At 38.9% G+C, this 1,153,433-nt stretch overlaps 4 protein-coding genes across 14 annotated transcripts; 2 read left to right on the forward strand and 2 right to left on the reverse strand.

The window, feature by feature from the left end:
- Positions 1–40,449: 40,449 nt before the first annotated feature.
- STAG1 (STAG1 cohesin complex component) lies at positions 40,450–482,026 on the forward strand. Of its 4 annotated transcripts, XM_089910049.1 has the most exons (35): positions 40,450–40,728; positions 151,558–151,706; positions 167,686–167,803; positions 174,374–174,476; positions 191,786–191,950; positions 224,727–224,823; positions 283,784–283,860; positions 316,694–316,898; positions 332,382–332,533; positions 334,735–334,808; positions 357,090–357,213; positions 380,863–380,961; positions 381,478–381,557; positions 386,954–387,061; positions 390,011–390,125; positions 404,708–404,825; positions 413,931–414,034; positions 429,890–429,982; positions 430,084–430,173; positions 430,334–430,537; positions 431,525–431,595; positions 433,032–433,119; positions 441,757–441,837; positions 455,832–455,924; positions 457,935–458,109; positions 459,829–459,968; positions 463,056–463,157; positions 465,818–465,966; positions 466,729–466,857; positions 471,213–471,418; positions 475,181–475,355; positions 477,531–477,641; positions 478,195–478,309; positions 479,803–479,883; positions 479,971–482,026. In XM_089910049.1, the coding sequence occupies exons 3-35, from the start codon at positions 167,775–167,777 to the stop codon at positions 479,992–479,994; spliced, it is 3,777 nt and encodes a 1,258-aa protein (XP_089766175.1). In that variant the 5' UTR covers positions 40,450–40,728; positions 151,558–151,706; positions 167,686–167,774; the 3' UTR covers positions 479,995–482,026. The 4 variants fall into 4 exon arrangements, with proteins under 4 accessions (XP_089766175.1, XP_022438268.1, XP_089766176.1 ...); XM_022582560.3 differs by lacking the exon at positions 151,558–151,706; XM_089910050.1 differs by lacking the exons at positions 40,450–40,728; positions 151,558–151,706; positions 167,686–167,803; positions 174,374–174,476; positions 191,786–191,950 and adding an exon at positions 191,975–221,501.
- Positions 482,027–485,786: 3,760 nt separating this feature from the next.
- On the reverse strand, positions 485,787–576,194 carry PCCB (propionyl-CoA carboxylase subunit beta). 2 transcript variants are annotated; one of them, XM_022582562.2, is made up of 15 exons: positions 575,969–576,191; positions 573,204–573,323; positions 572,143–572,211; positions 569,370–569,426; positions 567,195–567,308; positions 552,728–552,838; positions 537,891–537,999; positions 536,505–536,625; positions 534,777–534,858; positions 514,903–515,026; positions 488,920–489,027; positions 488,579–488,679; positions 488,053–488,151; positions 487,124–487,223; positions 485,787–486,077 (listed from the first exon to the last, which is right to left on the reverse strand). In XM_022582562.2, exons 1-15 carry the CDS (start codon positions 576,155–576,157, stop codon positions 485,956–485,958), a joined length of 1,626 nt encoding a protein of 541 aa, XP_022438270.2. In that variant the 5' UTR covers positions 576,158–576,191; the 3' UTR covers positions 485,787–485,955. The 2 variants fall into 2 exon arrangements, with proteins under 2 accessions (XP_022438270.2, XP_089766183.1); XM_089910057.1 differs by lacking the exons at positions 485,787–486,077; positions 487,124–487,223; positions 488,053–488,151; positions 488,579–488,679; positions 488,920–489,027 and adding an exon at positions 511,243–511,551 and having other exon boundaries at positions 575,969–576,194.
- A 32,168-nt stretch (positions 576,195–608,362) lies between these two features.
- Positions 608,363–644,878, forward strand: MSL2 (MSL complex subunit 2). The gene is made up of 2 exons (XM_022582557.3): positions 608,363–609,436; positions 641,534–644,878. Exons 1-2 carry the CDS (start codon positions 609,295–609,297, stop codon positions 643,123–643,125), a joined length of 1,734 nt encoding a protein of 577 aa, XP_022438265.1. The 5' UTR covers positions 608,363–609,294; the 3' UTR covers positions 643,126–644,878.
- Positions 643,739–871,608, reverse strand: PPP2R3A (protein phosphatase 2 regulatory subunit B''alpha). 7 transcript variants are annotated; one of them, XM_089910056.1, is made up of 15 exons: positions 871,475–871,608; positions 849,113–849,197; positions 840,124–840,278; positions 782,108–782,374; positions 773,678–773,781; positions 767,343–767,445; positions 736,068–736,142; positions 728,205–728,291; positions 724,171–724,327; positions 712,626–712,674; positions 712,078–712,167; positions 673,937–674,112; positions 672,529–672,647; positions 670,744–670,850; positions 643,739–648,956 (listed from the first exon to the last, which is right to left on the reverse strand). In XM_089910056.1, the coding sequence occupies exons 2-15, from the start codon at positions 849,168–849,170 to the stop codon at positions 648,830–648,832; spliced, it is 1,674 nt and encodes a 557-aa protein (XP_089766182.1). In that variant the 5' UTR covers positions 849,171–849,197; positions 871,475–871,608; the 3' UTR covers positions 643,739–648,829. The 7 variants fall into 7 exon arrangements, with proteins under 7 accessions (XP_089766182.1, XP_022438263.1, XP_089766178.1 ...); XM_022582555.3 differs by lacking the exon at positions 849,113–849,197 and adding an exon at positions 809,916–812,378 and having other exon boundaries at positions 871,475–871,602; XM_089910052.1 differs by lacking the exons at positions 849,113–849,197; positions 871,475–871,608 and adding exons at positions 809,916–812,378; positions 833,742–833,893 and having other exon boundaries at positions 840,124–840,171.
- Positions 871,609–1,153,433: the final 281,825 nt, after the last annotated feature.

Genomic DNA, 1,153,433 nt, shown 5'->3' on the forward strand with positions numbered 1-1,153,433 from the left:
AAGAGATTTCTGTGCATTAATTTTGTATCCTGCTACTCTACTAAATTCATTGATTAGCTCTAGTAGTTTTCTGGTAGCATCTTTAAGATTCTCCATGTATAGTATCATGTCATCTGCAACAGTGACACTTTTACTTCTTCTTTTCCGATTTGTATTCCTTTTATTTCTTTTTCTTCTCTGATTGCCGTGGCTAAAACTTCCAAAACTCTGTCGAATAATACTGGTGAGAGTGGGCAACCTTGTCTTGTTCCTGATCTTAGAGGAAATGGTTTTAGTTTTTCACCATTGAGAATGATGTTGGCTGTGGGTTTGTCATATATGGCCTTTATTATGTTAAGGTAAGTTCCCTCTATGCCTACTTTCTGGAGAGTTTTTATCATAAATGGGTGTTGAATTTTGTTGAAAGCTTTTTCTGCATCTATTGAGATTATCATATGGTTTTTATCCCTCATTTTGTTAATATGGTGTATGACATTGATTGATTTGTGTATATTGAAGAATCCTTGCATTCCTGGGTAAACCCCACTTGATCATGGTGTATGATCCTTTTAATGTGCTGTTGGATTCTGTTTGCTGGTATTTTGTTGAGGGTTTTTGCATCTATGTTCATCAGTGATTTTGCCTGTAGTTTTCTTTTTTTGTGACATCTTTGTCTGGTTTTTGTATCAGGGTGATGGTGGCCTCGTAGAAAGAGTTTGGGAGTTTTCCTCCTTCTCTTATATTTTGGAAGAGTTTGAGAAGGATACATATTAGCTCTTCTCTAAATGTTTGATAGAATTTGCCTGTGAAGCCATCTTGTCCTGGGCTTTTGTTTGTTGGAAGATTTTTAATCACTGTTTCAATTTCAGTGCTTCTGATTTGTCTCTTTATATTTTCTATTTCTTCCTGGTTCAGTCCCAGAAGGTTGTGCTTTTCTAAGACTGTGTTCATTTCTTCCAGGTTGTCCATTTTATTGGCATATACTTGCTTGTAGTAATCTCTCATGATCCTTTGTATTTCTGCAGTGTCAGTTGTTACTTCACCTTTTTCATTTCTAATTCTGCTGTTTTGAGTCTTCTCCTTTTTTTTTTTTTTTTTTTTTTTGTTGTTGTACGTGGGCCTCTCACTGTTGTGGCCTCTCCCATTACGGAGCACAGGCTCCAGACGCACAGGCTCAGCGGCCATGGCTCACGGGCCCAGCCGCTCCGCAGCATGTGGGATCTTCCCGGACCGTGACACGAACCCATGTCCCCTGCATTGGCAGGTGGACTCTCAACCACTGCGCCATCAGGGAAGCCCTCTTCTCTCTTTTTTTATTGATGAGTCTGGCTAATGGTTTATCAATTTTGTTTATCGTCTCATAGAACCAGCTTTTAGTTTTATTGATATTTGCTATTGTTTCCTTCATTTCTTTTTCATTTATTTCTGATCTGATCTTTATGATTTGTTTCCTTCTGCTAACTTTGGGGTTTTTTTGTTCTTCTTTCTCTAATTGCTTTAGGTGTAAGGTTAGGTTGTTTATTTGAGATTTTTCTTGTTTTGTGAGGTAGGATTTTATTACTATAAGCTTCCCTCTTAGAACTGCTTTTGCTGCATCCCATAGTTTTTGGTTTGTTATGTTTTCATTGTCATTTGTTTCTAGGTATGTTTTGATTTCCTCTTTGATTTCTTCAGTGATCTCTTGATTATTTAGTAGTGCATTGTTTAGCCTCCATGTGTTTGTATTTTTTACAGTTTTCTTCATGTAATTGATATCTAGTCTCATAGTGTGTGGTCAGAAAGGATACTTGATATGATTTCAATTTTCATAAATTTACCAGGGCTTGATTTGTAACCCAAAATATGGTCTATCCTGGAGAATGTTCCATGAGCACTTGAGACGAAAGTGTTTTCTGTTGTTTTTGGATGGAATGTCCTATAAGTATCAATTAAGTCCATCTTGTTTAATGTGTCATTTACAGCTTGTGTTTCCTTATTTATTTTGATTTTGGTTGATCTGTCCATTGGTGAAAGTGGGGTGTTTAAGTCCCTTACTATTATTGTGTTACTGTCAATTTCCCCTTTTATGGCTGTTAGCATTTGCTTTATGCATTGAGGTGCTTCTATATTGGGTGAATAAATATTTACAATTGTTATATCTTCTTCTTGGATTGATCCCTTGACCATTATGTAATGTCCTTCTTTGTGTCTTGTAATAGTCTTTATTTTAAAGTCTGTTTTGTCTGATATGAGGATTGTTACTCCAGCTTTCTTTTGATTTCTATTTACATGAAATATCTTTTTCCATCCCCTCACTTTCAGTCTGTATGTGTCCCTATGTCTGAAGTGGGTCTCTTGTAGGCAGCATATATATGGGTCTTGTTTTTGTATCCATTCAGCCAGCCTATATCTTTTGGTGGGAGCATTTATTCCATTTACATTTAAGGTAATTATCGATATATATGTTCCTATTACCATTTTCTTAATTGTTTTGGGTTTGTTATTGTAGGTCTTTTCCTTCTCTTGTGTTTGCTGCCTAGAGAAGTTCCTTTAGCATTTGTTCTACAACTGGTTTTGTGGTGCTGAATTCTCTTAACTTTTGCTTATCTGAAAAGGTTTTAATTTCTCCATCAAATCTGAATGAGGTTCTTGCTGGGTAGAGTAATCTTTGTTGGAGGTGTTTCCCTTTCATCTCTTTAAATATGTCCTGCCACTCCCTTTTCGCTTGCAGAATTTCTGCTGAAAATCAGCTGTTCACCTTAGGGCGATTCCCTTGTATGTTATTTGTTGCTTTTCCCTTGCTGCTTTTAATATTTTTTATCTGTATTTCCGAGTATAGAGGTAGGGCCCTGGGTGGAGTGTAGGGGCAAGACTTGGGTTCTTTGCGGCAGGAGGGAGGCTCCGAGGGCAGGAGGATTAGACTCAGGATCCCAACAGACTCCCCAGTGCCTAAATGGACAGGGAAAGCACTGGCCGCATTCCCTTCTATTCCTTCATGCCCCTCCCCCACCATCTCCCCCAGCGTCTCCCCCATCATCACTGGACCCCTAACCGTGGGTGGGTCCCTCTGGGTGTAAGAACTCCTCCCCTCCCCCAGCCACCCCTCAGAGATGCCGGTCCTGGTGGTCCAGCCTTTACTTTTGCACCCCCTTCCCTCCCTCCCACTCCCTCTGGACCCACGTGGCTCGAGGGGGCCTCCGTGGGCAGAGGATCAGGCCTGGGATCTCAGCAGGTTCCTGGGGGCCCAAGTGGGCAGGGGAAACCTGGCCATGCTCCCTTTTGATCCTCTGCCCTCCTAATGGTTCCCCAATTTCCCCCTTCTGGCATGGGATCCCTTCCCCTTCCCCAGTCACCTCTCAGGGGTGCCAGTCCTGTCCCGCCTCCACATCTCCTCCCCCTTCACTCCCCCCACACCCCACATCCTACCCAGTTGCTGGGGGTTCCTCCCGTTCCCTTAGGTGTCCGTGGTCCCCCACCGGTGCCTGGTGGGTGCCCTAGTTGTGAGAAGATGCGAATTCCATGTCCTCCTAGTATGCCATCTTGACTCCACCCCCACTTTTGCTTTTGTTGCTTGTGCTTTTAGTGTCATATCTAAAAAAATCATTGCCAAGACTGATGGTAAGGTGTTTTTTCCCTGTTTTCTTCTAGAAATTTTATAGTTTGGGGTCTTATTTTTAAGTGTTTAATCCATTGTAGCTTAGTTTTTGTGAATGGTGTAAGTTAAGGGTCTAAATTCATTCTTTTTAATGTGAATATCCTGTTTTCCAACACTATTTTTTGAAGAGAGTATATTATCCCCATTACATATTAGTTGACCACATATGTGTGGGTTTATTTCTGTGATCTCAATTCTCTTCCATTGGTCTACGTGTATGTTTCTGTGGCAATACCATGTTGTTTTGATTACTATAGTTTTGTAATAAAAGTGTGAAATCAGGAAGCGTGATGCCTCAAGCTCTGTTCTTTCTCAGAATTGCTTTGGCTATTTGGGATCTTTTGGGGTGATTGCAAATGAATTTTAGGATTATGTTTTCTATTTCTGTGAAAAAATGATATTGGAATTTTAATAGGAACTGCTCTGAATCTATAGATGACTTTGAATAGTGTGGACACTTTAACAATATTAACTCTTCCAATCCATGAACCTGAGAGATCTTTCCATTTTTTTCTTCCTCAATTTCTTTCACCAATATCTAAGAGTTTTACTTCCTTGGTTAAATTGATTCCTAAGTAGTTTATTGTTTTTGGTGTTATTCTAAGTAGAATTATTTTCTTTATTTCTTTTCCAGATAGTTCATTTTTCATGTAGTTCATCTATATTCATCAGGGATATTGGCTTGTAGTTTTCTTTTCTTGTAGTATCCTTATCTGGCTGTGGTAAAAAGGTAATGTTGGCCTTGTAAAATGAGTTTGAGAGTGTTCCTTCCTCTTCAATCTTTTGGAAAAGTTTAAGAAGGGATGGCATTAGTTCTTTAAAAGTTTTGTTGTATTCACCCATGAAGCCACCTGGACTTTTCCCTGTTAGGAGGATTTGATTACTGATCAATCTCCTTACTTGTTGTTTGTTTGATTTTCTATTTCTTCATGATTCAGTCTTGGTAGGTCGAATGTTTCCAGGGACTTATCCATTTGTTCTAGGTTGTCCATTTTGTTGACATAATTGTTCACAGTAGTCTCTTATGATCCTTTGTATTTCTGTGATATCAGTTATAACATCTCCTCTTTCATTTATAATTTTATTCATTTGAGTTATGTCTTTTTTTCTTGGTAAATCTAGCTAAGTTTTGTCTATTGGTTATCTTTCAAAGCAAACTTTTAGCTTCATTGATCCTTTCTATTTTTTTTCTATTCTTTATTTCATTTACTTTTGCTCTGATTTTTCTTATCTCCTTCTTTCTGCTAACTTGGCAATTAGTTTGAGGTGTAAAATTAGGTTGTTTGTTTGAGATATTTCTTTTTTTCTTAATGTAGATATTTATCACTCTACACTTTCCTCTTATCACAGCTTTTGCTGCGTACCATAAGTTTTGGTGTGTTGCGTTTCCATTTTCATTTGTCTCAAGATATTTTTTGATTTCATCTTTGACCTATTAGTTGTTCAGGAGTGTGTTGTTTAATTTCCACATATTTCTGAATTTTCCAGTTTTCCTCCTGTTATTGATTTCTAGTTTCATAGCACTGTGGTCAGAAATGAGAGTTGGTATGATTTCAGTCATTTTAAACTCATTAAGATTTATTTTGTGACCTAACATATGACCTGTCCTGGAAAATGTCCCATGGGCTTTTGAGAAGAATATGTATTCTTCTGCTGTTGGATGGAATGTTCTCTTTATGTCTGTTAGCGCCATTTGGTCTAAAGTATAGTTCAAGTCCAATATTTTCTTTATTAATTTTCTGTCTGGAAGATCTTTCCATTGCTGAAAATGAGGTATTGAATTTTCTTACAACTGTTGTGTTGCTACCTATTTCTGTCTTCAGATCTGTTAGCATTTGCTTAATATATTTAGGTGCTCTGATGCTAGGTGCATATGTATCTATAATTGTTATATCCTCTTGGTTAATTGATCCCTTTCTTTGCCTCTTATAGTTTGTGACTTAAAGACTATTTTTTCTTTTGGTATTCAATTTGCATGGAGTATTTTTTTCTATTCCTCCACTTTGAGCCTACATATGACTTTGAAGCTAAAGTGGGTCTCTTGCAGCAGCATATAGTCTGTTTTTTAAAAAATTTGTTCATCCATTTGATGCCTTTTTATTGTAGAATTTAATCTATTTAAATTTAAAGTAATTGTTGATAGATAAGGACTTACTATTCCCACCTTGTTAATTGTTTTCTAGCTGTTTTGTACTTCCCTTGTTTTTAATTCCTCTCTTGCTGTCTTCCTTTGTGAACTGATGATTTTTCTTAGTGATGTACTTTGATTCCCTCATCTTTATTTTGTTTGTACCTACTATAGGTTTTTGTTTTCTGGTTACCCTCTGGCTTACTTGAAACATCTATAACAATATGTTTTAAGCTGATAACAACTTAATTTCAGTCACATACCTACCCTTTTACTCTACCCTTTTACTACTCCTCTCCTTCTTATGTTTTCAATGTCGCTATATTGTGTATCCATTAAGAAAGTATTGTAGCTATAGGTATTTTTAATACTTTTGTTCTTTTACCTTTATTCTAGGGTTAAGTGGTTAACACACCTCCGTATTACAGTATTAGAGGTTTTTTTTTTTTTTTTCTGGATGTGCCACATGGCTTGTGGGGTCTTAGTTCCCTGACCAGGGATTGAACCCAGGCCCACGGCAGTGAAAGCACCAGCTCCTAAACACTGGACCCCAGGGAATTCCTAGAGTATTCTTTTCTTTTTTTTTCTATTTTATTTTATTTATTTTTTTTTAAATAAATTTATTTTATTTATTTATTTTTGGCTGCGTTGGGTCTTCTTTGCTGAACGCAGGCTTTCTCTAGTTGCGGTGAGCAAGGGCTACTCTTCGTTGCAGTGCACAGGTTAATCATTGCGGTGGCTTCTCTTGTTGTGGAGCATGGCCTCTAGGCACACAGGCTCAGTAGTTGTGGTGCACGGGCTTAGCTGCTCCGGAGCATGTGGAGTCTTCCCAGACCAGGGCTCAAACCGGTGTCCACTGCATTGAGCAGGTGGATTCTTAACTGCTGTGCCACCAGGGAAGCCCGTTAGAGTATTATTTTCTGATGTGTTGTATTTTCATATGTTTTCATGTTACTAATTAGCGTCTTTTTGTTTCAGTTTGAAGAATTCCTTTCATCATTTCTTGTAAGGCAGAACTAATGGTGATGAACTCTGAGTTTTTATTTGTTTGGAATAGGCTTTACCTTGCTTTCATTTCTGCCAGGTCAAGTATTCTTTTTTTTTTTTTTTTTTTTTTTTTGCCTTTCACTGTTGTGGCCTCTCCCATTGCGGAGCACAGGCTCCAGACGCGCAGGCTCAGCAGCCATGGCTCACGGGCCCAGCCGCTCCGTGGCATGTGGGATCTTCCCAAACCGGGGCACGAAACTGTGTCCCCTGCATCGGCAGGCGGACTCTCAACCACTGCACCACCAGGGAAGCCCAGGTCAAGTATTCTTGATGGCAGTTTTTTACTTTCAGCACTTTGAATATGCCATGCTCCTTCTCCAGGCCTGCAAGATTTCTGTTGAAAAACTCACTGGTAGCAATGTGGGGGTTCTCTTGTATGAAAGAAAGTTTTTTCTCTTGCTGCTTTAAAAATTCTCTCTTTGTCTTTGATTTTAGACTGTTTTATTATAATTTGTCTAGGGGAAGATCATTTTGGATTGAAAGACGAAATTAGCTTCATGAACTTGGATTTCCAAATTTCTCCCCAGGTTTGGGAAGTTTTCAGCCGTTATTTCTTTAAATAAGCTCTCTACTTATTTCTCCCTCTCTTCTCCTTCTGGGACTCCAATGATGCATAGATTGTTTATCTTAATGGAGTCCCATATGTCCCACAGGCTTTCTTCTTTTCTTTTCATTCTTTCTGCTCCTCTAACTGAATATTTTCAAATGATCTGTCTTCATTCACATTCACTGATTCTTTCTTCTGCTTGGTCCAGTCTAGTGTGGAAGCTCTCTATTGTATTCTTCAGTTTAATTCTTTAATTTAATGCTTCAATTTAATTCTTCAACTCCAAAATTTCTGCTTGGCTCTTTTTTGTTATCTATCTCTTTGTTAAACTTCCCGTTTTGTTCTTATATTGTTTGCCTGATCTCATTAAATTGTTTATCTGTCTCCTCTTATAGCTGTTGGGCATCTTTAGACCAATTATTTTGAAAATTCATGTATTTCCACTTCTTTGTGGTCAGTTACTAGAAGTTTACTGTGTTCCTTTAGTGGTGTTATGTTTCCCTGATTCTTTGTCATCTTTGTAGTCTTTCATAGGAGTCTACACATTTGAGAAAGAAGTCACCTCTTCCAGACTTTATGAACCGACTTTGGTAAAGAAAGACATTCACCTGTGAGTGGGGTACACAGGAGAATGCTCTGACCTGGGGTCTAGTGGTGTAAGGTGTAATATGCAGGGACATGTGGCAGCTCCAGGTCTATGGTGTGTGTGTTGACAATGGCTCAGGCTGATGGGGCCCACGACATTGACAAGTGTGTGGTCTTTTGTTGTGGGGAGTCTACAATGGTTGCAGTGGCTTTTGGGTCTAGCAGCTGGAGATCAGGGCAGGCACTGGTGGTGGCTGGAGCCAGTTGTGTGCACACACTTGGCTGTGGGAGCCAGCTGCAGGTGTCTGTTTAGTGGCAGGGGATGTTGCAGACACAATCATAGTGGTGTGTGGGAAAAGCTGCTGGGGTCCCCTGAAAATCTGGTCACTGGAAAATGCAGGGGCTCCCACCATATGGTTGATATTGCGAGCGCCTGTTCCTAGCTGTCTCTATATGTCTTTATGTCTCTATATCTCTATATGTCTACATAGCTCTATATGTCTCAGCTTTGCCAGTCTCTGGGTGGGGTAAAACTGAACCAGGTCCTTTGTGTATTGCCCCCAAAGGCTGGTTGTTCATCCTGCTCTCCCTTTACTGATGAGGAGAATTCTTTCTAGCTGGGGAATTCCCTCTTGGAGCTGAGCAGTGCTGACCTGGGGGATAGGATGATACAGGCAAAATGAAGCTGTTCTTTCTTCCCTTTTTGTGAGTTAGTCTCAGGTTAAAAAAAAATTTTTTTTTCCTACTGTGTTGCTGAAGTTTCTTAAGTGGAACCCTGAGGTCTCCCAACCTGTTTTTATTTGTGGATACCCATCTAATTATTGATTTTTGTGGAAGGACAGAGACTGGGGTCTCCTACACTGCCATCTTGGTGACATCACCCCATATACAATTTAGAATCAGTTTGTAAATATCCACAAAATAACTTGCTGGAATTTTATTGGGATTGTGTTGAACCCATAGATGAAGTTGGGAAGAACTGACATCTTGACAATATTGAGTTTTTATCATGAATGGGTGTGGATTTTGTCAAATGCTTTTCCTCCATCTAAAGCCATCTGCAAACCAAGTTGAGAGGCTTCAGAAGAAAAAAAACTTTGCTGACACCTTGATCTCAGACTCTTAGCCACCAGAACTGTGAGAAAATAAATTTCTGTTGTTTAAGCCACCCACTCTGTGGTACTTTGTTACTGCAATCTTAGCAAACTAACACAAGGACTAATTTTAAACACGTTTTGAACTCATAATGCTCACTCATTGGTAGGTTGTTAATGTTCCAGTTGTAGTGGCACATTTTGAGTTTTATATTGTCTTTGTCCATATCAATATGTGGCATGAAATCAACCAGAAAGTTAAACACAGAAATCCTGACAAATTCTAGTTCATGGAAATCCCATCAAAAAAAGTTTAAGAATGTATTAAGTATTTATAGTTATAAATGTTTTGTCACTAAGTATATTCCCAAAGGCATGAATAAGAACAGAATTACCTGCTTATAATTGTTCATGTGTAATGATTGCTAAAATATTCCACAGATTAACATCTGGATCTGTATATTTCAAAGCATATTTCCACTCCTCATATACTTCCATTGCCAGGTTCTATGGACAACTTCGTAAGGCAATCCATCCTCTAACTTCGTACTTTCACGTCATGATCCCAGGTAAATCAGTGTATTGGACAATAGGAGTTCTCCTGGAAGGCATTTCTATCCCAGGACAGCAAGAAATAAATTCCTATATATAGAATTGACTGATGAGTACATAAATACCCTTCACTAAATCCAAACTAAATGTTTCTCCTACTTGAGTTCCCCTTAATCAGATTCCCAAAATGTTCATGGCCATTCCAATGCTACACAACTCACGAGGTGTGACACAGGAGAATTATAAGTGGAAATCAATTTCTTATTTTTGCAAAGTTTACAAAAATATATCAGTATTAGAAAATTCTTCTAGTGTCCTCCCTGAAGCTCTGGAAGAGGTGTGTGCATGTCAGATCCCTGAAGCTTAAGTTCTAATGATTTCACTCTAAATCTGCCTCTGCCACTGTGAGACCCTTCACCCTAACACCAACCGGGAACTCCTACATGGTCCTCAGACCTTCCCACTCCTAGTGCTTACCTAATTTGCTGGCCTCATCCCTCTCAGATCAATGTAAAATTCTGCCATAACAATATCAAAGTCAATGGCTCCTTCAAGAATTTCTGCCCTATGTTCCTGTCCATAGCCCCATCCAGTTTAGGTTTATCATGGTCTTCTTCCTGAGTCTCTCTATTTTGTACTCTAATTGTCCCTCAGTATTGTCACAATAGAAAGTGACACCATTGCTTATCACCTCAGACACTTGAATAGACCCTGAAAGAGGGAGGATCAAGGAGGAGGCAGAGTATGGGTGAGCAAGGATGGGGAACCATGACCAGAAACACAAGGGCTTAAGTCAGGAGGAAGAGCTGTTCATTTTATTTTTAGATTAAACGTGTTCCTTGTGAAAAGTAAAAATAGCATAGACAAGTTTAACATGAAAAGTAAGAATTGCCCCCACTGTGAAACCCTAGTCCCTTACCCCATAGTTAATCAGTAACTGTGGTTAATGATTTCCTCTGGGTATGTATCTGAAGGATTAATTTTATGAGAGAGATGATAACTCTGGCTTGAGACATGTTAAGTTGAGGATTATGATGTTACATCTTGGTGGCAATGTTCCAAGAAACAGCTGGATATTTTAAATAGGCAGCTGGAGAAGTGAGAACTAATGAGGTAGATCTGGAATTTTTTTTTCCTTATTGTTAATGGTATGAGAGTGAAGGAACTATGAGGGAGAGAAATGAGAGGTAGAGGAAAAAAGAGCACAATTCCCAACCCTAGACAACATCCACATTTCAGAGGTAGCCAAGGAAAGCTAGCCCTTGAAGGAGACAAATGCAATAGTCAGTGAGGTAAGAAAAGTTGAGAAATGCTTCTGTATTTTAATGATATATAAACCCTGCTTCCCCGTGAAAAATGCAATAAAAATATACCTGGCAGCCAATATTTCTACTGACAAGAAAACTTATAGCAAACATAAATACATTTTGTGCTATATTCCACTGCAGAATTTTCTGTTGCTTGCTCTTATTCACCAGTCTCCTACTCTGAGTTTCTGTATGCTGGAGTTTGGGCCTCAAGTCCAACATACACATGTGGGGACCACAAGCTCTCCCCGTGCCTCAGCTTTCTTTTCAGTTCTGCCCTCTAGCCATTGTGGAAAACTTCTCCTGTTTCACTGTGGTAAGCAGACTTCTAAGGTGGCCCCTAATGATCCCCCAACTCCTAGCATTCATGCCCTTGCATAATTCCCTCTCCTTGAGTGTGGGCTAGACCTAGTGAGTTGATTCTATGGAATAGGTGATGGGACATCATTTCCATGATTAAGTTATAAAATATTGTAACTTCTACGTTGCTAGCAGATATTCTCTGTTGCCTCTGGGTTTGAACATTTTGAGGAGGTAAGCAGTCATGTAGTAGAGGACCATGTGGCAAAGAACCAAGGGCAGCTTCTAGCTCATAGCCAGCAAGGAACTGAAGCCCTCTGTCCAACAGGCAATGAGTTGTTACCTTGGAAGCCGATTCTTCTCCAGTTGAACCTTCAGATGAGAACACAGACCCTGGGCTAAAATCATGATTCCAGCCTTGTGAGAGACTGTAGAGGACCCAGCTCAGCTGTGCCCCGATCCATGACCCACAGAAACTGTAACATGATATATGTGTATGGTTTAAAGCCGCTAACTTTTGGAGAAATTTTTACACAACAATAGATAACTAATACACATACCAAACCCCTAATGCTGGTTGTCTCAGAGTGTCTAAAGTCTCAAGTGTTGGGCTCCAGACATGCAGAAGGGCCAATCCAGAAGAGTGATGCAGAAGCCTGAACTAGGACAGTGACAAGGGGAATAGAGAGGAGTAGTGCATAGGAAGAGTAGGAAGCAGGACCAGCTAGATTTTATCAGCTGGATGGTGGGGGATTCAGAGGAGGAGGCGACCTGGGCTTCCAGGGGGACGATGGGGCTATTCACAAGGAGTGGTATACAAAGGATGAGGTGATGGGGGGACGGTTTTGCATATTATGATCTGTTCTCAAACTACAAAAAAAAAAGTTTACTTTCAGACTTCTTTGATCTGCTTAAAAGCAAATCTGTTGGGAAAATGTGTAGGGGTATATACACTGTATTTTTGAAGCTGGGTCATGGATATATGAAGGTATACTCTTCATTTTACAGTTTCCTCAAAATTTGTACATGTTTGAAATTTTCCAGAGTAAAAAAAATTTAATGGAAAAGGTTAATAGCTAGATGGATCACCTAAGTCTATCTAAAGGAAAAATGAAGAGAGGGAATGTATATTAAAGATAACAGGCAGAAGAAGAAAAATCAAATAAAAACAAGACAAGCAGCCTGGTGGGAATTCCCTGGCAGTTCAGTGGTTAGGACTCCCCACTTTCACTGCTGAGGGAACGGGTTCAATTCCTGATCAGGAAACTAAGATCCTGCAAGGTGCACGGCACAGCCAAATTTAAAAAGATAAAAAAATAAAGCAGCCTGAGAAGTTCACTCGGCTGAAGAAGACAGTAGCTAGAGCTCTTAAGGGGACCTTTTTTTTTTTTTTTTCTGTACGCAGGCCTCTCACTGCTGTGGCCTCTCCCATTGCGGAGCACAGGCTCCGGACGCACAGGCTCAGCAGCCATGGCTCACGGGCCCAGCTGCTCCACAGCATGTGGGATCTTCCGGACCGGGGCATGAACCCATGTCCCCTGCATTGGCAGACAGACTCTCAGCCACTGCTCCACCAGGGAAACCCTTAAGGGGACCTTATGACCTTGGCCACTGAAGGCCCTGAGTCAGCCTGACTCTGAGCTGCAAAAACAGTCCCACCCTTGGGCTTCCCTGGTGGTGCAGTGGTTATGAATCCGGTGCCAATGCAGGGGGCATGGATTTGAGCCCCGATCCGGGAAGATCCCACATGCCGTGGAGCAACTAAGCCCATGCCCCACAACTACTGAGCCTGTGCTCTAGAGCCTGCAAGCCACAACTACTGAAGCCTGCGTGCCTAGAGCCCGTGCTCCGCAACAAGAGAAGCCACTGCAATGAGAAGCCTGTGCACCACAACGAAGAGTAGCCCCCACTCACCGCAACTAGAGAAAGCCCGCGGGCAGCTACAAAGACCCAACACAGCCAAAAGTAAATAAAATTTAAAAAGTTTTTAAAACGTATATAAAAAAAGGAATGTTTTAACAGTAAAAAACTAAAAATAACCTAAATGTCCACATGGTACACTGAAATGCTATTCAGCCATTAGAAAGAAAGTAGATGTATATAGATAAATAATCCCCAAACTCAGTTGTTAGAGAAAAAGGATGATGTAGGACAATGTTAATATTGATAGTATGCTCTCATCTGTGTAAAAAATGTAAAAAGGGCAATATGGACACAAAGTATTTCTTATGTCTGGATGCAGACATAAGAGATCTGTGAAAATGTTTCCTCTGGGATCTGGGGGATCTGGAATGTGAGGAAAGTTTAGTTTCCCTTGCATATACCTTTTTGCAATGTAATTTTCTATTTTAATAATCATGTGCATGTATATTACTTTTTTTTTTTTTTGCAGTATGCGGGCCTCTCACTGTTGTGGCCTCTCCCATTGCAGAGCACAGGCTCCGGACGTGCAGGCTCAGCAGCCATGGCTCACGGGCCCAGCCGCTCCGCAGCATGTGGGATCTTCCCAGACCGGGGCACGAACTCGTGTCCCCTGCATCAGCAGGTGGACTCTCAACCACTGAGCCACCAGGGAAGCCCTATATTACTTTTTTTAATTAGAAAAGATGAAAGATTTTTAAAAGAACCAGAAATTCCAATATTCAGGAATATTTATTGTTAATATTTTGACATATTTTCTCCCAGTCTTTTCCTTTGTGAGAGCACATGTATGTGTATGTAGATACATATACATTCATGTGTATATATGCTGATAAGAAACAACCCCCAAGATAATGTCAAAACTATCAAACTGTACATATAACCTTATATATTAATTTCTACCATTTATTAGCATTATATTGCAATATTTTTCATGTCAATAAATATTCTTTGAAAATAAACACTATTTTGAATGGCTATAAAATTTATACACACAAACATATAACATGTACATGTGTGAATCATTTATGTTGTTTATTTTTTTTTAACATCTTTATTGGAGTATAATTGCCCTACAATGTTGTGTTAGTTTCTGCTGTATAACAAAGTGAATCAGCTGCATGTATACATATCTCCCCATATCCCCTCCCTCTTGCACCTCTCTCCCACCCTCCCTATGCCTCCCCTCTAGGTGGTTACAAAGCACCGAGCTGATCTCCCTGTCCAATGCAGCTGCTTCCCACTAGCTACCTATTTTACATTTGGTAGTGTATAGTTGTAAATGCTACTCTTTCACTTCATCCCAGTTTACCTTTCCCCTCCCCATGTCCTGAAGTCCGTTCTCTATGTCTGTGTCTTTATTCCTGTCCTGCTCCTAGGTTCTTCAGAACATTTTCTTTTTCTTTTATTGGATTCCATATATATGTGTTAGCATACGGTATTTTTCTCTTTCTGACTTACTTCACTCTGTGTGACAGTCTCTAGGTTCATGCACCGCACTACAAATAACTCAATTTCATTTCTTTTTATGGCTAATATTCCACTGTATATATGTGTCACATCTTCTTTATTCATTCATCTGTTGATGGACACTTCGGTTGCTTCCATGTCCTGGCTATTGTAAATAGAGCTGCAATGAACATTGTGGTACATGACTCTTTTTGAGTTATGGTTTTCACAGGGTATATGCCCAGTAGTGGGATTGCTGGGTCATATGGAAGTTCTATTTTTATTTTTTTAAGGAACCTCCATACTGTTCTCCATAGTGGCTGTAACAATTTACATTCCCACCAACAGTGTAAGAGGGTTCCCTTTTCTCCACACCCTCTCCAGCATTTATTATTTGTAGATTTTTTGATGATGGCCATTCTGACAGGCGTGAGGTGATACCTCATTGTGGTTTGAGTTGCATTTCTCTAATGATTAGTGATGCTGAGCATCCTTTCATGTGTTTCTTGGCCATCTGTATATCTTCTTTGGAGAATTGTCTATTTAGGTCTTCTGCCCATTTTTGGATGGGGTTGTTTGTTTTTTGGATATTGAGCTGCGTGAGCTGCTTATATATTTTGGAGATTAATCCTTTGTCATTTGCTTTGTTTGAAAATATTTTCTCCCATTTTGAGGGTTGTCTTTTCATCTTGTTTATGGTTTCCTTTGCTATTCAAAAGCTTTTAAGTTTCATTAGGTCCCATTTGTTTATTTTTGTTTTTACTTCCATTTCTCTAGGAAGTGGCTCAAAAAGGATTTTGCTGTGATTTATGTCCTAGAGTGTTCTACCTATGTTTTCCTCTAAGAGTTTTATAGTGTCTGGCCTTACATTTAGGTCTTTAATCCATTTTGAGTTTATTTTTCTGTATGGTGTGAGGGAGTGTTCTAATTTCATTCTTTTACATGTAGCTGTCCAGTTTTCTCAGCACCACTTATTGAAGAGGCTGTCTTTTCTCCATTGAACATTCTTGCCTCCTTTGCCAAAGATAAGGTGACCATATGTGCATAGGTTTATCTCTGGGCTTTCTATCCTGTTCCACTGATCTATATTTCTGTTTTTGTGCCAGTACCATACTGCCTTGACTACTGTAGCTTTGTAGTATAGTCTGAAGTCAGGGAGCCTGATTCCTCCAACTCCATTTTTTTCCTCAAGATTGTTTTGCCTATTCAGGGTCTTTTGTGTTTCCATACAAATTGTGAAATTTTTTGTTCTAGTTCTGTGAAGAATGCCATTGATAGGTTGATAGGGATTGCTTTGAATCTGTAGATTGCTCTGAGTAGTATAGACATTTTCACAATATTGATTCTTCCAATCCAGGGACATGGTATATCTTTCCACCTGTCTGTGTCATCTTTGATTTCTTTCATCAGTGTCTTATAGTTTTCTGAGTACAGGTTTTTTTTACCTCCTTAGGGAGGTTTATTCCTAGGTATTTGATTCTTTTTGTTGCAGTGGTAAATGGGAGTGTTTCCTTAATTTCTCTTTCAGATATTTCATCATTAGTGTATAGGAATGCAAGAGATTTCTGTGCATTAATTTTGTATCCTGCTACTTTACCAAATTCATTGATTAGCTCTAGTAGCTTTCTGGTAGCATCTTTAGGATTCTCCATGTATAGTATCATGCCATCTGCAAATAGTGAGAGTTTAATATCTTTTCTGATTTGGATTCCTTTTATTTCTTTTTCTTCTCTGATTGCCATGGCTAAAACTTCCAAAACTATGTTGAATAATAGTGGTGAGACTGGGCAACCTTGTCTTGTTCCTGATCTTAGAGGAAATGGTTTCAGTTTTTCACCATTGAGAATGATGTTGGCTGTGGGTTTGTCATATATGTCCTCTATTATGTCGAGGTAGGTTCCCTCTATGCCCACTTTCTGGAGAGTTTTTTTTTTTATCATAAATGGGTATTGAATTTTGTCAAAAGCTTTTTCTGCATCAATTGAGATTATCATGTTTTTTACCCCTCAATTTGTTAATATGGTATATCACATTGATTGATTTGTGTATATTGAAGAATCCTTGCATTCCTGGGATAAACCTCACTTGATCATGGTATGTGATCTTTTAATGTGTTGTTGCATTCTATCTGCTAGTATTTTGTTGAGGATTTTTCTATCTATGTTCATCAGTTATTTTGCCTGTAGTTTTCTTTTTTTGTGACATCTTTGTCTGTTTTTTGTATCAGGGTGATGGTGGCCTTGTAGAATGAGTTTGGGAGTGTTCTTCCCTCTGCTACATTTTTGCAAGAGTTTGAGAAGGATACATATTAGCTCTTCTCTAAATGTTTGATAGAATTCACCTGTGAAGCCATCTGGTCCTGGGCTTTTGTTTGTTGGAAGATTTTTAATCACAGTTTCAATTTCAGTGCTTGTGATTGGCCTGTTCATATTTTGTATAACCTCCTGGTTCAGTCTTGGAAGGTTGTGATTTTCTAAGAATTTGTCCATTTCTTCCAGGTTGTCCATTTTATTGGAATATAGTTGATTATAGTAGTCTCTCATGATCCTTTGAATTTCCTTTTTTTAAAAAATAAATTTATTTATTTATTTTTGGCTGTGGTGGGTCTTTGTTGTTGTGCATGAGCTTTCTCAAGTTGCAGCAGGAAGGGGCTACTCTTTGTTGCGATGCATGAGCTTCTTATTGTGTTGTCTTCTCTTGTTGTGGAGCATGGGCTCTAGGTGCACAGTCTTCAGTAGTTGTGGCATGTGGGCTTAGTAGTTGTGGCTTGTGGGCTCTAGAGCACAGGCTCAGTAGTTGTGGTGCACAGGCTTAGTTGCTCTGCAGCATGTGAGATCTTCCCAGACCAGGGATTGAACCCACATCCCCTGCATTGGCAGGCGGATTCTTAACCACTGCACCACCGGGGAAGTCCCCAATCCTTTGTATTTCTGCAATGTCAGTTGTTATTTCTCCTTTTCCATTTCTCATTCTGTTGATTTGAGTCTTCTCCCTTTTTTCCTTGATGAGTCTGGCTAAAGGTTTATCAATTTTGTTTATCTTCTCAACGAATCAGCTTTTAGTTTTATTGATGTTTGCTACTGTGTCCTTCATTTCTTTTTCATTTATTTCTGATCTGATCTTTATGATTTCTTACCTTCTGCTAACTTTAGGTTTATTTGTTCTTCTTTCTCTAATTGCTTTAGGAGTAAGGTTAGGTTGTTTATTAGAGATTTTTCTTGTTTCTTGAGGTAGGATTTTATTGCGATAAACTTCCATCTTAGAACTGGTTTTGCTGCATCCCATGGACTTTGGGTCATCATTTTTTCATTGTCATTTGTTTCTAGCTATTTTTTGTTTCTTCTTTGACTTCTTCAGTGATCTCTTGGTTATTTAGTAGCATATTGTTTAGCCTTCCTGTGTTTGTATTTTTTACATTTTTTCCCTGTAATTGATTTCTAGTCTCATAGTGTTGTGGTTGGAAAAGACACTTGATACAATTTCAATTTTCTTAAATTTACCAAGGCTTGATTTGTGACCCAAGATATGATCTATCCTGGAGAATGTTCCATGAGCACTTGAGAAGAAAGTGTATTCTGTTGTTTTTGCATGGAATGTCCTATAAATATCAATTAAGCCCATCTGCTCTAATGTGTCATTTAAAGCTTGTGTTTCCTTATTTATTTTCATTTTGGATGATCTGTCCATTGGTGAACCTGGGGGTGTTAAAACCCCTTACTATTATTGTGTTACTGACAATTTCCCCTTTTATAGCTGTTAACATTTGCCTTATGTATTGAGGTGCTCCTATGTTGGGTGCATAAATATTTATAATTGTTATATCTTCTTCTTGGATTGATCCCTTGATCATTATGTAGTGTCCTTCTTTGTCTCTTGTAATAGTCTTTATTTTAAAGTCTATTTTGTCTGATATGAGGATTGCTACTCCAGCTTTCTTTTGATTTCCATTTGCATGGAATATCTTTTTCCATCCCCTCACTTTCAGTCTGCATGTGTCCCTAGGACTGAAGGGAGTCTATTTTAGACAGCGTATATATGGGTCTTGTTTTTGTGTCCATTCAGCCAGTCTATGTCTTTTTATTGGAGCATTTAGTCCATTTACCCTTAAGGTAATTATCGATATGTATGCTCCTATTACCATTTTCTTAATTGTTTTGTGTTTGTTTTTGCAGGTCTTTTCCTTCTCTTATGTTTCCTGCCTAGAGAAGTTCCTTTAGCATTTGTTGTTAAGCTGGTTTGGTGATGCTGAATTCTCTTAACCTTTGCTTGTCTGTAGAGGTTTTAATTTCTGTCAAATCTGAATGAGATCCTTGCTGGGTAAAGTAATCTTGGTTGTAGGTTTTTCCCTTTCATCACTTTAAACATGTCCTGCCAATCCCCTCTGACTTGCAGAGTTTCTGCTGAAAGATCAGCTGTTAAACTTATGGGGCTTCCCTTGTATGTTACTTGTTGCATTTCCCTTGCTGCTTTTAATATTTTTTCTCTGTATTTACTTTTTGATACTTTCATTAATATGTGTCTTGGCATGTTTCTCCTTGAATTTATCCTGTATGGGACTCTCTGCACTTCCTGGACTTGATTGACTATTTCCTTTCCCCTGTTAGGGAAGTTTTCGATTATAATCTCTTCAAATATTTTCTCAGACATTTTCTTTTTCTCTTCTTCTTCTGGGACCCCGATAATGTGAATGTTGGTGCATTTAATGTTGTCCCAGCGGCCTCTGAGACTGTTCTCAATTCTTTTTCTTTATTCTATTCCCTGGCAGTTATTTCCACTATTTTATCTTCCAGGTCACTTAGCCATTCTTCTGCCTCAGTTATTCTGCTATTGATTCCTTCTAGTGTATTTTTAATTTCACTTATTGTGTTGCTCATCATTGTTTGTTTTCTCTTTAGTTCTTCTAGGTCCTTGTTAAATGTTTCTTGTATTTTCTCCATCCTATTTCTGAGATTTTGGATCATCTTTACTATCATTACTTTTAATTCTTTTTCAGGTAGACTGCCTATTTCATCTTCATTTGTTTGGGTGTGGTGTGTTTTTTCCTTGTTCTTTCATCTGCTGCATATTTCTCTATCTTCTCATTTTGTTTAATTTACTGTGTTTGGGGTCTCCTTTTCACAGGCTGAAGGTTCGTAGTTCCCATTATATTTGTGTCTGCTCCCAGTGGGTGAAGTTTGTTCAGTGGCTTGTGCAGGCTTCATCGTGGAGGGGACTTGTGCCTGCGTTCTGGTTGGTGGAGCTGGATCTTGTCCTTCTGGTTGGCAGGGCCACGTCTGGTGGTGTGTTTTGGGGTGTCTGTGAACTTAGTATGACTTTAGGCAGCCTCTCTGCTAATGCGTGGCATTGTGTTCCTGTCTTGCTAGTTGTTTGGTATGGGGCATCCAGCACTGGAGCTTGCTGGCCATTGGGTGGAGCTGGGTCTTAGTGTTGAGACAGAGATCTCTGGGAGAGCTCTTGCCTATTGGTGTCACATGGGGCTGGGAGGCCTCTGGTGGTCCAATGTCCTGGACTTGGCTCTCCCACCTTGGAGGCTCAGGCCTGACGCCCATCTGGAGCACCAAGACTCTGCCAGCCACACAGCTTGGAAGAAAAGCAAGGAAAAAAGAAAAGAACATGAACAGATAGAACCCCAAATCAAATGGTAAAAGCAAAACCAAACAGACAAAATCACACAAAGAAACATACACACACACATTCATAAAAAGAAAACAAAAAAAAATAAGAAAAAGAAAACAAACAACAAACAAAAGAAAACAAAACAGGCAGACCAGTAGGACAAATGGTAAAAGCAAACTTAAACAGACAAAATAACACAAAGAAACATACACATACATACTCACAAAAAGAGAAAAAAGGAAAAGTATTTAAAAATTAAAATAAATAATAAAAAAATTAAAAAATGGAAGAGAGCAACCAAACCAATAAACAAATCCACCAGTTATAACAAGCACTAAAAACTAAACTAAGATAAACATAAAACCAGAAACAAATCAGATGCAGAAAGCAAACCCCAAGTCTACAGTTGCTCCCGAAGTCCACCGCCTCAATTTTGGGAACATTCGTTGTTTATTCAGGTATTCCACAGTTGCAGGGTTTATCAAGTTGATTGTGGGGATTTAATCTGCTGCTCCTGAAGCTGCACAGAGAAATTTCCCTTTGTCTTCTTTGCTTGCACAGCTTCTGGGATTCAGATTGGGTTTTGGCCTCCCCTCTGTGTGTACACCACCCTCAGGAGTCAGTTCCCCACCCAGACAGGAGGGGTATAAGCAACAGCTGATTAGGGCTTTCTTGCTCACTCAGCCCAGGGAGGGAGGGGTATGGTAGTCATAATTGGAATGTGGGGTGAGCCTGTGGTGGTAGAGGCCGGCTTGACATTGCCACAGCCTGACGCACACAGTGTGTTCTCTCAGGGAAGTTGTCCCTGGATCACGGGACCCTGGCAATGGTGGGCTGCTCAGGTTCCTGGTGGCGGTGGGGGTGTGGGTAGTGACCTGCGCTTGCACACAGGATTCTTGGTGGCAGCGGCTGCAGCACTAGCGGTTCATGCCCATATCTGGAGTGCGAGTGTATAGCTGCGGTTTGCACCAGTCTCTGGAGCTCGCTTAGGTAGTGCTCTGCCTTCTGTGGGTACACAGAGCAGGAATCCCCTCTCCTCGCATACCCCAGAACAATGGTCTCTTGCCTCTTAGGTAGGTCCAGACTTTTTCCCAGACTCCCTCCTGGCCAGCTGTGGCACACTAGACCCTTTCAGGCTGTGTTCATACAGCTAACCCCAGTCCTCTCCCTGTGATCTGACCTCTGAAGCCCGAGCCTCAGCTCCCAGGCCCCACTCACCCTGGCAGGTGAGCAGACAAGCCTCTCAGGTTGGTGAGTGCTGGTTGGCACTGATCCTCTGTGTGGCAATCTCTCCGCTTTGCCCTCTGCACCCTATTGCTGCACTCTCCTCTGTGGCTCCGAAGTGTACCCCCTGCCCACCCCGTCCCCCCCAGTGAAGAGGCTTCCTAGTGTGTGGAAACATTTCCTCCTTCACAGCTCCCTGCCAGAGGTGCAGGTCTCGTCCCTATTCTTTTCTCTCTGTTTTTTATTTTTTCTTTTGCCCTACCCAGGTATGTGGGGATTTTCTTGCCTTTTGGGAAATCTGAGGTCTTCTGCCAGCATTCAGTAGGTGTTCTGTAGGAGCTGTTCCACATGTAGATGTATTTTTGGTATATTTGTGGGGAGGGAGGTGATCTCCATGTCTTACTCCTCTGCCATCTTGAAGGTCCCTCTCTATTTTTTTTTTGACTAATATAAGTAAAGCTGTAAGAAATATCTTTGTATATATTCAATTACATTAATTTATTTAATTCTATTTTAAATTAGTTTCTAAGAATAAATTCCTCAAAGTAGAATTACTGGGACTTAAGCACCTTTATACATATGGTTAAATTAATTTCCAGAATGTTTACACCAGTTTACTGCCCCAGCTGTGGAAGAGATTGTCTATTTACGACAAAGTTGATTTTCCAAAATGAAAATAGCTTTGTTGCACTTTCTGATTATAAAATCAACACATAATAAATAGAGAAATTCAGAAAATACAGGAAAGTAATAAAAAGGAAAATAAAAACCACTAACCAGAGATACTCACCATTAATACTAAGGCATACATCCAGATTTTTTCCTACTATATATTAACTTGATTTTGTTTAACTTAATGTTTCTTTCCAAGCTAATTCATCATATGGAGGTACAGTATCTTTTTAATAGGTACACAGTAATCTATTAGGAGGATACACTATAAATGGCTGTGTCAGAATGTGTCCCTTGGGAAGCAGACTCTGAGGTGAATTTTAATAGGCTGGATATTTATTACGGAGTGCCCTTGGTATCAAAATCTGTGGAAGGAAGGGGAAAGAAGCAGAATTGAACAGAGGGAAAAGTTAAACTGGGATGCAAACCAATGAGAGCCTCAGCTGACCTCACAAGGAATTCTGGTGCAGAGTTATCCCAGATTAGACTGAGATGACCAGGACCCTGGCACTAACTAGTCATTGGATATGGGCCATCCTGGGAAGGGACATGTCTTTCCACAGTGGAGGCAATCCCCAAAGGAGCTAATAGAATTCCTGGAAGTCGGGGTAACAAATCCTTCACTGAACATAGATCTGGGCAGCATGTCACATTGCCCACTACAGCTGAAACCAAGCAGGACCCTGCAGGGCCTTACTGGAGATGGGGCCCCATATCCCCCACCTCTTATTCATAGAAAAGCTTTAGCCTCCTAGGCCTTCCCCAAATTCCAAAGAGCAAGTTTAATCAGAAAAGGAAGAAAATGCAGAAAGGAAGGAAAAGGTCAAGCAAGACAAAATAATAATAGTTTAGCCATAAAGCAAAGTTAAGGACCTTTGGTTCCTCCTCAGGGGCTATAGATATTATCCTGACCCATATCCTTGAGTTGTTTTGTTGATTGTGGGTATAAATTGGTACTATCCTTTCGAAGGGCAATTAAAATTAATGATACAATTTAAAATCCATATACCCATTGACCGAGCAATTCTACTTATCTTCCAGATGGAAGAAGTTAACTGCATAGTGACTGCTAGCACATAGACCCTAGACCAGTCGGAACCAAACCAGAAGGTTGATGATTGAGATTCCCAAAATACCACCCGGTCACCTCACCAGCAACAATCAAAAGAATGTCCCCTGGCTGATCAGGTGTGTGGGACTCTCTCCCTCACCTTGCCTTTAAAAAACTTTCCTCCAAAACCATCAGAGAGTTCGAGTCTTTTGAGCATGAGCTGCCCATTCTCCTTGCGTGGCCCCATGTTGAGCATCTTGCAATAAATGCTATACTTTCCCTCACTACAACCCAGTGTCCGTAGATTGGCTTTGCTGTGCATTGGGCAACTGAACCCGAGTTTGGTTAGGTAACACAATCTACCCGTTTTTCTATTCAGATATACTTATTCGTTTATGTTCTTGGAGCAGAAACACCATAATTAGGATGGGCCTCTTTTTCTGTGGGAAATACTAAAAAGGAAGGTTAATGGCACAAACTAAAACCCCTAACTGAAGCCAGTTAGTCTCTGGCTTCAACTGATACTCATTGTCTCCTTCTTTCTCCATCCATTCTGGGTTCCCCTTACCCTAAACTATCATACCTGCTGGGCTGGTGGCATGACCCAGACCCTCAACCTTGAACGGTATGAACCCTGTCACTATGTCCTTCTTGCTCTGAGATTGCTACACTAGTCCACTTATGGTCAAAATTGGACAAGAGTTCACCAAGAGATGTGCATTTGGATCACCTGAATGCCAAACACGTTCCTCTCTACCTCCATGTGTAACCTTCTGATGCCAGAATGGTGACTCCTCTTTTTGCCCAAAGGTCCCTGGAGTCAAAGAACACAAAGAAGTTGGGTTAGCAGCCATAGCTTGTAGCTCACTGGGAGTCTTGCTGTGTTCCCTGGTGAAACTGTGTTGCCTTTGGAGACCTATACCTCCAATTCTGCAGAATTGGGAGACAATTTTCCATGGATCTCTTGTGTTTCTGCTCATCTTACATGCAGACACCAACAGCTTTTGTTCTGAACTATTTTTTGAAGGATGTTTGTATAGGAACAACCTTATAAGATAGAGATAGTATCTCTCTTCAGAACAAAAGACAACTCTTTTTTTAAAAAATTTGAAATATAGCAGGAACTTCTGTAGCAGTCCAGTTGTTAAGACTCCACACTTCCACTGCAGAGGGTGCGGTTTCGATCCCTAGTTGGGGAACTAAGATCCTGCATACTGCACAGCACAGTGGAAAAAATAATTAAAAATAAAATTAAGTAAAAAATTGAAATATAGTTGATTTACAATATTGTTTCTAGTGTACAGCAAAATAATTCAGTTACATATATTTTATTTCAGATTATTTTCCATTATAGGTTATTACAAGATATTGAATATAGTTCCCTGTGCTATAAAGTAGATCCTTGTTGTTTATCATTTTTATATCTAGTAGTGTGTATCTGTGAATCCCAAATTCCTAATTTATCCCTCCCCCACTTTCCCCTTTGGTAACCATAAGTTTATTTTCTATGTCTGTGAGTCTGATTTTATTTTGTAAATAAGTTCATTGGTGTCATTTTTCTGATTCCACTTATAAGTGATAGCTTATGATTTTGCAAAAGACAGCTTTGTTTGGTGTTTGATATAATAAAGATAATACCTCTGTCTGGGGAAAAGTTTGGGCAGGTTGTTTGATAAAAGCTTCTCTAAACTCAGAGTATCTCAGCCATGAAGCAAACCCACTGCATGTACAGCTCTATCTAGACCACCTCACATCTTCCTCATGGTTCCTGGGGAACAAGGGAAACTAGTGCAAATGTAAGCTTCACGCTGCTTGTTGTGCTGTGAACAATAAAGTCTACTGACTGACCCAGGAGTCTCATGTCTTCTGCCAGCATCTACAATAGTGGCAGGCTAACTTGTCAGCTTGCAAACTGGGTAAAATCTCAGACCCTTCACAGTTCTTGACAACTATGTTATTACTAAGGGTGGGAAAATTAACAGCCCTGGGGCAGAAATGTTATCCATTACATGTATATGAGAACTGTTTCTGATTCTCTTTTCTGAGATAGATGGAAAAGAACATACTTGTCAGTTTAATGGTCGCATACCATGTACCTGCATCTATGTTATTCTGCTTTAGCAAAGAATTGTATCTTGTATTTTTCTCCGGAATCGGTCTGGTTTTTGCAGGGACCAGACTGGTGAATAAAATGGAGGTATGGGGAATTCCCTGGCAGGACTAACATGTGAATCTATAGGCCATTTGGGCTCACTGTGAGTTGGACCTTGGATAGGACTTCATTTTACCTGGTCCCTATGTGCACCTACTCTGAAAAGGAGACCATGATGATTCTCTGGATCTCCAAGTATCAGTGTCAATTCAGACTCTATGATCAACAGGCCTTGAAATGTTTATGTATTCTCATTTTCCCAGTGCACAGTTATCTGAGTAAATGGCCTTAGGTCCAAGGGTTCTGGAACAACATTTGGTGAAAAACTGAGGAAATCATTACTGAGTACATTTGCATGGTATTACAGGTTTCCTTCCTCCTGGGGACCTGATCTCTTCTTAAGTTAGTGAGCTCCAGGTCTAAACACAGATTCATATTTGGAAACTTGGCAAGGAATCATGATTTTAACTGGGGCGATTACCTCAGTCTCCTGACTATGCAGTTTTGAATTCAACTGATGATACAAACTGAGTGGTACCTTTATTGACTGCCCATTTATTTTTCCCCTAGGGACATCATATTCTATTAATTGTCTGCATAATTCTGTGTAGGTCACTTCCCACTGGCTGCTCCTTTGAATTTATATTACAATAATTGTCCAACTTGGCTTCTGACCATTAAACAACATAAACTGACCTCTATCATTTGGGGGTCCCATTATCCCTGTTGCTATCAATAAACCTAGTTCCTTAATGGCTTCCTTTACCATCAGCTCTGGCTTATAGAAAGTCACCATGGAGCTTCTTAATGAGACTGGTGCCCCTCACAACAGTACATTTCTTATGTCCTTACATATGGCGTAGCCTCCTGGCCTTCAGTAATTTGATCATCTGGTGGGTTTTCATCTTTACATAGTACATGGTCTGTAGCATGACCAATTGTCAGATTCTTTGAATTCTTTCTTCCACTGTTTTCATGGCAATTATGGTATTTTAACCCAACTTCCTATGAGCCATCACTTTTTCCATGCCTTCTAGAAATCATCCTAGTAGCAAATTCACACTGTCTCCTGGGTTTTTGTAAATATGTTTTTTATTCTTCAATTTGTTAATATGGTGTATCACACTGATTGATTTGCATATATTTAAGAGTCCTTGCATCCCTGGGATAAATCCCACCTGATCATGGTGTATGATCCTTTTAATGTGTTGTTGGATTCTGTTTGCTAGTATTTTGTTGAGGATTTTTGCATCTATATTCATCAGTGATATCAGTCTGTAATTTTCTTTTTCTGGAGTATCTTTGTCTGGTTTTGGTATCAGGGAGGTGGTGGCCTTGTAGAATGAGTTTGGGAGTATTCCTTCCTCTGCAATTTTTTGGAAGAGTTTGAGAAGTATGGGTGTTAGCTCTTCTCTAAATGGTAGAATTCACCTGTGAAGCCATCTGGTCCTGGACTTTTGTTTGTTGGAAGAGTTTTAATCACAGTTTCAATTTCATTACTTGTTATTTGTTTGTTCATATTTTCTATTTCTTCCTGGTTCAGTCTTGGAAGGTTATACCTTTCTGAGAATTTGTCCATTTCCTCCAGGTTGTCCATTTTATTGGCATAGAGTTGCTTATAGTAGTCTCTTATGATGTTTTGAATTTCTGCAGTGTCCATTGTAACTTCTCCTTTTTCATTTCTAATTTTATTGATTTGAGCCCTCTCCCTCTTTTTCTTGATGAGTCTGGCTAAAGGTTTATCAACTTTGCTTACCTTCTCAAAAAACCAGATTTTAGTTTTATTGATCTTTATTATTGTTTTCTTTGTTTCTATTTCATTTACTTCTGCTCTGATCTTTATGATTTCTTTCCTTTTACTAACTTTGGGTTTTGTTTGTCCTCCTTTCTCTAGTTCCTTTAGGTGTAAGGTTAGATCGTTTATTTGAGAATTTTCTTGTTTCTTGAGGTAGGATTGTATTGCTATAAACTTCCCTCTTAGAACTGCTTTTGCTGCATCCCATAGGTTTTGGATCATCATGTTTTCATTGTCATTTGTTTCTAAGTATTTTTTGAGTTCCCCTTTGATTTCTTTAGTGATCTCTTGGTTACGTAGCCATGTATTGTTTAGCCTCCATGTGTTTGTGTTTTTTATGTGTTTTTCCCTGTAATTGATTTCTAATCTCATAGCTTTGTGGTTGGAAAAGATGCTTGATATGATTAATTTTCTTAAATTTACTGAGGCTTGATTTGTGACCCAAGTTGTGATCTGTCCTGGAGAATGTTCTGTGTGCCCTTGAGAACAAAGTGTAATCTGCTGTTTTCAGATGGAATGTCCTATAAATAGCAATTAAATCTATCTGGTCTATTGTGCCATTTAAAGCTTGTGTTTCCCTATTAATTTTCTGTCTGGAGGATCTATCTGTCCATTGGTGTCAGTGAGGTGTTAAAGTCCCCCACTATTATTGTGTTACTGTTGATTTCCTCTTTATAGCTGTTAGCAGTTTCCTTAGTATTGAGGTGCTCCTATGTTGGGTGCATATATACTCATAATTGCTATATCTTCTTCTTGGATTGATCCCTTGATCATTATGTAGTGTCCTTCCTTGTCTCTTGTAACATTCTTTATTTTAAAATCTATTTTAGGGCTTCCCTGGTGGCGCAGTGGTTGAGAGTCCACCTGCCGATGCAGGGGACACGGGTTCGTGCCCTGGTCCGGGGGGATCCCACATGCCGCGGAGCGGCTGGGCCCGTGAGCCACGGCCACTGAGGCTGTGTGTCCGGAGCCTGTGCTCTGCAACGGGAGAGGCCACAACAGTGAGAGACCCACGTACCGCAAAAAAAAAAAAAAAAATCTATTTTATGTGATATGAGTATTGCTGCTCCAGCTTACTTTTGATTTCCATTTGCATGGAATATCTTTTTCCATCCCCTCACTTTCAGTCTGTATGTGTCCCTAGGTCTGAAGTGGGTCTCTTGTAGACAGCATAGAGATGGGTCTTGTTTTTATATCCATTCAGCGAGCCTGTGTCTTTTGGTTGGAGCATTTAATCCATTCACACTTAAGGTAGTTATCGATATGTATGTTCCTATGACCATTTTCTTAATTGTTTTGGGTTTGTTTTTGTAGGTCCTTTTCTTCTCTTGTGTTTCCCACTTAGAGAAGTTCCTTTAGCATTTGTTGTAGAGCTGGTTTTGTGGTGCTGAGTTCTCTTAGCTTTGGCTTGTCTGTAAAACTTTTGATTCCTCTGCCAAATCTGAATGAGATCCTTGCCAGGTAGAGTAATCTTTGTTGTGGGTTCTTCCCTTTCATCACTTTAAATATATCATGCCACTCCCTTCTGGCTTGTAGAGTTTCTGCTGAGAAATCAGCTGTTAAACTTATGGGAGTTGCTTTTATGTTATTTGTCATTTTTCCCTTGTTGCTTTTAATAATTTGTCTTTAATTTTTGTCAGTTTAATTACTATGTGTCTCAGTGTGTTTCTCCTTGGGTTTATCCTGCCTGGGACTCTCTGCGCTTCCTGGTCTTTGGTGGCTGTTTCCTTCTCTATGTTAGGGAAATTTTCGACTATAATCTCTTCAAATATTTTCTCAGGTCATTCTCTCTCATCTCCTTCTGGGACCCCTATAATGCGAATGTTAGTGAGTTTAATGTTGCCCCAGAGGTCTCTGAGGCTGTCTTCATTTTTTTCCATTCTTTTTTCTTTATTCTGTTCCATGGCAGTGAATTCCACCATTCTGTCTTCCAGGTCACTTATCCGTTCTTCTGCCTCAGTCATTCTGCTACTGATTCCTTCTATTGTGTTTTTCATTTCAGTTATTGTATTGTTCATCTCTGTTTGTTTGTTCTTTAATTCTTCTAGGTCTTTGTTAAACATTTCTTGCATCTTCTCGATCTTTGCCTCCATTCTTTTTCCGAGGTCCTGGATTATCTTCACTCTCATTATTCTGAATTCTTTTTCTGGAAGGTTACCTATCTCCCTTCATTTAGTTGTTTTTCTGGGGTTTTATCTTGTTCCTCCAGCTGGTACATAGTCCTCTGCCTTTTCATTTTGTCCATCTTTCTGTGAATGTGGTTTTCGTTCCAGAAGCTGCAGGATTGTAGTTCTTCTTGCTCTGCTGTCTGCCCTTTGGTGGATGAGGCTTTCTAAGAGGCTTGTGCAAGCTTTCTGATGGGAGGGACTCTTGGGTTTTTTTTATGTTGTTAAATCCTTAGTACTAGGAGAGTGCTCCCAATTTCTCCCTTATCCAACTTTATATTCCCTTTCTGTTCATCAAGCACCCTCAAAATTCAATCCTACATATAGTCTCTCAATTTATGCTGACTGGATATTAAAGCTCCTTTCGGGTACAGTCCCTTTCTTACATTATTATATCCAGCACATTGAGGCTTATCATCAGTTAAGGCCTACAGGACAGGAGGCAACCTGAAAACAAATCTTGAGAGGGAGAGCAGTTGTTGTCTTGATGTGAAGAGGTCTTTTCACCATCTCTGAACAACGGAGGGAAGTGATAGGTCTTAGCAGAGGAGGGCAGGCCTCTTCTGGAAATATCCTCATCTACTGTGTCAAGCCCCATTCTTTTCCAACCAGGGCCCTGACCTTGGCTTAGTATATCTGTCTTGGCTAAAAGTTTAATCTTTGGAGCTTAGCCACCCTGAGTTTATTCTGGTCTCCCACTGCAGGAGATGAGAGCCACTTTATGCACTACAAAAGAGACCCTGTAGTCTTCATTTTAGCTTTCAATTGGTGGTTAATCACTCAGCTTTTCATTATCTTTTTACAGTGCATTAATCTGGCTAAGGAATAGTCACCTGTTTTAGTCAGCTTAGACTGCCATAACAATATACCATAGACTGGGTGACTTAAACACCAGAAATTTATTTTTCAGATTTCTGGGAAGAGATCAAGGTGCCAGCCAATTCAGTTCCTAATAAATACTCCCCTCCTGGTGTGCAGACAGTAGCCTTCTGGCTATATCTTCACATGACCTTTCCTTCCCTGTGTGTGGTGGGGAGAGAGGGGAAGAGGAGGGGGAGAGGAGAGGGAAAGGAAGGAGAGAGGGAAGGAGAGAGAGAGAGAAAGAGAGGTGTCTTCCTCTTCTTATAAGACCACCAATCCTATCAGATCAGGATCCTACTCATAAGACTTCATTTAACCTTAATTACCTCCTAAAAGCCCTATCTTTAAATGCAATCTCGTAGGGGGTTAGGACTTCAACATATGAATTTGAGGGGAAGGGGACACAATTCAGTCTACAGGACCAGTTAATTTCGTTGTCCTTATAGTTACTATTTTCCCCGTATGTCTCAAGTACCTGATACATCATATCCATTAATACATAGCCTTCCACTAATGTACCAACCTGATTTACCATCCATGAAAGTTTTAACAATTGGACTGTAATCGTCTGATGGTGTCCTTATTGTCAGGTGGGCAGCTAATGATCAAACTCCAAGACCCCATCTTAGGGCCTACTTTCTCGGATCTCACTCCTGACACTAACCATCACAGGTTGGTTCCTGGGAGGCAGAGTATGAGATAGAGTTTAACAGGTAGGATATTTATTAAGGAGTACCCTTGGAACTAACACTTGTGAACCAGAGAAGAAGGAAGCAGGATTGGGCAGAGGGAGAACTGAGCTGTATGCAGGTCCCATAGTGAGGTCAGGAGATTAGAATTGACCTTCAGAGTTGACCCAAGTTGGCTAAGATGGTCAGGCTCTTATACCCCAACTTTGTTCAGTAATTGAATGTGGGGCAACCTGGGAAGGGGCCTAACGTTGAACGATGTAGCTTTCTGCAAATGTAGCAATCCTGAAGGTTCCAAAGACTCTGCCAACAGCACCCAGTACCTGGGACAAGTCTTTATAGTAGGGGGATCTGGGCAGTGCATCAAAACGCCCACCACAGGGGTGAAGCATTTAAATTTCTCACTCCTTTTGTTCTCATAGAGGGAAGAAATTTTCTACTCCCCAGAAGGAAAAAGAATGAGAAGAATTCAGCATCTTTCTCTTCCCAGAGAAGTAGGAATGACTTCTCTGATAGATGAGATTAGAAGGAATCAAGCTTAAAAGACTAAACCTTTTCTGGGCTTCCTCTGTTTCTGATTCTGTCTAACTTCCTTTCTGTTTCTCTTTATCCCCTGGCTTGTCAGTAGGATTCAACAAATTCTTTGCTCCTCAATGTTATAAGCTTATGGGGAAGGCCTGAATCTCACGGGAAAGCCTGAGGTTGTCCAGTTTTGCTTATGACTGGGTGATGGGTGTATTCCGTTGCATGAGGGGACCATTAGCAAGCCCATTTGCCAACCCAAAGGTATTTCTCTAATTAGCTTTATCTAAGCTAATTTTTTTTTTTTTTTTTGCGTTACGCGGGCCTCTCACTGCCGCGGCCTCTCCCGTTGCAGAGCACAGGCTCCGGACGCGCAGGCTCAGCCGCCATGGCTCACGGACCCAGCCGCTCCGCCGCATGTGGGATCCTCCCAGACCGGGAAACGAACCCGTGTCCCCTGCATCGGCAAGCGGACTCTCAACCACTGTGCCAACAGGGAAGCCCCCAAGCTAATTTTTATAAATTGTATTTATTATGAAAATTTCAAACATGAACAAAAAAGAGAGAATAATACAATGAATATATTCAGTATCTAATTGAACAAATAGCAGGATTTTTATTCAAGTCAATATTTTGATTCCCTCCTGTCTTGATTCCTGAATTTTATTTTTCATTTGTTTCCATACTTAAAAAAAAAATTAAGAAACTTCACATATAATCTGGATTTGTGACTGCCCTTGGGGAAAAGAAAAAGAAAAAAGGAAACCCTGGCAACACTGGACAGCCTGGCAACAACCAGATGATTCTGAGAAGCTACCTGCTTTAAACTGGGTTCAAGCTCTCCCGTTTGTCATAATCTCCACCCATCCCAACATGGATACCAAGTGTCAGTTTGCCACTCACCATAAAGCTTAAACTGTTGTTTTTATTATGTCAAATTTTCCCCTCCTCCCTACTTATTTATATTTTCTGTCTGGCTCCTGTAGGCATTTGAATTTTTGGTCCTTGCTCTACAGACGGCCTTTTTAGTCTACCTACAAAAGATCAAATCCAGTAAAACATAATTACAGTGTTTGAGTGTTCATAACAGTTTTATTGTAAGAAGAAAAAATTATGTACAAAATGTGCATCAGCATGTAAATGGACATATTGTAGTCTAATCATATGGTGGAATACCACAGCAGCACTAAAAAGGAATGAATGTTTGCTATACACAACCATATGGATGAATCTCAAAATAATTGTACCAAGTAAAGAAATAAAACAAAAAAGAAAGTATTATTCCATTTATGTAAAATTCTAGAAAATGCAGTTAACCTTTAGTGACAAAGCAGATCAGTGGTTGCCTGAATGGATGAATAAAGGCAGGGAGGGATGGATTGCAAAGGTCTATGAGGCAACTTTTGGAGTTGATGGATATATTTATTATATTGATTACGGTGATGGCTCCATAGGTTTATATAGGTCACAGATCATTAAATCATACACTTTAAATATGTGTAGTTTATTTTATGTCAATCACACCTCAATACAACTGTAGCTAAATAAAACTAAGCCCTCAAAACAAAACAAACAAACAAAACACCAAGTATCTGCCATGTATACTAGTAAGTGCTCAATGCATGTCTCCCTAAATACCATTGACAGAAGATGCTTATATTCACTAATTGTTTACATGTATTCAGAAAAAAAATGCAGTTCTGGTCCTAGTAACTTGTTATTAAATTTTGATCCATAGAAATATCATAACACTAAGATTAAAGAGAAAGTCCAAAAGCTTCTGGAAATGGATAACAGTGGCTGCTTCTTGAGAGGAGAACTAAGAGGGTAAGGGAAAATGATAGGTAAGTAACTTTTTAAACTGGTCACATGCATGTAATATTTATATTAAAAAAGTTCTTTTTCTCGGGCTTCCCTGGTGGTGCAGTGGTTGGGAGTCCGCCTGCTGATGCAGGGGACACGGGCTCATGCCCCGGTCTGGGAGGATCCCACATGCCGCGGAGCAGCTGGGCCCGTGAGCCATGACCGTTGGGCCTGTGTGTCCGGAGCCTGTGCTCTGCAGAGGGAGGGGCCGCAGCGGTGGGAGGCCCCTGTACTGCCAAAAAAAAGTTCTTTTTCTCAGTGTAATAACAAGGGTTCTTATAAGGGCACATCGGAGAGGAGAGAGGATGTGACCACAGAAGCAGAAGCTGGAGTGATCTGAAGAAGCAGCCATGAGCCAAGGAACGCGAGCAGCCTCTAGAAGCTGAAAAAGGCAAGGAAGTGGATTCTCACGTAGAGCCTCCAAAAGAACTCAGTCCTGTGGACACTATTTACAGCTTCTGACCTCCAGAACTGTAAGATAATAAACTTGTGTTGCTGTAAAGCCACTAAGTTTGTGACAGTGTGTTACAACAGCAATAGGAAACTAATATTAGACCCCAGTTCATCTCACAGTCCAGATATCACTTACGTAAGTCTGATTAAATTAGTATGAAACATGCAAAAAAAAGTTCTTTTTAAGAAATAATGATTTTCTTTAGGGCTTCCCTTGTGGCACAGTAGTTAAGAATCTGCCTGCCAATGCAGGGGACATGGGTTCGAGCCCTGGTCCGGGAAGATTCCACATGCCACAGAGCAGCTAAGCCCGAGTGCCACAACTACTGAAGCCCGCGCGCCTAGAGACCGTGCTCTGCAACGGCAATTTGAAACTCTACGAGAAATAAAGCCAAACAAAGCAGCTTACCGCCCAAGTGTGAAGCACAAATATTTGGGCAGGGGATAATAAGGAAAGAAAATCCATTTGATCCTGATACTCTGCACATTTTCCTTTGAGTGGCTCTCTAGTGGATGTGACAGATGTCTTGAAGAGAAGAAAATGTAATCCTGGCACTCTCCATAGCCTGGAAGCTGGCTGTTAATCTTGAGTCAACTAATAGACAAAACACAAAAGATATTGACTGTGTTTAAGGGAGGTGAGTAGAAGGTGGGAAGGAAGAATGGTGGTATTAATATCAGAGAGTCGAAATACTATCTAAGGTTGAAATATTGTCTAGAGTTTCACAGTGTACTACTAAAAGTTACAAAGATAACCAACAAAAGAGCTAAAATTAATGTAACTCTTAAATATCGGAAGACTGGATGTTAACATAATCCTTATCTTTTGTACCAGGGAGTTGTTAGATATTGTCTAAAGCTGATATAAGCATATTTAGAAATACTGAAGTAATCACAAACAAAAACATGCAAAAGAGGTTGTCCCTGGGAACTGGTCCTAGAGGTAGAAAGGATTAGCATGAGATTTGTTGCTTTTCATCATAAATTCTTTTGTGCTATCTGACTTGTTACAATTTAATTTGTTTCATTTTACTTGTTGTCATATGTGCATTTCTTTGACTGAAAAAAGAAATTAGAGGCTGGTTGCTCTGTTTATATGGAAACAATATTTCAGACATCTACCTTTATCAAGGTTGACTCCCTAAAATATGTCAGGCATTATTCTAGATCTTTTAAAATGAAATTCCAAGGATACCAAGACACTTGGACTAAGCAAATGGTTGTTCCAGTGATACTTTATTCTCTACCCTAAATGATATTTAAGAGCTCTTAACTCTACCTTCACGAGTTCCAGCCCTCTGCTTATGAGATTTCTCTTTTAAAGTGTCTGAGTAGTTCTGTTCCTCCATTTTGGGGGGATAGCATTTTGCCTGAACCCAGGTTACTGATTCTGAAAGGGGAGGTCTTCTGGCTCTTTCTTATTACCAATCTTGGGACAGAATTAATTGCTCATGTTTAGAAGGAATTGGAAACAAATGGTATGGAAAAATCATGGTTTAATCGGATAGGTAGGACACTATGGCACATTACTGCCACCAGTTGGCAGCACACCTTAATTGCAAGAGTAGAAAAGAAGGGAAAACCATTTCTGATTTTTGCGAAAGTCTGGCTGATAAACAACAGTAAATATCCTGTAGCCAAGTGAAAAATGCAAAGGAAGAATACTTGATTTTGGGAGAGTAAAATGGGACAGTGGTCATGATCCCCAAAATACTATGTTTTAGATATTCATGTGGTATGTGGAAGTAGTCAAAGTGAAGTGTGAGAAAGCATAATCAGAAGACTTTTCTGTAGTCTAAATATCCAGTAGCTGTGTCTAGAACTCTGTAAAAGTCATGGAAAAGGGAACAATCATGAATCAAATGTTACATTGAAAAGTTTTTCTTACAAGATCTATATGAGGAAAACTACAAAACTCTGATGAATGCAAACAGAAAAGAGCTAAATAAATGAGGAGATGGATAGGAAGACTCAATACCATCGATGTCAGTTCTTCCTAACTTGATCAATAGATTCAATGCAACCCAAATCAAAATCCCAGCAAATTATTTTATGGATATCAACAAACTGATTCTTAAGTTTATATAGAGAGGCAAATGATCCAGAATAGCCCTATAATACTGAAGGAGAAGAACAAAGGCGGAGGACTAATGCTACCCGACTTCAAGACTTATTATTAAGCTACAGTAATCAAAACAGTTGTGATATTGGCAAAAGAATAGACAAATAGATCAATGGAAGAGAACAGAGAGCCAAGAAGTAGACCGTCATAAATATAATCAATAGATCTTGCAATACAGTGGAGTAAAGATAGTCTTTTCAATAAATGTTGCCGGAAGAACTGGACACACACATCCAAAAAAAAAAGGAGAATCTAGACATAGATCTTACATCCTTCACAAAAATTAACTCAAAATGGATCATAGACCTAAATGTAAAGTGCAAAACTATGAAACTCCTAGATGATAACTTAGGAGAAAACCTAGATGACCTTGGGTAGGGTGATACTTTTTAGGTATCACCCAACACCAAAGACATAATCCATGAAAGAAATAACTGATAAGCTGGACTTCAGTAAAATTAAAAACTTCTGCTCAGCAAAAGACAATGTTAAGAGAATCAGAAGACGAGCCACAGACTGGGAGAAAATATTTGTAAAAGACACATCTGATAAAGGACTGTTATCCAAGATAGACAAAGAGCACTTAAAACTCAACCGTAAGAAAAGAAACAACCCCATTTAAAAATGGGCCGAAGACATTAACAGACATCTCACCAAAGAAGATATACAATGGCAAATATGCATATAAAAAGATGCTCTACAGCACAAGCCATCAGAGAAGTGCAGATTAAAACAACAATGAGATACCACTATATACATATTAGAATGGCCAGAAACTGGAATACTTTCAACACCAAGGATGTGGAGCAACAGAAACTCTCTTAATTGTCAGTGGGAATGCAAAATGGTACAGCCACTTTGGAAGACAATTTGGCAGTGTCTTAGAAAACTAAAGATATTCTTACCATATGATCCAGCAATCACACTCCTTGATATTTACTCAAAGGGGTTGAAAACTTATGTCTGCACAAAAACATGTATAGGAATGTTTATAGCAGCTTTATTTATAATTGCCCAAACTTGGAAGCAACCAACATGTCCCTCAGTAGGTGAATGGGTAAATAAACTGTGGTACATCTGGACAATGCATTATTATTCACTATAAAGAAATGAGCCATCAAGCCATGAAAAGACATGGAAGAGGCTTAAATGCATATTACTAAGTGAGAGAAGCCAGTCTGAAAAGCCTACCTACCATATGACAAGTAAAAAAATCAGTGGTTGCCAGGGATGAGGGAGGAGGAGGGAAGAATACACAGAGCACAGAGGATTTTTAGGGCAATGAAAAAACTATTATGATATTATAATGATGGATGTATGTCATTATACATTTGTTCAAACCCATAGAATGTACAATACTAAGAGTGAGCCCTAAGGAATCACCTATGGACTTTGGGTGATTATGATGTGTTAATATAGGTTCTTCCTCAGTAACAACTGTATCATTTTGGTGAGTGATGCTGATTACAGCGGAGGAGGCTATAATGGGTGTAGGTAGAGGGTATATGGGAAATCTTGGTTCCTTCCTCTCAATTTTGTTGTGAACCTAAAACTGCTCTAAAAAAATAAAGTCATTAAAAAAAAAAAAGGTTCTGTGAAAGGAATGCCATCATTATTGTCATGAAACAAGTTGGCTGATCATCTTTTACTTTAAGCAGGGCTCTAAGGTCAATGGAATAACTTTGAAATCTTCTTCATGCTAAAATTATCCAGAAGGGAAAAAGACATAAATTCAGCCAAATTTTAAAAGGAGTTCTGCCATCTAAATAGTCACAAACTAGCTTTTTATGTTATAAGGCAAAGATCTTCACGTTATTGGTTAATAAATGTTAGCCATTTAGTCTGTAAAGCATTTATATTACATTTACATTAATGTGTAATTCTGTAAATGCAATTTTAAGTTTATAATATTAAATTTAATATTATATTTTTGGACCAGGTTGGCTAAAAGATTGAGTTGAAATAAAAGCTTAATGGGCATGTGCTTTTTTTTTTTTCTGGTACGCGGGCTTCCCACTGCTGTGGCCTCTCCCGTTGCGGAGCACAGGCTCCAGACGCGCAGGTCCAGCTGCCATGGCTTACGGGCTCAGCTGCTCCGCAGCCTGTAGGACCTTTCCGGATCAGCGGAACGAACCCATGTCCCCTGCATCGGCAGGCGGACTCTCAACCACTGCGCCACCAGGGAGGAAGCCCTCAGCATGTGCTTCTTTAGACATCTAACCTATCAACCTGAATCTTCAAAGTGGGCCCGGTCTCATTTCAGATAATTTGAAACGAACAATGAGGTAGAAATTCCAAAGGGCACTAAAAAACTTGGACTAAGCAAATGTTTGTTCTATTGATACTTTATTCTCTATCCCAAATAATACTTAAGAACCCTTAGCACCTACCTACACTAGTTCCAGGTATTCTTTCTGACATTTTGTTCATACCTCTGACTTGAAGCTGTTAATGAAAACTGTGGTGTTTGAAAATCTTTGCCAAGAACTTTGGAATCTTGATTAAGAATTTCATGAAAGCAGAGGCTCCTGGGAAATGTGTGATTCTGCAACAAAGTTAACTTGTTATAGGACCTATTACTTTATCTTACCAAATAGCTAAAGCTTGAATGTATCTGAAATTACAATGCTATTAAGAGAAATCAGGAAACTTGAATAAGAAAGATGCATTACCTTAAATGTTGAATTTTGGGCTGGAGCTGAATTTTGGGCAAGAAAGCTGAATATGAGGAATGTTAGTTAAGAGGCAATCAGGAACAGATAGTAATATAAAGAGACTTTTGAAGAGAAAGGATAGTAGAGGAGAACAGAGAGCTAGGAGTTGAACTATGGATTGGACAAAAGAGGAGGCGCTAGCCAAGGAATCAGAAGACCAGGAAACCAGGTAGGTTGTAGATCCCAGGAATTGTCTTAAAAAAGGGGGAAATAGGGTTTCAAGGAGGGTGTAGGATTGGGTGTGCCAAGAAAAAGAGGATGAGAAAATGGTTGTGACCTGAAAGTGTAAATTCAGTTTGTTGTTATCGGTTAGATTGATAAAAGCTAAGGAATAAGGTGGTAATGAAGGTGGGAGACTGCTTCTTTTGAGAAATGTTACAGTGAAAAGAAGGTTGATAGTATTGTAACTGGAGGGAGTAGTAGTACTGAAATTTTAAAAATGACCATGGAAACTGCTGAAAAACAGAAGCCAATGGCAAGATGTTGAAGATATAACCACCTAGGAAAGTGGTGGAAGGTGGAAATGGGAAGGGACGGCATACGTAGTCCAGGAAGAAAGACTAGCTTTGGAGAGAAGGGGAGAATGGGTTAATTTGGTGAGAATTTGAGAGGTCATGAACAGGGTGTGGTTACAAATATTTTAATACGGAGAGAATATCAAACCGGAATTGGAATTCCATAGCTTTTATCCCTGGAAACTAGATGATTTTATCTATTAGTATGGATTGGGACTGGCACCTTAACAAGGAAAGCTTCAATAGTCCTTGGGGAGAATACGATAGGAAGTCAACCAAAGATGAGCGAAAAAAATTGTAAGTGGGAGTGCAGTCACAAATTCATACCAAGCAGGTAGAATTGTGACTTCCTCCAGTGAAAACCCACACACCTGTGACCCTTAGGAGAGAAATCAGAAATACGGGTAATCTACTGGAGGCTGGCCGTTAAGACTATTAAAAAAGAGTTGAGCGATTCTAAGGCAAGACAGAAATAGAGCTGGGTATAGTAACAGAGATTTAGTCATAAATGGGGCTGATGACCTGGGAGACTAAGAATTCACTTTTGTATTGAAAGTTGTGAGTGGGTGAAATGTAGAAGCCACGGCCACAGAGAGGCGGGTGGAGAGTAGGGAAAGGCGACATTCAGCGGCATATTTTGGTCATGATCTCACGTTAATCAACTTTCCCTTTTGGCAGCTAAAAGGCTAGGATTTTCACGTCCATGTCACAGCTACTGACAGTAGTCCTAGGCTGTGGAGGGTGAAATCTGATTCCAAAGCAGAGGCTATATTTTCCCAGTCTACCTACATTCTTTACTCACTAACTAGCCAATGCTGCCGCCTTATGCAAAGCCGGCACCACGGAGAGGATCTGCTTTACAGAGGCAGGGACGACGCCAATCGGCCTGCGGCGAGCAGTGTTGGGTCTAGATCGGCGGCGAGGGAGGTCCCAAACAGTTCTCTAAACCTTTACACCGGCGCCGGGGGAAGCGGCTCGTCAACAGTCAACAATAAATCGCTAGTACAATGCTAAACTCTGAGGCCCTCATCAAACCCAAGAGAGGCGGGAGCAGAGTTTCGTGCCGCCACCCCCTCGCGTTTCCGCAGAGCTCGTTCCGGGCGGGGGATGGGGGTAGCAGGAGCCGGGCGGGGCTGCGGGGAAGCGCCAGTCCCGCGACCCGGGGAGGGGCCTCGGTGGAGGGGCCGGGGGCGGGTTTCCCTCCCAGGTCTCGGAAAAGCTCCAAAAATGGCGGGCAGCAGCTCAGCTAGCGGGGCGCGCAAGCGCCGCCGCGGCCATCCTTCCGCCCGCCTCGGGCGGCCACGAACAGTCCACAGGGCCCTCACGGAGAGGTATCCGCCGCTCGCGATTGGCTGAGCTGGGCCAGCGCTCCGTGCGGGGGCCGGGCCGCCACGCAGCGGCCACGTTTCCCGCCCCGCTGGCGCGCGTGCGCGTAATCCCCACAGGAAAGCGTTTGCGCGCGTCCCCGCCGCGGCCGCCAGCTCGCGCCTCAGCTCCCTCCCCTTTCCGGGCAGGTCCGTCCCGTCAGCGAGGCAGTAAGCACGGCGGCCAGCAGAGGGCGGTCCGGACCCAAGTCTGCAGCGGCGCCATTGGCGTGTGGAAAATGCCACCAGATGGCGGGTTAGGATTGCAGCTCCGTTGAAGGCGCGGCCCCCGCTCCCGAACCCCCGGCGACCACCCCGTAACAACCCCCCCACATCGGGAATAACACACCGGAGACTTTTGGGGGGAAACTAGGTCGACGGCCGGCTGCGCCCGGATGGGCAGCTGAGGTGAGTGCGGGCGGCGGCGACGGCAGCGGGGGGCGGGAAAGAGGGGGAATGCGGCGGCAGCGGCGCGGGGGCTGGAAGCGCCGATCCAAGATGGAGGCCGGGAGAGAGCGAGAGAGCGCGAGCGGGGAGCGGGCGGGCCGGGCGCGGGCCCCGCGCGGGGGAGGGAGGCCGCGCGGGCCTGTGCGGGGCGCGGCGGTCGCCGGCCGTCCGGGAGCCGGGGGGAACGACTGTGGGTGCGGCGGGCGCCCCGGAGCCCTGGTCGCTCCGCACCCCTCTCGCGGGCCCCGAAAATTGTGCCCCCGCCCGTTCAGGCACTACGGCGACGGGCGCGGAAGCCTTTGTGGCGCGCTCGGGCCCGCCGCCAAGCCCGCCCTCCGCCCCCACCCCCGGCCCCCCCCCCGCCTGGACTCTCGGGACTCGCCCGCGCCCGGCGGGGCCGGGCCGAGGCGGGCTGGTGCGAATGCCGCCCGCCGCCCTGCGTTTCTGCGGTGTTTTAGCGGCGGTGGCGGCGTCACATGACAACAAGCTCGCCTCGGCGGAGGGGCCGGGGGGTCGCTCGGCGTGGCGGCCGGCCCAGGCCTCTTCTCGGTGGGGTGGAGCGGGGGGCTGGCGCTTGGGGCAGAGGGGACGTCGAAGCCGGGCTTTCCCGCTATCTGCCCTCCCCGCCCCCGACGGAGGCCTCCTTGTGAAACGTGTCCAGGCTGGAGCACTGCCCCGCTAGTTTGCTAGCCCCCCAGGAGACGAGGCCAATAAAAGTTGTTTTCCCTCCTTTCTCGGGGTGGTGGTGGTGGTGAAGAGCTGGGAAACTGGAGTGCCTGGAGTTGGACCTGGGCCTCGATTGGAGAGTCCAAACGGGGTGCTTCTTGTGTGCTGTAGGGACTAAGAAATTTTCAGGTTTTAGGATTGTCACGTCACCCCTTCCACCAACATTTGAAATGTTATCGATTTTCTTCACATTGCAGAGAATCGTGTCCCGGGCGTATAAATCATGGGATGGTTTTGGACGCTTATAGACTCAAAACGATGCTGTTTGTATGTGACGACAGCGAATTATTTGCTGTTAAAGTCGATGTTAAGATGATGAATATATAGTTTATTCCTTCTCGTGGTTGTGACTAGAAAGGACTTTATTTTGCATCTCTTAGCAAACATAGTGTTTATGAAAGTATTTGACTAGGCATGAAGAAAGTTGTGTGATTTGTAACTTACGTGGAATTTGACTACACCTTTTAGATTTTCCTGTATCTTATTAAGAAAATTACAAATTCTGATGGTGAAGCACTTAGGAAAATACATATAACAGTGAAAATAAAAACAACCTGTGTATTGTATGATATATTGTACCACGTTCTCATATTTGTAACGTACGAAATGTTCAGGCTAAACAAATTTGCCCAAGGGGGGAAACAGTGAAAGATTTGGAAAGGTTGTTTACTTGCTTTGGATTTTTGAGAATAGTTATAACACAATTTGTTTGCTATCTAAATAAAGTACTAGAAAACCGACAAGCGTTTTGCTAAAGTTTTTTCATTACATTTCAAAATGTACATTGTTTTTTCAAATGGTCTACCCATGGCCATTTTTACAACCAAACTACTTTTGATTGGAAATTTTTCAGTATCCACTTTAGTTTTGACATTCTGACAAAGCCAAGGGGTATTTAAATAGATTTGAAATACGGGAAATTGTTATGTTACTAGGAATGCTTCCCCTGAAGACAGTATGCAGGTACTGTTGATTTGAATGACTCTTTTAAAGCCTTAAGGGGGCTGTGGTAGGGGAGAAGAGAGCCCTGGACTGAAGTTACTTTAAACATACCCTAGGTTTGTGATCTTTGGGGTGTCACTCTTCCAGCCTTTCTTTCCTCATCACTAAAATGAAGGTAATAAATTATATGGTAGTTGTATAACAAGCTGTGTGTGGAAAAGCCCTTCTTAATTATTAAAACTGTAAAAATTTATGTAATTTTATAGTTTTAATCTTTTTGCTTGATTCTGGATCTGTATATCTTCATAATCAGTGCTGTGAGGAGGTACAGTGCACTCTGGAGAAAAAGATGTCTCTTCCCCCTTTTTATCCTTTTCTGCTTTGTCCTATGTTGATGGAGTGTATTAGTTTTCTTTTTATGTATAGCGAAGTACCACAAATTTACTAGCTTAAACAACACCCATTTATTAGCTCACAGTTTCTGTAGGTGAGAAATCTGGGTACTTTGGGCTCTCTTTTCATCATCTCACCAGGCTAAAATCAAGGTGTTAGCTGTGGCTGCAGTTCTCATCTGAGGCTCATGACCTTCTTCCATGCTCACTACTTGTTGGCAGAATTTCCTTGTGGCTGTATGACTGATGTTGCCATCTTCTTTCTAGCTGTTGGCCAAGGACCTTTCTCAGTTCCTTACCACATGTTCACGTAGGCATTTCACATCATGGCTGTTTGCTTTCATCCAGGCAAGCAGAAGTCAGTTGCTCTGGCTTCCTCTGTCTCTGTCCTTTGGACTCCCTTTTAAGACCCCTTTTTAAAGCTGATCTGATTTGGTCAGACCCACTCAGGAAGATCTCCTTTTTGGTGAACTCAACTGATTAGGGAACTTAAATACATATGCAAAAATCTATTTGCCATGTAACAATCACAGGAGTGATGTTCCATTATATTTACAAGTCTCTCCCACACTCAAGGGGAGGGTTATATACTAGGGTGTGGGTCATTGTGGGTTGTTAGAATTTTGCTTGCCATGGGGAAAGAAGTATCTTTACAGTTGCTTCTTTAGAATCTGGATGTACAAGAAGAGCACATAGGCAGAGCAGTGTAACCCCACCTGGTGAGTTTACTCATACTGGTTTTGTCTTCATGCTTTTTCCGTTTTGTATTTCATGGTACCTCAGTTGAAGTGCGTCCCTCTATAAAAGCATTTTATTGCATTTAGAGGAAATTAAAAATAAAAGTTATAAAGTTAAGTAAAAAGAAAAAAGGCAATAGAGATTATGTAAATCTCGTTACTGCTTGATACTTATTGTTTCTCATTTTAGGGATGAGATTGAATCTCAGGGAAGTTAAGAAATTTAAATGCCTAAGATCACACTCTTATTAAGTGACAGGTAGATTCATAAACTCATTACACCAGACATTTGCTGTGGTGTGATTGGTCCAGCAACTTTTGAAGAAGGGATTATGAAAAAGAATAGTTATTTAAAATAGAGTAGGGATATTATTGGTGGACAAAGAGGGTAGCAGAAATTGGTCATGGTATGCGGGAGATTTAACAGTCCAAGAAGCAAAACACCTTCAAGAGGAGGCAATTAGGACAGTTTTAGTTAAGAATAACAAGATTTAGAGACTATAACCAGGAGTTAAAATTGTTCGGGAGGTACAGCTTAATTTCTTAATAGAGAGGTGATATAGTAAGCGCTTGGAAAATCTTTGTTAGCTGAATTAAAATATGAATCTCTAGAATTTAGATGATTCTTGGTACTGTGACGCTCTGTAGGGAAAGGTAGGAAGCAGAGACCTAAGAGGATGCTCTTGCATAAGCCCAAGAAAGAGATGATTCTTGAGGTGGGAATTAGGATGTGTCTACAGAGAAGGAAGGATCAGTTTTCTGTCATTTTGGTAGTCAAGAGGATGGGATCCCAACTTCCTATGTTTTAGTGCTGAGAGAAACCTTGTCTTATTGACAAATGTGATTCTTTTTAAGTGAGCTTTAAGTAGGTCATAGACCAGTTTGTTTTATAGAATCCTTTTTGTTTCACTCCTTATTTCTTCTTTCAGGTTTCTTCTCCCTCTTCTAATTCTTTAAGCCAGTTAGTGCTTAAAGGACATCTCAATCCTGCCTTCTTTATAAGATACATCCTTAGTACTGTGGGCCTAAATGATGTACCAGTTAGTTGCCCAAATTTCTCTAAGGAGTTTTGCTGTAATTAAACAGCTCTAGAGATGGCTTTTAACTTGCTAGAAGCTCAAAGTTACAAAAACATTTTATGTTGTGACCCAGTACAAACACACAAACCATGGAAATAATGTCTAACCTTTATGTGGTACATGCTGATTTTTAAATTTTTTCTTTTGTTTAAATTAAGAATGCTGGTTGCAACTCACCTATGTGGTATCATGACTTACAGCAACCCACAGCCGAATTATAATCTCATTGGTAATTGGGAGAGTGCAAAGTAGAACCATAAGAAGAAATCATTTCACTTCTATCAGATTGGCAAACATTAAAAATTCTGATAATATCAAGTGTTAATGAGAATGTGGGGAAATTAGACTCCCACTTTTGGAGGGACATAGTCATTTTGCAAAAGAAAATGACTTGTAGTAAGTTGAAGAATACATGTACCATAAACCTAGCAATTATACTTACATCTTTATATTTCTGATGAGAGATATTCTTGTATGTTGGGGTAGGTGAACAAAAATATTTGCAGTAGCCAAATTTAGCAACAAAGTGCTCATCATTCTACCACAGGTTTTCAAACACCAGTGGTGGTTTTCAAATGTTGATGCCTAGGATAACCTCACTTGATCACAGTGTATTATCCTTTTTATGTTTAATATTTTGTTAGGGCTTGAGGATATTTCTTCATCAGGGATATTATTTTGTAGTTTTCTTTGGTTGTAATTTTTTTTTCAGGTTTCAGTATTAGGATTATGATGGCCTCATAAGATAAGCCGGGGAAGTGTTCCCTCTACTGACTGAAAGACTGTGCAATATTCCTTGACTGTTTGATAGAATTCATCAGTGATACCATTTGAACTTAAATTTTTTTTGTGTGTGTGGGAAGACTTTTGGTAAATTCAAATTCAATTTTTTACTAGACATAGAGTTATTCAGATTTTGTTTCATCTTATGTTAGTTTTGTTGTATTTTTAAAGGAATTTGTTGACATTAGTTGTTTATATGATTCCCTTGTTATCCTTTGACTGCTTGTAGGATTTGTAGTGATATCTCCTTAATTTCTGGTGTTGTTAATGTGTTCTTTCTTTTTTTCTTGGCCAGTCTAATTCTTGGTTTATCTATTTGTATCTCTTTTCAAAAATAACATTGCTAATTTTCTCCATTTGTCTTTTCTCTCTCATTTGTTTCTGTTCTTTATAATTTTCTTTCCCCCATGTATTTTGCTTTTCTTTTTCTAGCTTCTTAAAGTGGTCATAGATTTCAGACATTTCTTGTTTTCTAATGTAAGCATTCAAAGCTATAGATTTTCCTCCAAGCACTGCAACATCCCACAGATTTTGATATTTTTATTATCTTTTAGTTTGAAATAGCTTCTGATTGCTTTGTGATTTCTTTGTTGACCCACGGATTATTTAAAAGCGTGTTGTTTAATTTTCATGTATTCGGGATTATTTTAGATATCTTGTTATTGATTTCCAACTTAATTTTATTTTGAGGTCTTGAGATATATTCTGTATGATTTTAATCTTTTTAAATGTACTGAACCTTGTTTTATGGTTCATCATATGGTTTATGTTGGTAAATGTACCTTTCACACTTGAAAGAATATTCTGCAGTTGTTGGGTGTACTATTCTGTAAATATCAATTAGATTAAAGTGCTTTGGTAGCATTTTTCAAATCATTTATGTCTCGGGTTTTGTTTTATTTGTTTTGTTTTTTTTAGTCTAGTTCTATTCAGTGGCTGAGAGGGATGTTAAAATATCCAACTATGACTGTGGAATTATCTGTTTCTCCCTTAATTCTGTTAATTTTTGCCTTATGTATTTTGAAGCTCTGTTATTAGGCACATACAATTTATGATTATTAGGTCTTTCTGATGAATTGGGCTTTATGAAATGTCCCTCTTTATCCCTGGTAATAGTCTTTGTCTTAAAATCTGCTTTTTCTGATATTAATATAGCCACTCCAACTTTCTTGAGCTTACTGTTTCTGTAATGTATTTTCTTCCATCCATTTACTTAAAACTCCTTTTTCCTTTATATTTACAATGTGCCTCTTGAAGGCAGCATATAGTTGGGTTTTGCATTTTTTATCCTTTCTGACAGTGTGGAAGTGGAATCTATCAGTTATAATAAACATTGATTATGTGCTAATGCCTGTCAAGAACTGTGAAAGTTCTGAGATTTTACCCTACTTGCAGGCTAAGTTAACCTGCTACAGTTTAATGGAGTCATGAGACTCCTTGGTCAGAGATGAAGAACAGTGCATTACAGCAAGAGCAGTAGCCACAGTTATTAGTGTCAGATCTTGGAGCCCCAGTTTGTACACGGTAGGGTGAAGATGTGACACTCGCACATGCATTGGGTTGTGTTAGAGGAGGGCAATCCCAAGCTTAGAGAAACTGGAATCTTTATAATGGGTTGTAAGCATACCTCTCCTTTTCTCTGAGGGAGATGCTATTTCTTTTTTCCAAGATTCTACAAATATACTTGAAAAGATTGGATCAAAGGCAGTTGGTGCCTCTGTTTTCCAGACAGGCAGAAAAACAAGAGACCCATGGAGAATTGTCTTTCAAAACTGCCCAGTGAATTTTCTCAATTTCCTCTATGTTATTAGCTTAGATTTTTCTTTTATTTCTTACATGGCCCCAACCTAGCTTTCCAGCTCTGTCTCTGTGCTGTACTTGTCTGTGTAGGTTTTATGCTCTCACCAATTTGATTACATAGTTATATTCCCCGCCCCCCCCACCCCATGTCTTTGTTCTGGGGTATAATGTGTGTGTAAGAAACACTCATTGAGTGTTTACTGTATACCAGTAAATATTTTACACTAACCCTGTGAGGAAATTGTTATTATTATGTTGCTGCTGTTTTACAGGTTAGATTAAACTTATTTAATCTTAAATTAACTAAATTAAGTTTATTAGATTTGCTTAAACCTCTCAAGTTTGTGATGAGGGAGGGACACATTGTAGAGAAGTTTTTGGAGTATTCTATTTCTTGATGTTAGTAGTAGTTACATGGAGTGTTCACTTGATAATTCTTTAAACTGTTATCTAGATTTTATGTATTATGCTGTATAATTGATATAGCTCACAAAGAAAGGAAAAACAGAAAAAACAAACACTGAGCTGTAGAATCTGTGTAAAATCTTTCCTGATAACTTCGGCCAACAGTTATCACTGTCTTTGTATTTTCATTTACTGCAAATGCATTATTGCATTTACTGTTGGCACCGTAAGATTTGGTAAGTGGTGGTGTTCATAAGGCACAGTATTTTGTAGACTGATTGTTGCAAGGCCAGACAACTAATAAATGAGAGAGCCAGGATTTAAATCCAGACTTACTTTCAGAACCCACACTCTAAATCTGTTAAAAGGGCATTTTTATCTCAGCCTTATTTATGCTTTTTGTAATCTTTTGAAGTTTATTTTACAGAGATTTGGTTTTCTTTTTCTATCATATAACAGTCATGAGGTCTTGAGTAGAACACTTAATTTCTAGAGGCCTCAGTTGTTTTATCTCTGTGATGGGAATCCAGTTAAAATTTTTTCAGCAAATATTAATATGAGTGCTTACTCCGTGACTAGTAGTGAGTATACAAAGTTGTTAAATACATAGACTTTGCTTTTAAACAGCTTCTGTTTTATGGGGAGAGATTAAAGACCGAAACCAAACCCCTAAGCAACAAAACAAATAAGGATACTACCCTGAAATGTTGTGAGGGCGTTAGGTTCAGGATACTTTGGAAGCATAAAGTGCAGAGGTAAGAGGACAAGCCCTTCTCCTTGTCAGGTCCCCCCAAATGATAGATTATTTTTAATGGGTCAGGAAGAGTTGGAAGAGTTTTTCAGGGCAGTCCTTTTATTTTCTAATTGAGATAACAATACTTAAGTATTACCTTTTTAGGCTCTTTGACAAGATTTCTCTTCATAATTGTTGAGTTGGTTTAAAGGTAGAGGTTTGAGACACCACTGCTTGTCTCCTCAATCTTAGGCAGAAAAAAAGTTTTATACATAGTCAAGCATGAACATGACCTGATTGTCTCTTTTGAGGTCCCTTATTCCCTCTGTTATTCTAAAGGTCTGTCGATTCTATTATATCATGTTATTATTTTTTCTTATCTCATTTAGAGTACTGAGAGGTAGGCTTTCTCTGTTCTCTAGTAGAGATAGTACAAGGTAGCATACGCGCAGAAATGCTTAGGACAGAATGCAAGATACAAAAGCTAAAGAATGTCTTAAGCTGTGTTCTGCTTTATTTTTAAAGCCTAAATTAACTTTCAGGAAGAAAATGCCTTACTTACCTTCTACTGTTAGGGATAGTTAAAATGTTTGTATGTTCACAGATGAACGAAGCATTATCACATGATTAAAGGCTAAGAAAGCCATTATATATTGTCCAAGAGAGTTCCTGACACCTGAGTTACACAGCCTATGTCAAATTCTAACTCATCTCCTTTCTAGGCATGTAAACTTGGGCAAATTCTTTAACCTCTCTAAATCTCAGTTTTCTCACCTGTATAATTGGAAGTAATAAAAGCATGTCTCGGGCTTCCCTGGTGGCACAGTGGTTGAGAGTCTGCCTGCCGATGCAGGGGACGCAGGTTCGTGCCCCGGTCCGGGAAGATCCCTCGTGCCGCGGAGAGGCTGGGCCCGTGAGCCATGGACGCTGAGCCTGCGCGTCCGGAGCCTGTGCTCCGCAACGGGAGAGGCCACAACGGTGAGAGGCCCGTGTACCGCAAAAAAAAAAAAAAAGAAAAAAAGAAAAAAAACCAAGCATGTCTCGTGGATTGCTGTGTCAGTTAAAAAGTTAACTCTTAACTCTTAGACTATGTTGCATTGTATATAAATCCAAAAGACATTCATCTTAAATTTAAAAGGTGAATAAAATTATAATCCAGATAAGTCATAAGATTACTTTCCAGAAACAAAGAATTTTAATTAATTGGTTCTTATTAGCACATAAAGCTAGTTTAATAAACCATTAATGAGAGAGGTCAGAGGATGAGGTACTCAGGTTAATAGAGAGGTGAGAGTTATAGCCAGAGTTTTCTGCTTATTGTTAAACGTATTTTAAAAATCAGGCTCTTTCTTTAGAAAGTACTGTATCTTGGAAATCCATTGTAATGCTTCCTTGGTAATTGAGAAAATTTGAAGACTGTATCAGGATTTTTATTTATGAATATTAGCTTTGCATGTATAATTTTGCAAACAAAGAGACTTAGGAATGAATATTTACCAAAAGCAAAACATAATCTTGAAAGTTACCTCTTTAAGTTCCTAGACAAAGTAAGATGGTTAGATGGTTGCTTTTCCTCTCATAAAAATGGGGTAGAGAGAACAAAACCTGGGTTAATCTGAGTTTAAAAAAAAGTTTTGGATTTTTAATATTTTATTTTATAAATGCAAAGGGAGTGTGATATAGGAGAGAGAAAACTAGTATAGGGCCAGTGACTTGAGTTTTAATTACAGCTTTACCACTAACTAGCTGTGTGCCTTTGAGTCACTACTTCTCTGAGCCTCAATTTCTTTGTTGTAAAATTAGTTTCCAAGATTCCTGTAAATTTTTTAGTCCATGTTGAAATAATCAGGAAATCAGTTCTGAATCAGGTAATGCAAAGTTTTTGATTTTAAAGACTTTAGTTTTGAAAAACCTAAGTGTGTTATCAGCAGGCCCTTTTGTCTCATCTTCCAACAGGTTATTAGAATAATTCATGCTTTCCCCTAGCTGATTAGTGTACAGGCCAAATACGTTAATATTTAGATAGTATTTATGGCTTTTGGTTCCAGCTATGGGTGTGTGTTTGCTTCTTTATTTGGTGAGAAAGAGATAGATTAGCAAGTGTCTTCATATAATTTTAGTCATTGTGAGTCATTCAAACATTTATAGAACATCTACAGTGAGCCATACACTGTGGGTATAAAAACATTAAAGCACAGTTCTTGTCTTCCTGATGTAGAGAGAAGGCGATTCAAGACTCAGAACTTAGGTGTGATACAACCTTCTCCAAAAATCCTTTCCAGACAGCCTTATTGCCCCTTCCTCCCATCGTCTCTCCCTTTCTCAAGTCCAGGATTGATCTAAGGGCTCTTCCTTTGTGTTTTAGTGGTAGGCTGTGCCAGGGCTGCCACGACTGGTTAGGAATTGGTGGTGCTCTGCATAAAGGTGCCACGGCCAAGGGGCTAGGTGGGGGCTGAAATCCAGGTTTCATTCTGCTTGACCAACTGTCCATTTGCTTTTTCAGCATTTTCTAATTCGCCTGCCCAAAGGAGGCCTTTTCCCCCAATTCTTGCAAAACAGCCTGTATATGGTAGTAGATATTTAACCTGTGCGTTAGTATACCATTAAGAATATTCTGTAGTGTGGTTTTTTTGGCAGATAAGTTTTATAGTAGGTAATAAATGCCTTGAGGTGGTTTGTTGAAGTGAGCAAATGCTTCCTGAAGGAAAATTCTTATATAAGTTTTGAAAGAAAAGTGAAAGTTAGCCAAGCAAGAATGGGATGATGGAGATGGGAATGGCATTCCAGGTGAATATACAGGGACAATGTAGTGATGTAGTCTAGAACCCAGTGGTTCTTAACTTGTGCTCCCTGCATCAGCAGTATTAACATTACCTGAGAACTTGTTAGAAATACAAGTTCTTGGTCCTCACCCCAGTCCAATTGAATCAGAAATTCTTGAGGTAGAGACCAGCAATTTGTGTTTTAACAGTGATTCTAATGCAGGCTGAAGTTTGAGAGCCACTACTCTAGCCCACTTCTTGAGGAAGCATTATTTGAGTGTGTGTGAAGAGCTTGGGGTTACCTATAGAGGAGTGATTAAAATTTAGAGCTGTAAGCAGTGACCAGAGTGCCTAGTGTGCCAAACTAGAGTTTGAACTTTGTCCTTAGGCTAGTGGCTGCACATTAGAATCACCTGGGAGCTTTAAAAATATACCAAAGAATGGGTGTGATCTACCCGAGACCAACTGACATCAAATCTCTGATTTTCTGATGCACAGAGGGTTCTGAAGTACATAACTGTCAGAACTTGGTTACTGATTTTAATAGTACACAGGTTTATTGAGAATGTGGCAAATACTATGTTGAGTAGCATGATAATAAACACAGCTATCTTATATAGGTATTACTCACATTTCACAGAGGAGGTAAAGTACCTTTTCCCAATATTACCTAGCTAGGAAGCGGTGGGTTTGAGTCCAGGTTTTTATAACTCTGAAGTCTAATCTCTTAAGCAACTTTTTTTTAAAACCTGGAGTTCATAAACTTAGATGGGAAAATAATATTTTCATTTTCCCTAACCTCTAAGTAAGATTTAGCATTTTCTTCAACTTTGAATGTAGGCAATAAATCACCGTTGTATGAGCAATGCTGTAGCTTTGTTACCAATAGAAATCAGAAATATTTTCATATTAAATTACAGATGTTGCAGATCTGTATCTGCAGATACAGATATCTCAAAATATTTTTTATCCTAATCAGTGCTTTAAAATTGGGCTGTTAGACCCACCTCTAGATCTTTTATTTACTGTGTTAAAGAAGCACATACAATACTGTATCACAAGTTTTTTTGATATGTTGATAATTATATTTGAATATAATTAATAACAAATTCCTTTTCTAAGTATGGTAGCCTTTGCAGAGAGTGTTTAGTAGGGTAAGGTAGACAGGAAATAAAAAATTCATTTGTTTTGTTATCTTGTCGAATAGAGATCCTTAAAAAAGTCTCTCTTTCCTTCACCACTTCTCTTTTATTTGACTTGTTAAATAGACCAAAACCCAAGTTCTTTGTTACCTGTCAAAGTTATTAGATTAAAAACTACTTTGGGTTTAGAGTGCTTTTTTCCTAAGCACTTCTTAAAAAATTAGAGAAGATAAGCATTATCTCATCAGGCATTCTAACTATCCTGTAGTCTGTTACAGTGCTGTTTAATAGAACTTTCTGCAGTGATGGAAATGTTTTGTATATGTGCTATCCAGTATGGCAGCTGTTAACCATAATGATGCAAAGAAATAAAATAACAATAACATTAATAGTTAACAGTATTGGTAACATTAATAGTTAACAGTATTTCCTATATACTAGGCACTGTTTAAGCATTTTACATACATTAACTTAGGTGATCCTTACAACAACCCCATGAGGTGGGTAGTATTGTTAAGTCTTAGTTTACAGATGAGGAAACTGAGGCATGGAGAAGTTAAGTGATTTTCCAGAGTTCACATAGCTAGTAATTAGCAGAACTGGGATTCAGACCCTGGCAGTCTGGCTGCCTTTATGTTTCCTTTATAATATATTGCTTTACCACTTTCCTCAGGACCCCCCCGCCCCAAATGCATATACAGAATGCTGTCAGAAACAGTATATTAAAAAGGAATTTAAGATAAATCATTTTCTTCTAATTATTAAGTAAAAGTTGTGCAGTTTTCTATAAGTAGACTTGTATTTGTATTAGACGTATAGGTATTTTTAGTAACCAACACTGATATTGTTAAACAGTAATTTATATTTTTCCTGAATTTAATTTAAAGCTGGGTTCAGAAATTGAATATTCATATGGTTATTTTGTTTACTGAAGCTAATTGAAGTATAATTCTGAAGTCTTTTTATGATAACTTGGCTTTGGTTAACAGATATTTTGCTTTCCTCAGTCAACATACATATATGAATGACTAACCTGTGTTACACCTAGTATGGTATGTTATGTTCCTGGAGGCCTGGAAGGGGAGAGGTATCTCCTAGGTACAAAATTACATTCTTACTGTATTCAGGGCAAGCTGGTGGTAGAGTGATATTAAAAGGGGCAAGAGAACTGTCATTTTTCAGTTACAGGTGTTGTGCTTGGTGCTTTTCATACAAAGCTATCGGTTACTGAATACAGGTTGTTTATCACACCCATCCAAGTGCTTTAGATTCATTACATATGTCATTTAATCTGCTCCCAGTGCTTCAGGGAACATGATGATGACAAAGATACTTTATGGATGAGGGCTTTGTTAGTCTCTTCCTCTCCCCTCCACTCTCCTCCCTCCACTTCAAGGGAATGATCATAAATATAGGTGGGAAATGAGAGGGGGGTGGAGTTGAAGTTATTGATACCAACTTATCTAGTACTTAAGGTTCTCGAGTTAATAAATTTGTTCGTTTCATTTTGCCTAGATGCTCGAAATAAGGTAGACAAGGTATTTGTCCTCATGTGAGAGACAGTCAATAATCAGGTAAACAAAATAACTGTACACTGTGTTAAAAGCTGTAAAGGGAATAAGTGAGGTACTGTGATGGGTAATGGTGAGATGCATAAACAGAGTCAGGAAAGGCATCTTCGAGGATGTTAAATTTAAGCTGAGCTTGCACATAACCTGGCAAGAATGGTTCAGGCACAAGGAAGAGCAAAGGCAAAATCTCTATAGCAGAAATGGCTGTGGTATTTTAGGGACTGAAAGGTCGTTATGGAGGGAGCATAATGCAGGAAGAATATAGTGGCTTCACCTGAGGTTAGAGGGGTAGGGCAGAATCTGGATTACATAGGATACGTTTGGGTGAGCAAGGCTCTAAGGAGCACGGATTTTATTATAAGTAAAATGAGAAACCATTGGAGAGTTTTAAGCAGAGAAATGTTTAAAAAACATCCCTCTAGCTCGGTGATTCTCATCTGTGGGTTATATTTTGCTTCCAAGGGGACATTTGGCAATCTGCAGACATTTTCATTTGCCACAGCTGGGGGTGATGGTGTATGCTACTGGCATTAATGGGTAGAGATCAGGAATATGGCTAAATATTCTGCAGTAGTACAGGACAGGCTCCCTCCAGCAAAGTATTTTTGGCCCAAAATGTCAAAGGTGCCAAGGTTGCGACACCTCTAGCTGAGGTGTGAATGTTGGATTCTGCTGGGGGTGGAATGGAAGAGGGGAGGGTTGGGTCGTTGCAGTGTTCAGGTGATGGTGCCTGGGCTATGGTTGCCATAGAGGTAATAATGAGAAGTGTGATCCTTTATGTGTTTTGGAAATGACAAGTCAAGAATGATCTCCAGGTTTCTAACTTTAATAACTGAGTGAATGGTGGTGCCATCCTAAGATGGCAAAGAGCAAGAATGAAGGGTTCTAATTTTTAAAATCTTAATTTCATGGAACCTGAGTTGCCGTTAAGATACGACACAGCACTATTTTATGTACAATAAGAAGGAACATGCTGTATGCCTGTGCAGTCTATAATTGGTCATACCAGCCACTCATTGTTTTGAAATCTTTTATCCCCAGAGACTTGACAGTTTCTTCTGTCTTCATTTGCATTGCTTGGCATGTGATAGGCTATCCTTTGGCATGTATCTCAGTAACAAAGCATAATACAGCTTCATCTACTTGTGGCTGTTCTCATATCCCATAAATCACTTTATCGTTGCTTTGCGAGAAAACATGGAATTGGGATTATTACTAGCAATAATGAAATTTGATTTGCTGATCTCAATTTTTGTACCTTTGTACACAGTAACTTTTCAGTGTCAAGACATTTTAAAGGTAAACTCAACATGCGTGAAACTAACAATGCAGATAACACAGTTTATGACAAGGTTATGTATGAACAATGACAGCTAACTTTAATTACTGTCCAGCACAATTATAAAATGCGATAGATTGTGAGATGCATCTTTACCTCAGAAATGGGGGAAAATGTGTATATTAGAGTGGGTAAAATACAGTAGATGGTGAGAAGCATCCCATACCAGCCCATTAAACGTATGATATGGGTTGAAATGGATTGATAGCACTACTGATGGTCCTAGTGTTAATAGTATAAATGGTTTCTGTGTATGGAAGCTCACCTTTTAAAGATCACTGGCAGGTGAGAATTTGCATTTGCAACGAGCTGTTTAGACAGTGGTAGAATTTGTTGAAAGAATGGATACAGAGGGTGACAAGTAAATAGTTCTTAGGCAATATTGTAGAAGCTAAGTGATGAAATTAAAGCAAGGAAACTCCATGTGTTTGTGTGTTTTGAGGCTGTATGCCAGTACTAGCAGCACAGTTTTACAGAGTTAGAGGTATAGGCAAATACGTCTTAATTTTGGCTAGAGAACCTAGCTGCCGTTCTTTTCACATTGCACTGTAATTTCTAGTTTAACTTACATGAGCTTTGGAAAACAGTTTGCTAAGTTTTGCTGCATCATATTAAGAGAACAGTAACCATCACCGAAAACAGATACTGAAAGTTTATTAACCAAAACAAAGTTCCTGTGTGTATAAATGATGTGTGCATATGTATGTTAGTAATGTTTCTTTGACATGCAAAAACCAAATCTCTTACTACCACCACGAAAACAGCTGTGGATCTTTAGTCCAAACCGTAGCCAGGCATCTCAGAAACATCAGGTATTCCTGTGAGGTGTGATAGTGATTCCCCCCCAACCCCCAGCTAATAACCATATTGGTTAAGTTGCAAATACCCTACTATGACTTTATCTTACTTGTTTGGCACTTAATTAAATACTGTTTGTATTGTGATAAACTGTGATAATTCACATGTGGGTTTCTTTTCTATACTATGAAGTGTCTTCAGGTTAGGAACATGTTCCATAGCAGCAGAGCAAGCACATTGCTGGGCAAAATAATAGACACTCAATAAATGATACTTAAATTCAACCAAGTTAAATAATTTAGATTCATATCATACACTAAGCTTGATTGTTATACTTTAAACCTTTTTATTAGAGATTATTTCATTACAGCTTCAGATGTGCTGAAAACATCATTCTTTGCTGAGATTAATGCCTTTACTATGCTGTTTGTTCCTAAATCTTTTCAGCCACCTTTTTCCTGTTGACTTTGTTACTCCATTCACTCATTACATATTGTTACTGACCAGTTTTACTTTAAGGTCAAGCTAGACAGAGCTTGGAAATAGAAAATAATTCTTTTGTCATATGACCTCACTTTAAACAGATAAACACACACTATTAAAGGGTGGTATACTGATGTATGGGGTGAGCGATTTGCTTACAGTAAGATTTTTGGTAAAGGTTCATTGATTCACTAAGAAATTTGGAAACTTCCTTAGTTAAATCAAAATATCATTGGAAAAAAAATCTTTGGATTTACATAGAAATGTTGAGGAACATATAAATTTGCAATTATAATACTTTAAGCATTTGACCTTTTCCATTTGGAACCTTTCTAGTTCCTCTAAAAAAGGAAATTTGAATTGTTAGGCAGGAGCATTCCATTTTCTAAACTAATAAGAAAAAATGGTACTTTGCTGTAAAAGACCTATTCATGAATTTCTGCATATGTTGTTCAATTTTTTGATTTCTTTTTGAACATAGACATTGACAGTTTCTTTTCAATCTTACAGAGCCTTCTAGTCCTTTGACACCTCTTTTGTCCCCTTCCTGCCTTAATTTTCTTAAGTAGCTTGGAACCTTATGTAACTTTTGGAATATGCTGAGCTGCTTTGCACTTTTGTCTCTTCATTGCATCTGTCTAACCCATACTCAGCCACAGATCAGTTAATCTTTTTCATTTCTGTGTACCTGGCTCTGACCTGCTGAGCACATCTGGAGAAAACCTTAACTTTGCAGACTGGAGCCACTAAATATCCATGCTCACCAATCTTAATTGGACCCTCAACATTACCCAGTAATTCTTCTTTTTTCCTAGTTAGTTCTTTTTCATTTCTCATAGCAGTTATTTAAAAATTTCTACTCTCCTGTAGCCCCCTTAACCACTTACCCTCTCTTTCTCAGTAGACGACCTTATCTATTCATTGATAAACTTGGATTTAATTACTATTTTATTTTTGGAAGATGTTGAAATGATTGAAACGAGGCTAGGATAGAGATTACTCTGACATTTGCTATGCCCAACCCTTGAAGGCATACAACAAACTAAGAAATTTTAGAACAAAATTTGAAATACATATCTGTAATAATTTTGGTTGAATCTACTGTGGGCTAATTTTAGTATAAAATCACTTTTCCAGTTATACTTACATTCTTGGAGTAGTCTTATGTTTTGAAATTTAAGATTAAAAGACATTCTTCTGTTTTGTGTTAAAGGTTCCAAATAAATATGCCAGCTTTTAAAATTGCCATATAACATGTTAATACATAAAGTACACTGCTTGTAAGTTTGATGAATTTTTACCATGTAACCACCTCCCAGATCAAGATCTAAAACATTTCTAGCACCCCCAAAAGGTTCTCTTCTCAGTTATTTCTCCCTCCCCTCCCCCAACCTATTCCAGCTTTTGTAGCCATCAGTTACTTGTACTTTGGCTTCTTTTGCTCAACGTGATGTTTGTGGGGTTCATCCGTATTGTGGCATGTACCCACAGTTCCTTTTTTATTGCTATGTAGTATTCTCTCTATGAATATACCAAAACGTATATCCTTTTTTTTTTGTGCATGGACAATTGGGTTCTTTTCAGTTTGGGGCTGTTATGATAAAGCTACTGTGAACAATCTTGTACAAGTCTCTTGGTGAACATATGCCCTTATTTCTTTGGATACATATACCTAGAGTGGAATTGCTGGGTCATAGTATACTTCTCAGTACCTCTTTTGTAATGGAACCAAATAATTAACTTCACCCCCGTCTATCTATAAGTGATTTCATTTCTTTTGGTAAAGAATACAAAAAGAGGGCTTCCCTGGTGACGCAGTGGTTGAGAGTCTGCCTGCTAGTGTGGGAGACACAGGTTCAAGCCCCGGTCTGGGAGGATCCCACATGCTGCGGAGCAACTAGGCCCGTGAGCCACAACTACTGAGCCTGCGCGTCTGGAGCCTGTGCTCTGCAACAAAAGAGGCCATGCGCACTGCGATGAAGAGTGGCCCCCGCTTGCCACAACTGGAGGAAGCCCTCGCACAGAAACGAAGACCCAACACAGAAAAAATAAATAAAATAAATTAATAAACTCCTACCCCCAACATCTTCTAAAAAAAAAAAAATACAAAAAGAGCATTAGGTTTTCTAACAAGATTTTAATAGAAGGCACTTCCTTGTTTTTATTAACATATAAAATTAAAATTCTTCATTTGGTTCCAAATGGAACTGTTTCTGTCAGTACTTGCTTCAATATTGTTTATAAGTCTTTAATTTATTTATTTTTGGCTGCATTGGGTCTTCATTGCTGCACGCGGGCTTTCTCTAGTTGTAGCGAGTGGGGGCTACTTCTCGTTGCGCTATGCGTACTTCTCATTGCAGTGGCTTCTCTTTCTGCAGAGCATGGGCTCTTGGTGCACAGGCTTCCGTGGTTGTGGCACATGGGCTCAGTAGTTGTGGCTCGTGGGCTCTAGAGTGCAGGCTTAGTAGTTGTGGCACATGGGCTTAGTTGCTCCACGGCATGTGAGATCTTCCTGGACCAGGGCTCGAACCCATGTCCCCTGCATTGGCAGGCAGATTCTTAACCACTGCATCATCAGGGAAGTCCTTGTTTATAAGCCTTTGTTTATAAATTTCATTCCTTTATTCAAATTTGAGCATTTCTCTCTACTATAGTTTATCTTGATCTCTGTAAGATTACGTATCTTATTTATTAAAGGATTTCTGACTTTTTAAGACTGCAGAAAATAATCATTGATTTTTCTGGTAGAAGCACAGGTTTTCTTGGTTTTATTGGGTTGGCGTTCTGGACACTTGCAGTGTCTAAAGAGGAAGGAACAACTGGATTTGGAGACTGGAGACCTGGATTCTAATCCAGGTTAGTCTGTTTATTAGCAGCATGTTTTTTTGTGAATAACTTTTTAACTCATGGACTCACTAGTATTGGGAATAAGCATGTATGTCCTGGTCATCTCAGAGGGTGCTGGATTAGTAAATGGGCTACTGTAATAGTGCTCTATAAACTATGAAATATGAATATAAGCAGTTGTCTTTTGGGGGGGACATTTTGTATGTTGGCAGATTTGAGCAGCATTCATCTAGTTTGTAAAACAAACAAAATACAAATTGCAGTTTTCAGAGGCATGCAGCAGGGCAGAAGAGTGTCTCTAGGGAAGGCTGACTGCCTGATGAGTCAGTTCTTAAGTGTGGCAGGAACTGATGAACTATGTAGCAGACTCTGGTTCTCAGAATTGATATGTTTAGAAGTTCAATTTATTATTTAAATGTAGGAGTGATTTAGGTTTCAGGTGAAGTCTGAGGTATGAATCAGGGTGTCAGGTTATTGATACACATTGAGAAATGTAATTTTCAAATGAAATGGACTGTCCATGCTCATCAGTCATTTCGTTTTCCTCCTGTCGGAAGACCTATATCAGACACAGATTATAATCTGAAGATTGACCAGTAAACCTGGAATTAACCCAAAGTGAGTTGGATCATCTTAGTTGTCAGTATTATTGAGCTGTGATAGCCTGATATATATGTCTGAACTACAGCAGATCCGGGTCAGAACACTATCCAGAGACAGTGTTGGAGACAAACTGCGAGATTTAATTTGTTTCAACACTCTTCACTCTTCAGTTAATTTGGTTTCAGCTTTCATATAGTTATGGACAAGAGCTAGGTCCTGATTCCCATGTCACCTTGTTTGTATTTTGTGTATTTACTTTTTCATTCTACAGATGATTTATCTCTTGATGTTTGATTCTCTAATTTAATTCTCACGGTGACTTTACCTCAGTTTTAAAGGAGCCTTTTTCTGTGTGTCCCATTTACTGCTTCACTAGTGGATTTAATCTTTCCTTGCAAAGTTGAGTAAGACATACGTTGCTTCTAGTGCCCCCTTACTTCTGGATGTAGGAAGAATAAGGATTTTGTAGTCAAGCCTGGATTTCAGTATTGGCTCTGACATCTATTTAGCTAAGATTTTGGTCAGGTTACTTCTTAAAGATCAATCTTTCCATTCATTCATCATCTCAGAGGCACTGTAGTCCCCCTGCTCCTCCTTCCCGTCTTTTCCCTTCTCCTTTACAGTTATATTGAGGTATAATTTACATAACATAAAATACTCTTGTTTTTAAGTATATAATTCAGTGATTTTTAGTTAATTTACAAAGCTGTGCAACCATCACCACAGTCTAATTTTGAATATTTCTTTTTTTTTAAAACATCTTTATTGGAGTATAATTGCTTTACAATGGTGTGTTAGTTTCTGCTTTATAACAAAGTGAATCAGCTATACATATACATATGTCCCCATATCCCCTCCCTCTTGCGTCTCCCTCCTACCCTCCCTATCCCACCCCTCTAAGTGGTCACAAAGCACTGAGCTGATCTCCCTGTGCTATGCGGCTGCTTCCCACTAGCTGTCTGTTTTACAGTTGGTAGTGTATATAAGTCCATGCCACTCTCTCACTTCGTCCCAGCTTACCCTTCCCCCTCCCCATGTCCTCACGTCCATTCTCTATGCCTGCGTCCTTATTCCTGTCCTGCCACTAGGTTCTTCGGAACCTCCTCCTTCTTTTTTTTTTTTGGTAGGTTCCATGTATATGTGTTAGCATACGGTATTTGTTTCTCTCTTTCTGACTTCTCTGTGTATGGCAGACTCTAGGTCCATCCACCTCACTACAAATAACTCAATTTCGTTTCTTTTTATGGCTGAGTAATATTCCATTTTATATGTGCCACATCTTCTTTATCCATTTATCTGTCAATGGACAGGTTAGATTAGAAGATTTCTGTCACCCCCAAAAGAAACTCCATAACCATTTGTAGTCACTTCCCATTTTCATCCCTAATGAAATTTCAGTCCCTAGTAGGAAACTACTAATTATTTTCTGTATCTATAAATTTGCCCTTTTTGGATAATTCATATAAGTGGAATCTTAAAATATGTGGTCTTCTGTGTTTGGCTTTTTACATTTAAGTGGTTTTGAAGGATGATCCATATTATAGCACATTTCAGTACTTGCCTTTTTATTGTTGAGTATTCTTTCCATTTTGTTTATCCATTCACCAGTTGACAGTCATTTTGGTTGTTTCCACTTTTTGGCTGTTGTGACCAATGCTGTTGTGAAATTTGTGTACAAGTCTTGGTGTAGACATTTTCATTTCTCTTCCACTGATACCTTGGAGTAGAATTGTTGGGTCATATAGTAGATTTATATTTAACATTTAAAGAGGTTGGCAAACTGTTTTCCAAAATGACTATACCATTTTCCATTTCTGCTTATCAGTGTATGAGGGTTTCTGAATATTTTGGATGTCTTTTTGATTAGATTTTTTTTTTTTTTTTTTTTTTTTTTTTTTTTGCGGTATGCGGGCCTCTTACTGTTGTGGCCTCTCACGTTGCAGAGCACAGGCTCCGGACGCGCAGGCCCAGCGGCCATGGCTCACGGGCCCAGCTGCTCCGTGGCATGTGGGATCCTCCCAGACCAGGGCACGAACCCGTATCGCCTGCATCAGCAGGCAGACTCTCAACCACTGCGCCACCAGGGAAGCCCCTTTGATTAGATTTTAATATCACATATGATATTAGCTGCCATCAGCAAACAAGAATCAGAGCATCACAGGATTTTACTACTCTAGCTAGAAAAAAATATTAAAATTACACTTACGTTAAATGCAAAAATATAGTGCTGAATGTTTAAAAACCTAAACTTTTACTAGGTGAATGTAATTATTTGAAAAATTTCAACACAGCAAGACAAAGCATTCTATAGAACTGTGGCTAAAATTTATTACTTTCTTAAAATAACTTTTAATTGTGGAAAAACCTAAAACATGCAGATGAAGACAGATTAGTTCAGTGAATCCTCATATACTCATCACCCAGCTTCAAAATTGTTTTCTTGTCCAGTCTTTTTTCATCTATACCCATATCTGTTCCCCTCTCCCCCATATTACTTTGAAGCAAACCCTAGGCATCTTAAAGATAAAGCCATTGTCATACTCAAAGCCATTAGTAATAACTCTTTACCAAGAATTTATTGCTTTAGAAGAGTGAGATGCAGAAAGAAAAATTTAAATATGTCTACATTTAAAAATGGAAATACTTAAAAATAGATTTCCAACTCAGGAATTGGAGTGAGAGAGACAGAGAGAGAGAGTGTGAGAGTGAGTGTGTGTGTGTGTTTTAAAGAAATATCTCCCTTTTCAGGGATTTTTCAGTCCTATGTTTTCTTCTTCTCCCCCCTAGAAAAAAGTCATAACAAAGTTTTGAGGGTATAGAGACTGGGGTTATGTTTTCATTTGGTCCATTTACATGAGAATAAGTATCTTTAGAACATAGGGTAAGGTTAGAAGGAATTTGCCACTTCTCATTGTATTCACTTTATTGCAGCTTTAGGGGAATTGTTTTTGTCATTTACATTCAAAATTGAATTCCTAAGTTTTAACTTTCTGTATTATGATTTCTGACCAGGATTATAGATCCACTGGGTACTCCCAGATTCATAGTCTGCTTTTTGTTTTGTTTTCTGAAAAGACTACAATTTTTCTTTTCCCGGTATATAGAATTTTTTTCTTATTAATACTGAAATACCTGTAACATCAAAGTCAGTGGTAACTTTATGATGAATGTGGGCTTTAAGATTGTCTAAGGGATAAAATGAGGTTAAGTAAGTGCATGTGGGTTTTTTCGGGGATGTGGGTGTTGGGTAGGGTTAATAAGACTGTGTGGCATTATACTCCATGCATTTACAAAGGAGAGCAACGAGAAAGGGAAAAACAGAGGGCAACTATTTTATTAAGTGCCTGTTATATACAATTCATTGTGATAATCCATTTATATAAATTCCTGCTTAATCCTTACGACAATGCTGGAAGGGTTGTATGTATTATTATCTTCATTCTGAACCAAGGCTCAGAAATGTGAAGTGTTTGGCAAAAGATACAGATTGTTATCCTTACTTTATAAGTGAGGCAACTAAGGCTTGAAAAAGTGTAGTAATTTGCAGAAAGTCTTATAATTAGTTAGTGTTATAATTTGAGTCTAGGGCAGTCTTGATTTGAAAGTTTATGCTTCTTTCTACTGTGGGCAGTTGTATACCAAGGAGAGAATGCACAGACGTTTTTACTCTTTTTTTGTCTTAAGCATTATAATGTTAAGAGCTGCTTTGGCCAATTAGTTAATTAGAATATTGTTGTAATATAGCCATGTTTGTGGGTTTGGTTAGTAATTTACTTAGGCTTTACAAAAAAGTAGACCCTGAGTTATTTTTTTTATCTGCACGGCTAAATTGGGTTTGTGGAATAAGCATCCCAGAAGCACATGGTCAAAGCAATGGGTCATGTAGTTTTCAGAACTTCACTTATTCAGGTACAAATGTCAGCAGTTTTGCCATTTGCCAGTTTTAGATTGAAAACTTTTGTTTAGTGTTGCACCTGGAACTATTCCTTAGCCACTGGTGGTTTGCATATCACTCATTGGAAAACTCAGATTTGGAAGATTTAACCTAAGGGTTTTATCTTTTTTCAAGATAAAATAAGGTGATAGAGAAAGATTGAGCTAAGGAAGGTGCAGGTATTCATACTAAGCAAGAGCAAGACCAGAGCAGAAACCATGAGACCAGGCCCAAAGTGACTTCTTTATCTAAGCGATATGATTCATATCAATTTATGTATACCTTTTTTTTTGTTTTTGCGGTACGTGGGCCTCTCACTGTTGTGGCCTCTCCCATTGCGGAGCACAGGCTCCGGACGCGCAGGCTCAGCGGCCATGGCTCACGGGTCCAGCCGCTCCGTGGCTTGTGGGATCTTCCCGGACCGGGGCACGAACCTGTGTCCCCTGCATTGGCAGGTGGACTCTCAACCACTGCGCCACCAGGGAAGCCCCTATGTATACCTTTCATACCTTTTTTAGCTACAGTAATTGTCTAAGATGTCTAGTACATTTTTGCCATGTATTTGCCTTTTGAAAAGAGCTTTCAATTGTGAAATAAAACACATAAAGTGCATCAAACATAAAGGTACTGCCTAGTTATTATAAAGTAAACATTGTGAAACTGATTTGGTCAAGACCCAGAACATTGTCCACACTGGAGAAGCTCCTCCACTGCATGCCCGTTTGCATTACAGCTCCATTCTTTTATTCTAAATGAACAATTGCCCTGAATTTTTTGGTTATAATTTTCTTGTTTTTAAAAATATTTCTACCTCCTAAGTCTTTATCCCTAAATGTTATAGCTTGGCTTTGTCTATTTTATAGAGGTTCACATGGACAGAATCACACTATTTTTTTGTCTTGCTTCTTTCAGTCGATAGTGCATTTGTGAAATTCCTCCAGGTTGTGCGGACCTATAGTTCATTTTTCTTAAAAATTCTTTTTTGGCTGCTTTGGGTTTTGTTGCTGAACGCGGTCGTTCTCTAGTTACGGTGAGCGGGGGCTACTCTTCATTGCGGTGCGCGGGCTTCTCATTGCAGTGGTTTTTCTTGTTGCGGAGCATGGGTTCTAGGCCCGCGGGCTTCAGTAGTTGTGGCACGCGGGCTTCAGTAGTTGTGGCACGCAGGCTCTAGAGTGCAAGCTCAGTAGTTGTGGCGCACAGGCTTAGTTGCTCTGTGGCATGTGGGACCTTCCGTGGACCAGGGATTGAACCCATGTCCCCTGCATTGGCAGGTGGATTCTTAACCACTGTGCCACCGGGGAAGCCCTGTAGTTCATTTTTATTCAGAATTCAATTGTGTGATTATGCCACAAGTTATCCATTCTACTATTGATGTACATTAGACTATTTTCAGTTTGGGGCCATTACAAATAACCAATAACGCTTCTAAGAACACTCCTGTATATATTTTTAATGCACGTGTGTTACCATTTCTGTTGTATCTATATCTAGGAGTGAAATCTCCTGGTCCTAATGTATGTAATCAGAAAATGCCAAGTTGTTTTCCAGAGTGGTTTTACCATAGTTTATTTCTGCCAGCAGTATATGGGAATTCCCTTTCCTTTATTTTTCTCCCCAGCGCTTACTGCAGTCTTCTAAAGTTTTAGCCATTTTTGAGGGTTTTAATTTGTATTTTCACTGGGTACTAATGCTGTTAATCACCTCAGTTTTGGCTCTTTTTACAAGCTATTTTGTGAAGTGATTGTTCTTGTCACTTGTCAGTTTTTCTATTGGATTGTCTCTGTTTTGATCCATAGGGGTTCTTTATATATTCTGAATATTGAGTCCTTTGTCAGTTTAAATAGATCCTTAGTATCTTCCATTCTGTAGTTGCCTAAGTTGCCATTTAAAATGGTATCTTTTGGTGCCAAGAAGTTCTTATATAGTTATATTTATCAGTCTTTTCCTTTATGCGTAGTGCTTTTTGTGTCCTGTTTAGAAAAACCTTTCCTTGCTTGGAGTTTACTAAGTTACTTTTCTAAATCATCTAGAAGCTTTATTTACTTATTTAGGCATACACTTTAACTGGAAATGATTTTTGTGTGTGTATTAGGTCAAGTTTTAATGTTTTCTTTTTTTTTTTTTGCGGTACGCGGGCCTCTCACTGTTGTGGCCTCTCCGGTTGCGGAGCACAGGCTCTGGACGCACAGGCTCAGCGGCCATGGCTCACGGGCCTAGCTGCTCCACGGCATGTGGAATCTTCCCGGACCAGGGCATGAACCCGTGTCCCCTGCATCGGCAGGCAGACTCTCAACCACTGCGCCACCAGGGAAGCCCCTGATGTTTTTTAATATGGATATTCAGTTGTCCTGCCACCACTTAGGAACAATCAAACAAAAAAATCAGAAACCTTTCCTATTGCTCAGCAGTCATCTTTTCATAATTCATGTTTGTATATGCATGCTTTATCTCTGGGTCTCCATCCTGAATCTGTCTATCTTTGCCCTAATATCATTGCCTTATTTATTGAATTTAATGTTGATTCAGAATATTCTACAAAGCAAGTCTTCCCACCTTTTTTTTTTCACGACTTCTTAGTCTGTTTCTTTACATTTTATGTGTATTTCAGAACTATCCTGTCAGTTTCTCCCTCCCCCCTGCCCCCCCAAAAACAACAACAAAAATAGAACCCCCAGCCAAACCATAAAACCTGTTGGAATTTTGATTGGGATTGCATTGTTGCTTTAGATAAGTTTTGGGGTGGGGAGAAATGACATTCTTTATAGCTTTCTGGACAGAAGTTATGCATATCTTTTGTTAGATTTATTATTAGGTATTTGAATTTTTTAATGCTATTATAAGTATTGTCTTTAATTTTCTTTTAGGTGGACTCACAGAAATTGGGATACTTTAATCAGGAGGTTTTTTTTTTTATACATCTTTATTGGAGCATAATTGCTTTACAATGGTGTATTAGTTTCTGATTTACAACAGAGTGAATCAGTCATACATATCTTCCCATATTTCTTTCTTTCCTCTTGCGTCTCCCTCCCTCCCACCCTCCCTATCCCACCCCTCTAGGTGGTCACAAAGCACGGAGCTGATCTCCCTGTGCTATGCGGCTGCTTCCCACTAGCTATTTTACATTTGGTAGTGTATATATGTCCATGCCACTCTCTCACTTCGTCCCAGCTTACCCTTCCCCATCCTGGTGTCCTCAAGTCCATTCTCTACGTCTGCATCTGTATTCCTGTCCTGCCCCTAGGTTCTTCAGAACCATTTTTTAAAAATATGTGTTAGCATATGGTATTTGTTTTTCTCTTTCTGACTTACTTCACTCTATAGGACAGACTCTGGGTCCATCCACCTCACTACAGATAACTCCATATCGTTTCTTTTTATGGCTGAGTAATATTCCATTGGATATATGTGCCACATCTTTATCCATTCATCTGTTGATGGACACTTAGGTTGTTTGCACATCCTAGCTCTTGTAAATAGAGCTGCAATGAACATTATGGTACATGACTCTGAATTGTGGTTTTCTCAGGGTATATGCCCAGGAGTGGGATTGCTGGGTCATATGGTAATTCTGTTTTTAGTTTTTTAAGGAACCTCCACACTGTTCTCCATAGTGACTATATCAATTTTCATTCCCACCAACAGTGCAAGAGTGTTCCCTTTTCTCCACACCCTCTCCAGCATTTGTTGTTTGTAGATTTTTTGATGATGGCCATTCTCATCGGTGTGAGATATCTCATTGTAGTTTTGATTTGCATTTCTCTAATGATTAATGATGTTGAGCATTCTTTCATGTGTTTGTTGGCAATCTGTGTATCTTCTTGGGAGAAATGTCTGTTTAGGTCTTCTGCCCATTTTTGGATTGGATTGTTTGTTTTTTTGATATTGAGCTGCATGAGCTGCTTGTAAATTTTGGAGATTAATCCTTTGTCAGTTGCTTCATTTGCAAATATTTTCTCCCATTCTGAGGCTTGTCTTTTCCTCTTGTTTATGGTTTCCTTTGCTGTTCAAAAGCTTTTAAGTTTCATTAGGTCCCATTTGTTTATTTTTGTTTTTACTTCCATTTCTTTAGGAAGTGGGTCAAAAAGGATCTTGCTGTGATTTATGTCATAGAGTGTTCTGCCTTTGTTTTCCTCTAAGAGTTTGGTAGTGTCTGGCCTTACGTTTAAGTTTTTAATCCATTTTGAGTTTATTTTTGTGTATGGTGTTAGGGAGTCTTCTAATTTCATACTTTTACATGTACCTGTCCAGTTTTCCCAGCACCACTTATTGAAGAGGCTGTCTTCTCTCCACTGTATATTCTTGCCTCCTTTATCAAAGATAAGGTGACCATATGTGTTTGGGTTCACCTCTGGGCTTTCTATCCTGTTCCACTGATCTATATTTCTGTTTTTGTGCCAGTACCATACTGTCTTGATTACTGTAGCTTTGTAGTATAGTCTGAAGTCAGGGAGCCTGATTCCTCCAGCTCCGTTTTTCTTTCTCAAGATTGCTTTGGCTGTTCGGGGTCTTTTGTGTTTCCATACAAATTGTGAAATTTTTTGTTCTAGTTAGTTTGATAGGGATTGCATTGAACCTGTAGATTGCTTTGGGTAGTGGAGTCATTTTCACAATGTTGATTCTTCCAGTCCAAGAATATGGTATATCTCTCCATCTATTTGTGTCATCTTTAATTTCTTTCATCAGTGTCTTATAATTTTCTGCATACAGGTCTTTTGTCTCCTTAGGTAAGTTTATTCCTAGATATCTTATCTTGTTTTCTTAATTCCCCTTTCAGATTTTTCATCATTAGTGTATAGGAATGCTAGAGATTTCTGTGCATTAATTTTGTATTCTGCTACTTTACCAGATTCATTGATTAGCTCTAGTAGTTTTTTTTGGTAGCATCCTTAGGAGTCTCTTTGTATAGTGTCATGTCATCTGCAAACAGTGACAGCTTTACTTCTTCTTTTCCGGTTTGGATTCTTTTTATTTCTTTTTCTTCTCTGATTGTTGTGGCTAAAACTTCCAAAACTATGTTGAATAGTAGTGGTGAGAGTGGGCAACCCTGTCTTGTTCCTGATTTTAGTGGAAATACTTTGTTTTTCACCATTGAGGATGATGTTGGTTGTGGGTTTGTCATGTATGGCCTTTATTATGTTGAGGAAGGTTGCCTCTATGCCTCCTTTCTGGAGGGTTTTAATTATAAATGGGTGTTGAATTTTGTCAAAAGCTCTCTCTGCATCTATTGAGATGATCATATGGTTTTTTTCTTCAATTTGTTAATATGGTGTATCACATAGATTGATTTGCATATACTGAAGAATCCTTGCATTCCTGGGATAAACCCCACTTGATCATGGTGTATGATCCTTTTGATGAGCTGTTGGATTCTGTTTGCTAGTATTTTGTTGAGGATTTTTGCATCTATGTTCATCAGTGATATTGGCCTGTAGTTTCCTTTCTTTGTGACATCTTTGTCTGGTTTTGGTATCAGGGTGATGGTGGCCTTGTAGAATGAGTTTGGGAGTGTTCCTCCCTCTGCTATATTTTGGGAGAGTTTGAGAAGGATAGGTGTTAGCTCTTCTCTAAATGTTTGATAGAATTTGCCTGTGAAGCCATCTGGTCCTGGGCTTTTGTTTGTTGGACGATTTTTAATCTTAGTCTCAATTTCAGTGCTTGTGATTGATTGGTCTGTTCATATTTTCTGTTTCTTCCTGGTTCAGTCTCGGAAGGTGTGCATTTCTAAGAATTTGTTTTTTTTTCCAGGTTGTCCATTTTATTGGCGTAGAGTTGCTTGTAGTAATTTCTCATGATCCTTTGTATTTCTGCAGTGTCAGTTGCTACTTCTCCTTTTTCATTTCTAATTATATTGAAAAGAGTCTTTTCCCTTTTTTTCTTGATAAGTCTGGCTAATGGTTTATCAATTTTGTTTATGTTCTCAAAGAACTAGCTTTTAGTTGTATTGATCTTTGCTATTGTTTCCTTCTTTTTTGTTTTTCATTTATTTCTGATCTGATCTTTATGGTTTTTTTCCTTCTGCTAACTTTGGGGTTTTTTTTTGTTTTTCTTTGTCTAATTGCTTTAGGTGTAAGGTTAGGTTGTTTATTTGAGATGTTTTTTGTTTCTTAAGGTAGGATTGTATTGCTATAAACTTCCCTCTTAGAACTGCTTTTGCTGCACCCCATAGGTTTTGGGTCATAGCAGGAGTTTTACAGTAAATTTTTTTTTTTACGTGCACTTTTTTTTTAAAAAAATATTTTTTTAGTTTTGGCTGCATTGGGTCTTCGTTGCTGTGTGTGGGCTTTCTCTAGTTGTGATGCGCAGGGTCTGCTACTCGTTGTGGTGCGTGAGCTTGTCATTGCAGTGGCTTCTCTTGTGGAGCACAGGCTCTAGGCACGAGGGCTTTAGTAGTTGTGGCTCATGGGCTTAGTTGCTCCATGGCATGTGGGATCTTCCCAGGCCAGGGATCGAACCTGTGTCGCTGCATTGGCTGGTGGATTCTGAATGACTGTGCCACCAGCAAAGTCCTTAGTACAGTTTTTTATGAACAGAATTTCATTCTAGTTTTAAGTCAAAATTTCCAAAGCATCTCCAGCAGTTTTAAAGGCTGAGAGAGTTCCAGATTCTACCCAGAATAATTGCTTCTGATAATGACATTTTTCCTTTTGTTTTCAAAGAAGCTGGACAAAGTGATTATTGTGTGTTGTGATAAAAATACACATCACATGACCATTTCACTTAACTCAGTTTGGTTGAGTAGATTGTATTTTTTTTTGTATTTGGCTTTTAGTTGCATTTACAGTTTCAAGCTACTTGTACAAATAGTTGCTTAAATAAAATGGTTTATTTACTTTAAAAAATTATTTTTTTTATGGCTGCGTTGGGTCTTTGTTGCTGTTCGTGGGATTTTTCTAGTTGAGGTGTGCAGGGGCTACTCTTCGTTGTCGTGTGCGGGCTTCTCATTGCGGTGGCTTCTCTTGTTGTGGAGCATGGGCTCTAGGCACGAGGGCTTCAGTAGTTGTGGTTCATGAGCTCTAGAGTGCAGGCTCAGTAGTTGTGGTGCGTTGGCTTAGGTGCTCCATGGCATGTGGGATCTTCCCAGACCAGGGCTCAAACCCATGTCCCTTGCATTGGCAGGCGGTTCTTAAGCACTGCACCACCAGGGAAGCCCTTTACCATCTTTTAGTTTTAGATTTTTCTTCTTGGCAAACTTTACTTTGCATTAAATAGTTTCTTCTAGTCTGTGGCTATAATGGGGTAGGGGCTGTAACCTAAATAAACATTAAAGTGAAGTCATTATGCAAATAACTACCTTGTTGCAATGAATACGAAATATAAAAAGACTTTTTGAAATTTTAGGACTGTGGAAAGGAAACAAAATACAGTGTAGGTTTAATTTTGCATTGTGGTGTGTGTGTGAGAGAGAGAGAAAAAATTAGACAGGAACCCTGGAATTGGAGCACTGGAATAGAGTGTAATAGAGAAAAGTATCAGAGAATAAAGGTGTAAAATAAAATATCTTGCAGAAGGGAATGGTAAAATAATATTTTAACAGCTTAAACGTTTTTGGAAAACCATTATGAATTCAGACTTCAATACTGTGGGAAAACTGATCTTCAGAAATAAACATTTTGATAAAAACTTATGTTTTGGAATTTTGTGTGGGTGAACTTTCCTAAACCCAGCATATTTCTAGGGGTAAATAGGCCAAAAAATGTTGTATTACATTTTATGAAAAAATTCTGTGATACTTATATGGAATTCTTAAACTCTTCCTTAATTAGGGCAAAGTTCACTTAAGCTGGCAGAAATAACCATAGACCGTTTATGTAAATCATACTGTAATCTGATTTTCCCAGATCATAAATTCTCCATCAGGGTTGGTTATAAAGTAGGTAATTGTAAACATACACATACCTAAAATATTTGTAAGAATTTACCACACATTTAAAAGATTCTGTGACTCTTTACTCCACATTATTTTTTGGGGGGTTGGAGGACTGAACTAGGCACCTAAGAATGGTATAAATACCCGTATAGTAAGCAGTGAAACTGTTTATTTCAAATTAATGTTTCATAGTTCATATTGGTTTCCCATTATCCTTTACTTTTCTTAAAAATTGAAGAGGAATTCATGTAACATACAATTAACTATTTTAAAGTGTGCAATCCAGTGACATTTAGTGCAGTCATACTGTTTTACAGCCACACCTCTCTAGTTTCAAAACAGTTTCATAACACCAGAGCACTCCCCATATCCATTAAGTAATCACTCACCACTACCCCCAACACCTGTTAAAAATCAATCCCCCCGGTAAGCCCTTATCTGCTTTCTTTCTCTATGGATTTGTTTATTCATGGTATTTTATATAAATGGAATCATTTAATATATGTCTGGTTTTCACTTCGCATAATGTTTCAAAGTTCATTCAAGTTGTAGCTTGTATCAGTACTTATTCCTTTTTATGGTTGAATGATAACTCCATTTTATGTGTGCCATTTTATATAAGGGACTTTATCTGTGGATTTTGGTATCCGTGGTGGGGTCCTGGAACCAATCCCCTGAGGATACCGAGGGACAGCTGTACCACAATTTGTTCATCTCATGCACATTTTGACTAATTTGTCAATAATGCTGCTATAAATATTTGTGCACAAATTTCTGCGTGAACCTATGTTTTCATTTCTCTTGGGTGTATATCTAGGAGTGAAATTGCTGGATCATATGGTTAATTCTGTGTTTAGCTTTCTGAGGAACTGCCAAACTGTTCTTGATTGTGGCTGCACCATTTTACATTTTCACCAGCAAGGTAGACGTCCTATTAGTCCACATCCTTGTCAATACCTGTTATTTTTATTCTTACTGTTTTGATTTAAAAAATCACTTTTGATTCCTGTAGCTTTGTAGAAGTTTTGAAATTGAGGTGTGGGAGCCTTCCTACTTGTTTTTCCTTTTCAATATTGTTTGACTATTTGGGGCCTCTGCAATTCCATATGAATCGGAGGACTGGCTTTTCCATTTCCATATCCTACTAGGTGCGAAGTAGTATCTCATTGTAGCTTTGGCTTGAATTTTCTTATTGACCAGTGAAGTTTTTTTTTTTTCCCAATATGCTTGTTGGCCAGTTGTGTATTATCTTTGGAAAAATGTATTTTCAAGTCCATTGTTGATTTTTAAAAATTAGGTTGTCTTTTTGTTGTTATAAGAATTTTTTATATATTCTGAATACTAGACCTTCATCAGATGTATGACTTGCACATATTTTCAGTGTGTGAACTGTCTTTTAACTCACTTGATAGTGTCCAGAGTTTTTAAGTTTGATGAGGTACAGTTTATTTTTTCCCTGAAGTACTTGTGCTTTTGGTGTTACCTCTAAGAAACCATTGCCAACTGCAAGGTCATAGGTTACCTCTGTTTTCTTTTGAGAGTTTTGTAGTTTTAGCCTTTATATTTAGGTCTTTGAACCATATTTAGTTACCTTTTGTATGGTGTTAGTTAAGAGTGTAACTTCATTCTCTTTCATGTGGCTATCAAATTATCCCAATATCTTTTGTTGAAGAGACTGTTTCTCCTTTACTGAATTGTTTTGCATCCTTGTCAAAAATCATTTGACCATAGAAGAAGTATGTTTATTTCTAGATTCTTTTTTTTTCTCTTGGTTTATTTATGTATCCTGGTAGCAGTACCACACTGTTTTGATTACAGTAGCTTTGTGGGAAGTTTTGAAATTAGGAGGTGTGAGCTGTCCAACTTTGTTTTTCTTTTTTAGTATTGTTTTGACTATTCAGGGCCCCTTGCAATTTCATATTAATTTGGGGGTTGACTTTTCCATTTCTGCAAAAAAGGCCATGGGAATTTTGAAAGGGATTGCACTGAGTCTGTAGATCACTTTGGGCAGTAGTGCCACTTCAGCAATTTTAAACAGTCTTTCAGTCTGTGAATATGGGATGCCTTTCCATTGAATTAGGTCTTATTAATTTCTTTCAGCAGTGTTTTGTAGTTTTTAGTTTACAGGTCTTTAACCCCTTTGGTTACATTTACTTTGGGATGTTTTATTTTTTGGATGTTATTGTAAATGGAATTGTTTCTTAATTTTCTTTTTGTTCTTTGTGAGTAGAAACACAGTTGATTTTTGTATGTTGATCTTGCACCCTGCCCTTGACTCAGTTTGTTTATTAGCTTAGTAATTTTTCTGTGGATTCTTTGGTATAATCTATCTATTTATATCTGTCTGATGATGTTATGTACAACTAGAGGTGGTTATACTTCTTCCTTTCCAATATGGATGCCTTTAATTCTTTTTCTTGCCTAATTGCTGTAGTTAAGATTTCCAGTACAGTGTTGAATAGCAGTGGGCTTCCTTGTCTTGTTTCTGATCTTAAGGGGAAAGCTTTGATGTTAACTGTGGGTTTTTCATAAATTTCTTTTATCATGTTAGGGAAGCTCCCTTCTATTCCTAGTTTTCTGAGTGTTGTTTTTAGCATGAAAGGGTGTTGAACTTTGACAAATGCTTTTTGTCTGTGTCTGTTGAAATGATTGTGTGTTTTTTCCCTCCTAAGTTCTATTAATATGATTTATTACATTGATGACATTATGTGAGCCACCCTTGCGCATTCCTGGGATAAGCCTCACGTGGTCATGGTGTACAGTCCTTTTAATGTGCTGTTGCATTTGGTTTGCTGATATTTTGTGATGGTTTTTGCATGTATATTCATAAAGAATATTGGCGTGTAGTGTTTTTTCCTTGTGGTATCTTTGTCTAGCTTTGGTGTTAGGATAATATTGTGCTCATAGAATGTGTTAGGAAGTATTACTTCTTGTAATTTTTGGAAGAGTTTGATAGTATTGGTGTTAATTCTTAAAAAATGTTTGGTAGAATTCACCAGTGAAGCTATCTGGATTAGGCTTTTCTTTGTCTGGAGGTTTTTGGTGATGGATTCTCTTGTTATAAATACATTGATTTTTTTCTTGAGTTAGTTTTGGATTGTTCCATTTACATTATCTGATTTGTTGGTATACAGTTGTTCATAGTGTTCTCTTACAGTCCTTTTATTTTCTGTGAGATTGGTAGTACTGTCATTGTAAATTCTGATTTTAGTTATTTGCATTTTGTTTTTAATCTGGGTAAAGGTTGGCCAGGTTTGTTGATTTTAATTGTTTTTCTATTCTCTGTTTCATTTATCTCTGTTCTAGTTTTTATTATTTCCTTTCTGCTGGCTTTGGGTTTTGTTTTGCTCTTCTTTTTCTAGTTCCTTAAGGTATAAAGTTAGGTTACTGATTTGAAATAGTGCTTTTTAATGTAGGTGTTTCTAGGTGCTATAAATTACCTTTTGAGCACTGCTTTTGCTGTGTACAAGGTTTTGGTAACTTGTATTTTCATTTTCATTAGTCTCAAGTTATTTTCTAACTTTCCTTGTGATCTATTCTTTGACTTGTTTCTTGTTTAAGGGTGGGTTTATATTGCTGATTTTCCAGTTTTCCTTCTGTTATGGATTTGTAGTTTCATTCCATTGTGGTCCAAGAAAATACGTTGTAGGTTTCAGTCTGTTTAAATTTACTGAGGATTGTTTGGGTACCTAACGTGTGGCCTATCCCAGAGAATATTCCATGTGTATTTGAGAAGAGTGTATGCTTTTGTTAGGTGGAGTGTTCTGTATATGTCTGTTACATCTAGTTGATTTACAGTGTTATTCAGATCCCCTATTTTCTTATTGATCTTCTGTCTAGATGTTCCAGCCATTGTTGAAAGTAGGATTTTTAGAGTCTCCAACTATTATTATTCAACTGCCTGTTTCTCCTTTCAGTTCTCAGTGTTTGCATGTGTATTTTGGGGCTTTTTTGCTTGCTTATAATCATTTTCAATTTTTTGACCTAAAGTCAGTAACTGAACTGGATAAATGAAGTGAATTATGAATGAATTGGTAGTTGAATTTATAAGTTATACCTGCTAATTTAATTTAATAATTTAATTTAATGTTGGTCATTATTGGTTGTAAATAATTTTAACAATTAGTGATTTTCATTTAAAAAAATGTAGGGCTTCCCTGGTGGCGCAGTGGTTGAGAGTCCGCCTGCAGATGCAGGGGACACGTGTTCGTGCCCCGGTCTGGGAGGATTCCACATGCTGCGGAGCGGCTGGGCCCGTGAGCCATGGCCGCTGGGCCTGCACGTCCGGAGCCTGTGCTCCGCGATGGGAGAGGCCACAACAGTGAGAGGCCCGTGTACTGCAAAAAAAAAAAAAAAAAAAAAAAAAAAAGATGTAAAAGAGTAGTTAAATTAGGTTTGAATCACTAATTAAAATCTAGTTAATTCGTATAGTGAAACTGGGGGCAAAGAAATAGCTCTTCATATATTACGATGTTAATTAGCAGACTTCATTTGAAGTTTCAATGGGTAGAAAGAATGGATTTGTTAAATGATTCTTACAAAATAGCTACCTGTTGCTGAGTGATTGCTATATTCCTAGGACACTGAAAGATGCATTATATGATCTATTTTAATCCTCAGAGCATCCCCACAAGATAGGTATTTTCTTTATCTTTTCAGTTGGGAAAATTGATGCTCAGAGAGGCTAGGTATATTTACACAGTGGGGTGGCTAGTACAAGTTATTAAGTGGCAGAGGTAGGAAGCAAGTTCAGGTGCTTCTGGGTCTGTTTCACTGAGCTGCTTTTGATTATGGGATACAGTGACTTCTAGGACTTCTCTGAAAAAGTAGAACGAACACTACTTATTTTGGAGAGGTAATTTTCCTATAATGAGGTATTGGGTACTGATGTTTTCATTGAAGAAGAGGTTCTTTTTTAATAAGATTTTTTATAATTGTATACACATGTAGATATTTGAGGATAGAATAGTGGTGGTGGTGTGTCAGCTAGGGGTTAAGTTTTAATCAGGAGGCAAAATATTCAAGGATAAAAGTCAGTTTTTTTAAAGTCCATTTTAATATATTGTAGGCAAATTGGATATTTTAAAAATAAAGTATATTTAAAGGTTTTTGAAGATTGAGTAATTCAAGATAGGGATTGTTAAATCTACTTAAAATAGTTGAGAAAGCACATAAAATGTTCTTTTAAATTGTTCTTGAGAGACCTTGTGTTAATTTCTTTCTAGCAATCCCATTGTAAGTAACAGAATCATTGAATCATACATCCCGTAACTGGAAGGGACTTTTGAAATAATCTACTTCTGTATGTGCATTTAGTAGATGAGAAAACTGAGTTGGAAAGTTTCTAAGGTTAGAAACCCAGTTTAGTGATCCTTTTTCTTTAAGTCCCCTTGGTGCTTAGTTGCTCAGAATTAGGAATGGAGACTAGCATGGGCATCCAGAGATCATTTTCTACAATTACCAGTTCTAGGCAAAACTTTCTAGACAGGGAGGAAGAAATAATTTGGGAGGTATGGCAAAAAGGAGAGAAGCTGGAAGGACATTGTCACATTTTAGGAGTGTAGAAGAACGTAGCATATCAAAGGGAAGAGTGAACTGTTCCTTTTCAACAATTGGGCAGTTTTGAATATTCTAAAGTAAATTTATAGGCATTAGCAGGCAAAAGGAAGAATTGGGGGCATGTAACATGGTAACAAGCTTAGAATTCTGAAGGTGGAGTATGTAGACATGATGTGGATACTTGGTAGGGCCCTCCTTATTTCTTAGGCTTAATCAAATCTATTGATTAATCTGTTAATTAACTATTAACTTTTTGTTCCTCTGAAAGTATTTTTCTTTTAGAGAAACATGGATGTGAAGACTTAAAGATTATGAATCACAACCTGTAGTATTTATTTTTTATATTTTAATTCATTGGTTATCAGTATAGTGATTGGGATTATATAACATCAGAAGTGTCTAGGGAAGTTTTTTGGAAAGCGTATATCTATTTATGACTTCCCCTGATAAATCAGAATGTGCAAATGTAGGGTCAGAGTAGAGAGGAAGATACTATTTATATTTTGGAAAAAACTACCAAGTGATTATTCTGCATCAGCCTCCTACCTGCTCTCCCAAAAGAGGGTTTGAAAAGTCAAACTAGGGCTTCCCTGGTGGCACAGTGGTTAAGAATCTGCCTGCCAATGCAGGGGACACAGGTTTTGTGCCCTGGTCTGGGAAGATCCCAAATGCCATGGGGCAGCTAAGCTGGTGCGCCTCAACTACTGAGCCTGTGCTCTAGAGCCCGCGAGCCACAACTACTGAGCCCGTGCGCTACAACTACTGAAGCCTGTGCATGTAGAGCCCGTGCTCGGCAACAAGAGAAGCCACTGCAGTGAGAAGCCAGCTCACCACAACGAAGAGTAGCCCCCACTTGCTGCAACTAGAGAAAACTCGCGTGCAGCAACAAAGACCCAATGCAACCAAAAATAAATTAAAAAAAAAAAGTCAAACTAAAATCTTGTGTCAAAGACAGGAATTTGGAGGAGTCTGAATTTGGAGTTGATCAAGAGAATTTTAAAATACGGATGAGTTTTAAAATACGTTTATTTAACTGAGGATGTTAAAACTGAAACTGAATTGATGTTTTGGATAGGAGATGTGACACAGAATGATGTGTCACAGAGGAGGACTTGTTCAGTTAGCTTTAGAAATAAAACTAGAAGAGGTCAGAGGTAGATCATAGGTAGACAGAAGTGAAATTTCGGTAGCAAATCAACTACAAATGAGAGCAGAATGAGGAACGGCTTCCTTATTTAAAATTTTTTTAAATTAAATCAGTTTAGCAAATATGTGAGTGTTCACCGTGTGACAGGCTGTATTCTAGATAAATCAGTGAACAAAGAAGGCAAAGATCCCTATCCTAATGGAAGTTACGTTTCAGTTTGAGGAGGAGGGCACAGTATAAACAATAGCTAAACATAAGTAAATAAAGTGGTAAGTACTCTTGTAAAAGAAAAAAGTAGAGCAAAGTAAGAGTATTGAGAGTGTTGAGAGGTAGAAAGTTGCAATTTTTATTAGAATGGTAAGAATACAGCTATTGAGAACCAAAGACCTGAAGAAGTAAATATCTGCTGCAGATATTTGATGGTAGGGAAAGTTAGCTTCGCAGATACCTGGTGGTGATGTCAGTGTAGGGAGTCGCATAATACAAACCAAGAGCTTGGGAAAGATTTTTAGACTAAAGATAAAAAATTGAGATTATTAGTTTAGATGATCTTTAAAGCTGTAAGATTACATGTTGTCATCTGTAGGGACTGGGCATAGATAGAGAAGAGCCCATTGGGTTGTTTTGCACTGGGGTATGTACTCAAATCTGAAATGGTTGGGGAGGAGAGGAGGTTCCAGTGAAGTTGTTACCAACAAAGGAGGACAGGTAGAAGAGTAAGGTATTCTGGAAGACAACAAATGTTTTTAATTTTGACTGTGCTGCTGATGAGTCGAGGACTGGGTATTGACCATTGGGTTTACCAAAAGGAGTTAATGGTGACCTTGACTACCTGTTTTGGTGGCATAGTGGGGAAAAAGTCTTATAGGAGTGAGTTTAAGAAAGAATGGGATGAGAGATGTTGGAAATAGCAAGTATAGACATATAAAATTGGTTCCAGAGAAGATTTTTAAAAGAAATTGAGGGGGACTTCCCTGGTGGTGCAGTGGTTAAGAATCTGCCTGCCAGTGCAGGCGACACGGGTTCAAGCCCTCGTCCGGGAAAGTTCCAGATGCCGTGGAGCAACTAAGCCCATGAGCCGCAGCTACTGAGCCCGTGTGCACAACTACTGAAGCCCGCGTGCCTAGAGCCCATGCTCTGCAACAAGAGAAGCCACTGCAGTGGGAAGCCTGTACACCGCAAGGAAGAGTAGCCCCCACTTGCCGCAACTACAGAAAGCCCATGCACCACAGCATCGACGATCCAATGCAGACAAAGATTAAATAAATACATTTATAATAAAATTTATAAAAAAAGAAATTGAAAATGTTTTTTTCTGCTGAGGTGAATGATCAATTTGTGTGTGAAAAATTGATGTAGGAAAACAATTGAGGAATTGTGGGAATATAACCTTGACAAGTTCACTGAAGGGAGGTAAAGTATGTGGGTACAGGTGCTGACGAGTGGGTAAATGTAGGGTTTTTAGTTTGTGGAAGTTTTGTGACAGTTTGTCTTTTCAGTGAAGGGGGAAGCTGAGCAAAGATGGGAAAAGATTTGTTGTAGGATTGAAGAGAGACTTAATGTGGGTGTGTGTGAAATGGTTGTCTAGGGCAGTGGGAAAGTAAAGTGCTCATTATTTAATTTTTTTTCAGAAGTATATGAAGTAGAATATGAGAATTCCCATTCACTTTATTATCTGCCTCCCCTTCCTGAGAGGTAATTACTGTTAATGGTTTTCTCTGTATCCTTTCGTTACTCCCTTTTTTCTAGCTACTTAAAAATGTATGCTCATACATGTATACAATTAACAAAATGTAACTGGGCTGGATAACGTTGAATAGACCCCCGTAAATGTCCACGTCTTAACCTCTGGAACCTGTGAATGTGACTTTTGGAGAAAGGGTCTTTGCAGATATAATTAAGGATCTTGAGGTATGTCATCTTGGATTAGGGTGGGATTTAAATCCAATAACAAATCTCCTTAGAAGAGAAGACAAGACACAGAGAAGCAGACCATGTGAAGTCAACAGATATGGGGAGAAGGTGATGTGAAGGTGGAAGCAGAGATTTGAATCCACAAGCCAAGGAACACTTGGAGCCAACAAAAACTGGAAGAGGCAAGGAAGGATTTTTCTCTAGAGCCTTTGTGCGGAGTAGGGCCCTGCCTACACCTTGAGGACTTTTGGCCTCTAGAACTGTGAAGAATAAATTTCTGTTGTTTTAAGCGATCAAATTTGTGATAATTTGTTATGGCAGCCCAAGGAAACAAATATAATTCATATTATACATCTTTTTTTTATAGCTTTTAACTTTTTATTGTGAACATCTTTCATATTACTGCATAAGGATAGATTTTGTTCTTTTATAGAAACTGCATTGTATTTCCATAGCATGAATCTACTATGCGTAGCATGCATGCATGGTATAGTATGGACATTTAGCTTATTTCTAATTTATAGCCCTTTAATAAACAAATTTGTTTTTAGATCTTTGTTGTTTAAGTATATTTCTGTCAAATTCCTACAAGATCTTCCAAATATGCCCTCCTAAAAGATTGTTTTAATTTATATTCTTATCTTCAGTTTGAGTGTTGCTAACGCTGAATATGATGATCTCTTATTTGATGGGTAAAAAATAGTATATTATTGTTTTGTTTTGCTTTCCTCTAATTGCTAGTGAAATTAAATATTTTGTCATGCTTGACCATTTGTAAAGCTGCCTAAAAATGATACTCGTTGTTTAAAAGAAAATATCAAAGTATAATTAACTTTATATTTTTAAGAGACAAATGTATACTTTTCTTTGCAGTTGACAGTTATCTTCCTTTATTAGTTTAATCAAATTTAAGAATAAGCCTACCCTAACATAAAATGTTAAAAAAGGAGGGGAGGGCGGGGGGGGGTGCTTTGTAACCTTTGAAGACAAAAGTAGAATCTTGTGAATGTAGTTTGATGTGTTGAACTTGTATAAAATACAGGTAAGCCTGCATAATATGAAATTGTTCAGCTCACAGAAAACTGGTATTTTGTAACCATTAGAAAACTACTTTTGTTATGAACTTTAACTCTTACCACTTAAAATCATGAGTTCTAGGTATAACTTCTCACACCATTCTAATTTTTTTTGAGTATGCGGGCCTCTCACTGTTGTGATCTCTCCCGTTGCGGGGCACAGGCTCCGGACGCGCAGGCTCAGCGGCCATGGCTCACGGGCCCAGCCGCTCCGCGGCACGTGGGATCTTCCCAGACCGGGGCACGAACCCATGTCCCCTGCATCGGCAGGCAGACTCTCAACCACTGCGCCACCAGGGAAGCCCCTCACACCATTCTTCTTTAAACCCTATGCCTAGATTTCTTTTCTCTTCTCTTCTCTCCTCCCCTCCCCTCTTCTTTTCTTTTTTTTCATGTAAACCATGACATAGACCTTTCATAGTAAAAAATTTTGGTATCTTGTGAAAATCAAAGAAATCATCATAATGATCTTAATTACTGAAATTAAATATATTCAGAGCATCTTAGGTTATTTTAAATGAAGATAAATAAAGAAGAAAGGTTTATTGCTCCTATTGTCATAAACAGAAAATAGAGCTAGTGAATTAAATTGCAACTTGATCCCCAGTCTGAAGTTAAAAAATTACTTAATTAAAAAATTACTTAAAAATTACTTAATCAAGAAACTCCTATATAAACTACCTCTTCCAACACTGAGGATTTGATTCATCCCTTGGCTCTTCCTTTAACTAAGTCTCCTACTGTTATGATAGACTGGTGTCTTTTGATTCATAGGTCTGGGAAAGATGGCCCAGATTCAGTATGCTCTGTCTTAAGTTACTGTTATAATATATTCATTTAATTCAGAATACTCTATAAATTTGTGAATTTTGTTCAAATTTTGAAAAAATTTTAATCTTTATTTTTCTTTACTTTTTGCATTTGGCCAGAGATTGTTACTTGTCCTTCTGACCAATTGGCTGTAAATGGAGGTTCCCACGACTTCCTCCTTGGATTCAGTTAATTTGCTAGAGTGGCTCATGGAACTCAGGAAAACAGTTTATTTGCTAGACTATAGGTTTATTATAAAAAGGATACAACTCGGGAACAGTCAGATGGAAGAGAGGCATAGAACCAGGTGTGGGGGAAGGGGCGTGGCACCCCCACCTCCACGAGTTCATCAACCCAGAAGCTCTGTGAACTTCCTTTTGGGGTTTTATGGAGACTTCATTGCACAGGCATGATTGATTAAATCATTGATCATTGGTGATTAATTCAATCTTCATCCCTTTTCCTCTCCCCTCCCTGGAGGTCAGGGGATGGGGTTGAAAGGTCTGATCCTCTAACTACGTGGTTGGTTCCCTGGCAACCAGCTCCCATCCTTAGAGGCTTTCTAAAAATCATCTCATTAACATAAACTCAGGTGTGTGAAAGGGGCTTGTTACGAATAACAAAAGACATTATCGCTCTGATCCCTTAGGAAATTACATAGGTTTTAGGAGCTCTGTGCCAGGAGGACCAAATATATATTTCTTATAAATTACAATACAACAATGGGTAAACAGTCAAACACAGAATCCTTAAGTGTATGAATAAAGCAGTTATCTCAGCAGAGGCATTGTCTCCCTATAAAATTAAGTAGGCTGGTGGGACCTTAAAGGGAGATATTTTTAGTAGGAGCAAAAAGATGGTTTGATCTCTTCAGTAAGACAGCTGGCTAGCAAATAACACTAGTATCAAAGTATTTTCTAATGTGAACAAAATAGGAAACTGTTTGGATTCTTGACTGTAAAGCAAGTGTGGTTGAATTGTTACATACAGAAACTCAGGAATGAAGATTTTTGCTTAAGAGTCTCTATGGGAACAGCATTCTGCCCTCATTTATTATTCTCATACCTTCTAAAATGATTTCTCATCACAGGAGATTTTTAGAAAGAGGAACCCCAGTTTTATAGGAAATTCTACGTTTCTGAAGCAGTGATTTCCCGTGCTTTTAAATATATAGATTAAAATAATAAGAAAACAAGAAAGTGTGTTCTCCACAAACTTGTTTACTATTTTATGATGTGAAATAGGATTCTAAGAAGAGAAAATGATACATTCAGGAAGTAAGGGATCATCTTAAGGAGAATTACTTTACACCTATTGTTTCAGGAATCAGTGGGTCTTAAGGTGTGGGTCAATCACTGGTCTTTAGCAATTAAAAATAGCATTGAGAAGCAGAAGAATATAGGTTTACGTCTTGGCTTATTTGATTTTTTGGGTTAAGTCATATACCTCCTTTAGTCACAGTTTCCTGTTCTGTAAATTGATAATGATGCCTGTTAATGGGGCTGAGAGAATGTATCTGAAAGTGATTTGTAAACTGTCAGGTGATATATATATATCTATATTTATGTATCTATATATATATGTTTTGTTATATATATTCTGCTTTTAAAGATTGTAAATGGAAAGCCAGGGGAAGATGGGAGAAAAAGAAAAGAAATGTCAAAAGTGGAGTCTTATAATGCTAAAACTCAAATAAAATTTTATCTTAGTTTTTAAGTTTTACAGAGTATTTAATACTAAAGTGAGTTTTTAATAGAAGTAGACAGTTGGCTCACCTATCATTTACTTTTCTTCAACAAACGTTTAAAAATAATCCAAAACAAACAGAACCTGTGTTAGTGCTAAAGTTTGATAATCATCGGATTTTCTATAGTTGTAATGTGTATTTCAATAAAAAAAATGATTGTGGCTATCTCACTTGCACCAAATATACCTCATGTTTATTTATTTAAATATTTGCTGTGTAGTCCAGTTTCTATTAATATATGCTCTAACTTCTCTATTAAACAAGATACAGATCTAGGGAATGCAGTCAGGCTGTGGAAATTTTGGTTTCTTCATTTTCTATTCCTCTTAGTTGCATAACTCCAGATTTTAAAATGTCTGGGTTGTGTCTAACTTCAAAATGTTCAAGTAGATGAGTTTTACCAGTAATAAAAAAGTACAGTACATTCTGGTAGTAGATTGTAGTCATTATTTGTGATTGCATGATTTTTTTTTTTTAAATCAGAGATCCTTGGGCTACTGACATTAGAAATGACTGGGATGCTTGTTAAAAATCTGACCTCTGATGCCAACCCAAGACTTATTGAATCAAAATAAACCTTGGTTACACATTAGAATTATCTGGGGAATTAAAAAAATACTGATGGCTGGACCCCACCCCAGAAAATCTGATTTAATTCATCTGGAGTTGTGGCTAGGCGTTCTTAAAACGGTGTTAGAATTACCTGTAAGGCTCTTCTGGGATTGTTGGGCCCCAAACTGAGAGTTCATGATTTATTTGGTCATGTTTGGGGCCTGATACTTTGCAGTACTAATAAGTTCCCAGGCAATACTGATGTCAGTCCAGGGACCACACTTTGAGAACTGTACTCTGATTGAAGTTATGAACCACCTGTTTTGGAGGATATGTAATATTAAATGAGGAAACTTAGTCCATAAGGAGCAGAGGAATTATAATAGATTTCAAAGTAAAAAGTGTTGCATGGTAAGCTCTAAATTTTAATTTGTAAAGCAGAAAGTTTATTACTATATTCATTATATTTATAAGTCTAAAACCTTTAAAGCTTATTTACAATGAAAAAAATCCCAAACATTATAAATAATAACTTATCAAAAAGAATATCCTTAGAGATGTTGAAGAAAGCAAAGTTTTCTTTCATGTCAGGTTTATTGAGGTGTAGTTTACATATAGTAGAAATTACTCTTTCATGAGTTTTGACAAATGCATCGGTTGTGAAACTATCAACAGAATCAAAATATAGAAGAGTTCTAACAGTTCTCTCATGCCCCTATGTGGTCACCTCTTCCTCCAACCCCATATAGTTCTGCCTCTTTCAGAATGTCATATAAATGAAATCATCTAGCATGCAGCCTTTCGATTCTGGTTTCTTTCACTAAGCAGAATGCATTTGAGATTCATCCATGTTGTTGCATTTATCAATACTTCATTTCTTTCTTTCCTTTTTTTTTTTCTTGGTAAGAGCATTTTAGGTTTACAGCAAAATTAAACTGAAAGTGTAGAGTTCTTGTATAGCCCTACCCTGCGCCCCGCTCCCCCCACCATTCCCAGCCTCCCTCACTAGCAACAGAGTGGTTCAGTAGTTATAATTAGTGAACCTGCGTTGACATGTCATTATTACCCAAAGTCCATAGTTTACATTAGGGTTCATTTTATTGTATATTTTTTGAGTTTGACAAAAGTATAATGACATTTATCGGCCATTATAGTATTATACAAAATAGTTTAACTGCCCTAAAAGGAATCGGTGCTTTGCCTGTTTATCCTTCCCATCCTCTTAGCCTCTGGCAACCACTTTTTACTCCATAGCTTAGCCTTTTCCAGAATGCCATTTAGTTGAAATCATACAGTATGTAGTGTTTTCAGATTGGCTACATCACTTAAAAATATGCATTTGCTGTCATTTCCTGACTTGATAGCTCATTTCTTTTTACTGCTGAATAATACCACAGTTTATTCATTTACATGCTGAAGGACATCTTGGTTGCTTCTAAGTTTTAGCAATTATGAATAATGCTGCTATAAACATCTGTGCGTATGTTTTTATGTGAACACAGGTTTTCAGTTCATTTGGATAACTTTCAAGGAGTGCAGTTGCTGGATTGTATGGTAAGGGTATGTTAGTTTTGTAAGAACCCCTCAGCTGTCTTCCAGGTGGCTATACCATTTTGTATTCCTGCCAGCAATATAAGAGAGTTCTTGATGCTCTACATCCTCATCAGAATTTGATATTGTCAGTGTTCCAGACTTTGGCCATTTCAATAGATGTGTCTTCTTGAGTATCTTTTCATATGCTAATATGCCATCTGAATATCTTCTTTGGTGAGGTGTTCAAATCTTTTGCCCATTTTTAGATTGGATTGTTTGTCTATTTTACTGTTGAGTTTTAAGAGTCCTTTGTATATTTTAGATAACAGTCCTTTATCAGATACATTATTTACATATATTTTTTCCCAGTCTGTGACTTTCCTTATTCTCTTGAGAGTGTCTTTTGCAGAGGAGAAGTTTTTAATTTATCAAAGTCCAGCTTATCAATTTTTTCCTTTTATGAATTGTGCCTTTGGTGTGGTATCTAAAAAGTTCTCTCCAAATGCAAGATCATCTAGATTTTCTCCTATGTTATCTTCCAGGAGTTTTATACTTTGGCATTTTAGATATAGGCCTGTGATCTGTTTTGAGTTAATTTTGGTGAAGAATGTAAGATCTGTGTCTAGATTTATTTTTTATTTATTTTTAATTTTTTATTTGGCATGTGGAAGTCCATTTGTTCCAGCACCATTTGTTGAAAAGATTTACTTTTTTCTCCATTGTGTCACCCTTGCTCCTTTGTCAGAGATCAGTTGTGACTATATTGTTGTGGGTCTGTTTTTGGGCTCTCTGTAATAATTTTCTTAATCTAGCTGTCTGTTCTTTTGCCAGTATCATACTATCTTGATTACTGTAGATTTAAAGCAGGTCTTAAAGTTGGGTGGTGTCAGTCACCCTGACTTTGTTCTTCTCCTTTAATACTGTGTTGGTTCTTCCGGGTCTTCTGCCTACCTGTTTAAGCTTTAGAATGAGTTTGTGATATACATAGAGTAACTTGTTGATTCTGATTGGGGTTGTGTTGAATCTATAGCTCAAGTTGGGAAGAACTGATATCTTGACAGTATTGAGTCTTCCTATCCATGAACATGGAATAGCTCTCCATTTATTTAGTTCTTGGATTTCTTTCATCAGTTTCATCATGATTAGTTTTCCTCATATAGATCTTGTGTATAGCTTTTTAGATTTGTGCCTAAGTATTTCAGTTTTTGGTGCTGATATAAATGGCATTATGTTTTTAATTTAAAATTCCACTTGTTCAGTGCTGGAATATAGGAAAGCAATTGACTTGTATATTAACCTTGTATCCTGCAACCTTGCTATAATTGCTTATTATACAGGAGTTTTTTTGTCTATTCTTTCAGATTTTCTGCATAGACAGTCATTTCATCTGTGAATAAAGGCAGTTCTGTTTCTTCTTTCCCAATCCATATACCTTTTATTTCCTTTCCATGTTTTATTGCATTAGCCAGGGTTTCTAGAACAGTGTTTAAAAAGAGTGATGACAGGACATCTTTGCCTTGTTCCTGATCTTAGTGGGAAAGCTTCTGCTTTCTCAACATTAAGTATGAGATTAGCTGTAGGTTTTTAAAAAAAAATTGTGTTAAAGTACACATAATGTAAAATTTACCATCATAATTTTTAAGTGCACATTTCAATAGTATTTGGTACTTCCATATTGTTGTATAAACAATCTCAGAATTCTTTCCATCTTGCAAAACTGAAACTCCATATTGATTAAACAACAACCTTGTATTTCTCACTCTCCACAGCCCTTGGCAGCCACTGTTTTACTGTCTCTATGAATTTGACTACTCTAGGTATCTTATATAAGTGGAATCATATGCTGTTTGTCTTTTTGTGACTAGTCTATTTCACTTGGCATAATGTTCTCAGGGTTCATCCATGTTATAACATGTGTCAGAATTTTCTTCCTTTTTAAGGCTGAATAATATTCCATTACATGTATATATTGTATCATTATCCATTCACCCATCAGTGGACACTTGGATTGCTTCCAAGTGCTGTTGTGAGTAATGCTGCTCTGAATGTGGGTATACATGTATCTCTTTGATAACCTGCTTTTGTTTTTGGTGTATACTCAGAAGTAGAATTGCTGGATTGTTCATTTCTTTTAATTTCTTTCAACAACTTTTTGTAGTCTTTAGTATATAAGCCTTTTGCTTTCCTTGTTACATTTGTTCTTAAGTATTTTATTTATTTTTCAGTTTGCCAGTTTTATTTTTTATTTAAAAATTTTTTTTATTGAGGGACTTCCCTGGTGGTGCAGTAGTTAAGAATCCTCCTACCAATGCAGGGGACACGGGTTCGAGCCCTGGTCCAGGAAGATCCCACATGCCATGGAGCACCTAAGCCCGTGTGCCACAACTACTGAGCCTGCACTCTAGAGCCCGCAAGCCACAACTACTAAAGCCCGCATGCCTAGAGCCCGTGCTCCGCAACAAGAAAAGCCACTGCAGTGAGAAGCCCACACACCGCAACAAAGAATAGCCCCCACTCACCACAACTAGAGAAAGCCTGCACGCAGCAACGAAGACCCAATGCAGCCAAAAATAAATAATTAAAAAAATTTTTTTTATTGTAATACGGTTGATTTACAATGTTGTGTTAATTTCTGGTATACAGCAAAGTGATTCAGTTATACATATATATATTCATTTTTTACATTCTCTTCCACTATAGGTTATTACAAGATATTGAGTATAGTTCCCTGTGCTATACAGTAGGTCCTTGTTGGTTATCTACTTTATTTATAGAAGTGTGTATATTTTAATCCCAAATTCCTAATTTATCCCTCCCCCCTTCCCCTTTGGTAACCATAAGTTTGTTTTCTGTGTCTGTGAGTCTATTTCTGTTTTGTAAATGAGTTCATTAGTATCATTATTTTTAGATTCATATGTAAGTGATATCATATAACATTTGCCTTTCTCTGTCTGGCTTACTTCACTTAGTATGATAATCTCTAGGTTCATCCATGTTGCTGCAAATGACATTATTACATTCTTTTTTTTTTTTTTCCCCATATGCGGGCCTCTCACTGTTGTGGCCTCTCCCGTTGCGGAGCACAGGCTCCAGAAGCGCAGGCTCAGTGGCCATGGCTCACGGGCCCAGCCGCTCTGCGGTATGTGGGATCTTTCTGGACCGGGGCACGAACCTGTGTCCGCTATATCGGCAGGCGGACTCTCAACCACTGCGCCACCAGGGAAGCCCCATTTCATTCTTTTTTTATGGCTGAGTAATATTCCATTTTTTGTGTGTGTGTGTGTGTGTGTGTGTACACACACACACACCACATCTTCTTTATGCATTCATATGTCAATGGACACTTAGGTTGCTTCCTGTCTTGGCTGTTATAAGTAGTGCTGCAGTGGACATTGGGGTACATGTATCGTTTCAAATTATGTTTTTCTCCGGATATATGCCCAGGAGTGGGATTGCAGGTAGCTCTGATATTAGTTTTTTAAGGATTATTTTATTTTTGATGATACTGTAAATGGAATTGTTCATTTTCAAATTGTTCATACTCAGTATATGGAAACACAGCTTATATTTGTGTGTTTATTTTGTATCATGTAAGTTTGCTAGATCTTTATTTTTTTTTTCACGGTACGCGGGCCTCTCACTGTTGTGGCCTCTCCCGTTGCGGAGCCCAGGCTCTGGACGTGCAGGCTCAGTGGCCGAGGCTCACGGGCCTAGCTGCTCTGCAGCATGTGGGATCTTCCCGGATTGGGGCACAAACCCGTGTCCCCTGCATTGGCAGGCGGACTGTCAACCACTGTGCCACCAGGGAAGCCCTAAGTCTTTAAAATTAGTATTGAAAGCTTTTTTTTGTGTGTGGAATCTTTAGGATTTTCTACATATGATATTATGTGATGTACAGTTTTACTTCTTTTCCTATTTGGATGCCATTTATTTGTTTTTCTTGCGTAATTGCTGTGGTTTCTAGTACTGTGTTGAATAGGAGTGGTGAAAGTAGGGATCCTTAACTCCTTCCAGATTTAAGAGAAAAGTTTTCAGCCTTTCACTATTAAGTATGATATTAGCTGTGGGTTTTTCTTATATGGCCTTTATCATATTAAGATATTTCCATCTATTCCTAGTTTGTTGAGTGTTTCTAATTTGAAATGGTGTTGAAGTTTGTCAAGTGCTTTTTCTATATCATTTGAGATCATCATGTAATTTTTCCCTATCATTTGTTAATGTGGTGTATTACATTGATTGATTTTTTAAAATAAATTTTTAAATTTATTTTTAGCTGCGTTGAGTCTTCGTTGCTGCACATGGGCTTTCTCTAGTTGCAGCAAGCGGGGGCTACTCTTCGTTGCAGTGTGTGGGCTTCTCATTGCAGTGGCTTCTCTTGTTGTGGAGCATGGACTCTAGGCATGCTGCTGCAGTAGCTGTGGCACGTGAGCTCAGCAGTTGTGGCTCACGGGCTCTAGGGCTCAGGCTCAGTAGTTGTGGTGCATGGGATTAGTTGCTCTGTGGCATCTTCCCAGACCAGGGCTTGAACCCATGTCCCCTTCATTGGCAGGCAGATTCTTAACCACTGTGCTACCAGGGAAGTTCCACATTGATTGATTTTAATATGTTGATCCATCCTTGCTTTCTAGGAATAAATCCCATTTGGTTAAGGTGTATAATTCTTTCAGTATGCCATTGTTTAGCTGAGTCTTAAAACATTTTAAAAGATGAAGTTATCTTTGTTTATATAGTGCCAGTGTTAGTAAATGACAGAGGCTATATTAATTTTATAGAAAGTTTGTATAACCTGGTATTTCAGTTCGTATTTATGACCTCATGCCTATATACTGCCTTGCTTGGATTATGCCTGATTTAAGGGAGTATACTGTTCCCCTAAGGCTACAGGCAGATCCATAGTGTAACTGAATGGCTTAATTTCACATATGAAAGCTGCTCATTTAAATCATACAATTAAATATTGGTGAGTTTGATACACTTTTCAGTTCTAGCATAAAAGAGGCATATTTTGCAAGTAGGGCATGGGTAAAGTTGTCATTTTGTAGCATTTTGAACTATAATTCCCAGATTAATATATTTTTAGTCAGAGAGATTACAACTTTAAATGATTTTATTTTCCTCTATATAATTCAATTGATAGCTCTTATTCATATATTTTTACCATGTATTAATTAAATTATTGTGTGTGTTACAACAAGCAGTGCTTAGTTTTCTTTATTATATGTAAGTGTAATTCTTTAATCCTTATATTGGATAAAATTTGTATCTTGACATATCTGCTTAAAATAAAAAATACTTTATAATTTTTACATAAAGACAAATGAGAATTTATCCTCCTGTGCCATTCTTTTTGGCTTAGCTCTAAACTTTCCCTTCTCACTGCATCAGAACTACTTCCATTCTAACTGTGTATATAGCACAGTATAATATATTGCTCCATATTTATGTCTCTCTTCATATAGCTTATACAGATATTTGTATTCCCAATTACATATATAGGCTTGCTGTGATGATGACTTTAAAAAGGTGGGATCATTATATATACTTTTCTGCATCTTTCCGTTTTCACTAATAGTACCTTAGAGAAATCCCCCATCTAAGGAATAACTCTGCTGTCTGTCCATAACTTATATTCATTATTTTCATGACGCCAGAAGACTGCTTCATGGTGTGTTATATAAAATTTATTTAGCCATTCCCACATTTATCCAATATTGTCTTTCTAGTTTTTTGCCACTTTGAACAGTGTTGCATCTTTGAATATATGTCCGTCCTTCCAGATGCTTTTATTTGTGTGGGATAGATTTCCAGAAGTAGAATTGCTGGGTTTAAGGGTTTTTATATTTTTTATTTAAGTAGATGTTGCCAAATTGCTTTCTACCAAAATTTTCCACTAGCAGTGTGTGAGAATACTTTTTCCTACTTCATTGCTAGGAATTGGGCTATAGCTTTTTAAACATTTGCCAGCCCAATAGGTGTAATGTTTACCTCATTGTTTTTTTGTTTTTTTCTTTTTGCGGTACCCGGGCCTCTCACTGTTGTGGCCTCTCCCGTTGCGGAGCACAGGCTCCGGACACGCAGGCTCAGTGGCCGTGGCTCACGGGCCTAGCCGCTCTGCAGCATGTGGGATCTTCCCGGACCGGGGCACAAACCCGTGTCCCCTGCATTGGCAGGCGGACTCTCAACCACTGCGCCACCAGGGAAGCCCTCATTGTTATTTTTAATTTGAATTTCCCTGAGTACTAATGAGATTGGGCATCTTTTCTTACATGTGTGGACATGTAATTTTCCTCTTTTGTGAATTGTTATTTTGATATCCTTTGCCCAAAATCTATTTGGGTTGTCTTTTACAGATTGTAAGAGCTCACTGTGTGTTAAAACATTAATACTTCATTACCTCTGTTGCAAATGTTTTTATTTTTCCCCAAAACTTTTTTATGTGAACCCCTTTATACTTTTTAGTTTTGAATTGTGAATGTTTCTCAGCTTTTTTTCCTGCAAGATTTTTATTTTTATCTTTTACACTTCACATTTGTCTTGAGTTTATTTTTGTATGTCTTATAACATTAAAGCACCCAGTTTTTCTTCAATATTACCAGCACTTTAAAAATATTTAATTAAGCCATCCATTCCCACTGACTTGAATGATTGCCCTTATTTTATTCAAAATTTTCATTTTTATGGCACTCTTTCTCAGTTTATTATTTTATTGATATTGTTCTGTTTCTATATTAATACTTTATTGAGTTGTTTTCTGTGACAATAATGTTTTCATATTTGAAGCATGTTCCAAGTAACCCTTGTTTTTCATCTCTGTCTGGTTTGCAGCATTAGTTCTTATATATAAATGTGGTCATTTCTTCCTTAAAAATATAATAATATAAAAATTATTTGGATTCTAATTTGAGTTACATGAAATTCATTACTTAATATAGGGGACAACTGACATGCCTATGATAGTGCTTTCTAAATATATGGTAGTGCTTATGATTTTGATAAGAATGTATAGTTTCCTTAAATTTATATTTAGTGCCAAATTATTTAATTCATTCAAAAGTATTGTGTAGGTCTTGCTGCTGTTGTAATGAGAACGTTTTAATCTCATTTCCATTTCTTTCTCCAGCACAAAAACTATTGACTTTTGTATATTGCTTTTGTCTCCAACCATCAGGTGGTAAATGGATAAAGAAAATGTGGTATACAACAAAACATTATTTAGCCATCAAAAGGAATGAAGTAATGATTCATGCTTTAGTTAATATAGATTAACCTTGAAAACATTATGCTAAGTAAAAAGAGCCAAACCCAGTTCACATAGTGTATGATTCCATTTATATGAAAATGTTCAGAATAGGCAAATCCAGAGAGGCAGAAAGTAGATTAATGATTGTCAGGGGCTATGGATAGGAGAAGTTACTGCTAATGGGTGTAGGGTATCTTTTGCAGATGATGAAAATGTTCTGGAATTAGATAGTGGTGATGATTATACAACCTGGTGAATAAACTAAAAACTACTGAATTGTGTATTTAAAGTATACAAGGGTGAATTTTATGATGTGTCAATTATATCTCAGTGTTTAAAAAGAAATGGTGACTGTATTTATTTGTATCAGTTAGCATTGAATTTGGTATTAGGTAACAGAAAACCAGACTACCCTGGCTTGATAAATTAAGGTTTCATTTTTCTTACATAATTGGCTTGTATTGCTTCACTGGTACAGTGATATCAGAACAGGTATCTCCATGATTAATTTTTGGCTTCTTTTTCATGTTTGCATATGGTTGATATGGCTCCAAGCACTGGAAGATAGAAGAAGGGGAAGCAACAGTGATTGTATCAGTAACTCCAAAGTAGGCTTCAGATCTCAAGGCTGGACCTTGTTAAATGGTCACTCTTGGCTGGAAGTTGGTTGGGGAAAAGGAAGTGGTGGGTAGTGAGATTTGGGTCTGAAACTTCCTGGCACATCAGCTTTCCCATCTAGATCCTTATTTAAACTAATATCATTTAGCATTTCACAGTTAAAAAAGACATTTGTTGTTGCTTTCGTAGTCTCAATTATATTCAAGTTGTTTTCCCAGTTCACTTAGTTTTTTTCTTTTAAAGTAGTCTACGTTTTCAGGGGTTGTTTGTAGCATTTGTTTATTATGGAAAGGGGAAGAGGGAACTAATTATTCAAGACTCCATTTAGCTTTGTTTTTAACAGCTTTATTGAATTAGAATTGACAACAATAACGTGTACATATTAAATTGTACAGTTTATTAAATTTTGACTTAAGTGTACACCTGTGAAAACATCAGTCACCGCAATTAAGAAAGTATTTTTTATTAGTGCTCCCTTTATTGAGATGTAATTGATGTGTAACATTATATTAGTTTCAGATATACAACATAATGATTTGATATTTGTATATATTGCACAAAATAAGTCTAGTAAACATCAACACAAATATTTACACAATTTTTTTTTCTTGTGATAAGAACTTTTAAAATTTTCAGTAACTTTCAAATATATAATACAACATTATTAACTGTAGTCACCATGCTGTATATTAAATCCCCTGGACTTACTTATTCTATAACTGGAAGTTTGTACCTTTTGGTGACCTTCATCCATTTGCCCACCCTGACCCCCTGCCTCTGACAACCACCAATCCCCTCTCTATATTTATGAGTTTGGTGTTCTGTTTTGTTTTGTTTTTAATTTTTTAGATTCCACATTTAAGAGATCGTGTAGTATTATTTGTCTTTCTCTGTCTGACTTACAGTGCCCCCACAGTCCATCCATTTTTCACAAATGACAAGATTTTCTTTTTTATAGGTGAATAATATTTCATTGCATATATATAGATATATATGTGTGTGCACATATATACATGTACAGTCATATCTATCTATATATAATATATCATGTTTTCTTTATGTAATGTGCAACCTAAGTTGCTTCCTCCCATATCTTGGCTATTCTAAATAATGCTGCAGTGAACATGGGAATGTAGGTCTCTTCGAGACAGTGTTTTCATTTCCTTTGGACAGATACCCAGGAGTGGACGTGCTGGATCATGTGGTAGTTCTATTTTTAATTTTTTGAGGAACGTTCATACTGTTTTCCATAGTGGTTGCACCAATTTATGTACCTACCAACAGTATACAAGAGTTCCCTTTTCTCTACATTCTCACCAAGACTTATTTTTTCTCTTTTTGATAATAGCCGTTCTAACAGATGTGAAGTGGTATCTCATTTTGGTTTGATTTGCATTTCCCTGATGGTTAGTTATGTTGAGTGTCTTTTCATGTACCTGTTGGCCATGTGTATGTCTTTGGAAAAATATCTATTCAGATCTTCTGCCCATTTTTAAATTGGATTTTTTTTTTTTTTGGTATTGAGTGGTATGAATTCTTTATATATTTTGGATATTAACCCCTTATCAAGTATATGGTTTACAGATATTTTCTCCCACACAGTAGGTTGCCTTTTTATTTTGTTGATGGTTTCCTTTGCTGTAGAGAAGATTTTTAGTTTGATATTGTCCCAGTTGTTTGTTTTTGCTGCCTTTGCCTGTGGTATCAAATCCAAAAAATCATTGCCAAGACTAATGTCAAGGATCTTACCACCTTTATTTTCTTCTAGGAGTTTTACGGTTGCAGGTCTTACATTCAATTCTTTAATCATTTTGAGCTAATTTTTGTGAATGATGTAAGATGGTGGTCCAGTTTCATTCTTTTGCATGTGGCCGTCCAGTTTTCTCAACACTATTTATTGAGATTGTTCTCTCCTCGTTGCATATTTTTGACTCCTTTGTCATAAGTTAATTGACCGTATATTCCTCAGTTTATTTCTGGGCTGTGTATTCTGTTTCGTTGATTTGTGTGTGTGTGTTGATGCCAGTGTCATACTGTTTTGAAATTAGGGAGTGTGATGCCTCCAGCTTTGTTATACTTTAAGATTGCTCTGGTTCTTCATGGTGTCCTATGGTTCCTTACAAATTTTAGGATTGTTCGTTCTATTTCTGTGAAAAATGCCATTGGAATTTTGATAGGGATTGCACTGAATCTGTAGATTGCATTGAGTAGTATGGACATTTTAACAGTATTAATTCTTTTAATTCATGAGCATGGTATATCTTTCCATTTATTTGTGTCATCTTCCATTTCTCTCATCAGTGTCTTGTAGTTTAAAATGTACAAGTCTTTTTCCTCTGTTAAATTTATTTCTCGGTATTTTATTCTTTTTGTTGCAATTGTGAATAGGAATTTTTTTGTTACTTATTTCTTAAAATCAACTTTATTGTGGATAGTGTTTATAAATGTTTGAATTTTAAGTGCATGGTTTTAGTTTTGACAAATGTGTAGGTTTTTGTAACTACCACCATCACAATCAAGATGAAAAACGTTTTTAGCCCTCCAGAAAGTTTTGTCATGTTTCCTCCCAATCATATACGCCACCACTCTTATCTCAGGCCTCTACAGTTCAGCTTTCTGTCAGTATATGCGACAGAATTTTTAAATAGAATATATAGAATCATAAGTATATACTTTTGCTTCTGGTTTCTTTTGGTGAGGCATTGTCTTTTAAAAGTCATGCACATTGTAGTTCTCTCTTTTTTATTTGGTGCGTAGCATTCCGTTGTATGGATATATTCAGTACATCTATTTACCTGTTGTTGGACACTTAGATTGTTACCGATTTTTGGCTATTAGAAATAAACTTCTTGAAAATTTGTCTAGAAGTCTTTGTGTGGACATAAGTTTTCATTGCCATAAATATGTCAGTCTACATTGCCTAAAAATGTCATTTCTGTATATGACTATACCATTATCATGTCTAACAAAAATAAGAGTGATATTTTACTATGATACTTAGTTCGTGTTCAGATTTACCCAGTTGATTCCAAAAGTCTTTCATAGTGTCTTTTCCTCCCCTTGTATGAGTAATGGACCACGTCAAGGCCCATGGTTGTTATGTCTTTGTTCTCTTGTAATCTAGAATACCTCATGCTCTTTTCCCTCTAAGATATTGACTTCTTTACTAGACAAGGCTGCTTATTTTTAAAACATTCCAACCTTTTTTTTCTTTGTTTCAGAGATGTTCTTTAACTTGATCCTCTCTTTTCTGTATTCCTTGTGAACTGAAAACATTGAATGACTGTGTTTGCTGAAAATCTTGTTATAATTAGTTTATACTGTAAAATCTCTTCATCCTCTGATAATGTCGAGTATATTCTGAGCCCAGGATGAAGAGACATTTCATTTATTTCATTTTTGGGAGGAAAAACGGTGCTAATTATAATACATTATAATTATATAATTATTAGATCATACATTTTATAATACATTAGAACACATGTGGTAAGATCTAAAAGGAGTAGAAGGTTAAACAAAGATGAATTTAGGTCATCAGAAATGACTGCTTGATGTAGGATTTAGAAAATTGTAATGTAATTGGGTCCCACAGCCCCTATTATAAGTTGTATGTATATGCTACAGTGTCACTACCTCAATATTTTAATCTCTTTTCATAACTAATATCTAAGGAGAAAGGGGGAAATTTTCCACTTCAAAGACTGCCCATTAGATGACACAGTTCTTGGTCTCCAATTTTTTCCCTGTGCATGAAAAAAACCCACTGGGTAAATTTGGAACAATTTTAACATCAAAAAGAATAACTGTAATTGATTATAGAAAATCTGTGGATCCACAGGGCTACTCGGAAAGACAGAAAGAGAGAGAAACTGGCTTGCTACTCTAAGAATGTACATAGGAGAAACTCCTTATTCTGAAAAAACGGTTAAGTAGAGGTAAAGAATTAAGCATTTCTGCTGCATTTTTAGGCAGAGCTATAGTTTATCCTTGCTTGTAAGTGGAAGTTTTTTTTTTTAATAGAAAAATGCCAGTGAATAAATGGGAAATAAAAAAGAATTAGAAAATTACCATTTTGCAATCACTAATGAAATAACTGATTCAGATAAGGATCATCAATGGATTCTAACACCATTACATGAAAGATACTTTGGGCAACAATATCATTCCACAAATTGTAAAGGGAAAGATCTGGTAAATCTTACCATCTTATTAACTAAATGATCAAATTCATCATCACTAACAGTGGAAAAAAATTGAATTTATGTTTCCACTTCAGTGGGAACATATAAAGTACACAACATTGCTTATAAACTATCTGTGCAAAAAATGTTTAACCATAAATTAATGAAGCATTTAAGACAATTTTCATTTCTCAAGACCTGAATACTCCATGTTGGTATGCTCTGCGTAGTCTGTTTTTCCTTTTATCGGAATTACTAGTTTAGGCAGCTTCTTCACTGTGGCCTTTGTCTAACAATGCTCTTGTATTCAAAATCTGAAGTTTATCTCCTTTGTCTAACAGTGCTCTTGTATTCCATATCTGAAGTTTATCTGCTATACTAATTCTCTTTGCTTCTTCTTTTGCCTAGGCAGGTGTGTATGTATGTTTTGGGGTGGAGTGGAGTGGTTGGTACACTTGCTCAGTGCTTACCTTGTTCCAAGTTCTCCAGTTGTTGATTTTTACGTCTTGGTGATAACACTTTGTTACAAATTTCTGTTTTGTGGTAAAGTTTTAATGGAAGTATGTGGATGTCAAAAATACAAAATAGCAAAATTTTGTCACAATTATTTTCTTTCTCTAAATTGCAGTGCTTAAAAAAAGTACTCCTAATATATACATATATGTCTGTTTAGGCATATAATGCATTTGAAAAGATACTGACACAGTTGGTTACAATTGTGGGTCTAATTGCCTCTGGGATAAGGGGTTGTAGGAGTCTTACTTTTCATTATGTATCCTTATTTACTTTTTAACCCCCACTTCCCAAATTTAAGATATTCTTTTGTATTGAAACACACATATCTGTGTGTGCACATACATCCATTAAAAATGCTGTTTCCGTCTTAACTGATACGTTTAGCAGGAGCAATGATTTTCAGTTTGTGGACTTCATTTTTGTGGGCTAATCTGAATTCTCATGACATTTCTATTATTCTGGTTAGGCTCATGTATGTTGGCTAGAATGCCAGCTCCAGGTCAGGGAAATCTTTGCTTTGGTAAGCAGTAACCAAAGGGGGGAGGAAAAAAAAAGTGTTTCTGCATATTTATTTGAGTGAAATTATAGAAATGTGTTTTATTTGAATGGGTTATGTGAGTCAGCTCTTGTTTCAGCAGCTCAACTTCCTACCACCTCATAAAGCACTGGAGATGAGAATATTAATTTATTCCTTTATCTCATTTGTTCTGCACTTGACATCATTTGTATTTGTTCACCATTTCAGTGTATTACTTTCTCACTAAAATTCTTCTTCAACAGCCCTTCTGTTTTTCAAGTATTTCTTAGTTTATCTTTACATTTTTCTTAGTTCTGTCAAAGGAGTTATCTAGAGATATGTTGGGTCCAGACATTAGCTTTGTCCTTTACTTCCTGTCCATCTGCATCAGTGAAGATAATAGTAGGCTGTATTGAGAACCAAATAGAGTATGAGATAGTACCTGTCATAGATATGTAAAGCATCTGGAAGAGAAAAAAACATGAGCTATAAGGTATATACACATTTTTGGTAATTTATTTTAAAGAGAAAAAAAATCCCATTAAAAACTTAAGCCTCTTTGTTTTTGTGCTCTTTCTGGCATAGTCTTTATAAATGCAAAACAAAAATAAACAGTTCACCAAGAGCTGGAAAATCCATCCATTATTGAAACTCTTTGTGGTGTCAGTTAACATTTATCCCAACATGTACTGGGATACATGATTTTTCTTCAAAGTACAACTTGATTAAAAAAAAAAAAAGAAAAGAAAATCTAGAGTTGTAGCTTTTTTCTTTAAAGTGAATGTATTTTTATTTGGGTAAATTAGAGTACGGGAGGAATACGTGAATTTTGCAAGAGCCTTACCAGTGTAGTCTAAAAATCAATTATGAATCAGTGTTTTCCCCTGGCATTGCCACTTAATTGCTTGGTGACCTTGGCCTCATACACCAAATTCTGCATTTATTAAATGGGAATACTAGAATCTTTTTTGGCTACAGGGGTGGAAAAACCAAGAGAGTAATGTGAAATTATGTGCTTTTTACTACATACATTGCTGCTAATGTTGAATGAATCTGTAAAATTGAAATGATTAGTGAATAATTTTACTGTAAATTGTTGCTGACACATATATTCAAATCATTGAAAATTTCCTGAAAATTATGTAATATGTTTTAGTTATTTGTGTGCTAGCAATAAGTGCTATGATTTCACTAGTTGAGCGTAAAGATGTTATTTGGAATAATTAAATGCATGTGTTGTTCCTTAATGGGTAGAGTGTTCTTTAAAGTGAATGTTATAATTTGTAAATATGATTTTTTTGGGAGGATAAGCATATTGCTTTCTTTTTTTTTAATTGAAGTATAGTTGATTTACAGCATTGTGTTAGTTTTAGGTGTACAGAAGAGTGATTCAGTTATACATAGATATATATCTATTTTTTTCAGATTCTTTTCCCGTATTGGTTAAATATTGGGAAATATTTAAAATATCGAGTATAGTTCCCTGTGCTATAGAGTAGGTCCTTGTTGGTTATCTATTTTATATATAGTATTGAGTTGGCCAAAAAGTTTGTTTGATTTTTTTCTTTAAGATGGCTCTAGTAGAGCTTAGTTGTTTTTAACTTCATTTGAAACAATTTTGTTAGATTGTATGTGACAGCTGTCATATCAGTGTGCATTTAAAAAAAGACATCAAAATTGGTGAATTTTTGTGTAGCCATTTTAATATTGAAGATGGAAGAAAAAACAACATTTGCAGCATATTATGCTGTATTATTTCAAGAAAGGTAAAAAAACACAACTGAAACAAAATAGGTTTGTGCAGTGTATGGAGAAGGTGCTGTGACTGATCGAACGTGTCAAAAGTGGTTTGTGAAGTTTCGTGCTGGAGATTTCTTGCTAGACAATGCTCCAAGGTCGGGTAGACCAGTTGAAGTTGATAGCGATCAAATCAAGACATTAATTGAGAGCAGTCAGTGTTATACCACGTGGGAGATAGCCGACATACTCAAACTATCCAAGTCAAGCGTTGAAAATCACTTGCACCAGCTTGGTTTTGTGAATCACTTTGATGTTTGGGTTCCACATAAGTTAAGTGAAAAAAATCTTCTTGACTATATTTCCCCATGCAATTCTCTACTGACATGTGAACGTTATGTTTTTAAAACAAATAGTGATGGGCGATGAAGAGTGGATACTGTGCAGTAATGTGGAATGGGAGAGATTGTGGGGCAAGCAAAATGAACCACCACCAGCCACACCAAAGGCTGGTCTTCATCCAAAGAAGGTGATGTTTTGTATATGGTGGGATTGGAAAGGAGTCCTCTATTATGAGCTCCTTCCAGAAAACCAAACAATTAATTCCAACAAGTACTGCTCCCAGTTAGCCCAGTTGAAAGTAGCACTTGATGAAAAGCATCCAGAATTAGTCAACAGAAAACACATAATCTTCAATGAGGATAATGCAAGACCCTGTGTTTCTTTGATGACCAGGCAAAAACTGTTACAGCTGGGCTGGGAAGTTCTGATTCATGTGCCATATTCACCAGATATTGCACCTTTGGATTTCCATTTATTTCGGTCTTTACAAAATTCTCTTAATGGAAAAAATTTCAGTTCCCTGGAAGACTGTAAAAGGCACCTGGAACAGTTCTTTGCTCAAAAAGTTAAAAAGTTCTGGGAAAATGGAATTACAAAGTTGCCTGAAAAATGGCAGAAGGTAGTGGAACAAAACCGTGAATATATTGTTCAATAAAATTCTTGGTGAAGATGAAAAATGTGTCTTTATTTTTACTTAAAAACCGAAGGAACTTTTTGGCCAACCCAATATTGTATATATGTTAATCCCAAACTCCTACTTTATCTACCGCACGCGCCCCCCCCCCCCACCCTTTCTCTTTGGTAACCATAAGTTTGTTTTTTAAGTCTGTGGGTCTATTTCTTTTTTAGTATAGAGGTTCATTTGTTTCTTGTTCGTTTTTTCCCAGATTCCACATATAAGCGGTTTTGTCTTTGTCTGGCCTTGTAAATGTGGGTTTTTTTGTTATTAGTAAGAGGCCAAATAATTTTTTTGTAGTAATATAGATCTGAGGTTGTGGGAAGAGACAAGTTTTCAGTTCAGGGCTTTTTTTTAAACAAATTTTTAAGAGAGCTTACTTTTCCTGATTACCAGGATCTTGTAATGGGAATCGTAAAAAGTATAGAAAATACAAGTAAGCAAAAAAGGAAAAAGTTATAATCTCACTGTCCAGTAGGTAACTTCTATTATAACATTTTGAAGTTTATCCTTCTAGTCTTTTTTGTTTGTGTTACAGGTTTACACACAAGCACGAGAGTTAATTCTAAACACACATTGGTTACTTTTTTCAATTAAAAGTTACTTTTTGTGACAGAGGCTTTTTTTCTTTTTTTTTTTGGCTGCTTTGGGTCTTTGTTGCTGCGTGCCGGCTTTCTCTAGTTGTGGCTACTCTTCATTGCGGCACACGGGCTTCTCATTGCGGTGGCTTCTTTTGTTGTGGAGCACGGGCTCCAGGCATGTGGGCTTCAGTAGTCGCAGCACGTGGGCTCAGTAGTTGCAGCACACGGGCTCTAGGGTACATGGGCTTCAGTAGTTGTGGCGCACAGGCTCAGTAGTTGGGGCTCGCAGGCTCAGTAGTTGTGGTGCACGGGCTTTGTTTCTCCGCAGCATGTGGGATTTTCCCGGACCAGGTATTGAACCCATGTCCCCTGCACTGGCAGGCGGATTCTTAACCACTGTGCCACCAGGGAAGTCTCAGAGATGTTTTTTGAATTTTTGGGTTTTTTTGAATTCTTTTTAGCATTGCAGTCATTTGTTCAAACTGATTTTAGGGAGAAATGTAGTAAATAAAGCAGATAAAAGTGGAGCTGCTTTGCTGAAAGTGGGATGGAAATACAAAACTTCAGTATTTGGCTTTCTTCACTAGCCTGAACAGTCTGCCTTTGAGATACCTCTGAAGAACTCTAGGGCTTCTTATAGGAAGTGTAATGGAAAATTAGCACTCGCTAACATTTTTAACGGCTGCAAAGTATTCCCTTATACGGCGTCTGTGACAGCCCTATAGGTGTTCTGCTTAGATCTCCCTTGGAAGAAACCTACCTTTAAGGAATGTTGTTAACTGTCAGCCTCCAGGCCTGCAGCATTGAGCCATGGCTACATTCTTCCTGGGCAGCTCCCTGCCAGTAACTGAGCACAGCAGGATACTAGGGTCTAGCTGTTTCTTCCCAATGTGGGACTTCTCTAAGGCAGTCTTTGCGCCTAAGCTCCCTGTTGGGCTGGCAGACTGGAGCTGCACTGGTCTGAGGCTCAGACACTATAGTCAGACCTGCATTGCAGCCTGAAGGCTTTCTCTGCCTATTCAGCTCCTGCTCGTTCTCCCCTTAATTCTTTTTTTTTTTTTTTTTTGACTGCACAGCATGTGGGATCTTACTTCCCGGACCAGGGATCCAACCCGCGCCCCCTGCATTGGAAGTGCAGAGTCTTAACCACTGGACTGCCAGGGAAGTCCCTCCCCTTCATACTTAATAGGCATTTTTCATGATGAATTTCTTCACCTTCTAACTCAGTCTTGGGTCTGATTCCCAGGGAACCTGACCTGACGCACATCCAGGCGTGTTTACTAAATATATTTAAGAGTTATAGATGTAATACATGTCCATGGTTTTAAAAAAAGCAGAGAAATGCACAAAATGAAAAGTAAAATATCTATCCCTTTCCAAAATCCTCAGAAAACCATCTTTACAAGTTAATTTTTATACCAATGTCATTTTCTCACTTATATCATTATTTCTTGATTTATCAACTTTAGGTAGTATCTGTATCTTACTCTTTTCAAAGATCAGGGAATTAGTGTATCTAACATTCCTTTTATCTTTCCTCCATCTTTTAATTTTTGTTAACTTGTGATGTTATTATTTTTACCTCATCAAAGCTTTGTTTATACTTAGTTATATATCTATAATTTAGACTGCTTTGACTGTAAATTGATTTTAAAAGTGATTTTAAACAACAGCATCTGCTATATTATAATTATATAATTTAGTTGTGAACCAAGTGATTTGTTGAAACTATAAAGGAGGAATGTTGTTCTGTGTGTTTTAGCTTCTGCCAAAGAAAGTCTTCAAGTTTCATTCTAGATGCTCAGCTATCTCCGTTCCTTCTTGATCGTGTTGTCTTCTTTATGGTTAAGAACACAAGCCACACTACTTGGGGTTGAATCTCAGCATCAGTAGTTACTGGTAATGTGATCTTGAGCAAGTTACTTAAGCTCTCTGTGCTTCAGATTTCTGATCTGCAAAATTGGTGTAGCAGTTCTTATGTTGGCTTTTGATTGCCAATTAAGAAATTACCACGGGTTTAGCATCTTACAGTTTCCATAGGTCAGAAATTCAGTGGGCTAGGCCGAGTCTGTGCAGTCTCACAAGGCCAAAATCTGTTGGCAGGGCTGTTCCTTGCTGGAAGCTTTAGGAGAGAAACCATTTCCTTGATTATGCATATTGTTGGCAGAATTGATTTTCAAGTGGTTGTAAGGACTGAGGTCCCTTTTTCTCCTGGCTGTTGACTTGGGAGAGGGGAGTCATTCTCAGCTTTTAGAGACCACTCACATTCTTTCGGTTATGGTCCACTTCATATCAGAAACAGCAATTTAAGGTTGAGCCCCTCTCAAGCTTTAAATCTCTCCTGCCTCTTCTGCTGATCCTTGATCTTCTGCCTTCCTCTTTTTTAAGGGCCCATGTGATTTGCATTTGTGCGTACCCGTATAATCTATGATAATCTCCCTGTTTTAAAGTTCCTAACTCGTTTCCCATGTAGTGAGATGTGTACAGGAGTAACTGCAGGGAGTAGAGAGGATGGGGGCCAAAATCTTGCCTACTATAGTCCTCGCTCTGGCCTCTGTGATCCATATCCATCTCACATGTAAAATACATTAACCCCACCTCAAGGTCCCCAAAGGTTTTATCCTTCTTACAGTATCAATTCAGAGTTCAGAGTCTCGTCTAAATCTCATCAGCTCAGAAGTCCCATATTTCATATCTATTGATAAATTATATACATCAAGTATGGATGAAGCTCTCTTACTGTGGACCTGTGAAACCAGAAAAATAGTTATCTATTCCAAAAATACAGTGGTGGGATAGCCTTAGGATGACAGTTATTAGTCATTTCAGTTCAAAAGGGAGAAAATAGAAAGAAAAGAAAGCAGTTACAAGTCCCAAGTAACTTTAAAAACCAGCTGGGGAAATACCACTAGATTTTAAGACCTGGGAATAATCCTCTGTGGTTGGGACCTTTACCCTCTGGGCTTGCATCTCTGCCCTCTCTTTGGTTATTTTTGTTGTTTGTTTTTTCATCTTTTGTTTTCCCTTAGATTTGTTGAGTTTTGGCTATCCATACTCATGAAAGAAAGATTAAGTTGGTCAGTGAGGTTCTCTCCTGTAGGTTTGTTTCATTCATAGGTTCTTTCCTTAGACTGTGGCATGTGGTAGGCTTCTTTATTTACCCTAAGACATGAATTCTCAAAGGGGTAAAAATTGATTATGGGGGTAAAAAAAAAAGTGGCCCCTTTTAAGTATATATCACAGATATACTTATAGTATACAAACAGATAGATACAAAGTATATCTGTGGTACTAAAATTTCATAGAGGGGGTGATCGGGGAAAATGTTTAAAAAGCTCCTTAGTGGGTTGATAATGGAAAGAAAGGTGGGAAAAGTGCTTTAAGGTATATGTGGTTGAGGAGGAGGCAGACTGTTAGGTAGCCACAATTGCCAAACTCATCATAGCTTATGTGGGGAGTGGAATGCTTTAGTGTTTCAACTGCTTCTCCGCTTTTTTTTTCAGCCTTCAACACCCACCCTAGGAGCCCTCCTCAGACCTGCACACTTAATTTCGAGTAACAGCCTTCTGATTTTAAAAACTGTGATTCATAGTACAATTTACATTGAAACTTAGTACACACACACATATTTATAAATATATTTATAAAATATAAATATATTTATAAATATATAACTGAGTAAAAGTTCCATGAAGTGGTATATACCCTCGCTTTGTATTTTCTGTTCTATTCATTATTGACTGTTAAAAATTGCTAGTTGTAACCCAGCAAAATTATTTCAAACCTATTTGAAGAGCACTTTAGTGCCTGGGCTTAATCCTGAGGCTAACAGCCATTGCTCTCAGCTTTTTCTTTAAGCAGGGAGAGTTGACTAAATCATTTGGAATGCAGTTCTTTAATTACTGATATACTGATTTATATTCTGGTTGATAGCCCACCTTCACCTCCTGCTCTTTGTGTTTTAAGCTTGGAGCCTCTCTTTGACTTGGTTGGAAAGATGCAAACTGCTATCTTGGTTGTGGTTCCCTTTGCTCACTTTTTATTAATCTGATTTTTTTATTTTCCAGGTACACCCCAAATTTCTGATATGATGATGGAATACTTTTTCTTCCATACGTTTGTGATTTGATTTATATCCTTAAGGCACATTTGTGTGCTCAGTCTGCCATCTTGAATTGGAAGTCCTTTAGTTGATTTAACAGGCCTCAAATGTTATATTTTGGTGTTTTCTAATTTTTCTAAAAGTTTATGATTGTTAAATCTGCGTGCATAGCCATGATTATTTTTAAGAATGTTTATAACATGTTGACTGCCTGTGTGACAGATCTACTTACCTGTAAAATCTTTAATTCCCCCTTTCACTGATGCTAACTGATTGAGTCATGGATAAGATAGGTTGTCACTGGTGAAGCTGCCAGAGGTTTTTGAATTCCAGTTCTGTCACTTATTAGCTCTCTACCTTTGGGCAGATTACCTCATTTCTCTTTACCTGTTTGCTTATTCGAAAGCAAGGTTAGTAATATGTACCTCTTAGGGTGTTGTGATAATTAAATGTTAGGGCATATTTTAAAAAAACCTTTTAAGACAGTGCTTAGCATGTAGTAAGCATTTAATAATTGTTACTTGTCTATATCATCACATAACCATACTCATCTATACATATGTGTCTTTTTGCATAAGAAGAAATAAATGGCATTTTATTTTATCCTCTTGAACAGTTTTTATCTAGGTTTCATAGATGAACAAGTTCCTCCTTTTTTGGGGGGGTTGTTTTCAACCTACTTGATTTTTATTAAAAAAAATCTAATTCTTTTTTGCTTTGCTTGAATTATTAAGCTGGGAAATTGACATAGCTAAGAATGAGTTAACTAAACTAAGGAGAGAAAGGGTGAGAGGTGATTGGAGAAACATCAGTTAGGATGAAGGGTTGGAGATTTTAAACCATATTCAGTTACTTGGGCATTGTGGATAATAGATAAAGGTAGGGGATATAGAGTTGGATTGTCTGGGTAAGAACGTTGATTCCACAACTTACTGGCCATTTGACTAGGCGTGAGTTGCTTAACTTTTCAGTGTCTCAGTTTCATCATCTGTGAAGTGGAGATAATAAGGGATATTGTGAAGATCCTATGAATTAACACATATAAATTGCTTAGAAGAGTTAAGCTGTTAGTAGTTTTAATATGTTGCTGGGATTTTGAATTGTGTTTGGTGTTCAGGGTTTGTGTAAGTTAAGAAATACAGGGTTGAAATAAGGGTGAGATTTTTATACTGAAAGGAGAAATGTACTATGTTTTCTACTCTTTAGAGATGGAATAGCATTTGGAACAAAGGAATTATCTAAGTTAATGAATATTTCATTAATACAATAATACTTCAATCATTGGGCCTTCTAGGGTTGTTCTTAGGTGTCTGGGGCCATGCCTGGTCACTGCTATGGTGACTTGTTGCTAGTTGTCTCATTTAATAGCTATTAAAACATTTCTTTTTCATTTTTGTTATGCCTTATTTTTTGAATTTCTGCTTTAGTAATTAACAGTAATTAGCCCATTTATTTATTTAGATTTTATTGATGTATAGTTGATTTACAATGTTGTGTTAATTTCTTCTGTACAGCAGAGGGGCTCAGTTATACATATATATATATATTTTATTGGAGTATAATTGCTTTACAACGTTGTGTTAGTTTCTGCTGTACAACGAAGTGAATCAGCTATATGTATACATATATCCCTTCCCTCTTGAGCCTCCCTCCCATCCCCGCTCCCAATCCCACTCATCTAGGTCATCACAGAGCATGGAGCTGAGCTCCCTGTGCTATACCCAGGTTCCCACTAGCTATCTGTTTTACACACGGTCATGTATTTATGTCAAACCTAATCTCCCAGTTCATCCTGCCCTTCCCTTCCCACCCTATGTCCATACCTTCGTTCTCTACACCTGCATTTCTATTCCTGCCCTGGAAGTAGGTTCATCTGTACTATTTTTCTAGGTTCCACATATATACGTTAATACACGATGTTTGTTTTTCTCTTTCTGACTTACTTCAGTCTGTACGACAGACTCTAGGTCCATCCACATCTCTACAAATGACCCAGTTTCGTTCCTTTTTATGGCCGAGTAATCCGTTGTATATGTGTACCACATCTTCTTTGTCCATTCATCTGTCAATGGGCATTTAGGTTGTTTCCATGACCTGGCTATTGTAAATAGTGCTGCAGCGAACATTGCGGTACATGAACATGGGGTACATAATCCGAAAGATTTTGGATTATGGTTTTCTCCGGGTATATGCCCAGTAGTGGCATTGCTGGGTCATATGGTGGTTCTATTTTCAATTTTTTAAGGAACTATTCTCCCTAGTGGCTGTATCAATTTACGTTCCCACCAACAGTGCAAGAGGGTTCCCTTTTCTCCACACCCTCTCCAGCATTTATTGTTTGCAGATTTTTTGATGATGGCCATTCTGACTGGTGTGAGGTGATACCTCATTGTAGTTTTGATTTGCATTTCTCAGTAATTAGTGATATTGAGTATCCTTTCATGTGCCTCTTGGCCATCTGTATGTCTTCTTTGGAGAAATGTCTGTTTAGGTCTTCCACCATTTTTTGATTGGGTTGTTGGGTTTTTTTAATATTGAGCTGCATGAGCTGTTTTTATATTTTGGAGATTAATCCTTCGTCTGTTGCTTTGTTTGCAAATATTTTCTCCCATTCTGAGGGTTGTCTTTCGTCTTGTTCATGGTTTCCTTTGCTGTGCAAAAGCTTTTAAGTTTCATTAGGTCCCATTTGTTTATTTTTGTTTTTATTTTCATCACTCTTGGAGGTGGGTCAAAAAAGATCTTGCTGTGATTTATGTCAAAGAGCATTCTTGCTGTGTTTTCCTCTAAGAGTTTTATAGTGTCCGGTCTTACATTTAGGTGTTTAATCCATTTTGAGTTTATTTTTGTGTATGATGTTAGTGTTCTAATTTCATTCTTTTACATGTAGCTGTCCAGTTTTCCTGGCACCAGTTATTGAAGAGGCTGTCTTTTCTCCGTTGCATATTCTTTTTCATATTCTCTTCCATTATGGTTTGTCACAGTATATTGAATATAGTTTCCTGTGGTATACAATAGGACCTTGTTGTTTATCCATCCTATACTTAATAGTTTGCCTCTGCTAATGCCAGACTCCCATTCCTTCCCTCCCCTAGTCCCTAGATTTTTAGTAATTTCAGTATGTTTTACCTAGTTATCCTATTTGTAGCAACTTTTTCCTGATTAAAAACGCTTTGGGTAATACTTTTTATGCATTCTGTTTATTTACGTGAATTAGATGTTTGAGTATAGTTTTAGAAATAGATTTTTCAAGACTGCTAAGTTTTGTGTCCTATTTTTTCCTTTAGTCATGTACATTCATTAAATATCAATTTTGAAGTTACTTTGAAGATACAAGTTTGTTTTTGAAAGTTTTTTATTGCAGAATTGCACACTATTCCATGACTTCACTGGTTAGCCCTGGCTAGCTGTGCATCTCTTCATGAGAATGAATTTCCCCAGTATAGTCTTTGAAGAAAAGATGTCTATCTCTGATGAATTGCCAAAAGAATGATTTTTCTTAAAAACAGTAGAATGTCTTTTGTATTTACTGTGCCTGCATATCTTTATGTAGTGTGTGTGACACATACACACATGCATGTACCATATGTGCATTGAAAAATGTTTTTAATCTACCACATTTAGGGTCAACTTTTTCGTTAGTAAAATTGTGTGAAAATTTGGCAGTTTTTATTATAGCATATTATGTTCATTCATTACCCTTGATGGCCCATTGCTAAATGTAGTTCTGATTATTCTTATTTCCTTTCCTGTATCAGTTTTGTGCATTAATAAACAAGCTGTGCATCTATTTTTTGTATTCTGTGTTATTATTTATAAGCTTGATTTTGACATTTATAGAACACAGTAACATTTTGATTAAAGAATATCAGATACTCCTTTAGTTACAGAGTAGTTACCCTGTTAAAGGTAGGTGAGTTTTTCATTTCATTTGGGTAATGCGCTCTGTTGAGCTTAGGTTGTTAATTGATAGATGTGGTATCCTCTCTGTGAGAGCTTTTAAAATGCATAACACGTATTTCGGAAAGCAGCTGTTGCTATGGCAACTCTCGGGTCACTTGCAGCTCAGCTTACATGATTGGCTGTTAATGGAGTCTAATATGCTTGAGAAGAGAATTGAGCAAATGAAAGAGGGTTTTGAAGGAATCCTCTTAAACCTCTTGAAGTTTAACAGACTAGCACACAAAAATTTAACACTTATATTACTGTTAAACAATTTACTGGAAGTAGTTTTACGAATAATGAAAATGAGACAGGAAAAATATTTGAAAAAATAATTTTCCAAACCCTTTTAAAAAGCATCTTGGAAGCTTTTGTTGTCACTTTTCCTAATTTTACTATTGCTTAAAGAAACACTCTCAAAGCTATCAGTTACATTCTGTATTCTACCCTCTGTAGTACCTATCTCAGAGGAGTTAATTAGATTGAGACATGGAAAGGTTGTTAATTGTGCAGGGTCAGAAAGAATGGTAAAACCAGGAATAAAGACTAAATTGACTCTGGTTAGATTAGAGGCTGCTCTCACTTGGATTCTTAAGGTAGTCCCATGAACCTGCCTCTCTTAGGGTTATAGGAATGGTGTGAAAAGGGAGGTGGTGGTGCGTACTTTGGATTTTGAGGTCTGTAAAGTAAGTAAAATCAAGTCTAATTAAGAACTCCATAATAATAATTAATAGAGCCATGCAAATTGGCACAATAATATCCGTCTTATTACATGATGGAACTTTCATCAGTATCTACTTACCACCTCTTTTGTAATTGTGGTGTTAGAATGAGGGCAGTTTCGCTAATTTATGTATCTGCTGTTTCTACTTTATGTTAGGGTTTTAAAAAATTTTGATTATGGTGGTAGTGCTGAAATTGATACACTAAATAAGTTATAGCTATGTTGGTTTGTATGGTTATATTAGGTTTTCTAATTTTGCTAGCAAAAAATAACTCGTGATAAAAATTAATTAGCACTTAATAAATCAAAGGTAATTTAGGGTATTACTGTTTCCTTTATTAAGGAAATACTTTGGGATATTAAAGAAAAACTTTTCATAATAGACTACATAGAAATGTAGGGTACCCCCATTAATTTTTTGACAAAACACTTTGGAAGTTCAATAAATGAGTTCTAAATACTAAAATCTGTATGTCCCTCATCAGTATGACCTTTGGAAATATTTTAAAAAATCATTTGTTTTTAAATGATAGTGACCATGTGACCTGATGACCATAGGTCCTGGTCTGCTTTGGGCTGTTCTAGTAGTACTGAATTATCCTGTTACCTAATGAAAATATTAATAGCATTCCTATTTTATGTTTAATACAAGGAAATATAAAGAAAAGTACTGGAAATCACATATAAATCCGTAGCTCATAGATAGCCATTATTAACATTTTAGTGCATTTCCTTTTCAGTCTTTTTCTGTGTACATGACTGTATATAAAACATGCATAGTAGAGGTCATCCTTCGTATATTGTCCTTCCATATAATATCATTAACATTTCATGTTTAATATTTTATAATCATTGTTTTAGTGGTATATAAAATATTTCATGAGTAACTGCTCTCCATTTATAGGGCATTGTTGTTTCCAGTTTTTTTTTTTTTTTTGTGGTACGTGGGTCTCTCACTGTTGTGGCCTCTCCCATTGCGGAGCACAGGCTCCAGACGCGCAGGCTCAACGGCCATGGCTCACGGGCCCAGCCGCTCCGCGGCATGTGGGATCCTCCCAGACCAGGACACGAACCCGTGTCCCCTGCATCGGCAGGCGGACTCTCAACCACTGCACCACCAGGGAAGCCCTGTTTCCAGTTTTATGATTATTTTTTTATATTATAAATGGTTCAGGACAAGTGAACAGCTTTACGTGTAAAAATAGTTACATTTATTTTTATTTTAGAATAGATTCAGAGAATAAGAAATACTAAATCAAAGATTATTGGTATTTTAAAGGTCTGAATATATGTTAGTTGCTTTCTGGAAGAGTTTTTAAGTTTTTTGTCTTTTGAAGTTATTTTAGATATACTTGTTGAACCCCAAGTGCAGAGTATTGAATTAATCCTGTCCTCAGTTCATGGCACATGATAATTATTGACTCATTTAAGGTCTTGCTGTCATTTTATTTATTTCCTTTTATCTGCATTATCCATTCTTTTCCCTCTCTTCTCATAGGCATTTATTTAACATGATTGATATATATACATCTATTTGTGTGCATTCTTTTTTTTTTAAATTTATTTTTGGCTGTGTTGGGTCTTCGTTGCTGCATGTGGGCTTTCTCTAGTTGCGTTGAGCGGGGGCTACTCTTCGTTGTGGTGCACGAGCTTCTCATTGCGGTGGCTTCTCTTGTTGTGGAGCACGGGCTCTAGGCCTGTGGGCTTCAGTAGTTGTGGCACGCAGGCTCAGTAGTTGTGGCGCTCGGGCTTAGTTGCCCCGCGGCATGTGGTATCTTCCTAGACCAGGGTTCGAACCCGTGTCCCCTGCATTGGCAGGTGGATTCTTAACCACTGCGCCACCAGGGAAGTCCCTTGTGTGCATTCTTGTGAAACATACATTGCTGTCTTGTGTGGATTTTTCCCAAGTCAGACATGAAGCAGAATTGGCATCATTTTATTCTTCGCTCTTTTTCCCACCACTCAGTTTTTTTGTTTTCCTGTTTTTTTGTGGTACGCGGGCCTCTCACTGTTGTGGCCTCTCCCGTTGCAGAGCACAGGCTCCGGATGCGCAGGCTCAGTGGCCATGGCTCACGGGCCCAGCTGCTCCGCGGCATGTGGGATCTTCCCAGACTGGGGCACGAACCTGCGTCCCCTGCATCGGCAGGCGGACTCTCAACCACTGTGCCACCAAGGAAGCTCCCCCACCACTCAGTTTTAAAGATCTATTCATGTTGCTCTATGCCTGTCTTGTCCATTGAATCTAATGGCTTCTTAGTATTCCATAGTGTTCATCTGCCATGTTTCACTTAACCATTACCTCAATGCAGTGATGGACACTGTAATTCCTCCGGCTTTCTGCTAGCACAGACAGTGCTGAAAAAGAGCATCCTTATACATGTCCACTTACGGATACATATTCAAGACCTGGATTCCTGGGTTATGTGTGCATATACTCAGTTTCACTAAACAGTGCCACATTACTCTTCTGAATAATTGCACCAGCCTGTACTCCCACCAGGAGTACATGAGGATTTCTGTTTTTCCACTGCAGATAAATTAAATTCCTGGTGTGGTCAGTTCTATCAAAATTAGTAGGAAAGAGCCAACTACTTCCAGATTCCAGGAGTGTAATTGTTTTCCAGGCACTTCACTTCAGTCTTTCCAAGGTTGTCTTTGCATTGTTTTGCCAGATAAGATAGTGAAGTGGTTAAGAGTGTACATTCTGGACCCAGTCAGCTGGGGATGAATCCTGGCTGTGTCACCTAGTAATTGTGTGACCCTGGGCTTGCTTAACCACTGGATGCTTCAGTTTTGTAATTTGTAAAATGAAGTTAAGAGAAATTTCCTGCCCTTGGGAGGATTAAATTTGTGAATATATGTGTAGTGTTAGAATAGTGGCTGGCACAGACTAGATGCTACATTAAGTGGGTTACTGTTAGTTACCAAAGTAAAAATAAATTCAGCTGGAATTTAGAAGGGAATTGCATAAAATTGATACATTTGAGGGAGAAATCACATGGTAAGTTGCCTCATCCAAGAGCATGGAGTGGCACTCGTTGATCAAAACTTTTAATGTATTTTTAATAACATTAGATTTTCTTTTGTTTCTCCATAGTATTCATTCTTCTTTTTTTTTTTGGCGGTACGCGGGCCTCTCACTGTTGTGGCCTCTCCCATTGCGGAGCACAGGCTCTGGACGCGCAGGCTCAGCGGCCACGGCTCGCGGACCCAGCCGCTCCGCGGCACGTGGGATCTTCCCGGACCGGGGCATGAACCCGTGTCCCCTGCATTGGCAGGCGGACTCTCAACCACTGCGCCACCAGGGAAGCCCAGTGTTCATTATTCTTGATGACTAATTTTTAATAAGGGTCATTTTGTGTCCCCCAGGGACCATTTGCATTGTCTGGAGACATTTTTGGTTGTCTTGGAGACAACTTGGGAGTTGCTACTGCATCTCGTGGGTAGAAGGCAGGGATGCTGCTGAACAATTGTACAATGCACAGACTAGCCCCCACAACAAAGTATCTAGCTCAGTATGTCAGTAAATGGTGAGGTTGAGAAACTCTGTTTAGATGTAATGTTTTTTTTTGTTGTTGCCATTGTAAATTGTGTATTTTATTTTCTAATTGGAAATGTTATGAATTTTCTGTTATCTTGTATCTGGCAATACTGCTGGACTCTTTAGTTCTATAGATTCTGGTTATTTGTCGGTGTACATGATCTGGTCTCTTCCCTTCTCTTTCTCTTTCCCCACTCCTCCCTCTCCCCCTTTTCTCCTTTTCTTTTTTCTTGTAGCATTGGCTAGGACCTTTACTATGGTTAAATGGTATCAGTGATAGTGGGCATCTTTGTAGTGTTTCCAACTTTGTAGGATGAGTTGAAAATTTCTTAATCTTAAGTAACACCAGAAATATAAGAGGGTGTCCATGTCATTTTACGATGCCATTATTGAGTAGTACCACTTAAAATATGTTTTTGAGGGGAGAATGCTTAACTTCACTATTGATCAAAGAAATATAATTTAAAGCAATAATGAAATGATGTTTGTATTTCACTAGTGATGTCAAGAATTTTTCTACAAGTGCATTAGCCAGTTTTCCTCTGTATCTTTGTCCTTTACCAGTTTGCTTGCTTATTACTGGTTTCACTGTTTCTGTAAGTTACCACTTTTTCAGATGTTAATATGAACACTTTGTCTTTTTGTGGTTAGTTTTGTAGCTTGCTTGTTTGTTTTGATGTGCAGAGTTTTCATTTTTCTGAAGTCAAATCTACTTATCTTTCCTTATTAAGATCTTTTACTGCTTTGATGCACAAGATGACCCTTAATTTCCTGAAACTTTCTTCTGAGACCTTCCTGTGATCTTTCCACTTACATCTGTGATATTTTCCTGGTTAAACAGGGGTATTCTTATCAATCCTTTCCCTTTTGTTCTGAGTCACTAAACTGACTTCAGGTGTTACTTCTCCTGAAGTGCCAGAATTGAAGGTGATCGTAAGTATTCACTGTCCCCCTCACATGCTCTTCCCCCTCCTCATTGGTTTCCATAGAGGTCAGCATTTTATGAAGGTATCTCAGGGACCATTGGAACTTTGCACTGAGATGTGAGCTTGATAAATGGGCAGGGTTCAAGGCTTCCTACCTTCCTACTTCAGATGTATACGTATATGTATATGTATATATCTGAAGCACTTTGCTGTACACTTGAAGCTAACACAGCGTTGTAAATTAACTATATTATAATTTAAAAAAATCTTAGAGTTATCTTTTATTGCATGTATAACAGTTGTTCATAGTAAGTACAGAGAAGCAAAAACAAGGAATAAACATTGTTCGTAACTTCACTATTCCGAGTTATTCATTAGTCACATCTTGTAAAATGAACTTCATAGGAGTCAACTATTTATTTTCATATTTATCCTGTGTATGTTTTGGTAAGTTTATACATAACTTTTAATTTTGGTGTTGTTATTATGAACTTTGGAATCTTTATTTTCTGTTGTTTTTATTCAGGTTTTTTTTTTTTTAATAAAAACACGTTCATTTTTCTCTGTTTTATTGGCTTCCTTACTGAAGTCTTTATTAACTCAAACTGGAGTCTTTCAATAATACACGAACAAAATGAATAGAATGTTTGAGGGAGAAAATAGCATGAGCAAAGTCATGAAAGTGTAAAACAGAAAGGTGTTTGCAGTGAATGACAAGTAGTTTGGTATTACCAGAGACATAAATTAAAATGTCAGGGAGAGATTGGAAGTGAATCTAAGGAGGAGCCAGATCATTAAGATTTTGTTTGCTATGCTTAGGAACTTGAGTTTCATCCTAGAAACGATAGGGAGTTATTTGAAACTGATCTGGTGTGATTAAATTAATATTTTAAAAAAAACAGTCTGGCTCTAGGATGGTGTATTGAATTGAGGGAAACAAGAAGAGTAGGAGACTATTGAGATATTCATGGGGACAGTGGGGGGCCTTTATTAGGGCAGTGTGAGAAGGATTAGAGAGGAAGAGGTGGATTTAGAATACATTTTGCTGGTAAAATGGGCAAGATTTTAAGGAGGAGTCAAGACTGATTTCAGGGTTTCTGATTTTCCAGCTTGGGTGACAAGATGATTCCATTAGATGAGATGAATAATTTGGAGGAGAAACAGAATTTTAAAATTTAATTTTATTAAGTTAATTTCTTTTTTTGAAAGACTGGGAGGTGGGGGTACTCTTGAGAAGAGAAGCTCAGTTTATGGACTGTGGTGACAAAAGTCACAATTTTGCAGCTAAGAAAATGTATACAGGAAGAAGTAGTAAAATCAAATCTGAAATAAGATTTTGGAATCATCAGGTACTTTAAAAATTGGCATAAACAACATTTAAACCTGTCCAACATGTCTAAAGGATGTATCACATCCCATAGGTTATTTGTTGTTGCATGAGGTCAAGGATTGGGGAATTTGGGGGAGGTTGTGGGAGGGGAATACTCCCCCAACCCAGGTGACTCAGTGACTTCTGTGGTAGTTAAAAATTATGCTCTAGTTGAAAAGGATACTATAATGTAGACCTGTGTTCTTTATTATTATGAACCTTTTATTAAGGAAGATTTCATACAAAAGTAAATGGAATTGTATAGTGAACCCATATGTAACTGTTACCCAGCCTCAGCAGTTATAAACTCATGGCTAATAGTGTTTCATCTGTGTATCTCCAATCCTATATTCATTTGAAGCAAATCCCTGACATATTTCATCTGTAAATATTTTAGGATGTATTTATAAAAGATAATAATAACCTGAAGAAACATTTAAAATATTGATAATTTTGTAATATCCTAGTGATTTTTTTGAAAGAGTAATTCAACAGAGAATTAGGGCTAAAATAAGATTAAAAAAAACAAAACAAAACGAGAGGGGAATGAGAAGCAAGGAGATGGGAGCAGTGAATATAAGCTGCTTTTCTAGGAAGGAAAACAGAGACTGTGGTACCTACCAAGATAGGGAGCTGCAATCTTTCTGTATTAAGTGATAAGGGGACACTTGAATGGTTTGTAGGCTTAGGGAAAGAGATAGTAGAGAATGAAATAATGATATGAAGGGATAGAGCAAGAACAAGAAGAAGGATACCTTATTTTCTGAGATAATATTAAAGAAGAGACAATGAGTAAGGGAGACGCAAAAAGCTGAGCAGATTGTTCATTACTAATGACTGAATCTTTTTTTTTTTTTTTAAATGAACTTCAGGGAGGGTGCAGGTTGGCCATGGGAAAGGGTCTAAAGATTAAAATTTGGAGTAGTTGTTGAAGAGAACAAGAGAGGGAGTCTATCATGGACAAATAAAAACATTGTTTCAGTGGAATTACAATTCCACCAGAAATTGTAGACCACAGTTTAGAGTGGTATTAATTTTCATGTCTCTGATCCTTTTCCAACACTGCTCAATAGTTTGGATGTTTAAGAGAAGATAGTTTGTGGGATTGTTTTAGGCTTAGATTTTTACATGATAGGTCCTACAGAAGGACCAGTGGTAAAAGGTGTTGGTAAGGAATTGGTCTAGGAGATCATTCACATGTAGGCTTATCAAGGAAAGAAGATGACAAAGGGACCAGGTAGACAATGGTTGGTACTAGGTTGTGTGTGTGAAGTTGAGGAGCAGATATAAGGAAAGTGTGGGCATGAGAGAGCTGTGAATGTTGGAAGATTGGGTCAGATTAATTAAGTGTTTGGCTGCGGAAATTGGTAGATAAAGTCCGAAGGCTGTGTGTGAAGGTCTTTGGAATTGAAAAGGTTCAGGAATCTTGAGACTTGGGTTTTAGATAGATGTTGCCCATGCTGGTAGGACATATAAGGGCAGAATTCTGACCAAGATGCAAACATCTTCAGTGAATGTGAAGAGCAGTGGTAGGTAATCAGGAAGTGAGTAGATGACACTGATGGAGGAAGATTAGAGCCTTTATACACTTGGAGGGCAGGAGTGATAATGGTTTAGGAGAGACAGTGGGTAACTAAGAGAATTCAGATTGTGGGAGAATATTTGTCCTAGTTTTCAGCTGAGTTCTAGATAGCTAAGGTATCTCTATACGAAGATATTCAAGATCTTGGCCTTACCATAAATTTCAAAATAGTCATGTATAAATACAAAACAAGGCAGTTTTATAAATAGGTGCCATGAATAGCATGGGCAATAATATTCTAGGAAACTTTTGAAAAAAAGACTTATCACTTCATTCTGTGAATGCAACATTTGAGATGTTAAGAGATATAGAAATATGGAAAAGGGGGTGGGGTGGTGGTGGTGGTGGTGGTGGTGTAGGTGAAGTGGAGGTGGAGAGTGGTATGAGCACAGGCAATGGGGGCTGAAGACAACAAAACTTAACATTTTACCTATAATAGATCATGGGGGTAGGGGTAGTTGGAGAGGAAAGGTAGGTTTAGCACCAAAAAAATCCCACCTTCATATGTTTAGCCTTTTCACCAGATTCTCGCAACTAAAACCTAATTCTTCTGTAAGAATATTCCTTATAGTCCTTTTGGGCATGGGGAGAATAAAAGATACAGTTCTGAGCAACGATATCAAGGGAGTGTTCAGTATAATTTATGTTTGCCGTTCAACATGCTCAGTAATTTTGGGATTTAATGCAAAACATTGTCCAGATATGTGTTCCAGACATGAAATCATTCATACTGTACAGGTTCTAGTTAGTAGAGATTTTACTGTAGTCTCTTTAGTACCCAGTGTAATAAGAGCATATGACAGAAATACTGCATGTTTGTGAGAACTGAGACATAAGAAATGAGTCTCGTAAACTGTTAATTAAATGTAACAGTCTGCATTAAACCTGATCATTGTATTAAACTGTATTAAGCTACCACAATGATAATACCTTAGAATTTTGTACTTAGTACAGTAGTTTCTGCCTCTTCACTAATTCCCTGAATCACTACCATTGAAGATAGTGAGCTTGGCAGTGGGGAACACTAGAGAAATAGGAGAAACCTGATCAGAGGCATTCCTGGAGTATATTTAATCCAGGTGATTGCCTGGGGTAGCTGGCAGGCTTGGTGCTCCAGTGAGCAGTGATGAAAGGGTATGGTTATGATTATTCTGGGACTTTTATACATATACTTCACCTTACTTTTTGCTCCACCCCTAGTTTCAGTGGAATACCGAGAAGCCTTCTATTGGGGGAGTACTCTAGTCTGTTCTTCAATCTCTGCTGAAGTTTTTTCCTTCTTAAGTTAATTTTCTCCTAATTGTGGAGCGTAGTATTTATTAACAGTAAATATACAACTGTGTAGGACTTCCCTGGTGGTGCAGTGGTTAAGAATCCGCCTGACAGTGCAGGGGACACGGGTTCGAGCCCTGATCCGGGAAGATCCCACATGCCGCCGAGCAACTAAGCCCGTGCGCCACAACTACTGAGCCTGCGTAGGCTCTAGAGCCTGTGAGCCCCAACTACTGAGCCTGTGAGCCACAACTACTGAAGCCCGTGCGACTAGAGCCCGGGCTCAAGAGAAGCCACCACAATGAGAAGCCCACACACCGCAACCAAGAGTAACCCCCTCTCACCGCAACTAGAGAAAGCCTGCACATGGCAACGAAGACCCAACGCAGCCAGAAATAATTAATTTAAAAAAATACATCTGTATAACCTATAATTTTGCATTAAAACAACACAGCATCTTGACTTAACCTACAATTATTAAGTTAAATGTCCTTTGAAACTCACTATTTGTGATCATCAAACTCTCATGGTATGGTTGTGGGCTACACAAATTTAAATTATCCAAAATTGAAATAGCGTAATCTAAAAAATTAAGTGTCTGACATTTTGATGTACAGAATTTGATAGAAGATTCTATTAAAGTAAGGATCATAATTTTAAAGTTGGTATGCCTAATAAATTGTAAACTGTCCGCAACATTGCCATATGGCCACAACACTTAAGTAAAGAAATACCTTCCCTCCGTTGTCAAGAATAGTCACTCTGCTCCAACCTTTTACATTGGCCATTACACTTGCACATCCTTCAACTCTTTGCTCAAATGTTATCTGTCCCCTCAGAAAGTCTAAAACCATCCTCTTAAAGTACTTTATCACCTCCTATCACTTTGCACAATCTGAAGTTATGTTTATCTCTTTTATTGTCTGATTCTATGAATTGGAAATACCAGCTTCTTAAAGAAAGGGATTTCGGGCTTCCCTGGTGGGTGCAGTGGTTGAGAGTCCGCCTGCCGATTCAGGGGACACGGGTTCGTGCCCCGGTCCGGGAAGATCCCACATGCCGCGGAGTGGCTGGGCCCGTGAGCCATGGCCGCTGAGCCTGTGCGTCCGTAGCCTGTGCTCTGCAACAGGATAGGCCACAGCAGTGAGAGGCCCACGTACTGCAAAAAAAACACAAAAAACAAGGGATTTCATCTAATTTACTTATCCCTCTATGTTCAGCACTTATTTGGAGCATAAGGAGTTTGCATAGAATATAGGAGTTGCTCAGTAAACATTTATTAAAACGGTGCTGCATGAGTAACTTCTAAATGATACTTTTATGGAATAGAGGGGTATTGTGGGCTGATTTGTGTCCCCCTCAAAAGACACGTTGAGGTCCTAACCCCTACCTGAGAATGTGACCTTAGTATTTAGAAATAGGGTCTTTGCAGATTTAATTCAGTTAACATGATACTCAATTAGGATGAGTCCTAATCCAGTTTGACTGATGTCCTTATTAGAAGAGAGAACAGAGACAGAGGAAGGAGAATGCCATATGAAGGCACAAAGACTCATGGACACAGTGAAGAGAACCATGTGAAGATGGAGGCAGAGATTGGAGTTATACTGTAATAAGCCAAGGAATGCCTGGGGCTACCAGAAGCTGGAAGAGGCAAGGAAGGATCCTCACCTAGAGGCTTTGGAAGGGAGTATGGCCCTGTCAACATCTTGATTGTGGACTTCTTGCCTCAAGAACACTGAGAGAATAAATTTCTGTTGCTTATAGCCACCCAGTTTATGGCACTTTGCTATAGCAGCCGTAGCTATATTAGGGCTGCTATATTAGGAAACTAATACAAGGGGAGAGCCTTGGAAGTGCAAAATATAAGCATAAAAGATAAAAGAACTTAACTACCATTGTTGTAACCTCTGGCTTTTAGCATTCTTTGGTTAGTAATTTTCTTAATGGGATTGAATATTTATGGCATTTTGAGGCATGTAAAAATATCATTGGTTTTATCAGAGTTTTTTTCCCCTTTAAGGATTTATTGAAATTCTATTTGTTGCACAGTACAGTCCCATGGAACTCTATGGGATATGCAAATAGTTTAAGTGCAATTTGATTATAATGAGTTAGAATAGTTACTGTTGTCTCAATCTTCAAGAGATATAGATTATGTTGAGTAGGGGGAGGGGAGGGAGAACCTACATAGCACTCATGCTCAGCTTTTGTAAGTGAGTTACTAAGAATGAAGGAATGTTTTGAACCCTTGGCAGAAAGTGGGAAAATTGAGAAAATACCTCACTGGTTTTTTCCTTCATGTTCTTAGATCTTTTAATGAGGTGTATTTTAGTGTACAGTTTGGGAGTTATTTTGGAGTTTTCTCCTTCCCTCCTGAAATAATTTCAGTTAAGTTCCAAAAGTAATACAGAGGTTTATTCTCTGTATCCTTCACCTAGCTTCTCCAAATGCCAATACCTTACATAATCACAGCACAATTATCAGAACTGGAAAATTAACTGATACCATATTATTAACTAATATGCAGACCTTATTCATATCTCATTAGTTGTCCTGCTAATGTCCATTTTCTGATCTAGGATGCAATCTAGGATCACACGTTGCATTTAGTTGTCATACCTCTTCTCGACTGTGGCAGTTTCTCAACCTTATAAAGTCTTTCGTGACTTTGACACTTTTGAAGAATACTGGCCAGTTATTTTGTAGAATGTTCTTCAGTTTGGGTTCATGTGATTATCCTTATGATTAAATTCAAGTTTTTCTTTTTTGGCAAGAATACGGCGGAACTGAAATTGTACCCTTCTTTGTTCCTCATGTCAGACCTCTGCTGAAATGTCTCATTATTAGCGGTGATAACTATGATCCCCTGGTTAAGGAGGGGCTTGCCTGTTTTCTCCACTATAATATTACTGTTTTCCTCTTTGTAATTAATTTGTATCAGTATCTTGTGGGGAGATACTTAGAGACTATACTTAAGTTTCTCACTATACTTCTGCCTACCAGTTTTGGTATCCATTAAATGATTCCTGCCTGAAAAAATAATTATGTTTATTAAGTGGTGATTTTTCTCCTTTTATCATTCCTTATACATTTATTTATTCTACTGTAAGGAAAAACTTTCCCTTTCCCCTTATTTACTTTTTCATTCAATTTTTATTTATATCATTATGGACTCTTAGATGATTGCCTTATTTTTTGGGTTGTAATCCGTTATAGTTCAGGTTTTTCTAATTATACCGGTGTTCAAGATGTAAAGAATTTTTCAGAATTTAAGATAAAATGTTACTTGTTACTGGTAGAGTAGTAGATTTGAGGAGAACTCACACATAGCTCTCTCCGGATTTAAAGTAACAACACAAAATTAGATACTTTAATTATTGTTCAATAAACAATGTTCAGATTTTCCAGTTATAAAAGAACTTTTCCTAAACCAACCCACAAAGCAGTGAACCACTGCAATTTTATATCTTTTATCTGGTTTGGACCTCATTCTTTTTTTTTTAAATGAAGTATAGTTGATTTAAAATACTGTGTTAGTTTCAGGTGTACAGCATAGTGATTCAGTATTTTTGCAGATTATATTCCATTATAGGTTATTACAAGATGATGGGTATAATTCACTGTGCTATACAGTATATCCTTGATGCTTATCTATTTTATATACATAGTAGTTTGTATCTGTTAACCCTAAACCCCTAATGACTCTCTCCCCTTCCGTCTCCCTTGTGGTAACCACAAGTTTTCTGTATTTGTGAGACTGTTTTGCATATACATTCATTTGTATTCATTTTTAGATTCCACATATAAGTGATGTATAGTATTTATCTTTTCTCTATCTTACTTAATTTACTGAGCATAATACTCTCTAGGTCCATCCATGTTGCTGCAGATGGCAGTAATTCATTCCTTTTTTTTTGTGGCTGAGTAATATGCCATTGTACATTTATACCACATCTTCTGAACCCAGTGTCTGTTGATAGGCACTTGGGTTGCTTCCATGTCTTGGCTATTATAAATAGTGCTGCTATGACCACTGGGGTGCCTGCATCTTTTCAAGTTCAAGTTTTCCTTTTTTTCTAGTTATATACCCAGGAGTGGAATTGTTGGATCATATGGTAGTTCCTGTTTTTAGTTTTTTAAGGAACCGCCATGCTGTTTTCATAATGGTTGCACTGATTTACATTCCCCCCAGCAGTGTACGAGGGTTCCCTTTTCTCTACATCTTCTCCAACTTTTGTTATTTATAGACTTTTTGATGACAGCCATTCTGACAGGTGGAAGGTGATACCACATTGTGGTTTTGATTTGCATTTCTCTAATAATTAGCAGTGTTGAACATCTTTTCATGTGCCTGTTTGCCATCTGCATGTCGTCTTTGGAAAAATTGGACCTCATTCTTTAAAGTTTATTTAGTTATAAGGATTTATTAAGAACCCATTTCTTCCTGATCATGGTCCCATAGAATCTTATTTTTCACTGCTTCATCAAACTTAGTAGGCACATATTCTTCCCTCAAAAAACTAAGAACCTGTCATGGATTCTGTGTATTTTTTGTTTGACTGAATTTTAAGTTCCTTAAGAGAAGGCACCATAATTTAAACATTTTTGGATACCAACATTGTCTCACATTGCCTTGCATTTAGTAGATTTTAAATACCAGTGGGGGTACGGAATGGGGGGCTCCAGAAGACGATGGTCTTGGCTTTTTAAGTTTGTGGGTTTTTTTCCCCTGTGAAACTAAGCATATAGAAAACTATTCTAGAATGCCTCCTGGAGACTACAGATTCATCCCTAACCCAGAGAACAGAAGTGTGCATGCTGCAGTGAGAAAAGTTTATTATGTTGTTCTTGTTTTGGAAATTAGAATTAGTATTAGAAAGCCAGTTTTGCAAATTAATATTGTATAAGCTGAGTTAGTGAAAGTTGAAGCAGTGATTAATGTGGAAAGAGAGTTGATTAAATAAGACTTTAAACTTGAGCTATAAATTATGCATAAATTAAAAATTTTTGTTTATGGAAAGCTTTATTAATGGAGTAATGCACATATTTTAAGGGGAATTGAAAAAAAGGTTGCCCTTTAGTGATGTTTTCTTAACCAGGTTAAAAAAAAATTACCCTATATGTTTTTGTTAAATTCCATAAATTTTTTCTTAGGATGGTGGTAAGGTGTGGTTGTTGTTTCCACACTTTTGAAATAATTTTTATGTGAAAATCATAGGACTATATTCCCATAAGTATTTTTATTTTTTCAGAAACTCTTTTAACAGTAGATGTTTATTTACTTTAGCCAAAGGACATATTTGGAATGTTTTTATTAATCCTCATGTGCAGTTACTAAACTGGTGATCTGTTTTTCTTATTGAAGCTGTTAGTTGCCAGGCGATTCTTATTTGTGTGAGTAAGTATATCCATTAGGAAAATATTTAAAAGAATGTAACGTTTAGCTGCGGAGAAGTTAAATGGTGGTGGTATTTGAATTTTGGGAAAATTTTAATTTTTAAAAACCACAATGTATTTTTCATATAAAGCACATGGGAACATAAATTCCTGTAATTTTGATAGGTCAGTTATCTGTTTGTAAGCATATTCTCTATTGTATATTTAGTACAGGATGATTCAGTGTAAGGAACTTAATTTCCTTGGGGTTCATTTTTACTTGTTGGTTATCTTAAAGGCTGATGGCATTTTTTTTAAAACTTGATCTATTTTTTAAATTTTATTTTAAAAAATTTATGTATTTTTGGCTGCGTTGGGTCTTCATTGCTGTACACAGGCTTTCTCTAGTTGCGGCGAGCGGGGGCTACTCTTTGTTGTGGTGTGCGGGCTTCTCATTACAGTGGCTTCTCTTGTGGAGCACGGGCTCTAGGCGCACGGGCTTCAGTAGTTGTGGCATGCGGGCTCAGTAGTTATGGCTCAGGGGCTCTAGAGTGCAGGCTCAGTAGTTGTGGCGCATGGGCTTAGTTGTTCCACGGCATTTGGGATCTTCCCAGACCAGGGATCGAACCCGTGTCCCCTGTGTTGGCAGGCAGATTCTTAACCACTGCCACCAGGGAAGTCCCTGCTGGCATTTTTAATGCTATTTAAATTTAGAGCAGGCCAATCAATAACATATTTATTTGTAGTCATTTAGTTGTATAATTTAATATGGTTTAAGATCATTTTGGAGGGCTTTGTATTTAACTAAATTTATTTGAATTTAATTTTTTCTTAATGATAATGGATACATATCTGTAATGCTTTCTTAAATTTTGATTAAGTTAGACTAATAATAAAGATGAGTGAATGTCTTGATTCTGCCACAAATCCATGTATTATATCCCTGTAGTCTTTGAAGTTTTATTGTTTGTTTCTAATCTGCTTTGGTCTTGATATAGTACTTTATATAAGATTCTTTTCTCTTGGTTCCACTTTGTGTGTATAATTTTACTCCTGTTTCTTAGATTTGTTATTTTGCGTCTGACTTCGGATTCTGATCTCTTATCAAAGCTCTAGTTTGAATTTGTTCAATTGATGCTTTTAGATTTTTCTACATTTTTCACATAGTACACCTGCCTGTTGAACTCTTGAAACCTAACTCAGGAGGCCTCATTCTTCTCTAGAGAGGAACCAGTGGTGGAGCTTGCTGTAATCTTCCTTTCATAGCTCCAGTGCTGTACAGATTTCCAGAAATGAGAAATTTTAGTTAAACTAAAAGGTAATTTATATTTACCTTAACCAGTTCTATGTAACTGGTTAGAAATTATAATGAGAAAAAGATCCCATGCACAATAGCACTAAAAACAAACTTACTAATGAATTAGCTATTTATTTACCAGTTTATTGTTACGTCAGTGTCATGGTATATATTTATTTTTTACACGTGCTATATTTATGTTTTACACCCTTTATGGGTGCCAGGTACAGACGTTTCCTTAGGAACAGAAAGAGAAGACAGTTCTTCCTAAAAGATGATAAAATCTCCTAAAGAACTAGAAATGCAAATGAATCACTCAAATTATTTGGCAAATTCCTGTGAACTTAAAACTGCCCTAAAAAATGAAGTTTATTAATTAAAATAAAACCAGTATAGAGTGGGGTGACAAAAATAAGGAGCTGAAAGAAATTTGTGACACTATTTACAAAATAATACATGAACACACACACACACACAATACAAGGCAAAAGGTACTCTCAGCAGTATGTACAAGGTGGTGTGAAGCTTATTACATCAGTAAGTGTGAGACCTAAGCCATCCTAGATTTCAAGAAGGTTAGAGCTTTCCAGTTTGCTCCAGGAAGAGTGGGGTATTGGTCATGAGGTAGTATTTGCACATACACAGAAGCAGAAGAGAATTGGTTTTATAAAAGAAATAACAAGCACTTTGGAATTAGGAGTAGAGTAATGGGAGAGGAGCGGCGGAAGTTGCGATTGTAGGAGAGCGTTAAGATTCTTGGTGTTATCTCTTGGTTTTGGAATATAAGAACATAAAGTAATGGGAATACTAAAAGTAAAGGGAAAGTGTGACTAGCTGTGAAGAAGATATGGAGGCAGTGTTTTGGGAAATAGTTTGAGGAGGTTTATTATGGAATTGCATTTTCAGAGGTTAACATGTAAAGCTTTGGCAGAGATTGATAAAAACAGAAAAAGTTCAAAGTTCTCTGGATGTGACAAGAGTCTTATTTAGGCTTGTCATTTTCCTTTAGTGTAAGGACATTCATCTGTGTTGTATGTGTGTATAAGATCATTTGTGGGGTTTTTTTCAAACAACTTTCTTCCATTCCTCATATACTCTATTCCTCCATCTTATCCCTTAACTCCTTGCTTGGCCTCCCACCTTCCCCCTCCAGCCATCTTAATGTTTAATGTCACTGCTGAATAAGTCACAGTTACTGAGAATGCAGCCCTCAACTATTTTTGTGTTTTCTTTTAAAGAAAAAGCTGCTGATTTTGGTGTGTTAGCTCGGAGAATTCTCCTCATGTTCAGTTTTGCATCATCTGCTTTCAATTATATTTACATAATGTATATGCATACACACATACATTGTTAATTCAACAAATGTTTACTAGATTTCAGGCTTTAAGAATATAGCAGTGAGCAAAAAGAACAAATATTTGCCCTCGCAGAGCTGACATTCCTTTATATTTTTATCTGCTCCTTCTTTCCGTAGCTAGGTGTTAATATTTATTAAAGAGTTATAGGCATTCTTCCAGTTACTCTTTTCAGCAACCATATGAAGTATGCTTTTTTTAAATGTTATTCCTGTTTGAGAGGTGGGAATACTGAGGCATAGTAAGCTGCAGAGTTAGAAAGCATATCATTCTAAAGGTCCTGACAGTCTGGCTCCAGAGCCCCAACTCTTAAAGCCCTCTGCTGTATTTCCTTTTGATTTCAAGGCTCTGTTACCTTGCAATAGTAAAAGAAGGGGATAGTTTTTTAGAATACTTTATTAGAAAAGAGGAATAATGAGCCAATTTGCTGTTACCAATGAACTTTTTATCTCTGTCCCATTGAGCACGTAATTCAGTTTTGGTATAAATTATCTTCTCTTTAATATTTGAGATTTTCAGGATTAATGTTTTCTGAAGTTTATTACTTCCCCATTTCTTGTGTCATAACGTTGCCTATTTCCTATTTGGGTCATCTTATAGTAGGAATTGCTATGTAACTTGGAGGCTTGAATTCTATTTGGCATTCTTTTTATTCACTGAAAGAACTAGAAAATCTTTCTCATTTGTAGGCTAAATTTTACTGGGAAGAGAGATTGGTACTTTGTTTTCTTGATTGAAATCTACTTAAATTCTCTGTATTATAAAGTATACATTTATGTATGTTATATTGGACAAAACTTCTTCTCTTAATATCTTTTATTTGCTATCATAAACATAGGTAACACAGTTCTGGTAAAAAGAGTAAATGAATGTAATACTTGTATGTAGTTACAGAGTAGTACTTATCAAAATTGTTAAAAAGCACTTTTAGAAATATTATCATTTTATTCATTGTTTTGCTTTGCAAATCATGCTGCACCCCACTACCACCTACCCATGTGTGTATGTGTGTACACATTCACTGCTAAGAGATTCTTTAAGACAACTCAGGTAAAATTTTAGGAATGATAAAAGAGGGGCCTGAACTAATTAGATTGTATTATATAAGTCTTTACCTAGAGAGTGAATTCCTCTGGTTAAAGAATAGGACTTTGTACTCCACAGGTGATACTGCATGTAATTGGAAATTATGCATTACGTTTTGCTCTTTAAGCCTTGTTCTTGTTTCACTTAACGAGAATTTATAAAACGGTGTTATTTGGGAAAGGTACAGGCTGGGAGTTATATTCTGCATTTTATTTTTCTTTCTCTCATTTGTGGCACAGTGCATGGCAAAAAGATAGGGGTACTGCATGTTTAAGTAGATGGGGCATTGTGCCTCTGTATCTGTTGTGTACACATGCACTCTTGCACAGATGTGCTTAAATCCATATGGGATCATAAAATTGATCAAGGATATGAATTAACATCTGTGGAAAACTTTAATCTGCTAATTATTTACTGTTTCTTTAAAAATGACTTTACTTTTAAGAGCAGTTTTAGGATCACAGCAAAATTGAGCAGAAGATACGGAGACTTCCCGTATATTCCTTGGCCCCATGTACATACATTCTTTCCCACTATCAACATCTTGCACCATAGAGGTACATTCATGTGTTTAATTGATGAACCTACATTGACATGTTCTTATCACCCAAAGTCCATAGTTGTATGTTACTGCTCAGTTTTGGTGTTGTATATTCTGTGGGTTTTGATAAATGTATAATGATATGTGTCCATCATTACAGTATCATACAGAAAAGTTTTACTGCCCTAAAGACCCTCTGTGCTCCACCTATTATCTTTCCTGCTCGCTAACCCCTGGCAACCACTGATAATTTTTCCTGTCTCATAGTCTTGCCTTTCCCAGAATGCTTTGTAGTTGAAATCATATAGTATGTAGCAGTTTCAGATTGGCTTCTTTCAGTTAGTAATATGCATTAGAGTTTCTTCTGTGTCTTTTCATGTTTTTTTTTTTTTTGGATTAGTGTTATCATACTATAATTTTTTCCATGCTTTTACTTTTTTATTTCTTTTTAAATTTTTATTTTATTTTTCACACACACACGCTGTATTTTATTTTTACAAGAGATAAATAAACTGACACCAAGTATTGTAAATGGATGACCACAACAAAAGCAACAATGATTGCAATTACCAAACACGAAACACACTCATACTATGTCATAATATTGACATTCAGTCGAGTAATCCTCCACTGTAACAGCTCCTTTACTTTACAATGAAAATTGATTTGTATATTTTTTGCCTCTGAGTCCTTGTGAGATTTTTTTTTTTTTCAAACAAAGTCACAAAAATTATAATCATCCTCATCAGTTCACTCAGTCCCATGTAATTAATTTTTTGTTTCATCTTGATCTTTTGTTAGCACTTTTATGAATTCATCAGTTTTCCATTAGAGTTCTGAAAATGCTTATTCATTCAGTTCAGCAGTATAGTCAGTTACCAGAAACCTGTACGTGTCAGAGTCTTTTCCATGAATTCCTTGAAGATGAAACCCTTTTATGGGAACATTTTTGCAAAAGCATCAGAGTACATCCAGAACTCTCTGTAAATGACAAAAGACTTAAAAATGACCATGGTTAAAGATTTGATGAAAGTTCATAATAATGCAGTTGACAAGGAAATTTAGTTATTTCTGAGATATACATTTTAAAGTAATAACTAGAATTATGACTTATAACATTATACCAGAACATATAAGATTTTTAGATATTTCATGTAATGTCTGAAACATTTATATTAACATATTTCCGTACAAATAACCCAAAGAAAGTTTAGTATTAGTTGTTTTGTTTGCTGTTTGTTTGTTTTATACTGCAGGTTCTTATTAGTCATCAATTTTATACACATCAGTGTATACATGTCAATCCCAATCGCCCAATGCAGCACACCACCATCCCCACCCCACCGCGGTTTCCCCCCCCTTGGTGTGCATACGTTTGTTCTCTACATCTGTGTCTCAACTTCTGCCGTGCAAACTGGTTCATCTGTACCATTTTTCTAGGTTCCACATACATGTGTTAATATACGATATTTGTTTTCTTCTTCTGACTTAATTCTGTATGACAGTCTCTAGATCCATCCACGTCTCACAAATGACTCAATTTCATTCCTTTTTATGGCTGAGTAATATTCCATTGTATATATGTACCACAACTTCTTTATTCATTCATCTGTCAGTGGGCATTTAGGTTGCTTCCATGACCTGGCTATTGTAAATACTGCTGCAGTGAACATTGGGGTGCATGTGTCTTATTGAATTATGGTTTTCTCTGGGTATATGCCCAGTAGTGGGATTGCTGGATCATATGGTAATTCTATTTTTAGTTTTTTAAGGAACCTCCATACTGTTCTCCATAGTGGCTGTATTAATTTACATTCCCACCAACAGTGTCCGAGGGTTCCCTTTTCTCCACACCCTCTCCAGCATTTGTTGTTTGTATATTTTCTGATGATGCCCATATCTAACTGGTGTGAGGTGATACTTCATTGTAGTTTTGATTTGCATTTCTCTAATAGTTAGTGATGTTGAGCAGCTTTTCATGTGCTTCTTGGCCATGTGTATGTCTTCTTTGGAGAAATGTCTATTTAGGTCTTTTGCCCATTTTTGGATTGGGTTGTTCGTTTCTTTAACATTGAGCTGTATGAGCTGTTTATATATTTTGGAGATTAATCCTTTGTCCATTGATTCGTGTGCAAATGTTTTCTCCCATTCTGAGGTTTGTCTTTTCGTCTTATTTATGGTTTCCTTTGCTGTTCAAAAGCTTTGAGGTTTCTTTAGGTCCCATTTATTTATTTTTGTTTTTATTTCCATTACTCTAGAAGGTGGATCAAAAAAGATCTTGCTGTGATGTATGTTAAAGAGTGTTCTTCCTATGTTTTCCTCTGAGAGTTTTATAGTGTCCAGTCTTACATTTAGGTCTTGAATCCATTTTGAGTTTATTTTTGTGTATGGTGTTAGGGAGTGTTCTAATTTCATTCTTCTACATGTAGCTGTCCAGTTTTTCCAGCACCATTTATTGAAGAGACTGTGTTTTCTCCATTGTATATGCTTGCCTCCTTTGTCATAGATTAGTTGACCATAGGTGCGTGGGTTTATCTCTGGGCTCTCTATGTTGTTCCATTGATCTATGTTTCTGTTTTTGTGCCAGTACCATATTATCTTGATTACTGTACTTTGTAGTATAGTCTGAAGTCAGGGAGTCTGATTCTTCCAGCTCCATTTTTTCCCCTCAAGACTGCTTTGGCTATTCTGGGTCTTTTGTGTCTCCATACAAATTTGAAGATGATTTGTTCTAGTTCCATAAAAAATGCCATTGGTAATTTGATAGGGATTGCTTTGAATCTGTAGATTGCTTTGGGTAGTATAGTCATTTTCACAATATTGATGCTTCCAATCCAAGAACATGGTATATCTCTCCATCTGTTGGTGTCATCTTTAATTTCTTTCATCAGTGTCTTATAGTTTTCTGCATACAGGTCTTTTGTCTCCTTAGGTAGGTTTATTCCTAGATATTTTATTTTTTTTGTTGCAGTGGTAAATGGGAGTGTTTCCATAATTTCTTTTTCAGATTTTTCATCATTAGTGTATAGGAATGCAAGAGATTTCTGTGCATTAATTTTGTATCCTGCTACTTTACCAAATTCAGTGATTAGCTCTAGTAGTTTGCTGGTGGCATTTTTATGATTCTCTATGTATAGTATCATGTCATCTGCAAACAGTGACAGTTTTACTTCTTTTCCAATTTATATTTCTCTTATTTCTTTTTCTTCTCTGATTGCCGTGGTTAGGACTTCCAAAACTATGCTGAATAATAGTGGTGAGAGTGGACATCCTTGTCTCATTCCTGATCTTAGAGGAATGCTTTCAGTTTTTCACCATTGAGAATGATGTTTGCTGTGGGTTTGTCATATATGGCCTTTATTATGTTGAGGTAGGTTCCCTCTATGCCCACGTTGTGGAGAGTTTTTATCATAAATGGGTGTTGAATTTTGTCAAAAGCTTTTTCTGCTTCTATTGAGATGTTCATATGGTTTTTATTCTTTAATTTGTTAATATGGTGTATCACATTGATTTGTGTATATTGAAGAATCCTTGCATCTCTGGGCTAAATCCCACTTGATCATGGTGTATGATCCTTTTAATGTGTTGTTGGATTCTGTTTGCTAGTATTTTTGTTGAGGATTTTTGCATCTATATTCATCAGTGATAATGGTCTGTAATTTTCTTTTTTTGGAGTATCTTTGTCTGGTTTTGGTATCAGGGCGATGGTGGCCTCATAGAATGAGTTTGGCAGTGTTCCTTCCTCTGCAGTTTTTTGGAAGAGTTTGAGAAGGATGCGTGTTAGCTCTTCTCTAAATGTTTGGTAGAATTCATCTGTGAAGCCATCTGATCCTGGACTTTTATTTGTTGGAAGATTTTTAATCACAGTTTCAATTTCATTACTTGTGATTGGTTTGTTCTTATTTTCTATTTCTTCCTGGTTCAGTCTTGGAAGGTTATACCTTTCTAAGAATTTGTCCATTTCTTCCAGGTTGTCCATCTTATTGGCATAGAGTTGCTTGTAGTAGTCTCTTAGGATGGTTTGTATTTCTGCGGTGTCTGTGGTAACTTCTCCTTTTTCATTTCTAATTTTATTGATTTGAGTTCTCTCCCTCTTTTTCTTGATGAGTCGGGCTAATGGTTTATCAGTTTTGTTTTATTGATCTTTGCTATTGTTTTCTTTGTTTCTGTTTCATTTATTTCTACTCTGATCTTTATTATTTCTTTCCTTTTCCTAACTTTGGGTTTTGTTTGTTCTTCTGTCTCTAGTTCCTTTAGGTGTAAGGTTAGATTGTTTACTTGAGATTTTTCTTGTTTTTTGTGGTAGGCTTGTATAGCTATAAACTTCCCTCTTAGAACTGCTTTTGCTGCATCCCATAGGTTTTGGATCATCGTGTTTTCATTGTCATTTGTCACTAGGTAGTTTTTGATTTCTTCAGTGATCTCTTGATTATTTAGTAACGTATTGTTTAGCCTCCATGTGTTTGTGTTTTTTACATTTTTTTCCCTGTAATTCATTTCTAATCTCGTAGTGTTGTGGTCAGGAAAGGTGCTTGATATGATTTCATTTTCTTAAATTTACTGAGGCTTGATTTGTGACCCAAGATGTGATCTGTCCTGGAGAATGTTCCGTGCTCACTTGAGAAGAAAATGTAATCTGCTGTTTTTGGATGGAATGCCCTATAAGTATTAACTAAAGCTATCTGGTCTATTGTGTCATTTAAAGCTTCTGTTTCCTTATTTATTTGCATTTTGGGTGATCTGTCCATTGGTGTAAGTGAGGTGTTAAAGTCCCTCACTATTATTGTGTTACTGTCGATTTCCTCTTTTATAGCTGTAAGCAGTTGCCTTATGTATTGAGGTGCTCCTTTGTTGGGTGCATATATATTTATAATTGTTATATGTTTTTCTTGGATTGATATCTTGATCATTATGTAGTATCCTTCCTTGTCTCTTGTAACATTTTTTATTTTAAAGTCTATTTTATCTGATATGAGTGTAGCCACTCCAGCTTTCTTTTGATTTCCATTTGCATGGAATATTTTTTTCCATTCCCTCACTTTTAGTCTGTATGTGTCCCTAGGTCTAAAGTGGGTCTCTTGTAGGCAGCATATATATGGGTCTTGTTTTTGTATCCATCCAGCAATCCTGTGTCTTTTGGTTGGAGCATTTAATCCATTCATGTTTAAGGTAATTATCGATATGTATGTTCCTATGACCATTTTCTTAATTGTTTTGGGTTTGTTTTTGTAGGTCTTTTTTTTCTCTTGGGTTTCCCACTTAGAGAAGTTCCTTTAGCATTTGATGTAGATTTGGTTGGGTGCTGCTGAATTCTCTTAGCTTTTGTTTGTCTGTAAAGCTTTTGATTTCTTCATTGAATCTGAATGAGATCCTTGCTGGGTAGAGTAATCTTGGTTGTAGGTTCTTCCCTTTCATCACTTTAAGTATATCATGCCACTCCCTTCTGGCTTGTAGAGTTTCTGCTGAGAAATCAGCTGTTAATCTTATGGCAGTTTCCTTGTATGTTATTTGTTGTTTTTCCCTTGCTGCTCTCAATAATTTTTCCTTGTCTTTAATTTTTGCCAATTTGATTACTATGTGTCTTGGTGTGTTTCTCCTTGGGTTTATCCTGTATGGACTCGCTGTGCTTACTCGACTTGGGTGGGTATTTCCTTTCCCATGTGAGGGAAATTTTCAACTATAATCTCTTCAAATATTTTCTCTTGTCCTTTCTCTCTCTGTTCTCCTTGTGGGACCCTATAATGCAAATATTGTTGCGTTTAATGTCGTCCCAGAGGCCTCTTAGGCTGTTTTCATTTCTTTTCATTCTTTTTTCTTTAGTCTGTTCCGCAGCAGTGAATTCCACCATTCTGTCTTCCAGGTCACTTATCCGTTCTTCTGCCTCAGTCATTCTGCTATTGATTCTTTCTATTGTATTTTTCATTTCAGTTATTGTATTCATCTCTGTTTGTTTGTTCTTTAATTCTTCTAGGTCTTTGTTAAACATTTCTTGCATCTTCTTGATCTTTGCCCCCATTCTTTTTCCGGGGTTCTGGATCATCTTTACTGTCATTATTCTGAATTCTTTTTCTGGAAGGTTGTCTATTTCCACTTCATTTTGTTGTTTTTCTGGGGTTTTATCTTGTTCCTTCATCTTGTATATAGCCCTCTGCCTTTTCATCTTGTCTTTCTGTGAATGGTTTTTGTTCCAAACACTGCAGGATTGTAGTTCTTCTTGCTTCTGCTCTCTGCCCTGTGGTGGATGAGGCTATCTAAGAGGCTTGATGGGAGGGACTGGTGGTGGGTAGAGTGGACTTTTGCTCTGTTGGGCAGAGCTCAGGAAAACTTTAATCCACTTGAGTGTTGATGGGTGGGGCTGGGTTCCCTCCCTGTTGGTTGTTTGGCCTGAGGCAGCCCAACACTGGAGCCTACCTGGGCTCTTTGGTGGGGCTAATGACAAACTCTGGGAGGGCTCCTGCCAAGGAGTACTTCCCAGAACTTCTGCTGCCAGTGTCCTTGTCCCCACGGTGCAACAGAGCCATCTCCTGCCTCTGCAGGAGGCCCTGCAACATTAGTAGGTAGGTCTGGTTCTGTCTTGCCCAGGATCACTGCCCCTTCCCTTGGGTCCCGATGCGCACACTACTTTGTGTTTTCCCTCCAAGAGTGGAGTCTCTGTTTCCCCCAGTCCTGTGGAAGTCCTGCAGTCAATTCCCACTATGCTTCAAAGTCGGATTATCTAGGAATTCCTCCTCCCCTTGCCATATCCCCAGATTGGGAAGCCTGACGTGGGGCTTAGAACCTTCACGCCAGTGGGTGGACTTCTGTGGTATAAATGTTCACCAGTCTGTGAGTCACCCACTCACCAGTTATGGGATTTGATTTTACTGTGATTGTGCCCCCCTTACCATCTCATTGTGGCTTCTCCTTTGTTTTTCGGTGTGGGGTATCTTTTTTGGTGACTTCCAGTGTCTTCCTGTCGATGATTGTCCAGCAGCTAGTTGTGATTTTGGTGTTCTCGCAAGAGGGAGTGAGAGCACGTCCTTCTGCTCCGCCATCTTGGTTCCTCCTCTGTCTTTTCATGTTTTGGTAACTCATTCTTTTTAGTTTTGAGTAATATTACATTGTCTGCATGTAACACAGTTTATTTATCCATTCATTTCCTGAAGAACATCTTGGTTCCTTCCAGGTTTTAGCAATTTTTCATAAAGGTACTATAAACATTTATATTCAGGTTTTTGTGTGGAGATGAGTTTTCACCTCCTTTGGTTATATACTTAGGAGCATGATTGCTGGATCATATGGTAAGAGTATGTTGAGTTTGTAGGCAACTGCCAAACTCATCCAAAGTTGCTGTACCATTTTACCTTCCCGCCAGCAGTGAATGAGAGTTCTTGTTGCTCCACATCCTCGTCAGCATTTGGTTTTGTCAGTCTTCTGGATTTTCACCATTCTAATGGGTGTGTAGAGGTATCTTCCTGTTTTTTTAATTTGCAATTCCCTAATGATATATGATGTTAGGTATCTTTTCATATTCTTATATGCCAGCTGTGTATCTTCTTTTGTGAGGTGTTGGTTCAAGTCTTACACCCACATTTTAAGCAGGCTGTTTGTTTTCTTATTGAGTTTTAAGAATTCTTTGTGTATTTTGGATACTTCAAATATTAGAAAGACAAAAATATCTTGAAAATATTAGAAAGACAAAAATGTCTGGAAAGATACTACTTCCCAGTCTGTTACTTGTCTTTTCAGCCTCTTGACAGTCTTTTGCTGAGCAGAAATTTTTAATTCTAGTAAGTCCAGTTTATCAATCATTTTTCTCGCATAGCTTGTGCCTTTGAGGTTGTATCTAAAAAGTTATCACCATATGCCAAGGTCATCTAGATTTTCTCCTGTGTTATCTTAAAAGTTTTGCTTCTGAGTGTACCTTTTGGTCTTTGATCCATATTGAGTTAATTTTGTGAAAAGTGTAAGATCTGTGTTTAGATTCTCCTCCTTTTTTTTTTTTCCCCCACATGGATATCCAGTTTCAGCACTGTATTTTGAAAATACTGTTTCCTCCACTGTATCACCTTTGCTCCTTTGTCAAAGATCAGTTGACTGTATTTGTGTGGGTCTGCTTCTGGGCTCTGTATTATTTTATTAATCTAGTTGTCTCTTCTTTTGCCACTATCACAGTCTTGTTTACTATAGACTTAAAGCAAGTCTTATATTCCGATAATGTCAGTCATCCAACTTTGTTCTTGTTTATCAATAGTGTTTTGGCTATTCTGGGTCTTTTCTCTTCCATATCAACTTTAGCATCAGTTTTTGATATGCAGAAAATAACTTGTTAGGAAATTGATAGGGATTGTGTTGAATCTATAGACCAAGTTGGGAAGGACTGGTATCTTGACAAGATTGAGTCTTCCTTTGTACATGAAATAGCTATCCACTTATTTAGTTCTTGGATTTCTTTCATTGGAGTTTTGGAGTTTTCCTTGTCTAGATCTTGTCCATAATTTGTTGGAATTATATCCAAATACTTCTCTTTTCTGTGGTGCTAATATAAATGCTGTTGTATTAATTTCAAGTTTCACTTGTTCATTGTTTGTATATATGAAAGTTCATGACTTTTCTATTCTTTCAGTTTTTTTTATAGAGAGTTGTGTAATTTGCATACAGAGAAATTTTGATTTCTTCCTTCCCAGTCTTTATACCTTTTATTTCCCTTTTAGCTTGGATTTCTAGTACAGTGTTGAAAAGCAGTGGCAAGAAGAGACATCCTTGCTTTGTTCTTGTTCTTAGAGGGCTAGGTTCTCACCATTATGTATGTTGTTAGGTGTAGGAATTTTGTAGATGTTCTTTATCAAGTTGAGGAAGTTCTCCTTTGTTTTAGTTTGCTGAGAGTTCTTTTAAAAATTATGAATGGGTGTTGGATTTTATAAAATGTTTTTCCTGAATTTATTGATACGACCATGTGGTTTTACTTTGCCTCTTGATGTGATGGGTTCCATTATTTGATTTTCAATTTTTAAGTAGCCTTGCATACCTGGGATAAATCCCACTTGCTTGTGGTGCATAATTCTTTTAATACATTTAAAAATTTTGATTTGCTAGTATTTTTTTGAGGATTTTTACATCTGGGTTGATGTGAGATATTGGTCTGCAATTTTCTTGCAATGTCTTTATCTAGTTTTAGTGTTAGGGTAATGCTCTTCTCCTAGAATGAGGTAGGAAGTATTCCCTCTACTTCTTTCCATCTTCTGGAAGACATTGTAGAGAACTGGTATAACTTCTTCCTTAAATGTTTGGTACAATTTACTAGTAAACCCATTTGGGTCTGGTGCTTTCTGTCTTGGAAGGTTTTAAAATATTGATTCAATTTATTTTATAGATAATAGGCCTGTTTAGATTGTCTGTTTCTTCTTGTGAGTTTTGGCACATTGTATCTTTCAAAGAATTGGTTCATTTCATCTAGGTTATCGAATTTGTGAGCATATTCATAGTGTTCTTTTATTATCCTTTTAATGTAATGCTATTCTGTACTGATATTCTCTTTTTCATTTCTGGTATCAGTAATTTGTGTCCTTTTCTCTTAGTTAGCCTGGCTAGAGGTTTACTGATTTTATTGATCTTTTCAAAAAACCATCTTTTGGTTTTAGTCATTCCAGTCATATTGTTGATTTACTGTTTTTCAGCTTCTCTAGTTTTTTTTTTTCTTTGCAGTACTCAGGCCTCTCACTGTGTGGCCTCTCCCGTTGCGGAGCACAGGTTCCAGTCGCACAAGCTCAGTGGCCATGGCTCACGGGCCCAGCCACTCCGCAGCATGTGGGATCTTCCCGGACCGGGGCACGAACCTGTGTCCCCTGCATCGCCGGCGGACTCTCAACCACTGCGCCACCAGGGAAGCCCAGCTTCTCTAGTTTTTATTATTTGTTTTCTAATACTTAGTTTTATTTAATTTGTTCTTTTTTTTTTCCAGTTTCATAAGATGGAAGCTTAGATGATTGATTTTAGATTTTTTTCTTTTCTAATGTATGCAGTCAATGCTATAAATTTCTCTTTGTTACTGTTGCTGCATCTTATAAAGTCTGATAAGTCGTATTTTCATATTCATTTAGTTGGAAACGTTTTTAAATTTCTATTGAGATTCCTTCTTTGACTTGTGTTATTTAGAAGTGTGTTGTTTAATCTCCAGGTATTTTTGGATTTTCCAGCTATCTTTCTATTAATGATTTCTAGTTTAATTCCGTTGTAGTCTGAGAGCTTACACTGTATGATTTCTGCTTTTTCAGATTTGTTAAGGAATGTATTATGGTCCAGAATGTGATCTGTCCTGATGAATGTTCCATGTGAGCTTGAGAGGAATGTGAATTCTGCTATTGTTGGAAGAAGTAGTTTATACATGTCAATTATGTGCAGTTGATTGATGGTGTTATTGAGTTCACCTGTGTCTTTATTGATTTTCGGCTTGCTTTTTATTAGTTTTGTTGCCATTTTTTACCCCTCAGAAGTTTGACAAAATGAGGGAAACAGCTCTTTTGCATTTTATTTTGAGTGTGAGAACTGATGGGAGAAGTGGAAGAGTCAGGAACCCTGAGAAGTAATCAGGTCAGCTTAGAAGACAACATTGGTGATGATGAGAGGTGTACCTTAGGTATTAGAAAAACTTTCAGAGTGAGTGAGAGACATATATGTTCTTTTAGGTAGAGTATCTTCAAAACCAACATAACTCAAAGAATGGGGAGTTTTCATTCTTGAAAGTGAAAATTAGCATGATGTCTAGCATGTAGGCAGTACTTGGTAGGTACTTATTTAATGAATATTGGATGTTTTCAATAAAGAAAAAAAAAGCAAAAGTGAGTTGGTTACAGAGTGATACCAATTTATGGAAGACTGCCTATAAAAATGGAATAGATGGATGTATGACCAATGATGAATTCCAAGATTGCTAGAACTATATGAACAATGTTTAGGATGGCTTATGAAAAATGTACTGAGTACAAACAAGACTTTTAAAGCTATGATTAAAAATAAAGGTTAAGGGTTGGTAAAATGTTAAGTGAAAGATTGGTCCTCATCATTTATTTATACCTTGTCCACCAAGGGAAATATTTTTAAAGCTGTAGAGAGTACCCAGAACAAAATGTACAGGTTTCTAAGACAAAGTTGGATGTGCTTAATAAAATGAGACTCAATTAAAAGGAGAAGAAGCAAATAAGAAGGCACCAGATTATTTTATTTAAGTAAAATATCCATGAACTGAGATACTCAAAATTTTGCAAGTGTTCTGAAACCATCACTAGACATCTTGGTATATGATCCAAAAACCTGGCAGTGGACTTTATTTTCAAAGCAAGAGGGTTAGGGGCAGGAGGGGTAAGCTGATATGTTCTGCCTTTTAAAGTTGTACTGGTATGAAACTAAAACTGTACTAGTTTAAATACATAATAAGTATATTTTTATATTTAATACAACATATATTAGTAAAAGGAGTATAATTAGTACAGTATTTTTAGATGGTAATTTGGCAGTAAAAGATTGCATGACTGTGTTAAAAGTGTTCATTACAAGGAAGCCGTCCTACAAATATGTTTGTGTGATTGAGGAAGAATACATGATGGCATTGTTTACAGCAGTCAAAAATTATAGACAGGCTAAATTTAACCCAAGGAATGGGTTAAATATACTTATGACACAAGTATTAAGAGATGATATAGAATGTCCATAGTGCTTTTCCAAGTGAAAAATGTAAATTGCTTATGAATATGTAAAACATTTCATATTTGTGTTTCTTATTAAGCTTGTGTAAGTTTGTACATAGGAATTAGGTATTATGAGTCTTCTGACTTTTTTCTTTTTCAAAATTGTTTTGGCTATTCCAGTTCCTTTTTGTTTCCATATTTATTTGAGAATTATCTCAATTTCTGAAAAAGATCCTGGTTGGATTTAAAAGAAGAGTTTTAATTTGCGTACATAGTTCACCCACCAGATTCTATTATGCTGTCTCTTTGTGGTCAATCCTTTTTTCCCCCAACCTCTAACAGCCACTGATCTGTTCTTTGTCTCTGTGGTTTTCGAGAATTACCTCATAAATGGAATTCTACAGTAAGTACATAGTTTGTGTACTTGAGACTCATCAATATTGTGGCATATATCAACAGTCCATTCCGTTTAATTGTTGAGTAGTATTCCATTTTGTGGATATGCCAATTGTATATCTATACAGTCATTCAATTAAGGACGGTTTGGGGCATGTTTCCAGTTTTTGGCAATTATGAATAAGGCTCCTATGAACATTTGAGTACATATTTTTTGTAAGAACATAAGCTTCTTTGTACCTGGTAAATATCTAGGAGTGGCATTACTCAGTCATATGGTTAGCGTGTGGTTAACTTTTAAAAGGATTGCCAAAATGTTTTTCAAAGGGATTGTGCTATTTTTGTATTCCCTCTAGCTATGTATGAGGTTTCCAGTTGTTCTGACTCCTCACCAACACTTGAAATGGTCTTTTTAATTTTAGTCATTCTAATAAGTATGTAGCCATATCTCATTGTGGTTCTAATTTCCATTTCCCTAATGGTAAAGAGCATTCATTGGAATATTTGTCACCCTTTTATCTTCTTTGGTGAAGTGTCTGTTCAAATATTTCACCCATTTAAAAAAAAAAAAGAAACTGTTTTCTTTCTTATATTTGAGTTTTGAGAGGTCTTTAAATATTCTTCCTACAAGTTCTTTGTCAGATTTGTGATTTGGAAGTATTTTCTCTCAGTGTATGACTTGTTTTTTCAGTCTCTTAACAGTGTTTTTTGCAGAGAAGAAAGATGAAGTCCAGTTAATGTTTTTTGTTTGCGTTTTTGTGGATAATGCTTTTGGTGTCATATTTAAGAACTCATTACCTAACCCAAGATGACAGAGATTTTCGTAGATTTATCTTCCATTTTGTGATTATAGCCATCCTAATGAGTGCAAAATGGTATCATATTGTGATTCGCATTTGCATTTCTCTAATGATGTTGAGCCTCAACCCTTTTTATGTGCTTCTTGGCCAATAATATATCTTCTTTGGGGAAGTGTCTGAGTCCTTTGACCATTTTTTAAATTGGAATATTTTGTCTTGTTGGATCATAAGAAAATACAGTTGACCCTTGAACAACATGGGTTTTGAACTGTGTGAGTCCACTTAAACACGGAATTTTTTCAGTAAATACATACTACAGTACTACACAATCTACAGTTGGTTGAATCTGTGGCTGCAGAGCTGTGGATATGGAAGGCCATCTGTAAAGTTATACGTGGATTTTCAACGGTGTGGGGGGGTTGGTGCTCCTAACCCCTATGTTGTTCAAGGGTCAACTGTGTATCCTGGATACTAGATTCTTGTCATATATATGATACGCAGATTTTATTTTCTCCCATTCCTTGGTTGCCTTTTGACTCCATTGATAATGTTGTTTGATGCAGAAAAGTTTTCAGTTTTGATGAAGTCCAACTTATTTTTTCTTTTGTTGCCTGTGCTTTTCGTCTTATATCCAAGAAATCATTGCCAAATCTAGTGTCATGAAGCTTTTGCCCTAGTTTTTCCTTAAAGAGTTTTATAGTTTTAGCTCTTACACTTAGGTGTTTGATCCATTTTCAGTTGATTTTTGTGTATGGTGTAAGGTCAGGGTTTAACTTCATTCTTTTATATGTGATATCCACTTTTCCCAGCACCATTTTTTTGAAAAGACAGTCTTTCCCCTATTGCATGATCTTGGCTTCTTTGCCAAAATTCATTTGACCAAATATGTGAGGATTTATTTCTGGGCTCTCTATTCTTTTGGTCTGTATATTTGTCTTTATGCTAGTATCACACTGTATCACACTGTTCTGATTACTTTTACTTTGTGATAAATTTTGAACTCAGGAAGTCTGAGACATCCAACTTTGGTTCCTTTTTTCAAGATTGTTCAGGTTTTTAAGGGTTCTTTTCTTGAGATTCCGTAAGAATTTTGGATGGAATTTTCTGTTTCTACAAAAAACTAATTGAGATTTTGATGATGATTGTATTGAGTCTGTAGATTGTTTTGGATAGTATTGACATCCTTATAATATTAAGTCTTCCCATCCATGAACAAATCTTTTACCTTGGTTAAGTTTCTTTTTAAGTATTTAGTTTATTTTGATGCAACTGTAAATGTAATTTTTTCCCTTCCTTTTTGGTTTCTTTATTGTCACTGTACCAGAATAGCGCCGTTTTTTGTGTGTTGATTTTGTATCCTGTAACATTGTAAACTTATTCTAAAAAGGAAACACAATTGATTTTTGTATGTTATGTTATCTTGCACCTGCAACTTTTTTCTACTAGTATTTGGTTGTTGTTGATTCTTTGATATTTTTGAAATATAAAGTATTATGTTGTCTGTGAATAGTTTTATTTCTTTATCTATTTGGATGCAGTTTATATCTCTTTATTGCCTAATTCTGCTTGAACATACAGTAATTTGTTGAAAGCTGTGGTGAAAATGGACATTGTTGACTTCTTGATTTTAGGGGGGAAGCTTTTATTTTAGTCATTTAACATTGAGTGTAAAGTTACATGTTTTTCATAAATGCCCTTTATTATACTAAGAAAGTTCCCTTCTGTTTGTAGTTTTTTGCATGTTTTTATCAGGAAAGAGTGTTTTGGCTCTTTGTTGTCCCTTGAGATTTTGTCAAATGCTATTTGTCATAATTTGAGATGATTATTAGAAAGAAGGAAAAAAGAACCATGTAATGTATTTTATTACATTCATTGATTTTCTAATGTTGAACCACTGCCAGGGTATACATATTATGTTTAATATGTAGTTGATTCTGTTTGCTTATATATATATATATATATATATATATATATATATATATATATATATATAAAAGAGGATTTTTGCACTTATGGGGAAAATTGGTTTCTGGTTTTTTTTCTTTTGATGTGGTGTCTTTGTATAAAAGAAATGCCTCATAGATTGAGTTACAAAGTTTTTCTTCCTCATTATTTTTAGGAAGACTTTGAGAAGGATCAGTGTTACTTCTTTTAATTGCTTATAGAATTCACCAGTGAAGCCATCTGGTTCTGGACTTTTTTGTTGGGAGATTTTTAATAACTGATTCAGTCTCTTTGCATGTTATAGGTTTGTTCTGATTTTTTTATTTTTGCTTGAGCCATTTAATACAGGGTATGCAATTTATTGGCATGCAATTTTCTGTCCTATTCTTCCACAATATTTTTATTTCTGTAAGGTTGATAGTAATATTCCTGCTTTCATATATGATTGTAGTTATGTGCATTTTCTATCTGTTTTACTTACTGAGTCTATTTAAAAGGGTGTCAATATTGTTGATACATTAAAAAAAATTTTTTTTGTCTTACTAATTCTGTTGTTTCTCTGGTCTCTCCTATTTATTTCTTTTATTTTTATTCTTAAATTTTGCTGCCTTTACATTTAGTTTGCTTTTCTTTTTCCTATTAAGGTATAGAGGTAGGTTATTGAATTCATTAAAAAATTTTTCTTTTAACATCTTTATTGGTGTATAATTGCTTCACAGTGGCGTGTCAGCCTGTGCTCTACAACAAAGTGAATCAGCTATACATATACATACATCCCCATATCTCCTCCCGCTTACGTCTCCCTCCCACCCTCCCAATTCCCCCCCTCTAGGTGGTCACAAAGCCCTGAGCTGATCTCCCTGTGCTATTCGGCTGCTTCCCACTAGTTATCTGTTTTACATTTGGTAGTGTATATAAGTCCACGCCACTCTCTCACTTCGTCCCAGTTTACCCTTCCCCGTCCCTGTGTCCTCAACTCCATTCTCTAGGTCTGCGTCTTTATTCCTGTCTTACCCCTAGGTTCTTTAGAACCATTTTTTTTTTTTTGAAGATTTCATCTATATGTGTTAGCATATGGTATTTTTCTCTTTCTGACTTGATTCACTCTGTATGACAAACCCTAGGTCCATCCGCCTTACTACAATAACTCAATTTCGTTTCTTCATATGGCTGAGTAATAATCCATTGTATACATGTGTCGCATCTTCTTTATCCATTCATCTGTCGATGGACACTTAGGTTGCTTCCATGTCCTGGCTATTGTAAATAGAGCTGCAGTGAACATTGTGGTACAAGATTCTTTTTGAATTATAGTTTTCTCCAGTAGTGGGATTGCTGGGTCATATGGTAGTTCTATTTTTAGTTTTTTAAGGAACCTCCATACTGTTCTCCATAGTGGCTGTATCAATTTAAATTCCCACCAACAGTGCAAGAGGGTTCCTTTTTCTCCACACCCTCTCCAGCATTTATTGTTTGTAGAATTTTTGATGATGGCCATTCTGACTGGTGTGAGGTGTACCTCATTGTAGTTTTGAGTTGCGTTTCTCTACTGATTAATGATGTTGAGCATTCTTTCATCTGTTTCTTGGCAATCTGTATATCTTCTTTGGAGAAAGGTCTGTTTAGGTCTTCTGCCCATTTTTGGACTGGGTTGTTTGTTTTTTGATATTGAGCTGCTTGTAAATTTTGGGAATTAATCCTTTGTCAGTTGCTTCATTTGCAAATACTTACTCCCATTCTGAGGGTTTTCTTTTCATCTTGTTTATGGTTTCCTTTGCTGTGCAAAAGCTTTTAAGTTTCATTAGGTCCCCATTGTTTATTTTTGTTTTTATTTCCATTTCTCTAGGAGGTGGGTCAAAAAGGATCTCGCTGCGATTTATGTCATAGAGTGTTTTGTCTGTGTTTTCTTCTAAGAGTTTAATAGTGTCTGCCCTTACATTTAGGTCTTTAATCCATTTTGAGTTTATTTTTGTGTATGGTGTTAGGGAGTGTTCTAATTTCATTCTTTTGCCTGTAGCTGTGCGGTTTTCCCAGCACCAGTTACTGAAGTCTGCCTTTTCTCCAGTGGATATTCTTGCCTCCTTTGTCAAAAATATGGTGACCACATGTGCATGGGTTTATCTCTGGGCTTTCTATCCTGTTCCATCGATCTATATTTCTGTTTTTGTGCCAGTACCATACTGTCTTGATTGTTGTAGCTTCGTAGTATAGTCTGAAGTCAGGGAGTCTGATTCCTTCAGCTCCATTTTTCTTTCTCAAGATTGCTTTGGCTGTTCAGGGTCCTTTGTGTTTCCATACAAATTGTGAAATTTTTTATTCTAGTTCTGTGAAAAATGCCAGTGGTAGTTTGATAGGGACGCATTGAATCTGTAGATTGCTTTGGGTAGTATAGTCACTTTCACAATGTTGATTCTTCCAATCCAAGAACATGGTATATCTCTCCATCTGTTGCTATCATCTTTAATTCCTTTCATCAGTGTCTTATAGTTTTCTGCATACAGGTCTTTTGTCTCCTTAGGCAGGTTTATTCCTAGGCATTTTATTCTACTTGTTTCAGTGGTAAATGGGAGTGTTTCCTTAATTTCTCTTTCAGATTTTTCATCATTATTGTATAGGAATGCAAGAGATTTCTGTACACTAATTTTGTATCCTGCTACTTTACCATATTCATTGATTAGCTCTAGTAGTTTTCTGGTAGCATCTTTAGGATTCTCTATGTATAGTATCATGTAATCTGCAAAGAGTGATAGCTTTACTTCTTGTTTTCCAGTTTGGATTCCTTTATTTCTTTTTCTTCTCTGATTGCTGTGGCTAAAATTTCCAAAACAATGTTGAATAATAGTGGTGAGAGTGGGCAACCTTGTCTTGTTCCTGATCTTAGAGGAAATGGTTTCAGTTTTTCACCATTGAGAATGATGTTTACGGTGGGTTTGTCGTATATGGCCTTTATAATGTTGAGATAAGTGCCTCTATGCCTAGTTTTTGGAGGGTTTTTATCATAAATAGGTGTTGAATTTTGTCAAGAACTTTTTCTGCATCTATTGAGAGAATCATATGGTTTTTATTCTTCAGTTTGTTAATATGGTGTATCACATTGATTTGCATACCGTGAAGAATCCTTGCATTCCTGTAGTAAACCCCACTTGATCATGGTGTATGATCCTTTAATGTGCTGTTGGATTCTGTTTGCTAGTATTTTGTTGAGGATTTTTGCATCTTTGTTTATCAGTGATATTGGCTTGTAGTTTTTTTTGTGTGTGTGATATCTTTATCTGGTTTTGATATCAGGGTGAAGGTAGCCTCGTAGAATGAGTTTAGGAGTGTTCCTGCCTCTCCTGTATCTTGGAGGAGTTTGAGAAGGATAGATGCTACGTTTTCTCTAAATGTTTCATAGAATTTCTTGTGAAGCCATCTGGTCTTGGGCTTTTGTTTGTTGGAAGATTTAAAATCACAGTATCAATTTCTGTGCTTGTGATTGGTCTGTTTATATTTTCTATTTCTTACTGGTTCAGTCTCGGAAGGCTGTGCTTTTCTTAGAATGTGTTCATTTCTTCCAGGTTGTCCATTGTATAGGCATGTAGTTGCTTATAGTAATCTGTCATGATCCTTTGTATTTCTGCAGTGTCAGTTGTTACTTCTCCTTTTTAATTTCTAATTCTGTTGATTTGAGTTTTGTCCCTTTTTTGTCTTGATGAGTCTGGCTAGTGGTTTATCAATTTTGTTTATCTTCTCAAAGAGCCAGCTTTTAGTTTTATTGATCTTTGCTATTGTTTCCTTCATTTCCTTTTCATTTATTTCTGATCTGATCTTTATGATTTCTTTTGCTAACTTTGGGATTTTTTTGTTCTTGTTTTTCTAGTTGCGTTAGGTGTAAGGTTAGGTTGTTTATTTGAGATGTTTCTTGTTTCTTAATGTATGGTTGTATTGCTATAAACTTCTCTCTTAGAATTGCTTTTGTTGCATCCCATAGGTTTTGGGTGGTCTTGTGTTCATTGTCATTTGTTTCTAGGTATGTTTTTATTTCCTGTTTGATTTCTTCAGTGATCTCTTGGTTATTAAGTAGTGTATTGTTTAGCCTCCATGTGTTAGTATTTTTTCTGATTTTTTTCTGTACCTGATAATCTAGTCTGATCACGTTGTGGTCGGAAAAGATACTGGATACGATTTCAATTTTCTTAAATTTACCAAGGCTTGATTTGTGACCCAAGATATGATCTGTCCTGGAGAATGTTCCATGCGCAATTGAGAAGAAAGTGTATTCTGTTGTTTTGGATGTGATGTCCTATAAATATCCATTAAGTCCACCTTGTTTAATGTATCACTTAAAGCTTGTGTTTCCTTATTTATTTTCGTTTCAGATTATCTGTCCATTGATGAAAGTGGAGTGTTAAAGTCCCCTACTATGATTGTGTTATTGTCAATTTCCCCTTCTATGGCTGTTAGCATTTGCCTTACCGACTGAGGTGCTCCTGTGTTCGGTGCATAAATATTTGCAATTGTTACCTCTTCTTGGATTGATCCCTTCATCATTATGTAGTGTCCTTTGTCTCTTGTATTAGTCTTTATTTTAAAGTCCATTTTGTCTGATACTAGAATTGCTACTCCAGCTTTCTTTTGATTTCCATTTGCATGGGATATCTTTTTCCATCCCCTCACTTTCAATCTGTATGTGTTCCTAGGTCTGAAGTGGGTCTCTTGTAGACAGCATATATACAGGTCTTGTTTTTGTATCCGTTCAGCCAGTCTTTGTCTTTTGGTGGGAGCATTTAATCCATTTACATTTAAGGTAATTATGGATATGTATCTTCCTATTACCATTTTCTTCATTGTTTTGGGTTTGTTACTGTAGGTCTTTTCCTACTCTTGTGTTTCCTGCCTAGAGAAGTGCCTTTAGTATTTGTTGTAAAGCTGGTTTGGTGGTGCTGAATTCTCTTAGCTTTTGCTTGTTTGTAAAGGTTTTAATTTCTCCGTCGAATCTGAATGAGATCCTTGTTGGGTACAGTAGCCTTAGTTGTAGTTTTTTCCTTTTCATCAGTTTAAATATGTCCTGTCACTCCCTTCTGGCTTTCAGAGTTTCTGCTGAAAGATCAACTGTTAACCTTATGCGGATTCACTTATATGTTATTTGTTGTTTGCTGCTTTTAATATTTTTTCTTTGCATTTAATTTTTGATAGTTTGATTAATATGTGTCTTGGCGTTCTCTTTGGATTTTTCCTGTTATGGGTCCTCTGCACTTCCTGGACTTGACTATTTCTTTTCCCATATTAGGGAAGTTTTCAACTATAATCTCTTCAAATATTTTCTCAGACCCTTTCTTTTTCTCTCCTTCTGGGACCCCTATAATTCGAATGTTGGTGCATTTAAAGTTGTTCTAGGGGTCTCTGAGACTGTCCTCTATTCTTTTCATTCTTTATTCTGCTCTGCAGTAGTTATTTCAACTATTTTATCTTCCAGGTCACTTAGCCATTCTTCTGCCTCAGTTATTCTGCTATTGATTGCTTCCAGAGAATTTTTAAATTTGTTTATTGTGTTGTTCATCACTGTTTGTTAGCTCTTTAGTTCTTCTAGGTCCTTTTTAAATGTTTTTTGTATTTTTCCATTCTCTTTCCAAGTTTTTGGTTATCTTTACTATCATTACTCTGAATTCTTTTTCAGGTAGACTGCCTATTTCCTCTTCATTTGGTTTGGTGGGTTTTTACCTTGCTCCTTCATCTGCGTGTTTTTCTCTGTCTTCTCATTTTGCTTAACTTACTGTGTTTGGGGTCTCCTTTTCACAGGCTGCAGGTTCGTAGTTCCTGTTGTTTTTTGGTGTGTGCCCCCAGTGGCTAAGGTTGGTTCAGTGGGTGTGTATGCTTCCTGGTGGAGGGGACTGGTGCCTGTGTTCTGGTGGATGAGGCTGCATCTTGTCTTTCTCGTGGGCAGGTCTGTGTCTGGTGGTGTGTTTTGGGGTGTCTGTGAACCTTATGTTTTTAGGCAGCCTCTCTGCTAATGCGTGTGGTTGTGTTCCTGTCTTGCTAGTTGTTTGGCCTAAGGTGTCCAGCACTGTAGATTTCTGTTCATTTAATGGAGCTGGGTCCTAGCTTTGAGAGTGAGATGTCTGTGAGAGCTTTCTCTATTTGATATTATGTGGAGGTGGGAGGTCTCTGGTGGACCAATGTCCTGAACTTGGCTCTCCCATCTCAGAGGCACAGGCCTGACACCCGGCCGGAGCACCAAGACCCTGTGAGCCACACAGCTCAGAAGGAAAGGGAAAAAGAAAGAAAGAAGAAAATAAAAGTTATTTTAAAAAATGAAGAGTAATTATTAAAAATAAAATTAGAAAGTGATAATGAGGAAAAGAGCAACCAAGCCAAAAAACAAATCCACCAATGATAGCAAGCTGTAAAAACTATACAAAAAAACAAAAAAATACGGACAGACAGAACCATAGGACAAATGGTAAAAGCAGAGCTATACAGACAAAATCACGCATAGAAGCATACACATACAAACACAGAAAAGGAGAAAAAGAAAAAAAAATATATTGTTGCTCCCGAAGTCCACTGCCTCAGTTTTGGGATGATTTGTTGTCTATTCAGGTATTCCACAGATGCAGGGTACATCAAGTTTGTTTTGGAGATTTAATCCGCTGCTACTGAAACTGCTAGGGGAGAATCCCCTTTCTCTTCTTTGTCCGCATAGGTCCTGGGATTCAGCTTTGGATTTGTCCCCACCTGTTCGTGTTGGTTGTCTTAGGGCGTCTGTTCTTTGCTCAGACAGGATGGGGTTAAAGTAGCAGCTTGTTAGTGGACTCTGGCTCACTCAGGCTGGGGGAGGGAGGGGTACGGAATGTGGGGCAAGCCTGCGGCGGCAGAGGCCAGCATGACGGTGCAACACCCTGAGGCGCACTGTGTGTTCCCCCCGGGAAGTTTTCCCTGGATCACGGGACCCTGGCAATGGAGTGCTGCAGAGGTTCCTGGGAGGGCGTATGGGTGGTGACCTGCGCTTGCACACAGGATTCTTGGTGGCAGTTGCTGCAACATTAGCGGTTTATGCCCGTCTCTGGAGTGCGAGCTGATAGCCTCAGTTCGCGCCCATCTCTGGAGCTCGCTTAGGTGGTGCTCTACCTTCTCTGGGTACATGGAATAGGAATCGCCTCTCCTCGCGTTCCCCCAAACAATGGTCTCTTGCCTCTTCGGCAGGTCTAGACTTTTTCCTGGACTCCCTCCTGGCCAGCTGTGGCGCACTAGCCCACTTCAGGCTGTGGTCTCGCAGCCAACTCCAGTCCTCTCCTTGGGATTTGATCTCCGAAGCCCGAGCCTCAGCTCCCAGCCTCCACCCACCCCGGCAGGTGAGCAGACAAGCGTCTCAGGCTGATGAGTGCTGGTTGGCACCGATCCTCTGTGCGGGAATCTCTCCACTTTTCCCTTTGTACCCCTATTGCTGCACTCTCCTCAGTGGCTCCGATGCTTCCCACTGCCCCCTGCCTCTGCCAGTGAAGAGGCTTCCTAGCGTGTGGAAACTTTTCCTCTTTCACAGCTCCCTCCACTGGTGCAGGTTCTGTCCCTATTCCTTTTTCTCTGTTTTTTCTGTTTTCTTTTGCCCTACCCAGGTACGTGAGGAATGTCTTGCCTTTTGGGAGATCTGAGGTCTTCTGCCACCGTTTAGTAGGTGTTCTGTAGGAGTTATTCCACATGTAGATGTATTTCTGATGTATTTGTGGGGCGGAAGTTGTCCACATCTTACTCTTCCGCCATCTTGAAGGGCTCCCTCATTTTTTTTTTTAATGTAAACATTTACAGCTGTATTTCCCTTTGAGCACTGCTTTTGTTGCATCTTATCAATTTTGGTATGTGGTGTTGTTTTCACTGGTCTCAAAGTATTCTAATTTGTCTTGTAATTTTTTCTGTAACTCAGTAATTTAAGAGTGTGTTTAATTTGCACGTATTTGTAAATTTTCTAGATTTCCCTCCTGTTATTCATTTCCACTTCCTTTCCATTGTGCTCAAAGAAGATAATCTATGACTCCAGTCTTGAAAAAGTTACTGAGACTTTTTTGTGGCCTAGTCAGCTAACCTGGAGAATTTCATATGTGCACTTGAGAATAATGTGTATACTGTTGTTGGGTTTGGTGTTCCATATATGTCTATTACGTCTGTTTAGTTTATGGTATTGTTCAAGTCCTCTGTTTCCGTATTGATCTTCTGTCTGGATCGTCTATGTTTTTTTGAAAGTGGTATATTGAAATCACCAGCTATTGCTATAGTGATTATCTATTTCTGTGTTTGATTCTGTTAGTGTTTGTGTCATATATTTTGGGACTCTGCTGTCTGGTGTATATATCTTTTTGATTGTTGTATTTTCCTGATGAATTGATCATTTTTACTCAGTGTTATTATGTCTTACATAATAAATGTGACAAAATTTATTTTGTCTGATATTAGCATAGCCACTCAAGCTTTCTTTTGGTTACCCTTTGTATAGAATACCTTGTTGTATCTTCTTGTTTTCAATCTCTTTGTGTATTTAAATTTAAAATGAATTTCTTGTAGACAGCGTGTCATTGGATCATTTTATTTTTTTCAAAATTTATTTATTTTTGGCTACCTTGAGTCTTCTTTGCTGCATGCGGGCTATCTCCAGTTGCAGCGAGAAGTGCAGGGTTGCGGTGCACAGGCCTCTCACTGCAGTGACTTTTCTATTGTTGCGGAGCACGGGCTCTAGGCTCACGGGCTTCAGTAGTTGTGGCACATGGGCTCAGTAGTTGTGACTCGCGGGCTCTAGAGTGCAAGCTCAGTACTTGTGGCGCAAGGCTTAGCTACTCCGTGGCATGTGGGATCTTCCTGGACCAGGGCTTGAACCCATGCCCCTGCATTGGCATGTGAATTCTTAACCACTGCACCACCAGGGAAATCCCTGGATCATTTTAAAACATTCCATTGTGCCAGTCTGTCTCTTAATGGATTAGTTTAATACATTTATATTTAAGGAGATTGTTGACAAGGAAGGACTTTTGCCATTTTGCTGTTTTTCTTCTACCTTTTTTTTTTTACATCTTTATTAGAGTATAATTGCTTTACAATGGTGTGTTAGTTTCTGCTTTATAACAAAGTGAATCGGTTATACATATACATATGTTCCCATATCTCTTCCCTCTTGCATCTCCCTCGCTCGCACCCTCCCTATCCCACCCCTCCAGGTGGTCACAAAGAACCGAGCTGATCTCCCTGTGCTATGCGGCTGCTTCCCATTAGCTATCTATTTTACATTTGGTAGTGTATGTATGTCCATGCCACTCTCTCACTTTGTCACAGCTTACCCTTCCCACTCCCCATATCCTCAAGTCCATTCTCTAGTAGGTCTTTTTCTTTATTCCTGTCTTACCCCTAGGTTCTTCATGACTTTTTTTTTCTTAAATTCCATATATATGTGTTAGCATACGGTATTTGTCTTTCTCTTTCTGACTGACTTCACTCTGTATGACAGACTCTAGGTCTATCCACCTCATTACAAATAGCTCAATTTCATTTTCTTATGGCTGAGTAATATTCCATTGTATATATGTGCCACATCTTCTTTATCCATTCATCCGATGATGGACACTTAAGTTGTGTCCATCTCAGGGCTTTTGTAAATAGAGCTGCAATGAACATTTTGGTACATGACTCTTTTTGAATTATGGTTTTCTCAGGGTTTATGCCCAGTAGTGGGATTGCTGGGTCATATGGTAGTTCTATTTATAGTTTTTTAAGGAATCTCCATACTGTTCTCCATAGTGGCTGTACCAATTCACATTCCCACCAGCAGTGCAAGAGTGTCCCCTTTTCTCCACACCCTCTCCAACATTTATTGTTTCTAGATTTTTTGATGATGGCCATTATGACAGGTGTGAGATGATATCTTATTTTAGTTTTGATTTGCATTTCTGTAATGATTAATGATGTTGAGCATTCTTTCATGTGTTTGTTGGCAGTCTGTATATCTTCATTGGAGAAATGTCTATTTAGGTCTTCTGGCCATTTTTGGATTGGGTTGTTTGTTTTTTTGTTATTGAGCTGAATGAGCTGCATATAAATCTTGATCCTTTGTCAGTTGTTTCATTTGCAAATATTTTCTCCCATTCTGAGGGTTGTCTTTTGGTCTTGTTTATGGTTTTCTTTTCTGTGCAAAAACTTTGAAGTTTCATTAGGTCCCATTTGTTTATTTTTGTTTTTATTCCCATTTCTCTAGGAGGTGGTCAAAAAGGATCTTGCTGTGATTTATGTCATATGTTTTCCTCTAAGAGTTTGACAGTTTCTGGCGTTACATTTAGGTCTTTAATCCATTTTGAGCTTATTTTTTTGTATGGTGTTAGGGAGTGATCTAATATCATACTTTTACATGTACCTGTCCAATTTTCCCAGCACCACTTATTGAAGAGGCTGTCCTTTCTCCACTGTACATTCCTGCCTCCTTTATCAAAGATAAGGTGACCATATGTGCGTGGGTTTATCTCTCAGCTTTCTATCCTGTTCCATTGATCATTATTTCTGTTTTTGTGCCAGTACCGTACTGTCTTGATTACTGTAGCTTTGTAGTATAGTCTGAAGTCAGGGAGCCTGATTCTTCCAGCTCCATTTTTCTTTCTCAAGATTGCTTTGGCTGTTCGGGGTCTTCTGTGTTTCCATACAAATTGTGAAATTTTTTGTTCTAGTTCTGTGGAAAATGCCAGGGGTAGTTTGATAGGGATGCATTGAATCTGTAGATTGCTTGGGGTAGTAGAGTCATTTTCACAATGTTAATTCTTCCAATCCAAGAACATGGTATATCTCTCCATCTATTTGTATCATCTTCAGTTTCTTTCATCAGTGTCTTATAATTTTCTGCATACAGGCCTTTTGTCTCCTTAGGTAGGTTTATTCCTAGATATTTTATTCTTTTTCTTGCAGTGGTAAATGGGAGTGTTTTCTTGATTTCACTTTCAGATTTTTCATCACTAGTGTATAAGAATGCCAGAGATTTCTGTGCATTAATTTTGTATCCTGATACTTTACCAATTTCATTGATTAGCTCAAGTAGTTTTCTGGTAGCATCTTTAGGATTCTCTATGTATAGTATCATGTCATCTGCAAACAATGACAGCTTTACTTCTTCTTTTCCGATTTGTATTCCTTTTATTTCCTTTTCTTCTCTGATTGCTGTGGCTAAGACTTATAAAACTATGTTGGTTAGGAGTGGTGAGAGTGGGCAACCTTGTCTTGTTCCTGGATCTTAGTGGAAATGCTTTCAGTTTTTCACCATTGAGTACGATGTTGGCTGTGGTTTTGTCATATATGGCCTTTATTATGTTGAGGAAAGTTCCCTCTATGCCTACTTTCTGCACGGTTTTTATCATAACTGGGTGTTGAATTTTGTCAAAAGCTTTCTCTGCATCTATTGAGATGATCATACGGTTTTTCTCCTTCAATTTGTTAATATGGTGTATCACATTGATTTCATATTTTGAAGAATCCTTGCATTCCTGTAGTAAACCCCACTTGATCATGGTGTATGACCCTTTTAATGTGCTGTTGGATTCTGTTTGCTAGTATTTTGTTGAGGATTTTTGCATCTATGTTCATCAGTGATATTGGCCTGTAGTTTCCTTTCTTTGTGACAGCTTTGTCTGGTTTTGGTATCAGGGTGATGGTGGCCTTGTAGAATGGGTTTGGGAGTGTTCCTCCCTCTGCTATATTTTGGAAGAGTTTGAGAAGGATAGGTGTTAGGTGTTCTCTAAATGTTTGATAGAATTCGCCTGTGAAGCCATCTGGTCCTGGGCTTTTGTTTGTTGGAATATTTTTAATCAGAGTTTCTATTTCAGTGCTTGTGATTGGTCTGTTCATATTTTCTGTTTCTTCCTGATTCAGTCTTGGCAGGTTGTGCATTTCTAAGAATTTGTCCATTTCTTCCAGGTGTCCATTTTTTTGGCATAGAGTTGCTTGTAGTAATCTCTCATGATCTTTTTTATTTCTGCAGTGTCAGTTGTTACTTCTCCTTTTCCAATTCTAATTCTATTGATTTGAGTCTTCTCCCTTTTTTTCCTGATGAGTCTGGCTAATGGTTTATCAATTTTATTTATCTTGTCAAAGAACCAGCTTTTAGTTTTATTGATCTTTGCTATTGTTTCCTTCATTTCTTTTTCATTTATTTCTGATCTGACTTTTATGATTTCTTTCCTTCTGCTAACTTTGAGGTTTTTTTGTTCTTCTTTCTCTAATTGCTTGAGGTGCAAGGTTAGGTTGTTTATTTGAGATGTTTCCTGTTTCTTAAGGTAGGATTGTATTGCTGTAAACTTCCCTGTTAGAACTGCTTTTGCTGCATCCCATAGGTTTTGGGTCGTCATGTCTCCATTGTCATTTGTTTCTAGGTATTTTTTTTATTTCCTCTTTGATTTCTTCAGTGATCGCTTCGTTATTAAGTACTGTATTGTTTAGCCTCCAGGTGTTTGTGTTTTTTATAGATCTTTTCCTGTAATTGATATCTAGTCTCATAGCGCTGTGTTCAGAAAAGATACTTGATACAATTTCAATTTTCTTAAATTTACCAAGGCTTGATTTGTGACCTAAGATATGATCTATCCTGGAGAATGTTCCATGAGCACTTGAGAAAAATGTGTATTCTGTTGCTTTTGGTTGGAATGTCCTGTAAATATCAATTAAGTCCATCTTGTTTAATATATCATTTATAGTGTGTGTTTCCTTATTTATTTTCATTTTCGATGTTCGGTCCATTGGTGAAAGTGGGGTGTTAAAGTCCCCTACTATGAATGTGTTACTGTCGATTTCCCCTTTTATAGCTGTTAACATTTGCCTTATGTATTGAGGTGCTCCTATGTTGGGTGCATAAAGATTTACAATTTTTATATCTTCTTCTTGGATCGATCCTTTGATCATTATGTAGTGTCCTTCTTTGTCTCTTGTAATAGTCTTTATTTTAAAGTCTATTTTCTGTGATATGAGAATTGCTACTCCAGATTTCTTTTGGTTTCCATTTGCATGCAATATCTTTTTCCATCCCCTTACTTTCTGTCTGTATGTGTCTCTAGGTCTGAAGTGGGTCTCTTGTAGACAGCATATATATGGGTCTTGTTTTTGTATCCATTCAGCCAATCTGTGTCTTTTGGTGGGAGCATTTAGTCCATTTACATTTAAGGTAGTTATTGATATGTATCTTCCTATTACCATTTTCTTCATTGTTTTGGGTTTGTTACTGTAGGTCTTTTCCTTCTCTTGTGCTTCTTGCCTAGAGAAGTTCCTTTAGCATTTGTTTTAAAGCTCGTTTGGTGGTGCTGAACTGTTAGCTTTGCTTGTCTGTAAAGGTTTTAATTTTTCCATCAAATCTGAATGAGGTCCTTGCTGGGTAAAGTAATCTTGGTTGTAGGTTTTTCTCCTTCATCACTTTAAATATTTCCTGCCACTCCCTTATGGCTTGCAGAGTTTCTGCTGAAAGATCAGCTGTTAACTTTATGGGGATTCCCTTGCGTGTTATTTGTTGTTTTTCCCTTACTGCTTTTAATATGTTTTCTTTGTATTTAATTTTTGACAGTTTGATTAATATGTGTCTTGGCTATTTCTCATTGGATTTATCCTGTATGGGACTCTCTGTGCTTCCTGGACTTGATTAACTATTTCATTTCCCATCTTAGGGAAGTTTTCAATTATAATCTCTTCAAATATTTTCTTAGTCCCTTTCTTTTTCTCTTCTTCTTCTGGAATCACTATAATTCGAATGTTGGTGCATTTAGTGTTGTCACAGAGGTCTCTGAGACTGTCCTCGGTTCTTTTCATTTTTTTTCTTTATTCTGCTCTGCAGTAGTTATTTCCACTATTGTATCTCCAGGTCACTTATTTGTTCTTCTGCCTCGGTTATTCTGCTATTGATCCCATCTAGAGTATTTTTCATATCATTTATTGTGTTGTTCATCATTGCTTGTTTCATCCTTAGCTCTTCTAGGTCCTTGTTAAATGTTTCTTGCATTTTGTGTATTCTATTTCCAAGATTTTGGATCATCTTTACTATCATTATTCTGAATTCTTTTTCAGGTAGACTGCCTATTTCCTCTTCATTTGTTAGGCCTGGTGGGTTTTTTCTTGGTCCTTCATGTGCTGTGTGTTTTTCTGTCTTCTCATTTTGCTTATCTTACTGTGTTTGGGGTCTCCTTTTTTCAGGCTGCAGGTTCGTAGTTCCCGTTGTTTTGGGGATGTTTTTGTATGTCCTCAGTGGGTAAGGTTGGTTCAGTGGGTTGTGTAGGCTTCCTGGTGGAGGGGACTAGTGCCTGTGTTCTGGTGGATGATGCTGGATCTTGTCTTTCTGGTGGGCAGGTCCACGTCTGGTAGTGTGTTTTGGGGTGTCTGTGGACTTACAATTTTAGGCAGCCTGTCTGCTAATGGGTGGGGTTGTGTTCCTGTCTTGCTAGTTATTTGGCTTAGGGTGTGCAGCATTGTAGCTTGCTGGTTGTTGAGTGAAGCTGGGTGGTGGTGTTGAGATGGAGATCTCTGGGAGATTTTTGCCGTTTGATATTATGTGGAGCTGGGAGGTCTCTTGTGGACCAGTGTCCTGAAGTTGGCTCTCCCACCTCAGAGGCACACTCCTGACTCCTGGCTGCAGCACCAAGAGCCTTTCATCCACACGTCTCAGAATAAAAGGGAGAAAAAGTAGAAAGAAATAGGCCAAAATAAAATAAAATAAAGTAAGGTAAAATACAATAATAATTATTAAGAAAAAAAGTTTTTTAAATAGTTAAAAAAAAAAAAGACGGATAGAACCTTAGCACAAATGGTGAAAGGAAAGCTATACAGACAAAATTTCACACAGAAGCATACACATACACACTCACAAAAAGAGGAAAAGGGGAAAAAATAATAAATTTTGCTCTCAAAGTCCACCTCCTCAATTTGGGATGATTCGTTGTCTATTCATGTATTCCACAGATGAAGGTTACATCAAGTTGATTGTGGTGCTTTAATCCGCTGCTTCTGAGGCTGCTGGTAGAGATTTCCCTTTCTGTTCTTTGTTCTCACAGCTCCTGGGGCTCAGCTTTGGATTTGGCCCCTCCTCTGGGTGTAGGTCGCCGGAGGGCGTCTGTTCTTCAGTCAGACAGGACGGGGTTAAAGCAGCAACTGCTTCGGGGACTCTGGCTCACTCAGGCTGGGGGTAGGGAGGGGTACGGAGTGCGGGTCGAGCCTGCGGCGGCAGAGGCCAGCGTGACGTTGCACCAGCCTGAGGTGCGCCGTGCGTTCTCCCGGGGAAGTTGTCCCTGGATCCCGGGACCCTGGCAGTGGCGGGCTGCACAGGTTCCCCGGAAATGGCGGTGTGGATAATGACCTGTGTTCGCACACAGGCTTCTTGGTGGCGGCAGCAACAGCTTTAGCCTCTTATGCCTGTCTCTGGGGTCCGTGCTTTTAGCCGCGGCTCGCGCCTGTCTGTGGAGCTCCTTTATGCAGCGCTCTTAATCCCCTCTCCTTGCGCACCAGGAAAGAGGGAAGAAAATGTCTCTTGCCTGTTCGGCAGGTCCAGACTTTCCCCTGGACCTCCCTCCCAGCTAGCCGTGGTGCACTAACTGCCTGCAGGCTGTGTTCATGTCGCCAACCCCAGTCCTCTCCCTGCGCTCCGACCGAAGCCCGAGCCTCAGCTCCCAGACCCGCCTGCCCTGGCGGGTGAGCAGACAAGCCTCTCGGGCTGGTGAGTGCTGGTCAGCACCGATCCTCTGTGCGGGAATCTCCCCGCTTTGCCCTCTGCACCCCTGTTGCTGTGCTGTCCTCCGCGGCTCCGAAGCTTTCCCCTTCTGCCACCCACAGTCTCCGCCCGCGAATGGGCTTCCTAGTGTGCGGAAACCTTTCCTCCTTCACAGCTCCCTCCCACTGGTGCAGGTCCCGTCCCTATCCTTTTGTCTCTGTTTATTCTTTTTTCTTTTGCCCTACTCAGGTACGTGGGTATTTTCTTTCCTTTTGGGAGGTCTGAGTTCTTCTGCCAGCGTTCAGTAGGTGTTGTGTAGGAGCAGTTCCACATGTAGATGTATTTCTGATGTATCTGTGGGGAGGAAGGTGATTTCCGCATCTTACTCTTCCGCCATCTTCCCGGAAGTCCCTAGTTGTCTTATATATTCTTTGTTGCCCAATTCCTCTATCACTGCTTTTGTTTGTGTTTGATTTTTTTCTAGTGTACCATTTTCATGTTTTAAATATTTTAAATTATTTTCTTAGTAATCATCCTGGTGATCAGAATTAATATCTTAAGGTTTATACCAATTTAGTTTCAAATGATAGTAACTTGGTTTTTATTCATATGTTCAGGCATACCTCAAATGCATTGCGGATTTGGTTCTAGACCACTGCAGTAAAGCAAACATCACAGCAAAGTGAGTCACTTGAGTTACTGTAGTCTGTTAAGTATTCATTAGCATTATGTCTTAAAAAACTATGTACATACCTTTATGTACGTACATAAAAAACACTTTATTGCTAAAAGGTGCTAACCATCATCTGACCCTTCGTTGACTTGTGGTCTTTTTGCTGGAGGAGGGTCATGCCTCAGTGTTTATGGCTGCTGAAGGCTGGAATGACTGTGACAATTTCTTAAAATAAGACAACAGTGAAGATTGCCATATTGGTGGACTCTTCCATTCATGAATGAATTTCCTGTAGCATACAGTGCTGTTTAAGATCATTTTACCCGTAATGGAACTTTTTTCAAAATTGGAGTCAGTCCTCTTAAACTCTGCCACTGCTTTATCAATTAGGTTTGCATAATATTCTAAACTGTTTGTTGTCATTTCAGCAGTCTTGTCAGTATCTTCACCAGGAGTAGATTTCATCTCAAGAAACTACTCTCTTTGCCCATACCTACGAAGCAATTCTCATTTGTAAAAGTTTTTATCATGAGAATAGTAATAATGCTGTCACATATTCAGACTGCACTTTTAATCCTAGTTCATTGCTATTTCACTACACCCACAGTTCTTTCCCCCACTGAAAACTTGAACCCCTCAAAGTCATCCATGAGGGTTGGAATCAACTTCTTGCAAACTCCTGTTTATGTTCATGTTTTGACCTCTTTCCATGAATCACAAACGTTACTAATGGCATCTAGAATGCTGAATCTTTTCCATGTTTTCAACTGACCTTGTCCAGGTTCATCAGAGGAATCACTAACTATGACAGCTACAGCCTTATGAAATGTATTTGTTAACTAATGAAAGTTGAACAGTGAAATGACTCCTGTGGGTTGCAGGATGGATGCTGTGTCAGGAGGTGTGAAAGCAACATAACTCTCACGGTGCATTGTTAGCAGAGCTCTTGGGTGATCAGGTGCATTGTCAATGAGCAGTAATATTTTGAAAGGAATCTTCTGAGCAGTAGATCTCAAGAGTAGGCTTAAAATATTCACTAAACCATGTTCTAAACAAATGTGTTGTCATCCAGGCTTTGTTTTTCCATTTCTAGAGCACAGGCAGAATAGATATAGTGTAATTCTTAAGGGCCCTAGGATTTTTGAAATAATAAATGAGCACTGGCTTCAGTTGAAAGTCAGTAGCTACCTTAGACCCTATAAAGAACGTATGCTTGTTTTTTGAAGCTTTGAAGTCAGGCACTGACTTCTCTCTACCTATGAAAGTCCTAGATGTCATCTTCTTCCAAAGTAATGCTGTTTTGTCTACATTGAAAATCTTTTGTTTAGTGTAGGCACCTTAATTACTTATTTTAGCTAGATCTTCTGCATAATTTGCTTCAGTTTCTACATCACCATTTGCTGCTTTACCTTGCACTTTTATGTTATGGAGACAGCTTCTTTCCTTAAGCCTCATGAACTAGCCTCTGCTAGTTTCATACTTTTTTTCTGCAGCTTCCTCACTTATCTTAGCCTTTGTAGCGTCTTGCTCTGGATTCGACTTGGACTTAAGGGAATGTTGTAACTGATTTGATCTTGTATCTAGATTCCTGAGACTTCCTCATATCAGCAATAAGCTGTTTTGCTTTCTTATCATTCATATGTTCACTGGAGTAGCATTCTCAATTTTCTTTAAGAACTTTTTCTTTGCAGTTACAACTTGGTGAACTGCTTGGTGCAAGAGGCCTTGCTTTTTATCTGTCTCAGGTTTTGACATGCCTTCTTCGCTAAGCTTAATCATGTCTAGTTTTTGATTGAAAGTGAGAGACATACAATTCTTCCTTTGACTTGAACACATAGCGGCCATTGTGGGTTTATTAATAGGCCTAATTTCAATATTGTTATGTATCCAGGAATAGGGAGGGCCATGGAGAGGGAGAGAGACAGAGGAATGGCCAATCAGTGGAGCAGTCATAACACACACAACATTTATCAATTATGTTTGCTGGCTTATGTGGATGTCATTCATGGCATCCTAAAACAATTATGATAGTAACATTGCTGATCACAGATTACCATAGGACACATAATAATAATATGAAAAGTTTGAGATACTGGGAAATTACCAAAATGTGACAAAGAGACATGAAATGAGCAAGTGCTATTGGAAGAATGACAGTGATAGACTAGCAGGTTGCCACAAAACCTTAAATTTGTAAAAAATGCAATATCTTTGAAGCTCATAAAGCAAAGTGCAATAAAATGAGGTGTACCTGTAATAACTTGTAAAATTTTGCTCCCATCCCCATCCCTCACTTATATTATTGTTAATAAATTACATCTTTTGATTCAAAGAAATGGAAAGATGGATTGGATTGGAAGAATTAATATTGTTAAAATGCCCATACATTTTGGACAAAGAAATCTACAGATTTAATTCAATTCATATCAAAATATCCATGACATTTTTCATAGAACTAGAACAAATAGTCCTAAAATTTATACGGAACTGCAAAAGACCCAGAATTGCCAAAGCAATCCTGAGGAAAAAGAACAAAGCATAACCCTTCCAGACTTCAGACTATACTACAAAGCTACAATATCTTATAATAACGTATAATGGAAAATAATCTGAAAAAATGGTATAACTGAATCACTTTGCTGTACGCCTGAAACAAACACAATATTGTAAATCAACTATATTTCAATTAAAAATTAAACTGTATCTTTATACATTGTGTATTCATTAACATAGGTATATAAATACTATTTTATTACTTTTAAATCATAAAGGAAACAAATACAGGAATTACAAACCAAAAATAAAATAATACTGGCTTCTATATTTACCTGTATAGTTAATTTTTCCAGTGTTCTCCTTTTTTTCTGTGGCTTCAAGTTTTGTTTATTCTTTATTTCTGCATGAAGGAGTTCCTTTAGCGTTTCTCGTAGGGCAGGGCAGGTCTAGCAACAAACTTCCTCAGTTTTTATTTTTCTAGGAATGTTTTAATTTCTCTGCCATTTTTGAGTGATAGTCTGCTGGGTATAGAATTCTTATTTGACAGTTTTTTTTCAGCATTTTAGATATGTCTTCCTACTGTCTCCTGGCTTTCATGATATTTAACGAAAAATTGGCTGTTAGTCTTACTGTGGATTCTGTGGATTACTTGTATATGATGAGGTGGATTGTTTTTGTTCTTCCTTCAAGATTCTTTCATCTCTGGCTTTTACAGTTTAACTATACAGTTGACTTTTGAATCACACAGGTTTGAACTGCACCTTTCCACTCTTACACAGGTGTTTTTCAACAAAAACTAAAATACTACACAGTCTGTGGTTAGTTGAGCACTGATGTGGAACCACAAATACGGAGGGCTGACTATAAAGTTATATGTGGATTTTTGACTGTGCAGGGAGTCAGTGCCCCTAACCCTGGTGTTGTTCAAGGGTAAACTATAGTTTTATCTGTGTGACTCTTTAAAATTTTTTTAAAAAATTTAAAGATTACCATTTACAGTATTACAAAATGTTAGCTATATTCCTCATGTTGTATGATGCATCCTTGAGCCTATCTTACACCCAATAGCTTGTACCTCCAACTCCCCCACCTCTATATTACCGACCCAAACCCCACCCCTATCCCCCCACCCCACCCCCGCCCACTGGTAACCCACTAGCTTGTTCTCTATATCTCTGTGTGTGACTCACTTCTGAGTTTTTCCTACTTGGAGTTCATTTACCTTCTTGATTGTGTAGATTTCTGTATTTAACTTTAAATTGGTAAGTTTTTTGCCATTGTGTCTTCAGATATTCTTTCTACCCCTTTCTGTTGATATACTTTTGGAAGTCTGTTTTCTCTGGAAGTCAGACTTCAATATCTGGGCTTACATGGAGATGATTTGTGTGAAATTCTTTTTTGTTGTTGTTAATGGGTCATATTTTCACATTTCTTTGTATGCCTTTTGATTTTTTTTTGTTTTTTAAAAACTGGACATTTTGAATATTACAGTTTTGTAATACTAGATTCTCCTCTCCTCCTCATGGTTTACTGTTGTTGTCTTTTCAAGGGCTGCAGTCATTTCTTCATTTACTTTTTTCTAAACTGGTTTTTCAAGGACTGTATTCCTTGTCATGTGTGGTTACTGAAAATTTGTTGTCTGGGTGTTTAGCAGTGATCTTCCAGATTTCCTTAGTTAATGGGAGTTGGAAAAATGTAATTTCTTGTTTTTTTGCAGATTATCTTATAGCTGAGGTACTTCTTCAGAGGTTAGGCAGGCTACCTACAGCTTTGCCTTAGTATTCACCTTGTGCTTGCACAGAGAGCAAAGATCAGCTAGAGTTGCAAGCCTGTGCCCCTCAGGTCTTCTCTAAGAATTCATCCAGCCCTGGGCATTCAAGTAGCAGTCTACATTTCCTAGTATGTGTGATATCCCTTTGAAGTACTTATTCTTCAAATATCTTAACTCCTCTGCCTTTTTATTTTGAGGCTTTTTAGATTGTCTGTTATTTATGTAATCCATTGTCCTGCCCCTGGCAACTACTTTTATTGTCTGTCTTTAAATCTTTTTGAAAGATGATACTCTTTCAAAAAAAAGGGAAGCCCTTCAAAACACTCTGCCACAGTTTTTGAGATCGGGTCCATGGTGTTCCCTTTGGCACCAGCAAGCCATACTAGTAACTCTGCCTGCTGTCCCTGTGGGCACCATAGAGTTGGGGGAGGGGAGATGGCATACAGGTAAGCAAAAATACTATTGTGCTCTCTTATCAAATAAAATAGACTGTTAGGCACTTCTCTCTTTGTTATACGTTTTTATTAGATTACAGATGTCCATAAAAGATGTCTTGTCATTTTTTTTTTTTTGGCAAGCTAAGAGTTGCTTCATTGGAGGACCTAATTCTTGAGGTTTCTTACTCCTCTATTTTCCATGACATCATTTCTTTTTTTCATTTTTGAAAGATTGATAATTCAGTGTTCATGGTTTTTTCCTCTCCACTCATCAGTTTTATTCCATTGTCTTTCACCTTACATAGTTTCTACCAAAAAGTCTGATAAAATTTTTTGTTTTTCTGTGTGTGAGGAATTATGTTTTTTTAGCTTCCTTTTGAATTTTCTTTCATTTTTAGCAATATTATATTTTAGATATTATTCTTGGGAATTCTCTGGTCTTCCATCTGTGTTTTAATGTCTTAAATTATTTTTGGAAAGTTCTCCTGTGCTATCTCTTCAAATATTTATTTTGCTTTGATCTTTCTCTCTCCTTCTGGAATTCTAGTTATAACTATGTTATTCTATTAGGTATTGTGCCATGGCCTGTCTTGGATGCTCTCTTTTGTCCCACTTCCTCTGCTACTTTTTTTTTTTTAATAAACTTTATTTTTTAGAGAAGTTTTATGTTCACAGTAGAATTGAACAGAAGGTAGAGAGATTCCCCCTATAACCCCTGTTCCCACATACATATAGCCTCTCCCACTATTAAATCCCACATTACAGTGGTATGTCTGTTACAATCAATGAACCTATGTTGACATTATCACCCAGTGTCTGTAATTTACATTAGGGTTCACTCTTTGTGTTATATATTCCATGGCTTTTGATAAATGTACAGTTAGATGTACCCACCATTCTTGTATCATACAGAGTATCTTCTCTGCCCTAAAAATCTTCTGTGCCCACTTAGTCATCTCTCCTACCCCATAACTTCTGGCAGTCACTGATATTTTTACTGTTTCCATAGTTTTGCCTTTTCCAGAATGCCATATTTTTCAAATCATATAGTATGTAGTGGTTTCAGATTGGCTTCTTTCAGTTAGTAATATGCATTTGAGCTTTCTCTGTGTCTTTTCCTGGCTTGATAGCTCATTGCTTTTAAGTGTTAAATAGTATTCCATTGTCTGCATGTACCACAGTTTATCCATTCACCTTTTAAAGGACACCTTTCTTTCCTGTTTTGGCAATTTTGAATAAAACCGCTGTAAACATCTTTGTGCAGGCTTTTATGTAGACATAAATTTTCAGTTCATTTGGGTAAATACTAAGGAGTGTGCTTGTTGATAGTACTGGTTGATTGTAGTCTGTGTATTCTGGCGTATTCATTTTATTCTAAAGTAATTTTCAAAAGACCTGAATAGACATTTTTCTGAAGAAGGTATATAAATGACCAAAAGCTACATGAAAAGGTATTCAACATCACTAGTCTTCAGGGAAATGAAAATCAGAGCCATGATGCATCACTTCACACCTCTGTTAGGATGGCTTTTATCAAAAAGTTAAGAGATATATTCTGGTTGAGGATGTGGGCAGAATGGAACCCCTTCACTGTTCGTGCAAATGTAAACTGGTAAAGCCTCTGGAAAACAGTATGGAGGTTCCTCAGATAATTAAAAACTACCATATTACACAGCAATCCCACTTCTGGGTATATATCCAAAAGAAATGAAATCATTATCCCAAAGAGATAGATGTACTCCCATGTTCATAGCACCATTATTCACCATAACCAAAATATGGAAACAACCTTATGTGTCCATGGATGTATGAGTAAAGAAAACTTGTTGTGTGTATGTGTGTGGAATCACTTATATGTGGAATCTTGAAGTGGGGGTGGGGAATTTGTAGAAAAGTGGTTGCCAGGGGCCAAGTGGTAGGGGAAATAGGGAGAGGCTGGTTAAAGGGTACAAACTTTGTTATAAATGAATATTGTCTGAGGATCTAATGTATAATATAGTGACTATAGTTGATAACACTGTTTTGTATAATTGAAAGTTGCTAAGAGAGTAGAACTTACTGAATGTTGGGACTAAAAAAAAGGAAAAGTAAATATGTGAGGTGGTGGATTTGTTAATTAACTCAATGGGGGAAGCCCTTCATAATGTAACCATATATCAAATCATCCTGCTGTAAGTAACAGTTTTATTTGTCAACTGTACCTCAGTAAAGCTGGAAAAAATAATTTCTTTCTTCCTTTCTTTCTTTCTTTTTATTTTAGTTAACAGGATTACCTTTGAGGTTATTTTGAAAGTTTTGAGTTGTACAGCACTTGATTCTTTGCTCCATTGTGGAAAGATCTTTACAGCAATGATTACTTCAGAGTTACCAGTGTTACAGTAAGTATTATAGCTTTCTTTTTATTTTTTTAAAATGCATGTAACAGTTTTCTGTATCAAAATGCTCTCATTAATAAGACATCAAATATGTTCTCTGATAGTTGGGTAATATGTTTGAAGTAAAAGAACTATCAGAGGGTGTAATTACTATATCCATCTATAGCCCTTGCATCATAATGTCAGCATGTTCTGTGTTACTGAACAAAAAACATGTTACACTGTCTTATATTAGGAGTCAGCAAACTATGAACACGGGCCAATCTGGCATGCTGACTGTTTTTGTAAATAAAGTGTTATTGGAATAGAGTCACACTGATTCCTTTGCAGACTGTTTATGACTATAAGTTGTAATAGAGAATGAATTAATCTGCAGAGCATAAATATTTTGTTTGACTATTTACAGAGAAAGTTTGTAGACCTCTATCCTGTATCACACTGTGTGTCTAACCCTCTCACCCCCATGCCAGAACTTCTTTTCCCTGAGATTGAGATTGTGATTGGTGAGTCCTTGGCATTTCTGGTGGCATCTCATTATTAGATTTTGTTAGGGTTGTAGGACAGATCTAGAATTTGATCTTATGAATTCTCTGGGAGATGTGATCAGGGTAATGGCAGATACTTTTCTTTTTATAGGTGTCATTAAGCTACAAATTAGGAATCTGCATACTGTGATCCTTTATGATAACAGTGCTTTAGATATAATGAAAGTGACCAACAGTATATGTAATTATTTATATGTTTTTATAGTCCCAGATCATTTATATGTGTCTTCTCCAAGAGACTGTAGTCACCTTCCAGTGGTCTCCTGGCCTACTGTTTTTCCTCTGGAGCTCTAAGACAAAAAGCTATCCAAATTACTTTACGTGCTAAAAACCCATCAATACCTACCCTCCTTTGTTTGTCCAAATATAGGAGATACAAGCCCTTTCTATTTACTTAACTTCAAGCCTCTTTATTAGCCTTAACTTGAACATAATACCAAGTTTGGAGGTCTCCATATAGTATTTGTTCTTTGTATTTTTGTCTTTCTTAATTCTGCCTGCAATACCTATGTGTATCTTTCCTTACCTGGCCATCTTGGTAGTCCTGTGGGTCTTGGCTAAAGTATGCCTCCAGCAAAGCTCCTCTGACTCCTCAAAGTTGGGTAGGTTCCCTCCTATGCTCCTGTCATACTCTACCCTTTTTTTAATAGCATCATACTTAACATAATGTTTTATAACGCTTTCTTATTGTTTTTGTCTGAACTTTGTGCCTTTGTGCTTTATTATTTTTTTTCTTTATTTTATTTTTTTTTTGCGGTACGTGGGCCTCTCACTGTTGTGGCCTCTCCCGTTGCGGAGCACAGGCTCCGGACGCGCAGGCTCAGCAGCCATGGCTCACGGGCCCAGCTGCTCCGCGGCATGTGGGATCTTCCCGGACCGGGGCACAAACCCCTGTCCCCTGCATCGGCAGGCGGACTGTCAACCACTGCGCCACCAGGGAAGCCCTGTGCTTTATTTTTGTATGGCCAGCTCCTAGCACACTGCTGGGTATTAGGCACACCCTTTGTAAAATATCTCTTTGATTAAATATAAAACATAGGTTGTATTTAAATAGATTATATTTAACAAGCGATTGCATGGGCATGATAGTATTTAACATGTTTTGTGGATAACTGTATTTTTCATAAAAATGTAAACTTTTAATACGATAATGGATAGTAGTGATCTGCGAGATGGGTAAATGAAATTTGCTTTTAATCTGTCAGCTGGAGATGTACTCTTGGTCAAGTTGAGATCTAAGAAGCATTTATTGAGTACATAAAACAATTTTCTGAGGATATTATCTTCATCAATCCATCTAACTATACCATGTCTACATTGTAGAGGAAAGGAAACATGATATGTCTCTTAGTATTGGTAAACTTCAGTTTCTGTCATTTGTTAAGTGAACATAACATATTGGAAATTAATTTCTAAAGTCTCTTCAGAAACAGACAAATCTTTCAATCCCGTGATTGTTATTGTTCTGTTCAGTAGTGATTTTTCTAATTGAGACACTAGAAAGGTCACTCTAGTGAATGACCTTATTATTTCTTGGCTTGCTTAGTCATTATAATGACAAATGAATTTGTTATCTTAGCGTGTTTACTGTTGGGTTGGCCAAAAAGTTCGTTCACGTTTTTCCATTACATTGTTGGAAAAACCCGAATGAACTTTTTGGCCAGCCCAGTATTAAGCATCATCAAATATTGTCAATTACCACATATTATATATTCCACCAAATGTTGTAGTACAAGGAACTGTGTTAAGCTCTGGGGAGAAAGAGCAAGTGGAAAAGACTCAGTCCTTGTTGCCATGAAGCTTATATAGATAGATATTAATCAAATAATCACAAATGTATGGATTTAAACTGCCCTTGGTGCTATGAAGGTAAGATAGAGGATTTTATTAGAACTTTAACACATGCATTGATTTAGTCTACTTTTCTAAGGAAGAGACATGATTCTTAAACCTGAAGTGGAGGGAATTTGGGGGAAGAAGAAAGGATCAGGGTGTTAATTCCAGACTTAAGGAATGGCGTGTGCAAAGACCCTGAGGTAGGAGGAATCGGTATGTTTGAGGGACTGAAATAAAGCTGTTATTTTTCTTTTTTCAGGATTGAGGATGGAGAGTGGTGTGAAATAAGGATTGCAAGTAGGGTAGGGCTGTATCATACAGGGACCTGGTAGGCCTTATATTAAGAATTTTGAGGTTTTTATCCCCTAGAAGCAGAAGGAAACCACTGTAGGGTTTTAAGCATGGGATATACATAATAAGATATATACTATGAAAATCACTGTTAGTACAGTATAGTGATTAGATTGGAAGTGGCAACAGAAGAAGCAAGGAGTCCTATTAGGTGAAAGGTGTTGCAGTGTCCAGGCCAGGGATGATAACAACTTGAACTAAAATGATTACAGAGGAAATGGAGAGAGGAAGAAAGACAGAATTTAGAGAGTTTTAGGGAGCAAAAAAAATCATTTATAAGGTTCGATCTGATTCTTCCATTCTCTTCTTTTATGTCCGATAGTCTTATAAATGTGCTTTTTGTAGAGCAGTTGGTTGACGTTTGAATTTGCATACTCCTTGATCCAGCATTCTCTGTCTAATCTAGAGAGATATTTGTTGATGTGTAATAAGAATTAATGTGCAAGGACGGTTGTTACATCTCTGTTTGTAATAGCTTAAAAGTAGAGACAATCTAAGTGCTCATAGATAGGGAACGTATTATGGAGTACCATTCAGGAATCCTATGTATTTGTATGGAAAATTCCTATTAATTTAAATTTTAAAAATTAAAATATATTGTTTTGTATTTATGTATATATGTACCAGAACATATTTATGACAGAGTATTGATGAAACTGTAAATAATCTTGTTCTGCAGATTGAGGTTCAGAGTTAGGGTATGGTGAAGTGAAACTCTTCCTTGCATTCTTATATCTTCTCTTGCTTGAAATTAAAAAACAAAAATTTATGTATCAGATTCTAATAAATAAATGTACATATATATACTAATTGGAGTATGTTAGTTATCTGTTGGTAATAGCTGTCACCTTCTAAGCTGGCTGAAGTTTGCGGAATTAGAAGACGATTGTACTTTTTTCTTTTGTCAGTAAACTATATTGCTCAAGGTTAAATTAATTTCACTGATGGGTCACATATTATATGATGGAACCAACCTGCTTTTGTAGTTGCCTGGAGATTTCAATAAGCATCAAAAGCACTAGTGTATTCTGTCCACGTAAGAGAAATACAAAACATATTATTTGCATTCTAGTATCCTGCTGTGGAGATAGAGGATTCACGTTTACCTTGAGATCTAAGTGGACCCTGCCACTTGCTAGTTGTGTAAATATGGACAAGATGATCAGGTTTCCAGATCTTTTGTTTCCTCATCTGTAAAATTGGGACAGCAGTATGTTTTCTTACAAGGTTTTGTGCATATTTATTCTAGATAATGTATATAAAGCAGCACACAGTATATGCTAAACAGTCTATTTGGACTGTAGTGAGGAGAAAAAGCAGAGTGATTTATTGTTCTTTAGTAGAAATGAATAAGATCAACTAGATCAGTGATTGAAAAACTTACTGATAGTGGCTCAGAAGCCTGTTTTTTTTTTTGGCGGTACGCAGGCCTCTCACTGTTGTGGCCTTTCCCGTTGAGGAGCACAGGCTCTGGACGCGGAGGCTCAGCGGCCATGGCTCACGGGCCCAGCTGTGGGCTCTTCCTGGACAGGGGCACGAACCCATGTCCCCTGCATCGGCAGGCGGACTCTCAACCACTGCGCCACCAGGGAAGCCCTCAGAAGCCTGTTTTTATAAATATTATTGGACCACAGCAACATCCATTCATTTACATATTATCTATGGCTGCATTCATGCTATGGTCCCAGAGTTGAGTAGTAGATACAGAGACATTAAGACCCCTAAGCCTAAAATATTTATTATATAGCCCTTTAAGAAAATGTTTGCTGACCCTTGGACTAGATCAATATTACTTATAGTTTTAAATACCAGATTACCTTTGAAGATTTGCAAGCAGAGAAGGAACATGATATGAGAATATTAGTGACAGTAGTGTGCAGAGTGGCTTGGACAAGGGGAATAGTAGAAGCAGGGAGATAAGTTGTGATTAATTCAGGAAGTTGTGATTATGGTAATAATCATGAAAAGAATGAGAGACAGAGTTAGTATACAGAGGACAACTCAGGAGGACTTTAACTGACGGCACAAGAGGAAGACTGATGTGATTATAGGAATTTGAGTAAGACAATAACAAATTTATATAACAAAGCACACTTGGGCATTAACTTACTAAATCAGTTAACCAGTGGTATTGCCATGAGCAGAGAGCTAGAAATAGTCAGAATTGAACTTAATTTTATATGTGTTATTTGGTGAATTTGAGGTGGCATGCAAAGAAGCATGTTACACATGCATTTGAAAATCTTGAATTACAGATAGTTAGGTCTGTGATAATATACTGAAGTCATTTGCATAAAAGTTACACATCGAGTGGATGAGCTCTCCAAGAGAGGGTAGTTTAAAGGGAGAAGAGCAAACAGTAATGAAATGAGCTTTGAGGAATCAACACAAGGAGGGAATGGAACTAAGAGCCTTCAGTGGCGCAGTTTCAGTAAGTTGTGAGTTGAGCTTACCCTTCCTTCTATTTGCTTTGTACCCTTCCTGCTATTTGCAGTTTTATGCAGATCCTTTATACAGTTAGTAATGTAGAACTCAGTGAGGATGTTTTTGTTAATACTATCTATACCTTTTTAGTGCCATGCTGGGGCCAGCCTGTACTGGCCTGGAGAGCTGAATATTAAATTTACAGGAATTTTGTGACCTCTTTCAGTATAACATAGCCATTATAAAAAGTTAAATTATGCAAACTTAAAATTAATTAAATCATGTTAAAAACAAAAGTAATAAATACTCAAAACTCATCATTTCCTAATTATTTTACATCCTACTATTTTCTGTGTTCTTGAGGTTTTTATTTACACCTATTATTGTATGTATGGTGGAAATACTTTTTAGTAGTGTACTGCTACTGTTAATTACTTCTCAACTCTATTTGGTGATGTCACTTTGGTAGTTTGAATTTGGCTGCGGGGGGAGCATTCACATTATGAAAATCAGCAAACGCTACACATCAGGGCTCAGTTTATTGTTTTGTTGTTTGTGGACTCAATAAAGTGATGGAGAAATTGTTAATAACAGATTAAACTTAAAGGTGTATCAAGTCTATAGTCATTACATTATGATACCACAAAAAATTGAGGACATATCCTTCTAGTGTTCGAGAACTATTATGTATTCCGTTCAGTAAAAAAGTTGCTCCCAACATTGACCAATTAGTGAAGTTCCCACAAATGTCTTTGTCATTTCATTTGCATTCTATTCATTAAAGTGAACAAAGATATCAACTGTCTTTCATGTCAAAACCCTATTTGTTCATCAGTTGCAACCATAGGTTAGCTAGGGATACAAGAGTTTGGCAAAATTATCAAAATCATTTTATATGAATCAGCTGGATAGAATTTACAATAAAGAATATTGTGCATTTTATTATTCTTTGTAAGTTGCATGCTATGCATCCTTTATATTGTTAACATTTCTAATAATTTATGCATATATTTTTTGAAGAGCCAGTTGTTAAACATTGACCAGCACACTTTTATTATTTTATAAAATGAATAAAATTTCTCCCAAGCTTTTGTCTTTTTTATATTGAAGAATTAGTCTTTTGCAATTGTTATTTTGCATTTATGTGTTGTATAGCAGCTGCCATTTCCACAGTCATTTCCTTGTCTGTATTTCTCTATTTGGGGAATCATTTTATTCAGTGTTATGTGGTATTAGCAGGGAGGGTAACATTTTCAATTTGCTAAAGATTTTTTCTGAAAGTGGAAGTATAAACCACTTCTAATCAGCCGTATGTGTACATATAGCAGGAGGTAAGGAAACCAGTGGAACAGAGCTGCATTGTATTATAAATAGGTATATATTATTAATTTGTTCACTAAAATATCATATTTTCTAGGGATTCAACTAATGAAACTACTGCCCATTCTGATGCTGGCAGCGAACTTGAAGAAACAGAGGTCAAAGGAAAAAGAAAAAGGGGTCGACCTGGCCGGCCTCCAGTATGTATATACTTGTCTTCTTTGTTCCTTTAACGGTTACCAAGTAAAGGGGCTTGATATGAGTTATTTGTTAATTCTAGTATTGTTAACACTTTTTCAAATCTCACTGACACATCAGAAATTCTTGGAAACTTTGCTTCATAAGTTGGCTTAGTAGTGGTTAGAAAAAGGAAATTAATTATAGTATCTTTTTTGCTTTCCATGCTTCTCTTGTAAATAAATGGTGGTCCATGTGAAGGCATTGAGATGATCAACATGGAATGAGGTGTAGTTAGTTATGATTTCTTTGCCTTTTATTTTTAGATGCAACTCAGATTTCCTGTGAGCTCCTAAGTATGCATTTTGGTAGTATTTGGGTCCAGTGTCAGAATATATTCTCATTTATACATGATTGAGAAATTTAGAAAAGCTCTAGGTATCCTTACTTTGAGGTATATCTTTATGTAATCTGAATACACAAGTCGTCATTTAATTGAAGGTGGTATAAACTGTCAGAGACAGTAGTATCAATGTGTCATTGGGTTAAGGCTTGTACTATTTTACACTCACCTTTATGATGGGATTTGCTATTCATAGTTTTAAAATTTTATTTTATAAAATTTATTATGAAAAATTTTAGCCTCCTTCTCTAGGAGGCATGATAGTATAATAAACCCTCCATATAACTCTTACCTAGCAGTTACCAAGTCATGGCCAGTCTTTCTTTCCCATGTTATTTTGAAGGTCATTCTAGACATAATTCCATCTTTAAATATTTCAGAATATATCTCTAAAAGATAAGGGCTTGCTTTCTCTCTTTTTTAAACATCACCCCAATATCATTATCATAATGCAAGATAACAGTATTTTAGTAACATCACTGATTAACACATTTAAGGTTTATAATCATTTCATAAATATTATCTTTTAAAAAATACAGTTTGTAGTTTGAATCATGATCTACTTATTGCAATTGATGGTTATGTTATTTAACCAGTTCTTATATATGTATGTCCTTTGTTGTGACTTAAAATTTTTTTTTATGTTATTGCTGTTCTATCAGTATTTATCTGTTTGCCACAGTCTTTAATTAGCTTCGGTGAAACTCCGTAACTTTTACTCTCCCAGGACAATCTAACAACAACAACAAAACAGATAGAAGGATGACTTCTACAGTTTTCTCTACACTTGCTTTTATCCTCCACCTTTATTTAAAGGGAGAAAAATAGTGGAGGAAAAGACATATATTATAGTCACTCTTTATAATCCTTCTTAATTTTTAGAAGTATTTGGTGGTACAGTGTTCCTTAAAAAACATTTTGGGAAAAGTGAAAAAGTCTTGTACTTAGAAGCTGGAGACTATTTTAGTTCCCCTTGCTAGTATATGATTTTTCTAAGACTATAGGTGAGTTGCATTGCTTTCTCTAGGATTCATAGTTTATAGGTACCAAATTGGAAATAAGACTAAAGTTGCTTGAAGGTTGTAGAATAAACTGCCTACATGATTGCTTACTTGAATTTGTTCCCCTCCAATTAAAATTCTTTACTTGAAGATTCAGATTAAGTGCTGTCTTCTTGAAGAAAACCTTTTTTTTTCCCTTAAAGAGAATTTATCACCCCTTCAGCAGGCTATTGTATTATTTTTTATAAGCTGTTTAATTTTGACTTGTCTACAGCTGTATCTTTGTAATATTTTGCTTTCCTGATGAAAAGGAGTCTGTGTATCCAAACGCTTAGCTCTTTTCTGGTTAGAAATTAGATTTTATTTTTAGTGAAATTGCTACTACATAATCTAGCAGGTAAATAGTACATGTTCATCCCATGTTTATACAATTGAAAAAATGTCAGCCTGCATAGGATAGTAGCATTCTAGAGACTTGTATTAGACTTTAGTCTGTATTTTCACACTCATTAGTTCACATGGCTAGCTATACTTCCACCTGACTCAGACCTATTTCTTGATCTTGGAAACAACAGAACTTCCTGAGTTTCTGCTCTGGGGTTTGTACTGAGCTGAAGCTTTTTATGTCATTTAATCTTCACACCAATACTAGGAAATAGGTCTTATATGCAGTTTACAAAGTAGAAAACAAAAATAGAAAGTGGTATTTTGCATAAGGTCACAACACTGCATAAGTAGCAAAGCTAGGATTTCAATTCATAACCTACCTCCCAAACTCTTTTCCTCAAGAATGCCAAAATGCCAAGCTGTTAATTAAAATTGAGAGGTATAGGGCTTCCCTGGTGGCGCAGTGGTTGAGAGTCTGCCTGCCGATGCAGGAGACACGGGTTCGTGCCCCGGTCTGGGAAGATCCCACATTCCGCGGAGCGGCTAGGCCCGTGAGCCATGGCCACTGAGCCTGCGCGTCCGGAGCCTGTGCTCCGCAGCGGGAGAGGCCACAACAGTGAGAGGCCTGCGTACCGCTAAAAAAAAAAAAAAAAAAAAAAAAAATTGAGAGGTATAATTGTCAGAATGATCATATTTGAGTTATTCCACAGTACCTGTTCTGAAGATTGCTTGGACATTTTCTGTTGACTGGCTCCATTTTGAACAATTCTAAGTTTTGACTGATACACTCTTTGTTTAGCTATTTTAATACTGTTCATACTTGTTAAGAGGACTTCATGGATCTCTGGTTTTATTAATTTACTCAGTCAAATGAAAACAAATAATATAAGGACCTCTGTTTTGGACAGTATTATTTTCTTTATTTCTAAATTCTTAGCAGACATCTCATGTTTGGTATTTCTTTTCAGTATACTGTTACTTCAGAGAGGTTTGTTTCTTATTAAACCACTCTTATTTTGCAGATGTCCTAATTCATATTTGTTATTATTGTGGCTCTCTATCCAAATGATTATTGATCTCTAAACAAACACTATATAGTATCATGTTTATTCTACCCCTGTGATTGTATTAGCAAATAATGGACATTATTTCTCTGTCTACACAGTACTCCCTTGGTGATGTCCAATCTCATGACTTTAAACACCATCTCTAAGCTTATGTCACCCAGATTTTGTCTCTAGCTTGGACTTTACCCCTGGACTCCAGACTCATATTCAGTGCCCATTGAGAATCTTCATTTAGATATTTAATGGGCCCAGGATGTTAAAAATACCCAAACTTTCAAGCTTCCTATCCCCTGCTCACCCCTTTTCCATAATGGCAGCTTCGTGCTTCTGGCTGCTCAGCTATAAATCTTGTAGTCATCTTTGAGTCTTTCTTTCTCAGCCTATATCTAGACTATCAACACATCCTGTCTAATTGATTTGTAAATTGCATCAGTCATTTTTTACTACAACACTGGATTCAGCCACCATCATGTGCCTTTGCTGAAACTTATGAGGTGTGCTCCTTGTCTCAGGCCCTGTGTCATCTTCTCACTGGGGCCTCCCTATGGATGGTATCTAGAATTGCGTATCTTCCCTCCTACCCAAAGGGACTTACTGTCCCCTTCCTCCGTGTGTGTGTGTGTGTGTGTGTGTGTGTGTGTGTGTGTGTTTTCCCCTTTCTCTATAGTACTTATTGCCATCTAACATAGTATACCCTTTACTTATTTGCTTTTTGTCTGTCTCCTCCTACTAGAAGGTAAGCTGCATGAAGGCAGGGATTTTTATCTGGTTTGTTTACTGCTGTATAGTAGTGTTTGACTTTCAGTAAGCGTTTATTGAATGAATGAATGGTGTTTAATTTTGTTAAATCATCACTCTTTTTACCCTCAAGTGTTTAAAATTCTTTTTATTTTGAAATAATTTCATACACAGAAGAATTCCAAGAATTCTGCAAAGAATTCCTATGCAGATTCTTCGTGCAGATTGTCCAAATGTTAGCATGTTACTACATTTGCTTTATCATATTTTTTTCTGTCTATGTATACACAGACACATAAATGTAAATATATATTTATATATAAAAATTTATATTTGATACCAATTATTAATTTTGAAAGTTGCAGACATGAAGCCACTTTACTCTTAATGCTTTAGTATGCATTTTCATAAAATCAAAGATATTCTACACAACAGCAGTACATGTTTGAAAATCAGAAAAATAATATTGATATAATACTGACCTTATGTACATATACTTCATTCAGATTTTGCCTGATGTCCTAATAATGCCCTAAGCAAAAGAAAAAATATTTTTTTTCCTTGGTTTAGAATCCAGTCCAGGATTTCATGTTGCATTTAGTTGCCATGCAAATCAGCACATCTGTAAGCTAACCCATCTTTAGTCTCTCGTTTAATGTTTTATTAAGGGTTTTGTTCTCTTTATTCTATTTGAGTGAGAACCAGCACTTATATTCTTAACATTATTTAACTTTCATATTTACGTAGGCTGAGTAGGAAGGGTAAATAAAAAGAGATACAATTTTTACTTTTATGTCTGTGTATTCATACACATAGAAGATGGAGCATAGCATACACAACAAAATATTAACAATGAGTATCAGAAGGAGAGGTTAACAGGTGAATTTATAAAAATTGGATATTCTAAATTACTTGGTACTTTTGTTTATAATCATGAATTTCATGATATCATTTATATATTTTACATAATTTTAATGGCTACATAGTATTCTGTGTGAAATTATTTATTTAAATAGTCCCCATTGTTGAACATTTATGTTAAAAATTCTTCACTGATTTAAACCATGCTGACATAAACTTATATCTCAAAAATAAATTTTGCTCTAGAGCCATAGATACTTTTTAAAATCCTAAATTCTTAAAAGCAGAATTGATTACTCAAAAGATATGCCATATGTTTTGAAAGTTTTTGATGTGTATTATTGGGTTGCCTTTTACGCAGCAAAATATATGGCATTACCTGTTTTATAGTAAGTTGAATTGAGTACACTGATTGTTAAATATTTTCTAATTTTTAAGTACTGTAACATTTCATAGTATGTTCTGAAATATTGGTCATTTGTGTTTCGGAATTGTCTGTTGGTCATTTTCCATACCACTTTTTCTATTTTTATTTTTCTAAGAAATAGAAATCTCTTCTTAAAACAATTTTTGTGGCTTAAACCTACATACTTTTATGATCCCTTTTGGAAATGTATTTATCAGTTGGACTTGTATCTCCTCTTCTCTGTCAAATTAGCTTGTTGTTTTATTTTGAAAATGTTTCATTTAACTAGAGTTTAGTTTTGACTTCCTTAATTTTGCTAAAAGATACCATAATTTTTCCAGGAATCTAGAATTAAAATGTGAGTCACTATTTAATTTCCTCATCCCAAGTCCCTTCCCCTCTCTCCTATATGTAATGAGATTCCGAATCTCATGAATTTTTATTTCACAGTGTCTTGTACATCAGTCCCTTTTACATTTCCCAAGTTCCTTTCTTTAGGCCTCACTTTATAGGAGTCTGTATTATTGTCTTCCTGCTTTTTAGTCTTTTCCTTTTTCCATCCTCTCCTTTTTAATACTGCCAGGTTGACCCTTTTTTTTTAACTTGTTCAAATAGCAAGAAGCACCTTTTAGTTTTGGGGCATGTTCTTCTGTTTTTTTATTGTGTTTTCCAGCTCATAACCTTTTATTCAGTCAGATATATCTATTTTGTCCTTCTGTATGTGGCTTGTGCTTTTCCACTTCTATTTAGCTCATGGTGTTTTTTTCTTTCTGGAATCCTTGTTTCCTAAATTCTATTTATGCTCATCTTACTAATTTTACTAATCTTACTTAATTCACTAAGTCCCAACTTGCAATTCATCTCTTTTGTGAAACTTTCCACGGTTACCAGTCATGGGAAGTTATTTTTCCTTTCATTGAACCATTCCAACACTTGTCTAAACCAAATTTCCATGAAAAGTCTTTTTTTTTTTTTTTGCGGTACGTGGGCCTCTCACTGTTGTGGCCTCTCCCGTTGCGGAGCACAGGCTCCGGACGCGCAGGCTCAGCGGCCATGGCTCACAGGCCCAGCCGCTCTGCGGCATGTGGGATCTTCCCGGACCGGGGCATGAACCCGTGTCCCCTGCATCGGCAGGCGGACTCTCAACCACTGCGCCACCAGGGAAGCCCGAAAAGTCTTTTTTTAATGTAATTTAGTTCAGTGTAGTTATCTGTGTTTCTGTTTTGATTGTATGTTTCTAAAGATTTTACATTAAACTAGCCCAAATATTTGATGTACATTATTTGTGAAAGGATAGAGGTTACTTTACATTCATAGCTTATGAATAAATTCAGGTAAGGCACAAAGGATTAAAAAAAAGTTGGTATATCTCTGTCTCTTAAAGTTTGTAGAAAAGTTATTGCACATTTAGACTGCAGCTTATCCTATATAGAGCTTTTGGGATAGAGTAATTTTGGATAATCTTCCTGTAGAGCTATGCCAATTTTTACTTTAAAAAGTTTACCAGGAGTATAGATACACATTTAAATTAAGTAGTATATAGTTGTAGTAAAGCATTTGTCCTAAAGATTGTTCTAAACTCTGACATTAAATTGCATCATTTTCACAAAGTGAAGGTTGTATAGCTTTTTGAAACTCTGAGCGTATTTTCCATAAAATTCATAACTTGATATGTTGAGGCAGGGTTTGTTTCAGGTAGTTTTTTTTTTTTTTTTTTTCCCCTGCAGATACTTGTCCGCGTTTTTTTTTCTTTTCCCCCACTATGTCCCTTGAATTAGCTGCAGCAATGAATACCTGAACTCTAGTTTCTTTATTACAACCCTATGGACCATAGATATCTCACTTACACTGTGGTTTACGGGATTTGAAGCATGAGTGTTCGTCCTCCACCACCAATTGACAAAATTGTATTAGGATGTTGAAAAATAACATCTATCTTAAACACTATGAGTTCTTTGAAAGGTATGTGTGGTACTATATAGAAGGATCAACTTTTTAATATTTTTGGTACATAGTAACTGTATGATGAATGTAGAAATAAAAGAAAGGTTGTGTTGAATCAGTGAAAAAATTGTTTCCTAATATCTTATATTCTGTAGACTGAATCAGTTTGATTTTTGCTAATGATTAGATTAAGGTTATGCATATTTGACAGTAATACCACATATTGTCACTTGGGCTGTTAAGCATGAATTCTTAAAGGTGGAATAAATGAGACTCCATGAGATAAGACATTAGAAGCTAGACATGCACCCTAGGTTGAGGCACATATTAGGGAAGAGATCCGCTTTCTGTTAGTGGAGGAAAGATTTCCTAGGCAGGTAGTAGTTGGGGTAGATGGAGTAAGCTGATCGTGTTCTACCAGGGAGACTATATCTGTAGGATGAGTGAGCATGCAAAGATCTGTGCTGAGCTACATCTGGGCTAGAGCTAGTTGTCCCTGAGACAAACTGATAATGGACAGAACTCTAGCTCCAGAGGAACTGGGTTACTGGCTAGGTTACTAAGGCATTAGTAACCTACCAATTAAGACAAAGGCTCAGTTTTTCTGTTTTTTTTTTTTTTTGCTATTAATTTATTTAAATTGGAGCATAGTTGATCTACAATATTGTGTTAGTTTCAGGTGTACAGCAAAGTGATTCAGATTATATATTTCAGATTATTTTCCATTATAGGTTATTATAAGATATTAAATATAGTTCCTTGTACTGTGCATTAAATCCTTGTTGTTTATCTGTTTTAGTAGTTTGTATCTGTTAATTCCATACTCCTAATTTATCCCTTCCCCCCTCCCTTTCCCCTTTGGTAACCATGTTTATTTTCTATGTCTGTGAGTCTGTTTCTGTTTTGTATATTGATGCATTTGTATTTTTTAGATTCTACCTAGAAGTGATATCATATAATACTTGTCTTTGTCTGACTTATTTCACTAAATTTAATATTCTCTGGGTCCATCCATGTTGCTGCAAATGACAATATTTCATTCTTTGTATGGCTGAGTAATGTTCCATTGTATATGTATACTACATCTTCTTAAGCCAGTCTGACTGTTGATGGATACTTGTGTTGTTTGCATGTCTTGGCTATTGTAAATAGTGCTGCTGTGAACATTGGGGTGCACGTATCTTTTCGAATTGGAGTTTTCATTTTTTCTGGATATATACCCAGGAGTGGGATTGCTGGATCATATGGTAGCTGTATTTTTAATTTTCTTAAGGAACCTCCATACTGTTTTCCATGGTGGCTGTACTGATTTACATTCCCATCAACAGTGTAGGAGCGTTCTGTTTTCTCTAGACCCTCTCCAGCATTTATTATTTCTAGACTTTTTGATGATAGCCATTTTGACCGGTGTGAGGTATTGTGTTGCATTTCTTTACACTAAGAATGAAATGTCAGAAAGAGAAAGTAAAAAAAAAATCCCATTTAAAATTGTGTCAAAAAATACCTAGGAGTAGACTTAACCAAGGAGTTGAAAGACCTATATGCTGAAAACAATAAGACATTGATGAAGGAAAGTGAAGATGATTCAAAGAAATTGAAAGGTATCCATGCTTTTAGATTGGAAGAATTAATACTGTTAAAATGTCCATACTACCCAAAGCAATCTACAGATTTAATGTAATCCATATCAAAATGCCCATAACATTTTCATAGAACTAGAACAAATAGTCCTGAAATTTATATGGAACCACAAAAGGCCCAGAATCCCCAAAGCAGTCCTGAGGTAAAAGAACAAAGCTGGAGGCATAACCCTTTCAGACTTCAGACTATACTACAAAGCTACAGTAACCAAAACAGTGTGGTATTGGCACAGATACTGGCATTATAGATCAGTGGAACAGAATAGAGGACCCAAAAATAAATCCACATGCTTATGGTCAAGGAATCTATGACAAAGGAGGCAAGAATATACAACGGAAAAAAGATAAACACCACCTCTTCAACAAGTGGTGTTGGGAAAGCTGGACAACTATGTAAATCAATGAAATTAGAACATTCTTACACTGTGTGCAAGAATAAACTAAAAACTGTTTTAAAGACCTAAATATAAGACATGACACCATAAATCTCCTAGAAGAGAACACAGGCAAGACATTCTCAGACATAAATTGTAAAAATGTTTTCTTAGATCAGTCCCCCAAGGCAAAAGAAATAAAAGGAAAGATAAACAGATGGGGCCTAATCAAACTTAAAAGCTTTTGCACGGGGAAGGAAACCATCAACAAAATGAAAAGACAACCTAGGAACAGGAGAAAATATTTGCAAATGATGTGACCAACAGGGGGTTAATACCCAAAATATACAAACAGCTCATACAACTCAATATTGTAAAAACAAACAGCTCAGTCAAAAAAATGGACAGAAGACTTGAATGGATATTTTTCCAAAGAAGACATACAGATGGCCAACAGGCACATGAAAAGATGTTCAACATGGCTAATTGTTACAGAAATGCAAATCAAAACCACAAATGAGTTAGTATTTCACACTGGTCACTATGACTCAGTTCTTAAGGTGGCACAAACTCAAAACTGGTCCAACAAGCAAGTTTGATACAGAACATCACCCATTTCTTTCATTTGAGAGCACCATGGTTCCTTTGTCCAGGAAGGAGACTACATCTACAGGTGTCCTGACCTTTGTAGCACAAAAAGTGTAGCGAAGGGAGCCTGAAAAGTCACAAGTAACTAAAGAGTAATGTATATATTTTTACCCTTTGAAATAACTGTCACAGTTCTTAGTTTTCAAATCCCCCTTACAGCACTGCCCCCAATCTCTATACAAATGTGTTATTTTATTTAATGGAATAAGTATACCTGTTTTCTGAGAGAATTATTATTATCAGGACTGAGAAATTGTGCCCCTTGGGTGTAAGCTAAAGATTGCATATATCCTGTTATGCTGTGACCTTTTCTCTTCCTTACTCTTTTTATTGGGCACAATTTTTCTGAACATCAGCTTTTTGGTTTATCTTTCGGCATCTTTACTGTATATTACTGTATAGGTCTGTAATAGGAAAAATCATTCTTGGATAATGGGATAAAATACAGTTAGACCCTAGATAAGATCAAGTGGATTTTTTTACCTTCTTATTCACCCTTTATAACCAGTGCTAATAGGCTCCCAGGATTGAGAATTATGGTTTATTTTCTCTTTATTCATGGAGTTTAGTTCCTGCTATATATGTACTAAATATGTGTAATGATGTATGTGTCTATGACACATGCAAACATTCCTACATGTACACAAGCTTACTTGTTGCATCATTATTTGTAATAGTAAATGATCCAAAACAAAATAAATGTTCATCAATAGGTTAATGGCTAAATAAGTTAATGTATATTTATGTAATGGAACACTGAAGCTTTTGGAAAAGTCAAGACATTCTGTAGATCTTTGCTATAGATTAAGTATAAAATATGTTGATAGTGAAAATAGAATGGTGCATAACTGTGCATACATAACATAAAATATAATAGATATATGGAAATATATATGCATTTTTTTTCAAAAATATTTTTTAATTCGGTGAAATACACGTGTGATTTACCAAGTTACGTTTTTAGGTGTACAGTTCAATGGCATTAAATATATTCATATGCAGTCCTCACCACCACCCATCTCCATAACTTTATTCATCTTTTAAAACTGAAACTGTACACGCATTAAACAGTAACTACTCATTCTCCACTCCCCACAGCCCCTGGCAATCACCATTCTAGTTTCTGTCCCTTATGATTTTGACTAAGTACTTTATGTAAGTGGAATCATACAGTATTTGTCTTTTTTGTGACTACCTTATTTCACTTAGCATAATGTTCTTGAGATCCATTCACATTGCCGCATTCGTCAGAATTTCCTTCCTTTTTAAGGCTAAATGATATTCCATTGTATCTATATTCCACATTTGCTTATCCATTCATCCACCGATGGACACTTGGGTTACTACCAAGGTTTAGCTATTGTGAACAGTGTTGCTGTGAATAAGGGTGTACAAATATCTTTGAGATCCTGCTTTCAGTTCTTTTGGGTACATACCTAGATGTGTTATTGGTGGTCATATGATTAATTCTATTTTTAATTTTTGAGGAACTGCCATACTGTTTTATACAACAGCTGTACCATTTACATTCCTATCAGCAGTGCATAAGAGTTCCAGTTTCTCCACAACCTTGCCTAGACTTTACTCTTTTTTTGATAGTAGTCATCCTAATAGGTGTGAGATGGCATCTCGTAGTTTTGATTTGCATTTCTCCTAATTATTAGATGTTTAGCATCTTTTCACATGCTTATTGGCCATTTGCATATCTTCTTGGTAGAAATGTCTATTCAAGTCCTTTGCCCATTTTTTAAAAAAAGTTTATTTTTGGCTGCGTTGGGTCTTCATTGCTGTGTGCGGGCTTTCTCTAGTTGCGGTGAGTGGGGGCTACTCTCTGTTGTGGTGTGTGGGCTTCTCATTGCGGTGGTTTCTCTTGTTGCAGAGTATGGGCTCTAGGCATGCGAGCTTCAGTAGTTGCAGCACGTGAGCTCTAGCATGCATGAGATTCAGTAGTTGTGGTGCATGGTCTCAGTAGATGTGGCACACAGGCTTAGTTGCCCCATGGCATGTAGGATCTTCCCGGGCCAGGGATCGAACCCATGTCCCCTGCGTTAGCAGGCGGATTCTTAACCACTGCACCACCAGGGAAGTCCTCTTTGACCATTTTTGAATCGGGTTGTTTTGTTGTTGTGTTTTAGTTCTCTCTGTATTCTGGATATTAATATCTTATCAGATATATGATTTACAGATATTTTCTCTCATTCTGTGGGTTTCATTTTTACTCTTTCCCCATTGAATGGTCTTGGTACCCTTGTCAAAAATTATTTAATCATACATGTGAGGGTTTATTTCTGGGCTCTCTATTCTGTTTCATTGGTCTGTGTATCTTTATGCCAGTACCACACTGTTTTGATTACTCTAGCTTTGTAGTAAGATTTGGAATCAGGAAGTGTGAGTCCTTCAATGTTGTTCTTTTTTCAAGATTATTTTGGCTACTTGGAGTCCTTTGAGATTCCCTATGAATTACAGAATGGATTTTTCTGTTTCTGCAGAAATGGTCATATGCATTTTGATAGAGACTGCAATGAATCTATAGAAAGATTACTTTAGGTAGTATTAACATCTTAACGATATTAAGTCTTCCAACCCATGAACATGGGATGGGTTTCTCTTTATCTACGTCTTCTTTAATTTCTGTCATGTGTATTTTTTAAATATGTTTAAATGTCTCTGGAATGACACATAGGAATGAATAATTTTGGTTGAAAGGACCAATCTTCTTTCCTAAGGCCTGAGGGTAAGAGTGGGCAAGTTTTCATTGTGTAACTTTAATTACTTTTTGAATTTTTAGCCATGGGAATGTGTTACTCAATAAAGAAAAATAACATTCCCCCCTCCCCCCTTCATATGCACACACAAGTGCTCATGCACATACCTGCCATAGGGAAGACACGTATTTTTCCAAAGAGTGAGCACAGAAACAAGACTTGTTAGGAGGAGCCAGGATCTATCAGCTAAACAGGATGAATGCATGAAATAATGATATTTTCAAGCAATTTTAAATTGGTCAGTATGGGAAGATAGTAGCCTATAAATAGGGATCTGGTGTGGTTGATGACCGAACAGGTAATAATTGATAGCATTACTTGCTGTGCTGAGGACTTTGAACTTTAACTTGATGGTTATGAGAGTCTTTGGAGATTAGAGATCAAAGAAAGAAGAAAACAAGTGTTGGAGTAAGTTTGTAATATAAGGATTACTGTGGTTATAGTATCAGAATAGAATGGCATTGTCTAACAAATGTGACTTGAGCTACATCTGTAATTTAATATTTTCTAGTAGATTATAAGAAGTGGGTGAAATTAACTTTAATAATATAATTTATTTAACCTAGTATACCTAAAATATTATAATTTCATCATGTAATCAATATATGAAAGAGATTTTTTTTTTTTTTGCGGTACGCGGGCCTCTCACTGTTGTGGCCTCTCCCGTTGCGGAGCACAGGCTCCGGACGCGCAGGCTTAGCGGCCATGGATCATGGGCCCAGCCACTCCGCGGCATGTAGGATCTTCCCGGACTGGGGCACGAACCCATGTCCCCTGCATCAGCAGGCGGACTGTCAACCGCTGTGCCACCAGGGAAGCCCAGAATGAGATATTTTATATGCTGTTTTTCATGCTAAATCTTCACAACCTTGTGGATAGTCAAAACATTGCTCATCTAAGTTTTGAGTAGCCATATTTCAAGTGCTCAGTTAGCTATGTGAGGCTAGAGGCCATGATACTGGATAATGCAAGTATGGAGATTTTAATCAGGAGACAAATTCTCACCAGTCATTTAAACAGAAAAATTTACTGTGAAGAATTATTATTTATTGAAAAATCTTTAATCACTTATCGCTCAGGAATTGCAGATTAATACAACAAGGAGATATCACCATATGCCTGTTAGAGTAGCTGAAATCTAAAAACCTGACAGTACCAATTTCCTGGCAAGAATGCAAAGCAGCAGCAGCTCTCATTCATTGCTGGTCAGAATGCAAAATGGTATTGCCACTTTGGAAGACAGTTTGGCAGGTTTGTACAAAGCTAAACATAGTTTTACCATATGATCCAGTTATCCTAGGTGTTTACACAACTGATTTAGAAGTTTTGTCCACACAAAACCCTGCATGTGAATGCCTATGTAGCTTTATTCCTAACTGCCAAAAATGGTGGCCAAGATGTCCATCGTTAGGTAAATGAATGACAAAACATGGTACATCCATACAATGAAATATTGTTTAGAGATGAAAAGAAATGAGCTAGTCAACCACTAAAAGACACGGATCCATCTTAAATGCATTTTGTTAAAATGAAAGATACCAGTATGAAAACGCTATATGCTGTGCGATTCCAATTATATGACTCTCTGTAAAAGACAAAACTGTAGTGGTGATTAAAAAAAATTTGGTGTTTGCCAAGGCGAAGTGGGAGGGTTGAATGGATGTGAAGCACAGGTAGTTTTTAAGGTAGTGAAACTTTTCTCTGTGATACCATAGTTGTGCGTACATGACAGTATGCGTTTGTCGAAGCCCACCAAACTTTTCAGAAAAAGAGTGAATTTTATTAATACAGATGTTTAAAAACATCATTTATAAGGTAGGGGGAATACCAGGATGGAATGTAGAGCGTAACAATGTAATCTCTTTTGCAGTGAAGGGAGTGGGGAGAGAGTTGCTGACTTAGGTAACTTTGGAAATGAGTCTGTAAGACTAAAGTCAGAGAAATTGTACACAGTGTATATAAGAACTGCAGTCTAGTTCATAAAGTTGTTTCCCATGGGGTAGGGCTTAAAATACTGCTCTACGTGAATACTGAGGAGAGCCAGATTTCTCATTGTTGGAGTGGGAGTTTGTCGATGAGCAAGGGGAAGAAGCATCCATGTGGTAATGGATTAGAGTTGGAGGTACCAGTTCCAACTTATGTTTAGCTTAATATAGGTAACAGATCATTGCATACAGAAACATTTATAGTTATGTGTATATATATGGAACATACATTTCTTTGTTTTGTCTGCTTAAGGGCCTAGAAGCAAGGGTACTTAGTATCAAGGAGCCAAACCTAGTGCCCAGATCTTCATCTCTAGTAAAATTCTCTAATAAAAGGAACCAGGGCTTCTTGGATTCTAAACTCCCTGATTCTAAAACTGGAAAAGAGAATATACAGTATGAGCCTGGAGAATGATGTGCTGCTAGAAAGTAACCAAGTGCTAAAAAAATAAAAAGCAAAACACACAGAATGATGGGAATATGTCAAATGGACACAGGAACCAACTGAAAGATCTCTTAATGGCCAAAGCTGAAGCAAGTTGAACAACAAAATAAAATAGTATTGAATGGGCTTCCCTGGTGGCGCAGTGGTTGAGAATCTGCCTGCTAATGCAGGGGACACGGGTTCGAGCCCTGGTCTGGGAGGATCCCACATGCCGCCGAGCAACTAGGCCCGTGAGCCACAACTACTGAGCCTGCGTGTCTGGAGCCTGTGCTCCACGACAAGAGAGGCCGCGATAGTGAGGCCCGCACAATGCGATGAAGAGTGGCCCCCGCTTGCCACAACTAGAGAAAGCCCTCGCACAGAAACGAAGACCCAACACAGCAGAAATAAATAAATAAATTACTAAACTCCTACCCTAACATCTTAAAAAAAAAATAGTATTGAATTATAATCCAAAAATATAAAATAAATGTCGATGAGTCTACGTTAGTACAAATGATTGAGTGAATGAGTGAGAATAGACAAATTTCTCATACTGAAGAATTTCAAATGGTATGCGTAAATGCTCCACCTTCAAGGAGGTGGATCAAGGAGGTGGAGCATAACTCCCCACCCCTTAAATGTGGGATGCACACAGTGACTTTCTTCCAAAGGGTACAGTATGGAAAGGAGAGGAAAAGTAACTTTACAGTGGAGAAACCTGACAAATACCACCTCAGCCAACTGATTAACAGGTCAACATTGAGTGATAAATCATATTGTTAGTATATACCCTTGATATGAGGTGACAAAAATGATACTTTGTCTCTCACATCTTCCTCTCCAAACCCATAATCCCAGTCTAGTCATTAGAAAAACATCAGACAAACCCCAGTTGAGGAACATTGTATAAAATATCTGTACAGTACAAAATCCCTGTATAAAATTCTTCAAAATTGTCAAGGTCACCAAAACCCAGGAAAGTATAAAAACTTGGAGCCAAGAGGAGCTTAAGGAGACATGATGTGAGTATGTCTAGGTGCCCTGGATGCGCTCCTAGAACAGAATAGGTCATTAGACAAAAACTAAGAAAATCTGAATTAAGTATGGACTTTTGTTAATGTATCAATTTTGGTTCATTAATTATAACAAATGTACAATACAAATAGTAAGGTGTTAATAATAGGTGTAATTAGATGTGATATATATGGGAATTCCTTGTACTATCTTCACATTTTTTTTGTAAATCTAACACTGTTCTAAAAATAATTTATTTAAAAATAAGCAGTAAATTCATTATATATTAATCCACACACACAAATGGTTGTCAGGCTGTTAACTATTAAGAGGAGTGAAAGAGTACTGTGAAGAATACAGGAATACAGAATGAAGGGAGCAGGTCCTGTGAGCAGGGAGAAAAGCCCCTCCATGTTATGCTTTGTAATGTTCCTCCAGGGCCCTCTAGTTATAAGCCTACCTGTGCAGCATATGACAAAAGAGAAATGTTTACAGAGTGGGGCAAACTAGAATACATTTGGAGATGAGGAACAGTAAATTGATAACTGAAACAGGCTATTATGAGAGTGAAGTAAATCATTCAAGAGAGACTATAAAGATTGAGAAGATGCTCAGGAGAGACCTAAGGTAACTGACAGGTAAGGAGTATAGGGAGGGAAAAGATATCTGAAAGACAAGGGGGATAACATGGCCTGTTGAGAGAGTTTCAAAAAATGTCTATTGCGTTTAGCAACATTACTTTTACTGGTGGGCTTGGTGAAGCAGCAACCCTGATGAGTTTATATATGAATGAAATTTATGGGAATAATAACAGTGACTGCAAGCAATTCTATCTTGACTCTAAAGGTGAGACACAGATAAGGTGATAACTAGTGTTGACTTTTTTAAAAAAATTGGGGGCGTGGGATGGGTTGTCAATTGAATAATGTAAACTGTCAAGGCGGAAATATTTGCTGTATTTCTAGTATCTAGAATGGTTCCAAATATGTTCAATATATATTTGTTGCATGACTGGATAAGAAATATTTGAGCACTTAAGTCAAGGGAGAAGTTGAATATGCAGCTTTTTCCAAGTAATGTTTTATTTTTATTTTTTTTTATTTTTGCGGTACGCGGGCCTCTCACTGTTGTGGCCTCTCCCATTGCGGAGCACAGGCTCCGGACACGCAGGCTCAGCAGCCATGGCTCACGGGCCCAGCTGCTCTGCGGCATGTGGGATCTTCCCGGACCGGGACACGAACCCATGTCCCCTGCATCGGCAGGTTGACTCACAACCACTGCGCCACCAGGGAAGCCCTAAGTAATGTTTTATTGAACAAGGTTTCTGAGGAAGTAGAATATTGAGGAAGATAGGAAGAATAAAATGTCAAGAAGGGGGCATGGTTGGGGCATGGTTAAAATGTTCAGCATTGGCATTATTGTACAAACTATTAAATCTTTTTCTTTTAACTTTATTTTCATGCCTTGTATAAATTAACTTGTACTTTGCTATTTGTACTTTGCGCTTTGTTTTTATCAATGAAAACATTGTAAAGCTTCCTTTGGGATTAGGTCTCTTATCTATAACAGTGCTAACTTCCCTTTCACAAGATCAAACATAATTTGAGATCATTCTTGCATAAAGCAAAGTATGCCTGCATTTAATTTAACTTTTCCTCATCTTTTTATTCAGTCTACAAATAAGAAACCTCGAAAATCTCCAGGAGAGAAGAGTAGAATTGAAGCTGGAGTTAGAGGAACAGGCCGTGGAAGAGCTAATGGGCATCCTCAACAGAATGGTGAAGGGGAGCCTGTCACATTATTTGAAGTGGTGAAACTGGGGAAAAGTGCAATGCAGGTAAATTTTAAGTGTTTTTAAGTGTTTTTATCTTATTAATAAAGCAATACAGTCAATAGCATGGAACCTATTCGTGTATATATTGACATTTTATATACTCTTGTTGATTGTGTAATCAAGAAGTTTATTAACTTAAAAGTTTTTCTCTGCTTGTTTTGTAAAAGGTGTCAGGAAAGGCATTTTTTTTAATAGTGAGTTTAAGATTACAAAGTTTAGATTACATTGTGCTGAGTAAAGTAACTTGCATGTAACAGGAGCTGCCTAAGAATTTTTATTGCCTTAATAATATGTTTTTTTAAAAATTTGAGTTAATATAAGTAACGTGTATTGAAGAATATTTGAAAGAAGAAAAGGTATAAAAAACATTCCTAAGAGTGAATTAGGAATAACCACAGTTAATATTTTATGGTTATTTGTGTGTGTGTGTATGTGTGTGTGTGTGTGAGAGAGAGAGAGAGAGAGAGAGAGAGAGAGATCTTTTATAACCTTCTTACTCTCTCCTCATTGACTCAACAAATACCGTTAAATAGTTTAGAAGAGCATATATTCATTGGCTTCTTACTAATTCATTACAAGGATAAACCATGATTATGTGTGTCTTTACATTTTTTTCCACTATTTTAAAACTTATCATTTGTATTTACTTCCCCACATCATTTTTTCATTTTAAAGTACTAGAGGTAAAATTATTTCATTAAAGAATATTTCTTAACTGTGTGGTAATAATACCATTTTTACTCTCCCAAAGTTGTACTAGTTTAGCTTTCACCAGAAGTGTAGCTAGCAGTTGGATACTTTATATTTAAGAATTATTTGACAACATAGGCAAAGATGGTAATTCATTATTTTAATTTGCATTTTTTGATTACTGATGACTATATGTTAAATCTTTTAATTTGATATCTGCTCATTTTTGATACTTCATTTTCAATTTAAGTTTGAAGTTTAGGTAATTGATGAAACAGATTTATTTTTAGACCTAAAAGCAGGCAAGTTTTCATTAGTATACCTTCTATTTTTTAACCTGTATTTCCCTTTGAATTCCTTAAGGGAGTTTAGTGTTTACTGCTTTTTATGTATGTTACCAGATTGATGTGTTCAAGAATCCTGGAATTTGTATGGGAAGGGAAGGAGGTGGAGTGGTGGGATGATGCTAAATAGTAAAAGAAATACTGAATTCCCAGTTACCCAAAGCAATGGACAACCTTAGATTACATAAGTATAATTTTAAAATATATTAAGTGACGTTTAGCCATTAAGCTTGACAGTTTCTTTATTATACTGTAATAGAAAAGTTGTTAACAAGCTACAGAAATACTATTTTTGATTTCTGTTTATTGCCTCCCACCCTTACATGGAAACACAAGCAGAAAGATGAAGGAAATTAAATTTAAAAATTGCATTTCAGTATTTTGCTTTTCATTTTTCATGCAGAACTTTATTTTTCCAACTTTTACTTAATATGAACAAAATGTTCAATATTTAATATGAACAAAATCTAGTCATCTGTATTTGATACACACTAGTGAGTAGTGTACGTTTTTTCTTTTTTGCCCAGTATCTTTTATATTCTTCATCCACATTACTCTTCCCTGTTGCTGTTTCCATACTTTACTCTCTGCTTAAATTCTTTTGGATTCATGTTTTATGAAAGGTAAAGATTAGTAGTCAGAGCCTACTGCTACTTGCATAATTTGGTTTTAAGTCACTTTTCAACTTTTTCTCACTATTCTTCTATTGAAGTTGACCCTAAGCATTTTCTACTTTGCTGTAATTTTTTATTATTCTTTTATGTTTTTCTTTCCTAGCTATATTCAAATTAATCTACAAACTTCTGTAATTTTTTTTTACTCAGCGTTCTATTGTAGGCATTTTTTCCCATGAATTAACCTTATAATTTTAAATAGTTATATACTATTCCCTAATGTGGCTGGTCCATGATTTATTTAACCAGTTTTCATTTGGGCTGCTTTATTGTTAAAGAAGAATATAAGTATATTTAAGATAACTATTTAAGAGTAGTTATTCTATTAAACATAGTACTTCTTTGAATATCCTTGTATATCCCTCTGAAATGTGCACGTGGGAATCCTTTGTAACATAAATTCCTGAAAGTGGTTGCTGAGCAAAAGGAATGCATGTTTAAAAAACTCTGTTGCAGGTCTTTTATTGAAGCTGGCACACTAATTTAAGTGTTTATTACCTCTTCACTTCAAACATAAAGTAATAAAGATAAAATATTAAAAAGAGGGTAGACATTAATGAATTTAGAAACTAAATGTTTCTGTGGTTTATATAGAAGAAAAACTACCTGGTGATCAGGATTGGGCTTAAGGTAGCAGAAGCAGGCACTTGTAGCCAAGAGTTTGGCTCTTGTGTGTTAAAAAGATGAAAGGTGCTTCATGAAGGGTAGAGGAATAGAGTTAGGCTTAAACTACATGAAGCCAGGGCCTAACACGTGACTCCGTACTTGTAAAGGAGACTGAAGAAAGCCGCTGAGAACTGCTGCATAGGCTAAGGCTTATGATTAGGGGGATTGTATATCTCACGTTACCCTTCAGACTCTAGTTTATGCTTATCATCCATGTAGTTATTAGTAGAGACTCCTTTAATACTCAAGAGGGTCCTAGTTTGGATAATAACTTATACTAAAACCCCACTTTTAGAAAATCATGGGCTGAAGGAAGGGAGAGGGCAGACATAGTCCTTATAACCAGGTCCTGAATTAAAATGACTACTTTCTTGGTTGGAGACTGGGTCTGTAAAAATCCCCTGTATCATCTTAGACCAGGAAGTTCTTTCTAAGCCCACTATATGATCTAGTTGTGCAGTGGAGTGAGTAGAATGAGCAGAGATAATCACAAAATCATTGACTAAGGAGGGATGAATAATAAAAGAAATAAGTATATTTAAGATTCTAGAGAGATGAAAGAAGAAATTCTATCTAATACCAAATAGGAAATAAACTTAGTAAATTGGTTTTACTGAGGATAAAAAGCTACATTAGATGCCATCAAAGGGAGAATTGAGGAATTGGCATTCATTAGGAATTCATTTAGAATGTAGCCCAGAGAAATAAAAAAGTAAATATGAAAGAGCAGTTGAGTGACTTTGGTGTGGATTGAAAGGGTTCCAAAATATGCAGGGGAAGAATCCTGAGGGAATAGTAGAGACATAGTTTTTGAAGAGGTAGTTTTGTAGAAATTTACAGTCACATTTCCTTGGATCTAGAGTTCGTTCTCAGGAGTCAACAAGATAAGTGAAAATCATTACACAGCTAGTAATAGTACAGGCATTCCTTGTGTTTTTTGTTTTTTCCTGCACTTCACAGATACTGCATTTTTTACAAATTGAAGGTTTGTGGCAACCCTTCGACAAACAAGTCTATCAGCACCATTTTTCCAACAGCATTATTTTTTAATTAAGGTATGTACAGTGTTTTTTTAGGCATAATGTTATTGCACACCTAAGAGACTATAGTATAGTGTAAACATAACTTTTATATGCACTGGGAAACCAAAAATTCATGTGACTCTCTGTATTGCAATGTTTGCTCTATTGCAGTGGTCTGAAACCAAACCTGCAATATGTCTTAAGGTACGTCTGTATAGTATAACTGTAAACTATTGAGGACTGAAAGAAAGTCTTGAAATATTTCATTAAAGAATGCTTGACCGTTTTCTCTGACTACAGTGCAATAAGGTTGAAATACACAAAATTCCCCTTCTACACTACATTATACTCACAAGTCTGGAAAGGCGCTTTTAAATAATTCATGTGGTAAAGAGGAAATAAACAGAGTTGAAATGTGAATGTTAGTGAAAGTAATGTTAGTGAAAAATTGAGGCCAGCTAAAGCACTACTTGAATAAATATACAGTCTTAAATGTATTACTATTAGCAAAAGTAGTACAAACTTAGAGAAAGAAAAATAGGAAAACTAAAGTAATTAGGAAGAAAGGCATAATAAAAGAAATGGAAATTAAATAGAAAAAGAAATGGTAGAAAAGGTCAACTAATGCAAAATATTAGCAATTTCAGTTCAGTACATTTTTAAGACTTAGAGGTTTTGTCTTAGGAATGCAAGGGTGGCTTAATGTTAGAAAATATTTTACTGTTATATAGCAGATAATCCTGGGGGGAAATTGATATAGAATGTTTAGAAAAATCATTTGATAAAATATAGCTGATATTCATAATGAACAATAACTCTTCATGAATAAACGAACAAGAGGGAAGTTCCTTAGATTGATAAAGTTATCACACAAAAACCTTATAGCTCACATCACGGCACTTTTTAATTTTTTATTTTTGGCTGCATTGGGTCTTCGTTGCTACGTGTGGGGTTTCTCTAGTTGTGGCAAGCGGAGGCTACTCTTCGTTGTGGTGCGCAGGCTTCTCATTGCAGTGGCTTCTCTTTGTTGTAGAGCATGGGCTCTAGGCACATGAGCTTCAGTAGTTGTGGCACTTGGGCTCCATAGTTGTGGCTTGCGGGCTTTAGAGCGCAGGCTCAGTAGTTGTGGCGCACAGGCTTAGTTGCTCCGTGGCATGTGGGATCCTCCCAGACCGTCCCCTGCATTGGCAGGTGGATTCTTAACCACTGCGCCACCAGGGAACTCCCTCACATCACGGCATTTTAAAAAGGGAAATTTAGATGAATTCCCAGGAAAAAGCACTAGAGTATAACAATTGAAAAGGAAAATACAACATTTTCCGTATTTGCAGAATATACAATTGTCTATGTAGGAATTTCAGCATAAACTAGGGTATTAGAACTAATGAGTGATCAGCAGAACTCCTAGAGAGAAAATTAACACTAAAAAAAAAAAAAATCAGCATTCTGAACGTGTTAGAGGAAACAATAGCCCATGTAAGAAAACAGGAAAAATGAATACAATTTTGAGTGGAATAGAATAAAATTCTGTTTCATACTCTTCATATTGAGTGACATAAAAATGTCTGGAAGATAGTGAGAGTCAGTAAGGATGTAGAATAACAACAAGTGGGAGTACAAATCTGTGTAACCCCTTTGGAGAAAAATTTGACAGTATTAAGAAAAGTTGAATGACCTGTTCATTTTTCATTCATTTAGCAAATATTTAATGAGTGCCTACATGGTGGGCAACACCTTTTTCTCTTTTTTATGTCTTTCTTTTTTTAACTGAGATACTTTGAAGAAAGGGAATTCAATTCCTAGTTGTAACCTTTAGAGAAATTTTTGTGTATTTTTATAAATGAGGCAAATACAGGAATTTTTATTGCTACTTTGTAATAGCAAAGAGAAAAAAAAAGGGAAGTAAAAAATGTCTATGAACAGGACAATTGATAAATAAAATGTGGTATATTCAAACATTTCAAATGAGTGAGCTAGAGCTCTAGGTACCATTATAGATAAATTTCAGAAATGGATTTTAAGGGACAAAGCAAGCTACATAATGATACATAGTATATTGTACTGCTTAAACACATATCTAAGCTTATTTAACATCAAGTTTATATTATTGGTTACTTACTGAGGAGATAGGAGAAGGAGAATGGGATCAGATGGGTGTATGTGGGGTACTACAGCAGTTACTGAAAAAGAAGCAGAAAGAAACAAATACGGCTGTAAAGTATTAAATGTTGTTGAAGCTGGATACCTTCTTGTCTATCTTGTTTATTTTATTTTTTGAAATAAAAATGGATAGCATTTCGGAAATGCCCCCCAAAAGGAGGGCTTATAATGTCCATATATTTGGAAAATGACTGTATCCCTTCCCCTTTGGAGAGGTATGAAATGTGAAGGCTTTGATAAGATTTGTGTTAAAGAACCTGGCTGCTTTTATTTCTCCAGCATTCCAGAAACCTTTGATTCCTACAACTATTTATGACCATTTTCTATTTTAAGTCTTTTCTCCTTATCAGAATTGTAAAGAATCAGTTTTACTAGCTTAATAGATACTTGTTACACACCTCCTGTAATCAGATGCTGTGCTAGATAGTTCCTCAATGTACAGAAAAACAACCACAGTTTTGCCCTTATGGGAAACAGGTGTTACAGAATACTTTAATAAAACAGATACACTGAGTGGGTTGAAAACTCTGAAAATTCACTTGGGCATGTCTAGAGGACAGGGTTGTGGAAGGTTTGCCTGTATAGCTAAAACTTGACCTGAGACTTGAAAGATGAGTAGGAGTTAGCTAGGCAGTAGCAGAGGGCACTTCTTACAGCAGAAACAGGGCATGCAAAAATGAAATCTCTACCCCTACAAAGAGGGCATAGATGTCCAGTAAAAATAGAGCTGAGAGAAGCTAGATTCTGAACACTGAATGTTTTGGCTTTTTTTAAAATTGGTGGCATTTTTGAAAGAAAATAACATATTTAGCGTTTTTAGAAATACTTTTCTGGAAGCAGTACAGGTAGTGATTTGGGGTGTGTAGGGCTGGAAGAAAGACCAATTAGGAGACTTTTTTTTTTTTTTTCTCCCCCTCCAGTGATCCAGTTGGGAAGTAATGAGTTTGCATTTATAGTGTCAGTGAGGGTGAAAAGGAAGAGGAAGTGACCGATTCTATAAATATTAAGGCTGTAGGATGCTTCTGAAGGATGAGAAAGAGGACAGAATCTAAGGTAATTCCTAGTTGTTTGACTTGGGGATATTCACTGAAAGGAAAATTTTAAGAGTATAGGTGTTAGTAGATGGGTATGGGAATAGTTTGGTTTGGACATTTTGACTTCTAGGTGCATGACACTGACTATATGTTGAATTTTGGAACATTCAAGCTATTAATCTGGTATTTGTTGCTTTAGTAGTTATGAGTTAGCATTTAAGTGAATTTCTATAATCCATTGGCATTTGCATTTTGTTCCTCCAGACTTCAACTAAAAATGTTGGACTACAGTTGCTTCATTCAACAAAAATTCATTGAGAGCTCTTGTTTCAGGCATTGGGTTAGGTACAAGAGATAGACTATGAACTAAACTTGCCTGACCCTTCCCTTCATAGACTTGCTAATCATCGAAGGGAAAGGAAATTCTCCATACTAATCAAATGATCTGTTAATATACTATTATAAACTGTTGATTAATGCTAAGAAAACTCCATTTGGTCTTAATGTACTGATAACTCCATTTGGTCTTAATGTACTGATAATAATAACTTATGTGAATGAGGAATTGGATTCAGCCTATAAATGAAGTATACTTAATAGCACAGTTTGGTCTCCTGTTTGCTTTTGACAGGTGACTATGTGGGTAAAACTGATTTTGTCCATTGAAGTTATGATTGGGAAAGACATAGGTATCTTAGCGGGATAGTCTGTGATTAGTCATTCTCTCTCTTTTAGGGAGGAAACTTTGTTCTGATGTTAAAGAAAAGTATGAACTTTTATAGGACATTGATTTCTTCTAGTTCCCAACTTACAAATGGGTTAGATGCCAAATCTCAAGGTATCAAATGCAGAGGAGTTCTCCCCTAAGATTTGTGTAGGTGAATTTTTTTTTTTTTTTTTTTTTTTTGCGTTACGCGGGCCTCTCACTGTTGTGGGCTCTCCCGCTGCGGAGCACAGGCTCCGGACGCGCAGGCTCAGCGGCCATGGCTCACGGGCCCAGCCGCTCCGCGGCATGTGGGATCTTCCCAGACCGGGGCACGAACCCGTGTCCCAAACCCGTGTCCCCTGCATTGGCAGGCGGACTCTCAACCACTGCGCCACCAGGGAAGCCCTGTGTAGGTGAATTTTAATTACTCCATGTCGACACCAAGGAAAGTGAAAAAGCACCAGTGAGTTTATTAAAATCTCACCTGTTAACTTGTGTTTGAACTGACAGTTTATTTAGTGACTGTATGAGAATTGAATGCCTTTCTGAGCTATTAATAGAATGGATAAATGTGTTTATAATAAGTTTTGAATTGTTCATTGAAAAGCTTAAAAGTTTCAAGAAGTATTAAAATGGCTGAAGAATGTCTTAAGAAGTTTAATTATAGAAGAAATGGTACTGAAACGTTAGAGGGGAGAACAAATGTACTATTGACTGAAGTGAACTTTGTAACAAAGATGGTCAAGAAATATTGAAGGAAGGAAATACTACAATGAAGATGAGTAAAACCTTATAGAACTAAGCAAATACAAGTACTTGGATAGAATCAGTATATGAGTGTAATACAAGAAATATGTGCTTATAGCTGCAACCACTACAGTGCAGGATATTGGGTACAGGACTTAAAATCATGAAAAAAATATTAAAACATTTATTCTGATTTTTAACATCATAATAAAAAATTTAAATTTAATATAAAAACATTTAGATTAAGTTTAGCTGAAGGTAAATGTGGAAAACTGAAAATAACAGTAGTTTAAACAAGATAGTTTATTTCTCTCATACGTAAAAGATCTTAGATAGATGATCTTTTCCATGGCAGCAGGTAGACTGTCAAAGGATTGAAATTGTTAATACTTTAATAATCATTAAGGTATACATAATCATAACTTTAGCAACTGTACATTTTGATGTTTATCAGAAACGAATTTTACATAACAAAAAGGAAGAAACTGCCAGGGCAGCACAATTGTGGTTTCTACCCCAGGCTCCAGACATTGGGTTCTGTTTTAAGCCCTATGAATATCTTTCTATCCTGTGTATTTCTCATTCCTCTGTCTTGACCCTTGTGGGAAGTCTGGGCCTAATGTTGCACTTCACATTGTCCCATGAATAAGTTGATGTTTTAAGGGTGGGAGTGCTGCTGGTGCCAGGCACTGTGCTCTTGAGGCGAACTGCTTCATTTTAGACTTCTTAGTTCCTGCAAGCCATGCACGAGTGGCCACAAAAGTGGTCAAAGCCTGGTGAAGCCTAGCAAGCATACCTTTGTGGACGTTGATTGCCTACAGAGCCCCAAATGTGATAGAAATGGTGTTTGAAGGCCCATCAGTGCAGCATTGATGTCATAGTGCTGGTGGGTGAACCTCATGGGCATCCATCACGGCATCCATGATTTGGAAAAAGAAGAACTGAGTCTTCAGCACAACACCCTTGTTGCAAAAGCATCACTGCCAGGATGCCTGTGCCTTTTAAACTCAGATTGGGAAGCTGAGCTGCAGTGCCTCTTTTGTGACGGCCGCTGGCTCCATTCCAGGTACATGCCAGCACTACAGGCAGCCCACCATCTATATTAAGCAGTAACAGAACACCTCTTAGAAGATCCTAGATGAGATGGACACTGGATGAGATGGACATTGCTAGCTCTACCTATATTGAGAGGAGGGTAGGGTTGAATTACTCTTCTGTGGCTGTAGCAGTCTCAGTATGCTCTTCTGTGGAAGTCTCCTGTTGGTAATCTCTACATGGATAAGAAATCCCCCCCAACCCCCATGAAGCTTTGACAGCTAGTTCCAGTATTGTCACTGTGGTGGTCCTGGTGGCCATTGTTGTTGGTGTTGCAATCCTGCTGATCACCATCAGGTGGAAGTTGGGGAAGTACAAGAAGACAGGAATGAAGGACTGGGGGAATTGAATTACAACCCAGCATAGGTCTATAGTGGGGAGGGTCAGAGGACAGTGTCCAGGACCACTTCAGCGTGAAACTTAATTCTTGATTCAAGACAGATACTTTCTCCACCACCATCCCCTTCTGCTCTCCCTCCTCCCTCCATCCTAACAATTCTTGTCCTAGGGCTACCTTTCTTTCTGACTTTATCTCCCAACCTCTCTTGAAGACCTGTTTCTATTATTATTCCTTCTTTCTCTTGGTCCATGGATAAGAAATCTCATTCTGTAAATGCAGACACAAGAATGTCATCTTTGATTATGTTTAAAATAAAAGGTTAAAATGACATCCTGGGATCATTTAAAAGTGGTGGAATACCTTTTAAAGGCTTAAATGACTTTAGGTGAGGAACAGTTCTATCTCATTATAAAGGAAAGAGTAGCATCTTCATCCTGAACTACCTACTAGTTTATCTACTGCTTATCGATGAGAAGAAAATTTGGCTTTATTTGGGCTTGCATAATGGCCATATCACTGTTTGTTACACTATGAACACATATGCTTCTCACTTAAAAGCTAATCTTATTTTGGTTGCCTAAACACAGTTTTATTTTATTGAGAAGATACTGTCCAGATACTTTTGGGGTTTGTTCTTCAGCTCACCTGTATTATAGCTGATATTAGTAATGTTTTATTATGTAAAAATGTTTGTATATACTTTGTCATTGGTAATTTTTGTGACTTTCTTAATATTACAAACAGTGAAATTTAATAAAATATGAGGGAGACATAAAGCAAGAGAGAGTTTGAATTTGTCAGAATTATGCCAATTAAAAAGAAACCTTAACTTTTTCTTTTTGGGGGATCCTGTGGGAGGTTATACGTAAGACAAAGGTGAAATAAATAGAACTTTACAAACACCAGGGCACTGTATCTTAGAATCACAGTATCTTTTTTTTTTTAAACATCTTTATTGGGGTATAATTGCTTTACAATGTTGTGTTAGTTTCTGCTGTATAACAAAGTGAATCAGCTATACATATACATATATCCCCATATCTCCTCCCTCTTGCATCACCCTCCCACCCTCCCTACCCCACCCTCTAGGTGGTCGCAAAGCACGGAGCTGATCTCCCTGTGCTATGAGGCTGCTTCCACTAGCTAGCTATTTTACATTTGGTAGTGTATGTCAATGCTACTCTCTCACTTCATCCCGGCTTACCCTTCCCCATCCCCGAGAATCACAGTATCTTTATTTGAACTTCAGAAATGTTCAGATTTTATAGCCCAAGGTTTTCCCCACAAATGATTATATTTTTATAAAATAATCATTGTTGATCCCTTTTAGAGATTCAGCTGGATTACCTTTGAACATATTCATTGTTTAAGCTTCATGGTCACATCTCAACATCTTTTGCATCTCTTAAACTGACATGTGGAACTGGTCCAGACTATTTCATAATCAGTTTAGTGCCTTAAAATTCTTAGGTTTTTGAGAACAGTTGTAAGAAAGTTCTAAACATGAACTGTATTTCTTGCAGTTTTTGTGTTATGTAGTATTTGAATTATTAAGTTGTTTACTGTTTCTCAAAGATATATGTACATTTACATTTATCTACTGTTTACCAACTCCAGTAGAAAAATGAGCAAGTGAAAAGAGTCTTGTTTTGCTATTTGTTGAGCAATGTCAGTATTTTTGTGATAAAAGACGTTAACATTAAAATGTTAAGTTTCTGATTCTTCCCTGAGTCTTTTTTTTTTTTTTTTTTTTTTGCGGTACGCGGGCCTGTCACTGTTGTGGCCTGTCCCGTTGCGGAGCACAGGCCCCGGACGCGCAGGCTCAGCGGCCATGGCTCACGGACCCAGCCGCTCCGCGGCATGTGGGATCTTCCCGGACCGGGGTGCGAACCCATGTCCCTTGCATCGGCAGGCGGACTCTCAACCACTGCGCCACCAGGGAAGCCCCCCCTGAGTCTATCTTTAACTCTTGCTTTAACCTAATAACAACCTAATAATATGTGTGATTAACTGTAAGCTAATTTTTTAAAGTGCTTTAGTTCTGATATCTCCCATTTTCCTAGAATGAAAAGTAATATGTAAAATATACAGAATGTTTTAGGGCAGAAGATATAAATTGCTTTTTTCATTTCATAGGTATTTGAAAATCCTCAAATGATAGCTTAATATTAAGAGTGAGTTTTTGATTTTTTGTTTAGTTAGAATGACTCTCTGAAATTTGTGGATGTTTTAACCTGTCCCCAACAATTCTAGCATCTACATAGTTAGGGTAATATACATACTGTAAAAAATAAACCTCAGATATTGGTGGCATATCATGATAGACATTAATTTCTGATATATGTAACCATTCTTATATATGTAATATAAGAATTAGTGGTAGGTGTCTTTCCTTCATATGGTGACTTAAGGATCCATGCTCCTTCCATTTTCTGGCTCCTCTTTCCCTTAGAGCCTCAATGTTGTTTGCATTCAGTGGCTGGAAGGGGAGAGAGAATGGAGCACTACCTACTTCTTAGATGCTTTTGGTCCCCCTGTTTACATTACATTGATGGAAACTTACCAGTACTACAGTGAGCCAGGTAATGGAGTCAGTGGCTGGGTAGTTGTTACCCAGTTTGGTATACACTGTGAAAGGGAGAACACATAATTGTCATACTCTGGTTACTTTTAGATAATTAGAGGGAAGGTATACAGTAAATATTTTGATTTGTTTAATTTCTTCAATACAGAGATTATAAAAGCTGCTGATTAGTGCTAAGGTAAGAGCATTAACTCCTTATAAGCTATTTAGAACTAAAGTCCTAAGTTGAAGTTAGGGACTCTAGGAATTTTCACAGCCTCTATTCAGTTACATCCAAAGATACTTACTATTTTTCATGTACTTAGCTTCAATAAACACATTGCTGTTGTTTTTTTTTTGTGTTGTTGCTGATTTCAAGCTTGTGGCTTTAACTTAGGTGTTTCAGATATTATTAGTCTTCTTCATGATACCCCTAACCTTCCAAAGGTATCATCCACAGGTATATCACATTTTATATAGATGGTCTAGGACATATCAAGTAAACAGAGATATGACTGTTGATGTATTTGTGATTATGATAGTGAAATATTTGTAAAAGATTATGTATATAATGGGTTTGCTTTATGAAGTCATTTTAAGGAAAAATAGCCTTTATTTTACATATTTATTTGTGTTTATGAATTGTTTATAGATATTTGAATATATAGAATATGGTGCTTTCTACTAGCTTTATTTTCACAGAGAGGACCTAACTTATTTTAATGCTTCTGGTCAAAATTCCTTACTTACAGCTTCAGTAAGAATTGAAATACAGAAAATATTATATGAATAAAGACATATTGAACTATGAGACTTTTTTAGAATTTCTTCTTTTGTCCACCTCAGTAAATTTGGATTGAGTGTGCTTGTGCAGTTTCTTACCCTGTACACTAACTTTAATCATGTATAAAGCAGAACCCTTCAGAAATTTTGTTTTCATGATTTGTGTCCAAACTGCTGAAGAAAACTATATATATGTTGATATAATTCCTTATCATTTCCTGGGCTTTGGTCCTAAGCCTTTGAGATGAGAAGACAAAAAGGATTTTCCTCCCGGTGAGGACTTTTGATCTAGTACAGGATTTCTTAACCTGGAGTCAGTGCTAGAATTTTTGATAAGCATGAACAGAAATGAGGAGAGTGGTAAAAAAATTTGGAATTGACTTAAAAAAAAAATAAGTGCAGAGAGAAAACTGATCTGGGACATTTAAAAGGATTGTTAATGGCATTGAAGACTAAATTTGTAGCAGTATAACTTCATATAATTGTTTGATTTTCCTCCTGCAGCCCTGTAACCAGATATTAGAAATGTGAATTTACTGTTTACTAGAAGGAACAAAAATGTAGGTTTTGATCTGTGCCAGGAACTCCTTTTCAGTAGTTATAGTCCTTTGAGGGTTTTGAATTGCTTGAAACAAGACAAAGACTAATCTGACATGCACAGTCTTAGAAAGTGTATATAGATGTTGTGTTGTTTGCAGCATCATTGGGCCAGGATATGAATGTTTCCTAACTGGCTGTGGAAATTCTGGACTATGTGAACACACATTTTCAAGAAAGTTAAAAACTACGTATCCTCTATTAAAACTCCAACTTTCACTCTTCACTCAGAGATACGTGCCTTGGTGTGTTTCTTGCTAGCTTCTCCTTGTGAACTCTGTTGTCTTATGACATTAAACTTGATTGTGCTTAGGTCTTTTCTTCCTGTCCGTTTTAAGTAGGTCTGACAAATATTAATCTGTATTTTTACTAAGATCCTGTATTTTAACTGAGAAGAGTGTGATTAACCGGACTAGACAGGGTTATTCTGGGTGATATGATAGGAAATCATTTACCTATAATATCCACAAGCCTAACTTTGTTTATGAAACACCATTATTTCATAATTTATGTATCTTGATTTTAGAAGACACATTAGAGACAAATATTCTGTACTTTGAAAGAGTTGTTGCCAACTTTATGACAACTCATGCATTAACAGCAAAACAGGTGTATTTTCACTACAGTTATGTCTTAATAATCCATGTCATCGTATCTACCCATGTATCTTAGATTTGTATGCTATGATATCACTTCCTGGTCATTCAGAACCAGCCATTTCATACCTTTTCCCCACACTGCATACAATAGCAGGTTATTCTTCAGTTATATTAAGCACTGGGAAGGTTTTTTTTAAAGATGTTATTTTAGAAATCCTTTTAGAACTATTTGGTTTATAAAATGTTTCTGATATTTAGTCATTTCATAAATTACAGAAGGAATTGATGAATCCCAGAGTAAAATGGAAGAGAGAAAAAATAACTAGGATGACTTTAACTCCACTTTTCTGCTGCTTGTGCAGAAATTCCAGAATAACCTTCTATTAGTAGTTGAAGCCATCGTCAACACAAAGCAGCTCTGAGAGTCCTGGCAAGAGATTGAAAGGATGTATAATAGGATTTAGGACAGACTTTTCTAGCATAATTATTAATAGCACCCTCTTTCACCCTGTAAGTGTTCTAGTTTGTATGATAAATTGTAATGACATTGTAAGAATTGGTAAAGAAATGAATGCAAGATAAAGACGTTAGAGGACTAAAGTTCTTGATGAGGCTCAAAAGGCAAAGTGTGAGTGTAAGGCGTTCTGTACTAAATGGACAGAGATCATTCCAGGTAGTATGGAAATGATTTCAAAGACGAAATAGTTCTTAGATGTCTAGGATGTGAATGGAGAGTTTGAAGTAAAAACATTGATGGTCTTTTAGACCAACAGAAGTAAAAATTGTGTATCTTAAGATATCAGATATATCTTTATTAACATTGTTGAAATGGCTCTGGATGGCTTGATTGGGGTAGAGGGGAAGACTTTGAACCAAGAAACAAAGTTCAGTGACTGGGGGTGGAGAGAGGGGTGACTGTAGAGGCTACTTAATGTAGCACAAAAAGGAAGGTGGTGGTAGGACCGTAAGCCACCTGGCATGGGTCTTAAAGGCTGATGAGTTTCGAATGCTGATAGGTATAGTGTGGCTTGGATATGACAGTAGCTAGGAGAGGCAGTTATCATTAAAGCACAAAAAAGGAAGTACTGTAGTATTCTGAGGCCATAGGGAGAAACATCCAAGTTTCAGATTGGGCCAAGGAGGTAGAGACAGATTTGTGAATTGGTTTTAATGGGTAGAGTAATTTTACAGTGAACTGCTAGTTCAGGATGTTTTCAGAGGAAATAGTTGGGAAGGAAAATCAGTGGAAGAGTGAATTAAGAGAAAGAAACCAAGAACTGTGTAGTATTTTAGAGCAGGACAAAAATGGGATAACTGTTTTTTTAATGGTTGTAGATGATACAGATTACATAGTCATTTTAAGAGATTTACTGACTTCGGGGTTCAGAAAAAACTTGGCTTAAAATGGTTTGAAAATTCAGTGTATGCTATCCAGGAGTTTTTAGCTTTGATTGACCTAAAATGGACCCCTATTATTTAATAGTGGGGAAAATACTGCACTGTTAGAAGACAAAGTTGTCATTATTTAGCTGGGATGGTCTTGGGAAAGTCACCAAACATCTTTCACCTGTAATTTCCTTATCAGTAATTGATGTTCTGCCCATGAGGCTTCGTATGAGAATCAAATGAGGCTGATTTATGTCAGTGTATTGTGATACAAAATATTTTAGTCGTGCTTGGTTTATGATAAAATTCGAAGCTCACCTTTCAGTGAGGCTTAATGTGGTTTTGAATCTGTATTTTGTGTTTGTATTTTGTATTTGTAGATATTGTATGGAATTCTAGAATACATCATGTTAAAATTTAGGTTAAGGCTGGAGAAAGTTATAAGGAGAAGGATTCTGAGAGGTCACGTTTTGAGCCAAGAAAGACCTTGCCAAGCATATGTAATGTCCCTTACCACAAATTAATCATGTTCTTTTAAAATGTGTGTTAGAGAATTTACCATAAGAAAATGCTGCTTAGAATAAAATGCTGAGGTAAATAAAAATAACTCATTTGGACATTTTTAGTTGATTTCTTTTGATACCAGTATCTCTTCTAGCTGGGGAGTGGTATGACCATACAAAGAAGCATAGCAGTTCAGAATATTTCCACATATTCTCTGACACTAATTCACACAAAAGAGAAAAATAAAGACATGTAATGAGGGTCTCTTTCTCATTTTTTGTTGTTTCTTTTTTTACTATTAAATTGTTGGCAACTCTTTGCTTATCTCTCAAATTATATATTTATATTTGCTGGCTCATGAAATACAAACCTCTTGAATCACTAATTTAACTTAAAGTCTGACATCATTAGGAAGCAGCAGACCACATTTGCTCTTCAGTTTTCCATTATCAGCTCCTGCTGATGGCTTACCGAAAAACAGGTGGTCGAAGTTAACTATTATTTGAAAAACATCTGTTCAATGTGAGGTAAACTCCCTTTGCTTTCCTTAAAGTATGTACAGCTTCTTCCAGTCACGTTTAATGCAGGAACTCCTCTCATACGAGATACTAGCTAGATACTTAGGATAGGCTTGTGTCCCTCCCTGTCCCGTCCCCCCTTATGATAGGCTTGTGTCCCTCCCTGTCCCGTCCCCCCCACCAAAAAACCCCCCAAGATTAAATGGTTTTGGATATCAGGAACTATGGCAAGCACTTTTTGTATCCACTATACCACCGTCCACAGTAAAATGCATATGTTCAACATTTAGTAAATAGCTGACAAATAATCACCTCACACCAGTCAGAATAGCTATCCTCGGAAAGTCTACAAATAACAAGTCTTGGAGATGTGGAGAAAAGGAAACCCTGTACACTGTTGGTGGGAATGTAAATTGGTGCAGCCACTGTGAGAAACAGTATGGAGTTCCTTAAAAAACTAAAAATAGGACTACCATATGATCCAGCAATTCCACTTCTGGGTATATATGTGGAAAAAATGGAAACACTAATTTGAAAAGATACACGCCCCCCAGTGTTCTTAGCAGCAGTGTTTACAATAGCCAAGATATGAAAGCAACCCAAATGCCCAATGGACGAATGGATAAAGAAGATGTGGTGTATATACACAGTGGAATATTACTTGGCCACAAAAAGTGAAATCCTGCCATTTGCAGTAACGTGGATGGACCTAGAGAATATTATGCTTAGTGAAATAAGTCAGACAAAGAAAGGCAGTACTGTATGATATCACTTGTAATGTGGAATCTAAACAGTAATACAGATGAATGTATATGCAAAACAAACACACTCACAGATACAGAAAACAAACTAGTGCTTACCAAGGGGGGAGGGGCAAGGTAGAGCTATGGGATTAAGAGATACAAACTACTATGTCTAAAATAGATAAGCAAGAAGGATATATTGTATAGCACAGGGAATTATAGCCATTATCTTGTAATAACTTTTAATGGAGACTTATCTGTAAAAATACTGAATCACTATGCTGTACACCTGAAACTAATGTAATACTGTAAATCAACTGTATTTCAATAAAAATGTTAGAATAATACAAATGAATCTATATACAAAACAGAAACAGATTCACAGACAGAAAACAAACTTATGGTTACCAAAGGAGAGAAGGAGTGGGGGAGGGACAGATTAGGAGTGTGCAACTAACAGATGCAAACCATTATACTGTATATAAAATAGATAAGCAACAAGGATTTACTGTATAGCACAAGGAATTATATCAAATATCTTGTAGTAACCTATAATGGAATATAATCTGAAAAAGAAAAACTGAATCACTATGCTGTACACCTGAAACTCATACAATATTGTAAGTCAACTATACTTCAATTAAAAAAAAATTTTTTTAATGGTGGAATTTTGAATCCCCAGGATTTTGTTTCTTTGATTAGAAGTAAATCAGTATTTATATGAAATATTTATTGTTCATTAATATTTCCTTTAAAACTCTTAAAATTCATTTATGTATATAATGCAACACCATTCAAAATCTTAGGGATTGATTTTGAAATTGCTGAAGTGATTGAGAAGAACAAATTACACTTAGAAAATTCTGAAAATGAAAAGTAACAAGGGACTCACTCTACCAATTAATAGACTGTACGTAAAGCTACAGAAAATTTTAATGCACGTGATTGGCTCAACAACTGGCAAATGGATCAGTTGAACACAGACAGACCTACGTATATATGAAAATTTAATTTGTTAAAAAACGTGTCGTGCCTGTTTCTTTCTCTTCATAATTGTCACTTGATTAACAACTTGAAAAAAATGTAGAACTTTAACTCCTATCATGCACGGAAGTCTAAACGTAGTAAAAAATTAAATATAAACAATGATGTCATAAAACTATTAGAAAAAAATTATATGAAAAATTACTGGATTTGAGAATTATAAAAGTTAAAAAGCAAACTTAAAGCAAATATTTCACTTATTTAAAAGCCTTTAGTATTTAGCCTTTTACCCATTATATAATATCTATTTTCTGTTTATTGCTTTTAATCTTAAATGCCAGTTTTATGTTAATATTGCCACTTCAGCATTTCTGGTTTTGTTTATTCACCTAGTATTTTCTTGATCCATATCTTTATTTTCTTCTTTTTAGAAGCCAAATTTTATTTAAGTAATATATGTACATGATTTTTTAGAAAAATCAAAGAGTACAGTGACCAAAATTGCAATCAGTCATGTCTTTCCCTACCCATTCCCAGTCCTGCTCCTCAGAGTAATGTTTTTATTTCTTTTAACTTTTTCTTCTGATATTTATTCTACATAATTATTTAGTGTTTTTTTTGACAGCATTGTGCTAATTGAATATGATGAACAGAAAGTATTAAGTACAAGCAAATCTTAGAAAGACATATACAAAATAGAGGGCAGTAACTCTCTAAAAACATTAGGGTCCCCATGGCCACCTCAATTAAGTATTTGGGCATTCAGTGGTTGGGGCATGTCATCAAAATAGTGAACTAGTGTGATGTTTTATGGATTGTAAAGATGATCAAGATATCTGTGCACTGTTTTTGTGGTCAGACTCAGGTGTTGCCCCTGGTGGCCCCCACCTTCTGCTATTCATGTCCTTGACCCATCCCTTTGAGTGTGTTGAGACCTGTGACTTTCTTCTAACTACCAATAATAGCACAGGTGATGGGAGGGCAACTCTGTGATTACACTGTGTTATGCAAGACACTATCTTGCTAGCAGGTTTGCTCTCAGGATTCTCCTTGTTGGCTTGACAGGTAATTGATCATGTTGGAGAAGCCCATGTAGCAAGGAACTTCTTGGCCCTGAGAGTTGTTTCCAGCCAGTAGCCAGCAGGAGGTCAGGGCCCTCAGTCGACAACCAACGGCAAGGAAAGAAATTGTCCCAACAACATATATGAGCTTAGAAGTAGATTCTTTCCCATTTGAGCCTCCAAATGAGAATGTAGCATAGTGAATACCTTGATTGCAGCCCTGTGAGACCCTAAGCAGAAGATTCAGATGAGCTGTATCTAGATTCTTGACTCTCACAGATTGTGAGATGTAGATAACCAAGACAACTATTTATGACAGAAAGCAGGAAAATTAACATAGTGCTGAAGCAACACTGTGAAAGTTATACTTTTGTCCATTCCAGGTAAAAACAACTTACTTTGAGTGGTCCTTGTTAATTGGAGAAAAAGGCATTAGCCAGGTTAGTAGCTGCTTATCAAGTGCCAGGGTCTGCAACTGCCATGAAGGTCACCACGTGATTAAGCTTATGATGATTCATAGTTGTTCTCCAGGATCCATCTGACTTCTCTGTTGGCCAAACTGGTGAGTTTAATAGGGGTATGATAGGTTTCACTGCCTTTGCTTCTTTGAGGTCTTTGATTAAATTCTGTAATTCCCCTGGGGATGTAGTATTGCTTCTAGTTTATTATCTTGGTAAGGAGAGGAAGTTCCATGAACTTTGCTTTAGACATTCCTACCATAATGCCTCTTATCCCATGGGTCAGAAAGTTAATGTGGGGTCCTTTCAGTTGCCAGGTATCTCTCTTCCAAGTATCTATTCAGCAACCAGGGAAATAACCACAGGGTGAGTCTCTGGACCATTTGGGCTCACTTTCAGTCAGACTGGAGTTAAAACCCCATGTATCACCTGACCCATGTATCATGTATCACCATAAGCCTCTAATTTAACTTGTGGACCTCAGTGCCAGGAAATAAGGGCGATTCAGAGACAGTGTCTATTAATGAGAGTGAGTGTTTCCTTTTTACAGTACGTAGTACCTCTGATTAATGGCTGCAAGTCTCTGGGGAAGGATTAGAGGAGGGTGTATGGTGTGACTTGCAATAGCTGTGCAGGCTCCTTTTTCAAGGGACCTGGTTTCCACTTTGTTCAACTGACTCTGGATCTGTGAGCTAACCCAGGTTTAGTAACTGGTGAGAAGGCTATAACTCTCCAATGTGTTGGAGACAAAGTTAGACTTCTGGCTACCAGACCTAGAGTTTTTCCTGTTATATAAATTAAACAGTATTCTACTAGGCTGCCCACCTGTTTTGTTCCCAGGGGCACTGTAATCAGTTAGCTGCTGCCAGAAATTTCTGTGGGCCAAATCATTCTGGTGACAAGTACATCCCTGCCTCCCCTTACAGGTAATGAACCCACCTTGTCTTCGACGATTAAGTATAGCCACTTGGGCTGTATTAGCTTGGCTGTCATCATCTCCATTGATGATCTTCTTAATGACCACATCCCCTACACTCATACCAGGCTCACAAAGGAGAGTAACCACAGACCTCTGTAAGAATGGGAGATGTAGCGCCTCCCTTCACTAATTGCTTTCTGGGCCCTCTTGTATAACATAGTTGAGGAATAGCAGTATGAAATTCTCACGTGATAAATCCAGTCCAACTCCCTAAATCATTAGATTCTTTCCTCCCTCCATCCATATCAGTGCCAGGAAAGCTCTGGCATCTCAACCTTTAAATCCAACTTTTAGTGCACCAACTAGATAATTAATAATTAGAGCCATTTTCAGGTACATGGACTAATGTATATCTCTACTGAGTGCACCCATCTCAATTAATTTGCCCTGATGTAGCATTATATTTCATCCTCTTTGGTCAAATACTTCAGGAATCTACTCCATACATGGTTCTCCAATTTCTGTTGGGTATGTAAGCTATTTCCTCTTGGGTCATAGTGTGTACCTGTCCCCCTGGAGCGTGCTGAGATTTGACCCTAGTTACGGATCTAATGGCAAAAGGAGTTGATTGTGGTGGGTCTTCAGGAGAATGAGCATCCCCCTTCAAGGCATCTGCCCATGTGAGATCATCAGAAGGTTTTCAAGCCATGGAAGGCTAGTGTTCTTAGATGCTGGAAAGCAAGCTACTTCCACTGGTATGGAAGGCTCCCAATTAGTGGTGAGGGGCTAAGGGAGTGGGAAAGAGGTCAAAATTGTTAGTTTCATCTAAGACGAACTAGATATCTCCATTCTAATTTCAGGATCTCAGTCTTTCTCGATCAAGGTTTTAATTTTCAAATGAGAAACTTGATGAGATTGAATTCAGCTGTTTTTGTAATTCAGCAACCTACACAATTAAATTTTTAGCTTGACCTTTGGCAATATCAGCCCCATACGTATAAGAAAGAAGAGATTCTTCCAGGGGAATCATGGAAGCTCTCTGGTTCTCACACTGTGACTTAAGCTGAGAGTTAATGGACTTGAGCTTGTCATTTTTTAAGTGCTCAACTGTACACAAAAGTATCTTATCCCGTACTCCTGTCCTCACAGTTCTCATTACTGCTGTAATAGCAAACATAGCAGCCACTTAAGTTCCCAAGGCATGTGCTTGAGTTGACACTTCATCACAGTGTACCACAGGTGTTAGCTTCACTGTTCTGAAACTACTGTATGCCATAGATTACTAGCATCCCATTTCCTTGGCGAGCAGCTCAGCCCTGTGCTTAATCCCAAGGGCATGACCAAACCAGTCCCCAAATCTTATCTTTACTGGTTTATCATTGGGAACCACTCCTGGGACTAATTCTGTACCAGTCTGGATTCAGTCAGGAGTCGAAACTACAGAGTAATTTGAATTGGTAAAATGCATTATACATAATTGCTAAACTATGATAGAAGAGTTAACTATAAAGATGTAAAAATAACACTAAATCTTCTAGGGCTGAAGGAGATTTCTCAAGGAAAGACAGCCTTGGAAGAGAGGGGTTCCCTTCCCCAGGCGGGGGTTCAGACCTTGTTGGAGAAAGTGGAGTTACAGCCTGCTGAATGACAGAGAAGTTCACTGGATTGCCTTAACCAGAGCTGGTTCACAGTTTCTGGGCAGCAGGAAACAATATTCTGAGGTACAGTCATGTTCAGCATGGTAGACAGTTGTACAGAGAAAGATGCGGCACTGCTGCCAGCGTGAGACCTGAAGCCTGCCAGTGTCTATGTCAGTAGGGCTGCATTAGGAGGGTAATCACTAATCCCAGGCTGGAGTACAAGGTTGCCAAAGGACTGCATATTCTTGGCATGAGCCTGGGACAAACACCACTGGATTTCCTTTTATGCACTTGCTGCTATTGGACTATGTAGCAAGAGCAAGAAAAGCTAGACTCTGACATACGAAAACCCCTTTCCTTCTGCAGTGTCCTTCCAGAGCTCTATGCTAATAAAGCTTAAATAGTGCTTACTGTGAAAGAGAAATGCTTATAAAGTCCCGTTCATTATTATGGAGCAGATACTGAAGAGTAGCTTTGGAGCCAAGGCCCAGTAAATTGATAACTGATGAAGAGGCTTTCCTTAAATGTCTGGTGTTGGCAGCTATTTGCTTTCTTAAGAGAGAGGCATTGAATGCAGATTGGATGCTCTGTATGTAGAGGTGGAGTTTGTATAGATTATCTGACTTTAACTGTTGGTCCTGACATTTATGAGATTTTCTCTTTTTCCTTGGAATTTATGAATTTTATCTTGACTTGCTTATATGTGTCATTTTCCCATTAATTCTGGCAACAACTAGATAAGCTATGTTAATGTACAGATGTAAATCTTTCACTGATCAGGTAGTTTTTCCTCTTAAAATGATCACTTTAATTGTATTCTCTTTTTTCCCCATCTCAAACACCTGTACTTTTTAGTCTTAGATATATCTACCAAATCTTTTATCCCTTACCTCATGAATTCCATTTCTGTATTTTTATTTTGTGTTGAGATTTTTTTTCCCCATTCAACTTCCAGGATGTTAATTCATTCTCTATAGTGATTATTCTTAGGTTGATCCAATGAATATTTAAATTTGATAGTCTTTTTTTTTTTTAGACTTCCAGAAAGTCTTTTTAATGCTTTAAATCTCCCATCTGTTTCATATATACCCAATTTACTTTTTCTTTTCTCCTTCTTGATTGCTGAGTCTTTTAGGCATATTATTTTGCTTTGACTTCTTAAGGCTCTTTTCAGTTTGGGTGGTCAAATCCAAATTATTAGGATCCCTCCACTGGCACAAATTCATATATAATAGGTGTTGACATGGTCTCCATTCCTGTGAGTATCACACTAACCAACAGTTCTGTTAATTGGATAATGTTTTCCCAGGCTTAGGAGTAGGAGGCAACTCAGCTTATTGTAATAGTCCCCTGCAATTCCTCTGAGGCCAAGAATATAAAAACTTTACATTAAGAGAATTGATATTTAAAATGTCATTTTAATTTATCTGTACCAATTTATTTAGACATCACTATTACAGTACTCAGCTTCAGACCTAGTTAGGTTATCAGATTAAACTGAAAAGTATACTTGTTGACAGAAGCTTTCTATTTCACAGTCTGAATAATACAAAACAAAAGAAAAACAAAACTAAGATTAGCATCAAGTAAAAGTATGAAATGGGAGTTATTTTTCTGAAAATGGCATTGAAATGATATTACAATCTGTGATTCCATTCGTAACTCTGGAATAAAATCTGGCCTGTCATGTGATGTCACACCATTTATCTGAGCTTAAAAACAAATTTCTCTAAGTTTAGGAGATAATACAGTTGTGTAAAAGGACAGTGATATGATCAGATTGGCCAGAAACTGCAGTTAGTTAAAACACAAAAATCAACAAGAAGAAAAAGCAGCCTTTAGAGAACTCTGAAAACCAAGAACATTTTAGCTCATATCTGAGGGTAAAATAACAGTCTAGTTTCATGGAGTAATAAAGAACTCTTAGTCTACCTATGTAGTATTTATTTTTTTATTTGCATTCACAGAAAACATGTATATGATATTACTAAGGGCTATGGTGAAAAAACTCATCGAAATATTAATTTATTATATAGTGATTCTTGGTTGGGAAGAGGGAGGGCCCTTTATTCATTTAAGATTCCTAGTTAGGGTCTTTAGTTTATGAAGTAACTATATTGCCATCTGCTTGTATTTCTCCAAAGCAAATGAATCTACTCTTAAGCAACAATATAGAATACTAATTGTCTATGACCTTGTCTGTTTAACCGAGGTCCTATCAAATGGTCTGCCGAAAGAAGTATATTTATCTAATAGAGTTTGAAGAATGTGCACTCAGTGTACTGTGTAGATATCCATATTGAATTGATTATCTTTTTTTTAGGTTTAGTTTATAAGAAGCTTAGAGGCAGATTTAAAACTAATTTTTAACCATGACATTGACTGTTCTTTTTCACATATTTCTATTTCCTCTTCTTATCCTTGACATTTTCTTTTTGTTTTCTCTTTAGTTTTTCTTTCTCAGTTTTAAAAATATTATACTTCTAACTACTACAAATTTCTTCTTATACTGTAATATGATAAAATCATATAGCAAATGTCATGATATTTATCATTTGACTGTTATCTGTGATTCAGATGCTGGCTTATGGTTTCCCTTTAAGGATCTGTGGCTAAGTTCTCAGAGATTTTCATTTTAGTAAAGTCTTAGATTTAAACTTCTTGGAATGAATCAAGGGCAAGCCTGTCAGTGTCACAGTTTGAATTTTTGTATATCTGTTTGTATGCTACTATAAATGCATGTGTGTGATACCATTTACTTTAAAAGAATCATACGTTTCTCTTTTTAATTAATATGTCACAAATAACTTACTGTATCATTAGTGCTAACGTATCAGTACAGCTCATTTGTTAGTTACATTTTATTCTAGTTTGGTGAAACCTTCTTTTATAGACATTTAAATTGATAGTATTTTTGCCCCAGTAAACAGTACTTACAGTATCCATGCAGGTGAGTATTATTTCTGTGTAGGAAGAAGGCTGCATATAAATATTTATAGCCACAGGGGCAGATTTTGGCAGAGATGACTGGCCACTTACCGAAAATTTATTTTTCTTTTTTCATCGTGGAGAAAGTTCCAGGAGGGCACTGGCCAAAACAGACTTCATGTTTCTGCGCCCCCCCCCCCCTTTTTTTTTTGCGGTATGCGGGCCTCTCACTGTTGTGGCCTCTCCCGTTGCGGAGCACAGGCTCCGGACGCGCAGGCTCAGCGGCCATGGCTCATGGGCCCAGCCGCTCCGCGGCATGTGAGATCTTCCCGGACCGGGGCACGAACCCGTGTCCCCTGCATTGGCAGGCGGACTCTCAACCACTGCGCCACCAGGGAAGCCCTCTGCTCCCCTTCTATCTAGGTGTGGCTAGTTTACAAGTTTTTGCCAATGAAGTATTAGAGAAAGTGATATGTACTACTTCCAAAGCTGAATTACAAAAATCTGCCATGCTTTTCTGTGTTTACTTCTTCATCAGCTGGATATTGACTTTTCAGGATCAACCTTAGAAACCTCTTAGAGAGGATAATAGAGCCTCTGTCAGCTTAGGTCCCAGAATGACTGTGTGACTATACCTCGTATTTTAGATGTTCTAAGGCTATGACCTCTTTGAGAGGCTGTGGATATGTTATTAGAAATGTTTCTTCTTGTAATCTTGGAGTAATATCTTTCCCTGCTCCCTAATTGAGGACAACCAACATTTAAATGTAATGTGTGTTTCTTAAGGTGGGAGCTTAAATCATTGATTTAGAACTTCTTTTATTATAAAGTATGTGAAGCTATAAATTTCCCTTTAAGCACTATTTTACCTGCATTCTACAAATGATATGTTGCATTTTCATTATCATTCACTTCAAAATATTCCCTAATTACCAAAACATTTGGGGATATTTTAGGTAACGTTTTTGTTACTGATGTCTAATTTAAATCTAAAATGGTCCGAGAACGTGCCCTGTGTTTTTTCCATCCTTAAAAACTCATAAAGACTTGCTTTTTGGTCTTTTGGTGAATGTTCAATGTGTACCTAAAATGAATGTGTATTCTCTAATTGTTGGTGTTGTAATTATACATGTTGATTAGGTCATGTTTATTAGCAGTGCTGTTCAAATCTTCTGTATGTTTGCTATTTTTTGTTTGTGTGTTTGCTTCTTTTATCAGTTACCAATAGACATACAGTAAAAATCTCAACTGTGGTTATCGATTTGCGTATTTTTACTTTCAGTTCAGTTTTGCTTTATGTATTTTGGGACTCTTGTTATTTGGTATGTAAAAAATTATAATTGTTTTATCTTTCTGATGAATGTAGCACTTTATTATTATAAAGTATGTTTTTTTAATAATGTAAACACTGACATTTATTTATTTATTATTTAAATTTATTTATTTATTTATGGCTGCATTGGGTCTTCGTTGGTGTGCGCGGACTTTCTCTAGTTGCAGTGAGCGGGGGCTACTCTTCCTTGTGATGTGTGGGCTTCTCATTGAGGTGGCTTCTCTTGTTGTGGAGCATGGGCTCTAGGTGCGGGCTTCAGTAGTCATGGCTCGTGAGCCCTGGAGCACAGGCTCAGTAGTTGTGGCACACGGGCTTAGTTGCTCCGTGGCATGTGGGATCTTCCCAGATCAGGGCTCAAACCCGTGTCCCCTGCATTGGCAGGCAGATTCTTAACCACTGCGCCACCAGGGAAGTCCCATAAAGTATGTTTTTTTTTTGTTTGTAATTCCTTGTTTTGATTTGTCTGCTGTAAACTTAGTCATAACAGCTTTTTTTATAGTTAATGTTTGCATGATATACATTTTTTCTCCCTTTTAGTGCAACCTATCTGTGCTATTATATTTAAAGTGTGTTTCTTGTAAATATCATGTGATTGATTTTTATTCAGTCTGGGTAGTTTTCTTTCAAGAGGAGTGTATATTAGTCTATCTGCTTGGTTTTGTTTTAGTTTTCTTTGAAAAGTTTTTATGTTGCTTTTACTTGAAAGATACCTTTTGGCCAGATACAAAATTCTAGATGGGCAGTTTTTTCTTTTTTATTTCCTCTACCTTTATTGAGATAAAATTGACTATAAGATTGTGTAAGTTTAAGGTGTACAGTGTGTTGATTTGATACATTAGCATGTGGCAAAATAATTACCACCATAGCTTTAACTGACATCTCCATCCCTTCACATTATTACCATTTGTTTTTTCTGGTGAGAACATTTAAGATGTACTCTTTTAGCAACATTCAAGTATATAATACAGTATTATTAGCTATAGTCACTGTTCTGTATGTTGTATTCCCAGAACTTGTTAATCTTTCAACTGGAAGTTTGTACCCTTTGACCAACTTCTCACCATTTCCCTTACCCTCAAGTCCTGGTAAATACCACTCTGTGTCTATTTCTCTGAGTTTGGCTTTTTTTTTTAGATTCCACATATAAGTGTTATCATATAGTATTTGTCTTTCTCTGACTTACTTCACCTAGTACAGTGCCTTCAAGGTTCATTCAAGTTGTTTCAAGTGGCAGGATTTCCTTCTTTCTCATGGACGAATTAGTATTCCATTGTGTGTGTGTGTGTGTATATACACCACATTTTCCTTATCCATTCATCTTTTAACAGACACTGAGCTTGTTTCCATATTTTGGCTATTGTGAATGCAGTGAACATGGAAGTGCAGATATTTTAATAAAATCCTGATTTTAATTCCTCTGCATATATATCCAGAAGTGGGATTTCTGGATCATATGGTAGTTCTATTTTTTAATTTTTTGAGGAACATCTGTACTGTGTTACGTAGTGGCTGTACCAGTTGGCATTCCCACTAGCAATGCACACCCTCACCAACACTTGTTATCTCTTATCTTTTTAATAGCTGTTGCAAACAGGTGTGACATTAATATCTCATTGTGGTTTTGATTTACATTTTCCTGATGATTAGTGGTGGTGAGCGTCTTTTCACATATTTCTTGGCCATTTGTATTCCTTCTTTGGAAAACTATTCAGTTTCTCTGCCAACTTTTAAATTGGATTTTTTGCTATTAAATTTAGTGATTTATTAAATTTGATTTAATATAGAAATGTGATTTTATGTAGTATAGAAATGCAACTATTTTCTGTATGTTGATTTTGTATCCTGCAACTTAATAAGTTTATTTTTTCTAACAGTTTTTTGATGGAGTCTAAGATTTTCTGTATGGAAGGTCATATCATCTGAAAAAAAAAGTTTTACTTCTTCCTTTTCTATTTGGATACCTTTTATTTTTCTTGACTGATTGCTCTGGCTAGGACTTCTAGTATTATGTTGACTAGGAGTGATGAGAGTGTTTGTTCACTCTGGTCTTTCCTGATCTTAGAGAAAATCTTTTCAGCCTTACACTATTGAGTAATGTTGGCTGTGGGTGTTATATATGGCCTTTATTGTGTTGAGGTTTGTTCCTTCTATACCCAGTTTGTTTTAGAGTTTTTGTCATAAATGAATACTGTATTGTGTCAGAAGCTTTTCCTGCACTTATTGATATGATCATGCAGTTTTTATCTTTTATTCTGTTAATGTGTATCACATTTATTTTTGCATCTTGAACCATCCTTGCATTACAGGACTAAATCCTGCTCAGTCATGGTATATGATCCTATTAATGCATCGCCGAATTTGATTTGCTAATATTTGTTGAGGATTTTTGCATCTATGTTTATCAGGAATATTGGGCTTTTCTTGTGGCATTTTTTATCTGGTTTTGGTATCAGGGTAGTACTGGCCTCATAAAATGTGTTTGGAAGATTTCCACTCTCTTCCTTTTTTTGAAAGAGTTTGAGAAGGACTGGCTTTAATTCTTAGAATGTTTGTTAGAAGTCATCAGTGAAGCCTTCTGGTCCTGGACTTTTGTTTGTTGGGAGGTTTTTAATTACTGATTCAAAATCCTTGCTAGTAATTGGGGTCAGTTTAGATTTTCCATTTCATCATGATATAGTATTACTAGGTTGTATGTTTCTAGGAATTTACTCATTTTTTTCCTAGGTTGTCCAATTTGTTGGCATATGATTGTTCATAGTAGTCTCTTATGACCATTTGCATTTTTGTGGAATCAGTTGTAACTTCTATTTCTGATTTTATTTATTTATTTATTTTTGCGGTGGGCTTCTCACTGCTGCGGCCTCTCTACCGTTGTGGAGCACCGGCTCCAGACGTGCAGGCTCAGCGGCCATGGCTCACGGGCCCAGCGGCTCTGCGGCATGTGGAATCCTCCCGGACCGGGGCACGAACCCGCATCCCCTGCATCGGCAGGCGGACTCTCAACCACTGTGCCACCAGGGAAGCCCCGATTTTATTTTTTTGAGTTCTCTTTTTTTCTTGGTGAGTCTAGGTAAAGGTTTGTCAATTTTGTTTATTTTTTCAAAGAACCAGCTTTTAGTTTCATTGATCTTTTCTGTTGGCTTTTTAGTCTCTGTTTCATTTATTTCTGCTCTAATCGTTATTATTTCCTTCCTGCCACTAACTTTGGGCTTCATTTGTTCTTTTTTTTTAAAAAATTCCTTGAGGTGTAAAGTTAGGTTGTTTATTTGAGATTTTTCTTGTTTCTTGAGGTAGGTATTTATCACAGTGAACTTCTCTCTTAGAACTGCTTTTGCTGCATCCCATAAATTTTGGTATGTTACATTGCCATTTTCATTTGTTGCAAGAGAAGAAGAAAGGAATAGAGAGGAACTACAAAAACAGCTTGAAAACAATTAACAAAATGGCAATAAGCACATACCTATCAGTAGTTACTTTAAATGTAAATTCACTAAGTTCTCTAATCAAAAGATACAGAATGGTTGAATGGGTAAATAAATAATAAATACATTCTGTATTGAATTCTTCACTACGGTATTGTATTAGTTGTTTAGATTCCTTTGCCCCTACACGTCTCTGCTAACTTTTAAAAGGTATAACTTTGTTTCCTTCCAGGTGAATAACCAATTATATCAGTATTATTTATTAAATAAACCACCCTTTTCCATCTAAAATTGAAATATCTCCTCTGTTATAGCTTGTTTTAAATATACCTGGATCTGTTTCTGTGCTCTACTGTCTTGTATTTTCTAGGCCTACATTACTTTCAATCTATATTGTTTTCAGTATTTTTGTATTATTTTAATATTTCTAATGCAAGTCCCTCCTCATTAGTCTTATTTATTCAGAATGTTTTGTGCTCTTCATATATAACTGGTGGGATTATAAATTAATATTTGTGCTTTGGGAGCTAAAGAAAAATTTGGTCACCATGTTCAGAGTGTGTTCACAATGCTGGGCCCCATATAGAAGTGGGGAAATGGCTTCCTTCTCTGCTTTGTGCCATACTTCATTACCTGGGTCACAAAGCATTTCTGCTTTGCTCCTGAGTCTCAAAGTCATTGTTAACCTGCTCTATCCATTCTTAGGCCTCACCACCATTTTTAGCCAAGAGGGCCTGAACACATTATGCAACAGAAGTGAACCCTGAACAGATACCATGCTGTTCTTTCTTTTTCTTTTTAGCCTCTCCTACCACCGTTGTATTTTCTTTGTACTTTTAAAACAAAATCTTCCAGACACTAATGTGATGAGACAGAGAAACAGTGTTATATACATCAGCAGTTAATGATAAAGTCCCCCTTTCATATTAGAGAAGGAAATACGATTGCTCCTCAGAAGAGATCATTAAAGAAGGGAAAGGGGTACGCTCCAGCAGAATGGGTTAAAATAAAAGGGCTGACAACACCTGGTATTGGTGAGGATGTGGAGCACCTAATATCATACATTGCTGGAGGATGTATAATTTAATACATCTGTTTTGGAAAATTGGATGACATTGTGTACTGGCCCTCAATATATGTGTATTCTGTTTGTTAATAAGTCTGCTACTAGGTATATATACTGCAGAAAAAATGTGTATGTCAAACAATGTGTACAGGTATGTTCATAACAGTTTTATTTGTGATAGCCCTAAAACGGAAATGACTCTCATGTACATCAGTAGTAAAATGGGTTATAAAATATGCTATATTAATACAATGAAATACTATCCAGCAGTACAAACAAGGAATTACTGATAACACATACTATAACATGACTGAATCTCACTGATAAAACATTGACTGGAAGAGATCAAACACAAAGCACAGTATTATATGAATTTCAAAAACATATCTACTGTAAAGGAATAATAGTTAAACTGTTGACATTTGTGATGGTTACTGCCTGGAATGGAACATGAGGTGGCCTGTTTCAGTTCTGGAAATTTTTTTATATTTTCATTTTGGTTATGGTTATACAGGTGTATGTATATGTAAACTTTCATCAAGGAGTAACTTAAGATTTACGCATTTACTGTATATAATTATACCTAAGTACAAAACTAAAAATTTATTTAAAATTGTTTAAAAAATTATTTTTATTGGTCTCCTGTGCTTTCCCACCTCCCACCCCCAGAAAGACCCTCAACAATTCTGCCTGGTAGTATGCTAAGTGGAATCACATTAAATTTATCTAGCAATTTGGAAAGACTATTGATACAGCACTAAATCTTTTTTTAAAAATTCAGTATATGAAACCAGTTTAAGTCATTTTCAATATCCTGTAAGTTTTTTATAATTTTCATCATTAAAATTTATACAGTCTTTGAGTTTGTTTTTAGATGATTTTCATTGTGAACAGCCTTCTCAATCTATTTATATTTCTTATATATTGCCACTATTAAAATTTTATTTTGTACATTTATCTTTTGTCAGTTGTCTTGTCAAATTTTTTTATTAATCTTTCAAGTCAGTTTGGTAGAGACTCAAATTTTCTTATCAACTATAGGAAAGGAGAATTGTGCTTACTGATATTTTACTAATTTTTGCACAAACTAAAAACTTTTAAAATCTGTGTTGAATGCTTAGGGATGCATCCTTGCCTCATTCTTTTTTACAGCTGAAAAGTGTTAAGGATTTCAACAACAAATATGTTGTAGTCTTTGTCTTTATGTTGTTTACCAACATATCACATAACACTAGTTTTTCTAGACATTTTTTATTAAGCTGCAGGATTTTTATCAGATACCTTTTTGAGATCTAGTATTAAAATCATTTATTTTTCTTCTTTACATTGTTGATAAATTGAATTGTTTGAGTTCCTAATATTGAGTCATCCTTGTATACCTGGGAAAAAATGCATTTTATTATATATGGTGTGTATTCTTTTTATTCTCTGCTGGGTTTTCTGATACTCAGAAAGCTTATATCTATGTATAAGTGAAGTTACTTTTTGTGTTATTTTCACAGTATGGTTTGAATATTAGTATCTATAGTTGTTTAATAATTATTGGACTTAATGTGACTGGTAAAGTCAGGCTTATATTGTGCTCTATTTTGCACAAATTTCTGAAACCTAGTAATTTACCTTTGAATTGCCTTTCAACATGAGGGAATCTCTACTTTTTTTTGGCTACAGAGAGATAATTTTAGGTAAGTAGTTTTCTTGTTTAAATAGATACACATGGAAAAACAGGAATTTTTTGAAAATTTATTTGCTATAAATTTTTTAATTTTTAATTTTATGGTTTTTTTCCCCCCACAGTCTGTGGTTGATGACTGGATTGAATCATATAAACAAGACAGGGACATCGCACTTCTGGATTTAATCAACTTTTTTATCCAGTGTTCAGGATGTCGAGGTACAAAATGTTGGAATAAATGATGTACATTAAGACTGTCAGTCCAGCAGTGTCAATTTTACTTTACCTTGTGTTAGTCATTTTATAATTCATCCTGGAATTATGTGCTCATCTTTTTCTGATAAAATTATTTTTATTTAAGTATATTTCTCTTTTTTTTCTGGTTCAGTTTTACTCAACAGACTTCTGAATTTTTTAATATTTTGAAGGAAATCTTAAATTAATGAATTGGCTTTTTAGATCATAAGATTTTATAATTAATATTTACTGATATTATTTGTATCTGTGCTCCATATTGTAAACTGTGCTAGTTGCTAAAATTCATTGAGTCCTCATGTTATAGATGAAATGCTTGAAGCTTAAATAATTCAAGGTAACATAAGTATGAAAATCAGTTTTCTTAAGTTTACAGTCATTTGGAATCCATAGACAATTTGTTAAAAGTAAAGTTTTATTTTTATCATATTAATAGATAACTGATAGATACTTTTCTTCTCTAGAATAAATATTAACAGGTTAAATGTGCTACATGGGGAAAATCAGTTGGTAAACACCGTTCTTTGCTTATTAATACAGAAAGAATGGTTGTCTTTTATTGAGATCACTGATCAAATTGATTTCTTGAAGGTTTTCTTATTTCTAAGTTATCGCTCACCATATTGACATAAGTTTATCAAATATTTATAGAGTACCTAAGTTATACTAAGCACTGTTCCAAAGTATACAGATATTATCAAGACAGTCTCTGCCCCAGTATTAAGAGTAAGTTTAATTTTTAAAGAAGGCTTTATCGCAGAGAAAAAGAGGGAAATATACCAATAGTTTACTAAAGTGCTCAGTGCCATGAAAGTAATAATAATAAAACTGGTTACAGTTTAATGACTAGTATGTGCCAAGCTGTGTGCTTTACATACATTAGCTCATTTAATATTGGTTTGACACTTCTATCAGTCAGATGTGATTTTTATTCTGTAGTTCAGGAAACTGAGAATACAGGGCTTAGGTTCGTTTTTGGACATCATACAGTTTGTAAGTGCCAAATTCACGATTTAGATTCAGGCTTGTCTCAATCTGAAGTCTATATGTCTAACCAGAAGGTAGTGTGGGAATAACAAGGAGGGGCTTCTGATCCAACCTAGGCTGTGTGTTTCTGTGTATGTGTGAATGTGGGGATATTTGTAAGTAAATGCATCTCAGAGGAAGAAACTCTACCCTGGGACTGAGGTTGAGTAAGAGAAAATTAAGGAGGAGGAGAAAGGCCAAAGTTAACAGACTGTGTAAAAATTCCGGAAGACAAGAAAATACAGCACACTGTAGGACATAAAGAGAGTTTATGGCTGAATCCTAGAGCATAGAGACAGGTGAGGATTGGCAAGAGATTAGTTTATTTGAAGGAAAGTGAGTTTGTTAATTTTACAGTCTTAAAATGGGAAAGGCAAGCACTGAGTGATGTGCTTTACATGTGTTATCTTGTCTAAACTGTGTAATTGTCCTGTTATATTGAGTTTTGATTTTAAAACAACTGGTAGTCTTAAAATTTTTTCCTTTTGTAATTCATTCCCATGGTTCAAAAAACCAAAAAAAAAAAAGAGAGATATGTAAAGCAAAAAGCCTTTACCACTTCTTGCCTTCCTATCTATGTCCACAGAGTTAATTGCTCTTAACTACTTTGTTGTATATTTGTCTATCTATATAAATAGGAAATATATGCTCTTTCCGCACCCCCTCCAAAAAAAAAGATACTGGTGTATAGAGAGCTTTCTTGGTTTCCTTCCTTCCTTCCCTTCTCCTCTCCCCTCCCCTCCCCTCCCCTCCCTTTTCCAGCATCATAGCATTCATTTCTTTGTGTGTATGTACAACAATTTATTTAATTAGTCTTCTGTTAACAGACCATTGCATTATCTGTAGTCTTTTTCTGTTACAGTGAGTAATTTTGTGTGTACCTTTACTTGCTCCTGGTGGAAGAATGTCTGTAGGTTAATATATTTGTAATTATATTAGATATTGCCAAATTTCCTGATATGGGAATTGTACCCATTTTTACTCCTATCATTAATATATGAAAATGTCTGTTTCTTCTTGGTCTTTTCAACAAAGCGTTTTTATCAAATTTTTGTATTGCTCTTAGGAATGATTTAAAAATATGTCAGTATGATTTTTTTAAATTGAGGTGAAATTCACTTAAATAATTAACAACCATTTTAAAGTGGGCAGTTCAGTAGTTTTTAGCACATTAACAGTGTTGTGCAACCACCTCTCTCTAGTATCAGAACTTCTTTTTATCACCCCAGAAGGATACCTAATATCCATTACGTAGTCATTCCTCATTCCCTTCTTCCCTGCAACCCTTGGCAACCACTGATCTGCTTTCTACTCCTATGGATTTGCCTGTTTTAGTCATTTTATATAAAAGGAATTGTCCAATATGTGACCTTTTGTTTTTGATATCTTTCATTTAGCATAATGTCTTCAAGGTTTATCCAAGTAGTAGCATGTACTGATAATTTATTTCATTTTATGTATGTGTTACAATTTGTTTATCCGTTCATCTGTCAATGGACATTGGGTTGTTTTCACTTTTTGGTTGCTGTGAATATTGCTGTGAGCATTCGTGGGCAGATATCTGCTTGAGTGCTTATTTTTTAATTCTTTCGTGTAAATACCTAGGAGTGAAATTGCTGGATCATATGGTAATTCTATTTTAACTTTTTGAGGAACTGCCAAACTGTTTTCACAGCGGCGGCACCATTTTAAATTCCAGAAATGTATGAAGATTCTTATTTCTCCACATCCTCTAAAACACTTTTATTTTCCGATTTTTAAATTTTATTGACCTAGGGGGTATGAAGTGATTTCTTATTATGGTTTTGATTTGCATTTTCTTAATCACCAGTGATCTTGAGCATCTTTTCATGTACTTTTGGCAATTTGTATATCTTTCTTGAACAAATGTGTATTTGATCCTGTGCTTATTTTAAAATTAGATGCTTTTTATTTTTGTTGTGAGTTATTAGAGTTCTTTATATATTCTGGATATTAAACCCTTATCAGATATACAACATGCAACTGTTAATAACTTGCAGCTATTGGCTTCCCGCTCTGTAGGTTGTCTCTTCACTTTCTTAAAGATATTCTTTGATGAACAAAAGTTTTAAACTTTTATGAAGTCCAACTTACCTGTTTTTTCATTTTTTTACTCATGCTTGTGGTGTCAAATCTAAGAATCTATTGCAAATTCTAAGAGCCTGAATATTTATCTCTATGTTTTCTTCTAATAGTTTTATCATTTTAGATCTTATATGTAGGTCATTGATCCATGGTTAATTTTTGTATTTGCATGATTTAATTTGTATTTCTCTTACGAGTGTGGCTTAAGAGCCATTTCTGTTTCTTTTTCTTGAATTTTCTGTTCTTATCCCTTGCCACTTCCTTTCAGCTATTTTCGTAGTTCCTGAAAAAACATTTGACAAAATGGATTTTAAAACATTCTAATAAAACAGACATAGATGCATATTTTCTTAATATGTTTAAGAGAGAAAACTTACTGTCTCTCACATCAGTGCAGTATAGTAAAAATCTAAAATAGACCCAAGTACCTGTGAAACTGTAGTAAGCAGATATTAAAACATATGAAAGAAAAGAACTACAAAATACAGCTACACCAAGATACCATTTTCGCCTATCAGATTGATAAAAATTAAGTTATAACAACACTCTTTTTTTTAGGTTGTGAGGAAACAGACACTATTACATTGTTTGTGGGAAATCAAATTGATACAATTCTCATGGAAAGAAATTTGACATTATCTACCAAAATTACATATGTTTTTATCTTTTGACCTAGCCATCCTGTTTCTGGAATTTGCCATGAAGATATACCTCCAGTTTTACGAAAACAAATTCACAGGGTTACTAAATACCATATTGTTTGTACTTGTAAAATACTGGGAACAACCTAAATGCTGAGATATAGGACAATGATTGAATAAACTGTGGTACAACTTACACAATGGATTTTTTTGTCATTGCAAAAAATTATGAGGAAGATCTCTGTGGACTAATGCAGGGAGATTTTCAGGATACATTTTTTTAAGTGAAAAGTGCAAAAGAGTGTCTAAAAGTATTCGAGGTTTTTTTTAGAAGAAAGAAAGGGAAATAATAGAATATACACATATATCTGGTCACTTGACCAAAAAGAAAAAAAAAGATAAGATAGAATGATTGGCTACCCGTTGGGTGTGTGTGTATGTAAATGAAGTGGAAAGCTTAGAGGGAATTGAGGTAAAGGGATGATACTTACTGGAATATACTTTTTGAATAGTCTTGACTTTGGAGTTGTCTTCATGTTTCACATACTCAGAAAGAAAAAAAAGAAAAATCAATAAAGATGGAGGGAAAATCCTAAAACTGGATGCTATCAGAACAGATGAACCATGCCATGCCATAGCATAAATAACATAACCACACTGACGAGTGTAAAAAGTATAAACTAAAGTAAATTTTTAACTCAGTGCTCGCACTGTAAAACTAGTGGGGGAATTGAAGAACACAGTATTTACCTCCTCAGATTGTCTCCTTACAAGATATCTATTATGGGTAAAATGGTATTGATACTTTACCTGTACAGACTTGGTAGACACCACCATGAACAAATGATGAAAGCGAACACTGCCAGTTATAGAACCAGTTAATAGCATGTACTTCGTGTTATACACCTAGAAGAAGAACTCAACCTCACTTTTGTAGTATTCTTGCCAAAAGTTCAGAGTCTAAACCTACTCATGAGGAAACGTTGGACGAGCTCAAATTGAGATATATTTTTCACAATATACTGTACTCTTTAGAAGTGTCAGTATCGTGAAATACAAAGAAATGACTCAGAGAACTGTTCCAGATTCGATACTAAAGGAACTGAATGCAGTGCACGATCTTAGATTTTTTTTTGGTAAAAAGAACATTATTGAGACAAATACTGAAATCCGAAATCAGTTCTGTGGGTTAGAACATAAATTGTTAATTTCATCATTCTGATCATTGTACTGTAGTTGTATAAGAGTTTTGTATTTTGGGGGAAGTATACAGAGGAGTATTGATGAATAAAGGGATATGTAAAGAGTGAAAAGTAGAAAATGGAAGGAAAAAAAAGCCTTTTAACCCCAAAGCCAACATAATGCTCAAGAGAAACTAGTAGAGTCATTTTCACTGAAGTCAAACAAGGCAGGGATGTCCACTCTCACAACTCCTCTTTAATATTGGCAATATAAGCTGACACATTTGGATAATAAAATGAAGTATGATTACTATTTGGGAGTGATATTGAAAGTTTAGAAATTTCAAGAGAAAGTTTGCAAAACTAATAAAGGCAATATAATAATTCTGAAAGAGGGAGATCAGAATGGCAGAATATGAGGATGCTGAGCTCCCTCCCCCCCATGAACACCTCAGAAATACAGTACATGTGTACCTACTGTCATTGAAACAAAGTGTAGGCTGGGAGAAAGGCTTTTCTATAACCAAGACTAAAGAAAGATCCACATGGAGTTGGATAGGAAGGGAGGAGAAATGATCAGGTCTGGACTTGCACCCTAGTGAGGAGAGGGTGTCAGAAGCTCGGGGATCCTCCTTGGGGAATGAGAGGTTTGAACCACATACTGGTCTAGAGCTGGCTCTGACCTGGCCTTACTTCTGAACAGGGCAAGTGTGGTCCAGGTCTGGATGGCTTCACTGGGGAATTCTACCAAACATATGAAGAATAGCTACTACGTACCTATCCTTCTCAGACTTTCCAAAAAATTGAAGAGGAGGGAACATTCCCAAATTCATTCTACGAGGCCACTATCACACAGATACCAAAACCAGACAAAGACTACAAAAGAAAAAAGAAAAAAAGAAATTACAGACCAATGTCTCTGGTGAATATAGCTGCAGAAAACCTCAAGAAAATATTAGTAAACCAAATTCAGCAATATATAAAAAGAACCATGCACCATGACCAAGTTGGGTTTAATATAGGGACACAAGGATGGTTCAACATTTGTAAATCAATCAGTGTGATACGCCACATTCACAAAAAGAATAAAAATCACACAGTCATTTCAGTTGACAAAATTCAACATTCAATCGTGATAAAAACTCTCATTGAAGTTGGTATAGAGGAAACATGGCAACATAATAAAGTCTGTTTATGACAAACTCACAGCTAACATCATACTCAGTAGTGGAAACCTGAAAGCTTTTCTTCTAAAATCAGGAATAAGACAAGTATGCCCACTCTCACCACTTCTGTTTAACATAGTATTGGAAGTCTTAGCCACAGCAATCAGAGAAGAAAAAGAAATAAAGGAATCCAGGTTTGAAGGGAAGAAATAAAACTGTCACTATTTGCAGATGATATGATACTATATATGGAAAACCCTGAAGTCTCCACCAAAATATTGTTAGAACTAATAAATGAATTTAGTAACATTACAGGATACAAGATTAATATTCAGAAATTTGATGCTTTTCTAAACATTAGTAATGAACTGTCAGAGAATACAAGAAAACAATTCCATTTAAAATCTCATTGAAAAGAATAAGATACCTAAGAATAAACTTAACCAAGGAGGTGGAAAATCTATACTCATAAAACATTGTTGAAGGAAACTAAAGATGATACAAAAAACCAGATATCCCATGTTCATAGATTGAAAGAATAAATATTGTTAAAATGTCTGTAATACTCAAAGCTACCTACAGATTTACTAGAATCCATATGAAAATACCCATGACGATTTTTACAGAACAAGAATAATTCTAAAAAGTATATGGAACCACAGAAGACCTTTAACGGCCAAAGCAATCTTGATTAAAAAGATTAAAGCTGGAGGAATCTTACTCCCTGATTTCAGACTATGCTACAAAGCTATGGTAATCAAAACAGTATGGTACTGGTACAAAGACAGATAGATCACTGGAACAGAATAGAGACCAGAAAGAAACCGACCCACATGTGGTCAATTAATCTACAGCAAAGGAAGCAAGAATATATAATAGGAAAAAGACAGTCTCTTCAAAAAATAGTGATGGGAAAACTGGACAGATACATGCAAAAGAATCAAACTGGACTGCTTTCTCACACCATGTACAGAAACAAACTCAAAATGGATTAACACTTAAATGTTAAGACCTGAAACCATAAAACTTCTGGAAGAAGTCACAGTCCTCTCTTTGACATCAGTCTTAGTAATATTTTTTTGGATGTTTCTCTTCAGGCGAGGGAAACAAAAGGAAAAATAAACAAATGGGACTACATCAAATTTAAAAGCTTTTGCACAGCAAGGAAAACTGTCAACAAAAAAGGACGCCTACTGAATAGGAGAAATATTTGCAAACAATATATTTGACAAGGGGTTAATATCCAAAATACATAAAGAACTCATAAAACTCAACACTGAAGAAACAAACAATCCAATTAAAATTGGGCAGAGGACCTGAGTAGGCATGTTTGCAAAGAAGACTTACAGATGGCCAACTGCCACATGAAAAGATGCTCAGCATCACTAATCATCATGGAAATGCCAATCAAAAGCACAGTGAGATATCACTGAACACCTGTCAGAATGGCTATCATTAAAAAGACCCACATCCGTGGGAATGTACTTTGGTGTAGCCATTGTGGAAAACTCTGTGCAGGTTCTTCAAAAAAGTGAAAATAGAACTACTATATGACTTAGCAATTCTACTCCTGGGTATATGTCCAAAGAAAATGAAAACACTATTTTGAAAAGATATATGTACCCCAGTGTTCACAGCAGCATTATTTACAATGGCCAAGGTATGGAAGCAACCTAAGTGTCCAATAATAGAGGAATGGATAAAGAAGATGTGGTATATATACACAGTGCAATATTACTGAGTCATAAAAAGGAATGAAATTTTGCCATTTGCAAGGACTTGGATGGAACCAGGATTTATTTTGTTTAGTGAAATCATTCAGATGGAGACAGAAAACTATTCTATGTTATCAATGATATATGGACTCTAAAAAATAAATGAATAAATATAATAAAACAAACTGACTCATAGAGAACAAACTCAAGTTTACTAGTTGGAAGAGGGGTGGGGGAGGGGCAAAATAGGGGTAGGAGGTTAGATACACAAACTACTATGTATAAAATAGATAAGATGCAACAATATATTATACAGCACAGGGAGTATAGCTAATATTTTATAACTTTAAATCCATAAAAATATTAAACATGATGTTGTACACTTGAAAGTAATATAATATTGTAAACTACTGTACTTTAATAAAAGTGTCACAAAACAGTAATTTGGTGAGTTATTGAGATGGAGATACTATAGATAAATTAGTATGTTTGTTTTTTATTAGAATAGGCAGTTAGAAGAGATAGAATAAAAGATCTTCTTTGTAAGGGGCTTCCCTGTGGCACAGTGGTTAAGAATCTGCCTGCCAGTGCGGGGGACACAGTTTCGAGCCCTGGTCCGGGAAGATCCCATGTGCCGTGGAGCAACTAAGCCCATGCACCACAACTGCTGAGCCTGCGCTCTAGAGCCCGTGAGCCACAACTACTGAGCCCACATGCCACAGTGACTCAAGCCCACGTGCCTGGAACCTGTGCTCCACAACAAAGAGCAGCCCCCCCTCTCGCTGCAACTAGAGAAAGCCTGTGCACAGCAATGAAAACCCAACACAGCCAAAAATAAATAAAATTAAATCTTTAAAAAAAATCTTCTTAAGATAAAAATGTGGAAAGTGTTTGAAATTATTTCAGATCTACACCTTACTTGATAATGTGCACCAAGATAAATTCCCAGTGCATCAGGAGTTTAAATACAAAAACAACAATAAATAGCAGAAACTAAATTTTTTTTTAGAAAGAACAAGTAAATACCAGAAAGAAAGAAATAAAAGCACTAGAAGAAAACATGGAATAAATTTTTTATTACCTTGGAGTGGTAATAAAATGTGACTCAAAATTAAGTGTAAGTCAAAATCTGTAAGTTATAAAAATGATTGATGGGTTAAACTACAGTTCAAACAATATTGGAAACATTTGCAAGGTGGCACATTACAGGGAAAGTTCAGAAGGCGAAGGACACATGGGGAAATTCTTTTATATTATTTATTGAGATAAGATTTGCATTTTATAAGGACTACTTGTGTTGCAAAGTAATTTCCAATATCCACATTGGTGTTCTTTCATATCAGCCCATTTTCCTCTAACACTACATAAGAATCAAGAACAAAAAGATGTTAAAAAATTTGGCTAAAGTGAGATGAGAACCAAGTAAGGGAGGAAAAAGTTACAAAACTTATTTTCCTACTTTTTGACTAGAAGGGACATCCCTCAAATGACACGACAGATTGGAACACCATGTTGTGAGTAGAGTTTCAGCAGCCCCTCTTCTATTTTGCTCTCTTATTACTATTTTCTCGTCTCGATCCTTGAGTCTGGGGTATGGTATTGGTTTCCTGCGTTAGCTATTTTAAGTTGCATCAGCAGCCCTAGCTGTTTCCTTAACCTTGCTCACACATCTGTGTTCTCCTCATTAAAATCTCTTTAAACCATCTGGAATGAATTCTTTTTACTTCTGGAACCCTTAGTTAAAATATACTACTGACTAAATCAGTGTGGGATAATAGGGTATATTCAGTGTCGAGTAGGAAAGATCACAAAGGAGAAGTTCATTCAAACACTGTTCACTTACAGTTATGCATTTTTAAAGCTATGTAACTTCATAAATTTTCATAGAAATAAGTTCTGAGGAAACTAAGAACACAATGATAATATTTATGATATTATGTATAACAAAATAAAGATATGTTATCTCTATATTCAAAGTATTATTATTGTTTAAAACACCACTGGTAAAGGCATACATATTTGGGTATATTCTAGCATCAGTATATAACAGATTTAAGAAATATATATCAGAGGTATTGATAAATAGTTTTCAGTGACAATGTGATTTTTTTAGTTATTAAGGATGTTTCTTAAGCTTGTTTATTATGGGTTAGAAATACCTTGTTAGTTGGTTATACCAAGTAATGGTTCTGTGTTGCAGTGCTTGTTCCTAACAGTGGATTTCCAAATGCATGAGGGCTTTCTAGGAGGTTAGGATTGCTAGAGAATTGATCTCACCCAGGAACAGTGACGTCAAGAGTTTCCTGAATTTTGCATCTCATGGGCTGATTACTGTCTCAGTAATTTTTTCATGGTATCAATAGGCCAAAAAAAGCCCCTAAAAGTTTCTTTTCGAAGTAGTTAATTCCAAACAATTTAATTACGTCCTAACAACTTAGAATTATTAGTCAAAATGATAAACATAATTTTGGAAGAAAAATTAAAATTTCTATTCTTAAATAATCACAATTACTTATTAATGGATATAGGTACCTGTTGCCACTGTCCAACCACCCCAACCTTCATTGTTCATATCTGGGTGGGGGCGGGGCAGAAGTTGAGAACCACTGCTGTACATCAGTGGGGGATGAATTTACATCTTTATAAAATCCACTCTTCCAGTTCATGATCACTGTATATATTGCTCCCTTTATTTAGGTCTTTATTTTCATTCAACATTTTAGAGGGTAGTTTTGTGTATGAGTGAAAAGGTGTTATATATGTGTTACCAAAATTTTTATTTCTGGACTTTAGGCATTTAAAAAATTCCTTATAAATAGTATCTTTTTTTTCTTAAGTAGACTTAATTTTTTTTGTAAACCACAAACTCCTATAAAAAATAGAGCGAAAATTAGAGTTCCCATATACCCTTCTTTCCTCCCCACAGTTTCCCCTATTAACATCTTGTACATTTGTTAAAATTGATGAACCAATATTGATACATTATTATTAACTAAAGTTCATAGTTTAAATTAGGGTTTGTCGACTGAAAAAAAATGCACAACCTAAAAGTTGAGAATTCTGTTTTATTTTGTGGACTTGCTGAGGACTTAAGCTCAGGAGATAGCCTCTCAGATAGCTCTGAGGGACTGATTCGAAGAGGTAAGGGAGGAACCAGGGTATATAGGAGTTTTTGCAACAAAAACCAAGTAGTCAGAACATCAAAATATTACTGTTAATTAAAGAAAAACTAGACATCTTAATGAATTTAGCACTTTTTATCTATGGGAAGATGCAAGAGTCTAGGCTCCTTGAAATCATTCCTTTGATATGCACCTTAACTGTCTTAGGCCAGTATCCTGTTTTTTGTATATCTTGATTCCCCTCAGGGTGCACAGTGGGGAGCCATGGCAGCACCTCGTGGCTTGATGGCCATAACATCTTTGTTTACTAATATTACAGGAGAATTTTTTAGTCTGCAGGTGCATTGTAAATTTCTGTGGGTTTGGACAAATGCATGAGGTATCTACTACTATGGTATTAATAGTTTCACTGTCCTAAAAATCCCTCCTATGCTCCTATTTATCCCTTGCCAACTCTACACCCCTCATCCCTGGCTACCACTGATCCTTTTTAAAAAAAAAATTTTTATTTATTTATTTATTTGCACCAGGACTTAGTTGTGCAGGCGGGCTCCTTATTTGCGACTCGCGGACTCCGTAGTTGTGGCAGGTGGGCTCCTTAGTTGCAGCTCCACGGCTCCTTTAGTTGCAGCTCACTGGCTCCTTAGATGCGGCATGTGGGATCCTTAGTTGCGGCAGATGGGCTTCTTAGTTGCAGCTCACCAGCTCCTTAGTTGTGGCACGTGGCCTCCTTAGTTGTTGAATGCAGACTCTTAGTTGTGGCATGCATGTGGGATCTAGTTCCCTGACCAGGGACCGAACCCAGACCCCCTGCATTGGAGCGTGGAGTCTTAGCCACTGCGCCAGTGAAGTCCCTGATCTTTTAATGTTATATCTAATATGCATACTTGAAAGGAATTTAACTTGATCATGGTGTATTATGTATATATTTTTTTACATCTTTATTGGAGTAAAATTGCTTTACAATGTTGTGTTAGTTTCTGTTGTACAACAAAGTGAATCAGCTATATGTATACATATATCCCTATATCCCCTCCCTCTGGAGCCTCCCTCCCACCCTCCCTATCCCACCCCGCTAGGTCATCACAAAGCATCGAACTGATCTTCCTGTGCTATGCACCAGCTTCCCACTAGCCATCTGTTTTATATTTGGTAGTGTATATATGTCAATGCTACTCTCTCACTTCATCCCAGCTTCCCCTTCCCCATTCGTGTCCTCAAGTCCATTCTCTATGTCTGTGTCTTTATTGCTGCCCTGCCACTAGGTTAATCAGTACTATTTTTTAAGATTCCATACATTTGCGTTAGCATATAGTATTTGTTTTTGTCTTTCTGACTTAACTTCACTCTGTGTGACAGCCTCTAGATCCATCCACCTCACTACAAAATAACTCAGTTTCGTTCATTTTTATGGCTGAGTAATATTCCACTGTATATATGTGCCACATCTTCTTTATCCATTCATCTATCGTTGGACTTTTAGGTTGCTTCCATGACCTGGCTCTTGTAAATAGTGCTGCAGTGAACATTGAGGTACATTTCTCTTTTTGAATTACAGTTTTCTTAGGGTATCTACCCAGTAGTGGGATTCCTGGGTCATATTGTAGTTCTATTTTTAGTTTTTTAAGGAACCTCCATACTGTTCTCCATAGTGGCTGTATCAGTTTACATTCCCACCAACAGTGCAAAAGGGTTCCCTTTTCTCCACACCCTCTCCAGCATTTACTGTTTGTAGATTTTTTGTTGATGCCCATTCTGACAGGTATGAGGTGATAACTCATTGTGGTTTTGATTTGCATTTCTCTAATGATTAGTGATGTTGAGCATCTTTTCATGTGTTTTTTGGCAATCTGTATGTCTTCTTTGGCAAAATGCCTGTTGAGGTCTTCCACCCATTTTTAGATTGGATTGTTTGCTTTTTTTTTATATTGAGTTCCATGAGCTGCTTATATGTTTTGGAGACTAATCCTTTGTCAGTTGCTTCGTTTGCAAATTTTTTCTCCCATTCTGAGGGTTGTCTTTTCGTCTTGCTAATGGTTTCCTTTGCTGTGCAAAAGCTTTTAAGTTTCATTAGGTCCCATTTGTTTATTTTTGTTTTTATTTCCATTACTCTAGGAGGTGGGGTGAACAGGATCTTTGCTGTGAGTTATGTCATAGAGTGTTCTATGTTTTCCTCTAAGTGTTTTATAGTGTCTGGCCTTACATTTAAGTCTTTAATACACTTTGAGTTTATTTTTGTGTATGGTGTTAGGTAGTGTTCTAATTTCATTGTTTTACATGTAGCTGTCCAGTTTTCTCAGCACTGCTTATTGAAGGGACTGTCTTTTCTCCATTGTATATTCTTGCATCCTAAGTCAAAGATAAGGTGACCATAGGTACATGGGTTTATCTCTGGGCTTTCTATCCTGTTCCATTGAGCTGTATTTCTGTTTTTGTGCCAGTACCATGCTGTCTTGATTACTGTAGCTTTGTAGTATAGTCTGAAGTCAAGGAGCATGATTCCTCCAGCTCCTTTTTTGTTTCTCAAGATTGCTTTGGCTCTTCGAGGTCTTTTGTGTTTCCATACAAATTGTAAAGTTTTTTGTTCTAGTTCTGTGAAAAATGCCATTGGCAATTTGATAGGGATTGCATTGAATCAGTAGATTGCTTTGGGTAGTATAGTCATTTTCACAATGTTGATTCTTCCAATCCAAGAACATGGTGTATCTCTCCATCTGTTTGTATTCTTTTGATTTATTTTATGAGTGTCTTACAGTTTTCTGTGTACAGGTCTTTTGTCTCCTTAGGTAGTTTTATTCCTAGGTATTTTATTCTTTTTGTTGCAGTGATAAATGGGAGTGTTTTCTTAATTTCTCCTTCTGATTTTTTGTTGTTAGTGTATAGGAATGCAAGAGATTTCTGTGCATTAATTTTGTATCCTGCTACTTTACAAATTCATTGATTAGCTCTAGTAGTTTTCTGGTGGCATCGGTAGGATTTTCTATGTATAGTATCGTGTCATCTGCCATCAGTGACAGTTTTACTTCTTCTTTTCCAATTTATATTCCTTTTATTTCTTTTTCTTCCCTGATCGCCGTGGCTAAAACTTCCGGAACTGTGTTGAATAATAGTGGTTGAGAGTGGGCACCCTTGTTTTGTTCCTGATCTTAGAGGAAATGCTTTCAGTTTATCACCATGGGGAATGATGTTGCCTGAGGGTTTGTCATATATGGCTTTTATTATGTTGAGGTAGGCTTCCTCTGTGCCCACTTTTCTGGAGAGTTTTTGTCACAAATGGGTGTTGAATTTTGTTAGAGCTTTTTCTGCCTCTGTTGGGATGATCATATGGTTTTTATCCTTCAGTTTGTTATTATAGTGTATCACATTGATTCATATGCGTTTATTGAAGAATCCTTGCATTCCTGGGATAAAACCCCACTTGATCATGGTGTATGATCCTTTTAATGTGTTGTTGGATTCTGTTTGCTAGTATTTTGTTGAGGTTTTTTACATCTATGTTCATCAGTGATATTGACCTGTAATTTTCTTTTTTTGTGAGATCTTTTTCTGGTTTTGGTATCAGGGTTATGGTGGCCTCGTAGAAGGAATTTGGGAGTGTTCCTCCCTCTGCTATATTTTGGAAGAGTTTCAGAAGGATGGGTGTTAATTCTTCTCTAAACGTTTGATAGAACTCACCTGTGAAGTCATCTGGCCCTGGGCTTTTGTTTGTTGGAAGATTTTTAATCACTGTTTCAATTTCATTATTTGTCATTGGTATGTTCATATTTTCTATTTCTTCCTGGGTCAGTCTTCGAAAGTTATACTTTTCTAAGAATTTGTCTGTTTCTTCCAGGTTGCCCATATTACTGGCATATAGTTGCTTGTAGTATTCTCTCATGATCCTTTGTATTTCTGTGGTGTCAGTTGTTACCTCTCCTGTTTCATTTCTAATTATGTTGATTTGAGTCTTCCTTTTCTTCCTGATGAGTCTGGATAATGGTTTATCAATTCTGTTTATCTTGTCAGAAAACCAGCTTTTAGTTTTATTGATCTTTGCTGTTGTTTCCCTTGTTTCTTTTTCATTTATTTCAGATCTGATCTTTATGACTTCTGCTAACTTTTGGTGTTTTTTGTTCCTCTTTTTCTAATTGCTTTATTTGTAAGGTTAGGTTGTTTATTTGAGATTTTTCTTGTTTCTTGAGGTAGGATCGTATTGCTATAAACTTCCGTCTTAGAACTGCTTTTGTGCATCCCATAGGTTTTGGGTGGTCCTGTTTTCATTGCCATTTGTTTTTAGGTAATATTTTGGTTTCCTCTTTGATTTCTTTAGTGATCTCTTGGTTATTTAGTAGCATATTGTTTAGTCTCCAGTCATGGTGTATTATATTTTTGAAGTTATTTCTAGCTTTGGTTTGCTAATATCTTGTTCAGAATCTTTTACATTTGTATTCATCAATTAGATTGGCCTGCTATTTTCCCTTTTTATTCATTCCTTTTCAGGTTATATTATCAAGGCTTTGCTAACTACAAAAAGTGAATTATATGGAATATCTTCTTTTTCTGTTTTCTGGAAAACTAAATGAATTGTTCACAGACATTTGATAGAATTCACTATTGAAACTATACGGGCCTGAAATTTTTTTGTTGGAAGACTTTATTGATTCAATTTCTTTAACTGATTTAGCACCCTTCAGGTGTTTTATTATTTTGACAAGTTATATTTTTCTAGAAAATTGCTCATTTCATCTAAATTTTCAAATTTTTAAAATAAAGTTGTTTGCAATATTCCCTTATATTTTTAATGTTTATATCTTTTTATGATGTTTACTTTCACTAGTTTAATTCCAAATGTATTTTAATTTTCTTTTTCTTTGACTCATAGATTACTTAAAAGCATATTTCTTAATTTTCAAACATGAGATCTTCTGGTTAACTTTTGTTATTGCTTGCTTCTTGGCTTAATTGACTTGAGACCAGAGAAAATGTTCTGTATGATTTCAGTCCTTCCTTATTTGTGTAGTATTGTTTTAAAGTTTTATGGTCAGTTTTTGCAAATATTCCATGTGTACTTGAAATTAATGTGTATTATGTATTTTCTAGGTACAGTTGTGTCCATTAGGTTAAGGTTGTTCAATAATAGTGTTAAAGTATTTTATACTTACTGTTCGCTTTTCTTGAAATCTCTGAGAGAGATATATATAAAATCCCACATCATGATTGTAGATTTATATATTTGTCCTTGAAGGCCTCCCCACTCCCTCTCTCTCCCCTCCAGATCCTCTCCTTCACACATCCTCATTATGTTTTTAGGCTCATACAAATATTGAAATAATTCTTATAACTCACATATTTTATATTTACTTTATGTTGTTGTTTATCTCTGGCAGTGCCTTTTTCTAAAAGTCTATTTATTTAAATTTTAATGAAGCCCATTACCTGTTACGGTTTTCTGGTCCAGCCTTTTCTGCCTTTCTGATTTTATTATTTCTGTGTATCTTTACCTCTTAGATACCTTTTCTAAACAACATGAACCTGAATTGTATGTTTTTATTCAGTCTAAAAACTGTTCTTTTTTGGGTTTTTTTTTGCAGTATGTGGGCCTCTCCCGTTGCGGAGCACAGGCTCCGGACGCGCAGGCTCAGCGGCCATGGCTCATGGGCCCAGCCACTCCGTGGCATGTGGGATCTTCCCGGATTGGGGCACGAACCCGCGTCCCCTGCATCAGCAGGCAGACTCTCAACCACTGCGCCACCTGGGAAGCCCTGTTTTTTTTTTTTTTAATGGTATCACTTAATCCTTTTTTTACATTTAATATAATCACTGGATATTTGGTTTATTTCTTTATTTTTCTCTTCTTTGTTGCCTTTAGGTCTTTCAATATAAAAGAATTCCTTTTTTATCCTCTACTACATTGGACAATTTTATGTTCTTCACATTCATTTAAATGGTTACCCTAGAAATTATAGAAGTAATACTTAACATATGCAAATCTAAAGGAAATTACCACCTTTATCCTTTTCCGAGACAGTAGAAGCACCTAGAATATCATAATTCTTTGATAAGAAAGAACTACTTTCTTTCTTGTGTTGTAACTTAAATGTTAGTTTTCCGATTATAATTATTTTTTTAAAGAATTATTGCTTATTTTGCTTTACGCATGTTCATGCCACTTCATGTTTTTAATTTTTTCTTCATTTCATATGTATCTGGGATCACTTCTGCCTGATGGGCACCATTTAGAAATTCCTTTGAAGTTCTGTTGGAGATTTTGTAGACTCTGTTGAACTTTGTCTGATATGTGTTTAAGTTGTCTTTATTTTTTAAAATATATTTTGATGGGTATATAATTTAATATTAACAATTATTTCCTTTCGGCACGTTGAAAACTTTCACTGTCTTCTGGCTTGTATTGTTGTTGAGAACTTGGAATAATCATTTTTCTCTTTTTCAGTATTTGTTTTTCCCAAAGTTTAAGATTTCTTTGTTTTTGGTATTCTGCAGTTTTAACTATATTATGTTCTAGGTATAGAATGCGTTTCTTTTGTTTGCTGATTTTCATCAGTTATCTCTTTAAATATTGCTTGTTCTCATTTTATTTCACTTCTTCCCTAGTAACTGTTTGAACTTTGCATACTGTCTTCTATTTACATTTCTGTATTTTAAAATTTCTGTGCTGATTTCTGCGTAATTTTTCCCATCTTCCACTTCAGTTTACTCTTTTTTCATCTTTGCCAATCTATTTTAGTTACTCTGTTGCCCGTTTGTAGAAATTATAGCTACTTTGTTCTTTTTAAAGAAAAAGAAGTTCATGGAATTGTTCTCCATGTATATTCAGTCTTGTATTTTCCTTATTTAACAAGTAAATTTATTTATTTTATAATTTGTATCTGATAATTCCAATATTTACGTATAATTCTAACTTATATCTGTATTTCATAATGTTACTGAACCCAGGTTTGGCTGCTCACTGCTCATAAGCAAATAATTCAAGAGACAGGTGTCAATAGAAAGGAAAGGTGCTTTAATCCAAAAAGCAGGCAATCTGAGGTGATGGTGGACTCGTCTCCAGAGACCAACTCCAAAGATTCTGCTCAGCTGTGACAGTCTTTAAAGGGATAAATGGAGGCAGAAGAATCTCAGCGAATCTTTGAGGCAGGAGGTTGGGTTCTGTATCATTCACCATTGAGTGCAGGCTGGCTGACTCTTTCTTCAGATGTTATCTTGCCTGCATCATCTGCCTGCAGTATTCCTTAGGGGGCTATTTGGGATAGAGAGCTAATCATTCTTTAACTATTTAATTCTTTATTCTTACTACTTTTTATCTAGGAAAAGAATCAACAGGTTAGAAAAGGCATGACGTGCATTCATGAGAGTGTAAGTCAGGAGTTTGTTTCAATTGCTTAGTGATCTCTTTCCTATAATTAGGTTTTTAAGGTTAGAGGGGGCAGAAATGGTTAAACAGGAAAGGGGCAAAACAGCTGCATTCAATAATTCTAATATTTAAGTCTTAATTCTAATATTTCAGTCTATTTCTGTGGTGTTTTTTTGCTTCTCATTTTGTGTATTGCTCTTCTTCTTGATATGTTTAGTTACTTTTAATTTCAAGCTCCATATTTTCTCTCAAATTTATTTAAGGCCTAGGGTAAAGGTACAATCCACTAGTGAGGATTTATCATTTACTTGACAGATGCCCAGGAATACTACCAGTCTAGGACCATTTGCAACTAAGTACACTTTGCAGTTTCCTGATTCAGATTATGTGAATTCAGGATATTTGTGAGAGCACCACTTTTTGATTACTAACTCCCAGGTACATTTACCTCCTTGTACTTAGTATGAAGAAAACAATCAAACACAAGAAAAACCTTTCTTTGTACTTAGTTTGAAGAAAACAATCAAACACAAGAAAAACCTTTCTTTGTACTCCCCAGAGTGTTAGATTTACTGCTAATTTAACCTTAATCTAGAGGTGACATTCTTTGAGCCCCCATTTCATGAAAGAGTTGTTTCTTCTGACCCTTCACCTCAGAATTCCCAGTTTGTGCTTTGTAGGCTCAGTGTTATCAGAGAAAGGTGCTTCTTCTGTATTTCGGGTTTCTACTTTTAGTTATTTATCCTAGTAATTTCGTACAACTTCGTAAGGTTTCAGATGCTTTTCAGATGTTTTACATATTTTAGTTAGCATTTCACAAGGAGGATTTATATTACTAATATTGTTTACAGTATCACATAATCAGAACCTTTATCAATTTAAAGTGATTTCTTTCCTTGGATAATGATAAGTTCATATGTGTATGTGTGTGTGTATAAATGTAACATGTAATTTTGATACTTTAACACTTGCATTTCACATTTTGCATATTTATCTTTTATATTGTTGTAAAGTAATTTCTACTTTTGTGGACTTTGAAATCTCTAAGGACTAATGAAAAATCTTAATTTTTTATTACTCATGATTTTGGAAGAGCTTTTGAATATAGATGTATACAGGTACTATTTTGGGTAGAGTGCATTGAAAACCACAGATAATTCTGACAGATTTATCGTTTATGAGAAACTGTTGTATGTCCAGAGCACAGGATAAAAATTATTAAAATATGGAGAGAATGGAAAATGAAATATTTTGGTATATATTTATCTTTCTTTTTCTGGTGGGTTCCTGGAGATAGGTATCAAATTTGTATACCAGAAATTATTCTTTTAAAATATTACAGAAATCACACAAATATAGTCAACTGATTTCTTTAAAACATATATAACGATGCAAAGGCAATTAAATGAAGAAATATCTTTTCAACAAATGGTGCTGGAACAATTGGATGTTTATATGGAAAAAAATGAACTTAAGCACAGAGTCCTTTACACTAAAAGTGACTCAAAATAAATCCTGTAAAATACAAAACTGTAAACTTCTAAAAGAAAACATAGAAGAAAGTCCACACGATCTTGGGTTTAGTGATGAGGTTTTTAGATATAACCACCAAGAACATGATCCATGAAAGAAAAATTTGGCAGGTTGGACTTTATTAAAAGTAAAATTTTTTTCTGATGCAAAAGATAATGGGAAGAAACTCAAAAGACAAGTCACAGAGTGGGAGGAAATATTTGCAAAACACATATATGATAAATGATTTGTATCCAAAATATACAGAGACCTCTTAAAAAATCAACAGTAACAAAATAAACAGTTCTTTAAAAAAGTGGGTAAAAGATCTGAACAGACATCTCACCAAAGAAAATATACAGATGGCAAATGAACATAAGAAAAGACCCTCAACATCCGTTGTCATTAGGGCAGTGCAAATTAAAGTATCACTATACAAGAAAGGCTAAATTCAAAAAAAACTGATAAAACCAATTACTGCCAAGAATGTGAAGCAACAGGAATTCATTATTGGTGGGAATACAAAATGGTATAGCCACTTTGGAAGACAGTCTAAGATTTTCTTACAAAACTAAACACAGCCTTCCAGCAATCATGCTCTTAGGTATTTTCCCAACTGATTTGAAACTTATGTCCATACAAACACCTGAATGTCAGTGTTTATAGTAATTATAATTGCTAAAAGACTGGAAACGACGAAGATGTCCTTCAGTAGATGAAATGGATGAACTGTAGTACATCCGTAAAAGGAATACTAGTTGATGTACTTGACGATAAGAAGGAAATGAGTTCTCAAGCCATGCAGAAACATAATGAAATCTTAGTGGGCATTGCCGAGTGAAAGAAGCCAGTCTGAAAAGGCTACATGCTGTATAATTCCAGTTTATGTGACATTTTGGAAAAGGCAAACTATGGAGATGGTAAACAGATCAGTGCCAGGGTTTTGGGGAAGGATGCGTGTTGAGTAGGGGAATTAGGTTGATGAAACTATTCTGTATTGTACTGTAATGGTGGATACGTGATATTAAACCCATAGAACTTTATAGCACAAAGAATAAAAATCAGTGCCTGCAAATTAAAAAAAAATTACTTATTAGGTCATCCCAGGATGAATGCAGACTATGACAGAAGGATCTAACTGTATTAAAAATACATGAAATAACCTCACTGAAGGGGTTTGGGGAAAAGGTGTTGTCCTAAGTAACTAAAGAAATGAGTGGAGATTCATGACTAATGACAAAAGGAACTGTATATGATAAACAAGAAGGACTTCCTGTATAGCACAGGGAACTATAGTCACTGTCTTGCAATAAACTATAATGGAAAAGAATTGAGAAAAAAGAATCTAGACATATACATACATATGTATAACTGAAATCACTTCAGTGTACCCCTGAAAGTATCACAGTATTGTAAATCAATGATACTTCAATAAAAAAAAAAAGTAAGCATATGTAAGCACTGTACTCTAAATGGCAAAGTTGTTTCCCATGTGGGTATGGGTTACCAATTCTGAGGTCACTATACATGTATACTCAGGTTGGAAAATTAAGTAAATAGATGGTTAATGGTGGGAACCGGATTTTTCACTGTTGGAGGAGGAGATTTTATGGATAAGCAAGGGGAGGACGCTAGAATAATCCATTTGGTAATGCTGTTGAAGGCATTAGTGTAACTCATATATAGCTTAGTGTATATATGTTCTTTCAGCTGAGAGGGCCTAAGGGAAATGACATCCCACTAGTAATGAGCCGGTACCAGCGAATCACCTAGAACCAAATCTCAGTTTTTAATTCCATTCTCCATTAAAATAAACTGGGGCTCCTTAAAGAAATGTTAGATTCTAGGACTGGGACAGGAAATATGTAAGGTAAGCCTGGTACATTTCATAGTGTCAGAAAGTAAACAAGTGCTCAAAGAAAACAAAACAATGGTGAGGGTATGTCAGAAGGACATATTAGCCAACTGTGAAAAAGCCCTCAACACCAAACCTGGAACAGTTTGAGCAATAAAATAAATATCATAGAATTGGATTATAACTCAAACTATAAAATGTTCATGAGTCCATGCTGATAATGATTGACTAATGAAACAAACAGGTGTGAATAAACAAATATTCTTCATAGAAGAATTTAAAATAATGTAGTTACTTACATAAATCTCAAGGAAATGGAGCATAATTCCCCACCCCTTAATGTGGGCTGTACATAGTGACTTTCTCCCAAAGAGTATGGTATGAAAAAAGGAAAAATGTGTAACTTTTACAGTAGAAAAACCTGACAGATACTACCTCAGCTAGATGATCATGATTTGTTAATCAGTATTGTTTGGTCATGTTGATAGCATGTACACTAGTTTTGATGTGATGAGTCTGACACATTATCTCTTGTTCTTCCTCTCAAAAACCCATAAACCAAATCTAACCATGAGGAAAACATCAGACAAACCCAAAGTAAAAGATACTTCATAAAATATCTGACCATTGCTCCTTAAAACCATCAAAATCTCAAAAGTCTGAGAAAGTGTCATGATGTAGAGGAGCCTAAGTAGATATGACAGCTACCATCTTTTGTGGTATTCTGGATAAGATCCTGGAACACAAAAGGGATATTAGGTAAAAACTAAAAAAATCTGAATAAAGTATGAGTTTAGTTAATAATAATGTTATCACGGTAGGTGGAGGGGGAATCTGAGGAAGCTGATGAAAAGGAACAAATTTTGAGTTATAAGATAAATAAGTGCTAGCAAGGTAGTGTACAACATGATCAATATACTTAACGCTGCTGTGTGATACATAGGAAAGTTGTTAAGAGAGTAGATCCTAAGAGTTCTCATCATAAGGAGAATTGTTTTTTCTTTTTTTTGTGTCTGTATCAGATGATGGATGTTAACTAAACCTATTGTGGTAATCATTTCACAATATATATATGTCAAACCATCATGCTCTATACCTTAAACTTATATACAGTGATGTATGTCTATTATTTCTTAATAAAATAATAATCTTATCATTAATGGGAAAATAATGTTATCAATATTGGCTCATTAGTTGTTTCAGATATACCATACTAATGTCGGATATTAACAATAGTAGAAACTGGTTGAGGTGTAAAAGGGAACCTCTGTACTATGTTTGTAACTTTACTGTCAGCCTAAGACTATTCTGGAATAAAAAGTATATTTTAAAAAAATACTGGGGAGGGCTTCCCTGGTGGCGCAGTGGTTGAGTCCGCCTGCCGATGCAGGGGACACAGGTTCGTGCCCCGGCCCGGGAAGATCCCGCATGCCGCAGAGTGGCTGGGTCCGTGAGCCATGGCCGCTGAGCCTGCGCGTCCGGAGCCTGTGCTCCGTAACGGGAGAGGCCACAAAAGTGAGAGGCCCGCGTACAGCAAAAAAAAAAAAATAATAATAATAATAATAAAAAATACTGGGGAATTTAAGAAAAATTCTTTGAGACTCTTTTATTAAGACCAGTTTTTTTTTTCTCTTTGATCACATACATAAAAGATAAAATAGAAAAAAAGACATTTTAGACAAAGATGGGTTGAGAAAGTCTTAGTGGCACAAAAAAAAATTATAAGAGGATTTCACAAAACTAAGCTTGAGATTATTTAGGATCTTCTGTTGACACAGCTTTGCAAAACAGGTTAAAGAAACAGGACTTGGTCATTTACATGCAGTTTGATAAGAAACTGCCAAATAATCCTAAATCTCAAATATTTAAATCCTAAATTATCTTACATATATTATGTAACTGGAGTGAAATGTATCATGTTGTCTGTAAACAGGATGCTTGATAAATAAAAATTTTCACCAAGTAATTTATAGGTTCCTGTAACGTAATGGGTAAGTTCCCTTGTGCTTTTTTCTTTGCCATTTAGGGATGAAACCTGGTTCTCCTTAAACGATACCATTTCACTCATGGCCTGATTTATTAGGATGGGAAAGAGTTCAGCCATTTCTTCTCCCCATTTCCAAGTCCAGTCTTTGCTTTTCCATATCATGCTCTGAAGGATGAATCTTCTCTAGAGCTATAATTTACTGTCGCAATTTTATTTCTCCCTTTATTTCCCTAAGATGAAAAATCTTTGGTTGCTATTTTTCCTATAATTTGTAATTTTTACCTTTTGGGGTTCTCAAATGCCTTTAATAATGTCCTGAAAATGTGGGGCCTTTCTCCACAAAAGTACATAAACCCAAATTTTCATACAGTTTGAGAAAGTTTGTAGATACTTAGGAATCCATGTGCCACAGATTAAGAAACCCTGAATTATATTAACAACAGTAAGAGAGCCTGAGGTAGCAGGCAGGCATTTTAAAAAACAAGTTCATTTTCCTTACTGTCCTTTCCTCTAATTCTTGTCTGTGTGAACAGCATTAGCACTGAAGATGAGGTTTTTATAATATTGATGAAGATTTGGTGAAAATAGTTTGAAAGGTTATAGCTCTAGGACATTGCTTGCTTTGGCCCTGGGCTATTCTAGCATGGCTCAACCAAGCTCCAAAATTTGAAATTCTAGTATTTAGTAAATAAACTATGCAGTTTTGAAAGACTTGGTACTCAAATATCAAATGTGTGGTTTTTCTTTTTGAGCATTTAGTTTGATGTTTCATTTACTTTTTATATTTACAGAGGAAGAAGTATATTAGCTTTTTTTTTTTTAAACAAGGAATGTTACAAAGTACAGTCTGCCATCTAGAGACAGACTTGTTACTGGAGATATAATCACAACAATTTTTATTTTTAAGGAATTCTAAAGGGTTTATAAGTTTCTGAAACTATATGTTTATAGTAATGAGTGAGGTAAATTTTTTTCCATTTTTGCATGTATTACCTAGACAGAACAAATACATCCCAAGATATTTATAATTAAGCTTGAAATGCTCATCAAAAGGTAAGCAAAGTGTCTGTCTCTCTTTACCTTTTTCCCACTCCCTCTCCTTAAATCTTGAGAAAGACTTTACATATGGTCACTGGAATCCTAGGTAACTGGCAAGTCCTACATTTCTGATATGCAGATGTTTCTTTAGTGAGTCTTTCTCCATTTTAGTAGCCTCAGCATTACTTCCCCTCTTTTGACTCAGATTTTCTCTACTAATTTATCCATATTTATGTTCAGTCTTTCTCCATTTCATTTTGATTTACAACCTGCTGTCTATTACATACAGCAGAAATGGAACAAAAAATAAAAGACAACCAACACATCCTGTTACGTGCCTGGATTCTTTCTGGTCCATCACCAGATTAGATTTTATTTATTTAGACTCTATATTCACTCTTCAAAAGAAAAGTCTTAAAATTAAAAGTTTTTCAATACATGGAACAGTTGCTTAAAAAACATCTACTGTTTGGAAGGCTGTCTGTTAAGTGCTCTCAGGCAGTGTTAATGTCCTACTCCCAGGAAATCCCAACAACCAGGTTTAATTTTGATTGAGCCAGAAAGTTACTATGTCATAAAAGCTATAAATCTTTAGTTATATTTAGGTAAATTGTTTTTTTCCTAAGTAAAATTCTTGTCTGCCTTCAGTCTTCTCTTCCACCTGCTTCTGTACCTTGTTGTAAGGATACAAAGAAGGCTAGGGTTCCTGCTGTGGCTGGCATTATAGAAAAGAGCAGGGGTTGAATTGAAAAGGAGTGAAGAATATAAGGTGAGACAGTTCTCTAAGCCGTGGGTTCATATATATGAAAATAAGACAGTTTGCTGGTTCCTGCTTGACTTCTCTAAGAATGACTTCCTTATTGCCTTAACTCATCCCTGTCGTGGGTTCTAGGCTTTTGGGGCCCAGATGTCTAGTGCTGTTGTATCTGATCAATTCCACTCTGGAGGTGGAGGCTATAAGTCTGGGTGATGGGAAAATTGCTACAATGACTTTCCTTGGTTCCGGAATGAAAGAGGTGACTGATCTCATTCTCCAAAGAGCACTAACCTGGCAACATGCACAAGTAGGAATCTGGCATCCATTAGTGCTCAAATAAGGAATTAGAGCTTTTGGCTTGCCTCCAAAATGGGCAGAATAATCTATCCAAAAATGAATGCTAAAAGTAGGAGAGCTTAATGTTGGGGTGGCTGAAAAGTTCATTCGGTTTTAAAGTAAAAAGATATATTTTTCATTTTCACCAACAACTCAATTGAACAACGGATTCACCATTTTGTTCCACTACTTTCTGCCATTTTTCAGGCAACTTCATAATTCCATCTTACCAAAACTTTTTATCTTCGTGACCAAAGAACTGTTCCAGGTGCCTTTTACAGTCTTCCAGAAGATTAAAATTTTTTCCATTAAGAGAATTTTGTAAAGACCAAAATAAATGCAAATCCGAAGGTGCAATGTCTGGTGAATACTGCGGGTGAATCAGAACTTCCCAGCTAAGCTCTAACAGTTTTTGCCTGGTCATCAAAGAAACGTGCAGTCTTGTGGAAGATTATGCGTTTTCTGTTGACTGATTCTGGACGCTTTTCATCGCGTGCTGCTTTCAGTTGGTCTCATTGGGAGTAGTACTTGTTGAAATTAATTGTTTGGTTTTCTGGAAGGAGCTCATAATAGAGGACTCCTTTCCAATCCCACCATATACAAAACATCACCTTCTTTGGATGAAGACCAGCCTTTGGTGTGGTTGGTGGTGGTTTATTTCGCTTGCTCCACCATCTCTTCCACTCCACATTGTTGTCCAGTATCCACTTTTCATCGCCTGTCAAAAATAGTTTTGGGCTTCCCTGGTGGCGCGGTGGTTGAGAGTCCGTCTGCCAATGCAGGGGACACGGGTTCGTGCCCCGGTCCGGGAAGACCCCACATGCTGCGGAGCGGCTAGGCCCGTGAGCCATGGCCGCTGAGCCTGCACGTCCGGAGCCTGTGCTCCACAAGGGGAGAGGCCACAACAGTGAGAGGCCCACTTACTGCAAAAAAAAAAAAAAAAAAAAAAAGTTTTAAAAACGAAACGTTTTCATTACGTTTTAGTAGAGAAGCGCGTGGGGAAATATGGTCAAGAAGGTTTTTTCCCCTTATGTGGAACCCAAACATCAAAGCAATTCACATAACCAATCTGGTGCAAATGATTTTCACTGCTTGATTTGGATATTTTGAGTATGTTGGCGATCTCCCGCATAGTATACCATTGATTGTTCTCATTTAATATCTCAATTTGATCGCTCTCAACTTCAGTGGTCTACCTGACCATGGAGCATGGTCCAGCGAGAAATCTCCAGCACGAAACTTCGCAAACTGTTTTTGACATTTTCAATCAGTCACAGTACCGTCTCCATACACTGCAGAAATCTTTTTTTGTTTCAGTTGCATTTTTATCTTTCTTGAAATAAGCATAATATGCCAGAAATGTTGCTTTTTCCCTTCCATCTTCAATATTAAAAGGTATACACAAAAATTCACTAGTTTTGATAAGTTTTTTTAAGATGCACACTGATATGACAGCTGTCATCTACAGTCTAACAAAATTGTTTCGAATGAAGTTAAAGACATCTAAGCGCTACTATAGCCACCATATGGAGAAAAAGCGAACGAACCTTTTGGCCAACCCAGTACTAACTGAATATCTTATAGGTACTATACTAAGTACTGTATATTTAATATCTCATATCATCCTTAGTTGTTCGTTCAACATTTTTTGAATTTCTAACAATTTTTTTGGGTGGGGGGAGTCTTTAAGGTTTTCTGTATATCAGATCATGTCATCTGCAAACAGTGACAGTTTTACTTCTCCCTTTTGAGTTTGGATACATTTTAATTTGTTTATATATTTATTTTTGATTAATTGATCCTGCTAGGACTTTCAGTGCTATGTTAAAGTGGCAATAGTAGGCCTTGTTGTCTTTTCCTGATCGTAGAGAAAAGCTTTCAGCTGTGCACTGTTGAGTATAATGGTAGCTGTAGTGTTGTTAAATATGGCCTTTATTATGTTGAGATAAGTTCCCTCTGTGCCTGCTAAGTTGAGAGTTTTTATCATAAATGAATGTTGAATTTCATCAAATGCTTTTTCTGCATCTATTGAGATCATCGTGTGATTTTTATCCTTCATTTCGTTAATGTGGTGTATCACATTGACTGATTTAACTATGTTGAACCATTCTTGCATCCCTAGAATAATTCCCACTTGATTATGGTGTATGATCCTTTTAATGTATTGTTGCATTTGTTTTGCTATTGTTTGACCATTTTTGCATATGTGTTCGTCAGGGATATTGGCCTGTAATTTTCTCTTTTTGTGGCATCCTTGTGTGCTTTTGGTATGAGAGTAATGTTGGCCTTGTAAAATGTGTTTGGAATAGTTCCCTGCTCCCCTCACCCCAGTTCTGTTTTTTGAAAGAGTTTGAGTAGGTTTGGCATTAATTCTTCTTTGAATGGTTGGTAGAATTCACCAGTGAAGCATTTGGTTCTGGATTTTGTTTGTTGAGAGGTCTTTGATTACTTGTATCTCTTTACTCTAGTAATCTGTCTATTCAGATTTTCTGTTTTGTCATGATTGACTCTAATTAGATACTATGTTTCTAAGAATTTATCCATTTCTTCTAGGTCAGCAGTCCCCTAACATTTTTGGCACAAGGGAACGGTTTCGTGGAAGACAACTTTTCCATTGATGGGGAGTGGGGAGGATGGTTCAGGCGGTAATGTGAGTGATGGGGAGCGATGGCGAGCAGCAGAAGCTTTGCTCTCTTGCCGCTGCTCACCTCCTGCTGTGTGGGCCATTCCTAACAGGCCAAGGATTGGTACCGGTCTGTGACCTGGGGGTTAGGGACCCCTGTTCTAGGTTGTCCAATTTGTTGGCATATCTTTGGCCATAATAGTTTCTTATGATCCTTTGTATTTTTGTAGAATCAGATATAACATCTCCTCTTTTGTTTCTTTTTTAAAAATCTGAGCTCTGTGTCTTTTTTTTTGGTGAGTCTAGCTGAAGGCTTGTCAATTTTGTTTATTTTTTCAAAGAATCAGCTCTTAGTTTCATTAATCTTTCCTACTGTCTTTTTAGTATCTGTTTCATTAATTTCTGCCCCAATCTTTATTATTTCCTTCCTACTACTAACTTTTGGCTTCATTTGTTTCTACTCTTTCTATTTCATTGATGTGTAAAGTTAGGTTGTTTGAGGTTTTTCTTGTTTCTTGAGGTAGGCATTTATCACAATGAACTTCCCTCTTAGAACTGCTTTTGCTGTATCCCATAAATTTTGGTATGTTACATTTCCATTTTCACTTGCTTCAGGTATTTTTAATTTCTTCTTTGACCCATTGGTTGTTCAGGAGCATATGTTATTTAATCTCTGCATATTTGTGAATTGTCCAGTTTTCTTCATGTAACTAATTAATACTTTTATACCATTGTGATTGCAAAATATGCTTAATATGATTTCTGTTCTCTTAAATTTTTTTAAATTTTTATTTTATATTGGAGTATAGTTGTTAACAATGTTGTATTAGTTTCAGTTGTACGGCGAAGTGATTCAGTTATGTGTGCATACACACACACGTATCTGTTCTTTTTCAAATTATTTTCCATTTAGATTATTACAGAATATTGAGCAGCATTCCCTGTGCTATACAGTAGATCCTTGTTAGTTATCTATTTTAAATGTAGCAGTGTGTGCATGTCAGTCTCAAACTCCCGATCTGTCCCTCCCCCAACCCTTCCCCCGGAGAAGCAGAAGTTCGTCCTCTAAGTCTGTGAGTCTGTTCTCTTTTGTAAGTAAGTTCATTTGTATCATTTTTTTAAGATTCGAGTTATAAGTGATATCGTATATTTCTGTTTCTCTGTCTGACTTCCTTCACTCATATGGTAATCTCCACGTCTGTCCATGTTGCTGCAAGCAGCATTATTTCATTTTTTTTTAATGGCTGAGTAATGTTCCATGGTATGTAGGTACCACATTTTCTGTATCCGTTTCTCTTTCGATGGACATTTAGGTTGCTTCCATGTCTTGGATATTGTAAACAGTGCTGCAGTGAACATTCGGGTACATGTACCCTTTTGAACCATGATTTTCTCCAGATATATGCCCAGGAGAGAGATTGCTGGATCATATGGTAGTTCTACTTTTAGTTTCTTAAAGAACCTCCATACTGTTCTCCATAGTGGCTTTATCAATTTACCTTCCCACCAACAGTGCAAGAGGGTTCCCTTTTCTCCACACCCTCTCCAGCATTTATTGTTTGTAGATTTTTTGATGATGGCCATTCTGACTGGTGTGAGGTGATACCTCATTGTAGTTTTGATGTGCATTTCTCTAATAATTAGCGATGTTGAGCATCTTTTCATGTGCTTGTTGGCCATCTGTATGTCTTCTTTGGAGAAAGAAATGTCTATTTAGGTCTGCCCAGTTTTTGATTGGGTGTTTTGTTTGTTCATTTGTTGTTGTTTTTGATGTTGAGCCTCATGAGCTATTTGTGAATTTTGGAGACTAATCCCTTGTCAGTCACATCATTTGTAAATATTTTCTCCCATTCTGTGGGTTGTCTTTTCATTTTGTTTATGGTTTCCTTTGCTGTGCAAAACCTTTTGAGTTTCATTAGGTCCCATTTGTTTATTTTTGTTTTATTTCCATTACTGTAGGAGACAGCTAGGAAAAGATGTTACTGTGATTTATGTCAGGCAGTGTTCTGCCTTTCTTTTTTCTCTAGGAGTTTTATACTATCTGGTCTTAAATTTAGGTCTCTAGTCCTTTTTTTTTTTTCCCCCATGGCTTGGTATTTTTATTATTTCTTTCTTTATTTTTGTAACTTTAAATACCTAAGCAATTTATTTTTCTTTCTGTGTAGGCAATGACTGTAGCTTTCTAATATAGTCTTAAGTCAGGGGACCTGATTTCTCCAGGTCCATTTTTCTTTCTCAAGATTGCTTTGGCTATTCAGGGTCTTTTGTGTCTCCATACAGATTTTAAGATTTTTTTGTTTTAGTTTATGTGAAAAATGCAATGGGTGATTTGATAGGAATTGCACTGAATCTGTAGATTGCCTTGGGTCGTTTAGACAATATTGATTCTTCCAATCCAAGAACATGGTATATCTTTCCATCTGTTTGTGTCATCTTCAATTCTATCATGAGCGTCTTATAAGTTTCAGAATACAGGTCTTTTGTGTCCTTACGTAGTTTGATTCCTAGGTATTTTATTCTTTTTGATGCTATGATAAATGAGATTGTTTCTTTTATTTCTTTTTGTCGTCTTTCATTGTTAATGTATAGAAATGCAACAGATTTCTGCATATTAATTGTGTATACTACGACTTTACTGAATTCATTGATGACCTCTAATAGATTTCTGGTAGCATATTTAGGATATTCTATGTATAGGATCATGTTATCTGCAGACAGTTACATTTTAAGTCTTCTTTCCCAGTATGGATTCGTTTTATTTATTTTTTCTTGTCTGATTGCCATGCCTAGGACTTCCAAAACTGTTGAATAAAAGTGACAAGAGTAGACATCCTTGTTTTGTTCCTGATCTTAGAGGAAATGCTTCTAGCTTTTCACGATTGAGTATGATGTTAGCTGTACATTTGTCATATATGGCCTTTATTATATTGAGGTATGTTCCCTCTATGCCCCCTTTCTAGAGAGTTGGTGTTGAATTTTGTCAAAAGCTTTTTCTGCATCTATGGAGATGATCATATAGTTTTTTTTTTTTTACATCTTTATTGGAGTATAATTGTTTTACAATGGTGTGTTAGTTTCTGCTTTATAACAAAGTTAATCAGTTATACATATACATATGTTCCAATATCTCTTCCCTCTTGCGCTTCCCTCCCTCCCACCCTCCCTATCCCACCCAGGTGGGCATAAAGCACCAAGCTGATCTCCCTGTGCTATGTGGCTGCTTCCCACTAGCTTTCTATTTTACGTTTGGTAGTGTATGTATGTCCATGCCACTCTCTCACTTTGTCACAGTTTACCCTTCCCCCTCCCCATATCCTCAAGTCCATTCTCTAGTAAGTCTGTGTCTTTATTCCTGTCTTACCCCTAGGTTCTTCATGACATTTTTGTCCTTAGATTCTATATATATGTGTTAGCATACGGTATTTGTCCTTCTCTTTCTGACTTACTTCACTCTGTGTGACAGACTCTAGGTCCATCCACCTCCCTACAAATAACTCAATTTCATTTCTTTTTATGGCTGAGTAATATTTCATTGTATATATGTGCCACATCTTCTTTATCCATTCATCTGATGATGGACACTTACACTGTTTCTATCTCCTGGCTATTGTAAATAGAGCTGCAATGAACATATTGGTACATGACTCTTTTTTAATTTTGGTTTTTTTCAGGGTATATGCCCAGTAGTGGGATTGCTGGGTCATATGGTAGTTCTATTTGTAGTTTTTTAAGGAACCTCCATACTGTTCTCCATAGTGGCTGAACCAATTCACATTACCACCAGCAGTACAAGAGTGTTCCCTTTTCTCCACACCCTCTCCAGCATTTATTGTTTCTAGATTTTTTGATGATGGCCATTCTGACTGGTGTGACATGATATCTCATTGTAGTTTTGATTTGCATTTCTCTAATGATTAATGATGTTGAGCATTCTTTCATGTATTTGTTGGCAGCCTGTATATCTTCTTTGAAGAAATGTCTATTTAGGTCTTCTGCCCATTTTTGGATTGAGTTGTTTGTTTTTTTGTTATTGAGCTGCTTGTAAACTTTGGAGATTAATCCTTTGTCAGTTGCTTCATTTGCAAATATTTTCTCCCATTCTGAGGGTTGTCTTATGGTCTTGTTTATGGTTTCCTTTGCTGTGCAAAAGCTTTGAAGTTTCATTAGGTCCCATTTGTTTATTTTTGTTTTTATTTCCATTACTCTAGGAGGTGGATCAGAAAGGATCTTGCTGTGATTTATGTCATAGAGTGTTCTGCCTATGTTTTCCTCTAAGAGTTTGATAGTTTCTGGCCTTACATTGAGGTCTTTAATCCATTTTGAGCTTATTTTTGTGTATGGTGTTAGGGAGTGATCTAATCTCATACTTTTACATGTACCTGTCCAGTTTTCCCAGCACCACTTATTGAAGAGGCTGTCCTTTCTCCACTGTACATTCCTGCCTCCTTTATCAAAGATAAGGTGTCCATATGTGCGTGGGTTTATCTCTGGGCTTTCTATCCTGTTCCATTGACCTATCTTTCTGTTTTTGTGCCAGTACCATACTGTCTTGATTACTGTAGTTTTGTAGTATAGTCTGAAGTCAGGGAGCCTGATTCCTCCAGCTCCGTTTTTCGTTCTCAAGATTGCTTTGGCTATTTGGGGTCTTTTGTGTTTCCATACAAATTGCGAAATTTTTTGTTCTAGTTCTGTGAAAAATGCCAGTGGTAGTTTGATAGGGATTGCACTGAATCTATAGATTGCTTTGGGTAGTAGAGTCATTTTCACAATGTTGATTCTTCCAATCCAAGAACATGGTATATCTCTCCATCTATTTGTATCTTCTTTAATTTCTTTCATCAGTGTCTTATAATTTTCTGCATACAGGTCTTTTGTCTCCTTAGATAGGTTTATTCCTAGATACTTTATTCTTTTTGTTGCAATGGTAAATGGGAGTGTTTTCTTGATTTCAATTTCAGATTTTTCATCATTAGTATATAGGAATGCCAGAGATTTCTGTGCATTAATTTTGTATCCTGATACTTTACCAAATTCATTGACTAGCTCTAGTAGTTTTCTGGTAGCATCTTTAGGATTCTCTATGTATAGTATCATGTCATCTGCAAACAGTGACAGCTTTACTTCTTCTTTTCCGATTTGGATTCCTTTTATTTCCTTTTCTTCTCTGATTGCTGTGGCTAAAACTTCCAAAACTATGTTGAATAACAGTGGTGAGAGTAGGCAAACCTTGTCTTGTTCCTGATCTTAGTGGAAATGCTTTCAGTTTTTCACCATTGAGGATGATGTTGGCTGTGGGCTTGTCATATATGGCCTTTATTATGTTGAGGAAAGTTCCCTCTATGCCTACTTTCTGCAGGGTTTTTATCATAAATGGGTGTTGAATTTTGTCAGAAGCTTTCTCTGCATCTATTGAGATGATCATATAGTTTTTCTCCTTCAATTTGTTAATACAGTTTATCACATTGATAGATTTGTGTATATTGAAGAATCCTTGCATTCCTGGAATAAACCCCACTTGATCATGGTGTATGATCCTTTTAATGTGCTGTTGGATTCTGTTTGCTAGTATTTTGTTGAGGATTTTTGCATCTATGTTCATCAGTGATATTGGCCTGTAGTTTTCTTTCTTTGTGACTTCCTTGTCTGGTTTTGGTATCAAGGTGATGGTGGCCTCGTAGAAGGAATTTGGGAGTGTTCCTCCCTCTGCTATATTTTGGAAGAGTTTGAGAAGGATAGGTGTTAGCTCTTCTCTAAATGTTTGATAGACTTCGCCTGTGAAGCCATCTGGTCCTGGGCTTTTGTTTGTTGGAAGATTTTTAATCACAGTTTCAGTTTCAGTGCTTGTGATTGGTCTGTTCATATTTTCTATTTCTTCCTGATTCAGTCTTGGCAGGTTGTGCATTTTTAAGAATTTGTCCATTTCTTCCAGGTTGTCCATTTTATTGGCATAGAGTTGCTTGTAGTAATCTCTCATGATCTTTTGTATTTCTGCAGTGTGTGTTGTTACTTCCCCTTTTTCATTTCTAATTCTATTGATTTGAGTCTTCTCCCTTTTGTTCTTGAGGAGTCTGGCTAATGGTTTATCAATTTTATTTATCTTCTCAAAGAAGCAGCTTTTAGTTTTATTGATCTTTGCTATCGTTTCCTTCATTTCTCATCTGATCTTTATGATTACTTTCCTTCTGCTAACTTTGGGGATTTTTTGTTTTTCTTTCTATGATTGCTTTAGGTTCAAGGTTAGGTTGTTTATTCGAGGTGTTTCCTGTGTCCTAACGTAGGATTGTATTGCTATAAACTTCCCTCTTAGAACTGCTTTTGCTGCATCCCATAGGTTTTAGGTCGTCGTGTCTCCATTGTCATTTGTTTCTAGGTATTTTTTTTATTTCCTCTTTGATTTCTTCAGTGATCACTTCGTTATTAAGTAGTGTATTGTTTAGCCTCCATGTGTTTGTATGTTTTACAGATCTTTTCCTGTAATTGATATCTAGTCTCATAGCATTGTGGTCGGAAAAGATACTTGATACAATTTCAATTTTCTTAAATTTACCAGGGCTTGATTTGTGACCCAAGATATGAACTCTCCTGGAGAATGTTCCATGAGCACTTGAGAAAAATGTGTATTCTGTTGTTCTTGGATGGAATGTCCTATAAATATCAATTAAGTCCATCTTGTTTAATGTATCATTTAAAGCTTGTGTTTCCTTATTTATTTTGATTTTGGATGATCTGTCCATTGGTAAAAGTGGCGTGTTAAAGTCCCCTACTATGAATGTGTTACTGTCGATTTCCCGTTTTATGGCTGTTAGTATTTGACTTATTTATTGAGGTGCTCCTATGTTGGGTGCATAAATATTTACAGTGTTATATCTTCTTCTTGGATCGATCCCTTGATCATTATGTAGTGTCCTTCTTTTTCTCTCCTAATAGTCTTTATTTTAAAGTCTATTTTGTGTGATATGAGAATTTCTACTCCAGATTTCTTTTGGTTTCCATTTGCATGGAATATCTTTTTCCATCCCCTCACTTTCAGTCTGTATGTGTCCCTAGGTCTGAAGTGGGTGTCTTGTAGACAGCATATATATGGGTCTTGTTTCTGTATCCATTCAGCCAGTTTGTGTGTTTTGGTGGGCACATTTAATCCATTTTCATTTAAGGTAATTATCGATATGTATGTTCCTGTGACCATTTTGTGAATTGGTTTGGGTTTGTTATTGTACGTCTTTTCCTTCTCTTGTGTTTTTTGCCTAGAGAAGATCCTTTAGCATTTGTTGTAAAGCTGGTTTGGTGCTGCTGAACTCTCTCAACTTTTCCTTGTCTGTAGAGGTTTTAATTTCTCCATCAAATCTGAATGAGATCCTTGCTGGGTAATCTTGGTTGTAGGTTTTTCTCCTTCATCACTTTAAATATGTCCTGCCAGTCCCTTCTGGCTTGCAGAGTTTCTGCTGAAAGATCAGCTGTTAACCTTATGGGGAGTCCCTTGTGTGTTATTTGTTGTTTTTCCCTTGCTGCTTTTAATATGTTTTCTTTGTATTTAATTTTTGACAGTTTGATTAATATGTGTCTTGGCGTGCTTCTCCTTGGATATTTTCTATATGGGACTCTCTGGCTTCCTGGACTTGATTAACTATTTCCTTTCCCATATTAGGGAAGTTTTCAACTATAATGTCTTAAACTATTTTCTAAGTCTCTTTCTTTTTCTCTTTTTCTTCTGGAACCTCTATAATTCGAATGTTGTTGCGTTTAATGTTGTCCCAGAGGTCTCTGAGACTGTCCTCAATTCTTTTTATTCTTTTTCCTTTATTCTGCTCTGCAGTAGTTGTTTCCACTATTTTATCTTCCAGGTCACTTATCCGTTTTTCTGCCTCAGTTATTCTGCTATTGATCCCTTCTACTGCCTCAGTTATTCTGCTATTGATCCCGTCTAGTGTAATTTTAATTTCATTTATTCTGTTGTTCATCATTGCTTGTTTCATCTTTAGTTCTTCTAGGTCCTTGTTAAATGTTTCTTGCATTTTGTCTCTTCTATTTCCAAGATTTTGGATCATCTTTACTATCATTATTCTGAATTCTTTTTCAGGTAGACTGCCTATTTCCTCTTCATTTTTTGGGTCTGGTGGGTGTTTATCTTGCTCCTTTATCTGTTGTGTGTTTTTGTGTCTTCTCATTTTGCTTATCTTACTGTGTTTGGGGTCTCCTTTTTGCAGGCTGCAGGTTCGTAGTTCCTGATGTTTTTGGTGCCTGTCCCCAGTAGCTAATGTTGGTTCAGTGGGTTGTGTAGGCTTCCTGGTGGAGGGGACTAGTGCCTGTGCTCTGGTGGATGAGGCTGGATCTTGTCTTTCTGGTGGGCAGGTCCACGTCTGGTGGTATGTTTTGGGCTGTCTGTGGACTTATTATGATTTTAGGCACCCTCTCTGCTAATGGGTGTGGTTGTGTTCCTGTCTTGGTAGTTGTTTGGCCTTGGGTGTCCAGCACTGTAGCTTGCTGGTCCTTGAGTGAAGCTGGGTGCTGGTGTTGAGATGGATATCTCTGGGAGATTTTCACCGTTTGATATTATGTGGAGCTGGGAGGTCTGTTGTGGACCAGTGTTCTGAAGTTGGCTCTCCCACCTCAGAGGCACAGCCCTGACTCCTGGCCGCAGCACCAAGAGACTTTCATCCACACAGCTCAGAATAGAAGGGAGAAAAAGTAGAAAGAAATAGGATAAAAGAAAATAAAATAAAGTAAAATAAAATAAAGTTATTAAAATAAATAATAATTAAGAAAAAAATTTTTTAAAAAGTAAAAAAGAAAAGAAAACCAAAAATATGGACAGATAGAACCCTGGGACAAATGGTGAAAGCAAAGCTATACAGACAAGATCTCACACAAACGTGTACACATGCACACTCCCCAAAAGAGGAAAAGGGAAAAAATAAATTTTGCTCTCAAAGTCCACCTCCTCAATTTGGGATGATTTGTTGTCTATTTAAGTATTCCACAGATGCAGGTACATCAAGTTGATTGCAGATTATTAATCCGCTGCTCCTGAGGCTGCTGGGAGAGATTTCCCTTTCTGTTTGTTCGCACAGCTCCCGGGGCTCAGCTTTGGATTTGGTCCCGCCTCTGCATGTAGGTCGTCGGAGGGCGTCTGTTCTTTGCTCAGACAGGACGGGTTTAAAGTTTCTGCTAATTCGGGGGCTCTCGCTCACTCAGACTCGGGGCGGGGGAGGGCTACGGAGTGTGGCTCAAGCCTGTGGCGGCAGAGGCTGGCGTGACGTTGCACCAGCCTGAGGCGCACTGTGCGTTCTCCCGGGGAAGTTGTCCCTGGATCCCGGGACCCTGGCAATGGCGGGCTCCACAGGCTCCTTGGAAGGGAGGTGTGGAGAGTGACCTGTGCTTGCACACAGGCTTCTTGGTGGTGGCAGCAGCAGCCTTCGCGTCTCATGCCCGTCTCTGGGGTCTGCGCTCTTAGCCGTGGCTCATGCCCATCTCTGTAGGTCCTTTAAGCAGCGCTCCTCGCACACCCAGAAACAAAGAGGGAAGAAAAAGTCTCTTGCCTCTTCGGCAGGTCCAGACTTTTCTCGGGACTTCTTCCTGGCTAGCTGTGGTGCACTGACCCCTTGCAGGCTGTGTTCACGACGCCAGCCTCAGTCCTCTCCCTGCGCTTCGACCGAAGCCCGAGCCTCAGCTCCCAGTCCCCCACCCGTCCCCGCGGGTGAGCCGACAAGCCTCTCGCGCTGGTGAGTGCCAGTCGGCATCAATCCTCTGTGCGGGAATCTCTCCACTTTGCCCTCTGCACCCCTGTTGCTGCACTCTCCTCTGCGGCGCCGAAGCTTCCCCTTTCCGCCACCCGCAGTCTCCGCCTGCCAAGGGGCTTCCTGGTGTGTGGAAACGTTTCCTCCTTCACAGCTCCCTCCCACTGGTGCAGTTTCCGTCCCTATTCTTTTGCCTCTGTTTATTCCTTTTTCTTTTGCCCTACCCAGGTACGTGGGGAGTTTCTTGCGTTTTGGGAGGTCTGAGGTCTTCTGCCATCGTTCAGTAGGTGTTCTGTAAGAGTTGTTCTACGTGTAGATGTATTTCTGATATATCTGTTCGGAGGAAGGTGATCTCTGCGTCTTACTCTTATGCCATCTTCCCCCTCTCTTATCATATGGTTTTTATTCTTCAGTTTGTTGATGTAGTGTATCACGTTGATTGATTTGCCGAGATAACGAGAAATCTTTGCATTCCAGTTTTAATTTCATTGATCTTGTCTTGTTGTCTTCGTTTTTATTTCATTTATTTCTCCTCTGATCTTTATGATTTCTTTCCTTCTACTAACTCTGGATTTTGTTTGTTCTTTCTCTAGTTCCTTTAGGTATAAGATTAGGTTGTTTATCTGTGATTTTTCTTATTTCCTATGGTAAGATTGTATTCCCTCTTAGAACTGCTTTTATGGCGTCCCATAGATTTTGGATCATCGTGCTTTCATTATCATTTGTCTTTATGTATCTTTTAATTTCCTGTTTGATTCTTCACTGATCCAATGGTTCTTTAGTAGCATATTGTTTAGCCTCCATGTGTTTGTGTTTTTTTACAGTTTTTTTCTTAAAACTGATTTCTAATCTCATAATCGTTGTAGTCAGAAAAGATGCTTGACATGATTTAAATTTTCTGAAATTTACCAAGGCTCTTTTTGTGACCTATCATGTGATCAGTCCTTGAGAATGTTCCACGTGCACTTGAGAAGAATGTGTATCTTGCTGCTTTTTGATGGAATACTCTATAAATATCAATTTTGTCTAATGTGAAATTTAAGGTCTTTGTTTCCTTTTTGATATTCTGTGTGGATGATCTGTCCATTCATGAAAGTGGGGTCTTATAGTCCCCCATTATTGTTGTGTTACTGTCAATTTTTCCTTTTATGGCTGTTAGTATTTGCTTTGTATATTGTGGTGCTGCTGTGCTGGATGCATATATATTTACAATTGTTATATCTTCTTGAACTGATCCTCTGATCATTATGTAGTATTCTTGTTTGTCTCTTGTAATAGTCTTTATTTTGAAGTCTATTTTGTCTGATACGAGTATTGCTACTCCACCTTTCTTTTGATTATCATTTGCATGGAACACCTTTTTCCATCCCCTCACTTTTAGTCTGTATGTGTCCCTAGATTTGAAGTGGGTCTCTTGTAGACAGCATGTGTACAGGTCTTGTTTTTGTATCCATTCAGCTTGTCTGTGTCTTTTGCTTAGAGCATTTAATCCATTTACATTTAAGGTAATTATTGGTATGTATGTTCCTATTGCCATTTTCTTAAATAGTCTGGATTTCTTTTTGTAGGTCTTTTTTTTGCCCTTCCTCTTTTGTTGTCTTCTGTTACGATTTGATGACTAAGTTCAGTGTTGTGTTTTGCTTCTTTTTTCTTTTTTGTATGTGTATCTATTGTAGAATTGCAGTTTGTGGTTACAATGAGGTTTTGATATAACAGCCTATATATAAACAAAATTGTTTTAATTTGCTGGTCTCTTAATTTCAAATGCATTTCCAGTATCCTGCATTTGTGTTCTCTTCTCACAGTTGCTGGTTTTGATACCATATTTGTGTGCAGATGATTTCCTACCTTTATTTTATGTTTGCCTTTACCAGTGAGCTTTTCTATTAGTAGTTTTGTTTGTAGTAGCGGCCTTTTCTTTTTCACTTTGAAAAGTTCCTTTAGCATTTGTTGTTAAGGTGGTCTTGTGGTGCTGAATTCTCTTAGCTTTTGCTTGTCTGTAAAGCTTTTGATTTCTCTGTGGAATCTGAATGAGAGACTTGCAAGGTAGCATATTCTTGGTTGTAGGTTTTCCCCGTTCATCACTTTATTTTTTTTTTTTTTTTTTTTTTTGGGGTATAATTGCTTTACAATTGTGTGTTAGTTTCTGCTTTATAACAAAGTGAATCAGTTATACATATACATATGTTCCCATATGTCTTCCCTCTTGCGTCTCCCTCCCTCCCACTCTCCCTATCCCACCCCTCCAGGCTGTCACAAAGCACCGAGCTAATATCCCTGTGCCTTGCGGCTGCTTCCCCCTAGCTATCTACCTTACTACGTTTGTTAGTGTGTATATGTCCATGACTCTCTCTCACCCTGTCAAAACTCACCCTTCCCCCTCCCCATATCCTCAAGTCCGTTCTCCAGTAGGTCTGCGTCTTTATTCCTGTCTTACCCCTAGGTTCTTCATGACATTTTTTTTTCCCCTTAAATTCCATATATATGCGTTAGCATACGGTATTTGTCTTTTTCTTTCTGACTTACTTCACTCTGTATGACAGACTCTAGGTCTATCCACCTCATTAAAAATAGCTCAATTTCGTTTCTTTTTATGGCTGAGTAATATTCCATTGTATATATGTGCCACATCTTCTTTATCCATTCATCCGATGATGGACGCTTAGGTTGTTTCCATCTCCGGGCTATTGTAAATAGAGCTGCAATGAACATTTTGGTACATGACTCTTTTTGAGTTTTGGTTTCCTCAGGGTATATGCCCAGTAGTGGGATTGCTGGGTCATATGGTAATTCTATTTGTAGTTTTTTAAGGAACCTCCATACTGTTCTCCATAGTGGCTGAACCAATTCACATTCCCACCAGCAGTGCAAGAGTGTTCCCTTTTCTCCACACCCTCTCCAGCATTTATTGTTTCTAGATTTTTTGATGATGGCCATTCTGACTGGTGTGAGATGATATCTCATTGTAGTTTTGATTTGCATTTCTCTAATGATTAATGATGTTGAGCATTCTTTCATGTGTTTGTTGGCATTCTGTATATCTTCTTTGGAGAAATGTCTATTTAGGTCTTCTGCCCATTTTTGGATTGGGTTGTTTGTTTTTTTGTTATTGAGCTGCATGAGCTGCTTGTAAATTTTGGAGATTAAACCTTTGTCAGTTGCTTCATTTGCAAATATTTTCTCCCATTCTGAGGGTTGTCTTTTGGTCTTGATTATGGTTTCCTTTGCTGTGCAAAAGCTTTGAAGTTTCATTAGGTCCCATTTGTTTATTTTTGTTTTTATTTCCATTACTCTAGGAGGTGGGTCAGAAAGGATCTTGCTGTGATTTATGTCATAGAGTGTTCTGCCTATGTTTTCCTCTAAGAGTTTGATAGTTTCTGGCCTTACATTGAGGTCTTTAATCCATTTTGAGCTTATTTTTGTGTATGGTGTTAGGGAGTGATCTAATCTCATACTTTTACATGTACCTGTCCAGTTTTCCCAGCACCATTTATTGAAGAGGCTGTCCTTTCTCCACTGTACATTCCTGCCACCTTTATCAAAGATAAGGTGTCCATATGTGCGTGGGTTTATCGCTGGGCTTTCTATCCTGTTCCATTGATCTATATTTCTGTTTTTGTGCCAGTACCATACTGTCTTGATTACTGTAGCTTTGTAGTATAGTCTGAAGTCAGGGAGCCTGATTCCTCCAGCTCCTTTTTTCGTTCTCAAGATTGCTTTGGCTATTCGGGGTCTTTTGTGTTTCCATACAAATTGTGAAATTTTTTGTTCTAGTTCTGTGAAAAATGCCAGTGGTAGTTTGATAGGGATTGCATTGAATCTGTAGATTGCTTTGGGTAGTAGAGTCATTTTCACAATGTTGATTCTTCCCATCCAAGAACATGGTATATCTCTCCATCTATTTGTATCATCTTTAATTTCTTTCATCAGTGTCTTATAATTTTCTGCATACAGGTCTTTCGTCTCCTTAGGTAGGTTTATTCCTAGATATTTTATTCTTTTTGTTGCAATGGTAAATGGGAGTGTTTTCTTGATTTCACTTTCAGATTTTTCATCATTAGTATATAGGAATGCCAGAGATTTCTGTGCATTAACTTTGTATCCTGCTACTTTACCAAATTCATTGATTAGCTCTAGTAGTTTTCTGGTAGCATCTTTAGGATTCTCTATGTATAGTATCATGTCATCTGCAAACAGTGACAGCTTTACTTCTTCTTTTCCGATTTGGATTCCTTTTATTTCCTTTTCTTCTCTGATTGCTGTGGCTAAAACTTCCAAAACTATGTTGAATAAGAGTGGTGAGAGTGGGCAACCTTGTCTTGTTCCTGATCTTAGTGGAAATGCTTTCAGTTTTTCACCATTGAGGATGATGTTTGCTGTGGGCTTGTCATATATGGCCTTTATTATGTTGAGGAAAGTTCCCTCTATGCCTACTTTCTGCAGGGTTTTTAGCATAAATGGGTGTTGAATTTTGTCAAAAGCTTTCTCTGCATCTATTGAGATGATCATATGGTTTTTCTCTTTCAATTTGTTAATATGGTTTATCACATTGATAGATTTGCGTATATTGAAGAATCCTTGCATTCCTGGAATAAACCTCACTTGATCATGGTGTATGATCCTTTTAATGTGCTGTTGGATTCTGTTTGCTAGTATTTTCTTGAGGATTTTTGCATCTATGTTCATCAGTGATATTGGCCTGTAGTTTTCTTTCTTTGTGACATCCTTGTCTGGTTTTGGTATCAAGGTGATGGTGGCCTCGTAGAAGGAATTTGGGAGTGTTCCTCCCTCTGCTATATTTTGGAAGAGTTTGAGAAGGATAGGTGTTAGCTCTTCTCTAAACGTTTGATAGAATTCACCTGTGAAGCCATCTGGTCCTGGGCTTTTGTTTGTTGGAAGATTTTTAATGACAGTTTCAATTTCAGTGCTTGTGATTGGTCTGTTCATATTTTCTATTTCTTCCTGATTCAGTCTTGGCAGGTTGTGCATTTCTAAGAATTTGTCCATTTCTTCCAGATTGTCCATTTTATTGGCATAGAGTTGCTTGTAGTAATCTCTTATGATTTTTTTTATTTCTGCAGTGTCAGTTGTTACTTCTCCTTTTTCATTTCTAATTCTATTGATTTGAGTCTTCTCCCTTTTTTTCTTGATGAGTCTGGCTAGTGGTTTATCTATTTTGTTTATCTTCTCAAAGAACCAGCTTTTAGTTTTATTGATCTTTGCTATCGTTTCCTTTATTTCTTTTTCATTTATTTCTGATCTGATTTTTATGATTTCTTTCCTTCTGCTAGCTTTGGTGTTTTTTTGTTCTTCTTTCTCTAATTGCTTGAGGTGCAAGGTTAGGTTGTTTATTCGAGATGTTTCCTGCTTCTTAAGGTGGGCTTGTATTGCTATAAACTTCCCCCTTAGAACTGCTTTTGCTGCATCCCATAGGTTTTGGGTCGTTGTGTCTCCATTGTCATTTGTTTCTAGGTATTTTTTTATTTCCTCTTTGATTTCTTCAGTGATCACTTCATTATTAAGTAGTGTATTGTTTAGCTTCCATGTGTTTGTATTTTTTACAGATCTTTTCCTGTAATTGATATCTGGTCTCATGGCGTTGTGGTCAGAAAAGATACTTGATACAATTTCAATTTTCTTAAATTTACCAAGGCTTGATTTGTGACCCAAGATATGGTCTATCCTGGAGAATGTTCCATGAGCACTTGAGAAAAATGTGTATTCTGTTGTTTTTGGATGGAGTGTCCTATAAATATCAATTAAGTCCATCTTGTTTAATGTATCATTTAAAGCTTGTGTTTCCTTATTTATTTTCATTTTGGATGATCTGTCCATGGGTGAAAGTGGGGTGTTAAAGTCCCCTACTATGAATGTGTTACTGTCAATCTCCCCTTTTATGGCTGTTAGTATTTGCCTTATGTATTGAGGTGCTCCTATGTTGGGTGCATAAATATTTACAATTGTTATATCTTCTTCTTGGATCGATCCCTTTATCATTATGTAGTGTCCTTCTTTGTCTCTTGTAGTAGTCCTTATTTTAAAGTCTATTTTGTCTGATATGAGAATTGCTACTCCAGCTTTCTTTTGGTTTCCATTTGCATGGAATATCTTTTTCCATCCCCTTATTTTCAGTCTGTATGTGTCTCTAGGTCTGAAGTGGGTCTCTTGTAGACAGCATATATAAGGGTCTTGTTTTTGTATCCATTCAGCCAATCTGTGTCTTTTGGTGGGAGCATTTAGTCCATTTACATTTGAGGTAATTATCGATATGTATGTTCCTATTCCCATTTTCTATATTGTTTTGGGTTCGTTATTATAGGTCTTTTCCTTCTCTTGTGTTCCTTGTCTAGAGAAGTTCCTTTAGCATTTGCTGTAAAGCTGGTTTGGTGGTGCTAAACTCTCTCAGCTTTTGCTTGTCTGTAAAGGTTTTAATTTCTCCATCAAATCTGAATGAGATCCTTGCTGGGTAGAGTAGCCTTGGTTGCAGGTTTTTCTCCTTCATCACTTTCAGTATGTCCTGCCACTCCCTTCTGGCTTGTAGGGTTTCTGCTGAGAGATCAGCTTTTAACCTTATGGGGATTCCCTTGTGTGTTATTTGCTGTTTTTCCCTTGCTGCTTTTAATATGCTTTCTTTGTATTTAATTTTTGACAGTTTGATTAATATGTGTCTTGGCGTATTTCTCCTTGTATTTATCCTGTATGGGACTCTCTGTGCTTCCTGGACTTGATTAACTATTTCCTTTCCCATATTAGGGAAGTTTTCAACTATAATCTCTTCAAATATTTTCTCAGTCCCTTTCTTTTTCTCTTCTTCTTCTGGAACCCCTATAATTCGAATGTTGGTGCGTTTAATGTTGTCCCAGAGGTCTCTGAGACTGTCCTCAGTTCTTTTCATTCTTTTTTCTTTATTCTGCTCTGCAGTAGTTATTTCCACTATTTTATCTTCCAGGTCACTTATCCGTTCTTCTGCCTCAGTTATTCTGTTATTGATCCCATCTAGGGTACTTTTAATTTCATTTATTGCGTTGTTCATCATTGCTTGTTTCATCTTTATTTCTTCTAGGTCCTTGTTAACTGCTTCTTGCATTTTGTCCATTCTACTTCCTAGATTTCGGATCATCCTTACTATCATTATTCTGAATTCTTTTTCAGGTAGACTGCCTATTTCCTCTTCATTTGTTAGGTCTGGTGCATTTTTATCTTGCTCCTTCATCTGCTGTGTGTTTTTCTGTCTTCTCATTTTGCTTATCTTACTGTGTTTGGGGTCTCCTTTTTGCAGGCTGCACGTTCGTAGTTCCCGTTGTTTTTGATGTCTGTCTCCAGTGGCTAAGGTTGTTTCAGTGAGTTGTGTAGGCTTCCTGGTGGAGGGGACTAGTGCCTGTGTTGTGGTGGATGAGGCTGGATCTTGTCTCTCTAGTGGGCAGGTTCACGTCTGGTGGTGTGTTTTGGGGTGTCTGTGGCCTTATTATGATTTTAGGCAGCCTCTCTGCTAATGGGTGGGGTTGTGTTCCTGTTTTGCTAGTTGTTTGGCATAGGTTGTCTAGCACTGTGGCTTGCTGGTCGTTGAGTGAAGCTGGGTGCTGGTGTTAAGATGGAGGTCACTGGGAGATTTCCACCGTTTAATATTATGTGGAGCTGGGAGGTCTCTTGTTGACCAGTGTCCTGAAGTTGGCTCTCCTACCTCAGAGGCAGAGCCCTGACTCCTGGCTGGAGCACCAAGAGCCTTTCATCCACACGGCTCAGAATAAAAGGGAGAAAAAGTAGAGAGAATTAGTAGAAGTATGAGGAAAGAAAGAAGGAAAGGAGGAAAGGAAGGAAGGAAGAAAGAAGCAAAGAAGGAAAGAAATGAGGGAGGGAGGGAGGAAGGAAGGAAGGAAGGAGGGAAAGAAGGAAAAAAGACAGAAAGAAAGAAGATACAGTAAAAATAAAATAAGGTATAATATAGTTATTGAATTAAAAAATATTTAGAAAAAAAAAAAAAAAAGAGGGACGGATAGAACCTTAGGACAAATGTTGGAAGCAAAGCTATACAGAGAAAATCTTATACAGAAGCATACACATACACCTTCACAAAAAGAGGTAAAGGGGGAAAAATCATAAATCTTGCTCTCAGAGACCACCTCCTCAATTTGGGGTGATTCGTTGTCTAAAGGAGGGAAGGACGGAAAGAAAGAAAGAAAGAAGGAACGACGGTAAAGTATAATAAAGTTATTACAATTAAAATTAATTATTGAGAAAAAAAATTTTTTTTTTTTTAAAAACCATGGACGGATAGAGCCCTAGGACAAATGGTGGAAGCAAGAGTATACAGACAAGATGTCACACATAAGCATACACGTACACATTCACAAAAAGAGGAGAAGGGAAAAAAATCATAGATCTCGCTCCTAAATTCCACCTCTTCAATTTGGGATCATTCCTTGTCTATTCAGGTATTCCACAGATGCAGGGTATATCAAGTTGATTGTGGAGCTTTAATCCTCTGCTTCTGAGGCTGCTGGGAAAGATTTCCCTTTCTCTTCTTCGTTCTCACAGCTCACAGGAGCTCAGCTTTGGATTTGGCCCTGCCTCTGCGTGTAGGTCGCTGGAGGGCGTCTGTTTTTTGCTCAGACAGGACGGGGTTAAAGGAGCCGCTGATTCGGGGGCTCAGGCTCACTCAGGCCGGGGGTGAGGGGGGGGAAGGAGGGGCACTGCGTGCGGGGCGGGCCTGCGGCGTCAGAGGCGGCGTGACGTTGCGGCAGAGGCCGGCGTGACGTTGCACCAGCCTGAGGCCCGCCGTGCGTTCTCCCGGGGAAGTTGTCCCTGGTTTCCGGGAACCTGGCAGTGGCGGGCTGCACAGGCTCCGCAGAAGAGGGGTGTGGAGAGTGACCTGTGCTCGCACACAGGCCCCTTGGTGGCGGCAGCAGCAGCCTTAACGTCTCCCGCCCGTCTCTGGGGTCCGCGGTTTTAGCCGCGGCTCGCGCCCGTCTCTGGGGTTCGCGCTTTTTGCCGCGGCTCGCGCCCGTCTCTGGGGTCCGCGCTTTTAGCCACGGCTCGCGCCCGTCTCTGGGGTTCGCGCTTTTTGCCGCGGCTCGCACCCGTCTCTGGGGTTCGCGCTTTTAGCCGCGGCTCGCGCCCGTCTCTGGAGTTCCTTTAAGCAGCGCTCTTAAACGCCTCTCCTCGCGCACCAGGAAACAAAGAGGGAAGAAAAAGTCTCTTGCCTCTTCGGCAGGTGCAGGCTTTTCCCCGAACTCCCTCCCGGCTAGTCGTGGTGCACTAACCCCTTCAGGCTATGTTCAAGCCGCCAACCCCAGTCCTCTCCCTGCGCTCCGTCCAAAACCGAAACCCGAGCTTCAGCTCGCAGCCCCGCCCGCCCGGGCGGGTGAGCAGACAAGCCTCTCGGGCTGGTGAGTGCCGGTCGGCACCGATCCTCTGTGCGGGAATCTCCCCGCTTTGCCCTCCGCACCCGTCGCTGTGCACTACTCCTCGGTCCCGAAGCCCCCCCCTCCGCCTCCCGCAGTCTCCGCCCGCGGAGGGGCTTCCTAGTGTGTGGAAACTTTTCCTCCTTCACAGCTCCCTCCCACTGGCGCAGGTGCCGTCCTTATTCTTTTGTCTCTGTTTTTTCTTTTTTTCTTTTGCCCTACCCAGGTACGTGGGGAGTTTCTTGCCTTTTGGGAGGTCTGAGGTCTTCTGCCAGCCTTCAGTAGGTGTTCTGTAGGAGTTGTTCCACGTGTAGATGTATTTCTGGTGTATCCGTGGGGAGGAAGGCGATCTCCGCGTCTTACTCTTCCGCCATCTTCAAGGTCCCCCCCTCATCACTTTAAATATTGGGTTGGCCAGAAGGTTCAGTTTTTTCTGTAGGATTGCTATAGTAGTACTTAGTTGGCTTTAACTTCATTCAAAACAGTTTCGTTAGATTGTATTTGACAGCTGTTATATCAGCGTGCATTTTAAAAAAGACATCAAATTTGGTGAATTTTTGTGTAGCATTTTAATGTTGAAGATGGAAGATAAAAAGCAACATTTTCTGCATATTATGGTTTATTATTTCAAGAAAGGTAAAAACGCAACTGAAACACTCAAAAAAATTGTGCAGTGTATGGAGAAGATGCTGTGTCTGATTGAACATGTCAAAGGTGGTTTGCGAAGTTTTGTGCTGGAAATTTCAACGGTATACCACATGGGAGGTCGCCGACATAGTCAAAATATCCAAATCAAGCGTTGATAATCATTTGCACCAGCTTGGTTATGTGAATCGCTTTGATGTTTGGGTTCCACATAAGTTAAGAGAAAAAAATCTTGACCCTATTTCCCTATGTGATTCTCTACTGCAATTTAATGAAAACGTTACACTTTTAAAACTTATTTTGACGGGCAATGAAAATTGGTTACTGGATAGTAATGTGGAGTGGAAGAGATTGTCAGTTCAAGTGAAATAAACCACCAACAACCACACCAGAGGCTGGTCTTCATGCAAAGAAGGTGATGTGGTGTATGTGGTGGGATTGGAATGGAGTCCTGTATTAAGAGCTCCTTCCAGAAAACCAAACAATTAATTCCAACGAGTACTACTCCCGATTAGACCAACTGAAAGCAGCACTCGATGAAAAGTGTTCAGAATTAGTCAACAGAAAACGCATAATCTTCCATCAGGATAACGCAAGACCGTGCGTGTCTTTGATGACCAGGCAAAAACTATTACAGCTTGGATGGGAAGTTCTGATTAACCCACTGTATTCACCAGACATTGCACCTTTGGATTACTGCAAAATTCTCTTGATGGAAAAAAATTCAATTCCCTGGAAGACTGTAAAAGGCACCTGGAACAGTTCTTTGCTCAAAAAGATAAAAAGTTTTGGGAAGATGGAGTTAAGTTGCCTGAAAAATGGCAGAAGGTAGTGGAACAAAGGGATGACTCCGTTGTTCAGTAGAGTTGGTGAAAATGAAAAGTGTGTCTTTCATTTTTACTTAAAAACCAAAGGCACTTTTTGGCCAACCCAATATATCGTGCCACTCTCTTCTTGCCTGCAGAGTTTCTGCTGAGAAATCAGCTGATAACCTTATGGGATTTCTTTTGTATGTTGTTTGTTGCTTTTCACATTTTGTTTTTGTCTTTAACTTTTGTCAGTTTGGTTACTGTGTTTCTCGGCGTATTCCTCCTTGGGTTTATCTTGCCTGGCACTCTCTGTGTTTCGTGGACTTGGGTGACTGTTTCCTTTCCCGTGTTGGGGAAGTTTTCAGCTATTATCTCTTCAAATAGTTTCTCATGTCCTTTCTCTCTCTCTCCTCCTTCTGGGACTCCTATAATATAATGCCAATGTTTGTGTGTTTAATGTTGTCCCAGAGGTCTCTGAGACTGTCCTCATTTCTTTTCATTTTATTTTTTATTCTGTTCCACAGCAGTGATTTCCACCATTGTGTCTTTCAGCTCACTTCTGCCTCACTCTCCTATTGAGTTTTTTCTATTGTATTTTTCATTTCACTTATTGTATAGTTCATCTGTTTGTTCTGTACTTCTTCTGGGTCTTTGTTAAATATTTCTTGTATCTTCTCAATCTGTGCCTCCATTATTTTTTTGAGATCTCGGAGCATTTTCAGTCTCATTACTCTGAATTCTTTTTCTGGTAGATTGAGTATCTTCACTTCACTTAATTGTTCTTCTGAGGTTTTATCTTGTTCCTTTATCTGGGACATATCCCTCTACCATCTCATTTTGTCTAGCTTTCTGTGATTGCTGTTTCTGTTTTGCATGCTGCAGGATTGTAGTTATTTTTGCTTCTCCTGTCTGCCCCTGTGGTGGATGAGGCTATGACGCTTGTGCACGCATCCTTGTGGGCCTCCTGCTCACTGGTAGGTGGAGCTGGGTATTGTTCCTCTGGTGGGAAGGGCTGAGCTCAGGGAAGACTTTATGCAGACTGTCTGTGGATGGGTGGGGCTGTGTTCCTGCTCTGTTGGTTGTTTGACCTGAGGCCTCCGAGTAGTGGAGCCTATGGGCTTTTGTGTGGGGCTAGATCTTCAGGAGGAAATGGTGTCCTCCAGGAGGGCTGACACCAATGAGTACTCGCCAGAACCACCACTCCCAGTGTTTTTGTCCCAGCAGTGAGCCACAGCCTCACTCTCGACCCCACAGGAGACCATCTAATACTAACAGGTCTGGCCCAGTCTCTTATGAGGTCACTGCTTTTTTCCCTGGGTCCTGTTGCACACGGGACCTTGTGTGCACCCTCCAAGAGGAGTTTCTGTTTTCCCAGTATTATGAAATTTCTGCGATCAAACCCTGCTGCCCTTCAAAGCCAGATTCTCTGGGGGCTCCTCCTCTTTTCACCAGGTACCAATGCTGGGAAGTCTGACATGGGCTCAGGACTTTTACTCCTGTGAGAGAACTTCTGTGGTATAATTATTTTCCAGTTTCTGGGTCGCCCACACGGCAGGTATGAGATTTGATTTTATCGCAATTGTGCCCTTCCTACTGTCCCGTCAGTTCTTTGTCTTTGGATGTAGGGTATCCTTTTTGGCAGCTTCCAGTGTTCTGGGTTTTTTTTTTTTTTTTTCTTTTCTGTTTTTTGGTCAATGGTTATTCAGCATTTAGTTGTTATGTTGGTGTTTTTGTCAGAAGGGGTGAGCTCACGTCCTTCTACTCTGCCATCTTTTCAGCCAAAACTGAGTCCTCTTAAATTTATTAAGACTGTTTTGTGGCCAAACATATGATCTATCTTAGAAAATGTTCCCTGTGCACTAGAGAAAAATATGTATTTTGTTGATTTTGGATGGAATGTTTTATAAATATCTGTTACGTCCATCTGGTCTAATGTCATTTAAGGCAGTTGTTTTCTCATTGATTTTCTGTCTGGATGATCTGTCTATTGGTTTAAGTAGGGTATGAAAGTCTTCTATAATTGTATTGCTTTCTCTTTCTCCCTTTGGTTCTTTTAATATTTGCTTCATATGTTTGTTTCATAAATATTTTCAAATGTTGATCCTTTGGTTGGACAACTCCTTTACTATTATTTTTTATTATATCTATACCATTAATTTTCTCTTAAGTCTGTTACGTGTGGTGTGTGTGTGTGTATATATATATATATATATATATATATCTACTGCAGCTTTCTTTTGCTTTCCGTTTGCATGGAATATCTTTTTTCCATCCCTTTACTTCAGTCTGTGTGTGTCCTTACATCTAAAGTGTGCCTCATGTTTGCAGCGTATAGATGGGACTTGTGTTTTTATTCACTTATCCACTCCATGTCTTTTGATTGGAGAATTTAGTCCTTTTACATTTAAAGTAGTTACTGATAGGTTTGTGTTTATTACCATTTTGTTAATTGTTTCCTAGTTGTTTTTATAGTTACTCTTTGTTCCTTTTTTCTTCTCTGCCTCTCCTACTTTGTATTGGGTTGGCTGAAAAGTTCGTTCAGGTTTTTCTGTAACATGTTAACATCTTCTGTAACATTTTTCCATAATGAACTTTTTGGCCAACCGAATAGTTTGATGACTTTCTTTAGCGATATGTATATATTCCTTTCTTTTTATCTTCTGTGTATTTATACTGTAGGTTTTTGCTTTGGGTTGTCATGACACCTACAACCGCATTTTAAGTTGGTAACAACTTAAGTTTCATCCATCCTGTTTTAAAGCTTAACGTTTTTACTCTCTTTGCACTGTCCACATTTTATATTTTTCATGTTACATTTTAAAAATCTTATGTATCTCTTAACTAATTACTGTCATGCTTATTTTTATTACTTTTGTCTTTTAACCTTCATATTAGCTTTGTAAGTCATTAATCCACTACTTCACTATATATTTACTTTTAAGTGGGATTTATTCTTTCATATGTGTTCTGATAACTAAGTAGTGCCCTTTCCTTTCAGCTTAAAGACATCCATTTAACATTTCTTGTAGGCTGGTTTAGTAGTGATGGACTCCTTTAGCTTTTGCATCTCTGAAAAACTCTCCCTCCTTGAATTCTGAATGAGAGCTCTTCCAGGTATAGTATTCTTGGTTGGAAGTTTTATTTCAGCACTTTGAATATATCATGCATTCCCTTCTGGCCTGCAGAGTTTTTGCTAAAAAGTGTGCTGTTAGTGTCATGGGAGTTCTTGTATATAGCTAGTTGTTTTTCTCGTTGTTTTAAATATTATCTTCTTGTCTTTAACTTTTGACATTTTATTTATAATGTGCCTTACTGTGAGCCATTTTCAGTTCATCTCTTTTGGAGCTCTCTAGGCTTCCTGGACTTGAATGTCTGTTTTCTGCCCCTTTCTCTCCCTCTTCTTCTTCTGGGAGACCTAAAATGTGAATATTAGTATGTTTGGTATCATCCCATGCGTCACTTAAGCTGTCTTTGACCTTCTTCTTTTTGCTGCTGTGATTGGGTAAGTTCTAGTGCCTTGTCTTCAAGTTGTTTGATTTTTTCTTTTGTTTCATTTTGTATTGAACCCATCTAGTGTACTTTTCAATTCAGTTATTGTGTTCTTCATCTCTGTGAATTGTATTGGTGCTTTTTTATGTTTTCCATCTCTTTGTTGAAGTTCTCACTGTATTTATCCATTACTCCCATTACCACCCATTTGGTGGATATCATATGACCATTACTTTATCAGGTAAAATATTTATCTCTATTTCATTAAAGTTTTTTTTTCCCTGAAGTTTTGTTGTTCTTTCATTTGGAAAATATTCCTCTGTTTATTCATTTTGCTTGACTCTCTCTATTGGTTTATATACAGTGGATGAAACAACCACCCCCTCCCAGTCTTGAAGGAGTGGCCTTGTGTAGGAGGTGAACCTTTTTGTTCAGCCTTGCCCCAGCTATTGGTCGTCTCTCAAACCTCTTTGCTTGTCTAAGCATCCTAATATATTTTTAATAGCTCCCAGTAGTTGAGGATGTGCCAAGGCCTGTCACTGTCCCAGAGTGGAAGATTTCAGCACCTAGATTCAGGCTGACTAGAAGCCAAGCCATCAGCTAGCCGTTTTTAAAAGTATGTAGATATAATATATGCAGTCCTGAAAGGCTGCAAACATAAGCCTCACTGGTTACCAGAGCCAGGCAATCTGGAAGTATACCTTGGGCAGCAGTCAGAAAAATCAGAGCTTCAGATGAGTGTATAACTTCTTTGTAGGAGATAACAGTGAGCTGGAGCAAGGCAAAAGGAGAGTGCTAAAATGACATCCACAGTCTATGTTCCTTTAGAGCTGCTCCATATGCCACCGCATGTGTGTCAAACCTGAATCCTGTTGACATATATACACTACCAAGTGTAAAATAGATAGCTAGTGGGAAGCAGCCGCATAGCACAGGGAGACCAGCTCGGTGCTTTGTGACCACCTAGGGGGGTGGGATAGGGAGGGTTGGAGGGAGATGCAAGAGGGAGGGGATATATATATATATATATATACGTATAGCTGACTCACTTTGTTATACAGCAGCAACTAACACAACAATGTAAAGCAATTATACTCCAATAAAGATGTTTTAAAAACCCTTGAAGCCTGCTTCTCAATCCAAAGCTGCAGGAGAAGCAAAGTGGCCTCTTTCATAGACCGGGAAATGTGCTTCAGCCAGCTGTCTGTGCAGTGGGCTACGTGTGGTAACCTGCCCAGAACCATCCCTCTAATTGCCACAGTCCCATGGAACCCAGGTACCCAAGCCCCTTTTGCAACCAGATCCCAGTGATCAGGGAGCCCTGGGCTCCAGTTGCAAAATGTCCCAGGTATTAGACACAAAAACCAGGGTACCAGATGCATGTAAAGCTTCTCAGCAGGAGACACTGGTGCTCTGGAACACTGCAGAGAGTGAGTGTGAAGATAGTGCCCATCCTCTGACATCTTTGAAAAGGATTACAGTCAACCCCTAGATGCGTGTTTAAAGAGAACCCTGCCCCTCAAGCCACAGTCATAATGTTTAGCTAATAGGTCTCTTTCACAGAAAGACTGAGTTCTTGGATCTGTTGCCTCTTGCTGTGCCCTGGAGGTGGTAGCTGGTTTAGAACTCTGTCTTCATTGGTTACAGTGTTGCAGTACCTACAAATGTCAGCCCCACTGACCACGAAAGCCAGGTGAAGTAAAGGTGATCCCTGGTAGCAGTCACAAAAATCAGGGCACCAGATGGGTATGAGCTCCATTCTGGGTGACAGTGATTATTACAGTTGCATGTGATCAGGACTGCAAGCTCCCCTAGCCTTTAGAGCCAGGCGATCAAGAATCATATCCTGGGTAGCAGCCGGAAAAATTGGGGCACCAGGCACATGTAGTCTTTTCTCTTTCGGGAAATATTGGTGCTCTGGAGCACAGCAAAGGGAAAGTGTGAGATGGTGCCTGCCATTCTCCATCCCCAGAGAGTGTTTCAGCAGGCTCCTAGATGTGTGTGTTAAATTGGATGCCTGCCCCTTAGGCCATGGTTTTAATGTAAGCAGGTGATCCGGATTCAGTTCAAGTTGAGTTGCTTTAGGCTGCCTCTGAGCTGGGCCCTGGGTAGATGAGTCCAAGTTGTGCAGGCCATTTAAGAGCTTTCTACCAGATTGGTGTTGTCCTGTGGGTCTCAGGATGTGAGGCTCTGTTGGTTTTCAGAATTAGATGTTTTGGCTGGTGGCGGGGGGGGGGGTGTTGGCTTATCTCTCAAGTGCATGTCTTTAAAATTTTTGGTGCCTGATGTGGGGTTTGAGCCCTTCAGTCCTCAGGGAGAAGCTCTGATTTTGAGTTCCCTGACGCTTGTGTTTCCCTGTGCTGTAGGTCGGGTTTATTTTGTGCCATATTTGGTGAAATTTTGTGCCAGCCTCTCTTACCTGCTTTGATGTGGTTTTCTTCTCGTTTGCCTGATGTATAATTGTCATTCAGCCAGCCTTTATGGGTATTTTTTGAATATGTTTTTTTAAGAGGAAAATTTTCTATATGTAACTAGACTAATTCTGTCCATGGGAGAAGATGAGTTCAGGGTCTTCCTACATCACCATGTTGAACTGGAACCTATCCCTTCTTTTTTCAGGTATAAATGTATCCTACAGGTCTTTTCGTATCAGTCATAGATAGCTTTATTGTTTTTTGTCTCCATGACTTCCATTGACTTTAAGAGCCAATTAAAAGTAGTGGTTTTCATGGACCTATATAGCCAGATTGCCTTCATGCAGGCCATGGATGTGCTGCTGGAAAACCCTTTTTAGTTGCTAAATCTCTAGGTGCCTCAATTTTCTCATCTGTAAAATGGGAGAAAAATTGTATTCTGAATAAGGTTGTTTGGAAGTTTAAGCACTTATTTAGCACAATACCTGGCAGATGGTGAGCATCCAGATGTAGGCTGCCACCACCATTGTTGTTATCATCACCATTTTTACTTATTTAATCAGATTCTTATTTATGGGCATATGGGTTTTTTTCCTATTTTACTGTTACAGACAGTGCTTCAGGGAATAACCTTGTATATTCATTATTTTGCACATGTGTGATTTTATGGATACTTTGCAACAAGTACAATATCAAGACAACAGAGGATGTAAATTAGTTTTGGTAGACATTTGCCGAATTGCATACCACAGGGATTGTATCAATTTCTGCTGTTACCAGCATTTGACATAGTTTAAATGATTAAGAACTTGATGGTAGTTTTCTGATGTTACTTCCATTTCTAAAATTATTCATAGTTTAAAATGACAATTTTGAAAGTTTTTGCTTTATTAAAAAAGTACAATCTTGTGAGGAGGGCCTGCTCAAGCAAACTTTTTAATATAAAATATGTATGTTGGTGGCTTATTCTTTTAGGATTCTCATAGATAACTTGTTAGTATTTAAGAGAGTGGAAGGTGATCTTTTCTCTCTTTTATTCTTTATTTTCAGATATTTATGTTTCCATGAATCTGAATCATTTCAGATTTTTTATTTACCTTTACTATCCATAATCTTAGGATAATCTTCTATTAGAAATATGCATCTTTAAGAACCAAGAATCCAAAGATGAACTGAGATTAGCTTTTTAATTTATTTTGAACATTAGTGTTGAATTAAGGCAAGATTTTTTTCTTTGTCAGAGAAAGCTTAAAAGGGCAGAGGAGCTTAACATGTCAGGCATTTTTCAAGGTTCATGGGGGAATACAAAGATCAGTATGTTGTGGTCTCTGCCATACTTTATTCTAGTGGGTGAGCTAGATAGGTAGGGACTACATCCGGGTTAGAAAATGTAAAAAAAGGGCAAAGAAGAATGCTTGGATTGAGCTTTAGAAATTACCTGTATGTACTTAGGTTAAATGACTAAAAGTAACTGAAAGAAATAAAAATAAGTCATCAGAGAATATAGTGTAAATATATACTGCTGTGGGAACCAATAAAATAAGCAAATTCTTTAAATACATTATTATTAAGGAAAAACTGTTTGATGTAGCAGTTCGGAGACGGCTGGTGTGAGGAAGCAGTTTCTGTAGAGTTGTGGTACCCAATTGGAGAAGAATGAACAGTTGGAAAATAAGTAAATAGGCTAATCTTTGGAATAGTCATTGTGGCAGGAGAAGGAATTTCTTCCTTAAAAGAAAAATCAGTAACAAGCTTCTGTTCATTTTCAAAATTATGGCTTTTAAACATCTGATTTTATTTTATTAGTAATTGATATTTGTATATTGTAGTCATCTTTAAAGATGCTAAGCATGAGGTTTTTTTCATATTGCTTTTAATGCTAGTTACTGTTTTGTTGTCCTTCACTTTACCACATGAAATTGATGCAGTAAAATAGTCCTCTTTTTATGAACTAACATAGCTATTTTATTGAAACTATAGTTAAGACTCCACTGAATATGAAAACTGCCATGTCAATCATGGATATAGAGTAGTTGAACATTATTTACACTGGGAGTATTTTAAGAGTGATATGTGCAACTTATTAATGAAGTAGTAGAATTAATGTCCCTTTTCTTGAATTTTTAAAAAATCAACTTTACCAAGATCTAATTTTCATACATTAAAATTCACACACAGTGTACAGATAGGTGGCTTTTGACAAATGCGTACAACCATGTAATGACATTCCATTCAAAATATAAAATATTTCCATCTCCCTAAGAAGAACAGTTAATTCTTCCCATGTTCAAAAATTTTAACATCTAATTTTACTTCTTTTGCTTTTTTATTAGTACTTATGAATGTAATTTTACTTATCAAGAGTACCATGAATTAACCCCCAAAATTATATGCTTTTTATCTATGGGAATGTTATTTCAGATTGACAGAATATTTCATGACCCCAAACAAGGTTAAATAGAAACAATTTTGTTTTGAGTGATTTTAAGAATGTCTAACAGAAAGTTACTTTTATTTGAGATTAGTTACAATTATCAGTTGAGCACATTTCTTGTTTATTTAATTTTTTAAAATCCTCTGAAAATAAAGGCTGTATTGTAGTACATAAACAACCTGTCTTCAACACCGTTGAATACTCTCTACGTTACTGTTTTTCACATAAAAAAATAAAATCAGGATAAAAAGTTTCTCATTTTGTTTCAGAAATTGCATGTTGGGGAAGAACTCTTTAAAAATATTTTTCCTTTTCATCCACATTCCAGCCTAGACTGTCATCTCTAAAGTTGAATATTGGGAATATCTGTTGGTAGTACTTAATTCATCATCCAGAAAATGAATGAGAACTATGTATCACTAAATAAACTGTGCTTTTAAATGATCCTGATTAAAAGAAAGGGCAGATAGGGCTTTTTTCTCATTTTATAGATTTTAATTCAGTTAAATTGAGTTTAATAAGTGCCACATGTTCCATTGTAGTTTTTGTTGGGACTCTGAATTAAGATCATACTTTGACTTTTAGTGGCTATCCTACTGCTTCCATGGTCTTTCCTGTAAGCGTACAGTACATTTCAGAGCGTCTTCCCACCTACATTCCTAGTTGTGATTTGAGTTGGAGCTGGTAATCACTGGCAAGGAGCCTGTCAGAGGTTATACAGTAATTATTTTCTTACTGATTCATTGAGTGTTATTTTTGTGATTTTTAACTTGAGTATTTTACACTTATACAGTTGAAACTGAACCTCATTTAATTATTAGGCTGGAATTCTTTGTACCTAAGTTGATTTTGAACCTTATTTCAGTTTCTTTAAATTGAACCTTATTTCAGTTTCTTTAAATGTTATTTTTAACACAGGTTTTCAATATAAACCACTCATTCACATAAGAGTGATAATATTTACATAACCATATTTGAGATAAAAATAAAGTAAGGTAAAAGTAGTACAAAAGAATGAGATGTTGAAAGAGGTTAACTTTTTCTTTGTTTGATCCTTATGTAGAAGTTATTGAGCAACTCTTCATGTTCAGAAAAGCAGATATAACTGAAATGTGTTGTTAGATTATGGGACATTTAGTTTTAATTTATCGAAGAATATTCTGATGATTAAAAAATATCAGAGGGAGCCTTTAAGGGAGATAACACTTTCTATACTTGGATGTTTTTCAGACTAAGGCAGCCAGCTGTATGTCTGGTTAGCACCAGTATATATTTAAGTCAATCTTTAGGGGCTTCCTTACCATATAAATTCATTGTTTTATGTCTTTGTCTTTTCCTTCTTCAACACTTCTCTCAATATTTTTCCTTATCTAATTCATAGGATATTCAGGGTTTTTTTTTAATGCCTAAAGAACTTTTAAATTCTTAAACAAGGGATTCCTTTAGAATAGATAGAAGTTTGGGGGAAGTAAGAAAAACCCAAACACTTTCATATAAAACTTTTCAAACAGTGCTCAGGTTAAATTTAATTTTTAGCATGGGATAGAAAAAGATTAACTATATAAAATCTGTTGTTCCACAGGTACTGTGAGAATAGAGATGTTTCGAAATATGCAGAATGCAGAAATCATCAGAAAAATGACTGAAGAATTTGATGAGGTATAGCATTTCAATATTTATACAAACTGCCTGCTTACACTTGTAAATGGTGAATATGTTATTTTAAGTTTTGTTTTGACTTGGTGTTTAGTATAAGAGAAGATATACTGTTTTCTCATTTATATGATAATCCATGCTGTTAATTCCAAAATTAATCTCATTCATTTGGGAATTTTATTACATTGCATGGAGGTAGTAGCACTGAATAGTGACTGATAGCTGATAAGGATAAGAAAATTCATGGTATGAAGTAGAAGTTGACTCTTGATATTCATTCTTGAAGACCATCTAAAATTCCTGAATTTATAAATACATTTCCAGCAATTTCATGTTCTGTGGAATACTAGTCTTGTTAAATGCTTTAAAGAAAAAAGGGTTTGGAGGTCAAGGAAGTGTGAGCAGGCTGCCTATTATACCTACCTTAGAGATTGTGAAAGCATATTAACTTATTTAAGGTTCTTAGAAATCCTAATGGAGAAAAATCTCCTTAACTTAATTCAATCCAGAATTCCCAAAATTATTTTACATGGATCCCCACCACTGACATACCCACACACACACACCTCCCCCACTCCCACCCCCTTCCCATTTTCTTTGTGTGTGTGTGTATGTGTGTGTGTGTGTGTGTGTGTAAAACTTGAACTTCTATTTGGGACATTCTACTTGAGATAATCTGATTTCCATTAAGAATACAAGTTTTCTTTATTGTCTTCACAAATTAATCATGCAGAAACCATTTTTTTTCTGCATGATTTTCCATTTTCACTAAAATATTCACTCAAGCAGTTTTACACTGTAAATGTTGAGATACTTTTACAGTTTTATTTCTTTATTTTATTTATGGTGAACTCAATTCATGTCATGCTTTAGGCCAGCATCAATTCCAGTTTTAACGTTCTGCCTTTTGATTTAATTAAGATTTCTATTTTCTGAATTAGGTGTTCCTTTTTCTTGACTTTCAACACTAACAACAAAGATTGGTTTTCTTCTAGGTCCACTCTTAGTAAGATGGGGTTAGGCTTTTTATTAGTAGTAGCAGTAAGTAGTGTTTATTTTTAATTAAAAAAGTGCTACAAACACATGTCAAAGCAGACATTCAAACACAGGCTGTTCAATATATGTCTTTCTCATCAGGTGTCACCTTTACTCTAGCAGCAGTATGAAAACATTTTAGAAACATTGTCAGTGGCTTTCAGACTATTTATTCACATTTTATGGGAGGTAGGGGAGACCTTAAATTGTCACCTATGCAGATATACTCCATAATCACTTGTCTTCATTTCTGTAATCCAAAAAGCTCTGAAATTCCAAAACCTGGCCTAAAATAACATGAGACTACTTAAAATTTTTATTCATCACAGTCATTGTGAATATCTGTATGCATTGCTGTTAAATGTTAATGTTCTTGATTACAGGGGGCTGCCCCACATTCTTTTGGGGTATGATGAAATATAAGGTATATGCACTGTATTAACTTCTAAACTGCAAAAAATCCTAGATTCTGAAACATTTCTGTGGGACTACTGTTCACTAAAAAATAATTTTGTTGTTACTACAAGTGTTTTTATATGTTGCAAATAGAAGTCAAAGCCAGATAAGATATAAGTTAAGGTGCAAGTAGTAGTTTTACTCACCAGCTACTATACTAACTACTATGCCAGGCTTGCAATACAGGTGATTCAGATTGTAGATTTAAAAGTAGTATATATCTTGGACCTTCACAGCACTAACACGTGATGGAATGATTATTAAGAGTTTAAGACAGTAGTTTCCAAACATTGCTGCACATTAACATCTCATGGGGTTACTGACTCCTGGCTCCCTTCCACATCCCACAGACATTTTGATTTACTTTGTAAGGCATGTGACCTGGATATAGAGATTTTTTTAAAGCTCACCAGGTGATATTCTAATGTATAAGAACTATTGAGAACTATTGTTCTAAGGCAAATAAAAAGAGGAAGCCAAGATTTGTTATAAAAACACTTCATATATGAAAACAGAATGAGGGGGAAACAACAATGAATAAAATGTAGCAAATGAAATTTTTCAGAAGGCATTCATTTCATATTCCTAAACATTTTGTCCCAATATTTGAGATTATTGACCTAATCAAAGAAGACTTTTAATATCATCATTATATTATTTTTTAAACAGTATATCTAATACAGTTTGGATTATTAGAGTATTAATGTAAAGCAGAATTTGATATCTTCTAAAGCTACTTAGAAATAAATAAATATAATTGTGATGATTAGAAGTTTTAATAAATATTGTCAGTTTCAGTTTTAAATATCTATATAATGCTTTTAATTAGGTGGTTTAAAACAGTGTCATAAATAGGATGCTTACTCACTTTGCTTGAGACTTTATTGCATAACCAATTTGAAAAGTAAAAATTTAAACTCAAATAACTAAACATACAAACAAATAAAAATTCCAGAGATGATGTTAGTGAGCAGGTTGTGCCAGACCTGTTTGACACTGATAATTAAATTGTCTGCAAGTATGACAAGATTCATCGAAGCAAGAACAAATGGAAATTCTGTTTGAAAGGTGGTATTACGTACTTTGGAGGGACAGACTCTGTATTTGCAAAAGCCATTGTTGATACAGAGTGGTAAAACTTATGAGCTGAATACATCATAAACATATACTGGGATTGTGTCACATATTGTTCACTGTATTGAATTTAATGAAATTATAATTCAGATGCAGATACAAAAAAATTTATCTTAAACTCTTTAGCAAGATATTGATCTTTTGCTACTCTGTATATACTCAAGAATGCATTTAAATGCTTTCATATTGTTAAACGTACAGTATTTTAAGTTTTTTTTTCTTCAAAATACTGTATAGGTTATTTAATTCCTTGGGAGTGGGAGGAGGTTAGTTTTGGTGAATTATATTTTGTGATAAAATTCTGAAATATCAAAGAACCATTAGATCCCAAGATCCTAGAAAAGTGCCTAGTTAACGAAGTAGCCATTAAAATTCTTTTGAATGAATGAATATATTGTATTATAGCAAACTAAAGTAAAGGTGAGATGAGTTAGAAGTCATTTCAGTTGAAAGTGTTTAAATTGAATAAGGTAGTCCAAGAGTATGTTATTGCCTGAAAAAGTAGTATACTGTAGCGTCTATTCCTTGTTACAAATTGGTTATAACTACAGATCTGCACCTGGCCACATATCCTTTGTAATTGTAATATCAGCCTAATTTAGAAATATGTTAATTCCCAGAGCACCTTTAGCTTTCCAAAGTCAATAGATATACTTGGTTCCTGTTGGAGCCAGTTGCCAGGAGGTAAAGCACACTGTAATTGTATTTCTTCCCCAGGTTATTACAATCAGATCTCCATGTATCAATTCTTAGATATGTTTCCCAAAGGTCAATTTGTATAGTTTTCATATATTTCAGTATGACATCTATGTAGGGAAACCTTTGCAACACAACACATTTAATATTCAGCTGACCCTTGAACAACACGGGTGTTAGGTACTCTCAGCTCTCTGTAGCTGAAAATCCTCATATAATTTTTGACTCCCCCAAAACTTAACTACTAATACCCTACTGTTGACTGGAAGCCTTACCAATAACATTAACAGTCAATTAACACACATTTTGTATTTTATATATATTATATGCTGTGTTCTTACAATAAAGTAAGCTAGAGAAAAAATGTTATTAAGAAAAGCATAAAAAGGGGAGAGTACATTTACCGTACTATACTGTATCATTACTGTAAGTTTGTCATCTGTTTATAAGCTAAATCATCTGTCTCTTAGTACCTATATCAATATTGTCTTATATGATGCAAAACACCATAGATCTTATATGTATTATTAATGCTAGACATCAAAAATGAAAAGATAATGTGAATAATTTATATTTTCTTACAGTTATGATGATTTATGCATTGATAACGAAGAAGCCAGCAATCTGATTGCTTTTTGCTAGCCTAGTGTAACTGATACAATTGTTTCATGGTAGCCTAGCCTTTATACTAGTGAATGAATTGTTATAAAATTTTTATGGCATACAGTATTACTGTCATATTCATAATACAATATTGGAAACACTGTTACTTTTTTTAAGAAAAATCACTTACCTGTGGTGATAAGCTGATATGCAGTTTCTCCAGCTATGAGAGTGAGAGTGTGTCATCCTGTACAGTAATGTAATTCTTTGAAAGCAAAGTTATAGAACAGTATATATTAAATATCACTCACCTTATGCCTATGTATGGGTAGGCTATCCACTTCAATACAAGTCTTGCACACGAAGCTCTACACAATGAATAGTTAGGCAATGACGATGATGACACGAGTGACACAGTTCTTGCCATACAGTTACTATATTTTCACATGGAGACACACACATATACAACAGATATGTTTATTAAGTGTATGGCATGGTGATTATTTACTGTTCATTAAATGGAAATGGATCATCACAAAGGTCTTCATCCTCATCGTCTTCACATTGAGTCGGCTGAGGAAGAGGAGGGGTTTGTCTTGCTGTCTCTGGGATGGCAGAGGTGGAGGAGGTGGAAGGGTAGGCAGGAGGGGCAGGCATATTTGGTGTAATTTTATGGAAATGCATCATAATTTCTGTTTGAATTTTGCTTTTTCATTTCTCTAACATAGTACCAGTCCTTCTTCCACCATTTGCTACAGTTTCAATGCCCATATCACAGAAGGGTTATGTTGTAAAAGAAGTTAAAAGCAGTGTTGAGTAAGCAGAACCCTTGTACCAGATTGTCTAATGTCATTTGTTTTCTGGCAATGCTTCTCCTATGACTTTTTCCTCATTGTACGGCAGTGGTTAGGAAGCACTCATCTCCATCAAGTCATCTTCTCTTAATTCCTTTGGTGTAGTGTCTATTAGCTCTTGAATTTCTTCAAGATTCATATCTTAAAACTCTTCACTGCCCCCTCCACTCCACCCCGACCGTTTTTGCCATATCCACAGTCTCTTTCATGATTTCTTTGATCGGCTCTGTCCTTAGTCCTGTGAAGTCATGCACAACATCTGGGCAAAATTTATCTCCAGCAGGAATTCATTATTTCGGGCCTGGTAGCTTTCATGGCTTTTTCTCTAACAACAATGGCATCTTCAGCTTCAGTGGTGTAGTCCTTGCAGACTTTCATGATGTTCTCTCTATGGGGGTCCTCTTCCATAGCCCTGACAATCCTTTCCATAGAGTACTGTGTGTAATGAGCCTTAAAGGCCCTTAAGACTCCTTGATTTAGAGACTGAATTAGAAATACTGTGTTTGGGAGCAAGTTGATCACTTTGACACTTTTGGTGTTGAACTCATAGGGTTCTGGGTGGCCAGGGGCATTGTTCATTATAAAAAGAATTTTAAAAGTCAGTTCCTTACTTGCAAGGTACTTCTCAACTTCAAGGACAAAGCATCGATGGAACCAATCCAGAAAAGGGTTCTCATTGTCCATGGATTCTTGTTCTACAACCAAAAGACTGGTAGCTGGTGTTATATTTTCCCTTCAAGGCCTGGGAGTTTGTAGCTTTACAGATAAGAGCAGTCCTGATCATAAACCTGACTTGCATGTGCACAAAAAGTAGAGTTAGCCTGTGCCTTCTTACCTAAGTCCTGGTGCTTGCTTATCTTCCTTACTAATAATGTTGTTTGTGATGATTTTTTTCCCAAGTAGGGCGCTTTCTTCTGCATTGAAAACCTGTTGAGGCAGACTTACCTATCACTGAGCAACTCCCACGTGCAAGTGTAAATGTCTCTTCTCCAGTAAGTTTGTCGATTGTCAGTTAATTTGTAGGCTGTCTCTGCAGGACCCAAGCTGGAAGAGAAAAAAGTTTTTCTTTTCAGCAGTTTTGTTGACTAGGATGGGATGTTTGGGACTCCCAGCTCACACCAGAGACTGAGGCTGCAGCTGAGATCACCAGTCCAGCGAAGCTGAGCTCCTCGCCTGCTACCAGGATTTGTATAAAAACACCTGGCTGCAGGCAGCGAGGGATCTGCCGTGCTCCTGGAGAGCAGCTGCTGGCATTGCTGATGCCAAGCTGGGTTCTGCAGCTCTGCCTAGTCCCAGCCAGCACCCCATTCTGATCAGGCCAGGAGAGAAAACAAGATGGCAGAGTAGAAGACCTTGAGCTCACATCCTCCCATGAGAACACCAAAATCATAACTAATTGCTGTACAACCATCAATAAAAAAGACTGGGACCTACGAAAAAGATATTCTACATTCAAAGACAGAGAAGACGAGATGGTAGGAAGGGTGCACTCATGATATAGTCAAATCCCATACGCCCTGGGTGGGTGACCCAGAAGCTGGAGAATAATTATATCACAGAAGTTCTCGCACAGGAGTGAGAGTTCTGAGCCCCACATTAGGCTTCCCAGTGGGGGGGGTCTGGCATCAGGAGGAGGAGCCGCCAGAGCATTTGGCTTTAAAGGCCAGCATCTCTTGACCACAGGAGCTCCACAGAACTCGGGAAACCAGACTCCACTCTTGGATGATGCACACGAGGTCTTTTGATCACCAAGACACAGGGAAAAAGCAGTGACTTCAAAGGCACCTGGGCCGGAACTGCCCACTGGTCTTGGAGAGCCTCTTGGGGAGACGGGGTGGCTGTGGCTCTCTCTTGGGGCATAAAAGTTGGTGGTGAACATATCCGGGAAAAATCATCTGAAGGCTGACATCTTGCTTGGGACATTAGTGCCAAGACCTGGCCTCACCCAACAGCCTGTAGGCTCCAGTGCTGGGACACGTCAGGCCAGATAACCAACAGGGCTGGAACATGGTCCCACCCATCAACAGACAGGCTTCCTAAAGACTTCCTGAGCCCATAGCCACCACTAGGCACGCCATTTGACATGGCCCTGCCCACCAGAGGGCCAAGACCCAACTCTACCCACCAGGGGGCAGGCACCGGCCCCTACCACCAGGAAGCCTCCACAAGCCTCTAGACTAGCCTCACCCACCAGGGGGCAGACAATAGAAGCAAGAAATGCACAGTCTCCAAACCTGTGGAACTGAGTCCACAAACACAGGTCAGAACCTACCGTGGGACCAGCTGATAACTGGCCATTGAGTTACGAGAGGAGCTGTACTACTGGGACACATAGGACATCCCCTACAGAGGGCTACTTCTTCAAGGTCAAGACACATAACTAACCTTCCACATACATAAAAATACAAACAGAAGTTTAGACAAAATGAGTCAGCAAAGCAATATGTTGCAGATGAAGGAATAAGGTAAAACCCCAAAACAACGAAATGATATGGAGATAGGCAATCTACCTGAGAAAGAGTTCAGAGTAATGATTGGAAAGATGATCCAGGAATTTGGGAAAAGAATCGAAGCACAGAGTGAGAAGTTACAAGAAGTTTTTAACAAAGGATTAGAAAAAATAAAGAACAACTAAACACAGTTAAAGAATACAATAACTGGGGCTTCCCTGGTGGTGCAGTGGTTAAGAATCCTCCTGCCAGTGCAGGAGACACAGGTTCAAGCCCTGGTCTGGGAAGATCCCACATGCTGCGGAGCAGCTGAGCCCGTGCGCCACAGCTGCTGAGCCTGTGCTCGAGAGCCCATGAGCCACAATTACTGAAGCCTGCTCATCTAGAGCCCGTGCTCCCAACAAGAGAAGTCACCACAATGAGAAGCTTGCACACCACGGCAAAGAGTGGCCCCCGCTTGCTGCAACTAGAGAAAACCCACGCACAGCAACGAAGACCTAACACAGCCAAAAATAAAAATAAAAAAAATACAATAACTGAAATGAAAAATACACTAGAAGTAATCAGTAGAATAAATGAGGCAAAAGAACAAATAAGTGAACTAGTAGAGTGGTGGAAATCACTGCTGTGAAACAGAATAAAGAAAAAAAAATGGAAAGAAAAAAGGATAGTTTAAGAGACCTCTGGGACAACACCAAATGTACCAACATTCGCCTTATAGGAGTCCCAGAAGGAGAAAAAAGAGAGAAAGGGCCTGAGAAGATATTTGAAGAGATAATAGCTGAAAACTTCCCTAACATGGGAAAGAAAGCAGTAACCCAAGCCTAGGAAGCAGAGAGTACCATACAGGATCAACCCAAAGAGGAACACAACCAAGATACATTGTATCAAATTGACAAAAATTAAAGAGAAAATATTAAAAAACAATGAGGGGAAAGCAACAAGTAACACACAAGGGAACCCCCATAATGTTATCAGCTGATTTTCCAGCAGAAACTCTGCAGACCAGAAGGGAGTGGCATAATATATTTAAAGTGATGAACAGGAAGAACCTACAGCCAAGAATATGCTACCCAGAAAGGCTCTTGTTCAGATTCAGTGAAGAAATCAAGAGCTTTACAGACAAGCAAAAGCTAAGAGAGTTCAGCACCACCAAACCAGATTTACAACAAATGCTAACCAACTTCTCTAGACAGAAAAGAACAGTCCACAAGTAGAAGAAAGAAAATTATGAAATGGGAAAGCTTACCAATAAAGGCATACAGTAAAGGTAGGAAATTATACACACACACATATGATATCTAAACCAATAATTGTGAAAGGAGAGTGTAAATGCAGGATATTTCAAATGCATTAGAAATTAGGAGATCAACAACCTAAAACAATCATTATATGTATAGATTACTATATCAAAGTCTCATGGTAAACCAAAAATCTATAGTAGATATACACAGAAATAAGAAAAAGTAATCAAAACACAACACTAAAGAAAGTCATCAAATCACAAGAAAAGAGAACAAAAGACAAAAGGAGAAAAAAGCCCTACAAAAATCCAAAACAATTAACAAAATGGCAATAAGAACATACATATGGGTATTTGCCTTAAAGGTAAATGGATTAAATGCTCCAACCGAAAGACGTAGGCTGGCTGAATGGATACAAAAACAAGACCCATATATATGCTCCTAACAAGACAACCACATCAGATCTATAGGCACATACAGATTGAAAGTGAGGGGATGGAAAAAGGTATTCCATGGAAACGGAAATCAAAAGAAAGCTGGAGTAGCAATACTCATATCAGACAAAATCGACCTTAAAATAAAGACAGTTACAAGAGACAAACAAGGATACCACATAATGATCAGAGGATCAATCCAAGATGATATAACAATTGTAAATATATGCATACAAAATAAGAGCACCTCAATGTATAAGGCAAATGTTAACAGACATAAAAGGAGAAATTGAGAGTAACACAATAATAGTGGGATCCTCTAATACCCCACTAACGTCAGTGGACAGATTATCCAGACAGAAAATCAGTAAAGAAACACAGGCCTTAAATGACACCTTAGACTACATGGATTTGATTGAAATTCATAAAGCATTCCATCCAAAATCAGCAGAATACACATTTTTTTCAAGTGTACAAGGAACATTCACCAGGGTAGGTCACATGCTGGGCCACAAAGCAAGACTCAGTAAATTTAAGAAAGTTGTACTTTTATCAGGCATCTTTTCTGACCATAATGCTATGAGGCTAGAAACCAACTACAAGAAAAAGAACTGCAAAAAGCACAAACACTTGGAGGTTAAACATATTGTAGTAAGCAACCAATGGATCACTGAAGAAGTCAAAGAGGAAATCAGAAAATATACTTCAAGACAAATGAAAACAAAAACAGGACAATGCAAAACTTACGGGACACAGCAAAAGCAGTTCTAAGAGGGAAGTTTATAGCTATACAAGCTTACCTCAGGAAATGAGAACAATCTCAAATAAACAACCTGACTTTACACCTAAAGCAACCGGAGGAAGAAGAACAAAGAAAACCCAAAGTTAGTAGAGGGAAAGTAAGTATAAAGGTCAGAGCAGAAATAAATGAAATAGAGACTATAAAAACAATAGAAAGGATCAACAAAACTAAAAGCTGATTCCTTGAAAATATGTTTTAAAATTGATAAAACTTGGGCTTCCCTGGTGGCGCAGTGGTTGAGAGTCCGCCTACCGATGCAGGGGACACGGGTTCGTGCCCCGGTCTGGGAAGATCCCACATGCCGTGGAGCAGCTGGGCCCGTGAGTCATGGCCGCTGAGCCTGCGCATCCGGAGCCTGTGCTCTGCAGCAGGAGAGGCCACAACAGTGAGAGGCCCGTGTACCGCAAAAAAAAAAAAAAAAAAAAAAAAAAATTGATAAAACTTTAGCCAAACTCATCAAGAAAAAAAGGGAGAGGACCCATATCAATAAAAATAGAAATTAAAAAGGAGGAGTTACAACTGACACCATAGAAATAAAGGACCATAAGAGACTACTACAAGCAACTATATGCCAAAGAACTGGACAACCTAGAAGAAATGGGCAAATCCTTAGAAAGGTACAATCTCCTAAGCCTGAACCAGGAAGAAACAGAAAATAGGAATAGACCAGTTACAAGTACTGAAATTGAATCTGTGATTTAAAAATTCCCAATAAACAAAAGTCTAGGACCAGATAACTTCACAGGCAAATTCTGTCAGATACTTAAAGGAGAGTTAACACTTATCCTTTTGAAACTATCTCAAAAAATTGCAGAGGAAGGAATACTTACAAGCTCATTCTGTGAAGCCACCATCAGCTTGATGCCAGACAAAGATGCCACATAAAAAGAAATTTGCAGGCCTATATCACTGATGAACACAGACACAAAATTCCTCAGGAAAATACAAGCAAACTGAATCCAACAATACATTAAAAAGATCATACACCATGATCAAGTGGGATTTATCCCAGAGATGCAAGGATTTTCCTATATCTGCAAGTCAATCAGTGTGGTACACCACATTAACATATTGAACAATAAAAACTATATGATCATCTCAATAGATGCAGAAAAAGCTCTTGATAAAATTCAACATCCATTTATGATAAAAACTCCAAAAAGTGAGCAGACAGGGAACATACCTCAACATAATAAACTCCATATATGACAAATGCATAACTACTGTCATACGCAGTGGTGAAAAGCTGAAAGCATTTCCTCTAAGATTAGGAACAGAAGGATGTCCACTCTCGCCACTTTTATTCAACATAGTTTTGAAGTCCTAGCCAAGGTAATCAGAGAAGAAAAAGAAGAGTGATCCAACTTGGAAAAGAAGATGTAAAACTGTAACTGTTTGCAGATGACATGATACTATACATAGAAAATCCTAAAGACATAACCAGAAATCTATTAGAGCTCATCAATGAACTTGGTAAAGTTGCAGTATACAAAATTAATACACAGAAATTTGTTGTATTTCTGTACATTAACAATGAAAATTTAGAAAGAGAAAGCACAATCCCATTTACCATTGCATCAAAAAACCCCCAAGAAACAAACAAAAAAAAAAACCTAGGAATAAACCTAGAAAAGGAGGCAAATGACCTGTACTCCAAAAAGTATAAAACGCTGATGGAAGAAATCGAAGATGACACAGACAGATGGAAAGCTATATCATGTTTTTGGATCGGAGGAATCAACATTGTCAGAATGACTATTTGCCCAAGGCAATCTGCAGATTCAGTGCAATTCCTATTAAGTTACCAATGACATTTTTCACAGAACTAGAATAAAAAAAAATTTAATTTGTATGGAAGCACAGAAGACCCAAAATAGCCAAAGCAATCTTGAGAAAGAACAGTAGAGCCAGAGGAATCAGGTTCCCTGTCTTCATACTATACTACAAAGCTACAGTTATCAAAACAGTATGGTACTCGCACAAAAAGAGACATACAGATCAATGGAACAAGATAGAAAGACCAAAAATAAAACCATGCACCTATGGTCAATTAATCTATGACAAAGGATGCAGGAATATACAGTGGAGAAAGGACAGTCTCTTCAGTAAGTGGTGCTGGGAAAACTGGACAGCTATATGTAAATAAATAAAATTAGATCATTCTTTAATACCATACACAAAAATAAACTCAAAGTGGATTAAAGACCAAAATGTAGGACTTCACTGGTGGTTAAGAATCCTCCTGACAATGCAGGGGACATGGGTTGGAGCCCTGGTCTGGGAAGATCCCACATGTTGTGGAGCAACTAAGCCTGAGAGCGCCACAACTACTGAGCCTGCACTTTAGAGCCTGCAAGCCACAACTACTGAAGCCCACGCGCCTACAGCCCATGCTCTGCAACAAGAGGCCACCACAATGAGAAGCCCATGCACTGCAGCGAAGAGTAGCCCCCACTCACCACAACTAGAGAAAGCCCATGCGCAGCAATGAAGACCCAATGGAGCCAAAAATAAAATAAATAAATTATTTTTAAAAAGACCAAAATGTAAGACTGGATAGTATAAAACTCCTAGATGAAAACATAGGCGGAACACTCTTTGACATAAATCATAGCAATATCTTTTTGGATCCATCTCCTAGAGTCATGGAAATAAAAACAGAAATTAAAAAATGGGACCTAATTAAACTTAAAAGCTTTTACACAGCAAGGGAAACCATAAACAAAACAAAAAGACAACCTACAGAATGGTAGAAAATTGCAAATGATGCAACTGACAAGGGATTAATCCTCAAAATATACAAAGATCTCATACAGCTCAAGTTCATAAAACAACCAAATCAAAAAATGGGCAGATGTAAAAAGCCATGTCTGCAAAGAAGACATACACATGGCACATGACAAGATGCTCAACATTGCTAATTATTAGAGAAATGCAAATCAGAACTCTAATAAGGTATCAGCTTATACCAGTCAGAATGGCCAATATCAGGGCTTCCCTGGTGGCACAGTGGTTGAGAGTCCCCCTGCCAATGCAGGGGACACGGGTTCGTGCTCTGGTCTGGGAAGATCCCACATGCCACGGAGCGGCTGGGCCCTTGAGCCATGGCCGCTGAGCCTGCGCGTCCGGAGCCCGTGCTCCGCAACGGGAGAGGCCACAACAGTGCGAGGCCCACATACCGCAAAACAAAAACAAAACAAAACAAAATAACAAAAAAAAGAATGGCCAATATCAAAAAGTCTATAAATAATAAATGCTGGAGAAGGTATGGAGAAAAGGGAATCCTCCTACACTGTTGGTGGTAATGTAAATTGGTACAGCCACTATGGAGAACAGTATATGGAGGTTCCTTAAAAAACTAAAAATAGAGCTAACTGTATGATCCTGCAATCCCACTCCTGGGATTATATCCAGAGGAAAACATAATTTGAAAAGATACATGCACCCCAATATTCACAGCAGCACTATTTATAATAGCCAAGACATGGAAGCTACATAAGTGTACATTGACAAGTGAATGGATCAAGAAGAGTGGTGTGTGTGTGTGTGTGTGTGTGTGTGTGTGTGAGAGATGGAATATTACTCAGCCATAAAAAAAGAATGAAATAATGCCATTTGCAGCAACATGGATGGACCTAGAGATTATCATACTAAGTGAAGTAAACCAAAGACAAATATCATATGATATCACTTATATGTGAAACCTAAAAAAGATACAAATGAACTTATGTACAAAACAGAAATAGACTCACAGACATAGAAAACAAACTTATGATTACCAAAGGGAAAGGGGGGATGAATAAATTAGGGGTTTGGTATTAAAATATACACACTACTATATATAAAATAGATAACCAAGAAGGACCTTGTGTATAGCAAAGGGAACCATACTTAATATCTTGTAATAACCTGTAATGGAAGAGAATGTAAAGAAAGAAACATATATATAAATAATGTAGGTATATTTACATATATCTAAATAAATAAATATATATAAAAAATATATACTGGAATCATTTTGCTGTATACCTGAAACTAACACAACATTGGAAATCAAGTATACTTCAATAAAAAATATAAAAAATGAAAACCTTTTCTGGCAGATATCCTTTCTACTCAATGATTTTCTTAATGGTGACTTGGAAGTTGTCTGCTGCCTCTTGGTCAGCAGAATTTTCTTTGCCTGTTATCTTGACATTTTTTAAAGCAAACCCTTTTTCTAAAATTATCAAACCATCCTTTGCAGGCATTAAATTCTCCAGCCTTAGACCCTTTATCTTGCTTTTGCTTTAAGTTTTCATATAATGACTGCGTTTCCTCCACTCATATAAGAGTCTATAGGTATGCCTTTCTTCAAGCAGTCCAGCACCAACATAAGAACTGGATTTAATATGAAATAAAAAGATACATCAGAAAAGTACAAGGTTTTCATGCCTGCTGGTGTAGCTACAGTGATGACTTCACGAATTTTCTCTTCTTTTTAAAATGGTCGTTATGCTGGATTCATTTATTTTGAAATGGTGGACAGCCACAGCTGCAGACCTCAATCTATGGCACATATCAAGCAACTCGACTTTGTCTTGTAATGTTATGACTTTTCTCTGCTTTGGGGGAGCACTTTCATCATCATTAGTAGCACTTCATGTGGGTCCCATGATATTATTTAAGGTTTACAGAATTGCACTAAATATGATGTTAAATATGCAAGAACCTCAAGAGATCACTTTTTACTGCAATTATGCAATTTACTGAAGAAATAAACTGCTTACATGGAGATGATTAGTCTCACATAGCATTGTAAGCCGGTACTCAATAAAAATAGGAACGGGAAGTGGCTACAAAATTATGACAGCAATACAGTATGTACTGTAGTTAATTTTACACAGTTATGTTTTAATATTGCATTTTTACATTTGTTTACATTTCTCCCAACTGCAAATGGCGCCATGTGACAGTCTGTAAGTGTTTGTGTGGGTAAGTTTTGATACATTTTACCTTTTTATAATATATGTATATTTTATGGTTGTGATAAAATAAATGGTATTCATGACATTCCTATTTTTATTAATTTTTTTTATTAGGCAGGCTGTGGTTTGCGAGATTTTTCAAATCTTTGCAAAGCTACAAAAAATTTCCCAATATATTTATTGAAAAAATTTGCGTGGATTTGCACAGTTCAAACCTGTATTGTTCACGAATCAACTCTATTCACTTAGTGCCTTTCATTCTTGTCTGTTATTTTGTTTTGCTCTGCTCACAATTATAAATAGAAATTTTCTTTATTGTGCTCTTTTATAATGATATGACTTAATCTTGTAGCTTTTTTCTCTTCTCATTTCTAATCATACGTGCTTCTGTGAATTTGTTTATTTAACCTTAAGTATAGAACTTTTCAGTTGCTTATCCATTTGAGCAGTTATTAATCAGAGGATTAAAAATATTATGAAATGTAAAAATGGTTAAATAGTACAAACTGAGAAAATGTAAAGAAATGCCAAAATGTGGTAGAGTAAAGCTGAATTTACTTCTAGTCCCAAATTAAAGTCTTTAAATATTTTTGATTGTACATTCCATCAGTAAAGCATTTTTATCCTAAATTCCTAATAGTGAAAACTTATGAAAAGGCTAAATTATTCTGTCCATGTCTCCCTCTTCCCCATACTTTTTCTCAAAAGGCTTGAGTTCTTATCTTGTAAGGAAAGTGCTTAAGAAGTTGCTGCCTGGAGATTGTTGCAGACTTTCTTAGTTCTGAACTAAGTTTATTTCCTAAATACCTAATAAATAAAAATAAAGTTTTATTTTCTTTTCATCCTTTTATGAGTAGACTGAGTGTGTAGTCCTTGTTCATTAACGTTTAGTGTTTGTTGAAGCGTGTATATATATATATATATTTATATATATAATTGCACGTATGAGTACACGTATGAGTAAGTCAGTTTCTGATGACGAATGTCATTAGCTCATCATCAGTGGTCTAAGAAGAGCTTGTGCAAGAAGTGTCAGTGTCTCCTCATTTCTGTTATTCACTTGTGATTACATATTCAGATATTTGTTTTGTGTCTGTTTTCTCTAGAAATCTGTGCATTTCCATTTTGTGAAGAGTTAAAAATAAATAGTATAAATCATAAATCTATTGCAGTGGTCATAAGTGACTTAGAAAATGAACAAATCAGTGAAGAGTTCCATTTCTAATGTCAATCCTTTAGAACAGTGATCTATTCTTATTCTCCTAGGATACACAAATACCATCTGTGACAAAAACAATCTGAAATATGAACCTAGCGAGGGCATACCAACCTTATTCTCTATATTTAAATATCTTGTTTCTGATTTTTAGATAAAAATAGAAGTTCTAATATTTTTTGCACTGCACCTCTCAGTTTGTGTTGTCTGTATCACTTTGGAGACTACTCCAAGTTGAGGAAGGTAAACAGAATATTAAAGAAAGGAAGCAAAGTTGGATATGAAAAATGCCAAGACAAAGGAGTAATCATGTAGAAAACTAATGAAAACTCAAGAAATTGTAACCAATTTGTAATGTGAAAAGGTGTAAGACAGGAAATAGTATTACAGCTGTGAAGCTTGCAGTGTAATGTATTGGAGCCAGCAGGAAATATGTTGAACAGTAATAGTACAAATACAGATATCATATTTACTATGTGCCAGGCACCATTGTAAGTACTTTACATACATGTAATTCTCAACATTTTTATGAGGTATGTCTTCTATATTATTGTTACCGCCTTTTCACAGATGAGAAAATTGAGGCAAAAAGGGTTAAGAAACTTGCCTGAGGTCACACAGCTAGTAAATGGAAAAGCCAGGAATTGTACCCAGATCATCTAGCTCCTAAGTTCATACTCATAGCCACTACTGTATTCTGTGTGGTATATAACTCTAAGTGTGTAATCTGAAGTAGCTGGGGAAGGGTACTCAAGTAACAGTTGTGCTCTTTCCACTCACACCTTCAGTCATATAATAAATTTCTGGTTGTTTTTATTACCAGTGTCTTAGGACTGACTGAATGAGTTATGGAATTAAACTAGTATTTTTTAAAGGACCAGTTATATCCTGTTGATTAATATTAAATCTTTTTAGATTGAGTTTTCTGAGGCATCACTCTTATTATGAGAAATCCTTAAATGAGATAGTCATAAACCCAAGTATAACTCAACAATAACATTTGTATCAGTGGGGAGTAGATTAACTCCCCATCTGGATTAGTCATGATCAACTGTATATTGAGGTTATAATTACCTCATGGGAATTTCAAGCATTGGTATCCTTCAGTTTTAAAACATACCTACAAAAACATTATTTTACTGTGACATAAATGATACACATTTATTGCACTTTCTATTTTAACAAGTGTTAAACAAATGAACTGTTTGATCTTTCAAACTTATATGGGATTCATTTTTTTTATTATTCAGTATACATTTATTGAATACTTAATGTATGTCCAGTTTTTAGTTAGGAACTATATATTTAGAGATCAACAAAGTTATAGCTCTGGACAGTGAGTTCATGTTCTAAATGAGGAAAGAACTTCGTAAACTAATAGCAGCAATACCTTGACAAGTTCAATAGTTAAGAAATATAAGACCCATTGAGAACCCAAAGGATGAGTTCATTATCTGAGGTGTGAGTGCTTCACAGATTATTTAGGTGTGAAATTAGATTTTCAAAAATAAATCGAAGTTCAGCAGTAAAACCAGGAAGGAGCTTATAGAGAAGATGGAGTTTTGGATGTATAGAAGGAACAGCAAGATACAAAGCTGGAGAGAGTGAATAATAGCCTTGTAGACTAGACTAAGGAGATTGGATTTAATACTAATAAATGAGCCATGTCCAAAAACATTGTTTTCCTCCTAAGTACATGAGACAGTGTCCTAGATAAATGCTAGAGATACAGAGATAAGATTATAGTGACATTTTTGTTGAATTGATTTGTAAAATTGTTCTTTCCAAATGTATTTTTATAGTGTTTCTTAATTGGTGTACATATGTCTCTGTGGGCCAAGTGAATTTCCTGATACTTTAAAAAAGTGTGAGGTTTTGCCAAAATTGGAAATTAGTTTGGGCTTAATTCGCAGAGGTCTGATAGTAAAGAGCAGTTTTTCTTTAAGTGCATCATGGCAGTCAGCCAAAATAATCTATCTAAATAATTAATCTTTATAGTTATTTTTTGGTTGTTTTTAAATGTACAATAGGACTTATTTTAAAAGTTCAAAGGATATATTTAATGATAAAATTTATATAAGCCACTCAGTTTTGTTTCATAAAAATGTTTTCTACTGGATCTTTCCAAAGATAAGAAGTATATCCTTTTCTTTGTTCCCCTGACACACAGTTATTATGCATTCTGACTTTCTGAGGAAAAATTAAAATGAAAAACTCTACTAATCACTGTGATATGTAAATTAACAGATGTTAAACAAGGACTGTAACATTGTGATAATTCAGATAATTGTACTCCAGAATTTGGGATTTCTTCTGGTGATTTCAGGAACTCGAAGATGTTAATGTGGATAATTTCAAATACTTTAATGCACCCACTTAAAAAACTTACATGTCATTTGCTACACATAAAAGAATGTATGTAACATATAATATATGTAAATCTCCCACCCCCCGCTTAACAACTGAAATATTACTAAGAATACTAAAATGCTTCACCTCAGAGGTAATCAATGTCTTGAATTTTGTAAACATTTTTTTCTTATAAACCCATTAATCATTTACCACTCTTCATGAAATGTTTGTGAAGATGCATGGTTGAGAGTAGTGGCCTGACATTTGGTAGCACTTCATGTAAATAATTGATGTCAATTAGGAGTAGCACATATTTAAAAGGAGTGATATTGGTAGTCCCGTTGCTGGTTTGACTTTACCTATTTTCCTCATTTCTGTCTGTGCCTAAAGAAACACAGATTGTCGAGATTTATGATTAAGGAAAAAAATATCTGTAGGGATCATTTGGATATGCTTTTACCATTATTTTAGGCCCATTTTGACAGTATTGTTTTCGTGGTGATTCATTCATTTGACCAAGAAATACTTGACTGTCTGTTAACCATTCCAAGCATGGAGGATATAGCACTGAATAAACCAAGCGAAAATCCCAGCCCTCCTGGACTTTACATTTTAGTTTGGGGGGAAAGCTAATGAATAACATACATAGGCAAACTATTATAGTATGACAAATAATAAATGCTATGCAGAATAATAAAACAGAGAAGAATGAAGAAATTGGGAAGAGAAGGATTATTTTAAATGGGATGGTCAGGAAAACCCTGTAAGAATGTGACCTTAAATAAAGACTTGAAGGAGGTGATGGAGCATCCATACATACATCCAGGGGAAGAGAAAACAACAAAGGCAAGTGGCCCCTTGGTAGAAGCATACCTAGGATATTAGACAACAGAGAAGTAAAGCACACCAATTTACATATTGCATTTTTTAAAATTAATTTATGTTTTGGCTCCTTTGGGTTTTCGTTGCTGCACCTGCGCTTTCTCTAGTTGCAGTGACCGGGGACTGCTCTTCATTGCAGTGCACAGACTTCTCATTGGTGGCTTCTCTTGTTGCAGAGCACAGGCTCTAGAGCGCAGGCTCAGTAGTTGTGGCACATGGGCTTAGTTGCTCTGCGGCATGTGGGATCTTCTCAGCCCAGGAATCGAACCTGTTTCCCCTGCATTGGCAGGAGGATCTTTAACCACTGTGCCCCAGGGAAGTCCCTACATATCACATTTGACTGTTGTGTTTTCAGGACATTTTTGAAATATGAAACAGTTCCCCCGCTTTTTTTTTGGTGTTTATTTGTATCACATTAACGTTTGGTGACAACCTAGTTGTCTTAAAAAATACCTCACATTTTTATTTATCTAATTTTTTTTTCCCCTCATGGTATCATTTAACTTATCCCTATATCTCCTGTATTTTGTACCTGAAAGTTAGGTCTAGTGACTTCATTAGGTTACATTTACATTTCTTGGCAAGATAATTTCGTAGGTGATGCTGTGTACTTTATATTTTGTCACAGTAGCTAGCTCATAATGTCAGGTTGTCCACTTATTAGTGATGCTAAGATTGATCAGTTGTTTAAGGTGATAACTATTGAATTTTTGTAAAACTACTTTTCCCTTTTCAAGTCTCAAGTAATTTGGCATTTTATTAACATTATGCTTATGTCAACTTGCCACTTAAAGGTTTTGGTATTTGTTGACGATGGGTTCCTGAAATTTTGTATTTATTTTCAATGTAGATACCACTGTGGCCTGAGGTCTGGAAATAGGATATTCTGTATCAATCATTTATGAATTAAAGGACGTCAGTCTCTTCTAATGGGACATACTAATTAGGCATTCTTTTTTTTTAAATTATTTATTTATTTATTTTTGGCTGCATTGGGTCTTCGTTGCTGCGTAGGCTTTCTCATTGTGGCGAGTGGGGGCTACTCTTCATTGCAGTGAGCGGGCTTCGCATTGTGGCTTCTCGTTGTGGAGCACGGGCTCTAGGCACATGGGCTTCAGTAGTTGCAGTGCATTGGCTCAGTAGTTGTGTCTCTCGGGCTCTAGAGCACAGGCTCAGTAGTTGTGGCACACGGGCTTAGTTGCTCTGCGGCATGTGGGATCTTCCCGGACCAGGCTCGAACCCATGTCCTCTGCATTGGCAGGCGGATTCCTATTCACTGCACCACCAGGGAAGTCCTAATTAGGCATTCTTAAACAAAAGAGTTATGCCTCCTACAGGAGTCAAGGGGAAAAGAATTCTTTGCTTCCTGTTGTGAATAAACCCACCCAGATGACCACACCAGAAACAGAAGTCATTTTTGTCCATCAGTCACTTACTTCAGTAGATTTTATTTCTTTAACGTTTGAATATTTATCATGACCCTGCCGTTTCGTCTATCATTATTGTTACTATCTTAAACTGTCTCTGCCCTCACCCTTCTGTTTTTGGATTGACTGCAGTGGTAAGTCACCTTTGCTCCATTTCTTTCACCTTTTCTTCTATTTTCCATATTGGAACCAGAAATATTTTTTTAAAACTCATAGCTGTTGCTGAAAATCCTTCAGTGACCATTTACTGTCTCTAGAATAAAGTTTGGCTTCCTAAGCCTTTTTTGATCCAGCCCCATCTTTCTTCTTGGTTACAAAATCTGTTTTAGATTCCAAACTTAAAGTAGCTCTGTGCTCCCTTTTTTGTATCTTTGTTTATAGGCCTTCGCTAATGCTACTGCCTAGAATGCTGTTGACCCTGTTTCCCCTTCCCAGTTGCTTCTGCAGAGAATTGACACTCCTTTCTAAGTACTACGTATGCTTGTCAAGTTCCTATCATTGTATTTAATTCACTTACTATTTTTTTACATGTTCATCTTCTCAATTAAAATAGAGTTTCTTTAGGGGATGGGAGAAATGGGGAGAAGTTGGTCAAAGAGTATAAATTTCCATTTATAAGATGAATAAGTTCTGGTGATCTAATGTACAGTAGTAGTATGTATTACATACTTGAAACTTGGTAAGAGAGTAGACCTTAAATGTTCTCACCAAAAAAAGAAAAAAAAAAGCAATGTGATGGGATGGAGATATTAGCTAATGCAATGATGGTAATCAGTTTGCAATACACGTGTATTAAATTGACATGTTGTATACCTTAAGCTTACACAATGTCATCTATCAATTATATCTCAATAAAGCTGGAAAAAAAATAGAGATTCTTAGAAGAAGACCCTTGTTCTGCTCATCTTTATGTGCCCAAGGACCTGGTGTAGTGCCAGAGCATATTTGTTGCTTAATAAATGTATGAATAGATAAATGGGTGGGTAGATGTATAGTTTCTTCAAAGAAGTGTTTGCAAATTACTGTTTTAAGCAATAGTGGTATATATCTTTGGGTAAGTCTATTGAAATTAGGGAACCAAAAGCCATGTTTCACCAAAAATAGGTAACTTTTTTTGTGACATTGCCCATCCGCTGGGTTAAAAATCAAGCCTCTTGGATTTATTCCTAGAGAATGTTTTATCTCTTTAGATATCTGTGGTTTGTGACCACATTGGGTTCCCAAATATCAAATGCTTAGGGATTAGGCAGTTAGCCTTCTACCTCTGTTAGCTGCATGGCTCTACCTTGCAGTGGACCTCTTATAAGGTGGTTATTCTAATCCCAGTCAGAGGCTCTCAGTCTTCTACTTTTTGTTGTTGGCTCTTGTCTCTGAAGCTTGACACCCTTTATCCCACCCCCCATCAGTGTTCCCAAAACTTCCAAAATAGACTTCTTCATTAGTTTCTTGTCTCTCATTTGGGAGCAGAAACAAAGTGTTCCTCCCATGGAAGAATATTAACTAGACAACCTTTCTGTCTTCCAGGGTTATTGGAGTAAACCAGGTGAAGCCCCATTGTAGAGTAGAGAATACATGGATTTTACAATCCCAGAACCAGAACCCTGTAGCTCTATGATGTAGGACAGGTTCTTTAGAACTTATTTTTCTCATCTTTATACATACTAAGAGTCACCACAGTGTATGGATAGTACAAGATCATATACATGAAAAGCACATACCATACGAATACTAGCTATATTATGTTATATTTTGCTGTAGATTTCTCCCCTTCTATTCTTCTGAACATACGTAGAGGAATTGCTTTCTTACTGGACCTTTTTGGTTTGCTCTATGTTATCCTTCTTGCATGTCTCTGCCTGATATTCTTCCTACTCTAAGTTTCTTTCTGCTTTTCTGTACCTGTTACTTATTTGATATGGTTTACCTTTTCATTAGTTTATCAATAAATTTCTTATGCAAAGCATTATAATGAGACTGTCCTCAAAGAACCTAAGTATTAGTGTGGATAAGCCATTTAGGCTACTTGATTATTGTCTTCATTTTATTATTGTTATTTCATTTCTTAGCTATATTGAGAAAAGAAATTACTGCTTTGTGAAGGATGCTAGTTTTCATTACCCTACTGTTCATCATTAACTAGACTGTTCTTTTCACATGGCATGTATAAGTGTATATAACAGGAAGAAATTTATAACTAGTATCAGAGTAAGGCAAGAAACTGCCTTTTGAAGTAGATATGGGAGATTTTCCTTTTCCCAAAATGTTTTTCCTTTTAATCACAATATTTGCACATGATATAAAAATTAAAAGCGGGCTTCCCTGGTGGCGCAGTGGTTGAGAGTCCGCCTGCCGATGCAGGGGACACGGGTTCGTGCCCTGGTCTGGGAAGATCGCACATGCCGCGGAGTGGCTGGGCCCGTGAGCCATGGCTGCTGAGCCTGCGCGTCCGGAGCCTGAGCTCCGCAACGGGAGAGGCCACAGCAGTGAGAGGCCCACGTACCGCAAAAAAAAAAAAAAATTTAAAAGGGACAAAACAGTATACATTTTCAGTGTGGTTAGGAATTGAGCTAGGTTTGTGTTCTATTATTGCTATTATCTTTAGTATACCACAGGCTTCAGATTTTTCTAGTTGTAGGCTGCTGTTGCTTTGTGCTTAGGATACCAGAGGTTTTTTTTCTCAGCGTTTATGCTGCACCCTCAGCTTTCAGCTCTCTCTGCACTCCTGTGCCACAGAGTACTCCTGCTCTACACTCTTGAGTGGTGTGGCTTGTTGCCTGGTGCTATGATGAGGGCATGGGGATTCTCTTTTGTCCTAGTCCTGCCTAAATCTTAAGCAAGTCTTCTGTACCTGGAGGTACTTAAGGACCTTCTCAGCTTTCCTGACCCTCCTTCCTATGGCAGTTAAACTTTGCCTGTGTCTGTGGTTGGCCTTGGGTGGGAATTTCCTATCCACCTCCCAATGCCAGCAGACCTCTGTTTGGTATTGGTATAGGATTCAGGGTCCAGGACAGTGTTTTGTCTCCCTCTCTCCCATAGTTAAAGGATTTTTTCTTCTACCCTTCTCCTAGCTGTGGTAGGTCTTTGCTGTGCCATAGTGGTGACTCAGTGTACTGATCCTCCCCCATCAGATTAAGGTTTCTGGCTTTTAGGAGAGAAAGGTCTGGAGAAGTGAGCTGAGTTTTTTACCTGTCCCCCAGCAATTGAGGATCATCCTCTGTAGGCCTGCATTAATAAAGGTTTTGTCTTTTCTTCTGTCTAAGGCTTTAATTACCTAGTTGAAACCTGTGGTCACCTCAAAAAATAGCTTTGGAGCGTGTGCAAATTCCTTGTTATTCTACACTGACACTTGATCTTTGACATTTTGTTAACATTTTGCCTGATTTCTCCTTACCTTTTTCTTCCTTGGTTCTGCCACAGATGACAAAGTTTGTATGTCTCCTCTTTTCTTGCAAGGCTTATCATTCTTTGGAATTCAGGTTACTTCAGTTCAAGATGGGCTTAAGAAAAGCTATGATTATTTTATGTTGTTCAGCTTATTTTCATTGTTTGTAACCTTCTATATTCTAACTGGAAGCCAAATCCTGTTGTTACTTCTTTGACTTTGCTTTTAGTGTTGTTGTGTTTTTTTATATAAAAAAATTACTTTTATGTTTATTGAATCTGTTCGAGCTTTATGACTTCTGAGTTTTTTATTATATTTGGAAAAAAGATTTCCCCACTCTGAGACTATTCTTCCTTTATTTTTTTTTACTTATTTCTGAGATATACATTATAAAGTAATAAGTAGAATTATGACTTATAACATTATACCACAACATATAAGATTTTTAGAAATTTCATGTAATGTCTGAAACATATTAACATATTTCCGTACAAATAACCCAAAGAAAGTTTAGTATTAGTTGTTTTTTTGTTTGTTTCTTTTTTTATACTACAGATTCTAATTAGTCATCAATTTTATACACATCAGTGTATACATGTCAATCCCAATCACCCAATTCAGCACATTACCATCCCCACCCCACCGCGGTTTCCCCCGCTTGGTGGACATGTTTGTTCTCTACATCTGTGTCTCAACTTCTGCCCTGCAAACCAGTTCATCTGTACCATTTTTCTAGGTTCCACATACATGCGTTAATATACGATATTTGTTTTTCTCTTTCTGACTTACTTCACTCTGTATCACAGTCTTTAGATCCATCCACGTCTCAACAAATGACTAAATTTCATTCCTTTTTATGGCTGAGTAATATTCCATTGTATATATGTACCACAACTTCTTTATCCATTCGTCTATCAGTGGGCATTTAGGTTGCTTTCATGACCTGGCTATTGTAAATAGTGCTGCAATGAAGATTGGGGTGCATATGTCTTTTTGAATTACGGTTTTCTCTGGGTATATGCCCAGTAGTGGGATTGCTGGATCATATGGTAATTCTATTTTTAGTTTATTAAGGTACCTCCATACTGATCTCTATAGTGGCTGTATCAATTTACATTCCCACCAAGAGTGCCCGAGGGTTCCCTTTTCACCACACCCTCTCCAGCATTTGTTGTTTGTAGATTTTCTGTTGATGCCCATTCTAACTGGTGTGAGGTGATACCTCATTGTAGTTTTGATGTGCATTTCTCTAATAATTGTTGATGTTGAGCAGCTTTTCATGTGCTTCTTGGACATCTCTATGTCTTCTTTGGAGAAATGTCTATTTAGGTCTTCTGCGCATTTTTGGATTAGGTTGTTTGTTTCTTCAATATTGAGCTGCATGAGCTGTTTATATATTTTGGAGATTAATCCTTTGTCCATTGATTCATTGGCAAATATTTTCTCCCATTCTGAGGGTTGTCTTTTCATCTTGTTTATGGTTTCCTTTGCTGTGCAAAAGCTTTGAAGTTTCTTTAGGTCCCATTTGTTTATTTTTGTTTTTATTTCCATTACTCTAGGAGGTGGATCAAAAAAGATCTTGCTGTGATTTATGTCAAAGAGTGTTCTTCCTATGTTTTCCTCTGAGAGTTTTATAGTGTCCGGTCTTACATATACGTCTTGAATCCATTTTGAGTTTTATTTTTGTGTACGGTGTGAGGGAGTGTTCTAATTTCATTCTTTTACATGTAGCTGTCAGGTTTTCCCAGCACCACTTATTGAAGAGACTGTGTTTTCTCCATTGTATATGCTTGCCTCCTTTGTCATAGATTAGTTGACCATAGCTGCGTGGGTTTATCTCTGGGCTTTCTGTGTTGTTCCATTGATCTATGTTTCTGTTTTTGTGCCAGTACCATATTGTCTTGATTACTGTAGTTTTGTAGTATAGTTTGAAGTCAGAGAGTCTGATTCCTCCAGCTCCGTTTTTTTCCTTCAAAACTGCTTTGGCTATTTGGGGTCTTTTGTGTCTCCATACAAATTTTAAAATGATTTGATCTAGTTCCATAAAAAATACCATTGGTAATTTGATAGGGATTGCATTGAATCTGTATATTGCTTTGAGTAGTATAGTCATTTTCACAATATTGATTTTTCCAATCCAAGAACATGGATTATGGAGAGAGTATATCTCTCCATCTGTTGGTATCATCTTTAATTTTTTCATCAGTGTCTTATAGTTTTCTGCATACAGGTCTTTTGTCTCCTTAGGTAGGTCTTTTTGTTGCAGTGGTAGATGGGAGTGTTTCCATAATTTCTTTTTCAGATTTTTCATCATTAGTGTATAGGAATGCAAGAGATTTCTGTGCATTAATTTTGTATCCTACAACTTTACCAAATTCATTGATTAGCTCTAATAGTTATCTGGTGGCATTTTTAGGATTCTCTATTTATAGTATCATGTCATCTGCAAACAGTGACAGTTTTATTTCTCCTTTGCAATTTGTATTCCTTTTATTTCTTTTTCTTCTCTGATTGCTGTGGCTAGGACTTCCAAAACTATGTTGAATAATAGTGGTGAGAGTGGACATCCTTGTCTCATTCCTGATCTTAGAGGAAATGCTTTCAGTTTTTCACCATTGAGAATGATGTTTGCTGTGGGTTTGTTGTATATGGCCTTTATTATGTTGAAGTAGGTTCCCTCTGTGTCCACTTTCTGGAGAGTTTTTATCGTAAATGGGTGTTGAATTTTGTCAAAAACTTTTTCTACATTTATTGAGATGATCACATGGTTTTTATTCTTCAGTTTGTTAATATGATGTATCACGTTGATTGATTTGCATATATTGAAGAACCCTTGCATCCCTGGGATAAATCGCACTTGATCATGGTGTATGATCCTTTTAATGTATTGTTGGATTCTGTTTGCTAGTATTTTGTTGAGGATTTTTGCATCTATATTCATCAGTGATATTGGTCTGTAATTTTCTTTTTTTGTCGTATCTTTGTCTGGTTTTTGTATCGGGGTGATGGTGGCCTCATAGAATGAGTTTGGGAGTGTTCCTTCCTCTGCAATTTTTTGGAAGAGTTTGAGAAGGATGGGTGTTAGCGCTTCTCTAAGTGTTTGATAGAAGTCACCTGTGAAGCCATCTGGTCCTGGACTTTTGTTTGTTGGAAGATTTTTAATCACAGTTTAAATTTCATTACTCTCATGGGTATGTTCATGTTTTCTCTTTCTTCCTGGTTCAGTCTTAGAAGATTATACTTTTCTAAGATTTGTTCATTTCTTCCAGGTGGTCCATTTTATTGGCATAGAGTTGCTTGTAGTGGTCTCTTAGGATGCTTCGTATTTCTGCGGTGTCTGTTGTAACTTCTCCTTTTTCATTTCTAATTTTATTGATTTGAGTCCTCTTCCTGTTTTTCTTGATGACTCTGGCAGTGGTTTATCAATTTTGTTTATCTTCTCAAAGAACCAGCTTTTAGTTTTATTGATCATTGCTATCGTTTTCTTTGTTTTTATTTCATTTATTTCTGCTCTGATCTTTATGATTTCTTCCCTTCTGATAACTTTGGGTTTTGTTTTTTCTTCTTTCTCTAGTGTCTTTAGATGTAAGGTTAGATTGTTTCTTTTGAGATTTTCCTTGTTTCTTTAGCTAGGCTTGTATAGCTATAAACTTACCTCTTAGAACTGCTTTTGCTGCATCCCATAGGTTTTGAATGGTCGTGTTTTCATTGTCATTTGTCTCTAGGTATTTTTTGATTTCCTCTTTGATTTCTTCAGTGATCTCTTGGTTATTTAGTAACATATTGTTTATCCTCCATGTTTTTGTCTTTTTTATGTTTTTTCCCTGTAATTCATTTCTAACCTCATAGTGTTGTGGTCAGAAAAGATGCATGATATGATTTCAATTTTCTTAAATTTACTGAGGCTTGATTTGTGACCCAAGTTGTGATCTGTCCTGGAGAATGTTCCATGCACACTTGAGAAGAAAGTGTAATCTGCTGTGTTTGGATGGAATGTCCTATAAATATCAATTAAATCTATCTGGTCTGTTGTGTCATTTAAAGCTTCTGTTTCCTTATTTAATTTCATTTTGGATGATCTGTCCATTGGTGTAAGTGAGATGTTAAGTCCCCCACTATTATTGTGTTACTGTCGATTTCCTCTTTTATACCTGTTAGCAGTTGCCTTATGTATTGAGGTGCTCCTATGTTGGGTGCATATATATTTATAATTGTTGTATCTTCTTGGATTGATCCCTTGATCATTATGTAGTGTCCTTCCTTGTCTCTTGTACCATTCTTTATTTTAAAGTATTTTATCTGATATGAGTATAGCTACTCCAGCTTTCTTTTCATTTCCATTTGCCTGGAATATCTTTTTCCATCCCCTTACTTTCAGTCTGTATGTGTTCCTAGGTCTGAAGTGGGTCTCTTGTAGACAGCATATATATGGGTCTTGTTTTTGTATCCATTCAGCAAGCCTGTGTCTTTTGGTTGGAGCATTTAATCCATTCACTTTTAAGGTAATTATCGATATGTATGTTCCTATGACCATTTTCTTAATTGTTTTGAGTTTGTTTTTGTAGGTCCTTTTCTTCTCTTGTGTTTCCCAGTTAGAGAAGTTCCTTTAGCATTTGTTGTAGAGCTGGTTTGGTGGTGCTGAATTCTCTTAGCTCTTGCCTGTCTGTAAAGCTTTTGATTTCTCCATTGAATCTGAATGAGATCCTTGCCGGGTAGAGTAATCTTGGTTGTAGGTTCTTCCCTTTCATCACTTTAAGTATATCATGCCACTCCCTTCTGGCTTGTACAGTTTCTGCTGAGAAATCAGCTGTTAACCTTATGGCAGTTTCCTTGTATGTTATTTGTCGTTTTTCCCTTGCTGCTTTCAATAATTTTTCCTTGTCTTTAATTTTTGCCAGTTTGATTACTATGTGTCTCGGCATGTTTCTTCTTGGGTTTATCCTATATGGGACTCACTGCACTTCTTGACTTGGGTGGTTATTTCCTTTTCCATGTTAGGGAAATTTTCGACTATAATCTCTTCAAATATTTTCTCGGGTCCTTTCTCTCTCTCTTCTCCTTCTGGGACCTCTATAATGCGAATGTTGTTGCGTTTAATATCGTCCCAGAGGTCTCTTAGGCTGTCTTCATTTCTTTTCATTCTGGTTTCTTTATTCTGTTCTGTGGCAGTGAATTCCACCATTCTGTCTTCCAGGTCACTTATCCGTTCTTCTGCCTCAGTTATTCTGCTATTGATTCCTTCTAGTGTAGTTTTCATTTCAGTTATTGTATTGTTCATCTCTGTTTGTTTGTTCTTTAATTCTTCTAGGTCTTTGTTAAACATTTCTTGGCATCCTCTCGATCTTTGCCTCCATTCGATCTTTGCCTCCATTCTTTTTCTGAGGCCCTGGATCATCTTCACTATCATTATTCTGAATTCTTTTTCTGGAAGGTTGTCTATCTCAATTTCATTTAGTTGTTTTTATGGGGTTTTATCTTGTTCCTTTATCTGATACATAGCCCTCTGCCTTTTCATCTTGTCTATCTCTCTATGAATGTTGTTTTTGTTCCACAGACTGCATGATTGTAGTTCTTCTTGCTTCTGCTGTCTGCCCTCTGGTGGATGAGGCTATCTAAGAGGCTTGATGGGAGGGACTCTCTTCCATGTTTTCTTTTTTCACACACACACACACACACACACACACACACACTGAGAGAGATAAACTGACACCAAGCATTGTAAATGGATGACCACAACGAAAGCAACAATGATTGCAATTACCAAACATGAAACACTCATACTATGTCATAATATTGACATTCAGTCGAGTAATCCTCCACTGTAACAACTCCTTTACTTTGCAGTGAAAATTCATTTGTATATTTTTTGCCTCTGAGTCCTTGTGGGATTTTTTATTTAAAGAGAAAGTCACAAAAATTATAATCATACTCATCAGTTCACTCAGTCCCATGTAATTAATATTGTTTTCATCTTGATCTTTTGTTAACACTTTAATGAATTCATCAGTTTTCCATTAGAGTTCTGAAAATACTTATTCATTCAGTTCAGCAGTATAGTCAGTTACCAGAAACCTGTACTTGTCAGAGTCTTTTCCATGAATTCCTTGAAGATGAAACCCTTGTATAGGAACATTTTTGCAAAGGCATCAGAGTATACCCAGAACTGTCTGTAAATGACAAAAGACTTAAAAATGACCATGGTTAAAGATTCTTCCATGTTTTCTGCTATTTCTTTTTTTGGTTGAGTATTTTTAAGTGTTTTGATTTCATTAGGAATTTATTTTAGTGTATGGTGTAATACATATCTGATTTTTTTCTAATGAAAAGCCAGTTGTACTGTACCAAAGTCATTTACTGAATAATTCGTCTTTTCCCACTGCTTGTTATTCTACTATAACAGGAATGGATTTGTTTGTGAGTAACAGAAAATCTGACCAACAGTGGCTTTAATTCACAGGAGTTTGTCTCACACAAAATAAATTTGGGAGTAGAGAGAACATGGTTGGTATTGATACTACACCTCAACAGAGCAAAGACCTACATTTTTTCCATCTTTCTCTGTACCATTCTTTATCTTCATACTGTCCCCTCATGGTTGCAAAATGGCTGTTGACCATCAGCACCACATATGAGTTCCAAATCAATGAAAAAGGAAAGGACAGAAGGTTTAAAAGTTAATACTAACCTACTTTGTCCATTTTAAAAGGTTTTTTCCACAGGCCTCATCTAGCATTTACATGTTTTTTTTCTCTGATATGTCTTGCACATTATTTTCTAGGCTACTAATGTATCTCCTATCAGTAACCATCCTTTCCTTCAGTTCATCAACTGAATTTTTTAAGAAATAAAGTATTTTAGGTATATGCAACCTCATATTAATGGCAGCATTATTTACAATAGCCAAACATGGAAATAACCTAAGTGTCCATCAATGGATGAATGGGTGAAGAAAATGTGGTATGTATGCACACGCACACACACACACACACACACACTCAGAGGAATAGTATTCAGTTGTTAAAAAGAGGAAATCTTGCCATTTTGACAACATGGACGGACCTTGAGGACATTACACTAAGTGAAGTAAGTCAGAGAAAGGCAAATACCATATGATCTCACTTATATGTGAAATGAAAATAACAACAACAACAAAACAACACAAAAGAACACTGAGCGAGCTCGTAGATACGGAGAACAGAGTAGTTGCCAGGGGTTGGGGGGAATGGGCAAAATGGGTGAAGTGGGACAAAAGGTACAAACGTCCAGTTGTAATATAAATAAGTCCTGGGGATGTAAAGTATGGTGACTATAGTTATTAATACTGTATTGCATATTGAAAAATTGCTAAGAGTGTAGATCTTAATAGTTCTCATCACAAGAAAAGCAAAATAATTTGTAACTGTTTATGGTGACAGATGTCAACTACACTTATTGTGATTATTTTGTAATATATACAAATATTGAATCATTATATTTTATACCTGCAACTAATGTTATATGTGAATTATACCTCAAAAAAAGTGTGTTTTTCAGTTCCCTAGAGTTTTGTTTTGTTTTATGCTGCATTTGAATCTTTGAAGTATACTTATGTTTTATTTAGGTTTTCCTAAATGGTGATTTTTCTGGCTTCCTTTCCTCTTGCTGTTGGGGCTGTTTAGATAGATTCTTTTCTTTGTACTTTCCTTGGGGCCCAGATCTGGTTGTGAGCACTAAATGGCTGAATCTCACAGTTGGTACAAAGCAAAAGAGGCTCTACCCTGGTGGGCTTTTGTGAAATGGACGCAGCAGGCAGCCTTCAGAGATACCTTTGAGAAGCATCTCCCCTCTCCATCCTGCTACCCTCTCCAGTCTGTGCTCCCACACCCCCAGTCTAAAGAGCAGGGAGGATTCAGCTAGCCCCTTCAGTTCCTTTTTGATGTTCTATAGAGCTTAGTAACCCACATAATACTCATGTAGTGCCAAAATTAACTTTCTTTGGGGGTATTTGACTCACTGCCAAGCTCTTCCCTATCTCTGCTTTCTGTTCCTTGCTCTTGGGATTTCTTGCTGTTCTAAGTGTCACACTAGTTCTCTTTCCTGGGACACCAACAGAGCTCAAGACCTCATTTATAACCAATTTTCCTAACAGCAGTTTGGCCTAGAAAAGACAAATAGCCACAAATTGAGAGTATACAGATAACTATGTTCACAGAATTTCGCACTCTCTGCCTTGTGAATTTCCATTCCTCCACCAAAATGTTTTAGGCTAGAGTGGGAAACCTCTGCTGGGTTCAACTGTCAGTTTCGTATTTTAAACAAGACAACACAATCTCGTGATACCAAGAGCCCATGCTAGATATTTTTCGTTGAAAAGTTAATAAATTCACTCCATAAAATAGAGTTAATTGAAAGTTCATAGTAAAATTGGAAAAAACAGGTTTGCAGTTTCAGATGTGAAAAGTTGGTTTTGGACTTCTTAATGAAGTGCTTATACTCTTGAAACTGTCAATTCTTTAAAGTGTCTATTTAAAATAATTGAAAGATGCTATATGTCACAGGTGTCATCATTAGTTTGATCTGAATTCAGTAGCAAATATCCTTTCTAGTCTAAACTTCAATTCTTTTTTAATTTCCTACTTTAAATTATCTCAACTAGGACCCAAGTACAGCAAAACTGGAACTATTATTTTGAATGAATGGCTTAGAATAATGGATTAAATACTGGTTGTAAATAATAATTTTGAGCACATTAACAATTTAGATGTCGAAGATCAAAACAAGCAAAAAAAAGAGAAAGCCATCTTATGCCCCTTGATTTCTGTCCATATCTACTTTGAGAAAAATGTTCCTTTTCCAGTAGGAGGAAAAAATACTGATCAAACTTGATGTCACATTTAATATGTTCTTTTTTTATCCCTTTTAGGACAGTGGTGATTACCCCCTTACCATGCCTGGACCTCAGTGGAAAAAATTTCGTTCAAACTTTTGTGAATTTATTGGAGTCCTGATTCGACAATGTCAGTATAGCATAATTTATGATGAGTATATGATGGACACAGTAATCTCCCTTTTGACTGGTTTGTCAGACTCCCAGGTCAGAGCTTTTAGACATACAAGTACCCTTGCTGGTAAGTAACCAACATTTTATTTCCTTTTCAATTTAGTTTTGTTAAATATGTTCTATTCTAGTTAAGTTTTATTTAGATTAAATATTAAATTCATTACTTTGCTCTTGAAAAATAGTTTTTCTCCAAAATTCACATGAATGTTTTGTATTCTCTAAGTAAAATGTGTGCCTATTTTGATAACTGGCATTTGATAGTCTTGAGAATGAAAATTGAAATTTTCTGGCGAGTGTTACCAAATCTCTTTCTGAACATGTATTTTCCTGCATTTTTATTTTATAACCAAATAAATTTTAAGAGTCCACCAGGCCATGTTCTTTAGTAAACCCAAATAATAGTTGAAATTCCAAATTCATAGTAGTTTTTCTACTTAATTACATTGCTTCATAGTTCATTGTTATTATACATAAATGTGTAAATTTTGTTTATATATATGTATTTTTAAACAATTCTATCCAATTGTAATAGGTAAGTGTGACCTAGCTGGCATTTTTTCTATTCCTAGTGCTGTAATAACCTAAATGTAATGTCTCTAAAATCAGTTCAGGTAGGTAGGCTGAGTCCTGAAGAACTGACATTATAGTTTTCACTTTTGCTTTTATTTTAGAATTATCTAGACAAATTCTGAGTCAAGTATGTTCTTTTTCCCCTTGTTTTTCCGTAACAAGGTAATTTTGTTAATTTAGCCATCATTCTCAATTCCTCAATGATTTTAACTGTGCTTACCTAGAATGACTAAATGATTGTTCTTTTTCTCCTGTAATACAGAGAGAGAGTATGTGTGTGTATGTACATACACATATATTTAAATACTCCCAAATTACATCCTTTTTAATAGCAATAACTCTGGCTATATTCATCTTGCACATTACCATGACAAAAAATGAGATTTAATTAATTGCATTTCATCTTGAATTTAAATTTCTCATTTATCTAATTTATTGAATGCATTGATTCTTAAACTTTAGCATGCATCAGAATCACCCCCAGGCCTTACTGAAACAGATTGTGTGGCCTTGCCCCCGAGTTTAACAGGTTTCTGGCTGTTGCTGACACTGATACTTTGGGGACTACACATTGCAAACCCTGGATTTAAAATTTTATCATTTTCTGGTTTTACCTGTTGCCTAAAGCCAATGTGATAATTTTATATAGAGTCATCCATATTTTTTTCCACTCCTTTTTCCTTCCTTAATGTGGTTAATACATATTATTAGTTTCCATTATTCCCTTAGTTGCAGTTCTATATGGAGCAAACATGACACACACTTATTCTTTTGAGGGTGTCCTTTTTCTCACTGGGAAAAGAGGAAGATCTTTTACTTAATTTTATCTTTTTTAAAAAGGTAAAATCACACAATTTATTGTTGAAAAAATTTTCTATATAGAACAAACATCAAACATATTTTATTCTGTGTTTTGAGAGTATCCTCTTCCTCATTATTAGGAATAAAAAGAGATCTTGTACCCAGTTGTAACTTTTTGAAAAGGTACTGTAAATATACTATTTATTACTTAAAAGTTATCTGATGCTATACAATTTTTCTTTCTAATTTCATCACTTTTAGAATCTTCTGCCCTTTATGTTTGCTTTTTTTCTTTTCTTTATATTTTCTGTTTACTTTTCATCTTTCTTTTATCTACGTACAGTAATTCCTGCTTAGCTGGTTTTCAGATGCATAGTAAATCCAGTGATTTGAAATAAAACTTAAACATAAGATAGAAGTTACTTCTGAATAGCCAAAATTACTGCCATAAACAGTTATTATCTAGTTTCCCAATGCCAAGAGAGAAAGAGAAGCAAGTGTTAGATTGGAGGGCAAGTGTTAGATTTTCTGTCCTGCTGACAGAATTGTGAAACGATAATTTATAACAAAAAAGACAAAAAAAAATTGCTTACAGATATGAAGATACAGAGCAATCTGGAGCTCCTCTGTAGCGGCCAGCTACCTCTGCTTAATCCAGAAACCTGTGTGCATTTTATATAAAAGACTAAATATATGCCACATACTCTATTTATGAACACAAGAGAAGGAATAGTATATTATAGAAATATACAGAATATTTTGAGTTTTAAAACATTTCAGTTTCCTGAAAAATGCAGTTTAATTCATTTGCATTTGTCCTTCACTGCCATGTAAATGAAATATTACTGTATTTTACTGACTTTATGATGGTCCATTTCAGCTCTTCTTTCCATTGGCCCATTTTCAGTGACTTTTATTATTGTTTTTCGTATATTTATCCCTTTGGTAATCTATACATTGCTAATTTTATGTGTGCTTAAGCATATTTTAATTATGGCTTTCCTCCTATTTCTTTTGAGTTGAGTTGCTCCCTCCTCCTTCCAGTGCCTTTCTGTCTTTCTTTTCTCACAATTTACCTGTGATCATGATAGCTTTTAAAACTGCCTGATAAATGCCATTTGGTTTTCTCCTCAGCTTTTTTTTATATCATCTAGCCTATTTGTATTTGTTAATTACTTTTCAAAATCAGAAATCAAGAAAAATAGGAGTTCAATGTTATGTTTATACTTATTTTTTAAAAGTTAACCTATTTTTCAACTTATTCTCAAATTTATTTCAAAATATTACTGTAATTTCTCTGTGTACATTAATGATCATGTCTTCCAAAGCTCAGTTTCATAAAAAGTGAGACATCAGTCACCTACCCAACAACAAAGCACAGAGATCTTGCTGAGAACTTAATTTCAGGCTGGATAATAATTATCCATCTTTTCAAGGATTATTTTCTTTTCATCTTTGCTCTCTTCTCTGGTACCCCCTCCCTTTTTTTCTTTTATGATATGTGTATAAGGGGTAGATTAAAAGATAATCATTTTTATTCACTTTGCAGGAGGAGTCTTGGGGACTAGATAAAATGGGCAGGAACATTTAATCCTCTGCTTCAAAGACTATGTGCATGGACAGTTACAAGGCAGTTATGGCCAGATATGATTATCGGCTTTGGAATAAAATGCTCCTTGACATTGCTTATATCTTAGCTGAGAAGAGAGACAATCAGGTTAGTTGTTTTGTAGGGTACAGACAAGATAAGTTTTAGAGCTTCATAAATCATCAGAGTGGTTTTATCAATAGTACTTTTAATCTATTTTCCAAATATCCCATTTTCTTGTTATTAGTTAATAATATGTCCCAATTGTCAGTGTTTATGCATTGCATTTACTTGTATACTTTTGTCACATTTTTACTAAAATTTTAATCATTTTGTAGTTCTTCAGGTTTGTTTATTCTCCAGGTAGAAGTAGTCTCATTTTCCCAGTAAACTGTGCTTTCTCCCTTCTTTTTGGAATTCTTTTTACCATTAAATTGAAACAGACTGTTAGCAATTACATTTTGTATTATATTTTCCTTATTTTTTTCTATTCTTTTAATTGGAATTGTAAAGCATACTCTCCTATATGTCTGACTCAGCTTAATAAAGAAGCTTTACACTGTAATAAAGTTTTCATTACCAATTTATCTTCAGAATTAAGTGCCTTTGTTGCTTTTCTAAATAGCTATCTCAGACATATTAGAATAGAACATAGTTTGTGGATTTAATTTATATAAGCAGTATTTTGTCATTATTATTTTGGTGGATTTACAATCTGAGGCTGGCCATATTTTCTTTCCCCAATTTCATGGAATCTTCATGAAAAATATTTTCCTCCTCCAGCTCAAAAACAAGTAGGTTTCCCTTTGTTTTACCACTGTGGTGTTTGGTATTATAAAGATAATTCTACTCTCAAAGCATCTATTTTTTAGATTTATAGTTATATTATACTTAGGCATTTGTTTTTAAAATGTATGCCAATATGTTAGAAGTTGGTGACTTCAAATTTTTGTTAGATGGCGAGATGAATAATGTTGGTTTACCTTTTTTATCTTTTGATGTTTTCTCACCTGCATAATTTTCTATGTTACAAATAGATTGATACTGGCTACCTCTCACTTCTAAAGTGAAAATGCTAATTTGAACAAAGGGGGATTAAGACTACAAAATTTTATTAATAATAGCATGGTGATTGATTCTGTTCTATATTTTTCTAAAATGAATTCTGAAAAAATTAGAAAATGTGGTTAAGATCATCATATGACAGTCAGGTGGCTCATTATGCTGGGAGGCCAGTCTTTACCACTAGTTAACAATAATAGGTCACTCTCAGATTCTTGCGGAAGTAAACATTTCTTTGTATCTCATTGTTGAACATTATTATATTGGTATATGGTTGATTTTATATTGACATATGATTTGTTGTTGATTAACATTTTTTTACCAAGTCAGCATCTCTGGACTTTTACTCTGAGAAAAGAAAAGCTGTAAGAAATTCTTTGTTCTCCCATCACAGACTGAAAATAATCTTGTCTCAGTAAATTGATGTCTTTTCTTTGGCTTTTGGTTGCTGAAACCATATAATATAGGGTTCATAGAATGGGTTCTGGACCAGGCTGTCTGAATACATATCCCTTTCTGCCTTTTGCTAATTGGGTAATTTGGACAAGTCCTTTTGGCCTCACTTTCTTCATATGCAAAGTGGGAAAGATAATGATAGCTACCTCATTAAAAGAAATTAAGAAAGCTTGAACTAGTGCCTGACATTTAGTAAACTGCAGCTGTTATTCTGTAATGACAGTAGGAGCCAGTAGTGTGTGCAGTGTTTCCCTTCACTCGTGTTTTTTTTTTCCTCAGAATTTATTGAACACCTACTATTTTCGTAATAGAAGACATTGCAAATGGGGAAATCAGAAACAAGTAAATAAACAGATCTTTCAAAAACTGCTATTAAGAAAACTAACAGCATGCACTTTCATTTTTACATATCTTTTTGGCTCTCACATGCCAAATTCTATTTATTAAATTCAGTAGGTATTTTATAACTCTTAACCAGACTGAATATTTCTGGTTGCTATGGTTAGAACCTCAAAATTTTAGGTCAATCTGGCATCATCAAAGAGCAGACTGTAGAGTATAAATAAGTTCTCTTCCTTAATTTCTTTATACTTTCCTTTTATTCATTAAAGAAATTTTTACTTTCTCATTGCTTTGTGTTTTCACCAATGCATTTTTTTTAACTTTAATACCTTTGTGTTTCTCGTTGCTCCTCTAGATATAACACTTTTTTTTCACCTTTCTAGAATTTGTATGTAGTAGACTTTTGGTGTTCTCATGAGATTAATGCCCAATAATAGACCAAATTTGTGAGTGCCACTATATCATATAACTGTACACATAAAATACAGTAAACTTTTTAAATGTAATTACTCTTTCAAATGTAAATATAGGTATCTAGAGTAATGTTTTATGTTTTCTAGTTACAGAAGTATCATTTTCTTAGATTTATCGCCTTTACTTTCTGTCATCAGGTATGAAAATTAGTTTTGGGGGCTAGTTTTTGTAAAGAAATTATGATTTTTAAAATCATTTTATAATCATATCTTTTATGTATCAACTTGGTAACCTTGGACAAGTTACTTAACTTTAGTGCCTCACTTTCCTCATCTGTATAGTATTGCTACTAATAGTCCCATTTTATAGGAGTGTTGTGAGGCTTAAATGAAATAATTCGTGTTAAATGTTTCACACATACAAGTCATTCAGTAAGTGTCTGATATTATAACTGTGATAGAATGGCAGAGCTTGCTTGGTTTGGCTCTAAAGAGGATAGAGAAATTGAGAAAATTTCTTGTAGATTTTTCATTAATACTTCCATGTTGTATGTTTAAACATTTTCTGTACATATAAAATTACATATACAACTTACAAAGAATTCAGAAAAGGAGAAAAGTACAAAAATAAAAATTAGCCATAATCATACCACTTCTTAATTTTGTTATGACATGTTGGTGTTTCCTTTTATGTGAGGATTTTTTATTTTATTTTTAAACAAATAATAGGATGTTATAATCAATTTTGTGGGGTACATTTTCTGTACTTTTAATTTTTTACAATTATGTTTGATAAGGCTGTGTTGTTTTCTAAAATCTTTATGTCCTTTAAGTTATTTAACTTTTCTGCCATTATTTGGATCCTTTGTCTTTTGTTGAAACCTCTATCTTTGGCCTGCCCTTTTTTCTTTTTTTTTTTTTTTAATTTATTCTCTCCTTTTTGGTTAGCATGTTTTTTGATAGGTTCTTGAGAAAAAGAGTATTGGAAAAGTATATATTTGAGATTTTACATGCCTGAAAAATTATTCTTACATTTAATTGAACCAATGTGGAACTTATTGAAAATTTTTTTCGGAATTTTTCCTCTTGTTTCCAGTATTGCTGTTGAGAAGACCAATCCTGTTTCAAAGTTCTGATTCTGATCCTGTTTCTTGTCTTTGGAAGCTTTATGTTCTTTTTGTTCCTGATTTTCTGAAATATCATGGTGATATACCCTAATGTGTGTATATAATTCCCATTCATTATGCTGGGCACTCTTTATAGAATACATATTACTTGGATGTTAATCTGTTGAATCAATCCTGAGTTTCTTGTTATTTCTCTTTTAGCTTCCATTCCTTAGTCTTTTTGTTCACTTTTCTTGTATTTCTTCAACTTTATTGAGCTTAATTTCCATTATCATTTTAAATATTCTGAGAGTTCTTTTGCATTATCCAAGTCTTTTTTTTTTTAACATTGTTTCATGGATGTAACATTTTCTTTTATCTCTCTTTGACAACGTTAATTATTACTCTGAAGGTTTTTTTTTTTTACACCCTACTCTGACCTCTTTTCCAATTCTCTGCTTTTATCAGTGTCTTTCATGTTGGAAACGTTCCTTAAGTATCTATTCATTGGCTTTCTAGTCATTGCTGACAATGAGACACTAAAGAGCAGATTGCCAGAGAGGGTGGGGGTTGGGGGTGGCATGGGTGTGTGTGTGTGTTGTGTTTGACAGGGAGGGGCAATGGCTCTGGCCTCTTTGGTGAGCATCACTGTAGGGTGGTCCTGTGGTCACATACCATTTTCACTGTGGACCCTAAGCTCTTGATATTGATAATTATTTTTCCCTGGGGAAGTTTAGCTTCTTTGCAGAAGGATCTTTCAATCTCCTTAAGTCTGTTTGCTGTCCGCCATTTGGGAGTTAGTTATACAGGGTGAAGGAGCACCCAGGGCACTCTGCACTTCACCTGTATCCCTCCTCTGTGTCTGATGAGTCCAAATCTCTGGTTTATATTCTTCAGGGAATAAACTTTCTGGACTTCCAAGATGAGTGTATGTTGGGGAAATTGCCTGACTGCCTAGGTTTGAGTGGAGATTTAATTACTTACTATACAAACTTTGAAATAATGCTCCTGTTTTCAGACCTTATTTCACTTCATCTTCTGTGGACACCAATACTTCTCCAATTCCTTAATGCTTTTGGGTTCTACAGAGCAAAATTGTTTTTCTTTTTGTATTTCTTTAGATATAGTTGTCAAGCTTTTTCAACCATTTGGTTTGATTTGCATGCTTCATCCATCTGCTTTTCATATACATATATTGATACATTGTGGTTTGGGGTTGCAGGTAATTTTCTGGATTTATTGAAGAAGAAAATTGTTTTCTCATTATTTTGGTTGGGTTTTTAAGAGACAGGGATTGATTAAATGTTTATTATTTGGAAAGAAGAAGTTTATTTTAAGCCTTTTTGTTTTTTTAAATAAGTTTTTTAAAACTAAAGAAGGAACATAATTGCAATGGAATACTACTCAGCCATAAAAAATAATGAAGTAATGCCATTTGCAGCAACATGGGTAGACCTAGAGATTATCATACTAAGTGAAGTAAGTCAGAAAGACAAAGGCCATATGATATCACTTATATGTGGAATCTAAAATATGATACAAATGAACTTATTTACAAAACAGAAATAGACTCAGACATAGAAAACAAACTTATGGTTACCAAAGGGGAAAGGGGGTGGGGGAGATAAATTAAGAGTTTGGGATCTGCAGATACCAACTACTATATATAAAACAGATAACAGTGTTGAACTGTATAGCACAGGGAACTATATTCAATGTCCTGTAATAAACCATTATGAAAAAAATATGTATATATGTATAACTGAATCACTTTGCTATACACCAGAAACTCACACAACATTGTAAGTCAACTGTACTTCAATTTAAAAAAAAAAAAGAGGGAATATAATCATACCTCTCTTTAAAATTTAGTTTTGTCCCATTATCATATATATTTCCAGGGTTTATAGTAATAGTTTTCAGAAGTATAGTAGGTATCACTAAATATAAAGACAGCTTTTTAGTTTTCATTTTTATGTTGAAGAACACATAAATGCAAATTATTGAATAGTAAATAAAAGGGCCAGTGTCCATAATCTTAATTTTAACCATCCCATTTGCCAATAATCTCTTTTGTTCCAGTTTTTGTTTTATATGGTCCCAGCTCCAACATTGTTTTTCTTCTATTGGGGCTTTAAATTCTTTGATACTCTGTTTTTTAGTGTTCTTGATGTCCTCACTGCCTCCACTTTCCTAGCGTAGATTCTGTTATTCAGATTTATTATAATCATGTCCTTCTCATGAAGGATCCTCAACATCCTTGCCCTCCATTATACCCCCTAGGAAAACCTCATATTACTACCTGTTCCATACCTACACAAGTGGAGCTGAAAGTGGCTATAGAACAACACATAGTTATAATGGCTGGGCATTTTACATTTTTCTCTCAAGTGGACCTTTAGTGCTGCCTAGCAATCCTATTACAGTATTCTATGCCATGGATATTCCTACTTTCTTATAAGATTATTTCACACCTTCTCTTCAAACCTGTAGCATCTGCTATCCTCTTTTCTTCACAATTAGCTGATTATCTTGCTAGCTTTATAGAGACAGAAGAGAATCCTTCAGTGATTAAACCTACTTATCTAGGTGTACCAGTACACATATACTCTGCTTTTTCTCTTATTACAGTACTATCTATCTAAGGTTAGTCCTTGCCCTTGTGCAGTAGATCCAATTCCTGTTCACCGCCTCAAGAACTTTACTCTTCAGGGTGTTTTTTCTCTCTGTCCTGCTTCAGTTCTCCCATCCCCTTTATCATTATATTAATATGCTATAACAGCGTTTATCTTTTAGAAACACTCTGTATCAGTTAGGGCTCTTCAGAAACACAGACCCATCGGGAGATATACTTAGTTACTTATTTTCTTATTTGCATACACACACAAAGATATATATATTGGGGGAGAGGAAGATTTATTTTAGTGAATGGCTCACACAATTTGGGAGCTGGCAATTTTAAAATCTGTAGGGCGGGCCAGCAGGCTAGAAACTTAGGCAGGAGTTGTACAGTCTTGAGGCAGAAATTGTTTTTCTAGGAAACCTCAGTTTTTGCTCTTAAGGCATTCAGCTGATTGGATGAGGCCACCACATTATTGAAGGTAGTCTCCTTTACTTACAGATGTTAATCTTATCTACAAAATACCTTCACGGTAACACCTGGATTAGTGCTTGATTAAATAACTGGACCGTAGCCTAGCCAAGTTGACACATAAGACTGACCATCACACCCTCCCTTGTTTCCACATGCTCCTTAATTACAGTCCTATTTTTCTCCTTTTCTTTATAGCAAATCTTAAAGAATTATTTCTGTTTACTGTCTCTACTCACTCTCTTCTTATTCTCTTTAAACCCACTCCAGTCAGGTTTCTATCTACCTGTTCACTGCCTTTGCTCTTGTTGAGGTCAGCAGTACCTTCTTAGTGTCATCTTTCTTGAAAGACATAGCTACTTCTTCCTTCTTGAAGCGCTGTTTTGGTGGACTGTAGAAAGCTAGACTGTAAATATTGAATTATCTCAGACTCAATCTAAAGACGTTTTTATCTTTATTCACTCCTCAGTGAATAAAGTAAAAACCAATTCCATGTTTTTATTATTTCTATTAAAAAATAATGGTAGTGAAATCACAGCAAGATCTTTTTTGACCCACCTCCTAGAGTAATGGAAATAAAAACAAAAATAAACAAATGAGACCTAATGAAACTTGAAAGCCTTTGCACAGCAAAGGAAACTATAAACAAAATGAAAAGACAGCCCTCAGAATGGGAGAAAATATTTGCAAACGAATCAACAGACAAAGGATTAATCTCCAAAATATATAAACAGCTCATGCAGCTCAGTATTTAAAAACAGACAACCTGGGACTTCCCTGGTGGCGCAGTGTTTAAGAATCCACCTGCCAATGCAGGGAACACAGGTTCAAGCCCTGGTCCGGGAAGATCCCACATGCCTTTGAGCAACTAAGCCCGTGTGCCACAACTACCAAGCCTGCGAGCCACAACTGCTGAGCCTGCGTGACACAACCACTGAAGCCTGCACGCCTAGAGCCCGTGCTCCACAACAAGAGAAGCCACTGCAATAAGAGGCCCATGCACCACAACTAGAGAAAGCCCCCGTGCAACAAGGAAGACCCAACACTGCCAAAAAAAACAACCCAATCAAAAAATGGACTGAAGACCTAAATAGACATCTCTCCAAAGAAGACATACACATGGCCAAGAGGCACATGAAAAGCTGCTCACCATCACTAATTATTAGAGAAATGCACATCAAAACTACAATGAGGTATCACTTCACACCAGTTAGAATGGGCATCATCAGAAAATCTACAAACAACAAATGCTGGAGAGGGTGTGGAGAAAAGGGAACCCTCTTGCACTGTTGGGGGGAATGTAAATTGATACAGCCACTATGGAGAACAGTATGGAAGTTCCTTAAAAAACTAAAAATAGAATTACCATATGACCTAGCAATCCCACTACTGGGCATATACCCAGAGAAAACCATAATTCAAAAAGACACATGCACCCCAATGTTCATTGCAGCACTATTTACAATAGCCAGGTCACGAAAGCAACCTAAATGCCCACTGATAGATGAATGGATAAAGAAGTTGTGGTACATATATACAATGGAATATTACTCAGCCATAATAATGAACGAAATTTAGTCATTTGTAGAGACGTGGATGGACCTAGAGACTGTGATACAGAGTGAAGTAAGTCAGAAAGAGCAAAACAAATATCGTATATTAACACATATATGTGGAATCTAGAAAAATGGTACAGATGAACCGGTTTGCAAGGCAGAAATAGAGACACAGATGTAGAGAACAAACAAATGGACACCATGGGGGGAAAGTGGGGGTCAGTGGGATGAATTGGGAGATTGGGATTGACATATATACACTAATATGTATAAAATAGATAACTAATAAGAACCTGCTGTATAAAAAATAATTAATTTAAAAAAATGATGGTGAGAGAGTAATGCTGTCATACGATTTAAAATTCCAGATTTAAAAATGTTATATGGTGAAATGTCAGTGTTCTACCCATGGCTCTCAGCCATCAAATTCCCTTCTCCGAATACAACCAAAGTTGCCTGTTTCTTTTATATCTTTCCAAAGATTTTATGAATATGATAGCACATACATACTCAGTGAGAGACAGTATGGTGTAGTGGTTAAGAACTTAGACTATGGTGCATGACGGCTGTAATCAAATTCTGTCTCTGCCAGTTACTGGCTGTGTAATTGCCAAGTCTCTTAGCCAATCTATACCTCAGTTTTCTCTTATGTATAAAAGAAATAATTATAGTACTTAACTTGATAGAGTTGTGAGGTATAAATGAATAAGTGTGTGTAAAGAGCTTAGAAGAGTGACTGGCACATAATAATAAATAATTCATTCCTTCTTCATGCGTAAATGATATTATAATATACACAGTGACAGGCATCTTGCCTTTTTTCCACCAAGAAGTTTATTGGCAGACTTTACAGCACATATAAATCATGCCTCATTTTTTTCTAGTGGCTGAATAGTCGTCCATTGAATCGATATGCTATCCAGTTTAATGGCTCTAAAAACCAATATTTTTATGATGTATATCTATTAACCATCTCCACTTAGATAACTAATAAGCACAAGACATTCTAATTACCCTTGCCTCTCCTATTTCTCTCATTTCCTATATTATCATATTCTTTTAGCTCTACCTTGAAAATATATTTCAGATCTAACTTTCTCTCCACCTACTGCTACCACTTCAATCCAAGCTAGCATTGCTTTACTGAGTTGCTCAAGGCCAAAAACTCGAGAATCATTATTGTAAGCTTTTGGCAAAATATGTTCAGTTCTCTTTCAGTGTTCTTCTATTTGGTCTCCCTTCTTCCACTTTTACTCTTCTCTAGTCTGTTCACATAGCATTTAAAAGTATAAATCAGACTATTTCTCACCCACACCAAAATTTCCAGTGGGTCTTATCTCATTTAGATTTTTTTTTTTTTTTGCAGTTCGCAGGCCTCTCACTGTTGTGGCCTCTCCCGTTGTGGAGCACAGGCTCCGGATGCGCAGTCTTAGCGGCCATGGCTCGCAGGCCCAGCTGCTCCATGGCATGTGGGACCCTCCTGGGTGGGGGCACAAACCCGTATCCCCCGCATCAGCAGGCGGACCCCCAACCACTGCGCCACCAGGGAAGCCCTAGATTTAATTCTTGAGTCCTAATTAGATCCTAGTAAAACTCTTACAACCTGGCCTTTTGATTTCCTCCTCAACCTTGTCTCCTGCTTCTGCCTATTTCTGTGTTTCAGCCACACTAAGTACCTTGCTCTTTTAAAGAGTCCCCTCTCATAACAATTTACCTCATAACCTTTGCACTTTTTATTCCCTCTCCTTGGGACATTTTCTGTCATATAATCATGCTCATTGCCTCATGCATGCTTAAATATGAGCTCTTCAGAGAGACCTAGCCACCCCACTTGCTCTCTGTCCTTTTTACCATACTTTACTTTTTTTAACCATATTTTTTTCTTTAACTGATAGATTTTTTCATTTGTATATTATCTATTGATATATTATTTTCTCCTCACTAGAAGATAAAAATCATGGAAGCAGATACTCTGTCTCATTCACTTTTGTGCTTCTAGTACACAAAACAATGCTCAGTACTTATGGATTGGTAAATGAATGGGGATGCACTAAATAAGTGTTTTTTGAACTCTCGGTGGTGAAAGACCAGTTTTTTAATTATGATCTTAGTGTCATTTTATTACTAGATTCAGTAGACATAAGATTATTCTGTCAGATTGTTATAAAAATTTCTAAAAAACTTACTTCCAAATTTATACTTTTAATGAACTGGTAACAAGCCATTTGTGGTCAACACATATTTGCAGAACACATTCTTAGTAGCACAGCAGTAGAACAAGTTTGCCATTCTGTAGCCAACAGTTAAAATATGAAGGCTAAATTAAGTATTCTCCTTGGTAGACAAAGAGAAGGCACTTCAAAGCCCACATCACAGAAACCAGGCTGAATTACTGGATTTATAAAATTCTGTTAGTAATACCAGTAAAACTTAATTAGTGCTCAGTCTATGCAGGAATGAGTCTTTTTTCAGTGGACTCAATGATCCCTATCACAATCCCCATGTTGTATCTATATCGTTAAGTTAGAAGTCTCTCCTCAGTAGCTGTTTATTTGCTTATATGTTAGTATGTAAAGTGAAAATTTCAGTGAAGTTTAAATTTTACAGGTCCATAAACATCTCAGTAAATACTGCTCTATCATATCTAATATGTTTCTGAAAATATATTGATCATTTTGCATTTTTTTTTAGTATGTTGATATATTTTGTTTATATATACCTAGGATGGGAGGAGGGTCATTACACAATGACAGCTGGAGTTTGGGTTCTGGGTTCCCAAGGAGATATATAGCTGAAGACAAAAAACAATTAAGTTCAAGAAAATTTGTGTTTCAGATTCTGCTGGTGAATTCCAGCCAGGGTTGGTGTTAATTTTAATGCTTTCCAACTCCTTGATCTTCAATTCATTTTATTTTAGAGATCTAGAAGTATAAACTGAATTAAGGCCCATTTGGGTATGACTTTGTATGCTTAGGGCAAGCTCTGTTAAACTGTTATCTGTTATCCCTGACTTGGGCAATTTGAATGCACCAGATCCCCTCTGCCTTTGAGCTATTCTTTTTTATACAGATTAATTTTAAGAGTGCTTTTAACCTTCAGAGGTATTCTACCGACAGTTTGTAAAATGCTGTAAAATCACTAGCCTATATTTTGAAACACAAGAAGATTTTTCAATTTATTATATTTAGATGCCGTATCTCAGGAAAAGGGAAACATTTTCATTTAAATGCATTTCTAACTACTCACTAACTTACATTTTGTTTTTAGGATTTTTGTCTTATATTTTGGTTTGAGGGCAGTAGCATTGCTAGTAACATGGATTTGGCCAAAATGTAGATAGAGTTTCCGAATAACGAATTGTGTGTCTGTGTGTGTGTGTGTATGTGTATGTGTAGATAGATAGATAGATATAGTTACACTATTATGTATACATGTTTATATATGTAATTAAAGGGAAATTTTAGAAGCTTTAAAAGAAATGCATGCTCATCTTTAGTTGTGTATATGTTTGCTGATGTTTAGATTGGTTCTTCCAAAACACTCATTAATAACTGAACATTCGTATTTGCAGATAAATAAACTAAATGAAAAAAAAGGGAGATCATTTTGCCATCACAAACTTTTATTCCTTTACCAGAATTCCCTACACTCTTATCATCTCAATGATGAAAGTAAATTTGAATAGACAAAAGGTTAAGGTTTGTGTCATACCTGTTCCTCAGAGGACTTGAAAGAGAAGTTTGATAATATTTAATTAGATTTACAAATACAAGTGAGTGTTTAAAAATACATTAACACTGTGACTGGGGAAACAGATCAGAAATTCACAGAATATATTTTTAATGAATTTAATGACTTTGGTAGATTCAGTCTATTTTTCAGGGATCAGAGGTTATGCCATTCATTGAGATGAGGAACACAGGGAAAGGACCATCTTTGGGAGTAAAAGTCATGAATTGATTGTAAGCAAATAAGACACTTTGACGCATCTAAGTAAAGGTATTAAGGAAGCAATTATATACACAGAATTGGTGGCCAGAAGAAAGGTCTAAAAGGTTTGGTTAGTATGCTCTTACTTAGGTTGTGTATGTTTGAAGGTGAGGGAAAGGGGTTGTTGAGGAGACTACATAAATCCTTCCTGCTGATAATTAGGATGGGTCCGTTTTGGGTTTTTTGGAGTTTTTTTTTTTTTTTTGGCCGCACCAAGCAGCTTTTGGGATCTTAGTTCCCCGACCTGGGATTGAACCCAGGGCCACAGAAGTGAAAGCACCAAGTCTTAATCACTGGACCACCAGGGAACTCCCAGGATGAGTCTGTTTTTAAGTGGGAATGTTAATGAGCCAAGCTTATAGGGACACTGAGGCAGAGAAAATTGTCACAGACTAAAATGGTGAGTTTATTTCTATAAAATAATTTTTCGTCTTTCTTATTTAAATTATGCCTAGATTGTAAAACATAGAAGTTGACTAGTTTCCTTCCATCATCCATTTCTGTTATAAATTTGTAATCTTATGGATGAAATTCTGATTCACAGGTGAATACTATAATCTTACTTTATTTCATAGCCATGAAGCTCATGACTGCTCTGGTGAATGTTGCCTTAAACCTCAGTATTCATCAGGATAATACACAGAGACAGTATGAAGCTGAGAGAAATAAAATGATTGGGAAGAGAGCCAACGAAAGGTTGGAGTTACTACTTCAAAAACGCAAAGAGGTAAGGTTCACAGTAACTGTGATTCTTATGTTCTGTAAATGTGTAGTAAATATATCATATGTGTTTTTATTCTCTCTAAAAAGGTTTGTGTGTATTTTTAAAAGTTGTTTTTTTTTAAGTTTGATTATTTGATCTCAGAGTTTTCAAATGAAACTGGAATTTGCTTCCAGCCAGTGATTGATTATCTGAGTGCTGTCTGAGGGCAGAAGAGAAACACAGAGCAACCATACTTTAGAAAGAAGGTGGTCTGGGAATTAGATAACTCAAAAAGATTATCAGGCTGTGGGCCCAGAAAGCACAGTAAATACTAACATCAGAACTAGGGGCCAGCAAAGATGCATTGCAGGAGAAAGCCAAAGACTATATATTAGTAGATGTATGAGACATTTCTGTTAATAATAAGGTTGGTTCCAACTTTACAGTGAAATTTTCTTATAAATGTGTTGAAAGAGATTTTAAACTGGATTTTTAGTAGGCAGCATTTTTATTCATCCAATCAGAAATGAAATTTTAGATGTACAGTGTTAGTCTGTATTTTAACTTGAGAAAAGATCTCAGTGCTATAAATATATTGCTGTCAATAAATAATAGGTTACAACAGGCAGCAGGAAGCAACAAACTTATGATTAAATTATGGTCTGTGCTGTATTGGAGTGCTAGGACTGCTGTAGCATATACCACAAACTGATTTTTCTTTTTTTTTAATTATTTTTTTAAATTTTTATTTATTTTTGGCTGCATTGGGTCTTCATTGCTGCACGCGGGCTTTATCTAGTTGCGGAGAGCGGGGGCTTCTCATTGCAGTGGCTTTTCTTGTTGCAGAGCATGTGCTCTAGGCGCACCGGCTTTAGTAGTTGTGGCACATGGGCTTAGTTGCTCTGTGGCATGTGGGATCTTCCCAGGCCAGGGTTCGAGTCCAACCACTGCACCACCAGGGAAGTCCCTGATTTTTCTTTAGAACAGAAATTTATTGTCTCACAGTTGTATAGGCTAGAACTGGCAGATAACTCTAATCTTCACATGGCCTTCTCACTGTGTGTGTGTCTCTAAATTTCTCCCTTATAAAAAGGAGACAGTCATATTTGATTTGGGACCCATCTTACTTCAGTATGAACCCATCTTAACTAATTACATCTGCTACAACCCTATTTCCAAATAAGGTTTGAGGTTCTGGGAGTTAAGACTTCAGCATATGAAGTTTTGAGGAACACAGTACAACTCATAGCACATTCTATACTAGAAATAATTATAAGTAAGTTTTGGAACTGTACTTTAATAAGAACTGCTAACCAAACTGTATCTCTTATAAATTATTTAATTTTTTATATAATAAATGCAGCAAAATTAGAACTTATAGTAAGTTCCAGTAATTTGAATGATTTACTATAAAGGTATTCCCAAAGTTATTTCAGTAAAACCCAAAACAAAGCATATAGCAAAAGAGAAAGTCTGAAGGAATTTTATTGTCACATTTGTATAAATGCAGTAAAAGCAAATATTTCACTGCAGAACAAATTAAAATAAAAACTATCATCTTGAATGTGATTTTGTATCAGTGCTTTTGTTCCTTTTGAGTAGTAAACTCAAACTTTAACTCTGATATGTAGTATTGCCTGAAATTTATTTATATCTTTTCTATAGTATTTTATTTTGTTGCTGCATTTCACCACTAATGGCTAGTGTCCTTGCTATCTTCTGCTGTTCCTCCTATATTGGGAATTTGACCAATGCTCAGTTTGTTGCTAATCAGACGCAGAGTAATATTTGGATACTTCAGGTGGAATAGGAACTTTATTACACAGTGGCAAATATGATAATCGAGGATGATCTGTTACCAAGAAATGTAAAACCAAGCAGGGGACCTGGTTTGGACAGGAGAGGTAAAGAAATTGAGGCCTATTCCGAAAGCAGGTGATATTTTGTGGTAGTAATCTGGTCACACTTATCCATACCACTTCTTTTTAGTCATTGTGTAATACATGTTGAGAGAGACAGAAAGTGGTTTTAAGCCAATGTAGAAAAGCTATAGAAATAATGAAAGAATACTATTAATTTCGGACATCTGTTGCATGATATATGAGAAAAAAGATTGAAAATTACCCAGAATGAGAATAATCAGGAATTAAAAACAATTGGAACTCTTTATTGCAAATAAAATGATCAATATTTTAATTTATATTTTTATTTATTTTTCATTTCAGCTACAAGAAAATCAGGATGAAATCGAAAATATGATGAACTCTATTTTTAAGGGTATATTTGTTCATAGATACCGGTAAGGGATTTTAAAAATCATTTAGAACATTTTTAACTTAAATAATTTATTGCTTCTTTGTAGTCCTAGGCAATAAAAATATAAACTTTCTAATTATTTGTTTTGTTAGCTGGAAAACAGCTTTGGGTATAAAAGCTAAATAAATGGTCAAAATTGTACCACCACCATCATTGCCATGCTCTTCCAGATTCAGAACATATACTGTTAGAGATCCTATGTACTTGCATTTGTACTGATGTAATATTAATAAGATATCATTAAGTTAATGCGACCTTCATAAGATTTGATTGTCTTCATATTTGAAAAAATTAAATTCCCTGCTTGCGGCCCTTTTGTACTCATCTTGTTATATGATCAAATTAACCAACAGTGTTTTAAAAATGTGTTGGTTAAGATGGGAGAAATGAGTACAGTAGAGGGCACCTCTGCAGATAATGCAGCATCTTTATAACATCACTCTTCTTTACCTTCAACTATACACAAGAAAATAGGATCAAAGTATTTCTGAAGTATTTTTGTCATGCTCCATTGCACGTTGTCTTTCTGTGAAACGTGTGATCTATTAAAATACTACATGAGCGTATTTCATGGAGAATTAATGAATCATACATACGCTTGTTGCCTTCTATTAATTAGGCGTGATTTGATATGTTTAGGCAGATAGACACAGATAATAGATGCACTGTTTTTAGACACATTTAAGACTTTAATTGGCCAGTTAGTTTTAAAAGTTAATTAAAAAGGGAAATTATTTTTTTAAAAAAGGAAAAATTTGTAACTTTGATAACTTACCTTAAAACATTTTATTTTAACTGAAAATGTAAAACTCTTTTGAAATAGAACCAAGGCTTTTACTTTGAATATGAATTCTCTGAATGGAGTATCACATCCTCTTTCTTACATAAACCATGCATGTAATGAATTATCGACAAATTTATTTTCAAAACAAAAATTTCCATGTACCTGCCATGCAGTCTTTTTTTTAAATTACAGTTTTATAGCCGTATAATTAACATAAAATAAACAGCACATTTAAGTGCATGATTTGATGACTTTTCACACACACACACAACACAACACACAAACCCCTACCTGTAAAACTACCACAGGCAAGATAATGAATATATCCATTATCCTCAAAAGTTTTCTCCTACCACTTTGTAATTCCTCCTTTGCTGCCACTCTCCCCCTTCCCCATCCTTAAGCAATCAGTGATCTCCTTCCTAACTGATTTGTTTACATTTTCTAGAATTTTATACAAATGGAATTTACACTTTGTACTCCTGATTTTTGTTCGTGTCTTGGTCTGGCTTCTTTCACTAATAAAATTAAGGTCTTTCATCCTTAAGACTTAACTGTAAGTTTTTTGTAGATTAACTTTATCTGGTTGAGGAAGTTTCCTATCCCTAGTTTTCTGACACTTTGTTAGGAATGGATATTGAATTTTGTCAAATACTTCTCTCCATCTTTTGAGATCATTATGTAGTTTTTCTTTTTTAAGAGTGTTAATGTGGTGAATTAAATTGGTTGATTTTTTTAAACGTTAACTCAACCTGAACTTCTTGGGATAAAACCCGCACACATAATCATGATATATTATTTTTCTTCATTTAAATCTTTTTATTGCTATAAAGTCATTTTTTTTGAAATGTAGATGATTTACAATGTCCTGTTTCGGATATACAGCAAAGTGATTCAGATATATAGATAGATAGATATAGATAGATAGATAGATAGATATAGATGTATGTGTAGATATATAGATATATACAGTAAGTCCCCTACGTACAAATGAGTTCCATTCCGAGAGTGTGTTCGTAAGTCCAATTTGTTAAGTCCAACAAAGTTAGCCTAGGTACCCAGCTAACACAATTGGTTATGCAGTACAGTAGTGTACTGCAATAGATTTATAATACTTTTCACGCAAATAATTCATAAAAATCAAACACGCAAACAATAAAACATTTTTCATCTTGCAATACAGTACCTTGAAAAGTCCAGTAGTACAGTACAATAGCTGGCTTACAGAGTCTGGCATCAAGTGAACAGGGAAGAAGAGTTACTGACTGGACGAGGGAGAGGAGGTGGGAGATGGTAGAGCTGAAGGATCGTCAGCAACAGGAGATGGAGGGCAAGCTGCAGTTTCACTCATGCCCGACATTGATGGCGCAGGTTCTGATTCCTTGCTGGATTCAGTTCTGTCTACCCTCTTGAAAAAATGATCCAGTGATGTCTGGGTAGTAGCTCTTTTTTTCTCGTCATAAATGACACAGTAGCACTGGATTGCATCCTGAATGGCTGCTATAACCTTTGTGTACTGTCCCACATTTGGCTCCTGTGCCTCAAAAATTAACAGTGCCTCCTCAACTAAAGAAAATCCTCTTGCCATTTCCTGCATCGTAAATCTCTTCAGTTCTTCAGTTACTTGTTCTTCCTCTTGTCTCTCTCTTTGTCTTTGCTGTGGACCTCCAATTCTTGGTGCCTCTTAGCAGTACCAGCTACATCACTGCTGCTTTTACACTTGCTTCCAGACATCCTGGGCTTGAAATAAAGATACTCTACTACTATATAAATTACTGTACACTAAAGTACACAAAAGCACAACCACTTGAAGAGGATGCACACACATCACAGTGTACGCCAGACATGTGAACTAACTTACATGATTAGACATGCGAACGCACGTTCGCGTCTTTGAAAGTTGTCAACTTGAAGGTTCGTATGTAGGGGACTTACTGTATGTGAATGTATATCAATTTTTTTCAGATTCTTTACCCTTGTAGGTTATTACAAAATATTGAGTATACTTCCCTGTGCTATACATTAGGTCCTTCTTGGTTATCTATTACATTTATACACAGTAATGTGTATATGTTAATCCCATCCTCCTAATTTATCTTCTCCCTGCCCATCCCTTTTGGTAACCAAAACTTTGTTTTCTGTGTCGGTCACTCTATTTCTGTTTTGTAAGTAAGTTCATTTATATCTTTCTTTTTTTATTGATTCTTCCAATATTGTTATAATGACTCTACTACACAAGGCAATCTACAGATTCAAAGCAATCCCTATCAAATTACCAATGGCATTTCTCACAGAACTAAACAAAAACATTTTAATTTGTATGGAAATACAAAAGACCCCAAATAGGCAAAACAATCCTGAGAAAGAAAAACGGACCTGGAGGAATAAGGCTCCCTGATTTCAAACTATACTACAAGGCTACAGTTGTCAAAGCAGTATGGTATTGCACAAAAACAGAAATAAAGATCAATGGAACAGGATAGAAAGCCCAGAAATAAACCCATGTACCTATAGTCAATTAATCTACAACAAACGATGCAAGAATATACAATGAAGAAAAGACAGTCTCTTCAAGAAGTGGTGCCAGGGGCTTCCCTGGTGGTGCAGTGGTTAAGACTCCATGCTCCCAGTGCAGGGGGCCCAGGTTTGATCCCTGGTCAGGGAACTAGATCCCACATGCATGCCACAACTAAGGAACCCGCGAACTGTGACTAAGACCTGGCATAACCAAATGAATAAACAAAATAAATTTATATAAAATGTGAATCATTTAAAAAAAAAAGGAAGTGGTGCTGGATAAACTGGACAGCTACATGTAAAAGAATGAAATTAGAACATTCTCTAACACCATATACAAAGCTAAACTCAAATGGATTAAAGACCTAAATGTGAGACCAGTTACTATAAGACTCCAGGAGGAAAACATAGGCAGAACACTCTTTGACATAATTCGCAGCAAGATTGTTTTAGATCTGTCTCCTAGAATCATGGAAATAAAAACAAATACTTTTTAAATGGGACCTAATTAAATTTAAAAGCTTTTGCACAGCAAAGGAAATAATAAAATGAAAAGACAACTTATGGAATGGGAGAATATATTTACAAACAGTGCACCACCAAGGGATTAATTTCCAAAATATACATACAGCTCAAAAAAAAAAAAAATCAAAAAACTGGGCAGAAGACCTACATAGACGTTTTTCCAAAGAAGACATACAGATGGCAACAGGCACAAGAAAAGATGCTCAACATCATAATTATTAGAGAAATGCAAATCAAAACTACAGTGAGGTATCACCACACTCCAGTCAGAATGGCCATCATCAAAATGTCTACAAATAATAAATGCTGGAGAGGGTGTGGAGAAAAAGGAATCGTCCTACACTGTTGGTGAGAATGTAAATTGGTGCAGCCACTATGGAGAACACCATGGAGGTTCCTTAAAAAACTAAACATAAAGTTACCATATGATCCTGGAATCCCACTTCTGGGCATATATTCAGAGGAAACTATAAAGAGATACATACACCCCAGTGTTCATAGCAGCACTATTTACAATAGCCAAAATATGGAAGCAGCCTAAATATCCATCGACAGATAAATGGAAGATACAAGTGAAGTTAATTATAAAACAAATAGACCCACAGACATAGAAAACAAACATGGTTACCAAAGGGGGATGGAGGGAGAGAGGAATTAGGAGGTTGGGATTAACATATAAACACTACTATACATAAAGTAGATAACGAATGAGGACCTACTGCATAGCATAGGGACCTATACTCAATAATTTGTAATAACTTACAAGGGTAAAGAATCTGAAAAATATATATGTGTATGTGTGTGTGTGTGCGTGTATAGCTGAATTATTGTGTACACCTGAAACTAACACAGCATTGTAAATAAACTATACTTCAATTTTTAAAAGATAAATTAAAAAAAATTTTAATTAAAAAAAATATTCTTCCAATCCAAGAACACGGTATATCTTTCCATCTGTGTTGTCTTCAATTTCTTTTTGCCAGTGTCTTATACTTTTCAGAGTACAGGTCTTTTGCCTCCTTTTGTAGGTTTATTCCTAGGTATTTTATTCTTTTTGAAGCGATAACAAACGGGATTGTTCCTTTAATTTCTCTTTCTGATGTTTTGTTGTTAGGGTATAGAAATGCAACAGATTTCTATATGTTTTGTATCCAGGAACTTTACCAAATTCATCGATGAGGACTAATAGTTTTCTGGTAGCATCTTTAGGATTTTCTATGTATAGCATCATGTCATGTGCAAACAGTTACAGTTTTACATCTTCTTTTCCAATTTGGATTACTTCTATTTCTTTTTCTTCTCTGATTACCTTGGCTAGGACTTCTAAAGCTATGTTGAATAAAAGTGGCGAGAGTGGCATTCTTGTCTTCTTTTTGAACTTTGAGGAAATGCTTTCAGTTTTTCACCATTGAGTATGATGTTAGCTGTCTGTCATATATGTCCTTTATTATGTAGAGGTGTGTTGCCTCTATGCCCACCTTCTAAAGAGTTTTTATCATAAATGGATGTTGAATTTTATCAAAAGCTTTTCTGCATCTATTGAGATTATCATACGGTTTTTATTCTTCAGTTTGTTAATGTGGTGTCTCACATTGATTGATTTGAGGTTATTGAAAAATCCTTGCATCTCTGAGATAAATCCCACTTGATCATGGTGTATGATCCTTTTAATGTATTGTTGGGTTCAGATCGCTAGTATTTTGTTGAGGATTTTTGCATCTATGTTCATCAGTGATATTGGCCTGTAATTTTTTGTGTGTGTGATATTTTTGTCTGTTTTTGGTATCAAGGTGATGTAGCCTCATAGAATGAGCTCGGAAGTGTTCCTTCTCTGCAATTTTTTGAAGTAGTTTCAGAAGGATAGGTGTTAACTCCTCTCTAAATATTTGATAGAATTCGCCTGTGAAGCTTTCTGTCCTGGACTTTTGTTTGATGGGAGTTTTTTAATCACAGATTCATTTCAGTGTTTGTAATTGGTCTGTTCCTATTTTCTATTCCTGGTTCAGGCTTGGGAGGTTGTACCTTTCTAAGAATTTGTCCCTTTCTTTTAGGTTATCAGTTTTTTTGGCATAGAGTTGCTTGTAGTAGTCTCTTATGGTTCTGTGTATTTTTTTGGTGTCAGTTGTCACTTCTCCTTTTTAATTTCTAATTTTGTTGATTTGGGCCCTCTCTTTTTTTTCTTGATGAGTCTGGCTAAAGGTTTATCAATTTTGTTTATATTTTAAGAGAACCAGCTTTTAGTTTCATTGATCTTGTCTATTGTTTTTTTGTTTCTATTTCATTTATTTCTACTCTAATCTTTATGATTTCTTTCCTTTTACTAACCTTGGGTTTTGTTTGTTCTTCTTCCTCTAGTTGCTTTAGGTGTAAATTTAGGTTGTCTCTTTGAGATTGTTCTTGTTTCCTGAGGTAAGTTTGTATCACTATAAACTTCCCTCTTAGAACTGCTTTTCCTGTGTCCCATAAGTTTTGGATTGTTGTGTTTTTGTTTTCATTTGTCTTTGGGTAATTTTTGATTTCCTGTTTGATGTCTTCAGTGAACCACTGGTTGTGCAGTAGGATATTGTTCAACCTCCACATGTTTGTGTTTTTTACAGTTTTCTTCTTGAAGTTCGTTTCTAGCCTCATAGAGTTGTGGTCAGAAATGATGCTTGATCTGATTTCAGTTTTCTTAAATTTACCAAAGCTTGCTTTGTGACCCAGCATGTGATCTGTCCTGGAGTATGTTCCATGTACACATGAAAAGAATGTGTATTCTGCTGCTTTCAGATGGAATGTGCTCTGAATATCAATTAAGTCCATCTGAGGTGTCATTTAAGGCCTGTGTTTCTTGATTGATTTTCTATCTGGATGATCTGTCCTTTGGTGTAAGTCGGGTGTTAAAGTCCCCAAATGTTATTTTGTTACAGTCAGTTTCTCCTTTTGCATCTGTTATCATTTGCCTTATATATTTAGGTGCTCCAATGTTGGATGCATATATATTTACAATTGTTATATCTTCTTCTTGGATTGATCCTTTGATCATCATGTAGTGTCCCTCTTCGTATCTTGTTACAGTCTTTATTTTAAAGTCTATTTTGTCTGATATGAGTATTGCTACTCCACCTTCCTTCTGATTTACATCTGTGTGGAATAACTTTTTCCATCCCCTTACTTTCAGTCTGTATGTGTCTCTAGATCTGAAGTGAGTCTCTTTGAAGGCAGCACACATATGGATCCTGTTTTTTGCATCTATTCAGCCAGTCTGTGTCTTTTGGTTAGAGCATTTAATCCATTTACATTTAAGGTAATTATCAATGTGTATGTTCTTATTGCCATTTTGTTAATTGTTTTGGACTTGTTTTTGTAGGTCTTTTTTTTCTCCTTTCTTTTTTTGTTCTCTTCCTTTGTGACTGTCTTTAGTGTTATGTTTGGATTCCTTTTTCTTTTTTGTGTGTATATCTATTACATGTTTTGGTTCGTGGTTACCATGAGGTTTTTGTATAGCAGTCTATATATATGTTTTTGTTTTAAGTTGTTGATATCTTAATTTCAAATGCATTTTAGATACCCTGCATTTGTACTCCCCTCCCCTCACAATAACTGTTTTTGATCTTATATTTTATATCTAATTTTTTTATGTATCGCTTAACTGTCATTGTTTTTTTTGGATACAAATGATTTTATTACCTTTGTCTTTTAACCTCCCTACCAGCTTTGTATATGGATGATTTCCTACCCCTATTATATTTTTCCCTTTACCAGTGAGCTTTTCAATTTTGTCCTTTTCTTGTTTCTAGTTGTGGCCTTTTTTTTCAGCCTAGTTCCTTTAGCATTTGTTGTAAAGCTAGTCTTTTAGCATTTGCATGTCTGTAAAGCTTTTGGTTTGTCCATCAGATCTGAACAAGAGCCTTGCTGGTAGAGTATTCTTGGTTATAGGTTTTTCTCTTTTATGACTTTAAGTAATATTGTGCCCCTCCCTTCTGGCCTGCAGAGTTTCTGCTGGAAACTCTGCCTTATCGTAGTTCCCTTGTATTTAATTTGTTGCTTTTCCCTTGTTGCTTTTAATACTCTCTCTTTATCTTTAACTTTTGTTAATTGAGTACAATGTGTCTAGGTGTGTTCCTCTGTGGGTTAATCCTGTATGGGACTCTCTACTTCCTGGACTTGGGTGACTGTTTTCTTTCCTAGGTTAGGGAACTTTCCAGCTATTATCTCTTCAAATATTTTCTCAGGCTCTTTCTCTCTCTTTTCCTTCTGGGACCCCTATAATGTGAATATTAGTGTGCTTTAGTTCTCTTAAACTTGCTCATTTCATTTCATTCTTTTTTCTTTTTTCTATTCCGTGGCAGTGATTTTCACTACTCTGTTTTCCAGCTCACTGATACATTCTGCCTCATTTAGTCTGCTATTCATTCCTTCTATTGTGTTTTTCATTTCAGTTATCGTATTCTTCAATTCTGTTTGGTTCTTCTTTATATTTTCTAATTCTTTGTTAAAAACTCCTAATTTCTCGCTCCATGCATCCATTCTCGTCCCAGTACCTTTTATCATCTTTACAATCGTTACTCTGAACTCTTTCTCAGGTAGATTGCCTGACTCCATGTCACTTAGTTGTTATTCTGTAGTTTTGTCTTGTTCCTTCATCTGAAACATATTCCTCTGTCACCTCATTTTGTCTAAATTGCTATTTGTATTTTTATGTGTGTGGTAAGTTGGTTACATTTCTCTTGAGATTGTTCTTGTTTCCTGAGGTAAGTTTGTATCGCTATAAACTTCCCTCTTAGAACTGCTTTTCCTGTGTCCCATAAGTTTTGGATTGTTGTGTTTTTGTTTTCATTTGTCTCAGGGTAATTTTTGATTTCCTGTTTGATATCTTCAGTGATGTCTCGACCTTGTAGAAGTGCGCCTCTGTAGGTTACATCCTATGGCTCCCAGCAGTGCACTCCCCTCCTGTAATCCAAGGACCAGGGCCTAGCTGGTCCCAGGGTAATGTCTGGCCTGCATTTCCAAATTCAGTCTGCAAGCTGAGTGACTGTAGTTTTCTTGTTTCTGGTGTCTGCCTCCTGGTGGGTGAGACTGGTCTAGAGGCTTGTGCAGGCTTCCTAGTGGGAGGGGTAGAGCTGGGTTTTGGCCCTCTGTTGGTCAGGGCCTTGTCTAGAGGCCTGTCTTTAGGTGGATGTTGGCTCAGGAAATCTTAGGAATCCTGTCTGGTGATGGGTGGGGATGTGTCCCCATCCAGTTAGTTTTTTGGCCTGAGGCATCCCAGCACTGGAGCCTATAGGCTATTGGATGGGGCCAGCTCTTGTGCTGATGCCCGAAGCCAGATGTTAGCCTCCCCAAGCATTCATTCAAATGAATACTCCCTGATATGTCTATCACCAGTGTCTATGTACCCAGAGTGAGCCACAGCTGCCCCCCGCCTCCACAGGAGACCCTCCAAGACCAGCAGGTAGGTCTGGCCCAGTCTCCTATCAAATTACTGCTTTTGCCCTTTGCCCCAGTGCACGTGAGATTTTGTATGCACCCTTTAAGAGTGAAGTCTTTATTTTCCCCAGTCCTGTGGACCTCCTGTAATCAAGCCCTCCTGGCCTTTAAAGCCAAATGCTCTGGGGGCTTCTCTGCCCAGTGCTGGACCCCCAACCTAGACAGCCTGATGTGGGGCTCATAACTCTCACTCTTGTGAGAGAACCTTTACAATACAATTATTCTCTAGTATGTGGGTTGCCCACCCAGGTATGGGATTTGATTATATTGCGAGTCTGCCCCTCCTGCTGGTCTTGTTGTGGTTCCTTCTTTATGTCTTTTGTTGTACAAAATCTTTTCTGGTAAGTTACAGTCTTCAGTGATGTAAGTTACATCTTACAACAATTGATGATTGTTCTGAAAATTATTGTGATTTTGGTGTGCTTGTGAGAGGAGGTGAGTTTAGCATCTTTCTACTCCTCCATCTTGGCCACTCCTTTCTCTATTATTCTTTTTTTATCTTGTTGGATGTCATTTGCTGAAATTTCCCTAGGAATTTTTGTATCTGTGTTTAAGGGGGATATATATCTATAACTCTTTTATTTTACTGAGTGTCTCTGACTGTTTTTGGTACCAATGTGATGTTGGCTTTGTAGAATGAGTTGTGGTGTATTCTCTCCTTTTTAATTTTCTGGAACAGTTGAATAAAATTGGTATTATTTCTTCCTCTGATAGGAATTAAACCATTGGGTTCTAGAGTTTTCTTTGTAAGGATGTTTTAAACTACAAATTAAATTTCTTTAGTAGATATAAGACTGTTCAGTTTGTCTTACAAAAAAATGATAGATTCATCTAAGTTGTTGAAGTATATTCAAGAAATATCAGCATAAAGTTGTTCATAGTATTGGTGGTTTCATCTCTCACATATCAGTCTGTCTAGAGCTAATCAATTATATTTATATTTTCTTAGAAAAGAAATTTTTATTTTTCTGCTTTCTGTTTCACTTGATTACTATTCTTTTACTGTTCTTTGGGTTTCCTTCCTCTGCTCTTTAGTTTCTCAGGGGGGAAATGGAGATCACTGATATAAGGCCTTACTTTTCTCTCTCCTATTAATTTTTACTCCTATAAATTTCTTTCTTAGCCGTGCTATATAGCTGTATCCCCTAAATTTGGATATGTTGTGTTTCCATTTTCATTTAGTTCAGAATACTTTCTAATTTCCATCTGGACTTGTTTCTTTGGGTCATGGATTATTTAGAAGTTTGGTATATATTTGCAAATATCTCAGAACTTTCTGTTATTGTCTCCTAACTTAAGTTCATTCTAGCCAGAGAACATACTTTATGTGACTTGAATGCTTTTAAGTTTATTGATATTTGTTTTATGGCCCATAGTATGTTCTATCTTGATAAATTTTTTATTTGCATAGGAAAAGAGTATGTATCATTGGTTTTGTTTTTATGTCAATTAGGTCAAACTTGGTTGATGGTTGTTGTTGAAGTCTTTTCTATCTGTATTGATTGTCTGTCTTTTTATTCTAACAATTATCAAGAGGGATTTTGTAGGAGTACTTTTTGTATTCTTGATACAGGTGCATTATCACATAAATGATTTTCATATTTTTCCCCAGCCTTTGGCTTTCCTTTCATTTTCTTAATGATACCTTTTGAAGAACAAAAGTTTTCAATTTGAATGCAGTAATTTATCAATTTTTCTTCTATGGTCATGCTTTTGATGTCATATCTGTGAACATTTTTCCTAACCCAAACTGTTCTTCTGTGTTTTATTCTAGAAGTTTAATCATTTAATCATTTAAGTTAATTTATATGAATGATTTTTTTAAGTTAATTTTTGTTTATAGTGCGATATAAGGACACTTTTTGCATATAGGTATTCATTTTTACAAGCACTATTGGTGAAAGGCTGTTCTTCAGCTGAGTTGCTTTAGCACTTTTCTTGGGAATCAAATGACCATGAATGCAAAGTTTTATTTCTGAATTTTCTAATTTGTCCTTAAACTCTTACCAGCTGTATTGATTACAATACTTTTAAGGTATTTCTTAAAAGCTTTGTTGAGATGTAATTGACATATAACATATGTAAGTTTAAGGTGTACAACAAGATCCTTTGAAACACATAATATATTGTGAAATGATTATCACAATAAGGTTAGTTAATACCTCTATCATCTCAAGTAATTACCTTTTATAATTTAGGTGGTGATAACATTTAAGAATTACTCCCTTAGCAACTTTCAACTGTGTACTACAGTATTGTTAACTGTAGTCGCCATGGTATGGTGTACATTAGGTCCCTAGAACCTATTTATCTTATAACTAGAAGTTTGTACTCTTTGGCCAACATCTCCCCAGTTTCCCCCCACCCCAGCATCTGGTGACCACCTTTCTACTCTCTATTTCTATTAGTTTAGCATTTTAAGAGCCTACATATAAGTGAGAGCATACAGTATTTTTCTTTTAGAGTAAGTTTTTAAAATTAGGTAGTTTTATGTCCTTTTACTTTGTTTTTCAAAATTGTTATGACTATTATAGATTCTTTACATTTCTATATAAATTCTATAATCAGATTGTCAATTTTTACACAAAATCTTGCTGGAATTTTGATAGAGAATATAATGAATCAGTACACCAATTTGGAGAGAATTTCCTTCCTCATTATATTGAATTTTCCATTCTGTGAATATAGGTTGTATCTCCATTTATTTACATATTCTGTAGTTTCTCTTAGCAGTTTTTATTATTTTCAGTGTACGTCTTATACTACTTTTGTTAAATTTATTTTTGTTTTCATTTTTATTTTGTTATAATGGGAATCGTGTCCTTAATTTTTGTTCTAGACTCTTCCTTATTAATATGTAAAATATTATTTTATTGCTGCAAAATTATAAAATACTTTCATTAGTTCTGTAGTTTGTTTTTGTAGCTTCTTTCATAAAGGATCATGCCATTTGTGAACAAAGGCGCTTTTAATTTTTTTATTGGCCTATTGTACTGAATAGAATCTACAGTACAATATTGAGTAAAAGTGGTGAGAGAGGACAGCTTTACTTTTATTCCTGATCTTAATGGGAAAATAATTAGTCTTTAAAATTAAGTATAATGTCATTAGCTGTAAGTTTTTTATGTTGATACCTGTTAGTAGAATGAGATTCCCTTCTAACCTGGTTTTGTTAGGTGTTTTTATTGTGATTGATTGTTTGATTTCATTTTTTCTGCTTCAATTGAGGTAAAAATACAGGCTTTTTTATTGATATAAGGTATTATATTCATTTTCAGATATTAGACCAATCTTGCAATCTGGGAAAATTCCACATGGTCATGGTATATAATGTTTTTTCTATGCTACTGAATTTAGTTTGCTAATATTTTGTTAGGGATTTTTGTGTCTACTTTCATATGGGGTATTAATATGCTTACTAGCCTCAGAGAACTGGAAAATGTTCCCTCCTGCTCTATTTTCTGAAAGAGTTTATGGAAGATTGTTTTTTTTGGTTTTGTCTTGTTTTATTAATTTGATAGAATTCACCATGGAAGTCCTTTAAGCCTAGGTTTTCCTTTGTGTGAAGATTTTCATTTACTAAATAAACTTCTTATTATAGATCTATCCAAATTTTCTATTCCTTGTTGATTCTTTATGGTAATTTGTCTCTTTCAGACAATACTTTATTTCATGCATATTGCACATTTGTTTGTATAATGTTATTTATGATATTTATAATCATTTTTATTTCTGTAGGATGTCTCCTTACTCATTCTTGATTTTGTAATTTGTATCTTCTCTCTTTTTTGTGTTGGTCAGTCAGCCTAGCTAAAGGTTTATCAGTTATATTGATCTTTTCAAAGAATAAACTTTTGCTTTCATTGACTCTATGTATTTTTTTATTTCATTGATTTTTGCTTCAACCTTAATATTTCCTTCCATGTGATTGCTTTAGTTTTAATTTACTTGTCTTCTTTTAGTTTCCTATGGTAGATTGTTGATTTGTATAGCCTTCTTCCTTTCTTATCTGGCATGCTAAGCTATAAATTTCCCTCAAAGTACCGCTTTAGTGACATACCATGACTTTTTATACAACAAATATGTTGTATTTTAAATTTTATTCAGAACTAAGTATTTCCTTATTTTATTTGTGATTTCTTCTTCGACTCATGGGTTGTTAAGTTTTCTTGTTTAATTTCAAAATATTTGGAGGTTTTCCAAATTAATTTCTCTTCTTAATTTCTAGTTTAATTGCATTGTTGTTAGTAAACACACTTTCAGGTATTGATATTTAAATCATTTTATACTTTATGGGCCTTGTTTTTTTCTTAATCAGTTGGATTATCCAAAAAAAAAACTACATGTGCATATAAAAAGGATATATTCTGCTGTTTTGTTACATCTTCCTGTAAACCTTTTTATCATTATGAAATGTTCTTTTTTAGTATGACTTTTTTTTTTTGTCTCAAAGACTTCTTTGCCTGATAATAATATATCTTTAAGTTCTTTTATGGTTACTTTTTGTATGATGTATCTTTTATCATCCTTTCACTGTTTGTGTCTTTGAATATGAAATATATCTCTTATAGACAGCCTAGAGTTGGATCTTGTGTTTTTATGCATTGAACAATCTCTGTTATTTTCTTTATGGTTGCTACAGAAACTACATCCCATTAGCATGACTAATTTCACATAAATGTAGCATCTTTGCTCCAGTATAGCCCCATTTTCTTGTTCTTCCTTTGTACTATTATTGTCAAATATCTTTTATCTCTATTTGGTATTATCCCAACATTACCATTTTAACTATTGTCAGTATATACAATATTAAGATTTTCAATGAAATTAAACAAAGAAATATTCATGCTATCTTCTCTTTTTACCCTGTTGTTAACATTTCCAGCATTGTTCATTTTATTCTATGAATTTGAGTTATTGTATAGAGTTACTTCCTTTCAGTTTGAAGGACTTTCTTTACAGTTTCTTATAAGGCAAGTGTCCTAGCAGTCTTTGTTTATCTGGAAATGTCATTATTTCATCTTCCATATTTGAAAGATAGTTTGGCTGGATATAGAATTCTTGGTGGACAGTTTTATTTTCTTTTAACACTTTTAATGCCTTTCTACCACCTACTGGACTTCATTGTCTCTGAGTAAAAAATTAATTGTTAATCTTGCTGTTCCCCTGTACATTTATGAGTCACTTTTTTTGTAGCTTTTATTTTCTTTTCTTCTTTTTTTCCCATTTTTCTTTGGCTTTCAACAGTTTGCTTATGTGTTTAGATATAGACCTCTTTGTGTTTATCCTACTAATATTTTGTTGACCTTCTTGGATCTGTAGATTCATGTTTTTCATCAAATTTCATAAACTTTTAGCAGTTGATTCTTCAAGTATTTTTTACCCATTTCTCTTTGTTTGTACTCCTTTCACACATATACTGGTATACATGATATTGTTTCCTAGGCTTTTGGAGCTTACATGCATGTGCGCGCTCTCACACACTCTCTCTCTCTCGTTTTTCCTTCCTCAATGTTTTTCATCTCTATTCTTTGGGTAATTTCTGTTTACCTATCTTCAGGTTCAGTGTTTTTTTTCTGTCAACTCAAGTATGCAGCTGAAACCATATGGTGAGTTTTTTATTTCTGTTATTGTACTTTTCAGTTGGTCCTATTTTTATAGTTGCTGTTTCTTTATCATAATCCACTGTTGGTTGAGGCCTTGTCATGTTCTCATCTAGTTCTTTGAATATAGCATCTTTAAATATAATCTGATTATATTTATTGGATCTGCTTTAAAATCGTTGCTAAATTTAACAGCTGGGCCCACTCGGAGACAGTTTCTTTAGACTGTTTCAATTTCCAAGTATAGGTATTACTTCCCTTTTTCTTTGTACATCATATAATCTTTTGTTAAAAACTGTGCATTTTACAAAATATATCTTAGCAAATTTGGATTCTGATTTTTTTTTCCCCTGAAGTTTGTCCTATTGTTGGGGGTTTTGTTTTTGAATAATTTACTTGGACTTAATCTGAGGAATTTATCTCTCCTGGACTGTAGCTTTAGGCTAGCAGAACTCTGCTATTTTCCCTATTTATTTCTTACAGAGTTTGCTCATTTTATTGAAATCTTCCCTGGGTGTTGGTATTTAGCATGTTGCTACCAATCAAGTCAGCTTCCTCATCTTAAAACCATGGTTTTCATGGGCATTCCCAATCCTGCTACCTCCACTACACCTGCTGCTCTGAGTTTTAGGGTGTTTGAAGGGGTTATGTCCATTCAAGAATGCCATAGATTTTTGCTGTTTGGGGCCCAAATTTCATCAGCTTTTTATGAGTAAATACTTCTCAACATTTTGAATCTATTTCCAGAAAACTAAAAAGATTGCTTTGGTATTTTGAGTTATTTGGGGGGATGGGAAGAAAGGTGTTTTCTCTTAGTATAGAATCGTAGGTTGACCTTTTTTTTTTCAGTCTTTTAAAGGAATTGATCCATTATCTCTGGTTTGGCTTGTTTCCAACTAGAACTGCTGTCATTCTTATCTTGTGTCCTTTGTAGTTAATTTATCTTTTGCTCTTGGTTACATTTAAATTTTTTTTTTGTTTTGTAACTAGTTTAACAATTTTGTCATGATGTTCTTCAGGGTCGTTTTCTTCATTTTTCTTTTATTACCTCCAGGCTCTCCTCAAGCCTCTTGAATATATATATTTTGTTGTAACTTTTAATGTTCTGTTTCACTAGTTTTATCATCTGTGTCATTTCTGATTCTGTTAGTTTTGATTAATTTTTCCCCTTATTATGGGTCATTTTCTTTGAATGCCTGGCAATTTTATTAGGTGCCAACCACTGTGGATTTTGTTTTGTTGGGTACCAGACAATGTATTCTAAAGATACTCATCCACTTTTCTCTGGGACATAATTAATGTTTGATCTTTTCAAGACTTTATTTAAGGTTTGTTAAGTGGACCAGGGCAGTGTTTAGTCTAAGGTTAACTTTACCCAGATACTAAGAAAAAACGATTCTTTGTACTTTTCTTGATGCCCTGTGAATTACAAGGGTTTTCTGCTCTGCCTCACTGGAACACAAAGTATTCCAAACCCTATGTTTGCTCCAGAGGTTGCCCTCTCTGCTCTTTCCATTCTTTCCCCAGCATTGAGTGGTTTGTTCACATGTACATGCTCTTTATACTCAGCTGAAGAGTTGATAGGGTCTTTCTGCAGATGCCCAGCGCTCACTCTCTCTGTGCATCTCTGGTACTGTGCCTTGTAAAATCTAACCACCTTGTCCTTTAGAGTCCCAGCTTCTTTTCCTCAACTTTGGGAAATACCCAGGCTCTGTATACGTTCCCCTGCCTATACCACTGCCCTGCTCTGCCTGATATCCAACACCTAAAAAATATTATTTTATGTATTTTATGCAGCTTTTTAATTTTTTCAAGTGGAAGAAGCATAAATCCTGTCCATCTTGGCTCAGCCACACAATTTTGAATGCAGAATCCATATCATTTTTTATGATTTTACTTCAGTCTTCAACACCAAAATAACATAGCCTTTATTTCATTTTAGTGACCCACCCTTTCTGAGTCTTGCCAAAATTTTCAACCTATTATTCTCATAAAAGCAACAATTCTTTAATTTCCTGTTACCTTATTGATTTTTTAATTTAATCAGACCTTGCATACTAGTATTGAATCTGTCATAGCTCACTTTTGGTACACTAAAATTTCAATTCCTCTGGGCTTCCTTGGTGGTGCAGTGGTTAAGAATCTGCCTGCCAGTGCAGGGGACATGGGTTCGAGCCCTGGGCCGGGAAGATCCCACATGCCGTGGAACAACTAAGCCCTTGTGCCACAACTGCTAAGCCTGTGCTCTAGAGCCCAGGAGGCACAATTACTGAAGCCCACGCACTTAGAGCCTGTGCTCCACAACAAGAAAAGCCACCACAATGAGAATGCTGCACACTGCAACGAAGAGTAGCCCCTGCTCGCTGCAACTAGAGAAAGCCCATGTGCAGCAACGAAGACCCAACGCAGCCAAAATAAACTAAATAAATAAATTTATTTTAAAAAATTTCAGTTCCTCAAAAGAGGGTTGAAAATATAGGTGAGAGTATGACCTGCCTGCCAAAGTGATCAGCATGTCATGGATACCAATCATTGGTTTTTCCAGAAGTATCACTTAGTCCACTTTATTGATTAAGGGAGAATGTTACTGCATGTACATACTAGAAATAGAAGTGCTGTGGAGAGATGACACTTTAAGTTAATGCTTTTTCTCTCCTGCCACCCCAACTTCAAAAATTAAATATTAATTAAAATTAAATTAAGATTAAATTAATTGTTAGATTTAAATTGTTAGATTATTGTTAGATATTAAAATAAAGGCATACTAACTGAGGATCAGTAAATTAGGTAAGTTTTCCATAGAAATAAACATAATTATTCTTTTATGCTTTAAAAAAGAGCTACAGCAGAGGATTAATTGCCCCAGAACTATTCTTTTCTAGTTTTTTTCTTTCTTTGAGTTTGCAAGTAAAGTGTATTCTAACTTCATTTTTAGTTGTTCATTTCAAGGCCCCAGTACTAGAACTATGAAAATTCGTTCATCTCGTGATTTTCTTTATACATTTCCTGTTGTCTTACTAACTTTTTTGCCCCCTACTTAATCTTTGCTTTGGAAACTTCCAGACACTTGCAGCTAAGTGTTATCTTTCTAAATAGAGTGAGACCTTTGGAAATAGAGATTAAGGTGTTAAAAATAAATGTAATATAAAAATCAAAGCCTGAAGATCTCTAAGATATGAGAAAAATATCTGTATATCAAAAAATATATTGTAGGGGCTTCCCTGGTGGCGCAGTGGTTGAGGGTCCGCCTGCCAATTCAGGGGACACGGGTTCGTGTCCCGGTCTGGGAAGATCCTACATGCCGCGGAGCGGCTGGGCCTGTGAGCCATGGCCGCTGGACCTGCGCATCCGGAGCCTGTTGCTCTGCAACGGGAGAGGCCACAGCAGTGAGAAGCCCGTGTACCGAAGGGGGGGGGGAATATATATATATATATATATATATATATATATAGTAAGTCAGGGAATATTTAGAAATATACTGCATTTCCATTTTGTACTTCATTTACTTAAATAGAATGTTAGTTCCTAGAAGGCAAGAAGAAAGCTATCTATGGTAATAAGAGGATGTGCCATGAATCATGGAAGACCTGAAAGTTTACTAGAGCTTGAAAGAATAATCATTGTAGGTAATCAGAGTGGAATGAGGGCACTGTGAGTGTAGGAGTCACCACAGACATGTAATGTGTGCAGTTGAGCTATTTGGACTAAAGAACTCATTCATAGACCAAACTAAAAGAAGATTGGTTATGGCTCAATTGGTAAAGGCCTTCAATAACAGTAAAACTAAGAATATTGGTTATCTTTTGCCATATAACAACTTACCCCAAAACTTGGTACAGCATACATTATCTCATTGTTACTATGGGTCAAGAATTTGGGAGTGGCCTAGCTAAGGGGTTATGGCTTAAGTTCTCTCATCAGATTGCAGTCAAGACTTTGGTTGAGGCTGCAGTCATTTGAAGGCTTGACTGTGGTTGGAGCATCTGCTTCTCATATGGCTTACTCACATGGCTGGTGGAAGAAGACCTAGTTACTCACCACATTGAGTTCTCTATAAGGCAACTAGAATGTCCTTAAGACGTGGCAGTTGGCTTTCCTGAGAGAGATTGATCCAAGAGAGAGAGCAAAGGAAAAGTCACTATGTCTTTTTTGACCTAGCTTCAGATGCCAAAATTCATCATTTCCACTGAATTATATTTATTAGAAACAAGTTACTAAGTACACCCATATTCAAGAAAAGAAGCATGTGTCTCCACCAAAGGGAATAGTAACAGAAAATTTGTGGACATTTTAAGACCACCACAAAGAAATTCTTATTTTACTGTATAATCTGTAATTACATAATATAGTTACATGTAGAGAATGATTAATAGGGTAGTATCAGCAAGCAAAGTAGATTAGAGCTCCAAAACCCAAATAGGAGAAAAATCACCTAGGGACTTTTAATAGTAGTAGAATGGGCTGTCTTACATACATAGTCAAATTGTAAATCTAAAAAGGATATGAAAAACATTTTAAGTTAAAGTGGGAGGCGTCAGACTACATCTGAAGTAGACAAGGACTGGGATTCCAAGAAAATAAGCTGTATCTAAATGTTGGCAGTGCTTACAGAGAAGAGCTGTGTTTCAAGAACATGAGCTTTTGGCAGTCTAATAAGCATGAGAAAAAGGTATTAGAGGTTAGGCTTAGACATAGAAATGGTTATAAAAAAAGATTTTGAGCAATATTTTCCTACTGAAATAAAGCTAAGCCTTTATATTCTCTAGCCTTGGGAATCAGCCACCTATAATCTCAATACCAGAGATAATGGTAATACCAATGGTAATGAATGGAAGAATGATTGAGCTATGTATTATGAGTTACTGTACTTAGTAGTCACTATAGTTTTAATCAAAATACCATACCTATTCATTGTGTCCTTACCCTACTTCTCTGAGCTTGTGTAATAAAAAACTCAGCCTGGTTTTGTTTGCTTTAATTTTTTTGATTGGTTTGTACAAGCGTATTTCAGCAGAGAATAAGTGTAATTGATCTTTGGGATTTGGGTATTTTGTGGTTATGTTTTGGTTTTGGAGGGGAGCTATTTTATTTTGTTTTATTTTTGCTGTTGTTATTTTTTTTTTATTTGTACAGCCCAGTAGAAGACAAAGTATATGAACTTGTAGTTCTTAGAAGTAGAAATTTATATAAAATAGTAGAACAATACCAAGTGACAGGCAGGGATGAAAGCACTATATGGAGAAATTTGTTAATATCTAATTCAGGTGAAGATGTGTATTCCTTCTCACCCAGTAAATTTCACTTCTAAGTATAACAGCAGTGTCTCACAGACTTGACTGACCATTTCCTACATCAAGTACACAGATGTTCCAAGAAAAAATACTTACTTGCCTTACCCCATGTGAAGCATTTTAGTATTTTCTATCCCAAATACTTTTTTTTCCCCACTCACTAAATTTATTTCATAATGTGCTGGTAGGTAGTAATGCACTGTTTTAAAAACACTGCCCTAGGGGAAACGCTTACACAAGCAGACATGTACGAGAATGCTTATGCCATTCATTGTTAATAAAAGCAAAAACTTGGAAACAACCTAAATATCTGCCACTGAGAGAATGTATAAGTAATTTGTAATTTATTTATAGAAAGGAACACTGAACATCAGTTAAAGTTAATATTATTGGACTTGGAGCTATATGAATCAGTGTGTATAAATTGCAAAACTGGTTTGTGAAAAAATCTAGTTGGAGAGGAAGCCTATAAGATACAATGTATGTAAAGTTTCAAAATATTTAAAACAATATATATGAAGTTAAAGCATAATAACTTTGTAATGTCTGAAATTTTTCATATTTAGAAGAAAAGAAATACCCTTGAACCATTCACATTCATTATTTTAAAGGTCAAGGAACATTCTTTCACAGTTTTTAAGCTACTTTTTATATTGTATCATCTATGAATGTCTAGATTGATGACAATTAAAAGATTATAATAATGAACATTGATGGAAAGTTTTAGTAGGTACCAGGCACAGTTCTAAGTATTTTATTGATACTTTTATTAAGTGAGTTTATCCTCACAGTCACTGTGAGGTCTAGGTTCAGTTATTATCCCTGTTTTACAGGTGAGGAAATCTAAGAAAGAGGGAAATAACTTGCAGCTAGTAAATAGCAGAGTCAGGATTTGAACTCAGGATGTCTTACTCCAAAGCCTGTATCATTAGCCTCTGTGCTATAGAATCTCTCCATGAGAAAAAGGTATAAACAACAGCAAAAGTGTAGGAAAACTAAAGACTGTAATTGGTAGTATGGTTTTGAAAGAGAAAGTTTCTCACATTTTTATTCTTTAAGCAATGACATGGACTTAGAAGGAACTAAGATTTATTAGAGCAGAGAATTAAATATTAGAATACTAGCACTCATTTTATCACAAAAGAGAAACTAAGGAAAGCTCCTTGACAGATGATTGCCTTGTGTAAATTGGAGAATTAAAAATTATTCATGTATGGTAACTCAGAAACCTTTAAGATTGATCTACAAAAGAAAGGATTTATCTTAATTGTATAATACGAGTTTTTTTTAGCCAGAGTTATTATCCTGTTGAAAGATAAGGTAAAAATATTAACACTGTATTTGTTCATGGTTCACAGATTTTAGAGTAGAAGTAATTCCAGGAGGGTTGTAGTAGATGCTTATGGTGAGGTGAAAAGCTGTCTGGGCACAGAGCCAGAGACCTGACTTTTGGGGTTCGTTCTGCTACCACTTCATAGTGTGGTCACCAGGATTGTTCTGTTGTGACTAAATGTGAATTATTCTTCTTCCCTGTGCAGTTACTTCAAGGTCTTGGTTTTGTAAACTACTGTACATTTTCAAATAATACAGGCTGCTACAATTTTACCTCATAGATACTAATTTTTTGTTCATGAAAATTATTTTTTAATTCTTTAGATGTGTACTAGCTTAGAAAGAGTCACAGTTATTTAGAGAAACACGTTTTGAGTTCTCCATTATCCTGTATTTGGATGTTGATACTCTGGTTCCTCAGAAGTTTTAACATGTGTATTGATCCTATAATAATTGTGAGGCTTTCAGAAAGCTCCAAATGTCATTTCCTAGTCCATTGAAAATAGAGCAGTTGAGTCAAAATAAGATGATTTCCAGAAGCATTTTTTTTTTTTGGTATTGGTGGTTTTTATTTTATAGAAGCCATATAAAAAATAGAAGATATTCAAGTTGGAGACCTTTGCGAGGACAGATATAAAAACGGTATTTGGATAATATTGACATCTATTGCTTGCTGAAAATGAGTATGAAGTACTTTCTAGCTTTGGGTATTAATCAGAGGTTTGACTCTTTTTTTCCTTCTCTAGTGATGCTATTGCTGAGATTCGAGCCATTTGTATTGAAGAAATTGGAGTATGGATGAAAATGTATAGTGATGCCTTCCTAAATGACAGTTACCTAAAATATGTTGGCTGGACTCTTCATGACAGGGTAAGTTACTCTGTTCTCAGCTTTCGTAGAAGATGTACTTGTCCTAATATTAATACTAGAAAGCTAGGAATTAAGATGGCATTGGGGGCTTCCCTGGTGGCGCAGTGGTTGAGAGTCCACCTGCCGATGCAGGGGACGCGGGTTCGTGCCCCGGTCCGGGAAGATCGCACATGCTGCGGAGCGGCTGGGCCCGTGAGCCGTGGCCGCTGAGCCTGCGTGTCCAGAGCCTGTGCTCCGCACCGGGAGAGGCAACAACAGTGAGAGGCCTGCATACCGCAAAAGAAAAAGAAAAAAAAAAAAAGATGGCATTGGTTGGTTTTTCTCAAGCTTTATAATAATACGGAAATTTAAGATGATACAGCTGAATACTATTTACTTGTGGCCATGATGAAACTTGAGACATCAGCATATGTGTGAAAACCGTGTCTTACTTAGTTGTAATGCCGTCTTAAACCAAGTTTGGCAACCTGGTACATCTAAATTTTAAGAGAATGTAGTATCTCAATAAGCTAATTATAATTTTTTTCTAGTTTGGAATCAAAAGAGATTCCTGTTTCTCTTAATATATAGGAACTAAATAAGCTTTCTTATTTTGAATTCTCTAAGGTCATATCATAGTAGAATGTTTTAGCAGAGTTGAATAGATTTGTTGGATTCTAGAATATCTGGTCTTAAAATCTGTCTCTACTTCCACTCTCTTAGAAAAGGCTCTGACTTAAAAGGAATCTCACATTATTAAGTCCTGAGTATGTAATCCTTAAATAACCAAGGATGGGAATGATAAATTGCTGGAATTTTTATATTGAATGACCTGACATTCTATAACTTGAATTGCCAGATTTTCACACACAAAAAAGAAATCTTAACAATGATTTCTTTTAAAAGATGTTATATTCCATTATTCGAATTGTTTAAAGTATCATAACTATTAGAAGATATTTTATCTTTTTTTTCATTTTATCTTTTTAAATGCAATTATATTCTTAGACTTTTACAGTAATTTTGGTAATAGTCTAAGACTTATTTTCTATATATTACCATTATTAGCCTGTGGAGCATTTTTTACTTATTGATTGATTGATTAATTTTTTTTAGACAGCTCAGAGCAATTTATTTTTTTTATAGGTTTGGCATTTAAAAAAATTTTTTTTGAAGTATAGTTGATTTACAGTGCTGTGCCAATCTCTGCTGTACAGTAAAGTGACTAAGTTATACACATATGTACATTCTTTTTTATATTTTATATTATGGTTTATCACAGGATATTCAATATAGTTCCCTGTGTTATACATTAGAACCTTGTTGTTTATCCATTCTAAATGTAATAGTTTGCATCTACCAATCCCAAATTCCCAGTCCATCCTTCTCCCTGCCCAACTTGAGTCTGTTTCTGTTTTGTAGATAGGTTCATTTGTGCCATATTTTAAATTCCACATATAAGTGATATCATATATTTGTCTTTCTCTTTCTGACTTCACTTAGTATGACAATCTCTAGTTGCATCCATGTTGCTGCAAATGGTATTATTTTGTTCTTTTTGTGGCTGAATAGTATTCCATTGTATATATTTACTACATCCTCTTTATCCATTCCTCTGTCGATGGACATTTAAGTTGTTTCTATGTTTTGGCTGTTGTGAACAGTGCTGCTATGAACATAGGGGTGCATGTATCTTTTGAATTATAGTTTTGTCCAGGTATATTCCCAGGAGGGGGATTGCTGGATTATGTGGTAATTCTGTTTTTAGTTTTCTGAGTAGCCTGCATACTGTTCTCCGTAGTGGTTGTACCAGCTTACAGTTCTCCCCAACAGTGTAGGAGTTCCCTTTTCTCCACATCCTCTCCAGCATTTGTTATTTGTAGACTTTTTAATGATGGCCATTCTGACTGGTGTGAGGTGGTACCTCAGTGTAGTTTTGATTTGCATTTGTCTAATAATTAGTGATGTTGAGCATATTTTCATGTGCCTATTGGCCATCTGTATGTCTTCTTTGGAGAAATGTCTATTAAGGTCTTCTGCCCATTTTTCAATTGGGTTATTTGTTTTTTTGTTGATGAGTTGCATGAGTTTTTTGTATATTTTGGAGATTAAGCCTTGTCTGTTGCATCATTTGCAAGTATTTTCTCCCATTTGGTAGGTTGCCTTTCTTTTTTTTTTATGGTTTTCTTTGCTGTGCAAAAGCTTGCAAGTTTGATTAGGCCCCATTTGTTTATTTTTGTTTTTATTTATATTGCCTTGGGAGTCTGACCTAAGAAAACATTGGTACAATTTATGTCAGAGGATGTTTTGCCTATGCTCTCTTTTAGGAGTTTTATGGTATGTTGTCTTAGGTTTAAGTCTTTAAGCCATTTTGAGTTTATTTTTGTGCATGGTGTAAGGGTGTGTTCTAACTTCATTGATTTACATGCAGCTGTCCAACTTTCCCAGCACCATTTGCTGAAGAAACTTTCTTTTTCCCCTTGTATATTCTTACCTCCTTTGTCAAAGATTAATTGACAATAGGTGTGTGGTTTATTTCTGGGTTCTCTATTCTGTTCCATTGATCCATATGTCCGTTTTTGTACCAGTACCACACTGTTTTGATTACTGTTGCTTTGTAGCATTGTCTGAAGTCTGGGGAGTTTTGCCTTTGTTTTTTTCCTCAGGATGGCTCTAGCACTTCTGGGTCTTTTATGGTTCCATATAAATTTTTGGATTATTCTAGTTTTGTGAAAAATGTCATGGGTAATTTTATAGGGATCGCATTAGATCTGTAGAATGCTTTGGGTAGTATTGCCATTTTAACAATGTTAATTCTTCCAGTTCAAGAGCGTGGGATATCTTTCTATTTCTTTGAATACTCTTTTATTTCCTTTATTAATGCTTTATAGTTCTCAGCATATAAGTCTTTCACCTCCTTGGTCAGGTTTATTCCTCAATTTTTTTTTGGGGGGGGGTGCAATTTTAAAAAGTGTTTACATTCCCTTTCTGATATTTCGTTGTTAGTGTAAAGGAATGCAACCGATTTCTGAATGTTAATCTTCTATCCTGCTACTTTGCTGAATTTATTTGTTAGATCTAGTAGTTTTTGTGTGGAGTCATTAGGGTTTTCTATATATAGTATCATGTAATCTGCGTATAGTGACAATTTTACCTCTTCCCTTTCAATTTGGATACCTTTTATTTCTTTTTCTTGTCTGATTGCTGTGGCTAAGAATTCCAATACTATGTTGAAAAGAAATGGTGAGAGTGGTCATCCTTGTCTTGTTCCAGATTTTAGTGGGAAGGCTTTCAGCTTTTCATCGTTGATTATTATATTGGCTGTGGGTTTCTCGTAAATGGCTTTAATTATGTTGAGATATGTTCCCTCTGTTCCCACTTTGGTAAGAGTTTTTATCATGAATGAATGTTGAATTCTGTCAAATGCTTTTTCTGCATCTTTTGAGATAATCATGTGGTTTTTGACTTTTCTTTTATTAATGTGCTGTATTGCACTGATTGATTTGCATATGTTGAACCGTCCTTGTGAACCTGGGATGAATCGCACTTGGTCATAGTGTATGATCTTTTTTATGTGTTGTTGGATTCTTTTTGCTAATATTTTGCTGAGGATTTTTGCATCTACATTTATCAAAGATATTGGCCTATAATTTTCTTTTTTGGTGGTATCTTTGTCTACTTTTGGTATCAGGGTGATGGTGGCTTCATAGAATGTCTTTGGGAGTGTTCCCTCCTCTTCGGTCTTTTGGAAGAGTTTGAGAAGAATCAGTGTAAGTTCTTTGTTTGTTTGGTAGAATTCACCTGTGAAGCCATCTGGTCCTAGACTTCTGTTTGTAGGAAGTATTTTTATTACAGATTCTATTTCACTTCTAGTGATTGATCTGTTCAAATTATCTATTTCTTATTGATTCAATTTTGGTGGTCTTTATGCTTCTAGAAAGTTATCCATTTCTTCTAAGTTGTGAAATTTGTTAGCATATAATGGTTCATAGTATTCTCTTATGTTTTTTGTATTTCTGCGGTATCAGTTGATTTTTCATTTCTCATTTTGTTTATTTGGGTTCTCTTTTCTTCTTGGTGAGCCTGGCTAGAGGTTTGTCAATTTTGTTTACCCTTTCAAAGAACCAGCTCTTGGTTTTGTTGATTTTTTCCTTTTTTTTTTTAATCTCTATTTTATTTATTTCCTCCCCGATCTTTATTATTTCCTTCCTTCTGCTGACTTTAGGTTTTGTTTGTTCTTCTTTTTCTAATTCTTTTAGGTGATAGTTTAGGTTGTTTACTTGAGATTTTTCTTGTTTTTTGATGGAGGCCTATATCACTATAAATTTCCCTCTAAGAACTGCTTTTGCTGTGTCCCGTAGATTTTGTATGGTTGTGTTTTCATTGTTGTTTGTCTCAAGGTATATTTTAATTTCCTTTTTGATTTCCTCATTGACCCATTGGTTTTTTAGTAGCATGTTATTCAGTCTCCAACTAATTGTTCTTTTCTCGTTTCTTTTCCTGTGGTTGATTTCTAATTTCATGCCATTGTGGTCAGAGAAAATGCTTAAAATAATTTCTGTACTCTTAAATTTGTTGAGGTTAGTTTTGTGACCTAGGATGTGGTCAGCCCTAGAGAATGTTCTGTGTGCACTCAAAAAGAATGTGTATTCTGTTTTTTGTGGAGTGTTGTTGTTTGCTTTTTTTTGGATGTAGTATCCTGAAACTATCAATTAAGTCTAACTGTTGTATCATTTAGGACCTCTGTTACCTTGTTGATTCTCTGTCTGGAAGATTTGTCCATTGATGTGAGTGGGGTGTTAAAGTCTCCTACTATTGTATTCTCATCAATTTCTCCCTTTATATCTGTTAGTATTTGTTTTATGTATCGGAGGTGCTCCTATATTAGGTGCATATATGTTGATAAGTACAAAATCATCTTCTTGTATTGATTCTTTTATCATTATGTAGTATCCTTCTTTATCTTTCTTTATAACCTTTGCTTTAAAGTCTATTTTGTCTGATATGAGTATTGCAACTCCTGCTTTCTTGTCATTTCCATTTGCATGAAATATCTTTTACCATTCCCTCTTTCTCAATCTATGTGTATCCTTTGCCCTAAGGTGGGTCTCTTGTAGGCAGCATATTGTAGACTCTTGTTTTTTCTATCCGATCTGCCACTCTATGTCTTTTGATTGGAGCATTCAGTCCATTGACAGTTAAGGTAATTATTGATATATATGTATTTATTGCCATTTAAAACCTTGTTTTCCAGTTGATTCTTTGTTTCTTCTTTGTTCCTTTCTTTTTCTGTTTTTCTTTTTGTGGTTTCATGATTTCCTTTTATTTTATGCTTGTGTTCTTTTTTCGGTTTTTGTGAATCTATTGTATGTTTTTCATTTGTGGTTGTCCTGTTTTCAAGTATGTTAACCCCTTCCCATATATGCTTGCTTTAGACTGGTAGTCATATAGGCTCAAACACATTTAAAAAAAAGAAGAAGAATCTGCATTTTCTTACTCTCCTTCCCCACATTTTATGATTTTGATGTCCCTTTCTACATCTTCATGTTTATCCCTTTGCTGTTCCTTGTGTTTATCATTGCTTTCACAAATAGGGTTGTTTTTTTTTTTCTTTTTGATCTCTATACTGGCTAATTTAAGTGATTTACTTTCCAATTGTGATTTCCTCCTTCCTATTTCTTCTTGCTGCTTCTTTTCTATTTAGAGATGACCTTTCCATATTTCTTTCAGGATAGGTTTAGTATTGCTGTTTTCTTTCAATTTTTGCTTGTCTGAGAAATTATTTATTTCTCCTCCTATTCTACATGATAATCTTACTGAGTAGAGTATTCTAGGTTGCAGATTTTTCTCTTTCAAGACTTTGAATATATTTTGTACGCCCTTCTGGCCTGCAGTGTTTCTGTAGAGAAATCAGCTGATAGTCTTATGGGGGTTCCCTTGTAAAGAACTCTTGGTTTTTCTCTTGCTGCCTTTAGAATCCTCTCTTTATCTTTAACTTCTGCCATTTTTATTATAATATGTCTTGATGTAGGTCTGTTTGGCTTCATCTTCTTTGACCCTCTGTGCTTCCTGTATCTGGATATCTGTTTCCTTCTTTTAGTTTGGGAAATTTTCAGCCATAATTTCTTCAAATGCATCTTCAATCCCCTTTTCTCTTTCTTCTCCTTCTGGAATCCCTGTTATGCATAGATTGACCTGCTTTATATTATCCCATAGGTCTCCTATGTTGCTTTAACTTTTTTTTTTTCATTTGGCTTTCTCTCTTCTGTTTTGATTGGGTAATTTCCATTAGTCTATCTTCCAGGTCACTTATTCTTTCTTCTGCATTATTCATTCTGCTGTTCATTGCCTTGAGCTCAGCTTTTGTCTCAGCAAATGAATTTTCTAATTTTTATTGTCTCCTCCTTGTAGTTTCAAGTTCCTTTTTACAGTAATCTGCCTTTCTGTTGATAGCCTTTCTTAATTCCTTCAGTATTTTCATTACCTCCTTTTTTAACTCGGTGTCTATTAGACTGAGGAGGTCTTTTTCATTGTCCCTGCAGGCAATTTTTTTGGTCTTTTAACTAAGAGTGGTTCCTCTGCTTTTTCATTTTGCTTATATTTCTCTTACTCTGTGAGTTCAGGAGAAACAATTATCTACTGTGGTCTTAGAGGGCTATTTATAAGCAGGAGAATCCCTGTGTAGCTTGTGTGGGTTCAGTATTTTTTTGACATGAGTGCTGTTTTTGGTTTGGATGCTTGCTGTCTCTTTCTTAGCATGTGCTGGCTGTTATCCCCTTGATCGGGGTGTGCAGGTGCACGCTCCCAGGGAGGCGGGGGCAAGAGTTGGCTCCCGGTCGCAAGTTTCTCTGCAATGGCGGCAGCAGGTCATGTGTCCCTGGGGAAGTTGGCCCTAGATCTTGGGACCATAGGTGGCAGCGGTGTGTTGCGCACCCCGTGGAGGTGGGGGCAGTGGTTGGCACTGGGTTGCAGGGCCCTTGTCAGCAGTGGTTGGCTGTGCGCACTCCCGGGGAAGTTGGTCCCACTTCATGGGACCCTCTGCAGTGGTGGGCCGTGCCAGCTCCTGGAAAGGTGAGGGCAGTGATCTGCACCCCCGCTCACAGGACCCTTGAAAGTGGCAGCAGCAACGGCAGCGTTCCGCACCTGCCTCTGGAGTCCGAGATGTCAGCCATGGCTCACGCCTGCCCCTGGAGCTCATATAGGCAGTGCCCTGCTGCCTGTGAGCATGCAGAGAAAGAAGCTCCTATGGCAGGCCCACCCTTCTCCTCTCATGCCCCCCAACAATGGTCCCTTGCCTCTGGTGGGCCCAGGCTTCTTCCCAGACTCCCTCAGTTGTGGCACCCTGCACCCTACCCCCCTCAGGCTTTGTTCACACAGCCAACCCCAGTCCTCTCCCCGGGGTCTGACCTCCAAAGCCCGAGCCTCAGTACCCAGCCCCCACCTGCCCCAGCAGGCAAGCGGGCAAGCGTCTCAGGCTGGGGAGTGCCGGTCAGCATTGACCTGTGCAGGTCTGTCTCTGCTTTGCCCTCCACACACCTGTTGCTGTGCTCTCCTCCAAGGCTCTGAAGCTACCCCTCTGTCCCCGCCAGTGGACAGAGGGACTGTGGGGACTTCCCAGTGTGCAGAAACCTTTCCTTTTTCACAGCTCCCTCCCAGAGGTTCAGGTCCATTCCCGATTCCTTTCTCTCTCTTTTTCTTTTGCCCTGCCCAGTTACATGGAGAGTTTCTTGCTCTCTTCGAAGCCTGAAGTCTTCTGCCGGCATTCAGTAGATGTTCTGTGAGAGTCATTCCACACATAGATGTATTTTTGATGTATCTGTGGGGAGAAGGTGAGCTCCATGTCCTACTCCTCCACCATGTTGATTCGGTTCCCCAAGCATTTATTTTTTAAATAGTAGTGTGCTAAGTATTATCAAAGAAAACCACAAAATTACATAAATTATAATGAAAGTTCCCAAGGGAATTTTATAGGCCATTTTTGCTATAAAAGAGCGTTCAGAGTGTAGGGAGATCATCATAAGTTGGTTGGTCAGTTTCAGTGACTAATTTTTAATTGAGGATTAAAAGGGATTCTTATTTCCCACCTCATTTGAAGGAAAATCCAGTTAGTGTGTACACAGTGAATTTTTTTCCTGAATATATTTATTTTCCCTATCAATTCAGATTCTTTTGTCTATAGTAATAAATCCCAAACTCGATTTTGTTTTCTTTTTCCAGTCCTCATGTGGTACTGGGGACCTTTACATCTAAGCCTCATCTCAGATGCATCCAATTAAATTTTACTGGTGTGAGAGATATTATAATTACACCTTGTGCCCTCATGCAGGCATATCCATACTACTAAATCCAAGCAGACAAGCTTTTTAGTAGAAATAAGTTTAAAGTCTTTCATTTTTATTCCCTACTACTACCATACCAGTTTTCCTCCTCTCCTCACCTCCCTAATAGAGTAGTCTACTGAATTTCAATAACAGTAACAATTACCAGTTTTAACAGAACTTATGTATGTCCACAAATTCTGGGGAAAACACCAATTTGATGTGGCTTATCAAAAAATAAACACAGTCTCCCCAAACTCCCCAAATTAAAACTTTTTAATTTGATTTAAAAATCAATTTAAAACAAATCACTAAACTGTGTCTGTCTGTAGAAATCCTCTGTCCAGATAAAGGAAGAGGTAGGTTTCTCTTGTACATTGTTGATAAAATGATTTAAGGAGTAAGTAGTGTTTTCGATAGGATGATTTTATAAACCTCTCCTGTGATCTCCAATTGCTTTACTTAGAAAAGAGTGTAAGTATTAAATATTTATTTCTAAACTTTCCTTTTTGTCATTCCCTTTCTGATCACCTTGTACTTTTTTTCTCTGAAGATTAATTTCCTTTCTCTCCTTTTAATCATCTGGTTGAAAGTGTTCATTGTATAGGCTGTAACCTCTGTCTTCAGACTCATCCTGTGCATTTTCAAATGAGCTGATAAAATTTCTTCTCATTTTTTAAAAAATTACATTTTAATTATCAGTTGCATTTTTCCATTTTTGTTGAGATATAATCGACATTTAACATTGTGTTAGTTTAAGGTATGCAACATAATGATTTGATATTCTTTGTCTTGATTTTAGAATTTTAGAGGTTATAACCTAGTCTACCCTCCTATAAATAAGACAAACTTTTTTCATGCTGCCAATTTGTATAAGTTCTGCAGTATTAAATTTTGGTCATTAGAAAGACGGACAATCTCTAACAGCTAAAGGAGTTATTAGAAATTCAGTTCATCTTTCTGTTGACCAAAACTTATTTCTAAATTCCTACCCATTGGTTTTAGTTCTGACATTGAGGGTGACACAGAATAGGTCTAATTTAGATACAGCTTTAGTAATCTCTGTGCTCTGCACTAAGTATCTTACTCTCTTTTTGTATTTACGCTCATGACACTAGATTACCTTTCTTTGTCCTTTCCAGTTTGTAAATATGACTGCACTGTTTTTTGCTTTTAGCTTATGTGTACAATTCTTCTACTTTCTTGCAAATGCTTGATTGCTTACATCAAAATCTCAGTGCTTGGGTGGGATTTATTTTCAGTTAGTCCATTTCATTTCCTCATCTTTGTGTTCACTCATCCCATATTCTGTTTCTCAAGTTTACCAAAAACCTTTTAGCTCTGTATATGTCAAGCAAATGACATCTGTTGCCGATCACTAGAAGTAGAAGTTCAGATTCTTTGCCCACTGCATACTGATCACCAAGGAAAACACAACACAGTCAAGCATTGGATGGAACAATGCTTTACTCATATGGAGAAGGGACAGACAGAGCAAGATTAGCTTCAGTAGTGTCAGTCCCCCATGGTCCAGCAGTCAACACAGAGCAGTTGCCCTGCATGCACCCCTCTTGTGCCACAGAACTAAGGACCCTATTCTGTCCTCTCAGGGGACAGATCTAATAGTGGGGTTGGCCAGGTGCCATATGATGCACACACTTAAGCAGAACAAAAGAAGACACACTGAGTCTAAAACGGGAGTGATATTCCCACACAAGGTGATAAACCCAGCACAGTCCATGAAGACTCTTATTACTTGATAAGGAAGTATTCCAGACCCAAGGCCTCTTCCTGTGAAGCCAAGTGTGGGTCAAAACACTGTACAGGAGACTGCCTTTCCCAACAGTCTACCCCTCACCCCTGCTCGACCACTGACATGGCAGATAAAGCATGTCAATCACCCACCCCAAACTTGAAGGCAGAATTGGGTTCACCAGGGTCCCAGAACAATCTGTTTGGATGTGGAGTGTTCATAGAGCCTTCCTGTCTTAGGAAACAGCACTTTACCAGGCCCGTTAGGAGAGCCAGACCCAGGAAGACAGTCAAGCCACCCTAGAGGGTGGTCTTCAATGTGGATTAAGCCAGCTAAAGAGGTCAAATTGTGAGTTTGGGGAGACTGTGTGTGTACAGCTGATAACCATCCCTCCTGAGCATGGATGTTCATCAGCTCAGTTTTCAGCTTCCCCAAACTGTTGACGTATACACAGTAAGAAATGCTGACAATAACACAAACACCACCTTGTTCTGCCAGCAGGTAATTGAGGGCTATTTAGTTATCCATCACCACCTTGACTAGTGAGTTCAGTGAGTCTCATTGGCTTGGATGGCTTGGGCATAGTGTTAGCTATTTCTGCCATGGTTGAGGACAGGTTGTACACCATTTTTTTCTAGGGCCTGCATACCTATTCCCAGTATTAGAATTTGGATAGCAGAATGAAACCAGTGGTTAGTTTGTCTTCCCAGGAGGATACTGTGAGCCACTTTGTAGTACATCAGCAGAAGGGGTCCTTTTCAGCCCTCTCTGCAGTTGCTGACATGGACAGTCAGCCTTAGAACTCTGAGGCAACAATCCTTCCCCTGGAGGCAGACATTCTATTGCCCATTGGGGTCCACAGAGAAATACATAACCCTGAGGGGTGCAGGGGACACATGTCAGGGATTTTGTTCTGATAATGCTGACTAGTCCAGTTATATACAACCTTGGCTTGCTTTTACCATGTGGTTGCAGGGAGAGAAAAGTTACATACTGGGCATCCAAGTCCAAAATGTCGGTATAGATCAGTAATAAGCATTCTTGTACAGGGGTTTTTTTCTGTCACATCATAGGAAATATTAAAGTAAGGGACTCCGGAGCATGCCTGCATCTGGGCCTGTATCAAAGGAGTGACCCAGCTATTTGACCCATTGACAACTTGAGGAAGTTCTGAGCAGTTTTGTGTCAGCCAGGCCATTACAGTGGGAATGCGGAGCGAGAAGGAATTCATTCTGTGATGACAAATCCCAGCATTGTTTAAGTTTGCCTCCTCTGACTATGGCTGTTGTTGTAACAGACACAGCAGATGATTCTGTAGGAGTGAGAAGAGGAAAGATTAATGTTTCTACTCCTCTCCCACTTCATGAATCTTCTCAGGCCAGAGCTACTCTGGTCTACTGCTTGTGATACTAGCTGCCCTGGTATTGCAACCCAAGCCAGATGTTACCTCCTCTGTGGGCACCCAGTGCCTTTGTGGCTTGACACAAACTTTTTGGCCTCAGTTGGCCAGTCTAGGGAAGGACTGCACAAACTTGACATGTCTGTTAACGTCACCCACCTGATTGAAAGGGTCAGTGTGCCCAGTACTACTAGAAGGACCCTCGCTAGCACCCTGATACTCCTTGATTTCATCTCCCACCTTTTTGGTATCCCATAGGTAAGGAGGTTCCCCAAGGTAAGTATCATATCCAGACTAGAGTCAAGGGGCCCTGTCTGGGGTACAATCGTAGGCAGAACTGCAGATCACCCCAAAGAAGTACACTCCAACAGGAAAAAAGAAGAATGAATGACATGTTGAGATTGTGATTTTGCAGGCACAGCCTAAGCACATGGCTGCCTAGTCCACTTCCACCACAACCAAACTCAGTATTTCCCAATGTGTGTTGCAGTGCCTGTTTTCCTTGCACTGGAGTGTTTAGTAGCCATAGTCCCTGAGAGTGTGCCCATTGTTGTCTTGCTTGGGCAGTGAAGGATGTTCCTTGGTCAGAGTGAAGTCCCATGGGGTATCCAAAAATATGACATAAATTTTATTCAAGGACAGCTATGTTTCAGCATCCACATGCCAGACTGGAGTAGCTATACAATAGCCTGACTAGGTGTTATGGCAGTGAGGCATCATCTTTGCCTGTGGCTGGTGGTCAGGGGTTTGATGTGAACAATCTGCCAGATCCAGGTGAGTCCCAGTCCTTGGTTAATGTGTCCCAGTTCTTCTCTCTGGATGATTTGAGTATATTGACAAGAATCACAAGATTGTACTACATCCTTAGACTTCTGGGTTATCTCTTGGGCTCTGGCCCATTTTTGCATCTGAAGTAGACTCCTTTTTCCATAGATGTACCCACCAGGCAATTGTTGCAGCCCACTGGGCACAAACTTGATTGACACGAGTTCCATTTATGTTTTTATTTTAAAAGTTCCTTTGCAAACACAAGCGTGTGGTCCTTCACACAAACATGGTACTAAAAAAAGAACAAAAAAAGTCAATGAAGAAATTAAAGAGGAAATCAGAAAACACCTCAAGACAAATGAAAATACAGCTTGCCAAAATCTATGGGATGCAGAAATGCAGCTCTCAGAGGGAAGTTTATAGTGATACAGGCCTACAAGAAACAAGAAAAATCTCAAATAAACAACCTAACCTACCATCTGAAAGTGTTAGAACAAAGCCCAAAGTCAGCAGGAGGAAGGAAATAATAAAGATCAGAGAGGAAATATAAAAATAGAGACCCCCCCAAAAAAGATAATAGAAAAGATAAATGAAATCAAGAGCTAGTCTTTTGCAAGCATAAACAAAATTGATAAGCCTTTAGCTAGGCTCATTAAGAAAAAAAGAGAACCCAAATAAACAAAATAAGAAAAGAAAGAGGAGAAATTACAACTTATACTCAGATATACAAAAAACTCATAAGAGTATATTATGAACAGTTATATGCCAACAAATTGGAAACCTAGAAAAAAATGGGTAAATTTCTAGAAACGTACACTTTTCCAAGACTGAATCTGGAAGAAATAATCTGAGCAGACAAGTCACTAGTAGTGAAATTGAATTAGTAATCAAAAAGCTCCCAGCAAATAAAAGTCCAAGACCCGATGGCTTCACAGGGGAATTCTACCAAACATGTAAAGAAGAGCTACTATCTATCCTCAAACTATTACAAAAAATTGAGGAACACTTCTGAATTCATTCCATGAGGCCACCATTACCCTGATACCAAAACCAGACGAAGATATTACCAAAAAAAAGAAAATTACAGACCAATATCTCTGATGAATATAGATGCAGAAATTCTCAACAAAATATTAGCAAACCTAATTCAACAATATATAAGCAGGATCATACACCATGATCAACTGGGATTTACTATAAGGATGCAAGGATGGTTTAATATCCACAGATCAGTCAATGTAATACACCACATTAACAAAATGGAGACTACAACCACATCATCATTTCAATAGACATAGAAAAGGCATTCGACAGATTTCAACACCTATTCATGATAAACACTCTAATCAAAGTTGATATCAAGGAAACATATGTAAACATAATAAAGGCTATTTATGACAAACCCACAGTTGACATCATACTCAACAGTGAAAAGCTGAAAGCTTTTCCTTTAAAATCAGAAACAAGAATGCTCACTCTTGCCACTTCCATTTAACATAGTATTGGAAGTCCTAGCCAATGCAATCAGAGAAGAAAAAGAAATAAAAGACATCTAAATTGGAAAGGAAGAAGTAAAACTGTCACTGTTTGCAGATAACATGATACTATATATAGAAAACCCTAAAATGACCACCAGTATACTATTAGAAGTAATAAATGAATTAAGTAAAGTTGCAGGACACAATATTAATATACAGGAATCTGTTGCTTTTCTATATACTAGTAATGAACTATCAGAAAGAGAAAGCAAGAAAACAACCCCATTTAAAATTGCATCAAATGGAACCGAATAGAAAGTCCAGAGATAAACCCATGCACGTGTGGTCACCTAATCTATGACAAAGGGGGCAAGAATATAAAATGGAGAAAAGACAATCTCTTTGATAAGTGGTGCTGGGAAAACTGGACAGCTACATGTAAACGAATGAAATTAGATACTATAAATCTCTTAGATGAAAACATAGGCAGAACACTCTTCGACATAAATCACAACAACATCTTTTTCAACCCACCTCCTAGAGTAATGAAAATAAAACCAAAAATAAACAAATGGGACCTAATTAAACTTAAAAGCTTTTGCACAGCAAAGGCTGTGCAAAACGATAAGACGAAAAGACAACCCTCAGAATGGGAGAAAATATTTGCAAACAAAACAACCGACAAGGGATTAATCTCCAAAATACACAAACAGCTTATGCAGTTCAATATCCAAAGAACAACCAACCCAGTCACAAAATGGGTAGAGGGTGTAAATAGACATTTCTCCAAAGAAAACATACAAATGGCTAAAAAGCACATGAAAAGATACTCAAAATCACTAATAGAGAAATGCAAATCAAAACTATAGTGAGGTATCACCTCACACTGGTCGGAATGGCCATCATCAAAAAATCTGCAAACAATAAATGCTGGAGAGGGAGAAAAGGGAACCCTCCTACACTGTCGGTGGGAATGTAAACTGGTACCTCCACTGTGGAGAACAGTATGGAGGTTCCTTAAAAAACTAAAAATAGAGCTACCATATGACCCAGCAATCCCACTCCTGGGCATATATCCAGAGAAAACCCAAATTTGAAAAGATACATTCACCACAGTGTTCATTGCAGCACTATTTACAGTAACCAGGACATGGAAGCAACCTAAATGTCCATCGACAGAGGAATGGATAAAGACGATGTGGTATATATATACAATGGAATATTACTCAGCCATAAAAAAGAACAAAATAATGCCATTTGCAGCAACATGGATGGACCTACAGATTGCCATACTGAATGAAGTAAGTCAGACAGAGAAAGACAAGTATCATAAGATATCATTTATATGTGGACTCTAAAAAAGGGTACAAATGAACTTATCTACAAAACAGAAATAAAGTTACAGATGTAGAAAATAAACATGGTTACCAGGGGGTAAGTGGGGGAGAGATAAATTGGAAGACTGGGATTGATATATACACACTACTATATATAAAATAGATAACTAATGATGACCTACTGTATAGCACAGGGAACTATACTCAATACTCTATAACAGACTATATGGGAAAAGAATCTAAAAAAAGAGTGGGCATATGTTTATGTATAACTGATTCACTTTGTTCTACACCTAAAACTAACACAACATTGTAAATCAACTGTACTCGAGTAAAAACTTTTTTAAATTGCATCAAAAAGAAACCTAGGCATAAACTTAAGCAAGATGGAAGACCTGTACTCTGAAAACTATAAAACATTGATGACAATAACTGAAGATGATACAAAAAAATGAAAAGATATCCCTTGTTCTTGGATTGGAAGAATTAATATTGTTTAAATGGCTATACTACCCAAAACAATCTTCAGATTGCAGTCCCTATCAAAATACCCATGACATTTATCACATAACTAGAACAAATAATCCTAAAACATATATGGAATCACAGAAGACCCTGAATAGCCAAAGCAATCTTTAGAAAAAAGAACAAAGCTGGAGGTATCATGCTTCGTGACTTCAGACTACACTACGAAGCTACATTAATCAATACAGTATAATACTAGTACAAAACCAGACACATAGTTCAATGGAACAGAATAGAGAACCCAAAAATAAGCCCATGCACATATAGTCAGTCTTCAACAAAGGAGGCAAGACTGTACAGTGGAGAAGATACACTCTCTTCAATAAGTGGTTTGGGAAAACTGGACAGCTACATGTAAAAGAATGAAATTAGAACATTTTTTCACACCATATACAAAAATAAACTCAAAATGGATTAAAGACCCAAGTGTAAGACCTGAAACCATAAAACTCCTAGATGAAAACACAGGCAGGACACTCTTTGACATAAATTGTGGCAGTATTTTTTTGGATCTGTCTCCTAAGGCAAAGGAAACAAAAGCAAAAATAAACAAATGGGACCTAATTAAACTTAAAATCTTTTGCAAATCTTTTAAGCAAAGGAAACCATCAACAAAATGAAAAGACAACCTACTGAATGGGAGAAAATATTTGCAAATGATATGGCAGATAAGGGGTTAATATCCAAAATATATAAACAGCTCATACAACTCAATATTAAAAAACCAAACAGCCTGATTTTAAAATGGGCAGAAGACCTGAATATACATTTTTCCAAAGAAAGCATACAGATGGCAAACAAGCACATGAAAGGATGCTCAACATTGCTAATCACCATAGAAATGCAAATCAAAACCACAGTGAGATACCACCTCACGCCTGTCAAAATGGATGTCATCAAAAATACCACAAGTAACAAATGTTGTCCAGGATGTGGAGAAAATGAAACCCTTATACACTGTTGGTGGGAATGTAAATTGGTACAGCCACTATGAAAAACGGTATGGAGGTTTCTCAAAAAACTAAAAATAGAACTACCATGTGATGTAGCAATTCTACTCCTAGTTTTATGTCCAAAGAAAACGAAAACACTAATTTGAAAAGACATGTGCATTCCAGTGTTCGTAACAGCATTATCTGCAGTAGCCAAGATATGGAAGAAACCTAAGTGTTCATCAACAGATGAATGGGTAAAGAAGATTTGGTATATATACATTGTATGTGTGTGTGTGTGTATATATATACACACACACACACACATACATACATACATACAATGGAAGATTACTCAACCATATAATAGAATGAAATTTTGCCATTTGCAACAACATGGATAGACTTGGAGGGTATTATGCTTAGTGAAATAAGTCAGACAGAGAAAGACAAATTCTGCATTTTCACCTTATATGTTATATCTAAAAAATGAAATGAATGAATATAACAAAACAAACAGACTTAACAGATATAGGGAACAAACTAGTGGTTACCTGTGGGGAGGACCAGGATAGGGGTAGGGATTAAGAGGTACAAACTACTATGTATAAAACAAGTAAGCTATAAGGATGTACTGTACAACATAGGAAATATAGCCAATATTTTATAACTTTAAATGGTGGGTAAATCTATAAAATACTGAATCAGTATGTTGTACACCTGAAAGTAATAATTATAAACCAACTTAACTTCAATAAAAATTTAAAAATAAAAAAAAGGTCCTTTGCCATGAGTATCTACATAAGTGACATATGTTTTTTTCTTCCCAGGGAGCAAGCTGCTGCCATAGTTCTTTTCCCTATATGGGGGATCCATTAATAGTCCAGTCTTTTAGTTGCCATTTGCCTGACCAGATGACTAAGTCATTGGCAACAGCCCATTTGTTGGTGAAAAATGTATCAAGGAGTGGTAGTAGAGGTGGCTACTATTGGAATGCCCACACCTGATAGTCAAAAGATGGCCATTTACTGGTTCAGATGGTAGCTGCAACCCAGCAGACCTCATCTGCCTTTAGTTTCACAGAGCTGTCAGTAAACCATGCCATAATGTCATCTTTGAATCTTGGGCCTTAGGAATTGCACCTGCTGTGCCTAGGGCCTGGACTTTATCTGGATTTATAGTCAAATTGGTACTTATCATTCTGTCAGTGACTAAGTGCAGCACTGTAGCCACCATGAAATTAGCATTGTAGCCGTGTCGTTAGTATAAGGGATGACTAAAATTTCTGTAGTACTTGAGCTTATTGAAGATCAAGCCCTGCCCTCTGGTAGCATATTACAGAAGAATTTAGGTATCCCTGCAGGAGTACAGTAAAAGTATATTGTAGGCTGTTCAGTGAGAACAAAAATTGGTCATGACCTCATTCTGCAGAGGGATCGAGTAGAAGGCATTAGCCAGATCAGTCAACAGCATACTTGTTTTCCATATGGGTTGCACTGTCTCAGTGATGGTGATAATATCAGAAACTGCTAGGGCAAAAGCTGAAACTTCTACATTTATCCTTTGGTAATCTGTCAACCTCCAAACTCTGGAGGCCTTCCTTACTGGCCTGATTGGGCTGCTTGTATTGTCTCGAATTAACAGAGCGATGTCCTTTTCCCCACCGTAGATACAGTATTTTTGTTGAACAACGCATCATGATTTGGCCAGCTCTGGAGCAGGCTAGGAATGCAGCTGGCCCATTAAGCTTGAATTTGTCCTTGTTGTGGTACATACCGCTTGAGGCAATGGTGGTTTTCAGTGCCGTACACAGCCAAAATGTTAATAATGCCTATTACGTATTCAGTAGTAGGAACCAGGATCATCAGTACCTGAAATGGTCCAAAGAATCTCATCCACAAATACATGTGGACTTGTCTTCCATGGGTAACTACATTCTTCCCAGACCTACTATTTTAATTCTGCCTCTATGGGGACCTGTCATTTGGGCACCAGTATCCAAAGGCCCCATAAAAGTTTAGCTCCCCTCTCCCCTTTTCCCTTCTATCTTGACAGGGGCATAGGGCCTCTGGTCCCCAACGGGGACCCAGAGATCTTGGCCCCATCCCTAACTGTGTTATTCAGCCCTAGATAGTTAAAGTCTGCAGTGCCCCTTCATCAAACAGATGCACCAACCAGGCTGTATGAGACTCCCCTGGCTCCTGTTCATATCCGTCCTTCAGTTTCCATATTTCACTTTCGAAGAAGGACTTCATTTCAACACTTTTGTTTTCAGCAATGCCATAGGTGGTTTTGCATTGAGTGAAACAGGTTTTATTTGAGGCCTGTAAGCCACCTGGATCAGGTAAAATTTCCTGCATGGGACCCCTTTACTTCTCTCAGACATCATTTGTGACCCTTAAGACACCTTGAGAGTTGGGGGGCGTGAAATGGGAGCGCAAAGGTGACCAAGAGCCCAGATTATTGTTTCCCTACACTTTTTAGGACCCATTTCACATTTCCACCCTCATGCATTGCACCAGCTTTTCCCTGTTAACAGAGAGATTATCAATATCCCTATTTATCCCCATATGGCCAGAGGGAGGCCAGCACATCAGTCAGTTCATCACCACCACCCCACCCCCAGAGCCAGCTGCCTAGCCCTTTCATTCTGCCATGCCATGGTGTTTTTTGTTGGCAACTGTATCTCTTGGTAAGGGAGTGTTCCAAGGCTAAGGCCTATTCTTATGGAGCCAAGTGGAGGTCTAAAGACTACATGAACAAGACTCTCTTTCCTAATAGTACATAACAATGTCCCTCTCAAGACTTCTCTTCTCACCAAATGAAAAAGGGGGGGAGGTGTTAAAAGGAAACTTTTGAAGGTGATGAGTATGTTTATTGCCTTGATTATAATCGTACCATGCATGTATGCATATGTCCAAATGCATCAAACAAACGTGAAGTTTTTTGCATGTCAAATATGTCTCAATAAAATTGTCAAAAAATAACAACAAAGACTATCTTCTCTGTACTCCCTTCACCCCACCACATTAAAAAAAAAATCTGCTCCTTGACAGGCCACCTGAATTTGGTTCATTTATTCCCATTGTGGTGTTAACATTATACATAGGCATTTTAATAACAATCAGCATTTTCTTCTAGAAGCATGAAAATTGTCCCTTTAAAATACAACTCATTATGAAATGATGCCATTATGCTATACAATACTTTTTATAGCTCTTAACATTTTTTTCAAAAATAATTTTGCAAAAATGCTGATAGATTAGTGTCTCTGACAAATATGCCCAGCTCCCTCCCTCAACAAATTATTTTATTTTTCTGTGTTTCTTTTTTGTTTGTTTTCTTATTTTTATATTATATAGTTATTCATTCAAAAAATATTTATTGAGCAGCAGCTATGGGTTAGGCACTGTTAAATAACATTCAGATCTGAATAAGATTTTGTGTAATAGCAAAACAACAAAACATTTATGTTTTGTAGTAGAAATACCCTCAGAGTATAGTAGAGCCCCCAAATAGAGAAATTAACAAAAATACAACTGATTTTTCATCTAAGTTATTGTTAGACATTATTATTAAGTTATTTAATTAAGTCCCTGTAATGTACCAAGATTTGGTACATTAAAGAACCAAGATTTGGGAGGAGAAGTAGTTGATTGGGAGGCATCGTTGGACAAGGTGTAGATAAAACTCGACTGATGTCTTTGTTCTACCTATAATTTGCTGTGTGAACTTGAATGGATAGAGTAATTTCATCTTTTCTGGCCTTGTTTTTAAATTTAGAGTTACAAGTAAGGAAACTTCTTACATGCTGTCTTACATCTGGGGTTATGATTTTACTTTGGGTCAGCTGTCTTTAGTCTTTTGCTTATCTGTTGTTGATCTCTTGTGATTATAGATACATATTACATAATACTTTTGTTGGCTTTCCACATCTTGCCTCCAGGAAGACCATATCTTGTGAGCCATCTCCATAGATCCCCATGGGCTGCTCTTCAACATTGCTGCCCATTATAATTATGCCCACCTTGCATCTACTAGTTAGTTGATGCTACCTTCTTTCTGCTGTTCTGTGATCTCATCATCTTCATTGTACTGGAAGCCAAATTCTGTTTGAGTATCTCCTATTGCCAGCTCTAGCCTACAGAATACAGCTGTTATGGAGTTTCTCAGCAATGCCTGTGCCCCCATCACCAGTCTTTTCTTTATTGCCTTGGTAAACAATATTCTCTGGGCCCTCCTGAGGAACATACTCAACTAGTAGGTCTTCTGAGTTTATACAACAGATCCTTTATGGCATGCTTTACTTTACTGTGTTTTAAATGCCTTTCTTCACAGTCTGCCACAACGATTCTCGGATCTCTTATTTCATTAATATGCAACGTTGCTTTTTCCAAGAGTCATCCAGCAATGCGTTAGGCCATTTCCATGGGCCTTAAATCCTGAGGCAAGGGAGAGTGCCCTATATCTAAAAACTCTCTCGTATCCTGTTTGATATTCCCATTTCCAGTCCAGTATCTTCAGCAGACACTCTCTTGGTTCTTACTGGTTCAAGTTGGCCCATTCCTGCAGCACCTATAGCGTATAATCCTTCTCCTCCTTTAGCAGACCCAGCACTTCCCCATTTGGGCTATGCTGAAATTTGACCTTAGCTTGGAGCTACAAGGGAAGGTTAGTATAGAGCATGAGGAGGGCTACTAGCATTGTCCTTAAGGTACTTGCTTCGCTTGAGGTTTCCATATATTCGAGGGGAGGGGTGGGTGGAGGAGGCATGCTACCCTCTAACATGAAACTTATTTGCAGACCCACAAGTTCATGGGAAACTTGGAGTTGAAGGTTATCAGCTGCATCCACCAGTTATTCTTTGAGCTTGCACTTCTTTCCTATATGGCCCTGATTTTGGCGTAGACTTGCCTGGGATGCAAAGTCCCTTAAAGTCTGCCACCCTTAAAATTGAGTCCTGGGTCTGGTCCTCAGTATGTTCAGCTCTTTATCTGCAGGAGATAAGGATCTCATTAAATGTTGCCAGTTGTTGATTTAAACTGGTGATTAATTAGCCTGTCATTTTCTCTGTTTAGCATCTCAGTGACAGCCATAGTCCTTAGTCCATAGTCCTTATAGTTATTAATTACCCTCATCCCTCAAATGCTTGGCATGTTGTACAAGCTAAGTGCACATCTCCATTCACCCGCAAGTGAATTAGCAAATGGCTGCTATTCTGTGTCAGAGACTATTGTTAACTTCATTTACAACCAGAAATTGAGTCCTTCCTCATAGTAGTCCTTCCTTCAAGTGATCCAACCTCAGAATCCCATCATTGAGGTCTGCTTCTTAGGACTACACTTGGTACCAACTGTTCAGGTCACATTCCTTAGAAGCCCAGCCTTAGTCAGAGATTTTTGTGCTAGTGATACATTGAAGTTTGTATTCTCCTGAGAAGCCTCTAAGAAAGTGAGGAATATAGGATTAAGCAGGAGACACACTAACAGAAATGTGGTTTCAGAAGAAATTTTGTCTGAGCATCATTTCAGAAGGAATTTTGAAAAATAAATTGCACCTCAGAGGTTGTACTGTCCTGAGGCAAGGAGAGTGGGCTCTTTTACCCTCCTATATCATTCCCCACTGGCTATGAGCCTCATCCTGAAGGAGGGAAAGGGTGTGGACAGGAGAGGCAAGGTAGAGCATAGGAATCTTTGTACCAGGTGGTTCTTCTCAGCCATGGTCAATTCTCCAGAGAAAGATGCAGGTAAGCGCCATTAGCTGTCAATACAGGAAGAAGCAGGAAGATTAGCCTTGTATATTAGGATTTGGACATCTGGGCGGGGCCTCAACAGCATCTACCAGAGGTACCTCCTATGTGCTAGAGACTTTACCAGCAAGCATTACCTCATTCAGTGGTGTCTCAATCAGCTTTCAAGAGAGTGATTATGCACATCCTTCACTTATATGAGTTCAGTATCATTGGTAGCTTGAAATTGGCCATGGAGGGAGTAATCACATCACAGAAATCTGCAAGTGCAACAATTCAGGGCCCCATCCCCCAGAGCTAGTTGTTAAAACTTTTACCAGCATTCAAATTTTATAACAACCTTATGAAGTCAGTATCATATTTTATAAATGAGAAAACTGAGTATCAGAGTGATTAATATACTTGTCATCTCTCATGTAGCTACTAAGCTATAGAATTGTAAATCTAGCTTTGTCTGGTTCCAAAACTTGGACTCCTACTGTTGCAGCATGTTGCTTTTTTTTTTTTTTTGGCTGCCCTGGGTCTTCATTGGGGCATGCAGGAATCTTTAGTTGGGGCATGTGGACTCTTAGTTGCGGCATGCGGACTCCTAGTTACAGCATGGAGCCTTCTTCGTTGCAGCACGTGGACTCAGTCCCAGCATGCGAACTCTTAGTTGTGGCATGTGGGATATAGTTCCCTGACCAAGGATCGAACCCGGGCCCCCTGCATTGGGAACGTGGAGTCTTACCCACTGGACCACAGGGAAGTCCCCAGCATGTTGCTTTTTGAACACAGAAACTTCGTTCTCTTTTTAATCATTTGAGAGTTGGCTAAATTTCTAGATGACCCGGAATGCACTTTGATCACCAACACCTTCTACTCCAGGTTAATGATTTTATTGTATTTCCCTAGTAAATAGCAGCCCCAGGACACATCACTCTATCATTTTGCCTCTGTTTTTAAACATTCTTCCCTTTATCATGTTTTCTTAACTGCTCTTTCTGGAAAGTAAAAAGTATCCAGTAAATATTTGTGAAATGAATAAATGATGATCCTTTAATATGAAATTAGATTTTTCTACAGGAAGGACAAATTAACATACCCTTCTTTAATTAAAATCATAGGTCAGAAATTCTCTCGAAGTGCCACAGTATAATGTGGGAAGTATTTCATGTTGAACCAGAGTTGATACACATTTGAAAAAGGTGTAGCTTACTCTCAAGTAACTAAGGGATTTTTAATGCATTTTTAATTAAATGTAAGTGCAAATAGAATTGCTTGGTTCCACCTTATGTTGAATTACAATATGAAGTAAATTGAATGATTAAGCTGAAAATGACTTTAGTCTTCATATAGACTTGAAAATCTTTTCAACTTTTGTGGCATAGAATTGACTGCTTCTGTTGTGTTTTTGTTTGTATTTCTGAAGCAAGGAGAAGTCAGGCTGAAGTGTTTGAAAGCTCTACAAAGTCTGTATACCAATAGAGAATTATTCCCCAAATTGGAGCTATTCACTAACCGATTCAAGGTAAGAATGCTTAGCGTATTTTCTTTTTCACTTTAAAAATGCTCATTTTAGCTAGTTTAGCAAATGACATTACCATAACAAGTGTTTAGGTCATATTCTTTACTGCATATTCTTTAAATGAACCTGTATTAAATAGATGAATCTCTGCTTTACAAAAGATATTACCAACATGAGTTCTTATTCATTACCTTCAATAGAAGGCTCACCTGCTTAAAATAAGCTTTTTTTCATAGACAGCTTTTTTATAGTTATATTAATTTTGCAAGGTAAGGTTTGTCTCTGTTAGAGAATGCCAGTTGATGAAAAAGATTTTATATTATAAACATTTATAACACCTCCTGGTGTGTGCATAGGACTATGATAATATGGTTTCAATAGTAAAGCTTTCCATTTAATCTAATCATCATTAGACTAATCAATCATTAGTCTTCCATGAACTCCCCCAAAGACATTACCTCAGATCTGTCTCCACTTACTTTCTGTTCATGGTTGGTTTGATGTATAACTTTTCTTCAGGATCGCATTGTATCAATGACACTTGATAAGGAATATGATGTTGCTGTGGAAGCTATTCGATTGGTTACTCTGATACTTCAGTAAGTATAATATTTTAATTTAATCTGCTAATATATTAATTTTTTTTCCAGCATTATTGATGTACTTCGCATATATAACCCTAATATATATTCTTATCACTTTAGGTTTTACTTTCACATTTTAAGGTTAGGTTTGAAACAAAATGTTTTGTTTTCTCTTTGTTTTTTATTTTGAATATTGTCTATTTTCTTTACATAAAAGTTCTTTTATGCAGTATCAGAGAAGTAACATACTTCTGTTTAAAGAGAGAGAAGGCTTCAAAGGGATAGGTTTTTCAAATAGGCTTCTTTGGAACGGTATAGAAGTAGGAGAAAGGAAATAAGGCATTTAAATTGTGTCATTAATATGATAGAGATTTTAAAATAAGAATAGTTAGTTTCATCTATAGAGCTTTGACTAAAAACTAGGAAGAATCTATGTGAGAGAATGCAAGTGCCGGCAAAGTCATTACAAATCCTCCCCTCCCCGCTTTGTGAGGCTATATCTGTCATACACCAAACATCATGTATGCCAGGGTCTGTTGTTGTTTTGATCTCTTTTTACCTCTTTCTGCTCTACTAACATATTCTTTGTTATTGTGGCTTTATACTCTAGTATATGTTGTATGTTATAAATATGGCCTCTTAGTGGTTTGTTCCTTCTTCTTTGCCTTTCTTTTTAAAATCCACTTAGCTACTTGTGGATTTGTTTTTTCTTCTTTATGAATTTTTAAAGTACTTTTGTCTAATTCCTCAGAAACTTTGGTTGGGAGTTTAAATATTAGAACTCCATTTAGGGACTTCCCTGGCGGTCCAGTGGTTAAGACTCCATGCTTCCATTGCAGGGGGCACGGGTTCGATCCCTGGTTGGGGCACCTAAGATCCCATAGGCTGCACAGCATGGCCAAAACAAAGAACTGCATTTAATTTTATGAAAAATTTAGGAGAGAATGGAATTTTTTACAATTATGTATTGTTTATACATAAAAATGATGTATTGCTTTATTTAGATCTCATTAGGTCTTTTATATAAGGTTTACATTTTTTCCTAGAGGTATTGTACATTATTTACTAGGGTAATTCTTAAATACTGTATGTTTTTATTGTTATTTGATTAGTATTTAGTGTTAAAAATATTTTCTACTTAGTTATTGCTAAGGCAAGGAAACATTTAATTTTTATGTTGGTCTTTTATGTGCAGCCTATTAGAACTTTTATCCATGTTGACGGTTTGATTGTATTGAATTTACTACGTAGATTATTATATGATCTGCAAACAATTTCAGTTCTGTCTTCTCCTTTTCTAACCTTAAAACTTTTGTTTCATTCTCTTGTCTACTTCCATTAGCCAGGACTTTGAACACTATGAAAGTATCACTGATAGTGGATTTTTTTTGTTCTTGTTCTAGGAAGGCATCTAAAGTTATTTCTGAGATAGGTTTTTGATATGATAGAAGTTCTTTTGTATTCTCAGTTTTCTGGGATTTTCCTTTCATACATTGTTGAGCCTGAATAAAATTGGTAGATTTGTCTAATGGTAATTTACACCCATGCATTTCTAGAATAAATCCTGTTTGAACATGACATATTTGTTTTCATTGTATTTTGCTTAAATGCAATGTTATATTTAATATCCTATTTAGGATTTTCACATCTGTGTTGTGTGTAAATTTGACATAATTTTTTCTGTTCCTTACCCAACTTTGAAATCAAGATATATATTGTTTGTAAAATATCTTAAGTAGTTGCTCACCCTTTTTCTGTTCTGAAATAAATTTGCTATGACAGATTAATTCCTCCTTGAAATTTTGAGAGAATTCTTTTGTTAAAGCCATGTCAGTTTTAAGTTTCTTTTGAGAGAAAGGTCTTTGATTACCATTTCTACTTCTTCAGTGGTTATCCATCTAAGTTAACCTTTATTTCCTCTTGTAATAATTTTGGCTTTTCATATGATTTTTATAGTATATCAGCTTTATCACAGTTTTCAACTTTATTATTTGATAGCTTATGATATTTTTATTCATAAAACTTTATTATTTCTTTTGTTATTTACATCATTCGTTTTATTTGTATCCTCTTCTTGATCAGTCACGGCAGAGGTTTGTCCATCCTACTGTTCGTTTCAAAGAACTAGCTTCTTTTAGCTATTTCTTTCTTGTTTTTGAACAATCGTATTTAAAGTAACAAATATACCTTTAAGTACTACTTTACTAGTCTCCTAAAAATTTGGACATAGAATATTTTCATAGACAATCAATGATAAGTATTTTGATTACCTTTATGATTTTCAGTTTAAATCAAAATTATTCAGTAGTAATTTTTGTTCTCCCTAGATCAGATTGTTTAAAGCTGTTCTTTCTATTTCATTGTATTATTTGAGAATGTGTTCTGAGTACTTTGGTCAATTTTCTGAATTTTCTAAGTATGTTTAGAAACAATACATATCTGTGTTGTGTATATAGTTATTTATATTTATTACTTTGAATTTATTTAGTGTCATTCAAATTATCTATACCTTTGCTTATTTTTGTCTACTTTTTCAGAAGGATGTGTTAAAGTCTTGAACTACTATTGTTCACTTGTCTTTCCTTTTCGGTGGTTGCTTGGTATACTTCAGAGTATATAGATCAGTACCTCTCTATTCATGATTTGTACATCTTCTGATAATATTCACTTTATCCTTACATCTCATTCTTCCTTGTCATTTATGAAGAATTTTTTCCTTTTCAATTCTATTTTAAATTATTATGCCCCCTAGTTATAGTTTACTTGTAAATTTCACAAGCTTATCAATGTCTTTCCCTTGAACAAAAAATACCCACATTCCAACCACTTGTATTTTTCATCGGAATTGTCTAGAGTTTAAAATCTATTGTTAAGGATTACTCTTTTACCCTTTTTTGGGTTTTTTTGCTTCCTTTTTTTATTTAGTTTCAGTAATTGCTCATTTAGACAAGAGTAAACTTTGCTTTGATATTACTTCTTCCCTTACTTCCAAGGAAGAGTAATTCTCTCATAGACTCCTCCAGTATTGTCTTTTCAGGCTAGTTTACTTCCTTAAAGAGTATTTTCAAACCGTCTAAGACCTTGTTTGGCTAAAAAAAATCATACTTTCATCATGAATTTAGAAAATGGTTTGGCTAGTTTCAAAAGTCTATTTTTAAGGTTTTTTTCTATGTTTTCATTGGAGGAAATAAGGGCACATCATGTCTTATATAAAAGTATAGTTATGGCCCTCCAGCTGTGTCAGATGACCTAATAATTCATTAGGTACATTGGTCCTTTTATGGATTCCTCAGAGAGCTCTCCCTTTTGCAGGAGAGGGAGATGTCATCCTGGAACCCACAGAAGTCCTTAGGATGGACCTCCAAGTGAGGGTCCTTGGCTTCCCACAGGAAGGAATTCCGGAGTGAACCATAGTAAAGGGAAAGCAAGTTTATTTAGAGAGATACACATTCCATAGGCAGAATGAGGTCTGTCTCAGAAGGCAAGAGTGGCTCCAGGCCACAGGGTCTTCTGGGAAGGTGAGATCTGCCCAGGGGCATGGGGTCATAGGTTTTTATGGGTTAAGTAATTTCATAGGTTGAGTGGGAGGAATATTCTTGCTATTTTGGTGAAGGGTGGGGATTTCCCAAGAATTGGACCACTGCCTACTTTTTGACCTTTTATGGTCCTCCTCGGAACTGTCATGGTGTAAGAGGGAGTGATTTTTAGTATTTCAATGAAGGTATAATTAGCTAAAGGTCAGTGACCCAACTATTCTCAAAGCCACCTTGGTTTGAGCTGGTTCTAGCCTATCTTAGCATCCCAACAGCTGCTCCCCTTCTTCATTATCTAGCATTTTGTGTCCTGTCCCTTTCCCTCCTGTCTCATCCCCACTCTAGGTATTTATGACAATGGGAAGTTCCCCAGAGTGGACAGTGCCTCCTCTGGCTATTTACTGTGTGACTCAGCGCCTGACTTTCAGGTTTCCTCTGTTTGAGTTGCTTGCCCTTTAGGTGGTCTTGTTGGGCAAAATGTCTTTTAAAACTATCCAGGCTGGCTCCCTTTAAGTATTCCATATCTGGCCTAAAGGAAACATGGAAGAAGTATGGATTTCTACTCATTATGTTGCTCAATCTCCTAATGTCTACTTATATATTATTTCGGTGATAAATGAGCTAAGGTTCCCAAAACTAACTCTCCAGTCTCTTATAGCATTGCATGAAATGATCTGGCCTTATTTTTCTTGGCTTGTGGACTCTCTACCAGAACTTCCCCAAAACAACAAGTTAAGTCACCTTTAACATCCTGTTATACCATCTTTAAATTCTTTTTCTCTGCATCTGTTAATTCTTCTTTTGGTATAGATTACTTTCCTTTCACTTATGAGCTTAGATTACTGAGATATCTTGTTAAATTTTTTTTCCTGTGAGTTTAACTTTATCCTGAGGGTATTAGCTAATTGAGTTGATGATATACATGTAATTAAGTGAAGAGGTTAAAACTTAGGCCTTGTTGAGAGGGGGAAAAAAGTGTACTTTAAAAAATGCTTCTGTCTGTCTCCCATCCTTGATATTCAGCTCTTTTTCATTCAGAACTAAAGTTTCTCCCTTATACTATGATGCAGCTACCTTATTCTGCTGCAAAGGTCATTCTAATTTATATTTGTCAGATCCCTCGTTCTCCTCCTAACCTCTAGGCATCTCCAGAGAATGAATTTATACCCCTACATCTTGTCAAGAACCTGTATAGCTCAAGAATTCTGTAGTCATCTAGTCATTAATCTATAACCCTGTCAGACATTTTTAATCATGTTAATAATCAGGAAATAGATGTTCCCTCTTTGGGAAAAAAAATACTTAAAGATACATTCCAGCAAACCAAGAAAAGGTTCAAACTTTAAGAATACATGAATAGAAAGGTGGGAAATTTGTGTTAATAGAGGAGTGGTTATGACTAGTGAATCCATTTTACATAGAAAGAAGACTAAATAGTATTGTAAATATTGTGATAAACTATAATTTAAAATAGACAATTCTGGAAAGAGTTACATAGTACAATAATAATTTAACTCTGTAAAACAGGGGCAAATATATGACCAGTGCCTATTAACAAAAATCTTATGCACATTTAAAGAAACTGAGCTAAACTGGGCTAATATATATCCCAAGGTACTAATACTCATTGTCCATAGGTGTGTATGGGAAGAAATGTGGACATTTTATTTTCTTGTGTTATCTGTATTTTCTGAATTTTATATAATAATTAAGTGTCTTTTATAGTTAAAGAGAAATATTATTTTCAAAGTCAGACTAAAAAGAGAGGAAAATAAAGTCAGCATGCTTGAGCTTTTATAAAGAACCTTACAAAATGTTAATCAAGGTAGAACTGACAGTAAATATTTTTGGCTCAGTGTTACTTTCTGAATTTTTCAGTGGAAGTGAAGAAGCTCTTTCCAATGAAGACTGTGAAAATGTTTACCACTTGGTATACTCAGCACATCGCCCTGTTGCTGTGGCAGCTGGAGAATTCCTTCACAAAAAGTGAGTTAATTCTCTTTGAAACCAGGTTCCACTTTCATATGTTGTTTTGTCGTTGTTTTACAGTTAATGAAAGAAAGTAATAGTGACTGAAAACAGTGCTAGAAGTGACCATTGCCCCAAGTTCTGGGGGTTATAATATTCTCACACCTACGTGCACATCATGAATCACATCCCTGAGAATGATGTCCCTTGTGATATATTCCTTTGGCCTGAAATCTAAAAGGATGGTTCTCAGCTAGTCAGCTTAGGCGTGTGAGTGGAGAAAGGAGAAGTGCTTGAAGTTTATAAAGACTCCCCTAAGTAACTGATATTTTATTTCACCAAATTTTTTTCCCCTTTAAAATTCTGAGTTCTCATCTTCTCAACATTGGTAATTTAAATATCCTCAAAACGCCTCCCAAATTTTCATTTTTCTCCATTCTGTCAGGATGAGGATTATTTTAATCAGTAATCCATAATGATGCTAAAAATTATATATGCAGTTACAGTTTAAAAGCAAAATCTCATCTATTTTTTTGACAAAGCATAGCGCTAGTGAGAGTTTATGAATATAATTAAACATTCTTATGAAATATATTTTTGATCATGGTCTACTGTATATGTTACATAATTTATTAGTAGATTAATTCATTCTTAAAATGTAAACATATTCTTGGGCAAGGGGACGTTTTGCTTTGTTTTTGTTTTTGTTCATAGATTTAACTTAGTGACTTTGACAGGTGAACCCAGAAGTCCATTACATGTTGTGATTTGTAATTATGCTAAGCACAGATGTAAATCATGCACTTGGCAACTGTTGTACATGGATGATTAACTTTGATAATGAGCAGGCCTGGCCCTCCATCCAGCATCAGCAGCTCAGTGCTGCAGCCACAAACTGCTCTTAACTTAATGGTACCTCTCAAAGTGAGAAAAAGTTGTTTCTATGTGAAAAATCTTTAAGAAGGAAGCTGGCTAATAGGGCATGCTGGTAATGAAAGTGAGGAAGAAAGTCAGAATTTTTAGGCATGACTTTTAAAATAAGATATTGACTTTGCCAGTGACTCTGACATCATTGGCTAATAAAGAATAATGCTATTTCCATATTTATCTTGAGGTGTTGTCTATCACAAATATCAAGGGTATACTGTAGTCTTCCCTTCCTTTTTTATTGTATTCTAGTAATAAATTCTACTCTATTCTCTACTTAACTTTTCAAAAAGCTTTGTGTTTTTTTAGAAAGAATTATTGCTTCTATAGTTTCAAAGAAAAGATAGACTAAAAAGGCTGGTCAGCTACAGAATAGAGGCCATAAACTGGCAGCACTGTAATCAGAAAGAGCCTTTGGATATATTTAATTTTATTTGTATTGTGTTTTTGTAAGGTTGAAACACTTGCTAAAGAATTTTAAATTATAATATTTTACGTAAAAATTGACAAATGTAAGCTGCCATTATTTTTTATTTCTTTGTGGAAAGGAAGTCAATTCCTATGCAAATGAAAGCTTCACTTCATAAGCTTGTTTTATGCCCCTGCCCTGAAAATATTCAGTTTGAGAACTTTTGATTCTTAATGATCTCTTTCAGCATTTTCCCACCATTTAATATTGTGATCTGTTAAAATCTTAACAAGTAAACTGTAGACTAGCCCCAGAATTCCACGATAAAGTTTAAAAAAAAAAAAAAATGTGTGCATGCACATAGACTTAGTCTGTTTTTTAGTCTAGTGTATTAAGCTATACCAAGCATCCAAAAAACGGTAAAATGTATCTGAAATGAATGTTTTAATGTCATTGAAAATTCTACATTTTAATATTAGAAAAATTAAGCTAATTACTCAGTGCCTTATATACAGTGAATGCAGTTATTTAAATTTGTACATTTTAGTGTAAAGGACCCTCATATTTTCCATTTGCCCCCCACCTCTGAAAGCCACCCAAATAAGCTTTCTCTTAAACCAGTCTGATAGCTGTGCAGATATAGCTTCAAGATAATACTCTAGTCTTCTATACCCCCGCCATATACTTTCCCCTTCCCTCCAAAAATACTGTTTCTCAATACTCATTTTCTGCTTGAAATTGGTTTATATTTTATGTCACATGAAGTTTTTCTTATTTTATTCAATTATTTAGCCTTTCATCTGAGAGGCCTACTATGACTTCCATGTCTAAACTAGCACTCTATATTCCTATTCCTAGACCGTTGTATTTCCTTGTAACACCTGAGGTGGTATATATTGATCTACTGTTTATCTCCAACCACTAGAGTGAGAGCTCAATGAGAATAGGGATTTTTTCTTTGTTCAGTATTCCTGGAGCAATACCTGGGAGTAAGGCACCTTGAGTAGTCCTTAAGTTTTGTTAGAATAAGTCTCCTTAGCAAATTAAAATTTTCAAGTCATTTCTTTGCCATATTCTAGAAGTTTTGCCACTAAGTAGTATTTTTATAAATTTAATGTTTCTTTCATTTTACTCAATACTGTTGGGTTGTTGAATACTGTTTCTAGGTAATAGGTTAGTAAACAGAAGATAGTGGAAGAAGTAAATCATGATTAAAAGTCTGAATTTTTACCATTATTGCTGGAGCCTTTGGTTAAATTCTATAATTACATGACTGTAAAATGGATATTTAAGAAAATAGAACTCTATTTAAAATTACATACTTTAGTATCTGTCATAGAGAATAAAAAGTTTATGTTTTTCATAAAGATTTGAACATTGATTAGCCATCAGTAAAAAAAGCTTTCTTTTACACTTTATGTATAGTTGAACTGTATGAAATTGTTTAGATCTAACCACTTTTTTGACCTATAAAAACATCAGTTACATACTTGTGTTGAAACAAATCAGTAACCTGATCTCTAATACTGTTTTCTTCTTTTAACACTGAAATAATTTATACATTGAAGGAAAAGACTAAAATTCATATCCATGTAAATTTGTAAAGTTCTTGTTTTGTTACTTATTTCCAGGCTATTTAGCAGACATGACCCACAAGCAGAAGAAGCATTAGCAAAGAGGAGGGGGAGGAACAGTCCAAATGGGAACCTTATTAGGATGCTGGTTCTTTTCTTTCTTGAAAGTGAGGTAAATTTTTAACATAATTCTTTATTTTGTTTTTGTTTTAACATTAGATTACATTTTAAATAAAATTGTTTAATTCATTGTAATTAACAATATTTTTTAATCAAATGAAGACAAGCCTGTTTCTTACAAATCTGACTCCATGGATATTTTCTTTGTCTTTTTTTTTTTTTTTTCTGGTTGTTTTTTGGCTGTGCCATGTGACTTGTGGGACCTTAGTTCCCCAACCGGGGATTGAACCAGGGTCCACGGCAGTGAAAGCCTGCATCCTAACCACTGGGACCACCAAGGAATTCCCTGCCTCCATGGATTTGATTTTATGATTATGGAATCAGTACTCTACCTTTTGTGGGAATATGTATGCAGGTGTGGATTAACACTGAATATAGGCTAGCAATTTTTAAAATTTTATAGTATTGCATTGTAATACTACATACTTTTTATTGTTGCTTTTTTTTGTCTTGAATTTTTGCCCATGCCTTTTAAATTATATTATTTAGGGAATTCCCTGGCAGTTCTGTGGTTAGGACTCTGTGGTTTCACTGCCGAAGGCCCAGGTTCAATCCCTGGTCAGGGAACTAAAATCCTGCAAGCTGTGTGGCATGGCCAAAAAAAAAAAAACCACATTATATTATTTAAACAGTTCATGAACATTGTCAGGCTATTAAAACCATTAGTTTTATCTTGTTTGAAAATTATGTTATTTAAGGAGAAAGAAAAATATGAATTTAGATGTAAATTAGTAGTTGTACAAATCCACAGTAGTAATTCCATGTGACATTTCCATGTCAGTTTATCAATTAAACAGTTAACATCCATAACATATTATCTATCTAAATCTGTTTGCGCAAGTGAACTTTGTTTTGCCCACTTAAATGTTCTTTGATATTAGAACTGTATTTCCTACTGCTGGTATGACATTGGGGGAATGGCAAACTAAGCCTAAAGACCCCCTGAATGAACAAACTTGTTGGCTTATAAGTGACTGGGAACAGAGCTGCAAAAAGGGTGGCGAAAATCTGGAAATCTAGGACCCTGAACTTTACTTGGGGAAAGAGTATTTTTGGTTTGTATTGGAATGTCCAGGAAGAAGAAAAACTTGAGACTGTATGCTCAAGTTTGAAAGTGCTGGAGAAACCCTGTAGGAATGAGGAATAGAGAGACAAACAGGCAGTCTATAAGAAAATTAAAATCAGAGAGAGATGTAAGAACTTAGTGGAAAGAGTGGCGTTCGGGCAAAGCAAAGCCAGAAAAGTGGTAAAGTGGTGAAGGAATTCCCGGTATCTTTTAAGTGAGTTGGGAACAGATAGAGAAAGAATAAAGTCAGAAACAAAACCAGTTGGAGAGTTGCTTTTGAGTAAAGGACGTGTTTAAGAATTTAAGAACAGTGTTTTAAATGTGTATACAGATTACGTGGGATCTTCTTAAAATGCCAGTTCTGATTCAGTAGCTCTGGGTTGGGGTCTGAGATGCTACCTTTCTAGCAAGCTCCTAGGTGATGTTTATGCTTCTGGACCAGAAGTCCAGGGACCACACTTTCCATAGTAAGGGTTTAAAGCATTATTTTCTTAACAAAGCAAGTGTGGATATATTATGGAGTAAAATACAGATGTTTGTGAATGTTTAAGGTAAAACACTAAGTACTTAATAAATATCACACTTGTGGTAGACGATTCAAATTAAATCTTTAGCCCTTTAGGCTTTAAAGAAATGGGATTAAAAGTATTTTGCAACAATCAAGTCATATTTAAAAATTTGACTTTAACAGCAACAGTAATTTCAAAATTTGATAGGGATGAGACACATATATACTATTTAAACTGCTGAAAAGTTTAGGGAATATGATGATCAGGCTACTTTAAGTTGATTATTAATTGAAAGAAAATGTTTTAGATCTCTGAAAGCCCAAGGACTTTACTTTTTGATATATTAAAATCCATAAGTAGTTAGTTTTACACAGTTTCATCTTCTATATAAAGCAATAATTTGTGATGTGTATTACTGCTCTGTATTTCAAATGGTACTGCTGTTTCATGTGTTTGCTGCTGTTTACTAAAGTGTTACAAGAACATTAAAATATATTTCCCAGTTCTCCTCTGTGGCATTCTTGTCAGCTGCAAAAACAACTGCAAGTCATACTTAAGGGTTTCTTGTGTACACCTGGAGCTGAATGCTTATTAAAGCCATATTCTTACAATACGGTGGGATTCTGATTGTCTTATTCTGAATTCCTCTTGTTTTACTGTAATGTGTGTTTCAGTAATATTTTAGACTCATAAAAAGTTGAATTGAAAGAGACCTTAGAAATCATAAAGTAGAATAAGTCCAGCTTATAGATGATTACTGATCAGTTAACTAGAATTAACTGAATTGAAAATCATTCCTATTCCTTTGTTTTACTAGGATGTTAAATAGTAACATTTTAGTAATAGGATTCTAAAATGTTGAATTGAGAGAGGTTTGTAGTCCATGGACTAGTAGTCCTCTTTTATATGGGAATTATAGGTGAAATGATGGAGATTAAGAGATCTGCCTAAACTAGTTTTTCTTTCCTTTTTAGTAGTCATTGGTTTCAAGTGAAAAAATACCTTGTGTATTTGGGATACATGCCATATAGTAGGATAAATGGTACTTGCATGTGATGAGTCCATATTTCCCTATATGTAGTGTGACCATAATACTTCCTGTACAAACTGTGATGCTTTTCCGAGTGACAAGGATGCTATTAATAATTATTCCAAGGCACTAATCATAACCCAGAACATTTCTGGACAATCTAGAAGTATGGTAACTGTCCTTCTAGGCATATGGAATGATGAGGTGCATTATGACAGTAATTTAAGACAGAAAGTTAGCAGACATATTATTGATATAACCAGGAAATTTCCCCAGAGTATTAACTTTTGGGGGTTCTTTTTTAATATGTTCTTCAAGCTTCACCAATAACTGGCTCTGCTTCTGCAGAGAATAAAAGCCAATATAACAGTATTTAGAAATTTTAGGCTTAATAATTTGGAATGGTTATTTGCACTGTAAATGATTTTCCATAAAAGGAATAAATATAAGATTCCATTATACAGTGAACTCCTTTAGTGTATTTAACTATTCGACAGAGAAGTGAGCAGGACAGAAAAAACATGAGGTAAAATATTTATGAGCAACCTTGAAGCCAATTAAAGATAAATGGTAACACACCCAGAAAATTGTAAATAAAGTCACCAGGAAAATGAGATTAGTTTGTTATATATGGGATTAGAGGACACCCTATAAAATAAATTATACTTAGATATAGCAAGGTAAAGTTCACCTAGACAATAAATATAATTTTAATTTATGTTATATAATTTATACATAAATTTTAATATAATTCTGATTATCTGTTTGCTGTACAATGACTCTTTCTCCATTAATGAGCTACCTTTTTTGTTCATCTAATTCCCAAGGAGTACAAAGAATGCTTGCAAATGCCTGATTTTCATGCTGCTTTTATGAAATTATGTTACGAAAAACTGCGTTTAGAAAGTAAGCTTTTGTGTTGTTGTTAGGGTTCCAGATCCTTTTTTTTAAAAAAATAAATTTATTTATTTGTTTCTTTATGGCTGCATTGTGCGTTCGTTGCTGCCGCAGGCTTTCTCTAGTTGCATTTAGCAGGGGCTTCTCTTGTCGCGGAGCACGGGCTCCAGGCACAAGGTCTTCAGTAGTTGTGGCGCACGGGCTTAGTTGCGCCGTGGCATGTGGGAGCTTCCCAAACCAGGTCTCGAACCCGTGTCGCCTGCATGGGAGGGCGGATCCTTTTTTTTTTTTAACATCTTTATTGGGGTATAATTGCTTTACAATGTTGTGTTCGTTTCTGCTGTATAACAAAGTGAATCAGCTATAAATATACATATATCCCCATATCCCCTCCCTCTTGCATCTCCCTCCCACCTTCCCTATCGCACACCTCTAGGTGGTGACAAAGCGTGGAGCTGATCTCCCTGTGCTATGCAGCTGCTTCCCACTAACTATCTGTTTTACATTTGGTAGTGTATATATGTCCATGCCACTCTCTCACTTCGTCCCAGCTTACCATTTCCCCACCCCGTGTCCTCAAGTCCATTCTCTGCGTCTGCGTCTTTATTCCTGTCCTGCCCCTAGGTTCTTCAGACCCTTTTTTTTTTTTAATTCCATATATATATATATATATGTGTGTGTTAGCATATGGTATTTGTTTTTCTCTTTCTGACTTATTTCACTCTGTATGACAGACTCTAAGTCCATCCACCTCACTACAAATAACGCAATTTCATTTCCTTTTTATGGCTGAGTAATATTTGATTGTATATATGGGCAACATCTTCTTTATCCATTCATCTGTCAATGGACACTTAGGTTGCTTCCATGTCCTGGCTATGGTAAATAGTGCTGCAGTGAACAATGTGGTACATGACTCTTTTCAAGTTATGGTTTTCTCAGGGTATATGCCCAGTAGTGGGATTGCTGGGTCATATGGTAGTTCTATTTTTAGTTTTTTAAGGAACCTCCATACTGTTCTCCATAGTGGCTGAACCAATTCACATTCCCACCAGCAGTGCAAGAGTGTTCCCTTTTCTCCACACCCTCTCCAGCATTTATTGTTTCTAGATTTTTTGATGATGGCCATTCTGACTGGTGTAAGATGATATCTCTTTGTAGTTTTGATTTTCATTTCTCTAATGATTAATGATGTTGAGCATTCTTTCACGTGTTTGTTGGCCATGTGTATATCTTCTTTGGAGAAATGTCTGTTTAGGTCTTCTGCCCATTTTTGGATTGGGTTGTTTGTTTTTTTGTTATTGAGCTGCATGAGCTGCTTGTAAAATTTGGAGATTAATCCTTTGTCAGTTGCTTCATTTGCAAATATTTTCTCCCATTCTGAGGGTTGTCTTTTGGTCTTGTTTATGGTTTCCTTTGCTGTGCAAAAGCTTTGAAGTTTCATTAGGTCCCATTTGTTTATTTTTGTTTTTATTTCCATTTTTCTAGGAGGTGGGTCAAAAAGGATCTTGCTGTGATTTATGTCATAGAGTGTTCTGCCTATGTTTTCCTCTAAGAGTTTGATAGTGTCTGGCCTTACATTTAGGTCTTTAATCCATTTTGAGTTTATTTTTGTGTATGGTGTTAGGGAGTGTTCTAATTTCATTCTTTTACATGTAGCTGTCCAGTTTCCTAGCGCCACTTATTGAAGAGGCTGTCTTTTCTCCATTGTATATTGTTGCCTCCTTTATCAAAGAGAAGATGACCATATGTGCATGGGTTTATTTCTGGGCTTTCTATCCTGTTCCATTGATCTATCTTTCTGTTTTTGTGCCAATACCATACTGTCTTGATTACTGTAGCTTTGTAGTATAGTCTGAAGTCAGGGAGCCTGATTCCTCTAGCTCCATTTTTCTTTCTGAAGATTGCTTTGGCTATTTGGGGTCTTTTGTGTTTCCATATAAATTGTGAAATTTTTTATCCAGTTCTGTTCAAAAATGCCATTGATAGTTTAATAAGAGTTGCATTGAATCTGTAGATTGCTTTCGGTAGTGTAGTCATTTGCACCATGTTGATTCTTCCAATCCAAGACCATGGTGTATCTCTCCATCTATTTGTATCATCTTTAATTTCTTCCATCAGTGTCTTACAGTTTTCTACAAACAGGTCTTTTGTCTCCTTAGCTAGGTTTATTCCTAAGTATTTTATTCTTTTTGAGCAGTTCCTTAATTTCTCTTTCAGATTTTTCATCATTGTTGTGTAGGAATGCAAGAGACTTCTGTGCATTAATTTTGTATCCCGCTACTTTACCAAATTCATTGATTAGCTCTAGTAGTTTTCTGGTAGCATCTTTAGGATTCTCTATGTGTAGTATCATGTTATCTGCAAACAGTGACAGTTTTACTTTTCTTTTCTGATTTGGGTTCCTTTTATATCTTTTTCTTCTCTGATTGCTGTGGTTAAAACTTCCAAAACTATGTTGGATAATAGTGGTGAGAGTGTGCAGCCTTGTCTTGTTCCCGATCTTAGTGGAAATGGTTTCAGTTTTTCACCATTGAGGACGATGTTGGCTGTGGGTTTGTCATATATGGCCTTTATTATGTGGAGATAAGTTCCCTCTCTGCCTACTTTCTAGAGAGTTTTTATCATAAATGGCTGTTGGATTTTATCGAAAGCTTTTTCTGCATCTATTGAGATTATCGTATGGTTTTTATCCTTCACTTTGTTAATACGGTGCATCACATTGATTTTCCTATATTGAAGAATCCTTGCATTCCTGGAATAAACCCCACTTGATCATGGTGTATGATCCTTTTAATATGCTGTTGGAGTATGTTTACTAGTATTTTGTTGAGGATTTTTGCATCTATGTTCATCAGTGATATTGGTCTGTAGTTTTCTTTTTTTGTGCCATCTTTGGCTGGTTTTGGTATCAGGGTGACGGTGGCTTCATAGAATAAGTTTGGGAGTGTTCCTCCCTCTGCTATATTTTGGAAGAGTTTGAGAAGGATAGGTGTTAGCTCTTCTCTAAATGTTTGATAGAATTTGCCTGTGAAGCCATCTGGTCCTGGGCTTTTGTTTGTTGGAAGATTTTTAATCAGAGCTTCAATTTCAGTGCTTGTGATTAGTCTGTTTATATTTTCTATTTCTTCCTGGTTCAGTCTCAGAAGGTTGTACTTTTCTAAGAATTTGTCCATTTCTTCCAGGTTGTCCATTGTATTGGCATATAGTTGCTTGTAGTAATCTCTCATGAACCTGTGTACTTCTTCAGTGTCGTTTGTTACTTCTCCTTTTACATTTCTAATTCTGTGGATTTAGGTCTTCTCCAATTTTTTCTTGATGAGTCTGGCTAATGGTTTATCAATTTTGTTTATCTTCTCAAAGAACCAGCTTTTAGTTTTATTTATCTTTGCTATTGTTTCCTTCATTTCTTTTTCATTTATTTCTGATGTGATCTTTATTTCTTTGCTTCTGCAAACTTTGGGGGTTTTTTTGTTTTTCTTTCTCTAATTGTTTTAGGTTTAAAGTTAGGTTGTTTACTTGAGATTCTTCTTGTTTCCTGAGGTGAGATTGTATTGCTATAAACCTCCCTCTTAGAACTGCTTTTGCTGCATTTGTTTATAGGTATATTTTGATTTCCTCTTTGATTTCTTCAGTGATCTCTTGGTTATTTAGTAGCATATTGTTTAGCCTTCTTGTGTTTGTACTTTTTACTGTTTTTTTCCTGTAATTGATATCTGGTCTCATAGCAAAGTGGTTGGCAAAGATACTTGACACGATTTCAATTTTCTTAAATTTACAAAGGCTTGATTTGTGACCCCAAATATGGTATATCCTGGAGAATGTTCCATGAGCACTTGAGAAGAAAGTGTATTAGGTTGTTTTTGGATGGAATGTCCTGTAAATAACAAATCCATCTTGTTTAATGTGTTATTTATAGCTTGTATTTCCTTATTTATTTTCATTTTGGGTGATCTGTCCATTGGTGAAATTGGCGTGTTAAACTCCCCTATTATTATTGTGTTACTGTCGATTTCCCCTTTTATGGCTGTTAGCATTTGCCTTGTGTATTGAGGTACTCCTATGTTGGGTGCATAAATATTTATAATTGTTATATCTTTTTCTTGGATTGATCCCTTGATCATTATGTACTGTCCTTTGTCTCTTGTAATAGTCTTTATTTTAAAGTCTTATTTTGTCTCATATGAGAATTGGTACTCCAGCTTTCTTTTGATTTCCATTTGCATGGAATATCTTTTTCCATGCCCTCACTTTTAGTTTGTATGTGTCCCTAGGTCTGAAGTGGGTCTCTTGTAGACAGCATATATACCGGTCTTGTTTTTATATCCATTCAGCCAGTCTGTGTCCTTTTTTTTTTTTTTCTTTTTTGCGGTACACCGGCTTCTCAGTGTTGTGGCCCCTCCCATTGCGGAGCACAGGCTCCGAATGCACAGACTCAGCAGCCATGGCTCTTGGGCCCAGTTGCTCTGCGGCATGTGGGATCCTCCCGGACCAGGGCACGAACCCGTGTCCCCTGCCTCGGCAGGCGGACTCTCCACCACTGCGCCACCAGGGAAGCCCCAGTCTGTGTCTTTTGATGGGAGCATTTAATCCATTTACATTTAAGGTCATTATTGATATGTGTGTTCCTATTACCATTTTTAAAATTATTTTGGGTTGTTATTGTAGGTCTTTTCCCTCTCTTGTGTTTCCTGCCTAGAGAAGTTCCTTTAGCATTTGTTGTAAAGCTGGTTTTGTGGTTCTGAATTCTCATAGCGTTTGCTTGTCAGTAAAGGTGTATTTCTCAGTCAAATGTGAATGAGATCCTTGCTGGGTAGAATAATCTCAGTTGTAGGTTTTTCCCTTTCATCATTTTAAACATGTCCTCCCACTCCCTTCTGGCTTGCAGAGTTTCTGCTGAAAGATCAGCTGTTAACCTTATGGGGATTCCCTTGTATGTTATGTGTTGCTTTTCCCTTGCTGCTTTTAATATTTTTTCTTTGTATTTAATTTTTGACAGTTTGATATATATGTGTCTTGGCATGTTCCTCCTTGGATTTATCCTGTATGGGACTCTGTGTGCTTCCTGGACTTGATTAACTATTTCCTTTCCCATCTTAGGGAAGTTTTCCAGTATAATCTCTTCAGATATTTTCTCAGTCCCTTTGTTTTTCTCTTCTTCTTCTGGGGCCCGTATAATTCGAATATTGGTGCGTTTAATGTTGTCCCAAAGGTCTCTGAGACTGTCCTCAATTCTTTTCATTCTTTTTTCTTTATTCTGCTCTGCAGTAGTTATTTCCACTATTTTATCTTCCAGGTCACTTATCCGTTCTTCTGCCTCAGTTATTCTGCTGTTGATTCCTTCTAGAGAATTTTTAATTTCATTTATTTTGTTGTTCATCATTGTTTGTTTGCTCTTTAGTTCTTCTAGGTCCTTGTTAAACGTTTCTTGTATTTTCTCCATTCTATTTCCAAGATTTTGCATAATCTTTACTATCATTACTCTGAATTCTTTTTCAGGAAAGCTGCCTATTTCCTCTTCATTTTTTTGGACTGGTTGGTTTTTACTTTGCTCCTTCATCTGCTGCGTATTTCTTTCTTCTCATTTTACTTAACTTACTGTGTTTGGGGTCTCCTCTTCACAGGCTGCATGTTCATAATTCCTGTTGTTTTTGGTGTCTTCTCCCAGTGGGTAAGATTGGTTCAGTGGGTTGTGTAGTTTTTCTGGTGGAGGGGAGTAGTGCCTGTGTTCTAGTGGATGAGGCTGGATCTTGTCTTTCTGGTGGGCAAGACCACATCCCTTGGTGTGTTTTTGGGTATCTGAACTTATTATGACTTTAGGCAGCTTCTCTGCTAATGGATGGTGTTGTGTTCCTTTCTTGCTAGTTGTTTGGCATGGGGTGTCCAGCACTGGAGCTTGCTGGTCCTTGAGTGGAGTTGGGTCTTCATGTTGAGACGGAAATCTCTTGGAGAGCTCTTGTCGATTGATATTACATGGGGCCGGGAGGTCTCTGGTGGTCCAGTGTCCTGAACTTGGCTCTCCCACCTCAGAGACTCAGGCCTGACACCCGGCCGGAGCACCAAGGCCCTGTCAGCCACATGTACCTGTGGCAGGATGGTTGTCCTGATTTCCACTACACACACCTAGACTGATGGTGAGCCCACCTCCTTCAGAGTGAAGTGCTGACCAATGGCACAGACCCCCAGGGGGATGTGCCAGGAGGTCAGGCTGAGTCAGTCCATTGACCTGCATATATCTGGAAACTGGGTGGCTAGTGTTGGAGCATCTCCTGCAGAGGCAGGGGGTAGCTGTGGCTCACCATGTGGACAAAGAACTGGCAGCAGAAATTCTGGGAAGTACTCTTTGGCGTGAGCCCTCCCAAGGTCCACCATTAGCCCCACCAAAGAGCTTGGCAGGTGGATTCTTAGCCACTGTGCCACCAAGGAAGCCCTCCAGATCCTTTTGAATCCCAGGTTTTTTTTATAGCCATCGAGAATGCTTCAAGGCCTTCCTTCTTATAGCTTCACCTTTTGCTACCAATAGAAGGTCCTTGGTATGAAATGTCTAAAAGGCGATTGTAACCTTTTACCCTACTGGCCACGTTAAAATATTTTTTTCTCAAACATCAATCTTTTCTTGTAGAGATTTGAGAGTAGCAAGTTATGTGGCCATCACACATGCCCCAAGACAGGAAGACTGTATCATAAATATTATATCAAGCCAGTTCCTGACAGACCATGTTATACTGATTGTTGTTGCTCATACTGGTGAATTTGAAACTCTTAATCAGAAAATGGGCCAACACATTATCATGTCCTGCTGGTATACACATTGAGTTTGAAACAAGTGGTTATTAGTGTTAACAGAAAGCATTCTATTAAGCCACCGCCTTACAGTCAGGAAGAGTTAATGCTCAAAGAAGTTAGCATCCATATTGAGAATATACACAAAAAAATTTCTAGAACAATGAAAACATTCTTGAGTTAAATTTTAATATGCCTTGATTTAAGGCATAGAAAAGTCATTCTTAAAAATGCCAATGCTAGTGAAATTATGCAATTTAAAGCCTTGAATTGTGCCAGCAACTCATACAACTGAAAACCTCATGATAAAAAAGTCAAAATGAATGAGATATCACCAGTTGACCAGGACAGTGAAGAATTTGTGGAAACTGTAAAGTAAATGACTGTGAATTCCAGTTAAGTAACCCATACCCCGACAGGAGACGAAAAGAGGGAAAATTTTTTCGAGATTTTCTGGTAGAAATCTGAAATACATTAAAGATCAGAGCAACAAAGGCTGGTGAAAGGAGTAAGCTGTCAGTAGTAATTAAGTGTCTGCCCTTTAGAGGAGCTTATTCCTCTCTTCAGAAATGCTGGTCCAGGCATTTGGGATGTGGACACTGGTCTGAGAAGCAAAGTAGTGAATAACTACCCCAGATATGTATGGCCATCAGTAGGGAGAGGGAACTTCTGCATTCAAAATGCAAAGTGCATACCTACAATTAGAGGAAAAGCCTACCTGATTATAGATCCCCTTTTTCCACTTTCCTACACAACGAAGGAAGCCAGGACATTGCAACCAGATTCAAGAAAAGGATTCTAGCTACCAGTATTCTTGAGTCTGGACTCATTAATATATATGTACTGGCAACCAAGAAACACTGAAACTTGAAAAAAATCAATATCATGAAAAAGAAGCGCAAGGCCCAACATACTGATGAATTTTTTTTTTTAATTTTACGTATCTGTTTTTTATTTATTTACTATTTTTGGCTGAGTTGGGTGTCCGTTGCTGCGTGCAGGCTTTCTCTAGTTGCAGCGAGCAGGGCCTACTCTTCATTGCGGTGCATGGGCTTCTCGTTGTGGAGCACAGGCTCTAGGCGCACAGGCTTGAGTAGTTGTGTCACGCAGACTAAGTAGTTGTGGCTCGCTGCTCTAGAGCGCAGGCTCAGTAGTTGTGGTGCGTGGGCTTAGTTGCTCTGCGGCATGTGGGATCTTCCTAGACCAGGGCTTGAACCCGTGTCCCCTGCATTGGCAGGCGGATTCTTAACTACTGCGCCACCAGGGAAGCCCCTGATGAAAATTTTTGATTAATGCCCCCAAATATAAGAAGAAGCAATTATGAAAGAGGAAGAGGCTTCTTAGAAATTAAAAACATGAATTCCAAAATGTAGGTGAGAGGTGGATTATTAAATGACATGAGTACACATAACCAAAGATTGGGATTTTTGCAGGAAGTAGTGCAAAAGAGGAAAGAAATGAAAAGTATGAGAGAGAGGGCTTCCCTGGTGGTGCAGTGGTTGGGAGTCCGCCTGCCGATGCAGGGAACAGAGGTTTGTGCCCCGGTCCAGGAGGATCCCGCATGCTCTGCATGCCGCGGAGTGGCTGGGCCCGTGGGCCATGGCCGCTGAGCCTGCGCGTCCGGAGCCTGTGCTCTGCGACGGGAGGGGCCCCAGCAGTGAGAGGCCCGCGTACCGCAAAAAAAAAAAAAAAAAAAAAAAGTATGAGAGAGAAATTAAGAGACAGGGAGTACAGATTAAGAAAGTTTATTATATTATCTAGTAGAAACTCTGTAAAGAAAACAGAGAGAATGGAGGAGAGGAACTAATCAAAGGATAGGCAATTAAAATGTTTACTACCTATGTACCCTATATGCAGGGTATTACTTGAGGGTGTTTTCTAGCAAAATGAAAACTGCATGCAATAAAAGGAAAATAAGGAATATAAGAAATATTGGTGGGCAAATAAATCTGAAAAAAATTAGAACTAAGCCTAAATAATATGGCTGTGAAGCTTAAGGCAGATGTCTGAAAATTATTTTTGGTGATCTTGGTGATGGAGAAAATATAAGTTAGAAAATAAAACTCTGCAGGAAGCACAGCTTAAAAAAAAAATGTCATCAGGAGAGCACAGGGAAGCAGATGCCAACATCTGTAATCTCAATAAATGTAAAGAGACTAACATGCTTTATTAAAAAAGCAGATTGTCATTTAGGGTTGAAATAAAGAAATTAAAATGTTTACAAACACACCTTAATCAAAAATTTAACACAGGAAGTAAACAAACTGGATAAATGCTGGATGTAGTTAACAAAGGCTTACAAAAAGCTGAAAGGACAATATCATATAAGATAAACCAGAATTGAGGACTAAAAGCATTAAGAGGGACAGAGAGGATATGTATAGAAGGTATAATCCACCAAAAATATAATTGTGAACTTTTTTATACCTATTCTACAGACATATTTAAGTATATCAGGCATAAAAGCAAGTTTATTCAGTATAGTGTTTTTTTTTAAATTTTGGTGAAATAACAGAATTTACCATTTTAACTATTATTAAGTGTACTCTTCATTGGCATTAAGTACATTCACATGGATGTGCAGCTGTCACTGCCATTGATCTCCAGAACTTTTTCAAATTTTTCCTACATTGAAACTCTGTACCCACTAAATAATAACTCCATTTCAGCATAGGCTTAATAGCCTATTTTTTTGAAACTATTGGTTTTTCTGTTTTCTGCTGTTAATTTTCATTTTTGACACCAGGTTGTGCACTACTTATGCCTGTCACTGTTGGAATGATGTTACTTATGGTCTAGGGATATTTTCCTAGGATGTGTGGTTTAGAAAGTTTGAATAGACCTGGCTGCCAACGTTTGTCCATCTTCTTCCTTAAGCAGAGATGCTAATCAATATTATCTACTCTGGCTTTGACAAAAAACATTGGGAAACTGTGGGGTGTTGTGTGTGTATGCGTGTGTACGTAGTTTTCCTGAGGCATTTCAGAAGCCAGAATGTGAGATTTGAAATGCAGTGGAAATGAAGTATAGAATTCAAGAGGTCAAATGAGGCAGAGCTTTAAATAGATCATCAAAATTTTCATAGAAGTTAAGAATAATGGTAGAATTAGGAATGAGGAAGAAAAGCAACTCACGTGCCAAATGTGCTAAGATATCAGTAGATAATCAGTAGGTCTACCAAGGTGACTTTCACACATTTTCAGGCCACTCCTCATGATGCAAAAACCATTTTCTCTCACAAATACAAGAACATATAACTGAAATATGAAATAGTACTTAACATTCTGTGTGCTATACACTCATTTTTAGAATAGGTATAAAAAAGTTCACAATTATATTTTTGGTGGATTATACCTTCTATACATATCCTCTCCGTTTCATTTCTTTGAAACTTTGGTCTCAATACATTAAATTATTTTAACAGCCAGTGAACGGGTTGCAATGTAAAGTTTGAAAGTGGTTTAGCTGGTTGTCATGAGACTCAGAGGTGGTAGAACTTTTATGCAAGGGTAGAGAAGTTAATTGTAAGTAGCAGAAACCAGAACATGGCCAACACTTCTACTTACCTTTTCTAAAGAACTTTACTAAAGTAATTAATATTCTTCACAGTTCAATGACTGACAGATGGTAAAGCGTTCCATCTGAAATGTTTGTTGAGGAACTTGAGAGTGTTGTTTACTGTGGGAACATGGGTTCCAAAGAAAATTGTCAAGAGTAATGAGCAGCAAAAAGTGGAGGTGAGGTGAGATGGGGAATTCATTGAGTTAAGTGGAAATGAGAGTGGAAAAACAGAGAGATGGAGTAACATCCATTTTGACCTTAACCAAATAACAGAGATAAAAAGTAAGTAAGCCTGGTACCAAAGTGTCAAATGGAATTCTGAGAGAAAGTAATTCATTTTCTTAAAGAAAAAAAATCGTTGTAGAGAAAGACAAATAAAGAGTAATGAAAAGTACCCTAAATCCAGCTTATAACTTCAGGAAAATTGTTAACTAGTTGTACTCTTTCTTCATCAATATATGATTTCATTGAACTAGGAGATTCTTAACCTTACTACTATTTTTAAATGATTAAGTCTATATATTGCATCCCCATTATCAACAGTGGAATGCACATGTGTTTGTATGTATGTATGTATGTATGTATATATACATAGTTCTCTGAGTGGCTCTTGGAAACATTGTGACCAAGCAGTTTTAATTATGAAGAAAATGGCTTAACAACTCAATATATTATTACTAGTTTCTTCATTAAATGTTCTTCAATCACATTTGATTTGTTATTTTTAGTTACACGAACATGCTGCTTACTTGGTGGACAGTTTGTGGGAGAGCTCTCAAGAACTATTGAAAGACTGGGAATGTATGACAGAATTGTTATTAGAAGAACCTGTTCAAGGAGAGGAAGGTATAGTATTTCGATAAGTTGATTTACATTTTGTTTTGGGTTTGCATTAATTATCATACCACCCTGTATAGATCACTTCTTACAAATGAGTATATGCAAGCGTGCTGTGTGTCTTTTTTTGCAAAGAGAACAGTTTGTTTCCTATAACAAGCAAGGATGTCTCAATAGTGTATAACATCTTTCTGTATTAGGACTACTACCATTCATGCCACACAAGTTTTTAAAATCCTGTAAATGTTATGTAGCATTCAAAAAAGTTTTCTTTATGCTGATTTGAGACACAAAGTACTGACACACTTAATGTAAAAAAGAAAAAAGGGCACATGCAGAATCTTTTTGCTATGTATGTGTACTTAACCTTTCACATACAATGATTTAATTAGACCACAATCATCCCCTCTTTTGTTATATCTTTTTAAAAATTAAAATAAAGAAATCAAAAATAAAGTCACTTACCTAGCTATTCAAGAAATAGGGAGAAATAATTACTATATTGATAATTTCTGAAGCATGCATCTTACATTACACTTTGTGTAATAACATGAACAGCAAAATGGATATGTATACTTAATAAAGCATTTATATTCTAAAAGATTATATGAATATTAGCTCCTTAAAACTAGCAATGCTTTTTCCTCTGTATAGCTTGTTTTTCAATCTAGCCCACAACAGTAGTTTAAAGAACTACTATTTAATCCATACAGAGTCCTAAAATGTAGATGATACCTTGATGTAAGTGAGGCTTGTAATGAACTAAACATGGACTTTAGAATCAAAAGAAACAGATTCAGATTTCTAACTCTGTCCTTTGTGACTTATGTCCTCATTTTTTCTGCTCCTTCGCTTCCTTTTCTTTATAATATAGGGATTCTTTTTCTTATTTACCTTATATAGTTGTTGTGAGGATTAAATAAAATAGTATACTATTGATTCCCTATTCTGTTTCCCCTGCTTTTCTATGTAGTTCAACCCTCTGGGATATAAGAGCAGAATGAGCCATCACCTGCAGTAGATTACGTAAATAGTTTAGTGACCATCCCCCAGTGTTCTTTCCAAGCAGTGATGCTAATTGGTATTTTCTGCTCTGGCTTTGACCAAATTCAGTGAGAGAAACAATAGCTATGCATCATACCCAAATACACTCCAGTAAACTGGCTGAAATTGCTGCTTTTAAATTCAAGATATTTGCCTCACAACCTCATTCTTTTTTTTTTTCTCCCCTCATTCTTAATGTGTAACACAAATCCTTCCCCAAAATTTCCCAGACCTTCTTTCAAGGTAGAATTTATTATAGTATAATTGACCCCACCTCTGATTATTATCTACTATATTTGCATGTGTTTTTTTTCCCTCCATATCTTTGGTAAGAAGACAGGTCTATTATTAAGTTGACAGGACCTTCTCTGCTCACTAGGTCAAACTCTCAACTGTACTCTGGATTCCTTTCACTTTTGAAGTAATCAGAGGAACATGAACATACATTCTACATTGTCTTTATTTTGCTCATACATGTTCCTGCTAAGTTCTCTGACCTCATAAATCTATTTCTAACTAATCTTAATATTTTATCTAGCAAAATCAATTTCCTTTCTAATCACTACAGCCCAGTCAACACTTGAGCAAAACGCTTGGCATAGTATTTAATAGTACATTTCATCCATTTTCCTTCCTTGCTTGTGGCCATAGAATCAGCAAATTATCAGAGTAGGCTAGAGCTTCTTATTTATGATTCCAGGCCATTTTTCTTTTTGTCAAGTATGCTCTATAAGGTTATATCCAAGGAGAAGGGAAGCAGGGGACATAATAAATTACGGGAAGAAGAGCCAAGGTGCTATGATTTGGTATTGTTAACTTTTTACTCTCATTTAAATAAGATGTGTCAGTCAGAAAATAGTAATTACTCTGTCAGTCATCAAGGTGTTCTAGATGGATCTACCTTCTTTTTTTTTTTTTTTTGCCATACGTGAGCCTCTCACTGTTGTGGCCTTGCCCATTGCGGAGCACAGTCTCCAGACGCGCAGGCCCAGCGGCCATGGCTCACGGGCCCAGCCGCTCCTCGGCATGTGGGATCTTCCCGGACCGGGGCACGAACCCGTGTCCCCTGCATTGGCAGGCGGACTCTCAACCACTGCGCCACCAGGGAAGCCCTGGATCTACCTTCTTAAAATAACTATGTATTATTAGGTTTTCTTTGTGGTTTAAGTTTAGTTGACATTGGGTTTAACTTTCAGTCAAGAGATTGGTTAGGTTTGGTTTCGTTTGGTTTGGCTTGGTTTGGTTGGTTTGATTTTAGCTAGAAAAGTGAGTTGTAAAATGGGGAAAAAATTTTAAGTCAACCACAGTTTTAGGGTATGATTGAATCTGGGAAGGCAAGGCTGGAGAATTTATGTGTAACAAGTCCAGGACCGTTTTGAAATCATGATTCAACTTTTTTTCATACATTTGTCCATATGTTTGCTGTGCCACATATAAGCTCTGGTATGGAATGGTATCCAAATCAATATTCTGAGCTACTATTTTGCTATATTTTATGATAACAAAATGCCATTAGTGATTTACTTATTTCCTTAAGACTAATTAGAAATTTAGTTATACTTTACATAAGTGAAGTGTGATAGATATTCCAGTGGATGAAAGTCTAGTTAGCAGTTGCAAATATAGGACTAAAATTTGGGAAAACAGACACATTGTCAAAGACTACCAATAGCAATTTAAATTACAACTGCTATATATCAGAACAAAACTATCACTCGAAAAGATACATGCACCCCTGTGTTCACAGCAGCACTATTTACAGTAGCCAAGACATGGAAACAACCTAAATGTCCATCAACAGATGAATGGATAAAAAAGATGTGGTACATATATACAGTGTACCACTCAGCCATAAAAAAGAATGACTTAATTCCATTCGCAGCTACATGGATGGACCTAAAGATTATTATACTAAGCGAAGTAAGTCAGAAAGAGAAAAACAAATACCATGTGATATTATATGTGGAATCTAAAATATGACACACATGAACTTATCTACAAAACAGAAGTGGACTCACAGACACAGAGAATAGACTTGTGGTTGCTGGTCGTGGGAGGGGGTTGGATTGGGAGTTTGGGACTAGCAGATGCAAACTATTATATATAGAATAGATAAACAACAAGGTCCCATTGTGTAGCACAGGGAACTATATTCAATATCCTGTAATAAACCATGATGGAAAAGAAAAATAATAATAAATCACAGCTGCTGTAAGACTGCCTTGCAGTGTTTTTAAGGGACAGGGTTTTTGGGGGGTGTATGTGTATTCTACAGCAAAATCAAATTGCTGGATAAATTTTTAGTGTAATGTGAAGGTCTGGGTAACAAGTAATCAGGCAAAAACAGGGCCGTAACTAAGTCATTTAACTTCTCTGGGTCTTAGCTTCTTCATTTATAAAGAAGGCTCTTTGATTAGATAAATTTATGTGATCATTTCTTTTTTTTTTTAAACAGTTTTTGAAACATTTGATAGCTTGCAATGAAAGCTAATGATTTCTTTTTTGTTAAATATATTTATTTTTATTTATTTATCTTTGGCTGTGTTGGGTTTTCGTTTCTGCGCATGGGCTTTCTCTAGTTGCAGCGAGCGGGGGCTACTCATCATTGCAGTGCACAGGCTTCTCATTGCGGTGGCTTCTCTTCGTTGCGAAGCACGGGCTCTAGGCACGTGGGCTTCGGTAGTTGTGGCATGCGGGCTCTAGAGTACAGGCTTAGTAGTTGTGGCACATGGGCTTAGTTGCTGTGCGGCATGTGGGATCTTCCCGGACCAGGGTTCGAACCCGTGTCCCCTGCATTGGCAGGCAGATTCTTAACCACTGCGCCACCAGGGAAGCCCTGTGATCATTTCTAATGCTAGAATTCTGAGATCCAGTTGATGGGTGAAGTAATGTGTATAAGTGGAATTCTTCAAGTAGGGAATCATTAATTCACTCATAATTTTAAAATATTTATTGACCACCTTCTATGTGCTGTTATACTAAGCACTGAGGGTGCAGTCTTAAACAAGGTCAGCTCACTGCCCATATGGAACTTACATTCAAGTGACGAAGGCAGACCAAAACTAAGTGGTCAGAATAATTTCAAAAGCTAATAAGTATCTGTGATGGATAATAACAGTAAGAAGGGGTCCATCTTTAGATTGAATCCCAAAAGGAAGATCTCTCTAAGGAGACCACCTGTGAGCCAAGAATCTAAAGGATATGGCGGCTAGCCATGGGACGTGTCAAAAAAGCTGCCTAGACAGAGGAAATAGCAATTGCAGAGTATCTGAAGCATGAATGATATTGTTATATTCCAGGAGCTGCAGTAGCTTGAGCACAGTGGGCCAGTGGCACTAGATGAGATAGAGGCAGAGGCCTGATGATGTAGAACATTTAAGTCCATAATCATAAGTGGATTTATTTAGTTCATTCTAAGTGTAATAGGGAGCCACTGAAGGATTTTAAACAGGGGAGGGATGTGATCAAATTCGTATTAAAAAAAATGCTTTTTGTCAACATGGTTTGGAGTGGTATCTATGGGATATGATAAAAATGTAAAAGATAAAAATAGATTATAGAAAGAAAAAGCCCATGGTGAGTTTTAAAGATTGTGGATAGGAAGGGGACAAAAGCAGGAAGAGCAAGAAAGAGTGAGAGCAAGCTATATAAAAAGGTTAGTAAGAGTTCATTGTACACTATAGAAGGCCCAGTAAAGAGGGTGTTCAAGAGAGCTATGGTTAATAATATCACGTATTGCAGAGGAGAAAAAGGACTATGCAAAGACCATCAGCTTTAAGTGAAGATTTAGGTTGTTGGTGACTTTTTAGTGTTTCTTTTCAGTGATATTAAGGAGAAAATCCAGAGTTCAGGGTGATAAGACTGAAATCAATAATGAGAAAATGGGGATGATGTGTAAAGAGGTTTCTGCAGACTTAGAAAGTTGTGTAGGTATTTGGTAATTCATAGTGCGAACAGCCACCCTTTCCTTTCTATCATTGTGGCTGTTTGGCTCTTGTCTGTGGCTTAAAGCTTGCTTTGTTTTCAATTTTATTATTTGGTTTTGCTCTTTTATCCCCAAAGAGATTTCAGTTAAATTTCAAATGTTTTGAGTTTACCATATCTGAATGGATGGTTTCAAATTATAAACTAATAAAATTGATGGCATTGGACACTGTATAAGGTTGAGTTTTTCTTCAACACTAATGTATGGATTTTAGTGTATAATAGTGGAATGTTTCTATACTAGGTAAGTTTTTCTCTCCTCACTTTCCATAGAACTAGATTTTTTTCATAAATAATAGAAAATGCATTTAGTTCATAGACAATCTTGTCATTCCTCTATCCCCAGCCAAATTGAAAAAAATATGAAATTCTAGAATCATAAAATAGAAACTTGATTGTTTTATTGGATCAGGGAGTATAAATGGAAAGCTGAAGCTGTTTCTTGTGGTTTTCCTAAGACAAGCTAAAGTTCATGTGCTTTTTCTATCACAATTAAAATGTGAAACAAAAAATTATTCCTGTTGAGGATGATTTTGGTACAGAATAAGGGATAAGATGTTATGCCTTTGTTTGCCTTTTCATTGCTGTTGTCCCAGTTTATTTTGAAATAATCAGTACAAACTTCTCAATTTCTAAATCTTAATATTTTTTTCTTTTAATTTATGCCTAGTTCTGTCTCTATAATCCCCACATCTATTGGTCTTTTTTTTTTAATTGGTCTTTAACATAAGTAAGTATACAGAGAAAACAGAGAGGAAGGAGAGAGGGAGACAGAAAGATAAAATTAAACTATTCAAATTAGTCTCAAAAATACATAGGAATGAATTCAACAAGAAAAGTACAGAATCAGTGTGAATAAAATCATAATGTTTCATTAAATAATATCAAATAAGATATCATAAATGAAGAGCTATATCATGTTCCTGGCTGAAAAGATTATTAAAATGTCAGTTCTTCCCAGTGTAATGTATAATTTTCTTAAAAATACCAGTTCAAATTCCAGTAGGTTTGAGAGAGTTCTGGGAGGTGAGAGAAGGAACTAAACAAAATGATTTTAAAGTTTATATAGACTGGGACTTCCCTGGTGGCACAGTGGTTAAGAATCCGCCTGCCAATGCAGGTGACACGGATTCGAGCCCTGGTCCAGGAAGATCCCACATGCCGCAGAGCAACTAAGTCCGTGCACCACAACTACTAAGCCTGCTCTCTAGAGCCCGTGAGCCACAACTACTGAGCCTGCGTGCCACAGCTACTGAAGCCTGTGTGCCCAGAGCCCATGCTCCGCAACGAGAAGCCCACACGCCTCAACGAAGAGTAGCCCCCGCTCGCTGCAACTAGAGAAAGCCTGTGCGCAGCAACGAAGACCTAACGCAGCCAAAAAGAAAATAAATTTATTTTTTAAAAAAAGTTTATTACATAGACTGAGTGAAGTAAGTCAGACAGAGAAAGACAAATATCATATGATATTGCTTATATGTGGAATCTAAAAAAAAGGGTACAAATGAACTTATCTACAAAACAGAAAAAGAGTCACAGACATAGAAAACAAACTTATGGTTACCAGTGGGGTGGGTGGGGGAGGGATAAATTGGAAGATTGGGATTGACATATACACTCTACTATATATAAAATAGATAACTAACAAGGACCTACTATATAGCCCAGGGAACTCTACTCAGTACTCTGTAATGGCCTATATGGGAAAAGAATCTGAAAAAGAGTGCATATATGTATATGTATAACAGATTCACTTTGCTGTACACCTGAAACTAACACAACATTGCAGATCAACTATACTCTAATAAAATTAAAAAATAAAAGTTAATGTAGAATTTCAAGCTTATTTTAGAAAGGTGGTATAGCATAGTGCTTAAGAGCATAGACCTTGGAGTCAGACTACCTGGGTTCATATCTTGGCTCTACTACTGAGTGCTTTGAAAAGTTACTTAACCTCTCCGTGGCTCATTTTCCCAATCTTCAAAGTGTGAAGATATTAATTCCTAGCTCTTGGAATTGTTTTGAGGATAAAACAAATAAATACATATAAATCACTTATAACCGTGCCTTACACATAGAAAATATTTAATTGTTTGCTACTAGCTTTATAGAAATTTTTTAGGAAAAGGACTAGATAAGGGAAATTTGTTCAACTAAATATTCAAATTAGTTGAATTAAGTTACACATTAAGGTATATTATAAAGCTGTTATAATCAAAACAGTGTGTCCTTGCAATAGAAAAATAGATTAGTGAAACTAAATAAAAAATCCAGAAATAGGTCTAAGTATATATAAGCACCTAAAACATGTTTAAAGGTGACATTTCAAATAAACCAGGGAAAGCTGGTTTTATTTAATAATGGTAGAGGCATAATTGACTGCTCATCTGGTGGGAATAAACAGACCCATACTTGATACTATCGGCAGAAATAAATTTCAGACAGATTAAAGATGTAAAAGCAAGCAACAGATGGAGACAGAGAGAGAAGAAAATATATTTCTGTAATCTCTAGGAGAAAGGAGATCTTTGAAAGCAATACAAGAAACCCAGAAGCCTTTTTTTTTAATCAGTATGAGATGATAGATGTTAACTAAGCTTACTGGGATAATCATGTCACGATATATATAAGTTAAATCATTATGCTGTACAACTTAAACCTATATTGTATTGTATGTCAGTTATCTCTCAAAAAAACTGGAAAGAAAAATCTGAAAGCCATAAAAAAATAAATACAGATATGACTTTGTAGAAGTTAATAATTTCTGACAAAAGATACCATGAAGAGTCTAAAAACAAAAGAACAAACTGGGAGAAAATATTTGCATCATTTAAGACAAAGTTAGGGACTTCCCTGGTGATGCAGTGGTTAAGAATCCACCTGCCAGTGCAGGAGACATTGGTTCAATCCCTGGTCCGTTAAGATCCCACATGCCACGGAGCAGCTAAGCCCATGCACCACAACTACTGAGCGTGTGCTCTAGAGCCCATGAGCCACAACTACTGAGCCTGCATGCCACAACTATTGAGGCCCGTGCGCCTAGAGCCCGTGCTCCGCAACAAGAGAAGCCACTGCAATGAGAAGCCTGTGCACTGCAATGAAGAGTAGCCCCCACTTGCCACAACTAGAGAAAGCCCACGCACAGCAACAAAGACCCAAAAATAAATAAATACAGTCAAAAATAAATAAATAAATGTAAAAAAAGAAGAATCCAAGAAAGGTGAATAACAATAGAAAAATTAGCAGAGAATAAACATTAAAAATCTCCAAAAAAATTTTAAACTAATAAACAAGAAAATACACTCCACTAATTAGTAGTTAGGCAGGAGCAAAATAACATACCATTTTCAATCATTGGATTGGCAAACATTAAAGGGACTTGTAACATCAAGTGCTGGCAGGGATATGTGGAACCACACATTCTCATCAGTGCAGTTGGAGGTGTGGATTGCAGTAAGTAACCTTTTTGATTTGTCAGTACCAAGATTTTAACTTTTGAGTCATTACTCCCTCTCTTGAAATTTATTCTATAGAAATAAAAGTATCAGTTACATAAATACATGTGTACTTGTGATATTTATTACTGCATTGTTTGTAAACGTGACAAAAATTTGGGGAAAATTTGCATGTTAATAGGAGAAGGCTGAATAAATTGTGGAACACAAATTATGTAATAACTTGTAATTATTTAACATAATTATTTGTACATGTCATGTGAGTTGAAAGATATTCAAAATCTAGTAATTTTTTGAAAAGATATAGCATGTTCTTTTTTTGCTAAAAGTAAAAGAAAGATATATGAGCTTTGAAGTGATATAGAAGGAAAATTTTGGCATTGCCTAATTCAGAAGTATATTACAAGAGACCAAGTATTAGAAGAAACCAGAGTTTATTGTCTTTTTTACTTTGTATATCTCTTTCTTGTTTGACTTACGACAAGCACATATTATTCTTAAAACAAGGAAAGGACAAAGAATAGAACTTTAGTCTTTAAGTAATAGACTACAGTTTTTTATAATTGTGCTCAGTTTTGATACATGGCTATTGTAAAACTACCTACTCATGCTAATGTGTTTTGTTTCACTTTAGCAATGTCTGACCGTCAGGAGAGTGCTCTTATAGAGCTAATGGTTTGTACGATTCGTCAAGCTGCTGAGGCACATCCTCCAGTGGGAAGGGGTACCGGCAAGAGAGTAAGTTATATTAGAAATCTACAAAAAAAAGAAAAAGAAAGCTTTTAACGTAATTAACTGTCTTAAATATTTGAATATTTTTTGTAAATGATATATGCTGTGGTAGTTCATCTTATATTCTGTCTACTCAGGTACCAAAATAGATTCTTTGCATCCATGCTTCTATAGCACCTGTGCCTGCTTCTAGTCTAGTATCTTACGAATTTTCACATTCATATTTGTTAAAGGTACAGAAAGGCTCTGAAGGCAAACTGCCTAGTTTTGGAGGCTCTTCCACTTAACATCTATGTAATCTTTGGACAGGTGATTATTTTCTTTGTTAATTTCCTTACCTGTAGTATGGGGCTAATAATACAGGTGTTATTGCTATTTAAGATGAATTGAGGTAATCGTGATGGAAAGACTGGCTCTGGTAGTGTGAAGAGGTAGGCAATTCCTCTCTGCCAAAAAAGAAAAAAGTGTAAAACTGGAAAAATTATCAAAACCCATATCAGGGCTCTGGAAATTAGCCAGAGATAAAACAACAAATTGAGAAGCATTTATGGGCATATCTTGGAAATACTGTAGGTTCCGTTCCAGACCATTATAATAAAGCAAATATTGCAGTAAGGCTAGTCACATGAATTTTTTGGCTTCTTGATGCATAGAAAGTTGTGTTTACACTGTACAGTAGTCTGTTAAGTGCGCAATGCCTTATGCCTAGAAAAACAATGTGCATACCTTAATTTAAAACTAGTTTATTGCTAAAAAAAAAAATGCTGTCATCTGAGCCTTCAGCGAGTTGCAATCTTTTTGCTGGTGGCAGTTTCTTAAAATAAGACAAAAATGAGGTTTGCCTCATTGATGGACTTTTCCTTTCACAAACAATTTCTATGTAGCATGCAATGCTGTTGGATAGCATTTGACCCACAGTAGAACTTCTTTCAAAATTGGAGTCAGACCTTTCAAACACTGCCACTTCTTTATCAACTAAGTTCATGTAATATTCTAAATCCTTTGTTGTCATTTCAACAATCATCACGGCATTTTCACCATGAGTAGATTACATCTCTAGAAACCACTTTCTTCACTCATCCATAAGAAGCAACTCCTCATCTGTTAAAGTTTTTGTCATGAGATTTATCACATATTCAGTCTCTGCATTGAATTCTAATTCTCTTTCTATTTTCACCACATCTGCAGTTCCTTCCTCTGCTGAAATCTTGAACCCCTCAGTCATTCATGAGGATTGGAATCAACTTCTACCAAATTTCTGTTAATGTTGATATTTTGACCTTTTCCCCTTGAATCATGAATATTCTTAGTGTCATCTAGGACGCTGAATCCTTTCCAGAAAGTTTTCAGTGGACTTTGCACAGATCCATCAGAGGAATCACTATCCATGGCAGCTATAGCCTTACAAAATCTCTTTCTTTACTAATGAAACTTGAAAGTCAGAATTACTCCTTGATCAATGGGCTGCAAAATGGATATTGTGTTAGGAGGCATGAAAACATTATTCTCATAGTGCACCTCCATGAGAGCTCTTGGATGACCAGATGCTTTGTCAGCAGTCATATTTTGAAGGGAATCTTTTCTTTGAGCAGTAGGTCTCAGCAGTGGGCTTAAAATATTCACTAAACCATGTTGTAAACAGATGTGCTGTCACCCAGACTTTGTTGTGCCACTGATAGAGAACAGGCAGAGTAGATTGAGCATATTTCTAAGGGCCCTAGGGCTTTCAGAATAGCGAATGAGCATTGGCTTCAACTTAAAGTCACCAACTGTATAGCTATGAAAATCCTACGTGGCATCTTCTTTTAATATAATGCTGTTTTGTCTATACTGCAAATCTTTTGTTTAGTGTAGGCACCTTCATTAATTAACTTAGCTAGATCTTCTGGTTAACTTGCTGCAACTTCTACATCAGCAGTTGCTGCCTCACCTTGAACTCATGTTATAGAGATGGCTTCTTTTCTTAAATCTCATGAACTAGATTCAGCCTTTTCTTCTGCAGCTTCCTCACTTCTCTCAGCTTTTATAGAATTTAAGAGAGTGAGGGCCTTGCTGTGGATTAGGCTTTGGCTTAATGGAATGTTGTGGCTGGTTCGATCTTCTATCCAGATCACTAAAGCTCCTTCCATATCAGCAATAAGGCTGTTTCACTTTCTTATCATTCATGTATTCACTGGAGTAGCACTTTTTGTTTCTTTCATGAACTTTTCCTTTGCATTCACAAGTTGGCTAACTGTTTGACTCAAGAGGCCTAGCTTTTGGCCTGTCTCAGCTTTCAACATGCCTTCCCCACTGAGCTTAATCATGTCTAGCTTTTGATTTAAAGCAAGAGATGTGTGGTTCTTCTTTTCACCTGAACACTTAGAGGCTTATTAGGGGTTAGTAAGGTTGTTAGTTGGCCTGATTTAAATACTGTTGAGTCTCAGGAAAGGGGAAAAGATGGGGGAACAGCTAGTTGGTGGAGCAGTGGGACACAACATTTATCAAGTAAGTTCCCCATTTTATATGGGTGCAGTTTCTGGCACCCCAAAGCAATTAAATGGTAACATCAAAGATCATTGATCACAGATAACCGTAACAGGTATAATAATAATGATGAAAAAGTTTGAAATATTGCAAGAATTACCAAATGTGGCACAGAAACAGACACACAAACACAAAATGAGCAAATGCTGTTGGGAAAATGGTACCAATAGACTCGCTCAACACAGGGTTGTCACAAAGTTCCAATTTGTTTTCAAAAAAGCAATATCTGCAAAACATAAGAATGAGGTGTGCTTGTATTCTTGGAAAACTGCTGAAGCTTCAGGTTAAAGCTGTAGGAGTGAGTCTACAGCCTTCCTGCCTAGGGTTACAGTATACACAGAACCCACAAGCTTGATTGGTGACATCTGTAATTTTACCAGAGTGGCACTGTATGTAAAAACCAGCAACTTTGCTGTCAAGGGAGCAGACTCATTATGGGACAAATGGGAGAAAGTCCACAGCTTTGTCAACTAGAAATGGCAGAAACAAGGAAATCCTGTACCTGTGATATTCAGAGATTGTGTCTGCAAGTTGGTAAGAATAGTGAACCAGCCAAGAATCTAACAAAAAATGCTAGAAATGAGAAAACCATAAAAGGATTAATAAGCTCTTCATACATCCCTGGCTGACTGGGAAACCTGAGAGAGAGAACCCAATGGAAAATAAAAGTCAAGCAAACTTACACAGTGGCTGAAGTTTGAATGTGCTCTCTATCCCACAACAGATCAGGTCTCAGAGGCGAGGAGCCTTATAAATTTGGATCATTTGAGCACCACCTCTACCCAAATCATTGGCTGACTAGTGATCTCTTGAAACACAGAGGAGACTCCCAGGAAGACAGGCTAAAAAACAAAAATAAGAATAAAAATTCCCAACAGAAGCCACACATCATGGGAGAGACAAATTACACAGTTTAAGTTTAATTTATTAAAATGACACTTAGAAAAATAATTTTTAAATAATAATTATTACAGAATATTATCAAAAATGTCCACTTTTCCAGAAAAATTGGAACCATGCCAAAAAAACCACAGTAAAGTGTGGCCATACTCAGGGGAAAAAAGTAGACAGTAGAAATGTTTTCTCAGTAGGTGCAATTGTTGGGTTTAGCACATACTTCAGAGCCCTTTTTTATAAATACGTTCAAAGAATTATAGGAAAATATGTTCAGAGAATTACAGGAAAAGATAACAAATAAGGAATCTCAGTAATTCCAATTTTTCAAATGAAAATTCATGAGTTGAAAAGTACAGTAACAGAAATTTGAAATTTATTAGATGAGCTCAACAGATTTGAGATGACAGAAGAAACAGTGGACATGAAAGATTAATAGAAATTATTCATTCTGAAAAAAAAAACAGGAAAAAAGGTGAAGAGAAATGAACAGAGCCTAAGAAATGTGTGAAACAACATCAAGTCACCAAATTTGTGTGATGGAGTCCTACAAAGAAAGGAGTGAAAGAAAGAAAAGGAAGGAAAAACATTTTAAGAATTGCCAAAAACTTCCCAAATTTGATGGCAAATGTTAATCCACAGGTCCAAGAAATTTAAGAAAATCCAAATAGTATAAACACAAAATATCTACCTCTAGACACAGGGTAGTCACACTGTTTAAAAGCTAAAGACAAAAAATATTGAAAGCTGTAAGAAAAAAAATAACTCATGTGGAGGACAACAGCAATAGGATTAGCAGTTGAATTATCAGGAGTAGTTAAGCCCAGAAGACAGTAGAATGACAATCACCGAAAGACAACAAAATTGCCAACCAGGAATTCTAAATCCAGTAAAATTATCTTTCACGTATGAAAGTGAAAATAAAAACATTCCCATATAGACAAAGATTGAGAGACATGTTAGAAGACCTGCCTTAGAAGAAATACTAAAAGAAGTCCTTCCAGCTATAAAGAATGGAAACTCTAATCCACAGGAGGAAATAGAGAGTACCAGAAATGGTAAATATGTGGGTGGATATAAAAGGCTGTGTAGGGCTTCCCTGGTGGCGCAGTGGTTGAGAGTCCACCTGCCGATGCAGGGGACACAGTTTCGTGCCCCAGTCCGGGAAGATCCCACATGCTGCGGAGCGGCTAGGCCCGTGAGCCATGGCCGCTGAGCCTGCACGCCCAGAGCCTGTGCTCCACAATGGGAGAGACCACAACAATGAGAGGCCCGCATACTGCAAAAAAAAAAAAAAAAAAAGGCTGTGTATAGTATATTTTTTTAATTTTTAAAGAGACATGAGATTATTTAAAGCAACAATTATAGCACTGTAGTATTAAGATTATAATATATATAGATACGTGAGAATAGCACAAATAAGGGTAAAGGAAATAGAACTCTCTTGGAGTAAAATTGCTGTATTTTGCTATAATTAATTCATTATTAATCTGAAGTTAGTTGTAATAAGTTGAAGAAGTATATTGTAATCCCTAGAGTAACTACTCATACCTAAAAAAGGGAAATGAAACCAACAGAGAAATTGTAATAGCACACTAAAAAATGTTTAACTGCAAAGAAGGCAGTAAAGGACGAAGAGAGGGGAAAAAAAAGACATAAGATATGTAGATAACAAATAGCCCAATGGCTGACATAAATTTAACCATATTAAACATTACATTAAATACGAATATAGGAAAGACTCCAAAAAGTAGAGACTGAGAAAATAAAGGACTGGGTATGAAATGATAATAAGGAATTATTGTTTAAGAAATTTAAGCTGTAAGAAAAATTGAAAGCTGTAAGAAAAAAAATAACTCATGTGGAGGACAACAGCAATTGTTGGAGATGCAAAGCTTAATTATTCTTGCATCTTCATCTGTTAGAGACATAATTAAATATTAGGGGTGAAATGATATACAAAGAACTTGCCTTAAAATGCTACAGAAGACCATTGTTTCGGGGTGCTCAAGGAGAGGGGATTCACAGCACCTCCTAAACTAGCTCCAGAGACGGGTGCAAGCCGCGGCTGTCAGCGCGGACACCAGACACACATGAAACGCTAAGGCTGCTGCTGCAGCCACCAAGAAGCCTGTGTGCAAGCACAGGTCACTATCCACACCTCCCCTCCCAGGAGCCTGTGCAGCCCTCCACTGCCAGGGTCCTGTGATCCAGGGACAACTTCCCCAGGAGAGCACAGGCGCACCTCAGGCTGTTGCAAGATCATGGCTGCCGCAGGCTTGCCCCACATTCCGTACCCCTCCCTCCAACTGGCCTAAGTGAGTCAGAGCCCCCTATCAGCTACTACTTTAACCCCACCCTGTCTGAGCGAAGAACAGACGCCCTCAGGAGACCTACACGCAGAGTCAGGGCCAAATCCAAAGCTAAACCCCAGGAGCTGTGCAAACAAAGAAGAGAAAGGGAAATCTCTCCCAGCAGCCTCAGGAGCAGCGGATTAAATCTCCACAGTCAACTTGATGTACCGTGCATCTGTGGAATACCTGAATAGACAACGGATCAGCCCAAAATTCAGGCGGTGGACTTTGGGAGCAATGATATATATTTTTTTTTCCTTTTTCTCTTTTTCCGTGTGGCTCACAGGGTCTTGAAGCTCCAGCCAGGTGTCAGGCCTGTGCCTCTAAGGTTGGAGAGCCGAGTACAGGACACTGGTCCACAAGAGACCTCCCAGCTCCACGTATCAAATGGTGAAAGCTCTCCCAGAGATGTACATCTCAACGCTAAGACCCAGCTCCACTCAATGACCAGCAAGCTACAATGCTGGACACCCTAGCCAAACAACTAGCAAGACAGGAACACAACCCCCACCCATTAGCAGAGAGGCTGCCTAAAATCATAATAAGGTCACAGACACCCCAAAACACACCACCGGACGCGATCCTGCCCACCACAAAGACAAGATCCAGCCTCATCCACCAGAACACAGGCACTAGTCTCCTCCACCAGGAAGCTGACACAACCCACTGAACCAACTTTAGACCCTGGGGACAGACACCAAAACAACAGGAGCTACGAACCTGCAGCCTGCGAAAAGGAGACCCCAAACACAGTAAGTTAAGCAAGATGAGAAGACAGAGAAACACACAGCAGATGAAGGAGCAAGGCAGTTTACCTGAAAAAGAATTCAGAGAAATGTTAGTAAAGATGATCCAAAATCTTGGAAATAGAATGGAAAAATACAACAAACGTTTAACAAGGACCTAGAAGAACTAAAGGGCAAACAAACAGTGATGAACAACACAATAAATGAAATTAAAAATTCTCTAGAAAGGATCAATAGCAGAATAACTGAAGCAGAAGAACGGATACGTGACCTGGAAGATAAAACAGTGGAAATAACTACTGCAGAGCAGAATAAAGAAAACAGAATGAAAAGAATTGAGGACAGTCTCAGAGACCTGTGGGGCAACATTAAATGTACCAACATTCAAACTATAGGGGTCCCAGAAGAAGAAGAGAAAAAGAAAGGGACTGAGAAAATATTTGAAGAGATTATAGTTGAACATTTCCCTAAGATGGGAAAGGAAATAGTTAATCAAGTCCAGGAAGCACAGAGTGTCCCATACAGGATAAATCCAAGGAGAAACATGCCAAGACACATATTAATCAAACTCTCAAAAATTAAACACAAAGACAAAATATTAAAAGCAGCAAGGGAAAAGCAACAAATAACACACAAGGGAATCCCCATAAGGTTAACAGCTGATCTTTCAGAAGAAACTGCAAGGCAGAAGGGAGTGGCAGGACATATTTAAAGTGATGAAAGGGAAGAACCTACAACCAAAATTACTCTACCCAGCAAGGATCTTACTCAGATTCGACGGAGAAATTAACACCTTTCCAGACAATCAAAAGCTAAGAGAATTCTGCACCACCAAACTAGCTTTACAACAAATGCTAAAGGAACTCCCCTAGGCAGGAAACACAAGAGAAGGAAAAGACCTACAATAACAAACCCAAAACAATTAAGAAAATGGTAATAGGAACATACATGTTGATAATTACCTTAAATGTAAATGGATTAAATGCTCCAAACAAAAAATATAACCTGGTTGGATGGATACAAACACAAGACCCACATATATGCTGTCTACTAGAGACCCACTTCAGACCTAGGGACACATACAGACTGAAAGTGAGGGCATGGAAAAAGATATTCCATGCAAATGGAAGACAGAAGAAAGCTGGAGTAGCAATTCTCATATCAGACAAAATAGACTTAAAGACTATTACAAGAGACAGAGAAGGACACTACATAGTGATCAAGGGATCAGTCCACGAAGAAGATACAACAATTTGTAAATATTTATGCACCCAACATAGGAGCACCTCAATACATAAGGCAAATGCTAACAGTCATAAAAGGGGAAATCAACAGTAACACAAGCATAGCAGGGGACTTTAACACCCCACTTTCACCAATGGACAGATCATCCAAGATGAAACTAAGAAAGGAAACACAAGCTTTAAATGATACATTAAACAAGATGGTCTTAATATTTATAGGACATTCCATCCAAAAACAACAGAATACACTTTCTGCTCAAGTGCTCATGGAACATTCTCCAGGATAGATTATATCTTGGGTCACAAATCAAGCCTTGGTAAATTTAAGAAAGTTGAAATCATATCAAGTATCTTTTCTGACCACAACACTGTGAGACTAGATATCAATTACAGGGGAAATTCTGTAAAAAATACAAATACATGGAGGCTACACAATACACTAAATAATGAAGAGATCACTGAAGAAATCAGAAAGGAAATCAAAAATACCTAGAAACAAATGACAGTGAAAACACGACAACCCAAAACCTATGGGTTGCAGCAAAAGCAGTTCTAAGAGGGAAGTGTATAGCAATACGATCCTACCTCAGGAAACAAGGAACATCTCAAATAAGCAACCTAACCTTACACCTAAAGCAATTAGAGGAAGAAGAACAAAAAAACCCCAAAGTTAGCAGAAGGAAGGAAATCATAAAAATCAGATCAAAAATAAATGAAAAAGAAATGAAGGAAGCAATAGCAAAGGTCAATAAAATGAAAAACTGGTTCTTTGAGAAGATAAACAAAATTGATGAACCATTAGCCAGACTCATCAGGAAAAAAAGGGAGAAGGCTCAAATCAATAGAATTAGAAATGAAAAAGGAGAAGTAACAACTGACACTGCAGAAATACAAAGGTTCATGAGAGATTACTACAAACAACTCTATGCCAATAAATGGACAATCTGGAAGAAATGGACAAAGTCTTAGAAAAGCACAACCTTCTGAAACTGAACCAGGAAGAAATAGAAAATATAAACAGAAAAATCACAAGCACTGAAATTGAAACTCTGATTAGAAATATTCCAACAAACGAAAGCCCAGGATCAGATGGCTTCACAGGCAAATTCTGTCAAACATTTAGAGAAGAGCTAACACCTATCCTTCTCAAACTTTTCCGAAATATAGCAGGAGAAACACTCCCAAACTCATTCTACGAAGCCACCATCACCCTGATACCAAAACCAGACGAAGATGTCACAAAGTAAGAAAACTACAGGCCAATATCACTGATGAACATAGATGCAAAAATCCTCAACAAAATACTAGCAAACAGAATCCAACAGCACATTAAAAGGATCATACACAATGATCAAGTGGGGTTTTTCCCAGGAATGCAAGGATTCTTCAATATAGGCAAATCAATCAGTGTGATGCACCATATTAACAAAGTGAAGGATAAAAACCATATGATCATCTTAGTAGAGGCAGAAAAAGCTTTCAACAAAATTCAACACCCATTTAGGATAAAAGAAACCCCAGAAAGTAAGCATAGAGGGAACTTTCCTCAACACAATAAAGGCCATATATGACAAACCCACAGCCGACATCGTTCTCAATGGTGAAACACTGAAACCATTTCTACTAAGATCAGGAAGAAGACAAGGTTGCCCACTCTCACCACTATTATTCAACATAGTTTTGTAAGTTTTAACCACAGCAATCAGAGAAGAAAAAGAAATATAATAAATCCAAACTGGAAAAGAAGAAATAAAGCTGTCACTGTTTGCAGATGACATGATACTATACATAGAGAATCCTAAAGACGCTACCAGAAAACTACCAGAGCTAAGCAGTGAATTTGGTAAAGTAGCAGGATACAAAATTAATGCACAGAAATCCCTTGCATTCCTATACAGCAATGATGAAAAATCTGAAAGAGAAATTAAGGAAACACTCCCATTTACCATTGCAACAAAAAGAATAAAATACCTAGGAATAAGCATACCTAAGGAGACAAAAGACCTGTATGCAGAAAATTATAGGACACTGATGATAGAAATTTAAGATGATACAAACAGATGGAGAGATATACCATGTTCTTGGATTGGAAGAATCAACATTGTGAAAATGGCTATACTACCCAAAGCAATCTACAGATTCAGTGCAATTCCTATCAAACTACCAATGGCATTTTTCACAGAACTAGAACCAAAAATTTCACAGTTTGTATGGAAACACAGAAGACCCCGAATAGCCAAAGCAATCTTCAGAAAGAAGAACGGAGCTGGACGAATCAGGCTCCCTGACTTCAGACTATACTACAAAGTTACAGTAATCAAGGCAGTATGGTGCTGGAGCAAAAACAGAAATATAGATCAATGGAACAGGATAGAAAGCCCAGAGATAAACCCACGCACATATGGTCACCTTATTTTTGGTAAAGGAGGCAAGAATATACAGTGGAGAAAAGACAGCCTCTTCAATAAGTGGTGCTGAGAAAACTGGATAGCTACATGTAAAAGAATGAAACTAGAACACTTCCTAACACCATACACAAAAATAAACTCAAAATGGATTAAAGACCTAAGTGTAACACCAGACACTATCAAACTCTTAGAGGAGAACATAGGCAGAACACTCTATGACATAAATCACAGCAAGATCTTTTTTGCCCTACCTCCTAGAGAAATGGAAATAAAAATAAAGCAATGGGACCTAAAGAAACTTAAAAGCTTTTGCACAGCAAAGGAAACCATAAACAGTACAAAAAGACAACCCTCAAAATGGGAGAAAATATTTGCAAACGAAGCAACTGACAGAGGATTAATCTTCAAAATATACAAGCAGCTCATGCAGCTCAATATCAAAAAAACAAACAACCCAATCCAGAAATGGGCAGAAGACCTAAATAGACATTTCTCCAAAGAAGATATACAGATTGCCAACAAACCCATGAAAGGATGCTCAACATCACTAATCATTAGAGAAATGCAACGCAGAACCATGATGCGGTATCACCTCACACCTATCAGAATGGCCATCATCAAAAAAGTCTACAAACAAATGCTGGAGAGGTTGTGTAGAAACGAGAACCCTCTTGCACTGTTGGTGAGAAGGTAAATTGATAGAGCCACTATGGAGAACAATATGGAGTTTCCTTAAAAAACTATAAATAGAAGTACCATACGACCCAGCAGTCCCACTACGTGGCATATACCCTGAGAAAACCATAATTCAAAAAGAGTCATGTACCAATATGTTCATTGCAGCTCTATTTACAATAGCCAAGACATGGAAGCAACCTAAGTGTCCATCGACAGATGAATGGATAAAGAAGATGTGGCACATATATACAATGGAACATTACTCAGCCATAAAAAGAAACGAAGTTGAGTTATTTGTAGTGAGGTGGATGGACCTAGAGTCTGTCATACAGAGTGAAGTAAGTCAGAAAGAGAAAAACAAATACCGTATGCTGACACATATATATGGAATCTAAAAAAAAAAAAAAATTATGAAGAACCTAGGGGCAGGATGGGAATAAAGATGCAGACATAGCCAGGGGACTTGAGGACTCGGGGAGGGGGAAGGGTAAGGTGGGAGGAAGTGAGAGGGTGGCATTGACACATATACACTACCAAGTATAAAATAGCTAGTGGGAAGCAGCCGCATAGCACAGGGGGATCAGCTCGGTGCTTTGTGACCACCTAGAGGGGTGAGATAGGGAGGGTGAGAGGGAGGAGATATGGGGATATAGGTATATGTATAGCTGACTCACTTTGTTATAAAGCAGAAACTAACACACCATTGTAAAGCAATTATACTCCAATAAAGACATTTAAAATTTTAAAATGCTACGGAAGAAAAAAAGCTTTAGGAAAATTGATGAAACGATAATGACAAAATGAGTGTTTTTGAAATTTTCCAAAATAAAAGTTTTAAGAATATGTTATGTCCCAATATGTTATGTCCCAGTTTTGAATGACAGCCCCTTCAGGCTAATTTCTTATTGTTTTGACATGTCATCATTTTTTGAGTGCTTTCTTTCAGGGCAAAATGTCCCAGTCTCACTTTCTACCTTTATTGCTTATGTTAGTTATCCATTCCTGCGTAAAAGAAGTTACAGTAGTTGTCCCTTACCCATGGTTTCTCTTCGCACAGTTTCAGTTACCAGTCAGCTATGATCCAAAAATATTAAATGGAAAATTCCAAAAGTAATCTGTTGATAAGTTTGAAGTTGCATGCTGTTATGAGAAGCATGATGAAATCTCATGCCATCCAGTTTTGTCCCTCTCCATCCTGCCCGAGACGTTGAATCATACCATTGTCCAGTGTATCCCACCAGTTAGTCACTTAGTGGTTGTTGTAGGTCATCAGATTGACTGTCCCAGTATTGCAGTGTTTGTGTTCAAGTAACCCTTATTTTACTTAATATCGCCTGAATGCCCAAGAGTAGTGATGCTGGCAATTCGGATATATCAAAGAGAAGCCGTAAGTGCCTCCTTTAAGTGAATAGGTGAAAGTTCTAGACTTAACAAGGAAAGAAAAAAATCATATGCTGAGTTTGCTAAGATCTTCGTTAAGAATAGATTTCTATCTGAAATTGTGAGGAAGGAAAAAGAAATTCCTATTAGTTTTGCTGTCACACCTCAAACTGCAAAAGTGATAGCCACAGTGCTTGATGAGTTCTTAGTTAAGATGGAAAAGGTGTTAAATTTATACAGGATATTTTGAGAGAGAGAGAGAGACCACATTCACATAACTTTTATTACGGTATATTGTTATAATTGTCCTATTTTATTAGTTATTTTTGTTAATCTCTTACTATGCCTAATTTATCAATTAACTTTATCATAGGCATGGGTTTTTTTTACATCTTTATTGGAGTATAATTGCTTTACAATGGTGTGTTAGTTTCCGCTTTATAACAAAGTGAATCAGTTATACGTATACATATGTTCCCATATCTCTTCCCTCTTGCGTCTCCCTCCCTCCCACCCTCCCTATCCCACCCCTCTAGGTGGTCACAAAGCACTGAGCTGATCTCCCTGTGCTATGCGGCTGCTTCCCACTAGCTCTCTACCTTACGTTTGGCAGTGTATATATGTCCATGCCACTCTCTCGCTTTGTCACAGCTTACCCTTCCCCCTCCCCGTATCCTCAAGTCCGTTCTCTAGTAGGTCTGTGTCTTTATTCCTGTCTTACCCCTAGATTCTTCATGATATTTTTTTCCTTAAATTCCATATATATGTGTTAGCATACGGTATTTGTCTTTCTCTTTCTGACTTACTTCACTCTGTATGACAGACTCTAGGTCCATCCACCTCATTTCAAATAGCTCAATTTCGTTTCTTCTTATGGCTGAGTAATATTCCATTGTATATATGTGCCACATCTTCTTTATCCATTCATCTGATGATGGGCACTTAGGTTGTTTCCATCTCCTGGCTATTGTAAATAGTGCTGCAATGAACATTGTGGTACATGACTCTTTTTGAATTATGGTTTTCTCAGGGTATATGCCACGTAGTGGGATTGCTGGGTCATATGGTAGTTCTATTTGTAGTTTTTTAAGGAACCTGCATACTGTTCTCCATAGTGGCTGTACCAATTCACAGTATATATAGGGTTCGGAATGATCTGCAGTTTCAGACATCTGCTGGGAGTCTTGGAATGTATCCCACATGGATAGAGGGGGACTACCATACTTCAAAACTTAGAGGCTTAAAGTATTCATGGTCTCATATAGTTTCTGTGGGTCAGAAATTTGTGAGTGGCTTAGCTGTTAATTTGGTTTAGATTCTCTCATAGGGTTGCAGTTAAGATGTTAGGCAGAGCTTTAACCTCTGAAGTCTTGATAGTAAATTTGCTTCTTCCATAACGGTTCTTTCACATGGTTGGCAAGTTAGTGTTGATTGTTGGTAGGAGGCCTTAGATCCTTACCATGTTGACCTCTCAGTAGGACTGTTTCAAGTCTGCCAGCCTGCCCCAGAATGAATGGTCCAAAAGAGAGTAAGGTGGACACTTGTGTGTGTTTTATGACCTCAAGAGTCATACAATATAATTCCCACAATATTCCTTAGATTACACGTCAGCCTTATTCATTTTCAGAAGAGATTATATTAAGGGCATGAATACCAGCAGACAGTGGTCAATTGGGGGTCACCTTGTAGGCTGATACTACATTACCCTAGCACAGGAATCTCCCACGAGCCCTTGTTCCTTTTGATATAGAGTAATATGTAAAGATCAAAGTCTTGTTACTAGGGTTACTCATTGTCAATTGGTTATCATTTCTGCTAGGCACCATTCATACACAGAGCTAAGAAATATATATATTTCTCTGTATATACACATATGTTTAAATCACGCATTCATATTGATATTTCTGACTTAAATTTAGCATAAGAGGGTTTTTACCTCTTTACTTTTATGTTTTCCATTTTTATTTTTTGGAAATATGTAAAAAATTTACATAGTTAAAAAGTCAAAACCATGTTAAAAATATATATATATATTTAGAGAAGTCTTTCTTATATGCCTCCCTCTACGCCCCTTTGCTACCAGTAACCATTTTTATTTGTTTTTGGTCTATCCTTCCAGTGTTTCATTCTGCAAATATAGATGAATGCATGCACACATACAAATATGTGTATTCTTATTCTCCATTCTCCTCCCTTTCAATCTCCTGTCTCCTACAAAGGATAGCATATTTTATATGGTGTTCTGTGCCTTACATTTTAATTTAACAGTATATCCTGGGTATTACTTATAACTTTATTTGGAAATCTTCATTTTCTTATGGCTATATATGATCTATTATGTGGATATAATATTGAGAGTCTTTTGGGTCAGTCTTTTGCTGGAAATAATGTGCAGCAAATAATAGTGTGTCATTTCGTACTTGTACCAGGTGTGTTGGTGGGGTAGATTGCTAAAGTGGGACTGCTTGGGGCAAAGGAAAAATATGTATACAATTTTGTTGGATATTGGCAAATTCCCCTTCATAGGTATTATGCCATTTTTGCTGTCCCATCGGAGATATTGTGAGGATTAAATGAGTTCATGTGTGTAGAGTGCCTGACACAATGACCGTTTAATCAAAATAGCTGTTACCCTAAAGTCCACATCCTTAGACCTTTCCTACATTGTCAAATGAATTTCAAGACTTCTCAATATCCTGCATACATTTCTAGACACATATTTCACTTTACATGTAGCCCCTTTAATTGCTTTGTGCAGAACTAAACATGACACTTGGTGGTAGATCATTCCAAAATGTTTATTTTATATGTTTAAGAGGTTGAAAAACAACCTGAAAGAAGAATCAGATAGGAGGCCCTATTCTTTCATACATTCTCAAACATTGGGGTTTACATTTATAAAGTGGCAATTTACATTGGAATGTTTCTGTCCCATAAAACCATTCAACATTATGATGGTAAATTCCTTCAAGATAATAAACTGCAGAATACTTTGGGAAAATAATTATCCTACTGCATCTTAATATTTTATTTTTGGAACCACCTATAGTTTAGCTAGTTGAATACAGGCTAAGGTGGAGGGCTCTAATCTGTTCAGTGATCACAGGCTGTACCCCTCTGTCTTGATTATTGCCTAACAGATTTATGGCTTAATTACAAGAACAATCAAATATAAATGAGTCCAGAGACATCATTAGTATATGCTTTAAAAGTAAGTGAAAATTTACTAGCTGCTGATGGTATTAAAAAAGGATTACTTGCTAAAGTACTTTTAGAATAGTTTATTTAACCTAGGGGAGATAACTGTTAACATATTGAGATTAAAACTCTAGAAAAATTATTTCTCCATTGGTTCCAGTATTTTTATATTCATAACTGGTTTTTTAGAAATGTTTTTGTTTTTACTTAAACAAGTAGTAACTTACCTAAAATAAGTAGCTATTTAATAAAGTAATAGTAATAAAGTAATTTGAATAAAACTAGATGCATTTATTTTAGTAGTTTGTTCATAAGCTTTTCTGAAAATTCTCTGTTATATTATCTGCCAGTGCTTCATCATCTTTGTAACATTGTAGATTTATAAATTAGTACATGACACTCTTATTCTTTGCCCATTTAAATTTATTTCTAGGTGCTAACTGCCAAAGAAAGGAAAACTCAGATTGATGATAGAAACAAATTGACTGAGCATTTTATCATCACACTGCCTATGTTGCTATCAAAGGTACAGTTTCATTTACAGTTTTGTGATAATATGCCACTGAGTTTGCTTATTACACTGTACTATTAAAGTAGTTACTTCGTTTTCTTTGCTTCTCCTTCTAGTATTCTGCAGATGCAGAGAAGGTAGCAAACTTGCTACAAATCCCACAGTATTTTGATCTAGAAATTTATAGCACAGGTAGAATGGAAAAGGTAAGACACTATAAAATTGAAATTCTGCTATTATAGTCAGTTTTATTAACTGAATTATTTTATTTTCATGTAATATATAGGCTTATTTGTTATATGACAGATGCTTTTTTTAAAGTTTTGTTAATCTAAATATTATAGTTTTTCTTTTTTTCCTCCTCAGCATCTAGATGCTTTACTAAAACAGATTAAATTTGTTGTGGAGAAACACATAGAATCAGATGTTCTAGAAGCCTGCAGTAAAACCTATAGCATCTTATGCAGTGAAGAGTATACCATCCAGAACAGAGTTGACATAGCTCGAAGCCAACTGATTGATGAGTTTGTAGATCGATTCAATCATTCTGTGGAAGATCTATTGCAAGAGGTCTGTTTTAAAGTTAATGTGTACATATAATGATTTTGGCTAATAATTTTTCAAGGTAGCTGAGTTTTAAATTGTTTCCATTTTAAAATAAAATCTAGTAGAATTCTCTACTTTCAAAACTTAGCAGCATTATTGCAGTTGTTCATTTTATGAAGATCAGCCTTAGTTACACTTCATTTTTATTTTAAAAATCTGTTTCATAAAAGACAGACTATTTTTTTCTCTTTTAAAAAAGGTCTGACTTTTCTTAAGTCATTTTTTCATTTTCTATTCCTGGGGCCTAATTTGCATTTTAATATTACTGAACTGTTACGTGCTATGAATAGAACATAAAAATTGTGTGCTTATAAAGGATAGCTGCTTACCAATGGTGTGCCTAAGATAGCAGCAAGCATCTCCAACTGGTTATTTTTATAATTATTTCTGTGATTCCTGTCTCTTGCCCTCTCCTTTCAATCTATGTAAGGCAATCTGGAATTCCCACAGCTTTGTATGTCCTGACGGCCAGGCTGATAGGATTTACTTTTAATCCATGTAATCAGTTTTCCCCTACTTTAATTTTTAATTTTAACTTTTAATTTTTTTCAACCATTTTTTGATTTTCATTGTGATTTTGAAGTTACAGATGTAACTGACAATCAGTAAAATCTTTGAAATAACCAATAAAATCTTTAAAGTACCTATCCTTTCACTCAACAGTTTCAAGGAATTTATCCAAAGGTATTAATCAGAAAATTGTACGAAGTCTCGTTTATGACATTGTTTAAAATGAAAAAGTGGTTATTTCTGGGTGTTGGGCTTATGGGTGTTTTTTACTTTTTGTTTTTTTGCTTATTTGTATTTTCTCATTTATCAACAGTGAATATATACTATTTATATAATAAAAAAGAATTTTTCTTTAGGCAGTAAGTATTAATAGACTTCCATGTGAATCTGAGGATGAGTAAATTTATGGTACTAAGGTACTGTCTGCTCTTTTTTTTATAGGGAGAAGAAGCTGATGATGATGATATTTACAATGTTCTTTCTACATTAAAGCGGTTAACCTCTTTCCACAAGTATGTCATTTTATTTAAAGTAGATTTAATGAATAACCTATATTAGTCAACATAAAACAAACTGATTGTAATGTTTAACATCCATGTAACACTGGGAAATTTTAGAGAAATATTGAGATGTTGTGATGTTTTTATTATTCAGATTTCCTACAGATAAATTATGAGTTTTTATTATAATTTGATTACTTAAGGAGTAAGATTTATTCTGTGTAATGAACGTACACTGTACACTGTAAAAGTTTAAGATAATCAGTATAATTAATAAATTAGATGGGCTTATTCTGCAAGCTAGAGTTTTTATAGGTATAATTTTCAGTTGATAGCTCTTAGAAATCTTACTAAATAAAAATCACAGCTTTGGAGAAAGCCACAAAATTATTTCTATAAGCTTTTTTTCCTGAATTGTCCTTGTTTGTCTAGTTTGTTTATTATTGTGTTCTTACTATGTAGACAGAACTGTTGGATTTGAATAAGGAAAAAAGGCTCAGATCAATGAAATAGGTGTCATTTTCAAATTGTAATTTGCATATCCCTTGTAATGAAACATGCTTATCTTCTCCATAAAGAAAGGAAAATAAAGAACTTTGTTGTGAAAAAGAATGTTTAGGCGTAGCCCTTACTTTGATGAATACTTCAGATTTCAAAAGCAGTGTCTAAAATCTAAGCCTTTTCTGTATACACAAGTACATTTTTGGAATTCCATGGAGAAACAAACTCTTATTTGAAAAAATATTTTGACATCTGAAAATAAAAGTTGACAACCAGTGTCAAAACTCCTATTTAAGAAAATATTTTGACGTTTGAAAATAAAAATTGACAGTGAGTAATTGTGCTATTTTTAGTAGCAGAGCTCATGAGAATTTACACTGTCAGTGTTATCTCATTCAGAAGTCCTCAGCACATGTAAATAGCTACACTAAAGTTTTTGAACTGTGCCATATTTCCTTTACCCTGACTTTGTCTTTATTTATCTCCATCTCGTGAATACAAATCTCTTTTTCAAAAATATGCATGTATTTATACTTTGAAATTCTGAATGAATTTGTTTAAATGTGCTTTAAAACATACTAGAAAGAAAGAAATGGTAATCTTCACCTTAACATATGAAGTTTTATTGTTTTTGATTTTTTTTAATGAATTCCTAATATCAGCTTCCACTCTGTCTTTCCCTATCCGTCTCCCTCTTCTCTTCTCCCCCTCTCATTCCCCCCTTCCTTCTTTTTTTCTTTCTCTCTTTCTTTGTTTTTTTCTCCCTCTCCTTCTCCCTCTTTCTCTTTTTCTTTCTAAGTTTGAGGACTTGAACATTTCCTTATGGAACTTTTACAGTTCTACTAGAAAATGAAGTTACTTTATTCTTCCCCCATTGAAACTGAGCTCAACAAATTTAAACCTTCCTCCACTCTAGAATAAAGTTAATGCATTTTTGTTTATTTTAGTGCTCATGATCTCACAAAATGGGATCTGTTTGGTAATTGCTACAGATTATTGAAGACTGGAATTGAACATGGAGCTATGCCAGAACAGGTAGGAGTTTATTGATATTCTTTCTGTGTCATTTTAGAAAGCTTTTCTGATACCATGTAGGATTATCAAAAGCCTTTCATGGAACATAGTTGATAATTCTTTTTGAGAATTATTGCCATAGTGATTCAGTGTTACAGATGGATATATTATATCTTCAGATTTGAACAGAAAAGAATAGAAAAAGTTTGCTATAATGTAGCAAAAGTTTAATATTAATATTTAATTTTGACATAAACATTAAGACTATTTTAGGGAAAATACCATTACTTACTATAGTAGCAATTTCAAAACTTCATCAGTTTAATATAATGAAAATTTCTGATCATGGCTGTATTTCGGGCACTGTTCTAGGTAATGATAATAGTAAGCCTTAGATATGGCTTAGTTTTTGTGGTGAATCATACTTACATAAGTTTGGAGGCCTTTAGCAGATTTTAGACTTTTTTGCATTCATATAAGTTGGAGTGAAAAGGGCAGGAATTCAACAAACTCTCTCCAGTCTGGAAGAGACTTGGAATAGTCAACTTAATTATCATACAGAGAATTAAGAATTTAATACTTCTGTATGAGAACTAACTTGTTACTTACTAGTTAACAATTATAATTATTGCTAATTAACAGTAACAATCTGTTATTAAGAATTAGGAGTTATTTTATACATTGCAGACACTCATTCATGTAAACCAAAACACCAACCCCATAAGTTAGGTATAAGGTGGTGTTTAGGTGTGAGCTCATCCATTCCTGTTTTGGTAATATGGGATGCTTAGATGACACTTCATTATACTAAAGTAATCAATAGATATAACAAAATTATAATTTCATGTTAAAAGTTCATCATAGAAACAATGCTTTATTATTGCTATGATTAACTCTTAAATTGCCTTAATTCATGTCTTTGATCTCTCCTTTGTAGCCACTCTTAATAACAAATGTCCCTGATTGTGTTAGGTGTTTTATTATAGTTTGTGGGAAAATGCTGAAAATTTGACCCCTTGTTTTTCTTCATTTATTGTTGACTCTTCAACTTTGATCCTCTTTTCGTCTCAAACTTTTCAGTAGCCTAAATGCAATTCACTGATATTCTAAGCTGTGCTTCAGAGTTGAAAGGGAATGATAGAGTTAAGATAATCTTTTTTTTGATTTTCACATTTTCCTCAAGAAGAGAATAAGAATAGCACTTCTCTGTTTTATCTGGAGATTATAACTATATCTAAATTTATTTTTAATTCTCCATACCATCATTTATTGTCTTAGACCTGACTTGTTATAGTCTCACAATGTTGTTCTGTGATTATGTTGGTTTTCTATTATTTATTTTTACTGCATATGCATTATCTACCCAATTTTATTTTAATTTCTTTGAGTAAGAGAGCATTTATGTGAGATTTGCTTTAACTTTGTTAACTTCTTAGACACACATTCTTTATTACTTTAAACATGTGTATGAAGTTTGAATACCTCACTACTAGATTGTACTCTTATTCATTTTAGCAATCAGAAATGATTTAGCATTTAGCACCTCTTAGAAACATCTCTTTAGATACCCAGTACTGAGAATCCAAAACCTGTATTCAGCCATTTCTTCATAGGACCATGCAAGCTTACTTCTTTAGATTCCAACTCTGTTCCTTTTAATTAGAATCCAAGAAAATACTTTTAGAGCAAGGATATCAAAGAACTGCCAAAATGTTTGCTGTTTGTTGACCCTCAGTTATGCTTAACATTTTGAAGATACCTTAAAACTTTCTAGCTATTTGGGGGGAACTGTATTGTCCTTATATGCTTGACTGTTTGTTTTCCATGGTAACCATTTCAACTAGAAGTTTCACAGTCCCACTCTTCAGGATTAACTGAATTCTTTTTTCCTTCCTCTTTCTGTGGTCTACCTTTTCTCATGTCAGTGCTATTTTAACGATTATACTAGAATAGGTAAAACCAAAGTTTAAAAAATTCAGCTATTCTTAAAATACTTTTTTTAAAGTTGAATTACAGAAAAGTTATAATCGAAAAATCAACTCTTATTTCCTTCAATTGTCAATAATTTTTCCCAGTTGTACTCTTACATGCTTGCACGCCTCTCGCTTTCTCTCCCTCTCACTCTTCCTCCCCATATAATATTAATATGCATGTGTACAATAAATATTAATAATATTTTTATAGCAATTTTTCTCCAGCCCAGGATCCAAGCCATAATAGCACATTGTATTTCTTTTTTTTTAGAAAATTTTTTAAAATAAATTTATTTATTTATTTTTGGCTGTGTTTGGTCTTCATTTCTGCACATGGGCTTTCTCAAGCTGGTGGCAAGCGGGGCCTGCTCTTCGTTGAGGTGCACGGGCTTCTCACTGCAGTAACTTCTCTTGTTGCGGAGCACAGGCTCTAGGCATGTGGACTTCAGTAGTTGTGGCGCATGGGCTCCAGTAGTTGTGGTGCGTGGGCTCAGTAGTTGTGGCTCATGGGCTCTAGAGCACAGGCTCAACAATTGTGGCACACGGGCTTAGTTGCTCCATGGCATGTGGAATCTTCCCAACCAGGGCTCGAACCCATGTCCCCTGCACTGGCAGGTGGGTTCTTAACCACTGCACCACCAGGGGAGTCCCACATTGCATTTTTGTAATGTCTTTTTTTTGTTCTCCTTTAATCTGAATGGTTTTTCAGGCTTTGCCTTTCATGACATTGACATTTGGAAGAGTACTGACCAGTTATTTCATAGAATGTTCTCCATTTACTTTTGCCTGATCTACACGTTTAGATTGAGATTATGCATTCGTGGCAGGAATGCTACATAAATGATATTCTGTTTTCAGTGAATCACATCAGGAAGCACATGATGGCAGTTTGTTCAGTATTGTTGATAATTAATTTTGGTCACTTTTGTAAGTAAGGTCTGCTGAGTATCTCCCATGTAGAGTTACCATTTTCTTTTTTAATGAATAAGTAATCTGTGGGAATATTCTTTAAGACTGTGTAAATAATCCTGTTTCCTATCAGACTTTGACATAATAATTTGAGCATTCTTTTGCGATTTTGCCTGACTCGTTTATTATTATGATAGTCACAAAATGGTAACTGAAGTGGCGATTTCCTAACTCTGTCATTTATTTTATATTTATTTGTTGGCCCTCTGCTCTAAGGAAGAACTTTCCCTTCTCCCTTTGGTTATTTATGTATTTATTAATTTGTTTACCTTTTTAAATTTCAAATTTATTTTTTAAAATTTAGTATCAGTGTGGACTCATGGGTTTCTGTTTTATTCCTGTTCTGTTCATCTGGTTAAAACAGTACTATTGTTATTCATTTTGGTGCTGAAATTGTTGCAGATTTAGCCAGGGGGAATTTCTTTCCAGCCTGTTCCTATGTGCTTTAAATATTTTTTTGAGCACTTCCATACTTTCTGGCACAAGAATATGTTCCAGGGTCTGTTTATGCCTACCCCTATGCCAATGAATTCTTAACCTATGGAAAATATAAAACTTACTGCAGTTCCCTAACACAATAGTCATTCATTTGTAAAGAACCCACATTTCAGAATTTATTGTAGTATTTCTTCATACATTTTTTTGTAAAATGAAGGCAAAAAATATTAAAATTCTCCTTATCCTGTTTTGTGGCCTTTGTGCCAATTTCCTGTTGGTATATCTGTATATCTGTAAGTTTAAACCTTCTCTTAGGCAACATCTAAGAAAAATTAAATATTAAAATTCTGCTTCAATACATAGTTCCAAGAATATCTTTCCAGATTCTAAAAATTGAAAGCCAATAAAGAACAATTCATAAATTATTTTGGTAAATATATGCTGTATAACAAAATAGTGTGATTAAACCCATAAAGAAGGAAATGTAATCATATCAGTAACTTTGGACCTATCAAGCCATCAATAATAGAAAATTTAAGTTTTGTACTTATTATGTACCAGGTACTATTTTAAGTCTTTATGTGCATACATTTCTTGAAGCCTCATGACAACCCTATAGAATATACATCGTTATTCTCATTTTATTGATTATGAAACTGAAACATAGAGATATTAAATAACTTGCCTAAAGTCTCATAGCTGTTGCATACCCACTTTAACCAAGCTTTTAAATTATTTTCATTGTCTCTTCAAATTTTCTACTGCTAATTTGCTACTGCTGTTTATAGTATCCCATGCCTTCTGATGTTTGCCCCATGTCAAACTCTTATTATTTTGTATTTTTATTTTTTCCAAACTTCTTTTGCACTGTATTGTTTCATTGAGAATTGTGGGGAGAGATTAGATGCTGGTACTTAACCTATCATTGTGAACTGGAAATCAACACATTTCTTTAGACAGAACATAATACAGGAGTTGTTTAATTTTAGTCCAGTTTTTGCTTATGAATATATTAAGGCTTATTTGTTACTAGCTTCAGTGTTTGTGCTTTTCTTTGCATTTACTCAAAACTACTACTGCAAACTCTGCTCTTTGCCACACTGATTCTTATTTTTTTAATTATTATACAGTAAAACTGACTTGTCTTCCTTCCTGTGTAAAGTTATGAATTTTAACATATGTATAGATTTACATAGTTACCACCACAATCAGGATACAAAACAGTTTCATCATCCCCGAAACTTCTTCATATTATCCCTTTATAGTCATATGATTGAGCTACTTACAACTCCTGAAAACCACGCATCTGTTTTCCATCACTATAGTTTTGTCTTTCTGAGATTTCCAAATAAATGGAATTGTACAGTATGTAAACCCTGAGCATAATGCCTTTGAGATTAATCCAAGTTGTTGTGTGAGTCAGTAGTTGGTTTGTTTTTACTGCTTAGTTGTATTCCATTGTGTAGATGCACCACAGTTTGTTTTATTCATTCAACTGTTGAAAGATATTTGGGTTGTTTCCAGCTTTTGGCTATCACAATAAAAAGTGCTATGAATATTAGTATGCAGTCTTTCGTTTGAACATAAATTTTCATTTCTCTAAAGTAAATGCCCAGGAGTATAATTGCTGGGTCTTATGATAAGTGTATGTTTAACTTTATTAGAAACTGCCAAACCATTTTCCAGAGTGGCTGTACCATTCTGCATTTCTTCCAGCAATATATGAGAGTTCCAGTTGTTCTGCATCCTCATCAGCACTTGATATTGTCAATATTTTTTACTCTAGCCATCCAAGTAGATATGTAGTGGTGTTTCACTGTGCTTTTGAATATATATTTTCTTAATGCTAATGATGTTGAACATCTTTTCATGCACTTATTTACCAGGCTTATGCCTTTTTTGGTGAAACCATGTTGATTATTAATTTGTACCTAAAGGCTCTTTTTAAAAGGGATTATTAATGTCACTCATGTTAACCAAGCCTAAATATGATAAAAAGATCAGTTTTGGATATTAGAAGCAGACTAGTATTAAGTTTAGTTCACTCTTTTTTTTTTTTTTTTTTCGGTACGCGGGCCTCTCACTGTTGGTGGCCTCTCCCGTTGCGGAGCGCAGGCTCAGCGGCCATGGCTCACGGGCCCAGCCGCTCCGCGGCATGTGGGATCCTCCCAGACCGGGGCACGAACCCGCGTCCCCTGCATCGGCAAGCGGACTCTCAACCACTGCGCCACCACGGAAGCCCTAGTTCACTCTTTTGTCATGTACTTGTGCACTAAAATATTTGAGCCTCCTTCCCCTTAAAGTCTCTTGCAAACAGAAAAGTAAAAGAGCCTAAATTTATCCCAGTCATTATGTGGATTTTCAGAATTTTAAACATGTCCTGTATGTGTAGATAACATATATCTGCACATGCGTTTATTAGTTTCCTGTCAGGTTTTATTTTCAGGCAAATTCAGTTTTTCTAAACTTTAAACATTCTAAGAGTTTATCCCTTGGTCTTAACTTAGATGTAATAATACAGTTCATCTTCATTTTCAAGATATATCATTAGCTGTAGGTTGAATGATTCTCATTGATTCAGTCTGCTAATCAAAGGTAGAGCTAGCTCCTTTAAATAGATAAAAGTAATTATTAAGAAAAAAGGCTAGTAAAAAATAATTTTTATGTTGGTTAAGGTAATGCTAACTGCTATAATAGATTAATCTCAATATCTCAGAGGCTTAACACAATAGAAATTTATTTCTCACTTACATAACATTAAGGCACAATTAAAGGAAGCGGCGTGTCACTGCACTGCCAAGTCATTCAGGGACCCATGGTCTCTTGGGTTATTGGTATCCTGCTGGCGGATAGAGAAGGAGAAGATGGAGAAGGCAGTCCTGCTTCTTAACTAATTTTTGCCCAGAAGTATGCAATATACATTACTGTGTCCTTCCAGGTACATCATTACCTTGTGGAAAAATGAGGTCAGAAGAGTAGGGTTGGAAGAAATTCTTAGTCATCAGACTAATAATTGGAATTATTTGAAGATCCTTTCCAGGGTCAGAGCAGTGTTAGTCAAGAAAAGGCAGAAGGACTGTGGTGCTAATAGGTTAGGATAATCTCTTTTGGCTTTTTTGTTGTTTTATTGCTTGTCCTTCTTGTTTTACATGTACTACAGAAAGATGAAGTTGCTAAATAAACGACTTTTGACGAGTTAGGATAACATTGCTAGTATAGGGGATAAAATCAATATGACTGATGTAAAGCCTGGAAGGAAGAGTTTTGAATTTTCTTTTGAAGTGTGATCAACTGTATTGTTATATAATTACACCTGTGAGAAAGCAAAATATTTCCCAGTCAATGAGAGTGAGCTTTTTATTTTAAAATAATACAGTGGAGCCCTTTTAAAGTAAATGTATGATGAATACCAATATATTGAAAATTAAAATGGAGATGCTGTATTGGAAATAGGTATTGAAGTGACCAATCTCTCTCTTCTCTTATAACCACATCTAAGAAACTTGTGTGCACAACTTTGGAACACACTTTGAATAATTCCTAGTATATAGGTCATAGAAATGTAGAAGGAAAGGAAATGATATTTGTAATGATTAGGATAGATATAACCAAAATCAGGCAGTTCTTCAACATTACTTTTTTCCATATCTTAATTTCCTGTTGGTTAATGTTCATTTGTATATCACTCTTCTAGTAATTTAACAATGCAGATTGTTTCAAATTCAAGAAAAAGTTTTAAATCACACAAACCACTTTAGTACTTCTTAGTATAAAGTAAAGGTTATCACAAGGTGTCTCAGAACCAGAGGTGTACCATATTGAGTATCCCCTAAGTATAGTAAGATGATTTCTTTAACATTAATGTTCATAAGTTGACAGTGTTTCGGTAGTCTTGTTTCTGGCATTCTGACATGAATCAATCATTTAATTATCATGTTTAATAAAACCCTGACATCTCATTAGTTTTGTATGAAAAGCAGCACCACTCATCCCTCTAATTCTGATGAGTTATTTTCAGTGCTGAGTAGGTGCATTGGAGATATCTTTTACTTACGTGATCTGAAACCTGAAATTTTTAAAGTAAAACCAGCCAAAATTGTACTTCCTGAAGCATTCCACTTACTGATTTCTCTTTTGATTTATTCTCTACATTCTCTTAGGGTTTTTAGTTTATCAAGAGGAGAAAATAATAGAGACATTATAATAATGGAATATCATATTATCAGACATGCTTTATTGCAATAAAGATGTACCATGTATTCAAACAAAAATGTAGTAAAAGACCTATCCAAAATGAAATTTTCTTTTTTATTATGATTCTTAACCAGTGTTTATTTTCCTAAATTCTTCTATTTGTCTCTCTGAAAAATATGGATAAACATTTCACAGAACAGGAATTCAGGCCCAATAAAAAATGAAAAGGTGCTCATCTCCATTGGTAATTAGAAAAATGTAAATTAATACCACATTAAGATACTACTCGTACATAATAAAATAACCAGATTTAAAACACCTGATGATATCAAATGTTGGTAAAAACATGGAGCCGCAGGAACTGTCAAAGACTATTAGATACAGCCACTGTGGACAAAAATTTGGTACTATCTACTGTAAAGTTAAATATACACATACTATATGACCCAGCAATCCTGTTCCCAGAGCAGTGATTCTCAAAGTGTGGTCCAGGGAGCCTGGGGGAATTTCCAGGGCAGGCTCATAAGGTCAGACTATTTTCATAATAAGAGGAAGATGTCTTTTGCTTTCTCTCACAAACGTAAATTGGAGTATTGGTGTCATATCAAAGAATAGCCACATTTTTCTACAAAGACTAATCTGTGACACAGTATTTTCTTCATATACTTCAATCATTGTTTTGTATATGTTTTATGCACATTTCTGTATGTGTTGTATTTTATATTAAAAATTCTTTAAAGCAAAATAAGTAATCATTTAGGTATAAAATTTGGATAAAAACAATTTCTTCAATCTCCCCTTAAAAATCTGACTGAGCAAAGTATTCTGACAGTGCAGTTTTGTTTAAAGTGTAGTATCATTTGGGTCCATATTTATCGAGATACATTGTATCTTTATTCTCTAGACTGATATGTTGGTTTTGTCTTTTTTTTAACTAAATATTATGTTATACATTCTCATTAATTCTACAAATATTTGAACTTGAAACCTTATTGTAAGATAAAAACTATGATAAATATTGTTCTCTTAATATTGTACAAACGTAAATTATGTCTCATTTGTTTGAATTTTTTATTTGATACAGATAGTCGTACAGGCACTGCAGTGTTCCCATTACTCGATTCTTTGGCAGTTGGTGAAAATTACTGATGGTTCTCCTTCCAAAGTAAGTAAGAGTTTCTGTAGGCAGAAGGGATACTACTAAAGCAAAATAACTTTGCTTAACTCATTATTTAATAATTTATTTTTATCAGTTATTGTAATAAATTATAATTTTAATAAAATATATAATAATGTTATCAATTATTGCTGTATCCTGTATATATATTTTACCTCTTTGGAAGATAAACAGTTTTTTGAGCAATAGACACAGAGTTATATGTGTATACAAAGTTTAAATTCTTATAAGAGGTAACTGTTGTTGAAACCACAAGAGCTCTGATAGGTGACATGCTATAAAAAAGAGAATAATATTGAAAGACAAAAGTATGTAGCTTTCAGTTCTGGCATTATGGCACCTTGGGACCCCAACTAAAGAATACTTTTTTTTTTTAAGTTTACATCGTTGGATAAAATTTTTCTTTCTAATTTTTAATCTACACGTGACCATGCAAAACAAAAGGGAAAATACAAACCAGAAGTTAAGTGAAACTAGGATCCAAGAGAGTTAAGCATAGTACTAAAGCCTACTGAGGATATTTTCTAATCTAGCAAATCCCAAGGCCCTCTCGAGGAGGAAAGTCTAATAGGTAGCATGTCTCCTTGATAAATTTGGGATCCTAAAGAGCTACACCAGCATGAGGGTAAATTAGAAATAAATCCATACCAGTTCCATTCATGGGAGAATATAAGGGAAACAGCCTGTCTTAAAATTTGTCATTAATTAAAGGGGGGAAAATAGGTCACCCATGAAAGTTTATAACCATGAGCTAACTGTCACATAGGTTTGCACCCTAAATTCATACTATTTCTGTGGTCCATTAGAAAAAAAAACAAACAGAAAAACAAAATAAGATTTTGATTTAAAATGTTCTGTAGTGGTGGTATTCCCAAGCAACCTAAGACAATCAAATATAAATCCTTTCTGAAGGAACTTGCCTCAAAGAGTTTTCCACAAAGTTTTAAGAAAAATGAGCTCATGGCAAAAAAAAAAAAAACACTACTAAAAAGAAAATTAGAAACCATGAAGAGAATCAGACTAAAAAAGTATTTTATACATTGGAATTATCTGACTTAAATATAAAACAAATATGTTTCAATTGTTTTATGAAATCAAAGAGTCTTGAATATATGAGTAAAGAGCAAACACTTGATAAAGAACCAGATAAAAATACTATGATGTTTACATATCCTCAGCTTAACAAAACACAAGCTATTCAACCAGTAAAGAACGTAAATAATACATTTCCATATATAAACAACTGCTTGATATGGAGCGTTCTTTTCTCAGAGAAAGAATTTCTTTTTGTCCTTTCCTATGAATAATTTGAGGATTTCTTTGCCTTTGGAAGTAATTGGGTTTTTTTTTTCTATTTTATTAACAGTTTCAGTCTTGAAAAACAAAACCACTTTAAAACTATATTACATTTTCGTATTTTTTTAAATGTTATTTTATATGGTAAGATTAAAAGAGATTGAATATATGTAAGTTCAAATTTGAAAGCAAGAGTTTATATATTATACACAATTACTTTTATTCTGATTTTTTCACCTGGTTGACTTTTATATTGTTTTTTTCCACTGACATCATTTTGGTTATCTGAGTTATTTGTATTTTAACTGAATGTTGATGACTACATTTTAGTAAATTTGGAATATACACTAGCCTAAAACTTTAGCATAATTAGTGGTTATTTCCTCCATTTAATTTAAATTTTGTCCTTTTACAACTATGTTCCATAATTAGAGTGAGAATCTCTATTCTTGGACCTACTTCTTTGAATATTTTCTATTTTTTTAATCCTGTTACAGCAGAATTATTTTGAGATTCCTTGCCTTTCTGTTTAATTTTCATCTGATACATTCTCCTAATAAAAATAACTTCCTTTTTGTCATTAATCATTCTACAGATTTTGTTGTTGTCATTGCCACAGTGGCAATGCAGATTTTGCAGGCAACACTGATTTTCTTCATTCCAGAAAGAATGCCATAGCATCTTTTAGGTGCTTTATTGTTCAGTTGATTTCCATTTGTAGTTTTGTGTGCATTTATATCACATGTGAACTTCTCCTTACTTAGGTGTCTCTCAAGCTGTTTCTTCTCACTTTGAAGTTGATAATTTTTGTAAACCAAAGTATATTTAGTAATCGTGTATCGGTTGCATCTATAGTTTAAAAGTGGTTGTCTCAAAGAGATAATCTTGAAAAACATGAATCTTCAGGATACATGCAAACTTGAAAAATTAATCTTTCGTTGCTAATATTCCTCCTTTTAAAATAATTATTTTAATGATTCTTACTTATAATAATCACAAGATCAGGAATTGCCAAACTTTCTAATCCCCTATATGATATAGGATATCTCTGAAAATGTAAGAGCCACATACATCAGCTTTGTACACATATTATTAACATCCCACTTGATAAGATACCAACTTCCTAAGTATAGTCTCAGCCACATCATTAACTTGTGTAAATAACCTTTAGGGAAGTCACTTAAATAATTTTAAAATAGATAATTTATATCAAAGCATTTTATCAGTTGTAAAGGGCTTTCCAGGTACTAATAACAAGTGAAAAATCACTTATCTGTGTCTCAGGTTACATTTTATGAAATTTAAAGTTGTATTGGGCCAGTTCTTTCTAGCTCTAGAATTCTGCAGTCTATGCTAAGGTTAATAATAACTGCTATACTGAAGATGTCTGGATAAATATACAAGAATCTTAACAGTGGTTACCTCTGGGAAATAGAAATTCTTTGAGGGCAAGCATACGAAGGAAAGAAATTTACTTTTTCCTTTATACCTTTTGATACTTTTTGAGGGATTGTTTTTGTTGTTGATATTTAAAGTGAATATTAATATCACAAAAATTAATTTTTAAAAACTACTACTACGAAAACTTCTTGATTCTCCATCTTCTAATCATAGGTTTTGGTTTATCACATATAACTCATTGAGTTGTTGGGCCTGAATGAATACTAGAAAAGTGCTTAGTATGTTCTGTATCTTATTTGGTGTAGCAGCATTCTTCTGTTGTTTGTAAATGTAATATTAGAGCTATAAAGGAATTTGGAAATAACTTGATGAAACCTGTTTGTTTTAGGTAAGGCCTAAAAGGGGACGTTGTTATTTTTACCTTGTTGATATTTTACATTTTGTTAATCACTTTAAATGCTCTAATTTAATTAAATCTGCTTAATAATCCTATAAAGCAGATGTTATAATCCCATTTTACAGATAAGGAACCTTATACTTAACAAAAATTGAGACATCTAAAATCACAGACTTACAGCACAAGTCTTTTGAATCTCAATCCTAGTGTCTTTCTGTTAGTACTCTTTAAAATCTTGTATTGTGAAGCTTTTAATACAACTACGTTTAGAGTTTTGTTGGTGGTGTTTTTTTAAAAACAGATTTTCTAAGGACACACTGGTTGACTCCTCACTGAACACAAACTAGCAATATCATTTATCAGTTAGTTGGGTATCGAAAAATTATGTCACATGGCAGTTTTCTTTCATCATTCTGTATCCCTAAAGGTATTTAAATGAGAAGTTACTGTGATTTTAAATGGCTGAGTTTGTAATGTCAGTGGCTTAGTTAAAGTATATGGAAGACTTTGCTAATGATGCACCTGAAATTCTCTATCCTTTTTTTCCCTTTAATTTGTTTCCTGAAATTTAAATGTAATATAGCAGACCCTTGGGGTCTATATATTTAACATTTGTAATATTGATTTTGTAGAGACAACTTGAAAGTCTTATCACATGAATTAATTTTGTTTTTTTGTTGTGGAATAGTTATGTTCATATAGAATGAGCCATTTATCTAGTGAGGGAGCTGGCCACCTGACTGCTCTGTTTTTCTCTACTCATTGTTACATTTATAGAAATTTATTTAAATCTCTGAAGAGGTCACTTACATTTTTAATTAATAAATTATGTTTATTTGTTTTAAACTATAAGGTAGAATGGTTTTCTAAAATATGAGCCTTCTTACTTGAGTATGTGTTCATTGTAAAGACTATATACATAAAATAAAATTTCCAAATCTTACCACCTGTGGATAACCACTGTTAATATTTTGGTGTATTTTCTTTTAGTACTTTTTCTTACATATTTTTCAATCTTACTGAGATCATGATGTATTTATAATTTTGTCTCCTCTTCAATTAACATAACATTTTCTTCATTTATTAAATGTTTATAGATAATATTTTTAATGTATGCATGGTAGTCCCTAGTGTAGGTATACCATAATTTATTTTACCACTCTCCTCTCTTGGATATTTAGGTTGTTTAAACATTTTAACTAATAAAATTAATTTTGTGGTGGACATTCTGGTGCAAAAGCTTGTTCTGTGTTTTGCATTGTTACATCTTATATTCTTAGAAATGGAATTGCTTGATCAAAGACTGTACATACTTTTAAGGCTTAATACATATTGCTAAATTGCTCTTTAGAGAGTACTTTCTAAAATTTATCTTTCTTCCCTATTGTCATGAACACTGTCGTTCAGGGGATTATGAATGGTAGTTATATTTGAAGTTTAAATTCAAATTATAATTTAACTCAACAGTAAGCAGTATTCTATAAATTGAGTATATGAGATGACTGTATCAAGAACAGGATTAGATCTTTATTTGAAATGGAAGTGCACTGGGTTTCACCAATGGGTATTTCCTCTGTTCCCCTAATTTCCAGAGTTGAAGCTCTTTGGCAGTCTCACAGGTCATGCTCAGTATACTTTGCTCCGGTGCCCCCTAGTGCTGGTCCTGTAGAAGCAGCCTTCCGTTTCTCTTCTCTGTAGCAGAAAACATCCTTCTTCCTTCAGCTCCTTCTGGACATATACAAAGACATTTAAAGAGCCAGGTAAATAAGAGTTAGGGCTAAACTAATGCCCCTATTGCCTTTTTTGGCTTGGGGATCTAGAATTTATCCTCAATTTTTTTTCCTCCTGGGAGGAGCTGTCCTACTCTCTGTAGTCCTAAATTTGTAGTGCTCTCTGCCTTACCCTGCATGTTTCTATTCTAGACAGCAGTGGGAATGGCCTGGGGCAAACATCCCTGCATTCTGAACCCAGGCCTTATCCCTAAGTCTTTAAATTAAAGAAAGTCTACATCCCCCAGAGAGCTACAAGTGAAATTATTATTGAGGAGTATAGCATGTTTACTGTGAAATTTGGTCCTCCGTTTCCCTCTTGACTAAAGGTTCTCCTCTGCAAATTTCAACTTGTTTACCTCCAAACAAACTGGGGAAAGGAGAAGTTTAGGGTGAACATGGGACTGGTGGTGGCCAAGCCCCATGAAGAGACATGTTTAACCTTGCTGTGTATAAAAATCTACAGGCTGCTTTCTAGACCTCTTCCTCTCCCCTTCCCAGTCCTTTAGAATAGCAATGAATAAGAAAAGAGATAGCTCACTCAGGTCCTTCCCCCAAATTCCTATAGTAACAAAACATAGATAGTACCTCTCCATCTGCAGAGTTAACTGCTTTGAAGGGGAAGGGAATGGGGCCAAGAGTTGGAAATAATAGCTATCCCTCTAGGAATGAATTTTTAGTAGTTTATAACCATTTTACTTCATTCTTTTCTAGATCTTTTTCCCCTACCTTTTATTTCTTGAGAAGACTATCCTCACTAACTATCGAGTTAATTTTAAGCGTTTCTTTTTGATTGGTCCATGACTTCAGAGTCATTCTTTGATAGCTTTGTTTCTATTAATATATCCTATCTCAAGTGCCTGATTGACTGGTCTAGGAAAGGAGAGAAAGATCCAAGACTTGTTTTATATTCATTTCTTGTTCAGCTCTCAGAATGTTCTTTTTTTAAAATCTGGAATACATAAGTAGATGGCTGTTTATACTGAACTCTGAACTTGTCCAAAGTTTTATCCAACTCTTAACATTCTAAAAACCTGTGGAAGTCAGAAGTAAATATGTTCAACTTAAAAGAGAACTTACAAGTCACGATTCCAACATTCTATTAAGAATTCTATGCTGTGTTTGCAACCCTATTCCTGGGCCTCTACTTTTGGAGCTTTCTATCTGGTAAGGAATACCTTCCCACCCCTTGAAGGACAGCAAGGCTTCCTCAGCTTCCCTAACCTGTCCAGTTGGATGCTGTTTTTACTTACACAGGGACAGTGGTCTTTAAAGTACCACTTTATAAATATTCTTAACTCCTAAGATATTTAATACCTCAGAATCTAAGTAATGAGCCAGGACTGAGACGATCTTTTCTAAATAACAATTATTATAACGTAAAAATGTGTTTTAACTGAGTTTATTAGAGGCCTAAAGCAACATTAAGAATATTTAAATGAAACATTAACACTTCCCACTTTTCAGTACAGAGATTGGAGATCTTTCTCCACCAAAATTAATGATAAAAGTTTACTTTCCTGTCAGGCCTTTTATTTGAGTAAAAGGAAATAAGTGTTTTAACCTATTTAATATTCCCTGATAAAGTAATGCCTTTTCCTTTCCACAGTAGGTTTTTAATTTTGAAATTTTTTTTTCCAGTGGTCATTCCGTAATTACTAGGTATTTGTTTAAACGACTTATTGTTGCTCACCCAATTTATATATATAAGAAGCTCCCAGTTTATAAACAGGATATATTTCCAGCATTTTTTCTGTTGGAGCATGGTCTTTGGAGTTAAATCCGAGTTTGAATTTTGACTCCATTTCTTACCACCTATGACAAAGGTATGCAAGTTACTTCACATTTGAACTTCAGTTTCCTAATATGTGATATTCACTGCTGGATAGGGTTGTTGGGAAGATTAAAAGAAATGTTTCAGTCAACAATAATTGTTGTTTTGATGGCATTAAATTGCAGCCCTAGTCTGTGCTTTCCTAATCTTCTCCCCTGCCAAAACCAAAAATTAATACTAAATGAACTATTATATAAGGTTATGGGAGTATGTAAACATGCTCAGTATCTACTGTAGGTTTGGAATATAGCATGGTAGATTTTGTCCTCCATCTGTGTTTTGAAAATCTGGGAATTCAAATCTCTCGCTTTGGTCCTAACAGTCACTACTTTTCCCCTGTTCCTCTGACTCCTCCTTTAGCTTCTTCATCTTTGTACACCACAGAAAAGAGAAATCAGAAGATGTTTTGGAACTACAGTAGGCAGCTTAAGGGTTCCTGGATCATAAGTGGATTAGCCTTTGAGGCAATGGCAGGAGTCAAGCAGGTGGGGATTCAGATCGCCAAGAACAGCAACAACATTGAAAACTAGGTATTACATTTGGGGTTTAAAAATCCAGTAGTTATTTTACTGTGTATTAACAAGAGTGGCACACTCACTCCTTAGCCTCAAAAGAGAAGCTAGTAGCAGTTATTGATATAAGAAAGCAATTTCAAAGATATTCCATAGGGTTTACCCTACCACAATAGTGACACCGATGCATCCCAAGTGAATGAATTTAGTTACATGTGTTTCTATCATATTTACTATGATAGAATGACTTAGTTGAGCTGAAAAATAATTAAATGAGCCTCGTTATATGTTAGTAGTGATGCTAAGTACAGATAAGCATAACACAGTTTATACCTCCAAAGAGCTTTATAGCCCAATACAGACTGGACAAACTATATAGCCCATGGGCCAAATCTGGCCAGACACCTGTTTTTGTAAATAAAGTTCTAATGGAACACAGTAATGCTCATTCATTTATGTACTGATTAGGGCTGCTTTCTTGCTCCAGTGGCAGAGTTAAGTAGGTCGAACAGAGACATTATGACCCACAAAGCCTAAAATATTTACTATCTGACCCTTTATACAAAAAGTTTGCCAGTCCCTGGCCTAGTAAGGTAACCCCTTGGTCTTGTTTGTAACTAGTTTAGTTTTGTGCCCCATTTTTATCATGAAAACTGAACACTAAATTCTTAACAGGCTTTATTTTCATAATCTAAGATCTTTGGCGTGATCTAGGTCCTTATTTCACACCTTTATCCTGTTTTATTTCTGCCCATTCTAAAAATGTGTATTTGTCAGATAATGTTGAACTAGTTTTATGTGTTTACTGCTGGTTTTCCATGGCTTCAGTTTCTGGCTGTGATTATCTTAATGGTATTTCATAGTTGTGGATAAAAGGACAGCTAAATTTAGTCTTCCTCTAGACACATAAAATTGTGATACAAAATGAAAAGAAATCACCCATTTAAAATCTGCATGTTCTGTGTGTTTCGGAATTAAATCCTTATCTTTCCTCACTGACTATAATCATATGGAGTACTTAGCTCTTAAGGGGCAATCTACATTTAAGATCTTTTTTTTTCTTCCCAAGATGTTAGGGTATTTTGAGCCTTTGTACCTTTGAGAAAACTTCTAATATAGCTTATATGGTAAATTCACCATCTTAATTGTGCCAGCCTTATTTGGGAGTCTTCATTGTTGAGATTTTTCTGGTCGGGGTGTATTTTTAAAACATTATCTTAACTCACTAAGAGATATTTCTCTTATTTTTGTCAATAGATCACTGAAAAACTGAAACTATTTTAGCCCTTTCACATTAGAGCGTACTGGGTTTCAGTCGTCTAATTCTTGGTTTCACTAGATCTATGGGGAAGCAAAAAAAATTTTAGCCAGGCTAGTGAAGCAACTTGCAAAAGGCATACAAAAGAATATAGCCAAGATGTTATAATTTAAATTTCAGTGTAATCTTCTCACCTGACCCATTTGAATTCCTTTCCATAGCTACTTTAGGAAAAAGTGCTCTTAACGCCGAGCTGCTTTCTGAAAATAAGAGAAAATATTGGTTTCATCTAGGAAAACACATTTGAAAGGAACATTTAAGCAACATTCTAGTTGCTTAAAATTGCAGTCTAGATAATTAGCACACCTTGTTCTTGGGTTGTTCTTTTTCAGCGTCTTTTGGGTTGACTGGCATTTTTGTTTATTTATAAATATATTTGACTGACTGGAGTTTCAAATTTCTTACCTCCATAATGCTGCCTGTTTCTTCAATATGTTAATTTTCCCACATTATAAAAAGAGTCATTATAGCAAAATGGTTAAGAGCACAGACTCTGGAAGCAGACTGCTCTGGTTAATTTACTACTCCACTTACTAACTGTGTCTTTGGGCCTGCATTTAACATTTCTGTGCCCGTTTCTTCATATGTAGAATGGGAGTGATAATAGCAATACCCATCACAGTTGAGAGGATTAGTTGAGTTAATATGTCAAAAGCTTAGATTAGTGCCTGGTACACGGTTAAGTGCCAAGTAAACGTTAACTTTATGTAGTGTAAGATGCCAGCATAATGAAGTTTGTAGGAAAATTGTGTTCTGAAATCCAAAAAAACCTAAATTCCGTTCCCAGCTGTTCAAAGGAATCTACTATATGAGATTAGCTAACTCTGTTAAATATACAGTATCTGTGCCTATTTACCTAAACCTATTGATTGGTACTTATATTTCTCTCAGTGAATTCTAACTGATTACAATTAAGTTAACTTCCTTGAGCATTCAATATTTAGGTTGCATCCAAATCTATGCTAAACTTATTGCTAAAGAAGGCCTTTAGCTTCTCTATTTCCTTGGTTACTTCCCATTTCCACTTTCTTCTTAAAATGCTACAATCAGTAGGTTGCTTACTTAGTTGTGATGTTAAATTTACAACTCCTCAGATGAATTGGCAAGTAATCATTTTACATAAGACACATTTGCTTTATGATTGACCTTTAAAGGAATCTTCTTTTGCCTCCAACTCCAAAGATAGCTGATTCCCTAGACTGCGTCAAACTGCACACTAACCATGAAATTTAAGGGAATAAAGGAGGATTAATACCTCCTAGCATCATTTTTTAATTATATTTATTGTGTGATAAAATGAACACATTACATATTTCTCCCTAGGATTGTGGTATCATCTGTATTATGTGTACTTGGATTTCATTCAGCAAATATTTACTAAACATCTGCCCATGTGCCAAGCACTGTTCTAGGTACTAGCAGGAACTGAACATTCATCCTTTGCATACTAGGTTTACCAGTTAGCACCTGTATGTTCTCGTTTGAGTGCCTAAATTAATTCAGCAGAATCACAGAATGCAATAGAACTTCAGAGAATACATAGTTCAACCCTCTTGTTTATAGATTTTTAAAATCTGTAATTCTGGGATATAAGATAATTTCTCTAAGGTCACATAGCTAGTTAGTAGCATGGCCTGCATTTTGTTTTTCTTTCAGTTATTTATTCAACAAATATTCTCAAATCTTTTATGTTGAAAAGGTCAACAAAGACGCCAAAAGACCTCTAGCAGCTGTCCTATTTTTCTCACTCTTTATTGTTTTTGGTTTTTGTTATTGTTGCTTTTAATAGATCTTTATTGGAGTATAATTGCTTCACAATACTGTGTTAGTTCTGTTGTACACCAAAATGAATCAGCCATATGCATACATATATCCCCATATCTCCTCCCTCTTGAGCCTCCCTCCTACCCTCCCTATCCCACCCCTCTAGGTCATCGCAAAGCACCGAGCTGATCTCCCTGTGCTATGCTGCTGCTTCCCACTAGCTAATTATTTTACATTCGGTAGTGTATATATGTCGATGCTACTCTCACTTCGCCCCAGCTTCCCCCTCCCACCCTGTGTCCTCAAGTCCATTCTCTATGTCTACATCTTTATTCCTGCCCTGCAACTAGGTTCATCGGTACCATTTAAAAAAAATTTTTTTAGATTCCATATATATGTGTTCACATACAGTATTTGTTTTTCTCTTTCTGACTTACTTCACTCTGTATGACAGACTCTAGGTCCATCCATCTCACTACAAATAGCTCAATTTCGTTTCTTTTTATGGCTAAGTAATATTCCATTGTATATATGTGCCACATCTTCTTTATCCATTCATCTGTCAGTGGACATATAGGTTGGTTCCATGTCCTGTAAAGGCTATTGTAAAGTGTGCTGCAGTGAACATTGGGGTGCATGTATCTTTTTGAATTATGGTTTTCTCAGGGTATATGCCCAGTAGTGGGGTTGCTGGGTCATATGGTAGTTCTGTTTTTAATTTTTACCGTCAAACTCTTTTGAAAGAGTTGCCTTCTTTCTTATTTCCTTTCTACCCATTGCGGTTTGACTTTAGCCCTTTTAATTACTTTGAGAGTGTTCGACCCAAAGTTACTCACAACCTTGAGTTGCTTTATCCTTGCAATACTTTCTAATCCTTATCTTGCCTTTTGGTAACATTTGTCATCGTTAAACTATTCCATTCTTTTTTCTTTTTTCTGTTTTTTTTGGCTGTGTTGGGTCTTCATTGCTACACGCAGGCTTTCTCTAGTTGCGGCGAGTGGGGGCTACTCTTCGTTGCAGTGCGCAGGCTTCTCATTGCGGTGGCTTCTCTTGCTGCAGAGCATGGGCCCTAGGCACGCAGGCTTCAGTAGTGGTGGCTCACAGGCTTAGTTGCTCCGCGGCATGTGGGATCTTCCCAGACCAGGGCTTGAACCCGTGTCCCCTGATTTGGCAGGTGGATTCTTAACCACTGCACCACCAGGGAAGTCCTTCCATTCATTTTTACCTTACCTCTGGGATGCCATGTTCTGATTTTGTTCTTACTTCTCAGACCATTTCTTAGATTTCTTCATATGCTCTCCTTTCTCATCCATCTGTTAAATATTGGTGTTCCCCAGGATACTTTTGTCAGCCCTCTTTATTTACATATTCTCCTTTAACAGTCTCATCTACTTCCATTGCTTCTGCTGCCAGCTAAATACAGAGGACTCCCAAGTCTCTACTCTTGCTCAGATTCTTCACCATGGACTTTGAATTCATCCAGCTGCCTACTAGACACCTCTAGTAGCGTATCTTTCAGGGATCGCAGATCATCATCTCTAAAGCCCAACTTGTTACCTTAGCATTTGTTCCTGTGTTAACTATCTTGGTGCCTTATACCGTAAGCCACTTAGTAGGCAACTACCTAGAAATTTAGGTGTAACATCAACATCCCCTGTTCTGATTAGTTCCTAAATTCTATCAATCCTGCTGCTTTAATTTCTCTTCAATCTATTTACATCTTTTCTGCCAACATTTCATTTTCAGGCCCTCATTTTAGATTATTCCCACGGCCTTTGTTAATATGTGATGAACTGTAGAATAATGATTAGAAGCATGGGCTTTAGAGTCAGATAACCCTAGGTATGGATCCTTACTCTATCGCTTAGAATCTATATGTGCTCCGAACTTCAGTTTCCTCATCTGTAAAATAGGCGTATTAACCACTTACTTCATAGAGTGATTGTGAGACTTAAATTTATTCCCCTTAGAACACAGTATTTGGCACATAATAAGCCCTCAACAGAAGATTGTGTTTACTGTTAACTAGCTTCCCTATTTTATATCATTCTCCCTTCTGCTTAGAATATGATTCTTTAACATAAATTATTAGCAACTTCATGATAAAAATCCTATTCATTAGTTCCTTTATTGCCGACAGGATAATAGCCAAATAATTTAGCATGGCATTTTAAGTACTTTCCATTTAAATGGAAAATGGGTCCTCTTTTTCTCTTCAGTTTTCTCTCACCACTCTCCTCCCTGTTTGTGCCTCAACTGCAATAAATTCGCAGTCTCTCAGAAGCACGTCTGGGCTTTTGAACATTCTGTGCCCTCTGGAACGCCTTTCCATATAGGTAGATAATTTTTAGTTGTTCAGAACTCAGCTTACATGTAGTCTTGTTTGGGAACCCTTCTGTGACTACTTTTGACTCTGGGTTAGGCTTTCCAACATAGCACTCCTTACATTCTGTTGCAGTTGCGTGTTCTCTTGTCTATTTCCCCTACTGCTTTGTGAGTCTTTGAAATTAAAGGTCAAGGAATGTTGAGGTTTGGTTGTTGGATGTTCATCTGCAGGAACATTAAAGGTCCTGGAGGCAGTGTCCTTTCTATTACTCTGCACAAGATGATCTTATTTCCTTCTTCTGAATATTGCACTCATTTTAGGAAAAGGAAATATGTATAATTTTTAAAGTATCATTATTTGGGATGTGAAGATCCCAAAAAGGAATAAGTACGCTCATCTGTACAAAATAGAGTAGTTTAAAAAATTTTAGTTTCACAGAGTACTTTTTAAAAGTGATTACTACATCAGCCTATGCTCATTTAATTACTCTTCATTACTATTTTAAATATTGATATCATACTGAGTCATCTGCATGCGTCTTCCTCATTAGTCAGTGAAAAGAACGTGAACTCTGATATCAGACAGTCCTGGTTTCAAACACTTGCTAATAATAACTACTTCTAATCAATATAAATATGAAATTATGTAACAGCCCTCATACCAGTGCCTGGCACATTATAGGTACTTGATAAATTTAAATTTCCTTTTATACTTTTCAGATGTTTCATTTTGAATATTATATGGCCATCTGATTAAATCCTATTCACCCATCCAATCTTAGATTAAAGGCCATCTTTCTATGAAGCTGTCTCCAACTCAGCTCTTTCTGCTACAGTTAGAGTTAACACCAAAAAATTAAACACTTAATTACTCTCTAATTGGTCTAACTCCCTGCTAAGATGTTAACTCTTTGAGAACATGGACACTATCTTAAAGTTATCTTTTCCCCTTGACATTTTGCAGAGTCCTGAGAATATGGGAGTACATGTTTATTGCTTAATTGATTTTTTTCAGTATGTGCTGCACTCTCTCACTTTACTACCAGCTAGTATTTGCTATAGGAATGACTAAAAATTTTAATATCAGCCTGAGTAAACCATATTGATAAAGGCAAATATGTTGGAGGAAATCATACTGAGCATTCCAAAACTAAATAGAACTGAGTATTCAGGATTATCAGTTTCGCTGACCCTTCCATTAAGATAACTAGGAAATAACTATATGATTTGGTTCCCAACAATATATTTGGTTTTATGAATTTCCTTAACAATAAACTAGTTTGGCTATTTTCCATTTATTATTTCTTCTGGATCAGTTTTATAGGATATTGTAATTCATGCTTGTAAATTTGAATATGTCTTACAGGAGGATTTGTTGGTATTGAGGAAAACAGTGAAATCCTTTTTGGCTGTTTGCCAACAGTGCCTATCTAATGTTAATACTCCAGTGAAGGAACAGGTAAGAAATTGTCAGTTAAGAGCTCTCAATAAAAATAACTCAAATGAGTTGCTGAAGAACAGTAAGATGTAAATTTTTTTTAAGAAGATGTAATTTTTTATGACAGTTCTTAGCATGCAGATTTATCCCTAACATTTGTGGCACCTGGGACAAGAATATAGATGTCTGAATATTTAAGTTATAAAGTAAGCTAACCTGTTACACGTCTTTGTACCTTGACAAGTATACTGTCATAATGGCCTGGAAGGCAGGTTCAGATTTAGAATTTTTGATTCCTTACCAGAACTTGGAGGGTTGGGGAGCTGGCATAGGGTCCACCTTCTCTTCTCACCTTCAGCTCTTTCCCACACCAGGTAGAACTCCTCACACATGCATATGAACAATTCAGCCCACATATCCAAACTATCAACATCACTTCTTCAGACAGCTGCTCCTTGATTACCCTGGGGCCTAGGAGTACACACTGGGGATGCAGTGTGTCTAGGAAAGATGCCTGTGCACCCCCTGGTAGCAGAATCAGGTCTGTGAGGGCAAGGAATTCCTGAATCCCTGTACCTGGGCAGTGATGTAAAGTAGAGGTGCAGGTGGGCATATCCCATTGGTCCAACAGACTCCTCACCCCTTCGGAAAGGTCGCAGACCAAAGAGGGTCAAAGTGGAGCCCAAGGCAATACCATTTTCACAAAGTGATTTTGTAATCTATTTAATTATACTGTTCTATTAGGAAATACTTTTATATAAAACAGATATACCTTTTCCATATCTTTTTTTTTATGATGTTGGGCTAGAAAACGAGTCTATATCTAAAAAGAGTACAGCAGTGCTTACCCTTTGCTATCTCTTCCTACAAATAGGTTATCCAGGTCTCTTCTTTATTGAGTTATCAGCATCTAACGTAAATGGGAACAGAAATGGTCTTTCCTAAACCTTATTCTCTAAACCTTCTGAACTCAACCAGTGCTGTCTAAAAAGTACCTAGCTCAGGACATTTAAGCCAAAAATTCAGTGTTTCTGCATCCTCACTGTTTGGTGACATGCAAAAGTATGGCCTCAGTTAAAAATATATATTTTCCTGGATTTCTTTCATGTTCTCCTGTTTTCAAGTGACTCAAATAATGTATTTCATGGTTGTGTACTTAGAGCATGAACTGCCATGAGTCTTGCTGGAGGTAAACAACCAAGTATACCAAGTATACAGCCATCTCCAGATACATTCCAAAATTATGTTTTCCCATAGAAGTCAATTTTTAGAAGGGGGTGAGTGGATTGTTTTGAGGTATCAGAGCCCTCAGTTATTCCATAACAAAATCTTTCAGTTTCAGTAAACTGGTGATACAAGTTTATTTTGTACCATCCATTAAATAGGATAAATTTGGCAACATAACTATAATACTTTCTCTATGGGGAAATATACTGAAAGTTTCTTTATGTGATTACATTTGTTGGGAAGCTTTCAGACACTGTTTTTTATGTGAATGACCTTGAATTCAATTTAACCTACTGTTAAAAATTTCGTTTTACAATAGATTTTTTAAAGAAGAATCCAAAATAGGAGCTTACAGACTTAAAGTACTACATTGTAATTTGTTGAATTATACAGTTTGTCTTAAGATTTATGCTTATTATTTGATTATGCAGTATAAGATTGATTTGTAACATCTGTCATTAATTTATTATATCAATTTTGTATTTCCAGAGTTGAGTTTAACTCATTTTTTATAATTTCAAGTCAAAAATCTCTTAACTGTTTTGAGTTAATACAGCCAAGTAAAAGAAGCAGGTTATATTTAGGGGGGTGGAGAGTCTTAAGTATGACTAGTTTGTAATGAGACAAAATAATTTTATTCAGTTTGGAAATTAAAATTAAGTAGCTGCAATTTGAATACTCAGAATTTCTATTATGGTACTGTTACTGAGCTGTATTTAATTTAGTATAGTTTCATTAACATTGATTTGTAGTTACAGCTACATTTGTACAATATTTTACTGATGAATTTCCTTTGCATTCCAGGCTTTCATGTTACTCTGTGATCTATTGATGATTTTCAGCCACCAATTAATGACAGGTGGCAGGGAGGGCCTTCAGCCTTTGGTGTTTAATCCAGATACTGGACTTCAGTCTGAACTCCTCAGTTTTGTGATGGATCATGTTTTCATTGACCAAGATGAGGAGAACCAGAGCATGGGTATTTGTAGCTATCATTTTGTCAATATTGATCTTGTTTTACCAACCCCAAAAGATATGAGAAAAAATTTCAAATTCAATCCTAAAAAATACTACAGTTTCTCTCTTAAAAAAAAAAGTGAATACATTCATGTAGTTAAGAAACCAACAAGAATAAAAATATACACAGTGAGGTGTCCCTGCTTTAATTTTAACATAGTGCCTTAAAGATTTTTCCCCATCACTACATATAGAGCTTCCTTATTCTAATAGCTACATAGTATTTTATTATTTAAATAGAGCATAATTTATATTATTCATCTCATATTGATATTTGGGTAGTTGCCAATCTTCTACTATTATAATCTATGCTATAATAAATAATTGTGTACATTTGTCATTTCCCACATGTGTAAAATGTATATTTAGGATAGATGGTTTTTTTCTAATTGAACTGCTTCCAGGTTCACAATTTTTCTAAAGGAAAGCATCTGAGTTCCTTTCTCCTTCTGAGTAGTGATCATATATTACTTAAATTAACAAAATGTGACTCTAAGATACTAAGTGCTAAAAGAATGTTATCAAACCTCACCAGTCAAAATTGTGCTGAGCCTGCAGAATGAAAACTTAGTAAAATTAGACTGAATATAAATAATTATAAATAAATATTACATAGGTTATTTGTGAAATAGATAACCTCTAAGATCTGTGGCATATCAGATCCACAGATCTACCTGGTGCTATTAGAATATTCTTTATTTAATAGAACATTTTAGAAAATACTGGGCTGTGAACAAAGGATCTTTATTTTGAGCTCATATTAATCTCAGGAGATAAAATTTACCTTCTACTTATCTTAAGCAAAAAGATTTCCAACTTCTCAAAGCGTTGATGCTTCACAGCAGGACCAGTTAATAGAAAGGGAAGAGAGAAGTTGAGAGTAAGTTTTTTTATGAATATGTACACGCAAAGAAGGGAAGGAAGAACACTGTCCCTAAATAAGGGCACGCCAAAACATGAGAGGGTCAGTACAGAGCCTGAAACAAATGTGTTAACTTTTATTGTCTATGGCCTTGTGGAGAAATTTTTCTTGGGATTAGAAATAGATAAGCCAATAGGGCCTGAGAATCTAAAACTTGAGGAATAAAGACTACTTGTTTGAAAGCATTTGGTAAGGTTTTGTTTAAAAAAATGCATATGCACATTAACATAGTTTGCAAAATATACTTTCTCAGCTTACAGTGTAACCATGTTTAGGACAAGAACTGAAAACTAACTCCTCCATATAATTTCCATTACTCCCCATATATTTTTCTAAAAGAAAACTTTTTCCCTATGTCTTAAAAATTTCTAGAAATTTCTTCTCTGTAGAAATACATTAGCACATAAGGAATATTCAGATAAGAGAAGACAGCATTTTAAAGGTAAACAGAACAACAGTATTATTATGACAAAAGTATCAGAAAAAAAAATCTATATGGTTTGTTTACTTTACTCAATCTTTGCTATGACAATCTCCTAGAAGACAGAAAACCTTAGTGCCTACTAAGTGTTTAATAAATGTTTAACTAAATATAGCACCCTAAAATAATCAGTACAACTAACAGTTTTTAGCCCATCTAAAACTGAATTGTACCTATTTGTAAAGTTATAAGCTGGTTTTTTATTATGCAGATTGTCTGCATTGTTTTACCTTGGATAAAGGGCCAAAGTTCATAAGTAATTTATTTTCTGTGGTTAGAGGGTGATGAAGAAGACGAAGCTAATAAAATTGAGGCCTTACATAAGAGAAGGAATCTACTTGCTGCCTTCAGCAAACTTATCATCTACGATATTGTTGACATGCATGCAGCTGCAGACATCTTTAAACACTACATGAAGGTATAGTTTTACAGTCTTTTTTTAAATGGGATATTTATTTATTAAGATAGTAGTTTCATATTCTTATTTTTCTCCTTCCACTTTAGTAGCAGAGAAGTTTGCAATTAAACATGAAAGAATGATGAATAAGCTAAAATTGACAGCTCCTACCTAAATATTATTGATGATTTTCTGACATATTTAAAATTCCTCTCTTTTATATATGAGCTTTTTATCACTCTATACTATTATATCAGTTCCATAAAGTAGGAGTTGCTTACATTTATATGAAAGAATGCCTTTTTATTTGCATGAGGCCATGGACTCTTACGGAAGAAAGCTAACTCTCTTCCCTATGAAATCTCTTCAGATACATTTATAAGTATGCCTACTACTGTGTTGCCAGGCACTCAAGTTACAAAGATTTTTAAATTCCTGCTCCAAAGTGGTCTAAAGCTGGAAATAGTCAAGTAATTAGACAATTGCATTTATACAGTATAACAGAGGTACGTATAGGGGTTCCTGGAAATATATAAAACAGATACCCCGCTCTTAAGAAATATGAGGGTTAATGAAAACTGCTTAGAAGTGCCTTCTGAACTAAGTCTGAGACGATAAGCATAAATTAGCCAGTCAAGCAAAAAAGTAGTAGGAGGACTTGTAGGCAGATCGGACTTCGTGTACAAAGCAATGAATTGTTTGGGGGAAATGCAAGTAATTTGATATAGTAACATAGATTGCTTATGAGAATGGAGCCAGAGGTAAGATTTAAAGAAACTGACAGGGTAGACCTTATATGCTGTGTGAGAACTTGGGATTTTTTTCCTGAGGGAGGTAAAGAGATGTTGAAAGGTTTTATACCATTCTTTATATGACAGGATTTTGATAGGTAGTTGCCTTCCTGGCTGCTCTCCTTTCCAGAAGCTGCATTTTGTTTCTGAACCACAAAAAAAGCAGTGCTCAAAAATCTTTGATACAGCCTAAGAGGCACACTTCTCAGTTTATGTATTTTGGCCTTGTTCTTATGTCAGACACAGTATTTTATTTTGCCCATGTTCAGAATATTGTGTATTCCATTGATTCACATGTTTATGTCCAATTCTAGTTATGACATAGTAACTAAGTCATCATATTTTGCTAAACAACTGCAGTGTGATGAGCACTGTGTTAGTAGCCAGGGATTTAAATAAGACATGATTTCTGCACTAAGGAGGTTACAGATTAACAGAGAAACTGAAATGTAAACATAATATAACATGCTAATAATGAATAGCTGCCTGTGTTCTATGCCATTTATATTTGAGACACTGTTCTAAAGCTTTTATATTATCTTTGTTGATTACAGTAACTCTGTGAGTTAGGAAATAATATCATCATTTACAGATAAGGGAATTAAGGCTCAGAGAGGTTAAATAACTTTCAAAGATCCACACAACTTTTTAAAATTATTTATTTATTTACTTACTTACTTACAGACTGCGTCGGGTCTTAGTTGCAGCATGCAGGATCTTTCGTTGCAGCGCGTGGGTTCTTCATTGCAGTGCGCGGGCTTCTCTCTAGTTGTGGCACGCGGGCTCCAGAGTGCACTGGCTCAGTGGTTGTGGTGCAAGGGCTCCAGAGTGCATGGGCTCTGCAGTTGTGGCACGCAGGCTCTCTAGTTGTGGCACGTGGGCTCAGTAGTTGCAGTGCGTGGGCTTAGTTGTCCCGCGGCATGTGGGATCTTAGTTCCCTGACCAGGGATCGAACTGGTGTCCCTTGCATTGCAAGACCAGTTTTAACCACTGGACCACCAGGGAAGTCCCCACACAACTATTAAAGTAGCAAAAACTGGCACTCGATTTTAGGTTTGCCTAGCTTCAAAGCTTAGCTCTTTCCACTAAACCATAACGCCTCATCATGATTACTGTAGAGATAGATGTATAAATTACAAAGCAAGCACAAATAGAGACTTAAGTGAGCAACCAGACAAGGCTTCCAAAAGTAATGTCGAAACGGGGTTTGGTTAGATGAATATGAGCTTAATATGGTTTTCCTTGTCATCCCTTAGCAATACTGTCTTGGTTTCAAGAAATAAGCTTTATCATCCTTAGCAATTTTTACACTCTTCTGTTCTTTCTAGACTTTAATCTTTTTGTGAATATTTTAATAGTTGTTTGCTATTCTTTATTATACATCCTTGTCTATTTGGCTTTTTGCCTCATTTCTCTATGTGATCATTAAAAATCTGAATTTATTGTTGATCTACCTGTCGAACCACTTTAGTGTTCTCATATATCTTTCTCTTTTTATCTGCATTGAGATAATTTTTAATTGCACTGAAAGGATGATTCTTTCGAGACATTTCCCCTTTTTTTTTGCACTTCACATCATGGAAGTATACCCATCTTCTTGAAGATTATAAAAATCCAGTTGTCAAGCTAATATACTCACTTCTTTACAAAGGTTATAGGTTTTATGCTCTAGCTTGGAAGTAACATCCAGATTTAATGGTCTCAAAGTTTTTCCTAATTATTTACTCACAAGGAAAACTCTTTAAATCCTGTATCCAAAAATTGAATTATAAAGAAATTAGTTGAATTTTTCTTAATCACTGTTGAAGAAATCAGTGTTTTTATTTTTTATAATGGTAAAATATAGACATGTTATGGGGGATAGTGAGTGCACAAAAGTATTCAGTGAAAACTTAAATCTGTTACTGTAATCTGCCCTTCCCCTTATTTAGGCCTACTCCCCAGAAGTAAGCCAGAAATTTTAACTGTTTTGATTTTAGCTCTTTAAGATGTTTCTGTCAGGGTTCTGTTTCTTGATTTGTCACCTTTTAAATCTATTGAATCCATGTTGTAAAGAATGAGGAATTTTGCTCACCTATATCACTTCTTCTCCTCTTGGAATTACCAATTTTTTAGTTTAATTATTATTAGTTATTTCATAATTTTAAATATCAAATGTGTATTCCTTTAACTTTAGACAATATATTTTAACTCTCATTAGGTTTTTAGGATGAAAAATTAAACACCTCTGTACTCACCTTTCCATTTCTTTCATCAGCCTATTTATCTCATTAAATATCAACAGTTTTAAAACTATATTTTTTTCTTTTTCTCACAGTATTACAATGACTATGGTGATATTATTAAGGAAACACTGAGTAAAACCAGGCAGATTGATAAAATTCAGTGTGCCAAGACCCTCATTCTCAGTTTACAACAGGTAAGAAATTTGAAGGGAAAGAGATGAAGAGTAGAATTAATATTATTGAGCACTTCCATGTGCTTATTATTGTGTGCTAGGTATCTTACCTCATTTAAATTAGGTCATTGCATTAATACATTACTATGGATACTTTCTGGTACAAAGATGTGTTATGTGTATTTTCTTTAGAAAGACAGTCCTATAGTTCACATTTCAAATAGATGAAATCCTAAGGTGATCTCTTCTTAGACCAGATGAAATGCCAAATTGGATATTTTAAAAGTAATCATTTTTAAAGAAAAAATTTAAAAATACATTTTTAAAGTATTTAATAAGGGAAGGGGCAACAATAGTATCCAAAGAAGAAAATACGTCACATGTATTGCCTAAATAAGATTTCTAGTAAATGCCTAGTATTAACGTAGAGATGGGAGAGTTGGGGATGGCTGTAGGTATGTATGTATATATTTAGCCTATGATAAAGGTCAGTGGGGAAAGGATCGGGCCTATTCAATAGGTGATAGCCCTACATAACATGCACCCAAAATAACTACTAGGTGGATTACATATACATGTTAAAAATTAAAAGTTTATAAGAAAATAAAAGGATATTTTTATGTCCTGGAGTAGGGAAGTCCTCAAGGAAAGAAGCCACAATGTAAAAAATTGATTATATATATATACTTACACAGATTTATACATCAACCAGCACTCTGAACAAAATTTAAAAAACAGTGACAGATTGTGGGAAAATATTTTTAATCATACATAGCAAATCCTACAAATCAGTAACAAAAGTAAATAAATCCCCTAGAAAAGTGAGCAAATGAAAAGCCACTTTTCAGAAGAGGAAAATTTAAAAAGCAGTAAACACATGAAAAGAGGCATAACTTAATTAATAATTAATATAATACAGATTGAAACAAGGAGACATTTATCACTGCCAAATAGACTGGCATGAATTAAAATGATAGATAATACCAGTGATTGCTAAAGATGTGGCAAGAAAAGGTCCCTTGTGAAAGCAATTGCTCTTACCTTCTTGGAATATAATTTTGCAGTATATTTCAAAATTTAAGGTATACATTCCTTTTAAACCAGTACTTTTGCTACTTAGGTATCTACATAGATACATGCAGGTGTGCACAAAAACGTATATGTGAAAGATGTTGTACTGCAACAGTTTGTGTAATATTGCAAAATTGGAAATAGTCTAAATGTCCATCAACAGAGGAATGGTTAAATAAACTGATACTCTGAAGTAGCTAAACGATTTTTAAGACAAAATATTAAGTGACAAATAGCAAGTTTCAGGATAAAATATATCGTACAGTACCATTTATGTAAAAGTTAAAACTTTATATATGTAATATATTAATGCGTCTAAATTAGTCACTTTATGTATTAATGTGTCTAAATTAGTCACATTTCAGACTTTAACCTTGATTATCTTTGGAGAGAAGAATGATATATAATGGGAAAGAGAAAAGAGAACTTTGATATTCGTACAGTGAAATATATTCTTTGTAATTTATTTTAAATGTAAATTTTAAAGTTTAAGGCTATTGTGTATAATTATCTGTGAAAACATTTTAAAGTTTAAGAATTTATTAACAATTATCTATGTATAAATTTGAAAATCTCTGGAAGAACTGCTGTTTCTAGTCATGGCAGAGTAAGTAGTTTAAGCTGGTCTATTGCTAAAGAAACCTAAAATGGTAGACAACATAATTAATAGAAGATAAGAGCTATTTCAGTGAAATGGTGTGATTAAAGTGTATTGAGAGATTGGGAGATGAGGAAGAAAACAAATGTAAACAATACTCAGGATCTTTGTGTAAAGAGAATGAGAAAAACGTGTTGGTAACTGGCAGAGTGATGGAATTAAGAAGTTAGGGTTGTTTGCTTGATTTTTAAGGTGCATGCATCTAACAGAGAGGGAAGAGTTAATGGATTCAGGAGAAAGCAATAGCTCAGGACCAAACCACTAAGTAGGTAAAGGACAGGGAGATTCAGTACGTAAGTAGGGAGTGGCTTTAGATGAAAGCTTGGGTTATCCGTCTCTCATAATAGAAGGGAAGGCAGATAATCTAAGTGTCTGACTTTGATGACAGAATGATGATTGCTTTTATATTCTTTAGTACTCCAGAGTTTTGTTTCTGTTATTTTGATACAATATATGTAATGTCTATGTAATTATAAAACCTCTTCACTCAGTTTAAGAACTTTTTTGTATATTTTGTTTTATTGGGTGGGAAAAATCACCCCATATATCTTAATGGTCGTCTTTTACATAATGTTCTTATCAAAAAACAAAGTTCTGAACCCTGTATTTCATATATTACCATTCCTGTGAAAACAACAAAAAGAATACATAGATGTTTATGAATACGTAGTATATTTTTGTAAACATATTTCCTTTTCCCAACCCAAAATGTGTTCCTTTTTGGTAAAAAAGAAATTTGGTTTGCATTTAATCACACAACTAGCATGAAAATGAGCTCAAGAAATAGTAGATGACTTGGAGAACGGGAACAGTGTGGCTACTGTTAGTACAAGGAGGGAAATATGTATTTTACCATATGGCTTTTAAATATTTTTAAATTATATTACTTATTCTAACAATAAATAAATATTTCTTAACTATAGGTTTTTTCCTCTTTTTTTCTTTCTACCAGTTGTTTAATGAACTTGTTCAAGAGCAAGGTCCCAACCTAGATAGGACATCTGCCCATGTAAGTGGCATTAAAGAATTGGCACGTCGCTTTGCCCTTACATTCGGATTGGACCAGATCAAGACACGAGAAGCAGTTGCCACGCTTCACAAGTGAGTGAGCTAAATAAACACTCTGTTATATACAGTCTGGTTTACGGGAATTTACCAGAAACAACTATTATATGACCAATTTTTAAAGTGACAAATGTTGGAATTTTCAAGTTATGAGAACTTTAGAGGTTGTCTAATCTAGTGATTCTCAACCAGGGGGGTATTTTTAATTTGAAAAATAGTTACTTCACACATTTTTTCATTTTATAAAGTATAGAAAGGAAAGTTTAACAGGATGTTCTTATCTGGTCTATTGGTGAGAAAGTGTTGTGGGAGACATAGGTTTAAAAGCACTGTGCAACTTCATTTCATAATGGAAACCTCATTTCATAATGGAAAACTGAATGACAAAAAATTTTAAGTTATCTTACAAAAACTCAGACACCTGCTTGGTACCATGACGAGCTCTAAGAACCAAATTTTCTAACAATCTCAGTATCTTTCCAGGGTATTCTGTTATCTCTAAAAGCTACACAGGAATTTAGCTTTGTGGGTGTTTAGCTATTGCTTATTATTTTTCCCAATATAAGTTGTGAAATACATGTTCACAATATAAATTGTTTTCCACTGTAAATAATAAAATTAAATATTATTATGCAACTATGTCATACAAATTAACATTATTTTACCATTTGAATTTGTCAGATTTTACTACCTTCAGTGATGATTTTGATGCCTTCCCAACTATTTTTGAAATTCTAGCCCATTGAAGAACTATACTAGCTATTTGGAAGAATAAGACAATATTTTCTTTTATTTCAGGGATGGCATAGAATTTGCCTTTAAATACCAAAATCAGAAAGGACAAGAATATCCACCTCCTAATCTGGCTTTCCTAGAAGTACTAAGTGAATTTTCATCTAAGCTTCTTCGACAAGACAAAAAGACTGTGTAAGTTGCATGTTGCAGGACAAGTGGCTTTTATCATGACACCATTATAATTTTAAATGTTTAATTTTTGAAAAAAATCATCTAGATATAATTACTCTTGGTAACTTAGGCTCTGATAGGTTGTTTTAGGGCAGCGGTCCCCAACCTTTTTGGCACCAGGGACCAGTTTCGTGGAAGACAGTTTTTCTATGGATGGGGGGTGGGGGTGGGGAATGGTTCAGGTGGTAATGTGAGCTATGGGGAGCGGCAGATGAAGCTTTGCTTGCTCACCCGCCACGCACCTCCTGCTGTGCGGCCTGGTTCCTAACAGACTCTGGGGGTTGGGGACCCCTATTTTAGGGGACTATAATTTTCTTTCAAACTTTTATATAGTTTTTCTTTGATTGTTTACCTTTCAGTACCCTAGAATTTGCAAGTGGAAATGATTTCTTATTCTCTAATTCAAAGATCTATGAACACTGGCTTAACTATTGTGGAAAACTTTCTTCTTTTATATTAATTATATTTTAGTTTTATTTTGTTTTTGACTGGTTTCAAGAAGATTGAAGGTCCATTTCGCTTATAGTTTTCTTTAGGATGCTGTTCAAGTCTTCTGTTTTCTTTTGTTCATTTGTTCTATCCATTACTGTAAGTGGGGTATTAAAGTCTCCAACTATTTTTACTGAATTGTTATTTCTCCTTTCAGTTCTCAGTTTTCGCTTCATGTGTATTTTGGGGCTCTGTTGTTAGTTGTATATATGTTTATAATTGTTATGTCTTCTGGTGGATTGACTCTTACTTATCACTATAAAATGTTCTGCTCTGTCCCTAGTAATTTTTCTCTTAAAGTCTATTTTGTCTGATACTAGTGTAACCACTCCAGCTCTATTTTAGTTACTATTTGCATGGTATAGCTTTCTTTCCATCCTTTCACTTTCTGTCTTTTTGCCTTTGAATCTAAAGTGTGTTTCTTGTAGACAGCATATACAGGCATACCTCAGAGATATTGCAGGTTCACTTCCAGACCACCACAAGAAAGTAAATATTGTAATAGGTAAAGCAAGTCACCAAATTTTTTGGTGTCTCAGTGCATAGAAAAGTTATATTTACACTCCACTGTAGTCTGTTAAGTGTGCAATGGCATGATGTCTTAGAAACAGTGTCCATACCTTAATTAAAAAATACTTTATTGCTTAAAAATGCTAACCATTGGGCTTCCCTGGTGGCACAGTGGTTGAGAGTCCGCCTGCCGATGCAAGGGACACGGGTTCGTGTCCCGGTCCGGGAAGATCCCACATGCCGTGGAGCGGCTGGGCCCGTGAGCCATGGCCGCTAGGCCTGCGCGTCCGGAGCCTGTGCTCCGCAACGGGAGAGGTCACATCAGTGAGAGGCTCACGTACCGCAAAAAAAAAAATAAAAAAAATAAAAAATAAAAAATGCTAACCGTCATCTTGACAATGCAGAGTTACTGCAAACCTTCAATTTGTATAAAATGTAGTATCTGCAAAGCACAGTAAAGCAAAGCACAATAAAATGAGGCATGCCTGTAGTTAGATCATGTTTTTTCTTTTGAAACAATCTCTGCCATAATAATTTCTATTTTTTATATGTCTGTGCCTTTGTTTTCCCTCTTTTATTGCCTTCTTTTATATTAAATGGCTATTTTCTAGTGTAACATTTTAATTCCTTCAGAGATCTTTAATTATATTTTTTAGTTATTTTCATAGTTGTGGGTATGAAATACCATCTGCTATCATTTCCTTACTAATACATCTTTGCTGTCACACACTTTTTTTGTGTACATTGTCAAATACACATTTCTATGTTATTGTTCCAGTGACAGAGCAATGCATAGTTTTATACAATTTCTTTTTAAAATCAGTGAAAAGGACAAAAGATAAGTATATATGCAATTATATTGTCCTTTATGACTACCTGGTAATTACCCTTTAGCACTCTGTTTTTTCCTGTAAATTCAGATTACTCTCTGATTTGTTTTTAACCTGAAGAACTTCCTTTAGTATTTCTTGTAAAGCAAGTAAACCAGCAACAAATTCTCTAAGCTTTTGTTCACCTGAGAGTGTTTTTATTTCATCTTTAGCTTTGAAATACAGTTTTCTAGATACAAGATTTTGGGTTGATAGCGTTTTACTTTCAGCACATTGACTATGTTATCCTGCTTCCTTCTGGCCTTTACTGTGTCTGATGAGAAGTCAGCTTTTGGGGCTTCCCTGGTGGCGCACTGGTTGAGAGTCCGCCTGCCGATGCAGGGGACACGGGTTCATGCCCCGGTCCAGGAAGATCCCACATGCCGCGGAGCGGCTGGGCCCGTGAGCCATGGCCTCTGAGCCTGCACGTCCGGAGCCTGTGCTCTGCAACGGGAGAGGCCACAACAGTGAGAGGCCCACGTACCACAAAAAACAAAACAAAACAAAAAAAAAAGAAGTCAGCTTTTAATCTTATTGGGAGTTCCCTTGTGTGTAATGAGTTACTTTTCTCTTACTGTTGATACTTTTCAAGATTTTTTAATCTTTGGCATTCATCATTTTCACTGCGATACATCTGGTTGTGGATCTCTTTGCATCTATCCTGCTTGGACTTTGTTGAGCTTTGAAAATGTGTAGATTCATGTTTTTCATCAAATTTGGAAGTGATTAGCCATATTTCTTCAAATTTATTTCTACACCTTTCTTCTCCTGGTACTCCCATTATACATGTCAGTGTACTTAATGAATCCCACATTTCTCTCAGGCACTGTTCATTTTTCTTCATTTTTTTTTCTCTCTGCTCTTCAGATTACATAATCTCTATTGATACGTGTTCAAGATTACTGATTTCTCTTCTGCCAGCTCAGATCCATTGAGCACCTTTAGTGACTTTTAAATTTCCATTGTTGTACTGCAGAATTTCCATTTGATTCTTTTTTTTATATTTCTATCTTCTTATTCATGTTCTCTATTTAATGAGAGATAGTGTTATTATACTTTTAATTCTTTAGACATGGTTTTCTTTAGTTCTTTGAACATATGTATAATAATTGCTTTGCAGTTGTGGGCCAAGTTTCTGTTGCTTGGGGGTTTTTTCCTACATATGGATTACATTTCCCTGTTTCTTTGTCTCATAATTTTTTGTTGCAAACTGACCATTTTAGATAATATATTGCATATGTGATACATTGTAAAATAATAATTTAGTTACTCTTGATATTCATTCTTTATCCTCCTAGAGATAGATGTTGGTTGCTTGGTCATTTATTTGGAGTAACAAACTCTGTGAGGTCTGTTCTCTTGCAGTATGCAGCCTCTGCTGTCCCTACTCAGATCTTTTTTTCCCTTGTTTTTTATTATTTAGCCTGTGTCAGCCCCTTATTAATCAAAGGTTGTGCTTAAACCTCCTTAGCAAGTTAGATTTTTACTGCTGGATGTGGGTGTGGCTTTTGAAAGCTGCTATCACAGTTCAGGGTGTTTACTTTGCCCCATGGTCAGCCAGGGGACCGGCAGCTTAGAAGGTCCCTCACTGATTGCTCCTGAGAAGGGCAGTCTTGGGCCATGTACAGTCTTCCAGACTAACAGGAAAACATGTGATTTAATTTATTTATGTTATTTATTTTAACTTTAATTTTTTAGAGCAGTTTTAGGTTCATAGCAAAAATGAGGAGAAGGTACAGAGAGTTGCCATCCCATAGACCCCCTGCCTCTACATGTGCATAGCCTCCCCCACTATCAACAACCATCACCAAACAGGTTGTTTTGCTGGGGAGAGGGTATGCCAAGCTCCTCACGCCACTATTCTAGAAATCCTGCCCTGGTTTGAACACTTTAAAAGAAAATTCAATAACCTTTTTTGCCAGACTTCTGATTTTTATTTTAAACATTGGTATTTAAAAACAAAGAAAGGAGTAAAGGAAGAAATACACATACACCCTTAGTAATACATTTGCTTGTTTAAAAGTATTCCTGAGGGGCTTCCCTGGTGGCGCAGTGGTTGGGAGTCCACCTGCCGATGCAGGGGACACGGGTTCGTGCCCCGGTCCGGGAGGATCCCACATGCCGCGGAGTGGCTGGGCCCGTGAGCCATGGCCACTGAGCCTGCGCATCTGGAGCCTGTGCTCTGCAGCGGGAGAGGCCACAACAGTAAGCGGCCCGTGTACCGCAAAAAAAAAAAAAAAAAAGTATTCCAGGAATTTGTGAAGCAAAACCTTAAATTCTCAATCCCTCTCTTTCTAAAGGTAACCACTGTTAATAGTTTAATGTGTGTCCTTAAGGATTTTTCATAACCTTCAGAGAGAGAGAGAGCCTCAGGTTATGGAAAAAAAAATTAAATAAGTGATGCATGAACTGCTTCCATAAAAATGACTGCTTCTTTTGTGTTTCTAGTCACTCATACCTAGAAAAATTCCTAACGGAACAGATGATGGAAAGGAGGGAGGATGTATGGCTTCCACTCATCTCCTATAGAAATTCGTTAGTCACTGGAGGTGAAGATGATAGAATGTCTGTGAACAGTGGAAGTAGCAGCAGCAAAACCTCCTCAGTAAGGAATAAGAAAGGACGACCTCCACTTCACAAAAAACGAGTAGAAGGTAAGTGTGCCTTTATACTCTGAGGCAAATAGTGTGCCTGATAGTATCAAGAAAAATAAAGTGGTAAATAATCCGTTGAAGCAAGATAATACTGTTAAGCACATTATTTCCTTGTATGTTTCATATACACTGAGAGGTTCAGCCACAAAGGTTGTAACAGACAAAACGGGACAGAAACGGGTCAAGGAAAAAGAGCTTGAAAAAGCATTGAACACAGAGGAGGATAGGCACAGAGAAAAAGAGGAGACAGGAAGGTTTATAAAACTGATCCCCTTACCATAGATCTCTAATACATTAAAATTTAAAATAAGACAGTCATAATGTTATTCTATCAAAATGCATCCTAATATAGGAGAGATTTTGGTAAGTTGAGGATGGAACTCTGCAGCACAATGAATATACCAGAACAACTTTCCATTTCCACCACTTGGTTGGATAATTTATTCTTGTATATTAAAATAGTGATGGCCAGATCTGGTTTTTTAATCCTCATAGGCTATGGAGAACAGGGAGTTGAACTGTCATGAAAATGCAATCAATAATAGATATTCCTATATCCAAAAAGACTAAAGATTGCTTTATTAAACAAAACATTAGTCTTAAACTAAGAAAACTCAAAGTAAAAATGCTTATTTTCCCAAATAATCTTGCTCCATCTCCATGCTTCTCCTAATAGAATCTCTCCAAAGCAAGAGAGGACAGTGATCTGCATCACGCTCTGTTGCCCCTGTTCACAACCTTCTGTTTACCTCTGCTGCTAAAAAATAGTGACTCATCAAAGACTTTGCTGAGATCTGCAGCAAAATTAATTAGAATTTAAGTCTAATGTTTCTTTCATCATTGGGGAGGCAGTATTAACTACTGATGAAGAGCACAAACTCTTAAATTCAGAGTTCTAGAATTCAGACCTGGCTTTCTCGTTTTTCAGCTGTGTGACCTTTGAGCATGTTACTGAACCTCTCTAAGCCTCAATCACTGATCAGATGAAGGATGATTTGAGTATCTGTCCTGTTAGCTATTGTGAATATTAAATTAGATACTTCCCCCAAAAAACTTAGCGCACACACAGTGATTACTTAGCACAGTGCTTGGCACATAGGCAGCATTTGATAAATGTTAGCTGCTGTTGTCATCATATAGTAATGCCCCTTTTCTTGCATCAGTCAGTAGATTAGGCTGAATGTATATTTTGAAGAGAATAAAAGATTTGAAAATATTTACAGACTTGATGGTAAAGTTTAAGATTACCTTTCAAGTTTCAGTTTTGGGGCTTAAAATCTTTTTGGCCCAGAAAATGAAAATACAGAACCCTGTCGTTACAGTATAAGATCCTGAACTGTTCTCTAAAGAATGGTGCCAGTCATTTCCTTTCGGAAATGTCTTCTAGAGCAGCCTTTTTATCAGGGTACCCCACATCTATTCCTCTATCTGTATTTTTTTTCTGCTCACAGCTTTTCTTAGATGTAATGGTCATCTTAGCCAGAGTTCATCAAATCCTTGCTATACCAAGAATGTGTTTTACGTGCATTACATCACTTAATCATTTATTTGACTAATATTTGTAAAGCACTTAGGTCAGTCCCTGGCACATAATAAATGCTGTATAGATGTTTTATAAATCAATTCTGAGTTCAACAGTATTATCCAGGTTTTACACAGAAGAAACCAAAGGCTTAGAGAATTTAGATAACCATTTATCTATACATTAATGGAGCAGTTAGTATTATCATCCTCAGGACGGAGAAGCATATATGGACCAGATAACCTAATTTGGTAATCATTAAATTGCAAAAAAGAAAACTTGCTCCGTATCAGTTTCAAATTTACCAAGTAACTAAGGTAAGTTACATGTCCAGAACCCTTAAGCAACAGAGTTTCATCTGTTTGGAATGAAGATGAGAGAGCTTTGCAAGAAGTGTTTTCATTGAGGAATCTTGAGGGTTAGGAGGATCTCTTCAAGAAGAGTGAGTTCTTCCTGAAGTTACTCTTTTATTCAGTAAGTCTTTACCAAGCACCTTCCTAAGAACTGTACTAGATGCTGGAGATTGGGTATTAATTCCCAGTGAAGAAAGGGAGACAGAGAAGCAGGCAATTTCAGTTCAGCGTGGTGAGTGCTCTGATGGGCCAAAAAGGTTCTTTGGAAACATACAGGGAGTGACCAAACTCGTAATGAATCAGGGAAAATTTTTCTGGAAAGGATGACATGTAGTAGAAAGCTGAAAGATGGTTTACCAGGTTAAGAACCTAAATGAGACCATTCCTATGATCATAAAATTTTAAGTGCAGCAGAGAATAAAAGTTTTGAATTAAATGTTGAATGAAAAGTGGTATGAATAAAAGAAGATGTAACATATCTTGCTGAAGAGATTCAGTAGTGAGCTTCAGATCAGTGGAATGACCTTAACCAGACAATAGGTAGGTATTTCCAGGAACAGAAAAGCCTATCCAGAACATACATGTGTCTGACAAAATTTTAGAAACTGGAGAATACACTGAGAGAGAGAGAATGCTTGATGGCAAAGGAGGAGCCTCACATGCACATGTCTCTGAGACTTATTGGGGGAGGAAAAACAATGGGATTCATACTACATTTTGTGATTAAAATTCTTCAGAAGGAAACACATAGCAGTAATACTATTTTTTAAGTCTTCCCACATCAAGAAAATGCAGTTGACCTAGAACAGTGGGGTGAGGGGGAGCATTAGGGGCACCAGCCACCTATGGAGTTGAAAATCCATATCTAACTTTACAGTCCATGTACTTGATTCTGTATCCGTGGATTCAGCCAACTGTGGATCGTGTAGTACTGGAGTACATATTTTTAAAAATCTGCGTTTAAGTGGACCCATGCTGTTCAAACCGTATTGTTCAAAGGTCAACTGTAATTTAGAATTTTGTAGGTAGAACTTTATGTAGCATTTTATCAGGATTTAGATATGCAAATAATGCTATAAATAGTAATTTAATCTGTTCAAATCTTTATAAATGATCTTTAGAAGAAGGAAAAAATAGTGCCTGGTCTCTTGAAGAAACTTAAATCTAATTACAGAGATAACATATACACATGACAGATCACCTGCCAATGCAGGACAGTGTATAATTGAGCCCTAAGTGAGCAAGAATGATTTTGTTTCCTCTAGAAGCTAAAAAAGAATGGTAAGTGGGGGCTGAGTGGGGTGATCAGAGAAGACTTCTCTAAAGAGGTAGAAGTTAGAGGCATGAAATCAGTGAGTCCCTCAATCCAGCCCCACAAGTATAACCTGGCCAAAGAGTTACTTCTCTGGTGACCAGTGCCTAATTGTGTAACAGGATTTGCTGATTTCTCAGTAAAGGCCAGCCAGATTTTAAGTGCTGCTGCCTGGGGCCCCTCTAAGACCCAGTAAATAGGCCTTTTATTGCTTGAGCAAAAGGAAGGTTAGAAGGGTCTCTCTGGCTGGCCACATTCTTCCCCTTCTGTAGGGATGGAGGGACTTCGAAGAGATGATAATGTAGGATAGCTAACATTTGATGTTTACATACATTACCTTATTTAAGCCTTACAACTCAATGAGGTCAGTTACCAGTATCCCCTTTTGTATATGAGCAGACTGAATTTTGGAAATTTAATCGCTTATACAAAGTCACACAGGTGAGTGGTGTAACTGGAATTCAAACCTAGGCAGTCTACTCCAGAGCCATGCGCTTTAAATCTATGCTATAACTTCTACCAGAGCTCATTCCACCCATGACACTCTGTGACACTCATTAACTGGAATTTTACAGATGAAAGTCTGGATAATACGTGGCTGAACAGGACTGACACCATGATTCAGACTCCTGGCCCCCTGCCAGCACCACAGCTCACTTCCACTGTTCTGCGAGAGAATAGCCGGCCCATGGGAGAGCAGATTCAGGAGCCTGAGTCTGAACATGGTTCTGAACCTGACTTTTTACACAAGTAAGTAGTAAAAAAATTGTTTCCTTGGCATAAAACCTGCAACTGTTAAAGTAAGAAAAATTATTTCATCTGAGCATATTGTTTTCTCAGTTAATGAGAAAACAAAACCACAGAGTTTAAATAACTTATATTAGAAGATGTATAATAAGTCTGCAAACACTTGTGGATCTCAGTTCCTTCAAGTCCAGAGACCTATAGATGCATGGTGTCTTACTAAGTGCTGATTTCATTTGGAGTTTACAGATTCATTGGGCAGGTTTGTTTCTTCTCAGAGATTTGCCAAGAACACATGCAGGTTTACTTCCTTGGCGAGAGAGCCTAGAAGAGTCTCTGCTAAGGTTGTTCCTAGTCTGAACCCCAAATAGACTATTACTTTTATCAGCCATTTAATTAATAGTACTTTGTCTTGGTTTATATTTTAAACTTGAACTGTTCATAGATTAAGAATTGTTAAAGCAGTGATAAATTCTGAGAATAGCGGTCCCTTCTGTAGGATAATCAAGCTCTTACCTTTTTTTTACCTCACTAGCGATTAAACTGTTTTCTAGTACCACGGCTCTGAAAATCTTGGAAAAGGCAGGGTGATGGCATGACTTTTGCTTTGAAAACCTTTTCTTTGTTATTTTCCATTCAACTTTGAAAGTCTGTAAGCTCCTCACTTGTGTTTCTGTTCATATTAGAGTAATGCTGTGAATTACTCTGATGGATAAGAGAGAATTCTCACTAGAACTCAACAAATTTAGCAGGTTGAAAATAGAAAGGGGCAGTGTTACAAGAATTCAGATCCTGGGTTTTCATAAGAAATCTTTGCTCTGAGGATCTGCCTTCTTCAAAGCTGAAAGGATCATCTTTGTCAGCCACTGCGTAACTGGGCCATCTTAGAGGGTAGTTTGCCTTATGACCAGCACTCCCACTCCATTTCCTACTGGGGGAGGGGGGGTATCCTCCGTATTGGAGCCTTGCTTCCCTGACCTTACCATGTCAGTCCCTCCTGGCTGTGGTCTGTCGTCTTTTTCCTGCTACAGATTTATAGGTTGAATCAAGGTGGCAGCCTAACATGATATAAAGACAGCTGCTTCGAGAGAACTTTATGCGGCAGATTTTAGCTACCAAAAATCGTTCAAGTTTCCATCCCAAGAGTCATGTTGATTTTATGCAAGTGTCCACGTGCCAGTAAGGATAGAGTACAGGTGATTTGGCTCAGCATGTACCTGAGTCCAAACTTCCTCAGAAGGACTGAGAAAAAATGTGATCTACCCTCCCTTGTTCAGCTCTGGAGAGCTCTGAGCCATGAAGCCAGCATCATTCCTGTCCCTTTGGGGACTGAGTGTGCAGCTAGGAACACTTGTAAGTAGGGCAGCAGCTGGATACAGAAGTGTGAGAAGCGCTCTTGTTTAGCAGGGATTTGGGGAAAGAAGCTGATAATTTAAGCACCTGTTGGGGAGGAAAAAGTTTTCCTCAACCTTCTTAGGGGCCCTGGCTGGGTCTAAAGATTTAACTGACAAAGACAGATTAACAGGAGAAAAGCATACAAATTTTATTAAATTTTTACTTGTACACGGGAGCCTTCACAAGAGAATGAAGACCTAAAGAAGTGACCAGAGCAGGAAGCTTTTAAGCCCTTTAGACAAAGAAAATTGTGAAGAAATGACAAGACAAACGAGTTTGGACTGGGGTAGTCCAACTAGGGCTAGGTAGTCCTCATCTTAACTTCCAGGAAGATAAGCATTCGTTTAACAGGATTTGTTTGCACGTTCCTCTGCTGCCATCTCTGGGCTGATAAGAGTCTGTCTCCAGTAAAAGGAGAATTTATTTCCTGCCTTTAGGCAGAAAAGGGGGAACTTTTTCTGTGTTTTACTACTTCTTAATTGCCTTCAGTTCAAAACAGTTTTTATCTCAAAGAAGCATATTTTGGGGTGACATATTCTGATTGCCTTCACACCTAACAACTAGCCTCCACAGCCAGCTTCTCTTGGAGACTTAGGGATCTCCAGTTTACTGCCGTTTCTGCAGACAGGTCCTTTGATAATGATCTCAACCTTGACCCTGGAATAAATCCAGCGAACTCCCCTTACATGGGGATTAGGCCAACCAACCATGGCCATTTTAGCATGGGACTGATGACCTAAATTCCTCATCTGCTGCCACAAAATGAATAATAGTACCCTCTCTTAGTCCTCAGATGCAGATCTCTTGGTTAGGCCAGCCGAAATTAGAAGACTTAAATCGGAAGGACAGAACAGGAATGAACTACATGAAAGTGAGAACTGGAGTAAGGCATGCCGTGTAAGTGTTACATCAAGTGTCACAAGAACGTGATCACTGTGTGATGGTCATTTTGTGTAACGACTTGGGTTTCTCTGATGTTTGGTCTTAGAAGAGGAGTTAAAATCATAATTTAGGATATGCTATGCAGCGTAGGATAGGAATGGAGGACATGGGTGCTTGAGGCTTTCAGCATTTAAATCCTAGTGTGCAACTTGCCAGCCGTGTGGCCTTGGATAAGCTCTAAAACCTCTGTGCCTCTGGTTCCTCATTTGTAAATTTGGGATAATAATGGGACCAATCACTTAAGAGTTCTGTGGGAATTGATACATAGCTAGCTAGTAATATTGTTACTGCATTTAAATTATACTTCCTTCTGATGAGTTGAGATGAAATCTTGAGTTAACCAAATGAATGATTCTTAATTCCCTTAGAGTTCAATATCATAATTTGTGCAGTCTACTGGTTGTAATTGGAAGGTGTGCTTTCATTGGTTAAAAGACCCAGTGTAAGAGCCAGAACTCCAGGTTCTATCAGTCTGAACAGCTTTCTGACTATGCTTTTTCTGTATCAGTCGGGGTCTGATGGAGGAAGATGCTGAGCCCATCTTTGAAGATGTAATGATGTCATCCCGGAGTCAGTTAGAAGATATGAATGAAGAATTTGAAGATACTATGGTTATTGACCTGGTAAGGAAGTTCAATACATTTTTCTTGTGTTAAAATATGTGAAGGTGTTGGTATAAGATGATGCTCTTGTTTTCAGAACCCCGTGAGAGGAAGAGGAGGAGGAGGTAACATTGACCAACAGTGGGCAGGGCCCGTGTAGCGCTTGTAGCACTTGTGGGCATTTGGATGAGCTTATGTTTTTCAAGCCTATTTTCAAAGCAGTCAGATTTTCAATTCTGGCAATAACAGGAACTGGCTCCTTATTACCTTCATGAAAAACAGCTTACACTAGATCTTTCAGTATAGCATGTTCATCTGGCCTCTTGTACTTTAAATTGGAGTCTGTGTACACTGCACTCCAACATAGCAACCAAATGCAGAATATGGACCTTATTTGTTCAATGTGAAGAGACAAGTTTAAAATAAGGAAATCTGAATATGGACTAAGTGTAGGTGATATTAAGAAATTTTCTTTGTCAGAAATAGTAATACATGGTGGTTATGTTTTTTTAAAGTTTTTATCTGTTAAGAGATACATACTGAAGTAGTCATACGTGAAATGACATGGAGAAGAAAAAAACAGGAATTCAATGGAACAAGATTGGCCAAATGTTTGAAAATTGTTTAAGCTGGGTGATGGGTGTATGGGAGTTCATCATACTGCTTTCTCTATGTACTAATTTGCTAGACTGCCATAACAAATACCATTGACTGGGTGGCTTCAACAGAAATGTATTTTCTCACAGTTCTGGAGGCTAGACGTCAAATAGCAAGGTGTCAGCAAGTTTGATTTCATTCTGAGGCCTCTCTCCTTGACTTGTAGGTGGCCATCTTCTCCCTTTGTCTTCACCTGATCTTTCCTCTGTGCGTGTCTCCTCTTCTTATAAGAACATGGATCACATTGGATTAGAACCCACCCATACGATCTCCTTTTACTTACCTCTTTAAATGCCCTGTCTCCACATATGGTCACATTCTGTGGTCTAGGGTCTAGGGGTTAGGAGTTCAACATATTAATTTGGGGGGACATAATTTACCCCATAGCGTTCTGCTTTGTATGTTCTGAATTTTCCATAATGAAAAGGTTTGGTAAGAAATGTAAATGAGACCATATCCAATCTGTAACCCTCCCTCAACCCACCCATCAGTAGCTGTCCATCTACCTGCTCTGGGGAATTTAGTGAAGTTTTGTCACCTAGTATTTGATCAATCTTATAATTATTCCATGATTGAGAGGTATGTTCTTTGTTTATAGGCCCAAAAATTATTTATATGCATTTACACATTTATTGTAATTTGAAAGTCTTTTTTTATCTAAGTGATAATTAAAAGCCAAATACTGTTACATTTTTCTTTAATGTATGCTCCTGTAAAAGCCAGATTCTTTTTCTTTCAAATTGACCCTTAACAGTTCTTTATATTTATGATACTATTAGAAATATTAGCTGATTATCACAGTCCATTGTCTTAATGTATCTCAGGAAAAAATTTAAGTATCTGGCTTCTCTTTCCAGCCCCCATCAAGAAATCGGCGAGAGAGAGCTGAGCTGAGGCCAGATTTCTTTGATTCTGCAGCTATCATAGAAGACGATTCAGTAAATGTTAAATTATTACTGTTCTTTATTATGGTTTCTGGGTCTTGTTTATGCATGAATTTAATAATTGTGTTTCACTTTTTCTAGGGATTTGGAATGCCTATGTTCTGAAGTCTGAAGAAAATTTACAAATCTGGAACTCTATTATTTAGAGCTAGAGGCCTATATACTGTGATAGCTTGTATGGGGAAAAAAACACTTTTGATGTGATCTGATTTGTTTTTTAATCAAATGATTGAGGTCAATCCCTTTTTGCAGTGACGGAAGAGGAGCATGTAAATTACCCAAGAGAATGTTGGTGAATGTCACCTCAGAAAGACTGACCTGAAAAATCATTTGTGTCCTATTATTGGACTTATCCCAATACAGATGTGTGTGTTTTTCTGGAGGGAGGAAGAAATTTTAAATTTTTAAAACAGCTGTCAAGATAAACACTGTAATACACCTGTTTTATGAAAGCTCAGCATTGAGTAAAAAAAAATATTTTTAACTTTATTTTCCTGTTGTACAATTTAAAAACCGTTTTAACATTTTGCCTTTTTATGTTTTAAAAGCTAACCATTTTTATTAAACCTATGAGTAAAGCAGCTCATCCTAATTGCCGAAGAGTGTTTTGGAGCTCACTGGATTTGGTTGGACCTTGTGGAATACAGAAATATGGAGGAGCAGAATACTGACAAGCTAAGATGAAACTCTGACAGTGCATCTCTGCCAAAAACCATACACCCTCTGTGGACGTGGATATGAATTCCCCGATTTTATATACTCTTGAATAAAAAGGTTTATTTTTATTTATAAGGGGGCATAAAATAAGACATGTCCAAGCAGCCATTTTTCCAACAGATGCTGTACACCATTCATTTTATATAGATTAGGGAGATTCAAATACAGTACATTTTCTATTGGTATTTGTTCTGTGCATTTTTAGCAACTTCTACCAGCAAATAAAGTATTCTCAGTAAAACAAAGATGGTTCTCAAGTTATCAGTTTGCTGTTTTTACCACTTAGTTCATGCCCTGCCAAATTCAAGTTACATGGACTTCCATTTTCTTAAAAAGATGATAATCATGAAGAACTCCTTCGCCATTCAAACATAATTTTAAGTGTAACATAACCGTGTCTACTTCCCATGCACTTAATACCCTTATGCACTAATTTTGTGAATTAATTAAGTTTACCGATTATAGAAGTATGTGCTGCATAGAAATCTGTGCTTAGAGGGTGAAGGTCTTACGCTTACCTTGAAATACAGCAACATTTCAGTGTTAAATGTGCATATTAAGGATAATTCTTTGGGGGAAAGAAATTATGAATCTTCAGGACAGCCTTTAATGGTTTAGAGTTACATTCTGCTTAGACTTTTATGACTTGCTGCTACTGTTATTTTAAAAAGCCCACTTTTTCTTCCTTTCTGATTTTTAAAGTAAGCCTCAGAACTTCCAAACCAATCCATTCACAGCTGTTTCTGGGCTGGTTTTTAAAGTAAAGTAGCTGCAACAGAGTGATGAGGCTTTCCCTTTTTACCAAAAAACAAAAGCATTTAAAAAAAAAAAAAAATCTGTGCACCCAGTGACTATGTGGGAAAGCAAAATGGATTATTTTATTCATCCTTTTAGTAAACAGACAAAACAAACTTTTTTCTCAACATTTGTACAGTTCTGAAAAAAACTTGGTCACCAAAAATGTTTTATCTGCTAATTGAGCAATTCCTGGGCTCCAGTTGGGGCTGGGGTCTCGCTTTCCTCCAGAAATGTGGGTTTCACTGGAAGTGAAGGGGCGGGGATGATTGATTGGACTGTCCACCACGCCAGCCCTGCCCGCCTGCGGTTCTGGCCAGGGAGCAGGCTGGGAAGTGCCCTGGCACCTGCACAGATTGATCCTTGGCTTGACAGTTTCACGTGGAAAACAAACAGATGCTGACTTAGAATTGTGGACTACCGTGCAACAGAAAAGGCGTAATATCGACTCCAATGGGTTTCCAGTTCAGTTTGAAGTCAATCGAATTTTTGTATTTTCAGTGTCTCCTTGATTGGTTTTGCTAGTAATTCTGTAAATTGTACATTTGCAATATGAGGTTTTTTTCCTTTTGTACAATTTGAAACTGATGCTTCACCTTTCCTTTAATAAACTATTCAAAATCAGGCTTGTGGTAGTCATCCTATTGTTCCTACTAGGTAAAGCTTTAAAGGGGTGATTTCTTGTCCTGTCGACAGAATGATGAAGCTTTCCCTTTTTACCAAAAACTGAGAGTTTGCTCTTTCAGATCATTTGTTAAATGATGGCAAAATTCCTGTATCAAATGAGGCTTTACTTTTTTAAGCAAGCAGAATCTTAGGACTAGCCATCAGTTTTCTTTCATTCTTTGTATTTCCTTGGAGAGAGTGAGAGACTAGCTAGGCCAAGTGGTCTGTGATTCAAGAGGAAGCCTCTCGTGGGCTGCGTTTTGGAAGAGGCATTCAGGGATTACCAACTGGTCTGAAGCCTGGGTCCTTCCCCCACCTGAGATCCAGACCCAGCACTTCTGCACAGTTGCCCCCTATAGCAGTGCCCTGTAAAGATCACTTGTGTTCTACATGGCTGCTGAAGTGAGGGTTTCTCTTGACACTGCTGCCAGGTGTCACTCTGAACAAAATTGTATCCCATACTTTATGGGCCTGTGTTCTTTGGGCCGTGTTCATTAGATGGCCTAAGATGGCTGTGCAGAAGAGGCAGGAATGCAGGGGATAAATCGGCAGGTGAGCTCTCCAGGCAGCCCAGGAGGGAAGGTGATGAGCACGGATCTCTGTAGCAGCTCACCTTGAAGGTTATGTGTTTATGAGATTAGACCAGGGCTTTACCCATGTGTGACTCTACCTTCGGACAAGCTTGCAAACCTCCCAGATGTGACTTGACTGTGACTCTCTATTGGCCCTGCTCTCAGAAAAGAATCTATCAAACAAGGAGCAGTGTCTTCATGGAAAACAAAGGCTTAGTGCCTGCTCAGGCTCCACATATCAGACCAAACTCAGGTAAGGTTCCATCCATGCCCTCCTAAGTGCCTTGCTCTGTAGGGGTCTACACTGGGCATCACGTCTTGAGGGATAGCTTTCTGCTCCCAAGGACACATAAATGAGGCATTTCTCATCTCCAGGACAGTAGGGACATGGTCAGTACCTACCTACTAAGGCTGCCACATCTGCCCAAATGTGCTGGCTGGATTCCACACAGGCCCCAGACTGAGGCTCTGCCCACTGAGTAGCCACAGCTTCTGCTTGGAATGGTGGAGATCCCATGCTGACAGGGAAGCAAGAGCATGAGGACCTGTAGTTTCACTAAAATATATATAATAAAGCCACAGCTCGCCAGAAATCCTTTGAAACCAGAAGGACTTAAAGTTCACATCTGTCAAACAGGTGGAGTCTGTGTTGATTCAACAACTCCATCAAGGGTGTTAAGTCAGTGTACTGGGTGAGTGTCTTTCACAGGCTTCTCTTACTCTGAGCAAACCACATCTCACGTGCCAGCAAAAAGCATCAGTGCATCCAGAAGCAGAGAATTGGGCTGGGGAGACCAAGACATGGTCAGGAGAGAAGCTGGAAAGACTTTACACAAACAAGCACTGGAAGGCTGCTCGTGGATGTGCGTGCTCCCATTTTTCCAGCAATTCAAAAAGATGCCATCATGCATAAGGTAGGAAAGTTTTCCAAATTTAGTAGCTCTTTGGGTTGATACAATCCCAAGTGGAGCAGACCACCACCTTTCTCACTCCAACCCTTTGGGATTCAGACAGTACTGCCTGGGTTCAAATCCCAGCTTCACCACTCATTAGCTGTGTGGTTCATGACAAATCGGTTTACATACTTAGGGCAGGGACAGTTACAGCAGGACACTCACAGAGCCTCCTATCTCCACCACAACTCGCTGTATTATCTGCTCTCGGTCTAAACACAAATTTGCCAGCGCTCCACTCAGTACACCCAAGTCCTCTCTGGTTACAAGATCCATCATTTTTCTCTGTCCCTTTAAGACGAGACCACAGTTGGGAAAGACATTCCTAAGAGCAGCTGATGAGAAAACTGACTGCTGCTCTGCAGTACACTGAGGCTGGTCTACTTGACAGAGCTTCCAAGACCATGCAGCTCCGTGTCTCCGCCACCAGCTTGGTTTTCAGATGGGCCAAATCCTAGCTTGACAGACCCCAGAAATTGGATTGGCCAGGCAACTTTAAGCTATTGAGCCACATGCTAACCAACCCGTATGGTTCTTCCTTAGCCAGGAGGCCTCTAAAAGACCAGGGGTCTGCCACCACTCCTTTCCCAGCTCCAATGGCTTACAGTCTTACTGCTGGTGCCAAAGAGAAGTACAAGGAGCCTCTGGCCAAACATCTCTGCCCCCCTAGGAACTAACCACCTAGTTAGGAAGACAAAAATATGTTTCAGGCCATATGTTTGCTTCTAAATTTCATCTACTAAAAGAAACCAGGGCTCTTAGAGAAATCACTGAATCTGCAGCTGGGTGAGGAAAATATAAGATGAACCTGGTACATTACCCTGTGTCAAAAAATAAGGAAGTGCACAAAAAATTATTGTGACATACCAAAAGGACTGAGGAACCAGCTTGAAAGAGCGCCCCTCTGGCTGTATCACGAAATTCTGAGCAGCAAAATAAGTAACATTAAATTTTTAAAGAACTCATCAGTCTCTATTTTTTCTTGATTGAATGATTGAATATATTCATTCACTAAAACATTTATGAAACACCTACTATGTACTAAGCCCAGACTTCAGTTATGAATAATAATATATGATTCTCAATTAACTAGTATAATGTGCGTTTGAAAATTTGATAGGGTGATAGCATAGTAAAAATACATTATTTCAGGAAAAAATGTTTAAAAATGAAAAAATAATTTATGCATCTAAATTGATACTAAAAACTTAAGAAGAGAAAGCTCTTTCTTCTTTCCTTGTGGATATAATGATAGGGTTAGAAATACAGTATTTTACCACCAACATAGAACAGCTGATTGAGGCAAGAATCATAATGGATACTAAAAAGTAGTGGATGAAAGTGTGCTGACAGGCTTAAAGAATGCCGATCAGACTCAATTTCATCAATAATGGAAAAACCTAACATGTTTCCTAATGTAATACAAGGAAAGAACACTCCTGTGTATTACTCCTACCTGGATCTAAATGTCTGTAAACAATCAGACAAACCCAAATTGAGGGACATTCTACAAAATAATTGGCGAACATGCTTCAAAAATGTCAATGTCATTAAAGACTATGTAAGACAATGAGCCTTGTTTCATATGAAATAAGCATTGACATTTGGGGGGACAAAAGGTCATGATTCTGCAACTTTCAAATAGGTCAGTAAAAATAGTAATTATATATTTATATAAAAGATGAAGCAAATGTAGAAAATGTTAAGAACTGGGTAATCTAGGTGAAGGGTATACAACTCTTGCAACATTTCCACAGGTTAGAAATTTTCCAAAATAAGTTTTTTAAAATGTGAGAACACGTTTCTGGAAAGAAGTTAATATAGGGTAAGAAATTAATATAGGGTATATGCCTTACTGAGCATCTATTCTGGTAGACACACACACACACACACACACAATTACAAACATCTCCTTTAATCCTCAACAATTCCTGAAGGAATTGAAAGGATAGGACATATCATTTAACTGTTATATTATTTAAAAGTAAGAAAACCAAAAAGCCTAAGCAGACAAGTACTTCACCCTAAAAGCTTATTATCTCACCTTTAGAGAAAAAAAATTAATTCTTGGAAAAAGAAAGGAAAACAATACACAGAGGTGTCAAGTAAGGGTCAGCGCTAAGTGAATAGTGTTTTCTTTAGTTTTCTTGATTTTTCAGATTTTTACCACAAAAAAATAAGATTTATGCTCAAAAACTGCTGGGATTTTTAATAAAACAATTTTATAGGAAGGCACAAATGAAATCTTTCTAGAATTTAATAAACTTAGCCAAGTTATTACTGGTATTTAGATTCCCAGGTTTCATGACTGCAAAAGGCAGGGATGGGTGCAAATGGCCAGGTAGTAATTACCCTTGGTACATTTACAATGGAATATTTGCATGTTTCCTCCATGGGCGCTGTACCTTCTTGCTGGCCAAGACATCCAGGTCACAGCAGATTCGGGCACGTGTAGAGGAAGGCTGGATGATGTCATCCACAAACCCTGGGGAAGCACAGAAAAGGAAGCAGATCATCTGCAGCCCCAGATGCTGCCACCCATCCAACACCACATGGTGCTCAGCCAGGGCACTATCTTCTGCGGCCAACAGTGTGAGCAGGGCCCAACCTGACACAAGAGGAGCTGGGTCCTGTGAACCTTCCCCTGATCCCAGGAGCCCCCTGTTCCTCTCGCAGGTCCCACACTTCTGGCCTAGGAACACTCGGCAAGAAAAGGAAAATGTGACCCTCTCCCTACCAAGATGAATTCAACAGGGAATCCAATTAAGAAAGTGCACTTTTATTTTTTTAAAATCACTACAACAATTCCTCCCATCCTGTACATAAACCCCTCTGCAATGTTACTAATGCCACTCCTCCCATCAGGAAATGGATTGTATTTCTTCACCTGGCCTTGTAACTTGCCTTGGCCAACAGAATGTGGCAAAAGTAACACTGCAACTTCCAAACCTAGGCCTCAAGGCACCTTGCAGCTGCCCCACTCTCCCTCTTGCCCTCAGGACACAATGTAAAGCAGTGTGGACTAGCCTCCCTAAGAATAAGAAACCACGTGGAGAGATAGTCTGACAGCCAGCACCAGCCATGTGAGTGAGGCCATCGTGGACTAGCCCCAGTCAGCCCACCAGATGACACAGCTGCATGACTGATCCCAGGCTCAGCCAGCAGAAGAGCCACCCAGCTCAGCCCAGACCAAACCACTGACCCTCAGAACTATGAGGGAAAACAAAACAAAACAAAACAAAACAAAACAAAACAAAACAAAAGGTGGTGGTTTTAAGTCACTTTGTTTTGGGTACATTTTTCACAGCAATAGGGTGACTGGAACAACGCTAAGAGATTCAGCCATTTCAGCAATGTTGTTTTGATTCTGGTGACAAAGCAGCGTCTTTAAGTGATGACTGCTCAGGGACAAACCAGCCCTCACTGGTCTCCAGATTAAACTGGAAGGACAAAGGCAGACTTTCTGGAGTAAAACAAGAAGCAAGTGACCCAACAAACGAACAGAGCTGCCCTCCCCACCACAGGCCCTACCTCTCACGGCTGCAGGAAAAGGGTTGGCAAACTTCTCGATGTACTCTGCCTGAGCGGCCTCCACATTCTCGTGCCCTTTGAAGATGATCTCCACAGCGCCCTGTCACGAGAGGAGTTAGTGAACACCCCTGGAGGCCCCTGGAGACCTGGGCAGGCCTCCCTCAGCTCATCATCATGGGCGTGGTTGCCAGTGTCCTGGTAAATCAAAGTGTACCAGAGACAAGTGCCAGGTCCAGGTGCCTGGAGTTGACCTCCGTGACTCCGGGGGCTGTGATGGATGCTCAGCTGTGGCCCCAGTGACGAGCAGCCCAGGCTAAGCCAGGTGTTTGCCTCCCCAGATTCTGTCCTGCTCTCTCCAACTGCATTTATCCTTCTCTGAGGCCAAGATATTTGGCCCAGTTTCCACTGTTAAATCCACAGTTCCCTCATTGAGGGAAGCAGACTGCTGTTTCCCTTTTTCATGATTCTGAGCCCTGAGCACACAATTCAATGGCCAGAGGTGGAAAGACTGAAATGCAAATGTAGAAAAATGAGGACTGAAAGATGAGCCTTCATGTCAGAACCCTTGAAAGTCAGCTTGGAGAGGCGGGGGCATGGGAGTTACCTGGTTCAGCCGCAACAGCTGTTCTGAAGCAGAAAAGGAGTGGGGAGCGGGCTCAGCAACAGGAAGCACCTGCCCTAAGTCAGCAGCTTGGGGCCGGGGGAAACGTCCAGTCCTCCGAAGGCCAGCTCAGCTGACTCAGCCCTCTCCCCTTTACTGACGTCTCAAAACCCACTCTAGGCTCCTCCCACCCGGGCACGGAGACGGCGGCACACGCCTGAAGTGAGGGCAGGAGGCAGGCTTGCCAGGGTCTAGACCCCAACTCCCTGGAGCCCTGGCCCCTCTCCAACATTTCCCAGATGCAGAAGGGAAAGCCAGGGGGCCTCACCTTTGCTCCCATGACTGCAATCTCTGCTGTGGGCCAGGCATAGTTGGTGTCACCACAAAGGTGCTTGGAGCTCATGACATCGTAAGCGCCACCATAGGCCTAGAACAGACCCAAATGCTGAATGTTAGTGCCCGAGTCACCCATGTCACATCCCTGCAAGACCCCAGGAAGCCAAGCAAAATGAGGACAGAAAGCAAGAAGAGCCCTCCTGGGCTGCTAAAGTCCCAGTGTCTGTGAGGCCAGGGAGCCGGAGCACAAGGGCGCAAGCCCACAGGCCTTTCACAGTTCATGGTCACGGTCTTTCCCGGCTGCTTTTTCCCACTGCTGCTTTCAGTTCCCAGATGACCAGGGACACCCCTGCAGGGCATGTCTGCAGGGCTGTCCACGCTGTGCTGTCCTCCAGAGCTTTTTAAGGGGAGCGAGGCGTAGTCTCCCTCCAGCACTGCTGAACCTCTCGGCCAGACTTCCAGCCACGGCCGTGCCGTGGGAGTGAGTGAGCTCACAGCCTCCAGCGTGAGTTCCTCACCTTCCTGGTGATGACTGTCACTTTGGGCACAGTTGCCTCGGCAAACGCGTAGAGAAGCTTGGCGCCGTGCCGGATGATGCCTCCGTACTCCTGCGCAGTGCCTGGGTCACGAGGAAGAGTTACTGGATACCCACAGAATCCTCAGGAGGTCGGCCTCTGCTCTCAGCTGGGAGGTCTTCCCGCTCCCCAAAGGGCCACCCCTCACACAGCCGCACCATCCAGACACCCAGAATATGGAGACATCACAAATCCTGAGGGAATTTTGCAAGATCTCCAAATAAAGTGGGTGCCTCGCTGGGCAAAACCGCCTCTCCTGGCCCCCACCTCTGTCAATGACTCACCGGGGAGAAAGCCAGGGACATCCACAAACGTGATGAGTGGAATATTGAACGCGTCACAGAATCGGACAAAACGAGCCCCTTTCACGGATGAATTAATGTCCAAGCATCCTAGAAAAAGACAGATCATCCAGGCTGAGCTTCTGGGCAATTCCCAGTCCCACCCACACTGGGAATGTGCCCCCAGCAACCATGCAGAGCTGGTTACTAAGGAGGCACTAAAGTTACTTCCTCAGAAAACAGCTAAGGGGATCTTCACACTCCAGGAAAAACTGGGAAGACAGGAGAACCCACCTGGCACTGGCCAGAGGGCCAAGGAGTGGCGCCGCCCCTGAGGGTCCGGCGGCAAAGCCCAGGGCAGGCAGCAAGTCTCAGCCTCGTAAACTGAAGGGCTGCTTGCTGCCACCTGATGCACAGCCTGCCTCGCCCCTGCAGCCAGTCGTGGGAGGTGACATCCAGGGGCTGGTCTTAGAGAGTCCCTGTACCCTGGAATCAGATTCTGGCTTCACCAGCTATAGCCACGTGTCAGGTTAATTACTTCACTTTCTGAGCCTGAGATTCGCCACCTGAAAGGCAGGGGTGTTATCCCCCTCCTACCACAGCTGTAAGGATTACAGGAGATGGTATCTGTGAAAGGGCACAGAATGAGAGCTCAGTTACTAGTAAACCCTCTCCTACCACACTTTGCAAAGTATTTTATGAAGCCAGCATTATCCTGATACCAAAACAAGAAAAGGACATTACAAGAAAATGCAGACCAAAATCCCTCATGAACATAGATACAAACAGTCCTAAGATATTACCAAATCAATTCCAGCATTAGATAAAAACACTGGTGCATCATGACCAAGTGCAGTTGTATCCAGGAATTCGGACTTGATTTAATGTGTGAAAAGCAATGAAATTATTAAAGGAGAACAACCATATGGTCACTTCAATAGATATAAACATCTGAGAAAATCCAACATTCATAATTAAAAACTAGCAGTAAACTAGGAGTACAATTGAACTTCCATGATCTGATAAAGAATATCTACAAAAAAACTTATATACTCATGGATTAGAAGAATAAATCAATCCCCAAACTGATCTATACCAGTGCTGCCCGAAAGAGCTTTCTATGATGATGAAAATGTTCTCTGGCTCCGCTATTTGTCGACATAGTAGCCACTAGCCACATGTGGCTACCGAATACTTGAAACATGACTAGTAAAAGTGAGAGGCTAAGTTCCTAATTGTATTTAATTTTAATTACTTATACTATTTTAATTATTTTAGATTTAAAGTTTAATAGCAAGTATAGTGGAGAAATCTGTATTTTTCAAGCAATTCCTATCAAAATCATAGGAATTTCTGATAAGCGGATTCTAAGATTCACATGGTTAATACAAAGGAGACAGAATGGTCAAAACGGTATTTTCTTTTTTAAAATATCAGTATAGGAAGACTTACACTAACTGACTTGAAGACTCACAAAAGCAGGGTTTCTCAGTCTTGGTATTATCAACAATTCGGACAGGATAATTCTTTGCTGTGGGTGTTTGACCTCTGCACGTAGGATGTAGAGCAGCATCTCTGGCCTGCACCCACTAGATGCCAGTAGCACACCCCTCCACCCCTCATCCCCACTGTGACAACCAAAAGTGTTTCCAACACTGCCACGTGTTCCCAGGATATTGAAACTGTCCCTGGTGAGAACCACCAAGAACTACAAAGCTACAGTAATCAAGACAGTATGGCAGAGGCATAGAGGTAGGCAAAAACAGCAATGAAACAGGATAGATTGTGAAGAAACAGGCCCACACAACTGATTTTAGACCAGGCACCAAAACAATTCAGTGTGGAAAGTAAGTCTTGTTAACTAATGGTGATGGAACAATTAAATATCTGTATGGAAAAAAACGGAAGTAGACTCCTGTTTCACTCTATACTCTACACACAAAAATTAGCCCAAAATGGATTGTAGATCTTAACATAACCCACAACTACAAAGCTCCTAGAAGATGATGTGGACTATCTTTGAAACTTTGTAGTAGGCAAAGATTTCCTGGACAGGACACAAAAAGTTCTAATCAGAAGTAAAAACACTGATAAATGGGACTTTACCAAGTTTTTAAAATAACGTGAATCAAAAGACACCATTAATTAAATGAATAAACAAGTCACAGACCAGGAAAAAAATATTTAAAATACACATATCTGACAAAGGATTCACATCCAGAATATATAAAGAACGCTACAAATCAACAATAAAAAGACAACTCAAAAAATAATAGCAATAGGCAAAACTTCCCTCTTGCCTAATGCATTTTCTGAGATGATAGAAATGTTCCATATCTTATTTTGAATGGTGAATACAAAGTTGCATTAGCTGCCAAAACCCATCCCAATGAACATGTAATTTACTGTGCCTCAACTGTAACTCAATAAAAGAAAAATCTATGTTAATGACTTGAAATAAAGAATGTGAGTGATGAGTCCTGGGATGAAGACAATTCTAAATTAAGAAACCACAAGAAGTACAAAGAGGCCAGAATAAAAATCAAAATGAAGAAAAATACAAGCAATGACAACCAAAACAAGATAAAATCGTTGGGGAAATGAACACAGTCAGAAATGGAAAACCTGTGGCCCTGAGCTGCCAAGAGTGGGCCCCAGGTCTACTAAGATGATGGCCTCATCATCTTAGGCCCTAGCCCAGGCCTGACAGAGCACCTGGCACCCAGAGAGCCCAATGAGCCCTGGCTAATTCCTACAAGGAAGAAATGAGAACCAGTGTCAAGGGGGAGGAGGAGTGGGTGAGGGAAGGATCGGGAGTTTGGGATTAGCAGGTGCAAACTAGTATATACAGGCTGGATAAACAACAAGGCCCTAGGGTACAGCACAGGGAATATATACGTATATATATTCTTTTCCATTAGGGTTTATCACAGGATACTGAATACAGGGAACCGTAATGGAAAAGAATACATACACGTATAACTGAATCAGTTTGCTGTACAGCAGAAATTAACACAACACTGTAAATCAACTATACTTCAATAAAAAAGAAAAAGAAATGAGAACCAGAAAAGAGGCCTCCTCTGTGAGCCTCTAAAGCTGCCTTTTTTGACACCCCATAAACATCACAAAGAATTACTGAGTCAAGAAGAAGGGAAGCTGAGGAACCACAATGGAACCAGGTATTCAGACTCCAGCCAGGGCTAGGGCAGGCCCCTGGGATAGACATTCTAAGTATTTATAGATAAAGTTTCCACAATGAGCCAAGCAGTTTCTTAAAAAGTGAGCTTGTCAAAGTGCACCTGTACTGGAGGGCGTCAGAACCTGCAGACACAGTCACAGGACAAGAAGTATCTCTGAGCAGACACAGAAAATCATGTGAAGTCCACACCAGGGACAGACACAGCAAAGAGGAGGAACTAAAGAGATACGTGAACAGCCGAGAACTTACTGTAGGAACAAAATGCATTTTCCGTATGTGTAAATTCCTAACTTTAAACACTACTTCTAGACAACAAAATGGTGGAATAGGAGCTCCAAGCTCCTGTCTGCAAACAGAAACATCAAAACACATGCAGAAACTGTCAGAACCAGCTTTGTCAAAACTCTGGAACAGGCAAAAATTACAACTAAGTAAAAGCTGAATCAGGAAAAAGGCAACTTAGAAACTGTAGGAAAGCTCTGTGGCGTTTTGAATTACACTTGCCCCACACTCTTCCCTGGTTCTAGAGGAAGCAAAGAAGACCTGAGGCACAAATCACCATGTAGGTCTGTTCTACCTTGTCTGGGGGCTACCTGAAAGATGGATGCAAGCCTTTCATCACTTCACCTAACTCAGAACTCAGTCAGGCCAGAAAAGTGGCAGGCATTGCTCACTGTAAGGCAAAAGAACCACCTATAGACATCTGGGGTGAAAGATTACGGTTGACATTTCCTAAGGCCTGGGAGGAAAAAAACAGGGAGAGAGGGGGGTGGGGGGGGAATTAGGGCATTCAAGATCACCTGTGTATACAAGGGACTTCAGAAAGACGCAGACGTGCCTAGAGCCAGATGCATGTTCAGAAAAGACCTGAGAAGGGAAATTAGAAAATACTTTGAACAGATCAGTGGAACGGAATAGAGAGCCCAGAAACAAACCCACATACCTAGGGACAATTAATCTTCAACAAAGAAGGCAAGAATATACAATGGGAAAAGACAGTCCTTCAGCAAGTGGCGTTAAGAAAGTTGTACAGCCACATATAAATCAATGAAGTTAGAACACACCCTCACACCATACACAAAAATAAACTCAAAATGGCTTAAAGACATAAATATACGACAAGACACCATAAATGTCCAAGAAGAGAACATAGGCAAAACATTCTCTGACATAAATTGTACCAATGTTTTCTTAGGTCAGTCTCCCAGGGCAACAGAAATAAAAGCAAAAATAAAAAATGGGACCTAATCAAGCTTATAAGCTTTCACACAGCAAAGGAACCATAAACAAAATGAAAAGACAACCTACAGACTGGGAGAAAATATTTGCGAATGATGCAACCAACAAGGGCTTAATTTCCAAAATATACAAAGAGCTACAATTCACTAACAACAACAACAAAAAAACCCAATTGAAAAATGGGCAGAAGACCTAAATAGACATTTCTCCAAAGAAGACATACAGATGGCCAATAGGCACATGAATAGATGCTCATCATTGCTAATTATCAGAGAAATGCAAATAAAAACTATAATGAGGCACCACCTCACACGAGTCAGAATGGCCATCATTAAAAAGTCTACAAGTAATAAATGCTGGAGAGGGTTTGGAGAAAAGGGAATCCTCCTACACAGGTGGTTGCCATATGATCCAGCAATCCCACTCCTGGGCATATACCCAGACAAAATTATAATTCAAAAAGATGCATGCACCCCTATGTTCACAGAAGCACTATTTACAATAGTCAAGACATGGAAACAACCTAAATGTCCAGTGACAGATGAATGGATAAAGATGATGTGGTATATATATAATGGAATATTATTCAGTCACTAAAAAGAATGAAATAATGCCATTTGCAGCAACATGGATGGACCCAGAGATGATCATACTAAGTGAATTAAGTCAGGCAGAGAAAGACAAATACCATATGATATCACTTATATGTGGAATCTAAAATATGACACAAATGAACTTGTCTACAAAACAGAAACAGACTCACAGACATAGAAAACACACTTGTGGTTGCCAAGCGTGGGTGGGGGAGGATTGGGAGTTTGGGATTCGCAAACTATTATATATAGAATGGATAAACAACAAGGTCCTGCCATACAGCACAGGGAACTAACAATATATTCAATATCCTGTGATAAACCAGAATGGAAAAGAAGATGAAAAAGAATATATACGTGTATAACTGAGTCACTTTGCTGTACAGCAGAAATTAACACAACATTGTAAATCAACTATACTTCAATAAAAAAAAATTTTAAAAAGAAAATACCTTGAGATGAATTAAAATGAAAACATAACATTACAAAAGACCTGAGAAGAACTTAGGCTTTAACCTTGGGCTGAACCTAAACTAAGTCTGGCTACATGTTGAAGGACAGCCTCAGTACAAAGCCAATTTGCAAAGACTAGGAGAGATGTTTTCTTATTTGTCTGTTTTGGCACCTGGTGTTCAAGGTAATCTCTGTTAAAACAATAGCTGGACACAAGCTTAGGAAAACAACAAGGAATATAGCCTCTGCAAAAACAGCTGGGAAAAGTCACTAGAAAAATGAACTACTACAGCACTGAACAATCAAAAAAACCTCAAACTCTGGAAAAAGGGGAGAATATGATTTTCAGAGTTACTGCATTATAATATTCAAATGTTCAGTTTCCAACAAATAGCAAAGCATACAAAGCAACAGGAAAGTACAGCCATTCAAATGAGCAAAATAAATTAAAAGAATCCATCCCGCAGAAGCCCAGACAATAAACTTACTAAACAAAGATTTTAAATCAACTGTCTTAAATATGCTCAAGGAAGTAAAGGAAAACATGAAGAACTAAAAAAATCAGGAAAAAAAAGTATGAACAAAATGAGAATATCAATAAAGAGAAATTATAAAAAGGAACCAAACAGAAATTCCATGGCTGAAAAGTACAATAACTGAAATGAAAAGTTCACTACAGGGGTTCAACAACAGACCTGAGTAGACAAGAAGGATAAGGAAACTTGAAGATAAGAAAACTTAAATAATCCAGTCTGAGGAACAGAAAGAAAAGAAAAAATGAAGTGAATAGAGACTAAGGGACCTATGGAATATCATCAAGAGAACTGACATACACCGCATGGCAGTACCAGAGGAAGAGAGAGAGAGAGAAAGGGGCAGAGAGATTATTTGAAGAAAGAACGTCCAAAAACTTCTCAATTTTGGCACAAGACGTGAAGCTACAAATTCAAGAAACTCTAAGTAGGATAAACTCATACACACCCATACTGAGACACATTACAGTCAAATTATTGAAAGACAAAGACAGAATCTTGAAAGTAGCAAGAGAGAAGTGACTCATCATACACAAAGAATCTTCAGGGCTTCCCCGGTGGCACAGTGGTTGAGAATCCGCCTGCCAATGCAGGGGACACGGGTTCGATTCCTGACCCGGGAAGATCCCACATGCCACAGAGCAACTAAGCTCATGTGCCACAACTACTGAGCCTGTGCTCTAGAGCCCATGAGCCACAACTACTGAGCCTGCGTGCTGCAACTACTGAAGCCCGTGCGCCTAGAGCCCGTGCTCCACAATGAGGGAAGCCTCTGCAATGAGAAGCCCGTGCGCCACAAAGAAGAGTAGCCCCCGCTCACCGCAACTAGAAAAAGCCCGCATGCAGCAACGAAGGCCCAACACAGCCAAAAATAAATAAATAATTTTTTTTTTTAAAAAAGAATCTTCAATAAGATTACGAAATGGGATACATATTTAAAGTGCTGAAAGTTCTATTTTTTATGGTAGTTCTATTTTTAGTTTTTTGAGAAACCTCCATACCATTTTGCAGAGTGGCTGCACCAATCTACATTCCCACCAACAGTGTACAGGGTTCCCTTTTCTCCACATCCTTGCCAACATTTGTTATTTGTGTTCTTTTTGATGATAGTCATTCTGACAGGTGTGATGTGATATCTCATTGTGGTTTTGATTTGCATTTCCCTGACGATTAGCAAGATTGAACATCTTTTCATGTGCCTATTGGTTATATGCATTTCCTCTTTGGAAAAATGTCTATTCAGTTCTTCTGCCACAGTAATTCCACTCCTAGGAATATATCCAAAACACCCAAAAACATTAATTTGAAAAAATACATGCACCCCAATGTTCATAGCAGCATTATTTATAATTGCCAAGATACGTAAGCAACCTAAGTGTCCATCAACAGATGAATGGATACAGAAGATGTGGTGTATATATACAATGGAATACCACTCAGACATAAGAAGAACAAAATTTTGCCATTTGCAGCAATATGGATGGACTTGGAAGGCATTATGCTAACTGAAATACAGTAAGTCCCCTACATACAAACGAGTTCCGTTCAAGTGCGGTCGTAAGTCCAATTTGTTCGTTAAGTCCAGAAAAGTTAGCCTAGGTACCCAACTAACACTGTGAGCTATATAGTAATTGTGGTAATAGGTTTATAATACTTTTCACACAAATAATACATAAAAAACAACAAACACAAAAACTAAAGAAAACATCTTTAATCTTACAGTGCAGTACCTTGAAAAGTACAGTAGTGCAGTACAACAGCTGGCATACAGGGGCTGGCATCAAGTGAACAGGCAAGAAGAGTTGCTGACTGGAGGAGGGAGAGGAGGTAGGAGATGGTAGAGCTGAAGGACTGTCAGCAATAGGAGATGGAAGGCAAGCTGCAATTTCACTCACGTCTGACATTGATGGCACAGATTCTAGTTCCTTGCTGGATTCAATTCTATCTACCCTTTTGAAAAAACGATCCAGTGATGTCTGGGCAGTAGCTCTTTTTTTCTCGTGATAGATGACACAGTAGCACTGGATTGCATTCTGCACGGCTGCTGCAACCTTTGTGTACCATTCTACGTTTGGGTCCTGTGCCTCAAATACTAACAGTGCCTTCTCAAATAAAGAATATCCCCTTGCCATTTCCTACCTCGTGAATCTCTTAGGTTCTTCAGTTACTTGTTCTTCTTGTCTCTCTTCATCGTTTCTCTGGGCCTCCAATTCCATCAGGTCTTCATTAGTAAGCTCCCATGTTGCACAGCAAGGAGTCAGTGAAGTCATCCTCTTGCAGATCTAGCTCCAGCTTCTCGCTGAGGGTCACCAAGTTGCTGAAGACCTCTTTGGACTCCTCATCCACCTTCTCAAATCCATGAAAATTGTGAACAAACTGCGGACAAACGTTCTTCCAAACCCCATTCACAGTGATGGCCGTAACCTCATGCCAAGCAAAGTCAATGTTTTTTATGGCCTGTAGACGTTATAGTCCTTCCAAAATTGTCGCAAGTTTGTTCCTGATTCGTCACTTGCCTTTACTGCCTGATGAAAAGTGTGACATAAATAATATTTCTTGAAAGTTGCTATAACCCCTGGTCCATAGGTTGGATGAGCGACATAGTATTCGGTGGCAGATGCACTACAGGACATTGGAATGAAAGTTTTCTATGAATGGGGGATGGCCCAAAGCACTGTCGAGCAGCAAAAGAATGTTGAATGGGACACCCTTCTCCAAACAATATCTCTCCACGTCCGGGATAAAGTGGTGGAAAAACCAGTCCTGGAAAATGGCCTGTGTAACCAGGCTTTGGGGTTACTCTTCCACACAACAGGAAGAGAGCCCCTGGCTATGCTTTTAAGGGCTCTTGGGTTCTCTGAATGATAAACTAAGAGAGGCTTCAGCTTCATATCACTGGAAGCATTGCCACCAAACAACAGAGTTAGCTTATCCTTTGCTGCTTTATAGGCTGGCATCAACTTTTCCTCCTTACTGATGTAACTTCGGTCTGGCATCCTCTTCCAGTACAGTCCTGTCTCATCCACATTAAAAACCTGCTTGGGTGAATACATGCCTTCGTCAATAATTTCCCGAAGCATTTCAGGAAATTCCTGGGCAGCTACCATATTGGGAAGGTTGGCTCTAGTCTTGAAGCAATGAAACCAGCCATGGCTGGCATTAAAAGATGCACCCTCTGATTCTTCATCGTGTTTCTTCGTCAAGTCTTCATAAAGCCTTTTAGCTTTCTCTTGAATCAGCATTAAGCTGAACAGGACTCGACACTGGTGCTGATCCTGCAGCCACACACTGAGTTTCTCATCTCCTCCATCACTTTTCCACGCTTCTTCGATAGTATTGTTGACATCATCAGCACAGCAGACTTCATGTCTCATGATCCTGTCCTTGTTCTTTAGAATTGTGCCGATGGTTGAACAATTCATGTTATAAGAATGAGTGATGTCTACCATCTTTTTGCCTTGCTCCACTCTCAATTATTTTCATTTTTCTTTCCACTGTTATCACTTGGCACTCCTTAGCAGTACCCACTACATCACCACTGCTTTTATGCTCACTTCCGGACATACTGGGCTTGAAATAAAGATACTGCACTACTGTACTCTATACCGTACCGTAAAGTACACAAAAGCACAACCACTTGTAGAGAATGCAAGCACGTGACAATGTACGCCACGCACGTGAACTAACTTACGTGACTAGACAGGCGAACACACGTTCGCATCTTTGAAAGTTCACAAATTGAAGATTCATATGTAAGGGACTTACTGTAAGTCAGAGAAAGACAAATACTGTATGGTATTACTTATATATGGAATTTTAAAAATACCACAAACTAGTGTATATAACAAAAAAGAAGTGGACTCACAGACACAGAGAACAAACTACAGGTTACCGGTGAGGAGCAATAAGGCGGGGGAGGGGCCATATAGGGGTAGGGGAGTAAAGGACACAAACTACTAGGCATAAAATAAGATACAAAGATATATGTATAACATGGGGAATATAGCCAATATTTTATAATAACTATAAATAGAGTATAACCTTTAAAATTTCTGAATCATTATACTGTACACCTGTAACATATAATATTATACAGCAAGTATACTTCAATTAAAAAATTAAAAAACAAGATGCTGAAAGAATAAAACTCAACCAACAACTCTATACTTGGCAAACTGTCCTTCAAAAATGAGGGACAAATAAAGACATTCCTAGATAAACAAAAGCTGAGGAGTTCGTTACCTCTAGGCCTGCCCTACAAGAAATGGTAAAGGGAGCCCATCATGTTGAAATAAAAAGGTAGTAGATAGTATCACAGAACTGTATGACGAAGTAAAAATCTCCAGTAAAGATAACTACATGGGGAAATATAAAAAGCCAGTATTATTGTATTTTTGGTTTGTAACACCACTTTTTTTTCTTTTTTTTTTAACATCTTTATTGGAGTATAATTGCTTTACAATGGTGTGCTAGTTTCTGCTTTATAACAAAGTGAATCAGTTATACATATACATATGTTCCCATATCACATCCCTCTTGCGTCTCCCTCCCTCCCACCCTCCCTATCACACCCCCACTAGCTAGTCACAAACCACCTAGCTGATCTCCGTGAGCTATGCGGCTACTTCCCACTAGCTATCCATTTTACGTTTGGTAGTGTATATGGGTCGATGTCACTTTGTCGCAGCTTACCCTTCCCCCTCCCCATATCCTCAAGTCCATTCTCTAGTAGGTCTGTGTCTTTATTCCCGTCTTACCCCTAGGTTCTTCATGAACTTTTTTTTTTTCCTTAGATTCCATATATATGTGTTAGCAATGGTATTTGTTTTTCTCTTTCTGACTTACTTCACCCTGTATGACAGACTCTATAGGTCCATCCACCTCACTACAAATAACTCAATTGCGTTTCTTTTTATGGCTGAGTAATATTCCATTGTATATATGTGCCACATCTTCTTTATCCATTCATCTGTTGATGGACACTGAGGTTGCTTCCATGTCCTGGCTATTGTAAATAGAGCTGCAATGAATATTTTGGTACATGACTCTTTTTGAATTATGGTTTTCTCAGGGTATATGCCCAGTAGTGGGATTGCTGGGTCATATGGTAGTTCTATTTTTAGTTATTTAAGGAACCTCCATACTGTTCTCCATAGTGGCTGAATCAATTTACATTCCCACCAACAGTGCAAGAGTGTTCCCTTTTATCCACATCCTCTCCAGCATTTACTGTTTCTAGATTTTTTGATGATGTCCATTCTGACTGGTGTGAGATGATATCTCATTGTAGTTTTGATTTGCATTTCTCTAATGATTAATGATGTTGAGCATTCTTTCACGTGTTTGTTGGCAATCTGTATATCTTCTTTGGAGAAATGTCTATTTAGGTCTTCTGCCCAGTTTTGGATTGGGTTGTTTTGTTGTTATTGAGCTGCATGAGCTGCTTGTAAATTTTGGAGATTAATCCTTTGTCAGTTGCTTCATTTGCAAATATTTTCTCCCATACTGAGGGTTGTCTTTTGGTCTTGTTTATGGTTTCCTTTGCTGTGCAAAAGCTTTGAAGTTTCATTAGGTCCCATTTGTTTATTCTCGTTTTTATTTCCAATTCTCTAGGAGGTGGGTCAAAAAGGATCTTGCTGTGATTTATGTCATAGAGTGTTCTGCCTATGTTCTCCTCTAAGAGTTTGATAGTGTCTGGCCTTACATTTAGGGCTCTAATCCATTTTGAGTTTATTTTTGTGTATGGTGTTAGGGAGTGTTCTAATTTCATACTTTTACATGTACCTGTCCAGTTTTCCCAGCACCACTTATTGAAGAGGCTGTCTTTTCTTCACTGTATATTCCTGCCTCCTTTATCAAAGATAAGGTGATGATATGTGCATGGGTTTATCCCTGGACTTTCTATCCTGTTCCATTGATCTATATTTCTGTTTTTGTGCCAGTACCATACTGTTTTGATTACTGTAGCCTTGTAGTATAGTCTGAAGGCAGGGAGCCTGATTCCTCCAGCTCCATTTTTCGTTCTCAAGATTGTTGTGGCTATTCAGGGTCGCTTGTGTTTCCATACAAATTGTGAAATTTTCTGTTCTAGTTCTGTGAAAAATGCAGTGGTAGTTTGATAGGGATTGCATTGAACCTGTAGATTGCTTTGGGTAGTACAGTCATTTTCACAATGTTGATTCTTCCAATCCAAGAACATGGTATATCTCTCCATCTATTTGTATCATCTATAATTTCTTTCATCAGTGTCTTATAATTTTCTGCATACAGCTCTTTTGTCTCCTTAGGTAGGTTTATTCCTACGTATTTTATTCTTTTTGTTGCAATGGTAAATGGGAGTGTTTTCTTAATTTCACTTTCGAATTTTTCATCACTAGTGTATAAGAATGCCAGAGATTTCTGTGCATTAATATTGTATCCTGCTACTTTACCAAATTCATTGATTAGCTCTAATAATTTTCTGGTAGCATCTTTAGGATTCTCTATGTAGAGTATCATGTCATCTGCAAACAGTAACAGCTTTACTTCTTCTTTTCCGATTTGGATTCCTTTTATTTCCTTTTCTTCTCTGATTGCTGTGGCTAAAACTTCCAAAACTATGTTGAATAAAAGTGGTGACAGTGGGCAACCTTGTCTTCTTCCTAATCTTAATAGGAATGGTTTCAGCTTTTCACCACTGAGGATGATGTTGGCTCTGGGTCTGTCATATATGGCCTTTATTATGTTGAGGAAAGTTCCCTCTATGCCTACTTTCTGCAGGGTTTTTATCATAAATGGGTGTTGAATTTTGTCAAAAGCTTTCTCTGCTACCATTGAGATGATCATATGGTTTTTCTCCTTAAATTTGTTAATATGGTGTATCACGTTGATTAATTTGCATATATTGAAGAATCCTTGCATGCCTGGAATAAACCCCACTTGATCATGGTGTATGATCCTTTTAATGTGCTGTTGGATTCTGTTTGCTAGTATTTTGTTGAGGATTTTTGCATCTATGTTCATCAGTGATATTGGCCTGTAGTTTTCTTTCTTTGTGACATCTTTGTCTGGTTTTGGTATCAGGGTGATGGTGGCCTCGTAGAATGAGTTTGGGAGTGTTCCTCCCTCTGCTATATTTTGGAAGAGTTTGAGAAGGATAGGTGTTAGCTCTTCTCTAAATGTTTGATAGAATTCGGCTGTGAAGCCATCTGGTCCTGGGCTTTTATTTGTTGGAAGGTTTTTAATCACAGTTTCAATTTCAGTGCTTGTGATTGGCCTGTTCATATTTTCTATTTCTTCCTGGTTCAGTCTCCGCAGGTTGTGCATTTCTAAGAATTTGTCCATTTCTTCCAGGTTGTCCATTTTATTGGCATAGAGTTGTTTGTAGTAATCTCTCATGATCTTTTGTATTTCTGCAGTGTCAGTTGTTACTTCTTTTTCATTTCTAATTCTATTGATTTGAGTCTTCTCCCTTTTTTTCTTGAGGAGTCTGGCTAATGGTTTATCAATTTTGTTTATCTTCTCAAAGAATCAGCTTTTAGTTTTATTGATCTTTGCTATCGTTTCCTTCATTTCTTTTTCATTTATTTCTCATCTGATCTTTATGATTTCTTTCCTTCTGCTAACTTTGGGGGTTTTTTTTGTTATTCTTTCTCTAATCGCTTTAGGTGCAAGGTTAGGTTGTTTATTTGAGATGTTTTTTGTTTCTTAAGGTAGGATTGTATTGCTATAAACTTCCCTCTTAGAACTGCTTTTGCTGCATCCCATAGGTTCTGGGTCATCGTGTCTCCATTGTCATTTGTTTCTACGTATTTTTTGATTTCCTCCTTGTTTTCTTCAGTGATCATTTTGTTATTAAGTAGTGTATTGCTTAGCCTCCATGTGTTTGTATTTTTTACACATCTTTTCCTGTAATTGATATCTAGTCTCATAGTGTTGTGGTCGGAAAAGATACTTGATACAATTTCAATTTTCTTAAATTTACCAAGGCTAGATTTGTGACCCAAGATATGATCTATCCTGGAGAATGCTCCAGGAGCACTTGAGAAAAATGTGTATTCTGTTGTTTTTGGATGGAATGTCCTATAAATATCAATTAAGTCCATCTTGTTTAATGTATCATTTAAAGCTTGTGTTTCCTTATTTATTTTCATTTTGGATGTTCTGTTCATCGCTGAAAGTGGGGTGTTAAAGTCCCCTACTATGAAAGTGTTACTGTCGATTTCCCCTTTTATGACTGTTAGCATTTGCCTTATGTATTGAGGTGTTCTTATGCTGGCTTCATATATATTTACAACTGTCATATCTTCTTCTTGGATTGATCCCTTGATCATTATGTAGTGTCCTTCTTTGTCTCTTGTAATAGTCTTTATTTTAAAGTCTATTTTGTCTGATATGAGAATTGCTACTCCAGCTTTCTTCTGATTTCCACTTGCATGGAATATCTTTTTCCCTTCCCTCACTTTCAGTCTGTATGTGACCCTAGGTCTGAAGTGGGTCTCTTGTATACAGCATATATACGGGTCTTGTTTTGTATCCATTCAGCCAGTCTGAGTCTTTTGGTGGGAGCATTTAATCCATTTACATTTAAGGTAATTATCAATATGTATGTTCCTATTCCCATTTTCTTAATTGTTTTGGGTTTATTATTGTAGGTCTTTTCCTTCTCTTGTGTTTCTTGCCTACAGAAGTTCCTTTAGTATTTGTTGTAAAATTGGTTTGGTGGTGCTGAACTCTCTCAGCTTTTGCTTGTCTCTGAAGGTTTTAATTTCTCCATCAAATCTGAATGAGATCCTTGCTAGGTAGAATTATCTTGGTTGTAGGTTTTTCTCCTTCATCACTTTAAATATGTCCTGCCACTCCTTTATGGCTTGCAGAGTTTCTGCTGAAAGATCAGCTCTTAACTTTATGGGGATTCCCTTGTGTGTTATTTGTTATTTTTCCCTTGCTGCTTTTAATATGTTTTTTTTCTATTTAATTTTTGACAGTTTGATTAATATGTGTCTTGGAGTGTTTCTCCTTGGATTTATCCTGTATGGGACTCTCTGTGCTTCCTGGACTTGATGAACTATTTCCTTTCCCATATTAGGGAAGTTTTCAACTATAATCTCTTCAAATATTTTCTCAGTCCCTTTCTTTTTCTCTTCTTCTGGGACCTCTATAATTCGAATGTTGGTGTGTTTAATGTTGTCCCAGAGGTCTCTGAGACTGTCCTCAGTTCTTTTCATTCTTTTTTCTTTATTCTGCTCTGCAGTAGTTATTTTATCTTCCAGGTCACTTATCCATTCTTCTGCCTCAGTTATCCTGCTACTGATCCCTTCTAGAATATTTTTAATTTCATTTATTGCGTTGTTCATCATTGGTTGTTTCCTCTTTAGTTCTTCTAGGTCCTTGTTAAATGTTTCTTGCATTTTCTCTATTCTATTTCCAAGATTTTGGATCATCTTTACTATCATTATTCTGAATTCTTTTTCAGGTAGATTGCCTATTTCCTCTTCATTTGTTAGGTCTGGTGGGTTTTTACCTTGCTCCTTCATCTGCTGTTTGTTTTCCTGTGTTTTCATTTTGCTTATCTTACTGTGTTTGGGGTCTCCTTTTCACAGGCTGCAGGTCCGTAGTTCCTATTGTTTTTGGTGTCTGTCCCCAGTGGCTAAGGTTGGTTCAGTGGGTTGTGTGGGTTTCCTGGTGGAGGGGACTGCTGCCTGTGTTCTGGTGGATGAGGCTGGATCTTTCTGGTGGGCAGGTCCACATCTGGTGGTGTGTTTTGGGGTGTCTGTGGACTTATTATGATTTTAGGCAGCCTCTCTGCTAATGGATGGGGCTGTGTTCCTGTCTTGCTAGTTGTTTGGCATAGGGTGTCCAGCACTATAGCTTGTTGGTCGTTGAGTGAAGCTGGGTGTTGGTGTTGAGATGGAGATCTCTGGGAGATTTTCACCGTTTGGCATTATGTGGAGCTGGGAGGTCTCTTGTGGACCAGTGTCCTGAAGTTGGCTCTCCCACCTCAGTGGCACAACCCTGACACCTGGCTGGAGCACCAAGAGACTGTCCTCCACATGGCTCAGAATAAAAGGGAGAAAAAAAAGAAAGAAAGAAAGAAAGGAGGGAGGGAGGGAGGGAGGGAGGGAGGGAGGGAGGGAGGGAGGAAAGAAAGAAAGGGGGAGAGAAGGAAAGAAAGAAAGAAAGAAGATAAAATAAAATAAAGATAAAATAGTTATTAAAATAATAAATAATTAAGAAAAAAAATTTTTAAAGTAAAAAAAAAAAAACAGATGGACAGAACCCTTGGACAAATGGTGAAAGCAAAGCTATACAGACAAAATCTCACACAGAAGCATACACATACACACTCACAAAAAGAGGAAAAGGGGAAAAAATAATAAATCTTGCTCCCAAAGTTCACCTCCTTTATTTGGGATGACTTGTTGTCTATTCAGGTATTCACAGATGCAGGGTACATCAAGTTGATTGTGTAGCTTTAATCCGCTGCTTCTGAGGCTGCTGGGAGAAATTTCCCTTTCTCTTCTTTGTTCACACAGCTCCCGGGGCTCAGCTTTGGATTTGGCCCTGCCTCTGCATGTAGGTTGCCTGAGGGCGTCTGTTCTTCACTCAGACAGGACGGGGTTAAAGGAGCCGCTGATTCGATGGCTCTGGCTCACTTAGGCTGAGGGGAGGGAGGGGTACGGAGTGCGGACCGAGCCTGCGGCGGCAGAGGCCTGCGTGACATTGCACCAGCCTGAGGCGCACCATGCGTTCTCCCGGGGAAGTTGTCCCTGGATCACGGGACCCTGGCAGTGGCGGACTGCACAGGCTCCGGGAAAGGGAGGTGGGGATAGTGACCTGTGATCGCACACAGGCTTCTTGGTGGAGGCAGCAGCAGCCTTAGCGTCTCGTGCCCGTCTCTGGTGTCTGCACTGATAGCTGCAGCACGCGCCCATCTCTGGAGCTCCTTTAAGCAGTGCTCTTAATCCCCTCTCCTCGCGCACCAGGAAACAAAGAGACAAGAAAAAGTCTCTTGTTTCTTCGGCAGCTCAAGACTTTTCCCAGACTCCCTCCTGGCTAGCCATGGCACTAACCCCTTCAGATCTAAGCTCCGAAGCCTGAGCCTCAGCTCCCAGCCCCAGCCCGTCCTGGCAGGTGAGCAGACAAGCCTCTCAGGCTGGTGAGTGCTGGTCAGCACTGATCCTCTGTGCGGGAATCTCTCCACTTTGCCCTCCGCACCCCTGTTGCTATGCTCTTCTCCGTGGCTCTGAAGCTTCCCCCCTCCGCCACCCGCAGTCTCTGCCCGCAAAGGGGCTTCTACTGTGTGGAAACCTTTCCTCCTTCACAGCTCCCTCCCACTGGTGCAGGTCCCATCCCTATTCTTTTGTCTCTGTTTTTTCTTTTTTCTTTTGCCCTACCCAGGTACATGGGCAGTTTCTTGCCTTTTGGGAGGTCTGAGGTCTTCTGCCAGAGTTCAGTTGGTGTTCTATAGGAGCAGTTCCACGTGTAGATGTATTTCTGATGCATCTGTGGGGAGGAAGGTGATCTCCGTGTCCTACTCTTCCGCCATCTTCTCCTGTCTCCTGTAACACCACTTTTTATTTCTTACATGATTTAAAAAACAAATGCAGGGAATTCCCTGGTGGTCCAGTGGTTAGGACTCCATGCTGTCACTGAAAGGGCCTGGGTTCAGTCCCTGGTTGGGAAACTAAGATCCTGCAAGCTGCGTGGCATGGCCACATATCAATAGATCTAGAAAAGCATTCACAAAATCCAACACCTACTCATGTTAAAAACTCTCAGCAAACTAGAAATACAGGGGAACTTTCTCAGCTTCATAAAAAACATCTACAAAAACCTATAGCTAACATCATACGTAATGGTGAAAAACCAGAAGCTTTCCCACTAAGATCAGGTATAATGCAAGAATGTGCCCTCTCATCACTCCTTTTCAAAACTGTACTGGAAGTCCTAGCTAATACAATGGAACAAGGAAAGGAAATATATAAAAGGCATACAGATTGGGAAGGAAGAAATCAAACTTTCTTTGTTTACAGATGACATGACTGTCTATGTAGAAAATCCTAAAGAACAAAAGTACTGCTGAAACTAATAATTACAGCAAAGCTGCAGGACACAAAGTGAATTTATTAAAGTCAATCACTTTCCTGTATACCAGCAATGAATTTGAAACTAACAATAGAATACCGTTTACATTAGCACACCCCTACCCCCCCCAAAAAATACATAGGCATAAATCTAACAAAACAAGATCTATATGAGGAAAATTACAAAACTCTGATGAACAAAATAAAAAGGCTAAATAAGTAGAGATATTCCATGTTCATGGATAGAAATACTCAATATCATCCAGGGGTATGGTATTGGTGAAACAAATCAATGGAACAGAATAAAGAGCCCAGATAGACCTACATAATATAAATAGACCTACATAAATAGACCTACATAAATATAATCAACTGATCTTTGACAAAGGACCAAAAGTAATACAACGGAAGAAAAACAGTCTTTTTAACAAATGATGCTGGAACTACTAGACATTCACATCCAAAAAAACTGATGTAGACAAACCTTATACCTTTAACAAAAATTAACTCAAAATGGATCCAGAGGCCTAAATTTAAAACACAAAACTATAAAACTCATAGAAGATAACATGGGAGAATACCTAGGTGACCTTGGAAATGGCAGCAACGTTTTAGATACACTACTTTCAAAGGCATGATCTATGAAAGAAATAATTGGTAAGCTGGTCTTCACTAAAATTAAAAACTTCTCCTCTGTGAAAGACACTGTCTAGAGAATGAGAAGACAACCACTGACTGGGGGAAAGTATCTGCAAAACACACAATCTGATAAAGGATTGCTATCTAACATATACAAAGAACTCTCAAAACTTGTGAAAGAATTTCGATCTAAAATAGAACTGGAGGATGTAATTGGAAAATCTCACACATGTGCCCTCAGGAAGACAAAAACTTAAGGACTAAGAAACTGATTTCCTTTAAAGGCCTGATTTACAGAACACTGATAGTGCCAAAATTTTCTCAGATGACGGGGTTGATCAGGGGTTATCTCATATCAACCTTGGGAAGTTTCATGAATGGGAGATGACCCAGGTCAGGATGGACTCACCAAGTGGGCTCAATTGAGTTTTGTTTCTGTGACTGGACTGATTTTATCTGCTCAGGAAGTTTCCAAGGCTGGTCTCCATTTGTTGTTTATTTTAACTGACTCTAACTGGACTCTCCCCTCTTTACATTTCCTGTCCATAAATACAGCCTGCCCCAAACCCTCAATGGACTCACCTGTAGCTTGCTACGGTTTGCTTGTCCTAAATTACAGTTCCTCTGCTATTCCTGAATAAACTCATCTTTTTGAGTTTACCTCTTTGTTTAGGTCAAACAAACACAACAGTAAGAAAACGACCCAATTAAAAACTGGCCAAAGACCTGAACAGATACCTCACCAAAGAAAACACAGACAGGGCAAATAAGCATATGAAAAGATGCTCCACATCATACGTCATCAGGGAAATGCAAATTAAAGTGAGATACCACTACACACAACACAATAGCCAAAATGCAGAACACTGAGAACACCAAAAGCTGACAAGGATGTGGAGCAATAGGAAGTCTCCTTCACTGCTGGTGGGGATGCAAATTAGTACAGCCACTCTGGAAGACAGTTTGGCAGTTTCTTACAAACTAAACACACTCTTACCATTTGAGCCAGCAATCATGCTCCTCGGTATTTACCCAAATGAGTTGAAAACTTACATCCACATAAAAACCTGCACACAAATGTTTTTAGCAGCTTTATTAATAACTGCCAAAACTTAAAAGTAGCCAGGATGTCTTTCAGTAGGTGAATGGATAAATGAACTGTGATATATCCAGACAATGTAATATTAACACTAAAAAGAAATCAGCTATCAAGCCGTGAAAAGACACAGAGGAAACGTGAATCATAGAGTATGTGGCCTTCTCAGACCAGCTTCCTCCATATAACTAACTGGAAGAGGCTAATCTGAAAAAGCTACATACTGTATGATTCCAACTATATGACATTTTGGAAAAGGAAAACTATGGAAACAGTAGAAGGATGAGTGATTGCCAGGGGTTTATCAGGGTTAGGGGGAAGGGGGTGATGAATAGGTGGAGCACAGAGGATTTTTAGGGCAAGTGAAACTATTTTATATGATGCTGCAAATGGTGGATACATATCATTACACATTTATCCAAACCTACAGAATATCCAACACCAAGAGTCAACCCTATAGTAAACCATGGACTTGTAATGATGTGTCAATGTACATTCCATAATTGTAACAGACATAGTGCTCTGGTTCAGAATACTGACAGTGGGGTAGGCTGTACATGTGTGAAAACAGAGTATATATGGGAATGCTCTGTTGTTTCCACTCAATTTTACTGTGAAGCTAAAAGAAGCTCTAAAAAATAAAGTTTATTTAAAAAAAAAAAAGATTAGACACCATAACCAAATGGGATATATCCCAGGAATGCAAAAGTGGTTCAATATACAAAAAAATCAATCAGTATAATACAACACATTAATAGAACAAAGGACAAAAGCTACATGATCAACTCAATCGACATAGAAAAGGCATTTGGCAAAAGCTATCACCTTTCATGATAAAACACTCAGAAAACTACAAATAGAAGGAAATTTCCCCAACATGACATAGACCATATATGAAAAACCCACAGCTTACATCATATTCTATAGTGAAACACAAAGTTCTCTCCCTAAGATCAGGAACAAGACAAGGATGCCCAATGGCACTATTGCTATTCAACACTGTGTTGGAAGTTCCAGCCAGAGCAATTAGACAAGAAAAAATAATAATAAAAGGCATCTAAATTGGAGAAGAAGAAGTAAAACGATCTTTATATGCATTAAATATGATCCTATATGTAGAAAATTCCAGAGAATCTACAAGAAAGCTACTAAAGCTAATAAATTCAGCAAAGTTGCAGGTTACAAGATCAGCAAACAAAAAGCAGTTGCATAGTTGTCTTTCTATAAACAGATAATGAACAATCCAAAAAAGAAATTGAGAAAGGAATTCCATTTACAATAGCAACTAAAAGAATAAAACAGGAGTAAATTTAACCAAGACGTTAAAGACCTGTGCAGTGAAAATTACAAAACACTGCTGAAGAAATAAATGAAGACCAAAATAAATGGAAAGGGGACATCACTTTTGGCGCAGTGGTTAAGACTCCGCCTAACAATGCAGGGGACATGAGTTTGATCCCTGGGCTAGGAAGATCCCACATGCCACGGAGCAACTAAGCCTGTGCACCACGACTACTGAGTCTGCGCTCTAAAGCCTGCAAGCCACAACTACTGAGCCCACAAACTGCAACTACTGAAGCCCGCACACTCTGGGGCCTGCATGTCGTAACTACTGAGCCCACGTGCTGCAACTACTGAAGCTCACGCACCTACAGCCCACGCTCAGCAACAAGAGAAGCCACTGCAATAAGAAGACTACGCACCGCAACAGAGAGTAGCCCCCGCTCATCACAACTAGAGAAAGCCCACGTGTAGCAATGAAGACCCAACACAGCCAAAAATTTAAAATAAATAAATAATAAATGGAAAGACATCCTGTGTTCATGAGTTAGAAAACGTTACATTGTTAAAATGTCAATACTTCATAAAGTGATCAGCAGATTCAATGCAATCACTACCAAAATTCCAACAACCTTTTCTGCAGAAATGGAAAGGCCAACAGTCAAATCCATATGGAATTGCAAGGGTCCCAAAAAAGCCAAAATAATCTGAAAAGGAAGAACATGAGAAGACTCACACCTCCCAATATTAAAACTTACTACAAACCTACAGTAATCAAAACAGTGCGATACTAGAACATGGATAGACTTGCAGACCAAAGGAATAGTATTGAGACCCCAGAAATAAACTCATATATCTACAGCCCACTGATGTCTGACAAAAGGGAAAGAATAGTCTATTCAACAAATGGTGCTGGGATAACTGAATTTCCACATGCAAAAGAATGAAGCTCTCTACAAATGCTAATGCATATATATGGAACATTAAAAAAAATGGTACTGATGAACCTAATTGCAGGGCAGGAATAAAGATATAGAGAATGGACTTGAAGACACAGGGTGGGAGGGGGAAGCTGGGATGAAGTGAGTATCATCAACATATATACACTACCAAATGTAAAATAATTAGCTAGTGGGAAGCAGCAGCATAGCACAGGGAGATCAGCTCAGTGCTTTGCGATGACCTAGAGGGGTGGGATAGCGAGGGTGGGAGGGAGGCTCAAGAGGGAGGGCATATGGGGACATATGTATGCATATGGCTGATTCACTTTGGTGTACAACAGAAACTAACACAGTATCGTGAAGCAATTATACTCCAATAAAGATATATTAAAAAAAAAAAAGAATGGGGCTTCCCTGGTGGCGCAGTGGTTGAGAGTTCGCCTGCCGATGCAGGGACGCGGGTTCATGCCCCGGTCCGGGAGGATCCCACATGCCGCGGAGCGGCTGGGCCCATGGGCCATGGCCGCTGGGCCTGAGCGTCTGGAGCCTGTGCTCCGGAACAGGAGAGACCACAGCGGTGAGAGGTCTGCATACTGCCAAAAAAAAAAAAAATATGAAGAAGAATGAAGCTGAACCCCTAACTTATGCTCCATGTAAAAATTAACTCAAAACTGATCAAACCTAAATGTGAAAACTAAAAGCATAAAACTTCTAAAAGAAAACATAGGGGAAAAGCTCTATGACATTGGATTTGCAAATAAGTTCTTATATATGACTCCAAAAGCACAAGCAACCAAAAACAAAGAGAGAGAGAAAGAGAATTAGACTTCATCAAATTTTATAACTTTTGTATATCAAATGACGTTATCTAGAAAGTGTAAAGAAAACCTAAAGAATGGAAGAAAATATTTGCAAATCATTTATCTGATAAGGGTTTAATATCCAGACTATACAAAGAATGCTTGTAACTCAACAACAACAAAAAAACTCTAAGTAATCAAAAAATGGGCAAAGGACTTGAATAGACATTTCTGCAAAGATATGCAAATAGCCAATAAGCCTAAGAAAAGATGCTCAACATCCCTAATCATTAGGGAAATATAAATGAAAACCACAATGGGATAATATATCACACCCATGAGGACTGGCTATTATCAAAATATACCAGAAAATAACAAGTGTTGATGAGTATGAAGAAATTGGAACCCTGTCCATTGCTAAGGAGAATGTAAAACAGTGCAGCCACTGTGGAAAACAGTGTGATGTTTCCGCAAAAAAGTAATCCTAAAATTACCATATTACTCAGTAATTCCACAACTAGGTGTATACCCAAAAGAATTGAAAACAGGGTTTCAAACAAATACTTGTACACCAATGTTCACTGTGACATTATTCACAATAGCAAAAAGGTGGAAACAACCCAAGTGTCCATCAGCAGATAAATGATTAAACAAAATGCAGTTATACACATGCAATGGAATATTATATAGACATGAAAAATTAAAATGAAGTTCTGATACATGCTACAATATGAATGGATCTTGAAAACATTATGCTAAGTAAAACATGCCAGATGCAAAGGAACAAATATTGTATGATTCTACTTATATGGCATATCTAGAATAGGTAAATTCACAGAGAGTAGATTAAGATTACCAAGGGTGGGAGGTAGGATGGAAATGAATTGTCTGTTTGGGATGATTTGAAATTTGGGGGGGAAAGTTAGTGGTAATGGGTTCACACATTGTGAATGTAATTGATGCCACTGCACTGTACCCTTAAAAATGGTTAAAATAATATCAAAAAAACAAACAACCCAATCAAAAAATGGGCAGAAGACCTAAACAGACATTTCTCCAAAGAAGACATACAGATGGCCAACAGCAACATGAAAAGATGCTCAACATCACTAATTATTAGAGAAATGCAAATCAAAACTACAATGAGGGATCACCTCACACCAGTCAGAATGGCCCACCTCACACCAGTCAGAATGGCCATCATCAAAAAGTCTACAAATAATAAATGCTGAAGAGGGTGTGGAGAAAAGGGAACCCTCTTGCAATGTTGGTGGGAATGTAAGTTGGTGCAGCCACTGTGGAAAACACTATGGAGGCTCCTAAGAAAACTAAAAATACAGCTACCATATGATCCAGCAACCCCACTCCTGGGTATATATACAGAAAAGACAAAAACTCTAATTCGAAAAGATACATGCACACCAATGTTCATAACAGCACCATTTACAATAGCCAAGATATGGAAGCAACCTAAGTGTCCATCGACGGATGGATAAAGAAGATATGGTATATATATATATATACACACACACACACACACACACACACACACACAATGGAATATTACTCACCCATAAAAAAGAATGAAATATTGCCATCTGAAGCAATGTGGATGGACCTAGAGATTATCATACTGAGTGAAGTAAGTCAGACAGAGAAAGACTAATATTATATGTTATCACTTATATGTGGAATCTAAAAAATAATACAAATGAACTTACTTATGAAATAAAAACAGATTCACAGATATAAAAAACAAACTTATGGTTACCAAAGAGGAAAGGCGAGGGGGTGAGGGATAAATTAGGAGTATGGGAATAACAGATACACACCACTATATATAAAATAAACAATAAGGATTTATTGTATAGCACAGGGAACTATATTCAATATCTTGTAATAATCTATAATGGAAAAGAATCTGAAGAAGTTATATATGTACATATATATATATATACACACACACATATGGCTGAATCACTTTGCTATACACCTGAAACTAACACTATATTGCAAATCAACCATAGTTTAGTAACAAAAAAAAAGGTCAAAATGGCAAATTTTATGTTATATATATTTTACCACAATAAAAAACACTTTTACAAACCTTTTTCTAAAGACAAGGAGAAACCGTCACAGCAGAAATAAAAGATGAGGCTAGGTCAAAAAGGGAGGGTGTATGCATCCCACATAGGGATTCAAAGGAAACCTAAGAAGGAAAATAGTAAGGAGGGAAGCACTATCCAGAGACCCCAACCCCACCCAGAGCACAACCATGGAAGAGTCCCCACACCCTGGCTGTTACTCAAGTCTGACCATCTCACCAGAAAGCTGTGGGGTACAGACACAGCAAGATGCTGTTAACTTGTCATGGATCAGGGACTTCCCTGGTGGCGCAGTGGTTAAGAATCTGCCTGCCAATGCAGGTGACACGGGTTCGAGCCCTGGTCCGGGAAGATCCCACATGCCACGGAGCAACTAAGTACTTGCGCCACAACTACCAAGCCTGCGCACCACAACTACTGAGCCCGCATGCCACAACTACTGAAGCCCACACGCCTAGAGCCCATGCTCCACAACAAGAGAAGCCACCAAAATGAGAAGCCCACGCACCATAACAAAGAGTAGCCCCTGCTCGCTGCAACTAGAGAAAGCCTGTGTGCAGCAACGAAGATCCAACGCAGCCAAATTAATTAATTAATTATTTTTAAAAGCGTATATAACTTGTCACGGACCAACTGTTCTCCTGGCACCATCAAAGGCACTAGAGAGAAAACTGTGAATAAGACACTAACACCCCTGGCCTCATGGGGCTCACAGTTTAGTGGGTGAGTCATAATGTAACTAGGGGGACAGAAAGCAGGCCTCTGAAAAAGTAAAGACCTTAAAAGTTGAGGAGGAAAGTTATCTATAACCCCTTAAAAAATTAGAGAAGCATGAAAGAAGCATTTTCAGATGCTTATGTTAATTTTGAGAAATTAAGAGACAAAGGAGCTTTCGCAACTTCAGCTATTGATATTTGAGTTTCTTTCTCTGGCCACTGAAGGCTGTGTCTGAGGAAAAGGCAGAAGATGGGCACCTTGGGCCCACGCAGCCCTGGCTCCCAACCACCCCCCAAGGTCTATGAGAGTGTCTCCCTCCTACCTGAAGCCACTTTAGGTTGGTTGCCAACAATTCCAACAGTCCTCCCATTCATTCTTGCAAAACCAACGATGATGTTCTTGGCATAACTGGGCATGATCTCAAAAAATTCTCGCTCATCAACAACCTGCAGGGATAAATTTACTCTTGAGCTCAAAATGATAAACAAGATCCAACTCCATTATAGAATGACAGACATTTACAGAATTACAGGCTGGATAGCTACTCCCTACCACAGGTTCTCCCAGGAAGCAGGACAACAGGCAGAGGCACTACCTCCTCCCTGCTGGAAGGGAAAACACTCTCATACACAAATGGAAGAGGATAAACCAGTACAGTCTTTTTTAAAGGTTCTATTTGAACTTGGCATATTTAATACACTTTTTTTTTTACCTTACTTTGAAATCATTTCAAACTTTCATAAAAATTTCCAGAATACAAAAAAATTTAATTATCCTTCACCCAGATTCCCCATTTATTAACGTTTTACCATGTAAGCTTCATAGTTCCCTCTCCCAACCTGCCTACCCTGCTTTTCTGCCTGTCTCTTAAGTATGTGTCTGTATATATATTCTCTAACTATATATATGTCCATACACACAACTTTTTTTCCTGAACTGTTTTGAGAATAAGTTACAGACACGACGCCTCTTTACCTCTAAGTACCTATCTAAGTGTCTACCTCCTAAGAACAGGACATTCTCTTCTATAACTTCAGTGATATTATCAAAATCAGGAAATTAACATTATTATATTATTATCTATTATAAAACCTTATTCAAATTTCACCAGTTATTCCAATAACATCCCTTATAGCAACAAAAATCTGGTTCTAGAACCTGACCCAAGATCACCTGGTACTCTGAGTGGTCATGTGGTCTCTTTAGCCTGCCTTGATTCTTTCCCCTCAATCTTTGTCTTTTATGTTCATAACATCTTTGAAGACTACAGGTCAGTTACTTGGTTATTTGGGTTTCATGTTTGTTCATGTTTAATTTCAGGTAAAGCATTTTTGGCAGAATATCACAGAAGGGACCCTCTCAAGTGCATCACATCAAAAGGCACATGAAGTCACTTTGTCCATTAATGGTGGTGATATATGTCAGGTTTCTCCCCTGTAAAGTTACTATTTTTCCACTTGTAATTAATAAGTATTTTGTAGGGAAATATTCTGAAATTATGTAAAAATCCTATGCTTCACCAAGCTTTTACCTAGTAGGTTTAGTTAGCATTCATAGATGATCCTTGATTATTAACCCAATTTCTGCCATGATAGCTGCCAAACAATTTTTCTAACTCCATTTTTCCTTCTCCATTTATTACTTGGTATTCTATTGTCAAAAATGTCTTTGCCTTTCCCATTTACTTATGGGAAATCCACAGTATGAAGGTATAGATTTTTGTTTTATTATGTGGATTGTAATCTTTACCACCAACATTTATTTTATGTTCAAAGTGTTCCACATTTGACAGTGAGAGCTCATTCAAGGTGGATCCTATGCCCTTTTGATGCTTCTCCATCATTCTTTGAGCATTACCTTACATTCTGGAATTACCTTACTTTCAGGTTCATCTTGTATTTTTTCCTGCCCCAAGCCCTAGAATCAGCCATTTCTCCAAGGGACCCAGGTCCCCAAGGGTGGGGGGCAGAATGGCTGCTTCTAAGAAGCTAGCCCAGAGCACAGAGCTAGGAGATCTACATACACATACACACACACACACACACACACACACACACACACACACACACATTTCTGTAAGTAATATGAAAACCAGGAGTTCATACTGATAACTCCAATTCCAACTTCCAATTCAACTACAGGGTTCATTCTAGTATCCCCCTTTCCATACTATAACTCCTTTCTCCTATAGTGGACATCTAACTCCCATTATCCTCAAAACGTAGTTATTATTCAATCCTCAAATGTAAATGAAATGGTTTCAGAATTGCTAACCCATATGACAGCAAAAAAACAAAAAAACCCAATATTCAGTATTTCTTTATGACTATTTCTGTCATTAGACTAAAGGTATATAGTCAAAATACTGCGTTCAAAAGTTATTCATTTGAAACACAGTTTCATTTGTTTTTATTTCAAAGGTTTACCCCCACCCTGTCTTGATTTTATTTTTAGTATGTAAACATTAATATAGGTTAATAGTGTCACTCCCCATCCCTTCCACTCACGATGTTTTTGTTTTGGGTTTTTTTTTGCAGTGCTGCACAGCTTTCGGGATCTTAGTTCCCTGACCAGGGATCAAACCCGGGCCCACAGCAGTGAAAGTGCTGAGTCCTAACCACTGGACCACCAGGGAACTCCCTCACCCTGTTATTAATGTCATCACTTTCTGATTTATCCTTTGTGTGTGCTCTGCAAAAATGAGTAGATACATTTATAGATTTTTAATTCCCCTTCCACCTTAGATGGAAAGTAACAAACTATAGATACTCTCTCACACTCTGAGTCTCTCTCTTGCACTCTGAGTTTCTTCACTTAACAATATATCCTGGAAATCTCTCCATATCAGTTCATAGAGCTTTTCCTCACTCTTTTTCACTCCTGCATAGTACTCCATTGTGTGGACGTACCAAAGTTTATTCAACCAATCTCCTATGTGTTGTGTACACTATTTTGATACTTACATTCAGGTTGTTTAGAATACTTTGCAATTATAAATAACACTGTAACAGTAGGAACCTTGTGCATCTATAATTGTGTAAAGTGGGAAGTGTATCTTCAGGGTAAATTCCTAGAAGTGGGACTGCCGGGGCAAACTCTCAGATAGCTCTTGCCATCAACACATGACAGTGTCTGCTTCCCCACAGACTTGCCATGGAAAGTATTTTCAAGTTTTGAATCACTGGCCAATCTGACAAAAGAGAAATAACTCAGTATAATTTTAAGTTGCATTTCTAGCATTATGAGTAAAGCTGAACATCTTTCAAATATGTTTAAGGTCCATTTTGTATCTTCTTTTGTGAGCTATCTATTCATGATTTTTGCCTGCTTTTCTATCAGTTTTAGTCTTTATTCCTTCAATTTTTAAAAAAGTTCTTTACGTATTAGGGATATTGGTCCTTTACTTGTGATATACGTTGCAAATATTTTCTCCCAGTTTGCTGGTTGTCTTTTTTGTTGTTGTTGTTGTTGTTGTTTTGGGGGGAGGCCACACCACGAGGCATGCAGGATCTTAGTTCCCCAACCAGGGATTGAACCTGTGCCCCCTGCAGTAGAAGTATGGAGTCCTAACCACTAGACCACCAGGGAATTACTGGTTGTCATTCATTCATTCATTCATTCATTTATGGCTGCGCTGGGTCTTCGCTGCTGTGCGCAGGCTTTCTCTAGTTGCGGTGAGCAGGGGCTACTCTTTGTTGCGGTGCGTGGGCTTCTCACTGTGGTGGCTTCTCTTTGTTGCAGAGCACGGGCTCTAGGTGCTCAGGGTTCAATAATTGTGGCACGTGGGCTTCAGCAGTTGTGGCACGCAGGCTCAGTAGTTGTGGCTCACAGGCTCTAGAGTGCAGGCTCAGTAGTCGTGATGCACGGGCTTAGCTGCTCCGTGGCATGTGGGATCTTCCTGGACCAGGGCTCAAACCTGTGTCCCTTGCGATGGCAGGTGGATTCTTAACCACAGTGCCACCAGGGAAGTCCCCCTGGGTGTCTTTTAACTTCATGTATTTTTTTGCTATGCAGAGTGGAATTTTTAAATGTTTATATAGTCATATTTATCAATTTTTTAACTGAAACTGAATTTTAAATCATAGTTCAAAATCCTTTACCTTCTCCTAAAGTTAGAGAAATTCATCTATGCTTTCTTTAAATATTTCACTTATTATATTTAGTTCTCTGATCTATTAGTTTATTTTTGCATATGGTATAAACTACGAATAAAATTTTATATTTTCCTAACCAGCTATCCAGGTGTCTAGCACCATTTCTTTCTTTATTTATTTTGCAGGGCGGGGAGCCACACTGCACAGCTTGTGGGATCTTAGTTCCCTAACCAGGGATTGAACCCAGGCCCTCAGCAGTGAGAGAGCAGAGTCCTAACCACTGGACTGCCAGGCAATTCCTTAGCACCATTTATTGAAGAGCTAATCTTTGCCCCTGGAATTTGACATAATACCTTTATCATATGTACCAGAATTCTATATGTACTTGAATCAACTTCTAGCTTTTCTATTCTATTCCACTGATCTATTTATGTGCCAGGACTACACTGTTTTAACTACAGCATGCTTTAATAGAGGACATGGCCATAGCTTTTCTTTTGATGTTCTTATATTAACTCAATATCCAGGAACAAGGGATGTCTCTGCATCTGTTCAAGTCTGTTTTCATGTTTTTCAGAAGTTTTAAAATTTGCCCCATAAGTTTATTACTAAATATTTTATCTTTATTGCTATGCAAAATGAGTTTTTACATTACCACAATATAATTGGTTACTGTTCATGTATATGAAGACTATTCCTAGGTTAATTTTATATCCTGTTCCCTATTTATTGTTTCAGTTTTATCACGCATTCCCTAGGATTTTTAGCATATTATGTCATACACAAGCATAGGTCAACTTTTGCAAAGCTTTTTGCCTCTAATTGATCTTCTTCTTTATCTAATTGCATTGGCTAATACCTCCAGTACAATGTTAAATAATAGTGGAGATAGAGAGCATCCTTGCCTTGTCCCAGACCTTAGTGTAAGTATTTCCATATTAAGATGCTTTGTTTTGAAAAAGTGTATATTAAACTATCATGTTAAGTATTCATCAATTCCTACTTTCTTGAGTGTTCCTATTAGAAATGGGTGTTGAACTTTCTTAAAGCCTTTTCTCAGCATTGTATGAAAACAACCATATAATCTTTCTCCTGTCTATCTATTAATGCAGTACATTATAGATTTTCTAGAACCAACCTTGCATTCCTACAATAAATCCCACTTGCTTACAGTATATAATTTTAACATGGTGTTGGAGTCTGTTAGCTAACATTTATTTGGTATTGTTGCATCAATATTGGTAAATGATGCCAATCTGAAATCTTTTTCAGTTCTATATCAGGTTCAGGTATATCAATGTCATACTTGTTTCATAAAAAGAATTTGTACAGGGTGTGTGTGTGTGTGTTTACTGTCTATGATCTGAAATAACTTATGTAGCACTGTGATTCTTTGGTCTTGGAAGGTTTCATAGAATTCCCACATGAAACTATCTGGGTCTAGTGCTATTTTTGTGAAATAACTACTATGTAATTTGGTCCACTTAGGCTTTCTACCTCTAATGGGGTCAATTTTGGGTAAAATGTATTTTCCAAATAAAATGTCCAGTTCATCTAACCTCTTATGATTTTTAAATTTCTTCTATCTCTATCATTTCTCCTTTCCACTTTTTACTTGTGCCTTTTTTTAAGTTAGCTAGTAGTTACTCTATTCCATTAGTTACAGCTATTTTTCTATTTCCCAAGTCATAAAATTTCTGCTTTTATCCTTATTAAACCCTGTCTTGTTATTCTTTAGAATATTTTTTCCCCAGCTTTTTGAGTGGAGAATTTAGTTTCTTTTCCTTCTTTCATTTTTCACTAAGCAATTAAGGATATAAATTTTCCTCCTCTCATAGACAGTATTCCATAGATTTTGATATGTAGTGTTTTCATTATCTTTATTCTCTTAGAATTCTGTCATTTGGCTTATATTTTCTCCTTTTATTCAAGAATTAACAGATTTATTTTAAATGAGACAGTGCTTTTATTGTTGTAGCTATAAATTTCTAGTCTTAATCACTGTGTTTTGTAATATTTTTGCTTTATGGACTGCTAGGATGCTTTCTTTCTGACCAAATATGTGATCAACTTTTGTGAATGTTCCATGTGCACCTGAGAATAAGATTCATTGCCTATTACCAGGCTGTAAAGTCTGAAATAGATCTTTAATATCTATCTGTGATGTTATTGAGGTCTTCTATATCTTACTTATTTTTGTCCATTTGACCTACTTTGTACTAATTATGGTACATTTAAATCTATTATTATTTGTTTCTACCTATGTCTCCTTGGACATCCTATAGTTTCTCCTTTTTAAAGATGGTAGTTTTATCATTTAGGGCATAGATCTTTTACATCATCACTGTGAATTATGGCTTTTAGCATTTGAAAATGTCTTCCCTTGTCACAGTAAATACTTGAATTTCACATCACCCAATATTAGGCTCACACACACAGCATTGTTTCTGTTCTCCTGACATACCTTTCCCCATCCCTTACGTTTAACTTTTCAGAATCACTTTGTCTCTTGTACACCACATATAGTTGGTCTTGCTTTATGAGGGAAATTGAACATCCTTTTCTTTTAATAAATGAGATAAACAAGTTTAATAAATAAGTTTGGCCATTCATATTTATTGGTATTTCAGATGTTTTTTATTCTTGTAATTATTCTGTGTACCATGTTATATTTACTGTTTAAGTAATATGTTTTATGTTGCTGTTTATAAAGATTTATATTTTTGGTCTAGTGGTTACCTTTGTAATTATACCTTTTTAATGCCCTTAGTCTGTTTCCTCATCTAATGTCTTATTAACTGGGTTGTCTACTATTAATATCTGTTGAGTCACAACAATCAGTATACTTATTCTGCTATACTCTTTCACTCTTCCTTCTCTTCCATCTTTCAGTGGCATTTTTTTCTGCAACTGAAACACAGCATTTATACATTGTTCTTTACCCTCATTCCCAACCTTATTCTAGTCTTATAATTAAATAAGCACCATCAATCCTTTTCCTAAAATTTGTCCAGTAATCTCTTGGTTGGATGAAACTCATCCTCTAGAAGCTTCCTCAAGAAGAGCCTGGGAACACAGAATTCCCTCAGTTTTAGCTGGTTTTCTTTAGTCTTAATACATGAACATCAGCTTGGCCAGATATAAAATCTTTAGTCTTTCCTGGAGTCTCCAGGAAGTGCTTCTCTATTGTTGCCTTGCTTTGTTGTTGCTTTTGAAAAGTCTGATGCTACTCTAATTCTCCCATCCTTGTAAGTTATTTAATCTTTTTGCCCCAAAGTCTTGAGGATTTTTCTTTTCAAAATCTAGTAGTGGGACTTCCCTGGTGGTCCAGTGGGTAAGACTCCACGCTACCAATGCAGGGGGCCTGGGTTCGATCCCTGGTTGGAGAACAAGATCCTGCATGCATGCTGCAACTAAGAGTCCACATGCCACAACTAAGAAGCCCACAAGCCGCAACTAGGAGTCCACATGCCACAACTAAGAAGTCTGCATGCCGCAACTAAAGGTCTCACATGCCACAACAAAGATCCCACATGCCACAACTAAGACCAGTGCAGCCAAAAAAAAAAAAAAAAAAAATCTAATAGTTATATGTGGATATTTACTCAAGTTTGATCATTCTTGGTTAATTCTCCCCTACACTCAGTGAGCTCTTTCATTATGTAGCTCTGGGTCTTTTTCTGGGATGTCTTCTTGGATTACAGTTTTAAACATTCCTGTTTGTCCTGTTTGTCCTTCGTCAGACACTCCAGTTATATGTATGTTCAGTCTTCTTTGCCTATCTTCCATTTTAGTCACTTTTTTCTGATTTTTTTACCTTTTTCTTTATGCTTTTGGTTGTTTTCCCACTTTTCTTCAACATTCCTTATTAAATTTCATTCAAATACAATCTCCCTAGAGCACTTTATAATTCTGTCTTCACTTCTCATATATGATTTTGTCCCCCTCCATTTTAATTCAGTCACCTCTAACTTTACTTCTTCCTATTTTATGTCCATTCTGTCATTAGTTTCTGCATTTGATTTTCATAACTCAGGTGATGATTTGAGGCTACTGAACTCTACTGCAGTGTGATCATCTGCTGAATGACTAACTTTTACAATGAAGGGAGTTTTGTCAATTGAAGTTTTTTGTTCTCATTTTTGGTTTTCTTATCTTAGTAGCTCTGTAGAGATAAACTACTTGTATCTGCATTTTGTGGACAGGGTTGACAGTCTGGGATGGTGAACAAGATTCCCAGTTCAAGAGCGCCCTCTTCTGTCAGTATAACAAAGTGCCACTTAGTTAATGGGTGCCTTGATATTAGAAGAGGGTGGTAGGGAAAGGGGTAGTATGACCTTCAGTGTTTTTTTTTTTTATCTTGTAGACACATAAATTTACCTCTTTCTTCATTTTTCCTTCACTTCACAATTTCCAAAGGTGCTTCTCTCTTCTTTTTTAATCTTTTCTTCCCTAGAAGGAATGCCCTTCCATGCTTTCTTGATTCTTGTGTATGTTTAAGTCCCTCCTCTTAAGTAACTCTTCTGACCTAACAGGACTCTTTTCCAGTATTTTCACTCTTATAGTGAACTTTCTCTCCCTGAGTGGTTTCTTCTAAATTCCCTTCTCTTTCTTCTGAGCAGTGTCTCAACACTTCTTCCAGCTCTCCACAGAGACTTGTTGCCAAAATTCAAGAAACAGTCCTACTAGAAAGTGGTGCTTAGGGACTTCCATGGTGGTCCAGTGGTTAAGACTCTGAGCTTCCAATGCAGGGGGCCTGGGCTCGATCCCTGGTCAGGGAACTAGATCCCTCATGCAGGCCACAACTAAGAAGTCTGCCTGCTGCAACTAAGAGTCCACATGCCATGACTAAAGATCCCGCGTGCCACAACTAAGACCCAGCACAGCCAAAAATAAATAATTTTTTTTAAAAAGTGGTATTTATTGTTCTACTTATTGTTATATGAAGTTTGTAGTTTCCTGTCTTACAATTATGATAAAGGAATGGAAATGGTAGTTTTATTTTTTCTTCTTATTGGCCTACATATAGTTTTTCAAGTATGTGTAGAGTTTTGTATTCAGGAGACTTTGACTACCCAGAAATACCACCTTTCCCCTCTTTTTTTTTTTTAAACAATTTTAAGAATTCATGCCACTGACAAAATTCCATTACTAAGTTCTGATCCAATGGATATAGTCACAAAAACATACTAATACACACAGATGTTTACTGCAGCACTGCTATAACAACAAAAACTGTAAAAGATCTAAATGTCCATCAGTACAGTAATGTTTAAATAATGTTCCATCCATACAATGGAGTACTATACAGTCATTATAATGAATAAGGTAGACCTGTATGCCATGACAGGGAAAGAAAGTGAAAAAAGAGTAAGGTGTGGAAGTGTCTATAATACAATCTATTTTCAGTTAAAAGTAAATATATTGATATATATTTGACATATAAATTTTTTTCTGGAAAGATACACAAGAAACTTAATAGTGCTTACCTCTGGGAAAGACTGATAAGAAGGAGAGAGAAAATATTTGCATTTCATTTTACATGTTTCTATACTTAAGTTTTTTCGTTTGTACATATTATTTGTTTTTATTTAAAAAGGATTTAGAGAGTGTAGCAGAGACTCCTAAGTATCCACCAAAAATCCAGCTTCTGTTTCTACCACTGTAGAAGAAACGATGGGCAAATGGCTATCATATTTACTAACCTCCCCTACAGTTAGATGTGGCTATTTGACTATGTTTTCTACAATGGACTTAAATACAGTATTAAAAATGAAACAGAATATATTTATTAAACTTCTAGCTCAAAAGTTCGAGAAGGAAAAAAAGATGATTAACTGAAAGAAAGCACAAAAGGAATTAATCAATAAAAGAGCAGAAAATACATAGCTTTAAAAAGAAATAAAAATTAAACAAAAAGTTGATTCTCTGAAACACATCAATAAAATATTTCAACTACTAGGTAACTATCAAGAAAAAATAAAACAAGAAATGTCAGAGAAAACCACTGAAACAGATTTTGCTAATCTTCTAAGACTATATACCCTGCATAATCCTATGCAGGTAAAATTAAAAATCTGGAATAGGTAATTCATAGAAAAAATATATATAGTCTACCAAAACCGGCTCAGTAGTTGTGGCACACGGGCTTAGTTGCTCCATGGCACGTGGGATCTTCCTGGACCAGGGATCGAACCCATGTCGCCTGCACTGGCAGGCAGACCCTTAACCACAGCGCCACCAGGAAAATCCCACCAGATCTTTAAAGAGCAGATAATCCCAATGCTATTTCAACTGTTCCAAAGCATAGAAAACTTGCAAATTCTCATTATGGCACTTCATGAACTGAACTATGTATCCCCACCGCCAAAATTCATACATTGAAGCCTAACCCCCAATGTGATTATGTTTGGAGACAGGGCCTTTAAGGAGATAAAGTAAATGAGGTCATAAAGGTTGGGGCCCTAATTTGAAAGGACTGGTGTCCTTTTAAGAGGAAAAGACATCAGAGATCTCTCTTTCTTGTGCACAGAGAAGAAAGGCCACATCGGGACACAGTGAGCAGGCAGCCATCTGCAAACCAGAAGAGAGGGCTCAACAGAAACCAACTCTGCTGGCACCTCAATCCTGGACTTCTAGCCTCCAGAACCGTGAGAAAATTAATTTTTGTTTAAGCAATTCAGTCTGTGGTATTTTGTTATGGCAGCCCTAGCAAACTAATAAATGATGCAAGAGCACTGACACCAAAACCTGACTTTAAAACACACCACCTCCCTAAAGAAGGGATAGTCAGAGAGTTTAGGATAGACATGTAAATACTGCTATACTTAAAATGGATAACCAACAAGGCCCTACTGTATAGCACAGGGAACTCTGCTCAATGTTATGTGGCAACCTGGATGGGAGGGGAGTTTGGGGGAGAATGGATACATGCATATGTATGGCTGAGTCCCTTTGCTGTGCACCTGAAACTATCAAAACATTGTTAATTGGCTATACTCCAATATAAAATAAAAAGTTTAAAATAAATAAAATACCCCCAAAATCAGCTAACATTCCATGATATTGATGTAAACATTCAAAATAAAACATCTATAAAATATAACAAGTATTAAGATATATTTACAAATAGAACTAAGAAAAATCAATGTGATTACCTCTATAAATGCTGAAAGTGCACTTAACAATATTCAATACCCACCCCTGATTTACAAAGAAAACAAGTAGGCAACAACAAAAATTAAAATAGAAACCAGTGTGGGATAGGGAGGGTGGAAGGGAGATGCAAGAGGGAGGAGATATGGGGATATCTGTATACATATAGCTGATTCACTTTGTTATACAGCAGAAACCAACACAACATTGTAAAGCAATTATACTCCAGTAAAGATGTTAAAAAAAAAACAGGAAGCAGTGGTAGCTTTCTTAACATGAGAAAAAGATATAAAATTAGGAAACACTAATAACAGTCTCTCCAAAGTTAGGAACAAAACAAAGATGCCCACTATGACAACCACTGCTTATCACTGCATTTGATAAAATATGGAGGTACATCAATGCAACTGAACAAGAGAAAGAAATGATATAACATAACTGGAAAGGAAAAGACAAAACTATTTGTATGTAGGCAATATACTAATATACTTGAAAAAGCCAAAAGAATTAACAGTGAAAAACTATAACAAATAATAAGAGAATTTAAGAGGTAATTGGATATAAAATTGATAAACAGAATCAAAAGCTTTCATATATACCTAAAAAACAACAGAAGATAGAAAAGACCCCATCTACAATAAAAAGATACTTAGGAATAAACAAGGAAATCTTTAAAACAGTCAAGGAGAAAAAAGTACACTTTAACAAATAAAAATGCAAACTGTGTTTTTAGATTGTTTCAGATTCATAAGGATGTCAATTTTCCCTAGTTAGTGCATAAATTTAATGGGATCCCAATAAAAACAACAAAAGGATGCCCTACTTCCACCCCCCGCTTTCACCCTAAAACAAGACAAACTGATTTCTAAATTTCATATGGAAAAATAAACAAGACTAGGCAAGAAAACTCCAAGAAAAGAATAATCAAGAGGAACTATCTCTACCAGATGTGAAAGCGTACTATCAACTGAATAATTAAGGCAGTATGGTATTGGTCAAGTGTTGGTGACAATGTTAAGGCACCAGAACTCTCAAATGCTGCTGGTGGGAGTGCAAACTGACACAGCCTTTGAAGAACCCTTGGGCAGGGTCCACTAAGGCTCCATGTATGCCTGGCTATGAGGCAGTACTTCCACTCCTCACTACAGATTCAACAGAAACGTGGAAGTTTGTTTGTTTATTTACCAAAATCACATAACAGAATGATATCAGAACTATCTGTAATAATTCCAAACTAGAAACTACCCAAATGCCCACCAACAGTAGATAAACTGTGGTTTGTTCATACAAAAGATTACAGAGAGCAGAGGGCAGACAGCAGAAGCAAGAAGAACTACAATCCTGCAGCCTGTGGAACAAAAACCACATTCACAGAAAGATAGACAAAATGAAAAGGCAGAGGACTATGTACCAGATAGAGGAACCAGATAAAACCCCAGAAAAACAACTAAAAGAAGTGGAGATACGCAACCTTCCAGAAAAAGAATTCAGAATAATGATAATGAAGATGATCCAGGACCTCAGAAAAAGAATGGAGGCAAACATTGAGAAGATGCAAGAAATGTTTAACAAATACCTAGAAGAATTAAAGAACAGACACCTAGAAGAATTAAAGAACAAACAAACAGAGATGAACAACACAATAACTGAAATGAAAAATACACTAGAAGGAATCAATACAAGAATAATTAAGGAAGAAGAACAAATAAGACACCTGGAAGGCAGAATGGTGGAATTCACTGCCACGGAACAGAATAAAGAAAAAAGAATGAAAAGATATGAAGACAGCCTAAGAGACCTCTGGGAAAACAATAAACGCAACAACATTCGCATTATAGGGGTCCCAGAAGGAGAAGACAGAGAGAAAGTACCCAACAAAATATTTGAAGAGATTATAGTCAAAAACTTCCCTAACATGGAAAAGGAAATAGCCACCCAAGTCAATGAAGCACAGAGAGTCCCAGGCAGGATAAACCCAAGGAGAAACATGCCGAGACACATAGTAATCAAACTGACAAAAATTGAAGACAAAGGAAAATTATTGAAAACAATAAAGGAAAAATGACAAATAACCTACAAGGGACTCCCATAACGATAACAGCTGATTTCTCAGCAGAAACTCTACAAGCCAGAAAGGAGTGGCATGATATATTTAAAGTGATGAAAGGGAAGAACCTACAACCAAGATTATTCTACCCAGCAAGGATCTCATTCAGATTCGATGGAGAAATCAAAAGCTTTACAGACAAGCAAAAGCTAAGAGAATTCAGCACCATCAAACCTGATCTACAACAAATGCCGAAGGAACTTCTTTCAGTGGGAAACACAAGAGAAGAAATGGACCTACAAAAACAAACTCATAGGTCTTCCCTGGTGGCGCAGTGAAGATACCACATGCCACAGAGCAACTAGGCCCATGTCCCACAACTACTGAGTCTGCGCTCTAGAGCCCGCAAGTCACAACTACTGAGCCCACGTGCCACAACTACTGAAGTCCACGCGCCTAGAGCCCTTGCTCCACAACAAGAGAAGCCACAACAATGAGAAGCCCATGCACCACAACAAAGAGTAGCCCCCGCTCACAACTAGAGAAAGCCTGCACACAGCAACGAAGACCTAACACAGCCAAAAATAAATTTATTTTAAAAGAAAAAACAAACTCATAACAATTAAGAAAATGGGAATAGGAACATACATATTGATAATTACCTTAAACGTGAATGGATTAAATACTCAAACCAAAAGACACAGGCTTGCTGAATGGATACAAAAACAAGACCCATAAATATGCTGTCTACAAGAGACCCACTTCAGACCTAGGAACACATACCAACTGAAAGTGAGGGCATGGAAAAAGATACTCCATGCAAATGGAAATCAAAAGAAACCTGGAGTAGCAATACTCATATCAGATAAAATGGACTTTAAAATAAAGAATGTTACAAGAGAAAAAGAAGGACACTGCATAATGATCAAGGGATCCATCCAAGAAGAAGATATAACAATTATAAATATATATGCACCCAACATACAAGCATCTCAATACATAAAACAACTGCTAACAGCTATAAAAGAGGAAATCGGCAGTAACACAATAATAGTGTAGAACTTTAACACCTCACTTAAACCAACGGACAGATCATCCAAACAGAAAATTAGGAAACACAACCTTTAAATGACACAAAAGACCAGATAGATTTAACTGATATTTATAGGACATTCCAACCAAAAAGAGCATATTACACTTTCTTCTCAAGTGCACATGGAACATTCTCCAGGATAGATCACATCTTGGGGCACAAATCAAGCCTCAGTAAATTTAAGAAAACTGAAATCATATCAAGCATCTTTTCTGACCACAATGCTATGAGATTAGAAATGAATCACAGGTGCTAAACAATACGTTACTGAATAACCAAGAGATCACTGCAGAAATCAAAAAGGAAATCAGAAAATACCTAGAGACAAATGACAATGAAAACACGACGATCCAAAACCTATGGGATGTAGCAAAAACAGTTCTAAGAGGGAAGTTTATAGCAATAAAGCCTACCTGAAGAAACAAGAAAAATCTCAAATAAACAATCTAACCTTACACCTAAAGGAACTAGAGAAAGAAGAACAAAACAAAACCCAAAGTTAGTAAAAGGAAAGAAATCATAAAGATCAGAGCAAAAATAAATGAAATAGAAACAAAGAAAACAATAGCAAAGATAAATAAAACTAAAAGCTGGTTCTTTGAGAAGATAAACAAAAATGATAAACCATTAGCCAGACTCATCAAGAGAGAGAGGACTCAAATCAAGAAAATGAGAAATGAAAACCAAGAAGTTACAACAGACACCAGAGAAATACAAAGCATCCTAAGGGATTACTACAAGAAACTCTATGCCAATAAAGTGGACAACCTGGAAAAAATGGACAAATTCTTAGAAAGGTATAACCTTCCAAGACTGAACCAGGAAGAAATAGAAAATATGAACAGACCAATCACAAGTAATGATATTGAAACTGGGATTAAAAATCTTCCAACAAACAAAAGTCCAGGATGGCTTCACAGGTTAATTCTATCAAACACTTAGAGAAGAGCTAACACCCATCCTTCTCAAGCTCATCTAAAACATTGCAGAGGAAGGAACACTCCCAAACTCATTCTATGAAGCCACCTTCACCCTGATACCAAAACCAGACAAAGATACTACAAAAAAGAAAATTACAGACCAATATCACTGATGACTATAGATGCAAAAATCCTCAACAAAATATTAGCAAACAGAATCCAACAACTCATTAAAAGGATCATACACCATGATCAAGCGGGATTTATCCCAGGGATGCAAGGATTCTTCAATATACGCAAAATCAATGTGATACACCATATTAACAAACTGAAGAAAAACGATAAGTCCATCTCAATAGACGCAGAAAAAGCTTTTGAAAAAATTCAACACCCATTTATGATAAAAACTCTCCAGAAAGTGGGCAAACAGGGAACCTACCTCAACATAATAAAGGTCATATAGACAAACCCACAGCAAATATAATTCTCAATGGTGAAAAACTGAAAGCATTTCCTCTAAAATCAGGAACAAGGCAAGGATGTCCACTCTCACCACTACTATTCAACATAGTTTTCGAAGTCCTAGCCACGGCAATCAGAGAAGTAAAAGAAATAAAAGGAATACAAATTGGGAAAGAAGAAGTAAAACTGTCACTGTTTGCAGATGACATGATACTATACATAGAGAATCCTAAAGATGCTACCAGAAAACTACTAGAGCTAATCAATGAATTTGGTAAAGTAGCAGGATACAAAATTAATGCACAGAAATCTCTTGCACCCCTATACACTAATGATGAAAAATCTGAAAGAGAAATTAAGGAAACACTCCCATTTACCATTGCAACAAAAAGAATAAAATACCTAGGAATAAACCTACCTAGGGAGACAAAAGACCTGTATGCAGAAAACTATAAGACACTGTTGAAAGAAATTAAAGATGATAAAAACAGATGGAGAGATATACCATGTTCTTGGACTGGAAGAATCAATATTGTGAAAATGACTATACTACCCAAAGCAATCTACAGATTCAATGCAATCCCTATCAAATTACCAATGGCATTTTTTTACAGAACTAGAACAAAAAATCTTAAAATTTGTATGGAGACACAAAAGACCCCGAAAGCCAAAGCAGTCTTGAGGAAAAAAAACGGAGCTGGAGGACTTCAGACTATACTACAAAGCTACAGTAATCAAGACAATATGGTACTGGCACAAAAACAGAAATATAGATCAATGGAACAGGATAGAAATCCCAGAGACAAACCCACATGGCTATGGTCAACTAATCTATGACAAAGGAGGCAAGGATATACTATGGAGAAAAGACAGACTCTTCAATAAGTGGTGCTGTGAAAACTGGACAGCTACATGTAAAAGAATGAAATTAGAACACTCTCTAACACCATACACAAAAATAAACTCAAAATGGATTAGAGACCTAAATGTAAGACTGGACACTATAAAACTCTTAGAGGAAAACATAGGAGGAACACTCTTTGACATAAATCACAGCAAGATCTTTTTTGATCCACCTCCTAGAGTAATGGAAATAAAAACAAAAATAAACAATTGGGACCTAGTGAAACTTAAAAGCTTTGCAAAGCAAAGGAAACTACAAACAAGTCGAAAAGACAACCCTCAGAATGGGAGAAAATATTTGCAAACCAATCAATGGACAAAGGATAAATCTCCAAAATACATAAACAGCTCATGCAGGTCAATATTTAAAAAACAAACAACCCAATCCAAAAATGGTCAGAAGACCTAAATAGACATTTCTCCAAAGAAGACATACAGATGGCCAAGAAGCACATGAAAAGCTGCTCAACATCACTAGTTATTAGAGAAATGCAAATCAAAACTACAATGAGGTATCACCTCACACCAGTTAGAATGGGCATCATCAGAAAATCTACAAACAACAAATGCTGGAGAGGGTGTGGAGAAAAGGGAACCCTCTTGCACTGTTGGTGGGAATGTAAATTGATACAGCCACTATGGAGAACAGTATGGAGATTCCTTAAAAACCTCAAAACAGAATTACCATATGACCCAGCAATCCCACTACTGGGCATATACCGAGAGAAAACCATAATTCAAAAAGACACATGCACCCCAGTGTTCACTGAAGCCCTATTTACAATAGTCAGGTCATGGAAGCAACCTAAATGCCCATCGACAGGCGAATGGATAAAGAAGTTGTGGTACATATATACAATGGAATATTACTCAGCCATAAAAAGGAACGAAATTGGGTCATTTGTAGAGATGTGGATGGATCTGGAGACTGTCATACAGAGTGAAGTAAGTCAGAAAGAGAAAAACAAATATTGTATATTAACGCATGTATGTGGAACCTAGAAAAATGGTACAGATGAACTGGTTTGCGGGGCAGAAACAGAGACACAGATGTAGAGAACAAACATATGGACACCAAGGGGGGAAAGTGGTGGTGGGGAGTGTTGCTGGTGGGATGAACTGGGAGATTGGGATTGACATGTATACACCAATATGTATAAAGTGGATAACTAATAAGAACCTGTTGTATAAAAAATAAAATTCAAAAGTTCAAAAAAAAAAAAAAAAAGCCTAAGGAGAACCACGAGAATAACACGCACTGCAGCAATATGGACGAATTTCAGTTGTCTCGTTGAATGAAAGCAGCCAGACAGAAAAGATCGCACACTATATGATTCCATTTATATAGTATACAAAACCAAGAACAACTAATTTATGCTGTTAAAGGTCAAGATGGTGGTTTCCCTCAGGGGCTTGGTGGGAAAACAGTGCCTGGAAGAGAACACTGGGGAGGCTTGTCTGTTTCTCTATGTGATGCATTGATTTGATCTATTCTATATAAATGTTTCGGTTATTTAGGAGGATTTATATTTATTTTAATAATGGTTACTTCTGTAACTATACCTCTTTAATGCCCTTAGTTCCCTGGTTTAGCAATTTGGAGAGGTCATTAGGAGAGCTGTCATTCAATAGAGGGAGGAAAGCAGAAGCCAGATTCCAGAGAGGACTAAAGGAAGAAGAGACAAGAGGAGTTTAAGGAAAAAGGTAGAAAAGACTGTGGATGTCAGTTAAACAGAGATTCAGGTTAAGAAGGGTTTGGTTTAGCCGACAAGAAGTTCATACATGTTCAAACACATTTATTGCCCAGAGGAAGGAGTTAAGAGAGGGAGAAGAAGTTAAACCAGTCAAGAAAGCAAGATGCCAGACAGGAAGCAATGGAGTGAGGAGCCCAGGTGAGGCACCTCATTCTTTCAGCCTGGGGAGACACGGAGGGATGGTGGAGAGGGAGAAACAGGCACCTATGGAAAGTGATGAACCTGATGCTCTCAATTTTCTCCACGAAGGAAATGCTGATGTCATCTGATCAGAGTGGGGAATAGAGAAGGAAGTTAGGGTTTCGATCAGGGAAAGTGAAGAAGATAAAAACAGGAGCTGAGGGGAGGTTCACGGCACATATTCAAGCCGGAGACCAGAGAGGTGAACCAAGGACCCAGCTCAGGCTGGAGCAAGGCTCCGGGGCTTTCCCTTGGCAGGCTCAGGCCCCACTGGCAACATGGATGGGTGGATGAATAAGTGACTGGATGGATGAGTGGATGAATGGATGGATGGGTGTGTGGATGGATGGATGGATGGATGGATGGATGGATGGATGGATGGATGGATGGGTGGCTGGCTGGCTGCAGCCTTGAACCAGGGATGGGACTCCACAGGGCAAAAGGAGAATTGGAGCACGGATGACACAGACCCCATTTTACCTTCTTCACACTACTTTTGGACCTAAAACTACCCACGCCACATATGCTTTTGTTCTCTGAATCTCTCACCCAAATGTGAGGTCGCGGAGGCAGGGTTTTTGTCTATCACAGTGTCATACAGCACCAACACTGAGAACAGTGCCTGGCTGTTAACATCTGGCATAATGGCAGAGTCCAAGCTGGGCCAGGAAGGCAGAGGCCAGGAGGGGCAGAGGGCTCCACAGGAACGGGATGATTGAGGGCTGGGGAGTCCAGGAGCAGAGGTGGTGAGAGACGGACAGGACAACTGTGAGGGTGTAGAGAGTACTGAAGGCTAAGGTCAGAGGAGGGCATGCTGGTAGAAGCGGGCTCAAATGGTGCTCAGTAGGCTAAGAATCCAGCAATGAGGAAAGGCAGAGCCCGGCCACGGCTGCTGACTCCCGCTGACTCCCCACAGTACAGGGAGGAGGAACAGGTCACTGGGAGAGCCAGGGCCCCGGAGAGGCTGCGTCCACAGAGCCGTCTGGGTTCAGTTAATCGAGAAGAGCTAAGAGCACAGTGCACGTAGGAAAGTGTGAGGGAGACAATGGCCATCGACGGATGCCCCCAGTTCACCCCAACACTGTCCTCTTCACTTAATGACCCAGGAACCTGCTACACCAAGAAAAAGGTACAAATGACTCACGTCCTCCTCCGACCCACACACACACCCCTCAACCCTGTCACAGGACACCTTATGTACTCAACTCTCCTTTCTCTAGAGAAAAAAAAAAATGCCCTCTGAGCATGAGCCTCCAAACAGAGGTACATGAAGAGTCATCCTGCCTCAACTCCAGGCTCTGGAGACACGGCCCTTTCTCTACGGGCCTCAGAGTGCCAGCTCAAGAGCCCTGAGCTCTGCGGACCCAACTGCCACACCCCCAAGCCCATCCAAGCCAGTAGGGTGGCCACAGCCACTAGCTCTTCCCATAGCACACTACTCAGTGCCCTTGTTCTGTGCCACCCCGTGCCCTGCCTGTGTTGCCCAATGGTAAGGCCTGTGGGTAAAGCACTTCCTCACTGAGCCAAAGCACAATGACATGCACATGGCTGAGCCAGCACAGACAAGACAGACAGATGTAGCACTTACAGAGTGTATGATGTCCACCATGTTGTAGGCTTTGGTAGATTCCAAAGGGACAATTGTATCAAGCTCAGGAACCAGACGGTTACTTTGGATAGAAAAAGAAGCAGATATAATCAACATGGAAGAGCCCGTTGCCTTCTGTGGGTGGGGAATGGGAGAGGAAATGGGGGAGACACAGCATGGGGGCTGGACTGATTCTGTCCCTGCTGGGCTAGCAAAGCAGTCCCCAAAGATACATTCCTTTGTTACCACCATATTAAACTGAACCTGAGCTTGATATTAACCCAGAAGATCTTTCTGTTTTCATTTAGAGGGAAAAAAAATGAGCTTATTCCCCTGAATGTGGAGAATCCTTCATTTATCCTCTCTGAACACCTCCTACATTCTAGGTATTGTATGGAGTACCAAAGGACATTATAGTAAACAAGCCACTGTACCATCAAGCCCAGCTTCCCAGAGAGCTCAGCACCAGCATCTTGGGTACAGCCCCACCCAGTAACAAAGTCCTCCCTTACTTTTCATGTGTTATTTACACATATGCATACAGCTTCCCTGGGACTGAATGACGAGGAGGTATGGCTGGGCCAAAGCAGGCTGTTCAGACATGTCTGGGCCCTCGGACCGTAACACCTTCAAATGATGTCCTAAACCTTTCAAGAACCCCAAACAGTACAGCAGCTCAGAAAAGGAGGCTGTGCCCATCTCTTCTGGGCCTTGTGACCACCCTCCCTCTCATGACTACACACAGTGGGCCGCTGATTGTATCCCCTGAGGAGTGAGGCAGAGGCAGACAAGGAGTGGCCCTGGGGACATGACTCTTCAGAGCATCCCGGGCCCAGACACGGCCCCATAGGTAGAAGCCCAGGGCAGTGTCTGCAAACGGCTTCTTCCCGAGGGACGGCTTCTTCCTGAGGGACACAATTTCAAGTCCTTCTGCAGAAGTATTGCAGGCCAAGTGAATGCTTCAAAATCAGAGAGGAAACAAAATGGAGAAGACAGCAGCCAGTGGTCTGGAGCTATAGTTCCCCAGCTGGGCTTCTGGCTTATTCTGCGGTGCTCCCCACATCAGGCAGTGGCCGGAAGAGCAAGAAGGAAAGAAGGTCTTCACTAGGTGGTCAGCAACACACCCTTCCCCAGGAATGCCCCAGCTTCTGGCCACAAGCAGGTGTGCATAAGCACATTTCCTAAAGGGCATGCTGTCTGAATCATTTCATGTTAAGACTAATATATATATATATATATATATATATAGACTTATTTATTTCATGTTAAGACAAAATATATATATATCTCAATTCTGGACAAAGACTCAGAAATAATATTTTTTTTGGCCACTTTTTACTCCCAAGCTACTTGTCAGATATTAGAGAGAGGAAAAACGTGAATAAAAATAAAATATCTTGGGATTTCCCTGGCAGTCCAGTAGTTAAGACTCTGTCTAAGCTTCCACTGCAGGGGGCACGGATTTGATCCCTGGTGGGGGAACTAAGATCCTGCATGCCACACAGCGTGGCCAGAAAATTTTTTTTTAATTTCTTTTTAAATAAGTAAATAAAATCCTTTGTGGCTCCTATACCCAGACATGCCACCACCATGCCTACACCTGACTCCACTGCACAATCTACTCCAAGCTGCCCACCAGGGCAGACCCTGGAGGTCCCGCCAGGGCACACAGGCCAGAGAAGGACAAGCCAACCTGCAAAACGGGAGGAGCTCCGGCCTGCAACTCACCTGGGATCATGGCACTCACGGACGGGGGCGGGGTCCTGATTGCTGAGAGGCAAGTAGTTGAAGAACTCCCGGAGATTACACAACGCATCCACGTCGTTTTCAAAAGCTCTGTGGGCCACGCCTGAGAAAACAGGGAGTATATAATGGGCCAGGGCGCCTGTCAGCCCAGAGACACAGCTTCATGCCCACCTGCCCCCTCTAGGGCAGGTCTGCAGCAGACTGTGCCAACAGCCCTGTCGCCGCCCCCTCCACTGAGGATGGTACCACACCACACACCTTCAGGCTGACCCTCAGTCCATGCAGCCTGTTCTCTCTGCAAGGGTCACTCCTTTCATTATCCAGGTCTTTGACCTAGTGTCGCCTATTTGCTGAGGCTTTCCCTGCCCCTCTCCAGAGCACAACTTTCCCCACACCCCTCACTCTCCATCCCTGGACCAGGTGGGAATTCTCGTCACACTTTTCCCTGCAGCACCCATTTCCCTGTTTACTGCCTGACATCTCCCCGAGAGTATCAGCTCCAACGGGGTAGAGGCTAGGCCTGTCTTATCACTGCAGCCCAGCAACTGGAATAATGCCTGGTTATATGTCCATTAACACTCAAGAAAGCTGGACAATAAAAAATAAAAGGAAAATGGCTGGCACATGTCATGGTACTCAGCAATGGCAGAACAAAGGAGGAAAGAAGGGGAACCACGTGGTAAGGAATCAAGCCATCATTCCTCAAGAACACTCTGAAATCACAGAAGAGCCAAACAGGGCCATAGACATGATAGAGAAAGTGGGGCAGGAAACTCCCTCTCAGGTTCACCCCACCGGACTCCCTGCTTCTACCGCTGCCCCCAGAGTCTCTTCTCTACCAGGCAGCCCAACTGAGCTTTTAAAGTCAAATCATGTCATGTCCCTAATCCAACCACCCTCCTTGCCACTCACCGAGCACACCAGCCCCTCTCCTTCCTCAGAAGCCTCTGCCTGCGATGCTTCTCCCCTAGGTATGCACTCAGTCCACTCCTTCAAATCTGCTCAATTATTGCCCAGTGAGGCCTGTCCTTACCATCCTCATTAAAACTGCAACAATCCCAACCCCCTTTACCCTGTGCTACTTTTTCCACAGCACACATACTTTTATGAATCATAATTCTTGTAACCATCATTCTAATTTGCTCAAAAATTTCAAAGACTATGAAAGCATTAGTAGTAGCCTGTAATTTAATTTAACGAGTTTGAGATATAAATCCACCTTTATTACTATATCTGTAGACAATACATGACACTACTGTCTATTCAAAGAAATTCTGTCGATGAACTGATATCTGTACAGACTGTCACTTCTAGCAATTCCTCTTCTCAGTGTCTGACAACAGTACGGTAAGCTTCGAGGCCTCTAACCTGACATGGTGGTGTGGGTCCTGGCGCCCCCGAGCTCCTCCTGGGTAACGTCCTCATTGGTGACAGACTTCACAACATCAGGGCCAGTGATGAACAAGTAGGAGGTGTCCTGAAACCAGAGAATTCCAGAAAGTTCAATCTCAGAGCACCAGAACTCGCAAAACCAGGTTAGGACACAGCTCACAGATGCATATCCAAACGAAAGACCCACATTTTCCCTGCCTCACTGTCTATCAAAAAATCTTCGTTGCCTGGTTCTCTCTCAGCAAAATGGCCTGCAGTGTGGCTACCAGTCATTCATCTGTAGAACACCCCAACAGGTGACCCTTATTCAGAGCTTGCTGCACACCAAGAATTTTTCTAAGCATTTCATGGGATTGTGTCATTAAAGCCTAGGTACTATTATCACCCCATTTACAGATCAGGAAACTGAGGCACTGTGATAGTGTGCAGCTTGCCTAAAATTAATCAGTCACTTTAAGTGAAGCCATCTGGAGACAATGAAAATCAATGTTTGGTGTTCTGAGAGAGTGACAGGCTTTAATTTTTAGTTTCTAACTTAAAGATAATAAAGACATATTGTAAAAAATTTAATCAGAATAGGAGATACAGTAGAAAGTAAGTCTACATGCAAGCCCTTATTTCCAGCCCTCTAATTTCCATCCCCAAAGGCGACCACTGTCAGTTTCTCTGACATCCATGCATATGAGCATTTATATATTTTTCCCTCTTATTTTCTCTCTAGCACATTGTCCTACACACACTGTTCTCAAACTTCTTGAAGATTATTCCGTATCAGTATAGTAGGATATGTATCGCAACTTACTTAACTGCCACCTACTGATGGTCCTTTAGACCGTTGCCAGTGTTTTACTTATAACAAGCAATGCTGCAATAAGTATCTTACTACAATCATCTCTGTCAGCTCATTGTTCATGTTCTTTGCCCATTCTCCTACTAGATAGTTGTTTTTATATACTAAGGACATTAGTCCTTAGGCTATTATCTGTGTTGTATCAGTCTTTATTTTATGGCTCCTTGGTTTGGAATCTTGCTAGAATGGCCTAGCTAGAGAGATCTATCTTCCCCACTCCACACAAAGACTCAAACAAATGTTCATAAGAGCATTACTTGTAACAATCAAAAACTAGAAACAGACACTTCCCTGGTGGCGCAGTGGTTAAGAATCTGCCTGCCGATGCGGGGGACACGGGTTCAACCACTGGTCCGTGAAGATTCCACATGCCTGAGCAACTAAGCCCATGCACCACAACTACTGAGCCTATGATCTAGAGCCTGCATGCCACAACTACTGAGCCTGAGTGCTGCAACTACTGAAGCCCACGTGCCTGGAGCCTGTGCTCTGCAGCAAGAGAAGCCACCACAATAAGAAGACCACGTGCTGCAACAAAGAGTAGCCCCCGCTCACTGCAACTAGAGAACGCATGCGTGCAGCAACAAAGACCTAACACAGCCAAAAACAAAAAAACTAGAAACAGCCCAATTCCATCAACAAGTGAATCTCAAAATAATTATCCTAAGTGAAAGCAACCAGCCCCGTAAAAAAAAAAAAAAAAGAGTACATACTTTTTGTATATATTTTGTACATACAAAATGTCATTTTGTATGGTTCTGTTTATATAACATTCTAGAAAATGCAAATTAATCCTGTGTGATAAAAAGTAGATGAGGGCTTCCCTGGTGGCACAGTGGTTAAGAATCCGTCTGCCAATGCAGGGGACATGGGTTCGATCCCTGGTCCAGGAAGATCCCACATGCCACAGAGCAACTAAGCCCATGCACCACAACTACTGAGCCCATATGCTGCAACTACTGAAGCCCGTGCACCTAGAGCCCGTGCCCCGCAGCAAGAGAAGCCACTGCAATGAGAAGCCCATGCACTGCAACAAAGAGTAGCCCCCGCTAGCCGCCAACTACAGAAGCCCCCGCTCGCCACAGCAAGAGAAAGCCCGCATGCAGCAACGAAGACCCAACACAGCCAAAAATAAAATTAAAAAAAATTTTTTTAATTAAAAAAAAAAAGCAGATGAACAGTTACCTAAAGACAGGGCTGGGAGGTAGGAAAGAATGAGTTACAACAACACATGAGGAAACTTTGGGAAGTGATGGTTATGTTCATTATCTTAATTGTGGTCATGGCTTCATGGTTGTATACACGCATCAAAGCTCTAATTGCACAACTTAAAGTGTGTGCAGTTCACCACACATCAATTATATCTCAAAGTTGTAAAAAAAAAATTGTGGAAATGCAAAGGGTCAAGAATATCCCATATCCATACCACTTAAAGAAACTACAGAAGGACAACTTGCTGTACCAGGTATCAGCATTTGTCGTAAAGCCATTGTAATTGATAGCATGGTATTGACTGGCACAGAGATAAGCAAACAGACCAAGAAAGCTCAGTGAAACACTCTATATATGGACGCTTGATTCACAATATAAATGACATCACAGAGCAGGAAAGATTGTTCTTTTCAATAAAAGGCTCTAGGTCAACTAGGTGTCTATACTGGAAAAAAAATTTTTAAAGCATTAAACTACCCTCTATTTCATACTATGTGTAAAAATCAACTCCAACTTTAGATGCAAACATAAAAGGCAAAATAATAAAACATTTAGAAAATAGAAAGTATCCTCCTGACTTCAGGGTAGGAAAAAGTTCAAGAACTAAAACACACTACCCATAAAGTATACATTTGACATTCGTTCTCCTATCAAAAGAGCACAGAAGCCAGCTTACAGGGACACCCATTGGCTAAAAGAAGGACAATTTGAGCATCAAAATAATGATAGTACTGTAATGGAATATAAACCATTGAGTAAAATAGGGAATCCATGAACCCATATTAAGTCAATGAAATAAACAAATGCCCAAGAAAAGCAGGGCTCTTCCTTAGAGTAGATCACCAACTGATATGAAACAAGTGGTGAAGCTGGAAAATAACCATCTTGTAAAGATTGGTTTGGACAAGAATCATCAATAGATACTAAATCAAGGCAAAAAGTATAATGTGGAACAGCATACTTGTATGGTCTCAAAGCAACTCCCCAGTGAGTATCAGTTACAAAGAAAAAATGGTAACTACATAGTGGAGAAACCAGACAACACTTCAACAATGATCAAATTAATGTCACCAGCAGATGGCCATCACTTGTCTCCAGATGTGATCATTTGAGCAGGATACAACATCACTAATGTAGTAGAGAGGCTGGGCTACCTAATCGGATTCTGATCGTGAGGAAATACCAGATAAACCCAAATTGAGCAACAATCTATGAAATAATTCATTCTGTAGCCTTCAAAATGTCATGACAAAGAGTCTGAGGAATTGTCACAGAGTAAAGGAAATTAATGCAACATGACAACTAAATGCAATATGTGATCCTGAAATGGATCCTGTACTGGAGAAAGAAAATGCCATTAAGGACATTTTTGGGACAAGTGACCAAACTGTAATCTAGATGGTAGAGTAGACAACAGTATTATATCAGATAGACTACATGTTAGGCGTATGTGAAACAAGCCTTAATAAATTTAAAAAGATTGAAATCATACAAACTATCTTGTTTGATCGCAATGGAATGAAACTAGAAACAAAAAAACTGGAAACTTACAAATATGTGGAAATTAAACATCACACTTTTTTTCATAAATTTATTTATTTTTGGTTGCGTTGGGTCTTCCTTGCTGCGCATGGACTTTCTCTACCTGCGGTGAGTGGGGGCTACTCTTCGCTGTGGTGCGTGGGCTCCTCATTGCAGTGACTTCTCTTATTGCAGAGCACAGGCTCTAGGCGCGTGGGCTTCAGTTGCTGTGGCGCACAGGCTCAGTAGTTGTGGCTTGCAGGCTCTAGAGCCCAGGCTCAGTAGTTGTGGCGCACAGGCTTAGTTGCTCCGCGGCATGTGGGATCTTCCAGGACCAGGGCTCGAACCCGTGTCACCTGCACTGGCAGGTGGATTCTTAACCACTGCACCACCAGGGAAGTCCCAAACATCACACTCTTAAAACAGCCAATGGACCAAATATGAAATCAAGGGAAATTAGAAAATATTGAGAAATGAAAACGTACAAAAACTTACTAGATGCAGCAAAAACAGTGCTAAGAGGGGAATTTAAAGCTGTTAAACACACTAAGAAAGTAAGTTCTCAAGGCTTCTGTCATGCCTCAGTGGTTAAGAATCTGCCTGCCAATGCAGGGGACACAGGTTGGAGCCCTGGTCCGGGAAGATCCCACATGCCGCCGAGCAACTAAGCCTGTGCACCACAACTACTGGGCCTGCGCTCTAGAGCCTGCGAGCCACAACTACTGAGCCTATGTGCCACAACTTCTGAACCCTGTGCGCTGAAAGCTCATGTTCTACAACAAGAGAAGTCACCAAAATGAGAAGCCCACGCACCGCAACGAAGAGTAGCCTGCGCTCACCGCAACTAGAGAAAGCCTGTGCGTAGCAACGAAGACCCAATGCAGCCAAAAAAATCAATAAGCAAAAAAAAAAAAAAGTTCTCAACCTAACTTTATACCTTAAGGAACTAAACAAAAAAGAATAGAAAAGAAAAAGAACTACACCCAAAGTTAGCAAAAGAAAGAAAATAAAGATTAGAGCTGAGATAATGAAAAATAGAAAAAACAGAGGGAGAAAAAAAAAATCAGTAAAACCAGAACTTGGCTCCTCAAAAAGATCAATACAATTGACAAATATTTAGCTAGATGGATTAAGAAAAAATAGACTCAAATTACTAAGATCAGAAATGAAAGTGGGGACATCACTACCAATTCCACAGAAATAAAAAGATTATAGGAGTACTATGAACAATTCTATATAACAAATTGGATAACCTGGATGATATGGACAAATTCCTAGAAACACACAACTACCACCAAGACTGAATCATGAAAAAATTGAAAATCTGAATAGACCTGTAACTAGTAAGGAGGCTGAATCAGTAATCAAAAACTTCCCAAAGAAAAGCCCAAGACCAAATGGCTTCACCAGTGAATTCTACCAAATATTTTAAGAAAGATTAAACACCAATCCTTCTCAAGCTCTTCCCAAAAAATTAAAGAGAAGGAAATACCTCCTAATTCATTCTGAGACCCAGCATTACCTTAATACCAAAGCCAGACAAAGCCACTACAAGAAAAGTACACATCAATATCCCATATAAATATTGATGCAAAAATGCTCAACAAAATACTAGCAGATCTAATTCAACATTTTATAAGGAATTATACACCAAGACCAAGAGGAATTCTTTCCTGAAATGTCAGGATGGTTGAGCACACCAATATCAATACACCACATTAAAAGAACAAAAGGAAAAAATTACATGATCATCGCAATGCAGAAAAAGCATGACAAAATTCAATACTCTTTCATGGTAAACATACTCAGAAAACTAGAAAGAAAACTACTTCAACATGATTAAGGCCACATATGAAAAACCCACAGCTAACATTATACTCAATGGTTAAAGGCTGGAAGCTTTTCCTCTAAGATCAGGGACAAGGCAAGGATGCCCGCTTTCTCCACTTCCATTCAACACAGTATTGGAAATCCTAGCCAGTGCAATTAGTCAAGAAAAAGAAAAAGGCACCCAAATCAGAAAGGAAGAAGTAAAATTATCTGTTTGCAGATGACATGGATTTTATATGTGGATAACCCCAAAGATTCCACACACGCACAAAGTTAGAATAAACAAATTAAGTTGCAGGATACAAAATTAACACACCAAAATCAGTTGCATTTCTGTACGCTAACAATGACCAATCTGAAAAGGAAGTTACAAAAACAATTTCATTTACAATAGTTTCTAAAAGGATAAAGTACTTAGGTATAACTTAGCCAAAAAGGCAAAAAAAACTTGTACAGTGAAAATTATAAAACATTTCTGAAAGAAATTAAATAAGACATAATGGAAAAGATATCTTCCATTTATGGATTCAAAGACTCAATACTGTTAAGATGTAAAAACTACCAAAAGCAATGTACAGATTCAACATCATCCCTATCAAAATCTCAATGACATTTTTGCAGAAATAGAAAAATCCATCCTAAAGTTGATGTGGAATCTCAGGGAACTGTGTGTACAGCCAAAACAATTCTGAAACAGAACAAGGTTGGAGGTCTTCCTGACTTCAAAACCTACTAAAAAGCTACAGAAATCAAAACAGTGTGGTACTGGCATAAAGACAGACATATAGACCAATGGAACAGAATAGAGAGCCCAGAAATAAACCCTTCCATACCTGGTCAAATGGTTTTCAACAATGATACTTAGACCATTCAATGAAGAAAGAACAGTCTTTTCAACAAATGGTGCCGGATCCCACTCCTGGGCATATATCCAGAGAAAACTCTAATTCAAAAAAGATAGGTGCACCTCAGTATTCATATTTATAGCACTATTTACAATAGCCAAGACATGGAACCAACCTAAATGTCCATCAACAGATGAATGGATAAAGACGGGTATATATATACAATGGAATACTACTCAGCCATAAAAAAGAATGAAATAATGCCATGCAGCAACATGCATGGACCTAGAGATTATCATATTAACTGAACCAAGTCAGAAAGAAAAAGACAAATATCATATGATACCACTTATATATGGAATCTAAAATACGATACAAATGAACTTACTTACAAAACAAAAGCAGACTCCCAGACATAGAAAACAAACTTATGGTTATAATAAATTAGGAGTTTGGGATTGACAGATACACACTACTATATATAAAATAGGACAACAAGGACCTACTGTATAGCACAGGGAACTATATTCAATATCCTGTAATAAACTATAATGGAAAAGAAAAAAAACAGTGCTAGGAAAACTGGATATCCACGTGCAAAACCATGAAGTTGGACCTATGTTACATCATATATAAAAATTAACTCAAAATGGATCAAAAGACTAAACATAAGAGCTAAAACTACAAAACTTAGAAGGAAATATACAGGGAAAGTATGTGACACTGGATTTGGCAAGATTTCTTGGGTATGATAACAATAGCAGAGATTACAAAAGTAGACAAACTGGACTTCATCAAAATTAAAATCTTCTGTGCAAAGAACACTAACAGAATGAAAAGGCAGCCCACAGAATGGGAGAAAATATTTTCAAATCATGATCTGATAAGGGGTTAATATCAGAATATATGAAGAACTCCTACAACTCAACAACAATAAAATGATTCAATCAAAAAATGAACAGAAGACTTGCATAGACATGTCTCCAAAAAAGATATACCAATGGCAAATAATATGAAAAGAGGTTCAACATCACTAATCATTTGGGAAATATAAATGAAAACCACAGTGAGATACCACTTCACACACATTAGGATAGCTATTATCAAAACAGAAAACAAACGCTGGCAAGGATGTAGAGAAATTGGAACCCTTTGTGCATTGCTGGTGGGAATATAAAATGGTGCAGCCACTGTGGAAAACAGTATGATGTTTCTTCAAAATATTAAACAGAATTACCAAAATACCCAGTAACTCCACTCCTACGTGTATGCCTAAAAGAACTGAAAACAGGGATTCAAACAGATACATGTACACCAACGTTTATTACAGCATAATCAGTCTAAAAACGGAAGGCAGTTCTGACACATGGTACCATATGGATGAACCTTGAAGACATTATGCTAAGTGAAATAAGCCAAATGGACAAATATTGTATGAGTCCACAAATTCCGCAACAGAAAGGGGCTGGGAGTAGGGAATGGAGAACTAATGTTTAATGAGTATAGAGCTTCAACTGGGGTAGATGAAAAAGTTCTGGAGATGACTGGTGACGATGGTTGCACAAAAAATGTAAAGGTACCTAAGGCCACAGAACTGTAACTTAAATCTTACCACTTAACCATTTCTTATGTATATTCTACAATTTTTTTTAAAACGTACTGTATCAGTATTAAACTTCTGGAGTTTAACAACTGGTTATGTAAGAAAACATCCTTATATACTGGGGACTTCCCTAGCGGCCCAGTGGCTAAAACTCCATACTCACAATGCAGGGGGCCCAGGTTCGATCCCTGGTCAGGGAACTAGATTCCACATGCTGCAACTAAGAGTCCGCATGCCACAACTAAGAATTTGTATGCCACAACTAAAGATCCAGCGTGCCACAGCAAAGATCCCACAAGCGGCAATGAAGATCCTGCATGCCGCAACTAAGACCCAGCACAGTCTAATTAATTATTTAATTAATTTTTAAAAAAGAATTATATACTGAAGCATTAAAAAGGTAAAGGGACATGATATATATAACCCACTCTCAAACAGTTAAGAATTCTGTAAATTTGAAATTTCAAGATAAAAAGATTTTCTAAAAATTCTGCTCAAAGGATAGCATTGAGAAGAAAAAACTGAAGTCACAGAGTGGGAGAAGACAGGTGCAATATATATAACTGATAAAGAACTTACATCCAGAATATACAAAGAACTGCTAAAAATCAGTAAGAAGAAAACAAAAACCTCAATTTTTAAAAATGGGTAAAATAGATGAACAGCCATGCCATGAAAGAAACATGAGGGAATTCCCTGGTGATCCAATGGTTAGGACTCAGCGCTTTCACTGCTGAGGCCCAGGTTCAATCCCTGGTCAGGGAACTAAGATCCCGCAAGCTGCGCAGCACAACCAAAAAAAAAAAAAGAAAAAAGAAACATATGAAAAGGTGTTTAACCTCATTAGTCATGGAAATGCACATTAAAACAATGAGAGGGCTTCCCTGGTGGTGCAGTGGTTAAGAATCCGCCTGCCAATGCAGGAGACACGGGTTCGAGCCCTGGTCCGGGAAGATCCCACATGCCACGGAGCAACTAAGCCAGTGTGTCACAACGACTGAGCCTGCGCACAACAACTACTGAGCCCACAAGCTACAACTACTGAAGCCTGCGTGCTTAGAGCCCACGCTCCACAACAAGAGAAGCTACCAAAGTGAGAAGCCCGCGCACTGCAACGAAGAGTAGCCCCCGCTCACTGCAACTAGAGAAAGCCCGCGTGCAGCAACAAAGACCCAATGCAGCCAAAAATAAATAAAATTAAAATTAAAAACAGAACAGAAAAAAAGAGATCACACCACATGCAAACTGGCATAATTAAATTATGTCAATAAAAGTGCTGGCACGGATGTAGAACAAGTGAAATTCTCACACACTGCTAGTAGAAGTGTAAATTGCTGCAACTTCTTCAGCAAACAGGCATTACATAGAAAAGCTGAAGACATGTATATCCTATGACCTAACATTGCCCCACCTTGAGAAACTGAAATATGTATGCATCAACATACATGTATAAGAATGCTTATATCAGAATCATTTGCAATGACAAAAATCTTGAAACACAAATATCCATCAACAGTAGAAAGGATGAGGATCTTAAGATAATATACTACACAGCTACTAAAATGAACTACATTTACAAAGAACATGGATAAATCTTATAAACATGCGTCACAGTCACGCACAAAAGAATGCATATTATGTTTCACTTTACATTAAAGGTAAAATAGGCAGCATTAACCCCATTGTTTAGTGAGGCATAATTAAAAATTTAAACTGTAGAGCAAAGCAAATTTTAAAATTACCATAAAAGTTGAGACAAATACTTCTAGGCAGGATGGATGGAGACAATACTCATTATGAGGGTAATGGGGGCAGGCTCCTGGAGGGCCATTTCTTGATCTGGGTGTCATTTACATGGATCTGTACTTTATAATAATTGCTAAACTTTACGTATTTTATGTACTTCCCTGAGTATGTATTACATTAGAAATTTTAAATTGTTTAAAATTTTTTAATTAACTGGGAGAGGAGGCAGAGACAGAAGCAGGAAGACCAGTTAGAAGGATTATGCAATAATCCAGGTGAGGTGCTTGAATCAAAGTAATAGCAGTATAAGTAATAAGAAGTACATAGGAATTTTATTATATTTTAGATTATATCCTAAAATAGAGCAAATATGATTTTAGACTGATTGAACTCAGAATGTAACAGAAAAATGAGTCAGTGTTTTCGACCTCAGCCACTGGAAGGCTGGTCTTGCCATTTATTGAGATGGGGAAGGCTATAAGAAAGCACTTTGGGAGGGCCTCATTAGAGATGAGAAACCCATTAAAGCCCAAATGGAAATGTTGATAGGCAACTGAAGGTTTAATCCTGGAGTTCAGGAGACCGTTCCATCCTGAAGAAACAGGTTTGAGAGTTGTCAGCACATACATAGATGGATATTTAAAGTCTTGAGGTAGGATAAGATCACCAAGGGAATGAGAGAATTGCTAGAAGAAAACCAAGAGAGTATAGTGCCCTGATGTTTCAAAGAGGAAGAAGTGATGACATAGGTCAAATGCTGCTGGAAGGTCAAGTAAGATAGGACTGAGAAATGTCAACTGGATTTAATGATATAGAAATCGTTGGTGTCTTTGATACAAGAAATTGCCATTATCAGTGACTCTGAATAGAATAATATCCTTTCCATCATAAATTAAATGTCTAAATATATTTAGATCTATCTTTCAGTTCTGTCCTGTTACTCAATTCTGTTCTGTTCCCTGGTCTATTTATTTACAAACTGAACAAATAGTTTTAGTTATTTTAGCTTTAAAACATATTTTCTCACCTGGCAGGACTAGCCTTTCATTGCACTTCCTTCATGGAATGTCTACTCTTACATTGTAGTTTTCTTGTTAATGTGAACTTGTCTAGATCTTTAAGAAAGAATCTGTTAGCATTTTTATTGTACTCTCATTAAACACATGGAATAGTTAAGATGTAGAATGGTTAAGGCTTAATGATTAGTTGCGGAGGACAAGAAAGAGGAGGTGGTGCCAATATGCAGGTATTAATTAAAGTTCTGCAAGTGGAGGATGGGATTGCTTAGGATGAAAACACAGGATTAAAAGATACAGCGTACAAAAAGTCAACATACAGAAATCAGTTGTATTTCTATACACTATGTGCAAAATATACACTATATAGAAAATATCTGAAAAAGAAATAAAACCTGCCCATTCACGATAGCATCAAACATTACAAAATACCTATGTATAAATTTAACCAAGGAGGTGAAAGATCTAAACACTGAAAATTATAGAACTTTGATGAAAAACACCAAAGATGACACAAGTGGGAAAAAAATCCCATGTTTATAAAAATATTGTTAAAATGTCTGTACCACCCAAAGCCATCTATAGATTCAATGCAACTCCTATCAAAGTTCCAATGTCATTTTTCTACAGAAGTATGATGTCACATAAAAAGAAACACAGACCAATGGAACAGAATCAAGAGCCCAGAAACAAACTCTCACGTATACAATCAACAAATACTTGACCAGGGAGCCAAGAACACTAAATGGGGAAAAGATAGTCTCTTCAGTAAATGATGGTGGGAAAACTGGATAACCACATGCAGAAGATGAAACTGGACACATATCCTACACCACTCACAAAAATTAATTCAAAATAGGTTAAAGACTTAAAGACCTGACTCTGTAAAACTCCTAGAAAAAAACAGAGGAGAAACACTCCCTGACACTGCTCCTGGCGATAATTTTATGGATGATACCAAAAGCAAACGCAATAGAAACAAAAATTGATAAGTGGGACTACTGCAAACTAAAAAGTTTCTACACAGCAAAAGCAACAATCAACAAAATGAAAAGGCAACCTACCGAATAGGAGAAAATATTTGCAAATCATATATCTGATAAGGGATTAATATCCAAAATATATAGAGAACTCGTAAAACTTAACAGCAAAAAAAATTTTTGATTAAAAAATGGGTAGAGGATCTGAATAGACATTTTTCCAAAGAAAACATACAAATGGCTAATGAAAAGATGCTCAACATCACTCATCATCAGTGAAATGCAAATCAAAACCACAATGAGGTTTTAGCCTCACACCTCTTAGAATGGCTATTATCAAAAAGACAAGAAATAACAAGTGCTAGTAAAGTTCTGGAGAAAAGGGAACACTGTGCACTCTTGGTAGGAATATAAATTGATACAGCCACTATAGAAAACAGTATGGAGGTTCCTCAAAAAACTAAAAATAGAACTACCAAATGATCCAGCAATCCCACTTCTGGGTATATATCCAAAGGAAATAAAATCAGGACCTCAAACAGATGACAGCATTCCCATTTCACTGCAGCATTATTCACAGTGGCCAAGATATGGAAACAACCTAAGTGTCCATCAATGGATGAATGGATTAAAAAAAAATGTGCCATACATACAAATACACATATACACACAGAATTATCCACTGGATATCCATATCAATAAAAAAAACATGACACATACATACACACAGACAAACACAGAGAAATATTATTCAGCCATGAGAAAGAAGGAAATCCTGCCATTCGTGACGTGAATGGATCTTTAGGACATTTCACTTAGCGTATGCTAAGTAAAATAAGTCAGACAGAGGAAGAGAAATACTGTATGATCTCACTTATTCGTGGAACCTAAAACAGCTGAACTCACAGAAAAAGAATAGTGGTTACTAAGAGCGGGGGTGGTGTTGGAGTGAGGGGAGATGTTGGTCAAAAGATACAAACTTCCAGTTATAAGATGAAGAAGTTCTGGGGATCTAATGTATAACATGGAGATTATAGTTAACAGTACTGTATCACATACTTGAAAACTGCTAAGAGAGTAGATCTTAAACGTTAATCACCACAAGAAAGAAATGGTAATTATGAGAGCACTATGGGGGTAATCATTTTACAATATGTAAGTACCAAATCAACAGGTACACCTTAAGGGGGCTTCCCTGGTGGCACAGTGGTTAAGAATCCGCCTGCCAATGAAGGAGGCACGGGTTCGAGCCCTGGTCCGGGAAGATCCCACATGCAGCAGAGCAACTAATACTGTGTGCCACAACTACTGAGCCTGCGCTCTAGAGCCTTCGAGCCACAGCTACTGAAGCCTGCGCGCCTAGAGCCTGTGCTCCGCAACAAGAGAAGCCACCACAATGAGAAGCCCGTGCACCGCAACAAAGAGTAGCCCCCACTCACTGCAACTAGAGAAAGCCTGCGCACAGCAATGAAGACCCAACACAGCCAAAAATAAATATTTTTTTTAAAATGTACACCTTAAACTTAAACAATGTTATATGTCGATTATATCTCAATAAAACTGGGAAAAAATGTTTTAAAAATAAGACAAAGCAGGGCTTCCCTGGTGGTGCAGTGGTTAAGAATCCGCCTGGCCAATGCAGGGAACACGGGTTCGAGCCCTGGTCCGGGTAGATCCCACATGCCGCGGAGCAACTAAGCCCGTGCACCACAACTACTGAGACTGTGCTCTAGAGTCTGCAAGCCACAACTACTGAGCCCACATGCCACAACTACTGAAGCCCACGCGCCTAGAGCCCGTGCTCTGCAACGAGAAGCCACCACAGTGAGAAGCCAGCGCACTGCAATGAAGAGTAGCCCCCACTCGCCTCAACTAGAGAAAGCCCATGTGCAGCAATGAAGACCCAACACAGCCAAAAAAAAAGAATAAATTAATTTTAAAAAAATAAGAGAAAGCAGTTTAGAATTTTCCAGCATGTATGCAGGGAGAGAAGGAAAGAATGGCCAGAAGAATTGATCCCACACCTCCATTCCTGCCAGGTAGGAAGACAACTGGGGTAGCACCACATAGGTATGGCATATATAGATTTAGTGGGCAAAGTTCAAGGAATCCTGCTTTGCTCAGGAAATAAGAGATGTGTTCATCTTAATTTTTAAAGTCCACCCTAAACTTAACATTGAACATTTAAGTTGCTTTTAATCTGTCACCAAGAAAGAATAGTTGAGTCAAGGGGTAAGCACTTTGTTAAACTTTAATTCCTACTGCCAAAGAGAAAAGTATTTCCTATTCTATTTACGCTCCTCTATTTACACTGTTTTCATACTGGATGAATCTCTTTCCTTTTTGCCCCATAATTTGTCTTGACATTTTTTGTTTCTTTGTTTGCGGTACGCGGGCCTCTCACTGTTGTGGCCTCTTCCGTTGCGGAGCACAGGCTCCAGACGCACAGGCTCAGCGGCCACGGCTCACGGGCCTAGCCACTCGGCAGCATGTGGGATCTTCCCAGACCAGGGCACGAACCCATGTCCCCTGCATCGGCAGGCGGACTCTCAACCACTGCGCCACCAGGAAAGCCCTGTCTTGACATTTATTGCTCATTATGGTTAAAAATATTTAAGAGGAAAAGACTGATTTCTTTTTTAAGTATCAGGTTAAAGGTAATTACCCATGTATGATTTCAAATAGGCTTCTTTTAAAAATCATTTTAAAATATCATTTCATATAAATCATGTAATAAAGATATGGACCTCTTTACAATGAAGTTGGAGGTCAGATTTACCATTACCATCATAGACAAAATGTAATAAAATGGCAAACAGCTGAAGAAATAAAGGTGGGACATAAGAAACAACCTCCTAGTGAAGCAGTTTACAGAAAAGCTTTCCATGAGAAACTTTCTGAAAAGGATTCAGTAAACGATCATCTGTCTGGGCAGAGGACAGGACCTTTGATTACCTGAAAATCATTTGCAATTCAGATCAACAAGTAAAATCACCCACCAATGAAGTAGACAAGCACATTCTGCCACTGAACCCACACAAGCTACAGTCTTCATGCCAAAACCTTCTCTCCACCAAGACCTTATCAGCACTGCACTGAAATCCAATAAGCGTGCAGATAACAACCCAGATCTGGGTCAGGAATTATTGTTATTGCAGGTGAGGTACTGCACAACTCTCAAAGGGCAGGAGAACCAGGTCCTTTTCTTACCTTTACCATGAACGTGAAGTCTGTTAGGGCCGGGGAGTAGACAGCCCCACCGGCACATGGGCCCATGATCAGAGAAATCTGAGGGATGACTCCGGATGCCGTGACATTCCTCTGCCAAAAGAGAAAGGCAAAGGCATCTGGTTACAGAGGTGTTCAAGGCATTACCTGCAGAAAGACAGAGGCAACAATAAAAGTACATTTGGCTTTTATTCACAGAAATTCTATCCTAGAGACAAGAGGCCTAATCTGTACAGTTTCTTCCAGAATATTGTATATGCAACTTTTCCCATAGCTGGTGGGATGGTTGGCATATTACTTTCTGGGGCAAGTAAAACCTCTTCTCTCCTTGGCAGGGTGGTAGTTCCCCGAAAGCTCCACCAGGACATGAGCTCAGAGAGAATCCTACCACTCTCACCCCAGCTCTAAACACACCTCAGGCAAGGACCCCTGTCTGTACAAAACTGGCTGGAATAATGAATGAAAACCTTAGGTGGAATATACAGGGCCAACACTTACCCTGGATCCATGACCTCTACTTGGAGCCCCTTCACACCCTCCACAGAGGATGCCCAACAGTTACAAGGCAAGGCTAAGAGGCAGGTGCTACTTTACTCAGTCTTCAATGTCTGCCCACCCCTACACAGGGCAGATGGGCAATAGGGAGGTGGCAGAAGGCAAAAAGGTTCCATAGGGACAAAGGTGAAGAGCCAAGCCTCAGGCCACCTTCTAGGAAAAACAAGATTTCCCAGGGGGCTTGAAGACCCAGGAAAGATAAGAGCCCAATGACTCCTTGCCCATCCCCCAGCTTCTATCCTTCCCTGAGCCCCATCAGCTTAAGAGAAGTATGTCCACTTTTAGCCTTGACCTGGGTCTGAGACCAATTTCTATAATTCACAGGACATAGCTCAGGACAGCACAAAAAGGCATCCACAGAGAGGATTCCGAGAAGATGGTAGAATGGGAAGCATCAGGAATCTGTCTCCCCACCTGGACAAAAATTACACTGGCAGAATCTGTCTGATGTAACTTTCTGGAGCTCTGTTAAGCCTACTGAAGGCTTAACATCCATAGGAAGATTTAGAGGGCAAATCGCGGTTAATTTCAGTCAATTTCAACTGGTAGCACTGTAGCAGCTACCCCTACCCACCCCCTACCCCCAGCCATGAGGCATGCAGCTGTGCATGTGTTCCTGCAGTGGCTTACACACAGGCAGACAAAAAGGACCCTGCCCTCCAAATTTCGCAAATCTATGCTCCGACAGCTGGTTGTTGATTCTGATCAGAGGTGAAGTTAGGAAGTTAGGCGGCCATTGTCGTTACACCTCACCCCATTGTTGCAAGCTCCTCCCCCTCCAGCTCAAAATCACTTGCATTACGGAAATGCAAATCAAAACTAGAATGAGATACCACATCACACACATTAAGGTGACTACTATCAAAAAAACAGAAAACAAGTGGTGTTGGTGAGGATGTGGAGAAAGTGGAACCCTTGTGCACTATTGGTAAGAATGTAAAATGGTACAGCTGCTGTGCAAAACAGCATGGTGGTTCCTCAAAAAATTTTAAATAGAATTACCAAATGATCCAGAAATTCTACTTCTGGGGATATACCAAAAAGAATGGAAAACAGGGTCTCAAGGAGATAACTTGTACACCCACATTCATAGCAGCATTACTCACAATAGGTGAAACATGGAATCAACCCAAATGCCCATCAACAGATAAATGGATAAACAAAATGTGGTATATCTATACAATGGAATATTATTCATCCTTGAAAAGGAAGGAAATCCTGTCACATGTTACAACATAGATGAAACTTGAGGACATTGTGCTAAGTGAAATAATAAGCCAGTCACAAAAAGACTAACACTGTACAATTTTACTTAAGTTATTTAGTCAAAATAATAGAGACAAAGTAGAAGGGTGGTTACCAGGGGCTGGCAGAGGGGATAATGGGGGGTGACTGTTTAATGGGTATAGAGTTTCAGTTTTGCAAGACAAAAAGTTATGGAGATGGCCCCTGTCCACCTCCCTACGGCTGCCCCGCTAGCTGAAAAGTTTCTCCAGGTGCGGAATTCCAGGCTACCACCAGCACAGAGTGTGCACGCCAGTCAGGAACCAGCCCACCCGATGGCCCGGGGGCAACGGATATGTCAGAAACTGAAGCAAGAAAGTACTCGGCAGAGGGGGGAGTCAAGATGGCAGACTAGGAGGATGCAGAATTCATGTCTCTGCACAACTAGGGCACCTACTAGGCACCGGTGGGGGACCACAGACACCTAAGGGGATGGGAGGAACCCCCAGTGACATGGTCCTAAGCAAAGGCCCCACCTCATGCTCAGACCTCACCCCCCCACCGGCCTAGGTTCCACCCCACCCTAAACCCTGCCCCTGCCTAAGTTCCACCCCTCCTAAACCCTGCCCCTGCCTAAGTTCCACCCCTCCTAAACCCTGCCCCTGCCTAAGTTCCACCCCTCCTAAACCCTGCCCCTGCCTAAGTTCCACCCCTCCTAAACTCCACCCCAAGAGCCAAGTCTTTTTTTTTCTTTTTCTTTTTTCCTCTTTTAGATTGGGGTACTGTTTTACCTTGTTGATTCACTATTGTTGATTCATTTATATTTTTATATTTCCTAATAAATTTTTTATTTTCCAATTTTATTTTATTCTTCATACTTTGTTACTATTCTCTCCTTTTGGCTTGTTCCCCCCATGCCCCCACTCTTTTTCTATTTTTTCTGTTGTGGTTTTATTTTACCTTGTTGTAGTTGTTTCAATTATATTTTTATGTTTCCTAATATATTTTTTACGTTTCTAATTTTTTTTTTTTTTAATTTTTTTTTTTTTTTTTTGCGTTACGCGGGTCTCTCACTGTTGTGGCCTCTTCCATTGTGGAGCACAGGCTCCGGACGCACAGGCTCAGCAGCCATGGCTCACGGGCCCAGCCGCTCCACAGCATGTGGGATCTTCCCAGACTGTGGCACGAACCCATGTCCCCTGCATCAGCAGGCGGACTCTCAACCACTGCGCCACCAGGGAAGCCCTTATTTTGTTTTTTATTCTTTGATATTCTTTGCTCCTTTTCTTTTTTTTTTTCTTTTTTTTTTGCCACACCACATAGCTTGCGGGATCTTGGTTCCCCGGCCAGAGGCTGGGCCCGAGCTCCTGTGGTGGGAGCTCTGAGTCCAAACTGCTGGACTAACAGAGAACCTCAGACCCCAGCAAATATTAATCAGAGTGAGGTCTCCTGGAGGTATTAATCTCAGCACTAAGACCCAGATCTATCCAACTGCCTGCAAACTCCAATGCTGGATGCCTCAATCCAAACAACCAGTAAGACAGGAATACCGCCCCACCTATCCAAAAACAAAAAAACAAAAAAGAAACAACAAAAAAATATGTTACAGATGAAGGAGCAAGGTAAAAACCTAAAAAAACAGATAAATGAAGACGAAATAGGCAACCTACCTGAAAAAGAATTGAAAATAATGACAGTAGGGCTTGCTGGTGGTGCAGAGGTTGAGAGTCTGCCTGCCGATGCAGGGGACACAGGTTCATGCCCCAGTCCGGGAGGATCCCACATGCCGTGAAGCGGCTAGGCCCGTGAGCCATGGCCGCTGAGCCTGTGTGTCCAGAGCCTGTGCTCCGCAACGGGAGAGGCCACAACAGTGAGAGGTCCGCGTACCGCAAAAAATTTTTTTAAATAAAATAAAATAAAATGACAGTAAAGATGTTCAAAAATCTCGGGAACAGAATGAAGAAAATACAAGAGACATTTAACAAGAATCTAGAAGAACTAAAGAGCAAACAAACAGTGATGAAAACAATAACTGAAATTAATAATACTCTAGAAGGAATCAATAGCAAAATAACAGAGGCAGAAGAATGGATAAGTGACCTGAAAGATACAATAGTGGAAAGAACTGCCAAGGAGCAGAATAAAAAAAAATAATGAAAAGAATTGAGGACAGTCTCAGAGACCTCTGGGACAACATTAAACACACCAACATTCGAATTATAACGGTCCCGGAAGAAGAATAGAAAAAGAAAGGGTCTGAGAAAATATTTGAAGAGATTATAGTCAAAAACGTCCCTAACATGGGAAAGGAAACAGTCAATCAAGTCCAGGAAGCACAGAGTCCCATACAGGATAAACCCAAAGAGAAACACACCAAGACAAATATCAATGAAACTATCAAAAACTGAATACAAAGAAAAAATATTAAAAGCAGCAATGGAAAAGCAACAACTAACATACAAGGGAATACCCATAAGGTTAACAGCTGATCTTTCAGCAGAAACTCCACAACAAAGAAGGGAGTGGCAGGACATATTTAAAGTGATGGAAGGGAAAAACCTACAAGCAAGATTACTCTACGCAGCAAGGATCTCATTCAGATTCAACAGAGAAGTTAAAACCTTTACAGACAAGCAAAAGGTAAGAGAATTCAGCACCACCAAACCAGCTTTACAACAAATGCTAAAGGATCTTCTCTAGGCAGTAAACACAAGAGAAGGAAAAGACCTACAATAACAAACCCAAAAGAATTAAGAAAATGGTAACAGGAACATACATATTGATAGCTACCTTAAATATAAATGGATTAAATGCTGCAACCAAAAGACACTGACTGGCTGAATGGATACAAAAACAAGACCCATATATATGCTGCCTACAAGAGACCCACTTCAGACCTAGGGACACATACAGACTGAAAGTGAGGCCATGGAAAAACACATCCCATGCAAATGGAAATCAAAAGAAAGCTGGAACAGCAATTCTCATATCAGAAAAAATACTTTAAATTAAACACTATTACAAGAGACAAAGAAGGACACTACATAATGATCAACGGATCATACAAGAAGATATAACAATTGTAAATATTTATGCACCCAACATAGGAGCACCTCAATACATAGGGCAAATGCTAACAGCCATAAAAGGGGAAATTGACAGTAACACAGTCATAGTAGGGGACGTTAACACCACACTTTCACCAATGGACAGGTCATCCAAAATGAAAGTAAATAAGGAAACACAAGCTTTAAATGACACATTAAACAAGATAGACTTAATTGATATTTATAGGACATTCCATCCAAAAACAACAGAATACACTTTCTTCCCAAGTGCTCATGGAATATTCTCCAGGACAGACCTATCTTGGGTCACAAATCAAGCCTTGGTAAATTTAAGAAAACCGAAATCGTATCAAGTATCTTTTCCAACCACAACACTATGAGACTAGATACCAATTACAGGAAAAAAACCTACAACCAAAAAATACCTAGAAACAAATGACAGTGGAAACACGATGGACCAAAATCTATGGGATGCAGCAAAAGCAGTTCTAAGAGGGAAGTTTATAGCAATACAATCCTACCTCAAGAAACATCTCAAATAAACAACCTAACCTTATATCTAAAGCAATTAGAGAAACAACAACAAAAAAACCCCAAAGTTAGCAGAAGGAAAGAAATCTTAAAGATCAGATCAGAAATAAATGAAAAAGAAATGAAGGAAACAATAGTAAAGATCAATAAAACTGAAAGCTGGTTCTTTGAGAAGATAAACAAAATTGATAAACCATTAGCCAGAGTCATCAAGAAAAAAAGGGACAAGACTCAAATCAACAGAATTAGAAATGAAAAAGTTAAAGTTGGGCTTCCCTGGTGGCGCAGTGGTTGAAAGTCCGCCTGCCGAAGCAGGGGACACAGGTTTGTGCCCCAGTCCGGGAAGATCCCATATGCCGCAGAGCGGCTGGGCCCGTGAGCCATGGCCGCTGAGCCTGCACGTCCGGAGCCTGTGCTCCGCAACGGGAGAGGCCACAGCAGTGACAGGCCCGCGTACCACAAAAAAAAAAAAAAAAAAGTAAAGTCACAAATGACACTGCAGAAATACAAAGGAACATGAGAGATTACTACAAGCAACTATATGCCAATGAAATGGACAACCTGGAAGAAATGGACAATTTCTTAGAAAAGTACAACCTTCTGAGACTGAATCAGGAAGAAATAGAAAATATAAACAGATCAATCACAGGCACTGAAATTGAAACTGTGATTAAAAATCTTCCAACAAACAAAAGCCCAGGACCAGATGCTTCACAGACGAATTGTGTCAAACATTTAGAGAAGAGTTAACACCTATACTTCTCAAACTCCTCCAAAATATAGCAGAGGGAGGAACACTCCCAAACTCATTCTGCTCATTCATCACCCTGATACTAAAACCAGACAAAGATGTCACAAGAAAAGAAAACTACAAGCCAATATCACTGATAAACATAGATGCAAAAATACTCAACAAAATCCTAGCAAACAGAATCCAACAGCACATTAAGAAGGTCATACACCATGATCAAGTGGGGTTTATCCCAGGAATGCAAGGATTCTTCAATATATGCAAATCAATCAATGTGATACACCATATTAACAAATTGAAGGATAAAAACCATATGACAATCTCAATAAATTCAGAAAAAGCTTTCAACAAAATTCAACACGCACTTATGATAAAAACGCTCCAGAAGTAAGCATAGAGGGAACGTACCTCAACATAATAATGGCCATTTAAGACAAACCCACAGCCAACATCGTCCTCAATGGTGAAAAACTGAAACCATTTCCTCTAAGATCAGGAACAAGACAAGGGTGCCCACTCTCACCACTATTATTCAACAGTTTTAGAAGTTTTAGCCACAGCAATCAGAGAAGACAAAGAAATAAAAGGAATCCAAATCAGAAAAGAACAAGTAAAACTGTCACTGTTTGCAGATGACATGATACTATACATAGAGAATCCTAAAGATGCTACCAGAAAACTACTAGAGCTGATCAATGAATTTGGTAAAGTAGCAGGATACAAAATTAATGCACAGAAATCTCTTGCATTGCTATACACTAATGATGAAAAATCTGAAAGAGAAATTAAGGAAACAATCCCATTTACCATTGCAACAAAAAGAATAAAATACCCAGGAATAAACCTACCTAAGGGGACAAAAAATCTGTATGCAGAAAACTATAAGACACTGATCAAACAAATTCAAGATGATACAAACAGATGGAGAGATATACCATGTTCCTGGATGGGAAGAATCAACATTGTAAAAGTGACTATACGACCCAAAGCAATCTACAGATTCAATGCAATCCCTATCAAACTACCAATGGCATTTTTCACAGAACTAGAACAAAAAATTTCACAATTTGTATGGAAACACAAAAGACCCTGAATAACCAAAGCTATCTTGAGAAAGAAAAATGGAGCTGGAGGAATCAGGCTCCCTGACTTCAGACTATACTACAATGCTACAGTAATCAAGACAGTATGGTACTGGCACAAAAACAGAAATATAGATCAATGGAACAGGATAGAAAGCCCAGAGATAAACCCATGTACATATGGTCACCTTATCTTTGATAAAGGAGGCAAGAGTATAAAATGGAGAAAAGACAGCCTCTTCAATAAGTGGTGCTAGGAAAACTGGACAGCTACATGTAAAAGAATGAAATCAGAACACTTCCTAACACCATACACAAAAATAAACTCAAAATGGATTAAAATCCTAAATTTAAGGCCAGACACTATAAAACTCTTAGAGGAAAACACAGGCAGAACACTCTATGACATAAATCACAGCAAGATCCTTTTTGACCCACCTCCTAGAGAAATGGAAATAAAAACAAAAATAAACAAATGGGACCTAATGAAACTTCAAAGCTTTTGCCCAGAAAAGGAAACCATAAACAAGATGAAAAGACAACCCTCAAAATGGGAGAAAATATTTGCAAATGAAGCAACTGACAAAGGACTAAGCTCCAAAACATACAAGCAGCTCATGCAGCTCAATATCAAAAAAAACAAAAAACCCAATCCAAAAATGCACAGAAGACCTAAATAGACATTTCTCCAAAGAAGACTGCCAACAAACACATGAAAGGATGCTCAACATCATTAATCATTAGAGAAATGCAAATCAAAACTACAATGAGGTATCACCTCATACCAGTCAGAATGGCCATCATCAAAAAATCTAGAAACAGTAAATGCTGGAGAGGGTGTGCAGAAAAGGGAACCCTCCTGCACTGTTGGTGGGAATGTAAATTGATACAGCCACCATGGAGAACAGTATGGAGGTTCCTTAAAAAACTACAAATAGAACTACCATACAACCCAGCAATCCCACTACTGGGCATATACCCTGAGAAAACCATAATTCAAAAAGAGTCATGTACCACAATGTTCATTGCAGCTCTGTTTACAATAGCCAGGACATGGACACGACCTAAGTGTCCATCAATGGATGAATGGATAAAGAAGATGTGGCACATATATACAATGGAATATTACTCAGCCATAAAAAGAAACGAAACTGTGTTATTTGTAGTGAGGTGGATGGACCTGTAGTCTGTCATACAGAGTGAAGTAAGTCAGAAAGAGAAAAACAAATACCATATGCTAACACATATATATGGAATCTAAAAAAAATGGTTCTGAAGAACCTAGGGGCAGGACAGGAATAAAGATGCAGACATAGAGAACAGACTTGAGGACACGGGGAGGGGGAAGGGTAAGCTGGGATGAAGTGAGAGAATACCACTGACATATACACTACCAAATGTAAAATAGCTAGCTAGTGGGAAGAAGCTGCACAGTACAGGGAGATCACCTCGGCGCTTTGTGACCACCTAGAGGGATGGGATAGGGAGGGTGGGAGGGAATGCAAGAGGGAGGCGATATGGGGATGTATGTATGCATATGGCTAATTCACTTTGTTGTGCAGCACAAACTAGCACAGCATCATGAAGCAATTATACTCCAATAAAGATGTTAAAAAACATAAAAAAAAAAAAAAAGAATTGACACTTAAAAAGTTATGGAGATGGGCTTCCCTGGTGGCGCAGTGGTTGAGAGTCCGCCTGCCGATGCAGGGGACACAGGTTAGTGCCCTGGTCCAGGAAGATCCCACATGCCGCAGAGCGGCTGGGCCCGTGAGCCATGGCCGCTGAGCCTGCGCGTCCGGAGCCTGTGCTCCTCAGTGGTAGAGGCCACAACAGTGAGAGGCCCGCATACCGCAAAAAAAAAAAAAAAAAAAAAGTTACAGAGATGGACAATGGTGATAGGTGCATAAAATTATGAACGTATTCAATACAACTGAACTGTACATTTAGAATGTCTAAGTTTAGGGACTTCCCTGGTGGCACGTGGATAAGACTCTGTGTTCCCAATGCAGGGGGCCTGGGTTCGATCCCTGGTCAGGGAACTAGGTCCCACATGCATGCCGCAACTAATAGTTCGCAAGCCACGACTAAGGAGCCCAGCGAGCCGCAACTAAGGAGCCTGCCTGCCACCACTAAGACCTGGTGCAACCAAATAAATAAATTTTTTTTTAAATGTCAACTACAATTGGCACTTGCCATCTACCTCTACAAGGATTAAGTCTTGTGCATTTGCAGCTGCTGACTTTCAACACCCCACCGAAAGGAGTTCAGGGTAGAAAGCTGAAATTAGGAACTCTGTGCTCTGGGAAAAACTGGCAGAACAGGTCTTCAGAAAGTTAGATATTTTCAGGAGCCAATTTTATGAGCCCAATTCTTGTATCTCCTCATATCTAGAAAAACACTAAAATCCTTCATGGTCACATCTGCTCCTCGTGACTAGCAGTAACTTCCATGAGACTAGCAGAAAACTTCTACAAAAAATATGTGCTTGATTGCATGTATTCCCCCTTCACCAAAATCACATATATTCAGACCTTCCCTCCTACCTCTTTGGAGCAGTTTCTCAGAGCTATCTGGGATGCTGTCTCCTGAGCTGCAGTCCTCATTTTGCCCCAAGTAAAACTTAACTCACAACTCTCACATTGTGCATTTATTTTTAAGTTGACACAACTTTTAGTTTGTGAACAGTTTTTAAGTCCACAACTCTGAGGAACAGCAAAAAAAAGGAAAAAAGAACAGAGGCTAAGGGACCTGTGGGAAATCAAATGTACCAACATACACATCATAAGACTATCAGAAGAGAAAGTGTGCTTCTGATGTAAGGATAAGCATATACATCAATGTAAAAGAACTGAGTCAGGAAATAAACCCTTATATTTATGGTCAATTGATTTTCTTTCCACCAAAGTGCCAGGACCATTCAGTAGGGAAAGAACAGTCATGTCAATTAATGGTGGTGGGACAAGGATGAATTTGGACCCTGACCTCAGACCATACTCAAAACTTAACTCAAAAGGGATCACAGACCTAATATGAAGGCCAAAAACCTATAAAACCTCACGAAAAAAAACTGAGACAGGCTGGGAGCTGGGACCCTTTGCTGCAGTGCTGCAGTGCTGCAGTGCTTGCACCTGGACACACCTCTCCTCGAGCAACAAAATACAAGAAAACTACATGGGACTAAAAGTAACTGCATGCAGGTGCAATCAGGGCAAATTCTGGACAAGAGATACAAAGAGACCAAAAAATGCAACTGCCACTTTTGAAGAGCCCGGAGCTAAAGCAGAGCACTGCACATGCCCCCTGCACACCACACCACCTAAGGGGTGGGCAGACCACCTAAGCCACCCCTCCAGCCCGACTCCCAGACACACCCCTATCCTCACCCCATGTAATGAAAAAGCTCGCCTGCACCCTCCTCAGTGAGCAAGCAAGCAAGGGAACCTGTTGTTTGTTCTCGCTCCCTCCTGCTGCAGCAGGGGCCCCAATAAAGCCTTGCCTGAATTTCTTGTCTGGCCTCTGACCAAATTCTATTGATTAAGGAGGCCAAGAACCCTGGTTGGTAACAAAACCACTAGACAAAATCTTCATGACTTTGTATTGAGCACAGTTCTTATATGAGAATAAAAGCATGATCTACAAAAGAAAAAAACTGATAAACTGGACTTTAAGATTTAAAACTTTTGCACTTAAAACGCCACCATTAAGAAATAAAAAGCCACAGGGACTCCCCTGGTGGCAGTGGTTAAGAATCCGCCTGCCAATGCAGGGGACACAGGTTCGAGCACTGCTCCGGGAAGATCCCACATGCCGTGGAGCAACTAAGTCCGTGTGCCACAACTACTAAGCCTGTGCTCTAGAGCCCGCAAGCTACAACTACTGAGCATACATGCCACAACTACTGAATCCCGCGTGCCTAGAGCCCATGCTCCTCAACAAGAGAAGCCACCGCAATGAGAAGCCTGCGCACTGCAATGAAGAGTAGCCCCCGCTCCCTGAAACTAGGGAAAGCCCACACGCAGCAATGAAGACCCAACATAGCCAAATATAAATGATAAATTAATTAATTTACCAAAAAAAAGAAAAGAAATGAAAAGCCACAGACTAGTAAAAAAAAATTTGAAAATCATATATCTGATAGAGGACTTGTATCCTGAATATATAAAGAACTCTTACCCAAAATCCAATTACAAAATGAGCAAAAGATCTGAACAAACATTTCAGCAAAGAAGATATACAAATGACTACCATGTACGTAAAAAGATACTCAACAGGATTAGTGAGATGGGAAATGCAAATTAAAACCACGGAGAGATACCACTACTTACCACTGAAATGACTATAATGGAAAAGACTGACGATGCTACGTGTCAACAAGAATGGGGAGAACCAGAAACCCCCAATTACACTGCTTGTGGTAATATAAAAGGGTACAGTCACCTTGGGAAAAAATTTGGCAGTTTCTTAAAAAGTTATACATAAACTTATAATGAAGCCGAGAAGGACCCTGTGAGGCCCTCCCAAGTACAAAAGCCTTTCTGTGTCCCCCATTTCTTGTTTGTAGGAAAAAGGTTTTAGCCTCCTAGACCTTCCCTGAGTTCCAAAGGGCAGACTCAAATAGTTACTAATTAGGGGATTGAGGGAATGCAGAAAGAAATAATAGTGCAGCATGGGGCCTGGGCCTGGTTCCTCCTCAGAGGATGTACATAACAATTCCATACATATCTCTGAGTTCTTCTACAGGAACTCAGGCCCCCTGAGCACAAGCATGTGGACCCCAGACTGGTTGGAACCAGAAGGCTGATGACTGAGATTCCTGAAACACCACCCTGCTACCTCACCACCAACCAATCAGACACACACACCCTCCTACTACCCTCCCTCACCTTCCCCTTAAAAACTCTTCCCTGAAACCCATGGAGGAGTTCAGGTCTTTGCTTGGCCCTACAATAAACTTTTCTCTGCTCCAATCTCCGACATTTCCATTTGTTTGGCTTCACTGTGCATTGGGCACAAGAACTTGGGTTCAATAATTTGATCCAACAATTTCACTCTTAGGAATCTACTCAAAGGTTATGAAAACATATGTCCACACGATGAGCTATATACAAATGTCCATAGCAGCATTATTTATGATATTCAAAATGTAAAAACTACCCAAATGTCCATCAACTAGTGGATGGATAAACAAAATATGGTATATCTATATAATATTATTCAGCAATAAAAACAAATCACTGATACACAGTACAATATGAATGAACCTCAAAAACATTATTTTAAGTGAAGAGAGATAAAAAAACTGTAGAGGCAGAAAGCTGATCAGTGGCTACCTAGGGCTGGGTAGGAATTGACTGAAAACAGGCAGGAAGGATCTTTTCGGAGTGAAAGATTCTAAATTGTAGACTGTGGTGATGGCTGCACAAGTTTCTTAAAAATCGTTGAAATGTATGCTTATAATGGATGGATTTTATGCTTCGTAAATTATACCTCAATAAAGCTGTTTTAAAAAAATATCAAAAGTCATAGAAGACAAAGAGAAATTGAGGAAATGCTCCAGATTGAAGGAGATTAAGGTTATATGACAACTAAAGGCAGTACTTAATCCTGGATTGGGTGGGGGGGATAACTATAAAGGCCATTATTAGGATCATTTGATGAAATATGAATAAGAATAATACTGATGAATCAATATTAAGTTTCTCAATTACTGTACTCTGTTTATATAAAAATGTCCTTGTTCTTAGAAAATATACAATGAAGGATTTAAGAGATAAAGGAGGCACAATCTCCAATTTACTCTCAAATGTTTCAGAAAAATATACCGTGCAAATATGTGCATACGGAGAGAAAATGATAGAGCAAACAGGTAAAATGTAAACAACTGGTGAATGTGGGTAAAAGACATAAAGGAGTACCTTTACTCCCCAGTGTGCTACCCCTAGAGCTCAAGTTTAAAGATTAAAAAGTAGGTTTAAGATCTACAAAGTGGCTTCTCAACGTACACAAGTGCTCCCACAACTACCAGAGGTATCGTACACAAAGTAAACACACATTTTTCTGACTGAACACAAAGGGCAGTGGCAGGGAATAAGAACCTTCATAAGCCTGCAGGCCAGGGGATGACAAGAACAGCTGGCCTGATTAGAAACAATGTCTGCCTGTCTCTGTCCTTTCTTTCCTCCCCTCCCTGGAAATGCTGATCTGTCCCTTCTCTCAAGTTTACATCTGGCAGTATCTCTCCCTCACCCCAACCTCCCTTACTATACTCTCACAATGCACTTCCTACTTCAAATAATGTATTTAATTTTTGTGTTTCTTTTCATTTCTTTCTCTTTTAGTCTGTAAGAAAGCAGATATCTGAAATGATGTTCACCAAATGCTTCTGAATGGTGGGATCTTGGGTGATGGTGGGATTTCTTTCTTCTTTGTACTACAGCTTGAACTTTGTATAATGATCTTGTAATGTCTTAACCAAAAAAAAAAAACCACAGGGGCTTCCCTGGTGGCGCAGTGGTTGAGAGTCCACCTGCCGATGCAGGGGACATGGGTTCGTGCCCCGGTCCGGGAAGATCCCACATGCCGCGGAGCGGCTGGGCCCGTGAGCCATGGCCGCTGAGCCTGCACGTCCGGAGCCTGTGCTCTGCAACTGGAGAGGCCACAACAGTGAGAGGCCCGCGTACCACAAAAAAAAAAAAAAAAAAAAAACACACTGCTTTTTTTAAAAACTGTTAATTCTATAGATACATGTATATGTATAACTGAATCACTTTGCTGTGCATCTGAAACTAACATAACGTTGTTCAACTATACTCTGATATAAAATAAAGTTAAAATAATAAAATTCCTAATTTTTAGCAAGTCAGTTCATTTTAATCCTTTATATTCCCTACTCCTTGCTTTTGAAAAAAAATTATTTAAGTGACATTCCCTTCTGAATAATCTTTAATTTTGTTTTCCCCTATAAGTATCAGTGGCCTCTATGAAAGAAAAAGAAAGATAACCCTCCCCACCTTATCAGTTCCCCCGACCAGGGATTGAACTGGGGCCACAGCAGAGTCCTAACCACTAGGCCACCAGGAACCCCCATCTCTCTTGCTTTTCATCCACCCTTCATGCCACCCCAATGACACAGGAAGGAGCTACAGGACACAATGAGGTAAGATAGGGAAGCTCTGACCAGGACACAGCTTAGAGAACTCCCTGTACTCTTCCATTCTCTATTAACGGTTTCTCACCAGAAAGATGTCTGCGTAGCCAGCCAAAGACTCTACTCCCTCTTGGATCCGTGCTCCCCCAGAGTCATTCAGTCCAATCACCGGAGCCCCCACTGTCATGGCTTGGTCCATGATCTGAGATAGCAGAAAAATCTTTTGTGAGACAACTGACCCTGTTATGAAAAACAGCATTTACAAAGCACCATGGTGGTTTTCTGGAAAATGTTCTGAGTGTACTTTGCAAAACAGGAGTCCATAACACTGGCTGTATTCCACATGATGATTGGGTACCTCTTGGAAGACAGAAAATCAGATATTTAAACCGCTAATTAAAGTCCCCCAAGCAGCCAACAGCCAAAGCACTTCCCATTTGCAGAGGCGAAGACTGTTCATGGCAACCACTTCTAGAGCCTCAGGCCCAGGCTGTAGTATTTTTTCAGCCTGGGACTGAACAAAATAATATTTTGAACTGATAGAATGGCAAAGCAGTATTTTTGTGAAAGTAAATGTGGACCCATCTATTAACTGGAGGCCAGGCCCAGCCCTTTTACTTCTAATAAGACAGATTTTCCTCATGGGTCAGTAGTTGACAGCCTAATGAGCAACATTTCTAACAGTCCTTGAGAATTTACAAAGCACTTTCACTTCCATTATCTCATTTAGTAATCACAACAGAGGCAATAAATTGTGGAGGAAATTAGGAAGGTTTAAAAGTTTAGGGATTGGCCCAAGGTCTCAGGAGTAACACATGACAGGACCACACGGAGAAGCTAGGTATTCCATTACACAGGGAAGCCCTGCCCAGCTACTAAAGATCAACTCTACCTTTATTCCAAAACTCCCCAAATATGATCTACACTTTTATTCACCACCAGAGCATCTCATCTGTAGCAGCATTTTTTAAATGCCATCATTTGCACTGCTTTTTTAGTACCTGGATTCTCCACCTAGACCATGGGTTCTTTACTTGGGATCCTCAGAACCGTAAGAAGCCTGTGAGTAGATTTCAAGGAGTCCATGAACTTGGAAAATTTTACATTTTATTAACCACAGCAGTATTAGAAATACCTGTGACTTTGTCATTAATAGAAGCCACAGATTTTTTATGCCACATTAAAGTTGCTGCAAATATCTTTTTTTTTTTTGGCCATACCGCACAGCATGTGAGATCTTAGTTCCCCAACCAGGGATCGAACCCATGCCCCCTGCAATGGAAGTGTGAAGTCTTAACCTGTGGACTACCAGGAAAGTCCCACTTTCTGGTGGGTCCCACTTTCTGGCAGATATCTTGAAATATCATTTTCAACTCATGCCAACTTTGAAATTATAGCAGTTTATCCACTTCTAAATCTCGATTTAATTCATTAATAAGGAAGCATATATATTACAAATGTGATTTTTTAATTTTCAATCTCTTGTAATCCTACATTTTACTTTATGCATGTGTAAAAATGCGGGTCCAGGGACTTCCCCAGCAGTTCAGTGGTTAAGACTTCACCTTCCAATTCAAGGGGTGCAGGTTCAATCCCTGGTCAGGGAGCTGATATCCCATATGTCTCGTGCCAAAAAACCAAAACATAAAACAGAAGCAATATTGTAACAAATTCAATGAAGACTTTAAATTTTAAAAATATATAAAAAATGCGGGTCCGGCTTCACCAGCCTGCCAAAGGGATCCATGCTACAAAAAATGTTAAGACCTCCTGCCCTTTACTGAAGGCACCTTCAGGTCAGCACCACATCCTGCACACCTCTGCCCCACCCCATGTGACTGATGAAAGTATTGAGTTTGTTTTCAATATTAAATACTTACTTTGGGGGCTTCCCTGGTGGTGCAGTGGTTAAGAATCCGCCTGCCAATGCAGGGAACACAGGTTCGAGCCCTGGTCCGGGAAGATCCCACATGCCGCGGAGCAACTAAGCCCGTGTGCCACAGCTACTGAACCTGTGCTCTAGAGACCGTGAGCCACAACTACTGAGCCCATGTGCCACAACTACTGAAGCCCATGCGCCTAGAGCCCACACTCCGCAACAAGAGAAGCCACCACAATGAGAAGCCCGCGCACCACAAGGAAGAGTAGTCCCTGCTCACCGCAATTAGAGAAAGCCCGCACACAGCAACGGAGACCCAACGCAGTCAAAAATAAAATAAAAATTTTTTTAAAAAAAGAAAATTTATAAAAAATAAATACTTACTTTGCAGATCTTTTGGGCATGTGCTCCCGACAGGCTGCCTCCAAAAACTGTAAAATCCTAAAAAGAAAACAAAGCAAAAAATAATATGGAGTGACTAGCCAGAGATGAAGACCCAATAGGAGGAGGAAATGGAAAATTCATAGATAAAAGTTTTTAAAGGATTTTCAGAAGTTTAAAAGATTAGGGGGAAAGTGTGACATAAAGTATTCCATAGAATGAATAGTGAATAAAATGTCTTAAAAGGAGTTCATGTAATGTGAAGAGCAAAAGACCTAGTCTTTGTATACAAAAATGACTTGTAGCTCTGAGGGAAGGAAAACTTTTCAGGCAGAATTAACCCAAAAAAATCAGATTCTATGGAGGTCAATCTGCTGTTTTGATAAAGGAGGTGAAAGAAGTGAATGAGTCCTCACTGCTTCTTCTTGCTTCTGGATTTTCATTACCTTCTGATATAAAAAGCTTCTTGTAGGAATGACCTCCTTCCTAAATCCCCATCAAAAAGATAGTAGGGAATTAAAAACACATTCAGCCCGTGAGGACAAAAAAGGAAGAGGAAACAACAGCAGAAGAGAGAGTGAACAAATGAGGGAAGTGAAAGCACAAGAATATCTGACTTGGAGCAAATGGAAGCCTTTACATCTGCCGAGGGAGTAACCACAGGAGGGGACAGCCCAGGAACCACAGAAAGTGCGGTGGAAAGCAGACTGACAGGAAGTCTGTGTTGGGAGCAGTTAGACCCCACAGGGCCTCTTCTTCACCTGGAGAGGAGAAAGGAGGTTTACTCTCTCAAGAAACTTAACCAGAGGGCTTCTGGAGTCACAATCCCCAGCCACAAAAGGCAGCAAAGGCAAGGCTGAAAACAGGTGAGATGCCTAATCTGTACAGTGAATGATGAGCCACTGCTGGCCCCTCCTTCCCCCCACCCCCTTCCCCCAGAACACATCTAAAGCCAATTATCACGCAAAAGACTGTGACTGCTTCTCTGGAAAAACAGAAGCTCCCCGCAGAAAACAATGTCTGCAGATATTAACATTTGGGGGATCACTACAAAAAATCTGACCCATCACTCCTCCCCCTCAGTATCCTTCAGGGCCTACTTCACATGCCCCATTTTCCCTAAAGCTTTCCTGGATCCGGATGTGACCTTCCCTTGTCCTGAGCCCATGGCACTTGCCCAGAACCTCTCACCGACTATCCGTAACTGTAGCCACCCCTGTTCTGTCCCATTCTACCTACAAAATGATTAGCTTCTCCAGGGCAAGAACTGTCTCGGTCATCTCCACCTCCCCCTCACTCCCACCCAAACCCACAGGCATAAGAGGTGCTCCGAAGCATCAGTTCAATGAATTTTTGTTATCTCCTTAATAGTTAAGGGAACATTGTGCCCAGAAAGCACAATAGCCTTCTTTGTTCTAGCTATCTTACTAATGGTTCCTTCTATACAATTCTTTGCCTAGCTCTCATAAATTACAAAAAAGAGAGATGATCCCTTCTAGTCAGGCATTTGGCAGACACATTTATAACACAGTTTTAAAATATTTTAAAAGTAATTCTATTAGCAAATGAGTACTGTCTAAATAACTCTTAAAATAATCAAGTATAATTATTTTACTCTCAAACCTGGAAAACATTCTAGGTTCCTAAATAAGCTCTATACCTTTAAGATCTGTAAAAAGAAACTAAATATTTAGAATTATATACATATTTCTGTCTCTTAGTGGAGAAAAAAAAATCAAACAAAAAATAGGATACAACATGTTCTTTGTGTTAGTTTTCTACTGCTGCTATAACAAATTACCACAAATTCAGCAGCTTGAAACAACACACATTCATTATCTTACAGTTCTGTAATTTAGAAGTCCTACATGGGTCTCAGTGAGCTAAAATCAAGGTTAGCAGGGCTATGCTCCTTTCTGGAGGCTCCAGAGGAGAATCTGTTGTCTTATCTTTTCCAGCTTCTAGAGACCATCTATTTACATTCCTCACCTCATGACCCCCTTCCTCCCTCTTCCAAGCCAGAAACAGGCAGACCAAGTCCTTCTCACATAGCATTACTCTGGCCTCCCCTTCTGCCTCTCTCCCACTTTTAAGGGCCCTTGTGATTACACTGGGCCCACCTGGATAACCCAAGCTATTCTATTTTAAGGTCAACTGATTAGTAACATTAATTCCATCTGCAAGCTTAATTCCCCTTTGTCAGGTAAAATTACATATTCACGGGTTTCAGGGATTAGGATTTGGATATATTTGCAGGCCATTATTCTGCCTACTACATTCTCCTATGGTGTCCGTGTGAAGAAACTGTATGTCTTGATGCAGCCTAACAAAAATTGTTTGAACTCTTTCACGAAAGCCTAAAACTCAAGGGGCCTGTGGCTCTGAGAGTCAAATCCCCTCTGCCCAAGCTGCATCCGTTGCACTCCCTCAGGTCCACACAATCTGCCCAGGACACAGCTGCCCTCCCAGCACGCACCCAACCTGCCAAAAGGACTCTCACTCACTTGGATAAACTCCTGGTTCCTGGGACTTCTTAGATGACTACTGCCCTGTGATCCTCCCCCACACCGACTAGGGAGTCTTTCTCCCTAATTAAAAACACCCTATTACATTATAATAGTGTAATACTCTGGACATATGCACTAAGAAACAAAGTAATTCCCTCACCTGCCCCAACTACAGGCAAGTTTTCATTCCCCAGGACTGTTTTCTTCTCACATATTTTGTTCCTGGCTCTGCCCTCAAGGAAACCTCAGCCAATCAGAGTATGAAATACCTGACTGAAGACATAAACCAATCTTCCATTGATTCGGCCCCGTCCAGTGACCACACTGTCTCCAGGAAACTACCAGAAAAATGGAAAAATGAAAGTTAAAAAAACCAAATACTTCTCTTAATTAATTTCGCAGTTATGCCCCAAGGAAAGACTCCCCCTAAAAAAAACCACACCCCAAATTCCTTAAAATTCAATATGAATAAAGAACATGAAGGAATCCCCGCTTCCCCCCTCAGCTCTGCAACAGCAAGCACTGGGCTACTGCTTCATCAACAGAACGCTGTAGTCTTGGCCTCAGTGGGCCTCAGCAGAATAATCAGGGGACCCCCGAGGGATGCCACTACTGAACCCTCACAGGAGGAAGGAGAATATATAACAAAACATGGCAACTTCTACAGAGCCACACATCCCACCCCCAAACCTTAAAAAGGCAAACCTATCATTTTGCTTGGAATTCTGACAGTCACTGTGTGGCCCATAATGGCTCAAATGGAGCCAGCAAGTTTAGTGCCAAGGTTACAAATCTTTGATCATAGTCTTGAAAATAAATGGACCAAAAGAGAGTCCAAAGAACTCTGTGCACCATGGAGAACACCCAACTGAAGGAACAAGTGTTGGTAACTCTGACCTCCAAAACTCCAAGGCATAAACTTAAAGTATGTCAAAAGAGGTGACTGGTTAGCCTTTAGGGGTTCCTGGTGCCTAGGCAGACCAGAACACAATCCAAAAAAATTCCCAACTCTCCTTCTAAGTTTGTCATTCTATACCAGCAAGAACTGTGAACCCACACCGGAGTCCTGGGAGCTGGGCCACAGTCACCCTGCACAAGGTATGAGTAGTGCACCCACATTCCTTCATCTGTAGACAAAGGTGAGTGGGGAACCTGGAGGCCCCAGCAGTGCTTCTCAAGAGGCACTTCTGCAATTCCAGGGCCCCACACTTGAAAATGTTTCAATGCATCCTGAATCCTGAAAGGACTTCATTAATCTAGTGTGTCGAACAGCAGGGCCACAGCTGGTAAGTGAAACCTGGAGGCCTGCACCACCACTGTGAACAGATACCTTATTCTTATCAGCAGCCATTCCAAAATCTGCACATCTGTGTTCCACAAACATGTCGCTCTCAACAAAACTGCCAGGGTCCAGCAAGAGACTGATCCGCTCTCTGGCCGTTAGCTTTCCCTAAAATGCAACAAAATTCGCTCAGTGATGTCATCATAGACAAAAGTCAGTAAGCAAGGAGTGCTCATGGGAGGGCCAGGAGGGCTAGTTTTTGCCTTCACCCTATGTGAAAGTCTCTATTCCATAAATCTGCCCAAGAGAAAGGTGTTATCAGTAGAATTCAGCCAGTAAGGAAATCAGGGCAGACTGGCTGTTCCAGGAGCCACTAACTGTGGAAGCAAATTAAGGGAGTAGGAAGGAAAGGCAGAGAGGAGAAGTGGGGGTAAGGAGAGCCTGACCCTGGAACAAGATAACGAGTTCTACAAACATTTACTGGAGACCCAAGGAGCAGTAAAAAGGAGAACGGGGAAGCAGGAGATAGAAAACTAAAGCAGGCTTCGCGAAGGGTCTGAGGCTACACTGCTAGGTTCACAAGCTTCTTCTAAGGAGCCCCACAGAAGCTCACCTCACTAGGGTCCAGCCCCAAGGACACTTCTCCTGCCGCCTCCAGGGTCCTCTCCTACATTGGGGGCCCTGCTTAGGGACCCTACCCCTGACCGTGACTGTTGTACACAGACAACCCCACAGCAGACAGTGGCTTAGTAGAAAAAGAGTGGGACAGAGAGTGCTAAAGAGCTCACTTGAAAGGAGTTAAAAAATGGTTCTTGGAGAGGGTGACGTTGGAGACCTCAACCTGTCAAGAGCCTCCATTGTTTGGGCTCCCAAGCCCTTAGACCAAGACCAATAACGGGGCCCATTGTCTATCCCCGACCCCTGTTACAAAAAAAAAGAAACCTCTAACTCGCTATATTTTCCCCTTAAGAAGGAAGCCAAAGCCAGTGAGGTGGTATTAAAACAAAAAGGTAATCCTCTACACTACTGTGTAAAATAAAATAAGTTTTCAAGAAAGCAATTTGGTGGGCTTCCCTGGTGGCGCAGTGGTTGAGAGTCTGCCTGCCGATGCAAGAGACGCAGGTTCGTGCCCCAGTTTGGGAAGATCCTACATGCCGCGGAGCGGCTGGGCCCGTGAGCCATGGCCGCTGAGCCTGTGCACAACAGTGAGAGGCCTGCGTACCACAAAAAAAAAAAAAAAGAAAGAAAGCAATTTGGCAATATATATCAGTGTTAAAAATGTTTGTATCTTTTGACCCAGTAATTCCATTTCTGGGAATCTATCCTGTGGAAGTAGTCCAAATATTGTGTAAAAGGGTATGGGGTAGGAGATTCAAACCTAGTAAGCCTCCTGACTAAGTCAGCCTTGGCAAAAGAAAAACAGTTTCTGGAGGCTGCATCTAAATCCAGTAAGATCCGCCTGGAAATGGGTGGGATGATCTTCCAGGGAGGGACTGAGCCATGGGCCCCAACAAAAAGAGTGCAGGGAGCACTGACAGGCCTTTCCAGAGGATAATCTAGAGTTTCCTCACAGAACTTCCCTGAAGGTCCAGTGGTTAAGAATCCCCGCTTCCACTGCAGGGGGCACCCGTTCAATTCCTGGTTGGGAAACTAAGATCCCGCATGCCGCTCAATGCAGCCAAAAAATAATAATAATAAAGCTCCCTCAACCCAGACACTGCCACCCCAGGGACCTCAGGGGAGGGAGGAAAAGCACTCCGGGCACGACACACTCTCAACCAAATTTACATCTCACTCCCAAATGGCAAAAAGGAACTGTCACACTCAGGCTCTTGTCAAATGGGCATTTACAACATCTAAATTAACACTCAAATTAGAGTTAATAAAGGGCCAGTGCAAATGTCCTCACTAAAGACCCCACTACCCCCACGTCTGTAAATTTATGCCTCAGTATCCTTCACCTCTGAAAATTTCGCTTTTGCATCTTCCAGGTTGGTTATTTAACCCATCCAGCACATCAGGCCAGACTCACACGTGTCCGGGACGCACTGAGCGAGCCTCGTTTCAAGTCCCAAGTCACCGATCTGGGCCTCGCAGTACCCCGGATAGTGGGTGGCAGTGCCTCAGCTGCTCACTCCAGCCAAACTCTCAGAGTAACGTGAGCAACCCCAGGAAAAAACACCTGCTTCCGAAGGTGTCTTTCCTACCCAGCAAGCACGCTGATATCCTAAAGGAGGTTCGGCTGGCATTCGGGGGGCAGAGTTTCCACAAGTTCCCTGCGCACACCACACAGCCACCCCAGGTGAATGTGAGTTTGCCCATGTAACTTCCCCTGCCAAACGCCTTGATTTTCCTGCTTCCATAATGGAGCAAGAACCTACCACCACTCTTTCATGGGGCATGAGAAGAACAAGATTTTTTTTTTAATTAAGTGCCTATCATTGCTTCACTATCTTATTCCAGTAACATTACAAGGGGAGAATTATTACCATCTTCTATTTAGAATAAATTGACTCCAAAGAGGTAACTTGTCCAAAAGTTCATAGCTATTAACTGGTAAGCCGCTGGAGCCCAGCCAGACCCGTGTAAAATTCCAAAGGGAAAGCAGAGTGACAAAGCACAACGGTGCTTGTCCTGATTTTACCTGCCCCAGTGAAAGGCAACAGGTTCACAAGGTGAACATCCTCGGCTCCGCCCCGCCCCTCGCGGCATCGCGCGGATTGGCTGGGAGGCCCCGTACGCCGCGAGCCGCTCACGCTGTGATAGGTCGCGACCGCCGGAAGCGGTCTGGCCTGGGCCTCTTTAGGACTCACTCGCTTATGCTGCGCGTCGATGCGGCGCTGCCCTCCTCCCAGTAGTGCGGCTTGACGCTTGTTCTCGATGCGCTCGTTAACAGAGACAGGCTGGGTGCACACGCTGCGCACCGCGGCCCGGAGGCTTCTCACTACAGCACTGAGCCTGATTCCGGGTGCCGCCACGCGCATAGCCGCTGCCGCCGCCATTTTTGCTTTACCAGCGCATCTGAGTGCGCATGTGCGTCGTGTGCACACTGCGGGGTCTGCGCCTGCGCAGCGTCGGCGGCATGTAGGGAGCCTGTGGGCTGGAATGCGGAGCGCGTTTAGCAGAAAGGCAGGAGAGCTGGAGACCCGAGGCTGCGCTAGGGCGTCACCCTGAGTCGTGTGGGAGTGGTCAACCGATTTTGTGCCCGCCAGGCTGCACAGAAGAGCGACTTAGCCCTTGCTTTTCTCTGGCTATCTAGACCCCTGGTTTTGTCCTCTCACTTTCTTTAGAAAATAAAGTTAACCAGCGTTTGTTGAACACTGTACCAATTGTTGCTTTAAGCATTTACCTGCATTAGCTTACTATCCTGATTTCACAGATGTAGCAAATGAAGCACAGAGAGGTAGAGTGATTTGATCAGCCAAGACTAGAGATGTAGTGGAACCAGGATTCAAACACAGACGTATTATGTACCACTTACTGAGCACCAGGCTTCAGCATCACCTGAAAGCGAGCTGGAAATGCAAACTTTCAAATTCTCAGGCTCCATCCAAGACCTACTGAATCAGAAATTCTGGGGATGTTGCCAGCAATCTGTTTCAACAGATGGCCTGTAGGTGATTTTGATGCTTTCTCGAGTTTGAGAACCACTGCTCTAGGGATTTAGAACTGAACTGTTGGGAGCTTGTCCATCTGTTTCCCCAGCTAATAGTCAGCTCTTCAAAGCAAAGAACAAGGTGTATATTTCACATTCTTAGCCACAGAAAACTGCTAAAGTTGATCATTAACGCCGCCGAGCTCCAGCTCACAGCCAGGGCCTTCGTAAAGTCCAAACTCTGGCCTAAGACTTCAACGTTAATAGAACTCAATTTAGCAAACATTTTTGAGCAGCTGCTATGTGCCAAGAACTAACCACTAGTACTTATTACTTTCCTGGAGTAGGAATTGTTCACCTACATATGCAGTGAAGCTGAGGGTCTAAGGCTTGAAGGCATGTGGCTGGACAAAGCCCACCTGCATCTCTCTGACTCCGTAGTAGATGCTCTTGGCCCTGCATCTGGGTCCCTGCGTTAAGGACCTTTCCAATCTAGAGAGGTAGAGAAAGGACCAGCCTGGTAGCACAGTGGAGAATTTAGGCAAGGCTGGGTGTGTAAAGGAGAGTTATCTCTGAGAAGGTAGCTGCATGCCAGGAATAATGGCCAGTTCAGATTCACACACATGGTTGAGTCCCCAGCTTTTGGGATAATGGTGGTACATGAGCCTGAAAAGCAGGGATGTAGTTACAGTGTGAAGAATTTTGCCATATTCAGCATTGGGACTTGATTCGGGTTGGGGCATTGGAACTCCTTTGTCCTAAGATGCTTTGCAGATCCCTCTCCTGTGGCACATCTCACATGGTGTTAACATTGTTTAGAACTCTTCCCAACTAAATTCCCAAGCCAGAGGGCAGGGACTGTGGCAGCTTGCTCACCACTGTGGCCCTTGCACCTGGAACAAGGCTCAACACACAGGAGGCCTTCAGAATGTATTTGTGGAATTGAACTGAGCTAGCAAATAGACAATAGCATGTTTTCTCCTATGCCTATTCATCCTTCCAGGCTCTACTCAGGTATTTCCTCAAGGCAGTCTACACTGATCCTCCCTCTACCTGGGTTAGGGAAACTATCGGTCCCTCAGGAAGCAAGGAAGATTTTGTTCTTATTTAACTTTGAGTAACCAGCATTTATCAGAAAGCCCAGCACAGAAGGGATCCAGAGACAACTGTTAGACTGAACCTAAGTGCTCCCTCCAGGTAGTTCTCTTTCCCTCCCCTTCTTTCTCCTCCCAGTCTTCTTTTTTGCTGTACTAGTGCCCGACCCATGGGTGCTCAATACAGAATTCTAAAGATCTATCATGTTATTTCTCCTACTTCAGATGCAAGACCCAGCCTAGGATGGGTGGGAGGAGGAGTAAAAAGGGAGAATGTATTTACCCAACAATTGCCCTTTGGAATCCTTGCATGCTTTGGCCTATTTTCCTGTCCCTAGTGCCCCTTCATTGAATTCCTATGTCTGAGTTATTTCTACACTTCAAGACAGGAGTCACCCTGATCTGGCCATCCTATTCTTGTCAATGACCACTGTCAGCAAAAATGGGTGAAATAGAAGGAAGGAGTAAATTTGGAAGAGGTGCCATATTTGGGAGAATGTGTTAGTCTGAATCTTCAGAGAAGCAGCTGCCTAGAGGGGAATTAAACACGTAAGAAATCAGTTAGGGGACCACCTGTGAGAGAAAATGGAGCAAAATCTGGGAGAGGCTGGAAGAACTATCAGTCAGGTTCAATCCAACTCTGAACCCCCGTCAAGGAGAAAGAGAAGGAAGAAGGGTGACTAGGAGCTTTTTAGACTACTATGCAGTTTTAAGGAAAGTTCAGCAAGGCTGTTAAGTCCTGGAGCCAAAATATTTCTGCCCCTGATTGGATGGGAGCAGCCTGGGAGAGGCGTGGCCTCAGTGCAAATTCAGCAGTTAATTTCAGAATAAGGGCCAGAGCTCTCCGTCAATTAGGTGTAGTGCAGTACCGGTGTCTTCTCACCTTAGTGAGGTTTGCGTGGTAGGAGTAAAGGGTGTTGGAGGAAATTTTGGAGAGCAGCTACCCTCCACGTGAGGAGAGAGGATTTTTTAAATGTTTCTTGTGCATTATGAATGCACTTCACCCTTAGTGTTTTATTTTAAAAATTGAAGGAAAAAAAAGAAGTATTTTAAATTCACATTATTTCCCCTGAACTGTGTTTCTTTGGCTACTAAGATTGGGTTACAAGAGACCTGGCTTAAATTCCAGTTAAAATGGTTATCAAGATGTGGAACCTGGTTTTCCCCAGACCACACACATTTTTCACACCATCTTGGAAAATCTTTGTCTTTTCTGGCTCCTTGGGCTCTGTGAGAAATGAACAGAACTGCCCTATCCTTTTTTCCAGAGGCAATTCCAGGCATCCCTTCCACCCTTGCTGAGCTGCTCTTGCTTTGAATTTTTTTTTTTTTTTTGGCTGCATCAGGTCCTAGTTGCAATGTGCAGGCTTCTCTCTAGTTGTGGTGCATGGGCTCCAGAGCACATGGGCTCTGTAGTTGCGGCACGCGGGTTCTCTAGTTGTGTGTGGGCTCAGTAGTTGTGGTGCGTGGGCTTAGTTGCCCTGTGGCATGTGGGATCTTTGTTCCCTGACCAGGGATTGAACCCACGTCCCCTGCATTGGAAGGTGGATTCTTAACCACTGCACCACCAGGGAAGCCCCCCTTTGAAGTTTTTCCCATCTGTTGGTACCACCTTTCAGCATCCCCTGACCTCCACAACACACCCTCCTCTCCCTTCTCTCATGATGTCTGTGTCAGGCTCACTTTTTCCCTCTTTCCTGCTGTATTAGTCAGGGTTAGGGTTCTCCAAAGAAACAGAACTTTTAGGTGATAAATGACAGATAGATAGAGAGGTTTATTATAAGAATGGCTCAAAACAACAATGAGGTACCACCTCACACCAGTCAGAATGGCCATCATTAAAAGTCTACAAATAACAAATGCTGGAAAGGGTGTGGAGAAAAAGGAACCCTCTTACACTGTTGATGGGAACGTGAGTTAGTGCAGCCACTATGGAGAACAGTTTGGAGGTTCCTCAAAAAACTAAAAATAGAGTTGCCATGTGATCCAACAATCCCACTCCTGGGCATATACCCAGACAAAACTATAATATGAAAAGATACATGCACCCCTATGTTCATAGCAGCACTATTCACAATAGCCAAGACATGGAAACAACCTAAATGTTTCATGACAGATGAATGGATAAAGAAGATGTGGTGTATATATACACAATGGAATATTACTCAGCCATTAAAAAGAATGACATAATGTAATTTGCAGCAACAAGGATGGACCTAGAGATTATCATACTAAGTGATGTTAAGTCAGAAAGAGAAAGACAAATACCATATGATATCACTTATATGTGGAATCTAGAATATGACACAAATGAACATATCTATGAAACAAAAACAGACTCACAAATATAGAGAACAGACTTGTGTTTGCCAATGGTATGGATAGTGGAGGGAAGGATTGGGAGTTTGAGATTAGCAAATGCAAACTATTATATATAGAATGGATAAACAACAAGGTCCTGCTGTATAGCACAGGGAACTATCAATATATTCAATATCCTGTGATAAACCATAATGGAAAAGAATATGAAAAACAATACATATATGCATAACTGAGTCACTTTAGTGTACAGCAGAAATTAAACATGACATTGTAAATCTACTATACTTCAATAAAATTAATTTAAAAAAAATAATTGGCTCATGTGGTTATGGAGGAGGAGAAGTCCCACTATCTACTGTCTGCAAGATGGACCAGAGCAATTAGGCAAGAAAAAAAAAAAAGGCATCCAAATTAGAAAGGAAGTAAAGCTGTCACTATTTGCAAATAAAATATTATATATGGAAAACACTAAAGACTCAACCAGAAAAACATTAGCGCTAATAAATGAATTCAGCAAAGTTGCAAGGTACAAAATCAATGTGCAAAAATGTGTTGCATTTCTTTAAACTAATAACAAGTTATCAGAAAGAAAAATTAAGATAACAACCCATTTACAATTGCATTAAAAAAATAAAATACCTGGAAATAGGATTTCCCTGGTGGTCCAGTGTTTAAGACTCTGCGCTTCTACTGCAGGGGGCATGAGTTCGATCCCAGGTCAGGGAAGATCCCACATGCTGCGTGCTGCAGCCAATAAATAAATACGTACATACATACATAGATACCTGGGAATAAATTTAACCAAGGAGGTAAAAGACCTGTACATTGAAAATGATAAGATATTAATGAAAGAAACTGAAGAAGACATAAATTAATGGAAAGATATTCCACACTCATAGATTGAAAGAATTAATGTTGTTAAAATATTCATACTACACAAAGCAGTCTATAGATTCAACATAATCCCTATCAAAATTCCAATGACATTTTTCACAGAAATAGAACAAACAATCCTAAAATTTGCATGGAACCACAAAAGACCCCAGTAGCCAAAGCAATATTGAGAAAAAAGAGCAAAGCTGGAGTCATTGTGCTCCTGATTTCAAACTTTTTTAAAAAGCTATAGTAATCAAAACAGTATAGTATTGACATAAAAACAAACGTGTAGACCAATGGAACAGAATCAAGAGCCAACAAATAAACCCCGTATATGTGATCAATTAATTTATAATAAAGGAACCAAGCATATGCAATGGGGAAAGAACAGTCTCTTCAATAAACAGAGTTGGGAAAACTGTATATCCACATGCAAAAGAATGAAACTAGACCACTACCTTACACCACAGACAAAAATTAACTCAAAAAGGATTCAAGACTTCACTGTAAGAACTGAAACCACAACACTTCTAAAAGAAAACATAGGCAGTAAGCTCCTTGACATTGGTCTTGGCAATGATTTTTTGGATTTGACACCAAATACAAAGGCAACTAAAGCAAAAATAAACGGGTGGGGCTGCATCAGACTAAAAAGCTTCTGCACAGAAAAAGAAACAATCAACAAAATGAAAAGGCAACCAACCAAATGAGAGAAAATATTTGCAAATCATATATCTGATAAGGGGTTAACATCCAAAATATAGAGAGAGGGACTTCCCTGGTGGCACAGTGGTTAAGAATCCACCTGCCAATACAGGGGACACGGGTTTGATCCCTGTTCCGGGAAGATCTCACATGCTGCAGAACAACTAAGCTCTTGAGCCAAAATTACTGAGCCTGCGCTCTAGAGCCCATGAGCCACAACTGCTGAAGCCCACGCACCTAGAGCCTGTGCTTCGCAACAAGAGAAACCACTGCAATGAGAAGCCCACGCACCGCAACAAAGAGTAGCTCCTGCTCGCCACAGCTAGAGAAAGCCCGTGCACAACAACAAAGACCTAATGCATCCAAAAATAAATAAATAATTTTTTTTTAAATGGAGGAGTCAGCATTTGCAATGAATATTAAAGGTGGATGGAATTTTTAAACAATAAAATAACATGAATATTAAAAAAAAATAGAAAGCGAGAACTCATAACTCAACAGCAAAATAATAATAATAATCTGATTAAAAAATGGACAGAGGATCTGAATAGACATTTTTCCAAAGAAAACATAAGATGATTAATGGGTACATGGAAAGATGCTCAACGTCACTCATCATCAGGGAAATGCAAATCAAAACCACAATGAGGTTTTAGCCTCACACCTGTTAGAATGGCTATTACCAAATAGTTAAGAAATAACAAGTGTTAGTGAGGATGTGGAGAAAAGGGAACACTTGTGCACTCTTGGTAGGAATGTAAATTGATACAGCCACTGTGGAAAACAGCATGGAGGTTCCTCAAAAAACTAAAAATAGAACTGCCACTTGATCTAGCAATTCCACTTCTGGGTATTTATCCAAAGAAAATGAAAACACTAATTTGAAAAGGTATATGTACCACCATGTTCAATGAAGCATTATTTACAATAGCCAAACTAGCTTAGGCAGATGGAAACTGCCTAAGTGTCCACCAATCGATAAATGGATAAATAAAATATTATATTATATATGTATATTATATATATATATACAAATATTATTCAGGCATGAGGAAGAATGAAATCTTGCAATGGGTGGACCTTAAGGGTTTTATGCTAAGTGAAATAAGTCAGTCAGAGAAAGACAAATACTGTATGATCTCATTTATATGTGGAATCTTAAAAAAAAAAATAGCTCAGATTGGTGACAGAGACAGAGAGAGAAGTGGGGGCAAAATTGGTGAAGGGGGTCAAAAGGTACAAATTTCCAGGAATGAAATAAATAAGTCATGGGGATGTAATGTACAGTATGGTGACTATAGTTAATAATACTGTATTTCATATTTGAAAGTTGCTAAGAGAGTAGGTCTTAAAAGTTTTCATCACAAGAAAAAAATTTGTAACTATGTATGGTGACGTATGTTAACTAGATTTGTTGTGGTGACCATTCCACAATATCTACAAATATAGAATCATTATGTCGTATATCTGAAACTAATATAATGTTATATGTCAATTATATCTCAATTAAAAAGGAAAACACTCTATAATATTCATAGTTTATTGCATGTTTACACATGTATCAATGAATATTAAAGATTATATGGTCTTATTTTAAAAAAAAGAAAGAAAGATGGAGAAACATGAAAGCCTGTTGTGCAATTCAGTTTGAGTTCAAAAGTCTGAGAAAAGGAGGCTGGAGAGTGAATGATGTAAGTCTCCATCTGAGTCCAAAAGCCCTAGAATCAGGAACGCCGATGTCCTAGTGCAGGAGAAAATGGATGTCTCAGCTCAAGCAGAGAGGGAATTTGGCCTTCCTCTGCCCTTTTGACCTACTCAGGCCCCCAATGGATTGGACGATGCTCACCCACATTGGTGAAGATGATCCTTTATTTTTCTTTTGGTACGCGGGCCTCTCACTGTTGTGGCTTCCCCCGTTGCGGAGCATAGGCTCCAGACGCACAGGCTCAGAGGCCATGGCTCACGGGCCTAGCCCCTCCGCGGCATGTGGGATCTTCCCGGACCGGGGCACGAACCCGTGTCCCCTGCATCGGCAGGCAGACTCTCAACCACTGCGCCACCAGGGAAGCCCCAAGATGATCCTTTTTTACCCAGTATACTCAAACAAATACAAACCTCTTCTAGAGACACCCTCACAGACACACCCAGAAATAATGTTTACCAGCTATCTGGGCATCCCTTAGCCTAACATAATTAGGCTCACACATCAAATTAACCATCACATCTGCCTTCCACCGCTATTCTCAGAGAGTTTATTCAGCCTTTATACCAATATCTTCTGGCTAGCTGTCCTGAGAATGCCTCAGCTTCCTCAACAAGAAGGGCCTTCAGCTCTGTTCCACTTCAGCCACCCACAAGCTGGGCCTTGTAATCACCAAGAATTGCTCCACTTCCAGAACCTGGAACCCGGAGGTTCTCTCTACCACTCCTTTCCTCCTACCTTCCCCCAACACCCATTCTTCATACTGAATCTGGTCCATTCCCTCAATAGAACCTTTTAATTCCCACAGTATAACTATTTAAACTCTACCTACTCTAGCACTCTAGCCTCCCTCAACTCCTTTCCATCACAATCACCATGCCAGGACCTCCCTGTTGGTCCAGTGGCTAAGACTCTGCACTACCAATGCAGGGGACCAGGGCTCCATCCCTGATCAGGGAATTAGATCCCACATGCCGCAACTAAATATCCTGCATGCCGCAGTGAAGATCCCACGTGCCGCAACTAAGACTCGGCACAGCAAAATAAATAAATATTTATTTTAAAATTTAAAAAAAGATCACCGTGCCAAGGCCCAACCCTGGGTCACTGCTTCCTTTGGATCACTCTGATTCTGCTCACAGACTGCCCACAGTTGCTGGAAAAAGTCAGAAAAATCATACCAGGCACATTAGTTTCCTAGAACTGCCACAACCTATTATCACAAAATTGGTGCCTTAAAACAACAGAAATTTATTTTCTCACAGTTCTGGAGGACAAGAGACCAAAATTATGGTGTCAGCAGGGACAATCTGCCTTCAAAGGCTCTAGAGGAGAATCTTTTCTTGTCTCTCCCAGCTTCCAGTGGTTCCTGGTTGTTCCACTTCCAGGACCTGGAACCCGGAGGCTCTCTCTACCACCCCTTTCCTCCTACATTTCCCATACCCTTTCTTCATACTGAACCTGGTCCATGCCCTGGTGTTCCTAAGGTTGTGGTAGCATCACTCCAATCTCCATCTTCACATAGGCTTCTTCCCTGTGTCTCCTTGTCTATGATCTCCCTCCTCCTTTTCTTGTTAGGGTACCAGTCATTGGACTTAGGGCCCACCCTAAATCCAGGATGACTTCATCTCGAGATCAATAACAAGATTACATATGAAAAGATCTATTTCCAAATAAGGCCACATTCACAGAGGTGCCAGGGGTTAGGGCTTGGACATACCTTTTGGGAGGACATCATTCCCAACACTACACTAGGTCACTGAAGATTCTTGCCTTGCTGTTCTCTTCAATGCTATCTCTGCATGTCCAAATCTAATGCCTCCAGTTTCAAACACCATTTCTTCTGCAAAACATTTCCACAATTTCCCATTATAAGCAACCTCTTCTTTCTCTAAACTCCCATCTGCTTTTTGTTCCTAATTTATAGCTTTTATCAATTTCTGCATTTTATTGGTGATATCTGTGTAAGAGAGCCTTACACTTTCTCTGGTTACCTGGGTTGCAGAAAGTGTCTCATTAGCAGACTTCAGTTTGGAATCTTAGCTCTGGCTTGAATCATTTATGTTGTTCCTGCCGCCATTGAACATGCTGCCCTGGCCCCTCTATCCTAAAGGTCCTTGTCTTTCTCAACAAAAAGAGGCTTATGATTCTTAGTGATTCTAATTCTCTAACCAGTTCTCTGTCTTCCCACCTCTTTGCTTCTGCTTTCCCTCAGTGCTCCGCTCAGCAACCTGTCCCTTTTCTACTTCCACCTCTCAATCGCCCACCTTATTCAGCCCTATGAAGCAAAAATCTGACACTTAGGCCGCTGATGGCTTTCCCTTTTCTCTCCTCTACCAGTTCAGTCCTTTGCTTGGGGCTTTCTCCTACCCCCTCCACCTGGCCCACTAGATAGCCTTAACTTTGTCTAAGAACACTCCCTTCCCCTTCTTGCTTTTCCTGATGGCCTTAGTTCCCTTCCTTCTAATATCCAACATGATTTCCATCCCACAAAATTACTACATTTTTCTTTTGTGTTCCCATGGTTTGTCCCTACTTCTATGCCAGTACCTTCTTGATCAGTTGCATTAAAATTACTTGTTCAGGTTTTGCTAACTTCACCCTTCCCACCCACATTACACTCCAATTCTATCTGTATTTATACCTGGCAATGGGTTTGGGATGTATGTGTTCAGAACTATGGTATACTGGGTACAGACATCCAACTGGGATGGTAGAAGATAAGAAAAACGATGTGGATTCGAAGAAAGAGTCCTTGAGCTCACAAGAACAGTTCCAGTATTGCCTTCTGAGTATACTGATTCTACTACCCTTGAGGATGGCCTTTTCCATTTCAAACAAAAGAGTTTTAATGATTCTCCCCATTTCTGGACACTGGGTTGCATTTAAATTAAAATGCAGCCATGATACAAGAAATATTCTTTCATTTCCCCTCATCCTCCTCCTTTCTAGCCCTCTTCCAACTGTTCAGAAAATTCTAAGACAAGAGTAATGGTACTGGATTAAGAAATGTTTCTTTTAATTAGTGGCTTCTCCTCACTTCTTTTTCTTTTATAATTCCTGCTATAATTCTAACAGGTTATATGATCTATGCTAATTTCACATTATTTCTATTATAATGGATGGTTTAAAGCATTTGGTATGAATTATGCTGTTTAAAGCAATTAAAGTTAACATCTAGAAACTGGAAAAGATAACTATTAATTTATGACTCTCCACTGGACTATAGGGTTGTTTAGGGTAAGGCTTCTATAATTTTTATTTCTATGTTTCTAGGACCAATGGTCCCTAATACAGGGGAGGTATTCAATCACTGAAAGACTTTGTCTCTCCCTACTCCGGTTTCTCTGGGAAAATGAAACTATCTGACCCTCAGCTCCATCATTAGAGGCAGCTTCTTTCTCGTGGAGCACAGGAAACCTATACAGTTTCCCAAGGGTGTTGTTGATATTTGAGACATACTTAGTGAGGAATATCAAAAGTAATAAAGATAATCACTTTCCATTAGGGTATGGTGCACCCAACCTTATGGTTGATGCTAGCGTGAGTGACCCTAAGTGAATGAGAGAAACAAGGAAGGAAGGTTGGGAAAAAGCATCTTAGATTGCAGTGCATTCTAAGGAAAGTCAGCTCCCCTGGAGCTGACTGAAGTGATGCCACCATGTACTATCTGCTATACCACATGATTTGTTGTTTTGTCAAGGAGGAAGGAAAGAAGGAAGGAAGGAAGGAAGGAAGGAAGGGAGGGAGGGAGGGAGGGAAGGAGGGAGGGTAAGAGAGAAAGAGAAAATAAGGAAGGGTGAAAGGGAAGGGAAGGGAAGGAAAAGGAAGAAAAGAGAAGGGAAGGACAAGAAAGGAAAAGAACACATACTCTTTGAAGCCTTAGAAAACAGCTGCAACAAGAAAATTTTCTTTACAACCACTTCTATGTATAGGAAAGGATTAAGTAAATATTGATATTATTCCGTACTTCCAGAATCAGATGATCGTAGGCTGTAAGAGGCCCTAGAAAGAAGCACTGCAGTAATTAGGAGTTGGTGAAGGGTTTCTGGTGCAATGGAAAAACATGCTTTGATGCCATCCAAATTGAATTCCAAGTAACACTCACAAGCACTGAAAAAATCAGTTAATCTCTTTGAGCTGCAATTTTCCCATTTATTAACAGCAATAATAATACTGACCCTATAGAAGAAATGGAAGGATTAAATTGTCGGACAGCATATTTAGAGCGTCTTTCACAGTGCTGGGTGCTTAATAAATGGTCATCCTGTTGACTCTAGCTTGGGAGGAGAGGCCAGTGTAGATAGGAGATAGTGTAGATGAAACAAATTCTGGAGCTTTGAAGAAGATAATTAATTATTGCAAGGAAGGAATTGTCAAGAAGAATGAAGAAAAGTGAAAAAGCAAGTGAATCTAGAAGGAGGAAAACACAGAAAAGGTCATGCCACAAGAACAGTCTTGTTAGGACTTTGACCTAAAAAACATTGTTGCTAGGCCTTGCTGCCACTGCCCCTGGATTCTCAAGGCCATACCACCACTGTGAACGGTTTCTATATTGTCATGTATCTTTGCATTACTCCCACATTCAGAGTCTTGAGTGGGAATGTGTCAGATTGTCAGAGACTAAGTAACATGCCCACACCCTAGCATGAGAAGGATCTAATCCGTTTGTCCTCAAGAGTCCCATAAAAGGACACTCCCTCTAAATAAAAGGGAGTTAAGATGGTGAGTGGCCAAGAAAAGGACAAATGATTTCTGTATTATTTAGAATAATGCTAGCAACTGTAAAAAACCAACCCCCAAATTTCAGTAACCTAACATAATAGAAGCTTATTGTTCACTCATCCAACATTCCAGTGTAGGTGTTCCTCCACATGGTGGGCAGCTTTCCTCCACATGGTGATTCAGGGACCCAGGCCTCTTCTGACTTGTGGCCTCACCATCCCTACCCATATTCAACTGGAGAATACGGAAGGAGACAAGTGGAAGAGGAGTCCTGCCTCTTAAAGATCCCAGCTACCCCTGGATACAGGATCAAGCTTGGCAGTGTGGTCGCCACCTGGCCAGCCTCTTTTTAGCAACAACTCCACACTACAGAAAGGGGGTCACAAAAATCTGGTTGTCAGGTAGCTGTCTATGCCACATCCTCTACTGAGTCAATGTATGTGGTAAAATGTATGGGGTTTGGGGACAGGAAACTAAAGATGAAACCACCTTGTAAAGATGGGGAACTCTTTGAGTAGGAGATTTGGAGAGTGGAGAAAGATATAGTACACCAGGAACTTGAAGTAAGTGTGGAACATCAATCCTGGGGTGCAAGATAGTCTGAACAACTCAGCACCCCTGACAACCTCTTTCCTATGACTGTTGCACTGAGTTCTTTCTAGGTATAGGGCACTTGGTGAAGTGCAGAGGTTGACAAGTGTGACATAATGGTAGCTATCTCCAAGAGACTAGGTAGCATTTGGGAAGTGTCAGGTGAGCAGTGGGGGCAAGTGCTATAAAAGTTCAAATAGGGAGGGGCTTCCCTGGTGGCGCAGTGGTTGAGAGTCCGCCTGCAGATGCAGGGGACACGGGTTCGTGCCCCAGTTCGGGAAGATCCCACATGCCGCGGAGCGGCTGGGCCCGTGAGCCATGGCCGCTGAACCTGCGCGTCCGGAGCCTGTGCTCTGCAATGGAAGAGGCCACAACAGTGAGAGGCCCACGTACCGCAAAAAAAAAAAAAAAAGTTCAAATAGGAAGTTATCACTGACTGCTGAGGGCTTAGGGCAAGGGTTTAGTCCAGGTCCTCCAAGAAATTTACACCAGACAGGATTGAATATGTAAGAAATGTATTAATGTGATGCCTGTGAGAGAAAATGGGGAGGGATCCAGGGGAGTCTGGGAGAGACTCTAGACTGTGAGCATAAGGTAAATCTGACCCTGAGTGAAGGAGAGAGGAAAGGACCAGAGCAAGACCATCAGGGAGTCCTTAAGCAAAGTCACCCTCCAGATGAGTCCCACATCTCCCAGGAACTTCAGTTTCTCTGCCACACTCAGTCATTGGCTGGGAGCAGCCTGCAAGATGTGTGGCCTCAGAGTGAATCCAGCCATGGATTTCAGAGAGCAGTAGCTGGGGCCCTTGGTCAATTATACTCCTTGCAGTTGGAGATCTGAAAGGTACATTCTCACAGCCACCACAGTCTACCCTTAGCCTCACACGGATCTGCCTCTTCCCACAGGTTTGGGAAGCAGTGCCTCTCTGTTTCTGTGGGCCTTTCTTCCTGAGAGGAAACTCAGAAGAGGGCATTTAGTAGCACAAGCTATAGTCTCTGTCGCTAGAGTTGATCTCAGAGCCACAACTGGTATTCATCCTCTCCCTCCTTTACCATCCATTCACAAATCCCCTCATCCTCAGCAATCACTTTGGCTGGTCTTGTTGACTTACCTGGTGATGTGACCCAAACTTTCATTCTGGAAGGGGCTGAACCATTGGTAATCATACGTTTCCCAGGCCAGGTTGCATTGTATGTCCATTCATGGCTACAACAGAGAGCTCCAGGAGGCACCCAAGTGGATCGCTGGTTTCCACATGTGTTCCCCTTTGTCCCTATTGTGTAAAAGCAGCCCCCCTGCTGATCAAGGTCAACTACTCTTGATGGATAGTGATTCTTCTCGCTTGCTGGTGCCTGGACGCACCCAACTCAAAGCACCCTGGCAGCAGCTGCAGCTTGTAATTCAATGCGGTCCCTGTTATATCCTCCGGCACAACTGTGCCCTCTTTGGGGACTTGGATGTCTAACCTGCAGAATCAAGAGTTGTGGGTACAGGAAGCACAAAATTCCTCGGTGGGGCATTGGGTGTCATAGTAAGTGGGGTCACTTCTGCTTGGTTCCCAGACCCATGTATTCTTCCTAATGAGGACACAGTGCCATATAGAGGTCTCTGATTTAATACATACACCGTGTCTTGAAGGCAGGCACCCCATCCACCCAAACACTATACTGTACTTGCTGCCTCTATCCAGTACTTCAGTGCCCTTGGAAGGCTATTGCAGACCTGCCTTAGCTGAGCATTTTAATGTCTCTGGAGCTCTGCTACTCTAACAATTAGGTCTTCATCCTGCCACTCAGCTGTGTATTCCCTTCCCCTGATGGAGATAAAGGTCTCTTTGTAACCTATCCCACAGGCCTATGGCTCTCTCACTTAACCAAAAATTGCTTGTTGTTAATGGCCTTCAGTCTCTCATGATTTCTCTGCAGGCATCAATACAACTTGGTAGTAACTACCCAATTTTACTATCTTTGTAGGCATTGTTCCTTCCCATGTTTTTCAAATGCCTGTGTCATCACATCTGCCACAGCATTCCCCTCCACTGGGCCATTTTCCCAGGTTAACATTGGTGGAATCTTTAGCAACCGAGCTACCATCTTGTGCCAGGAACTACCTATGCCCCACCTACAAACCAGGTTGGCATTCTCTTTGGATGGCAGTAGATGAGTCAGTCCAAGTTTCTATCTTACCACCTGTTTTCTTGGACCACTTCTGATACCACTTGTGTAAGTCCAGGTCCCTGAGAAATGATGCAAAACAAGATTAATCATGCAAGAAATGTGCTAGAAGTAATGCCTATTGGAGAAAATGGGGCGGCAAAAAAGGGAGACTGGGAGAGCCATCAGATTACAATGCAAGTCTGATTCTGAGTGAAAGAATGAGGGAAGGAAGATTGGATGTAAGCATCTTACACCCCAGTGCCGTTCTAAGGACAGCTTGGACGGTTGTTTTAGTATTTCTCAGAGTCATCTGTCAGAGGAGTCTGGCATCTCCCAGGAATGGGCCTACCTTAGTATCTGTGCCATGCTCAGTCATTGTCTGGGAGCAGTCCATGGGAAGCAAAACCTTGGTGTAAACAGTGATGAATTGCAGAGGGCAATAGCTGGTGCCCTCATTCAATTATGCTCACTGCAATCAGAGATCTGAGAGGTACATTCTAGTGGCCTCCACGGCAATCTTCGTAGAGGAGGTGAAATAGGGTCAGGGCCTAGAAAATAGGTAGTAATTAGATAAGTAGCAGTGGGCAGAAGATACATCCAATGGTGATTGGTAGGCAGAGTGTTCTAGATAAAATAAATGGGGCACTTTATCTGAAGAGCACCATGTCTAAAAGGCTCATTTTAGCGATGTCATGGGAAAAATGATGGAAGTGTACGTAAAAATAAAATTGTTGTGGGCCTTGAATACCAAGGTAAGAAATTCAGACTCTATCTTATTGGCATTGGGAAGTGATGGACATATTAAATCTACATTTTACCCACCTTTTCAGTAGCCTTGAATACTAATGATCACTCTCTTCTTTTTCACTTCCTCCTTCATGAAAAATTCTCTTGGCTTCTTTTTTTTTTTTTTTTTTTGCGGTATGCGGGCCTCTCACTGCTGTGGCCTCTCCCGTTGAGGAGCACAGGCTCCGGCCGCACAGGGTCAGCAGCCACGGCTCACGGGCCCAGGCGCCCCGCGGCATGCAGGATCCTCCCGGACCGGGGCACGAACCCGCGTCCCCTGCATCGGCAGGCGGACTCCCAACCACTGCGCCACCAGGGAAGCCCTCTCTTGGCTTCTTTGACATCACATACTCCTAGTTTTTCTCCTGTATCATTGGCCACTCATTCTCAGTCTCCCTTGTGCAGTTACTCATGACTTGAAGTTGGGTGGTTTGCCCAGAGGAGAATATAAATGGGGAAGAGCAAAAGTCTAAGGGTAGAATTATCTAGTTAGTTAGTTAGTTAATCCATCTAAGCAACTATTTCGTGATTATGCCATTCTCAAACCTAAACTCTTCAATGGATTCTCAATGTTCATATGATAAAGACAAACATTCTTTTTTAAAATATTTATTTATTTATTTATTTATGACTGCATTGGGTCTTAGTTGTGGCATGCAGGCTTCTCTCTAGCTGTGGTGCGTGGGCTCCAGAGCACATGGGCTCTGTAGTTGCGGCACGCGGGCTCTCTAGTTGTGGTGTGTGGCCTCAGTAGTTGCGGCACACGGGCTTAGTTGCCCCATCTCATGTGGGATCTTAGCTCCCTGACCAGTGATCGAACCTGTGTCCCCTGCATTGGAAGGCAGATTCTTAACCACTGGACCACCAGGGAAGTCCCAACAAACATTCTTAACATTGTCTCTAAGACCCTACACGGCCTAGATCCTACCAGTCTCTATGACTCATCTAGTACCATCCCCCCATCTCTCTGCTCCAGCCAAACTGGTCTTCTGTCAACTCCTCAAAATCACCATGCTTCTCTTCTGCAGGGTCTTTGCCTTCACTGGGTAGAAAGTTCATCTCTTCCCTTTTCAGTACTTAAGGTCTACTCATCCTTAAATTTCAGTTTGACAATTCCTTAGAGAAGCCTTCCCTGACTTCTTTAAATCAAATGCTTCTGTTATATGTCCCTTATATCCTCTCCTTTTATTTGTAATTATCAAAGTTGTCATTTTATATTTATTTGTGTGAATGTTTGATTAATATCCCTTTTGTCAAAGCCTCCAACGATACTATAAAGGTACATGAGGGTAAGGACTGTGTCCATGTTATTTTTCTAATATCACTTCAGACAGTGTACCTTAAATAATGAATGCGTGAATGAATAAACAGTAGTAGTTCTTGAGCAGAGGAGGGTGGTGAGATTTGTGCAAATTAGAGACTTAAATAGCTTAATAAGTCAATACCGATTAAGATAAATTATAGGTCTAGGAGGCTTACATTAGAGGGTCTGGCTAGAAGTCAACTGTAAGTTTGAGGTAAAGAAGGTACACTAGGGCAAAGGCTAAGATGCTGTATGAAAGGACCCCTAGATACAATGGCCTAAATAAAATAGCGGTTTATTTCCCTCTCAGGGATGTCTTCAAAGTTTACTTGCAGCAACATTCACTGAGTGTTATTTAAATAGTGAAAAATTAATAACCTCAATGTCCAACAATAGCAGGATACTTAAGTAGATTGCAGTATTACTATTCAATGGAATATCATGAGCTGTTAAAAAGTCATATTGTAGAACAGTGGCTCTCACACTTCTGTGTACATTAGAATGACCTGGGGGGCTTGTCAAAATACAGCCTGCTGGGCTCACCCCCAGAGTTACTGATTCAGTAAACATGGGGTAGTGTGTGAGAATTTGCATCTACAAGTCCTTAGGTGATGCTGCCAGGGACCATAATTTGAGAAACCATAATTTGAGAAACACTGTGGTAGAAGCAAATTTCACAAAACGGGGAAAAGCTTATGGCATGTTGTCAAGTGAAAAAAATAGGTTCCAAAAACAGTTTCCAAATAGAATTGCATTCATGATCTCATTTTGGTGGAAAATATATATGTATTTGTGTACATATAGAGGCTGTAAAGACATGCAAATTGTTAACACGTGGATTTACAGGTGGTCTTTTTTGTTTGCATTTATAAATTGTTTGCAAGACTTCCTTGGTGGTGCAGTGGTTAAGAATCCGTCTGCCAATGCAGGGGACATGGGTTTGATCCCTGGTCAGGGAAGATTCCACATGCCGCAGAGCAACTAAGCCCATGAGTCACCACTACTGAGCCTGCACTCTAGAGCCTGTGAGCCACAACAACTGAGTCCACATGCTGCAACTATTGAAGCCCGCGTGCCTAGAGCCCATGTACCACAAAAACTGAGCCCGCGTGCTGCAACTACTGAAGCCGGCATGCCTAGAGCCTGTGTTCCACAACAAGAGAAGCCACCACAATGAGAAGTCCACGCACCGCAACAAAGAGTAGCCCTCACTCGCTGCAACTAGAGAAACCCCGCACACAGCAATGAAGACCCAACACAGCCAAATAAAATAAAATTTAAAAAAATTAAAAAAAATAATAAATTGTTTGCAGATGTATAACATCTGTAATAAGGGAGTTTGTTATCATTGCTTTTAATGTTTTTATCGTGGTAAAACACACATAACATTTACCAGCTTAACCATTTTTAAGTGTACAGTTCAGTGGTATTAAATATATTCACATTGTTGTGCAACCATCACCACCATCCATCTTCATAACTTTTCATCTTGTAAAACTGAAACTCTATGCCCATTAAATATAATAATGCTCCATTATTCCCTCTCTCAGGCCCTGGCAACCACCATTATATTTTTGGTTTTTATGAGTTTGGCTATTCTAAGCACCCCATAAAAATAGAATCATAATAATCGTAGTAAGCTGGTTTGTTATTGTTTTGAAGAAAAAGGGTTGATAACACTTGTTGGGGGAAAGTGGTAACTCCAAGGTTATAAGCTTTAGAGAAAGAGAGAACAATGGCATAATGAAATAATAGAGAAGAGCAATGTGAGACCTGAATATTGGGGAAATGAGGTATTCAGTTTTGGATATATACATTTTAAGGTGACTACAGCACATCTAGGTGAAGAAGAAAGCAAGAAGCTAGAGATGTGAATCTGAAGCTTGAAGAGATGTCAAAGTAGAGATACAGATACAACAATTATTCAAGAAGAAGGGGTCGCTTAATCCATTAGAGAGGATGAGTTGCCAGAGCAGGGATATGAAATAAGAAGAGCTAACAACTGTGGCCTGAATTCATTCATTCAACCACTCATGTGTCCATTCAAAAATAAATGAACTAATACTTCAGGCCCTCAAAAAACTTATGGTCTGATAAGTGAGAATGTAAATAGCAGATTTCAATTTAAGGTTATCTTAAGTGTCAAACTGAAATAGGAGGAAATAATCCACTAGTGAAAAAGAGAATACACAGACGTAGGAACACTCAGTGCAAGATCGCGGAACAATGGAGAAAGAACGTTTTCAGAAGAAAGATGTAATGAATGATAAAAAAATTTTTTCAGAGCAGTCAAGGAAAAGAAGGGTCAAGATTTATTAAAGTAGGTTGATGTTGTTGAATTGTACCTTTCCTTTGTTCCAGAAGTGGGACTGAGGGCCCATAGCTGAGGATAATGAAGCACAGGACCTCAAATGTTGCAGCCATTTTCCTCAGGACTGAGGCAACAAAACCAGTCCTGCTACTACCAGACACCACCCCAACCTTCTCTCTCTTCCCAGTTCATAGGAAAAGAGAGAAGAAATAGGAGATCAGAGTCTAGTCTTGTGGTTGTGTGTTTATGGCAAGAGGCTTTTTGTTCCCCTCCCAGGGAAACATGCTTTTCCTCTATTCTCACCACCAGGTGAGATTGGAGTCAGGGTGTGTGGGAAAGGGAAGCTGATTTCCTGGTTGAATGTATTCTTGAGTAGGAGACGATGTAAGCAAAGGGAAAGGAACAGAAGAGAGATGTCAAATGGGCAATGGAGGTAGGCTATGGAGTAGTCTGAACTCCCACCATTTTTCATAGCAAGAATGAGTAATTCCTGTTAGATGGGCCCTGAGGAAAGTAGCCACGATTGAACCATTTTGGCTGTACCCCACTTCAGGAAGCTATCACCAGGCCAGGGGGTGCTGGCAGTAGGAGACTATGGGAGAGAGCGCTGGGAGTGTGAACCAAAGAGGTCCTGGAAGTGGCAAACCCAGAGATATCCTCCCATGAATATCTGGGTGCATGTGAGTGGACACCCAGAAGTAGTCCTAGAGAAGTACAAACACATACCCAAGAGAGACCTTGAACTTGGATGCCTGCCACTCAGAACATCAGTTGCCAGTTAATGTTAGCCAGAGAAGTAGTGGCAACCGTCAGGGTAAGAACTTCGATCCTTCCCAGTTGGGCAGACCCTTAGCACCCCAACCATTAGCAGGGCCCAGGACAAGAGTATAAATGGCAGCTTACATACCATATATCTAAATATTTATAAGTTATAAATCAAACTAACAAAAAACTTTTAAATAAAATATGTTTCATTTTCCTACTTTGACAAATATATTTTCAAAACAGCATGGAAGGCCAGGTTACAATTTAGAAGTTTTGAAGTCCTTGGCATTTCACACCAGAATGTGGCAGCACAGGTAGATTTGGTCTCCCAAATATGGCTCCTGGCCCACCTCCCTTCTCTTTTTACCTTGGATTTTCCTCATTCTTCAAGGTTCCTAACATGCTCACCTCAATCCAAACATCAAATCTCTATTACCAACTGCTGTCCCTTGGCCATTTCTTAGACTCTTGGGCAAATCTCCTTGGCTCTGTGGACCCCTCTACCTGACAGGAGGAGAGGTTTCCCCAGAGTTGCCCTTGCTAGTCTGGGTTTAAGGGTGCTACTGCCCTGTCGTTCTTTCTCTCCTATTTGTACCTACACACCAAGAGGAGCTAGATCTTGAAGAGTGAAGGGAGAGGAAGAGATAAGATTTTAAAACATTTTGAGATTATAGTTTGTGGCAGAAACTGCTAGGTGCAATCCAAAGTCTATTCTCTCCTTCTTCCCTGATAGTAGAACTTCCATTTTACTTGGCAAGTTCATGCACCTACTAAAAGGCTATTTCCAGACTCCCTTCCAACTGGGCATGGCAAAGTGACTAAGTTATGGCCAAAGAAACATAAGAGAAATGTTATGCAGGCTGCTTAAAATTGGAGACTGCTTAAAAGGCTCTGATTCAGCTGGGAAGTGGGCCCTTTTGTTTTCCCTTCCTCCTTACTGTTTTCTGAAATGCTGAAGCTTCAGTAGCCGTCTTGGACTATAAGATAATCTTGAAGGTAGATGTATTTGCATGGTAGGGTATAATGACAGAGCCTGAGTCTCGGATGACAGTGGAACTACCATGTCAACTGTGCGTGGCCTACCTCTGGACTGTTTTCAAACATGAAAGAAATAAATTTCTATGTTGTTTAACCATAGTTATTTTAGGCTTTCTGTGATTTCAGTCAAACCTACTCTTGATTCAAAGTTTTAAACTAGACTGGACTTTATTAACCAGAAAGTTACGGGCTCTACTTAAGATGCAATACAAGAACAAGAAAGGACAATTTAATATAGTATTGTTGAAAGTAGTGACTGGACAATAAATAAGTCAAACAGTAGGGGCCCTCTGTGAATATAGCTTCATTAGAATGGTGGGGGCATAAATCTGATTTCAAGAGATGAAAAAATTAATGGCTAATGAAAAAATTGAAATAAGCTTGAATTCTACCAAAAGTTTGACAGATTAAAGGAAGAGAGAGAAGATGAGGTCTGAAAGATGGTCTGAAAGAAGCATATGGCATAGCTAGATAGAACTGAGAAATATAGCAATGATGGATGGAGGGCTGAAGAAGTAAAACTTGGAAAAACCATGGAGCAAAGTCCTGGAGGAAGCCAGAAAGAGAAGGGAAGAATGAATGATGGGGAATTATGGAATATTTTGATGTAGAGAAGAAGGAGATCTTGATTTTCTCCTTAAAGTAGACGTAAGGTCCGCTGCTAAGAATTGGAAGGCAAGGGAGGATGGGAGTTCAAAGACGTGAGAATGTGGAAAAGGTTTGGAACAGCCCCATACTGTGGCTAAGAAAGAGCTAGAACTTTCAAATAAGACTTCAATAGTAAAAGGAGCTACCATTTGTGATGCCTACTGTATGCTGGTTGTTATGCTAGTACTTACATACACCACCTGACTCAAGATGAAAAGTCTTTCCAGTTTGCTGCTTATCTCTATAACTACTCCTTCTCAGTCTTTTTTTGTGGGATGCTCTTCTCTACTCTTTGTTTAAATATTGGTGGTCCTCAGGGTTTCATTCTTAGCCCTTTTCTCTTCTTATTTCCCCTGGGTAATCTCTATCTCTCCCATGATTGCTCTTGCCATCTGACTCCCAAGTCTATATCTACAACCCAGATCCTTCCCTCCTACACCCAGAGCACCAGATTCATTTATCCAACTGCCTATAGGACATTTAATTTGGAAGTTCCACAGCCACTTTATACTGCATATGTCTAAAACCTGCATTCATCATTTCCCTCCAAACCCATTTTTCCTGCTGAGTTCCCTATTCTGAACTTATAGAATAATCTTAAGAGTAGAGACTGGGGAACCAGACAGCCTGGATTCAATTCTCACCTCACATTAACTGTGTGACCTTGAACAAATTACTGGACCTCTGTGCCTCAGCTTCCTCATATGTGAAATGGGGATGATAAAAATAATATTTCATAGGGTTGTTGAACAGATTAATGAGTTAACATACTTAAACGACTTAGATCAGTGCCCAGCACATGGTAAGGCCATGTAAGTGTTTGTTATTATGGTTGGCAAAATAAGAGAACTTGGACATCACCTGTGACTGTTTCTCATTCTCACATTCCACCATTCACCAACTCCTATTGATTCAGTCTCCTAATATCTCTCATCCCTCACTGACACCACCTTAGCTTAATGCCCAAGATCAAGGGTCAGTAAATTTTTAAAGTAAGAGGCCAGCTAGGAACTGCCCTTGTGGCCCAGTGGGTAAGACTCCGCGCTCCCAATGCAGGGGGCCCGGGTTCAATCCCTGGTCGGGAAATTAGATCCCACATGCATGCTGCAACTAAGAGTTCACATGCCACAACTAAGTCCGCATGCTGCAACTAAAAGATCCTGTATGCCGCAATTAAGACCCAGTGCAGCCCCCCTCCCCCCAATAAAAGAGGCCAGCTAGTAAATATTTCAGGCTTTGCAGGTCACAACTACTCCAATCTCCTGTAGCAGTGCAAAAGATACTCTAGACAATTCACAAATGATTGAGTGTGGCTGTGTTCCAACAAGACTGTATTTATGGACACTGAAATTTGAATTTCATATAAATTTCATGTGTCATAAAATATTATTATTATTTTAAAAAATTTAAAAGAGTAAAAAAATTCTTAACTTGTAGGCCATACAAAAATAGGCCTTTGGCCTTCAGACTGTAATTGACGACCCCTGGGCAAGGTCATCTTTTGGTGAAATACTGCAGTGGCTTCTTAATTGGTCTCTCAGCTTCTAATCTTGCACCTGCATGCAAAATCTATTTTCTATGATGTCCCATTACTCTTAGGATGACTCTTATGATGTCCATAAAATCCTTCATATCTCATAACTTTTCCTCTTATAATATATATGTTTTAGCCCTACTCAACTACATGAAATTTCCCAAATAGGCAAGCTTCTTCCTCTAGGCCTTACTACATTCTCTTCCTTCTGCCTAGAGACTCTTCCTGCCCTTCCCCTGCTTCTCCTACTTGTCCTTCAGGTCACATTTTATATATCACTTCCTCTATATTTTCCTGAGCTTTGATGTCTGGTTAGGTGTCCCTTCTCATGTTTTTACAGCACCATATTGAAATACTTGTCTCGTGTTATAACTATATGTTCATTTCTGTCTTAGCTGGTAGACTGGAACTCCTTGAGACTGTTTTTTTCACCTGTGTACCCATAGTGCCTGTGTTAGAAACACATTTGATGAATATATGACTCTCCATGGTAACCCTTCAAGGAAAGTATTTTTATCCCCATTCTACAGTTGAGAAAACTAAGGCTCAGAAAGCTTGAATATTTCCCCCAAATCTACATAGTAAGTATTGGAATAAAGATTTGTTCACACTAATTCCACTACTCCATGCTACCTCCCAAAGCTCAGGAATAACAAGAAGGACAACATGGTCCACAAAGTCTAGGTTGTTCAACTTCAGGTTAGAAATATTTTTTAAACCATTTTTTAAAGTTGAAATATAGTTAATTTACAATGTTGTGTTAGTTTCAGGTGTACAGCAAATATATATATATATATATCAGGTTAGAAATCTTCATTCTTAGCTTGTAGTCTGTCTCTGAGTTGCAAATACCATGCTTTTCCAGTTTTATAGAGAAATAATTGACCCATATGACTGTATAAGTTTAAAGCATACAGCATGATGGTTTGATATACATATATTACAAAATGATTACAATAGGTTCAGCTATCATTCATCTTCTCATATGGATACAATAAGAAGAAAATAACGAAAAGAAAAAAGGAAAATATTTTCTCCCTGTGATGAAAAATCTTGGGGTTTACTCTCTTAGTAACTTTCCTGTTTATCATATATCAGCGTTATAGTCATCATGTTGTACATTACATTCCTAGTACTTATTTATCTTATATCTGAAAGTTTGTACATTTTTTTTCTTTTTTCTTTTTTTGGCTGTATGCAGGCATCTCACTGCTGTGGCCTCTCCCGTTGCAGAGCACAGGCTCCGGACGCGCAGGCTCAGCGGCCATGGCTCATGAGCCCAGCCACTCCGTGGCATGTGGGATCTTCCCGGACCGGGGCACGAACCCGTGTCCTCTGCATTGGCAGGCGGACTCTCAACCACTGCGCCACCAGGGAAGCCCTGAAAGTTTGTACCTTTTGACCACCTTTCTCCAATACTTCCTTCCATCACCCATCGCCTCTAGTACCACAAGTCTGATCTCTTTTTCTATGAGTTTGTTTGTTTTTATTTTCAGAAATTCCACATATAAATGAGATCATATAGTATTTGTCTCTCTCTGACTTATTTCACTTAGCATAATGCCTTCAGGGTTTAACCATGTTGTCACAAATGGTAGGATTTCCTTGTTTTTTTTTTTTAATGGCTGAATAATATTGCATTGTATACATATGCCACAACTTCTTTATCCATTTATCCATGGATGGACACTTAGGTTGTTTCCACGTCTTGGCTATTGTAATTAAAGCTGCAGTGAACATGTGGGTGCCGTTATCTTTTTGAGCTAGTGTTTTCATTTCCTTTGGATATATTCCCAGAAGTGGGATTGCTGGATCATATGGTAGTTCTAATTTTAATTTTTTTAGGATCCTCCATATTGTTTTCCACAGTGGCTGTACAAATTTAGAATTCTACCAACAGTGCATCAGGGTTTCCTTTTTTCCCCACATCCACACCAGCATTTGTTATCTCTCATCTTTTTGTTGATGGCCATTCTAACAGATGTGAGGTGATATCTCATTGTGTTTTCAATTTGCATTTCTCTGACTAGTGATGTTGAGCATCTTTTCATGTACCTCTTGGCTTTCTGTATATCTTCTTTGGAGAAATATCTATTCAGGTCCTTTGACCATTTTTAAATTGGATTTTTTTCTATTGTGCTATATGAGTTCTTTTTATATTTTGGATATTAACCCCTTATCAGATATATGGTTTGCAAATACTTTTTCCCATTCCACAGGTTGTCTTTTCACTTTATGATGGTTTCTTCTTCTGTGCAGAGCTTTTTAGTTTGGTATAGTCCCACTTGTTTATTTATTTTTATTATTTTTAATATTTATTTATTTATTTATTTTGGCTTAGTCGGGTCTTAGTTGTGTTAGGCGGGATCTTTCATTGCGGCACGCAGGCTCTTTGTTGCAGCATGCGGGTTTCTCTCTAGTTGTGGCACGTGGGCTCCAGAGCACATGGGCTCCAGAGGGCATGGTCTCTGTAGCTGTGGCCCATGGGCTTAGTTGCCCTGTGGCATGTGGGATCTTAGTTCCCTGACCAGGGATCGAATCTGCGTCTCCTGCATTGGAGGGTGGATTCTTAACCACTGGATCACCAAGGAAGTCCTCCCACTTGTTTATTTTTGATTTTGTTGCATGTGACTTAAATGTCATATCCAAAAAATCATTGCTAAGACTCATGTCAAGGAGCTTTATTCCTATGTTTTCTTCTAGGAGCTTCATGAGTTCTGGTCTTACATTTAAGTCTTTAATCCATTTTGAGTTAATTTTTGTTTTAAAGGTTTACTTCCAGTGAGGATTTTACTTTTATTTTATTTTTTTAGATGTTGGGAGTAGGAGTTTATTAATTTATTTATTTTTGCTGTGTTGGGTCTTCGTTTCTGTGCAAGGGCTTTCTCTAGTTGTGGCAAGTGGGGGCCACTCTTCATCGCGGTACGCAGGTCCCTCACTATCGCGGCCTCTCTTGTTACGGAGCACAGGCTCCAGACGCGCAGGCTCAGTAGCTGTGGCTCACGGGTTCAGTTGCTCTGCGGCATGGGGGATCTTCCCAGACCAGGACTCGAACCCGTGTCCCCTGCCTTAGCAGGCAGACTCTCAACCACTGCGCCACCAGGGAAGCCCCATTTTGAGTTAATTTTTGTTAAGTGTTGTAAGATATGGGTTCAATTTCATTCTTTCACATGTGAATATCCAGTTATCTCAGCACCATTTGTTGAAGAGACTTGTCTTCTCTCTACTGAGTATTCTTGGCTCCCTTGTCAAATATTAGTTGACCATATATGCTTAGGTTTATTTCTTGGCTCTCAATTCTGTTCCATTCGTCTATTTGTCTGTTTTTATGCCAGTGCCATACTGTTTTGATGACTATAGCTTTATAGTACAGCTTGAAATCAGGAAGTGTGATGCCTCCTGCTTTGTTCTTCTTCCTCAAGAGTTCTTTGGCTCATTGGGGTCTTTCGTGGTTCAAAGACCATTTTTTAAGCCTTTATTGTCCAGGAGTGTCTACTAAGATATCTTTACAGATCCTATTTTATCCAAGAGGTATACCCTTTTGGAAACCATTTTTGCAATCCCTTTTTCTGTCCCTAAGCAGTTCCTGCTCTCATTTCACATAGCAGTGATTCTAAACTCTCATCACTCTCTTGATGAACTTTTCTCACTACCTTCCCTAATAGTAAAATTTTGAACAGTCAAATTTAGGACTGAGACTCCTTTAGTCCTACCTTCTTGACTCAACTTGCTTGAGCAGAGAACTGTCTCAGTCATGTAGTGCTGAACCCTGTAGAGTAAGTTGGTGGCCCTGAGACTAGCAACCTTCAGGTAATACCATAGGCCATATGGAACAGGTGGGAATTGTAAAGAGATACAAATTGTCCTAAGACAAATAGGGATCTTAGATAATGGCCGCATAGACAGCCCCCAGGGACAAACAGGCTGTATTCCAAAAATTCAGCTTTAAATTGACTGTTTGGAATGCAGAACACATTTTCTCTTAGAAACAATGCTGTGAATAATTGCAGTTATTTTTCCAGGAAAGTCTACACAAGCTTGTTTAACCCATAGTGTAACAGAAATATCTACTAAGATACTTTAGATTTGCATCAAGTGCATCCCTAAATCCTTACCACTCTGAATTATAAATTAGCTGTTTACATAGCTGCCACTGCAACTAGACTGTGAACTCTTTGAGGGCTGGAAACTGTTGAATTATTCATTTTTGTATTCTGAATGCCTGGCATATAACTGGCAATAAATGTTGGTTGCATAAATGAATGGACAAATTTAATAGGCATTTGAATAGTGTTGAAAGTGTCTTAAGGAATAAAAACAGTAGCATTTAGTAGGTACCTTAGTATGTGTCTGGCACTCTGCTAGGTGGATGACCAACAAAGCAGCTGCTTTATCTAGGCTGGAGTTAGGGATGAAAAAGCTGAAGGCAATTTTAATATTTGAGATATAAAATAAATAGACGCTAGACTTGCTAAATAAATGTTTTGGATGAAATGAATGGATATATGTATGGATTTAGAAAAGAATTCATTGAAAAAATATCAACAGGAATTGATAGGCAAAGGGATATGTTTCTTTTGAGGGGCACCTTTTGAGGAGGAGGTCGGAAAGAACAGGATTGGTTTGGATTAGGTCCTCGTTTAAGTTCATCTGGTTTGCTGTTCCCCATAAAGAGGTATTTGCTCTGGCCAGTCTTCAAAGATTTGCTGGAAGTTAGATTAAGCTATTATCATTCTCCATAGATTGAGGTTAATTGGATTCATTTCTTTCCAGATGACAGTAGATTAAACACTTGTTAAAATTTGGTAGGGATGATGTCTTAGTGATCCTGGGCAGCTATAACACAATACCATAAACTGAAACTGAGCCGCTTAGACAATAAATATTTATTTCTGCAATTCTGGATGCTGAAAGTGTGAGTCAAGGTGCCAGCATGATCACCTGGTGAGGGCCCTCTTTTGGGTTGAAGATGGCTGACTTCTTGTTGTATCCTTAGATGGCAGAGAGAGTGAGAGCTCTCTTGGGGTCCTTTTTATAAGGGCACTAATCCCATTCTTAAGGGTTCTACCCACATGACCTAATTATCTCCCAAAGCCCCACCTTGTAATACTATCATATTGGAGGTTAAGATTTCTATATACATATAGGGACTTCCCTGGTGGTCCAGTGGTCAAGACTGTACTTCCACTGCAGGGGCACAGGTTCGATCCCTGGTCAGGGAACTAAGATCCCGTATGCCAAGGGACGCGGACCAAAAAAAAAAAGATTTCTACATATAAATTTGGGTTGGTGGGGACACAGACAACAGATGGTTATAATGGCAAAGGCACTGGAGTGGAGACCCTAGGTAGTGAGGGAGAATGCAACCTGGGAAGAGGGAACATTATTTCTAGGTAGATTTTGGTGTAGAAAGAAGAAGGAGGGGGCAGAGGAAGGAGGGTGAAAGAGGAAGAGAAAAGAAGGCAAACAACTATTTCACAATTTTGTAAAGGGCTTAACCCCTCAGAAAATCCCTTTGAGTTGCTGCCAGCCTGATCTTTGTTCTTTGAAAGTATAACTACAACTACTTCTGCATTTATTTTATTATCCCCAAAGTGCTAGAGTACAATCAATAAATACTTGTTGGTTGATTATTCTGAGTGTTTCAAATCAATCCACACTTCTTGTTTTATTAAGGATCTTAGAATTGACGTTGATCTAGCTGATGTAAGAACCGTCTTTAAATTTGTAAGACATTTTATGTCTTTCCCCAAGGAGAAGCCAACATGTGTCCATGCCTATTATTCACCACACACTGTACTGGGGTGTTTACTTACATTATCGCGTTTCTAGTAATTCACCATTACTTTATTTTTTTTAATTTTTACTATTTTTTTAATCTTTTGGCCACGCTGTGGCATGTGGGATCTTAGTTCCCTGACCAGGGATCGAACCCGTGCCCCCTGCATTGGAAGCGCAGAGTCTTAACCACTGGACTGCCAGGGAAGTCCCTGTCATTATTTTAACAATTACCGAGTACCTGTTATATGTCAAACCCTGTGCTAGGCAATGACGATAAAAGGCAAAGAGGGAGAAGAGCAGAAAACTGCTCTTCAACAGTTATATTATAATAGGGAGAAGACAGGGCTAAACCAACAACTGCCACTTAGTGTGATAAGTGCAATGATAGAGGTAAGCACATGGAAATCTTGGAAGACAGAAAGGGAAGCTTTAATTCAAAATGGGTAGGAAAGACGATAGTAAGAAGGAAACAAGTATTTGTTGTTTCTCTGAAATGAAAATTTAACTGAGTGCCAAGAGGAGCCTAAGGAGCCATGACTAAATGTGATGTGCTATCCTGGATGGGATCCTGGATCAGGAAAAGGACATTAGGGAACAACTGAACAAATATGAATAAAATATGGATTTTAGTTAATAATAATGTATTCCTATCGGTTCATTAATTGTGACAAATGTACCATACTAAGGTAAGATGTTAGTAATAGGGGAAATTGGGTGACGAGAACTGTCTGTACTATCTGTGCAATAATTCTGTAATTTCAAACCTATTCTAAAATAAAAAGTTAAAAAATTTTTTTAAACTGGCATTTCATATTATTGTTAGATCTGGCAACTTTAACACTTTTACTGCTGAATAATAATTAAACACAAAATATGAAAAAAATTACCCTAGGTTGATAGTTTAAGGAATTTGAGTTATGTATGATTTCTCCTATTTGATCCAAGCACTTTTTTTATATAAACCGTTCTTTTGTTTTCTTTTTAGGCAAACCTCAAGTGAGTATACTTCAGTGTGGAGAGGCTTTGCCTCTAAGTGCCACAGTCTATCACCAGTTGCAACCAATTTCAGAAGCTATAAAAGAACTGTCTCCTCTCTCTCTGTCTCTCTTTCACACACGAACCATCAATAGAATTAATCTTAATTTGATGTGCACATCTCAAGAGATTTAAAAAAATTAGTTTATGAGAAAATCAGCAAGGTTAAGGGCCTGCAAGTAATCACTTGCCTAGGGTGACTGCTAATTTATACTGTCTGAATGGAAACAGTGCTGATTATTTTAATCTCTGTGTTGGTCCTCTGGGGAAGAACAACCTGTGTGTTGTAGAACTTAAGAGTCTGGAATAGAAATAGAACTGTATATTATAACAGTTTTATCTGAAAGTGAACTTAGAACTAAGATCTCTTATTAAAAAAAAATGATGAGGCTTTTAAAAAAGAGTGAATTTTATAGACTGTCATTTTCTAGATAAATGACGACCAAATATATTTTGCACAGCTTTGTTCGTTTTACAAAACTAGGAAAATAATTATTTTTGCTTAATACTTACATACTGATAATATGCTAGGACTTGTAAAGAAAATAAACCTATTCTCAAATGGCAATAAAAATTATGTATCAGAGGTTACATGGGTTCCCTTAACTCTTCATTTCTACTCTAAGTGGCAAGCTTCTAAAACTAATAGGTATTTGTGCCGCTAAAGATTTACATACGTCATAAATCTTACTTTGCAAACATGTGTAGAGCATTTACTATGGGCAAAAAATTATGCTGAAGAGTTCTGGTGTATCCAGAGATAATGATTCCTACGCTGTTTCTATTTTTAAAGAAGGTTTTGTCCTTTTGGAGGGGAGGGGAATCAGACGTTAATTTAGGCTTTGTTTATTTATATCTCAGTGTCCTTGGTCTCCTGCAAAAACACAAGGCCAAAACTTGTTTAAAAAAAAGATAATACTTTCAAGGATTTGGGTTCTAAAGCAGGACCATGGGTTCTTTAAGAGATCTGTTCACACAGAGGGGCTAGGTCTGTTAAAGGAGCTAAAATAGAGGTTCGTTTTGTTTTTAAATTGCACTCTGTTCTCGTGGAGAGCTCTGTGCGGTCCCGGCCGGTGCCCCTGGAAGGCCGGGCTGCCCGCGTCAGTCGGACTCCAAGGACCAGAGGCCGCAGGAAGAGCCCGCTCGGACAGGCGGAAGAGGCAGGTGGGTCCGGGCACCGCCGCTTCAGACGGCCTGCCCGGGCCTCAGAGACCTCAGGCTGCCGTCGACGCGGGCCGCGGCCCCAACCAAGACCCTGAAGCTCGAATGCCAGCTGGGCGTACAGCCACGTCGCTCGTCGCCTCCCTTCTGGGCTGGGCGAGTGTCGGGCCGACAGCGCCCTTTCCGCGGCCGGGAAGCGCGGTTCCAGGAGAAAGGCCGCGAGGGCGGGGCTTCGGGCGGTGCGGGCTTCCTCCTTACTTCGCGGTCAGCCAGGGCGAGGAAAGGCCGCGTTGCGCCAGCGCAGAGAGCCACATGGCGCGACCCAGCAGGGCCTCCGCGTTGGCGGACACCGAAGAAGCAGTGTAGTGCGAGAAGCCTACAGCTCACACTGGGGAAAGATGGGTCAACTAACGAATGTTTCACCACAACCTACACGCCTAAGAGGGAATTTGAGAGCGCATGGGGGAGGGGCGGAAAGAGCAGGCGGCTCGCCGGGAGCATGCTCTGTACAGAGAGCCGTAAGTGGAGAGCCACGCATGCGCAATGAGCTCAGGGTGGGTTGGCAGTGGGGAGGGGCTGGCGTGAGCGGGCTGATGTGTTTATCCGGTTTTCTGGGTGGGCGGTCAAAGCGCACGCGTAAGGGTGAAAGGCGGTGGAGCTGGGTAGTGGAATGCGCATGCGCAGAGCGAGCCGGTAGCTCTGGGAGGGCGTGGAGGGGGCTCTTAGAGGAGAAGCAGGGGAAAAGGGAAGCGAAGGGAAAGCAAAGGGCGGGGGGGAGGGGTGAGAGTGTGGTCTGCGCATGCGTGCGAGCGCTAGCGACGACGGCGGCGGGGGAGTCTCGGGGATGACAGTGGCTTTGCCCGTTGGGGTAACGGTCGTCGTCGCCGGCAGGGTCTGAGGCGCCGCACAGCCCGCGGGATACATTAAGGCCGCAGCAGCCCGGGCCCTACCAAGCTAGAGTGGCGCGTGGAGTCGGGGTGAGGGCGGCGAGGCACGGGGGGAGGGGCCTGCGGCGGGGCCTTGCTGTGTGCGCTGGGCGGCGGCGGGGCCTGGCGGTGTGAGCGCTCGCCTCAGCCTCTGCCGCGGCCGGGTGGGCGCCGTGGGCGGCGGCGACCGTCGTGCTTGGCGGAGGAGGCGTCCGTGTGTGCCGCGCGGAGAAGATGGCCGGGCAGTGAGGGGGCGGCGCTTGCGCCTGGTGACCTCCGAGTAAGCGACTGAGGAGCTAGGGCCGCCGCTGCGGCCCGGCCGGGCCTGCTCCCCGCCCTCTCCCGCCGCCGCCGCCGCCGGCCCGCACACTTCCTCCCCGGCCCTCCCCTCTCGGGCGGGGGCCTCTCCTGTCCGCTTCGCCACCTCAGGGAACTGCCGGGCTGTAATCGCCGGGGCGGAGAGCCAGGCGTGTCCGATATGGAGAGAGCGGCGGCGGCCTCCGCCAGCCGCAGCAGCCACGTTCGCCGCCGCCGCGGCTCGGTGCACTAGATCGACGAATCCGACGACCTCACCGCAGTCCTTGCCGTCGCCGCTGCCTCCGCGCCGGGCGCTGTGATGGAGTAAGGGCCCTGCAGCCCGTGAGAAGCGTGCCCGCCCCTGGACCGGGCCGGGGCCTGCTCCCGTGACCGCCCAGCTCGACCACAGGAGGTGCCTTCGCGTCCCGAGATGCAGCTCGAGCGCAGGCCGCCCGCCGAGCCGCGGGGCTAGACTGAGCGCCGAAGCCGCCGCGTTCTGCGCCCCGCGGCCGCTCGGGACAAACTCGAACGCTGGTTTCTCTCTCTTTTTTTTTTTTTTCCCCTTGGTCTGCAAATCTCAGGGACGGAGGAGGGGCGCCAAGGCCCCATGTGTGGGAGGACTGCTACGGCTCTACAAACTTGTACGGATTTTGGTTACAACTTTGGCCAGTGGTTCTCCCCCGATTTCCTCCGAATTGTTGCAAATTCGCCATTGTTCCCTGGCTGCTTACAAAGTTGGATCCGGAATTTCTCTTCAACCGAGAGCCAACAGTGTCGAAGTGTCTGCAATGAACCCCGTGAATGCTACTGCTCTCTACATTTCCGCGAGCCGCCTAGTGCTCAACTACGACCCCGGAGACCCCAAGGCGTTTACAGAGATTAACAGGCTCTTGCCTTACTTCCGACAGTCCCTCTCGTGCTGCGTTTGCGGTGAGACGCTTTTTATTGTTCCCCTTTCAGTGCTTGTTTTAAAAAAAACTCAGGGCGATGGTAGCAGAAACGGTTTGACGGCGGGGTAGTTTGTATTAAACTTTTATTATTTGTGCGGTAGTTTGCGGTCTTTAGTTTTGAAACTCGGCAGAGGACTTTTTTCCGGCATTTCAGAAAGACAGAACCCTTCCAAACCGCTCTGTACAGCGGCCTCAATGTTCAAAACTGTTAAATTCGCCTTGGGTCATTTCTGTTGTGTTTTTTTTTTTTAAAGAGGTGAAATATGCATCTGTGTTGTTGTCCTTCTCTCTTTTTTTTTTTTTTAAAGCTTTTGATACCAAAGCTGACTTAATACCTACCTTGTTTAAACGTGGTTAAACCTGGTTAAAACACCTACATGTGGCGTGTTTGCATTTCCCCAAACGTGTTGTGTGTGGGTGGTGGTATAGCCGGTGAAGTCGCTGCAGAACTTTTTCCCCCGGGTTCTTCTAATGCTTTGACAGTTTGACGATAAACAGTGAGCCAGGGCTGACTGATGGTTCAGTGCATTTTAGCTGGTGGGATTTTTTACAGGATTACGTTTTTTGGTGGTTTTACTATATTGTGGCCTGGTAGAGGGTTATTTTGGGTGTTTTTGTTCAAGAGGTATTACTTTGTGCTGGGCAGGATATTTTCAAGTTATTTTTGAGAGATGAAGATATGCTAAATTGTCTAATAAATCCGTGACTCAAAAGTGATGATAATTTGTGATTATTATCTCAGTGATTAATTGTATGCATATAATAATAATTTATTTTTGAAAAAACTTAGACTGAAAACGTTAACATAAAGGAAAGGGTAACTGGCAAAACCAAAACAGTAATACTCCACTTCATATTCTTACTTCGCCAAAACTTTGGAGGTTTTGTTGATCCACTTACTTGTTTAGTCAGAATTTGAGAAATTCAGGCATTTCAGCTTTATCTTAAGAGAAATTTTGCGATTGTAGTGGCTGAAGGGAGAAATGGTATTCATTTGAGATTCATTCAGCATTTTCCGTATAGCTCTGGGGCAAAGCCCTGAGGGGTACAGAAGAGGTGAAGAGTGTTTTTTTTGCACATCGTGCTCTTAATCTCATAAACATTTAAGTAACTCGTACAAGCGATTAAGTGCTACACTGACTGGTAACTGACACTTAACACCTTTATAGAGAAGCAGTTGCCCTGGTAAATCACTTAATTGCCCTGGGCCTCAGTTTCTTAACATGTAAAATGAGAGCTTTGGGCTAGATTCAAAGTTTTCCGCTTACATTTTACAAATATAGTATAAGAATTTGCTTAGTTTCAGCGAACTCCGCCACCCCACTCTCACTTTTTTTTTTTTAATGGAGTGCTTTTTTTAAATTTATGTCTTCATACTTTTGATAGTTTGTGGAATGAGGAGATGGGGCTACTATAACTTCTTTCAACACAAACCTTTCTTTTGGTGGGGGAATTGCTACTGTGGTGATGTAGAGGGCATAGACCAGCCCATCCTGGCCTGCTAGAACTGCAGTAGAGAGTGATGTCATTATCCAGGTAACACTTGAAGATCTGGTAGGTCTCCTTTTTACATGGTGGATGGGACTTAGCTCTCAAAGAGGGAAATGGTAGTTTTGCAGATGCTTGGAATTTTAAGTTATCAGTAGCTTCAGGACAGTTGTGGTCTAATTGAACATTTTCCAAGAATCTAACCTGCATTTTAAAAACTGGTATTAAAGATAAAGCTACATTAAAAGTCCAACTGTAGCTTTTTTTTTTTTTTTTTAAATCAGTCTTGACAACTCAAAGGAATTTTTGTGACATTGGGGCTTTTAATTATTCCTTCTTGTTCAAGCTTCTCTTCCCCACCATCCTATGCAAAAGATTTATGGGTTCTACTTCTCCCTTATAATTGAGTAGCTGGCATAAAATTTCAGCAATATGGATGTAGGTTCAGTTTTTTTCCCCTCATCTCTTTGGACATAAGTCTGTGGTTATGAAGAGATGGGGGAAAAAAACCCAGTTATTTGAATTCAGATCCAATAGTTTTCATCTTTGTGTCAGATACTGTCCTGGACTCTTTTTCCTAGCTGGAAAGCATAAACTCCTTCCAGTTAATAGGGCATGTGCAGTCTTATTTCATTAGGATAATAGATATGTAAAAGTTGTTTTAATTCTATCTTGGCGCTGTAAATAGGGAGTTTGTTTCAACAGGTCCTCCAGTGTCTGACCCAAACCTCCCCTTTCAGCTTTGTATTTAACTGCCCTCTTAATTTCTAATAATTTCTCAGCTTCAGTCAGTTTGATATTTTTGTCTTTTTGAACATACATGCCTTATGTCTTCCTTCTCTTTTCCCCACCTTTGCTCTTTGAAGTTCCTTCTGCCTAAAATATATTCTTTCTGCGTATGGTCTAACTCATCAACTCCCTCCCTCCCTCAGTGAATTCTTTGTTCTGTCACAGGTGCTTTTAACTCTTTCAAATTATTCTATCTTAGGGACAATACTATTTTTTTGTACATTTCTGTGTTCCTTCTGCCTCATTCTCTCCTGTTCAGTGAATAGCATGTAGGTGTTTATGACAGACTCAGAGAAAGAAAGTGAGAGGAGGTGAGGGAGGGAAAAAGGGTCTATGAACTTTGCAGTTAGGTACAAATCTTAACTTTTCTACTTTCTGTCTAGGCAAGTTACTTTAACTTTTTGCCTAAATTTCTTGTATCCACAAAAGGGGATAATATCTTCTTTAAGTTTGTTTTTCCAAATTTGTGTTATATGTGAGTTTATTTTTAAGTGGGAAAAACCTTTTGAACCCATGAGAACAAGTCTGTGGACTTTGTGCCACCCTTGCGCAGAGATGGAGAAAGGTAGGGGGAAGTGAGAGAAGAGACTGAACTGTCCGGTCAAATATTGTCAAAGCTAGATTATTCACTGGAACTACAGGTTTTGTTATCATTGTTCTTTGAAATGTTAATTAGCTGATTATCACTGCTTGTTTTTCAGTTGCTTTGTATGTTTAAACTTTCTGAAGTTTCTGGTGAATGGGATAGCAATGCTCCAGAGAGTTATTGTACTTTCTAGGCCACAGAAACAGTGACCAAGACAGTATTACTGTGGGTACTATTTCTGTGTCAGTTCTTTCCCCTTGTTCTTAACGTTGGACTTGCTTTATCATTTATCACGAAGTATGTAGAATGAATTTTCTTTTGATGGCATGAAACTCAATAAATTCTGCCCTAGAGATTTTAAGTTTTTTATTAAGCTTTTATATCCTCAAATGACATAACAAGTTTGATATGTAAAATCAAATACTGTTAGAACTGGAAGGACATGTTAAGTGGAAAAATAGTATTCTCTGAGATATTTGGAGTCCTGTAAATTAATCATGGTCAAATCTCAGGGACATGAATATTTCCCTGGTTTTTTTTTTTTTTTTTTTTTCTTTTTTTTTTGTGGTACGCGGGCCTCTCACTGTTGTGGTCTGTCCCGTTGCGGAGCACAGGCTCCGGACACGCAGGCTCGGTGGCCATGGCTCACGGGCCCAGCCGCTCCGCGGCATGTGGGATCTTCCCGGACCGGGGCACTAACCCGTGTCCCCTGCATCGGCAGGCGGACTCTCAACCACTGCGCCACCAGGGAAGCCCCTCCCTGATGTTTTAAATTCTAGAAACAAAGTGGTTTTGGCTTTTACTGAAGAGTTGTGGAACTTTTGGATATCCAGTTTCTTATTTATAAAATAGGAAAGAGCTGGAGAATAGTGTTTCCCACTGACCTAAGCTGACCAAGTTTTTGTTTTGAATGTTAAGGACTTAAAAAAGCAAATCCTGTCATCTTTTCTTACTACTGCTACTCTCACATTCCACTACAAGGTACGTGGTTCCCTGAGGGTGAGAGTCTTGCTGGTCTTGTTCACTGTTGTAGCCCTGCACTTGACAGTTCCTGGCTGAAAAAGCATTGTTGAATGGACGAAGCTGCCGATAAAAAGAGCAAGGTTCAAAGTAGGAAGGATGTGCTCTCAGAATAAAGTATATGCCTTAAAATTAAATAGATTTAGCTTTATGAAAGACTACTTTCATTTTCCTTATTTTTCTCATTTTGGCATTGTTTGTGGGCCCACTTTGGAATTAGTGCAGTAGATTATCTCAAGAATCTCTTCCAGTTCTGGAGTTCTGATTCTTTTAGCAGAAATACTTTGTTTTTGACTGAGCAAACAATTTATAAATAGCAAGAATCTTCTAAAATGAAATTTGAACATTTAGCGTGATTTATTTTAAACCACATACCTTTTAGAGGCTAAATTAAAAGGCCATTTGTTTAATCGTACGTTAAGCGTTATACTAATGTTTTACATTTATATTCTTCTCAAGTGTGAGTTCATTTGATACTTAAGATTTTATTTTTCTTGTACTTAAAATCACTATAATTAAATTTTTTATTGTAGTAAGCATATAATGTAAAATTTACCATCTTAACCATTTTTAAGTGTACAGTTCAGTAGTGTTGAGTATATTTACATTATTGTGAAACAGGTTTCCAGAACTTTTTTTTTTTTTTTCTTTTCTTTTGTGGTACACGGGCCTCTCACTGTTGTGCCTTCTCCCGTTGCGGAGCGCAGGCTCCGGACACGCAGGCTCAGTGGCCGTGGCTCACGGGCCCAGCCGCTCTGCGGCATGTGGGATCCTCCTGGACCGGGGCACGAACCCGTGTCCCCTGCATCGGCAGGCGGACTCTCAACTACTGCGCCACCAGGGAAGCCCCTCCAGAACTTTTTGATCTTGTAAATCTGAAACTCTGTACCCAACAAGCAACCACCATTTTCTTCCTTCCCCCCAACCCCTTGTAACCACCATTCTGTTTTCTGTCTCTCTGAATTTGACTATTGTAGATTCCTCATATAAGTAGAATCATGCAATACTTGTCTTTGTTGACTAGCTTATTTCAGCATAATGTTTTAAAGGTTCATCCGTGTTGTAGCATGAGACAGGATTTCTTTCCTATTTAAGGCTGAATAATATTCTATTGTATGTATACACTATGCTTAGTTTATTCATTCATCCAACGTTGGACATTTGAGTTGCTTCCACCTCTTGGCTGTTGTGAATAGTGTTAAGAACATGGGTGTGTAAACACTCTTTGAGACCCTGCTTTCAGTTCTTTTGAATATATACCCAGAAGTAGGATTGCAGGATTGTGTGGTATTTCTATTTTTATTGTTTGAGGAACTCCATACTGTTTTCCATAGTGGTTGCACCGTTTTACAATCCTACCAGCAGAACAAGGTTTCCAGTTAGTTTTTCCATATCTTTGCCAACACTTGTGTTTCCTCTTTCGGTTTTTGTTATTGGGGTGTGTGTGTGTGTGTTTGTTTTTTGGATAGTAGCCATCCTAATGGGTGTGACATGATATCTCATTGTGGTTTTGATTTTAATTTCTCTAATGATTAGTGATGTTGGTGATCTTTGCATCTGCTTTTTTTTTTCATATGCTTTTTTTTTACATATTTATTGGAGTATAATTGCTTTACAATGGTGTGTTATAACATTTTGAATTATGGTTTTCTCAGGGTATGTGCCCAGTAGTGGGATTGCTGGGTCATATAGTAGTTCTATTTGTAGTTTTTTAAGGAACCTCCATACTGTTCTCCGTAGTGACTGTACCAATTCACATTCCCACCAACAGTGCAAGAGGGTTCCCTTTTCTCCACACCCTCTCCAGCATTTATTGTTTCTAGATTTTTTGATGATGGCCATTCTGACTGGTGTGAGGTGATACCTCATTGTAGTTTTGATTTGCATTTCTCTAATGATTAATGATGTTGAGCATTCTTTCATGTGTTTGTTGGCAGTCTGTATATCTTCTTTGGAGAAATGTCTATTTAGGTCTTCTGCCCATTTTTGGATTGGGTTGTTTGTTTTTCTGTTATTGAGCTGCATGAGCTGCTTGTAAATTTTGGAGATTAATCCTTTGTCAACTGCTTCATTTGCAAATATTTTCTCCCATTCTGAGGGTTGTCTTTTGGTCTTGTTTATGGTTTCCTTTGCTGTGCAAAAGCTTTGAAGTTTCATTAGGTCCCATTTGTTTATTTTTGTTTTTATTTCCATTTCTCTAGGAGGTGGGTCAAAAAGGATCTTGCTATGATAGAGTCATAGAGTGTTGTGCCTATGTTTTCCTCTAAGAGTTTGATAGTTTCTGGCCTTACATTTAGGTCTTTAATCCATTTTGAGCTTATTTTTGTGTATGGTGTTAGGGAGTGATCTAATCTCATACTTTTACATGTATCTGTCCAGTTTTCCCAGCACCACTTATTGAACAGGCTGTCCTTTCTCCACTGTACATTCCTGCCTCCTTTATCAAAGATAAGGTGACCATATGTGCATGGGTTTATCTCTGGGCTTTCTATCCTGTTCCATTGATCTATCTTTCTGTTTTTGTACCAGTACCATACTGTCTTGATTACTGTAGCTTTGTAGTATAGTCTGAAGTCAGGGAGCCTGATTCCTCCAGCTCCGTTATTCGTTCTCAAGATTGCTTTGGCTATTCGGGGTCTTCTGTGTTTCCATACAAATTGTGAAATTTTTTGTTCTAGTTCTGTGAAAAATACCAGGGGTAGTTTGATAGGGATTGCATTGAATCTGTAGATTGCTTTGGGTAGTAGAGTCATTTTCACAATGTTGATTCTTCCAATCCAAGAACATGGTATATCTCTCCATCTATTTGTATCATCCTTAATTTCTTTCATCAGTGTCTTATAATTTTCTGCATACAGGTTTTTTGTCTCCTTAGGTAGGTTTATTCCTAGATATTTTATTCTTTTTGTTGCAGTGGTAAATGGGAGTGTTTTCTTGATTTCACTTTCAGATTTTCATCATTAAAGTTTAGGAATGCCAGAGATTTCTGTGCATTAGTTTTGTATCCTGCTACTTTACCAAATTCATTGATTAGCTCTAGTAGTTTTCTGGTAGCATCTTTAGGATTCTCTATGTAGAGTATCATGTCACCTGCAAACAGTGACAGCTTTACTTCTTCTTTTCTGATTTGGATTCCTTTTATTTCCTTTTCTTCTCTGATTGCTGTGGCTAAAACTTCCAAAACTATGTTGAATAAGAGTGGTGAGAGTGGGCAACCTTGTCTTGTTTCTGATCTTAGTGGAAATGCTTTCAGTTTTTCACCATTGAGGACGATGTTGGCTGTGGGTTTGTCATATATGGCCTTCATTATGTTGAGGAAAGTTCCTTCTATGCCTACTTTCTGTAGGGTTTTTATCATAAATGGGTGTTGAATTTTGTTGAAATCTTTCTCTGCATCTATTGAGATGACCATGTGGTTTTTCTCCTTCAGTTTGTTAATGTGGTGTATCACATTGATTGATTTGCGTATATTGAAGAATCCTTGCATTCCTGGAATAAACCTCACTTGATCATGGTGTATGATCCTTTTAATGTGCCGTTGGATTCTGTTTGCTAGTATTTTGTTGAGGATTTTTGCATCTATGTTCATCAGTGCTATTGGTGTGTAGTTTTCTTTCTTTGTGACATCCTTGTCTGATTTTGGTATCAGGGTGATGGTGGCCTCGTTGAATGAGTTTCAGAGTGTTCCTCCCTCTGCTATATTTTGGAAGAATTTGAGAAGGATAGGTGTCAGCTCTTCTCTGAATGTTTGATAGAATTTCCCTGTGAAGCCATCTGGTCCTGGGCTTTTTGTTTGTTGGAAGATTTTTAATCACAGTTTCCATTTCAGTGCTTGTGATTTGCCTGTTCATATTTTCTATTTCTTCCTGATTCAGTCTTGGCAGGTTGTGCATTTCTAAGAATTTGTCCATTTCTTCCAGGTTGTCCATTTTATTGGCATGGAGTTGCTTGTAGTAATCTCTCATGATCTTTTGTATTTCTGCAGTGTCAGTTGTTACTTCTCTTTTTTCATTTCTAATTCTATTGATTTGAGTCTTCTCCCTTTATTTCTTGGTGAGTCTGGCTAATGGTTTATCAATTTTGTATATCTTCTCAAAGAACCAGCTTCTAATTTTATTGACCTTTGCTATCGTTTCCTTCATTTCTTTTTCATTTATTTCTGATCTGATCTTTATGATTTCTTTCCTTATGCTAACTTTGGGGGTTTTTTTTGTTCTTCTCTCTCTAATTGCTTTAGGTGCAATGTTAGGTTGTTTATTCGAGATGTTTCCTGTTTCTTAAGGTAGGATTGTATTGTTATAAACTTCCCTCTTAGAACTGCTTTTGCTGCATCCCATAGGTTTTGGGTCATTGTGTCTCCATTGTCATTTGTTTCTAGGTATTTTTTGATTTTCTCTTTGATTTCTTCAGTGATCACTTCGTTATTAAGTAGTGTATTGTTTAGCCTCCATGTGTTTGTATTTTTTACAGATCTTTTCCTGTAATTGATATCTAGTCTCATAGCATTGTGATCGGAAAAGATACTTGATACAATTTCAATTTTCTTAAATTTACCAAGGCTTGATTTGTGACCAAAGATATGATGTATCCTGGAGAATGTTCCATGAGCACTTGAGAAAACTGTGTATTCTGTTGTTTTTGGATGGAATGTCCTATAAATATCAAGTCCATCTTGTTTAATGTATCATTTAAAGCGTGTGTTTCCTTATATATTTTCATTTTGGATGATCTGTTCATTGGTGAAAGTGGGGTGTTAAAGTCCCCTACTATGAAAGTGTTACTATCGATTTCCCCTTTTGTGGCTGCTAGTATTTGCCTTATGTATTGAGGTGCTCCTATGTTGCGTGCATAAATATTTACAATTCTTATATCTTCTTCTTGGATTGACCCCTTGATCATTATGTAGTGTCCTTCTTTGTCTCTTGTAATAGTCTTTATTTTAAAGTCTATTTTGTCTGATACGAAAATTGCTACTCCAGCTTTCTTTTGGTTTCCATTTGCATGGAATATCTTTTCCATCCCCTTACTTTCAGTCTGTATGTGTCTCTAGGTCTCAAGTGGGTCCCTTGTAGACAGCATATGTGTGTGTGTGTGTGTGTGTGTCTTGTTTTTGTATCCATTCAGCCAGTCTGTGTCTTTTGTTGGGAGCATTTAACCCATTTACATTTAAGGTAATTATCGATATGTATGTTTTTATTTGCATTTTTTTAATTGTTTTGGGTTTGTTATTATATGTATTTTTCTTCTCTTGTGTTTCTTGCCTAGAGAAGGTCCTTTAGCATTTGTTGTAAAGCTGGTTTGGTGGTGCTGAACTCTCTCAGCTTTTGCTTGTCTCTGAAGGTTTTAATTTCTCCATCAAATCTGAATGAGATCCTTGCTGGGTAGAGTAATCTTGGTTGTAGGTTTTTCTCCTTCATCACTTTAAATATGTCCTGCCAGTCCCTTCTGGCTTGCAGAGTTTCTGCTGAAAGATCAGCTGTTAACCTTATGGGGATTCCCTTGTGTGTTATTTGTTGTTTTTCCCTTGCTGCTTTTAATATGTTTTCTTTGTATTTAATTTTTGACAGTTTGATGAGTATGTGTCTTGGCATGTTTCTCCTTGGATTTATCCTGTATGGGACTCTCTGTGATTCCTGGACTTGATTAACTATTTCCTTTCCCATATTAGGGAAGTTTTCAACTATAATCTCTGCAAATATTTTCTCAGTCCCTTTCTTTTTTCTTTTTCTTCTGGAACCCCTATAATTTGAATGTTGGTGCGTTTAATGTCCCAGAGGTCTCTGAGACTGTCCTCAGTTCTTTTCATTCTTGTTTCTTTATTCTGCTCTGCAGTAGTTACTTCCACTATTTTATCTTCCAGGTCACTTATCCGTTCTTTTGTCTCAGTTATTCTGCTATTGATCCCTTCTACAGAATTTTTAATTTCATTTATTGTGTTGTTCATCATTGCTTGTTTCATCTTTAGTTCTTCTAGGTCCTTGTTAAATGTTTCTTGCATTTTCTTTATTCTATTTCCAAGATTTTGGATCATCTTTACTATCATTCTGAATTCTTTTTCAGGTACTACCTATTTCCTCTTCATTTGTTAGGTCTGGTGGGTTTTTATCTTGCTCCTTCATCTGCTGTGTGTATTTCTGTCTTCTCATTTTGCTTATCTTACTGTGTTTGGGGTCTCCTTTTTGCAGGCTGTAGGTTCGTAGTTCCTGTTCTGTTTGGTGTCTGTCCCCAGTGGCTAAAGTTGGTTCAGTGGGTTATGTAGGCTTCCTGGTGGAGGGGACTAGTGCCTGTGTTCTGGTGGATGAGGCTGGATCTTGTCTTTCTGGTGGGTAGGTCCACGTCTGGTGGTGTGTTTTGGGGTGTCTGTGGACTTATTATGATTTTAGGCAGCCTCTCTGCTAATGGGTGGGGTTGTGTTCCTGTCTTGCTAGTTGTTTGGCATAGGGTGTCCAGCACTGCAGCTTGCTGGTCGTTGAGTGAAGCTGGGTGTTGAGATGGAGATCTCTGGGAGATTTTTGCCGTTTGATATTACACGGAGCTGGGAGGTCTCTTGTGGACCAGTGTCCTGAAGTTGGCTCTCCCACCTCAGAGGCACAGCCCTGACTCCTGGCTGCAGCACCAAGTGCCTTTCATCCACAGGGCTCAGAATAAAAGGGAGAAAAAGTAGAAAGAAAGAAAGGAAGAGGATAAAATAAAATAAAATTAAGTAAGGTAAAATAAAGTTATTAAAGTAAAAAAATAATTGTTAAGAAAAATTTTTTTAAAAATAAAACAAACAAAACGGACAGATAGAACCCTAGGACAAATGTTGAAAGCAAAGCTATACAGATAAAATCTCATACAGAAGCATACACATACCCACTCACAAAAAGAGGAAAAGGGGAAAAAATAATAAATCTTACTCTCAAAGTCCACCTCCTCAATTTGGGATGATTCGTTGTCTATTCAGGTATTCCACAGATGCAGAGTACATCAAGTTGATTGTGTAGATTTAATCTGCTGCTCCTGAGGCTGCTGGGAGAGATTTCCCTTTCTCTTCTTTGTTCGCACAGCTCCCGGGGTTCAGCTTTGGATTTGGCCCCGCCTCTGCATGTAGGTCATGGGAGGGCGTCTGTTCTTCGTTCAGACAGGACGGGGTTAAAGGAGCAGCTGATTCGAGGGCTCTGGCTCACTCTGGCCGGGGGGAGGGAAGGGTACGGAGTGTGGGCTGGGTCTGCGGCCGCCGGCGTGACGTTGCACCAGCCCGAGGCGCGTCGTGCGTTCTCCCGGGCAAGTTGTCCCTGGATCCCGGGACCCTGGCAGTGGTGGGCTGCACAGGCTCCCCGGACGGGAAGTGTGGAGAGTGACCTGTGCTCGCACACAGGCTTCTTGGTGGCGGCAGCAGCAGCCTTAGCATCTCATGCCCGTCTCTGGGGTCCGCGCTCTTAGCCGCGCCTCGTGCCCGTCTCTGGAGCTCCTTTAAGCAGCGCTCTTAATCCCCTCTCCTCTCACCTCTCGCACCAGGAAACAAAGAGGAAAGAAAAAGTCTCTTACCTCTTCGGCAGGTCCAGACTTTTTCTTGGGACTCCCTTCCGGCTGGGGTGGTGCACTAACCCCTTCAGGCTGTGTTCAGGCCGCCAGTCCTCTCCCTTTGCTCCGACCCACAGCCCGAGCCTCAGCTCCCAGAGCAGACAAGCTTTTCGGGCTGGTGAGTGCTGGTCAGCACCGATCCTTTGTGTGGGAATCTCTCCGCATTGTCCTCCGCACCCCGGTTGCTGCGCTCTCCTCCGCGGCTCTGAAGCTCTCCCCCTCCGCCACCCGCAGTCTCCGCCCGCGAAGGGGCTTCTAGTGTGTGGAAACCTTTCCTCCTTCATGGCTCCCTGTTACTGGTGCAGGTCCCGTCCCTATTCTTTTGTCTCTGTTTATTCTTTTTTCTTTTGCCCTACCCAGGTACGTGGGGAGTTTCTTGCGTTTTGGGAGGTCTGAGGTCTTCTGCCAGCGTTCAGTAGGTGTTCTGTAGGAGTTGTTCCACGTGTAGATGTATTTCTGATGTATCTGTGGGGAAGAAGGTGATCTCCGTGTCTTACTCTTCTGCCATCTTCCCCCTCTGTCCTGCATATGCTTCTTGGCTGTTTGTATATCATCTTTGGAGAATCACTATCATTTTTTTATCTTGAAAAAAATTTTTTTTTTGCTCACAAAATCTTTATTAATCATTGTGTTGTTCTCAGTGCTGGAATAAAAAGATGAATTAAGACACATGGCCCCTACCCATATGTTGCTCAGTGTTATGGGGAAGACATAAGTAAACCAGCAATTATTGTGTGTTAGAGGCACTTATGTTATTAACAACATTGATGTAATATTAACTTACTCGTAAGTTTGTCACATGTGTAAAAATTTCAGAAATTAACAGTAAGTGAGATTTTCCCCCCCAGTAACTCATTTTTGAATAACTGTTTGGGTCAAAGTTTGGGCAACCCTCACTGGGGTTAAAGCAGTTTGGTTTACCAGTTTTTTCTTGGGACTTAAGTTTACCTGTTCTCTCTGATCTGGGAAGAATTCTTTAGGGAACATTTATCTAGTAGGTTGGTTAAGGAAGAACAATATTTAGTACTGTGTTCTGGCAGCTACTTTTTTATGTCAGATATATTAATTTAACTGTTGGTTTCTTTTCCTAAGAAAAATCTCCTTTTCACAATTTGGTGAAAAGCTAGGTGCTTGAGCTAGGCCAGGAGGAATGGTAAAAAGTGAACATTTTCAGCAAGACTTGAGGGAGAGAACATTGGCTTGTTTAGGCTGCAGAAAACCAAGTTTATCTCTAATGAAGAGAGTCCATTCTTGCCCTATAGTGGTAACTCGGGGCCTTTTTACAGGGAACCTTGATGCCAGGCTAAGGAATTTGACATTTACCTCATAGACCTGTTCTTTTTCAAAGTGTGCGCTATAGCCCACCTAAATCAAACCTAAAGGGATCGTTAAAATTCAGATTCCCAATTATCATATCAGGCTGATTGAATTGGAATCTCTGTGGGCAGGGCCTTGTAATGTACATTTTATGCCCCCCCCGCTCCCCTCCCCCCCGTCCTGATACGGGTAGGGGAATTTGCAAATCCCTGTTGTGTTTGAGAAATATTTTAAGTAGGAGAGTGATGTTATATATAGATTTTGTATTTAAAAAGGTTAGTTTTGGGATAGAATATAGGATTGATTATTGGAGTGTGGTGAAACCCAGTTAGGAAGGATATCAGATGTATCCATATTATAGAGGCCGGAATAGTGGTGGTAGTGAAAAGGAAACAACATAAGATAACGCAAAGGGAAAATTTTGTCCTCTTTATGGTTATCATAACAGCTTAATTTTTTGGTATACTGTATTACAATTTGTCTTTGGTTAGGCGTATTTCACTGTGAATAGATTAAATATTTTCTATCCTTAAATTTATATACATGTCTAGTACAGTGCTTTCACAGGGTATATACTTGACAGAAAGTACTGAATTGTATGGAAGATCTGATAAAACCTGGCTTATCAGGTGCTTGGGAGAGGATTCAGTTAAGAGAGGAAATAGACCGGATCTAGTGTGGGCCTGAGGAGAATGAAGAGAAGGATGAGACAGTGTTTAGTAATTTGATGGTGCCTGGGAGTTGGGATTAGTGAGGAAATGTTATTAGAAAATATGTTTAGGAAAGGCTAAAATCTAAAAACTTTAATTTTGTGCCCCTTCCTGGAAACCTTGATTTTAAAATCATAGGATATACTGTTTGATATAGTAAAACAAACAACATATTTTTTGAGTCTTGGGGTTGTGGTTTTCATTCTTTCAAATTAATTTGAACATTTAGTCCTCCTCCTGTGTTTGCACTCCTTGTTTTCATTGCATTGATAGCATACTATCACTAATTGGTTAATGCCTTATTGTATTAGCTTCTCAGTTGACACCTTCCCTCAGAGTCCACCTGGCTACATTTTAATGTATGATTTAATCTGTTTTTGTGAGGTCTGATTAAATTTTATCTTTTAATTTAAAAGGTGGTATTTCAGAATCTTTAATTTATATTTTTCTCTTTGTCCATCACCTTTGACTTTTTTTCTTAACTGTTTAGTTTCTGTTATTGGCTTTCCTCTTTTAAAGATTTCTTTTTGTTGTTCCCATGTTAGGAAATTAATTCAGATAATTTTTTTCACCTTAATTAGTGTATGTCTGACCATTTTCCTCATCTTTTCCTTTTTCTGACTCCTGAATATTTTAACAGAATTATTCTAGTTCATTGCCTTTCTGTTCAGAAATGTTGAATCTTTGCAGATTTGGAATATCTGCCTATCTCAACCTGTATTTAATCTAGTTTTATAGCCAGCATATATTTTGTGTTTTGAATTTAGTTTGTCTTATCAATTAGCATTTGTCTATTTTTATTGTTACAATCCACAAAAAATGTGCACTTAAAATGTTGTCTGGCGTCAAATTTGGAAATAACTTAGGCTTTCTGGCAAAGTCAAGTAGTTTTAAAATTCTTTTTGCAACAATTAAAGGCATACCTAGGGACTTCCCTGGTGGTCCAGTGGTTAAGACTCCTGCACTTCCATTGCAGGGTGTGTGGGTTCGATCCCTGGTTGGGGAACTAAGATCCTGCATGTGCAGGTGCGTGGTCCGGGGTATAGCTTTTGACCTCCTCTCAATCGTGCTAAATGCCATTCCCTTGAAGTTTAAATCTCTGTCTGCTGTTCTGAAATTTGGGACTCTGGCCATATATAATATGGGATTCTAGGGTTAGAAGGGAGCATTCCAATTCAGGTATCTTTGTGTTGGATTTCTGAATCCCCTCTACAGTTAATCAGTTGGTTGTCCAGCTTGTGAGTGAATTTATTCAGGATGTGACATACGATATGACTGGCATATTCTATCCACCAGAAGCTGTGAGCTGTTCCAGGGATCCTTTTATAGCGTCATTGAGCTTGCCAGCTCAATTTTTACATATGTTTTACAAGGAAGGTATTACTAGGTTATTCTTCATGATGAGAATTTATAAAGCTTTAGACAGAAAGCACCATAAATCATACAGTCATTTTTTCACATCAGATAACTCTTTCTGTAATATTCTTGAAAGTTCACCTAAGCCTTTTCCTGAATACCTCTGGGGTAGGGAGCTAAATTTTACTCTGCAAAATAGCCCTATCTATTTTTAACTGTAGAATTCTAATGTCGTTGGGATCTTGAATTATTTTATGAAACCTTACCTGTATAAGAATCAGCGTTGCTTTATCTTGTTTGCAGTCAGAATAGTTATTGGTTCACAGTGTTTATGGTCAGTTAAAACATTTTCATAAGTTGGTTGATGGTGTTGTTTAGATCTTCTGTGTCATTACTGATTTTCTATTGTCATGTTTTGAGAGATGTTGAAATCTCTAACTGTAATTATAGATTTATCAGTTTCTCTTTGGAATTTCTGTCACTTTTTGCTTCATGTATTTTGAAGTTCTGTTTTTAGGTGCATAAAATAATTCTGAACATATGGAATATAGTGAGAATGTATAATATAATAGTCACATAGTTAATTTTTACTGTTCTGCTGTAATCCTGTAGAAGTTTTGTTGCTCTTTGGTTTTTCTTCTCTGCGTGGGTCATATTTTCCTACTTTTTTGCATACCGAGTTAATTTTGATTGGATGCTAGATATTGTGAATGGTACCTTGTTGGTAAAATTTTAACCTTGTGGGTGGGTATTTTTGTACTATAAATATTCTTGAGCTTTGTTCTTGGAATTTGGTTAAGTTACTTGCAGATAGTTTGATCCTTGATCCTTTCAAGGCTTGTTTTTAAGGTTTTTTTTAGGTGGAACCAGAGCAGCCTTTAGGGGCTAATTTTTCTGCATTACTTGAGGCAAGAACCTTTTGACTACTCTATCCGATGCCTCGTGAATTATGAGGTTTCGCACACTAGGTGGTGGGAATAGGAATTGTTCTGCTGCCTTTGAGTTATAGGGATTGTTTTTTTTTGTTCCTTTCTGGGGATTCTTTCTCCATCCTGGGGTAATTTCCTTATAAACATGTGCTGATCATTCAGTACTCAGCTGAAGATTTGAAAGAGACCATCTATAAATACGGTGTTCTTTCTCTGTGCAGCTCTGTCATCTCTAGTACTCTGCCCTGAGAAGTCCAGCTGCCTTGTCTTCGCGACTCTGTCTTCTCAACTCCGGGAGACTACTGGGCTTTGTCTTGGTTCTCCCTCCTTGTGCTGTGGCCTGAAGATTGTCTCCAGACAGCAAGCTGGGGCAATTGTAGGGCTTAGCTCATTTGTTCCTCCATGCACGGATCACTGTTGTGTGGTGTCTGTTGCCCAGTATATCTGAAAACCATTGTTTTGTCCAGTTTTTGTTTCAGTTGGGAGAGTAAGTCTCCCAACTGAAACAAAAATGAAACAAAATGTAATTATTCCATTTTGTCTGGAAGCAGAATCAGATTATATTCTAAACCTACACTGTCCTATATAGCAGCCACTTAGCTGTTGTGACAATTTTAAAAAGTTCTTTAGTTACACTGAGCTACTTCTTAAGTGCTCAGTAGCCACATGTGGGTAATAGCTACCTTACTATAGATGTAAAAGATTTCCATCATTGCATAAAAAAGTTCTACTGGACAGTGCTATAACAACTAAAGAACTTAGATGTTCCTGAAACCAGTGGGAGCATTGAAAGATGCCTTCAGTGTTTGCATCTGAGGTTTTGATTTTAAAACATTGAGCTGGATAGGGTTATGAACAGATCACTGGAGCTCACCACTATAGAGTTGAAAAACAACTCCCCCAAATCAGTGTTAGTGAATTGGGTTCAAGAAGGTGTTCCATAGTGTTCATGTAGTAAAAGGTTTCCGTTATTTAAAAAACAGAAGATAATTTAACTATTTTTCTTCCTCTAAAGTGAGGCAATTTGAGATGTCAAATGACTACTGGACCAAATCACGTGCCATACCAGTTAATAATTCTGCCAAATCCTTTCTGCCGTGAGGGTTTTAAGTTGTTTTAATACTCAGTCACGTATTTTATTAATTCTTAGTCGTATTGTTTTAGTTTTCTCAATTCTTCATATATCCATTCAATGGATCATTGGTTGGGGACAAGAAACATTAAGAAAATTAGGTTGCTATTGAAATACTAGGTAATGAGGAACATAAAAATACTAATGATTCCAAATATCTGGTTCATGATTATTATTATCCTTCTGTGTAAATTGTCTTTGTTCTCTTAATATTCTCCATATCAACAAGGTGTAGGTAATTATCCAAAAAGCAATGTTAGCAGGAGAATACATAGTGATACACAGTATGGCCTTTTATTTTTAGAGAATAAAGACTAACTACACTTGCTGTGTGTTATTTGAAGTGTTTGCAAATACCAGTCTAAAGCCACCCTTAGTTTATCATTTAGTAACAGAACACTAAAAATTTTTTTTTGTAAAAGATACAAGAATTACAGATAACCAAGTCACATTTACAGCTTTGTCCTTGCATAATATATTCAATTTTCGCCTATGTTTTTAACATTCATGAGTTTATAAACAAGAGAGGTCATTTAAAAATAGATATATTGCCAAAATGCATTTATTACATTATTTAAATAAAGCAAGATGTAGCCCTTGTTAGTAGGAAATCAAAATTTCTTTGTTTTATTAAAATGAACTTTATAGTATAATCTTTGATAATATGTTTATTTTAAAAATTTCTTGAAATCTTTTAATCACATTTCTTACTTAACTGATTAGAAAAATGTCCCAGTTTGGGCTTCCCTGGTGGCGCAGTGGTTGAGAGTCTGCCTGCCGATGCAGGGGACACGGGTTTGTGCCCTGGTCCAGGAAGATCCCACATGCCGCGGAGCGGCTAGGCCGTGAGCCATGGCCATTGAGCCTGCGCGTCCGGAGCCTGTGCTCCGCAACGGGAGAGGCCACAACAGTGAGAGGCCCGCGTACCGCAAAAAAAAAAAGGTCCCAGTTCATCAAGGCAAAAAAGGTTAAAGTATCTTTAATCCCAGTTGTGGATCAGAATTTGTTGGGAAGCTTTTTAAAAATACACATTCCTGGGCAGTATCTGCAGTTATTGAGTCAGTCTGAAGCAGGCCATCTAGGTGATTCTAATACTAATCCATGGATAACAGTAGTGCTGTCTTTGAATACTCCTTATGTGAGGTTTATAGGTGTACTTAAACGAAAAAACATGTGCCAATAAATTTAAGTAATGCTGTGTTAAGCAAGTTTCTTGACATTGGTAGTTTTCAGTTTTAAGACACTAATGTAAATTTGGGGATGACTCTCCAGGAGGGTATTAAAGCAAACCTGTTAATGCATTCTGGTACAGTGGAACACCAGTTTGGGAAATTTGGAACTAGCTTAATATTGATTTATTCAATTAACGTTTGTTGTTCAGCTGAGAATCGATTTAATTGTGCCTAATTGACTAGCCTGTTTTATCGTATTGGTAATAATTTAACGAGAGACCATCATGGCTTTGCTAAAATATGAAAATAACAGAATATTACAGAAGTGCTCTGTAACCACAAAACACTCTACAAAATCTCCCCTGCATAATTATTAAGATAAATGGTGTCTGGCATTCTCTTTTAATTCTTACTAGAACGTGAAATGAGGCATGACTTGAGTTTATGAATGTGTTGTGGTTTATATATCATCCATTTAATAATGTACGGTCAGTGTTTGGTTTTTTAGTTATAATAGTACTTGACTGGTGAAGCTTACTTACTTTGTATAAACTGTTGATACATCCAAGAGTATCAGGAAGTATTTTTCATAGTTGTAGGTTGACCAAAGATATAAAAGTTAAACTCTGAAATTTAACCATTCAGATGTGCAGTAAACAGCTTGGCTTGAGTAACGTTCATACTTTTAAAATTGCGATATTTAACAGTCGATTTCCATTTTTCATTTTTCTGCAGACTGGTTGTAATCCTTTTCCCAAACTGGAAACATGGATTTTGTCTTTTTTTTTCACCGCCCACTCCCCTGGTATACATGTTTAGCTATCACTGGTCTCTCAGTATAGTAGTGCTTAGTTATTTAAAGTGATGCAATGAACTTTAAAATAATTACCGGGTCACGTGTTCAAAATACCTCTCTGTGTCACCATTTTTAGTGACCAGAGCATATATATTATAATATTCCCTTATTTTAAATTAAAATGCACATTTTCCTGTCATACTGCGAAATTATTTGTGCTAGATATTTTAAAGAAAAGTTTACAGGTTTGTGGAATCCAGATGATCAGGGGCTAATAGTGGTTTAGAACATAGCTGCTTGAATATTTAATTAGAGAACTAATAATTTCCTTGAAACTTTAGTTTGTTGTTTGGACCTGTTGATTTTTTTGAGGCATGTATTTGCTTTTTGGTTTACTACTAAAATAAATTGTGTTAAAGTTTAAAGGAACATATTCTAAAGTGCTGCTTAGTCAAAAATTTAAAAAGAACGGACCTGGGTTAGGAAGCTCTGCCAAGAGGAAAACAGTGCTGTCTTCTTAAGAGGGTTCTCTAATTTCAAATTCATTTCTCTTTGATTTGAGCTTATTCTTTTTTTTTTGAATTTTTTATTTTTTATACAGCAGTTTTTTATTATATATTTTATGCATATTAGTGTATATATGTCAAACCCAATGAGTAGCATTCATACTCACGAATTTCGCCTAATGAAAAGATTTTTAAGAGGCTTAGACTTCAACATATGTCTGCAAAAAAGTATATTGGGCACAGGTTTTGTAAAACTAAAAACAAGCTTTAAAAAGGACAGTTTAAATTGTCTAAAACAGTTGATTCATCTGTGCCCATTTGCTAAGTGATACATAAGATCTTTTTATGGTATTGTCATTTTTGTTCTTAGCTGAATCCAGATTATTATTTCCATGTGTTTATGTATCTAGGAGATTTCTTACTATTGTTTCAAGACATACTTTACATCTTTAATTTTGAGGTGTAATTTTGGCGCTGTAATTCAGTGATGTAAAAAAGGTCCAAGTATCCTTTGTTAAATGCACAGTGCTTGGCATATAGCAGGGCCTCAGAAGTTACTCGCTGAAGTGATTGAGGAAAGAGGAATATTTTCTTAAATGAAGATAGCCTAAACAATTCTCCATTTGGAAAAGTTGGAAAATGGGGATATTTAGATCAATGGATTGGATTATGGAAGGATTATTGTTCAGGCCCTATGTCAGACTTTTGACATCAGTAGAAGTATATTCTCCCAGTCTTTATATGTGCCTTGATAATGCTGTTACAGATTGATTGAATCTAAGCTGAATGGATATGACTCGGAGTCAGCATAGTTACTCTCACACCACAGGAAGAATAAGGTGTATGTATATATTGGGGTTGATCAGCATCAGTTTAATGCTGCTACTATTAATGCTTTCTAAAGTGATATCACTTATGAAAACCAACTGTACCTATTTTAATTATTTTATACTTAATATTATATATATAACACCCATTTAATATATACATATATATATACATATATATGTATATATACATATATATACAGTCTTTAGCTAAGATTTCTCATGCTGTAAATTTGTAGACTGACATGCAGGCTGAGGTTTTTTTTGTTGGGCTTTCTTTACAGAGGAGGTAGTACAGTGCTTTATAGCATATATGTTCATTTAAAACATTTAAGATTGACTTTAAAAATTGAGCTTGGTGTGTAGAGAATCCAGGCAGGACTCTTGTAGCTCCAATTTCTATGCAGTAAAGATTTCCTGACCCTCACAAAACTATTATTGGTCATCCATTCTCCCCTTCGTTTCACTCTTCCTGACCCACTCACTATTCGTTACTGCCAGTACCTGTTCTTCTGTCTCCTTCCCCCAAAAGGTTTTACATCTTGTGGTTAATATGTTGATTTCTGTTACGGTCCAATTTCAGTGATCATTCTTTTTGATAAGTGAAAAGAAGCTAAAATTGTCTCAGTGGATGCCATGGACTTAGTAGCGGAAGTAGGGATGCTGCTGGTTAAGTAGAAAGAATACTAGATTGGGAATCAATAGACTAAGCTACTATTTCTCATTGCTAGTAACTAGCTATGTAATCTTATGAAAGGCCATCTTGGTTAAAATGAGGCCATGGGACAAGTTTATTTCCAAGGTCACTCCCAACTCTAGTGTGCTTTTTATGATTCATTCATTGTACATTTATTAGGTGCTGGCTTATGTGCCAACACTGGTTTAAGGATACAGAGATAAATAAGTTTCCGGCCTTGAGTGAGACCCAGTGAATGGTGACAATATAATGTGATAAGTGCTATAATAGGAGAATGTGCAAAGTGCTTTTTGAACAAACTGAGGGCTAGGAATTAAGGAAGGCTTCCTCTCCGAGGTCATATTTGAGTCAATTCTTAAAGAGTAAGTAGTTTAGTGAATTCCCTGGTGGCACAGTGGTTTAAGAATCTGCCTGCCAATGCAGGGGACACGGATTCAAGCCCTGGTCCGGGAAGATCCCACATGCAGCGGAGCCACTAAGCCCGTGCACCACAACTACTGAGCCTGTGCTCTAGAGCCCAGGAGCCACAACTACTGAGCCTGCGTGCCCCAACTACTGAAGCCCGCGAGCCTAGAGCCCGTGCTCCACAACAAGAGAAGCCACTGCAGTGAGAAGCCCGCATACCGCAATGAAGAGTAGCCCCCATGCACTGCAACTAAAGCCCACGTGCAGCAACGAAGAACCAACGCAGGGAAAAAAAAAAAAAAAAGTTTACCATGCAAGGAAGGAAGAAGGACATTCTAGGAAGAGCAAATCACAGAGGAATGAGTAAGCAAGCATTGCTTGTTTTGGAATGGCCAGGTGAGAATGGAGTATGGAGTTTGTGGAGAAAGCTTAATGTTACAAAATTTTGGGGGGAGGGTGGGTGTGGGCTAGATTCTGAAAGGCCGCATATGTCATTACGAAGACTTGTGTCTTAGGGACTTCCTTGGTGGTCCAGCGGTTAATACTCTGTGCTCCCAGTGCAGGGGGCCTGGGTTCCATCCCTGGTCAGGGAACTAGATCCCGCATGCCACAACTTAAAAAAAAAAGAACCCACACGCTGCAATGAAGATCCTGCACGCAGCAACTAAGACCTAGCGCAGCCAAATGAATAACTAAATAACTAAATAAATATTTAAAACAAAAAACAAAACAAACGAAAGCATTTGGGTTTTAAAGGCTGCTTGAAGGTTGAAGGTATTTTTTGTTTTTTGGTTTGTTTGGACAGTTTTTAGTTGTACCTTTAGGAAGGGTTTTGAAAAGAAGAAAAAGATCATCAGACTTGAGAATATTTAAATATGTTAAGTCGGTAAGTTTGAAATTATGAAAATATACAGGGAAGTGGAAATATGCAAGCTTTCATTGGATTTTATTTTGAAAGTTTTATCGAAAATTTCAATATACAAGATAGAACTCTAATATATTGATAATACTTATCACCTAAACAGTTAATGGTATTCAAATGCAAGACTTCTGATACATTGTAGATCTTGCCATAAAATCTTAGCATCATCAAATTTTAGAGCTAGAAAGAACTTAGATATTTAGTCACTTTATAGCTTTAAGGAATGGAGGGCTAGTCTTTTTTTTTTTTTTTTTTTTGCGGTACGCGGGCCTCTCACTGTTGCGGCCTCTCCGGTTGCGGAGCACAGGCTCCGGACGCACAGGCTCAGTGGCCATGGCTCATGGGCCCAGCGCTCTGCGGCATGTGGGATCTTCCTGGACCAGGGCATGAACCCATGTCCCCTGCATCAGCAGGTGGACTCTCAACCACTGTGCCACCAGGGAAGCCCAAGGGCTAGTCATTTTTAAAGGTACATCATCATTATTACAATTTTTTTTTACTCATATTCATCAGATTTGGACAGTTACAATTACTAATTGTAGTGGATGCTATGTATACACTACCCAAATCCCCACTTCAGGACTGAAGGACTTCATTTTCTTAGTTAGTGGGAGTGTTGCTGGGGTTGTCAGACTTCCCTGGGATTTGCTGTTGGCTGAAGGGAGCCACTCACCCAAGCTCACATCCCCTTCCTTGGAGTAGCCTGCATTCAAAGACCTGGCTCCCATGTCCCACCATAGAACAACCTTGAAGAGCCCTCCCAGCTTCAGAGCTCCCTGTGGGGTCATCTGAGGCCTTCGTTGTGATACATCCCAGCCTAATTTGTTCTTCTGCCCCTTCCTTCCTCACCTGATAAACTTTCAGCACACTGACCTCTCTCCCAAGAGTTTCACTGCCTAGGAACCTGACTTCCAACAATGATGAACTTTAAAACTTCTTTGATTTGTAACAGATTTGTAAAGTTTAAAGCAGCGGTCTCCAACCCTTTTGGCACCGGGGACCGGCTTCAGGGAGGACAGTTTTTCCACGGTTGGGGGCAGGGGGGAATGGTTCAGATGGTAATGCGAGTGATGGGGAGTGATGGGGAGTGATGGGGAGCGGCAGATGAAGCTTTGCTCGCTCGCTGATTCTTGCTTTGTGGCCAGGTTCCTAGCAGGCTGTGAACCCCTGCTTCAGAGGATTTAACATCTACCAGTTTTTCATGTTTATGAGAAATAGGTAAATGTTGAAAGAGTCACGTAATATAATGAAAGAAAATGATCAATTTGTATAGTGTCAAACATACAGAAAAAAATTCTTATTAGAAAGAACATGTTTTGTAATGGAACAAAAAGGAACCTTCTCAAACATGTTGAACAAAGATCTTGGCATTTAATTGACCTCTCCCCGCCCAATCATTCATTACTAGTGTTTCTGCAGTTTCATTTTTATCACCTTTTGTAAATTAAAGGCCACCCCCTGCCCGCCCCGCTTTGAGATCAGGCTCACACGTTTTATTGATTTTTTTTGTTTGTTTATTGGCCTTGCCATGTGGCATCTTAGTTCCCTGACCAGGAATTGAACCCATGCCCCCTGCAGTGGAAGCGTGGAGTCTTAACCACTGGACCACCAGGGAAGTCCCTTTATTGACTTCTCTTGAGAAAATTTAAAATCTGGACAAAGATTTTTTTTCTTTTTTGGTCATACTGTAGAAAATGGAAACGTATGACGTATATTTGAAACAAATTGAGTCAGATTGAGTCTATAAAAAAAGAGTCTTGCCCTTATGGTGCAGGAGAGATTTGCATAGCAGAAGAATCCAAGACTGCGTTTCTGAACAAAATATTTGAAGTTTTTATGTCTGCAACATTTGAGAGTGCCTTTCCAAGACCAAGTGTGCCACTTGTCATCATTCAAGTGAAATGTTTTGTCATTGCTTAAGTTACTGTCCTCTCTTGGATTCAGGAGTTTCACAGCAATGTGATCTGGCTGGTAACAAAATTCTTTTTGCTGCTAATAAAGCTTTTTTTTTTCCCCTTCCCTCTTCTTTTTCTGTATTTCTTTCTGTCTGTGTGACTGTCTGTATTTAGGTGGTCAATACAGTTATTTAGGCCATTTGGAAAGGAATGGCTGATGAAAAGTACATTATCTTATTCAGTAGTGATTGCTGAGGAAATTGGCTTTAGAATCAGTAACATAAGTGAACCTAGAAACTTCTTATTTAAGAATTCTACTTTTTTGAGTATTTTAAGATAACCAGTTAGTACTATTTTTTTTAAAGTTCCTTTAGTAATGATTTTAAGAAAATCTCAATGAATATAATTATTATATTTTAGCAAGTGAAATTTTTCATTTTTATTCTTTTCCTCCTTTTGCCTTAGAGCTTTAATATAAGTATCTGGTAACCTTTAATTTTGCTAATCAGTTTTGATGTGGGTCCATTTGTTGGGAAGCAAATTTAAGCTGTGATGGAAAGCATATTTTATTGAGTTAGTATGTAGAAATGTATCTTATATGATATCCCTTCTGTTTCATGTTGCTTACATTATCAGTAAAAGCAGAAAACTGCTTTCTCTCTTTTGTAGGATACCACATATTTGACAGCTGTGGAGTTCTATACTGATTTTTTTCCCTCTTTCCAGATACTTTTCCGTATATACCATATATCTAAGTATCATAAGATTTATTTATTTTTGCGAATTCCTTGACTGTTTAATACTCTGGTTTCCAAGAATGTTTCTTGGAGAAATGGTATGATGGTTTTAATTATTAACCATGACCTGCCTGTGTGCATTTTTTGCTTTCTGATAGTGACGTCAGGATTTGTTTATATGAGACTTGGCTAATTTTCCCTGATCCTGAAGTGTCATCTCATCAACAACAAATAAGGCTTATATAAAATTACTTGCATTATCTGAGGTTTTTGATTAGGCATTCCTTGTTGCTGTAATAGAAGCATTACCAGGAGAAGGAATTCTGGACAAGGAGTGGTGGTAAATACAGAATGTTTTGATTCTGATCAGTACTCTTTTTGTGCCTGTTAGAATTATATAATGCTTTTTTTGGTCAAACGACAAAATTAAGCCATTGAGATAGTTTAATTCCTTAAACCATTTTCCACTTTTTTCAGTTTTCATTTTACTGAAATTATTTTCATTGGGATCATTTCTTTTCCATGTAAGCTTTAGAATGAGGAATTGATTTTGTAGTCTCTCTGTTGTTGTTCACATCTAGTTTGTCCCTGTCAGATTTTAACCTATTGTAGCTTTTGTAGGTTTTATTTTATGATAATTATTATTGCCAGGTCCAGTGTTCACAAGATCGTTTTTTAGTCATTCACTAAGTTTTGCTAAGCATTTTAGCCATTATTGGTTTTATTTTTTCTTGTGTCCTCTCTCCGCACTTCTTAAACTTAATTTCCCCCAGTCATCTGGTCAGGATATTAGTGGGGTTAAACACAATCACTGTACAAAGGAGAATAAAAGATCTTGTTTCAGAAGCAGTTAAGGCATAATTTACTTGGTAGTCTGCATGTCAGCATAACATTAATAGTATGGTCCACTTTTACCAATGGTATTCTGAAGTGAATGAATTACCAGTGGCTTTGTTCGAAGTTGGAATCAGTTATGTATTTAGAAGAGTTTGCCAAAACTAATCATATCTTTGTTTGCTTATACTAAGGAGTTGTGCCTATCCCTTGTATGGAGAAAGGGGCAAGCTGATTTGAGACCTACTTGCTTATTTATTTTGGTGCTGTGGGTATCTCTTTCAAACTTAGGCTGCTTTGTAATTCTTGATGCTGTCAGTTATTCTTCGCAGGGGTAAGGATAAAGTGCGTGGCAACCAGTCCAAGTGCTACCTTTGGTCTATTAATACTGTAAAGTAGTGATTTGAATGTCTATGTTAAATCTGTTTAATAGAAGGAACTTTTATGGCTAAAAAGTATGTTTACTGAGAAGAACATAACTTTTGGAATGTTTTTTTTTTATGCCAGAATTAAAGCCCTTTTCTAGGGCTTTAATTATTTATTTAAATAATTGATTTTGTTAGGTGTGATAATGGCATTGCGATTACATAAGAAAATGTACTTTGTAGTGATATATACTGATGTATTTAGAGGTTTGCTGGGATTTGCTTTGAAATACTTAAGAACAAAAGATGGGTAGATGAAGCAAATGGGGCATAATCTAGATAATTATTGAATCTGGTATACATAGGTATATGAAAATTAATTATACTACTTTCTGACTTTATGAAACTACTATAATAAAAAGTTTCACCAAGCTAAGAGCATTAAAAAAATCTGATATTAAATATCTTAGCAAATTTCTTGCCAATATTTATGTATTCTCAGAAATTCCCAGAATGACTGTTGTGGTAATCTAAAATGAAATTTTAGTCTCAAATTATAATTGGGTGATTTGGGGTTGGGAAAAGTGAAGGAGAGGGAGAATAAAAAAGGAATTAGTAACTTCTATTAAAGTGAAGAGTAAAAATGAAATTTAGTCTTTAGTATTTTTAGGGTCAGTATAGCATCATTTAGTATTATTTAAACAGGCGCACATAATATCAAATTCATTTAGTTAGAAGACAACTTGTATTAATATTATGTAAAGGAAGATAATTCCTGTGATATATTGCAGATTAAGGATTCAAGGCAGTGCAGTGGGAAAACTTTTTGTCATAAACTATAAATTTTTAAGGTCTGAAGATGTGTTTTGAGCAAGTCTTTTTGTACTTGAGTGTGAAACTATAGCGAACATGATGTAAGCTAAAGCAAATTAAACCTTTCCCCAAATACTACCCAGTTTTTATAGCACAGTCTGCCAGTAAGTGATGCGCTTCCGCTTAACTAAGATTGCCCATCCATTTTACTTTCTAGTATAAGATGTATATTTACAATTTTAAAAGTGTTATCTGACATTTCTTAATTTTGCAGGGAGGAGTTTCCTTAGGGACATGTAGTAAGTATATGGCTAACACTTACCCCAGCTCTAAGAAGCCTCTGAACTTTTTCTTTGTTCCTGTATCACTGGAGCTGCCTTTGTTGTGAGGTGTAAAGAGAACCCTCTGGGACGCTTTTGAGGGTTAGGATACTTAGCTGAGTGCATAAAACAAGTTTGCCTATAGGCATCTTTAATGATAGATTAAAATTTCAAATATTTGTGTTGAGGAATGGTTGGGCAATCCAGTAGGTAATATGAGGCCACATAGTGGAAGTTATTAGGAACTCAGTGGTGGTGGAATTATGAATCAATAAGTGATAGTTTTTGTGTTTTCTAACCTATTTTCAGTTCTTAGTATTAGGCATAGTCTCCTAAAATCTCATAGAAGAATACACAGATGTGGAGGGTGTAAGTCCTTTAAAGGTGTTTGGTACCTCCCGGGAGGTTTTGATTGACATGACTGGTGAAAAGAAAATCAGTGATGGAATGAAGGCCAGAAGAGGTAATCCTTACTTATCACTTAGCTTGTACAGTTTGCAAATCATTAGGGCTTATAAAATGATGACATTCAAATTATGTCATTCTTCATTTATTAGTTACATTATTCCCATAAAGAGAAACTTCTCATCTGTGATTTGGTTATTTGGTGGTTTAGTTATATATAGGTAAGGTAAATCAGAATAAATACTTGCTTCTTGCTCTTTATTTACCAGTTTTCAAACTAATGAGCTGGTTCACTAGCGTCTGATTTTTTTTCCTTTTTTTAAATGAACTCTAGAGATTTGAACATTTTAGGTGTGCTTTATATTCCATTGCATTTATGCATGCTCAGATTTTCTCATCTTTGGTCACTGGAAACCTCTTAGGTTTGCTCCTGAGTCCCTTTAATGTTATTCGGATCTTTGATAGTTTCCTTGCTTTCCGGCATAAGAAGGTAATCAAAACTCATCTCGTCTAACTTATGCCACAGATCTAGAATCAGCCATTTGTCCAAGAAGCTCTGATTCCTTTGAACAAGAAATTGTTTTTCAACATGGTTATCTGAGTTCATTGCCACTGTTGCCACGCCTTTTCAGTGTATAGTGAGTGCTAGGAAATATGTACTTTTAAGATGAAAACATGAGTTCATACTGATAAATCCAATTGAAATTCAGGACTACAGGATTTTTTACTTTTCACATCTTATGACTTCCTTCCTCCTACTAAAAAAAATATCTAGATTCTCAAGGACATCAACATTTACTTTATCCTACAATTAGACACTAACACTTTGTAATAACTATCAATAAATGTAATTTCCAATGTAATTTCGGAAATGTAATTTCCGAAAACAAAACAAGGATGTAACGTTATAGTCAATTTTCTGTTTTAAAGTCATTTGAAGTAGTTAACTGAATAGTTATACCATCAATTTGATAAGAAATTACAGTTTTGGTACATTTTACTTTTGTAGGAATTTCCTTTAAATTTTTTAGTTTTGTTATATAATTATGTAAAATATTTACATGGTTTAAAAGTTAAACGCTACCAAACAGATTAAACCCAGAATAGTGTAGTGCTGTCCCTTTTCACTTTGTTCAGTCTCTCCTTCCCAGTAGACAACGTATTTCTTTTTAACCTTACGGTTTATCCTTTTAAGCGTGTACACATCTCTCTGTATGTATTAATATCCCCTACAGCCTTCCTTAGATTAAGTCAAGGGTACTTTAAGGGATTCCTGTATTGGGTAGAAAGAAGGTTGGACTCTTAGAGTTGTACAAGCATCAGCACGATATGATGTTAGAACATTTTAATCACCCCCAAAAGTTCCATTGTGCCCATTTACAATTAACCCATGCTCCTGCCCCCGGACCTAGGCAATCACTATTTCTGCTTTTCTGTCATTTTTAGACATTTTATATAAATGGGATAATACAATAATGTACTCTTTTGCATCTGGCTTTTCACTTAACACAGTGTTTCTGCACTTCATCATGATTTGGCTTGTACCAATAGTTCTTTTAATTGCTGAGCAGTATTCTTTTGTATGAATATACTACATTTTGTTTATTCACTAGTTGATGGACATTTGGATTGTTTTTGTCTGAGTAATGCTGCTATGCATATTCACAAACATCTCTTTATATGGATGTATATTTTCATTTGTCTTCGAATAGGCTCCTAGGAGTAGAGTTGCTGGTTTGTATGGTAAATGTTTAACTTTTAAAAAAAATAAATTTATTTATTTTTGGCTGCATTGGGTCTTTGTTGCTGTGCGTGGGCTTTCTCTGGTTGCAGCGAGCGGGGGCTACTCTTCGTTGCGATGCACGGGCTTCTCATTGTGGTGGCTTCTCTTGTTGTGGAGCACGGGCTCTAGGCGCGCAGGCTTCAGTAGTTGTGGCACCCAGGCTCAGTAGTTGTGGCTCACGGGCTTAGTTGCTCTGCGGCATGTGGAATCTTCCTGGACCAGGGCTCAAACCAGTGTCCCCTGCATTGGTAGGCGTATTCTTAACCACTGCGCCACCAGGGAAGCCCTGTTTAACTTTTAAAGAAACTACCAAACTGTTTCCCAGTGTGATTTTCCATTTTCTATTCCCACCAGTAATATAGAAGGGTTCTGATTTCTCCACATTTTTGCCAACTCTTGGTATTATCCCTCATTTTGAGTTTATCCGTACTAGTAGGTGTGTAGCAGTATGCCATAGTTTCACTTTCCTTAATAACTAATTATACTGGCATATTTTCATGTGCTTATTATATATTTTCTTTGGTGGAATGTTTATTCAAATCTTTTGTTCAATTTTTAAATTGAGTTGTCTTTTTATTGATTTGCATAAAGTGTTTTTAATGTATCATGTTGTAAGCCCTTTATCAGATATACAGTTTGCAAATATTTTTTCTCAGTCCATGGATTATCTTCTCATTTTCTTAATGGTGACTTTTGAAGCACAAGTTTTTTATTTTGTGAATATCCATTTTACAATTTTCTTCCCCTTTTGTGCATTTGATGATGCATCTAATACTGCCCAGCCCGAAGTCATGGTTTTTTCCTGCATTTTGCTTTGCTTCTGAATTTTAGCTCTCAGATTTATATGTGTATGATCTACTTTGAGTTAATATTTGTGTATATTATATATGTTTATTTTTTGGCATTGGGATATCAAAGTGTCTCACACAGTGTGTTGAAAATACTCTCTTTTCCCCTGTTGAATTATTTGGACAATCTTGTCAAATAGATCAGTTGACCATAAATGTAAATTTCTTTCTGGACTCTCTATTCTGTTCCATTGATTTATGTACCTATCCTTTTGCTATTACCATACTGTCTTGATTACTATGGTTATGGAAGATTGTAAAGTTAGTAGTGTAAGTCCTCCAACTTTTTTGTTCTTTTTCAACATTATTTTGGCTGTCCCAGGTCCTCTGTGATTCCATATGAATTTTGGAATCATTCTGTTAATTTCTTAAAAAAGAAAAAGTCACATGGGATTCTCAAAGGGATTTATTGAATTTATAGATCAACTTAGGGGAAAATTGCCATCTTGTGTGAGGCCTCTCTGTCTAACCTGAGCTTGTGTAACCTCAGGCTAGTAAGAGCTGAGCCGTTTGTCCTCCCCAACTGGCCAGCTTCTGACAAGTCACTTCCAGTGATAATGCCTCCATGTTTATGCATTGTCTTCTGTACTAAGTGGAATGAGTCCCCTTCCATCACAGCAGCTTCCGGTTCTCACAGGGTAACAGTGATAGAGCTGGGTGGTAGGGTAGAACCTGGGTAGCCCCGGAGCAGAACACCACAGATTTCCACTGTCCTTACCTGAAATCAGTTTTTCAAACATAAATGCTTCTCAGATGGTTTTATGTCTTTGGTTGTGAAAATGACTCTTTGTCAAAAATTTTCAGGTTTATAGTTGCTTTTAAGGGAGAGGGTTTGCTGATTTCATTAGCTATAACCAGAAGTACTTTCTGTCCCAGTCTTAAATTATGTAATGTATATAAGAAAACAGGTGCTGCTTTGAGTTAATTACTATTTGTCCTGAATTGGGAACCAATGAGCAGTTGCTTCTTTGGGGAGCTAGTTGTTTTCCCCTTTTTAATTCATATGTATAGATCATTTATAGTTTAGGAGTTATATCAAGTTGGGGGATCACTTTCACTTTTATACTATATTGCTATACTTTGGATACTTGTGGTTCATGACCACGGTCATTGTGTATTCTGTCAGAAGAATTTGAGCCCAGTATTATACTCTGTTGTTTTTTTTTTAACTACATTTAAACACTTATTTCCATTGTCATTGTATTTTGATTTTCTATAAAAGAATTTAGTAATATTTCCTTTTTTAATAAATGAATATAGTTCTTTTCCATCATAACTATATTTTGGTCTTCTCTTAGTTTATGATTGGTATATAAAACGAAATGGTTTGAAATTGTACTTTTTTCTATGAAGATGCCATTGTACTGAATGATTAATGCCCTCAAAGGATGTTTAATGGGGGCAGGGACTAACAACTCTCTCTTGCTCTTATCTTTTTCCCATGTCTAACACAAAATAAACAGTATGACTGTGCTCAGTATGTTGTGGCATTACCAACAGTTGGGTTAGGTTGAGGTCCCAAGGGTTGTAAGCCTAGTTTGTGCTTTTAGTGACTGATCACCACCTCTTTCTAGCCTTTGGAGAAGAGAATAAGAAAGTGGACCAGAACATACTGATTTGGGGGAGAAACACAGACTGAGGAAGATTCTGTTTGAGATAAAGGAATGGGGAATATGGCATGGAAGTGAAGTGAGCTATTGAGTATTTTTCTGTTTCCTGTAAGATACATGTTTTGTTATCTGGTCTGGTGAGTTTACTCCATCTTAACTTTAATAGATTACTTATAATCTCAACTTCAGTATATGAAATTATAAATTTATCTTACTAAAATCTTTGCTTTCCTCCTTTTTCCCTCTTAGGACATTTGCTACAAGATCCTATTGCACCCACCAACTCCACCTGCCAACACTATGTCTGCAAAAGTTGTAAAGGCAAGAAAATGATGATGAAGCCTTCATGTAGCTGGTGCAAAGACTATGAGCAGTTTGAGGAAAACAAGCAGTTAAGCATCCTAGTGAACTGCTACAAAAAACTCTGTGAATATATAACACAGACTACATTGGCACGGGATATAATAGAAGCAGTCGACTGTTCTTCTGATATTTTGGCTTTGCTTAATGATGGATCATTGTTTTGTGAGGAGACGGAAAAACCCTCAGATTCATCCTTTACTTTGTGTTTGACACATTCCCCTTTACCTTCGACCTCAGAACCCACAACTGATCCTCAAGCTAGTTTATCTCCAGTATCTGAAAGCACCCTCAGCATTGCTATTGGCAGTTCTGTTATCAATGGTTTGCCTACTTATAATGGGCTTTCAATAGATAGATTTGGTATAAATATTCCTTCACCTGAACATTCAAATACAATTGATGTATGTAACACTGTTGACATAAAAACTGAGGATCTGTCTGACAGTTTGCCACCTGTCTGTGACACGGTGGCCACTGACTTATGCTCCACAGGCATTGATATTTGCAGTTTCAGTGAAGATATAAAACCTGGTGACTCTTTGTTACTGAGTGTTGAGGAAGTACTCCGCAGCTTAGAAACTGTTTCAAACACAGAAGTCTGTTGCCCTAATTTGCAGCCCAACTTGGAAGCCACTGTATCCAATGGACCTTTTCTGCAGCTTTCTTCCCAGTCTCTTAGCCATAATGTTTTTATGTCCACCAGTCCTGCACTTCATGGGTTATCATGTACAGCAGCAACTCCGAAGGTAGCAAAATTGAATAGAAAACGATCCAGATCAGAAAGCGACAGTGAGAAAGTTCAGCCACTTCCAATTTCTACCATTATCCGAGGCCCAACATTGGGGGCATCTGCTCCTGTGACAGTGAAACGGGAGAGCAAAATTTCTCTTCAACCTATAGCAACTGTTCCCAATGGAGGCACAACACCCAAAATCAGCAAAACTGTACTTTTATCTGCTAAAAGCATGAAAAAGAGTCATGAACATGGATCCAAGAAATCTCACTCTAAAACCAAGCCAGGTATTCTTAAAAAAGACAAAACAGTAAAGGAAAAGATTCCTAGTCATCATTTTATGCCAGGAAGTCCTACCAAGACTGTGTATAAAAAACCCCAGGAAAAGAAAGGGTGTAAATGTGGGCGTGCTACTCAAAATCCAAGTGTTCTTACATGCCGCGGCCAACGCTGCCCTTGCTACTCTAACCGCAAAGCCTGCTTAGATTGTATATGTCGTGGCTGCCAAAACTCCTATATGGCCAATGGGGAGAAGAAGCTGGAGGCATTTGCTGTGCCAGAAAAGGCCTTGGAGCAGACCAGGCTCACTTTGGGCATTAACGTGACTAGCATTGCTGTGCGCAATGCTAGTACCAGCACCAGTGTAATTAATGTCACAGGGTCCCCAGTAACAACGTTTTTAGCTGCCAGTACACATGATGATAAAAGTTTGGATGAAGCTATAGACATGAGATTCGACTGTTAAATCAGTGGGTCTTTAAACCTACCTCTGGTAGGGAAATAGCTACAGTTTTACGGCAGCTATGGTTTTGTTGGTTTAACTTGCCGGAGCTCCTGCATATAGATCACTTGTATCAAGTGTTTTCATTGCTAAGTTATATGTGTTAGTGTCGGGGAAATAGTTTGCAGATAATGGAGGAGTAACCCTACAACTATATGTCCTTAGTTCTTACAGAACCTCATAGTTTGAGAACAAATGCTGATGCAACTGATTTATACAAAACGAACTTTGGCAAGGAAAATAACATTAACCTCACTGTTTATGGTCATGCTTTGTGCATAATCAAAGTTTATGATTAAATGTAAGGAAGTGGTATCTAGTCAGTCCATAAAGATTGTGCTCATATTTTGTGAAAAAGTAGCCATTAGTTTGTTCAGGAGACTCAGTGCTACCTTCAGATGCCATTGATGTTTCTCCTGTTGAAAAGCTGATGTGTCCAGCTCAACCTTTGTGCTGACATAATACCATTTCTAATCATGACAATTGGCTACTGGTGTATGTAGCAGTTCTTAAATCAGCAGTATTATGAAAGAAAATTTGCCCCTCATTAGAATGTTGAAGAAATCTGTCTTTTAAAAGTGAACAAACTGAAATTCTGTCAGACTGCAGATGTTTTTAGCTGTTTATGCCACAAAACTCTTCTGAGTTGATCCCCATTTTTAGTTAAGTCTGACTCATTTCTAGGGAAAAAAACAAATCCTTCACTTTGAGCAATGTTCTAATAGGATAAATGAAGTGGAGAAGAACAGTTCTATTCTGAAGGTAATTGAATTTAGACTATGGTATGTGACAGAATTTTTTAAAAAATTATTTAAATGTTTTATTTAGAAATTGGGATTTATTTAAAATAATTTTAGAATAATGCTCCAAAAGTTACTCAGATTTATGCATTATACCTATTGCCATTGGCCACTTCAAAGTGATTTTCGTTTCCTCTGTTTGCCACAGACTTCATTTTGAATATGCTTTTTTCTTTCTTTCCTTTTTTTTTTTTTTTTTTAGGGTGCTATTCATTGTGGAGACTTCTTTATAGAGGCCTAATAAAAATGCCTTTTAATGAAGCCTGTGCATTTAGGAGGATATTCTTTAGAATACTCTTTTGCATGTAAAGCACAAACTATGTTTCAGTTTAAATGCACTTCTTCCCTGTAATTTTTATGGGGGAGATAAGTGAGTCACAACATTCTGTTGAAGGGAAATCTAGTCAGTTGCTTGAAAGAGCACAGCCCAAATAAAACAAGGACTGACTAGGTTGTAAAGAAATGACCTTATGATTTAAAAGAAGAGTTGCTGCTTTGACAGTGCTTATTTAAAGAAAAATACTGCTGGAAAATTTTCAGTTTCTACTACGTTCACCATCTCTCCTGAGATCTGACATATGTTGAAGTTATGTTTTGATTTGGCACACAGCATTTTCAATGATGGTTACTCACCTAGTACAAGACATGGAGAAGAAACCTTTGGACACAGAGCAGATGACACCTTCTGTTTTGTAGTGTATCCTGGTGTCATTTTCTGTGAATGTGGTCAGGTAGAGTTGTTTTTGTTGTTGTTGTTGGGTTTTTTTTTTTTTTTTTTGTCTCTTTTGGTGGGTGGGGGTGGGCTAAAGCCATAGGAAGAAAAATGTGATGTATGTGTCCAGTATGTACTATTTTGTTTTTGTTTTGCGAGAAGAGTTGAACTATTTTTGATAACAAGAGTAAATGGTGGAAAATGCTTCTTAGTTGTCTTGTCTTTATTTGCTTTCCAAGTTTCGGGATTTTATTTAATTCCTCTAAGTGTTAGCAGTGTCTTATGAAACATGTATTTGCCTAAAGTTTGTAACAATTTTGTGTTGGACGCAGATGCCCTGCTATATAAACTTGTAAATCTGTTCTTTATTCACTAATGATCACTGCAAAAATGACTAGAAATGAGATTGTACACATGGATGATTAGGATAAATTTTGCAAATCTCCCAAATTTTCCTAATATTACAATTTTAAAATTCCTTGAGTACTTTATTGCTTCCCAAGTTTGATAATCTTAGTTTTCTGTTTTTTGATGCATGGGAGGTTGGCAATATAGATAAAGTGAAAATCATTAGTATGTGAGGGCCTTGATTGTTATGTAATATTGCCAGTGATGAATTCAGGTTTTTTTTAGCACAAGTTTCTCTTTTTTATGCTGGTATTCTCACTGCCACACTTTTGGAAACCTGTATTACACCTTAAATCTTTCAATAAATGTTAGTTTTGTAATTCTATGTTGTAGAATATTGAGGAGTTTGGGATAGCACGCTCTGAATGGCCTGTATTATATGCATTTGGGGAAGAGTATTAATTACAGTGCCTTGATTTTTGCGTTGTTTTTCTTTATACCGTGAGTTATTTTAGGAATGCTGACCAATGGCTAACAAGGGATGATTGAGAAATTATTACTGAAGTAACTGGATTTACTTCAACAGGATTTGAAACCACCAAAACAATAACAGCATTTAATATGACTCATCTTCACTTGTTCTTTTGAGTTCTTGTAATTACCATAAATGATCCAATGATCTTTCACCTTAGGTGACAGAAGTTTTAGAGCTGACAGTTTTAGAGCTAATCTTTTTGATTAGTTTCCATAGGTCTACATCTCTAAGCAGAGGTGTAATACAGTTCTAGGATAAAGAATTCCTTCACTGTGTTCTTAGTTTTCTTAAAATAACTCGTTGGTGACCTCGCTGAAGAAAAGTAAAAGTTTAACAACCGATGAAAAGTAAAATTTCTTTTCCCTATCATAGGCAACAAATATAAAATGCTTTAGAAAATACTAAGTTCACAGTATAGAATGGGAATCTAATGTGTGGATGGTATTTTAATTTTTCTCCCTCATTTTTAAAAAATTTAGTTTTAGGTATCCAAATAACAATTACACATTCTTTTAAAAGAATATACTATATATAAGGCTTAAAGTCTCCTTTGATCCCTGTGAACTTCTCACTTCCAAACCCAGATTCCTATCCCCAGAGGAAATCACTTTTCATTATGAGGTGTTATCCTTCCAGATCTTTCTTTATAAAGTTTTCCCAGGGGTTCAAAGAGTTATTCTCTTTGAAACTCAAGTTTGTTTATAATGCTACTCTTTCAAACATAAAAATGAATTGCAAGTGTGATTAAAACCAAAAGTGTGTAGTGATTATCTTAGTTCATATTTGACAACTTTATTTAGTTTTGCAAAAAGGGAAAAACAAAAACAAAAGTTAAATCATGCAGGCTTCTCCACCCAAACACACCATAACATTTCCAAAAGTTGAGCAAATGACTTCTCTCATTTGATCAATCTAGAGTTTTATAAACACTTTGAACAGTACACAATGACATAGATAAGATGCAGGGAAAATATACAGAATTTCATTAGTTTGATTACCTTGGCAATGTTATGCTATGAAACTCATTTTTCATTGACTAGCATTAAGATCATACCCTCAACTTAACTTTTATCAAGAGTCTTGGATATTGTAATAACTTGAAATTTCCAGTTGGGCAGTAATGATTATATTCTGCATGATCTTTACCAGAAAGTCAAATATATACTATATCTTAGTTCCTCAGAATTCACATTTCTTACATTCAATACTAAGAAGGGAGTACAGTGAAATACATTCTTACGTCTGAAAATGTGATACTTTGGGTAACCTAAATTAAAAGCACTATCTTAAGTGGAATGATATTGTTAGCTGTACTTTTATAATAACTGTAGACTTTTAAACCAATTATTGACCAAAGTGAAAGAGGACTTCAGTAAGTAGAAACAAGGTCAAGTACAGCCATGTAGTAAAAAAAACCAAAATCAAATGTATATTGGAAAACTGAATTTTTGCCGAGTCTTAGAAATAGTTTAGATCATTATGGCTAATAAAACCTTTAAACCATATCTGGCTTCTAACAAAATTTACCTTTTTAGCATTTTTATCTGAAAATGTAAAGTTGCTTTTGTTCCCTGGTAAAGGTTGGATGGGATAGATGGTAAATTTCATGTACCACATAAACACTTTTAATACTAATAATTTACCAGTGTGTTTAGATTATTTTTTGTAGTGTTTCCAAAAAATTTAGTCACTTTTATTTATTCTTTGTGAACTGTTAGAAACTAACTTTTAATACTTTGTGTAATAGTTAAATGGAAGGTCAGTTCTGATCATGAAGGTAAAATAACAGGAAACTGGGAGGATACTGACAGGAAGGATTGCTAACTCTATTAATAACTATACTAGTTGATGGTGCATTTCCTAAATTCTCCTTTTCTCCACTTTTTGCCTACCACAGCCCAAGGTTTGATTGTTTCAAAGTCTGGCCGTCACACCAGCAAGGGAACCAATGTGGGGTGCAAAGGAAGCTATTCTGACATTTAGGACTTGAGGTTAAAACAAAAAATCCAGGAGAAAACTTGATGACTTTGACAGAAGTGGATATTAAAAAGTTTCTTGGGGGTTTCTTTTATAGTGTCAGAAATTTCCATCCTTTTTAATAGTTTATTTTCAATTTTATCTTCAACAGTATTGCGGGGCTTGGCTGCATTGTGGCTTGCTGAAAAATGTATTCTGTGTTGACCACATCTACCACTATAGTAAACATGAAGTTGCTTTCCTTTATGGGTGGCATCACTGCTTTCTTCCATTTTTGTGATAAATACTGAAGTGGATGCAATACTTGAAATAGTTTCTTTTCAACATGAAGTTAAGGAATAATGTTTAGATTGAGGCCTTTACTGTTGGCCTAGTCTAATATTTAGTGATGAATATGTCTAGTAAGAATTTTCATATATAATTATTTAAGTCTTCAAGTAGGTCTTCTGATATGAAGTATAGATGGGACATCAACTAATTTTTAGATTAATCACTCAATAATTCTCTACAAATGTTAGGTGAGTTAAAAGGAAACTTTTTCCCCCCCAAGTGTGAGTCATATTCTGTACGTGTCTTCAGTTAACAAGTTTTTCTTCAGATTTTATATAAGATCCACAGTCAGGATGGGGAGGGATTATTTAGAGCTTGCCAGCAAGGTTGGAAGGCCCAGTGGTTACAATACCTGAGGATGTAAAGTGACTAGCAGTTTGGCAGGTCATTGTGAAATTAGATTAAGTTCAAGATCTTTGAACTCCAGTACACATACAATTAAAAGAAGTCTCTGAGATGTTTTGGCAGTGCTTTTATTACCAGGGCTAATTCAGTTCTGGAGGCCCTGACTGCTTTTTCAAGTTCCAGAATTTTTTGACTCAAGTTTTCTGCAAATGAATGTTTCTTCTGGGCTCCATAGGAGCCCTGATGGGCCTCAGGGATGCTGGACAACAGAGGCAACTCCTGCTTTTGTGCAGAGAACTGTGCTTGGCACTGTTCCCAAGAGATCCTTGGTACATTCAGGGGTGAAGAGTGCTGATTCACAGACGTTGGAAGGTGATGTATATCTTACTTGCTTCTGAGGAAAAGCTCTGTAAGAGGTTTGAGGCAAATTGGAGGAGTCTCCCAAACTGGGTATGTGTATCCAGAGCTATTGCTCAAAAACGTTAAAAAAAATTCCTAGTGCTGCAGATAACGCACTTGCAGAAATCAAAGCCTTTAAAAAGCAATATGCAAACTACAGCATCTCTTCACAAGAAAAAAACATTTAAAATACATATCTCCCTTTCATGTAGACATTGGCAGCTATTCTTCATCCACTGACTGAAGCTTTCCACATTTCTCTGAAAGGCTTGAGGTCACTATTTTATTGCCTTTGTTTCCAATTTCAGAGGGAGAGGCAGGTTCCTCTGTTTCATAATCTTCAAAGGAGCTGAAAGAACAGCAAAAGTGAGTTACTGATTTTTTTAAAAGAAAGTTTTAATGTTTGGGTAGAAGTTAGTATAGCAAACTAGAGACAAGACCAGCTAGCAGAAATACCCCGAGTTGCTAAATGGTAGCTGTGAACAACTGAGCCACCCTGGAGGGGACAGTGCTCTGGAACAGAAAACACATTCTTCTCCCTTCCCTGTTACTTATGTTGAAAACTGGCTGAATCAAGCCTTCCCTAGAGGCTTTGATGGGAATGAGAGCATTATGGATGAAGCTAGGTTAGGGAGGGTATGAGGTCTGGAAAGTATGAATTTTACATGAATGCTTTCATTGAAGTGGCTTCCATGCGGAGTGGGGAACTTTCTCTCAAATAGTTTTATAGCTTCCATGGCTTCCAAGAAGTACGTTGAAGATGTATATCTATGTGTACATAGAGCATATTAAAGTCCACTCATGGGTTTCCCTCCATTCTTTGCAGAACGCCACAGCATATTCCCTCTTTAGAGGTTACTTGTATTTCCTGAGTTCCATATCCTCCAGGCCACCCCTCCTGGCTATTCCAGGTAGGGATGACAAAATATTTTATCTCAGAATGATGGCTGCTTCCTCTGTGCAGAAATTTCTGGATATATAGTCCTTTTATTAAAAAAGGTACCAAGACTGCCTGGTGATGAAAAATATGCTGAGGCAGGAATACCTAGTAGGTGGCACCTATTCATAGAGAGTAGAGAATATTACATTTTTATTAAAAAGCTTATCTGATGTTTGGAAAACGTTGCCCTGAGTACCATTTATGATCCTGTCAGAAATTACTTAACTGTCATTTTGCAAAAATATTCCATACTTAATTTCTGTTTCCACTCCTCCCCCATCTCCTTGAGGCCTCAATAGTTATACGCCAGTTATGGTGTATGTTGAATAAGGAGGCAGTAAGGAGAGTAAGTTTGCTTTAATGCAACTGAAGCAGGGTTGATGGTAGAGGCTCCATTTCTGGGCGGAAAAACTCTCAAAGAAAAGTTAATTCTAGAAATGCAGTGTCAGACACTGGCTGCTTATTTCCTGTCAGAATGGAAGGCATTTTCTTCCTTTTGGTAACCTAACTTGCTGTCTGTGAGCTCTCAATGCAGATCTGGGAATGAATTAAAGAGTTAAGTCTGAACTGAGACTCATTCACAGTAACTATTTGAGCTCCTGTTGCTAAGCATGAGCCAAATGCTAGGGATACAATGGTGAAAAAGACCAACCAGCCCCTTCCTCACAGAGCTTGTAGCCTAATCGAGGCCATCTGGAATAGTGGCTAAGTGGTTTAGCCTTAGAGCATGGACTTTGGAAGTTGAGTTCTAATCTCAGGTCACTTAATATGACTTTGGGCATGTAACTTAACCCCCCTGCATCAGCCTCCTCGACTAATAGCAGTTCCTACCCCTTATAAGTGTTGAAAAGAGATTAGGTGAGAGGGCCTATATATCATAAACGCTTGGAAAATATCACATTATTCTCGTGATGGAGAAGTGCTGGGGCTTACTGAAGCAGGATGGTGACACCTCATCCTATACTGTGGGGCAGGGTCACAATTTTTTTTGTAATTTGTGAATAAAAAATCTTTTACAAAAGAGTATATTTTTCCCCCACTGTAGCCTCATACAGAAATGGGATTTCCAGCAATGGATTTGATCCAATCTAGTACCTAAAAGTATTCCAGTGCTTTGTGGGTTGGATGTAGTAGAATGTCACCTGCATTTCTTTTGTACTTTCAAGGCACCAAGAGCAGTAATATACACAGAGACTTTGGAGGAATCTTAAGTTTGAGGGAGCTCATTCAGAACCTCTTGTCAGTGTCCTGGTGAGTCCCTTTACCCTAACTCAGTAGTTCTCAGCTGGCGGTGCGTCCCCCCACTCCGGGGGGCTTTTGGCAGTGTCTGGAGCCATATTTGATTGTCCCAACTGGGTAGGTCCTATTGGCATCTAGTGGGTAGAGTCCAGGTGTGTTGCTAAACATCTTACAATGTAACAGAAAGTGCCTCACAACAGAATTACCCAGCTTAAAATATCAGTGCTGTTGTTGAGAAACCCTGCTCTAACTCTTGCCCCATTAGGGTTAGTGCATCCCAGCATTCTGGACTAAGCTCTTCTCATTTTGTACTTCCCTGAGCAATCAGTCTTTCTATGGCTTTATCTACCACTTGTTTACCTGTGGTTTCTAAATGTACATGTCTAGCCTCAGCCTCTTTCTAAGTTGGAGACTGCCACGTATCCAGCTGTCTATTATGTGGCTCTTCCCATATGGCAGCGTGTACAAACCTGGACTCGTCCTTCCCATACCCCTGGTTCTCCCTATTTTAGCAAACAGCACCATAACCTACCTACTCAAAACCATAAACCTTGTTATTCCAAGCTCCTCTTCCTGCCTTTCCCCTTCCCTCTTCAAATCCAGCCACTCTTTCCTACCACTTTCAATACCACATGGATGCAGTCCTGCTTCTTCCTCTCCATTGCCGCTGATTTAGTTCAGGATGCTATACTTTCTTGCTTGGATTATTGCAATAGTTTTCTAACACTTGGTCTTCTTGCCTTCGCTCCTATCACATACCCTTTGCTTTTGTCATACCAGACTGTTTACAGTGTCAGAATAGGTCTTGGGACCTAATGCCACGGTACAATACCTGTTTTTCAGTGGCCTGCAGTGCCCTTCCCCCTTTGGTTAACTTGTGCTCATCTTTTAATCTGAGATGTCATTTAAAAGGTTCTTGATTCCCAGTGCCTGAGCTTCCACTATCTCTTATTTAGATGTCTGTAATGGCCTCCTTATTTGTCTTCCTGCCTCTATTGCCCCTCTACCAATGTAGCAGAGTAATCTTCAAAAAACGCAAGTGGGGTTACACTACTACCTTGTTTAACTTTTTTCAGTTTCTCCCCTAGGCCCTGCATGATCTGGCCCCTGCTAATCTTTCCAGCCACATTTCCCTCTGTTGCTCACTATACTCCAGCTACACTGGCCTTTTAAAATGTCCTCAACACAGTTTCCTGCCTCAGAGCCATTGCTTATATTTTTCCCTCTGCCTAGAACATTTTTGCTCCCTGCTTTTTGCATAATTTTCCTTCTCAAATTTTAGGTTCTCATCACCTCCCTAGGAGATTCTTCTTCCCTCAGCATCCTAAGTTGCAGGCCTCTCTCCATTATCGGTTTACCCTGTTTATTCCTTTCATAACTGTATAATTAAATAAATGTCATCCCTACTCAACTGTAAAGTGTCCATTTTATAACTCACTAATTTTCTTGGGCTATATAGTCTAGTGCCTGGTGCTAGGTGCTTAAAATGTACTGTTGAATGAAAAATGATGTCCTAATGCTTTTGTGAAACTATGTGTTGAGTTGTTGGGGAAGGCTGGAGTCAGTAAAATGGTGAGGGTGCAGAAGTCACCTTGAAGTCACTAAAGTCAGAACTGCAAGAGCCTTAATCTTTATCCTGCTCTCCAGGAATTCCTGAGGGAGAGAGAATGTTTACTGATTTCTTCTAAATGACCACTTCCAGGTTTACTCGTAGGTCACTGGGATTCCTCTGGGCTCAAATGAAATTATTTTATGAGGTATTCTCTGTTAATTGGCCATTTTTAAATGAGTAGAGTGGTCAGAGCTTTAAAGCAGAACTCATAGAGTTCACAAACAGTTCACTAAGAAACCCTAGATAATCAAATTGAGGACAAATTCTTTAACTTAGTAGTAACATAGTAGCAACTACTAGTAACTTCATAGTTAGCATAAGGGAAAATGATGGTTCATATACTTTTGCAATTTGCCAAATATCAAATATCATATTTTTGCTAGCAATATGATAGCCTTTAGAAACCTGTTTCCCTAAGTAAGTTTCCCCTTTCAGATGAGCAATTTCTGGGCAAAAGTATTAGGGCTAGTTCTGCAGATTCCTGGGATGGAAGTATAATAGCTGGAATGAGCAGAAATAATGACTGGCACATATGTGGTCTGACAAAGAATTTGTATGCAGTTTCAGGGTGTTGTCTGGGAGTTGTGGTTTGATTCCACTTCTGGGATTCTGACTACAGGGGCAAAGGGATAGAATATTTGATTCAGGGCTTATCTGAGGAAATCTAAGATATATGCTGGCTATATGTATAAAATAAACTGTTAAATAGTTCTCTGAATTGGAGTCTATAACACTTTAGAAATAGGAGCGGATGAATTTTACCTTTATACTTTTAAGAACAGATAACCTAAGTCATTTATATAAAATGGATTACCTGAAATATCAATACTTTAGAAGTTAGATATTTGGTTCAGAGAATTTCCTTATTGACCCATTCAGTAACTATTATAGAAAATCTTTTGCTTCAACTTTTGTTAAAATTTCCTAATATGTACCACCTCCTTTCCTGCCTCAGAAAGTTGATCCTACTTCATTTTTTTTTTCTTTATTTTTGGCTGCATCAGGTCTTAGTTGCGGCACGTGGGGTCTTCGTGCGGGATCTTTCATGGAGGTGTGGGCTCTTCGTTGTGGCACCCGGGTTTCCTCTCTCTAGTTGTGGCATGTGGGCTCCAGGGCGCGTGGGCTCTCTTGTTGAGGCACGCGAGCTCAGTAGTTGTGGCGCGTGGGATTAGTTGCCCCGCAGCATGTGGGATCTTAGTTCCCCGACCCAGGATCAAACCCGCGTCCCCTGCATTGGAAAGCGGATTCTTTACCATGGGACCACCAGGGAAGTCCTGATACTACATTTTTGATGGCTGAGGATCTCTTGCAGTTCTAGGGTCATGAATCATCAGTTATTAATTCTTATTTATTTTGGATGTAGATAGTATAAAAATTTTAGAATAAACTTTAGATTATAAAATAATGACTCAGAACTATTGGACTTGTAAGATTATAACTCATGCCCCAATGTATACACACACGTACCCCACCCGCCACGATCCCTGCTCTTCTGCTAAATTCTCCCACCTCACTCAGGACAGCCAGGCTCCATACAGCCCCTTACCCCAGACTTGACTCTCAATAGCATACATTCCTGGAAGACTGCTCCAGTGGGTTTCTGACGGGCCTTCTTTGCCTACAGTGTCTTATTTTCCAGTGCTGAATGAAGTAAATGTAGATCTCATACAAGGTGTAAGTCAGTACATGTTTATATTTAGTATAAAGGAGAAATCCACCTTTAAAAACATTCAGTAGAAAACAGTTCTTCTAAATTATCTAAATGTCCGATGATAGGGAAAATGGATGTGTTACTGCTTGAGAGAATACTCTGAAGCATTAAAAGTCATGTTTTTGAATACACTAGTAACATTAAGCATCAAAAAGAAATATACCAAAGTATAAATAATGGTTACTTCTGGATGACTGAACCAAGGATGATTTTAATCTCTTTATATTTTGCAATTTTTCTGCAGTAAGCTTATCTTTCTCTACTAATCAGATAATGACTCTCAGAATGCAAAAGAAAACTGTGTTTAATCTAAGTTGATCAAATGTAAAGCTGTTGGTGAAACACCAGAATATCCAGTAAGAAAGTATTTTTGAGATAATGTAAAAGACTCTTAACTAAAAATCTGAAGTAATCAAGTATTTGTCAGATTGGCAGAGAATCTTGTTTCTAATTATTACAGGCTGCGTTTTCTTAAGATAGCAACATAGAGGACCCTTTAGCCTGCTTTTCACAGTTTTTGTGGAGTTTTAAACTTTATTGCAGAAACCATAAGAATGTTAACTATAAGTTTGGTGTCATAACCTGTTATCTTCATATAGGTGACACATAGTCATGGTCATTTAGTTGACTAGGTATATGTAACTGGTACCCTGGCTTCCCCTATGACCGTTCATTACTTTGATGCTAGATGGGATACTTCACAATGTTTGCAAACTCATACTTATGGAGACCCTTTACCCTCTTTCACCTCACTAAAATATGGAGTCATTACCAGATTACTTATTATCTTTTAATTACTAGGTTGCTTATTGAAGGCATTACCTAAGTACGAGCCTTGAATCAGGAGGTACAGGCACTTGGCCCAGAGGTGACCTATGATGTTAGATGGTAAAGTAGATAGAGAATTTCAAGTTGATTTTGGAGGGTCAAGTTGTTTGGGCTCCTGCGTTATCCTTGTAGTGAGGGTGGCTGCCAGGTTACTGCTGCCTTCTGTGCCACTCAGTAAACATTTGCTAAGGATCTCCTACATCCCTAACAGTTTGCCAGGTGCTGGTATTACAAGATGAATAAAACAAGGTGCTCTGCCCTGAAGGAGCCCATGTTCCACTGGAAACACAAATAGGTCCATTTTTCCCAGGATTTATATGCCAGACACTGTTAGATACGTTATATACATTATCTTTAATTCTCAGTACAGTCCTGTTGTTCATGCAACAGATATTTACTGTTGCCAACTGTGTGCCATATTCTGTGCCCTGGGAATGAAGGGAACAAGGTAGACAGTGGAATGCTAATGTAATACCTGACTAAATTATAATTCAGAGAGGTTATATAATGTGACCAATATCACGGAAGTGGTAGTAATAATAGCCATTGTTTATTGATTACATAGGCACTATGCCTAAGCTCATAATACATTATGTACATTGTCTTATTTAATCCGGAAACAGCTTGGTGTGGCAGGTGGTATCCTCATTGTATAGGGGATGCTGAGGCTTGCTCTAGTGATTGATAGAGCAAGGCTTTGAAGTTAACTAAATTTGTCTAAATCCAAATTCTGTGCTTTTAACCATGATGTTATATTGTATCTCTTCTCCTTCAGGGAGCAGTAATAGCTATTATTTGTCAGGTATCTACGATGTGCCAGGTGTTTATATGTATTATCTTTGATTCTCACAACCACCTTGGAAGGTGGTTGCTGGTATCTTCTGAAACTTAGCCTCAGGAGTCAGATAACCTGCCCAGCTGGTGAGTGGGAGGTAGAACCAGATCTGTCTGGCTCCTAAGCTTATGCTCTTTCCATGGCACTACCATGCTTCCTCCCTTTCTAATATTTGATTCTGGTAATTTCTGTTTGGCAAACTCACCCTAATTTATTTGTAATTCCTCTTGAGATGAAGCCCTAGGTGATGTAGCCTTGGAATTCTGGGTCTGGCCTTGCTTTTGAACCATGTCAGTCAGTTACTAACAACTGTAATAAAGAGGCCTTTCTTTTCCTTTGTTGACATTCTAGTGCTCACCCTACAGGCCATGGCTGTTGTAAGGCTTCTCCTCTCCCCTTGAGATCTCATCACCCACATGTGCTCTGTGTAGGCCTTATCTTATCTCCCACAACATGAGAAGATGGGTGTCCAGCAGAAGCCTCTCATATGCACTGGTCAAATTTCACTACAGCTGGTCTCCGCATCTCCTCTCGTGACCCCTCACCTGTATTTCTGTCTGTATCCCTTTGCTTCCCCTCTCTGCCCTCCACACACATTGGCACCTTCTTTGAGCACTACCACAACTCGAGAAAAACTTTTGCTTGAGCCAGTTACCTATTCTCTTTAGTTGCCATCTATTTTCTCTCCTTTTTAGACTAATAAACTTCTAAGTGTTTAGACCTGCTATCTCTATTTTCTCCTTCCTCTAAATCAGGTTACAAAACAATATGTAGTATAAAGTTCCATTTCTGTAAAACAAATTACTTATCTATTTGCAAAGAAATGTCTAGAAGGATATACTCCCAAATGATAAGTCAGGCTATCTCTGGGTGGTAGATTTTAGGTGAAGATTTTTATCTTCATTTCTAACTGTTCTGCAGTGAATACATATCAGCTATGTAAACAGATAAAGGAGAAAAATAACTTCTTCCTGTTTATTAAAGTAGTACATGATCATTATACAAACATTATAAATTATAGAACAGTATAAAAAAACAAAGTACTTGCAATCCCACAGCCCAGAGTTAACCACTGTTAATATTTTGGAGCCTTATCATTTAGCATGTTTATATAGATACACATTTTTAATATTGAGATTATATCACAAGTTTGTAACCCTGATTTCTCCATGTTACATTTTTGTGCAACACATAATTTAAATGTCTGCAAAATATGACACATAGATACCATGACTTACTTAACTATTCTATTATCGTGCATTTGTGTTGCTTTGAATTTTTTAATTTTATAATTACCTGTGACCAATGCCAACTGTTTGGATAGAACAGTTCTATCTAAATTTCTGATTATTTACAATCGATACCCAGAATTAGAATCGGGAGTCAAAGGGTATGAATTCAGGCTTTTACAGCATATTGTCAAATTAATTTCCAGGGAGGTTGGGCCAATTTGCTTCTACCAGCAATATGTTACTACAATGTGCTGCTTCTATGAGAGAGCAGTTAAGACACTTTATTTTAATTGTACCTGCCTGTTTTTCCCTGCTAAGGCAGGGATCCTGTCTGTGTTCACCAATATCCAGTAGTGCTTAGTATACAGCAGGAATGCAAGCATGTACTGAATTCATACCATCTCTTAAAAAATTCCTGCCAATTTAATAAGCTAAACTTTTTTGGGTGCTTGCTTTTTACAAATGTTTTATTTAAGTTTAATTTACATATCATAGAATTCACTGATCTTAAGTGTTTAATGTGTTTTAGTAATTGTGCAATCATCACCACAATTCAATTGTAGAATACTTTCATCTCTCCATCTGCCTTTCCTCTCCCTGTGCTTGTTTGCATTCACTTTGTACTCTCAATCCTGGAACTAGGCAACCACTGATCTGTTTTCTGGCTCTATAATTTTGCCTTTTCTAGAAATTTCATATAAATGGAATCATATAATATGTAGTCTTTAGTGTCCGGCTTCTTTCATGTAGAATGGTATTTTTTAGATTCATCCGTGTTGTTGCATGTATTAGTAGTTCTTTCCTTTTATTTATTGAGGTATATTTGACATAGAATAAATTGCTCATATTTAAAGTGTATAATTAATACGTTTTGACTTTTGTATACACCTGTAAAACCAACACCTCAAGATCATGTAAATATCCACCCCCCTGCCCCCCCCAACGAAAGTTTCCTCATGCCCCTTTAGAATCACTTGTGCCCTCCCCAGCTAACCACTGATTTGGTTTCTGTCATTCTAGAATTTTTTAGAAAATTTTAAAAAATTGTGATATTTTCTTTTTTATTGAAATATAGTTGATTTGCAATACTGTGTACTTCAGGTGTACAGCAAAGTGATTCAGTTATACATATATATTCTTTTTCAGATTCTTGTCCACTATAGGTCACCAGAAGATACTGAATGGAGTTCTCTATGCCACACAGTAAATCCTTGTTGGTCATCTACCCTACATATGGTAGTGTGTATCTGCTTATCCCAAACCCCCCAATCCATCCTCCCTGCCCCTTTCCCCTTTGGCAAGGCTGCTTTTTTTTTTTTTTTTAAATTTTGGCTGTGCTGTGTGGCACGCGGGATCTTAGTTCCCCAACCAGGGATTGAACCCGTGTCCCCTGCATTGGGAGCACGGAGTCTTAACCACTGGACTGCCAGGGAAGTCCCTAGGATGCATTTTCTAGAATTTTACATAAATGGAATCAGACAAGATTGGAATATACTCTTTTTGTCTAGCTTCTTTCACTTGGCTTGAGATTCATCAATGTTGTGTTTGTCAATGGTTCATTCCTTTTTTTTTTTTTTATTGCTGAAGAGCACTCCATTACATGGATATACTATATTTTGTTTCTCAATTCACCAGTTTAGTGGATATTTGGATTATTTTCAGTTTTGGGCTACTAAGAATAATGCTGCTGTAAACATTCATGTACAAGTCTTGGGTAAACATTTCTCTTGGGTCGATTCCTAGGAGTGGAACTGCTGATTCATATGATAAATGTATGTTTAACTTTTTAAGAAATTGCCAAACATTTCTAAAGAGGCTACATAATTTTACATCCACATCAGTCCAATATATGAGGGTTCCAGCTTCTTCACATCATTGCCAATTGGTGATTTTAGATGTTCTAGTGGCTATGTAGTGTATCTCATTGTGGTTTCAATTTACATTTTCCTAATGTCTAATGATGTAAAGCATCTTTTCATATATCTATCTGCTGTTTGTACCTCTAATTTAGTTAAATATTTATTCAAATTTTTGTTCACTTAAAAAATTAGGTTGTCATTTTATTATTGAGCTGTAAGTTCTTTATATATTCTGGGAAGAATCCTTAATCAGGATGTTTTAGAAATGTTTTCCCCCAGTGTGTCTTTTTCATTTTCTTAATGGTGTCTTTGAAGAGCAATAGTTTTTAATTTTGAAGGAAGTCCAATTTATCCATATTTTTATTGCTCTTGCCTAACCCAAGGTCACAAAGATTTTTCTATGTTTTATTCTAGAAGCTTTAGGGTTTCAGCTCTTAAATTTATTGAGATAATAATTAATATTTATTAATAATTATAATAATAATTATTATTTTGGCACTCCATGCGGCTTGCGGGATCTCAGTTCCCCCACCAGGGATTGAACTCAGGCCATGGCAGTGAAAGTGCCAAATTCTAACCACTAGACCACCAGGGAACTCGAGATAATTATCTTTGTATATGGTGTGAGATGTGGATTGAGGTTCTTGTTTTTGCATATGGACATCCAATTATTTCAGCATCATTTCTGAAAAGACCACCCTTTCTCCTTTGGTTGAAAATTAATTGGCTGTGTATATGAGGGTCTATTTCTAGAGTGTTTCATTGATTGTGTATACTTAGCAATTCTACAATGCCATGATGGTTGTTTGCTTTCTAGTAAGTTTTGAAATCAGGTAGCCTAAGTCCTTCAACTTTGTTCTTTTAAAAAAGTGTTCGGCTATTCTAGGTATTTTGCATTTCTATATAAATTTTAGGATCAGTTTGCCAATTTCTATAACAAAAGCCTGCAGGGATTTTGATAGGGAGTGGGTTAAATCTGTAGATCAATTTGGGGAGAACTGACATTTTAACAATACTGAGCTTTCTAATTCTATTTATTTGGGTCTTTAATTTCTCTCAGCACTGTTTTGCAGTTTTCAGCGTGCAAGTATTATAGTTCTTTTGTTATATTTATTGTATTTTTTCTTTTTGATGCTGTTGTGAATAGAATTCTTTATTTGAATTTCACTATTTGATTGTTCATTGCTAGTACATGGAAATACAACTGATTTTTGTATACTGAGCTTGTATTCTGAGACCTTGCTAACTCATTTATTAGTTCTGGTAGCGTTTACACAGATTTCTTTGTATTTTCTACTTAAAGGATATATAATCTAGGAATAGATTTACTTTTTTCTTTCCAATCTATCTGAACACTTTTAATGTTTTTTTTCTTGTCTTACTGCACAGGATAGGACCCTCAGTTACAGTGCTGAGTAGAAATGGGGAGGGACAGAAACATCCTTGCCTTGTTCCTGATCTTATTGGAAAGGCATTCAGTTTTTCACTATACGTATGATGTTAATTATAGATGCCTTTTATCAGGTTAAGGAAGTTCCTTTTTATCCTTACTGGGGTAAGAGTTACTGTGAATGGATGTTGGATTTTGTCAAATGCTTTTTTTGTGTCTGTGGAAATTATGTGGTTTTTGTCCTTTATTATATGAATATGGTGTATTACATTAATAGATTTTCAGATGTTAAGACAGCCTTCCATTCCTGAGGTAAACCCCACTTAGAGTGTATAATCTTTTTTATATGTTGCTGGATTTGATAAATATTTTGTGAAAAGTTTTATATTGATGTTCATGAGGGATACTGGTTTGCAGTTTTCATTTCTCGTGATCTTTGTCTGGGTTTGGTATAAAGGTAATACTGGCTTTCTAAAATAAATTTAGAAGTGTTCCCTCCTACTATTATTTTCTGACAGTATTAATGAAAGATTGGTATTATTTTTTCCCTTAAATATTTGACAGAATTTGCCATTGGAACCATCTGGACCTGGACTTTTCTTTTGGGGAAAACTTAATAACTTTAGTATCTTGATATAGTCTATTCTGATTTTCCATTTCTACTTGAGCCAGTTTTGGTAATTTGAGTTTTTTGAGGATTTTGTCCCATGTCATCTAAGATGTCAAATTTATTGGGATAAAGTTGTTCATAATATTCCTTTATAATTAAGTTCTATAGTGTCCATAGTGATGCAACCTCTTTCATCCTGATTTTAATTTATTCCTTTCTCTCTCTCTCGTTTTTTCTAAAGCTTTATCTCTTTTAAAATCTTTCCAAAGAACCAACTTTTGGTTTCATCAGTTCTTTCATATTATTTTCCTATTTTCTATTTCATGGATTTCTACTCTGATCTTTGTTATTTCCTTCTTTCTACTTATTTTGGGTCTATTTGGCTCTTCCTTTTTCTAGCTTCTTAAGATGGAAGCTTATATTATTGATGTTCGACCTTTCTGGGCCATAAATATTCCTCTAAGCACTGCTTTAATTGCACCTCATACATTTTCATATGTTCTTTTATTTTCATTCGTTTCAAGATAGTATTAAATTTCCCTGCAGTGTCTTCTTTGACCCATGTGTCTTTAGAAGTGTGTTATTTAATTTCCAAACATTTTGGGGTTCCCAGATTTCCTTCTGTTATTGATTTGTAATTTTATTCTATAATGGTCAGAAAACATACTTGATTTGAATTTACTGAATCTTGTTTTATTCACCTAACAGATGGTCTTTCCTGAAGAAGTTCCATGTGCATTTGAGAAAAATGTGAATTTTGCTACTGTTTTGTGGAGTGTATATATTGATTAGATCAAATATGTTGACTTTGTTGTTCAAGTCTTCTGTATCCTTAGTGATTGTCTCTAGTTCTATCAGTTACTGTAAGAGGAGTGTTGAAATCTCCAGCTATAATTGTTGAATTGTCTGGCAATTTTTGTTTCATGTATTTTGGGGCTTCGTTGTTAGGTACAGATAACACTTAAAATTGTTATAGCTGGCTACTACGTTTTAACTGTTGGTGAAGTGGGAATTTTCATTGTTATTTCCTGGGTGAAATTTCTATCTTTTGATGTTGTAGAATTGGTTAATATTCATGTTCTTAACTATTGATTTTGAAGAATCCAATTTATGAAAGAGTATTCAACCCTATGTGTTTGCTTTTGACTGTGATATAGAATTTGTCACTTTTAAAATATACTCAAATCTATAAATAATTTCCCTATAAATTTCTCCCATCACTTTTTTGCTTTTAAACTCTTTATTTGCATGCAGATATTAGCTTAATATGTACTTTCTTCACTCCACCAGAGAGCCAACGTTTTACTGACTAGACTTTTCTTGACACACTATCTTTATCATATACTGTATTGCTTTGCATAAATCTTCTGTTTTGGCATGGATTCTAAAATGAGTTTAATTACTATGGCTTTATAGTACACGTCCCCTGTGCCCCACCATACCTTTGTTTCTTTTCAGAACTCACTGCAAGTCTTTTGTATTTATTGTTCAGTATGAGTTTTAGAATTAGTTGATCAAGTTCTACAACATATTTGGGGGGATTATATCAAATTAATAAATTAATTTTAACATGGGGAATGATCTTTATAACTTTTAGTGAAATTTTATATTTTCTTCACATATATTTTGGAGTCACTTTTTTTGTTGATATCACAAATAGGATTTTTTTCTATTATATTTTTAGCTGGTTGTTTCTGGGGCATGGGATTAATACCCTTTACCCATTAAGGAGGTGCTCTTAAGTTTGCTTAGTTTTATGATTTTTTTCCAAACCAGAAGATATATTTTATCACATGCCTTCAAAGAATCAGTTTATATTTTGTTTCCTTTTTTACTCCTTTCATCTGTTAATGACAGATTTTGTAAAGTTGAACCACTGTTGCAATCTTGGGATAAAACCCCCTTGCTTATGATGTATTCTTTTATATATGTTGGTAGATTTGACAAATTAATCTTCTGTAGTTCAGTTTTAATATCTGTAAACTAGGGATAACAGCACCTACAAAATAGAAGTTTTATGAATTAAAATATTTAGAATAGTGCTTGGCACAGAATATGGGTATGTATGGATAAGTTAATAGATTTATTTTTGTTTGAAATACAGTTGTTGAACTTCCTTTCATGTACTTTATTTGGGTCTATTTTGTCATCCTTTTTCATGCATCGCCTAATTCATTTATTTCTGTCTACAAGTTACAAATTTTCCCCTGTCCATATCCCACAGATTTTAATAAATATAATGCTTTCATTGCCTGATTCTAAAAGAAACTGTAATTGGTATTTTGATCTTCTCTTTAGCTTAACAATTATTTTAAGATATATTTAATTTTTCAAAATTTTATTTTTAACTCTCCAGATATGTGCATTTTTGTTGTTGTTGTTAATTTCAGGTTACATTTTAAGTAACAAATGTGCCCTATATGCTAGTAATTTTAAAAAATGTTGCAGTTTCCTTCATGCCTTAATAAATAGGTACTTTATTGTGATGGTTCCATGTGTATTTGTTGGGTACCAAGTATACTTTTGAGTACCTCTATGAAAGTTTACTAATTCTATATTCTTTATGAATTTTTTAGCCTGTTTGATTTGTTGGTTTTTATATGACTATGGGATTGTGAAATTTGCCTTGTATTTATATCAGATTTGTTTTATGTATTGCATAAAGTTCGTAACTTATTTTCATGGCCAGCTGCTGAAATACTGGTAAGTTTCTTTTAAAGGTTTCAATTCTCTTTGTCTCATTAACATTGCTATACCTGATTTCCTCTTGTTTACTATTTATTTGACTGTTACCTCTGTGTTAGGTATGAATCTAAAAGAATGGTGTACAGTTGGATTTTTAATCCATTCTGAGTTTTGTGATTCATACTTTATCTGGACTTACTTTGTCCATTTATTTTGTCTGTCTTTGTCTTCTTGTCTCCTTTCTTACTGTAGTGGACATCTGGTGTTCCTTTACCAGTATAGTATTTCCTTTTTTGGGGCCATATTTTCAAAATTCCCAAAGTTTCCTTGGAAATACACATGGTTTGGATGAACTTGACTCCTGTCCAAGCTAAGTTCTAGGCCTAACTCCTTCAGGAGCTGGTTCAGGGACTAGACCCAAACCAAGCCAATCAGAGCCAACACAAGTCCTGGGCAGTTTGTTGGACCTTGTGGGAAAGGGATTTTCTCTTTTATTTGAACTTGAAGGTATCATCTTGCCACCACATATAAAAAACTTGCTGAAGAGTGAAAGAATGAAAGGAAAGCATTATCTAAGAGATGAAAGAGATAAAGTCAAAGTCTCTAAAGTCAGTACTATCCCTAGACTTCTCAGTTCTATAATTCAATAATTATTGAATTCAATAAAAGTTCAATAATTTCCTTTTTGCTAATGCTTTTCCCCCCTTATGCCAATTTGAGTTAAAGTCACTTCTCACCAAAAGAATACTGATAAACACATTGTCTTTTAGTAGATTGAGTTTTCTTTATACAACTATTTTTCCAGTTAATAGTCTACTGTCTTTTTCTAAAAATGATTAGAAAGTTTTCTATTTAATATTTATTCTTTTAGTGGTTTTCCTTAAACTTTCTTTTTTTTAATTTTTGGCTGCGTTGGGTCTTAGTTGCTGTGCGCGGTCTTTCTCTAGTTGCGGTGAGTGGGGGCTACTCTTCGTTGCATTGCGTGGGCTTCTCGTTGCGGTGGCTTCTCTTGTTGCGGAGCACGGGCTCTAGAGTGCAGGCTCAGTAGTTGTGGTGCATGGGTTTAATTGCTCCATGGCATGTGGGTTCTTCCTGGAGCAGGGCTCGAACCCGTGTCCCCTGCATTGGCAGGCAGATTCTTAACCACTGCGCCGCCAGGGAAGCCCCGTCCTTAAACTTTTTAACAGACATATATAAATAAATTTTAATTTATTTGCTTTATGTATTTATTTTTGGCTGCGTTGGGTCTTTGTTGCTACACGCGGGCTTTTCTCCAGTTGCAGAGAGCAGAGGCTACTCGTTGCGGTGCACAGGCTTCTCATTGCAGTGGCTTCTCTTGTTGTGGAGCACAGGCTCTAGGCACGCGGGCTTCAGTAGCTGTGGCTCGCGGGCTCTAGAGCACAGGCTCAGTAGTTGTGGTGCATGGACTTAGTTGCTCTGTGGCATGTGGGATCTCCCTGGACCAGGGCTCGAACCTGCGTCCCCTGCCTTGGCAGGCGGATTCTTAACCACTGTGTCACCAGGGAAGCCCAACAGACATACTTTAACTCTAGTCATTGTTAAATATAAATTTATCAGTGTCTATATTCTTCACTCTAATAAAGATTCATAGCATATTACCCCGACCTTCTTTTACGCTCTCTGTTAACAGTATCTATAATCAATACTTCCCTAATTCTAAGGATAAATTTTACTAACTTTGTTGTTTCTTGTATCCCACTATTCCTCTAGGATATATTTACCTTCTTGCTGAAGAATACCCTTTAATATTTCTTTCAGAGATCATCTGTGGGTGGCAACCATTTTGCATCTTTGAATGTCTAAAAATGTTTTTATCTGGCCCTCACATTTAAATAGGAACAGAATTCAGGGTTCAAAGTTTTTTTCTTTTCAGTATTTCAGTGAAGTGCTCTCTTTCTTTTTTTTTAAATTGGGGTATAGTTGTTTTACAATGTTGTGTTAGTTTCTACTGTATAGTGAAGTGGAGTTCCCTGTGCAGTATAGCAGGTTCTTGTTAGTTATCTATTTTATACATATTAGTTAGTGTATCTATTTCTTTTTGTGTTTAATTTGTGGGTAATCTTTTCTTTTCCCTCTCTGGTAGCTTTTCAGTTCTTTTATCTTTTATGTTCTGAAATTTCACTCTACTACAGGGATTGGGAAACTACAATCGGTGGGCCAGATCTGTCTCACCACCTGTTTTGGTACAGCCCATGAGCTAAGAATGGTTTTACCTTTTTAAATTTGAAAACAAAATCAAAAGAAGAATACTTCGTGATGTGAACATGATCTGAAGTTAATATCTCAGTGTCTATTACAATTTTATTGGAACACAGCCACATTCACTTGCTTACACATTATGGCTACTTTCACACCACCGTGGCAGAGCTAAGTAATTGTGACAGAGACCTGCAAAGCCTAAAATATTTACTACCTGGCCAGAAAAAATTTGCTGATTCCTGTTTCTGTGTATATTTTTATTTGTTTAAACAGCTAAAATTATGGGAATTATTTGGCTATTATTTCTACTGGTTTCTACAAGGATTTCTTACTCCTGTATCACAATCAATATTCCAAATCAAAAACTTTTCAGATGTGTCCATTCTATTATTTAGCCCAATGATTGTGTTTTTTCATTAAGATTTTTTTTCTTTTCATTTCCAGATACTGGAAAGATACTTGGCTGGTCTTGCCTGAAGAGTGTAATATTCTCTCTTATCTCTCTAAAAATAGTCAGACCTCCCTGGCAGTCCAGTGATTAAAGACTGCGCTTCCACTGCAGGGGGCACGGGTTCGATCCCTGGTTGAGGAATTAAGATCCCACATGCTGTGCAGTGCAGGAAAAAAGAAAAGTAAATATACCCATTTTGATGTCTTGTTCTGATTGTTGTAGTGAGTCTCCTTCCAGGGTTGAAAGTTCTTCCATTTGCTGAGTATTTTATTGGTTGATATTTGTCCACTTTACTATGTAGTAGAGAACAGACTGTTGCCTCTGCACTGGCTGCTTAGGAGAGAGCAATGTGGGGTTGCTAGTGTTTTAAATGGGAAAAGGGGGGTGGATGGGCCATGCTGCCCCAAGATCCCATACTCACTGATTTTGTCTTTCCTTTATGGGTAGGATGGGATGTACAGGGTTCAACTTCCCGGGATGCTGCTGCTTCTGGTCTCTCTTTTGCTCTTGGTTTCAGTCAAATTAAGGTATGAATCATCTGTAAGTGCTGCTCCCTTTATCTATGGCAATTATCTTCCTCATCTTCCTGCATAGAACCTAAGCTCTGGCTCCCTCTTCAATCCGATTCCATCTGCTTTCCTTCTTTCAGTCCACTGAAAGTTTCTCCTATTACTTCAAGTGGTGCTCTGTATTTCTTATTTTTATATGGTATCAGAGACTGAAAACTACAGGATGCTTTCTTTGTTTACCTCCTTGAAATGAGAAGCTAGTCTGTATTACTGTTACTTTTTAGAAGTCCACTGAAGTTTTGTTTGTGGCCTAATATGTATTTTGTAAATGGTCTCTGGACAATAAACCACAAAGGTATCCATTTTCAGGGAATATTTTATTATGGCTGCAAATAACAGGTTTCAATTTCTCCTTTTTATTCCTTTTGGAGTTTCTGCTTCAAGAATCTGATGTTATCAGGACAGCTTTTTGGGGTGTTTAGTCTTTTTTAATTCAGCTTTTGTTGTCATTCTGTAGTTGAATACTTTTAATAAGTGAGTTTGTTCCATTTATATTCACTGACTTAAAAGTATTTGTTTTAGTTCTCTCATCTTTCTGCTGCGTGGTCTGTGTTTTTCTTTTTTGTGTGTACATGTTTTCTGATTGAATTAGAATATTTAGAGTCTGGCTTTGGTTTTTCAAGTGTTTAATTAATAGCCTTAAACCCTCAACTTGACTTATCAGCTTTAGAGGGTAGCTGTTGAGGCCCTGCTAATGAAACTTACACATATATTTCTTCCTCCTCTCCACATCCCACTTTTAGTTATATTATTTTTTCCAGAATATTATGTTCTGCCTCTATCCTTTTATATTTAAATGGATTGAACACTCACTATTATTTCTTTTCCACCATGGCCATTCCATTTCTGGGCTCTCTATTTTGGTTCATCTCTTGGTTTTATGATTATGTCCTTTTTAAAGAAGAGCTCATGGGTGCTTTATTCCTTTCAGTTCTTGTATGTTTGAAAATATCCATTTGTGTTTTCATGTTTGAATGCCATCTTGGGTTAGTATAAAATTTTAGGATATAGAATTTCTTTCTCTGAGAAAGTTATAAATATTATTTTATGATCTTCTAGTATTTATTTTTACTGTGTAGGCAAGGCTGATTTTCTTTTCCTCTTTTGTCTGGTGACTTGCATTTTTTAAAAATGGAAAAAGCCCCCAAAGTAAACTTTTATTTATCTTTGAATTCTGTTAAATTCACCACACATCTATGGGGCCAGTCATCATCAGTATTTCCTGGATATGGTGTGACTTCTGACCTTTCAGATTCAGGTCTTTTTTTATTTCAAAAAAGCTTTTCTGTTATCTTTGAATATTTTTTTCTATTTCATTTGCTCCACTGTCTAGTGTGTTTAAGTTAGATCCCTTTTGTTTTCCTTATATATACCTAATTTTCTGATAACTTTATTTTGTTCCTTTCTATTCAGTTTTACTTGATATTTCAAAGCCTTCTTTCACATCTCTGTTTTTTCTTTGCTAGTTAAGAATTATACATCCACAATATGATTTTTAATGGTTACATGGGATTGCACTGTGTATATGTAGGGTAATTTTATTAATCTTCTTATTAAATACTTAGATTGTCTCCAGTTTTCACTATTATAAACATCTACACATCTTCTTAACAGTAGTGATATTGCTTCATAAGATCAGTACACTTACCCCAATTCGTCTTAATGAAGCTCCCTGCCAAAAAACTAAATCATGCTTGTGAATCAACTTGCCTGTCTTTTCTGATGCACTCAGACTTAAGATAATCAATGAATGATGAATGATTTTAAGGGTTTCCTCTGGGTCTTTGACATAAAAATGAGGTCCCAGTTTTGTGGCTAAGCATATTAAGGAAATCTCTAGATTAAAGAAGGTGGTTTGGTGATGGCTTCTTCAGTACTCTCAAAAAAGATATTCAAGACTTAATGGTACAATCTCTATGGAGAACTATTTGACATTATCTACTGAGCTGGGTATTTTCTGTTTATCCCTCTAGATCTACTCTTCCCCTAGCTCTGTGCCCCAGGACCACACCATTGGGCTCTCTTGTCTTCTGGTTTCTGGTTGGAAGCTAAAGCGAAGTGCCTGCAGGATACTGAAGGATATGAGAATGAAACGGGATATTCTAGCAGCTATCCCTCAGCTGGGTTGTCACAGGTTGGCTAAATCCCATTACGAAGGTCACAAGTTCTGTCAGGTGACCCTCTCCATATAGCTTTTCTCTTTGGGTTCTGATGATGGTTTCACCTACTTGTCCTTTTAGGCCTAGGGGTGAAATGCTCCCACCATACCTAGTTCTGGGTGTCTGCATCATTCTTGTTGGTTTCTCTAAAATCCTCCTATGTCTTTGCAAGTTTGCTATCTGTTTGCTACACACTAGAAATTTATCCCGCATATGTATAAAATGACACATAAGATTATTCACTGCAACATTATATCTCTAATATTTCACTGTTTTCACTATAATGTTTGTGAACGGAGGAATGTAAAATAATGGTATAACTATATAGTGGAATATTATGCAGTTATAAAAAACTTAGCACATTCATTAAATATATTTATGGAATAATCTCCAATTTATTGATTTGTTTTTTCTCCAACCTTCAGTTATTCTTTTATTAATTTTTTCATACACCTCAGGGCCCCCCAAATATTTGTGATGCCTCATTTATACCTCAATGATCATAAAATACAAGTATCTGGTTCACCATGCTGCTCTCCCAATCTTTGTTATCATTTTTAGCTTTGATACAAAAAACTGTACACATTTAGTGAATACATCTTGATGATTTTGGATATATGCTTATATCTGTGACACCATCACCACAACCAAGGTACTAAACATATCCATTACCTCCAAACATTTCCTTGTGTTTTATTTTTCTTTTGTAGGAACACTTAACATGAGATCTATCTTCTTAACATATTTTAAAGTGCACAATACCATTTTTTAACTATAGATACTACGTTGTACAGCAGATCTCCAGAACTTATTCATCTTGTATAACAGAAACTTTATAAAAGTGTGGAAAAAGCAGGAAACTAAATAATGAGTATGGTACCATATGTGTAAGAGGAAGAAAGAAATAAAAGAATGTATATGTGTATTTGCTTTTATACATATACACATATGTATGTATATATGTGTGTTTGTGTATGAGAGAGAGAGAGTGTGAGAACATGTGGGAGGGAGTGGGGATGGAGTGTCTTTGGAAGGGTGCACAGAAAATGATAACAGTGGTTGCTTCTGGGGACAACTGGGTAGCAGGAAAATTACTATTTATTCTTTTATTTGAATATTAAATCAAATTAATATACTGCCTATTCAAAATGCATTACAATGCATTACATTAATAATAAAGGTTAATTGAGAGGCTTAGAGAAACAATGACTAAGGAAGAATCATAGGAACTGCTAAAGGAATCGCTAGAAGATGAAAAGAGTCAGCAAATTATAGTTACTGAAATGTTCTAAGCAGTAAAAGTCTTGGATAATTTAATTTCTTACCACAGTCCCTTTATGGAATTATACCCTATTATAAATCCTTGTAGAAGTTACTTCCTGTTCAGGGTTGAAAGCACCAAACCATGTCTGATAAAGATTTGTTTTAAACATGATGATCTTTACTACTTAAAAGAGCTTCAGTTCTAGCCTCCTCCTGTATTTATAAACAGGGTGTACTAACATCCCTAGCAGAGTAGTATGACTGCACAATGATCTCAGTTTTCAGTGAAAGGTACAACTCCATTAAAGGAAATGGCACATGAGAAGACTTTTCAGGAAATTAGTGAAGAAGGAAAGAGAAGACTGCTGGGGAAATAGTCATTTAACTGAAGTTGGTTAAAATCACTCATTTTTATGATATTCAAAAATGGTAGAAATAGGAAAGGATTACTAGCTTGATTTTTTAAGGTGGTCCTAATGTGGTTATTACCCCTGTTAAAAAAAGTTCTACAAGACCAAGGCAGACTCACTCACCCTTCCTGGAACTGTGCTTGGGCAGACTCCTCTGCTACAAGGGTCTCATATTCCTCAGCAGCAAACCTGTCCCAGTCAGAGGGCTCAGGACTGTCATTCTCAACATCCTGATTGGGAAGAGGACAGCCACAGGAAACAAAATCAAAGACAAAGAATTGGAGATAGGTCATTACAAATGTTTTACATCACTGAAAAAAACCTATCTGAAAAACATTTCATTTAAACATGTTAAAAGTGGTGCTAAAGTAACATTCCTAAAGTGATTTTCTACACCTTGAATTACAAAATTATAAGGCTGTTCAGCAGCTAGACTGTTTAGGTCTAGATTCTTCACCCTTGTTATCAGAGGCTCTTCTCTAGCCCCTTCTCCTCTGGCACTTTGCACAGCAGCTATCTGGAGTGACCTGTGGTTTGCTTATGCCCACCTGAAATGTACCATCCCTTCCTCTGACAAATTTTTATTGCTTCTTTCAAAGCCAGCTCAGATACCGTGTTATCTGTGTTATCTTTTAGAAACTGCCCTTCTCCCCCCAATCATTTCCTTCGCTATACTATGCTTGGTTGCCACCTTTTGCTCTTCTGTCTTTTTTCATCTCTGTATACCCATTCTTTATATACTGAGTCATCTCTATATAACCAGTGTCTTTTCAACACGGTGCTTGGAATTTACTGAGCACTTTCTGCACTTTTAGAATGTTGATAATTACCACCTCTCAGAAAAAAAAGGAAAATTTAAAGGTAAAAAATTTAAAGTAAAATTTAGAACATAAATAAAAGAAATGAAGGGGGAAAAAGGGCATATATTTTCTGTTCCTTCTACAATACAGGCAGCATCCTGGATTATATGTTCTAGGTTAAATGATGTTTTTCCATGATGAAATTGAGTTAGTATTGCCCTAGGGTGTAAGGTTAGTTATGCCTAGAAGAATGCAAGTACCTAAATATTGACTACACAATGTCTTAATTACTGTATTTAATCCACTGTAAGAACTTCACCCCACCCTTTTAACATCTCTGAAATTGGCATGCATATCAGACTTACAATTGGCAATAATTTTTCTTGCTTAAAGGTATATAAAATAATGGGGCATCTTAAACTCAATGATATAATACTGACTTCAGGCTAGTGATAATGCATCTTGATATGCCCCAAGTTCCAGTGCAGAGTATTTGGTTTTAGAAGCTGATCTTTGTATTCTTACAAGTACAGTTATGCAACATATGGAAGACAAAGAAAAGACTGAGAAAGTTTCCTGTACTTGTACTCCTATAGGACTCAACTGAAACAGTTCTTTTCCATCAATATAATTTTTACTCTTTAAACAGGGGATTAGAAGAAGTGGTGATATTCTGCTTTTTGTTTGTTTGGTGTTTTTCTGGACACAGGTTTTCTGAGAGTCCACAGGTTTTTGTGTATGGGGAAGGCAGCTCACCCCTCTTCAGCTGTAGAATGTCTTCAAACTGATAGTCATGTACGGTGATCATTACTACTTGAAAAAGTGTTACATTATCTGAAGGTTGTCTTATTTTGGAGAGCATCTAGTTTTTATTACCTTGTCATTCCGAAATTGAATGGTACAGTTAAATCAAGCCCAATATACTTTCTAATACTATGGGAAGAGATGTGCTCTAGGTCCTTTATTCTCTCATTTCAGTATGTGACGAAATGTTTTAAATGTTACCTCTTTAAATACCAGAATTCCTGCAGACAGAGACCATTTTTATCTGTAGCACACAACCCCTGATACTGCAGCCCTCAAATAGAAGTTAAAACTATACTGGTACCTTCTGGACCGCAAAGGGATCTCTCTGTTCATGGTCTAAGTATTTCTCCAGATTAAAGAAAGTGTCATAAAAGATGTGAGCCATTCTGCATCTCTTCAGATCTCGTAGAGTTATTTTGCCTGTGTAAGAACAAATCTGGTAAATTTCAAGAGCTGTTTTGGCAAGTGAAAAAAACTTTTACTGAAGTTTAAAAGTATGTGCATATGCTTATTTGATTATAAAAATTGATTTCTTTTTTTTGAGGTAAAGTTCACATAAAATTCACCATTTTAACCATTTTAAAGGGTACAACTTAGTGGCTTTTCGTACATTCACAATGTTGCAGAACCATCACCACTGTCACATTCCATAGCATTTTCTTCACCCCCAAAGGAAACTGTACCCATCAAGCAGTCCAACTCCATCTCCCCTCCCAAATCCTCAGCCCCTGGCAATCACTAATCTGCTTTCTGTTTCTATGGAAAAAGCCTATTTCTTTTTTTTTCTTTAAACAATTTTTTTAATTTATATTTTTTAATATTTTAATTCTATTGAAGTATAGTTGATTTACAATGTTGTGTTAGTTTCAGGTGTACAGCAAAGTGATTCAGTTATACATACACACGTATTCATTCTTTTTTAGATTCTTTTTTCATATAGGCTATCACAGAATATTGGGTAGAGTTCCCTGTGCTATACAGTAGGTCCCCATTGGTCATCTAGCTTAAGTATAGTAGCGTGCATGTGTTCATCTCAAGCTCCTGATTTATCCCTCCCCACCTTCCCCTCTGGTAACCATAAGTTTGTTTTTGATATCTATAAGTCTGCTTCTGTTTTATAAATAAGTTCATTTGTATCTTTTTTTTAAAAAAAATTAGATTCCACATATAAGTGATATCATATATTTGTCTTTCTCTGTCTGACTTACTTCACTTATGATAATCTCTAGGTTCATCCATGTTGCTGCAAATGGCATTATGTCATTCTTTTTATGGCTGAGTAATATTCCATTGTATACACGTACCACAACTTCTTTATTTATTCCTCTGTTGATGGGCATTTAGGATGCTTCCATGTCCTGGCTATTATAAATAGTGCTGCAATTAATACTGGGGTGCCTGTATCCTTTCAACTTACGGTTTTCTCTGGATATATGCCCAGGAGTGGGATTGCTGGATCATATGGTAGTTCTGTTTTAAGTTGAAAAAGCCTATTTCTTAAACAGAATTTGCCATCAATTGCTGGTTCTATGCTAACAATAAAGGAGAAACTTAAATACTTCTGTATTTGGAAAGCCTGTATGGAAGACTCTGGGAAGTTAAATAATTTAGGACCATCCAGGATTATATCCCACACTCTGTTACAGTCCAACGGAGTTTGCATTGTACACCTAGGTGTACAATGCAAATGGCTCTTTACTCAATCTTACCATCGTTGGCTGGCTTCACCAGGTCAAGCATCTGGCACAGCAAATCATGGAATGGCAAGGGCTCAATGCCCATGGCTTCCATCCGTTCACACTGCTCCTCATAGAAGTATTCCAGCTCGTACATGGAGAGCACACCATCCCCATCCACATCCATGCAGCGGAACCAGTATTCAATGCTAGGAGATAAGGATACTCATTAGCAATGGCCCGTTAAAGGTCCTTTATTCACTCAGATTTATTATTGTTCATGTTTCTTTTAAAAGTTACATATGTGTATACTTTAGACTTAGACATAATTTTACAAAATTTATTAGAAAAAATGGCAGACCTTTATTTTCTCTTCCCCAGATCCAACCATTTTCAACACCTGATTTTGGTTTTTATCTTTACATTTCAGTTAAGATGTCTATATTGCTCCTTTCTCATATTTCTGTTTTAAGGAGTGGATTAATTTTGCACTATGAAAGATGAGGTTTCAGCTGTTTTGCCACTCATTCCACCTTACCCACAGCCCTCCCCAGCCTCTTAATATATAGATAAATTACTCAACATTCAGAGTTTATAACTACATTTTCCTTTTCTCTTTTATTTGCTTAGTTTTTGGGGTACAGCACATGTTACTAATTCAACCCCAAAACCTCTACCAGTTTTCTACAATCCATAATCAGTCCCATTAGGTATTCTATCAATTGCATTTCCTTGAAGTCTTTTGGTTCCTTCTGACTTACTCTCATCTAGACTGGTTGATCTCTAGGCCTGGTTCACAGTTTCACCCTAGGAATTCCCTTCACCTTTCTCCTGTTTCTTATATATCACATTTTCCTCATTCTTGGTTTACTTCCTTGTTTGGTGTAACACATCCTTCAGTAGCTTCCTAAAAGCTACATTTTTAGATCTTGGATCATTGAAAATACCTTTTATTTACTCCCAATGTAGTTGGTATTTATAGGATTATAGGTTGGTAGTTCTTTTCCTTCAGAATTTTAAAGGCACTGATCCATTGTCTTCCATTTATCCATTGTTGTTGAGAAGTCTAAAGCCACTCACTGATCCTTTGACTGTAACCTGTTTGTTTTTTTTTCCTTTGAAGCCTATAGAGGTTTCTGGTGTTTTGAAATAATATGATGAGGTGCCTTGGTCTGTATCTAATTCACTTATTTTGCTGGGCTTAATTTGGAAACTAGTATTCTTTAGTTCTTGGACATTTTCTCAAATTATTTTGTTTCTTCCCTACCTCTGTTTCCCCTTATCCATTCTCTTTTTGTGGCATTCTTGTAATTCAAATCTGCATGGTCCAGTATGGTAGCCACTAGCTATATGTGGCTAATCCAATTTGAGATGTCTTTAAGTGCAAATACACAACAGATTTTGAAGACTTAGGAAGAAAAAAACAGTAAAACATCAATACTTTTATATTGAGTACATGTTGAAATAACATTTTAGATATATTGGGTTAAATAAGATACATAATTTAAATCTTATGTTTCTTTTTACTTTTTTACTGTAGCTAATTTCATTAAAAAATTTAAAAACATTTTAACTAAAATAACAAAATAATGTGATATACACAGTGAAACGATTACTACAGTAAAGCCACTTAACATATCATCTCCTCACAGTGTTACCATTTTTTTTGCGGGGGGGTAGGGATGAGAGGACCTGAACTCTACCCTCTCTAAGTAAATTTCCACTATTTAACACAATATTATATTAAATGTATAGTCATTATATTGTACATTAGATCTCTAGATTTACTCATTCTATATAACTGCAACTTTGTACCCTTTGACCAGCATCACCCCATTTCCCTCACACCCCCAGCCCCTGGTAACCACCATTCTACTCTCTGCTTCCATAAGTTTGACTTGTTTTTGATTCCCATATAAGTGAGATCATGCACTATTTTTGTCTTTCTGTGCCTGACTTATTCCAATTAACATTATGTCCTCCAGGTTCATCCATGTTGCAAATGATAGGATTTCCTTCTTTTTAAAGGCTGAGCAATATTCCACTGTGTGTGTATACATATACCACATTTTTTTAATCCATTTATTCTTTGAGGAACATTTAGGTTGATTCCATATTTTGGCTATTGTGATAACGCTGTAATGAACAAGGGAGTACAGATATCTCATCAAGAGACTGACTTCAGAGTTATGGTTCAAGATGGTCAAGTAGAAAGATCCTGAACTCACCTCCTCCCAAGACATGCCAAATCTATAGCTACATATGGACCAATTTCCTCTGAAAAAAACTAAAAACTAGCTGAGTGACTCCTACATATTGGGCAAATGAGAAAAAACTCACACCTAAGTGGGTAGGAGATGCTGAGACACAATCTTGCTGTAAACCCCAACCCAGCACAGTGACCCACAATCAGGTAGAAACTCAAAATCCAGAGCTTCTCCCTGAGGAGCAAAGAGTTTGAACCCCACATTGTGCACCCAAACTTTTAAGACATAGAACTGAGACAACTCCCCCCAAGTCTAGATTTTTTCCCCTCCTTTTTTAAAATTGAAGTATAGTTGACATGTAATATTATATTAGTTTCAGGTGTACAACATAGTGATTTGACATTTATACATATTATGAATTGATCACCACAACAAATCGAGTAACCATCTGTCACCAAAGTTATTACCATATTATTGACTATATTCCCTATGCAATACAGTGCATCCACATGCCTTATTTATTTTATATCTGGAAGTTTGTACCTCTCAATTTCCCTTCATCTATTTCACCCAACCACCCCCTTACCCTCTGGTGACCACCACTGTGTTCTCCATATTGGTGAGTATGTTTCTGTCTTATTTTGTTTGTTTGGTTTTTAAATTCCACATATAAATGAAATCATATGGTATTTGTCTTACTCTGTCAGACGTATTTCACTTAGCATAATACCCTTAAAGCCCATCCATGTTGTTTCAAATGGCAAGATTTCATTCCTTTTTTATGGCTGAGTAAAATTCCATTGTGTGTGTGTGTGTGTGTGTATCACAGCATCTTTAGCCACTTATCGATGGACACTTAGGTTACTTCCATATGTTGGTTATTGTGAATAATGCTTCACTGAACGTTGGAGTGCACATATTCTTTTCAAATTAGTGTTTTTGTTTTCTTTGGGTAAATACCTGGAAGTAAAATTGCTGGATCATATAGCAGTTCTATTTTTAATTTTTTGATGGACTTCTACACTGTCTTCTGTAGTGGCTGCACCAATTTACATTCTCACCAACAGTGCATAAGGGTTCCCTTTTCTCCATATCCTCACCAACACTTGTTATTTGTTGTCTCTTTGATAACAGCCATTCTGAAAGATGTGAGGATCTTGTTGTGGTTTAGATTTGCATTCCCCTGATGATTAGTGATATTGAAGATCATTTCATCTGTCTGTTGGCCATCTGTATGCCTTCCCTGGAAAAATGTTTATTCATGCCCTCTGCTCACTTTTTAATCAGACTGTATTTTGATATTGTGTGAGTTTTAAAATATATTTTAGATATTAACCCCTTATCAGATATATCATCTACAAGTATTTCTATTCAGTAAGTTCCCTTTATGTTTTGTTGATGGTTTCCTTTGCTGCACAAAACCTTTTTAGATTGATGTCTCATTTGTTTATTTTTGTTTGTTGCCCTTGCCTGAAGAGACAGATCCAAAAAAATATATATTGCTAAGACCAATGTAAAAGAGTATACAGCCTATGTTTTCTTCTAGGAGTTTCATGGTTTCGGGTCTCACATTTAAGTCTTCAATCCATTTTGAGTTTATATTTTGTATATAGCATAGAAAGTGATCCAGTTTCATTCTTTTGCATGTAGCTGTCAAGTTTCCCAACATCATTTATTGAAGAGACTGTCCTTTCCCAATTGTATGTTCTTGGCTCCACTGCTGTACATTAATTGACCATGTAAGAGTGGGCTTCTTCCTGGGCTCTTTATTCTCTTCCATTGATCTATGTGTCTATTTTTGTGCCAAGACCATACAGTTTTGATGACTGTAGCTTTGTAGCATAGTTTGAAATCAGGGTGTATGATACCTCCAGCTTTGTTCTTTCTTAAAATTGCTTTGGTTTTCACAGTCTTTTGTGGTTCCAATACACATTTTAGGATTATTTGTCCCAATTCCATGAAAAATGCCATTGATACTCTGATAGGGATTGCACTGAATCTGTAGATTGATTTGGATAGTATGGACATTTTAACAATATTAATTCTTATATCTTTCCATTCATTTATATTGTCTTCAGTTTCTTTCATCAGTGTTTGATAGTTTTCAGAGTATAGGTCTTTCACTTTCTTGGCAAAATTTGTTCCTGGCTATTTTGTTCTTTTGGTTGCAATTGTAAATATAATTGTTATGTTAATTTCTTTATGATAATTCATTATTCGTGTATAGAAATGCAATAGATTTCTGTATATTGATTTTGTATCCTGAAGTTTTACTGAATTCATTTATTAGTTCCAATAGTGTTTTGGTGGAGTCTTTAGGGTTTTCTATATATATTATCATATCATCTGCATAGTGACAGTCTTACTACTTCCTTTCCAATGTGGATACTTTTTATCTCTTTTTTTGTGTGATTGCTGTGGCTAGCACTTCCAATACTATGTTGAATAAAAGTGTCAATGGTGGAAATCTTTTTCATGTTCCTGATGTTAGAGGAAAAGCGTTCAGCTTTTCACCGTTGAGTACTTTCTTAGCTGCTCGTTTGTCATAGATGGCCTTTATTATGTTGATACATGTTCCCTCTATATCCATTTTGTTGAGAGTTTTTATCAAAAATGGATACTGAATTTTGTCAAATGCTTTTTCTGCATCTAGTCACATGATCATGTGATTTTTATCCTTCACTTTGTTAATGTAGTATATCATGTTGATTGATTTGTGCATACAGAACCATCCGTGCATCTGTGGAATACACTTGATAATGGTGTATGGTTCTTTTACTATATGATTGAAATCAATTTGCTAATATTTTGTTGAGGATTTTTGCATTTTATGTTCATCAGACATATTGGCCTGTAATTTTTTTTGTAGTGTCTTTATCTGGTTTTGATATCAGTATAATGAATTTAGAATTGTTCCTTCCTTTTCAATTTTTTGGAATAGTTTGAGAAGGATAGGTATTAACTCTTCCTTAAGTTTGTTTGAATTTACCGTTGTCTGGTCCTGGGCTTGTTTGTTGGGCTTTTTTTTTTTTTTTAATTACTAATTCAGTTTCATTATTGGTAATCTGTCTGTTCAGATTTTCTATTTCTTCCTGATTCACTCTTGGAAGGTTGCATGTTTCTGGGAATTTATCCATTTCTCCTAGGCTGTTCAATTTGCTGGCAAATAACTGTAGTAATCTTTTATGATCCTTTGTATTTCTGTTGTGTCAGTTGTAACTTCTCTTTCATTTAGTTTTTTTCACTGATCTTTTTTTCCCCAGTCTTTATTTCATTTATTTCCATTCTGATCTCTATTATTTCCTTCTACTAACTTTGGGTGTTGTTTGTTCTTTTTCTGGTTTCTTTAGGTATAAGCTTAAATTGTTTATTTGAGGTTTTCCTTGTTTACTAAGGTAGGCCTGTAGTGCTATAAACTTCCCTCTTAGAACTGCTTTGCTGTGCTCCAGTTTTTGGAACACTGTGTTTCCATTTTCATTTGTCTCAAGGTATTTTTAAATTTCCTCTTTGATTTCTATATTGAATCATTGGTTGTTTAGAAGCATGTTGTTTAGCTTCTATGTGTCTGTGTTTTTCCCAGTTTTCTTCTTGTAATTGATTTCTACTTTCAGAAAAGGTGCTTGATATGATTTCAATCTTTCTAAATTTATTGAGACTTGTTTTGTGGCCTAACATGTGATCTACCCAAAGTATATTACATGTGCACTTGAAAAGAATGTGTATTATGCTATTTTTGGATGGAATGTTCTGTTAAGTGCACCTGTGTCATTTAAAGGCAATATTTCCGTATTGATTTTTCTGTCTGAATGATCTATCCATTGATGTAAGTGGGGTATTAAAGCCTCCTATTATTATTGTATTACTATCAGTTTCTCTCTTTATGTATGTTAATATTTGGTTTATGTATTTAGATGCTCCTATGTTGAGTGCAGAGATATTTGGAAGTGTTATATCCTCTTGTTTGATTGACCCCAAGGATCGTTATGTAATGACCTTCTTTGTCTCTTGTTACAGTCTTTGCTTTCAAGTCTGTTTTGCCTGATATTAGTATTCTAATACTAATATCATTAATATTAGATTTCTATTTCCATCTAATATCATTAGTATTCATTTCCATTTGCATGAAATATCTTTCTATCCCTTCATTTCCATTAAAAAAATTTTTATTTATTTATTTATTATTTATGGCTGTGTTGGGTCTTCATTGCTGCACGTGGGCTTTCTCTAGTTGCATCGAGTCGGGGCTACTCTTCATTATGGTGCGTGGGCTTCTCATTGCAGTGGCTTCTCTTGTTGCGGAGCATGGGCTCTAGGTTTGCAGGCTTCAGTAGTTGTGGCACGTGGGCTCGGTAGTTCTGGCTCATGGGCTTAGCTGCTCCGCGGCATGTGGGATCTTCCCAGACCAGGGCTCGAACCTGTGTCCCCTACATTGGCAGGTGGATTCTTAACCATTGCGCCACCAGGGAAGTCCCTATCCCTTTACTTTCATTCTGTGTGTGTGTCTTTAGATCTGAAGTGAGTCTTCTGTGAACCATATAAATGGGTCTTGTTTTTTTAATCCATTCAGCCACACTTTGTCTTTTGATTGGAGCATTTAGTCCATTTACAGTTAATGTAATTATTTTTTAAAAATATTTATTTTATTATTATTATTAATTTTTGGCTGTGTTGGGTCTTCATTGCCACGTGTGGGCTTTCTCTAGTTGTGGCAAGCGGGGGCTACTCTTTGTTGTGGTGCACAGGCTTCTCATTGTGGAGGCTTCTCTTGTTGTGGAGCACCAGCTGTAGGTGCACGTGCTTCAGTAGTTGTAGCACGTGGGGTCAGTAGTTGTGGCTCGCGGGCTCTAGAGCGCAGTCTCAGTAGTTGTGGTGAACGGGCTTCATTGCTCCGCACCATGTGGGATCTTCCTGGACCAGGGCTCAAACCTGTGTTCCCTGTGGCAGCAGATTCTTAACCACTGCACCACCAGGGAAGCCCCTAATGTAATTATTGACAGGTATGTACTTATTGCCATTTCGTTGTTTTTGTAGTTCTTCTCTGTTCCTTTCTTCTTTTGTTTCTTGTTCTCTTTCTTTCTGATTTGATGACTTTCTTCCATGTTATGTGTGTATTCCTTTCTCTTTATTTTTTGTGTATCTGTTATACGTTTTTGGTTTGTGGTTACCATGAGGTTCATATACAACAGTCTGTGTATACAGCAGTCTGTTTAAACTGATGGTCATTTAAGTTTGAGTGCATTCTAAAAGCACTACATTTGCTGCCCCTGATATTTTATGTTTCTGACATATTTTGCATCTTTTTGTGTATTGCCTAACTAATTGTTTTATATATAGGTGCTTTTACTACTTTTGTCTTTCAACCTTCGTACTAGCTTTGTAGGTGACTGACCTTTACTATATGTTTGCCTTTACCAATGAGATTTTTTTCTTACATGATTTTCTTGTTTCTAGTTATGGCCTTCACTTTTCTGTTTAAAGAAGTCCCTTTAACATTTCTTAATAAGGCTTATTTAGCGGTGATGAACTCCTTTAGCTTTTACTTGTCTGGGAAACCCTTTATCTCTACTTCAATTCTGAACAATAGCCTTGCTAGGTAGAGTATTCTTGTTTGTAAGCTTTCTTTCTTTTAGTACTTTAAATATCATGTCAGTCCCTTCTGGCCTGTAAAGTTTCTGCTGACAAATCGGCTGATAGTCTTATGTGGGAGTCCCTTGTTGCTTTTCTCTTGTTGCCTTAAAGATTCTTTGTCTTTAACTTTTGAGATTTTAATTATAATGTATCTTGGTATGGGTGTCTTGGGTTCATCTTATATAGGACTCTCTATGCTTTCTGCACTTGGATGTCTGTTTTGTTAGCCAGGTTAGGAAAGTTTTCAGTCATTTTTCTTCAAATAGGTTTTGAAGAAAACTTTTGCTCTCTCTTCTCCTTCTGAGACCCTTGTAATGTGAATGTTAGTACACACGATGTTGTCTCACAGGTCCCTTAAACTATCCTTATTTTTTTTTTAATTTAATTTAATTTATTATTATTTTTTGGCCACACCATGTGGCATGGGGAACTTCCCTGACCAGGGATCAAACCCGGGCCCCCTGCAGTGGAAGTGTGGAGTCTTAACCACTGGACTACCAGGGAAGTCTCAAACTATCCTCATTTTACAAATTATTATTATTATTTTTTGCTGTTTTGATTGGGTGACTTCCACTACCCTGTCTCAGATTGCTGATATATTCTTCTGCATCCTCTAGTCTGCTGATTCCCTCTGGTGTATTTTTCATTTCTGTTATTTTATTCTTCAGTTCTGATTGGTTCTTTTCTGTGTTTTCTATCTTGTTACTGTTCTCACTGAGTTCATCTATTTTTCTCCAGAGTCCAGTGAACAACTTTAAGACTATTGATTTGAACCCTTTATCTGGTTATTTGCTTATCTCCATTTTGTTTAATTTTTTTCTTTTGGTTTTGTCTTGTTTTCTTATTTGTCTCCTCATTTTGCCTAACTGTCTGTGTTTGTTTCTACATAATATGTGTATCAGCTACATCTCCCAGTCTTGAAAGACTGGTCTTATGTAGGTGTCCTGTGGGGCCCAGTGGCAACATCACCCCTGATCACCAGAGCGAGGTGCTCCTGGTTATCCCCTGTATGCGCTGTGTATGTTCTCTTGTTGTGGTTGGGCTGCAAGTGCTGTGGGTGCACTGGTAGATGGAGCTGGTCCCTGGTCTGGCTAGCTGAGTGGCTTGGCCGCAACTGCTGTTGACACCCTGGTGGGCAGGGCTAGTCCCCAGCCTGGCCAACACGAGGCCTGGCTGCGACTGCTGTGGTCCCCTCTAGCAGGAGCCACTTTTGAGGGGCACTGGTGCTGGTTGGGGCCACCTGCCAGGTGGGGCAGGGTGGGAGTTGCTTTGGAGGGGATGGCTGAGGTTGGTGGGTTGGGTGGGGTGAGTTCTCAGAGGAATGCTGGGGATGGATGCCAGGTGTTAGGTAGGTTGATGGAGAATGATAGAAATGGTGCCTGCCAGAGCCAGGCCAGCTGCGTGGAAGGAGAGCAAAAACAAAAAGGGAGCCCACAAGCACTTCTATCCCTGGAGAAAGTTTCACCAGAAACCTGCCCCTCTGGCACATGCCCTAAAATTAGTCAATGAATCTCCCTCTTGTATGATTCAGATTCTTTCCAAGCTGCTATCTCTGTGCTGGGACTCAGAGTGAGTTTGTGCAAACCCTTCAAGAGTGGAGCCTTACTGGATAGCTACATGTAAAAGAATGGAATTAGAACACTCCCTAACACCACACGCACACACACACACACACACACACACACACACACAGCTACATGTAAAAGAATGGAATTAGAACACTCCCTAACACCACACACACACACACACACACACACACACACAGCTACATGTAAAAGAATGGAATTAGAACACTTCCTAACACCACACACACACACACACACAAAGAGTGGAGCCTTAGGCTCTCCTGGACATAAGCCCAGCTGATTTTCAAAGCCAGACATTGCAGGGGCTCATCTTCCCTGAGCAGGCCTGTGGGCTGTGAAGCCCGACATGGGGCTGGGGCCCCTTGCTCCTCAGGGGAAACCTCCTTGGTTACGATATCCCTCCTGCTTGTGGGATTGCCACACCAGGGGTATGGGTTCTGCTGGACTGCATCTCTGCCTCTCCTACCTGTCTTGGTGTGGCCTTTTATTTATATCTATGGTTGTAGAAAATCTGTCCTGCTAGTCTTCAGGCTGTTCTCAGAGACAGTTGTTTCATATGAAGTAGTTTTAGTGGCTCTGTGGGAGGAAATAAGCTTAGATTTTCTTTCTCTGCCATCTTGATCCAGACTTTGAAACACTTAGCTTTGAAAACCAATGAGGCTTGAGTCCTCTAGTGAAGTGAGAAAAGGCTCTTAAAGGGCTTGCATGCTTGGACTCACCTGCCCCAGGGCCAAGTACAGAAGCAGCCGCTATAGAGGTGCCCAGATTTTCTGTTAAGGAGGCTAATTTCCTTATCTTAACGCCTCGTCCTAAGGGGCAAGCGTCTAATTTAACACACATCTGGGGGCCTGCTGGGCTACTGTGAAAGGACAGACTAGCAGGCACCATGTTTACACTCTCCCTCTGCGCCTCACTCCAGCCAGAGGGCACCAGTTTCCCACTCTCCCTCTGCCTTACAGAGCACCAGTATTTCTCAGAGGGAAGCTTTTACATAAGGCTGGTGCTCCAGTTTTTGTTGCTGCCACCCACGGGATGCCACTTGATTGCCTGGCTCTGGAGGCCAGCAGGGCCTGTGTTTCTGGGTTTCATGGGACCATAGCAATTGGAGACAGTTCTTAGCAGGCCACCACATCAGGGCACAGCACACACAGCAGACTAAAACACACTCCTTGTCTTTCAGTGAGAGGCCTATTTGCTTATCCAGGAACTTGGGCCTAAGGGGCAGGCTGCTGGTTTGGCACACGTCTAGAGGCCTGTGGAGGAGCTCTCAGGGAATGAAGGCTGATGGATGCAGTCTTTGAGCTCCCCTCTGCCATATTCTAGCTGGTCAGTATCTCCCAGGAAGGAGCTTATAAACTTGTCTGACTCCTTAGTTATTGTGGCTGCCTCCAGGGACATCTCTAGATTGTCTGGCTCTGGTGGCCACCAGGGCTTATACTCACGGGTTCCACAGGACTGTAACCAATGGAGAAAGAATTCTTAAAGAGCTACCAATCCCAGGGCACAGCAAGAGGCAACACACCCAGGAGCCCAGTCTCTCTGTTAAAGAAGCCTATTAGCTTACCATCAAAGCTGCAGTCAGAGAGGTAGAATTCTTAATTAAACACAGATCTAAGGGTAATCCCTTCTAGAGACCTCAAAGTCCCTTCATACCCTCCCTCTGCTGCACTCCAGTGTGCCAGTATCTCCCGGAGGGGAGTTTTTATATATGTCTGGAGCCCTGGTTTTTGTGGCTGCCACCCAGGGGACACCTTCTGATCACCTGGCTCTGGTGGCCAGGGAGGCTTACATTCCCAGGTACCATGAGACTGTACGACTGGAGAGACAGTTCATAGTAAGCGACCATGCTCAGAGCACTACACAAACAACAGAGTGAAATATAACCCCACCTAGTCTTTCTGTGAAAGAGGCCTAGTTGTGTGTGCTGGGTCACTGGCCTTAGTCACAGGCCTCAGGTTTGGCTCACATCTAGGGCCCTATGGAGGTGCTTTCAGGGAACACAGGCTGATGGATGCCATCTCTGCACTCTTACTTTGCCTTGCATCAGCCTGCTGGTATCTCCCAGAAAGGAGTTTATATAGTCATCTGGCACCCCTTATGTTTTTCGACTGCTGCCCAGGAATACCTCCCAATTACTTAGTTCTGATGGCCAGTGGGGCTTATACTTGTGGTTCCACAGGACTGTATATATTTGCATAATTTAAGAGCTGCTGATGAGAGTCTGGCTTGTAATCAGCCTGAGTCTAGGTGGTGACTGAGATCCTTCCTTTTGCGACACTGACCAGTCTTTGCATACCCTCAACTACAGGGAACCATCAAACTTAAAATAGGATGCTTGGATAAGTACAGAGATTTGACAGACAACCACAAGCTAGGGCAGGGTTGAACCATAAGGTTCATCTCCTATGTGAGGCCACTACTTCAAGACTGGGAGAGGTGTTTGTTTTATCTAATGCATAGAAACCAACACAGAGAGTCAAGCAAAATGAAGAAAGAGAGGAATATGTTCCAAACTAAAGAAAAAGAAAAAAAAATCTCAGAAAAAAAATCCTTAATGAAATGGAGATAATTGGCTTGCCTGATAAAGAGTTCAAAATAAGGGTCATAAAAACGCTCACCAAACTCAGAAGAAAAAAAGAATGAATACAGTGAGAACTTCAACGAAGACAGAAAGTATAAGAAAGTACTTAATAGAAGTCACAGAACTGAAGAATACAATAACTGAACTGAAATACACTAGAGGGGTTCAACAGCAGACTAGATGAAGCAAAGAAAAGATCAGTGAACTCAAAGACAGGGTAGTGGAACTCACACAATCAGAGGAGCAAAAACAAAACAAAAATATTGAAAGAAAGTGAAGACTGCTTAAAAGACTTATGGGACAGCAAACAGACCAACATTCCCATTACAGGGGTCTGAAAAGGAGAAGAGAAAGGAGCAGAAAACTTAATTGAAGAAATAATGGCTGAAAATATCCCTAACATGGGGAAAGAAACAGACATCTGGATCCAGGGAGCCCAGAGAGTTCCAAAAGAGAGTAGCCCAAAGAGATCCACAGGAACACATATTATAGTTAAAGTGTCAAAAGTTAAAGACAAGGAGAGAATCTTAAAAGCAGCAAGAGGAAAACAACTAGCTACATACAAGGAAACCCCTATAAGTTGATTTTTCAGCAGAAAAATTGTAGACTGGAAGGGAGCAGGATGGTATATTCAAAGTACTAAAAGAAAAAACTTCTAGCCAGGAGTACTCTACCAGGCAACATTTTCATCAAGAATTATAGAAGAGATAAAGAGTTTTCCAGACAAGCAAAGCTTAGGGAGTTTATCACCACTAAACTTGCCTTACAAGAAATAAAAGAAAGGTACTTTTTTTTGAATTGAAGAAAAGAAAACAGTGCTGGACTTCCCTGGTGGCACAGTGGATAAGAATCTGCCTGTCAATGCAGGTAACATGGGTTCTATCCCTGGTCCGGGAAGATCCCACATGCCGTGGAGCAACTAAGCCATGCACCACAACTAATGAGCCTGCGCTCTAGAGCCCATGAGCCACAACTACTGAGCCTGCGTGCCACAACTACTGAAGCCCATGTGCCTAGAGCCCGTGCTGTGCAACAAGAGAAGCCACCACAAGGAGAAGCCTGTGCACCACAACGAAGAGTAGCCCCTGCTCACCACAACTAGAGAAAGCCCATGCACAGCAACGAAGACCCAACACAGCCAAAAATTAAAAAAATAATAAAAAAATGGTACTAATTAGTAACAAGAAAACATATGAAAGTATAAATCTCACTGGTAGTGGCCAATATATAGTAAAGATGGTGAATTAATCACTTATAAAGCTAGTATGAGAGCTAAAAGATGAAAGTGGTAAAACTAATAATTGGTTAAGATATATACAAGATAAAAGATGTAAAATGTGACATCAAAAGCAAAACATGGCAGGAGACAGCAAAAATGTAGAGCTTTAGAATGCATTCAAGCTTAAGTTCCTATCAAGTTAAAATTGACTCAGTATAATTTGTTATATGTAAGCCTCATGGTACTCACAAAGCAATAACCCATAAAAGATAGACCAAAGATAAACAGAAAGGAATCTAAGCATACCATGAAAGAAAGTCATCACACCATAAAGAGAACATGAGAAGAATAAACAGAGAACTACAGCAACAATCAGAAAACAGTTAAAAAATGGCGATAAGTACATACCTATCAACAATTTAAATGTAAATGGACTAAATTCTCCAATCAAAAGACACAGAGTGGCTAAGTGGATAAGAAAACAAGACCTATCTATATGTTGCATACAAAAAACTCACTGACTGTAAAGACACGCCCAGACTAAAAGTCACGGGATGGAAAAAGATTTCATGCAAATGGAAACAAAAGGAAAGCTGGGTTAGTTATACTTGTGTCAGACAAAAGACTTTATAATAAAGACTATAATAAGAGAGAAAGAAGAGCATTACAGAATGATACAGAGATCAATCCAACAGGAGGACACATCATTTGTAAATATTTATGCACATAAATATATAAAGCAAATATTACCAGACTTAAGTGTACAAATAAGCAGCAATACAATAATAGTAAGATACTTAGATACCACACTTTCATCAATGAATAGATCATCCAGACAGAAAATCATCAATAAGGAAACATCAGCCTTAAATGACATGTTAGATCAGATGAACTTAAGATACATACAAAACATTCTATCCAAAAGCAACAAAATACACATTCTTCACAAGTGCATGAGAAACTTTCCCCAAGACAGACCATACGTTAGGCTGTAAAACAAGTCAGTATACTTAAGAAAGTTGAAATCATATCAAGCATCTCTTCTGAGCACAACTGTATGAAACTACAAATTGATTACAAGAAGAAAACTGGAAAATTCTCAAATATGTAGTGATTAAACAACATGCTACTGAACAACTAATGTGTCAAAGAAGAAATAAAAGAAAGTAAAAAAATACCTTGAGACAAATCAAGATGGAAATACAACATACCAAAACTTAGAGGATACAGTGAAAACTGTTCTAAGGGGAAAATTCATAGCAATAAATGTCTATATCAAAACCCAAGAAAAACCTCAAATAAACAACTTTACTCCACCAGCAATGAGAGAAAGCAGAACAAATGAAACCCAAAAGTAGTAGAAGGAAGGAAACAACAAAGGTCAGAGCAGAAATAAATGAAAAAGAGACTAAAAAGACAATGAAAAGTCAATGAAACTAAGAACTGGTTCTTTGAAAAGATGAACAAAATTGACAAACCTGTAGCTATATTCCCAAACAGGAGAGAGAGAGAGGGAGACAGAACTCAAATAAAATCAGAAGTGACAGAAAAAACAGTAATAGTGATACTACAGAAACACGAAGGATTATAGGAGATTACTATGAACAATTATACACCAACAAACTTGACAACCTAGAAAAAAATGGATAAATTCCTAGAAACATACAACCTACCAAGACTTGAATTACGAAAAAAAGAAAATCTGAACTAATTACTAGTAAGGAGATTGAATCAGTAATGAAAAACCTCCCAACAAACAAAAGCTTAGGACCAGACAGGTTTACTGGTGAATTCTATCAAGCATCTGAAAAGAATTAATACTAATCCTTCTCAAACGCTTCTAAAAAATAGGAGAGGAAGAAACACCCGAACTAATTTTGAGGTCAGCATTACCCCCAAATAACAAAACCAGACAAGGATACCACAAGAAAAGAAAATTGCAGGCCAATATTCCTGATGACTATAGATGAAAAAATCCTCAACAAAATATTAGCAAACTGAATTCAACAATAAAGTGAAAGGATCACAAACCAAGATCAGGTGGGATTTATTCCAGGGATGCAAGAATGGTTCAACATCTGCAAATCAATCTACATGATACACCAAATTAACAAAAGGGAGGGTAAAAAACATATGATCATTTGAATAGATATGGAAAAATCATTTGACAAAATCCAACATCCATTTGTTATAAAAACTCTCAACAAAGTGGGTATAGAGGGAACATACCTCAACATAATAAGGGCCATATATAACAAGTCTACAGCTAACATCATACTCAATGGTGAAAAGCTGAAAGCTTTTCCTCTAAGACCAAGAACAAGAAAAGGGTACCCACTCTTGCTACTTTTATTCAATGTAGCACTGGAAGTCCTAGCCAGAGCAATTAGACAAGAGGAAGAAATAAAAGCCATCCAAATTTGAAATGAAGTAAAACTGTCACTATGTGCAGATGATATAATATTATATATAGAAAACCCTAAAGAATCCACCAAAGAACTGTAAGAAAACTAATAAATAAACTCAGTAAAAATGCAAGATACAAAATCAATATACAAAAATCTGTTGCATTTCTGTACAGTAACAGTGAACTAACAGAAAGAGAAAATAACAACCCCATTTACAACTGCATCAAGAATGAAATAAAATACTTGGGAATAAATTTAAACAAAGAGGTGAAAGATCTGTGCACTGAAAACCACAGGACATTGATGAATGAAATTGAAGATACATATAAATGGAGATATTTCATTCTCATGGACTGGAATAATTGATGTTGTTAAAATGTCCATACTACCCAAAGCAATCTACAGATTAAATGAAATCCCTATCAAAATTCCAATGGCATTTTCCACATAAATAAAACAAATAATCCTAAAATTTGTATGGAATTATAGAAGATCCCAAATAGTCAAAGCAAACTTGAGCAAGAAGAACAAAACTGGAGCATCACACTACCTCATTTCAAAATATACTATGAAACTATAATAATCAAAACAGTATGATTGTCATAAAAACAGACACACAGATCAGTGGAACAGAATAGGGCCCAGAAATAAACCCACACATATATGGTCAATTGATTTATAACAAAGGAACGAAGAATATACAATGGGGAAAGGACAGTCTCTTCAATAAAGGGTGTTGTGAAGAATGGACAGCTTCATGCAAAAAAATGAAACTGGACCACTGTCTTACATCACACACAAAAACCAACTCAAAATGGGTTAAAGACTTGAATGTAAGACCTGCAATTGTAAAACTTCTAGCTTCTAGGCTGTGAGCTCCTTGACCTTGGTCTTGGCAATGAACTTTTTTGGCTCTGACACCAAAAGCAAACCAACAAAATAAACAAGTAAGCTACATCAAACTAAAAAGTTTCTGCACAGCAAAGGAAACCATCAACAAAATAAAAAGGCAACATACCGAATAAGAGAAAATATTTGCAAATTATATAGCTGATAAGGGGTTAATATTAAAAATATATAAAGAACTCATAAAACTCAACAGCAAGAAAACAAACTGAAAAAATGGCAGAGGATCTTAATAGACATTTTCCCAAGAAGACATACAAATGGCCAACAGGTACATGAAAAGATGCTGAACATCACTAATTATCAGGGAAATGAAAATCAAAACCACAGTGAGACACCTCACACCTATCAGAGTGACTGTTATCAAAAAGACAAGAAATAACAAATGTTGGCAAGGATATGAAGAAAAGGGAACTCTTGTGTGCTGTGAAATGTAAATTAGTGCAGCACTATGGAACACAGCAGGGAGCTCCTTAAAAAATTGCCAATAGAACTACCATATGATCTAGCAGTTCCACTTCTGGGTATTTATCAAAAGAAAAAGCAACATCTCAAAAAGATGTATACACCCCCATATTCACTGTGCATTAATTATAATAGCCAAGATATGGAAACAACCTAAATTTCCATCAATGGATGAATAGGTAAAGAAAATGTGGTATATATACACAATGGGATATTAGTTATAAAAAAGAATGAAAGCTTGCCATTTGTGACAACATGGATGGACCCTGAGGGCATTATGTAGGTAAGTCAGAGAAAGGCAAATCCTGTATGATCTCACTTACACATGGAATTTAAAAACTACCACCACCACCACCACATCCCCAAACTGAGAGATCACAGATACAGAGAACAGATGGGTATTTGCCAGAGTAGGGTAGGGGGTGGGTGAAATGGGTTAAGGGGGTCAAATACTACAAACTTCCAATTATAAAATAAGTCCTGGGATGTAACGTATGGCATGGTAATTATAGTTTATAATACTGTACTGCGTATTTGAAAGTTACTAAGAGAGTACATCTTAGAAGTTCTCATCAGAAGAAAAAAAAGTGTAACCATGTATGGTGACAGATGTTAAGCAGACTTATTGTGGCGATCATTTTGCAATACGTATGAACAGCAAACCATGAAGTACACCTGAAACTAATATAATGTTAGTATAATGTTATATGTCAGTTATACCTAAAAAAGGGGAAAAAAGAGGTAGAAAAGGAAAAAGAAAGAGAAGACACAAGTTGCAACTGTAGTAATTTGAGAAAAGGCCAGTCTTTTTTCTTTGGGGGAGGTGGGCAAAGTGACTATTTTATTTATTTATCTATCTATTTATTTAAATGGAAGTATAGTTGATTTACAATATTGTGTTTAAAGTGATTCAGATATATATATTTTTTCAGATTATTTTCCTTTACAGGTTATTACAAATAACCTGTGAGTCTATTTCTATGTCTGTGAGTCTGTTTCTCTTTTGTATACAGATTCATTTGTATTATTTTTTAGGTTCCACATATACAATATTTGTGTTTTTCTGTCTGACTTACTTCACTTTTAGTATGATAATCTCTAGGTCCATCCATGTTGCTGCAAATGGCAATATTTCATTCTTTCTTTATGGCTAAATCATATACATATATATGTATGTCACATCTCCTTAAACTGTCTGTTGATGGGCACTTGGGTTGTTTCCATGTCTTGGCTAGTATAAACAATGCTGCTATGAATATTAAGGTGCATGTATCTTTTTGAATTAGAGTTTTCATCGTTTCTGGATATATGCCAAGGAGTGGGATTGCAGGATCATATCACACGGTAGCTCTATTTTCAGTTTTTTAAGGAACCTCCAGACTGTTCTCTGTAGTGGCTGTACCAGTTTACATTCCCACCAACAGTGCGAGTGTAGGAGGGTTCCTTTTTCTCCACACCCTCTCCAGCATTTATTGTTTGCAGACTTTTTGATGATAGCCATTCTGACCAGAGTGATGTGATACCTCACTGGAATTTTGATTTGCATTTCTCTAATAATTATGATGTTGAGCATCTTTTCATGTGCTTGCTGGCCATCTGTATGTCTTCTTTGGAGAAATGTCTATTTAGGTCTTCTGCCCACTTTTGATTGGGTTTATTTATTTTTTTAATATTGAGCTGTATGAGCTGTTTGTATATTTTGGAAATTAATCCCTTGTTGGTTGCATCGTTTGCAAATATTTTCTCCCATTCTGTAGGTTGTCTTTTTGTTTTGTTTATGGTTTCCTTTGCTGTGCAAAAGCTTCTAAGTTTAATTAGGTCCCATTTGTTTATTGTTTTTATTTCTATGACTCTAGCAGATGGATCCAAAAAGATATTGCTGCTATTTCTGTCAAACAGAGTTCTGCCCATGTTTTCCTCTGAGTTTTATGGTATATGGTCTTACATTTAGGTCTTTAATCCATTTTGAGTTTATTTTTGTTTATGGTGTTAGAGAATGTTCTAATTTCATTCTTTTACATGTAGCTGTCTAGTTTTCCCAGCACCACTTATTGAAGAGACTTTCTTTTCTCCATTGTATATTTTTGCCTCCTTTGTCATAGATTGATCATAGATGTGTGGGTTTATTTCTGGATCTACCCTTTTTTTCACTGGGTTTTTTTGATTTTGAGTTGTATGAGCTGTTTGTAAAATATATTTTGGAAATTAACCCCATGTTAGTCCCATCTTTTCAAATATTTTCTCCCATTCCATAAGTTTTTCCATTTTGCTAATGGTTTCTTTTGCTGTGCAAAAGCTTTTAAGTTTGATTAAGTCCCATTTGATTATTTTTGCTTTTCTTTCTTTTGCCTTGGGAGACTATCTATGAAAATATTGCTACGACTTATGTCAGAGAATATTTTGCTTAAGTTAAGGGGCTAGTCTTTGAAGCCTGTACTTTTAAGGGCCTGGAGTTAGAAACAGAAATTATCTTAATAATTTACTGTGGTTAAAAAGACCATTACATTTGGTTCTAAATCAGTCATCATTTGAGAAAGGAGAGTTTCTTTAGAGCCCAGAAAATGTCACATGCCACTAGCATATTTCCATTTTTGCTCAGAAATAAAACAGTATTCAGTAAATGAAAGAAAAAAAAAGACACTGATTTCATTTCCTTTGGATATATACCTAGAAGTAGATTTGCTGGATCATAAGTTAGCTTTATTTTTAATTTTTTGAGGAGCCCTCCATACTCTTTACTATAATGGCTGTACCAATTTACATTCCCATCAACAGTGTACCAGGGATCTCTTTTCTCTACGTCCTCATTTGTTACCTTTTGTCTTCTTGATAAAAGCCATTCTAACAGGTCTGAGGTGAAATCTTGTTGTGGTTCTGATTTGTATTTCCCTGATGATTAGCGATATTCAGCATCTTTTCATTTATCTGTTAGCCATTTGTATGTCTCCTTTTGAGAAATTCTATTCAGGTCCTTTGTCTATTTTTATTCTTTCTTGCTTCCTTCCTTCCTCCCTCCCTCCCTCCTTCCCTCCCTCCCTCCCTCCCTTCCTTTCTTTCTTTCTTTCTATTATTTTGGCTGTGCCGGGTCTTAGTTGTGGCATGCAGGATCTTTAGTTGCAGCATGCAGACTTCTTAGTTGTGGCAGGCATGTGGGATCTAGTTCCCCAACCAGGGATTGAACCTGGACCCCCTGCATTGGGGGCATGGAATCTTACCCACTGGACCACCAGGGAAGTCCCCTCTTTGTCTATTTTTAAAATTAGTTGTTTTCTTGGTATTGTGTTGTTAGAGTTCCTTATAATATTTTCAATATCAGATGTATGGTTTGCAAATACTTTCTCCCATTCCATAGGTTCTCTCTTCACTCTGTTGTTTCCTACTAGGAGCTTTTTAGTCTGATTCAATTCTATTTGTCTATTTTTGTTTTTGTTGCATGTGCTTTTGGGATATATTCCCCCACCCCCACAAATCAATGTCAAGAAGCTTGTTCCCTATGTTTTCTTCTAGTAGTTTTATAGTTTCAGGTCTTACATTTAAGTCTTCAATCCATTTTGAGTTGATTTTTTATATGGAGTGAGAAAATGGTCCCATTTCATTCTTCTGCATATGGATAACCAGTTTTTCCAACACCTTTTATTATTTTTTTCCAACACCCTTTATTGAAGAGACTGTCCTTTCCTCATGTGTGTTCTTGGCACCTTTGAAAAAGATCAATTGACCAGGGACTTCACTGGTGGTGCAGTGGTTAAGAATCTGCCTGCCAATGCAGCAGACATGGGTTCGAGCCCTGGTCTGGGAATATCTCACATGCTGTGGAGCAACTAAGCCCATGCGCCAGAACTACTGAGCCTGTGCTCTAGAGCCTGCATGCCACAACTACTGAGCCCGCATGCCACAACTACTGAAGCCCGCATGCCTAGAGCCTGTGTTCCACAACAAAAGAAGCCACCACAATGAGAAGCCTGCGCACCACAACAAAGAGTAGCCCCTGCATGCAACAACAAAGACCCACACAGCCAAAAGAAAAAGATCAGTTGACCATAAATGTATGGATTTATTTCTGGGTTCTCTGCTCTGTTCCATTAGTATATATGTCTGTTTTTATGCCAGTACTATGCTGTTTTATAATAGCTTTGTAGTATATTTTGAAATCAGGTAGTGTGATGCCTCCAGCTTTGTTTTTGTTCATTAACATTGCTTCATGTTCTTTTCTAGTACTGTATGAATTTTAGAATTGTTCTTGTATTTTTGTAAAAATGTCATTGGAATTTTGAGTTATTGCACTGACTCTGTAGATCACTTTGAGTAGCATGGATATTTTAACAATATTCTTCCAACTCATGAAGATGGGGTATCTTTCCATTTTCTTCTGTCCTCTTCATATTCTTTCATTAAGATTTTATATATTTCAGTGTTGTTAGTGTATAGGAATGCAACTAATTTTTGTAGGTTCATTTTGTATCCTGCAACTTTCTGAAATTCATTTATTTTTTCTAACAGTTTTTTGTGGTCTTTAAGGGCTTTCTGTATATAATATTATGCCATTTGCAAAGAAAAAAATTTACTTCTTCCTCTCTGGTTTGGATACTTCTTCTTTAGTTTTCTTGCCTAATTATTCTGGCTAAGACTTCCAATTGAATAAAAGTGGCAAGAGTGGGGCATCCTTGTCTTGTTCCTGATCTTAGAGGAAAAGCTTTCACCTTTTTACCATTGAGTATTATGTTAACTGTGGACTTGTCATACATAGCCTTTATTATGTTGAGGTACATTCCTTCTACACCTAACTTGATAAGAGTTTTTTTTTTTTAAATCATGAAAGGGTGTTCAATTTTGTCAAATGCTTTTCTGTATCTATTGAGTTGATCGTATAGCTTTTGTCCTTTATTCTTTTAATGTGGTATATGACATTTATAGATTTGCATGTCAAACCATCCTTGCATCCTAGACATAAACCCCACTTGATCATGGTGTATGATCATTTTAATGTGTTGTTGAATTCAGTTTGCCAGTATTTTGTTGAGGATTTCTGTATCTATGTTTATCAGAGATCTTGGCTTATAATTTTCTTCTCTTATAGTGTCCTTATCTGACTTTGGTACAAGAGTAATGCTGGTCTCATAAAATGAATTTGGGAGTATTCCCTCCTCTTCACTTTTTGGGAAGAGTTTGAGAATAATTTGAGTTCATTCTTTCACTGGTAGAATTCAACTGTGAAATCATTAGGTCTCAGACTTTTCTTTTTTGGGAGGTTTCTGATTACTGATTCTATCTCCTTACTTGTTAGTGGTCTATTCAGGTTTCCTGTTCAGTCTTGGTAGGTTGTATGTTTCTAGGAATTGATCCATTCTTCTAGGTTATCCAATTTGTTGGCATATAAGTACTTACAGTAGTCTTACATGATCTTTTGTGTTTCTGTATCAGTTGTAATGCTTCCTCTTCAATTATAATTTTATTTGAGTCTTCTCTTTTTCTTAGTCCAGCTAAATATTTGTCAATTTTGTTTATCTTTTTAAAAAGACATCTCTTAGTTTCACTGATCTTTTCTAGTCTCTATTTCATTTATTTCTGCTCTGATCTTTATCACTTCCTTCCTTCTGCTAACTTCAGGTTTAGTATGCTTTTTCACTTTTTTGAGGTGTAAAGTTAGGTTATTTGAGATCTTTCTTTTTTTATTAATGTAGGCATTTATTGCTATAAACTTCCTTCTTAGAACTGATTTTCCTTCATTGTATATTTTTCAGGAGTGTTTTTTACTTCCCACACATTTGTGAATTTTCCTTCTGTTATTGATTTCTAGTTTCACACCACTGTGGTCAGAAAAGATACTTGATATAACTCAATCTTTTAAAATTTAGTAAGACTTTTTTGTAGCCTAAAATATGATCTTAGGGAAAGTTCCATGTGCACTTGAAAATAATGTGTATCCTGTTGCTATTGGATGGAATGATCTGAACGATCTGTATAGGTCTGTTAGTTCCACTTGGTCTACATGTTGTTTAAGGCCAGTATTTCCTTTATTGACTTTCTGTCTGTATGATCTATGCATTGATGAAAGTGCGGTAGTAAAGAAACTTACTGTTATTGTAGTACTGTTTATTTCTCCATTTAAGTCTGATAATATTTGCTTTATATATTTAGGTGCTCTTACATGTTGGGGTGTATAAATACTTACAACTGCTATATTCTCTGTTGGATCGATCTCTGTATCATTCTGCAGTGTCCTTCTTTCTCTTTTATTAGTCTTTATTTTAAAGTCTTTTGTCTGACATAAGGATAGCTAACCCAGCTTTCTTTTTGTTTCCATTTGCATGGAATATCTTTTTCCATCCCTTCACTTTTAGGCTTTGTGTGTCCTTAAAGCTAAAATGAGTCTCCTGTAGGCAGCATACTGTACAATCTTGTTTGTAGTCATTTAGCCACTCTGTGTCTTTTGGTTGGTGATTTTGATCCATTTACATTTAAAGTAATTATTTATAGGTAAGGACTTACTATTGCCATTTTGTTAATTTGTGTCTGACTGTTTTGGTTATTTTTGGTTATCATGAGGCTTATATGAAACATCTTATAAAAGTATTTGAAGTTGACAACAGCTTAAATTTGACTGCATACAAAATCTGTTATGTTTTAACTTTTCCTCCTGTCACATTTTATGTAGTTGATGTCACAATTTATAACTCATGGATTGTGTATTCACTATAAAATTATTGTAGTTACAGTTAAATTATTTTGCCTTTTAACTTTTATAGCAGAGTTAAAAGTGATTTATGCATCATCCTTATAGTATTAAAATATTCTGAACTTGACTATATTCTTACTTTTACAGTGAGTTTTATAATTCCTATGTTTTTATGTTAGTTGGCATCCTTTAAGGAAAGGTTGAAGAACTCTCTTTAGCATTTCTTGTAAGGCAGGTCTAGCTAGTGATGATGAACTCCCACAGATTTTGTCTGGGAAAGTTTTTATCTCTCCTTTATTTCTGAATTATAGCCTTGCCAAGCACAGCATTTTTGGATGACAGTTTTTTCTTTCAGCAGTTTGAATATATCATGCCACTCTTTCCTGGTCTGCAAAGTGTATGCTAAGAAATACAGTGCTGGTCTTATAAGAGTTCCCTTGTATGTGATGAGTTGGTTTTCTCCTGCTGATTTCAAAATTGTTTTTGACTTGAGAATTTGATTGTAATGTGCTATGGTGAAGATCTCTTAATATTTTTTATCTATTTGAGGTTCCTTGGGCTACATGGATCTGGACGTTCATTTTCTTCTCCAGATTAGGGAAGTTTTCTGTCATTCTTTCTTTCAATAAGTTTTCTGCCCTTTTCTCTTTCTTTGTTCCATCTGGGGCTCCCATAATGCATATGTTTATTTTCATGGTCTTCTGTAAGTCTTGGAGGCTTTTCATTATTTTTTCTCTGACTGGGTAATTTCAATTGACCTGTTTTCATGCTCACTGATTCTTTCTTTTGTTTAATTGCTCTGTCGTTGAAGCTTTCTATAGAATTTTTCAGTGCAGTAATTTTGTTCTTTTGTTTTAGAATTTCTGTTTGGTTCATTTTTATGATTTCTTTGTTGAACTTCTCATTTTCTTCATGTATTGTTTCCTTGATTTTGCTTAGTTGTCTGTGTTCTTTTGTAGCTCGCTGAGATCCTTTAAGATGATTATTTTGAATTCTTTGTCAGGCAATTCACAGATCTCAATTTCTTTAGGGTAAGTTATTAGTGTTTTATTTTGTTCCTTTGATTGTGTCATGCTTCCCTGATTATTTGTGATTCTTGTCACATTGCATTGGTGTTTCTGCCTCTGAAGAAGTAGGCATTTATTTCAGTCTTTACAGATTGGCTTTGGCAGGGAAATCCTTTCAACAGTCTCCTTATTCAGAGATTTTGGACAGGTTGTCTAGTGGGGGGTCTGTGAGCAGGTTTACTGCTGGAGTACTTGGGTAGGCTGCTCAGGTACCTGGGTCAGCAGGTGAGTGGGGCCTGTGCCTGGGTCCATGGGCACTGATGGTAAGAGGTGGGTCTTGAGCCTGATCCTATAGGGACTGGCCTAGTGCTGGGATGGGCCTGTGGTATCTAAAACCTGAATCTGCAAGGGTGAGTTTGGATCCTGGGTCTCTGGGGGTTGGCCAATTTTGAGGTCTACTGGGGTTTGTTGGAACCTGGGTTTCCAGGGTTGGTTTGGCATTGGGATGAGTCTGAGGCCACAGGGGCTGGCTTGGTGCTGGGTGAGTCTGGAGGATGGGTCGGCAATATCCTACCTGGAGTCTGGGGTTGCAGGGGCTGGCCTGGTGCTGGGGTAAGCCTGGAACTCGAATACAGGGTTGAGTCTGAAGCCTGGGGACACAGGGGCTGAACTGGTGCTGAGGTGGGCCCAAAGGTTGGGTCTTTTGGTGCTGCCCTGGAATCCTTAGCTCTTGTGAAGGTATTTTTGTTCATGGACAGTTCAATTGGTATTTCTGTTAGGGGATGAGCAATGGAAACTTATAACTCACCATCTTGCTGCCATCACTCTCTTATGGCTGAATTTTAAAATTACCATGTAAATCTTATATTTCAATTTCTAGTTATGTTGGACTTTTTGGATTGGCTTTCATATCTTGTCTCTATATTATATTACTTCAATTTTGGGGTTCTTTTTGGGAGGTCTACCTAGCTTTATCTTCTGAACATTTTTTTTTTCCTGCTATCATAATTTTGATTTTCCAGAGTTCTTTTTTTGGTTCCACGCTGTTTCTTTTATAAAAAGTACCATTCTGTTCATGTTCTATGAATTTCATTTTTTCTCTTATCTCTGAGGCTACTAGTAACAGTGTATTTGTTGTTTTTGCTGAAGGTTTCTTCTCCCTGAATTCTGTTTCATCCAAGTTACTTTCCTCCCACTTCTATCTGTTTGGTCTCTATCTTTTATGTAAGAAGCTTTACTTAGGTATTTACTGATCCTTTGTTCTCTGCTCATATTTAAGAGTAGATGCTAAAAAGCTGACTGGAAGTTCTGGCTTATGGGATTGTTGACTCTGAGCTTTACTGTAAAATGAACTGCCTGGGTTCTTTCCTTGGGGCTGAGCCAATGTCAGATTTTCAGGTCTTTATTCGTGGGCTGGCCAGATTCTCCAGAAAAGCATCTTTTTGTCTCCTGCCTAGAGGTTAAGGACAGGTTGCCAAGATTCTGAAAGTTGAGTAAGGAATGAAGACTGGGCATCTTATCTTTCAGTAAGCATACACTCATTTCATCTGTTTTCAATAATGGTAGCCCTACCTTCAATTGTGCCCAGTGCTCCCCAGTCCAGAGGCCCTCTATTTTATACTTTTGAGGGAATAAAGCACCAGTCTCCTGCCTGGGTAGAGGAGATGATCTGGAGATCAGCTGTTTCCTTAAAGAAACTTTCTATAAACTCTCCTCATTTTTGGTTCTATCTTTATCCCACCCCTACTTCCAATGTTCCCGGTACCCCAAAGTCCTGAATGTTTGGAGGTTTTTGCGATATATCCAGTTGCTTCTTTGTCTTTTCCTATGGTGGCTTAGGTTTCAGGTAGTGTGCTAAATTTATTTACTTTCTGGTTTCCAAATCCTTATTTTTTTCTCCTTTTTTCCTTTGTTATTATGGATTTATTCCTTAAAAAAATCTCTGTACTGTCATTTTAGTGGAATTTCAAGAGGGACTAAAAGTACTATATGTGGGTAAGTTGCTATCTTCATTTAGAGCTTACCCACACTCTACTATGGCCACTTTATCATTTAGCAATGTCACTTACAGTAGCAAGTATAGCCATGTCACTAATTCATCATAGAATATGAAGCTAATAGCATTAATTGGTAACAGGGAACAATATTTTTCTATAAAGAGCCACTGATTCACGGTAATTTAAAACTTCTCAAGAGAAGGTTCTAAGAGACTCTTGGTTAAATTACCATTTGTAGGCCTTAAGCTATACTGAGAAACTCTATACACTTAATGGTTTTAAAAAATCTCTTTTGAGGAGAAAAAGGTGAAAATAAGTTATGACTATTAATTGTTTTCAAGTAAGCCACACTAAGATCTGTAACGCACCTGTATTCCAAAAGATAAAGTTTACATTACTGCAACAAATTAAGCTGTAATACTTGCAAAATTCTTTTGAGAAATCTATTTTTAAAATTGTACCAGCTTGATGTTTAACATTACCATCAAAGAACAGAGGAGACATTCACTGGAGCCAATGAACATGAGGTAATAGAGTTTGGCTGTCATATCACATCTACTCTCAGGGTTTTAATATTGTCCCACTTTGAAACATGATTTCATGATTTGTGAAAAACCTTGAGGAGACAGACCTGATATCTTGATTGTGAGAAAAACCTTGAGGACACAGACTTCATGAGCAGAGGGCTACAATAAATGTGGTAATATGTGGCTCTTTTGCCACTGTATCATTACTTTTATTTTATTTATTTATTTTTTTGCAGTATGCGGGCCTCTCACTGTTGTGGCCTTTCCCGTTGCAGAGCACAGGCTCCGGACGCGCAGGCTCAGCAGCCATGGCTCATGGGCCCAGCCGCTCGGCGGCACGTGGGATCTTCCCGGACCGGGGCACGAACCCGCGTCCCCTGCATCGGCAGGCGGACTCTCAACCACTGCGCCACCAGGGAAGCCCTGTATCATTACTTTTTAAGTAATAATGTTTTGAATAGTACAGAAAGAAGCAGTAGACTGTCCTATGGTCTTTAAGGCCTCTTGGTGTCTTGAAATTCCTTCTTACGTATCTTACGATAATAGAAATTAGGACAATAGGAAGGAAGTACCTCTTGATTTGGCAATTATCTAATAGGACTTTAGTGAAAGGCAACTTACTTTACTAAGAAATATAAACTAAAGTCAGTTGTATTTTCAATTAAGAACTAAGATAAAAGAGTCTATAAAATAAATAAAGCTAAAGCATATACTTCAGTTCTTTGTAATAGCTCATAAAAGAGAATCAAAGCTAGAACACAAAGAAAGAGACAAATAAACTGCCTCAATATTTGCCAAAGTCACATAAGAGCTGCCTTTAAATATAATGTTTCAAAGAATATCATGTGGTAGATGAATCTGATGTAATTCTGTGAGTATTAGAGAGCATAAAAAGGATCAATGCACAAAGAAGAGGAAGTGTTTTAAGGCTCAGAGCTGGCAAAATAAAATAATATACCTCAGTAGATAGCTATTTGTCCCCGGAAGTTTAGAAGCAGGGGCTACTGGATGGTTAAATACGACATGTTCAGAGGGAATTTTCTTATTGAAAATAATACTCTCTAAAGTTTTTTCCAATGCAGATTTAATTTTTTTTCTTTCCTCTGTTCTTTTTAACAAAGGTAATATTTTCTTAGGTCTAGAAGTAATGACTATTCATTGCAAGAAAACTGGAAAACAGAAAAGCACACAAAAGGAGTAACTACCCAGAGAGAACCAGTGTTAAATTTTTGCTATATCTGCCACCAATTTTTGGTTTTAAAGCATAATTATATGCATTAAAGATTGTATTTGTACAATTATAGACATAAACAAGATTACCTTTTGGCCTTGTTCTCAGGCTGAATGAAATTAACTTCTAGACCAGAAATGTCTTATCCCTGATATAAACTCCTATAAGCTATTGCAGAAACAAGTTACGGGGAACTTCGTTATTACTTAGGGATTAACTAAATGTATATTCCTTTGCATATTCAGTATACATATTTTAGCACCTACTACCTTCAAGGGCACTGACCTAGTGTCCTCAGACATAAAGATGAATGAGATAGTTGCTGGAGAGGACACCTAGTCAGAAGACCAAGGCAGAAGCAGAACGTGATAAACAGCCAGACCAGAGGGGTGGTTAAAGGACATACCAAAAGAGGGTTGGTTGCAAAAGCCTGTCCACAAAAAATAATCTATCCAAAGACACTTTCCATATCTAACCCTGACAGGAAAGACTCAAGATCACAATTTTTTTATGTAGTATTTTACACAGCACTTATCACACTTCAGTGAGTATATTACTTCTTTCATGAAATACATTTTTTTCTACCCATGTCATTCGTAAGCCACAAATCTGATTTCTACTATGTTTTAAATAAGTGTTTGATTTTGATGTATACATATTTTCGTCATTACTTTACAACAGTGAGGTTTAACTGTCTTCTGATCACATTCTGCTTTTGTAAGATAATGTGAAGCACTGAGAACAAATACTCTGGGTGCCTAGTAAGTGCCAGTAGAAGCCAAGGAGACAAATTAGGCCAATGCCTAATTTTGAGTCTCTTAAGCAATAAGGAATTTCAGGACACCAAGAGAATGCTCTTTTAGGGATTCCATAGCCTAGCTGGTAAGAAGACAGACATGCAAACATGCTGTCTCACATGATAGGCCATACCTTATAGTGATAAACAGTCCAGAATTTGGAGTGATACAGACCTGGACTTGAATCCAAGCTAGGTCACTTTGTAGGTGTACAATCTCTCAGAGTGTCTGTTTCCTCAACTGTAAATGGGAACACTGACACCTAAACTCATAGTGATATGAAGATTAAACAAGCCATCACATATTGTTACCTGGCAAAGAATAAGGCCTCAGCAACATGTTAGCTGTTAGGTAGGAGAAAGGCAACATGCAAGGCAGAAAAGGGGTACAAAAGAAAGCTTTTGACTTAAAAACCTCTTTTGGCAATATTTCTATAAGTAAAGATCCAGTTATGTATCTCGAGATATGTAAAGTTGATCTGAAGGGTTCTGCTTCTGGTAATGATGAACTAAGTGTTTTGGATTAACCCTCCCACTGAGAAAATCTGCAGTAAAAATCCTTTTTGAAGGCACTGGACTATTAACAGGGCAGTGAAGAACTATGGTGTCCAGATGTAGAAGGAAATCCAGAAAGGAGGAGCCTAGCATTTGTGACCATCTTTCCCTTGGGGCATCTGCTGATTTTGGAAGAGGGGCCGGGCCTGAGAGGTTGAGAAGTTGAGCTTTCACTTGCTAGTATTCTGTTAATGATTTTTGGGTCTATCTTCATGAGGGATGTTGGTCTGTAGTTTTATTTTCTTGTATGTGTCTGTCTGGTTTTGGTATCAAGGTAATGCTAGTTTCATAAAATAAGCTGGAAATTGTTCCCTCCTTTTGTATTTTCTGGAAGAAGTAGTACAGAATTTGATATTTCTTCTTCAGATGTTTGGAAGAATACAGTAGTGAAATTATCTGGGCTGAGAGATTTCTTTTTCAGAAAGTTTTAAACTATGAATTCAATTTTCTTTAATAGATACAAGACTATTAAGGTTATGTATTTCTCCTTGGACAACTTTTGTTAACTTGTGACTTTAATGGAATTGGTCCATTTCATTTAAGTCACCACATTTACGTGTGTGTGTAAGTCATTCATAGTATTCCTTTATCTTTTGAATATCTAATTTCTCTTGAAAAATTCTTTTGGACCCAAGCATTATTTAGAATTATGTTGTTTAATTTCCAGTCATCCTTCTCTTATTGATTTTTACATTAATTCCGTTATGGTCAGAGAATATACTTTGTATTATCTCAACTCTTCTTTTTAAACAGCTTTATTGAGATATATTTCGCATATCATACAATTCATCCATCTAAAATGTATAGTCAGATGCTTTTTAGTATATCCACAGAGTTGTATAACCATCACCACAATTAACTTTTATCACATCCAAAAAAGAAACTCCATACCTAGTAGCACTTATACATCATTCCCTGCCCCACCCCTGCCTCTCCACGTCCCTCATGGCCTAGGCAACTACTAACGTACCTTCTGTATCTATAGATTTACCTATTTTGGACAACTCATATAAATGTATTCATACAATATGTAGTCTTTTGTGGTTGATGTCTTTTAATCTGCATAATGTTTTTAAGATTCAACTGTTATAGTATGTAGTACTTCATATTTTTTTATTGCTGAATATTAGATTATATGGATATATCACATTTGTTTTTCCATTTATTAATTGATAGACATTTGGGTGTTCCCATATTTTGCCTACTGAAAATAGTGCAGGTCCCGTCCCTATCCTTTTGTCTCTGTTTATTCTTTTTTCTTTTGCCCTACCCAGGTACATGGGGAGTTTCTTGCCTTTTGGGAGGTCTGAGGTCTTCTGCCAGCGTTCAGTGGCTGTTCTGTAGGAGTTGTTCCACGTGTAGATGTATTTCTGATGTATCTGTGGGGAGGAAGGTGATCTCCGTGTCTTACTCTTCCGCCATCTTCCCCCTCTCTCTGAAAATAGTGATGCTATGAAACTTGTATGGGTGTACAAGTTTTTGTGTGGATATGTTTTCATTTCTCTTGGGTATATTCCTAGCAGTGGAATTTCTGGGTCATATGGTAACACTATAACCATTTGAGGAACTGTCTGTTTTCCATAGCGGCTGCTGCATTTTACATTCCCAATAGCAGTGTATGAGGGTTCCCATTTCTCCACATCTTTGCCAACACTTGTTTATTATCTGACTTTTAATTCATACCTATCCCAGTGGGTGTAAAGTGGTATCTCACTGTGGTTTTGATTTGCATTTCTTTGATGACAGTGATATCAAGAATCTTGTTATGTGCTTATTGGCTGTATAGATATCTTCTTTGGAGAAATGTCTATTCAGATCCTTTGCTCATTTTAAAATTGAGTAATCTGTCTTTTTATTATTGAGTTGTGTTATTTATATATTCTAGATACAAGTTATGTATCAGATATATCATCTAAAAATATTTTCTCCCATGCTGTGGGTTATCCTTCATGTTCTTGATGTTGTTTTTTGAAGCATAAATTTTTAAAATTTTGATGAAGTCCAATTCATTCATTTTTTTCTTTTGTTGTTTGTGGTTTTGGTGTCATCCAAGAAACTGCATCTAACCAAGGTCGTGAAAATTTACTCCTATACTTTCTTCTGAAAGGTTTTATAGTTTTAGCTCTTACATTTAGGTCTGTGATCCATTTGAGCTAATGTTTTTGTATAACATGAGGTAGGGGTCCAAATTCATTCTTTTGCATGTGGATATCCAGTGTCCAGCACCACTTGTTACAAGACATTTTTCCCCACATTGAATTGTGACTTAAGATCCTTGTTGAAAATCAATTACCATAAATGTGAGGATTTACTTCTGGACTCCTAATTCAATTCCATTTGTCTGTATGTCTGTTTTTATTGCTAGTATTATATGGTCTTTACTTCAGCTTTGTATATTTTGAAATCAGAAAGTATGAGTCCTATAATCTTATTCTTTTTCAAGATTGTTTTGGTTACCCTGATCCTTTTGTTTTTTTATATGAATTCAAGATTCAGTTTTTCCTTTATTGCAAAAACAACAACAAAAAAGTAGCTGAGATTTTGTTAGGAATTGTTTTGAATCTACAGATCAGTTTGGGGAGTAACTGCCATGCTGACAATATTAAGCCTTCTGATCCATGAACATGGGATATCTTTGTTTCATTTAGATCTTCCTTAGTTTCTTTCAACAATATTTTATAGTTCTCACGGTGTAATTTTTATGCTTCTTTTGTTAAATTTATTCCTAGGTATTTTATTCTTTTTGCTGCTATTATAAATGGAATTATTTTCTTAATTTCATTTTTGGATTTTTCATGCACAGAAACAACTGATTTTTGTAAACTGATATTATGTATTTTATCAATCTTGTAAACTGATTTTGTAAATTGAAATTACCCTTTATTAAGTTCTAACAGTTTCTTGATTGATTTCTTAGGATTTCCTGTATATAATATCATATTTAAATTGATAGTTTTGGGGACTTCCCTGGTGGCGCAGTGGTTAAGAATCCGCCTGCCAACACAGGGGACACAGGTTCAAGCCCTGGTCCAGGAAGATCCTACATGCTGTGGAGCAACTAAGCCCGTGTGTCACAACTACTGAGTCTGCGCTCTAGAGCCCACAAGCCACAACTACTGAGCCTGTGTGCCACAACTACTGAAGCTCAGAAGCCTACAGCCCGTGCTCTGCAATGAGAAGCTTGCACACTGCAACAAAGAGTAGCCCCCGCTCGCCACAACTAGAGAAAGCCTGCACACAGCAATGAAGACCCAACACAGCCAAAAATAAATAAATTAATAAATTTAAAAAGTTACATTAAAAAATAATTTTCCTTCTTCCTTTCCAATTTGTATGCTTTTTATTTCATTTTCTTGCCTGATAATCCTGTCTAGGATCCAGTGTTGAATAGAGCAGACATCCTTGTCTTTTTCCTGATCTTTGGAAAATAGCATTCAAACTTTCACCATTAACTAGTTGTTAGCTGTAGGTTTTTCACAGATATGGTTTATCTGGTCAAGGAAATTCCTGTCCATGTTTAATCTGTGTTGTTTTTTTTTAAATCATGAAGCAATGTTGAACTTTTTCAACTGCTTTTGCTGAGACTACTGGGCCAATCATGTGGTTTTTATCCTTTGTTCTATTAATATGATGTGTTACATTGCTTGGTTTTTAGATGGTAAACTAACCTTGCATTTTTGGGATAAGTCTCACTTAGTCATGGTATATAATCTTTTTCATATTTTGCTAGATTAAGTTTCCTAATTTTGTTAAGTATTTTTGTATCTATATTCATAAAGGATAGTGGTTTACAGTTTTCTTGTAATGTTTTGTCTGGTTTTGGTATCTGGGTAATACTGGCCTTATAAAATGAATTTAGAAGTGTTCCTTCCTCTTTCATTTTTTCAAAGAGTTTGTAAAAAACTGTTATTTTTTAAAAGTGTTTGGTAGCATCCTTTAGTAAAGGATGCTTTAGTAGCATCCTTTAGTAGCATCCTTTACCTTTAGTAAAGCTACCTCAGCCCGGGACTGTTTTTCTTATTCAGATTTTTAATTTCTTCTTGAACCAGTTTAGTAGTTTGGCTCTCTCTAGGAATTTGTTCATTTTGTCTGCTACCTAATTTGTTAGCATAAAGTTGTTATATATAATATATATATACTATAATCCTTTTCATTCCTTTATGGTCAGTAGTCATGTTCCCTCTTAATTCTGACCTTAATAATTTGTATGTTCTCTTTTTTTCTTGATCAGTATAGCTAAAGCCTTATCAACATTACTGATATTTTCAAAAGAACTGACTTTTGGCTCCATTGACTTTCTCTACTGTTTTCTTATTCTCTCATTTATCAATTTTAATCTTTTTTTTTTCTGTTTGCTATACTTCATTTGCTCTTGTTTCCCAGCATCTAAAAGTGGAAGGTTAGGTTATTGATTTAAGACATTTCTTCTTTTTCAATAGATGGATTTACAGCTTCATCCCATAAGTCTTGGTATACTATGTTTTCCTTTTTGCTCATCTTAAAGTTTTGGTATGTTGTTCCTTCATTTTCATTCATTTCAAATTATTTCCTAATTTCCTTTAGGTATGCTTCTTTGATCCATTGGTTATTCAAGCAGTGCATTGTTTCTGCATATTTGTGAATCCTCAAGTTTCTTTCTGTTAATTTTATTCCATTGTGGTCAGAGAACATAATTTGTGTAATTTCACTTTTTATATTTTTTGAGGCTATTATATGGCCTACCACATACTCTATCCTGGAGAATGTTCCACATGCTTGAGAAAAATATATTGATATATTCGGCTGTTCTTAGGTGGGGAGTTCTATAGATATGTGTTAGGTCCAGTTGATTTATAGTTTTGTTTATAGTGTTGTTCATGACTTTTATTTCCTTGTTGATCTTCTTCCTGACTGTCCATCACTGAAAGTGGGGTGCTGAAGTCTCCAAATATTGTTGAATTATTTACTTCTCCTTGCAATTCTGTCAGTTTTTGTTTCATGTTTTTAGGGTTCTGTGTTGTTACGTGCATATATGTTTATAATTGTAATGTCTTTCTGTTGGATTGACCCTTTTATGAAATAGAATGTCCTTGTCTCTAGTAACAATTTTTGTTTTGAAGTCTATGTCCTCTGATATTTATACAGCCACTCCAGGTTTCTTATGATTGTTGTTTGCATGGCATATCTTGAGCCTTCCTTTTCCTTTTTTCTCCCCTTGTATCTTTAAATCTAATCTGTGTCTCATATAGACAGCACAGAATTGTATCCAAAAAACATGTTTTTTTTTTGACCCAGTCTGAAAATCTGCGTTTTGATGAAACGATTAATCCATTCACATTTAATGTTATTATTGTTATAGCTGGACTTATGCCTGCCAATTTTTTTGTTTTTTATGTGTCTTGGAGTTTTTCTTCTATTTTTCCTTTATTGCTTTCTTTTACATTTAAGTGAATATTTTCTAAGTGGGACACTTAACTCTTTTAATGATTTTTTTTTTACTGTGTATTTTTGAGTTAATTTCCTGCTGGTTGCTCTACGGCTTACCATATACATTTTAACTTCTTAGAATTACTTCAGATTTATACTTAATTCCTGTGAGATACTGAAACGGTACTCCTATATAACTATTCCCTCATCCCTCTTTTTTATGCTATTGTTATGTATATCACATCTCTATATACTACAAACCCAATAATATATTGTCCTAATTATTATAGTATATAATTTATGTTTTTTAAAGAAGCTGATAGAAGAAAGGCGAGCAAGTATATATTCATGTTTGTTATATAAAGTTTCTTTATTATCACTTATATCATTTGTTCCTATGGGATAATAGGAGGAAAAGATGGGAACTATTTGAGGAAAGCTTTTTCATAATTAAGTAAACATGAAAGATAAAAGATTGAAATTGACAGCGTTAACAGAACACCAAAAAGGCAAGAAATGGAAAGATGCACAGCCTTCAAACCTTCAGAAATTTAGGTAATTAAAACCATCTAGGGCTTCCCTGGTGGTGCAGTGGTTAAGAATCCACCTGCCAATGCAGGGGACATGGGTTCGAGTCCTGGTCCGGGAAGATCCCACATGCCGCGGAGCAGCTGGGCCCATGTGCCACAATTACTGAGGCCCAGGCACCTAGAGCCCATGCTCCGCAACAAGAGAAGCCACCACAATGAGAAGCTCGCGCACTGCAATGAAGAGTAGCCCCTGCTCGCTGCAGCTAGAGAAAGCCCGATGCAGCAATGAAGACCCAAAGCAGCCAAAAATAAATAAATAAAATAAATTAAAAAAAAAATCTAAACATTCGAAATAATGGACTAATGGTAAATTATAAACATGCACACTTACTGGCATAGAAATATACTCTTACGTGAAGAAGTGTTATCACAAAACTGTACATTAAATGATACAATGATTTCTCACTTGGTGCAGAGAGAAAGAGAGAGGAGGAGGAGTGAAAGGAGGGAATGAGGAGGGAGGAGGAGGAGGAGGTAGGAGGACATATACCTAAATGTTAACTATGGGGTAAAGAATTATGAATGAATTTTATATTAAGGTTTCTGAATGTATGTATTTTAAAATTTTTAATGCTTGATGTATATTTGTGATAAAATGATAAACTTAAAAAATTAATCCAGCAGAAATGAGCAAAAAACATGAAAAGGCAAGTCACCTAAGATGAAATAAAAATGGCCAAAAATGTATGAAAAAAATTCAGCTTCAGGACTTCCCTGGTGGCACAGTGGTTAAGAATCCTGCTGCTAATGCAGGGGACATGGGTTCAATCCCTGGTCTGGGAAAATCCCATGTTGCTTAGAGCAACTAAGCCTGTGTGGCATAACTACTGAGCCTGTGCACCACAACTACTGAAGCCTGCATGCCCTAGAGCCTGCATGCTGCAACTACTGAAGCCAGCGCACTCTAGGGCCCGTGCGCCGCAACTACTGAAGCCTGCATGCTGCAACTACTGAGCCTGCATGCTGTAACTACTGAAGCCCACGTGCCTAGAGCCCGTGCTCCGCAACAAGAGAAGCTGTCACAATGAGAAGCCCGCACAGTGCAACAAAGAGTAGTCCCTGCTCGCCACAACTAGAGAAAGCCCACATGCAGCAACGAAGACCCAAAGCAGCCAAAAAAAAAATTCAGTATGTCTTAAAAAAAATTCAGCCTCACTAGCAATCAAAGAAATGCAAAAAAGATAATACTGAATTCTTATCAAATTCGAAAATATTTTTAAGAGGAAGATACCTAGTGTGAATAAGGGTTATAGAAAATATGCTCAATACTTTGTTGATAAAGGTATAAAATGATAGTTCTTCTGAAAATCAATTTAATAGCTTTTATAAATGCTCTTAAAAATGTCTACACCCTTAACCTAGCAATTCCTTTCCTGCGGAATTTATTTTAAGGAAAAATATAGTGGATGTTACAACTATTTAGCTAAAACTACTAGAGGATATTAGGAGATAACATTACAAAGGATTAAATCTAATCCTATGGAATTAATTAACCTACATGTCCAAAGAGAATGTAAAAGTTTATATGAAAAAGACTGTACAACACATACCAATTTTTAAGTCTTTTTCTGAGTGTTAGAATTATCAGTATTAAAATTTATTTTCTTCTGCTTTAGCCATGTTTTCTGAGTTGTCTACATGAACAACAAATTACTATCTTTGAAATGGACAACATGCTGCCCATGAAATAAATTAGTTTTATTTCCATTTCAATGATTTCCAAACCATATATCCAACATTTAGATAACTTTTTGAACTAACATGCAGACAGCTGAGTCAGTAATACCAGCAGGCAGCATCAGGGACTGCAGACTCTCCCTCCCTTGGTACTGAGCAGAAGCTATGTGCAGGACACTGTGTTACACAAGCTAGGAATAAAAAGAAGACAGGGACACAAAAATCTATGTCCTTCTCTTCTTCTTGTTCCTAACTTGTGTAACACAGTGTTACAGTGGTGTAAGAAACAGATGGATAAACTCACAGCGACAAATCAAGGTATGCCAAGGAAAGGGAGAGATGATTCTAACCGGGAGAATGAGGGCATGTTCTCATATACTAGTCATCCACAGTTTGCTCTTCTTTCCTCTCCAATTTACTACTGAACAAGGAAGATCATGAAACAACTAAAATCCACAGCATCTATTCCCATATTCCATATAAATGCTTAATATCCTTCAGGGCCAGCTCACATGCCACTTCACCTTTGTTTCCAGGGGTAAGAGCACTTCTCTTGATACACTGTGGCTGTACATTCAGTCTGAGGGCAGAGACTAAGTCAAACCCATCTTGGCACCCCTAGTTGAGCTGGCACTCACTCGTATACATCATGAATTTTTCAAGCTTTGCTCATGTGTTTAAAATCTTGGCAAAGGAAACTCAGAAGTCATACCTGGTGGGGTTCCTTTTGTCTTCCTCAGAAATCAAAAACCAAACAAAATCTGCATAGCTCATTCTTCCCTCTTTCTGTACTGTTTTTCCCCTGAAGAAAACACATGGTTATAAAGTTTCCTGAGCAATTACTCAGATAAATTTAGTACTATGAGAGACTAAGAAATAAAGTAACATTTCTTTGGAAATTAAGTTAAAAAAAATAGAATGCTGGAAACCTCACAAAGGGCAACCCCTTGCATTGCCTATCTTATTTTCAAATGCCTAGAGGATGAAATCAGAAAGTATTTGTAGATATGAAGAAAGAAATCTGGTTTCTAATTTGAATACAAATAATCAGCAGGTTAAATACTTTTACCTGTATTTAGATAAAGGACTAATGCCCATATATTAAAGAATTACCACCATCTTGTATGAAGCCACAACTGCCTGTTTTATAGGGTATTATCTGACCTACAGCACTGACAAATTATGCAGGAAGCCTTGCTAAAATGACATTGTTAAAGTATTACTTGTACTTCATTTTAAAACTCAGATGCTTTTTCTTACCTTGTTACTGCCCCAGAGAATATCCTTTCAATAATCCTGTTTGATGAAGCTAAATGTAAATAAAAAGTACAAAGCTAGTTAAAGCATGCTCCAAAAGGCAATATTTTTGGCAAATTTATTTTCAAGTAGCCACAAGCTAAAACTTAATAATCTTCCACGATGAGAATATGAGTAGTTAAATTTTTACTTATGTATAACATACTTCTTGAAAGCAGGAATTTGAGATGGCTTACTCTATCAATCAATCAATCAATCATTTAAAAAAGAACAGGCAAATGGATGTGCCTGACAGCTGGGATATATTAATATAGTTGAGCATCGAATTGGTTCCGAATATCCTGACAACTAAGACAAAAATGTACAAAATTTGTATTGATCTTGTTATCTAATGAGACCAGACAACTTTTCCCCTAAAACAAGACAGATATTATCCTAGCGTTAAATTCAAGGGGGGGGGAACTGATTGTTGGGGAATTTGAGTAAAACAACGGAGAACTGTTTTTCAGGTAGAATTTTATAAAAGATACTAAAACATACCACAAATACTTTTCTTATATTCTCATCCTATAAAAATCCAGGATATAACATGATATAACATACAATTTTTAAATAAATTCCATCAGTAAGTTTTATTCAGAGGGATGATTATATCTTAAGATAGTATGTTGCTTTTGATGATAGATCCTAGGTAATCTATATCAGCATACCTCATTGTGAGTTAAAAGTAACCAAAATCATTAGTTAAAAAAAGGGAGATAACAGTGGATCTCAGACCTAGGGATGTAGTGAGGATAGGAATCTGTTCTTTTAACAAGTGCCCCAGGCAACGGCATGCACAGTAAAACTTCAGAACCAGTGATGATATCATTAGAGTTAACAGCTACCAGCTCTAACTCTTCTGCACAGCGTTAGGTACAGTCAACATAAAGGTTAATTAATTTGGTTGAAGAATGCTGAGAATATGAGTGTCAGCACTGCCATTCCTGGCCACATACCAAATGTTGAATAAGGGCCCCCTAGAGTTTGTTGAGCACTGGTTTATGGGGTTAATAATTTGAAAATAAGAGGAAATAGAACAGAAGAGGGCTATATAGGAAAGGCAATGGTATTTAATTCTGAAGCTAAAGTCTTTTTGAACGTCTTTCTTTAGAGTTAGAAAGTTTAAGCTCCTAAAACTTAAGATCATGTTGTCCTATTAAGGACAGATTAGTGGGTGGGCAATTACACAGAGTTTCAGTGGCTCCTGCATTATGCAGGCCTAGATGCCTGCTTTTCTGGACTTCATTCCTTTAACATGCCTCTAATGAGTTACTGTATGTGTATATACAATATTTTAGGGCTTAATGAGAACTTGGTTATGCCAGCCAGAGAAGGCGCTTTAGAGCCCACAAGGTTTTGTATGACCTCTGGAGACTAGCTCACGTTATACAGATGATCTGGCCACTGGTAATTAGAAGGTGCACAGCTAACAAGGTTGGCCTGACACCCCTATAAATATCTCCATCTTTATACTATTCTTGTAACAGGAAGGTATGACTATAGGCATACCTCAAAGATATTGTGGGTTCAGTTCCAGGCTACCTCAATAAAGTGAATATCACAATAAAGTGAGTCACATGAATTTTTTGGTTTCCCACTGCATATGAGTTATGTTTATTCTATACTATAGTCTATTAAGTGTGCAACAGCATTATGTCTTAAAAAATCAATACATATAACTTAATTAAAAATACTTTATTGCAAAAAAATGCTAACCATCATCTGAGCCTTCAGCAAACTGTAACCTCTTTGCTGGCGGAGGGTCTTGCCTCAATGTCGATGGCTGCTGACTGATCAGGGTGCTGGCTGCCGAAGGCTGGGGTGACTGTGGCAATTTCTTAAAATAAGACGACAATGAAATCTGCCATATAGATCGACTCTTCCTTTCGCAAATGATTTCTCTGTTACATGCAGTGCTGTTTGATAGCATTTTATCCACAGCAGAAGTTCTTTCAAAATTGGAGACAATCCTCTCAAAACTTGCTGCTGCTTTATCAACTAAGTTTATATAATATTCTAAGTCCTTTGTTGTCATTTCAACAATCTTCACAGCATCTTTACCAGGAGCAGATTCCATCTACAGAAACTGCTCTCTTTGCTCATCCATGAGCAGCAACTCCTCATCTGTTAGTTTTATCATGAGATTTGCAGCAAGTCAGTCACATCTTCAGGCTCCTCTTCTAATTCTAGTTCTCTGTCTGCTTCTACCACATCTGCAGTTACCTCCTCCACTGAAGTCTTGAACCCCTCAAAGACATCCATGAGGACTGGAATCAACTTTTTCCAAACTCCTGTTCATTTTGATATTTTGACCTCTTTGCATGAATCATGAATGTTCTTAACGGCATCTAGAGTGGTGATCCTTTACAGTACGTTTTCAGTGGACTTTGCCCAGATCCATCAAAGGAATCATTACCTATGGTAGCCATAGTCTTATGAAACGTATTTCCTGAGTAAGACTTGAAAGTTGATACTACTCTTTGATCCATGGGGCTGCAGAATGGATGTTGTGTCAGCAGGCATGTAAACAACATTAATCTCATTGTACATCTCCATCAGAGCTCTTGGGTGATCAGATGCATTGTCGATTAGGGTCATTTTTTTTTTTCACATCTTTATTGGAGTATAATTGCTTTACAATGGTGTGTTAGTTTCTGCTTTATAACAAAGTGAATCAGCTATACATATGTTCCCATATCTCTTCCCTCTTGCGTCTCCCTCCCTCCCACTCTCCCTATCCCACCCCTCTAGGTGGTCACAAAGCACCGAGCTGATCTCCCTGTGCTATGCAGCTGCTTCCCACTAGCTATCTATTTTACGTTTGGTAGTGTATATATATGTCCATGACACTCTCTCACTTTGTCACAGACTACCCTTCCCCCTCCCCATGTCCTCAAGTCCATTCTCTAGTAGGTCTGTGTCTTTATTGCTGTCTTACCCCTAGGTTCTTCATGACATTTTTTCCCCTTAAATTCCATATATATGTGTTAGCATACGGTATTTATCTTTCTCTTTCTGACTTACTTCACTCTGTATGACAGACTCTAGGTCCATCCACCTCATTACAAATAGCTCAATTTCGTTTTTTTATGGCTGAGTAATATTCCATTGTATATATGTGCCACATCTTCTTTATCCATTCATCTGTTGATGGACACTGAGGTTGTTTCCATCTCCTAGCTATTGTAAATAGAGCTGCAATGAATATTTTGGTACATGACTCTTTTTGAATTATAGTTTTCTCAGGGTATATGCCCAGTAGTGGGATTGCTGGGTCATATGGTAGTTCTATTTGTAGTTTTTTAAGGAACCTCCATACTGTTCTCCATAGTGGCTATACCAATTCACATTCCCACCAGCAGTGCAAGAGTGTTCCCTTTTCTCCACACCCTCTCCAGCATTTATTGTTTCTAGATTTTTTGATGATGGCCATTCTGACTGGTGTGAGATAGTATCTCATTGTAGTTTTGATTTGCATTTCTCTAATGATTAATGATGTTGAGCATTCTTTCATGTGTTTGTTGGCAGTCTGTATATCTTCTTTGGAGAAATGTCTATTTAGGTCTTCTGCCCATTTTTGGATTGGGTTGTTTGTTTTTTTGTTATTGAGCTGCATGAGCTGGCTGTAAATTTTGGAGATTAATCCTTTGTCAACTGCTTCATTTGCAAATATTTTCTCCCATTCTGAGGGTTGTTTTTTGGCCTTGTTTATGGTTTCCTTTGCTGTACAAAAGCTTTGAAGTTTCATTAGATCCCATTTGTTTATTCTCGTTTTTATTTCCATTTCTCTAGGAGGTGGGTCAAAAAGGATCTTGCTGTGATTTATGTCATAGAGCGTTCTGCCTATAATTTCCTCTAAGAGTTTGATAGTTTCTGGCCTTACACTTAGGTCTTTAATCCATTTTGAGTTTATTTTTGTGTATGGTGTTAGGGAGTGATCTAATCTCATACTTTTACATGTACCTGTCCAGTTTTCCCAGCACCACTTATTGAAGAGGCTGTCCTTTCTTCACTGTACATTCCTGCCTCCTTTATCAAAGATAAGGTGACCATATGTGCGTGGGTTTATCTCTGGACTTTCTATCCTGTTCCATTGATCTGTCTTTCTGTTTTTGTGCCAGTGCCATACTGTTTTGATTACTATAGCTTTGTAGTATAGTCTGAAGCCAGGGAGCCTGATTCCTCCAGCTCCGTTATTCGTTCTCAAGATTGCTTTGGTTATTCATGGTCTTTCATGTTTCCATACAAATTGTGAAATTTTTTGTTCTAGTTCTGTGAAAAATGCCATTGGTAGTTTGATAGGGATTGCATTGAATCTGTAGATTGCTTTGGGTAGTAGAGTCATTTTCACAATGTTGATTCTTCCAATCCAAGAACATGGTATATCTCTCCATCTATTTGTATCATCCTTAATTTCTTTCATCAGTGTCTCATAATTTTCTGCATACAGCTCTTTTGTCTCCTTAAGTAGGTTTATTCCTAGACATTGTATTCTTTTTGTTGCAATGGTAAATGGGAGTGTTTTCTTGATTACACTTTCAGATTTTTCATCATTAGTGTATAGGAATGCAAGAGATTTCTGTGCATTAATTTTGTATCCTGCTACTTTACCAAATTCATTGATTAGCTCTAATAGTTTCCTGGTAGCATCTTTAGGATTCTCTATGTAGAGTATCATGTCATCTGCAAACAGTGACAGCTTTACTTCTTCTTTTCCGATTTGGATTCTCTTATTTCCTTTTCTTCTCTAATTGCTGTGGCTAAAACTTCCAAAACTGTGTTGAATAAGAGTGGTGAGAGTGGGCAACCTTGTCTTGTTTCTGATCTTAGTGGAAATGCTTTCAGGTTTTCAGCACTGAGGACGATGTTGGCTGTGGGTTTCTCATATATGGCTTTATTATGTTGAGGAAAGTTCCCTCTATGCCTACTTTCTGCAGGGTTTTTATCATAAATGGGTGTTGAATTTTGTCGAAAGCTTTCTCTGCATCTATTGAGATGACCATATGGTTTTTCTCCTTCAATTTGTTAATATGGTGTATCACACTGATTGATTTGCATATATTGAAGAATCCTTGCATGCCTGGAATAAACCCCACTTGATCATGGTGTATGATCCTTTTAATGTGCTGTTGGATTCTGTTTGCTAGTATTTTGTTGAGGATTTTTGCATCTATGTTCATCAGTGATATTGGCCTGTAGTTTTCTTTCTTTGTGACATCCTTGTCTGGTTTTGGTATCAGGGTGATGATGGCCTCGTAGAATGAGTTTGGAAGTGTTCCTCCCTCTGCTATATTTTGGAAGAGTTTGAGAAGGATAGGTGTTAGCTCTTCTCTAAATGTTTGATAGAATTCGCCTGTGAAGCCATCTGGTCCTGGGCTTTTGTTTGTTGGAAGGTTTTTAATCACAGTTTCAATTTCAGTGCTTGTGATTGTTCTGTTCATATCTTCTATTTCTTCCTGATTCAGTCTTGGCAGGTTGTGCATTTCTAAGAATTTGTCCTTTTCTTCCAGGTTGTCCATTTTATTGGCATAGAGTTGCTTGTAGTAATCTCTCATGATCTTTTGTATTTCTGCAGTGTCAGTTGTTACTTCTCCTTTTCCAATTCTAATTCTATTGATTTGAGTCTTCTCCTTTTTTTTCTTGATGAGTCTGGCTAATGGTTTATCAATTTTCTTTATCTTCTCAAATAACCAGCTTTTAGTTTTATTGATCTTTGCTATCGTTTCCTTCATTTCTTTTTCATTTATTTCTCATCTGATATTTATGATTTTTTTTCTTCTGCTAACTTTGGGGTATTTTTGTTCTTCTTTCTCTAATTGCTTTAGGTGCAAGGTTAGGTTGTTTATTTGAGATGTGTCCTGTTTCTTAAGGTAGGATTGTATTGCTATATACTTCCCTCTTAGAACTGCTTTTGCTGCATCCGATAGGTTTTGGGTCATCGTGTCTCCATTGTCATTTGTTTCTAGGTGTTTTTTGGTTTCCTCTTTGATTTCTTCAGTGATCACTTCGTTATTAAGTACTGTATTGTTTAGCCTCTATGTGTTTGTATTTTTTACAGATCTTTTCCTGTAATTGATATCTAGTCTCATAGCGTTGTGGTCAGAAAACATACTTGATACAATTTCAATTTTCTTAAATTTACCAAGGCTTGATTTGTGACCCAAGATATGATCTATCCTGGAGAATGTTCCATGAGCACTTGAGAAAAATGTGTATTCTGTTGTTTTTGGATGGAATGTCCTATAAATATAATTAAGTCCATCTTTTTTAATGTATCATTTAAAGCATGCGTTTCCTTATGTATTTTCATTTTGGATGATCTGTCCATTGGTGAAAGTGGGGTGTTAAAGTCCCCTACTATGAATGTGTTACTGCTGATTTCCCCTTTTATGGCTGTTAGTATTTGCCTTACGTATTGAGGTGCTCCTATGTTAGGTGCATAAATATTTACAATTGTTTTATCTTCTTCTTGGATCGATCCCTTGATCATTATGTAGTGTCCTTCTTTGTCTCTTCTAATAGTTTTTATTTTAAAGTCTCTTTTGTCTGATATGAGAATTGCTACTCCAGCTTTCTTTTGGTTTCTATTTGCATGGAATATATTTTTCCATCCCCTCACTTTGTCTGTACGTGTCTCTAGGTATGAAGTGGGTCTCTTGTAAACAGCATATATATGGGTCTTGTTTTTGTATCCATTCAGCCAGTCTGTGTCTTTCGGTGGGAGCATTTACTCCATTTACATTTAAGGTAATTATCAACATGTATGTTCCTATTCCCATTTTTTAAATTGTTTTGGGTCTGTCATTTTAGGTCTTTTCCTTCTCTTGTGTTTCTTGCCTAGAGAAGATCCTTTAACATTTGTTGTAAAGCTAGTTTGGTGTTGCTGAACTCTCTCAGCTTTTGCTTGTCTGTAAAGGTTTTAATTTCTCCATCAAATCTGAATGAGATCCTTGCTGGGTAGAGTAATCTTGGTTGCAGGTTTTTCTCCTTCATCACTTTAAATATGTCCTACCAGTCCCTTCTGGCTTGCAGAGTTTCTGCTGAAAGATCAGCTGTTAACCTTATGGGGATTCCCTTGTGTGTTATTTGTTGTTTTTCCCTTGCTGCTTTTAATATGTTTTCATTGTATTCAATTTTTGACAGTTTGATTAATATGTGTCTTGGCGTGTTTCTCCTTGGATTTATCCTGTATGGGACTCTCTGTGCTTCCTGGACTTGATTAACTATTTCCTTTCCCATGTTAGGGAAGTTTTTAACTATAATCTCTTCAAATATTTTCTCAGTCCCTTTCTTTTTCTCTTCTTCTTCTGGAACCCCTATAATTTGAATGTTGGTGTGTTTAATGTTCTCCCAGAGGTCTCTGAGACTGTCCTCAGTTCTTTTCATTTTTTTTTTCTTTATTCTGCTCTGCAGTAGTTATTTCCACTATTTTATCTTCCAGGTCACTTATCTGTTCTCAGTTATTCTGCTATTGATCCCATCTAGAGTATTTTTCATTTCATTTATTGTGTTATTCATCGTTGCTTGTTTAATCTTTAGTTCTTCTAGGTCCTTGTTAAGTGTTTCTTGCATTTTCTCTATTCTATTTCCAAGATTTTGGATCATCTTTACTATCATTATTCTGAATTCTTTTTCAGGTAGATTGCCTATTTCTTCTTCATTTGGTAGGTCTGGTGGGTTTTTATCTTCCTCCTTCATCTGCTGTGTGTTTTTCTGTCTTCTCATTTTGCTTATCTTACTGTGTTTGGGGCCTCCTTTTTGCAGGCTGCAGGTTCGTAGTTCCTGTTCTGTTTGGTGTCTGTCCCCAGTGGCTAAAGTTGGTTCAGTGGGTTGTGTAGGCTTCCTGGTGGAGGGGACTAGTGCCTGTGTTCTGGTGAATGAGGCTGGATCTTGTCTTTCTGGTGGGCAGGTCCACGTCTGGTGGTGTGTTTTGGGGTGTCTGTGGACTTATTATGATTTTAGGCAGCCTCTCTGCTAATGGTTGGGGTTGTATTCCTGTCTTGCTAGTTGTTTGGCATAGGGTTTCCAGCACCGTAGCTTGATGGTCGTTGAGTGTAGCTGGGTGTTGGTGTTGAGATGGAGATCTCTGGGAGATTTTCGCCATTTGATATTACATGGAGCTGGGAGGTCTCTTGTGGACCAGTGTCCTGAAGTTGGCTCTCCCACCTCAGAGGCACAGCAGTGACTCCTGGCTGCAGCACCAAGAGCCTTTCATCCACATGGCTCAGAATAAACGGGAGAAAAAGTAGAAAGAAAGAAAGAGCATAAAATAAAATAAAATAAGGTAAAATAAAATAAAGTTATTAAAATAAAAAAACAATTAAGAAAAAAAATTTTTTAAATAGTAAAAAAAAAAAAAAAAAAAAAGGACCTAGGACAAATGGTGAAAGCAAAGCTATACAGACAAAATCTCACACAGAAGCATACACATAAACACTCAAAGAAAGAGGAAAGGGGAAAAAATAATAAATCTTGCTCTCAAAGTCCACCTCCTCAATTTGGGATGAATCATTGTCTATTCAGGTATTCCACAGATGCAGGGTACATCAAGTTGATTGTGTAGATTTAATCCACTGCTCCTGAGGCTGCTGGGAGAGATTTCCCTTTCTCTTCTTTGTTTACACAGCTCCCGGGCTTCAGCTTTGGATATGGCCCTGCCTTGTCGTGTAGGTTGCCAGAGTGCATCTGTTCTTCGCTGAGACAGGACGGGGTTAAAGGAGCCGCTGATTCGGGGGCTCTGGCTCACTTAGGCCGGGGGGAGGGTGGAGTGTGGATGCTGGGCGGGCCTGCGGTGTCAGAGGCTGGCAGGACATTGCACCAGCCTGAGGCGCGCCGTGCGTTCTCCTGGGGAAGTTGTCCCTGGATCCCGGGACCCTGGCAGTGGCAGGCTGCACAGGCTCCCCGGAAGGAGGTGTGGAGAGTGACCTGTGTTCGCACACAGGCTTCTTGGTAGCAGCCTTAGCGTCTCGTGCCCATCTCTGGGGTCCGCGCTTTTAGCCGCGGCTTGCGCCTGTCTCTGGAGCTCCTTTAAGCAGCGCTCTTAATCCCCTCTCCTCGCGCACCAGGAAACAAAGAGGCAAGAAAAAGTCTCTTGCCTCTTTGGCAGGTCCAGACTTTTTCCCGGACTCCCTCCCGGCTAGCCGTGGTGCACTAACCCCTTCAGGCTGTGTTCACGCCGCCAGTCCTCTCCAATCAGGGTCATATTTTGAAAAGAATCTTTTTTTCCTGAGCAGTAGGTCTCGACAGTGGGCTTAAAATATTTAGAAAACCATGTTGTAATCAGATGTGCTGTCATCCACGGTTTGTTGTTCCATTTGTAAAGCACAGGCAGAAGAGATTTAGCATAATTCTTAAGGGCTGTAGGATTTTTGGAATGGTAAGTGAGCGCTGGCTTCAACTTAGTCACCACCTGCATTGCATTAGCCCCTAACAAGAGAGTCAGCCTGTCCTTTGATGCTCTGAAGCCAGGCACTGACTTCTCCTCTCTAGCTATGAAAGTCCTAGATGGCTTTTGCTTCCAATAGAAAGCTGTTTCATCTACATTGAAAATCTGATGTTTAGTGTAGCCACCTTCATTATCTTAGCTAGATCTTCTGGATAACTTGCTGCTTCACCATGTACTTTCATATTATAGAGATGGCTTCTTTCCTTAAACCTCATGAACCAACCTCTGCTAGTTTCAAACTTTTCTCCTGAAGCTCCCTTACCTCTCTCAGCCTTCACAGAATTGAAGAGAGTTACGGCCTTGCTCTGGATTAGGCTCTGGCTTAAGGGAATGTTGTAGATGGTGTGGTTTTCTATCCAGACTACTAAAACTTTCTACGTATCAGCAAACAAGGCTGTTTCACTTTTTTTTTTTTTCTTAACCACATCATGCAGCTTGTGGGATCTTATTTCCCCAACCAGGGATTGAACCTGGGCAGTGAAAGCACCAAGTCCTAACCACTAGACAGCCAGGGAATTCCCAGTTTCACTTTCTTATTCATGTGTTCACTGGAATAGCACTTTTAATTTCCTTTGAGAGCTTTTCCTTCACATTCATTCACTACTTGGCTAACTGTTGGCACAAGAGGCCTAGCTTTCAGCCTGTCCTGGCTTTCAACGTGCCTTCCCCTCTAAGCTTTCTAGCTTTTGATTTAAAGTGAGAGATGTGCTACTCTCCCTTTTACTTGGACACTTAGAGTCCACTGTAGGGCTATTAATTTGCCTAATTTCAATATTGTTGTGTCTCAGGGAATATGGAGGCCCGACACAAAAAACAGTTATCAATTAAGCTTGCTATCATACAGGTGTGGTTCATGGTCCCCCAAAACTATTACAATAGTAACATCAAAGATCACTGATCACAGATCACCATAAAAAATAAAACAATAATGAAAACGTTTTGAAATATTGTGAGAATTACCAAAATGTGACACAGAGACATGAAGTGAACAAATACTGCTGGAAAAATGGCACCGATAGACTTGCTCAATGCAGGGCTGCCCCAAACATTCAATTTGTAAAAAATGCTCTATCTGCAAAATTCAATAAAGCAAAGTATAATAAAACGAGGTACATCTGTACTTGAAGGAAGAATACAATACTAAAATGCTTGTTTATCAAATAAGTACAATTTAGTATTTCCTCTTGATGCCTGGTTGGCACCTGAGTTTTGTGAGCTAGAACTCTGTTTCTTAAAATGGAAAGTTCTCTGAAAACTGACATATAGAATAAACCTTTTCTTAAGATGTATACTACTAGTCAGAGATATACCAAATATCAGAAGCAAAATTCAAAGTATTTATTTAAGATTTGTACTTTGCTACATCTAAAAGGCTAAGGGCTTATTAAAAAAATCCACAGTATCTGAGAAGACATTTAAGAACAGAACAGGGACAATCTTATAAGAATGAATCAATGTATCTTGGTGCTTGGTTAAGAATATTAAATCAGCAGGAAACAGGTTCTAAGTTTACTACTGATCAAAATGAAGTAAGAAGGGTAATATCATGTAATATGTAATTTTTTGTTTTCTGACAAAAGAAAGCACACAAAATTCACCTGCAGAGAAAATACCTTTTCTAGAACTAAATTCCAGTAAAGGTTTTATGAATCCTTGAAAACACTGGCAAGTTACAAACATCATTTTCATCCTTGGTTGTTTATAAATACTGTAAAATGAGAATTTATAAAGGTGTATATACATTCTCTTTCAAATAAACTTTACATAGATGTGGTTCTTATTCAGTTCATCATCAGAAAATAAGCATCACTATAAAGACTCACCCATTCATCAAAACTAAGACTCTAATTTCTTACTTACCTCCAAACCCCTTCTCCTAAATCTGGTTTCTAAATAAAAAATTAGTACCTTCACTCATTTCTACTTAAAAATTCTTGGCCCTTTCAAGAGGACTTGATTAGATACAGGATTTAAGAAATGGGAATTCCCCATAATGAATGAGCACAATTTAACTCTTGCCTTCTTCAAAATAGTAAAGTCAACATCCATAGAAACACTCACCCTGGTCATTGTATCGAGACAGATCGGCCTGGCTGACGTAGAGGTCATGATCACTATCTAGTTCCCAGAATTTACAATAAATAACATAGAAGTGTTCATAGGAGAAATAATCTGTGATTTGGTTTATATCTTCCTCTTCTTCCAAAAGTGCTAGAGTCTGAAATGGTATGAATATAAGGATTAATTTATTTTAAAAATATGAAGACCCAGCTTTGGCCATTATATAGATCCCAGTTAATTTCTACTCTAAACTGAATTAAAAATTTTGGTTTTGGTACCAAACCAGGAAATTTAGTAGGCAACCTCATCCTACCTTTTAATCAACTGACCAACCTATAAGCATTTACGTGCTCTGTAATATTCTTAGCAAAGACTTAGATGCTACGGAGGATTTAAAAGCAGGGAAAGGGAAGAGCTGTCACCAAGGGGACTGCAGCCTATCTAGAGGTCCCCAGACTAGCAAGCACAGAACAATCAGACAACAGACTTTTAATTACATGGCCATAAACTCACATTACTTTTAACTGTTCAAAGTTAAAAGACTGATCTTCTATCTGTTCTATTATGAAGAGTGGGCATCCACATGCAGGGTTTGGTTTTGTAATGGCATCAAGTTTACCATAAAGGTGACTTATTTATACCATTGTGATAGTGTGGGGTAGCCTGGCATAGAAGGCATGGAGGGTAGAGCTGCAGGGCCCTGAGCTGGAAATAAGCCTGGGTCTCCCCTGACTCATTGTGTGCCCCTAGGGAAAACACCAGAAACAGTAATTTTTGAGCCCAGAATTCTTATAATAAGCCAAATTATCATATAAATGGGCAGATAAATGAAGATGTTTTTAGAAAGAGTCAGAAAAAAGATAAACCATAAGGAAACTTAGGAAATAGAAAAAACAAAGTGAGACGACAGAAATAAGACCAGATATATCAACAGTCACAACAAAGGTAAATGAGTTAAATCTCCCTATTAAAAGATTTTCAGATTGAGAATAAAACCCAAACCCCAAAAGCAGATCTAGGTATATGCTGTCCATTAAGAGAAGTCTGAAGTAAAATTTAAAAGCAAGGTTAAAACATGTACTAGCTAAATCTTCAAAAGAAAATAAAATGGAATTTTGGATTTCCAGTATTTACATTTTAGAAAATAATTTTTATCAAAGTAATACTCTTGTATTATGAAATAGTCATCTTTCTTATAATGTTTTTCACCTTGAATTCCAAATTATGGTAAAAGCCACTCAATGAAAGATTTTGCAGCCAGTAAAAATTATAAAGTCTATATAGAAACAAAGGAAAATCATGACATGGTAAGTGTAAAATACAGGATATAAGATTGTACACATTAAGAACTATATTAAATTCTAAAATCCAAATATGCATATGAATGAGACTAGACGAACACATACAAGAATATTAGTTTTATTAGGGTGGTAAAATATGCTTTTTCTTCTGTTTTCCAAACTTGCTTGTAATGTTTTTTTAATAAGATGCTCTTTAATGTGTATAAATGTACACAAAGAATATGTACAATAAAACAAATATCTTGAGAAGCAGGGAGCTCTTATTTTCATCTACTGGACTGTCATAAAATGAAAAAAATGAATAACTTCTGCTGTTGGTGAGTATGTAAATTTAAGTATGAACTAGTGCAGGAGTTTAGTAGGGTAACTTGGCAGGATCTATCAAATTAAAAATGCACATGCCGGGCTTCCCGGGTGGCACAGTGGTTGAGACTCAGCCTGCCGATGCAGGGGACATGGGTTCGTGCCCCGGTCCGGGAAGATCCCACATGCCATGAGCCATGGCCGCTGAGCCTGCGTGTCCGGAGCCTGTGCTCCGCAATGGGAGAGGCCACAAGAGTGAGAGGCCCACGTACCGCAAAAAAAAAAAAAAAAAAAAAAAAAAAATGCACATGCCATTTGATCCAGGATTTTCCCTCCAGTACTCTATTTTAGAGAAATTCTTACTCATATACACACAAGAGGAAAGTATAAGGATGTTCACTGCATTATTGTAATAGGGAGATAATGAAAGTGAATTGAACATCTTCAGTAGAGAAGTATGTAATTACAGTACAGCCATGCCAGATTACACAATAGTTAAAAGAATGAGATAGATTTATATGAATGGAAATGAAAAAACATCAAGACATACTGTTAAGTTAAAAAAAGTTAACAGAGTAATAAGTATGGTCTCACATATTAAAAATAATTCAAAAAAGCAGCCACACAGAACAAAACTATATACTCCACACATACAATATATACTCCACACACACACACACACACACACACACACACACATATACAGAGGAATAAAACCACAGATAACATGGGTTCCCTCTGGTAAAGGGAGTGAAATGGCAGGGTGAAGAGATAGTGACCTCTGCTTATTATTCTACATAGGTTTATGTTATTTGAATATTTTATGAGCATACCTTCATGTACTAAGAGGAAGACTAAGGAGAGGGGTAGGGAAGAAAATAGAGGGAAGCAGAACACTTGAGTTCTATTTCCAGTTCAACCACTTATTTTGCTGTGTGATCTTATCCAAGTCATTCAACCATATGAATTTTACCATCAGTAAAAAAAATATGGATTATAATAATGATCTAGAAATACAAAACTCTAATGTGCTTCAGGAATGTGAGGGATTATTATCATTTTTAAAAAATTAATTTATTTTTGGCTGCATTGGGTCTTTGTTGCTGCACGTGGGCTTTCTCTAGTTGTGGGTAGTGGGGGCTACTCTTTGTTGCAGTGTGTGAGCTTCTCTTGCTGCGGAGCACAGGCTTTAGGCATGCGGGCTTCAGTAGTTGTGGCTCACGGGGCTCTAGAGAGCAGGCTCAGTAGTTGTGGCGCACAGGCTTAGTTGCTCTGCGGCATGTGGGATTCTCCCGGACCAGGGCTCAAACCCGTGTCCCCTGCATTGGCAGGCAGATTCTTAACCACTGTGGCACCAGGGAAGCCCCTATCATTCTTAAGGTGTAAGGCCTTTTTAATGGAATTCTTGCCATCTCAACCCATACCACATTACCTCTTGAGAGCCCAGGCAGACACCAGGTGTTCAGTAAATATTAATAATGACTGTGATGATGACTTTTCATTTATTAGAATAAAAGGTGTTTGCATATTCATTATGGATTGCTAATTTTGCCAAGTCTTCATTACTTTGTCTGTCCCAGATGAAGATGGGAAAAAGAGTGTAAATAAGGTTGTATTATTTGCTTAAGCTTCATTTAGTATGATTTACTTAAAGTAAAATATTTCATTTCCTTTCAAGTGTGACCAATTCTACTTTCTTTAGGTTAATAGAAGAGCTTGAACAATCAGGCATGAAGATTGCCTCGGTTAAAGGCTCCCACTAGTGGTCAATACTTTCTCATTTGGTAAAATAAATAAAATAATTGAATGAAATGCATTCTTTCTTAAAAGGAATTTTTATTATTTTTCTCTAGCAGGAGATGGATAAAGAGTCACTGCTAAAAGGAACAAGTTGAAATTCCTCCATTTCTTTTGCAAGGCCCTTCCCAACCTGGCTCTGTCTCACCCCTCAGGCCTCATCACTGGTCACTCTCCTTGGAGCCTGTGGCCACTTAAGACTGTTCTGCAGTTCCTGAACGGGCCACTTTCATGCTTCTGGGCCTTTGTTTATGCTGCTTCCTCTATCTGGAATCCCCTTTTCTTTTGATTTCTTTATCTTGGTAAACTCCTGATATCTCTAAGGTCAAGATCACATGCCAGTCCTACTGTGAAGCCTTCACTGCATGTTTATGATACATTTCTGTGGAATTTTTCAAGTCAGGTGTGGCTGTCTGTGCCCTTTTCTCTTTTGCTCCACAGTGCATGCCCTGATGCAAAAATTTCTTGTTATTCATCTTTGTTCCCCCAACACATTCCAGGTATCTGATAACTGCTTAACGACTGAAAGTAGTGACAGGGCTTTGCACATAATAAGCACTCAAATATTTGTTAAATGAAGTAAGATTATTATTTAAATTGCTCCTTATATATGAATTTCAATGAGAGGCATACTTGCAAAAAGTTGCTTTTTCTTATCTCTGTTGCAGTAATTTTTCCACTCCAAGATCTGTTGACTGTGTAGAATATTCTCTGAATAACCTGGTTCCAAAAGGAAAACAAAACCAAATAAAAACATTAAAGATATCTATTACTTTATCAAAGGCCATCTTATGAACATTCTTTGAACTAAGCTAAGTTTTGGCCTTTTGATTATATCAAGTGTAATTTCTAGTAAAAATTAATACTATATTAAAAAAGTCTACATCCATATAGTTTGCATCTGCCCTTATAATTCTAAGAATAAAAAAATTCTTTGCTCACAAGTCGGCATTTCCCAGGTGCCTACATGTCACTTTCATTTTTACCTCTCATATAGGGATTCAAGTAGTGCTTATTAGGCTAGATGTTTCTGGAAGGCATATGAGGTGGGAAATCTGCACTGGGGTGGCTTAACAATTACTGGGTCAGAAGAATGGCTGCCAACATGGTATGATTCAAGAGGGCATATTTTGGTTATTATAGCCTTATCCATTGGAGTTTTGAAGACTTCTGAACTCTCTCTGGAAACTCAGATACATCTGGGATAGTTTATATCCCGAGTCCTTATTTAGGCATGAACAGTTTTGTTACTAACTAGTGTTTTAATAAGTTTAACAAAGGTGAAACTCTGGAGAAGACCCTGGACAAGATGGGAGAGAAGGAGGATGGGTAGCAAAGGTGTCTGAAATGGAGGATGTATGTGCTGTTGTGTAGGGGAGGACTGGAGAAGGAAGACAGGCTGCAATCCTGGAGGTAGGAGGCCACAGTGCATTCTTAACACTTTTACCTGGGGTTATTCCTACCCATTTAATTTGCACTTGACCTATTAGGGTTTTTTCTTTTTTTTCTTTTCTTCTTCGAAAGGAAGCAAGGGTGAGAAGAGCAATTAAGCAGCTTTTGTGGTACTTTGGCTTTAGTTTTGATTATCTAATGATATGGAAATCCTGTATCCTTGGTGGTTTTTATCATAGAAGAGGTTAGATCTCCTTTTTAGGCTATTTTAGTGCAAGAAGAACAAAAAAGAGAAGACATTTGGACAGCTATCCTAAGAGTAGGCCTAATGAGGAACCAAACCACTATTCTGTTTCTGGATTCCATATCAAAGAGAGTGATTCCCAAAAATAACAGGAAAAAAGTAGCCTCAGGATGAAGGTCCAGGCTTGTGCTGCCCGGCACACCTCACCCCATCTCGCTACCAGTGCTAACTCCTCCCGACCCTTCAGCATCTAGCTCAGTTACCAACTCCATAGGAAGCCCCAGCACAGGCACTTGGGTCGAGCTGTCTTCTGTGCTCCTGATGTCACCTGAGTCTCCTTCGGTCATCCTGTGGTTATATTCTCAACACAGGTATACCTGATTGTCATCACCTCCAAATTCTAAGGAACCCGATCTCTTTTCACTTGCATCCCAGCGCCTGATATGTTGCTCTGCCTATATCATCAGGTGGTCAATAACTGCATGATAATTTTAAAAACTGAGGTATAATTAACATACATTATATTAGTTTTAGGTGTACAACATAATGATTTAATATTTGTATATATTGTGAAATAATCGCCACAATAAGTCTAGTGAACATCCATTTCCACGGTTACAGAATTTTTCTTTCTTGTGATGAGAACTTTTAAGATTTACTTTCTTGGTAACTTTCAAATATTTAGTACAGTATTATGAACTATAGTCACCATGCTGTAAATTACATCCCCATGACTAAATTATTTTACAACTGGAAGTTTATACCTTTTGATTCCCTTCACCCATTTTGCCTTCTCCCCACCTCCTGCCTCTGGCAGCTCCCAATCTGTTCTCTGTGTTTGTAAGCGTTCTTTTTTTTTTTTTTTTAAGATTTATATCATACAGTATTTGTCTTTCTCTGACTTATTTCACTTAGCATAATGCCCTCAAGGTCCATCCATGGTGTTGCAAATGGCAGGATTCCACTCTTTTCTTATGGCTGAGCAATATTCCATTGTATTCCACATCTTCTTTATCCAGTCATCTGTGGATGAACACTTAGGTTGTTTCCATTTATTGGCTATTATAAATAATGACACAGTAACACAGGGGTGCATGTATCTTTTCAAGTTACTGTTTCCATTTCCTTTGGATAAATACCCAGAAGCGGAATTGCTGGATCATACAGTAATTCTATTTTAGTTTTTTTGAGGAACTTCCATTGGCTGCACCAATTTACATTCCCACCAAGAATGCACATGAGTTCCCTTTTTTCCACATCCTTGTTATTTCTTGTCTTTTTGATGATAGCCATTCTAACAAGTGTCAGGTGATATCTCACTTTAGTTTTGATTTGAATTTCCCTGATTAGTAATGTTGAACATCTTTTCATGTACCTGTTGGCCATCTGTATATCTTCTTTGGAAAATTGCTTGATAAATTAATGAGATTGGAAAACTGTGTACCAAAGACTTTCATGTTATATTTGTGATAGAGACATATGGGTTGGATTCATAGCTAATTGAATAACTCTATCCAAAGTTTTGAACAGCAGATGGATACTAACCTAGGAAAGTTCTCTAATTAATATTTTACATAAAATCAGTACTGTTGTCTATGATTTACAGATAGATTGCATATAAGATGTACAGAAAATATAAAACAGGGAACTGTATACAAAATTATTGTGAAAGATACTACTAATGTAGTTGTGTTTACTCTTGAGGAAAAAATAAGACTACAGTATAGATGTGACCATGATCTGAATGGTTATCAGGTGGAAGAAGAAGTTGATTTGTTTTGTACTGCATCAGAGGGTAGAAATAGAACTGGAACTACTAGAATTACTGGATAGAAATGCCCTTACTGGTTAGAAATGCTTCAATGTAAACAAGAGTTTCCTAACATTAGCCTTATGAAGCAATGGGTTGTATGAAGTAGTGAGGTTTCTTCTCACCACAATTATTTAGGCAGAAGCTCACAGGATTCCCGTGTTAGGTGGGAGCTGGGACTAGCTGGTGTCTACAACTTCTCTACTGGCCCCAGTCACTCAAACTCTGAGTGAGGTGCTTCAGGGCAGAGAAAGTGTTTTATTCAACACTGTATTTTTAGCACTAGCTTCACAAAAGTTCCTATAAAAAAGATGGAGGATTTTAGGCCAGAAATTATATATATGAAAATAAAAATTAAGAATATCTTTTATCATAGTTCCATGTCTTCTCTCTCAAGTTAAAGTCAATTTCAATACATATTATTACACCAAACTTTTCTTTGTTGCACATTATTAGATTTTTGTCCTTATTTCTTGATTTTGAATGTAAATTTATCTTAAAGTCTAAGTTTCCTGTCTATCTAAATTTTGTATATATATACCCCTCAAATATTTTATATTACTTATGGAGGTACTATATAACACTTAAAATTATAAAACTTTAATCTGTATTTATATTTTATTCTTTTCTTCATCTTTTGTTCTTTTGACAGAATTTTTAAAATTCATAAACATTTTGAATGTTAAGTAATTTCCTATTTTTAGCCTCTGCTAACCTACTTGTCTCATACTGTAATAAAATGTACCTGTATTCCATTTTTCCATAGCCTAAAATCTCCTTATTCAGTGGCCCCTTACATCAGCACATTTATTGGTTTCCACACAACTGATTCAGCATTTTAGCTTATCGAGGTAGGGGCACCATCTAGTGGTGAGAGCATGTAACTGCTGGTTCTACATTAATTACAGTTGTTTTTTTCCCCCCTAACTTTTTTGGTCTACCAGTTTTAGGTTTTTAAAAAGAAATTAATCAAAAATTTAAAAATATAAAAAAAGTAAAAATTAATAATAGTAAGAATAACTGTTTACTATCAGTGAGAGAAATGAAATTTGATAATTTTTCACCAAGGAATCTCTAGTCAACTTGACAATTTGAATTGTAAGTCAGTCTCCTTTCTTTTTCTTTCTATCTATTGAAGTGGAAAACTCGAATTCACAATTAGAGGTCACCAGGAATAGAAGTATGTGTTTGGTGGTTCTGTCAGAGTTTTTGATAAGCAGATTAAATGCAGACACAAATTACAGAGAGATTGCTCTTTGTAGATGACTTTAATGCAGATGAACAACTCAATGCTGGAAGCCTGGCTCTTCTATTAGGCGGTGTGTGTGTGTGTGTGTGTGTGTGTGTGAACGGGTTCCTGATCCACTCTAGTCACTATGGCTCTGAAAAGTATTTCTTCATGGTCTCCTGCAGAACTTGGACTTAAACAAAACTATCTAATAAAAATGATTTCTTTCTCTGTCAAAAGAAAACGTTCTCAAGGGGAAAGAGTTAAGCTATTAGTGATGAGCAGTTTCCACCAGTTTAGCCATTTTAGGAAATATCACTACCTTGTCCTCAACAATGAAAATCCTGACATTTCAGCCTGGAGTGATAGATTCGGGCCAATCAAGACACTGAATACACCACTAAGACACCATGTGAGCAAGCCACAGAAATATCTTTACTGCCAGCACCAATATCACAAAAAAGTATTTTCAATATTATCACTAATTTTAAAACCTCACATGAGTACCTCTTTCCTCAAAAGTCAGCATATGCCAGTAAGGATAAGCAGAGCCTTATTCACTGGCAATTTCTTTGCATGGTATGCAAACCTGCAAACTCAAGGGCTACAATTTGCTGGTATTTCCAATTCTCATTTTCATTCGATATCAAGAGGCTTATTTCTCACTTGCCAACTCTTCTCTGGAAATAAAGGAGAACGTGGAGTGACTCTGCTCTTATTTAGGTAGTGATGTCCTTTTTTGCTATATGTAAATTTGGTGTTCTGCCTTTCCATTCTAAAACAGCTGACAAAATACTTAACTAAACAAATAAAAAGTCTTTTCCTGTAGCATAGGTTTTCAGTGATAAATGGAAAATAAAAGTTGCCCAAATTTTCTTCATTGCATATGTGCCACACATAAGCTAATACTTGAGTCATACACTGTGTAAGCAGTTTCTTCCAACTGTAAAGTGAAATAACTGAATAACTCTACCATGCAAACAAAATATGTTAATTGTCCTATATTCAATAGGGTCATATGATAAATTAATTTTGCCTTTTTTGAGATATCTGTCATTAATTCTGAGGCTGATCTTTGTAAGTTTCTTGGAAATACTGTTATCTTTGCCATGAGCAGGGTAGAGAATGACGCTTCTCTAATTTGGTTACTTCTATGCCATTAGCAACAAAATTAATTAATTTCATACTAGAAAGCTTATTTTGTATTTTTTTATAGAAAAATTCACTGTACTCTGAAATAACCTAAAACTTTCAATGACTTCATGTCATTATCTGACCAAATTTCATAATAGAAAAGGCACTGGGTAGAACAGATAACCAGTCCAATAAAATTGTTTCTAGGTATTCAGTGTGATGCTTTTTATTTGCATCTTTCTGTTTTGGAGGGTAGTATGAGATTATCACAACAGTAGGTACACTTATCTCAGGACATACAGATTCACATTCTGTATTCTCAGTTAGATCTTATTTACTACTTACGTTATGATGTTTTGAGTTGCCCCATTATCATTATTTCACAAGTATTTTACACTTTAATGACTACTACTGAGCAATGGATTCATTTTTTAAAAAATTTTTATTGGAGTATAGTTGATTTACAAAATTGTATTAGTTTCTGCTTACAACAAAATGAATCAGCTATACTGGATTCATTTTTGTGAACTGGGGATAAAGCAGCATAATACTAACAATAAAGCATAAATTTAAGAAATGTAAACAATAATATGCAAATGCCACGCAAATATGTCAGCAGCAATAATTAATTGGATCCTGTTAATTGACCTATGTAGTTCTTTTTGTTCAACGACTAACATACTAGCATTTCTCAGAAAATGTGAATTATACGCGAACAAAATGGTTTCATGGCTTTGCACTCTTCCTAAAACTTCCTGGGGGCCACTTGCTAGATGACTATAGACCATCATAGGTCCAGCGATCATACTTCAATAAATACCAAACTAGAAAGTGTATAGAAGGAAAATTTATCTCTTTTATAATTCTGTTCTTTAATATCTTTTCTAAGAACAAATTCCAATAAAAGGTTGCTCTGTAGACAGCATTCTCTGAATTGGTAGAAGGTTGGACTAGATTATCTTTAAGATCTTTTCTAATTCTTGAGATTCTAATATACTATTAATACGTCCTTAGTTTATAGAACAGTCAGCAATCAGAACCCAATAATTCCTATTGGAATTGAAACCAGGGTTATGTATAGAATTCTTAAGCATGAATAACTTCACTTATTCACTCAATAAATACTTACTGTGTATCTATTATGTGCCAGGCACTATTCTAGGTATTGGAGATATAGCAACATCTAAATATAGACCAAGTCCCTCCTCTCATGGAGTTTATGTTATAGAGAAGGAGATGGACAATAAGCAAAAAATTTACATATCAGTGATATAGGCGCTAAGAAGGAAAATAAAGCAGAACAAAGGAACAGAAGTGTAGAGGGAGGGGACAGGGAGAAGAAGGTGAAGAAGGCAGAGGGTGATCAGGGAAGGTCTCACTAAGAAGGGAATGTCTGAGCACACATCTGGATGAAGTGAGGGAGTGAGTCATGTGGAAATCTGTAGGAAGAGCATTCCAAGCAGAGGAAAGAGTAAGAACAAAGCACCTGAGGCAGAAACAGGTTTGGTCTGTTCCAGGAACAGAGAGGAGGCAGGCCGTTGTTGCTGAAGCAGAGTGATGAGATGGGGAAACACTGGAGGGTCTGAGCAGAGGAGTGACATGGTCTGACTTATATTTTCAAAGGATAACTCTGCTTTGTGGAGACTAGACTGTAGGGCAATGAGGGTGTAAGTAGGGAGACCAATTAGAAGGAATCTATGTGAAACACAAGGATGAGTGGCTGGGCCAGGGTGATTGTAGTGGAGGTAGTTTAGTAGAGTGTTGTGGTTAACAGGCAAAAATAACTTCTGAGATACTCTTGGATGACAGTGACACCTTATGGTTCAAATAAAGTCTTATAAAGTTTTATGACAGAAGAGAATCAATGTAAAAGCAGATAATGAAGTTCCTACAGTAGAAAAAGAATGGTAGTATTCTGTAACTCAACAGAAACCAACAAATTCATAGCCAACAAAAAGTGCCCTAAGAATGAGAGGGCCTTCCTCAGAGGAGACTGTTCTATTTACCAGAGGCAGGGATCAATCTCCCCCGGGTATGGCTGTGAATGTGAGGTGTGCCCTGAGGTTGGTTCAGCTGTGGAGTTCTTTCAAAGATAATCTGGAAGCTAGGGCAGAGAATGCCTGGTGTGGCTGCAGTGTGAGCTATAGGCCTGTGTGCTCTCACTCATACTGCATGCCCTGCCTGTGACTGACCAAATGAGGCTGTGTATGAGAAACATGGAATGAGAACACCCCACAAAATAGGAGATTGTGATCATGTTATTTTAAATTCTTACATGATTTGTTTTCTGATTACATACAATCTATTTTTCATTATCATTTCAGTTCTAACTTTGAGGCACTATAGATACATCTTTTTTTGGAAAAGGATGTTGAAAATTCTTTTCAGTATTATTTGCAAATGCTAAAGATCAACTGGGTATCAATATTAATGATACAGCAAAAGGTATACCTCATAATACCAGACCGAATGAGCATATCACTTAAATTTTATATACAAGAGACCTCTTAAGCGCTGGACACATATAAGAAGGCAAATAGATAGAAATAATTAATTCAATTTTACTTCCTTCCACTTAAAATAATCATTATGGCCCATTTTGCATAAAGATCTGAAAGCCTGGATACTAGATAATGACAAAAAGGAGACTTATAGAGTTATATTAAGACAAAAAGGGACTCGGCCTACCGTGGTGATGTAGCGGGAGTGGAATTCTGGAGCATCTTTCAGGAACGTGAGGCCAGGATGTGTATCTACCACATCCTGAAAAAGAACAAAACCAAACTAAATTAACAAACATACCCAAAAAAACCCCAAGACACCTACAGAATTTTTTTCCCTCTTGTAGAATACTTGCCAGTTGAGCAAACTCGCTGTTTCAGAATATTGAACAATGTACTTAAAATTTAATTAGTACTTAATTAAATTCAAATATTTCACAAGCACACTTATGTGTGTTTTTGAACAGTATATGTCAATAAAAAGTTAAAATTTTAATTTAGCTATATTTGGTGATTTATGAATCAAATGTCTTACAGGTACATACTGTAATTCTAACATGCATGTCCGGGAAATTCATCCCACAGATCTTGGTAGGGATTGCTAAGTGAAATTTACACAGAAAGGATGATAGACACAAGCCCACTAGAACGATTCTTTCTCAAACTACAGACATGGGAAATTTTGGGGGAAAAAAATAGCCTTGTAGCCAAATAGCTTTAAATCTATGTTAAGTTCTATGAACCAGCTAATGTTCATCAAAATAACTGTGTTGACAAATGTGTTTTCCAATTTAGGATTTTATTTATTTTAAAATCTGATATTTTCTCATGGAAGACTATTAGAATATTAAATCCTTGAAATACTGTTTTTATTTTCTAATTACGTTTTAAAAGCACTTTGAATGAGCCTAGAGAACCTAATGGAGATAATTACTGTTAATTTAATAACCAGAGGCAACAGCAATGCTAACATAGATATAATCTATTAATTGGCTAGTCATGAATGGACAGACATCAGTTATATCTCTTTCCTTTGTTTCTTCAGAGCAGTTAGCTATTCATACCTACCAATACAGTCTAAAACCAATGGACCTTACTATTTCTTTAAATTTTATTTGGAAATAATTTTAGACTTACAGAAAATTGCAAAAATTTTATAGAGAGATTTTCTACATCTTTCTCCCAGCTTCCCATAATGGTAACAACTTACAAACCATAGTACAATTATCAAAACTAGGAAATGAACATTGATGTACTGCTAAACTACAGACCTTATTCAAAAATTTCCAGCTTTTCCCCTAATCCGTTTTTTCTGTTACAGGATCCTAACTGCATTAGTTCTTGTGTCTCATTGGTCTCTCCCAATCTGTGGCAGTTCTTCAGTCTTTCCTTTTATTTCATGATTCTGACACTTTATGAGTTCTGGTTAGTTATTCTGTAGAATGTCTCTCAATGTGGCATTGTCTGGTATTTCCTCATCATTAAAGTTACACACTTTTAATGGGTATACCACAGAAGTGATGTTGTGTCCTTTTCAGTCTTACAAGGAGTATGTGATGCTGATATGTTTTACAACTTGTGTTAATTTTAGAACACACTTGGTTAAAGTGGTATCTGCTGGGTTGCCACCATAAATTTATTATTACCCCTTAATAACTGATAAATATCATGGGGGAGATACTTTAAGACACTGCTAATATCCTGTTTCTCTGAACACTTGTGCCCAAAGATTTCAGCAGCCATTGACGGAAACTGACTGTGGCATTTATATAGTGGTGTTTACCTTATTTATTTATTTATTAAACATCTTTATTGGAGTATAATTGCTTTACAATGGTGTGTTAGTTTCTGCTTTATAACAAAATGAACCAGCTATACATAAACATATATCCCCATATCTCTTCCCTCTTGCATCTTCCTCCCACCCTCCCTATCCCACCCCTCTAGGTGGTCACAAAGCACCGAGCTGATCTCCCTGTGCTATGCGGCTGCTTCCCACTAGCTATCTACTTTACATTTGGTAGTATATATAAGTCCATGCCACTCACTCACTTCGTCCCAGCTTACCCTTCCCCCTCCCCGTGTCCTCAAGTTCATCTTCTACATCTGCATCTTTATTCCTGTCCTGCCCCTAGGTTCTTCATAACCATTTTTTTTAAGATTCCATATATATGTGTTAGCATATGGTATTTGTTTTTCTCTTTATGACTTACTTCAGCCTGTATGACAGACTCTAGGTCCATCCACCTCATTACAAATACCTCAGTGTCATTACTCTTTATGGCTGAGTAATATTCCATTGTATATATGTGTCACATCATCTTTATCCATTCAGCTGTTGATGGACACTTAGGTTGCTTCCATGTCCTGGCTATTGTAAACAGTGCTAAAATGAACATTGTGGTACATGACTCTTTTTGAATTATGGTTTTCTCAGGGTATATGCCCAGTAGTGGGATTGCTGGGTCGTATGGTAGCTCAATTTTTAGCTTTTCAAGGAACCTCCATATTGTTCTCCGTAGTGGCTGTATCAATTTACATTCCCAACAACAGTGCAAGAGGGTTCCCTTTTTTCCACACCCTCTCCAGCATTTATTGTTTGTAGATTTTTTGATGAAGGCCATTCTGACTGGTGTGAGGTGATACCTCAGTGTAGGTTTTTTTTTTTTTTTTTTGCGGTATGCGGGCCTTTCACTGTTGTGGCCTCTCCGGTTGTGGAGCACAGGCTCCGGACGCACAGGCTCATCGGCCATGGCTCATGGGCCCAGCTGCTCCGCGCCATGTGGGATCTTCCTGGACCGGGGCACGAACCCTTGTCCCCTGCATCAGCAGGCGGACTCCCCAGGTGGACTCCCAACCACTGTGCCACCAGGGAAGCCCCTCAGTGTAGTTTTGATTTGCATTTCTCTAATGAGTGATGTTGAGCATTCTTTCATGTGTTTGTTGGCAAGCTGTATATCTTCTTTGGAGAAATGTCTATTTAGGTCTTCTGCCCATTTTTGGATTGGGTTGTTTGTTTTTTGAAATTAAGCTGCATGAGCTGCTTGTAAATTTTAGAGATGAATCTTTTGTCAGTTGCTTCATTTGCAAATATTTTCTCCCACTCTGAGGGTTGTCTTTTCGTCTTGTTTATGGTATCCTTTGCTGTGCAAAAGCTTTTAAGTTTCACTAGGTCCCATTTGTTTATTTTTGTTTTTATTTCCATTTCTCTAGGAGGTGGGTCAAAAAGGAACTTGCTCTGATTTATGTCATAGTGTTCCGCCTATGTTTTCCTCTAGGAGTTTTATAGTGTCTGGCCTTACATTTATGTCTTTTTTTTTTTTTTTTTTTTTGCAGAACGCGGTCCTCTCACTGTTGTGGCCTCTCCCGTTGCGGAGCACAGGCTCCGGACGCACAGGCTCAGCGGCCATGGCTCACGGGCCCAGCCACTCCATGGCATGTGCGATCCTCCTGGACTGGGGCACGAACCTGTGTCCCCTGCATTGGCAGGTGGACTCTCAACCACTGCGCCACCAGGGAAGTCCCACATTTATGTCTTTAATCCATTTTGAGTTTATTTTTGTGTATGGTGTTAGGGAGTGTTCTAATTTCATTCTTTTACATGTGGCTGTCCAGGACCACTCACTGAAGAAGCTATCTTTTCTCCATTGTATATTGTGGCCTCCTGTATCAAAAATAGGTGATAATATGTGCGTGAGTTTGTCTCTGGGCTTTCTATCCTGTTCCATTGATCTGTATTTCTGTTTTTGTGCCAGTATCGTACTGTCTTGATTACTGTAGCTTTGTAGTATAGTCTGAAGTCAGGGAGCCTGATACCTCCAGCTCTGTTTTTCTTTGTAAGGATTGCTTTGGCTATTCGGGGTCTTTTGTGTTTCCATACAAATTGTAAAATTTTTTGTTCTAGTTCTGTGAAAAATACCATTGGTAGTTTGATAGGGATTGCACTGAATCTGTAGATTGCTTTGGGTAGTATAGTCATTTTCACAATGTTGATTCTTCCAGTCCAAGAACATGGTATACCTCTCCATCTGTTTCTATTATCTTTAATTTCTTTCATCAGTGTCTTATAGCTTCTGCATATAGGTCTTTTGTCTCCTTAGGTTGGTTTATTCCTGGGTATTTTATTCTTTTTGTTGCAATGGTAAATGGGAGTGTTTCCTTAATTTCTCTTTCAAATTTTTCATCATTAGTGTATAGGAATGCAAGAGATTTCTGTGCATTAATTTTGTATCCTGCTACTTTACCAAATTCATTGATTAGCTCTAGTAGTTTTCTGGTAGCATTCTCTATGTATAGTATCATGTCATCTGAAAACAGTGACAGCTTTATTTCTTCTTTTCCAATTTGGATTCCTTTTATTTCTTTTTCTTCTCTGATTGCTGTGGCTAAAACTTCCAAAACTATGTTGAGTAACAGTGGTGAGAGTGGGCACCCTTGTCTTGTTCCTGATCTTAGAGGAAATGCTTTCAGTTTTTCACCATTGAGGACGATGCTGGTTGTGGGTATGTCATATATGACCTTCAATATGTTGAGATAAGTTCCCTCTATGCCTACTTTCTGGAGGATTTTTATCATAAATGGGTGTTGAATTTTGTTGAAAGCTTTTTCTGATTTTATTGAGATGATCATATGGTTTTTGTTCTTCAATTTGTTAATATGCTGTGTCACATTGATTGATGTGCATATATTGAAGAATTCTTGCATTCCTGCGATAAACCCCACTTGATCCTTTTAATGTGCTGTTCTCTTTCATAGTATTTTGTTGAGGATTTTTGCATCTGTGTTCATCAGTGATATTGGCCTGTAGTTTTCTTTCTTTGTGACATCTCTGTCTGGTTTTGGTATCAGGGCGATGGTGGCCTCATAGAATGAGTTGGGGAGTGTTCCTACCTCTGCTATATTTTGGAAGAGTTTGAGAAGAATAGGTGTTAGTTCATCTCTAAATGTCTGAAAGAATTCACCTGTGAAGGCAATTGGTCCTGGGCTTTTGTTTGTTGGAAGATTTTTAATCACAGTCTCAATTTCAGTGCTTGTGATTGGACTGTTTATATTTTCTATTTCTTCCTGGTTCAGTCTCCACAGGTTGTGCATTTCTAAGAATTTGTCCATTTTTCCAGGTTGTCCATTTTATTGGCATAGAGTTGCTTGTAGTAGTCTCTTATGAGGCTTTGTATTTCTGCAGTGTCCATTATAACTTCTCCTGCTTCATTTCTAATTTTATTGATTTGAGTCCTCTCCCTCTCTTTCTTGATGAGTCTGGCTAACGGTTTATCAATTTTGTTTATCTTCTCAAAGAACCAGCTTTTAGTTTTATTAATTTTTGTTATTATTTTATTAATTTTGTTATTGCTATTTCATATATTTCTCCTCAGAACTTTATGTTTTCTTTCCTTCTACTAATTTTGGGTTTTGTCTGTTCTTCTTTCTCTTGTTCCTTTCGGTGTAAGGTTCATTTATTTGAGATTTTTATTGTTTCTTGAGGTAGGCTTGTATTGCTATAAACTTCCCTCTTAGAACTGCTTTTGCTGCATCCCATAGGTTTTGGATCATCATGTGTTTGTTGTCATTTGTCTCTAGATTTTTTTTTGACTTCCTTTGATTTCTACAGTGATCTCTTGGTTATTTAGTAACATATTGTTTAGCCTCCATGTGTTTGTGTTTGTTTTCCCTTTAACTGATTTCTAATCTCATGGCGTTGTGGTCGGAAAAGATGCTTGATATGATTTCAATTTTCTTAAATTTACTGAGGCTTGATTTGTGACCCAAGATGTGCTCTATCCTGGAGAATGTTCCATGTGCATTTGAGAAGAAAGTGTAATCTGCTGTTTTCTGATGGAATGTCCTATAAATATAAATTCAGTCTATCTTGTTTAATGTGTCATTTAAAGCTTATGTTTCCTTATTTATTTTCTGTTTGGACGATCTCTCCATTGGTGTAAGTGAGGTGGTAAAGTCCCCCACTATTATTGTGCTAGTGTTGATTTTCTCTTTTATAGCTGTTAACAGTTGCCTTATGTATGTGCTCCTATGCTGGGTGCATATATATTTATAATTGTTATATCTTCTTCTTGGATTGATCCCTTGATCATTATGTAGTGTCCTTCCTTGTCTTTTGTAACATTCTTTATTTTAAAGTCTACTTTATCTGATATGAGTATTGCTACTCCAGCTTTCTTTTGATTTCCATTTGCATGGAATATCTTTTGCCATCCCCTCACTCTCAGTCTGTATGTGTCCCTAGGTCTGAAGTGGGTCTCTTGTAGACAGCATGTATACAGGTCTCGTTTTTGTATCCATTCAGCCAGTCTATGTGTTTTGGTGGGAGCATTTAATCCATTTACATTTAAGGTAACTATCAATATGTATGTTTCTATTACCATTTTCTTAATTGTTTTGGGTTTGTTATTGTAGGTCTTTTCCTTCTCTTGTGTTTCCTGCCTGGAGAAGTTCCTTTAGCATTTGTTGTAAAGCTGTTTGGTGCTGCTGAAATCTCTTAACTTTTGCTTGTCTGTAAAGGTTTTAATTTCTCCATCGAATCTGAATGAGATCCTTGTTGGGTAGAGTAATCTTGCTTGTAGGTTTTTCTCCTTCATCACTTTAACTATGTCCTGCCACTCCCTTCTGGCTTGCAGGGTTTCTGCTGAAAGAACAGCTGTTAAGCTTATTGGGATTCCCTTATATGTTATTTGTTGTTTTTCTGTTGCCGCTTTTAATATTTTTTCTTTGCATTTAATTTTTGATAGTCTGATTAATATGTGTCTTGGCGTGTTTCTCCTTGGATTTATCCTGTATGGGACACTCTGTGGTTCCTGGACTTGATTAACTATTTCCTTTCCCATATTAGGGAAGCTTTCAACTATAATCTCTCCTAATATTTTCTCAGTCCTTTTCTCTTTTTCTTCTTCTTCTGAGACCCCTATAATTCGAATGTTGGTGCGTTTAATGTTGTCCCAAAGGTCTCTAAGACTGTCCTCAATTCTTTGCATTATTTTTTCTTTATTCTGCTCTGCAGTAGTTATTTCCACTATTTTATCTTCCAGGTCAAGTATCCATTCTTCTGCCTCAGTTATTCTGCTATTGATTCATTCTAGAGAATTTAAATTTCATTTACTGTATTGTTCATCATTGTTTCTTTACTCTTTAGTTCTTCTAGGTCCTTGTTAAACGTTTCTTGTATTTTCTCCATTCTACTTCCAAGATTTTGGATCATGTTTACTATCATTACTCTGAATCCTTTTTCAGGTAGACTGCCTATTTCTTCTTCATTTGGTAGGTCTGGTGGGTTTTTACCTTGCTCCTTCATCTGCTGTGTGTTTTGCTGCCTTCTCATTTTGTTTAACTCACTGTGTTAGGGGTCTCCTTTTCACAGGCTGAAGGTTCGTAGTTCCTGTTGTTTTTGGTGTCTGCCCACAGTGGCTAAGGGTGGTTCAGTGGGCTGTGTAGGCTTCCTGGTGGAGGGGACTAGTGCCTGTGTTCTGCTGGATGAGGCTGGATCTTGTCTTTCTGGTGGGCAGGTCCGCATCCGGTGGTGTGTTTTGGCGTGTCTGTAACCTTATTATGATTTTAGGCAGCCTCTGTGCTAATGGTTGGGGTTGTGTTCCTGTCTTGCTAGTTGTTTGGCATAGGGTGTCCAGCACTGTAGCTTGCTGGTTGTTGAGTGGAGCTGGGTCTTAGCGTTGAGATGGAGATTTCTGGGCGAGCTTTCGCCATTTGATGTTATGTGGAGCTGGGAGGTCTCTGGTGGACCAGTGTCCTGAACTTGGCTCTCCCACCTCAGAGGCACAGGCCTGACACCTGGCCAGAGCACCAAGACCCTGTCAGACACACGGCTCAGAAGAAAAGGGAGAAAAAAAGAAAGAAAGAGAAAAAAGAGAAATAAAGTTATTAAAATAAAAAATTATTAAAAATAAAAAAATGAAAAATAGGGCTTCCTCGGTGGCGCAGTGGTTGAGAGTCCGCCTGCCGATGCAGGGGACATGGGTTTGTGCCGCGGTCCAGGAGGATCCCACATGCCGCGGAGTGGCTGGGCCTGTGAGCCATGGCCGCTGAGCCTGCGCGTCCGGAGCCTGTGCTCCACAACAGGAGAGGCCACAACAGTGAGAGGCCCACGAACCGCAAAAAAAAAAAAAAAAAAAAAAAAAAGAAAAAGAAATGAAGAAAGGAAAAAGGAATAAAAGAAGGAAGAGAGCAACCAAACCAAAAAACAAATCCACAAATGATAACAAACACTAAAAATTATAGTAAAAAAAATAAAACGGACAGACAGAACCCTAGGACAAATGGTAAAAGCAAAGCTATACAGACAAAATCACACAAAGAAGCATACACATACACACTCACAATAAGAGAAAAAGGAAAAAAAAAATATATATCATTGCTCCCAATGTCCACCACCTCAATTTTGGGATGATTCGTTGTCTATTCACGTATTCCACAGATGCAGGGTACATCAAGTTGATTGTGGAGATTTAATCCACTGCTCCTGAGGCTGCTGGGAGAAACTTCCCTTTCTCTTCTTTGTTCACACAGCTCCTGGGGTTCAGCTTTGAATTTGCCCCACCTCTGTGTGTAGGTCACCTGAGGGCGTCTGTTCCTGCCCAGACAGGATAGGGTTAAAAGTAGCAGCTGATTAGGGGACTCTGGCTCACTCAGGCCGGGGGGAGGGAGGGGTACGGAATGCGGGGTGAGCCTGCCGCAACAGAGGCCAGAATGACATTGCAACAGCCTGAGGCGTGCCATGCGTTCTCCCGGGGTAGGTGTCCCTGGATCCCGGGACCCTGGCCGTGGTGGGCTGCACAGGCTCCCTGGAAGGGGAGGTGTGGAGAGTGACCTGTGCTCGCACACAGGCTTCTTAGTGGCTGCAGCAGCAGCCCTAGTGTCTCATGTCGTATCTGGTGTCTGTGCTGATGGCTGCAGCTTGCACCTGTCTCTGGCACTCATCTGGGCGGTGCTCTGAATCCCCTCTCCTCATGCACCCCGAAACAATGGTCTCTTGCCTCTTAGGCAGTTCTAGACTTTTTCCCGGACCTCCTCCTGGCTAGCTGTGGCACACTAGCCCTCTCAGGCTGTGTTCATACAGGCAACCCCAGTCCTCTCCCTGGGATCTGACCTCCCAAGCCCGAGCCTCAGCTCCCAGCCCCAACCCGTCCCAGCGGGTAAGCAGACAAGCCTCTCAGGCTGGTGAGTGCTGGTCGGCAGCAATCTTCTGTGTGGGAATCTCTCTGCTTTGCCCTCTGCACCCCCGTTGCTGCGCTCTCCTCTGTGGCTCCAAAGCTTCCCCCCTACCCACCCCCCGTCTCCACAAGTGAAGGGGCTTCCTAGTGTGTGGAAACTTTTCCTCCTTCACAGCTCCCTCCCACTGGTGCAGGTCCCATCCCTATTCTTTCGTCTCTGTTTTTTCTTTTGCCCTACCCAGGTATGTGGGGAGTTTCTTGCCTTTTGGGAGGTCTGAGGTCTTCTGCCAGCACTCAGTAGGTGTTCTGTAGGAGTTGTTCCACATGTAGATGTATTTCTGATGTATTTGTGGGGAGAAAAGTGATCTCCACGTCTTAGTCTTCTGCCATCTTGAAGGTCTCCCCCTACCTAAGTCTCCCCCTTCCTTCTATAAGGAAGAGCTGTCCTTTCTCTCCGGCGTACTTATTTGTTCAATTTATGAGCTAGCTTTGGTCACTGGGAACTCTTTTAAATTGGCTCCTGTGTCCTCTTGACATGTCCCATCCTTTTGTAAGCACTTCTGTATTTTTTGGTATCACAAGATGGTCCAGTCTCATCTTATATTTTCCATGCTCCAGCCCTAGAATCAACCTTTTCTCCAAGCAGCCCTGATTCCTTTTACTGCAGAATGGTATTGAAAAACCACATCTGGGGGCTGCTTGTTACTACCAGGGTGTCATTGCTAGTGGACCCTCTTGGCAGACAGAACTAGGAATATATATATGTGTGTATATCAGTCCATATGTACACATATATTTCTTTCTCTTTCTATCTGTGTATATTAAAAACTATGTAATCATACAGATAACTGATTTCAATTCAATACCACAAGGTTCATTCATGACTTCCCCCTTTCCTTTGTAACTTTAACAGACTTGCCAACACCTACCCCATTGAGAAAGTAATTTACTAAGTAGACTACAGTATTCGTGTACAGTACCTTTTGTCTTTAGTCTTAAGAGTCTCCAGTTAAAATATTCTTTCCAAGGTTACTTAGGTTAGCTCTTTCCTTATCTTCCTTTATCCTCTTTAATGTGGTTGTGCTGTCCATTTGTAATACAGTTCAGTTCATTTGTTACTGTTTATATTCTATTTTGGGTTTCTTGCCTACAGGTCTTGGTTGATTATTATTTGTTGCAGGGAGAGTATGCAAAACATTACTATGGTTCTAAGAGTCAAATCTAACGTAAAACTGACATCTTAATAATATCAAGTCTTCCCATCAATAAAGAAGACAATCTCTCCATTTATATAAATCTTAATTTCTCTCAGCAATGTTTACTGTTTTCAGTACACATGTTTTGCACATCTACTGTCAGATCTGCCTCTAGTATTTGATATTTTGGGGTAGTATTATAAACGGTATTTAAAAGATTTCAATTTCCAATTATTTGTTGCTAGCATATAGAAAGAAAATTGAGTTTTATACATTGATAATGTAACTGTAACCTTGCTAAACTCACTTATTAAATACAGCTTTAAAGTGATTGGCTCAAGATGGCGGAGTAGAAGGACGTGCACTCACTCCCTCTTGCAAGAGTGCCGGAATCACAACTAACTGCTGAACAATCATCCAGAGGAAGACACTGGAACTCACCAAAAAAGATATCCCACATCCAAAGACAAAGGAGAAGCCACAGTGAGACAGTAGGAGGGGCACAATCACAATAAAATCAAATCCCATAACTGCTGGGTGGGTGACTCACAAACTGGAGAACAATTATACCACAGAAGTCCACCCACTGGAGTTAAGGTTCTGAGCCCCACGTCAGGCTTCCCAACCTGGGGGTCAGGCAACGGGAGGAGGAATTCCCAGAGAATCAGGCTTCTCAGCCTAGAGGGATTTGATTCCAGGACTTTGACAGGACTGGGGGAAACAGACTCCACTCTTGGAGGGCACACACAAAGTAGTGTGCACATCAGGACCCAGGGGGAAGGAGCAGTGACTCCATAGGAGATGGAATCAGACCTACCTGCTAGTGTTGGAGGGTCTCTCGCAGAGGTGGGGGTGTGGCTGTGGCTCACCACAGGGACAAGGACACTGGCAGCAGAAGTTCTGGGGAGTACTCCTTGGCATGAGCCATCCAGGAGTCTGCCATTAGCCCCACCAAAGAGGCTGTAGCCTCCAGTGCTGGGCTGCCTCAGGCCAAACAACCAACAGGGAGAAAACTCAGCCCTACCCATCAGCAGACAAGCAGATTAAAGTTTTACTGAGCTCTGCCCACTAGAGCAACACCCAGCTCTACCCAACACCAGTCCCTCCCATCAGGAAGCTTGCATAAGCCTCTTAGATAGCCTCATCCACCAGAAGGCACACGGCAGAAGCAAGAAGAACTACAATCCTGCAGCCTGTGGAACGAAAACCACATTCACAGAAAGATAGACAAAATGAAAAGGCAGAGGACTATGTACCAGATAGAGGAACCAGATAAAACCCCAGAAAAACAACTAAAAGAAGTGGAGATACGCAAACTTCCAGAAAAAGAATTCAGAATAATGATAATGAAGATGATCCAGGACCTCAGAAAAAGAATGGAGGCAAAGATTGAGAAGATGCAAGAAATGTTTAACAAATACCTAGAAGAATTAAAGAACAAACAAACAGAGATGAACAATACAATAACTGAAATGAAAAATACACTAGAAGGAATCAATAACAGAATAACTGAGGCAGAAGAACAGATAAGTGACCTGGAAGACAGAATGGTGGAATTCACTGCTGCGGAACAGAATAAAGAATGAAAAGAAATGAAGACAGCCTAAGAGACCTCTGGGACAACATTAAACGCAACAACATTTGCATTATAGGGGTCCCAGAAGGAGAAGAGAGAAAGGACTAGAGAAAATATTTGAAGAGATTATAGTCGAAAACTTCCATAACATGGGAAAGGAAATAGCCACCCAAGTCCAGGGAGTGCGGAGAGTCCCAGGTAGGATAAACCCAAGGAGAAACACGCCGAGACACATAGTAATAAAACTGACAAAAATTAAAGACAAACAAAAATTATTAAAAGCAATAAGGGAAAAATAACATACAAGGGAACTCCCATAAGGTTAACAGCTGATTTCTCAGCAGAAACTCTACAAGCCAGAAGGGAGTGGCACCATATATTTAAAGCGATGAAAGGGAAGAAACTGCAACCAAGATTACTCTAGCTGGCAAGGATCTCATTCAGATTTGACAGAGGAATCAAAAGCTTTACAGACAAGCAAAAGCTAAGAGAATTCAGCACCACCAAACCAGCTCTACAAGAAATGCTAAAGGAACTTCTCTAAGTGAGAAACACAAGAGAAGAAAAAGACCTACAAAAATAAACCCAAAACAATTAAGAAAATGGTAACAGGAACATACATATCAATAATTACCTTAAATGTGAATGGATTAAATGCTCCAACCAAAAGACACAGGCTCGCTTAATGGATACAAAAACAAATCCATATACATGCTGTCTACAAGAGACCCACTTCAGACCTAGGGACACATACAGACAGAAAGTGAAGGGATGGAAAAAGATATTCCATGCAAATGGAAATCAAAAGAAAGCTGGAGTAGCAATACTCATATCAGATAAAATAGACTTTAAAATAAAGAATGTTACAAAAGACAAGGAAGGACACTACATAATGATCAAGGGATCAATCCAAGAAAAAGATATAACAATTATAAATATATATGCACCCAACAAAGGAGCACCTCAATACATAAGGCAAATGCTAACAGCTATAAAAGAGGAAATCGACAGTAACACAATAATAGTGGGGGACTTTAACAACTCACTTACACCAATGGACAGATCATCCAGACAGAAAATTAATAAGGAAACAGAAGTTTAAATGAAAAAATAGACCAGATAGATTTAATTGATATTTGTAGGATATTCCATAAGAAAACAGCAGATTACACTTTCTTCTCAAGTGCACACGGAACATTCTCCAGGATAGATCACATCTTGGGTCAAAAATCAAGCCTCGATTAATTTAAGGAAACTGAAATCATATCAAGCATCTTTTCTGACCACAACGTCATGAGATTAGAAATAAATTACAGGGGAGGGCTTCCCTGGTGGCGCAGTGGTTGAGAGTCTGCCTGCCAATGCAGGGAACACGGGTTCATGCCCTGGTCCGGGAAGATCCCACATGCCGCGGAGCAGCTGGGCCCGTGAGCCATGGCCACCAAGCCTGCGTGTCCGGAGCCTGTGCTCCGCAGCGGGAGAGGCCACGACAGTGAGAGGCCCGTGTACCGCAAAAAGAAAAAAAAAAAAAAAGAAACATACAAAAATTACAGGGGAGAAAAACGTAAAAAACACTAACACATGGAGGCCAAACAATACGTTACTAAATAACCAAGAGATCACTGAAGAAATCAAAGAGGAAATCAATAAAAACCTAGAGACAAATGATAACAAAAACACGACGATCCAAAACCTATGGGATGCAGCAAAAGCAGTTTTAAGAGGGGAGGTTATAGCAATACAATCCTACCTCAAGAAACAATAAAAATCTCAAATAAACTAACCTTACACCTAAAGGAACAAGAGAAAGAAGAACAAACAAAACCCAAAATTAGCAGAAGGAGAGAAATCATAAAGTTCAGAGCATAAATAAATGAAATAAAAACAAAGAAAACAATAGCAAAGATCAATAAAACTAAAAGCTGGTTCTTTGAGAAGATAAACAAAATTGATAAAACATTAGCCAGACTCATCAAGAAAAAGAGGGAGAGGACTAAAATCAATAAAATTAGAAATGAAATAGGAGAAGTTACAATGGACACTGCAGAAATACAAAGCCTCATAAGAGACTGCTACAAGCAACTCTATGCCAATAAAACGGACCACCTGGAAGAAATGGACAAATTCTTAGAAAGGTATAACCTTCCCAGACTGAACCAGGAAGAAATAGAAAATATGAACAGACTAATCACAAGTAATGAAATTGAAACTGTGATTAAAAATCTTCCAACAAACAAAAGTCCAGGACCAGATGGCTTCATAGGTGAATTCTACCAAACATTTAGAGAAGAGTTAACACCCATCCTACTCAAACTCTTCCAAAAAACTGCAGAGGAAGCAACACTCCTAAACTCATTCTACGAGGCCACCATCACCCTGATACCAAAACCAGACAAAGATACTACAAAAAAAGAAAATTACAGACCAATATCACTGATGAATATAGATGCAAAAATCCTCAACAAAATACTAGCAAACAGAATCCAACAACACATTAAAAGGATCATACACCATGATCAAGTGGGATTTATCCCAGGGATGCAACGATTCTTCAATATATGCCAGTCAATCTATGTGATACGTCATATTAACAAACTGAAGAATAAAAACCATATGATCATCTCAACAGATCCAGAAAAAGCTTTTGACAAAATTTAACACCCATTTATGATAAAAACTTTCCAGAAAGTGGGCATAAGAGGGAACCTACCTCAACATGATAAAGGCCATACATGACAAACTCTCAGCAAACATCATTCTCAATGGTGAAAAACTGAAAGCATTTCCTCTAAGATCAGGAACAAGACAAGGATATCCACTCTCACCACTATTATTCAACATAGTTTTGGAAGTCCTAGCCACACGAATCAGAGAAGAAAAAGAAATAAAAGGAATACAAATTGGAAAAGAAAAAGTAAAACTGTCACTGTTTCCCATGATAGTAAAACTATCATGCCGATAAGATACTATACATAGATAACCTAAAGATGCCACCAGAAAACTACTAGAGTTAATCAGTGAATTTGGTGAAGTTGCAGGATACATAATTTGGTGAAGTTGCAGGATACATAATGAACGCACAGAAACCTCTTGCATTCCTATATACTAACAATGAAAGATCAGAAAGAGAAATTAAGGAAACAATCCCATTCACTATTGCAACAAAAAGAATAAAATACCTAGGAATGAACCTCCCTAAGGAGATAAAAAACCTGTACTCAGAAAACTATAAGACACTGATAAAAGAAATCAAAGATGACACAGACAGATGGAGAGATATACCATGTTCCTGGATTGGAAGAATCAAAACTGTGAAAATGATTATACTACCCAAAGCAATCTACAGATTCAATGCAATCCCTATCAAATTACCAATGACATTTTTTACAGAACTAGAACAAAAAATCTTTAAATTTGTATGGAGACAAAAAAACCTGAATAGCCAAAGCAATCTTGAGGGCAAAAAATGGAGCTGGAGGAATCCGACTCCCTGGCTTCAGACTACACTACAAAGCTACAGTAATCAAGACAATATGGTACTGGCACAAAAACAGAAAAATCGATCAATGGAACAGCATAGAAAGCCCAGAGATAAACCCATGCACCTATGGTCAACTAATGTATGACAAAGGAGGCAAGGATACCTTGCTTTGGAGAAAAGACAGTCTCTTCAATAAGTGGTGCTGGGAAAACTGGATAGCTACATGTAAAAGAATGAAATTAGAACACTCCCTAACACCATACACAAAAAGAAACTGAAAATGGGTTAGAGACCTAAATGTAAGACTGGACACCATAAAACGCTTAGAGGAAAACATAGGAAGAACATTCTGACATAAATCACAGCCAGATCTTTTTTGACCCACCTCGTAGAGTAATGGAAATAAAAAAAAATAAAAATAAATGGGACCTAATGAAACCTAAAAGCTTTTGCACAGCAAATGAAACTGTAAACAAGATGAAAAGACAGCCCTGAGAATGGGAGAAAATATTTGCAAATGAATCAAGAGACAAAGGATCAATCTCCAAAATATATAAACAGCTCATGCACCTCAATATTAAAAAAACAACCCAATTCAAAAATGGGCAGAAGACCTAAATAGACATTTCTCCAAAGAAGACATACAGATGGCCAAGAGGCGCATGAAAAGCTGCTCATCACTAATTATTAGAGAAATGTAAATCAAAACTACACTGAGGTATCACCTCACACAAGTTAGAATGGGCATCATCAGAAAATCTACAAACAACAAATGCTGGAGAGGGTGTGGAGAAAAGGGAACCCTCTTGCACTGCTGGTGGAATGTAAATTGATACAGCCACTGTGGAACACAGTATAGAGGTGCCTTAAAAAACTAAAAATAGAGCTACCATATGACCCAGCAATCCCACTACTGGGCATATACCCAGAGAAAACCATAATTCAAAAAGACACATGCACCCCAATGTTCATTGCAGCACTATTTACAATAGCCAGGTCATGGAAGCAACCCAAATGCCCATCGACAGACAAAAGGATAAAGAAGATGTGGTACATATATACAATGGAATATTACTCAGCCATAAAAAGGAACAAAATTGGGTCATTTGTAGAGATGTGGATGGACCTAGAGACTGTCATACAGAGTGAAGTAAGTCAGAAAGAGAAAAACAAATATCGTATATAAACGCATATATGTGAAATCTAGAAAAATGGTACAGTTGAACTGGTTTGCAAGGCAGAAATAGAGACACAGATGTAGAGAACAGATGTATGGACACCAAGGGGGGAAAGCATGGGGGTGGGTGAGTGGGATGAATTGGGAGATTGGGATTGACATATATACAGTAATATGTATAAAATAATTAATAAGAACTTGCTGTATAAAAAAATTTTTTAATTAAAAAAAAGTACAATAGGAAGTAAAAAAATAAATACAGCTTTAGCAGAATCCCATAAATTTTGATATGTTGTATTTTCATTTTCATTCATTTCAAAATACTTCCTAATTTTCCTTTTGATTTCTTCTTCTCTGACCCATAGGTTATTTAGTTATCAAATATTTAGGAATTTTTCCACAGATCTTTTATTATTTCTAATTTAATTCCATTATGGTCAGAGAATATATTTTGTGAGCTGAATATTTAAAATTTGTTGAGATTTGTTCTATGGCCCAGAATATGGTCTATTTTGGTAAATATTCTGTGTACATGTTAAAGGAATGTGTATACTGTATGACAAAGGTATGTGTGAACCCATACCTTCTTACTCAGATTCCTAATACCCTTTCTGGTTTTCAATATAAAGTAGAAAAGATAACATGTGGGGAAAAATATAATCAAATATATCAAGATTTCAGAGAAAAAATAAAGGAATGTGTATTCTGCTGTTGTTGGGTGAAGTGTAATACAAATGTCAATTAGGTCAGGTTGGTTGATAGTCTTGTTTAAGTGTTCTATATCCTTATTGATTTTCTCTCTACTTGTTCTATTCATTATTCAGAGCAGCACGTGGAAATCTACCACTATAATTGTGGATTTATCCTTGCAGTTCTATCGGATATTGATTCATGCATTTTCAAGGTCTGTTATTAGGTGTGTAAACATTTAGAATTGTTATATCCTCTTGACAAATTGATCCCTTTATCATTCCCTAGCAACATTATTTTCTCTAAAAACTACTTTGTCTGACATTAATATAGCCACCCTGCCTTTCTTTTCTTTTTGTGGCAAAAAAAATACATAAGATTCATCCTCCCAACAATTTCCAAGCATATAGTACAATACTGTCAACCACTTGCACATTGTTGGGCAACAGATCTCCAGATTCCCCCCACTCCCCACCCACTCAATCCCGGACGACTAAAACTACACTCATCACACAATGAATCCTTACCTCACCCTCCCTCAGCCACTGGCACCCACCATTCTTCTTTCTACCTGTATGAATCTGACCACTTTAGATACCTCATATAAGTGGAGTCATGCAGTATACGTCTTTTTATGACTGGCTTATTTCCCTTAGCATAATGTTCTCAATGTTTATCCATGTTGCTGCATGTGACAGAATTTCCCTTTTTAAAAAAGGTGAACAATATTCCATTCCATGTATATACCACATTTTCTTTATCCATTCATCCACTGATGGACATTTATGTTACTTCCACCTCTTGGCTATTGTGAATAATGCTGCTATCAATGTGGGTGTACAAATATCTCTTTGAGATTCTGTTTTCAATTCTTTTGGATGTACACCCAGGAGTAGTATTGCTGATCATATGGAACTTCCATATTACTTTCCATAGTGGCTGTACCATTTTACATTCCTACCAGTATTCCAATTTCTCCACATCCTTACCAATGCTTAAAAAAAAAAAAAAGTAACCATCTTAATGGGTGTGAGGTGGTATCTCATTGTGGTTTTGCTTTGCATTCCCTACTTATTTAATGATGTTGAACATCTTTTCATATTCTTATCAGACGTTTTATTTTCTTTAGAGAAATATCTACTCAAGTCCTTTGCCCATTTTAAATTCAGGTTGTTTGTTGTTGTTGTTATTGAGTCACAGGAGTTCTTTATATAGTCTGGATAGTAACCTAATCAGATACGTTTGCAAATATTTTTCCATTCTGTAGGTTGCCTTTCACTGTGCTGTTTCTTTTCTGTGAAGGCTTAAAGTTTAATATAATCCCATTTGTCTATTTTTGCTTTTGTTGCCTGTGCTTTTGGTGTCATATCCATAAAGTCATGGTCAAATCTAATATCGTGAAGTTTCCTCTATGTCTTCTTCTAGGAGTTTTATAGTTTCAGGTCTTATGTTTAGGTCTTTAATCCATTTTGCGTTAATTTTTCTATATGGTGTAAGATACGTTCTAACTTCTTTCCTTTGCATGTGGATATCCAGTTTTCCCAGCTCCATTTGTTGGGGACTATTGTTTCCCCATTATTATTCTTGGCACCCATGTTGAAGGTCATTTGACCATATAAGCAAGAATTTATTTCTGGGTTCTCTATTCTGTTCCATTGGTCTGTATATCTCTGTTTATGCCAGTACCATCCTGTTTTGATTGCTGTATCTTTGTAATATGTTTTGAAGTCATAAAGTGTGAGGCTTCCAGCTTTGTTCTCCTTTCTCAGGATTGTTTTGGCTATTCCAAGTCCTAAAAATTCCATATGAATTTTAGAATTGTTTTTTCTATTTCTGCAAAAAATACCATTGGTATTTTTAAACAACTTTATTGAGGTATAACTGATATACAGAAACTGCACCTATTTAATATACACAATTTGATGAGTTTGGACACATGCATACACCTAGGAAACCATCAGTGCAATCAAGGTAATAGACATATACTTCATCTCCAACACTTTCCCTGTGCTGCTTCTTTTCTTGTTTCTTTTGTTTTTTGGTAAGAATACTTAACATGAGATCTACCTTCTAACAAAATTTTAAGTGCACAATACAGTATTGTTAATGATAGGTGCTATGTTGTACAGCAGATCTCTAGAACTTATTTGTCTTGGATAACTGAAACTTTATAACCAATGAACAACCTCTCCATGATTCCACTTATATGAGGTATCTAAAATAGTCAAACTCAGAGAAGCAGAGAACAGAAATAGTAGTTGCCAGGGAATGGGGGAATGGGACCATTGGGATTTAGATAGAGATTGCATCAATCTATAGATTGCTTTGGATAGTATGGGTATTTAAAAATAGTAAGTCTTTCAATCCATGAACATGGAATGTCTTTCCATTTATTTGTAAGAGTTTTTTTTTTAACAGGAGAAAAATTAAACAAAAGTTAAATGTGTATACGTGGGAGAGACCCAGGAAAACTGAGTAACTAGCCAAAATGGCCAAAGCCCTTACCTTAAATACCATCTTCAGCTAAAGACACAAGTGGATGTTGGGGGTAGTGGTTTGGGACTTCAAAGAGGAGGAAGGCAATTCACATGAAGATGGAAAAGCAAATGTTTGATAAACAAGTGTTCGCTGGGCTACACAGAGACAATAGAACAGAGTGGACTCTGATTTCTAGGCCCTGCCCAGTTTCCCCCACCATACTTAGCCCATATTCTTTGCAGAGATCTCTGCTGATAGCTCTGTTCCAGGAACAGTCCCTCTATCTAAATTCTTTTAGGCAATTAGGGAGAAGGTCAAAGTTTTTTCCTGAGTCTTTTGGGCTTTGTGTTCAGCCTGAAATAACCTACATGCCAAAAATTTGGGGTGGCAAATTTTGCTCTCCTACATGGGCTTCAGTGAGGAAGTCAAAATATGAATGGGCTATCTCACAAAAATAATTCTCACAGACTTGAGGCAGGGGTCAAGGGCAGCTGAGATCTGGTGGCCTGCAGGAGAGCTAAGGGCTACTGCAATGAGGGAATTCCTGGGGACCTCATCCTTACTCCCCATCAGATAAAGCCTGGGACGTTTGGTTATTAACAACATAAGGGAGTAATATTATGAAGAAGCTTGCTTTAGGGGTCTCTCTGGCCCCTCCTGTCTTCACGGCCCCTTCTGACTGAGTTCAGAGCCCTTGAAGTGCCTAAAAAATTCCCCAAACCCCACCCCCAGGAAAATCTCTGCTGGGGTCTGCTTTCTTCCTGGAGATCCACGAGGAGAGAGATCTGGGTATATAGGTGAGATCCTCCAAACAGTGCATATGGATGGAAAAGAGAAGGTGTTAAAGGGCTCAGCTGTGGGAGTTCCAACATTTAGAAGTCAGGAGGATGAGGAGGGACCTTTCTACTTTTGCCAAATTGTTGCTTTCTTAAGTTCTTAGTGGTAACATTTCTGGCTAAAGGGTGGGAACAACATGGCTGTAAGAATGTATGAGTCAATTTCTGGGCAACTTCACTGGATATAAACATTTTTGGGGGGTTCTTTTAGAATGTGTAAATTGTCATCTTCAGACTGCTTTCATTTACATTTCTTTGATATCTAGTGAGAATTAACATTTTCCCACTGTTTGTCTACTAACTGTATGTCCCTTATGGGATTAGTCCTGTATTTTACTTATTTATCGTTTGGAATATAGATATTTATTTTACAAATTTGAATCAGTTTTTTATTTCATTTAATTTTTTATTGAAGTATAGTTGATTTACAAATATTATGTTAGTTTTAAGTGTACAGCATAGTGATTCAGTATTTTTGCAGATTATACTACACTATAGATTATTACAAGATAATGGCTAATAATTCTCTGTGCTATACAGTATATCCTTGCTACTTATTTTATACATATATACTTTTTCAGATTGTTTTCCATTATAGGTTATTAGAAGATACTGATTATAGTTCCCTGTGCTATATAGTAAGTCCTTGTTGTGTATCTATTTTATATAGAGTAGTGTACATCTGTTAACCCCAAGGTCCTAATTTATCCTCCCCCCCACCCCCACCTCCTTTCCCCCTTTGGTAACCATAAGTTTGTTTTCTATGTCCATGAGTCTGTTTCTGTTTTGTAAATAAGTTCATTTGTATCATTTTTTTAGACTCCACATATAAGTGATAGCATATGATATTTGTCTTTGTCTGACTTACTACTTCATTTAGTGTGATAGTCTCTAGGTCCATCTATGTTGCTGCAAATGGCATTATTTCATTCTTTTTTATGGCTTCCATTATATACATCTTTATCCATTCATCTACTGATGGACATTTAGGTTGCTTCCATGTCTTGGCTATCGTAAATAGTGCTGCAACAAACACTGGGGTGCATGTATCTTTTCAAGTTACAGTTTTCGTCTTGTCTGGATATGTGCCCAAGAGTGGGATTGCTGGATCATACGGTAGCTCTATTTTTAGTTTTTTAAGGAACCTCTATACTGTGTTCCACAGTGGCTGCACCAATCTACATTCCCACCAACAGTGTAGGAGGGTTCCCTTTTCTCCACACCCTCTCCAGCGCTTGTTACTTGTAGACTTTTTGATAATAGCCATTCTGACTGGTGTGAGGTGATACCTCACTGTAGTTTTGATTTGCATTTCTGTAAGAGCTTTCTTTTGATTAATATTAGCATGGTATATATATTTCCCTCCTTTTACTTTTAACCTATTTGTGTCTTTATATTTCTTTCAGGCAACTTACTATATTTGGGTCTTGGTTTTTTGTCTAATCTTTGCTTTTGGGGGTATTCACACCACTTATACGTAATGTGACTACTGATATGGTTAGGTTTAAATCTATTGTCTTGCTATTTGTCCCATCCATTCTTTGTTCTTTTTTTTTTCTTCCTTTTCTGCCTCCTTTTGTGTTAACTGAGTGTTCTTTATGATTCTTTCATTTTATTTCCTTTTTTGGCTTATTAGCTATAACTCTTATTTTAGAGGTGCATCAGAGGTTACAGCATACATCTTTAATTTACTACTATCTACTTTCAAGAGATGTTATACAACTTCATGGATTACATGCAAGCCATAACAATATACTTCCATTTCTCTTCTCCCAGTCTTTATGCTATTGTTGTCAAATTGTACTTAAACATATATTAGAAACACCATAATGCATTGTTGATAGTTTCATTTAAAGAGTTACTTTTCTTCTAAAGAGATGTGAATAATAAAAAATCACATACATGTAGTTACCACTTCTGGAGTTCATTCCTTTGTGTAGATTTGCATTTCCATCTGGTATTACTTTCTTCCTTGCCTAAACAACTTTTAAAACAAACAAACAAATAAAAAACAAACAAACACAACACATCTCTTGTAGTGCATTTCTGTTGGTGATGAATTCTTTGAGCTTTTCTATGTCCAAAAAAATCCTTAATTCACCTTCATTTTTGAACGGTATTTTCACTGTGTATAGTATTCAAGGTTGATGGTTCTTTCCTTTCAGTACTTTAAAGATGTTGCTCCTCTGTCTTCTGGCTTGGACTTTTCCAACACGAAATCCGCTGTCCTCTTTATCTTTGTTCCACTCTATGAAATGTGACTATCTTCTCTGGCTACTTTTCAAAGTTTCTTTTTATTACTGGTTTTGAGCCACTTTATTATGATGTGCCCTAGTATAGATTTGTGTTTCTTGTGCTTTGGGCTTATTGAGCATCTTAGTTTCATGGGTTTATAGTTTTTACCAAGTACAGAAAATTCTGGGCCATTATCTCTTCAAATAATTTTCTGTCCCCCTGGAATGCAATTTCAGCACTAACTATGCAAAGTTAGTGCAGATTTCACAGGTTAAGGGCACAGTCCCCCACAAGACTCCTCTCACTTCAGACACCAGCCATAACTCTGGGGTTCCCAGGCTACCCATACTTCTGACTAACTGGCCATGAATTTGGGGGTTTCCATTATCCTCTGAGGTTCAACAACTTGCCCAAATGACCCACAGAACTGGGGACAGTAATATATTATGATTACTATTCTATTATAAAGGATACAAATGAGGACCAGCCAAATAAGAGATGCACAGGGCAAGGTCTGGGAAGGTCTAAAATGTGGAGCTTCTGTGTCCTAAAGATGTGTCACCCTCCTAGCACGTTACCATGTATCGTTAACCAGGGGGAGCTCAATTGTGCTTCAGTGTCCAGACTTTTTAATTGGGTTTCATTATGTAGACATGATTGATTGAATCACTGGCCACACGACTGAATTCAATCTCCAGGCTCCCTGCCTCTTTGGAGGTCACGCTGATATCACCTGGCTGAAAGTCTCAACCTGTAATCACATGGTCGGCCTTTCTGGCATAAGAAGCCCTCATCCTGGAACTATACAGGGGCCCACGATGAGTCACCTCATTTGTATAAACTCAGGCATGGTCCCAGGAGCCCACCATGAAAAACAAAGACACTCATCATTCGGGAAATTCCGAGGCTTTAGAAGTTCCGTCCTAGGAAACTGCGACTAAGACCTGACAAATTCTTTATCTAACAACATCCTCTCTTCCATTTATAAGTATGTTAAGTTGCTTGAAGTTAGGCCCCACAGCTCACTGATGCTCTTTTCATTTTTCTTTCTTTTTTTATGTCTCTATGTCTCATTTTGGATAGTTTCTATTCTATGTCTTCAAGTTCACTAGTCATTTAATTTGCAATGTTTAATCTGCTGTTAATCTAATCTGGTATATTTTTCACCCCAGACACCTTAGTTTTCATCTCTACGAGTTCAGTTTGGGTCTTTAAAAAAGTATTCAGTTTTTGATATCTGTTTTAATATACTTGTCTGCTAATTTTAACATCTGTGTCAGTTCTGAGTCAGTTTCAATTGATCAATTTTTCTCCTAATCATCAATTGTATTCTTGTTTCTTTGCATGCCTGGTATTGCCAGCCATTTTGAATTTTACCTTTTTGAGTGCTGGATATTTTTATATTCTTTTATTCTCAAGTTCTGAATAGAATAAATATTTTATGTTCTGGGATGCTGTTAAGTTACTTTGAAAAACCCTCTCATCCTTCTAGATTTTGCTTTTCAGATCTGTTAGACAGGACTGAGTGCTATCTAATTTAGGGCTAATTATTCCCCACTACTGAGGCAAGACTCCTATGACTACTCTACCTAAAGTGCCATGTATTATGAGGTTTTCCAGTCTGGCTGGGAGAGACAGATATTAGTCTTGATTGGCCCTGTGTGACTTATGGGTACTGTTCCCTCTAATTTGGGGTAGCTCTTTCTTCAGCTTTGGTTACTTTCCTCACATATATCTGCTGATCAGTACCTCTGATGAATACTCATGGAGGAGTTCTGAAGCTCCTTGGAGTTTTCTCTCTGTGCATTTCTTTCCTCTTTGGTGCTCTGTCCCAAGAATTCTAGCTACTTTGGTCCTTCTAGATTCTCAGCTCTGTCTCCTAAACTCAGGGAGTTCCCTGAACTCTGCCTAGGGTCCCCATCAACACACTGTGGCTTGGAAACTCTCTCAAGGCAATCATAAGGATCACTTTGTTTGTTTACTGTTTCTCAGGAATCACTATCTTTTGTTGCCAGATGTCTGGCACCTTGAAAACCATTATTTTGTATTTCTTGCCTGACGTTTTTGTTGTTTCCGGTAGGAAGGCAAATACAGTCCCAGTTACTCCATTTTGGTCAGAAATGGAAGATCTGGCGATTGTATATGTTAATTTTATTTCCTACTATTTTACTGAATTATTTTATTGTTTTGAGTTTTATCACTGATTCTCTTGGGTTTCCAGGTTTACTATCACGTCATCTATGAATACTTTACTTCTTCAACCATTCTTATGCCTCTAATTGTTTTCTCTTGTACAGTATAATTACTCTAGTACAATGCTGAACAGTAATGGATATTGTGACATCCTTGCCCTGTCTCTGATCTTAATGGAAATGCCTCTAATGTTTTTCTATACTGGCTTTAGCGCTAGGTATATATATATTATAATCATGTTAAGAAAGTATCTCAAATATCTACTTTCTTGAGCATTTTTTAATGAATGGGTGTTAAATTTTGTCCAAAGTGATTTCAGCATCTATTGAGATAATCATAATTTTTTTCTTAGAAACAACATGTGATATTAAAAAAGATCCTAATACTGAAGCAATCTTGACTTCCTGGAATAAATCCCACCAGGTTGTATGCATCTTTTTAATATTTTATTTATTACTTTTTATTATTAATCATGAGTTATATTCATTTGCAATTTTCTTTTTTGTACTGTCTGTACCTGGTTTATGTATCAGTTGTTTCATAGAAGGAGCTATAGAGTTTTCCTTCCTTTTCAATTCTCTGGAATAATTTATTAAGCATTAGGACTATCTGGTCTTTGAAGGTTTTGTAGAATTCCCTTGTGAAACTACCTGGGCCTGGTGCTTTTTGTGGGGTAGTTCCTTAATAAAGATCTCTACTTCTTCTAAGGAAATTACTTTGTTAAGCTTTCTAAATAAAATGGGGTTGGGCTTCCCTGGTGGCACAGTGGTTGAGAGTCCACCTGCTAATGCAGGGGACATGGGTTCAATCTCTGGTCCGGAAGGATCCTACATGCCACGGAGCAGCTGGGCCCGTGCGCCACAACTACTGAGCCTGAGCTCTACAGCCCATGAGCCACAACTGCTGAGCCAATGCACCACAACTACTGAAGCCTGTGTGCCTAGAGCCCGTGCTCTGTGACAGGAGAGGCCACCGCAATGAGGAGCCCTAACGCTGCAGCAAGGAGTGGCCCCCACTCACCTCAACTGGAGAAGGCCCGTGCACAGCAACGAGGACCCAACACAGCCAAAAATAGATAAATAAAATAAATAAAATAAATAAATAAATAAAATGGGGTCAATTTTGGTCAGATGTATTTTCCTAGGAAATTTTCCATTTCAGCTAGGTTTTCAAATTTATTTCCAAATAAATTTGAGGCCTGCAAAATAGTCTTTTATGATTTTTTAAAAATTTCTTCTGTTCCTCCTTGTCATTTCTTATTTTGTCTATTAGTTCTTTCTCCTTTTTCTTGATGAAATTAGTTAATTGGCGGTCTATTTTGTTAATGTTTTCCCCATACCAAGATTTCAACTTACTGAAAGTGCTACTGTTTTTTAAATTCTCTATCTCTTTGGTTTCTGATCATTATTGGAGGTGGGTGATGGGTACATGGGGGTTCAGTAGATCACTCTGCCTGCATTTGTATATGCTCAAAATTATCCATAATAAAAATAAGAGAAATTACATATACACATGGTATAAAATCAAGGAGTATATAAGAACTTATGATGGAAGACCCATTCTACCAACCTACCCCATCCATGCACCTTTAGCCCCACTTCTTTTGAATCATTTATATTTTTATTTCTTTTGCTGCTTAACTCTATAATTAAACATAAAATTTAATTATTATTTAAGTATAATTAAATACTATGTTACAATTACTTTTTTTAATAGGCATCACTTTTTAAAATTAATTTATTTTTAAAAATTTATTTATTTTTGGCTGTGCTGGGTCTTCATTGCTGCACTCAGGCTTTCTCTAGTTGTGGAGAGCGGGGGTTACTCTTCATTGCAGCGTGTGGGCTTCTCACTGCGGTAGCTTCTCTTGTTGTGGAGCACAGGCTCTAGGCATGTGGGCTTCAGTGGTTGTGGCACATGGGCTCAGTAGTTGTGGCTCGCGGGCTCTAGAGCACAGGCTCAGTAGTTGTGGCACATGGGCTTAGGTGCTCCGCAGCATGTGGGATCTTCCTGGAGGGCTCAAGCCCGTGTCCCCTGCATTGGCAGGTGGGTTCTCAACCACTGCACCACCAGTGAAGTCCCTACAATTACTTTTATTTATAGCTCTATCAACTTTAGACAATATCTATTATTCTTTGCTAGGGAAGATGAGGGTTTAGCTCATTTAAACTGTCCCACTTTACTCACCTTACCCAATATTTGAGGTTATGATTTTTAGTTCTTGTATTGGTTATCTTTGTAAACTGCAAATAATCTATTTATACATTTAATTTTCACCCCATTCATCTTAGTGCCTTAATTTCCTTTTACATAGGATGATGATTATAGCACCCCTACCCTTATTTTCTCTTCTCCTTCTTTTTCTCTTTCACATTTTGTTGGCAATATTTTGACTTTTACATTGTTCAGGTTGTTTAAATACTGTTCTGCAACCATAATAAAATTTTCTACAGTTAATCCATAGAGTGACTTTAGGTGTTATACATCAAAATATTTTATGACATTTTGATTATATAAATACTGTTGAATGCTAAGTTAAGCAGCATATAAGGAATGCATTTCATTTCTTATTGGTCCAACATCATGTCCCTTGGGGGCATTCAAAGGAGAATGTTCCAGGCATTGAGGTTAGATGAACTTCCTTTTCTTACCCTCCATCAGTTGTTTATAATCATGTCACATTTCAGCTTGCTTCGTGTTTATACATGAATGTCTTACACAGTTTTTTCATTTTTCAAGGAGTTTCTAATTGCTTTTCTTTAGCTTGTTGATACACGATGCTGCATCTTCATCATACTCTCCAGTTTCCCTGTTCTCACATGTAACAACTATCCCCTTTTACCTCCCTTTCCAGAGAAATCCTCCACCTTCTCTATTCTGGACTGGCTGTTCTTCAGTTGCCAACCTGGAACTTTATTTCACTGCTTCTCTGGATCGAATCCACTCTTTCCTGTATCTCATGCATTTCTCTTTTTTGTTTTACTTAATTTGCTGTAGAATATATTCCCGTAACTGCCTAAGAAAACAGGAGATAAACTTTCTGAATTTTTAAATGACTTTATTCTAACCTCATATCCGATTGATAGCTTGGCAGGATGTAGAAATCTGAATTCAAATCCATTTCCCCAATGAGAATCTAATACCATCGTGATTCTTATTCTTATTAAGGTGACCTGGTTTTTCTCTCTGGGGGATTCCAGTGGTTTTCTAAAATTTCAGGAGGACTGGTTTATGTATATCTTTTTTTTTTATTCACTGTGTTTGGCACTCAGAGGCTCCTCTCAACCAGATGATTTATATTCTGTATATTCTGGTTCTGTGGGCAGTAACTGGAGGGAACATGAGAGGCTGGGATGGGAGGGTCACATTCTGTTTTTGCTCAGATGATGGTTACACAGGCATGTTGTATTTCCTCAAGAAAGGAAACAGGAATCCCAAGGAATCCCACTGGGTTCCTGCTCTCTGGACCCATCCTATCACTCCAGTCTTTCCAATTCTCTCCATCCTGTATTATTTCCTTGATGACTCTTATATTATTTCTTTGATGATTTCCTTCTCTCCATTTTTTCCCTTCTTTCTTCCTCAGATTCCAGTTAGTTAGATGTTGAAATTCTTGAATTGGTCCTTTATGTCTTCTCTCCTGTCTCTCTCTTTCTCCCCCATCTGTGAGTTTGTGTGTGCCAGGGATATCCTTAACTTTAGTTTCCAGGCCTTATGTTGAAATTTAAAATTTTGGCACTTACATTTTAAAATTCAAACAGCTCTTTCTTGTGTCAGCATCTATTCTTGTTTTATATAATCTCCCTGAATATAGTAATTATTTTTTAAAAATGCCTTTTTAGAACAGTTTTAGCCTTCCAGAAAAATTGAGAAGACAGTATAAAGTTCCCATATTTTGCACCCAGATCCCTAATTATTAACATCTTACATTAGCATTTGCTATAATTAATAAGCCAATATTGATACATTATTATTACTATTATTCAAGGCCATACTTAATTCACATTTCCTTAGTTGTTACCTAACGTATTTTTTTCTGTTCTAGGATCTCATATTACATTTAGCTGTTGTACCTCCTTACGCTCCTTCCGGCTAAGACAGTTTTTCAGACTTCCCTTCTTTCTGATGATCTTGACAGTTTTGATGAGTACTGGCCAGACACTATCTAGGATGTTCCTCTACTGGAATTTGTCTTAACATGCTCTATTGTTTGTTCATTTGTCAGGCTGCACTTTACATTTGGGAACCAGGTAAGGAGTCAACTGGTCAACTGCTCTGTATACCAGCCTTCAATGATTCCCCATTTCTAATACTTCTCATTAGCTCTGCCAGCTCCAAGTTTACAGCCTCTCTGGGATCCTAACGAGCAGAGTGGAACAGAGTAGCTCACTTCTCCAATGCAGCCCATACACAGCCCCTCATTCCAGGCTGTGCTCTCCTTAGCCTGCTTCTGCTTTCTATCTTCAAGGAATACTACCTATCTTGTATACTGATTTTTTTCCTCCTCTGTTCCTCTATGCCATTCCATTAACTTTCATGGATTTATTCCTTTTAAATATCTATATTTTAACTGGAGGAGTTTGGAAAAGAATGGGTGGAGAATGTATCAGTCTGTCATCTTTTACCAGAAGACTCCATACGTCCACTTCTTATATGAAAATAAAACTTCTCCTTACATTTAAGGGAAAGAAGTAAAAATGTCCACTAACTCATAATTTTGTTGTTTGTTCATAATTCTCTTGGTACAGCTTAATTTATATTCCTGTCAAAGCTTTTATTAAAGCTTCTGATAAAACTCAGTCAAGGTAGGTCCCCATAGGAAAAAGAATTCACCCATATGAACCTTTCACGAAGCAATTATGTGTGGAGTCGGGGGGAGGTTAAGGGAACAAACAAGGGAGTGGAAGGCACCAGGGATGAGCAACAGAAAGATATTGTTACAATCCCTAGGGCCAAAGGGCAAGGGGAGGAACAGAGCTACAGGAGCCCAGTAGGCACTACAACTGTGGAGAAGCGGCCATCCAGCAGAAGCTGTATTATAGAGAAATACATTACTGTGCTGAAGCAAAGAGTTGGGAAAAAATGCTAACTTCTTTCTTTTCTGCCCTCCCACCTCCTGGCGGTGCTATCCATCTGCCAGACCCAACCAGAAGCTATTAGGGGAAGGGGGCCAAAAAGATGCAGTTTGTAGGAGACAGAGCATGGCTGCGAATGGATTGAGCTGGTGAGGGTGAGGGGTGGCTGGAGAACTTTCACAAAACATAAATAGGAACACATAATATTGGATATTATGTATGATGATCTTGATTAAATGTAAGAAACGATTAACAATCCTCATTCCCATGAACACTTTTTAAAGGGGAACAAAAACATGTAGCAGATGAGTCTAAGGATAATCAAGGCTACCATGCAAATTAAGACAAGCTCAAAACCCTGCACACAAAATAAATTACAACCAAACTTCATTTTCTGAACATGTAAAACTGTTCCAACAACTAGAAATCTATGTCATACAGTGTTAGAAGTCAGGATAGTGGTTCCCCTAGGGCAGCAGTGACTGGGAGGGAGCATGAAGAACTTTGGGAGTACTGGTAATTTTTGGTTATTCATCTGGGTGCTAGTTACACAGATGTGCTCACACTGTGAAAATTAATTGATGCACTGTGATTAGTGTGTCTTTTTGTGTATGTATGTTGCAATTCAACAAAAATCTATTAAAAAATTCATGGTAGCCACGAATACAACTTAAAAAAAACCTGCACTACATTAATGCATCTTTCTGCCCTTCTTTAGGTATCTTAACTAACAGTAAACAAGGATTTACTAGAACAACTAAAAAAATGATGTGATTCAACAGAAATGAAAGGCAGGTCTCAGCTTCAAGTAATTTGTGAACTACTTAGAAAAATGTAATATTTAAATATGAAATTAAGAATATTAACAAGTAATGTATCAGGCTATGAAGAATGCTATAATAAAAACAGATCCAGTATTGGCATGCAATTGATTCTCATCAGAAGGCCTGGATATAAATATTCCCCAAGTGGGCTCTTTCTGTTGGAGATCTCTTTCTCTTTAACCTTAACAAAGGTCTACTCAACTAGGCCAATTGCCTGGTTTCAGAAGGTGCTTCTGTGACTGCTGTGGGTGGGCAAGAGGAGAGGCTGAGTAAGGCCTCTCTCTTCTGCTTCAGTGGGAGTAGCCCTGTTTTATCTGTTTCATACTATTATCTGTTTATACTATTATCAGTGTTAATTTTCTCTAAACAAAAGGATTTTGCTGCTAAAACAAGCTTGGAAACAACTCGTCTAGAAATCTGACCTCTAAATTTGTATATCTCAGTTGACATATCTCACAGTTGAAAAAATTTTAAAAGCCTCTGAAACTCTAAAAATAAAACCCATTTTTAAAAGGAAATGAAAATTACCTGAAGTAAAGGAACAAAATCATCCTGTTCTAGATAGCTGCAGCTGGGCTTTGCAAGAAGACAGATAAACTTAGAGGCATCATCATGATGGTTACTCAGCAACCTAGAAAAGAAACAATTGCTTAGGAAGCCTGGCTACTATGAACAATGACTACAACATCAATAGTTGGTAATTTCAGCCTGATCTGAAGGCCATTTAGATCAAGAATCAAGTGCTCTCTTTTCAGTGATTAAAAAAAGGAAATTTTTCCATGCTCTTGATTTTGTCAAAGGGCCATCTTAATAAAAGCTCAACAACAAGATGGTACATTATTTTTGTAGAATGCTTCTGAGACCACAGAGTCAACTGAACTAATGCATGTAAAAATACACTTGAAGGAGAATGTCTGCTCAGGTTAGCTCAGGGCATCTGGAACCAGAACTCCAGAGCTGCCCAATAGGAGGGAACACATCTGATGGACCACTACATACCACGTAAGACATGAACTTCTGCTTGTCCAGGTTGGCAGACATATTCAGGACTAACATGATAGGGGACTTTTGAAATTAGACTTTGAAGCACCAGGCTTAAGAAGAAAATGAAGGCCCTATTAAATCTTCAAGTTCTAAGAATTCCTCACATCCAACTAATTGCTGGACATTTCCATCTGGATGCTATACTCTGACAGCAAAGTCAAAACAGCGAAAACCAAATTTAAAATCTTCCTCTCAAAGTCATGGATGTCTATTTTTGTTAATGGTGGTACCACTCCAAGTTATCTGGGCTTGAAAATTTGAAGTCATTTTAAACTTATTTCTCTTCCTTATTCTCCACATCCAATTAGTTTCCAACCTTTCTTGCTTTTCTTCCTTAATCATTTACTGAATGCTAATTGTGTGCCAGATACTGTCTGGCCTTGTGAATACTTGAAATACAAAGAAAATAAGACATAGTTTTTTGTTTGTTTGTCTGTTTGTTTGTTTATGCGGTACACGGGCCTCTCACTGTTGTGGCCTCTCCCGTTGCGGAGCACAGGCTCCGGATGCGCAGGCTCAGCGGCCATGGCTCACGGGCCCAGCCGCTCCGGAGCATGTGGGACCTTCCCGGACCGGGGCACAAACCCGTGTCCCCTGCATCGGCAGGCGGACTTTCAACCACTGCACCATCGGGAAGCCCAAGACATAGTTTTGTGCCCTGTAAGGAACTTACAGTCTAGTGAAAGAGCTACACCAATAAGATGTATAATCCTGTATAATGTTATTACAGAAGTAATAAACTCAGGGTGTCATGGAAAGACACAGGAGGACCAGTGAAATTCCCTGAAGAGTTGTGAAGTAGGAAAGTGGACTACTGCAGATCAAGAGGGATGCATCTACAAAGACCTGGTGTGAGCCTGCACAGATTATTTGAGCAGCTGCAAGCACTGGGGTGGTAAGGGAAGGGGACATGAGCATGTAGGATTGGACCCTGGAGGCCCTTTTATGTTAGGTCAGGAAGCCTGGACTTTCGCCTACTCGCAGAAGAATTTTAACTTGGACTGTGACATGACCAGATGTGTTTTTCAAAAATATCAAGCAGAAATCTTTCCAAGGGCCTGAGCATGGATACTGGCAGTGGGAGACGAAGAGAAAGGGGCAAATATGGTTCAAGTGAAAGGAAATGGTAGTTGATAGGTGTGGAGGGGTAAAAGGGGGGAAGTCCATGATGACTCCCAGCTTTCTAACTTAGACCACTAGGTGCTTGGAATTTGGGATGGGAATACTAGAGTCCTAAGGAATATTTCCTCAAAACATTTTAGACAACCATTCCTTCCTTCCTATTTCTGTCTTATCATCAAGTCCAGGGTCTTATTCCTTCATGCTGAGACCTTTAGAAGGGAAGAGGGTCATAACAGGCTTCAGTGTCCATGCAACCTCACATCATGGACAATTCATCATTCTAAAACATTCTTTGATTATATAATTCCCTTTTCCAAAAATGTTCAACAGTTTTCTACCACTTATATGAGTAAGTCTAGATGTCTAAGTTGTGCATTTAAGGCCCTCTTTAATTAGGCTAGAGTCTGCCTATCTCACTACTATGATAAATGAAATGTCCACTCCGGGCAGCTGGCCTGAACCACTCTTCTCTGAGCGTGCTGTGTGTATTCTTGCCTCGGTGCCATTTCTCATGTTGTTTTACTCTCCTAGAATACCACCTCTCCCAACTTTGCTATCTGAACGCTGGCTATTCTTTAAGGTCCAGCTAATAAACTACCTCTTTCAAAAAACCTTCTCTGACAACTAAATTCCTTACTGATCTTTGTACTATTTAATTTGTATGTATTACATACACCATTGTACCACGAACTTTCTTTTATTTCTCTGGCACCTAAAGGGCAGGCAAAGTTATAGCTCTTTTTTTCCCTTAACACTAGATAGACATAGTGACTTTCACATTGAAGATTCTCAAAAAATGTTTGTGATCTAACAGATATACCCTTAACTGACTTCATTTGTGATTATTAAAGCCATAGAATGATCTTTATATTTATTTTCCTTAACATTTTTCAGCATGCTCAGGACCCCCAAAGTTAAATAAATATACATTTCAGAAAAAGATTACTGAAATAGGTGTTGATGGGAATCACCTCTTAGGAAAGAAAATGGGTGGGATGATCACAACAAAAGGCAGTGAGGTATAGCACCACTAAGTACAAACTGCACAGACACTGACAGATGAGAGACTCTCTAAGAGGGAAAAGTCAAATCAGGTATGGCCTTTTGCGATCAGAAGCATGAATCAGAGAGAAAAGGTGAATTCTGATTCTCAGCCAATGCTAGTGGCTGGTGAACTCTATAAGGCAGGAGAGAAAGAGATTAAAAAAAGTCGTGAAAGCTGGAGAAAGAAGGTAAACATAGCTATCCTAAACTATCATCCAGAGCTCTTAGGATGAAATATTGTTTTGTTAGTCGAAAAATGACACTTTGACATGAAAAGGTAAGAGGAAGTAAAGCATAAAAAAGCTGGGACAATATTACTGACTCTGTGTAACAGGAGCTCTGTCACAAAGCTGGTAAACTGGGAACTCAAAAAGAAAAGCTGTGGAGCAATGCCTTTCCCCTAAAAATGTCTTGACTGCAAGAGAAACAGATGTCAAAGTACAGATATGAAATGGGCAGCAGAGCAGGGAAGGGAAGGGGAGCAGAGGCAGGGGAACAAGAGTCTGTTAAGGTGTTCATGCTCAAACCACTCAGAGGAGGGCTCAGAAGCCTCCACCCCATAAACACTGGGACAGGAGGCAAACTATTTCCTGTTTTGCTGTTAACTTTTGTATTTGACTTTCCCCCCAAGATTATATAGAGCCTATTATTGGAGCAAGTCAGCATGTGTATGTATATGCCAATATGTTTTAATTCTGTGTCATTATCTGCCAGTTATTTTGTTTTTAATTTTTTTTAATTTATTTTTTGGCTGCACGTGGGCTTTCTCTAGTTGTGGTGAGCAGGGGCTACTCTTTGTTGCGGTACGCAGGCTTCTCCTTGCGGTGGCTTTTCTTGTTGTGGAGTATGGGCTCTAGGCACGTGGGCCTCAGTAGTTGTGTCACGCGGGCCCTAGAGCGCACGGGCTTCAGTAGGTGCGGCGTGCGGGCTGTAGGGCACACGGGCTTTCAGTAGTTGTGGTGCGTTGGCTCAGTAGTTGTGGCTCGTGGGCTCTAGAGCGCAGGCTCAGTAGTTGTGGCGCACAGGCTTAGTTGCTCCGCGGCATGTGGGATTTTCTTGGGCCAGGGATCGAACCCGTGTCCCCTGCACTGGCAGGCGGATTCTTAACCACTGAGCCACCAGGCAAGTCCTGCCAGTTATTTTTTTGTATGTATACTTGGACCCAAGTCACTTTATGCAAAGGGTACAATTTGTAAAAAATTATAAAAATAAATACATGTCTTCTTTAAGGTCAGTGTGGTAATTCAAACCATCCTGCTTAGTTGCTTTGTCTCCCAAAATAGCCATACTTGAGTCTCCTTTAAAGCACGCATTTTAAGTGCTGAGAAAGGAGCTCCCGCTAGAGGGTGCTCCAGTCGTTATAGTATCTGGCCAGAAAAGAAAGCTTTGATACAGACATCAGTTATCTGTTCACAGAATTTAAAAAAAATTTTTTTTAATGAAAAAAGACAGGGACAGTTGCTCATGCTGTATAACTTCATAAACAGTGTCCTACAGTAACTGAAAATGAAGACTTGTGCTTCAAGTCCTTTTGCCTTTTGCCTTTGCAGAAATAATCTCTTTTCCTTAGAGATAAAGTGAAAATGATTCATCTCAATAAAGGAATATAGCTGTTGCGGGTGCCGCTGCTCTGTCCACCAACAGAAATGTCCACCCTATCCCGGTGACATGAAGTCTAAGACAAAAAAACTGCTGTTACTTTCCTTAATATTATGCAGTTAACTGCCGATAAACAAGTTGATTACTAGTTTTTCTTTGATAGTCAGCCTCAGGCTCACAAACATAGGGTCCTAGCATATTCAAAGTAACTTAGAATGTAAGTAGTTATAGTTCTTCTCTATGGCTCTAATTTTTTATAGAATGAACTACTCCCCCCACCCCTTTTTAATCTCCTAGCTTCTTCAACACGTTCTCTGAAATAATAACTTACTTCTTGCTGCTTTCCCAGATTGTTAGATGGCTTTTGCCAACAATGCTGAACTCAATGGCTGAAGATACCCAGGACAAGAGCTGTGTAACATCCCTATTCTTTCTAACCCTTGTTCACACTCCACCTGAGGCATTTTTCAGGGCCTGGCACCTACCAGGGGGAGAGAAGCTAGCTGAATGAAAGCTAGAACATCTACACATTTCAAGATCTTCAATTCTGCTACTGTTATACACTGATTTCTAATAACAACAATAATAATTAATAATAGACAAGCAGACCACCCAGCTGAAGTCCTGGCTTTACTGGTAGGGAAAGGAGAGGGAATCCAAGCTGACTCCCCTATTGTTCAGGCCCTTGGCTCTATTTTCTTCCCTCAGGTTCTAGGGTGCCAGAGACAGCCAGAATGGCAAATGCCAATTCTTTTACTGGTTTACTCCTAATTAGTGCTTTTTTGCAAATTCTAGACTCCAAGGAGTTCTTCTTTTACGACTACACACACAAAATTTTTTTTTTAAGATTTTTATCTAGCTGTTTCCTATTTGCTATAGGAGAGGTGGAATGGTGACCATGGCCCTGACTTTGGAGGGTCATCCTGCTGGTGTATGAGGAGTGGTTCTAGTCCTAGGGCCATTCTAGTCCTTGGTATTTGAACAACTTAGAACTATTCCCTGTAACAAAATGACTAAAATTCACCTGGAAAACATGAAGCATTTATAACTTTTAGCTTTGATGTCGTTCTTTAAAAGAAGTCCATTAACTGGTAGTCTTATATCCCCTGATCACTTTAGTTCTATTGTAATGCAAGAAGAACTTGGTGAACTCAACTTGCTGCTAGATTTTTCAAAATAAGAATACAGTTATTCATCACCTATTATGTTCTCAAGCATTATACTACTAAGGGCTTTGAGGTGGCATGAAAGAATCAGAAGAATCTGTAAGCTGAATTTTGCTGCTATTATATGTTGATTTTAAATAATGATGATGATGATAGTGACATCAGGTGAACAGCATTTCCCAATAGTTCATCAGGAAGGGTATCTAGCCCAGAAAAGATGAGAAGAGCATATTTAAAGAAGGCTGATCAGTTAAAAGAGGTAGAAGGGGCATGCTATAACAGTCTCTTAAATTGATAAATATATCAAGAAATAACTTCTAAAGAAGAAAGAAGGGAGAAAAAAATAAAAGAGAGAAGAAAGTTGGATTTGAGTTCAAGAAAACTTGTCAGGATGTTAAAATCCAGGAGTATCTTGATAGATGTACTGTTCCTTTGTTCCTTAACTGGAGCTTTCAAAAAGTAGTAACTAAAATCTACTAGAATTCAGCTATTTTTAAGAAATCAACTACATACAATTCTAAATTTGATCACATGAGAATGGAAGCATGTGACATGTGTGGTCTGCTCCCCTTAAAGGAGCATTTATGTCACTGCTGCAAGAGTCAAATCCTAAGACTCAAATTGTTAACAAGTGAAAATAAGAAACTACCAAATAGTTATTAAAGAAGTATTTCTGAAGGTCTGTTTTACTGATTAGAGACGTAAGATAAAGGCTTAGGGAAAGAATTTGTGTGTGGGCATAATAAGCTGAGTCATTGAATTTTACTTGTTGAAACAAAGGATAAGGGGAAAATTAATAAATGAGTAAAATAAGTGACTTTTATAAAGCATGTCATGAGGGCCAGACAATTCCTTGCCCAGCCCCAGAGTAACTGCTCTCATACTTACTTTCTCCACATGGCAATGAATGACTGGGCTGACACAAATCCTGTCCTCTCTCCCCCTGCAGCCCTGAACATGGGGGTTTTCCAATAAAGAGGACAGCCACAGACCTGCAAATAAAGCACAAATACAGTGTAAGCCAAGGGGTAGTGAAGAGATGACATGACCAAAGAAAGGGCCTTTGTGGCTTTTACCCTTCATGCCACAGTGGACAGAAGGGCCCTTGGAGGAGCAAAACTGGGGCAGAGGCAGATACATCAGCTGGGGTAGATTCAGCAAGACAGAGGGGAAACAAAATAAGAAGATGATATGTTTAATGAAGAAAATGAAAATCCATTTGCCTTTTCTTCAAGTGCATTTATAGTGATGTTTCTTTCCCCTAACCTGTAAAAGCAACCAGTCTCCCTCCCTTCCTACCACTCTTACATCATATATTTTCTACCTTTAGGAAAAAAAAGAAGTGACTGAACGTCATGGTTGTATATGCCCTTCCCCCTATGGCAGGAAAATACAGCCACCTTTATTGCTCACTCACTTGGTGTCAATACACTCTATCACCTCCCTCCCTCTCTCTCCTTTGCTTATTGTGTTATTAAGCCCCAGGTGCAAAAAGAACCAGAAAAGCCTGGACTGTTCAAGAAAACAGCTATAAATCTATTTAAATGGATACAATTCAGGTGAAAGCTGAAAGGCAAAAATTAAAATGCTATTATTTATTTAGAAGATACCACAAATGACTACATATTATAAAAGCCTTAGAAAGAATTAAATACAATACCCTAAAAGATAATGATTTTTTTCTCCTCAATAAAAAAGCTCTTTCTTTCAATTAAGAAAAATTATTCTTATACTCTTATAAGAGACAGTCTGTACCAAATTAACCTGCTTTTTTTCTAGAGGGAAAATTCTTCCAAGTAATAATAATATCTAAATATTAGCAGAGAAATAGTCTCTAAATGATCCCAATTTTATATATACACATAAAATGTATTCCCAAATCTGAAGCTCTTCAGAGAGTCACATCTTGTCATTGGATAAAGATATTCTTATTCATATTAGATATAGGATCTGTTGAGCCTTATTCTACAAAGGGAAGCTTCCCCTCTGACAGATGACTGGATGTGAACCCACAATAGGCTGAAGTGAAGCTGCTCCTGATGTGAGGCCTCAGTGCATGGGGGATCCCCACAGAAGCCTGCATAGTACCTCATCGGAGATCAGTTATGCTGAGAGAATGCCCAGGGCTGCTGGGTTCATGTCAGAGATAAGGATATGGATGGTGAGATTCAGGCCAAGGAAGGTAAGTACAGGGCAGAAATGAGATTGCTTCTGCCAGGGCCACTAAAGCATGTTCTGCAAGCAGGATGGAATTTAAGATTTCTTAAGTCCAGAGGTCAAATACCTCCACTGAGGTCAAGAATGAGGGAAAGGTGTTGCTTAGCAAACAAATGGATTTTGTTTATTGTATAAATTATGACTGCCAAGGTACAAAACTTACAATTAACATACTTTGGGTGGAAACTGTCAAATCCACTTTCCCCAATCCCAATCCTTCCTTTCATGCAGAATGGTGGTTTGCCAAGAAAATGCTCTTAAATATGACAGGCTGTTGGTAACTGCTGGAAAATTTGAAAGAATAGCCTGTATTATGGAGGTGGGGGGTGCAGAGCCACAAAAAGGGAGAAAATACAAGGAGAGACTGGAACTGGCTTGCCAAGGTGCTTGAAACTCCCACCACTAGAGCCACTACGGATTTTTCAGAATTGGAAGGGATCAGGAATCTTCTAGTTCATCCTTGGGAAGTGGTCACCAGCTCAGCGAAACACTTCCAGGGACTGTGCACTTACTATCTCCAGTGGGGCTACTTCCACTATTAAAAACTTTCATTTCCTTAGATTACAGTCTTTTATTCAGAAGACTCTGGTTAAAATGTGTACACATCAGCTCATAAAGAGTAGTAAATCACTGGGATTAACATTTACAAATTTTTTATGACCCAAAGGCAGAATCCTAAGAGATAAAGTACAGAATAGATATGTTCTGAAGTAGATGGGAAAGGGCTGACTTGTTTTTCTTGTAGTGGGTCACCCTGAGCAGCCAAAGGTTGGGCAACATGAGGGTATCGGGCCCTTGGAGAAAATGCCAAAAGAAAAAACTGGAAGGGCAGTGGATGGCAAGGGCTTCAGACAATACACTTTGACCATTTTTTAAAAATGTATGGCTGGCCTGCATCTGCTTAAAAACAAAGGATTAAGATAAAGAGAGTGAGCAAATAGCCAAAGCAATCTTGAGAAAGAAAAATGGAGCTGGAGGAATCAGCCTCCCTGACTTCAGACTATACTACAAAGCTACAGTAATCAAGACAGTATGGTACTGGCACAAAAACAGGAACATAGATCAATGGAACAGGGTAGAAAGCCCAAAGATAAACCCACACACACATGGTCACCTTATTTTTGATAAAGGAGGCAAGAATCTATAATGGAGAAAAGACAGCCGCTTCAATAAGTGGTCCTGGGAAAACTGGACAGCTACATGTAAAAGAATGAAATTAGAACACTCCCTAACACCATACACAAAACATAAACTCAAAATGGATTAACGACCTAAATGTAAGGCCAGACACTATAAAACTCTTAGAGGAAAACAGGCAGAACACTCTATGACATAAATCACAGCAAGATCCTTTTTGACCCACCTCCTACAGAAATGGAAATAAAAACAAAAATAAACAAATAGGACGTAATGAAACTTAAAAGCTTTTGCACAGCAAAGGAAACCATAAACAAGACGAAAAGACAACCCTCAGAATGGGAGAAAATCTTTGCAAATGAAGCAACTGACAAAGGATTAATCTCCAAAATTTACAAGCAACTCATGCAGCTCAATATCAAAAAACAAACAACCCAATCCAAAAATGGGCAGAAGACCTAAACAGACATTTCTCCAAAGATATACAGATTGCCAAAAAACACATGAAAGGATGCTCAACATCACTAAACATTAGAGAAATGCAAATCAAAAGTATAATGAGGTATCACCTCACACTAGTCAGAATGGCCATCATCAAAAAAATCTACAAACAGTAAATGCTGGATAGGGTGTGGAGAAAAGGGAAGCCTCTTGCACTGTTGGTGGGAATGTATATTGATACAGCCACTATGGAGAACAGTATGGAGGTTCCTTAAAAAACTAAAAACAGGACTATCATATGACCCAGCAATCCCACTACTGGGCATATACCCTGAGGAAACCATAATTCAAAAACAGTCATGTACCACAATGTTCACTGCAGCTCTATTTACAATAACCAGGACATGGAAGCAACCTAAGTGTCCATCAACAGATGAATGGATAAAGAAGATGTGGCACATATATACAATGGAATATTACTCAGCCATAAAAGAAACGAAATTGAGTTATTTGTAGTGAGATGGATGGACCTAGAGTCTGTCATACAGAGTGAAGTAAGTCAGAAAGAGAAAAACAAATACTGTATGTTAACACATATATATGGAGTCTAAAAAAAAAGTGGTTCTGAAGAAACTAGGGACAGGACAGGAATAAAGATGCAGACATAGAGAATGGACTTGAGGACACGGGGAGGGGGAAGGGTAAGCTGGGACAAAGTGAGAGAGTGGCATTGACATATATACACCACCAAATGTAAAATAGATAGCTAGTGGGAAGCAGCCGTATAGCACAGGGAGATCAGCTCGGTGCTTTGTGACCACCTAGAGGGGTGGGACAGGGAGGGTGGGAGGGAGATGCAAGAGGGAGGGGATATGGGGATATATGTATACATATAGATGATTCACTTTGTTATACAGCAGAAACTAACACACCATTGTAAAGCAATTATACTCCAATAAAGATGTTAAAAAAAATTTTTTTTAAATTAAGTGGGTTTCTTGCAGACAAAAAAAAAAAAAGATAAAGGGAGTCAGAGATCAATAAGAACCTAAAAAAGAAGTAAATGATATCAACCTGAGTGCAACAGAATAGAAACTTTTATAACAAAGGAGAGAACAAGCTCATGTCAAGGCTTTTTACAAAGGAAAAGACTGGATGACAAGTGAGGAAGTACAAGACGTGCTGAAAATGGGTTTAGGAAACTGAGGTTTAGAGGAGGAGGAAAGAGTCAGCGTTGCTGGAGCAAAGAAAGCTTGACTGACACCTATAATTAAATCTAAAAATGGCCCAACAACATAAAGAACTGAAAGCAAGGTTGTCTAATGATACACAGGAAGAGATGATCACCCAATATTTGTAATGTTCTTTAACATTTTTAAAATGTCTCACGCCCGTTATTTCATTTGGCCCTGACATGATCCCATACAGAAGAGGGTGGGTATTTTTATCCAGTTCTGCAGATGAAGAAAAAAAGGTACAGAGAGGCTAGCTTACAGGCCACAGGCATGATGGGTCAAGATGGTACTGTATCAGCCAATTAGAGGAGCTGGAGGGCTTTGTTCGGTTCAGAAGACTTTCATTCTTTTCTCTCAACTTTCTCTTAGAGGCTAAAACTCAGTGGTGACAAATACTTCCCTTCCTGTTCCTCAGTTTCTGTTCCTATGCTTTTTTTTTTTTTTCTGTGGTACGCGGGCCTCTCACTGTTGTGGCCTCTCCCGTTGCGGAGCACAGGCTCCGGATGCGCAGGCTCAGTGGCCACGGCTCACGGGCCCACCCGCTCTGCAGCATGTGGGATCTTCCCGCACCGGGGCACGAACCCGTGTCCCCTGCATCGGCAGGCGGACTCTCAACCACTGCGCCACCAGGGAAGCCCATCCTATGCTGCTTTTGCTCCTTTTAGATTCATTCTCTAGTCATTTCTTCTCCATTACTACTTAAAGCTGTGGAAAAAAGTACAAACTACACACTGAGAATTTAATCAGAAATGGACATTAATCTCTCCACACTGTTTGAGGTTGAAGATGAATGAGCTAAACTTCACCAACAGATGCAGATTTCATAAACAGAGTTTTCTTTGCACTTAAAAAACAGACCCCAGTCTCTACAGCTACACTTAAGCATCATGGAGAGTAGACTGTAAACTCAAGCTGGGCTTCCAAGTAGCTTTATAAGAGAGAGATTTTTCTCTTTTCTTTTGATGTGGACCATTTTTTTTTTTTTTTTTGCGGTATGCGGGCCTCTCACTGCTGTAGCCTCTCCTGTTGCGGAGCACAGGCTCCGGACGCGCAGGCTCAGCAGCCATGGCTCACGGGCCCAGCCGCTCCGCGGCATGTGGGATCTTCCCGGACCGGGGCACGAAGCCGTGTCCCCTGCATCGGCAGGCAGACTCTCAACCACTGCGCCACCAGGGAAGCCCTGATGTGGACCATTTTTAAAGACTTTATTGAATTTGTTACCATATTGCTTGTTTTATGTTTTGGTTTTTTGGCCGTGAGGCATGTGTGATCTTAGCTCCCTGACCAGGGATCGAACCCGCACCCCCTGCATTGGAAGGCAAAATCTCAACCACTGGACCACCAGGGAAGGTCCTCCAAGTAGCTTTATAAACTATAAGAATCCATAAAAACGTTCATTTATTGCTCTGACCACATCCTCCTTTGTTGTCCCCCAGGGGTTGTCTTCTCCTTTCCTATAGCCAACCTGTCGTGAGAACACAAGCACACGAGGGTCAGTGATACAGGCACTGCCAAAGGATGAGGACGGTCTGTAGAGCAAAGAACGGTGGAAAGTAAGACTGATTTAGTGAGTGCTAAAAGACTGGCTGTAGCCAAGGAAAAGCTGGATTACATGAGCCTAGCTAACTGGAAGACATGATTAAATGAATTTTTTAAAAAATAAATGATTTTAAGAATAAAGAGACAAAATCCAATAAAACGAGCTGATACAGTACTTCCAAGGTCATTATACACACATCCTCATCTTTATATGCAATGTTAGTTTTAACTTTTTAAAAGTATGAGCAGTTCACCTTGCTATCTGAGCTGACAATTAAGGTCTAAGAGCAGTGAACACAAATGCTTGGCACCCCTGAATGGAAGTTAGGGCTATAATCAGGTACAATTCAGACAAGTTAATCAGACATGTATGTGTATTCTGGCTATTGTGCCACATGATAATTTAGTATAAACAGTAAATTGTCACGTAAATGCCTGTTACTATGGCTACTAAACAAAATAGTTTTCTTTTTAAACTTCTCTATGTTGTCAGCTTCAACACTGGCAGTTTTTCCTGATGCCACCTACAGATTGATCCTCACTGCCTGTAAATAGGAAAGTCCTCCCTCTGACTCCCCAGCATGTAAACCCCTTCCCTGACTTGACTACGCTCTCTCCTACACTTCTCGTGACCATGTGGAGTCCTCAGGCTCTCTGCTCTCCTCTCACTGTGCATTCACTTTGGAGTGCTGGCGGCCACTGAGCCACAAGCAGGGCAGGGCTACCACCAGCCAGGTGGGAGAGCCAGAGCAGGAGGGTGGAGGCAGCACAGCAGCAAGGCTCCTCAGTCAGGCGCTGGGAATACTTAGAGGAAGGTCGACCCAGAGACCTTCAAGACAGAGCAGGCTGCAGGTCTCTGGCAGTGAGGCACTAGTCACTGATTGGCTCTCCAGATGTGGGGAGCCCAGCAGACCACCGGGGAACTACCATGTCCTGCAATCTGCAGTCTCTCCTGTTTGCCTGCCCGAAGTGGTCCATGAAACCTCATGTCTCTCTCACACAAATTGTTACCATGTTAGACATACCCTGTTTGGCATTTATGCGATTAACATGTTATCTCCAAATTAGACTTCATTCATCCTTGCTAAATTCTATCTTTTGGATTTAGATTCATCATTCTAGCCCACTCAGATAATTTACCACTTGATTCATAAAATAGTCATCTCTCAAAGCTTGGGGTAAGAAAATGCCAATGTCCTGAAATAACTTATAACTTATTTGGGTGGATATAGCTTGGAAGTCAGTTGATGGTATGTTAGCATACGTCCAGGGGAGATAGGGTAGAAACAGCACGATGCAGGAGTCAGAGGACATGTCTCCTGACATGGACAAACTCTGTGACTTCACGTACATACTTGTAGGACTTCAGTTTCCTCATATGTACAATAGAGGAGAAGCAGGTGAGCTCTTACTTCTGGAATGAAAGAGGTTGTTTTTCACTAGAAACATTCTAAGGGGTCAAAAAGCAAGTTCTAAGATTGGAGGGGTGATGAAAAAAGGAATAAAAAAAGGATTCTTTTTCACTTCCCTTAAAATCACTCTACTTACAAATTATTTAACAGCAGTAACAAATGTTCTGAGGTTAGAGGTAGGAGAGAAGATGGGACATGACAGGGCAGGGGTTTAGGGACATCTCTCAGGACACAATGGAAGCTAGGTCTTAGAGGATGGGTGATGTGGGAGTGGCAGAGTGGAAGCCCACTTTGGAGGGGAGAACTATGAGAGCCCAAATGCAGAGGCAAGCCTGTGGGAGGGCAGGTGGGTCAGGCCCATGCAGGGAACAGTAGTTTGGGTTTTATCCTCAAAAGTGGTAGTCTTCAAACTTTCAAATATTATTCCTGAAAGCAGAGGAAGGATTCCCAGTGGAAGGGTGCATGGGGTCTTGGGAACTCCCACTTGGTGTCTAGTTGTCCACATGCAGCCCTTAGCCTACTAAAGCCCCTCTGTCACTTGAGGCACAGCTTGAGACCACTGCTAAATCCTGAGGTATGATCTGACTCTTCAGTATACATGCATCATAAAAACAGAACCCAAATGAAACAAAGCACTCCTACAGATGGTAGGAATCCCTGAATATTGCTGAGCTGGGGAATGACATGATCAAATATAAACTGATGATTATGCTCAGTAGTAACTGTTCTAGGAGGAGGCTGGAGGTGTAGAATCCATTACTAAAGATATTACAGTAGTCTTAGCATTAGGGACTAAGACCTTAAATTAGAAGCAGTTGGATATATTGAAAAGTATCACAGACTTGCTTTCTAGTGGCAAATCCATTTATTTCTGAGAAGAATTACAGTGTTGAGCTGGCCTAATTGTTCCTTGTTTGGCTTCAGGGCAAGGTGTTACGATCAATGAATGAGAACAAAAAAGAGAGATTTGTATTCAACACAAGGGAAATTTTTCTAACAAGGAAGGCTAATGATGGAACAGGCTGCTTGACAAGGTAGTGAGTTTCCTGTCACTGAAGGCATTCAAGCAGATAATGGATTTATGTGTTGGTGATGCCATGGATGGAATTCCTGTATTAAATGGGAGGATGGACTAGGAAACCACTAAGGCTTTTTTCAAACTTAAGAGTTCCATAAAGTAGAACCATAGCTAATACATCAGTATCAAATACATTTTTCCAATATGGAAAAAAAAGGTCTATGTATGCTTACAAACAGAGAGCAAGGAGGCAATAAAGAGAGGGAGATTGGGATTGCTAGAGAAAGGGAGATTATACGTCATTTAGTAGTTATATTACCTTTGCAATTTTTCCCATTTCATAAATGTCCGCTTTCTGATCTTCAATATCCATGAAAGCAGTTTCAATTCTGCTTAGAGTCTGTTCATGATTACTGCAGGCATCGGGGAGTCCTTCAGGGAAGTAGAACCGTGGAATGTTTATGGATAACGTTGCATTCACAACATTATTCACATGAGGAACAGGGGAGAGAGGTCGGGGACTACTTGCAAAGGTGGCTGGAGGTGGAAGTGGTGTTCCAGGTTTCTTTTCTGGTTTATTTTGAATCTGGAAAGAAAATATGATTATGAGACACAAATATTCTAAACAGTATATATTACTGGAAAGTCCTCACCAGTAACAGGAAGCTGGGTATAAATACAAGAAACCACAATTAGAAGCAGTACAGATGAAGAGCTCACTCAACTATGGACAGGGGTAAGCATGCTCTGAAGGAATGCTTATCTACACTGAATCAATCAGTACATTACTCATCTGTCAATACTAGAGTCTACATAGATTTGTGCTTAAAAAATCCTACAGTGCATTTTCCCACCAGTGATGAGCGAGACATTTAAGAGCAAGGTCAGTTGACATATTAAGGACCTTAAGGTGAATTCTCAGTCTGTTGGACCTGGATTAGTAAATTCTTCTTGAAAACTGTTCTTGGTGTTTCTATGCATTTCTACCTGTCCTTCAGTAAGCAAACAGAATGAGTTCTTTTTAAATATGTAGATCTAAAATGTATTGTGGGGGCTGTCCTTCTACCTTCTTCCCTAGTTTGACTTTATCTAGGTAAAATCACTGCTAGTCCCTGATGCAAAGAAAGTCTTTGTTAAGAAAATTAAAGCATTTTAGTTTTAGAATGTCTTCTACCAGGCTGACTGACTTGCCACCAGAGGCATGCTATTTTTTGAGATACACAATTCTCTCATTTTTAGTATACTCTAATAGACAAGGATCATGGTCATTAATTTCACCACAGCCAAACTCTCTTTACAGTTTATTAATTCTTTAATAGTTTATATCATTCCTTTTTCCAAAAAGGATTTGATGTGATGTACCATAAAGAGACATAGAAAGGACAGTATTAAAAGGTTGGGGGGCAACAGGGAGACTAAGAGTAACCATGATTTAGGGAAAGGGGAGGGGAGGTACACTAATATTCAGGTAGAAGTTTATTTTAGCAATGAAGACTAAATTTAGTTCTGAGATTCATAATAGAAAAAGCAAAAAAGATTCCACGAAGATTTTCAGAGTTTAATTTCTATTCTTAATTTTGACCAAATTATCTATCAAGGCTCATGAGCATGGCATTATTAAATGCTACGTAAAGTATGAAAGATGGACATGACTAGCTAAATTTATTTTAAATTCACTGTGAACACAAAATATTACTCGAGTGTTCTTCTTCCTTAAATTATATCCTAACGCCATTCCTAAAGTCTGAACAATGATTTATCAGTATGAAGTAGATCTGAACATCATATTCCCTTTTGACATATGGACTTATAACATGATTTTTAAATTCAGGGTAAAAATTTTAGCTACCTTTGAAAAGCATAAGTATTATAGGAAGACAGGCTTCATTCATATATATATGTGATAAATATGATTTAATCTCCTACTTTTATTAAACACGGCCCATTTCTCATGTTAATATCTGACATTAATACAGAGTGGAATCTGCTCATATATTAATACTGTTGGGGATACGAAGGCCAGTTGGTCACACCAAGCCTTTGCTGCAGTATCAGGATATCACTCATATAAAGCAATAGTCAAGGAAGACATTGCAGAGGGAAGTGATGCCAATGAAATATGAAAAACTTAACAAAAATCAGTGATGGCTTACTAGCTCTGTGACCTCAGGAAAGTTACTTAACCTTTTAGAATTTCAGTAATAAAACAGATTAATTTCCTTTAATCCTTACAGATTAATTTCCTTTAATCCTCACAACAACCTTCTTCTTGGAAGGTTGTTGTGAGGATTAAAGGAATTACAGGATGTAACATAGGGAAGAGGCTCAAGACTGTGCTGGGCAGAGATATGTCTTATTTAAGAAAATGAGTCACAAGGCCAAAGGATGGGGTTCTCAAAAGATTAAACACAGGGCTTCTCTGGTGGCGCAGTGGTTGAGAGTCCGCCTGCCGATGCAGGGGACACGGGTTTGTGCCCCGGTCTGGGAAGATCCCTCATGCCGCGGAGCGGCTGGGCCCGTGAGCCATGGCCGCTGAGCCTGTGCATCCGGAGCCTGTGCTCCGCAACGGGAGAGGCCACAACAGTGAGAGGTCCGTGTACCGCAAAAAAAAAAAAAAAAAAAAAGATTAAATATAACTTGGCATGGTCCTTCAGATTCAATAATAAATAAAATAATCACTTACACTTGTAAGGCAATTTAAAGTTTACAAACTACTTTTGATTTAACAAACTGATAATCTCTTCTAAGTAAACAATTGTCTCTGCCTTAGTGCTAAATCTGCAATTATTATTACATACTCCTATGAGTCAATAACAGTAGAAACTGTTCTTAAATTTCTAAAATAAAGCATATAATTCTTCAGGGGCTTTACTTAGGTCACTTGTATTAGTGTCATTTCCTTTCTATTACTCTATGCTGAAAGAGATTTGTGAGACTACAAATATACAGTTACCAAAATTCTTTTTTGTTTCTCAAAAATGTTTCCTATGGTGTGACATCCAGGGTAGTTATGGATAACTTCAGGGCAATTATAACCATAGGATTGAGACCACTGGTGCCACTGGGAATGAAACTCAATATTCTAGTGAACACACAATACTGGAGAAGGTTTAGAGCAAGCCCTTCAGTGTTAACTCTACACTTTTGCTTTGACAGAAATAAGTGACATTCAGAAGAAACCCTGGCTATTTGTCAAAGTTTTAATTTGAATGGGAAAATATTCAATTATATAATAGTCTACTTTGCTTTCCTCAGTGTACTTTAACACAGAGCAGTTCACTAATAGGGAAGTATTTACTAATTCACTGTTTAAGTCCATATTTAATAAAACTGATGTTAATACTTAAAGGGAAGATAAAAAGAATGCATTTACTTTGAACTTTTCAGGTGTATTGATTTACTTTCCACTGGGTTCAATAGGAGACATATAATTTAAGTCTTAAAGTAGTTTAATAAAACTGACGCTTTACAACATTATAGAATAAAACAGTAATATAAAGTTTGTCAGATTTACCAAGTTTAGCATCTGCCCACTTTAAATAAAACTATTTCATTCAAATCTAGGAACAGCATTAAAACAGAATTAGCTGTGTAAAGTATCTCAATTCTCCATTACAGTCTTTCCCTATACAGTATCATTTAGATATTCATTCTGAACAGTACCCTTATGTTACTGTAGCATTTCCAATATTTGACCATTTTTGACCTATTTTTAAAAACGCAATTTCATATCATTCACTCAAATAATTTGAAATTACTTTAGGTCAGAATAACTACAAAACTATGGTTTCTTGCTGGATTCTGGATGTCCATCATTGATATGGCCCTTGATCTGTATTGTATTCAGTGCTAGGTAACTTGTTTGATGAGACACTGGCTCTACAGTTGTAAGCAAATAAGCACCATCTCTGCAAGCAGCCACTGCAGGCAGAAATGACTCAACCTCACAGCTGAGGGAAGACATTCTTTCACAACCCAGGAGTAACTGCCATCCTTTGCTCCCTACACACAGTATATCACACACACAGAACTGCCTATATGTATAAAAATAGTTCTTTCAAAAATAAAAAGACTATCAGGATCAATATTCTTTTTTAAAAAAGATTCATTACAGATACATGTATGTTAATACAAATTTAGTCTACTGAATCAAAGTACAAACAAGGATTTTAACATGGAAATTCTAACTTCTCAAAGATATTTCTATGAAAAATTCTAAAATATTTGTTAAGTTGTATTTAATTGTCTCTAAAACTGGATTCCCTCTCTACAAGAGAAAAATGTGAGTACTGTACTTCAGGTCCAGAAGGTCTATTTTTAAACCTGTTGGAATCTCTCTACAAATAGCTTTCTGGAAATAGCTGAATAGAGGACACAGATTAATTCCTTGATCTAATATCAAGTGAGCTGTAAAATTATTTGTAAGTTAGTTCACTGGGTGGTTTTATTAGTAATAAAAATATTTTAAAAGAAACACCCAAGTTTCAAACCTGTGTCTGCTGAAATGACTTCAGCCGCTTCTTAAACCGTGACGGGAGAACAAAATCACAGCCCCTTGCCAGGAAAGCTAACTCTCCCCTTAAGTCCGGGTCCCTTCGTAGAGATGTTTCCTTGATCATCATCTTTGAAAAGTGGATGTTTACTTATCAAACTGTCCAGCACACTTCTGAAGATAGTCAGACTTAATAAGTTGTCAATCTCGTCAGGTAGAAAGGTATTTTTTTTTCTTCTTATCTCCCAAAGAAATTAAGTTCAAGCATTGTGCTCTCCCAGCCTCCAGGGACCACAATCCATGCTTGTACTGACATGCAGCTGCTTCCCAAATACAGCCTGTGGCTCCCAAGACCTGCTCATAATTTTCAAGTAAGAAACACGGGCTGCAATGGGCCTGTTGCTCCTTGTAGGTAGCTTTAAGTCAAACTGACCTGCCCATGTGGAGAATACAGAGCCTTCTGGGAAAAGAAGCACCCACTACTCTGAGCACCAAAGTTAGAAACATTACAGCTGGACCTAAAAATAGTGACTTCTCAGATAATGCTAACTTCTTAAACTCAGAGTACATGAGGTGTCAAGCCACATAAAACAGTTTCTCCTCAAGCTAGGAGAGAACATGTAGAGCATTTTTGATTTTGCTATTTAATATTTTATGAAAAAAAGAACATGCTGCACTTCAAATTTGAAACTATTATTTTAAGAATAATTTTAAAAAATTCTTATTTGAAGGGAAGCAAATGTCTAAAACCTTCTAGATATAACCAGTCAAAATATGGAGAAAAACACTATCATCCTCAAACAGGAATATACAGAGATTTGTTAGTCTCAGATTTTAAAATAAAATCTTTTTTTTTTTTTTTTTGGTTAGTTTGCAGAAGGCTATCTAGTGATCAAGCATACTTTTTTGAAGTGATTATGACTCTGGATACATTTGAAAATTTATTGTCAAAGCACTGGTTAGTTAAGAAAGAGGAATGATGGAATGCCAAAAGAAAGCAGATTTAGATACACAGAAGTGAATGAAATTTGGTTATAATAAAGGTACAAAAGATGATCAAATAGCAATGACATAATACATCTTGAATTTGTGAGACTCGTTTTTCTTAAGCTTTCAAGAAATCTCAGATTTAAAAAAAATTCTATTATTTTATCATATATTGAATAGCTGCCTCATAGTTATTTACAAGCAAATCTTCAAGTATTATCTCATGTTTAATATTTAGAATTCAATATTTATTTTCAGTCATCCATATTATTCAATCCATACTGATTTTCTACTTCTAGAAAATATAAACCAAATATTACCAAATAAACCCCAAAACCAAAAACAGCTTACGATTCTCTTCTGCTGAACCTTTGTCTAATTTACTGGGAATTAAATTCTTTGGTTTTCCATTGTTTCCTACAACTTAAGTTTTTTTCTCGATTTTAAGACATTCTGGTAACACTTTATAACATGTATATTGGGCTTATATGCCTAAACCTGTAGTTTTCAAATTTCTTTTTAAGCTGTAGAATTCTCCACTCATACAAAATCTTACCTGAGAGCTCTCAATATATACTATGATTGAAAGAGGATTACATTGAAACCACTGGTCTAATGCTTCAACCTGGGCCTTTCCTTTGTCTCCCCAATTTCCTCTCATTCAGGTTAACTCTTTGAGCTAGGTGGCTTTCCCTACACTCTTGTCTATAACGCTCTAATTCCTCCTTCATTATTTACCTCCAAATTAAAACATTAAAAAAGTCTGTTATGAATGCAGCTGGGTTTTTAGACTTGTGATTTAATGCTTTTTCACTTTAGCCACACCTTAGTTGTATTTCTCCCCTTCCTACAACAACCCATGGATTCAGGGGTGTGACTTTTCATCCCCTTCCTGAGAATACTCCTTCTCCTCAAATTATACACACTTTAACCATCTTTCGAAATTCAACTCAAATTTTACCTATTTCATGAAGGATTATCTATTTAAGTCCCCTTATTGCAATTCTCTTAATAAAATATTGTAGAGTCTTTCTTGAATGACTTCCACTTAACTTATTCTCTGGACGAACCAATGCTCTCCATTTTACCTATAGGAGAACCACCAATGCCCAGGACCACTGGTTCATGGCTAATAGTTTAGTTTCTGTTATGCTCTCATGTTTCTTATCTCAGTAGTTGAGTTCTATGCTTACTAAGAGTTGGTTGTATTTGTCCCCATCTGTTTATACTGGTTGTACTTTTTACAGTAATAATTCAATTCAATTACATAAACTAATGAAATATGAATGTGGAAAAAAGAGAGTTGATATTTCTAAAACTAAAAACCTAAGTTGAATATTTTATAAAGACTCAGTAAAGGCAAAAAACTACTAAAATTTTTCTGCTGTAAAATTAGTTATCGGTGAGATAAAGGAGAAAAATCATTAAAATCTAGAAGGTAACTACATTCAAATTGCTTCACTACTGACTTAAGTTTCTGGAAATCAGTTAACAAATATACTGAGTGTGATTTACTACAAAAAGATGTCATGAAACTTCAATTTCCAATTATGACACTCATTTCCAAAGAAAAGGCTTGGCTCTACATTAAAAGATCTGAATAATTAATGTTCCAAGTTAAAATAAAATGTTTAAGATACACATTTTACAGAATACATGGATAGAGTTTACAATTCCCTACTGAGTAACTATCCATCCCAATCATGTTCAGGTAAAAGGGCTTCTACTGCAATATTTTATAATCTGGCAATATTTTCCAATAGTGTCTAAACTTTTCAGGGTAAGGCCAATTGTAAAGTCATTCAATCACTCAACAAATATATTTCTGACACTTATTATGTGCAGTTACTTTGCTGGGTGCTGAGGATACGAAGAAGATAAGAAGTGATCCCTTTTTTTCTTCATCGCACCTAGCACAATGTTGGTTTAGAGCAAAGGACAGCAAATACTTTCATTTACTTCTTATAAATCTCTGGAGTTTCAAAGTCAGAACAATGGTTAAGAGGCTGTCCTGCTATCCCTCTTAAGCAGGAAGAAGACATTTCTCCATGTCTTTTGATGGTGAAATAAGCTCTAAGGTTTTATTTATCCAATGGCTTTCCAAAAAATTCACAGGGAGAAAGGCCAGGTCCCCTAAGGGGGTTAGGAAAGAACTGGTCTGTGGCAATGAGTTATTGATGGAGAAAGACTATTATGAAGTTTGTTTATTTGCTTTTTACATATTTACTTGTGTCTGTATGGAAGTATACCTGCTTGGTTCAAGAAAGAGTCTGAGAATGTGAGTTAGTTTCAAGAAGTATATGATAACTGAAACATAGCAGCAAAGAACATGGCTTTTAGAGTGACCTCTTCTTTACTGGAAAAAGATCAAACAAGGAATTTCACTATCGACACAAACACGGCCTATGATCTGCTCTCTTCTCTCTTTACTTTAGTCACAGAGAAAGTGGTACAATCCTTGGGGCTGGGGGCTGGAAGGGAAAAGCTGTTTCTAGGTGAGAGGTTTTCCAGGGAGGAACTAAACAGAATGAGGAAGAATAGAAAACTATAAACATATAGTTTATAAATTCAATTTGCAAAGATGGAAAGTTTGTCAGTCATAATGGAAAGAGTCGATTGTAAGGGTCTTCCCAATGTCCTTCTGGAATAAACCATGCGATACTCTCTCCTGCCCTCTGCAGCATACATGAAGTCCTTCCTAACAAGACAGCTAGCCAATAGTGTTTCCTGCACAGCAACCTGCATCTCTTTTTGGCCTGCAGATCATTCATGCACATACACTGCCTGCAGACAGAGGATGTCCTGTCTGGACCATGGGCCCAACCTGGTCTTCAGGGCAACTGTGTTAAGACAGCTTGACTAGAGGATGGAAAAGACTGGTGCTCTCTTGCTGTGGGAATGACTGGGATATATCAGTTGTTACCTTAAGATCCAGCTGCCTTGACTGGGGTTCCTTTCTTGTGTTACCATTCCGTATATGTTCTCCCTGAGCAAACATGCTTGAGCAAGGAGGATAACCTTTCTCAAAGAGAACCAGCTCAGTGGTGGATTCCTGGGTTACAGGGTTTTACAGGTTCCCTGGCAGGGGTACATATGAGAGAGACTGGCCTCTCCGAAATGACTAAAAACTCTAGAACTGTTTTAAGGATAGCCTCCAACATATCAAGCAAGAAAAGATATTCCTTTATCATGTCCTGAAATGACCTACAGAACTGAGGCGTGAGTCCAGAAAGAGCCTATACCCTAAAGGAAGGTGACAGTGGGAAGGAGATAGAAGGATAAAACTGTGTGTGACACCCAACATATTGTTTTTGTAGGATTCAGTCTTTGAAGTTTAGTTTGGAACTCAGAATGGATTTTCTAGAGCTTTCCAAATCCTCTCATAACTCCCTGCCCTTCCCCCTCTGAAAATGAAGACAGTGGTGATATACAATATTAATTCACTCTCTTCAGAAAGCATCAGCTCTATGGGATGTTTTAAGGAAAAAATGGGTTGATTACACAGGATAGAGAAAATTTTGAACATTTGCTGAAGACATGAATCACTTATTTTGACTTGTATAAAACTGCTAAACAGTTAATGTTGTATCGATATATGCAATGTGTTGTCCTAAAATAAGTCTAGCCTTTATTTTATAAACTAACATGTAAAGTCATACCAGCCTCAGGTGACAATGACTTTGGAGACTGAGATAATAGCACTGATCAAGACCACAGAGTTAAGAAGACCCGTTGGGATAAACAAGGCAGCAAAACTGCGAACATCTGAGTGAGTGATAGAAACACGTAGCATAGCAAGCCTGGGAAATCAGCTCAGCTGTGAGGACGTGTGTTGAGGTGAGAAGAATCAGGTCCAGAAAGACATGAGAGTCACTCTGAAGTGACATCAAAAGATTTTGCTCATAAGATGCTACAGGGAAAAAAAAGTTACATATGAAAGAGGAAGTTACGCTACATCAAGAGAGTACTTCTGATTTTAAAAAGGAAGCTGTTTTGAAAAAAAAAGCTAAATCAGAAGCCTTTTTCTGTCTACACAAAAATTTGTACATGAATGTTCAGAGCAGTGTTATTCACAGTAGCCAAAAAGTGGAAACAACTGAAATGTCCATCAGTTGATTAATGGATAAACAAAATGTGGTATATTCATACAATGGGATATTATTTAACCATAAAAAGGAATGAAGTACTGAAACATGCTACATGATAAATCTTTAAAGCATTATGCTAAGTGAAAGAAGCCAGACACAAAAGACCACATATCGTATGATTCTGTTTACATGAAATGTCCAGAACAGGCAAATCTATGGAGACAGAAGAAAGATTAGTGATTGCCAGGGGTTGGAGGGAGGGGGGAATGGGGAGTGACTGCTAATGAATACAGATTTTTTTGTGGGATGATGAAAACGTCCTGGAGTTGGTGCTGATGGTTACAAATTCTTGTTGAATATACTAAAATCTATTGAATTATGCACTTTTTGTGTGTGTGATTGTATTTTATTGATGTAGAAACATAAAGTGATACAATGAACACTATAGGGCATATAGTTTAACTGAGGTACAGTTGATGTACAATATTATATAAGTAACGGGTATCAAATATAGTGATTCTGAATTAGGCACTTTAAAAAGGGTGAATTTTGTACTATTATATCTCAACTTAAAAAAGCCTTTCTCATCTTGGCTCTAACTGGCAGAGCAGTTAAAAAAGCTAATAATAACTTGGAATCATAGACTTTGTTTAAAATATCATTGTAAATAAGCTTTAATAGAGGAAATTGATTATAAGCTAATTACTCTTAATGCTAAATTTTTATATCCTCCTTTATGCTCCAACTTGGTGTTTTCTCATTGTCTTATTAATAGCTTGCTTTGTGTCACGAATGTTATTTTACTTTTAGTAATGCAACACTGGAGTGGGGGAAGGAGGCTGGTGGTTGATGTTGGTGGTAATCCATGGTTTCTTTGCTCCTCTAGCCTTAACCTCATTGGTTGTAGCAAAACAGGAGGACATCTAATTAAGCATTTTTGTGTCTTGCTTCAACTCCTCCAAATGACAGGAACACATTCCATAGGAAAAAGAACCCATAAATCTAATATTTTTAACTCTCAGTGTTCCTAATACTTAGGGGTAGATGCTCTTCTACGATCTGGGGCAGGCAGAGATAATTAAGAACCTAAAATTATTACATATTATAATTCTTGGATAACTGGAATTTCTGGTTCATAGAGTTCTGTACTTCTTAGTCTGCCTTTCTTCTTCCTTCAGTAATTACTTCAAGTAGAGACTATTCATTATAGAGCATAAGAATTCAATTTTGGCCTATAAACATGTTAGACAACTCAAGTTCGAAGGAATATAGGGTTTCCAATCCACTGACACTGCCATGTTGAATATCAGTGAATGCATGGTGACACTACTATAAAATCAATTGCCCCAATGTCTTTGTTGGCGGTTTGCATGTGTGTGATGTCTCAGGATTTTGGGTGAGGGCTGAATTAAGAGATGTCAAAAAAGAAGACTGATATATGACAAACCCACAGTCAACATCGCTGTCAATGGTGAAAAACAGAAACCATTTCCACTAAGATCAGGAACAAGACAAGGATGCCCACTCTCACCACTATTATTCAACACAGTTTTGGAAGTATTAGCCACAGCAATCAGAGAAGAAAAAGAAATAAAAGGAATCCAAATGGGAAAAGAAGAGCAAAGCTGTCACTGTTTGCAGATGACATGATATGTATAGAGAATCCTAAAGATGCTACCAGAAAACTACTAGAGCTAATCAATAAATTTCATAAGTAGCAGGATACAAAATTAATGCACAGAAATCTCTTGCATTCCTATACACTAATGATGAAAAATCTGAAAGAGAAATTAAGGAAACACCCCCATTTACCACTGCAACAAAAAGAATAAAATATCTAGAAATAAACCTCCCTAAGGAGGTAAAAAGCCTGTACTCAGAAAACTGTAAGACACTGATGACAGAAATCAAAGATGACCCAGACGGATGGAGAGATATACCATGTTCCTGGATTGGAAGAATCAATATTGTGAAAATGACTATACTATCCAAAGCCATCTACAGATTCAGTGCAATCCCTATCAAACTACCAATGGCATTTTCCACAGAACTAGAACAAAAAATTTCACAATTTGTATGGAAACACGAAAGACCCCAAATAGCCAAAGCAATCTTGAGAACAAAAAATGGAGCTGGAGGAATCAGGCTCCCTGACTTCAGACTATACTACAAAGCTACAGTAATCAAGACAGTATGGTACTGGCACAAAAACAGAAATACAGATCAATGGAACAGGACAGAAAGCTCAGAGATAAACCCACGCACATATGGTCACCTTAATTTTGATAAAGGAGGCAAGAATATACAATGGAGAAAAGATAGCCTCTTCAATAAGTGGTGTTGGGAAAACTGGACAGCTACATGTAAAAGAATGAAATTAGAACACTCCCTAACACCATACACAAAAATAAACTCAAAATGGATTAAAGACCTAAATGTAAGGCCAGACACTATAAAACTCTTAGAGGAAAACATAGGCAGAACACTCTATGACATAAATCACAACAAGATCCTTTCTAACCCACCTCCTAGAGAAATGGAAATATAAAAATAAACAAATGGGACCTAATGAAACGTAAAAGCTTTTGCACAGCAAAGGAAACCATAAGCAAGATGAAAAGACAACCCTCAGAATGGGAGAAAGTGTTTGCAAATAAAGCAACTGAGAAAGGATTAATCTCCAAAATTTACAAGCAGCTTAGGCAGCTAAATATCAAAAAACAAACAACCCAATCCAAAAATGGGCAGAAGACCTAAATAGACATTTTGCCAAAGAAGATATACAGATTGCCAACAGACACATGAAAGAATGCTCAACATCACTTATCATTACAGAAATGCAAATCAAAACTACAATGAGGTATCACCTCACACCAGTCAGAGTAGCCATCATCCAAAAATCTACAAAAAATAAATGCCGGAGAGGGTGTAGAGAAAAGGGAACCCTCTTGCACTGCTGGTGGGAATGTAAATTGATACAGCCACTACGGAGAACAGTATGGAGGTCCCTTAAAAAACTAACAATTGAACTACCATATGACCCAGCAATCCCACTACTGGGCATATACCCTGAGAAAACCGTAATTCAAAAAGTCATGTGAGAAGCAAGAAAACTACAATCCTGCGTCCTGTGGAACAAAACCCATATTCACAGAAAGACAGACAAGATGAAAAGGCAGAGGGCTATGTACCAGATGAAGGAAAAAGATAAAACCCCAGATAAACAACTGAATAAAGTGGAGATAGGCAACCTTCCAGAAAAAGAATTCAGAATAATGATAGTGAAGATGATACAGGACCTCGGAAAAAGAATGGAGGCAAAGATCGAGGGATGCAAGAAATGTTTAACAAAGACCTAGAAGACTTAAAGGACAAACACCTAGAAGAATTAAAGAACAAACAAACAGAGATGAACAATACAATAACTGAAATGAAAACTACACTAGAAGGAATCAATAGCAGAATAACTGAGGCAGAAGAACGGATAACTGACCTGGAGGACAGAATGGTGGAATTCACTGCCATGGAACAGAATAAAGTAAAAAGAATAAAAGGAAATGAAGACAGCCTAAGAGACCAGAGACAATATTTGAAGAAATTATAGTCAAAAACTTCCCTAACATGGGAAAAGAAATAGCCATCCAAGTCCAGGGAGTGCAGAGAGTCCCAGGCAGGATAAACCCAAGGAGAAACATGCCAAGACACACAGTAATCAAACTGACAACAATTAAAGACAAAGAAAAATTATTAAAAGCAACAAGGGAAAAATAACATACAAGGGAACTCCCATAAGGTTAACAGCTGATTTCTCAGCAGAAACTCTACAAGCCAGAAGGGAGTGGCATGATGTATTTAAAGAGATGAAAGGGAAGAACCTACAACCAAGATACTCTACCCGGCAAGGATCTCATTCAGATTTAATGGAGAAATCAAAAGCTTTAGACAAGCAAAAGCTAAGAGAATTCAGCACCACCAAACCAGCTCTACAACAAATGCTAAAGGAATTTCTCTAAGTGGGAAACACAAGAGAAGAAAAGGACCTACAAAAACAAACCCATAACAATTAAGAAAATGGTAATAGGTACATACATATCGATAATTATCTTAAACGGGAATGGATTAAATGCTCTGGCCAAAAGACACAGGCTCGCTGAATGGATACAAAAACAAGATCCATATATATGCTGTCTACAAGAGACCCACTTCAGACTTAGGGACACAAACAGACTGAAAGTGAGGGGATGGAAAAAGATATGCCACACAAATGGAAATCAAAAGAAAGCTGGAGTAGCAATACTCATATCAGATAAAATAGACTTTAAAATAATGTTACAAAAGACAAGGAAGGACACTACATAATGATCAAGGGATCAATCCAAGAAAAAGATATAACAATTATAAATATATATGCACCCAACAAAGGAGCACCTTGATACATAAGGCAATTGCTAACAGCTATAAAAGAGAAAATTGACAGTAACACAATAATAGTGGGGGACTTAAACACCTCACTTACACCAATGGAGAGATCATCCGAACAGAAAATTAATAAGGAAACACAAGCTTTAAATGACAAAATAAAACAGATAGATTTAGTTGATATTTATAGGACATTCGATCCAAAAACAGCATATTACACTTTCTTCTCAAGTGCACGCGGAACATTCTCCAGGATAGATCACATCTTGGGTCACAAATCAAGCCACAGTAAATTTAAGAAAATTGAAATCATATCAAGTATCTTTTCTGACTATGACGCTATGTGATTAGAAATCGGTTACAGGGAAAAAAACATTAAAAAACAAACACATGGAGGCTAAACAATACGCTACTAAATAACCAAGAGATCACTGAAGAAATCGAAGAGGAAATCAAACAATACTTAGAGACAAATGACAATGAAAACACGACGATCCAAAACCTATGGGATGCAGCAAAAGCAGTTCTAAGAGGGAAATTTATAGCAATACAATCCTACCTCAAGAAACAAGAAAAATCTCAAATAAACAATGTAACATCACACCTAAAGGAACTAGAGAAAGAAGAACTAACAAAACCCAAAGTTATCAGAAGGAAAGAAATCATAAAGATCAGAGCAAAAATAAATGAAATAGAAACAAAGAAAACAATAGCAAAGATCAATAAAACTAAAAGCTGGGGAGGGAGGGAGACACAAAAGGGAAGAGATATGGGAACATATGTATATGTATAACTGATTCACTTTGTTATAAAGCAGAAACTAACACTCGATTGTAAAGCAGTTATGCTCCAATAAAGATGTAAAAATAAATAAAACTAAAAGCTGGTTCTTTGAGAAGATAAACAAAATTGAGAAGCCATTAGCCAGACTCATCAGGAGGGAGAGAACTCAAGTCAAGAAAATCAGAAATGAAAAAGGAGAAGTTACAACAGACACCGCAGAAATACAAAGCATCCTAAGAGACTACTACAAGCAACTCTATGCCAATAAAATGGACAACCTGGACAAAATGGACAAATTCTTAGAAATGTATATAATCTTCCAAGACTGAACCAGGAAGAAACAGAAAATAGGAACCAACCAATCACAAGTAATGAAATTGAAACTGTGATTAAAAATGTTCCAACAAACAAAAGTCCAGGTCCAGATGGCTTCACAGGTGAATTCTATCAACCATCTAGAGAACAGCTAACACCCATCCTTCTCAAACTCTACCAAAAAACTGCAGAGGAAGGAACACTCCCAAACTCATCTACAAGGCCACCATCACCCTGATACCAAAACCAGACAAAGATACTACAAAAAAAGAAAATTACAGTCCAATATCACTGATGAATACAGATGCAAAAATCCTCAACAAAATACTCGCAAACAGAATCCAACAACGCATTATAAGGATCATACACCATGATCAAGTGGGATTTACCCCAAGGATGCAAGGATTCTTCAATATCCTCAAAATCAATGTGATACACCATATTAACAAATTGAAGAAGAAAAACCATAAGACCATCTCAATAGATGCAGAAAAAGCTTTTGACAAAATTCAACACCCATTTATGATAAAAACTCTCCAGAAAGTGGGCATAGAGGGAACCTACCTCAACATAATAAAGGCCATATACGACAAACCCACAGCAAACATCATTCTCAATGGGAAAAACTGAAAGCATTTCTTCTAAAATCAGGAACAAGACAAGGATGTCCACTCTCACCACTATTCTTCAACATAGTTTTGCAAGTCCTAGCCACGGCAATCAGACAAGAAAAAGAAATAAAAGGAATACAAATTGGAAAAGAAGAAGTAAAACTGTCACTGTTTGCAGATGTTATGATACTATACATAGAGAAGCCTAAAGATGCTACCAGAAAACTACTAGAGCTAATCAATGAAATTTGGTAAAGTTGCAGGATACAAAATTAATGCATAGAAATCTCTTGCTTTCCTATACACTAATCATGAAAAATCTGAAAGAGAAATTAAGGAAACACTCCCACTTACCATTGCAACAAAAAGAATAAAATACCTAGGGAGACAAAAGACCTGTATGCAGAAAACTATAAGACATTGATCCAAGAAATTAAAGATGATAAAAACAGATGGAGAGATATACCATGTTCTTGGATTGGAAAAATCAATATTGTGAAATGACTATACTACCCAAAGCCATCTACAGATTCAATGCAATCCCTATCAAATTACCAATGTCATTTTTTACAGAACTAGAACAAAAAAAGCTTAAAATTTGTATGGAGACACAAAAGACCCCGAATAGCCAAAGCAGTCTCGAGGGAAAAAAATGCACCTGGAGGAATCAGACTCCCTGACTTCAGACTACACTACGAAGCTACAGTAATCAAGACAGTATGGTACTGGCACAAAAACAGAAATATAGATCAATGGAACAGGATAGAAAGCCCAGAGATAAACCCACGCACCTGTGGTCTACTAATCTATGACAAAGAAGGCAAGGATATACAATGGAGAAAAGACAGTCTCTTCTATAAGTGGTGCTGGGAAAACTGGAAAGCTACGTTAAGGGAATGAAATTAGAACACTCCCTAAGACCATACACAAAAATAAACTCAAAATGGATTAGAGACCTAAATGTAAGACTGGACAGTATAAAACTCTTAGAGGAAAACATAGGAAAAGAAAAAAAAAAAAGTCACGTACCACAATGTTCACTGCAGCTCTATTTACAATAGCCCGGACATGGAAGCAACCTAGGTGTCCATCAACAGATGAATGGATAAAGATGATGTGCCACATATATACAATGGAATACTACTCAGCCATATAAAGAAACGAAATTGAGTTATTTGTAGTGAGGTGGATGGACCTAGAGTCTGTCATACAGAGTGAAGTAAGTCAGAAAGAGAAAAACAAATACTGTATGCTGACACGTACATATGGAATCTGAATCTAAAAAAAAAAAAAAGGTTATGAAGAACCTAGGGGCAGGACAGGAATAAAGACACAGACATAGAGAATGGACTTGAGGACACGGGGAGGGGGAAGGGTAAGCTGGGACGAAGTGAGAGAGTGGCATGGACATATATACACTACCAAATGTAAAATAGATAGCTAGTGGGAAGCAGCCACATAGCACAGCTCAGTGCTTTGTGACCACCTAGAGGGGTGGATAGGGAGGGTGGGAGGGAGACGCAAGAGGGAGGAGATATGAGGATGTATGTATAGCTGATTCACTTTGTTATAAAGCAGAAACTAACACACCATTGTAAAGCAATTATACTCCAATAAAGATGTAAAAAAAAAAAAGAGAGAAGGCTAGAATTGATGGTCAAGGACCCTAGGGCTGAGCATTATGTTGCAAATGTAACAGCTGATGGAGCTGTGTCTCTTGGATGTCAAAGTGCCTTTTGGATGCCTGGTTTTAAAGAGGGCAGAATTGTTGTATGTTTATCTGCTGACAGAATGATCAAAGGGAAAAAACTGATGACTGCAGGGGAGAAAAGGGTCAATCACTGGAGGAGTGTCCCTGGGTTGATGGGAGAGGAGGGGATCTAGAGCACAAGTATAGAGGATGGCCTTAGAAAGGTGCCCGGACTGTATATGCACGGCAACAGAAGGGAAGGGAAAGTATATAGGTACTGATATGGCTAGGTGGGTGGCTACAGGTCTCCTCGTATTGCTTCAGTTTTCTCAGTAAAATAGGAACCAAAGTAATTCGCTGAGGGCAAGGATGGAAGAGGAGATGTTAGAGGACAGAGAAGAAACTACGAAAGAGTCATTTGCAGAGCGGGAAAGTGAGGGAGTAGGGAAACGTAGTAGGGCTGCCAGAGTGCTAAAGGTGCACTGTATGTTGGCAGTCATAAATTTAACACAAGACCACCCAGTATGGTTGTGTGATATTCTCCAGCCAAGGTCAGCTGCACAAATAAAAGCCCAGAGTAGACAGAAACACATTTAACATGAGTTGGAGTTTTCCCAGATGAGTACCACAAAATAAAGGCAAGGCATGGAAACAGAGTACATTCAGAGAGTGATTTTAATGATGAACTATGACAGTGGTTCTCAAACAAGATCATGTATGAGAATCACCTAAAGGGCTTGTTAAAGCACAAGTTGCTGGGCCTCAACCTCAGAGTTTTAATTTAGTAGGCCTGGGCTGGGGCCTGAGGATATGCATTTCCATCCAGCTCCCAGGTGATGCTAATGCTGTTAGTTGGGAACCATACTTTTAAAGCCACTGACATAAACAAAGGACCAGAGAATGAGTAGCTAAAGAAGGGCAGAGGACAAGCTCACTGGAGGAGAGATCAAAGAACTGAGAAGCATGTACTGAATGCCTCATCTACTGAAAACTCACAAGAATGTTAGCAAGTAGTATTGGAAAGTGTCATACAGCCAGGAATTAAAATCTTCAGGAAATAAGGGAAGGGACCTGGGGGTGGTAGATGACTAAAATCAAGGAGGGGTAGTGGGTGGCAAGTCTGATGACATTAGCTCAAAGTTGAGGGAGGGTAGTTTCAGAGAGGTGGGAAAAAGAATAGCTTGGAAGCTGCAATGAAATGTAAGAACATTTACTGCTCCCTCTAGATCCAGTGAGACAGGGGGTGGAGTGGGAAAGAAAAGTGCCATCATTTCACATGGCCATAGTACTCTTAGGGAGAAATAGGTTTCAGTTAGAACAAGAAGGTAAAGGGAATGTTTAGAAAAGAGTTTGATGACCTAGGACATTTTGCCAGTGGATGATCAAGAGGGCATGGTGAAAGGATTTCAGGGCTGGGCTCAGAAAAGGGGATGTACAAGAGTAGGGTGAGGAGGAAAGTGATGATCTGGATTCCTAGACTTCCCTGGTGACTAATGTAAACAGGGATGAAGGGCATATCAGATTAGTCCTGATGGTCTTAAGGCAGAAATGGTGAGGGGAACCGAGGACTGCTTACCAGGATCAATCTGAGCTCTGGGAGCTCCTTTTCGCTCCTGTTCTGGAGGCTGTAGGGGGCGCTATACTTAGAAGAAGTACCTGGATATCTGGGTGTCGCATTTTACTTCTAGAGGAACATGCATAATTGGGAGCATATTTACCCCTCCCCATTTTTTTGTGTACACACAGACATATCAATAACAAAAAGGGATCACACTGGTACATCTGTTTTGCAATTTATATTTTTATCTATTTATCGTGACCATTTTTCTACATTAGTACACACATATCTATCATATTCTTTTGAATACAGGTGGGGACATATCTGAGATAAGTGATGTTGATTAATTAGAACGGATGGAGATGCAAAAGGACCTGATCTCAGAAGACATTAAAGGTGGAGGGGGAACACTGGTTGAACTCATTCTGCAAATTTATATTTGTCCCTGGCCAGATCCCTTTTTACTTTTATTAATCTACATGGTGGTTAATGAAGTAGAAGGGAGAATCGTTTCCTATTTGAGTGTTTTGATTTCTAGTCAAACATTTCCGGCACTGAACTCAAGAAACCGTCAGCACCTATAAAGCTGGGGGAGAAGAAACATTTTCCCTCAATGACATGGCTGGTTCATCTTAATGAAGGCATGGATACAAACCTAGAAAGTAAAAAGAGAAATGCTCCAGAAGAAACCTTTAATAAGGTTCCAAAAGTGTGCTTTGATACAATTTTATTTATTTACATAATTATTCTGCATTTAAATATATATATGAAATTATAGAATATAATATCTAAACTTTGAAAAAACCGTAATGTTAGATCATTAACCTAGGAAGGCCCATTATTGCCCCTGGAATGGTATCTCAGATACATATTCCTGATCAGGGTCAGAAAAAACAAAGTGAGTGCTAGTAATAAGTGTAAATCCTTCCCACCTTAAAAGATTACTCTGACCCTCTTGGGCATCCAAAAACAAACAAACAAAAACAAACAATTGTACTGAAATTAAGTGTCCAGAAAAGTTCTTTTCCAACCTAAATCCATGGGGATGAAGATGGGACTTCTGAGAATGGGGAAAAGGAATTTTCAAGATTTAAACAAACAGCTTGTATATGGAGGTACTACACTAGGGCTTGAGGGTGCAATGGTTAATAAGGGAGCACCCTCTCCTCAAAATGCCTACAGTCTATAATCAAGAAATTTCCATCCTGCGATAAGGTAAAATGATCTACACTTTTAATGGGGTTCTCCCCTCTTGCCAGGGAAGGTGATGGGATTTTCCCCAGAACACCATAGGTTTTTAGGTGTTAAAAGCTAGAGGAATTAAGAGGCCAGAGGTCTGGGTGATATATTTGAGTCTTGCTGAGGCACCACCCTCAAGTCCTAGAAGGGAACCTTATGTCAGGTCCTTTTACATGCACCCTTGAGAAGCCAAGGGCCGGGAAAGAGATGGCCTTCAGGCAAGAGGGCAGAGCTTCCATTTGAGAAGGGGGCAAAGCAGACAAGCAAAAATCCCTTCATCTGATTATTCATTCACTTTTTTGTTTATTCATTCAATAAATACTTATTTAACGCTACCATTTGCTAAATAAAGGCCAATAGAGGATAGTGGCTCAGGCAAAGAAACTTGAGAGGAATTCGTAAATCTCTCTGCATGTGCTTACATTTTTAATAGGGGTATGTTTGGGAGCCGGAGATTACAATTTTGGAGTCTGAAGTGGTAAAAGAGAAGATAAAGTACGAATTAGGTTGTGAGATAGAATGTCTGCGTAAAGTCTGACTTAAAAACTGCAGAAAAATGATGGGAGATGGGTCCCACCCATTTAACCCTTTACTTTATTAGTGTGAATTCTACTAACTTGGAATTTGAAATAATATAAGCACAGCAGCCTGGTATTTCCCTTTATACTCTCTTGGAAGGGGAGTTCTGTTAAGCCCATTTCGTTTGCCCTTGATCATCGAGATTAGACTACCAGAGAGCCTGGGTTTGAGAGAAACAATGGATTTATGATCTATCCATCTAGCCTCCCTTACTGGATTCTCCTAGGACCAAAGGCTTATATTTGTAAGATAGATGGAGAAGACTAAGGTACATTTTGATGTCTTGGAACAGTATGGAAATGGTCTAAGCCAATGTGAGAAATAAACCTCTACCCTTAGTATCATTAACACTGTAATAACACCAACATTTAGGACCTTAAGTAAATTAATTGGATAAGAGTAGGGTATCCACATCCAAATGCTATTTCCTCCAGAGAAACTTCCTTGAATTCCACAAGCTGGGATCTCTCTCTCCTAGACTGTGAGCTCCACAAAGCTTATGATGTCTGATTTATCTTTATCCCCAACTGTGTGCTGTACACAGTACATGCTTAAGCTATTTAGAAACTATCTTTTTAAAAGCATTTTAAAGCATTTTAGCAACCTCCGTTTTGCATACCGATAATGTATTAACTATGTTGAAATAAACTTCTAGGCTCAAGATGGAGCTGCTTCTGCCATGTCATCAAACCAAAACTTGGATAACTTATGTGTCCCTGTAAATGGTCCACTTGACCAAAAATGTTGTATATTCAGTCAGCTAATCCCCAAATGCCAAGCCAACTGTGGGCCTTCTCACCCCAAACAAGGTTGACTATGAGGCCCCAGCCAATCAGATACTTGCCTCTTCCTTTTTCTTCATTTTTTATCCTATAAAAGCTTCTTGCCTTCCACTCCATTTTGCCGCTCTCCAAAAGGAGATTCTACTTCATGAAGTGTTAAATAAAGTCTGTTTGATCACCTAAATTGTCTTCTTTAATCATTTTTTAACAACTATGAATGATCTTTACCACATTATTAAGATAGATCCAGCTAAAGTTCACACCTGGCAATACTCTGATAATAGTTTTACTCTTTAATCTTGAAATTAATAGTTTTTTTTAAAAAATTAAACATTAAAATTTTAATTTGTAATTTCTAGTAATTCAGACAGGTTTCCCCCTCAATTAGTGAAATTTGTAAGGTTTCACTAGACTTAAATATTATAGTATAGCTTAAAAAAAAATCTTCCTCTTTCATTGAAGAATTCTTCCCCCTGCCCTCCACTCTTTCCATTGAGACAAGCAGTAATGGAAATTTCCCCCTGGCTTTGTTTTTACTAAAATTAAGTAAAAGTAAATAATTTTCAGGGGAGGCAAGGGTTTATTATTTTAACCTGTGAATAATAGCCAACAGGTTATTGCCCCATACGGCTAAAAACAGACCAGAAACGACTGTAATACCATCTGCTGGAGGTAATAAAACATGGAATTAAAATATCATTTATTACGTGAACTTCCAAAGCAGTACAATTTTTCTCAGTGTTTAAAAAATTTTTTAATGTCCCATGTCAAAACATGTCCTAAGTAATTCACCCATTTGTTATTATGAAACCCTTTGAAACCTCAGCCACACCTCCTTTCTCTCCTCTACAAGCTGTTCTTTTTATTTTTAAATTGAAGTATCGTTGATTTACAATATTATATTAGTTTCAGGTGTACAACATAGTGATTTGGTATTTTTATAGATTATACTCCATTTAGTTATTATAAAATATTGGCTACATTCCCGATGCTGTACAATATATCCTTGTAGCTTCTTTATTTTCTCCTTAGTAGTTTGTACCTCTTAACCCCCTTCCCCTATCTTGCTCTATCTCCCACCCCTCCACCCACTGGTAACCACTAGTTTGTTCTCTATATCTGTGAGTCTGTTTCGTTATATTCATTCATTTGCTTTAATTTTTTAGATTCTACATATAAGTGAAAACATACTGTTCTCTTCTGTTTAACTCATTTCAGACCCATCTGAATAACATCTCAGCTATTCTAGGACCTACAGGATTGTTTCCTGTCACTTAGAGTCTTTGTGAAAAGTGTATGTACACAGGCAAACACTCATTTGTTGACCAATGATATAGATAACTTGACACAGTGAGAGAGTTCATGAGCAAAGTAAGGAAAAAAGAACAGGCAATAAGACGGGATGAAAAGGAATCTGTTTTGCCACATAGCACAGGGAGTTCAGCTAGGTGCTTTGTGACCACCTAGAGGGGTGGGATAGGGAAGGTGGGAGGGAGATGCGAGAGAGAGGGGATATGTGGATATATGTGTATGTATAGCTGATTCACTTTTTTATACAGCAGAAACGAACACAACATTGTAAAGCAATTATACTCCAATAAAGATGTTAAAAAAATAAAAGGAATCTATCTTAAGTGGAAAAGTCAGAGATAGGTAGTGACTGGAGAGGAAAGGGGAGAAAGCTGTGTAGATCAGAACCCATGATGAAGGATTCTGAAACTCTGCGCTTACTTACTTTTCTGTTTCTACTGGTACACTGTTTTACTGCCATCCATAATTGGTAGTTTTTGCTATTGATATTTAATGATGTTTCCAAGATTTCCAATGTCTTTAACAAAATATCACACTGAACCTTATCAAAAGTCTGTTTTGCTGATCTACTATGAAATAATATCTAGACTAAGAATTAGCAAACATTTTCTGTAAACGGCTAGATTGTAAATATATTAGGCTTTAAGGTCTCTGTTGTAACTACTCAGCTTAGTAGGCAGAGCACAAGAGCAGTCATAGACCATATGTAAGTGAAGGACTTTAGCTGTGTTCCAATAAAACTACTTACAAACACAGGTGGCAGGTCCCATTTGGTCCATGGGCCACAGGTTGCTGACCCCTGATTTAGACCAATATCCTCTTTATCAATCTCTCAACATCCTCCTAGTATTTTCTATTTGACTCCCTCTCCCAATATAGGTTTGAATAGTATTTCTGGACAACAAATACTGTTCCTTGTGAGAAATTATTTTGAAATACATATGTATTAAAATATTAATTATATATAATATTGTCAAGTCAATCTTTCTTCTCAGGGATAATCATCAATGTCATATAAAAGCAATTCCTACATGCCCCTTACGTAAGTCTTTTACTTGAAATGTTTTGAACAACTGGAAAATTTTTGACTGTCCAAAATGTTGAAAAAATAAAAGCCTTAATTTATTATTCTTTAAAAAATTATTATTCTTAAAAAACTGTACTTGTGGGACTCCTCTGCTTTAAAGTCTTCTTTAGCTCCTCACTCCCTTAGAACAAACTCTTTTTTTAAAAACTGAAGTATAGTTGCTGTACAATATTATGTAAGTTACAGGTGTATGATATAGTAATTCACAATTTTTAAAGGTTATACTCCATTTATAGTTATTATAAAATATTGGCTATATTCCCCACGTTGCACAATATATCCTTGTAGCTTATTTTATACCTAGTAGTTTATACCTCTTACTCCCCCAACCCTGTATTGCCCCTCCCCGCTTCCCTCTCCCCACTGGCAACCACTAGTTTGTTCTCTATATCTGTGAGTCTGCTTCTTCTTTATTTTTTTTTTTTTGTGGTACGCGGGCCTCTCACTGCTGTGGCCTCTCCCGTTGTGGAGCACAGGCTCCGGACGCGCAGGCTCAGCGGCCATGGCTCACAGGCCCAGCCGCTCCACAGCATGTGGGATCCTCCTGGACCGGGGCACGAACCCGCGTCCCCTGCATCGGCAGGCGGACCCCCAACCACCGCGCCACCAGGGAAGCCCAGAGTCTGCTTTTTTGTAGAACAAACTCTTTAGCATAGCATATAAGGAAGGTCATTCGTAAGCTGGCCCTAACCTACCTCTCTGATTTTATTTTCTGCTACTTTCTGTTCATTTTTTTTATACAAGAATAAAAACATGACCAACAGTACTGTATAAAAACTTGCGGGATGGGACTTCCCTGGTGACACAGTGGTTAAGAATCCACCTGCCAATGCAGGGGACACAGGTTCGAGCCTGGTCCAGGAAGATCCCACATGCCACGAGGCAACTACTCCTGTGTGCCACAACTACTGAGCCCACGCTCCACAACAAGAGAAACCACCGCAATGAGAAGCCCGCACACTGCAATGAAGAGTAGCCCCCGTTCACTGCAACTAGAGAAAGCCCGCACGCAGCAACGAAGACCCAATGCAGACAAAAATAAATAAAAATAAATAAATAAAATTTAAAAAACGTTTTAAAAAAAAAAGCTTGCAGGAGATAAATATTGACACTTCAAGAAGTGGTTACTTCTGGAAAGGGGAGAGAATACTGGGGAGGGGAGCCCTAGGGATTTCAACTATATCTGAGATGACCTTTTATTAAATGATGATGATAATATTAACGAAAATATTAAGTAAAACAAAGATCTGAAACAAAGCTATGGCAAAACATTAAGATTTGACAAAGCTAAGTGGTGAGTAATAAGAATGCTTTTTCTACCATTCACAATACTTTTCTATTTGTTTAAAATAAGGGTTGAAAAACTACAGTCTGTGGGCCAAATCTGGCCCACTGCCCATTTTTTAAGACTTGGAGCTAAGAATGGTTTTATATTATTAAAAGGTTGTTTAAACAACAAAGAAGACTATGTGACAGAGAACTTGTGACCTGCAAAGCCTAAGATATTTACTATTTGGCCCTTTATAGAAAACGTTTGCCATCTCCTGATTTAAAATATTTCATAAGAAGAAAAGAAAGATAAAAAAAATGAAAAGGTAGGAGGCAAGGAAGAATGGTTTTGTTTTCTTGCATTAAGTACATTCCTGAATTAAACATTTTATATTACCTGTTTCTTTAAATTAGCTTTTCATGAATTACTTTTTCAACTTTCATTAAGAAGAAATCTCAATATCTCAATAAAGAAATAAAAATTATAATGGTGATGGATGGTAATAAGACTTATTGTGGTGATTATTTCACAGTGTATACAAATATCAAGTTGTTATGTTGTACACCTGAAACTAATATAATGTTATATGTCAATTATACCTCAATTAAAAAAAATTATGTACCTCTGGGGGGAAAAAAGGAAGAAATCTCATCAAATTTTATTCTATGATATTGGAACTTATTTAAAAGACCTATGGGAGAGTCTTAATATGATTTTGACTTCAGTCCATACTTGTCAAAAAACTGGGGAGCTCATTAGAGGCCATTGTGTCATTTTCAGGTAGCTGTACGTAGATTGGAGACCCACTTATGAGCTGTCAACCAGGGACACAGGAGAGGTGCTGCACAGGACCTATTCTTGGCTTCAAGTTCACATTTTCTGCTTTCTGTAGCCCACCTCTCCTAGAAGAATTTTGTCTCCTTTTTTCACATAAGATAATGGGGCAAGAGGGTTAAATAAAATTCAAAACACTATATTACAGTAAGAGTTTCTGGCTAGAGTGGCTGTGAGACATTGGAATATGTCATCAGAGAAAGTAGACTTTTTTTTAATGGGGAAATAGTGAGAAAATACATCTAAATATCTTGGCATGGCTCAGATCACAAATACTGTTAGATCTTCTGTTATTACCATTTTGAGGTTGCTATATAGGCATTTTCTTTTCTTTATAAAATATTAAGCACATCAGTATTGCTTATGTACATGAAAGGATTTTTTTCTTATTTTTATAATTAATTTCCATAGTTCCTCCCCCCAGCACTGACTCACATTAACTAAAGATATTACCATCTGTGAATCAATGAATGAGGAGGCTCACACAGAGACTTCACAGAAATGCTCAGTGAACACTTGAGGATCTTTAGACCTAAATTATTTAATAACCTTAAGTAGTTATTGTTTTAAACTTTAGTGTCACTAGTAACTAAAAATATGCACAGGAGAACAACAGCCACAAAACAAATACGAGGTAAAATTTATTCTGATCACAATATGCATTTTTTCCTGTTCCAATGAAAACATTAATGCTAAAATAATAAGTAACTTGTTTTTTAACTTGGCCATATTTATGCCATCTCTAATATCCATTTGTTTTTTAAATTTACTACATTAAAGATATACAACATGGCATAAAATGACAAAATACTTATGATCCATCACCAGATTATGAAATAGAACATTACTAATTTTACTGAGGCCCTGGACACCCTTCCTCAGTTCCATCTCTCTTCCTTCCTCTAGGGATTAATCATTGTTCTGAATACTGTATTTGATGTATCCATGTATTTATTCATACTTTTTGGACAAATGTAAATATCTCTAAATAATTCATATCATTATTTTACAACTTGCTTTGGCTTCATGTCTGAATTCATACATGTTGGCATGTATGGTATATTCATATGGTAGAGACAGTGCTCACCAAATATTTTATGTGCTCCCCTATGATTCTTAGACTTCAGGTTGGAATCACTGGATTGTGAGCAGATGGGAAGTGTGTCATGTGTGGGACAAGGCAGTTAAAAGCTCCATCCCTTTCTTCGCCTTCCTTGGTGAACTCACAGGCCACATATTCCAGATGGGGCAATGGGGCAGCTGTAGGAACATGGAGCATCTATCAGCCTGGGTCCCTGAGTGAGGTGGAGCAGAGCCTCTTACCAACTGCGTTGGACATGTCAAATGAACAAAAATAATCCTGTTGTGCTAAGACACACACACATACCTACAAATGGGCAGATAACTCCCTTTCTGGGATTATTCAAAAACAATGCTATCAGTAGCAGGGTAGATTCAAAGCCTTTTGAAAATACTTCTACCCTATGACTGTAGATGGATATTTATTCCCACTTGCATGATGAAGGAAATCTCACATCCTCCAGTCTTTACCTTCTTTGAAGACCTACTGCACTAACAAAACTTTCAGAGACATGCTTACATGTTCACATACTGTTTCTGGTATGTTAGCTTTGTTTCCCCAACTAGATTTTAACTTCTACACTGGCTTGCACTCTACACAGCATTCAGTAATAAGTGGCCTACTGGTTGACCGAGGGTAAGAACTAATATTAAATGCCTACTTTGTGTAAGGCACCTTGCTTGTGCTTCACATAAGTTATCTTGATCGTTATTATTTCCATTATATAGATGAGAATATTAAGGCTAAGTAACTTTCCTTTGGTCACAGAGCTAGGAAGATGATAAAGGATGTGGGGAAGGCAACTAAAACTAGTCTGACTGACTCTAAAGATTTCACTTTTTGGCTTTCTCCACTGAACTTAGTGAGACCGTGCCTAGTGCAGGGCAGGAGCTTTAGTAGAACATAAAATGAGTAACAAAAAAAGTTTTTGTTTATAAATTTTGCAAACATTAGAACATTTCTTTGGCGACATCTCAGAACTGAAGATTGTCGGGTCTTACCTTGATCACCTCTGGGGTCTGCTGAATCAAAACCACTGAGGTAGTGTCATTGGCTTTATCACCAACAGGACTTCTACAGACTGATAAACTGGCCTGCGAGGAAGTTGTCAAGGTTTCTTGTAGAATTTGCATCATCTCTTTTTCTTGTGATAGGTTCCCTCTGCCTGATTTGCATTCAACCAGTTCTTGAGCAAAGTCTTCAATGCTTTCTAGAATTCGCAGTAAGAGGGCTCGATCCTCTTCCTCTATTTTGTGTCCGTTGGTTTCAATAATCCTTGTTAGGCAGGAAGGTGAGACTTTTTCCGTGGGTGAAGAGACTTTAGATTCAGGCTCAAGATCTACAGGGAGGTGACCAGTCAACTGACTATGACTATTTAGAGAGACAGAGCTTTTACCTTTGGCAAGTGGCTCTCTTAGAGAGGTCTCCATTTTCTGTGAGAAAGATTCCAAATCCATTAACAATTTATCTATCTCTTCCTGACTGTTAGGATTCATAAAATCTCTGTGGTTTCCCTCTTCAACTTTAGGAACTTTTGATTTAAGATCTTCCTCAGATAGATTAACAACTGGTTTCTCAAATATCTTACCAATTTCATTTTGCATTGAGGCAGGGCATTTTTTAAGATGAGTACCACGAACTGATACTTCTGCTCTATCTTCATTTACCTTTAACAACTCCTGACTGGGTCCATTTTCTGTCCTCTGTCCTTTATCTAATGTTTTCTTTCCATCTGACTCTTCCTCAATATAAAGGGTTTCCACTAGATTACCAGAAGAAACATTTTCTAAAGCGTTCATGGTTAATGACTGTGATTGAAGGTGGACATTTTTTAGAGGTCTGGGATCACTTATCTCTAAATTACACAAGGAATTTGTAGAGTTGTTTGGAATGGATTTTACAGTGTCTGTTTTCCTAGAACTGTGCTTGTCATCTTGCAGTTCTATAGTTTGAAAGTGTCCAGAGTCAGGGGCTGAGAGCTGGACAACATCCTCATACTTAGGGGGCTGTTCAGTGCCAAACACTGGGGAGAAGGGAGTCAGTTGTAAACTAGGCATATTACTGACCAGTTCTGTTAAATCTATAGCCTCATTATTCCCAGACTGCATGAATTCAAATGGTAGCTTTTTCAGATAGGATGCTAACCTGGTCATTACATTCATATAGACAGTTTCAGAGCTAGAAATTGCATCATTGCCATTTCCTTCACTGATGCTACTCCCTGACTTTTTCTTTATACATTGTTTTATGATGTCTGTGCATTTTTTCAAATCCTCAGAGCATTTTAGCAAGATGTCTAAGCACATCTTTATGTCTGTTCCAGAAGAAAAATTATCTATTTTATGTTTTTCCAAAATCTGAGTAACCAGGTCTTCTTCAGAGAAGTTGTGAAGAAGCAATGAAGTCAGGTTCGTATCGAGTGAGTTTCTATGGGATAAAGATTTTTCCTCGACTGAGGAGCTCCGGAGTAAACCAAAGGATGGGGAGTTCCCATCATGGTTATAATGGCCACAGAGCAAGTCAAAATCAACTGACCTCCTGTTAAATGAGTCAGACTTAACTTTCCTTCCCTTTCTGTAAGCTGCGTGGTTAGAGTTTTTGAGTTTTTCAAGGGAAAATTCTTTTATTTTCCCACTGGCAAAACTGATTGCTTCTCCTGCAATGTCCTTTAAGTTACAGGTGTTCTGAAATGTAGATCCTTTCCTGACCCTGGGTATGCCAGTGAGGGCCTGATGGGGATAGTCACCTTCAGCTGGGGAAAACCCATTTTCATGGGGTAGAAACAGAGAGTCCAGATCTGCATCTCTGAACTGAGACACAGGGATGTGTAAGAGGTCTGCACAAACACTATGATGGACCACAATGCAGTCAACTCCATGGGTGAAGGTGTGGCAGGTTCCAGTGCAATAATGTACAGCTTGCTCAAAACGCCGGTCTATCACCACACTGTTGTAGTGGTTCACAGTACTAACCACAAGTCTGTAAGTTGCTGCCATAATATCAAATCCACTTAGTGGTGGGGCATGGAATTTTCTAGAACTTGTTTCAAGTAAATTCTCCTAAAAGACACTCAGCTGAAAATATATTTGATGACAATGTTCAGTGGTTTCTTGCAAATGTAATGACCTTTCCCACAAAGGGAAATCATCAAAATTTGAGGTTTGGTAACTGTCAGGATACAGTAGCCGTTGCACATGTGTGCTCTTATTAACAAGTCTAATAATTTAATAACTGTGCCTTCTAGTTTAATTTAGTAATATCATGATACTATAGGATTATTTTTAGGAATAAATTTTAAGAAGATTAAAGAATATTCTCTTTTAGTTCTTCAGCAGTTCTATGATGCAGACATTTATGGTCATAAATTTACTGTCATGAATCTCAGTTGGTAGTATAGAAGTATTGTGATAACTGAGTCCTCCAAAGGGTTAAATGATCCATTTTTCTGTGAATGACAGGAAAACCTATAATGAAAAAAGAAAATAATTAAAAGGGAATATGACCTCTTAATACTGAGAGAACCTTTTATTTCCTCTCCCTTTGCATCCCATATGCAGTTAATCACCTCATTCTTTGCCACATCACTGATGGCTTATCTTTGATTCATGCCTTTGCTTCATACACTCCTTACTAACCTAGAGTAGTGATACCTCAACTCTGCCTTGTTACAACTGCCTCTCAATTGGTATTTCTTATCCTACCCTCCTTGCTATCTTACATGACACTAACTAGCCTGGATTTAGAGAGCTTTCACACCTCTCATAGTTCAAGAATTCACATTACTGATCTCTATCAGGCATCATGGCAGGCCTAGCTCCTTTGACTCATTTTCAACACTTTTAACATCTATTCGTCACCTATAGCCTTATTTTCTGCTACTGACCTGCATCAACATTTTGCTTCCATCAACCTAGTTTTCTTTTTTTTCCTTTTAATTTTTATTGGAGTATAGTTGCTTTACAATGTTGAGTTAGTTTCTACTGTACAGCAAGGTAAATCAGCTAGATGTATACATATATCCCCTCTTTTTTGGATTTCCTTCCCGCTTAGGTCACCACAGAGCACTGAGTAGAGTTCCCTGAGCTATATAGTAGGTTCTCATTAGTTATCTATTTTATACATAGTATCAATAGTTTATATATGTCAATCCCAATCTCCCAATTCATCCCACTCCCCTCCTTTCCCCCTTGGTATCTGTACATTGGTTCTCTATGTGTCTCTATTTCTGCTTTGCAAATAAGATCATTTATACCATTTTTCTAGATTCCACATATATGCGTTAATATACGATATTTGTTTTTCTCTTTCTGACTTACTTCACTCTATATGACAGTCTCTAGGTCCATCCACATCTCTACAAATAACCCAATTTTGTTCCTTTTTATGACTGAGTAATATTCCATTATATACATTTACCACATCTTCTTTATCCATTCCTCTGCTGATGGACATTTAGGTTACTTCCATGTCTTGGCTATTGTAAATAGTGCTGCAATAAACACTGGGTTGCATGTATCTTTTCGAATTATAGTTTTCTCTGGATATATGCCCAGGAGTGGGATTGTAGGATCATATGGTAGTTCTATTTTTAGTTTTTTAAGGAACCTCCATACTGTTCTCCATAGTGACTATACCAATCTACACTCCCACCAACCGTGCAAGTGGGTTCCCTTTTCTCCACAACCTCTCCAGCATTTATTGTTTGTAGAATTTTTGATGATGGCCATTCTGACTGGTGTGAGGTGACACCTCATTGCAGTTTTGATTTGCATTTCTCTAATAATTAGTGATGTTGAGCATTTCATCCGTTTGTTGGCCATCTGTATGTCTTCTTTGGTGAAATGTCTGTTTAGGTCTTGCACCCATTTTGTGATTGGGTTGTGTTTTTTTGATATTGAGCTGTATGAGCTGTTTGTATATTTTGGAGATTAATCCTTTGTCGGTTGCTTCATTTCCAAATATTTTCTCCCATTCTGAGGGTTGCTTTTCGTCTTGTTTATGGTTTCCTTTGCTGTGCAAAAGCTTTGAGGTTTCATTAAGTCCCATTTGTTTATTTTTGGTTTTATTTTTATTACTCTAGGAGGTGGGTCAAGAAAGATCTTGTTGTGATTTATGTCAAAGAGTGTTCTGCCTATGTTTTCCTCTAAGAGTTTTATAGTGTCTGGCCTTATGTTCAGGTGTTTGATCCATTTTGAGTTTATTAAAGATGGCCAACACATAGTGCTTGTTCTTGATTGTACAACTTCCTCTATACTTGGAAATTATTACACTACCATCATCTCTTTTCTTACTCTCTAAGAGAGAGAGAGAAAAACAACCTTTATTACTGCTCTTGATCTCATCCTCTCAGACCCTGCTACATGCAGACCTCTCTCTCTCATCATCAATGGATAGAATTTAACATTCTCTTACTTAAAAAAAAAAAAAGGCTTTTAAAACATGCTGTAAGTTGACGTCCAAAAAGGTTCAATCAACTTCCGCCTAGTAGTTCTATCCATTATTGAAAGTGGGGCTATTGAAGTCTCCAAATATTATTGTTGAGTTTTCTATTGCTCCCTTAATTTGTTTTGCTTTCTGTATTTTGATACTGTGTTGTTAGATGTGTATATGTTTCTAATTGTTATATCTGCCAGATGGAGGGAAACAAACTATCATAAAATAAGTATAACTTACTCACTTTGCTGTACAGCAGAGACTAACACAACATTGTAAATCAACTATACTCCAATAAAAAAATTAATTAAAAAAAGAAAAAAAAGAATAAAAGAAAAAAATTAAAGAAACAAAACAGAAAGGTTCAATCAATGTTCCTACTTAATCAATAAATACTGAGTGCCTACTATGTGCCAGGCACTTGCTAAGTGCTAGAGATACAGCAGTGAATAAAGTCCCTGTACCTACTGAACTGACAATCTAGCTGGAAAAAGAAAAACAACACATAAGTAAACATATAACTTAGATGGTGATACGTGCAATAGAGAAAAATGAAGTGGAGCAAGGGCTTAGAAAGGATGAGAGGGTACTGTGTTACAAAGGGCAGTCAGGGAGGACCTCACTGACATCTGAACAGAGATCTGAAAGAAGAGAGGGAGCAGGTTGAGGAGGTATTTTGGGCTAAAACATCTCAGGCAGAATAACCATAAGTAAAAAGGCTCTGAGGTGTGAGTATGCTTGACTTACTACAAGAATGACAAGGAGACTAACATGACCAGAGTAGAGAAAGCAAGGGGGGCAGTGTGAGTGATGAGGTCAGAAAGGAAAAGTAGGACACTAAACCATGCAGGGTCTGTAGACTATTAAGATGAATTTGACTTTACTCTGAGTGAGCTGGGATACAACTGATGTCTACTGAGCAGAGAAATGACATGATCAGATTTACATTTTTTTTTTAGTTAGTTATGTAACATCTTTATTGGAGTATAATTGCTTTACAACGTTGTGTTAGTTTCTGCTGTATAACAAAGGGAATCAGCTATATGTATACGTATATCCCCATATCCCCTCCCTCTTGCATCTCCCTCCCACCCTCCCTATTCCACCCGTCTATGTGGTCACAAAGCACTGAGCTGATCTCCCTGTGCTATGCAGCTGCTTCCCACTAGCTAATTATTTTACATTCGGTAGTGTATATATGTTGATGCCACTCTCTCACTTCGTCCCAGCTTACCCTTCCCCCTCCCCGTGTCCTCAAGTCCATTCTCTACATCTGTGTCTTTATTCCTGTCCTGCCCCTAGGTTCATCAGAACCATTTTTTTTTTTAGATTCCATATGTATGTGTTAGCATAAAGTATTTGTTTTTCTCTTTCTGACTTACTTCACTCTGTATGACAGACTTTAGGTCCATCCACCTCACTATAAATAACTCTATTTCGTTTCCTTTTATGGCTGAGTAATATTCCATTGTATATATGTGCCACATCTTCTTTATCCATTCATCTGTCGATAGACACTTAGGTTGCCTCAATGTCCTGGCTATCGTAAATAGTGCTGCAATGAACACCGTGGTACATGACTCTTTTTGAATTATGGTTTTCTCAGGGTATATGCCCAGTAGTGGGATTACTGGCAGACTTACATTATAAATTGGTAATTTTGCCTTCTGTGTTCAGAGGAGATTGCAGAGGAGCAAGATAAGAAGAAACAAGTCAGGGGCTATAGCAATAAACCAGGCAAGAAGGCTGGGGGCTTGAACCAGGAGAGGAACACTGGAGACAAAGGTAGAGCTGATATGATTTGTTGAATGATAGAATGTGCAATACTACTGCACCAAGAAAGGTGCAGTAAGGCCACGATAGGAAGGAGATGATGACAGCAGAGAAGGAGAGCATGAGTTTAACTGTACCATCAATCGCATCTGCATTTTAATGATAAAAACCTTTACCCATTTAATAATGAGAAACAGAACTTCATTGTTTTCATTTTTATTTCTTCAATCCTAGAAAATTGTTTATTTTCCTTATTTGTTATATTTCTTCTTTGGTAAATTTTCTATTCATATCCTTTGTTTATTTATGTATTAGAGACAGTGAAATCAGATACAATTTATACAATTAATTCAAGAAGAACCCTTTCTTTTGTTGAATTCTTATACTGTTTAGGGTATATTTCCTGGCTCTTTAGATTCAATGATTATTACTCTGTTTTTATGCCAAGCCTACACTATCATAATTACTGTTGTCTTATTAAGTTTTACTACCTGGCTTTTTTCCCTCCTATTTCTAATTATGATTCGTTTTTACACTTCAAATATTCTTTGATGGTCTTCCAGATGAGTTTCTGCGTTGTCAAGTTTTAAGAAAAATCCTATAGGAATTTGATTATAATTGTAATAAACTTGTGAATTATTTTGAAGGAACACTGATATCATTATAATATTCAGATTTTCCTTCCACAAATATATAAATCTTAATTCCAATATTCCTTTCTTTTTCTTTTTTTGTGGCTTTCTTCAGGTGAGTCACCCCTATTCTTTTTTTTCCTTCAGTGTCTCAACTTTGTTGCTATGTGAATGGATCTTGAGCTGTTGTTTCATCCTCTACTGCCTTGTCTTCAAATCCCAGATGGTGGCTCATATAAAACTATAAAGCTAAGTATCCTGCAGGGTGGATGAAGCTCAAGTATAAAGTTCCATAGTAAAGTTCCACAATAAAGTGAGTACCCATTAATTTTTAAGTGAAAATGCAAAGGTGCCGAAGAGGAATAAGTGTTATGGGACAAAAGACTAGAACATGGCAATCGAAGGAATTACCTTTTCAAAAGATGTACATCCAGAAGACAGGGAAGATACAGCATCAAACACGAAAAACTACGCACCTTTTCAGAAATCCAAGATTTTGAAAAAGCTTTTGGGTAAGGGTAAAAGAGAAGGAAAATACAATGGATACTGTCAAGAAAGTATATTAGAATAACTGTATGAGAGCTTTTTTTTTTAATCTTTTTTTTTTGGCTGTGCCGTGCAGCATGCGGGATCCTAGTTCCCTGACCAGGGACCAAACCCATGCCCCTGGCAGTGGAAGCTTGGAGTCCTAACCATTGGACTGCCAGGGAAGTCCCAGGACTATATCTTAATACAGGTGATAAAATTGGTCCAGAAGCAAAATGCAGAACTGTTAGAAAATTTAAATATCCAGATACCTATTAAAACCCATGTCAAATAAATTCCTAAATTGACATGAAATTTGAGAAAGTAAAGAGAAGTATTTCTCTAGGTTTGAAAATAAGCAAAACAACAAGTTGATAAAGTAACATGACAGAAAATACAAGAAAGTATTCATGTGATATTAGAATCTGAAATAGTCAAGGAGGAGAGAACACTGGCCAGAGTCAGACGTATGCTTTTAGACCAGTGCTGTCTAATAAAACTTTCTGCATTGATGGAAACATTCCATATCTGCACTGATATGGCTGCCATTAGCCACATGGGACTGCTGAGTACTTAAGACGTGGCTGGTGTAACTGAAGCACTGAATTGTAACTTCATTTAAACAATTTTAATTTTGATATTGTTGTAGACTCACATAGAAGTTACAAAAATAATATAGAGAGTTCCTGTGTACCCTTCCCCCAGTTTCCTCGAATGGTAACATCCTATATCACCACAGTGACCCAAACCAGGAAACTATTAACGGAGCTTATTTGGATACCACCAGTTTTACATGAATCACATCTTCCTTTTCTTTCCTTCTTCCCTTCCTTTTATAGTAAGTACCACCACAATCAGGATACAGAACTACCCCATCATCCCTCAAAACCCCTCATACTACCCTTTTGTAGTCATATAGTCAACAGACCACTGATCTGTTCTCCATCATTATGATTTTGTCATTTCAAGAATGCTTTATGTGTGGCATCACACAGTATGTAAGCTTTTGAGATTGGCTTCTCTCACTGAACACAATGATTTTGAGAGTCATTCACTTTACTGCATGTATCAACAGTTCATTCCTTTTTATTGCTGAGTTTATTGTATGGATATACCACAGCTTGTCTGCCCATTCACCTATTAAAGGATATTTATGTTGTTTGCAGTTTGGGTTATTACAAATAAAGCTGCTGTGAGTATTAGTGTGCAGGTTTTTGTGTGAACATGTTTTTCATTTCTCTATGGTAATTAACCACAGGTTATTTACAAGTCTGATTGTTGGGTTGAACGTTAAGTGTATTTTTATAAGAAACTGCCAAACTGTTTACCAGAGTGGCTATACCATTTTACATTCCCACCAGTAATGTATGAGAGATACGGTTGATTCCACATCCTCTTCATCCTCTTCAACATTTGTGATTGTTTTAGCCTTTCTAATAGTGTGTAGTGTTATCTCATTGGGGCTTTAACCTACATCTACATGGCTAATGATGTTGAACATCTTTTCCTGTGCTTACTGACCAGCCCCGTATCTCCCTGGAGAAGCGCTGTTTAAATCTTTTGCCTATTCAAATTAATTTTGATTAATTTTAACTTAGAAAGCCACATATGGCTAGTGGCCATCATATTATTCAGTACAGTTCCAGATAATAGGAATGCAGCTTTCAGAAATTCTGAGACTTTAAAAGAAAAAAAGAGAAGATATGGTAAAAATGAAGATTGATAGGTTTTAAAAATAAAATTTGATGAACGTGTCATAAGTAATCTTACTGAGAAAGAGAAGTGGTGGGAAGAAGAGTTAAAGAACTAATTAAAAATTTAGGTCTTTAAGTTTTGAAGGGACATGAATAGCAGAGAGAGGGAACATATAACAAAGCTAAATCCCAAGGGGTGATACCAATTTCAATGAGAAGTTTACAGTCTAAAATGATTTGAGTTTTTTTTTTTTAAAGGCCAAAGAAATGAAGATTACTTCCCTGGTATTTGGTTCAGATCTGTGGGTGTCAAATTCTGCCTTTTTATTTAGACCACGATTCAACTGATGCCCAATTGTCTGGCTGGAATCCTAGACCTGGAATCTAATCCAACTATTCTCAATCAGAGATACAATCTAACTCAGAACCACGATGCTATCTTGTGTCACTAGTAAAAGCCAGTCTGCACGGGTTTGAATCCCAACCCCGCCACTTACAGCTGTGTGGCCTTACAGAAGTTGGTTAACTTTTGTCAGCCTACTTCACCTGCAAAACAGAGATAATAATAGTACCCATCTCGTGAGAATGAGGTTAATATGTCGAATGCTTAGAACAATGCCCAAGACACAGGAAATGCTCAATAACTGTTAGCTGTTACTGGTGTAACTCACTCATGCAGCATTTTCTACTCTGAGCCAGGGGCTGGTGGGATGATACTGAATAATTCATGGTGATAGCCCTCAGCACACTCACTGTTTAATGAGGGCAACAGGGGAGGCAAGCACAACAGGGTATCAGGAGCACTAGGCTGGGGCTTTTGTTTTCCCGTTTTGCTCTCACAATTAATACATGTTCTTCTCAGAAAAGTTAGAAAAACACTTTAATTACTCATATTACCATTCAGAAATAACCACTGTTAATATTTTTATGAATGAACATCCTGAAATTTTTCTTGTGAAAATATGTTTTACCAAAAAAAGTTATTTTCTTAGGATATATTGCAAGGAGGAGAATGCTGAGTCAAATGGGGTGTATGTGTATGCATATACTTTTTAATGGTTCTTAGATAAATATATACATCCATTTTCTGTGCTCCAGAAGAATGGCAAATTTATACTTCCAATGTCAGTGTAGGAGTGGGCCCATCTCCCCACGTTCTCCTTGAGTGATACCACTCTTTAAATCTTTGCCAATTTGATAGGTAAATAAATGAAGTACACTGTTTTAATCTGAGCCTGAACATCTTTTTATTTACCTAGTAGGCATTTTGTGTTGTTCATTCACAAAGCCTTTCTTCATGCCCTTTGTCCATTTTGAAAGAGAGTATTTAAATCAGATCTAAGAGTAAGGAAAGGCTTCCCCAAATAAGGGATGTATATACCTAGTTTTAAGGGATTAATGAGAATTATTTAGACAAAAAGGAAAGGAAGAATACTCTAGGCAGAGGGAGACATACATGTGAAGGCTCAGAGGCCTAACATGGCACAGTGAGTTCAGAACTATGATAGTTCCAGCTGATTTCACCGGAGGAAGTGTACAGACATGCAAGAGGGGAGGAAACCAGAGAGCAGCAGGAACTGGACCACAGACCATCTCGTGTGCTAACCTAAGCAGTCTGAACTTTATTTGGAAAACTATGCGAAAAGAAACAAAGACATTTAGGCTGGGAAGTAACATGATGAGGTTTATGTTTGAGAAAGACGACTCTAGTAGCTGAGTGGAGGCATGGAAATCAATTAGAAGGCTGTAATAATCCATGCAAGAAGTGGTGAGACCCTAAACCAGGAAGGTGGCAGTAACTAACAAAGAGAAGGGCACTGATTAGATAGTGAGAAAGAATTCACAGAAAAGGAGAAGAGAGTAAGAGGGAGGAATCTTGGGTTTCTCGCTTGGGTATTGGGGGACTAATGTTGTCACTTCCAACACAGACTTTTTGTTTTTGTCTTATGGGAGGTGGCCATAGAAAAGATAAGAGTTTTATTCTGAATGTGTTGTTTGAAGAGGTACCTGTGGAACATCCAAGTGGTGATGACTGCATGAAGTGTGAATATAAAAACCTGCAGGTCAGCAGCAAGATCTGGGTTGGAGAGGCAGCCCTGAGAGGTCACTCAGGGTGAGCGCATAAAGTGAGAAGGGCTCTGGGCTGAGGATCACTGACATTTCTGGGTTAAAGAGAAGAACAGAATTCTTAGAGGGATCCTAAGAAGCAATTTCAAGGATGCTAAAGGAGAAACTTTCAAAATGGAGGTCACTAGTGTTGGATGCTGCTGAGAGGTTAAGGAAAAACAAAAATTACCCACTGGCTTTGCCAATGTGAAGGTCACTGGTAACCTTGGCAAGTGAGATTTCAAAAAAAAAAATCCCAAAGACTATGGCATAGTCCCAAAGACTATGTATGCACAAGAGTTATGTATAATTAAAAATATCTGTCTAAACGATATCTGTGAAAAGAACTCTTCTAATAAGTAAAAAAGTTCTAAATGATAAGAAAGCATTGTATCACAGTTTGAGTTTTTTCTTTCTTAATGGCACATGCAATGAGTGTTTTACAATCTACAATTTGACGAAATATCGGTCTAAGCATGTATGTCAGGGGTAGAAAGGGAAATTAGAGTTTATATTGTGAAAGTTTATGGGACTTCCCTGGTGGTCCAGTGGTAAGGAATCGCCTTCCAATGCAGGGGATGCGGGTTTGATCCCTGGTCAGGAACTAAGATCCCACGTGCTATGGGGCAACTAAGCCCACGCGCCACAACTACTGAGCCCGCATGCTGCAAACTACAGAGCCCACGTGATCCGGAGCCCGCATGCCACAACTAGAGAGAGAAAACCCACACGCCCCAACTAGAGAAAAGCCCATGCCGCAATGAAAGATCCTGCATGCCTCAACGAAGATCCCACGTGCTGCAACTAAGACCTGATGCAGCCAAAAATAAATAAATAAATAAATAAATATTGAATGTTTACATTTATTCCTCCTCCGGTCTTGTTGCACACTGCCTGCCCACCTCCCCCAAGGCTTTCATCTTCCCTGCTTCTTCCATCCCTGCAATGGGCCAGGGTCTGTTTTCCCAATTTCTATCTAAGTGGTTCATATGCAATTTCAGAGTTCATTCAACCCTTCCTATCACTTTCACTTTAATCAGTGTATGATTACTCTAACAAGTACTTTCCAGTGGCTCCTGGTATTCCTCCAGAGTAAACTTCCTGATGAAGTGGATTTCTTGTGAAATAAAGGTACAGAGGCAGCGACAAGAAAAGTTAGGAGGGAGAACTGGATTTTGAAAGATAAAAGCCTTAGCAGGTGAAGAAGAAATTAAACGGGACCTTATAAGCAAAAAGGAGTTCTACAAAGGTACAGAGATATGAAAAAAACCTTGTGTGTTTGGAGACTTAGCAGGAGTTTGGTATTGCTGAAGTTGAAAATGTACAGTATGGATTTTACTGTTCTAAGGTCCTCCTCCAAACAGTAAGAACAAAAATAGGAATGTAAACTCTGTCTTCAAAGACCCTAAGCGACACCTGTAACCCCAAATCACTGTATATGAAGATAGAAAACAGCAGCAGAATGGTCAATGACTTAGCAGAGTAGAGGAGGAAAGGATACTAATGACAAACAAACCAATTCTCCCTGCACAACCCCCAAAGGCCCAGGTTAGGAGGTACCAAGTACCACAGAAAATGGGCTAGGGTAGAGGACTGAACACAGGGGACTGTTTGAAAGTCTGCAAAGGAATAGAGTTCTCCCCACCACTACTCCACAAACTCAGAAAATCATCCCTCCTTCATCCTGCTAAGACAGAAATCTTATTTGCTGGTGAAAAAAACTGAACCAGAAAAGCACCAACCCCAGGGCTGTATATGAAGGAGAGGGTGGTAAAGGACTTAAAGTTGAGTAAAAGTCTACTTTCTGAGTAAGTCCACCAGCCCTCTTTCCCCTGCCCAAGTCCAGGTCACCAGAAACCAGGCTTATTACCTCCAGCTCCCAGCCCCCACTATGGATTAAAGAATCCTTTTCTGGAGATTGGAAATCCCATCTATCCACATGATCACCTTTCATGAAGCCCACTAATTGACAAATGCTGCTCTAAAACAGAGAGCTTCCTCTCAGCTCTTCAGCGCCTCACTTTTATTTTAAATCAGCTTTACTGATGTATAATTTACATACAGTAAAAATGTTCATATTGTGTAGTAACCACTGTCCTAAAAAAGAAAGAACATTTACATCACCCTAAAACTATTCCTGTGCCCTTTCCCAAATCAATTCTCCTATGCTGCAATATCTGACAACTGCTGATCTGAGTCCTATCACGATACATTCATTTTGCCAGTTCTAGATCTTCACATGAATGTGATCACATGAGATGTATACTTTTTAGTCTGGCTTCTCTCACTTCGAACAATGGTTCTGAGATTCATCCTTGTTATTGCATGCATCATTTGTATATACCTTTTTACTGCTTAGTAGATATTCTATTGATGTATAATTAAATACACCCAAATTTGTCTTATCTATTCAGTTAATGGACATCTGGGTTGTTTCTAGTTTGGACTATTATGAATTAAAACTGCTGTGAACCTTCAAGTAAAAGTCTTTTTGTGAATACGTGTTCATTTCTTTCGGGTAATTAACAATGGAAATACTGAGTCATGAGAAGTGTAGTTTAATTTTAAAAAACCTGTAAAATAGCTTTCCAAAGTGGTTCTACCATTTTACGCTCTCATCAGCAACACCTGAGAGCTCTAGTGGCTCTACAACCTTTTGGATACTTGTCAGTTTCCTTAATTTTACCCATTTTAGCAGGTGTGAAGTGGTACCCCACTGTGGTTTTAATTTGCATTTCCCTGATGACTAATGATATTGAGTATTTTTTGTATGCTTATTATTAGCAATTCAAATGTATCATTTTTTGTGAAGTTTCTATTCAAATCTTTTGGGTTGTCTTTGACTACTGAGCTCTAAAAGTTCATTTACATATTTTAGATGTAGATATCTCTTGGTCTGTGGCTTCCCTTTCCATTTTCTTAGCAGTAGCTTTTGGTTTTAATTCTAATTTTATTAATCCAATTCATCAAATTCTCTTTTATAGTTAATACATTTGTATCCTGTCTTAAGATCTCTGCCTATCTTAAGGACATAGATGCTTTCTCTTAAGGTTTTTCTGGGGGTCTCAAGTTTTATGTTTAGGTCTACAGTCTATTTTGAATTAATTTTTATGTATGGTATGAGCTGAGTTTGAACATCACCCAGCACCACTTGTTCAAAAGACTATCCTGTCCCCACTGAATTATGTTGGAGCCTTTGCTGAAAAGCAAATTACTATATATATGGATTTATTTCTGGATTCTCTATTCTTTTGTCTTTATAAACACCAGTGCCATTCTGTCATAATTATTATAGCTTTATAGTAAGCCTTAAAATAATAATGTAAATCTTCCATTTTTTTCTTTTTGTTTTAGCTATTCTAGGTCCTCTGCACTTCCATATCGATACTGGAATCAGTGTGCCAATTTTCACAAAGAAAACCTGCTGGGGTTTTGATTGGAATTTCATTGAATCTAAATCTCCATTTGGTAACAATGGAGACCTTAACAATATCAAGGCTCCAGTCATCACAATCCATGAACGTAGTGTATCTCTCCATTTATTTAGATGCTCCTTTATTCTCTAAGCAATGTCTGTAGGCCTTTCATTAAATTTACTCCCAAGTATTTCATGTTTTTTGATGCTAATACAAATGGTACTATTAGTTTAATTTCATTTTCCATTGTGTTTGTTGTTGGTATAGAGAAATACATTTGACTTATGTGTATTGATCTTGTCACTTGCCACCTGGCTAAATTCACTTATAGTATTTGAGGGGTAAATTCCTTGGGATTTTCTATATAGACAATCATATTATCTGAGACTACAGAGTTATTACTTTTTCCTTTCCAATATTTACTGCCTTACTGACTACTGCACTGGCTAGGATCTTCAGAACAATATTGAATAGAAGTGGTGAGTTCAGAAATCTTTGCCTTTTGTACCTGATCTTAGGGAAAAGTCTTTCACCATTAAATATGATGATAGCTGCAGGGTTTTTGGTAGATACCCTTTATCAGATTGAGAAAGTTCTCTTCTATTTCTAGTTTGTTAAGTTTAAAAAATCTCATAAGCTTTTTTTTTTAATATGTATCTTTACTGGAGTATAATTGCTTTACAACATTGTGTTAGTTTCTGTTGTACAACAAAGTGAATCAACTATAAGAATACATATATCCCCATATCCCCTCCATCTTGAGCCTCCCTCCCACCCTCCCTATCCCACCCCTCTAGGTCACAAAGCATTGAGCTGATCTCCCTGTGCTATGCAGCAGCTGCCCACTAGCTATCTACTTTACATTTGGTAGTGTATATATGTCAATGCTACTCCCTCACTTCATCCCAGCTTCCCCTCCCCACCGTGTCCTCAAGATCATTCTCTACGTCTGCGTCTTTATTCCTGCCCTACGTGCCATTAGGTTCATCAGTACCGTTCTTTTAGATTCTATATACGTGCGTTAGCATATGGTATTTGTTTTTCTCTTTCTGACTTACTTCACTCTGTATGACAGAGTCTAGGTCCCTCCATGTCTCTACACATGACCCAATTTCATTCCTTTTTATGGCTGAGTAATATTCCATTGTATACATGTACCACATCTTCTTTACCCATTCCTCTGTTGATGGACATTTAGCTTCCTTCCATGTCCTGGCTATTGTAAATAGTGCTGCAATGAACATTGGGGTGCATGTATCTTTTTGAATTATGGTTTTCTCAGGGTATATGCCCAGTAGTGGGATTGCTGGGTCATATGGTAGTTCTTGTTTTGATTTTTTAAGGAAACTCCATACTGTTCTCCATAGTGGCTGTATCAATTTACATTCCCACCAACAGTGCAAGTGGGTTCCCTTTTCTCCACAGCCTCTCCAGCATTTACTGTTCGTAGATTCTTTGATGATGGCCATTCTGACCAGTGTGAGGTGATACCTCATTGTGGTTTTGATTTGCATTTCTCTAATGATTAGTGATGCTGAGGGTCCTTTCATGTGTCTGTTGGCAATCTGTATGTCTTCTTTGGAGAAATGTCTATTTAGGTCTTCCACCCATTTTGGGGTTGGGCTGTTTTTTTGATATTGAGCTGCATGAGCTGCTTGTGTATTTTGGAGATTAATCCTTTGTCAGTTGCTTCATTTGCAAATATTCTCTCCCATTCTGAGGTTGTCTTTTCATCTTGTTTATGGTTTCCTTTGCTGTGCAAGAGCTTTTAAGTGTCATCAGGTCCCATGTGTTTATTTTTGATTTTCTTTCCATTACTCTAGGAGGTGGGTCAAAAAAGATCTTGCTGTGATTTAAGTCAAAGAGTGTTCTGCCTATGTTTTCCTCTAAGAGTTTTATAGTGTCTGGGCTTACATTTAGGTCTTTAATCCATTCATAAGGTGGTTTAATACTGTTAAATATTAATTCTGCATCTGTTGAGATGCTCACATAATTTTTACCTTTTATTTCGTTAATGTGGTGGAATAGGGGTGAGAGAACTGAAATTCATATCAGGAAAGCAAGACATAAGGTCTAAAATTAATTAATGATGAAGTTGCAATATATATGCATTTATAAATATGAAGGTAAATAATGGAAGAAATAGCTAAGAAAAAATTGGCAGTCGTTGTCTCTGAGGAGCAGGCCTAGTTGGGAGGAGAAACTGATATTTTCAAAAGGTCTTTTAAGGACTGACACCTTAAATATGAGAATATGTAATATTTGATAACAAATTTTAAAAACTGGGTTCTAGGGAGATGTAAAAATGAGGCTGCGGCTGATTACTGTGTGCTAAGGCATGGGGGGCAAGGGTGTAGGGGAGACAGACTCAGCTGCAGGCATGTGTTACTTTGGTGGGGCATCCAGGAGACATGTTTCCCATTCAGACGAATATACTGAATTCCCATTCAGTAGAGATAGGAGTTGAAAATAAAGACTTGGGAGTAAGCACCAGATAAAGGTTTTAAAGCCACAAGAGTGGACAAGGCTGAACCTGCATAGGTGAGAAAAGAGTCAAGGACAAAACTCTGAGGAAAAATAAAAATAACAAATGGGATCTAATTAAACTTAAAAGCTTGTGCACAGCAAAGGAAACCAGAAACAAAACAAAAAGACAACGCTCAGAATGGGAGAAAATATTTGCAAATGAACCAACCGACAAGGGATTAATCTCCAAAATACACAAACAGCTCATGCAGTTCAATACCAAAAATATCAAATAACCCAATTAAAAAATGGGCAGAAGAGCTAGAAGAAGATGGCAGAAGAGTAGGAAACGGAGATCACCTTCCTCCCCACACATACATCAGAAATACATCTACATGTGGAACTGCTCCAATAGAACACCCACTGAACGCTGGCAGAAGACCTCAGACATCCCAAAAGGCAAGAAACTCCCCACGTACCTGGGTAGGGCAAAAGAAAAAAGAAAAAACAGAGACAAAAGAATAGGGACGGCACCTGCACCAGTGGGAGGGAGCTGGGAAGGAGGAAAGGTTTCCACACACTAGGAAGCCCCTTCGCGGGCGGAGACTGCGGGTGGCGGAGAGGGAAGCTTCAGGGCCACGGAAGAGAGTGCAGCAACAGGGGTGCGGAGGGCAAAGCGGGGAGATTCCCGCACAGAGGATCGGTGCCGACCGGCACTCACCAGACCGAGAGGCTTGTCTGCTCACCCGCCGGGGCGGGGCTGCGAGCTGAGGTTCGGGCTTCAGAGCTTAGATCCCAGGGAGAGGACTGGGGTTGGCCACGTGAACACAGCCTGAAGGGGTTAGTGCGCCATGGCTAGCCGGGAGGGAGTCCGGGAAAAGTCTGGAGCTGCCAAAGAGACAAGAGACTTTTTCTTGCCTCTTTGTTTCCTGCTGCGCGAGGAGAGGGGATTAAGAGCGCTGCTTAAAGGAGCTACAGAGACGGGAGCGAGCCACGGCTCTCAGCACGGACCCCAGAGACGGGCATGGGACGTTAAGGCTGCTGCTGCAGGCACCAAGAAGCCTGTGTGCGAGCACAGGTCACTCTCCACACCTCCCGTCCAGGAAGCCTGTGCAGCCCGCCACTGCCAGGGTCCCGGGATCCAGGGACAACTTCCCCGGGAGAACACACTGCCCGTCTCAGGCTGGTGCAACTTCACGCTGGCCTCTGCCGCCGCAGGCTCGCCACGCATACATACCCCTCCCTCCTCCCGGCCTGAGTGAGCCAGAGCTGCCGAATCAGCTGCTCCTTTAACCCCGTCCTGTCTGAGCGAAGAACAGAAGCCCTCAGGTGACCTACATGCAGAAGCGGGGCCAAATCCAAAGCTGAACCCCGGGAGCTGGGCGAACAAAGAAGAGAAAGGGAAATTTCTCCCAGCAGCCTCAGAAGCAGCGGATTAAAGCTCCACAATCAACTTGATGTACCCTGCATCTATGTAATACCTGAATAGACAGAGAATCATCCCAAATTGAGGAAGTGGACTTTGGGAGCAAGATAGATTATTTTTTCCCCTTTTCCTCTTTTTGTGAGTGTGCATGTGTATGCTTCTGTGTGAGATTTTGTCTGTATAGCTTTGCTTTCACCATCTGTCCTAGGGTACTGTCCGTCTGTTTTTTTTTTTTTACTTAAAAATTTTTTTCTTAATAATTACTTTTTATTTTAATAACTTCATTTTATCTTACTTAATTTTATTTGATCCTCTTTCTTTCTTTCTATTTTTTCTCCCTTTTATTCTGAGCCGTGTGGAGGACAGTCTCTTGGTGCTCCAGCCAGGCGTCAGGGCTGTGCCATTGAGGTGGGAAAGCCAACTTCAGGACACTGGTCCACGAGAGACCTCCCAGCTCCACGTAATACAAATGGTGAAAATCCCCCAGAGATCTCCATCTCAACAGCAATACCCAGCTTCACTCAACGACTAGCAAGCTACAGTGCTGGACACACTATGCCTAACAACTAGCAAGACAGGAACACAGCCCCATCCATTAGCAGAGAGGCTGCCTAAAATCATAACAAGGCCACAGACACCCCAAAACACACCACCAGACGTGGACCTGCCCACCAGAAAGACAAGATCCAGCCTCATCCACCAGAACACAGGCAGCAGTCCCCTCCACCAGGAAACGTACACAACCCACTGAACCAACCTTAGCCACTGACGACAGACACCAAAAACAACGGGAAATACGAACCTGCAGCCTGGAAAAGGAGACCCCAAACACAGTAAGATAAGCAAAATGAAAAGACAGAAAAACACACAGCAGATGAAGGAGCAAGGTAAAAACCCACCAGACCTAACAAATGAAGAGGAAATAGGCAGTCTACCTGAAAAAGAATTCAGAATAATGATAGTGAAGATGATCCAAAATCTTGGAAATAGAATAAAGAAAATGCAAGAAACATTTAACAAGGACCTAGAAGAACTAAAGAGGAAACAGCCAATGATGAACAACACAATAAATGAAATTAAAAATACTCCAGAAGGGATCAATAGCAGAATAACTGAGGCAGAAGAACGAATAAGTAACCTGGAAGATAAAATAGTGGAAATAACTACTGCAGAGCAGAATAAAGAAAAAAGAATGAAAAGAACTGAAGACAGTCTCAGAGACCTCTGGGACAACATTAAACACACAAACATTCGTATTATAGGGGTTCCAGAAGAAGAAGAGAAAAAGAAAGGGACTGAGAAAATATTCGAAGAGATTATACTTGAAAACTTCCCTAATATGGGAAAGGAAATAGTTAATCAAGTCCAGGAAGCACAGAGAGTCCCATACAGTATAAATCCAAGGAGAAACACGCCAAGACACATATTAATCAAACTGTCAAAAATTAAATACAAAGAAAACATATTAAAAGCAGCAAGGGAAAAACAACAAATAACACACAAGGGAATCCCCATAAAGTTAAGAGCTGATCTTTCAGCAGAAACTCTGCAAGCCATAAAGGAGTGGCAGGAAATATTTAAAGTGATGAAGGAGAAAAACCTACAACCAAGATTATTCTACCCAGCAAGGATCTCATTCAGATTTGATGGAGAAATTAAAACCTTTACAGACAAGCAAAAGCTGAGAGAGTTCAACACCACCAAACCAGCTTTACAACAAATGCTAAAGGAACTTCTCTAAGCAAGAAACACAAGAGAAGGAGAAGAACTACAATACCAAACCCAAAACAATTAAGAAAATGGGAACAGGAACATACATGTTGATAGTTACCTTAAATATAAATGGATTAAATGCTCCCACCAAAAGACACGGACTGGCTGAATGGATAAAAAAGCAAGACCCGTATATATGCTGCCTACAAGAGACCCACTTCAGACCTAGGGACACATACAGACTGAAAAGTGAGGGGATGGAAAAAGATATTCCATGCAAATGGAAATCAGAAGAAAGCTGGAGTAGCAATTCTCATATCAGACAAAATAGACTTTAAAATAAAGACTATTACAAGAGACAAATAAGGACAGTACATAATGATCAAGGGATCGATCCAAAAAGAAGATATAACAATTGTAAATATTTATGCACCCAACATAGGAGCACCTCAATACATAAGGCAAATACTAACAGCCATAAAAGGGGAAATCGACAGTAATACAATCATAGTAGGGGACTTTAACACCCCACTTTCACCAATGGACAGATCATCCAAAATGAAAATAAATAAGGAAACACAAGCTTTAAATGACCCATTAAACAAGATGGACTTAATTGATATTTATAGGACATTCCATCCAAAAACAACAATACACATTTTTCTCAAGTGCTCATGGAACATTCTCCAGGATAGATCATATCTTGCATCACAAATCTAGCCTTGGTAAACTTAAGAAAACTGAAATCATATCAAGTATGTTTTCCGACCACAATGCTATGAGACTAGATATCAATTACAGGAAAAGATCTGTAAAAAACACAAACACATGGAGGCTAAACAATACACTACTTAATAACGAAGTGATCACTGAAGAAATCAAAGAGGAAATCAAAAAATACCTAGAAACAAATGACAATGGAGACACCACGACCCAAAACCTATGGGACACAGCAAAAGCAGTTCTAAGAGGGAAGTTTATAGCAATACAATCCTACCTTAAGAAACAGGAAACATCTCGAATAAACAACCTAACCTTGCACCTAAAGCAATTAAAGAAAGAAGAACAAAAAAACCCCATAGTTAGCAGAAGGAAAGAAATCATAAAGATCAGATGAGAAATAAATGAAAAAGAAATGAAGGAAATGATAGCAAAGATCAATAAAACTAAAAGCTGGTTATTTGAGAAGATAAAAACGGATAAACCATTAGCCAGACTCACCAAGAAAAAGAGAAGACTCAAATCAATAGAATTAGAAATGAAAAAGGAGAAGTAACAACTGACACTGCAGAAATACAAAGGATCATGAGAGATTACTACAAGCAACTCTATGCCAATAAAATGGACAACCTGGAAGAAATGGACAAATTCTTAGAAATGCACAACCTGCCTAGACTGAACCAGGAAGAAATAGAAAATAGGAACAGACCAATCACAAGCACTGAAATTGAAACTGTGATTAAAAACCTTCCAACAAACAAAACCCAGGACCAGATGGCTTCACAGGCGAATTCTATCAAACATTTAGAGAAGAGCTAACACCTATCCTTCTCAAACTCTTCCAAAATATAGCAGAGGGAGGAACACTCCCAAACTCATTCTACAAGGCCACCATCACCCTGATACCAAAACCAGAAAAAGATGTCACAAAGAAAGAAAACTACAGGCCAGTATCACTGATGAACATAGATGCAAAAATCCTCAACAAAATACTAGCAAACAGAATCCATGAGCACATTGAAAGGATCATACACTATGATCAAGTGGGGTTTATTCCAGGCATGCAAGGATTCTTCAATATATGCAAATCTATCAATGTGATAAACCATATTAACAAATTGAAGGAGAAAAACCATATGATCATCTCAATAGATGCAGAGAAAGCTTTCAACAAAATTCAACACACATTTATGATAAAAACCCTGCAGAAAGTAGACATAGAGGGAACTTTCCTCAACATAATAAAGGCCATATATGACAAACCCACAGCCAACATTGCCCTCAATGGTGAAAAACTGAAACCATTTCCACTAAGATCAGGAACAAGACAAGGTTGCCCACTGTCACCACTCTTATTCAACATAGTTTTGGAAGTTTTAGCCACAGCAATCAGAGAAGAAAAGGAAATAAAAGGAATCCAAATCGGAAAAGAAGAAGTAAAGCTGTCACTGTTTGCAGATGACATGATACTGTACATAGAGGATCCTAAAGATGCTACCAGAAAACTACTAGAGCTAATCAATGAATTTGGTAAAGTTGCAGGATACAAAATTAATGCACACAAATCTCTGGCATTCTTATACATTAGTGATGAAAAATCTGAAAGTGAAGTTAAGGAAACACTCCGATTTACCATTGCAAAAAAAGAATAAAATAACTAGGAATAAACTTACCTAAGGAGACAAAAGACCTGTATGCAGAAAACTATAAGACACTGATGAAAGAAATTAAAGATGATACAAATAGATGGAGAGATATACTATGTTCTTGGATTAGAAGAATCAACATTGTTAAAATGACTCTACTACCCAAAGCAATCTATAGATTCAATGCAATCCCTATCAAACTACCACTGGCATTTTTCACAGAACTAGAACAAAAAATTTCACAATCTGTATGGAAACACAAAAGACCCCAAAGAGCCAAAGCAATCTTGAGAATGAAAAACGGAGCTGGAGGAATCAGGCTCCCTGCCTTCAGACTATTCTACAAAGCTACAGTAATCAAGACAGTATGGTACTGGCACAAAAACAGAAAGACAGATCAATGGAACAGGATAGAAAGCCCAGAGATAAACCCACGCACATACAGTCACCTTATCTTTGATAAAGGAGGCAGGAATATACAGTGGAGAAAGGACAGCCTCTTCAATAAGTGGTGCTGGGAAAACTGGACTGGGACATGTAAAAGAATGAAATTAGAACACTCCCTAACACCATACACAAAAATAAACTGAAAATGGATTAAAGACCTAAATGTAAGGCCAGACACTACCAAACTCTTAGAGGAAAACATAGGCAGAACACTCTATGACATAAATCACAGCAAGATCCTTTTTGACCCACCTCCTAGAGAAATGGAAATAAAAACAAAAATAAACAAATGGGACCTAATGAAACTTCAAAGCTTTTCCACAGCAAAGGAAGCCATAAACAAGACCAAAAGACAACACTCAGAATGGGAGAAAGTATTTGTAAATGAAGCAACTGACAAAGGATTAATCTCCAAAATTTACAAGCAGCTCATGCAGCTCAATAACAAAAAAATAACCCAATCCAAAAATGGACAGAAGACTTAAACAGACATTTGTTCAAAGAAGGTATACAGATTGCCAACAAACACATGAAAGAATGCTCAACATCACTAATCATTAGAGAAATGAAAATCAAAACTACAATGAGATATCATCTCACACCAGTCAGAATGGCCATGATCCAAAAATCTAGAAACAGTAAATGCTGGAGAGGGTGTGGAGAAAGGGAACACTCTTGCACTGTTGGTGGGAATGTAAATTGATACAGCCACTATGGAGAACAGTATGGAGGTTCCTTAAAAAACTATAAACAGAACTACCATAGGACCCAGCAATCCCACTACTGGGCATATACCCTGAGAAAACCATAATTCAAAAAGAGTCATGTACCATCGGGCTTCCCTGGTGGCGCAGTGGTTGAGAGTCCGCCTGCCGATGCAGGGGACGCGGGTTCGTGCCCGGTCCGGGAAGGTCCCACATGCCGCGGAGCAGCTAGGCCCATGAGCCATGGCCGCTGAGCCTGCGCGTCCGGAGCCTGTGCTCTGCAACAGGAGAGGCCACAAGAGTGAGAGGCCCGCATACCCCAAAAAAAAAAAAAAAAAAAAGAGTCATGTACCAAAATGTTCATTGCAGCTCTATTTACAATAGCCAGGAGATGGAAGCAACCTAAGTGTCCATCAACAGATGAATGGATAAAGAAGATGTGGCACATATATACAATGCAATATTACTCAGCCATAAAAAGAAACGAAATTGATTTATTTGTAGTGAGGTGGATGGACCTAGAGTCTGTCATACAGAGTGAAGTAAGTCATAAAGAGAAAAACAAATACCGTATTCTAACACATATATATGAAATCTAAGAACAAAAAAAAAAAAGGTCATGAAGAACCTAGGGGTAATCGGCAATAAAGACACAGACCTACTAGAGCATGTACCTGAGGATATGGGGAGGAGGAAGGGTAAGCTGCGACAAAGTGAGAGAGTGGCATGGACATATATACACTACCAAACGTAAAATCAATAGCTAGTGGGAAGTAGCCGCACAGCACAGGGAGATCAGCTAGGTGGTGTGTGACCACCTAGAGGGGTGGGATAGGGAGGGTGGGAGGGAGGGAGACGCAAGAGGGAAGAGATATGGGAACATATGTATATATATAACTTATTCACTTTGTTATAAAGCAGAAACTAACACACCATTGTAAAGCAATAACAGTCCAATAAAGTTGTTAAAAAAAAAAAGGGCAGAAGATCTAAAGTCACTTCTCCAAACAAGACAAACAGATGGCTCAAAAAGCACATGAAAAGATGCACAACATCACTAATTATTAGAGAAATGCAAATCAAAACTACAGTGAGGTATCACCTCACACTGGTCAGAATGGCCATCATCAAAAAAATCTACAAACAATAAATGCTGGAGAGGCTGTGGAGAAAAAGGAACACTCATGCATTGTTGGTGGGAATGTAAATTGATACAGCCACAATGGCGAATAGTATAGAGATTCCTTAAAAATCTAAAAATAGAACTACCATCTGACCCAGCAATCCCACTACTGGGTATATACCCAGAGAAAAGCATAATTCAAAAAGATACATGCACCCCAATGTTCACTGCAGCACTATTTACAATAGCCAGGACATGGAAGGAAGCTAAATGTCCATCAACAGAGGAATGGGTAAAGAAGATGTGGTACATATATACAATGGAATATTACTCAGCCATAAAAAGGAACAAAATTGGGTCATTTGTAGACACATGGATGGACCTAGAGTCTGTCATACAGAGTTAAGTAAGTCAGAAAAAGAAAAATAAATATCATATATTAACGTATGTCTGTGGAATCTAAAAAACTTGGTATAGATGATCTTATTTACAAAGCAGAAATAGAGACAGACATAGAGAACAAATGTATGGATACCAAGGTGGAAAGGCAGGGTGGGATGAATTGGGAGATTGGGATTGACATATATACACTACTGATACTATGTATAAAATAGATAACTAATGAGAACCTACTGTATAGCACAGGGAACTCTACTCAGTGCTCTGTTGTGACCTAAATGAGAAGGAAATCCAAAAAAGAGGGGATATATGTATACATCTAGCTGATTCACTTTGCTGTACAGTGTAAACTAACACAATATTGTAAAGCAGCTATACTCCAATTAAAAAAAAATCTACAAACAATAAATGCTGGAGAGGGTGTGGAGAAAAGGGAACCCTCCTATGCTGTTGGTGGGAATGTAAATTGGTACAGCCACTATGGAGAACAGTATGGAGGTTCCTTAAAAAACTAAAAGTAAACTCTTCCAAAATATAGCAGAGGGAGGAACACTCCCAAATTCATTCTACGAGGCCACGATCACCTTGATACCAAAACCAGACAAGGATGTCACAAAGAAAGAAAACTACAGGCCAATATCACTGAGGAACATAAATGCAAAAATCCTCAACAAAATACTAGCAAACAGAATCCAAAAGCACATTAAAAGGATCATACACCATGATCAAGTGGGGTTTATTCCAGGAATGCAAGTATTCTTCAATATACGCAAATCAATCAACGTGATACACCATATTAACAAATTGAAGAAGAAAAACCATATGATCATCTCAATAGATGCAGAGAAAGCTTTTGACAAAATTCAACACCCATTTATGATAAAAACCCGGCAGAAAGTAGGCATAGAGGGAATTTTCCTCAACATAATAAAGCCATATATGACAAACCCACAGCCAACATCATCCTCAATGGTGAAAAACTGAAAGCATTTCCACTAAGATCAGGAACAAGACAAGGTTGTCCGCTCTCACCACTCTTATTCAATATAGTTTTGGAAGTTTTAGCCACAGCAATCAGAGAAGAAAAGGAAATAAGAGGAATCCAAATCGGAAAAGAAGAAGTAAAGCTGTCACTGCTTGCAGATGACATGATACTATACAGAGAGAATCGTAAAGATGCTACCAGAAAACTACTAGAGCTAATCAATGAATTTGGTAAAGTTGTAGGATACAAAATTAATGCACAGAAATCTGTTGCATTCCTATACACTAATGATGGAAAATCTGAAAGTGAAATCAAGAAAACACTCCCATTTACCACTGCAACAAAAAGAATAAAATATCTAGGAATAAACCTACCTAAGGAGACAAAACACCTGTACGCAGAAAATTATAAGACACTGATGAAAGAAATTAAAGATGACACAAACAGATGGAGAGATATACCATGTTCTTGGATTGGAAGAATCAACATTGTGAAAATGAATCTACTACCCAAAGCAATCTACAGATTCAATGCAATCCCTATCAAACTACCACTGGCATTTTTCACAGAACTAGAACAAAAAATTTCACAATTTGTATGGAAACACAAAAGACCCCGAAGAGCCAAAGCAATCTTGAGAACGAAAAATGGAGCTGGAGGAATCAGGCTCCCTGCCTTCAGACTATACTACAAAGCTACAGTAATCAAGACAGTATGGTACTGGTACAAAAACAGAAAGATAGATCAATGGAACAGGATAGAAAGCCCAGAGATAAACCCACGCACATATGGTCACCTTATCTTTGATAATGGAGGCAGGAATATACAGTGGAGAAAGGACAGCCTCTTCAATAAGTGGTGCTGGGAAAACTGGACTGGGACATGTAAAAGTATGAGATTAGATCACTCCCTAACACCATACACAAAAATAAGCTCAAAATGGATTAAAGACCTAAATGTAAGGCCAGAAACTATCAAACTCTTAGAGGAAAACATAGGCAGAACACTCTATGACATAAATCACAGCAAGATCCTTTTTGACCCACCTCCTAGAGAAATGGAAATAAAAACAAAAATAAACAAATGGGACCTAATGAAACTTCAAAGCTTTTGCACAACAAAGGAAACCATAAACAAGACCAAAAGACAACCCTCAGGATGGGAGAAAATATTTGCAAATGAAGCAGCTGACAAAGGATTAATTTCCAAAATTTACAAGCAGCTCATGCAGCTCAATAACAAAAAAACAAACAACCCAATCCAAAAATGGGCAGAAGACCTAAATAGACATTTGTCCAAAGAAGATATACAGACTGCCAACAAACATATGAAAGAATGCTCAACATCACTAATCATTAGAGAAATGAAAATCAAAACTACAATGAGATATCATCTCACACCAGTCAGAATGGCCATGATCCAAAAATCTAGAAACAGTAAATGCTGGAGAGGGTGTGGAGAAAAGGGAACACTCCTGCACTGCTGGTGGGAATGTGAATTGGTACAGCCACTATGGAGAACAGTATGGAGGTTCCTTAAAAAACTACAAATAGAACTACCATATGACCCAGCAATCCCACTACTGGGCATATACCCTGAGAAAACCATAATTCAAAAAAAATCATGTACCAAAATGTTCATTGCAGCTCTATTTACAATAGCCTGGAGATGGAGACAACCTAAGTGCCCATCATCGAATGAATGGATAAAGAAGATGTGGCACATATATACAATGGAATATTACTCAGCCATAAAAAGAAATGAAATTGAGCTATTTGTAATGAGGTGGATAGACCTAGAATCTGTCATACAGAGTGAAGTGAGTCAGAAAGAGAAAGGCAAATACCGTATGCTAACACATATATATGGAATTTAAGAAAAAAAATGTCATGAAGACCCTAGGGGTAAGACAGGAATAAAGACACAGACCTACTGAAGAAAGGACTTGAGAATATGGGGAGGGGGAAGGGTAAGCTATGACAAAGCGAGAGAGAGGCATGGACATATATACACTACCAAACGTAAGGTAGATAGCTAGTGGGAAGCAGCTGCATAGCACAGGGAGATCAGCTCGGTTCTTTGTGACCGCCTGGAGGGGTGGGATAGGGAGGGTGGGAGGGAGGGAGACGCAAGAGGGAAGAGATATGGGAACATATGTATATGTATAACTGATTCACTTTGTTATAAAGCAGAAACTAACACACCATTGTAAAGCAATTATATCCCAATAAATATGTTTAAAAAAAAAACCTACTGTAAAGCTACAGTACTCAATACAATGTGGTATTAGCATAAGAATAGACATTTAAAAAAAAAACTAAAAGTAAAACTACTATATGACCCAGCATCCCACTGCTGGGCATATACCTTGCAAAAACCGTAATTCAAAAAGATACATGCACCACAGTGTTCACTGCAGCACTATTTTCAATAGCCAGGGCATGGAAGCAACCTAAATGTCCATCAACAGAAGAACAGATAAAGAAGATGTGGTATATATATATATATATATATATATATACAATGGAATATTACTCAGCCATAAAAAAGAACAAAATAATGCCATTTGCAGAACATGGATGGACCTAGAGATTGTCATACTGAGTGAAGTAAGTCAGACACAGAAAGACAAATATTATATGATATCGTCTATATGTAGAATCTAAAAAAAAAAAGTTACAAGTGAACTTAATTTACAAAACAGAAGTAGAGTCACAGATGTAGAAAGCAAACTTATAGTTACCAGGGGATGGGGGGTGGGAGGGATAAACTGGGAGATTGGGACTGACATATGCACACTACTATATATAAAACAGATAACTAATAAGAACCTGCTATATAGCACAAGGCACTCTACTCAATACTCTGTAATGGCCTATATGGGAGAAAAATCTAAAAAAAAAAAAAAAAAAGAGTGGATATATGTATATGTATTACTGACTCACTTTGCTGTACATCTGAAACTAATACAACGTTGTAAATCGACTATACTCCAATAAAATTTAAAAAAAAAGAATGTGAGAACAATGAGACAAAAAAAAGAAAACAAAAAAAACTCTGAGGAAGGCTGGTATGTATAGGGTGAGGAGAATGATTCAAGGAAGAAGACAGAGAATGAATTTCCAAAAGGGAGGAAGAGAACCAGCCAAATATGACATGGAAGTCAAGGGAGGAAAGTGCTACATTCTTCCAACATGCTGAATTCCAAAGATTTTGTGTACCAACAAACATTAAAGCTATACTTTTCTTTTACAGGTGTTTCTCCCTGAATTCATGTAGAAATTTGGGAAGTTAATAAAACCTTAAACAGCATAAATATAATGATGGAAAACAGAGAATGATGTTACACATATTTTTATGTTGCTATTTATGTGTTCTATTTCAGGAAACATCTGGAGCAGAGGGTATGAGGTAAAGAACTTCCTTTGCTTATCTCAAATTATGAAAGGGTTCAAGAAGAAAATGATCCACATAAATCGTAGATGCAAGGGAAAACTGGTTGAATAGCCATGTCATTTAAATGGGACATTTTGAAGTCTGGAAGAAGAAAAATTGTAGAAAAGTGCCTAAAACTTTTTATTTAACAGAATACATAAGGTGTGATGATTCAGAAGGAATGAGTCATTTAGAAATAATAAAACAGTTTGCCTGGAAAACACGGGTGCTCGGTGGTGGATGACTCAGTATGGAAACTGATCCCGAGAGTACAATTTAGAGGAATACAAAAACATATACTATATGTATTTGCAGGATAAAAAAGGAGACCTGGAATATTTTATTTGTTGTGTTCTCTTCAAAAATAGTTGAGAAAACAAATTAAGAAATCTCTTAGAAGGCAATATTTTTCTTGTGCTCAAAGAAATTATACATATGAACATGAAAGAACAATTAATGCTCTAGGTTTAGGGCTAATGTCTTAATGAGACTAAAAGTAAAATAAGAACATCTCAGCAGCAGGTCTAATTTGAGCATACAGGAATTAGAAGTGCTTAAAAACTTACTTTTATCTTTACTCCAGTGGAGAAAGAGGAAATGTGCCTGAGGGGAAAAGCACCAGGTGGGCGGTCAGGGGCTCCTCCTCCCAGCTTCTGCTTCTGTACTGACCAGCTCAGTAAGATGGTCAAGTCACTTCCCTCACTGGGATTCGCCTTCTCTTCTGGAAAAATAGAACAAAAGATGGCTCTGGGGTCTAGGGAACAAGAGAAAAGCAAAAAATTCTTTCTTGTTTTGAATTACAAAAAAGCTATATATTTACCAGAAAACTATTTTGTATTCTTTGATGTGGGAAGCACAATGAACTGGCTATTAATTTTTAATGCATGTAATTTGCAAAGCTACTGATTTCTTGGAGTACTGGCTCCAAAGGAAAATCAGGAGGTTAAACTTTGACCATTTCATAATTTAAAAAAATTCTCTATAATATATTCCAAAAAATAGTCATCTCTGACTGCTGGTAGTATTTTAAGTTACTTTAATTCATATATTTTCCTTTTCTAAGCCTTTTTCTTATTTTGGAGGAGATTATATAAAAATGAAATCACATTCTGTAAATAAAAATCATTTGGATGGTTTAGAAGAACATATATACAATACAGTTTAATAAACATTTGAATGCTGCCAGGTACTCTTCAAGACAAGGGAACTACAGATCCTATAATTTTGCCTCAAACAGCTTGCAGTGTGAGTGCGCAGAGAAACAGAATATCTTTTACATCAAGGAAGGCACCCCAGAGAGGAGGGCTGCGAAGCCCAGCCTGGAGTTAAGCAGAAGCAGTGGCTGCAGAAAGATGCCTTGTGGACAAACGGAGCAAGGCAGGAGGTGGCCCCAGGAGGCCTGGGAGGTGTGAGGAGCTACTGGGAGTTTGGTGTTATTCCAGTGGCAAGTTGGAAGAGAGGCTTCTAGGTGCTACCGCTAAATGGTGGGGGTTGGGTGGGAGGCAATGTAGCATCAGAGAGTCCCTGAGAGATTTCAGTCGGGGGTGGTGGGGACCAGGTCAGATTTACACTGTGTAGCACTGCAGAGGACAGTGCAGAGAGAGTCCAGAAGAGAATCAGTGAGGCTATAAATGAAGGAAGCTCAGAGGCTTACGTGACTACCCATGATCACAAATCTATGAGTACGAGCTGAATGTAAGTTATCTTTAAATCCTGTCCTTTTCTGTAACCCTGTGCAAGCACAAATTCTGGTCAAAGTTGACAACAGATCCTACATTCACTTTTATTAGGTAAATTATGGGTCTTTAAAAAAAAGGACTATTCATTAATGTATATTAAGTACCCAAAATGTTTAGGGCATTATAGAAAACAAGCAAAGCTCCTGATTATAGGAACTTATAAAATAAATGAGACAAAAAAGAATAGATCAATTCATTCAACAGGTGTATATTGGGGCACTTCTGGGCCTTGATCACATTCTAGTGACAGTTCCTTTTAGAACATAATTTTTGCATCCTCCTTTCCTTTTCTGACAAGTTTATTTGGGTACAAGAGAACAGAGAATCTCTCCAGAGCCAAGTGAGCAATTCTAGGAGAGGACCAGGAACCTGGAGTAAAATAAATACAAGCCTGGGTCAGGGGAAAACTTGCTTGAATGGGACAATAAGAGAACAGGGAAAAATCCCAACAGATGGCATGGATGGAGTAAGCAGAGGATGAGCCTGGAATCGCCTTCAACGTAGCTTGGATTTGACAGATCAAAGTTATTATTGCTTATTTTTTAAAAAAACAATTTTAATCTTTATAAAAGTAATGACTGTAGAAATAAGACACAACTGCTGGGAAAAAAAAAGAGAGAGAAATACAAAGAGGAAAATAAAGATCACACCCAGAGATAATATCAATATGAACATTTTTGCCTTTTTTGACTTTCAACACACACATAAACATTCACAGAAATAGACATGGGATTTTTGTGAATATTAATTTTTTAACAAAAGTGAGACAATTATAGTTTATTATCTGCTTTTTCCACTTAATATAGGGAGACCTCTTTTCATGAAAATAAAAATATATACCATACATCTTAGATACATTCTGTGGATATACCAAATTTACTTGTTCAATTCTTTACAAAGGCACATTAAGGCTGTACGATAAGTAAGGTGCAGAAAAGAAGCAAGCAGCAAGGAAATGATAAAACTGACTTCAGTTGTGGCAGCACTTTCAATATTCTAAAGGTGGAAAGAGGTAAGACATATGGAAGCTCATGAGATTTTAGTGTTCCAGACATAAGATGAATAATGTCTGATTCTGGAATTCTTTGTGGATGAAGAATTTCCAAAAGGGAAACAAAAAAAGTCTGCAGCCCAACACACGCTAAAAATGAAGTAATTTCAAATCTTCACATCTGCAGAACAGATAGAATGTCAAAGACAGCACTCAGACAACTAAAAACAGTGGGTGGACTGCCAGGGAAAAACCAAGTGCCATTCTAGTGATCATCCATAACCACGGCTTTCCCAGGAAGTGAGAGCTCCCCACACTGTGCTCTAACACAAAGCGCACTGAGCCTTTCTCATGAGATGCTAGGCGGCCTTAAGATTTCATGGATCCTCTTTGGGCCTCTGTTTCCTCCAGCACTTGGCTGGGCTCTGTGAATTACAAACTGCGCTCGTCACAGTTCCCTTGGAAGCTGCCAATACTAGCCATTTCCCACTGCAACTAGAATAGTTCTGCTGTTATCTGTTTTATATATTGGATGGATCTCTAAAAAATATTTTATTTGAAAAAACAAACTTATATAGCTAAAAAACATTATTAAAAATCACATGATTAAAAAAATAACATTCACCCTTCAGATTGTTAATCACAAAGGTAAAAATATAAATTTATAATGGACAGATCTGAAAGTTACCACCTTAACACCTTGGTTAAACTTAGAATCACTAATGGTGAGATAATCAGATATGTACCTTCCAATTCGATGTAATATGAAGACTGAATATCATGTATGGATTTTTCTTGCCAAGAATATTTAGCTTTAATCAAACTTTCAGATTTAATGTCCAATTATAGGAAATACAGGCAATAGAGAAATAAGCTACACACCACCATGAGTAAACAGAGAAATTCATTATATGGCTCACTATAAGACAACTGGCTTGGTCTCTTCAATAAGTCAGTATCATGAGGGAAAAAGCACATGTGTGGAGCTGCGTTGGGGGGGAAGTGGTGGAAAGAACACCAACTATAAAGGCTCTGAGGTGGGAGCATGTCTTGAATATTTTAGCAAGAGTGAGAATGCCAGTGTGACTAGACTTTGACTTTTATTGAGTGAGACAGGAAGCTACTAAAGAATTCTGAGCAGAGAAATTCATGATCTGACTTACTTTTTAAACAAGACCATTCTAGTTGCTCTTATGAGAATGGACCACAGGGGACAAGAGTAGAAGCAGGGAGACCAAAAAGGGGGCCAAATTTGCCTGGAATAATCCAGGTAAAAGATGATGTTGGCTTGGACCAGGTGGTAGCAGGGGAAGGGTGAAAAGTCAGATTCTGGATATATTTTGAAACAAGAGCCAATGGGACAGATGTGTCGGTTTTGTGGAAAAGAGGGAGGTCAAGGATGAATCTAAGGGTTGATTTTTTTAAAACTGTTGTTTGTTTGCTTGAACAACTGGAAGAAGAGAACTGAATTAATTCATACTGGGAAGACTGCAGGAGGAACAGATTTGTTGGTGGGAGAGGGAGCAGCTGTGGCAAGAAGGTCAGTAGTTCAGTTTTGGCCGTTACTTTTGAGGTGCCTACTAGGCATTCAGGTAAAGGTGTGCAGAATGCTATTAAAGAATTAAATCTGGACTTCTGGGGAGAGATTTAGGATTATACAAATTTGAGAGTCATATTTAAAGCCTTGAGACTAGATGAGATCACCAAGGGAGGGAATATAGAAAGAAAAGAGAGAGAAATCTATATAAATATTTATTCCATAATAAATCTTATTCTACAAGATTCTATAGAAATCTCTATTTCTATATAGGAATAGAATACAGAAAGAAACATCCAAAGGCTGAGCTTAGGAGCACTCAAACATGCAGAGTAGTGCTGTCTAATAGAACTTTCTGAGATGATGAAATATTTATATATCTGTGCCATTCATGTGGCTATTGAGCACCTGTAATATGGCTAATGCAACTGAATAACTGAAAACTTAATTTAAATAGCTACATGAGCTAGTGGCTATAGTACTAGACAGCCCACTCCTAGAGTCTGGGGAAGTGAAGGAGAGGAGAGAGAAAATAAGTGGTCAGAGAGGGAGGAATTGTGAAACAGTTCTCCATGGGTCTCTCGTGTTTCTGTACACATTGCAAGCAAGGCACTGCCTGTCTTGATAGTCAGTGATATGATATTTTATATGATATGATAGTTCCGTATGATCTTTTTCAAGAATGTCTGTATAGCAAACAGCCTTGGAAAACTTGGTACTATCTCCCTCTGGAGCAAAGAGAAGGCATGCTTATTGACCATTATAAAATATTTGGGTTCTCTAAGATCAGGTTTCGTTTCTAATAACTCAACTCACCATGTGGAAAGGTGTAGTCTGGCCCCCTTCACATTGTCTCAGAGTAACTAGCGCTAAGGGAACCAGTACAAAAAGACTCCTACTCTGGCTACTGCTATTGCTGTAAGTAATAAACTGTCTTTCATCTCTGATGTAGAAGTCTTGTGTCTTCTACCACCATTCATGAAACTGGCAAGCTAACTTGTTAGCTTACAAATAGGGTAAAATCTTAGATCTGCATAGTTCTTGACAAGTATTTTAAAAAAAAGTGAAGAAGGTATTACAAGGAGGAGACAGTGGTTAACTCTGCTCCTGAATGTTAAGTCAGATAACTGCAGAGAAATGTTTTGATGGAATTTTGGGAGCAGAAATATGACTGGCTTGAGTACAAAAAAAGAATGGGAAGACAAAAACTAGCAACAGACTACAGACAACTCTTCCAAGAAGTTTTGCTGTGAAGTTTAACTGAAACAAGGCAATAGTAAGAGGGGAAAGTGGAGTCAAGGAGGATTATTTTTAAGATCGGGGAAAATACAAGCATATTTTCATGTATAAGACAATGATTCAGAGAGGGTAAAACTGATATAAGAGAAAGAATTACGAAGCACTTATTAGGTTAGCTCTTTCACAGTAAGAGGAAAGAAAGCAGAGGATACGGATACTACTACAAGTAGTAGGTAGGTATGGTTGTGAAAGCCTGTGAAAGCTCTTTTTCTTCTATTTCTTTTCTGTAACTAGGAATCAAGGTCATCAATTGAAAGTGAAGACTGGGGAGGAGATGGTGAACATGTAAGGAGATTGAAGACATGCAATAATCATCTAGGAGGAAATGAAACAGAAAATGACTGGAGAAATCTAGTATGATTGCCAGGCAGCATTATGGGCCCACTTAAGGTTATGATCATTAATTTAACGCAAGCTCAGCAGCATGATTTTACAGGCATGGAATAGGCAAAGAATTGGATTTAATCAGTGCTGTGGTTCAGCCAGGCAAGGCTGCTGAAGTGAGAAAGAGGCAAAAGAACTGAGGATGTATGCAAGGGAGAGATGAAGATGACGATGAAGAGGAGGAGGAGGGGGAACTCCAAGCCTCTATACCATCTCCAGAAATCCTAACCCTTCCACTGAGCCCTGTGGACTCATGGGTAGACAACAGCATAATCCCCAGATCCCGGATCTCTTCTCTGAAGCTTTCTTCAACTTCCTTTACCTTCTTATTTAAATTGAAACTGTACTTTCCCCTGAGGATGCTGATTTCCCTGTAGCTCTCTTAGATGACAACTCTTTTTCTCTTCCACACCCTTCAAACTGAGGCCTGGTTGGTGCCATTCTGGTTCCTCATTGCTACTTTCACACCATTCTCCACCTGCCCTCTCCCCAAATCCCCTGCTCTGAGTCACATAACATTAGACTTTACCACCCACCACCCTTCCTTATTGCAGGATTGAAGGCTCCCCAAGGTCACTCCCTTTCATTCCTTGATTTTACCTTTTGGTTCACTGTCACTCCAACACTATTTCTAGTGTAATTCTTATTGATTTTGACATTCAAATAGATAGTCCGTCTCATGTCCTGGCCTCTTAGGTTCTTGACCTTTTCTCCACAGTGTTAAATATGTTGATCTTGTTCACTACCCTGTCTCAGCCACTTTCTCCCATGATCCTACCCTACACCTTTAGAACATTTAAAAGTATATTTTAATAACCACACATCTCAAGGCCTATCACTTACCAAAAATTTATTGGTGAGTCAGAGTAAGAATACCCTCCCTAGGCCTCCACTGGCAGAGTCAAGAAAATGGTCATACATCCGGCATAAGACCATTCTCTGCAGGAATTCATGCCAGCATCATCAGCAGGTAATGAGAGCGCAAGGAGGAGAACTAGACATGTTTCCTCTTTGAGGACTCTTATCTTGGGCTTGTATTCCTTAGATGCAGGGGAGAGGTGTGTGTGAAGGACTGCGGGAGAGGCAGAGGCATGCTGCTACGCTGACTGATCCTTCTTGTACTGGGCTTGCAGAGGGAAGATTAGCATTACTACACCATCATTTTAAAAGTACTGATATGCTAGGTATTGTGCTGAGCACTTAAACGCATTATCTAATTTAATTTTTATGCCAGCATTGAGCACAGTGTTATCTCCATTTCACAGATGAGGAAACTGAGGCTAAGGGAAGTTAAAAAAATACTTGCTCATATTACATACTTAGAAAGTGGAAAAACTGATTTGAGCACAATTTTCTCTAACATGGAAGCCCCTCTGTCCATATTAAAGCCAAAGGAGCTGGGATAGTCAGTACCTGAGTCCCTGCCATAATTCCATATTTCTCAACATCTAGAGAAGGAATCGTCTCAAATCTCAGTAGGCCCAAGAAAAAGAAAGGAAGGATGGAAGGACAGAAGGAAGGAAGGACAGATGAATATAAATCTATAGAACAGTGAAGTTCTTTGTAGTAACCTGGACAGCAAGAACACAAGTTTTTTTTTAACCCCAATTTTGTGTTTCAGAAACCTTGAAAACTTAATAAATTTATTAGTGAATGATTAAATTGTGACACATATAATAGCCATATAAAATAAAATCATAACAGATAAGTTGAGTAAAATTTAGACCCTTAAAAACCAATGAATAATGTTAATGCTACTTATTTGAACGTCAGACTGTAAGTATATTACCAAACTTTGTAAGCATAATTAAGACAATGAGCTTGTTCAATAATAAAACTGAGAAATAATTAAAAGCATATTCACAAATGGCATCATATCCAGAAATAGAACTATATACAAGACATGCCATAGAACCAAGCACAAAGCTTAACTTTTATTATTTTAGAACAAGTGACCTATGAGATTAAATCAACAGGAGGGAAATAAAAAATGCAGAAGACTCTAAACATGGAAGAGCTGCAAACATCAGGGCAAGAAAAAAATTAATGTAAGTATAAAACATGAGATTTGATTTGGAGGAAACATAAATACAAAGATTTAGTGCAAAGAGTCTCTGAACAAAAGGAACTTAGAAATAATTTCCATTTATTCATGAGGTATTTATTAAGCATTTATAGCACTGCTACAGTTTCTCAGGAAGGGAAACGATGGGATTCAGGTGGCAGGGGGATGGATCAGGGAAGCAGAAGCAGAGGTGAGTCAGAAAGCCACTGCAATTTACTCATCCTTATATCCCCAATGTGGAGCCAGTGCACAGCATAAGATAGGAATTCAGTGTTATTTTCTTAATGTATGAACTGTCAGATGCTGTGAAGCACCCCAAAATTCAACTGGGGTAGGGGAACAGGGCAAAAGCCCAATGGAAATATCTACAGGCAAGAAGGAAATGCAGACTATTTTGAGCTGACAACCTTCACGGTTTTCACATGTCCCTCAACAGAACGCACTGCTTCCCCATTTCTTTGTTTCTGCCCTGGATACAGCTTTGGTATCTTACTTATTGAGCCACTGATCCCTTCTATTTAATCAACCTTGACCTATCTTAGCTGAAGCTGTATCACAAATAAGATCATTAGTTCATTCACTTTTGCTCCAATCCAGTGAATCTCTGATCTTGCCCAATGGAAGAGCGTAGGAAGCACTTGTCTGTCTGTAAGACAATTTAAGGCAAAAGGTTGTGGCCCTGTGGGCTCAAGAGTAGTACCTAACTAAATAAAACAACCCTTGGGGTACAAGTCTGAGTCACCACCTCTAGTGGGGCTCTGTGGCCACAATTTCAGCAGAAAATATTTCATTCAATATAATAACAGGTGTGTGTTTGGGAGAGCAGGGAGCTGGAAAAAAGGATGCTGAGATCAGACAGGAAAGCAGAACTGAGAACAAGGTTCAAAGGGTGACATGATGGGCATCCGAACCAAAAGGCTAGAAGCAGGTATGGAGGTTGAGCACAGAGTCAGAAATGTGAGAGCAGGAGAGCTGAGAATAAACAAGAGTTATCTGCTATAACAGAACAAGTGAGGTTGTTCATGACTTGCTTTGTATTTGCTGGTCATACATGTGGTATGTCAGACTGAGCTGACAGGTCCAAGTCTAGGGTCAGGGCAGCCACCAAGCCTGCCTCACCAACCCGTCATTCAGCCTCAAGTACCCTGAGGGATATGATGAGAACCCTGAGACACTCCCAAAGCTCTTCATTCAGTTGACATTCTGCATGTGGGACTAAGGGACCTCTGTGTTCCTGTAGATGAGGTCTAGCAAGGGTTTACTTGTTATTAATTACTTACTGTACAGACAGACAACCCAGTATAGCCTGGTATATACACAACCAGAGTACCTTATGGGGGCAATAGATCTTTTTACAGATACCTTGGTAGGTGTCTGTAAGGCCCCAAAAGTGGAATGGCCATCTGACATATTTGTAGGCCATACCCAGGATATAAACTCACTAAGGGCTATCAACCCTATCTCCAAAATCTCTCTCAATTTGACCACTTCTCATTAGAATCCTGCTACAGTCTTGGCCCAAATTATCCAGCTTTCTCACCTGCACTATCATCATGGCCTTTTAACTGGTCTCTCTGCTTCCACTCTAGCCTCTCCATACTTCAGTCATTTTCCAAACAGCACAACTAGAGGAAAACAAACCAGAGTGAATCACTCTCCTATTTAAAATGCTCCAGTGCTTACCTACTCCATTTTGAACAAAATCTAAACTCCTCTACCATGGCCTAATATAGCTCCAGAATCTGCCTACCACTTCCCTCACCTCATCTTGTACTGCTCTTCCTTGGCCTTTGTTTTGGTTCCTCCAATAGACTCTTCTCCCTTGACCAAGGCCCTGTTTCATTACTCTCTACCCCATTACCCAGTTTACTGTCTGTATCAGCACTTATCAGTACCTGTAATTGTTTTATTTATTGTTTACACATTTACTGTATTTTCCCTGCAATAGAATGTAGGCTCCACAAAGGTAAGGATCCTGTTTGCTTGTTCATCACTGTATCCCAACACCAGTACAGTGCCCGGTATAAAGGAAGAACTTAATGAGGAAGGAAAGGGAAAAGGGAAGGAAGCAATTTGCTAATATACTGCCATTTCTGATTCTTTAGCTGAGACTAGACTAGGAAAAAAGTCACCTTTTAAAACTAGTTTCAGGACGGACTGACTGACACCATCTAGGATGAAGAGGCCCTCTTGGACATTCTGATAACTGCTTATCCTAACCTTCATTTTACTTAATGAGAAGGTTTAGCACATGCCTTGTACCTAAGACCAGTATCCCTGGCCCCTATCACAAATGCCCTAGCACTGAGAGGCAACATACAGAAGACGATCCACTAGAACTGCATGACTCCCTTCCAATACACACTGAGAAAGACTGCCTACCAAAGGATGATTGATTATTTGTGTACTATGGCTAGGAAATTTCTTTTATACAAGTCTACTCATCAATATATCTCTGGTTCACCTGTAAGGGGGCTCTGTACTACCCTGATCTCCAAACTTAGCTGACACATGTCCAAATCCCTAGAGAACGTATTCCTGTATAGGCATTTGGTTACCAAAGCATCTGAGAACATTGTCAACCAGGTCTTAGTCCTTTAAGAAAAGTGACACATCCACACTGATAAATGGGGACCATTAAGAGCTTCTGCTGGTAGTATTGTCACTCAGTACATCTACCCCTAGTGGTGTTCCTCCTTATAAATGCCCTTGCTACTACTCACCTGTGCTACGCATGAATGGCTCAAGACAAATCCAACCCCACCACTTTGGAGTGGGAGGACTAGGCCATTTGAATGTTGGTGGTTACCAAGCTAGGTGAGCTGGATGGAACTTAATGGAGCTTCCCAGTCTGATTTGTCATCTGCCTAAACAGACTTTTATCATGACTGTAGCTGGGAAACAGACTGCAGACCAAGGTATCTATCCATACCTTGACAGACATTACAGTACAGGTCTTAGGAAAAATTTTGGTTAAATTCCTAAAGTTTTAATCATTTACTTTATCTCATCTTCTAGGGCCCTCATTCCTGTTGGATGGGAATCAGCTGTAAAGATTATTGGGGAAACAAAGTTGCCTAAGGTTATAGAGTGGACAGTGGGTGGTTCACTTTGTAAACTGACCTGATTTTTTTAATTGAAGTGTAGGTGATTTACAATGTTGTATTAGTTTCAAGTGATTCAGTTATACATACATATATATATGTATATTCTTTTTCAGATTCTTGTTTATAGGTTATTACAAAATACTGAGTACAGTTCTCTGTGCTATACAGTAGGTGCTTCTTGGTTATCTATTTTATATATAGTAGTGTGTATATGTTAATTCCAAACTCCTAATTTATCCCTCCCCCCACCTTTCTCCTTTGGTAACAGTAAGTTTTTCTTGTCTGTGGGTCTATTTCTGTTTTGTATATAAGTTCATTTGTATCATTTGTTTTTATTTATTTTCTTTCTTTTAAAAAATTTTTAAAATTTAAGTACAGTTGAGTTACAATGTTGTGTTAGTTTTAGGTGTACAGCAAAGTGATTCAGTTTTTTATATATATTCATTTGTATCATTTTTCTTAGATTCCACGTATAAGTGCTATCATAGGATATTTGTCTTTCTCTGTCTGGCTTACTTCACTTAGGATAATCTCTAGATCCATCCATGTTGCTGCAAATGGCATTATTTCATTCTTTTTTATGGCTGAGTAATATTCCATTGTATACATGTACATCTTCTTCACCCATTCCTCTGTTGAAGTGCATTTAGGTTGCTTCCATGTCTTGGCTATTGTAAATAGTGCTGCAATGAACACTGAGGCACGTGTATCTTTTCGAATTATAGTTTTCTCTGGATATATGCCCAGGAGTGCGATTGTCGGATCATATGGTAGCTCTATTTTTAGTTTTTTAAACAACCTCCATACTGTTCTCCATAGCGGCTGCACCAATTTACATTCCCACCAACAGTGCAGGAGGGTTCCTTTCTCTCCACACCCTCTCCAGCATTTATTATTTGTAGACTTTTTGATGATGGCCATTCTGACTGGTGTGAGGTGATACCTCGCAGTTTTGATTTGCATTTCTCTAATAATTAGCGATGTTGAGCATCTTTTCATGTGCCTTTTGGCCATCTGGATGTCTTCTTTGGAAAAACGTCTATTTAGATCTTCTGTCCATTTTTTGACTGGGTTGTTTGTTTGTTTTTTTGATATTGAGCTGTACGAGCTGTTTGTATATTTTAGAGATTAATCCCTTGTCAGTTGCATAGTTTGCAAATACTTCCTCCCATTCTGTAGGTTGTCTTTTTGTTTTGTTTATGGTTTCCTTTGTTATGCAAAAGCTTTTAAGTTTAATTAGGTCCCATTTGTTTTTTTGTTTGTTCATGTCGTTTTTATTCCCACTAATCCAGGAGATGGATCCAAAAAGATATTGTTGCGATTTATGTAAACTGACCTAATCTTCCTAGGAAGATTACATTTAGGAGACTATTACACTCTTGTCTTTTTTTTTTGTGGGGGCGTACATATTTTATAATCTCTTTTTTTTCAGAGCTCAGGGCACCAATCCATTCCTTCTTAAACAAGTCTTCTCTCCTATGTACTGAATAAGAGATATCCCTACTTCTTAGGGACCTGCCTTGTTCACAGGCGAGGCGGGACAACTTTATTGAGTCACAACTGTTTTCCAATCCCTGGTCAAGTTTAGTTGAGACACTGACTCAAGGTAGGCCAATCATGTTTTCTCTCCTAGGAACCTGGAATTGAAGCACTGGAATACTGTCAATTAGGTGAGAGCTCTGGGTCTTAAAGTCCTACAGAATTGATGGCTGAGACCACTGTTTTGGGGCATCCCACAGTGAGCAACATGGCAGGAGAAGCTGGTGTCAAGAAAACAGAACACATATAGCACAGAGAGAAAGAGAGAGAGGAGTATGTTCAGTTTCTAAAATTGCAGTGAACTGATGTGCTCCCTGTGTATTTTTCCTATAAATAAACTTTTTACAAATATATCTTTTTTTATGTTATTTTTTATTTTTCTGCGGTACGCGGGCCACTGTTGTGGGCTCTCCCGCCGCAGAGCACAGGCTCCGGACGCGCAGGCCCAGCGGCCATGGCTCACGGGCCCAGCCGCTCCGCGGCATGTGGGATCCTCCTGGACCGGGGCACGAACCCGTGTCCCCCGCATCGGCAGGCGGACTCTCAACCACTGCACCACCAGGGAAGCCCACAAATATATCTTTAAGTGGATATTTATTCCTTACAACCAATCATTTTCTATGACATGAAAACATACACCTTCATTGATATTCTCTCTCCATTTTTCTTTCAGCTCTTGCTTTCATAATACTCTACTGCATTCCCTCTCCTGGTCTTTCTTCATTTAATCTGTAACCAAAAAAACTTCACCATATGTAATGGATACGTAATGTGGTTTTTTTTTTGTTGTTTTTTTTTTTTTTTAGCAGCCTAGAGTCTTTTGGACATTCTAATCTTTGATTATAATGGGGCAGTTGAGCAATACATGTGTCCATCTGCCTACTTTTAAGACCAAAGCAACAACATATATTGAAAGGGGGAAATCATTACCCTTCTGAAAGTGAGTGGCAATGTTGTGCTCTTCAGTTAAAGGGCCTCATCCCATGACACATCCTGTCCCTACATTCTGAGGATGGTACGTCTTTTCCAGGCTGGCCATTCTGGATCCAGGCCCAATCTGACATCAATCAGTACAATTTCAGTGATCAGGCCTACAATGCAGATCAGTGTTTCCCAACCTTTCTTGAATAATGAATGTTTTTTAAAAAATAATACTGTGAACCTCCTTAGGAATTTAAAAAATTATTTTAAAAAATTTCTTATGACACAAGATAAAGGAGTTTTAAGTAAAAATATTTCATCTTAGTTCAGCATATTATTAAAGCTTTATTATAAAGCTCATGTGGCAAAGTCTTCAATTATACTGATAATATTTAAGGACAAATTTTGACTTCTATTCACAGTAGATGAACTGTTTTATCATGGAAAGAAAATCACATGTTGTCAAATAAAATTGTCAAAAAATTAAAAGATGGATTAACAACCAATATCCTGAGAAAACCATAGTTCGAAAAGGTACACGCACCCCAGTGTTCACTGCAGCACTATTTATAATAGTCAAGACATGGATGCAACCTAAATGTCCATCAACAGAGGAATGGATAAAGAAGATGTGGTACATGTATACAATGGAATATTACTCCGCCATAAAAAAAGAATGAAATGCCATTTGCAGCAACATGGATGGACCTAGATATTATCATACTAAGTAAAGTAAGTCAGACAGAGAAAGACAAATATCCTATGATATTACTTACATGTGGAATCTAAAAGAAACATACAAATGAATTTATTTACAAAACAGAAACAGACTCACAGACTTCGAAAACAAACTTACGGTTACCAAAGGGGATAGGTGCAGGGAGGGATAAATTAGGAGTTTGGGATTAACATATACACACTACTATATATAAAATAGATAATCAACAAGGACCTACTGTATAGCACAGGGAACTCTACTCAATATTTTGTAATAACCTATATGGGAATCTAAAAAAGAATGGATATATGTATAACGGAATCACTTTGCTGTATACCTGAAACTAAAAGAACACTGTAAATCAACTGTACTCTAATATAAAATAAAAATTATATTTAAAAAATGGACTTGGCACTAAATGTATATTGAAATGTAGGCTGAAATTTAATCCACATTATAGCAGCCAAATTAAACAAACGTTAAAGACCTGATACTTGGAATTCTTCCATTTTGAGCTTATAAAAATCAACTCTTATTTTGATAATTTGGAGGTTTAGTTTTTTTTTGTTTGTTTGTTTTTTAAATAAATTCATTTATTTATTTATTTTTGGCTTTCTGTTTTTGTCTTTGTTGCTGAGTGCGGGCTTTCTCTAGTTGTGGCGATCAGGGTCTACTCTATGTTGCGGTGTGTGGGCTTCTCATTGCGGTGGCTTCTCTTGTTGCGGAGCACGGGCTCTAGGCGTGCGGGCTTCAGTAGTCGTGGTTCATGGGCTCTAGAGCGCAGGCTCAGTAGTTGTGGTGCCCAGGCTTAGTTGCTCCACAGCATGTGGGATCTTCCTGGACCAGGGCTCAAACCCGTGTCCCCTGCATTGGCAGGCAGATTCTTAACCACTGCACCACCAGGGAATCCCTGGAGGTTTAGTTTAATCAAGGTAGAAGAAATGGTTTCATGCTGCTCTTTGAGAGAAGTTCTCAGCAAACATATACTTCAGATCTTTATCACCAATAAACAAAAAGCCAGTTGGATAGAATAACCCTGTATATTTTTTCTTTTTCATATTTTCAAGTATTTAAATCTTTCCTTTTGAGAATCTGAAGTACCTAAACAGAATAAGATCAATGATAATAAAATAAACATCCAGCTATCTATAACACTAGTTGTATAGTAAGTTGCAAATGAATTCTTTTTAGAGCAAACCTCTTCCTTATTTCATACCACATGGAGTCTCTCAATTGACAATTCATTTTAGAAATGAAATCATCTGAATTTGATTAGACCCCTTCTATGTTTCATGATATTCAATACAGTATCTTTACCTTGCTATTTGTATTTGGTTAACCAACCTGAAATTATTTTCTCTAGAGTAGCTTTAAGAATAGGAAATAGCAAATGCCAATTATAAGCATGTATGAATACACATGACTTTAAACTAAGGCATGCCTGGCTAATGTTTTTATATTTAAAATGATTAAAAAAACCTTTTTATTTTGAGTTAATTATAGATTTCCAGAAGAACTGCAAAGAGAATACAGAGAATTCCCTTATACCCTTCACCCAGCTTCCTTTAATCATGTAGTTTTTTAAGTATTAGAAACATCTTGATATTTCATAAAAATTTTGATCAGATGAATGCAAATTACGTATTTCATAAAGAGCATCTTGAAATAGTTTTGCAGAACTATCATTTTTCATGCTCCTCATTAATCTATGATATCTTGACATGTGTTTCACACATGTTCCATCTTTAACCAACAATCCATTATGAGTACAAATTAAACTATACTTAAAACTAAGAACAACACTTAAAAACAGTATAATGGTCCTTCTTAAACCCTTCCAAACAATAGAAGAGGAGGGAATACTTCCAAACTCATTTTATTTTATTATTTTTAAAAAAATTTTATTGGAGTATAGTTGATTTACAATGTTGTATTAGTTTCAGGTGTACAGCAAAGTAAATTATTATAAATATACATATATCCACTCTTTTTTAGATTCTTTTCCCATATAGGCCATTACAGATTACTGAGTAGAGTTCCCTGTGCTATAGAGTAGGTCGTTATTACTTATCTATTTTATATATGGTACTGTGTATATGTCAATCCCAATCTACCAATTTATTCCCCCCCCACCCCCACTCCCTGGTAACCGTAAGTTTGTTTTCTACATCTGTGACTCTACTTCTGTTTTGTAAATAAGTTTATTTGTACCCTATTTTTTTAGATTCCACATGGTATCATATGATACTTGTCTTTCTCTGTCTGACTTGCTTCACTCATTATGACAACTCTACGCCCGTCTATGTTGCTGCAAATGGCATTATTTCATTCTTTTTTATGGCTGAGTAATATTCCATTGTATATATGTACCACATCTTCTTTACCCATTCCTCTGTTGATAGGCATTTAGGTTGCTTCCATGACCTGGCTATTGTAAACAGTGCTGCAATGAACACCAGGGTGGGGTGCATGTGTCTTTTTGAATTATGGTTTTCTCTGGTTATATGCTCAGTAGTAGGATTGCTGGGTCATATGGTATTTCTAATTTTAGTTTTTTAAACAACCTCCATACTGTTCTCCAGAGTGGCTGTACCAATTTACATTCCCACCAACAGGGTAGGAGGGTTCTTTTCTCCACACCCTCTCCAGCATTTACTGTTTGTAGATTTTTTTTGATGATGGCCATTCTGACCGGTATAAGGTGATACCTCATTGTAGTTTTGATTTGCATTTCTCTAATGATTAGTGATGCTGAGCCTCATTTCATGTGCTTTTAGGCCATCTGTATGTCTTTGGAGAAATGTCTATTTAGATCTTCCACCCATGTTTTGACTGGGTTATTTCCTTTTTCTGATACTGAGCTGCATGAGCTGTTTGTATGTTTTGGAGATTAATCCCTTGTCAGTTGCATCATTTGCAAATATTTTCTCCCATTCTGAGGGTTGTCTTTTTGTTTTGTTTCTGGTTTCCTTTGCTGTGCAAAAGCTTTTAAGTTTAATTAGATCCCATTTGTTTATTTTTGTTTTTATTTTCATTACTCTAGGAGGTGGATCAAAAAAGATCTTGCTGTCATTTATGTCAAAGCGTGTTCTGCCTATGTTTTCCTCTAAGAGTTTTATAGTGTCCAGCCTTACATTTAGGTCTTTAATCCATTTTGAGTTTATTTTTGTGTATGATGTTAGGGAGTGTTCTAATTTCATTCTTTTATATGTAGCTGTCCAGTTTTCCCAGCACCACTTGTTGAAGAGACTGTCTTTTCTCCATTGTATATTCTTGCCTCCTTTGTCATAGATTAGAAGACCATAGGTACGTGGGTCAAACTCTGTTTATGAGGCCAGCGTTACCCTTAATTCAACCAGACAACAACACTATAAAAAAAGAAAATTACATGCCAATATCTTTGATGAACAAAGATGGGATGAAAATCCTTAACAAAATATTAGCAAATTGAAATCAACAATACAGTAAAAGAATAATATACCATGGTCAAGTGGAATCTATTCCAGGGATGCAAGGATGGTTCAACGCCCACAAATCAACCAATATGACACACTGCATTAACAAAATGAAGGATAAAAAGCATATGATCATCTCAATAAATGCAGAAAAAGCATTTGTCAAAAATCACAATCCATTCATGATAAAAACTCTCATCAACTGGGAAAAGAGGAAATATACCTCAACATAAGAGAGGCCATATATGACAAGCTCACAGCTAGCATGAGATTCAACAGTGAAAAGCTGAAAGCTTTTCCTCTAATATCAGGAACAAGACAAGGAGACCCACTCTTACCACACTTATTCAACATAGTATTTGAAGTCCTAGCCAGAGTATTTAGGAAGAAAAAGAAGTAAAGGAATCCAAATCAGAAAGGAAGAAATAGGGCTTCCTTGGTGGCACAGCGGTTGAGAGTCCACCTGCCGATGCAGGGGACATTGGTTCGTGCCCCGGTCCAGGAAGATCCCACATGCCGCAGAGCGGTTGGGCCTGTGAGCCATGGCCGCTGAGCCTGTGCGTCCGGAGCCTGTGCTCCGCAACGGGAGAGGCCACAACAGTGAGAGGCCCGCGTACCAAAAAAAAAAAAAAAAAAAAAGAAAGGAAGAAATAAAACTATATTTACAAACGACACAGTATTACATATAGAAAACTCTAAAAACTCTACTAAAAAACTGTCAGGACTAATAAACAAATTCAGTAAACTTGCAGGATACAAAATCAATATACAAAAATCAGCTGCACTTCTATATGCTAATAATGAGCCATCAGAATGAGAAATTAAGAAAACAATAGCATTTACACTTGCATTAAAAAGAATAAAATACCTAGGAATAAAAGGTGCTCAACATCACTCATCATCAGAGGAATATAAATCAAAACCACAATGAGCTATCACTTCACACCTGTTACAATGGCTATTATCAGGAAGACAACAAGTAATAAGCATTGGCCAGGATGTGGAGAAAGGGGAACCCTTGTGCAAGGTAAAGTAAATTGGTGCAGCCCCTATGGAAAACAATATGGAGGTTCCTCAAAAGATTAAAAATAGAACTACCATATGATCCAGCAATTCCACTTCTGGGTATGTATCTGAAAGAAATGAAAACACTAACTTGAAAAGGTATCTGCACTCCCATGTTCACTGAAGCTTTATAATAGCTAAGACATGGAAACAACCCAAGTTGCTTTTTAAATGGGAAAAACATTTAAATAATTGGTTTATTAATTTCCAAAAAGCAATTACTGATACAGAAACTACTATTGCCTTCAATTATATGAATTGATTCTAAGATCAATTTATAAGCTAATTCTAACATTTCACATGGAAGTGGAAATGTGAAAGAGCCAAGAGAACCTTGGCGGGGGTGGGGGGGTGGCAGAGGCAACAAAGACAAAGTAGTAGCAATATTTTTTCCTTAAACTGAGCAGTGGATAACAAGTGTTCATTATACTGCTATGCATTACATCTTACATATGTTTTATAAATATTGTGCTGTAGATGTTTAATTTTTTTTTTTTTTTGCAGTACGCGGGCCTCTCACTGTTGTGGCCTCTCCCATTGCGGAGCACAGGCTCCGGACGCGCAGGCTCAGCGGCCATGGCTTACAGGCCCAGCCGCTCCGCGGCATGTGGGATCTTCCCGGACTGGGGCATGAACCCGTGTCCCCTGCATCGGCAGATGGACTCTCAACCACTGCGCCACCAGGGAAGCCTGATGTTTAATATTTTTAAAAAGAACAAAGAAAGAAGACCTTGCCTACCAAAAATCACAATTTATTATCAAACTATAGTAATTAAAAGTGTGTTAATGTCACAGAAGCAAAGATCAATGGAACTAAATAGAGTCCTAAAACCAACCTATACATATATGAGAATCTATTAATTGATAATTTGACATGCCACTTATTAGAAAAATTATTATTCAAGTGGATAGCCAACTGAACAAGAGTCCTCCCTTACACTATTCACAAAAATAAATTCCAGATGAATTAAAGATTTAAATTTTATATAAAAGTATAAGAAAATGTAAGATACTATGTTTATATCTTAAGGCAGGAAAGACATCCATTTAAAAGTTAGTTAAAAAAAAAGTTAGTAAAAAAAAAAAGTAAAGTCAAAAGCCATGAAAGCAAAGATAGGTAAATCTGACATCAAAATTAAAAACCATTACTAACAAAGGGAGAGGACAACAGATTGGAGGAAAATGTACCATTTTCATAAATAAAGAATGAGTATCTAGAAGCCAAAGAACTCCTATAAATAAATAAAAAGTATTCACTATCTGCATATAACAGGAAAAAACAAAAATAAGAGTGCTTAAACAAAACAGAAGTTAAATTTCTCTTATGCAAAAGAAGTTGAGGGCTGGTGCAGCAGCTTGACCAAATGCTCAGAGACCCAGACTTTCTGGCTCACTGAGCTACCACCATGGTCCTCATAGTCTAGGATGGCTGGTAGAGCTCCAGTCATTACATCTGTGTTCCAATATACAGAATGTGTGAAGGGATGAGGGAGTGCCTCCTCTCTTGAAGGAGCCTTCAGAAAGTCATATCAAACCCTTCTGCTTATGTACTGTTAGCTAAAACTTACCTAGCTATACTTAGCTCCAAGGAAGCCAAAGAATATAGTCTTCTGGATGGGCAGCAATGGACCTGGCTAAAAACTGGGGTTCCTATTACTAAAGATGAAGGAAGAATGGATCACAGGAGGTAACCAGCAGTCTTTGCTATGCAATCCAAATAGAAAAGAAAAAAAGAAATACAAATGGTCAAAAACTAGAAAAGATGCTCAACCACATGGAAATAAAAATTAAAACAAGGAGAGAGGAGTTTTAAAAACTTTTGAGAGAGGCAAAAATTTGCAAGTTGGTGAAGGCATGAGGATTTTTGTCCTCTGTTAATTTTTTACTTTTAACAAAGAGAATGTATTCTATATTCCTAGTGTAACTAAAAGTAATAAAAATATTTTATTTATTAAAAAACATAAACACATTACTGCTTTTAATTATATTACATATTATATAGTTAAATAATATTAGGATAGATACCTTGGGGACCAACTTGGCATTATCTATTAAAATTTTGATTATATGACTATATGACCCAGTAATTCCATCTTTCAGTTGTTTATACAATATAAACATTCACACATTTGCATAAGTACAAGGATGTTCATTGCAGTAATGTTTAAAAGAGGAAAAACTGGAAACAACCCAAGTGTTCATCATCAGGGGAATAGACCTACTTAATTTTTTTCATAGCACTATTACCACTATCTGAAATTACATTATTTATTTATCTACTTATTTGTCATCTAGGAAACTAGCTCATCTAGGAAAAGAGTAGAGGCAAGGAGAACATATTTATATAATACTTGTTTGGTTAAAAATTCATTAGAAATAATGCATTGTCTTTTAAAATAATGAATCAAAACAGACACCATTCCAGCCTTTAATAACATGATCCCGCCAGAAGGCCCTCATGAAGGCCTGCAGGTTTACAGACAAGATGAGAAACAATGACCCAGATGAAACCTCTTAACCTGCTATCCAGAGAGACCGTCATTGGACATGATCTGTTCCCCTTTTCTTTAGAGTCTGAGGCATTTCACAGTAAAATCAACACACTCTCTTCATTATGTGGAACCCTTAACTGCCTTTAATACATGGATTCCAATACTGCTGCCAACACTGAGTGAACTTCCACTCACTGAGCAGGGCCTGCCATGGGAAAGAGGTACCAACTAGAATGCCAGGAGAATGCCAAGATTGCTAAGACGTACCATGCTGACAGAAGACAAAATGCTGACACCTGGGCCACAGTGCTCGGGGCTTGGCGCAGGTAGGAGTGCTGTGTTCATCAGCACTCATAGCAGGAGCATTCCAGGGCTCCATTCTCAAGGCTGTGAAACAGGGACTATGCCTGTGATCACGAAATGGAAGGGCTCAGTGTGCCTTTGCTATGATTTCTAAGTCCTTAATGACATACCCATTCACAGACACTAATCTCTGCTTTTTATTTCTAACCTCACAGACAAGCAGTTTTCAAACTGCTTAAAACAAAACAAAACAAAACAAACCTGGAGGGACTCAGTTCAAAAGAAAGCTTAAAGATGAATAAACATATGGGGGCATGGGAGAGAAATAGCCTCAATGCTCAGTCTTGGGGGGATGGGAGGAACACCCAGATTATTGAGAGATCTAGGAAGAAGAGTCTGAAAGGGAAGGGAGTGCTGGGGAAAATGAACTTTAACAAAGACCTGAGAGAAGGAGCTTTGTAGATATTAGGGGAAAGCAAAGGTCCTGAGGCAGGGATGTAGCTGCTTTGTTGAAGGAAGAACAAGAACCATTTGTGACTGGGACAAAGTAAGCACAGGGGAGAGTAGTAGGAGATGAGGTCAGGGAAGTAAAAGGGGGGTTAGATTATGTAGGGCCTTGTAGGTAAGTGTAAAGCCTCTGATCAGAGAACTTACTTTTAACAGGGTCCCTCTAGCTGCTAGGAGAGCAAGGACAGAAGCAGGGAAAAAGAGGCTATGACAGTAATCCAGGTGAGATACAATGGTGGTTTGGACAAGGTAGAAGCAGTAGAGATATTGGGATGTGACCAATTCTAGATACATTCTGAATGTAGAGCCAAGAGGGTTTGCTGATAGACTGAATGTGGGGTGAAAGAGAAAGAAGAGAGTCAAAGATGTTGCCAAGGTTTTTGGCCTGGGTTCCTGGAAGAATGGAGCTGCTATTTACCGAGATGGGACAGGCTGTGGGAAGAGTGGGTTTTAGAGGGGAAGAGGAGGAGTTCCGTTTTGAGATGTCTGTTAGATATCCAAATGGAGAGGTCAAGTAGGCACTCTGATATCAGAGTATGAGATTCAGAGAAGAGGTCTAACTTGGAGAAAAAATTGGTAGTCCTCGGTGGTAGGATTGGTGTATATTTAAGGTCATGAGACTGGGTGAAATGACAAGAAAATAGGGTTGATAAGGAAGAATAGAGGTTTGAGGAATAAACAGCTCTCCAATTTTCAGAGGTCAGTTAGATGATGAAAACAAAAAGACTGAGAAGGAATCACCAGTAAGGTAGGAGGAAATCCAGAGAATGTAGTACTCTGGAAGCTAAGTGAAGAAAGCATTTCAAAGAAAGGAATAATCAACTGTACAAAATGCTGTTGAAAGGTCAAGTAAGAAAAAGACTGAAAACTTACTCACTGGAGTTAGCAATGTGGAGGGTAAAGGCCCAAGAGAGAGGACTCAAGAGAGACCGGTGGTAAGGAACTGGACTGAGTCAGTTAGACAACAGAGAGGAACAGATTTGGAGGAGGATGCAGGGTCAAGAGAGAGTTTGGGCTTGTATCATAAGGCACTGTATCTCTAGTATCTAGCAAAGTGCCAAGCACATAGTGGTAACTCAATAAATATTTGTTGATTGAGGTGAATGAGATCACTAACCACTGAATCAGAAAATAGTCTTAGTTCTAGAAGTTTAAAGGCTGATACATTGAAATGTGAGAATTCTTGGTTCAATAAAAAGAACTGCCTTTATTCTCCTTCAAAGCCTGAAAACTCTTTAGTTTTGAAAACTATGACTCACACACCTAGAACAGCTATCCCTAAATTTGAGAAGAGGGACTTCCCTGGTGGCGTGGTGGTTAAGAATCCAAGCAATGGTCCGGGAAGATCCCACGTGCCGCAGAGCCACTAAGCCCGTGTGCCACAACTATAGAGCCTGCGATCTAGAGCCCGAGAGCCACAACTACTGAGCCCATGTGCCACAACTACTGAAGCCTGCGTGCCTAGAGCCCGTGCTCCACAATAAGAGAAGCCACCACAATGAGAAGCCCACGCACCACAACGAAGAGTAGCCCCCTCTCGCCGCAACTAGAGAAAGCCCGCATGCAGCAACGAAGACCCAACACAGCCAAAAACTAATAATAATAATAATAAATATATAAATTTATTTAAAAAATAAATAAATTTGAGAGGAAGAGCAACAGAATTTGACAAATGCATGCTCTACAAGAAAATATACCTTTAATTCTGGATGGGTACAACGTATCCAAATACCTTTTGTACCTGGGACTCTGTGACTGGCTGGATCCCAGCCCTCTAGTTATGTCACGACTCACTATGCACTAGAATGGAAGACCCTTGGTGGTTGCTGAAGGATCATACCACTCTTGGTGGTATCTGACAAGGGTCTAGTAATCAATATATAAAGAACTCTTAACTACTCAACAACAAAAAAGACAAACAGCCCAATTAAAAAACAGGCAAAGAACTTGAATAGACATCTCTCCAAAGAAAATATACAAATGGCCAACAAACACATTAAAAGATGCACAACATCATTAGTCACTAGAGAAATGCAAATCAAAATCACAGTGAGATATCACTTCACATCCACGAGGATGGCCAAAACCAAAACCAAACCAAAACCAGAAAATAACAAGTGTTGACGAGGACGTGGAGAAACTATAACTTTCAAACACTGATAGTGGAAATGTAAAATGGTGCAGTTGCTGTGGAAAAGTTTGGTAGTTCCTCAAAAAGTTAAACATAGAATCACCATATGATCCAGCAATTCCACTCCTAGGTATATATACAAAAGAATTGAAACAGGTATTCAAGTAAAAACTTGCACACGAAAGCTCTTGGCAACACTATCTACAGTAGCCAGAAGGTGTAAACAACTGAAATGTCCATCAACTGATAAACGGATAAGCAAAAGGTGGTATATCCTTTCAGTGGAATTATTATTCAAAGACAGGAATGAATATTATTCAAAGAAAGGAACACATGCCACAACATGAATGAACCTTGTAAACATCATGCTAAATGAAAGAAGCCAGATACAGGAAGTCTCATTTCGTGTGATTCCATTTATATGAAATGTCCAAAATAAACAACTCCATAGAGAAAGCAAGCAAACTGGTGGTTTCCAGGAAATAGGGGGAGAAAGGGATGGGGAATAACTGCTTAATGGGTACACGGCTTCCTTCTGGGGTGATAAAAAATGTTCTGGAATTAGATAATGGTTATGGTTGCACAACACTGTGAATGTATTGAGATTCACTGATTGTACCCTTTAAAATGATTAAAATGGTTAATTTTATGTTATGTGAATTTTAACTCAATAAAAGCAAGTCACACAGCTCACACTTGACAGATCAAGGTCATGCACCCACGAACTGACTCTAAATCCTATTGCCATGCAACCACTGTTGTCTCCTTTACAAACCAAAGGAGCTCTGGACAACTTTGGCAGTGAACTTTTCCCTCCATCTATCACCATCAGGCATAGTACCTAACTATATTTGCGATAAAAGAATTCCTACAATTGCCTAAGCACATAAAAGTTTCTAAACAAAATATTTTCTTATTATAAACTCCCAGTATAAACCTTAAACCAAAGTCTGCTATTCATGTCACAAAGTCATCCTTCATTTAGAAGTTAACCATCATGCACCTGATGAACCAATGACAGCTATGAAGGACAATCCCTTACAAGATGATACTCCTGTTTGCAAAAAGAGTACAGCAATGGGGCTTATGCCTTCAACTAATAAATACCATTCTTCACTAATAATCCTTGGCATTTTCCAACCCCTGTGGTTTCTGTTCTGCTGGTAGATCACAACTCTTAGAAACATGAAGTGTAAAACTGACCTTTAAACTCTCTTGTGCCAGATTAAGGTTGCCAGTGAGGCAGAAATGGATAAATGACAGATTGGTAGTGAACATCTGCATTACAACCCACTCCAGAGAGTCATTCTAATCCAAAGTCTTCAAGGTAACAGCATTCATACAAACTTTTGGAAACCAAAGTTTGTTTAGTGTTCTCTTCTTCTGCTTCTCTCTGAGCTCAATGAGGGCCTAATTCTCCAACTTATATCCATACCCTTTAATCACCATCAATGATAAAGATTTCAAAGTATGAGAAATGTTACATACACGCAACTGGAAAACCAAACTGCAATATCAAGTTAATTAGAAAAAAACACAGCTGCAAAAACTATCCCTAGGGGGCTTCCCTGGTGGTGCAGTGGTTGAGAGTCCACCTGCCGATGCAGGGGACATGGGTTCGTGCCTCGGTCTGGGAAGATCCTACATGCCGCGGAGCGGCTGGGCCCGTGAGCCACGGCCGCTGAGCTTGCGCATCCGGAGCCTGTGCTCCGCAACGGGAGATGCCACAACAGTGAGAGGCCCACGTACCGCAAGAAAAAAAAAAACAAAACTATCCCTAGGAATGACAGCTAGATACATATTCCCTGACATAGCCTAGTATTCCATTTTCAACATGCCAACAATCTGGTCTTTGTTCATCAGTTCACTGAAAGGATGATGTCAGGGTCACTGGAGCCCTGCTGGTCCTTAGGAGTTCTATGGCTTTCCAGATAAGAAAAAGACTAAGGGCCTAATCACCAACATCTGAGCCTCAAGGGTCCTGGCAAAATATCTCCTCAGTGAAAAGCACAAAGTCTCCAAAACAAATATAAGCAAGACCCCTCCGAAATGGGGTAGACAGGTAATCAGGCACGACTGAGATACGTCCCTGAAAAGTCAGGAGAAGCGTTTGGGTAACCAATACAGACTAAGCACCTACCATAGAGACATGTAAGACAACTTACCCTGCCTCATCACTCCCCTTTTGTTTAAACATCTCAAAAGATTTTTCCAACATTCACCATTTCCATTTCCTTACTTTCTATCCACTTCAATCTGGCTTCTGCCTTTTTCAATCTAAAACGGTTGTTGCTAAGGTCAAAGACTCCATTTGCTAAATTCAGTACATCATTTTATGTCTACATCTTTACTTGATGACTCCTCTTTTTAAAATACTCTCTTCCCTTGCCTTTCATGACACATCTTAAACTGGAATTAAATTTGAAAGTGAGTTTCTAAGACAAAAACCGAGTATAGTTTAAATTACTCTCGAAAATTCTTTAAATGGCCTATTAAGTAAAGCCTGATTTTTGTAAGCATAACTCTATACAGTAATGAACAGCATATATGTATGCATGCATGCATGCAAAAAAAAAAAACAACAGTAAGTATACCTGCAAAATAGAACACTTTCTTTCATCTAATTAGAAACACCTTCAAATATATTCGGTTAAGTTTGCATACCTTAAGGGCAAGCAAGGTGTCATTCCACTGTACCTCTGGCCACTTCTCATCCCTCTCCTGGGGTTACCCTCCTTGACCCAACTTTGAAATGCTGGGCCTGAGCCCTCTTCTCTTCTTAATCTCTATAGATGGTTCTCAATTTCCACTGCTCAGTGGAATCACCTGAGGACCTTTTAAAAATCCCAGGCTGCAATTCAGAGCAAGCAAACAGAAAGAGAAATTGAGGTAGGCCCCAGCATCAGTATTTTTTAACCATTCAATGTTTCCAATGTGTAGCCAAAATGAGAATCACTATTCTATACTCTCTCCCTACAGCAGGCATCACACATATGCCTACACAGTCAGAGAAGAAAATAAACAAAGCAGGCCAGGAATAAGTTTTAGGGAGTGGTAGGCTCTTTGGTGGACTAGAAAGCAGCTGGGATCAGCTGTGACAGAGCTCCAATCAACTGCTCTCATATGGGAAAGCCCGCTCAGTAGTGCTACATCTTCTCACTTCTAAAGAAAAGCTCCAAAATCTGGATTTTCATGGGAAATCTTCAGATTTTAAATTACTGGCAACTAACTCAAAATTAAACAACAACAACAAAAACCACTGTATGTGAAAAACAACACACATCTGTAAACCAGATTCAGCTCTGGGCTGTGGGTGTACAGCCTCTGTGCGGGGTAATTCCATCTACACCCTTCAATTTACACCTAAATATTTATATCCCCAGTCCATCACACCCTTCTGGGCTCTGGATTTGAATTATCAAATGCTTATGTGACATCTCCACTTCTCACCAGTCCCAAAGTGAACTGTAATTTAAACCACCTCAACCATTTATTCTTCCAATGTTCTCTAGCTCAGGTAACACCATTCACCTGGCTGGGTAAGTGAGAACCCCGGGCTTTATTCTATACACGTATTTCTCCCTCTCACTGCTTGTACTGTATCAATCAACAAATCCTATCAATTATGCCTCCTAAATATATCCCTTGCATCCATTTACTTCTCTCCATCTCCTCTGCTACCAACTTGGTCCCAGCTATCAGTTTTTCTCTACCTTTCCACAGTGTAGTTTTCCCTCTGTATCCATGGATGTAAACCTGCAGATATGGAGGGCTGACTGTATTACGCCATCTTATATAAGGGACTTGAGCATCCGTGGATTTTGGTATCCAGGGGGGTCCTGGAACCAATCCCCAGCAGATACCAAAGGCTGACTGTATTAGCCAGCTCAGGTAGCCATAATAAAATACCATAGACTGGGTGGCTTAAACAACAGAAATTAACATTCTTACAGTTTTGGAGGATAGAAGTCCCAGATCACGGTCCAGCAAGGCTGGTTTCTGGTAAGGACTCTCTTCCTGGCTTGTAAATGGCTATGTTCTCACTGTGAGCACATGGCCTTCCCTTCCTCCTCTTCTTATAAGGCCACCAATTTTATTCGATTAGGGCCCCAACCCTTATGACCTCATTTAACTTTAATTACCTCCTAAAGACTATCTTCAAATATAGTCACATTAGGGATTAGGGCTTCAAAGAGCAATTTTAGGGGGACACAATTCACTTTATAACACACTGTAATCTTAGTTAGAATCAGTTTTCTCCAACATCCACTCATTTCCTTCCAAGCTATTCTCTCCAATATGACCAGAGTAATCTTTTACAACCACAAATATTTACAAATGTGTGTGTGTACATATCTGACTCAACAATTCCACTTCTAGGAATTTATCCTACAAATATATTCACACACATGTGAACTAGCATATGCATAGTATGATTTGTTATAGTAAATTACTGGGAACAATTTAAATGTCCCTCAACAGAGGAACACAGTTTAAATGTCCCTCAGTAGAGGATCCATTAAATAATCTGTGTATCTATACAATGGAATACTATACAGTCATTCAAAAGAATAAGAAAACTATATAATAGAATGGAAAGATTTCCAGGATATTGTTAAGAGAACAAAACAAGGAACAGAACAGTGTGTACAGTATGCTACCATTTGTGTAAACAACAGGAGGAAAGAATATGCATTTGCTTGAATGCCACAGAAAATGTCTAGAATGATACATAAAACTACTAACAGTGGTTATCCTGCTGGAAGGTATGAGGAAAGTGGCAGCTGGGGGAGGAAATAAGACCCACTGCAGACATTCTGATTTAATGGGCCTGGAGCATGGCCCAGGCACTAGTATTGTTTTAAGTTCCTCTAGTGATTCTGATAAACAGGCTGGACTGAGAACTGCTGCTCACCGTGCCTTCACCTACTTTCCCAGCTTCATTTTGTATCATCCGGCCCCTATCACTCTCCATCCTCCAGCTATACTGGCCTCTGAATTCCCAGAAAAGGTCCTGCTCCTTCTGCCTGGAATACAGTCCCCCAAAGTTTTACCTTGTAACTTCTATTTATCCTTCAGTCTACCTCCCCTTATAGGTTACTTCCCAAAGAAACCCCTAGTTTCCAAACTAGGTCAGTACCCCTTTTTGATGTACTCAGAACACCCTGTACTTCCAGAATCTATCACAATTGTAACGAGGAACTGTATAATTATACATGTATGTGTCTGTCACTCTCTTTAGACTGTAAGGTCCAGGACTTTAGAGATCACATCCGTGGCTTTTACCACTGTATTCCCAGACCTAAATTAAGGTCTGGCTGGCAAGGTAGGCTCTCTCTCAGATGTTTGTTAAACGAATGACTGCTCTTACCTTCAAACCCAGCAGAGTAGAAAAAATGACACAGAAGCAAATGAGGACAATGCAGTGTCATTAGTGTTAAGACAAGCAGTCCCTTTAGAACAGTGGTTCTCAACTGGGGGTGATTTTGGCCCTCCCAGGGGACATCTGGCAATGTCTAGAGGCATTTTTGAGTGTGGGTGGTGTGGGGTGTGTGACTGTTTGACTGTCACAACTGTGTGTGTATGCAGGCGGACTACTGGTAACTATTAACTAGAGGTCAGGAATGCTGCTAAACATCCTATAGTGCACAGGATAGCCTCCACAAGAAGAATTATCTGGTCCAAGATGTCAGTGGTACGTCTAATTTAGAGGACGGTCATACTCAAAAGGGTGATCAATTCTCTTCCAGGCAATGGGGTTTTTCGGGGGGGGGGAGGTGGGGTGAGGAGGATGTCAAGAAAAACTTCAGAGAGGAAGTAAAGCTTTAAGCTGTGTGTTGAAGGGTGGTATGGACCATATCAGTGTAGACTGTTTGCCAGAAGTAATGCGAAGCCTCTGAAGCGTTTAAAAGCAAAGTTATGGTTTGAACAGGTACCCACCTCAAGTAGCCCATACCCCAATATTACTCATCTCCTTTATTCCCTTCTTGCTGAAACGAACCTTTCATTCTCTTAGGGCAGTGGTTTCAGCTAAACATTAAGGCCAAATTAAGTCAGACTAAGATAAAGTCGTATAGCCCTTTCAATCTCCAGAATATTAGCTGTATTTTAAAATATGCAAATACTTATGAATACAAATAAATCTTTAACTGCTTAAAGTTCAGATTATTCGTAGATAAAGCTATTTTTTGAACTCAACAGCCAGGTTGGTCCTGATAAAGACTTCTCCAAAGCTTTCCATTTAAAAAAAAACTTCTTTCCTCTGTCCTCAATTTCTGAGCTCCCAGAGTTAGAAAAGATTCAAGTTTTTCCACAAGTATCTCATGCTATAAGTTCTTCTGCCAGAGAGGACAGGATGCAATAAGTGTGAATAAACTGTATGTATAAATTAGTCTATAGATTTTTTAAAAGGCTTTCACTAAAAGTCATGGATACTCCTGGAAGAAATGAAATTGAGGTAATTTAAAATAGTATGACCTAAAAAGAAAACGGTGTTTTACTATAACACAAGCCTGTTGCCGACTGAGCTGGAAACACACTCTGCTCTAGTATGGCTATTCTTAGGGTCTCAGACTGGGTGCTCTCTCTATGAGAAACTGAGGCCTGAGACTAACGAAGAACAAAGAAAAATGCTTGGCACGGAAGGTTTGGGCGATGTTTTGTACATAAAAGATTTGAGGAGGAAGACTTCCTCAGATTTTGGAAGGCATACTAATCACTCTTTTTTTGCTTACGTGTTAAAAATTTTTATTTCGTGTTTCCAGACCACTTCCTAATAAGAAAATACCTTATAATTTACAAAGAGCAATTTATCCTCCCTTACATTTGCTGACCACTAAAACTGGATACAGTTTCCTTAAGCTTTACCAGAGTCAGAGGATTGGGAATAACGTGAGCATAGCAGAGTTCAGATGTAACATCAACTCCAAGGCCGGCCAGCTGGTTTCCATCGAGAGGCCCCCAGGAGAAAGCCCCTCCGAGGCGGCGGCCGGGGTCGGGGCGGGAGTGAGACCCACCGGGGCGGCCCAGCGGCGGCCGCAGGGCAAGGCCGGGGTCAGCCCGACCCCTGTTTACCTTTGTTTCAGGTACTCCCTTTCCCAGCCGGCCCGGGATCCCGCCCGAGGCCGCGAGCTGGTGACACATCCTTCTTTGGCCAAGTCGGGCCGAGGTTGGTCAGGGGGCGGGGAAGGAAAATAAAGGCTCAGCGCCTAACGACGTGACTCTCAGTTCTTCCAAAACGTTGGCATTTGTTTCTCTGCCAAGCTTTCCTATTAACAAGTTCCCGAGGGTTGTACGGGCGAACTGGACCCCCAGCCCCCCGAAAGTGGGAGGGACCAGGCCGTCCCCCGCCTTCCCTCCTCCGTGGGCGCCCCCGGGACAGGCCGTTTCCACACCTCCCGGGCTGACAAGGCCCGGGACCGAGCCGGTCGTGCGGCGGCGCCCGCACCGCCTCGAACCCCGACTTGCGCGGCTCAGCCAGCAGGGCCAGCGCCGCGCTGCCCTGCCGACCCCGCCGGCCCCTGGGGCCAGGCCGGTCCCCGCCCTCAGGCCCCGGCCCCGCCCGCCCGGGCCTCCGCGCACCGCCCCCCTCCCTCGCCACAACCCGCGGGCCGAACGCGGGACGCGAGGGCTCCGGGCCGCGCGGCGGGCGGCCCCACGCTTACCTCAGCGCCCGCGGCTCCTCCTCTGGCTGCTGCCTCCGCTCGCGCACAGCCTTGGCCGCCAGGGCTCCGGGCGGCGCGGGATGTGGGCTGGGAAAGCGGTGCGTGAGGAGCTGAGGCCCAAGCGCGCCCCGCCCAGCCGCCCGTCCACCCCCTCCCATCCCTCAGCCCCACCCTCTGCTGTGGGCTCGGCGCCCCGCCCCTCCCGCCAGGCTCCGCCCCTCCCAGCGGACCCCGCCCACTCTGCCGGCCAGAGAGTGAAAGGGGACAGTCAGGGGCGCCGCAAGAGCCGCCGGGGCCGCTGTCCGTGCAGTCCCCTGTATGGCGGGCCTGCGGGGATGCGATTCGTAGTGCTTACTACGATTTGGCGGATGAGAGTTTCACTCTCTGATTTATTATTACTGTTATCGTTGTTGTTATCTTCATTTAGTTGTTTTGCCCTCCTGTAGCCGACTGGATGGCTCCACTGAGGCCAGAGGCGGTGGACAGGTAGCCCTCACCGCTGACCAGACACTCCCTGTCACTCCGATCCTACCTACCTGTGGCCAGCACCTGCGCCACATGTCATTATGATATAGTGAACAAGTTGTGTGAATTTTGAAAGAAGAGATATTTATTTTTAACAGTTATTATAACACAAATATAGAAAGCCGTATAAAACCAATGTACAACTTATGAATTATCCTGAGACATAACACCCTTATAACCACTCCTGAGATTTAACACCATGTGAAATGGTCTGGTTTAAAACATAAATCTCATCGCGCGCTGGGGGGACTCAACTTGGGAAGGTCCTCCCAAAATTGCCTTCCTTGTAACTGACACAGGAACTCATAGGCCACCTGCCCACAATCATGTGCTAAGAGCACATATGAAAAATGTGAAACAGTGAAATTCTTAATTAAAAAGATAAATCAATAAATACATATATATGTAAACAACTTAAAAAATAAGTCAATCAGGAGATTGAACAGCATGAGTAAGGAGCACCTAGGGGTGGGAGGTAGGTGGGTATGTGAAGACTTAAAAATAGCCAGGGATTAGGTGGCCTGCAAGGACAGGTCCTGGACACCTAGCTGTCCTCACTCTGTGTCACTAGCACCTAGCACGGCACCAGGCATATAATAGGTGCTGTGTGTGTATTATAGTTCAAGGAAAGAAAAATATTATATATATATATATATATATATATATATACAGTTGACCCTTGAACAAGGTTGGGCAGGTTAGGGGCGTCTACCACCCACCCACCTCCCTTGCAGTGGAAAGTCCTCTGTACTGCTATCTCTACCTCAAAAACAAAGGAATTGATAAATGACTCACCTAAGGGCAGGAAGCTGAAAAAGTGGATAGAATCAGGACTCAAACATACTGCAATCTCTAATCAAACAAAACTTTTCCCCACATTTAAAGGTCTGTAACATGAAAATCCAAGTACCGTATTTATTGGAAAATATCTGCATATAAATGGACCTGCAAAGTCCAAACCCTTGTTGTTCAAGGGTCAACTGTATAATCACCCAAAACATGCTTTGCCTACTGAACAATTTCATCCAAGGTCAGATCTTCCAATAGCTAAAATGATGTGCTCTGTAAGATGCCTTCATGCCTTAGAAAGAGGTCATTATACTTTAAACCTTATACTGCTTTCCAGTTTAAAAAAAGCCCTTTCGTGTGCATTAGTGTATCTTACTTGAGACTTAGAGCAGTCATGTGAGAAAGGCAGGGCAGGACGGAAGGACTTTGCAAAGGTCACAGTGTAATGCATACCTGTAAGGAAGGGAAGTACACAATGAACTATATAACAATTTTAGTACTGCTGACCCTGCCAATCTCTGCTGGATTCCTGGTTTGCCTTGACAGTTTTACTACCTGAATTTTTAACATTAGAGCTTTTTGGGCTCCTTTGCCATACTCTTATATGCAGTATGACTTGAATTTATAAAGGACACAACATCTAACTTGAAATTTGATTCAGTACGACAAAGTCGGCATCTCTGTCGTAAACACCTTGGTGAATTAGGGTGGAGAGCTGCCAATTCGCCACTGTTTACTGAGCATCCCAGCTCTGTGGTTTGGTGATGGAAATACAAAGAATAGAAAATGAGTAAGACATCATTTTTGCTCTCAAGGGGTTTATGGCCGAATTAGGGAGAACGATTTGAAAATAAATGAGAGTTTAATTTATTTGGATGGTAGGGGAACATTCCTGAGCACAATTAATTCTATTAGGTGTAGGGAGACAGTATGGCAATTCTTTTCAGAGAAGAGAACATCTGATTTTTTTTAATTATGGAAAAAGATCAAATATTGCAAAAGCAGAGAGAATAATATGTGACCTACTATGCTCTCATCACTCAGCTTTAACAGTTACCATCCCATGGCCAATTTGTTCCATCTGTATCCTCACCTTCTCTTTCCCTCCCTGGATTATTTTGAAGCAAGTCACAGCAGCGTATTATTTCACCCATAAATATTTTACTATGTATCTCTAAAAACTAAGGTCTATGTTTAAAAACAACAAAATCATTTATCTTTAAAAATTAATGATTTCTTAACATCTAGTCAGTATTCAAATTTCCCCAATTTTCTCATAAATGTTTTAAATAGTTTACTTCTTCAAATCAGGATTCAGACAAGGTCCTCATATCGTATTTTTTTAAAAATAATGCTTCTTTTTTATATTTATTTATTTATTTTTAAATTTTAATTTAATTTAATTTAATTTTTTGGCTGCACCAAGCAGCTTGTAGGATCTTAGTTCCCCAACCAGGGATCTAACCTGGGCCTTTGGCAGTAAAAGCAAGGAGTCCTAACCACTGCACTGCCAGGGAATTCCCATCACATTGTATTTAGTGAAAACTCTTAAACCTTTTTCTTTCTGTGCACTTTATATACTGAAGAAATCAACAGTTGGTCCTGTGGATTTTTCCACATTCTGCACTTTACTGATTACACCCCTGAGGTGTTGTTTAACATGTTCCTCTACCCCTGTATTTCTCATAAACAGATAATAGAACTAGTGACTTGATCAGATTTAGGAAAATACAATCCATAATAAAGAGAAAAGTCAATCAATCAAAAACAAACCCAGGACTGTCATAGATGTTAGTATTAGCAGATAAAGACATTAAAACAGTTACTCTAATTGTGTTTTAAATGTTCAAAAAGTTAAGCAGAGACATGAGATGCATAAAAAGACCCAAATTCTACTTCTAGAGATGAAGATGACAATGTCTGAATAAAAATATACTGGATAGATTAGTGACAAATTAGATGTTGCCAAAGAAAAGATTAGTGAACTTGAAGTCACACCAATAGAAATTTCCAAAATGAAGCATACATAGGAAAAAAATATTATGAAAACATAAAGAGAATCAGTGAATTGTGGGACAATTTTAAGCGGCCTAATATATGTAAATGAAGTCTCCAAAGGAGAGAGATGGTGACAAAAATATTTGGATAAATGATGGCCTAAAATTTTCAAAATTGATCAAAACTATATACTCACAGATCTAAGAATTTCAACACATCCAAACACAAAAAACCATAAAGAAAGCCACATGAAGGCATATCAAAATCAAATTACTCAAAATCAGTAATAAGGAGAAAAATCTTAAAAGTAGCAGGAGAAAAGAGACATGTTATATATAGAGGAACAAAGAAAGGATGACAGCATATCTCTTGTTAGGAACAATGCAAGCAAGAAGATAGTGAAATAACATCTTCAAGGTACTGAAAAGAACTATCAATCTAGAATTATATTCTCATCTCAAAAATGAAGGCAAAATAAAGACTTTTTCAGATGTACAAAGTCTAAAATAATTAATCATAGCAGACCTGTACTACAATAAATGCTAAAGGAAGTCTCCATGCATAAGGAAAAATGGCACCAAATGGAATTATGGATCTACAGAAAGGAAGGAAGAGCAAAAAATAGTAACTGCATTATAAATACATAAAATCTTAAAGTTATTATTAAATCTCTTTAAAAGATACTTTATTATTTAAACAAAAAATACAATGTATTATGGATATGATTGCCAGATAAAATATGGGGTGCCCAGTTAACTCTGAATTTCAAATAATTGTTACCTTTTTAGTATTTCAAAATATTGCATGGAACATACTTATTTAATGAAGTTATTTGTTATTTATCTGAAATTTAGATTTTACTTGGTGTCATTCATTTTTATTTGCTATATCTGGCAACCCAATTTTGAGATTTATAATGTATGACAAAAACAGCAAAAAGGCTAAGAGAGGAAATAAAAGTATGCTGCTGTAAGTTTCTTATACTGTATGGATACGTGAAGTGGTACTATTTCACTCGAATTTAAATTTTGATAAGCTAAAGATTCATACTATAAACCTTAAAGCAACTACTAAAATAACCAGACAATAAGAGCTAACAAAGCAACAAAGGAGTTAAAATGTAAACATAGAATTTTTAAATTAATCCAAAAGAACATACAAAAAGCGGAGAAAGCAACAAATAATCAATTGGAAAGGTAGAAAGCAATTAACAAGATGATAGACTTTAACCAAACCATATCAATAATCACATTAAATGTAAATGGATTGAGCACCCCCAGTTAAAAGGAAGAGACTGGATTAAAAAGAAGACACAGCAGTATGCTGCTTACAAGGAATGCACTTTAAATACATAGACACAAATAGGTCAAAAGTAAAAGTATGGAAAAAGATTTACTATGCAAACAAAAGAAAAATTAATCAGAAGAAAAGATTTCAGAGCAAAGAATATTATCAGAAGTAAAGAAGGTCATTTCATAATGATAAAGGGGTCAATTCATCAAGAGGACATAACAATTCTAATGTTTATATACTTAATATAATAGAGCTTTGAAATACATGAAGCAAACATAGAAATAGACAAATTCACAATCATAGTTGTAGATTTCAAACCCTTCTCCTAGTAATTGGTAGAACAAATAGGCAGAAAATTGGCAAAGATATATAAGACTTGGATAACACTATCAAGCAGCTTCACCTAATTGACATTTGTAGGACACTCCATCCAATAAAGTAATTCACATACTTTCTAGATACACATGGAATAATTACCAAGATAGACCAGATTTTGTACTGTAAAACAAAGCTCAATACATTTAAAAGTATTCAAGTCATACAAAGTATGTTCTCTGACCACAGTGGAATTATACCAGAAACCAGTAACATATCTAGAATTTGGGTACACCCTCCTCTTTCCCCTAACTCCCAAACCTGCTCTTCCCCCCATGTTTCTTGCTCATCTCCATCAAGATCCCATTATCCACCCAGTTACATAAGCCAGAAATTTGTTTTTTAACATAAGACAGAAATTCTTAATTCCTCCTTCTTCCTCATCTCTCTTGTGGAAGAAATCTCCAAATTCTGCTGACTTTTCTTTCAAACTGTTTCTCAAGTCTGTTTGCTCCTCTCTGCCTCAGTTACTGCTGCCTCAGCCATCAGTGGTTCAGATCATCTCCATCTCTCTTTGTGGGCCTGAACCAGCCACCTAACTGGTCCCTCTGCCTCCCACCTTGCCCTGCTTTAACTCACTTTCCACATGTGGTTGAGCATAGTGAACATTCTATCATATCATATCATATTCTTATAGTTTCTTAGCATCTGTGAATAGCTTTCCTTTATTTGGGGAATCTCCACCTTTAGGAGTTCTGACTCCCAGGTTGAAACCAGAACTCACTCTCCCCACTTTCTTTGCAGCTATGGGAGGGTATGATCTAGGCTCAGTCAGATGTATCACACAAGATTTTAATTAGAAGAGCACAATATGGAGAAGCAGGACATCTACAACAGAATAAAGTCATTAGATATATGTGCAGAAGTTTATTGAGACATTGTTTCCTTGCAGGGGGAATGTGATTACTTTGGGAAATCTGAAAAGTTTGAAGTTTGTGTTTGATTTTCTTTTTTGTTTTTCTTTTTGTTTTCTCCCTCCTTCCCACCCTCCTTCCCTCTCTTCCTTCCTGTGACAATTTTATTGAGACATAATTCACAGACCATATAATTCACCTATTTAAAATGTGAAATTCAGTATTTTTTGTATACTCACAGAGTTGTGCAATCATCATCGAAATTAATTTTATTTTTTATTTATTTTAATATTTATTTATTTATTTTGGCCACACTGGGTCTTAGTTGCAGCATGTAGATTTCTTAGTTGCAGCATGCATGTGGGATCTAGTTCCCTGACCAGGGATCGAGCCTGGGCCCTGCATTGGGAGCACGGAGTCTTACCCACTGGACCACCAGGGAAGTCCCATGAGTTAGAATTGTTACAGACAATAAAATCTACACTTTTGAGTGTATAATCCTGAGTTTTGACAAATGTTTGCAGTTATGTAACCACCACTACAATGATTAAGGAATAGAATATTTCTATCAGCCTCCCAAATGCCCTTGTGCCACTCCTTTATAGTCAATCCCTCTCCCACTGCCCACCCCGTCACTCAGCTGCAGCTCCCGGCAACCACTGACATCTGTGTAATTCTCTGGAGGGTCACCCAAATTGCTGTGTATGTCATTACTTTGTTCCTTTTTCTTGCTGAGTAGTATACCATGGTATGGATATACTCCAGTTTATTTGACTATTCACCTGTTGAATGACATCTGAGTTGTTTTCAGTTTGGGGTTATTATGCAAAAATCTACTAGGAACATTCCTGTATAGGTTTTTGTGTGAGCATATGTTTTCATTTCTCTGTGTAGTGATATGTCTTTGTGATTTAAATTTTCATTTCCCTAATGGCTGATGACGTTGAGCATCTTTTCATATGCTTACTTACCATCTGTATATCCTTTTTGGTGAAATGTCTGTTCATGTCTTTTGCCCATTTTCTAATTAGATTGCTTATTTTTTCACTGTTGAGTTTGGGATTTTTTTGTATATTCTAAATAGTAGTCTTTTATTGGACATGAGGTTTGCACATATTTTCTCCCAGTCTGTAGTGGTTTGTTTTTTCTTTCTCTTAATAGAGTTTTGGTTTTCTTAGAGCAAAAATTTCTAATTTTGATGAGGTCTAATTTATCAGTTTTTCTTTTTTGGATCATACTTTTGGTTTTAAGTCTAAGAACTATTCACCTAATCCTAGATCCCGAAGATTTTGTATTGTCTTTCAAAAGTTTTATGGTTTTATGTTTTACATTACATCTATGATTCATTTTTAGTTAATTTTTACACAGAATGTGAATTTTAGGTTAAGGTTATTCCTCCCTGCCCCCCCCACCCCCATGTATGTCCAGTTGCTACAGCACCATTTGTCGAAATGGTTATCCTTCTTACACTGACTACCTTTTACATGTTTGTAAATAATCAGTTGGGCATTCCAGTAACAAGGAGCACACCTAGTGTCCAGAATGTGGTTTCTAATATCACTCTCCAATAAAAGGAATAGGACTCCTTAGAGGAATTGTTGATTCTAGGGCTGTGACAGGAAATATATAAGATGATACTGGAGAATCTTATAGTATCAGAAAGTAAGGAAGTGATTAAAAAACAAAACAAAACACACTGATGGGGGTACGTCAAAGGTGCACAGGAACCAACTGGAAGAGCTCCCAGTGGCCAAAGTTGGAACAATTTGAGCAAGAAAATAAATAAAGTAGTATTGGATTAAAGCTCAAAGTACAAAATAAATATCCATGATTCCATACTGAGGTAAATGATTGAATAATAAATAAATAGGAGAGAATAGACAAATCTCCCATACAGAAGAATTCCAAATAATTGATGCAGATATTTTGACCTCAAGGAGGGGAACATAACTCCTCACTCTTTGGGTGTGATCTGTGCATGGTGACTTCCTTTCAAAGAGTAAAGTCTGGAAATAGGAGGAGAGCAACTTTACAGTGGAGAAATCTGACAAACACTAGATCAGCCAGGTGATCAAACACAACATCAACAGTCATAAATCATGCTGATAATATGCACTTTTGATATGAGGTGATAAAAATAACACTTTACTTCTGTTATCTTCCTCCTAGTAACCATTACCATAGTCTTATTAGGAGAAAAACATCAGACAAATTCCAATTTAGGGGCATCCTACAAAATATATGACCTGTACTCCTCAAAGCTGCCAGGGTTGTGAAAACAAGGAAAGTCTGCGAAACTGCCACAGCTAAGAACAGCCTAGGAGACAGGACAACCAAAAACTAAGAAAATCTGAATACACTATGACCATTAATTAATAATAATGTGTCAATATTGGTTTCTTCATTGTAACAAATGAACCGTCCTAATGTAAGACATTAATTATAAGGGAAACTGGGTGCAGAGTATATGGGAACTCTTCGGACTATCTGCTTAATTTTTCTGTAAGTCAATGGAGAAGTGAAACTTGGCTGTAAAAGCTTCAATTCTGGGCTTCCCTGGTGGCGCAGTGGTTGAGAGTCCACCTGCCGATGCAGGGGACACGGGTTCGTGCCCCGGTCTGGGAAGATCCCACATGCCGCGGAGCGGCTGGGCCCATGAGCCATGGCCGCCAAGCCTGCACGTCCGGAGCCTGTGCTCCGCAACGGGAAAGGCCACAACAGTGAGAGGCCCGCGTACCGCAAAAAAAAAAAGAAAAAAAAAGCTTCTATTCTATTTATTTCTACATTCGTTCCCAGGGTTGTAAGGACACCCAACTGAATTAACATCAGTTTCTTGGAGAAGATGTGGGTCTACCATATATTCCAGATTGGGGTTATCAGGACACAGGACACTGGATCTAGGGTCACCTAGGTTATTCCTCCTGAACCATCTGTTTGTTTGTTTGTTTTTAACCAAGAGACTCTCTAAGTCCATGCCTTTAACCTCTTTCATACCCTAGTGAATTGCATAGTCCCTAGGCATAGCTAAAGTTTTATCTTTATCCCCTCCTCCTTTTTTTCACCAAAGTCTTTTTCGAATGTTTTTGAATTTGGGTTGATGGGAAGGAACTGTACCCTCCAACTACTCTGCAACTGCCTTATGAAAGGATTCTGCACCTTTTTCCCCTTTGGCAGTTTATGAAGCCTATGGCTCTCTTCTGAGAATAGTGTTCTAAAATCTATTTCATAAAATACATAGGATCACAAAGGAAACCAAGTATTGAAATATAGTTATCAAAATATTAAAACAGATGTACAGTATATTTCTATACACTTCTTTATTAACAGGTTAAATATTAAGATCTAGTGACAAATTTATTTGCCATCACAATTTCAAAGTAACGTTGAACAAAAATGATATTTCAAGATACTGGCAATAGCCATAAAGCTAATTGAAGATATCTGTGAATTCTATTGGTGACAAAGTCATTGGTGGCGTGAAACTGCTCTGGTATATTGCCTCCATTCATTATTGAAGGAAATGCTAGATTTTCAGTTAGAGGTTGGTGAAAATAAAGATGCAATTTTTTTTTCTTCCTCTGAGTTCATGGCTTAATGGAATCCCATTTCTGTTCTGTGAGATTCTTCACCCTTTTCACATTTTACTTTATTTGTCTCATCTACCAGCATTTTCTGTTCATTTTTATTAACCCCTCTGGGATGAGTTTCAGAAGGAGATTGAAGGGAGCAAGGGATAGCAGTGAGTACAGATTTGCCTCCTGGAATGGATGCCTTCCCTCCAGCCCCCCACCCCCAAGCCTAGCTGGCTGCTGCAAGCAACTCTTCAATCATAAATACCAGCCCTAGTCACAGAGGGCTTGGACTCTGCATTGATTTCCCTCTGTGCTTTGTTGACTTATCTGCAAGACCTACCCACAGCAAATTGTTCTCTCCTTATCCTCCCGAAACTTGTCCTGTTGGAAAAGTGTTTTGACTCAGACATCCTGAATCTGGGCAGGCCCTTTGAAATGTGTGAGAATGTGATTTCCAGTTCCAGCCTCTATAGATCCTAGAAGGCAAAATAGAACCACACATTTAAATACCACCAATAAAGCAGAACACTGAAGAATTTGCTATGGAAAATGAGCCCTCAAGGATATAAGTAATATATTGCCAGTACTGTGAAGTTAAACAATGAAGGCAATTATTTTGTTAAAGTGGGGACAACTGTTTAGCCTCTGCAACATTCTTCTCTCTTCAGTTCCAGTGCCTGGAGACCAGCAGTACAGTGGGACTCTCAATGGTGAGAATGAGATGTGTTTTCTGCCTTTGGTGACACTGCTGTTTTTACAGTGCTTTTCTTGCTCTGGGACTCTTGTTGATTTCTGCCCTAGAGGTCGAGGGCAGACATGTTCCAGCTCTCCTGACGAGTTCCCAGGGGACTGAGAGTGGACTGGATTCTGGCCATGGCCATTTATTCTTGAAGAAATTAGAAACCAGCGGGATATGGCTCTGCTTATTCAAAAGGAGTAAGAAATAAACTAGCATGTGACAAGGGCAAGGAAGTTTACCTTCATCTAGACAAACTTTTATTTGTATAGGTCTATCGAGGGGATAAAAATGAAGACCAGGAGAGAAGATATGGCTGGTAGTAAAACAAGAGAGGAGGGGGAGAGAGAGAGAGGTAAGGCAAGTTTCTATCCAGTAAAGGTTGTTTTCATGTAGATTTAGTTTTCTTCCCCTTATTCTCTCTCACAGTTCTTTTTTCTTAAATTAAGAAATTTTAGAATATATAAAGCATACAGAAGGGCAAAGTTCATTACATAATAAACATCCATGGAGTCACCACCCAGATGGGACAAGTGTTACAGACACCTGAAAGGAGAGGGAAACTCTGATGAACCAAGAAAGATGCCCAAAGAGAAAGAGTCACCGTTAACCATCTTCCTGGCTCAGAGAGTGTGAAGCCACCCAGCCAGGTAAGAACTGTTCTATCCCCTTCCTATCCTTGCTGCTAACCCCCTACCATATGGGAGGAGAACAAAACAGCAGGTATTTAGTGGGTGAAGAAGAAATCCAGGGAGAGCGGAGAGCAGAAGACCCTATTCCTCTTTCCTACTGCAGGCTGCCAGCCCCCGGGTCTGGTGGAGGGGAGAAGGTTTACCACTAAGTGAAGTTGTGAGTTTTGATTATTTCAGGGGATTATGTATTCTGATTGCTAAACTGAGACTGTGTTTGTGATTTAAAATGATTATGGGATTGTTCATTATTTAAGAGGGAACAGAAAAGCCATGGGACTCACAGAGTTTTTGCTCAGGAACAGGGAAGGTGACTTCCACTGGATAAATGTGTAAAGGAAACAGAGGGAAACAAAGCCAAGTTGAATTTCATTGCCAGGTGTCATGCTTATTCCACATACCACATGGAAAGCATTTTGCCAAATCTAAGATGCCATCAGTACTAAGGCAAACTATACTTTTATATGCCACTAAGAATGAAACAAAATTGCTACACATGATACATCAAGATTAAGGCAAAAATCAATGATGAACAAAATACCAAACTTTAAACAGACAGGATCAGGAGTACTGATTTTTCCTTTTGCCTCAGGCTTCAATATGTCTTGGTATGGCATTGTCACTGATGTGTATCTAAAAATGTGATATTTTGTTCATCTTTTTGGCATTAATTTTATTTTTGAAAATATTCATTAAAATATATTTATCTTGATTTGTTTTTGTTTTTTGGCCGTGCCTTGCAGCTTGCGGGATCTTAGTTCCCCAACCAGGGATCAAACCTGCAAACCCTGCAGTAGAAGTGTGGAGTCTTAACCACTGGACTGCCAGGGAAGTCCCTATGTTGATTTTTGAGGGTTTTAGCACTAAGTTAAAATTTTCATCTGATGAATGGATAAAGAAGATGTGGTACATATATACAATGGAATATTACTCAGCCATAAAAAGGAACGATATTGGGTCATTTGTAGAGACGTGGATGGATCTAGAGACTGTCATACAGAGTGAAGTAAGTCAGAAAGAGAAAAACAAATATCGTATATTAACGCATATATGCGGAACCTAGAAAAATGGTACAGATGAACCAGTTTGCAGGGCAGATATAGAGACACAGATGTAGAGAACATACATATGGACACCAAGGGGGGAAAGTGGTTGTGGTAGTGTGATGAATTGGGAGATTGGGATTGACATATATACACTAATATGTATAAATTACTATATATATGTAATTAGTGTATTATGTATACACTAATATGATAACTAATAAGAACCTGCTGTATAAAAAATAAATAAAATAAAATTCAAAAAATAATTTTCATCTGAGACAAGTGCCTCACTCATCTTACCTGCTTTGCTCAGTTCCTCTGGGGTAGAAAACAAAGAAGAAGAAGGGAAGAAAGAGAGAAAAAAAAGAATGAAAGATCCTTTTGCTTATTTTCTTGCCCATGTAATTATAAATGGGAGAAATAGTTTCATAAATTTCTTAGACATCTCATTAAAATTCTGGCTGGAAAATATCAGAGATGGTCTAACTGATAGCCCAAGATAACACTGAGGAGAGGAGCTCTAATCTCTTTGAGAAGGCTCCAATTTACTGCCTGGATGACAAAAGTCCACAATAACCCACTAAACTGGTGCTTTCACTGCCGCTGATATTAAAGTAGGAAGCAAAGTTCTTGTTGTGTTTATTTCCTCATTCCTGCTATTTAAGGAAATTCCCTCTAGTTCCAATGAAAGTGTAAAAAGAGATTTATGACACCTGTGTGTAATGATAATACCTGGTTTACAGGTCTCTACCATTTCCCTCATCTCACTTAATTCTCGTAATATTTCTTATTCAATTCTCAAAAACTACCACAGGGGGTAGGTATTGACTTATTTTATGCACAAGGTATCAGTCTCATTTTTCAGGTGAGGCTGACTTAAATCATATGATGAACTGCTACCCAATGGGAACCAGTACCCTGATCTTTCTACTTCAAGGACAGTCCCTTTCCCTTAGTGTCGTATGCCCCTGAAGACACACGGAGAGACACTCTTAAATGGCCGTGTTTGAAGGATTGCAGCTATAATCTGAGCTGGTTAGCAGCTGATCTCCCTGAGGCTATCTCCAGTCTCCTAATGCTGTTTCATATTAAACAGGTTTGGGAGTGAGTCATTTGGCTGGCACAAAGCAGCAAAGTGATTGCTTCAGCCCTGCTTGGAAACTCCCTTGGCCTGGGGGAAGCAAACTCAATGCAAACCACAGCTATAATATTGCAGCTGCTCTGGGGCTGACTTTGTGTTTCACTTACATAATTTCAGGCTTCGTTGAGCATTCACCCATTTTCTCCTTCCATGTTTATGTGATTTGGTACAGTGTTCTCTTATGCTAACACCCCGGTTTACACACGTTTTCCTTTGTTTAGGTGATATTGGAGTAGAAAGGAAGACACGCCCTATCCACACAGCTCTTAGTTAGAAAAGGAAAGGAAGCCCTCAATTAGCCCAAGTGGGCTGCTGGCTGCCTGACACCCAGGTAAGCCTTAGAGGTGACAGAATTTTGATCAGTCCGAGGAGGGAATTTGGATCTTCTGCTTCTTCTTGTCCAGGACTGAGGCATAGGTTGCTCTTGGTAATCAATTTGGGAGCTAGAAAATATCCCCTCCAAAGCTCCATTGACCTTACTGATGAGAGAGCACATACCTTTCCTGAGCTAGAGGTAAACTAGGTGACCTCTTCCTCAGTTGCCACCCCCATGCCCTACAGAGAGGTGTGACACAGCACTCAGCAGTGTTTTATTGTGTTCTTTTATGTTAAGTGGCTGTTTTCTCTATTGGACTATGAACATCTAGAGAGGAGGGGCCATGTCTTATACTGTAATCCCCTGAGATCTGGGCCACCTTGCAGCCAGTTTTATCATTGTGTGGCATCCAAGAGTAAAACACGATTCCAACTGCAAAGAAGTTCATAAAATCTCCAAGAGACCATGGGCAGAAATTACAATCTCACACACACACACACACCCTGTGCTATTCTGGCCTTTGCAGGTCTGTCTCCCCAGGCCCACTCATTGACCCACCTGCTCCCAGTTTTCTCACTACCTCAACTCCAGCCTCATTCAGTTCCTCCTCTCTCTCTCTCTCTCTTTCTCTTTCTCTCTCTCTCCTCTCTCCTCTCTCTCTCCTCCCTCTCTCTCTCTCTCTCTCTCTCTCTCTCTCCTCTCTCTCTGTCTCTCTTTCCATCTCTCCTCTTACCCTTCCCTCTCCCTCCCTCCCTTTTTCAGCTCCTTTGGATCTCTGCTCTCCTCTCCTCTGATCATCTCTGGCTCAAAAAGATTAACATATGTGTATTCACAGCCTCCACCTCCCCTTCACTCCCAGCTCCTTTATGGCGGCTTCTGTTCACATACTCCACTTCTGGAGCTGTGCTGTGTTGATCAGGAGAATGGGTGAGAAAGAAGATTGAAATAATTGAGGGGAGATGATATAATAAAGAATTGAGGGGCTTCCCTGGTGGCGCAGTGGTTGCGAGCCTGCCTGCCGATGCAGGGGACACAGGTTCATGCCCTGGTCTGAGAAGATCCCACATGCCGCGGAGCGGCTGGGCCCGTGAGCCATGGCCGCTGAGCCTGCACGTCCGGAGGCTGTGCTCCACAACGGGAGAGGCCGCAACAGTGAGAGGCCCGCTTACCGCAAAAAAAAAAAAAAAAAAAAAAAAAGGATGACTAATAAGAACCTGCTGTATAAAAAAATAAATAAGATTCTAAAATTAAAAAAAAAAAAAATCCCTTGTCCTGACATGTCTGCCAGGTATATGGGGCCTGCTTCACACCTTGATCCTGCCAGCCCTGTTTCCTAAGACTGGGCCCATGCTCCAATCTCCCCTGTGCCTCAGTGAACAAAATGCTTCAACACACCTCTTCTACCCAGTGCCCCTCACTCTTTTGACCCCAGTTTTTTGAGTGGGTTCTTCCTGTGGCCCCTCAACCCCTGCCTGTACCTGGGCTGAGTCTGTTGCATTAGGCTCAGATTTCTGTCTTTTATTGTTGATCTCTGCCTGACCTACCTCTACATCCATCTCTGTTGTTTTTGCCCTGCAATTTCTTTTCCTTTTTACAATCTCCTGGCAACTGTTTTCCTAACCCTTTGCTGGATGCAAACATTGACAGTCTTGTTATAAGATTGTGGGTCTCAACTCTAGAGAGCCATGGCTTGAAGTGGAGAAGGAAGAAGAAAACAGTGCCTGCTATTTGAACAGCAAGGCCCACCTGTTATGGCCAAGGCTTCCTGCAGAGACTTGATTTGAAGGTTAGTATTAATACATTTTGGCAAGAATATTGGATATAAGTGACTTTTCATAGTTTGACATTAAGAAGTGTTTCTACATTATGATAAAAGAAGAAACGTGATATAAGATGGATGGAGAGTTAGGTTGAAATGGCAATAATTCTCTGAAGACATTATGACAATTCTTTAAAAAGACAAGGCACCAGGATAGTGCTGAGAGGAGAAATATTTGTTGGATGATAAAATTTTAATTTGTTCCTGGATAGAATCCTCTGAGTTCTACTGCTCCAACACTGCTCAAAATCCAACTGGGAGGTGAATTGGCTCTATTTAAATCCAAGTAGAGTTTACCTATAGGCCTCTGACTTTTGTTTAGACTTACTAGCCATTAAATATTAGCTAGAGCCCTGTGGAAAAGTTTAAGATTACCTGGATAATGTCAATACTAGTAGAAGTGTTATTTTATTAATATTTATTTTACATAGAACACTGTTCATTGTTTTTAGTGTTTCATTTATAAATAAGCTTGCCGATTCTCAGGGGTTTCTATCTCTGAATGGACCGATAAAAGATAGTGGTAAAATACTGGTTTAATGAACAGCACATAGGGCCCAAGTAGGTGAGACAGTGAATGCAGATGGGAGAGAGATTAGAATAAAATAGAGGAATCCATGGGTTAGCACACTAAAGAAGGTCAAAGAGAAGTTGTCTTAAAAGAGGGAACTGGAAAATGGACTGGTAATGGGTTTTGGTGGGATATTGGACTTTAAGTTGGCAGAATTGAAATAGCTCTGGGCAATGGTTACATTCAGGGTGAAGCCACAGGAATGGCTGGTGAAGAGAGAGGAGGTGAAAGTCACCTGTAACCTTGGCAAGACTTGGGGAAGAGAGTTAGACTGAGGTCCAGTGAATGTGGAGGGAGTGACCAAGAGAAGGATAGATGACAATGATGGCCACAACAAAGGGTAGAGAGTTTTTCTAACTGAATGAAGAATAAGTGTTTGAATATGGTCATAGGGAGCCAGAAGATATAAATATGTTCCTTTTCCCAAATAGCCATGGGGTGTGTGAAGAATGGAAGAATAAAACATCCTCACTCCCAGGGGCCTGCGGGAAAGGCAGCATCCTTCAACAAGTGTTGTGTTTCAGTCCAGGAAGGAGGGAAAAGTAGCCCAAGGAAAGCCTTACATTGTAGAGAAGGGAGTTTGTCAATGAATGAGGGTTCCAGAGGGCCAGTGGAAAGGGTGGGGTTGTGGGGAGGGAAAAGTAAGGATGAGCCAAGGGAGGTTGGAGGTAATAGTAACAGAAAAAGACAGGCCATCAGAGGGGCTAGTATTCAGGGTGGCAGCAAAGCTTGCCAGTAGTGGAGAGATAGGTAAAGCAGAATTAACTAGCCTGGAACATCTGTTTGGGCCTCTGGCATAAGGGGTTTCTAAGCCCATGCAGAGAGGGTGCCAGGTGGTGTCTGAGGCTAGGTGCTGCCCACCCTCTCGGTCTTGTCAGCAACAAGAGGCCTCTGCCCAGGGCACCAAAGGGTTGCAACATGGCTATACGGTTGTTTGTGTTTCTGCATGAACCAGCCTCAAATAAAGAGGGTAGAATTGTTAGACCTGAATCAAAGGAATAGAACTATACATGCTCCCAGGCCTTTGAAGTGCATCTAATCATGGGTCCTGACAAATTAGCTAAGCCTCTCCTCATGTTGGTGACACACCCTCAACCCTGGTGTCCCCTCAGAAGCCTTGGGCCTCAGCTACAGAGTCTTCAGGCTTAGGAGAGAGAAGAAATCAGCACCTAAACTCCTTGGTCAACCCAACTTGACCAGGTGACCAGAAAATAAAGCTACTCCCAAGAGTTTTCCTCATGATAACAGTGGGTCTCCCCAACACTGCTTCCCTTTGCTAGGGTGACCACACCTCACCCAACCCTGTAGTGGGTAGGGGGACAGTTGCTGGGGATTTAGGTATGAAGTTGGGAATTTGGTCCAAGAGGGAAAAACTGTAAATTCAGGTTTGGGGAAAATTGATATTAAATTAAGACAGGAAAAGCAGCAAGATAAATGCAGTGCTGAATTGGCGAGTGGCTGATCTAATCTTTATGTAACTCAGACATCAGCTGTAGTCACCCTGCCCCGTAGTATCTGTTAGGATTGTCTCAAGCCCATTCTGAGGAAGTTCAGCGCCCTCCTCGGGTTTCTACACAGCCCCTCCTGCTGTGATTCCCAACTTTGGCTGAGTTCTCCACCCCCAAGTGGACCTAGTCACGGGATCTAGCTCCTTTTCCTTGGTTCCCTCCTAAAGCACTACTCATAGAAGTTAGCAGCATGTTGGAGAATTTCTGGTGGCCCTCCAGATCAGCACTAGACAGTGGGTGACACAGAGTTAACATCAGATAGGCCTGTTTGCCTTTTCTCCCAACTCCCAGATTCTAGACTTCCTACCGCATTGCCTAAGCCTCTTTTTCCTCCCCTCTCTCTCCCATCTCCTTCCTTTTTCACTCTTTCCCACTCCAAGTCCCTTTTTGTTCTTTTTTTTTTAAGCAGAGATGTTTATCTGCTTCCTTGTTAACTCTTGCCAGCCCCTGTCCCAGGGCTCACCCTTTAGCACCACCTGGCTTTTCAAGGTATTTTCCTAAACAAGGTATTTGCTTCTCTAAGAGGAATTCTGCAGAAAGCTGGCTAAAAGATTTTCCTTACTTCTCTATTTTTACTGCCCCTGTTGAAAGACACCTGGCTCCCAGAGTCTGCAATGGGGCTTAACGTGCAGGTACATTTTAAGTGGTTCCTGATATGATGGGCAGAGGAGGGGTTATTAGCGCTGGGCTGTTCCTATGACCTTCTCAACCAGGGATTGGCTCTTACACGTTCTCAACTTTGTGGCTCCCTGAGCGACTTCTCTCATGGGAACTTCCAGACCACCTGTGTGCTTACTCTTGGGAAATGCATCAGCTTGTCTTTTATTCACTCTCTTTCAGGTAGCAGACTGGTCTTCCCTCAGTTTTCTCTCTCTCTTTCACTGAACTCCTAGCTCAATGATATCTTCCTCCTTTCTCTCCAGGAGGACAGACACAAAGCAGCTCTTTGTTTAAGGCTTGAAAACTCAGTGTCTCTTTTCACCTAATTGGAAGGAAGTATTTTTCCGTTCACTTCATTTTCTCATTGGAAATTTTGCTAACTGGAGCTGAGGAGCTTAGTTTGCACACTGAGTTGTTCATTAATTAACAGCCTCCAGGCCAGGTTGTCCTTATCAGTACTTAATATCTAACTCAGCACTGGCTAAACCAGAAAGAGTGCTGGAAATTGCTCGTAGCTGCTGCTATGCTGGGAAGGACCTCTAAGGTGGTAGCAGCTCTCTTTTCTGGGCTGGAAGCTATTCTGAAGATTAAGACTCTCCAAGGACTGTAACCTGAAATGTTTGGGGATCCTTAACAGAGATCAGGGATGGCCACCCCTTTGCCAGTTTCTTGTAATCATGAAGTAAGACAAATACCTCAAGATTCTAAGAGACAGAAAATAGTCAAAAGAGGTTTTTAAAAATTATTTTTTCCAACAAGTCCTTTCTATTATCTACTCAAGAAAGCACTAAGTAATTGCCAGCTATTGCCTCGCTGGTTTCTCCATCCTCTGCTGTCTGGTTGTGATAGGCAGAATTTTGGCCCCCAGATTTTTGCTCCCTGATATTACTCCTGTGGTTATGCTGTATTAATTGGCCAAAGACACTTTGCAGATGTAATTAAGGTTACTAATCAATTGACCTTAAAATAGGGATACTATCTGAGTAGCTTCAGTGTAATTATGGGAGCCCTTAAAAGCTGGAGGCAGAAGGGCAAGGCAGAGAGATTCCAAGCATGAGAAGGATTTAATGTGCTGCTGCTGGCTCTGAGATAGAGGGGCCATGTGCAAGGACCAGGGAGAGGCCTTTCAGAGCTAAGGGTAGCTGACAGTCAGCAGAGAAACCGTAGTCCTACAACGGCAAGAGACTGAATTTTGCCAACAACCTGAATGAGCTTGGAAGTGGATTCTTCCCCAGAGCCTCCAGAAAGGAATGCAGCCTGGCTCACACCTTAACTTAAGCCTTGTGAGACCCTAAGCAGAGAACTCAGTTGACTCATGCCATATGCAGACTTCTGACCTACAGTAACTGTGAGACAAATATGTGTTGGCTTAACCTTCAAAGTTTGTGGAAATTTGTTGCAGAAATAGAAAATGATTACATGGGGTTTCTGTTTTTTTGTTCAAAAGTTGTGAGCAGTGAGGACTCTAATTTCTTAGGAGGAGCTGACTAAGCAAGGGTCTTCATGGCAAGGTTTTGTGGGCAGACTTGGTTACCATGCTCAAAGGGGCTTGGTGGCTTGGCCTCTCGTTTTATAATCTAGATCTGTGCAGTCCAATATGGTAGTCACTAGCCATAGATGGCTTAAACTGAAATTTAAATGAATTGAAATTAAATAAATTTAAAATTCAGTTCCTCAGTTGTATTAGCTGTGTTTTAAGTGTTTGATACCCCTATGTGGCTAATGGCTACTACATTGGAAAGCACAAATACAGAACATTTCCTTTATTGCAGAAAGTTCTATTGGACGGTTCTGGTCTAGATGATTAACAGTGATGACATTCAACTGCAACTGTTCTTTTTCTCATTTGGGGCACTGAGAAGTAGGATTCCTCTCCTCTTTCGTAGAATTACCACAAAGTAGATGCATGCAAATTTCTCCCAACTGCAGCAAGAAATGGATGAAGTTTGTGAAAACTTTCATGTCTCTACTCTCCTTATCACTTGCATAAATTATCTCCTGGAGATAAAAAGCCCTGGACTTTCAGTAGAACACTTTAAGTATAATAACGACAGGGTATTAGGCCTCACTTTTTTCTGGATGAAGGAGGGGTTACCGTGAGACAGACGGCCAGAAGGCCCCTGGCTCTGACTGCAGGATTTTCTAAGGGTCTCCTGTATAGTAAGACAAGGTAGCTGCTGGGGCAGGCCAATAAGGTACCCCCTGAAGCAAATAAACCCCAAAAGGCTATAGCTGTTAGACTCTCCTCCTTCTGTTGGTTTGCAATGCCCCAAAATGACACTAACCTAAAGGGGAAAAAGAGCCTTATTCTCTCAGGAGACTGAAGCATCTTCTGCCTCAGGGTCAGACAACAAAAGCTGAGCCATAAGACTTCGTGGCCAAACTCCCTTGTAACTGGTGGCTGTGGACTAAAGCTTGCAGGTGATGCAGTTGGAGAGGTATGGTACAGGCCAAGGGAAAGGACCTAGCTTTGGGGTTAGAAAACCTGAGTCTGAATCCTGTATCCATATTGCTTGTTACCCTGAGCTAGTTAATGAACCTTTGTGAACCTCACTTTTTTCATCTGGGACACAGATGAAACAATTGGAGGATAACAACTTCTGATTCTTGGGGCTGTTGTAGGGTTATTGTGAGGATTAAAGGAGAGAATTGCATAGATTGTATGGGACACGGGAGTTGCTCAGGGAATAGTAGACCAATGTGGTTACTCACACGTGTGTCAGCCCCAGGTTACATCAGGAAAGACATTTCATCCAATACCCCGGCCAGTTACATACGTGGTCTTGCCTCTGTTCCCACCTCAATCACTGCTCCTATGACTAGAGCCTCACATGAGGCAATTTGACAATTGTACTCCTCACCAAAAACCCTACAATTTCAAACACCCCACTCGCTTACCTCTACTCAATGCATTCCTCTGAACATCTGATTCCCTATGGTCTTCGCATATCACTAATACCTCCAGTCCATTATTTCACTGGAAAAATAGAAGCAGCCAGAAAAGAACTTCCACAAGCTCCTACCACCACATCTTCCCACCTTCTGGCATCTGTGCACATAGACTCTGCCTTTCCTCCTGTTGTGATGGGTGAACTGTGTGTGCTTCTATCTAAGTCAGCCTCACCACCTCTGCACTGGATCCAGCCCCTCTTCCCTACTCTAGAATTTCACTCCTGCAATTATCCTTCTCTCCTATATCTTTATTTTTTTTTCTTTTTCACTGGATCATTTCCATTGCATCAAATATACCTTAATATTTCTTATATTAAAAAAAATCCCTCCTAAGCAACCTAATGTCCATCAACAGATGAATGGATAAAGAAGATGTGGTATATATACACAATGGAATATTACTGAGACATGAAAAAGAAGGAAATAATGTCATTTGCAGTGACATGGATGGACCTACAGATTATCAGACTAAGTGAAGTCAGACAGAGAAAGACAAATATCATATGATATTGCTAACATGTGGAATCTGAAAAAAAAAGATATAAATGAGGTTATTTACAAAACAGAAATAGATCCACAGACATAGAAAACAAACTTATGGTTACCAAAAGGGAAAGGATGGGAGGGATAAGTTAGAAGGTTGGGATTAACACATACACACCACTATACATAAAATAGATAACCAACAAGGACTTATTATATAGCACAGGGATCTATACTCAAAATTTTGTAATAAGCTATAAGGGAAAAGAATCTGAAGAAGAATCTATCTATCCATCCATCCATACTGAATCACTGTGCTGTATGCCTGAAACTAATACAACATTGTAAATCAACTGTACTTCAAAAAAAAAAGATCCTTCCTAGATCCCTATCCTTCTTCAGCTGCTACCTCTTTTCTCTGCTTGCTTTATAGTGTCCTTCACTGGTGTTTTCTCATCCCCCTGAATTCTAAATGTCAGTGTCGCAGTGTTTGGTCTGCGGAACTCTACTTTTTTCTGCCTACACTCGTTCCTGGGGGATGGACACAGTTCCATGACTTTAAACACCTTCCATGTGCTGCCGGATTTGTATGTCCTGCCTGGACCTCTCCCCTGAACTGCAGACTCTTATATCTAACTGCCTTCTTAACATCTCTACCGGATACCCATTAGGCATCTTAAATTTAATATGTTCAAAAATGAACTGTGGATTTTCATCCCTCAACTCCCAAATCTACTCCTTCCACAGTTGTCCGTGACTCAATAAATGGAACTCCGTTCTTCCATTTGTGCATACTAAAAATCTCAGTTTCTCCTTGGTCCCTCTTTTTCTCTCTCATACCTCATGTAGTCCATTAGAAATCAAAGGGAGATCAAGAATCTGGAAAGGCTATTTCAACCAGGCCAGAGAAAAGTCCTGAGTCACCAGAGAATACTCCCCTCCAGTGATTAGAATTATTACATACATAACTTAGGTGTCTTCAGCCTTAATTCAGCAAATATATTTGGGACATTTACCACATTCCAGGCAATGTTCTAGGTGATAGGGATTTAACAATGAACAAAAAATTTCATGGAGCTTAGCTTCTACTGCAGGGAGACAGAAAACTTGTCAGATGGTTAAAGAAAAATACTTCAGGGTAAGGGGACAGAAAGTGAAGTCAGGGTGCTGTTTCAGGTAGGGTGGTCATCTATGACTCCTGCAATAAGATTCCAGTTAGGCATAGGTATTTAGGCATTCAGCGTAGTGAGCCTTGCAAATATCTGGGAATAGATTATTCAAGCAGGAGGGGAATGTGCAGAGGTCCTTAAGCAAAAGCACTCTTCGGGTGTCCCAGGAGCAGGATGAAAGAATCTACGGAGTGAATGAGGAGGGTAGTGGTGGGACACGACAAGATCAGAGAGAGAGTGGGGGTGAGAGCACACAGGTGTAGCAGCCCAAGAAAGACATCTGGGCTTTTATTCTAACAGGTAGGAAGCCAATGGAGTGTTTTGAGTGGAAATACATGATGGTCCTTTACATTTAAAAGGATCAGCCTGACAACCTGATCTGTGGCAGGGAGACAGTGGAAACCAGGAGACCAATTAGGGGGCCTAGTCCATTAATCCAGGTGCAGGAAGATGGTACTTGAATTAAATGGTTACTGTGGAGGTAGCAGGAAGTACTGGATTTAAAATTCATTTGAAGGTAGAGCTGACAGGGTGTGCTGAACACATGGTAGGTGCACAATTTATATTTGTTGAGCGATGGATACACACAGTGTATTCTGGGGTGAGGCAGGACTTTTCCCCGACCTGGATGAAATATCCTGGCCATTGACACCCACACCCTTTGCTCTCTCTCCATGATTATCTGCAGCCCTCTGATGACTGCTTTGTTCCACATCCCCTGACTCTAGGGAGGGGTGTCCTAAACATTGAACACTGGGATATTGTCACTGGAAAATATCTACAACTCTAACTTAGTAAATTGGGATTCTGTATATTTGTAATTCTCTTGCCAGTTTTCCTCAATTGGACCATCTCTCTTTATGCTGATAAAGTTGAGCTCCAAGTCTGAAAATTTGAAGCCCACACTCGGGAGCATTGTGGTCCCACGTGGTCCTTTTACACTGTCGGCCCATTCTGACCCATTAATTGGAATCCTTGTTGAGAGGCTTCTCTCATTTTAGCAATACATGCTTCTCATGACTCTTCGAACTCATATTGTTAAATTTCTAATATGTGGAATAATATTATTGGGTAGAAACCCAGTTATCATTATCAGAGATTTATAGAGTTCTTCTTTACTTCCAAGTCCTTTTCTTCAGTTCCAAGGGCAGCAACAATGCCTACCGGGAACAAGACAAGGGTGAGGTAAGTGAGGAACCTAGGGTGCGGCATTTAAGGAATTGCTCACTCTCAAGGTCACGTAAGTGCAGGTGGGCACATGGGAATGAGGGCCACCTGAGACGTTGTGATCTGGGCACCTCAATTACCTCACTCCAGTCCTGGCCCTTCTGCCTACAGAGAAGCATTTTGGTTTATTAACCAGGCAGCTGTAGCATCAAGAGCAAAGCCAGTTCCCCACTGTTTGGCCATGACTGTGCAACAGAAATCTGCTCTCAGAGAAAGCAAATGGCATGGAGAGGAGCCATGTTCTGGGAAACTCTGCCAATTTAGACATTAAAACCAGTGGGAAAATGGTGACAAACATTATGGAGTTTTGCTTTGTAATCCACTCAACAAGCCACTGACATTCCATTTGTTGAGGGCTACCTGGATCAAATCATTCTATCTATGGCATTTCTATCTTGTTTGCAATTCCTCAGATACAGCATTTAAAAAACATTTATTCTCCACTATCTCTGTGCCTTCTTTTTACTTGTTACAGAAATTAGCAGAACAAATAATGGCTGCAGTGTAAACGCTTTGGATACTCAGGTAAAGGCTTTTTTTTTAAGGCTGAGTTAACAACTTCCATTTTCAAAACAAGCCCAAACTGACTGAGTGATTCTAAATTAGCTCCATAGTTTTACCCTTAGCCACTGATAATGCCACTATTAATTTCAATTATTTAGAGGCAACATTAATAAGTGTGAAACAAGAATAGCAATAAAGACAGAAAGGAATAAATTACTCACTGCAAGACAGAATGACATTTTGACTGGCACAGAGGTTTTTTTCCTTCACACACTATGTGCTTTGACATTTCACTTGGCACAAACATTTCACAGATTCTTGACCTAATCTGATGTACTGTTGTTTAGCAATTGCTGACACGACATGTTCTAACCTCAAGCTCACTGGATTCCAAATGTTACCTTTTCCTGTCAATCAGGGTTGGATGACCTCCAAAAAACAGTCCAGGCAAAAGTCTGTGTACCTAGGAGGTTAAGTGTATTTGCTCAGAATGGAGAAATAGTAGCTTGAAGTAGTATTTGGGGGAAGGGTAGGAAAGGAGGTGTCATTCAGGCAATTGTGGGGTGAAAAGAGGCAAAAGACTGATCCCTAGGGAACCTTAACCACCTGAGAGAGATGACAGCCCCAAACATAAAATACCTAGGAATAAACCTAACAAGAAATAGGTGGGGCACATACGACAAAAATATAAAACTTAGGGATAGAAGAGATTTAAATAATCGAGAGAAATACATTTTCTTCCAACAAAGGAAAACCGTATTGTAAAAAAATGTCACTTCTTCTCAAATTACATTTTAAGCATTACTTGACTGCCTCTAAGCCTCACTGCCTGTAGGTACTGGAAAGAGGTCACATTCTTATTAGTACTCAGATTTGCTAGCCTTCTGTTGACATCTTCTGCCTCCCAGGTCTTTACTGAAGAATAAACCAACTTACAATGCTCTGCTTGATCTCCTTTTTCAAGGGCTCTATCATTTAGAAATGCTTTCAGTAGCAAGTAATAAAACAACCCCACCAACGGTGGCTTAAATAATAAAGATTTTCATCATCTCCATCATTAGACCAGAGACAGGCAGTTCCAGGTGTGATGCATTGGCTTACTGAACAAAATCATCAAGGACCTAGGCTTTTTCTGTTTCCACACTTGCCAACCTGCGAAAATTGCTTTTGTTGGAAGAACCACAGCTGCAAGCAAAATGTCCACACGTAACCATGTTCAAGGCAGGAAGAAGGGTCAGGGGCCAAGGAATCTCTTTTCACAAGCCTGTGTCTTTTTATCAGACATACAAAATTTTCTAGAATCACTCCCAGCAGACTTCCCCTTACATCTCATTGCCTAAAGCTGGGTCATACTGCCCGTCAGAATAGAACAATCACTGGCCAAGGTGGACTGCAATTGCTGTGATGGGCTTTGACCAAACATGATTTATTCATGGCTGCTGGGAGCATGGCTGCCGGAACAAAACTGTTGTTCTGTGAGCTATGAAGAAGGGGACGGGTTGTGGCTGTTGGGTAGGCAGCCAACAGCTTTTGCCCAAAGAATCAATACCCACAGGCATTTAGAGAGGCCCCTCACAAGAGCACTGCTCTGCTGGCTTCTCCAGACTCTTCTTGGATCTGCAGGGCACACTCTCCCAAGTGGTTGCTCCCAGTCGGAGTGTCCAGGCTGCATGGCCACCTGAAGCAAGGAGGGGCAGGGTGGCCTTCTCAGCAGCGTGCGGTGTGTTGTTTGGATCCCACGGCAACACTCCTGCGACCAGTCTTGCACATGTGCTCCCAGAAACAGCTCCTGCAGCTCCTGCCTCTAATCCCTCTTCCATGGTGACTTTGTGGGAGTCCTTGCAGGTGGGCTCCCTCCCCTTTCTCATCTTCCTTCTCCCACCTCCATTTCAGAGGCTGGAACCTAAACATCATTTTCTAGCCTTCTTTTCAGGGGAGCGTAGTCATGTGTGGGACAGTTTTGGGTAATGTTATGGAAGCAGACATTTGCTGGGGGTTTCTGGAAAAATCTTTGCTTTGCTTCAGCTTCACCTTGGATCATAGGACTACTTAAGTGTAACATGACCTCTTTCGGTGTGTTAATGGGATTTTTAATGTGTGGGGGGATGACAGCAAAGTTATTCTAAAGTTTACCTGGAAGAAGGCACAAGCGAGAATAGCTGGAATATGAGCTTTATGAGGGCAGGGATTATACAAAAGTAATTTCCTTATTGTTTCTTCCAATGTTTTTATGATTCGAAGACTTCCTAATTCTGACAGCGATGAAATATTATTCTCATTTTTTTCTGGTTTCATTTTTTTTTTTTTTTTTTTTCTCTACGCGGGCCTCTCACTGTTGTGGCCTCTCCCATTGCAGAGCACAGGCTCCGGATGCGCAGGCTCAGTGGCCATGGCTCACGGGCCCAGCCGCTCCGTGGCATGTGGGATCTTCCCAGACTGGGGCACGAAGCCGTGTCCCCTGCATCGGCAGGTGGACTCTCAACCACTGCGCCACCAGGGAAGCCCTGGTTGCATTTTTTATATTAAAAAAATTATGCATCAAAAATCACTATAAGCACATTTGTGAGGCAATAGACAAACTGGGAAAAGTCTCCCTGACTCAGCATGGTGACACAGGAGCATGATATCAGGGGGTGGGGTGTGGGCTAGTGTTACTGGGGTCTGGGGTCTCCTTTCTACCATAGGCTGGTGGTAGTATCATCTCCCAATACTACTGTTGTCGTTTATCTCTATTTTGTCAACGAGGAAATTAAGAAGTTAGGTAATTTGCCCAAGATCAAGTGGGAGGGACTGAAATCCAAATCCAGGTGTTAATGATAAAAAGTCAAAGTCTGTGCTGTCTCTACTACACCTCACTGCCAATGAATACTTAACTGAGAAAAGTTAACTTTCCACTGAATTAGAAATAATCAGAGGAGTGGGGCAGAAGAGGGCGATTTGAGAGATATGGAGAACAGGAGGGATATATATTAACAGGGAAAGATGAAAATGAAAGTTATCTGCACACATAGTCCAAACTGGGTCTAGAATCATTGGGAACAGGCAAAGTAGGAAGGATGGACCCCAGATCCGTGTTGTTTGTGACCTGGATTGAATTCTTGGTCAAACATAGCCAAGGTAGTGTATGATGGAAAATCCAGACCTTTTATATCTAATAGATCTTTGTTGATCCCCTTTCATCACTTACTAACCACAGGTCAAAGTGAGGATAAAACTGAATCCTTAAGTAATCCAACTGCAGCCTCCACCAGATTGCAATTTTCTCTACTCCAAGGATCCTGAGGTTGGGGCTCTTGCTCCCAGTGTTCTGATTCCTGCTAGCTTGCACTCCCAGACACCAGTGGTATATCCCAGAACTACATTTAAAGCTGTAGGTATGAAAGCTTTTGTTGCCAACAAGAACCCAATAAGCACAATTTAATTCTGGTTGCAAGTATCCATCAAAACTCCATGTATTTAATACTCCACACTGGGCTTCCCTGGTGGCGCAGTGGTTGAGAGTCCGCCTTCCGATGCAGGGAACACGGGTTTGTGCCCCGGTCCAGGAAGATCCCACATGCCGCGGAGCGGCTGGGCCCGTGAGCCATGGCCACTGAGCTTGCGCGTCCGGAGCCTGTGCTCCGCAACGGGAGAGGCCGCAACAGTGAGAGGCCCGCGTACCACAAAAAAAAAAAAAAAAAAAATACTCCACATTGTTTTCCCTGGCTTGATATTGCATGAAGATTGCACAATTGCATCCACAGCCCTCCAGAGAATAGTATGTTTTATAAGTATGTTATATTTAAACGGGAGTGGCCATTGTGTATTGACGAAGGTAAAATGTAATTAAATAAAAACGATTACGCTCACCATGGATGATTTCTATCGGCCCTATTCATATGGGTGAATAGTAAAATCCACGATGGGATAGTTCCATTTAAAACTAATGTTGCTCAATTGATGGCCAGCTTTACAAAATCCTCACTTTCTTACTCAACACAATTATAACCATAAATAATTCAAATTGATTAAATTTGAAAATGAAAAATTCAATTTATGAAAGGTTAATAAAGCACAGTAAAATGAGGCAAATTTATAAGTACAGATCAGATTACACATGGAAATTGGCTTATATAGTTTGCAAAGAAATTCTTAATACAAGTAATATGATATAATACCAGCTTATCAAACTGATCAATAGACAGAACTGAAGATTATCACAATAATTTTTTCATAAATAAAACTGACTGATATGAGAATTTATATTATTTATCCTCTTCTTCTTCTTCTTCTTTTTTTTTAAAAAAAATATTTATTTATTTATTTGGCTGCACCGGGTCTTTGTTGCGGCATGTGGGATCTTTTTTTTTTTTTTTTCAGTTGTGGCATGTGGGCTCTTAGTTGCTGCATGTGGGATCTAGTCCCCTGACCAGGGATCGAACCTGGGGCCCCTGCATTGGGAGCGCAGAGCCTTAGCCACTGGACCACGAGGCAAGTCCCTAGCCTCTTCTTATATTTAATAATGAATAAGAACATGCAATTAAAAATGGCCATATTCTTTTCCTAGTTTAGTGTATTTGTTTATTATTTTACAATCGCTGTGTTATTGCTTTGATGTCTGTAAAAGATTTACTTTTGCTACAAACCTTGAAATTAATTTAGAAACAATTTGATGTTCAATTTTTCAGTAAACAAAGAAAGAAGCTGGTAAAACTAATCACAATGCATCAGTATGAACATATTTAATGAGTGTGTATGGGTGGAAAAACATATTCTTGCTTCAGATGGTTCTTAAGTATTTATAGCACCATATTTAAGTATGAGCACACATATCCTGGTACATAATAGGTACTTAGGAAATGTTTGCTGATAAGGGATTAATACACTTTATCAAGCAAATAAGTGCACATTATCATGTCATACCCATACTCTCTAAAAATCATGGAATTTTAAACATTAAAAAAGTATTCTAATGATGTATGGCATATTTACTCAAGGGAGTAGGGCACAAAGTCCTCAGACAAATGTGACCTCACATCTGTTTGTTGCACAGCATGTCAATTCTAACCACCTTTTCCAGACCCCCTCCCATTTCTGTACCTGTGAACTTAAACTCCAATATTATTAGAAAGGTTCCATCCTTCCCCTACGGAAGCCACAGTTTTCACTTCTTATTTTAGAAAGAATCTCTGTTGGATTAGATGCACTTGTACAATTTTCTCTGGCTTTTCAAAACTTCTTATAAAACTTCTTCCATCATGGGCTCCCAGACCTGAAAAAACCCTCTAAACTCAATTATACTTTCATCTTCCAGTTTGTCCTACTGCTTCTTAGTGGGTCCTAACTTTTTCGTTTCCTACATTCATTTTAAGTCTCTCAAATCCATACAATTTTGACTCAGACTTCATTCCAAATGTTTAGTGACCATCCATCAATCCAACTGCATGTTGGTATTTTTAGAGTTAAAAAGGACTTCCTTTATTTAACTAGCACATTGGCCTAACATATGTTCGAGCTTGAGGACACAGAAAGCATCACTCCAGCAGGGCGTGTTACCAGGGACCACTACGGACCCCGAGCCAAAAGGGCTCCTGGTGGCTGGGGTAGGGATGGGGTACAATAAGCAGGGCTAGAGCATCTGAGGAGTACAGCCAGGAAGAGCTTACATCAATTTCTGAAATGTCAATAGAATTTACTCAAGATTCTTACTTTGTTGGGGCGAGGGAGGGTGGTCATGGGACGTGCCACATTATGGAGCACTTGGCTTCTGCCTCTCAGCTTCTCTCCTGAGGACCTTGGGAACACCCATGTAAGTGCCAGACAGTGTAGTTCTGTCCTACTCACAGTCTATGTACTAGATGCTGAATTGTCCATCCATTTCTCCCTTCCCCATTCCCCACAGGCCCACTTTCATTTAGGCACCCATCTCTCCTTCCCCATTCCCCCCACAGCTCACTGCCTCAAGGAAGCTGACCCTCCTTCGGTTCCAGGGCTGCACCTGATTGGCCCAATGGGACTCTCATCCCCTTTGTCAGGAAGTGGGTATTGAGCCAATGAGGTTTACTGTGACTTCTGGGGAAGGACTTCTTCGATTTCAGGAAAAGCTCTTAGCAGCAGTTGGCTTTCTCTTCCTACAGCTGTTTTTACTCACAGTTGGGAGACCTCCAGCCTGAGGAGGAAGCCAAAGCACAGAGGAGCACACTGATGGAGGGCAGAGGAGGTGAAGGTATCCCTGCTTTTTCATCCATAATTTGGGAAGGCAGTCTTTGTCCTTTTCCTACCTCCTTTCCTCCATGAAGAGTGACTTAAAAACTTACCGTAAAATATACGCAATGTAAAATTTTACCACGGTAACCTTTTATTTTTTATTTATTTATTTTTTAAACATCTTTATTAGAGTATAATTGTTTTACAATGTTGTGTCAGTTTCTGCTTTATAACAAAGTGAATCAGCTATACGTATACATATATCCCCATATCCCCTCCCTCTTGCATCTCCCTCCCACCCTCCCTATCCCATCCCTCTAGGTGGTCACAAAGCACCAAGCTGACCTCCCTGTGCTATGCGGCTGCTTCCCACTAGCTATCTATTTTACGTTTGGTAGTGTATATATGTCCATGCCACTCTCTCACTTTGTCCCAGCTTACTCTACCTTTCCCCATCCACGTATCCTCAAGTTAATTCTTTAGTAGGTCTGCATCTTTATTCCCATCTTGCCCCTAGGTTCTTCTTTCTTTTTTTATTTTTAGATTCCATATATATGTGTTAGCATACATATTTGTTTTTTTTTTACATATGTGTTTGTTTTTCTCTTTCTGACTTACTTCACTCTGTATGACAGTCTCTAGGTCTGTCCACCTCACTACAAATAACTCAAATTTTGTTCCTTTTTATGGCTGAGTAATATTCCATTGTATATGTGTGCCACATCTTCTTTATCCATTCACCTGTCGATGGACACTTAGTTTGCTTCCATGTCCTGGCTATTGTAAATAGAGCCGCAATGAACATTGTGGTACATGACTCTTTTTGAATTATGGTTTTTCTCAGGGTATATGCCCAGTAGTGGGATTGCTGGGTCGTATGGTAGTTCTATTTTTAGTTTTTTAAGGAACCTCCATACTGTTCTCCATAGTGGCTGTATCAATTTACATTCCCACCAACAGTGCAAGAGGGTTCCCTTTTCTCCCCTGATAACTATTTTAAGTGTACAATTCAATGCCATAAAGTTCATTTGCATTGTGGTGAAGCCATCACCACTGCTCATCTCCAGAACTTTTTAATCATTCCAAACTGAAACTCTATACATATTAAACATGAAAAGGGACTTTTATATAGTATGTGTGTTTGTATGTATTTATTTATTTTTATTGAAGTATAGTTGATTTACAATGTTGTGTTATTTTCTGGTGTACAGCAAAGTGATTCAGTTTTATATCTATCTATCTATCTACCTATATAGATAAATATATAGATATTTATAGTCTTTCTTTTTTCCATTATGGTTTATTACAAGATATTGATATCTTGTTCCCTGTGCTATACAGTAGGGCCTTGTTGTTTATTTATTTTATATATAGTAGTGTGTATCTGCCAATCCCAAACTCCTAATTTACACCCCCTCCCCTTTTTCCCCTTTGGTAACTATAAGTTTGTTTTCTATGTCTGTGTCTGTTTCTGGATTGTAAATAAATTCATTTGTATCATATTTTAGATTCTACATATAAGTGATATCATATATTTCTCTTTCTTTGTCTGACTTCACTTAGTATGATAATCTCTAGGTCCATCCATGTTGCTGCAAATGGCATTATTTCATTTTGTTATGCCTGAATAATATTCCATTGTATATATATACCATATCATCTTTATCCATTCATCTGTCGATGGACACTTAGGTTGCTTCTGTGTCTTGGCTATTGTAAGTAGTGCTGCTATGAATGTTGGGGTGCATGTATCTTTTTGAATTAGAGTTTTCTCTGGATATATGCCCAGGAGTGGGATTGCTGGATCATATGGTAACTCTATTTTTAGTTTTTTAAAGAACTTCCATACTGTTTTCCATAGCAGCTGCACCAATTTACATTCCCACCAACAGTGTAGGAGGGTTCCTGAAAAGGGACTTTTAATCCCACTGGATTCCAGGGTATAGACTGGGCTCTTGCTTCCTGGAGGAGGAGGTCACAGTGTGTTTGAATGTCATACACAAAGGGGTGTCTCTCTCTCTGGCTTTTCCTTCCACCCATGTAGCAAGAGGATGAGCTGAGTCAAGGCCCCGTCCCTGGAGGAGGCCTGGGCATCTTGGTCCCTCCACTTCTACTTCTATGAGAAAGTACTGAGAGAAGGCTGGTGGTTAGTTGGACCAAAAAAAAAAAATGAAAAAGAAAAAGAAAAAACATCATTCATTGTTTACCTGAAATTCCACTTTAACTGGACATCCTATATTTTTATTAGCTAAATCTGGCATCCCTAGGTAAGGAGAATGCAACCAATTGATTGTGGTGAGTGGAGGCCTTGAAGGACCCCTGGCGGCAGCAGTGGACCCCAGTGCATGGCAATAAGGATTGAGCAAGAAGCTGGCTATCTCGGCAGAGACCAGCACGGAGAGAGGATTGTGGGCCCTGCTGACCCTCTATATCCTCATTCCTGTTGTCAGGATGGGACATAAACTACACCTGAACTTAGATTGTGGGGGGCGGGGATGGGGGAGGAGAACAGAGAGAGAATCCTTAACTGGTGGGTAGTATCCCAAAAAGACCAGAGGGGGGGAAAACATGAAAGTGACTGAGTTATTCTGCATTGGCAAGATTGAATAGACATGAGAATTTAAGAAATAAGTTCATTTATAATGTAATCAAGTCACATTTTCACATCTAAGTCTGGGAGTGAAAATTTGTTCCTACTACAGATTAAAAAATGGGACTGATGAGAATGTCTCCAAGGTCCCTTCTGCATTGACAATTCCATAGCTATAGAGATGAGGCTTGAGGCCCTGAAAGGAAAAGTAAGACACGAGTTAGACAAGAGTGAGAATATTTCAAAACCCCTATTGAGTGCCTGGTTACAGGAGACCCAGCAAATGAGCCTGGGTGGGAAGAGGCTTGAGGAAAATCATAACCATTGTGTGTTTAAGCTGTCCCTGTGTTTTGAGTTTGTTACTTCTTAAACATTTAAAGTTGAGAACTTGCTGGAGTTAATTATTATTAACAGTGAGAGGCAGCTGATTTATGCTGATTAAGCTGGTTTAAGAGCTGTTTTCTTAAGAGAACTATGAACGGGCTTTCTAGGGAACCAACTGGTGAACAAGCATATTTTTACAGGGAGAGCCACATAGGACTCTTGACCCAGGAAGTCTGAAAGCCGAGGGAATTGCTGCAGAGTACACCATGTTCAGCTTCCTGCTTAAGCAAGCAGCATGTGCTGCAAGCACAGGTGTTCCCCCTGCTTCCAGAGAAGGTGAAAGGCTTCATCTGGGGCTTCCTGATCCCTGTAGAGGAGAACATTTACCTAGACAGTGGGGAAAACACATACCAGGCAGGAAGTCAGAAGGAAAACCTTCCTAAGAGAGGCGGGGGTTTAGCCAGTTTCAGGAGGCTTGATAGAAAAACAGTAATCAGGGACTTCCCTGGTGGTGCAGTGGTTGAGAATCTGCCTGCCAGTGCAGGGGACAGGGGTTCGATCCCTGGTCCGGGAAGATCCTACATGTTGTGGAGCAACTAAGCCTGTGCGCCACAACTTCTGAGCCTGTGCTCTACAGCCCATGAGCCACAACTACTGAGCCCACATGCCACAACTACTGAAGCCTGCACACCCTAGAGCCTGCCTGCTGCAACTACTGAGCCCACATGCTGCAACTACTGAAGCCTGCATTTTATAGAGCCTGCATGCTGCAACTACTGAGCCCATGTGCTGCAGCTACTGAAGTCCATGCACCTAGAGCCCATGATCTGCAACAAGAGAAGCCACCACAATGAGAAGCCCGTGTGCTGAAACGAAGAGTAGGCCCCACTCGCCACAACTAGAGAAAGCCCGCACACAGCAACGAAGACCTAAAGCAGCCAAAAAAACCAAAAAAGAACAAAAAAACCAGCAATCCAGTGGAGGGGCTGGTGGAGGAGAAACATCTCTACCTGGGGCCAAGGAGACAGTTTTGTGCTCCTGCGCAGCAGTGCTCCATACTTATCTGCAGTCAGACGGCACGCCAAGCCCTGGCAGGAGCAGGAGTGAGCAAGGCTGTTCCTACCCAGTAAGGAAGAGATGAGTCACAGATGTTGGTGAACAACTCCCTTTGGGGCAACCCTGTGGCATGACACAGACAGCAGGGGTGAATTGTCATGCTGGAGCATTCAGGCAAGCAGGACATGGTTGACACCCACCAGTATATATCAGTCCTACTGATCAATACTCATACCTACAGAGTTATATATAAAGGAGTGAGTGAGGCAGAAGAACCCTGCCATGTATATCTTTATTGGCTTTGAAGGCCCTTATAAAATCCATGGAAGGCTAAAGTAGAGGCAGGCAGAGGTCATAATCATGTCACACTGCATTTTAAAGGTTGCCACTTGTGAAGAATAATGAGGAGTGAAAACTGAAGTATTGGCTATTCCTGGTATTAAGTAGCAGGCTTTAGTTTTCTAGATTGTGGTTTTTGATACCAGAACTTCTGGCAGAGATTTTGAGTGCTTTGCACTAAACCTGGGAAGACCTGTTTGACAGGAAATGCCTACTTAATTGAGAGATTCCACCCAAAATTGGAAAGAGTGGGGAGAAATTGGTCTAATAACACCATGGAACCAAGTGTCATGGAAGATAACCAGTATAGCACAAAGGGAATATGAAATCAGAGAAATTTTCAGGTGGAAGTATCCAGTAAATGGGTTAGAAGCAGTGTCCATAGGCCTTGAGATCTAGTCCGTAAAGTGCAGAATCAGGGAAACAAACAAAATGTAGTTAACATTTGTACACAGTGAGGTAAATATAATCCCATAGATATGAGCTGCAGTGGGAACCAATGGCTAGTCCAGGCCTGTTATACCCATGAGAAGAGCGTCAGGAAGGCTAAAGCCAAGAAGGAGCCAAAACTTGTTGGAAAAAAAGACTAAAGACAAGCAAAATATTTTTTAAAGAATGATGTTTGGAGCAAGAAGTATATAGAGGGTGTAGGCTTGCTGTTTGGGAAATTTAGTGCAATATTTGCAGATGAGAAAGACCAAGGGAAAATATATAATAAAGATAGTGGATCAATCACTTATAAAGCAAGCACAAAAGTTAAGAGATGAAAGTAGCAAAATTAACTAAAATTACAATAATTAGTTAAGGGATGCATGAAATAAAAAGATGTAAAATATGTCATCTAAAGTATAAAATGTGGAGGGGGTAAAATGATGGAATGTGTTCCATCACATTTTTGGAATGTGTTCAGATTTAAGTTGCTACCAGCTTAAAACAGATGACTAATTACATAGAATGATATATGTGAACCATGCAGTAACCACAAGGAAAAAACTTATAGTAGGTACACACAAAACATGAGAAAGGAATCTAAACATAATATTAAAGAAAATCACAAAAACACAAGGGAAGAGAAAAAGAGAAGAAGAAAGGGACAAAGAAGAACTACAAAACAGCCAGAAAACAATTAACAGAATGGCAATAAGCACATATATATCAATAATTACTTTAAATGTAAATGGACTAAATTCACCAATCAAAATACACAGAGTGGCTAAATGGGTAAGGAACAAGACCAATCTATATGCTGCCTCCAAGAGACTCACCTCAGAAGAAAAGAGACACACAGTCTGAAAGTGAAGGGGTGGAAAAAGATATTCCATGAGAATGGAAAGGTGGAGTAGCTATACTCATATCAGACAAAATAGACATTAAAAAAAAGACTTAATGGGCTTCCCTGGTGGCGCAGTGGTTGAGAGTCCGCCTGCCAATGCAGGCGGTCTGGGAAGATGCCACGTGCTGTGGAGCGGCTAGGCCCGTGAGCCATGGCCGCTGAGCCTATGCGTCTGGAGCCTGTGCTCCACAACGGGAGAGACCACAACAGTGAGAGGCCCACGTACCGCAAAAAAAAAAAAAAAAAAAAAAAGACTTAATGATAAAGGGGTTAATCCAGAAAGAAGATATAACATTTACAAATGTATATGCACCTAACAGAGGAGCACCAAGATATATAAAGCAAATATTAATGGATTTAAAGCGAGAAATTGAAAGCAATAAATAACAGTTGCAGACTTTAACACCCCACTTACACCAAATGGATAGTTCATCCAGACAGAAAATCAATAATGAAATATGGAATTTAAATGACACATTAAATCAGATTGACTTTATACACATGCATGCACACACACATGCACGCATACACACACACACAACATTCTATCCAAAAACAGCAGAATGCACATTCTTCTCAACTGTACCTGCAACATTCTCCAGGGTAAACCACGTTAGGTCACAAAATGAGTCTCAATAAATTCAAGAAGATTTAAATCATATCAAGTGTTTTCTCTGACTACAATGGTATTAAACTAGAAATCAGTTGCAAGAAAAAACAAGAAAAACCACAAAAATGTGGAGATTAAACAACATTTTACTGAATAACTAATGGGTCATTGAAGAAATCAAAGGAGAAATTAATCTCCTAAAAAACTTAGAGATAAATGAAAAAAAACCTAGAGATAAATGAAAATAGAAATATAGCATACCAAAATCTAAGTGATGCAGCAAAAGTGGTTCTAGGAAGGAAGTTCATAGCAATACAGGTCTACCTCAAGAAACAAGAAAAATCCCAAATAAACAATCTAACTTTACACCTAAAGGAACTAGAAAATGAAGAACAAATGAAGCTCAAAATTAGTAGAATTGACATATATACACTACCAAATGTAAACTAGATAGCTAGTGGGAAGCAGCTGCATAGAACAGGGAGATCAGCTCGGTGCTTTGTGACCACCTAGAGGGGCGGGATAGGGAGTGTGGGAGGGAGACATAAGAGGGAGGGGATATGGGGATATATGTATACATATAGCTGATTCACTTTGTTATGCAGCAGCAACTAACACAACAATGTAAAGCAATTATACCTCAATAAAGATGTTAAAAAAAATAAAAGAGCGGAGTGGAAATAAGTGAAATAGAGACTAAGAAAACAAGAGAAGATAATCAGTGAAAGTAAAAGCTGGTTCTTTGAAAAGATAAACAAAATTTACAAACCTTTAGCTATGTCGAGAGAGAGAGAGAGAGAGAGAGAGAGAGAGAGAGAGAGAGAGAGAGAAGGTAAGGGAAGAGAAAAGGTGAGAGAAGACTCAAATAAATAAAATCAGAAATTAAAAAGAAGATACAACCGATACCACAGAAATGCAAAGGATCATAAGAGAGTACTATGAATTATATGTCAACAAATTGTACAACCCAGAAGTAGATAAATTCCTAGAAACATACAATCTTCCAAGACTGAATCATGAAGAAATAAAAAATCTGAATATACTGATTACTAGTAAGGATGTTGAAACAGTAATCAAAAATCTCCCAACAAACAAAAGCCCAGGACTGGATGGATTTACTAGAGAATTCTACAAAACATCCAAAGAACATTTAATCCTTCTCAAACACTTCAAAAAAATTTAAAAGGAGAGAAAGCTTGTGCACTGAAAACTATGACAGTGATGAGAGAAACTGAAGAAGGCACAAATAAATGGAAGGATAATCTGTGTTCATGGATTGGAAGAATTAATATTGTTAAAATGTCCATACTACCCAAAGCAATCTACAGACTCAATGCAATCCCTATCAAAATTCCAATGACATATTTAACAGAAATAGAACAAATAATTCTAAAATTTGTATGGAACCTCAAAAGATCCTGAATAGTCAAAACAATCTTGAGAAAGGAGAACAAAGCTGGAGGCATCATGCTCCTGATTTCAAACTATACAACAAACTATAGTAATCAAAACAGTATGCTACTGGCACAAAACCAGACACACAGACAAATTGAGAGCCCAGAAATAAACCTATGCACATATGGTCAATTAATTTACAAAAAAGGAGCAAAAGACATACAATGGAGAGAGGATATTCTCTTCAATAAATGGAGTTGGGAACACTGTACAGCCACATGCAAAAGAATGAAAATAGACCACTATCTTTCACCACACACAAAAATTAACTCAAAATGGATTAAATACTTGAATGCAAGTCCTGAAACCATTAAACTCCTAGAAGAAAACATAGGTGGTAACCTCATTTACAATGGTCATAGTGATGTTTTTGTGGATATGACTCCAAAGGCAAGGGAAACAAAAGCAAAAATAAACAAGTGGGACTACATCAAACTAAAAAGCTTCTGCACAACAAAGGAAACCATCATCAAAGCAAAAGGGCAACCTACAGAATGGGAGAAAACATTTGCAAACCATATATCCAATAAGGGATTAATATCAAAAATATAATGAACTCATACAACTCAGGAACAACAAAAAGCCAATTAAAAAAGGCAGAGTATTTGAATAGACATTTTTCCAAAGAAGACACACAGATGGCCAACAGACACATGAAGATGTTCAACATCACTCATTATTAGTGAAATGCTAGTCAAAACCCAGTGAGTTATGACCTCACACATATTAGAATGGTTATTATCAAAAAGACAAGAAATAACAAATGTTGGAGAGGATGTGGAGAAAAGAGAACCGTTGTACACTGTTGGTGAGACTGTAAATTGTGCAGCCACTATGGGGAACAGTACAGAGATTCCTCAAAAACTTAAGAAAAAAAACTATCATATGACCCAGCTATTCTACTTTTGGGTATTCAAAGGACATGAAAACACTAATTTGAAAAGATATACGCACCTCTATGTTTATTGCAGCATTATTTACAATTGCCAAGATAGAGAAACAACCTAAGTGTCTGTTAATAAATGAACGGGTAAAGAAGATGTGGTATATATATAATGGAATACTACTTAGCCATAAAAAGAATTAAATTCTGCCATTTGTGACAACGTGGATGGACTTTGAAGGTATTAGTGTTTACCAGAGGGGAAGGGGGTTGGGTGGGTGAAAACAGGTGAAAGGGTCAACTGTAAGGTGACTGATGGTAACTAGACTTGTGGTGGTGATCACTTCGTAGTATATGCAGATGTTGAATTTTAATGCTGCACACCTGAAACTAATATAATAAAAAAGAGGTTAATCCCAGGGAGACAAGTTGAATTGGAAGGTGAAGGGTATGGGAAGGTTTTCACTTTACATATTTCTATATTCTTTAATTTTTTTTACAAGAATGTGTTTTATATATTACTTAACTGAAAGAAACATTTAAAAATACATTTTAGGGACTTCCCTGTTGGTGCAGTGGTTAAGAATCCTCCTGCCAACGCAGGGGACACGGGTTCGAGCCCTGGTCCAGGAAGATCCCACATGCTGTGGAGCAACTAAGCCCGTGCGCCACAACTACTGAGTCCGCGCACCTAGAGTCCGTGCTCCGCAACAAGAGAAGCCACCGCAATAAGCCCATGCACCACAACGAAGAGCAGCTCTTACTCGCCACATCTAGAGAAAGCCCACATGCAGCGAAGAAGACCCAGTGCAGCCAAAAATAACCAACCAACCAAACAAACAAATAAATACATACACTTTAAAAATTGATCAGGCAAAGCAGAATGAGTTTAATGGTTCGATTTTAAAATACTGAAATAAACTCATTCTTAGTTTAAAAAAACAACCAAGGAAGAATACACTGTCTGAGTGTTGCTTCTGTGTCCTCCAACAAGAGAACACTTTTCAAGTTCCATAGAGCCCAACAATACACAGAGGAGAAGGAAAGATAAGAGAAATGATACAGGCTCCAAATACTTACCTGTCAGGGTTGTGCTTGCTGAAAAATTGTTGTTAATTAACTTGGTGCAAAAGATGAAGCATGGCGAGGAGATGAAAGAGACCTTTACACAAAGGGATTTGAGTACTTATTTTAGAAGATTCTCTTTATGTGGACTATCCTCTCCTAGCACTCTGAGGAATATCTGCCAAGCTTAATGGGTGTTCTTGCCCTCCCAACTGCAAACCCTCTTAATGCCAGATTACAGAGAAAGGGCATAACAGAGTTAAAACTGCACCTTACGATCAAGGTCAAAAGTCCTGCCAACTTCCCATTCTCAAAGATAGGAGCAGAAACAGTGGGAGAGCGATAGGAGGTCCTCTGGTTCTGGGGGCAGGGGAGGGGGCTACCATGTCATTCTCTGCTAAGCTGACACCTGTTCTCAGCAGGTGACTTAATCACTAATCCCTTAAAATAGCAGCGTGTTCCCTAAGCATTCTGGGTTCCTAGTAAAAAAAAAAAGGCTCTTCAATGATTTGTTTTAAAGAGCCATACATAGTCATAGTATGAAATTTGGGGAAACATTTTGGAAAACACACAGAATTAAAAAACCAAATTTGACCTCATTTTCTAGAAATAGACTCTGTTAATACTTTCTTTTATAATGTTTATTATTTTTCTCTGATAATAGTGGGGCATACATAGGATTCAAATTTGGAATATAGAGAAAAGCTTACAGAATAAAATAAAATTGCCTGTAATTCCACTATTACTGATATTTTGATCTTTTTCCTTCCAGTCTTTTTTCTTTACACACACACACGTAAATTTTAAATAAAATGTAAATCATATAGTATATGTAGTTTTGTATCCTATTTTTTGTACTTAATGTCATATCATGAACATTTTCTTTATCATTAAGTGCTATTCAAGAACATGATTATAATTGGTCATCTGCTATTCTACTAGATGAATTAGCCACAGTTCATCTAACCATTAGACTGGAGTGTTGGAATCTGGCTTCTTTCTACTTCTTTACCATTTGAAAATAATGCCATTATAAACAGCCTTACATGGGAATCTTCACTTAGGATCAGTTTCTAAAGGTTGAATTTCTAGTTCAAAGACCATGGACGTTTTTAAGGCTTTCAATACATATTGCAGCCTTGTCCTTCAGGAAGGCTGTGTCCTTTCACACTCCCCCAATGGGCAAGCCAGTGCCCATTTCTTGTCAACTGCTATTAGATTTGTAGTTTCTGTCTGAGAGGCCTCCCTGCTTTGTGCAATCCCATCGCACCACTGCCATCTTGTGTTCTCCCTCTGTGGCTTTTCTAGGAGAGAGGAAACGTCTGGTCCCTGGACTATATGAAACGTTCTCCCTACATTCCTTTGAAGATCTTCACTCGTCCGTAGTTGTTTCTAAGTTTGTTTTGAGGTGATATGGGTCCCCCTTGTTTGACCAGCTGAGTAACCCTGTCCTGCACTCAGCTCACACCTTGTCTCCTCTGCAAAGCTTCCTCTGACATTCCAGGCTGGTTTAAGAATCTCTCCTTGTTACTCCCCTCAGTCCTTTCCCTGTCAAAGTTCTTGTCACATTGTACTATGTGCTCTGCTGCCTCCCCTCCAGATGTAAGCTCCCTGAGGGTATGGGCGTGTGCCTTTTCCCACTGTATCTTCAGTGCCTGATGGTGTACCTCGCAGATGTGGACATTCCATAGATGCTGAATACATGCTTATTTATTTAAAAAATTCTTGAATGTTCACCTCTATTTCCATACCGTGTATTCTATCCTATTCCCCCTAAACATTTACTGAGAGTTTTTCTGATTACATAATCATCTTGTAGTTCTATTTATTTATTTAATCTTATTTTTCTAGCTTTATTGAGGGATAATTGACATGACATTGTGTAAGTTTAAGGTGTACAGCATGATGATTTGATACATTTATATATTGTAAAATGATTATCACAATAAGCTTAGTTAACACATCTAACACCTCACATAGATATTATGGTGGGGTTTTTTTTTGTGGTGAGAACTTTTAAGATTTATTGGGTTGGCCAAAAAGTTCATTTGGTTTCCATAAGCTCTTACACAAAAACCTGAACGAACTTTTCAGCCAACCCAATAAAAAGTGAGATCATACAGTATTTGTCTTTTTCTGTCTGACTTATTTCACTTAGCACTATGCCCTCAGTTTTCATCCATGTTGTTGCAAATGGCAGCATTTGTTTCTTCCTTATGACAATAATATTCCATTATATACATACCTGTATATACTTTTTTTTTATCCATCCATTCATCAATGGGCCTTTAGGTTGCTTCTTTGTCTTGGCTATTGTAAATAATGCTGCAATGAACATGGGAAAGTAGATATCTCTTTGAAATAGTGATTTCATTTCCTTCTGATATATACCCAGAAGCAGAATTGCTGGATCATATAGTTCTATTTGTAATTTTTTTGAGGAAACACCATACTGTTTTCCATAGTGGCTGCACCAAATTACACTCCCACCAACAGTGCACAAGAGTTTCCTTTTTGCCACATCTTTACCAACACTTGTTATTGTCTCCTGGATAATAGCCATTCTGACAGGTGTAAGGTGTTATCTCATTGTGGTTTTGATTTGCATTTTCCTGATTATTAGTGATGGTGATTACATTATAATGTGTCTGTTGACTATATATGTTCTTAGGAAAAATGTCTACTCAGGTCCTTTGCACATTTGAAAATTGGATTATGTGAGGGATTTTTATTCTTTTTTGCTATCAAATTGTATGTATTCCTTATATATTTTAGATATTAACCCCTTATCATATGTATGATTTGCAAATGTTTCTCCCCATTCTGTATATTACTTTTCATTTTGTCAATTGACCATTTCTTTTGCTGCATGGAAGCTTTTAGTTTGATGTGGTCCCACTTGTTCATTTTTGCTTTTATTGCTTGTACTTTAGATGTCATATCCAAAAAATCCTTGCCAAAACCAATGTCGAGGAGTTTTTTCCTATGTTTTCTTCTAGGAGTTTTATGGTTTCAGGTCTTACATTCAAGTCTTTAATCCATTTTGAGTTAATTTTTGTGTATGGTGCAAGATAATGGTATAGTTTCAATTCTTTTGCATGTGGCTGTCTAGTTTTCCCAACTCATTTACTGAAGAGACTGTCCTTTCTCCACTGTACGTTCTTTGCTCATTTTTTGTACATTAATTAATCATATGTGCATGGGTTTATTTCTGGGCTCTCAATTCTGTTCCATTGGTCTGTGTGTCTTTTTTTGTACTAGTACTATACTGCTTTGATTGCTGTAGCTTTGTAGTATAGTTTGAAATCAGGAGATGTGAACCTCCAGCTTTGTTCTTCTTTCTCAAAATTGTTTTGGCTATTTAGGGTCTTTTGTGATTCTATAGGATTTTTAGGATTTTAGGATTGTTTTTTCTATTTCTGTAAAAGATGTCATTGGCATTTTGATAGAGATTGCATTGAATCTATAGGTGGTCTTGGGTATCTAGCAGTTCTTAATCATCTTTTGATAACCTAGAGTTGACCTTAGGGCACCAAAAAAGGAAGAAGGGAAGGAAAAAGAATGAGGAAAAGAAAGAGAGAGAGGACATATATAATAGAATATAAAGGGTTTTTTTGTGTGAATTGACAGTGAAGTCTTTTTATTTATTCTTTATTTTAATATTTATTTATTTATTTGGTTGCACCAGGTCTTAGTTGTGGCAGGTGGGCTCCTTAGTTGCAGCAGGCAGGCTCCTTAGTTGTGGTTCACTGGCTCCTTAGTTGCAGCACATGGGCCCCTTAGTTGTGGCATGTGAACTCTTAGTTGCAGCTTTCATGTGGGATCTATTTCCCTCACCAGGGATTGAACCCGGGCCCCCTCCATTGGGAGCGTGGAGTCTTAACCCTGCACCACCAGGGAAGTCCCAGAATATGAATTATTATACTTTATATTTCTGTATGATTTTACAGTTTGCAGTGTTCTTTCATACGCTTGTGGAAATTCTAAGTCCCGTTCCAGAAAGGTTGGAACTTCATGCTGGATGCTGTGATAGTATACTGTATCTTCCATAGCACCTCTTGCAATTGTTGGCATATCATTATTAATGTTCACCAATGTATCCCCAATATCTACCAGAGTGCTTAATGCATTGTAGCTGTTTACTAAATATGAACTCTGAGAAAAACATTATTATCTCCATTCAAAGACATATCATTAGAGAACTGACATCTCAATCTAGGGAGTTGGATTCCAAGTTTGGTGTTCTTTCCATGTCAGCTAATGTAGTGGACATTTTTCACCCATGGGAAAAAATGGAAAGGGAGAATAACTGAAAGAAAGAAGAGAGGGAAGAGAGAAGGAGAAAATCATAGAGATGGAGAGAAGTGGTTTGAAGTTGACACCTGATGATGAAGGGAGGATAAATGCAGAGCTTTGATGCAATAGGATGTAGCATTTGTGGCTCCATCAAGCTTAGTAAACCAAGATTCCACTCAGAACTGAAGTATTTTTAAAACAAGTCAAAAATGAAAATTCAATAGTACTTTCCCCCATTACAGCTTTTTATACTCTCAGGCTAAGCAATGATTGAATTTCCACAGCTTTGAGACTGCACCAAGTGGTAGTGGGAGAAAGGGTTCTCCCAGTGATGTCCTCCAGAGAATACATGGACAGGATCAAGCTGCTTCCTCCTGGCTTCATACACCCGAGTGTACAGGTTAGATGAAGTTTTTCTGTAGACAAGGAGATGTGCCCTCTGGAGTGGTACAGACAAAGACCAACAAATGCTATGACATAGATGTCACTACTTTTCATCTGTAGAATTTTTGGAAGGCAGCAGAGCATAGAGGTTAAGAGCATGGGCTGTTCCTCATTTGTAAAGTGGGAATAATAAAAGTACCTAACCCGTTGGGATGCTGTGAAGATATAATGGGATAATGCATGTAAAGGGCATAGAACAGAGCCTGGACCATGGCCAGCACTTAATAAATGTTGACTATCTTTTTTAGATTGCCTTCCAATTGCAGACATGGAAGAAAATGTCTGCAGTTCTTTTCAGTAAGCAATGAGCATTGGGCCATTTTCCATTGCCTGGGATCCTCTAAGAATTCCTAGGCACCTGAAAGCACACACAAGAACATACCTTATGGTATGTTCTAGGACTAGGGTAAGCTAGTCCTAGAAAATTCAGCAATTGGAGTTCAGTACTTTCTTAGACACGCTAATTACAAATGATCTAAGCCAAAGCCAGTAAGTAGATTCTTTGGCCAGCATGTTATCCATTTGGTGGTATCTATCTATCTATCTATCTATCTATCCATCTATCTATCTGAATTTCAATACTTTTAGTCAGGGCATGTACTATGCAATCTATTGACACATTTGTTACTTGCTGGAGCAGACAGATGCCCCTATTCTAGATTCAACTCACCAACAATTTCACCTAATACTGGCATTTATTTGTCATTAGTAAATTTTTTTGTTATGGTGGGCTACATGCTCCTCTGCAACTCTTCTCTTACCCTAGGTCCCCATTGAATACCTAATACTGTCTGAGCTTCTCACCAGTGCTTACCAGGTCCTCCATGACCTGGCCCATGATCACACTTCCATCTTCCTCTCTTGCCCCTGCCCACTCTTCCATCTATTCTAGCCTCTAAACTTTAAGTTCCAGCCATAGGAGCTAGGGTGGTTCATGGCACTCTTACGCATATATTCACCTTCTTTGCTAATGTTGTCTCTTCTCACATCACCTGCCTAATACCTCCTAATATTTTGGGACTTAGTTCAGGCCTTATATCTTTTTGGAATCTTTTCTGATCCCCTTGTGCTGGATCAGATTCTCCCTTCAAATTATCAAATATCTATCCTAGTCCTTACATATTGTGTTATAATTTACGTACTGTGTTTTCACCCTTATACCTCCTTGACAATAGAAATTATGTCTTATCCACTTTCCAATGCCCACAGTAACTGATATATACTAGGCCCTCAATAAGTGTTGAATGAATTCCTGGATGATTATGACTAAAGATAAAAAACAAGCAACAAAAAACATGAGAAATTTATGAGACACTATTAAAAAGGCAGACAAAACCAAAAGGCAGAATCAAATATACTTTCTAGAAATGACATTATAGTTATTAAAATAAAAAACCTAACAGATGGAATAAACAGCAAATCAGACAGACTCAAAGGGAAATTGATGAACTGAATTGCAGCACAGAGAAGCTAAGGCATAGAAAACATGAAAGAGAGCTTAAGACACACACAGACATATATACACACATGTGTGCACACAACAAGAAAGACTAAAGTAAAAATTGTAGAAAAAGAATATTTATTTTTTAAATTAAAAAAAATTTTTTTTGCGGTACCTCTCACTGTTGTGGCCTCTCCCGCTGCGGAGCACAGGCTCCGGACGCACAGGCCCAGCGGCCATGGCTCACGGGCCCAGCCACTCCACGGTATGTGGGATCTTCCCGGACTGGGCCACAAACCCGTGTCCCCTGCATCGGCAGGCGGACTCTCAACCACTGCGCCACCAGGGAAGCCCAGAAAAACAATATTTGAAGAAAATGGCTGACAATTTTCTAGTGTTGTTAAAAGACAGGAATTCTCTCATTCAGGAATCATGAGTCTTGACAAGATAAACAAAAAGAACAATCCACACCTAGACATATGAAAATGAAAAACATTAGAGAGGAAAATGTCATAAATGCAGAAAGTAGACTTCACCTACAGAGAAATGATAATTAGAATGACAGCAGACTTCTCAACCATTACAATGGAAACTAGAACACAATGGTAGACTAACAGTTAACATGGAACAGGATTAAGTAACCAAGTACAGATCTGAGAGCCTGGGGCTATATTTAGATGCAGAAAGTGGTATGGTTATGGCTTCATCCATAACTTAGAGGAAGTCCTTAACTGGGCTCACGTTTGGGGGAAAGAAGCAGATTATGATATCCACATCCAAGGACTCCCTCTCTCACCTCAGAGGCAGCTTAGGGTATGAACTAGAAATTGCATCCATCTAATGTGCTACTTATAAGGCAGAATGGGCCACCAGCAGGATGGTGGCAGTAATTTTGCCTCTTTCTCCTGGTGTTTCAGGGCCCCAGTATGGGTGAGATGGAACCTAATGTTTGGCTGTTAGGAGATGGCCTCACACTTGCTTCCTTTAAGGAAAACAGGGAAATCTTATGATTGTTTATCTCCAGGCATACTGTCCTCTCTATAGTCCAGAGCCAAGCCCCTCTGCTGGAGATCATCTTATGTTAATTCTGGTGTGACTCCATATCCTCTCATTTTCCTCATGAACCATGATGTGCAAGAAGTTATGAAACATTACCCAAGCCAAGTCTCTTTTAGGGAAGGAGGATTATATGAATATGGATATATCTCTGCCTGGGAAATTTCCCATTACCTAGTCCTAAGATTTATTAGAAGGGGCTGATAAATCCAGGCAAGTTCAGTTGGCTGTTTACTCTCTTGTACCCCACAGGTACAAGAGAGTAATGGCTCTCAACTCTGTTAGACTGGTGATTCCTAACATCTAATGTGAAGTCTCTCCTGGTAGGCACATTAAGACAGTTTCCTGGACCCTTTCCCCAGAGATTGTAATTCAGTAGATTGGAGTGGGGCTCCCAGCTGATGCAGTGCCACTGGTCTGAGGATCTGACTTGGAAATTACCATAAAAAAAGATGGAAAAAAAAGTGGGCACCTGGGGGTGGTGGTGGAGGGAGGGAGATACTGAACTGCCAGAGTCCCTACAGCATGTATTTGTATATGAGAGACATGTATTTGTATATGAGAGAGCGTTTTCTTTTTTCTGGGGGGGAGTGGGTGAATCTATGAAAATTCCCAACTTTTACTCTCCCTTGCCACATAAAGATTGTTCTGGCTTTGCATCCTGCTTCTTGCTATCCCCTGCACAATGAGGGGACTAGTTCCTTAGAGTTTAGAGGGGCAGAAATTGGAGACAGGGGATGAAGAGAGAGCTGGAGAGGGAAAGGGTGGAGAGACAGGAGTCTTAGGGCTCAGTGATGGAGGACGAGTTTTCTAGGCAGTTTTGAGGAGAGATGTGGGAGTAGCTGTGGGGAATGAGGGAAGTGGATGAGAGAAGAAAGGAATTTCTTTGAGTTCCATAGTCCTCAGGGTGCCAGAGTGTGATCTGAGGCAGCCCACAGGTATTTGAGAAATGCAGGAAATAACTCAAGTTATTTTGAAGTTACATTTTGATTGTTGGATGGCATGTCTTAGGGTGTGACACTTTTCTGAGTCTTTGGCTTCACGAGGGTTACAATAGCATGATAGTTCTGATGCATCACGTTTGTGACACTGGGGGCCCCAGGTGGGACCACCCAGTCCCTCATCCTCGTTAAGACCCTCCATGTTTCTCACTGGGCCAGCTGTTGCAATGGTTTCCTCTCGTTACCCCACCTTGAGGCCCTCTTCCCTCTTCCTCCACACACAGCCATTAGGCTAATCAGCCTAAACTGGAATTCTGATAACAATAGCTAGCATTCAGTGGCTTCTGCCATAGAGCCCTTGGTCCCCTGGAACCCCAGATTCCCTAGTGATATAGGCTCTCATGTGCCCTCCAAGCCGCTTTTAGTGGAAGGATTGTTAAATGTTCCGTTGACTATAGATTTTAACCAAAATATCTTGCAAGGCATTCAAGGCTTCATAGTCCTTGTTTCAACCTATGCTTCTAGTGTTCTTTCCAGCCACATGTACCTCATACTCCACACCTCTGTTCCTTGGACATTTACTTACAGTTTCCCATCTCCATGCCTTTGTACATGCAGTTCCTGCCACCTGGAATGATCTCCTTACTGCTTCTGTCTGATAAGATCAACCCATGTTTCAAAGCCAGCTCAAATGCCTCCCTTTTAGGAAACTTCTATGGTCATCTCTACTCATCCCTCCTACTATGGAACTTTATTTGTACTTCTCTGTACTACAAACTCTACTGATACTGTAGTTGTCTTAGTCTTATCTGTCTTTCAAGACCTGTGCCGTCCAATATGGTAGCCACTAGCCACTTGTGGCTATTTAAATTAATTAAAATGAAATAAAATTTAACATTTAGTTTCCCACATTTCAAGTGCCCAATAGCCCATGTAGCTAGTAACCACTGTATTGGGCAATAAGGATAGAGAACATTTCCACTATTGCAGAAAGTTCTAGTGGACAACACTGGGACCATATATCATTCACTCCCTCTTATATTTGTTTGTTTATTTATTTATTTATTAATAGGTTTTTTTGGATGTGGACCACCTTTACCTTTAAAGTCTTTATTAAATTTGTTACAGTATTGCTCCTGTTTTATGTTTTTGTTTTTTTGGCCACGAGGCATATGGCACCTTAGTTTCCGGACCAGGGATCCAACCCGTACCCCCTGCATTGGAAGGGGAAGTCTTAACCGCAGGACTGCCAGGGACGTCCCTCTGTTATACTTATTGAATAAAAGTCAGTTACATTGAATTAACTAGAATTTTACTGGTTATTTTATCTTGATTTCTCACCCAGAACTGGAGCTTTATATTTTCAGCTTCTAAAAAAGGCATGTGGTACTACCTGTTCCTTGAGGTCTTTTTTAAGGATGGTCTATGTTCTCTCTTTTTTTAAAAAATAAATTTATTTATTTATTTAATTTGGCTGCATTGGGTCTTCGTTGCTGTGCATGGCCTTTCTCTAGTTGTGGCAAGCAGGGACTACTCTTCATTGCAGTGTGCAGGCTTCTCATTGCGGTGGCTTCTCTTGTTGCGGAGCACAAGCTCTAGGCGCACGGGCTTCAGTAGTTGTGGCATGCAGGCTCAGTAGCTGTGGCTCATGGGCTCTAGAGTGCAGGCTCAGTAGTTGTGGCGCATGGGCTTAGTTGCTCTGTGGCATGTGGGATCTTCCCAGACCAAGGCTCAAACCCATATCCCCTGCATTGGCAGGCTGATTCTTAACCACTGTGCCACCAGGGAAGTCCCTGTGTTCTCTTGAGATGAAGCCGTCTCCTCTTTCTGTGGGTTGCCTTCATTACAAGGCCTTTCCGAGAGTTGTTTGGTGTGCCATCTTCCTGGAGGTATGTCCCAGTTCACTTCCTGTGGCTTACCCGTTGAACCAGTATTCTTTAGTAATGAGGCCTCTGCCTTGGAAGAAAGAGCAGAGGTCTGTAACCCTCATTGTTACACTGCCACTCGAGAGAGTCTGCCTGTCCTTCTAGATAGACCCTCATGCCTGCAGGGGTCAAAAGACACAGACACAAGGACACCTATGACAATTAGCAATGGCATTTGGCTTTCTCATTACCTTCTTGGCAAAATCAGTTGTCTGTAGAATAGGCTTCTGGGAAGAAACCACAAGGCCAGAATGACCACAAGAGGGCACCAGTGCACCTTCAACAGCCTTTACCTCCAAAAACCCTGGGAAGGTTTCCCGGTGCAAGGGTAGGATAGAATGAATACACATTGGATTCGAAAGGAATAGAAAAAGAAAAAAGAAAAAAATTTCATCATATTGTTATGTCTAACTGGAAGGCCTGCTTACCAGGCTTTTATTTATGCATCCAGAACCTCCTTAAATGTAGGAATAACAGGAACATTATACAATAATAGCCAGACAAGGGATTAGATTGAAAAATATTCTAAATAGGGATGTGAATAGGTCAGTAGACTTTAAAACAGAATAAACCTCACTTCGAAGCAAGGTAGCTATGGAAACATTACCAAAATCATTCTGTTACTTCATGGCTGCAGTGGTTTCTGCAGCCAGGAGATGCTGTCAAGGGAGGGCAGAATATTATTTTCTTATAAATAATACAACATAGGATCCTATATGGAAAGTTGCAAGAAATTAGATTTCAGACATAGAGATGTTTCAACAAAAATACCCAACAGCTTGGTTTCTGATAAATTGGCTCTGGGTTTGCAGTTGTTAAGTTTTTCTCTATTTCTGTTGCAGAAAGAAAGGGAGCCTGTGAGAGGATATATTTCTATGTCTCTGGATCTATTATATACACACGTATGCGTGCACATCTAGCATGGCTGATAGAGTCACCTGTTCATCCCTGGCGTGACCCACGTGAGGGCAGACGACCTATATTTAGCCCTTAGACAAGGGGCTTACTTTCTTGTAGGGCGTGGAGCCATGCTGCCTGAGGCCACAGGGTCCTGCCACTGACTCTCTGAGACCTTAGACAAACCACCCATGCCCTTGAGCTTCCCAGAAAACCTCAGTGAGCACGTAAAGGCCATTATACAGAGCTGTGCCCTGACCATGCTGATCATGTAGGTGGAGGTGTGGGTAAAAAAAGTAGGTTGGTGTAAGAGGGGTAGATGTTTGGTAAGCTAAGTAAATGCGGTACTTGCCCTGGAGATATGGTAAATATCATGCTGGTAGGTGCTCAGGACTAAGAGTGAAATTTTGATGCTATTATGAGGTCATGCCCCCATCCTGGCCTGACATGCACCCCTTATCCCCACAGAGTTTCAAGGGAGCTGTATTCGCAAAGAACAATAACAAATTGGGACTCAAATACCCAATAACGACAATGCAGCATGCTTTGGTAAGAGACCAAGTTGTTCATGTGCTTGAGGTCTCAAGACAAAGAAGTGGGCTCTCCTAGCTCCCTCTGAACCTAAATATTGGTTTGTTAGTTATGGACACATAGGGAAAGGAATTCAGAGAGGTGGAGGTGGGTAGCATCACACAGAGGAAGCCATGGCTTAACTGTATGTGTGGGGAGAGAAGAGAGGAAAAGAGCAGAGTAGCCCTGACTATTATTTAAAAAGAAAGTGTCCCATTCAATATCATGAGAGTGGAGGTGGGTAGGAATTTTGTACAGTCAAACTTTTCCCGGGACAAGAGATCTTAGGTTCCTCCTTTTCCAGAGAAGTGAGTTTAACACTTTAGTGAGCATCAAAATCACCTAGGGGGCAAACACACGTTGCTGGGCTCCACCTCAGTTTCTGATTCAGAAGGGCTATAGTGAGGCCAAGGAATCTGCTGACAAATTACCGAGGATGCTGATGTCACTGGTTCAGGGACCATGTTTTTTGAACCACAGCTCTAGAACACTGTAAGTGGTTTAGGTCAAGTATCAACAATGTAGGTGTGACATGGATTTAATTCTGTCCCTGAAACAGAAAACTAGTTGAGGGCTCATTACTTAAAGAAAAACTTGTAATTCACAAAACATACAATTCCTCCAATTGAACGTGTGTAACTTAATAGGTTTTGGTATATTCACAGAGTTGTATAACTTTCATCACCCCAAAAGGAACCCCATACCTATTAGCAATCATTCCCTATTCCTCCCAACTCCTTGAGCCATAGGCCACCACTTAATACTTTCTTCTGGACACTTCATGTAAGTGGAATCATACAATATGTTGTTTTTTGTGACTGTCTTCTTTCACTTAGCATAATGTTTTCAAAGTTCATCCATGTTGTAGCATGTACCAGTACTCCATTTCTTTATATTGCCTAATAATATTTAATTGTATGTGTGTATACCACATTTGATTTATCCATTCATTAGCTGATGGACATTTGGGTTGTTTCTACTTTTTGGCTATTATGATTAATGCTGCTATGAACATTCATGTACAAATTTTTGTGTGGATAAATAATTTTATCTTTCTTGGGTATATACTTAGGAATGGATTTGCTGGGTTATATATAACCCTATATTTAGCATTTTGAGGAATTGCCAAATTGTTTTCCAAAGTGGCTGAAATTTTACATTTTACATTCCCATCAGCAGTAAGGGTTCAATTTCTCCACATCCTCGCCAACTCTTGTCTTTTTTTTTTTGCGGTACACGGGCCTCTCACTGTTGTGGCCTCTCCCATTGCGGAGCACAGGCTCCGGACGCGCAAGCTCAGCAGCCATGGCTCACAGGCCTAGCCGCTCCGCGGCATGTGGGATCTTCCTGGACCGGGGCACAAATCCGTGTCCCCTGCATCGGCAGGCGGACTCTCAACCACTGCGCCACCAGGGAAGCCCAACTCTTGTCTTTTGATTAAAGCCATTCTAGTGGGCCTTAAGTGGTAGCTTATGTTATTTTCATGTGTATTTTCATGATGGCTAATGATGTTGAGCATCTTTTCATGTGCTTATCAGCTATTTGTGTAACTTCTTTGGAGATATGTCTATTCTGATCCTTTGACCTTTTAAATTAGGTTATTAATCTTTTTATTGTTGAGTTGTAAGAGTTCTTTATATTCTATAATATAAAAAATCCTTTATCAGAGATACGACTCAAAAACATTTCTCACCCTATGTGTGTGTTGTCTTTTCATTGTCCTAATGATGCCTTTTGAAGAACAAAGGTTTTTAAAATTTTTGATGATGTCCAGTGTATCCAGTTTTTCTTTTATCACTTATGCTTTTGGTGTCATATCTAAGAAAGCATTCACAGCCTAATCCAATGTCATGAAGATTTATTTCTGTGTTTTCTTCTAAGAGTTTTATAGTTTTAGCTCTTACATTTATGTCTATGATCAATTTGGAGTTAATTTTTGTGTATGGTGTAAGGAAGGGGTCCAACTTCATTCTTTTGCATGTGGGTATCCAGTTGTCACCCGTTTAAAATATGGTAAATAAAAAAAAAAACTAGAACAACAAAAGAGCTCCTTTTTTTTGTGGGAACTTTTGAATATTGATGTGGTTTGAACAGTATTTATTTTTGTGGCTTTGCTCATACCTGATCAAGTACATTTATTCCTCCAATAAATACTTTCAGAGCATCTACTTTTTGCCAAGCATGTGTAAGTTCCTGGTGATACAGCAACAAATAAAGCAAAGATCTTGCCTACATGTAGCTTACATGCTAGTGAGGAAGATGAGCATAAGCAAAATAAATGAATAAATATATAGTATATTGCAGTAGTGATAAGCATTATGAAGAAAAAGCAGAGTGGAAGGATAGAAGTGATGTGATGGCTGGGGAAAGAATGCTATTTTATATTGAGTAGGAAAGTCAGGGAATCCCTCTCCAAATTGGCCACATTTTTTCAGTGACCTGAATTACATAAGGAGGCAAGCCATGTAAATATCTGGAAGACGTGTTCCAGGCAGGGGAAGAGAAAATGCAAATGTCATGGAGTGAGAGTGTGCTTGGATTCTTCTAGGAAGAGTAAGGCAGTGAGGCTAGAGTGTGACACATGAGGGGAAGATGTGTGGAAAATGATGTTGGAGAGGTAGTCATGGGAAAACCAGACTTCCCCAAATTTCTGATCTTTTGCCTGAGAATGCATTTTTCCCTACAATATTTGCATTGGCCTTGAACAAAAATCAATACCATTCTTTCTCCGCCAATGAATCTAGTACCTGCCTCAAAACTTGTAGCAAAAAATTTAAGAATAGGGACTTCCCTGGTGGTGCAGCAGATTAGACTCTGCACTCCCAGTGCAGGGGACCCGGGTTTGATCTCTGCTCAGGGAACTAAATCCCACATGCATGCCACAACTAAGAGTTTACATGCTACAACTAAGGAGCCTGTGTGCTGCAACTAAGGAGTCTGCCTGCCGCACTAAGGAGCTGATGAGCTGCAACTAAGGAGCCCTGGAGCCGCAACTAAGGAGGCTGTGAACTGCAACTAAGACCCGGTGCAATTAAATAAATATTTTAAAAAATTAAGAATAAAGAATACAAATAATTGTATGAACATAATTCTAAGGCATAGATTTCCTTGGAAATAAATAAACAGACAAACATTAAAATAATTCAAAAGAAAAAAGTAACTGAAATAAACTTTCAGAGTCCTTCTTTGTTTTCCAATGTGATTTCCATTAATCAAACCTTCCCCTTTTCTTTGTTTAAGGTCCATGGCCAGGTCTGCAGGCTGCCCCAAAAATCTTTCCTCTACAACTGGGTAAAAGGAAGCTGCCCAGACAGGGACTGCAATTCCCATACCCTCTTGCAGTAGTCTGGGCCATGTGATCAGTTCTCAGCAGTAGAATATGAGTGGAAGTGATGTGAACCACTTCTAAGCTGTGGCCTTTAAGAGGCAGGTGAAACTTCTCTAGGTTCTTTCCCTTTACACCAGCTGGATGCAGAGGTTGCAGAGAATGATGGGGCTCTAGAGGATGGTGTAGCCACAAACTGGAAGGGACCTGGATTCCCTGAGTCATTATGTGATGAAGAGCTTCCTGCTGACTCACAAATTCTTGCCTTGGACTGTTATGTGATTTGAGCTATTACATTTGTGAATACATTTGCTAAAGCAATTTAACCTACCATAACTACAGTAAGTACCTTACATATGAACCTTCAAGTTGCAAACTTTCAAAGACACAAATGTGCGTTTGCATGTCCAATCACGTAAGTTAGTTCATGTGTCTGGTGTACATTGTTACGTGCATACATCCTCTACAAGTGGTTGTGCTTTTGTGTACTTTACTGTACAGTACTGTATAGAGGTACAGTAGTATGGAATCTTTATTTCAAGCCCAGGATGTTCGGAAGCAAGAGTAAAAGCAGCAGTGATGTAGCTGCTACTGCTAAGAAGCACCAAGCGATAACGATGGAACTTGCTGTGCAACATGAACTGCTTACTAATGAAGACCTGATGGAATTGGAGACGCAGGGAAAGATGAAGAGAGACAAGAGGAAGAAGTAATTGAAGAACTGAAGAGATTCACGACGCAAGAAATGGCAAGGGGATTTTCTTTATTTGAGGAGGCACTGTTAGTTTTTGAGGCACAGGACCCAAACATAGAACGGTAAACAAAGGTAGCAGCAGTCGTGCAGAAAGCAATCCAGTGCTACCGAGTCATATGTGACGAGAAAAAAAAGAGCTACTACCCAGACATCACTGGATTGTTTTTTCAAGAAGGTAGATAGAATTGAATCCAGCAAGGGACCAGAACATGTGCCATCAACGTCAGGCGTGAGTGAAATTGCAGCTTGCCATCCATCTCCTATTGTTGATGATCCTTCAGCTCTACCATCTCCCACCTCCTCTCCCTCCTCCAGTCAGTAACTCTTCCTGCCTGTTCACTTGATGCCAGCCCCTGTATGCCAGCTTTTGTACTGCACTACTGTACTTTTCAAGGTACTGTAATGTAAGATTAAACATTTTTTTTTTTAGTTTTTGTGTTTGTTTTTTATGTATTATTTGTGTGAAAAGTGTTATAAACCTATTATAGTACAGTACTATATAGCTGATTGTGTTAGTTGGGTACCTAGGCTAACTTAGTTGGACTTACGAACAAATTGGACTTACAAAAGCACTCTTGGAATGGAACTCGTTCATATGCAGGGGACTTACTCTAATATAAATTCAACTTAGAAAGACAAAAAATAGACTACTTGGAAAGCCAGACTTAAGGGCACTAAGGTTGAGAACAATGTTAAATTGGGATCTGAGAAAGAGGCATCTGGACTGAGGAGGTCTGGGATTGAATGGTTCCCCTCTCTGGTCATATGCATTGGTATTGCATGGCTAAAGATCTTTCCATTTTTTCTGTGCCCTTGGCAGTAGAGGTGAAGGGGTAGGTGTGGGTGGTAGTGGGAGTGTGGCAGTGGTAATGGGGCAGGGGATGAGCCCTTGAATATGTCTTTAGGAGCACCTGGACAAGTGGCTTGAGATGGGACCTGACCCAGCGAGGGTCACTGGGTCCTGAGTTTGTCCATCATCTCCGTTCTTCCAATGTGCTTAGGATTGCAGACCCCTCAGTAGACTGTAAATGGGAACTTATTGGTTCAATAGCACACCGACTTTTTTTTAAACTAAAAGAATAAAGATTTTTATTAGGCACTGTAAGCAGCATTAAATAATTTTCAAGTTCACCTCATCAAAATCAAGCCACGATCAATCAAACAGAACAGTAGTTCATTCTCGCACAATTCACGAGTTAGGGCAAAACTCCCATCACCTTACATTAGGACGTTAAGATAATTATTTAGCTCTTGAGGGCAGGGAGTGAGGTGCTATACCTCATATTTGATCACATAAACCAGCTGTTATGGAAAGAGTGGTCATTTATATGAGGCAGAGAATTCTGGGCTGATGACACTGGCCACAAAGGTCAAATGGTCACTAGTGAACCTGGGCTCAGACTTAGCTGAGAAAAATAGATGAAGGCACATTAACTCTGGGCAAGTCATATATGTTAGAGCTGAGGTGAATTTAGGTGAGCGTAGTAAATGATGACATCAAACTTTTGACAAGTGTCTCGTAATTTAAAGATGAGAAATCTGCCTGTAACCTCACTTGTGTTTGTACTTGTGTTTTCTACTTTTTTTCTTTTTCCATAGAATAATTTTGAAGACAAAATTTCAAAAAACATTTTCACTTTTGTCTCAGCTAGACCAAGATAAAAAAGATACTTATTAAAATCTAAGCCAAGATTGGTAGGAAGAGTAAACTGCCACCAGAACAGTTGTGGTGACAGTGGTCATCTCTCCTGGAGGAGGGAGGGGGATGGGGTAAGTGAAGACAGTGGTCCTCCCTGGGAGAACGTTAAGGATGGAGATGGTTTGTCCTCTTTCTCTCCTTGAGTATTCCCTCACAAGATTTTCGTGTGTGTGTGTGTGTGTGTAGTTGTTAACTTTTTATTTGAAATAATTTAAAACTCATAGTAAAGTTGCAAGAATAAGGGGTGAACACAGAACACCCATACACTCTTTCCCCATATTCACGTATCTTAACATTTTGCTGGATTTGCTTTATCGCTTGTGAGCGCGGATGTGCTCTCTGACACGTAAATACACAGACATAATTTCTTTTCTGAACAATTTGAATGAAGGTGGTATACCTCAGTGTGTATTTCCTAAGACTAAGAATAGCCTCTTAACCACAATACAGTTATCAATTTCATGACATTTAACATTGATACAATACTTGGATCTAATCTACCTACTATATTTCGATTTTTTCAGTTGACACAGTAATGTCCCTTGTGGCATTTTCTCCCCACGGCTCTAGCATTCCAATTAGTTGTTATGTTTTTAGTCTCTTTATCTGGAACATTTCTATAGCCTTTCTTTGTTTTTGAAGACATTGGCCTTTTTGAAGAATTCAGTCCTTTTTAATATATGTATACAGAATGTTCTTCATTTTTACTTTGTCTGATGTTTCTTGATGGTCAGCTTCAGGTTATAATACAGGCATAATCTTCAGATAGCATCACATCTGGAGGCACACAAAATCCAGCTGCCTCTCACTGGTGATGCTAATTTTGTTCCCCATCCACCTCTCAGGAGACCCTTTAAGACCATGAAGACATTCTGTTCCTCATCAACAATTCCCTCCAGATTTAGCAACCATTGATGATTCTTGCTTGGACCAATCTTTGCTCTGGTGGTTGCAAGATGATGATTTCCCACCTCCAGCCCTTCATTTGTCAGTCAGCATTTGGCACACCCTGTGATTCTGTTTCTGTTATAAGAGCACCTTTCTGTATAGAACTCAGAAGGAACTGATTCTCATGATGTACAAATTTGAATTCTATTTTTGTATATAGGAATAGGATGTTTTACCCTTATACCTGACAACCTACTAAAATAAGATATTAAAGAAAAAACATCTCCATCTTGGTTTTAAAATATTATATTCTGCTTAAATATGGTTTAGGTAGAACAAGGATTGTGAATGAATTGGAGGTCTTTATCCCCTATTAAACAAGCAAGTAAGAAAACGAACATTTGACTCTCATGGACAGAAGGGCTGGTTGAAGAAGGACTTCCTCTTTGTGTGAAATCATACCCTTCTCACTAGATTAAAAGAAAACCTACTCGTGTGTGTGTGTGTGTGTATGCTCCACACCATGGGTATGTGGTATGAATCTAACCACTTTCTCTTTTTGGCTGTTGGCAAATGGTGTGGAGTAGAAGATCAGTCTCTCACACAGAAGAGCAGAATAATTAGACAGCAAGACTGTTAATTAGGATGTTAGAACATAGCAGGGCACCACCTCATTGAGAAGCTGTATGAAGGCAGCTAAGATTGAGGAAAGCTGGAGAGAAACCATGTGAAATATTTATTGGTGCCCAAATCTCTAATGTCCTGAAGAAAAAAAAAGAACCAAGTACCAACCCTAAACAGGATTTAAACTCTCGGGAAAGACACAGGGTGAATTCTAGATGAAGTTTTGGGCAAGTGCCAAGATTAGATTAAGCAGTGAATGATTGCTGTTAAAAGTAGCAATGAGGTATATGTATTTCTTTAATCTCACTCTAAACGCTGTAATCAATTTTTATCTATAATAATTTGAGATGAATTGTCACGCTTTGTTAACATAATAAAGTATTCTATTTCTATAGAAAAAGCACAGAGGCATGGAAAAGCATGTTAACGTCTCTCTCCTGTGGGAAGCCTTTTGTTCCAATTTATGATCACAGTCCAAGGCTGGGTCGGCCCAGGAGCAGCCAGCTCAGATGGTAGTCTTGGTTATAAGAGGGAAGGGTCCATATGTGCAAACTCCGAAACCCAAACCTGCAAAAGAAGGTAGCCAACAAGTTCCTTGGAGGAATGAGAGATGATGACAGCGGCCATGAAGGGGCCAGGAGCCCATGGAGCCAGGAATCCTGCCCTGCACCTGATGGGTGTGTGGGGCTCTGAAGTCAGGGAGATGACTTGTGGCCTAGAGATCAATCGAAACGTTGGTGAGGCCTTGAATACACCAGCCTCTTCTTCTAGATGTCTCTTATCTTCATAATTGGGCCAATATGTGCCATTTTCCAAATCCCTTCCACCATGTTCCTTGCTGACGCCACACAGTCTAAACTACTAAGGACTGGGGCCCCGTTAAGAAAGTATTTTCCCCTAAGTGTTAGAAAAAGTAAAGGGACTTCCAGAAGAGATGCCTTAGAAACCGTTGATATACAGTGCAAAGGGTGGAGGCAAAAGCTCTTCTTTTTTTTTTTAAAATTTTATTTATTTATTTTTGGCTGTGTTGGGTCTTTGTTGCTGTGCGCGGGCTTTCTCTAGTTGCGATGAGCGGGGGCTACTCTTCGTTGCAGTGAGCGGGCTTCTCATTGTGGTAGCTTCTCTTGTTGCAGAGCATGGGCTGTAGGTGTGCGGGCTCAGTAGTTGTAGCACTCGGGTTCAGTAGTTGTGGCTGGCAGGCTCTAGAGTGCAGGCTCAGTAGTTGTGGCGCATGGGCTTATTTGCTCCGTGGCATGTGGGAGCTTCCCAGACCAGGATCGAACCTGTGTCCCCTGCATTGGCAGGTGGATTCTTAACCACCGCGCCACCAGGGAAGTCCCAAAGGCCCTTTTTAATTAAAAAGAAAGCTGTTTGGAAGCCAGGCAGGGGGCAGGAAAGTGTAAGGTGGAAGCACTGGCCACAGCAGCCATATTGTTTGAATTGTAGCTCACCATTTCCAAGCTGCGTGATCTCGGGTATTAGTTACCTAAACTCTCCAGTCATTGCTTTTGCCATTCTCATCATAGAGTTCATAGCACTTACCTCTTGGTGCTGTGAGGAGTAAATTTAATAATTTATGTAAATCTCGTAGTACAAAACTTGAAACACAATAAGCATTAAATAAGTGGTGGCCAGTGTTGGGAGCTATTATTGTCATGCCTAAATTACAGTGCCTGGTATTGAAATGCCTGTGCAATCTGTCTCCAGCCTGCCTACTTATCTTGTTTCCTGCCATTCATCCATTCATTCCTGCTGTATTTGTTCATCCTGAACTTGCACCTGGCTCTAGCTAGGCCTGTGCCCGTTTCTTCTCCTTCTCGCCTTCGTTCTTACTATGGCTTCCGGATGAAAAGCCCCTCCTCATGCTTTCATCTCACCCTCTGAGGCTCAGCGTAAGTCCCATTTCCTCCCTGAAGCCCTTTACAGTGAGCCCATTTCTGTTCACTGTAGGCTCTACTGTTCTCTAAATCCCTGTTGTAATTACTGTTTGTGTCACAGAGTTTGGTGCTGGATTATATAGAGAAAAACTTTCTGTGATGATGGAAATATTCTATAGTTGAATTGTCCAAAAATTAGCCACTAACCTTATGTGGCTACTGAGCATTTTAAATGCAGCTAGTGTTATTAAAGGAGTTAATTTTAAATTGTTTTTCATTTTAATTAATTCAAATTTACATTTAAAAAAATTTTATTGGAGTATAGTTGACTTACAATGCTGTGTTAGTTTCAGGTGTACAGCAAAATGAATCAGTTATACATATACATAGATTCACTCTTTTTTAGATTCTTTTCCCATATAGGTCATTACTGAGTATTGAGTTGAGTTCCCTGTGCTATACAGTAGGTTCTTATTAGTTCTCTATTTTATATATAGTGGTGTGTGTATGTCAATCCCAATCTCCCAGCTTATCCCTCCCCCTCTTCCCCCTGGTAACCATAAGTTTGTTTTTTACATCTGTGACTCTATTTCTGTTTTGTAAATACATTCATTTGTGCCATTTTTTTTAGATTCCACATATAAGCGATATCATATGATATAATGCCATTTGCAGCAACATGGATGGACCTAGAGATTGTCATACTGAGTGAAGTAATTCAACTTTACATTTGAATGGCACCTTGGCCCAAAGTGTCCACCATCTACCCTGATAAAAGCTCTTGTAAGAGGTACTACTCATGTGTTCCCACTGGCCTCCTGGGGCCAAACCTATTTTCTCTTCCCATGGTGTCCCTTTTGCCCATAGAGAAATCAGGGGTGGATTTTGGAAAAAAAGGAAAACATGGGATAGAGGGGCAGTGCTCATTCAGAGGAGGTGGGTATGAGCTAGACTGAAGCTGGGGTGAATGGGAATCAGTCTGATGCCTTCCATCTGTTTGTGAGTAATCCTGTAGAATTGTCTTCATTGTTCAGCGGGATTTACAGGAGCCCTGGTGACCTACTTGCCTTACAGCCTCACATGTGAGTGAAGTCTCTTGTGGTGGCCACTGAGTCATTGTGTCCGACCCGTGGACCTGACCCTTTCAGGGATCCCTGGAGATGGTGCTATAGCATCCCATTTGGCCTGGACCAAGCCTCTGCTTGGCTCTTCCTTCCAAACTTGACCTTTCTTAGAGAATCCTCAGATCTGGCTCTGATTTCAGACTCTTCAGAGCTGCCTCAGTCTCTTCCCTGTCTATCTTGAGTCTATTCTTCTGTATATCCCAATAGTTCATGAACCTTTAGAGATCACAGACCTCTTTGAGAAGCTGATGAATGCTATGGACACTCTTCTTAGGAAAATGCACATGGCCATATTCATTATGTAGTTTTGCTGACTGTTTTGGGAAGGTCACAGATCCCTTGAAGCCCAGGCCCAGGTCTGAGAGCCTTGGCTAAGAACACGTTCTTTAATTTGACCTTAGAGGTTTTTATATGCTATTCCTTCCTCTCTCAGCACCAGCTCAGCTCTAACTAATTCTGTACTTGTTGGGCAATGTTTGTATGACTGGTTGAGGGCTCTAGTTACCTCATGACAGGAACAGTTACTCTGAATAGCTAGGGGGAGTATTTCAGTTTCTATAAATATCTATCCTCAATTGTAGGTTAATAGATGAGCATTATGGCTTCTAAATCCTTTCCCCACCTTACAAAAGAGTTTTTAGAGCCTGGTGATATCTAGGTGAAATAATGAAATTCATAAAACAGCAGTACTGAGCTGCAGTCTCGGGGCTGAGCATGCCCTCTCCACACCCACCCTCATCACCTCCAGTTAATTAGAGGTTTCCAGCCCTGGATCTGTCATGTAGGATCATTCATATCCTCAGCTGAACTTTGAATGTGCACTTCTCTAACTTGGCTGGGCTTTCTTCTGATCTTGCGTGATCCTCTATCTCACAGACCACAAAACTTTAGAGTTAGAGGACATGTTGAGACCATTTCTTGCAGAGGCCCAGGGAGGGAAGGGGCTGGTCCAAGGTTCCACAGTTTGTGGTGACAAGGCAGGGCTAGAACCCAGCTGCCGCCTTTTTTTTTTTTTTCTTTTAATTTTTTGGCCGCGCAGCATGGCATGTGGGATCTTAATTCCCCGACCAGGGTTCGAACCTGCACCACCTGCGTTGGGAGCATGGAGTCTTAACCACTGGTCTGCCAGGGAAGTCCCCAGCTGCCTTCTATAACAGCTCAGTCTCTCAATTTCTCTATGCTTTATGAGTGATTTGTCCTTGAGTTTTGGTTAAAATGACTCAGGAAGTAGAGTCTGTATCATATGTGTAGAGACACCTCATTGCATGCCTTGGGTATATTATTGCAAATTTGATAATAAAGTGAATTTCAGTAAATTATATATTCTATCATGTCTTGCAAAGATTAGAGATGTATTCCTTCTGTAAAAGCTTTCAGCCTTGGGTATACACATGGATATAATAGAAAAAACCCATGTGCTTAGAGGGAAAATAATTTTCTGATGAAATATTCAAATGATGTTTAGAATAAGCCAACACATATTAACGCGTGAGATAACAATCTTTTTGTCTAGAGGAAGATATAGCCTATTTCTTTAAATTGAATATACATTTTTCTCTATCCACAGGTAAATATTCCTTTTGAAAATCTTTCTGCTCTCTGAGGGGTTTATCTTGCATGATTACTTTTAATTGTTTATTTAACAGCCTGGATTAGCTTGCTGCAATGTTTGCTTAGTATCTTGTGTAAATTCGTTGTCGTTAAAAGTCAGTTTTCCTGATAGCATTATTAAGATTTATTATTTCTATAAGTATGACTTTCTCTGCAGTGGGGTTTCTGTAAGTGGAATAGACAAAGAGGGAAGCAGTTATTTTGGTTTTTACTAGCCATGGGATGGTTTATTTTACAATTTAATTTAAAAAAACTCTAAAAGTTTATATGAGATAACATAAAGTTTTGGATGCTTTAGAAAGTCTGATGTCAGTTTTCCCTCAGTTGCTTGCCATGATTATCTTTCCCGGGGCCAAAATGATCATAGTAACTTTCTTAGCCTGGTCCTGCAGCCAGTACATTTTGTACTATAGATGATTCCAAGAGGAAGGACGAGCTTAAACAAACGAGCTGCAGATGCAATCCTCAAACTTTATATTAATTAATCATTTCAGCCTGCTCCTGCACTAAACTTTTAACTAGAGCAGCTAATAGGAAGCAAATGGATGGGTTTGAATTTCATCTCTTTTTGTTTCCCCTGCTCACTCTCTGGAAAAGGGGCTAATGAGCAGTGAAATGGCCAGGCATGAGCTGCAGAGGAGAGGACGCTCTGCCTGGGGAGCCTGTTGCTTTGTAATCAGCTCCTGAATTATCACAAGGTGCCCCATGGTTTTATGAAGGTGTCTGAAATGGCCAGGATCCTGCTTTGAGGGGAGTCAGGAGAAGAAAAGATGGTGTTCCAAAGGGAATGATGTCCACTCAGTCCATTGGATTGAAGCTGTACTCCCAAAGAAGGTTCCTTAGAGAAAAAACAGTGAAAGGCAAATATGGGTGTGCAAAGTTTGTATTTACAGTACAGATGCTGGCACTGTTTAACCTAATAGCAAGCTGTTGCCTAAGCATCTTTCAGAGGGTAATTAAAAGGCTCCTACATGTACCGAAACCAATTATACTAAAATTTTATTTGTAGGGAGTGCTCAAGACTTAAGGTAAAAAAATCAGAATTCATAACCCAGTGGAAGATGTCTTCCTGCTACGGGCAACAGGGATGCTGCCGAGGAGATCCCAGTTAAAGGCCAGGGCTTGGGGGCTTCCCTGGTGGCGCAGTGGTTGAGACTCCGCCTGCCGATGCAGGGGACACGGGTTCGTGCCCCGGTCCGGGAAGAACCCACATGCCGCGGAGCAGCTGGGCCTGCGCGTCCGGAGCCTGTGCTCTGCAACAGGAGAGGCCACAACAGTGAGAGGCCTGCGTACCACACACAAAAAAAAAACCAAAAAAAAAAACCCAGGGCTTGTTTACAAAGGCGGAGACCTCAAATCAGCTTTCCTCTGACCCAATCCAGGGCTACTTTAATGAGGGAAGGAAAAAGTTCACTACTGCAGCATTATTAAGTAGAAACTGGAAGAAAGAACTTGTTATTCCTTTGGAAAAAAAGACCAAAGAAATGATGTGGACCTGCCTGAAGAAGTTTCAGTGGCAGAAGGGTTTGGAAAATCAATGTTGAAAGGCTTCTAAGAAGATGCTTTTTTTCTGGAGAGCTGCATTCTTTGGGCATAGTAAATGGTTCATATTTGTTGTTTGTGTGTTTGTTCATTGTCAAAAAATCCAGCAGGTCAATCTGCATGCCCCAGCTGAATCCAGGAGACATGCATCCTTATTCAGATGCTGAATAAGGAGATTCAGCTCCTTATTCTCAGACTGTCACTGACAGACTGTGTGATCTCAGAGAAGTCACTTTCTTGCTCTGAGCCTCAGTATCCTAGGATCTGTAAAATGGAAGGAACACTTCCAGCTCTAAAAAGCCTCAATTCTGCTGTAATAATACTCTGGATTCAGAAAATGTCTCCTCTTCTAACCCCTAAATAATTTGGAAAATGCTGTCAGCCTTTAAAACCTCTCTATAATTCACAGGTATTAGTTTCTTCTTATTGCAGTTGGAGTTATGGAGAGTCAGTGAAGTTTACTGGCAGGCACAAGGTGACCTTGCCATCTTTCAGAGGAAGATAAAGAGCTGTACTCCTGACTTCAGCCCAGAGCTTAAGACATTCAGGCCCAAATTGCATGGAAAATGATAAAGATTCTGATGGAATTTGATGTATGGTGTCTTCCTTAATTAACCACGTCACATCAACTCAGTCATATGGGTCTTTCCATTTCCTCATCAGGCCTCTCTGCCCTTTTTGTTCTTTGACCAGAGTCCATCAACAGTAGCTGTAGCTAAAGATACCAGGATGTGAGTGATGTCATCTTTTGCTATATCTGTGGGGTTAGGGATGTGACGTGAGTACTTGCGTATGTGGGGACAACTCATATATCACAAACTTCCTTCCCTGGAGGATGTTCTGATATCCATTCTCCACATTCCCAACCAGGGCTGTCTCCAAAGTCTGAAGAGACGTATTGGGCTGAAAACTTGGGGCCCTTTGCAAGGATGTATCTTTGGCTGGCAGCTCCCACCCATGTTTCTTGTCCCCACCAGTCAGTATTCTCTGCTCCAGGTCCCTGCCACAAGTCCTGCCAATGGCTCTGGGAGCTCCTGGGTAAATCTCAGGTATGACTGGTACATGGGTATTTGATACTTTCACCACTTTCTCTCTCCAGCTCTGACTCATAGGTTGCTGACTCTTGTCACTGCCGCTCTAGGTCTTGGTGTAAGTCGCTGGGCCTGGAGCTAAAGATGACTGAGAGTGTCATCTCTGGTTGCAGCCCATTACGCTTGAACCAAACTTCTGTACCTCCTTTCTCTCTTTTCTCAGGTAGGACTTACTTTATTTCATTTTTTATCATCCTTACTTATAGTTTACATTAATGTTTATATTGATTTTTAAAAAAATTTTATTGGAGTATAGTTGATTTACAGTGTTGAGTTAGTTTCAGGTATACAGAAAAGTGAATCAGTTATACACATACATATAACCATTCTTTATTTTAGATTCTTTTCCCATATAGGCCATTACAGAGTACTGAGTAGAGTTCCCTGTGCTATACAGTAGGTTCTCATTAGTTATCTATTTTATACATAGTAGGGTGTATATGTCAATCTCAATCTCCCAATTTATCCCTACCCCCTCTTGCCCCCTGGTAACCATGAGTTTGTTTTCTACATCTGTGACTCTACTTCTGTTTTGTAAATAAATTTTTTTAGATTCCACACATAAGCAATAGCATCTGATATGTCTTTCTCTTTCTGACTTACTTCATTCAGTATGACAATCGCTAGGATAGGACTTGCTTTAGAGGGTCCTTAGTTCTCCACATGAAGAGACCCCTCATATCTGAGTCTTCAGGCTCAAGCTGAAGTCCTCACCTCCATGGATTCTAGATGTGGAGTCAAAGCTGCCCTCGAGCTCTTGATATCAGGGTCCATGACGCCCAAAGACAGTAAGGAGAACCCTCAGTTAGCTCGCTCTTCCCCCTGATGGGACAGCCTGTCTCCCTGGTGAGACAGGAGGAGAGGAAGGTATTTGGTCCCCACTTCTGTGGCTTGCTGCCCTCCCAGAACACACCCCAGGCTCTCTTTGACCAAAGAAAAAAGTGGAGAACTTGCCTCTGTAATGACCCTCTCATCTTTCTCTTCTTCTTCAATTCTTCAATGCCTGTTACTGGAAGTATGGTGTGTCCTTAAGCTCCACTTGCCTGCTAGGACTCTCCATCATGCTGCCTATCTTGGCCTGGCCGCCATAGACAGGGCCTTGTGCTGGGAGCCTCTCCTCTTCCTTTCCTCCCCATCTGTCCATCAAGAGCTGTCCATCATCTTGATGTCTGTCCACCAAGAGCTGATCTTTCCTGGAAAATGATAAGCTGAGATGTTGGATAATGATCATGACTATACCCTACCTTTTTAGCCAGCTATTCCTGATGGAATGTGATCAGAGCCAAGAGGTGATACCTACCTTTTGGGTTTCAGGACTGAAGACCAAGAGCCTTGCCATAAACGTGAAGATGATAGCTCACCTGGGAATAGATGGGGACCCTGCCTGTTGAGACAATCCACATAGGTGTCCCTTCATTTATCCCATTGCCATCCTCCAGGGATCGTTATAACTAAAACTTATGGTTGGATGACTATTTATTTATTTATTTAATTTGGCTGCACCAGGTCTTTGTTATGGCATGTGGGATCTTCACTGAAGCATGTGGGATCTAGTTCCCTGACCAGGGATTGAACCCTGGTCCCCTGCATTGGGATCGCAGAGTCTTACCCACTGGGCCACCAGGGAAGGCCCTGGATGACTGTTTAGACCCAGAGCGTGCTGCCTCTCTGGGAAGGCACTTGTGCTTGATGATATTTACGATAATTCATGTAATCTGTCTGCTATAGAGTAAGGAAAGCTGACAGAAGAGATCAAGTCTGGGGCTTCATTCAGTAGGCAACAGAGGAGTTGAAGGTGGATATAATAGAATTAAAATGGTGACTAGTGGAAGCCATGGAGGCAAGAGAAGTGGGTGAGGATACATACAGACAGAAGAGGGTATTGGAAACATTTGAGCCCAGTTATTTTAGGGAGATCTGGGTTATGGACACAGAGAGGTTTAAGGAGAAATAAGGCAAGTAGGTGGAGGGAAAGGTACTGAGTAGATTGGAATGAACATTCTCCTTGGAGGAATCAAGGTGAAGGTCATTGTTAGATTTAAGGACAAGGGCAAAGGGACTGCTCTGGAAGTTCCAGATACTCATGCTCCCAGCAGTCCTTGTTTTGAGCAGATGGGAGGAAGGATGACTGAAAGAATGAATGAATACTGCCAGTAGACTCTCTGAGCTTACGAAGACTTGCTGGGTGAGTCAGAGTTATTAATATAAATAGTTACGGTGGCAACAATATGTCCCAGTAACAGTCCTATTTTAAAAATTAAATTAAAAATCTATTTAAAAATGTTGTTCTAAATCCTATGTGCATTTTCTTTTGCATTCTTTTGAGGACTCGAGTCTGTTATTTACAGTGTTTATTACTTTTAAGCATATGGGAGTACATATGATGTCTGTCCACATTTTTTTAGAGCTGGTAAACAGACTGGGATCAGGACCAATATAATCATATTCATTCTGCCACTGACCTTGCGCAGTGCTCTCCAAGGTCAGTAATGGTGGTTGGATTTTTGTCAGAATTGACTTGTTTTCAGCAGGAGCTGGGTCTCCCGCCTACTAACATTTGTAATCTCTCCTTACTATCTAGTCGGCTGTAAAATTACTAGTACAGTTCCCCCAGACAATGACTTTTTGATTTTCTACTTTTTTATTGATCAATAAACAGGTTTTTTTTTTTTTTTTTTTTTTAGTAGTACGCGGGCCTCTCACTGTTTTGGCCTCTCCCGTTGTGGAGCACAGGCTCCGGGCACGCAGGCTTAGCGGCCATGGATTACAGGCCCAGCCACTCCATGGCATGTGGGATCTTCCCGGACCGGGGTACGAACCCGTGTCCCCTGCATTGGCAGGCGGACTCTCAACCACTGTGCCACCAGGGAAGCCCCCAATAAACAGTTTTAAACCAAAAAACTCCACAGTGAGAATAGAAACTTATTTGGTACTTGTAACTACCTGCCTTGGAGAAGAGAGAGGGATTGGAAAGATAAGAGCCTTAGGCTCCTGCTGCCTTCTTTTTTTTTTTTTTTAATAAATTTATTTATTATTTATTTTTGGCTGTGTTGGGTCTTCGTTGTTGCGTGGGCTTTCTCTAGTTGCGGTGAGAGGGGGCTACTCTTTGTTGTGGTGCGCGGGCTTCTCATTGCGGTGACTTCTCTTATTGTAAAACCCAGGCTCTAGGTGTGTGGGCTCAGTACTTGTGGCTCGTGGGCTCTAGAGCATAGGCTCAGTAGTTGTGGCTCACGGGCTTAGTTGCTCCGTGGCATGTGGGATCTTCCTGGACCAGGACTTGAACCTGTGTCCCCTGCATTTGCAGGTAGATTCTTAACCACTGCGCCACCAGGGAAGTCCCTCCTGCTGCCTTCTTGATGGCAACACCAATAGATGAAAATAGAAAAATGCAGTCATAGGTTAACAAAACTACTGACTACACTATGCTAAATAACCGATTGCTTTGCATGAAGTTAACGCATTGTTTCCTTGTTCCCTGGATATATGTATCACCCTCTGTAAACTTCAAGAAGGCAGGCTTTGGCTGTTTGCCTTGTGCTAAACACAGTGCCTAGCCTAGAGTTACTGTTAAGGAAAAAATAATAGAGCTATCAGGATTGATGATAAGAGGGTGAATTTATGTCTCTGTTGTATTGAGACTTGTTTGTAGGAATGTCCTTGCGTAACTTTGATCTCTCCAGCTCCAGTTAAGGAGAGACCCCCGGTCCTGTGTGTTTTGTGTTTACTATGGCAGCAAATTTAGTTTACGACCGTGGAAATATCTCTAGGTAGTAATGACTGTGTTTCCAATGGTTATGGCTTCCCATCAACCTATTCATTTTCTTTTGGTTTTGTTTTTGGGTAAATAGAATTTTCTAAATAAGTTTAGGAAATAAGGCAATATTTTTTAGTAAAACCAAATCAATAACCAGCTAAGGATAACAGAAAATTTGTGATTTGAATAGAAAACTGTTCACGTGGGTGCATTTTGAAGGATGGCAGACATTTCTTCTCACATTTGTTGATATCATTGGTTTTAACCAAGGAGCATTTGGAGGTAGGGTGAAGTGAAAGTGTGTGTGTGTGTGTGTGTGTGTGTGTGTGTGTGTGTGTTTTGAGCAATGCTGAGTCATTTGTTTTTCTGATAAGAAATGTTGAGAAACAGTCGACTTTTGGTTTTCCTCTTTTCCATGGGGACGTCACTGACAAACACCTGTTGTCTGTGTAATGCTTAGAATTCAGAAATGGCAAATTCAGTGATGACACAGCAGGGTATCAAGGAAAAGGGAAGGATAGAAGAGCTAGTTTATAGTTCATCAAAGTAAGAATACTCTTATCTTCCTTGAATAAAACATGTGCTTTAACTCACCAAATATGGAATCACAGACATTGGGACCTGGAAGGGCCTTGGCAGCCTCTCTTTCAATCTGCTCATTTACACACAAGGAAACAGATCCAGAGCAGCTCAGGACTGTTTGAAGTCACACAGTGAGCCAGTGACAGAGCCCTCCCACTCTGGACTCCAGCCACACGTTGTGAAGAGGGATCGCCACCCTCGATTGTCCTCTATCAGAACATCTGCAGGAAACAAATCTGTGTTCCAGTTACAGATGGGACTCAAGTGGCCTTTCCCTCCATGCCTTTGCTGGTCTGTTTTCTCCAAGTGGCTTCCTCAGGTTGCTGGGTACCTTGGGGGGCCCCTTTCCAGGACATTGACAAGAAGCCTGGGGATAGAGCCTGGAGGGAGGTTAATTGCCATGAGACACTCAACCCACTTGTCCACATTGAGAAGGTTGTCCAGTGCCCATGGGCTCTGTGTGTCACGGCTGCAGCCCAGCAGACCTAGTAGCAGTGAGGCATAAGGCCTTTCACTTAGCCAACTGATGAAAACTCTGTCCTTTTCAAAATGTCCCAGAAAGCTAAAATAACTCATATTTCCCACGCAACGTTAGAGCAGATTTATGCCCCTTTAAAAACACATGTGGTGCAAAAAGATGAAGGGAGAGAGGGCCTAAAGTTTTACATATGGCACCAAGGTAATCCTAGCCGAGTTGGCTCCTCTCCGGAGAGCGCCTGCAGGGTATAATTAGAACAGAGATAGCCATTCCCACAGATCTAAACTTGAGCAAATCGTGGCTATGACAAAATTGGAACCAAGGCTAAATTTATCAATAATGGGGTTTAAAAAAAGAAGACAAATGAAGTTGAAATTTCTCCTTGTTTATTTTAATGTGCAGAACATTTTCTAGCTGATTTATGCCACGGCTTCAGTGTATTTTTCATTTTTTATTTATTTTGCAGTTAATTGGATTTCCAGCTTTTGCAGCCAGCCACTGCAATTGATCCCTGAAAAGATGGATTTATTGCTTAGGCAGGCAGAATTCTGACAATCTTCAGAGGTTGGAAAATAAAAGAAAACAGCGCATATGGAGAGCACTGTGGGTCACCATTGGGTCAGATCAGCAAGATATGTTACAGCTGGCAGGTTTATGGTAGCCTTCCTAAATGAGTAGCACCAGGATCCAGTGGGGTATTTTGTAGGATATTGTCAGTGATCCATGCTTAGGAGGAAATGTAGCTTAAGATGGAGACACCAAGGTAGATGTCAGATCCCAGATAGGTTGGACCCGTGGTTGGAAAATTATTGATAGCTAAACTTGAATGTCACACCTTTGGTGGCTCAGTAAGGAATGGGACCTTATTTTCGTTGTTAGGTGGCTTTGTTTGAATGGCGTAATGGCTCAGGGGGCAGAACCAATATGGAACTCATGCCTTCAGCTACTCTTTGCAGAAGGTTCTGGAAATTTGTCAGCTGATAAGCAGCAGAACATTGCCCTCAGCTCTGCAAAGGCCAGACATCCATTCAACCATCCCCCTAGCCATGCATCCATCCATCCATCTATGTAATAATTTTTTTTTATTGAGCCCCTACTCTATGCTAAGCCCTTTGTTTGGTGCTGAGCATAGAAAATGAATAATAAAAAAAATATAGTCCCTACCCTCATGGAGATTATAACCTATTGGGCAAGTACTAATTACAAGTTTGCTGAGAATTAGGAAAGAGAAATGCAGGAAACTGCAGTTACATATTACAGGTGGACCTACCCTGATCTGGGGCTTGGGGAAGTCTTCCAGGAGGAAATGCTGTGAACTGAGACCTGAGAGACTAAATATACAAATAGACCATTGTCAGACCCTATGTAAAATAGAACTCTGCCCCATCACCTGCAGCAGTCGGCCCAGGAAACCAGCCTATTACCTACAGTAACCAGCCTGGGCGGCCAGCCTGCTACCTATGTCATACTTATAGGAGGTCAGACCACTCTCTCTAACAGCCAGTCCAGGAAGCCAAACAATAACTCATATAACAATTGGCCCCAAATGGCCAGGACTTGATTAATAACTGACAGCTTCCCTACGTTTTGTCCTTACTTCCAACTTAGGATCAACCAGAGAAAGTCAAATCTGTACTCCTAACCAATCACATAGAATGCCCTACTTCTAGTTTTCCCACCTACAGCTTTCCCTTGCCAACAGCCTCCAATAAGGGCACACCTGAAACCTTCCCTTTTTCTGTTATAAAGATTTCCTACTCCTCTGCCTGCCTTTGAGACTGTCAAAACTCAAGAGGTAGTGGCTCTCTTGCTGTAGCAAGCTCTGGATACATAGTTTTTGCTTGCTCTCATTTGGTTGGGCTTTGTTTTTTTCCACAGACCTGAAGAATGAGCACGTGTGGGCCAGACGGTGGTGGGGAAAAGAGTGTTCCAGGAGATGGAACAGCACATGCAAAGACTCTAAGATAAGAAAGACTAAGGTGGGCTTCCCTGGTGGCGCAGTGGTTAAGAATCTACCAGCCAACGCAGGGGTCACAGGTTCGATCTCTGGTCCAGGAAGATCCCACATGACATGGAGCAACTAAGCCCGTGTGCCACAACTACTGAGCCTGCGCTCTAGAGCCCACGAGCCACAGCTACTGAAGTCCACACACCACAACTACTGAGCCTGCGCTCTAGAGCCCACAAGCCACAGCTACTGAAGCCCACGCACCACAACTACTGAAGCCTGCGCACCTACATCCCGTGCTCTGCAACAGGAGAAGCCACCTCAATGTGAAGCCCGTGCACTGCAACGAAGAGTAGTCCCTGCTCACCGCAACTAGAGGAAATCCCACAGGCAGCAACAAAGACCCAACACAGCCAAAAATAAATAAAATAAGTAAATAAATTTATATATTAAAAAATGACTAAGACACACTTTTCAAATTGACGAGTAGAACATGACTGAAATGTGGAGGGTGTGGGAGAGACTGGCTTGAGATGTGGCTGGACATAGGGTTTTTGCGGGGAGGGTTGGGATCCTGCAAGGCCTTGTGAGCTGTGTTGATGATTTTGGCCTTTTTCCTAACCAGAGCATCATTTATGGCTGATCCTTGGGAGTTTTCTTCTTAACTAGTGCATTTCCATTGTGACTGGTCTCCAGCTCCTGTCTGCTCCTCTTTATGTGAGCTACTTACAGCCTATCTGTGGGCCTACCTGCTTTGAGAACTCCTCGTTTTCTGTTGCCATTGTTTTTGTGAGGCAAATGTGTCTTGCTGTGTGAGTCCTGCTCTATGCCAGGACAAGCTTCCCTGTCATTCTGGGCAGTGATAAGGTGAGCCCTGGCTTGTCCAAGCTGCTCTCTGGGCCTGGGCCCAGCTGAGCCTAGGGGGAAAGGTCAGAGGAGCAGAGACTGGGACTTATCCCCATATCTGTTCTCACCTTCTTCTACGGTCATAGAACACACCGTCAACTAGATTAGAGGTATTTCCCAGTCTCCTTTGCAGTTCAGTAATAAGCTTTTGTCCAAGGTCTGGCCAATGGAATTCGAAGGGAATTGATACATACAACATCTGTTTCTGTTTTTTTTTGACCGTGCCATGCGGCATGCAGGATCTTAGTTCTCCGACCAGGGATTGAACCCGTGCCCCCTGCCTTGGGAGAGTGGAGTCTTAACCACTGGACCGCCAGGGAAGTCCCTACAGTATCTGGACATGAACATGAAAGAACAGGGAGTGCCCTCCCCTTCCTGCTGGCTGAAATGTAGAGGTGGTACTGGGGAGTTGTTTTGGACCATGTGTACCAGGGATGGCAAAACAACCAGAAAGAGCGTCATGACTGATGGGGACTGCTTACATCTGGAAAGTTAAGCAAGAGAGAAATATATTTTTATCTTATTCCAGTCACTGTTATTTTAGTCTCTGCAACAACAGATGACCAATACTGTATTTTAATTCAGTAGTTTTCAAAGTGTGGTTCCAGAACCCCTGGGGCAGGAGGTTGTGTCTCTGAGACTCTTTCATTAGACTCATCACAGTACTGACACTTTATTTGCCTTTTTTATTCTCATTTTCTCATGAGTATATAGCTGAGTTTTCCAGAGGCTGCATGATGAGTGATATCACAACAGACTGAACACAGAAGCCGATATGTGAATACAGCTGTCTTCTACTAAGCCAGATATTAGAGCTTTGCAAAAGTAAAAAAAAAAAAGTCACTCATCTCAATAAAATTTTTCTGAAAATATTTATGTTTATATCTTTATTATTGCTATTTTAAAACAAATGCATGAAGAAACAATTTTTCTCCATTTTAATTTCTAATGGTAAATATGGAGAGAAAAAACCCACATATATAAAAGCACTTTGGGATTGCTGATAACAAAGTCCAAAATGTTTGAGAACCACTGTCCTAACTAATCCAGACAGCTAGACATTCGCTGTTCATCAAGAGTTACCAGCTCCAGGTCCTGTGCACCTGTCGTTTTGGGATCAGCTGGGGTGGCTGCCACTCCTTCGTCTTTCTGCACACTGCTTCTGCTCTCTTCTCTCCTTGGTGTCCTTTGATTTTCCAGGAAGTGACTTCAGTTGACACAGAATCCACTGAGTATTTCTTCCCTCCTCCTTCATCCTTCATTGCTTCATCCATTCACTCAATAATGAAGCCCCTAATATGGGCTAGGGCTGTGCTAGGTGTGGAGGTCAAGGATGACCAGAACACGGTGTCTACTTTGGTTTGACTCACACCCGAACAGTGGAGAGAGGCTGTGAATAAGCAGCGGCAGCCCAGACACTCAGCACAACAGTGGATTGTAGAGGGCGTGGAAATGATGCAGAGAAGGGGATGATCAGCTCTGCCCAGGGGGGTGGGACGTGGGGTGGTGTGTCAGGAAAGCTTTAAGGCAGAGGTGACTGTGCGGGAACCTGAAAAATAAATATTAATTAGCAAATTTCTGTGTAAGGAGTGCAAGGAGGGGGAAGGGCACACAGGCAGAGGAAAGCACAGGGGGAAGGGCACGGTGACTTCATAGGGCAAGGTGTTTTTTGAAAAGTCTAAGTGGTTCATTATGGGCTGAGAAGCCGGAAAGGGGCCAGGACCCATTACGTAAGGATAAACAATTTGGCTTTTATTCTTAAGGCAGTTGGAAATCACAGAATAATTTTAAGTGGAGAGCGATGTGATCATATTTGATTTTAACAACTGTAGCGAAGGGTTTTTCACCTTGTTTAGGGGCTGTGTGCATTTGCTTCCAAGAGATGCTGCTATATTTCAGCATGACTAGTGGGTGGGGCCTCTCTGGAGAGAACCTTTTATTCAACTCATGGCAGGCAATTAAGGTCCCTCCATTTTTGAGGGGAGGAGAAGGGCAAATGATTCTGAGTATTGATGGCAAAGCATGTGTCCTTTTGATTCCCCTGTTTGCTTAGACCCCCAGGCATTAGTGTCTAAACTCTAGGGAGGGAGAGGCTATACAATAATTAGAAAGAACTGTCTTTGTCTGTAATTATGACTACTTAACAGTTAAAGCTAATTATGCCTTTATAAGTTTGTGATTAATTATAAACCTTTTCGAGCACTTTAATATGTCTAGGCACCTTTTATGCTACATGTAATAGTGCATGTAATCCTCACAGCAACCCTTTCAAGTAGGTCCTATATCATCTCCCTTTTTATGAGTAGGATATTAAGGCATAGAGAATTTATGGGATTAAACAAACATTGCAGCCTGGACCCTGAGGCTGCACTCTTGACTGCCACCCTGCACTGCTTTCTGGTCCAGAGCAGGGGGCTCTGTGCAGTAGGCTGGGGGATCTGCAGAGGCTGGAGGTCCTGCAGGGTAAGTTCATTACTGTCATAATTTTTCTTTACTCACCAAGGCCAGAGTGACTGGAGAACATATGGGTTAGAAGTCTGACCAGCAGCTTCAACATCACCTGGGAACTTGTTAGAAAGGCAGATTCTGGGGCCCCGCCTCAGACCTATCGAATCAGACACGCTGGAGTTGGGGCCCAGCAAACTGTTTTTCACAATCCCCCTGGATGATTCGGATGCATAGTAAAGTTTAGAATTATCGGATTTGAGATACATCCCGGGGTGCAGGTGTGTGTGGAGGAAGGGGTGGAGACCAGATCGGAGGGAAAGACTGGAGGCCAGCAGCCCATTTCTGAGGTTGTTGCCATTGCCAGAATGAGAACTCAGAGCCTGAAATCAGATTCGCAACATGAGTTGCACTTTAGAATTATCTGGGGAGCTTTTAAAACATACCAGCACACTGGCTTCACCCCAGACCTATTAGATCAGAATCTCTGTGGGGGGGATAGAACCTTGGCATCAGTTTTTTAAGAAAAATTTCCCCCGGTGATACTTATGTGCCACTAGGGTTAAGAATCAGTGGTTCTCAAGCTTGAAGATGCATCAAAATCTCTTGGGGATCTTGTTAAATGGACGCTATTGAGCCCCACTTCCAGAGTTTTAGATTCAGCAGGTCCGGGCTGGAGCCTGAAAATCTGTATCTCCAAGTTCCCAGATGATGCTGAGGCTGCTGGTCCAGGGATCACACTTTGGGAATCACTGCCTTATATGTTCACCAATAGCCCTAGCAGGTTAAGCAGAGTGAAGGCTGTGGAACCAAACCTGGAGGGGAGCTGGAGGGCCCCTCCCTCTGCAGTTAACTGAGTCGAGCTGATATATCAATGTGCCTATGACATGATTTATCTTGCTGAAGATGTGAAAAATTGTAGTTAATTATCTAGATATTTTTACCTGCCAGACATGTTTATTACTTAAATTTTTAGACCTAAAATTTGCCTTTCCCCAGTACAGTGGCTGCTTGAGATTTGATAAAGAAAGCCTAATTTTCAGATATTTCTCAGTTTTGTCCCTTAAAGGATTTCTCCTACATATGAACTTGCAGCATGCAAGTATTCTGAGGGAAGTGCTAAGGTTTGAGTTATCATTTTAGATGTACAGTCAGAAATCAGGCTTTTAGAATGATCACAGTTATGGGGCTTTCAGTATAATACTCATTGCTCAAACAACTTATGAAAATAGTCCAAGGCAATTTAACTTTTATTTCCTCTATAGAGCTTGTCACCATTTATTAATCGTAATTCCCCTCAACATCACATATCAGATGAAAGAGCGATTTTTCTCCTTTGTTTCCATAGCATTAATATTTAAATGGCAGAGTATGATACTCATAAACAGCTACAGAGGAGAGGAATATTCCTAGGAAGGAAAACCTGGACTAAATGCCACCCCAAGGCTTCTTCCCTAAAAAACACCCTAAACGAAGCCAAGAAAACACGCCCAGTACACCTCCCAGTATAGGATAGGAAGATGACGAAGCATCACTTGTGAAATGAATAACATTACATGAAATGAATAACATTACGTAAAATGAATAACATTGTCTCACAGATTTCCCTTATAAGACTGAAGAAACATTTGGAGAGGTGGAGGTGGAAGGCGGTGCAGGTGGATATGATGGCAGAAGTCCTTCTGCTTTGAACGTGAGTGCAGCTCACAGAAGAATCGAAAGCACGTTCCCTACTTGTTTTGTGGCTCCAGGAGGGAATTCGGTTTTATTACTTTAGATATCTATCTGGCATCACTCATGTGCTAGGCTCCGGGCTACAGGTCACAGGAACACCAAGATAGATGAGGCACAACCTCAGCCTTCAAGCAGCTGGTAGAGAGGATCAGATAAAAGCCCAAGTCGGGTGGGACACACGCCAGGGAAAGATGTAGACAAAGTGGTGGGGCACATCATGGGGGGAGGGGGGAGACTGGGAAGGCATTGGAAGATAGGATACTTGCAAATGGAGATCAGAAATTTGGGTAAAGGGAGCAGAACAGATTCACTATATGTTTTCAAAGCATTCATTGAGCCCTTACCTTATGAAAGGCACTACACTGGGTTCTGGGGATATAAACATGAGTAAGACTTTTTCCTGCTTTCAAGGAATGGGGAAAACAGGCAAGGTAAATTAGAGTGCAGCAAACCTTCCTGGAGGAAGTCCTAAGCTGGGTCCTAAAGAATGAGTGGGGCTTATTCAGGAAAAGATGGAAGGAAGTGGGGAAGGGAAAGCACACTACTGAGAGAGGAAACAGCAGGTACAAAAACCTTGAAGAGAGAGAGAACCAGGTGATTGTGGAACTGCAAAGGGCCCAGGATGGCAGAGGATAGAGTGTTAGGACAGGTAAAACAGGAGATGAGGCTGAGGTGTCATGGCGGCCTGGTCAAAAGAGGCCTAGCTTTTAGACATTTGCCCATGCAAAGGGTTTAGGCTTTTTCTACAAATTATGGGGAACCACTAAGGGATTTTAACATGGGTATTGTGTGAGAATATTTAAAGTTTAGACAGACTATTCCTGGTTACGGCCTGGAAGAGGGTTTGGTAGAAGGCAAGACTGGAATCAGGTAATGATTTAGGAACCTATGGCAGTAAGAGAGGTGAGAGAAGACGGGCCTTGGTAGAGTAGGTGGAAAGAACGGTTGGGGTAAAGTTATATCAATGAGTTAGAATCAATAGGATTGATTGGCTGAGAGGGTGTGTGGTCAGAGAGAGAGGCTCAAAAATGACTCCACATTTTTTGGCTTGGGCCACATGATGGTGGTGTCATTTATAAAGTCAGAAAATAAAGGAGGAGTGGGCATGAGTTGAGAGAGGAGACTAGATGATGAGTTTTGGACGTGCTGAGTTTGTGGAGCATTCAGATCAAAAGGTCCAACAACCACAGTTGTATACATGAGTCAGGATAGAGATCTAGACAGTGATTGAAGCTGTGGAACTAGAAGAGGTCACTGAGGATGAGTGTAGAATGAAAAGAAATAAGAAAAGCATGCTTTCTACTATCACTTCTCTTTAACACTATATTGATGGTTCTAGGTGGTTCAGTAAGGTAAGAAAAGATTATTAGAGGCATAGGGATTGGAAAGGAGAAAACAAAACAGTCTTTATTTGCAGATCATATAATAATTTACATAGAAAATCCAAATTACCCTAAAGATAAGTTATTAGAAATAATAGGAGAGTTTAGTAATGTGGCTGGGTATAAGATTAATATAAAAATCAGTTGCATTTCTCTATACCAGTAAAAACTATAAAACAAAATTAAAGAGAAAACAAAGTCTACAAAAATTATCATAGAATATTGAGTATCTAGGAGTAATCTAACATAAGACATGAAAGACCTCTGCAGGGAAAATTATAAAAGCTTATTAAGAACAACTAAAAAAGACCTAAATAAGAGAGGAAGATATTATATTATGAATAAGACAATATTATAAATATTTCAATGATTATCTACAGATTCAGTGTATTTCCAAACAAAATCCCAGGTTTTTTCATGGTACTTGATAAAATTATTTCAAAATTCACGTGAAGGGATAGAAGGCCAAAAGTAGTCAGGATATTTCTGAAAAAGGAAGAGTGGAGAGGAAGGATTGTGTGAATTGGTACAGTAATAGGCAAACAGACCAGAAGAATAGACTAGAGAAACACAGATGAAACTTCGCTTTCATATGACAGAGGTGACATTATCAGATCAGTAAGGAAGAAAGAGCAATCAATAAATGGAGTTGGGAAAAATTAGTTATCCATTATCCATGTGGAAAAACATAAAATTGGATCTTTGCCTCATGTTATATGAATTCCAAATGGATTAAAGATTTAAATATCCTTAAAGAAACTGAAAGACAAGTTATAAGCTTAGGTAAATATTCATATATACAGAACTACAAAGGATTAACATCAAAATATGTAAAAAAACTCCTACATATCAGTAAGAAAAGCACAGACACACACACATCCCCTAGTAGAAAAATGGGAAAAATACGCAAACAGAAAAATTACCACATGACCAATAAACTTGTGAAGAGATGCTTAGCATCATTAGTGATCAAGGAAATGCAAATCACAGCCACTATGAAGTATCATTTTACATTCATTTAATTAGGTAAAAATTAAAATGTTTGATAATGCCAAGTTGGAGTACAATAACTTTGGAAAAGAGTTTGACATTATCTCCTAAAGTGGAACATGTGATCAGTTCAGAAAAGAGTGTAGAATTCTCTTCTAAAGTTGAATATTCACATTTCCTGTAGCCCCAGCAATTCAGCTCATAAGTGTATACCCCAGAAAAACTCTTGTACATGTACAACAGGATACGTGTAGAAGAATGATCATGGTGGCATTGTTTACAATAGGAAAAACCTGGAAACAACCTAAATGTCTAACATTAGGAGAGTGGGAGAACAAATGGTAATATATTCACACAACAGATTATTATCTGTTATTATCCAAAAATAAATGGACCATAGTAACTTGCAACAATATGGATGAATCTAAATAACATCACCTTAAGGAGAAAAAGTAATTCTCCAAAGGTTATTTACAGTATGATTCCTCCTTGAAAAAGTAAAGTAAAAATACTGATATATATTTATATCTCTCTATATATTATATATGTATATATATGCACAATGTGTATGTACAGTATACATTTTACATATAATATCCATCATATATGTACATATATAATAAATATAAATGCAGTAAAACTATATACAAAGGAAGGGAAGGGAACGAACCTGGGATTCAAAAGGATGCTTATCTCAGGCCGGGAAAGGAAGCAGGAGGATGGAATGAGGGGGAAAGCACATGGTTAGAAGTAGATCTTTGTCAAGGTTCTAGTTTTATTTTTTGGATGGTGCATTGATGAATGTTTAATACATTATTAAAAATAACTAAATAAAAGTAGCTCAGGCCTGGACCAGTGATGAGAGAATCATCAATCAAGGATTGTGATGAATCCAATACTGTGCATCTGAGGTCCAATTAGAGAAAAATGATTTTCTTGAATGAATGAGTGAATAGAAAATCGTCAGTGACAGTGATCAGAGAGAAACCTGATACAGGCAGATCTTTATCACACTACTGAATTCTATAATAGAATGTCCTTGTTATGGCATCTCTTTAGGGGATTATAAGTAAACTCGAGGAAATTTTGGAAAAACAAGTTATTAGGTAAGCTATGACTTGTCTAAAAATGTTCCTGGGTCATTCTTAAAAATGATACCATTTGTCATCCCTGTATAGCTTTAGGGATACAGTCCTTTTACACTTCCTCCTGTGTTTTTGCCCTGAAATTAAAGTGAACTGCTATTGGATGATTTGCAATTGAGTTATATGATCTAAGTCATGTGGACTAAAGGAGACATATTTAAAACATGATCTTTCTATTTCTGATTGTTTAAAATAGTGAAAGCATCCAGAGAATTAACAAAACCCCACATTTCTAATACAGTACTTTCAGAGTATTTTAAATTTTATACAAATCACTTTCCTTTACACCACAATTACCAACCAACTTAGATTCTATCCCTAGTGTTTTATTAGACTGTTTCTTTCTCTCTCTTCCTGAATCTTGTCATGTTGCAGTTAGGCTGCTTCATTTGAACCCCCTGCTGTGGCCCGCAGAGACCCCAGTAATGGGATTGTCTCAGCTCATGGAAGTACAGGCTAGCTATGGCTGACTGTTGACCCAACTTTATGAGAACAATTCAGAAATAGTTTTCTCATTACACAGTGATATCGGCCCTTTACTAGCCCTAATGAGTTGTTCAAAAGAATGAAGGACTAGAAAGGAAAACTCTTTAGAAAGAAACAGCCTTAAACATCCCTCCTGTCATTTGTCCCCACAGCTTCCTTTCAAGTAGGAACTTTTCTCCTTATGACTGAGATGTACTCTGATGAGTTTATTCACACACATTTGCTCTCACCCTCCCATTTTGAAGCAGAAGTGTGCTGGGGGGTGGGGACCATGCTGTGTGTGTTGGGGGTCAGAACACCTTCCTGGGTCTGGACATTCTCATAGCCACACATTCATTGGTTCTGAGCTCTCTTCTCCCATTAAAAAAAAAAAAAAAAAGCCAGCCAATCACCAGCTGGTAGTTTCCATTTCTCTAGAATTGTGCCTGGGCATTTTGGGCTTGAGGTAGGATTATATCCTTTAGTTGCCTATTTAATTTCTACCTGTTCACTAGTTAGTAAAATTTCTGGGGCAGCACCAAAAAGCAAAAGAATCCTAACTGTGCATGACACAGGTGCCTGGCTTCACTGTGGCAAATTCCCAAATTTCTTCAGTGAAATCCCTTTAAAATCTTAGATTTCATTTTAAATGTTCTCTTGTAAAGGATAAATGTTTTTTCAGATAATGACAATGGAAACGCCATTTCCAAGGCAGATAAAATGCTCCACTAGATTGTAAGCCCCTGGAGGACAGGGTTATGCTTTGTATGACTGTCTCATTGGCACCTAGCTCCAGGCATGATATGTAGTAAATTTTAGAGACTGGAGGTGAGATGGTTGAGTAATGTGATGATTTCATAGCCTGGATACTCAAGTCATACTCTGCCAGTCTTCCCTATCTTCCAAAGGTCTTCCTGGGGATGTTAATTGAAAGTACTATTCAGATAAGCAACCTAAGTCCCAATTTAGGACTCTGTGATAAAACTGGGAAGGAGAAAATGGGGCCTCTCACCTCCCCAGCGCCCCCTAACCTGGATCTTAGGACTGTAATGCTCAGGCATGCCCCTGAAGAAATATAGACAAAGAGCAGAGAAAGGTGGCTTGTCCCAAGAGAGTCTCTGGGAACATTTCCCAGCCAGCTCTCAGAGTAGAAGAGAAAGACTAATAAGGATGGCTGACCCACATCTAGCACCAGGACCTACCTGGGTCTGAGGCAGAAATGTAAGTAGTATGCCTGGAGGCTGACTTTTAGAGCAAAGTAAACCTGCCTGCTAGAAAAAAGTGGCCCCATCGAATGTCCCGATCAATCAAGATTAACAATTCCTCCTCTTTAAAGGGAGAGCTAATAAGAGGAGCAGTTGAATGGGAACAAAGATGGTAGAGTCCCCACCCCCAGAGTGAGAACTCAGTAGTGTTTGTTAAAAGAACGAATGAAGTCAGGCAGTGTTGCTAGGGAGTTGTTACTATGAGAAATACAATTTGCATGCAAATTTTTCATTATTAGCAACTAGGAGCCTCTAGCAAGGAGCCTGATGGAAGGGCCGATATGTTGCTTTTCTGAATAAGACATGAATGGAGAGGAACACCGCTGGTATTCTGCAGAGCTTGAAGGAGAAGCTTGGCTTTAGTTATGTTACATTTAAGACTGTGATGTCACATAGATAAGTTCTGGAGGCACTATAGAAACAGGAATGGATTTCATGTGAAAGTTCAGAATATTGGATTTCCAATTCTCTTCTCCAATCTGGTCTCCTTTTCCCCACAAATGGAAGAAAGAAAAGCTAGGCCCTAGTTCCTGTGAGATGCCAAACTGAACTAGTTGTGATGTTTGGCTTACGCATTTTAAAAGCTAATGGAAACTGGAGACAAATTAGGAAAAAACATGCAAATGATTAAAAAGTTCAGAAGTACTTGGAGTGGAAGTTATGCCATCCAAAGGAGATGGCGGGGACAGCTCTATTTATTTGGGGAAGTCTTTATTTCAGCTAAAACACAGCAGAGGAAAAGGTCTGAAATTGCATCAAGATAAATTTAGGATGGGGGGAACTTTCTGATAAGGATTATTAAAAATCAGGAAATCCACTTGCATATCCTCACCCCAGAGTGTGGTGCCCGTGTGGTGATAAAAAATGTTTTTTGAGATCAGGTCATGGAATCACTCTTAAAAACTTTTACAACCAACACACATTGCTTTGCATTTTTGATGCTTAGCAATCATGAAAATTGACCAGATGATTTCTCGCATCCCTTCCAGCTCTTTTATTCTAAAAATGGCCCAAATTGGTTGATTATTTACTCTACACCCTACAGAGTATCTAGAGGCCACAAGTAATTTCATCTTTGCAGCACATATCCACACTCACACCCTGGTTTTCCACCAGAAACATTGAGACATTTTCTCCATTGGTAAATTGCTGTCGTTTCCTTTCTATAGTGCCATTATTTATTCTAATCACTGAGGCTGTGTTACTCAGGTCCCTCTGATAAACATCAACGTGAGTTATACATGTGCTGTGAGGAGGGGAAAATGAACCTCTAAGCCGCGGTCATATTGGTTTCCTAAATGATGCTGCATGTTTTAACTGGAATTTCTGTAGTATTCTAGTGGAAAAAAGAAGGTGGGGGTGGAGGGAAGGGTTCCTTTGGTTTTCAGGCTGTTAACTGTAATTAGCCTGGTTTCTGAGATGTAATTATCTTGCAATCTCAAAGCAAACACCCTGGAGGAAACTGCACTGTTAAAGACAGCATGGCATTAGAAATAAATTATTACCCTGGTGCCTGCTATTGCTACTTATGCTTTGTGATTTGTTGGGCTTTCTGTTAGCACGTGCTTGTTTAGGGCTGGAGTTGTGCAGCCATGTTGCCACTGTTTGTACTAGAGAGGCAGCAGGCATGGTTTTCTTCATTGTAATAATGGTGTGAAAACTTACAAAATTGAGTGATTTGTAGTGAGGTGGATGGACTAGAGTCTGTCATACAGAGTGAAATAAGTCAGAAAGAGAAAAACAAATACCGTATGCTAACACATATATATGGAATCTAAGAAAAAAAAAAAAGGTCATGAAGAACCTAGGGGTAAGATGGGAATAAAGACACAGACCTACTAGAGAATGGACTTGAGGATATGGGGAGGGGGAAGGGTAAGCTGTGACGAAGTGAAAGAGTGGTATGGACATATATACACTACCAAACGTAAAATAGATAGCTAGTGGGAAGCAGCCGCATGGCACAAGGAGATCAGCTCGGTGCTTTGTGACCACCTAGAGGGGTGGGATAGGGAGGGTGGGAGGGAGGGAGACACAAGAGGGAAGAGATATGGGAACATATGTATATGTATAACTGATTCACTTTGTTATAAAGCAGAAACTAACACACCATTGTAAAGCAATTATACCCCAATAAAGATGTTAAAAAACAAAAAAACAAAACAAAAAAACTTAGCATTATGGTGGCAAAGGCTGGTGTGGTACCATCTGTGCTTTTCTTACCAATTCCCAATCACCAAAAGACCCAGGGGTCAAGGACAGAGCGCACTGGGAGTCCTTTTTAGCAGCTGACATGAATGAATGAGTAGAGACGAGCATCATAATCCAAAGCTCAGGCAATTCAAACTATCCACAAGGAAAAATTCAAGTTGTTTGGAAATGACTGAGTGGAAGCAAGAATCATCCACCTATTTTAGGACCAACACTGAGGGACCATGAATCATCATCACTGACCGATCACAGAGGCTGGAAAGACCAAACTGTGGGGTTTGGAATCAGAGACTTGTGGGTTTGAACATATGATTGTGCAGCTTGTATGCTGCACAAATCGTCCCCACTGAGGGGACAAGTGGAGGCTGACATCCCACCAGTGCCCCAGACCAAGCTGTGTGCTCACGGGGCTGCATCCACTCGGGGGAAGGGTACTTTTTTTTCCAACTTGTCTACTCCATGGGAATGATTTATAAAATTTATCTGCCCAGAATATTTTACAGAGATGCCATATAGGCCACTATTTAATTGCTCTGTGTGACTTTGATCAAATTACTTATTCTCTCTGAAACTCAGCTTTTCCATGTTAAAAAAGACACTCCTCCTCCTCCTTCTCAGGATTATTTTGTGGACTCAAAACTGAATCTGAAAAGCTTGTGCTCAGTAGGTGGCAGGAGTTTTGATGATAATAATGATTATGACCAAGACAAACATTATCATCAATTATTCATCTAGACTGGAGCTTGTACCAAGTCCTGGATCAGGCACAGGGACCTATAAGAGGCATGAGAACCTGGCTTCCTTTCTCACAGAGCTGAGGGTTTGGTTGGAGGAACAGTACACAGACAGCAATAGGGAATTAATTGTGCCACACTTTTGCATGGGTTCTGTCAGGGTAAAATTCCACAGCCCCATTGCAATTTATCTTTGCTCTTAATTCCGTGCTGAGGCTAGCTTTTTTAACATATCAGAGGGAAGAAAAGGGGGGAAACCCTATAGAATTTGGAGTTGAAGATATGATAGTGCAAAAAGGGAAGATATGGCTATAATGAGGAATAGGAAGATGAAAGGGGAATGTGGGAGCTATCAATAACTCAGAGAATGCTTTGACTAACTAGAATATTTTTCTTTTCTTCCAGTGGGCCAGGTTGATACATATGACAAATAATCTGAACAACTGAAATCCACACATTTTTATTATAAGAACTTCATTTTTGCTCACATCACTACTTTTCCCTTAAATTTTATTTGCACTTTTGATGTTTCACTAAATGAATTATGAAATAGAAGATAAATTAAGTCCACCCAGGTTTATATCTCACCATCAACAATATAAAGTTAAATTTGATCAGAGCTATTAATCGTGGGTTATTAACAAAATATACAAAAAACCCTATCCTGGTTTTATGAGCTTTAATACTAGAATAGAATGTATGCTCAAAGATCATTTCCTATGTTGCTTTAACTCTGAGAGTGACTTCACTGCACTGGCCCAATAGATACCTTGTTTGATTGTTAAAGAATAAAGGACAGGAGGAAAGTTCACAATTTCCCTTTCAAAGGAATCTGTCAGTATTTAATGCAGTTTTGGTGTCAAGACTAAAACAATTTTTGGTAGATTCTTAAAAAAGAGATATACTTTGTGAATTAATAATGTCCTTACTCACTTATTTAACTAACACTAATTAATAAATAATGTTGATGTCCAATAATGTGAGCAACAGTATAAATTACAATCCATTCCTCCCAGAAGTTAGAAGGAATATGCATGGGGATTTCCTTTTATGGCAGGATGGTGAGCTAATTACCCTGAAAAGCCTCTTCTGACAATGACAACAACAAAACTAGAACAGTGAATAAAATGAAATGAAAATTCTTTTAAATGCATAGCAGAGCTTTCAGGAGGTTAGGAAAGAAAAGACTCAGGGACCAAAACATGAAAATAAAACTGAAAATCAAAGTGGCATGTAGGTACTCACTTCAGCTGCCCTAGGATGTGTTGCTAGTCTAAGTAAGCAGGTGGCTTCAGTTTAAAGACCACAAGGAGTTGAGGCCTTGGACATTCCTGTGGCAGGATGTTTGAACTGAGACCCCTCTCACCCATATAAAGACCTCAAACGGCTATACTCTCAGTGAAATGGTGGTTGAAAATATCCCCCTACTGGCAAAAAAACAAAGCAAAGCAAAACAAAACAAAACTTTATACGGATACTTGGTTTGCTTTACCTAAGGAAAAAAATGTCCCATGAGAATTCATAAGGCCATCCTATTATCCTTACTTGCATGATCCAGGAAATTCAAGCAGAAGCATTAACATGATGTTGATCCCAGACTAGTAAAACCTATGGGGCACCACTCTGGAAGGACATCCTTTAAATCCAAATTGCACAAGATTCCTACAGCTAAAGCCCTGCCAAACCTCAAGATTGTGATTCAAAATTACAACATACACAAGGAACCAATGCACCACAAGTGGACAACCCACTACAAGGGACAAAAGAATTAAGTCCCTAAAGCTTCAGATAACAGAATTATTGGATACATTCTCTAAAAAATGAAGTTCCTTAAATTTGTTAAACACACAAAAGAAGAAATAAAAATATGATACATAAATAGTACCTATATAATTATCAGACAGTTTTGTAAAGAATAGAATAGGACTTCTAGAGGTTAAAGCATAAAATAATTGAAAATGAAAACTCAAAAGACAGGGTAAATGCAGATTAGGCAGAGATGAAGAGTGAACAAGTGAATTGGAAGATCTTTGAAGAGTGGTAAAAATAAGGAAAATATGAAAGAAAGATTAAGAGACATGGAGAATAGAATGAGAAAGACTGAGATGCATAATATAGAATTTTAGAATTTTTTGAGAATGTAATAGAAAGAATGAGGGAAAAGTAATACTAGAAGGGATAATTCTCAAGGGCCTTGAGAATTTTCCAAAATGTTGAAAGACATGAATTTTCAGACTCAGGAAATACAGTAAATTCCAAACATTTTTATTTTATAGTAACTAATTCCCTATTTAGATACATATTAAGAAATTTGAAAACCTCAAAGACAAAGAGAAAATTGTAAAAGCAACCATAAAGTAAATAAAGATTACCTACTAAGGAAGGAAATTAAACTGACTGAAGACCTTACTATAGGGACTATAGAAACCAGAAGACAGTGGAATAATATATTCTATGTATTAAAAGAAACTGCTTATCTAGAATTTTATGTTCAGCTTCATTATAATTTCATAATGAAGGCGAATATTTTTATAAACATTTTTCAGACAAAAACATAGATGATTTACTGTTAAGAGAACTTTGCTGAAGGATTTTCTAAGATAAGTTGCCCAATCTGGTTGCATGTTAGCATCAACAGGAGAGACTTGCCTGTCTTATACCCACAGAGATTTATATGTAATTGTTCTGTGGTACAGACTGGGAATTGGGATTTTAAAACTATCCCTAGATGATTCTAGTGTGTATCAAGTTTGAGAACCACTGGTATGAAAAGGATGCACTTCATGAAAAGTGAAATTGAACCCAAGAAGTAATGATGAACAAATATTTGTTAAGTATGTGGATAAATCCAAATGTTTATTAACCGAATAAAGAACTAATAGTATTGGCTAGGAGAATATGAAATCATCATCAAACTAGATTTCTGGACAGAAATAATATGTAAGAAGAGAGGGAGGTAATTGGAAGTTCAGGGCATGTAAGGTCCTTTTATTACTCAGGAGGAGGGTAGGTATATTGATTAATTTTAAGTAACCATGTTAAAAATGTAAGGTATTACACTAAATGAATAGGACTGTAATATGTACTTGTAAATTGGAAGAGGCATTAATTTGGCAGGATTATGAAAAGGGGATGTAGAATGTAGGGAGGTCTATAACAAATTTAATGACATGCATCAGGCACTTGGTGATAAGGGCAGTGGAAGTAGGAGGGGGTCGGGCAGTTGCAGGAGATGCTACAAGTTAGGAACTAATGTGATCTGGTGACTAATTTGCTAAGGGTATGTATTTGGAATAACAGAGGGAGGACAACTCCACTCCAAACATAGCACTACAAGGTATTTAGTCAGGCCAACAAGGAAAATGAGGGTGAGAAAGTTCAAAGTCAAAGGGCTGGGCAGACTTTATGAGTAGTTGATAAACTGGTTTCACACATTTGGAGATAGTGTTTAAGTAGTAATGTTTGGCAACCGACTGCTAAAAGTGGAAAGGAATCAGACCATCTACTAAGAAGAGGATAGAGAGAGCAGAAGAAAGAGCAGAGGACTGAATGTGGGTGTCCACGTTTGGGAAGCATAGGGAGGAAAGAGAGACTAACTCTGGGTCATATAGAGGGGATTGTTTGCATTGAGGCCATATTTAAAGTGAACCTTTAAGATGGAGAAGGCATAGAATTTCCTTCCAAAGACCTGGTTTACATCAATCACTGCTTGTCTTTTTATTGATGGATATAAATGCTTAGTGTGTCATCACTTATACTACTCTAACTTTATTTTCTAAATAAAAAAGGAGTTTTGAACTGTTATTAAAAAGTAAAAAGGATACCATTATTTTTCTCCTCTACTTTAAATATCATATTCATCCAGACTCATGGTGGACTTGTGGTGGATGAAAAATGGCTGCCAATTGTTTTTAACATCTTTATTGGAGTATCATTGCTTTACAACGGTGTGTTAGTTTCTGCTTTATAACAAAGTGAATCAGCTATACATATACATATATCTCCATATCTCCTCCCTCTTGCGTCTCCCTCCCACCCTCCCTATCCCACCCCTCTATAGGTGGTCACAAAGCACCGAGCTGATCTCCCAGTGCAATGCAGCTGCTTCCCATTAGCCATCTATTTTACATTTGGTAGTATATATAAGTCCATGCCACTCTCTTACTTCGTCCCAGCTTACACTTTCCCCTCCCTGTGTCCTCAAGTCCATTCTCTACATCTGTGTTTTTATTCCTCTCCTGCCCCTATGTTCTTCATAACCTTTTTTTTTTTATTTTAGATTCCATATATATGTTAGCATACAGTATTTGTTTTTCTCTTTCTGACTTACTTCACTCTGTGTAACAGAGTCTAGGTCCGTCCACCTCACTACAAATAACTCAATTTTGTTTCTTTTTATGGCTGAGTAATATTCCATTGCATATATGTGCCACATCTTCTTTATCCATTCATCTGTCGATGGACACTTAGGTTGCTTCCATGTCCCGGCTATTGTAAATAGAGCTGCAATGAACATTGTGGTACATGACTCTTTTTGAGTTACGGTTTTCTCAGTGTATATGCCCAGTAGTGGGATTGCTGGGTTGTATGGTAGTTCTATCTTTAGTTTTTGCTCAATATCAAAAAAACAAACAACCCAACCAAAAATGGGCAGAAGACCTAAAAAGACATTTCTCCAAAGAAGATATACAGATTGCCAACAAACCCATGAAAGAATGCTCAACATCACTAATCATTAGAGAAATGCAAATCAAGGCTGCCAATTTTTTGATATTCCTCTCATTAAGAGATGAGGTCCATTTCCTTCCCCTCGAAGCTGGGCTTGTTTGTGACAACCTTGACCAGTAGAGATGGGCATAAGAGACACTACGCCAGTTCTAGGTCTAGAGCTTAAGGAGACTGGCAGTTTCTGCCTTGTTCTCTTGGAGCCCTGAGACACCATGCAAGATGTCCAGCTATCTGGAGGTCATTACACTGTGAGAAGTTACAACCAGGTCCATGGAGAGGACATGAAGGATGAAACTCCATATAGAGAGAGATACCAAGAAGCACAGAAGTGCCACGCATGTGAGTGAAGAAACTATCTTGTGATTCATTCTGTTCCAGGTGCCCCAGCTGAAAATAAGTGGACCAGAGGGGAATGGCTCAGCTTACTCTTCCTGTATTCCTCATCCACAGTACTGAAAAAGAGGAGAATAAGAAGATTGTTTTGGGCCCCTCAATTTTGGGGTAATTTGTTACCTAGCAATAGAGAATCAGAACACAACTGCTTCTTTCAAAGACTAATCACTACAGGGACCCCAGAGCCACTGTTAGGACCTCCCATCACCACTTTGCTTCCTTTGTCTTTTCTAGTATTTTAAAAATTCTCTCTCTCTTTATTCTTCACACTTTTACCCTTAGATTACAAACACAGCTCAACACATTTTCCCCATGGTTTTGCTTTTGCCTCAGTCTACTGAAATTTGTCTTTTATTCTTCTCATTGGAAGTTTTACTTTTCTTATCACATCTTATTTACTAAGATCTTATTACGTGACCATAGTGGAATGAATCAGAATTTGTGAAAAATAAATTATAGTTTCTTGCTTATAATATAGACATTTTGAAAAGGATGCAGTTTTTACTTGCAGATAACAAAGCAATCCACACTAACGGCTAAGTGCTTTTAAGCTGACATTCGTTTAAGTCTGCTTTAATGAACAGATAACTCATTTATAATTAGCAGTGCCAATTAATTGGCATGCAAACAATTAAAATGATTAAAGTGCTAAAGTTCTTAAGAACAGTTTTTCCTAAGTAGGTTGTAGACAAACCCTCCCTGACCCTGCATCTTGTTTACATGATTATATTGCTGAGGAAGGCTTTCTTTATAGATATCACATGAGGAAATTTAACTCAGCCTTGGTCGGATAGCCGTGATTTGGAATAAGTGAGCACCATTTATGAAGAATTTATTATAATCTGATTTTCTAAATCAACACTTTAAAAAAATGTTTAAATTACGTATGTTTGTCATCCTCCTGCCGTTATCCCCCATTCCTGACTTCAGCCACCACCCAGGACCTCAGTAGATTTGAAAATGTCAAAATCCCATCCAGATCACTTTTCTTTTCTAGTTATCTATCTCACAACCTAGAAAACGGATAGAATGCTGTGGGTTTATTTTAAATGGCTGCGACTTGCTTCTAACCAATGAAATGTACCAGGAATGATGCTGTGTGATTTCTGAGGCTAAAACAAAAGAGACGTTGCAGTTCCTGCCTTGTCCACTGGGACACCTGCTTTTGAGGCCCAGGGCTGCCTTGTAAAACTGTCAGCCCGCTTGAGGCTGCCATGCTGTGCGGAAGCCCAGGTCACATGGAGAGGCGAGTAGAGGTGCTCTGGTTGACAGCTCCAGCTGCGATCTCAGGTTGCAGCCAGCAACCACACCAGACATGAGTGAAAGTGCCCGAGGATGGTTCTAGACCCCAGGCACCAAGTCACCTCCAGCCTTCAAGTCTTCCTGGAGGAGGGCCCAGACATGCTGGAGTGGAGGCAAGCCATCTCTGCTGTGCCCTTTCTAGATTTCTGACCCGCAAGAGCTGTGAGCATAATAAAATGGTTACTGCTTTATTTCACTCAATTTGGTTTGGTTTATGAAGTAGCAATAGTAATTGGAAGAAAGCCTTTTTCCTCCTTGCCTTAAGGATCTATACAATATCCACCTCCTATTTTTTTCCCTTTCGTATGCTTTTTCAGTTTCTATTTTATACTTAAATGTCTTACCCTACACTCTTTGTGTTTACTGGTTTTTAATAAAATTTCGCTCAATCTCAGTTGAAAGTGGCTGGGATTCAAATCCTCTCTGGCAAGTTATTAACCCTGAGTCTCAGCTGCCTTGATAATGAGAGTCAAATCTACCTTACAGCATTGTTAAGAGGATTAGAGGTACTGTAGGGAAAGTACCTGGCACACAGGAAGACTCTCCTAGATAAATGTTAATTAGTGTTAGAAGTCTTCAGATTCAAGTTATTTAACCCCAAACCTCAGTTTCCCATTTGTCCAAAGCCCATTGCTCTGAGAGTAGTGTAGTGTTCTTAGAGAGAGTTTGGTGTGTATGTGGGTGCACACATACTGTCTGTTCTCTGCTGGATAAATGACTATATGTCCTTATGGCCCATCCATCACTGCATGAGGTTGGAAAACAGCAGCAACAACCAAATCAAAGCAAACCAACCAAAACCAAATCCAAATTAGGGGTTGAAATTAGAAGGGAAATGGGAGTGGTTATAAAAGGGTAACGTGAGGGATCCTTTTGGGGATGGAATGTTAAGTACCTTAACTGTATCAATGTCAGTGTTCTACCTGTGTTATTTTACTCTCATTTTGCAAGGTGTGACCTTTGGGAAAACTGGGTAAGGGTAAAAGGGATTGCTCTGTATTATGTCTTGCTACTGCATTTAAAGAAATAATTATCTCAAAATTTACAAAAAATAAAAAAGAAATACAGTTAATTTAAAACAAACAAACAAACAAGCAAACAAACAAGAAACAACTCCAACTCTCACCATGGTTATATCTGTCTAAGGAAATTTGCAAAGCATGGAGACCAGATATTAAACAGAGAGCTCACTGGGTGGGCTGGTTTGTGGCACAGCCTCAAGTCTGGAGAGAAAGGTCCATCCCTTCCCTGGCTGGAGGTGTCTTTGTTTTTTGGAAGGGACATTATTTGTAGCAGAGACTCTGGGCATTTTGATGGATACTTTTAAAAGCAGTGGACCTCCTCTCCAGAAAAATGAACACACCCATTCTCCCACAACACTTTGCGTGCCATTTTAGAGTGTTCCTAGTTACTATAAACAATAGACATTGGAGTCTGTTAAAGAAGACTGTGGGAATTCGAGTGCTTGGCTTTGTGACCCTGGGATGGTGACTTTAGTTCTAACTAAAACAGGGAGCACTGCCCCTGTGGATCAGGGCTGCTCATTAGTTATCTAATCCTCAGGAGAGCCTGATAGGTGTTTTATCTCTACTTTATTATGAGACTGAGAGAAGTTAAGTGGCTTTTCCAATGTCCCACAGGTAATACGTAGTGGGGCCCAGATCTGAGAGATGCCAACATCCAATGGTTTTCTGTTACTTTCTGTTTGTGTCTTGGGGTGCTGGCTGAGACCTGCTTCTCCAAACAGGTCATGATGGAGGACTTGCTAGCCCTGGGCTTGCTGTTTTACTTTCTACGTCCCCTATATCCCCTCTCCCATCGCTGCCTACCTCTGGCCCCTTTAATTGCTAGAGTATAGTGTGGGCTGGCAGTGGAGCGCATACTTTGTTGCTGGCAAGACTTAAGAGAAGCAGTAAAAGATAATGATGTAAACCAGGGCCTCAGAGTCTGTGTGCTCGACCTGGAATCCATCGAGCTTCCCCAACATTTATTTAGCACATTTGTTTGTTTTTTTTGTTTGTTTTGCGGTACGCGGGCCTCTCACTGGTGTGGCCTCTCCCGTTGCGGAGCACAGGCTCCGGATGCACAGGCTCAGCGGCCATGGCTCACGGGCCCAGCTGCTCCGCGGCATGTGGGATCTTCCTGGACCGGGGCATGAACCCGTGTCTCCTGCATCGGCAGGCGGACTCTTAACCACTGTGCCACCAGGGAAGCCCAGCACATTTGTTTTACAAAGAGTTTTTTCATTTGATAATAACCTAGGCATGCAAGACATTTCTATGTCCATTTACAACTGTGGACACAGAATTTTTTCAAGGAAAATTGTCTTACCAGGTCTTCCAGTTCTGGTACCCAGTCTCTTTCTATTACCTTCTAGCTGCCTCTTTTGGAGAACAAGGTTAAGCAATGACATTCTGGGAAACCGAAGCTATAAGAATGAAAACATGACGTCTTGGAGCAGTAAGCCATACGTCATTGAGATCGGGAGATGGCTTTCCTCGCTCATGTTCTGGGAAGGAGCCATCACAAACGTAGCTAATGTAGAACAAGCAGTAATCTGGGAAATTGTAACATGAGATCACATAATGGCAGTGGCTTTTGAAAGTTAAGGCAACTGATAAGGAATATTGAGAAAGGAACACAGGAGACTAAGACTTTGAAAGATTTCCTCTAATGCTGCCCGAAGAGAGCGTGACCTGACTTCAGACGACCTGTACTGCTTCTTCAGACTGAAATATCCCTCCAGTGGAGAAAGGCAATTCATCAAGCAACCAGAGCTGGAAAGTAATTCTCTGAAAGAACACCCAGTTGCCCTGGCTCATGTTCTCTGCTCGCCCAGCAGAGAACTTGCACTTGGCATCCTGAGTGCTGATGGCCAGTGTGGGTTTTCTCAGTGAGAACCCTCCTTCTGGGAACTAATAAGGGATATTAGTCTATCAGTCACTCTCTGGTGAGTTCAGCTCCCACGATTCAGTCTCTTGTTGTCTGATCCCCTCTGCTGGAACTGATAAGACCCTGAGTCTGCTCAGATATTGAGCAGATTTGGGGCTTTGGGTCCCTACTTTGGTGTAGCCATACTTGGGAGGCCCTCACCTGAAGAAAACTCATTATGTGGCCTTGGTAGCTTCTGGGGCCCATAATCTTGTTTTGTCCAGGCACTCAGCATGTCCTTCTAGTCCTAAAGCTTCAAAGAATGTTTTGAAGAACATGGGTATGTGTTTGAACAAGAATCTTGCAGAAACATTCCTAAACACAGCCTCCTGTGAGGGTCTCAAACTTACTCAGGTTTGTACCTCAGATAGAGATGGAGTAGCCTCCTTACTACCAGGAGAGGTGCCTGAGAGGCCCCTTTGGGCCTATGGTGTCCTGAGGCTTTAAAGGAAGCAATTCACATAGGTAGCTTGAAGGGACAGAGCAGCGTCTCAGGAGGCAACATGGAAGTATATCTTTTGGGCAACAGCTGGTCAGGGCCTGGGGCAGATGGAGAGGAGGCAGCACAGGGGGAGGAGAAGGGGAATCTCTTGCTGGTCTGGAGGCTGGGAAGTTGGCTGGTGAGGATGCCAGTCAGATTTGGCTCCAGGTGCTCCTTGTAGACATTCTTCCCATGGTCTACTCACCTAGCCTTGGCAGGACACCTCCCCACTCCCACCCATTGTGGGCAACGCACTGAGATAGATTGGGTTGGGGGAGTAGATCCCTACTCAGTGGATGGAGCTCTCTGAGATTCCATCATGAAGAGGTCACTAAGTGAGACAGTGAGTGGACCCAGGATTCTGGCTTGCTGGCACTCGGTAACCCAGACAGGTGGGGAACGGGTAGAAGCTGGGTGGCCTGGCTTTTAAGGCAGTGCATTATATAGTGTTCTGTTGGCATGGCAGGGTTTGGTGAGTGCTGGTAGAGTGGAGGGAGGGAGTTTTTCACCTGGTGGCTGAAGTTGGGTGAAAGTATGTGATGCCTAAGTCAGATGGTATCTGTGTCAGGGCTCCACACAATTTATCAGGAGGAAACAAGATAATATAGAGTATAGCCTTTATACTCTGCCTGGTAAGTGCTTAACAGTGGCAACCGCTACCATCCTGCTCCTCTTCATTGTCATCTTGCATAGTACTTTACACCTATGCTCACATTGCTTTCAGAAAATCTGATTGTTGGCTATAGAAATTACAGTATCTTGTTCTATAATTGTACTCAATCCACTGTTTGTCCATAGTAGAGGCTGGGGCATTAGTGGATTCCCAGAGTTGGAAGAGCCCATGAAGAACTTGGGGGCATATACTCAAGATCAGGGCTAGGCAGGTAGGGCTCAGGTGTTACTTAGGTTGGTGTAGAATAATAGGGAAGCCTGGGGACTGTGGGGCCCGGGGGCCATATGCCAGGTCTAAGGACAGTGGCTCCTCAACTCTAGTTAGTTGTTGCCAGGCAGAGATGTGGGCCCAGAGATTCTAGCTCTTCTGATCATTTATGAAAGACAGAAGTCCAGATTTTAAGGTAAAATTTTATAGTTTCAGAAATATGGTGAGCCAGTGACAATATTCTAATATAATTTCTTCTCTAATGTTCTGTTAAAATGATTGATGTCAAATTAAACCTTTGGAATGGTGGCTGATTATGTGAAAGTGTGACAGTTGGCCAGTTTGCATTCTGACTGACTTAATGACAATCCCATACCATTCGGTATTATGTGTGTACATTTACCCCAATTTGCATACCTAAAAAATGTTCTTTAGTGAATAAACTGGCTTATGACAGCTAAAAAAAAAAAAATACAGTGAGCCAAACAATATGTGTCTGTAGGCTGTATGGGATCTGTTTAGTGTCAGTCCGGGATGCTCTTCTCTGAAGCAAGAATGCCTTCTAGGGCCCTCCTGCTCCATGGTCATCCAGTGAAATCCCTGCAGGATGGCCTGATTGTCCTTTCTATGTCCTACCTGTATGGCAGTGTTACAAGTCTCTGAAGTTGCAAATCTGAAACAGGGCCAGGTCGATAGGTGTGTAACTCTAGCCACCTGCTATTGCTTACCTGCTGTTTCAACAATAACTGGATTGGACACAGATTCTTATCCTCTACCCAGCATCACTACCTCAGGTTTGGACTCATGTTGGAGCAACTAGGGGGGTTAGTGTTCCTCTTGTTTACAACCTAGCTGCTGACACAAGCTGGGGCTTAACCTCTTAAAAGCTGCAGAAAACAGGAGTCAACTTGAAGAAGCAAACCCTGGGTGTTGCTAAAACGTAAACGTGGGACCGGCTGCCTGGTAACGTAACCTATACATTTGCACAGGGCCATGCGCTAAGAAGGGCCCACACTTGGTTTAATGCTCTGCTCTTGTTGTCTTGAAATTCCTAAGATTTTTTTGAACAATGGTCCTGTGTTTCCATTTTGCACAGGGCCTTGCAAATTATATAGCCATCCTGCATAAATGTGACCAGAGTTGGAACCAGACCACATAAGTGGAATTCTTTTTCTGCAGGGTGGGGGTAGGAGAGGTGGAGGGGTAGGTCAGAACCTGCTACAAGTAGATAAGTTTGCACTTTTATGTGAGTTGAGGAAATACCCACGAAAATCAGGGAGCAGGAACATGCTTTCCTGGCCATCAGGAAAGATGAGGATGTTCTCCTCTGCTTTGTGTTGAGTAGAGAGGGTGGGGAAAGGGTCAATTTTCCACGGTGTTTCCACTTCCCAAGGCTTTTCTCTCTTGTCTCAGGTGCTGGATCAGCATTAGCTTTTAGGCAAAGGAGGAGCAGGTGGGCATGGCATTAACTGTGGGACAGCTGCTGTGTTAGCATGAGAGGGTTCTGGAGAATAGAAAACATCCCACGGGTAGGAGAGCCACGGGACTCAAATGTTTCCCTGATCATTTTCAGGTCAGCAAACTCTGGAGTTGCTGAGGAGTTGGGTGTGCACTGGGCATCAGAACAGTTTTACAGATGCGTTTCATTTGGCACTACAGGGTCAAAACAGAGGATGCTGCAAAGCTACTAAAAGGACCTCACTGAACCTCTGCGAGAGATTCATTGGTGCTGGAACCATAATTAATTCCATTTCTATTGCTCCTTTGTTCATTATAAATACGGTCTGCTGCAGAGGTCTCAACTGTGGGACTCTGGGTACAGTGGGAGAGTCCAATAGAGCAAGCTTTAAAAATTAGGGCACTTTGGCTTTGGCCTTTTAGCAAAGGATTCGGAGACTGCAGCTATGGAACTTGCTCTTAGTGGGAGAGGAAGCGGAACTCCAGGGAATCTATTGTATTAACGTCCACTCTAAGTCACAGAGATTTGTAGATCAAGAAATTGCTCTGTAAACTCAGCAAACTAGATAGGATGGCCAACTAATGATTAGAACAACCCATCAATCTAGGTCTCAAGCAACAAAAGCAAGTGTTTCCCCTGGATAATCACCCCTTCCCTCTGCAAACTCTAACACCCAAATCTTTGGGACAAGAATTGCATTAACTGTATAAATGAATTTTGGGGGGAACTGACATTTTTATTATAGCAAATTCTCCTACCCAGGAACACAGGGCGCCATTCAGCTGATTCAATTCTAATTTTTATGTCCTTCAGTGAAAATTTATGGCCCTTTTTATCTTGTCCTGCATATTTCTTATTAACTCTGTCTCTGGATAGTACGTACTTTTCAATGCTATTTTGAATGTCATCTTTTTTACTATAATTTCCAACTAGTTAACTAGTTCTTACTGGTATATTAGAAAGCTAATTTTTAAAAATTGAATGATTCTTTAAATTCTGTAGTGCTTTACAATTTTCAAAAGTTTCCCATGATTTCATATATACTGATTTTGTATATTACCACTGAACTCTCTTATAGTTCTTATAGTTTATATCTTTTTTGGTAACTAATGATGTAATGTGCAATATACTTATACAAATATACATATACAAATATGTAATGTGCATAAATGCTGCAAGTACTTTCTCCAAGGTCAGTGTCAGAAATCATTAATTGGTCGTCTGATCGAGGCTGGGTACTGTAAATCCTCAATCTGCATCTGCTGGGAGACAATTCTCTATGGCTTTGTCATGTGCCTGCACATACTCTGAGTGAGGCGCTCACTGCCCATTGTTCTGAACTATCTTTTCAAGGTTGTTTGTATAGCAAACAGCCTTGGAAGATAGAGGTAGTGTCTCCCTTGTGAGCAAAGCGAAGATTTGCTAGGAAGGATAAAAGACAGATTCTTTAAGGTCAGAGTTCTTCTGTAACACATCTCATTGCATGTGCTGGTGTCCTCTGGCTCTCTTCACATTACCTGGGAATTGGTAAAAATGGTAAAAATGCCGATGCTCTGGCTACTGCTACTGATGTGGGTAATAAATGGTCTTTTATCTCTGACGCAGGAGTCTCTTGTTTTCTACCAGCATCTGTGAAACTGTGTTAAGCTAACTTGTTAGCTTATAAGTAGGGTAAAATCTCAGACTCTCTTGTTTCTTGACAGTTTTGGTGATGAGGATGGGATGTTCCAGAAACATGGTTTTCTGGAAGAGGAAATATGAGAGTCTTATGTGTTTAAGACTGGGGTCTGAGGAAAGTCCATGGAATTGGTAGCAAACATGTTCACTTAAATCGTATGGTCAACTGGACAATAAATAGTCTTCCATTAGGAAAAACTGGGGCGGTGGTTGCAGGTTAAGTACCAGGAAATAAGTTCAAAGATACCAGCCCGAATGGTGTCTGGTTGTTCCTAATTCTCCCTCAGGACTTTGTCACTAAACCAGTGGTCAGCCTCACATCCACCTCACTTAACAGCTAAGGTTTGAGTGGGGAGAGTTTTCATGTCTTTCAGAGAACAGTTATAGAGATGCACATCTACACTGAGCATTAAAGCAGGGAAATTTATGATTGCTATGGGCAAAAATCATTAAAATTTTGGCTGGCCACTTTGAAGAGGAGGGTTGGTGTGTATTAGGAAGAATGGCAATAGCAGAGACCCTTATGGCTCAAGCTCTCCTGCTGGCTATATTTCAAACAGATCCACTGGAGACAAGAGTGAAAGGTCTTAGAGGTTTTTTTTTGTTTGCTTGTTCTTTTTTTTTTTTTTTTTTGCAGTGGGTTCTGGCTGCTATAAGGGAGCTTTCACCCTCTTAGGGAGACTTTCCTGAGAAAGACAAATTGCTGTGGAAAACCCTAGTTGAGACTGACTAGTATTTCAGCTCTTACTGCCCTGATTTGGGTTTACAATGCTAATAAAGATGACCCACTGGAGAATGAGAAACTGAGCCAGAGAAATCTAGATAGATTCTTGTGACCAGCTCCAGCACCCTGGAAAAATCTCCCTAGCCCTTTTGTTGCAACTGGGCAAGATCTCCAGGGGTGTTACCCTGGTAATGGTGTAGCAGAGGGATCAGCAAACTGTTTCTGTAAAGGGCCAGATAGTAAATATTTTAGGCTTTGTGGGCGATGCTGTCTCTGCTGCAACTACTCTACTCTTCCACTATAACACGAAAGCAGCTACGGGCTGTATGTAAACAACTGTATGTGACTTTGTTCCAAGAAAACCTTATTTACAAAGCAGACAGCAGGCTGGATTTGATCCATAGCTGGTTGCTGGCCCCTAGTATATCAGATGCCTTGGATAAAGGTGGCATCTTCAAAGAAATTTGCTTCTGTGCTAGCCAAGCCCGAGTCAGCAAGAGGGTGCAAACCCTGTGACTCCAGCCAAAAAGCGACGTCAAAAAGAAACTTCTAGGGACTTCCCTGGTGGTGCAGTGGTTAAGAATTCGCCTGCCAATGCAGGGGACACAGGTTTGAGCTCTGGTCTGGGAAGATCCCACATGATATGGAGCAACTAAGCCCATGTGCCACAATTGGGTCTGCGCTCTAGAGCCCGCAAGCCAGAGCTACTGAGCCCACGTGCCACAACTACTGAAGCCAGCGTGCCTAGAGCCTGTGCTCCACAACAAGAGAAGCCACCGCAATGAGCAGCCCACGCACCACAACGAAGAGTAACCCCCACTCACTGCAACTAGAGAAAGCCAGCGTGCAGCAATGAAGACCCAATGCAGCCAAAAATAAATAAATAAATGAATAAATGAATAGATAAATAAATAAAAGAAGCTTCTCAGTGAGGAGGTTCCCAATACTGATATGGATGGTGTCAGCCATGAGGACCTGGCTGCCTGACAGAGGTGTTATGTGGGCAGAAAACATTGGAAGTTCATTTGGTGGAGCCATGAGCTGCTACCATGATGCACAAAACCAAAAGTAAGTAAGAAACCTTATTTAATGGCATGGAGCCATTCTATCCCTCCATTCTCCCTGATCCCCTCTCCCTATTACCCCTGACCTCAGCTCCTTTAAGGAGAAAGATGATTAAAGGTAGGGCCGAAATCTCTCTGTCTTCAAGGGGGATCAAAGGCCATACACACCTACCTGAGCAAGCCAGGGAATTTCAGGAAGAGGAAGGACTCAAGATTTTATGACTCTGTTGAAAGAGTGCACAAGTCACTTAGACCTGTGGGAGGAAAAGGCACCTAGATTCAGCTAGAGTTGTATCTATTACACAGACTTCGCACTTGGTGCGTTGTCTCGGGTATTGTTAAAACTTTCTTTTTCATACCACTGATATCTGGGGATTAAGATCAACTCCTATTACCACGTCTAGGTCTCCTTTTCCTCGGGTGTACCCTGTGCCATTTGCTACCAGAATTTAGTGAATGTACCCCTTCCCTTCCATAACCACAGCTTTCACTATTTGGATGATGTCCCATTGGTTGGTGTTATAGATTGAATTGTGTTCCCCTCAGATTCATATGTTGTAGCTCTAACCTCCAAAGTGTCTGTATTTGGAAAGAGGGCCTTTAAAGAGGTAATTAAAGCTAAATGAGGCATAAAGGTGTGACCCTGATCCAATAGGACTGGTGTCCTTATAAGAAAAGGAAGAGACCCCACAGGTCAATGTGTACAGAAAAAAACAAAAACAAGAACAAAAAAAACACATGAGGATGAGTAAAAAGGTGGCCATCTGCAAGCCAAGGAGAGAAGACTCAGGAGAAAGCAAACCTGCCAACATCTTGTTCTTGGACTTCCAGCCTCCAGAACTGTAAGAAAATAAATTTCTGTGGTTTAAGCCACCCAGTTTGTGGTATTTTATGTCAGCCTAGTGGACTAATACAGTTGGCAAGTCAGAGACCCCAGACTCAAAGGCCATGACTGTCACATCTCTGTCAGCAGGAGTGGCTGATGAACCTTGAAAAAGTCAGGGGTGTTCTCCAAAGTAAAGATTCTTGGGACTGTGTTGGTGGATTTACAGTGTTCAATCTCTCTGTCAAGGGGAACAGTAAAGGGAAGATTGCTGTCTCTTCTGCCTCCCATCATTAAAAGAAGGCCCAGCATCCTACTGGACTCAGAGACTTTCACCTTATGAGTGGTCATAAGAGACCTTCAAATGTTTAAGGAAATATCACCAGTAGATAATGGAGACCCCAGGCAACTGCACTGATTTCTCCACAGGAAAGCTAGCCTAGGTCACTAGGGGGAGCTTCCCAGAGGACAGCTGACTGGTTATTTCTGCACACCCTGCGGGTATTTACCCCTAGGATGGGAGTCACCAAAAGACAATTGGGATAAACCCCATCCCTGATGTTAGCTCAAGTGATTAGTGACCCTACCTCAGCCCTGAAAGGCATTGGGGTTAGACTCAGCCTATTGGCCAGGGTTGTTGGTGGAACTGTTTTAGTCTTCCTCCTTGTAGGCCAAGATCGAGTCTGAACAATCACTACCTTTCTATGGCTGGATCGATATCTTGACCTGAGTTGAAAGGTTAACACAAAAACTTAAGGAGAAAGCCACCTGATTCTCTAAGGTATACCCTGCTGGTTTATGGGATTTGCTCAGCTGGCTGGGTCTATTACTTGGAGTCCTATGGATACTGGCTTTAATTAATGCTGTATGAGACAAATGGAATGGATTTGGAATCAGCCTCATTTCATCTGATTGATTGAAGTGGCCAACAGAGTGAGGAAGATCTCCAGAAGACAAGATGCTGTGTAAATAAGGGATATTTTTCTGAGACAATCCTCCATGGGTCTCTTGTAATTCTGTATGTCGCCTGAGAAAGACACTCACTGTCCTTTGCTTTGGACTATCTTTTCAAGGATGCCTGTATAGTGATCAGCCTTGCAAGATAGAGTGTCTCCTTCCAAGCAAAGGACAGGTTTGCTTACCTTCTTGGAAGATAGAGAAGATAGTGTCTCTCGGGACTTCCCTGGCAGTCCAGTGGTTAAGACTCCGTGCTTCCACTGCAGGGGGCACGGGTTCGATCCTTGGTTGGGAAAAAAAAAAAAAAAAAAGGAAAATTATGCCTCTCTCTAGAGCAAAAAGCAGGCATGCTTTAAATTCATTATAAAAGATTTGGGTTCCCTAAGCTCAGGGTTCCTCTTTTGTAATGTAACCCATTATGTCTGCAGTGGTCACCTGGCCCTCTTCATGTCACGCTGTGAAAATTGAGGCTTGGGAAACTGGTGCAAAATGCTGATATTTTGGCTACAATTGTTGTGAGTAATAAATGATCCTTCATCTCTGACCCAGGAATGTCATGTTTTCTACTAAATTCCATAAAACTGTGGCAGACAAACTTACTAACTTGCAAGAAAGAGAAAATCTCAGACACTGTTCAATTCTTTTTTTTTTTAATTAATTTTTACTGGAGTGTAGTTGTTTTACAATGTTGTGTTAGTTTGTGCTGTACAGCAAAGTGAATCAGCTATACATATCCCCTCTTTTTTGGATTTCCTTCCCGTTTAGGTCACCACAGAGCACTGAGTAGAGTTCCTTGTGCTATCCAGTAGGTTCTCATTAGTTATCTATTTTATACATAGTAGTGTATATATGTCAATCCCAATATCCCAATTCATCCCACACCCCTCCACCCCCTCTTTCCCCCTCTTGGTGTCCATACGTTTGTTCTCTACGTCTGTGTTCAGACACTGTTCAATTGTTGACACACTCCAAGGAGCCACTACCAAGCTGGAGTTGGCACATAAGATGAAACTAATTTTCCATCCTTGGCCCAGAGAGTGTGAAGAAGGCCGTGGGCATGTGACAGATCAGAAAAGGCCTGCCCTAGCAGGTCAAAACCGTGGGGAAGGACAGAAGAGCACAGGGGCATGGCCATGCCAGATCACTCTGTCTCTAGGCGTCACAAGAAAGTTTTTCACTTAATATGAAACAGGACTTAGCCCTATCTTCTTGCCTTATTTAATATAGTAGTTTTGGGCTTCTCTGGTGGCGCAGTGGTTGAGAGTCCACCTGTCAATGCAGGGAACACGGGTTTGTGCCCCGGTCTGGGAAGATCCCACATGCCGCGGAGCGGCTGGGCCCGTGATCCATGGCCACTGAGCCTGCGCATCCGGAGCCTGTGCTCCGCAACGGGAGAGGCCACAGCAGTGAGAGGCCTGCGTACCGCAAAAAAAAAAAAAAAAGTACTTTTGCTTGACCTATCTTCAGTCTTGCTAGGGACAGGCCAGGCTGCCATGGGGGGGAGGGATTCAGGAAAACTTGTCATCTCCTTTCGAATCCTGTTTTTGTGTCCTTTTCTCTTTCCTAGATGCCCCCTTTCTATAATGAAAACCCATTTTCATGAAAGAACCTGTCAATGGTCAGTTACCCCCTAGTGTTAATTTACATTATTGGAGTGTTTTATATCTCTCAGGGAACATTCTTTGAACCGTAGCTGCATTTTGGAAAAAAATGACTCTTCCACATGGGAGATAATTACAGCATTTTAGAGCAGGCAGAGGTATTTGGACGTAGTTTCTGGCGCTCTTGGCATTGTGCCATGTCGACCACAACACTTCTCCATCTATCTGACTGGAGGGGTGCTGATGGCTGCCTCCTTGGTGCCCTTCCCCAACTCTAAACAATCCATAGTCTCTTCAAATAAAGCTGTACTAGCCTACCACTCTAAAGAAAATAAATCTATGTCACCTTTTAGAGTCTCTTGCAAATCTCCACCAGCTGGGAAACCTCAGATCTTCATTTTCATGCTAAGCGGCTCTTTTCAGAAACATGTAGAACATCTGAAGGGGGAGAGAATTTTTAAGAGATCATCATGCCAATTAACTTGGCCCATTTTTAAGCAATGGGAATGATTATCTCAGAGATTAATTGAGATTGCTAAAGGTGATGGTGGACTAGAACCTAAGTGGTCCCATAAATTCTTCTGCCCTGGTTTAGAATGCACATACCACGGGCAAAAGGGTAGAGGTTATTAAAGTGAATGAGGCCGTTGCCTTTTACACGTCGATGGCACCCTTTCATTTTGCAGCAGCAGGTAAGAGAGGAGGAAAAATCTTCATTGCCTTCACATTCGGATTATATAGTGCATTTTCTAATGTAATATGAAATATCATCCTAATGAATTAGTCTTAAATATGATGCCTATCAGAGTAATGAACAGAGTGGCTGGAAGTGCAGGATTGCTCCTGCCAGTGACATCAGAAACCATCCAGGGAAAGCAGTTATCATCCAGTGCCTCATCTCCGAGGGTTTAATGGCTCTGAAAGATGTATGGAAGAATGAGTTCAGACCTGAATAAGAAACGCCTCTGAAACTACTGAATCTTTATTTTTGATCGTGAAGCAAAAAATATTGTGCGCTGGCCCTTAAACGCTCTCAGACCTTTTAGCCTGTAGTAATGGATCCTGGAACAACCCAGGGACTGGGTCTTTCTAGCTGAACGAGACCCTCAGATCATACAGTACCGGGGACAGTGTCCTAGGGACAGGCTTGTGAGGAATCAGTTCCCACTCTGGTCTCCTGCCCTGAATGAACATTTCAGAAAGGGTTTTTCTCCTCTGCAGTGACTTTACAGAAGGAGCCATGCTCCAATGGGGTGAGCTCTCTTTCCCTGGCTCTCTTCACATCTTTGGATTGCTTAGGAGTGGTTCCACATGCATCCCTTGACTTATGACAGAACTGATTTTGTTTAGGTGTCCAGTTGTCACGCACTGAGCCTCATCTCAGCCCTAGGAGGTAAATCTCTATCAGTACAAATTGACCAGACATTCTGCTTACCAGTGACAGAATTCTGGCCAATGAGTTAGAAGTGAATGAGGGTGGTGGTGCTTCTGGGAATGTTTTCCTTACTCTTAAAAGCTGACACAAGGAAAGGATGTTCTTTCTAGGCCTTTAGACATTTTTGTGTGAGGACATGATGCTTGGAGCTGCTGCAGCCATTTTGCCACTATGAGAGTTCAAGCCTGAAGAAAAAGGGCAACGAGCTGAGGATGTCAGAGCCAAAAGATAGAAAGAACCTGGATCCCCAGTGACATGATTGAGCCACTGAATTAAACTGAATTTTCCCCAGTTCCAAACTTCATGTTATGTGGTATAAACGCCCTTATTTGATTTGCTCTTATTTATTCAAAAGACTTTTTGAGTTGTGTCTTCCATTACATGTGGCTGAAAGGATTCCAAACTTTGCCTCCACCATCTTTGCCTCCCCTTTCCTAATCTTACCATCTTTTATGAAGACTTCTTTCTTTTATTTTAAATTTATTTTATTGAAGTATAGTTAATTTACAATGTTGTATTAATTTGTGCTGTACAGCAAAGTGATTCAGTTATACATATATATACATTCTTTTCTATATTCTTTTCCATTATGTTTTATCACAGGATATTGAATATAGTTCCCTGTGCTATATCCCAGGACCTTGCTGTTTATACCTTCTATATATAATAGTTTTCATCTGCTAATCCCAAACTCCTAATCCATCCCTCCCCCATGCCCCCTTGGCAACCACAAGTCTGTTCTATATGTCTGTGAGTCTGCTTCTGTTTCATACATAAGTTCATTTGTGTCATATTTTTAGATTCCACATATAAGTGATATCATACGATATTTGCCTTTCTCAGTCTGACTTACTTCACTTAGTGTGATAATCTCTAGGTCCATCCATGTTGCTGTATGTGAAGACTTATTTCTTAATAGATAGTTGTGGCTTACAACCTCAGGCATCCACATAGATTCCACAGCAGCTGGTCCCCTCTGAGTACCTGTATGGGACAGGGGTTCTCCAAACCTTCTTTGAAACCTGCTCAATGGCTTAGAAAGGAACACCTTTAAAGCAGCAACCTGATAAATGCCAGATCCACTCTTCCTTTAGGGTGGAGTGGACATTCATGAAACGTCAGAAAAATGACAAGGACTTGGGCTCTTTGGCAGAGCTCTTCGTGGTGGCCCATTTTCGCTTGTCTATCCATCTGGTCCTCTGAAAGGGGAAACATTGTCTCACACTGCAGTATTCTGCTTGCCTGGGAAAGGGGAGTTAGGTCACTGTAAGATTCAGACGACCTAAAGAATTTTTGTTTCTTAGAACTTTTTGCTTTTTCTTCCCCAAACTGAAAATAAACAGGAAAATAAATCCCCTGCATATTTCTGAATTTCTTTTCTTCCCTAGTCCTCACATCTCTAAATATATGGATCATGATAAATTTTATGAGTAACCAAGTTATACATAATACATTTTATGTTCTTTAATGTATCAAGTGATTTTAGATCTGTACAGGATGCTAAAAAACAAGAACAGACAGTGCCCAATTCGTACAATTAATTTTGGGGTGTAAATTCTTTAAGCGGGTTGCTTGAACTCAGAATGTTTTTTCTTACGGAAACAATGGTAGCTGAGTTCCAAGTCTAGACTGCAAAAGCCCACACGCTTCATCACGTGCTGCAGACTTGTCGTTTGCTAACCATACTAATACAATTAAACGCTAGCTGAGCCACTACTGCGTGGCTGCCTCTTTACTCCATCCTCATATAAGTTAGCTTGATCTAATTCTCACAACAGCTCTGTGTCGAAGGGAACCAAAGCTCAGATAGCTTAAGTAACTTGCCCAAGGACACACAGCATGTATGTAGTTAAAAAAAAAAAAGGACCCTGTGGTCTCTCTGGCCCTAGAATTTGTTGTTTTCACACTCACTCTGCCCTCCTGATGGGTCTCAATCACCATCTGCATCAATGTTTCTGTGAAAAAATGCATTCCAAATTCTAATGGCAGTGCCAAGATCACACCTCTCAGCCCTGGCAGCTGAAGTCCCCCTTTGCCCTTCCAATTTCTCTAATTTTCTTTTCAATAGCAGAGAGAGAGAGAGAGAGAGAGAGAGAGAGAGAGAGAGAGAGAAAGATCTAGACCTGCCATCCCTCTTCCCACCAGGTTAATCTCTTCTTTCTCTACTGCTTCTGAAAGTGTTGGGAATCTTGTAAAATCAGTCAAGCTGTCTCAAGGCCTCCAGTGGGCCTGCATCTCATCCAATGTACTATCACTTAATTTCTTATATTAAAAAAAGTCTCCCAATCAGGTTTTGCAGACTTCCTTGATAGCAAGTTCCATCCCACCCCTTTTGCTTAAAAGCAAGTTCTCATTTCTCCTGTTACCCTGTTAACTGCCTCCCTGTGTGCCCTTTACTGCTCTTAGGAAGACCTTAAACTATGCTTCTTGCCTTTGGTTATTATTGATACTATATTGAGGATTCATAACTTAGTGTGTGGAGTATTTTGGACCTGGCTCCCTGATTCTTTTCCTTGTGTTTCCTGCATTCCCCCTGTGATTTCCCTGCTCCTTGTTGATCCTACCCAAGGAGAAAGAGAAGCCCGGGAAGAGGCATAGCACAAAGCCTCGGCCAAGGGGAAGTTGTTGCCTCTGACTGGCTAAGATGAGGTGTTTCCATTCTCTGTGGAATCACATTCTTCTGTTTACACAGATAATTGGGAGTTGGCTATATAAATTGGAAATGACAAGAATAACAAAATAGAAAGACATTATCCACATAATCAACATTGAAAATATGCAGTTCTTGGCTAAGAAATTATCCAGGGTTATTAGGAAATAAAGAATGATTAAAAATTATCACCCATATGAGTGAAAAAGTGTTCCCTTTGGGAGCTGAGCCTCCATGGTCTCTCAAGACCTTTGCTGCCACTAGTTGATTAATTATTTCATTAACACCTAGTAGAGCACAGGATATTGACTCCATGTGGCACTGAGCAGGCAGTTTGATTTCTTTAGAAAATTTCTCTTACACGAAAGCACAGAAATAGTAAATAATTAAGCTCTAAGCTGCCTCATTGTGATCTTTTATTGATCAAGGCAGAGATTTGAGAGGAGGAAGCCTTCAGGCACTCACTCCAACCAGACCATGTTTGCCCCATGATGACATGTTACCGCGAGACACTTGTTCCTATTATAAAGACTTTAAGGAGCAAAACAAGCTCACAATGTGTCTATGGCTCGCAGTACTTCTGTCCGAGGTTAATCACCCCAGTCTTGAAGATGCAAGCATTTTCTGGTGGGCTCCCAATAGGCCAGAGGAAGCGGGAGATGAGAGTGGGCTGCCTGCTGCCTTCCTAGTCCTCTCTTCATTAAGCTGGATTTTAATGCTTTTTTTTTTCTAATAAAGCTATTAGAAAAATGAATTATGATTGTGAGGCTCAGTGAGACCTTCTGGGAGCAAAGGTGGGGGCATTAGCAGAAGCTCTGAGCTTGGATCAATGACAGAGAAAGTGGTCTTAGCCATTCTGCCGGTGGGACTTTTGCTGCTCCTATCCCCACTCACCAGCCAGCCAACTCCTCCCCCACCCAAGGTCTCCAGGTGGACCCAAGTGGGAGGGAGAGCCATCAAGATGAGATGAGTAGCTGCCTCAGTGTCCCAAACCTTTCCCCATCTCTCATCCTGCCCCAGTCCCCTTCCCTGCCATGTGTTCCTTCAGGTACCACCCCCTTTCTCTCCATCTCTTCTCTGCAGAGCTCCTTGGAGGAATCATCTACACCCACCATCTCTACCTCCCCTCCTATGTCCTGACACCTCCCAGTCCGGGCTTTCATGATTCACTTGTAGCTGTTCCTTGGTGACAAAGCTCATCTCACTCCTCTGGGGGGTAAATCTAATCCACAATCATGTGATACAACTTCCTGCCAGGAAGCTTTGGAAATTGTCCATAACTCCTTCCTTCATGTCATCTCTTTTGGCTTTTGTGACAACTCTTTTTTTAAAAACATTTTATTTTATACTGGAGTGCAGTTGATTTATAATGTTGTGTTAGTTTCAGGTGTACAACAAAGTGATTCAGTTATACATATACATATATCCATTCTTTTCCAGATTCTTTTCCCATATAGGTTATTACAGAGTATTGAGTAGAGTTTCCTGTGCTATACAGTAGTTCCTTGTTGGTTATCTATTTTATATAGAGTAATGTGTGTATGTTAATCCCAACCTCCTAATTTATCCCTCCCCACCCTTTCCCTTTGGTCACCGTAAGTGTGTTTCCAGGTCTGTGAGTCTGCCTCTGTTTTGTAAGTAAGTTCATTAACTCCCTCCTTCATATCGCCTTCTTTGGCTTTTGTGACAGCTCTTGATAGTTGCTTTCCCACTCACTCCTTGTGGCAGTTATGGAGATGCAACGCTCAGACCGCCCCTTTGAGAAAGGACTTCCTGCCTAATTGAGGCTCCCTCAGGATTCCCCTCGTCTGTGGGTCAAGGTCTTCTTGGGCAGCCCCTGGCCAATGACTGAGCAAAGCCGTGGAAGGGCCCAGCCACTGGCCTGCAACCTGGGACACTCTAACAGGAATCTTTGCCTCGCAGCTCCCAGCTGGGTGGTGGAGATTTAGGTATGCACTGATCTGACCACCGCCCTGCCCAATCCTGCCTCTTCCCTTCCCCTTTCATAGGTGTTGGTCCCAGTAAACCTTTTGTTCTCTAACTCTGTCTCAGTGTTTGTTTCCTGGAGGACCCAAATGACACAATCCTTCTACTCCTCTGTTGCATTCCTGTTTGCCAGCCTCTTTTTTTTTCTTTGTGGTACGCGGGCCTCTCACTGCTGTGGCCTCTCCCGTTGCGGAGCACAGGCTCCGGACGCGCAGGCTCAGTGGCCATGGCTCACGGGCCCAGCCACTCCGTGGCATGTGGAATCTTCCCGGACCGGGGCACGAGCCCGTGTCCCCTGCATCGGCAGGTGGACTCTCAACCTCTGCGCCACCGGGGAAGCCCTGCCAGCCTCTTAAGTGGTGATGTTTCAAAGGTGTTGGTATAGGCCCTCTTCTCGTCTCAATTTACCCACTATTCTTGGGTCACTGTCTTATTCTCCTCCCTGTTTTTCACTCTCTCTCCCACCCCCCAACTAGTGAAGAAATTCACATCTCTTTCTCAGATCATATTACTCTCCAGTCTTCAAGTCTGTGTATCTCTGCTTTGACAATATCTCCATTTGGATGTCTTGTAGGCATCTCAAACTTAACATGTGCAAAAATCCTACATCAACCCCAAATCCTTACCCCCCCCTGCAAAAAAAAAATGGTCCTCTTGTATTTTCTGTCTTAGGGCATGGTACCTAACTGTGGATTAAATCTCTGTGCCAGAAACCTTGGTTTTGTTCTTGATTCTTCTTTTGCCCTCTGTTGCTCTACGACCCACAGCCAATCTCCAGTCTCATGTGACCACTGTCTCCATTCTTGCTGGAGCTGCCTTTGTTCTGGCCTGGGTCACTGCAGTCACCTCCTGACTGGTCTTTCTACTTCTAATCCCACCACATTCAATCCATCCTTGAACCCGTTGTCAGGGTGATTCTGAAATACAAATCGGTATAATTCTCCTGACCAGCCCCTTTTAATAGCTTTCCCTCTACCCTTCAATCCAAACATCTCAGAATGGTTTGGGGAAGAAGAGTCCCTGGAACAGCAGCACCAGCATCACCTGGGAACTTATTTGAAATGCAAATTCTCAGGCACCAGCCCAGATCAGGTCTGATTCAGATCAGAAACTCTGGGGGTGGAGCCTAGCAATCTGCTTAACAAGCTTTCCAGGTGATGTGGGCTAAAATGTGAGTATCGGTGGCTTAGGAAGCCATTCACATCTGTAGTTCCCTCAATTGTCCTGATAGCACATCTGCCTCCTGCCCTGCTCTGCTCACCCTGGGCAACTTTTCTGGTCATTACAGGACTCCCTCTGCTAACTCCTGAACCAGTATATCACCTCCTCCAGGAAGCCTTTCCTGCCACTTCTCTAGCTGAGATAGGCACCCCCTCCTCTGTGCTCTCAAGTCCCCTGTGCTTCGCTCTGTCACAGCTCTTATCTCGCTGTGTTGTAATTGCCTTTTTACCAGGCTGCATCTCCCGCTAGACTGTGAGCTTGTTCAAAAGACAGATTGCCTTTCATCTCTGACTGCCAGGCCTGGAGGAGGGGCGTAGTCATGATGTCCTCATGGGGGAGAACCAGCTCTGCCTTTGCTGGGGTTGCTGGGCTACAGTGACACTGTGTCTGGAGCAGGTGTATTCTGCCTCTTCATGTGCATCTGGACATCTACTCTACAAGTAGTGGGACTGGGGTTTGATCTCATCCTGCTTGTTTCATTTCAGCCCTGGGGAGCTGGATGCTGGCATGTGCTAATTGGATGACGGCACTGGGTCTGACTGGCCTTGTACATGTGTGCACAGGCAGTGAGCAGAGCACAGTTCAAACAGAATCATCTTGAAAATGCTTTGATTCCCCCAGCTAAGCAGCCTGACCCTGCACTCCTGGGAACTTGGTAGAACTCTGCCATGCCGCTCTTGGTGAGAGCCTGCCGGGGGGATCAGCTCTGCCTGGAGACCGTTGCATCCAGACTAGACACGTGTTGTGCCGAGTGCTCCAGGTACAAGCCTTTCCCAGTGAGTGACGTCCAGGTGAGTCAGTGGTCCTGACTTGAAAGCACAGAGCATTAGCTGTGCACCTGGAAATGCATCAAAGCAGAGGGAGAGGCTGAGGGGCACACTGGTCTTTAGGCCACTGGGGGCCCACTTGCAGGTGCTAAGAGAAAACAGAGCAAAGAAAGGTTACTGCATGACCTGAAAAGAGCTACACTTCTCCCCCTCCCTGCCTCCTGTAGTTGCGGCTCCTGCCCCATCCAGGATGCATCAGGAAGGGGAGGTCCAGCAGACAGATAGGGAAAAGTTTGAGCTTCCTGGAGCAGTTGTGTGGACGTTGATCCCTTGTGAAGCCAGATCCCCACGTTGCACCTGTCGAAGGGTCCACTTTCTCCCATCAGCCACCCCTCAGACCAAATGCATCACTTTAAGGCAGTGGTCCTTCATCTATTTTGGGTGAACAGGGACCCTTTTGGGAATCCTAGAGAATGATAGTAATTCTCCCCAGAAAAAGGAACAGTTCCCATAGATGCATACTTTTTGGTATCATTTCAGGTGCTTTATGAAATCACCGAAGTTTATCCATTAACCCTTAGGAGCCTATGGACTGCTGAGAAGGAATCCCCACTTTTAGTTGCTCCTGGTCCTTCCTGCACCAAAGTCCCCTCCTGGATCAGCCTCACCCTGGGAGGAATGGCTCCCTCCCCAGCGCTCACATGCACGGAGCCTGGCTGCACAGCAAAGCACGGCAGGTGACACAGCCTTAGTCTCCGGAGTCAGGAGTGCAGTTGCTGCCCAGCTTCCTGTTCTTGTTTCCCCACTTACTTGCCGTGTGACCTTGTGGACTGATGGATGAGCCATGCTGAGCCTCAGTTTCCTTGCTGATGAAGTGAATGTGATCACAGGATCTGCCCCACAGGGTTGCTGAGGGACTTCAGTGAGAGCCTGCCCTTCAGGCCCTACGTGGGGACTGGTACGGAGGGGAATGCAGGGGCGGGGCCTTTTGTTCTTTGTGTCCTGGGTGTCTGGCACAGGGTCTGTGCACAGTAGGTATTCAATTGATGTTAGTGAAAGAGGAGAAAGAATCACTAGACTAAGTAAGATAGAGATAATTGCACCCATGGGAATTGGCTAAATGTGACCAGTAAAGGGGCAGTGGCCTTGCCTTTAGTGTCCCCATCCTGCTTAGGCTCATGGATTGCCTCCCCAAGTTGGAGAGCTGGGCACTCAACCTAGGACTTGGCAGGAATGGATTAAATGAGATAATGTGAAAAGTGAAGCATGATGTAGAAGCTCTGGCTTTGTAGTCAGAACTGAGTTCAAAACTAGCCTCTGACGCTCATCTGCCTTTGGGCAGACTTATCTCTCAGAGCCTGAGTTTCCTCAAATGACATGTGAAACTATTGATGTCTATCTCATAAGATTCTTGTGCAGGGCTTCCCTGGTGGTGCAGTGGTTAAGAATCCACATGCCAATGCTGGGCACACGGGTTTGAGCTCTGGTCCGGGAAGATCCCATGTACCGCGGAGCAACTAAGCCCATGCACCACAGCTACTGAGCCTGCGCTCTAGAGCCCGCGAGCCACAACTATTGAGCCTGTGCGCCACAACTACTGAAGCCCGAGCACCTAGAGCCCGTGCTCCACAACAAGAGAAGCTACCGCAATGAGAAACACGCACACTGCAGCAAAGAGTAGCCCCCGCTTGCTGCAACTAGAGAAAGCCTGCGTGCAGCAACGAAGACCCAGCGCAGCCAAAAATAAATAAATAAAATAAATAAATTTATATAAAAAAAGTTTCTTGTGCAGATCAGATTATATCAAGTATATAAAATGTTGAGCACGTAAAGATGCTGAAGAAGTGGAATCTGTGGTCTTATTGGAGACAGTGGAGGGGTGAACAGACGTGAGGTCTGAAGATGGGTGAGCCACTGTTCATTTTTGGATTAAGATCAGCCTAGCTCTAGACACAGAGACCTAGGAACATGCCTGATGCTGGGCTTTAAGTTAGGTGCTTGAAATCAAATCATGGCTTATCTCTCACTAGCTGGGTAGCCTTGAGTAAGTCAACCTCTCTGAGCTCCAGTTTCTTCATCCTGAAATGGAAATAGTAATACTACCCACCCCAAAGAGTTGCTTTTATTGTGATGCTCAAGTAAGAGAATGTATAATTGCACTTAGTGCAATGTCTGGCCCATAGCAAGCACTCAGTAAATGGTAGCTTTATTACTACTATTATCTGAGGGAGGGTAAGAGGGGCATCCCCATCCTAAACCCTGCCCCAACCTGTAGAGCTCACCTGGTAGCAGGGGTCAGCCTGCTAACTTCTTGAGGGATTGTTTTGTTTTGTTTTTGTCTTATAGCTAAGTTTGGACAATGTAATGGCAGTCTGCAGGTCACCTGGCCTGGGCTGGGCAAGAAGGAAGACCAAGGCCCCATAGATTCCAGGGGCCATGGAGACCCTGAATGGTCCCTGAATGCATGCTGCTTAGAGCTTACTCTGTTTGAGATGCTCTGTGCATGTTTCCCGGACAACTGGTTCCTCTCCTTCCTGGGCCCTGGGGCCCCTGCCAGCTGAGTTTTCCAGGAATACACCCACATTCTCCTAGGTAGAAGAAATTCATCTCAGGCTACCTGAAGCAGAGGCCACATGGATCCAGTGCTCCCTGCAACCCAGCTCTTCCAGGAGAGCCCCCCAGGCCCAGGGAGGCTGCTGAGCTTCGTTCATATTCATCATCACTTGGAGCTGCACCTTTCCTCCAGGCTGTGTGGGGATGTGCATCACCATGGAAACGCTAGAGGTGAAATCACTCAAGTGTTGGCAAGCAGAGTTTCTCTCTGGAGCTTGGAAAAATGGAGATCAGGCTCACCGTGTCACAGGAAGGAAAGATGCCCTCAAAACAACTTGCACACTCTCAATTCTATTTGGGGACTTTCTCTTTAAATAAAAACTGAACCACAAATGAAAGAGAAATGTTTTCAGTCTCTAGATTGGCTGCCCCAGAGAGTCCACTTGAAATGGACATGCAAATCCTTTCTGGTTTCCCTAATCTGCTACATCTTGTAGAGTGGATAACACATTCTGTCTGAAAAGGAATGGGGTGACATCTTGGAGTTGATATTTCAGATCAATGAAGCTGGAGCCCAGAAGTGTGGACTCTTGTGCTTCTTGGCCACTTCTGGTCCTTTGCCTGATTTTTGTGCCCAGGACACATTTTCTAAATGAGGATCTGATAGGCTCCTGGTGGCTAATTTCCTCAAGGATATATTTGCTTGGGAAGGCTCCAAGATCACTGTGTTCATACCTTCTCACAGGTCACCCTGCCCTCAGACAGGGGTAGACAGGGCTCTATGCGTGCTCCTGGGAGCCAATTTTGGCAGTGAGAGACCACACAGCTCTGGCTGCCTGGCTGGGGCAGGGGAGGAGAAGCAGGAAATGGAGAGAGTACAGGTGGCACTGGAGTGCAGTTGGGCACTAGGGTAGCTTACAGGAGACTTTGGCTAGTGGGGGGATCTGAGCACATCTATGATTTGAAGGAGGCCATCAGTGTGGACCAATTGAATTCTAGTTAGTCTCAGAGTACAGCAATCTTTCCTGTCTTCTTTTTCTCCATTGGGTAAAAAGAGCACTGATAATTCCTTTCCATGCATCAAGGGCAGGTTTCGACACATCGTGTAAAAGATTGGCTTCACTTGTTCACTTATTCATCAAAAATATGTGTCAGGCACTTATTAAGAGCCCTGAGCACGTTCCCTGGCATACAGTAGGCACCCAAATTTGTTGGATAAATGGCTATCCTAAGACTAAAAAAAAAAAAAAAAAAATGTGTCAGGCACTACGGTAGGGCCTGAGGATACAGCCTTCTTGCAAATAGTTATGGACCAGGATGCCAGAATGAATATATGGTCACAGATAAAGTGTTTTCAGCAAATGACTCTATTGTAACAGTTATAACTTTTCTATTTTTATCAGGGACTTTGATTACTATGTCAAAGGTGGTTTAAAACAGACAGACACCCATAGCAACTGGTCTTGAAACTAAGGTCAGTGTTTCACCTTCCCAGGTGAGAACAGACAAGTCAATTGAAATGCAGTCTAGTGGAGGGATAAATTAGGAGCTTAGAATTAACATACACACACTACTATATATAAAATAGATAACCAGCAATGACCTAATGTATAGCACAGGGAGCTATGCTCAATGTTCTATAATAAACTATATGGGAAAAGAATTTGAAAAAGAATATATGTATATGTATAACTGAATCACTCTGCTATACACCTGAAACTAACACAACATTGTAAATCAACTATACACCAATAAAATTTTAAAAAAAATGCAATCTAATCTACTCCACTCCGTGCTTTTAAGGTTGTGCCTTAGTTTCTCCATATTAAACTTCAGTCAGAACAATTAGAATATTCTATGTTTTTCAGAGGCCCTAACATAGGAAGAGCTAAGGTTTGGAGATGTTGGCACGTGAGATTGGTGATTCTTCTCCTGGTATCTGACTTAGGGCTGCCTAGGGCACAACTCAGGGGGCGTCATTTACGTAGATTACATTGTGGATGGTGCTTCTGAGCTGTGCAATTAGGCAGCCCTGGTGCAGGTGGCTCTGAAGGTGGTGTTTGGAGGCAAGTGGGGACTAAACTCTAGGAGGTAGGCAGGAGGGGAAGAGATGCCCCGAGGGGTATAGGAGGTCCAGAATGAGTCAGTGCAGGGGGGTGGGTTGTGTGTTGTTGACATGGCAGAATGGCATTGCCAGACATTAATGTGACAAGCAGGGTGATGGTGGACAGTAGCCAACAGGAGAATGAGCAAGAACTCATGGAGATAAGACAGACCAGTTCCTTTGGGAGGCTTCTAGAAAAGCACCAAAATAGAGACATCTGAAGTGTTACTATTTTGTAAGCGGAGGCCTATTTGTCTACCAATAGGGGACTTGGGGACAAACTTGTAAAATGGCCATATGTATGATTCAGTATTTAGTGGGGCCCTGGGTCATATGGGCTTCCTGTTTGGTACATAGCTCTCAGGAGGATTATTGTTTTCAGAAAAGGAACACTTGTTTCCTTCTTCAGGGCCTCAGGGAGAGAATTACAAAAGTGTGAGAGGACCGTAAATACTGTTGCAGCTGTACCTCGGCTGAGCACCTGGCTTCTCTCTCCTCCTAGCAGAGGCCAATTTCCTCTTCTTCCTGGGCACATGCCGAGACTACATCTCCCAGCCTCCCTTGCAGTTAGGTGTAACCATGTGACCAAGTTTCTGCCAACGGAATGAGAACTGAGATGATGTGCACCGTTTCCAGGCCTGGCATAAAACATCCCAAGTACAGTGCTCCATGATCTTTCCCTTTCTGCTGGCTTGACATAGATCAGCATGGCGATCTTGGAAGCCACATGTTGAAGGTAGGGAAACACAAGATGGAAACAGCCTGGGTCCCTAAATCACCACTCAAAGCAGATCTGCTTGCCAATTAGGAACCTCCACTTGGGGCTTTACACAAGTAAGAATAAGTCTGTATCAGGTCTGAACAACCATACTTGTTCGGGTTTGCTTGTTGCAGCAGCAAGTAGTACCTTAACTGAAACACTGTTAGTCTTGAGTTTCTCCCCTAGTCAGGTCTAACTGTTCTGAATCAGGAGTCTACTTCTTGTCCAGACAGTGTGGTAATGGGGCTGCATAGAGCAAACCATGGTTATCTCTGAAGAGATAGCCTAACTGTCAGCAGGGGCTTCAGGGGGACATTTTTCTTGGAAAGGGACCGAGAGCATGGCAGTTACCATGACTTAACTGCCTAATGCTGTTGGGAAACAAAACAAAATAAACAAACAAAAGAAACCTCTATATCACTGAAATCTGCCTTCTGGTAACTTCCCTTCTTATTCCCCGTTCTTCTCTTTGCAGCAATAGTTTAGTCTCTTCTCTGTTGTCATGTTTCTAGGGGTTCTCTTCTCCCAGCTCTTCCCCAGTTCTGACTTGGTTCCTTTGATGGCCTAGTTCCTGAAGCACAGGCTTTGGAGTTACACGACATCAGCTCACATTCAACCATCTCCACGTACTGGCCTTGTGATAGTGAACACATTCTCTCTCTGAATCCCAACCTCTTCATCTGTCCAGTGGAGATGGAGGTGTTTCACAGGGTTGTTGTTGTGAGTAGTTAACGAGATCCAGTGCCTGAAGCACCCAACAATGTGCCTGGTAGAGTCGGTGTCTCCTCAGCTGTAGCTGTGATTTCTGTTGTGTTTGCTGTTGTGATTTCAGGCCTTTCACCAACCTGGTGAGTGGCTCTGAACATACTGAGGTTGGTTCAAATCCCGTGGAACTTGGATTGAAAACAGTTCTGTAGCTGGTATCCAACTGACATCAGTGCATGGGACGTCTGCTTCTTGTGAAGTGGGTACTGTATTCATGCTCCTTTCCTCTGGTTAGCAGGCCTGTCAAGGAGCTTGTTCTCAGCTGGACCCTCAGACCATCAGGGCAGTAGCATTGTACCAACACACCTGGTCTGCTTAAGACATCACTCTTTGTCCTAGGTCTTGACAACTCGGGGTACCTCCCATGGCACTGCCAGCTGGGAGGTGTTTTGGGGAGCGTGGCACATTCTAAAGGATCTTTGAAAGGATTTTATAGAAGAAGCATTCTTCACCTTTCTTGGATCTTGGGTCTTCTGGAGAATTTGATGGAAGCTCTGGATCTTCTTTCTACTAGGATATCAAGACACCTATAGACACAGTGCTTTGCGTACTATTTGGAAGGCCTCAGAAGAGAATCAGCCCTTGGCTGGCAGGGTTGGGCTGGGAGCATGCCTGCTCTTCCTGGGGAGCTGTGGACTCTTGCTTGACAGGATGCTCCAGGCAACCTCCGTGCCCGTGGCCTTAGCAAAGTGAGGACGATCCAAGCACTTTTCTCATCAAGCTCAAATCAGCTGTGTAAACCTCAGAGGGGACTTCTCTGTGTCCTCCTAGTCATCTCTGTCTGAACAACCCTGCAGGTTCAGAATGTTTATCAGTGTCATTGGGAGTCTGCCGATGTTATGTGGCACTTAATTCGTTCTTTGGAGGAAAGTGAGTCACCACCTAGGAGGGTAGGCTGGGGGGAAGGAATGCACAGAGGGAATGGAAAATGACACTGCACATGGAAAAGACCAAGTGTGCCCTTACTGCGTCTCTGAGATTGCAACCTGAGAGGAGCCCACTTTTGCTGATGGGGCTTGAAGAGGTTTTCCAAAGCACTGAGACAAAGGATGCTGCCTCCTCCTCCCCCATCTTTGTTGCTCTCATTCCTTTTCTGTGTGTGGAACCACATCCAGTGGAGGGGGAAGGGGACAGGCCATCCACTTGACTGTCAGAGCTGATCACTGCTGACCTTATCAAAACACAGAATCGATATACTCTCCTCCCAGCAGCCCAGAAAAAATCACAAGGAGTTTGAACCGAAGCAATTTGAAGTGCAGAATCGTCTGAAGCAGAAGACAAGTCAGTAAACAGTTGGGTCTCTGAATCCTCCCAGACTCAGAGTCAAGCGAGACCAGTAGCCTCACTAGAATATTTGTGCAGGATGGGTGCCTGATGAGGGGAGAAATCAAAAGCAGCCTTTGTTGGCCGTTGCCCCTTCCTGGCTGGCCCTCTGGGCTCAGAATGTCACCTGTACTGGGAAGGAGGCCTGTGGGCCTGGGGGATAGAACCCAGGGCAGAGAGCTTGGTCCTCCCCAGGACCTTTCAGCAGGCTCTTGGGAAGACCCTCTCCTGGCCTGACCCTGGAGCAGAGGCCTCTAGGCTCCACTGTACCCTTGGAAAAGACAAGCTGTGTCACTGATTTAATGCCAAGGGGTCTTCACGATGCTACCACCTCCCACCCACCCTTGTTTCTTTCTCCTCTTTCTTTTTTCTTCAGTCTTTCTTTCTAATCCTTATCTCTTTCTACTTTGCCTCTTTTTTCAGGAGGAAGAAGACTAGAAGAAAGGAATGGAGTAGAAGCCATCGCGGGTAGAAGGGAAGGGGAGTTAGATGAGGTTACCCAGTGCCCGCAGAAGTACCTGCCTTCCTGCATAAGCCGTATTCTGCAGGTCACCCGCTGTGGCAGTTTTTGGGTTGGGGTGCAGACCCTCTGGAACACCAGAGGCTATTCCCTGGTGGCAGTGGGACCTGAGCTAGTTGTATTCCATCCCTTCTCTGGCCTTCTCAATCCTTCTAACAACAAACCAGTGTCTTGAGTATATTCCCTCAAGACATCAACTCCCTAACCGTGTCTCCATCTCCCATTTCTGGCCATTCCCACCATCTCAGAGCTCATAGCAGCTGGTGCCCAGGGCCGACAGAACCACCAGGCTTTACTGTACTACATACTGTGTATGACAGTTGCCCACCCTGTCTCTCTCCATCACTCTGCACTCACTTCCTTGAGGTCAGCAACTGGTCTGATTCATCCTGGTGTCCCCAGGGCCTATCCCAGGAGACTGCATAGAGCAGAGACCAGGGACTGGTCTTCCTGAGGAGCCCAGTGCTACCTTCACCAGGGTCCACATGGACCCCTGCATGGAGGCATCAAGGTCAGCCCTTCTGTGGCTTCATAGCTTTGCTGTTGAGCATGAACATGGACAGCAGAGCTGCCCACCTCTCCAACCTCACGGCACTAGTGCATTTTCATTCCATTGCACATCCGGTGGCCTCTGCGTGGAACGCATCCTACCCAGGCAGAATTAATTGCTCTCTTTTCTGAGTTCCCAAAAGACGTTGTACTCAGGTTTTTATACCACTGATTACATTGTGCTTTATTGGCTGTTTGCATGACTGTCTCCTCCTATGTAGGCATTCATCCCACAGATACTCATTGAGCATCTTTGCCAGGTGTGGGAAAGCGTGAAGAAAGGCCATCATGGAGCCAAGTGGGAGGATGAATGGCCTTAACAATGCCAGGCACACAGTAGGCTCACATCGAATGTTCATTGAGTGGAATTGAGGGTGTGGTATTTGGAGAGGCTGGGCAGAGGAGGGGGCCAGGAACAGGAGATGGAGGCACATTTAGGGAGCTGATGTCTTATTGTTAACATCCAGTACTGGGAAGGGAGAGAAGTGAGCAGAAACAAGGAGGCTGAGGTGGGCTGGAGCCGGGGTCCAGCAGGTTAGGCTGCTTCAAGGACAGCATTAACCAGGAGCCTGTACTCTGCAGGGCTCACCCAAGGGTGTGGCTGCAAGTGTCCTGCCAGCCGTTTATACCAGCCACCACTGTGCACAGACACAGGTCTCTGGGAGGGAGAATGGTTATCAGGAGGGCACACATGGAACAGCAGTGGCAAGTAGGCCCTGGTGCCGACTTTACTGAGGGGAGTGTAATGCACTGGATTCTTTAAAATCACATTGGTAAATGGAGGGAAACCATCACTGAGCATACAATAAAACAGTAAGGATGAAACATCACAGGTTTGCATCCTCCCCTCAAGGGAAGGAGAAAGTAAGGTGGGGGGCAGATGGGAGTGGTACCCTGGGCCTCTCGGGTCCCTGGCGTGCAGAGCCTTTGCCTGTAGCTGGTGCTGAGCGAGGCTTCCAGTTCCCTGTGCAGCTTAACATGCCCAGAAGCAGGGGAGGCCGCCAGCCTGCCAGCTGTCAGTTTCTCCCGACAGAGCAGCCCGGAGCCGTTTGGAGCAGTGGAGCGCTGGTGCCCCACCTTTCTTCCCAGCGAATCCCTTCCCACACAACTGGGCATCCAGGGAAATTCCTCATGCCCCAGAAGCTCACCACCCTGCAGGCGCGAGCAGAAATAAACACAGGAGCACCAGCTGCAGATGACCACAGCTTCTAAATTAGCATTTCATTAGTTTGGAACCTGGGGAAAATACTTCAAGTTATATGGAAAAGTAAATGAGTAAGGGGAGCCTGATTTTAAATCCTGCTGATTATGTTCAGCACGTCCATAAAAGTAAGCAGAGCTCTCTTTTTAAAGGGGTCACTGTTGATTAGCTGTGGTGCCCTTTTGAGCACTTTGTGTAGTTACAGCGTGGTTGTGCCGTGTTGGGGAGGAAGCATCCAGTTCCACATAGCCTTTTAAAAAAAATATTTATTGGAGTATAATTGCTTTACAATGGTGTGTTAGTTTCTGCTTTATAACAAAGTGAATCAGCTATACGTATGCATATATCCCCATATCCCCTCCCTTTTGCGTCTTCCTCCCACCCTCCCTATCCCACCCCTCTAGGTGGTCACAAAGCACCGAGCTGATCTCCCTGTGCTATGCAGCTGCTTCCCACTAGCTATCTGTTTTACATTTGGTAGTGTATATATGTCCATGCCACTCTCTCACTTTGTCCCAGCTTACCCTTCCCCCTCCCCGTGTCCTCAAGTCCATTCTGGACATCTGCGTCTTTGTTCCTGTCCTGCTCCTTTATGCCTCCTCCTGTCAGGCTGAAGTTGGCTCCCTCACTCTGTGACTGTGCTTCTTGTCGGAGCTCAGTGGGCGGAGCGGTCTGGGTGTTTACGCATGCTGCCTGTCCCATGGCGGGCCGATTCTTCCTCATCCCACCATCCTGAGATTGGTACTCTATCCCCATCGGAGTGGACACCCGATTCCATTTCCCCAAGCTGTGTGTTCTAGTTCTCTTCCTCTTTAGCCATTAAGCGAAGCCTGGGAGTGCTTTTTATGTCCTCCAACCGCTGACGGCTTGTTCTGATTCTTCACCCTCCGTGGGAATAGCAGGAGTCTGCTGCCCACTCCCCAGAGACCAGGAATCTCATCTCATTTCCTCTAGCAGTCAGGCTTGTCCTGCCCAAGGAGGGTTGTTTTTTTTTAATTAAAAAAAATTTTTTATTGGAGTATAGTTGATGTACAATGTTGTGTTAGTTTCAGGTGTACAGCAAAGTGAATCAGTTACACATATACATATATCCACTCTTTTTTAGATTCTTTTTCCATATAGGCCATTACAGAGTACTGAGTAGAGTTCCCTGTGCTATACAGTAGGTCCTTGTTAGTTACCTATTTTATATATAGTAGTGTGTATATGTCAGTCCCAATCTCCCAACTTATCCCTCCCTACCGCTTCTGCCCAGTAACCATAGGTTTGTTTTCTATGTCTGTGACTCTATTTCTGTTTTGTAGATAAGTTCATTTGTACCCTTTTTTTAGATTCCACATATAAGCAATATCACATATTTGTCTTCCTCTGTCTGACTTACTTCACTCAGTATGACAATCTCTAGGTCCATCCATGTTGCTGTAAGTGGCATTATTTTGTTCTTTTTTATGGCTGAGTAATATTCCATTGTATATATGTACCACATCTTCTTCATGCATTCCTCTGTTGATGGACATTTCGGCTGCTTCCATGTACTTGCGATTGTAAATAGTGCTGCAATGAACACTGGGGTGCATGCACATTTTCAAATTATGGTTTTCTCTGGATATATGCCCAGGAGTGGTATTGATGGGTCATATGTTAGCCCAGGGAGGGTTTAGACTGAGTTTCACAAAGCCTCCTGAATATGCCACTGTCATAAGACATTTTAGCAGGTGGCAGGGCAGGTGTGGGGCACTTGAGACCTGGGTTTGAGTCCCAAGCTGCACCAATGATAACCTTGCTGACCCCCAGTACCCCATTTACAGAATGGGGACAAGAGGCTGTGCTGTGGGGAGGGATGACAGCTACAGAGCTCTAGGAGTCTTCAAACCTGCTTCTTTCAGTGTTCATGTGCTTGGGCTTATATTAGGTTTGAGACCACGTGACCTTACAAAAACCTTGCAAAAAGCCAGAGAACCTCTTAGTTTTAAGCTGATCCTGGGTGCCAAGGGTCCTGGTTTCTGAGTAGGTCTGGTTGAGTAGGATATTCTGAGGTGTCCTTAGAATGACCCCGTGGATCCTCATTAGTATTATAGCTACTGCTTTTTGAGCACCTACTGGAGTAAACACTGATCTATTGCATTCTTTGTGTCCTGTAATTTGTGTGTGTGTGTGTGTCCTGTAATTTTTATCGTGACACTACGAGGCAGATATTTTTATTCCCATTTGATGAATAAGGAAACTGAGACACAGGGAGGTTAATAATGGGTCCAAAATCTCACATTTGATAAATGTGAGATTTGAGTTTCAACTGGCCTTCTGACTTCCAATTCCATCTTTCCACCATGCATTGCTGTCCCTGCAGAAACCAAAGAATCCAAGTTAAGTGATTCCCTAGAGCAGTGCTGTCTATTAGAAAGTTTTCTACGATGATGGAAAATTCCTACTCTGCTCTGTCTAATACAATAACCATTAGCCACTTGAAATGTGGCTAATGTGACAGAACTGAGTTTTACATTTTATTTCATTTTAATTTCTAAATTTAAATAGCTCACGTGGGTAGTGGTTGCCATATTAGACAGTGCAGTGCTAGAGCCTGCATTTTGCTCAGGTGAGTCTTCAGGAGACCCCAGGAGCTTGTAATCTATGGTCCCCACTCAAGCTCCTCCCAACTCACCACCACGTATACACACTGAGTGGCTGCCTTCTTATCGTTCTGTAGTAAACTGTATGTCACCTTCTACTCATAGTGATATGGCCAGGGTCCTGGGGTCTTTTGCTGGACTGAATGGTTCTCCATCTGGTAGTTTCTTTTCCCAGCTCCCCTTTAACTTTTGGTTTCTGGTCTTCAATCTGTCTCCAGTTTGCCAGCTCAGTTCTATCTGTAGCTATGATTGGCGGTCCTGTTAACCTTCTAGAAGTCACTGGCACTTAGGTACACAGCCTCTTTCACATTCTTGGCAATTTGAACATCACATTTTTTTCTTTCTCTTTGAAATATCTTTTTTTTTCTGATTATAGAAGTAGTGCATATTGATAATAGAAAATGTAGAAAATATGGAAAAAATAAGTAAAAACTGAGCGCAATGCCAGTATTCAGACATTATCACCTTTATAATTTGAGATGTTTTCTTCCAGATACTTGTAGTTTTAACATAAGGAAGATACCATTTGTAATCTCAACTTTTATTTACCAATAGGTCATGAATATCTTGTCATCAAATATACTTCAAAAGCATAATTTTAAACAGGTGTAAAGTAGTTTCTTGAGTGAATATATTAAAGCTAATTTAACCAATCTCTCAGTGGAACATTTAGGTTATTTCCAGTGTTTTGCTATTTTGTTCATTTTGTACCGAATGAACATCTGTACAGCTGATTCAGATAATTCCTTGTGTGTATCTGTAATCAGTTCACTAGAGCAGAGTCCTAAATTGCAGTTGAGAGGTCAAAGGACATGTGTCTTTTAAAGCTCTCCCTGGGGCGATTGGGACTGACATATATACACTACTAAGTATAAAATAGATAATTAATGAGAACCTACTGTACAGCACAGGGAACTCTATTCAATGCTCTGTGGTGACCTAAATGGGAAGGAAATCTAAAAAAGAGTGGGTCTATGTATACGTATGACTGATTCACTTTGCTGTACAGTAAGAAACTAACACAACATTGTAAAGCAACTATACTCCAATAAAAATTTTAAAAATAACAAAATTTACCATCTAAAAAAAAATAAAAAAACAAAGCTCTCTCTGGGTGTTGCCAAAATTGCTTCCTGGAAGTTCACCAACTTTTATTCCCATCCATGGAGTATAAGACTGCCTACGTGTGATGGGATCAAGCAACCCGAGCAAATGTCCACCTCTCATGTTCACCACCGTATTGTTTAAAAGTTGGAATTAGAAGGTGTTTCACTTTGTAGCAACTTTCTCCAAAACTTAGCAATCTAAAACCACCACTTAATTTTGTTCACAATTTTGTGAGGCAGGAATTCAGGAAGGGCTTGGCTGGGTGTTTCTTCCACGGGATCTTTGAAGTGATTACTGTCAGAAGCTGGCTGGGGCTGGAATCACCAAAGTCTTGATAAGGCTGGACGTTCAAAATGGCTCACTCACATGGCTGTTCTTGGCTCTCGCTGCTGCCTAGAAGCTCAGTTGGGGCTGTCAACTAGAGTCCCACATGGGATTGCTCTAGTGTGGTGATCTCAGGGTAGTTGGGCTTCTTGTATGGCATCTGGCTTCCAGCAGAGTGAGTATTCCAAGAGATCCAAGTCAAAGCTATATTGCCTTTTCTGACCAAAACTGGGAGTCATACAGCATCACTTTTACCATTCTCTACTGGTTGAAGCACTCATTCATTTGTGCAGATTCACGTGGAGGGGACACAGACTCTACTTTTTAATGGGAGAAATGTCAAAGATTTGGGGCCTTTTTTGAAAACTGACAAGAAGATATTTTACATGTGAGCATGGTTTGCATGATATTAGTGACAAATCACCATCAATGATACTCAGGTGTTCAAGGGAAGCTGTGTCTGAGAAGGTGTCTAAAGACCCTGCTGGATGAACATGATGGCTGCTAAGGGCCTTGTGTTGGGTTGATGCATATGTGAATATGGGCGACCACAAGCAAGCTGGGGATTTATTAGTCAATGTGAACAACAGTCAAGGGTCCAGAGTCTGGGGTTGGCTGGTTGCTGAGCCCCAGGCATCTCTGACATAAGGAGAGGGTTCAGAGAGCCCAGTCATGTAGGAAGATGGGGCAGTGTGGATCAAAGAATCTTCTGTGAACCTTTCCAGAATACATATGGCCAGAGTGAGGAAGGGATTTTGGCATGGCTATTTTGAAACAATTCTCTGACAATTACAATGCACCTTCCCCAAAGACCCCTGGTTTACAAGTGTTTTATTTTGCCTCTGTCACCTCAGTTGATTCTTGCAAAGGGCAAGGTAGGTGTTAGTACACTTGTTTCACAGAGAAGGAATCTGAAGCACAGAGAAGTTAAGTAACTAGGCAGACAGACTCACATGGAACCAGGAATTTCTGACTGCTCTAGAAATCATTAGGCATGTTACTTTCTGTGAAGATCTCATGGCCACTCCCTTCACTGTGGCATTCTTGAGGCTGTGACTGGCATATGTTTGGTTGGACTGTGTTGGTAGCTTTATGGTCCAGAGGGTCTGGGACAGAGAGATTCTGGGGCTGGGACCTTCTGTGTACATAGGGACATTGTCCTGTCTCAATAGCTTGTAAGTTTCAGCTGAATTTGGGTTGTGAAGGTGACACATCCTCTGGTGGGAATGCTGAGGTCATTAAGGATGCACAGCACATCTCCAAATGCAACAGCTAGGCTCCATTCCTCCAAATGTAGGTCAGTGGTGAAAAAACAACAAAACAAACCTTCAGTTTACATTTCAAAAGTGCTGCCCAGGGAGGAAGGCTGGCCTGCTGCTTGGAAGTGAATCTGGCTGGAGCCAACTTTTAAAGCCCAGGATGTGTCTTTCTTCTTCTTTTTTTTTTTTAAACATCTTTATTGGAGTATAATTGTTTTACAATGGTGTGTTAGTTTCTGCTTTATAACAAAGTGAATCAGCTATACGTATACATATACATATATCCCCATATCTCCTCCTTCTTTCGTCTCCCTCCCACCCTCCCTATCCCACCCCTCTAGGTGGTCACAAAACACTGAGCTGATCTCCCTGTGCTATGCGGCTGCTTCCCACTAGCTATTTTACATTTGGTAGTGTATATAAGTACATGCCACTCTCTCACTTCGTCCCAGCTTACCCTTCCCCCTCCCCATGTCCTCAAGTCCATTCTCTACATCTGCGTCTTTATTCCTGTCCTGCCCCTAGGTTATTCATAACCATTTTTTTTTTAGATTCCATATATATGTGTTAGCATACTGTATTTGTTTTTCTCTTTCTGACTTACTTCACTCTGTATGACACACTCTAGGTCCATCCACCTCACTACAAGTAACTCAATTTCGTTTCTTTTTATGGCTAATATTCCGTTGTATATATGTGCCACATCTTCTTTTTTTTTTTTTTTTTTGCGTTACGCGGGCTTTTCACTGTTGTGGCCTCTCCCATTGCAGAGCATAGGCTCCGGACGTGCAGGCTCAGCGGTCATGGCTCACGGGCCCAGCCGCTCCGCGGCATGTGGGATCTTCCTAGACAGGGGCATGCACCTGGTCCCCTGCATTGGCAGGCGGACTCACAAACACTGCGCCACAAGGGAAGCCCCAAATTTTTTTTTTTTTTTTCCTGCGGTACACGGGCCTCTCACTGTTGTGGCCTCTCCTGTTGCGGAGCACAGGCTCTGGACAGTGGCCATGGCTCACGGGCCCAGCCGCTCAATGGCATATGGAATCTTCCCGGACCGGGGCACAATCCCGTGTCCCCTGCATTGGCAGGCAGACTCTCCACCACTGCGCCACCAGGGAAGCCCCTATTTTTAGTTTTTTAAGGAACCTCCATACTGTTCTCCATAGTGGCTGTATCAATTTACATTTTTCAGTGTATACAAATCAGTCAATCTGATACACCCTATTAACAAACTGAAGGATAAAAACCAAATGATCATCTCATTGTCGAAAGAAAAAGCTTTCGACAAAATTCAACATCCATTTATGATAAAAACCCACCAAAAAGTAGGCATAGAGGGAACTTACCTCAACATAATAAAGGCCATATATGACAAAACCACAGCCAACATCGTTCTCAATGGTGAAACACTGAAACCATTTCCACTGAGATCAGGAACAAGACAAGGTTGCCCACTCTCACCACTATTATTCAACAGAGTTTTGGAAGTTTTAGCCACAGCAATCAGAGAAGATAAAGAAATAAAAGAATCCAAATAGGAAAAGAAGAAGTAAAGCTGTCACTGTTTGCAGATGACATGATACTATACATAGAGAATCCTAAAGATGCTACAGAAAACTGCTAGAGCTAATCAATGAATTTGGTAAAGTAGCAGGATACAAAATTAATACACAGAAATCTCTTGCATTCCTATACACTAATGATGAAAAATCTGAAAGAGAAATTAAGGAAACACTCCCATTTACCATTGCAACAAAAAGAATAAGATACCCTGGAATAAACCTACCTAAGGAGACAAAAGACCTATATGCAGAAAATTGTAAGACACTGATGAAAGAAGTTAAAGATGTTACAAACAGATGGAGAGATATACCATGTTCTTGGACTGGAAGAATCAACATTGTGAAAATGACTACACTACCCAAAGCAATGTACAGATTCAATGCAATCTCTATCAAACTACCAATGGCATTTTTCACAGAACTAGAATGAAAAATTTCACAATTTGTATGGAAACACAAAAGACCCTGAATAGCCAAAGCAATCTTGAGAAAGAAAAATGGAGCTGGATGAATCAGGCTCCCTGGCTTCAGACTATACTACAAAGCTACAGTAATCAAGACAGTATGGTATTGGCACAAAAACAGAAATATAGATCAATGGAACAGGATAGAAAGCCCAGAGATTAAACCCACGCACATATGGTCACCTTATCTTTGATAAAGGAGGCAAGAATATACAGTGGAGAAAAGACAGCCTCTTCAATATGTGGTGCTGGGAAAACTGGACAGCTACAGGTAAAAGAATGAAATTAGAACACTCCCTAACACCATACACAAAAATAAACTCAAAATGGATTAAAGACCTAAATGTAAGGCCAGACACTATAGAACTCTTAGAGGAAAACATAGGCAGAACACTCTATGACATAAATCACAGCAAGATCCTTTTAGACCTACCTACTAGGGAAATGGAAATAAAAACAAAAATAAACAAATGGGACCTAATGAAACTTCAAAGCTTTTGCACAGCAAAGGAAACCATAAACAAGATGAAAAGACAACCCTCTGAATGGGAGAAAATATTTGCAAATGAAGCAACTGACAGAGGATTAATCTCCAAAATTTATAAACAGCTCATGCAGCTCAGTATAAAAACAAACAAACAACCCAATCCAAAAATGGGCAGAAGATCTAAATAGACATTTGTCCAGAGAAGATATACAGATTTCCAACAAACACATGAAAGAATGCTCAACATCACTAATCATTAGAGAAATGCAAATCAAAACTACAATGAGGTATCGCCTCATACCAGTCAGAATGGCCATCATCAAAAATATCTACAAACAATAGATGCTGGAGAGGTGTGGTGAACAGGATGTGTCTTTTTGTTTTTAAATTTTTTTTAAAAAAATTAAAATTTATTTTATTTAATTTATTTATTTTTTGGCTATGTTGGGTCTTCGTTGCTGTGCGCAGCCTTCCTCTAGTTGCAGTGAGTGGGGTTTACTCTTCGTTGCGGTGCATGGGCTTCTCATTGTGGTGGCTTCTGTTGTTACGGAGCACGGGCTCTAGGCACACAGGCTTCAGTGGTTGTGGCACTCAAGCTCAGTAGCTGTGACTCGCAGGCCCTAGAGCACAGGCTCAGTAGTTGTGGCTCACGGGCTTAGTTGCTCCGCGGCATGTGGGATCTTCCCGGACCAGGGCTCGAACCCGTGTCCCCTGCATTGGTAGGTGGATTCTTAACCACTGCACCACCAGGGAAGCCCAGGATGTGTCTTTTTGATAGAAAGGACAAGGGGATCTCTGGAGTGACGTATTTCATCCTCAGCCAGCAGGAAAAGTGACTGCTAACGGAATATGCCCCAGTCCTGCAGCCCTTTGATGATAACTGACAGTATAAGCTCTTCCTGTGGGAGGAGGCAAGTGAAGGTGAGAACACAACTTGTAAGAGGTAAGAGACCCCTCTCGTCCACCCCCACGATCTACAACATAAAAGCCAGGCTCTGAGGGGAGAGACTTGTCTGGCATCACTCAGTGAATAAATGGCAGCCATTGAATTAGAACCCAGGGCTCCTCCTGTTCAGTCTGGGCTTGTGCCATCACGCCACCTTGCAGCTCCCTGGAACATGGGACCCAGAATGCAAATAGAGGTTAGGCATTTTCTCACTTCTAATGTGATAAGTTTTCAATTTTAAACCTCTTTTTTAATCCCATCCCATACTGCTTCCATGGGTGGGAGGATGAGCTGTTAGTTAAAATAGGATGCCTTACAATTGGGCTGGTGAGCTTTGAGTGCTTGAAGAAACACCCAAACCATTTTCCTGCCACATAGCTAAAATGACCTCTGTTTATAAGGTCCCAGTGTTCCTAGTTAGGATGTAAAGCAATAAGCTGTATTGGCCATATATATTTCCAATTTTGTTTTCTTGATGAATTTGAATCAACAAGCAGATCTTCTGATAGGGATAGAGGACAGGTAAGTCTGATGGCTGGAGGGGGATTGTGAAATATGTGAGTAGTGAATATTGCCTGGAGAAGACTTACTTACTTGGGAGTTTTATGGGCCATCAGAGGTAATATAAAGGCACCAAGAGCCTGAAGCGAGAAGGAGGAGGGAGAGAACCACCAAAAAATGGACATGGCAAGGAGTAGCAGCACCAAAGAACTTCACTGCCTAGTTCAAAATTTTTCTGGGGTTCATCCCTGCTGCCATTCTTGGCTAAATCCATGGGATGTCTCAGCAGGCATTATGGTCATTAAGCTTTTAGGTCAATGGTCAGAGAATCTGGTTCTCCTTTGGTCTAAGAGTGTGTCTGCCATGTCTGTGTCCTAAGGACCTGGTATCAGGCAGAGCCACTCTCTGGAAGTCATCTAGTCAAGTCTCTTCATTGGACAGGTGAGATCCTGAGAGACTCTGTGACCTCCTCCAGGCATTCAATGGGTCACTGAGCCTGAGACCCCATTGCCTTGACTTTTATCTCCCTCTTTCATAAAAAAAACCCCAAAAGGTGCCACAAACTACTGTCTGCGGTTACTGACTGGAACTTGGGGCTCTGGTCTTGGCTTCTCGCATCCCTGAATTGGACACTAGGTTTTGGGGCAAGGTAAAGATGTCTTACATCTTTCCTGGGTCAATGATCAGGTGTGTTCTAAGGTAACTTCCCTCTGAATGAATATTTCTTGGACAGGTGTATTACCTGGTGAACCAAAGGAATGAGAAAAGGGAAGGAAGAAGGGACAAGTGGCTTAACTTGGCAAATTAAATGAGGATAAGGATAATTTTTACAGTTCCTGTTCCCAGAGGGAGTTCTCCATGAGCGGGATACTGTGCTCAGAGGGAGAGCCCAACCTATCCACTCATCCTCATGCCTGGTCATCTGACACCTTGTTAGAGACCAACAGTAATAGTTCACATTTACTTAGCACGCACTGCCAAGAAACTCAAAAGCATATTACAAATGTCGTGCTGTGACAGGCACTTGTATCCTATGGGAGATATTGCAACAAACCATTCAATAAGTAATTTACAAATACCAGAAAACCAGAGGGTACTGGATGAAAACCAGCATGACTGTGGGAGGGACCAATCACATCAGACCAATTTAATTTCCTCCAATATCAGAATGACAGGTCTGGAAGATAAGGCAAAAGCAATAGACGTAAAATATCCTGACTTCAGTCAGCCCTTTAGCTCTGTTCCATATGATGTCCTCATCAACACACTGTGAAAATATGGTCTAGCCTCTGCTACTGTTATTTAGTCTTGATTTATCATGGCTCCCTTTCCCTAAAGAGTTTGAGTGGAGTGCTTGGCAGAAAACTGTCTGCCTCCCTGGAAAGCACTGGGAGGGCCTGGCTCAGGACCCAGGCCTGGAATGAGTCTGGCTCAGTAATATGATTACAGAGATAATTCATGGTGACATACGCACTTTAACACTTACAAAATGCTTAGAGTTGGATCTCAGACCCAAGTCTTTTGATTCCAAGCTCAGATCACTTCCTGCTCTCCCATAACTGCCTTTAAAGGAACTATTCATGCAGCCATCCCAGAGGAATTCTGGTTTCTTCCAGGACAGTGATGAGGAGGTCTTGGAATAGTAATACTTACAATGGAGGTTGGGAAAGCTGCTTTCCTGAGGATAGCCTCCGGCCCTGTGGCCTGCAGGCCCTTTCCATAGCGATTCCCTCCGTGGTCTAAAGGAGTGGTGGGTGGGCTTGCTGGTGAGTCCAAGCAGGTGTGACAATGGGCATCTGGCTTAGGTGAGGGCAGAGTGACCAGGGTAGAGAAGGCCCTCTATTCTCGGGGTGAAGACAGAAGATTTCACAAATCTCTGACAGGCCCAACTGCTAATTGGACCAGAGGGGCCTGCAGAGAGCTACTTGTACTGGTTGCTAGATTTGTGTGGTCCTTGGAAATGTAGCCTGAGCCTGCTGAGCAGTGGTGCGGGGTAGGAGAGGACCACTCTGTCCTGTAAGGGGAGACATGTGGGCAAGGCTGCTTCATGCCCCCACTGTGCAGAGGGAGCTGGTCATCATTTGACAGCTCATTCACTGCCAGCCCACTAGGAGGCAAAAATCCACCATCTTTCTGATTCTAGAGACCCTCAACAGCTACAATTGTCTGAATGCCCAGGGAACATATAATCATGAGTAGAAAAAGAGAACTCATCACCCACTTAGGGGAATTTAGTAAACAACTAGAACAGGTGGCTTTTACTGAGGTAGAACAAAATGATGAGGCTTTAGTAGAATAGAAGCTTTAGCAGAATAAAAGTAGAGAGCTTTTGTAGAACAGAAGGAAGAACTCTCAAGGAAAACTAGGGAAAACATTGATTTTCTAAAACAACAGAAAGCAATTTCTGGATTTAAAAAATTGATAGGCAAACTGTAAAAGAGACTGGTCACTGCTGGGAACCAAATTTGTGTTCTGAATGGATATGGGAGAAATGGATCACAAACAAAATAAAACAACAAAGATGTGGCGATCAGGAACACAAAGGCTAAGAAATATAACCAAGTAATATAATATGAAAAAAACCCCAAACAAACCAGGGGTTCTAGAAGGGTAGATGGAGGAATAATAATGAAAGAAATCACAGAAGAAACATATCCTGACTAAAGAAAGACAAGGTCTTGAGTGTGGAAGGGCTCACAGAAAGTTCCAGGATAGTTGCAAACAGGCGTACCCTAAGACATCGTCAGGTGGCATCACTGTGTACTGAAGAAAAAGAGAAAAATTTACAGGCTGTTGATGGAAAAAGTGGGTCATTTCCACAGGAAAGGTCTTTAGACTCATTCACAAAACAGGAAGCCGGAAGAGCGTGGAACAACATTTACCAACATTGAAAGAAAAGGATTATGGTCTAAGAATTCTATTTCCAGTGAAGGTAATGATCACCTCTCAGGGCATTTTTGGACACACAAGGTACCAGTGAGCATTCCACCCACATTCTACATGCAAGGTCAAAAACTGGAAGGGAACTTAGAGATTATTGTAGCCACTTCTCTCCCCCCATCCATTGTATTTGTTTTTCCTTGGTGTGTGTTCCTGGTGTGATAAAAGCAGGGATTGTAAGGGCAGGGAGTGGAGAGAAAGTCAGGAAGACTGTTAAAACCACTATATGAGATTTAATGCTTATTCACATTTAGAAGTGTTTACTGAAGAATCAGGTTGGCCATAATAAACATAATCCCAGGTCTGTACAAGAGGCCCCAGGGAAACCAATTTGGTCACAGTGGAATTTTCCAGTGGGCAAAATGAGACAGTACTGCATGGCTGGAGGTCCCTGAGAAGTTCCCAGACTTCTACGGTTGCCAGACTTAGCAAACAGAAATTCAAGATGCACTGTTAAATTTGAATTCATGTAGACAATGATTTTTTTTAGTAAAAATATGTCCCCAGTATTGCATGAACACTCTGTGTTTTACCTGGCAACTCTATTCTCACCTCCACGCTCAGCCTGGACCCATAGAGTGCTACAGTTGTCAGGGAGCTTGGGACATGGGCTACAGATGGATGCTTAAGACCAGAGTTTCAATGGAAGGAAAAAACGGAAACCTTGAAGTGAAAGATGGGGTGAGTGCCAATGTGGGAGACAGAGGAGTAGTTTCTGAAAGATAACTTGTCTCTCTAGAGGGATTTGAAATGTACTTGATCAGGTCCTTGCCTTTGTGGCATTTAGAATTTCATTATAAAGAGTGTGTGTGTGTGTGTGTGTGTGTGTGTGTGTGTCTGTGTGTCTGTGATAATAAAGGACAATTTTCACTGAGCTTTTCCTACACCAGCTACTGTGCTAAGCACTTTAGCTCACTTATTTTTCAGAACAATAACCCCCATTTTACAGATGCGGAAAAAGGTGCAGAGAGCTTAAGTTACTTGCTTAAGGTCATACAGCGAGCAAGTGGCAGAGCCAGGACTTGAACCCAGGGTTGCCTGACTCTGGCAGCTGTGCTCCTGCCCTCTATGCCATGCTACCTCACAGCAGGCAAAACCCAAAAATAAGCAAAGCAAAACTAAAAAAGCTGACGCTGTGTGCAGGAGTTGAGGCACTGGAGGTGGCCGGGGAGGAGTCAGCGTTGGCCACATCAACCAGGGAAACTGCTTGGAAAAAGAAACTGAGAAACTGGGCTCTCGCTGGTGGGTTCGGACTTGGGATGGCAAAAGGAGTGAGACCATCAGCCTGGGCTAGTGGGGGCAGGGAGCCTGATGGGATGGGCAGTAGGGGTAGGGGTGGGGTAGGTTGTCAGCTGGTGCCCCAACAGGTCCGAAGAGAGAGGAGAGTTGAGTCGGCCTAGCAGGAGAGAGTGTTTGTGTCCAGTGTTTGTGTCCAGTTTGTGTCCACAGAGTCACCAAGACAGAGGTGCACCATAAGGCCAAAGACAAGGGCAGGAGCCACGTCACAGGTGAGAGGATGGGTGAATTGTCATGATTTGACAGTGCATGGGTCAGGGTGCATGGCTTATCGTCTTGTGTCAGCTTTTGGTCTTTGTCTTAAGGTCAACGGGAAGCCACAAAAGGGTTTGAGATGAGGAGTGAAGGGGCTGGGTTTGGAGGGGGTGGGTTCTAGCCACATTTAGAAGGTAACTAGACAGGACTCGGCGACGGAGATGGGTGTGGGGAGGGGATGATGGAAGCATGCCCAGCAGGGTCATGGGGAAGTGCCCCCGAGTGGAGGGAACTCAGGAAGTGAACTGGAGCAGAGACAAAAGGAGGAGCCTTGATGGCTTCGATTTTGGGGACTCTATTGCCCTCAGGAGAGGAGGAGACGGGGTGTCTCTCCTGCGCAGGGCACAGACAGGCGGCGGGTTAGACACAGGGCTCCATGCCAGCCTTGAGAGTCCACTCACAGCAGTGACAGGCAGTGACAGCATGGCTCTGGGTGCCTCAGGATCTCCAGGCCAGCCCTGGAGCCTGTGAGCTGATCTCCCCAGAGGCTTCTCCCGCTCCTGGGTGGTGCAGAAGCCATACAGAGACCTGACACGGGCCACGCAGGTTCAGGGCCGGCTGTCTTTTAGGGCAACACATGTGACATTATGTCTCTCAGGCAGTGTCTGCCCCATGTGCTGGTTTTACATAAAACCCACACAGCCTTTCCGATCACCCACCACCACGGGCCAGGCACTGCCTTCAATGCTGAGTATGGGCAAGCCAAGTCGTCGCCATGCGAGACGGCTGAAATAAAATGTGTAATTGTGCTCCAAGACACTTTAATTGTTTACTAATTACTCCATAAATCATAGTGACACCTGTGTTTGTGCTCCTGTTAATCCACTCTCACAAGGTGGGGGATGGAAGCTCACAGCCAAAGAATAACTGGGCTCATAGCTGTGGGATGGAGGGACCTGAAATGGGACGGGGACACCAAGGCTCACGGTGCTTCTCCCTCGCCGTCCTCCTCAGCCTCGGCTGCAGTCATCCTCGTGCTGATAATGGGTACTCATAACGCCCATTAAAGGAGTCTAGGTGGGGCAGGGGTGGGGCTAAGCACTTCATCTCTTCCATCCAGAAGCCGGTGGAGAGAGGGGTTATTGTATTCATTTTACAAGTGGGAAACTGAGGCGTAGAGATTGTAGGTAAGTCCCAAGATCACACAGCTGGTTAAGTGGCCTCGCTGGAGTTTGAACCTGGGTTTGAATGACTCCCACAAGGTGTAGCCTTTGTGGGAGAGTCAGAGAGCAACAGCCTGGGGAGGAGGAGGGAGCTTTCCTCTTAATTATCCCTGGCACCTCATGTATGTCTTTCACATTTATTCAAGGAGAGGCAAGCTGTTTTCTAAATAATAATAATATCCTTAATGTTTCTTGAGGATCATATCTAAAATAGAAACAGAATTCATCCAGGGGTTTTGGCTGGGGTATTCTGGTGCCCTGCTGCCCAGACTGGCCATGGCTGACATCCCCCTCTAACTGACCTCCATCCCAGACAGTCACCCGCCCCTGTCCCTCAGAGCCCCTCTCTGCCTGCACCTGTCGGCAGCCATCGGCGACCCAGTGCTGGCCCTGGAGAGTGCGCCATTGCTCCAGATGGCTAATAGAACTTTATTGCCACAATTATCCTTAATGTGACCATTCCAAACCCCTGTCTGGAAGCTCAGCTCCTGCGATGGGGCAGCAGTCCCTGGGTGTGGGGAGCAGGGCCACTGGCATCTAGCCCTCCCTCCTGGCCCGATAGCGCACTTCTGCGGGTGCCACGGACTGGCTCTTTAGAAGACAAGTAATGCCATAAAACCTACTTTGAAGGTGATCCTTTTCCCCTGGGTTGAGATCAGGACTTTGAGGGGAGTGGGGAGTGCTCCAGGCAGCGGCGGTAGGAAGTTGCCTGCTCTGGGTCCTGAGTGCCATGGAAGAAGGGAGCTTGCCGGGCCTGGTGGGGAGAGGTCAGTTGTCGGGGGGGGGGAGGCCACCCCATCCTCTCCCCGTAGGCCTGTTCCTCCCTTGGATCTCAGCTGCAAGAGATCTTACCTGACCCTCCAGTCCTGTTACTCTCTCTCAACCCGTTATTTTCCTTCCCAGCACTTTTCTCCATTTGTGATGATAAACTTATTTATGGGTCTATTTGTTTAATGTCTCTCTCAGACCCGAGACTACACAGGGGTGATATTTGTTTTGTGTGGCAGTATTCCAGGCGTCAGCACAGTGCCTGGCACATAACAAATACCCAATAGATATTTGTTGAGTGAACAAATGAATGAATATCATCATTGAGTGATGGTCACTCTCTCCTCGAGAACAATTCCTTCAGGCTCTGTTGAGAGGGTGTCTCATGATGGGCTTGCTAGCTGGTGATTTAAGGTTGGAAAGAGGGAGGAAGGACCCCAAAATGCTTTCAGAGGCCAACAGAATAGATTCTGGGCCCTGAAGCCCATATGGCCAACTCCGTGCCAGACACACGGTGGGCACTGAACACTTACATAATAAGTGAATGAGAAAAGGTTAGAAAGGCTAGAATGTTTCTGTGTACAGCAAAGTAGGTGAGGCTGGGAGGAGAGCAGCCAGGGCCTGCCGAAAAGGGAGCGGGAGAGTTTGATCACCGTCCCCGTGTTCCCAAGGTCATTTCACCACCTCCGGAAATGGAGCATTCAACTCCCTAGCCCGCCTTCTCCTTCCTGTGCTCTGGCCTGAGGCGACCAGCTAATGGCTCAGAACCTTCCGGAAGGAAGCAGCCAGGGTGTCTGGCCATCGCTCTGGGCTCTAGGTGTGGTGGGACTGGACAGCATTACAAGTCAGTACTGGGGTGTGGAGAGGGAAACTCTTGGAGGAGCCATCGGCAGAGCTACCTTCCCTCCAGAAAAGGAGATTACCGGGAGTTTATGGGCAGGAAAGCCTTCTCTGTCCCCTGGACCATTCCTCCACTGGGGCCCGCTGCACACATGGTCTCAGTGGGCAGGGCCTCAGTCGGAGAGAAGCCTACTGGGAGTCTAGGAAATATAGGTGTGGGTGGCAGAGAAACTGCCCAGGGGGATGTGTGGCCTACAAAGAAGGGCTTGGTGGAGTTTGGTGGGCTGGATCTGTTGTATTCCATCACCATGGCTGTTTTGGGTGTGGGGAAGCCCTCAAGAGGAGGGGTGGGGCTTGATCTGGGCCCTGAGAGGATCCTGGAGGATCAGAGGGGCAGGGGAGCTTGGAAGGGGAGAGCAGACTGTAAGGATGGGATGGAGGAGGGGTCACAGGGGCTCAGAAGAAAGGAGACAGAGAGAAGATTCATTGAGAGCAGGCCTGTTGTACCTGAGGAAGGGCTGTGGAGATGGGCTGTGATTCCAGAGGCTTGGAACTGGGCAGTCCTCCCTGTGGGCTGGAGATGCAGGACCCTGAAGAGGAAGGTATGAAGCTGGCACTGAGGACTGGAGGTTAGGAGGTGGTGGGAGCCTGCAGCCGGGACAACTCCGCACGCCCTGCAGAGAGTGCGGGGAGATGTGAACTAAGGCCACAGACTCAGAAGCCAGGAAAAAAATCCCACAATAAAGTATAAGACATTTGGTTTATTAAAACTTAGAAAAGATGTTGTGATCATTTGAACTTATTATGGATTCATTGAGTTTTGTCAACTCACCTCATATTTTGGCCAGAGCTAGTCAGGCCATCTTCCAGATAGATCAGGAGAAATGAGATCCCGACGTGACCTTGTCTGGAGCAAGTCCGAGACCTTGCGTTCTCCTGTTAGATCTGTGGTTAAGATGATAAAATGTGTGCTGTACGTGAAGGCATCACTGGGGGAGCCATGACGGTTGAAGCAGGGGGTGGGGGGGCAAAGTCAAGGCGAGCCCGTCATCTAAATGGGTTCACTTTTGAAAGTGAAAGAGGACTTGAGCCAGCTGGTCCTCTGAGAAGCAGACACTGAGAAGGTGTTAGGAGGGAAAGGGTTTATTCGGGAGGAACACCTGTGAAAGGAGAAAGGAGGAGGAAGTAGGATCGGATAGAGGGAGCTGGGAAACCATGATGCAGACCTGCCAGAGTATGTCAGTCCAACGGGGAGACAATGTTGACCATTAGAGGGGTCTTATGTTGGGTAGAGATGGCTGCACACTTGTACCACCGCCTGCTTCAGTCATCAGCTGGGATGACTTGGGCTCAAAAGCTGAAGTGGTCCTGAGGACATAAGGGATGTAGGCTGTCAGCTAACCACAGTCCTCCCAGGGGGACAACGTGTCCTTCCATGAGTGGGCACCTAAGGAGCATGCCTCTGTGGCTGACTCAGGGCACTGTTAATGATTATGCTGGGACCATAGGAGTAAACAAGGACCTTCCCTCCAAAACCAGGACATCAGGACATCGGCCATTGTATTTCCAGAGAACTTCTATAGGATTCAGTCTTTGATTGTTATTCTATCCTGCTTCTTTCCTGTTAAGGTTTTTTTCTGTAACTAATTGCTTGTCTTGAATAAACTAGCTAATGTGCACTGAGCGCTTGTTAACAGGCCAGCCATGAGCTGAGCACTTTACATGAATCCATTCATTTACTTCTCCTAACAACCTCATGAGGTAGATACTACTATTGTAATTATAATATACTTTATGCTTATTATTTATTATAAAAAATACCTGTATATAATATAGAAATATATAATATATACTTACATAGTATAATTATGTGCTTATATAACTATAAAATACTGATATTATAATGTCACCCATCGTATAGGTGAGGGAACTGACCTGTACACAGGGGGTTATGTGGCGTGTTCAAGGTCATACATTATATAAGTGGCAGACCTGGGCTTTAAACCAAGAAGTTTGCTTCCAGGGCTAGAACTCTTAACTACTTCACTAGCTGTAGGATTTAGAGCTAGCAGGGACTGTAGAGGTCATCTTATTGAGATCCAGAGAAGTAACAGAACTTTCCTACAGTCATGTCCAACGTTAGGACTCATGTCTAGCTCCCTGACTCCCGATTCTGTGCTTTTTTCCCTGCTGCATGTCTCAGACATGCTTATTGAATTTGTAGATAATAGAAAGTTGGAAAGGAAAATTCCACAACTGAAGATACAATAGTGGTTCAAAGTGATTTTGACAGGTTAGAATGCTGGTTGAAACCAATAAGATGAAAGTTAATAGAGATGTATGTAAGCTTTTATATTTAGGTTTGAAAGCATCAACTGCACATGTGCCAGGTGGGGAAGACCTTGCCTGAATGCAGTTTATTGGTAATAAGATCAATCAGAGGTGACAGGAGGTGGGAACAAGGGGACACAGTTTAGGCTGCATTGATAAGATGGCATTCAGATCACAGGAAGTGAGGGTCCTCCCTATGGACCCCTTTACCCTTATCTTGGAAGTAGAATATTGAGCTTTCTTTTGGTCACCATATTTTAACAGAGATGGAGACTGTAATGGGTTGAATTGTGTCCCCAAAAGATATGTCCAAGTCCTCACCTCTAGTGCCTGTGAATGTGATGCTGCATGGAGATAGGATCATTGCGGATGTAATTAAGTTACGAATCTTAAGACAAGATCATCCTGGGTTTAGGGTCATCTCTAAATCCAATGACCGGTATCCTTATAAGAGAAAGGAAAGGCAGATTTGAGAGACAGACAAGGGAAGAAGGCCATGTGAAGAGGGAGGCAGGGATTGGAGTTATGCCACCACATCCAAGAAAGGCCAGGAGCCACCAGATCTGGAAGAAGCAAGCAAAGATTCTCTCCTAGAGCCTTCGGAGGGTATGTGGCCTGGCAGACACCTCGATTTCCAAAAGAGTGAGATAATAAATTTGTGTTGCTTTAACACCTGTTTGTGTACAGTACACCCTGTTTGTGTACTTTGTTACAGCAACCCTAGGAAGCAAATACAGAGACTAAGTCAAGAACCCTAGAGAAGGGAGCCCCAAGGATGGACCTCTAACCATGTGTGTGAAGAGCAGTGAGAGGTCCTGGCTGGAACTAGGGCCACTTAACTGACACTGTTGCTCACTCAGAGTTGCTAGGGGCTGGGCTGGTGGGGCCACCTGCAGGTCACCCTCAGAAATCCCACAGAACCAGGGAGTCTGAGCTCAGCGCTGGCTGTACCGTAGCAGGAAGTATGATTAAGTTAAAGAAAGTTGTCATGGCCAACTGCCCCCAAAGTATCCTGGGACCCTTCCACTCTCCCATCCAATGACCTTTTGATTCGTCATCAACCTGAGCCGTGACAGAGCCCCCCAAGGCTTGACAGAGCACACGCAAGGCCTCTCATGACAACCCCCCAAATAAAAGAGAGGGGGTCCTTTGCAGGGAGCTGGAGTTCCCAGGTAAGGGAATGGGGCAAGTGCCTGAGCATTTGGGTTGCCCTTTTTGGGTAATGTCTTCTTAAAACGTTGTCCTACTTTGGCTTCAGGACACGGTCTTTCTTGGTTTGGGATGACTCAACTGACTCATTGAGACAGTGAACACAGAAGGTAGGTAGAACTTTGGGAGGGTGGACAGGACAAGGTCAGTTTGGGAAGTGCTGAGTCTGAGGCTTGGGTGGGGCCTTCAGCTGGAAATCTTTCTTACAGGCTAGGAGCTCAAGATGGGGTGGGGTGTGGTGGCTAGATGTGGTGGGTAACACAGGTGGTAGTTGAAGCTGACTGTCCAAGGAGCCTGGGAAGGTAGACCCTCCTTACAGACCTCCAAGTGCGGTCTGTGGACCAGCATCACTGACATCTCCTTATTAGAAAAGAAGAATCATGGGCCCCAGCCAGGCTTGGGGCATCACAGTCTGCATTTTAACAAGGCCCCAGGGGGTTCCTTTACACATTAAAGCCACTGCTCTAGGCCAGATTTGTGCTCTTTAAAATCCTCTGTCCCTGGGCTGTGAGTCAATTGGCCTGTGGTGTGGCCCAGACTTTATTATTGTCTAAACATCTTCCCAGGTGATTCTAATGTGCAGCCAGGGTTAGTATGAATCAGTCCTCAAATGTGAATGAGCTCTAGAATCACCTGGAGGGTTGGTAAACACAAATGGCTGGGCACCACACCCAGAGTTTCTGATTCAGTAGGCCTGGGGTGGGACCTACAACTTTTAAATTTCTAACAAGTTCCCAGCTGCTGTTGCTGGTCCCAGGCCCGCACTTAGAGAACCACAGGCCAAGCTAGAATCCCAAGGAAAACCAACAATTAGAGGTCAGCAGAGGGAGCCAGGAAAGGGAAGGAAAGGCTTCAGATGTGGGAGGCAAACCAGGAAAGTGGTATTGACAAAAAAATTTAATCAGTAGTCAATCTAAGAAAAAAATGGAAGATTTTATTCGCGACAACCTGAGGATTATAACCTGGGAGGCAGTCTCACAGGGAGCTCTGAGGACTGTTCTGAACAGGAGTGGGAGGCCAGTACATATGTAATTTTGGAGAAGGGGCATGTGCAATCAAGCACACATCTTGGTAGAAGGTTACCCTGACCCACGAGGAACAGATATATTAGTTAACGGTTTTAATGCTTTTCTGAGTCTGGGAAGATGCAAGGAACTGGGTTAAAATTTTCTCCTGAATATGTCAGACTATCTGAGAGCCAGTTCTATCAGTTTTCCCAGAGCACCAAGTGCAACACCCTGATCTCCGCCCTGGTGTGTTACAGGTCAGCGACTGCAGCGGCTGGTGACTTGATTCTTACAGAACTGGATGGTGGGCAACATTGTTTATTGTACAATCCCTTCCCTTTTGGTCTTAATTTTGACCAAGGTTTGGGAGGCATTTTGTGACTGATTTGTCCCATGGTGCTAGGAATGGTCATTCCCAGGTCAGGTGAGGATTTCATTGATAAGCCACTCAATGTGCTGGACTAGGCCCTGTTAACAGTAGCCCAAAGCCTCTGGACCACCTGTCTTACTAGTCTGTTTTGGTCCAGGAAATGGTTCCCTCTTGTTGCTTCTTCCCATATCTAGAGTTACACTATTACAATAATTGGTCTTACAGAACTATGGATTTGGTCAATCGTTTCAAGTCGCCTAGTCATCATTAATTTTATCGGAGGCTCAGTCACACATTTGGTAATGCAGGAAACAATAATCTTGTAAAATAGACAGAATACAAGTAATAGAGCTAGGAACATTAATAAGGCCATAAGGAAGTATTTAAGCTAAGAACTTCCATTAGGTGCGACCCCCTATCTCTCCAGGCCGTCTGATTCAGTTTGTTCTGCACCAATCTCTATCTTTAAAGGAAATGATATATTGGTGTTGTACATAAAGTTCACCAAAGATGTCTGCATGTACAAGGCGAGTGGTGGGTCATCATGACCCCTTACAGGTCTGAGAAAGAATGTTGTCTTCTATGGAGCTGCATGGCTGGCGCCAGGAAAAAAAATTGATCTTTATGGTTGAGCAGGTATTTCTGCCATTGCGGAGGTCTGGTTAACATGTAATGCAGATACACAGCGCATGCTAGAGGGGAGGGAGGAGGCCCAAAGGGGCAGAGAAAAATTTTATTTTTAAAGTTTTCTTGTCTTGCCTTAAAATACGATTTTTTTTTTGCGATACGCGGGCCTCTCACTGCTGTGGCCTCTCCCGTTGCGGAGCACAGGCTCCGGACGCGCAGGCTCAGCGGCCATGGCTCAAGGGCCCAGCCACTCCGCAGCATGTGGGATCTTCCCGGACTGGGGCACGAACCCGTGTCCCTTGCATCTCAACCACTTGCGCCACCAGGGAAGCCCAAAATACAGATTTTTATTTCATCAGTGGGTTCTTCCTGGGGTCTTTCCCCCAGATTATTAACACCTGGAGGCTTTATCTCATCCTGTTCCTGTCTCCCTCTTTTGGTGAAGAAATCAGCACCCCTGATTCTCAACAACCACTGCTTGGAAATTTTATATCTGATCATCCACATGCACCCTCCCCTGCATTCAGGATGAAGCCCCCAAATGTCTTAGCTCAGCACACAAGGCCCTGCGGGGTAGAGGCAGAGGGCTGGCCTCCTTCCCTCCTCTCTTCCGTGGGAACCTTTGCTCCAGGCATCACAGCCTACTTGCGGATCCTCAGTGAATTTTGCTCTCTTGTACCTCCCTGCCTCTGCTAGGAGTCTGAGCCCTTTCTCTTCCTCATTTCACAGCTCCTACTCAGCAAGATTACATTAGAATTCCCTCAGGGAAGGAGTCTCTTTTTATTTATTTTTTATCTCTTTCTGCTCCACCCTTTTCTACTTCTGGCTTTGTTCAAACCTTACCTCCCTCTCCAAGCCTCCCAAGCCCGTCCTGAATCCCTGAGGCTAAGGTAGCACTCTGCCTCCCCTATCCCCCACCCCTCCTTGGTTCCTACTTTCTGATCCCATCACTTCACAGTTGTTGATTGAATTATCTGCCTCCTTCACTATATGTGAATTTTCTTGGAATAGAGAACCAGGTCTTATTTGATTTTGTACTCCAAGCTCCTAGGACAATGCCAGCACAGAGCAGGCACCCGAGAAGATACTCGTTTGTTGAGTGAAAAGATACAGGAACCAGGGATTGATGGTCATGAATGCAGACACACTTGAGAACCAGGGCCCCTTCTTCTAGCCCAGGGTATCAGCCACACCCTTCCTGGAGGTGGTCTCCTCCCCCAGAAGGGAGACAAAGGACTCCCCTCTGGTCACTGTCCCATGGGAGAGTACTGCTGGTCACTTCCTTAATATCCCCAACTGGTCATTGGTGTCTTCATCTCCCTGGCCAGCAACATGAGCACCTCACTCCAGATAAAAGTCACAGGGAACACGTGCTCTCTTCAGGTGGACAATTCCTACTTTCTTCATGGAGAGCTAGCAAGGCGAAGGGCAGAAGGTGGAAGTGTCTCCTTCCGGTTTCTGTGTGTTTTCCATGCTCCAAGGCCCCAACCCGAACAGGTTTTGAGAGAGAAGCTCAGCCTTCCAACTCCACCTGGTGGCCGGGAGTCAGCAGCTCCCTGGGCCCTCCCAGCTCGCAGAGTGTGGTGGTTTGAGCCAGCTCCTGACCAGGCAGCCTCCTGACGGGGCCCTTCAATACAGCGACAGAGGAAAGTGCCTGGAGAGGGACAGGGTGAAGGAGTTGGGAGAGAGCCCGGAGGAGGTCACAGTCCTGCCGCACAGCTGTACTCTCGCCCGGACTCACCACTGACATGGCAGCTCTGCTGTTTGACAGGAGCTTCCACACCTTTTCTTTCTTTCCTGGTAGGAAGCTCAGGAGGATGGAGGGTGGGAAGTGGTCAGATCATCCTGCCCACGGATGAGGGACCCCAAGGATCAGAGCATGAGTGTAACTTGCCCAAGTTCCCAGAGCGTGCGATGGTGCGGTTGGATTTGAACCCACTTCACCCCCCTCAACATGCTGGCTCTAAAATAATGTTAAAATACGTATCAGTGTTACAGGGTGCAAGTGCAAATTATTCCTTCTGTGGAAGTGCAAAATAGCCAAGTGGTGACAGGAGCTTGGCAGGATGGAGTGGCATGAGGGCATGAGGCAGGCACAGCTCTGTGAGGTAGGAGAGCTGTTCTGTGGGGCTGAGAGAGGGAGCACAGCAGGCAGGGGAGCAATGGGGGGGGAACTGCAGGCCTGGCGGGGGGCACACCATGCAGCCCCTGCAGTGGTGGGCTGTGGACAGGAGCAAGGAGACAGCAGGATGGAACTGGAGAGGGAGGCCTTGTTCTGATTAACTGTCTCCAGGGCCAGAGCTCTGTGTGTGTGTGTGTGTGTGTGTGTGTGTGTGTGTGTTTGGAGTATGGGTTTATGTGGTATATGTGTGTGTGTATGCGATGTATGTGTGTGAGTGTGTGTGTATATGTGGGGTCTGGGTGTGTATGTATATGGTGTGTGTGTATGTGGTGTATGTGCGTATGTGGGGTATGTGTGTATGGTGTGTGTGTGTGTGAGTGTGTGTGTACATGGGGGTCTGGGTGTGTATGTGAGTGGTGTGTGTGTGTGTGTGTGTATGTGGGATGAGGGTGTGTGTGGTATTTGTGGCTGAGGGAGTGTGTAATGTGCAATGTACATGTGTATGTTCAGATAGGGTACTAGGCGCAGCAGAAAATTGCTAGTTGCAGGTTTATGATATTCTGTCTTTTCTTACCTGTGGCAAGGCACGGTTCACTCCCCCTCTCCCTCAGTACACCCTGTCCCATGTTAACCCTTTTAGTCTTAGATATGTAGGGTCATGGATTTATTTAACCAAGTTAAATAAAAACAGACATTTTAGCACCCACTTTTAACTCAGAACCAGGTATAGCTGCATTCAGGAATTCACACAGTGCTGTTGGGATGTAGCCTTTTTGGTCTTCCAGCTCTGTGCTGTTGGATCACACGCAGGCTCTGTCCGCGTGGTAGTGTGTGACGGTTTTTAGGAGGATATGCCCAGGTTTGTAACTTCTCAGCCTCAAGCCCAGTAGGAGAACTTCTTTGTACCTATAGTTTCAACACAAAACCCAAAATGAATCTCACTGGCTGGGTTTGGGTCGTGTGTCTGTCTCTGAACCAACCCCTGTAGCCTTGAGATAGGAAGCTTTGGTTGGCTGCCCAGGTCACATGCTCAGCTGCCAGCCAGGGGTGTGAGGTCCAGCGCCTCTGAGAGTGGACCATTCCCAAAGGACCTTTGGGGTGCTGGTGCCAGAGGGGCCAGTGGAGGGTGAGCAGACACAGCCAATGCCTCTTCCTCTTGCCTGAGGGCTTCCCGTTTGCATGAATGTGGCCTTGACTCAGAGAGGGAATGAAGCTGTGCGTGATTACTTTCTGTGTATGTCAGGTCCTGGGCCAAGGGCAGTCCTGAAATTATCTCCTTAATCTTCACAACCTCCTTATGAGTTGGGTACCAGCGCACCTATCTTACAGATGAGGACTGAAAGGACTTACTGTATTTAGGTCACACAGCTAGCAAGTGGGGCCAAACTGCATCCCCCTTGGGCCCGCTGCTTCCCATAAGGTGATGATAATGCCCTTGGTGCTGGGAGCAGCCTCAGTATTGTGGCAGTACCGTGAGCACTCGATTCAGACTTCATTTCCAGAACCAATTCTTTTACTCACCAGTTGAGTCCCAGGCTCCTCATCCGCAAAGTGAGGACGATGAATCCTGTCCTGCTGAGGTCCCGGACGTGTCCTGCCAGTCAAATGACGTCGAGAAGGAATGGGCTTTGGAAATGGTAGACACCTGGAGACGTGCAAAATGTGATGGTCACCAGGGCTGGTTATTAAAATAGTGATGCAGTTTTTTCCATACTGGGTGGTAAATGGCTTCCGCCTCTGCCCACCTTACCACTTCTCTGGTTCCCCCCCACAGCCCTTGGGCCTGGAACTTCTGGGACCTCCCCTCAATCCAGCAAGCAGAGGAGCAATGCCTGACCCTGGTCACAGGAGAGAAGGTCACCTAGGGAAATGATTGCAGCTCCAGCTGCCCCCATCCCCCACCTCTTCCTACAGGCCCAGAATGGCCCTCCTCTCCCCCATTACCTGTCTTTGCCCTCCCTAAATCCCAGTGCTCACCAGGAGGTGGCCTGCCCGGGGTGTGGGGAGGGGCAAAGGTAATATCTCCTGCTGCTCTTATTGGTGCCTCATGGGGTGGTTCACATCCTCAGCCGTCCCCAGGCTCCCTCCATCTCCTTTGGTTCACAGCTGAGGCGGGAAGGAGGGAGGAAGAATGGGTGACAGCCTCTGCGAAGGGAAAACTGTTGAATTTTCTTTAAACGGGTGTTTCTAAACTGTGACAGGTGGTATAGCCTGATGGTTAGGAGCACAGGGCTGGGTGCCAGACTCCGTGGAATAAACTGTGCTCCTTCATAGTAATCTTGGGCAAGTTACTAACACTACCTGCACTTTAGTTTTTTCTACTGTGAAATGGAATGTGAATGGGACTTACCTCATGGTTTGCTGAGAGGATTAAATAAAGGATGTTTGTGGGTCACTTAAAATAGTGTCTGGCTTGTAGTTTGCTATTGTTAATTTTTCTGTTTTTTTGATAACACCTATTTTCATTCTCTGGAATGAGTATTATGTAAATGCTACTTTTGAAAATGCCGATGTGGAGGAATCCTGAAAAGAGAAGGAAGTATAGGATGTGTTCAATATATACTTCCGTCATTTCAAATAGTTCTCCTTGTGATTAGTTCATTCACCTTGGGTTTTGGCTCAGACATTTTGATTGTCATCCATTTAGGACATGAATGACTGTTAGTCTTCCTTCTAGGTGATTCTTCTCTAGCTATTCCTTCTCTCAAGAACCTGCTGTGGCTGTCTATTCCATTTTCTGCTGAGCCTCCCTCCTGCATTCAGTTCCCCCATCTGCCTCTTGCCAGGCTTGTGTCATCAAGATTCTTTCGTATCCAGCACCAGCACAGACTCTCTGTTACATCCCAGAATAGGGTCTAGGTCTTGTCTTTATCCGTCTCATTCCCATTTCCACCTGTGATGTCCTCCCACCTGTCCTCACCAAAGCCAGGTTCTCACCTTCAAAAGTAGACTCAGAGCTCCTCTGGAGAGCATCACCCAGGTGTTCTGGGAATGACACACCTTAGCCTTGTGGACGCCACTTGGAGTGTGTTCACAAACAGCCAGGTGATCTTGCAGTGTCTTCTGCGGAAGTCCTTCTCTCATTTAGACGATAAGTCCTTTACGCCCCCTCCTCCCCACCAGAGCAGGGTCCAGGTGTTCTGTTGCTTTTGCAGCTAGCTCAGCTCTTTGCACCCAGCAGGTACTCTCAGGGCAGGTATGAGGGGCTGCTGCAGAGTTGAGGATGCAGGCCCAGAATCAGATGAGTTTTCCAAGGCCAGAACCCATCAGGCCTGTCGTCAGAAAGCCTATAAAGCAACCAGAAATTGCTTTTTTTTGTAGGATAAGCAGTGAGGCTGTTTAGAAAGCATCTCTTTTATCTCCCTGCTCTGTAGGAGCAGACAGTGAAGCCTAGAAAAATTGGCCCTGACATCACACAGTGGGAACACAGGGACGGGGTTGACCCCGCACTTGGTGTCCCCTCCCTGACAGCGCGTCTGGCCGCAACCCACCTGCAGCCTAAACTCTTGGCAGGGACCACACCTGCCTTCATGGACTGCCTCAGTGCACCCGTTCTTTCCTCAGTCTCTAGGAGCTGCCGCCAGGGGATTAGGGTGACGGGGCAGTGGTTTCTGGGGAAGGTTGTCTTTAGATCCTAGCTTTGTCATCCAGCTGTGTGCCCTTGGGCAGTTACTCAACCTCTTTAAACCTCAGTTCCGCATCCGGAAAAGAAAGGGAACCGATGATAATGGTACCCACCTCATAAGGATGTTGAATTCAGTTAGATCATCTGTATGGAGGCCGGAGCACAGTGCCTGGCAGTGAGGGCTCATCACACGGGCCGTTATTATTTTACGTATGACTGGACTCAAGGCCATGGGTTCTGGTAAGATCTCAGCCTGGAAGTCCCTCCACTGTGAAGCCTCTCACACTTCTCTACATGCAGAATCTTTCCTGTCTTCCTTGGGGCCTGTGCAGCATGTTATACTCACATGTATGGACATTTATCACCTGTCTGTGGGCCTGCTCCTCCATGGTCATGTCAGGGACTAGAGAGCAGGAATCTGTTCTTTTGCATTCAGTGAATGCTTGAAATAAGTATATTGAAAATGGCTTCTCCTGCGCTGCTCCTCTATTTTTAAATTTTAATTTAATTTATTCATTTTTAAAACAGGCACTGCCTTCCTGTGGTTCAAACTCCACAGTAAATATACAGTGAAAATTCTCCCTTCTTTGCCTTTCTCTTCCCCAGAGGCAAGCGATGTTATAATTTTTAAACTGTGTTTCCTTCCAGAACTATTATTCGCGTGTGAGTGTGCAAAGATATATAAATAGTCTGTCAATCTTCTTTTTGCTCCTCCATTTTTGATGACTTGTCTGCGTTGTCGATGTAGTTGTATAGCTCAGGTTCTGGAGCCAGGTGGCCTGGGTGCAGGCCTTGGCTCGACCACTTATCACCTGTGTGATCTTGGGCAGGTTACTTAACTTCTCTGTGCCTTGTTTCCTCATTTGTAAAATGGGTATGTAGCAGTAACTGTCCCGTAGGATTGTTATGAGGAAATGTGTATAAAGCATTGAGAATGCTGCTTGCATAGAGGAAGGGCACAGTGATGTCAGCTATTATTATGGGCTGCCATTCATCCATTGCTAATGCTCATTAACTCCTTGATCACCCACTAATCCTGTAAAGCAAGGACATCCCATTGCATATCAGATCTAGGGCTTGTCACTGGCATGTGGCCCCAGGTTCCTTGGACAGTAAATGTCAGAGATGAGATTTAAGGCTGAACAGCCAGAGCCTATTCTGTCTCTTGAAGCTTCTTGTTTATACCTCTTCCCTGGGGCTATATTCTACACACAGTAGGTTCTCAGAAAAAGCTTGGATCTTTCCTTCTTCATGCCTTTGGTTTTTATTTTCAGGGTATCATTTCCAAGAAGGCTCTTTGAGTTTCTAGATATGTCCTGGTTTGACCCTCAGCTCAGCTCAGGGCCTTAGGCTTAGAATCTGCGGTTCCTGCCCTGGCACGTCTCTAAGGGAATCTGCTTCCCAATTAACTTTTTCTTTTTTTCTCATGTTTATATCAGCAGAAATGAAGGAGAGAAAAACCAGCCTTTAACTAGGATTTTATTACACATTGACCTCAGCCATCTCCATCTATCTCTCCCAAACTCTGCCCATTAGTTGTCAGGGCAATGCGGTGTAACTCCCGGCCTGCTGCAGTTGGCTGAGTTTAATTCTCCCCTGCTGCCCCCGCTGGCTGGGCATGGTCACCCCGAGTACTTGCTTCGGAAGCCATGTCGGGCATGGCCCCGGAAAAGTAAGTCAGGAGAATGAGATGTGTTTGAGAGAAGAGATGGAAAACTGCCTAGCTCTTTATTCTCAGAGAGTAATTGCAGCCTCTAGTGTGGTTCATGGGTCATTGCTGGAAATCATGAGGTTGAACATGGTGCAGAAGCACACATGTGGGAAAGATTGACTTTGAAGATGCTCAGCTGGGCCAAAGGTTTGCTCTATCCTATCTGGAACCCCTGTAGCTCCTCTGGATCTGATGTCTTGATTCCAGCCCCTCGCCTCTGACTGCCTCTCCCTGTCTCTGTCTTCCCTGGAAGAAGGGGGCACAATTTTTTTGCATTTACTCCCTCCTCACCTTGGCATATTTTTGTTTCCATGCCCAGAAGAATTCTCATCATTCCCTTCCAAATTGCCCATCTTGCTTCTTCCTACTGTCTCTCCTAACCTCTGAAGCACCTTGCTTCCTTCCTTTTCCAAAGTTTGAAAATGTTTCCTAATATTTTCCTCCCCACTAGCAAATCCTCTGCCTTCAGATATGTACAGGCTTCCTCCACCTTCACCTGACTCTGTTGCCACTAGAGCTACCTTCCTCATTCTACACATATTCCTGACACCTTCTGGAAGTCCAGCCCCGAGGAGACAAGGATGAAGCAGACATAATTTCCGTCCTTGAGGAGCTCACACTTGAGCACTGGGACAAAAAAATGTGGCCAGCGGGTATGATGCACAGGGTATGTGCTGGGATAGCAGTAAACATGGACTCGGAGGGGCAGAGGTGAGGTTGGTGGATGGACAGATCAGTTGAGAAAACCCAACGAGGACAAGTGGGCTTTGTCATTCAGGACATAGACACTTTTGCACCGTGTCCTGTCAAGGTAAGGCAACTTCTTATAGCTACCACCCTATATCCAGTTCTGCCCTCAGGATCTGGAGATGTGACACAGTTTACTCTGATTCTGTCCATATTTTCTCCACTCTGTGTTCGGTGACTTCATGTTGGTAGCTTGAAATTAGCCATCGTGGAAATATTTACATCAGGGAAATCAGCAAACACTACAAAAACTGAGGTTTTTTTTGTTTTGTTTTGCTTTTGCGGTATGCGGACCTCTCACTGTTGTGGCCTCTCCCATTGCGGAGCACAGGCTCCGGACACGCAGGCTCAGCGGCCATGGCTCACGGGCCCAGCCACTCCGCAGCACGTGGGATCTTCTTGGACCGGGGCACAAACCCGTGTCCCCTGCATCGGCAGGCGGACTCTCAACCACTGCGCCACCAGGGAAGCCCTGTTTTGTTTTTTTTTTTGAAAGCCGGTTTACAAGCACACCTCTAGGGCATCACAGAGAAAATAACATTTTTCTTGGAACTTGAAAGATAGGCAGCAGACTTCTAGGTAATGAAAGTGGGGAGAGGAAACTGTGGAGGACATTTGTTTGCTGGGGCTTTTTCAGTTGCAAGTGATATAAACTTAATTCAAACTAACTCAAGGGAAAAAAAGGATGGTATTAGCTCATGTCATAAAGAAGGGGGGTGGTTGCAGGCATGGCTGGAACAAGGGGTTCAACTAATGTTATTGAGAATCTCTTTCTTTTAAATGTGCCTCTGACTCTATCTCCATCTTGATCATCTCTCTGTCTCTTCATCTCATCTCATTCTTTGTCTTGGCTCTACTTCCAGTCTCACAAGGTGAGATGCACTCTTCCAGATTCAATCTGTCTTCCAGTTGACTCTATATATCCATGTGCCCATCCCTGGACACCTACTCTGTCCAGTAGGATGGATGTGTGATAAGAAAAAAAAGACTCAGTACTCAGAAGGGGAAAGGATTACTAAGCAGGGGTAGAACTTCATTTTCTCATAAGATTACAGGCAGTGGGAAGAGATCGAGAAGTGAAAGGACCTGATGGGTTTAAGGACTGATGTGTTTGGCAGGCAGGATTCTTCCATGCCTTGTCAAACTTCCAGGATGGATGACCCACACCTGTGGCTCCAATCCTCTTGTACTAAGCTCTCTGCATTCTAGAGTTCTTCTCAGCACTCTGTTGGGACTGATCTCCTTAAAGGACACAAATAAACTCTTTGGTCCCAAAGCCAATAGTTTTCTCTACCCTCATTTTCTTGATCTGTGTTATTTGATACTGACCCACATATTGCTCAATTTTTTTCTTGAAACTCTTGCCTTTCTCTTTAGCTTTCACAATAACACAATCTGCATGCCTCCTACCTCCTTACAGCTTCTTCTTTGACCTCAACTGTAGTTGGACGCCTTTATCCTTGACCCATTTCTCTTCTCTCCCTATTGTTTTTCCTCTGGGCCATCCCTTGTTCCCAGAGCTTAAACCACACTAGTAACTTTCATATCTAAAATTCTGGACCTCATCTCTGAGTCTCTAGTTGCATACCTCTAGCAGTCTGTTTACTTCCTTTCAGAGATTTCATGCTTACTCAGACTCAACCTGACTCATATGGGAGTTATCTATTTTCAAACTCTTCATAGTTTCCCTGCCTCTCTGGATAATGCCCTACTTATAGGTTTGCAGTCACTAGTCACCACAATGTTCTCTGGTGAGCATTTCCTTTTCATCATTCCCACTCTAGCCCTTGACCTCAGGCCACACTATTTTCCTTGGCAGGCATACTGAATAATGACACAAAGATTTCTAATTTAATTCCAGTATGTTCAGACAACATACTTTGTATAAGTCTAATCTTTTAAAATGTTTTGAGGTCTGTCTATGATCTATCTTGGTAATTTTTTTGTGTGCGCTCAAAAAGTATGTCCTCTGCTGTTGCTTGGAGAGTTCTATAAATGTCAATTAGGTCAAGTTTGTTGATAATGTTGTTCAAGTCTTGTATATCCTTACTGACTTTTTTGTCCACTGCTCTATCAACTATTGAAACAGAGCTGTTAAAATCTTTGACTCTAATTGTGGATTTATCTATTTCTCTTTGCTTTTTTATCATTTTTTGCTTTATATATTTTGAAGCTATGTTATCAGGTGCATAAATGTTTAAGCTTGTTAATTCTTCTTGATGAATTGACCCTTTTGTCATTATAAAATGATTGTATTCACCTCTGGTTATATTATTCCCTCTAAAATATGTTTTATGGATATAGTTACTCCAGCTTTTTTTTTTTTATTAGTTTTAGTATAGTATATCCTTTCCCTTGAAAAAAAAGTGTTTTTTTTTTTAATTTACGGTACGCGGGCCTCTCACCGCTGCAGCTGCTCCCACCGCGGAGCACAGGCTCCAGACGCGCAGGCCCAGCGGCCATGGCCCACAGGCCCAGCCGCTCCATGGAATGTGGGATCCTCCCGGACCAGGGCATGAACCCACATCCCCTGCATCGGCAGGTGGACTCTCAACCACTGCGCCACCAGGGAAGCCCAAAAAAAAACCTTTTTAAACCTATTTGTGTCTTTACATTTAAAGTGGATTTCTTGTAGGCAGTTACGTGTCAGTCTTGATATTTTTATCTGATCTGACAATCTTTGCCTTTTGTTTGGGATTTTCAGCCCATTTACATTTAATATGATTAGTGAAATAGGTTTTCTTTCTGGGTTTCGTTTTGGATAGTTTCTATTTCAGCATCTTCAAGTTAGCTAATATTTTCTCCTGCCACATCGAATCTGCCATTGAGCCCATCCAGCATTATTATTTTTAAAAATCTCAGACACTGATGTGTTTATATCTAGAAGTTTTATTTGGGTCTTTTAAAATATCTTCCATACTTACTCTTTTCTTTAGCTCTTTGAATATATGGAATACTGTTAAAACAACTGTTTTAATGACCCTCTAAGCTAATTCAGTTCTGTTTTAGTTCTAGGCCATTTCAATTAACTGTTTTTCCTCATTATTATAAGTCACATTTTCCTGCTTCTTTGCATTCATACTTATTTTTTATTGGATTTTAGACATTGTAAATTTTACCTTGTTAAGGTGTTGGTATTTTTATGCTTCTGTAAATATTCTTTTCTTTATCTGAGATGCAGTTAAATCACTTGGAAACAGTCTGATCATTCTCACTTTTAAGATTTGTCAGACAAAATCAGAGCATCATTTAACCGAGGGCTAATCCCTCCCCACCTCCTCACCCTCACTGAGGCAAGATATTTCTGAGGACTCTACCAAATATTTCAGGGACGATGAGGTTTTCCAGTCTGACTGGTGGGAACAGGCACTATTCCTGGCTCTGTGTGACCACCAAATACTGCCCCTTCTAATCGTTCTGAAAGGCTCTTTTCCTGGCCTCAGATAGTTTTTTTCACATGCACTTGCTCATTAGTACTCTGGTGAACACTCACAGGGGAACTTCTGCATATCTCCAGTGTTTTCTTTTTTTGCTGCTCTTTCCTCTCTGATACTGTAAGCTCTCACTGCCTTGGTCTCCTGAACTTTCAACTCTGTGTCCTCAACTTAAGTAGTCTGGCCGACTCTGCCTGTATTCTCTTGCAATGTCCATAATTATCTTTCCCTGCTCCATCTACCCAACTTGGGCGACCTATAGACAATTTGAAGTAGTCATCTCCATAAGGTGATCTCTCCCTAGGTGGTGAAGATCTTAAAGTCCTCCTCAAGCCCTGGCTACTGCATAGCAGTTAGAGGTACTTTTTGGTTTTATATGTTGAAAAAAAGAAAAGTGAAAAACTATAAATTAAACAATAGTTATATGAGGCATACTTGGCATGAAATACCATGCAGGAATTAGAAACCGTCAATTTCTGCACTTTTGTCATGTTATCTCCTCAACACACTGGCTCTCTATTTGGCCTTTAACTATGTTTGCCAACCTGAGTTAAATTCTTCCCCTGCCTGCCCCCAGCCTTAACACACACATTCAAAAGTCAGGAGTCTTCAATAACTCTCCTCATGCATTTTTGTCTTCTCTTTTGGCTCTTTAATTAGCCAGAAATAATGTATGCTGGTTCAGTGTCCTTTAAATACACTCTCTTCTTTGCCTAGCTGACCTCTCAGGGGAATTCTCCCATCCCATACAGAGGGAGAGGGAGCAAAACCTTTTCCTTCAGACATTTCTGAGGTTTGGGAACCCACCTACACACACACACACACACACACACACACACACACACACACACATGAAAAAAAAAGTCAAATCTGGCAACTCTCCAGTCCTGCTCCTCTGTTGCAAAACCTCTCATTCAGTGAAAGTGGGGCTGAGTACAGGTGAATCTGCCTGACTTTGGGTTTGTCTCCAAATGCTGGGGCTACCCAGATGACGACAATCTAATTTCTTCTTCCTCTTTTCTGAAGTTCATGGCCAAAGGAGAGAGCAGCACTTCTCAACAGCTCCACTTTCTGTACCAGGTGGGTTCTAGAAGGATGTCTCTATAGACGGGATGCTAATTCTTCCAGATCATGTATTTTAAAACATATAGAAGAGATAACACATCTTTAAAGCAAATTCATAGTGGGTTCCAAACAGTGACTCCTTCCAGCTATCTGAGCATTACAGAATAGACCTCTGGTTGAGTTTGAAACTTGTCATTTATTTTCTTGCCCAAGGATCATCTGCTCAGCTCCCAAGTAAGGCTGAATTTCTCTTTGGTGTTTAAAATCATTCCTTTAGTGTTGTTTTCATTCATTGGAAAATGGATTCTTTTCCCTCCAGATTTTGAAGGTAAATGCCTGGGTGGGACAGTGATGTGAGGCTGCCAGTTGAGAGGCAATAAGAATTCCAGAGAGGAGCACGAGCTGGATTCAATCAGAAATTGATTTTTCAGCCCAGTAAATTGTGGTTGCTTCATAGCAAGGGTAACAAGTACACTGTACATTTCAGAAAGAGATGTGATCAGCTTTTAAACAGTAAAGAGGAGCACTGTTGGGTAGAGTGATTCAATTTAAATCCACATGAAAGCCAGTTGTGAGTTTAAAATAAACAAAGCAACATTAAAAGCCACTGCCACACCCAGAACCCCATGTCAATAATAAAACAGATATGGGAATTTAAGCCATCCAAGGTGAATTTTAAAGAAACCGAATTCCTGTGAGGATAACAAACTAGGTTTAGCTGAAATATCTCAGTGGCTATGCATTTAGTCATCCCTTTTCCAGGCCTGTGGGAAGAATTCAGTACCCAAAAGGCCCTCTGATGGGCAGCCACGGACCACTGTGGGCAGGAGGCCTCCTTCTCTTCTAGTAAGAGTGCTATTAGGGACCAAAGAACCATAAAGTTTTTCTGGCTGGGGCTCCCTCCCTCCTGACCCTGTGCCTTGCCTCCTATATCCTAGCTGCTCCTCATTGGTACTCTCCTTTGGGGGTTTCTAATGCTGTGTGTTGCAGCTAAAACCTCACCCTTTCTGACCAGAGGAACTGAGTTCGTTCCCCTGAGATCTCTATGTGGCTATCTCTGCTGCTGGTGATGCTCTTGGGAGAACCTGACTGTGTGCTCCCAGCCCCAGGGGTCAGTGTTGTGTGTTTTGTGTTCTATCCATTGATGATGGAGAGCTCTGAGCCTCCCATTATTTGTGGGTCCATGACTGCCTTGGAATCAGCCTGCTGAAATATACCTCTGGCCACTGCTGGACTGGGCAGGCAGAGGGGCAGATGGCACATACTCATTGTCTCCGAAGACAAAGGCTGACCTGTGGGGCAGTGCTTCTCCTTTTCAAGCCCAGAAAGGTGCTATCTGTGTGTACGGATAAGATTTTGAGGCTCTAATTTTTTTTTTTTCCTTCTTGTATTTCTCCCCTATCTCTTCTCTTTATTCATACTAGCTCTATGTTTATTGCCTCAAGGAAGGTTTAGGGGGCTTCCCTGGTGGCGCAGTGGTTAAGTCCGCCTGCCGATGCAGGGGACACGGGTTCGTGCCCCGGTCTGGGAAGATCCCACATGCCGCGGAGCGGCTGGGCCCGTGAGCCATGGCTGCTGAGCCTGCATGTCCGGAGCCTGTGCTCCGCAATGGGAGAGGCCACAAGAGTGAGAGGCCCGCGTACCGCAAAAAAAAAAAAAAAAAAAAAACAGGAAGGTTTAGGGCAGAGTAAAAGGGAGATGACGGCAAAACAGCCCTTCTAGGGCATTGTTCTAGAAACTAATTCTTAAAGGGAGAGAGTAGATTAAAAAGTCTCTTGAAAAAAACAAAAGGGGAGAAGCTCCTCGCCCCCAGTCTTAGTCTAGAACTTATTTCCTCAGTCTGGAGAGTAGGAGGGGAAAGAGGCTGATGGAGCCCAGAAGGACATAGAGCTGGGCCCAACTTCTTGGCCATACCTTGGTGAGATGTCTTAGTGAAAGCAACCACGTGATACTTAGGGGATCATTGGCCACATTTAAGGAAGAGGCTCATGTACCACACGTGGGATAGAAATAGGGAGCTGTGAATCATGAAGGGGCCACACGGACAGGGCTAATAGCCATCTTGCTGCTGACCAATGTATACAGATGATCAAGGGCCAATGCGAATCTCCCTTTTCAATATCTTGGCACAGGGTAAGAAATGAAATATAAATGTGTCACTATCTATGTTTGAAATAGTCCCAGGGCCTGAGGTGTGCTTAGTGTTTGAGAGACTGAGTCCTGTCTCATTCCCTCCCAAGCATATAGGAAGACCACACTTCCTTCCACACTTGTGTTTAAGGCTGGACAAATGATTAGTTCTGATCAAAGAGTTGTGAGTGGAAGTGGAGTGAATCACTTCTGTGCGAAGGCTGCGGAAAGCCCCTATGTTACACCTTCTGGTTTCTTACTTCTCCCATCACGTGTTGAGATGACAAGGTCACGTGACATAGCTTTCCACAGCCTGGGTCCCCGAGTGACTGTGGAAAGCACATTCTCCAGCTGACCTATGCTGGTCCTGTAACAAAAGGAGAAATAATTCAATGGTGGGTTGAGTCACTGAGATTTCAGGCTTAATTTGTTCACTGCAGCAAAACCCAACCTGGAAAAGTTAGAAATTAAGTCACACTGCAGAAAATAGAGTATGATTTCCAATACCCCCAAATTTGTGGACTAGATTCATACCTGCCAGAAGGGTATTTGCTGTCTGTGCATCTTCTTTGGTCGTGCTGCAGGTTTTAAGCTTCTCTAGGTGTGGGGCTGTAATGAAGCCATTGGTCACATGTCCCTTCACCCTGGCATGGAAAAAGATAAAGTGTGTGAAAGCATAAAGTAAGTACAGATCTTGCCTATGGATGGACAACCAAAATGCCAGTTCTTCCTCTTCTGCAACCTTCACCTTCCTCTGGTGTGATGACTAGGGAAGCAGGTGAGAAGCAGGACAGGCTCAAGAAAAAGCATATCCTTCAAGTGCTGAGCCCTGGGTTGGGCCTGAGACTCAGAGAAGAACCAGGAGCTGCCCTTGACCTTAAGTCTAAGGGCCCCAAAGGGGAAACTGGTGCTGTCACAACAGTAGTATGACACACAAGAATAGAAGACCAAGAGTGCTGGGATGAACAGAGGAGGGAGTTGGAGAAAGTGTGTCAGGGAAACGAAGTTGGAAAGGAAATGATCCGAGCTAATGTTTATTGATCATTCACAATGGGTGCGATGCTTTGCACACAGTATCTCATTTAACCTTCACTATGATTCTATGAGGCAAGTGCTAGTGACGCTGTGATATAATTCAAGGTCCTTTCCTCTCCAGAGTCCAGGTGCCTAGAGGGGATGGGAATGAGGCCACCTGAGAGTTGTTCTGAGCATTCAGCCCAGGAGACATGAGAAATTCAACTTGTAGCTGCTATATTGGAGGTCCCACCAACCTCCTCAATCCCTATATTCTCAGAAAGGTCTCAGCTCAGCTTCTGTGGCCAGTTTCTACTTGTCAACTCATAACCAGTGATGAGCCCTGAGATGGGGCACAGAAAAAGGTGTTCAGTCTCCAAAATGGAGAGGTCTGAGAAAGGACAAGACATGAATGGGGCACCTGTAATATATCAGGAGTTATAGAAATAGTATCTCATTCCAATTTATAGGTGAGAAGCCTGAGGCTCAGAGTGGGGCAGTGACTTGCCTAGGCTCAGAAACAGGGAATAAGAGGCAGCATCAGGATTAGAACTCAAGTCCTCTGACTGCCCCCTGGCCCCCAGCCTGTGTTCCCCAGTCATGAAGGCCTTGCTGGATTCTTTGTGGTGTGAGCACCTCTGACCGTTGCTGCATCTGACCTCAGGAGCACCCCTACCAGGGGCAAGCAGATAAGGGTGTATGGATAAGAGACGGTGGCCAAATGGCTATTTCAACTACCCATTCACTCACTAGGCATTTATTTAGGTTCCAGGAGGTGCCGGTCCCTGAGCCAAGGTCTGAAATTACTGCCAGGAATTGGCTGGGTCTTGCAGCTCCTGCTAGAGAGGTGACCATGGGCACATTGCAAGAAGGGCCCTGGAACTTGACAGGTGGCTTCTGATGAAATGGAAGCCTCATGTCAGGGAGCTTGCAGGGGCCTAACCAGGGGGAGGTGAGGCAGATGCGGCTGGGGGCTCTGCAGTGAGATACCTGTTTTGAACCCATTCTCACTTCCAGGGCTGAAGATGCTGTTAACCTGTGACTCATTTCATGGAGTACTCAGGGTTCAAGGTCGCTTTCCCTTCATACCCCAGGGAAGGCTGGTGCATGCTACTCCAGGCCTTCTACCGCCACATTCTGGGCTGGGTGCAGACATCCCTATGGGATCAGTGTGCTTCGAAGGGCTGATATTTCTGAACGCAATTGATTCTGCTGCGAGCTGGCGCTGTGGGACCATTGGTAGGGTCTGCACTGGATTTTATGGAGCCCCAGAGCTCACCGAAGAGGTTAGCTCTTCTGGAATTGAGAATTCTGGAACTGTAAAACCTTCTCTCTGGTTTGCCTCCAACTTCCCAGAGGATCCTGGAGGGGATGAGCAGACCCAGCCTAAAGTGATGTGATGCCCTGGCCTTAGGAGATGCCCCGTCCAGAACACAGGCTGCTTCTCTGTTTCTTACAGATCCAGTGCAAATCCTGGGACAGATTTTTAAAGAGCCATGAGATTCAGCATCGACTCACAAGGCTGCTGTCTGAAAGCATAAGGCTGGTACAAATTTGAAAGTTTAAAATGGCAGTGGGGGTCCTAGTCCTACAGAGTCTCAGGTTCCTGTTTGAATTCAGACACCAAAGAGATCCATGAGACCCTGAATTGTGAGAAAGCCTGAAGGGCTTGGTCACCTAAGCCGTGTCAACAGCCCAGGTGTCTGGGTCCTTTCTGACCTGATAGGGCGGGGCCTGGGTAGGCTGAGAGAACCAGGTGGGGACCAAACCCAAGGCAGAGGACCTGGCTCTGTGACCCGAACACGAGTTGGATCAGTCTGGCCTCAGTTTCTCATCTCCAAGGTGTGAACTGAGACATTTGTTAAGCTATCACTGTTACCACTAAAACAATGTGATGTGACCTTGGGCAGCTTCTCTTAAGCAAACATGTTCACAGATTTTTATTAAGTTATGTCCTCATGTGTAAAGTAAGGAAGTGGGATGGACAGGCTCGAAGCTTCCTTCCACCTTGACATCCTAGGATTCTGGGTTGAACTGAAGCTTGAGACATTCTCTGTTACGGTTTCCACCCACAAGCTGCCACTGGTGCAGCCCCAGACAGAGCTTTGGCTGGAAGTCATAAATCTGGGTGGCCTAACCTGCTGGGGAAATAAACATAGTATCAATACTCCAATTTACATACAATCATATCTGTTTGCATTGAGCCACCGCATTCATTTTCTTGCAGTGGGAAAAGACTTGTTTGAGAAGAGCAGTGCATCTCTAGACCTCATCTCCCCCACCTGCCCTTCTGTGGGGGTCGGTGTCCACTCCAGTGTGTGCTCCTCTGGCCCCTGTACTCATGCTATTGATCAGGTCAGGGGCAAAAGTGAGGAGGGCGTGACCAGCGGTATGGTGCTAGTGGGGGTGGGGTGGGGTGGGGTGAGGAGTGCCCAGATGCTGCTCACAGGGGAAGCCCATCAGAACTGCACCAGTGAAATTCAGTGGAGGGGTAGCTCCAAGGGAGAGGCACTGTCTGCTAGGCAGAATGAAGAAGTTTCTCCTCTGGTACTAAACATTTCCTTCCCTTGGTTATTTGTCATGGAGAGATCTCAGTGGGTCATTATCGTGTTACCACTTAGCCATCAATTAACAAAAGTCTACCCCTTTGGGTCATTTCTCATAAATCAATCTCCCAGCTCCCCTCATTATTTGGTTGTTTTCTTTTAACAGCCTCTCCTGCACTGTAATTTATGGGACCCCATCATCCAAAGGCGAGCACCACTCCTGCTCTGAATCCCAGGAAAGCCTTTTGTGGAATTTTAAAGGACCAGTGAAAGAAAATTGCACAAGTGAGGAACACTTTGTTAGATTAAACCTTTCTGAATTAGGGTTATATTCTTTTCCTCCACAGCTGCATCCAGAAATGCAAGGGGCAAAGAGTTCTGGAGTGGGAGTGGGCAAGTCACTGAACTGGGCCTGATCTGCATTTTCTCACTTGAATCTCATTGTGTTGTTTCCTCTTCATATTTATTATGACTTAAGGTTCATTTACATTCCCTCTCTGTCCACAGTGATCAGAGCAACACCTTCCAAATTAGCATCATTTGCAAGTTTCATTAACATGCTGTTTACACTACTTCTTTTAGATCATTAATAAAGATGACCCCCTGTGTACCTTGACCGTCCTCCCCCCAACTCCATGCATTTCCATTTGCCATCACCCTTTGTTTGCAGACTTGGAGTCAGTTTTAAATTTATGTGGCAGCACTCCTTACTAAGCCAATTTGAATTAATTTTGAGTGTAACACTTTATACCACTATATCAAATGCTTTTCTTATAGTTGCATACATTTCATCAATAGTGTCCCACCACGTTTCTATTTGGTATTCAGGTTGAAAGCTCTCAATTCTGCCTGGCATTTTAGTTCTTTAAAAGTCACTGTATCCTCTGTACTGACTAGGGACTTTCTCCTAATTTTTCGCTTATTCTGAAATGATTGATGTTATAAAAGAAAGAATTTGGAGAGCTATTTATGGCAATCGATAGCTTTCATCTTTCTCATGTCTGCTATTGTGGTTGAGTAAGTAATTTTGGTGAAATTCCTTCACATTCCAGGATGCATGAGATCTGAACCTTCTATTTGGAAGGCTTTGGTTCCCCCAATATTCCTTCCTCTTGTTTGAAACCATCTAAGTATTTTTTTTTAACCTGTGCACACATTTTGAAGATATTTTAAATGCCTGGTATATCATGGGTTCTGAAGAAATTTTTTGTTATTGTTGTTGGTGAAATGAATACAATATAGAAATCTATCAGTCATTCATGCTTTCCCCTAATCTGCACCATTGCTTCATTCTGTGAAGTAGTGAACAGGTAGAAAAAAAATCAAGGCTGCTAATGGAAGATATTTTATCATTCATTCATTTCTTCCAAATATATTTATTGAGATTTTACTTTGACCAGACACTGTTCTAGGCTCTGAGGCTATTGAGATGAACAGAAAGAATATTTTTTTTCTACACAGTTTGAAAGATGGACAATGGGCAAATGTGCAGATATGAGATGGACAATGAGCAAATGTGCAGATATTAGATGGACAATGAGCAAATATACAGATATGAGATGGACAATGAGCAAATGTGCAGATATGAGATGGACAATGAGCAAATGTGCAGATATGAGATGGACAATGAGAAAATATACAGATGATGCAGATGTATCAAATTTTGATGAGTGTTATGAAGAAAAATAAAGAGGAATAAATAAAGACGCTGAGATTTTGTAGCATTCAGAGCTTTTTTTGTTTTTTTAATGACTGATCTACTTTTCAGCTCTGAATGTCATATCTGGGAAGATGTAGAGTTTCTAGAAGCTCCATGGGTAGAAATAGTGACTACCACAGAACTTAGAATTTCATTATAACAAGTGGTTAACCATGTTCTATTTGAGACCTATTGTGTGTGCATCTGAAGATGTGTCCCTGCTGGGCCAGAATTTTGACTCTTATAGCACCTGGGACCCTCCCAGTTCAGGTGTCTTTGACAGGACTCAAGGAGTGTTATCTTTCTGAATTTTATGAAGATAGGCTAAGAATTGGTGGAGAACACTGAATTCACCCTATGGACAGCACCAGGAACAGATTACCAAGTGGTCAACTAGGTATGAAGATACATGCCAGAGACCACAGTATCCAGACCCAGCAAAGGATATCCAGGCATGGGTCTGCAGTGGATCTGCAGTGGTCATTGAGCCGAAGATAGAAGTGCTAGGAGGACCTCAGCTTCTTCCCCAGTCCAGAGTTATTCTCTGGGCCACTATTAACAGGGATCATTGTCCTTAAGTGAGGTCACTTGTGCAGTAAATTTCATGATGGCTGTTTATTATTTTTAGATTAATCTCTATTTCCTCTATTTATTTCATTTTATCTTCATAACATTCTTTGGTGGAGAAATGATTGTTCCAAAATGCCAAAATTACTAAGTCACTTTCATATTGGAAACTCTAAGATGGTGCTCCTCTATCCAAAGCATCAAGTACAAATGTTGAGCCCAGCTCTCACAGCCTCCTGGTCTGCTGCCTTCCCAGCTGTCGAGTCTTATGGCCTGCCCTGCTCTGCTCTGCCCTTGGGTTCTAAGAGGATCAAATTACCTATGCTACTTTCTTGCACTAGATTATGTCTTACCTCTCTGTCCTCCTGATGTTCCTTCTGAGTGGGATGTCCTCCTCCCTTGTCTTCACCTTCCAACTTTTGTTTAGACCTTAGACTTGTCTTAGGTGCTGCTTCCTCCAAGGCTCAGGCGGGGGTGCCTTACTTCAGCATCCTGGACATCTCCCTAGCTTCCCTCTTACATATTCCTGGTAGGATTCTAGCGTGACAGTAACAATGTCTTACTCGGTTTTGTATCTATACCACCTAATACAGTCCCAGGCACAGAGCAGGCATTCAGGAAATATGTTCAGGAAATAAATACATTCAGGAAATAAACTAAACTGAATTGAAGATGGGGAAAAATGAGGCATCATCAACCTCATTTTGCTGTTGAGGAGACCGAGGCAGGTAAGAGGAAGGCATGCTAGGGAGGGTGGGTGGCATGACTAATGTTATCCGGGGAGAGCTGAGTGAGGCTGATATCAGAGTGCAAGGTACTGGGCACCTAATCCCCCTGATCTAGACTGATTTCAAAGCACTGTGAACTTTCAGTGCTCAGCCAGTCTCTCAGCCCACAGGCATCATTTTTGTTCAAAATACTTCTGATTTGCAGCTAATGATTTTTGGTGGTTTTCACAGTTATCAGATGGCCTGTTTTTGTTGGTGGAGTTTATTCTTTCTGTGAAAGTTCTTTTTTTTTCTGTGAAATTCTTATGTATGTATGTATTCATTTGGCTGCATTGGGTCTTCATTGCGGTGTGTGGGCTTCTCAGTGCGGTGGCTTCTCTTGTTGCGGAGCACGGGCTCTAGGCACGCAGGCTCAGTAGTTGTGGTACACAGGCTTAGTTGCTCCGCGGCATGTGGGATCTTCCTGGACCAGGGTTCGAACCCGTGTCCCCTGCACTGGCAGGCGGACTCCCAACCACTGCGCCACCGGGGAAGCTCTCTGTGAAAGTTCTTATTCGTTTTCAAGTTAAATAAGATCTGACTTTTATCCCCGAAAGAACTTATATTTCAAACCCCTGATTTGCAGGATTTTGGTTTGAGTTTAGGTTTGACTCATCTCTGATTAAAGGCTTATCTTCTAAATAACATGTCTTAATAGTTACTCTTTCCCTTTCTAGACCTTCTAAATTTAGATAAATGAGACCAATTATTGCGTCCAGAATGTTCAGTTTCTACTCTGGTCCTAGAATTTGGTCTCTAAGAAATGTTGATTTTCTTCTTGTGGGATCATTTAAATTCTTCAGTTTCCCAGTTGATGCCCTTACTCGAGGGGAGAAAGGCTATGGGTGGGGCCTGTTGGCTGCTGGTTCACCAGAAGCTGCAAAGGATGGCCATTTGGTCTCCTGGGAGCCTGGACATGACCCACAGGGACCTCGCTAGCTGTGGGCAGAGGGCTGTCCTGCGGCAAGTAAGCAGGTGCATGAACAAGCCCACTAGAGCGTTGTGTCTGTGGACACCCAGGTAAGGGAGAGGAGCCTTTGAAGATGTGCTGTGTTGACATGTAACCTGCAGGGGAGGAGAGGTTTTTTTCAATTCCTTTTCTTCTTTGTCGCTTCCAGAGATGATCTTGAATCAATGACGGGGAGATATGGAACATCATTCATACATCACTTCAGTATATATTTAGTAAGTACCTGATGTGGACCAGGTACCAAGCCACACCTTGCAAATGAGGTGGGCAGGAAGGTGTGCCCCTGCCCTGACCCTGCAGTTAGGGTGAGGGGGAGAGACTGTTACACTCAACGTGTTTAGATTACACTCAGAATTCTCTTTTGCTGCTAAGAGAATTTTCCCTGCAGGGTCTCAGAGCTTGGGAGATCTGCCTGGGAACTGACCTCAATATTATAAGACCCAGAAGTTGGGAGAAGGAACTAAGGGTCTTCTTTCCTCAGATGCCCACCTGCCTCTCTCACAGAGTTCCAGCCCTGTCAACCCTGATTTCTTATTTCTTCTTACCCAGACCCTCCCCTCAAACTGTGAGCCTGGAACTCTGGATCCCTAGGGCCCCTGTAGACAGAATCCATTTTGGGCAGACACAGTCAGCATAAGATATGACCTGCTCCGTCCAAGTCTTGTTGAATCTGAGATCGTTCAGATGTTGCAGGGCTGAAGATTTCCTCGGCTTGATCCACGGACACCAGGCTCACAAGCACTAGTGTAAACAGCTTTACAAGAGCAGTAGCCCTTTACCTGCTTGAAAGTAGAATCATCAGGGTGGCTCAGAAGTCTGCACTGACCTACGAACAAGGTAGGGTGATTACAGTGTAAGCACAGACTAGCTCTGTTCAGAGAAGAAGGTTTTCACTGGGATCCTTGGGCTGATCCCAGCTTTAGAGGGTTTCTGAGTGCCAACCATTTGCACGTGAATTTTCTTTTTGTGAGTGTGAGCATATGTGCATTTTTTTTTCTTTTTTTGAGAAGAGTGTCTGTGGTTATCATCAGATTCCTGACAGGTGCAGAATCTGGAGTGCAGGGGACTTGATTCCATTCCTTGCTTCCTTTCTTTGTCAGCTGGGTTGGGGGAGACATTTGAGCTGTCTTCATCTATAATGGGCTGTTCTGAAGTCAAAATGAGAAATACAGGTAAACTATAAGGTTTGCAAACTACAGACTACTATGTGGGCCCATCCCGTCCCGTCTCCCTTCCCCCCCTCCTCTTACCTCCCTGCTTCCTGGCTGATTTCTAACTGTTCTTCAAGACCCCATTCCAGGAGCACTTCCAAAACATCTTCCCTGGCTGCCCAGCTTGCTACCTCTGGGTAAGGTGCCCCTCTCTATGCTCCATCACTGACCTCTAATAAGACAAATTTTGCTCCGTTGCCATAATTTACTTCCTGTCCTGGTATGGACCTTGCATCCAGATGGCACAATCCTTGAGGACAGGGATGGCGACTTGGTTGTTTTCTCCACCTGGCACAGTGTAGTTTGAAAGTAACTGTGTTCAATTGATACAATGTGAGTTAATTTGCTTTTAAATTGTGCCTTAATGAGCTAACTACGAATCATTTTTATCTATTCATCCAAGGCAAACTCAGTTTCTTTTACTATGTGTAAATGAAAGCTATAAAATGGAATCCTTTAAGAGCATCTGAGTGCTGTCTATTGGGTTGGCCTTCTAGCAAATGAGTCTGAATTAATGAGGGTTCATCTCCCTCTCTTGAGGGAAGCAGGGCATAGGCAGTTGCCTGCTGCTGTGTCTGGCCAGGTGCTGTGCCTGCCACATTCACTGCTCTCCCCACTGGCAGAGCAGCACACGCCTCTCCAGCCTATCACCTGCAGCACATGCTGCCCATCAAGATGGAGAGGTCTGGGGTCAGGAGCTACACAGTGTGAGAAAGTGCCCCAACTGGCGTTGCCGAGGTAGCACGTGACTGGGGCATCAGGCTGTCCCCAAGCCTGCCTTTTGGCCTCTGCAAGTACTGCCATCTCCCTAATGACCCTCCTTTCCTTTCCTTTGCTACTTGCCGGCAGGTTATTCCCAGGAGCCATGAAGTTCTGTCTTCTGAGGCTCTTCCTCCTGGTCTCTCTAGGGCCTTCCCCTATTTTATTTCCTGCTCCTATCCTAGGAAGTGCCCACATATTCCATCCTGCCTACTTTTATTTCTATTACTGGAAGGGAAAAAGGAATTATGTGCTTCCCACTGGCTCCAGCTCTGCTGGTACTAGGCATTGTGTAGACTGATGCAATGTAACCAAGGAGGAAATTATTAAAAGGACGAGGCTAATTTTCTAATTCACACCTGGAAAGCAAATCTGATGGCGCTGGCACCGATCTTTAATGAAATAACATTGTTTAAGAAGTTTCCAGAGAAATTCATCACTAATTGATTCTTGAACTGTGGAAAAAGATAACACAGAGAGATGAGATATGAGCCTCCGTCTGGCCTGCCTCCGCCACAAGGTTTTTATTTCCTTAGTTCTCTTTCTCATGGAAAAATCAATCCATAGCAGCTCCCTGAATTGGCGTTGCAGACAGTAGGGCTCACAGAAAGGTCCACGTTCAAATGTGATGTTTTCTTTCTGCTTCAGTTTTCCTTTGTGTGGACCCTGCTGTGAGGTCTTAGTGAAAGCCATGGGCTTCCACGGTGGAGCTGGAAGATTCTTTGTGACTCAAGTAAAAGGCAGCAAGTGGGAGAGAAGGACTTAACAACATGTTGGGTGTCCTCAGAAGTGGCAGTTCTGTAGTAGGGACACAGGGGCATAGCCTTGCCTTTGTCCCTAGGGGCTTCCCAGACCTCTTCCATCCCTCAGTAGGCATCATTTATGTATACATATGTATTCTTTGAGAGGCACTACTGATCTTATATTAAGTATTAACAAAAGCAATTTTAAAATAAGATTTTGTTTACATAAATTGATCTGAAACATGTGATTCCATTAGAAACTGAATGCCAGCTATGCAAAGCTAGCTCCATGATAAGTGGCCCAGCCCCTCTTCACACAGGTTGCCACACTTTCCTATCCATTCTCTATTTAGAACTTCAGAATTCTGCAACTGAGCCTTAGGCTCCTGGACTAACCAGAGAAGAGGGCTTCTGGTCTTCTCATCTTCCTACTGATGTACTCCATGAGTTTGTCTTTGGATTTACAGGAATTATGAGGACAGTGGGGGTCCTAGATCTCAGGAGGAATAGCCTTGGCTTAAAGGGCCTTATTCCAAGTCTGGCTTGCGAATGTATTAAGGCAGATAGATTGGACTTGAGGTGTTCTCCATAAAGCAGTCAGTAGTCTTTGCCAGGCCCTCTGTTGCATGTTGGGGATGCAACAGGACCTAATTTTTCCCTCAAAGAGCTTACAGGTAGTGAAATGGAAGTACCGTGATGAGGAGGCTCAGAATGCTATGAAATCCACGAAGGCAGGTACTTTCCAGGTGCCCACATTGGTGAGGGCAAATCTTCTTTACTCAGTCTACTGAATCAAATGCTAATCTCTTCCAGAAACACTTTCACAGACACACCCAGAAGTAATGTTTTACCAGTTATCTGGGCATCCCTTAGGCCAGTCAAGTTGACACATAAAATTAGCTATCATACTCACTCTTCCTTCTTTGGTGATTTATGGAAACTCACTAGCATCCTCCCACGAAGTGCATTTTATCAAGGCTATACCCACATTTTTTAACTTAGTTTGTGAAAATAATATTAGTGACTATGATGTCAATAACACTCTGAAATTATATGGGATTTTTCCAGTTCACAGTGTTTTTACACATTGATCACTCTGGTTCTCTACGTCATGTCTATGAGGTGGCATATATCGAAACTTACTGTTGTACTTTAGATGCGTCACTCCACTTAACCCTCTCAATAAGTCTATGAGGCAAGTACTATTATTGTTTAAACATTTCAGATGAGGAATTTGAAGGTCAGAGAGTTAAAGTGTCTTGCCTGAGGTCACATAGCTAGCATAAGTCTTTGGGGGAGGATTCAGTTCCACAGCAGTAGTGTGCTTACTTGCATCTTCTTTGAGCCCTAATTATGCCAGTGACCTCTGAGCTGGGCATGGGCCACTGCTATGTGGTGACAAAGGGGTGGGTGGGCTGCTGAGCTTTTAGCTCTGGACCCCCCATAATACCAGGTCACTGCAAAATTCCTTTGTGCTTTGAACACAGGACAGCATGCCTCACTGTGTTGGATGAGCCTGGGGAATATGGGATGCTGTTCACTGGAGCAGGTAGCTAAGGGTCTGAACTGGGGAGACAGCAAAAAGAGGGAAAATGAGAACAGTTATGTAATCTAGTGGAGAACAATACAAGGAATGAAACTTTTAGAGCATTGGAGAGGTCTGAATATTTGAGAGGATGGCTTTAGAAGCAACTAAAGCTCCAAGGAGTCATAAGGAAGAGGAAAGGAGAAAACTATTGTTGCTTCTTAACCAGCATAAGAGGAAATTGCAGGGGGACTCAAGGTCACTGTTGAAACATTTGGAAGGTGGTGGCAAGCTCTTGTAGAATTCCACTGAAGACAGCATACAGAGGACTCTGGCTAACTTAGGGCTTTGCAGCAAGTGGGAGTTTTGTTAGCCTCTAGGAAGGATTTCTTGGATGCAAGGTGTTTCTAACACAGTAACAGATGTAGTCAAGCTACTTGTAGTCAATAGGATATCTGTCAAGCCACTTGATAACTTGATATCTGGGCACCCAGCACTCTTGGACACCTTTCCTATATTTGGAGAATTTCTCACCTCTGAGTTTGTGTCTCCCCAAGAAAGAAGCCAGAAATGGGCTTTCCCAGTTTCTCTTGAGCAGAGTGTAGGCTTAAGGTCCTTCCAACTAGATGAACCTGTGTCAGGATTCAGTTAAGAAGCCAGGGAGGCTAGAAAGCAGGTGTCCAAAGGAGTCCACTGTGGCCAGGGAAACACCAGAGCCATTTAGCATCCAGAGTTGGCTATGTCAGAGTCTGGTGGAAATACATGGTATGAAGTGTTGCCACTGGGACATGTGGTTTCTGCGCCGGGGTGGGGTGGGTGTGCTGGTGTGGACCCTGTGGGAGCAATCTGGAGGGTGGCATGATTTGACTATTGTTCCTGGCTTCAGGACTTCCCAGAGATGCTGAGAGCTAGCAGTACTCTTCTATAAATTTCTTTCCCACTTAAATCAGCTAGGGAGGGTTCTTTGGTTCACAGCTAAGAACCTTGACTGGTACAACAGGTTACAGAGTGAGCTTATAAGTCGTTGAGACTTTTAAAAACAGGAAAAGCATTCAGCTGGCAGTTCAGCATGATCAGAATTTGTATCAGTCAGGGTTCTTGGTTGTGAACAACAGAAACCAACTCTGGGTATTTTAAGCAGAAAAAGAATTTATTGGAGGCTCAGAGATTCAATGGGAGGCTAGAGAACCAGCTTGCAATATGTGCAGGAATCAAGTGCTTGAGTCAAGAACCCTGCTAAAACAGGGCACAGTGTTTGCTCCTCCAGGATATCACTTGACCTGCCATTAGACACCAGGAATTAGACACCCCTGTGGCTTTCAGGAATAAACATGACTTGTCCCAGTGTCATCATACCACTTCCCAGCGTCTGGATGGGAGAGTCCAACTGTCTGAACTTTCAGGGAGTAGAGCCAGGCAGAATCTACCCCCTGTGGGCTTCTGAAGTGAGAGGCTGGGCACTATACCCCACCAGTATTACACACAAAGCAGCATTACCTCCAAGAGAAGGGGCATTTGATAGAACAATAATAGACGTCTGTATCCAGACACATACCCTTAGCTCCTGGTGCTATGAGGTGTTGAGCTGCAATAGATAAATGGAGGACGAATACCTAGCAGATGAAGAGGTGTTCATGCTGCAAAAATCAATGAAGAGACAAAAACTCATTCTTTCCCACCACAATTTCATTGTTTATTTGCATATTCTATCCCTTTTATTACAGTGTATTTCTTTTTCCTAAATCTAAAGCTTTAAGATCTATCTATCCATCCATCCACCCATCCATCCTCTAGCAAACATTTACTAAACACCTCCTCTGGGCATGCCCCAGACAGGTGCTGGTGATGCAGAAATGAACCAATAAGGCAGTTTCTACTTTAAGGAGCTCAGTCAGTGGGGGAGCTGCTATATAAGCAGGCAATTATAGTATAAGGTATGTTCTTTTTTTGCTGCTGTGTAACAAATTACTCCAAATTTCATGGCATAAAATTAGCTCACAATTTTGTAGGTCAGAAGTCCATCTGCTCAGCATATCACAAGGCTGAAAGTTGTTGGCTGGACTGAGTTCTTGTCTGGAGGCTCTGTGGAAAAATCCACTTCCAAGCTGATCCTGGCAGGCAGAATTCAATTCCTTGAGGTTGTAGGACTAGAGTCCCTATTTCCATGTTGACTGTCAGCTGGAGACTGCTCTTAGCAACTAGAGCTGCTCCTCGGTCCTTGCCCTGGGGACCCCCCCCCACCCCACGCCCTCCATCTCAGCAGTGGAGAACCTCCTTGGGTTGAATCCTCTCATGCTTTAATCTCTCTGACTTCCTGTTTTCTGGCCAGCTGAAGAAAACTCTGCTTTTAAAGGGCTCTTGTAATCAGGTTAGGACTACCTGGTTAATCTCCCTATTTTAAGGTCAACCATATAGCATATACAATATAGCATTATGGGAGTAAAACCCATCATACTCACTGTCCCAGAGACTATGCAGGGTGTGTACACTGAGGGCTGGGGTCGGGTGGGAAACCTTAAGGGATATCTTAGAATCCTATCTACTGCACATGTGCAAAGTATGGAGGTATACACAAGGAATGATGGGAGTACAAGGGAGGGATACTGATCCTAATTTTGGAGGTAGGAGAAGTCAGGGAAATCTTTGTGCAGGGGTATCATCTGCACTATATTAGAGGTTGAGAAGGACTTAGTCCTGCAAAGTGAGGATCAGCCATAGGATCATTCTCGCTAGAACGAATGACTCCTGTGGGGCCAGGGTTATGACACAGCATGGTGTATTTGGAAACAGAAAGTTTGGGGTTGCTAGAGAGTAAATTCCAGGGTAGGGGGTGGTCAGACAAAGACATGACAAGGCCCAGAGGGGTCAAGTCAAAGAGGACTTTACCATCCCCAACTGGAGGAATTAGATCTTTGGGCCGAGATTGGAATTTCTGATTTGGGGTGGGGCCCAAGAATTTGCATTTCTAACAAGTTCCCAGGTGATGCTGATACTGCTGGCCTGAGACCACACTTTGAGAACTGCTGCTCTGGGGAATGAATGGAGGAGAGCAAGACTGTGCACCCGAAGGGAGCCATGGTTCCAGTGTAACAGGAGTTATTGAGGCTCTGGTGAGGCTCAGAGTCAGGGTTGTGAGCATGAAGTGGATGAGATTTGGTAAAGACTTAGGAGGCACTGCTGGGGTGTGGGTGTATGAGGCAGGACAGCATTAGGATGACCTGTCATGACAGAGTTGCGAGGGACCTTAGCCATTACGTAGTCCAGACCTCTCATTCCTCTGATGGGCAGTGTGAGGCCAGAGAGAGCAAATGACCCCTTCACAATCACACAGACTTGATGCTGGCACCAGAACATGGCACTCAGATCCCCTGGTCTCCACGACACAGCATTTGTAAGTTAACTTGGAAAGAAGAAAACAAAATAAAAAGGAGGCAGCCCCGAGCCCTCCCAGAAATTTGTCAGTTTCATTCCTGCAGCTCCCAGCTTCCCCTGCCTGCTCTTTGGGCAAGCACACTTCCTGGAAAGGTCACTGCAGTCTGTGTACAAGAGCCACAGCATCCCCTCCCTGGACACCAACCTGTAAGGGTTCCTGAAAGAGAGGTCAACCTTATCAAAGGAGTTTTAAGTCCCCTAACTGATCTCCTTTCAGCCCCAGGCTCTTGGTTGCAGGAGAATTTTCATGGCTGAGAGGACCTGCTAGTGACAAATCTGCTGAAGCGTGGAAACAAGATTGGGAAATTATAGCACGTTCTTGGATTTCCAAAGGGACAGATACTGAACGCGGACATTCCTTTTCACACCCACACAGACTTCAGTGCATACATACATGCCTGCGATGGAGATCAATTCTAACCCCCAAAGGCCCCTCTGTCCCACTGAAGTGCTTATTAAATGAATCTGTGTTTCCACTGGCAGCTCAGAGTCATCTAGAATAGGAACACAATGTGATGTCAGTCAGTATTTGTTACTGTCAGAGCCTTCCTCTTCCATCCACCCCTCGTTTATTGTCTTTTTGGGGCCCGTTTTATCTACTTTCTGTGGGCAAAGTCATTAATCTTCCTCCTGGCTTGGGTGCTGTGCATCACTGACAGCCAGGGTTCCGGCTTCTTGGGCTGCTGGGTAGGGGCACCTCCCGGCCTCGCAGTGCTGGAGCTTTGATTAGAAAGAGTGAGCGAGCGGAGCCATAAAAAGGACAGAGAGGGGAGGGGTGCAGACATCGGGGGTCCCAGGAGGCACTGGGGATCTGCGGAAAAGGTCACTTTGTTTCTGAATCATTTCCAGTGCACCCTGACACCAAAATACACTTAGTCCTATGCAGAGTCACTTGATAAAGAGGCTAATGAGGTGGAAAGATGTCAGCAGAGCTAAGTGGGCCAGGCTCTCGGGGATGCGCCATGATTCACCCTTCCGTTTCCATGGAAACCAGAGAGGCTTGGCTTCTTTCTTCCTCTCCTTCGTTTTGGAAGGTCTCTCCTTGGTAACCTTGACCCTTTCACATTGGCAGCCAGAGATAAGGAATTCCATTTTCCCTTATCTGGTCATGGTTGGCTGGTAGACACTGATGGGTCTGCGATGGGGGAGGGGTACTGGCCGGGGGCTCTGGCGTGCCTTAATTCAAATGCATGAAGTGGAGGGTGGGAGGCGATAGAAAAAGAACACAGTTAATTAAGGTTGATATTGCAGAGAAGGTTGTTTTCTGAATAATAAATTCTATGGGCTTCAAAAACAAGTGTAATTAAAGGAGTGCAAAAAGGAGGGACAGTTGAAGGGCAGAGGGGGACCACTTTGGTGAGAGGGTGTTTTGGGGGGGTTGGGGTGAGGGATAGAGGCTACATCTAAGAAGCCCTCACTATGCTAGGATCTTGATACACAGAACAAACACTGTGTTCAGTGATAGCTTGTGATATTACTGTCCATACAAACACCCTTTGCCTTGAGCAGTGGGGTCATTTGTGGCTTCAGCTAATAGAGAACAGCTTTGAAATTGATCCAGATGGGAGAGCTGCCTTTAGGTTGCTATCAGGGAGAAGGATTTTTCTTCAGTTTGGGCTCAGGGCTCAGAAATGTTGCTTCTGGGCAGATGCCTTCCCCAGACATGCTGTATATCACTTTTCAGTTCAAATGCCCACTATACTCTTATGTGCTCTGTGTCTTCTGGAGTAAATTATCAGAATTAGATTTTTTCTTTGTTCCGGATATATACCCAGGAGTGGAATTGGTGGATCATATGGTAGTTCTATTTTTAGTTTTTAATGGAACTTCCATACTGTTTTCCATAGAAGCTGCACCAATTTACATTCCCATCAAAAGGGCAGGAGGGTTCCCTTTTCTCCACACCCTCTCCAGCATTTATTGTTTGTAGACATTTTTTTTTAACATCTTTATTGAGGTATAATTGCTTTACATTGTTGTGTTAGTTTCTGCTGTATAACAAAGTGAATCAGCATACATATACATATATCCCCATATCCCCTCGCTCTTCTGTCTCCCTCCCACCCTCCCTATCCCACCCCTCTAGGTGGTCACAAAGCACCGAGCTGGTCTCCCAGTGCTATGTGGCTACTTCCCACTAGCTATCTATTTTACATTTGGTAGTGTATATGTGTCCATGCCACTCTCTCACTTCGCCCCAGCTTACCCTTCCCCCTCCCAGTGTCCTCAAATCCATTCTCTACATCTGCATCTTTATTCCTGTCCTGCCCCTAAGTTCTTCAGAACCATTTTTTTCTTTTTTAGATTCCATATATATGTGTTAACATATAGTATTTGTTTTTCTCTTTCTGACTTACCTCACTCTGTATGACGGACTCTAGGCCCATGCACTTCAATAAAAATAACTCAATTTTGTTTCTTTTTATGTCTGAGTAATATTCCATTGTATAAATGTGCCACATGGCTGTGAAATATTCCATTGTATATATGTGCCACATCTTCTTTATCCATTCATCCGATGATGGACACTTAGGTTGCTTCCATGTCCTGGCTATTGTAAATAGTGCTGCAATGAACATTGTGGTACATGACTCTTTTTGAATTATGGTTTTCTGAGGGTATATGCCCAGTAGTGGGATTGCTGGGTCATATGGTAGTTCTATTTGTAGTTTTTTAAGGAACCTCCATACTGTTCTCCATAGTGGCTGTATCAATTAACATTCCCACCAACAGTGCAAGAGGGTTTCCTTTTCTCCACATTCTCTCCAGGATTTATTGTTTGTAGACATTTTTGATGATGGCCATTCTGACTAGTGTGAGGTGATACCTCATTGTCGTTTTGAGTTGCTTTTCTCTAACGATTAGTGATGTTGAGCATCCTTTCATGTGTTTGTTGGAAGTCTGTATATCTTCTTTGGAGAAATGTCTACTTAGGTCTTCTGCCCATTTTTGGATTGGGTTGTTTGTTTTTTTGATACTGAACTGCATGAGCTGCTTGTATATATTGGAGATTAATCCTTTGTCAGTTGCTTCATTTGCAAATATTTTCTCCCATTCTGAGGGTTGTCTTTTTGTTTTGTTTATGGTTTCCTTTCCTGTGCAAAAACTTTTAAGTTTCATTAGGTCCCATTTGTTTATTTTTGGTTTTATTTCCATTTCTCTAGGAGGTGGGTCAAAAAGGATCTTGCTGTGATTTATGTCACAGAGTGTTTTTCCTATGTTTTCCTCTAAGAGTTTTATAGTGTCTGGCCTTACATTTAGGTCTCTAATCCATTTTGAGTTTATTTTTGTGTATGGTGTTAGGGAGTGTTCTAATTTCATCCTTTTACATGTAGCTGTCCAGTTTTCCCAGCACCACTTATTGAAGAAGCTGTCTTTTCTCCTTTTTATATTCTTGCCTCCTTTATCAAAAATAAGGTGACCATATGTGTGTGGGTTTATCTCTGGGCTTTGTACCCTGTTACATTGATCTATATTTCTATTTTTGTGCCAGTACCATACTGTCTTGATTACTGCCACTTTGTAGTATAGTCCAAAGCCAGGGAGCCTGATTCCTCCAGCTCTGTTTTCTTTCTCAAGATTGCTTTGGCTATTCGGGGTCTTTTGTGTTTCCATACAAGTTGTGAATTTTTTTTGTTCTCATTCTGTGGAAAATGCCATTGGTAGTTTAATAGGGATTACACTGAATCTGTAGATTGCTTTGGGCAGTATAGTCATTTTCACAATGTTGATTCTTCCAGTCCAAGAACATGGTATATCTCTCCATCTGTTTGTATCATCTTTAATTTCTTTCATCAGTGTGTTATAGTTTTCTGCATACAGGTCTTTTGTCTCCTTAGGTGCATTTATTCCTAGGTATTTTATCTTTTTTTGTTGCAATGGTAGAGGGGAGTGTTTCCTTAATTTCTCTTTCAAATTTTTCATCATTAATGTATAGGAATGCAAGAGATTTCTGTGTATTAATTTTGTATCTTGCTACTCTACCAAATTCATTGATCAGCTCTAGTAGTTTTCTGGTAGCATCTTTAGGATTCTCTATGTATAGTATCATGTCATCTGCAAACAGTGACAGCTTTACTTCTTCTTTTCCGATTTGGATTCCTTTTATTTCTTTTTCTTCTCTGATTGCTGTGGCTAAAACTTCCAAAACACTGTTGAATAATAGTGGTGAGAGTGGGCAACCTTGTCCTGTTCCTGATCTTAGTGGAAACGGTTTCAGTTTTTCACCATTGAGAATGATGTTGGCTGTGGGTTTGTCATATATGGCCTTTATTATGTTGAGGTAAGTTTCCTCTATGCCTACTTTCTGGAGGTTTTTTTTTTTTATCATAAATGGATGTTGAATATTGTCAAAAGTTTCTCTGCATCTATTGAGATGATCATATGATTTTTATCCTTCAGTTTGTTAATATGGTGTATCAAATTGATTTATTTGCATATATTGAAGAATCGTTGCATTCCTGGGATAAACCCCACTTGATCATGGTGTATGATCCTTTTAATGTGCTGCTGGAGTATGTTTACTAGTATTTTGTTGAGGTTTTTTGCATCTATGTTCATCAGTGATATTGACCTGTAGTTTTCTTCCTTTGTGACATCTTTGTCTGGTTTTGGAATCAGGGTGATGGTGGCTTTGTAGAATGAGTTTGGGAGTGTTCCTCCCTCTGCTATATTTTGGAAGAGTTCGAGACGGATAGGTGCTAGCTCTTCTCTAAATGTTTGATAGAATTTGCCTGTGAAGCCATCTGGTCCTGGCTTTTGTTTGTTGGAAGATTTTTAATCACAGTTTCAATTCCAGTGTTTATCATTGGTCTGTGTATAGTTTCTGTTTCTTCCTGGTTCAGTCTCAGAAGGTTATGTTTTTCTAAGAATTTGTCCATTTCTTCCAGGTTGCCCATTTTACTGGCATAGAGTTGCTTGTAGTAATCTCTCATGATCCTTTGTATTTCTGCAGTGTCAGTTGTTACTTCTCCTTTTTCATTTCTAATCCTGTTGATTTGAGTCTTCTCCTTTTTTTCCTTGATGAATCTGGCCAATGATTTATAAATTTTGTTTGTCTTCTCAAAGAACCAGGTTTTAGGTTTACTGACATTTGCTATTGTTTTCTTTATTTCTTTTTCATTTATTTGTGATCTGATCTTTAAGATTTCTTTCCTTCTGCTAACTTTGTTTTTTTTTTGTTCTTGTTTCTCTAATTGTTTTAGGTGTAAGGTTAGGTTGTGTATTTGAGATTTTTCTTGTTTCTTTTCTTTTTTTTTTCTTTGCGGTACGCGGGCCTCTCACTGCTGTGGCCTCTCCCGTTGCGGAACACAGGCTCCGGACGCACAGGCCCAGTGGCCATGGCTCATGGGCACAGCCGCTCCGCGTCATGTGGGATCCTCCCAGACTGGGGCATGAACCCACTTCTCCTGCACCGGTAGGTGGACTCTCAACCACTGCGCCACCAGGGAAGCCCTTTTCTTGTTTCTTGTGGTAGGATTGTACTGCTATAAACTTCCCTCTTAGAACTGCTTTTGCTGCATCCTATAGGTTTTTGGTAGTTGTGTTTTCATTGCCATTTGTTTCTAGGCGTTTTTTGATTTCCTCTTTGATTCCTTCAGTGATCATTTGGTTATTTAGTAGTGTATTGTTTAGCCTCCATGTGTTTGTATTTTTTACAACTTTTTTTCCTGTAATTGGTATCTAGGCTCATAGCATTGTGTTCATAAAAGATACTTGATATGATTTCAATTTTCTTAAATTTACCGTGGCTTGATTTGTGACCCAAGATATAATCTATTGTGGAGAAGGTTCCAAGAGCACTTGAGAAGAATGTGTATTCTGTTGTTTTTGGATGGAATGTCCTATAAATATTAATTAAGTCCATCTTGTTTAATGGGTCATTTAAAGCTTGTGTTTCCATATTTATTTATTTATTTATTTTCATTTTGGATGATCTGTCCATTGGTGAAAGTGGGGTGTTAAAGTCCCCTAGTTTATTTTATTACTGTTGATTTCCCCTTTTATGGCTGTTAGCATTTGCCTTATGTATTGAGGTGCTCCTCTATTGGGTGCAGAATATTTACAATTGTTATATATTCTTCTTGGATTGATCCCTTGATCATTATATAGTGTCCTTCTTTGTCTGTTGTAATAGTCTTTATTTTAAAGTCTATTTTGTCTGATATGCGAATTGCTACTCCAGCTTTCTTCTGATTTCCATTTGCATGGAATATCTTTTTCCACGTCCTCATTTTCAGTGTGTATGTGTCCCTAGGTCTGAAGTGGGTCACTTGTAGACAGCATATATACCGGTGTTGTTTTTGTATCCATTCAGCCAGTCTATGTCTTTTGGTTGGAGCATTTAATCCATTTACATTTAGGGTAATTATTGATATGTATGCTCCTATTACCATTTTCTTAATTGTTTTGTGTTTGTTATTGTAGGTCTTTTCCTTCTCTTGTGTTTCCTGTGTAGAGAAGTTCCCTTAGGATTTGTTGTAAAGCTGGTTTGGTGGTGCTGGATTCTCTTAGCTTTTGCTTGTCTATAAAGGTTTTAATTTCTCCGTCGAATCTGAATGAGATCCTTGCTGCGTAGAGTAATCTTGGTTGTAGGCTTTTCCCTTTCATCACTTTAAATATGTCCTGCCACTCCCTTCTGGCTTGCAGAATTTCTGCTGAAAGATCAGCTGTTAACTTTATGGTGATTCCCTTGTATGTTATTTGTTGCTTTTCCCTTGCTGTTTTTAATATTTTTTCTTTGTATTTAATTTTTGATAATTTGATTAATATGTGTCTTGGTATGTTTCTCCTTGGATTTATCTTGTATGGGCTCTGCACTTCCTGGACTTGATTGACTATTTCCTTTCCCATGTTAGGGAAGTTTTCAAGTATAATCTCTTCCAATATTTTCTCAGACCCTTTCTTTTCCCCTTCTTCTTCTGGGACTCCTATAATTCGAATATTGGTGTGTTTAATGTTCAATGTTGCTCTCTGAGACTGTCCTCAATTCTTTTCATTCTTTTTTCTTTCTTCTGGTCTGAGGTAGTTATTTCCACTATTTTATCTTCCAGGTCACTTATCCATTCCTCTGCCTCAGTTATTCTGCTATTGATTCCTTCTAGAGAATTTTTAATTTCATTTATTGTGCTGTTCATCATTGTTTGCTCTTTAGTTCTTCTAGGTCCCTGTTAAAAGTTTCTTGTATTTTCTCCATTCTAACTCCAAGATTTTGGATCACCTTTACTATCATTATTCTGAATTATTTTTCAGGTAGACTGCCTATTTCCTTTGCATTTGTTTGGTCTGGTGGGTTTTTACCTTGCTCCTTCATCTGCTATGTATTTCTCTGTCTTCTCATTTTGCTTAACTTACTGTATTTGGGGTCTCCTTTTCGTAGGCTGCATGTTCGTAGTTCCCGTTGTTTTTGGTGTCTGTCCCCAGTGGGTAAGGTTGATTCAGTGGGTTGTGTAGGCTTCCTGGTGGAGGGGACTGGTGCCTGTGTTCTGGTGGATGAGCCTGGATCTTGTCTTTCTGGTGGGCAGGATCAAATCCAGTCGTGTGTTTTGGGGTGTCTGTGAACTTAGTGTGATTTTAGGCAGCCTCTCTGCTAATGGGTGGGCTTGTGTACCTGTCTTGCTAGTTGTTTGGCATGGGGTGTCCAGCACAGGAGCTTGCTGGTCGTTGAATGGAGCTGAGTCTTAGCGTTGAGATGGAGATCTATGGGAGAGCTCTTGTCAATTGATAGTATGTGGGGCTGTGAGGTCTCCTGTGGTCCGATGTCCTGAACTCGGCTCTGCCACCTCAGAGGCTCTGGCCTAACACCCAGCCAGAGCACCAAGACCCTGTCAGCCATATGGTAGTCTTCCTAAAGCCAGGTCACCTGCAGCAGCAAGTTTTTCCAGCCCTTCCATAAAGCATCCTATTTGTAGACTTTTTGATGATAGCCATTCTGATCCATGTGAGGTGATACCTCATTGTGGTTTTGATTTGCATTTCTCTAATAATTAGTGATGTTGAGCATCTTTTTATGTGCCCATTAGCCATGTTTATACCTTCTTTGGAAAAGTGTCTATTTAGGTCTTCTGTCCATTTTTTATTGGGTTGTTTTTTTTCTTTTGACGTTGAGTTGTATGAGCTGTTTGTATAATTTGGATATTAACCCCTTTTTGGTTGTATTGTTTGCAAATATTTTCTCCTATTTTGTAAGCTGTCTTTTCATTTTGTTGATGGTTTCCTTTGCTGTGCAAAACTTTTAAGTTGGATTTAGGTCCCAGTTGTTTATTTTTTCTTTTATTTCTTTTGCCTTGGGAGACTGATCTAAGAAAATATTGCTACAATTTATGTCAAAGAATATTTTGCCTGTTCTCTTCTAGGAATTTTATGCTGTCATGTCTTACATTTAGGTCTTTAAACCCTTTTGAGTACCTTTTTGTATATGATGTGAAGGAATGTTCTAATTTCATTGTTTTACATGAGGCTGTCCAAATTTCCCAACACCACTTGTTGAAGAGACTGTTTTTTCTGTATTGTATATCTTGCCTCTTTTGTCATAGACTAGTTGACCATAGGTGTGTGGGTTTTTTCTGGGCCTTCTATTCTGTTTCATTGATCAATATGTCTGTTTTTGTGCCAGTACTGCACTGTTTTGATTACTGTAGCTTTGTAGTGTAATCTGAAGTCTGGAAAGATTATACCTCCAGCTTTGCTATTTTTCCTCAGGATTGTTTTGACAACTCTGCGTATTTTGGGTTTCCATATGAATTTTAGGATTACTTGTTCTAATTCTGCGAAAAATGTCATGGGGGTATTTTGATAGGGATTGCATTAAATCTGTAGATTGCTTTAGGTAGTATGGCCTGGAGTAAATTATTATTTTTTTTAATTAATAAATTAATTTTTAGTTTTGGCTGCATTGGGTCTTTGTTGCTGTGTGCAGGCTTTCTCTAGTTGCAGCCAGCAGGAGCTATTCTTCGTTGTGGCACCCGGGCTTCTCATTGTGGTGGATTCTCTTGTTGCAGAGCACAGGCTCTAGGCACATGGGATGCAGTAGTTGTGGCTTGTGGGCTCTAGAGCACAGGCTCAGTAGTTGTGGCACATGGGTTAGTTGCTCCACGGCATGTGGGATCTTTGCGGACCAGAGATCGAACCCATGTCCCCTCCACTGCAGGCAGATTCTTAACCACTGCACCACTAGGGAAGTCCCTGGAGTAAATTATCAATCAAGAAAAATTTACTTGTCCCTGACCAATCAAAGCTTGGTGCTCCTGTGGGTTGATCATCTATTCTTGGATCAGATAAAGGGTGTGTGGCCAAGTACATATGGTTCTAACATGACCCTTTACCCACCCCCTCAATAACAACTACGGATTGGGATAAGTTCTGAGAGAAAGAGATACAGTGTCAGGCTACCCCAAATACCTTTGCTTTAAGACCCCTATCTTAACCTTCAACTTAAAACCTCAGGGATGAAATGCATATTTTTAAAAATTATTATTATAAAGTTAAAAATCTTAACATGTCTTCTTCCTTTATAATATGATCCTTATTCTTTTATAATTGGGAATCAGGAAACATATCCACAGGTGTGCACAGGAACTGGACAATCTCAAATTTGCTAGGCTACCAAGAAGTAAGCTCTCCATGGTTGGAGAAGGTGGGTTCTCAGGATTCTCTTAATCCACCCATTGTTATTACATTCTAATGGATAATAACATTGGGGCTGGGGTAAAATTATTGGGTAAAAAACTGGAGGGAGTGACACTCCCTCTTCCAGCTAATTGAACAATGGTTTAGGGGAATATTGGAAGCAGAAGGGTTTTTGTTTAGGTTCACATAGATTGTGGGCAGAGATTTCCTGTGTATGTTTCATCAGTAAAGGATTGTTCAAATAAATCATGCTACATCTATAATGAAATACAATGCAGCTATATAAGATCATGAGAAAACTCTGGAATGATATGGAAAGCTTTCCCAGATCCATTATTAAGTGAAAAAAAGCAAGAACAGAGCAGAGCAGCGTATATATTATATTTTGACTTTTATTAGAAAAAGGAGAAATAAGAACATATTTTCATATATGCTTCTATTTACATAAAGAGATTCAGGCAATACACACAGTAAATAAAATTAAAAAAAATAAATTACCTATAGAAGGATGGAGTAAGAATTGGATGAATGGCTTAAAAGACTGAAAGGGAGACTATATACATTAATTTTTCTGGGAGTGAGGCAACCATAATAGGCTTGATATGCTCTCCACATACCACAGTTGACTGTGAGTATGAACAGCAGGAGCACACCACACATCTCTGGTCAATAGAGACTGTGCTTGTGCACAGAAGAGTATGTGAAATATACCAACGGGGCTTGGCAGAAAGTAAACTCCAGGAGAGACATGAAAATGACCTTAATTTTGAATGAGCTCCCTAGCCCATACACTGATCCATCAGAAGAGCGTTCAAGAATCCCTGACTCAAGGTGTTGAAGCACAACCTCTAACTAATGTTTCATTGAACATTAAGGTATATAAACATTAGGGTGAACTCTAGGAAGCTAGGCTTAAAAATAAAACTGAGCAGAGACAGCAGCAGCCAGACACTGTGGAGGAGACAGACTTCATAGATTTGGTCCAGGCAAGTTACTCAACAAACAAGCAAACAAATTAAAAAATAGCAACAATAATTCTTGGGGAGGGGGTGGAATCAGAATCTGGAATTGCTAAAATACATGGTCTAAAATGTTCAGGATTCAGGAAAAATTGTAAGACATGCAAATAAACAAGAAAGTCTGATTTATACTAAGGAAAAAAAAGTCAGTAGAAATTGTCTCTGACTTCCCCCAGATGTTGGAATTAACAGATGAATATTTCAAATTAGCTATTATAAATATGTTAAAATAACAAAAAGAAATCACATTTAAAGAATTAAACAAAAGTTGAATAACAAGGATCCAGTGAATAGAAAATCTCAAGAAAAAGATAGCAATTTTTTAAAGGAAATTCTGGAGTTGAAAAAGTGTAATAACTTAAATGAAAATTCACCAGAAGGGTTAAATAGCAGATATCAGATGACAGAAGAAAGAATAAGTGAATTTGAAGATAAATCAATGTAAATTATCCAAACTGAATAACAGGGAAAAAAGAAAGCTTGAAGAAAAATCAGCAGAGCCTCAGAGATCTGTGGACCAATATCAAGTATATCAACATACATGTAATGGTAGTTTCAGAAAGAGAGGAAATAATGGTTAAAACTACCCAAATTTGATTTAAAAAAACATTAATTTACAGATTCAAGGAGCTCATCAAATGCCAAGAAGGATAAACACAGAGAAATTCACAACAAGACATGTCACTGTGATACTGTTGAAAGCCAAAGGCAAAGAGAAAATCTTGGAAGCAGAAAGAATAGCAACTTCTCATGTACAGGGAAACAGTATGATTGTTGACTTTTAATCAGAAACAATAAAGTCTGAAGGCAATGGAATTACACTTTCAAAGTGTTGAAAGAAAGATAAAACTTCTAAATCCAAAAAAGCTAGTTTTCAAAGATGAAGGTGAAATAAAAACATTCCCAGATAAACAAATATTGAGAGACTTTGTTTCTAGCAGACTTGTCTTACAAAAAGTACTAAAAGAAGTCCTTCGGGTTGAAAAGAAGTGACTGCAGACAGTAACTTGAATTTACCAAAAGAAATGAAGAACTCTGGAAATGGTAAATGTTTGAAAATTAAACATACTTTTAAATAACCCATGGGTCAAATAAGTAATCAGAAGAGGAAATTAGAAAATATTTTGATCTAAATGAAAATAGAGACACATTTTAACAAGGTATATGGGATGAAAATAACACAGCACTTACAGAAAAATTTATAGCTTTAAATGCCTATATTAGAAAAGAAGAAAGGTCTAAAATCAATAACCTAAGCTTCCCCATTAAGAAATTAGAAAAGGTAGAGCAACTAAATTCAAAGCAAACAGAGGGAGTAGATAATAAAGAGTTGAGTGGAAATCAATGGAATGGAAAATAGAAAATAAATGAAACTAAACTTTGGTTCTTTGAAAAGATTAAAAAAGTTGAAAAAAATCTGTATTAGTTTTCTATTGCTACTGTGACAAGTTACCACAAATTTAGTGGCTTAAAAAACACAATTTTGTTATCTTACAGTTCTGGAGATCAGAAGTCTGACATGGATCTCACTGAGACAATATCAAGTTGTTGATAGAGTGCATTCATTTCTGGAGTCTCTAGGGAGAATCCATTTTCTTGCCTTTTCCAACTTAAGAGGCCACCTTCTTTCCTTGGCTTATGGCTCCTTTCCTGTATCTTCAAAGTCAGTAAGCAACATCAGACCAAGTCCTTCTCACACTATCCTTTCTCTGGGTCTCCTTCTGCCTCCCTATTCTACTTTTAAGAACCTTTGTGATTGCATTTTGTTTACTCGGGTAATCTTCCTATCTTAAAATCAGCTGATAAGTATCCTTAATTCCATTTGCAATCTTAATTTCTCTTTGCCATGTGACACAATATATTCAAATGTTCCAGGGATTAGGATGTAGACATACTTGGGGGAACCATTATTTTGCCTACCACAACCCCTTAATTTGACTGATCAAGAAAATAAGAGAGAAAACACAAATTACCAAAATTATGAGTAAATGAAGTGAAATCACTACTGACCATAAAGGTTTTAACAGGATTATAAGAAAATATTATGAAGGACTTAATGCCAACGAATAAGACAACTTAGGTAAAATTAACAAATTCCTAGAAAGACACAAAATTTGAAAACTGAGAATAGAAATAGAAAAACTGAGTAGACCAGAAACAAGTAAAGGAATAGAATTAGTAATAAAACATTTTTTCCACCAAGAAAAGCCTAAGTCCACATGGATTCATTGGTGAATTCTATTCAATATTTAAAGAATTCACAAACCCTTAAAATAAATAGAGAATCAATCCCCACTCACTATATGAGGCTACCACTACCCTAACACCAAAGTCAGAGAAAGACAAAAAAGGAAAAGACTTATGTCCTCCATGAACATAAATGAAAAAAATTTAACAAAATAGTAGCAAACTGAATTTGGCAGTATATTACTGACATGTACACACTGCTATATTTAAAATAGATAACCAACAAGTACCTACTGTAAAAAAAAGAAAAAAAGAAAAAGTATTATATAAATGGAACAATAGAGTATGTAAAAAAATACATAAATAAAAAGCATTATAAACCATGACCAAGCGGTATTTATCTAAGGTATGCAAGGTTTAACATCCAAAAATCAATTAATGTAATACATCATATTAATATATTACAAGAAAAAAACTAGATGATCATCTCAATGGATACAGAAAAATCATTTGACAAAATCCAACACTCTTCATGATCAAAATACTCCACAAAATACAGGAATTTCCTTAAACTTATAACGGGTAAAAACTTATAACTAAGTCCATATTTAATGCTGAAAAACTGAATGCTTTCCCCCTAAGACTGGCAGCAAGGCAGGAATATTCACTTTTGCCTTGTTTGTTCAACTTTGTACTGGCAGTTCCAACAAGTGCAATAAGGCAAGAATTAATGAAAGGACAAATGAATGAATGAATAAAGGCATCTAAATTGGAAAGGTGGAAGTAAAACTGTCTTTGTTCACAGATGGCACGATCCCATATGTAGAAAATTCTAAGGAATCCACCAAGAAACTACTAGAACTAATAAACAAGCTTAGCAAGTTTACAGAAACAAGATCAAGATATAAAAATTAATTGTATTTCTATATATCCTAGCAATGAACAATCACCAAAATGAAATTTTTCTTAATACCAGTAACAAAAACAACAACAAAGATAAAATACTTAGGACTAAATTTAGCAAAGGAATGCAATATTTGTTCAATGAAAACTACAAAGCATTGCTTAGAGAAATTAAAACATATCTTAGTAAATGGAGAGAAATTCCATGTTCAGGGATTGAAAGACTCAATCTTATTAACATCTCATTTTCCCCAAACTGACCTATAGATTTAATGCAATCCTGATTAATTACCCAGCAGAATTTTGTAGAAATTGACAAGCTAATCCTAAAATTTATATGGAAATATAAAGACCTAAAATAGCAAACAAAATTTTGAAGAAGAACCAAATTGGAGAATTTATACTACTTGATTTCTAAACTCAATATAAAGTTACAGCAATCAAACTAGTGTGGTATTGGAATGAAGAAAGACATATGGATCAATGGATCAGAATTGAGACTCCTTACATTTAGAGTCAACTGATTTTCAGAAAAGATGCTAAGATAATTTAATGGGGGAAAGAACAGTCTGTTCACCAAATGATGCTGCGACAACTGAATATCCATCTGGAAAAATAAAAATGAACTTAGACACTTACCTTATACCATGCACAGAAAAGTTAACTGAAATGATCAGCAACTTGAATGTAAGAGATAAACTGGAAAACTTCTGGAAGAAAACATCAGAGAATATTTTTGTTGTGTTGGGTTAGGCAAAGAGTTTTGGGATATGACGTCAAAAGCTTAAGGCAAAAAAGAACAAAAATGATACATTGGATTTCATTAAAATTAAAAGCTTCTTCACTTCAAAAGACACCATTAAGAAAATGCAAGGACAAGTTACAGACCTGGAGAAAGTATTTGCATATTATATTTTTGATAAAGAACTTCTATTCAGAATATGTTAAGACCTCTTAAAAGTGTATAATGAGAGCAAGTCAATTAGAGAATGGACAAATGACTTAAATAGATATTTCACTAAACAGTACATACATGAGTGTCTATTAAGTTTAAGAAAAAGTGGTCAACATTATTAGTCATTAGGGAAGTACAAATTAGAAATACAATGTGATACCTGTACCAACCACTAGAATGGCTAAAATCAAGAAAGCAGTTTGTATGAAGTGTTGGCCAAAATGTGGGGAAACTGGAACCCTCATACATTCCAAGTGGGAATGCAAAGTGGTACCACCACTTTGGAAAACACTTTGGCATTTTTAAAAAGTTAAACAAAAACTTACCCTATGACCCAGCATTTCCACTTCTAGCAGTCTACCCAAGAGAAATGAAACATGTGTTCATACAAAGACCTATGTGAGAATGGTTATAGCAATCTTATTCATGGCCCCAAACTGGAAACAATCCAAATATCCATCAACTGGCTAGCAAGGAATGGATAAGTAAAATGTGGTATTATCCACACAATGGAATACTATTCATCAAAAAAAAGAAGTGGTGCTACAACATAGATGAACCTCTGAAACATTAAATGAAATAAACTGGTTGCCAAGGACTTTGTATTGTATGATTTCATTTATACAAAGTATCCAGTGAAGGCAAATTTATATAGGCAGAAAGCTGATCAGTGGTTATCTAGAGGTTGGTGTAGGGGTAGGGACTGACTGCAAATGAGCTTGAAGGTATTTCTTTTGGGTGATGAAAATGTTCTAAAACTGGATTGTGGTGATGGTTGTATAATTCCATAGAAAGTTTCCATATATTATTGAATTGTACACTTACAATGGGTGAATTATACAGTATGCAAATTATTCCTCAATAAAACTGTTTTAAAAAAATCCCTGTCAAAGAATAAATAAGGGTGGGGAATGAGATAGTGATATACAAAATGCCTTCTTGAGAACCTCTATCTCCGCTAGACCCAATGTGTCGGTTTCTACTAGTCAAAGTGTGACAGAAGATCTATAAAATCAGTCATTCAGAAATGCAACTATTCCTGTTCTTGAATCCTGAGATAAATTAATTTTGTTGAATTAATTTAAATCATTTATTCATAGTACATCTGTTATGTGCCAAGCACTGTGTTAGGTTCTGGTTACATAGGAACGACCAAACAGTCCTGGTTCTTGCCCTCCTGGAGCTTTGGGTCTATGATTCTTCCTAGGTGTGGTTCCTATGCATTTTAAAAACATAATTGAGATATTACTGTATGTTTAATTCTGTAGTTTGGTCTTTTACTTAATATTATATTGTAGGCATCTAATCATATCATTAAAAGCTCTTCATGAACCTTATATTTGTTTGCTACGACCTTTACCGCAACATGCCTCTGTGTTGGACATTTAAAGTATTTCCAGTTTATTGCTGTTATACGTAATGCTCCAACCAGTTTCTTTGCAAATGAGTCTTTGTTTCCCTTTTTTTTTCTCAACTAGAATTTCAGAAGAGATATTATTGAATCAAAGTTATAAATATAGATCATAATATATAAGATTGTCATATATAAAGGCTTGATACCTATTACCAAATTGTTCTCTGGAAAGGTGATATCAGTTTACGGTCCCACCAGTAGGGTAAAGAGCTTGTTATCTGCCAAGACATTGGACTGGATTGGAGGATGAACCTTAGCCCACAAAGTGGGCCATGCTCTCAGCTGTGAGGGTTGGGTCCTAGCCTTAGGCATTAATGTTTTCTCAAAGGAGATCTTGGAGCAAAGCTTCCTCAACAAGGGCTGAAGTAATTTCTGGCTGAACTCTGTCCTCTCTTAGGCTACAGAAAAGTGGCTGGACCAGCAATACCCAGGGGAAGGCAAACTGGCCCCAGGTAAGGAGGGAACAGTGTTATGGATTGAACTGCTCACATTAGGCACAAGCAAGAGGAGATAGGCAAAAATACCACAGGAAAATCAATTAGTCAAAAAGTCAGGTGTGGCCTTGGAAAAGTCAGGTGAAGAACCCAGCCTGGATGAAACACTAATCGGGTGATAAGAAGTGGCTTCCCCACCAATGTTTTCCTTTAGAGAAAAATTAGTAGGATTATAAATGTGATAGAACAAGAGCTGAAAGATGAGATGATAAAACAACAGAATGAGTTATAAAAGGAGATTGCAGACCTAAGGAAATGATTTGAATAAAATAACACAAAATAACAAGGAACAGAGTAGTCATAGCTAAAAAATAAATTAATGGCATGAAGGGAAAGCTAGAGATAATCATACTGAATGCAGAGGAAGAAGAAGAAAAAAAGATTAAATAATTAGAAGGAAGAGGAAGTGAGACAAAGATGATTCAAAACAAGGTAATGGGTGTCCCAGTAGTAGAGAATCCAACAAAGAGGAAGAATTCAGAGACTATTCCAACCCGCAAATCTGCATGTGGAAGGGTGTACCACACGCCAAAGAAAAAAGATGGAGAATGACTGACAGCAAAGATTTTTCAAGGTTAAATGATTGAACTTAAAGAATAAGGAAGGAATTCCCCAGGCACCTACGCACAAAGCAATTCCTGACAGTGGGAAAGAGTAGGCTACCCTCCTATGCTCTGTGATAACTTCCTGTGTTCAAAGATGATGGCACACTGTTTATAAAGTTCTGAGCTTTGGAAATTGAGACCTAAGAAAAGTATATGCAGCCAAGGAGTTGCCCACATATGAAAGCAACAGACACAAGTCTTAAATATGACCTGCTTGCATAAATCCAGAGCTCTTTGGCAGATGAGATCAGGTTTGGTGAGGCTGTAAAAAGAGACTAGTGGTGAGCAATGAATTCATTAGGATAAAAAACTATTTTTTCTCAGCAGAGTGTGGTTGCAGCATCGAATGCTACTATTATAAACTATGGCAAAGGGAACCAACCTAATCAGTAGACACTGGGGGTTGGGGGAGGGAAGGTGAGAGGAAGTGTGAGAGTATTATCACCTCCATGCTGCTTGGAGCAGCGAGTTAGCCAATACTATTTCAAATTCTTACTAAATATGAATACAACCTCTTCAGGGTTTTTGTAACATTTAAAATTTTTCTTTAGCCTTAATTTTTAAGTTAATGAAGAAGCATTTGATGTACTATGAATCTTTCAAATTTCTTTCAGCTTCTTTCTCTTCTGCTAAATTCAAGAAAAATATTAGATTTACAAATAACATTCATAGAATCTTCTCATTTTTAGAAATGTCTGTCTCTATCTCCCCATCTTTCTTATTCTCTCTTTTTCCTGACCTGTGTAAATATCAGAGAGTGGCTGCAAAGATGATCACAAAATGATAACATTGATTATTTCTGATTGGTAAGATTTCCAGGGACTTGATTTCTTTTTTGTACTTTTCTACATGTCTTGCATTTAAAAATAAAGAGTATGAATCATTATAAAACATTTGTTATTTTTCCAAAATGTTATACATGCTCTTTGCAGAAAATTTCAAGCATACAGATAAAAAAGGAAAAAGCCTGCCATATACATATATCTACCATGGTAGCCTGTTCTATTGGTGGCTCCCCGTGGACAGTGCTTCTGGGTCTTCATGCCCTGTGCAGTCCCCTCCCACATTGACTCTGGGCTTGGACATGTGTGATAGTTAATTTTATGTGCCCTCTTGGCTAGGCTATGGTGCCCAGTTTTTTTTTTTTCTGAATACAAGTCTAGCTGTTGCTGTGAAGGCATTTTTTAAAGATGTGATTAATATTCAAATCAGTCAATTTTGAGAAAAGCAGATTACCCTTTATTTTGTGGGTGGGCCTCATCCAATCAGTTGCAGGACTTAAGAACAATGACGAAGGTTTTCTGAGGAAGAAGGAATTCTCCCCAAGATTGCAATATAGAAACCTTGCCTGAGTTTCCAGTCTGCTGCCCTGTGGAATTCAGACTCAAGACTGCAACGTCAACTCTTACCTTAATTTCCAGTCTGTCGGCCTGCCCTATTCATTTCAGACTTGCCATCTTTGGCTAATGGAGAATTAGAAAATGTAACACAGCACAGACTTAATAAATACTTGCATATGAGAGGTTATTATTTTGGAACATTTCCTCTTGGAGCCTGGAACCACCATGCGAAGAGATCTGGCTGCCCTGCTGGAAGACCATGGTGAGAGAGAGAGAGAGAGAGAGAGAGAGAATGGGAGAGAGAGGTTCAGGCAGCCCCTAACTGTTCCAGTCATCCTGGCTGTGGGGCCAGACAGGTGAGTGAAGCCCTCTTGGATTTCTAGTCTCAGTCATGCCACCAGGTGATTGCAGCTGTGTAAGTGACCCCAGGATAAACCAGGAGAAGAACTATTCAAACTGTACAATCATAAACAAATAAATGGTTATTGTTTTAAGCCACTACTTTTGGGTGTGGTCTGTTACTTTGTAAGAGATAACTTATATAAATATTTTGGTAGATACATTTTTTGTCTTTTTATATAATTTAAATATTTTAATGAAATTGGAATCATACTCTGATTTTACATCATGCGTTTTGGGTGACATTATGATCAGTTTCGTATGTTACTGAAAGTTTTTCTTAAACCTCATTTTTAATAGATATATATTTTTTGTCCATTTCCTATTATTGCACACTTAGATTGTTTCTAATTTTTTCTATTAAACAATACTATGATAAATGTTCTTGTGTATATTACCAGAACCACCCAGCTAAGCATCTTCTGTATTCCAGACTCATGGAAACTGTGTAAGATAATAACAAATGTTTATTATTTTAAGCCACTAAGTAATGGGAAAATTTCTTACGCAGCAATTAGTAGCTAATACAGGACCCCTTGGGACTTTTGGGTTTTTCACCTTTAAAGTAGGAAAACCTACCACAAGTTTGATTCCTTGTAACCCAACTCTTAGCACTGACTAACTCTACCAGTATTTATGGAGGGATAATTTGAACCACATAGACACTTCTTGATCCTTTCCCTTCACAACAGGTCTTCATTAACCTCCATATCCTGACAACTCATTGGGCCTCTAGCCCTAGTTTCTTCCCTGCATAGGCATCTGGCTCATATTTCCAACTGCTCACCTCCTATTATCTCCTTTTTGATGTTACTTAGGTGTCCAAAATGAAGTTCATCATCTCCTGTTACAATCTTTTCCTTCTTTCTTATTTGCCTTGATTCAGAGGTGGGGCTAGGCTGGGTGGGAAGTGGGCATGTGACACTGCATTTGTTATCTATTGCTGGGAAACGACTTACCCTGAAACTAGTGACATAAAACAACAAGCATTTGTTATCTTGCACAGCTTCTGAGATTCAGGAATGTGGGAATAGATTATCTGGGTGGTTCTGGATCAGAGTCTCTTATGAGGTTACAGGCAAGATGTTGTCTGGGATTGCAGTATTCTGAAGACTTGCCTGGGGGTGAAGCGTCTGCTTCCAAGATGGCTCACTTAGATAGTTGTTGGCTGGATCTCAGGTTTTTGATGGCTGTTGGAAGAGGGCCTCCATTCTTCACCACATGGACCTCATCAGAGAGCTGCTTGAGCAACCTACAATATGGCAGCTGGCTTTCTCTGGAGTGAGCAATCCAAGAGCAAGGCAGAAACTGCAATGTCTTTGATGACCTAGCCTTGAAAGTCATATGCCATCACTTCTCCCGTATTCTTTTGGTCATGCAGATCAACCTTGAAACAAAGTGGACACAAAGCCTTGAAACATAGTCACACACAAAGCCATGACTAGGGGGATGAAGGAGGAGTCATTTGGAGCCATCTTGGAGACTGGTGACCACAGGTACCATTTTTGTGCCCCTGGTTTTAGAACTGAGACAATGGCTATAGGGAGTATGCTATGCGGCTTCCAGGTCAGTTGTGCCAAGATAAAGTGTTTGGAGTCAGATCACTTAATTGAAAGAAGACAAAATCAGAGGGGGAAGCCAAGATGAGACCCCGAGTGGTACAAGGAGCAGAGTAAGTTACTGTATATTTAACCTGAATGTGTGTGTATGAGTATTCCTTGTGGAGAGATGCAAACACAAAGGGACCTTAAGAGGGGTCTGTAGTCTTGGCTGTCACCACTGCAGGGACTAGCTCTTCCCTTACCCACCTCTGTGCTTTAACCTTACCCAGATAACTATTTATAGTGGGTAACTGTCCTGCCTCTGGACTTTTCCCATATTGTTCTCTTTAATTGGAGCATTGTCTTATTTTGAGATGGCCCAGCTGCAGCCCATGAGACAAGGCTTGTTAGAGCAAGCAGTTCATTTGGAAGGTGATCCCATGAGATTCTGGCAGGAGATGAGGGAAGTGCAGGTTAGTCCTATGGGCGACTAGCTTAATCCCTCTGGAGAACTCTGGGAGATAGAGTAGAGCAGTGAAGAACTGGTCTCTGAGTTACCCTACCTGAGAGATGAAATTCCTGGAGTACTTATCTACCAAATTCCATGTGTTGTTGGTCAAGGGCTCTGCCAGGAGGAGTTAATTCTCTGGCATGTTGGCTTGCCACTCAAGCAGGCAGAGCTTATACAGCAGTTGGATGAAGTCCTCGGCCTCAGAGTTGCAGGTGCTAGCAGTTGAAGTCGGAAGTTGGAAGTTGGGCCTGCAGGGACGTGTTAAGTGCCAAGGAGATAAGGGAGGGGCACCAATAGCATTTTCTGTGAGTACCATTAGAATTCAAGTCAGGCATCATCTCCCATGAGAAGCACTCCATGGCCCCTCATTTTCTCTCACCCAGTGGGTTGGGTGCCTCCCTGTTTTGCTCCCATCCCAGCTGCCCTTCACTTTATTGTAACTGTCTGCATCTTTCCCACTAAACTTTGAGCAAACAGAAGATACAGACTGTCTTCCATCTCAGTATCCCTGTCGTGCCTAGAGAAAGTCCTGACCCAGAAACTGGCACATGGTGGGTGCTCAATAAATCTTAAATGAATGAATAAGGATTTTCTCTTCATCATTTGGAGTAGCATGGGTAATGCTCTATGCGTTTCTGTGTCTAAAAGCTTTAACATAAGTTATTCCCATTTCTCTCTTGTGGACTTATTTTATGGGAATAATTTCCTACAGAGGCTTCTTCCAGGTGCAGGAAGAGCACTAACATGTTTATGGTGTAGCAGCTGGCACATCAGGCCCTGGCTGATTCACTGCTGAACCTTCCCCTGGATTCTGGGAGATGAGCTGGGGGCGGGGCGTGAGTGGCTGCCATGCAGCAGCTCTCGCCTAGAAAACCCTCAAAAGCGGTGAGGCTGGGGGAGGAGGCATGGCAAGGTTTGTGTATAGACTGAGAACGGCCCCAGAAATCCCACCTAGTCCCATTTTAGGTAGTCACGATTTACTCATTGTCACAGTCACTGAGTGCTCCGGGAAGCATGCATTGTCTCTGAGTAGAGAGCAGTAGTGATGATTTGGCTGTTATTATGGATAATAATTGTGTTTGCTGTCTGTGCTGCCTGGGCTTCTTCGGAAGCTTTGTTACCACTGCTGTAATTTTAAATATTTTAATTAATGATACTTTGCTGTGCTCATGCCTTGAGGCTCCTTAAGCAAAATGAGCAATTAAACACACACACACACACACACACACACAACAAACGAATGAAAATAAAAGAAAGGGCACTTAAAATCATTCTGTTTATATGATGTTTCAGGCTTGAAAAATGTATTCAACTGCCTGCCGCAGGCAAGAGAAAATTCTCACTGCTTCTGCCTGTTATCTTTTGCTTCCATAGTCATCCATCTCCTGTAGCTGCTGAGTGACATGGAATACACATAAAGTATCATCGAAAAGAACAGGAGAGGAGGAAAAGGGTAAAACAGAGGCCTAAATGGTCCAGCAAACCTGGAGCCCATGCTTTTAAAAGTATATCGTCAACATTGATCATCACCATCAACCGTTGCCATTAGTTATTTTCATACTTTCCAGATATTGGGATATCACTGAGAAGGCACCAAAGAACTGGTCTCTATCTGAGCTCTTTCAATGTAATGACTGGAAATGTCCTGGCTGAGCAATCACAAGCCTCAGAACGTTCTGTGAGGCTAATGGGGGAATGCACGAGAGAGAGGCTGGTAGGGTAGGTGACCTTCTGAAATTTATTGTTTTATTTTCATGATGTAGGAGATATGAAGGCCTAAAAGGCAAAATTTCCCTCCACACCTCAACACCACAAGAGTTCTCTGGCCTCGGCCAGGATTCCGAACTCAGGGACTCATGGGCCTGCACAACTTGAAAATGGAGACATCAAATATGAAAATTTGACTTCCAGTCTCTTGAAAGTTCAGAAGATCTGCTGAGCCCGGCCCACATGGCAACACTGGGCTGGAGCCAGCGCTGGCCTTCCTGTGGTGTGCAGGAATGGGCTAGCACCAGCTCGGGAGAGGGCCTGTGTGCTTATCTTCTCACCTCTGTCCAGTGACTTCATGGTGGTAGCTTGAGATCATTGAGTTCAGCCATAGTGGAGGTATATATCTCACGAAAACTGGCAAATGTTACAAGTTATTTTTTATCCTTTCAGGGACCCCATTTTTAAATATTTACCAGCACACCACTGTGGCCACCCCTGCAGATGGCGTGCTGGGTGTGCATTTTCACAGCTGCATCTCCCCATCAGCTCCCTACAATGAGGCTGAGTTGCCTGCCTTGTTCCCAGGGTTTAGATCCTGAGTTTAGGATATTCTTACATGACTTCTTTGTGTTACAGGGGCCTCTATGAAGAAAACCCCTTACCCCAGACCTTCATTGGGAAGGATAGCCTCATCAAAATTGTCTCTGAAGGGGAGAAAGGGAAAGTCAGCTTTGTGCTAGGAGAAAGGGTGGCTAGATGTATATGGTTGAGCCAGGGAGGGGAAGAGTTCATTCTGGGAGGCGGGAGATATGAATCCCTTGTGTGGCAGATACCCAGGCCCTAGTTGCACAGTGTCCTAGTTGTATGTCCACGGGGTGAACCCTGGGCACTGAAGCCTGGGGGCCTCAGGAAAGTTAGGCAAGGACGTAGGGAAGTCACATATTATTGAGCAGACCACTTGTGCTCTGGGGATGGGAGCATGGGAGAGACACCCACGGGCAGGACTGACATCATGTGACCGGTGCATTGTACTTGGTTTAACGCTCTGCTCGCACTGTTTTGAAATTCTTAACAATTTTTGAACAAAGAGACATGCATTTTGATTTTGCACTGACTGGGCTGTACCAATGATGTAGCCGGTCCTGTCCACTGGGAACTGACAACCAGAGACCTGCCCCAATTGTTCTGGGCTGCATAACCTTTCACAGGGCTTCCTGTGCAATACCAAGGACTGGGAAGAGGAGTCCTTCAAAATTTCCCACCAAACACTGTGGGTGGGGCTGACTCAGAGTCACATGGTCAGGAACACTAAGAAACCTGTTGTTTTTGGATCAGTGCAGAGCTGTCTTAGGTACTGGACTAGGTTGATTGTGCTTTTCTTTTTTTAGCCCTTGGATGAACTGAGGGCACAGTGCCGGATTTTGGTAATATAGGACTGAATATGACAAGGCCTCTTCCCAGAGGAAGCTCAGAGTCTGGTGGGACCTGTGGAGGTAACCCACAGCTCTTACCCTACGTAGCACATTAGAACTGAAATCTGTAAAATGCACCATGGAGATGCAGAAGCAGGAGCCATTGGTTCTGTACAAACAGAATCAGGGGAATTTATGGCAAAGCCATAAGGTGAGTAGGGCTCTCTGGGTGTAGAGGGTGGGAAGGCATAAAGCAGGTGCTTGAGTAGAATCCTCTTATTTAGGGGTCTGCTGTGTTTTGATGGTGCTGCAGCTTTGAGCAGTAGTGAGGTCCACCTAGCAGCTTTGTACACTCTGGAATTACTGCCTTGTTCTGTGGCCTATGACGGTATAACAAAACCATTCTGGAGGCTGCTTCAAATGACCACTTAGTAAGCGGGTCTTTCTTGATAATGTGTTGGGATAACATTTGGAAATACTAGTGGATGTGTTTTCCCTGGTACATCCCTTACCTGGTCACCCTTATCATATATGGGCAGCTGGACTCTGGAGCATCCTTGCTTCAGGGAAGGGCAATGACAGCAGAAGCATTAGCTTCAGGTTTTGGCTGTAAAAAGCTGAGACTGTGAGGGATCTCAGGGAATAGTGAAGTCAGAGGGAGTCACAGACAGGTTTTCTGAACCCTAGGATTGGATAGTGTTTTCCTGGACTAAGGGAAGGCAGAGCCAGAAAAACAGGAAGAGGAAAGAGATGAGGGTCCCAATAACACAGTACTCTGTGGCCACCCTTCTTCAACTCATCCTGAGAAGAAGGGAAGAGAGGTAGTTGAAGACAGTGATCCTCAGTCCTATTAAAACTAATGACTGCTTTATGTAGTAAATATTTTGTGAACTCTTCTTTACTATCCTGAAATAAAATGAAATTCATGGGTAATATAACTCCTGCTGTTGTGACAACCACTTTATATGTCCACAGATTTCCAAAGTACCCCATGGGGAATGGGACCAATTCTGGTTGAGAATCACTGGTTTAGGGGTTTTCTTTCCTGGATAGGAACCGAGAAAGGGCAAGACCCCAGACCGGGAGTAGCTGTGGGATGGGTTGGGAAGGGCCTAGGGAAACCTGCAGAAAGAGTCCATTCATGAGGGTCCTCGGAACTGCCAAATGCAGAGTTGGGATGTAGCAGGGTCACGCTGCGTATCCGGGACATGATCATGAAGTAGATGTGGCAGAGGGGCTGGAAGGTGGAAAAGAGAAGGCAGATCCAAAAGAGCCTTGTGTTGGGAGTGAAGAATGGCCCATCAGTGACCTGCATGTCCTCACCACTCAAACCGGAAGGAGTGAGGCTGTCTCAGCAGATGCCGGTGTAGATATAGAGCTGCACCCCAACCCCACCCTGCTCAAAGCTCACTGATAGAAATGGAGTCATTTTTGCTTGCTGCAATGATGATCAGAAGATTCCCTCACTTGCCTGAGTTCGGCCTCCCTCCCACCTCGCCTGATGTCTATGGCTGATGACCCATTGCCCAAGCACAAATCCCTGCTGCTTATAATCCAGCTATGCTCATCTCTTGGAAGATGAAGATTCTGGGGCTGTCTGAAGATAGTCTGTGGGTTTTATGATACAAAATCTTTGAGAAGATATCTCAATGTGTAGATCCCTGGGAGGTAAGGAGTAACTGCTCCTTTGGGGGACAATAATCATATAATTTTTTTTTTTTTACTTTTTGGCCACAGCATGTGGGAGCTTAGTTCCCTGACCAGGGATCGAACCCACGCCCTGTGCATTGGAAGCACAGAATCTTAACCACTGGACCACCAGGGAAGTCCCTAATCATATAGTCTTGCTTTCCATCTTTGTGGGGAATGAAGGTGGTGGTGGTGGATATATTTGCTCTAGTGACAACAGAATGGGATTTAGAGGGAGAGGACTTTTGATTTGAATCTTAGTTTGTCAGGACATTTACTTATCTTCTTTGAAACTCATTTTTTATTTTAAATCTGTAGAATGGGTGTGAGAATCAGATGGGATAATGTATAGAGAGCTCCTTGTCATCTGTAAAGTCATGGTTGTTAATTATTGTCATGAAAATCACATTAGGAGCAGCTAATCTGTGTCTTCCAGCGACCAGATGCCGGTAAGTTGATTTCCTCTGAGCTCAATAGTTTCTGCCTCAGATAATTACTACTTAAGGGTTCTTTGATTGGCATTTGAAGCTGAAAAACTTTCTTTGAAAGCAATTTAATCACTCTGTGGTTAAACTGAAAGATGTATTTCATTATACAGATGAGTGAAATGTAAACTACTAATTGCATATGGGCTATTACCTGTAGGAGTTTAATTTTGATCACTAATGCTTTCACACTGGCCCTTGGTTAGTTTTTGGATTGGAGATGTGTTTGTTAAAGGCTTGTTTGAAACCCATGAATCCATGCATGCACCCATCCAACCAGTAAAAGCAGATTTGTTGAAGTGTTTAATTTGTACAAGTGCCTGGGAGAGGTCCTGGGGGACTGCAGCCATGAATCAGGTATAGCACTATTTCAGAGGCTGAGGATCAACCTCCTGGACTCTTGACTGTTTGCCTTTTCTATTCTGGATGTTACTTCTTGCATATTCATTAAAGATTGTATACTTTATTAAGTTCAATTGTTTTATTGGTAATTCCTAATTGAATTTTTTTGGGTGGTGGTGGTGATGGAAGGATCATTTGTTGGGGCTGAAAAAGACCAGGTTATGACAAAGTGATATCAAGAAGTCCTGTCTCAAATAGTAAAGTAATTGATTATGTTAAGGTATATCCTATTTTTCCTTGTTACCAAAGTAAAATTAAGAATAAAAAAAAAAACCAAAATGTTAGAAGAGTATATACCCTTGGCCCTTGAGGTGGGGAAGACTTTCTAAAATAAGCCTGGAAACCCATAATCCAAAGAAGAAAACATTGACATATTAGATGAGATAAATATTGAAAACTTCTATGTCAAATGATTTCATAAACAAAACATGGGGGAAAATACTCACAACCCATGTGGTAGACAAAAGGTTCATATCTCAAGAGCTCTATAGAATGTTAAGAAAAAGGCGTATAGCCATTAAAAGGAATCACAAAGGCAGCTCATACCTAAGGAAACAAAAGTAAGTAAACATATGAAAAGACGTACAGCCTCAAAGGAAGTTAGGAAATGAAAATTAAAAGAATGGAATAGCATCTTTACTCAGTCATCAGCAAAATATGAAGAGGTTGAGGATTGCCAGAGTTTGGGTTGATGTGGGGAAACAGGCTCTTTCATCTGTTGTTTGTGGGAATGTGAGTAGCTATAACATTTTGGGAAAGTAATTTAAACATATTTAAAAAATAAAAGATGGACATACTCTTTGATGCAATAATCCCACTATTTCACAAATAAAGTGCTAATACATAAGAGGAAATGTATAAGGGTAACTATTGCAGCAGTGATTGTAAAAAATAGAGACTGGAGAGTAGGAAATGTGAATGTTCATCAATTTAGGAATAATTGAATAACCTATATATATATATATATAATATGAAACATTATAAAGCCATTAAAAAGCATGACTTGGATTTATATTTATTGCCTTGAAAGTATCCACATTATAGCTGTTTGGCAAAATGTGTGTATATTGTTAAGACCTAGGAAAAGCTATGGAAACAAAAACCTCAAACTATTTAGATTGATTATTTCAAAGGGGGTGAATTTGAGGATAGGAGACTAATAATTGTCATTGTTATACATTTCTATTTTGTTTGAAAGCATTACAAGCAATACCTTCATGATTAATGATTTCACTGAGTTGAAGTAAAGTTAAAAAAACAAAAATGAAGGGAGGGAGGGAGAGAGAGAGAGAGAGAGAGAGAGAGAGAGAGAGAGGATGAGTGGCTGTTAGCATTACTGACACCATCTTGGACACTTATAGTTTCCCCTGTCCTTCCCCTGACCCTACCCAGGACTGTATTGTTCAGTGAGTCACTTCTCTGTCACCAAGGGCTTTGTAGTTAATAGATATTATTTAATAATCATTAGGACCGGGTAGCCTCTATGCTCTGTTGGTCCCCAAACAATGATGAAAACCTTCCCTGACGTATTCCTGGTACCCACAAGACTAGTTACCCATTCATAAATTTTGACTTAGGAATGTACATCCTGTTTCCAAGCACATACGCCCATGCCCTAGGTTAACTATAAAATTGTCCCCATAACCCCTTGGTGGTGCAGAGTGCAGCTGTGCATGTTTCTGGTCTGTTGTCTGCCCAAGCCCCCCCATCCTACCCTGTGAGTAAGTACCCTAAAATAAACTGACCCACTGATTTTATGGAGCTGCCTGCTCATTTTTCAGTTTCAATATGCCTTCTCAGTTTGGTGGGCACTTTTCATTCCTTTTGTCCTCCAACAGAGAGATAGAGAGAAAGAGAGAGGGAAAGGGGGAGAGGAAGGGGGGGGAGAGAGAGAGACAGAGAGAGAGAGAGAGAGAGAGCGAGCGAGTGAGAGAGTGGGGTAGAGCATTAACATTATAGACTTCAGTCTTCACGTGGGAAAGAAGAAAATGATTTTGCCAACCACAGGAAAAAGTGGTCAAAAGTCAAAGGCCAAGCTTCGCTGGTGGCGCAGTGGTTGAGAATCTGCCTGCCAATGCAGGGGACATGGGTTCGAGCCCTGATCTGGGAAGATCCAACATGCCGTGGAGCAACTGGGCCCGTGAGCCACAACTACTGAGCCTGCACGTCTGGAGCCTGTGCTCTGCAACAAGAGAGGCCACCACAATGAGAGGCCTGCGCACCACGGTGAAGAGTGGCCCCTGCTCGCTGCAACTAGAGAAAGCCCTCGCACAGAAACGAAGACCCAACACAGTCAAAAATAAATAAATTAATTAAAATAGGTGTTTGGATATAATGAATTTCATCAAAAAAAAAGAAAAAAAGTCAAAGGCAGTTAGAGCTAACAGAAACACCACTATAGAATATTGCCTCTTTAACCTGACATTGTTTTTCTTATAAATTACAGATATGGACTATTTTGGGGTTAATGTTCAGTGTTACAGTAGTGAGGCTCTTTCTAGTCTCTCTTTTTTTAAAAATATTATTTATTTTTATTTATTTATTTTTGGCTGCGTTGGGTTTTCATTGCTGCACGTGGGCTTTCTCTAGTTGCGGAGAGCAGGGGCTACTCTTCATTGCGGTGCGTGGGCCTCTCATTGTGGTGGCTTCTCTTGTTGCGGAGCATGGGCTCTAGGTGCGTGGGCTTCAGTAGTTGTGGCTCATGGGCTTAGTTGCTCTGCGGCATGTGAGATCTTCCAGGATCAGGGCTTGAGCCCATGTCCCCTGCATTGGCAGGTGGATTCTTAACCACTGTGCCACTAGGGAAGTCCCTGGCCTCTCTTTTACATTGAAGAATTTGTGCCCTGATTTTTGTTGCTGTTAACGTCTTAGTTTTGTTTGTTGAAGCTTATCTGAGATCTTGGTTGTTTAAAAAGAACAGAAAATCAGAAAAGATAAATAAGACTGAGAATGTGGGAAAGAAAAAAAATATTATCTGTGCCCCTCAGTAGTTTGAAGATTGCTGTAGTTCATCTTCAAATACAGAGAGTCATGAAAGATTTATTTACCCACATTTCTCTTAAGGTCAAAGGAGTTGAGATGATCACTCTCTCATCCAGGCTCCCTTTCTTCACCCACGTCCTCTTATTTATTTATTTTCCTCTGCTCCTGAGCCAAAATTTGAGCATCTGAGAGATATTTTTAGTTGGTTTCCAATATTTGAAACCACTTTCAACAATACCATCCATCTCATCCCTGTGCAAGTGGCATTATCTCCACACCCTTGGCGATCAGCCTCCTCCTTACTCTTTTATCACTCTGAGCTGCACACGTGTGGTTACAAACACCCTGATACTGTTCTTGTTGGTATCTCACAAGTGAAATAACAGATAACCATTCTCCCAGTGATAACAATGCTGTCATCCCACACCTAGATAACTAGGAGAGGAGGTATCCACTCCCATTTCGTGCTGTGATTAAGATCTCACTGGCGAAGATACAAGTGAGATTGCCTTTATAAAATAATATCTGTGCTCATATCATTTTACTCAGCTCAGATAGCAGCTAACATCATTTCTTGGGGCCCTCCCCCGTACCAATCTACACTGGCTTTCAAACATGTATGCTGCCACCTGCCTTACTGGTGAGATAAGAATAAAAGCATTAGATGGCATATTAAATTGTGCAGCATTTTTCATATTACTCATACAAATGGGATAACAGCTGCAGGATAGTCTGTTTCATTCTTGGCAGAACTCCCAATCATTGTGCTGCTGAAATAGGGCTATCCTTGCAACTCAGCGGTGTGGGCTTCGGTCCGAGGACACAATTCAGCAGGGCCAGAAGGCCACCATCCCCTAAGACCACCTTCCCAAGCTGCTTGATGTGAATTAATAAAGGGCAAATCCTTTCATTCCCAACCAGATTTAGATTTAATGTGAGGTTACTTAAAGGAAGTAATCCATAGAGTATTTCCCAAATTTCAGTTATCAAGTTCCACTTTTTTATGATATTTGTTATACCAATATTATGAATTAATACTTTTAAAAAAAGGTAGTTTAATTTTTTTTTTAAGAAATTTATTATTTATTTATTTATTTTTGGCTGCGTTGGCTCTTCGTTGCTGCACATGGGCTTTCTCTAGTTGCGGTGAGCAGGGGCTATTCCCTGTTGTGGTGCACGGGCTTCTCATTGCAGTGGCTTCTCTTGTTACAGAGCGCAGGCTCTAGGTGCGTGGGCTTCAGTAGTTGTGGCATGCAGGCTCAGTAGTTGTGGCTCACGGGCTCTAGAGCACAGGTTCAGTAGTTGTGGCGCATGGGCTTAGTTGCTCCGTGGCATGTAAGATCTTCCCGGGCCAGGGACCGAACCCATGTTCCGTGCATTGGCAGGCGGATTCTTAACCACTGCACCACCAGGGAAGTCCTTAATACTTTTCTTTAAATTATTTTAACTACCTATCTTAGCCTTATCTTAACTAATAAAAGTGATAAAATCACACGTTTTTTATGCTTCTTTTATTTTATTATATCTACAGTAAGTCCCCTACATATAAAAGAGTTCTGTTCTGAGAGCGCGTTTGTAAGTCCAATTTGTTCGTTAAGTCCAACTAAGTTAGCCTAGGTACCCAACTCACACAATCAGCTATATAGTATTATATTGTAATAGGTTTATAATATTTTTCACACAAATAATACATAGAAAACAAACACAAAAAATAAAGAAAATAATTTTAATCTTACAGTGCAGTACCTTGAAAAGTACAGTAGTGCAGTACAATAGCTGGCACGCAGGGGCTGGCACCGAGTGAACAGGCAAGAAGAGTTACTGACTGGAGGAGGGAGAGGAGGTGGGAGATGGTAGAGCTGAAGGATCGTCAGCAATAGGAGACGGAGGGCAAGATGCAATTTCACTCATGCCTGACACTGATGGTACAGGTTTTGGTTCCTTGCTGGAATCAGATACACATTTGCATCTTGGAGAGTTCACAACTTGAAGATTCATATGTAGGGGACTTACTGTAGTTGAGATTTAAAAATATAACAATTAATATTGTTTTCTGAGCACCATCTAAAATAATTTTGAGTGATACCTATGGATATTTAGGAAACATCCTGTTTGAAAACCATTAGAGTAGTTCTCACTGAAGTATACACTGCTAGCACACATCATTTCTTGGTGGCTGCTTTTGATGGACAATCCCATCCCTGGAAAGGGTAGGGAGGAAAATCTATAAAAACGTTTAGAAAGGAGACGTGAGAGGGAGGTGAGGAGCAGTCCTGTCCAAGGCATCATCTCATCCTGGCCAGACTTAGATGAGTAAGATGGAGCCAGAGACCTCTTGACTACCACCTTTCTGGGTGGGATCTAGGACTAGAGGAACACCGGGACCCCTGTGAGACCCTGAACCATAGCATATGTCCAGAAACCTGTGGTCTTAGCCACTCATGATTATGGGATGAGGGTTCTTCTTGCCTCTTCTATGCTGGCTCACAGCATGGACCCCTCAGAGAGAACCAACCCTCATGGGGGGGTATCCCAATAGACACCACACACAGGATTGCATTCAACCCAGTAGTGTCCATACTGGTCAGGAACACAAATCAACCAACATCATGAAGAGGAGGCGAGTATAGCCCAAGATGGCAAGTGCCAAGTGTTGGAGAAATAAGCCTTCTGTCAAGACTATCTTATTCACCGAAGAAAAGTGGCTCCATTATAAATCCACTTTATATGTGTTTATATATGTTGTTTTAAATGCAAAAACAAAACCCCACAACCAAAATCAGATGAACAAGACTGAGCGTTTAGGGCTGAAAAGCATTAATTTAGAGGTAGCAGAGGCCCCTGACAGCTGTCAGAGAAACTTCTGCTCTGAGCTTTTCTAGGTACCTGTAATCCCAGGCACCCAGAGCTCTGCCATAGTAACCTCTTCCATGCCAGTCTCTGGCTCTGTACTTCTGGTGATTATCCTGAACAAGGACTGCCAGACTTTAAGGTGATGATCTCTCCTGCTCTGGCCAGTCCCTGGGGTTCTACCATCTTATGACTAGGTGAAGACCTCTGGCCAACTATCCCAAACATAGCTCTATATACCATAGAAGAGCTACCTTGGACATGTGGCCTCTTCTCTTGCAGAGCTTTCAGGAAACCTGCGTGGATATGGAGCTGTATAGGACACACAGGTGATTGATAAGCAGATGGACAGGAAAGAGTTAATCTCCAAACTAACCACAGTTTAGTGGTTAGTGGGCATGCCATGCATCCAGGTTGAGCTTATGGGAGCACCACAGGGGAGCGGTTAATCAGACATCAGTTTTCAGGTGTGCGAATGACCCTACTGATGACCAAAGATTGAACTAAGTGTCTGGGGACAGTTCACATGTACAAGACTGAGACTCACAAGAGACAACAATCAATCCCCACTTCATCCTTTAAGCCATATTGGTTGCTAACAACAGTCCAGAAAAATTCAGTGGGGGCTTTTTTTGTACTCTGGTTAAATGAAGCAGGAAGGTATCATTGGTATTTTGTAAATAGTATTTTGCCCGGTCGGTCAGTGTTGATTAGCCCATGTTTGCTCCTCATTTTCCCAAATTAACTTTTGCCATCATCTTGCATACCCATGAAACTTGGTTTCCACAAAGTGGCTGATTGCTGCATTTCCCTGCAACTGCCTGATTGTACCTGTTGTGCCCTCTGGCCACCTCCCAGAACAATCTTTCCTCTGGTCCTCTCATTGCCTGTTTCCCTCTTGGTTCCTTTCCCACCTTTGTTAATAGAAAAGTGAAGAAGAATTATTCCAAGAATTTAAACTTGTAGTAAAATAGAATATTCTTCTTTCTGATTTCTTAAAACTCCAATTGTTCCTCTTTGTCCCATGAAAGAAAGAAAAAAGGAAGAAAGGAAAGAAGGAGAGAAAGAAAGGAGTGAGGACAGAGGAACACATTTCTGCTTTTCACTAGGATTGAATCTTTTCCCACTTAAAAGAAAAATTGGACATTTATGTGTAACGTAGCTCATTATAAAGGTAATAGAATCACAGTACAGAAAAGCTAGAAAAAGGAAAAGAAAAATACCCCCATAATACTAACAACATAACAGAATTCCTATTAGCAGGGTGGAATATTTTCTTCTAGTCTTTCTGCTTAGCACCACTTTTAAAATCTGGTTGCAATCCTATTGTATATACAAATTTTCTCTCTCTCTCTCTCTTTTGTTTTTCACTTAACATTAAGCCACGAGTATTTTTCATGGTGGTATGTGGCCTTTAAAACCATAGTTTTTAATGATTGCATAATGTTTCCTTCAGTGAAAAAAATGTCAATTTAAATAACCATTCCTTGATTGTTTTGATATTTAGACTGTTTGCAATTGAAAAATTTCACTGTATCGTGGAAATGATACTGTTCAAAGCATATGTTCCCACCCCCCCCCACTTTTGCATTATTTTATGAGGTTCTATTTGCAGAAGTCAGATGACCAGACAAAACCCGTGGACATTTTAAGGTGCCTGATTCACAATTTGAACTAAACGCACCTGTGCCCATGGAGTCCTCATCACCCAGGTTGGAGGATCCACTGCACACCCTCACTGTGGTTCTCCCTCTCATTTTTTCTCCTTCCACAAAGGTAGAGAACAGCCTCCCCTCATAGATTTCTTATCATTTGTCCCCAGCCTGAAGCCAAGAAAAGCCTCATGTATCTTGCAAATGGTCTCCATGCTGTAGCAGATGTGTTTAAAGGGATGGTCTTTGGTCCTTCACCACAGTGGAAGTTCAGCAGATGTTGAAGACAGGAGGACAATGATGAGAGAAAGGGTTGTGGGCCAACCAGGGTCCTAGGAGGGGGATTTGAAAAGTAGGTCCCCACAACTGATGTGTCTAAATGACTATAATAGATCCAAGAATAATTTATTGAGTACTTATGTGTATTAGCCAACGTGATGGGTATGATGGGATATACAGAGGTAAACCCTACTATAAAAGGGCTTACAGCTTGTTGGGAAATGACAGATCTTTGAATAAATGTTACAAAGACAGAAGGAAGGGCAAAAAGGGATCACAATATGCCAGCAATCTAAACCCTCGCAGAAGAATCTCTGCATATCATGCTTTCAAGCTTCGCTTTGGTATGATCAAGGGACTGGTGGAGGACAGAGTAAGAAGTCAATTGTGGCACCTTCACTGAAATAAGATTAATTCTGGTTTCAGGAGAAAGTAAGGTCCTGGGTGGAAGAACCTGAGTAAAGCATTTCCCTACACACTGACCATTCCCGAGAGAGTGTGCGTATGTATTGATGGTGGGGTGGATGCGTGGAGCATAAGATATTAGCTTTCACTCTGCAGCATCCCTATGGTTCCAAAGACTGAAGAATCAAGAAGTGCCTGCCCTGGGAAATCTTCTGACCTAAGAGTGTATTTACAATGAAGGGCTGAATATAGGATTAAGTAACAGATTACAGGAGTGGAATGTTAAGGGGAACCAGGTACTATGTATACCTAGGTATGCTTGGTTCTTTGGATCTTGCTACACAATGTATCTATTCTTTCACTTGTTGCTTATAAAGTGATTAATTAAAATTGTGGAGTTTTAAAATAGGAAGTGACCCTAATCACTTCAGAGGACTCTTAGTAACATGACAAACTATGTTAATGGAATTGACCATCCTCCTTTAATTCAAATACATAAAAATGCTGGATTAAAAAACAACAACAACAAAATTTTGGTGAAATTGCATTGCTGAACTTGAAAGCAAAGCTAATCTCAGATGTAGGGAAAAAGAAGGGGAAATGAAAGCTACTGTGAGTGGGTGTATAAGGGGAAGCCCACACGCAGGAGACTCATGGGGGTTTGGGTTCCACATGAGACTTGGGCCTTGGCCTATAGTGTCTACATGAGGATCAGTTATGTGGCTTCCAAACCACAGGTAATGGAAGGAGGAGGAGTTCTGTATAAAGCCTGAAAAATCAAAGAGCTTCCCTGTTCATAAAATGTGGACTGGAAAATTGTACCCATTGGCCAAGGAAAGCAACGTGGAAGCCTATCATATATCCAGAGACTTAGGCAGATAGAAAAAAAAAATCATTTGAGAAACCTAATTCCTAGGCCTGAACTACATAGAGGTATGTGATCCAAATTTACACTACCTGTCTGGTGTGGGACACCCAAGGTCAGAATTTATCATAAACCTGGTCAAGGACCATTGAAACCCTATAGGCTACAGTAAAAGCAAATATAAAACTTCTCAGTAGCAATTCTTTCACAATCCAGGGCACACAGAATTCCATAGACCTAACACCCCTGATGAAGAGGGGCTCATAATAAAAAACAGACAAACATCATGAATCAAACTACCACACATCAGGCTCAGGAGACACCACAAACAGGAATTCCTGTCCACTACTGGCTGGAGTGTCGAATGGTAAAACCACACCAGAGGAAGACCCAGTACATTTGAAGATGGGTGTGTGCTACACCCAGCAAACTCCTGTATAGGTATATGTTCTAGAACAGCGGTTCCCAACCTTTTTGGCACCAGGGACTGGTTTCATGGAAGACAATTTTTCCACACATGGTGGGGGGGGGGAATGGCTCAGGTGGTAATGCGAGCAATGTTTCAGGCAGTAATTCAGGCAGTAATTCGAGCCTAGGAATTCGCTCCATTGGGAGCGATGGGGTGCGGCAGATGAAGCTTCACTCACTCCCGCCACTCGCCTCCTGCTGTGCAGCCCGATTCCTAACAGGCTGTGATCTGGTACTGGTCCACGGCCCTGGGGGTTGGGGACCCCTGCTCTAGAAAATTCTCTTACACGTATATAAGATGTGCCCAAAGATGTTCACTGTCCCATTGTTTGTAAAAACAAATTATAATAATAGAAAAACTCCAAAAGGTCAGAGTGGGAATAAATAAGTAAAGGGTGATTTATCTGTATGTTAGGATACTATCAAGTCATTAAAATGAATGAACATATCCAAATGTATAAATCTTAAAAACATGATGTCGAGTGAAAGCCAAGGTTCTCAAGGACAAGTATAGCATACTATTAATGTAAATTTAAAATAATCAATAAATACTATGTAAATACTATGTATTATTTATGAACATGTGCAATGGTAGTAAAAGTATAAAAACAGGGAAAAAACATATCAGTCTAAGAAAAGTAGCTTCCTTTTGTGTGGTAGGGAAGGTGAAAGACTTGATTCAAATCTAGGTCTGACTCTTAAACCAGCACAATACTAAAACTATACCATATGGACTCCCTGAAAACCAATATGTTTTGTTTTTTACTATGGAAACAAAAACCCTCCCCCAATATTTTTTTTTCTGTAAATTTTTTAAAAAAGAAACAATGCATTATGGAATCCATTGAAGCTTCATTTATATATCAATTCTGTCCACCCTTCACTCCCTTGTTTTTGTATGCTGTCTGTTGCCTCTTCAAATGCAAACCAAGGTCAAATCATACATTTAATCACTCCCAACATACCAGGAAGGAAGTGGTGAAGGCAAAAGAATATAGCCATAATAAGAGATTTCTTTTTTGGAAAAAAATAGGGAATGAGGAAATAATGCTGTTGGCACTAGTGAATATCATGTACCATGCCTTCCTGGATGAACATTCCAAGGGCACCCTGATGGAGGAGGGAGTTCCTTGCTGGGTCAAAATGGCTGTCCTTGATCTGGTTTGAAAGCATTTCCCTTATCTATTGCTCTCCACAACCACATGTGAGGTGGGCAGTGGGATATATTTCTTTTCTAGGAGCTGTATTTATTGTCATAGTTCACTTCCTGTTGTAGGGAGTCAAGGGCATTGGGGCTGACCTTAGGAACAGAGCAATCATGGGCCTTTATTTTCAGGACTTGTAGTTGGACCAATTAGCCAGTTCGTAACTTTCCAGAACCTTCAAGGGATATTAACCAAAGCCAGAGATCTTATGGAGTCATGGTCTATGAATTCTGACCCTGTTTTTACAGTGTCTGTCTCTTAGCAACAGGCTCAAGAGCTCTGTTCATGCTCCTAGCCCTGGGCTTAACTGCTTCCATCTTGTCCTCTCAAACAATGGATTGAAGCAAGACTAATGTGACCCTCATTCTGGAGCTCTTTGCAATGGGGGTAATTGTATTTTTCAAGCAGCAAGCAAACCATTGGAGGTGTTGGAAGGGGCCTGGGCCATTAGGCTCACTCCACATTCCTGGCTTCTTCTAGGTCTCAATCTTAATTGCCTCTGCATTTCCCATCTAATTACCTTGACTTACACTAACTTTAGCTTTAGGAAGACAGTATCTGACTCTTAGCCCTCTTATATTGCTGGCCACTGTCTCTTAGCAAGGCTCTCTAGCCTTCCCTTTCTGCTTGTAGTTTGGCCAGCCTGCACTGAAATAGGAACTCACTCTAACATCATGATAATATTTTCTTCTAAGCTGAATCTCAAAGCATAACATGATGGTTTAACCAGCTCTTTTGTAAATCCATAAAAACGATTACCAACTTAAATATGTTCAACCTAAATTCAGCCACTTCCATGTAAGTCTGTAACTCACAGCATCCCACACCTAGTACTGATGTATTGGTTAGGACACTTGTAAGAGAAAGAAAAACAATTCAAACTAGTTTAAAAAAGCCCCAGGGAAGATACTGACCCATGTTTAGTAAGTAAAAGAAGTATAGGTGTGAAACCAAGCAGTACTCTGTGGGGCTCCTGGGCACAGAAACCTTTCCATGTCCCCCATTTCTTGTTTGTAGGGAACAGAATCCAGCCTCCATGACCTTCCCTGAGTTCCAAAGGGCAGATTTGAACTCTTGCTAATCAGGGAAGGGAGGGGATGCAGAGACAAGGGAGGAGCAGCCAAGAAACAACAGTGCAGCCTTGGGGCAGGGTCTGTTTCTGCCTCAAGGGATACACACAACAATATCTTCGAGCTTTTTATAGGAAAAAAAACCCCAACAAATGGAAGATGTTAGCATTCTTCATTCCAGAGAAAACCACTGGAGGTCAGATTAAAGGAACCAGAGAAGCTCATCAAGATATTATCTGAGACCAGATTAAAGCAGTGCAGGCCCTGCACATACTCTAATCATATCAGCAACCCACCCTTGAACCATTGCTGTAAAACTCCTCACCAAATCCTCCTGGGTTGGGACACACACTTTTAAGGGCACGAGCCTGCTGTGTCCCCCTTTGACTGGCAAAGCAATAAAGTTATTCTTTTCTGCTTCACCCAAAACTCTGTCTCTTAGATTCGATTTGGCACCAGTGCACAGAGGCTGAGTTTTTGGCATCAGGTGGCCTTAGGTGATCCTGGATCCAGAAGTTCAAATAGCATCATTAGGAATCTGCATATTTTTCTCTTATCTCTTGGCTTATTTGTCCTCAGTGTTGGCTTCATTCTCAAGCAGACTCTCCATGTGGTAGAAAGATGGTCATCTGTAGTTCTTGGCTTATGCTTATGTAATAGTTGGTATTACAGCAAATATAGAATACTTCTTTCTAACAATTCCATTAGAAGCCCTGGGAAAGGCTCTGACTGGCCTGGCTCAGCTTGGCCATATGCCCACTCCTGAATGAAACACTGTGGCCAGGGTCTGGGGTTCAGGTTCTCTGATTGACCAGGTTGGAGCCATGAGCCCAAACCTGAAATTTAGGGTGGTGTCAGCACCACTTGAACCACAACTGCAATAAGTAAAGGATGGTTCCTCAAAGAATTCCTAGGCAAAAACAAGGGTCTTGCAACAGGAGTGTTCTGAATCATTTGCGTGGTCTCTTTGTCATAGACTTTGGGTAATGAAAAAATTATTTATTTTTTTATTTATTTAGGCTGTTCTGGATCTTAGTTGTGGCACATGGGATCTTCGTTGTGGCATGTGGGATCTTTTAGTTGCGGCACGCAGACTTCTTAGTCATGACATGCATGTGGGATCTAGTTCCCCGACCAGGGATTGAACCCAGGCCCCCTGCATTGGGAGCATGGAGTACAAGACACTGGACCACAAGAGAAGTCCCTGGGTAATTTTTAAAGTGAATTTTTAGTGGAAATACATTGGTAATTATGTTTAAAATAAAACTGTCACCAACTGGTCCCATTATGTGAAAGTGTTTAGTTTTTATTGCAGTGGCTCTCAAACTAGATTTTGAGAGTATCCATAGATTTTGGGAGTACACATACCCTTTTGTTTATTTTAATGGAGATTAGATCATACATTATTCAAATTTGGAGGAGACTTCAGACCCTTTCAGTGTTGTGTGGTATAGTGCCATATGGAAACATATGGTTCCCAATGTTTCCAAGTAAGAGCTCTCTTTGACAGCCCCACATTTTATCCTACAAAATAGTAACTCTACTTGTAGTATCTTTAGAAAATTACAAATGACAACAATGACTATGTAACCAGTATTTTATTAAATGCAATAGCATTAGTAACACTTGAAAAATAACATTATATATAAGAGCTGGACCTGTAATTTAATCAGGCTGCAGAAAATGCCTGGGCACTTGTGAATTTTTTTGGATTCCTCATGAGATGGTACTTTGGACCTGTAGGTTAGAAGCTAGTGCTGGAGTAATTAAGAATACGGTTCAATCCCAGCTTAACCACTTGTGAGCTATGTGCCTTTGGGTGAGTTATTTAACCTCTTTAAGTCTTCAGCTTCCTCAAATGGGAACTGGCAGTAACACCACCTTAGCATCCTTAAGGTTGCTGTGAGGATTAGAGATAATACAGGTAAAGCACTTGGCAGAGTCCTTGACACACAATTAGCACTCAATATATGATGACAATTATTGTTACTACTTTATAATTATTGACTTACTGCATGTCTCCTTGAAGGTAGGCATTGTGCTTTATGCATCTTTACATTTCCAGACCCTAACAAGGTCTTGACTTAGGCAGGATATGTTTATTGAGTGAATAAATACATTATTAGAAAATTAAATGCAATCATATACCTAAAGTGTCTAACCCAGTGGCCACAGCACGGTGAGTACCCCTTAAATGTGTCTTTCTCCTTCTTTCCATCACCCAGTCTTGGGCATGGTCCTGCCCAGTAGTCCTCGAACTATAGTGTCCTTGAGAATCTCCTGTACTTGTTGAAACAGATTGGTAGCCCCACACCAAGTTTCTGATTCAGTAGGTCTGGGCAGGACCTGGACTGTAGTCTTGAGTATTATTTTAAAGCCCTCCTCCACCAAATCTCTCTAATATGAGGTGCAAATTACTGGCATTACCGCTGGACTTACACAACCACACAACCCAACTCAGGGCACAATTATCATCTGGCTGTTCTCAGCTGGCAGCACTGTAGGAGCCATCTCTAATAGGAAATAACCAACATCAGTAAGTCTGGTCTTGTATTCCTAAATTTATTGTGTAGATATCACACATAACTCAAATCCATTAGTAAACTGACATTCTTCACAGGTATGGTATTATTTCTCCCAAGCCAGTGAGTACTTGCAAATCTCTTGTACAGCCCTTTTTGTTTTATTCACTGTGTGTGTGTGTGTGTGTGCCCCGAATGCAGTGACCTTATCTTGAGTTGTTTTCTATTAGTTATTTTATAATCAAGGGATTAACTCAATGGAATCATAGGGGTAGAAAGAGGAGAGCTGCTTTTCATTTTTAAAAATCAACAACCTCTTCTCAGTTACACAATCCTTCCAAGACCCTAAATCTGCAGTCATGGGCTTTTTAAAAGCAAGTTACCATTACAAACATGTTTGTCTGCTTCCCTCCCTCTTACTGCCTGTGTCTAGTGCTTGTTTTTTTTTTTTTCTTATGAACTTTAATACATGTTTAATGTGAATCTTAATGATTTGATTACAATGGCATAATTACATAATTTGAATGTATTGTGCATGCTGGCGGGAAGGAGTCTGGAAGGTGCTCAATGAATGATGTTACATAAACAGAATAATAATGATAGTGCGATAGAGAATGAGATTAATGAGAAAATGATTAGAAAAACTTGGAAGAAACGGACACTTGTGGAAATGAGAGGGGAACATTTCTTTTGCTTTAATGATTGGGATTTATTTCACCTCTGAGGATGAGGCTTCTGAGAAGTGATGCTATTAGAATGAGGTAGGTTCAGATGATGGATTTTTGGAGGCCACTTTGGAGATGTGTGGTGGCCCCAAGCCCTATTTGTCTGGGCATAAAACAAGTCAGACTCATCAACAAGCTCTGAGACAGTGCTTCTTAAGATCCTTAAAGCAGGACAAGCTTAGGTCTCTTTCTCACCAATGTCCTTGCCTTGAAATGTTTTATGTGGCACATTTGCACATCATCAGAACATTGAGAGCTCTGTTAATGTGGAATGGAACCACATTCCCCTCCCTAGTACAATTCCACCATCTCTCAGTGCTGACATATTGCTACTGAAGAGGAATGGCCCTTAGCCAATCGTTTTGTGTTCTCAGTTAATGACCACCATTACTGTGTCATTTGGTCTAGAGAAACATGTCCGCTGCCTAGAGCTCTTCTCACAGTAATTGGCCTGTGCAGTGTCACTCTTACTTGATGTTCACTGTGTGTTGCTATAATCACAATGATTATTTCCCCAACTTATTTCACTATAAACATAAATTGAATCTACTCACTGGTTTAGCAAACACCTATATTTATTAAACACCCATCTAGGTGCTAGTTGCTATGTGTGATGCGGAAAAATAGAAGACATAGCATTTATGGTTTAGAAATTGAAGGCTAGACAAGGCATTCATAAAAAGTTAAATACTGCATATATACACTAATATGCAAAAAATGAATAACAAATAAGAACCTGCTGTATAAAAAAATAAATAAAATTAAATTTAAAAATTCAAAAAATAATTTCACACAGAGAAACACCCAAATGTGACAGAACTAATGAAAAAAAATACTGCAAGTCTTTACATGGTGAGTCAGAGAAATGATTCAGAATATTTTCAGTATAACCATGCACTCTTTCATCCATCAACTTAAAAATACTTACTGAGTGCCTACTGTGTGAACAGTTTAGGGCTAGAGGCAGAATGCTGAGATGTACTTAACCAAGATCCTGCTTTCAAGGAAGTTTTGGAAGGCAATCTGGAAATATCTAGTAAGAAAAAAAGTGGACATACTCTGATCCAGAATTTTCATTTCTTGATTTGTACCAAAGATGGACATTCATTTATGTGCACAGAAATGGCATATACAATTACGGTAATTGCAGTGATGTTCATAATATCATAATACTGCAAACAACCAATACTGCAAATGCACAATAGGTGAGTATCTAAATAAACAGAGGTTAAAGCCATACAATGAAAATTATACAAAGGTTAAGAAGAAAGAGATCTATCAGTAGATCTTTAGGGTACACTTCAGAATTAAGTAAGTGGCAAGTAATTATGTATGTTGTCCTTTCTTTTATGAAAAATGTAAAGCAAAGGGAAAAAAAAGCATGACACAACATAATTTTATACATCTTCTAGGGGACAAAGATATTTATGTAAAATACAAAACAATGAAAGACCAGAAGTTCCAAAGGCTACAAATGAAAGTGATAACAGTGGTTACTGCTGGGTAGGTTTGGAGGAGCTGGGATTGAGGATATTTGTGAAAGGAAATCTTAGCTTAACTTTGACATATTTTTTTAAGGAAATGTATTTATATTTTAAAAATTTTCTTGAGTGGTAAATACCACAGAAATGGGTAAATAAAATTCTATGGGAATCCCCAGTGCCTAGTACATTGTTTACTGAATTGCACTAAAGTAAAAACTTAAGAGAAAGGGGAGAGAGTTTGAGGCTGGAAGCATCAGGGCAGGCTTTAATGAGGCAGATATATTTGAGCTGGTCCTTAAAAAAGAGAGGTATTGGAGATGTAGAGGAAAAGGGTGCCATGCAGGCTCTGTAGTGAGGACATGGGTGGAGAAATTCCTCTGTAAATAATCATGTTATTTAGGAATAAAGATTTCCTTCCTTTCCAATCTGTAGGTTGTTTATTTTTTTATCTTGCATTATTGCACTGGCCAGGACACCCAGTTCGATGTTAAAAGAAGTGAAAGCAGACACTCTTGCTTTCTTCCCAATCTTAGGGGAAAGGATTTTTTTTTGTGGGGAAAGGGTGTTGGTGGTGAGGGGTCTGTTTCTTTTCATTTATTCATATATATATATATATATATATATTTGCATCCTGCGGCATGTGGGATCTTAGTTCCCTGACCAGGGATTAAACCCATGCCCCCTGCAGTGGAAGCTCAAAGTCCTAACCACTAGAATGCCAGGGAATTCCCTGAATATTTTCAACTGATCTGTCTTTTAGATTACTAATTCTTCTCTTGTCAGTGTGGAAGGCTGATACCAAACCTCTAAAAAGCCTAATCCCTGACTGCATTGGCCCCTAGAATTTAGCCCTTCATGCATCTCAAGTGAGAGGAGCTTCCTCTGTGGAGGAATCCTGATGATGTTTATTCTCCCCTCCCCTCCCTGCCCGATGAGCCTGCCCAAAGCTCTGCTTACCTTCTGAGCCTCTTTGATGCTCCTTTCTGCCCAGTTTGCCTTCTTTAGGAATGAGCAAGGCCTTGAGTGGAAAAGTTGTACCTGATGTTGGGTTCACAGTCTGCATTTCTTTTCTTTTTTCTCTGTGTTTCTGGAACCATATGTCCTGCCTATCTTGGTAGTCCTGGACTCCCAATGTGATCTCCCCATGCCCAGGACACTGCCTAAAGTTCTATTCAGGTTCTCAGGTGCTTCCAGCTGCTTTCTGCTTGACTTGCTACATCACTTAAGAAGTGGCAAATGCCTTGAAGGAAAAACTGGAATAGAATATTAGAACTCACCTCAGTGAATTTCTCTTCTCTCCAGGATCATGAGCCTTTAAGTCCTAGGGTCTGATGGGTCTCTGGTGTCTTAAAATTGATTTTTTCCCCTGTTATTTTTAGCTGCTCTTGGCAGGAAAGTTGGTGTGCTACAACAGAGCATATGTCTCTCCGTATCTATCTAATGCAGTTTTAAGATAAAGCCTGGAATTCTCAGTGAGGACCAGCAGAGGGACAGTCTCCTCGTAATATGGACCCAGCTCTATGCCATGGTAGCCACAGCTGTGTTGTCAGCTAGTCAGGTTCCTTTCACAGTAAGCGTTTCTAGGCCTTTCTCACTGACCAGGACTTTGCTCAAGGCACTGAGGGACCTGCTCTTCTGAGAAGAGAATGTGGTTCACATGTACTCATATCTGAGTCTTAGGGTCTGAATCCTCCTTTGGTCCAGCTTTCAGGTCAAAGCTCAGGTGCATCTTAGCAAAAAGCCTACATATTATATTGGGGAATTCTCTTGTGTTTCAAGGTGTATCTCTCTAAGAGTAACAGCCAAGAATTAATTTATCAAGATTTAAAATTTATCAAGGTTTTATTCTCTTCTTGAGTGTCAGATTTTAACTGATATTATTTCCTAAATTATAGTTATTTAATTCAGTCCTTGAACTCTTACTTTCTGTTAATTCAGGCTCATTATGTTGGACCCTCAAAGAATCACAGCTATGTGGAGGGGAGGGTAAATGTGAACACGGTCAGAGGAGGGCCAGTACAGGTCACGGGGCTGCAAACCAGTTGGCTAAGAAGGTGATGCTTGGTTTACCCAATAGTGGAAGAGTGAAGGCCCTTTTAGTATGTGGTGGTAGGAACTAACTAAGCGTGAGAGATGAGGGGGCATATCTACACACTCTGTACAAGATGGGGAAATTCAGAAACACACCATAGAGTCACTTCATAACATAGGACCTCCGTTTTGTTTTTGTTTTTTTTTTTTGTTGTTGTGGCCTCTCCCGTTGCGGAGCACAGGCTCCGGACGCGCAGGCTCAGTGGCCATGGCTCACGGGCCCAGCCGCTCCGTGGCATGTGGGATCTTCCCAGACCGGGGCACGAACCCGCATCCTCTGCATTGGCAGGCGGACTCTCAACCACTGCGCCACCAGGGAAGCCCAGGACTTCTGTTTTGAGAATGGTTTCCTCTAGAGTCGGGAGAGCAACCCTGGGCCTGGGTGTGTCTGAGGTCAGAGCTGAAGCTGCAGCTGCAGGTTGAAGACATTTTCCATCCTTAGCTCCTGTACTTTCTTATCATCTTAAAAACCATCCTTGGATAACCTGCAGCCTACTCTCTAAGAAAGGTTCACTTCCCCGCTAGTTGACATGCAAGATACATGTGAATTTGAGCATTTGACCTATTGAGACTGGATGTGAGAGATGATTAAAGAACTTTAGTATTGAATGTCACAAGGCATTTAAAGCTCACAAAGAAGAAGGGCCTCCCTCAGAAAAACATTTTTCTCTGGGGTTGGAGGTGGTGGTGATGACTCTGATCGTTTCCCTGGGCGTGCTTCAAAGGGTCTAAATTGAAAGAGGACTAACAAATATCCTGAGGAAAGGGTATTTCTATTTCCTATGGAAGTCTTATCTGGAATATCTGTTTTGGAGCTCAGGTTACACCCATGCAGTGTCCTGTCTACTATGTTAACCAGATGAACACCATGATAGTAATAAAATCTCCTACAGTTCTAGAAGCCAGACATGCTATTTCATTTTAAAAATTTATTTCAGGATCTCAAGAACTATCACTCCTGAAAAGGGGGTGCTAGATTTAATAATAACTCAGGAAGGCAAGGCACCAACATTTATTTAATGTTGCCTAGGTACAAGATGTGTATTAGCCACTTTGTGTGAGTTGCCTTGTTAAACAAGACGAGGTCTTTGACATGTATGTTTTGCATCTGTACCATCTTGCCTCACACTTATCTTAAACATTGGCTTGAAAGAGCTCTGTATTCTGTTCTTTTCAAAACTGTGTGTTTCAGGTACATGAGTCTGCAAAATTGTAAGCTGGCTTCTGCTGTCTTCCTGTCCCTTACTGAGCCTGGCATGGACTGGGTACTCTGTGAGGCTCACATAAATTCTTGATGAATGAATGGATCTCCATGGAAATGGGGCTGACAGTGACAGAGAACTCCATCTTTCTGCCTCTCAGCTCCCTGGCCCTTCTGATCCCAATTAGGTTGTGTCTGCAAAGATAAGCATACCGGGGAAGATCTCAGCCAAGTTTTTCTCAGGCACATTCTACTTGCATTGATACTTGGAGCCACCATGGAAAAGTTAACCTATTCATGTGAAAATCACAAACACTTAAACCAGGAAGAGAGTTAAATGTCAACAAAATTTGGACCTTGTCATTTAATACTTCAGTGGCTTCCATTGTCTAAAGAAGAATTCTCAAACATAGTCATAAGATTGGGGGACAAAATGGGGCTCTTTAATAATATAAGTTTCTGGTTTAATCTGATTAATTGGGTCTTGAAGGGGGCCACACAATCTGTTTTCAAAAATGATGCCTAGGAGATTCTAGATGATTCTGATGATCAACCTGATTTGGGCCTCAGTGTAAAGTAAAGCTCCTCAGCATGGCAGGTAAGACCTTGCCCACCTCTGTAGACTCAGCTTCTGCTGTCTTTTGGCACACTTTTGCTTCTGTGTATTCCCCTGCCCTTCCACCAAAACACACACACACACACACACACACACACACTCACACACACAGAAACATACACACACGTAGACCTACTTACACATAGACACACTCAGACACACACACATCCCAACATGCATAGTTCTGTAGCTTCTCTCTGTGCCTCGGCACCCACTGTCCCTTTGCTTAGGACATACTTCCTTTCCTCCAACCCAACTGTGATGGTTAGTTTATGTGCCCAGGAAGTGGCACTCGCAGGCTGCCCCTGTGCTCCCATCACCATTCAGGGTGGGGCCTGAGGTCCCCCCTACATCAGTCTCTCAGCCCAGCCTTTTTCTTTTCTCCATGACCTGTGCACTGGCCTTTGCAAGTTTGCCATCCTCACCACCCCAGCTTGGGGTGTTGGGGCATCATCCCATTTGTGCCCCAGCCTTATGACGCAGATGCTACAAAGATGGCCAGAGCACACACTCTGGGTTTGACTTCTGGCTCTGAGACTTGATGGTGTGCAGTGTTGGGTGGGTTCCTCAATCTTGCTGAGTCTTAGTTTCCACATCTGTAAAAACAGAGCTAATGTTTGCTTGCCCGGGATGTTAGGTTTAGATTAGATTAGTGCTGTGGTCCATCATGGGCCCCCCTCAGGCAGCAGAGAGAAGCACAGAGCCTGGGGAGGGGTATCAGAAAGGTCTTCCTGGAGGAAATTATACCTAAACAGAGTCTTAAAAATAGCAAATATAATTAGCCTGGCCCAAAATGGGCATGTGTGGGTGGGTGGGTGGGTGGTCAGAAAGGGGACGGTGCAACATGAGAAAGGACTTGGGTGCAGAAAATATAATGACATTTAACACAAGAAAGCCATGCCTAGGTCTGTGGGCTAGAGGGGAAAAGTGTAAGGTGAAGGATAATGAGGCATGGCATTGGAGAAGTACCCAGGGCTCTGAAAGACAAGGGTAAGTAGAGAGGCTGGGAGGACTCATGAGTTAAGTTTTTAGTTCTGATAAAAGTGACTTTGCTGTTTATTCAGAACCTTACATATCAGTGTTAGTGGGGCCGTAGAGATGACCTTATCCCACAAATGGAAACACTGAAGCCCACAGAGGTCCCCTTCTGAAAGTGACACCGCTCATTAGGGGCAGGCCGTGAACAACAGCTGCTCGCCTCCTCTAGCCTGGTCTTGCCACATCCACAGTCCCCACTCCCTTCCTTGCCCAGACACGGTCTCCACCACTTTCTCAGTCTCTGTTGTGTCTGTGTAGTTTGTTAATAGCTCTGGCATACAGCCCATATTCTGTATTATTCTTTTCTTTTTGTTTCTCTTCTCTTCTGTTTCATTAAAATGATACTTGGTCTTGGTGTTGAGAGTCAAAAAGTGTCATGATGCTTGTCATGAAATACAGCAGTGGAAGCTCCCCAAGGGCAGTCTTCCCTCAGCATAAATTGTCTGTTGGCCTAGTGACAGGAAAGAGATGCTTGAGAGGAATTTGTGAATGACACCTCAGATCTGAATGGAAGATCGCATTAGGGCACAGTCCCTGGGGCCCGACTTCCTGGGTTAAATCCTGATCTGCCACTTCCTGGTCAGGTGACCTTGGGCAGGTTGCCATCAACCCATGCTCCCAGTGTCTGGCGTTCTCTGCACAGTGCAAGGTGCTGCAGAGGACCCAAAGGGGGTTCCAGAACAACCCTGGCTTCTCAAGGAGCTCTTAGGCCACAGGGGGAAGGAAGTGAGAAGCAGACAGAGAGAAAGTCCCTGACAAGGGGTGAGAATACTTGTAATTACAACCTGGAGTTAGCTGAACCAGGGTTCAGGTTCCAACACCACCAAGTTCTAGCTGTGACACCTCAGGGAAGTTACCTCTCTGATCCCTAGTTTTCCTTCTGAAAAAATAAGGTCATCATGAATACCTCTTTCATTGAATTATTGTGAGAATTAAATAAGATAAATGGATAAAAGGAGGGGGAGGTAAAGGAATCCACCATGGCAAGAAAAGGATCTATCCTTAGACAGATTTTGAAAAATTCTTGGAAGATAGAAAGCAGATGGGATCAGTCTGCAGAAATATAAGGGCAGAAAAAAAAGCTACAGCACACAGACAACAGAAAACTACCAGGGAAGTAATAGAAATTTCAGAAATATTTTAAGCTCAGAGTCAACAAACAGAGAGACCAGGAGGGGCTTTGGTGCAACCATCAGGTTAATTAACAAAGTTCAGTATTCGGAACAGCTGAGCCCACCAGGCCCCTTTCCCTCCTCACACCTACTGAACAGAGAGCATGGGTGAGGTTTAGACCCAGGATAAAAACTCCAGAAGGGGAGAAACAACCCAGAGAGGCAGAACAGAACTGGAAGTAACCCCAGACATCCAAGGAACAAAGAAAGAAAGAAAGAAAGAAAGAGGTTGGCTGATTCATGCATTTGTCCCCAGAATAAACTCTGAGCATGGCTATCTGAAGCAGGAGGAGTCCTGACCTAGGAAACTCAGAAGGGCAGTTGGGCCACTGAAGGAGAGAAATGACTCCAGATGACTTACACTCCTGGAGGGGTTAGTCCCCTTCTCAGAAGGCAAGCGAGCTACTAGTTTGCAATTTCTGCCCTCCACCTCCATGCCCCTCACTCACCCAAGTCACCGAAGGAAGCTGGAACCAGCACTTATGTACTCAGGCAAACAGGAGTTTCAGATTCAAGCGCAAACAATAGTTAAGAATGTCCAAACATTTAAGAAAAACAAACATCATTAAAAATAAGAACCAACGTCAACAAATAAAATAGCTAACGTCCATGAGAAGGGAGAAATAGCTAAAATAAGTGTAATTAATATTCAGATATGAAAGGCTGGTACACCATCAATTAAGAACAAGTGGTATGAAAAAGAATTAATTAGGATTCCATGATCACCAACTAGCTTTGAAAATTTAATAGATGTGCCAAATAGCAGCATGGGCACAGATAAAGACAGAATCCATGAATTACTTTTAAAAAAAAGAGAGATCAGAGAGCATGGGAAAGAGAAAATAAAGAAACAATATGAGAAAACTTAGAACTGAAAAAACTCTGCAGATTTTCAGATTTGAAAAGGTCATGGAGAGACATGCAAAATAAAGGACCCAAAACTCACAACCGGATACATCCTCGTGAAATTGTAGAACATCAAGAACAAAAGAAAATACTAAAAGCTTCCGCAGAGAAAGGTAACAATTTGCCTATGAGGGAACAGGTGGGCATTACATTTCTTTGCTAATCCTGGGAGCTCAAAGTCAGTGGTATCATATCTCTAGTTTCTAAGGGGAAATCATTTTGCTTTGCATTGTGCAGGTGTCTGTGGCCACGTCGTCCCTCTGCCCACCTCTGGTTTCCCCGTGAGGCTGCAGTGGACATTTCTCACGAGCTCACTGACCTCCTGCTACCAGCCTCCCTCCTCAAGCTCAAGTTGTGAGTCTTCTTCCTGCCCCAGGGTCTTCTCCGATGGCCACCCTGAAGCTCAGCCTGTAGTGGGGTGAGTTACTGCCCCCGGGGGCAACCCTCCAACTCTCAACTGATTGGTAATGGGAGCTGGAGGACAACCACCCAGCCCAGTGTTCTTCAGGGGGACAATTCTAGAAGAGTATTCTACACACTTCTAGGGGGTCCTGGCAGCGTGGAGCCACCAACCTGCAGGAACTTCCTCTGTATCACACCCTTAAACAGACTTCACTCCCTGCCCTGTCTGAGATCGCTCTACCCTTCATCCTGCTGCCTGGGATCACCTCACAGATAAACTACCTCCACCCAGGTCCTTATCTCAGGATCAGCTGTTGGAGGAACCCAACACATACACATCCGATGCTTAGCTACATTCCAGTGTAAGGGCAACGTGAAGACATGCTCAGTGCAAAGACTCTGAGTGTTTTCACACCTGGTGAGTGGATCATCTCCTCTCCCCACACCCACAGGTCGACTAAGCCCTCCCTCTACAAACTGGCACCATTTTGGAGAAGAGAAGGAGAAGGGGAAAGAATGTTAAACTGGAGCATGTACTTCCCAAAAGAGGCTGTGCAAGGCAGCATGGACGGTGGAAAACATGTAAGTTGGCAAATATTGAGTTTGGTTTCTCCTCCCCACAATCCCCCTGCCCTGCAGTGAAGAGAACTTTGTGGGAGATCAGAGAGCACTTCTTCAAGGGAGAGCTATCAGCATTTTGGGCAAACTACCTCCCAGGTCTCATCTCCCAGGAATAAAAATAACAATGATAATTTTAATAATTACTCAAATTATTTAGTTCAAATAATTAAAATTATCTAAATATTCAAATTATTAAAAGAATACTAATTTGAATAATAATTCAACAGCAATAGCTGGAGTACCTGAGGACAGCAGCCTCTCCTGAGGGAGGATTGGGAATCAGAGAATGGAGTGTGTTTGTGTTCGGGCTGTGCACACAGCAGTGAAAGAGGCTCAGGCCCTGAGTGCACGGCTAGACTGAGGGAGTCCCATCTGAGAGCAAGCTCTGCAGCTCTGCTTTACAAGGGCATATGTATGAGAAGGTGGGGGAGTGGGGGTGGGGTGATGTAGTTATGAGTCTTTCCTTCACTCAAGGGAGCAGGGAAAGTGGAGGAGGGGGTTTCTTGTCATGAAAGAGGCAGGCATTGTTGTCTCCAGCTAGTTCATTTCTTGTCTTCCAGATTGTAATAAACATTTAACCATGCAATCATTCAATAGATAATTTTGTTGTTACCTTGTGTAAATTATTGTGACATACTGCATTCCCGGCAGTGATGGAAATTGAGGTCCACTGTGTAAGAAATTATCCCAGCTAACAGAAAGTTTAGTTCTGGGATACGTTTAAAACAAGGTCACAAGTTTTTTGACTCTCTTCCACTTGAAAGGTGCATTCTATATTCCCTCCCCTTTAGTCTGGCTGCTTCAACCTATAGAGTACAGTGACCGAGATCCTATGTGACTTCTGAGGCTAGATCAGAGAAGGCCATGCAGCTTCTGCCTTGTTCACCAGAGTCCTGAGCCACCACAGAAGCAGTCTTCCGACTCTGGAGCGGCCATGCTGGAATGGCCATGTGTGGACCCTCAGGCCAATTGTCCCAGCTAAGCCCAGGTTTCCATTCATCCATAACAAGGTGCCAGGGCAGGCGAGTGAACTCTCTTGGACCCTCCAGACCACACCCCAGCTGATACCACCAAGTGACCTATCAATACCTTGCACAATGGAACGATCATCCAGCAAACCTTGCCCAAATCCCTACCCTTCAAAATCATTAGATATCATAACATGACACTTGTTTCAAGAAACTAAGTTTTGGGATAATTTGTTATACAGCAAGATAGTTGGAACAACTGTGGAAATAGTTAGATTATAGGTGTTCGCCTAGAAACTCCTCTACATCACTTTTGACATTTCCTTGTCTATGGTGGCCATGGAGGTGTGCCCCTTGGACCCCCTTCAAGAGAACCTGCTGCTGGGAGTGTGGATCAGTGGCAGGCTCAGCTGCTGCCCTGTGAGTGCAGAGTTAGCAGTCTGGATGGTGGGATGCCCTCCTCAGGACAAAACGCACAATGTATTAAATCAGAGACCTCGATGTGGTGCTGTGTCCTCAGTGGGAAGGATACATGAGTCTAGGAACCAATGCCTGAAAGTATGGGTGGCTCCACTCAACATAACTCTCAATGACCCTGTGGGAATTTTGTGCTTCATGTGCTTGGAACTATGGGCACTGTGAGATAAAAGTCTTTATCCCCAGTGGAGATAGTAAACTTTGTCAGTGGACAGAGTAAGAATCCCATTAAACTATAGGTTATAGTGTAGTCAGAGCACTCTGGACTCCTGTGCCCAGGGACTAGCAGGCAGGAAGAAGAGTCTGGGATAACTGGCTCTGATCAGCAGGAAGGCTGCTTTTACGTGATGGGGGCAGGGGGGACTACTTGTGGAACCCAGTTGATTCAATTAGGTGCATCCTGGTACTTCCCATTGAATGGACCTGTGAAGCAACTCCAGCTTGAAAACTGTATGGCTACCAGTGGTTTGTTCAGGCCTCTCGAGAGTGAAGATTTGGGTCACATTACCATGTAAGCCACCAAGGCTTGCTAAGGCAATGGTGAGGATGAGGAGACTTTAGAATGAATGGTGTAGAGGGGAGAGGATGAGGACCAGTTGTGGCCCCAAGATTAACCACAGTATTAGGAACCATGGTTCATCTCACTAACCTCCCTCTTCTAAGTTTTCTCTTATAAAGAGAGATCCAAGGGGACCGTGGAGTAGCTGTCCCTTGAACACGAGTGGAGGAATGAATCTGCGTGGTGTAAGTTATGCACATGGTGGCCATGGGTCATGCCATTCAGATTTCCTTCATGTGAGCCTGCTATAGGGGCATAGTTGACAGACAGCCTCCAGCGGCTGCCCTATAAATACTGAGTCCATGCTTCTCTGGCACCATTTATAGCCAATGAATGAGCATGGCAGGCTCATTCTTATCCAATATGGAATTCTGGAACAGGAATCCTGGAATAGTGCCAACCCATTCCTGTCCAACAAGGAATTCCTCTGATGGGCAACTTTGCCTGGAAACTCCATTGGCCTGAAAGAGATCTTTTCAGAAATGTGCTTTAGTGTGGGACTCTTCCAACTCAATACTTCCATCCCTTTCTCCTTACACAGGGGTTAGATCGGCTTCATGGTCTAAAGCAGCGGTCCCCAGCCTTTTTGGCAGCAGGTACTGGTTTCATGGAAGACAGTTTTTCCATGGACTGGGGTCGGGGGATGAGTCAAGTGCATTACATTTATTGTGCACTTTATTATTATTACATTGTAATATATAATGAAATAATCATACAACTCACCATAATGTAGAATCCGTGGGAGCCCTGAGCTTGTTTTCCTGCAACTAGATGGTCCCATCTGGGGGTGATGGGAGACAGTGACACCTGAAGTGTGTTTATGTCCAGTCTACTCCATAATCTCGTTTTGGTTGCTGTCACTGCAGAAAACCCTGCTTCACAAAGATAGGATATTGGAAATGGAAGCAGGCTTTTCAGTGCTTTTGTGGCAATCTCAGGATATTCCGCCTTGACTTAATCCAGATTGTATGGACATTTGAAGTTGTCTCAAACATACTTTACAGGCCATCGTCATTTGCGATCTCAAGCAGTTGATCCTTGTCTAACATGGACAAAGTTGATTCACCTGGCTTATTCACAAATGGGTCGCAGATCCATTTCCTCCCAGTACGGGTGTCTTTTGTGGTTGGCAAGTAATGCTCAAACTCTTTTGAAAGCTGAGATAGGTGATCATGCACCACCTGGGAGAAAAGAAAGCCCTGGCTCAGCCTCTTTCAAAATCTCTGCTAATGTTTGAAACATGTCAAAAATCCCAATGTTCACTCGTCGCCCCAGTAATTCCAGTTTGGCTTTGAATGAAGCCACTTTATCTGCCGACTTGAACACAGTTGTTTTTCTCTCCTGAAGTGACAGGTTGAGTTCGTTGAGCAGGTTGAATATGTCTCACAAGTAAGCAACTTTTGAGACCCATTCTGTATCACTGAAATGTGATGCCAGTGGTGACTGTTTTTCTAAAAGAAATCTCTGGAGCAGCTCTCATAACTCAAAAACTCTGGCCAGTGATCTACCTTTAGAAACCATCTCACTTCTGTGTATAAGAGAAGACGTGTGTGCTCTGCGTCCATCTCCTCACAGAGCTGCGCGAACAGATGTGAGTTAAGGGCATGTACTTTAATGTGACTGATAATTTTAATCACATCCTGCAAAACATTGTTAAGTTCAGGTGACATTTTCCGGCTAGCCAGCCTTTCTCTATGGATGACACAGTGTGTAGACTCACATTCAGAAGCGACCTCTTTGACCCAAGTAATGAAACCAGAAATTTGTCCAGTCATGGCAGCCACTCTGTCCATGTATACACCAACACAAAATGACCAATTCAATTTTCTTGATATGTAATCATTCACACTTGAATAGTTCTGCAGCTGTAGTGTTGGCTGCAACAAAAGTGCACATAACATATCTGCATGCACATCCTCCTGAAAAATATATCGCACAAAAACAAGCATTGTTGCCTTGTTGTCAACATCGGTAGACTCGTCAACCTGGAGTCTGCATACCATGGTGACTCATTAATCCTCTCTAACAATTGTGCCTCAATATCCTCTGCTATTTCATCAATTTATCTACGGTGCTAGCTGAAAGAGGAACACGTGCCACCTTTTGAACTGCAGCCACTCCTAAAAGTTCACCACAAATGTCCTTAGCAGCACGCAGGACCAACTATTCACCAATAGTAAAGTGCTTCTTAGCCTCAGCAATGCGGTTAGCCACTAGAAAGATGATGTGGGGAAGCAGTTTTGAAGTTTTCATGGCTTTGTTGGGTAGCCAGTTGCCACATATTATACAAAGCAGGCTTGGAGAATGTGAATCACCTGTTGCAATGAACCTGTAATTTAAGTAGGAGTCTTGGTATTTTCTTTTAAATGCAGCTTCTTTTTGTTGGCAGTCTTAGAGTCTTCTGCTGTCTCATCATTGGGTCTTCCCCCTTTTCAAAGAAGCTCTCCAGTGACATTTGTTTTTTACTCATTTTGGTTATGGTTAGCTTGTGAGCTTATCAAAACTGTGACTGAGACAAGCACGCAGTGCAGGAAAGAGGTGAGGATGGAAGTGGTAAATAAAATAATGGGCAAGACATGCACAGACTAAAATAAGTGTCAGATTCTGACTTAAAGACTGCCACCAGATGCAGCTGTACAATTGAAGTACATCAACTCACTTGCCACTATAAAACCTGCCATCAGATGCAACTTAATTGTCACTTGCCTCCCACTGATAGGATTTTGATATGTCTGCAAGAAATCGATTTATTATGGTTTCTGTGCAGTCACACCTCTCTGCTAATGATAACCTGTATTGGCGTCCACTCCCCAGCACTAGCATCACTGCCTCAGCCCCACCTCAGATCATCAGGAATTAGATTCTCGTAAGGAGCACGCAAACTAGATTCCTTTCATGCGCAGTTCACAGTAGGGTTTGCACTCGTATAAGAATCTAATGCCACTGCTGATCTGACAGGAGGCGGGGCTCAGGCAGTAATGCGAGCGATGGGAAGCGGCTCTAAATACAGATGAAGCTTCACTCTCTCACCTGCTGCTTAATTCCTGCTGTGCAGCCCAGTTCCTCATATGCCACAGTCTGGTACCGGTCCGTGGCCCAGGGGTTGGGGATCCCTGGTCTAAACTTCTCTCTGCCTTCTTCTGCTCCTTCTTCCTTTTATCCTTCACAGGTATTTCTCCTAGTGAATCTTTTACATGTGTAATTCCATCTTGGTGTCTGCTTCATGGAGGAACTGAATTGACACAATGTGTTAATGAACAGTTTTTTATAAACATCATTTAAGCTTTTCTTGATGACTTAATGACATTGTTCTGACCATCAAACAAAGTAGCTAACTTAAATAATTATTGCAATCAGGATCGGCAAGTACTTCTCCAGTTCTTCAGAGCCTTCCCATATTTCTTTTTTTTTTTTTTTTGATGTAGAAAGAGCTGTACATATTTAATATATACAACCCGATGACTTTGGAGATAAGTATACATCTGTGAAGCCATCACCAGTCTATGGCATAAATACATCCATCAGGTCCAAGTTTCCTCCACCCTCTCTATTATTGTGATAAGAACACTTAATGGGAGATCTACCCTCTTAGCCAAGCTCTAAGTATATAACATGGCTTTATGAACCACAGGCACCTCGTCATGAGGATCTCTAGAATTTACTCATCTCAGGTACCTGACATTTTGTACCCTTTGACCATCACCTCCCCGTTTCCTCCCTCCTCAGCCCTGGGCAACCACTCTTCTACTCTCTTCTAAGGGTTATTTCTAATGTCTTAACCTTCCTCACTCCAATCAATAAGATTTTCTTTTTTAAGAGACTGGGAATCTGTTAGTGGTTGTATCTGGAATTGAAAGTTCATATTGTAAAAACGGCTGGAAGGGCCATTTGGGGACATGTTATGATGGATAGAAAGAATTGCTTTGAATTAAAAAACAAAAAACAAATGGAGCAGTAGGCAGTGATGAGAGAGAGAGAGGATCTGAGACTGATGGTTAATTAGAGAAATCAGTTTCCTTTTACTAGTATGATATTTTCTCATTTTCTATCCTTTTAAAAACTTTCAACCTTCTTGTCCTTATGTTTTGTGTGTCAGTTGCAAAGGCACAGAGCTCACTAAAAAAATCCACTTTGGTAAATTTTGCCCTTTAACTGATAAATTTAATCTGATTACATCTGTAGTCATTACTGATATGTTTGGATTCATTTTTATATTCCATTTTTCATGATATTTCTTGGCATCATTTTTCCCCTTTCTTTTTTTTTTTTTTTGCGGTACGTGGGCCTCTCACTGTTGTGGCCTCTCCTGTTGCAGAGCACAGGCTCCGGACGCGCAGGCTCAGCAGCCATGGCTCACAGGCCCAGATGCTCCGTGGCATGTGGAATCCTCCCGGACCGGGGCACGAACCTGTGTCCCCTGCACCGGCAGGCGGACTCTCAACCACTGCACCACCAGGGAAGCCCTCCCTTTTCTTTCCTTATGAAATTTTTCATTCCTTCCCCCACCAAATTTATATGGCCTATTTCTATTTTTTTAGGAGTTATTCTTAAATTTTAACATGTATTCTTGCCTTAACAAAGCCTTATGGTTAATCAGAATTGCTACCTCTTCCTTAATGCAGGAGTCATAGAATGCTTGGCCTAATCTTCTCCCATTCAGTAGGTTGCCTTTTTCTTCTGCTGGTGCTTTCCTTTGCTGTGCAAAAGGTTTTTAGTTTGATGTAGTCTCATTTGTTTATTTTTGCTTTTGTTTTTCTTGCCTGAGGAGACTGATCCAAAAAAATACTGTTAAGACTGATGTCAAAGAGCTCACTGCTTATGTTTTCTTCTAGGAGCTTTATAGTTTCAGGTCTTACATTTGTCTTTAATCCATTTGAGTTTATTTTTGTATATGGTATAAGAAAGTGGTCTAGTTTCATTTTTTTTGCATATAGCTGTCCAGTTTTCCCAACATTATTTATTGAAGATACTGTCCTTTCCACATTGTATTTTCTTGTCCTTTTTCTTTTTTGTCATAGATTAATTGGCCATATATGAATGGGTTTATTTCTAGGCTCTCTACTATCTTCCATTGATCTAGGTGTCTGTTTTTGTGCCAGTACCATACTGCTTTGATTACTACAGGTTTGTAGCATAGTTTGAAATCAGGGAAGCTTGATGCCTCCAGCTTTGTTCTTCTTTCTCAAAACTTCTTTGGCTATTTGGGGTCTTCTGTGGTTCCGTACAAATTTTAGAATTATTTGTACTAGTTCTGTGTAAAATGCCATTGACATTTTGATAAGGATTGCATTTAATCGATAGATTGCTTTGGGTAGTATGGACATTTTAACAAAGAGCCTGTGCTCTGAAAACAGTAAGACACTGATGAAAGAAATTGAAGATAACACAAATAAATGGAAAGATATATCATGCTCATGGATCAGGCCATTCTTAAGATATTCTCTCTCTCTTTCTGCAGTCTTACTATGATGTGCCTATGTGTACTTTTCTTTGACGTTTTCCTGTTAAGAATTAGTAGAGTGTTTAGAATCTGTGAATTTGTCTTTCATTACTACGGAAACATTTTGGTCATTATTTCTTCTCATATTGCTCTGTCCCATCCTCTCTCTTTTTTACCCTCCATTTGCATGTATGTGGAACATTCTCACCATTTCTCTAATGATCTTTTCTGTATTTTCCTGATTTTTTCATTTATGTACTTACAGATTTTCTATTGATCTGTATTTCATTTTTTTAAGTCAGTTTTCTTTCTTTCTCTTCAAGTCTGAGTCTTATTTTCTACTACTTTATCTTCTAGTTTAGTAATACACTCTTCTGCTGTGTTTAATCTTTGGTAAGTCCATCTAATGTGTTACTCATTTTGAGATATTATATATTCTGATTTTACAAGTAATTTCTATTTAATTTTCATTACTAGATTAGAATATTCTCATGAACTTATGTTGATGTTATAATTCTCCAGAGGATTTACCTTCTCTTCTGATAGGAGATAAAGCCAGGCACTGTAATGACTTGCAACCAAGTTGCATGTATTTTATATTAAAAGTGAACTTAAATAAGTATATAAACCACAAATTAGTCATTAAAAAAATTTAATTATTAAAGAAAATACCATTTTAAATAATATTAAAGAAATATACTAAATATTTAGGTATACACTGATATCTTTTTATCTAATTCTGAACATATTTATCATCTGTATAACTTGAGGTTTTCTATCATGTTAAATTATAATTAATTTATATTCACTTAGAATATTTATTTATTCATTCATTCAATCAAGTGTATATTAAACTCTCGTGCCATACACTCCTCAAGACACTCAAAGTTTAGAGAAGGAAATAACATATACACAATTACATTTTAGGGTAAAATTCCATTAGTGCCAAGAAGCAGGGCTTTCAACTTCTCTCCTTTTATTTTCCCACCATTGGCATATTACCTGGACATATATAAGGTAGACTATAGTATAAGGGTAATTCCATAGTAGCTGGCAATCAGTCCACCGTTGCTCTTGTACTTAGGAGCATGTACTAGATCACAAATTTTGCAGATGCTGCTTATCTCTCAGTGGTTATCTACCTTCTGGGAATGGCTTGAAAATATAAAGAGGGGCCTTCAGGGGCCATGCCTGTGGCTCTAAATGTTCCCCTCTCTGCTCCCTGGATGAAGCCAGTCTGCAGTAAGAGAGAAGAAAACCAAAGAATTCATCATGCAAAGAGAAGCAGAGAGTCCTGGCATTGTTTGAGTCCCTACTTCTCACATTTACACAAGGTAGCTCAGTGTGGTGGTTTAAAAACATGACTACAATTTATTTTGATACTCTTCCTACTGAGAAGTAGGATATATTTCCCCTTCCCTTGAATCTGAGTGTGCCTGTGACTTGCTTGTAACCAATACCAATAGAAGACAGCAGATGAGACATAATGTGTCTTCTGACAGCAGGTCATAAAAGGTGATACATTTCAATGTTGTTAGCTGGAAAAGTTGCACTGGAGACCTGCAAATTTGAGCCACCATGTAAGAAGCCCCATTTCCTTGAGACTGCCATACTATGAGGCAGCTCAGGCCATATGGAGAGGCTGTGTGTAGAAGGTCAGGTTGATGACCCCAGCTGAGGTCCCAGATGACAGCTAACATCAGCCATCCAAGCATGTGAGTGAAGAAAGCTCCAGATAATTCCAGCCCCCAACTATTGAGTCACTCCCAGCCATAGAGTCTTCCCAGCTGAAGCCCCAGACATCATGGAGCAGAGCCATCCTCACTGTTCCCTGTCCAAAGTCTTGATCCATACAAGTCATAAACATGATAAAATGGTTGTTTTAAGTCACTAACTTTGGGGATAATGTGTTACACAGCAATAGTGTCTGGAATATTCCGTAACCTTCCAACAAATCTCCCTTTCAACCTAAGCTATTTTGTGTTAATTTTTGTCTTTTCCAATCAATAAGACCTGACTAATAGAGCAAAAGAGTGAAAGTGATATTATCGTGGAAATCACCTTGGTCTCCTTCAATTTATATTTAGAAAACACACACACTTAGGTACTTTAATATTAGTAGCAAAATGCTTTCTACTTAACCTGATAACTGACAGTATCTATTGGCATATGGTGACACAGGTCGAGAGCCACTGACCCAAAGATAAGGCAAAGCAAGAAAGTTCTATGGGCCAGTGAGAATGGGAAGAGTGATAATATCCTGCAGGCCTGGTGGGGAGGGCTGTATATTTGTTGCCCAAGCAGTTAGAGCACCAAGTCCTTGCCACATACCAGCTTGGCTTTGTGTCTGAACAGAAGCTCATGCTTCTGCCTTGCTCTGCTGGTTCCTGCTCTACAAAGGACCCGGTCTCTGGGAAGCGTGAACATCCTGCTTGTTTGCCCCAGCACAGGGAAGACCTTTGCCTCCTAATGCTGCTCTCATTACATTTCTAGGTTACCTGTTCCCTGCATGTAGCTCCTATTCCTCACGTGGTTTCTCTGATCCTTCCTTGTCCAGAAAAGAAGACTTGATGGAGAAAAAGATTATGCTGTATCTCTTTTCCGCACTGTGACAACTTGTCTCCCACCTGTCAATGACTTCCTTCAATCAGGATGGGATTCTTACGGGAGCGTGCAGTTAGTCACCTTTGAGTCCACCAGCCGTACGTAAGAACTGCGTGTACTGCTTAGCATGACTTAATGAAATTAACCACAGCAGCTGTAGGTTTCCCTGAAGCTAGGGTCCTTTGCAGTGTTTTCTTTCTTATCTCAATAAAAACATTTTCAGTCCCCACAGTCGGCCTTTAAACCTGACAGCATGGCTGTTGGTGTCCAGCTTTCGGTGTGGCCCCAAGCTGTCCTGCAGGCAGGAAGACTGTGTTAGCTTGGCTTCCCTCATTGAAACTCCCAACCCACTGTGCTGTTCTCATTGTGGTTTCTTTTCCACCTTTTGGTAAGCTGGATCTCCAGTTCTCACATCCACTGTTACTGTGATCCATCTGGTGTCCACCTATTTCTCCTCCACTTTATCCATTTGCCTTTTTATTTTTCATTTCTAAAACATTTTCTGGGTCCCTGTGTCTTCAGTTTGAAAATAACCTCAGTGGCCCTGGATGGATTTCATTGGTCAGAGTTGTAAAGGCCTGTGAAAGCGGTACAGAGAAATAAATTTTCTACCTGGAGTTTCTCTGGGCTTGCAGGCTCTCTCAGGTTCTGAACTATGGAAACAAATCATATCTTGGCACTGGCTCCCAGCTCCCCACAGAGGTAAGTGGTGAGGGTAACACTGGGGACACACCAGAGAGCAGTACCCCAATTCTAAGGGCTAAAAGGCTCCAAAATGTGGGCACTGAGCTCACACACCTGGGACTCAAGAGGCAGGGCTGGTGGTTTGGTTAATTCTCGTTGAAGACAGCTGAGAACAGCAGGACTGGTGAGGAATGGTGGGAGGGCTCTGACAGTGAGGAGCGCTCAGTAGGGGAGAGGGATTTTTGGAGGGTTTCAGCCACAGTGGACCCAGGATAAGGGAGTGGAGAGAAGGGATCAGGCCATGGTAGGGAGAGAGGAATGTGAGTCTGGAGTAGGAATCTGTCAAGGGCTGCTTAGTGGCTTTGCTCTGGGAGTCAAGAGAATGGCTTTCTGGAATTCTGACTGCCCACAGAACTGTCCTGTCTTTCCCACCGAGGGCCTACCTTGTGCCAGAGTGTTCTCCCCACTCCTAATATAGGGCAAGGGCATAACCAGGCCAGGAGATAGCCAGGGCTCAAGTTCATATGTCATGGCATTTTGGATCATCACAAGGCCCTCTGAAAGGGAGGGGCAGGCAATTATCCCTAGCTCACAGGAGAGGAAGCAGAGGGCCAGGCAAGTGAGCAGGTGTGTCCCTGTTTATGCTATTATGGAAAAAAAAATTAGTGTAAGTCCCCCAGGTCGTTGATTCAGCTTTGATTAAAATTAAGTTACTGCCAGTGGATGGAATTTTTTCATAGGGACTTTGAGAGGATGATAAGCTCTTGATATGTGTTTTTGAAAAGGTAAATCAGTGGAAAGACTATGACTCTTCATTCAGAAAGGCCAGATGGTTAGTGAATATTTATATACCAGTTACCAAGATTCTTAAGTTAATCTGTTCGTGTTCTATATCTTATCATAAACTTGAGTTTCTAAATAAGTTTGTTTACTAAAAGAGGCAAAAACTAGCTTTCCTATCATACTAATAGGTTTGTTCAATTGTTCTAAGGGCTGCTGACTCTTACCTGATAACCTTGAAAAAATATATATTCATTTAGAATATTAGAGCACTTATGTAAAACATTGAATTTGTTTCTTGAGAGCTGTAATTTATGATTGCTATAGGAAGTTGATTTTTTCACCAACCTTGTGATAATTCACCTGTGACCATGACCTTATTGATTAAATATAATGAACTCAACCATTATAAAAGGTTCTCTTAAGAATCAGGAATGAGCCTAAGGGCTTTTCTCTTTGGAAACATCTTACAAGTAAAACAATAAGAATATCTGCTGGGTTAATTTTCAGACACACGCAGAATGTTGGTTTATCCATAAGGCCATGCAATGTCCCACCTCTGGGCCTGGGGGTGTTTGTTTTCCTAACCCTCGTCTGGCTCATTCTTATAGGTCTTCAAGCTGAAGGGCTCCAGTTCCTCCAGGAGGTTGTCCCAGACCTCGGTTCAGGAGGCCTGGGGCCCTGCCTCTGTCTCCCGAAGTGCCCTGTGCTCCCTCTATTATTTCCTTTATGAGCTCAGACCGAGACTTGCTGTTGACTTGAATATGTTCCCCACCTCACTTTGAGATCCCAGCAGACCGTGATGGTGTCCTCGCCCTCAGCTTTGTATCCTGCGCACATCCTACGGCCAAAATATTTGTGGAACAGCAGTGGGAGCAGGATTGCGACTTCCTGGGATGGTGCTCTTCCCATCCCTGCCCCAAGTTGTCTCCCCGGGGGAGAAGGATGTGTGCGTGTGTGTGTGTGTGTGTGTGTGTGTGTGTGTGTGTGTGACAGAGAGAGAAAGTGTGCATGTGTGTGTGTGTGTGACAGAGAGAGAAAGAGAGAGAGAGAGAGAGAGAGAGAGAGAGGCAGAGACAGACACAGAGGCACAGAGACAGAGAAGAGCTGGGGAGGGACGCAGTACAGAGATGAATGGAAGCTAGCTCTGGATGCTCTGATCAGACAGGTGAGCTGGACTAAGTGTCAGGTGACCCTCCGTGCCCGGTGTGATGGGCTCCTCTGATCTTGTTACTCCCTTAACAGGGCTCAAGGCTGCTGCCACCCACCATGTATTAAGTGCTTACTGTGTTCCAACCACACACTGGGTGACTTGCACATCTGTATGTTAATTCTAAAGCTCTCGCCTCTGCTAATTAGAGGACGAGATAACAGGTAGAGCCTGCAGTGAAATCTACCAGCGACTCCAGCTTCATTCGAGCCATTCATTTCCTCTCCCATCCAACCTACTCCCAGTGACTGATATGCCCTTTCTCTCCCCGCCCCAATTTGTCTTTTTGTGGAGCTACTAATGAGCAGGGAGAGGCCATAGGAGGCTCTCGAGGAGGACTGGATGCGGAAGAGGAGGAAGTGGAGGGGGTGGGGCAGGCAGCTAAGGGCGTGGGTACTTTACAAACTGGGTCATTTATCTTGCACATCCCTGAGTGGGTGTCCCAATTACTTAAGGTATTTTAGGTTCAAAGCTCTGTCAAGACACCTTTTTCTAAAGGACCTGCCTTCTGCCCTATATCTGTCTTGTTTCTCGGCAGGAGATATTGATGTATGGTGCATAAATCTTCGCAGAGTGCCAATTAATGCCTGGGCTGCTTCTTTGAAGTGATGTGAGGACTGACTCCTCAGGCTGGGTTCTGTTTGGCAGCCAGGGGAGGGCCTGCTCCTTTGGCCAAGCAAGTTCCAATCGGCTGAGAGAGACGGGGCTGGAGAAACGCTGCTTTTTTCAAGGTGACTGGTCTGCAAAGCAAACTTTCCCGGTCGGTAGCAGGGGAAGCCATGCTGGGCTTTAGTTATAGTCATGGGGAAGCACCCCGTTAATCAAGAGGCTGATCAGCTGGCTCTGTGATATGACGGTGAGGGTGACCATATAATTTATTGTCCAATCTAGGACACTTTTGAGACTGAAAACAGAGGGCTGTTAATAATGATGTCGGGAGAACAGGTGTAAATCGGGATTGTCCCAGGCAAACCAGGACATATGGTTACCCTAAGGTAATATATTAACCTTATCAATTAATTCTTAGAAGCCCATGGAATAGGCTCACTCCACACATCATTCTTCCTAGGAAAGCAGGTGTCAGTTGAGTGTCACTTCCTACGTGTTTCTGTTCTGTGTGTTGAACACATATACAGGATTTTTCAGGCTGATGCTTTGAAAGAACAAAGTGTAGATGCTGAGTAGGCCTGCATTTGCATTCCAGCTCCTCCACTGACAGTCTGACCTCATAGGGTAACCAACCATCTTGATTTGCCCAGGACTGACCAAGTTTTAGCACTGAAAGTCTCATGACAGGAAGCCCATTAGTTCCAGGCAAACCAGGACAGTTGGTCACCCTCTTTGGCAACCTCACTGAGTCTAAGGTGGGCATAGAGAGCTCAAAGCAGTCAAGGCTTGGTGCCAGCCATGGTGTGGGCCACTTGAATAGAGCAGTGATGATGCACCAGGAGTGGAAGCCTTGGAGTGATAGGGATCCACTGCCAGGTGGAGAGGGGTCTCCAGGAGGGAGTCGTGAGAGGAGAGATGGCCCTGAGGTTGCATTGGTCAAGGGAAGCACTGATGGACAAATGTAGACAGGATCAAAGTGAAGAGGAGGGTGACCCCAGCAGTGGCCAAGAAGGAGGGTAGCAGCTGGAGTGGGGGGCAGGAGATGCATAGACAGCGGTGTAAACTACATGTGAAAAGCCCTCCTCCCCACCTTGAGGTCACCCATGAGACACAGGAGAGGAGAGCTGAGTTTCTGCCATTTGACAAGAGGGTCCAATAAACAAATGGATCAGGGATGAGCTACTGCCGTGACCACCAAGCAGTGGGGTTCAGGACATATGTTCAGGGTGGCTGCTCAGTAAGACTGAATTTGTTCTCCTTTCCATCTTGTCCTGCCCACTAGAATGTCCTTTCCATCTTTCCTTTACAGATATGCTGTTTTTCTCCAAAGAACACATTTGGAGATGTGATGAAGAAAAAAACGAATGCAAGTATCAAAGCAGCAACAACACCACTACGACCAAAACTCACGATGATGCCAGAGGGGTGAAGCTAGGAAAAAACGTATTTACTTTTCTTCGTCTGTTTCTCTCTCCCTCCTCCGTTTCATGTTTTTCATATCTATCTACCTATCTATATCGATCTATCCATCCATCCATCTTCTCTTCTGTCACTGTACTGCCTAGGGCAAGTCAGCTTGCCTCTCTGAGAATCTACAAAATCTAGGGGGTTCATCTAGTTAATCTCCCATATTCCATTTGACTCTAAGAATTTCTAATTCAAAAATTGTATACTTCCTGAAGGAATATTCTTTATCTCTTCTTTGTGAATTTCGGAAGCACCTTAGCCATGAGCTAAGGGTGAAGGTAAAACTCTGGCCTGGGGAGCATCAGCAGGACAGCTGCAGCCTGGGGTGCACCCCCCAAAATTGGTCTTGCCTGGGGAGGATTAGCAGGAGGCAGCCTCCTATGGTCCTCCCATCCAGAGGACTCTTGCATCCTGGAATGCACCAGCCAGCCCCGGGAAGCATCGGAGCAAATGATTGGCCCACAGGAGCAGCGCAGGATGGCTGCAGCCCGTGGGAGTGAGTTCAGGGCTGCTCTGGCTCAAGGCCAACTGAAGCCAGACCAGACACACTAGGTATGGGAAGCTTAGTGTCCTGACTTTGTTTTCCTATGAGGCAGGAGAGTCCTCTCCTCTCTATTTTCTTTCATCCCAGTGCTGGTTTCCCAAGGGTAGTGTCATTTATGGTGAAGAAAGAGATAGCTGGTGAGGACAAGGCAAGCTGGCCAGTTGGGTCTGATGGACAAGGGGCCCTTTGCAGGTGCCCCATGGTCCAAAGGCCTTTCTACAGACCAAAGGAGCATATTTCAGGGTCAGGAGCTTCCCTGCAGAAAGGGACAGCTTCTGCCCAGACCCTGATTCAGTGATCTCCTCTTGTTGCATCCCTTTTTGACATCAAAGGTAGGAATAAAAAGGAAGAGGAAAGAAAGCTAGAGAACTTCAGTAAATCACAACCTCTAGCAACTCTGGGTCTTAGTTTTTGCATTGCAAAATGAGGAGACCACACTAAGGCACTGGTTCTTAACTCTTTTCTTTTTTGTTATAAACTCCTCTGAAAAGTCATTGAAAACTGTGGACAACTGCCCCAGAACAGTTCACACCTGTGTGTGTGTGTGTGTGTGTGTGTGTGTGTGTGTGTGGTGTAGGTAGGTAGGTTTTTTCATAATATTTTGAGAGATTCATGAACTACTGAAATCCATCCATGGATCTTATGCACAAAACCCCAGCATTAGGTGATGTATACATTCCTCCAAATTTCAGTTTCTCTGATTCTCCTATAGAGAAAGGGTGGGAAGGATGGAGGAAGGGACGGCTGGTGGTTGGTGGCTGGTTGGGGGTAGATCTACTTAATGGAAGCCAGCGTCTGCGGCCAGAACCCCAAGTGCTTGGCCCTGGCAGCCACGCCACATCCACACGAGCTACTGGAATGTTAGAATGCAGATTGATGAGAGCAATAAACCATTTTCAGATTCTCTGGGCATGGGGTCGGCAGGTGTGCAGAGCAGGCAGCATTCTCTGCCAGTTTTGGAGGAAGAACGCCCCGGAGATGGGACATGTACCAGTGTGGGCTGCAGCTGATCCAGTGGTGGGGAGACTGCCTGCCTGCAGTCAAAAATATCTGCTGCCTGCATCTGGGGGCCCACGAGGTTCTGGCATGGTTTGCATCTAGCAGCTGACACCGTGGGACTCCATGTGACCTTGCTTGGGCAAAGCTACTGGAGCGGGAGTAGGAAGGCACGTAGGACACCTAGTGGACCATGCTCATCAGGGTTGTGTTCGTACAGGGCATGGAGGCTTGGTGGTTGAGCATGGGGGGCAGCAGTCAGGAAGACCTCTGGGAAGCAGAAAATTTCCCAGACACGCTTCCTCAGGGGTGGAGTGTGTCTTGCCGCTGGGATATCCATCTTGCCCAAAAAGTCAGAGAAAGATGGGTCAAGTAAGAATGGAGCCTCTGTTTCCCAACCTGTCAGATTGTCACCAGCCAGGCTGGGAAAACCTCACAAGGCTGCACCCCAAGATGGGTTTCCTGGGGTGAGACTCTGACTCCTTTCTTTTCTCCTTCTAGAAATGTAGAAAGAGGGTGTGCTCCACCACCTTCCCATGCACTGACAGCCTCTCCCGGGGCAGCGGCGTGATGCTCTGCTGAGCAGATCTGCCTGGTTGGCCCAGAGGCACCCATCTCTCTAAGGAGCCAGGACCAGGTGTGACTGGAGCATGGGGTGGGAGAGGAGTGCAGGGCCAGAGACCAGCAGGGGAAGCAGGGGCCAGTGTCAGACCATCTAGGGCAAACTCAGACATGGGGGCCCAAAGACAGATACCGAGCCAGCCTACTACAGAAAGCCCTGCCACTCTTGCCTTGGCATGACAAGGGCTTGGACAAGCCACTTAACATCTCTGAGCCTCTGTTTCCTCATATGTTATTACATGGGACTAATAGCTTCTACTTGGTAGAGTATTTGTCAGATAGGAATTGAATGGACAGATGGTTCTTCACTTATGATGGTTCAACTTACGACTTTTTGACCTTATGATGGTGGAAAAGCAATATGCGTTCACTAGAAACCGTACTTTGAATGTTAATCTTTTCCAGGGCTGGCGATGTGCAGTCTGATCCTCTTGTGATGCTGGGGCAGCAGCAGCCACAGCTCCCTGTCATCCCTGCGATCACGAGGATGAACAACCATCCTGTACCCAGACAACCACTCTGGTTTTCACTTTCAGTACAGTATTCAGTAAATTACATGTGATATTCCACACTTTGTTATAAAATAGGGCTTGTGTTAGATGATTTTGCCCAACTGTAGGCTAATGTAAGTGTTCTGAGCAGGTTTTTTTTTTTTTTCGGTACGCGGGCCTCTCACTGTTGTGGCCTCTCCCGTTGCAGAGCACAGGCTTCGGATGCGAAGGCTCAGTGGCCGTGGCTCACGGGCCTAGCTGCTCTGGGGCATGTGGGATTCTCCCGGACCGGGGCAGGAACCCGCATACCCTGCATTGGCAGGCAGACTCTCAACCACTGCGCCACCAGGGAAGCCCTCTGAGCATGTTTAAGGCAGGCTAGGCCAAGTTATGACGTTCAGTAGGTTAGGTGTATTAAATGCACTTTCCACTTACAATATTTTCAACTTACGATGGGTTTATTGGGACATAACTGCGTTGTTTGTCAAGGAAGCTCTATAAATCATTTAACACATTCATGGTACAAAGAAACAGTTCTAATTAACAGTGGCTCATTATCACCACGCTCTGGCTACCAATCAAGGTCCTTGGACAGGTTAGGTGGGGTGTTTATAAAAATGAGTAAGATAAACTCTCGGTTCTCATTTTGCTCATAAGTTCACAATTATCACGTAAGTCAGGCTGTGATGAGTGCTGTAATAAATGAAACCACTGCAGCTGAATTTCTCCTGACCCCAGAGTTGCTCACTTGTGAAAAACCTCTCAAGTGACCAAAAGCCTCCCAGACAAAGATATTACAGGATCATGCTTCCAATTAATGTCTCCTAACTTGGATTACATATGTGGGCTAGAATTTCTCAGGGTCGCTGCCAACTGTTTCTCAAGTAACTGGAACTGAAGTCTATGCACAATGACATTCTTTAAGGATGGTTTAAAAACTATAAGGATGTGTGTGGGAGGAACCTTTTCTATGGTGAGCCATTGAACCACAATGGGGAAGATTGAGGACCATGGAACTAAAGAGCAATTAGATTTTTTTTTCTCCCAGAGAAATACAAAGCTCCTACTCATTCACTTTCATAATTAGAGCAGGTCCTTAAGTAAGTCTGACAAATGAGAAAAGAACACCCCTTTGTTTATATATAATCAGTTATTAATGGAAATAGATAAGGCAGGGAGAGGTAGGGAGAAACTGACCCAAGAAGGGCCAGAGATGGAAAAGTAAAGACTGACAGGGACACACGAGGACTGAGAGATACAGAGAGAGACCCAGAGTAGAAGCAAAGATAAGTCATGGCCCAGAGATGGGAGAATGAGAGAGAGAGAGAGAGAGAGAGTGTGTGTGTGTAGATTTGATGGGAACAAGGGCAAGGGTGGTATTCTAAGCCATTCCCTCTAAACCAGGGTCAGCAAACTTTCTGTAAGGGGCCAGGTAGTAAATATTTTAGGCTTTGTGGGCCATTTGGCTTCTGTCACAACTATTCAACTCTGCTGTTGAGGGCAAAAGCAGCCACAGACAATATCTTAAAGGTTGGGCAGACTGTATTCCAATAAAACTTTATTTATAAAAGCAGGTGGCATGCCAGATTTGGCCCAGTGGCCATAGTTTGTGACCCCTGCTCTAAATAGTCAATAAACTGTGGTGTCTCTTCTGGATCTTCAAAGTATGGTACCTCTAAATAGCGCTCTAAGTCCTACAAGGATCATGGCTGCTGGGTAGTCCTTTCCTCCAGATTACAAAAGCTGATACCACTTCTCCCAGAAAGAAGGAGGCACCAAGAAGGACTACTTCATTTTGGGTAGGTGATGTGGTGAGGTGGGTGGTGAATGCATGCAGGCCACCCAGACCCAGCTGGCCAGCAAGGTGCAGGGCGCAGCCCCTGCCTGGAGCTTGCCAGGGCTTCCTGGGGAACACCCCACTCCAGGTGCAAGTCTTCCCCTCCAGCTCCTGGCCCTGTCTTTTGACCCAGCACATAATGACTCTGACCTCTGGCATTGCAAGAGTCTGCTGTAAAAAAATGTAATACTCTAATCCATCTGTTGTTGAAATCCTGGAAAGAGAAATAAATAATTTGAGGCACATGGTGGATTCATCAAGGAAAGCCCAGGAGAGAAGAGGCTGAAGACAGCAGAAGTGGAGAAAGTAGGAATGCTTTCAAGGAGTTATTTATCTCTCTGCTCTTCTTCCTGAGAGTCTGGGGAGGGGGCGTGGGTAGCTGCTCCCGGAGACTCGGAGACAGACCAGATGTGGCCTGACCTCATGGTGGTTTCGGGCTCCAGCTGTCCAGGCTGTTTAGCATTCCCGACATGTAGATTTATATGACGCTGTTCTCCTGCAGAGTTCAAGGCGTTCGGTGTGATACATTGGAAAACGCTGCGTTAATTGTTGGGGGACCTGGGCCTTCAGTCTAGTTCTGCTGGTTAATAGAGGTTGGGCTGGACCAGTGTTTCTGACTGTGCTCTGAGAATACTGGAAGGAGACTGCTATGTCCAGTGAGCTTGGGGAAAGCCGTGCTAAACCAAGTTAAATGAGTTCTTTCACTGCAGAACCTCTCACATCTTTTGCTATGTGAATGTGCTTTGTGAATGACCAGGGACCACAATCACAACAGTACCTGTGATTGTTTCCCAACCCATCCTTCTTGCACTGAAACCTCTTCCCAGGTTTCAGGAGCACAAGCATGTCCTGGTTCCTCTGCTCTCGGACAATAGTTTGCACCTCCTTTTCCCCCCTCAGCTTCTATCTGTGGGGATGACTAAGGGTCCAAAACAGGTCCTCAACTCTTTCTGTGCACCCTCTGTGTGCTCATCATTGTCAGGCTTAAACCAGGACTTCCACACAGCTTAGCTTAACATCTTTAGCCTTGACTTCTTGCTGGGACCTAGATTTCCAGAGCCCTTTACCCTGTGGACATTCTTCTATCCTTTCAACAGCGAAATGCCCAAACCTGATACAATCTCTGGCCCTCTTCCTCTCCATCCTCTCTTAGGACTCAGTCCCAGGCTCCTGCTGCTTCATGCCACACATCTGCCCCTCCCCGGATGAGCACCATATTTGTGAATTTCTAGCGCATAGCTGCTATACCCATCTGTGTTACAATCTCCTTCATCACATTTCTTCAAAACATACCATGTCTTCCTTGTGCCCATGGAACCAAATGCAGACTTCATGCTTGGACTCACATCACCTGAATCTCCACATGGCCTCCAGACTGAGAAAAGACCCCTTAGTTTAGGGCTTGAAAGCCAGGTGTAAGTCCCTCTCCCCTGAGGGTTTCATATGGAGGTTGCCCCTTCTCCCCCAGAGGTTAACACCACCCCACAGCTGGCCTGTCCACTGTCACCACAGTGCTCTCAGTCCCTAACTACCTAACTAGGGTATAAACTTTTTGGGGAAGGGCACCATACATTCCACAGATCTTTCATGTCCCTTATGGGATCTAGCAGGACAGGAATCTTTCAGGCATCCATTACATATTTTGAGGTTGACTCATATTTTTGGAGTGGCTAATTATGTTTAAACAGTAGCAAGAGGTGCAAATTTGACAGCAGACAATACCAGTAGCATTCTGGGCTCAAGAAATCACTGGGAAAATTTACTACCCTGTCCTTCTAGGAAGGGAACTATATTAGGGTTCTCCAGGGAAACAGTTTATCTATCTATTTATCTTTTATCATCTATCTATCTATCTATCATCTATCTATCTGTTTATCTATCTATCTTTCTATTGAGTGAAAGCAAGATTTCCTTTAAGGAATTGACTTATGCAATTGTTTGAACTGGCAAGTCTGAAATCTGTAGGACAGATCTGCAGGCTAGAAATTCAGGGAAGAGCTGAAAATGCAGTCTTGAGTTGGAATTCTGCAGGGCAGCAGGCTGGAAACTCAGGCAGGGTTCTGACATTGCAGTCTTAAAGAAAACGCCTTCTTTTTTAGGAAAGCTCAGTCTTTGCTCTTAAGGCCTTCAACCGATTGGATGAGACCCACCCACATCATGGAGGGTAATTTGCTTTATTCACAGTCTACCAATTTAAATACTAATCATATCTGAAAAATACTTTCATAGCAACACGTCGACTGGTTTTTGACCAAACACCTGCGACCATAGCCTAGCCAAGGTGACAGGTACAATTAACCCCTGAAGGAACTTTTGGGAGTCTGCAGGCGACTAGAAGGTGCATCGTATGGCTTCCTTGTGGTTTGGACAGGATTTCAGAACACCTTATCAGAGGGAGCATACTGGGGTTTTACGCCTGCTGCTTGTCACCCTGAGGACCAGGACCCTGGCCTGGACTGTATCCCTGATGAATGATGTGCCCCAATTTCTTGTCATCAAAAGATGACAGCTAAGTTTCCTTTAGCTGTAAGGTTCTACCCTGAGCATCACATAGACTCTGTATCTAGAAAATGAGAGTATTAAGAGCTGACATGTAGCCAAAGTTGACTGTGTACTAGGTACTGTTGAATGTACTTTATGTGGAATAACCAATTTAATCCTCCCAACAATCCAATTAGATAGCAGTTGTTTCTGTTCCCATTTTACAGATGAGGAAACTGAGGTATAGAGAGATTAAATAACTTTGGCCAAAGTCACACAGCTAGTCAGTGGCAGAGCCAGGCTTTGAATCCATGCAGCCTGGATCCAGAGTCTGAGCTTTAGCCACCACACAAGATGTTGTCGCTCAGCTTATCTCACAGTGCTGTGGTACAGGATGAATGGGGTAATGGACTTGCAAACATTCGGTGCACACTGAAGACATATATGGCCCTGAGGTATCATTACTATTAATGGTTTGCCTTTTGGGTACTTCCATAAGCAACCCTTCTGGGACGGAGTCTCATAACTGAACTCCATCTGGCAGCCCCTAGCACATTGTCAAGTACACAGCAAGCTCAGTTCATGGCAATGAACACTGGGACAGTGGAATGAATCACGGATGTGCAAACAAGCCACTGCTTGATGAGATCTCAGTCTTAAGTCCGTTCCCTGGTGAGTGTGGATGGAAGGAGGTGGTCCTAGGCTACTCTTATCTTTGTGGAAAGAATCAGAAGAACATCTCTCAGCAGTTCATATTTACGTGTTTATGCCCCTTTATCAAGTTCTTGAAAAATAAATCACTCCTTGTGTTTTCTTTTTTCCAGGCACAAACTCTCAAGGTGGGTCAGGCCACAGACCTCCATAGTGACAGGAGCTCCAAGTGCTGTTTGAGCTGCTGTGCATGAGATTATGTGGCTGTCCAGTTGCCCTCATACCAAGAGAGGAGATGAGGGAATCTACTGTCCTTGAGAGGGTCTCCCGCCCTGGCCTTTACAACTCTAAGACCACCACGAGGAGTCCATTCCTGGACTGGCAGACACTCAGCTTCAGACCGTATTCTGACCTAATGGGTGCTTCGGGCGCAAATGTCTGAGGAGGCCAAGGGGACGTCAGGGGACTTTGAAGGCCTTTGTTTAATGGTTCTCTCTGCTTTGGTTTCTCTGTCTGCTTTTCACTATCATTTCTATCTGCAAGGTGATGCCCTTCCAGGCCTGCAGCCCAGTCCTAAGGGCACTCTCTAGGGAAAGGGGAAGTTCCCGGAGACATGGGCTGTAGCTGTGACATTCCAGCTCAGTCAGGATCTTCACCATCTCTGCATCTTCCCCACCTCTGTGCACTGATACAGTTGGGTGGGAAGCAGTACGTCCAGGAAACAGTCAATTTTGCTTGTGGCCAGGGTAGACCTCTATGCCAGGTACAAGGATCCAGGCTTCCAGGATGCAGGGCTCACCTCACAGCCTTGGTTTCTGCATCATTCACTCCTTGTTCCTAGTGGACAATGGCATTAGAAGCCTACCTGTGCCCTGACTGACATATTCCTTTGTTTTCCTTATTTCTAATTCCCTTGGCACGTTTGACTACTTGTTCAGTGCCAGATGCTGCTAGTCATCTGGTCCACATCCATGCTCTTCTTTATTTTAAATTTAATTTTATATTAGAGTATAGTTGATTTATAATTTTGTGTTAGTTTCAGGTGTACAGCAAAGTGATTCAGTTATACATATACATATATCCATTCTTTTTCAGATTCTTTTCCCATAAAGGTTATTACAGAATACTGAGTAGAGTTTCCTGTGCTCTACAGTAGGTCCTTGTTGGTTATTTTAAATATAGCCGTGTGTACATGTCAGTCCCAATCTCCCAGTCTATTCCTCCTCCCCACCCTTCTCCCCTGGTAACCATAAGTTTGTTGTCTAAATCAGTGGATCTGTTTCTGTTTTGTAAATAAGTTCACTTGCATCTTTCTTTAGATTCCACATATGAGTGATATCATATGATATTTGTCTTTCTCTGACTTACTTCACTTAATATGATAATCTCCAGGTCCATCCATGTTGCTTCAAATGGCATAATTTCATCCTTTCTTATGGCTGAGTAATATTTCATTGTATATATGTACCACATCTTCTTTATCCATTCCTCTGTCAATGGACATTTAGGTTGCTTCCAGCCTTGGCTATTGTGAATAATTCCATGCTCTTCTTTCTTTCCTTACTGACAGATCCCCACTTAGTGAAGGACAGCAATGTGTCTAATAAGACATACCCCTTGAAGTAGAGGTGGCCATGGGACCCAGTTCTAGGTGATGGGATATAAGCAGGGTCCACTGGCTGCGACTTTCAGGAAAGCTATTTTATTCCTACCAATGGGGCCAACAGTTGACCTTTCCCTTTTGCCCTTCCCCTTCTTTCTCTCTGGAACACAGGGGTCGCACTGTTCCTTGTGACTCTGAGGATGCAAATCAGAAGCTGAAACTGGAGGAGCAGGGAGCCAGAAGGAGCCTGAGTCCTTGAACATTTCCTTGAGCCATTGCAGCAGCACCGGATCGCCTGCTTTTGGACTCCTTGTTGCCTGCAAGGAGGGTTTCCATTGTATGCAGTCAAATATAATCCAAACTGATACAACCTCTTAAGAAGGAGAGTTTAAGAAACATTCTCATCTTTCTTGATTATAGTTATGGATTTTTTGCCTGTCTGCCCTTGACTGGCTCCTCTTCTTGCCAACACGCTGTCTTCCCACCACCACTGACCAAGCCAAGTTAAGACATCCCTAAAGCTGCTGCAGGCAGGCTGCCCTTATTATCTTTTCTGGGCTTATATGTCTTGCTCTAATCTAGGAGGTGATTTGTGGTGGTTCAATTATGTCAGGGATTACTACATTTTGTGAAGAGAAATAGCATCTCAGTCCCATGAATGCCAGGAACCTCTACACATTTTGTCTGGCTACCTTACTTTACCTAGTAACAGAAAAGCAAACAGTCTTTTTTTTTTTTAATAAGCTGAACTTTGAATTTTGAAGACATCTTTTCCATGTCACTCTCCCATGGTTTGCATCCTGGATTTGATCATACATCTCTGGCTACCCTAGGACAGAAAAGGCAAATACCTTTTTTTTTTTTTTGACACCACCTGCTGGAAATCATGACTTGATCGCATTATTCTTTTGTTTGTTCATTTTGAGACCTAAGCATTTCAGAATCTTGTTAGAAATCTCGCTCTAGGAAGCCCTTCTTGTATCTCTGAGTTGGTTTGCAAAATGACACTTGAATGCAGGTTTCTGTGCTTTTTCTAAAAGGTCTCAGGGCTTCTTTAGGTCTGGAAGGCAAGGATGCTAAGCTTTTGGGCGCCTTTCTTTTGGGATAAGACCAAGTCAAAGTTGCTCAGGCAGACCAAAGGAAATGAGGGGATAATGACATTCTCTTTTCCAACTGCCCCTTTTAATCTTTGTATCTAATCCTCCTAAAGCCCCAAATGAAAGTGTCTGTGTCCACCGTCCTGAGCCGAAGTAGGGAGATAAGTGGGACGGAGCAGAGGGGAAGCTCATCAGAGACAGCGCCTTCTGAAGATCGGCAAAGGGAAGTGTGACAGCCAACTTCTTGGAAGGGGACGGCAAAACTGTAATTAAATTTTCTGATCTTGTTAGCCAATTTCTTCACTCACTGCCCCTGAACCAGAGAACAGGGAGGGAAGAAGGACACTGTTGCATCAGTGGCGGCGGGGAGGGAAATGAGCTTTTCATGGATTATTGGGTTAGTTCCACTTCTCCCACTTTTTAATTTATTTGTCTGCATGTTCTCCAGAGCTGAAAAGGCTCCAAGTCCTTTTCCATTTTCTTTTAATTAGATCTGATTTGGGAGTCTGAAAACTTGGAGGCGCTCAGGTTACAATAGCAGGATGACAACAGTTGGAAGGCCTTTTCCCTGCTAGATCTTTTTTTTTTTTTTTTTTCAGAATTTAAGATTCCTAGAGTTGAATTTCCTTTTTCTCTTTGCATTTCTTTGTTTCTTTTTTCTTTAACAGTTTACGGTACTGTTTGCATTGTTTATCAACTTATCCCATTTTGCCATCTTTTGGTTAAAAATCATGAACATTCCTCATGAATTTCGAAAGAAGGGTATGCATTTATTTTTACAGTCCTTTCCTTCCTATTCCTTTTTTGGATAATGGAACACAGACCAGGAAAGTTGGTTGTGGTCCCCTGGGTGTTTAGGAGGTGTAATACTGACTCTCCATCCTGTCTTCTTCGAAGCACAAAGAAAGAAAGGAAAAAAAAATAACTGGCCAGAAAAAAGAGCCAAATGGGGTCATGGTGGATAATATGGTTTATCACTTAAACCGCTAGTGACTACATCCTGGGGTTAAGAGCGTCTAAGGCCCCAGGTGAGAAAGCTAAACACAGAATACTTGATGGCTTGTGACATAACAAGAACCCATCTCTTTGTTGCAGCCTGGACGTGCCGGATGGCAGCAGGCACCCTTTCAGGTGGACTGGTGCCAAGATAGAACATATACCTGCTCTCTTTGGAGGCCTTCCTGGGCCCTCTGCACTGGAGAGCACTCATTTTACAATTCACCCAGGCAAGAGGCACTCTCTAAAGTTCCGCTTGGTGGCTCAAAATTTATGATGTTGCAGGGCATGTTTGTGATGGTCTGACTTAACATCGAGGCTACATGCAAAGAGCACTTTGGGAAGCCAGATTTGGGCCCTTCAAACTGATGGGCAGCCACCCTCCAGAGAAGCTGAAATTGAGGTTCCAAAGAGGCCTGTATGACTGCTGACTGGGAGTGACAAGACATTTGTATTCAGCAATCACGCACCAAGGAAAATGATTCCAATAGGAGTCCACGGCGAAACCTACAAAGGCTAAAACTGAATTTGGGTTTTGTTTTGAAGTCAAGCTGCTTCGTACATGGACAACCCAATGGAGGCTGCTCCAGGATTAGAAAAGAATGGATTTATTTATTTATTTATTTTAAAATTTTACAGGTACTTCATGGGAGCCCAGCTGGTATTCTTTGTCATGAAAATGGGAACGTGTCACATGTGAAGACAGCATGCAATTCAGCTCTGAATCCACCAACCCAGCACTGGGGTTGGCACATGTTGAAGGAAGAGCCGTTCCAGGGAGTCTGGAGAGACACAGATGGCCTATAGAAGACAAAGCACTTGACTTGGACCTTGAGGGATGGACAAAGTTGAAACTGCAGGATGTGGGGAAGGAGGAAGGGCATTTTCATCAGAAGGAACTCTGTAAGTAATGTCATTAAAATAGATAAATATGATAGATACGTGAGGAATAGAGAGAAAGTTAGCTTGGGAAACATAAGGGTACATGATGGGCTGTAGTTGGGGAAAGGCCTGGAAAGGTAGTTTGGAGCTGAATCACAGAGAGCCCCAAATGTGCTACTTGCAGCTGTGCTTCATTGCATCTTTATGAAATGTGGGCATGGGAGGCTGGTGAGCAGTGGAGGATGGGAACAGTGCTTAAGGAAGAATCAACTCTCTGGGCCTCAGTTTCTTTGTAAAATGCTGGTCAAAATTTTCTCTCAGATTCTTTTCTCTAAGCCTCACCTCAGCTGCTACAGAAAGAGAGAGCAAATGGCTTACAAATTCTGGCCACCTCTGTTCTAGACAACTCCCTCTCCTTAGAATGATGAGGGGTGGGGGAGAGGGGAGACCATCAGAGAGAGAGAGAGGAAGGGAGAAAGACTGCAAAACAAAGGGGTTCTAGAACTCACAGATTCATAGGCTCATAAAACACAAAAATCTTTTAAAAATTCTATGGACAACACATCCTTATTTATTATTATTTTTGTCGTTATCACTTTCGTTGATAAAAGTGATGCTGCTGAAGCACTCTTGCTGAAAGAAAGCAAAAGGAATTCTGGCAATTTGAAGTAAACTTTTGGAGAGCTGTCAAAATTAGAAAACAGTTGGGAAACAGATCTTCTGAAACTCCAATTCATGGAAACACCTGAGGCAGTTTCGTTAAGATGCGCATAAAATAACATACCACGGCACACACCAAGTGTCAAACCCCACACTCTACTTACCTCACTACAGCTGCCCCTGCAGGTTCTCCTGGCTGTCTCTGCCCCAGCCTGTTCTCCATCTGCCCTCTCCTCCCTGAGAAAGAGAAAATGACGGAAAAACCTCTTCCTCTCCCCTCGAATCACAGAATCATAGCATTTTAAGGCTAACAGGAAACTTCGGAGAGCCTTCGGCTATTTTACAGATAACAAAATATTCCTATGAATTCATACTGGGCTGGGAAAACTGGGACAGTGAGACCCATATAGGTGGGTTATGTAACCAATGTGTGAGACAGGAATGATGTCCAGAAACTAATAATGATGGATAAATTTTCCCCAAAGTATTTTTCCGTGAGATGCTGACCCTAACTTCCTACAATCTCTGTGGGCATAAACGGGCTTTAGGACTTGGAAACTGAGTGGATCTGAGACTCTGGCATGAGGTGAGGTGGGAAAAGTACCAGATGGGCTGGTGCACATTCGCTCAAATCTGTCTAGTTCCACGTGGTCACCCTTAGGCCTGGACTGCTGTGAAGGCAATGGACTTGAAGGACAGCCTAGCCCTTCCTTTCTCGGAGCCTTCCCTCAGAGCGCTGAGCTCCTCAGGTGGCCTTGTTGGCCTTAACCCCCATTGCTCTGCCTGCCCTAGACCATGGCTGCCCCTTCCGGAAGGGGAGGAAATGGCCACAATTTCCTGCCTGATCAGACCTGGCAGTGGAGAGATGGCTGAACAGAGCCCCAGGGCCGCCTGCTCATGGCTACAGCCCTTCACAACACCAGCCCAAAAACAGAGAAAAACTCCTTGAAACCAATGTGTGTATGTATTGCCAATTGTGGATATCAATCACCTACTCTGGACATTAAGCCGAATGAAAGCACAAATAACAGCAACAATGATTTTTGAACAAATATTAACCATGTAGCTTCTGATTCCAGATTGATATGTTAAAATAGCAGGGCTCAAACACCCCAGAGCAAATAAAGACATATTGGGCTTTCACGAGAGCAGATATTAGAATGAAAGTATAGCTTCGACACATCTCTATACAGTGAAATATAGTGTGAGCAATAGGGATGGGGAAATCAAGTTTTAAAACCAATGTCTACTTAAAAGTTTTTCTAGTGATCAATTCAGCATTCATTTCCAATATTAATAATTCAGCTAAGCACCTGGCAGGAGGCTTCTCTCTGCTGAGTTAATAAATTTTTCTGTGAGCCTAAATTTGATTGATTACATTATTGTAAGGGTGACCACATGAGAAGTTGCTCTGGAAATATGATTCTCTGAAGCAACAGTTAAAGAACAAAGAATTACTGAGAATGAACAAGTTCTATTTAAAATTGTTTATGACAATTCTAAGAAAAATGAAGTCAAAATAGATATAGGAGAAGTGGGATTGTTGGCAGAGTTTAACCAAAAAAATGGAAGTTTTTTTTTTTTTGACGTTATTACATATACACTTTTGGGGAAATGTTTTGACCTTAAAAATTCCAATAGAGTATTCTTATCCAGCAGGAAACAGAATGATAATAAATAAATATAAGCATCAAAGTCAAAGGTAAGGTAACTAGACTTCTTTGTTCTCCACTCAAGCCTGTGGGTTTGATGCTGAAAATCAGTTCACGGTTCAATTTTACAAATGCTGGAGCGAGGGGGGTGGTGCTGAGCTGAGGACGTCCCCTGGAGGATGCCTGCGTTTGTTTTTAGGAGACCAGTGAAGGCTACAGACTCTTGGAACATCCCTGTTGGGCAGAAACTTAGTATTACCCACCCTCCCCCATTCCCTCCCCCAGAACTCCCTGTGTTACACTATAAAGAGACCAGCTACATAATTTACAAGGCTCCCAGAATGAAACTGCAGGCAGGACCCCCTTATTCAAAATTATTAATAATTTCAAGAAGGCAGCACAGAGCATTAAGCCAAGCACGAGGGCCTTCTGAATACAGGGCCCTGTGCTACTGCCCATGAAGCCAGGCCCGACTATAAAGAGGAAAGCAGGGACTACAGTGGCTCCAACCTGTCCTACAGTAGGACCTCTTTACTCTTCTTACTGGTTACTACCAGCCCTGGGGCCCCAAAAATGTTGGGCACACGGGAAAGAAGGGGGAAAGCACGTGCAGAAATCATATCATGCCCTGCTTTGTCCTTCTTTCTCAGTCATCCCTTAGTCAACTACATGTGCAGGAGTCTCCTCTGACCCCTGGATCCTTTACTTATTCATGTGATCTCAAACACTAAATGCATACAGTGCCAAGCACTGTGCCAGAGACCGGGAACATGGAGATGAACAAGACAAGGTATTCAACCCTGAGAAGATGAGAGAACTTGACTTTTATCTGAGAAATTGCAGAGTTACATTTTATGCACGAAAGTAGGGGAATGTGAGTTGTCATTTTCAGATAGAACAAAATATCAGCTCATTGACATCCGTTTATCATTTTTCAGGGATGAGGGTCACATGAAAAGGCACAAACCCTTTAGTAAAGGGTTTGAGTGGGTAGGGAAAAGTAAATTGATCTTAACACGTCAAGACTATAAGACCCTCAGAGGAAGGTGGGCTCTGCTGGGGAAGGGGCTCAGCGACTTCCTAGAATCTGACTCCTAGCAGTTGTGATGGTGCCATTTGTGAAACAATGGCTGCCAAGTGGCCTCCTTGGAGTGGCCTCCACCTCAGGGCAATTGTCCTGGCAGGGTGGGGAGGAACATGGGGAGGGTGGTCTTTTGCCCACAGGCCTGTGCAGAGACACGGCCCAGTAACCTGATGTTCTCAGAATCTGTGTCTTATCAGACAAGTCCCAGACGGGAAAATGAGTCCGTTTAATACCTTTAACCATGGCCTCAGTTCCTTTCACCTAAAAAGAGCTTTGCTGAGGAGGGAATGTTTCTCCGAGTCCATGAAGAATGAACCTCATAGTTTCTGGCTTCTGAACAGCGGGCTTTTTTTTTTTTTTTTGCTTTTAATTTAATTGTGACAGACTTTTTCTTTCCCCTTCTGTGAATCTTAACTAGAACACGATAGATTTCTTTTAGGCATGGTTGAAAACATTCTGATTTTCATCTTTTCTGTAAATATTTTGGAGGTGGGTAAAGACAATTTTTAAAGGCGCTCTTAGGAATATTCTTTCTCAAACTGTGTTTACAGCGTATTAAACTAAATAAACATTCTAAGGACAAAGATGTTGGTTTTTCTATGTGAATAATGTCAAACAAACGGTCAAGTTGCAGGTTGGAATATAGCGTATGTGATTTGGTTGCCGCATGACCTGTATTCAGTGGGGATTCTAGCAGGAAACTCATACTTTCCTCCATGGCGCATTTCAACGTGACATGCAGGTGTGTTTTTCCCTCGCCTTAGCTGGAATTTTGGATAAATTTGTACTCTTTTTTTTGTAGGTCACTCTCAGATGACAACATGTTCTCTGACCAGTTTTAGTCTCAAGGAAGTTTTCATTTCCATCATTACAATGTCCCATCTAGTGCCATAATCAAATAACTTCACACTCTTATCGAGTTGAAAGCATCTCCTCTCTGTGAATATTCCCAGCCTGCTTTGAGCTGGGGGCCTGATGTGGGGTTGGGGATATCAACTGTTTCTTTTCTCTTTGGTTATTGGGTTGTTACTATGAACACTTGGATTGGCTTCTGATCACAGTTCTGCATTCCCTCCCTCTGCCATGTGTTCCTCCAGTGCATTAGAATGGGCAGAGTATAGTTTGCTACCCTGTTGATCTTGGATTTGACAATGGAACAATAGTAATTATGACACAAGCAGGGCTTCATAGGTGCCTGAGTGGTTTGGCTTGGTCTCTTGCACTCTTGTGATGACAGGGAGAAGGCCATGCCCCGGTGTCCACTGTCCCTGCAGCCAGAATACAGGCAGACCCTATTAATGATAACTTAGTATACCCTATAAAAACCTTGGATCCTTGCATCCTTTTGAATGCAAGGATAACTTGTATTAAACGTTTTTCTTTTCCATCTTTGGGACCTCAGGATGAATTGAGAGACAAACACAGTTCCATTTTTACATCCTGATGCATAATATGTATTTTCCACTGTGAAACTGAGATGAGGCATAGAGGCACACTGCGCTATGATTTACGTGCCGTGCCCTGCCCTGGGCCTGGCACATGGTAAGCACTCAATACATAGAAACCTCTTGTGGTTATTAGTATTATTAGTCAACATTTTTTTTTTTCTGCAGGAACTGAAGTAACCAAGAACTTCAAAATTACAGATTTTGAGAAAAGAGGATGACTAGGAATTTCTTAGCTTTGTAAACTCTTCTGAGCAACTCAAATGCTGCTGATTGCATTTCCCATTAGATATTAATCCAGAGCTCAGGACTGGAGAGATGGAAGGTATGCAGTCTACCTGTGGTAGTGTTTATGTGTTTTATCTGTGGGCTCTTCATTGATCCCCAGAACATGCATTAAATGCCTAAGTTGGATCTCTTCGCTTTGCCCCTTCAAATCCACTCTCCACCCTTTCCAGTCTTGCTTCTGGCCAGGGAGGTTGACCTGGATGCGCTGCATCAACTTTGCTTCGCTGTCATTTGGCTGTCAATTGGGTTCAGACAATGGGGATTAGCAGTGGGGGATCAAGGCAGGAGGAGAGAGGGATCAGGGTGTTTATTTCCCTGGCTTCCCCTACTGAACTGGAGTCTACCTCATTCCTCCACTAAAGACCACAGCTCCTGCCAAGCAGTTCTCTTCATAGAGCTACCCTCCTTCTGTTCCTGTAATCACCTCCTCCCCTTGCCCTTGCAGGCTAAATGCTCCCTGCTGTTGCTAGTCACAGGCTACTGCATTGTCTCTTATGATTTCTCTGAGCCAATGCTTCTCAACCTTGGTTGCACATTAGAATCATCTGAGGAGTTTTAAAAATATTCCAGCCTGATGCCCAGGCTGTGCTCTGGACCAGTGCTGTCCATCAGAAAGAGAATCTGAGCTACATATGTAATCTTAGATTTTCTAGTAGCCACATTATTAAAAGTAAAAAATAAAGCAGATACAATTAATTTCTGTAATATTTTCATTTCATCAAGAAGTCATTCTAAAAATTATTAATAAGATATTTTGCATTCTTTTCTTTTTTCTACAAAGCCTCCTAAATCTGGTGCATATCCTACACTTAAAATGCATTTCAATTTCAACAGTGCAGCTCTAGACAAATTGGATCAGATTCTCTGGGGATGAGACCTGGGCAGCAGTAATATTTAAGACTCTTCTTGACATTTTATGTGTGGCAAGGTTGAGAACCACTTTCCACACCTTTGTAAATAACCCTTTATTAAACTCTCTTCACATCACCTCATTGGAGAATGCCATCTAGTTGGTGCTTATGCCCAGCCCTGGCTGGGCCTATGAAGATGATTTAGACAGAATGCCTGCCCAGTGGGAACTTCCAGTATTGAGCAGAAGACACCTAGGTCAGCAGGCCATTACACTATGAGGGGCAGGGCTGGATGACCCTGTGGCAGGTCCAGTGCACCTTTAGAACACCGGCAGATGTGCCATGACAAAGGGGGAGAAATGCAAATTTTATTGGAATTCCTTACATTTTATTTTTTGGAATCATATATTGTGTGTGGATGTGTATAGAGGAGGGTAGACGGCTGGATACCATAATCATTTTAGTGCCTAAATTCTCTAACAGCTGCCAGAGCTCTGGAGGAAAGAAGCCTGTGGGAACTTGGAGGAAGGAGGGCACCTCATCTCCATTTTCTGGTTCACATCAGTCATCGGTCAATTTGGGTCCATGAATTTTTTTCAGTCCCACTTGGCCTCTGCGTCCCAATTGTCTCCAACACAGACCACCGCCCCCCCCCCCCCGCCCACACACACACACTCCCACCCTTCCCAGCAATCTTGCCGTGTACTTTCTATCAATTTCTTAAAAAGCAGTCAGAGTTGTCCCAATCTCTTAGGTCAGTTATTTTCAATCTGGATTTCTGGATCGCCTCTGGGCATAGATCTTGGTTGCCAAGCACCAGGTATGTCTAAGCTAAAGTAGCTTGTTGGGGTGATCAGTTTATGCTGTTTTGCTGGGGACTTTCCTGGTTTCAGCACTGAAACCAGATGCCATGTCCAGGACATATCATCAGTCCCAGGAGACCTGGGACAGTTGGTCACCCTATATGGCACCCACTTCCTGGCTGCTCTGTCCTGCTTCACCTGCTGAAGCCAGAAGGGCACAAAGTCTTGGGCGATTCCCCAGGGCAGTGAGCACGAAGCCCCCTTTTGTGGCAGGTCAGACTCTGATGAGGAAGTGTCCCAGGCTAAGAGCCACTGGGCCAGAAGTGTTGTAGACTCTGGTCCTCTGTCTGGGTCAGATGCCTCTCCCCACAGTGCTCCCACAATGCTAAGCCACAGTGGGTGATGCAGCAATAGTCTATTTTTCTCTTTGCCCACAGCAACCAGAGTTCTGTGAGGACACTCTGTAATATTTCTCTCTTTTAGTTTTAAAAGTGGGATCCAGGTCCAGGGAAGCTCCAGAGAATGTCCTGAGCCCTGGTTGCACATTTGAATCACCTGGGAAATTCAAACAAGTTCTTAAGAGTAGTGGGTGGAATAGAGACGCAGATGTAGAGAAAGGACATGAGGACATGGTGGGGAAGAGGAGGGTGAGACGAACTGGGACATTGGGATTGACATATATACACTACCATGTGTAATACAGATAGCTAGTGGGAACCTGCTGTATAGCACAGGGAGCTCAGCTCGGTGCTCTGTGGTGACCTAGACGGGTGGGATGGGGGGACGGTGGAAGGGAGGCCCAAGAGGGAGGGGATATATATATACATATAGCTGATTCACTTCATTGTACAGCAGGAACTAGCACAACATTGTAAAGCAATTCTACTCCAATAAAAAAATAAGTAGTAGGTGAAAGTTTGATAAGAAATAGGATATTAATATAATCCTTAAGTATCTCTCAACAAGATATCTAACAATATAAAGAGAAAAGTAGAAACATTACAGAGGAGAAGCCTGATGGACACCACCTTAACCAGGTGATCAAAGTTAATATCTTAAATGGGACAAGTTGTTGTCATGGGCCTCCTAATATGACACCCTCAGCAAGACACACCATCACTGCTGTGGTGTTTCTACCCAAAATGTGTAACTTGGATCTGATAATAAGGAACATCTGATAAACCTCAATTTGAGGGATATTCTGCAAAATACCTGGTGCATGATCCTCAAAAATCTCAATGTTATGATTGACAAAGACCAAGAAAGACTGAGGATTAAAGTGTCTCTGGCTTCTTCTATACAAGGAGGAGGTGAAAACATTTGATCCAACCATAGTCCCTCTGAAGGGCCAGGAAGGTGTCTCAGAATGTATGGACCAGAGGGTTTACATGTGAGAAGTGCCTCCATGGTCGACTCAGGTCGGGCCAGCTCAGTGTCTGCACCTCTTGGTAGGTCTGCCCTTAGAATCTAACAGAGGCCGCTGGCTGTCTTATCCAATGAGACCAGCCACTCCTGCCTCAGGGCCTTTGCACCAGCTGTTCCCTTTTTGGAATGCCCTTCTCCAGGCATTTGCACACCTTTCCCAGGCCCATGTTCACTCCACGCTTCTCAGGGACGTCTTCTCTGGCCACCTCATGTAAAATTGGGCCCTTAGCCCAACATTCTCTACTCTCTGTCTATGTATTTTTCCCTGTAACCATATCACCATCTAACATACTGCAGTTCTTATTTATTGTCAGTCTCTCCCAATTAGAATATAGAAGAGCACATTCTCCTCCCACAGGGATTGGTGTAGAGATGGGCATATGATCCAGTAAGAGTCACTAGGAAGAAACGAGATTTTGCTGGAATATTGAGAGATAAGCATATTCTATTTTTCAGTTGACCTTGAGCCTATGAAGTTGTGAGCCTGGCTTTGCTGAGTATCCTAATGCAGCTTGAGATTGAAGCCCAGATAGCAGAAGCTGGAGCCAAAAGGTAGAGTGGCTGAGCAGGAAGGCATGATTTGAGCTCCTAGGTCAAGATGGACCTATAGCCAGACCTACACAAATGTACTGTGTGACCCATACTTCTCTCTTTGCTTCAGTCAGTTTGAGCTGGTATTTCTATCAATGGTCCTACGTGATACATAGAGCAACTCCCTGCTTCTCATTTGCGTTCCCATGTCTCTGCTTATAGGAAAAGAACACTGATCCAAATGTCTGGGCAGCTGCTTACATGTTCTATGTAAAGGAATTGATTGGCCTTTGGTTGGTAAGAATTGAGGCTTTTGTGAGTTGGTTGGGGTCAACCAGGCCTAAGACTACCTTTGCAGTGCTGACAAGGTTGAGGTTCTGGTCCTAGTGACAATGCACAGGCTCTGGATTGTGAGACTTAAGGCCCATGGATGCATGATACAATGGAAGGCCTTGAGTAGACTTCCCTGTAGGTATTTTCTCTGTAGGCATTGATTGCCTGGAATACACGGACAGTGTGTAGATTGAGGCCAGGCTGCCTGCATTAGGCTCATTAGGGGAGATGTATAGAAGATTGATTGCAAAATTGTCCCCAGTTTTCATCCCTCCCAACACCCAAGCTTCTTTCAGTAGAACTTTGAGCTCCTCCCATGAAGAAGTAGCATCTACACCCTTTCCCTGTGAATCTGGACTGGCCTTATGACTTGCTTTGGCCAATAGAATGAGGTGGAAGTGACAGTGTACCTGTTCCAAGCTTAAGCCACAAGAAGTCTTGCTTGCTTTAACTCTCTCAGAGCCCTCAACAAGCCCAGGCTAGCCTACAGGAAGAGGAAAGACCATAGGCATGGGAACCCAGTTGTCTCAGTCCATCTCATTGTAGACCAGCCTTAGGCAGCCCAGCACCCTCAAATGAGAGGGCCCATCCAAATCGGTAAAACCACCAACCCAAAGTACAGATGACCACAGATGCATGCATGAGTCAGGCTGAGGACTGCTCAGCTGACCTGTAGATTCATGAGAAATAATAAACGCTTACTGCTTTAAGCCACTGGGTTTTGGGGTGGTTTCAAAATAGTGAGCTATTTTGTAGTAATAGCTAACTAATATCACTTGTTAAAAACTCTCATTCCCATGCCCTATCATCTTGAGATTCTAATTCCATTAGCCTGGGATGGGACTTTTGAAACTGTATATTTATTTATTTATTTTTAAAAAACAAGTTTATTTTCTTTCTTTCTTTTTCTTTAAATTTTATTTATTTATTTTTGGCTGTGTTGGGTCTTTGTTTCTGTGTGAGGGCTTTCTCTAGTTGCGGCGAGCGGGGGCCACTCTTCATTGCGGTGCGCGGGCCTCTCACTGTCGTGGCCTCTCTTGTCGCGGAGCACAAGCTTCAGACGCGCAGGCTCAGTAGTGTGGCTCACGGGCCCAGTTGCTCCACGGCATGTGCGACCCTCCCAGACCAGGGATTGAACCCGTGTCCCCTGCATTGGCAGACAGAGTCTCAAGCACTGCGCCACCAGGGAAGCCCAAAACTGTATATATATATATTTTTTTTTGTGTGTGTGGTACGCGGGCCTCTCACTGTTGTGGCCTCTCCCGTTGCGGAGCACAGGCTCCGGACGCAGAGGCTCAGTGGCCATGGCAAAGGGGCCCAGCCACTCCGCGGCATGTGGGATCTTCCCGGACTGGGGCACGAACTCATGTCCCCTGCATCGGCAGGCGGACTCTCAACCACTGCACCACCAGGGAAGCCCCCAAAGCTGTTTTTGTTTTTAAAGTTTCAGTGTTGTTGCCCACCCAGGCTCTGGAAGCAATTATTAACACACCTCCCACCTGGAAGTTCTGCAGGTGTATTATATATACAGACCCCTAATGTTTTCAGCCAGCCTTTCAGCAACTCATCTCGGGCACTGTTTTTAAACAATTGGTAAGTTCTGGTAGTGGCAGCCTTCTCCGTTTAGGAGGTCCTGAGATGTGGGCGGGAAGGGGAACGGAGAATCCCTACACCTGCCACAGAAGACATCAAGGAAATAAAAAAGCATCAAGGTTTCTGGACACTCAGTTTGAACTCTATTAAGTGAAACACAGGCCCTTTGAGAGAGGTGTTTGTTCTGGATTCAGCTGTGCTCTGCTCAGAGAATGGCCTGTGGGGATAGATCTGTCACAGGCAGGCAGGTGTCTGGTTTGAGACGGAGGACTCCCTCCAGCCTGTTTGTGACCAGACAATTTTGTGATTGAAGGTGAACCTGATGTGAGCACTCCTGGGCTCTTCAGGGCACTCAGTCTGGCCTTTGCATGAGCTCATCACTGATGGTGTGTCTGCCTTCCTGCCCACTGGCCGTGCTTGTTTCATTTTGGCCCCTTCCATTTGGCTCCATGGGGAGCCGTGGGAAGATGTCAGGGTCTCCCACATCTGTGCAATGACAAACCAGCAACAAACTAAAGCTCTAGTTCACAGAGGCTCACTGCCTGTCTTTCCAAGTGGTTTAGTTCATCCCGAGACTATTCTGACCATGCAAAACTTCCTTACACATTTAATGGGGGAGAACACTGCAGGGGAGATCCACGAGCGGTGCCGAGAAAAAGACCATCACTGTTATTTCAGCATTGATCTAGAAGCATTGGCTAATGCAATTATAAGAAAAAAGAAATAAGTATCAATATTAGAAAGGAGAAAACAAAATTATCATTATAGGCGGTTGATACTATCATATACAAACCAAAAGAATTGGTGGGAAAAGTATTAGAAACAATACAAGAATAATAAGGTGGCTTAGTTATAAAATCAATATATAAAAATCAATAGCCTTAATATCTTTTACTTTTTATTGTGAAATGTATGATATATACAAAAGTATGTGTGTGTATAAATATGATTTAAAAAATATATATATATAATTTAAAATTAAGGGAGTAACAAATAGAGTACTACCTGATCATGTCCCAGACTTCCCCCTAGTAATATCCATTGTTAATCATTGCCTTGCTTTGTTTATGATGTTGCCACAATTATGTGTCCCTAAATAATATAGTTAGTTTTGCTATTTTTGATTAACTTCTTCCACTTATCATTATGTTTCTGAATCATCCATGATGACCGTGTAGCTATAGTTTTTTCACTTTCTTTGCTCTATGCTATTTCATCATGTGAATGTATAACATTTTTTTTCTGAAATTCGTAAAGTAAAAAACTTGAACTGATGTTTATGGTATTTATTGATCCAATTTAGTGTGAAAATTCATGTATTTGCTTCAGTAAATGTTATGTGTTTGAATCTGGGGTGTTGCATCATATATCTATGTATATATAAATGTGTGTATACATAGGTACATATATGTATATTACACATGTATATGTATGTACCTATGTATATGTGTATATTTGTACATGTTTATATATGTGTATATATATGTATACACAATAGTCTACTGTCTTTCTGAAATTAAAAAAAACTCACTGTGTTTTGTATAAAAGATTATTAGCCTGTATCATAATTTATTCACCCATTCCCATGTTGCCGGTTATCTGAGTTGTATGAAAGTTTCCTGTGCATATCTTTTGCTGCATGTGTGCAAGACTTTCTCTAAGGTATGGATCTAGGAGTGGAAATGCTGGGTCATGACATATGCACATGTTCAACTTTGAAACCCCATTGTCAAAGATGGCGGAGCCAACTTTTATGTCTACTGACAGTATATGAGAGCTCCCTTTGTTTCACATCCTCACTGGCATTTAGCACTGTTAGACTTTAAAATTTCTTCAGTCTGTTGAATGAATATTTGTATATCAATGTGGTTTAAATTTTTATTTCTCTGGTTACTAATGAGGGTGGGCATCTTTCTATGTGCTCATTGATTATTGAGATTTCATCATTTATGAAGTGACTAACACATCTTTTGTTCATTTCTCCATCAGGTTTTTCCCTTTTTCTTGTTTATTTGTAAGAGTACTTTATATACAGATTCTTTATTAGTTATATATATTACAACTATCTTCTTCCATTTGTGGCTTATCTTTTTCTCTTTCTCAATGCTATCTTTTGATTAACAGAATTTATTTATTTTAATTTAGTAGAATTTATTTAACTTTGTATTGTTTTCTTTTGGCATCTTAATACATTCATTCCTAACCTGAAGTAATAAAGACATTTTTCTACTAAAGTTTTACAGTTTAACTTTTCTAGTTGGTATTTTAATTTACTTGGAAATAAATTTTGTATATACTATAAACCCTGTTTTAATTTCTTTCTTTCTTTTTCCAATAAGGATAACCCATTTGTTCAGCCCTATTTATTGAAAAAAAATATTTCTTTCCCCATTGATATACAGCATCATCTCTGTCATAAAGCAAATATACACATACGAATGGGTCTATTTCTGGGTTTCTATACTGTTTCATTAGCTTAATTTGTCTCTCCCTGCATCAAAACCATATTGTTATAATTATCATATTTCAAAATAAATCTTGATATTTGATTCTTCTTTAAGTGTCTTAGATATTCTTGATCATTTGTACTTTTGTGTAAACTTTAGAGCCATTTGTCAATTTACACACACACACACACAAACATAATGGGGAGAACTGAAATCTCTATAACACTGAGTCTTCTAAAGTATGAGTAACATATGTCTCTTCATTAATTTAAATCTTATTTACTGTCTTTCCATAAAGTTTTATAATATTCAACATAGAGGTCTTAACACATTTTGTTAGGGACCTGATTTTTTTTTAATGCTATTCTAAGTGGTTAGTGTCATTTAAAAATTTCAGTTTCTAACAGTTTATTGCTTGTGTACGGCAATGTAATTGATTTTGTAAATTGTTCTTTAAATAATACAATTAACAGATTTGACTTAATATAGATGTATTTAGAAACTTTTACCAATTAATTCTAGAATGCATATTTTTCTTAAGCATACACAGAGCATTTACAAATATCAGTGCCATGTTCTAGGTTGCAAACTAACTCGGAAATACCAATGAATCTGTATCATGCACACCACCTTATGTGCCCACAATTTAAACTTAGGATAAAAACTTGTGTCTTTGGAAATATAAGACATTTCTAAATTGATCAGAGGAAGACCAGAAGGGGAAACAAAAACAATATTACACTGTTTAAAGCGAAACAGTGTTGTAGTGAAAATACTACATATAAAAGCTTGTGAGAAACTAACACACCATTGTAAAGCAATTATACTCCAATAAAGATGTTAAAGAAAAAAAAAAAGCTTATGAGATAGCTCAAACAGTACTTAAAGAGATATTATATAAATATTTTAAAAGACCTTATATTAGAAGAAAGGCTTAAGTTTAATGACCTAAGTGTCAAAGTTATACAAAGTTAAGAACTTAGGAAAAAAGAACAGAACAGATACAAAATAAAGAAGTAATGAGATAATAAAAAAAATAAAAGCAGAAACTAAAGAAGCAGAAAACAAATATATGAGAAAGAAGAGCAACACAGCAAAAGTTTGTCCTCTGAAATGAATCCAGAAAATAATAAAGTACACACACACAAACAAATTTAGAATTGAAAGGAGGTACAATTTAAAGGTACAGCACATATGTAAAAAGGTAGTAAGAGAATAATATGGATGGCTTGTGCCCATCACATTACTTTCTTAAAACATCTAGGAAACATAATTAAACAAAACAGAATCAGTGACAACAGAAAATAATATTTCCACAAAATAAATAAGCAGACCCAGGCAGTTTTATAGGAGAATTATTATAAATTTTAAAGTAACAGATAAGATTGATTTTATAAAATTTTCTAGATAATTGAAAACAGTGAAACATTTCCTGCATGTTTCATGTGTTAAAATTTCCATTTTTTTAAATTATAGATTCTAGTACTCTTCTGAAATTCTCAATTTTACTTTTTATTTACTTGAGTGTAAGTACAGTTATTTCAAAGTCTGTATCTGATAACCCCAATATTTGGATCCCTTATTATTCTGTCAGGGAAAAATCAGATGGAGAACAGGGCTAGCCTCCTGGCCTTCTGTTTTTCCCCTAATTCTTGGCAATTTTTCACTATTTTGTTAACTTTCTAATTCTTTTAATCAGTTTTAAAAAAAATGTTTGGTCCAATTCTTAGAGTATCTTAGGGGAGGATTAATCTGAATTACCTAGTCTATCATTTCAGCAAGTGAAAATCAGTAGATTCTTACTATTCTGTTTATTTTTTTACCATGTACATTTACTATTTATTTAAATTAATTTTTTTTGGAGTATAGTTGCTTTACAATGTTGTGTTAGTTTCTACTGTACTGTAGCAAAATGAATCAGCTATACATATACATATAGCCTCTCTTTTTTGGGTATCTTTCCCATTTAGGTCACCACGGAGCATTTATTATTTTTATTTATTTATTCTTAATAAATTTATTTATTTGTTTCTTTTTTATTTTTGGCTGTGTTGGGTCTCTGTTGCTGTGCATGGGCTTTCTATAGCTGCGGAAAGCAGGGGCTACTCTTCGTTGCGGTGTGTGGGCTTCTCATTGTTGTGGCTTCTCTTGTTGTGGAGCATGGGCTCTAGGCACGTGGGCTTCAGTACTTGTGGCTTGTAGGCTGTAGAGCGCAGGCTCAGTAGTTGTGGTACACGGGCTTAGTTGCTCCGTGACATGTGGGATCTTCCCAGACCAGGGATTGAACCCGTGTCCCCTGCATTGGCAGGCAGATAAACACATGCTGCAGAGCAATTAAGCCCATGCGCCACAACTACTGAGCCCTCACGCCACAATTACTGAAGGTCATGTGCCTAGAGCCTGTGCTCTGCAACAAGAGAAGCCACCGCAATGGGAAGTCTGCGCACCACAACGAAGAGTTGCTCCCTCTCGCCACAACTAGAGAAAGCCTGTGCGCAGCAACGAAGACCCAACAGAGCCAAAAATAAATAAACAAACAAACAAATAAATAAATTTATTTTTTTTAAAAAGTAAGGAAGATCTATTCACTGTGACATGGAAAGCTTTCTATGGCAAGAAATACAAAATAAGTCATAGAATAACATGCATAAAATAATATTAATACCATCAACTAACATTTAGTGAATGTTTATGATGTATCAGGAACTGCTCTAAGGGCTTTAAATGTATTGGATAACTTGCTTCCTGAAAGATCCCTAAGAGGTAGTTATCATGATTAGGCCCATTTTACATATGAGGAAACTAAGAAGCTAATGAACCTGCTTCAGATCATGCATGTAGTATGCTACAGACTCAGGATTTGAATCCAGGCTATCTTCCTCCAGAGGCCATGCTGTAAACTACTGTATATGACATATAGCATACCTCCTCCCCCAAAATTGTCCTAAGAATACACCAAACCATTAATAATGGTTTCTTATGGGCTTTGAAGATGTATGTGAGTTTATTTTTTATTCTGTATCTGTGCTGTCCAGTATGGTAGCCACTAGCTACATATAAATATTTAAACTTAATTAAAATTAAATAAATATGAAAATCAGTTTCTCCATCTCAGTAGTTCATTTCTAGTATGCTCAATAGCCACAGGAGGTTAATGGATACTTTACCAAACAGAATAGGTATAGAACATTTCCATCATCACAGAAAGTTCTATTGGACATGTGCTCTGTAGGGTTCAATAGTGTTTGAATTTTTTATAATATGTATGTATTCATGATTTACTTTTGTAATTAAATAAGAAGGATCAATGATATAAAAAGAAAACTGTTTATTCCAAGTGGAAATCATTTTTCACCCCCTGCTAATTGACCATAGTGTTTTTTCTTCTACCCTCTGTAGTCACTCAGAGTCTACTTCTCCTAACAACTGTCTTTTTGATTTTTTAATAGCAACACAATGCATAAATCAGTGAAAGACTCATTGGAATAAAACCATGATGGATTTCGGAAATGTAGTGGCATCTATGTAGGGCTACATTCATCTCTTGACTACTTGGAAGCATTTAAAATATGCTTTATTTTCAAGACCTGTTTACCAAATCATGTGTATTTTTAAAAAGCATGCTGGAAAAATACTGATAGTGTATTTTACTAAGCATCAAGCTCATTGATTGAATGTTTCTGTTAATTTTAAAGATGTAAAATTTGTTTAAAAAGTACCATTTCCATTTGTGGAATATACAAAGAATTATGGTATCTTTGGACTAGAAAGAATGTCTTTATTTGTCATAAAGAGTCAGAATAGCTTCTGTCTCATCTTCCAAGTCTTACAATAAAGTAAGATCTGGCAATGTTTAGCCTGGACTTGACTAAGCATTTAATAACTCAAGTTTGGTCTTGTGGAATACAGAGTGGATTGATCTGTATGGTTACAGGTGGCAGGACTAGAACTGTGTGGGAGAACCAACTGAAAAATATTTTAACAATTTGAATTCCAACAATGAAATGAATTGACACATAATCTAATGAGTTCCCTTCCCTGGCACCAAAGGAGTTCAGGTAGAATTTCAAAGACCCAGGGTGCTGGACAGAAGATTTCTGTGTTGGCGAGGAGGCTAATAGGATGACTTTCTATTATATTCTCAAATCTTATGGCTCTTCTTGCATTGTATACCATGGGATTGTCACCAGTTGTACTTATCATTCAGCTTAGGCTAACTTATTGGCCAATAATAAACAACCATCAGTCAGTGGTTTATAATAACAAAGACTAATTTCTCCATCCACATGGAGGTCAGTTCCATTGCACGTTAGCTACAGCTCTGTTCCACATCGTCTTCATTTTGAGATCCAGGAAGAAGAATCAGCTCTTATCTGGGACATCACTGATTTTGTGGCAAAATAAACGGAAATATGGCTGAATCACTCAATAGCTTTGAATCTTCAGTTCTAAAATGTCACATGTCCCTTCCACTCACATTTGAATGGACAAGGCAAGTCACATGGCCAAATCTGATGTCAGTGGGGTGGGAATTATAATCCTCCTATAAGGGTGGGCAGCATATACTTGAGAGCAATAATAAAATCTACCACACAAGTTAATGGAAAGAAGTCAAATGTTAGTGGAAAATGAGTTGTGATGAAGGCGCAGGTCAAATGGAAGTGAATGCCAGGACTTATCCTTCTCATTCTTTCTACCTTTCTCTTCCCCTCTTCATTTTTTGCATGCTTCCTCCTTCATTCTTTACTCCACAAAAGTGTATCCAATTCTAGACACTGAAATAAGTCTTGAGGAAACAGAGGTAAATAATATGAATACTTATCCTGGATGAATTCATAGCCTAGTGCAGAAAAAAATTGTAAACATATATTTATAACAACCATGTCAAAATTATAAAAGGGAACTATAAATTTATAGTTCTCTGAGTGTACAAAGGAAAGACATCTAACCCAGAATTTTGGAGAGGGATGAGTGATTTATAGAAAGTCCAGAAAATACCTTAATTTCAAAATGAGAGGGCAAAAAAGATCACATTACAGATGGAAGGAAAGACATGTGTAAAAGTTGCGGGAGAGGGCAGGGCTCTATCTGGAGACCTATCACTAGACATATATGGCTAGTGGCTACCATATTGGACAACACAGAGACAAGTTCAGTGTGGATGGAACCTGGACTGGAGAAAGGAAGATTGAAGAAGGGAAAAGACAGATGAGGTTTTAAATGATGACAGTGTGGCCAAGATGGCAGAGTAGGAAGACCCTGAGCTCACCTCTTCCCATGGGCACACCAAAATTACAACTATTTACAGAACAACTATTGCTGAGAATGATCCAAAAACTAGCAGAAAAGATTTTCCACAATTAAAGGTCTAAAGAAGAAAGAGAAAGGTAGGAGGAGTGTAGATGTGGTATAGTCAGGACCCACACCCCTGGGTAGGTGACCCACAAGTGGGAGGATAATAAAATTGTAGAGGTTTTTCCCAAGGAGCGAGGAGTCCAAGCCTTACATCAGTCTCCCTGTCCCAGGGAGATGAGCCCCCAGAATATCTGGCTTTGAAAGCCAATGGGACTTATGTATGGGAGAGCTGGTGGTCTGCAGGAAACAGACTCCACTGGTAAAAGGCACAGGCAAAATCTTACATACTCCAAGTCGCAGTGCAGAGGCAGTAAATTGAAAGGAGCCTGGGTCAGACAGAGAGCCTCCCAGAGAGGTAGGAGGCAATGTCTATGACTACCCCTGGAGACATAGATGCTGGTGGCAGCAATTTTTGGGAGCTCATTCTGCCACAGGGACACTGGTACTAAGTCCTCCCTATAGTCTATTAGTTCTGAGGACTTACCCGCCCACCAGCCAGTTGGCAGCAGTCCTGGGACCCTCCAGCCCCTGCAGCCAGCCACCTAGGGACCCAGCCCTGCCAAATAGTGGGCTGGCACCAGTCCAGGACACCCCCTGGGTCCCACTGCTACATGCCCTGGGACCCATCCCTACCAACCCATGGGCTGGTACCAGCCCTGAACCCTCTGGATCCCACATCCAGATGCTGCAGGACCCGACCCTGCCCATCAGTGGGTCAGCCCCAACTCCAGGACCCCCCTGGTTCTGCACACAGCCACCCCATGACCTGGCCCTGCCCTCCAGCAGCCTCTGCATGAGGTAGGGCCTGGCAGCAAACCTGGCTGGAGTCCAGCCTTACCTACCAGTGTGCCCACAGTAGTCATCCCAATCACAAGAGAAGGACGAACACAGTCCACATAGGGGGCACCTTAGAGCATATAGCTTTGGTAACCAGAGGAGTGTGCTCCTGGGCCCCATAGGAATTTCCTACATAAGGCCACTTTTCCAAGATCAGTAAACATAACCAACCTATCTAATACATAGAAATAAACACTGAAAATTAGGCAAAAATGAGGTGACAAAGGAATATACTCTAAATGAAGGAACAAGATAAAACCCCAGAAGAAGAACTAAATGAAGTGGAGATAACCAATCTTTGCAATAGAGTTCAAGGTAAAGATCAATGAACTCAGGAGAAGAATAGTTGAACACACTGAGGAGTTTAAAAAAAGAGTTAAAAAATATAAAGAAGAACCAAACAGAACTGAAGAATCCAAAAACTAAAATAAAAAATACAATAGAAGCAATCAACAGTAGATTAGATGTACAGGGGAAGAGCTTAGCAAACTGGAAGACAGAGTAATGGAAATCACTCAAGCTGAACAGAAAAAAGAAAAAAGAACTTAAAAAATGAGGATAGTTTCAAAAACATCTGGGACAAATAAAGCATACAAACATTGCATTATAGAGGTTCCAGAAGGAGAAGAGAGAGAGACAGGGGCAGAGAACTTATTTGAAGAAATAATAGCTGAGAACTTCCCTAACCTGGGAAAGGAAACAGACAATCAGGTCCAGGAAGCACTATCTGAACATAACAAGGATGTCCACTCTCATCACTTTTATTCAACATAGTATGGAAGTCCTAGACACAACAATGAGACAAGACAAACAAATAAAAAGAATCCAAACTGGAAAGGAAGAAATAAAACTGTCACTTTTTGGAGATGACATGATACTATATATACAAAATCCTAAATACACTATCAAAAACTATTAGAACTAATCAATGAATCAGTAAATTTGTAGGATACAAAATTACAGAAATCAGTTCTGTTTCTATACACTAACAATGAGCTATCAGAAAGAGAAGTTAAGAAAGCAATCTCATTTACAGTTGCATCAAAAAGAATACAATATCTAAAAATAAATCTAACCAAGGAGGTAAAAGACTTGTACTCAGAAAGCTATAAGACATTGATTAAAGAAATTGAAGATGGCATGAACAAAATGAAAGATATACTGTGCTCATGGATTGGAAAGATTAATATTGTTAAAGTCACCATACTACCAAAAGCAACCTACAGATTCAACGCAATCCTTATCAAAATACCAATGACATTTTTCATAGAACTAGAACAAATAATTCTAAAATTTGTATGAAAACACAAAAGTACCCAAATAGCCAAAGCAATCTTGAGAAAGAAAAAAGCTAGAGGTATCATGCTCTCTGATTTCAAACTATACTACAAAGCTACACTAATCAAAACAATATAGTATGGGCACAAAAACAGACACATAAGTCAATGGACTAGAATAGAACCCAGAAATGAACTCATACTTTTATGGTCAATTAATCTATGATGAAAGAGGCAATAATATACAATGGTCTCTTCAATAAATGGTTTTGGGAAAACTGGATGGCTACATGAAAAGGAATCAAACTGGACTACTTTCTCATACCACATATAAAATTTAACCCAAAATGGATTAAAGACTTAAATGTAAGATTGGAAACCATAAAACTCCTAGAAGAAAACATAAGCAGTAAGCTCTTGGACAGTGGTCTCAGCAACATTTTTTTGGATGTGCTTCCTCAGGCAAGGGAAACAGAAGCAAAAACAAACAAATGAGACTACATCCACCTAAAAACTTTTGCACAGCAATGGGAACTATCAACAAAATGAAAAGGCCATCTATTGAATGGGAGAAGATATTTGCAAACGATATATCTGATAAATATGCAAAGGACTCAAACAATTCAAAAAAAAAGCAAACAACCTTATTAAAAAATGGGCAGAGAACTTGAATAGACATTTTTCAATGAAGATATACAGATGGCCAACAGGCACATGATAAGATGCTCAACATCATTCATCATCAAGGAAACGCAAATAAAACCCACCAGATACCATCTCACACCTGTCAAAATGGCTATTATTCAAAAGACTACAAATAACAAGTATTGGTGAGGATGTGGAGAAAAGGGAACCATCTTGCCCTGTTGCTGGAATGTAAATTGGTACAGTCACTCTGGAAAACATTATGGAGTTTCCTCAAAAAATTAAGAATAGAACTTCCATATGATCCAGTAATTCCACTTCTGGGTATTTCTTCTGAAGACAACAAAAACACTAATTTGAAAAGATATATGCACCCCTATGTTCACAGCACAGTTATTTACAATAGCCAAGATATGGAAGCAACCTAAGTGTCTATAGAGTGATGAATGGATAAAGAAGATATGGTATATATATATCAATGGAATACAACTCAGCCATAAAAAAGAATGAAATTTTGCCATTTGAGACAACATGGATGGACTTAGAGGGTATTGTGCTAAGTGAAATAAGTGAGGCAGAGAAAGACAAATACCATAGGATTTTACTTATATGTGGAACTTAAAAAACAAAACAAATGTAACAAGACAGAAACAGATTCATAGATACAGAGAACAAACAGGTTGTTTCCAGAGGGGAGGGAGTAGAGGGATGAGTGAAGTGGGTGAGGGAGATTAAGAGGTACAGACTTCCTGATGTAAAGTAAATAAGTCACGGGAATAAAATATACAGTGTAGGGAATCCAGTCAATAATATTTTAATAACTTTGTATATGTTGATGGATGGTAACTAGACTTATCATGGTCATCATTTTGTAAGGTATAGAAATATCAAATCACTATGTTGTGCACCTGGAAAAAATAATAAAACAAGATAAAGTGAAGACTAAAAATTATTTTAAAAATGATGAGAGTGTGAGGAGATTCATCAGCCATTCCACAAATTTACCTTAAGTGGTAATTTTGGGCCAGCTTACCATTTGCTAAGTAGCTGCTATGAGCATTGTGTGGAGTAAGGTCTGTGACATAGAGAAAGGTGTGGAATTCATACATTTTATACTGAGAGACTTCTTTGAAAGGTGGTAGATTGTACATAAGCACTTAGTTTTTATCTATCCTGAAACATCACTCAGAAGACACTAAAAAGGGATCCCCAAAAGGAGAAAAAAATCCTTATAAGGACAAGGAGAACAGGAGAACTACCTACCATGTGGCAGCTGGGTAGACCGTATTAGTGATAAATGACTTAGCAGCTGCAATAAAGCAAAATCCTCAGTCAGAAGTAGGAAAAGCCAAGAAGTAACTCAACTTTTGTCCCAGGACCCACAAAGTCTCTATAATTGGGAATGCAAGGTACCCCTAAGTGGAGCTGAAGGTAGAGTTAAAATACAACTGGTTGAAAGTCTAGTTTAAGATGAGATTAAAAGCTGCACACCTTTTGTTCTCCATCCTCTTTACCGTTGCACACAGCAAGACAATAGACTGGAGGGTCATAGATTTGTTCTCTGGAGAGACTAAAAACAGAAGGTCTCTGGACTGGGGTAACATCAGGCACATTGAAGGTGGGGGTACCATTGTGAATATAGGGTGGTTAAATGAATATTCCCACCTTGGAAATTAAGATCCCAACCTTCCCTCCCACCGGCAGCCAGATTCATCCCTGCTCTTGCTGTAGAACCTGCTCATTCCAAAAGGAACGACCAAAAGATAACAACATCAGAGGTGCCTCTAGAAATGGTCCAGCCACACTGTCATGGCTGGCTGGGTCCACCCAGAACTTTCAATGGTTTCTGAATGTTCCCCTTCCATCGAAATTTTAGTTTTGCTGTCATTGTGCTGTTGTGTTCTCTGAATGCCACTTTTTCATAGCCTCCTATTCTTTTCTTACTTCTGTGAGAACATTAATAATAATTTTCCCCAAGTTTTCTTTTCACAAATATTCTGCTTCTTCCTAGTAGCTTTAGGTTTATGTGTTTTGGTCTCAGTCTGTCATATTAGACTTACTCAACAGACTGATGTTTCTTACCTGCCCATCATGTTCATTTCCCAGAACAAAGGGCAAAACACAACATGAAAAATAAGAAATAAAAAATAAGAAGATTACAGGATGGTTCATAAAAATAACTTGAGTTCCAGAAAGAAAGAATAGATAATTGATGGGAGGGAAATAATCAAAGGAATAATTTAAACATTTTCCAGAATGAAAGAAGGTGAGTTTCCAGACTGAAAGGGCCTGCCTAGCACCCTGCCTACAGGGTAGAAATTGATCAAGGCACACTGTGAAACTTGACAACACTAGTGAAATACTCCCAAGAAAGAAACATACAAAACCCACAAATGATCAGAAATCAAAGTGGCATCAGACTTTTCAACAGCAAGACTGATAGAAGACAGTGGAAAAGGCCCTCAGACTTCCAAGGGAAAAAAATTTTCACCCATTAGTTCTATTTTCATTCTAACAATAAATTACTATCAGGATAGAATAAAGACATTTTCAGAGATGCAATCTCAAAAAATGTACCACGTCTGTATTTTTTCTTGAGATGATAGTGGAATATATATATATATATATATATATATATACCTTTAAAATTAGATTAACTGTTCCTTTAATCTATGTGTTCCTTTAAAATTAGGTTAAATCAAGAAAGTGAAAGATCCAGATCCTGGAAATAGGGGATTAATTACAGTATAGACGCAAAAGGAACCCCTTTTGCAGAAGGATGGTGGCTGTGAAGCAGGCATTTCAGGGTAACCAGTCGAGATTGGAGCAGGTCAGCAGGCTCCTAGAGCAATATCTTCAAGTGGATAAGATTGATACCTTCTGTTCAAACATATTTACACACCCAGTGATGAGTTTGTTGAGTTAGTACTAAGTACAAAGAAATTGAAGCAAACAGACAAAAAAGGCAATTACAAATGCAAGTGAAAATAAATGTACAGGAAAGAAAAAGTACTCATAGTACACTCTATGGCTCAGCTGAGCATGGCATTTAGATGGTTTTAATGATGGAAACCCTGGATATTGATCTATAAACAAAATTCAATGGAACTGTATTGGTAGGGTGCAAAGACAAAGAGAGATTGACAAACTGTTTTGTAAAGAGCCAGATAAATATTTTAAGCTTTGTGTGCCAGATCGTCCTTGTGGGAACTACTTAATTCTGCTGTTGCAGCACTAAAGCAGCCATGGACAACACATGAACAAGTGGGCGTGGTCATATTCCAATAACACTTTATTTACAAAAACAGGTGGCAGGCCAGGGGCCATTGTGTACTGACCCTTGGACTAGAAATATTTGTGTAGAGGAGGTGAGGTGAAAGAGAACTAAGCTGTCATATTTCATAAGGGAAAGCCAAGAGTTCATACCTGAAATTGAAAAATAAAACCCCAAAGTAATAATCTACTTTCGGGATATGGAGATAAAAACCAAAAGAAAATGGGGGTGGTCATAGTGGGAGACTGCTCTTTATTGTATGAATATGAGCTTTGTAGAACTGTTTGTTTCTTTAACCCATGTGTTTGTGTAACTTGTGTAAAAATAGCTAAATTAAAATAATTAAAATTCACACACGGGCAGCAAACTGTAATCCATGTTTGCTTAGGTGATAAAGAAAAATGAGGTCACCGAGGATAGCAGGAGGAGGGGACTTGGGATGCTGAAGCTCAGACAGAGTTTTAACCGCTTCCAGCGGCCTCTCTCCACCCCCAGGGGTACACCCTGAGGCATGTGGACAGGTGCACACTGGCAGTTGGAAAACATCTCCGCCTGTTAACTTACTACAGTTGGGCTTATGCCAGCAGCATCCAGGTCTGCGACCTGTCCTGGTGCCAACGGTGATTGGCACAAACCCCAGCATGGCTGTCACTTGTGGGTGGGGTGGCCATCTGTGGTGAGGCCCTCATGAAAGTCTGGCTGGGGATGCTCTTCTGCCATCCCACACAGGTAGGCCAGGTGCACTGTGGGTTGGGGAGGTTCCTGCAGAGTCGGCAGCCCAGGGGCAGGATGTGGGGAGACAGCTAAGCATGGCTGGGTGATGGGAAGTGGCTGCTCTGCATGGCTGGGAGTGAAGGACCACGGCACAAGGTGATTGTGCTGGAGCCTCACCTGAGCCTGCCTCAAGCAGGAGCAACACAAACGCCGAGGAGATTTGTGGGTCTGAGTTACACTTGAGGCTCTAAATCAAAGCGGAGGGCTCACAGCAAATTAATGAAGCTCATTTCTGACTGGAATCATCATTTGTGAATCATCGTGTCTGGGCTCATTAAATAAATTATCGGTGTCTTCCCTGGCATTATGGATGCATCATAAATGAGGGCTCTTCATAAATAATTTGTTTCTGCTTGTGTTTAAAGGGAGCTGGGACTGGGGAGAAGGAGGGGAGGACCAATGTGGAGAGGAGCCTGGAGGCTGTGGAAGGAGGCTGCTGAGGCGGGAGGGAGCAGGAGTTGGGGTTGGGTGTGAACAGAGGGCCGTCTGAGCCTGCCAAGGTCCCCAGGTGAGCAGAGCCCACCCCTGTGCCCCGATGCCCCTGCCACTGAATTCAGTACACAGAGTATATTAGGTCCTCCAGATCTGTCACCTGCCACAAGTGGGCAAAGGCCCTCCTTGAGATTGGGCCTAAGACCTCACATATGCCCTTTCTGACCCCTCTCTCCTGGGCCTTTGCTTCAAGCCCACTGGCAGCTAGGACCTGTGAGCTGAGGATACCCAGGGGCCGATTTGTTAATCTCAGGGGTCTTACAATGGCTGCAAAAAGACCAGAGGAAGTGCTGAGGGTGGATGATGAGAAGGGAATAAAAAGTGAGTCCAAGCAAGGCAGAGAGGGGAGGGGCCAGATAGGGGTAGAGGACTAAGTGGTGTACAAGCTATTATGTACAGAATAAGCTATAATGATATATCAGATATATAGTATAACACAGGGAATATAAGGCAATATTTTATAATAACTATAAGTGGAGCATAACCTTTAAAAATTGTGAATCACTGTGTTCTACACCTGTAACTTATATATCAGTATCAACTATGCTTCAATAAAAAATATGAAACATTAAAAAAAAGCAAAGAGGGTCAGAGGATGTAGAAGCGGTTCCCTAGATTGGTTCTGGTCATGAGTGAGAAAACCCTTTCAAGCAGGGGCCGTTACTACCAGATGTGCAGTGATGGGCAGGCCTCACACCAGGGAAGCTCCCCAGGGGTGGAGAGCCAGGAGCTGGAACAGGACAGGATGACGCTTTCTCATTGTTTTGCAGGTCTCCTCTCCTGCAGCCTCCTTCTTCTCTCACCATTCTAGTGGACATTCTGAGAGATAGGGGACAATCCTAAAGAGTGGGGGATGGGAAGGGCTGGGCAGACTCCTCCAAAGTATGAGACAAGAGCCTGAAATGGAGAAAGAGCCGGAAGAAGGAAAAGTGATTTGTCCACACTGGTAAAGACAACGGTAAATATGAAAGGAGATGACGGGAAGGATACTTAATGGGGAGGAAGGAGGAAAAAGCCCCACAGCACTTCCACCTCTGAGATGCACTGTTAGCAGGTATGGCAAGAGTACAGCAGCCCCATGATCTATCTTGTCAATGGATTTTTGTGAAGCCAGAGTCCTTGCTCCCATAAAAATAATGTGATATGTGGAGGATGGCTTCCCAGGTCAGCCTACAAAAGACAAGTGGTCCCATCATGGCCCAGGTAGCTGGCTGGTCCTGGGATACAGCAAGTTGTTCCCAGGAACCTAGACGTGGGGGCATGGGGCTATCCTTGGAGAGGTGCCTTTGCCATGGGGGAGACCTGTGTAGAAAATAGCTGGCAAAGAAACTTCCTGACCTGGTGGCTTGATTGAACATATTGAACCTGTGTCTAGAAAATGACCCAGCAGTTATGTGGGCTCCTGGTTACAGTGCAATCCTAGATGGAAAGGGGTCACCCAGTGGGGCACATCCCAGCGCTAAGTAGTGCAGCAGGGCCTGGGGCTCTGCCTCCCTGACACTCATTCCGTCTGCCTGGCAGTCATTCACACCTGCATGAGCCTGGGGTGCGTGTATATGTGGAGGCTGGGCATTGTGTCCACAAAGCCTTCTTTTCTTGGACTTCCGGAGGAGCGAGCACACTTTCAGTAATGTGGCCCCTCACAGGAAGCTCTGCCCTGATCAGGTGCTCACGAGCATCTAACGGTTTGACAAATTGATATCTGGCAACTTTATGAATCTCTAGAGGTGTGCTTGTCATCCTCAGTTCAGACTCACCCTAGGACCTGTCATCGGTGGGCTTTCCAAGCCCTCAGACCAGCTTGCCCTCATGGGTCTTCTGCAAACTTCTTCACACTTAGATACCTGTAGTACCCAAAACAGGAGTGTGCCCAGGGAGGGAGTGGGGACAGGCCACAGAGTGTGGGGAGCAGAATAAGGAAAAGTGAGAGGGCTTCTCTTCCTTTTCAGGGTGCAGGGCTGATCTTGGTGGTGGCGGTGTGTGGTGAAGCACTTTGCCATGCATTCACCTTCATTCACACTTGCAGTTGCCCCACAGTGTTTATTGAGCATTCACTCTGGGCCAGGTACCACTCTGGGTGCTGACACGAGCTGTTCTGATGGAGTTTACATCTAGTTTGTGTCTATGGATGAGTGGGGTGTGTGTGTGTGTGTGTGTGTGTGTGTGTGTGTGTGAGGTGTACAGAAAATAAATAAGCAAATAAGTAAGTTGGACAGATTCAAATCATGATGACTACAATGAAGAAAAGGGAGTAAATGATGGGATAGAATGATAGTTTGGGTCTGGTCAGCAGTGGCCTCTCTGAAAGGAGACGTTTAAGTGTAGACTGGGTGATCAGGAGCCAGCTGGTCAGGGAAGTTCCAGGGCAGAGAGTTCTAGGCAGAAGGAATAGCAGGTACAGAGCTTGAAGGCAGAGGAAGCCTGGAGACAGGAGGCAGCCCAGCGGGGCTGGGTTTGGGAGCACAAGAGTGGGATTCGGCCAACCTGCGGGAGATTTTCCTGGGTCTTCTTTTCCATATCAGGAGTTCAGGTTTTATTCCAAATGCAGTGGGAAGGGAATTCCATGACCTGATCTGCATTTCTTAAAGCTCCTCTAGCTGCTAAGTGGAGACTAGACGGTAGTGGGTGAAGGAGGAAGTGAGAAGCAGGCTAGAAGGTTATTGTAATGATCCTAGAGAGAGACTGGCCTCTCCCCGCTTTCACTGGCCCCGTCTTTTCCAAATAAAACCTCTA

Source organism: Delphinapterus leucas, chromosome 4 (genome assembly GCF_059928025.1).
Source record: "Delphinapterus leucas isolate spDelLeu-1000000601 "Yukka" chromosome 4, BTC_Dleu_Yukka2, whole genome shotgun sequence".
Taxonomy (NCBI): domain Eukaryota; kingdom Metazoa; phylum Chordata; class Mammalia; order Artiodactyla; family Monodontidae; genus Delphinapterus; species Delphinapterus leucas.

Excerpts from the sequence above, each read along its gene's own strand:
- STAG1 (XM_089910049.1), top strand. The coding sequence starts at position 167,775 with ATGATTACTTCAGAGTTACCAGTGTTACA. Across the intron at positions 167,804-174,373 it reads TCAGAGTTACCAGTGTTACA|GGATTCAACTAATGAAACTA; the intron begins GTAAGTATTATA and ends CATATTTTCTAG. Across the intron at positions 316,899-332,381 it reads ACATACAAGTACCCTTGCTG|CCATGAAGCTCATGACTGCT; the intron begins GTAAGTAACCAA and ends TTTATTTCATAG.
- PPP2R3A (XM_089910051.1), bottom strand. The coding sequence starts at position 811,910 with ATGGCAGCAACTTACAGACTTGTGGTTAGTACTGTGAACCACTACAAC. Across the intron at positions 782,375-809,915 it reads AGACCCCAGAGGTGATCAAG|ATTCAAAATAAACCAGAAAA; the intron begins GTAAGACCCGAC and ends TTTTCTTTCCAG. Across the intron at positions 674,113-712,077 it reads GACAAAAGGAACCCCACCAG|CATTGAATACTGGTTCCGCT; the intron begins GTATGACTTCTG and ends CTTATCTCCTAG.
- MSL2 (XM_022582557.3), top strand. The coding sequence starts at position 609,295 with ATGAACCCCGTGAATGCTACTGCTCTCTACATTTCCGCGAGCCGCCTA. Across the intron at positions 609,437-641,533 it reads CCTCTCGTGCTGCGTTTGCG|GACATTTGCTACAAGATCCT; the intron begins GTGAGACGCTTT and ends TTTCCCTCTTAG.
- PCCB (XM_022582562.2), bottom strand. The coding sequence starts at position 576,157 with ATGGCGGCGGCAGCGGCTATGCGCGTGGCGGCACCCGGAATCAGGCTC. Across the intron at positions 489,028-514,902 it reads CCAACCTAAAGTGGCTTCAG|GATGCTTGGACATTAATTCA; the intron begins GTAGGAGGGAGA and ends GTCTTTTTCTAG. Across the intron at positions 486,078-487,123 it reads TTTTCCTGCAGCCGTGAGAG|GGTTTGTGGATGACATCATC; the intron begins GTAGGGCCTGTG and ends GTGCTTCCCCAG.